At 47.3% G+C, this 1153433-nt stretch overlaps 2 protein-coding genes across 5 annotated transcripts; both read right to left on the bottom strand.

Annotated features, from left to right (window-relative positions):
- Window positions 1-80092: 80092 nt before the first annotated feature.
- LOC138456662 (uncharacterized protein CG45076-like) lies at window positions 80093-81127 on the bottom strand. Its single transcript, XM_069607195.1, has one exon. The coding sequence runs from the start codon at window positions 81125-81127 to the stop codon at window positions 80093-80095; it is 1035 nt and encodes a 344-aa protein (XP_069463296.1).
- A 144583-nt stretch (window positions 81128-225710) lies between these two features.
- Window positions 225711-1129607, bottom strand: FXR2 (FMR1 autosomal homolog 2). Of its 4 annotated transcripts, none has more exons than XM_069644549.1 (17): window positions 1128953-1129607; window positions 965368-965420; window positions 866208-866301; window positions 762329-762400; window positions 761981-762129; window positions 695163-695256; window positions 659495-659611; window positions 547266-547436; window positions 512305-512383; window positions 478224-478459; window positions 477746-477832; window positions 417335-417530; window positions 399427-399639; window positions 353275-353475; window positions 353048-353146; window positions 281442-281545; window positions 225711-227093 (listed from the first exon to the last, which is right to left on the bottom strand). In XM_069644549.1, the coding sequence occupies exons 1-17, from the start codon at window positions 1129001-1129003 to the stop codon at window positions 226989-226991; spliced, it is 2121 nt and encodes a 706-aa protein (XP_069500650.1). In that variant the 5' UTR covers window positions 1129004-1129607; the 3' UTR covers window positions 225711-226988. The 4 variants fall into 4 exon arrangements, with proteins under 4 accessions (XP_069500650.1, XP_069500666.1, XP_069500675.1 ...); XM_069644565.1 differs by having other exon boundaries at window positions 478350-478459; window positions 1128953-1129591; XM_069644574.1 differs by lacking the exon at window positions 353048-353146 and having other exon boundaries at window positions 478350-478459; window positions 1128953-1129129.
- Between the last annotated feature and the right edge of the window lie 23826 nt (window positions 1129608-1153433).

The raw sequence follows: 1153433 nt of genomic DNA, 5'->3' as shown, positions 1-1153433 counted from the left end.
GCATCAGCACCCTGTTCCATTGATTAACTCCCTGCTCCTGCGAGGGTGGAGGGAGTTAAAACAAATTGACGGCCACCTCCCGCACACCCCTGGTCAATGCCGGGGGTGGCACATTTTTCTTTCACTGCCCAGGGTGCTACCCCTGCTAAGGCTGTTTTGGCCACACCACAGGGCACCACAGCAGGCATCCTACCGCGTGGTGCCATGACACCTTCAACAGAAGGCCTGCATACAAAATAATAAGAAAGGGTCTCATTCTGAAACCACTATACATGGAATAAAAACAATATCAAGGACTCTGTCTTCAGAAACGAATGTGCATGCTTAATGGAGGCAACTGAAGAGATATTGGAAACATGCAAGCGGAACAGTGCTGGAAATGGAACAAATTTACTCTGGGAACGACCTTCTTCTTGTGAGGAGGGAGTGTAGGAGTGTAGGGGCATGACCAATTGGCATGACCCAGGCCACATCACAAAACAGGGTATCTCTTCATGGAACCCAAGACGCATTTTGAGAACAAAAGAAGCACCACACATTTTTATTTGAAATATATGCTACTGATTCAGCAAGAAACCCTGACTGAGTAATAGAAGTTGGGCTCTGTGCTTTTCTTTAGTCCCAATACTCACCCTGACAGAAATATGTCTGCAAATTGCAAGAGATATATGGTTCTATGTTCTTTCATCCCCAGTTATTTTTTTGATTATTTTTTGCTGAAATACTTTTAACGAAAAAACGAATTAATTTATGTTTAATATGTTGGGTTTCCCCCTAAGCCCCGCCCCGCCCCTCCTCTATTTTTTACTCCCTATTCTCCTCCATCCCCCGCCCCATCCCCTAGATTTTTCAATTAGTTATTTTTTTGTTGAAAAATCTTTGCCAAAAAACTCATCAAAAAATATACTGGCGATGTAACAACATTGTCCCAGATATATACTAATAAGGATAGCCTCTGAACGTGATGTGGACTCTGGTTGTTTCTATTGTGAGAAACCGGAGGGTGTTCTCACTTGTAGACCCGAGGATCCTTTGTTCAGGTGGCCAGGGGAGGAACATCGCACTTGGATCCCAACCCTGGGGGCGGACAAGTGAGGGAGGATCACCTGGACACGGGGTCCTTGGGGATTGTGGGAGGTACACCTTTGGGAGAGACATGGTATTCCCCCCTTTTTGTGACACACCCCACCCGATCTTTCCTTCACCTTTATAGGTTATTGAAAGTCTTGTCACATTGCCCCCTCCCCAATTCCAACAGGTACCAACACCAAATGAAGGCAGAAGAGTACCAGGAAAAGGGGAACAGACACAGCACCCCATATTTTACAATGTTGTCTCATTAACAAGGACAGGCAGAGTCAGCCAGTATAAAAGGTAGAGCCCACAGACACACTTTGAGCGAGCTGGGGATGCTGGAGGAAGCACAGAGACCAGGAGTGAAGAACCCGAGCTGGAGGAACCCTGGAAGGCCTGGAGCAAGGAGGACTGCCAAATTACTGAGCCTGTGAGTATTGATAAAGATATTGATATTTTATTTGTATTGCGCTCATACACAAGTACAGGTACAGGGGTGGCTGAAGTATGGCAAGGGAACTCTGACTCCAGGGAGCCAAACCAGGTCCAGCTGGATTTACCTGGCAGTGCCCAAGACAGAGCTCCTTCCCTGGGCCAGACAGGAATGACCAGGCCTTTGAGGGGCGGGTGGCGAGACCCCTCCCTCAGGAAACATCCCATTTACAACCTTGCAGCACCCTAAACCGCCAGAATGCCATTTTAGGGGAGCTGGTGAAGTTGGAGCAACATAAAAACATTGCATTATGGGACTTGAAGTCCAGAGAATTCTTTTTGGTTGAACATTTTGTGCAAAGGAGGGGTCCGAACCCGACCGAGGGAGACCCATGAGAAGTTAAGGGAGCAAGGTGGTGCATGAGAACGAGCAGTCCCTCCAGGGCTATAGCGAACCAGGCAAAGGAGAGCGACAAACCGAAGGGTTAATCCAAAGGGGTAGGAAGCCAGAGAACCCTCCAGGGAGAGATTATTTTTCCGAAAGTCTGTGAGGAATGCGCACGTCAGCCCAGCTGGAGGGGAGAAAGAGTCTTCCAAGTGGTGCTACAAGATTACCAGCCACCCTCCCAGGTGAACGACAGAGTTGGGGAGGAGCAGAAGCGGCAGTGTTAACAACCTTGACTCCTACATCAAAGGCGCGAAAGACAGAAAGCATCTTAACACGACCAGTGAGTTGAAATAAACAAAGAAGGCCTGGTCTGTGTTTAATTGAAATGCTTGCAACAGTATCCGATGGATGAAGGTTAGGTGAGCACTGATAAGCTATGAGAAAAAGTGAACCTATTGTTAAGAATTGTGAATACGAAATACAAAGTAGCAGAGTGGTCCGGCGAAGTGAGATTGCCCAATTGAAAGTCTCTGTTAAATGTTTTAAAGCTGTAGAGGCAGCAGGAAGTGAGAGGTGAGCGTTAAGTGAAAAGCTCACGCATTGTTGAATTTTGTTTAGTTTGATTTTTGCATGAAAAGGAAAGGAGGGACCGAGCCCGACTGAGGGAGACCCATGTGAGAAACAAGAGAACGGTCCGAGCCTGGCCGAGGGAGACCCATGTGTGAAAGTAAAAGGAGGGTCCGAGCCCGACTGAGGGAGACCCGTTTGAAAAGCAAGTCATACGTAACAAATACATTTTTCAAAAGACATTGAAACTGAAGGAATCTATGTAAAGTGGAAGTAAAAAAAGAATTGAGGGTCGATGTCGAGGTGTGAACAAAAATTCTCCCAGTTTCGAAAGTCTTTGAGAGCAAAATCAAAATACGAAAGGAGCTTTGAGCCCGATTGAGGGGAACATATAGTGAACTGTGATTAAATACTACACTATACTTAGAAACTGTTTTGCTGAAACTGTGTAGAAGCTTGAAGGATGACCTTGACTTGGGTGAGAGGAACCCGAGATGTTAAACCCGTGAACTTATGACTCAAATCTGAATGGTCAAGAAGGCTCTGGAGGGCAGAGCCAGCCGCCTAACTATGTTTGCAAGTCAAAGTGTGTTCATCCATCAAGTGTTCCACATAACCCTGTGCTGCACAACGTGGGGATGAGAATTAACACTAATTTATTAACATTTCGTTTCATCAATGATTTTTTCCGCATCCGAAGTGCTTCCTAAGTGGGCTGTTGGGCTGGAGAGGCTGCTCGCTGTGTTCCTCCTGTGCCTGCACCGGCGATCGTAGTCGCCAAGAGGAAGAGTGTTTGCACTTCGTAACACGTTGGGCTTGAACATTGGACTTGCCATTGGACATTGCCAAGTAAATACTGACTTTGTGCTCCCGTGTTATTATCCCTGGTGATTTTGCATTAGTGCCGCAGCTTTGCCGCGGCTTGTATTGCTCCTCCCCACCTCTTCAAAATTCTTACCTACATTTTTTCGGCTTCTTCTGCAGCGCTTCCTGCTCCCGCCTCTGGCCCGCCTCTGAGCCCGCCTCCCTCACTCCCGCCCACTGCTGTCCACCTCCCACTTCCTACATTAGCACTGGTGCGCGCACATCGCGCTCGCGCTTCCGACGTGCTCCCTAAGTGGGCCGTTGGGCTGTTAGGCGGTGAGGCGGCTGGGGCGGCAGGGGCAATTGATAATTTGGTGTTCCCAATTAACACTTACCTGTTTGGGCACCCTCCTCTTGTGTGCCTGAATTGTGTTTTTTGGTTTGACTGCTTCTTGTCTGTAAGGTGAGCTATTTGTGTGCACATTCAAGCCTATTAATCATGGCGGAGGGGTTGTGCAGCGTTAAAAAAGCAAACCTACACAACCTGAAAAAAGCAGAGGCTGATTAAATTGAGGCCAAATTACATCCAGATATGCCTTCTATCCCACCTATTCGGGAAGAGGACATGGAAAGAAATCTTTCCTTTGATCAGTCACATGGAATTTTACCCCCGTTAGGAAATGTGAATGGCCCCCCTAAAATACAAAATGAGGGGGCTTTGTTGGTAGAAAAAGATTCTGCTTCGAGAGGCATTATTGTGCCAGCCTCCCCTGAGCGCGCTAAGGAAAAGGGCTTGTGTATTCTCCCTGTATCTGATGGAATAGTTCTCCCATTGTTAAGTACCTTGCCGGTTGTCAGTGAAAAATGTGATTTTATGCCACCTAAAATGGAGGTCCATGCAAATATAGCCATTGAGGCTTCTAAAGAAAAATCTTTGCATAAAAATCTCACTTTGAATACTGCTTGGGAGGTTCCTACTCCTAAACCGGCCAAAAAACACAGAATTCAAAACAGCACTGGGGTCTCTATCCATCAAAGAAGCCAATAAAATCTCCCTGAGAGACTGGGACAATGAAGAGTCTAACCTAGATCTCAGTCTAGACAGAAATGCGATCAAGAAAAAAATGGGAATTGAGCAGTTTGGTACCCACACTGCTGACTTCTCCATGCTAGCACCTGCAATAGAGTTGGAACAGGGAAAGTGTATAAGACTGTCACATGAACCTTCCACCCTAGTCAATAAAAGTAAATATGGGATTGAAAATGTTTTTTTATTTCACAATCCCCCAACTTATTCGTACACTGTGCCTCCCCACTTCAGTGCTCAAAAAGAGGCACAAATGTTACGGGGTAATCTTCCTCCGAGAATAGCTAGTGCGGGAGGGCTCCCTACTCAGATAAACAGCTCTCCCATTTCAGAAAAATCAATAATCCAACTTTCACATAGCCCTGAAGGTCTTGGGGCTTCTCATTTTGCCTTCAATGAGTCCACGAACCATGGAAATGTGCCACGACTGAATCATGGCCTTACAGAACAACAAAAATGTAGAGATGAACAACAACAATGCCTTGAAACTTTCCCTGTCTTGACTTGGATCCTAAATTTATTAGACAAGGGTCACGATCAAACATATGAGGAAATAAAAATCTTACAGATGCAAATGTCTGACCTTATAAGTAAGCTTTGTAAAATGGAGGGCACGTTGTTTTCATGTAATATGTTTTCCACCTTGATTCACAAGAAAGACTTGATGCCAAATTCCCAACACATTGCCACTCAAACCAAGTCTTTCGCTGAGGCTGTGACTGAAGGGCTTTCGCCCAAACCCGCTACAGAGAAGGACACTATCTTACCGATTGTAAAATCAGAGGACACCAATGCATCAAACATTGCAGCTCTGACCGTCCTAGTAACTGAGATGGCAACCACTCTTGCTACTCTCTCTATGCCAACTACTAATGAAGCCAACCCGCCCATGATGGGCAACGATAATGCACGGCCAGATAGTCCCTCGGCGCTGACTGACCTTATTGATCTACTGACTACTGATGATCAACAGCACGCCGAACCACCATCAATGCCCCAAACCAAAAAACAATGAAGGGCTTTGGCTCGTGCTGAAAAGCGCAGTATTTTTAATAAAAACATGAAAGGAAAACAAGAAAAAAAACAAAAAAATCAAGTATGTGACAAAATAGACAAACACAATACACACATGAGAGATATTTGCAACTTATCTGGAGGAGATAACATCATCGATTTAAACCAATTGAACGAAGAATCTAAGGCATTGTTGAATCTTCCAGAATCCAATCTGACTGCCCAACCAATCAAAAAAAACCCTCATGAAAAGAAAAAAGCCTCGGAATCCAAGGCGATGGATGACCTTAAAGCAGAACCAGCTAAAAATAACTCAAAGAAGCTTCAAACGAAAGCAAAGAAAGGGGCAGTCTGCGTGGATGAAGAACCTGCAAACCTAGACTTGGAATTAAATCCTCATTCCGAGTCCTTAAATCAAAAACAATCTGTTCTTTCCAACTTTTATCCTATGTTGAATATAAAAAAGACTGAGAAAGTGATTCTTGGTATAGATAATGGGCAAAGGGCTACTAAACATGCCAATTGTGCAACGAAGCTAGGAAAGACTAAAACTCCTATGTCCGATGGTTCGAGGTCAAACATGCCAGATTCAAAAGCATCTGCTTCACATGACGTATTCGATGATAAGTCTGCCCATGAAGGAGTACAAGATGTGGAGCAAATAATACCCATTTAAAATTCATCGAATTTGATGCCACAATGCCCACTAGCAAACTCTAACCCCACTGAGATAAAAGCTGCCACAATAATGGGGCAGCAACGCTCCTCAGGAATAGATAATCTCATTGACATAAAATCTGCTACAGTAATGGGGTGGGAAAGCGAGCCAGTACGTCACGGCAAGACTCGCCTGAACCGTACTTTTATGATGACCGTCATTCAAGATATTCCCGCTCTGCGGATTATACGTTCAAATGACATAGATTGGGTGAAATTAGCAGCTATAAATAATAACAGAATGATCTGTAAATGTATGTCTCCTTTTATCTTGAAGCTGCTATGGGAACATAGAGAAGATCTATCATCCATTGGCTTAACCATCTGCATTTTTTCCTCGTTCGAGGAAGCAAAGAATTATTTGGAAACCATGCCTCCCGTAGTTGAAAGTATGTCTTCTTGTCCTACTCAGGGTGTTCCATCTAATCTTGATGCCGACACCATGAAACAGTTTATGGCATTTGTGTCAGCACTAAAGGAGATGTCATGGAGGGGTCCTAATATCGATCAACCCCCAAATCAACCAAAAGGGATGAGAGACTCTTAGCTTGGTCAAACTTCATATAATTTCGTAGAACCCATGCGGTTTAAACAACTTCAAAAAATGGTATAGCCTAAATAATTTTCAAAGACCTGATATTATTTTTATTCAAGAATCTATGAACCAAACCAACTTTACCATAGAGGGCTATTTTGCATTTATCCAGGTCGCTAGGCGGGGTCTCTGGGGAAGAAATTCGGGTGGCCTTGCGATACTAATTAATACCGCATACAAGTGTTCCACAAAAAAGATTAGTAGCTCCGAATCAATCCTAGCTATTGCATGAAAAGACAATGAGGATCCCTCCATCATTCTTCTATTGATCTGCATTTATTGGAACAAACTAATTACTCCAATTGAGATCATTCTAGATGAAATGAATGATGTAATAGAAAAGGGTCTGATTTTATTTCCTTCAGCCAGAATTATCGCTGGTGGTGATTTGAATTGCTATTGCTACGACAAAAGTGCTTATAATAGTGTAATGTGGAATAACCATTCGTCTACCTCGAAGAAATATGGGCAAATGTGGAGTACCTTCTTTCTTGATTGGGACATGCAGACGCCTCGCTATCACTTGGATCCTTACCAGTATACTTGGGGAAGAGCAGGCTGCAAATCTTTAATCAACTATTTTTTTTATTTCATCTAGGTTATATTCGATTATTGATGCTCTAATGATAATCAACCCGAATCTAGGAGATCACATGATGATCTCTTTGACCCTGAATATCCCAATGGCTCGCTTTGATGATAACCTTTTTCTATCTCTGGTAGAACCTGATCGGCATTCCTTAACAGTGAGATGGAATCCTAGAGTATGCTCCATCTTCACACAGCACCTTGAATGCGACCCTGAAATCACCTTGCTTTCTGTCCCAGGGGATACCTTTCTTTTTCACCTGGATAACCAAAATTCCTCTAGAATGCAATTTCATTTACACAAACTAAATAATAAATCCATAAATGTAATCTTCAAGGTGCATGTTTAAAAGCGCAGAAAAATTCTGAGGTTAGAAAACTTATTAAAGCAACCTGTCCTTTTGAAAACCGTACTGAACGAATTAAATCTGTTAGACAATGCTACCGAAACAAGTTAAAATGGTTGAAGGGCAAACTGCATTATGAAGACAACCAAAAAGTTATCTATCATTGGCTGAAACACGACTCTAGGCAAATCTGGAGTACCTTGCGCTCCATTACCTCTGATTCTGTTAATACAATAGAGTCTGTGATTAATGCAGAAAGTTGGGTCTCCTATTTTAAGACCAAATATCACATGCCTGAGCGCTTCTGTACATTAAAGGGGGGAGAGCCTCGGTTGTGTCTAGACACACATGATAGATGGTCGATTAGAGATATCATTGATGCCATCAGTAAACTCAAACATTCCAAGGTTCCTGGCCCCGATGGTGTCCCTCCCTGTTTCTACAAGTCAAACCCTGTATTTTGGGCTCACATTCTTAAAATTAAATTTGATTTCATTTTGCTTTCTGGCAATACTCCTCCTTCTTGGTCTTCTGCTTTAGTTATTTCGATCTACAAAAAGGGTCTCCCTGACTGTCCTTCTAATTATCGTCTGATAGCGCTCACTGAAGCTTCATCAAAAAAAATGTCTCTCCTTCTGCTCCAACAACTACAAACGTACATTAATGACCATAACCTTCTGTCCATCTATCAAGTAGTCTTTAGAAAACATATTGGCTGTCCGTTAAATGCCACTATTCTATGTCATCTTCAGGCCCACACTTCTGTCACCAAATCTGGCGCGGTCTACATGGCTAGCTTAGAATTGACCGCAGCCTTCGACTGCGTTATACGTGAGATATTGTGGAAGAAAATGCTAGCTAGGGGTATCCCCCGCCAACTAGTCGATTTGATTGCCCTGCTACACAAAAATACTAACTACCGTATTCGCCTAACCAAGGAGGGCGTGTTGACTGACCCAATTCCAACCGAAATGGGTGTAAAACAGGGTTGTAATATGGTAGCAGTGTTGTTCAATCTATATCTGTTGGGACTAGACGACAACTGGCAGACTGGAGAATGTTTCCCAGTCAAGCTTGGCTCTCTCAAGCTAGACTGGTTGGGATTTGCGGACGATCTGCTATTTTCTGATAGAACCCCTTTTGGCCTCCAAAGAAAATTAGATCTATTCGCAGACTTCGCGTCCATTCACAATCTCTCTCCTAATCCTGCCAAAACCTTCATCCTGATTTTTTCTGATGGAAAACTCAAGCCTCACCGTTTCTCTTGGTCCTTAAATGGCACTAAAGTAAAATACACCCCCCATGATGTGTTACTTGGGATATCCCCTGACTGATTTATATTCTTTAAAAAAGTGGAAAAATTATCTCAATCAAAAAGTAAAAATCCTATCTTCTCAAATGAAAATTATTTTCCACAAATATTGCATGTTTTCTCTTTTACCTTTAATTCAATTTTAACTTAAAAAAATAGAACCTATCATTCTCTACTCCCTAGATATTTGTTGTTATGACCTTGATGATTTTCTAAACATCCTCCAGGGTAAACTCTGGAAAACTGCTCTGGGTTTGGCACTCTCTATCCCAAATGTAATGATTTGCCATGAGTTAAACTTATTACCTCTATCAGTAAAGCATATCTGGCGAGCTATCACCAACTATATAAAAATGTTTAATCCACCTAAAAACACGCTCTATATAGAATTGAATAAATTATTGGGCGAGTCGCATATTAAATCGCTTAACAGCGTTTCCTCAAAATTAACCAATATCTTATCTTCTATTACCGAAACTCCGGCCTCTATGTGCATGTGGCTGCCTAGCCAAAAAAAAAATACCAAAGATTTTATTGGTGTAAAATTCAGGACAAAATGGGCACTTATTCATCCTATAAGGAATATAATTGTGTTCGAGGTAAATGGGAATGCAGATTAAAATATCTGATCCAATTCCCGTCCGCTAAAGCAAGAAAAACGTATATGCGATATCGCCTAAACCAATTCCTAACGCGTGATCGGACTACACAATGGGCTGGAAATTCGAAAAGTATAGAAGCAGTAATGTGTCGCTTCTGTGAAAACATTGAAGCGCCTGAAACGTTGAAACATCTTGGGATCGATTGTCCGTTCTATGAGAAATCCCGCGCCCAAATCTTTGAGCACTATTATTCGAATTCACATATTGCACAGGAATTTTTATGGTAACGCTGCATGGAAGGGCATAGCCAAAAACTAATTCTTAATCTAACAAATCTGCTTGGAATTATAGAGACCAAATTGGCAGAAGTATCGCCTTTTATGTAAATTGTGTAACATCTCATCAGTACGTAATACTCTGGTAATAGATAGAATTCAATCCAAATGTTTCCTTTATTAAGGGCAATGTGGAGAACATTACAATCTGTGTTGTTCCATAGTTATGTACAAATGTGATTACTGTAATCAGATCGTGCTCCTTAAATCCTCTGGCCTGGAATCCGATGTTTGCCTTATAAATCCAATATCTCGTTTGTACAATGCTATCTTAATTGTATTTAGCAGTTTCACCAGCCATGTGATAAGCTTAGATTTGTGGCATGTTATTTTGTTGATTTGCATGAACCTGTTTCCTCGTACTGTAATGTGTAATGTGTATACTTGCTTAAGGGGGGACTGGTCCTTATGTGTGGTTTTTATTATTTTAAAACTTATTGTCGAAATGTAACCTTCTATTTTTCTATGAAAAAGAATTGTAAAGTTTTTTTTCTTCCAATAAACCAAAACAATAAAAAAGAAAAAAAAAATGTTTTTTTCCTTTTGTAGATACATATCCCTATATCACATTAGAGTGTATTAGAGTGAGGCAGGCATTAGGATTTCATTAGTACAGGCCTTTATTGTGTGACTATGAGTGACATTATTTGATAGTCGGGATTTCTCCCATCTTAGTAATAGGGCCAGGCAGGTGTTTTCCAAACCCCTTGAATTTAACAATAAAGGTTTAGAAACATGCAACTCTTGTGTCAGTGTCTACGTGCAATACTATGCCTCCCTTACACTATACTCAGCGCGCTTTCATTCTCCACTGCCGAGTCTTCTGAAAGGCTAGCTGCTCGTCATGAGAGCTCAGGTCGGGAACAGCTCACAGAGTTTCCTGGGCTAGCCCCAGCCTCAGGATGGAGGCAGCACTCGGCTATGACAAACTTTGGCAAAGCTACGCTCTGTCTTTTTCCTTGTTCCGGCCCACTTCCTACGCGGATGGAGAACGTTTTACATGAATCATGAGACCGATAATGCCCCCCTCATCGGGTTCTATTGCTTAAATAACCATGTCTTCTAATACTAGTTTCAGGTGTCTGCTGAGAGTGGTCAGATTGCATGACCATTATCTATAAATATAGCGGTAGGAAGCTGTGTTTGGATCATTCCTTTTCCAGTAAATACATATTCTTTAATGTCTTACTGTTGATTTCTGGAGGTTTAAAATTATTACTGCAACAAATAATTGCAGCCGTAAATATTTGAGGACAGGACTACCCCTCGTACATGTTTAAAATCTTGGCAAAGCTCAGGCAGTAGTAAAACACATTGGATTGCACCCACTTTAAGATAAACCACAGCCATTTATTTTTTAATGAGAGCCTTAGTATGCATGGCAAAAGGGTATAAAAGTATGTAAAATGAAACAATACTTATTGGACTCTACCCACCCTGCCCTCTCCCCAAACGAGTAGAGGATCTTCTGAGGGACATCTCCCCCCCAACTACCAGGATATATTGCCACTTCACCCCGGAGCCTTGAATAGGGTGAATTGAGAATGTTAATAGTACACTTTCCACTCATACGAGACAAGGACATACATAGAATAGTTCAGCATAAATACAACAATTCAACAAACAACAAAAACAATAGGTACATGCAAAGTAAAATGTAAAAAATCATACATCTAAAACCAACTAAACGAGGCCTACCAACAAATGGTCACTTCACAGGAATAAGCCCTCTCTGATCACCACCGCTCACAGCCCCTTACGAACCAGTGACCCCAAGGGCCTGGATGTTCACCTCCAGAACTGAGATTGGTTTGAATTCTCCAATGCCCAGAGATTAGAAGGGCAGTTGTCTTGGGGATATTCCTATCAAAATCCTGTGAAAGATATGACATTGCTGTCTAAGCGCCCTTCCTTCCAAAGTAAGGTATCAATACAGGTGGAACGTTGATGCTTAATCCCGGTCAGGTAAAGAAGGAATGATGTAGAGTCTATGTTTCTTGATTGGCTCAGTCTATAGACTGAATTCTGCAAGTGGCTCCACTTCTTCACGTTATTTGCCAGCGCCAGATTGCCGGCTCTGGCGTAGGCCAAAAAGATGCCTGTGTTGCGGATTCCATCTTTTAAGTATGGTAGTTTCCTCGACTGCCCATATACATATCAGCTCTGCTGAAAGAGGCATCATGTGACAACTCGCCCTTCTTGCTCACCCCCATTGACTGTCCTTGAGTTTAGCTAATACAGACTGTGGCAAATCCCAGGGTATTCCCACTTCTCCCATGGAACCCTTTCCCAGGAGGCCAAGGAGGTGAGGCAGCTACCTGATAGTCCCCCATGGGGTGGTATTCAGCGGGTGGATCTCATGGGGATGGAAACCCCCTATGGGCCCAGTGACAACTATTATGGAAGAAAGCAGTATTTCCACCCTCCACCCCTAACCCCCTTATACTCCTACTCAACACCCACCTTTGCACTTCCTAGTACCTTTATGTATTGCTGTAAAGTAGAGGATCCCATCCTCGCAAGACATGCCGAGACCAGGAAGAGCAGGGATTACTTAGATGGAGTACATCAAGACAGTGAGATGAAGAATAACTCACCCAACCTAGTAGTGAGTAATCCTGACAACACTGGGATGAAGATGATCTGCAGAAGAATAAGGAGCATCCCACGGAACCAAGGTATGCGCTCAATTCAATCTAGACACTTTAAACATAAAAGGAAGGAAGGACTGCAAAATATGTCCTACCTCGAGGAGCCACGAGAGCCAGCTATTCCAAGGAGAGAAGAAAGCAGACTGGGGTGCCGTCAAGGGAGCGGGAAGCTACGCGGCCGGACCGAACTGGGAGAACCACTCTATAGTTCCACCAAGAGAAGCTCCAGACACTCCTTACAGTGGGACAGCGAGATAAGGAGACCTGCGCCACCCGAAGGAAGTGTACCACTACATATCCGCCGCTGCAGCCTGGAGAGAAACCATGAGGGTCTGAGAAGCGCCACAGCTAATCGCAGATGCCAGGGAAGACCCAGGCTGGCCACGGGTTGAGAGAGAAGGCACGCACATCTCCTCTAAGAAACTAGTGCCCCGAGAAGGTGGTAGAGAGTTCAAAAGGGGAGCGCAAGTCAAGAATACAGGGTCTGAGACCCTAACCAAGGGGAAGAGGCATTGGCTTACCTTGAGTCGCACTATAGTGCTTGGCAGGAGAGTGAACCAAACCTATCAAAAGGGTAAGCCACACAAGCAAGCAAGTCTAGGACCCGCACCCATGCGAAAGCCGAAGACATAGGGTCTGGGACCCTAAGCGAGGGGGAGAGACATTTGCATACCTTGGGTTGCACGATAGTACTTGTCAAGAGAGTGAACCACGTCTATCCAAAAGCAGGGCCACACAAAAGAAGCAAATCTTGGACCTTCACCCATAAGAAAGGAAGACAGATCCTCAGTACCTCTTCATAGCCACAGTACCTGGCAGAGTGATAACCCAGGTGGGCTCTGCATAACGAAAGGAAAAGAAAACCCGGGGAAGAAGCCATTCCCCCTGACAACACGAATTGCCAAGAAGCCTGAGAAAGGCAAGGGGAAGGTAGACGTTCCCCCATCAAGCAATGTGCAATTTGAAAAGCAAAAGAAAAGTCAGTGAAAGGGAGACATTCCCCAGCAAGTGTTATATTATTTCAGAAGCCTAAGGCAGGCCAGGGAAGGGAGACATTCCCCAGCAGGTATTGTATTATTGCAGAAGCCTGAGGAAGGGCCTGAAGAAGGCCGGGGAAGAGAGACATTCCCCAGCAAGTATTGTATTATTTCAGAAGTCTGAGGAAGGCCGGGGAAGGGAGACCTTCCGCAGCATGTATTATTTTATTTCAGAAGCCTGTGGAAGGCCGGGGAAGGAAGACACTCCACAGCAAGTATTATATAATTTATATTATTGCAGAAGCCTGAGGACAGCCAGAGAAGGGAGGCACTCTCCAGAAAGTATTGTATTTTTTCAGAAGCCTGTGGAAGGCCAGGGAAGGGAGGCATTCCCCAGCAAGTATTATATTATTGCAGAAGCCCCTGGGGAAGGCCGGGGAAAGGAGATATTCCACAGCAAGTGTTGTATTATTTCAGAAGCCTGAGGAAGGCCGGGGAAGGGAGACATTCCAAAGCAAATATTTTATTATGTCAGAAGCCTAAGGAAGGGTCTGAAGAAGGCCAGAGAGGGAGACATTCCCCAGCAAGTATTGTACTATTGCAGAAGCCTGAGTAAGGCCGGGGAAGAGAGACATTCCCCAGCAACTATTGTATTATTTCAGAAGCCCAAGGAAGGCTGGGGAAGGAAGACATTCCACACCAACTATTATATAATTTATATTATTGCAGAAGCCTGAGGACAGCCAGAGAAGGGAGGCACTCCCCAGCAAGTATTGTATTATTTCAGAAGCCTGCGGAAGGCCGGGGAAGGGAGGCACTCCCCAGCAAGTATTGTATTATGTCAGAAGCCTGAGGAAGGCCGGGGTAGGGAGACATTCCACAGCATGTATTGTATTATTGCAGAAGCCTGAGGAAGGGCCTGAAGAAGGCTGGGGAGGAGAGACATTCCCCAGCAAGTATTGTATTATTTCAGAAGTCTGAGGAAGGCCGGGGAAGGGAGACCTTCCGCAGCATGTATTATATTATTTCAGAAGCCTGAGGAAGGCCGGGGAAGGAAGACACTCCACAGCAAGTATTATATAATTTAAATTATTGCAGAAGCCTGAGGACGGCCAGAGAAGGGAGGCACTCCCCAGAAAGTATTGTATTATTTCAGAAGCCTGAGGAAGGCCGGGGAAGGGAGGCAGTCCCCAGCAAGTATTATATTATTGCAGAAGCCCCTGGGGAAGGCCGGGGAAAGGAGATATTCCACAGCAAGTATTGTATTATTTCAGAAGCCTGAGAAAGGCCGGGGTAGGGAGACATTCCACAGCAAATATTTTATTATGTCAGAAGCCTGAGGAAGGGCCTGAAGAAGGCCAGGGAGGGAGACATTCCCCAGCAAGTATTGTACTATTGCAGAAGCCTGAGTAAGGCCGGGGAAGAGAGACATTCCCCAGCAAGTATTGTATTATTTCAAAAGCCCGAGGAAGGCTGGGGAGGAAGACATTCCACACCAAGTATTATATAATTTATATTATTGCAGAAGCCTGAGGACAGCCAGAGAAGGGAGGCATTCCCCAGCAAGTATTGTATTAGTTCCGAAGCCTGAGGAAGGCCAGGGAAGGGAGACATTCCACAGCAAGTATTGTATTATGTCAGAAGCCTGAGGAAGGCGGGGGAAGGGAGATATTCCTGAGCAAGTATTGTATTATTGCAGAACTCCAGGGCAAATATCTTCCAACCCTTGCCTGCTATATTGTGCTGCTATTCGGCAGGCATACGACCCTGCTTAAAATGTTGACCCTTGCTTGTAAGGTGCTTATTAATAACCTCACCCCGCCCCATCCATCCATCCCAAGCCCTTATCCGGATTCATTAACCCTGTGCTCGTTGTTTCCAGACCCCCTCATGAATGCAGAGGTAGCCCACATGGCAATATTAATGATACACCGCTTGATGATTCCTGGGCCAGGTCCCACCGTGCCCCCCCAGGTGGCATCCTCCGGTCCACTGCACTGCGCCAGAACTGAGCCAAGTCAGCACGTTGGTACCCTCAGCTCCCATCCACAATCCGCGTATGCAGGGAAGACAGCTCAGTGGTCTAATGCACCTGCTGTGGGAATCTGTACGCAGCGTACAGAATGCAGATTCGAGTCATGACAGGCCGGCTCAGATTTTCATCATGTAGAGGTTGGTAAAAAGTACAGTTGGGCTGTGGGATAATCGCACCATATTCGATTCTCCCGTAATTTGACAGAGGGGACTCATTACATATACACTTTCCCATACACGGGTTCCTGGTGCCAAATTTTCCTCATTTGCACGGCAGAGCGCAAAAGGGGAGGGCAAAAAAGCTTGTACACCGCCCTTTTGCAGTCCGCCGTGTAAATTTGATCAATCGTTGCCTGGCATTCACACATAGCAGGCAATGTATTCAATTGACTCATATGGGGTCCGTCTGCTTTTTGCTGCTGCAAAAAGCCAGTGGACGCCACACAAATCCCTAGCATTCGCGCTGGCATGAAAATTTATTCCAGCCTAAATGCTGGAGTATTTGTATGGCAGAGAGTAAGAAAGCGGTGGAAACGTAAACTGCGTTGGTGCGTGGCATGAATGGCAAGTGTAAAATTGGTAAACACAAGGCTTCTACGTCTCTCATTTACATTATGCCAGCGCTGGTAATGGCCCGGAACAGTGCTCTGGCAAAACATGCCCTGCCACCCTGTCCATGACACCCTCTTCAACAAGCAAGTAGCTGCTTCAGAACAGGATGCTCCCAACAAAATCTGTCTTGAAGTCAAGTTATCACATGCACAAGCAACCCATGTTTCAACAGAGACACTTCCAGTAGATTAGGCATGGGTAATTGAATACAGAAACAGCCAAAGCCTCACATATTTGTTGTAGATGTCCACACTGGTATATAGGTCCTGCAATGAAGAAACATTTTTATCTTAGGGTGCGTAGTGTGACCAATTAAAACTGCACAGTCCAACTTCCATTATGCACTCAAAAGGGTTTCTTACTGAATCACAATAAGATATGTTTCAAAGAAAACATTCTGGACATTCTTATGTTCCCATAATACTCTTTGCTTTTATGCAAATCGCCAGGATTGGGTTCTATGAAGAGATACTGTATTGCTGACCTGACCTGGGACCATGCCCCTCGCCCCACCCATTGGTCCCCACGGCTCCACCCCTCCAAGGATGAGAGGGTTCCCTCAGTACATTTTTCGCATTTCCAGCACTGGTCGATGTGGTAGGTCTGCTGTCTTGTGGTTCCATTGTACAGGGCCAAGTAAGTAGCTGCCGAAACGCAGGTAGATCCCATCCGTGCTGAGGCGACTCTCTACCATGTGGCCTGGATGGAAGCATCAGTGCTTTCCAAGGAGTATTCATGCCACGGACTCTTCGTTCTGCCCATTCACTTGACCTTTCCCTTCAATGAAGGTAGGTACTTCACGAGGTTAGAATCCAGGGAACCTGTTCCCAGGACATAATGCATCACTCCCAGCCCACTCCCAGGCAGCCAGTCTTCTAGAGGCCCGCTGCCTGTAGTAGCACTGCCTCCACACTGCCAGCCTCTCTGCCCTTCACTTACCCTCCTGTACTAGCTCAGCCCCCACCACTCACTCCATCCCCGCCTGCACTGCATGGTTTGGGCTTGGTTGTGGCGAACTGATCGAAATAAATCTGTTTGCAATTACCAGATGAAGAAACAACCCCAATCCCTCTTCACATTAAACCCAAAAGCGCCCACTCCGCCCGGCCGCCACTACTTACCTGCTTGCTCGCCTCCAGGTCCCCTGTAACCCTGCGGCATCAGATCCATCCCTCGAATGTGCCTCGAAACCGACGCTGCAGGGGCCCTTTTTCTTTTGTTCTCTTTTTTTTCAGTCCCCTGCCTTCCAATTTGAGGAAGTGGGGGAAACCACTGCATCCGCAAGGCCAGAAAATACCAAACATGTGGAGCGGGGGGACACCCCTGCTACCCCCGCTCCACATGTTCGGTATGTTCTATAATCGATCGAATGATACTGGCCGAATTCAGTCAAATGTACCATTCGATCGATTATAAATGATCAAATAGGCTGATACCCACTGCCTCGAGCCCCTGCCCCCTTGCCTCACGCCGCACTGGCAACACGTGAGCAGAATTATTGTGTTATGTATACGTTGAGTGGCATGGCCTCAATGAGCTTCGTGCTAAGTGTCTGGGGAACTTTGTATGTGATGAGGAAGTGTAACGCAAGCAACCCTTTTGGGTGTGAATTACTGGGATGAAACATAGATGGCCGTCCTTTTTTGGGGGGACAAGGGTGTTTGTCCCCTCCACCCCGACTTTCGTGGCACACTATTTTGTCCCCCTCATTTGGCAGAGGCTGCGTTCCTTTGGATGCCATGTCCCTCATAACATTTTCAGCAAAGTCCCTCCACTGGCACATATGTGCGTATTGTTGCTGAGTGATTTGGGGAAATGTGTATTTCGCATGGGGATGATATTAAGAAACAATTGTATGATATGAATGGAGTGATAGGTAAGAAGGAATTGTGTAATTGATGGGTATATTGTTTTTAATTATTTTAATGTAATCATATTAACGAATAAAGGTTTAGATCAAGGACATCTATGTAGCAATTTTTTTAAGGAAGCAAGCCATCATGCCATATTCTTAATTAAGACAATTATGAAAATAATTTTAAATTCACAAATGTGTCACATTAACAGAGTAAATATAAAATACAATAATTAAAAAATAGAGAAAGCAAGGCGAACTTCAACTAATACAATAGAGTAGCAGTATAGTTATCAACGTTTTAAACTTTACTATCATAAATATTACAAATAGAAAATAAGAATGGGAATAGTTACATTATAAATGTTCATTATTTCATTATAATTATTATCCGTATTGTTACTGGTAGTAGTAGTAGTATTTCTTCTGACAAAAATCAGCCTGGCCGTAATAAATCATTTCTTAAAAGGAGGTAAGATGCACACTGGGTTTGCCCCCCAGGTGGTGGCAATCGCCATGTAAAAGAAAATACAGCTAAACCTAGCCTAAGGAAGTCAGTGCATAAAAACATGAACTCCTCTCATTTTAAAAAAACAATAAAGCATTAAAAAGGTGTTTTCTTAATTCTGTAATGTGTCATTTTGTTTATGTATTGGATATTTGTAAGGCGCCTATACAACAAATGGTGTTTCAAGGCGCCACAAGGCAAAAAGAGGTAGTGGGAAACTGGGGAGAAAGATGGCAATAGTGGTCCTACTAGGCCTTGTGGAATTCGGGTCGTGCAAGTGCAGTAACAAGAAGTGTGAGGGGGTGGGGCGGCGGTAGGAAGAAAAGAAAGGGTAGGGGGAAGAAGCGGGGTGGCTCCTTCATAACTAGCTATGCAATGTGAATGCACAAATGTAATGCCAGGTTCTCCATCAATGTGCATCTTCATAGAAGTACTGTTCCTATCCATGCAGGCCCGCCACCCTCCCTCCGCGCTAGAATGCTTAGCCACCGCGGCTCCCCATGCTCCCAGAGTCTTGCCACCACTTCCAATCAGCCACAGTCAGCCCATCCTCTTCCCGTCACTTTGATCCCAGGCTGCGTGAGGTGGGATCCCGCACTCCCCCACTTATACCCAGAAGCGTTCAAAGATCGTCCTGTTTAAAACCTTTTCATGTTTATTTGAATAGCTGCACAAGGCCAGTGTCACTTGCATGGATCTGCAGAACGCGGCTGAATGCAGGTGCAGTTTACGAGTGGTGTAGCAATCGGTCCGCACGAGCCTTGTGGTACCACCTACAATTGTTCTTTGATTCCCAAAAGTTCAGTTTCGGGAGAAGAAACCTTTGTTCTTCTCAAATATGAGGAAAGCCTACCACCTTGTGGCTAGTACCAGAACAGCTTTAAATTATTTCAGTAAACAGCCGGGGCAGCACATGCGCACTACTGCTCTAAGCCCCTAACACGCAACGCTTAGTCCGTACTCAGCATGCCTCACCCCCGGTGAGTGAATGTACGCAGTGCTTTGACTGTTGGGGTGTTTATTTCGGAAGCCCAGCACTTATTGTCTGAGACTGTTTGATTATGAGGTGGTGTTTTGGCAACTTTATTATTGTAACTGCCAGTCACATTATAAACACCAATAGAATCAAAGCACAACGTAAATGATTAATGTGTTTAAAGACACACAAACATTGGTCTTATAAAATAACATACTCGTTGTGTCATGTCTTGACATATGTACGTTGATTGGCATTTGTAAATCACACACCTGCCATGGTGACCGAGTACATCCTTCAACCACAATAAGCCGGTGGGATTGGCAGCTTTAACCCCATATATGTTGGCAACATGGGTAGGATGACCAGACGTCCCGGTTTTGCCAGGACTGTCCCTAAATTCGGAGCTCCGTCCCCCTTTGTCAAGATTATGTTTCCTTTGGAAACTGCAGTGGTTCCAGATTTTGGTAGTAGGTCTTCACTGCTGGCAGGCAGTAATGGACACTCTCGCACTTGCATTTTACATTTAAGATAGTGTTCGTTTGTGATAAATTAATTATAATATGTGTTTATTTGAATAGTAACCCGTAAACCCCTTTCTACAGCTGCTACTAAAGTGTAATACCTTGACAGCCATTTTCAGGAGTTAGTCCTACCTTTATGTTAGTTGACATGTCCCGGTTTTTTACTTTTTAAATCTGGTGACCCTAAACATGGGGAGCAGACGCGGATGGTGCAACAGTACACGGGGAGCTGGCCATTCTGACGTGTCATGGGTGTGTTAAAAAATATTTGGGCTCTGGTGCTTTTTCTTACAAGTTAAGCACTGTATGTACATGTGGCCTTGGGTTTTACAGAAGCACAAACCTTGCTGGGATGTGAAGGGAGCTGTGGAAAAGTCTGACATTCCAAACAGTCGCCAGGTGCGGCTTGTGGGTAACGAAGCCCCTGCAAATTAAAGAAATTGCAGCAAAAGGCAGCCCTCGTAAATGGCACTCAAGCCGGGGCAACGATGGGGAAAGGGGCGCTGCAGAAAGAGCCCACCAATTCCCTCCACTAGAGCAGAGGGTGTTTAAACAATCATTAACGGCAGCAGCAACAGCAAATGTACAGTTTCGGAGGACCTGCCCATTTGGATAGATCTTCACGATGAAGCCAAAGACTTAATTGCAATAATCCCTGAATGTTCTCAAAGTTTGGGTGCAATATGGGTGCAATGGGCCAAAGAAAAGAAACAAAACAAAAGAATATTCAGCTTCCTGTCTGTGCACGTGGCACCACTCATGACCCACTTTTTAAAACCATCCTCCAACCCCTCCTAAATATTGAAGCTGGCTCCACCCCTTACCTGGGGAGGGAGTGTAGCAGCTTTTCTTCATAAATGCAGCCATGTTCAGTGTGTGGGCGTGTGCACAGAACAACACGACTGGGAGCCTTGCAACGTGTTGGTCAGAGAGGGACAGACAGAGGTTTCTCAATACCCAATACTGGAGTCCAGGCAGTCACACTTTCACAGACCAGGGTATATTATAGATGACCAACAGATGTCCCGGGTCGGAAATATGGCAGATGCTGCCTGAGCTCTGATGCAACATGCATGGCTGTCTTCTGGCGTAGAGGAACGTATCAAAAGGGGCTGCAAGAGACCACCCAGCACATCTTGAAGGCCTCTCGGAGACATCCCTACCCCATGCAGCATTGAACCTCAGAAAATACCTAGTATCTTTGCAGCATTCAATGTAAGCCTTCAGGGTACTTCTGACGTCAACATAAAGTAGTGCTCTTTGACGCAGAAGCACAGGGCAGGAAAAGCAAAATCAGGAAGAGAGATTGCAAGCAAAGGCGTTGCTAGAGGGAGGGGCTGCAGAGGTATAGACCGTTTGGTTGTAACCCCGGATGGAAGCTCATGGTCTACAACCTGTCGTGGTTTATTACGCAGTCACACTCAACTCAGGGAATTCCTTTCTGCCCATTCAAGGTGGCGCACAACAAAGCACTATTTGTTTTTTAAGGTTCACTTTGGTAAAGCCTCCAACCCGCCTCGCACCCAACCTCAACAAATACCTAGTGCCACAATGGACTAGGAATCAGGCCGGTATGTAGTAAGTATATATATTTATTGATTTTTTAAAACCAAATTTGACAAACATACTAACATCTGCCATCAATGCTGTGGCAACACAGGAACAAAAACGACTTCCGTAATGGCACCAACGCAGAGATAATATTGAGATAGGCAGTCACAATTTACTGCAGCGTTCTTTTGAAATCACCCACCAATACAGAAAAAGAAAAATTCAAGACACACAGTGATTGCTGATTTGGTTATAATACCTTTTTCTCCCAGCAACTCCCACCCTCAAAACATCAATTAGACTTTGCTCCTCTGAATTGGACGCCGATTGGCAGAGAGTGGGAACACAATGGGAAAATCGATTTGGGGTTCTGATAAAAAAAAAGCACTCTTTGGAAAAGGGATTCAAGGGGAAAAATATTTTTTTCACTTATTGCCACAAATGCAATATGAGAGAAAGAGAAGCAGTGGGAAAATTCTTTTTTCCACACCTAAAAAGAAAAGGCAGGGCTTTGTGGTTTGTGTCAGAGCAAAATGGGAACAAAGGGGCAATTTCGTTTTTCCCACCACACATGGAAAGGAAATACAAGGCTTCACACTTCTGATTTAAAATGAAGGGGATTAGTGGGGAATTTCATTTTGCACCCTGCACACCCACTTGAAAACAGGGTTTTGGGATTCATTCTTTTTGCAAATCTTTACGTCTATACCAGCTCAAAGCACATTGGGAAGAGCGTGTTAGTTTCGAATGCTAACAAAACACATCCCGTGAATTCTATAAGGGAATTAATTCATTTACTTTAATTAAATATGCTAAGGATCTACACAGACAAAAAGGATATTTTGATATGGGGAAATAACTAAAACAATGCTTGGGACTACACAATCTATGGCCTTGGGGATACTTTTACTTACAGGAGAGGCCTTGTAATGGGCATCAGCGAACAGCAGGACACCTCTAGGACAGCAAGGGTGTCATTCAAGGACAGTCCCCTCTGGCTCCTCCAAGGGGACCAAGCCAGCTCCTATGTCTCCTGGTGCTTGTCTCCAATGCAAGATTTGGGGCCTCTCTGCTTGGGTGTTTCTTGCAAGAGTTCAGCAGCAGCTTACCTCCAGGAATAAGGGGAAAAGCCCAGTTCTGATGCAAACTGGTTTACTTATAAGGCAAATGACATCACAAACTTGTCATGATTCCCGCAAAAGGGATTGGTTGGTTTTCTCTACCCACCGCCCCCTGTATGCTAATAGGACAGGGAGATGAGGGGTGTGAGTTAGAAAAGTTATGGAAGGAGAAAGCTTTGTCATCCCAAACTGACACGTGGCTTGGCGTGTTCAAACTATGAAAATCGATCAACATGACAAGTAACCTAATTTTTCAAATCTTTACATGTATTGATATATTTTTAAGAATTACATTTTAAGGACTTCATATGACGCTAATCTGAAGTCGGCACGTCCTTCCTATGCAGAGATACAGGTTTTCTTAATTTTCTCAGGAGCCGCATGAGTGAAAAATATGCCACTTCATAGTTCTCATGTTAATTTTTTTCCTTCACCCTCACACCAACTTTCAAATCTCTCGGAATCAAGGGAAGGCCCAAAGCACATTTTCATTAATAACTTCTGTTATGTTTATCACACAAAAATCATTTTGCCATGGTTCAAATGGGGTTACTGTCACCTTTAATAAAAGTCTGGAATGACCGTTGTGGCATATAAACTGCCCATTTTATGCAATAATATGTATTTTTCCATTAACTAAACTCCAGCCTTTCCTTTGTTCCTTGATCAGACAGACGCTGGCTCATGTTTATCTGCGCCTATCCCTTCTTGGCCTGTAATGGCCCTGACTGCAACTCTAATGTACATTTTATGGGAGCTGTGACCCAAAGGTCTCTTCTGCTGAAAGAACAGGCATGTCCTTATCTGTTTCCACCGTGATTTAAATCTAAGCAGTGTATTTCTTTCTATTTTTTCAAGCAATGGACCTGATTGATCGTTGACAACCAGACCTCCCTCTCCAGGACCAGCAGAGGAAATGGCGTCAAGAATACGTTTCATTTTCAGGAGAAAATACCCAGCTGCATGTACAATTCTGCGAGAAATGGCTTTAACACACACAATACATTTTACATTACATTTTAAAAGGCACCTGGGCCTTATAGTTTAGTTTAGTTTATTTATTTATAGAGCGTTTCAAGCCCTTAGGCAACTGGGCGCTAATCTTACATGTTATGAAATACAAACAGTTTATACGAAGTATACAGCAATAAAAACTGAATTTACACAATTTACAGATATACATAATGACACCAACATAAGATGCGAGAATTAAAGTCTATACAAATATTTACAACAAGTTTACCCTATGCAGGGTATATCCACGTGTAATATACTTCTTTAATCTCACAGTTGCAAAAGACATGAGTATCACTTTTGGATTGTCCATATGAATGGAAGCACAAGATGTCGGCCATGTTGTGTTTCTCATGATTATATAATTAATATGAAACGTGGACTATTCGGGGTGGTCACTAGGCTCGTATACATATGAATTGAAAGCAAACATATTATCACGGAGATTGCTGAAAGGAAAGAAAAACTAGAAAGAAAAGCTGATCGGTATGGTTGTGTGGCGGCATTGCTTTCATCTCGCGTCCCATGCTTCCATGGCAACGGAAACACGGGATAGCGGCCATATCTTAGTTCGCCTAATTATGACAGTATAATGGGCGCGGACATGCCCAGGTTGGTGCTTAAATGTGGAAGCGCTGGTTACGAACCCACCAGATTACTATTCTGCGTTATAATTCAACTAGTGTTATTCATGTAAAACAACGTAAGCCCAATGAACACATAAAGAGACTGTTTGCCGTTAATTGGAGACATGTCCAATTGATATTCTAATACATAATATTAACCATCTTTTTCCAAACCAAGTAAAATAGAACTAAAATGAAATAAAAAGAATATAAAACTAAACAGTGTAATAGCATCAAACTTAGAAGCTCCATGCCGGTATGTAAGGTAAAACAGTGTGTAACTAAATAAAATTCCATACAGGCGTGTGAGGTGGAACAGTGCGTAGCAAATGTGATTTTTGTTTGTCAAACAGAAGCACACATACTACAAGCACAGAAAATCTTGACATAGTTCTCCGGCATTTCCAGGCCGTGTCATTGACACCCCAATGTCCTTTCAAAGCTATCAGGCTTTTCCAAGTTGTGTCCATAACAACCATAATTAACGTGTTATGGTTGCCACATTGGTGTAAGCCTTGTGTGGTTATGGCCATCCATTGGTAAATCAAGTACAACATTATAGTGTATGAACCATGCTGGTAATAGGTACCATATGTAGATCGGATGTTGTTCTCTGAAAGACATTATGGTAGATCCTTTACATTTTACAAATGTAGCACATAAAGTTCATTTCTTCATTGATACCTCCAGGTGTCATGGCATCCAGGTGGTCAATCCAGAAAGTTTCTCAGTCCAATCTTAGGCCCAGGTCTTCATGGGCATTACGCTTTGTGATGGTCTCCACAATTTGAAATATTATTTGGCTGATATTGTGTGCTTTATCTGCCCAATATCTAGCAACTGCAGATTTACTTTTTCTGTCTCTTACGCACGATCTGTGCTCATTCCAGCGTATTTTGGTTTGTCATCTGGATTGTCCCACATAATAGATGCCACACATTTCATGAGAATAGTGTATACGAGTACCGCTAACTATACCTACATATGCCTAACTAACAGCGAATTACCGGCTGTGTAGATAAGGTCATGGTGTTAGGAGTATCCCTATTGGCAACACAGTGGCTCCTCGACCACCATGTCGGGCATGAAGAGACACTATGAGTTAGACATGTGGGAAATTATTAACACAGTACCTTGATGTATGAGAGCTTTTTACTATGTTATCTCATGCCATGTCGCCATAATAGATTTTACGCTCTATGAGCAGATATCCCCCACATTTCCTTCCTGCTCCACCATAAGCCGAATCTCTTAGCATATAAGACCATATGATGCTGATGATTGTGCTATGGCCTCTAACATTAATCCACTCAAGAACCAATATAGAAATGCAAATCTCTCAATGTATAATATACACATATATATTTAATTCTGATATTGAAACAGCCGACACATTTTTCGACCCCCTGGTCATCTTCAAGGCAATTTCAACTGTTATCTGAATATCCTTGCTGTATGCGTGTGTATTCTTCTTGGAGTATTTAAACTTGAATTAGACTTCGTTGACCTCATAGCTATTGCTAGAGATAATCAATTCAAACTCCTTGGAGTATTTGAGCTCGATATAGACTTGGTTGTCCCCGTAGCTAGTGCTAGAGGTCATCAATTTCAAATAGAGTCAATATCAACCTTTCTCTTTCTCTTAGTGTTGTGCTGGCTGGTTAATGATCCCAATCCGTTAGTTCTGAGCGTATTCGCAAATCATTTAAATCTCCCTGGTTCTGATACCATGGGTCGGAATGTAAAGGGGCTCAATTCCTCCTTGCTGAAGTGCTGAAGTGATGACCTCTAGCACTAGCTACAGGGCCAACCAAGTCTATATCGAGCTCAAATACTCAAAGAAGTTTGAAAAGGCAAGGGTTTTGGGACTGAAGACAGAGTCAGCCACTGGCAAGAACAACCTAGATGCCTATGGGTTGTGCGCGCTCTACAAATGTAAATATAAAATAAATAAAATAAAATAAATAACCCGATGAACAAACCGTGAACGAAGCTTGCTGCATCCTCCTGGACCATTGAGCTTCCCGGTGAAGCCCTGCTGCTGTGCTAAAATTCCTTCTTTTAATCGACAAGAGAAGCTCCGGAAGGGACTGCTCCTTCCCTTGGGTTAGTGGGACCAACTAACCCTGAGACGAACTCCGCTGGACCACCTTCCCTGACTGGCTGTACTTCTTTGCTGCTGCAGGGACCTAGTGCCAGGGGTCGAGAAATCTGTAGTTGAGTGCAACGTCTGATCCGGCCACAAGTTCCAGGAGTATCCTCAGGACCCTCCAGAAGCAGGATGACCAGAGCTCGAGTCACCTCAACAGAGTGCAGGACACAAGGAGTGAAGGGAGCCCAACGGGTATCCAAGATCAATGGTGGTGCTGTTTACCGAGCGCTGAAACCGTGAAGTGGCGCTGATCCGAAAAGAGCCCATGGCTGCTGCTGACATCCGAATTGCTGCCGCAGGAGTCCCCAGTCATCCTCCCTCTTGTCCCCACGACTGAGGCCCAGGATCCGCATCACTACAACCAGACAGAAGCCAGCTGAACCACTCTTCTTCTAACCAAAGGTCCGGTTCTGACTTGAGGTACTTACCACAGTGTCTATAGCTTTGCTCTTCTCAGTTGAGACTTGTAGTAGCTGCTTTGCTAGAGTTTATTTCAGCTCTACCCTTCACAAGTGTAACAGCTTGTGACCCTACAGTGATTTTTCTTCAAACTAACTCTCCAACTTTGTGCAAGACCTTGCTATCTAAGAAGTGCCTCAGCTCCATAGACTTTGCTCCAATTGACGTTGGCTGTCCTGGCTCCCTGCAGACTCTTCTAGTCCATCTGACTTTGAAAGTTACTGTCCCTCATAGGTTGTTACTGTCCCTCATAGGTGATTATTTGTTTTTCAACTATTATTGCTGGGAAAGGCTTTTATCTAGACTTCATTGGGAGATTGAACATGCTCACATGCTTTAAGAACCTATTTTAATCTTTTCCTTCCCTTAACCTTTTCTTTCTGCCAACGCCAGAATCTAAAGTGTACTAGTGATACATAAATGCCATTACTGTCCTAGTTAGTGAAGTCACCTCAGGCTGTAGGAAGTGTGTAAAAAGCATCTCTAAAGAGTATCTACTAGTTTTGTGTTGATTCTGGAAAAATATTTTAAAGTATATTTGATTGTTAAATAAATTGCCCTTTTTTAAAGTATGTTTATTTAAAAACTACTGATAAATAAATTATTATTTATAACAAAAACATTGGGTCTAAGTGTTACTTGGCTACTTGTATTTGTGGATTTCATTGCTACAGCTCTACAGCTCACATTTACCCCTCTTGAGATAAGTCTGGCTGCTCAGTCACACTACCAACTTGTGTAGTACAGGCCTATACCAATAGGTGGTTTACCTAATACCAAGAGGACAAGTGTGTAGTCTCCCAAAGGGTTACTACATCGAATGCTTGCCTAACACCGACCTCGGAAGGATGCAAGACTAACTGCCCAGACAGCATGTGACAATGAGATTCTTTGCATGCAAGGGAAGCTCAGAGTGTCAGTTCTCATCTGTTCAATTGGTGAGGCGATGCTTGTGCTACTGCACTCAGTGCTTTTATTTGTTAACTCTGAGGGAATCTGCTCTTCTGTCACAATGTGGACCGCGGTAGCGTGAGAATGATTTCCAGACAGTTAACGTTTTGCACGAGTTATCTGGATGACACGTTTTGCTCTCTTGCAAAGGAGAAAACACATTTTTAGTCGCATGAAATTGAATTTTCTCACAAAGTTTAAAAGTAGCGCGTTAAATATTCCCACCTCAAAATCCTTCCTGGAACACTGGACCCTACCACTATGCTTCACATTTAAATACACAGCTGATCAAATAACATTCTGTAGAGTGAGTGGATAGCTCAAAGTGTGTACCACACAACTCTGACAGGTGCCCATCTGCACTTCCAAATTCATATCTTGGCACAACCGAATTAAACCTTAGCCCTCGATTAAATTGAGTGCCAGTGCATTTGGTAGTAGTAAGATCTGCTGTTACGGGTCTTAGAAGTGGGAAGAAGTGGGAAGAATCAGGCATGAAGCGCCATACATAAAAATGTGATATTATATCAACTGCTCTTACTGCAGTTGGCAAAGTCCATCAAAACATGGAGTATTTTGACATGCACAAACTGACAGGCCACACAAACACAAAGATGACACTGTATAAGAAGAAGCTCCAGTCTGCCTTTCCTACATGAGCATTTACTACTCTCAAGCTGTACCCCTGCCCCTTGTGAAGATACCACATAGCTATTAAAAAAGCCAAACACAGGTGCTTGCGGCAGGAGGATTTGTGATGGAAACGTCATGCTGTAGACCACATTAACTGCAATGTGCACACATTTCAGCTGTCTAGCGTGTACAAGAAGGGAACTCATCTTGTAGCGGGGCTTCTCACAGTTCCTACATGCGGCACGCGCCCTGTCCAGGCTTCCTGATGCTCACTGCAGAGTGGCCCTAGTGATTGTTTCCCTCATGAACAGGGGGGTAGCGGAGCAGTGTTCCCTCCTACCTAGCGATGCCATACTTTCCTAATTATGCTTAGCTTTATTTCTTTACACATTATTTATTTATTTATTGGGCATTTTGTATGGCACCTATAACAAGTGTTTCCAGGCGCCACAACCCAAAAAAGGGGGGATACAGAAAACAACAACAGTAACGGTCATATTAGGCCGTGTGACATTCTTACCGTGCAAGTGTAGAGACACAAAGTGCAGGGGTGTGTGCTGGAGGAGGAAGGCAGGAGAAGTGAGGGTGTGGGGGCTGGGGGTTTGAAGTGCAGCAGTAGGGGGCCCAGGGGCTGAGCAAGTGCTCGGGGGGGAGGGTGGAGGCGCGAAAAGGCAAGTGCCGGGGATGTGGCAGAGGGAAAAGTGCACTGGATGGGGTGGACCAGAATCTGACTAGTCTAGGGAAAGTGTGTCCGAGGGCAAGTGGTGGCAGGGATGCTGAGGGGAGACTGGTCAAGGAGGGCCTGGCCTCCGTGATACTCATAAGGGACCAGGCACCAATCGCAGCTGCAGAGGGGCATTAGCACAGGTGGGGGGTGGGCGGTGGTGGGGAGGAGGATCCGGCTCAAGTCTGAGGGGGCAGGGAGGCCATCCAGAGAGAGGCTCCTGCCGAGGAAAGGGGTCTAGCTCCCACTCTCTGCAAGGAAAAGCCTCTTAGAGCACATTATCATTCATGATGCTATGAAGTTACTAATTTAGAAGCATTTCCTTTAGAAGATCGCTTAGTGTACTGCAGTCACCCCTAAATCATCTATAATATAATACTATATTGTTATGCATGACTTAATCTGTTTCTAAATGTTGTATCCTCTTCCTCTGGCATCACACTGGTGGAACAAGGAAGTCATATTCCACTGGTGTAAACACACAGCAGGGGACTGCAGAGGTATGGAGAGAGAACAGGGTGGTCATAGCAGGAGCTCAGGAGAGTGGCAGGATTACATGTATTTGTGTTGGAACAGGCTGGCTTTACATTTTCTACATAGTTCTCGCTATGCACGCTGTCGCTGGAATAATTTACCATAGCAGATAAGACTTGTCGCCTCCATCCTACACGTTGGAAAGAACCTGAAAACCTTACTATTCAAATAACATCTTGCAATCACAAATGTCTGCACTGAACCCTTTCTTCCCTTCTGGAGTGTCCCATCCCCTGGTCCCCTGCTAACCATCCCATCTGCTACCCCTACACCCTTCTTCTAACGTGTGTGTGCGAGTGTGTTTTGTACAGGGATCTGTTGCTACCCAGCTAGCTTTGCACTTTCTGAATCCCTGACATACATACATGAATTTAGTTATAAACCATACATTGTCACGTTATCACTCGTTAACTGCAAAAATACAAATGCAAAAATGCCTTGTTTTATTCTCGAATGTCGGCACAGTTATATGTGGGAGTGGGTAAGAGCAATTAATTATGTGAGGGGAGAAAAACAAACTCAGCATCTTTTGTATTCAGTATTTTCCCCCGCTATATTCACATGGTTCCTATTGACACATTGTGTGTCATTGATGATAGTAAGATTTAGTGGCATATCTCGCTTTCCAAACCGACCTTACTGTGGCATTCTTGATCACATCTATGGAATACTTACTCTGATAAAATATGTCGAAGTTCCAAGACATTATTGTTCGTATACACCATCTACAGAACAATTTCTTGTAATGATTAAAAACTATGCATATGAGATGATCTGAATAACTGTGAAAAATGGAGTAAACTGACGTTTCTTTTCTTTGCATCTTGGTTTCCAAGGTCCGGTAAGGGCTGCGCTTGAAAAAACAGGGATGTGCGCCAAATCTGTGGGTGTCGCACACGTCACTAAACGGCGTGCGCGACGCGCATAGGGAAAGCGCACATGGTGTCGCGCACACAAGAAAAGTGGACCGAACACGGGGTGTAATACGCGGAATGGGGAACAACGCGTGAAAATGTGGGCGTTATGGGGGAAGTACCAGAGGTAAATGCTTGCAACGCCCACACGCGCGCTAACAACACGTATTCATGGAATCGAACAGGGGAAAGCCGTGCGCCAAAAAAGACGCGCTAATCCGGAAACACGTACGCCAGCAGGAAGCAGGCATAAGCGGCCCCGCGCAGCATAAATGTGCGCGCAAACAACAAACAAGCGCATACTATATGTTGAATATACTGTTCATCGCAGCAGTGGTCGTGGGATAGCCATGCCCTGCATTTGTTTACCCAGGACCAGCCTTTTTGGGATGCCTGATGACCAGGTGTATGGGAGGTACAGGTTTCCACCACACATAATCCTAGAACTGATCAGGGAGTGGGAGGATGCCCTCACCTCACCCACCCTGTGCTCCCAAGCACTGAGCCCCTTGGAAAAGATGCTCAATGTACTGCACTTCTTGGCTACTGCGTCATTTCAGCGGACAAGTGCCATAGTTGGGGGTTTCTCACAGGCCATGCAGTCGCACTGCTTACACCAGGTGTTGGCCATCATGACTACACGGCCCTCAGTCCGCAGGCACATATATATGCCCAGAACACCTGCAGAAAGGCAGGCTGTCGTCCAGGACTTTTACAGGGTGGCACACTTCCCTAAAGTGCTAGGTGCCATTGATTGGACCCATGTGGCTCTACGTCCTCCCAGGCCCACTGAGCACATCTATCGAAATCACAAGCACTGGCATTCCATCAACGTGCAGGTTGTATGTGATGCCAAGGGAATCATCACCTCAGTATATGCCAACTATCCAGGGTCCACCCATGATAGTTTCATATTCAGAATGTCACCCCTAAACCGGGACCTGGAAGCTGGGCGGGATGGCGACACATGGCTAATTGGTGAGTATTAATGCCTCTGCACATGCATGCATGTCAGACATTGAGAAATGTGAAAACCCCACTAATGACAACCATTAGCACCTCCCCAGGGGACATTGCCTACCCTCTGAGCACCTACATGATGACGCCACTTCAGAACCCCACCACACCACCCGAGGTAAGATACAACACAGCCCATATTGCAGCCCTGGGCATAGTGGAGCGCACATTCGGAGTGCTCAAATCACGCGTTCGCTCCCTTGACCGCTCCGGTGGGCAGCTGCTATATGCGCCCCCAGTAGTGTGCAGGATCATAGTGGCTACATGTGTGCTGCACAATGTTGCAACCCGGCGGGGCGTGCCGGTGGACATGATGGTGCCCCTACATCCCCAGCCACATGCACGGCTGCATGCGCATGGGAGGTGAAAGGGCACGTGGTGAGGCAGCCAATACCAAGCTTGTGGCAAATTACTTCACCTAAAATTCCATCCCTGTGGAGTGCACACAGGCCTGGCACATACCAGCTGACAATCAATGATGATGACAAAAGGGACAGTCAACTGTCGCAACCATACTAGCCGGAGATTGTTCACCTGGAAGTGCTACATGCTGTGCATCCCTAGCTACTTAAAGGGCCTCATTACGACCCAGGCGGTAAGTTACCGCCTGGGCCGTGACTTTACCACCATGGCGTAAACTATGTTTACGCCATGGTGGTTGGCGGACTTACCGCCCCATTCCGACCTTGGCGGGGCGGTAAGTCCCCAATCCCCATTTACCCTTCCTCATTCCCATTTTTGCCCCCTAGGGCATAATGGGAGTGGGGAAGGCGTTAATTACGCCACCGTAATTTACGGTGGCGTAATTAACTCCATGGTCCCTTAACGCCATGGATTTTAACACCTGCTAAAAGCAGGTGTTAAAAGCACCATGGCGCTAGGGGACCTCGTAATTGGCGGTAAGGGGTCGGCGCAGCTAACGCTGGCGTTAACCCCTTACCGCCAGGGTCGTAATGAGGCCCAAAGACACCCAATGCTAAAAAGTCATGGATGTACAACGATATATAAATCAACCATGCAGTGGAGAATTGAACAACGATCCCCACTAGGGATATATACACAGTTTTGACTACAGACTGCCCACACAACCTATGGGAGCCCAATGTCACTGTGTAAGTTACTGTCACTTGGTCACACCCTGTGCATGCCCATGGAAAGGGGAAGCAGGAGGGATGTGTGTGTCAGGAACCCAACTTTCTAACCCAATGACAGGACAAGCCCTCATGTGCCCAGCTGGAATACACAGTGGATGCCTACGGGAGCCACACAAAGCAACACACTGTAAAAGAAAAAAATAAATACAAAGAAAAAAATCAAAAATGGCCATGTCTGGACCAGGGGGGAGGCCACCCAGGAGGGAAGAGGTACAGTGTGCACCCCAACACCCACATGCGTGGATGTTGAGGAAAAAAAAAACCTCCATGGGCTCATGGCCTGCACAGCTACGCTACAGTGGGAGAACTGCCGTCGCTGTCATCGCCCTCTGGTGGTACATCAGAAGGTGGGCGTGATATGGGAGGCAGATCACGCAAAGCCCTGGCATGCTCCTCCATGGCAGCAAGCATGCGGGTGTGAAATGTTTGGTTCTGCAGGATGATGGTACGGAGATCCCCATGCAGCACCTCATGGGTAGCACGCATTTCTGCCTGCATGGCCTTGCGTGATGCCCGGATCTCGTGACGGGTTGTCTGGAGCTCAGCTGAGAGTGTGCGTGTCAGCTGCTCCAGCTGCTGTTCTGACATTGTACTCCGTGACACCTCAGGTTCACACAGAGTATCTCTGAGGGAGCTGTGTTCTAACCTCAGGGCTTCCCTGTGGGCCTGTGACTCTACAGATATGGCTGTGCACAGAGTCTCCAATTCAGCCCGTCGCTCCCTGTTGGACGCCAACATGTCCTCCCTGTGCGAGTGGCAAATGGACTCTGTTGCCTGCTGCTGGAGCTCCACCTGCCTTTCAGGGGGGAGAATGGAAGTGGCCACCCTATCCACGGCTTGAGCCATCATTTCACACAATGCCCCCTGTGGTGCTGCTATAGTGTACATGGAGTTCTCCCACACAGTATTGTCTGGTGGCGCATGGCCACCGCGTTGGCGGGCACCACACCTGTTTGGGACAAGGTGATGTGCACCTTGCTGTGCTAGCACTGCTTGAGGCTGCAGGACTGCATTCCTCCTTTGATCTGCTGGCCCAGGAACAGGAGCAAATATTGTGGAGTGTGACCCTGCATACATAACCACCACAGGCAGACTTTCCAACACTGAATTCCCCATAGAGGGGTCTACCCCCAGTGCAGGTGGGTTGGACAGAACAGCATCCCTGCCAGAAACACTCAACTGGGATGGGACATATGTCTCAATGTCCGATTCAGCACCTGATTCATAGAGGTCTCCGGAGGTGTACCCAGAGACACCCGTGGACAGTATGGTCTGCATGAGTAATGGGTTTTCACCCACCACCACCCTACTGGTGCCCGGTTGTGGCTGTGAGTACTCCTGGCTCTGCGCCATCTCCTCCTCCTCAACAGCATCAAGTGCCTCATCACCTGCAAAAACATGAAAGAAAAGTAATGAAAACAGGCATGAGCACCATAGCACACACACATAGGCATGACGAGGCAGACATCCAGTACATAAATGACACATGTCACACATGACAATAACTCTGGCATGCATGCACTGTCAATGAGTTGGAAGGGGAGGCAATAAGCACACACTGAGGACTCCAAGATGGAAAACCAACACGTGTGCTGCATGCTGGATAGCACTGGCATCACACATTAGCCTCTGAGTGGCATGGACAATCCACATACATGACACATGCCAGCACACAGATGGCACGTAGCATAGCCATGGCAGATTTCACAAGGATACCCAGATGGTAGCAAATCAGTACTGTCACCCATCCATGAAATGAAACATGCAAAATAGTGTGACAAAACACACATGTGCCACGTGCTGCAACAAAGCCAGTGTTGACTGATGCAGTGATGGCAGGCATATGGATACATCAATGGTTGGTCACTTTGACATGACAGAAGACAATTGTCATGTTCAACATTCAAACAGGGCCCCAGAATGATTGTGTGCAGGCCATGTGTAGGTGCACATTACTCAATCAGCTTGATTGTTCAAATCATTCCCATAATAATGTTCCCATAATAAGGTAAGAAATGTGGGCCATTGTAGGGTGTAATCTATGACTGAAGTATGTCACATTTGGGGACGTACGGCATACAAATGTGTGGTAAAAATGCTAATGATTTCATCAATCAGGCAGAATGAACAGGAAAACAGTATGAACAGTGTTGTGGCAAGATGACAGTTGAAGGGCAAGTGTAGTAATCAGGTGCAAATTGTCAACTGCAGTCAGAAGGGATACTGTGAAACCGAAACCCAAGGCCGGGGAATGGTTTGGAGGGACCACATGGGTCACCCATAGCAGTCATGACTACACAGCCTCACCTGGTACTCAATCAGAACACATCACCCAAGCAACATACACATGGATTGCGCACACATGCATGGGCACTCACCGGACATTGCTTCAAGATCTGGTAGGTCTCCAACGCCTTGGATCTGTTCCTCTGTGATGAAGGCTCCAGCGATAGACTCATGTTCAGTGAGTTGTCCCCCCTCTGGTGGAGACCCACCGCCAGTCACCAGAGTAGAGGCATGATTGGAAGCCAGCTTGTTCTTTGCTCTGCGTTTGAGGTCATTCCACCGCTTAGAGCAATCTTTAGCTGTGCGCCTCACAAATCCAAGGGAACTAATGTGTTCCGCAATGGTCTACCAGTGGGCCCTACGTTGAGCAGTCATAGTCTTACACCCTGCAGTCACCACCATTTCGTGCCCATGGGCCGACACGTAGCCCACAAGTGCGTCTAGTTCTAACTAGGTTTCCTTGATATGCCGGAGTGGGTAGCCGTGTCTGGGGTCCGAGCCTGTACTGCAAGAGCACCCTTCTTCCTCTTGGAAGGTGGTGCGGACCCTGAGTGGCTTACGCCGCGCTCTGGTTGGTAGGGGCTGAGGCACTGGAAGTAGCCAAAGGCACGATGACCAAAGGTCTCACTGCAGGCATTGGCTGCTGGGTGACGTTGGCAGGACCAACCTCGGTGTGATGGACTTGGACTAACACTGTCCCGGCTGGGAGACTCGGAGCTGGGGTGGATTGAGCTGCAGCTGCCCCTGCAGTCTCCTCACCCTGGCTACTTGGGGCAACAGATGACATTGCTGCCCCAGATCCACGTGGTCTGGTGACAGAACCTTTCACTGCCACACGTGGCTTTGACTTGGTGACACGGAAGTCAGCCTGGGAGTCATCCTGTGCCGGTTCGGTTGACAATATGGGGTGAGTTAATAAAGGCTGAGCTGTGATGGTGTCAGCTACATCCCCCCGACCCATTGGGGGGGCATAGGTGTCCCTGATTGGTCCTCCACACACTGGCCTCTTGGGCCAACCTGCAAATCCTGGCCACGTCCCCTACCGCGCCCACCTCTTTGAGGTCGGCCACCTTTGCCTCCCTTACTGCTTGGTCACCTCCCAACCATGGCACTGATGTTGTTGTGCAAATGGGAGGTGCAGTAAACAATTGTCCTGGGCAATTGGGGTGAAAGGGGTAGGGTACTAGATGGAATATGTACCCTAGTGCCCTAGCAAGGCTGTCTGTGACCCCTGGGGGAAGATGACGGGTCACGCAACGCTCAGGCACCCCGAAAACAAATTTTAACGTGCACGTGACACCTGGTAGACCACGTGCGTGGAATAAAGAACCCGCACTACGCTGTGGCACCCAGAAACACAAAAATAAGCGTATGCGTGATACACGCAGGCTACTATGACCTCTGAATGGGTACCCGACAAACGGGGGTAACCACAGTTGAAAAATACGTGCGCGACTCACCGTCTGCCTGGAAAAAGAACGTGAAAAAGACGCACGTGTGCGTGTAGGCAACACCCCCGCCAAAAGAAGAATTGAACGCTGTCTGAGTATACAGGGAGTACGAACTGAAACCGTTGTGAAGTAATCGCGTGTGAACTGACAAGAAGTGCAAGATTGAACCGCTCACTCTCCACAAAAAGCACATACTAGAAAATGGCATACTACGCGTACCTTTTAACCCAGCCCACACGTGCAACATCACTTACGCGCGTACGCGCTAAGGGCCTTTCCTCCAATTACACGCAGTGACACCCCGATGTGCACTTTTTGCACGTGTAAAATCAACATACACCCATGTTGAGGGAAACACACTTGCGCGTCACGTCACAGACGGGCTTACGTGCTAAGGGCCTTTCCTCCAATTACACGCTGACGTGCAGTTTTTTCACGTGCCAAATCACTCTGTATCAAGCTGGCCACGCAACAACACACAGAAGACCACACTCCTGCCCAGAAGGCCATTTTCCTGCCACCAGAGCCCCGAGCACGCTCCCACCTGCCATCTGCTGCTACCTGCCTGCCTGTTGGCCACATGCCCTGCTATTTGGTGCCTGCACATCAGCCATCTGCAGCGGTCCAGTTGCTGTGACCACCCCTGCTGGAACAGAAGACTCCCGACTGGTATTCCATCGCTCCACAGCCCAGCCCCAGGACCCAGATGCCCACCCACACCTGCCTCTGGGGTTGCCATGTCGGACACAACACCATCTGGCACCACTGGCAACCCCCAGCCAGAGAGGCAGGGGGCTACCAGCTTCAGTGCCATTGAAGTTGGTATCCTGGCGGAGCAAGTCCTGGGGCAGTATGATGCCCTATTTGGAAGTTCGCGCGCCGACAATGAAGGACGGAAGAGGATCTGGATGGACTTTGTGGCTGCCATCAACGTGGAGGGGGTGGCAGTCTGCGACATTCAACACGTCCGGAAGCGCTGGGAGGACTTCAGGTCCAGGACCCTCAACAAGGCCCGGGGCCTCTTGAAGGCAGTGGATGCTGAGGGGTGCCGGGTTCGCCTAACCAACAACCAGATGAGGGTCCTGGAACGTATACGTCCAGTGCTCCACCTCCAGGTCCTTGAGAGGCAGACCCGCCCGGAGTCGAGCGGTAAGTGTACATGCATACTGATTGGACGCTTTGCATGTTGAGGTGTGCCAGGAGTGTGCAGGTTGCACATATGTCTTTGTAGGCCCATGTATGGATGTGTATGTACAGGTACATCAGCCTGCCGCATGCGAGTCCTGTCATGTTTGAGACACATCGATGGTGTATGTGTTGGAAAGCATGCTGGCCAAATGCATGTGTGAGTGCACACATGTTTACATTTCTGTATATGTACTGTGGCATGGTTGTGGTGTCACTCATGGATGCTGGTTCCACCTGCATGTATCTGCACTATGTACATGTGCATGTGCGTGTATTTGACAAGTGTGCACCTGTGATACACCATGGATGCATGTGACACTGACGTGTCGGAGGCTGATTGGCAGATGTGACATGGATGGCGATGATATCACTGCGACAGGTGGTGGAGATGTACAGATGCATGTATGTCTGGTGGCGTGTGTGCATGTGTTCAGCACTCCCCGTGTTGCATGTGACATCAGGCTAACCTTCGGCTGCTCATGCTGTTGTTTGTGTATGGATGGTGCTGCCGGCTGCAACATTCCTGGTGATTTGCTAATGTGTGTGAGTTGAAATGATATGTGTGTTTGGGAGTGTGATGCCATGTGTGAAGTTTGACACTGCCACTAATGTGCAACTGTCATGTGTGTATCACACCATTGTAAAGTGACCTGATGCCTGTGTTCTATCTCTCCCTGTCTGCAGCGTCAACTGATGAAGAGGGCGGAGACGGTGCTGTGGAGCAAAGTGGCAGGGATCGCACCGCCAGCCGGATCGCACCGCCAGCCGGAGACGCAAGGCCCGGCTCCCCTCCCATGTTGTCATCTCGTCGGGGAGTGAGGAGACTGGTGCCGCAGGAACATTATTATGGGAATGATTTGAACAATCAGGCTGATTGAGTAATGTGCACCTACACATGGCCTGCACACAACCATTTTGGGGCCCTGTTTGAATGTTGAACATGACAATTGTCTTCTGTCATGTCAAAGTGACCAACCATTGATGTATCCATATGCCTGCCATCACTGCATCAGTCAACACTGGCTTTGTTGCAGCATGTGGCACATGTGTGTTTTGTCACACTATTTTGCATGTTTCATTTCATGGATGGGTGACAGTACTGATTTGCTACCATCTGGGTATCCTTGTGAAATCTGCCATGGCTATGCTACGTGCCATCTGTGTGCTGGCATGTGTCATGTATGTGGATTGTCCATGCCACTCAGAGGCTAATGTGTGATGCCAGTGCTATCCAGCATGCAGCACACGTGTTGGTTTTCCATCCTGGAGTCCTCAGTGTGTGCTTATTGCCTCCCCTTCCAACTCATTGACAGTGCATGCATGCCAGAGTTATTGTCATGTGTGACATGTGTCATTTATGTACTGGATGTCTGCCTCGTCATGCCTATGTGTGTGTGCTATGGTGCTCATGCCTGTTTTCATTACTTTTCTTTCATGTTTTTGCAGGTGATGAGGCACTTGATGCTGTTGAGGAGGAGGAGATGGCGCAGAGCCAGGAGTACTCACAGCCACAACCGGGCACCAGTGGGGTGGTGGTGGGTGAAAACCCATTACTCATGCAGACCATACTGTCCACGGGTGTCTCTGGGTACACCTCCGGAGACCTCTATGAACCAGGTGCTGAATCAGACATTGAGACATATGTCCCATCCCAGGTGAGTGTTTCTGGCAGGGATGCTGTTCTGTCCAACCCACCTGCACTGGGGGTAGACCCCTCTATGCGGAATTCAGTGTTGGAAAGTCTGCCTGTGGTGGTTATGTATGCAGGGTCACACTCCACAATATTTTCTCCTGTTCCTGGGCCAGCAGATCAAAGGAGGAATGCAGTCCTGCAGCCTCAAGCAGTGCCAGCACAGCAAGGTGCACATCACCTTGTCCCAAACAGGTGTGGTGCCCGCCAACGCAGTGGCCGTGCGCCACCAGGCAATACTGTGTGGGAGAACTCCATGTACACTATAGCAGCACCACAGGGGGCATTGTGTGAAATGATGGCTCAAGCCGTGGATAAGGTGGCCACTTCCATTCTCCCCCCTGAAAGGCAGGTGGAGCTCCAGCAGCAGGCAACAGAGTCCATTTGCCACTCGCACAGGGAGGACATGTTGGCGTCCAACAGGGAGCGACGGGCTGGACTGGAGACTCTGCGCACAGCCATATCTGTAGAGTCACAGACCCACAGGGAAGCCCTGAGGTTAGAACACAGCTCCCTCAGAGATACTCTGTGTGAATTCGAGGTGTCACGGAGTACAAGGTCAGAACAGCAGCTGGAGCAGCTGACACGCACACTCTCAGCTGAGCTCCAGACAACCCGTCAGGAGATCCGGGCATCACGCGAGGCCATGCAGGCAGAAATGCGTGCTACCCATGAGGTGCTGCATGGGGATCTCCGTACCATCATCCTGCAGAACCAAACATTTCACACCCGCATGCTTGCTGCCATGGAGGAGCATGCCAGGGCTTTGCGTGGTCTGCCTCCCATATCACGCCCACCTTTTTATGTACCACCAGAGGGCGATGACAGCGACGGCAGTTCTCCCACTGTAGCGTAGCCGTGCAGGCCATGAGCCCATGGAGGTTTTTTTCCTCAACATCCACGCATGTGGGTGTTGGGGTGCACCCTGTACCTCTTCCGTCCTGGGTGGCCTCCTCCCCGGTCCAGACATGGCCATTTTTTATTTTTATTTATTTTTTTATTTTACAGTGTGTTGCTTTGTGTGGCTCCCGTAGACATCCACTGTGTATTCCAGCTGGGCACATGCGGGCTTGTCCTGTCGTTGGGTTAGAAACTTGGGTCCTTACACACACATCCCTCCTGCTTCCCCTTTCCATGGGCATGCAAAGGGTGTGACCAAGTGACAGTAACTTACACAGTGACATTGGGCTCCCATAGGTTGTGTGGGCAGTCTGTAGTCAAAACTGTGTATACATCCCTAGTGGGGATTGTTGTTCAATTCTCCACTGCATGGTTGATTTATATATGGTTGTACATCCATGACTTTTTAGCATTGGGTGTCTTTAAGTAGCTAGGGATGCACAGCATGTAGCACTTCCAGGTGAACAATCTCAGGCTAGTATGGTTGTGACAGCTGACTGTCCCTTTTGTCATCATCATTGATTGTCAGCTGGTATGTGCCAGGCCTGTGTGCACTCCACAGGGGTGGAATTTTAGGTGAAGTAATTTGCCACAAGCTTGGTACTGGCTGCCTCACCACGTGCCCTTTCACCTCCCATGCGCAGCAGCCGTGCATGTGGTTGGGAATGTGGGGGCACCACCATGTCCAGCGGCACGCCCCGCCGGGTTGCAACATTGTGCAGGACACTCTTGATTCCTGTACGTCGTCCTCCTGCTGGGGTCCAGTTGTTGGGGTGCCTACTCCTGCTGGACCTCCGACTCCTGACTGTGGCAAGGATTTGTCCTTCACCAGCCTGGCCGCTGGGTCAGAGGCAGCGCCACTGGGTACCCAGGTGATACTTGAGCCGGAAGATGGCACGGAGGATGACTGGCACATAGGGGGTTCAGTTGAGGAGGGGGTCGGTACAAGGTCCAGCACACAGAGGAATCCAGCACTGGTGAGCCACCCTACTAGGTCGACACGGTCAGAGAGGCACCCGAGATGACGTGCAGTCTTCACGAAAACCCTGCAGGTCATCTTGCATGCCCCGTTGATGCAACGCCATCCCAGCCAGGACAGGCTTCACACAGTCCCGTATAGCCACGTCCGCAGGGAGAGGAAGGCCAGTTGTTGTGCGCTCATCCCCTCCCTGAGAACGGGTCTGGACGTAGGCATCCATGCTGGTGCGGGATGATGCAGTCAAAGGATCGGAGACAGGATTACACACATGCACCTCCTCGGTGGCCTGTGCTGCCTCCTGTCCCGGCCCCTGGACTGCACCACTAGCACCAGTGGAATCCCCCTCCAGACCCCGTGTGTGTCCCTTCCACGGCCTCCTCCTCAACCAAACCACCCAAGAAATGGTAAGAAATGTGGGCCATTGTAGGGTGTAATCTATGACTGAAGTATGTCACATTTGGGGAAGTATCGCACAAAAATGTGTGGTAAAAATGCTAATGATTTCATCAATCAGGCAGAATGAACAGGAAAACAGTATGAACAGTGTTGTGGCAAGATGACAGTTGAAGGCCAAGTTTAGTAATCAGGTGCAAATTGTCAACTGCAGTCAGAAGGGATACTGTGAAACCGAAACCCAAGGCCGGGGAATGGTTTGGAGGGACCACATGGGTCACCCATAGCAGTCATGACTACACAGCCTCACCTGGTACTCAATCAGAACACATCACCCAAGCAACATACACATGGATTGCGCACACATGCATGGGCACTCACCAGACATTGCTTCAAGATCTGGTAGGTCTCCAACGCCTTGGATCTGTTCCTCTGTGATGAAGGCTCCAGCGATAGACTCATGTTCAGTGAGTTGTCCCTCCTCTGGTGGAGACCCACCGCCAGTCACCAGAGTAGAGGCATGATTGGAAGCCAGCTTGTTCTTTTCTCTGCGTTTGAGGTCATTCCACCGCTTAGAGCAATCTTTAGCTGTGCGCCTCACAAATCCAAGGGAACTAATGTGGTCCGCAATGGTCTACCAGTGGGCCCTACGTTGAGCAGTCGTAGTCTTACACCCTGCAGTCACCACCATTTTGTGCCCATGGGCCGACACGTAGCCCACAAGTGCGTCTAGTTCTAACTAGGTTTACTTGATATGCCGGAGTGGGTAGCCGTGTCTGGGGTCCGAGCCTGTACCACAAGAGCACCCTTCTTCCTCTTGGAAGGTGGTGCGGACTCGGAGTGGCTTACACCACGCTCTGGTTGGTAGGGGCTGAGGCACTGGAAGTAGCCAAAGGCACGATGACCAAAGGTCTCACTGCAGGCATTGGCTGCTGGGTGATGTTGGCAGGACCAACCTCGGTGTGATGGACTTGGACTAACACTGTCCCGGCTGGGAGACACAGAGCTGGGGTGGATTGAGCTGCAGCTGCCCCTGCAGTCTCCTCACCCTGGCTATTTGGGGCAGCAGATGACATTGCTGCCCCAGATCTACGTGGCCTGGTGACAGAAACTTTCACCGCCACACGTGGCTTTGACTTGGTGACACAGAAGTCAGCCTGGGAGTCATCCTGTGCCGGTTCGGTTTACAATATGGGGTGAGTTAATAAGGGCAGCTACATCCCCCCGACCCATTGGGGGGACATAGGTGTCCCTGATTGGTCCTCCACACACTGGCCTCTTGGGCCACCCTGCAAATCCTGGCCACGTCCCCTACCGCGCCCACCTCTTTGAGGTCGGCCACCTTTGTCTCCCTTACTGCTTGGTCACCTCCCAACCATGGCACTGATGTTGTTGTGCGAATGGGAGGTGCAGTAAACAATTGTCATAGGCAATTGGGGTGAAGGGGTAGGGTACTAGATGGAATATGTACCCTAGTGCCTTAGCAAGGCTGTCTGTGACCCCTGGGGGAAGATGACGGGTCACGCAACGCTCAGGCACCCCGAAAACAAATTTTAACGACAACCAACAACCAGATGAGGGTCATGGAACGTATACGCCCAGTGCTCCACCTCCAGGCCCTTGAGAGGCAGACCCGTCCGGAGTCGAGCAGTAAGTGTACATGCGTACTGATTGGACGCTGTGCATGTTGAGGTGTGCCAGGAGTGTGCAGGTTGCACATATGTCTTTGTAGGCCCATGTATGGATGTGTATGTACAGGGACATCAGTCTGCCGCATGCGAGTCCTGTCATGTGTGAGACACATCGATGGTGTATGTGTTGGAAAGCATGCTGGCCGAATGCATGTGTGAGTGCACCCATGTTTAAATTCCTGTGTATGTACTGTGGCATGGTTGTGGTGTCACTCATGGATGCTGGTTCCACCTGCATGTATCTGCACTATGTACATGTGCATGTGTGTGTATTTGACAAGTGTGCAACTGTGATACACCATGGATGCATGTGACACTGACGTGTCAGAGGCTGATTGGCAGATGTGACATGGATGGCGATGATATCACTGCGACAGGTGGTGGAGATGTACAGATGCATGTATGTCTGGTGGCGTGTGTGCATGTGTTCAGCACTCCCCGTGTTGCATGTGACATCAGGCTAACCTTCGGCTGCTCATGCTGTTGTTTGTGTATGGATGGTGCTGCCTGCTGCAACATTCCTGGTGATTTGCTAATGTGTGTGAGTTGAAATATGTGTGTTGGGGAGTGTGATGCCATGTGTGAAGTTTGACACTGCCACTAATGTGAAACTGTCATGTGTGTATCACACCATTGTAAAGTGCCCTGATGCCTGTGTTTTATCTCTCCCTGTCTGCAGTGTCAACTGATGAAGAGGGCGGAGACGGTGCTGTGGAGCAAAGTGGCAGGGATTGCACCGCCAGCCAGAGACGCAAGGCCCGGCTCCCCTCCCATGTTGTCATCTCGTCAGGGAGTGAGGAGTCTGGTGCCGCGTCCGTGGCGGCAGCTGCCGAGGGTAGGTCCAAGAGGCGGAGGTCAGAGGTGGACTCCTCGGCAGCAGAAGGGGCAGGTGAGACCCCACAGGGTCCGATGGAGGAAGATGGCACAGTCATCCAGGTTGGTGGGTGGCTTGGTTGAGGAGGAGACCGTGGAAGGGACACACAAGGGGTCTGGAGGGGGGATTCCACTGGTGCTAGTGGTGCAGTCCAGGGGCAGGGACAGGAGGCAGCACAGGCCACTGCGGAGGTGCCTGTTTGTAATCTTGTCCCCGATCCTGTGACTGCATCATCCCGCACCAGCATGGATGCCTACGTCCAGACCCGTTCTCAGGGAGGGGATGAGCACACAACAACTGGCCTTCCTCTCCCTGCAGACGTGGCAATACGGGACCGTGTGGAGCCTGTCCTGGCTGGGATGGCGTTGTGTCAACGGGGCATGCGAGATGACCTGCAGGGTTTTCGTGAAGACTGCACGTTATCTCGGATGCCTCTTTGACCGCGTCAACCTAGTAGGGCGGGTCACCAGTGCTGGATTCCTCTGTGTGCTGGACCTTGTACCGACCCCCTCCTCAACTGAACCCCCTATGTGCCAGTCGTCCCCCGTGCCATCTTCTGGCTCAAGTATCACCTGGGTACCCAGTCGCGCTGCCTCTGACCCAGCGGCCAGGCTGGTGGAGGATAAATCCCTGCCACAGTCAGGAGTCGGAGGCCCAGCAGGAGTGGGCACCCCAACAACTGGACCCCAGCAGGAGGATGACGTACAGGAATCAAGAGGCAGGGCACAGGCACGGCAGCAGCAGGCTCAAGGTGGGAGCAATGATGGCTTGGGGCCATCAACATCGGAGGGGCAGACATCGGCTGGAGGGCAGGAGGACCCTGGATTGGGAGTGTCTTCCGTGTGGCAGCGGTTGGGCCAGCAAATTGATGCGGAGCAGCAGCGGGCGGAAGAGGCACTGCTCACTATGGTCAGGGCGGAGAACTCCATGCGCAGGGCGCTGAGGCGGGCTGAGTGCCTCGAGGCAATTCGCAGGGAGTTGGAGGTGGACATGGCTTTATCACTGCAAAACCTCGGGGCCATGGAGCAGGCCCGCCTCCAGGACGTAGAACGGGAGTTCGATGATGCCCTGGCCCAGGAAATCAACAAGTGAACCGTAGGACTTGCCTGCCGCTATTGAATATAGTTAATTAGTGTTAGGTTTCCTTTCTGTTTTTATTTCATTTGGGGCGCTTGGACAATGCCCCACCTTTTTGTATATAGTTAGGTAGGGTTTTTTGTAGGTTTCCTTTCAATAGTTGGGCTCATGGACCCTGGATTTCTACTTTGTATATAGTTGAACACTGGATTTCACTTGATTTAAGTTTTTTTTTTAACCATGGATCAATGGATTTGTCTTATTTTTTAACTTTGGATTTGGTTTGACAGACAGACACTTTGGACCCATGTGCTTTTGGATTGATTTGGATTCTGCTTTCACACATTTTTTGGGAATATTTTGGACATGCAGCTTTTTCTTTATCATTTCCACTATTGTGTGATTTGATTTCATTCCCTTGCTTTTGTGTTTAATAGTCTCCCAGGTGCATGGTGCCATGCAGCCTGCCTGCGGGGCATGCCCAGGGGTGATGGGCTGCCTGCGGGGCATGGGGAGGGTGGGTAGGGACACACCAGGGAGGGACCACACTGCCAAATCGCGTGTGTTACTCCCTGCGCACCCATCAGAATACACGTACCCCTCTGACGCTAGCGAAACCGCGTGTAAAACTTCCTGCGCACCCCCGAAATACACATAGCCCACACGCACAAGGCCTATCGCGTGTGATACGTCCCGCGCACCCCCGAAATACATGTACCCCGCTCGCACAAGGCCTATCACGTGGGATATTTCCTGCGCACCCCCGAAATACATGTACCCCGCTCGCACAAGGCCTATCATGTGTGATACTTCCCACGCACCCCCGAAATACACATACCCCGCTCACACAAGGCCTGTTGCGTGTGATACTTCCCACGCACCCCCGAAATACACGTACGCTGCTCGCACAAGGCCTGTTGCGTGTGATACTTCCCGCACACCCCCGAACTACACTGTTCCGGCCCTGTGAACTGGTGCAGGGTTAGCGCGGCCCTTTGCGCTGCATTGGGGATTTCAATGCCTTTTCCTTACACAAGGGGCGTTCTTGGGGGCGTAACTGCTGCTGCGGGATGTTCTCTGCGCCAGCGCTCAAAATGGCTTTGGAATTCCATGAATACACGGTGCGCCAGAATGCTGTTTAGCGCACACGGCTGGCACCTGCTGGCGCATGCTCCCTCTCTGCGCTGCTCGCGTGCGCTGCCTCTGCGCTGAAATCTATGAATTACCCCGTAAATTGGCTTGGTGCCCTTCTTGAAAGTAGTGACATTTCTTTTGTACTTTGTGTTGCGGCACTCTTGAAAACACTCCAGAACTCTTACAAAAACCTCTTTCTACTGTGATCCCCTTTGTAACTGATTGAACTACAGTTATACCACACTGCCACGCCTCCCGCCCTGCAAGCGTGCATTGGCAATTTTATTGTTGATCTGTGAAAGGCGCTTTCTTCATTTACCTTTTTCCCTTTCACAGTTCATTTTTATTTGTTATGGTGTTGTCACACACGCCACAGAAGGAACAGCAGGAAAGGGCCAGTACAGAAGGGGCAGCACCTGTCTGGATACTATAGGGGACGTGCCAGGAGACGGAATTATTGGGTGGTCCTCACCTACATAGGCGCCAGTCATTGTAATGCTTCCGTAAGGATAGTTACCACGCCCTTCCAAGTACCTTCTGATTATACGGTAGCGCGTTGCAATACATGCACAATACAGGGTCAAGGTTGTTTTACAGCTGTACTGCCCTGCCCTACAGGAGAGCCCCTCTTCCCGCCCCCAGCAAATGTGCAAAATGCTGTACATGTAAGTACCCTACGTAATTGCTGGAAGGGCGGTTTCTTGCCCATTGGTCCCTTGTGCTTTGGTTTCAGTTGTCGTCATATGCAGTAGAAACAGTTTATTTACTGGTTTTACACTATTACTGGTAGGGGTAGCATTCACGGATGTACATACATTGTGGAATACAAGAATGTTTACAAGGTCGGGAAACACAGCTTTATTACGTGCACCAGGAAGCCATTTATTCTGTGCGACCCATGCAGCTACAGCGCTTTTGTAACTGGCACTAAAGTTGTTTGCGCTCTGCATATTTTGCTGTTTCCTTACTTGCCTTTACATGCATTAGTATGTGCATGAGGAAGGTGCAGCAGCTTTGCTATTTTGCAGACTAAATACAAACTGTCCCACCTGCACTTACATGTTTTCTTCAAATGTACGACAAGCAGGTGACCTCTTGATACTTTCCGTCACACCGCCGAGTGCAGACAATGTATTTGTTTCACGGGTCATGGAAAGGCAAGCAGCAGATAAATGAAAGTAATGCAACATTTAACCCGCCCACGTGACAATGCAGGTTGCTGGTCCTTGTTTAACAGTGGCTTTTATACAGTTAGGAGTACTGTAGCCAGACATTGGTAGGTTTGCAGCACTACCCACGAAGTCGGCAGCAGTAGCTTTCTGCATGATTCCATAGGGCTGGCGGCAGGGGCGGTGTTACCAGCTTACAGTGGATGACCTATGCATGAGTCTAGGTGTGGAATAGAAACACGTGCGCTTCCACAACTACTTAAAAGTGTATTCGAAGATGCAGCCATGCGGCCACTAATGGAGTCCTACGGATACTTGCAGTGTGATTGCACATACGCCAACCAGGTGCAGTGTCCCCAGGAACGTCCATATTGCTCATTTGTACTCATCTCGGCCAGTACTGTGCGGTGCAGATTTATCATGCCCTGTTAACACAAAAAGAGAGCCTACTACCACACTACACAACATTTACTATGTACATTTATAATTGGTACGATACGCCAACACTCTTCGGAAAAGTAAGGAGTAGCGCAAATGGATACATACACCAGACAATGTGCACTTTCCACATGTTTATCATGAGGACAGCCAAGGAATTAGTAACAAACCGTTGTTAACAGGACGTTATGGTTATGTTGCCATACGAAATACCTACCCTCTTTACAGAAGACGCTATGCTAAAGCAACGTTCTGCTCAGAGTGCCCTACTAAAAACCTATGAAATTCACTAACAAAAACATTGTTAAAGGGAAGTTATGGTTAAGTTGCACTAGCAAAAACCTATGAAATTCTATGGAAAAACGTTGTTACAGGACGTTATGGTTACAGGTAAAACCGAACCCCCCCCCGAAATTCGACAGTTATGGTAAGCTAAGCAACCATAACTCGCGCCACCACCGTGCACTGCTAAGACTAACACCCATAACATCAAAGATAACATCACACTCTACGTGGTATTATGGATGAGAAAAGCAACTTGGCGGTGTGAAAAAGCGTCCTCACGACATTCAGCAATCTCCTCAGTCTACAGGACAAATATAAGCAAGGCAAGTAACCCATATGCATGCCGCTTTAATGGATGACAATGACATCTACTACTGGAAAAGTGGTGAGGTCTTTGCAAAGTGCATGCATATCGGCGACATTGCTCTCATACACAGCGTTCCATGATGCGTCCACTCCTTCCAAAGGTAAATTGCCGTCAAAGTGTCTTTGCAGGGCATAGTTGTGCAGATCTATGACAAAGGGATCACCTACAGTCAACACAATGCGTTTTGCCATGTCAGCCACCCCCAGTACGCAGAATGTAATGTGCACCAGTTACACCTCCCCTTCCTGATAACCACACCAACACTACTTCATTGGCTAATCCCCACACTGTCATGGCAATTGGGCAAGGTAGTGTAAAGGGCACATTTCGGCACGTGCAGTTCCCAAAGGAGCGTGAGGGCTGCACCCGTGTAAAGCTGGAACAGTCCTTCTTCCCTTTCCAATATGTTCTCTGCAGCTCAACTTCGTTGGGATACGTGTAAAACGGTACACAAGCATCGACCAGTTGCATTGAAGCCACCATCATCCATCACTGTCACTCTTGTACAACACTTGAAATGTACCGTTACACATTTACAGTACAAATGTTGTGCCATTCCAAAGCACGTCCAATACAAAGTTCAATGAAAGTATGCACGATTTCTCCATCCGTGTACACCCACATAGCCACCCTGGATGTGGCACGTGTAATCCTTAAAGAACCGCGTTATGCACTACCTTTTTGTGATAGTGTGGGTGAGGGGTAAACAATATCAAACTGGGTAGGAGATTCAGTCTTCCATCGTAGATGTATGAAAGTGTTTTTTGTATTTTTGTAACGTGCGTGCCAGCAACCTTTTTTTTTCTCTTTATTTCCCTCTCGTCACATTTTTACCACATTCCGGACAATGCTTCTTGCACAGTGTAAAAGAAAATGGCATTGCCAATGGCGCTCAAATAAATGCCATTTCTACGGAAACACTGCGTTTTTGGCGACCTCATGATCCCATACTGGGTGGAGACCATGCCAGCAGTCTGCATAAACTCACACACAATTCTGTTTATAGCACACCTTCCGACCTCTGGCTGTGGACAAATTACACCATCACGGACCCAAACTCCTCTTGGTGTTATGCATGACTAAACGACAATCGCAGTAGGAAAAATAAACATTAGTGCAACCTCTTCAGGTGACAGATTAATCGTCCACACGACATGTAACCCAAATGTTGACTTCCATAGTGCAGTACGACAAAGTCAACGTTCATGACAGACACCACATATCTGCAAAGGCGACCTATCCCGCCGAAACTGCAGTCATCCTGACAGGCCCAGAGAGCGTCCATTCCTTCCAACCTGAAATTAACAGCAACGCCTCTTTGCACACAACACCTGTGCAAGTGGCGCACAAAGGTATCACTGACAATAAGCACTGTGCGTCTCTCCATCTCGACTACCCTCACGACACAGTAGTAGAAATGGTTCCGCCCCTTCCTGTGAACCACGCCCTAAACTCCTACTTGCCTATTTCCCACAATTCCAATTCCCTTTCCACCCTGCTCATAATGGCAGGATGTGCACATGCACTTTCCCATATGCAGTGAGGCCCACGGCCCAGTGAAGCTGAGACAATATTTCTTCCCTATGCACAGGCACTTTTTGCAGCACTCCCCCATTGGGTGCTGTCAAATGTTCAAACAAGCATGCAGCAAAGACATACAAAGGCTCTGCATTGCACACTGTCATTTCTATACAGCACCCCATATTTACTGTTGAACACTCTCAGTACATGTTCTGTTTCATTGCAAAGCCCCTCCACCAGAAACTTCGGCTAAATAATGCACAATTGCAGCACCCACAAAGATCCTCAGACGCACCCAGCACACCTTTGGCCATGCACACAACCCTTTCCACACCCACCAGCACACTATACATCCAAACAAGCGACCATGTGTGCACCTACCATTATGCACAAATGTAGCATACATAGCAGCACTTCCACCCAACGTCCCCACACCATAAAACACCCATGCATGAAAACGTGACACACTTAGCAGAATACACAAACATACCACAGGCTGCATCACCCCTACGCACTGCCATTCACAAAGTATTGTGTTACTGGCAACCTATGAACAACTGCTGCACAATATTGGGCCTACTTCTATGATTCTGCACACAGCACAGTAACCAACCACATATAACCTGCACTTCAACCACACCCACTTCCATACTCACATTACGTACACACTGCACCCTGTGGCCACACTGCACAACTTCTCACTGCACCATCTCCTGTGTAGCACACTAAATACTGTAGCATGTTGCAACTATCACCACAACCATGGAATGCACAATACACGCTTCACAACTCACTTGTAGTGCTATACACCTCCACAATGTGCTCCACACCCATTCTCCAAAGATCAACACCCTGTGCCTTATGCACTGTCAAACTTACATTGCTCCAGTGTGTGTGCTTCTTGCACACATTCCCTACCCCGTAATGCAATCATGCATGTCAGCATGTCACCAACTACCACTATGCACATACGCACCACTGGCACCAGCACTCCTAACCAACCTCCCCACCGCAATGCACATGCACAACCTTACATGCAACAGTTACCATGATGTATGCACATTACACTGTTTCCGGCACCCCTACACCCTTTCATTCACATACTCTTGTCTTACCGAATTCCACTCAGATGGTTTTGTGTCACTGCCAAAGTAACCACAAAATGTGTACAACATTGCCCATACTGCAGGCATTGTGCACACAGCCCACTATCCAAGCACATATAAACTGCCCTTCACCCATACCCTCTACCATACTAACAGTATGCAAACACTGCGCCCAGAGCCCACAGTGCATGACTTTTCACTGCCGCATCTCGAAACACAGTGCACCGCTATGGAGCTATGCAGCAACAGATTGCAACAGTTAGTATAATGTACAAACAAATTAATCTCTCCTGTATCCCTATGCACTTTCATTCACACACTATGGGTGTACCCACTACCATTCACAAAGTATTGTGCCACTTCCAACCTACCCACAATCTGCTTACAACACTGGGCTATAACAGCTGAAATGAGCTCCACAACCATTCCGTACATATCACCACCCTCTAACTGATGCACATTCAAAAATGCATTACTGCCATGGGTGTCCTCAAGACTTAGGCTCTTGAGTGCATGGCCTACGGCTTTTGGCCATGCACCCAATAGTCTAGGCCTTAGACATACCATACTGACAGTATGCAAACACTGCACCCAGAGGCCGCACTGCATGACTTTTTACTGCTGCATCTTCAAACAAAGCGCACCACCATGCAGCTATGCAACTACAAATTGCAACAGTTACCATAATGTACAAACAAAACGATCTTTCCTGCATCCCTCTGCACTTTCAATCACATACTGTGTGCGTACCTACTTCCGTTCTAAAAGTATTGTGCCACTTCCAACCTGAACACACCCACAGCAATGTAATGCCACCATGCATGTCATCATGTCAGCAGGTACGACAATCCACATACACACCACTGCCACCAGCACACCTACCCAACCTGTACAGCGCCATGGCGCTAAGCAACACCAAAGTGCACCACTTCCCAGAACAGCCATGTGGGCAGCTAACATTAAGCACAAACAAAACACCCATGCATGAAAACAGGTCGCAATTACCAGAATCCACAAACACACCACAGCCTCCACCACCACCACCCACAGCCATTCACAAAGTGGTGTGTCACTTACCACAATATTTTCACAACATTGGGCCTGCTTGAAGAAATCTGCAGACAGCATAGGCCGTGAACACACCCACAGCAATGTTATGCCTCCATACATGTCACCATGGCACCCACTACCACCATCCACATAAACACCACTGCCACTACCCCTCCTATCCAACCTGTGCACCGCCACGCAGCTATGCAGCAACAAATTGCAACAGTGAACAAAATATGCAAAGAAAACACTCTCTCATGCACGCTGTTCACTTTTATTCACTTACTATGGGCGCCGCCACTTCCATTGACCAAGTACTGTGTCACTGCCAACCTACCCACATTCTGGTCGCAACACTAGCCTTACTGCAACCAACCTGCACATACCACACTATGCAAGCAGCACCCTGTACCAAATGCAGAGTGAAACTTGCATTCCTGCGGTGGGTATGTTGTAGACCTACATTCTTGAGTGCATGCCCTGTACCCTACGGCCTAAGGCCTTTGCCCATGCACCCATTAGTCCAATCCTTCCACAGACCCACCACACCTTCATTCACCCATGCATGCCACCAAGTCGCCAACTACCACATTCCATCCGCAGCGCACAGGCACCTGCGCTCCCATCCACCCTATGTCATGTGGAAATCACTCCCCTTCTGCATTTCACCTGCCACCACTCACCACAAAAAGAGGTTGCTGCAACCGGGTTGCAGCAGAAGCTATGGGGCTGTTACAACGCCTGCCTCCAATCACCACACGCTGTACTCACCTACATATGTCACATTAAGCACTTCTCACTACCCCACCCATCCCCTCCCGTATTGCTGCCAACGCATTCCGTACGGTACATTTCCAGACCCTTCCGACGATGCACTGTCCTCCGATACACCGTGGCAGCCTTCCCAAAAATGGTGACGTACACCACGCTTCCCTCCAGCCAACCACCGGCCACATCCAAACTTCTCCGACAACACGCCGTACCGCGAGCCAATGACACTTCTGTCCACGGAGCAAACAGGGAAATGGGTCCGCAGAGCGGATTCAGTTATCATTAATTTTTTGGGACATACATTTCTGTTATTTGCAACAAAACTACTGGTCGGATTTCCACCAAACACACAAAAGCATGCTTTCTGACCCAAGCCCCCGCTCCTGCCGCAAATTCGGTTAAAATCCATCCAGCCGTTCCGCCTGCAGCCATGCAGAAAGTTTTTCCCCATTCAGTCTAGGGGGGAAAAAGAATTTTGGGAACCCCCTATAAATCCCTACCCCTGCACAAAACCTCCCCCAACTTGGCAAAAAAATTCAGACCTGGCCATATACTTTTTCTTGCAAAGTTTGCTGAGGATTCGTCCAGGGGCAGCGAAGTTATAAGCTGCCGAAAAGTGCTCTTCCTATGAGTTTAGCAACTTAACCATAACTACACGGCTGCTACCGCTGGACGTGTGATATAGAAAATCTATTTCAGTTTGATTATATTTTACGTTTGAATTGAAACAGAATCTAAAAAAAGGTTTTCAAAGGCTAAAACTACTGACACATTGCCCATCCAAATAAAAAAGAGGTCATTGATATCTTTTTTTTAACCATCATTTAGCGTTTTTATACACACAGTAATACCAAACAAGAAGCAAAACAAAATGCTATGTAATTCTCTCTAAATCAACTAAAAGCATACTATGATATAAAGTGAGAAGAACCTCAATTTCTCCAAGTTAGTAAAGTAATAAAAGAAGCATTAGATGAACAGCATAACATTCAAGTTCAATAATTAAGCAATAAGCCCCGAGCAGGGGGGCATTACCACTTCAGGTAATGCACCGGGGCCCATAGTGAACAATAGGGCCCGGGGCATTGCCTGAACTGATAATGCCCCACCTGCGAGGGGCTTATTGCTATTGCTATTAGTACCCCGACCCTTAGGACCCTTAGGACCGGGGTACTAAAAGCATTTTTGTTACTGTTCTGAAAGGCTCCAGCGGGGCGGAACAGAAAAAAAAAATGGCCACTGGGCAAAGGAAAACAAAGCCCATTTTCCCTTTCCATGGTGGCCATTGAAAAAAGTAAAAAAATAAAATGCCCACCCTGGAAACGGGGGAAGAGACTACACACAGTCCCTTCTTTCCTTGTATGGCGCACATTAAAAAAAGTGCCATGGAAAGGAGAGAAGTGACTATGTGTAGTCCCGTCCCCCGTTTCCATGGTGGCCATTTTATTTTTGTTTACTTTTTTCAATGGCAACCATGGAAAGGGAAAATGGACTTTGTTTTCCCTTCCCCAGTGGCCACTTTTTTACAATTTCTTTTTCTTTCTGTTCCGATCCGCTGGAGCGTTTCGGAACAGTAACAAAAATGCTATTAGTACCCCGGTATATATCTGCAGTACAAGTAGAGTTCTGAATAGACTGGAAATCTGAGGGAGGGGTAGCTGTTCACTTTGCATTTGCAATACATGTATATATGTATATTTCCCACTTTTCAGCATCAATGTTGACCGTCTCTCGAATAATAATCTCTTCTGTTGTATATGGGTTGTTGTTTAGCTGAACAGATAACCAATTGGTAAAGGGGACGCATGTGTAGACTTGGGTTGATGTGATAGTTGGGTGGGCGTATTAAAGTATGTTAGGATCACTGTTCCTAAGTTTGTAAATTACGTTTTTCTTATCAAACTCTGCTCATGTAAAAGATATGTGTGTTTGGGATAATATCTGTATGATGTGTTTTGTGTTTGTCTTTAGATTTAGTTTTTTATTAGATGTATTTTTGATGTTAGTAGCATAATATGTTCCTTTTCCTTCAGTAGAGCCTGCTTGTGTGACATGATTACAATCTCAATAAAATAAATATAAAAACACACAGATTATTTTATGCATAGTATATTTGCATGCAACTTTCCCACGTGCTCACTGCAAATACTTAGGGGGTCATTACAAGTCCCGTGGTAACCCTTAAAAGTGGTTGTGATGGAATTACCACCACATTTACGGTCCCTCCTGTTCATGAGTCAGCGCTAATACCGCTGACTGTGTTACAGCTTGCAGTATTGCAGGCGGCAGAATTACAGCTGATAGCAATGCATCCAAAACACCAACGCAGAATTACCGTCCAATCACAAGTATAGAAACAGCAGTAATAGTGTCAAAAACACTGCACAGTTACCTCCAGCTTTCAGGTGGAGGTAAATGCATACAGTTGTCACCAATAAAGTCACAGGTGAACCAAATCCACTCAAGAGGGCTTCATAAGGCATGCACCTTTCACAACCATACTTTCCAACAACATGCTGTGCTAAGCATTGTGAAATGTGACTTGCAGCTGCTCATACTGTGCCTGGAACTACAGAGGCAGGAAAACCAGCCCAGGGCACAGGGCGCAGAGAGGAGGAGGAGGCGGCACCATGGAAGGAGAGTCAGGCCCTCACCCTGGACCCGCATGGACAGCCAGCTGGTAACCCTATACCGGCTCAACAGGGAGACCATAAGTGAGCTGCTCACCACAATCCAGGGGGACATCGAGAGCAGGATAAACATCTGTACAGCTGTGTCCCCACTGCTAAAGCTTGTATCCGTCCTGTAATACATAGGAACTGGCACCTTCCACCACACTGTGGCCATGCTGCATGGCATGTCAAAGCCAACATTTTGTCTCGTGCTTGGTAGGGGTGTAATTGTAAACCGGTATACCGGTAGGAATACCGTGAGCATTTTCATTTATATATAATAACCGCCTCATTGTTTACACCGGTTTACCGAATTGGGGGCGGGCAGTGAAGCCTCAGCCTGCTTTTGTAATTTACTGCATGTGCGCACCCAGTAAAGACTGCAATGACATTCTGTTGTACCCAGGCTAAGAGGCAGGCTGCTTGTCTTGCAGATTTGCATATCAGCTACTGGATTGCCAGCCAGCGCTTTGCGAGGCACACAACACTAACAGGCCAGACTAATGACGGGACGTTGTGGCTCTGAGACTCAGACAGAGATCAGATTCGGAGCCAAGTGCTACACCTGCATCGTTTCGTTCCCTCGGCACAAAACAGTAAGGTATGCTGTTTTTCCTAATGCTGGAAATGTAATAAACAGTGGGCCTCATTACGAGTCCGGCGGTAGCTGTGCTGGAAAAACCGGCAGGCTGCTGCCTGACCCGTAATACCATTCCGCCTCAGTGATTGCCGGAATCACCGGGGCATTACAGTCCCATACGACTCCATGGGGATGGAGACCATGGAAACACTGATTCCATCTATGACAGAGCCGGAGTTTCCATGTCCACCTGCAGGCGGGTGGTGTTAATCCCGTCAGGTCAGACCTGGTGGGAGTGACACCTCCTGCCTGCAGGATTCTGCATCAGCCAGTCCGGAAAGAACGGTGGCAGCGGTTTTACCGCCACCGTTCTTTCCGGACTGGCAGGGTCGTAATGAGGCCCAGTGTCACAGACAGCACACGTTTTACTTGGCGATGTGCTCTTCTGCCCTACCGAAGAAGAAAATGCTCCTGTTCAATTTTAAGTAACCTTTCTCTTATCTAAAACCCTGGTTCTGCTTGCAGCAGTCTCCAGTCCCGACGATCCCTCCTTATAAAGGCCCAGAAAGATTGCAAGCAAATGCAAATGAGAAATTTTTTTCAAGAGGAGGTAACACAGGGGCTGGAGATGACTGCAGCAGGGCAGGAGTTATGGGAGGCCATGTTGGATTTCAAGTAAGGGATACTTAGTTAAACGAGAGCATTTAGATTTCATTTTAATTAACAAGCCCGTTCACATTAGTTGGTAGGAGGTGGTCAGACAGAGAAGCTAACCCCGTTGCTTTCAAAACCTCTTCCCCAGACCTGACAAATGTAACACTTTACCCCAGCTCCAGCATGTGCCACATAAAGCTTGCAGTTGCAGGTTTGCAGACTTTGCAAGAGCTCAAGTGGCATATGCAAGGTTGTGCGGGTTTTCGCTGATTGGACTGTGCTGCCTGGGCAAATACGAGTGCAGTGGTGATCTCGATGTAACTGGGTGGAGGAAAAGATTGGCTGGCTTCTGACGCCCAGTGATCATAGTGGGCATCCTGGCTGCAGCTGTGGTCTTGTATCAGCAAGCAACAGATCCAAGGGCTGTTTCCCATACGGCACACCAAACGAGCTGGACTTTTCTGGACTTTTGTGGACTGGACTTGCACTGGACTCAGAGAAGGTATGGTGAGGACTCAAGGGTGGGGTTGGGTCTGTTCTAAATCTGATGCTTTTTGAGTGTGTCCGTCAATCCTTGTGTCCAGCCTTTCCCTGGCATGTGCCTTATTTTTTTTTCCCAAAGTGCACCTATAACTAGTGCAGCCAGTCTATAAAGATGCATTGTACCTGAGGTGGGGTGGGGTGGGGTGGGGTGGCAGGTTAGGGGGAGAGAGACTGCGTCCTTAGCTCTTTAGCAAAAGGGTGAGGAACCTCACTTTGGCACCCTGCAGATGTTTTCTGTGCACAATGTCAAGTTTGCGGGAAATATGTCCTACAAAATGCACCATTTTAATCTGGGTATGAGTCAGGCTTCCTCGATTTGCTTGGTTCCTTGCCCTCACAGTAAAATTAAAAGTTGGCACCCATGTAGTCGATAACAAGGCAACAATTTGCATTGCATTTAGTAGTAGATTAAAGTTCCCAACTGGTGAATTTACCCATTGCCACTGTGAGGTGGGTCACAGTGGACTTGAAAGCGATGCTAATTAAAGTGCATTGTAACGTACACACCATGGGAGTACATTTATGAATCAAAATGTCTTCAGGCTGTTTGCAGGGGTCCGTCAAGCACCTAGTAATTACAGACAGCATTGTTACCACGGGGGGGGGGCTTCAAGCTTCATTATAAGCACTGTGCCAATGTGATCAATAGGCCTTGACTCCCCCATTTTCAAGCGTCCCTTGGGAAAGTGTTTGACCAGAAAAAAAAAACGAATTGCAAAATATACCTGTGGCAAACACCCCACACTCCTTGAGAGTGAAGTTATTGAAGAAAATAATTTTTAAATGCAGCGCGCTACAAATGCTAAATACTGTTCAGACTGCATGGCTGTCACAAGTGGAGTGACAAGACAAATGGTTTTGCCTCCCCTGCCATTTTAGTAATTTGAAAAGGGGGTCGGGTTCTGTTCCAAAGCATTCACACAATATTTAAAACGTGCATATAGGTGCCAGGTACAGGGGGGAAAGGAGGGCAATTAGCCCCTTCAGCAATGGTGGCAGGAAACTCACTTTGCCCATTTCGAGATGTTTACCAGTTTTCAGTTTCTGACCGTATGTTCTAAGTGATATGCATGTACTGTGTGTGCATTTACATAATTAAAATTATAATTTTGCATTTATATAGCGCTACGAACCCTCAGGCATCTGAGTGCTGCTTCTTTTTACCAACAGTGTGTGGTGCTCATTTATAGACTTCGGAAGGATGAAAGGCTGAGTTTCGTCCACATGTTGCTGGAGAAAACATGCTTTTGGCTTTGAAGCAATATACATGAACTGCATGTGGTGCAGTGATTTTGAACAGTATCAGGGCTACACACTGAGTTCTGTAACTGTTGAGGGACAAGTGCAAACCAGAAATCTGTAAAGGTATCACAACAGGTACATTTAACCGATACAGATATGTTATAGGTTCAGTTGTGCCTGTAGATTTTTGGGCATTCCCCCCACTCCCTAAAAGCCGTCAGAAAAAAGAGGTTTGAAATGCACTGTTTCGATTCGGATAGAGGTCGTGCTCCCCCAATTCATTTGGTTCCTTCTTATATGCAGGGCAGGGGAATTTCCTCCCCTATAATGAAAATCACACGTTGCGGCTCATGGTTGGGGGTGCTCACTTCACTGCCCCTTCTACAGGATCAGAGACCAGGAGGAAAGATCCAATCCCATGCCTGAGTAACGTGCTTGCCAAAGAATACACTTAATCTCAGAGCGAGAAAGAGTACTTTCTTTTGTTGCAGCGAGGGTTCCGAGCAGCCCAGGTATCCATTTACCCTGGTGATGCTGAGAAGAGTGTGAGTCAGGCGTGCAGTGCTGCGTAGTTTGTTGTGCAACATTAAATAAAGCTACTAGTGTGCCTTAAGTCCGGCAGCCTGTGCAAAATATGTCTGGTTAGTCAGTTTGTTGATATTATTTTTTCAGATTTATACAGCATGGTGGACACTTAGCAATAGGGTGTAAAAGCCATGTGGGGGAATGTAGTGCCAAAAAGCTATTAGTACTTTACTGACAAACATTTTTAGAGAATATAAAAATCATGACTTTTCCAAGCAAAATATTTAAGGCAATGGTTTAACTTGTGTGCTATACTGCGATAACCACGGTATACCATCCCATCATTTCATAAAAAGGTTATCATACCGTCATAAAATCAATACCGTGACACCCCTAGTGCTTGGTCAGGTGCTGGAAGCCCTCCTGCGCCATGTTACATGGTAGGTCTCTCTGCCCACCACCCCAGAACAGGTACACACCATGAAGGTATGGTTCCATGCTGTAGCACACATGCCAGATGTCATTGCAGCCCTGGACTGCACCCATGTGGCATTGGTGGCCCCCTGGCACACGAAGTGGTGTACTGAAACAGGAAGCACTACCACTCCCTGAACATTCAGGTGACCTGCGATCCTGACCTGTACATCACACACTGCTGTGCTCGCTTCCCTGGTTCCACCCATGATGCCATGGTCCTTCATAAAGTAGACTGCCTGGATGCATGGAGAGGCACAAAGGCCAACGGACGTGGATATTGGGTTACTACAAGTGCAATCATACAATGTCAATGTGCTGCAATGCGTTAAGCATATTTTTGGGTGGGTGGGTGTTGCACGGGCATAACAGCAAATTCAAGCCCTGACAAGGCCATAAACATAAAGGACCAGCCCTCTTCCTGCACAAATTACACTGTACACCTTACAGAACAAGTACATGCCGGACAAACCTATATGAATACACAGATGCACAGTGATACAATGTACTACCAACAGGTACGACAATGCAACATGTTAGATCCATAATCATTGCATCACAACATGCAACATGCCATCCTAGACCAGTGACCCTGGCAGTTCCACAGCCAAGTACTCAGGTACATGACACCATCAAATAATAGCCGCTGACACCAGAAACCCACTGAGGTACAAGTAAACAATCATCAGGGCACATGCAAGAGGGCAACATACAGGCCCAAAACAGGTGCCATTTAATCTTGCCATAACAATCATAGAGCCATGAAATGAAAGCTGCTGCAAGAGACCTGGGTTCAATGCGTGAATACAACCATGAAAATAGTGCTTGATACAACATGCATATGCCGTGATAGCAAGACGTGTCGCAATGAAGCCACACATGCATGCACATCATGCCCATCACATGATGATGGTAACACCTACACAAAGCATTGTGACTGGGGCATTTGACATTTCTGCTTGCAGGAGACTTTGGATACCTGCAGCTGACGTGGCTCATGACACCTGTGCAGGATCCACAAGAGTTCGCCTACAATTACGCACACAGCAGTACCGCTCTGTGTAGAGCAGGCCTTTGGCTTCCTGAAGGCCCGTTTTCGCTGACTGGACCATACTGGAGGGGAACTCATGTATAGGATTGAAAAGGTAGGACAATGGTGCTGGTCTGTGCCATACTACACAATATATGCCTCCAGGAACAAACAATGCGAAGGAGGTCCACATATTGAAGCAGAAAGTAGCTAACCTGGAGAACCGAGCAGAGGAAGCGGTGGGAAGGGCGAGAAGGAACAACATCTGAGTGGTCGGCTTGCCGGAGGAGGAGGAGGGCCAGGACGTCACGGACTATGTGGAGAATATGATCCTGCAAGAGATAGGAGCGGACAAGTTGTCACAAGGGTTTACTGTCGAACGAGCACATCGGGCCCTGACTAGAAAATCACGACCCGGGGCCCCTCCTCGGGCGATAATTGCAAAAATATTTAAAAAATAAAGACAGAGAAAACATCCTGGAATATTTTCGTAAAGGTGGAACGATTGAAAGGGCATCTACTAACATTACGGCATATCCTGACTACACAATGGCATTGCAAAGAGGAGACTGCACACGGCTGGTATCAAATACATGTTGTTGTTATCTGAAAGGCTAGAAGTCTTCCACAAAAATAAAGCAATCTTTTTTGAAACCCCAGAGGATGTGGCGGCGTGGCTGGACCTGCAGGACTGCCCAGATCGAGATGAAGAACAAGACTGTGGGAAGCATGATAAGTGAGGGGGATGCAGTAAAATCATTGGGGTGCTGAGCAGAGGGGAGCCCATTATGTCATGTTTCAATACTCAAACTGCATTATGTCACTTTTGGACCTATTGATCCTGTTGGACTGGAATATAGATAATAATAAGTATAGAGTTGACTGGGAAATACTAGCAATAATAAACAGGAGCAGTAGAATGGAGGCAATCTACCCCCCAAGAATTAGTAGTAAGACAGCCACTAGGGCTGCTTGACCCTGCTGAGCCGCAAGTGCGGGCTGTTGCCAGAAAGGGTTAGATGCGGGGGTGCCTGAGATCCAGGGATGGAGCTGGGCAACAGTTGGGGAGGGTGTCGTTGGGATGGGATAGGGAGGCGGGAGGGTGGGAGGCTGGGGAGGTTGTTGTGTTAAGGGTATTTGTAGTTAGGGGAAGTTTGAAAGGGAGAACGAGCCTATATAGACGGATATGGAAGTGTGATCTGGACCGCACCAGTGGGAGGGGGAAGGGAACTCTAATGAGCCATGGGGGACCTTAAAATAATTACGTGGAATGTCAGGGGACTTAATAGTTATCTAAAGAGGAACAAAGTTATGTTGTACCTGCGCAGACAAAAGATAGACATTGCATTATTGCAGGAGACTCACCTGACGCGGGAAAAGATGGAGATGGTTGCGAAGAAATGGAAAGGGGTGGTGGCAGGCTCGCCATATTCTGCATATGCTGGAGGAGTGCTCACTTGGGTGGCGCTGCATGTCCCGTTTCAACTGTTGCAGGAAACGGCGGAAACAGATGGAAGGATGGTCATACTGAGGGGATTGGTGGAGAATAGGGAGATAAACATTGTAAACACATACGCCCCCAATCAGAATACGGCAGCATATTTCAGAACTCTGTGTACTAACCTTAGTATGTGTACGGAGAGCGCAGTGATCTGGGGTGGGGATTTTAACTGTGTATTAAACCCCAGAGTACATAGATCAGACGGAAACATTGATAGACCCGTCCCAGCGGCTAATGCGTTACAGACACTATTATACTACTTTGGTCTGGCAGATGTGTGGAGAACGAGACACCCCCAAGAAAGGCAATACTCGCACTATTCTGCCCCGCAGCGGCTACATACAAGACTGGACTATGTCTTTGCTACGTCGGAGCTAATAACTGAGATTATTCAGGCGGAATATAAAGCAAGGGTCCTTTCGGACCACTCGCCCCTCGTTCTCGGGTGGCAATGCTGCCCCCCCGAGGGCAAGGATTCCGACATGGCGCCTCCAAGCAGAGGCACTTAAGGATCCCTATTTTAGAGAAGATATAAGGGAGGAGATTATAAACTACTTTGAGACAAATACGGGTAGTGTTGACTCGGCGAGCACATTATGGGAAGCCTTTAAGGTGGTGGTGCGAGGTGTAGCCATAGCAAAATCAAAGGGCCTGCAAGGTGGGGTCTTGGCTGACCTACAAGAAACAGAAAAGGAACTGGAAAAGGCATTGAAGGGGGGAGGTGACACGAAGAGTGACATGGAGCTGATACTTACACTGCAGCAGAAATGTGCGGAGCAATGGGTAAGATTGTGCAACCTCAACTATAAAAAATATATAGAGAGGCAGCATGCGGGAGGGGATAAAACAGGAAGGCTTTTGGCATGGTTGTATAAGAGTGAAACGCCTAGAACCCCGATTAGAACGATAACGAGAGAAGATGGTAGTGTAGCGGACACCCAAGAGGGAGTTAATCAGGAGTTAGCAGATTATTATAGGTTACTATATGGAGATAAGGAGGGAAGTAGTCATGGAGAGATAACAGAAACACTGGAGCACATAAGACTGCCCAAGATAAGTGTTGAGGAAAGAGAGGAGCTAGATGCACCGATTACTTTGGAGGAGTTGGGAGAAGTGGTGAGGCAGCTGCCTACTAGTAAGACTCCAGGGGCGGACGGGCTCCCCAGTGAATTTTATAAAGTATATAGGGAGGAAGTGCTCCCCCAATGTTAGAAATGTTAAATGAAGCGTTTGAGGTGGGACGGCTGCCGGAGTCACTTAGAGACGCGATCATAATACTGCTTCGCAAACCCAACAAGCCTGGACACAGCTGTGGCTCCTACAGACCTCTGTCGATGTTGAACCAAGACAGCAAGTTATTGACAGCTGTCTTGGCAAACAGATTGAGGAGAGTTATTGGCAAGCTAATACATCCCGACCAAACGGGCAATGTCCCGAATAGAAATATAACTCATAATCACAGACGGCTCCAACGGGTTGTCGAATGGGGAAGTAAGAACGAAGGTGAAATGGCAATTGTGTCCTTGGACGCGATAAAGGCTTTCGATTTGGTCAAGTGGCCATAGCTGCTGGCGGCCCTGGCTGGCTATGGTATGGGGCCTGGATACATAAGGTGGGCGAAGATGCTATATAGTGAACCGCTGGCCAGGGTCAAAACAGGATTAGTGATATCCGAAAGATGGCAACCTAGTAGAGGCACCAGACAGGGGTGCCCATGGTCCCCAATGCTCTATATATTAGCCGTAGAACCCCTAGCAATATACCTTAGGCAACAATACGATACTATAGGCATCGAGATAGGAGGGGAACGACACTTTATCCCCTTATATGCAGATGACTTGCTGCTGTATTTGAGGCACCCGGAGGAAAATCTCCAGTACATCCTGGAAGTGATAGACAGATATGCGGGGTTGTCGGGTATAACGGTGAATCCTCAAAAATCCAGTATTTTCCCGCTAGGCAGTTATAAGGGAATCCCTGTGGGACGGTTGCCGGTGTTACAAACACCATGGGTGGTTAGTACTTTCCGGTATCTTGGGATCGATGTGTACCACACAGTGGAAGAGGAGCACAGACATAATACCGAGGTAGCCATTGAGAGAATCGAGAAGTGTATGCAATTTTGGGTGAAGTTGGCCCTAGCAATGATGGGACGGGGGGCAATGCTTAAGATGGTGGTCCTACCTAGGCTCCTACACTATTTTGGGAATATTCCATACCTGATACCCAAGAAGTTCTTCACTAAACTGAACAGCATGTGTAGGGATTTCCTGTGGCATGGTACCCGGAATAGGGTGGCACTATGGAAGCTGCAGAACTTTTATGAAATAGGGGGGATAAAACTGCCTAATTATGAGGTTTATTATGTAGCGAGCCAGCTGCAATATGTTGCCAAATGGCTCTCAGATGAGCAGACCCCCAAATCTACGTTGTTTGGACAGGATTGTGCCCCGTTTTATTTAAAAGAGATGATCTGGCTGCCCAAGACAGAAATGGTAGAGCGCCCTAAGATGATGATGCTGGGTTGGAAGATCTGGCGCCGGGCATGCCAGATGATGGAAAACCCATTCCCATGCTCCCCGCAGGTACCACTAGTTGCACTGGCAGGGGGAGATAGGCAGCTGAGGATGATAATCAGGAACCACTGGGAGTTGGTGGGTTCAGTGACGATGGGAGATATCTGGCGAGAGGGGACCATCATAGATTTTGAAGTGCAGGGGGAGGATATGGGGTTACACACGTGCCAGTATATCACGTATCACAGAATGGTGCAGAGAATCAGAAGAACATGGCCCGAAACGGTACTGGAAGAAGAACCAGATGCTACCATAGATACAATTTATGATATAACGGAGGGGGGGGGCACGAGATTTCTAGACTGTACGAGATGATGATGTCCAAGGTTGGGAAGGAATTAACACAACTAAGACTAGACTGGGAAGCGGAAGTAGGAACCTCGATAGAGGACGGGATATGGGAACGGGCCCTGGGGTACCACAAGAAGGTGTCAAAAAATGCAAGGCTAAAACAGATGCAACTATATATCACGCACAGGGCATATATGACACACCAGAGGATATCTAGGTTTGAAAATGCTGGAAGACAGGCATGTCCCAAATGTGACGAAGAAAATGCTGGCATGGTACACATGTTTTGGTCATGCCCAGTAGTTGAGCGCTTCTGGGGAGAAGTAGTACAGAAACTAGCGGAAAAGGGGGTCACAATGGTTATTGATACGGCTTGGGCATGCCTGCTGGGGGGGTTCCCTAGAACGCAGAAACTTAAGTATGTTAGTAAATTGAAAGATCTAGCTTATGTGCTTGCAAAAAGAAGGATCGCCATGGGATGGAAGACATGTCACAGGCCACAGGTGGAGGTGTGGTGGAGGGAGTTGCAGAAATGGGCGGAGGCAGAAACCATGGTATGGCAAGAGGCGAGCACTGTAGGGGGAGAGGAGGTGGAAACCCTGATGGCATGGAAATCATTAATAGCGAAATTGTTTGGAACACTACAGGATCTGACAGAATCCACAGAAAGTGAGACACAACTACGCGAGGCGGACACAGGGAGCGTGGAATAAATAGGCTCGTAAGGCAGGGTGGGATAAGGGGAGCAGTGACCGAAATTATGTAAGCAACAATTGAGCTGTTGATATTTGCACTGCGTGTTTGGTTTGTATTGTTTTTGTTTGAATAAACCAGTAAAATTATTTTTCAAAAATATATATATGCCTCCATAGGAATGTCCCTCTACCCCTGATGTGGACATGCCACCCCTGAGGAAGAGCATAAACAGTGATAGAGGCGACTGAATGCGATGTTTGGAAAGGCATAGGAGAAGGACGAATGGCTTTCCAAGAACTAATGGACAATTTCTTTTGATTAAATGACAGTCCATGTGCCATGCACCACTGTATATATGTTGTCACAGTAATAATTAAACACATGGGCACAATGAGGAATGTCCTGGCATGGATTCATATGAACAAAGGTTTAATGTGTAAATGGTCATACATCGACTCCCTCACCCCCCAACGCCACCACAACACACTGTCATCCCTCCCCTACCTCCCAACACCACCCCAACACACTATCCCCACTCCTGCAACCCGAATACCACCACAACACACCCTAGTGTCTAACTACAAGGTCAGAGTCACTTGCATGACTTCTTCCCCTTCATGGCTTCCACCAGAAACCTCCCACCAAGAATGCGCTCAGGACAGCGTCTTGGGGTGCTTGGCAAGAAACCCTACTTTGGGGTTGCTGAACTTGATGGAACTGACCCTTATGATGGAACACTCCATATGTGTTGCTTTATGAGCTCCATGTTTTGCTGCATGGCCTCCGCAAAGGTAGAGATTTCCTCAGGGAGTTGACGTACACACTGCCCGTAGACTGTTAGTGTGGCTGACGTAGCAGCCGCCTGGCCACGGTCACGTTCCATGCTCCGCACAATCCGACATGTTGCACCCTGGATGCTGTCCTGGATGGCCTGGAGGGACTGTGTATTGGCAATTGCCTACATTTGTACATGGTGCCTTTCCATTGCCTACAGCTTCATTATGATCGTGGGGTCGGTCTGGTGTGGCCTGGGCGATGGGTTGGGGGCTATGGTAGAGCTTGCACTGAACCATGGTAACCCGTAGGAGGAGTTGTCTGAGTCACCCTCTGATTACTGGCCCAGCTCGAATGCTGTCATGCCCAGGTGATATGTGTGCTTCATGGGCCTGTCGGGTGGGTTCTTCTACAGTAGTGGCATCAGCATGCCTGCCAGCAGCTGTGTCGCCGTTAACAGCCACATTGGCCAGCTGTTGGGGTGCAGATGGGGTTTCCATGTCTGCAACATGTGGAGTGGGCACAAGGCCTGCGCTGGCAGGTCTGGTCTTGCTGGACCCTGGTGTACCATGGTGCCCCTTTCACCTGCCCATCTCGTCGGTTGGCCCTTCAGGGGCTATGGTGAGGTTGACGCCCTGAAGGCTGACAAATAGTGACCCATAGGAGGGGTTGTCTGAGTCACCCTCTGATGACTGGCCCAGCTGCCCAGGTCGAATGCTGTCATGCCCAGGTGATATGTGTGCTTCATGGGCCTGTTGGGTGGGTTCTTCCACAGTAGCATCAGCATGCCTGCCAGCAGCTGTGTCGCTGTTAACAGTCACTTTGGCCAGCTGTTGGGGTGCAGATTGGGTTTCCATATCTGCAACATGTGGAGTGGGTGCAGGCCATGGGCTGGAACTGCTAGGTCTGGTCTTGCTGGACCCTGGTGTACCATGGGGCCCCTTGCACGTGCCCATCCAGTCGGTTGGCCCTTCATGGGTTGTGGTTGAGGTTGACACCCTGGAGGCACCAGTCGTCGTTGGCCCTTCACCCTCCTCCTCTAACTCATCCTGAGCCAGCTGAGAGCATGTAGGGGGTCCAATTACATGCTGTCAGGCATTGTGCGTTCCTGTGTGTTGGCTTGCAAGTCACACCTCCTATTTGTTTGAGGGACACACCACACATGTGGGCAGATGGGTATGGTTGTATATCGGCCATTGCATCTGACCACAACAGGGTGGGTATGGTCGCTGCTGAGTTTGTGTGACCCATTGTCCAGGTGCTCTGTGCCCATTGTGCTGACAAGGTGGCCTGTCTAGACAGCTGCAACTGGCAGGGTCACCCATGCCAGCAACTAGCTCAGCATGGACATACATTGTGTGGAGTATTATAATGGACATATGCCGGCACCCAGAGCCAGTGCTAGCATTCAAAGCATCTGGGACAATTCAATATTTCAAAAGATGCCCCATGCTGGTATGTCAGCCGTGCTGCTTCGTTATTACCTGCACCCTGCCCACCTGCTGGCATGCCCAGCACCAACAGGTGAGTGTCGCACATTTCAAGAGGGCTAATGCCACACCTTCACACTCCACATCATCTCAGGGGTACCCTTAGAGGTCTCCCTCTGGGATAGCATGAAGTGTGGCTACTGTGGCAACCCAGCTGGTCCCACAGACTGCCCGGGCCTGATGCTGAGCCTGCTGGCATCTATCCTGTCTATTGGGCCAATCTGAGCTCTGGGACACATTCTTTGGTTGGTCATTTGCACTGTATATAGGGGGTATGACTTGGCTCCTGGCACCAGCCTCCGCTTCACTGACTATCTACCCCTCCATTTCAAGGATGGTACTTGATTTTCTACGTGATTTTTCGGCAGGGAAAAGTCAGCGACGGATAAGGTTTGCATGGGAAATGTATGCACTACAAATGTTCGTATATTTCCCATGCAAACATCCAACAGAAAACCATCCATACATACACCTCCACCCACACTCCTAACATACCCCCACCACCCTACTTACCTTTCCTTCCTACGCGCTGTGTCCCTGCAGCGCCGGTTCCCTTTCACTTCTGTGATCGGGAACCGGTGCCGCAGGGTCCTTTTCTTATTTTTTTCTTTTTTTATGGGCAGCCGCAGGCGTGTATAGTATAGTGAGCAGAGTGTTTTTTGCTCGGGGGAGCTGCGGGGTTGTCCCCCACAGCACCCCGCTCACTATAAATTATAGTTTAGTGAGCAGGGTGTTATGGGGGATACCCCCGCAGCCCTGGGCTTTTTTTTTCTTCTTTTGGCGGGGGGCTGGGGAGGTGTCCCCCGCAACCCCTGCTCACTATAGTGAGCGGAGTGTTGCGGGGGACAGCCCCCATACCGACCCCACTGAAACACCTATACACATACCACGAAAAGTTGGAACTTTTGGTAGTTAGAACTTTTCGTGGTGTGTGTTTTAGTTCTTTTGGTGGGGTCAGTAAATTTTATGCAGACATTTTGTCCGAAACCGCCTTCTACTACCATAGGATGAGGTCAAGGGGCTCTGTGGTGCCACCTCCTGAAGCCATTGCTCCCCGTCTGTGTTGGGAGAGGAGGCGGTGTACTCTGACCCGAAGGTCATTCCACCATTTATGGATATCCTCCTCATCCCGGGGGATCATGCCTAGGGTCGTCACCTTCTGACGGATTAATGCCCAGATACAGGATTTAGATTATATTTTTGGAGGGGATTTTGACTGTGTTATGGATTACAGATTGGATCGCTCAACATCTTGTATGTACTGAGGACATAGTATGACAAATGACCTTAAATGCATGGTTGAGAACTTTAATATTGTGGCCATCTGGAGAGCAAAATGCCCATGGAGTCGGGAGTACACCTTTTATTCACCAGTACATAACTCTCATAGAAGGGTAGATTATATTTTTCTTTCAGACACGCTACTTGATGGGGTAATAGACTGTGATGAATCTCATGATGTCGTCCCAGCTCCCCGAGGGAGAGACCCTTCCATGAGGCCAGGGACGTGAGGTTGCTACACGATAGTCCCCCTGGGAGTGGTACTCTGTGGGTAGATCTCATGGAGAGGAATTCCAGGGAGAACATCAGGAGCCAACGCGATACAACACACATTCACCCACCTTTCTTTCCTCTCTTCTTTGCCTTCCCTGATCCTATAAGTTCCTCTATGCATCTCTGTTACAGCAGTGATATTACGACTGGGATGAGGAATAGTAAGGCTGACTCTGCTGAGCTGTCCTCTCATAGTACTGGGACGAGAAAGATCAGGACTAACTCCAAAAAGTCATCCCTCAAAGTACTGTGATAAGAAGACCCAGAGTCCTAACCAACCTCTCAGAAAACGAGACTGCACGGTCTAGTTATCCAGGCAAGTAGTTTAAAGTTGGAAGAGGGACTAACGTTATCAGTCCCGCCTCTGAGGCACCACGAGTGCAGGTCCTTGACCGCTCCTCGAAAAGATGAGACTACAGCTGCTGACCGGAACGAAATAGGGAGAGTTCCGGAGTCCCTACCTGCCTTGCCGAAGTGTGACGTACCGAGAAAGAGCAAGACTGAAGCTTCGGGTGCAGGAAAGCACTGCACAACGCAGCCGAGCAGGTACGAATTGTGCGGCTCCACAGGAGAGTGGCAGAGCTGCGGAAAGCAGCACGAGAAAAGGAAACAGTTGGGAAGAACTACAGAGAAGGTACGGAAGCTGCCCGGGGCCATCTGGGGCACTTAAGAAACAATTGTAAAGGGGCGTGGGACCCACACTTGAGAAACCAATATGAAGGGGTATGGGACCCACAGAATTTAGGGAAAGAGACTAATGGTGCAAAAATGAATGTCATTCATGCACTACCTGAAATTCAGACCATCACGCCATGGCTTCTTGGAACACTTACTAATTGTTCTGCAAACAACACCAATCCCCATTGCCTTTGCAGGTGACTCTGGCTATCCCCAGCTCCCGCGGATGAAGACACCTTCACGGACCTACTCATGCACAGTACAGAATGGGGCACAGATTAGGGCCACACTCTCCACGGAGTGCACCTTTGGACTTATAAACAGTTAAGTCTCGGCTGAACGGACTGTTCCAGTGTTTCCATCAGACAGCAGGCGTCCTAATCTACAAGCCAGACAAGGTGGGCAAAACGTTTACACTGTGTGCCACGGTGCACAACATGTGCATTAATAGACATGTTCCCATGCTCTGGATGTCAGCATGGCACCACCAGAGTAGGATGAGGACACCCATTCTGAAGGGCACTTTCTGCCATGCAGTGACCGTGATGAAGGCAGGTGGGGACGTCTCGTGCGGCAAAAACTTATCAAGAATGTAAGTACATTGTAATGCATATACCTCACATTACTGTATATCGTTACAGGGTGAACCTGCCACACCCACTGGCTGTGCTCTCCTCTTTTCAATATGTGACTTTTTTTTGAAGCCCTTATTCTCACCTACCTATGCCAAGATCCTTGCCCTTCCACCACCCTTGTCACAAGCAGGAGGGTCTCATGCACTGCACTCTCCTTTATCTAACTGCCACAGAGTGCTGGGACTGATGAGGGGGATTGGAAATCCAGCTATTTTGGTTTTGCTAAAGGGAACGGTTTTATCAATCAGTCAATGAAACTTCTATTCGGCACAAAGCCATGCAAGTAGAAACAACAGGAAAAATACAATTTCATAAAAGTTACATTATAAGGATCATGATACATATACCTAAGATTATAAGATGAATACAATTGGAACAATTAATTTAAAAAAGTTGACAATGTCATCAACAAAAACCAGTAAGTCAGCCTCAGTACCAAAACACCTACAAGACTATTCTTCGTCCACCCACTAAGCCTCATCCACCCACTAGGCCGCCCGACCGGCTTACAAATAACGCTGTAAATAACGAAATAACTGTATTGCCTTGAGTCCCTCTGTCATGCTTATATGCTTATATTCAACCATGAAAATTACTAAATCACTATGTAAACAATTGTATTGTCAGGAATCCTTCTGCTATGTATAGATGTAAGAATGAAAATAACTGTACTTCATACTCGTCCTATGTATGAAAAGCGCCCAGATGCTCCCGGGTTAGGCGCGCTATAAAATTTGCAAAATAAATAAATAAATTATGACCGCAATCAATAATCAGCAGGCAAAACGAGGGAGATAAAATACTCACAGTCCCATGACCAAACATTCCATTATTAGACAATGTTGTCCCACAGAGTATTCAACATCAATGCCTTTAAGCAGGTTGTTGTAGTGTATCTGGAATCCCTACCTTTGGAATTCCAGATACGAGGGTTCTGTTACATATTTATTTGTGGTGGGGGATCTACATTCCACTTATGGGCAGTTGATGTTGGCTGCTGGATGAGTCCTGCTGGGCTCAGGGTTGTGCTGTCAATAAATCCTTTTATAACCCTACTAACGTCCTCGCCTTACTACAGTGTTGACGAGGATCGTTTACAGCAACCCTGTGTGAACCCATGCGTGCAGAAGGAAGAGAACGGTCCTGAGAGCAGTCCAGCAGGGCTGCAGCGGCGTACATACCGCGACTGCCAGCGACCGGAGGCCAATTGTACTGCGCCCGACGATCCAGACCGGCTGGAAGAACAGCCAAGAAGGCCGCTGTTCCTGCCCACGCTCCCCTTGAGGTCCTAGGGGTTGAGCGCCGGTGGCAGGGCAATCAAGACAACAGCTATCTACGCTCCCCTTTGAGGTCGCATGGTTCAAGCGTTGGCGGTGGACGGCTCATCAGACTCAGGCAGGGACGGCCCTCCGAGGGAAGAGAGCTCCCTTGCTCCTCCCTCTGCCCAATCGAAAAGAAGGACAGCAACCTGCAGGTGGGCCTCAGTAACGCAACGCAACTTACGCTCGCATTGACGGCAAGATCAGTAAACAGAGCTGAGGAAAGAGGCGCTGCAGTCAAGCAACGGAGGTGAAGAGGGATAGAAATTATATCTTTAATAGAAAGTGGGCAGCCTTGCAGTTCGAAGATGCATTGCAACTATAAGCATTGGTGGGCCAACCAGTGCACACTGTTGTTGTTACTCGCTGAGGGTGTAGTTAAACCCAGAAACACAAGCAAAAAAAAAAAAAGACTAACATGCAACCAAATAATGAATGCCCACCCCCAGCCTTCCTTCCCAACCAAAGGGAGCCTCCAATCCCGTGGCACTTGTGAATAGACACATTTAAAGTCTATCAGAGGGCAGCAGGTGGTACCAGACTTAATGATGATGACAAAGAAGTGGCCTTTTTAAATTGTCTGGGAACTGAAGGTCTAAGGGTTTTCAGGCATCTTCCTGACCAAGAAGTACGCGCCCAAAGTGATGGTGATGGCGATGGAGAAGGAGTTGTGTTGGTTTATGAGACTGCCGTGGTAAAACTGGAATCACGATTCGGGAAAAGAACAAACGTGGTGTTAGAAAGATACCATTTCTCTTCAAGGGCTCAAGTCACGGGAGAAAGTATTGATGCATACATAACAGCGTTACGCACTCTCATATCCTCCTGCAAGTTCACTGGAGTGCCTGATGAATACATCCGCGACCAGATAATGATGCCGACCACTGATTCTAGGGTAAGGGAGAGACTTTGGATTGAAAGGGATCCACCCCTAGAGAAGTTAATAGAAATTGCAAGAGCCATAGAGAAGTCAAAGAAGAGTGTCCAAGAAGTGACTGATAGAAGCGAAAATGTACATGCCATAATGACAAGGAAAGGACCGAGTGACCAGAAGGGAAGGGTCAAAGAAAATAAAGCAATGTTTACCCAAAGAGAAAGCTGCAGGAGATGTGGTTGGCATGGACATGCTGCGATCTCAAGGGAGTTCCCCACCACCAATGCAGAATGCAGGAAATGCAGGGGTAGAGGGCATTTTGCCCAGATGTGTAGAAGTGCCATCGAGAACAGACAGATTGTCAAGATGGTAGAACCAGAAGAAGACAGTGTGTCTGTAGTGGGTTATGTGATCTATGTGGCCCCTGAGCTGTGGAATGAGGGAGCTTATGAAGGGGTGCTATTGAGTGTGAGTACTGGCCAAAGGAAGAAGGGTCCGTGGGATACCTTGACTGTGAATGATGTTCAATTGCAGATAATGATTGACACCGGCTCACCCTATAGCATGATCTCCCCCGAATTGTATGTGGCAAGTTATCACAAGGAGGTGGCCAACCTATTACCCTCTGACATCAACCCGTGTGCGTATGGGCATGTTCCAATCAAGGTGTTAGGTTACGAGTGGGCCACGATTAAGTTTGGGGGGCGTTCCAGTCGTGGAAAGTTGTATGTGGCCCACAAGGGAGACTCGGTGGTGGGATGGGACGAGCAGGCCGCCCTTGAAATTGAGATCCGTCCGGGCAAGCCTGTTCCCATTTTGAGTGTGGTTGTTGAAGAAGGGGCACCCAGGCAAGGGATGGTAACTGCGGAATACCTAAAGGAGACCTTTTACAATGTATTTTCCACAAGCTCAGGAAAATTGAAGGGTTTCGCCCATAAAATTGTACTAAAAAGGGGTGCTGTGCCCAGGTGCCCAGAGTGCACAAGGTGAGGAAGGTGCCCATGTTGACTCGAGAGGGGCTCAAGAATGAGTTGGTGAAGCTTCAGGAGGCCAGAATAATTAGGAAGTGGAGAGCTCAGAATGGTTAGCTCCCATGCTGTTGGCCCACAAAGCGGATGGTGGAATGAGAATGTGTGTGGATTTAAGGGACCTTAACAACAGCATATGGGTGGACAGACACCCTTTATTCAACATAAACGAATTGCTAGCGCTTGTGGGAAAAGCCACGTGTTTTTCTACGTTCGATTTATCCTCCGCCTACCATCAAATAGACCTTCATGTGGAGTCACGACCTTTAACATCATTCGTGACCCCTTTTGGTGCCTTCCGTTTTTGCCGAATGCCGTTTCGTTTAGCGTCGGCATCAGCAGTATTCCAGAGACTCATACAAAAGTTGTTTGGAGGAATGTCAGGCGTTGAATACTTTCAGGTTGATATCCTAGTCTGAGGGAAACATCGCGGTGAGCATGATGGAACGGTATTGAAGGTGATGGAAGTTCTGAGGGACAGTGGTCTGACAGTGAAGTGGGCCAAATGCCATGTGGGGGTCTCTAGTATGACTTATTTAGGGCATACCTAAATAGGACGGGTATTCATCCTAAGGAAGGGCTGGTAAGAGTGTTGAAGGAAGCACCTGTGCCAAGTAATGAGGAACAACTTAGGTCCTTTATGGGCCTAACCGAATACTATGGTCGTTTTGTTGCCTCTTATGCAGAGAAAAAACGGTCAATATGAGGGCTTTGTTAAAAAAGAGTGTCTGTTTTGTATGGTCTGAGAGTTGTCAGGAGGAGTTTGAAAAATTGAAGAAGGAGGTTGATCATGCCCCGTATTTGGGTTAATTTTCACTGAAGAACAAGATGGTATTGACTGTTGATGGCAGTGAAGTGGTCATTGGGGCAGTACTTGCACAGTGGGATAATGGAGGTTACCGTCCTATAGCGTTTGCTTCAAGGGTTTTGAGGGGCGCCAAACAGAGATATGCTGTGATTGAAAGAGAAGCATTAGCTGCAGTTTGGGTTTCTAAATATTTTAGGACCTTTTTATGGGGTCTGCCGTACATTTTGAGAACTGTTCATAAGCCCCTCGTACATGTTTAGACTACCAAGGGATTGTCCAACGCTTCCCCCTGCATCTCGAGGTGGATGGTGGACATGCAGGAGTTTAATTTCAAGGTAGAATATATTCCAGGGGCCAAGAACGCAGCAGCCAACAGTTTATCTCGTCTGCCTAGTTCGGTTAGTGGGGCAAGAGGTGACCAGGTAGACGTGGAAGCGCTCACTGTGGTTGCCAGCGTGATTCCCACTATTGATAAGGAGGATTGAGGTAAAGAAAGTGCCACCGACCTTACTCTAACGAGGATCAGAGGTGCACTCAGGGACGGTGCCATGGATAAGGATTTCAACAATGGTTATGGTCATGTGTGGGATGAGCTGTCAGAAGGCCCATGGGGCATTACTAGGGGTCAGAGATTGATATCTCCCGAGTCCTTAAGGGGCAGGCTTGTTAGCATGGCCCATGAAGGGCATTTGGGTAGATCTTAAACGAAAAGGAGGTTGACGGAATCCTATTGGTGGCCTGGAATGGACAGCGATGTGGAGGTGGAGGTGAAAGAGAGTGTAGTATGTGCCATCAGTGACAAGAGCAAAGCGCCTAAGCCTCAACCGGTGTGTCCTGCGGAGGTACCCGGCGAGGTAAGGGCAAAGCTGGCAGTTGACATCATGGGTCCTATGGACATTTTAGGCAGTGATCTTAGGTTTATTGTGGTTCCTGTGGATTACACATCCAGATGGGTAGAGGCAACCACCTTGGAGACTGTGGCGTTCCTCAAAAAGGTGTTTGATAGAGAGGGTGTGCCGGCGGGTATTGTCACTGACAATGGCGTTCAGTTTGTTTCTGGGCATATGCAAGAATTTATGAGGAGTATGGGCATACGTCACCATAAAACTGCATTATACAACCCTGCAGCGAACGGATTTGTTGAAAGAATGAACAGGTTTGTTAAGGGTGCTGTTCAATTAGCTGTGGCAAATGGTCTGTGTTGGAGGAATGTTCTGTCAGTGGCTCTCAAGGCTTATAGGTGCACTCCTTCTGTGTTTACGGGGTGTTCGCTGTTCGAAACTTATGCGAGGCAGAAAACCGGGTACCAAACTAAGGGTGCCCGCTCTGGGTGCTGGTATGCATTCTGGTGTGAACATGCAGGAGGTATTGGAGCGGGATCGCCTGAGGCAGGAGGTGGTCAGGAAGAATTTTGTTGGCAGGAAATCTTTGTCAGTGTCGGTAGGTGACCATGAGCAAATAAGGAATCCACGACATGTGCCCAAGGGTACCAGTGTGTACATGCAACCTCGCCTAGTTGTGAAAGTGGGGCATGGTTATGTGAAGTTGGATGATGGATCCAGGTGGAGCATAAGGCGGTCGTTGTGCTTGAGAAGGGGCATGCAGGGATCCTGCATGACAGAGCGGGTGAGGTAAACATTTCCGATATGTTGGTGGGTGGTGGAGAGAGATGTGAGGACAAGACTGGGGAGAGATTGACTGAGCAGGTGAGGGGCATTGGTCCGGTTGTAATACCCATGCCTGTGTGCGGTGGGGAGGGGTCAAGGAGTGACAGTGGCTATCCGGTGAGGAATAGGAGAATGCCAGCCAAGTTCAAGGACTATGTGTTGGGCGGTCCTAGGGCTGTAAATTGAACTGTTTGAGATTGCGTGTGGGGGGTGCGTAGTGTGTGTGTGTTCTGTTATATGTTGGAATTCAAGGGGGGGAGAAGTGTTGTAGTGTATCTGGAATCCCTACCATGGAATTCCAGATACGTGGTTCTGTTTCATGTTTATTTGTGGTGGGGGTTCTACATTCCACTTATGGGCAGTTGATGTTGGCTGCTGGATGAGTCCTGCTGGGCTCATGGTTGTGTGCTGTCAATAAATCCTTTTATAACCCTACTAGCGTCCTCGCCTTACTACACAGGTATATCCGCTTTTACACTTTCTCCCTCAATAACCCAGCACAGTGAATGAATGAGGCCACTCCACACACTATATCTACCTCGTCCGATCTCTTCCATAGCTGGAGAGCTTCAGAGGCCTCACGTGCTCCTGCTGTTCTTAAGAGAACTCTCAAGCCCCGTAAATAGGGCGGTCTCCAGGGCAGAAGGAGTGGAGAGGTGACCAGTGTTGGACTATTCTCGCACATTGCTGGCGATGATTGATGTTGGTTGGTGATGGTTGTCCCTCACGCCCTGGTTGACAAAGATCAGCCCTGTCTGATGATGGACAGCTTTGCATACTTGCCAACCGTACTGATTTAGGCAGTAGGCTACTGCTTTTGAAGCAGTCTTACCGTCTACAGGTTTGGGTGACAGATCCTACTGCTTTTTACAGTGGCAGGTAATTCATGTGACTCCCAAGTCAATTAATCTTTCAGTGCCATGGGCGGGAAAGTGATCAATTTGAGTGATGGGCTCAGATCAATCCACTGACCTGACAACGACATGACTCTGGAAACACTACAACAAATAAGGGTACTGCTCCCAAAGGGTAACTCTGCCCTGCACTCTGGCCGGGGCAGGCCTTCTTAGGTGAACCACCAGTGAAGGCGAGTGGCAGAGCGTACCGCCATCACACAGCATCTGCCTATCAGACTGGGGAGGGTATCAGTCTTCATGTTGTTCAGTTTTCAACCTGCACTGCAGGAATAGATATGTTCTGCTCAGGCTGCACACGTTGCCTACCAGCTCTGTGTGATTATTTCTCTGATGTTAGGTAATTTAATTTGGTGTTAACTTACCATTCACAAAATTGTACATTTTAAACATGTGAGCGTTTTTGCATGTTGTGCTGTTTGAGAGGCTGTGCATTTTAGAATACTCCAGCGGTGCCACCAATGAGTGTTTGTAATTTCCTGTGATGTCATTGATACATTGATATGCTAAGTATTATTTTTTAAATTTGAAAAATCCTACATCATTTTGGTCACAGAAAGTTGGCAAGTATGGCTTTGTGGTTGGCTACTACAGACTATGACTGGCGGCAAAGCCATCCAGAGCGCTAACAAACCTGTTCCAATATGAATAACAACAAATGCCTAAAATGGCTGCCGAGGCACGGGGTTGTGCGGCAAACCCCACCAAATATCTAAATATCCGTCTCTGATATGCCACCCTTCCTCTCAACATATGTCTAACGTTGATTGTGGTTCACAGATAGTGAGACAAAGGAAAATAAGGACCATGGGGCATTATTGTTTTATACTGTTCTCCCCACACACGGTGGAAAAAACATCGTTGGGTTCAACCATTATTTGTTCCCCCTCAGGTTAATCAGCTACCCGACCTAGTCTAGGACCAATATCAAAATATAAACATTGGAAAGTGCGGGACAGAAAACACATTAAAAGGGGAATAAAGCGGTTCACTTAGCGATGTTTTCACCATAGTTGTAATCATTAGTTGTTCCACGAGGTGGCGGCATCTCCGTATGTCTAAAATTGGTTGAGATTGTCCTAAGAATCAAGTGTTTTATCATGCAAATTTTGTTAATGTGGGTTTTCGCGGTGGAATTCGCGAATGACCCTTTAGCACCCGTTTCTGTAGTTAGATAGCAATACCGTATCTCGTGAATCTGTTAAGTCTTGTTAGGGAACAAGTCCTGCAATAAATAGGGATGCGACTCATTAACGTATACAGTAGCAAGCGACATCACAGGAAGAGGGGACATCAACGTCAAATAGGCACATTTCATTCAATTGGCCTTTCCTATTTGAAGAACGTGCATGGGGCAAATGCCCATGGACCTTTCAGGAATCTAAGTAAAAGTATAACAGGAGCACATCTTTTAAACCCAAGGATCTGCCAATTGAGCTGTTTTCTCATCATCTATCTATGTGGTCCTGTGGATGTTACACCTGTGAGCCTACTGGCCAGTGCCGCACACATTCTAACCTATTCTTGCAAATAAAGGAAGCAGCCTACTTTTTTTTGCACCAGGCCCACAAAAAACACAGAAGTGGGACGGCTTCAGCCTTCTGAAAAAAGTGGCCGGACGCCATCCACCTGTATGTATGCTCGACTCGTGCCCTGGATGCAGAGATGAAACATGCAGTATGCAATAGGTGTTTAACGTTTTAGAAGTGATTTCAGTACAGGGCGTTCTGCACAAGTCACTCAGAGGTCAAGGAGACAATGTTTAAGTCCAAAAACAAGTTTTGGGATTTTCACAAACTGTATGAAAACCCACATTTATTCATCAGCGTAAATCCATGGGAAAGCTGAGCTGTGAAATAGCACACGTCGCAGTTCGAAATATGCTTGCCTTAATGACAACAAATGGGACGAAGACAACAAAATGTCCCTGTATATATATATATATATAGAAAGAACCTTTCCAACTTTCCACAGACCACACAAGTCGCAGTTCATCTGCCAGACTTTATCTAAGTCTGGCAGGAAGAAGCTCAAATGGGACATCCTGGTCTCCAACCCAGGCCTTCCTATCGCTGATACCTACACCAGTGCCTCCTTCAGACAGACCCTCACCAACATCCTCTTTGTCGTTCCCTTTCCAGGGCTATGGACCCCCCATATGGTCTCTGTTCTCTCTCCTATTTCCTCTTCTCCCATTAATGGTGGCACCCAGTGGGAGGCCCGCCTGGCCTCACTCCGCTAAGACCATCATTAATGTTTACTTAATTGGCAACGACTTGGTCCAGGGCCCTCAGGCCAATATCCTGATAGACGCTTCCCACACCTTATCAACTTCCTTCCTACCCTTCTCAGGCTCCTCTGCCGCCACCTTCCTCCGCCACCTCTCTGGCACCCTCTGCTGCTTCTTTGACCATTCTATCGCTGCCTTCTTCTGCCACCTCTCTGGCACCCTCTGCTGCTTCTTTGACCATTCTATCGCTGCCTTCCTCCGCCACCTCTCTGGCACCCTCTGCTGCTTCTTTGACCATTCTATCGCTGCCTTCTTCTGCCACCTCTCTGGCACCCTCTGCTGCTTCTTTGACCATTCTATCGCTGCCTTCTTCTGCCACCTCTCTGGCACCCTCTGCTGCTTCTTTGACCATTCTATCGCTGCCTTCCTCCGCCACCTCTCTGGCACCCTCTGCTGCTTCTTTGACCATTCTATCGCTGCCTTCTTCTGCCACCTCTCTGGCACCCTCTGCTGCTTCTTTGACCATTCTATCGCTGCCTTCTTCTGCCACCTCTCTGGCACCCTCTGCTGCTTCTTTGACCATTCTATCGCTGCCTTCTTCTGCCACCTCTCTGGCACCCTCTGCTGCTTCTTTGACCATTCTATCGCTGCCTTCTTCTGCCGACTCTCTGGCACCCCCTGCTGCTTCTTTGACCATTCTATCGCTGCCTTCTTCTGCCACCTCTCTGGCACCCCCTGCTGCTTCTTTGACCATTCTATCGCTGACTTCTTCTGCCACCTCTCTGGCACCCTCTGCTGCTTCTTTGACCATTCTATCGCTGCCTTCTTCTGCCACCTCTCTGGCACCCCCTGCTGCTTCTTTGACCATTCTATCGCTGCCTTCTTCTGCCACCTCTCTGGCACCCCCTGCTGCTTCTTTGACCATTCTATCGCTGCCTTCTTCTGCCACCTCTCTGGCACCCTCTGCTGCTTCTTTGACCATTCTATCGCTGCCTTCCTCCGCCACCTCTCTGGCACCCTCTGCTGCTTCTTTGACCATTCTATCGCTGCCTTCTTCTGCCACCTCTCTGGCACCCTCTGCTGCTTCTTTGACCATTCTATCGCTGCCTTCCTCCGCCACCTCTCTGGCACCCTCTGCTGCTTCTTTGACCATTCTATCGCTGCCTTCTTCTGCCGACTCTCTGGCACCCCCTGCTGCTTCTTTGGCCGCTTTACCGCCTCCTTCCTACACCACCTCTCTGGCATTCTCTTCTTCCTCTCTGACTACCCTGCCATCTCTTCCTTCCTCTTCTGCCCATCCTCGGGCACCTCCAACACTCCCGCAGGGCATAGCTCTGGCCAGTACCCCTCCATGGAAGTCTTTCAAAGGTGGCAACCTGTACCATATCGCTACCCTCAACTCTCACTCCACTGTCAAACATTCCTCTGACCTCTGCCGTCTCCTGTAAGAGCCTGATTTGGATACACTCGGTCTCACCGAGACTTGGTTCACTGCCAGCTCTGTCACAAGTGTTGACACTGTCCTTCCCGATGGCTACAAGATCCTCTCCACACCCAAAATCAACCGTCCCAGCGGGGGTGTAGCCATCATCTTCCCGGAGTGGATCTCTGCTTCTGTCATTCCAACCCAGTACTACTCGTCCTTTGAATGCCTGGTCTGCAGGCTCTATATCTCCTCCTGGCCTCTCTCTCACTGTGGCCACTATCTACAGGCCGCCCGGCCAGGTCGCCTTCTTCCTCTCTGAGTGGGCCGACCTATTCTCCTCCTATTCTCCTCACTCCTTGTCTCTACCTCTCAACTTCTCCTTCTCAGAGACCTGAACATCCACCTGGATGCTACTAGCCCCTCATCTGGGCTCTTTGGCAACCTCTGCGACTCTCTCTCACTCTCCATTCTGCCCTCTGGCCCGACTCACTCTGCAGGTCATACCCTGGATGTTATGCTCTCCTCAGACTTCCCCCTCTCTAACCCTCTCACCACTCCTCTCTCTTGGAGTGACCACTTTCTCCTTTCCTCCCACCTCTCTCTCTCTACCCCGCTGTTAGGAATACCAGTTCTGTTTGGTCTCTGTGGCAGCTGTGGAGGAGACAACACCCTCACAGAGTCTTTACCCCTTCAAAATGGCAGAGAATTGCGTCACAACATAAAGTTGAAGCCACCGTTCAACCTTTTTCCAAGATGGCCACCGGAATTACAACGCTATGGAGCACTGTTCTGAACATCATCATAACGGCTTAAAGAGCTGCAGGAAGGTGAGCGCCTTTCTTCGCTTTGAACTTTCTTAGCAACTGATGTTGTGCTATTCTCCAATTTGTCCCTTGTTCTCACTATTGCCTTCTGCCGCCCCGCACGTGCTACCCTCTTCTCTTGCCTCTTTGCATTCTGTTAATTCGGCCTTCCTCTTTCTCCATAACCTCCCTTTTCACTCACCGTGGATCCTCTGGTTTCACCTGCTTTCTTGGAGCCTACCTGACACTGGCTACCTCCTCGAATTCCCACAGCTGTACGAAGTTCATTCCAGATACGTTTCATCGTTCTCCTGGGTGTTTCCCCTACAGGTTTTTTTTCTCCCTTAGGCTTGACCCATAAGGTGAACACTTCTGCCCTCTAACATCGGGCTAAGTGGATGCCTTTTGGGCTTGGCTTAATTACATCACACATGATGAAAATCTCTAAACTACTGGACAAGCCTAAGCTTAGTTGCAAACAAGTAAAGCTTTATAGTAAATGACGCCTACACCATAAAAATTGATTAGATAAAGCAAATGATGGCAGTCCTGCAGGATTTTACACAGTAGTTACAGCAGTTAAAAACAAGAACGCAACATAACGACAGATTGTTGCTGCAACCCCTGCAAGGACAGAACTAGCCCCTTAAACCTCCTTTTTTCCCCTCGGACCATTCTAAGGGTAGTTATATGGTCTCAAATCTGGCCAGAGGCACCTTGGCAACACCCTTGGTCATCACTAACAATCAGATCTTGGATTCGTACCCTGCCTTTGCCAATAGTATTCAGGTGATGTTTAGCCGTCAATAACTCACTATAACAGCACAAGAGAATCTCCTAGATATAAAACAAGGCTCTTTGGATGTATTGACTTATGGTAGCACCTTTAACAGATGGCAGCTGAAACCGCCTGTGCTGATGATGCCTTAATCCTCCCCTTTCGCCATGGACTTTCAGAAGAATTTAAGGATGAGATTTCTCGAGTGGCAAGACCTCACAACCTGAAAGAAATTATTGCTCTTGTCCTGCAACTAGATTTTAGGTTACAAGAATGCCACTTTGCGAAACGCAGAATTCGCCTGTAAAGGCTCTCTGAAAACGTATGGCTTGCTACACGCCACCTCACTGATGACGAGCCCTTGCAATTCAGCATTGCCAGAGGACCGTTAGCTGCAGAAGCACAGAACCGTCACCAAACCCTTGGTCTCTGCATGTATTGTGGGTCGAACATGCACGCCATGCGGGAAACACCAAACCCCGTCCATAGGAGGAACCACGGATGGGGGAGAATCTATTTTTTCCCATGCACTGAAACCTCAAGATACTCTGATGATAGTTCTCAAAGTGGATTTAAAATTTCAGGACACCATTTTATGGGAAGTTCCAGCCCTTGTTGACTGTGGAGGCCCTGGTAACTTTCTCGACAACCAGTGGGCTTGGGACCATCATGTGGACCGAGCATCTTCCCCTATTCCCATTCCAGTCGAAGGTGTTGATGGTTCACGTTTGTCATCTGGTCCCATTCTGGAACAAACCTCAGACCTGCCGATGCAACTTTCTTCGCACTTGGAAATCATAAGATTTGATCCAATAAAGGCTGCCCATTATACTATAATATTAGGATACCTTGGCTTCAACTGCACAATCCTTTTGCGAACTGGACTGCTGGCACCATGTTTATGGGCTCTGAATAATGCATATCGCATTGCCTTCATAATGGGGCCATCGGTTTTCATACTCCCCTGGAGGCAAACAAGCATAAATCTGTTTCACATTTGCTAAAGTTACCCAAAGAGTATCAAGATTATCAGCGCGTCCTCACCGAAGAAGAATTCAAGGAGCTACCTCCTCATAGACCGTAAGATTCCTCAATCGAGCTTCTACCTGATACACAAGTACCTTTTGGTAGAAAATATACCTTATCCATGCCTGAAAGGAGGTCTTATGATCCTACCTACAGACCCATCTTCAAAACAGTTTGATCACTAAAACAAAGTCACACACTGGCGCCCCAATGTTCTTCATACCCAAAAAGGATACTTCAGAATTACAGCACTGTATTGATTACAGGGGCCTTAATAAGATCACTGCGAAGGATAAATATCCCCTTCCCTGATTCCGGACATCCTGGAGGCTGTCCGAGGAGCATCTATATTCAGTAAGTTGGACCTTAAAGGAGCTTACCATCCCCTCCAGATTCGCAATGTCGGTGAGTGGAAAGCAGCATTTGGCATTCCCTTTGGCCACTACAAATACTGAGTCATGCCCTTTTGATTGGCCAATGCCTCTGCCGTTTTTCAACAGTTTATGGATCACCTTTTTGCTGGCCTGATCTTGCATTCAGTAGTCGTTTGTTTGGACGATGTATTGATTTTCCCCAACAACCGTCAGGAACATTGAGCCCATCTGACAGAAGTCCTGGCACGACTATTAAACAAGAACTTCCCAGAAAGCAGTCAGTGCCTTTTGACTGGAAAGCCAGTACTGGCTAACAGTGTTATGATTAAATTGAGCTGCTTCGCATGAAGTGCTGTGTATTGAAATTTGGTAGGTGGGATGTTCCCAGAGCCTCTACCTGTGACCCACCGACAGCATATTTTCTCCATAAGCACCTGGAAAGGCAGGCACGGAGAAATCAATGATTGTGGAAGTTTCCCAAGAAGCCTTGTGCTGCAGCAAACGTGTTCTAATCCAAACCAGCAACCCCCACCCGTACCATACACCCACACTGCTTTTCCGAAGGCCGGACACGTACCTCCTAACCACAATCCTTACAGCAGACTCCCAGCTTATCTGGAGGAGGCAGAATGATGGGAGACGGACAAGCTATCCCACACAGGCCCGAGAAGGGAGGCTTGCCTCAGTCTCCAAAGAGATCACTCGGCGGCTGACTTTAAATATAGTCCGGCAGGAGTTTAAGTAACAAAAAGCATTATAGCATAAAAATGAAAATAATAACAGAAAAATATTTAAGTTAGTCATTTTGCTCATACTTCGGAGCACACACAGCTCCCCGGCAACAGCAGCAGGCTGCCAGATGTGGGCGAGAGAGTGAAGGCCCAGATGGTGATTCAGCCATTTCATCACCCAGGAGTTAGCAAGTTTCCATGCCAACACCATATACTACTCCCGAACTTCCCTTTCTCATTTTTGTTTTTTACAATACCAATGTTTTTGGTGAGGTGGCTCACGCCACCAAAGTGCCAAAACAAGAAAAGCAACAGACCGGTGCAAGAAAAGGCAGAAAGTACCGCTGACAATTTATTTTCAAATACCTTAAGTACTGGTTGTTGGGGACTCAACGGCATTGAGCTAGGCTTCTAGGAGTGTCTTTTGGCAGTGATGCAGCATTTGGTTGTTGGGCTAGTCGACTGGGTACAGCACACAATACAGTTTAAGCAGCAACTGAATGTGGCATGACAAAGCTTGCAACAGGCTGGTGATGTCCAGGTCGTTGTAGAATCACAAGCAGATGAAGGCAGGAACCGGAACCAGACCCCATGGATGTCTTCTGGGTTGCTAGGAGACCCAGGTCAGTGTTTCCAAGGACGGTTGTAGAGGGCACTAGCAGGTGTTCTGTCACCACCAGTGGCAGTGACATGGGTATGAGTGTCTCAGCTTTCAGCAACCCTTCTCCACAGTAGTGTCACTGCCTTTTAGACTCGATTTCTGAACTCTGACCTGGTGGACAGAGTTTAGGATGCCAACCTACTTATAGTGAACAGGGAAAACTCTGAGCCGTAGCCAAACCAATCAAGGTAACATGGAAAGTGGCCAAGGCTAAGTCTTAGGAGTGAGTGAGTGTGGTCAGGGGTCCACAATGAGTCCATACAGTAAGCAATTAGGGATTACACTTAGGCAATTAGCTATAAAAATAATATATTTATTTATGCCCAAGAAAACACACTATGAAAATGACTAAGAACAGGTAGTAATATAATATCACACAACACTTATAGTAGATACAAATATACAATCACAGTAGTCAGTGCCAAATAATCAATTTACCCCTGCCCCACAATACCTAAAAGGGAAGGTAAGTAATTAGTATTTGCACTCACAGTCCATAGGAATAACAATCCTCACTTAAAAGGTCCAACCCTAAGTTGTATTCTGCTGTTCACCCCGTTTCCAATCCCTCCAAGTGTTGGCCTATAAGTGAAATGAGACAGTTACAGATAAAGCAATTTGCTCAGGATCACACAATCAAAAGCTGTGATTTGGGTTCCATAGTCCATTATGCAATAATGGTTTTGATAAGCGATCTGTAAACAAGGTCATAGGCACGAGGTAACACTCTTGGTTAGTAAGTCCACCTGTAAATGGCCTGCATTATTAGCTGGGCATTCCGTTGGTCAGACGGGGATACGCTGTTGTTGTTCCGCCGTTTGGAGGCGCCATTCACAGACCAGTTGCGACTTGGCTAATGTCCCTGGATCTAATCCCAAACGCTGACCTCGGCTTCGATTTACCAAAATATGTGAACATGGCAGTGCTTATTCCCAAGGACTCCGGTTCCCAGAATGCAATAGAGCCTTTTCCTAAAAACTCGTTCATTGCTACAGCTGAGTGTACAATAAGTTCAATGTCTGCAAATAGCGCTTCTCCCTCTTGCACATTCTCTTCATTTCAGAGTCACTGCCCTGAGAAATATCAAGACAGAATTGGGAGAAGTGATTGTGATAAATAATGCACACTCTCTTTTTGCAGCATGCCAACATAGGGCTTTGTATGGTGTAGGGTTGTACATGTGCTTTAGATCACTGTAGACCTAACTCGTACTTGGGTCATCCCATAAGAGTAAACACTGCTTGTGTTTAGTGCATTCCATCCATGAGGGTCTGCTTGTGTTTGATACATTCCGTCCATGAATGGTCTGCTTGTGTTTGGGACATACCACCTCAGGCAATGTCTGCTTGTATTTGGAACACAATATTCAAGGTAGGGCCTGCTTGTATTTGGAACATACCATTCCAGCAAGTGTCTGCTTGTCTGTGGGATATACCATAGCAGTTAGGGTCTCGATACATATCATCCAGGCCGGGTGTGCATTTATTTGAAACATACATAGCAGGGAGCGTCTGCTTGCGTTTGCGACTAAACATCCCAGTAGAGTATGCATTTATTTCAAACTAGTGTACAGGACCATGCACACTGGCTAAAGTGTAGGTTTTAATTGACACAGTAGGACCACTATATATTCTAAGCCAACAGCTCCCCCTAGTGGCGACAACAGGCAAAGCTATGCGAATTGGCATTGTCTCTATATATCCTCAGGCAACAGCTCCCTCTAGAGGTAACAACAGGCGAAGCTAATGCATCGTGCAAACATACAGGGACAAGCAAACACCTGGCCTCTTATTATATTGTTAGACGATAAACTTCCCCAGACAGGGTCTGCTTGTATCAGGGAGTTGCAATCACAGATGTTCATTTCTTGGGTTTGTGATACGCCATCCATGTAAACTCTGTACCTGTGTGAGCCGAGGTGTGCTCTGCTTGTGTTGGAGCCATGCAGGGTGGGCGTTGCTGGTGTTTGTGACTTGGTCCGCTATGACAGTGCATAGAACGGGTATCTGGAGCTTGAGTAATGACATGCAGTGTTAGGCTTCTGCAAATCCTCTTCCGTTGAAGAATGGACTGCCATCAGTGCAAAGATGATTATGAGGAATGTCCCTAATGCCCTACCCTTAAATAGGTGATGCCTGACCGCCTCTATTTATTCTTGGGTTTCTCGGTTCTTCCTCCTCCTGACATCCTAAAAACTCCAGCCTGTTCTTCTCAACCTCCTCCTGAGGGTCTCTTACTCTCCTCATTACTTCCTACAACCATTTCTAGGGGATTTTCTGTCCCTCCTTATCTTCTCCAACCTGCTTCGTCTCCCCTGGTTGTCTCCAGCCCCTCCAAACTCTCTTTCCTAGCTTCTAAAGTGTTTTCCACCCTCTGCCTACTGCCTCCTAATAATCGCTAACCCCCTCCTGCCTCTCTCCGCACACCTCCTACTGATATCCTATCATCTCCTCTACCAATTTATATTTCTTCCACTACCCCCCTTTTCACTAACACCAACCTTCTCCAAACTATAACCGTCCACCTCCTTGTGGACAACCTTCTCCTTACGTTCTTCTTTAACCTCCTTCTTGCTGTCCTTACTTTCGTCAAACATGTCCCAATATTTCCCAACCTTCTCCTTGCACTATTCAATCACCTCCTTTTAACTATCTGGTTGCTCACCACCTCGTCTCGTCCACTCATCTTCCCCCCACCAACCATTTCCATGTACGCCCCATGCTTGCCAGTCTACTACAAATTCCTCCTTCCAGGTCCTACTCCAAGTTCAAAACCTGCTAAACGGAGCTTGTAGGATTGTATGCAGCTTTGGCTGCAACGTCCAGCCTCCAGTGAACGAGTCTATGATCTGTTAGCTGGGATAGTGAATAGCTGTTAGGCTCTGTTCTGTTATGTTAAGGATATTTGTTAAGCGCACGTATACCAAAGGCATCTTGGAACTGAGAATTGAACAGAAGGCAAAGGAAAAACATTGGGGAGCTAAAAGAGGTGGGTCTTAAGGAGACAACGTAACAAGAGATGGTCTTTAACAGTCCTAAATTGATCGGTAGAGAATTCGAAAGTTTAGCTGCTGCAACTGAAAAGGAGCAACCACCACTCCTGGGCAGGCGGAAACGGAGGATAGAGACCAAACAAGCTCCCTGCGAGCAAAGAGTTCGGGCAGGGAGAGAAACGTGGCCTGCAGGTATTCGGCACCCAGACAATTGAAGGCCCGATCGACGATAGAGAGAGACTTGAATGATATACGTTTGGAGACGGTTAACCAGTGAAGGGAACGAAGCGTAGGGGAAATGTGTGAACCATAGTGAGCTCCTGTGGCAATGCGAGCAGCTAGATTTTGGAGCAGCTGAAGACAGTGAATTAGATAGAGGGGTTGAGCAAGAAACAAGGAATTGCAGTAGCAAATATGTCTGGGTACGAGGGCAGCGACTACTGAAGCACAGAGATGAGATGGAGATACCTTACAGCCCTGATGTAGGATTTGGTATTAGCCCATCCCTACCCTTGGACGGTTCTCTCTCTGGCTGCCAAACCCTAACTCTGCCCTATGTAAGGGAACCCAAATGTGTTTCTTCAAGCAGCTGGTGTAAGGACTGACTGTTGGGCCACGCCATTAGAATGGCTTCCAGTTCTTATGTGGGACTCGAAGCTGCCTAGTCCCTCTTCTTGGGCAGTCAATTGTCTTGTTGTCACAGTGCGACTCTGCCCTGGCAGTCGACTCCTTTAGCCCATCTGTTCTTAAGTGTACAAGAGTGGATGCCATGTGCAATGGGTGACTGACATGTTGAGTATCCAGTCCTAATTCAGGTCTCTCATTTTCTCTGAAGATTTATCTGGGATTCCTACATTCACCTGAAGGGAGCCAAGTGTGCAAGCACTGCCGATTCAGTGTGACTGCTGCTTCTTAACACCCACAAAAGGGCAGCAGCACATGTAGTGGCAATGTGATGAGCCCATACCTTCTGCATATGGGGACAACCAGAGGATAATTCTCGTGCTAACCTCCCCCTCGCTCCACTCCCGGCAGCCTGGACCCTCCACTAAAAAAAGCCAGGCTGGGGACTTGCCCACATGTGTACCCTGCTCCTTCGGGTCATCCCTTGGCTGCATTTAGGATTGTGTCAGGGTTCTCCTGTTATTAATGTTCATTTAGCTATACTTTGAGGTTTTGGTGGCCAAACCCCATTTCCCTCAGTCACTCTGGGCAAACCAGAGTCCTCTCTGTTTCTTCCCATCACCTCTGGATCTTGCGCATCTGGTCGAAAATTCTTTTGAAGGGTGTCTGGCTTATTTTCTCTTGACATTTCCTAGTGAGATTGGTCCACACGTCCAGCATCACCACAACGGGCAATCTTCAAGGCTTCCCGATCTGCCATTGGTATGGGCTGCTCGGGTGGCTGGTTTTATATTGGATCACAGCTCTTTGGCTGCTCGTAGTATCTCCTTTGGGTAGAGGTCCAAGAAGGTTGGGATGCCATTGGACTGAGATGCTCTATCCGCCCTTATACCCCTCTCAGTTAAGGGGGTCTCCTTGGTAGTTACCGTAAGCTGTATGATCTCTCGTATCATGGATGCAGTCAAGCTTAGGGCTGCCTGGGCTTCACATATAGATGTTCCCTTTACAACCCACCCCTTCCCATGATTGGATGTGGCCTGTGAGCCACCTGAGAGTTTGACAGCTAGGCCATCTCCGTGGTTCTACCAGTTGACGCTCCCATCGTACTCACAAGCTTGAGGCACCTCAAGAGATTTCTATGATCTTTTCTGCTCCTCTCTGTGGAGTTCCTAGTAGACCTGAAGGTCAGGGCAACATTATCTTCCTGAATGCAACAGAGAGGCAAGTGGGAAAATGGCTTTGCAGGACGACGATAAGGATGGCTTTGGTTCGTTTCTATGGAGCTGGCTGGTTATGTGTGGCCGGGCCCAATGAGATTCTCTGTGTACCACAGGATTTAACTGGAGAACCAGGCAATAACATCTCTCTAGTCCACTTGTAAGTGTTCCCTCAGATTATTTATTCTCAGGGTGACCAGGCTTTCTTGGTGTTAGGTGGAAACCTAAACATTGGATTTTGATTCAAGGTCCGAAGACTGATGTGGACGGTGGTGCGACAGGATCCCACAGAAACCAGTTGAACTTATGCATGTACATCTGCCTTAATGAAATGTCTTTCTTTTGCAGGAACACAGCAGTTGTGTGCAGAATTTATTTTAGTATTCCCATGATCATTTGGGTAATTGATCAACTTGGCTCACAGGTCTTGTCGTCTCTGGTCTGCGTAATCTTAGGGTGCTTAGTCAGCACAGGAGAGGGCTGGCCACCCCATTCTGGCATGGTTCATGTGAAAGACAGGATCTGGGAGCAGAGTGGGATAGGTGGGTGTTACCCAGTGGGGTTGAGTGATTTAGGGCTCTCTCTTCTCTACTTTGTAAGGGAGTCCCACTTGCTATCTCTGTATCCCTTAGGACAGGACAAGTATTTTTGCCAGCATGGTTGATGGTTTATGGGCCGGTCTACTGGTTTAAGCATGTTGATCCCACCATCTGTCACGTAGGAGTCGATATCAACAGGCCGAGAGAATATCTCAGGAGTGATGTGTTCGTCTTGGGACATGGATTCGAATCTAAGCCCGGCGCTTGGAAGCTGGAGGAGTCCAACATTTAGTGCAACGTAAATCCCTGTCTCCATTAATCAACACTTTATTAAGGGTAAGTGCCTAAAGGGTGTTCAAAACAGGAAACAAAAAAGTGTCTTCAACTAAGATAATCATGACAGATACTCTGATGGTACTGCATGGCTGCTGTTCCTTGACTCCCTTAAAGAGGCAAGAGTATTTGAGGGCAGAGGTGTTGCTAGAGAGCGGGGGTGAGGGTCCTGAGGGGGCTATAGACCCAGGTCTTATGGTTGTAGCCCCGGACAGAAGTCCGGGGGCTACAACCGAAAGGCTATAGATAGCCCCAAATCCCGCCATCTTTTCCAGACTTAGCAACACCCCTGTTTGATGGCCATTCGACAACCCCAGCCCTCCGTACAGGCTATGGCGAGGTTAGCCATGGGATTCTTCTCGTGCCCGCTCTTGCCCCAAGCCGAACCTGTCTCTCTTACAAACAGGTACATAGTACACTGTATGCAAAAGGAATCAAAGTATGTTAAACAGTGGGAGGAGGGTGACTGGGGACTCCATTACCTTAAGCCAAATCCTAAGGATTCTGAGGGTTATGAACATTTTGCTGCCCGGAAGAAAAAGAACAACATTCACCTTTCACCTTCCTTAGAGCCATTGTAAACCTCACTCTAACCTACTCAAGTGTGCTATCCAATGAGCCTGCTGGGGCTTTGCATGCCAGAGCAATGTCCATTGGGCAAAGAATGCTGTCACCCTCAGGCTTTTGTCATGCCAAAGTCTCCACCAGATCTCAAAAACCGCTCCCATGGTATACTCATGGCCATTGGCCACTTCAACAGTATCTATTGCAGCAGCCGAAGCCCAGTAACTCGTCTATCCTTTGCCTGATTTGCAGCAGCATCCATGCCCTGTCCTGGGAGCCAGCAGGCTTAGGGCTCCCTCCTCAAGGCTCTCTCTTAAGGCTCCAGGGTCTACCCTGTCCGGCAGCTCCGCCAGGGTGCCCTCGGCATCTTGTGTCACATCTGCCCACCGGCGCACCTTCCGCCCCGTTGGCCACCTTCTAGCTCATCTTTGCACCCTGGGTGAGTGCTGTCGCTGCCTCCTGCAATCCGGCTCTGAGCCCGTTCCCGGCACCACTAACTGCTTGCTCTCCGCCGAGCTCGCGCTCCCTCTGCTCAACATACCGCTGCAGCCCCTGGGTAAAATATCCATACTATCTCCATTGCGCTACTGCCCGCCTGGTTGATTACCTCGCATTCGCAACATTGTCAGCACTGAGCCCCTTTCTTGACTTCCAGATCAGCATTGTGCCCCACAGCTTCCTTCTTCGACTACTACGCTGAGCTGAACCACCTGACAATCATTGGTGTCTCGATCCTTGCTGCATTACCGAGATGCCCACCTCATATGCACTTTTCTTCCCACTGTCTGGGGACACTGTACTTGATTCCTCCCCTTCGGCCCCCCACTCTTGGCTGCTTGGCCTGCCCCGAGGTACTTCCCACTTGTGTGTCTCTCTCCCCCACTCGTAACTTTATGCCTCCCTCTCTGTCATCGTAAACACCAAGGTTTCAATGCTGTGTATCCTCTGACCGCTTATTCTGCTTCATTTAGCCCTTTTCACCTGTGTAGTTTCTACTACCTGAAACCTGTATCTTGTACTTATATCTGCACTTTGTTATTGTCTGCTGCTTTTTCAGCGCCCGCCCTATTGTGAGTAATCAAAATTCTGTTACCCTATGCATATCTTGTTAAAATCGAATTTAGGTGGACATCGAACTGTGCATCCAACACAATGTTGTACTGCTTTTAGTGCTTTTGGCTGAAATCGAATTTAGGTGTGCTACACATTTGTTTATTGATCTGTATTTCAGGGCATTTTCAACATGCTCGTTGATCTCTGTCTGCTTGGCCGCCTAATGTGATTCTACGGTTGCATAGTGCTTCACCCTCTCCCCTGCCACCCTCTACCCCCCCTCCTACTCCTCTTCTCTGTCCCCATGGCACTCGCAGTCTCCCCTATCTTTTCTAATTGCTGCTCCATCTCCTCTCCTCCCTCTCTCACAAAATCTGGAAGGAAGAAACTAAAAAAGGCACTCCTGAGTTCGAACCCTGGTCTGCCCATCGCAGACACCTACATCAATGTTTCCTCTTAACAGACATTCTCTTTGCTTTTCCTTCTTCTAACCTATGGACTCCCCCCCATATGGTCTCTATCCTCTTCCCTTTCTCCTCCTCTCCCATTATTGTTGGCATCAGATGGGAAGTGCTTTTGACACACTTCGCATCTTCAAAATGCACCATTAACGTCTCTCATAATGGCACTATCATGGCCCGGGGCTCCCAGCCTCTGCCTTCTTGACCGGCGTCTTCCTTCTCTCTTTAAGTACCCTCCCTCTCCTTCCACCCCTCCTTCCCTCATCCCCCTTCCCCGACTTGTGACCCCACCACTCCTGCGCCCCCCTCGCAAATCTTTGAAAGGGGGCAACCACTTTCACTTAGCCATCCTCAATTCTCACTCTGCTATCAAACATTCCTCTGACATCTGTCACCTCCTTGAAGACCTTGACATCCTTGCTCTCACTGAGACATGGTTCAAGTCCAGCTTCGTCTCTGCTTTTGAGACCTGATGGTGGAGTGGCTCTGATCTTCCGTGAGTGGGTTCCTGCCTCCATCTTCCCCACTCAAACTTACTCGTCCTTTCAAAGTCTAGTCTGCAGGCTGTCTGTCTCTCCTACTTTCTCCCTTACTCTCACTACCATCTATAGACCCCCTCAGACCGTTTCCCTCTTCCTCTCAGAATGGGACGACATGTCCTCCTACCTTCTTGCCTCCTCCCCCAAGCTTTTCTTCCTTGGGGACTTCAACATCGATCTCAACTCTCTCAATGGGGTCACTGTTCTCTTCTGCACCATTTGTGACACTCTTTCCCTCTCTATCCCTCCTTCTGCCCAACCCACTCGGCCGGACACACCCTTGATGCTCTCATCTGAACTGACATCCCTCTCACTACACCGCTCTCCTGGTCTGACCACTCTCTCCTCTCTTCCCACCCTGTCCATTGACACCCCCACCACACTGCCAATCTCCTTCTCCGTCATTCGACTGATGAAGCGTACGTCAGTTCCTTCATCCCTCCTCTGCCCCCTTCATTAGACTCTCACTCTAACTCTGTTCTAGCTAACCTCTATCTCTCTATCTCCAACACCCTGGACATCATTGGCCTAGTCATGAGGATCCGCATGAAACCTGCCTCCTAATGTAACTCTTGGTATGACTCCAACCTGGCTGCTTTGAAACGCAAGTGCAAAGCTGCACAGCAGAAGTGGCAGGCATCTAGCTCATCCTCTGACAAACTGGCCTGCCGACTACTCCAAAGGCAATACCATCTCTACATCTGCTTCAAGAAGAGGGCTCATGTGCAACCCTGCATCTCTGGAGCCACCAACAACACACCTGAACTCTTTAATATATGCAAGGAACTTACCAATCCTACCGCAGTCTCTTCCTCTCCTCCCCCCTCCCTAGCCCTCTGCGCTGCACTAACCACCCACTTCTCCTCCAGAACTTTGGACATCCTGTCCTTTCTGTCATATGCTCGCCTCCCTTTGCCCCGTACCATCCATACTCTCCTCTTTTTCTCCCATTGTGCCAGATGGGATCTCTAGAGTCGTCTGCTCTATGAAAGTCTCCTATAAACAGGTGCTCCCCCTGCTCCTCCAGAACCATCAAGGACAACATTGCCTCTCTCGCTCCAGCCCTGGCTTGCCTCTGCAACCATTCATTTGCCACTGACTCCTTCCCCCAACCTCTCAAGCACTCTCTTGTGCACCCTCTCCTAAAAAAGCCGTCTGCTGACCCTTCTTGCCCGGCTAACTATTGCACTCCATCATCCCTTTTTTGGGCAAACCCATGGAGAAGCTGGTCACCCCCCATCTGACCCTCCACACCGAAATGGCTGGCTGCCTCCAAGACCACCAGTCCAGTTTTATGGCTGCCAGAGGCATGGCAACTGCTCCCCTGACCACCCATGAAGACCTAGTTTCCAGCCTCGATTCCAACTCTTCCTCTGTTCTGATCCTCGTCGATCTTTCTTCTGCCTTTGACACAGTCAATCACACCATCCTCATAAACCGTCTCCATGATTCCCTAGGCATCATGACAGGGCACTGGCATGGCTTACCTCCTTCCTTTCAAATAGACCCTCCCAAGTGCAAATGGGTCCTTTTCTCTCCTCCACCACACACTCTATCTGTGGCATCCCTTGGGGCTCCATTCTATCACCATGCCTCTTCAACATTTACCTGACCCCTCTGGCCCACCTGATCTCCACATTGTCCCCTCACCTCCAGTGTTATCCAGGCAACACACATCTATATTTCAAGCTGCCATCTTCTACCTCTACCTCCTCCTCCTCCTCCTCCTCCCTGACTGCCTAACTACTATTCGGGCATGGCGTTCTGCCAATGATCTCTGCCTTAATGCCAGTAAGACAGAGATCCTACTCATTGGGACACCTGCACTTTGTTTCCCCACTCTCTCTGGCCAGACTCCTAGGGTCCCCTCTCCTCACCCACCTGTGAGGCAAAAAACCTTGGTGTCATCTTTGACTCCTCTCTCTCTTTCTCTCCACACATTATGGACCTTGCCAAAAAGTCCAACTTTCAGCTCCACCTTCTCAGAGGAATTCTAGCTTTCCTCACCTCCCCCAGAAGCTCAACATCTCGAGAGCCCTGGTTCTCTCTAGGCTAGACTACTGCAACTGCCTATTCCCCAATAAGCCTTTTTCCTCCCTTCGCCCCCTCTAACTAATCCAGAATAGGACTGCAAGACTTAGCCTTGGCCTCAAGCCCAGGGACCGCATCTCTCCAGCCCTAAAATCTCTCCACTGGATCCCAGCGAACACAATGATCAAATTCAAGGTACTCTGCATCCACAAGGCTGTCTGGATCCTGGGACCTCTTTACATCCAACTTTCACTCCCTAAATACCTCCCGGACAGAGTCCTCCGGTCCTCTGACTCCAAATCTCTGCAGGTCAAACGTTTCTCCTTTGAATTGGCCTCCCTCCCCCTCAGAACTGAGCCAGATCTTCTATAGTTCTCGAAACTTCTCTAGACTTTCCTTTTCTCCTCTTCCTTCCCTCTCCCCCTCCCGTGCTAACTCACCCGCTGCCGTTGCACATGGGGTCTGGTCCCTTCAGAGTCATCCAGGGGCCAGACTAACACCCACCAGTCGCCCCCGCATCCTCTGCCAGCCCTTGCCCTCAGGCTCCCTTTCCCGGTCTAGCCCAACTTGGTCCTCCCTGCCACCCGCACTCATCCTCCCTCTCCCCTTTTCCTCTGGCACTTTCCACCTTGGCCTACCCAGCACTTCACGGCCCCCTTCCCTGGGGGCACCCCACTCTTGCACTTCTCCCTCTGCCCCACACCCACTGTACCTACCACCTTCTCAAGCACTTGCATGGTCGGATTGTCTCAAGGCCAATACAACTGTTTTGCTGTTTTATGTTGGTGATTCCCTTGTGTCTCCAAACCACCCCTCAGCCCCTCCCACAGTCACCTGGTGGTGAGGCAGCTCCATAACTCTGGTTTTGGAATGGTGCTGAAACCCTGCATGAGGTTCTTCACTGTGGGGTTGATGAGATGTGCAGCAGGAAAGATGGAAAGATAAAATATGAATGAGGACTCTTCAAAGCGTCCCACAAAGCTAGTGCACTACCCCCTTGATCTTAAGCGGGCGTGAAGGCTGTAAGAAAGTGAGGAAAACCATCCAGACAGTGAAAGAAAGGGGAGAATAAATGATGTCACTGGGGTAGAAACACTGCTCGCTGGGATACAGTCTCAACTCCCAGAGCCACTTCAGACAAAGACATTTTAACCACCCTATACTAGGGATAGGAGTCTCAAACCTCTCTAGCACATGGACAAGGGAAATTTAACCAACCAATTTCATCCAAGGTATTAGGAGTCTCAAGCTCCACAAGGGTCTGGGAAAGACCCTTGTGGAGATATTTAGTCAACCCTGTGTATGTTGGAGACATGAGTCTCAAACTACATAAGCATCTGGAAAGGAGAGATTTAACAAATACCTTGCAGTTTGGAGACAAGCATCTCAAACTTCACATGGGTCTGTAAAGAGAGGTTTACCTAACATATTGCATGTTGGTGATAGGAGGTTGCAGCTATTGTTTGTACACTTGGTAGGGTCACTTGAACCAACTGCAGGTTCTCTCCACCTTCTGTGTGTCTGTCGGACTGTAGCCACATTTATAGCCTCATGCTAGAAATGCTTTCCTTTTGATGGCTCCTGCCAACCTTTGGTTTGTATCCCCCAGTAGGCTCCATGCACCTTGCTCTCTAAAGAATCAAAGGGTAGGGGCTATTTGGGTTAGTCACCAGCTGTTCTCCCCTCCTGTTCTGACGACCACCAACACACCAATTCTCTAGAGTGATGTTGTAACTCCCACACCACTGGCTGGCTTCTTTCTTCCTCCTATTATATGGTGGCACTGGATTCAATAATCACAACAGTCATGATTGTCTGGGCCCTGATCTTTAATTCAGAGTGTTGGCATTGGCTTTCATCCTATAGTTCCACCTCCCTCTAATATGACTCTCCTTTTCCTCTCACAGCTCTAATGTATTGTATGTTTGCCTTTAGGGCCGAGGGCTTAAGAACACTAATTGTCCTATTTGAACCAGGTGGAACCAAACCAAAGTGATAGCATGCCAGATGTGCATTCCTGCTGCCTTCCCTATGGATGATGGTATTCCTTCTATGGCAATGTTCTTTTACTGTGTACCTGTAGCTCCTGGCCCAAAACAACTTTTTATCACCCTCGTATTTATGTCCTTTATCATTTTCCTATAGTCCCTCAGGGGATGAGCAATATGACCCACCCAGCTGTCCCTAATCGGGCGATGGGGTACCTACATTCAATGTGCTTGTCTCCACACAACTGAGAACACTGGTCTCTCTCTCTCTCTGGGCTCTGGCCTGCACCACACTCCACAAATGAATTCCCCAATTCCTGATCATAAGGAAGCCTATTTGTCCCCAGAGATTACTAAATTGTTAACTCAGGCCTGACTGTCTGTGGTCAGCACAGGATAATAAGGTAGGGCGTATATGATGCAGTACCCATCATAATAAAAATATAACAATATAAACTATTGCCCAGAATTCCCCTACATATCAGTTGCATCCCAAAGCAGATACATGGTTAGCTACCATCCTACCTTCACTTCTAAAACAAGGAATATTGTCCCAACAAGTCGTTCCTGTAATACACCTATACCTCCCATTTAGAAGGCAGGCAAGGACACCTGTTTATTAGTCCAAGACCTTCATGTTGGTAACACTGTTGTATTTCCCTCATTCTCAGTAGTCCAATAGTCAAAATGTTGACCTTTAGGTTGTACTGCATTCTACTAACAGCTACGCACTTGTAAATCTTTGGTCTGCGTTTTTTCAATTCTGATATACCCAGACATTGTATACATTTTTGCCTTTCGTTATTGCCAATCCAATACACCTGGAACTGCCTTCCGCAGGGAAACACTGAGTCTACAACCTTTTTTCCCAACAAGTAAAAAAGATCTTGATGACATAAAACTCCCAGGACAATCCATATTGGGACAGTACATAGATGACTGCCTTTCAGCATCACCTTCCTATGATGCATGTAAATAGGATTTATTAATATTACTGACTGCTGTAGTTCAGAAAGGACACAATGCATATAATCAAAACTTGAATTTATGTAGGAAAAGAGTACATTATTTAAGGCACAACCTTATGGCAGGCAGTCAACTGCTGACTAATACATGCACTGAGGCTGTCCTCAAAGTACTCTTACAGAGCACAGATATGTGTCTTGCTAGGAATGTCAAGAAATTGCCAACAGAGGGTCTGAGTGTATGCAGAACATGTCAAACCACTGTAGGGAAATCTATACAAACTGAATGGATGCAAATAACAATTCCACAATAGATAAATAAAAATAAATATATGATCCGGCTTTACATGCAAAGCAATGTTGTGATGTCAGCAGACTGGCTACAAAAAAGTGTAAGTGTTCAAAGTTAATGACAAAGAATACTTTTCAGTTACATAGATTGTGGTGAACCAGAAGAAGGAGTCGGACTAATATGTGACATGTTCAAGGGTGTTTAGTTAAATAATAAGAAAAACGTATTTCTAGCCCTACCGCTATGAGGGAACTACCCTACCGAACAAACTAAAACTAATGGTCCTTGTCAAAATGCCCAAAAGGAATAGTCCAACCCCTATATACTATATCGGCCAACCACTTAGAAAAAAGCAAACACAAATATGGACTGGAACAATAGCCTCTATCCTTGGGTTTTGCTCGGCCCAATTACTGGGATCTCTTTCCAAGAGAAGGTTTTAAAATATTTTCAATGTTTCACAATCCGGTCTTCCAGCTGCTCTTCAGGCTTTGAACTGCTGGTCTTAAATCTTTATCACATTCCGTTCTTTGTGTGGAAAAATAGTCTATTTATTTATTTATTTATTTACATAAAAGAGGGAAAAGAAGAAAAAGAAAGAGAAGAAACAGAAAGACATACATTAGCACTAACCACCCAATACATTACATATTCAATGAATGTCTAAGCACATCTAATGTAGACCTGTATATCACACATCATAGTCTATTATGTTAAATTTAAAATTCCTTTAAGAAAGTGCATTGGTTCTGTCAGCCAGTGATTTTGTCCATATGAGTTCATGACCCGTTGCCACGCTATTCCAGCTGCGACAACAGAGCAATTTTTCAATAAATGGTCAAAATAATGGTGACGTCTATCATTTAGAACCCTACAGTGTAGCAAAAGATGCTGTAGGGTCTCAACTTGGTCCTGCTCCAAACAATGGCGACAAGTCCTTAGATCTCAAGGGATCCCAGCTTTAGCACCCTCAATTTCATTTGTGGGGAGTAGGTTTAACCTCAATTTCATGACTAGTCGACGCCAAGCGGGGATGGTGACCTGCTTAGGTATATTGGCATCACCCCGACTGGTCTTACATCAATCAACTGGTCTTTAAACCTTTTATACGTTCTTACTTTATCGATTGTGTAGACCCAGTCCCTTTCTTTCAACTTTCTTTTAGTTTTTTGAGGGGAATAAAAAATCATGCACCTAGAGATGCCACTATCCTTCAGGACTACAGTACATTCTTGCTGACATTTTTGGAAGCAGGGCCAAGTTTTGAGTCCAGCAGCAGCTTCAGTTCCTCCCAAATTGATCTCTCCTCTGCCCGCCAGATACTTACTAGTAATGAGAGATTTTTAGAGAGGATGTGGAACTTAAGAGATGGTAGATCCAGTTCATAGCGGATCGCCGCCATTGGAACACATTTTGAGAGATGCAAAACTTTCATCCAAAATAAGCCCTCTAATACTTCCCAATGTGCTGAAAGCGGGAGCCCTTGATTTTCCCCACCATAGACTATAGATGGAGCAACCTTTAGTTTATAGAATTCTAGCACAGGTGTCAATGGAAAAATGGCCAAATCTTCTATTGATCGCAGATGCCTGCGCTGCCAAAATTCTAGCCTTAGAGGCCAAATGATTCTGTGTTTCAGGCCTACTCTGCAAACCCTGCAGGTTAGTTCCCAGGTAGACAAAGGCTAGGACTTTCTCTAAGACTACCCCATTTAAGCACCAGCAGAAGGTTTTGTATGTTTGCCCCGTATCTGGTCGAAGGATTAGGATCTTTGACTTTTTCAAGTTTATAGTAAGTTTGTTTTGGCTAGCGTAAGCGTCCAGTGCATCCAACTTGCGCTGGAGGCCAATTGGTGTATAATTAAATAACACTGAATCTTCAGCGTAAAACAAATAATCGAGATTGACTGTTGAAAGAAGGGGAGAGAAGCTACGATTGGGCTCAAAAATCTCTCTGATGTCTGAAGTGAAGAGGGTAAACAGAAGGTGGGCCAGAGTACAGCCCTGCTTTAAACCTCAGGTAGTCTCTATTGGACTAGACAGCAAGCCCTCAGTGCTCAGCCGCACCCTAATGGATGTGTACAAGTGGAGGGCCACAATCATGTTCACAAGAGCTTCCGGACACCCCCAATTCTGGAGTTTACTCCAGAGAAGCTGCCTGTCAACACTATCAAATGCCATGGAGATGTAAATGAAAGCTGCGTATACTGGTCTCGACTTCCCCATGGCCTCCTCTTCAGCAAACCCAGCAGAAAAGTGTTAGCATTAGTTCCAACCCCCTTGTGGAGGCCAGTCTGCAGCGGGTACAATCTATCTAAGCTTGCCATCCAGTCCACTAGATCGCTGAACAGCAGAGAAACCAAAAAGATATTCAAAGGAATGTCTAGGAGTGCAATTGACCTATAGTGAGGATCAATCAACTCCTTCCAGCTCGCCGGAATCGGTGCTCTTCCTAAAATTCCTTCATAAAGAGAGCTCAAAAGCCAAGCCCATAATTTTGGATGGTGCTTAAGAACTGCATTTGAAAGACCATCAGGTCCCAGGGCACGGGAGGTACTACTGCGCGTGGTAATGCAATCTATGGCTTCCTTGTTGAAGGTCAGGTGCCACGGCACTTCTGGGAGAGCCTCCCTCCATATTGACCTCACTAGATGTCTCTCTATAGACTTCAGAGTAGTGGGTCACAGAATCTTGCTCACTTATAGGATTCATTTAGGCAAGAGAGACAGGGGTAGCCACACTATTCATTGCCTAACAGAATGCACCAATATTCCTGGAATCAATTACGTGGATCATCCTGGACGCATTTCTCGACACCAGCTAGTACCTGTATAGGCACAGCCAGCGCTTATAAGCAGCCTTCATGGATTTACGATCCTGGGATGTGAGGTTTTTCACATTTCTAAGTGAACTCTTTAGATCTCTTTTTTTCATTTGGACAACTGGATTTTAGGAATAATTCCTGGTCAGCTGTACCCTACGCTTAGGGCACAGCATTTCTGCGTATATTCTGGCCAAAACATCCTATTATGGGGTTGTAAGGAGCTGAGACTAACGTTCACCCATGTCAAATAGTCTCCCCAGGATGGAGTAGAACCTCTGTGTGTTCTTAACATTCCAAACGATTCTATTTTTCCCCCATTGATATTCAGGGCCGGGCTATAAGAGCCAACAGGAATTGCCTACCTTTCCACACCAAACGCGAACCAGAGGATTATGGTCACTCAGATCAGAGTGAGCAACTTCAAGGTAGGATACCTTTGGGAAGATGTCATCTGAAGCAAAGAAGTAGTCTATAGTGCTCTTAGTTTTACCCCTTTGCTAGGTACAACTAGGTGGGACATCTCCCATGACTTTGCCATTCAACATGCACAAACCCCAAGTATCCATGAGAGCCGCCCATGCTGTGCCTCTTAACTCCACGGCAGGATTCAGTGTGTTATTATTTTCCCCTAATTCACGACGAGTTATACAGTATGTGTTTAAGTCCCCACAGAGTAGAATGGAATTAGAATTCGTTTTTTCCTGCCAGGAGTATATAATCTCTTCGATGGAGTCAAAAAAGGCTTCCTGGCGGATTGCTGGGGGTTGCCAGTATATATTGAGGACTAGGGAAAAGTCCCTGCCTAGACAGACAGAGCTATCCCATTCCAACTCCACATCTTGAACAAAGGAACTGGGCAGTGCGAAATTGGACGCTGAAATTTACGAATTTCAAAAAGCAGGCCAGATGCCGGTTTAGCTTTCTCTCCTTTGTATGCAGGGTTGAACAAACATGCATAGTCATCCATTGTGGGAAGAGTTCTTAGCCAAGATTCCTGAGTACAGTACATATCTGCCTCAAATATTAATGACCCTCAAGAGACAAAAAATGGGCAAAGACCCTGCAATTCCAAGATACACACGTTAATCTGCCACAGGAGTCCCTGTTTGGCACAGGGGTCAGCTACCTTTTACGTGCATTTAAACAAGGAGCCACCCAACTCCAATTTGAGCCGTTTGATGACTCTACATCTTCAGTTAAATGGTTGACAGCTTTAACCCCGTCCCTACTCATTGAACAATTTATTGTCGAAACTGGGGAAGGGAAAGCATTGTTGCCCATGCTTACAGGAGGAATAATTGCAACATTGCGTTTAAGAGGAATTAAAGATGAATCAGGCATGGCAACAAAAAATCCCCAGATCTTCGGCTGCTCAGACGTTAGTTAAACCTGGTCCAATACCAGACGGGACCCAAGTGCAGACTTACCTTGTCCAGCCTGACATTATTCCAGAATTCCAACTGAACAATGTCTGCTGAAGTAAGGTGCTCCAAGGATGAGATTTTATCAGCAGCCTCATGACAAAAGATCTTTTCATTATTAACTGAACACAGTCACCCAAAGACCACTCAAGAAGCACTGACAGGGACGAGGCCACTTCTTTGTTCAGCAGGGTGGTGATCCGCACTTTATGGAGGCTTTGTCTCCTTCCTTCATCCATAGTAATGAAGCCTGGGAATTCCCCAGGTCTCACGCTGTCGGATACCCCATCCAAGTGATTTAGAGGCACCTCCTCAGGTTCTTGCAGCAACGTTGGGGTGTGAATCATGGCATCACCCATGGGGACCCCCAGCAACGTTGGGGTAGTTACTCCAGGGCCCTGGCTCAAGGTTCTACCCGGAGCGCAATTGCCAGGAGCTGACACGCTCATTGCCTGCATTTGCTGAGCCCGTCGTCGATGGTTGCGACAGGGTGGGAGGGAGCATTGCCCCCTGCAGGACAGCCAGTTGTCTGTTCCGTCATTGTCTCTCCCGTCAGTTCAGCTGGGGTGACAGATGTCACAGTTGTCGCACATCGTTTCCTCTTCTCTCACAATGGTCTTGATTGGTGCAGACCCATTTAATGCAGTTGGTAGAGAGCCATAGGGCCTCATTACTAGCCGTGCGGTGTCGGTATGAAGGGGGCCCCCTTCATTCCGACAGGGCTGATTACAAGCTTCCCATCTCGGGACCCGGATCGCACGCCTGGTAAAACCAAGCGTGCTTTTCGGGTCCCGCGAGGGGAAGAAGGAGGTAACAACGGGCCAGTTGTAATCTTCCCGTTGTTACCTCCATCCCCATTCCCATTGAGCCCTACTAGGGCTCAATGGGAATGGGGAATGGTTCCTGCAAGGAGGAATGACCGGGTCCTCCAATGTTGAAATAACACGGTTATTCCTCATTGCAAGAACCCGGTAAATGAGCCCGGTTTGGTGGTACCCATGGAGCTAATAGCTCCATGGCTACCGCCAAACTCGTAATGAGGGCCATAGAGTTAATTCTTTTCCCCAAAAATTGTTTGGAGCTTCTCCCTGCGTTCTTACTTATGCCCTTCTTGTTTGAGGATTTTTTCAGAGGTGCAGGCAGGATCTCGAAGGTAACCTTTTTTCTTTTTCATTCGTCTTCACCTTTCTTGAATTGGCTTTCTTAGTGCCTGGTGGATTTAAAATTGCAAAAGCTCCAACTAAGCCATGGCCTTCCTCAGGCAGTACAGAATTACTCGATATTTCACCCCTGCCTTCATCTTGCAGTTCTTCAGCAGCCCGAAGCACCTCCACCTCAGTGGGGGAGGTCGCCTCAATCATCACATCCTCTGAATTACAATGAATGTTAGGACTGTGAACCATCTAAAAATCGTTTCATGGAATGAATTTCCAAAGAAGCTCATTGCCGCCTCACTTAGCGGTTGTAAGCAACAGCCACCACTTTTACGGACAGATTCATGCAGGCAGTTGCTCTGGCCAGACTGGTGTAGTGTGAGTTGTGTGCATGGACACTCTGGGTATCCCCTGGGATGGGGTTACCATGCTCGGGGGTCAGCCCAAGAGAGTCTTTGACTGAGGTCATTTTTTCCATCAGTAGGGCCAGTGTACAGGTATTATCCCTAGCCACCACCAACACCAGGTCTTGCTGGTCTTAAAGGGCTTTCAGCTCTTTTGAGGTGCCCACACATTTCCGGCAGGGTCCCTTTGCTCGTCTCCATGGTGACCCTCAGTTATACTTTCCTCAATAGAGCCGTTGTCTTCTGCGCCACAAGTAGTGTTGTGTGACAAAATCACTGCTGTAGGCAGTTGATGGAACAAAGGTACTGGGCTCGGGCAATCCAATGCTGGTTCGAATGGCAGAAGCACTGGTTCCTTGTCATGCCAACCCGATGTCTGCGGTCAGCTGCGCCATTGGGACCGGTCAACCTTCTGTCTGCTTAACAGGAGGAGCGCCAGCCTCCTCAGATCCCCGGATATTTAATTGCTTTCCATATGCAACAAGTCACAGCGGTCCGAGTATTCCCTATTTCGTCAGAGAAGCCTAGTTCCAAATCAGTGATTTCATTTAGAATTTCAATGTTCTCATTCATGAGGACCAAGAATTAGTCATCTGTTTCCGCTGGTGGGGGGGCGGGGGGGTCACTGGTTGCCATCGTGGGATCCTTGCTTTCAATTAGACTTTGCTCTCCGACAGGGCCTAGCATGGATTGCCATGAGAAGCCAGATACTCCCTATTCTCACTACAGCGGCCCAAAAAAAATGCCATTGTAAAGATAGAAGGATGAGTCTTGAGATCTGCCAAAGTGGAATACTCGAGGTGGTACAGGGTCTGAGTTATTAGACACTGCATTTAGCCAGATTGTGTCCATTGTGCCTGTCATTGATACCCAATAAGCTTTACAGCTGTCAGCACCCTGCTCTAGCACTAGTACCAGCAAGTTGTGACCCTGATGTATGTTCCGTCCTCTGGTTCTCCAGTTGCACTTACAACAATACGTCTTATCATGTGCTCTCGCATCTTAATAACTTGTGTCCATCTTCTGCTCTCACTCCCGTCCATCTTGGTCAAGCTGCTCACCCTTACACCACCCATCTACCTCTCCTGCCATCCCTCACCTACTGTAGCATCTGCATACCCTGCTCACTATCAGCTACTGCACCCACTCTGCTACACCATAGGCTGCCTCCCGCCAGCGGCTAATGAGTACAATCACAACGATGCATCCACTAACCAGTACCTCAATGCCCCTGCTCTTTGGCTAGAACACTTTGCAAAGAAACCCACACCGAATCAACCTTGTGCCATCCACATCAGAAATAAGAGACTAGGAACTAGGTTCCGTCACGTGATTAGGCTCTCCAACTCCTTTGCCCGCACCTTGCCCAAACTCCCCTCACCCAGTCACAGTCCCCTTGACATACGTACGCCCCTCACCTGTAACAACCCTATAACTGCAGACCTAGCAGCCAAAGCTACTCAGATCAAAGGCGCAATTATCAATGCTAGATCGGTCACTGCCCATGCGCTTGACATTGCTGACCTTATCACGACCCAAAAGGTTGACTTTTTTGCTATATCTGAGACATGGTTACATGCACCCACATTATCTCTTGCCATACCTCCAGATTACAGTATTACGCGATGCAACCCTAACACTGCTCAATCTAGAGGGGGTGGAGTTGCCTTCATCCACAAAAATGCACTTGACCTAAGAGCTTTAACAAATGTCAACATGGAATCTGCAGAACTAATCTCAGTCAAGCTACCTCTAACGCCCAACCAAACCGCCACCCTACACCTTATCTACAGATCACCTGGCCCAGCTTCCTCCTTTGCGGATGACATATCTACCTTATTACTAGATAAATCCAAAACTAACTCGCAAATCATTCTCCTAGGAGACCTTAATCTGGGATTCCGTGACCTCAATGACCCTTCCACCATTGACCTTGCTAATACTCTAACTGACCTTGGATTCACTCAGCACATCCTAGAACCTACACACATTAAAGGAAGGACACTTGACTGGCTTGCTGATACCAATTGCAACATCAAGGTTCTTTCTAATACACCTTGCCTTTGGTCGGACCACCATATCATTACCTTTACGATTGAAGCAACCTCACGCCCTCTACCTTCAACGGCGCCTGCCCTCCCTACCAGAAACAAAAGGGACATAACTAGAGAGAAATTATTCCCTCTTTTACTCCCCTCCCATAACAAGGTCACATACTCCTGCTCTGATCCTACAATCCGTGCAGACACCTACAATCAAGCGATGCCCTCAGTCTTAAACCTCATTGCCCCCATTAAACTGAGAAAGCCTAAACCGCATGTGCACCTTAACTCTTGGTTTACACCTCAGTTAAGAGTGCTCTGCAAAGCTAAACGCTGCGCTGAAAACCATTGGAGAAGCCATCAGTCAGATGCTTATAAGGATGGCCTTATCCTAGCCACCCTTAACTATAAAGAACCCACCTACCTTGCCAAAAAAGAATTTTGTAATTCCTAGATCCTGCAAGCAGACTAGAATACCAGAGAACTATTCAAGATCTTAAAGGAACTTGAATATCCTGTCACACCACCTGACACTTGTATTAAAGACAGCAATTGGTGCACTAATATCCAGACAGCCCTACTGAATAAAATCGCTTCCCTCCAAGCTAAAATTAAAGATAAACAAAATGGACTGAAGCTGGATAATCATCAGCCCACCCCAATCACGACTCTTCCCTTGGCATCACATAAGATCAAACCGTTTGCCTTCTCTCCACTCACCGTTGCCGAAGTGGAAGTCATCATCAATTGAATTAAACCGTCCAACTGACTGCCAAGGTGATTCCTGCCCTGCCTCCATCATCAAGGAATCGGCTCATGACCTTGCCCCTTTCATAACGGTCTTTATCAACTCCTCCTTTAAAACAGGTATTGTCCCTGACAATCTCAAGGATGCTTAGGTGATCCCTCTGCTAAAAAAACCTTCTTTAGACCCGAGTATACCAACTAATTACAGGCCTATTACAACTGTCTCTGTTCATGCTCAAACTACTTTATTGTGCGGCCTACCTGCAGATTCAAGACTACTTGGAACTTAATAACCTCCTTGGACTAAGACAATCCTACTTCTGTCCCAGGCATGGGACCGAAACGGCTCGGATAGACTTGAAAACTCAAATCAAAGTCCTGAAAGATAATGGGAAATTAGCCTTGCTATTACTCCTAGACCTGTCTGCAGCCTTTGATCTGGTCAATCACAAAATCCTGTGCCAGCACCTCCGCTCTGCCGCTTACTTCTCCGATTCAGCCACTGCATGGATCAGCTACTTTCTCAGCAACAGACACATGAGGGTCTTCTCCCCCTCAGCAGCTGCTGACCCAGCCCCTATCCAATGTGGGGTCCCCCAAGGCTTGTGTGTGTCACCTACACTTTACAATTTGTTCACCAAACCACTCTTTGATGTTCTTGATTATCTGGGTGTCTCTTACACTAATTATGCGGATGACACCCAGATACTCATCCCCATCACAGGTGATCACATTGCGGACACCAAGGCAGTGAATGAAGTATATCTGGTAATCCAGGCTTGGATGGCCCAACATGAACTTTGTCTCAATGATGATAAGACGGAGCTCCTCATCTTGGGCTCCTCTCAACGGCTTAATAAATTAGATCACTTGTATCAGTCCTTCATCATTGATGGCAATGTTATTAAAGTGTCCAAGGATACTAAAACCTTGGGCATCTATCTTGACTCCACCCAGTCCCTGACAAGACAAACTAATGCCGTGAGATCAGTGTTGGCATATACCTGCAAACTCATTGCAGCCTGCAGACCTTTTCAGACCACCCCCAATAGCATCACTTTAGCTAGAACGCTCATCATGTTGAAGATTGACTAGTGCAGTACCCTTTATCTGGGGACCAGCCAGGCCAACCTGAACAAATTGCAAATGGCAAATTACCCAGAACAACGCCATTAGAGTGGTGTTAAATATTCCACGAAACCAACACATTTCCGACATCAGGACTAACCTGCATTGGCTCCCTGTCAAACAGAGAATTGCACTGAAAACACTGGCCCTTACCCACAAATGCTTGACGAACAAGGCCCCCCACTACCTCTCCAACCATCTCTCCCTCCACACTTCCTCTCGACCCCAAAGAACCGCCCAGACACACAGCTTATCCTTGCCCAGATTTAAACTCCAAAAAGCCAGGGGCGTGAGCTTCCCTGTTCTGGCCACTAAGCTTTGGAACACTCTTCCTTCCACTATCAGGACTGAGCCTTCATTCAATTCGTTCAAAATGAAAACCAAATCCTGGCTTGCTGCTCAAATCTAATGTAGCCTTCTGCCTGTAGTAATCACCTGAGTTTTTGGCTCATCTAAACTTTGCTTAGCCAAAATTATGCTGCGATGATTGCTGCTCACTGTGATTACCTTTGTATCATACTGTAAATGTATGTTCTGTGCTTAATTTTGTATATGTTGTGTAATCTATGTAAATATGCCTACTAGAGTTTGCCTCTGGGTCTGACGCGCGCTACAAATAAACAAATAAATAAATACAAAGATGCTCCAAAAGGCATTTTGGGAGTAGAGGATTTGCTGTCCCCATAAAAGCTTATTAATTTCAGTGCTGGGGACAGTGGCGAGAAAGGGGACCCAATCAGAGTACGCTTTGACAGTTTAGCTGGGGACCCCGTTTGGCTCTTGGAGGAAGGAAACTTTCTCTGAGGGGCTGCCCATGGTGGTCACGGGAGTTGGCATCTTAGAACTGGGTTCTTATGCAATGGCATCAGATAGAGAGGTAGGCCAGACAGAGGAAACTGATGTCTGACACTGATCAGCCAGTTTTGAAACATGTCGTTTGGCAGAAGATCACCTAAGGGGGAGGCGAGTGTAGGCAGGAATTAGACGTGTACGAAGGTCGTAACTGCTCATTACCGAAAGATTAGCCAGAAGGAATTAGTTTGGTGGACGCCACCCATCCCTTCAAGGTTCAATTTAGGGCAAAAAAGTCACAGAAGGAAAGGAGAGCAGAGACTTATGGACACTTTTCGCCTGAGCAGGCACACCTCCTCTGGTCCTCCAGGAAGCTTGGTAACACACAGCTGCGCTCTGCCACCTCAGGGAGTATTTCAAGGTTGTGCTGATACTGCCTCCTCCTCCAGGCAGCAGCGAGTGAAAGCAGACTTGCATACTCCAACAACAAACAGCACAGTAAGGAAAAGAATGTCACAAGGCTCACGGGTACACAGAGCAGTGGTCTCTTTAATGAAATGCCACTATTCCGGGCTTGATGTTGGAACATGTGCCTTTTCTTTGGTTTGGGCATGTGAACCCTCCTGGTTCTCTCTGTTCCCAGTCTTGCTTTATATTTCCAGGGCTCCCAAAACCCCCTTTGTCCTCAAATAGGCCTGCTTTAGAAGGGCCTCTGTTGGACGTCTGCCTGTTTGGGTTTTCCTGGCTCCTATAACATTGTAGGTTTGCCGAGCCTGGGATACAACAGTTTGCCCTGCTTATCGGTGTTACCTCTTCGGGAGCATTTGCTTCCCTTACTCTGTCCTGCTTACCAGCTGGTGCACGTCTCTTGCATAGATCAGGGATCCGATCTCTCCACTGCGGTCTGGTCTTGGGGCCTGTTAACTGGACCCAGGTTCACAACGGCTTCTGTATTGTTTCCCCACCAGGTGAGACGGTCTCTTCACTGCCAGCCTTCCGGCATCTTGCTAGCAATCAGCTTGCTCCTCAGACTACCGCCGGATCTGCGGTTTAGCATGGCTGTGTTCCTCCAGGACTTCCTCCTGTCAGGGGCTTGCGTCCGCGTAGAATTCTAACAGAATCTAACAGCATTCTTTCCGATTCCCATGTAGGCAGACAATGTACTCTGGATAAGGGAGTTCCTTACAGGAATGGGAATCCTTGGCCCCAAAAATTGAGTCACTCCCAGTGAGGTCCCACTTTCCCAGAGCCCTAGGGAGGGTCTTACTTAGCGGGCTCACCTCCCTATTCTCAAATGGGGAGAAGGGACGAATAGTCCAGATTCGTCACATGACGTATACAGCAATCTGTATTAAATGGTGAACAGTTAATCTGGGATGAAAAAGCACAGCATTTTAAAGAAAAGTGAAGATTAAATTGCAGACTACTTTCTTCTTTAAAGGACTGAGAATTAGCATTATAAAAATAAAACCTACATAATAATAATAATAATAATAAAAGCCTTGAAGTGTACATATTCATCAGCAGGAACCTGATTGCAAAAAGGTTATAATGCCCCTTATTAAAGGACAGCATAAAACATGGAAACGTGGAAAAGAAAATGGTCTTCATTATGACTGTGGCGGTAGCCGTGCCGGTAAAAACAGCACGGCTGCCGCCAGGGTCGTTTTTTTTTCGGCACCTGGCAATGTGGAATTACCGGGGCATTACAGCCCTGGCGGTCCCGGTAATTCCCCATAGCCAGGCGCTGGGAAAAATTACTCCCCATTCCTTTTCGAGTCCCATAGGACTCATTGGGAATGGAGAGGACTGATGCACCGGCACTGTGTGCAACAGTGCCGGTGCATCCGTCAAGATCAGCGAGCGGATGCCTTTCCGCCCACCAGGTAATACCTAGTGAGCGGACAGGCACCCGCTCGCAGAACTCAGAGTATCCTGGTCCGGTAACAACAGTGCCGGTATCATACCGGCACTGTTGTTTCCGGACCGGCATACTCATAATGAGGCCCAATGACTTTAAATACTACATTTATTAATAAAACAGCAATTTTTGCTAAAAATTCAATTGCATTTTCTCTGACCTCAGCAACAGTAGTAGGGAGATGTCTATTCAAAGGAAATAAAAACCAGGCCTTGAGGTTGGGCCATAAACTTTATGACACTTGTCTGGATTCATCAAAGTTCTAAATGTGTTCTTTGGTCCCAAAAACAGGCCCTGCGAGTAAAACAAATACTGCTTATTAACAACCTCCATTTGTCACTGGGTCCATCTAAGCACTCACTAAAAATACAGGAATAGATTCTTAGGAGTGGGCCCACAGTTGACTTCCCTAAGTAATCTGAAATCCTTATCAAACAGATCTTTCATTGAAAAATGCCATTCACGCTTACTCAGACAGGAAGTCTGGCATTTGTGATAGCCAGGTGGTGTAATCAGTGGGCGCAATTGAACTTCAAAGAACTTTCTTAAAATGGTGCCATGACAACAAGCCCTCTTTCAATGGTCATAAATGACCCAGATCTGAGCCTCAAAGGACTGACACCATATGACCTGCTGCCGGGCCAGGAAAGGGATCTATTTAATATCTTGATAAATAAGGAAACACATGTATTCTTAAATTTTTGCAAATGGGATGAGATTTTCCTGAATATCCTTTGACAGGAAACTCTTAACAACTTACCTTTAATTAAAAATTCAGAATGAGAAACTACATCAGCTGAATATAAAACAATGTTTTTATGGTATTTGTTTAATTATGCATATTATATTAATGTAGACATTTTTGCACAGAAAAGCTGCACGTCGGTGGTTCATATTTCCTCACGTCTAAACAGATATTTTGAGATGGGAATAGAACATTTTGTGTGAAAGTACCGGCGATTAAAAATCTAAATTTGTCACATACACATTACATACCTTGTTAAAAGTAGACAAGCTGCATTTAATGCACCTGAGTGAGAGCAATCTAGTAAACTAATAAGTAACTTAATCACCACATGTTTGGAAGATAACGTTTTAGCAAATCATAGTTGTTTAATGTAAAATATCCAAGGCGGCATCACATCAAGGGGAGGGAAGTTGGGTTTAGATTGTTACTACCGTTGGACTGCCCTCTTCATTAATATGTTTATTGAGTGCACAATGGATGGTTTAGTGTGAGAAATGATGCACACCTGTAAAGGAATTGGTTTCTAATCCATAAAAGTCCAAATCAATAGACTGAAGGTGAATCTCAGTGACTGGGATGGACTGACTAGCAGAACGACTGGAAGAAGGAGTAGAAAGAAGCACTGACAACAGGAGAGAGAATAAACTAACTTTCCTTCCATTGGAAACATTTTGGATTAGTGGCAGACCATTGTAAGAGGCCTATATGGAATCCAACCACAGGCTTCTTCAGTGGAAAAGGAAGCAGACAGGCCCAATGCAAACGTAGTGAAACCAGGCAGTTGAGGGAAACTAGACGGAGCGATTTGAACCAATCATTGAAAGGGTATCAACCTATCAGCTGGGTATCCACATATCGGTGAGACAGCCAAAATAAATTCCTTAGTAAGTATAATCCAAGTGGAAATATATTTCAATGGGGGATATACTCTAAAGGGGGAAAGATTAAATACCAGCCCCTCTTATTTTTTAAAGTACTCAGGGGAGTTGTGGGTGGGGGTATACCAGATGGATTTACAGTCTAGAAAATTTGTAAATCTTTCAGAAGTGCAAGTGCTTCTGGAAACTTTGGATTTAATAGAATAGACCCAATAGGTGTGTTTATTGGGAGATCCCCAACTCCATTTCTGTGCAATGGCCAAGTACAGACTTGGAGCCTAATAGTATATCATTTTGCACATTCCTAGGAAAATAATCACTGTTTATATCACGCAACAGTGTCCTGTTATTGGCTCTGAAACACTGCAGCAGAAAGGGAAAGGGTTTATCAATGCTACCTGTATTTCCCATTTTAAATACTCTTTGAGAAATGACAAATGTGCAATTTCTACCCATTGATGCAATAGAAACATCATTGAAGGAAACCTAACAAACATACACGTTAAATACACATTTTTCTTTTTGCCATATGATTTACATGCAGGAATGTCATGTAGTCTGTACTTAAATTGAGTTTTGTAGAATTCTGTTTGAGATACTTTCATGTCCATTGAGAAAGAGGGAAGTATTTATTTTTCAATAAAAAAAGAGAGATTTAATTTGGCTTTCTATTGTCGGGTGGTTTTAAGGCCCTAAACAGAAATCCCCTCCACCTGAAACATTGCATTTAAACCCAGTCACCAAAAACAGCTGTGCTTTTCTTTCCCTGTCACATGAGTGGCAAGCATTGGAATACTGCAACCCAAAACGGCCCTGTGTTGTTTTATTTTACCTGAATGAGATGAAGTTATGCACTGCAACCCAAAAACGGCCCTGTGTTGTTTTATTTCACCTGAATGAGATGAAGTTATGCACTGCAACCCAAAAACGGGTCTGTGTTGTTTTATTTCACCTGAATGACATAAAGTAATGCACTGCAACCCAAAAACGGGTCTGTGTTGTTTTATTTCACCTGAAAGACATGAAGTTATGCACTGCATTGAAAAATGGCCCAAGGTTGCTTTTATTTCATCTGAATGACAAAAAGTATGCACTACTGTCATGGTGTAAGCTCCAGAACACTTGGAGCTGGCAGGCCTTTCCCAGTCACTGACTGGGAAAGGCCAAGGACTTCCTGGACTCAGTCCTGGCCCCGTTGGCGCCAGGCTCATGGTTTTCCATCTGGTAATGCACTACATGGGACTACATGCAGCCCATTCAAAGGAAGCTAAATCATCTGGCTTATCTTGGGTGCGGCTGTGGGACTACTTTACCTGTGATTGCAGATTGAGGCAAGAGGGACTATTTTATTAGAACTACTTACAAGGCTATTTAAGCCACTTCCTGCCGACAGAACACGCTTTGCGTTATTCTGCACTCCTGCAGCGTAACGCTCACCGTGTCTGCTCAGCTCCAGTACCTGAACGCCAGCAGCCATGCCCATTCTGGAACTTCCATCCATCAGAACCTGAGAACAGATGAAAAGAAGAGAGAAACAGGAATTAATACAGAGTTTATAACCTTACCTGAAGGCTTCCATCCGAGCGGCCGCTCCTTCAGCTGCTCTTCAGTTTGCCGCACCTGCAGAAAAGAAAGCATCTGCTAGAACAGCTGATACTCACCTAGAGACCGCTCCCCTTGGAATTTCACTGCAGCGGTTCATCCGATCGCCGCTCCGGAGCCACGCTGCACCTGCAGGAAAGAAAAGAACACAGCAGGTTAGTCGCGCACGGAAAGAAACCAGTCAAATCTTCATTACAAAACTGCTCAAGACTGCGCCTAAAAGAAAGGTGAATACAAGGTTAAAACTTGGATAATAAAGACATTTAAGCAGCAATTACAAGCATCTATAGGTATAAAGACTTACCTGCTGAGTCAAGCAATTCAAGACTCCACTACACCCCCACAGGATCAGTGAAATAACTGGATCCAGGGTGACACTGTCATATTGCGCCCCTGCGAGAGACTGCAGGATGGAGAATCCACCACTGAACAAACCAAGGTGAGGCTGAAGCAGAGAGGGGGCATTAGGAGGTTGCGGGAGGTGGGAACTCAACCCCGCTCCTCACGGTGCTAACATCCTATCTCGACCTTGTAGGCAAAACATTCGGGAAAGTGACAGGGAAGGAGAAGTCACATGCAAGTCTCCTCATCCAGCCGAGTAATGCCAGGGCAGACATCATTCCTGCATCTTCGAGCGACGCCCCCGTGGAGACCAGATGAGCATGACAAAACGCAAAGCATTCATAAAAACCTCCACCGTCATGGAAACCTCAGAGACTGACCAGCTAGCCCAGCTTTTGGGGGAACGTGGGGTAGAAGTGCATTCAGCCAGGCAAGAAACCAATGCCTTAAGGAGAGAGTTGATTGTAACCAAGGATCGGACAGACGATCTCGCCAGACAGTTGCTGCAATCACAGGCGGGGCAAACCTCGCTACCCGGAGCTAGTTCCACGGTCCCAGCTACACCAAGCAATCCAGTACAGGTGGTCCTTCCAGGAGCCGTACCTTTAGCACCCCCAGAACGTTTTGCAGGAGATTCAAAAAGGTACGCAGTTTTCATGAATCAGTGCCGTCTGCACTTCCTATGTAGGCCTGGGGCCTTTCCGAATGACCAGTCAAAAGGTGGCCTTTGTGTTGTCATATCTCACTGGCAGTGCTGCAGACTGGTCCGTACCTTTAGTCAATCTGGACGACCCCATTTTGCGAGACTTCCAGAGGTTCCAACTGGACATGGAAAAGTTGTTTGCCCGGCACTCTTAAGGGGAGGCATTAGATAACGAACTCCTGTCTCTGCATCAAGGGAATCAAGATCTGTTAACGTACATTGCAACCTTCAATAGGTTGGTAGTGGAAACTGGTTGGCCAGAGGACAAAAGAACAACGTTGTTTCATCGTGGTTTGAGAAGCGAATTAAAAGACGTTTTAGCTCAAGTGGTCAATCCACCCATAGACTGTGCTGAATACATAGACTTGGTGGTCCAGCTTGATCATAGGTTGCAGAACAGTAAGGCTGATCGAGTAGGTATTTGTGCGTCCAAAGGAAAATGTTTCCAAGAATACTGACGTGTCCGAACCCATGCAGATTGGAGGGGTGCGAGGACCGCTATCCAAGGCTGAAAGGTACAAGAGAAGGCAGCAACAGCTGTGCTTGTATTGCCGAACAGCCGGTCACTTCCTCCGTGAGTGTCCAGTGAAACCACCCAAGAAGACATTAGGGCTTGCCGGCAGGACTGAGGCAGAACCAGTTCCGGAAAACTTCCTCGCCCGACAAGCGTAGAGGTCGGCTTGTCGAGCGAAAAGAAGGACTCCCAGACCTCACACAATGCTTTGCCAATGATCCTCAGAAGTCACCAACAGCCTTCTCGAATGCATGCAGTCAGAGCATATATCGATAGCGCAGCCATTGGGAACTATATGGACCAGGAATTGGGATAAGGATGAATCTTCCTCTTTGCGAGAAGGCAACAACTGACTTAGTCACCACTGTCGAAGGAACTGAGATTTCTTCGGGACCGGTTACACATTCAACGACAGAAATGACGCTGTTGTGCCAAGATGGGCATCGGGAAGCAATTGTGTTCGATTTAATCAAGGCTCCACAGTTCCAAATAATTCTGGGAATGCCATGGCTAGAATCACACAATCCTTGTATCGACTGGCGTGCGAAGAAGCTGACCTTCTCAGTCGAGTGTGCTCAAACTTGTTATCGAACAGAAGAACCTTTGACCAAGGCAATGACTACGATCATGAGTTTAACAAATCCGCTACCCCAGGTGTACCAAGACTATCAAGACGTCTTCCAGAAGGATCAAGCCAACACTCTTCCCCCCATAGACCATACGACTGCCAGATCAACCTCATACCAGGAGCTCAGATTCCGTGTGGCTGGATCTATGCACTCACCGAGCCTGAAAATCTGCACTTAAAGTATCTGGACCAGTACCTGGCAAACGGTTTTATCCGGCCGTCCAAGTCCCTGGCGGCATCACCCTTATTCTTCTTCCTTTTTAGGCACGGAGACCTTAGGACTTGTATCGACTACCGTGCATTGAACCAAGTCACTGTTAAAAACCGTTATCCCTTACCTTTGATTCCTGAACTATTGGACCAAGTTAAAGATGCACAGATTTATACCAAGTTAGACCTCCGAGGAGCGTACAACCTAGTACGAATCAAGAAAGGAGACGAATGGAAGACAGCTTTCCATACGAAATATGGGCTATTTGAATACCAGGTAATGCTTTTCGGCCTGTGTAACGCCCCAGCAGCGTTTCAATATTTTATGAATGACATCCTGCGAGAGTTGATCGATGTCTGTGTCGTGGTATACATCGACGACATTCTGGTATACTCCGCTTCTGAACAAGAACATGTAAAACATGTCCGTGCTGTTCTGGACAAACTTCGGCAAAACAAACTATATGCTAAACTAGAAAAATGCTTCTTCCATGTTACGGAGGTCGAGTTCCTTGGGTTTGTCTTAACCCCTCGTGGTGTACATATGGATTTGTGTAAAGTTGATGCCATCCTCAACTGGCCTTCTCCAACCTCAATTAAAGGAGTTCAGAGTATGCTGGGATTTGTGAATTTCTATCGTCGCTTCATTCCAGGTTTTTCGCACCTTGTGCACCCCATTACCTCTTTGCTGCGAAAGAATAAACGTTTCCAATGGTCAGAAGAGGCGGAAAAGGCTTTCCAAAAATTAATTTCAGCCCCAATCTTGAAGCATCCTCGTCCAGATCTCCCGTATGTGGTTCAGAACGATGCTTCCAGCTTAGCAATGGGAGCAGTCCTTTCTCAAAGAGATCCTGAACTGGCCAACTACACCCGGTGGCCTTTTGGTCATGGAAATTCACGGCACCAGAATTGAACTACGCCATAACAGGCAAGGAACTTTTAGCCATCAAGGCGGCTTTCAAAGCTTGGCGGCATTACCTTCTAGGAGCAAGGCATACCATCACGGTAATCACTGATCATCGCAATCTCCAATACCTAAAGTTGGCGAAGGCACAATCATCTTGCCAACTTCGATGGGCGTTATTTTTTGCTGAGTTCGATTTTGTAATTACTTACAGGCCTGGTTGTCGAAATGGAAAAGTGGATGCCCTGTCCCGTATAGGAGTAGATGATGCACACACAAGTCCAGACCCTGTACCCATCATCCCTGGAGGAAGAATCCTGGGAATTACTACGTCGCTAACTTTAGATGACATTCACAAAGAAATCGCACATCTCATGGACACCAACACTCTGCAAGATTGGCCAATTAAAAGTCCGCACCACTAAGTCTCAAACCATTTGCCTTACTTTCAGGGATGTCTCTGTCTACCCAGCAAGGAACTTCAGAACAAGGTCCTCTCAAATTACCATGAATCTCTGGTAGAAGGCCACCCTGGAATTTCTAAAACTGAAGCCAAAGTCAAAAGACACTTTTGGTGGCCAACCTGGCGTAAGGACATCAAGCAATTCATATTATCATGTGGAATTTGTGCACAAAACAAAGCCCAAAAAAAGAGATCACCCGGTCTACTGCAACCCCTGGATATTCCGCCTACACCGTGGCATACATTGTCTCTTGATTTCATCGCAGACCTCCCTCCTTGCAATGGATTCAACACCATTTTAGTGGTAGTGGATTTATTTTCCAAAATGGCCCACTTCATTCCTCTAAAAGGTTTACCCTCAGCTTCAATCCTAGCCAAGGAATTCCTTGAACAGATAGTCTGAATACACGGATTTCCTTCCATCCTGATTTCAGACCGAGGCACTCAATTAATCTCACGTTTCTGGAGAAAATGTTGCGAGTTAGCTCAAATCGATGTAAGACTTTCTACCAGCCACCATCCACAAACCGATGGTCAGACCGAGAGGACCAACCAGACTTTGGAGCAATACCTAAGATGCATGTTACACCAAACAGAAGGCACTTGGAAAGATATTTTGTGGATAACAGAGTATGCTTATAACAATTCTTTACACTCTAGCATTGGGCAAAGTCCTTTTTACACAATATATGGAATGCACCCACGAACCTCCAATCTTGATCCACCGCAATCTCTGTAAATGCCAGCTGTAAGCAGTTTACATACTACCATCACTCAAGCCTTTAAACAAGCGACTGATCATCTGAGTAAAGCTAAGGAAAGGTACAAGAAATCAGCAGACGCACATAGAAGTGAAGCTCCGAAGTATCAAGTAGGAAATGAAGTCTGGCTGGCCTCAAAGCACATACCAGTGAAAGGAACTCATACCTTAACCCCAGATATTTGGGTCCGTACATAATAAAGGCCATCATTAATCCGGTAGCAGTAAAATTGGACCTACCACCACACATGAGGATTCATCCCGTGTTTCGCGTCTCACTTCTGAAACCAGTGCAACCAGGAACCCGCATACAAAAACCACCCAAACCGGTTATGGTCGACGGAGAACCTGAATTTGAAGTTAAGGACATTCTGGATTAAAAAAATCATCAAATCAAAATTATTTTATTTAATAGACTGGAAAGGATATGGACCGCAGGCGAGATCATGGGAACCCAGTGATCACATTCACTCTCCACGGTTATTAAAAAGATTCCATCATAATCATCCGAACAAACCTGGACCGGTGGGGGGACCCACCGTTAGGGGGGCCTTGCGGGGGGGAGTGCTGTCATGGTGCAAACTCCAGAACACTTGGAGCTGGCAGGCCTTTACCAGTCACTGACACCCATCAGGGCTTATAAAACCCCGAAGGGTAGTCCAAGGACTTCCTGGACTCAGTCCTGGAGCCGTTGGCGCCAGGCTCATGGTTTTCCATCTGGTAATGCACTACATGGGACTACATGCAGCCCAGTCAAAGGAAGCTAAATCATCTGGCTTATCTCGGGTGTGCCTGTGGGACTACTTTACCTGTGATTGAAGATTGAGGCAGGAGGGACTATTTTATTGGAACTACTTACAAGGCTATTTAAGCCACACCCTGCCGACAGAACACGCTTCGCGTTATTCTGCACTCCTGGAGCGCAACCCTCACCGTGTCTGCTCAGCTCCAGTACCTGAACGCCAGCAGCCACGCCGTTCTGGAACTTCCATCCATCGGAACCTGAGAACAGATGAAGAGAAGAGAGAAACAGGAATTAATACAGAGTTTACAACCTTACCTGAAGGATTCCATCCGAGCGGCCACTCCTTCAGCTGCTCTTCAGTTCACCGCACCTGCAGAAAAGGAAGCATCTGCTAGAACAGCTGATACTCACCCAGACACCGCTCCCCTTGGAATTTCACTGCAGCGGTTCATCCGATCGCCGCTCCGGAACCACGCTGCACCTGCAGGAAAGAAAAGAAGACAGCAGATTAGTCACGCAAGGAAAGAAACCATTATAGAGACATTCCGCGCCACTCACGAACGCTCAAACTTCCCGCATAGAACCTGCTCAGCGTTGAAGAACGAGTCAAATCTTCATTACAAAACTGCTCAAGACTGCGCCTGAAAGAAAGGTGAATACAAGGTTAAAACTTGGATAATAAAGACATTTAAGCAGCAATTACAAGCATTTATAGGTCTAAAGACTTACCTGCTGAGTCAAGCAATTCAAGACTCCACTACACCCCCACAGGATCAGTGAAGGAACTAGATCCAGGAAGAGACTGTCATATTGCGCCCGTGTGAGACACCGCAGGACGGAAAGACCACCACTAAACAAACCAAGGTGAGGCTGAAGCTGAGAGGGGGCATTGGGAGGTTGCGGGAGTTGGGAACTCAACCCCGCTCCTCACGGTGCTAACATCCTATTTCGACCTTGTAGGCAAAACATTTGGGGAAGTGACAGGGAAGGAGAAGTCACGTGCAAGTCTCCTCATCCAGCTGAGTAACGCCAGGGCAGACATCATTCCTGCATCTTCGAGCGACGCCCCCGTGGAGACCACGTGAGCGTGACAACTACATCCAAAAACGGCATTGTTTTACTTTTAATTCACATGAGGGGAAAGGATTTCAAAACAACACATTTTTTGCTTTCCATTTCATTTCAACAGTAGTCCTTTAAACAGTGCAAAAAGAATAAAAACAGCTTGAACACATGTGAAAAAAATAAAAACGTCTTTAAAAAGCCACCATGAAAGGATAGCTCTGCTCACAGAGAAATGGCTGAGAAAAATGCTGTGTGGCGGGGGTTGACTAAGCAATGTACATTATGTTTCCACCCACAAGACTTCAATCACCAAGGAAGAGGTTCATAATACCAGTAAAAACATGTTTTTGGGCTCAGTCAGGAAACTTCTCAATTGAAAGCCCCGCTCTCCACTGAAAGTCGCACCTACTGGTGAATCAGCCTGCAATGACATGTGATGTACTGAGGGCGTTATAATTCCCTGCTCTACCAGACTTGAAGGCAGGGACTCCGGGATTTCAAGGAAAGCAAGTGAGGCTAAAAACTTAACTGGGAGGTGCGAGTTCCTCCTGCACCCACTACCAAGGACAAACTGACAACGTCAAATGAGATAATAAAAATCTCTGGTCACCGGCTGTGGGGGATAAAGCGCCACTCCCACAGAGGGGGACAGATCCTCCAAATTGACATGAAAGGACTGAGTCCATTTTTAGGCATTTCTGTAGCAATTAGAAAGAGAAATAAATGTGTTTTATGCTATGTTTTTATGTCATTTCCAATCAGTTTTTAAGTGCTATAGTGCATTTTCCTAGGACTTTGGGGACTGAAATGGCCAGTTAAGACTAGTTTCTGGCTGCTCAAAAATGTGACAATTATGGCATTTGATGGAAGGTGAAATTAGGAATATGCTTGATAATTTCCAAAGTCATAACTGTCATACATTTTATGAAAACAACAAAAATGTGCCAAAGGGCCATGCTACCTCGTACAGAGTTGGTGATCAGCTTACCTAATTCCCTATGACCCCCCTCATAACGCATATCTAATGCATATGTCAGGGCTTAGTAGAAATATGAAGTTATGAGACATAACTGGGTTTTGTCAAAATGTGGCCAAGAGAACAAAGATGGGTAATAAATGAAAATATACAGATGGTACTTTCTTCCCTTGAACCAATCATGCCAGGGGACGGAGGGAGTAATGCTAAACTTTCCTATCCGAGGGGTATGGGTAATTATAAGAGTACTCCCCCTAGATTGTAAAGTGAGTGATGTCATTTGGACTATATAAGGGTGATTGTACTAAATTAGGGACAGACAAAAAACCGGGGTGACAGGAGAAGGAGGAGAGAGAGGAGGCAGCTGAACCATACCATCCTTGAGAGTGCAGCGACCAGACCCCTTGCCTAGCAGTCCAGAGGGTCCTGAGATCCAGCTGGCTTTCCAGAATCCCAAACCAAGGCCTACTTTGTAAGTAGCAAATAACCTGAGCCCTAAATTGCATAAGCCTTTCCTTTTTGTAGCATTGTACCCATTGAAAACCCATTGAAAACTCCATTGAACACCTAATTGAAAACCCAACTGAAAAACTCACATTGCTGTTGTAATTCAGTCACCTTCCCATAGAAGAATCTGTGTTTAGCCTGTGTAAGTTAGCATATTCCCGTGTCTGTGTAAATCCTTAGCATATTCTTAAGTAATTGAATGAATTCCTCTTTGAAATTCACGGTACAAGTTGGTTAAAATTCTAAATTAACCCTCTTGTCCCTGGTGTATTTCTTTAATAATTATAGTCATTAAAGTGTTGCCTCAAAAGTATTAGTCTCCTTGTAACTGAAAACTGAATTTGTCCGTGTATTGTGTGCATTACCCCACAAATTCCTATTTGCATCTAACCCATTGAAAACCCCAAACCGTAGTCACATTGAGAGCAATTCCTTTTGCCTACAACTCTATCTGTTATGTGTCTCTGTCCGTGGCAAGGAAAACCGATTTTCCTATTCTGTGCTAAACCCTTTTCCCGAGCTGCCTGTCATTGTAAATCCAGTGTAAAACGAATTTCCATTTGCCATTGTATTTTTCCCTTTGCATTTGCTTCCCCCCCAAACCGAGTTCCCTACTTTATTTCTACGTTGCCCTAGTGTGCCGATTAGTAGTCTCTAAGTTTCCCTATCTCCTCAAGTGTAGCAACACGAATTTCCTTCCATTCTGTCCCATAGCAGTTGTGAGTAATAATCAAAATCCAGTTCTGCCGTTTTGCTCCAAAAAGAAGTTTTCACTTTCTCTGCTGACTTTCTATCTGGGGGTGGTGGGCTTTTATCAAAATCCAATTTTCACTCTCTATCCCTACTCCCTGCCACTGCCTTCCATTCAAAGAAATCAAGTTATCTAATGCTTGGGGGTGAGTGTTGCATGGGGAGTGCTAAACCGTTGGTGTTATCTCTTTCTAAAAATTGCTCTTTTTCTGTGTTGCCATTAAAGAGTGTGAGAATTGTAACAGTAGATCTTCACTGAATTGTTTTGTAGAGATTAGTGCAATTGTGTACCACAACAGTAGTAGCTGTAAATTGTTTGATGTTCCTTTTTCATTAAGTAATAAATATCTTATTGATGCACTCCGGCCTGGTTCCTGGTCCATTGTGACACGGGGTGTTTGTGGAGGTTGGGTGCGAGAGGGGTTGGAGGCCTACTCAAACAGAAAAGAACCCGTGGTTTATAAAAGATTTGAAGTGCTTTATTGTGCGCCCCATTCATTGTCGGGGAAGGAGTCCCTGGCTGGAGTGTGCCGTGTAATAAAACCGTGACACTATGAAAAGGAAAGCTTTGGCCTGATCCCTCATTCTTGTTTTAACCCATGGTGAATGCATGCTCAAGGCATACCAGATATACATATGGTGATTTGTGTGTTTCTTCAAAAGTCTGTAACTCAGTTAAATGCAGCAGTGACAATTGAATTGAGAAGCATATTGATCATTTGTCATTGTAGTAACCATTGGCATTGGGATTTCATAGAGAATGCTAAAGATAATAATCTGTTTATATCTAACGTTCTTTGAATAGTTAATAAATAGGCCTTCTGTGCAATCCTTAGTTTTTCCTGTCCCGAGAGGGGAGGGTTTCTGTAGGGAATCAATACTGTTAAACTTGCATGTCCCAGGTTCATAAAAAAAAACCTTTGATAAATAAATAAAATGTTGTGCATCTGAGTTGGGGGGTTGGAATATTCACCCGAACTAGATTTTGTCCAACAGCTAACATAATTAAACACACCACAGCCCGTACCATAATCAGAAGAAACAGAACATTGCAGTCAAATGGACTCTATCAAATTCTCCAGTTTTAAGTTTGCCATATTAACGAAATAAATGTGACCTATATTGTCATATGAAAAATAGGTTTTCATTAACAGTCCTTAAACAAAGACATGCGGCTCATTACCGGTCTAGCAGTAACCCTGCCGGTGCTACTGGCGGGTTGCCGCCGACTTGTAAAAATGTACTGGTGCCTGACTTCCCGGTACCACCGGCCCATTACAAATCTGGCACCTGGGAAGTCAAGCGCCAGTAAATTTGTTAATCCCCATTCCCATAGAGTCCTATAGGACTCTATGGGAGGTAGGACACAGAAGCACCGTTGCTAACTGTGCCGGTGCTTCCATGACAGGCTTGCTTACCGTGACCGATGCGTCCCGCAAGGTCAGACCTGTTGGGCATAGTGGCTTCGGCAGGCAAACACGTAGTTTGCCGGTCCAGAAAAAAGGGTGGGCTTACTGGCACCCTTATTTCCAGACCGGCAAACTGGTCATGAGGCCCATGCAGTAAAACACCAACCACTTGCCTATTATAATACATCTCCAGATCCATTAGCTCCAGAATGTACTCCTTGTCTTAGATCGTCAGCTGTAACTGCACTTGCCGTGCAACAATACAAGTTAAGGTTCTCCATTAGAAGTAGCTGTCCTGCATGCCATAGGCACCCTGTTATTGATGACAAAGACACAGCACAATTCACGTTCCAGATTGACTAAGTATGAGATGCTGCTCCTAAATTCATCACATATTACAGACCCTCCAGGATATTGCGCCATGAAATTGAGCACATTGAGGTATTTTTGCTATACATTTTCTATTGACTGAAGGGTGTAAGTTTGACATGTTGCAAGAAAGAGGCAGTTTGTGAGGCTGCAAGAGAGTCAGGTTGTCATTATTTGCAACTTTTGATCAATTTGTTTGTTCTGCTCTACTTTTTTGGGTTGCATTTGCATGCCTATTTAATATGATTAGATTTTTTGATCATTATCAGTTGTAATGGTGAACATATTCTTCCACTATGTTCTCCAGCACCCACACACCAACATCCCACACACTCACCAGTTCCCCATCACAACATACACTCCCTGACCTCTCACTCTGTCAGTCATGTGCATGCGCACATGATCTGTCACACTGCCAAGTTACAACTCGCACTTCCCCGTTCATGCCATACTCTGAACCACGCTCCCAACTTGCAACTTACACTCCCCAGTTCCTTCTGCAGTCTACAGTCATTCATTCGTTCGTTGCCACTCCTGCTGTATCCTACATCGTTTCTCCCATGCTATTGCACTCTTTCCCGATCCTTACTCCCACTCTGCGGCTGGCCGATTCCCCTCTGCTTTCTGGCCCACCATCCCACCTCTAGCCTACTCACCCTTCTCCTCTCTTGCCCACCGCTTGACCATCTGGCACATTGCTCCCCGCTTTCTTCTTTTTCCCTCATATTATGAGTATTTCTTATGTTTAAGAAAATGTACATTTTGGGCCAGTTCCTCAAAAAAGGGGCATCTAAAAATAGAGAAGAGCTTGCCCTGTTTTAGATGTCCCATTTTTGGAAATGCACAAATCACCTTATTCTCAAATTTGACGTGCACAATTTCAGTGGGACAAGCCGTAATGCTTATGATGTGGCTGGCCAGCTGCATTGAATACATTAGTGTCAGGAGCACAAATGTTCTACAAGTTCCCAGGCCTGAAGTAGGTGCTGGGAGCGCATTTCACTGTGCCAGGCCGTTAAAGTCCCGGCACTGTAAAACGTGATAACAAACATTCTATCCTTGCTTGAGGATTGGAAATGTAAGCGAGACAATCTACTTTCATACTTACAAAATAAATCACATAATAATAATTTGGCATTTATATAGCGCTACAAACCCTCAGGTATCTGAGCGCTGCTTATTATTAGCCACGGTGTGTGGTGCTCATTTATCGACCTCCCCCGCCGGGATTCGAACCTGCGTTAGCAGGCTCTGCACGGATGTCAAAGCGAGCGCTCTACTCGCTGAGCCACTTGACCGGCTTTTACATGACTTGACTTGGTCAAGACTTGGTCAGCACAGTTGATTGCCTTATTTGCGCATTTAGAAGTGAACTAGTTTGTGAATTCAGGGCGAGCTTGTAAATGTGCAGAAACACCCCCTATTTTGCACCAATGAGCAAACTGGTGAAAAAGGCCTTCTGAATGGACGCGCCCATTCAGGTGCCATTTGTGGATTGGGCTGCTCCTTTTTTGGCACAGGCCTACCCCCGAAAAGATTTGTGAGGCTGGCCATTTGTCTTTTATTTTAAAAAACTACAATTTTTGCACAAACTGCAATTTTGCATTTTTTTTTTTAAAACTGCAGTTTTGAGGCATTTTGCCTGGTCACCACGAAATTACGATGAGCTGGAGGGTTTGATTGAGTTAACATGATGTTTAGTCCAGAATGCGACTTCTTTATTGCCTTGCCCACTTGACTGTGACCCTCATGACAGTTATGCCATCATAGATAGACGCCTAGAACCAGAAAAAACCTCTTTGATGCTTCCTCACAAAAGCCAGACTATATTTTGTTGATGGGTCATGTTCCCAAAACGAAACAGAGAAACTGACATTAAGATGCAGTTTGTTCTCCCCAGACAACAATACAAATGTCTAGATTACCCAATGTGTTTTTGACTTAGTTTGCAGAATTAGTAGCCCTTACGTGAGCATTCATATACGAGATTCCAGATAGGCCTCTGGTCGTTCACAAACGTTTTCCCTGAAACAGTGGACATTGTTGCAGTCCTAGATTATTGCAATATAGAGAGATCTGTATGATTGTAAACTGGCCCTGTTTTCTTTACGTTCCCCATTTAACAGCAAAAAATAAAACCATGACTGAAAGAGTGTGTTCAGATAGACCCTGTTTATGGTATATACAGGAATATAAACAGATAGTTTCTTGTTGCATCGTACAGTATTCTATATCTCATGATGTGGGTGACGCAGAGTCAATACTTAGGCACAGCCAGTTTCTCGTTACCTCTGACAGCATCTCAGGTCACATCTCCATGTCTGCATTGTCCGAAGGGCACAGCTATACATCTGGAACAGCAGACAGCATAATTGTCCACAAGAATTAAGATGGACAGGGAGTATCTGCTATGTAATGTGGCAAACACTGTTGTTGCAGCTTTGAGTCCCTACCAGGGCACAAATGTCAAATGCTTGTGCCAACATCAGAGAACTGAATTTAACCTCGAATCAATCACCAAGGAACTCCTGACGAGCCGGATCTGGAACATTGCAATGTCTGGAAAAGCTCTGGAATGGGACATCACCTACACCAAGGGTCAAAACATTCTGAACGAACAGCCCCTGAAGATTCATGAAGATGTGAAACATCTGACCTGGCCCTGGGACCTCCCAAAGAAACTGGAATTACTACTGAACTGTGGTCAGGGAAAAGTCTTTGGAAATCGAGTAGCTGGAGCTGTCAGAGATTGCAATGCTCTTGTGCTCTTTTCAGGTGTGTGGGCCCCGTTGAAGTAGCATGGACCCCAACTAGTCACATACTGGATGGTCCATGGACAAGATGTGCTATATGGTTTAGTTGAAACATGTTTGATAGTTGTCATTTTGGTTGACATATTTTTGGTAGTTAAAATACACAAATGCGTGTGTTTTGCATGCATGGCAGAGGGAAGGGGTATTGTGCGACTCCCCCCGATCCCCATTAATAGGAAAAATTAGAACAACCAAAACTATCACTAAAAAATAAATGTAGTCACCACTAAAAACCATTACTAAAAGATGTGTGTCAATGTAACCACATAATCTACAGGATACATCTGGGAATGGGTTTTGCATTGTAATGTGTGGCAAATCAAGACACCTGTGCAACTAACAAGGATCCATATCAGTGCCCTAGAAATAACCCTGAATGTCTGGATAGGACTGGGGCGAATTGGTTACTGAGAACCCTTGACCCTCCACAGCTGTAATATATTAGGCAACCAGAGCCAAGTCAGAATATATGAGTAAGCAACAGGTTAGGCAGGGAACTCTCTATAGAGGGGTCAGAGTTGTTCATTGCAAATTATACCTGTGTCTGGGTTGGTGGTGTCCCCTTCATGAGATACATTGTATCCTTCACACACCTACTAGAACTCACAAAGAAAGGTGGCCAGCGGTGAAAGGTTGTGAACTATTAAGTATGAAATATCTCTCAATTGCTCTTCCCTGCTGCCCCATAGACTCCAGAATCCTTTAGGTATTGTACCACAGGTCCAGCACAAAAACGATGTGGGGAAACAAACCAATTTTCTGAAAGCTGTATCGATGAGAAGAGTGGCTTTCAGGTCTCATATCGGTATGCCACCCTGTGCACTCATTGAGATGTAATAGGTTTTGTAACTGCAAATATAAATGTCTCATCCTAAATTACGAGGTAATCCAGACGTGAAACCCTTGCTCACTGTGCTCAGAGAGCACAGCTCCACCTCACTGATGAGGCCCGACTAGGCCGAAACATGTGTCTGGGGTTGCTGTTGGTACTCTTGTTCAGAGGAGATTTGCCTAGCATTTCAGTGCTGGACTGCCTTTGGTTGGGACAAAGACTGATTATGCATATGGAAATGTCTCCTCTGTGAAAAGTGAAGTGAGCTAAAGCGTGGCTGAGACTCTTCCTGGGCCATCCACCCAAGAACAGGTCAATGGGCTGTGTTTGTGCCAGTAGAGGGACTTCCAGACCTTCATTTGCATATTTTGAGGTACTTGGGTACTCACCCTAAGTTACCAGAGTAATCCAGACGTGGACCCCTTGCTCATTGTGCTCATAGAGGCACAGCATCACCGGACTGATGAGGCCTGACTATCCCAAAATACGTGTCTGGGGTTTCTGTTGGTACGGTTGTTCATAGGAGAGTTGCCTAGCATTTCGGTGCTGGACTGTCTTTGGATGGGACAAAGACTGATATGCATATGTACATTTCTCCTCTGTGAAAAGTGCAGTGAGATAAAGCGTGGGGCCCATCCACCAAAGAAAAGGTCCATGGGTTGTGTTTGTGCCGGTACAGGGACTCCCAGACCTTCTTTTGAATATACAGAGGTACTTGTGGTCCCACCCTAAGTTACCAGGGGAATCCAGACGTGGATCCCTTGCTCACTGTGCTCAGAGACGCACAGCTCCACCTCACTGATGAGGCCCGACTAGGCCAAAACATGTGTCTGGGGTTGCTGTTGGTACTCAGTGCTGGACTGCCTTTGGGTGGAACAAAGACTGATTATGCATATGGAAATGTCTCCTCTGTGAAAAGTGAAGTGAGCTAAAACGTGGCTGAGACTCTTCCTGGGCCATCCACCCAAGAACAGGTCAATGGGCTGTGCTTGTGCCAGTAGAGGGACTTCCAGACCTTCATTTGTATATTTTGAGGTACTTGGGTACTCACCCTAAGTTACCAGGGTAATCCAGATGTGGTCCTCCTGCTCATTGTGCTCAAAGAGGCACAGCACCACCGGACTGATGAGGCCTGACTATCCCAAAATAAGTGTCTGGGGTTGCTGTTGGTACTGTTGTTCATAGGAGAGTTGCCTAGCATTTCGGTGCTGGCCAGTCTTTGGATGGGACAAAGAGTGATATGCATATGTACATTTCTCCTCTGTGAAAGGTGCAGTGAGATAAAGCGTGGGGGCCATCCACCCCAGCCAAGAACAAAAGGGCTATATTTGTGCGGGTGCAGGGACTCCCAGACCTTCTTTTGCATATACAAAGGTACTTGTGGTCCCACCCTAAGTTACCAGGGTAATGTAGACGTGGATCCCTTGCTCACTGTGCTCAGAGATGAACAGCTCCACCTCACTGATGAGGCCCGACTAGGCCATAACCCGTGTCTGGGGTTACTGTTCCTGCTCTTGTTCAGAGGAGAGTTGCACTGCAAATGGGTGGGACAAAGACTGATCTGCGACTGATATGCATATGGAAAGTTCTCCTCTGTGAAAAGCGCAGTGAGCTAAAGCATGGTGGAGACTCTTCTGAGGGCCATCCACCCAAGAACAGGTCCATGGGCTGTGTTTGTGTCGGTACAGGGACTCCCAGACCTTCTTTTACATATTATGAGGTACTTGGGGTCTCACCCTAAGTTACCAGGGTAATCCAGACGTGGACCACATGCACACTGTACTCAGCGGGGCACAGCTCCACCTCACTGATGAGGCACGACTAGGCTGAAACACGTGACTGGGGTTGCTGTTGGTGCTCTTGTTCAGAGGAGATTTGCCTGGCATTTCGGTGCAGGACTGCCTTTGAGTAGAACAAAGACTCATATGCATATGGAAACAGCTCCACCTCACTGATGAGGCCCGACTAGGCCAAAACCCGTGACTGGGGTTGCTGTTGGTGCTCTTGTTCAGATGAGATTTGCACTGCAAATGGGTGGGACAAAGACTGATCTGCGACTGATATGCATATGGAAAGTTCTCCTCTGTGAAAAGCGCAGTGAGCTAAAGCATGGTTGAGACTCTCCCGGGGGCCCTCCACCCAAGAACAGGTCAATGGGCTGTGTTCGGGCTAATAGAGGGACTCCCAGACCACCTTTTCTAAATATAAAGGAACTGCCTTTCATTTTTGTAGGTGTGATTCTAATAATATTGTTTTAGCAGGGATAATAATGTGTTGTTGTAGATAGATGTAATGCTAACCGAGGAGCGGTCAATGTTTTTATGCTACCAATTTGCCTCTAAAACAGAGAAGTTTTATTTTGACCAGAAAAAATATTATGTTAATGAAAATGATGACCAGTGACACCCTGATGTTTAAATGTTTAGACTTTATGTTAGGATGCTAATAAAGGGCAGTCTGCATTGGCTCAGTATCCACCAAACCAATATGTAACAGGAGGAGGGATCTTATTTAATAAAGTGTCTGGTCACATATAAAGCGGGAACTGTGCAAGAATATCTCAGTGTGTCTCATTCTCTCTAAATATTTGTATTGAGTTTACATTCCATCATTACCTCGTTTTATGTGGCTTCTAGTCCTGTTTCTTTCCAGCTTGAACATTAGAATGTAGTTATGAACATGCCATTATGAAACAGCAACCACTAGGGTTTCTGGTACAGCTTATGAGACCTCCGTTTTTAGAAATGATGATGCATTAATGAATAGGTACGCATGGCATTCGGTGGTTGGCATCGTTAATGCCGGGACTGATCTTTGAGACCTTGGCACTGGAACGGGTCAAATGGTCTGGACACTCGAGAAATAAACTATTATGGATTTGAAGGTGCATCTGGAAGTTATTGGCATATGAGGTAGGAGGAGAGTAATCCTGGGTTAATGCCAGGGTTCTGAGTCACGTGATCGACACACCAGGTGCATCAGCATTGACGATAGACTAATACAGAGATGGAGAAAAGGCTTAGAGAGACTGTACTTCCAATGCTGGGCAAGGCTTCTCTTCACAGATGTCAAGGCCATCCTTTGTGTGTGTTTGGTTCAGTTTCCTTCTTGTCACCATCCCGTAGTCTATAAAGTTCAGGGTCTTGAGGGTGGGAACAGGTTCCTGCTAGAAGGTTATAAGGTGACATGCTGTCAGTTCTGTCTTATTCAGTTGTGTTAGCTTTCAATAAACTCTCTCTCTCCTTGACTACTCTTTAAATGATATTGTATGAACTTAATTACTCTTACTATCACACAGCGGCGTTGCTAGGGGGAAGCTGAGGGGGCTATAGTCCCAGGTCTTTTGGTTGCAACCCGAATAGAAGCTCAGAGGCTACAACCAAAAGGCTGGCTAGCCCCGAGTCCCGACATTAGCGTAGCCCCAGATCTTTTTCAGACCTAGCAACACCCCTGCTATCGCATTAGGCTTACGCGAGGCCTTTCAAGCATATCCTAATTTTTTGCAGCAAGAGGACATTCAGTCCCCTATTCGAATTATGACCACACAAGGGATGCTTAGTGCTGCTGAGGTCACAGGGGCAGTCGTTGATCTATGGGAGAGGTCAGGTTACGCGGCTTGGTATTGCCATTTCTTAATAGCATGGGCCTTAATAGGAAGGGGAAAGGGACAAGAGACGACATGGGACAGCAGAAAGTTGCATGATGTGAGAAAGGTAGAGAATTCAATGTGGGTAGTGTGAGTAGACTTCTGGAATCCCTTATTCAGGTGGCCAGGGAAGGGCTGGCGCTCTCAGCTCCCAACCCTGGGGATGGACGAGCGAGGGAGGATCCCCTGGGTAGGGGATCCCAGGGTTATGCTCAGGGGAATGCCCCAGGTGAGACACGGTACTGTACCGGAGAAAGGGATGAGGACAACGAGGTCCTCAAGGCTTTTATGGGCTGTATCAACTCGACCTCGAAATCCAGCCAATGAACTTCCTTTTCGAGAATTCACCATCCCCTCCACATCTGGTGAATCCATTAGACACCTTGTTGCACTTAGAAACCACATTCCCTGTTTCCCTGCTTCCTACCTGAATGCTCCCAGTCACTCTTCTTCACGCCCCTTTGATTATTCTTTCCCAAAACCCCATTATACTGCATTAACAACACACTACCATGTCCAGGGAGCTAACTCAGCACAGCAGTTCAAGAGGAGGAGAAAGACTGCACATACCGAGCGGGTGACAAGGAAGGAAGCAACCTTGCCCTTTCTGACCATGGCCTGTGAAACCTCTGCAGGAGGAATCGTAAAACCGCGAACAATGGCCAGCGTGTGTTGCAGCAGAGGTCTACAGTACACAAGACCCTTCTCAGGTTATTACCAAGCTGGGGGGAGACGCTTGCCTCCATGGTACCAACCTTGACTCCGGCGACAAAGAAAGCCAAGCGGTTTATCACAGCCTGTGAGTCGAGGGGAGAGTCGGTAAGAAACCAAACTGTGTTGAACGAAAAGTTGCAAACGGCTAATTGCACTTTGAAAGCATAACATTGATGTAAAAGGGGGGAAACCAGCAAAAGAGAAGTCCGGCACCATGTGGGTGCTCACTCAGGAAAACTCTGGGCACTACCCAATTGTTAAAACTATCAGTACCAGAAGGCCTGGGGAAAGGCAAGGAGAAGGGTCAAAGTGGTCATAAAGGGGTCTTGTGAAATCCTCTGTACAGTCGAAAGTCTATGACCGACAGATGATTGTCAAGTTAATGGAAGTGAATCCCGCATCGTAAGAGTTGAATGGAAAAGGCACAATCAACAAGATTGGCAATAGTGAACCCAAACGAGGGATGCCGGTAAAGAGGGGATGAAGTCTAAAGTCCCGAAATACAGTGTGTTGACAAGAGTAAACCCGAACGAGGGATGTCCATAGTGAACTGTACAAAAAGATATTAAGACTTGTGAAGTATGCCATAGTGAACCCGAACGAGGGAGGCGAACAGTCGAGAGGGGTCTGAGCCCGAACGAGGGGAATCCAAGGGACGAATAGTCCTCACCCACAGATTTGTGAATGCCAGAAGGATCTGAGCCTGAACGAGGGAGATTCAAGGGATGGCCAGTCATCACCCGAAGATTTGTGAAACCAGAAGGGTCTGAGCCCGAACGAGGGAGATCCATGGGGTGAACAGTCATTACCCGAAGATTTGTGATTGCCAAAGGGTTCTGAGCTCGGAAGCGGGGGGAACCCAGGGGTGAAAAACTATCACCCGAATACAGAGAAGAACTTTTTGTTTAGATATTTTGGACCTGACAGACCCTCGAAAGAAGGAGAACGTAACTTTCACAGGTTCTAGTATCATTAAAGAAATTTCCAGTGATCTGCGCCCGGAAGAGGGGGAACCAGAGGTGAAAGATATCAACCGATGTATGTGTGAAAAGGAACTCTTTGATCATTATTTGAATACATCAGACCCACAACGGCAAGAGACTTTTTAATAGAAAAGAGACTTAATCACTGACTGCCCTGATTGCTGAAAGCGGAACTGATAGCTCGTGCTGGGAAAGCTCGAGCATGTGCTGTGTTCCAAAGTCCCACCTTGTCTCATGCTGAAAAGGTGGGGAAGGGAAACCTCAACTACTGCCTCCTGACTCATCATTTGTGAACACTTCCTTCTTTCTTAAAGAACATTATCCCACACTTCTTTTTGTATTTAGTGTAAGGATTGGCAATAGGTTTTTTTTAGTATAGCCCTTTTATTTGACACAACGCCACTAGTACCGCCTTATTATTATTTGATGGTTGTAGCTTGCTCCCATCTTAGATTTAGGTTAGGCGTTTTTCCAACTTTCCTATACAGTTTAATAAACATCCTTGAACTGTGATCACTTGCGTCTGTCTTTACTGTTGCCACCATGAGTTCTTTACAGTAATAGATTAAGTTTGCAGCTCATTGCCAGATACTGTGCTCTTTAAAGTGGCAGAGAATAGGGGACATACCAGTCATTGATCTGCTGGCTTTTTAGGAATCTATAGCCCGTGTTATTTATTAACAAATATGGTAACATGGCAATTTAAACCCATGCTAATGTCGTTTCAGGAGAAACAGAGTTGTCATGAACATTTGCACCATTGCACAGAATCAAAAAGATTAGAAGAAATGGCGGGATGAAGTACTAACAGTATGTAGCATCTACCCAATACAGACATTGGGCCTCATTACGAGTCTGCCAGTAGCAACATACCGGCACCCTTTCCGGACCGGCAAACTACAACTCTGCCTGGCGCAGCCGATGCACCCGGCAGGTCTGACTTGCTGGGCGCATCACCCCCAGTAAGCAGGGCTGTCATGAAAGCACCACTGACAACGGTGCCAGTGCTTCCATGTCCACATTCCCATGGAGCCCTATGAATCTCAGGTTGGCGGAAACGGTGGTGAAGTCCAGCGGCAACCCGCCAGTAGCACCAGCGGGTTACCACCGGACATGGAATGAGGCCCATTATATTTAAAGAAAAGCAGGAGCCTCCGTGCCCCTGAAGAAATTCCTAATAATGGATTCTTATTGCGTAGAGAGGAATGAAACATGCAGGGTGAATGTGGTATGAAGGTCAAATGGAATGAATTTGAATTTTGGAGAGAGTGAAAGGCTAATTTTGGCTTATTGATATTGAAAGCACTAGCACAACATTGGTTGCGAGGAGCTGATGACAGCTTTGGATAGCAATAATTCACTTTATGTATAACTTTGACAATATTGGGCTGTCTTTGTATTTGTCTGCTGCTTTGTTAAGAAAGAGATGCTGCTATTGCTGATTATGAATTGTAAGAAGTGAAATGATAAGATTTGAAATAATAAATTGTTTATTTATTTATATATCGGTGCATGGTTATTGGGTAGTGTGACAACCTGTACCCTTTGAAACAATGAGACCTGTGAGAATGTGTGTATTGGAAAGGGCTTTTTAGGAATTCCAGGTTGCTGCAAGCTAGGCCAGAGTGTATGGTGGAGAACCCAAATACAGACCATAAAGGGAGGAGAACTACTGTACTCGCGTGCATTGAAGGCAGTGCCTGCTGTCCAGTAAAGGCACTGGAACAGTACCTACTTTTGAGACAGGGAGTGCCATGGGGATGTAGTAATTCCACATGGATGGTTCACCATTGTCTAGGTATGAATTTGGCAAGGTGTGTGAACGATGCTTATTAGCATTGGGAGCATAGCTGCAGGGATACTCCCCTCCCTGCCATTAGTTTAGGATTGGGATGATCATATATGCATCACGGACAGGTCTCACCCTGGCAGAGGTCAAGAAGATCGGTGGATGGCCGCACGATTGCTTTGAACCATGCACATTCGCTGTGAGTTTTTACCAGTCTACCATCAGGCGCATGGTATGCAGTCGAGTAACTTAGTATGCGATTGATCTGTAAGAATGGAGGGGCATTATTGGGTGGTGATTGGGAGCACTAAAAGTACTTTCTCTCTGTTGTGTGATAGGTTCCCATGGTCAACTGTGGTGGTATTGCACATGGGCACAAGTTACAGGGTCAGACAGGGGAGATGTTTGGTCTGGGAGTTATTAGAAGAATTGCCATGGTGTGCTTATGTCTTCCCATAGTCAATGGTTGGCAAAAATACCAAGGAAGTGCCCAGGTTTGTGAGAACAAAATGAACAGCTAAGCAAGGAGACCCGATGCTGTGAGGGCCAAATCAACACGGGGCTAGTCAGACTGAGTTGATCCGGTACAGTATTTTAATAGTCGCCAGGACGGTCCACAATGTTGAAGTACACCTTTTAACAACCGGCACAGAAGTTTTAGTATGCCTCATTGTGGGATTTGTGAAGTAGGGGGGCTACCTAACCACCATGGTAGTGGCGTTCTTCAATGTATGTCTCACTCCATTGCTATTGTAGTTAATAGTTTTTCTTTATTATCAATGTGCATTGATCTACATAGCACATTCCACTTAGCAAATAACAAACACATACCAATTATCAACTAGTACTTATGTGATCAAAACATTAATGTTACACCATTTTGTCCTCCAATAAGGTCAGTGCTCAATGGTAATGTCTACTGGCAGAAACCAGGGTCAAGGAAGGCCCAAGGGATTGAGGGGATGGGCCCTGCGTAGGTATCAGAGTATGCTCATGAGTATGTGAATCCATGCAAGACCCCATGATTGAGAAGGAACACGTAACTTACTTGTAACTCTTGTTCTCCAGCATGGGTCTTGCATGGATTCACATGCCAACCCTCCCTCCTTCCCCTCCTCTCTGCTCTTCTTGGTTCATCCTGCCAGTTTACGTGTGCTGCCAAATCGGAAGATGACCACAAGGGGTGGAGCTTAGGAAGACGAGTGTCATTGGCTGGGGGCAGTAGGACACAAAGGACACTGCTAGGCTATAGAGGAGACAAGCAGTTTAAAGCTAAACTGCTTTCTTTTACAGAGGATTCCCAGCTTGACGACAGGAAATATTCATGAGCATGGGAATCCATGTAAGACCCCATGCTGGAGAAGCATTTCTTTACTAATGTGTTGATTTGTGGTTGCAGTGTAAGTCCATTATCCGTAAGAATCCCTATGTTCTTGATCACTTTTGACTTTTCGGAGCAGACACCCATTCCTAAACTATTTAATGAAAGAAAAATTGCACCCTCAACATTCAATATTCCTTAAGTTACTGATGGTTACTTATCATGCCACGTTCTGCCCGTAACTACATGCAGCCGCATGGATCAACACTACACTAATCGTAGTGTTTTTATCAGACAATCAGGACCATTCACAAAATAATATTGCCATGTGTTGCCGACCTCAGAGATCACAACATGGCTTCCCTACTATTTTGGGCATCAGAGTTTTTGAAAGGAATAGGTCCCAGTTAGGAAGCTATAGATGAGGTCAACCACTCCACCACGAGCGACCATTCATATGGAGGCTTTACATACAAATCTTCATGTGGAAAAATTAAGAAATGATGTTAACAACCCTAGAAGCAAGCCATTTCACTTCTTTCAGCACGGTGTGACAGCACCTTCATACGCAGGCTTGAAAAATATTGCACCAATATAAACCCTTGCTAGGGTCTAGACGAGGAAGGGGCTTATTTTTGTTGATCACCACCTTACTCCTTGAAACAGCTGTTGACCATAGTAATAGTGAAATCTGTTAAGTTTTGCAATAAAATCCATATCTGTTGTACATTACCTTTATGTTATTTTCTCTTTAAACATAAGACAAATAGGAGGTATGCTGTAGTAATGCAAGGTTCACCTACGCTATGGATGCCATAGTCATAAGCAAGTATCAGTATTTTAGAGAATATTAAATAGTGAGAGTAGCATTTTTCTTTTGTTGAAAACAATGGTTGACCTATTATTCCCCTCTCTCAAAAACGTCATAGCTATTTGTTTTAACTCTGAGTTACCCTCTTAACCTACCTCTCATCTGCCTTCTAGCTAACATTTTTGCCTCACCTCTAATCTACCTCTGTCCCTCACATTCAATGCCTCCACTCTAGCACTTCACATCATCATGGTCACATGCCTAAGATGGCTGGCTGTAGCGCATACCTGCACTTAAAAATGTTGATTGTCCTTAATTTATGTAACTCCACCCATGTATTGTCCCCAGTGACTCATCCATTTACTCCCCACCACAACCTGATCAGAATGTCACTGAAACTCACCCCATTGTAAGAAGCTCACTACTTCCCATCAAATCTGCTATTGTACATTCTTTAGAGATCATAAGAGCATTGTTCCCGCCTGTATATATAGAAATAAAGAAATACAACCTAACACATTACCACTAGCCAGGCTAGTGATGCCAAGGTTGAGTTGTTAATCATCATCCCTGTGTGCACTCGTGTAAGGCCCGTGCTGTTTGTTTTCTTGTTGCTAGATCCATTTGATCATGATTTATGAATCATCTGCATAGTTGTGGCAAATGTCTGTGTTTTCTTAACCAGCCCTATAAGTGGGGCCATGTATATATGTAAAAATAGTGGTGATTAGCTTGATCCTTGGGGGACTCCACATGCTATGAGTTAGCTCTCTATGGGAAGAATGGCATCTTACTATGTAGCATTGTGCTGTGTAGACATTCCATCCGTGTTAATGATCCGTTGATGCCATTGTCAAATGCCTCTGTGATGTATAGGAGTTTAAGTACCAAGGTAATGTTAGCATCCACAGTGATTTCAAGGTTGTTGCAAATGGATACAAGAGCGTACTCTGTTGCCCTATTTGGTCTGAACCATATTTGTGTGTGATCTAGGATGTTGTTGGACTAGCTATGTTCTAGGATTTGGTTGTATACATAGGTTTTCAGGATATATTTCACAATAAATTACAAACTCATCAGTAGTTTGTTGCAGTCATCTGGATTTCCAGTTGTGTTTTTGATGAGTGGTTTGTAGTCCATTTTTTAAGATCTTGTTAAAATTCGTGTTTCCAGTGAAGAGTTCATCACTTTGCTAAAGTGAACTACTGGCATTTCTTTGGTGAGGATGTCATTTTAGATGTTCGGATGGCTAGGGGTCTGCTGGGTAACTTGCTTGGCTGCGCTTCTTCACCAGTTTTATGAAGTCTGCTGCTGTAATCGGCTGTATTGTTTGACTGAGGTCGTGACTGGGCTGTCGTTAAGAAGAGTCTTATCATTTCCTCTGATCTGTTCTGAGTCAATGGCTTGCTAGATGTTTTTCACCTCAGTTTGGAAGTGATTGGTGATATTGTCGCACAGTTTCTGGGTGGGAGTGTCTTGATTCAAGAGGTAGGGTTTTCATACAGATAACTCACCTCATTATCACCATATTCAGATGTTGAAAGAATCTGTCCACTATTATCCCTGGAAAAGGTCCTAAAACACCAACAAGGAGCAAAACATGTAGGGTGGATGCCTGGAATCCTGCCAATAAATGATGGTGTTTTCTGTAAAATTGAGTATAACACATAAAAATGGTTTAACTTAAGAAAGAAAGCATGGAAGTTGCTTTGTGATATTCCACACCAAGCACAAAAAGTCACAATGTGTGAATACAACGAATATATGATCTTTAGCCACAAAGTGTGGTATGAAGAGTTCTTGTGAGCATACGAGCTAAAGAAGGAGGTACTCTAAAAGACGACAATGGCCCTCATTACGAGTTTGGCGGTAGCCATGGAGCTATTAGCTCCATGGCTGTCACCAAACCAGACTCACTTACCAGTTCCTACAGTGAGGAATAACCGGGTCATTCCAACATTGGAGGGCCCGGTAATTCCTACTTGCAGGAACCATTCCCCATTCCCATTTGAGCCCCCATAGGGCTCAATGGGATTGGGGCTGGAGTTAACAACGGGCAGATTACAACTGGTCTGTTACCTCCTTCTTCCCCTCGTGGGACCCGGAAAGCACGCCTGGTTTTACCAGGCATCCGATCCGGGTCCCGCGATGGGAAGCTTGTAATCAGCCCTGACGGAATGAAGGAGGTCAGTGCTTCATTCTGTCGCCTGCCATCTCCATCTCCTGTGATGTGCAGTGAATTCCACCCACAATCCCGCAGGGTTTACCAGTTTTATTTAACATTTATCTGGTGACTCTCTCGAAGGCGCTGGGCTTCAGGTATCCCTTGAATACTGATGACGTCTAAATACTGATGGGTGGGAATACAGGCACAAAATGACTTTGCCTCGCTCTCCTCTGCACTAAGATAGATGTATGCTTATTAGGATGTATGCAGGAACCCCCTCTTACCGGCTTCAACGCTTACAGTCGATCCAGAATGCAGGAGTGTGTTTGATCTTTTAGCAGCATAAATCGTACACTGTATCTGCATACAGTTGCCAACTTCACTGGTTACCTATAGAAAGGCGAATTCATTGTCTGCTATGCTGTCTGGTTTTTAAATGCATTCATGGTCTTCATGGACTGGTTCCGCACTATCTTGTTTCAAAGGCCCCCCTCCCCCTCTCCTTCCACCCAGACAACTTTGGCCTTCTGGCTCTTGTGTAATGCTGATACCATACTTCAAATTAAAAGTAGAGGGTACAAGAGCTTTTCAGCTTTTGTTTAAAAAAAAAATGGAACACATTTTCTGTCAAAATCCTCTGGATCTCAAATTTTACATCATTTTGTGGAGAATCCAGTGGATCCCCCACTAAACCCCCACCTAAAGTCTCCTCTCACGTGGCCAGGAAAGGGCAGATGCTTCCTGATCCCAAACCTGGGGGTGGTGTACTGCGGGAGGATCTCCTAGGTGGAGACTAGGCCCATGGGGAGATTTTGCAGGGCAAGACACAGTATTTCTCCTTGAAGAGTAACACCTACCACAGACTTGGAGGAGGAATTGGCTTATGCCATTTTGATATATCCCAGCCTTCTACTTAGGATGGAAAGGTACATTCTAAAGAAGTTATTCAATATAGTGTTGAACCCAAAGAACCCATCTTTTATACCCCTAAATCCCCATATCCTCGACAGTGCCAAAAGTATACCAAAAGGAACAGCGAGCATGTGACTTTTCTTGTCCCGTCTTTCTCTCAAAAGGTGAAATCTCCTTTTTCAATAACATCAAGGGAGGAAAAACCATCTTTAAACCTTTTAAAGAAGTAAGAAAACTGAATTTCTATAAGGTAGACTACATGTTCCAGAATCTTGCAAGGACTGTGACGAGGATAGGGGCTAAAGAGGCATGTACCCCCCTGATGCCTGCGTCCTTTCGGCGCGCTACAAGTACATAAATAAATAAAGGTCAGGCAGGCCTAATAGCTTTTGCCAAGGTCGGGCAATTAGTCCTAAGGGTCTGTACCTGAAGCCAATTAACCCATCTGAGGGGCATAAAAGCCTGCAGCATGAAGGAACAGTAAAAGGAAGCAGAGCAGGAACTGGATGGTTGGTAAAGGTAGCAGCAGAAGAAGTAGAGCAAGAAACTGGTGGTTTACTAGGAAGTGTGACCACAGAAGAGACGCCAGAGCAGAGAAAGAGCAGATTTCACCTGCCGGCTCTGAGCTGGTACTGTGCTCAAAAACCATTTTTGGCTGTGGCAACGTTGGAAGAGACTGCAAGAAACAGGCAGTCTTTCTAGGTGCACCTAATTGCTGTGAATACAGAGCTGAAGCCATGCATCAACCCAAGGCTCATGTGCAGAAGCAAGCCTAGGGAAGGTGGTAAAAGGAAGACTCTCCATTAATTAGACCGGATAATAGACACCAGTGTTGCAGAGGAGTGTGTGTCCCAAGTGTGCCTGAAGCAGTAGCAGCAGAAGAAATGAAGTCGGTAAGTAGAAGCAGCCTGCAGTCGCTTTGATTGTGGAGTCGTTGCAGGAAGCTCCCTACCCTAAATCATCAAGAATACCTTGGCGGTAACTGCAGCCAGCTTAAGTTATACTTGCATGCAAGTAAGAGCGAGTAAAATTTGTTTGCAGAAATGGGAAGTCATTTTAACAAGGGAATTGTATTACACGCCTGTATCATCGAAGCTAAGGTAGCCACGTGAGGAGAAAGCTTATCTTTTTCTCATTGTTCGATGTAAACTGTTGCTGAACAGTCGCATGTCTCCTGTTAAAGAGGAGGACGTTGCTGGTAACTCTTTTGAAGTAGAAGCTTGCTTTCCTGCATTGTTACAAGCCCATTTAACATGGAAAGAGGTTGTGCACATGAAACTGTGTTTCCCAATTTCCTTTGAAGCATAACGGTGACCGAAAAGAGGGAATGCACATCTTTAAAGTGGTCGTTCATCCTTAAAACAAAATTGCGTGTACTTAAATTCGTTCCTACAGAGAGACGGACTCCTTGTAACATACTGAACACTTATGTAGCAGTCTTAGAAGTTGCTGAAGGCAAATGAAGAACAGGTATTACCCAAGACAGTAGATCAAACCCTTTTGAATTGAATCGAGCTCAATTAAGAACTGAACACCATTGTTTGGAAGTGGTTGAATCCGTTGTAAACCCAGAGTCCTCTGATACAAGGGTGTCCTAGTTATCCAAGGCTGGAAGAGTGGCAATACAGTTTTGGGGTAACTACTGGAGGCAAGAAGGTTAATATGAAGCTGTGGAAGGGAGCTGGGTACTCATTAAAAAGAACTCATTCTAATCAGTATAGATGAAACTGTTCAAGTTAAGAAGCAGACATCTGCGAGCTAAAGACACATTTTGTGGTAGCTGCAAGACAGAAAGAAAAGGTCAAAGAGGCTGCCCTTTCTTGCTATACAGAAGAGAAGAGAGCCTTGCCAATGTGTAGAGGTCGAAGAGTCTTGTTGAAGTTGCCTAAAATACAAGTCATAGAAGCAGCAGTTGAACTGTGGGTGTCGATACATTTATCAGAACATTATTGTTTGAATGTACTAGAAGCAGAAGCAAACCTTGGGGCAAGGGAGTCTGCTCTCACAGTATCATTGGCAGAAGGGAGTTGCTAGAGTGAGGGCACACCCTTAGAAGAAGCATTCCGATGAACTGTACTCAAAGACACTGCAGAAGTTACAAGAAGGAGAGTTGTTGCTAAGCAGAAGTGGTACTTATATCTCAAACTTTACCAATTCTTTCCTGGAGGGAGGTTTTCCAGGAATACCATTGGTGCTGTTTTCTTTGTGGAACTTGGAAAGGGAACCTTTTCATCAAGAGAAGAAGGAACTGTTACCAGTGGACATTTGTCTGTGAGAACTTGTGTTTCTTTGGAACTTTTCAAGACTTGATTTAAGACTTTATTTTCCTTGTAGTAAATTGACTTTCTAACATTCCTGGGAAGCAAGAGCTGCCCAAGAAAAGAAGAAGTCATCCAAAACACCAGTCATTTGGTAACCTTTTTTATTTATGTTTTATTTTACTTTGAATGGTTTGTTGTTTAGTGCGAGGGTTCGTTTTGTGAATGCTGGGAGGTTTTCCCTTAGATCCTAGACTAGGTAGGGATTCCCCAGTTAGAGTAGGTTTAGTTAGGGTTTATTTTCTATTTTTGTTTAAAATAAAATGTCAAACCTTGAGAAAACTAAACATCATTGTGAGTCTCACATTACTTACCCCTCACAATTTCATGAAGCAATAAAAACACTTGTATTCCTGTAATACGTCTCCCATAGCTCGTTTCTGTACTGCGACTATGCCTGGAGTCCTAGTTTGCTTTGCTTTTTTATTCTGTGCCATTTAATACAAGACTTCCAATTAAATCCAATCAAAATGTCAGCTCTAGTCTTAAAGAAGGCTGTTTCTGTACCCCAGAGATCTGTTATGGGTGTAGCATTGGTAAGTGGTAAGAAACCCGGTGATGATCTTAATAAGTAAATGCTCAAACATTTGTGAATAGGAGCATTATAAATGACATATCACATGACTAGTTGGCCCAATCCACTGCTGGCCTCAGTTCATGTTGGGCAGATGGTGCCACTGAAGTGGCACGATGCAACAGAAGGCCGTACAAGGGGCCACACCATATGAAAAGGTGGACCGTACATCTAATGCACATTTGGAACTCCTCAACTACACTTGATCAAGGTAATATGAATAAATGTGCATCCATAATGCGAGCCTTGAGTGGAGGTACTCTATGTTTTGTTCAAGTTTGTAAAAATACCTTTTTCTTTATTTCTTGTTAAAAGGTTTAATTCTATACTGTATAAGTAAGTGGGGTTCTGCGAGTCTCTCTTTACTGGCCTATATCCTGGGGTAGAGTCTCAACCAGATTCTATATCTCACCATCGCTTCACCGAAAAGAAATGTCCACTACATATCAGTCTTTGTCCTGCCCAAGGTTATTATTATTATTTCAGCACCGAAATGCCAGGCAATTCTCTACTGAACAAGAGTACCAACAGCAACCCCAGACACGTGTATCGGCCTGGTTGGGCCTCGTCAGTGAGGTGGAGCTGTGCCTCTCTAATAATGAGCAAGGGTTCCATGTCTTTATTATTGTACAGCATCCACAGGCCAGACATGTATTCCTGTCCATTTAAATTATTTCTGATAACATATAATATACATTTATAACACACCTGTACACAAGTGTTTCGGCACCAATCAAATCAGGTGCGATTAATGAGGTGATGGGTTCACCTTTTGAAGTTCTAAAATCCATCTATCCTTTTTTAGACACCACAAATGAAATGAAAGCAACATTGGAATGAAGGCCTGAATGTATATCATATGTCATCAGAATGAAAACCAAACTTCTGCTAATTGGATCTCCTGCAACCCTCAAAGAGTTGGACAATCAATATAACTCCTTCATGATTGACAACGTGCCAGTCCCCGTATCTCATGTTGTCAAGACCTTGGGTGACTATTTGGACTCCAACCTCTCAATCAGCAGGCAGGTCAATGCAATTGCATCTACCTACCTCTCCAAACTGCTCAATGCAGACAGACCATTTCTGCCAGACCAGAATTGCCTCACTATAGCGAGAGCAATCATTGGATGTAGGCTGGATTATTGCAACGCCCTCTTAGTAGGGACGTTCGCTAAAAACATCACCAAACTCAAAACTGTTCAAAAGAGTGCCCTTAGGGCTGCCATCAGCATTTCCAAGAGGGACCATATTTCGAAGACTAGGAAGCAGGTGCACTGGCTTCCCATCAAAGAACGGATCATCTTTAAAACTCTCACCCTCAGGCATAAATGCGTCCACAACAGGGCCCCTCTCTAGCTGTCTCAAAGAATAGCCAAACCTCTCACAACCAGAGCCACATGAACGGCCTACACCAACATAATCACCACTCCTAAGACCAAGAGGATCTGCTCAGGGGGCTCCAGTTTTCCCCAGTCATGGCTGCGACCCACTGGAACACTCTTCCATCTCACATTAGAAATACTGAGTCACATATTGCCTTCAGGAAGGCGATAGAAACCATGCTATTTGTATAAATAGGGTCTCTGGTCCCAATGGCTCTACTTAAAAAGCATGTTTCAACTCTCTACGTGTTGTACTTAATCTGCATGATTCAACTCTCTATGTGATGTAACCTTCACTGCCACTGTACTTTATACCATTTCTGTAGCCTCATATGTATGTATGGCACAACAAATGTTGCTCGCCTTAAACCTTTAGCTAAGCATCTTCCTGTAACTAAGACACTCTCATGCAACAGCGCCTCGACGCCCACGGGCTGCTAGAGCGCTTTACAAATTTAAAAAATAAAATACATCTTTCAGTGATGGAGCTCCAAAGTTTAGGCTGGAGTATATCACTTCCAGGTCACTCGTCCTACTCACTGGGCGAGAGTTCCCTTTGATGGAATCTTAATCTTGAAATAGAAGTCTTCACTGAATTCTGAATTGGATCATGGTCACACTGTAGCCGTGGTGTTTCTGTTCTGGCCTGGAAGGTACTCTGCTCTCTCACTCCCAGGGCCGAGAGTGACTATCACTCCATCATCACCCTCCCACAGTCCAGCTGCAAGAAAAGGAGCATGTTACACCCACTTTCATCAAGATGAAACATATTTCTACAGGAGACCGACAACTACCAGAGTTCTTATTTCTTCCAACAAAGCACACCGTACATAAGGTTTGTTAGGCCCATGCAGGATATTACACTGAAAAACATCAACAGGTTATATGGCACACCATACTCCCTTTCAGTCCCCCACCATCTGTGTACCCCATCCTCTGAATGTCCCTTGTAAATGGGGTTAAAGGATAACCCCATTTGGTGACCCCATCCCACTCATTAGCCAGGATGGGATGATGCTGTATTCCTACAGAGTGGTATGTACCTTAATGAATTCTTTCATGGTGGTGTAAAATATTTTCCTCCATGAGGTGTGATTCTGTGGCCCACCCATTTGTTGAGTAGGGCACATCCACTCACCTCACCCCCCTTCACCCAAGAACATGCCGCGGCGAACGACTCGCTTGCACCTGCAGACGAGGCATTCCACCTGCACACCAGTAGGCCCATCGCCAGCCCCGTCTGTTCCCGTGGTGGGTGGAAGCCTACCAGGCCATTTATCTACTGCAAGATGCCCCGTCCTGGCTGGTGGGTTCTCTCTTAATCTTCACAGCCTGTCCTGTCTGGTACCAAGGCAGGCTGACTGACTCCAGGGGCCGCCATCATCTACTACCGAGACCACTCCATGAAAGCGACTTTGAAGTCAATGCTCATCTTCTGGGCCCACTCCGGTGCAGGCAGAAACCACCAGGATGCCTCTTCTCTCTCCGGGTCGCACTGTTCATGCACTTGGGATGCAGATTTCTTCCTGGCCCACACTGCTCATGCAGCTTGGGGCAGATGATCTTGTGGGCCCGTCCCAACTGGCCACGGGGCAGGCATACATGCCTTCTAGGGCATGTGGCTCCAGCCTGACCCAGGCATACAGGGCAGATGCCATGCACTTCTGAGCTTCCCTGGGCAGCCTGCCTCGACTCCAGCTCCCACTTAGAGGCCTTGCATGGGTTCCATGTGATAATATCCCTGAAGAAATGTCACCATACAAAAATTGAGCTTTTTTTTGCGGCGATATTACCACATGGAACCTGCAAGGGACACCCCCGCAATGCCCATATTTTTTAAATGGAGCGGGGGACACGCCTGCAGCCCCTGCTCCCATTTGCCCCATAAATTATCCCCATAAATAATATCGCCTATGCCATTTCCCCTACATGTATGGCAACATTATGTATGGGGATAATATTACCTGATACACTTGCATGAATGTCCTACAATCAAAATTGATTTTTGGCCTGGCAGAACCACTCAAGGCCATGCTGCTTCCGCACTCCTCTCCAGACACTTAAAAGTACTGGCGCAGTGCAAACACTACATGCAGCGTATTGTGCGCTAGTGTCACCATGATCAACATGTCTGCATCACACTAAGGTCACTACAATGCGTTTGAAGTAATGGGGGAAGACAGCATAGTGGCGTCGGAGGCTGTTTGCCCTACTTTAGCTGGTTGCTGACCAAGGTAGACAGGTCCTCTTGGTTGGTCGTCTGCTTGATTGACATTGTAGACTTCTTGTTTTTTTAAACTCTTTGTGCTTTTCACGAATATCGGCTCCCTTCTGTACTTGACTTTCTTTACTTTTGCGCCCCATACGTTGCATGAAGCCTGCCAATTTACGCAGCATTAAACAAGCCCTGCTCGAGACAGCCGCGGTGGCTGATGGGGAGGTAGAGATCAACAAGAGGTCAACAAGAGTATGCAAACCTCTCTGATGAGCTCCTCCCTGTTACAAGCATTGACAGGTAATATTGAGGAGCAAGCTAAGAACGTCAAGAGCCTCAGGAGGTAGAAATGACAAAAGCACAGCAATAAACATAATTTGAGACTAGAGTTAACACCTGCACTCCAACTGCTTTCTGACAGTATTTAGCTTACTCTCAACACCCACTTCATTGCTTCCCTGCTAAAACAGATGGATGCTTTGGACTTAACTCTTAAAGCTCTAAATCAACTTTTTAACAATATGTATAATGAAATTCGGCCACAAAAGAACATTATGTGCGAAGTGGAGCAGTTTCTCAATGTATAGTCTGATCCATCCCTGGCAGAGGAAGGAAACAAGGCCGGTGCACATATTGTATCGGAGTTACAATTATAGGAGCTCTCCATGGACAGGGGGTGGCGCGATGTGTCTGAACAATTCGAAATGTCCTCTCTGCAGATTGAGAATGATATTCCGATACAAGCGAATACTGAGAATAAAATAATTCATCACAAAAAAGGGTTTAATAGAAGCCAAGGAAGACGCAAAAACAAAAGATAAAAAGCACAGAGACTGAATTATAAAGGTCTGCTAAACCTGGAACGGATGGCTCGGCTTCTCACACCATTGCCACTAATAAGGAGGGAACATACATTCTTGGCCAAAAGCCTCCAACACGTAAACAACAAGCAGAAACGTAACACATCAAAAGGGAAGCAACTCGCCATTGAAAAATTAGGTGACTAAGATCGCCAAGAAAGATGACAATGGGCTGGGTCAGGCTTGTTTTGGCATGTGTGGTCGAACGGCTGGAGGATGATGATACTGTGTTCCCCCTCTGCAAGCTTGGGAACGTCCCCTTAATGCCTCCTGGATTATGCAACGTGAGGGTTGACGATAGGGTGGGGTGAATCCCCTTGAAGATCTTGAGATTTTTCCTTTAGATGATTGAACGGACTGCCCCCGCCATTGAAGAGTGCCCAACGAATGTGCCGACTCCATGTCCACCTCCTTTCCAAAAAGGTTTTCATCATTGATTGGCATATCTACCACTTTCGTCTGCACATCATGGTGGACGCTGGTGCCCTTGACCCAACCTGGGCGGAGGAGAGCCACTCTATTGCCCATCTGTCGAAAGCCCAAATCTGCGTTGTCCAGGGTTATGGTGATCGCATGGTCGGAGGCTATTTCCCCTTCGTGGAACAAAGCAAGGGCTTCTGCCTTTTTGTCATCCAAGAGGAAGTCAAGTATGGGACCCAACTTAAACCAAAGCTCTACATCATATATATATATATATATATATATATCTCTGAGAGAGAGAGAGACAGACATACAGAGAAAGAGAGAGAATGGCTAGCTCATTGGCAGCTTTGACTATAGACACTGCAGTTGTGATAATGCACTTTCCACCCACATCCAGTTTCTTACCCTCCTGATTGGGATGGACCATACAATAGGAGGAAGGGTTCAAGGACATCTCCTAGCCACAGCAGAGACCACAGAATCTGGCTGGTGATGGTTGGGATCTGAGGCACTTTGCGGCTGTGTCCGGACGAGTACTTTTTCCCCCCCAACTGCTCCCTTTTTGCTGGAGCTGTGCAAGGGGCCTTCCTGACCAAAAAGGCGTTCTCCCAGACATCATCAAGTAGCGGAATCGATACTGTAGGCTTCCTGGATGACTCCCGCCGTTGATAAAGGAAACCTACCTGCTTTTCTTCCGAAATTGGATTGAACAGCTTTGCAGCGCGAGAGATCATTGCATGAAACAAGCCAATCTCTTCTGGTGGAGAGTCTCTGGAAGGCAAGTCGATGTCAGGTAGCTCACCATCAGTGGGAACAGAGTCGTCAAATTCATCGGTACCCTGGGTTGTGACAGTATTGGTGTCGGTGTCTGTCTGGGCTCCACCACATGAGCGGTTGCGACAGGCAGCGGACGAGGGTCAGCCAGGGCTGGAAGTCAATGGTAGACTCTTCGTCGATTCAGATATGGGACCTGACACAGGGAGATGCTGTTGGATCTCTGAAAATAAGGTGTGAAGAGTGGTTAAAATGTCCATTGCCATACCTTTAGGTACTGCTGGAGCCCGTCCAGTGTTCCGAGCCAAACGGCTAATAGCACAAGATGGCTGTTCCAAGTGCAGAGGTATGGTCCTTATGGGATCAGGTTCTCCTCGTCTACCTTCTTGGTCAGAGTAGAATCCCTCTGGAAGGTAGTCGTCCGAGGGCCGGAGTACTAGATCACTGAGAGAGGGGGTGACACCCTGGGAAGACCCAACAGAGCCAGTGTGTGGCCTTGGTTGGTCTTGGAAGGAACACAAGAGCCAGAGGCAAACCAGCACCCCTGGGAAAGGAGGCGATCACTGGGACCTGCAGTGATGCAGGGTCACTCTGAAAGCAATAGTTACTGTGGAGAATGACCGTGGAAGAGGCCATCAACTGAATGCAAACCGGTGGAGTCGGCTTCGTGGACAAGGTCGTCAACGGGGTAATCATCTTCATGGACAAGGTCGCTGACGGGGTAGCTGCTGACAGGTCCTCCGATGGGGTTTTTGATGATCAAGATTTATGCTTCGTAGCTGGCGTCGACTATTTGCTCGTAGACTGGGCCTGGCTGGACAAATGTATACGACACGTCGACGGAGGGGGTGTCACCCATTGTTTTCCAGCCAAAGGCTAAGGAGCCGCAGCACCCATCAATGAAGAAGTTGGAGCATGGGATGACTTAGCCGTTTTTAGGCATCTTCCCCCAGGAAGTGTCCTCAAAGGATCTCAACCTCTTGCCAGAGGGAGTATGCTCTCTCTCTACCGAGAGCATACTGGAAGGAGCATGCCCTCGCCTGGGGGCCAAGTCAGAGGCCTGACCTGCCTCAATCCAGGCCACCAACCTTCTATGGTGATCTTTCCGTGTCTTTGAAGAGAAGGCCTGGCAGATGAAACTTCCATCCGCGTTGTGGTCTGAATGCAAGCAGTAGAAGTATTTTAGATGTTGTTCTTTGATGAAGATGTTTTTGAGGCCGCATTTCGAGCAGGACTTGAAGCTTTTTTCTGTGGTGTCCGCCATGGTGTGTGTTGAAAGCCCAAGTTGGGCCTGCAGCCGCATGCGGTCTGGCAATCTGACTATGGACTGGATCTCCGGCTCCGGTAGTCATAAAGGTGACTGAAAAGATGAATTGAAGAAGATTTCTCACCAGAAAATAGGAAAAAGATATTGATATTTTGAGGAGCGAAACACGAGGGCTACCAAACCGAAAATGTGCAGTAAAAATCTGAAAATGGCCACCAGGACTGGATTTTAGGAGGACAAGTGTTATTGGTTGGGGGAAGTATGACCCAGAGTAACAGCAATAGGCTATGTAAGCGATTAATAATTTTTAGCTTTAAAGCGAAACTGCTTTATTATTACCAAGGATTCCCAGCCTGACGACAGGGAATATTCATGAGCATGTGAATCCATTTAAGACCCCATGCAGGAGAATGGAATTTTATAGATCTTTTTCGTAATTCTCCTTTTCGAATGTTATTATGTTGTTTTTCTATCAGAATCAGCAGTGAAACCAAGATGGATTGTGTTGTTTCCATTATTTGCTACGTGTTTGATCATCATCACATAACCGCTCTGAGCCACATGCCTGGCATAGACTGCATCACTTTGACTGCCTCCGACTTCCTCCTGTGATGGCTGGGTAAGCTGATAAAAGGGATGTAGAGCAGGGACCTCCCTATGACATAAGAAGCGCCCCGTTGGTCAGTTTGCTTTTCAAGGCGCATGAAAGGCAAACCCAGACTAAAATTGAAGCGCTACCACTTGAGGAGCACAGGATTAGTACTGGGCTCAAAATCTCGAACTCCGCACAGACGGCGGACCCCACACAGGGGGGACAGTGGAACAAGGAAGAATCACAAAATTCTTCCCTTTAAAGGGGAAAAAACTCTATAGCCAAATCCTTCTTTCTGAAGCCCCAGCCCAGGATCCTTCATTGATGGTAGTGGGGGCAGGTGTGCTCCAATATCTAGACATCTCGCGGATGGTGCTTTCACAAGTAGAAGCAGAAGCTAGCTTGCCCCTGATGGATGTCTGCCTTAGCTTAGAAAACGAAATCATAGCGACAGAGAGTGCCTTTGAGAGTCTAAGTCCCTCCCCGGACCTCTTCAATCCCCACTCACTATACTGTAAAGTTTTATTTTTTTTTTCGGTGTGCTGCGATACTGTCCCCCGCAACACCCCGCTCACTGTACCACACAGTATAGTGAGCGGGGTTTTGCGGGGGACGCCCATGCAGTATTTCTTTTATACTTACCTACAATGCTACCACCAAAGGTTCGAACTTTTGGTGTTCGAACCTTTGGTGGTAGCATTTTTAGGTCTTTTTGTCCATACAAACTTTTGGATGCGGTAAAAACGTACAATACCTAGCTAGGGCCCCTCATTGATTTACATACACACACAAATAGCACAGTGAGAATAGATGGAACAGGAACTATGTGTGAGAGCTGAAAATCCCACAGGTTTACATCATGGTTGTTTTCTGGCACCATCACTCTTAAATTTATTTATCTCAGATTTTGGTTCCATTTTTGATAAAATAGACTCTCTACCTTATGCCAATGATTTTAAATTCTTAAACCCCTATATTTAACAAAGCCTCTATGCCCTAGAATCCTACATAACAACCAATGAGTTGGCAGTAAACTGCAAGAAATCTAAGATCATTACCTTTGCCAGGGGCAGGAAAAGGGTACATATGAATTGGTATCTGTACAATGATAGTGGAGGTTGATCAACCGGTTTACCTTGGATTTGTGATTTATAGAAATCCACAACTTGGTCTAAACATTGCAAGACTACGTTGTCAATGTGTGATGTTTGTTGCTCAAATGAAAACAATATGAAATATGGATGTTATTCATTGTTCCCGTTACTAGTATTTTTTGTATTTGTATTTTATATTTATATCGCGCACATGACGGACCAAAAACCGTATAGCGGCGCAGATGGAAGCGCATTCATGCAAAGCACAGCATGGCCAAAAAAGGAAGGCAACCAGAAAAATACAGATGTGGAGAGGGAACCCTATCTAAACAGGAATGTCTTCAAGGCCCTGTGGAACTGAAATAGTGATTCAAGTGTCCTCTTCTCTAGTGGGAGCGAGTTCCACAGTACTCCTATGTCCCGTCCCATTTCCTCCATACATTTCCTCCGAAATTCCGTCCTGTGGGTCTGGACCGGAGCACTTTTTGTAAAAAAGCATCAAATTGAAAAATGTGTCCTTCTCTTTTTACGTGGGGTACCACACACGACCATAACCGCGCCCTCCTGAGTTCAGCCCGCTCTTCGCCCTTCAGTCCTTTTCTCTGCGCGGTCGGAGCCAGCTGCACTAGCATCACCGGGAAGACCTTTTTTCTTTCACGTTGTCCTTCTCTCCTGCTCCAGTTCTGCGGTCGCATAGTCCTCCGTCTATGCCCGAGTGTCTGGGATTTGCCACTTGTTCTTCTTGCGAGCATCGCTTCGCTAGGGTGGATCCCCATTCTCTCTGCTTGGAGTGTCTGGGACCGGATCACCGTTGGGACTCGTGCTTCTTCTGCGACTCCCTTTCGGTCCGGGCACTTAAACATCGTCTTCGTATGTGGGAGTAAATCTTCCAGAAGGTTCCTCCATCACATTTCCAACTCTTCATTGACGGAAAGAAGAGACGCCCGGTAAGTTCTTTACTTTTCAGGGCTCCCCAGCCGGGGGACTCCTTTACGGGGTCCTCCAGGTCTGGAGGGGCTTCAAAAGCTCTGCTACTGGGGTAATCCCTGAGGTGCCTCGCAGGCCTAATAGGCGTACCAGGGTTTTCTCTGAGGGTTTCCGTGAGGGGCTTGCCTATACCAGATCAGGATCCGACATTCACTGATCATGTGCTAATAGCCAGCATAGTCGTGCTGAGGCGTTGGGTACCAGAGTTCACTCAGAGGTCTCCTTGTCTGGAGCTTCCCACACAGACACTGGGGTGCGCTCTGAGGCCTATGTTGAGGCTTTCTGTACCAAACCACGGTTCGAGGCCCCTCTCGATGAAGGTGGGTGCTGGGAACCTTCTTTTTTTTGGACAACCTTATCCACTTGACAGTGTGAATCTGTTCCGTCCTTCCTATGACTGGCGTGCTCAGATGCCACTACCACATTCGGTCTCGCTTCCTCCTACATCTGCCCCATTGGTCTATGTAGACCCGCTTGGTGGCGGGCCCTCTTGGCGCCTTCCTCCCTATGTTCTTGGGGTTATGTTCCTCATGAGAGGCCTCTGCCCACTCCGGCACCTAAGGCCTCGGCAGAGGATGCCTTCTTTGGGAAAATTTCATAGTCTAATAAACTCTGATCCCATGATGGAGTACTTTAAGGCCTCTTTAGTGAAATCTGCCCTCAGACTCCCTTGCCTGCTCCGACAGTTCCCGTCATGGCGCCTGCTGCTCTGGCGGTAGCACCTCCTCTGCCGCCCAGCCCTCCTCTGGTTCTTCCACCTCTGCCTCCCTTGTCACCGGTGGGCAAGTCTTCAGCAGAGCAGGATGTCAATCTGACGCCGGTCACGTCGCAGTTGGGGGATCCGGATGCTCTCGACAACCCTTTGGCAGATCAGGACACTGAGGACCAACCCCGCTCTGTATGAGCATTTCACGACCAGGTAGTGGACATGATGTCACTCCTTGACATACCAGTGCCTAAGGCATCCACTCCGCACAAAGGGGTGCTTTCGAGGGCGCTGACCTTGTCTCCACAGGAGCGAACTGGCTTGTTCCTTCAGAGGGATGTCCTGGCCGAGGCCCACAAGGTCTGGGATAAAACCCACACCGGGCTGCACATAAAAGAATTGACACCCGTTACAGGTTTCACACGTCCAAGGAAGTAGCCTTGGCATCATGCCCGCTCCCGTCCTCGACGGTGGTGGTAGCCGCCACTCTGCAATCTAAGCCGGCCTCTGCGACTTCGGCAGCTGCGGCTCAAGTTTTGTCCAAGGAGGACAAATTGCTCGATTTCTTGGGCAAGAAGATTTTTGCCAATTCGACGCTGCAATTGCATCAGGGCAACACCGAGCTCAGCCTGGCGGCGGCGAATATGAAACTGTGGAGAGATTTGGCTGACTTCCAGGAGATCATTCCTGTCGACAGGTTAGAAGACTTTAAAGGCGGCTTGTCAGACGCTACAGTATTGGAGCAGGATATGCTCAGGGCTACTGCGCATCATGTTGACATCTCGGCTCGTGGCCTCATGCTGGGGGTGGGCACCTCTCGTCAGGGTTGGCTTCATGCAACAAAGTTTTCGAAGGAGGTCCAAGATAAGGTTCTGGTCCTGCCTTTTAATGGCAAAGAGTTGTTTAATTCTTCAGTGGATGACGAGCTCACCAAGACTAAGGCAAGCACACAAACTGCCAAGTCTCTGTCGCAGCTCATGAAGGCCCCAGTCAAAGGTCAGAGATTTGGGTCCCTATCTCGATCCTCTTCAGGCTTTAGAGGGTTCCAAGAGCGCAGGTCGTGCAGGACTGATCCTCCGCCGGGTAACTCCCGCCAGAGGCAGCCACGTGGCCGGTTTTTCTCTCGGTCATCAGCCTCTTCTTCAGGGACAGGTAGTCTATCTGCCGAAAAGTCTGCAACATTTTTTTGGGTGCTCGTACGAGACTCCAGAGGGAGGGCGAATCTCGTCTCATCTGGAGGTGTGGCAAACCGTCACTGACGACCGGTGCGTTTGTCCATTCATTACTCGGGCGGGCTTCCGCTTGGCCATCCCCCGTAACCCACCCTTCAATCCTTCCTTTCAGAAGTCGGGGACACCCTCCCTCAGAGCCGAGGTCCAGAAGCTTCTATATCTCAGGGCTATAGAACCCATTCCCCTAGTGGAACGAGAGGAGGGTTTCTAGTCTTGTCTGTTTATGGTGCCAAAACCCAACCAGGCAGGCCTGTGCACCATTGTAGGCCTTTCCCAGTTCAACCTTTCTCTTCCCCAAGAGTAATTCAAGATGATTACGCCCTGCCAAATAAAGTTCTCTCTTCAGAAGGGTGACTGGCTCAGCGTTGTGGACCTTCAGGATGCTTATATGCATATCCTGATCTGGCGCCTGCATCGGAGATATCTGCGGTTCTCCCTGGGAGAGGAGCACTATCAGTTTCGAGTGCTCCCTTTTGGTCTCAGCTCTGCGCCGCATGTCTTCACAAAGATAATGTCAGTCATTGCAGCTTTTTTAAGGTTACAGGGTATTCATGTGTATCCATATTTGGACGACTGGCTTCTGCGCAGTCCCTGTCCGGTGAAAGCCTTGAGCAATCTTCAGTCTCTCCTTAAGATCCTGTTCAATCCTCCATGACGATCTCTCAGGACCTGATATTCCTTGGTAACCGTCGGAACACGATCGACTGCAGGGTGTACTCGGCGGTGGACAGGGTGGCTGATCTGTTAACCAAGTGTCAAGTCTTCATTCAGTCGGACAGCATGTCCGCCTTGTGGTCACAGAGACTTCTGGGCCTCATGGCATCATGCGTGCTTGCTCTTCCCCTGGCGCATCTCAAGATGCGACTTACGCAGATGGCTCTTCGGAGCTCCTGGCTTCAGGCGATGGACCCGGACACCAAAATGATCCCGGTTCCACCCTACATGATAACAGATCTCCTTTGGTGGTCTTCTTCTAGCAATCTGTCGGTGGGTGCGCCCTTTCAGGAGCCCTCCCCTCAGGTTACCATTACGACAGACTCCTCCCTTATCGGGTGGGGCGCGACGATGGATCATCTTCAGGTTTTCGACCTGTGGTCGCCACAGGACAATTCCACATAAATGATCTAGAACTTCTGGTGATTTTCCTGGCGCTCAAAGCTTTCAAGCCAGGGTTTGTAAACAAGGTGGTCCGCATCTGCTCGGACAATGTGGTATCCATGTTTTAGTCAACAAGCAGGGGGTTACCAGGTCACCTCCCCTTGTAGATCTAGCCATTCAGATTTGGGAATGGACCATTCAGCACAGTGTTTGGCTGTTGGCGGTACGCATTCCAGGCCAGCTGAATGTAATGGCAGACTTTCTCAGCCAGCGAGCAGTGGTCAGCTATGAGTGGGAACTGAACACAGAGATCCTCTCCGAACTTTAAAAATAAGACAGTACTCAATTATTATGAAGCTAAAGTAGTACCCTTTCTTACTATATGGATCTGAAAGTTTACATCGGGATGATGGATTCATTTGGAATAAATAGGAAGGTTTAATCTGGAAAACTGTTTTATCGTTACCAAAGTGTGTGCCCATGGTTTTTCCGAGATTCGAATTAGGGCTATTGTCATTACAAGCGTTGCTAACATTGAAACAAATAGTTATATAGAACGATTTTGGATACGCCATATGATTCCATGTTTCTGGATCTTAGAATACTTGCTGATGACAAGGCGATGCAATGTGCTAAATGCATGGCTAAATTAGTGTGAAACTCTGTTGAATGACCAGAATTCAACCTGCAACACTGCTATCAACTGCTCTAGTAATCAAAAGTTTAATCTATAACAATTATTGCAATACTAGAGATTCTATGATTACTTCTATTCTTTTTTTTATCATGGTTCTAGGGAAGACATAGGATAGAGTATGATTAATGATTATCTCGTTAAATTTCCTAATATGAAATGGAGGAATTTATTTTTCTGAATAAGGCTTAAACTTTTGGCAACACATGAAGTCATTGGTGCCAGCTTAAACATTCCTATAAAGGAATGTTACTGTTGATTTAACAACTCTGATATTATTGAAACATTATAATATCTTTTAATGGTTTGTCCTAAGATCCAACTGCTAGGAGAGAATTTAAAAATGTTATGTACATTATGAATTGTATTTCTTTATCGAGTTTTTGGTCACAAATTCTATCTTTAAATTAATTGTCGTTATTCTTAGCTGCCATTAGATTTGTGAATTACATTTTTCAACTTAGTTTGTGAATATATATTGACATATGTGGTCCTGAAATAGATATATTACTTTTTTTTGCCACAAGGAGTGCCTGTTTGCCTGAGACGCTGCCCGCCGAGCTCCAGCTGCCTGTAGATTCCATTTTTTATTCTGGACTTAAAATAGCAGTAGTACGTTATTATGAACTTTGAACATACATTTATTGCCACATTGCTTTTGTAACCCTGAAATTACATAGTTAACACTATTTTTCAGTCTTTCCAGCTCCCGAATATTGGCCACGCCCACAAGACTCTCCCACTCCTGAAATACTGTGGCCCACACGCAACTGCAAGGAGTGCCTCGGGAGTGCCTCGGGAGTGCCTGTTCGCCGACTCGCAGGCGGCAGTGGAATCTTTCTTTAGCAGTTATTTTTTTTCATTTTCCTATATAAACTCGCCACCCATTCATACACAGTCATCCACGTTACTTAGTGGAAGGGACTTGACTCCTTCCAGTGTTCCCTTGTCTGGTAAGTGAAGGCATGTATATACTTGAAAAATGATGTCCGGGCTGCGGACATGAAGCCTGAAGCAACAAGGGGCATGAATGTATGACGACATCTTATCCGCATCCCTTGTCTTCACGATGGCGTTAGCAATGCCGCTACCCCCAACAACCCCAGCCATAAGTGATTCTGTGATGCTAGAACAGGGGGAGGGGAAGGTCTCCTATTTCGATAGCGTACAGCCTAATGCTGAATAAATGCAGAGTTTCGCCCGGTGTGAGGCTGATTGAGGGAGAAGTTGTTGCTAATTATGCTGCCATGGAATTGTCCTTTTTTGACACCCCGCAGGCATTCCGGACGGGGGAGGTCACGCTCCTGGTCCTGTCCCAGTATCCGCTGTGACAGGCAGAGGTAGCAGATGACCCATTTCCCTCGGCTCAGCCTAAATTGGATCAATCAGGGCGAAGGGATCTGTCCGTTTCTTTCTTTATATCGAGCACCAAACCCTGAGGTATCTGGGCGCATTTACATAGTAAGAAGGTTATGCACAGAGCAGTGATAAAAAGCAGACAAAAATAATGAAGGAATAGAGAAGAGAGGCCGAGCTATTGAGCCCCATATTGGCAGAACTTAAAGTTCATACCACTTGTTTGAATGACATAATTGTATATCTGGGAAAATTATCAAATCCCTTGAACAGCATGGAAAATAGGGGTGTGGGGCCTGACAATCCGCCAACTGAGGACTGTTGTCACCAGAAATCCAAAAGTGAGGCTTCAGTAGTGTAACGTCAGCTTCTAATCCACTTACTAAATCGCCTGTTTGTGGTAGATCATCAATCGCCAGGGATCTGGAGAACGAAAACCCTGGTCCCCCAACCCAGGTTCCCATAAACCAAAGAAAAAGGGTGAGAAAGCACTCCTGGAATCAACATTCTTTTTTGAGTCAAGACAGGAAACAAATCATCTCGTAATAATTGGCTGTCTCTCGTAATGGAGGCAGTAGTGAATTGTGAATCTTTTGGGGAAGGCCTGGATGTTGAGTCAGAGGCAGAATCAGTGATTGATATGGGCGAGGGAGAGTTGGCAAAAAACACCTTATCCAAAAACAAAACAAAAATAATAATAGAAATCCTCACATACCCCAGAATTTTGAGAGTTGCAATGCTCAGCTGAGAGCTGAGAAGAGGGGGGGAAGCAATCAACAGCAAAGGGCCTGTAATCTGCTCTTTGCTAAGAAATCTATCAAACAACCTACTTTACCAACTCCTCCAGTGGAAAATAGTCTGATAAACAATGACATACAAGTAGGGCCTACAATCTTAGAGGTGGCTCTCCAAGCCCCAATTGGGTCCGATAGCGAACCCATGTTACGGACCGGTGCTTCTACTCGTGTAGTGACAATTTCATACAGGAATCTATTGACACAGATCAACCTTTTGCTCTTCCGACAGTACTGCCAGAGGTACTGCTGGAACCAGTAAGGACCAGTGAACTAACGGTTAGAAAACAATGAGCGTCGCGTAAAAAAACCCTCACTAGAAGCCTTTATTAGAACCACTATTGCGCAGATGATAAACCAACATCCAATCTCCCGGGAGCGTCCTTTACCATCTATCCCTGTTATGGACCACTCCCAGTCTGAAGAGGGTTCCAAAAGGGGGATAGTGTGAGATATCCAACCGCAGCATTACATTTGTTAAGAACATCCGTAACCTCTTGCCATGGTTTACCAAGGGTTGAATCAGTTGAGGAAAAGTCTCTAGATAGTGGTAATAATGTGAGAACATCAGTGAATTTAATCCCACGGGATTCTACTGGGAAGGCCCTAATTCACTATTTCATAGTGATTTAAAATCCATTCACTGACGTCAACCCACCTTACCTGACAATCATAGCATTATTTTGTATTACCTGTTCAATTACAGGGGCCCTCCCTCACTAAAAAGAGGATGTCGAGTTTTAGCCTTATTAAACGAGACACCCTCCCTGAGACTCCTCTCCTCCGCAGACTTAAAATTGGTGGATTTCATTCACCCAGAACGATACCACCATGTAAGACTAGTATTCCAGTCTTGTTCCATATATGATGCTGTCCTCCTGGAAACCCTCCAGTTTAATCGATTGGGCTATGAAATTTTGATCTTCAGTCCTGGTTTGAAGTTGCTCAACCAGGTCGTGGAAGACCAGGATACCTTTAGGGTGTCACAGGGATAGAGAGGTCCAGTAAACAACCAGGCGCAGAACTCAAAGCTCGAAGACGAGAATCGTTGGAGGTGGCTAGCACTCACACAGCATGATTCCATCTCTCAACTAAACTCCCTAAAGCAAGACCTTTAACCATAACAAAGACATTCTGGAATTCTAGGGGTTTGGCCCGTCTTACTTCCTCCCCAGAGTTATGTACGAAATTAATACACTGCAATATCGTTTGCATCCAGGAATCTTGGATGACCACCGAGTTTTATCTAGATGGTTTTGTTGGCGGTTTCAATTGGCAAAAAAAGGCGTCTGGGGATACCCTTTTGGATGCCTCCTGATTGCTTTTAAGAGTTATGTTATGGAACGTTATCTTCACTTATATAGCGCACAGGCGCCCGAAGACAACATTGCGTTGAAAACTGGACAGCTGGGAACAAGTTACAAAGAAGAGAGCTAGAAAAGGGTGGTCTTCAGTGCTCTTCTAAAAGCAAGGTGATTGGGAATTTTCCTCATGGCCGGAGGGAGATCATTCCAGAGGTTGGCCGCGGCTATGGAGAAAGCCTGACCGCCAACCCTAGTACGATATCATCTTGGGACAACAAGGAGATCCACGGTGGAGGAGCGTAGGTCTCGCTCTGGATGATAGCGGGAGAATTTGGCCTGAAAAAACTCAGCCCCTTGACCGTGGATAGCCCTGTGAAATATGCACAAGGCCTTGAAGCAAACACGCTAGCTGACCGGCAGCCAATGGAGTGAGCGCAGCACCGGAGTGATGTGAGCTCCATAAGGGGTGCCTGTAGCCAGCCTCGCCGCCAGGTTCTGTATCTGCTGTAACCACTGAATCAAGCCAATAGGCTGCGACAGATACAGCGAATTACAGTAATCCAAGCGGGAAAGAACTAGTGCTGCGACTACCAGGGGGCGCAACTGTACAGGTATCCTAGGTAAAACCTTCTTCAGAACCCTGAGATGATAATGGCCTGCTTGACACAGCCGTGACTTGATGTGACAGAGAGGGAAGCAGAGAGAATAACACCTAGGTTTTTTGCCTTACTAACTGGAGCGGTGAGGGCATCCAAATTCTGGAAGCTATTTCTCTCCTTTCGGGTGTCCTCGCAGTGGTGTTGCAGTTAAAGATAGTTCACCCTTTCATCTCTACTCTTTTACTAAATATCTATTAGAACCCGGTCCAAGACCTTCTCCAGACTATCGAAAAGATCAATGGATTGTTCAATAAAATGACCTTGAAGTATAGATGGTTACAAATAGCGGTGGTGGGGGGTCCTAAATGCTGAAATTCCGAGAGAGTATCTCTGAATTCAGATCTGGAGTCTGACCTGGGCCTCCTGCCAGTATTGAAAGTAGCTGGGAAACATCAAATAGTAGGCGGGCCTGCGGGAACCACAAGAAAGTGTCTACAGGGTCATATATGGTATACCCTCTTTTTGAATTGGGGTATGGCCCATGTAAATTCCATCTTAAAGCAAGATATGGATTCTCATACATGGATGGATGACTGTCGGGTTTCGACAATATACCATATTTTCATGTCCCAACGCCTCTTTGATGCGTGCTACCTATTTATCATAAATGAATCTAACTTGAGCGATCATCGAATTTTGGCAGATGTTATCAATGTGGAACACAATAGTATTCCAGGCGGTTCGATTCACATGCATTGGGAAGTAAACCCCTCTAAAACTAGAATTACTTGGCATGACAATAACGTGAAAAAGATTAATATGGTCTTTGTCTCCGATTATCATAGAAACTTGTTGGAATTAAGATGCTTCATTTTTACATATTCTGAATTTCCAGCATACGTCGACAATATGATTACTAAATCTATTAAAGGACGGGGTTGAAATTCCTTTAGATCTATCCACTCGCAGGTCTTCGATCCGTTGGTTATATACCACAAAAATCTATGTAAAAGGGAGGAGAGAAGGCTGCTGAAAAGCGGACTCGATTGGGAAGTGGAAATCTTAAAAACTCGTAAACAAAAACAGAAATTGAAAAACTGGTCTCCGCACAATCAAACTGTATTTCTGAACAAATATGGACGGGCCATTTCGGGAGCCTTTATGCCTTAAAAAATCTGATGCCTGACATAATTATGCCATCAAGGAGCCAAACCTGGAACTGCAATTTTTTCGATATTAGACATCACATTGCAAATTCAAAAGGCGAGCTCGTTCAGAGCCTCAGGACCAAACTGACTAGCAAATGTTATATTGAAGGCCAACCATGTAATGTGGGCAAAAGCCTTGTCGATGTTATTTTCAGACATCAACCGGAATAGACGTTTTCCAGAATCATGGCACTTGTCGTACATCATTTCAATCTAAAAGAAAGGTGATACGAGTCTCCCCTTAAATTACTGACCCATTGCCTTACTGGATGCCGATTCGGCTTGACCTGAAGCAATTAGATGACTGGTCAGAATCTAATTCCATCCTAAGGCGGTGGGGACGGAGGTGGGTGCCCCCACACTTTTTAATCTTTACATGTCAGACGCTGAAATAAATCTAGATACTGCTTCCATGATCTCTCCTAAAATTGAGGGGCTAAAAATAAATTGGTTGGCATACGCGGATGATTTTTTGGTAATGGACAGTACACCAATAGGTCTGCAGCACCTAATAACAGCCTTTTCCGTTTATGTTACCTCTAATGGCCTCGTTATAAATGTAAAGAAAACCGTGATTAAGCGGTTGATCAATCGCAAGACGACGCCTGTATTCAGATGGTTTTTGAATAAACAAAAATTGGCATTAAGGAAATCAATGCAGTACCTGGGTTTTCCAGTGTTTGATAGCTCAAATAAATGTCTTTACTAAAATTACCTATTGGAGCGGACCGGATTCCTCAAATGAAAAAGGTGGAGTGGACATTTTGCAAATATTCTCTGTCGCCTTTGGACGTTTTTATAAGCTAAAACTAATTGCAAAATTATGCGATGGCTTGGAACTGTTTGCTTTAGGGTTACAGTCCGATTTGTACACGATTGAGGCAAAAATCTGGAGAGCGCTTTCTTACTGTTTACCAAAATGTACCCCTCACTGGCAGCCCTGAGGTATGAATTAGGGCTTCAATCTGTGGCCAGTATGGTGGAATGGAGGAGACTATCCCACTACAGGAAACTGGCTTTGGAGATGGGAAATAGTCTATATTTTGATTTGGGGATTACATTTCGAGCAGGGAAACCAGATTCCCAGCTGTTGTTTGCATTAAATGAAGTATCTCAAACTGCCCTGGGTAAAATAGGTGTAACCAGAGAAACCCTTTTGTTTAACCCTATGCGTGTGAAGCGCCTGCTGCAATACTCTGACTGGGCAGACAATGGAGCGTGTGACTAACTCTGAACTATATTATCAATTTGTCTCGAACTGGAAGCGCCTGGGCAATCGGGAGTCATATTTATTGCGATTTCCAGACTCGGCGTGGCATATGTTTTACTAACTGGGGAAATAATTGAGATCAGAGACCCCATGTTAGGTGGATTTGTGCTCTGTAGATTCTGCAAGAGCGATAAAGTTAAAGAAACACTTAGACATCTCCTTCTAGAATGTGAATCAATTAGTACTAAACGTATGAGTAGTTTTGGAAAATTTGTCTCAGATACAGAAAGATAATTCTCAGATCATGTATGGTGGGATATGCTGCATGGCAAAACAACGTTCTTACTAGGCCCTGTGACATTGAGAACGCACAAGTGCGATGGGGAGGGGAAAAGTGCAAGGAAGGGGGAGAAGTGGAAAGTGCAGAGTAAAAGGAGAACAGAATAAATAATAAATCTAATAAAAGCAAAAAAAGTGATAGTGCAGCCAGCAATTGGCAAGTGCTGAGTTTAGGCATCAGACAGGGTAGGTCAGAAAGTGCAGGAAGAAAAAGGGGGGACTCTATGGGTACAGATACAGTCCCCAGTGCAAGGGGTGGCCTGGAGGCAGTACGGGAGGGTGGCAAGGTGAGCAGGAACCTGGGCCCAGAGGGTGGCCAGGGGCACAGTGCCGAGAGAGACAAGATCAGAAAGGGAGGGGGAGGGGGGCAAGGCAGAATTAAAGATGAAGGTCTTGAGGTGCTTTCGGAACCGGAGATGGTTCTCCTCAAGTTTTAGAGTGGAAGGGAGGCTGTTCCAGAAGGAGGCCCCAGCCGACCGAAGACAGATCTACCCCCAGATCGTTTCTTTGAAAAACGACAGACCCTGAGGGAGTTAGAGGTAGAAGAGCGAATAGCTCGGGAGGGGCGGTATTTGCAGAGGGATAGCTGAAGGTATTTTAGACCCAGCCCCCAGAAAGCCTTGTGGACAATGCAGAGGGTTTTGAATTTAATACTTGCATCCACTGGGAGCCAATGGAGAGATTTCAGAGCTGGAGAGATACGAACCCAGGGCTTGAGGCCAAGGACAAGTCTTGCAGTCCTGTTCTGGATTAGTTGCAGAGGGCTGAGAGTAGAGGCAGGTAGATTTAGAAAGAGGTTGTTACAATAGCCCAGCCTAGAGAGAACCAGAGCTTGGGAGACGATGAGCTTCTGTGGGAAGGAGAAGAAAGGCAGAGTACCTCTGAAGAGGTGCAGTAGGAAGTTTGACTTTTTAGAGACATCAGAGATGTGGGCGAAGAAGGAAAGTCTGGAATCAAAGATGACCCAGAGGTTCTTAGCCTCGCAGGTGGGGGTAGGAGGAGGGCCAAGGGAGGCCAGCCAGAGAGTGAAGGGAAAGGATGGAGAAGGTGTGCCGATGAGGAGGATCTCAATCTTGCTGGCATTCAGACAAAGATCATTGGCGGAACACCAATCTTGAATGGCAGTAAGGCAATCAGAGATGGGAGAGGAGGTGGCCGAGGGCAGCCTGAAAATGAGTTTGGTGTCATCAACGGAGCACTGGAAATTTAAGCAGAAAATGGCAACGCAGTGGGCGGGTTTTCACAAATGTTCAGGAGAGCAGTTTCCGTGCTTCTGGCAGCTCTGAAGCCAGACTGGTGGTCATGGAGACAGCTGACAGAATCGGAATAAAGGTTAAGCTAGGAGATGGCCAGCTTTTCCAGGAGTTTGCCCAAAAAGGGGAGTAATGGAAATTGGGCGATAGTTAGCCGGACAGGAAGGATCAACTGTGGGTTTCTTGTGAAGAGGATGCACAAGAGTGCTTCAGAGGGGAGGGGAATGATCCTGAGGCAAAGGAGTGGTTTCAAAAATCAGCAAGGGCTGGAGCGAGGGTGTCAATGTGGTCCTTGATGGTTTTAGAGGTACAGGGATGAACCTGTTTTGACGAGGCTTTCATAGATCGGACTTGGCTAGCAATCTCATCAGGAAAGAAAAGAGGAAAGGACGAGAAGGGGGATGGGGTGTGGCTGAAGGAGGGTCAGCGAGCACAGATGGTGAGGGGAGTGGAGGGGAAGGGGAGGTGGACAGGATGTCCTTGGTTTTTGAGATAAAGTGAGAGGCAAGAGCATTGCAGAGAGCCTGGGAGGCAACAGGAGGAGTAGAGATTGCAGCAGGGTTGGCCGGCTCCTTGCAGATTTTAAACAGTTCGGCCGAGTTGTTAGATGCCGCTGAGACACAGGCTGAATGTGGACTCTCTTCTTGGTGAGGACAGAGAGTCCATATTGCCTTTGGAGCAGGTGACAGGCCAGTTTGTCAGAGGATGAGCAAGAAGCCCTCCATTTCCTCTCAGCCGCCCTACACTTACGTTTAAGTGTAGCTCGGTCGGAGTCACACCAGGAATTGCACTTGGCTTTGGACTTCAAATGGATCCTCATGACAGGGGCAAGAGCATCAAGAGTATTAGAAATAGAAGAGTAGAGAAGGGAGAGGGCTGTGTCCGGGTGTGAGTCAGCTAGAGGACGAGGGGGGGGCAGAAGGTGACAGCGAAAGCCTCAATTGACACACGCTTCATGGGCCGGATGTCCGAGAAGGTAGGTGGCAGTGTTGGGGAGAGGAGGCAGTGGTCACTCGAGGAGAGAGGTGTAGTCGGAGGGATACAGAGGGGGAGGCCAGAGGAGATCAAGACATCAAGTGTGTGACCTGCATAATGAGTCGGGCCAGAGGGGAGGAGAGAGAGGGAATTGCAGAGGTCACGAAAGAGCAAAGATGAGGGACAAGGGGAATCAAGGTGGATCTTGAGGTCACCAAGGAAGAGGAGCTGAGTGGTTGAGGCCAGGAGGGAGGAGGAGAGGTCAGGCCACTCAGAGAAAAAGAGGTGATTTGACCAGGGGGCCGATAGAGAGTAGCAACAGTAAGAGTGGCTAGGAGAGATTGAGAGCCTGCAGACAAGGCATTCGAAAAAGGTGTAGATCTGAGTGGGAATGATAGTGGCAGGAATCCACTCAGGAAAGATAGGGGTACACACCCTCCGAGCGGGGTGGATCTGGGTGCGCAGAGTATCTTGTAGTCATCAGGGAGGAGAGTGTTAAAGCTTGTAACAGAGCTGGCCGTGAACCATGTCTCAGTAAGACCGAGGACATCAAGGTCAAGTTCTTCGAGGAGGTGGCAGATGTCAGAGGAGTGTTTGACAGCAGATCAATAGTTGAGTGGCAAGATGCAGAAGGTTGCCAGCCTTAAAGAAAGGGGTAAAAATTAGGAGGTACGCTCTGCGGAGGAATGGGAGTAGCCTGAAGTGGGGCAGAGGAGGAGGGAGGAGTGGGCAAGGTAGCCAAGGAATGGAAGGGACAGCCAGGGATGAAAAGAAGTTGATGAGGCAAGGGAAACGCCTACCGAAGGAGGAGGAGATTGGCCTGAGGACATTGCAAGCAAGCCTTCTACACAGGTTCAAAAGTGGAACAGATCGGGTTTAGAAAGGACAATGATTACCAATAAAGCTAAAGTTGCAGAAGATGGACTAAGTTCATTAAGGAAAACCTGTATTACTGCAGTGGCGAAGAATGAATACTGAGAAGATTTCATATAAGCAATAATAGCATTGAAAAGGTACTTTTATAGTGGAAAAAACTAGGTTTTGCTAAAAGAGGTAAGGCAGTACCATCTCAGCTCAGCAGGTGATAGGGTCCCAGCCATTACAAGGACACCAAATGAAGAAGCCGTTCCACTTGAAAACAAAATATCTGGTGGATGGTCTCACACTCTACAGAATGTTCATGCAGTTGCCTGGGAAAGTCAGATGCCCATATGCATTGAACCCAGGAGTCTTCCTGATAGGTGCAAATTAGCAAGTAGTGCTGAAAGACACTTCCTTCCTGTCTGAAGAGATCCAGTCTGCACATCAATCTTCAGTCAGTTTGACTGAATAATGGAAAGTGTAGTTACCATCAACAGAGTGGCCATGGTATCCGTAGCAATCATGGTAAAAGGAAGAGCAGCATTCAGCATCCTGCGGTTCACCAGTTCTTTTGGAATAAGAATCCCATAATCCCTCCCCATTGATTATGCTGGCCAGGGATAATGGAAGGTGGAGTCCAAATCATCTGGAGAGCCTATGCTCGCAGACCCAGTGTGTTCTAGCACCTTGAAGAGTCCTTGTGCTAGATCAAATTACCAATAAAATGTCTCGGACCAAATAAACGTACAGACTCAAAGAAGATGGTAAAATACTGCTTTTATCTCAATGAAGGAAAGCATCAAATCGATGTATGCAGGTTCACGTTTTCTTGATTGTACTTTGTTTATATAATGCTAGAGTTATCTTTGACGTCATCCTAAGTGGCATATTACAAAAACTTATCGAGGGGTGGGATTGGATTAGGGGAACATGTCTACACATAGAATGCAATGTTAGTCTCGGATCGGCAGCTCCTTGTCTGTAGGACACGCCCTGAGCTACTTCTACATATGAAATATACTGATTACAGCAGAGAAAATGGCATAAGAATAATTATTTGCAACATTGTATGTAAAAGTGCATGGCAGGCTTTTCTGATTGGTTGGCAACCCAAATCCAACCGTGGACATTTGGCTCGCTAGCAGCACGCACATAGAAACGAAACTCAGATGCTTTGAGATACGTCAGCTCTCCCCTTGTTTTTCCAATTAGTCTCCCCTCGCTCATCAGTAGGCCTCATGCCAGTGTCCTGTTTTGAAGATTGACCTTGCCAGTCTACACTGTCCTGGAGCATTCAAGGCAGTGTAAGCACACCTTTACCTTAGTTTCAAGCCTAATGAATAGCCCTGTTTTGCGAACTCTTCGTCACTTGTTAAGAAACCACAAATGTGACCATTCCAATAGTGTATTTAACACAATTTGATTTAATTATACTGGGTGTAGTTGCTCCTCTGGGCCTTTAGAGACTTGCTCACTCTATCCCATTTTAATTGTTCAATATTTGGTATCTGTAAATGTTCTTGTTCCTCATAATCTTGAGAAATATGTCCTATGCATATCTCCCTTCTTACTTTGCCTTCATCTCACGAAATAGCATCATTGGTTCCAGGCCAATGTACTCCTCTATTGTGCAAGGTAAAAACAGCCTCTTCTCCATCTTTTCACTTCATACTCCTGGGCTCATATTTTGAGGTAGTTGGGTTGAGTGACATAAGCCGTCATCCATTTTCTCCTAATGGTCGTCCAAACGTTGAATATATACCTCATAAGCACACTTCAAATTCAATGAGGATTTGGGTGGGGTAATATTTAATTATTAAGACCTCTAAAAACTCACAAGCACTAGGACCCGATACAGTGGCAAACATTGTATTCAAATCCAATCCGCTCTTATGGGCCCATATATTGGAACAATTGTTTAGTAAAATCTTGAATGAGGGCAAAATATCCCAGTCTTGGAGGAGTCCTTATTTTAATACCAGTTTTTAAAAGGGGTACACGAGCTGCCCTGATAATTGTCTTTTGGCGATGCTTGATGCTAGTCAGAAGATCCTTGATAGTATATTATTGAAGAAGGCGACCAAATGGTCCATAGTAGCGGAGCGTCTTTTCCCCTTTCAATCCAGATTTAGAAAAGGCTTTCAGTACTTTATAAAACATTAGTGTCCTGCAATATATAATCTTTGAGTGTAACAAAAAAATACTCGAAGAAAAATGATACATATGTTTTATTGATTATTCCAGAGAATTGCACATTGTCCATCAGAATGTTTGGGCAAAGCTTGACGGTTGGAGCATGAATAGTTCTCCTCTTTTTTAATCACTCTACTGTATTCCGAGAATAGTGTGGCTATTCGTTTGAATCACAAGGGGGAGATAACCACGGACATTCAAACGAATGTCGGTGTTAGACAAGGTTGTGCATTGGCACCCCTTTTGTATAATCTATATGTGAGCAATATGGAGGAGGAAATTTCAACTGCAAGAAGCTTCCTGCCCAAATTGGGTCCCATAAAGGTACAATGGCTCAGCTACGCAGATGACAGAATTCTATTCGATAAAACGGCTATTGGTCTACAAACGCTCCATTCTAGCCATTGGGAATTATTTGAAGTTAAACAATTTAAAGATTAACATTGGAAAAACCAAAATGACGACTCTGGGTAACAAACATACATCAGATAACTATAAATGTTATCTGAATGGAAGTCTCCTGGAAGTGGTTGACAAATGCATCCATTTGGGTTTCCAAATATGTAAATCGCCCTCTAATGATTTCTATTGTTATATTGTGAGCTCTAAGGCGATGAAAAAAAAGGCTTGCATATAAAAAAAGATCATGCAATTAAAGGGCGGGAATATATCTTGGAAGGCCAAATAGTTTTACATAGTAAGAGTATTGTTCCAGCCATACTTTACGGACTGGCTATTCTCCCAGAAAATATGATAACATGGCTAGATAAACTGGAGGGTAAAATCCACAGATCGTTTTTAAAAGTCCCTCAATGAGTACCTGTACAAGCCATAAGATGTGATTTGAGTGTTTGATCATTGCAAACTTATTGGATAATACAACAGTGCCAACTATATATCACAATACGGCTAGCGGCTGACTATCATCACTTGGCCCGGTCGGATGGCCTAGGTTGTAGTAATACATTTCTGCAAGGGTTGAGGCAATCTGCAATGGGGCACATGGCATGGATTAATTTGCAATCAGAAGAAATGAGAAACCTCCGTAATTGGTTAACAATAGTAAAAAGGAGAACCAAATGCCTAGCGTTGTGCAATAAGTTAAGATTACCTGGCAGCTAAATCGATGTATGCAGAATACTGAAACCAGGCATTTAGGCGCCTCCATATCAACAGCTGTCTGGTTAAATATTGCCCCAATTCGATCAGAACATTTTAATTTATATATGTGATGCTGGAAATGCATTAGAGGGACAGGGCCTCTATGTCCTTGTCCTGTACTCCTTATCTGTGTTCTATGTTGTTTCCTACACAGGAGTCCATGTGAGACTCCAGCTCTTCCTCTTTTGGCAGCTGGTGGCAGCTCCATGCTGAATTTGATAGGAGCTCTGAGTATCCTCCATTTTGGGATATACAGGCCCTGCCATAGGAATCGGTCGATTCCTGATGGGAGACAAGATGGCCCCTGTGGCCTCTTGCTTTCTATTAACTGTTACCTTGTTTTCCCAAAGTCCTGAGGAGCCCTGACTCTGTTCCTTCCCCCGACTGGCTGTTGGGTGGAATTTTCTATATATGGTATTGTGGGGAAGTCAAGGCCGGACTGGCTGGAGCCTTCCCAGTGACTGTATGTTGTGGGGAGACCCTTGTGGTGGGACCTGGGTGAATGCAGTGTATGACCAATATACATTTCCTGTTATGGGTGTCTGGTTTCTGGTGTGTGACACAATGAATGAGACAGCACTGCCCGAAACTGGCACGAGTGCAGTGTGGAGGGCTGAATGGCTGGGTAACTGTCCCAATCCACATTCCTTGTTGTGAGGGTCTAGATGGAGCAGAATGGCCTGAATGCACTGTGAGTCTCATTGGCTGCCTGCCTGCTGAATGCCCTTCTGAATGATTGGCTGCCTGAGCCTGGCTCAGCAGTGTGAATGAGAGAACAGTATATCTGGGGACATCTCACTTACTGGAATTGTTCAGAAGCTGCAGTCGAAACTTGATGCTTCACCTCAAAGCCGAGCCAGAAGACAAATTGCTGCCGCTTTCCTTCAATGCAATCTGAAAGCCGTCTTGCCTTCAAGGACTGATCCAAGAGAAGACTTGACTAGGAGACCTCTTCCCGAGCTACGTGTGAACACCGTGCACCAGCTAACCTTCAACAAGACTTCCTGGAAGTCAGTCCTTGAAAGGCTGCCGCCCGGAGACAGGGACCGCTGAGGAATCTGAAGTGAAGCACAAGGACGTCGACCGAGGTTCGGAGGACCGCTGTAGCCTCGTAGACTGGGGCCACAACCATTCATCACCTAAGACACTTTGAAATCAAGGACTCCCTTGCTCATCGAGAAAGTCAAGGTCGCTGACGAACCGAGGAGAATCCGCCGGTGAGTTTCCCGCCACCCGAAGCCCACAAAACCGCTGACAAAGATCTGAAAGACAGCCGTGATCGAGCCCCGATCGTCGACAACACCAGACACCCTCTGCCAGGCCTACGTTCTTCAGCCAGCAACAAACTCTCATCATCACGGTGTACCACACGCCTTTTCTTCGCAGGACATCCATAACCGATCTTCGACTAGCACTCCAAATGACCAAAGCTGCTGCCTCAACGACATTGTTCACCTTTTCCTCAAGGAATCTCGACGATCCTTGGCTCCTGACTTAAAGGGAGTTCACTCAAGAATGATCCGTCGATGACCCATCAAAGAACTCTGCTAAACCAGGTATATTGGGTAGTAGAACATTTTTAGAAGGGAACAAGACTCTGCTAAACAATATATGGACTATATGGACTAGGCTTTTCAGTATATCATTTTTACAGATTGCTCAGGTGGGAGGATCTTCACACAGAACTGTGTCTTGGGTAGGGACAAAGTACTCTGCCGATTGTTTAACCACTTGTTTCCATCCTATGTCTGGTGGGTTCAAATTGCTATTAGGCCTGTATGTCATTTAAACTGTCAGCAGTTGGTGCATTTTAAAGGAGTCAAGAGTGAACTGTGGTACGACATAGATATTGTACATATTTATCATGATAGTATTGCCTGAGCACAAAGTGTGTTATTGTGTATGTATATATTCAGAACCTTATTTATATAAAGAACTGCTTTATCACTAACAGTGTGTGGAAATTCCTTTGTGGCGGCTTGGAGACTACACTGTACTTAAGAACCAGCCTACATCGCCTCCTGAGACCTAAGCCTTGATTGCTCGTCCATTGCTACCGACAATAGAGAATCTTGGCTGGGGTGCTCTGTGCTTCTACTCTGCCATATAGAGGGCAGGAGTACAGATAATCCCCCCTCCAGTCTTTAAACGCAGGTAGGTTATTGTAAACATATTACCCACTTTGGAGAATACAGGGAGGTGGAAAACATCCCCTGCGAAAAGCGATTGAATCGTATATGCGGGCGTGAAATTGAGACTGCCCACCATGAACTAACACAGCATCAAAAGATGTCCAAATGTTACAACAAGGGTTATGCACAGTTTATTGCAAATTCACAACAGAGATTGGGAGGACAATTCTGGAGCTCTATCATGGGTGCGGAATCAGTTGTAATTATTGCTGATGTGTTTTATATATGGAAATGTGTCAATAGCTGAATAAATGCCCAAGAAGTAGTAAGATCAAGTTCTAAAAGGGCCACTGGTCATTTGGTAACACAACATTGTGACCTCTTTTGATGCTTCAGTTGTTACACAGTTTTAGAAATTCAATCAGATACATTTTTCTTGTATTAGGTATAGTATTTCGCATTCATGTATGTATTTTATGTATTTTACAATGTTATTAATAAATGTGTATAAGGTTTATTTTACCCAATATTGCGCAATACATAAAAAAAAAGCATCTATTTGTTCTTTCTACCTTGTGTTACGGCATATTTACAGTTATTGACTAGCGAGTCACTTCAATCTTCTTCGCGTTTGTGATGACTATCATTGGGTACATGTTTCTCTTAGTGCTCCAGTTACATTGTCATTCTTAAGTATTTTCATATTGTTTCAGCATAGGTTCTTAGATCTTGTTTATGACATTCATTTGCTGTTGTCGACTTTTTTTTTGTTTAAACGTACCTCCCTTCTGTTCATGGCTGTTTTTCGACAGTTCGGCAAGGGGCATCCTTCTTGGTAGCATTCCTTCATTACGTCAGCTTGCAGCTAGACTCTAAATGATTGCCTCAGTGCATGCCGTCTCTCATATACTCAACGCGGTACAGGAACATTGCAAGGATTCATGCATGGGTTCCCAATTGTGGCTCTTCGTCTGTCATTCCAATGGGATGGTACTAAGGGGGCAGAGACCAGGGAGAAGGTGTCCACCTGCTCCTCTACATTAGTATAGACAAAAATCTGTGACCAGACTATCAAAATGGGCATACTTTAATGCCACATGTCTGGAAACACAGAGGTGAGGTTTTGCCATTTTACATTTTCTGCTGTGACAAAGATCTGTATGAGGAATGGCACAGCAGCAAAATAGGTCTACTACAACACAGCGGCAACGTGCGTGCCTTGGAAGCAAGACGACACGAAGCAACACATGTTCGATCCCCGGGTCTGCGCTTAGAAAACCTCTGGGTGTTTAAGCACATTATAAATAATGCAACTAAGACAAAAAAACAATCACGCAACTAAAAAACAAACATTTCCTGTAACAGCGCCTCGATGCCCGCGGGCTGTGTGAGCGCTTTAAAAATGCAAAATAAAAAATTTAAAAAAAATTGTGTTCAGTCCATTCATGGTTGTCTATAAACAACCTGCTCATGACATTTGCCTGTGTGTTCTGGACTCCTGGAATGTGCCCTGCTATTATCATCATGGTCCTGGAGACAGACCAGTGCCAAATTGTCCACACGCCTCAAGACAAGGCACTTGACCTCATCCTGTACTACTTATTCAGGTTACGCCATGGTGGTGCTCCGGCTAGATGACTAGGGCGTATTCAGTAACGAATTATAGAAAAGCCTTTGGGGCTAGATGCATGGCCATCCGTGCCAGGATGCTGATGTGAAAGGTCTTCACTTTTGGATTGTTGCAGGAGCTTCCATATGCGACACCCAACCCTAATTCCTGCAGCGGTCTCATCCTTGACAAATAGGTTTAGTAGCAGCTGGGTCAGAGTTACTTTTGGGGTAAGGGTGACTAATGAAGTATGTTGAATAACACACACACACTTCCTTTACCTTATTGGTACCACCTATTTTGCTTATTTTTCCAAGAGCATTTTAACATTACTAGAAGTAGGGTGGAATTTGACTTTGTGACAAAGTTTATGCAACAACAGTGATGTACTTTGTCTACACCCAGCTCTCAGAAAGCAGGCAAAGGGTCGTTTCCATACACCGGTATGATGCAGTCGCCAATTCAAAAAGGCTATTTCACCTACCACAAGACCTCTGTGTTTGGTTTAAAGCCTTGTCGGGTCTGTGTTGCTCTGAGTGGTCCTTACATTTAACTGTTGCCAATGAAGGTGGTGACCAACAACACTCCTGTGATCCTGGTGAGTAAAATATGTTCTTCCCGACTGATATGTCTAATCATGATAGTGACTTAAACATATTCCTTATGGCACTCCCTTAGTGACTTAAACATATTCCTTATGGCACTCTCTTGGTGACTTAAACATATTCCTTATGGCACTCCCTTAGTGACTTAAACATATTCCTTATGGCACTCTCTTGGTGACTTAAACATATTCCTTATGGCACTCCCTTAGTGACTTAAACATATTCCTTATGGCACTCCCTTAGTGACTTAAACATATTCCTTATGGCACTCTTGGTTCAACCTATATTTTTAGGAGCTGAACCCATGTTCTATTACATTTCTTCACGGATTTTACTCCAGGAAAGGAGTGTTGGTAAGCCCTGTCTACATTTGCAAATTACAGATATACATGTGAGCAGAATGTGCATGAGGAATTGGCAACACTGGTTATATTAGTACCACTGGGCATTCGCTGGGTGATTACATTTAGATCACCATACGTATTGAAATGGGGTTCATCCAGCTGGCCCTAATGAATGGTTAGTCTAATTCCTAAATCAGCATTCCTCCTTTGTTTAAACATAAGAGCGACTGGACTGAGTTAAGCATTTTTGTTATTTAGCCAAAATGGAGAATCTAGAAGATTGAATTGTTCCTGCTTTGATACTTACCTTTACAGTCCACGTGGCTCAGGAAGAAAGGGACATCACCTGGAAACGCGACAGCTGACAGCAGACCTTTATTTTATTATTTTTTGTATATATTACATTTATTGTAATTAAAATCTTGTAAATCTTGTTGGTATCAAAACTCTGTTTATTTGAATTGAGTTATTCAGATATTATGTATATATGTCCACAGGAATTGACTGGCTTTACAGTTTATGAAAGTGTGCAGGGGACGGGAGGATCCCAACATTGGATCTTCTTTATTTTGAAGTTATATCTAGTCACCACCCTTATAATGATGGCCTGATAGTGTAAGGTTGTCATGGGGGTGTGGGAATAATAGGAGACTCTTGGTAATCTGGGGAGTCCATTAGCTCATTGTCACATACACTTTCTTTGTTCGGTAACGGTTTATAGTGATAATCTCGAAAGCAAAAATGTCGAGTCATTTTTGCGAAAAAATGTCGAAAAATTTTAACTACATTTTTTATTCGAAATGGGGGGTTCCCCCTCAACCCCCCTTTTTTTAAAAAAATCTTTTTTACTCACGAAACCCCCCCAAAAATATATAAATAAAATAATAATTTGATTTTTTATTTTTCGACATTGTTTCGACATTATTGTCATTCGACCTTTTGTTTTCGAAATTATGACAGACCACCTTCGGTAACATTCATATATGAGAAACCTACCATGGGTAGGTCACAACAGATTTCTACAACTCAAACGAATGCAGTTCAAATATTGCCAATAACCTTTATTTCATTTGGTATTACAAACGGGGTTCCATCAACCCCTCTCAGCCTTACGGATACACACCCCAGGCTCATAGATGCAACGATGGGGAAAGGAGGCCGGAGGGCCATACCCCTCACGATCTGGCAAGGATTACTTCTTCAAGTGCTTCCTTCTCCTCACGCACTCCCCACAGATGTCAGGGCTCCTCAAGGGCCTCACAAAGGAGGTGAATCTACAAGTCATGCCTCCTAGGCTTCCTCCCCAGAGCCCTCCACCAGGAGTACCAGTGCTGTAGCCCGTTCCTCCTCTAGTCCAGGCCCTGTCACCCTCCTCCTCCTATACCACCAACACCACCACCTCCTCCTCAGTTGCCTGTTGATACTCCGCTGCATTCAGCTGCTGACCCGGGGGGGGGGGGATATCGAGCCCAGGACCCGTAATGTCCTCTGTCTGGAAAAGATGGGAGGAGGGTACAAAAATGACACACAGGACGAAGAGCCTTCTGCGTCAGTGAAGGTGTTTCATGATCGTCTTGAGGGCCTTTCAGAGTAATTGGGGGTCCCTAAGCCAGAGAAGGCCCCCCCCAGGAGTCGTGCGTCGTTCAGGAAGTTGCCCTGATGGTGGCTAGGAAGATCTGGGAGAAGCACCGTGCCAACACCCAGATGAACAAGAAATTAGACAGCCGTTTTAGGTTGCCTCCCACCCTCAACCACGCTCTACAGTTGTTGTGGCAGAAGCCTTGTATTCCAGGTCACCGTCCTAGTTGTCCGCCTCCAGTCTTTTTGCAAGTGTTATCTTAACGCCAGGCTGCACTTACGACAGGCCAATGCCGATGCCCTCCTAGCCACGGCGAACCAGAAGCTGTGGTGAGAGATCAGAGAGTTCCTGCCTCTGGAGAGACAGTCCTCCTTCAAGGATGGTCAGGAGGAGGCCCGTGCTGTTGCACAGGACCTCATGGAGTCTCCGGCCTCCCACATCGACACAGCCAGCAGAGGGCTGTGCAGGGTGGGATGAGGGGGTTGAGATGAGGCAGACAGCGTGGATGCATGCCACGAAATTCACCTCGAATGTGCAGGAGAGGATTCTGGATCTTCCTTTTGAGAGGACAGACCTTTTTCATTCGTCCACGGATGACAAGCTAATGGAAAAGAAGACCACTAAGCAGCCCGGTAAGTCCTTGTTCAATCTGGCCAAACCAGGGCGAACGTCCTTCCCTAAAACCCAGGACAGTCCCGACTTCAAACTCTGCTCTTTCAGCAACTTCAAGAAGTTTACGGATTGAGGTGCGCAGTAGCCAGACCGGTCCCCCAGCGACCACATGAGGAAGCAGCAGAGGACGTTGCAGCTCTTTTTCCGCTCCCTGTCTGCCGTTCCCGCCAAAGATGCCAAAAGGCAATGACGTAAAAAACAGGGAAAACAGTTCGCCTGTAGGGGGCCAAATGGCTCTCTTCACGGACATCTGAAAGCGTTGTTTCAGGAGTCCTTGGATTCATTTGATAGTCTCCACAGGCTTCCTTTTCCTCTACCTTCTCTCATGCAGGCGTTGGAGACAGTTCCTCAGACAAACAGGGGCTTCTACTCAAGGATTTTTGCGGTACCCAAGAACAACCTGGCTGGCCTGAGGGTAATCCTGGACAGGTCATTCCTCAACCTAGCTTTACTGCTCGAACCCTTCAAGATGATCACCCCAGCACACATAAGAGTCTCTGTGTGCAGGGGAATGGCTGTGTTCCCTAAACCTCAAGGATGCATACTTTCATGTCCCCATCTACCAGCCGCATCGGAAATGTCTGCGGTTCAAGATATCGCACCACTTCCAGTACAAGCCTCACGAATGCGGAGGCTGGTCTCCTCCACCTGGAAGGCCATCACTTATACCCCTATTTGGACAACTGGATGGCGAGGGCCAGCTCACCCGAGGGGGCGGTGCAGTCCTGCCAACGACTGGTGAATGTTTTTCACCAGCTGGGGTTCTCCCTGCACTGGTGGAAGTTGCAGTTGACTCAAGCTAAGGACCTGGTGTTCCTTGGGGTGTGCTGCGACACAGCCGTGCAGCGGGTGTTTCCCCACAGCAGAGAGGCTCCTGTCCCTCCGCAAAGCAATAGGGCACTTTCGGCCCAATTCAACCACCTCGGCAAGGTGGTCATCCAACCCCTTCTGGGCCTAATGATGTCATGCATGCCCACAGTTCGACAGACCCACCAGAAGACTAGCTTCCCTTGGCAGCCAAATGAGACCAGCAAACCGGTCGGCATGTCGGACAGAATCCCCATCACCCTGTCCATCTTCCTGCATCTTCTGTGGTGGCTGTCGGACTGCAACATGCCAGTGGGAGCCCCCTTCACCCTGCTGCGGCCCACTCTGGTGGTGACGACAAATGCCTCCCTCTAGGGATGGGGGGCTACTCTGGAAGGTTACTCGATTCAAGGTGCATGGTCCAGGTCTGAGGCCCTTCTGCAGATGAATCTGCTCGAACTCAGGGTAGTGGGCCTGGCGCTTAGGGCCTTTCTACCACTCATCAGGGACAATGCGGTTCTGGTCAGGGCCGACAATTCCACAACAATGTTCTACCTGAACAAGCAGGGTGAAACAAGCCCCCCCCCCCCCATCCCTCCTGTGCATGGAGGCGGTGTCATCTTGGGACTGAGCCCCGTCAGAGGGGTTATGGATCTCCTCAGTCCATCTACCTGGGGTTCAACATCTACAAAGGGAAGTTACACATCAACTGCTTGTTGCCCCCGTTCCAGAGATGGCGATTTCCAGATCTGGATTTATTCGCAACTCCTCTGATTTCCAAGGGCCCCAGTTTGCTTCTTGGCCAGGACGGGGTCAGGGGTCTCTGTGGAACGTGTTCCAGCTCTGCTGGCATAGCTGCAGGTGTTATGAGTTTCCTCCTCCACCATTGCTCCAGACAACCCTCTGCAATTTCTGGGCCTCAGTGGGATGAAGCCACATCCTGATCCCACCCCACTGACTTGGGTCTCGGATTTGCTGCAGTTGTGCTCCCAGGGGCCTGTCCATCTCCTGATCCCCAGCAGGTGTTTCCTGACGCGGCAGGGCAGTGGAGCATCCAGACCTAGCCCGGTTAGCCCTTGCAGCCTGGTTCCTGACAAGCCGAGATTGCACCATTCCCAGTTCTGGGACATCATACAGGAGGCCATCTAGGCGCTTGCAGTACAAGAGCAAGTGACCAGGTTCTGCCACTGGTCTCAGGACAAGCGGCTGGGCCCCCTTACCTGCTCCCTGGATGACGTGCTGGCTTTTTCCGCTCATCTGGCATTCAGGTCTATATCTGCCACATCTATTTGATGGCCATTGGGGCCTACAAAAACTCCCAAGAGCACATTGTTCTGCGCCCAACCTGGTGGTTAAGGCTCACCTCAATGGGTTGTTCAAGCTTTTTTTCTCTGGTCCATAGGCCGCACCCCGTTTAGGACGTGAACATGGTTCTTGCGGCTTTGCAGCATTAGCCCTTGAAGCCGATGGCCTCAGTGGACATCAGGCTGGTGCCACTCAAGGCAGTGCTGTTGGTGGTGCTCACATCAGCACGCAGGCTGCAGGCTTGGTCGTCGTACAAGCCCTTCACCGCTTTTCATAATGACAAGGTCATTTTACGCACTCATCCAAACTTCTTGCCCAAGGTGGTCTCTCAGTTCCATCTGCATCAGGAAATCTGCCGGTCAGTGTTCTTTCCAAACCCTCAGTCAGAGGCTGAAAGGGCTGTGAAATTCTTGGACTTAATCACCTTTGTGGGCTAATTTCCCAGAACCCAGGCTTCCAAAGCTTCTATTGTCCTTTGGATGGTCATCCATGGGTAAGGCAGTTACCACAGGGATCCATGCCCATGCGGCCAAAGCAAAGGCTACTGCTGTCGCCTTTCAGAGACATGCCTCTTGGGAAGTCATCAGCCGGGCGGCTACTTGGGCCAATCCGTCTGCATTCTGTAAGCACTATTCCCTGGATAGCAGCTCCAGGCAGGATGCAGAGTTCAGTCCAGTGGTTCTGCAGAACCTCTTTGCTTCCTCTTAAGTATGAGGCAGGTTGTGTCAGCTCCACCCACTGGTCTTGTTCGGTGGAATCACCCACAAGGATGGAGGAAAGGAGACGGGTCATATGAGTAATTAAAGTTACTTACTGTAGTGATTAGAGTAGTCGTCGTCCTTAGTCACCTTTCCTCCATACGTCCCACCCACCTTCCCCTGCTTGTACGCCAGGGGCCAAAACATTCAGCATAGCCAGGTATTAAGGCGTCCAATGTGTAAAAAGGGGACTGAGGTGAGGCGCTAGAGGGCGGTGTCTCAGGGGCCTGGCCACGTTATGCTAAATGTAAAGCGAAAGCTAATTATTTCGCTGCCAAAGGTTCCAGTACCATCCCCATGTCGGGGGACGCCCAAAAGTCACTACAGTAACTTTAATTTCTCACAAAAATCAATCCTAGAAACATAATCTAAAAAACCTGTTGAACCTTCCTCCTACACAGAATTCATGACGTAACACCATTTAATTCAGTTCTTTAGATCAGCAACACATCAGTATTTACTGTTGAAACTCTTGATCTTTGATATATACTGTGCGTCCTAACCTGTTTAAAAGGTTTCCTATGCAATAGATGTAACTAATCCGATTGCATATCACTATACAAAACACTCAGCATGTTTCAGTTCATAAACATCACTATTGTCGAACTTTAATCAGGAGTATCTGTTTTGTCAAACAGTCAACACCGAATTTGCTTTGATGAAAATGAATGTTCTAATGGATTGGTGAAACTTTCACCCTTCGTTTGGCTTGCTGCATCTTTTCCCCTTCCTTCCACGCTTTCTTTCATTACCATGTCAATGTGTTGATGGCACCTTCCAGGGCCTTGCTTTGCTGTATGGGTTGCCTGGCCTCTGGGCAAGGTTCTTCTCAGTCTGAGATTTAGTCCTCAGCTTTCTCGCACAGAGATTTTGACCCCCACTTTCAACGTGCTCAACATCAGTGTCAGACTGGTTTTCTCAAAATCTTCAGAATTCGGCATATTCTAAACCACCTTGCTTCAGGGTCAGCAAAGTGAATTAATGTTGCCCTTTTCCGCTCAATGCCAGAGTTGTGGTCAACCCACGTCGGTCTACCTCCCTTGGTGTGTGCGATTCGGTACAATGTTTGTGCTATTATGATGCCAAGATGGTGCCCTTAGACTTAGTGGCGTGTAATGGCAGCAGTCCACCAGGCAGGCGTTTGTGCCTGTGTATCTGTTTGGCTGCCATCTTCAGCGTCACCCCCTTCTTTGCAGGGTTGACTATCAGCTTCTTGCAGATGGCAGTCATCATAGTAGAAGAGGGTGATGGAAGTGCTTCCCACAGCCTTCCATCCTCTCTTGGGACACTTTCAGGAAGGTTTTTGGGTTTCTCGATTATATCTGATGGTTTGTTTTTGTTTTGTCCGTCTCTATTTGCGCTGTGACGCTTTCGGCGCTCTATCAAGAATTAAAATAAATAAATATGATTTGTGAGAGTTGAAGGGGCGAGGAGGTGGTGGGGGAGGGGGGAGTGGCTGTTTTCCCCCACTGTGCCTACAAAGAAACATATTCCTCAAATTCTAAGTCAGCTTCCAACCCCATTGTGACAACCTCAAGTTCGTCCTAAAGTCAGAAAATGGCCCTTGCCCCTTCTCCGCTCAAATGGCATAGTTTGCCCACCTGTGCCTAGCTCTAATCTTTTAGGTTTGAAGGTTTTGCAGGCTGCCCACTAAGTGGGTGTCTGCCTAAAATAACTTTGCATTACATTTAGGGCAAATATTTCAGTGTTCTTCCCATGGAGATGTCAGGCAGGGGCTGTGTGTAAAATAAAAGGGTAACCGAGGTCCCAATGAACTATTAACTCTATCCAAAGATGCCTCAGCTGTCACTATGACACCCGCTTGGTGGCAGTCTGCTTCAAGTCGGAAATGCCCGCTGAATACAAGTTAAAACCTCCAGCACTGTGCTGGCAGAAAGAAATGATCTGAGGACTGAAAATACATTGTGGATATCAGCACACACAGGAAAAGGATAGCGCGGCAAAAGCTCCCTTGTCAACAACCATGTTAACTTTGGAAGAAGTCAACAGAAATACCCCAGCCCAACCACTGGTAGAAGAGGCACAGCAGGTGATTCTAAAGCAATTCACCTGCTCCAGAGATGGCCTTCACTTGCAAAATGCTGATGTGCAAATTGCTGCCTTATTGCTGCTGTCCCTAGTGGTCTGTTTCACACTCAGCCCACAGAAATGGTGTGTTATGTGGCTTTTATAATACACAGATGACCAACAGTGGTCTTAACGCACCAAAACCTTGTCCGTGTGGGTGAAACGTGACCCCCCCCCGCCCCAACCAGGGTGTAAACTAGACTGTCACCTGTGGGGTGCAAAGTAAATGGTAAATAGGGAGAAAGTCAGGGAACAGAACAGACACAGGTCACACCAAAAAGGGAACGATAACTTACTGTTGAGTGCTAGTGGTTGCCGAGATGCATGTACAGTAAAAATGAGATGAAGTGGAGGGAGGAGGTGGCGGTGCAGAGGTCTCAATCCCATAGGCAGACACTGCCGGCGCCACGCCCTTATTCATGCAATCGTAGTCCTTTATGGGTCGTCCGTGTCAGCTTGTTCAAGCTTGTTCAAGAGAGGTGGGCCCAGAGTCTGCCAGTGGTGCTGCCAGGGCCTTTGCAAAAATGTCAAGCATATTCTACCGAAAGGTTTCCCATTTTTCAGGAACTGCCGAGCAAGCCGGACCATTTTGTGGTGCTTCTCCTTGCAGGTCAGAGAACGGATATATGCTTCCCCACCTTGCAAACTCTGGCGAGATCTCATGACATTACCTTTTCCTTTGGGAAAAAAGGTACATCATTTCGCCACCCATTCCTGGAGGTTCTTAGGGTACATGTATTGTCCTGACCCATGTTCCTGGGCATAATGTTTTTCCCCTAGGCAGTACAAACCAATCCTACGTGGGTCGGACACCAACATTTGTCAACCGCAATCCACATAAGGCTTGAGCATTATTTTTCTAAACCGAAGAGGCGTGTTCCCGAAGCGATCAAAGCATGGAATAAGTAACTATGGAACAGGATGCAGAACCTCAACATATACTGGCTTCCACGTCATGTCCGGCATATGGGTGTCAGGCAGTGGCGATGCAGAGCGTGCGGAGCCCATCGGAGGCGTAAATGTTTCACAAGAATAGCTGAGGAATCCGTGGGAGGAAGGAATCCATTAGAATGAGGCTTGTTCCCAAAACATCTGCTCATCTTTCAAAAGCCTCACTTTGCAATGGAATCCTTTTTTGAGCCTGTTGGATAAAGGGCCGCTGCAAACATGCTTGGTTAAGATGTGGTAAAATCTAGAATTGTAAATGAGAGAAAATGTATAACGTCTTCAAATTGTGACATAAAGCAATGATGAAGAGGGCATTTGCTCGTTATTAGTGCCTCGACCTCCTGAACCACCGGAGTACAATAGTAAGAATAGAAAGTGGCAGAAGAGGCAACTGCTGCTGTAGGATCAAGGCGCGGCAAGATGCTCGCAGGTCTCTGCCAACTGGGAAGGTTCTTCTGGTTTTGCAAAGGGAGCTGGCAGTATAAACTGCAAAACAGTATCCCTTAAATAGGAGCAGATTGCTTGCTAAGTCACCAATATAGAAAGTCTGTCAAACAAGGAGTCTTCTGGCAGCTGTTGGGAACCATCTGTACCCATACAGTCCCCCCCACCCACTTTTCTTCTGCACTTATCAGATACACCCTATCTGACTAACCTGGCACTTAGCCACTTGTTGGCTGCACTACCACGGTTTATCACCTTTATTCATCTATTTATTTTACTTATTATTTATTCTGTTCTCTCCTCTGTTCCGCACTTTCCACTTCTCCCCCTTCCATGCACTTATTCCCTTTCTTAAGGTCACTGGGCCTAGTAAGATTGTTGTTTTGTTCTCCCCTGTTCCCCTCCCTTTGCCTGGTAGCGCTCTGAAACACTTGTGTATGAGCGCAATATAAATAAAATATAATTTCATGGCAGGACAAAAAGGATTGACTTTTAAAGCAGGGGCTGATTGGGGTGATGAGAACCCTTGTTTGTCTTTTGAGGTTCTGATCATCTGTAATTAAATGGGAATGTAATGTGCTGAGACATGGTTGTTTGGCATCTGGCTCACAGCATAGACTGTGCTAGAGGAAATCACTGAAAATCTCCTCCATGTTTGTTGGCCAACTCCAAAAGGTTGGGATCAATGGTATGCACTGCAGAGATGCACCCAAACAGCCAGAATAACTGGTGAAATGGGACTTTGGTGATGTGATGGCCGCTCCTTTTCTATCCCTTGTTAGACACGGACAATAGACCCCTGGACACACTGCACGTTAATTGTGAAACCACAGCAGAAAATCCAATTTCAATCTGGAACAACGTACAAGCAATATTATTCCTAAGAAATGTAGGTACCAGTAGATATGTTTTTTTGAGATCTACTATATACACTGGCTAATGGGGGTCGGTCTACCCAGGCTCTTTGGACTGCTTTAAAACTCAGAAGCAGAAATTGTCGTAACCTAAACCCGTTTACTGCTATTTACTCTAGTTCGAACAGAGAGATGGCAGGGATCCAATTCGAGTTTACATGCTGATTACGACAAACTAATAACGTTTTGAAAGCAACAAGGAAATGCAATTGAAATGAATGTGCTTAAAATAAGAGTACCAGGACCCTTTAGAGCATATATGAAATACATTATACATGGCAATTGATACCCATATCCGTATCGTTTTAGAGGAGAATTCTGGGTCAACCCCCACCGAACAAACCCGGATCCATCGAGTGAAAGAGACCAAGGGACTAGACTGGATTAATTAACAAGACCCAGAGACTGTAAATAAGGGAAGCAAACCCCTGAAGAAATTCCTACACCAGTTTTTAACTAGATGAAGGAATGAAACATGTTGGGTGAATATAGTATGATTGAGTGAAATTGGTTTTTAGGGCTAATGTATTGTATGTTGTAAGTAACTGTAGGCATCAATTAACTGCATACATTGTGAAGAACGAAGCACTTTGTGTTGTATTGCTATTGTGCCTTTTCCTTTTAGAGTGTTTTTAGAGATATTCAAATTCAATAAAAATGATATTTTTGTACATTAATGAATCGACTGTTCCTTTAGATATGTTGAAAAGTAAGAGTGTTATGTAGGGTGTGACCCACATGCTTCTGAAACGACCCGACACAGTTACACTATTGTTGAAATTAGGTTTGTAACCTGCAGAGGGGTTTGTTCAACTGGGTTGTGATATTTTCTGTCGAGTCTCAATTTTTGTTTTGGAGGAATGAGACTTTGAGACAGTAGCTGGGAGACATGCACACTACAGTGACCTCACATGCCTAAGCCTAGAATTCAGGTATACAATCGTGGCATTCTCTTAGATTAAGAATGCAGAGGCAACGAGAGATGCTCGATGTGACTGTATGAGGACATTTTGCTGCACTGCAGTGTGCGCACAGCCTGCACTGAATAGACCTAGTCACTTAGGATCCAGGCAAAGGTCTTATGATAGGTGCCAATGGCACTCAGGAATGCTTCTGATGCAAGTGCAGTCAGTAGTCTATAGGTAAGAAACATCTTGGGACTATATAAATTGGATTCTTGTTTTTTTATTCTTTAAGAGCCAAATTAGCTTCTCAAATTTAATTTAAAAAAATTAATTTTTGCAAAGATCCCATCCCACCTCGTTTCTATACCTATGTGACTGTAGAAAGGGATATGGAGTTGTCAAAATGTAGCTTTAACAATCAGTTCGATTTGGGTTTACCAAAAAGATGAAATAGTTTAATTACAGCCAAAATGAGCCTGCCTAAGCAGAATTTCTGAGTATCCGGGTTAGATCTTGGCATGGTGCGAGTAGCTGCACACTGGAGTACTGTCGGAGTCAGCCATAACAAAGTTAACCTGGTAGGAGTAGATCACCAACGACTGAGGCCATGCGAAAAAAAAAAAAAGGATTTCCCTTTTGAGGTAATAAGGTTGTGGCACACTTCAAACACTTCTAAGTATTCAAGCCAAGAGGAAAGGTATAAGCGCTGGAATGCACTACCCACTGCTCTTAGAGCAGAAACTTCTCTTCCTGCCTTTTGTAAAAACTTGAAAACATCCCTCCTTAATTAACAACTCCTCAACAAACAATTCTCCCACCCCTTCTCAGCCTTCATCTTTCCATTTGTCCTATGTAAACTGTCCTTTACAAAATGTACAATAAGTATGTCTGTCTTTACATGTAACTAAGCTCTGTTCTCTCACTGTAACAAGCGCCACGATGCCTTCGGGCTGTTGCGCACTCCAAATATGAATAAATAAAGGATCCCAAGTGAGAAACTCACTTGCATAAAGCCAAGAGGGTCATGGGGTTCAGGTCCACGCTGGAGAAGGACTGCAGGAGCAAGAGGCATGATCTGAACCTCTGCATGGGGGGCAAATTATGAGGGAAAACAAGAAAACTATGTACACCAATAAAAAGGGCAAAAGCACATAAGCCTAGGTGTCAAAATGTTCTCTCAAAACTTCTTTCAGGAGTCTTCATCAAGCTCCACCTACAGGGTTCCAAAATCAAAAAACGTGCCCCACATTCACTGGGATTAGCTTTCTAATAGTAACTATCTTCCTGAAACCTTTAGTGGAAAAGGACTAATATCTGTAGGCTTCTTTATTTACTTCTTTGTTCAGTATTCATTTGTGAACATGTTGCTATGACCCAGAGTTAGCAAGAATCCTGGGGCACACGTGTGAACACAAAGTTCCTTTACTGTCAAGTGATGGGAGGACTGGTAGCTTGAGGCAGGAGTGTGTGAGATCCTTTTTGGGGATTTCTAGTGCTTCGACACGTTTCACTTTTCTGTCCCATGGCAGCACGCAGGAAAGGGGTTGGGATGTGGGATGCAAATCACTCATCTCCTCCGCATAAACTGTATCAAGTTTACCGTGGGGTCCCACAAGGACCTGTCAGAAAGGCCTAGAAGAGTGGGCCACTAAACACTCCGAGAAGCAGTGCATGAAACATAACCTTTTGGCTATTGCATACATTATTTCACTCTGCTAGAGGGCTCAGAAAAAAAGGAATAGGTAATGCAGCATAGTAACTACTGTACTCCTAGCCCACTGCCCCCTTTCTCCATTCTTACAGGAGATCGTCCCCCTTTGGGGCCAAGATCAGCGCACGACGCAGGGCAGCATTCATTGAAGAAAGAGCATGTCAGCGCATGCACAGCAGCAGACATACCAAGCACAGATCCTGCCTTGTGCATGCTCCCGGACACACCCATCAGTCCTGTCATCATAAGCGAAAACGGGGATCTTATTGAGGCAGGGGGTGGAGCAAGAGGGTTGTTGGGAGGACTGTATGGACGGAAGGGCACTGTGGCCTAGGAGTACTACGGTCACTACAGTGAGTAACTTATTTGGATGTATACTAATTGACCTTTTCACAATTGATCGCGGGAGAATTGACCTTTTCACAATTGATCGTGAAATGAAGGTCAATTAGGACATACCCCCCCACTCAATCCAAAACCCCCCCGCAACCACCTACCCAGTTCCATTATATTATTTATTACCCCCAAACTCACCCCACATATATATATATATAAAAGTAAAATAAAAGTAAGGGTGAATTGTGCAGAAGGTCATTTAGGACCACTATTAGGTGAATTAGGACAAAAGGTAAATTGTAAAAAGTCAATTTGAGTAATACCACTTACTCTATTACATCCAGGCCCCCTTCCTTCCTACTTGCAGGCGATTTCTAAGCACTAAAGTGGGAAGGTCCACAACTTCCAGCAAACCTAGCCAAAGATGTTGTGACGCACTGCCTGATCAAACTGCGCCTCAGCCCTAGAACTGGTGTACATGTCATAATGCTTGCAAAAAGCATGCAGAGTAGTCCACATAGCATCGTCTTCCAGAGGAACATGGTGCTGAAAGGCCACCAAGGACACCTTCGCACCTGCCAGATCCTCAGGCAGGCTGTGTGGTGCCAGGGGGGACTTTTTAAAGAGTATGCAGTCCACAAGCCAGCAAGCAATCTAGTGCTTAGCTGCTTTCAAATCTCAAAAGGAACCTTGTTAGTACTAAAAGTTGCAGGGAATATCTGATGTCCCTCATCTTCTCTAGGTAAAATGGAAGTATTCTACTCGCATTTGTATTTGCGGGTCTCATAGCACACACATCCAATAGAAGTGGGAGACCTGATTTGCATAAACGTATGTCTAAGGGAAGTTAAGGTTCAATTATTGAAAAATGTTTTGCCGCGAGGGGAATATAAAACGTATATTCTCCAAACGCAACCATCTAGTAGGTAGACAGGACAGAATCTTAGAGCTCAGATAAAAAACTTGTTTCTGAACTATCACGCCTATTCTCCAGCATTGATATCTTTCATAGATTCACATGCGTGAATATTCTCCATCGCCAGAATGGGAGTCCTCGGTCATTTGTAAATGTTTTCCATAGGAAAAAGCAATGTACATTGCCAATGATGCCTGAAAGGCACTCGCTTGTGTAGTCCCTCCACCGCATTAAGGTCCTTTTTTACCCTAACTAATGAGGTGGCAGGGCTCCATCTTCATATGTTGATCCCTAATAGTGACTGCTAGGATTGATGACTGCCTGCCTCTGGAGCAGCCTCACGGGGGAGGTGGGCCCGTGCATGTAAATCTATGAAAGATATCAATGCTGGAGAAATACAGTTAGAGGTAAGTAACATACTTCTCCAGCATTGGCTCCTTAATAGATTCATATGCTTGAATAGAATACGAAGTAGGTGACGCATGCCACCTACTTCACTGAAGCACACAAGTGAAGACGGGAAAGAACAATGGCTGCTCCTACCTCAAGCAAACCGGTGTCACGGGACTGCTTGGCCGACTGCAGACTCATTTCCAGCATCTTTTTCCAGACAATAGTGCTTGGTGAACACATGGAGCGTGCTCTAGGTAGGCCTCCCCCGCATGTCCTTCAAGGCGACTGCCACTTGGAAACCTGCTGTGGCTGACCTCCCTCTGGTTGAATTGGCAGTATCTGGACAGGTAAGCGGGTTGCCCTTGATCTTGTAGCAATGCAACACCCATCAGGCAAGGCATTGTTTGGAGATGCTGTGTCCCGTACGAGGCCCTGCAAATGAAATTAATCATCTGGAATACTATCTAAAATGTGCTAGTGCGCTGCAAGTAGAATTTAAGTAGTGGCAAAGAGTAAGATGTGACGGCTGAGAGAGGACCCTTGATGGAAACCTGCGATAGGCTCGCTTTAGCCAAGGGGAGCAGGTAAGGTAGTAATTCACCTACTGTGACCAACAGAGGGTTGAGCCGTTGCGTCGCACACCAGGTCGTAAAGCGTTTCCATTTCTTAGCATACGTCTTGCGTGTGGAAGGCACCCTGGATGCTCAATTGATACCCCAACATTTGTCCAGTAATGTCGGGTCTATGTGTATTTATTGCTCAGCAAACAAGCCCTGCGAGAAAGAGCAACGCTGGGTCGTGGTGAAGGATTTGCTGTTGCATTAGCAACGGTTGGTGCACTGTATGACGGATGGGCTTGAGCTTGTCACGTGTAGGGGAGTCGAATACCAGACTTGATGGGCCGAGGCTGGTGCTATTAAAATCATCCTGTAGGGTTGTTCTCTCACCTGTTTGAGTACCCTGGCTATGAAGAATATCAGTGGGAAGGCGTAAAGGCACTGAGCCCGTTCAGGTCAGAGAGAAGGCATCACCCAGTGAATCCACTTCCAGGTGCTGGATCCGAAGAGGGCATTTCTTGTCATGCTTGGTTGCAAAGAGATCAATGTGAGGGTGACCCCATCTTCTGGAAATTCATTGGACTTTGGTCCCATTCGTGGGATGCAGGGAATTCCCTGCTCAGTTCTGCCAGAATGTTGTCCTTCCTTCGAAGGTGTACTGCTCTGCCCAGAAGCTTCTGGGCAATGGCCCATTTCTGCACCACCACACATAGCAGTGCTGACCACGTGGCCCCTTGCTGGTTGGTTTAATGCATTGAGGTTGTGTTGCCCGTTTGTATGGAGACGACCTGGCCCACGCGGACAAAATGAATGTACTTTTTGCACCCATTGAATAACCCGACGTTGATGTGCAGGTCCAATTCTTGTTTGGACTATGTGCCCTTTGCCTGCAAGTCTCGGAGATGGGCTCCCCATCCAGACAGGGATGCATCTTTTCTGAGAAGCAGCATGGAGGTGGTGGCCTAGAAAGGCCTACTCTGTCTTAAGTTCCGTTCTGCCTGCCACCAGCGTAGCACATGCTGGAAAAGATGCGACAGGTGTAAAATCTCCTCCCATGAACCTGGCGCTTGAACCCATCGTCGATCTAATTCTTCCCGGAACGGTCTAATTTTCAACCTCCAATTTGGAACCAGTAATATACATGATGAAATCATGCCCAGTAGGGATTTGTAGTGACGCGCAGTGGTCAGGCGTGCCTTGAAGAACCGGTTTGCAAGTTGGGATAGAGCTGTTAGTCTTCCGGCATACACCCTCACTCACGGAATACGCAAATCCAGTTCCGCTCCTAGAAAGAGGGCGTTTTAGCACCGACGCGACTACCTATTTTTCCTTGTTGATGGAAAAACCTAGGATTCGTGTTTCCTTTGTTGGGTTGACAGCCATGGTGGGCTCTACCCTTGATTTCGCTTTTATGAGTCAATCGCTGAGGCATGAAAATAGTTCCACACTAACTCTTCTTAGGTGCGGTGCAACCAGGGCAAGATATTTGGTGAAGACGTGCAGGGCTGCCCTTAGATTGAAAGGGAGTACTATGAATTGGTAACGTTGGTCTCACATTGTAAACTTTTGCTAGCGTCTGCACCAGATGTTTGTATTTCTGAAAATGCACATCTAGTAGTCAGATTATAGCCAGAAATTCGCCTTTTGGAGCCATGGTAGGACCTGTTGGAGTGTGGTCATTTTTTTTACTTTATGTGCTCCATGTACTTGTTTATGGCGCATAGGTCTAGAATCGGGAACCACTGTCCGTTCTTTTTCTTTATCATAAAAAAGCAGTAGAGTAGAATCCCTTCGCTCTCTGACTGAGGTACCACCTCTACAGTGGCTTTTTGTAGCAGCTTATCGACTTCGAGCTTGCGCTGAGCTATGTGATGGGTGCTGTGTGCCTGTGGTGGTAAGGCTGGCGGCTATACAAGGAACTCAATGGTATGTCCTTAGTTTATTACTTGTAGCACCCATTGACGTGATCTTTTGCCGCTGATGTAGGTAGTGGCTGACCATCCCTCCCGTAGGGGTACGAAGGGGATGGTACTTCCCGTCAACTTTGCGTGGACTACGCCCTTGTCTGGCCTGTCCCCCACCTTCCTTGGATCTGGAAGGGAACTGCTCTGCTATTTGTTGGACTGATTCGCTGAGGTGGACTTCTGCATGGAATAGGCTCTGTTGTAGGCTCAGAACCTCCCTAATCTGCCACAAAAGGAGTGAAAAGTACCCCTTTCCTTGTCTCTCAGTGAACTGATGGCCCTGTCTGTATTGTCAGTTTTTATTCCCTTCATGTGATGGTCAACCTTTTCTCCAAACAATTCTTGGCCATGTTAAGGATTTGCACCTGGACTTCAGACCCAACGATGGTCACCTTCATCCATGCTTGGAGTCTAAGGACCGCTCCAGGAGACATTTACCTGAACCCACACTCTGCTGCATCCACCGCTGAGTCAATCATGTGGTAAGGTGTGGATTCTCCGTCTTTAACGATGGCCCGTGCCTCATCCTGAAATTCAGCCAGTAGGTGATCCATAACTTTCACATATTGTGCCAACATTCCCTGTAACAACGCTCGCTATCATAGCAAGGGCATTTGCTGTTCTGATAGACGACGCAGATCCCTTACTGCCTACTGCTTCAAGTTTGTGCCTTCCATTTCAGGCAGAGCCTTTAGTGGTGAAGCAGGGTTCATGAGCTTTCTCCTGGCAGCTACAGAGATAAAAATCTGGTTTGTGGTGACCTCGCAAGCACAGTGGTGCATGCTCTGGTGCCTTGTATTTCTTCTCCAGCCTTGCCACTGTAGTGGGAGCAGATAGCAGATTGGCTAAGATCTTCTCCACAGCCTCCCATATGGTGTCTAGAATGGGAATGCCTGTAACTGTCCTTCTCTTGTCTCTATGCTCATATAGCACCAACGTTTTCCCTGCACTGACAACGTGTGTTTATCTCTTTGTTCTGTGGATGGGGGAGTTTGCAGTGTTACTACCGTTTTTCGCATAGACGGTGGGGTGGTTGGGGACGAATGGCCGTTGGACGGTGCATTTCCCCCCCCCCATCAACTGTTCACCGCCCATCGACGATGTGCTTGTAGTTGTGGACGAGGGCTCCCTGTAACTAGTCATGGACGAGGAGCCTAGTTCTGTATTAGAGTTTCTTCGTAGACAGTGGGTTAGCCATGGACGGGGATTCTCCCATCGATGAAGACGACTTTGTACACAAAGACCGTTCAGGTTTCCATGGTTAAACCTTCTTGGATGCGGCACTAGTTGATGGAGATTTAACCATAGATGGAGCTGTCAACCGTGATATACCTGTCGTAGATTACCTTGTGAATAATTTGTCCATGGACGGACCCTTTGTAGTTGTCGTGGACGAGGGGACGATGGGGGGGGAGAGGGGGGTCTTACCAGCCGCTTTTGATATTTTTCTCCAGAAATTGGAATTTCTAATGTCGTGGACTTGTCAAAGGGTCCCTGACTTCCTTTCGCCCTTTATTCTGTTTTGTAGATGGTGCCATCCCTCTTTCTATAGATTACACTCTTCTCTTGGAAGCATGCTTCTCAGGGGGTCCTTTGGGAAGTGACAGAATCTGTCTCGACAGATTCCTCATCAAAGGAATGCTACTTACTCTCCAGATAGAGTCCCCCTATGCCTTTCCTGTAGGGTGTTCTGAGTGAAGGTCTGAAGACGTGACATCCTTTAATGTCATGCAGGTAAAGACAATATATGCACTCCAGGAGAGCATCCATTATGAACAATCGTTCTGGAGCACATGGAGCAATCCCCTTCTAGCTGCCTTCATTGCCCGAGTCCACCATGGCCATGAGGGACGAGGTGAAGGACTTTTTCTCAACGATTTGAAGATGAAAACAAATGTTTCCTAGACTGCAGAATACTGTTTTTGTAAAGGAGATGAAAAATTATTAGTGCAAAAAGTATTTGAAAAAGACAATTATAAAGACAAAGTTCAGGAGAGCTGTGGAGAATTCCCTAGTCACTAGACGGCGGCAAAAATCTGAAGATTGCTGCGTGGGGTGGAGCTTAAACCAGGCCACCTTATTGGTTATGGTCAAAAGCAACCATAATGAGGTGGAGGGACTATGCAAATGAGTGCCTTTCAGGAATCATTAGCAATGTGCATTGCTTTTTCCTATGGAAAATGTACTGAGAATTCCCAGTCTGACGACAGGGAATTTTTCAAGCATGTGAATCTATGAAAGATGCAATGCTGAAGAATAGAGTAAACGTGTGCACCGACCTCCATGTTGCTGCCCTGCATGTGTCAAGCAGGGCAACTCCAGAAAGGAAAGCTTTTGCAGCTGCCACCGCTCTGGAAGAATGAGCCCTGGGTCTGCCAGGGACAGGCCTGCCGGCTTGATAATGGCAGAATTAAATGCATGGTGAAATCCATCTGGCAATAGAAGGCATAGAAAGCACCCTCCCAACCCCATGTAACAAAAGGTTGCAAAATATGTTGCAAGGGCTTGGTGCGAGCAATATGATATGATGGTTTATTTATATATTTTATGTGTTTCAAAGCAGAACAAGGGAAAATACAAAACATTCATTCTTACAGGCCATGAAATTAACTATCGTACTCCGCCTAGTGACGTTTGAAGAGCTAAGATACAGGTAGGAAGGACATTTCTGGTAGAGCCAGAGAATTACACAAGGTGAGGATGGGGGTAGAAAGGAGGGAGAGGAACAAAACAAGCGACTATAATACTAGGCCTGACAACATTTCAGATAGAGCTGGGGGGGGGGGGAAATAACAAGCAAGGATGGGGGGTACAAACAATGTTACTATCATACTAGGTCCGGCCACAATTCAGATAGAGTAAGTGCATATAAAAAAGTAAGAGGGGGAGGTGAGAAAGAGAAGGGGGAAGGAGGAGGAGAAGAAAATAAAAACAGTGAAAGAGCAGAGAAGCAGAGGGGAGAGCGAAAAACAGCTGCAGAGGTCAGTGAAACAAAATGTTTCAGGGGAAACAGAAAAGTAGACAAGGATTCACGGTGACGATGGGCACAGCATGATTCAGGGCCAACCTAAGTGCGAGATCCAGGGAAGGTCCAGCATGAGAGTTGAGGGGGAGAAGCCCCAAGAGACAACTTGTCCAAAAGTCAAATCAAGCATTGTCAAAAGTCATTGATGGTGAATCCGGCAATGAAAAAAGGGGGGCGGGTGGATTTGCAGGGGGGATGTGGGGGTACACATGAGGACATCACTGTGGACCAGCAGTGGGGGCGAATAAGATATCAAGGGGGACCAGAGGGGGGATGCGGAGTACATGAGGACATCGCAGGGGACCAGTGAGGGTGGGGGGCATACAGACAACACAGGGTACCAGAGGGGGGTGGGGGGGGGAAGCGTATGGACATCATGGGGGCCAGGGGGGGGGGAAGCATACAGACATCACAGGGAACCATCAGAGGTGGGGGGGAAGCATACAGACATCACAGGGGGCAGGCGGGGGGGGCATACATACATCACAGGGGACCAGCGCGGGGGGATGAAGCATACAGACCCCACGGGGGACCAGAGGGGTGTGGGGGGAGCATACAGACATCACAGGGTTCCAAAGGGGGGTGGGGTGAGCATACAGCCATCACGGGACACCAGAGGGGGGTGGGAGGAGCATACACCCATCACGGGGGACCAGAGGGGGGTATGGGGGAGTAAACAGCCATCACGTGGGACCAGAGGGAGGGGCTGAGGGGAGCATACAGACATTACAGGGGACTGGAGGGGGGTGAGGGGAGCATACAGACATCACAGGGGACCAGAAGGGGGTAGGGGAGCATAAAGACATCACGGGGGACCAGAGGGGGGGAGAGGGGGATGTGGAGCATACAGACATCACAGGGGACTAGAGGGGGTGGAGCATACGGACATCAAGGGGGACCAGAGGGGTGTGGGGGGGGAATAAGGACATCACAGTGAGTAGAGGAGGGTGGGGGGGAAGCATATAGCCATCACCAGGGAACCAGAAGGGAGTGCATACAGACATCACAGGGGACCAGAGGGGGATGGGGGAGCATACAGACATGTGGCACCAGGGGGGTGGGGGGTGCATACAGACATCACAGGGACCAGAGGGTGGTGGCAGAGCATACGGACATCACAGGGGTGCAGAGGTGGGTGGGGTGAGCATTCGGAACATCATGGCGGACCAAAGGCTTGCGCAACGTGCAAAGAACGTTCTGCAGGAGAAACCAGAAATCTGAACAACACTGGCAGCGAAATAGGTACATTTAAGTGAAACGTGGCTGGCACCTTGTGCACAAACGCAAGTTTAGAGCGCAGGGTTAGTGCGCACGACTACCTTGGATTTGTGGAACTTTAAATAGGGTGCACTGCTGGACAACACTTGTATTTCGCCCACCCTTCGGGGCAAAGTGATGGCCACCAAGAAGGCAGTTCTCAGGATAGGAATTTGAATGGTGCCTTGTACATCGGCTCAAACGTTGGTCTCATCAACCTGGAAAGGACCACATTGAGCTCCCAGGTTGGAGCCGGATGCTTTATCGGTGGAAAGGAACAAAGAAAAAGGGCCCTTTGGGAACCCCTTGACCAACATGTGCTTCCAAAGCAAAGGGGCAGCAGGAGAAAGGGTGTTACGTGAAATAGCTGTCAGGTGTACTTTAAGGGAGTAGTGCACCAAGCCAGCATGCACCGCAGATACCAAATATGGCAGGATCTTGCCTGGTGGAATGGTTGAGGGGTTACGTTTCTTCACCCTGTGCCATATCTTAAACCGTTTCCATTTGCTGTTGTGGCAGGCAAGTGTAGAGGGAGCACAAGCCTGTACTAGACCGTCCCTGCAGTCTAGAGGTAGCGGGATGGAACCAAACTCTATGAACACAGGAGTCAGGCAGTCAAGTTGAGTGAGGCTCGGAAGTTGTGGAGTACTTCCCCCTTGTTCCTGGACAGCACATTGTGAGGAGGTTAGTGTCATGATGCCTGCCCCTTGAAGACCAGACCAGGCCCAGCAGCCCCGGAAGCAGGCATCATGCCACTTGGAGCATGCCCAAAAGCCCCAGTTAGGGGCTGTTTGGGTGCAGTCCTGGCGCCTATGGCGCCAGGCTCATAAAGATAAAGTCAGTCCTGGCACCATGGGTGCCATGCTCATTATTGATAACTTACCTGAAGCAGACCATGCTGCATACTCACCTGAGGCAGACCATGCTGCATGAAGACTCAAGCCAAATGAGGCTTAGGAGGGACTATTTTACTGAAGGGACTATTTTGTTACTTGGGTGGGGCTGTGGAAGAATACTTACCTGGATCTTCTTCCAAGGCTATTTAAACCACGCCCGGACAGCCCCACGTGCTTCGCGTTATTCTGCTTGCTGCAGTGTAACGCTCACCGTGTTTTCAGCAGCTCCAGTCTTCAGCCACGCCCGCTTCAGTCCTGGGACTCCTGAAACAAGAAGAAAAGAAGGATAAAGGTTAGAACAGGAGTTTTAACTTTAATCCTTACCTGAATCTTATCCATTTCGCCACGGAGCTGAAAGACAGAAGTCTTTGAAGCATCGCTTCGCATTCCTACGGCGCCTCGCTGAACTCACCTGCTTGGCGGTACTTCAGCATTCCATCACGCTCTCTCCATCTCGCGGCCACCCTCCAACACCTAAGGAGACAAAGACAGCAAGGTGACTCTCTAAGGCTATACAAGCTACCCCCAAGGACTTACCCGATTTACCACGGGGGGGTACTCACCTCATCTCGGCTCGGCGCAGTCAACTGCTTCATCGCCGTACCCCGGCCCCTAAGGGGAAAACCACAATAGACTTACCTGAATCTTACCAATTGCCATTTGGGAATCTTCGAGTGGATTAATCGGCAACCTGCAAGGAATCGGACAGAGTGAAGATCAGACATTTGAACTCTTATGAACAATTGGACTTTAGAGTCAATACTGGAACTCACCAATTCCTCTACGCCAGTGAAGTAACTGGTCATCAACGCGCCCCTGCGGTTGACGCAGGATGGAGAGCTCATCCTTCCAAACCATCAGGTGAGACTAAGGAGGGGACATCAAGAGTGATCTGTGGGAAGACAACGGGAGTGGGGAAGGTGGGTTGACACTCAATTCCACGGGTGGTTAATTCCTCTTCTCCTTTGCAGAAGAATATTCCTGCGAGCCAGACAAACTAGGCTGAGCGGGCCAGTCCAGTCAGTCATCTCGGCGCTACACGTCACGCTGGTGGAAACAACAGCGGCCCAGTTCCGGTCGACGCCCCTGTGGGAACCAGGTGAGCGTAACAGTTAGAGTCTCATTTGGAGTTGCCACCGAGAGGTCCAAGAGGTCTGAGTACCAGAACCGTCTTGGCCATGCAGGGGGCACTCGTGCTACCAGCAGAATTGGTGGGAAAGCAGAGAGGGATCTCCCTGTCCATGGGAACGAGAAGGCATCTTCTAGACACTCCGCGTGGGGAAACCTGCTGACGAACGCCCTGCACCTGTTGTCGTAGGTGGCAAAGAGGTCAATCCCCAGAGTCCCCACACAGTGGAAAATGTGTTGGAGCCGATGGCTCCAACTCCCATTCAGGTCAGGAGCAGTGTTCCCTGCTGAGGGAATCCACCATGTATTAAGATTCCCAGTGAGGTGTAAATGAATGAGGGACATATGATGCTATAACACCCAGTGCCAGGGATACTGTGCTTCTGCTGACAGGGAAATCTCGTTCCTCCCTGCTTGAGCATGTAGAACATTGTGGTGGAGTTGTCTGTAAAGATGTGTACCACCTAACTGTTGACGCGTGGAAGGAGTGATTTGAGCACCCAAAAGACGGTGTGTGGCTCTAGGAGATTGATATGTAGATCAAAGGCCTCTGGCATGTCAGGCCACTGAATGTGCAACCCAGCCTTCCAGGAAAGCGTCTGTGGTGACTTAGGAAAGATTTCTCTTTTAGTAACTTTTCCCCCATATTCTATTGACCCCCAACAGTTTTTCTCTTCTTCCTGACGTGGCTTTTTAGCGTGAAGTGAAGCTGAAGGATTCACTCCACTGGGCTTTTGCTCACAGGGTATGGGGAATCTGACTAATCCTTCAGGCTGTCAGTACTGTGAAACTATCTTTTCTTCAGTCTTTTGACCGTTACTTTTTTGGTAACTTTTGATCATTGCGCAATGCATCTTAAAATGCAGTGCAATGATGTTTCTTTTGTAAGACCCACTCCAAGGGATTTTTTTGGTTACTTAAGATGTGCTACAGGACAAATTGGTGGCAGCAGTTACTTTTCCTTACTATTAACTGTACATTTTATTAGCCGCGTTTGGCTACAAACAGTGGTTAGTGTCCAAACATGGCCGTGCCACAAGGTTTTTCGTTTGTTCCTTGGCCATCTTGCCTTGGTCTTCTTCCTGACCTGCCAGGTCAGGAAAATCTGTTCATGGTCATGCACTGCTCTGGAAAGTCTGGTTTGTCGTGGGCTAGTGCAGGGCTTGGGTGTGGGGTACCAAGAAATTGGTGTCCCATTCCACATACTGGTGCCTGAATGTCTGGTGTGCATGCTTGCATGAGACCCACAGTGGTCCCTGATTGGACCACTGCCGGTGTGCATGTGTGGGGCAGACTTTAGGATAGATAAACAAAAGAAAAGTGTCCTGCAGCCATTCTAACAGATCAAAAGAGGAGCAAAGTATTCTGTGCAGCTATGAAGACCCGTGTACAATACCCGATGAGGCAGAAACCAACTCTTGGTGAAGTGCCTGTGAAGCCCTGTCGAGCTGCTGATCCCCAGAAGACCCTTGTCCTTGCTTCGACCCTCTGGACTGGTGGGAACAACTGGTCCCGACGTCTCCTGGTGCCCAAGCCTATTAATGTTTTCAGGAGTGTCCCTGGGCCATCCAGTGAGCGGACCAGCTACAAAATTGGGCTACCGCAATAGGAATGTCATGGTCTGCATTTTGGCCCAGACCGTTGGGAACTGCCAGCTTGTGCTACAAAGGCCATCTCTGCCAAATGTCAGCATTCTAACATCCATGGGACTTGTGATACATGGCCAACTTTGACCACAACAACTGTCTCCTCTGCTGTTGCCCTGCAACAGCGACAAGCACCAGAAACTGCTTTCTCGCATCCAGTCATGTGCTGAGCGGTGTCCTGCCTCAGACCGAAATGCATGCTTCAATTGGAACATGTTGCACCAGCATCTGTGGCCGACCAGGGAATCACTCAAATCTGCAACTCCTGGGCGCCAAGGTCCAGAAGAAACAGTGGAAAATGAGACCTCCGACGACCCTCTGAAGACCTGCCAAGTCTGAAGAGAAACTGGAGTGAGTTACAGTTGTACTTACCCAATACCCTATTTTCCCTTTTAAAATGTTCCTTACTTTTGAAACTTTTACATAAGTTTGGCCTTACCATAGCTTGTTCGTGCAAGCACTCCGAAAGCTGGGGAAAAGTTTTTTTCACTAGAATACCATCTTATTTAACTTCTGGACCCATCTCCACATCCCCAGGACTCCTCGAACATTTTCCCGACTTACAAAACAGTGCAGAACCTGGTGAATTTAGGATTAGATTTATAAATTTTGATTGTAAATCCAGTAGACAGTGTTAGGGAGAATTTTCATTTCTGTGCTAATTCCCTTCAACCTTAGAGACCGCCAGCTCTTTTGCTGGACTAAGGGCTTGTAACTTCACCTGAGTGAGTGGAACCTTTTTCTCACCCGCTCCTGTGTTTTTCCTAACTAGGTGTTTTACTGTTTTATGGAGTCTGACAAACTCCATGGGCATCTGCTTTTTGTATAGTGAGACAAAGCACCTTGCCCAGGCTCCAGTGTGTCTGGAAAGGCAGAAAGTGAGGGAGGGTCCTGAAACCTCTCGGTCCTTTGTCTCGGTGTGCCCGAGTGAAATCAATCCTGATTGGCCTGCTGGCTGTCCTGAAATGACAGCCACCCTGCTGTGTGATTGACAGCATAAGCTGTGAATGAATGGGAAATCTATTAAAAAAAAAAAGAGGTTTTTGGGACTAGAGGCAGAGTCGACCACTGGAAAGTAACATCACGAAGAAGACAACGTGACGAGACGCCAGCAGCACCGTCCTGGACCGCGAAGTGCCAGGTGAAGCCCTGGAGCTGTGCTGACCCTGTATTCATATCAACTGGGAAGACCCATAAGGGACAACTTCCTCCCTTGGGCTGGTGGGACCAACTACCCTCAAGACAAGCTTCCATTTAGTGCATCTCCCGATTTGCTGTGCCTCACCAGAGCTGCAGAGGCCCAATGCCAGGGGTCCTGTGACCATTGACGAGTGCATTGTCTTGCGAAGTCCGAATCCGGCCAAATCTTCGCTGGCATCCCGAGGACCCTACAGAGACAGGAAATCTTGATCCAGAGTCCCCTCACCAGAGACCAGGGCCAAGGGAACATGCTTCTTCCAACTGGAGATATTCGTTCCTCATTGATGTAGACGAAAAGGTACCAAAACACTGACGTGCCGCTGAAACAGAGTAGTTCTGTAGCTGAGGAGTCCTTTTCCAGAGCACTGCCGCAGGGGCCCGCAAGAGGTCCTTCCTTTCATTACCATGACCAAGGCCCAGGAACAAGGGTCTGCCAAGCTGTAGCAAGGAGGAATCCAGCTGGAACATTTTTCTTCGAATCACAGGTATTGTCAAGCTTGGGGTGTTCAGCTTGTAGCCATAAGTTGTGCTTCCTATCTTGCGAAGTGCTTTTGTTCCATTTTAGAGTTTATACCAACTCTCCTGCACTGGCCTGAACAGCCTGTGCTCTCTACAAAGTAGCTCACTTGAGTCATTGTGATTTCTGCTGACCTTACTAACTTTGTCAAGACTTTACCTAAGAAGAAGTGCATCTGAACTATTGCCTTTGTCCAGTACCTCCATCTGTCCTGGCTCCCTAAAGGCACCTTTGTAACCCGACTGGTTTTGGCAGTACTTGTTCCCTCATAGGTTATAATTATGGACACTATTATTGCTGGGATAAAAGTTTACCTGCATCCCTTTGGGGGATTGTAATTTTTTTACAATGTGGAAAGTATGTTCTAAATCGGATTCTAACCTGTCCTTCCTTTACAAAAGCAATAATTGAATTGGTAACTAAAAATAAGTGCAACACAGACCTTAACTGAAGTCACATCCGTGTGCTGTAACATGTGTTAGCATAAAGTGTTTACCAACTGTTATTGTCTTTCACAAACTGAATCCAAACATTGATTGAATGTTACTAGTGGATAAAACATTTTAAAGAATGCTTATTTAAACCTCATGCATATTATAAATATGTATATATAACTAAGTGTGCAAATGTTACTTGTACTTACTGATTTCAATTTTACAGCTCACATTACTCCTCTTAAAATAAGCCTGGAAGCCCAGTCACACCAATTTGTGTAGTACAGGCCTATATTAAAAGGTGGGTTACCTAATAGCAAGCAGTAAATCTTGTGTAGTCCTCACCACTTGGACTGCATTCATTCTTACCTAACAGACAGTTATTGCTATCTCAAACATTTTAACTTTCCTTTGTGGTATCTTTATCAAGTACAGTGACTATATAGTATTTTAGTAAGCGTGATATTACTTGCTAGCAGTAATTTTCCATGTGTTTTCTGGGCCTATAATAAATGTGCTACTTTTATAACTAACTATCTAAGATTAATCCTTGGTATTTCACTGTGTGGATTCATTGTGGACCCCTTCCCCACTCACCTCTTGAGATTTAGCTTGGCCTCTCTCCATTCTACCTTGGCTAAACGCCCAGAAGTTGCTCCCAGTTCACAATCGAAAGGGGATGCCGATATGGGCATGCCTGTAACACTATCTGTAACGTGATGTGTAGTGTACCCCAAATCCCTCACGTGTCGAGGTCCCTCCAATTGTTTTTTTCCTCCATGAGGGAGCCTAATGACTATCATGACTGAGTACATAAAAGAGAGGAAGTAGTAAGACGCCTATGTTCCTTCCACCCGAGCGGGGAGGAAGGTTGGGCGCATGTGAATCTAAGCAGATACGATCATCAGAAATGCTATTACGGCGAGTAATGCATGTCTTCTGATGCTTGTTAATCTTCTTAGAATCTCATGCTAATCATAGACTAGCGAGCAGTACCCGGAGTTGGAGGTGGGTTGTGAGAAGGAACAGTAGTGATGTCTTAGTACTGCTTGTCCCACCTGAGAATCAGACCTAGAATTAGTGTCTAGGCAATAGCGTTTTGTAAAGGTGTGTACCGAACTCCAGGTTGCCGCTGTGCAAATGATTCTAGGGGAACATTTGCATTGAATGCTATGGAAGCCCCAGTGCCTCAAGCAGAATGTGATTTAGGCCTGAAGGGAAGTTCTCTCTTAGCAAGAGTGTAAGAGTGATGCGATTGACAATCCACCCTGACATGGCTGATTTAGAGACAGGATCCACTTCTCTACCAGCGGCCACTGAAACGAAAAATGTATTAGTTTTCCTCAGTGGTCTAGTTCTTTCCAGGTAAAACATGACTGCCCTGCGCACATCTAATGTGTGTAGGCTTCTTTTGGCCACGTTAGTGGGGTTCTGGAAGAATGTAGGCACCTCCATTGATTGGTTCACTTGGAACGTGAAAATAATTGTAGGCGCAAATCAAGGATGAGTGCGCAGAAGTACCTTATCTCTATGGAATGTAACGAAAGGGTCCAAGACTGAAAGGGCCTGTAGTTCACCAACTCCTCTTATAGAAGTGATGGCCACTAGGAAGGCTGTCTTATATGTAAGATCCTTGAGACTTGCTTTATGCATCGGCTCAAAGGGAGACCCCATAAGTCTAGTCAATGCCACATTTAGGTCCCATCTGGGAGCCGGGTTAGAAATGGGGGGATGAATTCTTTTAACCCCCTTCCATGAAAGCATTAATAACTGGTACTTTTCACCACAACACCTTCTGTTGTGATGTGGTGTAGGCTGAGAGGGCAGCCAGATGAACGTTCAGGGAATTAAAAACCAGACCCGAGTCCAGTAAGTGAGTCAGGTACAACACAATTTGTGAAGGAGAGCATTCAATGGGATTGAGGCCCTTGGAGTTGCACCAGATAAAAAAGCGCTTCCATTTACTGGAGTAGCAATATCGGGTGTTAGGTTTCCTCGCCTCTTTAGGTATGTCCATGCATCTTTGAGGGAGTTGTAGGTGCCCGAACTCTGACCTCAGGAGCAAGGCCGCTAAATTCAAGGTTTGCGGGCATGGGTGAAGTGTTTCTTCCTTGTCTTGCGATAACATGTTGTACTGACAAGGCAGTTTCATTGGAATAGCTAGGAACATCTCCATCAGATGAGAACCATGGTTGGCAGGCCACTAATATCATGGTGACTGGTTCCTGGTGCATCCTGTGCACAATCTGGTTGAGTAGGGGAGTTCGGGGGGGGGGAGAGGGGGAGAGAGAAGCGTAAACAAATTTCCCTTACCATGCAATTTAGAGTCCGTTCCCCTTGGATCAGTTCTGGGGGTACCTGGAGGCGTAATCTTGGAATTCAGCGTTCCCCAGAGTTGCGAACAAGTGGATCTCTGGGAAGCCCCATAGCGCGAAAACATTGGAGACTATTTATTTATTTTAATTTTTATAATGCGCCACATGCCCGCAGGCCTCAGAGCGCACAGAAAAACAGTGACAAGACACACAAACAGAAAGCAGACGGGAGCTATGGATGAGCTTCGTGTAGTCGCCATTCGTACTCTATGGGCAGAGGGAAGGCTCTGCTGAGCACGTCCGCTAGAAGATTGAGTTCCCCTGGAACGTGTTGAGACAACAGGAACATCCTGTGTTTGAGAGCCCATTTCCAAATGTTCTGGGACAGCTTGGATGTGCCCCCTTGCTTGTTCAGGTAGTACATGGCCATGGTGCTGTCAGGATCAGGACTGTCTTCCTCTGTAACTGTCTGAAAGGCTTTCAGTGCTTTGAATACGGCTAACGGCTCCAACAGATGTATGTGGTTGGATGCTACTTCTGGGGACCACACGCTGTGCGCCGTCTGCTGAGAAAGATGAACCCCCCACCCCATGAGAGATGAGTCTGTCGTGAGAGTGGCTTCTACTGCGGGGGTGGTAAAGGCCTTTCCCTTCAAGAGGTTTTCCCTCGACCACCACTGCAGAGAGAGAACAAGGGCTGGCGAGACAACTACCAGACCTTTCCATTGTCCGCTGGCCTGAAACCACTGGCTGATGAGCCACTTTTGCATAGGACACATGCGCGAGTGAGGAACTAATTAAATGCAGGACACCATCATTCCTAACAGTCGCATGGCTTTGCCGACTGTCGCCTCTCAATAGTCTACATATTGAGGGATCTGAAACAGCATGTTTTGTACCCTCTCGTTGGGAGGGGAAGATGAGGCAGTCTTCTGTTCGAATTAGAGCCCCAAGGAACTGTTTGATTTGACTGTGGTCTAGGCTGGATTTCTTCTCGTTGATGGAGAATACCAGCCTGAATAAGAGGTCTATCGTCTTTTTGCATGTTCAACAGGCATGTTCCGTAGGAATCCCCTATTATGAGCCAGTCGTCGAGGTAAGAGTAAACCGGAATGGATTCTCTGCGCAGGTGCGCTGCTGCCACTGCCAGTACCTTCGTAAACACCCTTGGTGCCGAGGCAATGCCGAAGGGGAGTACTTTGAACTGATAGTGCTGGTCCTCTATCATGAACCTTAGGCATTTTCTGTGTGCCGGCAACATTGAATATGAAAGTATGCATCTTTCATATCCAGTGTTGCCATGTAATCCCCCTGTTTCAGCAGAGGGATTACCTCCTGCAACGTGACCATATGAAACTTTTGAGGTTTGACAAATCTGGGCGCAAGTCTAGCACAGGGCGCATAGTGCGATCCTTTTTGGGTACAAGGAAGTATACTGAATACATTTTCTGTCTCATGTTCCTTTTTGGCTGTCTCAAGTGCTTCGTCCACGGCCTTGTCGATCAAGTTGGTCCCCTCAACCGACTTGTTTATTAAGGTTGCTTGGGTTTCAGGCTTAAACCTGGAGTTCCTCAACCAGACGTGCCGTTTTAGTAGGGTACCCTGTGCCAAGGTCCTTCCTGCTTTTTCAGCAGCATCCAAAGTGTTTTTAAGAATGTTGTGGTTCACTTGCTTGCCTTCTAGTACAATCGCGAGCAGTCTAGCTCGCATTGGTTCAGGGACCTCTTGAAGGCCCTCTTGCAGCAGATTCCACTGTACATCCGAGTAGCTAGTCAACAGAGTGGTGTTGTTGGCTATTCGGGTGGAGAAATTATAAGTTAACCACCGTAGTGACTAACGTATTCTTAGTCCTTAGTCCCCTTTCCTCCATACTGCACGAGCGTCCCTGACAAGGGACGGAAACTTTTAAACCAGAAAAAAAACATTCTTCCCCTTTAAATTTAGAGGCGCGGGGTGGTGCGGCCAAGGAAGCATGCGCTGCTCCGACTCTGCCCTCCAGCGCCACTCCTCAGACCCCATTGACGCGTCGACAATAGATTTAACATTGCCCAATTACACCAGTATTATTAGGGGGGAGGTTGGTGGGACATATGGAGGAAAGGGGACTATGGACTAAGAGTATGTTAGTCACTACGGTGAGTAACTTATAATTACTCTTACATCCCGTCCCCTTACCTCCATACTGCATGGGCGATTACAACTGAATGTAGCCCCAGGGTGGAGAGGAGACCCTCCTTAAGCAAATAGGTTCCTGAGAACTGCTTGTCCGAAGGCCGCATCAGATCTAGAGCCAGCATCCAAACAGTAATGCTTGCAGAAAGTCAAGGGGGAGGCCCAAGTGGCCGCGCTGCTTAGGACTTGCCAAGGGACATGGTGCTGGAATGCGATGACCGTTGCCTTGGCCCTGTCTGCGTGGGCGTGCATGTTGGCCGGAAGCGGCTTGTGTTGGCCCTCATACGCCTATTTGATGGCAGCGACCATCCAGCGGGATATGGAAGACTTGGAGGCCTGATAGCTTGGTCTTGAGCCTCCAAAAGTGTCAAACCGGTTGTCCGACTTGCGGAATTCCTTGGTCCTGTCCAGGTAAAATTTTAGGGCACGCCCGACATCCAGGCAGTGCAGCACTCTTTGTGAATTGAACATGAAATAGGAAGGTGTGTAGTACTACTGCGCAAAGAACACTAAATTGTGTTATTCAAGTCACTATATCTTTCGGTGTTCACAAAACAGCCATCCAGATTTCAAATGGAGATTTTTAATAGTGTTCACAGCCAACACGTGTTTCGACCAAAAGGTGGTCCTCAAGACAAGATATGTCTGGGATACTTCCCTAAACAGCAAACGTACAAACACCTACAATCTCGTAAGTTTGATACTTCAAATCAAACAATAGGTATTCTCGGATCGTCCCTTAAAGGCATAGAAATGGAATCAGGAAAAGCCTTTGCAGAGGCGGAAACGCTTGCTTCAGTTTCCTAGGGCATTCATCCCTTATATACGATGAATTCAGGTATATATACCTTCTATCGTTCTATGAAATACCTGACGGAAATCCTTTTCCTGATTACATTTCTATGCTTTTAAAGGAGTGTTCCGAGAATACCTATTGGGTGTTTGATTTGAAGTATCACACTTGCGAGATTGTAGGTGTTTGTACGTTTGCTGTTTAGGGAAGTATCCCGGCCATATCTTGCCTTGAGGACGACCTTTTGGTCGAAACACATGTCGGCTGTGAACAGTGAACACTATTAAAAATCTCCATTTAAAATCTGGATGGCTGTTTTGTTAACACCGAAGGATATAGTGACAAGAGTAACATAATTTAGTGTTATTTGTGCAATAGTACTAGATACCTTCCCATTTCGTGTTCACAATTGTTGGAGGAATTAGGAGAAACCTCCTGTGTAGTATGTGCAGCATGGGACTTTTTATTACAAGAGAGTTGAGCGCACCCCACTTTTGTCACTTCCCCTAACATCCCTTCACTCTTTGTGCATTGTCCTTGGGATCGGCAAAAAATGTCGGAAGGACTATTTCCATGTTCAAGTGGAAAGCAACTGCACCTTGGGCAGAAATGCTGGGTGGGTCTGCAGGACTATGTCCTTGTGAAAGGTAGTATATGGTTGCAAGGCGACCAACACCTGGATTTCGCTGACTCTATGAGCCGAGGCGAGTCCGACTAGTAGGGCCGTCTTGATGGTGACCAGGCTGATGTCCGTGGACGCCAAGGGCTCAAACTGTTTGTGCGCCAGGGCGACCAAGACTATGTTGAGGTCCCACACCGGGTGCGGCCTCTCGACGAGCAAATCCCGTCAAATGTTTCTTGACAATAGGATTGGAGGAGAAGATTCCCCTCTTCAGAGTTCCTGCAAGCTCCAATGGCTGCGAGGTATGAACGGCAAGTGTCAACCTGCACGCCGGAGTGTGCGAGGTGTGCTGAGAAGGAGAGCACACCGTCCAAAGTACACACCGGGGGTGGGTCAATTCCCTTGGAGTCTGCCCAGTGGCAGAATCTGGTCCATTTGCTTCTATACTGGGCCCTGGTAGCCTTGCTCCTAGCGCCCTGTATGATTTCCAGATTAGCCTGAGAGAGGCTGAGGTGCCGCAGAGTGCCTGCTCAGGAACCATGCTGTGAGGGCTAGTTTCTGTGGAGCGGGGTGGATGACCCTGCCCCCCTGCTACGCCAGAAGATGTGCTGGGCCTGTCGGGAGGTATATCGGAGGCATCTCCGAGAGGCTGAGCAGCTCTGAAAACCATGGCATGGCGGGCCACCATAGAGCTATTAGAATGATGTTGAGTAGGCGAGACTCCTTGATCTTGCAAATCACGGAACCATCGGAGCGGGCGGGAAGACGTAGACCGTCATGCTATCCCACTGAAGCCGAAATGCGTCGCCCAGGGAGCCGGGACCCTGTCACCGCCAGGAGGCAAATTGAGGGCACTTCTTGTGCCAAGTGGCAAAGAGATCCACCTGGGGGTGACCCCGCCTGTTGAAGATCTCCTGAATAACAAGGTTGCTTAGCTGCCACTCGTAATTGTCCGCTCGCAACCTGCTGAGGCTGTCCGCCTCCAGGTTGGCTTCCCCGGGGATGTGGCCTGCCATGAGGTAGATGTCTTTTTCAAGGGCCAACTCCCACATGCGGATTGACAGTCTGCACAGGGGAGGGGATTTGGTGCCTCCCCGCTTGTTGACGTAGTACACGCAGGTCGCGTTGTCTGTCTGGATGAGGACAACCTTGCCTCTGAGAAGTGGGAGGAATGCCCTGAGCGCTAGCCAGATGGCTTTCAGCTCCAACCAATTGATGTGGTATTCCTGCTCCTGTTGAGTCCAGGTGCCGTGGACCGAGAGATCGTCCAGGGTGGCTACCCAGCCCTCGAGGGAGGAGTCTGTGGTGATGGTGGCCTGCGAAGTCGGCGGCCGAAAGGGATTGCCCGTCCGTAGGTTGCAGTCCTTGGAACACCATGTGAGGTCCCGGTGGAGAGATGGAGGAACATTGATCATCTCGGATTGAGAGCCCCGCTCCTGGTTCCATGCGGCAGCAAAGTGCAGCTGAATCCTCCTCATCCTCAATCTCGTGTGTGGAATGGCTAGTAGGACTGCCACCAAGAGACCCAGGAGATGCTGGTACCACCATGCCGAGGTCGCTTCTCTGCTGAGGAAATGGGTGGTGGCCCTCTTGATGGCCGAGATCTTGTCCTCTGACAGAAATACTTTCTCAGAGCACGTGTTCCAGATAAGGCCCAAGAATGTCAGAGTCTGCGCGGGCTGCAGCTGTGACTTCTTGAGTTTGAGCGAGAAGCCCAGATTGTGCAGTGTGTTCATAAGGGCATGGGAAGAGTGGTGAACCGCTTCCGGAGATGTAGCCCTGACGAGCCAGTCATCGAGGTATGGGTAGATGTGGATGCCGTGTGCTCTGCGGAGGCCCGCCACTGAATTCATGAGCCTGTTAAAGACCCTGGGAGTCGAGTTGAGGCCAAAACGAAGGACCTTGTATTGAAAATGGTACCCATGATCCTGAACTGTAGGAAAGAACGATGGGGCTGCCAAATCAGGACATGTAGGTACGAGTCCTTCAAATCCAGGGAGCACATCCAGTCTCCCTTGCACAAAGTCTCCGCTATAAAAGCTGGCATAACCCATCTTGAATTTTTGCAGGGGTAAGGAGAGGTTGAGGATTGGAAAGGTCCAGCAGAACTCTCAGGCAAGCCTGGTTCTTCTTCTGAATGGCGAAAATCCTGGAGTAAAAGCCTAAAACTTCCTCCACTGCCTGGCTCTCTACGAGCGACCGGATCTCTGCCAAAAGAGTTGCTGTCCTAACCAGTGGGAGTGGAGGAGAGAGTAGAAGCTGGGACAGGGAGTCGGTAGCCCGTGGATACTACAGAGAGGATCCATGGTACAGCGAAATTCTGATGCGATGAATGTGCGTGAAGAGCAAGCCTGGAAGCCGCGTAACCCTCCGTACGTACAACCCCTGTCAGAGCGCTGCTGAGATTGGGTGTACAATTTGGGTGTGGTCTTTGTCAGGACGGATAAAGACTTGGCCATTTGTGAGCTGGTTTTCTTCTTGTCCAGCTCTTCGTCCGTGGAGTGGAAGATGTCCCCCCACCCCACTTCCTCCCTCCCTCGAACGGTAGAATGCAATCCTGGATGTCTGAGTTGCATTTTGTTGCCCAGAGCCACGCTGTCCTTCTCATGTCTGTGGCGATACAGATGGCACGGCCAGAGGTGTCAATATGGGCCACGGCCAGTCCCGCCTTAAAGCGTGATTGGCTCTGAGAAGGGGGTTATGGGAATAATTTCTTACCTGTAACTCCATTTCTCCAGCATTGGTATCTTTCATGGATTCACATGCTTAGAATATTCCCCGTCGGCAGACTGGGACCCCTCGGTACACATATATAGCCTTTTCCTATAGGAAAACTTCGACACTTGTGTCCTATCTACGTCCTTTTAGGGCCCGCCTACGCATGCTCCGTAGGCCGTCACGGTATAAGAGGCCCACCCCGCGGCTCCCCTTCAGATTTTGGCCCCTCCAAAGTAGGAAGGGTCAAACCTATCAAGTATATACATTGCATTCTGGGGAGGCTGGCGGGCGCATGTGAATCCATGAAAGATACCAATGCTGGAGAAATGGAGTTACAGGTAAGAAACTATTCCCTTCTCCAGCATTGGATCTTTCATGGATTCACAGGCTTAGAATAGATTGTATAGCAGTAAACCTGAAGACGGCGGTGAGAATGTAATGCAATATACCCTCACCACAATACACAATGCATAGGTACAACAGAAATAAGTTTACCCATATAACTGTACCTCCATAAAGCATACGGTCACCAACAGGTAGAAAAACTCTCTACAGTGTAGAGCTTACCTTATTGAAACAGATGGCGCAGGACTGCTCTTCCCATCTGCACCTCGTCCGCATGCTGCCTGGCAAGGCAGTAGTGGCGGGTAAACGTGTGGGGCACTGACCATGCCGCAGCCTGGCATATGTCCGTTAGCGGAATTCCTGCCCATAATGCTGCTGAGGAGGACGTTGATCTTGTAGAATGGGCTCTAGGATGCCCTTGCAGCGGCCTTCCGGCCTTGGAGTGGCAAAACACAATCGTCGACGAGACCCATCGAGCCAATCCTTGCTTAGAAATTGCCTTTCCTCTCGTCGACGGACCATACGCGATGAACAGTTGTCGAGTAGACTGAGTTCTTGTGTACGGTGTAGGTAAAATTTTAGGGCCCTCTTAACGTCCAAGGTATGAAGAGCTTTTTCTGTTGCCGATGATGGGGTCGCAAAGAAAGTAGGGAGAACAATGGACGAGTGTTTGTGATACACTGTAGGAACTTTCGGGGCGAAAGTAGGATTAGTTGCCAGAACCACCTTGTCTTTAAAGAATCTTAGGTATGGAGGGTCTACGACCAACGCTTGCAGTTCCGAGATTCTCCTAGCTGATGTGATGGCAATTAAGAATGCCAACTTCCACGATATGAATTTCATGTCTGACGTGGCCATAGGCTCAACGGGGGGTTTCATTAAGCCTGCCAACACTATCTTGAGACTCCATGTTGGTGGGAAACGTTTTACTGGGGGAAAAGTTCGAAATAAGCCCCTCATGAAGTGTTTCACAAGTCTGTCGCTGAATAGAGGAGACGACCGTCTCTTCCTCGTGAACCTAGAGATGGCCGCCAGGTGCACCTTCATCGATGTGAAAGATAAACCCCCCTCTGCCAAGTGAAGCAGTTAAGGTAGAACTTGCTCCGGAGTCACCTTCAACGGATGTAGACCTTGTTGTCCTCGACACCATTCACAGAACCTTCGCCACTTATAGGTGTAAGATTTGTTGGTAGAAGGGACCCGAGCCGCTTGCAGAATTGTCCGACAATCCTCTGAAACGTCTAGGGTACCAAATTCCGAAAAGCCAGGAGCCAGGCTGTGAGGTTGAGGCTGTCCGGGTCGTGATGCCACACCGTACCTTTGTCCCAGGACAGTAGGTTCGGGACTCTTGGAAACGCTATTGGATGTTCCAGCGACAGGTGAAGCAGGTCGGAAAACCACGGTTGCCACGGCCAATACGGTGCCACTAGAATTACCCGGCAACTGTACCTGCGTATCCACTGCACTGTCCTCCGTATGAGGGGAAACGGAGGAAAAGCATAAAGGAACTTGTCCGTCCATGGGAAGGAGAACGCCTCCCCCATGGAACCCTCCTGAGGCCATCTGCTTGCGAATTGTTTTCATTTCTTGTTTTCCTTCGTTGCGAAAACGTCCAGTGGGGGGTGACCCCATTTCTCGAACACTTTCGTTAGCTGAACTGTGTCCAATTCCCATTTGTGTATCTGGACCATCCTTCTGCTGAGGGAATCTGCTTGCGAATTCCTCACTCCCGGGAAATGGTGAGCCACGATGGAAATCTCGTGCTTTAATGCCCAATGCCATACTTTCTGGGCCTCCATGGAAAGAGTCCTGGATCGCGTCCCTCCTTGTTTTATCAAATAAAACATGGCCGTCGTATTGTCCGTCAGCACTCGTACTCTCGATTCCTTGATGTGTGGTAGGAACGCCTTCAAGGCCCATCGCACTGTTCTGAGCTCTAACACGTTGATGTGTAGGAGTGACTCCATTTGAGACCAACGACCTTGCGTTTGAAGAGTGCCCATGTGAGCTCCCCATCCAGTTAGAGACGCATCTGTGACTATGGTTCGCTGGAACTCCGGTTCCTGTAGGGGTACACCGTTGTTCAGATTGTGGAAACTCTGCCACCACTGAAGGGTCTGAAGCAGTTTTTCGTCGTCGATGATTATCTTGTCTGACCACGATCCTTGGGCCTGTGTCCACCGGTCCGCGAGGAACTCCTGAACTGGCCTCATGAATAGGCGACAGTTTGCCACCAGATGGATGCAGGATGCCATGGCCCCTAGGACCGAAACGTATTTCCTCACTGAGAGCTTGGTGTTTCGCCGTAGTCGGATCGCCAGTTGATTGAGTTTTGAGGTTCTGTCGAGGGAAGGCTTCACTAGCCCCGACTGGGTCTCGCACTGTGTCCCCAGGAACACCAACGTTCTCGATGGCTGCACAGTGCAGAGAGGATTTTTCGAAGTTTATGGCAAATCACAGCTGTTGTAGAAGTTGCATGGTGGCTTGCAAACTTGTGTTGGTCGACGCTGGGGAGCATCCCCTTACCAGCCAGTCGTCGAGGTATGGGTATACATGGTGGCCTTGCCTCCTTAGCCAGGCCGCTACTGGGGCCAGGCATTTTGTGAACGTTCTGGGGGAGGTTTTGAGCCCAAAGGGAAGAACCGTGAACTGGTAGTGAGTTCGCCCTATCACAAACCTCAGGAACTTCCTGTGTTTCCGACACATTGGAATGTGGAAGTACGCGTCCTGCAAATCCAGGGACGCTAGAAAATCCCCTTCTTGAACGGCTCGGATCACTTCTTGCAGCGTGAGCATTTTGAATTTTAGTCTCTTTAAGGACTTGAGATCGTGTAAGTCTAGAATGGGACGCCATTTTCCGTTCGGCTTTTTTACGAAGTATCTTGAGTAGACTCCTTGACCTTTCTGTGATGTTGGAACTAATTCTATCACGCCCTTTGCTAACATGAGTGTTACCTCTTGCTGCAGTACCCTTAGATGGGAATGAGCGGTGAACGCAGGTGGAATGTGCGGAGGGCTGTGCTTGAATTGTAGAGGATGCCCGGTCCTTATTGTGTCCAGCACCCATTGATCCGTCGTTATTCGTTCCCATTCGTCGACATAGGCTGATACTCTTCCCCCCCAGAACGGCGTGTTGCTCGTCATTGCTTATCTTTATTTTGCTTTTCTCTCGACGACGACGGGTAGGATGGTCTCTTCCTGGAAGTCTGGAAGTTCCAGCGTCGGTTTGCAGTTTGGGAAGCACGCCTGTATCCCTGGGAGGGGTAAGCCGACCTACCAAAAGGATCTGTCTCCTGACGCAGAGAATCTGGAATTACCTGAAGCCCCTCTAAAGGGACGAAAAGACTTGTAGCTTCGGCAAACTCTGGAGGGCACCCAGTGACCGTGCCGTGTCCGAGTCCTCTTTCATTCCCTTTAGGGAATCATCTACTTTCTCTCCGAATAGGAGGTCTCCCTCAAAGGGCATATCTAATACTTTATATTGTACCTCTGGCCTGAAGTAGGTACACTTAAGCCATGACTGTCGTCGTAACACGACCCCATTATTGACTTGCTTGAAGCCCGATTCAGCAAGGTCAACCGCGATGTTTATTGCGTGATTGGAGGCCTCCTCACCCTCTCGGACAAGTAACATTGCTGCCTTCCTATGCTCTTCCGGAAGATGATCCAGCAACAGAGCCAGCCTGTGCCACATTTCTCTGTCGTATCTGGCTACAATAGCCAGAGAGTTTGCGGCCTTTACTGTAGTTGCTCCCACGGATAGCACTTTTTTGCCGAAGGCATCCCGACGTCTTGCCTCGTTTTCAGGCAGAGTCGTGCACTTGTGCTGGGCCTTCGCTTTCCTCGCCGCTGCCGCCAACACCACCGATTCAGGCGTTGGTTGGGAGGATAAGCACTTGGGGGTAGATTCTGGAGCCTTACATTTTTTCTCAAGGCGTCCTTTTACCGCCGGCTCCGAAAAGGGGTGACGCGTTGTCTGCAAACCCTCCTTCCACACGTGATCTAGTATGGGTATTGAGAACACTGACCTTCTCTTACCCATGTGGTCGAACAAAAAACAGTCCTTTTTCTGTTCTTCCTGGGACAATCCAAATTCCTTACACGCCTTCTCCATCATAGAATGGAATGATGCAATATCGTCCGGGGGGGACGGGTGACCCGGGCTTCTTGGGGTTTCTAACTCCACCTCTGACTCCCAGGTTGGATCCCTGGAGGGGGATGATGAGATATCCGACATGGCTCCTCTGTCAGACTCCGAATCTGGCAGCTCACCTTCCTCTTGGGGTGCTTGTGGTGCTGAGACTGGCGTGCGTAAGTGAGTCGGTGGACGGGACGGGCCCGGCTCGTCGACGGGTGACTGTGGCAGGTTTACCTGCGGTAGTCTCTGGTCCAACGACTGTACTAAAGACTGAAGCGTGGACAGAATCTCCAACGACAAAACAGATTGAGGATTGAGAAGAGGGGCAGACACTGGAATTCCGGATCCCCTCGTCGACGACTTGTCAACCACTCGTAGCCCGAGGTCTGCCGGGCCAGCTATTCTCCCGCTCTCGTCCTCCCCCCCCCGAGGACAGCGACACTGCCTGTTCCTGTAGTAAAGTATCCGGAGGGATCCGATCAAAAACTTCAGGCCTCCAGGCTTCCTGTAGAACCTCTGTTGACGAGGCCACCGTCGCAGTCATTGTCGGTGGGACGGTGGATACCACATGCATCAGTGGTAGGGTGGAGACAGACGACTGGACCGCCGTCGACGACGGTGGCTTAGCAGGTGGTTTAGGCGGTCCCGCCTTTTCCACACTTGGCCTGCTTTTACTCAACTCTCGACTCGTGGTCGATCTATGGTGATCGCCCAAGGAGGATTTCGGCCTTTCCTTGTCATGCTTTTTTGACGAAGATGACTATTTTCTCGACGAAGATTCTTTAGCTGAATGACTCCGAGATGACTCTTTTTCCATCGGTCGAGATTTCTTCGCTGGTGGTTCCGACGAAACAGCGCGGTGTGATGTTTTCGCCGATTGTGTGGAGCCTACCTCCGAAGGGGGGTATGCCCCCGCTCCATCATTCAACCATGCCACCAGCCGTCGATTTCGGTCTTTGAGGGTCTTTTGAGAAAACCCTTTGCATATGTCAGTTATCAGCCGAATGATGAGGGTCGAGACAGTATATACAATCCATATGTCCGTCCCCCTCGTAAACATTTTTCAAGCCGCACGTCGCGCACGGACGGACGGAACAGTGCCTTTCCTGACATGAAGGAACAATTCACCTAACTCCAACTCCACAACCTTGTACAAAATAGTAAGACGACGCGAGGAGATCCCACTACTTTGGAGACGGTTGAAATCTGAAGGGGAGCCGCGGGGGCGGGCCTCATACCGTGACGGCCTACGGAGCATGCATAGGCGGGCCCTAAAAGGACGTAGATAGGACACAAAAGTGTCAAAGTTTTCCTATAGGAAAAGGCTATATATGTGTACCGAGGGGTCCCAGTCTGACGACGGGGAATATTTTAAGCATGTGAATCCATGAAAGATCCAATGCTGGAGAAGGGAGGAAGTCCGCAAGTTCCCACCATAACCTTTGGTAGGCAGCAGCCAGCATGGCATCGGCTTGACAAAGATGCAAGGATGCGTTGGAATAGAGCTTCTTCCAGTACGTCTCCAAGATCTTGTCTTCCTTGCCTAGCAGCGCTGCAGACGAGGCGGCCGAGGATGACTGAGGCGTGGAGTATAGTGATGCTCCAGCGATCATAGAGGAGCGTGGCTGAGGACGGGCTGAGAGCAGGATCCCCTTCCATCTGCCTGGACTTGGCGTCCAGGCGTCGATTGACTGGCTGGGACGAGTGGGGCTTGAGCCAACGCTTCTTGGCCATGGAGACTACAGCAGTTTGCAGTGGACTCCCCGTCTTGACAGAGGGGCGTCGCGTGAGGTCTTCCGCCAGAGCCCCCTCTGCTGGCTGCTCGACCTTAGGCTGGGGTAGACCCAGATAGCCAGCCCAGCAAGACATTCGTGAAAGGCCCTGGCTGAGGATGGCATATCCGGATCCTCCTCCGCATCCGTATCCTGTGGAGGAGGAGTAGGTGGCACCGGAGGCTGAGGTACAGGGACCGCAGCCGTAGGCTGAGGAGGTGGCGGAGGCTGGTATGGAACCACCGGAGGCATCGGCTGGGGAGCCGGAAGAGACGGCAGCGCTGGGGCACCGGTGGAGCCGCTTTTGGTGCCGCTAGCATTGCAGGGAGGGCTTCCCTGATGGCGTCTTTGAGGATAACCCCCATACGAGGTGACTTCATGACGAGGAACCTCTCGAAGAACCCCTCTTCACAGGCCAAATTGGTGGCAGGGGGTGCTGACGGGGTAGCTGGGAGCTGCTGCGTACCCTGCCCATATGGACACAGTGTGAAGCTGCCCTGTGCAAAAGAGGGATAGGCTGTAGACCACGTACCTGGTTGAGGCCAGTCCCACTTTGACACTCATTCTTTGCCAAATTCCTGGAATGGCATCGGACGGGTGCCTCTGTCTGGCACGGCGGCCATCTTGTCAAGCTGCCTGCCACGTGCCTTCGATGTGTTGCTTGGCCCGCTGGGCCCGGCCACCTCCAAGACTCTTGCGTGTGGATCACGAGGCCTACCTTGCTCCTCGGGCCTAGGCCCGGTAGGTGCGACACCCTCGACCAGGGGATCGGTAGAACTGCGTTTAGGCGCCCCCTCGGACGTATTGCCGGTACAAGGGCTGAGCCCCTCGGATGACAATCCGTTACAAGAACCTTCCGGTCCCTCAACACTACCACCGGGAGGACCCAAGAATCCTGCGGGTCAGTAGCTGTAGCAGCCACGGTGCACATGCTGGTATAAGGACCTGACCGGTCCCAACCACACGGGAGAGTCCCTGGCAAGGAGTATCCTTTGCGGGGTGCAATGGAGAAATCGGCTCAATGCTTCACAACATTTTTTGTCAATGCGGAAAAGGGGACTCAGGTGTGGCGGCAGAGTCAGGGCAGCGCATGCTCCCTGTCCGCACCTCCGCGTGCCTCTAAATTTAAAGGGGAAGATGTTTTTTTCTGGTGAAAAAGGTTTGTCTCCTGTCCCTCGGAAGGGACGCCCATGCAGTATGAAGGAAAGGGGACGGGACTTAAGAGTATGCAATAGCAGTCGTAACCCTTTTCCCAAATGCATACAATCTTTTACCTTCTTTATCAGGCGGTGCATCACCTGTAGACAGGGGGACACCCGCCCTCTTTCTCGTAGTCGTAACTACCAGGGAATCCGGAGTGGCATGCCCTTTAATGTAAAGGGCGTCGGTAAGAGAAGGTAGAAAAAAACGTGTGTACCATGGGATTAACCCCCCTGGTCTAAGCTGGTGTTGACAATGAAGGCGCGAGACGTGTCTTGATAGAGAGGGAAAAACTATTGCCACAAAAAAGCCAAAAGGTAACTCAGCGCTTGCACACACACAGTTGTGTATATTATGCAAAAGGCTGCGTGTCTTACATCAAGCTTATTTAAGCAATCTACAATTATCTAATGTGCATTGCAATAGAATGTGAATTGTGAGCTTAACATACTGGCAACGCGACGGGATTGGTTAATCTGCTACTCTTAGTATTGTACTTGGTACAATATAACTTTTATTACTCAGTAGGGATCTACCTTGGTCTTTGGGACTCAAGGGGCTCAATTGCATTCATTTGGGACCGTCGTGATCAGTCCCAGTATACTTCGCCGTTACAGCCCTTTTTAGATTTTCACACGGCAATCATAACAAGCCAGTTGGTGCCGCAGCGACCTGTGTTAGTTGTCTAGTTATATTTGTATCAGTTACATAATATCCTGTTGACCGGAGATTCTTTTGAAAATAGATCGCAGCTCAAACAGGGTAGGATAATATATTCATTCATTCTATAGTGTACGTTGTTCCCTCACTCAAGATGGCGGACCGGAGTGGTCATTATGTATGCAACAAGGTTGGATTAGCGGTTGCTATTCTTTATATTAGTTGCTTCGGCGCACTGATGCAAGTTGGCGCTCAGGGGAACCGTATTGGGTTTTCACAAGTTTGCTTAGGTAAGGTACTTGCTCTATGATCCCTGATACTGAGACATGCCAATTAAGCTTTTAGTTTAGACTTCTACCGCAACGTATCGGACAGAGTTCCCCGTATGTGATCTGCCTCACGACTCAGCAGCCTTGGTGGTTTCACTTTGGTGAGGTAATTGGTTCTGATATTTAGTATTCTGCACGATTGCCTACGCATTAGAAGCACACCTGTGGGCTGTTTTACCAGCGCATATTTAATCATCGGGTACAATAAGTCGTTAGTCTCATAATTGTTAGCAATACCGGCAGGATGTCTTGCAGCACGGTTATAATTGTGCCTTGGGGCTTCAGTAGGTATTTGATATTAACAGTACTGCATGTGCCTTTCCACCCCTGCAAATATTGAGTAGGATTAGTATGTATGCCTAATTGTTTCTGTTTAATATTTAGATTCTTACGCAACCGCGAAGCGAGAGAGGTAGGAGCTATATCTTTTCCATTAATGGGATGATTCACAAACTACATACATTATTTAAATATGTCTGGAGAGGTGCAGATTTATCATCTTTCCCCCTTTCTCCGCCTCCCGTTCCACCGTTTCTTGTATTCTAGTAACTGCTATGCTGTTTAGGCACCTTGCCTACATTCAAACTTGGTATTAAGTCGTGCTATCATATAAGGTATATTTCACACCTTAATTTCTTTTGCGAGTTGGCAGATTAACTATCTGGTCGCGTTCAACAAGTAGAGCAAAATACGAATTATATATTTTTGTATATTTCTTTTTTTCTCTTGTCTCCCTTCTTGTGACTATGGCAATTATGGTTTCTAAAAAAATATGTTTATGCTTGCTCTTTTGCACAAACTTATATGTGCACTATATTGTGATTCTGTTCATTTGTGCAATTGTTTGTTTTTTCAATGTGCTTTCTTTTACTGTGCAACTGCCCTGATTTGATGTCCCTGGCGGGGGACCATTAATTTTAAATGTTGATCATATTACTCATGAAATATCTAATGAATGAATGTAAAATTATGCTCAATCGGCCACAGAGGAAGAGCTGGATAGCTCGAAACACGTGTCAGGCTGACCACCTCACCATAATAAATTCAAATAAAGCATCTTAATTTTGACTGTGGCGCAGTGTCTCTGGGATTTTCATTGATGTTGTCTCTTGGAGTTCAGTAACGGAATGGCCCAAATGGCAGGAGGCTTTTCCTTCAGTATGTCCTCTACGAAATCCGTATCCGGCACAGCCTCCTGTGTGGCGATTTGGAAATGTTCAGCCGCCTTCTTTAAGACTGCGCTAAATGCCATCTGATCATCCACAGGCAAGGCCTGACGGACTGGAGTGGTAGGAGGGGAATCCATACACACAGCGGCATAGTCCGGGGTAGGAGTAGGGGACGCCCAAGGTTGATTATCAACCGGATGGCTGTCTTCCCAATTATCCATGGGATCAGCAGGATCATCAGTAGGGTCCCCAAAGGGATCATCATCCTGTTCGTAAGGATTTACAGGAACCTCGTCATCAGTAAGGTTAAACATTTTCTTCATAAGGGTCCTCAAAGGTCCTCTGAAACTTGGCCATAGGTATGAAACGAAGCTCCTCACAAGGCCTCTTGGGAGCAAACCGCTCTGAGAATTCAACAAACTTTTCAAGTCTGTTCATGCACCACTCAAACTTGATGATGAACCAGGAGTCGAGGGGAGGAAAAGGGACTTCTTGACGATTTTCCCCTGCAGAACATTAAGATCTTTCTCCTAAAGTCTTGGATAAAGACAAAGGGCTCTCAGAGTACTCTTGTTCAGGGCTCTGGGGGTTGTGACTTGTCTCTAGACATGTCTTTAGGCCGTTCTTTCTGTTTTGACGTTTCTTTCTACTGTTGCTTTAGTTTAACCGCCGAAGCGATCCTTCCGATACTATCGCGATGCTCTGGGTTACGGTTGAGCCAGTGGCTGTGCGGTGGATTTCAGCACCACCGGGGCCTTCAGTGTTGTCAGCGCTTTCTTCTCCAGCGTATCGACGGCCGTGTGTGTTTTGGTGGTAGCGCCCTTACTCTTGGACTGGCCGGAAGCATGCCACTGTCGCGGGGAGGCCTGCAGTTCATAAAGATCAGCGGGCACAGTAGAAGTATCCGACGTGCCCATTGGTGCTTTGGAGCGATTCGACTGGACCGCGGAAGCAGAACCGTCCGTTGTGTGCTTTGTGTGAGAATCAGGTGCGTCCCTGTCGCCGAGATGTATTGTTCCCATAGCAGGACTCGCGTTGTGCCTATCGGGGCCATGGACGGACGCTGCGCATCAAGAACTCTCTGCCGTAAGGTCAATGGCTTCCAAAGTGGAGCCTTTGTCATCGCTAATCCCTTGTTCACGCTCAGCGGCTGTGGCAGCGGGGGAATTACTTTAGCCTGTGACCTATCGTAGGCCGCCCACCGCTTCAAAACGCGCTCCTTAATAGTCTTGGGACGTAGGAGTTTACAGGACGCCTCGTTGTGGTCGAGGGGAAGACAACTATTGCACCGACGGTGCGTGTCTTTCCATGGATATTTTGCCTTACACGAAGGACAAAATCTAAATGGAGTCCTGACCATAGCACGGGATTGCGATAGTGACGACAAAGTCAAGGGAACAAAGAGGGGGAAAAGGAAAGGCATTCTTGAAAAGAATATGACCACCCCATCACGACCCCAGAAGGGCCGGCCACAGGGTCAGCAGGGCCAACCGAATAAACAGCCGTCGAAATACCGTCGTCAGCAGTCTTCGGCGGTGGCACAGAATCAACCATCGAAAGAAGTGACAATGAGAATATAAACGATCGAAGCTCGAGAAATATAACATTAACACAATGTTTTATGAAGAGCTCTGCATTAGGGTGACCAGATAGCTGGGCGGAAAAAACAATCTGAGGGACCTCGACACGCGAGGGATTTTGGGTACACTACATGTCACGTTAGGGATAGTGTTACAGGCACGTCCATGTTGACGTCCCCTTTCGATTCTTGAAAGACAAGATGCAATACTCTGCGGTTACCACTGGATGTCAGACTATATGTACAGCATGTGATTCTAAGCAGATAGGAAGGGCGACAAGTGGCATGAGGGGGAGCTCCTCTGGTAACAGCAAAGCAACCAATGTGGGGGATGCTCTCTTCTCCATGGGCTAGTTGGTCAACCAGTGCTGCGGAAGGAGTGTTTTGGAATGCTTACATATCGTTGTACCTGTAGACATCTCAATGCAATTACTCCATTCTATGTACGGGCCATCCAATCGGGCAGTCTGAGTGTGGTTCCAGGGTACCACTTGGTGATGGGGTACGACTTAGAGGTGGCACCCTGTACAGGCATGAGGGATTTTGGAGGGCAAGGAGGTAGCCACTATGAGAAAGAGTGAGCGCAGCCATTTGCATCAGCAATGGCAGGGGCCTGTCCAAAAAATACAACTCTAGTGAAGCAGTAGATAAGGCCTGACAAAGCCTGAGGGCAGGTCTTAGAAAACGAAAGCAATACCTCGGGATTTGTCTCGCAAAGCCCTCCGGGATTTGTCCCGCAAAGCCGTCAGTTGTTCTACAAGTGCCTCATGACATGGGGAAAAAGTCAGATGGACCCCTGCCTGTCATGAGTCATCAATAACAAGCGACCTCTGCAAAACAGGAGTAACTATTTTTTTTGTTAAGTTGAGGAAGTCCTGTGGAGGCCAGCATTGAAACAAACTCTTCCAGCGTTAAAGACAACAAATAAGAGCACTTATTTCCCAAAATGACGGCCCGAAATTGCTGTGGCTCAAGCAGCGGAGGCAAAGTGTGCAGATTGTGGTCCACAAGGGTCAGCCGGCAACTAAAGCAGCATTTACACTATGAACTCGAAGCATGGGCACGAGGGAGGCTATTCATAAAAGTAGATTTGTAAAGATAAAAACACTGCCTGTGGACGTGTGTTACCTGTCCAGATGGGGAAAGACTGTTGGGTGGGGCCAGGAGCTTCATGAGGGAATATCAGCGCTGGCTAAGCCTGCTGCCATGCAGGAGGCTGGTGTTTTTCAGATAAATGCTGCTCTATGTCATGCTCTATTCCTGTTAAAAAATGAAACTAACTCCCACAGGCATAGAGAAAAAGAATTTCACATTCGGTGAAAATGGATTTGGTGAACTGTACGGATACGGTGTGGCATAGCAGTAAGACAGATAGAAATGTCTCTCCAAAGTCAGTTGTGACTGGCCTTTCAGAAAAACTGGTGAGTGACGCAGCGCTTTGCATTTCCTGTCCTGACGTCTATTTGAAGGTATTAAAGAAACTGAAATTTGGACTCATTGACCAGCTAAAGAATACTCGGCACCAAAGGCCTTGAACGTACTAACCTGTTAAGTTCAGCAGTCTCCTAGAGGCTCTCGTAGGGGCTTAAAACCCAAAACGATTAACCGTGGAGGTGAATTACCAGATTGACAGGACAGACTATTATACTTGTGTTTCTATAAGTTCTTTTGGCCCCTGTAAAGTAGTGAGCCAGAGACAAGAAGGTAAGTTAACCAATAGTATTTTATTCTTACAGCTCACCAATGGTTAAGTGGTTGGATGCAACCGGTCTTCTCCTTAGCCAATTAACTTCACTCATAGTTCATAGCGAAAAAACAAATAAAGGGTCTTCCAGGATGCTCGAAAAAAAAAAACTCAAGGATTGCAATATTGCTTGTCCACAAATGAATGCAGTTCAAAACGTGGAGAACACAGGAATGGCAGCCTTTCTTTGATGATCGAAAACAGCCGTTTGTACCTTGAAAACCCCTGGAGTAAAATCCTCTTCATGTATTCAGGACTCGAGCGCTTTTACTCCACATACCTGAATGGTTCAGAGCCTTCTTGTTCAAGCACTGCTGCAGGTTCTCGGAGCTAGCCGTTCCACACTGGCCTCGGGCTGGAATTCAGTAAATAAACAAACTTTCCTTTTTACGCTGTTGTGACTCAGGCGTCTTCATCTGCTGTGCAGTTGGATTTGACTACAGGTCCGGTATGGGACACTCCGGTGAGATTTCCTTTTCCCTCTAATACGCCCACCGATATGGCGTACTGGCCTCTTACCATTCCGAGTCCACTGTCAGCCTCCTTCCACTCCTGCAAAACGAGAGACCAGTTGAGCTGTTTTCTGATGCTTTTAACCCCGGTGAGTCTCCTCCCCAGCAATTAGCGTTGGGCGTTCCCAGCCCTGGGCTCCTTACACCCGAGGCTAATTCACCTCCTCCCAGCTTCAACTTCACTGAGTTAGCCTTGTATTTAAGCCCTGACTGCCCGGAACCCCCACTATATGGAAACATGGTTTTTCGTCTTCCTTGTCTGATTTCTATTCCAATTTTCTGGCTTTTGTTTTGATTATGTATCCGTTGGGGCATTCTGGGATATGTAGTTTGTGTCTTTTCTCTCGTGTCTCTTAGATTTGTTTTGTCCGGTGCGATAGTTGATTGGTGGGGCATTCTGGGACATGTAGTCTGGGTTTTTAATTGTTCCCGCGTGTCTCTTAAACTTGTCATTATATGGTCCGGTGTGATATTAGACTCATACCCCTCCCTCCTGTTTTGTTCCGTATTGGCCGCTACTGTTTCCCCATCACAGCCCCCCAGCATTAAACGTGGACATGCTCAGATGATGGCCCCAATGGTGGGTGGCCCGCAAGAGTCCAAAAGCTTTTATGACATGTACCTCAATATTAGACAAGCCAATTAAGTTTCCTCGGCATTCAGCACAACATGGTCCATAAGCAAGCCGTAGGACAGTCTGGAGCACATCCACTGGCTCAGGACAGCACAAGCTTTTGGGAGTGATGGATGTGGGAACAGCCAGATGCACGGTAGGGACAACCTGCCTCGTTTGCGTTTCTGGTAGCTAAGAGTGATGGCCCCATCCCTATAATCGAGAGACGCAGGTGGAGTGGCCTTACAAACCCAGCTTCCCCATATATAATTCTTCACAAAGACAAATGAGATCCTCCTCTCAACTGGATAATCATCCAGCAAACATTATATTCAGGTAGCAATCATCAGCTTAAAAACAAAAAAAATTCTTGTACTGTTCACGAACGGGTAGAACGAAGATGAAGAAAAAATAAAAAGATAAGCCGGGAAAACTTATTTTTGCTTTTTATTTAAAGCCAAATTGCTCAAACGGTTAACACCCAAAAACTCTTGACCTCAGCTTTTGTAGGGATGCGCTTAAGAGGACAAAAATGTACTAAATGACAATGACCACTGGAGCAAACGAGTGGGGGTTTTCTTGGTGCATCTTTAGTTTGTGTGTGAAGAAAGGATATCGACTGCATTTATTATTCAAGTGTAAAAATAGGCAAAACAAAGTGCAAATTGTCATTTTCTCCTATACTCTTGTTAACCTGACAAAACTGAACATTTATAACAGTATTTAGATTATTTTCTAGAAGAATTCTATCCCTGCCATTCATCCCCACCCTCGTGAATACACTTATGCATACAATTTCAAAGGTGGATTGGAGAAAGGAGAGTATCCCGAATACACAAGAAAAGGCAGTGTATAGTATAATCCAATCCATTAATATCAGGGGCAAGACCCACTGGACATCTTTCGAATGCTGGGCTCGGCGAGAGAGTAGTGGTCAAAAAACACATCCTTAAAATCAATGCCTCACTCCAAGAGATCTCTCTCTCTCTCACACACACACACACACACACACACACACACACACTTAAAGTTCACTGGCCTAAACCCCTACCAAGCAGAGAAGGAAGACCAAAACAAAAACAAAAAAAAACATTTCAGATCAAATTAGCAGCAGCAAACGTTTTATTTCTCTTTCTGTTTGTATTTTGATTCTTAATAAACTGTTGTCAGCGGCAGCAGCAAGAGTACAGTCATGACTGTTCCGGCAAGTTAAGGAGGGGAGTGCGGTGCGACTGCCTCCATCACCCCTAAACCTTCACAACACCTGAATAACAGCACAGCTTGCAAATTACACAGCTGCTTCAGATTTTATTTGATATCTGTGCAGTTCTGGGGCACAACAAACATTTTTTATCCCCTTCTCCTTTCAAACCAACAGCAGCTTCTTTCGACCATTTATTTTATTTTCCCTTTTAGTTTTCTTAAATACTGTACAATGAAAAATAAATACACTTTTTTTTAGGTAATGGCCTTGCTGCACAATCTGCATTCTGCTGAAGGAGCCCTGGCTCGCCCCCTTTCCCTTCTAGCCGACGTCCTTCAGTCGCTCATATGCCCCTTTTTGTAAACGCTGCTCTTCCACAGTGTTATGTACTCGAAAGAAAATGAACTGTGCATACTGCCTCAGCCTAAAATACCATCTGGGTATCTGCTCCTTCCCAGCGCAAAGGGGTGGGGCACTCTTGGTCCACCTAAGATATCCGAACCATCTTTTTCGCCTTTCTGTTAAGTGGCTCCTCTTTGCTCCCAGTCGCTCACATCCAGGCCCCATTTCCAGCCCACTCCTCGCACGATTTCTCTGTTTTACTAACCAGTTTCCTCAAGTTGAACTTTCTGGCCGGCCTTTGCTTGCCCCTTCGAATACTACTTGAAAATAATAATAAAAAAAAAGTAACCCCAGTGTCTGGGTATACCGTGTCAAGGCACAACAAATTTGTGTTTTTGTACTTTTTTGTTTATAATCGGCTCTTATACTTTTCCCCTTCCCTCCCTTTTCAAACTTTTTTTTTTAACAGAGTCAAAAACAGATACAGTTAATGTTACTTGTCGAGGACACCTCAAGGGGGTTCTCCTGCGACCGGTGCGCCGGGAACCCAGCCGAGAGAGTCAGTGCATTGCCAGCTCCGGCTCTCGCTATTTATCGCACAGAGTACAGCATCGTCAATGTCGTCTGGTCATCTCCCATCTTTGGCAAGCTTTTAACAAGCACTAGGTTATTATTCATGGGTTATTTTTTTCAGTGTTTAGTTTTTATTTATTTTTTGTTGATTTTATTCCGGTTTAAAGAGGACGCAAGCAGGGTTGAGATTTTTTCTGGAGGATGAAAATACGATTCTTTTGCTTCAACGGAGAGAGGGTTCTCACTGGGTCGTTTATATATTTTTACGACACTCCGTTCACCAGGACAGCAGGCTCCTTGGTGGCCTTGGGGCTAACATGCTTTCCATTCTCTGAAGGTCCATTGGGAACTTTGAGGTCACTCTCCTCCTGAAGGAAGATCAAAAAACAAAACTATCAGGGCAGTACCAGAAATTACAATGTCAGACAAGGTGAAAGGTACAAGTTACATTTCATTACAAAATGGAGATCAGGCAGGAATGAGAAAATGCAAACACAACTGGGAGGATGGCTCCAGATCAACATGCTTTCGTGGTAAAATTAAATGCTGTGCACTATGGTTTCAATAACCCTGATCAAGGAGATTCACCACCACCCAAACAGGTCGATATATTAAGTACAAGTGGGTGCAATTGACATTGATTTTAACAGCACGTAAGTTAAAGGATTCTAGAATAAAGCAATACATAAATCAAAAAAAAGATTGCACTATTTCTTTCAAGAGGGACCTTCCTGCCTCCCCACCATGCTTTTAGATACTACAGCTGCAGCCACAATTAACTAAATGAATTCAAGCACTATCAGCGGGTACTACAACTACAACTTTTGCCAAGCGTGTGTACGATTAGTTCACCCAGTGAGAGAAAACACTCTCCGAGCAGCTATTTGGTATTAAAAAGAAACAAATCTGCCTGGAACAAGTTGATGAAATATCAGGTAAATTCCATTTCTCTCTTGAAGCTGTGATTAACCAACATTTCATTATACCCTCATTAACTTCAGAAGAACAAGTTACTTACAAACTGGTAACGTTCTTTCGACTGGATTTTCCTCCAATGTATTCCTCATCTTTGACATGTAATGTCCAGCTATGGGAAAAAATAATTCAGCACAGGGCGCCCTGCGTCGAGCTGATGTCCCTCGAAGGCCTCCGTCGAGGGTGACTTCATTGGAGGTTATAAGTAGCACACACTGCAACCGTTGGCCATCAGTTCTGTTTTTCCCCTCCTCGTTCAGCAGAAATGCCCATAAGGAACAAGTTACTTACCTGTAACTGTTGTTCTCCAGCATGGGTCTGGCATGGATTCACATGCTCATGAATATTCCCCGTCGTCAGGCTGGGAATCCTCGGTAAAGAAAAAAATCAGTATCAGTTTCGTTTCTGATCTGTCTTTCTTAGTAGTAACCAATCACTGATCTCTGGGTCATACTGCCCCCAGCCAATGACTGCCCTCTCCCTAAGCCCCGCCTCTGGCAGCCATCCTCAGATTTGGTAGCACGCCAAGTGGCAGTATGACCAAGTGAAGAGCCGCAGAGGGGTAGGTGGGAGGGTACGCATGTGAATCCATCCAAGACCCATGCTGGAGAACAACAGTTACAGGTAAGTAACTTGTTCCTTCTCCAGCATGGGGTCTGGCATGGATTCACATGCTCATGAATAAAAGAATACATAGCAGTATACACATGCACAACCACGGGAGGTGGCAACAGGCTCAACATTAGGCAATACAACAACTCAACATTAAGCATCTCTTACCTCCTCACCAGGTTCACCTTAAGCAAACAGGTTGCGCAGCACTGCTTGGCCGACCCTGGAGTCCCGATCGACGCAGTAGAATCTTATGAAGGTGTGCGTCAACCTCCACGTAGCAGCCCTGCAGATGTCCAGAAGGGGCACACCAGACAGGAACGCCGTGGTAGCAGCGATCGCTCTGGTCGAATGGGCTCTCGGACGGCCGGGCAGCGGTTGGTTTGCCAACCAGTGACAATGCATGATGCAGCCGGAGAGCCATCTGGAAATGGAAGTCTTCGAGAGAGCCTTCCCTTGATTCACAGACCCAAAGTTCACGAACAGTTGTGACGTTTTCCGAAAACTCTTCGTGCGGCCCACATAGAACTTCAGCGCTCTAGCTACATCCAGCCAGTGCAAAGTCCTCTCGGCCGGCGTCGAAGGCGACGGAAAGAAAACTGGTAACACCAAGGGCTCGTTGAGGTGGAAGTCCGACGGCACCTTGGGCATGAAGGAGGGGTGCGTCCTCAGCACTACCCTCGTGTCATGAAAAGTCAAGTATGGAGGCTTGCAAGATAGGGCCTGAATTTCTCCCACTCATCGTGCAGAGGTGATGGCCACGAGGAACGCTGTCTTCCATGACAGGAACTTCAAAGGCGCTGAATGCATATGCTCGAATGGGGCTCCCATGAGCCTGGTCAGCACCACATTAAGCTCCCACACCGGGGCTGGGGCCTTCACCGGCGGGAATGATCGGAATAGTCCCTTCATGAATTCCTTTACCAGGCGATGAGACCACAAGGACGCCCGTCCCGTAGTCCTGGTGTATAGAGAGATGGCAGCCAGATGTATTTTTATAGAGGCGTGAGCCAGTCCAGCTTTGGCCAGTGACAGTAAGTACGGCAGCACTTGAGGGGCCGTAATCCGCAGAGGGTTAATCTTCTGTGCACGGCACCAGATAGAGAACCTCCTCCACTTATGACCGTAACACTTGAGAGTCGAGGACGCCCTGGCCTTTGCAAGAACCTCTCTGCAATCAGCCGGGATACCGTACCCTCCAAACTCTAGTGCTGCAGGAGCCAGGCCTGCAAGTTCAGCGACTGTGGGTCATGATGGAGAATGGCACCTTCTCTGGAGAGAAGATCCGTGTCCGCCGGCAGCTTGACTGGTGGGGACGTCGACAAGTCAAGAAGGTCCGGGAACCAGATCTGCCTCGGCCACGCCGGTGCGACGAGGATCATCCTGCACCTGGACTTCTTGAGCTGGTTGATGAGGCGGAGCAACAACGGCGGAAACGCGTATAGAAACAGGCCGTCCCAAGGGAACGAGAAAGCATCGCCCATGCTCCTTGGCTGTGGGAACCTGCTGGCGAAACTCTGGCACTTGGAGTTTGTCGTTGTCGCGAACAGGTCGATCTGGGGTTTGCCCCATCGTTGGAAGAGTCGATCCACTTGGTCCTGGCGCAGTTCCCACTCGTGGCACGAGCGCAGCTCCCTGCTGAGTGAGTCCGTGACAGTGTTTTTTATTCCTGCCAGGTGGAAGGGAACCAGAAACATCCCTTGGGCGACGCCCCAATGCCACAGATCCTGGGCCTCCTTGAATAGGGCTGGGGATCTGGTGCCTCCTTGCTTCTGTATACAGAACATCGTGGTGGTGTTGTCGGTGAAGATCCTCACCACTTTGCCCTTGAGGGACGGAAGGAACGACTTGAGAGCCTAGAACACTGCTCGGAGCTCCAGAATGTTGATGTGGAGAGACCTCTCCTCCGGGAGCCAAAGGCCTCTTGCATGGAGGATTCCGGTGTGGGCCCCCCAACCCTGTAGAGAGGCGTCCGTTGTCACCGTCTCCTGAAACGCCGGGATTTGAAATTCCGTGCCTGTCGTGAGGTGAGCACGGATGCCCCACCAAAAGATCGCCCGACGGAACTCCTCGTCGAGAGGGATCCTGTCCTCGAAACAGCCCCTCGCTTGGAGCCAGCGGGTGTCGAGAAACTCCTGTGGCGAACGCATCCGATGTCTGCAAAGGGGTATACATGAGGACATCATCCCGAGGAGGGACTTGATGGTCCTCACCCTGGCCACGTCCGTGGCTAGCAGGCGCCGCACCTTGCCCAGGATGGTCTTGGTCCTCTCCTCTGAAGGGGAGGCAAATTGCTCCACTGTATCAAGCTTCGCTCCCAGAAACAGTGCTATCTGCGATGGAATCAGGTGGGATTTGGGGTAGTTGATGGCGAACCCCAGCTCCGTGAGGAACCGGACGGTCCTCGCCGTGTGTTCGACGGCGAGTTCCCTTGTCCTTGCCCGGATTAGCCAGTCGTCCAGGTAGGGGTAAACGTGGATCCCCTGCAGACGCAGCCGCGCCGCCACTGGTGCCAGGCACTTGGTGAAAACCCTGGGTGCCGACTTTAATCCGAACGCTAGGGCCCTGAATTGGTAGTGGCGTCCCTGAACCACGAACCTGAGGAACTTCCTGTGCCTTTTTAGGATAGGGGTGTGGAAGTAAGTCGCCTTCCTCCAGCTGTCCCAGCATGTGCTGGAGGGTGACCATCCTGAATTTCTGCGCCTTGATGTACTTGTTTAAGCGACGCAGGTCCAGGATGGGGCGCCAACCGCCTGTCTTCTCCTTGACGAGGAAGTACCTTGAGTACGCTCCGGAGCCCCGGAGCCCTCTGGGGACGAGCTTGATGGCACCTTTCTTGAGCATCGCCTTTACCTCCGACAGTAGTTGAGGGACGTGATTCTCCTTCCTGGCCACGGGAGGAATGCAAGGGCACTTCTTTTGGAATTCCAGCGAGTGCCCGTTGGCCAGGGTGTCCAACACCCAACGGTCGGTGGAGATGGACTCCCACACACTGACGAACTTAGTCAGCCGGCCTCCCACCGGGGTGCTTTGGTGGGGCCCCGACAACCCGGACGGGCCAGTCTTGCTTGGAGGCGGTCTTGCCGCCTTGGCCTCCTTCGCGACGGGAACCCCCTTGCTTGCCGCAACCTCTGTAGGCCTCCTGAGAAGAGGAGCGGGCCGCCTGACGGTAAGTGGAGGAACCACCGTCTGCCTCCGGAGCTCCGAAAGGGCCGCCTTACCAAAAAGGTTGTTGCCGTCGAACGGCATGTCCAACACCCTGGTCTGGACGTCCTGGCGAAAGTCTGTCGCCTCGAGCCATCCTCGTCGTCGGAGGCCAACTCCGTTGCCCAGTTGGCGAAATCCGGTATCGGCAATGTCCGTTGCCACCGTTATGGCGTGATCCGACGCCACCTCGCCTTCAGGCAGAATTTCTAGGGCCTCCGCCCTTTTGTCATCAGGCAGGAAGTCTAGCAGGGGAACCAGAGCTCCCTGTCGTAGCCGGCCACGATCGCTAAGGCATTGGCCGCCTTAATCGGCGTCGCCGCCGACGAGATGACTCGTCCCATAGAGTCCAACTTCTTGCCCTCGCTGTCCGGCGGGAGGTGGAAGTTGAAACCGCCGCACCCGCTGCCGCCTTCTTAGCCGCAGCCGAGACGACCGAGTCCGGCGTGGGCTGGGCCCTGAGGCACAAGGGGGCGGCATCGGGGACTCTGTACTTCTTCTCGTACCTGTCCCTCTTGGCTGGTGTCGTGGAAGGGTTCTTGAGGACAGCAAGTCCTTCCTCCCATATGTCGTCGAGTAAAGGCACCGCAAGGACTGTCTTCCTCTTGGCCTCTCGTCGTTGGTACAGAAACCCCTCCTTTTTCTGTTTTTCAGGGCAGAGCTGGAAGAGCTTTGATGCCCTGGTTATCATGGCGTGAAAAGAGCCAATTTCGTCAGCTGGAGACGCCCCGGAGGGAGGGGGGTGGGGGTGGGGTACGACGACGGGATGTCTGCTGTGTCATCGCCGCCGCCGCTATCGTCCGTCCCCGTCGCTGTATCCGTCGCCGTATCCTCTCTCGGGTCCGGCGAGGGGGATGAGGGTTCCACCGGTCTCACAGGCACGAAGGGCGGAGCGGGGTGGACTCTCCTCCGCTTGTTAGGAGGGCTTCCCGATGGGCCTGGTTCTGGATCCTCCGTCGGGGTCCGTGGTAATCTCGTCCTTATCTCGCTGCATAAGGATTGGATTGCCAACAAAATGGCCGCCAAGCTATCTTGGGGCTCGGGCAATGGCTGCGACGGACGGGGTGGCCGTTCCACTGGGCCCTGGTCGTCATCGCTATCTTCGATCACGTCAGCAGGGACCGCCCCCTGGGATCGAACCTTCTCGAACCTCTCGTTGAGGCCTATGAACCTCTCGTTGAGGCTTAGGGACCTCTCGTTGAGGCCTATGGACCTTTCGTTTAGGCCCTTCTCGGTTTCCACCAGTTCCTCCTCAGAGGCGGATTCCGAGTCTGTAATGTCCACCACCCCTCCTCCCCTCTTTTTCAGCCAGGGGCTTCACGGGGGTCTTAGCGATGGGCTGGAAAGAGGAATCCCTCCGCGGTGGCAGGGATACTCTGGGCCCGGCGGGCGTTTCCACAGGCGTAGTCTCAGCCGGCTTCGCCAGGGTCGCAGCGACCACTTCGGTAGAGGCCTTGCCGGGTGGATCAAAGCCCTCACCACCTGAGGTGCATCCTGGGCCTTTGCCTTGGGGGGGAGGGTCAGCACCTCGCTCCCCCTTCGAGATCGACCGGGTCCGCTCCAGCGGCCTACCCGGGTTCTCGGACTTCCTCTTCCCCAAACCAGAGCGCTGGCTCGTGGTCGAACGTGCCGGGGAAGTAGCGCCCTACTTGGCAACCGAAGAGCCTGACCTTTCGGTGCTCCCGGTGCCCGCGGACTCGCGGTGCTTGGCCAACTGTTGGGCCCCCGTCGCCGGGGCGCCCTCACAGGACTTAGAAGCCCGCTCAGACTTCTTCTTCGCCTTCTCACCTGCTCTGCCCTTCTCCAGCCAGGCGGCGAGGCGGGAACGACGATCTTGTTTGGTCCGTTCCGAAAGGTTCTTGCAGAACGCAGTCTTTCTCCACGTGCGTCTTGTCCTCATGGAGGCAGTAGAGACATCGCGAATGCTCGTCCTCCTTGAAAACATTCTGTAATCCGCATCCAGGGCAGCACCTGAACAGCTTGGATCCGGGCATCGAGCTTCCCTTGTCGTGGGCCATGTCCGTTGAGGTAGGCCGCAGATCTTCCGGAATCCTCCAAGAAGTATAAACTCGATGAAAAGTTCACCCTTGAGGGGCGTAGAGAATTCCGAAACGGGTCCCCGTTATCGGAAGTAGAAACGGTGGAGCTTGAGGCTCCATTAAACCGAAAAAACGAGAAAATCTCCTGAAAAAACGTGAAAACGCAGTAAAAAACTCAAGAGCTAAACACAAGGACTCCCAACACTTGAGCGTGCGGTAAAAATCTGAGGATGGCTGCCAGAGGCGGGGCTTAGGGAGAGGGCAGTCATTGGTCAGGGGCAGTATGACCCAGAGATCAGTGATTGGTTACTACTAAGAAAGACAGATCAGAAACGAAACTGATACTGATACTGATTTTTTCTTTACCGAGGATTCCCAGCCTGACGACGGGGAATATTCATGAGCATGTGAATCCATCCCAGACCCCATGCTGGAGAAACACGGGGATGACAGTAATCAGCCTTGGTGGAAAGAAAGCTGTAATAGCATGGGACATTCTACAGAGGGGTATGTTGCGAGGGCGATGAGCAGGGCCGTTGCTAGGGGGGGCTAAGGGGGCTATAGCCCCTGATCTTTTGGTTGTAGCCCCGGATAGAATCTCAGGAGCTACAGCCAAAAGACTAGTTAGCCCCCAGTCCCAACTGTTCCGACATCAGCTTAGCCCCGGGTCTTTTCCAGACCTAGCAACTCCCCTGGCGATGAGGAATACGTTAGAGGAACATCCTGTCCACAGAACGTCACCAGTTGGTAAGTAACTTGTTCTTGGAATGGATTGTGTCCTCCAACGTATTCCTCATCTCTGACAGACCAAAGCAGTATCCATGATTGGAGGAGGGTGAAGAATGTATGCATATTGAGAATTTTAAAGGGCAAGGTAAAGTACTGCCTTACCAAAAGCAACATCTTGAGCATGGGAAATATCCAGAGAATAATGCTTTGTAAACGTGTGCATTGACGACCACGTTGCTGCATAGAGATGTTCTTAATAAGGACACCCCTTTGAAGGGATGTCGATGTAGCCATGCTCCTGGTGGAACTGACTCGTGAACCTTCAGGAGGGTCTTTGCCTGTCAGTCTGTAGCATTCAGATATGGCGAGGATGATTCATCTAGACGAGGTCGGTTTGGAAATAGCCTGGCCTAGCTTGTTTCCTGTATACACTACAAAGAGCTGATCGTCCACTCTCAATTTCCACATTCTGGAAATGTAAAAGCTTAACGCTCTCCTAAGGTCAACCTATGGAGCCTTTCCTCTTCCTTACCAGGATGAGATGGAGGATAGAAAGCGGTAGCACAATCTTCTGACTTAAGTGAAAGTCCTTAACACAACCCTGTCCTTGTGGAATACAGTAAAGGCTGGCTTGGAAGAAAGTGCCTGCAATTTGCTCACTCTATGGGCTGATGTTATAGCAACCAATAGTATTTTCTCAAAGGTTAACAACCTTAACTGACATGTGCGCAAAGGTTCGAATGGAGCACACATCAGGAATTTTAAAACCAGGTTGAGGTCCCAAACCAGAACCTGAAGAGGATATGATATTTTATTTATATTGCACTCATACACAAGTGTTTCAGAGCACGATCAAGTAAAGGGAGGGGAACAGGGGAGAACAAAAATACGATCTTACTAGGCTCAGTGACATTAAGAACGGGCAAGGGCATGGAAAAGTGAAATGGGGGGGAAATGCGTGTAGAGGGAGAAGTGGAAAGTGCAGACAGAGGAGAGAACAGAATAAATAATAAGGGGGATAAATAAATACATGCAGACAAAGGTAGTGCAGCCAGACACGTGACAAGAACATTATTAGTCAGATAGGGAATATCTGATAAGTGCAGAGGAAGAGTGGGAGATTGTGTGGGTACAAATACAGATCCCAGTGCCAAGGATGGCCCAGAGGCAGTGCAGGAGGGAGGCAGCGTGCGCAGGTACCTGGGCCCGAAGGCCAGAGGGTGGCCAGGTGCATGGTTCCGAGAGAGAGAAACAGATCAGCAGGGGAGAGGGGCAAAGGCATAAGCGAAGAGGAAGGTCTTGAGGTGCTTCCGGAACCGGAGATGGTTTTCCTCAAGTTTCAGGGTGGCCGGGAGGCTGTTCCAAAGGGAGGCCCCAGCCAAGGACAGAGATCTGCCCCCAGCTCGTTTCTTGAAAAACGCCCGACCCTGAGGGAATTAGACGTAGAGGAGCAAAGGGCTCGAGAAGGGAGGTATTTACGGAGGGATAGTTGAAGGTATTTCGGTCCCAGGCCCCAGAAAGCCTTGTGGACAATGCAGAGGGTTTTAAATTTAATCCTTGCATCCACTGGGAGCCAATGAAGGGATTTCAGCGCAGGATAGATACAATCCCAGGGCTTGAGGCCAAGGACAAGTCTCGCAGTCCTGTTCTGGATTAGTTGTAAAGGGCGGAGAGTGGATGCAGGTAGATTTAGAAAGAGGCTGTTACAATAGTCCAACCTGGAGAGAACCAGGGCTTGGGAGACACAGAGCTTCTGGGGGAAGGAGAGGAAAGGCAGAGTGCCTCCATGGAGATGGAGGGAACACATTTGTGAGCCCTTTTAGAAATTGAGTCACCAATGGGATCTTGAAATAGAAGCATTATTCTGATGAACGCTTAATGATTGAGGGCACTGCTAAGCAGCCCATATAATGGGGCCAACCTGAAGACCTTTATGCGCTAATGAAAGCAAAAAGGATAAAACCTCTGGAGTTGTACACTGAAAAGGATCAACATTCTTTCCCCTGCACCAGTCGCAAAACTTATTCCAACGACAATGGTACAGAGATTTCGTTGCTGGTCAAAACCTCCATTACGTCATCCGGGAGGTCCCAATCCTTGCATCTCAGCCTTTTAGAAACCAAGCATGAAGATTGAGAGTTTTGACCTCTGGATGGAGAACCCAAACAACCTCTCGCGAGAGATGGTCCTCTCTTTGCAGAAGACACATCGGAAGACAGATGGGCATGTCCAGGAGGTCCGGATACCACGTCGTCCTGGCCCAAACCGGGGCAATTAGGATCATGTGCGTCCTGAACCTTCTCAACCGCCTTATGACATGAGAAATGACGGGGACTGGAGAAACTCATACAGCAGTGGGAATTCCCAATCTACCACAAACGCGTCTTGTAGAGCTCCTCTTGGAGGAAAGTCCCTTGAGCAGTACTGCTCGCACTTCCAGTTGACTCAGGTCGCGAACAGATCCACTTGAGGGGTTCTCCAAAGGGTGAAGATATCTTGAAGGATTGCCTGAGCTAGTTCCCACTCGTGGGAGGCTGCTCTGCCTGTTCAAAGCATCCGCTGCTGTGTTCTCCACTCCGGCTAGGTGCACCGTCGACAGATTCCTTCTTGATTTGCCCAGTACCAGAGCTGCATTGCCTCTCTGCACAGTGGTAGTGACCCCTACACCACCTCTCTTGTTGAGGTAGTGCATGGCCACTAGGTTATCTCATTATCGGGCCATTCTTTACCCTGACAGAGGGCAGGAAGGCCTTCAGCTCCAAAAGATTGATGTGTAGTTTGGACTCTGATGGAGACTAACAACCGCTGATTGCCAGATCAATGGCATGAGCACAGAATTTTGTCACCACCTGAAGAATGTCTTGAGTCCTCATCTCGGGTGGCAAGCTCTTTCCCAAGGATGGATCTATCACCACTCCGATGTATTGAAGTTTTTTTTTGTTGCAAGTACAGTAGCTGTTTCACAGTCCTTAGTTATTAGCCAATTTCACACGCTTTTACAGTGGTACATACCCATAATTTCCCTCATCTCTTTTCAGCCAGGTACTGGCGGAGTCCTCCCCATATGGTGATAGGGCGATTAGTTTGAGGAAGCAGGCTAGACTACAACTCTTCCCTGTCATTCGCCCAGGCCATGTCACTCAGCCATTCTTCGACCGTAGGGGTGCCTTACTCTTCCACTGTATCAATATAGCACGTTTGGCCAGCAATAGCCCCATATCTATATGTTTACGCTTCACGGTGTTCATTTTAGATGTATAACCCAGTATGCATGATGTATGCTCCCAGTTAACAGGTTGGTCCACCATTTCTTCCAGCGTATCACACACCTTAGCACAGTACACAGACGCCCCACAAAACCACAACATATGCACTAGATCAGCATCTTCAGTTCCACATCTCGGGCATCTCCCCTCCGCTGTCAAATACATTTTCTTCAGGTGGGCCGGGGTGAGATGTACTCTATTGAATATCTTAAAGCGGATCAATCTGTACCTGAAGTTAAACGATACTCGTTTCTTAAGTCTGCATATTTGCAGCCAGTGTGCCTCTGGAAAGGTGACCCCTAGGTCCTTTTCCCCCAATCGCTTTTGATATCCGGTGCCAATACCCTTGTGTATTGGTGCTTTTGGGAAGGTGTCATATGGGACTTCTTGCAATTGAGGGAGAAGCACAGTCTGTGAAGAAAGTGACAGGTAACATTGAGATGATCCAGTGCTTTTTCGGGAGAACCCGCCCCGATCAGCCAATAGTCTAGGCAGGGGTATACGTGAATGAATCCCCCCCTCTCCTAAAACTCGCTGCCACCACAGCCATCAGTTTGGTTAAAACCTTCGGGCGGAGGTTAATCCAAATAGCAGGACCCGAAATTGATAGTGTGCGCCGCCAACTGTGAACCTTAGGTATTTCCGGTGCTTGAGATGAATTGGCACAAGAAAACAGGCATCCTGAAGGACCAATGACACCAACCAATCCTGGAGTTGGAGGGCCTGAAGGATCTGAGAAAGAGTAACCATCTTGAACTTGTCCTTCCTGAGGAACTTGTTCAAGTATCTCAAGTCCAAAATGGGTCTCAGACCTCTGTCCTTTTTGGGAATCAAAAATGATGGGGAATACCAACCCCTGTTCCTCTCTGCTAGAGGCAATGGTTCTATAGTGCCTTTCTATAGCAGGGTCAAAATTTCCTGCACAAGGAGCAGATCCAGAATCTTCAAAGTGTGTTTCCCTGGTGGATTGGGCTGAGGCGTCTTTATAAAAGGAAGGCAGTAACGGTAGGCTACTATCTAGAGAGCCCAAGCATCTGAAGTAATGTCTCGCCATTCTTCTAGATGTTGAGTCAGTCTGCCCCCCACCGGTGAGTTGTGACTCAAGCCCTCAGAGTGGTTTTGAAGCGACTGTTGCAGAGGACGATGGCAAAGAGGCTGCTGCTTGAGCTGACTTGGCACCTCTACCTCATCCACCATGAGGACATTTTCGTTGGCATCTTTGACTGGCCATTCCTCTCGCCCTTCCAAATGAGTAGTAGTGAAAAGATCTACTCCTCCAAGGTTGTCCGCTAGGAAGAAAAGGTTGAGGTTGCCTAACAGCTGTGCCTAAAGATTTGGCAGCCGCCTTCGAGGTCTGCAAATTTTCAAGGCTCTTCAGCCTTGCTGCCAAAAAGAGGATACCCATCAAATGGCATGTTGAGAAGTCTAGCCTGCACATCAGGTGCAAAACCAGACTTGTGCAACCACACAAATCTGCACATCACGGTGCTAGAAACCATGGACCAGCTGATGCTATCTGCAGAATCCAATCCAGACTGAAGGGACTCTCACATGGCTTCCTTGCCGTCCTTAATAGCTAATAAGCAATCCCTTTCATCCCCTTCGGGAATATGCTCTGCCGCCATAGAAATACACTCCCACAGTGAACACAAATTTTGCAAGGTCAGAAAGTAGAGTTGGCAGATTTTAATGCCATGCGCCCTGCAGAAAATACCTTTCTTGTCAATCCTATGCGCATATCGTCCCCATCAGCAAGGATGTAGGGTACGCTGCCTGTTTAGAGGTAGCTGTAGCTGCCTGGACCACCAGACTCTCGGGAGTGGGGTATTCTGACCGGTAGCTGGGGTCGCTACTGGATGGGTGGGATTTCTTTGTAAAAATGTCAACTGCCGGATTAGTTTCGGGAGCCTGAAAATTCCTGGTCACCCTTTTTTGAAGTGCCACATGGAACAGTAAGACTGGATCAGTAGGTGGACCCTTGTCCAGAACATCGGTCAGATCATCCCGATGATATGGGGCTGTATGTCTAGACCAACCCAAGTATCTGACAACCTTAGACATGAGTTGTCTGTACAAGGAGTCAGCATTCTCCCCTGGCTGTGGTGTGACTAATTCCAGCTCAGGAGAGGTGTCAATGCCACTAGCACTGAGCAAATTGTCGGAGATCTTGCATTTTACTCTCCTCAGAAATAAGGCATTCAGGCACATTTGGTGTACTGTACTGGAGCCCAAAAGGGACTTCCTCATCTGAATGCTCTTCCTCCTCAAAAATGGAAGGGACTTGCAAAAAAATCCTTTTTTGGCAGAGCAGTATATATCTTCTTCTGTTTAGAACCTAGAGGCCTCGATGTTGTCGAAGTAGTCTACTTTTTCTTAGTCAGTGCCTTTTTCGGAGGCTCACTAGGCACTGGTGGCTGACCTGGCAAAATTGGAACAGCTTATCAGAAACGATGTAGACAGTGGCTTCGATGGCTTAATAGGGGTCGAGGACCCAATGGGCACCAACGGTGTGGAAAGGGGCCGAAGGCGTTGACAATCTCGATCTCTCCTCCAGTCCCGAGTGATCCTTCGATTTCTTTTCAGATCTAGGCCTCGAGGGCTCACTATGAGGATCACGCCATTTACTCTGACTCGAGGGTGCGCGAGTTATAGGCCGAGACCTCTTCTTTCCGGCTTCCGTAGAAGGCTTGGTCGGAGCATGACCCTTTTCAAATATTTTCAGCATTTCCACACGGCAAGCTTCCCGTCAGGGGAACAGTCAACCAAGACATCGATGAAGGCAACCAGCGGTTCCTTCTTCTCGATCTCTTCGAAGAAGACGATGAGTGGCAGCAACCACTCCTAGACCTAGAGTGCTTGGCCTTCTTTCTCCGAGGAGAGTCGCCTCGTGACTAATCTGTCGAAAGGCCTAGCAGGTCGAGACTTCAGAGGTTTGGAAACTTTTCCTACCGGGAGCTTCCCCTTTCGTTGCAGCATGGCCTTTCCTGTCATGGATTGACACTTGGAACACGTATCCATATCGTGGCCCTCGCTAAGGCACCACAGAGACTCGATGCGGGTCGGTTATGGAAATCTTCGAGCCACAGTCTTTACATTTCTTGAACCGGACCGAGTTGTTGTAGGTGTAGAGGATGAAGACATACCAAGAAGATTTCGAAAGACAGAACAAGTTACTTACCAAATGGTAACGTTCTTTCAACTGGATGTTCCTCCAACGTATTACACATCTTTGACATGTAGAGTCCGCAGCTGTGCTGCTTTGAATTTTTTTTGCCAGAGGGCATCCTGGGTCGATGTCCATCGAGGGCCTCCATCGAGGGTGACGTCATCGGATGTTATAAGTAGGACACACGGCGCCCGTAGCCTTAGTTCATGTTTTTTCCCTCCACGTGTGCCATAACCACACACCAAGCCTCCATGACTGCACATAGCCTTGTGGGAAGGCAAGCTGCAATAACATAGGCAATTCTTCAGAGGGCAGTCTGGGAGGGGGATGTGGAATATGTTGAAGGAGCATCTAGTCTAAAGAACGTTACCAGTTGGTTAGTAACTTGTTCTACAAATGGATTGTGTCCTCCAACGTATTCCACATCTTTGACAGACTCCCAAAGCAGTAACAGTGAACGGAGGGAGGGGGGGACAGGGGGGAAAAATTTGGATATACCCAATCAGATGGCAGAATAGAGCACTGCTTTAACAAAGGCCATATCTTGACCATGGAAAGTATCCAGGGACTAATGCTTGACATAGGTGTGGATGGAAGACCACGTTGCAGTGTCACAAATGATTTTAACAGGAACTCCCCCGTTGTAGGGCTGTGGAAGTAGCCACACCCCTGGTGGAGTGAGCCCACAACCCCTCAGGAGGGTCCTTGCCAGCCAATCGGTAACATTCAGCAATGTTGAGGATAATCCACCTGGACAAAGTCTGTTTGGTAACAGCCTGGCCCAATCAGTGTCCAGTGTATCCCACAAAATGTTGGTCGTTCACTCTGACCCTGGACATCGTAGAAATATAAAAGCTCAAAGCTCTCCTTGGGTCCAACCTATGCCGTCTCTCCTCTTCCTTACCAGGATGAGGAGGATAGAAAGCAGGAAGTACCACCTTCTGGCTCAAATGAAACTCAGACACTACCTTAGGTAGGAAGGAAGGATGTACCTTCAGTACAACTCTATCCCTGTGGAACACAGTAAAGGGTGGCTTAGACTAAAGTTCCTGCAACTCGGTCACTCTGCGAGCAGATGTAACTGCAATCAAGAAAACGGTCTTGAAGGTAAACAGTCTCAAAGGACAAGAGTGCAAAGGTTCAAAAAGAGCACGCATCAAGAATTTCAAGACTAGATTCAGACCCCAAACCGGCACCTGAAAAGGAGACAGCGGGAATACATTTGTGAGCCCTTTTAGAAACTGTGTAATCAAAAGGAATCTTAAAATAAGAACATTCTTCAGACAAGCGCTTGAAAATAGACAGTGCTGCCAGGTAACCTTTAATGGTACCCACTTGAAGACCCTTGTGGGCCAAAGAAAGCAAGAATGAAAGAACCATCGGAATGGAACACTGAAAATGACTGACATGGTTTTCTCTGCACCAGTCGCAAAACTTACACCAACGGTACAGGGATTTGGTTGCCGGACGCCTGACCGAAAACAACACCTCCATCACGTCATCCGGGTGGTCCCAATCCATATATCTCAACCTTTCAGAAACCATGCTTGAAGGTTGAGGGTCTTGACCTCTGGATGGAGAACCCGCCGACCTCGCGTGAGAGAAGATCCTCTCTGTGGGGAAGACGGCGTGGAGGCCAGATGGACATTTCTTTTTAAAAATGTTTTTATTTATTAGCAGAGGTGTACAGCAAACAGCATCGGCAGAGCATGTAACAATCGTAGTAGACACAGTTACATCATCACACAGAAAAGGGCAGTACAGATCACAGAGTGGATAATTACAACGTGCTTAACCAGTAACAATCATTCCTGCAGGATCCCCGGTGAAGATGTTTCAGATGCATTCTCAGCTTGTCTAATAAGGTAGCTACCAAATGCAGACCACACATTCTTGGGACGAGATTGAGGCGAGAGAGAGTTAATGTATACCTCCTTGTTGGTCTGGGACCAAGTAAGCGCATTTAGCCATTTTTTGAAGGACGCAGGGGATGCGCTCTTCCAGTTCTGAGGCACACATTTCTTGGTCACCATGCAGCACACATTAAAAAAAATTAGCATTTTGTTTTTGCATCATCTGTGTTCCATAACCCAAATAACACTCCCTGCAGGCACGGGTCTACCACTGCGCCAATGATATCCGAGTGGGCCCTCATAATCCCATCCCAGAAGTCCCTTAGAGCCTGACAAATCCAAAACATGTGCAGCTGATCAGCCCCTTCTTCACAACACCGAGCACAGGTGTGTACACTGTTACGAGTAAACATAGCAATACTATAGGGGGTGTAGTACAACCTGTTTAGGAGTTTGTATTGCATGCACCTATATCAGAAGTTGAGGGACACCCTGTTGGTATGAGAGCACATTCTCCTCCACATATCGTCCGAGATATATAGGCCAAGGTCCTCCGCCCAACCATTGCGCGCCTTAGGTTGATCCAGACATTTTGCGAACAGAATTTTATAAAGTGAGGAGACTACTCCACAGGCATTACCCGAGTTGGATATAAACACTACTTCCGGAGTACTGAGGGGTTCATCAGGGCAGGAAGCCCACATGGCACGAAGAGCAGCTCAGAGCCTGTAATATTGCAACATCTCGAGTGCAGACCCGGTGTGGTCCGGGCACCACTTCTGGGGGTTGATGAACTTCCCATCGAGGAATAGGTCAGTCAGTGCCTGGTAACCCAAGGGGAGACAGTGCTGGGCAAGGAGTTTATCATGTGTAGGTTCGAGCCCCGGGAGTCCCAAGATCATGAGCCACTTGTAATAAGGACACAGTTGTATTGTCGGGCACAGTAGTCTATTCCATGCTAGCAACGTAGTTGCAATGGGATCGGCCAATGAATCATCCGCATAATTACAGCATAGTAGGAGTGTCATAGTATTAACCTCAGGAGTTGCCAGCTTTTCCAATTTGACATGTGGCCGCACCATCAGATTCGGGTACCAGTGTGAAGCATATTGGGCCTGCGCAGCAGTCCGGTATAGAAGCAGGTTAGGGGCAGCAAATCCCCCCCTTTCATAGGGCAAAGTCATATGTAACAATTTTTTCCACACCGGCATGCCACAGGAATTTGTGCACACAGTTTATGGAAATCATCAAAGTACTGTTTCTCTGGCCATAACGGTACGTTCCCGAAGGAACTTGGGAACCAGAATCATCTTAATCAGGAAAAGTCTACCGGCAAATGAAAGCGGGAGTGAGCGCCATCTCGTTTTTGATTGTCTGCCGTGCCACAGCAATATAGTTCTCAGCCTTCAGTGTCGGTCTAGTTAAGGATATCTGGACCCCCAAGTACCTAATTTCCCCCAGGAGACCATCGGAGAGGGTATTCGCACGCAGGTTTTGGGGTAGTGCTAGTGAGCGGGAATATCTCCGAGTTGGAATAGTTGATCAAAAAGCCAGAGAAAGTGCCTTTAAGTGTCACATCTCGTAGAACAGGGTCAAGGTTAGTAGCAGTGTTTCTGATATACAACAGCACCTCAGCATATAGGGATATTATTTCAGGAGTGTCCTTCAAGCGTATCCCTCTGTGAGCATGCCATGCTGATATAGTCTGCTATAGGCTCGATAACTAACGCAAAGAGGATTGGGGTAGTGTAGTGCAAATGCTGTGTATGTCATGGAGTTGACCCAAACTCTAGCCGTGGGATCTGTGTACAGTAAATTGATATACCCAATCATATTGGGGCCCACGCCCATATTTTCCCAGGACTGCCCACATGTACTGCCATGACACCATATCGAAAGCCTTTTGGGCGTCCAGCGATACCACCGCAGCATCAGAGTCCTAGTCAATCCTCAACATGACATTGAAGAGCAGTCTAATATTGAGAGAGGTTGATCTCCTGGGGACAAAGCCTCCCTGGTCCTCATGCACCAAATGTGTCATGATCGGAAGAAACCTGGCCAGATGGACATTTCTAGAAGGTCTGGGTACCACGCTCTCCTGGCCCAATCCGGAGCAATTAGGATCATGTGGGAACCGAACCTCCGTAACCTCCTTAGAACCTGAGGAATGAACTGGGAATGACCAATCCACGACAAACGTGTCCTGTAAAGCTCCTCGGAGGAAATTCCCTTGAGCAATATGTCTCGCACTTCGGGTTGGCACCGGTCGCTAACAGATCCACTTGAGGGGTTCCCCAAAGGGCAAAGATCTCCTGAGTGACTTCCTGAGCTAACTCCCACTCGTCGGAGACCGCGCTCGGCCTGCTCAGCCGTCCGCCGCCGCATTCTCCTTTCCGGCCAGATTAACTGCTGAGGGTGAGATTCATTGCTATACTGCCCAGAACCAGAGCTGCATCGCGTCTGCAGAGCGAGAGCGACCCTACACCCCCCCTTTTTGCATGGTCACTGTGCTGTCGGTCATGATCGGGACACTCTTCCCGCGTACAAACGGCAGAAAAGCTTCAGGGCTAGCCTGATGGCCCTCAGCTCCAAAAGATTTATGTGAAGTCTGGACTCCGACAGAGACCAACGACCGCTGGTGGTCAGCTCGTTGACGTGAGCTCCCCATCCTGTGAGGGAAGCATTCGTCACTACTGTCATCTCCGGCCATGGTTGCCAAAACGGCTCTAACTTCATCAGATTCACTTTGCTGGCCCACCACAGAAGATCCTCTGAGACCTTCAGTGGAATCTGCAGAAAATCCGACATCTTACCTGAGAATTAGGACCACTGTGTCCTGAGAGCCCATTAAAAAGGGATCTCATCCGCAGGCTGGCCTCTGGCACCAAAATAATGCAGGATGCCAAGAGGCAGAGTAACCTTAAGAATTCGAAAGCCGGGAAACTCTGGGCATGTTGAAACTTCTCGGCCATCTGGACGATGATGAGCCCTCACCACGGGTGGCGAGCACTTCACAAGGATGTGTCCAGCACAGCCCAATGTACTAGAGCTGTTGGGAAGGTGTCATTTGCGACTTCTTGAAATTGAGGGAGAAGCCCAGCTTTTGAAGGGAGTGGCAGGTGAGGCTGAGATGATCCAGGGCCTGTTCGGGAGAACGTGCTCGGATCAGCCAGTCGTCCAGTTAGGGGTAGACGTGAATCCCCCCCCTCTCCTGAGATACGCTGCCACCACCATGAGCTTGGTGAAGACCTTCGGGCGGTGGTCAACCCCAATGGCAGGACCCGAAACAAAGTGCGAGCTGCCAACGGTGAACCTCAGGTATTTTCTGTGCTTTGGCTGGATGGGCACATGAAAATAAGCATCCTATAGGTCCAATGACACCAACCAATCCTGAAGTCGAAGGGCTTGAAGGACCTGAGAAAGAGTGACCATCTTGAACTTGTCCTTCCTGAGGAACTTGTTCAAGTGACCAAAGTCCAAGATGGTTCTCAGTCCTCTGCGTTTCTTGGGAATCAAAAAATATGGGGAATACCAGCCCTTGTTCCTCTCCACCACAGGCACTAGTTCTATAGCGCCTTTCTCCAGCAGGGTTAAGATTTCCTGAAGGCAAAGGGGCAGCTGCTTGAACGGCTTTGGCACCTCACACCTGTCCACCGCGAGGACCCTTAAGGTGGCCCCTTCGACTGGCTGCTCCTCTTGCACTACCAAAAGAAGACTAGTAACGATAGGAGCCCCTCCACTGCTGTCACATAGGACAAAAAGGCAGAGGTTGATGCACAGCTGCGCCCAAAGATTTAGCAGCTGCTTTGGAGATCTGCAACCTCTCAAGGCTCTCGTCAGCCTGGCTGCCAAACAAATGGGAGCCGTCAAAGGGCATGTTCAGAATACGGGCCTGCACATCCGGTGCAAACCCAGACTTCCACAACCATGCAAACCTGTGTATCACAGTGCTCGCAGCCATGGACCGGCTGACACTGTCGGGCGTGTCCAACCCAGACTGAAGGGATTCACACATGGCATCCTTGCCATCCTGCACAATAGCAAGGAACCCATCCCTTTCTTCCCATTCGGGAATATGCTCAGCCGCCAGAGAGACAATTCCACAGAGTGCATGAAAATGTGGCCAAGGCACAGATGGAGTTGGCTGATTTAAGGGTCATACTCCCAGCCAAAAATACCTGTGCCCATCCATCGAAGCGCTTGTCGTCCCTATCTGGAGGGATGGTAGGGTACGCCGTCTGCCTCGAGGTGCCCGTGGCCGCCTGAACCACCAACCTCTCAGGAGTGGGGTGAGTGGATAGGTAGCTGCGTTTGCTACAGGATGGGCGTTATTTCTTAGTCGATGACTTGCTGACCGCAGGAAAAGACTCCGGGGTGTTCCAAGCAGCAGCCACCCTTTTCTGGAATGCCATGTGAAAAGGCACTGGGTCAGCGGACGGACCCTGATCTAAAAGGTCAGTCAGGTCATCCTGATCGAATTCAACCTGAGGGCCGGACCATCCCAGGTACTCCGTAACCCTCGACATCAACCTCCTATAGGAGGATTCAGCGTGAGCCCCAGGCTCCGGCCTGCCAAACTCCATCACTGGAGATGTGCCCAGGCCACTGGCCACTGGCATGTAAAGATAGACGCAGATCTTCAAATAGACCGTCCTCAGAGACACCCATGTAAGGAGCATCACCAGGAGCCTCAAAAGGCTCCAACTCCACATCTGATCTCTCCTCATCCTCAGCTATCCTGTAGAGAGTGAAATAACTCCCTTCTGGGTACAGGAGTAGACCTGGAGTCAACAGGGGGCCTCACAGTCTTGCACAGAGCCTTTCTCTGAGGTTCCACAGCTCTAAGGGCCTTGACCAGCAAATTCAGACCTGTAGGCCCGATGGCGCCAAGGGCCTGGTCGAGGGCAAGGATCCGACAGCCGCACTCGATTGGCACAGCGCCGACGGGTTGGACACCTTCCCAGACTTAGACAGTCTCGCAGGAGACGAGGACCTCGACCTGGATCTGGCAAGTCTCTGGCGATCTACCTTGTTCGAACGGGACCTCACCGGTTCCCGATGTTCATCACCCCAAAGGCATGCGAATGTCGGACCGAGACCTTTCCCCGCCGGCTTCAACCAAAGGCATGGACGGGGCAGTGCCCCGAGATTGAAAAATCTCCAGCATTTTCTCCCCGAATGCCTCCGACTCCTCCGGAGTAGAGGATTTAGTGGGGCAAGCCACTTCTCTTGCAGAGCCATCATCTGATGAGGAAGGTGACCAGTGACGCCGCTTCCGGGAGTGCCTCGACCAGGGGGAGGAGTGGCAAGAACCACTCCAGGACCGAGATCCCCTGGACTCCCTCCGACGGAAAGAGTCGCCCCTCGAGGAGTCGATGGAAAGACCAGTAGACTTTTTGGATTTATGGGGTTTGGAAACGCGACCTGCCTGCAACTTCCCCATACGCTCCCGCAAGGCCTTGGCAGTCAACGACTGACACGTCGAGCAGTTGTCGGTGTCACAATTAGATACAGTGCGGGTCTGTGATGGACATCTTGGACTTACAGTCCCTGCACTTTTTAAAGCCTGACAGCGGGGTCAGTGGGGTAAAAGAAGAAGACACTATTGAAGTTGATAACACGAGGCGTGCCGAATTCTTGAAGCAAACACGTTTGCGGAAAAAACAGAACTGAGGCTATGGGTGCCATGCGTCCTACTTATAACATCCTTTGACATCACCCTCGACGGAGGCCCCCGAGGAACGTTGACCCGACGCCATCGACGCAGGACGCCCTCTGCCAAAAAAATTCCAAAGCAGCATAGCTGTGGATACTACATGTCAAAGATGTGGAATACATTGGAGGACACAATCCATTCAAAATACACTTCACAAGTACGTGGTGCACACAGTTTCTAACGAAGCAAACATGTTTGCGGAATAACGGAATTGAGGTCAATGGGCGCCGTGCATGCTACATATAACCTCCGATGACGTCACCCTCAATGGAGTCATTCGAGGGACATCAGCTCAACGCCATCGAAGCAGGGCACCCCCTGCCGAATTTATTTTCTGAAACAGTCAAAGCTGTACATTACATGTCAAAGATGAGGAATGCGTTGGAGGACACAATCAATTCAAAGGGTAAGCTTTACAGTCATGGACAGCAGATAAAAATGGCCATAGGTCACGCTTCCCACCGAAAGAACTTGGCAAAGAATAGCAAGCATTTGAAGGAGTTTTTTTTCCACAGCCCTCTGTTGAACGGGTGTGAAACCATCTATCTGGTACACAGTGTTCCAACTAAAGTTGGGGTTCCATGGACCAAACTCTAAATTGGTAGCCAGGACAGATTAATCTGCCTTCACTCAAGGGAGGTAAGAATGGTGGTGAAAAGTTGCAGTTAGTCCCAAAAAGAAACCCCAAGGGAATTATGTAAGGGCATAATTTCATATTTGGCAGTTACATTTTTGGGGGGAGTTTTGCCAAGGTCTGACACCTTTGTGGAGCGAGAGGGACGCCTACTGAAGTCCCTTGAAAAGGCAAACTCTGAGTATACGGTTCTGTGGAAATTCATATGGCTCCTGAACAGGGGTACTTTTAAGCACCCTATTTAGTCCCCAGCATGATTGCGTCAGCCTATATTGGCATTAGAGAGTGGGCTGTATGTTTTGGCTTCACAGGGTTTGCATGTTGAATTACTGCATTAGTAGCCCAAAGTAAATTTTTGTTATTTATTGGGATACCAATGTCCCTGCCCTTTTGTTTTTGGGCCCTTTCTTTGTTAACGGAAACAATGGGGCAAGGCCTAAAATGACCAATGTGCAAAATGGGTTTACTGGCATTGAATCCTCCACTGTGCTTTGGTCCCACTACTGCCTAGGCCGCCATTACACAGCCTCCGTCTATACTGCCTCCTCTCTGGACAGCTTCTTTCTGGCCTCCGGCAATGGGGACTCCTGTCGCAGTTACAGAAGTCAAGAACCTGGTTAAGGTCTCTGCGTGCCTCTCTCTCTATATGGAGGCGCAGATTAGGCACATGTCAGACTGGATACTACCATCTAAGAATCCCCGCAAAATCCTTGGCTATCTTCCGACTCCACTACGGCGCCAGGTTGTGGCTGCCTTAGTTTTGAGTCGGATTAATTATTCTAATGCTCTTTTCCTGGCCCAACCTCTTTCTCATACATCAGCTGCAATTGCTCCAAAATCTGGCAGGCCAGGTGGCGACTGGTTCCCCTTACGGCCAGAGCCCACATAACCCCTGTACTTCAGGCTCTACGCTGTCTTTCTGTCGGTAAGAGGGTTATGTTTAAGTCTACATGTATTGTACTGTTAGGCAATATTGTATGCATTACCCTGTGCGAGACTGCACCAGCCTTGACCTCTTGGCAATAGTAAACCCATCCTTTGGTAAAAACATGTACTACACAAGTTGGTAGAGTGACTGAGCAGCCAGGCTTATCTCAAGAGGGGTCAAAATGAACAGTAATGTTGTAACACATGGTTTCACAGTGACAGTTATTCAAATAAACACTTGTACACAAGGTTTCTTGATTAAAAAAAACTATTGATTTATTTGTCAGTAGAATAAGCCTTCTTTAGAAGGGAGCAAAACATGTAACACTTTAATCAGATGATAACCACCAGGGATGGCGCGCACACACACACTTCCTACACCCTCAGGTGACAAATAGTTAGGACACTGGACAAGGATTATCACTGGTACATTTAGAGCAATACTGAGTTTGGTGCAAAAGGATAGATATGGGAATAAAACAAAGGTTAACAAATAATTCATAAACAGGTAAGTACTTTTTAAACCACCCAATGCAAAGTAAATTAACCCTTTCCTGGAGGAAAGGCAAAAGCACAAAGTCAGAGGTAAGAAGAGTCTCTCAGGGAGCCAGGACAGCCAAAGTTAGTTGAGTAAAGTCCAGGGGACCTGAAGATCTTCTTGCAGGTAATTAAAAGTCTTGCACAATGTTTTTAGAGAAGTTTGTAGAAATGAAATCAATGAAGGGCCACAAGCTGGGAGGCTGTGAGGGGCATAGCTGAAAGCAACTCTGCAAAAGGCAACCAAGGCAAGTCTCAACTAAGAGCTAGCAAGGCTAGCAACAAGAGGTAGGATCCCTTCGTTTTACAGTACCTTTGGTTTGAAGAAAACTGGATCCAGCTGGCTTCTGTTCCTGTGCAGTTCTGCAGATCCTGTGTTTCTGGGCCTCAGGTGTGAGGACAAGAGGGAGGACGTCTGGGGAGTCCTGCACTACGAATGGAAAGTCAGCGGCAGAAATGGGCAAACTTCAGATCAGCAGCACTTCGCGGTTTCAGCTTCTCACAGCTCCTGCAGATAGCACCACTGCGGTTCTCGGATACCTTTAGTTCGGGTCTGACTTAAAAATGATGCACTCTATCTGGTGTTCCTCTCCCTGGCAATCGGCTCCTGCAGCAGTAATGGAAGTACAGCCAGCTCTGAGAGGATGTCCAGACGAGTTTGCTTTGGGGTTGATTGGTCCCACTAACCCAAGGAGAGAAGGCGTCCACTGCCGGGCTCCTCTAGCCGAGGCAAATTCAGAGCTACAGCACAGCAGCAGGGCTTCACCAGGCAAACAATGGTCCAGGAGTTGCAGCAGGCGTCTCTTCCAAGTTTTTCTTCGAATTCCTTCGTCCAGTGGTCAACTCTGCCTTCCAAGCAAATAGCCTAGCCTTTTATGCAGGTTTCTCTCATTCATTTGCAGCTTAGCTGTCACTCACAGCAGGGTGGCCTCCCCTTGCTGGAAAGCCAGCTGGCCAATCACCTTTGGGTGCATTCCTGTAACCAAGGGGATTAAGCACAGGGAGTTCGAGCACCTCCCTCACTTCCTGCCCCTGCCAGACACGCTGGAGCCGGAGGTGGGTTTCACCAGTGAATCCCACCAAAGACAACGAACAAAGGGACCAAACCTGGTTTGGCAAGCAGAGTAAATCTCAAGAAGGACCTTTCCAACAAGAGGTGGCGAAAAAAGAAGACCGGGCCCTTTTGACAAAATGGGCACCCATGGGTGCTTTACTGCAGCTGCAATTGCAGCCCGCGGTAAAAACACACAAATGGTAGGAAAAAGTAAACCACTGCCACCAGCCATTAATTGTAGAATGGGTAACAAAAATGTTACATGAGAAACTAGACAAAGAGGATACTAAGTAACCCCCCAAGCACCCTATTGTAAGATAGTGTGTGCTGGGTCTAGAAAGTAACAAAATGTAAGTAAAATCAATTTTACTTCACTGTCTCGTGGAAACAGTTTCATCAAGAGAAGGCATTTAAACCTTTGGGAAATCTAAGCCTTCCCTGTGTCACTGCATTGAAGGTGCTGAGTGTCACAAGGTAAAGATGATGCCTATGAAGTTAGTCAGACTCCAAATTTAAAAGAAACAGTGTCCAAATCACAGAAAAATACACGAGTGGGAAGTTTTTCTCACTCTCTCCAGGTTAGAAATTTAAAAAAGTTCTAAAGTCCAGCAAAAATAGCTGGGGGGGTGTCTCTAAATTAGAAGGGAATTAGCATATTTCTGAGAATGCTTCCTAACATGTACGTCAGGCTTTCTATGGTCAATGCCCATTGTATCTTCAAAAGAAGTTTACTCCCTATGTTCTTTTCGCCGTCTTTCGTTCCATGGACGTGCCTTCTCAGTCGCAGCTGCAAAATTGTTGAATAACTTGCCGCTCTCTTTCACGAGCATGGAAGATGATCATCAATTCCGCCGCTTGCTGAAAACTACCCTGTTTTAGATTGTTCTTCTCTTAGCCCTGGCTCTATTTTAGTGGCAAGATGCCCTTGGGCGATCGTGTGCTCTATGAATAACGATAACATAACACTGTACCTGAAAGTTTGCTGGTTTTTCAGGCCAACCTGATTGGCTGAACATCTAAACTTTTGTTAGTCTCCTTGGTGTGTGGTTGAAGGGCTGGTTTAGGCTTGCCCATGAATTTAAGTCCATCTAGTGGAGACCCGGATCCTTCCCTCAATTCTGCTGGATTTTTCTTAGAGGGCTGTAGGTTTAGTTACCTGTAAATTGTTGGTGCCGAAAAGTTGCTACCGATTATTTACACCAATTTGGGCCGTACCGGATAGGCCTGCATCTCTAAGATCAGGTTTTGATTTATGGCTGCTAGACGTCCTTCCTGGGCTGCCCTCTTCCTCCAACTGGTAGTCCTTGCATGCAAGAGTGGGTCTTCTGTGCTGGGGCTGTCACTGGGCCATTTTACCAACATCGTCACCATTTTACTACCTTGGTCACTCACCTTGTTGTAGTAAGCTATCATCACCCAGAAGGATGCTGGGGCCCCAATACTCTACCTCTCTTGTTTAACTTCGCCATCATAGGTCGACTCCAAGCTGTTTCTTCGTGTGAGTTTTCTGCAGCCTAGCTGCCAACCTTTCTCCTTCGTACCAGTGTAAAGGAGAACTTACTAACCAGTAATGTTTTTTCAATAGATTATTCCCCCACAGATTCATCTTGATAGCTCCCCCTTAGCGCCTGCTGCTCATGACATTTTGACACAGGGGCGTTAAGTGGCTTGGCATAGTCTCCTCGACTGCACCACTCAACTCTGTACGCCAACTCTCATATTTCGAGAAAAACAAATAGGACAGTAAAACATAACAGCTGGAGCTACCAGGAAAACCACCTTAAGGGAGATCAATCCAACCAAACAGGATTGATGGGGCTCAAACCGAGTGCTCATTTGAAAAGTTGAAGCTAAATAATAGTCCCATGCTGGAACCGCAAACTGGATTTCTAGAATCTGGCCTGGTGGACATATTTTAGGAGGCCACCTTAGTTATAGTGAGCAGGGAAACTGAGGGTAGGCAAAAACAATCAAGGTAAGCGTGGAGAGTGGTCAAAGGCTTAGTCTCAGGAGTGAGTGGTAAGGTTCCACAATGAGTCCACACAGTGAAGCACACAATAACTCTGCTTAGACAGGCAAGCACAAAAATACTCTATTACAGGCCCAAAACCCACTAGAAAAATGAAACAAGTAGGTAATACTATCACACAACACTCAGTAATAAAACATATATACAATCACTATAGGTTTGCAGGATTGCATACAATTAACTTTAAAACCTGAAACGAAGGTAAGCAATTACAAAGTAAGGAAAACCAGTTCACAAGTGTATGTGTCTAATCCCTATGTTGAATGGGGCCTTGTGCCCACAAGTTACTTCTAGGAGGGGACAATGTAGAGAAAGCTTCTTGTGGTTGCGAAAAATATTCCAGAATACATTGCAAGGATTTTACAGGCAAGAAAGATACTTTTTCTTGCCCTTAAATAGCTTTTGAAACAAATGTTTAAACATTTGTTTCATTCTTTTGCTTTTTATTCAAAAGTGTATTATAAGGGAGACTATTTCAATTACTCACCACCCTGACTCCGATTTTCCAAAGTGACTGGGAGATGCTGGAGGTAGGTCTTCCCGCCATTGGATTCATTACCGGTTGCCCATGAGCTGTGGGTGCAAGGAAGATTCCAGTTGGGCCCAGGAGATGAGTGTAACCCTTTCTGATGAATAAAAGCAGCAGGCACTGATGCAGGCCTTTTCAGGATACTACTAGACAGACAGAGGAAAGCTGGTTCCAGCAACAGTTACCGCACACGGGTGACCGCAGGCGTCTTAGCAGGCGTCTTTCCAGTTGTGATCCAAAACAACCTTTCAGAATAGTATCCCTTGATAAGGGTAACTGGAGCTTTGCAGGAAGGCGACCTGAAGATCTAGCTGGCGACTACCGAAGTTCCAGGCGAAAACACGGAAGAGCGACAATTCTGGTGCGGTAGCCCAATTCATATCTGGTCAATCCACGGGGTGGTCCAATTCTGAAGAAAGCTGCAGGAATATGATAAGACGTTGAGACTGGTTGGTCCCACCAGTTCAAAGGTCAAAGCACCGCAGAGGGCCTTCTCAGATCAGGTAGTCCAGCAGGGCTTCACAGGGAAAGTTGCAGGAAAGGTCGTCCATAGTTCTTCAGTCGGCTGCACAGGATACTATGTTCCAACGCTGATCGGCTGGAATGGTTGCAGAAGTCCTGTTATACCAAATCCAGACTCATGGCAGAAACCAGCCCACCAATGCTAAGGATCTGCACCACTCAGCCAGCAGTGGTGGTGGTCCAATCAGCGACCACCGAGTTTCACTCATGCAGGCACCACAGTTGTGGAATGGGACCAGACAGTCCCACCCACTTCCTGGGCTCAGGCACACATAGCAGGTACTAGCCCAGAAATCCATGGGAGGAAAGAATCCATTACAATGTACTGTGTCTATCCCCAGATAGTGGGTGTACACATGCAAGTATCAGAGTGGGTTGAGTCTTAAGTGACAACTGTTTTTTTTTTTTACCAAACACGGTTAATGCGTTTTCACTTATAGTACTTATTTTTATCAGATATATATTCTGTGTGCAATTTTATAATTAAGTGTATATTTACAGTATATAACAGGGTGCTTTCTTTGGATAGCTGTAGGGACCAAGTGTACATAATTAGAAGCCGTCCACCCTCTTGGAGATGAGCCTGACTGCTTTCCCACAGCTATCTACTTGAGGGGTTTGGTTTAGTCTTCTGGGTTAAGGCTGAAAACCTTTAGATTAGATGGTTACACAGCCCTAACCAGAGATGTACAAATATCTCCCTAACAGTGCCCCAATGTCACCATATTTGTAAATTGGGTTACTAAATGCAGGAAACTGGCTGCACCCCATGTGAAGCCAAAACTAAAGTACAGCTGAGCTGCCAACAGCCTGCTCTACAACAGTGCTGTAGGGTGATGGAATCACGGGAGGAAGTATAGCTTAGGGGCAAAGCGTTTGTCTTGGAAGCAAGACAGGTTAGAATCACGATCCAGCACTTAAAAACCACTCGTTGGTATTAAGCGCGTTATAAAATAACTATTATAATATTGTGGTGAAAATGGCATGCTTAAAATGCACCACTGGCCTAGAAGCATATGGGCTTCCAAAGAAGAGAACACAAGTTCCAAGCTCCTTGAAAAACCAAAAAGGAAACAGCAAGATTGTTAGGGGGTTTTGCAAAAAGTCCTTTCTGAGACAAGACTTTAGAAAGCCCACCTTGGATGAACAGGTTGACACCCCTTTGTTAGGGGAAATTTCCTAAAGTCCACTTGAGGTAAGACTTAACTATCCCTTTGGCATACATGTCCCCAACTCTCAGTATAAGCTTATAATACTCAAGGAACCTTGGTAGAGTGGCAGAGCAGTGAGGCGCATCATAGGAGGAAGATATGAGCCGTAGGTAAATACACTGAGCCCAGTTATCCAAAGGAACACTTACATCAATAAAGTTATATAAAATATTTATTATATGTATACAAGGAAGTCAGAAATATACAAATAACCAACACACTTAGAAATACTTAAAAATACTTTTAAAAAGGCCACTGCTTCAGTGGTAGTTGCTCGCAATACAATTGTTACAGAGTTTGACAATAATGATCGTTCTACCGTATTATCAGTACGACTGCGTACCCACGTTAAGACAAAGATATACGGTAATTGTATTTAGCAAAACCACAGAAGATAGTTTTTTAGGAAGGAAAAACGTTGGTAAGTTATACAGTAGCAGAGCTTAATGTTTTAGAAACACTTTCTTAGCAAAGAACAAGTTACTTTCTTACCTGGTAACGTTCTTTCGATGGGATGGTTCGACGACGTATTCCATATCTATGACAGTAATCACCACAGCTGTGCTGCTTCGGAAAATCTTTCGGCGTCTGCGTCCTGCGTTGATGACGTTGATACGCTGTCCTAGAGGGCCTCTGTCGAGCCGACGTCACCGGATGTTATAAGTATGACGCATGACGCCCCTAGCCTCAGTTATAGTTTATTCCCAGAACGTGTGGCACCAATCTTCTGCCAGTATGACCACAGAAAGCCTTGCGGAAACGTAAGCTGCAAGCGCATAAGAAATTCTGTAGCGGGGCAGGTAGGGCGAGAGCGATATGGAATAAGTCGTCGGACAATCCCATCGAAAGAACGTTACCAGGTAAGAAAGTAACTTTCGACGTATTCCATATATTTATTACAGACTCCCAAAGCAGTACCAACGTATGGAGGAGGAAAAAGAATTTAGAATATAGAAATTTAGAATGCCCATTTAAATTGCAGAGTAAAGGACCGCCTTGCCAAAGGCCAGATCCTGCCCATGGATATAATCTAGGAAGTAGTGTCTTACAAAAGTACGGACCGAAGCCCATGTGGCTGCTTCACAGATGTTACGGATAGGAACACCCTTCTGCAGGGCAGTAGAGGCAGCCATACCCTTAGTAGAATGGGCCCGTAAGCCTACCGGAGGGTCCTTACCCGCCAAGCGGCAGCATTCAGAAATTGCCAAGATAATCCATCTAGACAAATTCTGCTTAGAAACAGCTTGTCCCAAACGCCTTCCAGCGTAACTATAAAGAGCTGATCATCCACTCTGAGCCGGGACATGCGTGAAATGTAGAAACTTAAAGCTCTCCTAGGATCCAACCTATGGAGCCTCTCCTCTTCCTTATCAGGATGCCGAGGAGGATAAAATGCCGGAAGAATGACCTTCTGGCTTAAGTGAAATTCCGAGACAACCTTCGGAAGAAAGTAAGGATGAACTCTAAGGACAACCCTGTCCTTATGAAACACTGAAGGGTGGCTTAACAGAAATTGCCTACAACTCACTTACTCTGCGAGCGGAAGTGACCGCAACTAAAAACACAGTTTTAAGGGTTAACAGTCTCAAAGGACAAGAATGTAAAGGCTCAAATGGAGCACCCATTAGGAATTTCAGAACAAGGTTCAAATCCCAACCGGGCACCTGGAAAGGTGACGGCGGAAACACATTAGTGAGTCCTTTGAGAAACTGAGAAATTAAAGGAATCTTGAAATAAGAACACCCCTCAGACAAGCGCTTAAATATGGACAGCGCCGCCAGGTAACCTTTAATGGTACCCACTTGCAGGCCCTTGTGGGCTAATGAAAGCAAAAAAGACAGAACCACAGGAATGCCACATGAAAAAGGATCCACATTCTTAACCCTGCACCAGTCGCAGAACTTTCTCCAACAGCAACGGCACAGGGACTTGGTTGCAGGCCGTCTGGCCGAAAGCAACACTTCCATCATGTCTTCAGGGAGGTCCCAATCATTATACCTCAACCTTTCAGAAGCCAAGCGTGAAGGTTGAGGGATCGGACCTCTGGATGGAGAACCTGACCCCCCCCTCCCGTGAGAGCAGATCGTCTCGGGAGGGAAGACGACGTGGAGGGCAGATGGACAAGTCGAGAAGGTCCGGGGTACCAAGCTCTCCGGGCCCATGCCGGAGCAATGAGGACCATCCGGGAACCAAACCTCTGTAACCTCCGCAGCACTTGCGGGATGACGGGGACTGGAGGGAACACGTGCAGCAGTGGGAAGGAGCACTCCACCACAAACGCATCCCCTAAGGCTCCTCTTGGAGGAAATTCCCGCAAGCAGACCTTTTTGCACTTCCGGTTGACACTGGAGGTGAGGAGATTCACTTACGGGGTCCCCCAAAGGGCGAAGATCTCCAGGAGAATCTGAGCCAGCTCCCACTCGTGAGAGATCGCGCTCTGCCTATTCAGAGCGTCCGCCGTCTCGTTTTCGTCTCCGGCTAGATGCACTGTCGAGATCGAAATTTCCTGCTGGATGGCCCAGAACCAGAGCTGCATCGCCTCACTGCACAGAGGAAGTGATCCTGCCCTCCACCCCCTTTTTGTTGAGGTAGTGCATGGCCACTGTGTTGTTCCTCAGAATCAGGACATTCTTCCCTCGCCCAGTCGGCAGAAAAGCAGTCAGGGCAAGCCTGACGGGCCTCAGCTCCAACAGATTGATATGGAGTCTGGACTCCGACGGAGACCAACAACCGCTGACTGTCAACTCGTTGGCATGAGCTCCCCATCACATGAGGGATGAGTCCTTCACGATCGTCACCTCCGACCAGGGCAGCCAAAATGGAGCCCCCCTTCATCAGATTGCCTTCGACGGCCCAACACAGGAGGTCCTGGGCGACCGAGGGCGGCACACGAACGGGGTCCGACATCCTGCCAGAGCACTGTGACCACTGCACCTTGAGGGCCCATTGCAGAGATCTCATCCACAACCTGGCCTCTGGCACCAGAAGAATTCAGGATGCCATGAGGCTGAGCAACCTCAAGAACTCGAACGCCGGGAGACTCTGGGCATGTCGAAACTTGTGTACCATCTGCAGAATGTGATGAGCCCTCACCTGGGGAGGGAACCACTGCCCCAGGGACGTGTCGAGCACTGCTCCGATACTGGAGCCGCTGAGTTGGCGTCAAGTGGGACTTCAAGTTGAGGGAGAAGCCCAGCTTGTGAAGGGAGTGGCAGGTGACGGACAGATGATCCAGGACTTGCTTGGGATAGCGCTCCCTGATCAAGCAATCGTCCAGGTAGGGGTAGACTTGAATCCCCACTTTCCTGAGATATGCTGCTACCACCACCATGAGCTTGGTGAAAACCCTCGGGTCGGAGATCAATCCGAACGGCAGGATCCGAAACTGAAAGTGCGAGTCGCCAACCGCGAACCTCAGGTACTTCTTGTGCTTGGGATGGATCGGCACATGAAAGTAAGCATCCTTGAGGTCGAGAGACACCAACCAGTCCTGGAGTTGAAGGGCCTGGAGGACTTGAGAAAGAGTAACCATCTTGAACTTGTCCTTCCTGAGGAGCTTGTTCAAACCGCGCAAGTCCATGATGGGTCTCAATCCCCCGTATTTCTTCGAAATCAAAAAATAAGGGGAATACCATCCCTTGTTCCTCTCCGCTACAGGCACCAGTTCTATGGCGCCTTTCTCCAGCAGGGATTGCATTTCCTGCGCAAGGAGCGGATCCGGACTCTTCATAGAGAGATTCCTTGGTGCATTGTCGTGAGGCCTCTGCCGGAAAGGAAGACAGTAGCCGTGGGCTATGATCACCAGAACCCACACATCTGAAGTAATGGCACGCCACTCCACATGGTACTCCTACGGTGGCCCCTTTGACTTGCAGCTCCTCTCGATTTACCAAAGGATGACTAACATCGAAAGGAACCTCCCCTCCATTGCTGTCCCCTAGGACGAAAAGGCGGAGGTTGGCGAACTGCAGCGCTCAACGACTTTGCTGCAGCTTTAGAGGCCTGCAACCTCTTAAGGCTCTCGTCAGCCTTGCTGCCAAAAAGATGTTAACCATGTTGGGGAGCCGGGCTTGCACATCCGGAGCAAACCCCCGACTTCCGCAACCACACAAGCCTGCGTATTACGGTGCTCGCCGCCATGGACCGGCTGACACAATCTGCCATGTCCATACCTGATTGAACGGACTCACATGGCATCCTTGCCATCCTGCACAATAGCAAGAAAACCATCCCGTTCCTCCCCTTCGGGAATATGATCAGCCGCTAATGAAATACAGTTTCACAGAGTATGCGTGAAACGTGACAAGGCACACACAGAGTTGGCTGCCTGTAAAGCCATACCCCCTGAAGAAAACACTTTCTTCGCCGAGCCATAAAAACGCTTGTCGTCCCTATCAGGTGGGATGGTAGGGTACTATGCCTGCTTTGCTGGGGCTGTAGCCGCCTGCACCACCAAACTCTCCGGAGTGGGGTGCGTGGTCAAGTAGCAGGGGGTCACTACTGGCTGGGCAGTATTTTCACAGCAAAGACTTGCTCATTGCTGGGAGACTCTCCCGAGCAGTCCAAGCTGCTGCCACCCTTCTCTGCAAGGCCATATGGAATGGCAGTACAGGGTCAGTTGGTGGACCTTGGTCGAGGATATCCGTCAGGTTATCCTGCAGAAAATCCACTGGTGGCGGAGACCACCCCAAGTATTCCTTGACCCTCGACATAAGGTGCCGGTACGAGGACTCGGCATGGGTGCCAGGCTCAGGCCTACAGAACTCCACCTCCGGAGAGGTGTCCAGACCACTTGCGTCATACAACGACTGCCTCAGGTCTTCAATCTGGCTATGTCCAGACAAAATCTCGTCAGGTACCTCCTCAGGAACCATACCTTCTTCAGACCCTTCATCCACCTCAGAAATATAATCCAGAGGCTGGAATGAGGGCACAGAAAAAGGGACAAAGACATATTTAGCCTTGGCCAGAGCCTTTCTAGGTGGTTCCACCGTGCCACGGGGTACCTCCGACAAAGCAGCCTCGAAAGGCGTTGAGGGAGTCTATGGAATTGACATCGAGCGTGGCGCCGACGGCTTCCACACAGTCCTTGAGGGCAGAGCCCCGAACGTGTCCTTCGACAGCCTGGGCGCCGAAGGCGTCAGCGGCTTCCTCGGAGACAGAGCCTCGAGAGAGTCCCTAGACGACCTAGGCTCCGAAGGCGTCCATGTCTTCTTCGAAGACCTCACAGGCTCCGACGGTCTCGAGGGCGTCGAGGACCGGGACCTGGAGCGGGCATGTCTAGAGCGACCATCCTTGTCCGACCGGGACCTCCAAGGTGCCCGGTGATCACGATGACCACTCGAGCCCAAAGGCGTGCGAGTGGTGTCTCAAGCACGGTCACGGAATGCGTCTTTCGATGGCGCGGACGGAACGGAGCCCTGCAACTTCAAAAATCATCAACATCTCCTGCCGGAATTAATCCCATTCCGCAGGAGTGGAGTGCTTGTTGGGACAAGCCACCCGCCGATGGACGGAGTCCTCGGACGGGGAAGGCGACCGATGCCGGCGCTTCCGTGGGTGCCTCGGAGAGGCAGAGGAATGGCAGGACCTACTCCTGGACCGAGACCCCCCCGGACTTATGCTGATGATGCAGAGAGTCGCCCCTCGAATCATCAGTCAAAAGCCCAGTGGATCTAGACTTCTGGGGCTTGGCCACCTTACCTACAGAAAGCTTCTTCTTACGCTCCCGCAAGGCATCATGGAAATCTTAACAAACAGGTTCGAAGAACTGAAAGAACAGAATTCAGAAGAACCGAGGTGCGCCGAGATCTCCAAAACGAACATGTTCGCAGAAAAAACAGAACTGAGGCTATGGGCGTCGTGTGTCCTACCTATAACATCCGGTGACGTCGGCTCGACGGAGGCCCTCGAGAACAGCGTATCGACACAGAAAGATTTTCCGAAGCAGCACAGCTGTGGTGATTACCGTCATAGATATGGAATTCGGAGGACCCAATCCCATTGAACTAAAGCTTTTAAAGCCCGATCCCCTAACTATATGCAAAAGTCAGTTTGGAGACGGCTCAAAGTCTTAAGAAGCAGCAGAACAGCAAAGGTTTGTGAGGATACGCTCACTCTCTAGATAAGGATGCTAGAAGATTTACCACAATGATGGAGACCCTGTTAAAGGACTCACTAAAGGGACAGTGGTAAGAGTGTAGGCAGTGGACACCTCTTCACGAACCCTTCAGTTAGAAGAAATGCTTGTAGCTGGATTCTCCTCTGTGCAGCAGCGACAGACCCCGGTCTCCTGATTCTTTGGTCTGGTGATGAAATGAAGGACTATGAATGGGAGGACTCAGCAGCAGTCTCGAGGAAGGACCCTTGGCACAGATTTCTTCATCTTCTCTGGTCAGTGTGCGGTTTTGGTGCCTTTTTCTCAGCACCAACAAAGGATGGTTATCGTCAAGTCAATCTTCTTCGATTCCTGCACTCTGGTGAGGGGACTTGGATGAGTCAGATCTTATCTATGGAAGTTCACCTTTAGCTCAGCAAAGACTTGGACAGATTCTGCCTCACAAAGAAGTTGCACTGCAAATGGGTCAGAGGTCTCCTGGTATTGGCGGTCTGTAGCTCTGGAAAGGCACAGCACCTTGGGAGATGCTCAGTTTGGAGTTTGTCTCAGGGTTGGTTGGTCCCACTGTTAGGAAAGAATTAGTGCAGTCCAACTGCTGTGGGACTACACAAGACTTATCTCTTGGTATTAGGTAACCCACCTTTTAATGTAGGCCTGTACTACACAAGTTGGAAAAGTGACTGAGCGGCCAGGCTCATTTTAAGAGGGGTAATGTGAGCTGTAGAGCTGTACAATGAAATCAGTAAATACAGGTATCCAAGTAAACACTTAGTTATATAATAAATTATGTATTTATACACAAGGTATTTAAAGCATTCTTTAAAAAGCAGTAACATTAATCCCAAGTTAGGATTCAATTCAAAAAGTGAATAAAGCAGGTGAGTAATTCATTCATATGTTACACATGTTCCAGCACCCAGAGGTGACAACATTTGAGGTGAGCATAACACTTATTTTGCATCACCTTTCCAGTATTGTATTTTTTAAGGAGGGGAAGGTTGGGGTTAGATCAGAACAGACTCATAGTCTATATAAACAGTTCGATTCTCCCAAGGGGATACAGGCAGTCTTCTCAGCATTAAAGTGTTCAGCCGTTAAAACCTATAAGGGAACAAGCACTGCCAAAGCCAATAGGTTCAGAGGGAGGCCTTTAGGGAACCAGGACAGCAAAAGTCAATGGGCAAAGTCAAAGGTCGGATTCTCTCCTTAGAATTATTTTCTTAAATAGTCTGTGCTCAAAATGAAATCACAGCAACTCGAGAGCAACCCTGAAGGCTAGCGCAAGTGAGTTGAGGTCAACTCAGAGTAGGGAAACTATTTTAGAATAGCACCAAAGCAAATCAGGGAAGCACAACCAAGGGTTACAAGTTTACAAAAGCAGTAGCTAGTCAATGTAAGACCTATATACTTTTTAAAGGAGGCTCCAGCTAACTAAAAGTATGTATACACCCTGAGACTTAGAATCTGTAAGAAGCAGACCTGGGAAAGCAACACTGAATGTTGCACTTTAAGACACAATGTATTCCAAGGTAGGTAAACCCTATTGGTAAGCTGTTAAACTAATTCAGTTAAGCAATAATAAAGACAGCACCAACACGTATTACTTTTTAGAAGGGGGAAAACAACATTCAAAGTTAGCAAAGAAACATACACTTTTTAGAGGGGCAGAATGCAACTCAAAGGTAAGCATAACCTTAATGACACTAACTTCTTCCTTCACATAGATAGTTACCACACTAACTTCTTTAACAAGTAAGTACTTTTAGACTGGTTATACTGTCAAAGCAGAATCATTTTCTTATCTAGTCCTTCGCTAGTCTATTGCACGAGTTCTCTCAGGAGCAGAGGAGGGACCCTAGTGGTCTAGGTGCCGGCTGCAGGCAGGTTGAGATAGGGTTCAGATGCAGGAAAGTCCAAGTTCCATAGGAAATAATCGTTAAAAAGTTATCACTTTCAGAGTTAAGTGTTCAGGGTCTTCACAGATGGCTCCCTATATGTGTTCCAGCATTAGGCCTGGGCAAGTGATATGGGCAAGTGATGTGGGTAAACTGCCAACCACACAAATCACCCACTCAGCCTCGCAGGATGCACACCAGACTTACGGTAGTAATACTCCAGTCCACACAGTAACTTAGGAGAAAAGAAGAGCTTCAGAGTGGATGCCTTATGGATGCAGCAGAACAGAACCCGGTCCCTGGATTCTTGGTCTGGAGAAGAAAGAACTGGACACTGGATGGGAACTTGCAGCAGTCAGAGGAGGCTTCCAGCAAAGGTTCCTATACATATTCTCGCGGCTATGTGGATTTGGTGCATTTTCACAGCAGCCCAATGAAGAGCGAATATCACTGGTTAGATTCTCTTCACTTTCTCGGTCCTGCACTCTGGTGAGGGGAAGTCAGGGAATCGAATTGAGTCTCTGGAAATCCAGCAGGAGTCCAAAGTTTTGGACAGATTCAGACTTCGGAAGACCATGCACCACACTCAGGGTTAAGGTCCCAGAGTATTGGCGGTTTGTAGCCCCGCAAGGTCGTAGCACGTTGTGGGATGGCTCAAAATGCAGGTCGTCTTGAGAATAGTTGTTCTCAAAAGCCTCTGGGTAGGAGTCGTCGCATTCGGGACCCCAAGTCGAATGGAAGAAAGGGTTGCAAAAGGCTCTGGTTACACAGCAGGCTCTCCGGCCACTGGAAATCACTACAGACTTCTTTTCTTCCTCTTCGGTTTCAGCTCCAGTGGTCGACTTGTCAGCAGCTTCCAGGTTTGGGGAGTTTTCCTAAAGTCCACTTGAGGTACGACTTAAAACTATCCCAATTGTATACAGGTCCCCAATTCTTAGTATCAGTCTGTACTACTCATGGAACCTCGGTAGAGAGGCAGATCAGTCAGGCTTATCATAAGAGAAAGATGCGAGCTGTAGGTAAGTACACTGAACCCAGTTAGTAAAGCAGATCAAAGAGAAACATTTACACAATAGATTTATATAAAATATAAAATTCTATTTATACTACAAGAAATGTTTTAAAATACTTCGATCATTAAATCAACACACACAGAATTACTTGTACATACTTTTAAAAGGCCACAGTAATACCGTGCACACTCATACAAAGATACAGTAATTGCATTTATTTAGCAAAACCAAAAGATAATGTCCTTTGGGAAGGAAAACCTTTGGTTAGTCAAACAGTAGCAGAGCATAAGGTTTTAGAGACTGCTTCGGAGCCAACTAACTCTTTTAAAGTCCAATGCCTAACTAGCAGCAAAAGTCAGTTCGGAGATGGCTTAAAGACTTATGAAGTAGGGAAACAGCAAACATTTGTGAGGATACTTCTAGTCTCTACACAAGGATACTTAATGACATCAAAAACAGCGGCGGCTGCATCGTGGCAGCGGCTCGCCTCAGAGCCTCCCTTTCACCACGAGGCGTCAGGCATTAACAACGACTATGCCCATTTTGGCAGAGCACAGTCTGGGGGGCACTACTCTTCGTTCCATTGCTTTGAGTGCCAGCATCATCTTTCTGGGCATTCGTGATATTTAATGCTGATCCGGGACCATTCCAAAATGGCCGCCCTACACACAAGCACTGGAGTGCTTGGTGGTTTACTACATGAGGGCCTTCTGATTGGGTGAGGACCACACATCACGGCCAATGAGTGAGCCGGCAGTCGAACGTCAGCCTCCCCACCACAGGCCTGTCTGGACACTCTGAGGACTCCCTCCTCCATGTGCAACCCGCAGCAAACAATGGAATAGTCCCCAGGCAGGCAGTCTGTTACCCCACAAACTTGGGCCTCTGTTACTCTATGCACCCTTCAGAATACCTGTGAGTGATCGCTGGACATTGTCATTGCCTCTCCACCAACTCGAATATCTGCTGAACCAAGGTGTGCCTACACCATTTCTGTATTCCTTAATTTCACTTATTACTAATCACATTTCGTGTCTTTTTGAAAATTTGAAGCCTGTGTGTTAACCATTCCTGCACCCCTTTTTGCATTGCATTTTGTGTATCTTTTGCAACTACTAGCCCACCTATTCAGTTTGTGCTGGGACTGTTCTGTGCAGCCACTCTTTCTTCAAACTATCCACCGCCGCCCTTATGGCACTCACCATCTTCCCTATCTTTAACTGCTACACTATCACCTACCATCCCTCTCTCACAAAGTCTGGAAGAAAAAAACTTTAAAAAGACATCCTGACCACTAACCTTGGTCTACCTATGGCAGACAACTATGTCAGTGCATTTTCCAGACAAATCTTCACCGATACCCTCTTCTGTGGCCGCTCTCCAGATATAGGACTCCTCATCTCTACCCTCTCTCCCATCACCACCTTACCCATTAATGGTGGCACTATATAGGAATTCCTTTTGGTGGGCTTTGCATCATCCAGGTGCATCATTAATGTCGATCACACTGGAACTATCTTGGTTCAGGGTCCTCAACCCCAAGATCTTCCTCTCCCACCTCCTCTTTGACAGGCGCTTGCCGTCCCTCATTAACTTCCTTACCACACCTGCTACTACTCCTTCGACTCTCAGCCCCTGTTAGGACAGTTTTTCTGAAGTCCAACTAAGGGCTTACTAAAACCTTTCGGCTGATTCAGTACAAGACTCCACTCTAGTGTAAGGCTGTACCGCCTGAGTATATGGTAGCGTAGACAGAGCAGCCAGGCTTCTCTTAGGAGGGAGAAAGGGCTGTAGAATCAGTTCAATTAAAATTGTAATACCCATGGTCCAAAGACACACTATGTATTGAAAAAGTAAATGGCTTCTTTAAATACAAGTAGGCCCAGATAAATCTTGGGGGAAATAAGTACCACCACAGATCATATAAACACATTATATAAAAACACCACACTATGCTTTCAGGTACACAGACCAAATCATATAACCTTATTTGGAGCAGCGAACAGTAAAACCAATTGTTACATTTGGATTACTTGCAGTAATATAGGGTACTAGACCGTAACAGTTGTAATGTGATGCTCAGCAAGAAATCACATAGTAAGTCAACTGGAAAATATACTTTTCAGAAAAGTGGAACACTTATTCTAGGAACAATAAAACACCTAGAACTCTGATTCAGGTTAACAGTTACTCTAGGGGAGTTGGACCTTTGGGTGTAATCACAGTTTATTTTCAGTTTACAGACTAAGAGAAGCAACAACTTGTTAACTTATTTTTATATGGCACACAGCTATGCGACGTAAGTAAAACAGCTATATACTTTTGTAAGGAGCTATGACTTATTCTGGACAGGCTAGCAGCAAGCCAGGGGAATCAAGACCCAATTGGGGACACTCATACAAGTATCCTAAAATGAATAATAAAGTGAAACCAACAGTATTACTTTTGGGAAGAGGGGAACCCAAATCACAGGTGAGTAAGTTAACCTTCTACTTTCTATTAGAATGGCGAGACAGTGTCTAAGGAAAGTAAGACTGAGAATACTTCTTTAAGAAGGCACACAGCATAGGCAAGGTAAGTAAATCCTATATAAACTTTTCAGAATGGCAGAACATTTCTAAAGTAAATAATAACATATTGTAACTATTCACTCAGAGTTTAAAGTTACCAACAAACTCATGTACAAGTACACTTTTCAACACTTGTTTTACGTTAATCCTTTAAGTGCCATGGGTTTTTCCCCTCAGTGCCAAGGCCTTTTTTGATGATTTCGGTATGTCGCCATTCAATGCCTTGTAACTTTTTTGTTACATGAGATATCTCGGCCATATTGGGCCCCTTTTTTCCCCAGATGTAGGAATCCTAGGTTGCTGTAGGGGGTGAGAGAAAATAACCAAAAAGGGTGAAAATGTTGCATTTGTTTCAAAAAATGCCAATAAAATGATGTACAAAGAAGCCTGTGGTTTCTTCCTTGTAAGAGCTAGGAACAAATGGTTTGCAGTGCTGAATTCCCCAATTTCCTGGCTTTCAAGAACAGGTTGAGTGGAAACGAAAAAAAAAAAATATTTGTATGTGGTTATCAACCGTTTTGTGCGAGGTAGGCAATTTTTTGCCAATTGGACATATGTGGACGGAAATGAAGAAAAGGGTAGGAAAGCCGAATTGGAGGGCAGGGGCGTAGGAGACCCATAAAATCTGGGCGGGTCAGGGGACATCCTTTCTCTCAGATGTTTCAACAGCCGTTTGCCAAGTTAACATGCGAGATTGTTAGTAACTAATAAAAGTGTAACATTTCCATCAGGGGCCGTCACCTAGATAGTCATTACATTTGATTGATCTCATGGAACAATGCGGATGTAGCAACAAAGGTGATGTGGTTTCTTTTCATTATGTTACACAACAAAATCTGTCAATCGATTTGTTCTAAACAGATTCCTTTCACTTCTTTATGGTTACTGGAATTAAAGCAGGGGCACAAAGAATTCTGGGGGATTGTGACATGAAGTATCAATTAATCTATTACTCAGTCATAGTTTAGATGAAGCCGCTTCTAGTTCTGTGTGCTCGGTGAGGTTAACAACAAAGGAGAGGTCGAGTTAACTGGTTCTTTAAAGGTATTTGGGCAACGTCCCTCCGACCTTCATCTCACCTGCCATTGCCGGTTTATCTTAGGTAACTGGCATAAGAAAAGGCGGCCAGGTGCTCACTTTGATTAAGGAAGTAATGTGAAGTACCTTGTTTTCCTTTGTATTGAGCTGCCACTGCAGTGCAACTATGCACGTGAGCCTGGTGCACACAGCCTTCGTAGTCAAATGCAGATAGATGCACAGGAAGTCTCACATATGACTTCAGACTTGGGGGAATTCTGGGAGAGAAGCTGGCAGTAACTATAAATGTGTATGTATTTGTCTGGTTTTTACAAGTGTAAAAAAAGAGATTAAACTCAGAGATTCCAGCATCTCCACCCAGTTCAACGTGGGCCGAGCTGCAGGCTGATTGTGTGCTCCAAGCTGTGTTAAGAGGCAGAGCAGGCTTTCTGCCATGTGCTCAAGCTCTGGGCATTAGGTCCAATGGAAATCGCCAAAGCATACTTGACTGGAGGAGGGCTTCTCTTTGCCAGTTACTATAGGCCAGTATATGCAATCAGTAAAAGGAGAATATCGTAAAGCCCAGTGGAGTCAAAAGATGAAGCAACTCTTGAACTTCGTTCAGAAACATTTTAATAGGGCTTTGCATTGTTTTGGGAAACTCAAAAAGGTATAAAAGGCTTCAGACAATGAAATGTTTCTTCATGCAAAGTCTCTCTGGTCTCTGTGGAGTCACTCACTGTCTCGGGTATACATGCTTTGAAGACGGTTGCTGGCTGTTTCTTTTCTTGGTGGACTATGGCTGAGTAGGGATACTCCGATATTGCATGTATTGGCTCTTATTAATTAAGTTCCACACTATATCCCAGAAGTAAACTAACTGGATTCTCTTTGGATGCTTGTTAGGCCTGTACCACTAGTCTGTCTTAATTTCCTCTTTGCTGAGTCAATGCCCACAGATGCCTATAGGTCTGTTGCTAAGCCTTGCCTCTTGCCCTTGAGCTGGCTTTGGAGGACAGAGAGGGGCTCCACAGTGAGTGGAGGACAGAGATCAAAGGCAGAATTAGCAGAGGACAGACAGTGGAAACACAATGAGGAGGACTAACAGTGGAGGCACAGTGAGCGGGCGACAGAGAGGGGAGGCACAAAGTGAGCAAAGTACAGAGAGCAGAGGCACAGTGAGCTGCGCTAGGGTAAGAGACAGATCATAATCAGAGACAGGTGTCATAACCAGCAACTGCAATGGTAGAGATGTGCAGCATTCAGGCCAGAGCTCATTGCCATGCACGTAGATCTGTAACAGAGACAAGACAGGTGCCAGGGTGTTTGCCACCTAGGGAAATGGACAATTTGAGGCCCAGGTGCACAGATCAATGCATGCTCAGGCCAAGTAAGCCTTGTCCGATCACAGGCACATGCTGCCCCTCACATTGGATGGATGTGATTGGCCCCGGAGACAGGCGCATCCGTGCACGCTTTATTCTCACACAGAGGGCAGAGCACTTGCTGTAGCTTTGCAAGCGCCCCTGCCTGAAAACTGGAAGAGCATTTGTAGCATTACTACAGCATCACAAAGCACAAATAGAGCAGGCGCAGGGTGGGTCGCGGTGTGCTCAATTCTTCCCTCACTTGGGATGGGGCCCTGCCTGAATGCTGCCGGAGGAACGTGTTGTCTCTTCAAACACTCGCAGCAGCCATGGTACCTGAAACTTTGTTTTTTTTCTCCAAAAGTGCAAAGTGTGAATCCATGCCTCAGGGTGAACCAGCAGAGAGGTGGGGGGAAGAGGAGGGATTCAGGCAGGCACTCGACTTACCTTATTACAGTAGCTGCTGAGGTCTTAGGAGGTCAAGAGTCGCAGTCAGAGTCTCACTCGGTCTCCCTAAAACACACTCCGCTGTCAGTCGCTGGAGCACGCGTCGCTGCCTGGCTTCTACTTTGTTATCGAAACACCGAAGGCTGAGGCTGCGCAGCAGTGCACTGCACAGCCAGGCCACGTACAGTTTGTTCCCCAGCCTGGGCACGCTGCAAATGTGCAGAGGCGGGGCTTATGACGCATGAGCAATCAGCAGAAGTTTGTGTTTTAGAGTTACCTTTGTACTTTACATTTTGCACGCTGACAATGACTGCAGCCTGCAGACGTATCGCTGCAGAGACAATTCTAAACATAATTCTGGGGGGGGGGGGGATAAATGCCATTATATCCCCCCCACCTAAAATTGTGGGTGGGGGGTTTGTCCCCCCTTTATCCCCTCATGTCCTACGCCCATGCAGAAAGGCATACATTTCTGAAAAGTAGACAAAATTCGAAGTTTAGGAAGGGGTGTTTTGCGCAGGTCGGGCAACAACTAGGTAGGGGAAAATGCCATAGTTTGGGGGAAAAAGCGGGAAAATGACCAAAAATAAAAGATATATGGTGGACATGGTTGGCTTGGTACGGCAATGGCTTCTATGAATTTTGAGAAAAACAAAAAATGCTCCGCTACATTCCCCTGACTCTTGCAGTTAGGTAATCAAATTTTTGGTAGTGTTTCACAAAACAAGCAGTACCACAAGCCAAACGCTGAGCCACGGTACACAGGAGTTTTATGCTTAGCGCCTTAACAGACGTACTTAGTGTAAATCAGGAAAACCAATGTGGTGAGGAACGGCAAGCATACATTTTTTGAAAGAGCACAGGCAGACCTTTTAAAGGGTAGGTGACTTGTGCAGGTTACAAAAGTGTATGCTGACTAAATGTAGGGCACATTTGGGAAATGAAAGGGTTGTGTGACAAAGGGCACCAGCAAATGGGTTGAAACATTATGAAAACCACAAAAACAACAAATGTCATACCTTCCCCCGTTCCCACACGTGTCCCGATGAAAATTGTACCTCACATGTGTGGGTGCACCAACCTGGGCGGCAAGGGGAAAGCCTAAAACACCCCTGACCCAAAGTCTTTTCCGACAGCTGAATTTCACGATTGTTTTCCAGACGGGCTCACCATACAGATATGGGCCTAGGTTACCCAGAAACCCCGGCAAAGTCCAAAATGTGGCAAACCCCCCCCCCCAATATCCGCACATTTCACTCTGCTCACCCACCGAAACACACCGCCAACACCACATGGCCTACCGTCCTGCGTTCCCACAGGTGCCCCGATGAAAACGGTATCTGAAAACGGTACCACAATTTTTGGGGGCCCTCTCCCCCCTCACCTCAAATGGGTGGCGGGGGCACCTCATGCAGGCCTCCCTGGGCCTCCTACAAACAGCTGCGTGAGGTACACCCCCTCCATTTGGGGTGGGGGGGGAGGCCCACCAAAAATTGTGGGAGAGGCCCTCCAGTGGGTGGGGCAGTAAGGTTTGGGCACCCTGGGGCCAGATTGGCACACCAATGTGCCCCTCTGCACCAAGGCAAGTTTGGTAAACAAAGAAAAAAATTCAAAATGGCAGGCTGCCCTTTAGGAAGGGCTTTGGGGCACCCTAAACCGCCAGATAATTTTCTAATGTAATAGGGGGTGACCATCTCCCACCCCCCCACAGCAAATGCAGTAGGAGGGCATCTCATTCAGCTGCATGACATGACCCCAAGTCCATTTTGGGTGGCGGGGGGAGGACAACCACTTTCCATAAAAAATAATTCCCTGGTGGTCCAGTGGGGGGCGGGGGGCACGCCCCCCCAACACCAGCAATATTTTTTGTGGGTGCCACCTCATGTACTCCTCCCTGGGGTGAGAAATCTCCCCCCCCCAGGGAGGGTGACAAGGGCCCCCCCACTCCCCCTTTCCACTTGGGGTGGGAGGGAGAAGGCCACCACCCTTTCATGTCCTAAAATAAATCACAACCCCCTCCCCCTTTCCCATTGTGATCTACTTTAAGAAAAGATTTTTCATATGCCCCCAGGGGTCTCCATACATATGGTCCCATGCTTTGGGGCCGGGGGGGGGGGGGGCTTACCTAGTAAGCAGCCCTCCCCCCCCCACTTTCAAGGGAGCAGCAATGCTTACAGAAATGCTATTGTTGGAAAGGGGAGAATCTCTCCTTTCCAATGACATCACAAAAAAAATCCCTGGTCCCTAGGGTCCCCAACCCCCTCCTATAGCTTTTTTTTGTATGCAGTTTATATTATTTTTTTGCCCCCCACCACTGGTCACCCATCTGCCCCCAGGGGTCTAAATACATGTAGCCCCATGCTTTGGTGGCCGGGGGTCAATTACCTAGTAAGCAACACCCCCCCGTACTGAAAAGACATCCCTGGTGTCTAGTGGCATTGCTGCCCACGGATCGAGCGCTCTGTGCCCGATCCGTGAGCAGCAATGCTTACACAAATGGTGTTGGAAAGGGGAGAATCTCCCCCTTCCAACGACACCTGCCTCGATCTCCGGCTTGAAATACAGCCGTTGATCGACGCAGAGCGGGGTCACTCACCTGCTCTCTTCATGACCAAAATGGCTGCCGCAGTGAATTTACTTTGTTTCACGCCGGCATGCATTACGCACGCCAAAGTAAAACTGAAGGTAATCCAGCCCCCTGGCAGTGAGGGGGGACCTCTTTGCAGGGATCGCTCAAAACAGAGTGCCAAAAAGGACGAGCTATCTCGTCCTTGGCACCCTGGACGGAATTCCAAGGACGAGACATCTCGTCCTTGGCACTTAAGGGGTTAAGGCAGACCCCTTAAACTATTCAGCCCTTCCCAAATTTAGTACACAAGTTCTCTCAGATGCAGAAGAGGGACTCTAGTGGTCTAGGATCCAGCTGTAGGCAGTGTGAGATAGGGCTCAGTTGCAGGAAAAGTTCAGAGGTCCAGAGGAAGACTTTAAACAAGTGAGTATTTTACTTGAGTTAGTTGAGGAGGATTCCAGCAGTGGGCCTGGGTGAACTGGACAAGAGACCACCCAATCACAGAAACCCCCCAAAATGATCACAAGAAGCTTAAGGTAAGTAAATACAAAAGCCAGCACAGCACCTCAGCACAGACAGTTTGCAGCAGGACGACTTCAGGATCTGTAGTCAAAAACCCAGGCACTGCATTCCATTTTCAGCAGGGATCCACAGGTAAGGCTCCAGGCTAGAGTGTCTTTGCAGCTGGTTGCGGTTCTGCGGTTTTGGCGCCCTTTTCAGGAGCCAGAAGACTGAATATTGCTGGTCAGGTTCCCGTCGTTTGCAATGTCCAGCACTCTGGTGGGGGGACTTTTGAGACTAAATTCACGTACGTCTCTGGAGATCCAGCCAGGATTCCCACAAAGTTAAAGCAAGATTTGGAATTCGGAAGACCATGCACTGCACAATGGCTCAATGTCCCAGGGTATTGGGATATTGCAGCCCTGCAAGGTTGCAGCACGACATGGGATGGCTCAAAATGCAGGTGGTTTTGTGGTTTCACCAGGCTCTGGGTCAGCGTTGTATTCGGTGTCCCCAGGTCGATTGGAAGGGGAACAGCAGCCTCTGGTTACACAGCAGGCTCTGAGGTCGCTCTAAATCGTCTGTCACTGTAAATTTAAAAAGGGATCCAAAGATCCTTTCTACCCTTGGGAACTGTAGTTCTCACAAGGTTAGCCAGAGAGGGGAGCCCCAAGGGCAACCCTGCAACAATAGGCAGTATGTTCCAAAAGTTGTCAAAGAGGTTAACGTTAAAAAAAGATACTATGGAGATTCTTAAAAATGACACCCATGAAAAGAATAAAAGATTCTGCGAGTGTAGAAAAAGGTTCCCACTCAATGAGGAAAAAGGAAAAATAATCCACCACTAAAGCAAAAGGTTTGGGGATTGACACAGGTCAGGAACATTTATCATTGCTATGAAAGTCTTACCCAACACTCCACCACCGAATGGTGTACCACGCCCCTTTACCACCCTCTTCGAAAAAACCTTCAAAAAAAGATGGACTGCTTGCATCTAGCCAAGCTTAATGCTCGTTCTGCCATCAAGCACTACAGACATCTGCCTCCTCGAAGACCTTGACTTCGATATCCTTGCTTTCACAGAGACGTGATTCAATGACAACTCGGTCACGGCTTGTGACTCCTTTCTCCCTGATGGCAATATCAATCTCCAAGCCTCCCCCTAACCGTGCTGGCAGTGGGGTTGCTCGGATCTTGCTTGAGTGGGTCCCTTCTCTCATGCCCGCCCAGCTTTTCTCTTCCTTCAAGAGCCTTGTCTGCAAGTTGGTCATCTCTCCCACCTCCTCTCGGACAATTGTCACCATCTACAGGCCACCTGGCTCTTCCACACGGTTCCACTCTGAATGGGCTGATTTCTCCTCCCTCCTCACAACCACCTCTGAACTCCTTCTCGTGGGCGATTTCAACATAAAACTTCAATCACGGCATCCCCTCTCTTCCGTGACCTACGCACCCCACTCTCCCTCTCCACTCTCCTCTCTAGTCTTACCTACTCATCTGGATACACTATTGATGCCTTCATCCACACTGATCTTTCACTCCCCCGTCCCCACTGATCACCCAACTCTCCTTGTCAGACCACTCTTCTCTCACCGGAGTCCTCTCTGCCCTCTGACCGCACCTCCTCCAGCCCTGCCAACCTCGTTCATGAACATCAGTCAGATGAAACGAGGGTCAGCTTCTGCCTTTGCATCTAACTGCATCCTTCCTCCTCTCCCCACTCAGACTCTACCACTGACTTCTCACAGCAACCTCCATCTTGCCATTACAAATAACCTTGACATTCTTGCCCTAGTCATAAGGATCCCCTTGAATAATGCCTCCAAGCGTAACACCTGGTAAGACTCTGAACTTGCAGCCCTGAAGCACAAGTGCAGAGCTACGGAACGGAAGTGGCAGATCTCAGGCTTGTAGCCTGCTCCAAAAGGCAATACAGACTCTCCATCCACACCAAGAAAGGGCCCACATCCAGGTTTGCGGCTACACGGCTGAACGGTTTAAAAAATATACAGGGAACTAGCAAACCGTTCCACAGTCTCCGCCTCACCTCTTCTCTCCCAGGTCCACTGCAACTGGCCACACTTCACGGAGCACTCTTGCATGCCACCCCCGCCTCCTACGGACACCCACCCTCCCTCTTTCTTCACCTCACTCTGTCCATCTTCTATGGTCTCTCACCATTCTGCTTAATCTGAAGCCAGAAACCTTGGAAGCCAGAAACCTTGGAAGCCAGAAACCTCCTTTTTCCTTCCTCCCTCCCTCACATTCTGGACCTTGCTAGGAAGGCCCACTTTCAACTCCACCTCCTCAAAAGGAATTCTTCCGTTCCTCACTTCCCCCAGAAGCTCAATATCTCTACACCTATGGTTTTCTCTAGGCCAATTCTTCGACCCCTACAGCTAATCCAGCTAATCCAGAATAGGGCTGCAAGACTTATCCTTGGCCTCAAGCCCCGGGACCGCATCTCTCCAGCCTTAAAAACTCGGCACTGGCTCCTGGTTACTACAAGGATCCAATTCAAATCTCTCTGCCTCATCCATAAGGCTATCTGGTGCCGGGAGCCATGCCATCTACAACTTGCTCTCACTAAAAACTTCCTCCAGATCTTTACGCTCCTCCGGCAACAACTCTGCTTGTCAAGTGCTTTGCTAAACAGTGAGCAGGTGGCCAATCTCTTTCCTAAACAGGCTCCCTCCTATGAAACAGTCTCCCCCTCCGTCTTGAGCCAGCTCCTCAAATTCCAGAAGTTCATCAAGAGTTTCCTTTTCACCTCCTCCTTACCTTCCTCCCTTCTCTGCTAAACACCACAGTTGCTGATATTGATGACCAGAGCCCTTATGCGTCCTCTTGGGGCCTGGCCTTCCACACCCAAAATCCTTCGGCCTACACCCGCTCCCAGCACTTGCTTTGGCACCCAGTGGCCTTTGCCACTGCAGGCCTGCACTTATTTATTGGCAACTGACCACTCACCTAGGCACTTGCAGCTGCTCACTCCTTAATACCATTTCACCCCACAGTACCTTATGTTAGAAGAAACGTTTGTGGCTGGATTCTCCTCTGAACAGCATCGATGGACCTGGTCTCCAGATTCCTTGGTCTGGTGACGAAAGGCAGGACAATGATCGCGATAACTCAGCAGCAGTTTCAAGTGGAGACCTCTGGCACTGATATCTTCAGCTTCTCCGGTCAGTCTGCGGTTTTGGGACTTGTCCTGGAGTTCTGTACTCTGGTGAGGTAGTCGGATTGTGCGTCTGGAGGTTCACCTGGAGCTCAAAGACCTAGGACAGATTTAGCCTTGGCAAGACGATTCACTAAGATTGGGTCAGAGGTCTCTGGGTAATCGTGGACTGAAGCTTGATAAAGTCATCGGACCTCAGAAGATGGCTCAGATTGTACACACTTAATACCCAGAGGTTTCTAAGCGCGGACCCGGGGATCGAACCTGTGGTGCTCTGTGCTGTCTTGCTTCCAGGGCAAGCACGTTGCCCCCGAGCTATCCTCCCTGAGACACTTTGTCTCAAGACTGGTTAGTCCCACCAGTCAAAGGGAAGGAGGAGTACTCTTTGGATTTCCCATTTTCTATGCGACAGAGGGTCAGGACAGCAGTGGTCGCTTCACAGTGTTGCAAAGGTTCTGCCGGCGTCTATGGTTTTATTCTTCTGTTACTTCAGTTCCCAGTGGTCGACTTGCATCTCACCTTAGGAACCTTAACTTTTATCTAGTTTCAGCACACAGTCCTCTGCAATCTCTCAGTAGTTTACAGGAAGGGGCAGGTGGCTGTCCAATTAGGACAGCCAGACCCCCTAGTGGGAGCTGGTTCCATTCAGGCAGGCAGAGGGCGTAGGAGTGTAAAACTTCTCCCCCACATCCTGCCTACCCAGACACACTGGAGCCTAGGTGGTGACACCCAAGGGTTCCTGCCAAGGCACAATACACACAGACCTCCCCCTCCCAGAATGGTACAAGGGTAACAAAGAACCACCATGCTAGAAAGGGTGAAAAAAGAAAAGAACGGAACCACCATATTAGGACATAGGTGACCCTATTGTGCACAACCGAGATTGAATACAGTCTGCGGTAAAATATAGCACAATAGTTGTTAGACCATGTCCACTGCCACCAGCCATAACTAGAGGGTTGTCTATGTGACTAAAAAGTCACATAAGCAAAATGAAGGGGGAATACTAGGTATCCCCTTGGCACTCCACATAAGGTGGTGTGTGCCAATCTGTTATAGTAACGTTTTAGAAGGGATACAAAGTATCCCTCTATCCTTATGAACTGTAGTTACTCAAGGATAAAAGCAAGAATCTCAAAGGAGAACCCAAAGGGTTTCCCAGCAACACTGCCCATAAGGAGTTGTGTGCCGCAAATGTTACACACAGATGCCTTTAACAAGATATGGAGGAAAGTAGACTCCATAGAAAAAGTAAAAACGCAGAACAGAGTTCCGAAAGCCAATAAGAATGAATGAGTGGATAAATGTTCCACTCATTCAGAATGTAAAGAAAAAAGGTCTAGAAGTTACAGCAAAAAGTGCTGGGGCTCTCACTAGGAGAGGGGATGAAGCCTACAAATGATACATCTCTCAGGAACTACAGCACAACTGCAAGTCTGCAATGGTGTTCTTGACTCCCGCCAGGTGAAACTGAACGAGTAACATGCCTTGATGAATGGCCCACTGTCACAAGTCCTGGGCCTCCTTGAGAATGCTGGAAACCAGGTCCCCGCTTGTTTCCGGATGTAGATCATTGTTGTGATGTTGTCTGTGAAGATCCTCACCACCTTATTCTTCAATGACAGTAGGAAAGACTTCAGGGCCCAGATTGCTTCTTGAAGTTAGGGGATTCATGTGTAGGCCTCTGGCATGCAACTCTCCAGCGTGGGCTCGCCATCCCTCTAGAGAGGCGCATGTGGAGACCGTCTCCTGGTAAGGAGGAACCTGAAACAGAGCTCCCTGGATGAGATGCTGCTGAACACCCCGCCACCGTATTGCCCCACGGATATCTTCGTTGAGCGAGATATTGCCTGTAAAGTTCACTGACACTTGCATCCACCTCGCATCCAGGAACACCTGGAGAGGTCTCATGTGCAGTCAGCAGAGGCGAATGAGGTTTATGCAGGAGGACGACATGCCCAGAAGCGACTTGATGGATCGCATCGTCGCTGCCTGGGTCGACGACAAGCACTGCACCTTGCATGGTATGGTTTTCACCCTCTCCTCGGAGGGAGACGCCAAGCATGTCACTGTGTTGAGTTGTGCATCCAGAAATAGAGCGTCAAGAGATGGCTTCAAGCAAGACTTTGGCTAGTTTATGGAGAACCCCAGCTCTGTCGGCAATCGTACGGTCCTCGCTTGACAAGGACCGCGAGGGGCCACACATGAGCCAGTCGTCAAGGTAGGGGTATATGTGGATGCCCTGCAGGTGAAGATGTGCCGCCACCGGGGTCAGGCACTTCATAAACACCCTCGGGGGCCGACTTCAGGCCGAAAGGCAGAGTCTGACCCTGAACTACAAATCATAGGCACTAGCAGTGCTTTTTGATGATGTGGAGGTAGGCGTCCTCCAGGTCAAACTACATCAGAAAATCTCACTGCTGCAGCTGGCTGAGCACATGCTGCAACGTGACTATCCAGAACTTTTGAGAGCAGGTACTTGTTGAGATGAACAGATGCAGAATCGGCCTCCAACCCCCGGTCTTCTATCGAAGAAGATATCTTGACTATACACCTGAGCACCCGAAATTGCTGAGGGACGGGCTCTATTGCCCCTTTCCGTAACATGGACCGTACCTCCTGTAGAAGCTGCGACTAGTGTAGTTCTTGCCGCTGAATTGGAGGGTTACCAGGACACTTTCGTTGGAACTTCAAAGCGTGTCCCTGTCTGAGGCCATCCAGCACCCATCTGTCCGTGGTGATCAACTCCCACGTGCTGGCGAACTTCGCCAGCCGGTCTCCCATTGGAGTGCTCAAGTGGGGGCACGGAGCCACAGCTGGTTCAGGCCGGCTTGTGTTCTGTCTTGCAGACCACATCACCGCAGGTCTCTGCTGCCTTAAGAGCACCCCCGTACGCTTCTGGATTAGAAGAGCACAGAAGCTGCCTGTAAGGAGTACTATAATCATTTGAAGATCTTCCTGGTTTTCCTCTGGAGGAGCAAAAGGACGAGGACCGTTGCTGCTGCAAAGTTCCTAGGAAACGTGCCGTTTCTGTGTTGGTCTCTCTTGCTTGTTAAGCCTTGTTGACTGCCTTTCCGAAGAGGTTTTCCCTGTCAAATGGCATATCTAGCACCTTTGTCTGAACGTCCTGTCTGAAGTTCGTAGCCTTCAAAGAACCTTGACGGCGCAGACACCCAGTTCGCCATCTTGCAAAACCCTTTGTCTGCTATTTCTACCGCCTCCGAGGTCACTGCTACTTCCTGAAAAAGTTCCAGGGCCTCCACCTTCTTATCCTCGGGTAGAAAGTCCAGTATAGGGCCATGCTTGTACCAGAGTTCCCCGTCATAACGTGACAAAATTGATAGTGTGTGTTAGGCAAAGTTTGCATGCAGTACCATCTGGGACCACTACACACAACTAGGACTACAGGTGTAAGCAAAACCAACCTTTGGTATAAGTCTGTACCACACAGTTTTTGGTAGCGAGTGGAGCTACCAAAGAGGGAAAGTGAGCTTGTAAGGTTGTTACACAAAGGTCTACAATGACAAGTATTCAGATGCACTTCTACTCAAAGGTTTCTTGTGCTTCTGCAAAATGGCCTCTCCAACCACCTTCCAAGTTTGCGGATGCTTCTCCTGCATCTAGTACAGCTCTGCAGTCCACACCAGCTTTCCCTTGTGGCCCAAGTTGAAGTCTGCTGTCCCATCGAGCAGCAAGACCACCAGGAGCTTCTGCACTGCTCCCAGCGTCTCCACAGACTTTCAGGCTCTCGCATAGTGTTTCTCTCCCTGTCCTGGTGGCCTTCTCTTCTTCGCCAGCTCGCTCTCTGTGTCTTGCATTCATGAGCCTTAGCGTGGAAAGCAACGGCTCCTCCTGCACCCATCTCCTCCATAGTGCGGTTGCAATTTTTAAATGTCCTGCTCATTGCAGGTTTGGAGAAACTATTCCACATTTGCACCCAAACTCCCTTGTCATCGTCCTCGTCGGAGTACCCGAGTGGTTATGGGAGTTGAAGTCTATAACTTTCTTTGGGTTTTTAACTCCTATATGGTTTTTCTCCTGGATTTTACCTAAAGGCACATCAAGAACAAAAATGCGTTTGCGTTATGGGCGTTTGGGTGGAAAGTGGGGCCCAACTAGAATGATGTACAGAAAATGTTTCCTGACTTCCTCTACAAGGGGGGGAATCGTTATTTGACAATAGTGTTAGTTAAGATTTTCACAGAACTGGTAATTCTTCCTGACCTGGGTCAACCCCAGAACGTTTTGCTTTACTAGTGGGATATTTTTCCATAATACCTCTGAGTGGAAACCTTTTTCCACACTCACATAACTAAAAGTTATTGGAAAAGTGAGAAAAGGGAGACCATGTTTCCCCTGAGCACTCCACTTAAGGTGGGGGGTGCTGATCGCAGAAAATAAAATACAGGTCGGACAAAAGGGTGTTCAGCTAGCTGTCCTGGTAACATGTGCAAACAGAGGTAAAATACAAACAGAGGCTCAAGGAGCTCCAAGCAACACTGCACAGAAAGTGCTGTGTGTTGCAATAATACAATTTAGATGCCCGAAAATACGGAGGCAAGCATAACTCCATTAAAAAGTATCAAAAAGAGAAAAAAAAGGTTGCCCAAGCTTAGAGTAAAATAATGAGTTAGTGTGGAAAAAAAGCTCCCACTCACTCAGGAGAATCAGTCCAACAATCCAATAGTCCAGCAGGAATGCCAGGGAACTCAATGAGGAGAATTTCACTCAAGAATGAAAATCTACTCAAAGTTTGCACAAAATATTTATGTTTTATAAACTTTTGCTTATGCATGCAGTATGCTTAACAAGTACATGTTCACTTTTGTTCATGTAGATAGTTTTCAGTACAATATATTCCATAATGTGTACCGGAAAGGGGGCGATATTGTTTGCACTGGGTAGAGTATGAAATGTCTAAATGTACTTTGAAATAGTCAACACCACTTTCAAAACTAAATCTATTGTGCCTGTCCCCCGTAGTGTGTTTGAGAGTGCAATTTACTGTGATGAAAGAAAGTAACATCATTCAACATACCTTGTGGCTGGTTGTGGTTTCGGTGGATTTTTCCCTGGGCTCCTTCTGTGGAGCTCTCTGACGGCTCTGTGACTCGGCACGCGAAATATAGTCTGCCACCGTAACTGAAAAAGTGGAACCACAACTAGTGAGGAAGACTTTAAAAGACCACCTGGGTGCAGACATCTCAGTCTATGAAAAACATCCACAAAGAAAGGTTGCTGTAACAATTCTCCAACAGTTGCATTTTTAAGGACTGAGTAAAATAGTGGATATGGAACACTATTTATGTTACGCAATTCCCTAGAGAGCAAAAGCATCATAGCCTTTGGCATAGGGAAATGATAAAAAGTCAAAACAGCCTGTGCCTCAGCAGTTTCCTTTTAATGTTCGCAAAATGACATGTCATCACCTTTTATTCAAAAATGAAAAGGTTGGACCAGCTAATATGCAATCTAAAAAGGATACCAATGCTGGAGAAATAAGGTTACAAGGCAAGTACTAGATTTTTTTTTTTTTTAAAGTGTACTTAATGCGTAGGGTGTTTACAAGGCACCTATGCAACACATGGTGTTAAGGCACCACAAGAAAGAAAAAAAAAAGAGGGGGTGGGGGAAGAAAAATAATAGCGGTCCTACTAGGCCTTGTGACATTAGGATCGTTCAAGTGCAGTAACAAGAAGTACGAGGGAGAAAGGGGTGGGGGGTGGAGAAGTTCCAGTAGAGCGAGCTACATAGTGCAAGGGTGGGAAAGGAAGTGCAGGGTAGAGAGAAGGTGGAAGAGGGGGTGGGAGGAGAGGGCCAACAGGGACTTTGAATGTACAATAATGTACAATACTGTAACAAAGTGACCTCTTAGGCTTCTTGTAGGTTACTTCAAGTTTACTCACATCTTCTTAAATTACAGTTACATGGATAAGTTGCATAGAACAAGGCACTAGCACCCATCACCCAGACAGGGACTCCAACTGCTTGAGCTTGGAACCCTCACCTTTCATTCTCTCATCCACACCATAACATTCCACATGACAGACTTATGCATACACTCACAAGCACATCACAACAAATACAAACACTAATTACACTAAAAGTTGAAAATTCAAGACAGCTAATATTTCATAACACGATAAAGAGTACATATTTCATGATCGTACAATCTCCATTTGGAATTTTAGGTAATTTTCCATATTCCAACAAGATCTAAAAATACAGATTTTCTTCTCAAATTCCTTTAATATATGGAAGATATTTTCCACAATAAGCAAGGATTCTAGTGAGTAAATAGTATCCTTGAACTGATCACACTATATACGACAATGAGCTGACAAAATCATTCGATCCTTTCACATAAACTGGCTAATTCTGACAGCAAATTAAAACATGTCTTGCAGTTTCAACTTCAGATAATCTACAGTCTCATTTTAAAATCTATTTGCCCCCCCCCAAGCAGTGATCATTTCAAAAGTATATAGAACATTAAATCTTAATTGCATAATAACATTGAATCTAATAATATTTGATTGAGAAATCAAGAATCTAAAGTGTTCAGGGAAGGGGAAACTGTGACAACAGTTTTTTATAAAATCCTGCTAAGACCGTATAAAACTACACTTTAGACAATACAAATCTCCAACTCTTAGTACAAGGCTGTACCACCCGAGATGTTGGTAGCACGGACCGAGCAGCCAGGCTCATCTTAGGAGGGAGAGAGGGCTGTAAATCGGTACAAAGCAATTGTAGCATACATCCGGTCCAAAGAAACACTGATACACTTATGTACCGTAAAAATAATGATTTATTTTAGATACATCTCTGCAAAGATAAATCTTTGGAAAGGTAAGAACTATATCGTAACTCAAACAATTATAAAAACAAGCACAATACTTAAGGGATACAAACTAAATTATAACCTTATCTAGTGCATCAACATGCAGTTCAAGGTGAGTAAAATCAAAGGATACATACTTAGAATGGCAGAATGCTATTCATGGGGAGTAAAACCAGACTAGTTAGACTTTTAGAAAGACAACGGAATTCAAGGGAGGCAGACCATAATGGTAATAACAGTGTTATTCCGTTTTAGTAATCACCTAGTTACACCAAGACTGTTACAAGTATAAACCTTGCAACATATGTAACTTATTCTTCTGTTAGGAACGGATACAGTCACACACACAAGATGAGTAAAGAACGCATATACTTTTTCAGAGGGTCAGTCAGATACTCATGGATATATAAGAAATCAATAAGACTGTTTAAATATGTACGAGTCTGGTAAAGGTAAGCAAAACCAAGTGTTACACTTTTAGAATGGCAGAAGCTGTTCAAGGCGATTCAAACCCTATTGGTCATGAACTTTTAACACTATTTCTATTACAGGAATAGTCATTTATACAAATGATACTTTTCCGAAGAGTGGGACACAATTCTAGGTTAAGAACTGTAGCAGACTTTTCAGAGGGGCAGTATGCAATTCTAGGATATCTAAGAGTATTTTAGAAATGGACTAAGCAGTTCATGGTAATCAAAACCCAATGGTACAAGTTTAGAATGGCACCAGATAATCAAGTTGAGTAAACCCTTTTGGTTTGAAACTTATTCAGTTTTAGGGATAATAAAAAAATACCAACTGAATTACTTTATAGAAGAGTGGGACAAACTTCACAGCTAAGTTATAACGTACAGTTTTCAGAGGGGCAACAAGCAACTCAAAGACAAGTTATCACTTTAGGACACTTTGTAACTTGTCCTATTTCAGAGATACGGTTACACTTTTCAAGAAAGAGGCTTATCCTTCCCTAATTCTAGGGCACGAGTGATCCCAGAGGTAGAATAGGGTCCCCTTAATTGGTCTATGAGCCAACAATAGGCAGGTCAGGATGAAGCTCAGATGCAGGAAAGTCAGAGTTCAAGAGGATATCTTTGCCAAAAAGTAAGTACAAACTTCAACGTTCGTGTTAGGTAAGAATTGGTGAAGTCCCACTGTGTGAGACTACACAAAACGAATCTGCACAGTATTGGGTAACCCCACTGTTCGGGAGAATTCTCAGAAATGTGCTAATCCCTCTACCTTAGAAACCTCCAGCAACTTTGCTGGATTTTGAGGACTTGATTATTTTAACCTGGAGAGTGAGACCCTCTTTACCACTCTCTCATGCATTTTAATGTGATTTTGAACACTGTTTCTTTCGGTTGTTGAGTCCGACAAACTCCATAGGCATCATCTTTTACATTGTGTCACACAGCACCTTTAGTGCAGTGACACAGGGCAGTCTTTCAGATTTCCCAAAGGTTTAAATACCTTCTCTTGGGATAAACTACTGTTTCCCAGGGCAGTGAAGTGAACTGACTTTACTTACCTTTGTAACTTTCTAGACCCAGCACACATCATCTTACAATAAGGTGCTGGAGGGGTTACATAGTATCCCCTTTGTCTAGCTTCTCATGTAACATTATGTTACCCTTTCCTCACCTAATGGCTGGTGGTAGTGGTTCACTTTTTACTACCATTATGGGATTTTACCGCGGGCTACGTTCGTAGCCACGGTAAAGCACCCATGGGTGCCATTTTTGTCAAAATGGCCCGGTCCTCTTTTTTTGCCATTTCTTTGTGGAAAGGTCTTTCTTGAGATTTACTGTGTGCGTCAAACCAGCTTTGGTGCCTTTGTTCATTTTTCCTTTGGCGGGATTCACAAGTGAAACCTGCCTCTGGCTCCAGGGTGCCTGGAGTGGGCAGGAAGCAAGGGAGGTGTCCGAAACACCCTGTGCTTAGTCTCCTAGGAGACAGGAATGCACTCTTAAGTGATTGGCCGGCTGGCAAGAGGCCATCCTGCTGGGTGACTGACAGCTAGGGTGGAATGAATGGGAGCAAGCTGCATAAAAGGCAAGGTTTTTTGGCTTGGAAGGCAGAGTCGACCACTGGACGAAGGAATCTGAAGAACGTAGGCGTGCTGCAACTCCTGGACCGTTGGTTTGCCCGGAGAAGCCCTGCTGCTGTGCTGAAACTCCAAATTCTTATCGACAGAGAGGCCCCTGCAAGGACGACTTCTCCCTTTGAGTTGGTGGGACCAATTAACTCCAAAGTAAGCCACCTGGACATCCTCTCAAAGCTGGTCGAGTATCCACTGCAGTCCTCTGGACTCCCAGGAAGCAGGACTGACCGAGCCTGAGTCCCCTCAACAGAGTGCGGGACCCCAGATGCAAGGAACGCCCATATCGACATCCAGGAACCGCGGTGTTGCTATTTGTGGTAGACGCAAGGAGCTGAAACACCGAACAGCCACTTGTTTGAAGTTTGCCTGTTGCAAGCGGTGACCATCCCATTGCAGTGCAGGAGTCCCCAGAAGTCCTCCCTCTTGTCCCCACGACTGAGACCCAGGAACAGCGAGATCTGCAGAGCTGCACAGGAACAGAAGTCATCTGCTGCACTTCAACCTAAAGGTACTGTACAGACTAAGAACTTACCTCTTGTTGTGTAGCCACTTGTCCTCGTTGGAGACTTCCTTGTTTACATGTGTAGAGTTGCTGCAGCTTCTATACTTCACAAGCCCAATCAGCTTGTGGCCCTACTTTGATTTTCTTCCATTCTACAAAGACTTTTTAAACACGGGAAAAAACTTTGTACTTACCTGCAAGAAGAGTTTGTTACCTTGACTTTTGCCAACTTAACATTGGCTGGCCTAGGCTCCCTCAATGACTTCTCTCTTCTGCATATGTGTTTTGCCTTCCTACCAGGAAAGGTTTAAGTGACTTTGCCATGGGGTTGGGGGGGCTTAGGGGTTGTATTGAAAGTACTTAAGAATAACTATGAATACTTGCTTTATTCTGAACTCTCTTCTCTTTAACACTTATCAAGAATATTCTAAATGCAACAGTGATATATTAATGCCAACAGCACTCTAGCTACTACTGAAGTCACCTGAGGGTGTAGATAGTGCCTGTGTGTCATCCCACATGGCTATTTGCTGATTTAGATAACTATGAGTGCGTATTTATTAAGTGAGTTTGTTGCTTTATATTGCTCCCTTCTGAAGGAGGCTTATTCTGACTGATGAGGTCAGGGTTGTTTTAGCGCACCCAAAGGGTACTGCAAACAATCTTGCCTAACACCCACCTTTTGGATAGGTCAAGAGGGGTAAATGTGAGCTGTATACATGAAATCAGTCAATACAAGTAACCAACTAACACTTACACTCAAGGTTTTAGTTATAAATTATTATTTATCAGTTTTAAATAAGCATTCTTTAAAAAGGCAATTGGTTGAAACGGTTCAAGCCAACTTTCAGAATCAATAAGGCTGGTGGATACTCTTTGCAGATCCTAATACATTTCTCCTACATCCTAAAATAACAAGGATAGTATTGCAATAATATATCACACCAGTATACGTTACAGATTCTGAGTTTCAGGAAGGAAGGGTTAGGAAAATCAACAAGTTACTTACTTTATCTGGTAACTCTTTCGATGGGATGTTCCTCCGACGTATTCCACATCTATGACATGTAATGACCACAACTGTGCTGCTTTGGAAAATTTCGGCAGAGGGCGTCCTGCGTCGATGACGTCGATCCGTTGTCCCTCGGGGGCCTCCGTCGAGCGCCAACATCACCGGAGGTTATATATAGGACGCACGGCGCAAGTAGCCTCAGTTGTAGTTTTTTCCCCAGAACGTGTAGCACCAATCTCCTGCCAGTATGACTGCAGAAAACCTTGCGGAAACGTAAGCTGCAATCGCATAAGAAATTCTGAAGAGGGGCATGCTGGGAAGGTTCGATGTGGAATACGTTGGAGGAACATCCCATCAAAAGAACCTTACCAGATAAGGTAAGTAACTTGTTCTTCGAGGGGATTGTGTCCTCCGACGTATTGCACATCTATGACAGACTCCCAAAGCAGTACCAACATATGGAGGTGGGAAAAGAATGTACAATTTATAATTTTAGAATGCCCAATCAAATTGCTGAATAAAGGACTGCCTTACGAAAGGCCAAATCTTGCCCATGGATGGAGTCCAAGGAATAGTGTCTCACAAAAGTATGGACAGAGACCGATGTGGCTTCTTCGCAAATATTCCAAATCGGAACACCCCTCTGTAGAGCAGTGGAGGCAGCCACACCCCTAGTAGAGTGAGCCCGTAAGCCTACTGGAGGGTCCTTTCCCGCCAAACGGTAACACTCAGAGATCGTCAAAATGATCCATCTAGACAAGGTCTATTTGGAAACAGTTTGACCCAAGCGCCTTCCAGCATAACCAACAAAGAGCTGATCGTCCACTCTGACCCGGGACATCCCTGAGAGATAGAAACTCAAAGCTCTTGTAGGATCCAACCTATGGAGCCTCTCCTCTTCCTTACCAGGATGTGGAGGAGGATAAAACGCTGAAAGGATCACATACTGGCTCAAATGGAATTCCGACACAACCTTCGGAAGAAAAGAAGGTCGCACCCGCAGGATAACTCTGTCCTTATGGAACACAGTAAAGGGTGGCTTGGCGGAAAGTGCCTGTAACTTACTCAATCTGCGTGCGGAAGTAACCACAACTATAAATACTGTTTTAAAGGAGAACAGTCGCAACAGGCAAGAATGTAAGGGCACAAACGGCGCTCCCATTAGGAACTTTAAAACCAAATTCAAATCCCATCCCAGCAGCTGGAAAGGCAATGGTGGAAACACATTAGTTAGCCCCTTTTAGAAACTGAGAAATCAAAGGGATCTTAAAATAAGAACATTCCTCAGATGAACGCTTAAATATGGACAGTGCCGCCAGGTAACCCTTAATGGTACCCACTTGCAGGCCCTTGTGGACTAAAGAAAGCAAAAAAGACAAAAACCAAAGGAATGGAACATTGGAAAGGATCCACATTCTGTACCCTGCACCAGTCACAGAACTTTCTCCAATGGCAACGGTACATGGATTTTGATGCGGGCCTTCTGGCCGAAAGCAACACTTCCATCACGTCGTCGGGGAGGTCCCAATCCTTATAACTCAACCTTTCAGATACCAAGCATGAAGGCTGAAAGACTTGACCTCTGGATGGAGAACCCAACCCCCCTCTCGTTAGAGCAGATCGCCTCGGTAGGGAAGACGGCGTGGAGGGCAGATTGACATGTCTAAAAGGTCCGGGTACCACGCTCTCCCGGAGCAATGAGGATCATCCAGGAACCAAACCTCTAACACTTGCGGAATGACGGGGACTGGAGGAAACGCGTACAGCAGTGGGAAGAAACACTCCACTACGAACGCGTCCCCCAAGGCTCCTCTTGAAAGAAATTCCCGCGAGCAGAATCATTCGCACTTCCGGTTGACACTTGTGGGGTTCCCGAAAGGGCGAAGATATCCAACAGAACTTCCTGAGCCAGCTCCCACTCGTGAGAGACAGTGCTCTGCCTGCTCAGAGCATCCGCCACTGCGTTTTCGTCTCTGGCCAGATGAACTGCCGAGATCGAAATTTCCTGCTGGATGGCCCAGAACCAGAGCTGCAGCGCCTCCCTGCACAACGGAAGTGACCCTGCCCCCCTTTTTTGTTGAGGTAGTGCATGGCCACTGTATTGTCCGTCATAATCCGGACATTCTTCCCCTGCAAAGACAGCAGAAAAGCCTTCAGAGCTAGCTTGACGGCCCACAGCTCTATCAGATTGGACTCTGATAGAGACCAACGGCTGCTGGCTGTCAACTCGTTGGCATGAGCTCCCCAACCCGTGAGGGATGCATCCGTCACGATCGTCTCCTCTGGCCAAAGTTGCCAAAACGGAGCTCTCTTCATCAGATTGCCTTCGCCGGCCCACCACAGAAGATCCTGTGTGACCGAGGGCGGAATCTGAACAGGATCCGACATCCTGCTGGAGAACTGCAACCACTGCATCTTGAGAGCCCACTGCAGAAATCTCATCCGCAGCCTGGCCTCCGGCATCAGGAAAATGCAGGGTGCCAATAGGCCGAGCAACCTCAAGAACTCTTAACGTCGGAAGACTCTGGGCACGTTGAAATTTGTCCACCATCTGCAGAATGTGATGAGCCCTCACCTGGGGAGGCAAACACTGCCCCAGGGATGTGTCGAGCACTGCTCCTATGTCTTGGTGCCGCTGGGTAGGTGTCAAATGGGACTTGAGGGAGTAGCCCAGCTTGTGAAGGGAGCGGCAGGTGACGGACAGATGATCTAGGGCTTGCTCAGGAGAGCGAGCCCTGATCACCCAATCGTCCAAGTAGGGGTAGACGTGAATCCACCCTTTCCTGAGATACGCTGCCGCCACCACCACCACCTTGGTTAAGACCCTCGGGGCAGAGGTAAATCCGAACGACAGGACCCGAAACTGAAAATGCGAGTCGCCAACCGCGAACCTCGGGTACTTCCTGTGCTTGGGATGAATCGGCACATGAAAGTTGAAGGCCCTGGAGGACTTGAGAAATTTACCATCTTGAACTTGTCCTTCCTGAGGAGCTTGTTCAGCCAATGCAAGCCCATGATGGGTCTCAATCCCCATCTTTTTTCGCGATCCAAAAATAAGGGGAATACATTCCCTTGTTCCTCTCCGCTACAGGCACCAGTTCTTTGGCGCCTTTCTCCAGCAGGGATAGGATTTCCTGCGCAAGGAGCGGATCCGGACGCTACAAACAGACCTTCTCCGGTGGATTGTCGTGTTTCAAGGCTCTCATCAGCCTTGCTGCCAAACAGATGGACACCATCAAAGGGCATGTTGAGAAGCCGGGATTGCACATCAGGAGCAAACCCTGACTTCCTCAACCACGCAAACCTGCGTATCACGGTGCTCGCAGTCATGGACCGGCTGACACAGTCTGCCATGTCCAAACCCGACTGAACGGATTCACACATGGCATCCTTGCCGTCTTGCACGAGTGCTAGATAACCATCCAGTTCTTCCCCTTCGGGAATATGCTCAGCTGCCAAAGATGCACAATTCCACAGCGTGAGAGTGAATCTCGCCAAAGCACAAACTGAGTTGGCTGCCTTCAAAGCCATATCCCCAGATGAAAATACCTTCTTTGCCCAACCATCAAAGCGCTTAATCTCCCCATCAGGAAGGATGGTAGGGTATGCTGCCTGCTTCGTGGGGGCCGTAGTCCCCTGCACCACCAAACTCGCCAGAGTAAGGTGCGTCGACAAGTAGTAGGTGTCACTACTGGCTGGGCGGTATTTTTTCGGAAGCAACTTATTTACAGCCGGGATACTCTTGAGCAGTCCAAGCCGCCGCCACAGTTCTTTGCAAAGCCATGTGAAATAGCAACACCGGGCCAGTGGGTGGACCTTGGTCCAGGATGTCCGTTAGATTATCCTGATCAAAATCAACAGGTGGAGCAGACCACCCCAAGTATTCAGTCACCCTTGACATGAGACGCCCATGAGGAGGAATCAGCATGCATCCCAGGCTCAGGCCTGCCAAACTCCACCTCCGGAGAGGTGTCAAGACCACTGGCGTCATGCAAGGACTGACTGAGTTCCTCCATCTGCCTGTGCCCAGACAAAAGGTCATCAGGGACATCAGGAGGCACAACCATCTCCTCATTAGACCCTTCCGCCACCTCCGAAATATAAACCAAAGGTTGGAACAAATCCAATCTGGGAGGAGGAACAGAGTAGGGCTCAAAAACAGGCCTCACAGACTTACTGAGAGCCTTCCTCTGAGTTTCCACAGCCCTCCGGGGCACCTCCGGCAAATCCTCCACAAACGGCATCGAAGGCTCCGAGGGAATCAGCATCGACCTGGGCGCCGACGACTTCAAGGGCGCAGTCCCGAGAATGCCGCTCTGACACAGTGCTGATGGTATTGACGCCTTCCTCGAAGGCTTCACAGGGTCCGACGGTCTCGATGGTGTCGAGGACCGGGACCTGGCACGGCTATGGCGATCTCCCTTGTCCGAGCGGGACCTCGACGGCTCCCGATGATCGCGCCGACCGCCCGAGCCCGAAGGCGTGCGAGTGGTGGACTGAGCCTGTTCCCTGCCGGCTTCTTTTGAAGGCGCGGCCGGAACTGTGCCTTGCGCTTCGAAAATTGCCATCTGCTGGCGGAATGCATCCCATTCAGCTTGTGACAAAGACTTGGTGGGACAAGTCAACCGTCTGGCGGAATCCTCCGACGGGGAAGGCGACCGGCGACAGCGCTTCCTAGAGTGCCTCAAAGAGGTAGAGGAATGGTGGGAACCACTCCGAGACCCCCTGGATTTTCGCCGACAGAGTCGCCCCTCGAGTCATCGGTCGAAAGCCCAGCAGACTTCAATTCATGGGGCTTAGACACCCTACCTACCTTTAATTTCTTCTTACGTTCCCGCAAGGCCAAAGACGTCAGGGACTGGCAATCATCGCAGTAGTCGGTGGCGTGGCTTTCGCAGAGGCACCAGAGACAGATGTCGTGTGATGGACATCTTCGAACCGCAGTCCCGACATTTTTTAAAGCCCGACTTCAGGGTATTAGAAGAAGAAATCGCTATCGAAGAGAAGACTGGAGCACGCCGAGATTCTGAAACTAACACATTTGCAGAAAAAACTGAACTGATGCTACGGGCGCTGTGCGTCCTATATATAACATCCGGTGATGTCGACGTTCGAAAGAGGCCCTCGAGGGACAACGGATAGACGTCATCGATGCAAGGCGCCTTCTGCCGAAATTTTCTGAAGCAGCACAGCTGTGGTCATTACCGGTCATTGATGTGGAATATGTCGGAGGACACAATCCCCTCGAAACAAAGGTTAGAACCGTTTCTTATAATGGAGGACAACTGAATCCTCCAATGAAATCTAGGTAAGCCTTTCCCAGCAGTAACAGTATTCAACAAGCTACAACATATGGAGGGACAAGCAATGCCAAAGTCAATGGATTCAGAAAGGTGCCTTTAGGGAGCCGGGACAGCCAAAGTCATTTGTACAACGTCTATAGTTCTGATGCACTTCTTGGATAAATTCTTTCACAAAGTTAGATAATTCAAAGGAAATCACTGAAGAGACACAAGCTGTTAAGCCTGTGCAAAGGGGAGTGGAAATCAACTCAGAAAGTTAAGAGCAAATCTCAAATGAGACAGCACAACTGAAGGCAAGATGTTAAGTACCCCAAGCCCAAACAATACCTCTTATTAGAAGAAAAGATTGGTGAGTGGATATTGAGATTGTCGCAAGTCTACCAATTAACCAATTAAACTACCAATTAAACTACGAAGATTAACAGGTTTTATGGAACATTGAGTCACCTCCCTTTTGTCCATAGCAACACAAATAAACGGGTTAGAACATACAGAAGTAAACCATTTCGCATAGCGGACATGTCGAAGTTCATGAATACCAAGGCTGTGAACTCTTAAGCCTCCTTATTAGGTATGAATATCACCCTTTTACTGATCAAATCGAGACGCAAGATCCACCATGTCAAGTTTTGTAACTGCTTGATACACCAGCATAACCGGCAGAGGTCGAAGTGGGCGGGAGCAGTGCTCCCATACTTTTTATTTTTAAGTTTCACTGCTCCTATACTTTTATTTTTTTAACTGTTCTGGAATGGTTTCGTTTTAAAATAAAAGTGTAGGAAGAAGTTGAAGCTTGCACTTCAGTGCCCTGCACTGCACATTCCCATAAATAGCAAGTATGTTTGTTTGGGGGTTTGAACTGTGTGTGGGAGGGAGGAGTGATGGAGTTTGTGGGGAGCGGGACAGACCAGCAGGGAACATAGTTCCACTACTACTTTTCGTACACTTCGACCACTGATTACTCCTCCCGCTAATCAGATTCTCTTTTGGTTTAGACATCGGGACCGGACCCCTGGCTCTTCTCCACCCCATCCTTGAGATTTCTTCACTCGTGCATAATAAAAGCACCAGATTCAATCTAAAGTTTGAAACAGGTAAGAAGTCATGTGGTTGCAAGGTATTTTAAAAGAGACTGGTGGTGGATGATTTCTATAAACTGTCAGATTGATACAATTCCTGTTTTTTAGTATTCCATGCACTTTAAACAAGCACCTAAATCTAGTGTAATTTAATCACGTTGATAATTTTGTAAACAGCAAGATTAGACTGAATGAAACCTTCGACATGTATGCCAAAAGATGCAATCCAAATTCCAACACACCTTTATAGGCTGTATAAACAGATTTAGTTAGTCTCCCCCAAGGGGGACCCCTGCGGGTTAGATGGAGACTGAGCCAACTATACATAAGTCACAGTGAATGACCACTGTTAAGTTCTTTTATCTCTAAAATGCTGCAAACAGTATGTAACCATATTAAATCTAGTAGCAATAACTTGCTCGAGGTATTGATAACCACATGAACATATGGCAAATTGACACCTATGTTCTTGTTTCAGGAGAGTAAAAGGGGTCATGAAGAAGCAAGGATACTTATATGTATCACAGTGAAGAAAAGTGGGTCTTCTCTACACTAAAAGAAGAGAAAAATGAGCCCCAGCCATTGTTGTTAACTGAAAAAGGAGACAGCAAGCCCCTGATAAAATTCCTATAATATAATGTCAATGTGTTAATAGACATGAAGGAATTAAACATGTTTTTTTTTTTAATAGTATGAAAGGGTGAAATTGAGTAGTGTGCAATTTTTTGTAGTATACTGTGCAGCACAAAGCACTTTATCAATTATAGACATGCTATATTACTGTGGCTGTTTCCTATGTGTTTTACCGTTTAAAAAAATCAAAATAATAAAATATGATATTTAATTTATTTAGATACTGTTAGAAGTGCTATTTTTTGGGAAGGGGATGCAATGAAATATACCCCATTAAAATAAGTGACCCTTACGCCTTTGAACCGACCCAGATCCATGAGAATTATTGTTTTGTTAAGGTTAATAACCAAAAGAGGGGCAGCTCATAGGGGTCTGTTTCAAGAAATACCCTCCAGCCTCTACCTTGTAGAAGAGAAGTGGTCCAGCTGGATTCTGTTTTGCTACAGCCAAGCAGACCCTGGTTCCTGAGCCTCGGTTGTGGGGACAAGAGGGAGGAGGTCGGGAGGGCTCCTACGGCAGTACTCGGGAAGGTCTCCAGCAGCTACGGGCTCTTCGGTTCAGTAGTACTTCGTAGTTTCATCGCTTCGCAAACAGCACTGATGCAGATCCAATATCTCCGGTTGGACTTGCCTTGCTCCCTCAGTCCAGGACTCTGGTGATCGGGATTTCCTGCTTCTGTAGTGTCATTTAGAGGCTCCTGAAGATTTCGGCTGATTTGTTCCGTGTCAGACGTTGCACTCCGTTAGGGACACTCTACTGCTGTCATTGGGCTTCTGCAGGAACGGAGAAACACAGCAAGTCGTGGATTGTACCAAAGAGGAGTTCGTCTTGGCGTTAGTTGGTCCCACTAACCCAAGGGAAGAAGTCGTCCCACCCGGTGCTTCCCTCTACCAGCACGAACACAGCCCATTGACCGGTTATTGGGTGGAGGGCCCTTGGTACAGGTCATTGGGCTGTGTTTGTGCTGGTAGAGAGATTCCCAGACCCCCCTTTGTTTTGCATAAATTAACTTTGGGTTTCACCCCAAGTTACCAGGGCGTTCCAGACGTGGACCATTGCTCACTGTTCTTAGAGAGGCACTGCTTCACCTCACTGATTATGCCCTACAAGGCTGAAACACGTGTATGGGGTTGCTGTTGGTACTCTTGTTCAGAGGAGAATTGTCTAGCATTTTGGTGCTGGACTGCCCCAGGGCAGGACAAAGACTGATATGCGGGGACAATTCTTCTCTGTGAAAGGGGCAGTGAGCTTGGTAGAGTCTCTCGCAGGGGTTATTCACCCAAGAACAGGTCATTGGGCTGTGTTCGTGCTGGTAGAGAGATTCCCAGACACCTCCTTTGTTTTGCATCATCTTTTACATTGTGTCACACAGCACCTTCAGTGCAGTGGCACAGGGAAGTATTTTAACATGGGGAGCGAGACCCTCTTTTCCACCCTCTCATGCATTTTAATGTGGTTTTGAACACTGTTTCTTTCGGTTGTTGAGTCTGACAAACTCCATAGGCATCTTTTACATTGTGTCACACAGCACCGTTAGTGCAGTGACACAGGGCAGTCTTTCAGATTTCCCAAAGGTTTAAATACCTTCTCTTGGGATAAACTACTGTTTCCCAGACCAGTAAAGTGAAATTGACTTGACTTACATTTGTAACTTTCTAGTCCCAGCACACACTATCTTACAATAGGGTGCTGGAGGGGTTACTTAGTATCCCCGTTGACTAGCTTCTCATGTAACATTTTTATGTTGCCCTTTCCTCACTGAATGGCTGGCGGCAGTGGTTTACTTTTAACTACTGTGGTGTGCACATTTACTGCGGGCTGCGTTCGCAGCTGCAGCAAGCACCCAAGGGTGCCATTTTTGTCAATATGGCCACGGTTGTCTTTTTTCACTATCTCTTTGTGGAAAGGTCCTTCTTGAGATTTACTCTGTGCGCCAAACCAAGTCTGGTCCCTTTGTTTGCTTTGCCTTTGGCGGGATTCATGAGTGAAGCCCACCTCTGGCTCCAGGGTGTCTGGCGGTGGGCAGGACGTGAGGGAGGTGCCCGAAACTCCCTGTGCTTAGTATCCTAGGAGACCCAAATGCACTCTGACCATTGGCCGGCTTACTTTCCGGCAAGGACAACCACCCTGCTGGGTGACGGACAGATAGGCTGGAATGAAACCTGAATAAAAGGCGAGGCTTTTGGCTTGGAAGGCAGAGTCGACCACTGGACGAAGGAACCGAAGAACAACTTGAAGAGGACACCTGCTACAACTCCTGGACTGTTGGTTTGCCCGGTGAAGCCCTGCTGCTGTGCTGAAACTCCAAATTCGTATCGAAGTTGGTTGGACCAATCCACTTCAAAGTAAGCCACCTGGACATCTTCTCGGAGCTGGTTGAATTTCCACAGAATTCCTGCTGGAAACCGAATAGCGAGGGATAGGAACACCAGATTGTGTGCGTTGCTTTTAAGTTGGCCAAGAGCTCCAGAGAGACCCTCCTGACTCCAAGGAAGCAGGACTGACCAAGCCTGAGCCCCTCAACAGAGCGTGGGACCCCAGAAGCAAGGAAAGTCCATCTCGACAGCCAGGAACTGCAGTGTTGCCATTTGCAGTAGTCTCGAGGCGATGAAACACCAAAGTGGCACTTGTTTGAAGATTGCTGGTTGCGAGCAGTGACCCTTGTTTGAAGATTGCTGGTTGCGAGCAGTGACCCTCCTGTTGCAGGAGTCCCCAGAATTCCTCCCTCTTGTCCCCACGACTGAGGCCCAGGAACAGTGCAGCTCTGCAGAGCTGCGCAGGAATAGGAGTCATCTGTTGCACTTTCTTCAATCCAAAAGGTACTGTAAAGTCTGAAAGAACTTACCTATTATTGTAGAGTTGCTTGCATCTTCTACTACTCCTAAGCACAAACAGCTTGTGGCCCTACATTGATTCTTTCTTTCTTCAAAGACTTCTAAAACATTGTGCAAAGACTTTTCTACTTTCTACCAGAAGTGCTTCAGCTCATATAGACTTTTGCCCATTGACTTTGGCTGGACATGTTCTACTGAATGACTCTGCTTAAGGGGATCCAAAAGTATTTTCCTGCTTAAGAATATTCTTGTTTGTTCCAATAACCTTTTCCTTTGACCAATTCCTAAGAATGTTCTAAATCAGGGTTCTGCAACCTGTGGCTCTCCAGATGTTTTTGACTACGACTCCCATGATCCCTTGCCATTGACTATGCTGGCTAGGGCTGATGGGATGTGTAGTCCAAAATATCTGGCGAGCAAAAGGTTGCAGACTCCTGTTCTAATAGTTTTCCTGTCCTGCTACAGTAAACTATTAATGTCCCCAGCAACCAAGCTATTGAAGTCACCTGAGGGTGTAGGTTGCGACTGTGGGCCACCCCAAAAGGGTCTCTACTGATTTAAAAACTAAGTGTGTAGTTTGAGTGCATTTGTATGTTGCTTTTATATTGCTCCCTTCTGAAGAAGGCTCATTCTAAATGACTGATAAATTAATCAATAGTTTATTCAAGAAACCTTGTGGGCAAGTGTTCATTTGAATACTTGTTACTGTGAATCTCTGTGTAACTCCCCTACAGCTCACACTGACCCCTCTTGAGATCAGCCTGGCTGCTCAACACGCTCACAACAGACTTATAACAAAGGTTGGGTTCCTATTGCCAGGAGGACAGGGTTGTTGTAGTGCACCCAAAGGGTACTGCACACAATCTCGCCTAACAGACACTGCGCTGAGGGTGCTGCTTGTCACCATACAAAAAGTAGATGCCTATTGAGTTTGTCAGACTCCAAAAACAGAGGAAAGACATAATCCAAATCAGGTCAAAATACATCAGAGAATGAGAAAAAGGCCCCACTCACTCTAGGGTAAAAATGTAAACGTCCTAAAGTCCAGCAAAAGAGCTGGGGGTCTCTAGGGGTGAAGGGAATTAGCACAGAAATGAACATGCTCCCTAACAGTTAGTAGAAAGCGTTGAGGGACTTCAGAGAAGACTACCTAAATGTGTTCCAACAGTATTGGCGAACTCCCAAACACAGGAATCACCCAAAGGATCGACACAAGACTTGAGGAAAGTATTACCCAAGCCAACACGGTACCTAAGCAGTGAAGAATAGCCTGCAGATGGAAGCCTTCACGATGCAGCCGCACAGGAACCGGGCCCTGAATTCTTAGTCATGGTGACGAAAGAGCAAACATTGAATAGGAACTTACAGCAGCTGTTGACAGAAAAGGCTCCCCACTAAGAATTTTCTGTGCTTCTCGCAGCTCTGAGGATTTGGCGCCGGTTAACAGGTACCTCATAAAGAACAGATATCGCTGGTCGTATTCGCTTCGCTAATCTGGTTCTGCACTCTGGTGCGGGAACCTCAAGGATTTGAATCACGTCTCTGGACCTCGAGCCAGAGTTCACCAAAGTTTCAGAGAAACTCAAGACTTTGGAAGACTGTGCACCCCACTATGGCTCGAGGTCCCTTAGAATTGCTGGTTTGCAGCACAGCATGTCAAGGGATGGCTCTAAATGCATGTCTTGCCAAGACTAGTGAGTCTCAATAGCCTAAAAGGTCAGTCGTCTTCAGGACTCCTAGGTCGGCTGGAAGAAAGGATAAGAACAGGCTCTGGATAATTAGCAGGACCCTCCGGTCCTGGAATCAGTTACAGCAGTCTTTTCTTCATCTTCCTCTTCGGATGCAGCTCCAGTGGAGGACTGGTCTTTAGCTTCCTGAATCGGACTTTTAAACAGGAACGTACACACAACATCTGCAAACTCTTCAATAAGGACAGCCAGCTCCCCCACACCCCCAAAACCCCCAGTGGGAACTGGTTTCGCTCAGGCACACCAGAAGACAAAGGGCTGCAGAGTTTCAGACTTCTCCCTCACTTCCTGCCTTCAGACACCCTTGCGGCTCAGCAGGAAACACAAAAGGTTCCAGCTGAAGACAAAACTTCAACCAGAACCACCCTCACCTAGGACAGCAGAGGAAAACCCAAGAAAGGACAAGCAGACTTAAAATGGCAAAAAAAGAAAAAAGCCACTTTTCTAATAGAATGGCGACCCCTAGTGTGCATTAGTGTGGCTGGTTTGACAGCCTGTGTGTAATTGTTAGGTAAGATATTCATATTTGATTGAACTTCCTGACCTGTGTCAACCCCAGAACTTTTAGCTTGGACTTGATAACTATTTTACCTGAAGACGTCCTGCTGCATACTCTTCTTTGCCGAAGTTCTGTGTTGGCTGGGGTGTTACTTACCTTAAGCCTTTTGCGTTTCCCGTGAAGCTTTGGGGCATTTCATATGATTGGGAGTCCTCTCATCCAGTTCACCCAGGCCCAGTGATGGAATCGTCCTAGAGTGTCTTCTTTGATGTCCCTGGACCCTAACCAACTTGTTTTGCAGAGACTTCCACAGCAACTCTGACTTTCTGCAACTCAGCCCTATCTCACCCTGCCTACAGCTGGCACCTAGATCAATAGGTCCCTCTTCTGCCTCAGAGAAATCATGCAATAGACTAGGGAAGGACTGGATAAGAAAATTATTCTGCCTTGAAAAATATAACAAGTTACTAGTGACAGAGTTGGTTTGGTAACTCTCCCTCTGAAATTAGCAGTTACAAAAGGTTCTTATTTTGAATGGGTTTGCCCTTCTAAAAAGTATATATGCACATTTATTTTACTGACCTGTGAATTGGTTCCCCTACTTCCCTAAAGTAATGCAGTGGGCTGAACCCAAATATATAATCTTGAAGAATATAAGAGTATAGGTTGACCAACAGGGTCTTGCTTCCCCTGACCTGCTTACCCAAGTGTGTTCCACCGATCTGAAAAGCAACGGTAATAGTTAACCATTAGGTCTTACTCACCTAGTACAACCAAATGTTATCCTGAATGTAGTTATAGGTTCATACTGTGCCATGATTTTGTGTTCCCCTATTCAGAAAGGTATACTGGTAACTGGGTAGGTTGACTAAGTGATTGATTCCTTAACCGAGTGTCACTACATGACTTACCGGGTCTACTACCCTGGAATTACCGACTATTGTTAGGGAGAATTTTCATTTCCGTGCCGTGGCACGGAAATGAAAATTCTTCAACCCTTAGAGACCCCCAGCTCTTTTGCTGGACTCATGGCTTTTTAATTTTAACTCCTGAGTGAGGAGGACTTTTTTTCATGTGTTTTTTCTGATTAGGATTTGTGCGTTTCTTACTGTTTAATGGAGTCTGGTAAACTCCATAGGCATCTACTTTTTGCTTTGTGAAACAGCACCTTTTATCGCTAGACTGTTCTTAAAGTTGAACTACATTTTCTTGGGTGAATTAATGTTCCTAAGATTAGTAAGAGGAGTCCTGTCTTACTTACCTTTTCTTTTGTGGGTCTGATACACAAACACCACCCTATGTGGAGTGCTGGGGGGTTACATAGTAACTCCTGTATCCCACTTCTCATGTAATTTTCTGTTACACTAACTTGAATGGCTGGTGGCGGTGGCTTTTATACTACCGTTAGGGAGAATTAGGTTTTCTGTGCTAATTGCCTTCAGCCTTAGAGACGCCTAGCTCTTTTGCTGGACTTCAGACATTTTTAATTTTAACCCTGGAGTGCGTGAGCCCCTTTTCTCACTCATGTGTTTTGATCTGATTTGGATTCTACGTTTCCTTTGTTTCTGGAGTCTGACAAACTCCATAGGCATCTACTTTTTGTATAGTGGCACACAGTGCAGTATCACAGAGAAATCCTTTAAGTTTCTCCTAAGTTTAAATATCTTTTCTTGTGTGAACTACCGTTCCCAAGAACAGTAAAGTGAAATTGACATTACTTACCTTTTCTCTGTGTAGGTCCAGCACGCACCATTTTATCTTGAGTGTTGCAGGGTCACTTAGTAGCCCCTTTTCCTACCTACTCATGTAACATTTTTTATGTTACCCTCACAACTTTAAATGGCAGGTGGCAGTGGTTTCATTTCCTAGCATTGTGCTTTTCTACCGCAGGCTGAATCCTCAGCTGCAGCACAGCACTCATGGGTTACCACTTTATCACAATGGCCCAGGTCGTCTTTTTTCACCATTTTCTGTTTGTAAGGTCTTTCTGGGGTTTTACTCTGTGCTCCTAAACCACGTTTAAGCCCTTAAGTCTTTTTGCCTTTGGCGGGCTTCAGTACTGAAACCCTCCTCTGGCTCCAGTGTGTCTGGAAGGGCAGGAAGTGATGAGGTTCCCGAAACTCCCCTGCCCGTTGTCCTTAGGAATGCATGAATGCACTCAGTCCTGTTTGGCTGGCTGCCTGTCCTTGCCGGACAGCCACCCTGCTGTTTTAATGACAGCTAGGTGTGCATAAATGGGAGAAAACTACTCAAAAGGCGAGGGTTTGGGACTGAAGATGGTCAACCACTGGGAAGAACAGCCCGACGATGAAACCATGAACGAAGCTTGCTACAACCTCCTGGACCGTTGAACTGCCCAGTTAAGCCCTGCTTCAACTCCTTTTTCTAATCAACAAGAGAAGCTTCGGAAGGGAAGACTTCTTCCCTTGGGTTAGTGGGATCAACTAACCCCGAGACGAACTCCAATGGACCGCCTTCCCCGACTGGTTGTACTTTGCTGCTGCAGGAATAGATTTTCAGGGTTCGAGAAATCTGTGGTCGAGTGCAACGTCTGTAAGCCGGACAAAAGCTCCAGGAGTCTCCCCAGGACCCTCCAGAAGCAGGACGACCAGAGCTCGTATCCCCTCAATGACTCAAGGAGTGAAGGAAGCCCAACCGGTGTCCAAGATCCGTGGTGGTGCAGTTTATCGAGCGCTGAAACCGCAAATTGCTGCTGATCCGAAAAGAGCCAGTAGCTGCCACTGACCTAATTGCTGCCGCAGGAGTCCCCAGATGTCCCCCTCTTGTCCCCACAACCGAGGCCCAGGAACACAATCTGCATCGATGCAACCAGACAGAAGCCAGCTGGACCCTCTTCTTCTAACCAAAGGTCCTGTTCTGACTTGGTCTGTAGCTTGCTCTTCTCCATTGAAACTTTCAGTAGCTGCTTTTTCTAGAGTTGAACTCAGCTCGAACTTTCACAAGTCTAACAGCTTGTGACCCTACAGTGATTTTTCTTCAACAAACTCCAACTTTGTGCAAGACTTTTTTCTATCTAAGAAGTGCCTCAGCGCCATAGACTTCTCAAATTGGCGTTGGCTGTCCTGGCTACCTGCAGACTCTTCTAGTCCACTTGACTGATTCTTACTGTCCCTAATAGGTGATATGTTGGTTTTAACTAATATTTGCAGGGAAAGGTTTTTATCTAGACTTCACTGAAAGATTTAAAGTGCTCACATGCTCGGAGAACATGTTTATGTTCCTTTATATTACATTGCCTTTCTGTGAATTCAGAATTTACAAAGTGCCATAGTAATATATAAATGCAATTACTGTCCTAACTAGTAAAGTCACCTCAGGGTGTAGGACGCGTGTATGACGCATCTCTAAAGAGTATCTACTTGCTTTGTGATAATTCTGAACAAGTATTTTAGAGTGTATTTGATTGCTACATATATTGCCCTTTTTAAATGATGCTCATTTAAAAATGACAGTTAAATAAATAAAGTGTTATTTGGATACTTGTATTTGTGGATTTCACTGCTACAACTCTACAGCTCACATTTACCCCTCTTGAGATAAGCGTGGCTGATCAGTCACACAACCAATTTGTGTAGTACAGGCCTATACCAAAAGGTTTGTTTATTTGTTTGGTAATGCGCACCAAGCCCTTAGGTAGAGGGGCGCAACAGAAACAAGAAATCTTAAAACTTAGTTACAGTACCAGGTAGCAATACATAGAGCAGTGATTGCAGTAGGAGCAAAAATACAGGTGCAAGATACATTAAATACGAAGCAATGGTCTTGGTAAGTCAAGGAGGCATTATCGTGAGTAACAATATATGCACACATATGAGAATGCATTACTTACCGTAAAAGCATTTCTGATGGTTGTATCTGCTTAGATTCACATGCTGTGCATAGGTCCGACATCCAGTGGTCACTGCGGAGTATTGCATTTTGTTTTTCGTAGTCGAAAAGGGACGTCGACAAGGCGTGTCTGAAACACTATCCCTATAGTGACGTGCGTTGTACCCACAATCCCTCACGCGTCGAGGTCCCTCTGTTTGTATTTTTCTGCCCTGAGGGAGCCTTCTAGACGTGAGTGAGTACAGAAAAGAGAGAGATATAAAGGAAGTCTATGTTCCTTCCATCCGAGCGGGGAGGAAGGGTGGGCGCATGTGAATCTAAGCAGATACAACCATCAGAAATGCTTTTACGGTAAGTAATGCATTCTCTTCTGATGTTTGTTAATCTGCTTAGAATCACATGCTGTGCATAGACTAGCGAGCAGTACCCGGAGTTGGCGGTGGGTTATGAGAAGGAACAGTAGAGGAAAGATGTCTTAATACTGCCTGTCCCACCTGAGAGTCAGATCTAGAGTGTGCATCTAGACAGTAGTGTTTTGTAAAGGTGTGCACAGAACTCCAGGTAGCCGCTTTGCAGATGGACTCAAGGGGAACATTTGCTATGGACGCCCCCGTGCCTCGAGTAGAATGTGCTCTTGGCTTAAAGGGCAGTTCTCTCTTAGCAAGAGTATAGCAGAGAGTGATGCATTGAACAATCCATCTAGAAATAGTGGACTTTGAAACTGCATCCCCTTCTCTTCCTGCTGCCACCGAGACGAAGAACTGATTAGTCTTCCTCAGTGGTCTGGTTCTTTCCATGTAGAACATGACCGCTCTGCGGACATCTAGTGTGTGCAGAGTCCTTTCCCCCAAGTTGGAAGGATTTTGAAAGAACGCTGGTAGTTCTATAGACTGGTTTACGTGGAATTTTGAGATAAATTTCGGAGCAAACCTTGGGTGAGTGCGTAGAACCACCTTATCTCTGTGAACTGTAACAAAGGGGTCTAGAACAGAAAGAGCCTGTAGTTCACTTACTCTCCCTGATGGAGGTGATAGCTATTAGAAAAGCAGTCTTAAGAGTGAGGTCTTTAAGAGATGCTTTGTGCATGGGTTCAAATGGTGAGCCCATGAGTCTGGTAAGTACCACGTTAAGGTCCCATCCGGGAGCTGGGTCAGCTATCGGGGGGTGTATTCTCTTTACTCCCTCCATGAAGGCCTTTATAACAGGGATCTTCCACCACGACACTGAGTTGGGAAGTGGTGTATGCAGAAAGTGCCGCTAGGTGGACTTAAATGGAATCCAATAAATGGGTCAGGTATAGAACAATATGTGTGGGAGAGCAGTCAATCGGGTTGATGCTCTTTCCTCTGCACCAGATGACAAATCTCTTCCACTTGCTAGAATAGCAGTGGCGAGTGTTAGGTTTTCTGGCTTCCCTGAGGATGTCTATGCATCTCTGCGGGAGCTGTAGATGTCCAAATTCTATGATCTCAGGAGCCAGGCTGCTAAGTTCATGTTCTGGGGGCATGGATGCAGAGTCCTGCCCTTGTCTTGTGACAGCATGTTGTACGGGCAGGGGAGTTTCACTGGGGGAGATAGAGACATCTCCATCAAGTGAGCGAACCATGGCTGTCGGGCCCACATTGGGGCCACCAGTATCATGGTTACTTGTTCCTGGTGCATCACCTTGTTGAGAAGGGGAGTCGGGGGAAAAGCGTAAACAAATTTCCCTGACCATTGAATCGACAGACCGTTCCCCTTGGATTGGTTTTGGGGGTACCTGGAGGCGTAACTTTGGCATTGTGAGTTCTCCAGGGTTGCTGTATTTCTGGGAATCCCCATTGCGTGAAGACGTCGAAGACGACGTCTTCATGCAGTCGCCATTCGTACTCTTCGGGCAGGGAGAAATCTCTGCTGAGTTTGTCTGCCAGCAGATTGAGTTCCCCTGGTACATGTTGTGACAGTAGGAACATATTTTGTTTGAGAGCCCACTTCCATATATTTTGGGCCAGTTTGGATAGTCCTGGAGAGTGGGTTCCCCCCTGCTTGTTGATGTAATACATGGCTGTGGTGCTGTCTGTAAGGACCATCACTGTCCTGCCTTGTAGGTGTTCCTGGAAGGCTTTTAGCGCCTTGAACACCGCTAGTAGCTCCAGAAGATTGATGTGTTTGGATGCTACGTTCGGAGTCCACACTCCGTGAGCAGTCTGATGGGATAGGTGAGCCCCCCATCCTGTGAGGGATGCGTCTGTGGTTAGAGTGGCTTCCGCCGCGGGTGTGGCAAAAGGTTTCCCTTTTCCCAGGTTTTCTTTTGTCCACCACCGTAGCGAGAGAACTAAGGCCTGCGAGACCACCACTAGATCGTCCCATAGTCCGCTGGCCTGACACCACTGGCTGTTGAGCCACTCTTGCATTGGGTGCATGCGCAGGCGCGCGTGAGGTACCAAATAAATACACAACGCCATCATGCCTAGCAAGCGCATTGCTTTGCGTACCGTCACCTCTCGATCGGTCACATATTGAGGGATCTGAAACAGCATGTTTTGGACCCTCTCTTTGGAGGGGAAGACAAGGCCGTCCTTTGTTTGAATTAGAGCCCCTAGGAATTGTTTGATTTGGCTGGGGTCTAGGCTGGACTTCTTTTCGTTGATGGAGAAGCCCAACTGGAACAAAAGGTCTACAGTCTTTTGGGTATTGGAGAAGCATGTTTCGTAAGAATCCCCTGTTATGAGCCAGTCGTCGAGGTAAGGGTAAACTGGGATGGACAACCTGCGCAGGTGGGCCGCTGCCACTGCCAGCACCTTTGTGAATACCCTTGGTGCAGATGCTATGCCGAAGGGTAGCACTCTGAACTGGTAGTGTTTGCCCTCTATCATGAACCAGAGTTATTTTCTGTGCGCTGGCAACATTAAAATATGAAAGTATGCATCTTTCATGACCAATGTTGTCATGTAATCTCCCTGTGATAGCAGTGGGATCACTTCTTGTAAGGTCACCATACAAAACTTTTGGGGTTTGATAAACTTGTTCGCTGGGCGCAGATCTAATACAGGGCGCATGGTTAGATCCTTTTTGGGTACAAGGAAGTACACTGAATAAATACCTTCCGTTACCTGAGATAGAGGTACGACCTCTATGGCTCCTTTTTCCAGCAGTAGTTGTACTTCTTGGAGAAGGATGGCAAGATGTTCCGGTGTCATGCGACGTCCCCTCGGGGGTTTGTATGTTGGGGAACTGTTGAATTCGATGCAGTATCCGTGGGCTACGGTGGAAAGTACCCAGCGGTCTGACGTTATACCCTCCCATGCTGGAAGAAAGGATGTTATCCGGCCCCCGACCGGTGTTGCATGGGAGGGGACGCGAATCTTCGCGTCACTTGGTGTTGTTGGGGGCCTGGGAGCCTCTGGCGGTGGACCCCTGGCCTCTTCCTTTGCCCCGACGCTGGCTTCTTTGGCTGTACTGCCCACTATTGGTCTGGAAATTGGTGGCAGGGTACTGTTGCTGCTGGTTTTGTTGTTGGCGTTGGCCACGAAAAAAGCGTTTGTTGCCATAGCCGCGCCTGGTAGAGGGCTTAGAGATTTGGTCAAGAGTTTTGATAGTATCGAACTCTTTTTTAGCCATCTCCAGAGCCTCATCCACCGCTTTCCCGAAGAGGTTTGAGTCTTCAACAGGTTTATTTATTAAAGACGCCTGTGTCTCCGGTTTGAACCCTGAGTTGCGCAGCCATACGTGGCGTTTTAGGAGTATTCCTTGAACCAGGGAACGTCCCGCTGTTTCTGCAGCATCCAGAGAGTTTTTTACAATACTCTGGTTGACCTGGGTTCCTTCGCCAATAGTTGTAAGCAGGCGTGTACGTAAAGGTTCCGGCGCTTCTTCGGCGTCTTTGCGCAGTTTGGCCCACTGCGCGTCCGCATAGCTAGCGAGCAAAGAATTGTTGTTCGCAATTCTTGCCGAAAAGGCAGCCGAGGATGTAACTCTTTTTGCAAGGGCATATAACCGCTTGCCCTCCTTGTCAGGTGGTGCCTCCCTGGTGGAAAGTGGTACCCCTGCCCTCTTTCTTGTATTGGTTACTACCAGGAAATCCGGAATGGCATGTCCCCTGATGTACAGCGGGTCTGAGGGTGAAGGAGTGAAAAGTTTTTCAATTCTAGGATTGACCCCTCTGATTAATGCGGGTGTGGACAGCGAAGGGATGATTCTTCTCTTCACCGAAGCGAGGAGGGGAATGGTCTGACTGACCGGGGGTTTCTCCTTAATTACTCTTTCCACAAAGTCTAATTCAGGAGAGAGCTCCCCAGTGTCCATTTCAAAATGTGCTGCTGCTTTGCGCAACAGGGCATTAAATGTGGGCTGATCGTCAATGGGAGACGTGTTTCTAATAGGTGAATTGTCTGGAGGATTATGGTTCAGGACATCAGTGTCGGAATATATTGAAGGGGATTGCCAGGGGTGAGAAGGTCCTTCTTCTGGATTTTCTCCGAAGCCTTCTCCTACCAAGTCTGGGCTGTCTTCCAGAACTTCCTCCTGGTTCCGTCCCTCTTCCTCATCCATAAAATCATCCTCTTCCTCACAATAATGTTCTTCCCCAGTGAGGTCATACACACTATGGAAGTCTGAGGCTGTGTCCTGTTGGGGATTGACTAGTCTCGGAATTTTGGCCCTGGGGTCCTCCTGAGGCCCTTCTCTTATTCTCTTGGGAGTGGGAGGGTTCTGGGTATTCATAAACCTCTCCATTCTTTCCATGCAGAGATGGAGCCTTTCCATGGTTTTATGGGGTACCCCTGAGCGGTCTAGCGGGGGAAAAATAGTGTCTTGTAGCTGAAAACGGCTCGACCTCTCCCACAACGTCGAGGAAAGTGTCCCGTCGCCCTCCGAAAAGCCTTCAGGTGTGTTGGGAATCCCCTCGACTGAAGGAGATAGTCCCTGCCTTTCTTCGGGCTTTTTCGGCGTGTCTTTCGACCTCTGCGTAGCGCTCAACGTGTCTTTCGGCGTACGCTTGTGGGCGTCGGCTACCACGATCCTCGTCAAGCTCTCAGCGACTCGTTTGTCAGCGGAGGGCTGTGGTTTCGACGTTATGGGTGTCGATCGCTCTACGGCGGCATGCGCTTTCTGCTGATGCGCGCCGGCCGATGATTTGGGGGCGGCGCCCTTATTTGCCGAAAGCCCAGTCGCTGGTTGCGGCTGCGAGAGGGGCTTCGAACCCGAACGGTCCGAGGAGGCCGCCGGTGGAACCTGCGTCTCCTTGGGTGCTGATGCTCTCTTCGCCTTCGACGAAGAAGAGCCATGGGTTGTGTGCTTATGTGTGGTCTTGTGTGCGTCAATGTCGCCGGGGTGTTCATCTCCATAAGCAGGGCGTGAGCCGAGCCCGTCGGGGCCGGGGACAGACGACGAAGCGCTCTCTAGGGGGGTTTTCGACTTCCGTAGCGGAGGTCGTGGTATCACGTTCCTCGTCACTGTCGGAGGTAGCAACGGTGGGTGCAGCGTCGGCCTTCGACATAGCGTAGGCCGCCCACCTCTTGACCCTACGGTCTTTTAGAGTCTTAGGCTTAAGAAGCCGACAAGCCGTGCAACCCTCCTCTTTGTGATCGAGGGGCAAGCAGCGGTTACACCGTGAATGCTTGTCCTTCCAAGTAAACTTGCCCTTGCAAAGCGGGCAAAACCTAAAGGGTGTCCTCTCCATAGCCGAGGCAATAAATCGTGATAACCACCCCAAGGGAAAGGAAGGGGAAAAGGAAAGGCATTCTCAGAAAAGAACCAGAGATGTCCCACGACCCCCACTCTCCCTACTGTATATGGCCTGCGAGGCCAGGCCACGTGTTCGGCAACGCCGAAGGATCTCCTCCGCTCGTCCCCTCCGTCGAAGATCTTGCTCGGCGGAGACAGCTTCACAACAGCGTCGAGGGGGGGGGGGAGCGATAAGTTCTATATTAATATAGGAAAACTACCAAAGGTCGAGGAGATGAAATCTGCAATGTCTCTCGAGGGGCTCCGCGTAAAGGCGACCAGTAGCTGGGCGGAAAAAAACAATCTGAGGGACCTCGACGCGTGAGGGATTGTGGGTACAACGCACGTCACTATAGGGATAGTGTTTCAGACACGCCTTGTCGACGTCCCTTTTCGACTACGAAAAACAAAATGCAATACTCCGCAGTGACCACTGGATGTCGGACCTATGCACAGCATGTGATTGTAAACAGATTAACAAACATCAGAAATATACAGATATGTATATACAACCTTACATGTCTACGTTAACGTGCATGCAAATATGACAGAACAGACGACCATGCGTGTATAGTTAACCAATCTACAGTGTAGTTTAAGGGAACAAAAGGTTGTGTAGGGGCTGGAGAGGTAGAAGTGTAGTTTGGCAGCTAGGTGTCGTTGGTGTGTAGCCAATTGAGTATCTTATGTCTGAATATAGGGTTGTTCTAGTCTGAGGTCAACTGGTAATTTGTTCCAACATTGGGCCGCTTTAACAGGGAAACTGGTTCCTCCTGCTGTCGAGCGTTTGAACCTAGGAATCACCAACATAAATGAGTTAGCAGATCTCGTAGGGCGGATAGCTGTTCTCCTGGTAATTTTATTCATAAGGTATGGGGGTGCTAGGTTATTCAGGCATTTGGCGGTGAGGGATGCTGTTTTGAGGATAATTCTGTCTGTTATTTTCAGCCAGTTAACCTCCTTCCTGAATTCGGTAATATGCTCTCTGTAAGGGATGTTCAATGCTGCCCTCAGGGCGTTATTCTGCAGTCTTTGGATTTTGTCTGTAATGTATTTGTTGGCTCCCGAGTACAGGGCATTACAGTAATCTAATCTTGACATAAGAGCGTTGGCTAGTGTGGTGCAGCTCGCTCTCGAGATGTATGGTCTGGAAGCTTTGATGAGTTTGCAAGTGTACGTTGTGGATGAGGCAAGGGAACTGACTTGCTTTTTGAGGGTGAGAGAGGAGTCTAAGCAGAATCCTAAAGTTTTAACTACAGACATCACCTTGATAGGGTTATTATCAATGTTGAAGGATGTATAGTTTGGGCTGAGTTTTTGAATATTAGCTTCAGAACCTAAGATTAGTAATTCCGCTTTTTCGTCATCCAGGCAGAGGCCATGGAATGCCATCCATGCCTGAATGAGGGTGTATATTTGGTCACCAAGGCTGAGTCAGTCTCGAAGTTGCCCGAAAGGGGTATGAGGATCTGTGTGTCATCTGCATAGTTAGTGTAGGTGACACCCAGTCTGTCCAGCTTGTCAAACAGAGGCTTGGTGAAGATATTATACATAGTAGGGGAGACACAGGAACCTTGTGGGACCCCGCAGGTTATTTTAATGGGGGTCGGCAGAGGCTGAAGTAGAGAAGACTCATGGTCCGGTTAGCTAAGAAGGATTGGACCCAAGCTATAGCATCTTTGGTGAAGTTGGCGGCAGATTGGAGGTGGTTGCATAACACGGCGTGGTCCACCAAGTCGAACACTGCCGACAAGTCCAGTATGAGTAGCAAAGCTTTTTTCCATTATCCTTTAGTTCTTCAATTTGTGCCTAACAGCGCTGTTTCAGTGCCATGGAGAGGGCGGAAGCCCGATTGTCGTGAGCCAAGTAGGTGGTTGGCTTCCCGATAGTCCTGAATCTGTATGTAAGCAGCTCTATCTAAAATTTTAAGTAGAACTTGCACAGTGGTGATGGGTCTGTAATTGGTAGGGATAGAGGGGTCCAGAGTTTGTTTAAGTAATGGTAGAACCCAGGATTCTTTAAGATTGGCCGGTACTGTATTAGTTTTAAATGAGGAGATTATCAACTTGGAGATAAAAGGGGCTAGGTCTCTAGCTGCATCCTTTATTATCTGTGCTGGGCACGCGTCGCCTTTACAGTTAGAAGGTTTGAGGGAGAGTATTATTTTTTCTGTTTCAATTATGGAGATAGTCTTGAATCTAAAGGGTGTGGTTGTCCTAGTCAGCGAAGGTTGACTAGTTTGTTGGTCAGTGAGTGGTAGTGAGCCCTTTTTTTTTGGAATTTTGCATTGTAAGGACAGGATTTTATTCGATAGAGCATTTTGTATGTTAGTACACCATACTTTATCCTTTGGGGCATTGTCTACTGGTTGAATTGGGGATTCTAGTTCGCGGAGGATGGGGAATAATTCTTTAGTGTTGGATTTAGCATTCTCAATCCTGTCATTGAAGGTGTTCTTTTTGGCTTTGGTTATTTCTTTTTTGTACATTCTCGCAAATTCCGTTAGGTTATTTTTGTTATTTTCAGAAGGGGAGTGACGCCAAATGGACTGGAGTTTCCTTTTTTTGTGATCTTAAGGATTTGAGTTGGGGGGTGAACCAGGCATTCAGGTGCGCTACTTGCCTAGCTTTGCACAGTTTGACAGGAGCAATCATGTCCAGTGCCTTAATCATGGCATTGTTAAAGGTATTTACCAATGCGTCAGGGTTATTTTCCATTCCAGAGATGGCAGGGAGGAGAAGAGGGATACGTTTTTCAGCAGTGATGTCCTTCTTACTTCTGGTAGGGAGAGGCGGTGCCATATCATTAGGCTTGGGGCTGAGGAGGTCTAATGCGACAGAGAAATGTATTAAGTGATGATCTGTGCAGGATTGTGGGACGTTATCGGTGATGTTGATGTTGCAGTTTAGTTTGGATACCCAGTCAAGGGTCCTTCCTTTGATATGCGTTGGTGAGAGGCCTTTTTGCGTAAAACCGTGGTCATTTAGTAAGGCAGCAATAGATTCAGCATGTTTGTTGTCAGTATCATTAAAGGTGTGTTACCTAATACCAAGAGGACAAGGGTTGTGTACTCTCCCACAGGGGTAATGCATCAATTCTTGCTCAACACTGGTGGCATTCGTGGGATGGACAGAGTGGTTACATTGATTATTTTCTGTACTTGTGTCCAACTAAACCAGCCACAAGGCGAAGCTCCATCAAAAAAGTGAAGCAAATGTAACATGCCAAATATGTATAACTTTAATGCAGCAGACCTAATTGTTCTGACAGTAGATCAACTAAAGATATGTGCAAAAACAGGGGTTCGACTCTGAAAGGAAAAACATTTGAATTGACTACAAGGTTGTTAAATCACCAAAGTTTGGGTAGTAGGCCTGTAACACCTACTAACCAAAGTAATATGGTAAACAATGAGGAGGATGACAGTTTAGAGTCGAGCTCCAATCTGCAAGAGGCGGTAGAGGAATCCCATGAAGATGGACCCTCTCTGCCACAGCCTGCCCTTATGCCTCAGCCATTGTCCATTGGGACACCACAAAGTCCACAGTTAAGCCCAGAATTTGTTTCTCTTGAAAGAATAAGATTAGAGTTCAAAATGTTAAATGCCCAAGCTGAAGCCAAACATCAAGAGGTGAAATGAAGAGAAAGAGAGATGCAACATGAAATGGATATGAAAAGGACGTCCCTTGAATCTGCTTCCCTTTCAGGGTCCTCTAGTTCTGCTAGTCCCAAGAGACCTTGCCTGCCCAAAGCAGCAGCGAGTATGTATGAACCTAAACTTGATTTGTTGGATTGGCTGGGTACGTTTGAATACACATATGGTCTCTAAGGAATCAGTGGGAATGATTTACTTCCTTGGCTCATGTCTAGGTTCCCCGTGAATGGCTGTGATGCTGTAATGGAATTGGGTGCCATTGAGAGAAAGTATTATGAATCAGTGAAGCTGGCATTAATTGCCAGATTTGGGGAAAACTCCTTCCCAGTAACCTAAGAGGTTTATGACCCTCAAAAAGTCTGATGGTACCCCTTGGGGTAACTGGCTATGTGAATGTTTGAAGAACTTAGACGGTTGGATTAAGGGATACAGAGTTAACTCCTTTGAAGAAATTAGGATTTCTTTTTGTTAGAATCTATTTTTGATGCCTGCTCTCCTGAGCTGAGACAGCATTTGGCTGACTCAAAAGAGATTGACCCCAAAATGTTAGCACAAAATGACTTGTGGGTAGTCAACAGGGCCACACACAAGGACCATGGGGCAATTCACAAAAAGGAAGGGAAGCAGCACAAGAAGGAAGGGAAAGAGAATTCTAATTCCAAACATCAAAAGAGGACCACAAACATAGCAAGGGTTAATTCCATTGGTAAACCTGGTAAGTCTAGTGAAACCTCTGGTGCTAAAGCGGAGGGCAACAGAAACCCGCATTCCAGAGAACATTTGGGAAATGTTTTGTATATGGGTCTGTAGATCATGTGAAAGGGGATCCCAGATGTAAGGCTACACCTTCAGGGGTCCACATTGCCTTCTTAGCCATTACGGCTGAAGACCCCAATGGAGTTCAAGCCATTGTTCCAGTGTCCCTAGGTCTGTGGGAACAACAAAATGTGGATGTGTAAAACTCCATACCATATAACACAACAAAGAATAAGGACATTCTTGTAAATGGCCAGGAGAGCCCTGCCATACACTGGGCAAGCATTACAGTGGTTTATGAAAGTTATTTAAAATCTGAGGCTATAGCTAAGGCACCCAAAAGGTCCCACTAAACTTGCAGGAGGCCCTATCCAAATGGTTCCTATTCTGCCAGCTCTCAGCTACTGGAATAATATGGCTGTCAGAATATCTGTCGGTGTACAGAATGAAGTGCCAGGGAGAGTACAGTTGGGAAATTGCCTGGGAGTTGTATCTAGTACCCGCAGGCCTCCCAGCAAAAAAAAAGAAGCAGAAGCAAAGAAGATTGGCAAGAGAGACAACCTTAGGAGACTCTCAGTGGGAGGTTGAGGAGATTTCCAATACACAGGAAGGTCACACTTCTATTTCCAAGCAAAAGAAGGAGACAAATGGGAAACCCAAGGTCTCTGGGAGAAAGCAAGGTCTTAAACCTAAACTTGTTCACAGGACAAGGACATCCCCGAGAACAGAGTGCCAGGTCACCCCAGTGACCCCTTACCCAGCTGAGGCTGAGTGGGAGGACTAACCAAACTCGAGCCAGCTACTGGTAACACAGAACTAGAAGAAAACATTATAAATTACTCACTGTAGTGACTAACATACTCCTAATCCATAGTCCCCTTCCCACCATACTGTATGGGCGTCCCTCGCTAGGGACGGGAGACAGAACCTTTTTCACCATAAAAAAAAACCGCCCACCGGCACCGCAACTCAGTCCCCTTTGACGCGTCGACAATATTGCCTAATGACGTCAGTTTTATGGGGCGGGGGAGATGGTGTGGCGTATGGAGGAAAGGGGACTATGGACTAGGAGTACGTTAGTCACTAGGGTGAGCAATTTATAATTACGCCTATGTCCCGCCCTCTTTCCTCCATACTGTATGGGCGATTATAACTGAATGTAGCCCAGGGTGGAGAGCTGCCCCTCTTAAGAAAACCAGTTCCTTAACACTGCCTGACCAAATGCTGCGTCCGACCGGGAGCTGGCATCCAAGCAGTAGTGCTTGCAGAAGGCCAAGGGCGTAGCCCATGTAGATGCCTTGCTAGTGACTTGCCCCGGGACGTGCCTCTGGAAAGCAACCGCCGTGGCCTTAGCTCGGATAGCATAGGCATGCTTATTTGCTTGAAAATGTGTGCTGCCCCTCATACGCCTATTTGATGACCGCAACCATCCACCTTGCTATGGAGACCTTGGAAACCTAATAGCCGGGCTTTGACCCACCGAAGATGACAAAGAGCTTCTGATTTGCAGAAGCTCTTGGTTCTGTCCAGGTAGAATTTGAGAGCGCGCCTGACATCTAGACAGTGCAGTACCCTCTGAGCCTAATCTTTAGGGTCCGCGAAGAAAGTAGGCAGCACCATCTCCTCATTCAGGTGAAAAGACCACATTAGGTAAGAATGTGTGGTGAGTTCTAAGCACCACCTTGTCTTTATGCAAAATAGTGTAAGGCTCTGAAGCCACCAGTGCCTGGATTAGAGACCCCCCCAGCTCTTTTGCTGGACTTTAGGACTTTTAATTTTTAACCTGACGAGAGTGAGCCCATTTTTCACCCTCTTGTATTTTTATTGTGATTTAGACTATGTATTTCTTTTAGTTTTGGAGTCGGACAAACTTCATAGGCATCATCTTCACATTGTGACACACAGCACCCTCAGTGCGGTGGCGCAGGGAAGTCTCTCAGATTTCCCAAAGGTTTGAATACCTTCTCTTGGTGAAAATACTGTTTCCAAGTGCAGTGAAGTGAAATTGACTTTACTTACATTTTGTAACTTTCTAGACCTAGCACACACTATCTTACAATAGGGTGCTGGAAGGGTTACTTAGTATTCCCTTTGTCTAGTTCCTCATTTAACATTTTTTATGTTACCCTTTCTACAATTAATGGCTGGTGGCAGTGGTTTACTTTTGACTACCATTGTGTGTTTTTACCGCAGGCTGCGTTCGCAGCTGCAGTAAAGCACCCATGGGTGCCCATTTTGTCAAAATGGCCCGGTCATCTTTTTTCGCCATTTCTTGTTGGACAGGTCCTTCTTGAGTTTTACTCTGCGCGCCAAAAAAAGGTTTGGTCTCTGTTTGTTTCGTCTTTGGCGGGATTCACGAGTGAAGCCTGCCTCTGGCTCCAGTATGTCTGGCAGGGGCAGGAACTGAGGGTGGTACTCGAAACTCCCTCTGCTTAATCGCCTTGGTTACAGAAATGCACCCCAAAGGTAAATGGCAGGCCGGACGGCCGGCTGTCAGGCAAGCACACCCACCCTGCTGTGTGATTGACAGCTAGGCTGGAATAAATGTGAGAAACATGCATAAATGGCGAGGCTTTTTGGCTTGGAATGCAGAGTCGATCACTGAACGAAGAAATCAGAAGAACTTGGAAGAGACGCCTGCTGCAACTCCTGGATCGTTGGTTTGCCCTATAAAGCCCTGCTACTGTGCTGAAGCTACGTATTCGTCTCGACTAGAGAAGCCCTGCAAGGACTTCTCCCATTCAGTAGGTGGGACCAATCAACTCCAAAGTAAGCTTGTTTGGACATCCTCTCGGAGCTGGCTGTATTTCCACGACTGCTGCTGATGGAACCAAAGTGCCAGGGAGAGGAACACCAGATTGAGTGTGTTGCTTTTAAGTCAGACCTGTTAGGCAAAGTTTGTATGCAGCATCCTTTGGGACCACTACACACAACTAGGACTACAGGTGTAAGCAAAACCAACCTTTGGTATAAGTCTGTACCAGTTTTGTGGTGGCGTTGCTGAGCAGCGAGGCTTATCTCAAGAGGGAATGTGAGCTGTAAGGGTGTTACACAGAGCTCTATAATTAATAGGCTCTTATACTCAAGGTTTGTTGGTAAAACACTTAATAATTTATTTCACAGTCCGTTATAAAACAATCACTCGAAGGAGGCAATCTATATCACACAAACATACTTCAGTACTTAACAATATCAGGTTCTGAGGAATTTAAACTACTTTGAAGGAGGAGCAAAACGGCATTCAGAGCATTTGAGGTAGGAGCAAAAAGGCATAAGTTAATAAAACGAATATTACAGTTACTCTTAAACAGTGCAAATTGTTTGAGTTCACCAGAGGAGTCAATTCAATGCAATAGGTTATGCCAAAGTCAATGGGCTAATGTCTTGTATAGGATAGGCAGTTCTAGTAGTAAAACGGAAAAGTCTTTGCCAAAGTTCTTGGAAGTAGTTTGTAAAAGAAAGATTCATATGTTGGGTCACAAGCTGATTCGGCCTGGAAGTTGCCAAAGTTTCAAGCACTTTCGCAGTGAGAGGTAAGTTCTCTTGGTCGGGTTTTCACATTACCTTACAAACAAGAAAAAGATGCAGCTGAAGACGTCTGTTTCTGGCAGTTCCTGCAGATCTCGCTGTTCTTGAGCCTCAGTCGTGGGGACAAGAGGGAGGACGTTGGGGGGACTCCTGCACTACACAGGGACTGGTCGAAAAAGCTGGCAAAGGAAAATCTTCAACTCCGGTAGCTGTAGTCAAGCACACAAACTGGTGTCCTCCTCCTTGGCTATTCAGTTTCCTGCAGCACTCGAGGAAAATACAACCAGCTCCGAGAATGGCATCCAGGTGGCTTACGAGTTGATTGGTCCCCACCAACTGAAAGGGAGAAGTGGTCCTCGAAGGGCTTCTCTGTCGAGATGAACTTGGCGATTCAGAGCGGCAGCAGGGCTTCACCTGGCAAACCTACGGTCCAGGAGTTGCAGCAGCCGTCCTCGTCCAGCTCGCCTTCGGTTCTTTTGTTCCAGTGGTCGACTGCCTTTCAAGCCAAGAGACTCGCCATTTAAACAGTTTTCTCCCATTCATTCCAGCCTAGCTGCCACTCACCCAGCCGAGTGGCTGTCCTTGCCGGACAGTCAGCCAGCCAATCACGCCAGAGTGCATTTGGGTCTCCTAGGAGGCTAAGCACAGGGAGTTTCAGGCACCTCCCTCACTTCCTGCCCATCCCAGACACTTGGGCGCCAGCGGCGGTCTTCAGCCCTGAAGCCCACCAAAGGGGTAGGAACAAAGGGCCCAAACCTGGTTTGGTACGTAGAGACAAGCTCAAGAAGGACCTTTCCAAAAACAAATGGTGAAAAAAGAAGACCGGTTCGTTGTAAAACCACTGCCACCAGCCATTTCGAAAGGAACGGGTAACCTTTGACTGCTACATGAGTCTCTAGACATAGGGGATACTATGTATAAATGTAGAGGCGCACAGGCGCCACACCTCAGTCCCCATTGACGCATCGACAATAGATTTAAAATTGCCTAATGACACCAGTATTATTAGGGGGGAGGTTGGTGGGACGTATGGAGGAAAGGGGACTATGGACTAAGAGTACGTTAGTCACTACGGTGAGTAACTTATAATTACTCTTCCGTCCCGTCCCATTTCCTCTATACTGTATGGGCGATAACAACTGATGTAGCCCCAGGGTGGAGCGGAGACCGTCCTTAAGCAAATAGGTTCCTGAGAACCAACTGTCCGAAAGCCGCACCAGATCTAGAGCCTACATCCAAACAGTAATGCTTACAGAAAGCCGAGTGAGAGGCCCAAGTGGCCGCCCTGCTTAGGACTTGCCAAGGGACATGGCGCTGGAATGCGATGGCCGTTGCCTTGGACCCGACTGCGTGGGCATGCATGTTGGCCGGGAGCGGCTTGTTTTGGCCCTCATACGCTTCCTTGATGGCAGAGACCATTCAGCGGGATATCGAGGCCTGATAGCCTGGCCTCGAGCCCCTGAAAGTGACAATAAGAGCGTCCGACTTGCGGAAGCCCTTGGCCTATCCAAGTAGAACTTTAGGGCACGCCTGACATCCACTCTCTATACTTCATCCTTGGGATCGTGAAAGAACGTAGGAAGGTCTATTCCTTCGTTCAAGTGAAATGCAGATGGAACCTTGGGTAAAAATGCCGGGTGCGTCCGCATGACTACCTTGTCCTTTTGAAAGGTGGTATATGCTTCCGAGGCGACCAGTCCCTGGATCTCACTGACTCTGCGAGCTGAGGTAAGACTGACTAGTAAGGCCGTCTTGATGGTGACCAGCCTAATGTCCAAGGACGCCACTGGCTCGAATGGTTTGTGCGTCAGGGCGCCCAAGACTATGTTAAGATCCCACACATTGTGGGGTCTCTTGACAGGCGGGTAGAGCCTAGCGAGACCAGTCAGCTGTTCCTTGACAATTGGGTGGGAGGAGGCAAAAATGCCTCCCTCTGAGTTCCTTTAAGTCCCACTGGCTGTAAGGTATGTACGGCAGGTGTCCACCCGTACGCCCGAAAGAGCGAGGTGCGCCGAAAAGAAGAGCATGTCGTGCAAATTGCAGGCCAAGGGGTCAATTTTCTTGGAGTCTGGCCCGTGGCAGAATCTGGATTTTTGTACTGGGCCCTGGTGGCTTTGCTCCTGGCGCCCTGTATGATCTCCAGATTGTCGCCGAAGTGTCACCTGCTCAGGTACCACGCTGTGAGGGCTAGTTTTCCGGGCGTGCAGTGGATGAATCTGCCCCCCTGCTGAGACAGATGTGCTGGACCCGTCAGAAGGTGTATCGGGGCCACCTCCGAGAGGCTGAGTAGCTCCGAAAACCATGGCCTGGCCGGCCACCATGGAGCCATCAGAATGATGAGTCGTCAGTGAGACGCCTTGATCTTGCATATTACCCTGTGGATCAGGGGAGCAGACGGAAAGGCGTAGGCCTTCATGTTGATCCACTGGAGGTGAAATGCGTCGCCCAGAGAGCCGGGGCCCTGACCCTCCCAGGATGCGAACTGGGGGCACTTCTTGTTGTGCCAGGTGGCAAAGAGATCCACTTAGGGATGGCCGCACCTGTTGAAGATCTCCTGAATAACGAGGTTGTTTAGCTGCCACTCGTAATTGTCCGCTCCCAGCCTGCTGAGCCTGTCCGCCTCCAGGTTGGTTTCCCCCGGGAGGTGGACTGCCGAGAGGTAAATGTCATTTTCCAGGGCCCATTCCGACATGCTGATCGCCAGCCTGTACAGACGGGATCTGGGGCCGCCCTGCATATTGAGTACATGCTGGGCGAGTTGTCTGCCTGGATGAGGCCAACGTTTCCCTTGAGAAGTGGTATGAATGCTCTGGGCGCTAGACAGATGGCGCTGAGCTCTAACCAAATGATGTGGTATTCCTGCTCCTGGCGAGTCCAGGTGCCGTGGACTGAGAAATCGCACAGGGTGGCTCTCCAGCCCTCGAGCGAGGAGACTGTGGTGATGGTGGCCTGCAGAGAGGGCGGCCGAAAGGGCTTGCCTGTCCATAGGTTGCAGTCCATGGCCCACCAAGTTAGGTCCGGGTGGAGAGATGGAGGAACGTTGATCATCTCGGATTGTGAGTCCCGCTCCTGGTTCCATGAGGCCGCGAAGTGCAGCTGAATCCTTCTCATCCTTAGATTCGTGTGCGGCACGGCTAACAGGACCACCACCATTAGACCCAGGAGATGTTGGTACCACCATGCTGAGGTCCTCTCTCTACTGAGGAAATGGGCGGTGGAACTCCGAGCACGTGTCCCAAATGAGTCCCAGGAATGTCAGTCTGCGTAGGGTGCAGCTGTGACTTCTTGAGGTTGAGCGAGAAGCCCAGGTCGTGCAGTGTGTTCATAAGGGCATGGGAAGAGTGGCGAACCGCTTCCGGAGAAGTAGCCCTGACGAGCCAGTCGTCGAGGTATGGGTAGATGTGGAGGCGTTGCGCTCTGAGGAAGGCTGCCACAGCGTTCATGAGTCTGGTAAAGATCCCGGGGGCCGAGTTGAGGCCAAATGGAAGGACTTTGTATTGGAAATGGTAGCCCATGATCCTAAACGGTAGGAAAGGATGATGGGGCTGCCAAATCGGGACGTGTAGGTACGCATCCTTCAGGTCCAGGGAGCACATCCAGTCTCCCCTGTCCAATGTCTCCGCTATAAAAGCTGGCGTAACCGTCTTGAATTTTTGCAGGTATAGGGAGAGGTTGAGAGTGGAAAGGTCCAGAACAACTCAGGCCCGCCTGGTTGTTCTCCTGAATGGCGAAAATACTGGAGTAGAAGCCAAAGCCTTGCTGGGAGGCTGGGACTTCTTCCACTGCCTGGGTCTCTATGAGTGACCGGATATCCAGAAGAGTTGCTGTCCCAACCTTTGGGAGTGGAGGAGAGGAGAGGCTGGGATAGGAAGGCGGTACTCTGTGGATACTACGGAGAGGATCCAGGGGTCCGTGAAATTCTGGCTTTAGAATTGTGCATGGAGAGCAAACCTGCCCCCCCCCACTGGAGACACGTGGACCCGAATGGGCGTGTCATGACTACTTTGCCTCAGAGAGGCTGAGGGGGGGGGGGTTTAAGAGGACTGGAAAAAACCCTTACTCGTCCCCCCCCTCACCCTTTGTTGTTTGCGCCGGTTCTAACACGGCAAGCGGTCCGGCTGCCTGGATCTGCGTTCCAGGAAGCTGCGGAATGCTCCATAAGTACGACCCTTTTCCGAGAGCTGCCGAGATTGGGTGTACGATTTTGGCCTCGTCTTTGTAAGAATGGATAAAGACTTCGCCATTGTTCTTCTTGTCCAGCTCTTCGTCCGTAAAGGAGTGGAAGAGGGCCCCGCACCCCCCCCTTCCTCGAACGGCAGATCTAGAATGTGCTCCTGGACATCCGGGTTGAATTTCGTTGCCCAGAGCCAGGCTTTGAGTGGATTGTGTCCTCCCACATATTCCTCATCTTAGATGTATTCCATCCAGCTTTGCTGCTCGTCGGAATGTTTTCCAGCAGAGGGTGCCGTGCGTCGATGTCATCGAGTCGATGGTCCCTCGAAGGCCTCCGTCGAGGGTTACGTCATCGGGTTTAGAAGTAGCACGCGCGGCGCCCGTTGGCCTCAGTTCTGTTTTTCCGCAGTATGTTGCTTCGGACATTCGCACGCCTCGAGTTCTGTCAAGAAATATAATATAAACGAGAAGTAATTATGTCCTAGTCATCAACGCCGACCACGACCCCGAGATCGGATTTTAAGAAATGCAAGTCGTGCGGCTCAAAAATGTTGATCATGGACCCGCAACGCGAGTGTTTGTGGTGTCTCGGGGAAGGCCACGACATGGAGGCCTGTTCGAAGTGTCAGGCGATGACGGGGAAGGCCTTGCGAGAAAGGAGAGGAAAGCTACAGGTAGGTCGGAAGGATCGAAAAGCCTCTAGCGTCAAGTCGAGACCCCATGGGGAAAAATCTCCTCGACGCGAAAGGCATCGATCTAGATCCCAAAGCGATTCTCATCGCTCGTCGTCTTCATCGAAAAAAGTCGAAGAAACAACGCCATAGGTCTCCCTCCACCTCGTCGTCGGACGAGTCTCCGAAAATGAAATGCCCCACAAAATATTCATCTACCGAACAGTGGGAAGCATTCAGGGTCAAAATGATGGAGGTGTTTGAGAAGGCGAAGCCTCGGTCCGCGCCTTCTTCGAAAGCCGGCCGGGAGCGTCATCGCTCCGACACTCGCGCGCCCTCGAGCCCGGGTGATCGTAAAAGGAAGGATAGGGAACCTTCCAGGACGCCAAGCGATAAACGCTCGAGTCAAGTCGACTGCTCGAGGTCACCGACGCCGTCCGAGACTTATCACACCTCGAAGGGGAAACCGTCGAAAGCCGCCTCGACGCCCTCGAAGCAGACCGTCGATGGCCACTATTGTCATCGACGTCGTCGCCAAAACCCTCGGCGCCAAAGGCTCCAACCAAGCCAGGGCAGCCAGAAAAAGAGAAGTAAAAAGTTAAAAAACATGTAATTCCTTCAGAGCCTGGTACTACACCTCTTCCTCCTCCTCCTCCTCTCCCAGAAAAGGTTTTCAAGCCTGTCCCTAGGAAGAAGTTTTTCAAATCCTTGACCTCAATTTTTGAGGAACAGGAGAGATCTGAGGAGGAAAATGTACCTTTTGGATTGGAGTGTGGCACCCCAAATGTCCCAGAATGCTTGATTTCAGAGGAAAGCAGAATGAGGGATTTGGTGGAGTCTTTACACAATGCAAGTGGCATTGACAACTCTCCTGAGAATGACTTCGGTAGACCAGATCCACGAGAGCATGCCAGTCCATCTTACCGTCAGTTAATGACCAGGGTGGTAGATTACTTGGGATGGGCTAGACCACCAGCCCAATTCGTCCAGGAAGATTTAACAGAAAAATTGGACCATGGTCCCACTGAAGACCCAGTATTACCTTTTCATGTAGCCTTACAAAACGGGGTGGCCAAAAATTGGGAAACTCCCGATTCTATTCCTCCGGTAAATAAATCAATCGCATCAAAATACCGCCCAGCCAGTAGCGACCCCGGCTATCTGTCAAAACATCCAACTCCCGAGAGTTTGGTCATACAAGCAGCCACAGCTTCCAACAAACTTGCATATCCGTATATCCCTCCAGACAGGGACGATAAGCGTGTGGATGTGGATGGTTGGGCACGGAAGGTATTTTCAGCCGGGAAGGAGTCTCCCTTGCGGGGTGCGCTGGAAAATATCGGCCCTACCTTGGGCCCGATTCGATGCTTCACAAAGTTCTTGAGATCCTCTGGAGGCGACCTCTCAAAGAGCTCCCTCCACCTGGCTAGTCTGTTCTTCAGCACCTTCGAGGATAGCGAGTCACACGCCGAACATGATTGCCCACCGTGGTCTGAAGTTGGGAAGAGCCCGTTGCAGGATGAACACCTGCTGAACCCTGTAGAAGTAGACATGCACCGGGGAGCAGCGTGATGTCTGAGGACCGAGTACCTGAATGATAGAAAAGTATCCGCACGTGGAATTACATGGCCGGAGCCAAACCCAGGAGCGCTGGTGAATTCGACCCGTTCCCGTCGACGCAGAAAAGGGGACCGAGGTGTGGCAGCACATGCTCCCTGGGCCGCGCGCCTCTAAATTTAAGGGGAAGAAGGTTTTTTCTGGTGAAAAAGGTTCTGTCGGTCGTCCCTCGGAAGGGACGCACATGCAGTATGGTGGAAAGGTTACAGGACGTAAGAGTAAGGCTCACACTCTCTCCAGGCAAAAAAATCAAGCCCTCAAAATCCAGCAAAGTTGCTGGGGGTCTCTAAGGTGAAGGGAATTAGCACATTTATGAGAATTCTCCCAAACAAGACCCGAGCGCTAGGAAGATCTTCCGGACTTCCCTGATGCAGGACTGACCAAGCCGGAGCCACCTCAACATAGTGCTTGACCCCAGAAGCAAGTAAAGTCTGAAGTGGTATCTGAAAACCGCTGTGTTGCTATTTGCTGTTGACGTGAGGAGCTGAAACACTGAAGGACCGCTGAATTGAAGTTTGCCCATTGCTGTCGCTGACCTTCACATTGCAGAGAAGGAGTCCTCAGATGTCCTCCCTCTTGTACACACGACTGAGGCTCAGGCACAACAGGATCTGCAGAGCTGTACAGGAGCAGAAGCCAGCTGGAAGCATTTCTTCTTACCAGAGGTACTGTAAAATCTAAGAAAACGTACCTCGTTTTGTGTAGCCTTGCTTGCTCTCAGTTGAGACCCGTCTTGGCTACCTTGCAGAGTTGCTACAGCTTTGCCCCTCACAAGCCTCCAAGCTTGTGGCCCTTCAAGGATTACATTTTCTACAAACATTTCTAAAAACATTGTGCAAGACTTTTTACCTACCTGCAAAGAAGATCTTCAGCTCCCCTAGATATTGTGCAATTAACATTTGCTGTCCTGGCTCCCTGAGTGACTCTTCTTACCTCTGACTCAGTGCTTTATCTTTTCCCCAGGAAAGGGTTAATTTACTGAACATTGCAAGGTTTCAAAAGTACTTACCTGTTCATGAATTTGTTAACCTTTGTTTTATTCCCCTACCTAACCTTTGCACCATACTCCGTAATGCTCTAAATGTACCAGTGATAAATCAATGTCCACAGTGTCCTAGCTATTTAAGTCACCTGAGGGTGTAGGAAGTGTGTGTGCTATCCCCAATGGGCATCAACTGATTCAGAGAAACTAAGAGTGTGTTCTGAAGTAGATTTTAATTGTTACATGTTTTGCTCCCGTCTGAAGAAAACTTATCCAACTGACTGAAATAAATTAATAATTGTTTTATCAAGAAACCTTGAGTGTGTTTATTTATGAATAACTGTACTGTGAAGCTCCGTCACAACATTACTACTCACATTGACCCTTCGATATAAGCCTGGCTGCTCAGCCACACTACCAACCAGTGTAGTTCAGACTTATACCAAAAGGTTGGGTCCCTATTGCCAGGAGGTCAAGATTGTTGTAGTGCACCCAAAGGGTGCTGCATAAGGTCTTGCCTAACAGCTCACCAGGAGGGCTGTCTTAATGGTGACAGCCTAATGTCCACAGACCCCATAGACTCGAGTGGTTTGTGTGCCATGGCGCCCAACATGAGGTCCCACACCGGGTGTGGCTTCTTGATAGGCGGGTAGAGCCTGGTCAGGCCTGCCAAGTGTCTTTTAACCACCGAATTAGAGTATGAAAATACCTCCTCCTCCGAGTGCCGATAGGCTCCGATGGCCACCAGATAGTGCGGCATGTACCTACATGCACCCTTGAGTGTTCGAGGTGTGCAGAGAAGGATAGCACGTTGTCCAACATGCGGGTCAATGGATCGACCGCCTTTGATTCCGCCCAGTGACAAAACCTAGTCGGCTTGCTTTTGACTGGCGCCAGGTAGCATCACTCCTAGAGTCATGTATAATGTCTAGGTTAGCCTATGACAGCTGCAGATGCCTTAGCGTGACCTGTTCAGGAACCACGCCGGAAGGGCTAACTTCTTGACCATGCCTCCCTGCTGTGAGAATAGGTGAGCTGGGTCCAGCGGAAGGTGCACCGGGGGCTGATCCGAAAGGCTTAGAAGTTCCGAGAACCATTGCCTTGCTGGCCACCGCAGAGCTATCAGGATGATACTGAGGCGCCGGGCCTCCCGGATCTTGCATATTACCCTGTGGACCAGGGGAGTGGGAGGGAAGGCATACACGTTCATGTTGTTCCACTGGATCTGCATCACGTACCCAGAGAGCCCCAGCACTGTCCCTGCCAGGACGCAAACTGGGGGAACCTCCTGTTGGACTAGGTGGCAAAGAGATCCACCCGAGGATGACCCGATCTGTCAAAGACCCCCTGAAGGACCTGTAGGTCCAACTGCAGATCCATAGTTGTCTGCACCTAGCCTGCAGAGCCTGTCCGCCTCCAGGTTGGACTCCCCTGGGAGGTGAATTGCTGCCAAGTGCATCTTGTTCACCAGAGCCCACTCCCAAATGTTGACTGCTAGAGTGCAGAGGGGAGGCGACCTGGTGCCACCCTACTTGTTGATGTAATACATGCTGTAATACATGCTGGTCGAGTGGTCAGTTTGAATGAGTTTGTCTTGCCACTGATCGGGAGGAAGGCTTTGAGAGTGAGCAAGATGGTCATCAACTCGAGCCAATCGATATGGGCTGCCAGCTACTGGCGGGACCATACCCCATGGACACTGGCTGTCCAAGGTAGCTCCCCAGCCCTCTAGGGATGAGTCTGTGGTGATGGCAATCTGCAGAGCTGGTTGACGAAAGGGCTTGCCTATCCTTGCTGTCCGTGCTCCACCAGATTAGGGATGTTGACCAGCTCCGCCTGGGAACCCTTCTACTGACTCCATGAGCCTGTGAAGTGCAACTGCAATGACCTCATTTTGAGCCTTGTGTGCGGCACAGCCAGGAGACATGCCACCATGATGCCCAAGAGGTGTTGGTACCACCAGGCCTAGGTCACTGCTCTGCTGAGAAAATTATCCATGGTCATCTTGATGGCTGTGATCTTGTCTTCGAGGGGAAAATTCTTTGAGCTCGTATCCCAGATGAGGCACAGGAAAATTAGACCCTGCGTAGGCTCCAGCTGTGACTTCTTGAGATTGATGGAAAATCCCAACTCATGTAGTGTATTCATGAGGGCGGAGGCGGTGTTGTGGACTGTTAGGGAGAATTCTCATTTATGGCTAATTTCCCACACCTAGTGAGTCCCCCAGCAGCTTTGCTTGACTTCTGGAGTTTATTTTTTTTCCACTTGGTAAGAGCGAGAGCTTTCCCCCCACTCTTACCTGTGTTTTGCTATGTGTTTCTATCTGTTTTTGTGATTGTGGACTCTGAAGTACACCGCTTCAGTAGCCCCCTTCTTTTTGTGTGTCACACAGCACCTACAGTGCCGTGGCACAGGGTTGTCTTTGAAACTTCCCTCGACTCCATTTCTGAGGTGACTACTGTCCCCCAGAAAAGGGTGAAGTTACCATTAACTTTACTTAGTCAATCTACCACAGATCCAGTACACCCCATCTTCCATGGAGTACTGGAAAGGGTTAACTCGTATCCCTTTTTATCTGTACCTTCTAGAGCATTGTTTCGCTCTTTTAACATTTAAACTTGGCCGGTGGCCGTGGTATCTACCCTAACTTTTCTACCACGATTATATTAGATAAACGTGGTACTGTTCTTGGCTATTATATTAGCCTCGAACATAAACCCGCTTGACCAAATCGTCTGTGTTTTGGCTCCGGTTGGGTTTATTCGCCACTTCATTTTGTTAAAGTCCTTCTTGTGTTTTACTTTGCGCGGCAAACTAGGTTCGCCTTCTTTGTTCACTGTCTTTTGGTGGGCTTCTGCCCAGAAGCCCTCCTCAAGGCGCCTGGGAGTCTAGGTGGGCTGAATGTGAGGGAGGGGTGTAGTCACCCCCTGCACAGGGTATCCTGGGAAACCCAAGTCGCACTTTGTCATGATTGGCCAGGGTAGTTGTCCGGGCTGGACAGCCCCCTGCTGGGTGATTGACAGCCAGGCTGTGTAAATGGGGGGATTTTCGCATAAAAGGCAGGTCTCTTGGGCTAGAAGTCAGAGAGTCACCACTGGAACTACAAGGAACCGAAGAGAAGCAGAGAGAACGACGGCTGCTGCAACTACCCCGTCCCAGTGAAGCCCTGCTGCAGTCCTGAGCTATCTGCCCTTCAACGACTCAGAGAAGATCCAGTCCGGAGTCTTCTTCCCTTGAGCTTGGTGGGGATAACCAGCTCATCTTCTACAGCCAGAGGATCCTCTTCCGAGGTCGAAATACCTGCACACTGCTGTATTGGTCCAGATAGCCACCTGAAGAGCCTCTCCTGTTTTTAAGGAGCACACCTTTTATTCCGTGTCGCTGCTGCTGGCCTCATCCCTGTGTGGTGCAGACCCCCTTCAGACGTCGTCCTTCTCGACGAAGCTCCAGGAATCGTGGGTCTGTGGGAAACCAACAGGAACAACTGCCAGGGCACCAGCTGCACCATTGGAACAAGGTACTGTGTTCTGTTGAGGAAACTGGGTGAATCCCTTTTTCTTCATTTCCAAGGCTTGACCATGTCGTCTTCCCTCCTTATAACTTTTGCTTCCGAACATTGACAATATCAAAGTACTTTTGGCTCCGTTGAATCGTGAACTGTTAAGACCGTGTGATCTTCGGCTACTGGCCCCGGTGTCTTCCGACCCTGGCTCCGGTCCTTTGACTTTTGAACTCCTGCCTCGAGTGTTTCTTGATTCTGCCTGCGCAGTGGCACGCAAGTGGACTGTTGGGCTGGGAGACTCTGGTGCTATGCTGCCCTTCGTTTCTTCGTTTCTGCAGTGGACGTGGATCTTTTTCAATCAAGTGAGTGAGTCGGCAAGAGGAGGCACAAGTGGACTTTGGCTGCTTAACACGTGGCCACCCGGTGAAACGCTGCAGCCTAGTGCTTGGGGACTTGTTCTGGGACTTGCCTGGGAATTGGACTGGGACCGGGATTGGGGGACCAGGATTGGGGGACCAGGGGAACTGAATGCATTGCTGATCTGATCTCTCTCTCTATTGTCTCGCGGAGTCTGTTTTTTGTCTCTACTACCTGGATCCCGCCTCACACCTCCTGCGTAGAGCATTTAACCACTGGTGCTAGCGCACCCGGAAGTGGCACGCAAGTGGGCTGTTGGGCTGTTCGGCTGGCGGAGAGAGATTGCTTTACTATTCTGTTTCTGGGGTAAGAAGTGCCCCCTATTGGTCACTATGGCAACTGTGCCGCGCAACGGAATAATATGTGCTATAAAGACCCCCGGGCCTATACTGGCCGTTGAAAATACCCAGACCTCGCAGTGTGTTGGTACAGAGATAAAATCTAATATGGATGTGCAAGTACCATTTGAAACCACTCCTACGGGAGATGGACACAAAGATCAGAAATCTGTGTCCCCCCTCGTTATCACTATCCAAGAGGAGAATTTAGAGGGGGGAAAAGTGGAGGAGGATGTAAGGGCAAAAATGGATGCCATTAAACAGGAAGTGGAATTCTCCTATATGCACTCGCAAATACAAACAAAAATGGGTGCTCAATCTTTGGGGGAAGAGGACATTTCCTTTGTGCCTGCGGGCCTGTCATTTGATACCCAAATTCCAATTCACTCAAGCTTTCTGAGTATAAGAGATTCACTCAGTCAAAAGTTAACTAAGAGGACAGAAATTATGTCAGAAGAGATAAATATTGATGTATCCATGATGGGGCAGGCAGTAAGAACGGAATTGGGGAAGCGAGCCAGGCTCTCAAGGGGCCCCTCTACGCCTGTAAATGCGTCTAGAAATGGGATTGATCAAGTGCATCTATTTAATACGCTTCCTCAATCGAGTTCTACTATACCATACAGAGTATTCTCATCAAATGCTAAATTTTCGCTACCATCTGCCTCAATATTTACAAATACACAAGAGGGCTGGGGAGTGGAAGACCATGTTATAGAGGCGCAGGGGGCCCTTATATCAAAGGGGAATCTGCCGATCCCCGCTCTGGCAACTCACATTGATTCTTCCCCAATTTTAGGCGCTTCCCTCACAAGTTCCCCTATTAATGACAGAAATGCCAAATTTGAGGAATCACTGCCAGTAATATCTAGAATATTAAATCTTCTAGATAAAGGCCATGAGCTTACCCATTGGGAGAGGAGACTTGAAAAGGGTTGCTCTGGATACCCAATTAAAACTCACCAAAGTGGAAGGCTTTCTCATGGGCAAACATGATAGGATGGTAACCTCAAACAAGATAGATACCACACAAATTCCTAAAACAACTAACTCACAGGGATCTCAAACCTTGGCTGGTGGAAAGGACGCTTCGAGCTATGCCAGTATGATACCTGTGGGGACTGCAATGAATCTATCAAAGGAGAAAAAAAAAATGATGAGAAATATTAACAGAAACCAGATTCAGAGGGGGGAAAAAGGATCATGGAGCTCCTGAAAATCTCACCATTAGAAAAGGGCATGTTAGAGCTACCAGGTAAACTTGCACCTGTAATGCCTTTGAGACCGGTAAGGGCCGTCCAGGATGAGGACCCCATTCTCACTTTTGCCCCCGACAGCTCTTCAGTTCTGATAAAACTGATGGAATCTACTGATGGTGCAGGGGTCAGAGACGAGGATATAAAAAAGCAAAAGGAGGAGGGGAGTCCGATAGGAAACGGCTTCTTCCTGTCAAGGAAACAGAAACAACTGGCTTTAAAGGCAAAAAAAAGGCTGATGAAAAAGGGACTGACCTCCTCAAAGCCAGAAACTTTTTAGAAAGAACCCAAGGCACCCTCAAATGAAGTTGCACTATCCGATCTAAGACAACTCAACAAGGAAAGTAGGATGGCCTTGCAATTAAATGGTGCTGATACCTTAAAATCTATCAAAGAAAACAAAAAAAAAGAAAAAAAAAATCAGGGAATCAACGCAAATGGGAAAAATCTGAAAAAAATGGGGAAAATAAAAATGAGCCAGAGGGAAGATATTAGACCAAATGCAAATGGTAAGCCAGAAGGAACTGAGAATGAGAAAGTACACCCTCCATAAATGGATGGGGAAAATAAAGAGATAAAACAGTCACAACTTTCTAACTTTTACAAGGTTTTGGAGAAGTCGACATTCCGGCAGGTACTACCACAAGATAATCTCCAACTTCCTGGTCGAACATCCTACGACCTCAGCAGAATCTAATAGATTAGGTTTTTCTTCTCTACCTCCAGCTCCATCCTTAGCACCCACCCCAATGGAGACCGCAAAGACCCCTGGGGTGGATGCAATTGAGGCGAAAATGAACTCCGATTCTGGAATCTCCCTATTAGAGGGAACTGTGAATGAGTGCCCAAAGCTATCCCTGAAGGAAATCCAACAACCCCGGCCTGGGTTTGAAGGGGTAATTGCGAATCTCACTGACACCATAAAAAAGATCATGATGGACCTCCTTCCTGACCTATCATGGTTGGGTAATAAGAATCGGAGGGGGGGGGGGGCACGAGATAAAAGAAAGTCTACCTCGGGTTATGAATGAGATACCCACCTCTTCCTTACTCAGGGGAGGGGGGACACAGTGGGAGCAAGCTGAAGGATATCCAATACAAGTGCCGGTTGGACAAGGACACTTTTATCCCAATAGTCCACAGGATATGAGGAATCCTACACAATATGAACCGTCTAGACCCTAAACATGTGTGAAGGATAGTGATCTAAGGAATATAATGTGGCAAAACATCTCATTCCCGGAATATCCAAGTATCCTTCTTTACAATGTGTGTGACATTGTAGGCCCATCCTCGCTGAATAGACCTCGTATTTTGTCATTATTTAATGAGGTCCCTCGAGTTAGGATTATTGGTTCAGCAGATATTTGTTTGGTGGATTTTATCCATCCCTCTCGCTATGACCATGTCCGTATTGTTCCAAACTCACAAAAGATTTTTGAAATGATTATTCAGGAGACAGAACAATTCAATAGAATGGGTTACGATATCCTGATTTTCAGTAATGGTTGGGAGAAAGGAAATGTCCAGGAAATGGAAAAAGTAAATTCTAATCTTTGTAGGGATGAGTCAGATATACGAAAAGAAAATACTCCGACTCTCAATGGAGGGGAGGGGCAGGATTTGGCTTGGTTAGCCCAAACACTTAGAGAATCAATATCTGAAATGCAAAAAATGAAACAAAAGCTTTAATGTTACTAAAGTAGTGGACCATTGGAAATTCCTTTCATGGAACTCCAGGGGCCACTCGAATCTGATGAATTCTGGGGTTCTATGTGCAAAACTTAAATAATTTGATCTTTTTTGTATACAGGAAACGTGGCTGACTGCCCCGATACAACTTGATGGTTTCACATGTATACATCTCTTAGCTAAAGTGGGATTACGTGGAAGACCCGCTGGAGGTTTGCTCGTTGCAGCCAAACTTGAGCTAGGCACACGTATTCTAGAATTAACTGAACTAATGAATTTTGCACTTGCTGTTGTAGTGGAATATGGAAGGGATTCGCACTTTGAATTGATGTTAGTTCTGAATATTTACTGGAACTCACAAGTACCATTGGGCAATGCTGTTTCGCACTTTAACAATTGTTTATCCGTCATGTTGCTCAAATATAGAGGAATTGATATCATAATTTCGGGTGATTTTAATTCTGAAATCAAATTGGTCAAGGGATCGGGAAAAAGATGGGCGTATCAGTATTAAGGTCTACGTTGAATGCGGATAAGGTGGGGGGTGGCTTCTTGCGCCATTAAGCAAAAGTCAATTAACGGTGAAATTTGGAGGAACTTGTTTGACTACTGGGGTTTCGACCATGTTAATGGTCTATTCAATTAATCTAAGTATGAGCATACTTGGTCGAACGGCTTTTATAAATCACATATTAACCATATCTTCATGTCAAAATCTTTCAGTAATATGTTCAGAATTCCACATAACTGACACAAATATGAGTGACCACAGATTCTTGGAAATCAAAATGGTATTAAATGAAAGAATCCCGAAACGAAGCATAATACAGATACACTCGATAGTGTCATGCGGTGGAAATCGCATAATTTGGCACGAAGGAAATGTTGATAAACTCAACACAGTCTTCGTCCAAGACTATGACAGAATGTCTCTGTCAATTCAAATCCAGTGCTATTCGGTCTTGAATTTCACTGAGCATATTAAAAACTTGATAGGGAGATCAGTTAAACCAAGTAAACATGGCACTCTGAAACCCATCCACATATACACGTACGACCCTTTGGTAAGACAAAAAAAAATCTTGCAAATCGTCAAATTAGATCTATTTTGAAAACCAATTTGACTGAGACCGAAAAAAAGAGAAATCCTACAAATTAAACAAACCAAAAAAAACTGGTTGAAAAATCATAAGTGTGTCCTGCAAAATAATGATAATATCGATATGCTAGCAGCTCTAAAGGGGACTTCGGGTCGTGAATTTTGGGGGCTAATAAACGCACTTGAAAAAAGACAGGCTGTATTTCAATCGGCTAATGTACAGACGGATATCTGGGGAAAACACTTTGAAATCCTCTAAAAAGCCAAAATGGCTATGACGCATGAACTTTTGCTCATAAAAAAGGGGTTGTGGGGTTTCGATTTCTCGATTGAGAATATTGAATCCGAGATCAAAAGGGCAAATAATTCAAGAGCGGCCAGCCCGAATGGGCTGACAAATAATACCCTGAAGAAAACTCCGGAATATTGGGCAAGATCGCTATTTATCTTTTTCAATTCCATTAAACAGTCCAAGACAATTCCACAGTCCTGGAGGATATCATATGTTGTGCCCATATATAAAAAGGGGGATAGAACTTGCTTGACAAATTACTGTCCGATTTCAATTATGGACGCCGATTCCAAGATCTTTGCAGGGTTAGTACTGCAGAGAATGGAGGAATGGGTGGACCACAATAACATCTCCCCCCCCCAGCAGTTCGGTTTTCGCAAAGGGATGGGAACTGAAATAGGAGGACTGATTATTTGTTTGCTCCTTGAAAAGGCATGTAAAAAAAACGCATCCCCTATATATTTGGCATCAGTAGATCTGTCGCTTGCCTTTGATAAATTGGATAGGGTGAGACTTTGGACAAAACTAGCCAAAATGGGGCTGCCGTTTCATCTATTGACAGTCCTCATTAATCTCCATGAAGATTCGGCAATTCAGGTGGGATTAAACATGTCTGGCGATCTTTCCGAAATAATCCAAACTAATAATGGTCTTAGACAAGGGAGTTTATTCGCCCCTACTCTCTTCAATCTCTACACTACTGATGCTAATGTCCCCCTTACAACCTTTTATTTGGTTTCTCCAAAGATAGAGGGTACTAAAATATGCTGGAACGCCTATGCTGATGACCTGCTTTTGGTCGATAATACCCCTGTGGGTTTACAGCGAAAACTTATGGCACTATCAATATACGCGCAAGAAAATGCATTGGTGATAAATGAAAAGAAGTCTGTTATTTCTTTAACCACCAGGAAGAGAATTGCAAAATACAAATGGCGAATAAATACATTTCGAAGGGATTGTGTCCTCCAACGTATTCCTTATATTTGATAATACGTTTCCAGCTTGCTGGCCTCGGAAATTTTTTCTGTAGAGGGCGCTGCGCGTCGACGTCCGCCGAGTCGATGTCCTTCGACGGCCACCGTATCGGCGCTGACGTCACGATGCCCATAAATAGTCACGCATTGCGTCCGTTGCTCAGTTCTGTTTTTCCGCGCTTTGTGGGGCCTCGGAACGTTGTTGCTCAGTTCAGTCAGGAAAACTAACTATTTCTACTCGAATATTCCTTATCGTTCTCGATGGCTTCTTCATCAGAACCGACGCCGCTATCCGGCTTCAAGAAATGTCGAGACTGCGGTAAAAAAAATGTCAAAAACGGATCCACACAGGATCTGCTTATGGTGCTTGGGATCCGAGCACCATTGTTCGGAGTGTGAGGACTGCATGTCCATGACGGAGAAAGCCTTGAAGGAACGCAAGGGGAAGCTCGAGAGAGGTAAGTCAGCCAAAACCTCCTTGAAGTTTCGTCGGCTGAGTCGAGGCATTCGTCTCCTTGCCGTCGAAAACATTCCCATTCTAGATCTCGAAGTAGCTCCCACCATTCGTCGAGATCAAGACACTCAAAAAAGAGTCGAAGGTCCCATTACTCGTCGTCTTCTGTGTCCCCAGAAAGGGGCTCCTGTCCCACTAAACACAGTTCTCAAGCTGAGTGGGAGGAATTCAGAAAGAAAATGTTAAGCGTCTTCGAGAACGCGGCCTCGACCCCCCTCGAAGACAGCGGAGGGCGATACCCCGGGTGAAAAACCCAAAAAATCAAAACGCCGCGAGTCGCAGCACCCGGCGAAACATTCCACCCGAGAGGGCCATGAGCCATCGGGTGAGAGGGCCATGAGCCATCGGGTAAGAAGGCGCCATCTTGGACGCCGTCGTCGAAGATTCCTTCGATGCACGGATCGGCGCCATCAACGCCGTTGTCGAAGGGTTCCTCGACGCATCGGTCGATCGACTCGACGTCGACGCTGATGAGAGGACCAAGGCCACTCCACAGCCAACGGTGATTTCAGGGGCCTCCGGCACAACGCCAAGACCGTCGTCGATGCCCTCGAGTAGGATCCTGATCCTCTCGAGTTCTTCGAGACCCCTTCCAGTTTTCGACGCCTTCGAAGCCTGTTACATCGGCATCGACAACATCGACGTTTTCTCGTCCAATAACGAGTTTGGCTCCTTCTGCCTTAGAGCTGGGTTTTACTCCATTTCAGAGGTCAGAGTACCCTGGACTTTCTTCAATTCATGAAGAGGGGGAAGATTATGACCAGGAAACATTCGGGTTACAGAGGACCACACTGCCTATTGCAGAGGATTTCACCTCTGAGGAAAGAAGGCTGAAGGACCTACAGGAGTCACTACATGAGGCAAGTGGGCTGGACACTTCCCCAGAAGTGGAATTTGTTAAGCCGGACCCAGGGGAACATGCCGAAACACCCTATAGAACCCTGATGGCAAGAATTATTGAATTTATGGGTTGGTCTGCGCCTTCACCTGTTTTTCAACAGGATGACCTAACAGATATATTAGACAAAGGCCCACAGGAGGACCCGGTGGCCCCCTTCCATGCAGCCTTACAAAGGAAAATTGCATCTAATTGGGAAACTCCCGAAGTTATCCCTGCAGTCAATAAAAGATTGTCAACCAAGTATAGGGTAGCGGCTGCTGACCTTGAATACTTATCAAACAACCCGACTCCAGAGAGCCTGGTGGTTCAAGCGGCAACTTCATCTAGCAGTAGGACCGCTTACCCTACTGTCCCACAGGATAGAGCTGACAAGAGGTACGACTCTATGGCGAAGAAAATTTCTCTGCCTGTAGTATGGCGTTGAAGTCCATCAACGCCACCTGTATGCTCACCAGGTTCAGTCACACACTGGGAGTGTGCTTCATCAGCGGCTGAATGCATACCCGAAGGAGAGGAAAAGGAAGTCTTCCTTAACATTATTAAAGATGGCAAGGATGCCATGTGTGAGTCAGTTCAAACTGGCATCGATTCCGCTGACAGTATCAGCAGGGCCATGGCGGCAAGTACAACAATCCGCAGGCATGCGTGGTTGCGAAAGTCGGGCTTTGCTCCAGATGTACAGGCCAGACTTTTGAATATGCCCTTTGACGGCTCTTCATTATTCGGGAAAAAGGCTGATGACAGTCTGGAAAAGTTACAGACTTCTAAAGCAGCAGCAAAATCTTTAGGGGCTGCTATCCGCCAACCTTCTTTTCGCCCCTCAGGAACCTCTGGAAGAGGAAAGTCCTTTCGCTATTATTCCGCATTCGGGAAAGGCAGAGGACAGCCGGCTCAAAGAGGCCAAAGGAGATCCACCCGAGGTGGAGGGGTCAAAAGTACTAAGGCCGCAGCAGCAGGTGCCTCTTTACACTCGGCATCTGCATCAGCCGCCCCCAAACCACTCTGAGGCCTTTCCACACAATACACCTGTAGGGGGCAGGTTAACTCACCATCTGACAGAATGGCAGGCTATAACGTCAGATGCTTGGGCATTGGAAACTGTTGCCCAAGGTTACTGCCTACCCTTTCTACACATTCCTCAGTCATCCACCGGGGAACAGTTCTCTAAAAGTTCCAGATCCGCTCCTCTTGCAGGAAATTATAGACCTGCTAGAGAAAGGTGCCATAGAACCGGTACCTGTAGCGGACAAGAACAAGGGCTGGTACTCCCCCTACTTTCTCATACCAAAGAAGGACGGAGGACTGAGGCCCATCCTGGACTTATGAGAATTGAACAAGTTCCTCAGGAAGGACAACTTCAAGATGGTAACTCTCTCTCAGATCCTTCAGGCCCTCCAGCTCCAGGACTGGCTGGTATCTCTGGACCTTCAGGATGCTTATTTCCATGTGCCAATCCATCTCAAACACAGGAAATACCCGAGGTTGGCAATTGGCGACTCATTATCAATTTCGAGTTCTGCCATTTGGGCTGATCTCCGCCCCGAAGGTCTTCACCAAGCTGATGTCGGTAGTGGCGGCTAGTCTAAGGAGGGAAGGGATCCAAGTCTACCCCTACCTGGACGACTGGCTGATCAGGGCTGTATCTTCGGAACAGGCCCAGGCCCAGCTAGATTATGTCTGCCACTTCCTTCACAGACTGGGCTTCTCCCTCAATTTAAAGAAGTCACAGATGATACCATCACAGAGACTCCAGTTCATTGGAGCGGTCCTGGACACTTCCCTGGGAAAAGCCTCGCCAGCAGAGGTGAGGGCTCAAGATATTCTACAGATGGTCACCAAGTTTCAAAATGCCCAACGTCTCCCAGCCTTCGACTTTTTGAGGTTGCTAGGCCTCATGGCATCCTGCATCTTCCTTGTGCCAGAGGCTCGCCTGAGAATGAGATCTCTTAAGTGGGCACTGAAGTCAGTGGTTGCAATTCTCAGGGAGAATGACAGATCTCCTCCGGATTACGGACAAGGTAGCCCGCGACCTTCAATGGTGGGCCTATCCAGAGAACATCTTGAAAGGAGAACTGTTTTGGCAACCGTGGCCGGAGATAACAGTAGTCACAGACGCCTCACTCACAGGGTGGGGAGCCCATGCCAACGATTTGACCATCAGCGGTCGTTGGTCTCCATCAGAGTCCAGACTACACATCAACTTATTAGAGCTGAGAGCAATCAGACTAGCACTGAAAGCTTTCCTGCCATCAGCACAGGGGAGAAATGCCCTGATAATGACGGACCACACGGTGGCCATGCTCTACCTCAACAAAAGAGGAGGCGTAGGATCACTGCCACTGTGCAGAGAGGCGATGCAGCTCTGGTATTGGGAAATCCAAGAAGGAATCTCTCTATCGGCTGTCCACCTAGCCGAAGAGAAGAACTTGACAGCGGACGCTCTGAGCAGGCAGAGCACAGTCTCCCACGAGTGGGAGCTAGCTCAGGAAGTCCTTCAAGAGATCTTCACCCTTTGGGGAACCCCTCAGGTGGATCTGTTAGCCACAAGCAACAACAAGAAGAGCGATCTGTTCTGTTCAAGGGAATTTCCCTCGAGAGGAGCTCTAGGAGATGCGTTCGTAGTGGACTGCGAGTTTCCACTCCTTTACGCGTTCCCTCCAGTCCCTGTTATTCCTCAAATGATCAGGAGGTTGAGAAGATTCCGGAAAACCATGATCCTAATTTCCCCAGATTGGGCCAGGAGAACGTGGTACCCGGACCTTCTAGATATGTCCATCTGTCTTCCAATCCGTCTTCCACTCAAAGACAATCTTCTCTCGTAGAAGGGAGGTCAGGTTCTCCATCCAGACACCAGAACCCTCAACCTTCACGCTTGGCTTCTGAAAGGTTGAGGTACAAGGAGTGGGATCTCCCTGATGACGTCATGGAGGTGTTGCTTTCGGCCAGAAGACCGGCAACAAAGTCTTTATACCGCTGCCGTTGGAACACATTTTGCAGCTGGTGTAGGGAAGAGAATATCGACCCTTTTTCATGTGGTACACCAACGGTGTTATCGTTTCTACTTGGCAAACTCAGGCCTTCAAGTGGGCACTGTAAAAGGCTATCTCGCAGCGCTTTCTATCTTCAAGCGCACTGCGGAGGAACCATCGTATTTCAAACTTCCTCTAGTGGTACAATTTCTCAAGGGACTAACTAATGTTTACCCTCCAGAACCATTCCAGGTTCCCTTATGGGACTTAAATTTAGTCTTAAACTTCTTAATGGACACTCTATTCGAACCACTTCCCTCTTGCGCGCTGAGATTTCTCACGCTTAAAACTGTCCTATTGGTAGCACTAACATCTGCTAGGAGGGTGAGCGAGCTACAAGCTCTCTCCTGTAAACCCCCACATACAATCTTCCACAAGGACAAAGTTGTCCTACAGGTGAAGCCTAATTTCCTCCCAAAGGTGATTTCTGAATTTCATATTACTCAGAAAACTACCTTGCCTTCGTTTTACCCTCCTCCCCATCCGGGGAAAGAGGAGGAAAGGCTACATAGGCTGGACCCTAGGCGAGCTCTCAGCTTTTACATCAGCAGAATGGCTAGGATCAGGCAAGCAGACAACTGTTTGTAGGATACTCAGGTCACAAGTTGGGACTACCCATAACAAAACAAACCATCTCCAGGTGGATTATTTTGGACATCCTGGAATGTTATAGACTAGCAGGGAAAGAGCCACCCCAAAATCTCAGGGCTCAACCAACCAGGGGTATCGCAGCCTCTTCGGCTCTCCAAAGAGGGGTACCGGTCCGGGACATATGTTGCGGCTGCCTATTGGTCGTCCGCACATACATTCACAAAATTTTACAATCTGGATTCCTCCACTGCTCAAGAGACCAGATTTGGCAAGGCTGTATTACATTCGGTCCATCCCTAAAGGGATGCATAACACTCACTCCTGCCTCCAATTAGATGCCACTGCTATGGGAGTCTATCAAAGGTAAGGAATACGTCGGAGGACACAATCCCTTCGAAGAACAAGTTACTTTTTACCTGGTAACGTTCTTTCGACGGGATGTTCCTCCGACGTATTCCTTATCGCCCCTCCCAACCATCCCCGCAGTGATAACTTCCCTTGTGGTTGCAGCTTACGCTCCTTCAAGGTCAATAACCAATTCAGGCATGACTTTTCTTATGCTACAAAACGGAACTGAGCAACGGACGCAGCGCGTGACTATTTATGGGCATGGTGACGTCGGCGCCGATACGGTGGCCGTTTAAGGACATCGACGCGCAGCGCCCTCTACAGAAAAAATTTCCGAGGCCAGCAAGCTGGAAACGTATTATCAAAGATAAGGAATATGTCGGAGGAACATCCCGTCGAAAGAATGTTACCAGGTAAGAAGTAACTTGTTCGTCTTTTAGTAAAAGTAAGATCACTGTGCTATTTGGGATTCCCTATATTTGGGAGTATTTCGATACATTCTTACTGGAATTTCTATTTGGAGAAAACAGATAAACTCATTATCCAAATGAGGAAGATCTCTGGCAAATACTGTACATTCTCAATCACTCCCCTGATTAGGTTCTATAATTTGAAAGTTGTACCAAAACTAACATACGGCCTGGACATTTTACCGTGTGAAACATCTCGTTTGGTACAAAAAATGGAATCTAAGATCTGGTGGAAAACTATTTTTTACCTGCCCCAGAGTGTTCCTATATCCGCAATTCGCTATGAATTAGGCCTTATCTCACTAAATATGAGAGTGAAATGGAACAAATTGGCCCTATATCGGAACCTAATGGTATAAAACAACTCCCTTTACGCACTACTGGGAGATAGACTGAGAAGGGGAATTAGTGAATCAGCATGGATGCTGAAACTACAGAAAGATTGTGTAGATCTCCTCAATACCATCGATGTTTCACATGAAATGCTATTTGTTAATCCAATAGGCGTGAAAAAACGGCTGCAATGGTCTGACTGGCCCACCACCACCGAAAAGGTGGCTGCCTCCAAGATCTATAAACAACTGGTCGCAGAGGGGAAAAAGCTAGGTATGTTGGAGTCCTATCTGACCAAATTTCTAAAAGAAACGATATCTGTAAAGCAATGGACTAATATATACTGTGTATTATCTGTGATGATTTTTATATTTGGGATAATGCTGCAATTGTTTCTTTTTTTAATACTGTGAAAATGTTACTTTAAATTTTGTAAAGGTTTAATCTGTATAAACCGGATACAAGTAAAAAAAAAAAAAAAAGATTCTGCCTGCCTAACCAAAATATTGCCTGTGATTTTTGCCTCCAACTCCCTCTGGGTAACTCAGGTGCTAAGTGTGTTTTTGCCCCGGTAGCATTTAATGTCACGGATACGCGTTTGTTTAGTAGACCGAACTGTCAAAAAGTGATGGCAATTGTATCCGCAGTAATGTGTTTTTGTGCCCAACACCGGTTCATTCCACCACAGGGTACTTACCTTCAGCCTTACTGTACAAAGTGAATTGGTTAGTTATAGTATATTTAACGTGTGGTTTTTATTGAAGTTTAATAGAAGTGTTGTGTTTATAACGAATAGTTTAAAATAAATGTACTTCTATTTTTCTACCTGAAACCTTGAGTCAGTGTTTCCTTGAGTCACAGCAATTGTGGTCCCTTTGTGTAATCTCTGCTACTGCTCATATACTCTTGAGATAAGCCTGGCTGCTCCGCCACTGCTACCACTATGACATAGTAGTACAGGCTTGTATAAAAGGTAAAACTTGTATCACCACCTGTAGTCTTAATTGTGTGTAGTGGTCCCTAAGGGCACTGCACAGGATTCTGCCTAACATGGACTGCCTCCGTAGACCTTGCCCTGCAAACCAAGTCGTCTAGGTATGGATAGACGTGGAGACCAGGGGCCCCGAGTAGGGCTGCCACCGCGTTCAGTCTTGTAAAGACGCTGTGAGAGCTGAATTGAGGCCAAAGGGTAGAACCTTGTATTCGAAATGAAAGCCCACGATACTGAACCTCAGAAAGGGCCGATGGCGCTGCCATATAGAGACGTGTAGGTACGCATCCTTCAGATCCAGGGAGAACATCCATTCGTGCACAATGTCTCCGCTATAAGCGCTTGGGTAACCATCTTGAACTTTTTAAAAGGAAGGGAAAGGTTAAAAGGTGGAAAGTTCCAACCAAACTCTCAAGCCCACCTGGTTCTTCTTGTGTATGGTGAAAATCCATGAATAGAAGCCCAGACCCCGCTGGGAGGCTGGGACTTTCTCCATTGCCTGACTCTCTACGAGCAAGTGAATTTCCGGCAACAAAGTGGCTGTTCCAATATGTGGGAGCGGAGGTGAGAGAAGGAGGGATAGGTAGGCGGAAGCCCATGGACACTATGGAGAGGATCCAGGGGTCCGCAAATCTTGCATGCCAGGGTTGGGAGTGAAGGTCAAGCCTGCCCCCACTGGAGACTCGTGGATCTGGATAGCTGTGTTATGCCTTTTTGCCCTCTAAGGCTGAGGCAGCCACTGCTATAACTATGCCAACAGCCTATACCTCAGAATGCCGAATTATCTGTTGAAGAAACTGCAACATATACAGACCGCAGTGGCCAGACTTCTCCTCAAACTCTCACGAAGGGCCCACATCACTCCTGCGCTAAAGATGCTACTCTGGCTGCAAGTCAAATAATGTATACATTCAAAACAATGTGCATAACAGCAATCCATGGCCAAGGAGCTGAATTCTTACAAAAGAAAACCATTTACCAGCTGACCAGAACACTAAAATTCAGCAACATCTGCCTGGAACCTAAACCATACACAAGGAAAACACTGGACTCCCAACAACCGTACTGGATCAGCATTCTCCTGCCTATTGGCAAAAATATGGAACTCCCTCCCGAAATACGAAATATGAACTAAAATTTAGAAAACTCCTAAAAACCTGCCTTTTCTCCTGGGGAGGGGGGGGAGAGAACAGGACCACCCTCATGTGTAACATCAGGAGAGTCCATAATGGTGATGTTAGGGTAAGCCTGATGATAGGTAAGATTATATGGAGTACCCTTTGGGTGCACTACAACAACCCTGACCTCCTGGCAATAAGAACCCAACCTTTGTAATAAGTTGGTACTACACAGGTTGGTAGCGTGTTGAGCAGCCAGGCTCATCTCAAGAGGGGTCAATGTGAGCTGTGGAGGAGTTGCAGAGATTCACAGTGACAAGTATGGAACAAGTTACTTACCTGTAACTGTTGTTCTCCAGCATGGTTCTGGCATGGATTCACATGCCCATGAATATTCCCCGTCAGGCTGGGAATCCTCGGTAAAGAAAAAAAAATCAGTTTACGTTTCACTTCTGAACTGTCTTTCTCTAACAACCAATCCCTGGTGTCTGGGTCATACTGCCCCCAGCCAATGACAGCCCTCTACCTAATCCCCTCCTCTGGCAGCCATCTTCAGATTTAGTAGTACGTAAAGTGGCAGTAGGACCAAGAGAAGAACCGCAGAGGGGTAGGCGGGAGGGTTCGCATGCGATTCCATGCCAGATCCATACTGGAGAACAACAGTTACAGGTAAGTTACTTGTTCCTTCTCCAGCATGGGGTCTGGCATGGATTCACATGCTCATGAATAAAGAATACATAGCAGTACACACATGCACAACTACGGGAGGTGGCAAGGCTCAACATTAAGCATCTCTTAACTCCTCACCATGCTCACCTTCAAGCTAACAGGTTGTGTAGCACTGCTTGGCCGACTCCGGACTCCTCCCTGGAATCCCTGTCGATGCAGTAGAACTTCGTGAAGGTGTGCGTCGACCTCAACGTAGCAGCCTTGCAGATGTCCAGCAGGGGCAAACCGGACAGGAACGCTGTAGTTGCAGCGATCGCTCTGGTCGAACGGGCTCTGGAACGGCCAGGTAACTGTCGGTTTGCCAACTGGTGACAATGGGTGATGCAATGGGTGATGCAGCCGGAGAGCCAATTGGAAATGTAAGCCTTGGAGAGGGCCTTCCCTTGGTTCACAGGGCCAAAATTCTCAAAAAAACAGTTGTGACGTCTTCCGAAAACTCTTTGTGCGGTCCACGTAGAACTTCAGTGCTCTAGCCACATCCTGCGAATGGAAAGTCCTCTCAGTCGGCGACGAAGGCGTCGGGAAGAAAACAGGTAATACCAAGGGCTCATTGAGATGAAAGTCCGACGGCACCTTAGACATGAAGGGGGGTGCTTCCGTGGAATGTCAAATAAGGTGGCTTACAAGAGAGGGCCTGGATCTCTCCCACTCGTCGTGCAGAGGTGATGGCCACAAAAAATGACGTTTTACACAACAAGAATTTCAGCAGTGTCGAATGCATAGGCTCGAACGGGGGACTCATGAGCACCACAATGAGCTCCCACGCCGGGGCCGGAGCCTTCACCGGCGGGAACGAACGGAAAGTCCTTTGATGAACTCCTTGACCAGGCGGTGCGACCACAACTACGACCGTCCTGGAGTTTTGGTGTAGCGGGTGATAGCAGCTAGATAAACCTTGATGGAAGCCTGTGCCAGCCCTGCCTTGGCCAGAAACAGCAAATACGGCAGCACCTGTGGAGCTGTAATCCGTAGAGGGTCAATCCTCTGTACACGGCACCAGACTGCGAACCTCTTCCACTTGTGCCTGTAGCATTTCAGTGTAGACAAAGCCCGGGCAAGCACCTCCTTGCAGTCCACCGGGATATCTTATCTTCCAAACTCTAGCGCTGCAGGAGCCAGGCCTGCAAGTTCAGCGACCCTGCGTCGTGAGGCAGAATCACGCCTCCTTCTCTGGTGAGAACATCTGCGACCACCGGAAGTTTGACGGGAGGGGACGCTGACAAGTCCAGAAGGTCCGGGTACCATATCTCTCTCGGACATGCCGGTGCGATGAGGATCATCCTACACTGGGACCATCTGAGCTGATTGACTAGTCGCAGATGCAACGGCAACCGAGGGAACGCATACAGAAACAGGCCATCCCAGGGGAATGTGAATGCGTCCCCCCATGCTCCCCGGCTGGCGATCCTCTAGCACTTGGTGTTCGTCGACGTCGCAAACAGATCGATGTGGGGATTGCCCCATTGTCGGAACAGAAGATCCACTTGGACCTGCCAAAGCTCCCACTCGTGGCATGCGCGCAGTTCCCTGCTGAGGGAATCCGCAATGGTGTTCTTCACTCCTGCCAGATGAAACGGGACGAGGAACATCCCCAGGGCAACGGCCCAGTGCCATAGATCCTGCGCCTGTCTGGAGAGTGCCGAGGATCTGGTGCCCTCCTGCTTCCGGATGTAGAACATTGGGGTGGTGTTGTCCGTGAAGACCCGTATCACTTTGCCCTTGAGGGACAGAAGGAAAGACTTGAGGGCCCAAAAGACTGCCCGTAGCTCCAGTACGTTGATATGCAAAGACTTCTCCTCCGGTAGCCAGAGGCCTCTTGCATGGAGACATCCGTGTGTGCGCCCCATCCCTCCATGGAGGCGTCAGTCGTGACCGTCTCTTGATGATGTGGGGTCTGGAAGTCTGCGCCCACCGACAGATGCGTGTGGACTCCCAACAACCCTATCGCTCGACGGAAATTCTCGCCGAGAGAGATCTGTCCTCGAAGCTTCCTGAATCCAATGGGCATCAAGGAACTCTTGCAATGGCCGCATACGCAGCCTGCACAGCCGGATGAGGTATATGCATGATGACATGCCAAGAAGGGACTTGATGGACCTCAACCATGCGATCTTCAGAGTCAACAGCCGTTGTACCTTGCCCAGGATGGCCGATATCCTCTCCGACAGACGCCAGGCATGCCACTGTCGAGTCGAGACCGCAGAAACTGTGATGGCACCAAGCAAGATTTCACATATTTCACAGAGAACTGCAGCTCTGTCAGCAGCTGGACGGTTTCAGTCATGTGTGCAATGGCGATTTCCCTCGATTTCTCTCGGATGTGCCAGTCGTAGGGGTAAACGTGGAACACTTGGAGACGCAGCTGTGCCGCCACTGGTGCCAGGTACTTGGTGAAAACCATTGGCACCGAATTCAATCCGAAGGGCAGGGCCTTGAACTAGTAATGTTGCCCTTGAACCACGAAGCGCAGAAACTTGCGGTGACCCTTGTGAATGGGGATGTGAAATTAGGCATTCTCCAAGCCCAGCGACGATAGGAAATCCCTTTCTTCCAGCTGTCCTAGCACATGCTGAAGGGTGACCATGCGAAACTTCTGGGATCTGATGTACTTCAGACGGCAGGGGTCCAGGGCGGGCCAACAATCGCCAGTAGTCTTCTTGACGAGGAAGTACCAAGAGTACACTCCGGAGCCTCTTTGGAACAAGCTCCATCGCATCCTTCAGCATGGCCCGCACCTCCAGCAAAAGCTGAGGAATGTGGTTTTCCTGCCTGGCCACGGGTGATATGCGAGGACATTTTCGTTGGAATTCCAGGGTGTGTCCATGGGCCAGAGCGTCCAGCACCCAACGGTCGGTGGAGATGGTCTTCCACACGCTGACGAAGTTCGCCAACCAGGGTGCGCGGGGGAGGGTCTGACATCACGGCCGGTTCAATCTTGCTTCGTCACGGAGGCGCCGGCTTGGCGATGGCATCGTCCTCCTCTGGACTTGCTGCGGCCCCTGTATGCCTCCTGTGCTGAAGAGCAGGACGGTGGACAGTAGGACAATGAGCCTTCGCCGAAACCCTTGAAGGAACCTTTACCTCTGAAAGGACGGGCGTCGCTCCTGAAGCGTGCCCAAGGCACGAGCCGCCTCGGTAACAGCCTTGATGGTCTGAAGGGACTCTCCCACGGTTTTTCCGAACAAGTTATCCCTGTCAAAGGGCATGTCCAATACCCTGGAGTGCACCTAATGGCGAAAGTTTGTGTCCTTAAACCATCCTCGCCGATGAAGGCAAACACTGTTGCCCATTTGGCGGAATCCTGTATCTGCAATGTCCGTGGTCACTGTAATGGCATCGGGCCACCTCGCCCTCCTGCAGGATCTACAATGCTTCCGCTCTCGTCATCGGCAAGAAGTCCAGGAGGGGAGCGATCTTAAACCAGAGCTCCCTGGTCGTCGCAGCCGATGTGATGACTCGCCGTCCCATGGAGTCCAACTTCTTCCCCTCGCTGTCTGAAGGGTAGGGGGGTAGGGTGGTGGGAGGGGTCATTGACGCAGCAGAGCCAGAAGATTCCTTCCTCACCGCCGAGACTACCGAATCCGGGGGAAGGCTGGGACCTTAAACACTTGGGACGTCAGCCTGTACTTTTTCTACCGGTCTCTCTTCGCCAGGGCCAAGGACAGGTTCTTCATAAGGGACAGCCCCTCGTCCCAAATGTTGTCCAACAGAGATCAACAGCACGGTCTTCCTCTTTGCCTCAGGGCGTTGGTACAGAAACCCCTCTTTTCCTCGGGGGTCAGCTGAAACAGGTCCGAGGCCCTAGAGATCATGGCATGGAATGAGCGGTGAGGCTCTGGGCGGCGGAGAAGGGAGGTCGCCTAACCTGCCGTCGTCCGTTGTTGCGATGTCCGTAACCTCCCTCGGTGGGGGCGACGGGTGAAAAGGCAGTGGAGGGTGCCCCTTCTTGGTAGGAGACGCACCGGATGGCCCTTCTGTCGGTGGAAGGGGCATCCTCGTCCGAATCTCCAAACATAAGGTGTGGAGTGCCTGGAGAATGCCCACCGAAATGTCTGCTGGGGGTTGCGGTGGTTGCTGAGGTGGAGGAAGTGGGAGCAATGGAGGCAGCGGTGTAGGGTTCTCCAACTCCTCCACGGCCTGCTCCTCCTCATCGGTCTCGTCGCCATTCTTGACGTCTCCCTTGTCTGGGTCCTTCCCGTAGGCCTTGGCCTCGACAAATTTCTTCTCCAAAATGGTTTGTAGAGAAGAAATCTCGTCTTCAGAGAAGATTTCTGTGCCCAGCAGGACTACCGTGCCCCCCCCCCCCCCCCGAGCCCCCCATCTTCTCGACTAGGGGAGACTGTTTCGGGGAGATGATGGGCATCGCTTCTCCGGCATCTTCTCCATGGGCTGAAACAACGATTCCCTCCTGGCAGGCAGGGAAACTCTCGCCTTGGGGACTGTACCATGCGAACCTGCGTCCGCAGCCTTTGCTAGGGACGCCACCACGCCTTCAATGGAAGACTTTGCCGGGTGAATCTGGGCCCGTACTACCTTGGTTGAGCTAGGGGCCTTCACCTTGTGGGGGGTGGGGGCTGAGGGGGTGAGGGTTGGGGTCGAAGGTGCCGGAGACGCTGTGCTCGGCCTGGCCGCTGGGGAGCCAGTCGCAACGGCGCACCCGATGCCTGCGGACTCGCAGTGCTTGGCCTTATGTTGGGACCGCGTCGCTGGAGCACCCTCAAACATCTTAGAAGACCGCTCAGATTTCTTGTGGCTGGCAGGAGGCATGCTGCCGGGACTCACCCGTAGCAGGGGCCTTGGCCTGAAGCCACTCAGTGAGACGCCTGCGCCGATCCTTCATGGTGCAGGGGACCATCTCCTGGCAAAATGCAGTCATCTTCCATGTGCATTTGGTCGGAATGCAGGAGGTAGAGGCATATAGAATGCCCCTCGTCAAAGTAGATGTTCTGTAGGCCGCATCCTAGACAAATCCTGAACAGAGGCGTCAAGTCTTCCTTCTCTGCCATCTCCACGCGGGGTAGGCCTTGAAGCTTCTGGAATCCTCCAAGAAGAAACTCAATGAAAAATCGCCCTCGAGGGGTGCTGAAGAATCTGAAAACGGGTCCCTGTTAATCGGAAGATGGATTGAAGGAGCTCGAGGCTCGATTGGCCGGAAAAATAGAGTAGAACTCTTACTAAAATCACAAAACGCAGTAAAAGCTCTAGAGCTATAGCACGAGGACACCAAACACTTGAACATACGGTAAAAATCTGTAGATGGCTTCCAGAGGCGGGGCTAAGGTAGAGGGCAATCATTGGCTGGGGGACAGCATGACCCAGAGGCCAGTGAATGGTTCTTAGGAGAAAGACAGCTCAGAAGTGAAACAAACTGATAGCATTCCCAGCCTGACGACGGGGAATATTCATGAGCATGTAAATCCATGCCAGACCCCATGCTGGAGAATCAAATTAACTCTTACACACAAGGTTTCTTGATGAAACAATTATTAATGTATTTAACAATCAGAGTAAGCCTTATTCCGAAAGGAGCAATATAAACGAAGCCACAAATACACTTAAAAAAAATACACACTTAGTTTTCTAAATCAGCAAATACCCATTTGGGATGGCCCACAACACTGCCTACACTCTCGGGTGACTTCAATAGTTAGGGTGCTGGGGTCATCAATAGATCACTGTTGTATTTAGAATATTCGAGAGGGGGTGTCAAGGAAAACAGTGCAGAATAGACAAGTATTCAAACAAGTATTCTTAAGCATGCAAGTACTTCCAAAATAACCCCCCAATGCAGAGCCAGTTAACACTTCCCTGGAAGGAAGGCCAAACACATAAGCAGAAGAAAGAAGAGTCATTCAGAGAGCCAGGAAAGTCAAGGGGAGCTGAAGCACTTCTTGCGGGTAAGTATAAAGTCTTGCACAATGTTTAAAAAGTCTTTGTAGGATAGAAGAAATCAAAGTGAGCCACAAGCTGATTAGGCTTGTGAGGTAAAGAAGCTGATAGCAACTCTACAGATGCAACCAAGACAAGTCTCCAACGAGGACAAGTGAGGTTACACAAGAAGAGGTAAGTTCTTAGACTGTGCAGTACCTTTAGGTTGAAGAAAAGTGCAGCAGATGGCTTCTGTGCCTGGGTCTCAGTCGTGGGGACAAGAGGGAGGACTTCTGGGGACACCTGCACTGCAATGGGACGGTCACAGACCGCAACCAGCAAGCTTCAAACAAGTGGCACTTCTTCGTTTCAGCTCCTCGCATCTACCGCAAATCGCAACACTGCGGTTCCTGGCTGTCGAGATGGGCTTTCCTTGCATCTGGGGTCCAACACTCTTTAGAGGTGGTTCAGGCTTGGTCAGTCCTGCTTCCTGGGAGTCCGGAGGATCTTCCTAGAGCTCTTGGCCAGCTTAAAAGCAACAGCCATGATCTGGTGTTCCTCTCCCTGGTTATTCGGTTCCAGCAGCAACTGCATGGAAATTCAACAAGCTCCAAGAGGATGCCCAGGTGCCTTACTTTGGAGTGGATTGGTCCCACCAACTTAAAGGGAGAAGTTGTCCTTGCATCTGTCTATACGAATTTGGAGTTTCAGCACAGCAGCAGGGCTTCACCTGGCAAACCAACGGTCCACGAGTTGCAGCTGGCATCCAAGTTCTTCAGATTTCTTCGTCCAGTGGTCGACTCTGCCTTCCAAGCCAAAAAGCCTGGCCTTTTATGCACGTTTCTCACATTCATTCCAGCCTAGCTGTCAGTCACCCAGCAGGGTGGCTGTCCTTGTCGGACATCCAGCCGACCAATCACCTAAGAGTACATTCCGGTCTCCTAGGAGACTAAGCACAGGGAGTTCCGGGCAGACATCACTCGTGAATCCTGACAAAGACAAAAACAAACAAAGGGACCAAACCTGGTTCGGCGCGCAGAATAAATATCAAGAAGGACCTTTCCACAAAGAAATGGTGAAAAGACGGCCGGGGGCCATTTTGACAAAAATGGCACCCTTGGGTGCTTTAATGCAGCTGCAAACGCAGACCATGGTAAATGCGCACCATGGTACTTAAAAGTAAACCACTGCCACCAGCCATTCATCGAGGAAAGGGTAACATAAAAATGTTACATGAGAAGCTAGACAAAGGGGATACTAAGTAACCTCTCCAGCACCCTATTGTAAGATTGAGTGTGCTGGGTCTAGAAAGTTACAAATGTAAGTAAAGTCAATTTCACTTTACTGCTCTTGGAAACAGTAGTTTATCCAAGAGAAGGTATTTAAACCTTTGGGAAATCTGAACGACTTCCTTGTACCACTGCACTGAAGGTTCTGTGTGACGATGTAAAAGATAATGCCTATGCAGTTTGTCAGACTCCACAACGAAAAGAGAAACATAGTTCAAAATCACATTAAAATACATGAGTGGGGAAAAAGGATCTCACTCTCTCCAGGTTAAAAATTCAAGTCCTCAAAATCCAGCAAAGTTGCTGGGGGTCTCTAAAGTAGAGAGGAATTAGCACATTTCTGAGAATTCTCCCCCAACACCTGATCCTAGTCATCAGATTCCTCTGGATCATTATACCACACATTTAGATCCTTCATTCCCTGACCTTGATAAGAGTCATGAAAGGCTTAAGCATCAAGAAGACGTTGCTCAGTTATGTCCACAATCTTGTGTGGGGAAGACGTCAGACGCCTTGTGGATGTAGCTAAAGGCTGTTCCATTTGTAAGTCCAAGGTACTTTTCTATGAGTTACAGATGAGAAGACCTTGTTCTTTGTTCATAGTGTCTTCAACACTTTCTCTAGACCAGGTTCCTGTCTTGGGTGTTTCAGGTCAAAGGAACACAATAGCTTCAGGGTCCACCCTAGGACCTTTCTTCTGGAGAGACGGAGATATGGGGAAGTAGCTCCAGTGTAGTCTGGCACCTCTTGTGGGACAGTAGGTTTGTGCGGGATGAGTTGAGAATTTTTATGCATTGTTTCCTTGCTAGAATGAGTTTTATGCGATTTTGACATGTTTAATCGTTTATGAAACAGCGTTTGTGAAACATCTGTCGATGGACTGCGATGGACGTCCACTTGCGCCCGTTTAGTGTTTTCACCTAGCGCTAGACGCAGGTGCGGAAGCACAGCAGGCTTATGGTTGGTAGACCGCAAGGTGCCTTCAAGCAGGTGTGCAGCCTTCTTTGAACTCTGTTGAAGAACGGCTTGGGGGTGTGTGCGCTTTAAGGGTATGCAAGTGTTTGTCCCCAGTGGTCTTCCCCATAGCAGCACGCTGCAACTGCATTTCGGGGCTGGGTACTGTCAAGGGGGAGCCTGAAGTTTCCCTCAAAATGTCTTAGGCTCCTGAAACAGAGCTGTCGCTGCCTTAGCATTCCACATACAAGTCAAAAGGCGCTGGTAGAGGTTACGAACTGCATCATGGCATGGGCAACCCACCGTTTGTTGTGTCATTTTTTAAGAGATTTGGGGCTAAACATCTTGAACGATGCAATGCTCCCCTGGGTGGTCTCGGGAAAGGCAGTGGTTACACACTCGAGGGGTGTTTTTCCACGTGTACTTTCTTTTGTAAGATGCATAGAATGTAAAAGTAGTTTACCCCATTGTTAAATTTTGGTGAAAAGGCAGCTAGACAAGAGCAGTGTATAGAGGAAGTGGAAGTAAGCACTCTAAAAAAGATAACCAGTCCACCCCACTCTGCCTGCTGCAAGACCGAAGCCTGGTGTAGGCCAAAATCCTGTCGCTGAATCAGAGGACCCGTCAGATTCGGCAGTCGTAGGGTCTTCAGGATGCTTGTCGAAATGTGCATCGAACTGCGACCATCAAAAGAAGTTTAAGTTTGAAAAGTAGCAGCGCTACAGACTCCGTCTAACACGTCCGACCACGATGGCGGAAAACAAACTATTTGAGGGACCTAGATGCGGGAGGGATCATGGGTACAGTGGACCTCACATGAGGGATCAGCGGTGTTGCTAGGCCTGCAAAAAATCCTGGGCTACGTTAATGTTGGGACTCAGGGCTGGCCAGTCTTTTGGTTGTAGGCCCTGACCTATCCGGGGCTACAATCAAAAGACCCGGGTCTATAGCCTCCTCGCCCCCCCACCCATCAATGCCTCTGCGTGGGGTATTACAAACACGCCCAGTCAACGTCTCTTTTTTCAAAATTCGAAAACATGCGCCCCTACCACTAGATGTCTGCCTATGCAAAGCCTGAGATTCCAAGTAGATCGACAAGCCTCCGAAATAAATAGATTGACCTCCAAAAATCCACCCCCAGGGATGACTTTGGGAATCCACCTTAACAACCAAGAAAGAAAGCACTTTACCTGTGAGGGGGCTTTCCATACATCCCAATTCCGGACCAAAGAAGGCAAGAAGAAGGCTAAAGTACAAAATGGTTAAAGGACATGCAGAAATCTTGTGGCAGTCATGTTAGAGTATTTTACTCTTTAAGGAATTAAGCAGTAAAATACAACAGTGCACAAGTAAAGTCAAAAACACGGTAGAAAAGTAGCTGAGGTCACCAACCCATTGTGGACATATTGTAATTCTAACAAATAGGCTTCAAATGGAAATTAAGGATACAAAGTACACTAACTGCACTTCACTTTAAGGTGATGTGTGCAGCCTTAAAAATACAAGAAATCCACCAAGGCATACAGTCTCCTGGTACCGACAGTCTTGGGGCATGATCCGTATCCCCCTTAAGAATGAGCAAGAAGCAAGGGAAGTGAGGATGAGGGCTTGAATTACCTCCAAAACATTAGGCCAGCCAGCCAACAATAGCAAACAGGAAGGGTGCCCCATAAAGGTTTGTGGGAGAAAAGCAGCAAAAAGAAAATATCTTTCCTAACATGAATTTGATTTTTTCTTGTTACCCTACAAAGCAGATTATAAGCTGTGGCTTTTTACCCAATTGTTAGCAAAGTAACCATTTTAACCTTTTCTCCCCTCCCCCACAACTTTATTGGTTCAGACTCCCTTGCTACACTTGCAAACATTAACGTGAAATGTATATGCACCACAGATTAAAAAGGTTATCAGCTGCCATTAGCCCCATTCTTTGATCAGTAAATTGGCTACCATGTTTAGGCCATAATCTAAGACCACAAACGCTGTCCACAAAGCTTGTCAAGGATTGGTCCCACACTTTAATGGGACAAGCTTCAGCAGTATACACCCTCCCCAAGAATGCTTTGATCTGCCCCATGTCGTTTATTTGACCTAACCAATATATCAAATCATTTCAAGTGGTGGTAAATCATTCAGCACACTGCCTAATTCCCATAACTGAGCAACTCAGTTATAAAGGAGCTGAAAGATTCCGTTTGCCAACCGTTTGGCCTCTAACCTATGAATTGTTAGGTTAGCTAATTACTGTAGCCTTTCTTAGCGCCAGGAGTCCGATTGTAGCGGCAATGCACTCTATATAAATATCAATGCATAACATGAGCTAACAGGCAAACTAGAAAATAAAAGTCCTTGAAGTGAAGACCCAGCAAGAGTAGACAAACAAAATAAATCTTGCTAGCTAACAAAGTCCCTAGAATGGGTTTTCAGTACTGCTGACTTCTGCTCACCTGGTTGACGGTCCCTGCTAATGGAGCCATCAGTTCTGCTACCGCGGTTACGGCGCCGGCGACTGCGATTACGCCTCTGGGGCTTGGCATCATTATCCTCTATACACACACAAAGGAATAAACCACTTAATGGTGTTGCATCTGAAAATGCATCTATCCACAAAATGAATGTGTGTGCTAGTTTGAATCAGATTCTCTGGCTCAAAGAATACAAAAACAAAACCTACCTATGCCATTTTCGTTGACGGACGTGCTGTCAGACTCCACTGCCCCATCCATTATGGTGGCATCTTCATCAGTCCGACGGCGGCGTGACCGTCGTCGTCGGTTGGTAGTGGGCTGGGATTCACTGGCATCTGTATCCACTGCCTGGTCGGTCTCATTGCTGTCCAACAGGCTATAAGGGTTGATGTCAGGATCCTTCAGTACTGGTTTGGGGAGCAGAAAAAGGAGGTCTGTAAATAGGTTTCAACACAGGGAACACAGAAAATCCTGGAACAAAAAAGTGAAAATGAATCTTAGCTCAAGTAGAGAAGAATTAGACAAACAAAAGGAAGGCATACTCTATTCAAGCAAGGTGCAGGCTAATAGTTTTCAGTAGTAACTATGGCTGACCACTCAAAAGGAATACAACAGAGCTACTGTCCTCTGGTAAGGGGCTCAGGAAGACCAACATTGGTAAGATGCATTTGGGGTTGCAGTGCATCCACACAATGAAACACACAATTCAACTTTTAGAGTTAAGAACAAAAACACTATTTAGTCTAGGCCCAAGACTCACACGGAAATGAAACAAGCAGGTGATATTACACAACACTCAATTATAAGCATATATACAGTCATCATAGGTTCTTAGTAAAGCATTCAATAACTTATTCAACAAAAGGAAGGTAAGTGATGCAGTAAAATGGAATCAAGTCACAAGAAATACATCCTAACTTTAGAAGTCCAATACCTATGAAGTGTGGAGCCTTGTGCCAGAGAGTCAAAGCTTCTACAAATGTGATTTGGAAGAGTTCTTGTTTTTGTGAAATGTGTTAGGGGACTTTTCCTGGTATTATATACCATATAGTATTATAAAGTCTACATGGGGTAAGACTTTATAATACTATCCCTTGGTATACAGGCCACAACTTCAGTGTAAGTCTGTACTACTCAAGGTTCTGGTTTTATGGCAGAGCAGCCAGGCTCATCTTCAGAGGGAGACACGAGTTTTGGGTAAGTGCAATGAACCAAGTAAATACATAGGCCAAAAGAAACCCTTACACACTTATTATAAAATAGTTATTTTATAAACACATGGTTCAAGTTAAATTTCAGGTGAGTACTAATTCAAACTAAGCAACACAATATCAATTCAAAGCAATACTTTGAGTAAACCATAAGTTTAGAATTATATATGTAATTGAACACAGTTCAAAGTTGAGTAAAATTTGTTATTTTGAGTTACAGCAACTGTCCAAGTACATGGTTGCGCACTATACAATCATCCGTGTACTTCACTGGCTGTAGTCTCAAGACATTCTTCAATCTCGCCCAAAAACAAGGTTAGTGCAATTGTCAGTTTCTTATTTACTCCCGTGAACATCAAGTGCCACCACTCTTCTGCATTCATCATTGCCTGACCTTCCAACAATCACTTGTTATACCAACTCTGAAAATGCTCTGTTGAAGGAATAAAAAAGGTTCATCAACACCAACTAAAGCAGGTCAGTACTTTTAAAAGGCTTGTATTATTTTTCAGAGGCCTTAAGGCTTCAGCAGTCCAGCCCTATCTAGGTATGAGCTATTCAAAGTCAGATTGGAGGTAAAGCAGATAAGACAAAGTTCCAAATGGTTCTTCAATTACAAGTACGTAAAGGACTATTGGTCAAGAAGGTTTCAGGGACCTTGTGAAAGGCTCCCTATGGGCACACACGCGTTAGGCCTGGGCATATGGTATGGGCCAACACACAAACACTGAAACCAGTACTCCAGCAACAAAGGAGTGAAAGAATGACTCAAGGAATGTACCAACACAGGTCCCACAGTACTTGGAGTTATTAATAAGATGCAGCTGGATTCTTTCACAGTGCAACAGCGGTGGACCCAGTCTTCTGTTCCTTGATACTGGTGACGAAATGAGGGACTCTGGAAGGGATGACGCAGCAGCAGTCGAGAGAAAGTACTCTCAGCAAAGTATTATTCATGCTCTGTCAGTCTGCAGTTTTGGTGCCTTTTACAGGCACCAAGGGTGAAAGCTTACCACCCAGTCAATCCGCCTCGATTCTTCGGTCCTACACTGTGTGGAGGAGACTGGAGAGGGTGATCTTGCCACGGGAGGACCAGCAGGAGTCCACCAAAGTTCAGGTAGGATTTGTTCATGGGAAGGGGATGCACTGCAACAAGGTCTTAGGTCCCAGGGTATTGGCGTTTTGCAGCTCAGGAAGGTCACAGCATGTCGTGGGATAGCTCGTCTTGCAGGTCGGCCTATCGCTGATTGGTCCCACCAGCCAAAGGGAAGAAGTCATCCTCTTCGGAGCTCATAGGTCAACTAGTAAATGGGGTCAGGAGAGCAGTAGTCTCTCTGCAGTTGGTGAAAGGTGCTGCAGGTGTCGCTGGTCTTCGGTTCTTCTGTTTCAGTGGTCGACTGCCTCAGAATCCTCACCTTTTATCAGGTGTTAGGACAGTTTTTCTGAAGTCCAAATAAGGGCTTAGTAAAACCATTCAACTGAGTCCACTCTTAGTATAAGGCTGTACCACCTGAGTTCATGGTAGCGTAAACAGAGCAGCCAGGCTTATCTTAGGGTGGAAGAGAGGGCTGTATAATCTGTACACATGAAATTGGACTACAAATGGTACAAAGAAATACTGAAAAACTATGCATGTAAAAATAAAGGATTTATTTAAATACAGCTAGGCCCAGAAAAATATAGGAGGTAAGTAAGTACTAACACATTATATGAAATCACAATATAAAAACCCAACACTATATTTGAAGGTACACAGACTCAAGTATAGACCTTATTTGACATACCTAACAGTAGTTCTAGGAAAGTCAAAACCTTTTCATACACATTCAGAATAGGTCATACCTATTCTTGGGGAGTAAAAAAAAAAAAAACAAGGTGACTTTCACAATTACATTCAGTAATGCAAGGGCAGTAGACCCTACCAGTTATACACTGACTCTTTATACAAATCACATAATCAGTCAACTGGACAATAAACATTTGGTGAATAGTGGAACACTTACTCTAGGTACAGTAAAAACCTATAACTACTTTTGTGACAACACACAGTTATACTAGGTGAGTAAAACCTAAGGATGTAATATACAATTACAGGTGCTTTTGAGATCATTGAACCACAGATCGAGATAAGCAGTAACTCGCGTAACTTATTTTTGGATTGCACACAGCAACAAAAGGTAAGTAAAACCCACATACGTTTTTATCAACAATGAAGGGGCAAGTAAAACCTAATGTTACACATTGAGTCATTCACTAAAGTTATTCTAGGTAGGCAACAGCCTAATGCAGACTTATTCTGGACAGGCTAGCAGTAAAACAAGGGAAGCAAGACCCAGTTGGGGGACACTCATACAATTATCCTCAAATGAATAATCTGGTGATACCAACAGTTGGAGGACACTCCTACAATTACCCTGCAGAAATAATCTGGTGAAAGCAACTTTACTTTTGGGAAGAGGCACAACCTAATCACAGGAGAGTAACATACCTTCACACCTATTCTCAATTAGACTGGCAAAACTGTTTCTAAGGAAGAAAAGATATTAACCATACATTTAACAATAGTGCATCACACATCCAAGATGAGAACCTTTGTAACTGTTCACTCTCAGAATTAAAGTTACCAACCAACTCTTTATAAGTAACTTTTAAACACTTCTTTTCTTTTCTAGGCAAAAGCCCAATCCCTTCAAAGTCTTTCCCTCGTTCTTGACCCTTTGTAGTCGACTCTTTGACCGGACACCGAGCAAAGCAGAGCTCTGGAGACAGTGAGCTTCTGGGGGAAGGAGAGGAAAGGAAGAATACCTCTGAGGAGGTGCAGCTGATAGTGTGACTTCTTAGATACGTCAGAGATGTGAGGAGAGAACGAGAGTGTGGAGTCGAAGATGACCCTGCGGTTTTTAGTCTCATAGGTGGGAACAGGAAGAGGGACAAGGGAGGCCAGCCAGAGAGTGACAGGAAAGGAGGCAGCAGGTGTTCCGATGAGGAGAATCCCGGTCTTACTGGCATTAAGGCAGAGATCATTGGCGGCACACCAATCCTGGATGGCGGATAGGCAGTCTGAGATGAGAGAGGGAGAAGAGGTGGCTGAAGGTAGCCTGAAAAGGATCAGAGTGTCGTCCGCATAGCAGTGGAAGGTGGGACAGAGCGCAGCAATGCAGTGGGCAGGGAGTGGAAGTTATTGGTTGAACAGCCATGGAGAAGTTAGACCCTTGGGAACACCACAGGTAGAGATGGAGTAGAGGAAGGACAAGTTGAACCTGGGAGGGTTGATCAGAGAAGAAAGAAGTCAGCCACGCCAGGGCCTGACCGGTGATGCCCAATGTTAGCAAGATTGTATGCAGTACCCATAGGGTGCACTACAACAACCCTGACCTCCTGGCAGTAGTAACCCAACCTTTGGTACAAGTCTGTACTACACAGGATGGTAGTGTGGACGAGTAGCCAGGCTCATCTCAAGAGGGGTCAATGTGAGCTGTAGGGGAGTTACACAGAGGTTCACAGTGACAAGTATTCAAGCAAACACACACAGGGTTTCTTGATAAAACAATTATTAATTTACCAGTCAGTTAATATAAGCCTTCTTCAGAAGGGAGCACTGTAAAACACCACACAAACATACTTCAAAATTACACAATCTCTTAGTTCAGAATCAGTAAAAACCCATTTGGGATGACGTACAGCAGAGGCCTACACCCACAGGTGACTTCAATCGCTAGGGTGCTGTTGACATTAATGTATTTCTGTTGGCATTCAGAATTAGTTAAGAGCAAATAAAAAGGGAAAAGATTATTAGAGCAAATATTTTCAGGTTCCCCAATAAGAGTCATTCAGTTAAAACAGGCAAGAGTCTAAATAGGCTAAAGCACTTCTTTGAAGGTAAGTAGAAAAGTCTTTGCACAATGTTTCAGAAGTCTTTGAAGAAAAAGATGAATCAATGTAGGGCCACAAGCTGTAAGACTTGTGAGTGGTAGAAGATGCAAGCAACTCTACAGCAAGAGGTAAGTTCTCTTAGACTTTGTACAGTACCTTTAGATTGAAGAAAAGATGCAGCAGATGACCCCTGTTCCTGTGCAGCTCTGCAGATCTCACTAGACCACTCCCGCAGGTCACACCTATCGCCCCTCCCTCTTGTTTAACAAGAAACAAAAAGATTATCACTGTGGATACAGTGATCCCTGCAATTCTTCCGACCCTCAACTCACTGGCTGAAAATCATGCTAGCTGCACTTGACACAATTGCTCCACTCAAACTCAGATTGAGCAAGCCTAAATCTCATTTTAACAAGTGGATTACCCCTCGGCTAAGGGACCTACGACTCCTAAAAAGGAACTGAAACCACTTGGAGACTACTCCCCTCAGAAGATCAGTCCAAACTAACCAAAATCTCTGACCAATATAAGAAGGAAATTTGTTTGGTTAAACGTAACTCCTACAATGAACGAATATCTAGCGCCAACTCCAACATGAAAGAACTATTCATCATACTCAAAGAATTAGTCTCCTATACCCACACCTGATATTTGCAACAACTAAACTTGGTGCTCAGACATTCAACAGGCACTATCTAACAAAGTAACCACCCTCCAAAACAAAACAGCCAATAAAAAAGCCTCCCTTAACTCGCTATCCCAACCTAACAACTTGGACCCTCCCCTTACTGAAAACTCTTCCGACAAACACGCCAGATTCCACTTCACTAAAACATCTATACTTGAGGTAGAAAAAGTCATCCTTTCACTCAAGCCGTCCAACTGCCAGGGCATGTATTATAAAAGATGCAGCAAGAGACCTTGCCCCTTTTATATCTAAACTAATCAATGCCCACTGACCTCAAGCAATCTTGGGTACTTCCATTGTTAAAGAAGCAAACGCTGGATCCATTAATCCACACCAACTACCGTCCCATCACGACGGTACCCTTTCTGCTCAAAATAATTTATAAGGTTGCATATACTCAGATCCAAAAATATCTGGAACACCATAAACTCCTAGGGCCAGGACAATCAAGGCTTCCGACATCTACATGGGACGGAAACGGCCCTCATCGACTTAAAAACTCAAGTCGATGAACTAAGAGATAAAGGCAAAACAGCTCTCCTCCTACTGCTGCTCGATCTCTCAGCCGCATTCGACCTTGTGGACCACAAGGTCCTATGTGGCCATCTGGACTCGGCGGCCCACTTTTCCACTGAGACCATCACCTGGATAGAATAATTCCCGAGTAATAGAACCATGAGGGTCTTCTCTCCATCGGCAGCAGCGGACCCTGCCTCTACCACATGTTGTGTACCCCAGGGCTCTCGTGTCTCCTCCACATTATACAATATATTTACCAAGCCATTGTTCGATGATCTGGACCTCCTGGGTATCACCTACACTAACTATGCAGATGATACTCAGATTCCCTTCCCACTTTCTGGGGATTATAGCAATGATCTAGCGTTGGTGAATAGAGTTTACCTCATCATCCAGGCACGGATGGCCACCCATGGTCTATGCCTGAATGATGACAAGACCGAGCTCATCATCCTTGGACCCACTCCAACCTTAAGAAACTAGGCCAGGAATACTCGTCCTTTATTATTGACGGGAACACCATCAAAGTGGCTAAGGAGGTAAAGACTCTTGGCTTCTACCTGGATTCCACCCTCTCCTTCAACAAACAAGTGAAATCAATGGCCACCGCCTACACTTGTAAGCTCATTTGGACTGGCAAACCCTTTTTGTCTAATTACAACTGTATGATCCTGGCCATAGCCCTAATACTCTTTAGATTTGATTATTGCAACGCCCTCTACATCAGCGCCAATAGAACTATTATCCAGAGGACACAAATCCTACAAAAAAACACTGTAAGAGCTGCACTTGGTGTGACCAGAAGATCACATATGTGCGACCAGGCGCCAAAATAATTGGCTTTCGACCCATAACAAAATCCTACTAAAAACTGCCTTGCTCACCAACAAAGCCCTAAGCAATGCCGCCCCTAGCTATCTCGCTCATAAATTCCACAGGAGATACTCCACCAGACCGAAAAGACTAACACCAACTGCCTCACCATTCGCAGATTTAAGCTTGCAAAGGCAGGTGGTAGCAGCTTTCCTGAGAAAGCTGCCCAACTGTGGAATTCCTTGCCACACCCTCTTGGAGAAGATCAAACAAACCTGAATTTCAGACGGAATTATATCAACCTGCTGAAATCTACTGACCTCTAGACTTATCCGCCACAAGAACACTCCTTGGCACTTATCTGCTGCGCAAATGTCTACCTTGTGACTTAACTGTACATATATGTTTCACTCTGGTCTATTTCCTGTACTGTGCCCTCCATGATTTAACTTGTATATATGTAAATTCTTGCCTACTTCCTGTAATGTTGTAACCTAAGCTTTACATTTTCTTTAACTGTTGCTCCCCGATACCCCCGGGTCTGGCGTGCATTAGAAATGGATAAAACAAACTGTTCCTGGGCCTCAGTCGTGGGGACATGTGGGAGGATGCCGGGGGACTCCTGCACTGAACTGGGACGGTTAAAACGCGCAACCGGCAAACTTCACTTTCAGTGGCTGTTCAGTATTTCAGCTACTCACGTCTATCGCAAATAGCAACACTGCGATTCCTGGCTGTGGAGATGGACTTTCCTTGTTTCTGGAGTCCCGCACTCTTGCGGGGGTTTAGTCAGTCCTGCTTCCTAGGAGTCTGGAGGATCTTCCTGGAGCTCTTGGTCAACTTAAAAGCAACACACACAAACTGGTGTTCCTCTCCCTGGCTCTATGGTTTCCAGCAGCAACTCTGGAAATTCAACCAGCTCCTAGATGGCTTACTTTGGAGGTGATTGGCCCTACCAACTCAAGGGCAGAAGTCAACCTTGCAGGGGCTTCTCTGTCGATGCGAAATTGGCGTTTCGGCACTGCAGCAGGGCTTCACCGGGCAAACCAATGGTCCAGGAGTTGCAGCATGCGTCCTCTTCATGTTCTTCTTCGGTTCCTTCGACCAGTGGTCGACTGCACCCCAAGCCAAAAGACTCACCTTTTGTACAGTTCTCTCCCTTTCATTCCAGCCTTACTGTCACTCACCCAGCAGGGTGGCTGTCCTTGCCGGACACTCAGCCAGTCAATCATCCCAGAGTGCATTTGGGTCTCCTAGGAGACCAAGCACAGAGTTCTGGGCACCTCCCTCACTTCCTGCCTACCCCAGTCACCCTGGAGCTAGAGGCGGGCTTCACTCGTAAATCCCGCCAAAGGCAAAACGAACAAAGGGACCAAACCTGGTTTGGCACGCAGAGTAAATCTCAAGAAGGACCTTTCTACAAAGAAATGGCGAAAAAAGAAGACTGGGGCCATTTTGACAAAAATGGCACCCTTGGGTGCTTTGCTGCAGCTGCAAACGCAGCAAATGCACACCACGATAGCAAAAACGAAACCACCGCCACCAGCCATTCAGTGAGGAAAGGGTAACATAAAAATGTTAAATGAGAAGCTAGAAAAAGGGGATACTAGGTAACCCCTCCAGCACCCTATTGTAAGATAGTGTGTGCTGGGTCTAGAAAGTTACAAATATAAGTAAAGTCAATTTCACTTTACTGCTCTGGGAAACAGTAGTTAATTCCAGAGAAGGTAGTTAAAACCTTGGGAAATCTAAGAGACTTCCCTGTGTCACTGCACTAAAGGTGCAGTGTGACAATGTAAAAGATGATGCCTATGGAGTTCGTCAGACTCCACAACCAAAAGAAACAGTACAAAAATCACATTACAACACATGAGAGAGTGGGGGAAAAGAAAAAAAAGGTCTCACTCTCTCCAGGTAAAATAATGAAATCCTCAAAATCCAGCAAAGTTGCTGGGGGTCTCTAAGGTAGAGGGAATTAGCACATTTCTGAGAATTCTCCCAAACACCCAGTTTATCACGGAGACGGTTGAGCAGGATGTCATGGTTGACCGTGTCAAAGGCAGATGAGAGATTAAGATGAATGAGGACACAAAGGGGTGTTGGAATCAAGGTTGGAGAGCAGGTCTTCACGAACGTTCAGGAGAGCATTTTCCATGCTTCTGACAGCTCTGAAGCCAGACTGATGCTCATGGAGACAACCAACAGATTCAGTGTGACGATTGAGCTGGGAAATGGCCAGCTTTTCCAAGAGTTTGCCCAGTAAAGTAGTGATGGAGATTGAGTGAGTTACCGGGCAGGACGGGTCGGCAGAGGGTTTCTTAAGAAGAGGGTGCAAAAGGTAGTGTTTCAGGGGAGAAGGGAAGACTCCAGTGGCGAAGGCGTTACAGAAGCAGTGAGAAAGGGGATACTAGTTATCCATTGGTTTTGCGGGGGCCCCCACAAGCCTCCGCGATGCTCTGTGCCCCCCATCATGCAATGCCCAGCCTCCAGAATCTTCTGAAAGAAATAGTTTCTTTCTGAAGTCGGAGCTCGACAACTGAACGAAATGATTTCTTTCAAAAGAAACACTCTGGTTGGACCATTTCTCTGCACAACCGAAACGTTACTTTGTAATGGACTAATGGAGGTGCGCCCTCTGCGCATGTCAGGACAAGGAAACAGGGAGAGTCCTTGCTTCCTTGTTGCTGTCAGCGTGGCAGTGCTCATCCTGAGGTCTGTCAGAGAGGAGTCTCACGCCAGTAGCAGGTAAGAAAGAGAAAGTATGTTCGTGCAAGCAAAGGGGTTTTCATGTGTATGTATGTATGCAAGGGTGTATTATGCAATGTAAGTGATTGAGCGAGTGTATGCTGGCTCTGTGCGTGAAACTAAAGCCAGGGGTGGAAGTGAAAAAAAGGAACTAGTGGTTGGCTGCATTCAAAAAGGAGGGAGTGGGAATGTCTGCCAAATGGCAGGGCTGGGGGTAGAGGGGGCTTTCATTTTCACATCCTGAATGATAAAAACTATAAAGTCCCAGAATGCAAGATAATGCCAACCAGAAATCCAGTTTACCCTACTGTACTTTCACTGATTTAAGACATGTAATAAAAGTTGTGTAATAAAAAGATATGCAGATTACTTCCAGCACGATGTTATTCATGATGTTTAAAACATTTGATTAGTGAGTAAAGTAACTATTTTTTGTATGTCCAGACAAATCTTAAAATAGGCGCATTGTGTTGCTCACTTCACAGATTTGAAAGTTAACTGGTGCTTTGTGAAATCTTTGAGCTGGAAACGTTCATCAGGCATATGAAAGGCTCTCCCAGGGATAAAAGAAATGTGTTTGCAACATGAGCACCTTAAAGACCTGCAGAGCCAAGGAAGCAGTGTGCGTCTCTGCCTATCTGACTTGGATCAAGGACCCGTTTGCGCCTTTGAACTAAAAGGTATGCTCTGTAAAAATAAAATACTAGTGGTACGGTATACCAACAGTTTATATTGAACTTCAATCTCTGAACTGAAGGAGGGTTTGGGTTTTTGGAGAGGGAGCGAGCATATGCCTCATCAGGACTAGGCGGACTAGCATTGCACCCACGCCTACATCCATTGAAAAAGCAAGCTGTGTTCACAAGGGTCACAGGGGTGAATCCCAAATCTGCCAGTTTGTACCACTGCTTTCTGTAGAGGGTATGTTAAAAGAAAACTGCACATCAAAAGGCGTGTAAGAATGGAGGTTGGGCTCCTAATTGGATTCTGATGTGGCAGGAGGGGCGAGCAGGAGTAGAAGTTTGTAAGTGGCCAGCTAACAGGTGCAGGGTTTGTGCAAACGCGTCCAATGGTCCCCCCCAAACCTCCCAAGGCTTATGTTAGTCAAGATTGTATGCAGTAACCTTTGGGTGCACTACAACAACCATGGCCGCCTGGCAATAGGGAGTCAACCTTTGGTATAAGTCTGAAATACACAGGTTGGTAGTGTGGCTGAGCAGCCAGGCTGATCTCAAGAGGGGTCAATGTGAGCAGTAATGTTTCACAGTAGCAGTTATTCAAATAAACACTTATACTCAAGGTTTCTTGATAAAACAATTATTAATTTATTTCTTAGTAAGCTATATAAGCCTTCAGAAGGGAGCAAAACATGTAACAATTAAAATACACTCCAGAACACTCTTAGTTTCTCTAAATCAGATGATGGCCATTCGGGATAGAACACAGAATTCCTACACCCTCAGGTGACAAATAGCTAGGACACTGTGGACATTGATTGATCACTGGTAATTTTAGAGCAATACTAAGTTTAATGCAAAGGTTGGATAGGAGAATAAAACAAACGTTAACTAATAATTCATAAACTGGTAAGTACTTTTGAAACCTTCCAATGTCCAGTAAATTAACCCTTTCCTGAGGAAAAGATAAAGCACAGAGTCACAGGAAAGAATAGTCTCTCAGGGAGCCATGTAAGCCATTGTTAATTGCACAATGTCAAGGGGAGCTGGAGATCTTCTCTGCAGGTAGGTAAAAAGTCTTGCACAAGGTTTTTAGAAATTTTTGTTGAAAACAAGAACACGTCAAGGGTCACAAACTGGGAGGCTTGTGAGGGGCAAAGCTATAGCAACTCTGCAAGGTAATCAAGACATGTCTCAACCAAGAGCAAGCAAGGCTACACAACAAGAGGTAAGTTCTCAGACTTTACAGTACCTCTGGTTAGAAGAAATGGTTCCAGCTGGCTTCTGTTCCTGTACAGCTCTGCAGATCCTGTTGTTCCTGAGCCTCAGTCATGGGGAAAAGAGGGAGGACGTCTGGGGGACACCTGCTCTGCAATGGGAAGGTCAGCGGCAGCAATGGGCAAACTTCAATTCAGCGGTTCTTCAGTGTTTCAGCTCTTTGCGTCTGACAGAAAATAGCAACACTGCGGTTCTCAGACACCACTCTGGACTTTCCTTGCATCTGGAGTCCAGCACTCTGTTGAGGTGGTTCAGGCTTGGTCAGTCCTGCTTCAGGAAGTCCTCAGGATCTTCCCGACGCTCGGGTCCGACTTAAAAGCAATGCACACTATCTGGTGCTCCTCTCCCTGGCACTTCGGTTCCAGCAGCAACAGCAGTGAAAATGCAGCCAGCTCCCAGAGGATGTCCTGACGTGCTTTCTGTGGAGTTGATTGGTCCCACCAACTCAAGGGGAGAAGTCGTCCTTCGGAGCTTCAGCACAGCAGCAGGGCTTCACCGGGCAAACCAACGGTCCAGGAGTCTCTTCCAAGTAGTTCTTCAGATTCCTTCGTCCAGTGGTAGACTCTGCCTTCCAAGCCAAAAAGCCTTGCCTTTTATGCAGGTTTCTCCCATTCATTCCAGCATAGCTGTCAATCACACAGCAGGGTGGCTGGCCTTGCCAGAGAGCCAGCCGGCCAATCACCTTTGGGTGCATTCTTGAAACCACTGGGATTAAGCACAGGGAGTTTCAGGCATCTCCCTCACTTCCTGCTCCTGACAGACATACTGGAGCCAGAGCCGGTCTTCACTTGTGAATCCTGCCAAAGGCAAAACGAACAAAGGGACCAAACCTGGTTTGGCGCGCAGAGTAAAACTCATGGAGGACCTTTCCAACAAGAAATTGCGAAAAGAGAAGACCAGGGCCATTTTGAGAAAATGGGCACCCATGGGTGACTTACTGTGGCTGCGAACGCGGCCTACGGTAAAAACACAATGGTAGCAAAAAGTAAACCACTGCCAACAGCCATTAATTGTAGAAAGGAAAGCAGATTTATTTGATTTATAGCAAACATTAAGATATGAATTTGTACTCAATGGATATCAGATTGTTCAGAAATGTGCTAACTAACCTAAAAGTGAGGCCCTTTGGAGGCCTAATGATAGGAGCAAAAAGTACATTAGGTTTAGTGGAATGGGAAGCAAAACATGAAAACAAACACATCCTAACTGCTGCCATCACTTGACGTGGGGAGAACAGATACTCAAATATGAACACCCCCCACCCCCAGGAGACCACTTTTCTTCTGTAATAGAAGAGGTAGAAAATACATTAAGCGAATGAGTACGAAAAGAACCTAAAGCTATGTCCTTGATAATGGGTGATTTTAACTATGAAAGGTTTCAATCTCGGACAAGTGAGGATTTGGACTATCTTTTAATCATTAAACATACTAATGGAATGACTGTGATTGACTATATAGAAGAACACCCTACAAAATTAAACCCTTAGACAATCTTTATTAATACAGCTTGTCTACTGCAGTTGTACACTAGTAATGTAGTGTCTGGTTTGACTCCATGCACTTAGACAAATGGGGTCTCACCTACTTGGATTATATATTAATTCTGTATGTTTTATACGAAAAAATATAGTAAATTTCCAGATTAAACAAACTTTGCAAGTGATCATAGTTCACCAACCAAACTGAAAGAACAACTTATATGAATGTGGAATATAATATTAACAACCCAGGCAATACAATTGTCTGGACTGAGCATAACATAGAATGCTTCAATACTTACGTATATAAACTGTTTGATAAACATTTTGAAAGAAACAAATTGGGTAAAGAGGAATTTGAAAAAATATTGGATAAAGCTAAAAACACTATTAAGATCAATAAAAAAAAAACTTAACAGGAATAATCAAAAAAATACGATGTGACAATTGCTGAAGCAAAAAAGCAATTAAAGACAGAAATAAAGTAAAGGGGGAAATTGAAGAAAAAATCTCAGAAGAGCTAAAATAATAAAGTTAAAACTAAATTTAAAAATTATATTAGAAGGTATAAAGCATCCGCGACAACAAAACAATGGGTGATTTCTAATGCCCCGCATAACACAGATTCCCGAACATTTTGCAACCTGTATAAATCATTTGGAATAAACTTGCAAGATAAAAAGGATATTAATAACATAGTTGAAAAGACATGGATAACACAAATGGTATATATATTCTGCGGAACAGTCGGTTAAAGTGAATAAAGTTAAACTGGCTTTTCATTTTGAAAAAAATCAATTAGTTTTTGAAACTGAAGATGGAATTTCAAATGTAATTAAAAAAACTGAAATTGTGCTAGTTTACTCACTCGACTACCACACTATGTTAATCAAAGGACAAAAACGTAAAGCCTCTATTTTGGTCCCAATTTTCCAAAAGGGGATTAGGAAAACCCAGAGAATTACAGGTTGTTGGCCATGGTAGATGCAAGCTCTACATTATTTTCTCATTTGATACCGATGTAACTTTATGAATGGATTAGAGAAATAAAATATTGAAAAAACAACAATCAGGATTCCATAAAGGAATGGGCAAGCTTTCCAACCTATTGTCACTATTTTATCGTATTCATACCAATTTAAGAAAACAATAAAACCTATTCATAGGTTATCTAGACTATACGGCGGCATTTGATACAGTAAACCTCCAAGAATCTATATAAATAAAAATGTAAATTTTCGTTTGTTCAAAATCTTAAATCTATGAAAGTTCTTCACCGATTGCTTTGAAATTTTGACAAAGTTGCATTCAAATAGGCACGTGTTTTTATATACCCACTATACATGGATGTCACACCTGTGATAGGTAAAAACATGCTTTTACTGCAAAACAGTGCCATCTGTTGGAAGTAAAAGCAACACACACTATTTTACGATTCCATTTCAATGTTTCCTATTTAGAATGGCTCACATTTGTGCCGAAGAAGCAGCAGAGCGATGTGCAGCCAGACTTTAGGATGCACGGTTGCGAGCATGGCGATCACGCTCTGCAGCTTCAAATCTGCTTAGTTCTCAACAGAATGAACGTGACAGGCTGACAGTGGCTGAAAGACGTCAACAAGAAACAGCAGATCAGCGTCAAACACCACTCCGTGCTCAGCAATCGCACGATTACAATCGCCTTGCATTCCAGTACAACCCAGCTGATGATTATAGTTTGAGCCGGCATGTTCTCATTGGCACCATGACTGAAGTGTGTCCTTATTGCAAGGCTCTGAAATTTGATGGAGAAACGAAAGGAATGTGTTGCGCTGCAGGGAAAATTAAACTGCCTCAACTTGGAGAAATGCCACAGCCATTAAAAACTACCCACAAGCATTGTCAAATTAAACATATTAGAAATGTGCGCTTTGTCTTTTCTTTCTTTTCTATTTAACCAGACTGAGTCACAGCAACGTGTGGCCGGGGACAGCTAGTTATGGGATACATTTAAAAAGTGGAATCTCCGAACCCATGATATTATACTTTCTAAAAGAGTTCTATTCAGACACCAGTGTTCAAGTTAGAATGAACCAGGAAGGGGCACCATCTAGGAGTATACTGACATACCATGGCTTAAAAAGCAAGGTTGTCCACTAGCACCCATATTTTATCGTCTCTATGTAGCTGATTTGGGTCAAGCACTAGAGAGCTGTCATTTTCCACCCCGTATAGGCAATCAGCGTGCATCATGGTCTATGCAGATAATACTATCCTCCTTGACAGAACTCGAATAGGACTCCAACACAGTTAAGATGCACTTTACAACTATTCAAAGGAAAATGATTAATTTAAAAAGAAAAACAAAGATCATGATTATTTCCTCCAAAAAAGACACTGAAGTAACTTTAATTGAAAGACCCAGGAAGAGCGTATACAGTACGTTCATACATACATTTGGGAATTAAGATTACAAACTCTGAGTTTGTGAGTTGGAAAAAAGTGTCTGTCTTAAAGTAGAGAGAACATTTAATGCAGCACTGAAGCTTATTAAAAATGAAGGTGGATACTCAATTGAAGGGTTTTAAAATGATATAAGACTAGTTTCGTCCCTAGTGCACTACATGGACTAGAAATCTTCACACAGAAAGAGGCAAAGTGGCTGATGGCACTAGAGAGTAGACTTTGGCGTAGAGCATTGGAACTTCCCAAGACTACATCGCTAGAAGCAATATATTGTGAAATGGGGATGACTTCCTTATGCACCTTGAAGAAAATTGTATCTGGTATTTTTTAAGTACAAGTGTTGATGGAGGAAAAAGATTCAGAGTCCGAACTAGCCAACTAGGATTACTAAACTCGCAGCCCTCCGAGTGTATTGAAAGATTGGGTAAAGAAAACCACAACTTTGATGATATAGGATTTGAGATGGAGAAAAAGATGCATCTCACATTGGCTGAAATGAAGATCAAAAATTTGGATACGATATGGGACAGAAACAATAACAGCAATACTGCGTAAATAAACTAAATACCAAATGTATTTTAGACGAGTGTTCTTGGAGGATGAACCTTGTAGTTACAGAAAGAGATTGCATAATGGTAAAGTTAGGAGGTTTAATATAAGTATGGATTTGTTACCCAAAATGTCTAGGATACGAGCATGGAAAAACATCAATTTATCAGAAACGTGTATGTCGCTTCTTCTAAAATTCAAATTGATGTCGTAACTCCTAGACATTTATTGACAGCTTGCAGAGAACTGAATAATCTATATTTTAGGGGATACAATAACCTGTGTTATGAATGGAAAATGTTTTACTTTGACAAATTATGTTTTTTTTATACCCCGCGACCTGTACTATGTTACATTTTACAATGCATCACATTTGGTTGCACATTTTGAATCATTTAGAAAGATGAGCTAAATTAGTATTCCAAGCAATGATTTTAAATTTCTACTCAATTTTTTTACACTATATTAAGTATGTAAATGCATACACCTGGCAATCTGTTGAGAATATGAATTTCTGATATGGTTTCAAGAATAATTTAGTGTATTTTATAGAATTGTATAACATTTTATATATGCATTACTATTTTATTGTTGTATTTATTTAGTGTTAAAAGGTTTAATTAACCAAAACACTTTACGGAAATAATAAATATTTTTGGAAGAATGCATGTCAATGGGTGGTTTGGTGAGAGTGGCATTAACACTGATCTCTGAGGATGTGCTTAATCCAATTCAAAGCGTCCATGAAAATCTGAGACAGTGGAAAAAATACTTAATTGTACTTCTCCCAAAGTACCCTAGAACAAATATGGCACGATGAGCAGATTGTGATAAGGAGCAGACTCTGGGTCTCTGATGCTCTGACCTCTAGTCGAAGGGGTCTTATTTAAGGCCATCATTCACTGATGACATTTTGGTTTCGCTGTGTAAAAAGCATGACCTGACCCCAGAGCTCAAAGGAGCTGCTATAGTTGCCAACAGATGTGCATTTTCCCTAGGTTTACAATGCAAACAAGTCCAGTCGCAAAATATTTAGCAGGCCGGTATGCAACTCAGATTTCTGATCACTATAATGAGGTTAACCAAGGACGACGTCTGTGTGATGTTTTGGTTGCTGGTAGTTCACATGCAGAACTAGAAGGTCATTTTGCTAGGGTCAGATTTGAACAGATGCGTGACCATTTTTGGAACTGGATCACTCTTACCAAGAACAACCCAACATTTTGTCATACTCCTACGTCCTGTATTACGGGTGGGTGGACATTTCCCTTAGTGGAATACATTCTTGAGAACTGCCTGGCCAAGTTGGCCATCAGGCCAGGAGCTCCGGTCTAGGCAATGCTTGCAAAAAGCTGATGGGGTGGCCCATGTAGCTAACTTGGCAATGGACTCTCAAGGGACATACTTTTGGAAGGCAACAGCAGCCGCTTTGCCCCAGACCAGATGTGCATGAATGCTTTTAGGCGGTTGAAGGCTTTGACCCTTGATGGCCTCGGAAACACATGAAGCAACCCAGCGGGAGATTGATGCTTTTGAGGCAGGATTCCCCTTTGGATCACCAAATGTAACAAACAGTTAAGAGCTTCTGAGTTCGCTAGTCCTGTCGAGGTAGAACTTGAGGTTGTGCAGAACCCTTTCAGCATCAGAGACCTGGTTCGGGAATAAGATCGGTAGAGATATAGACTGGTTTAAAATGGAATTCCGAAACCACTTTAGGAAGGAAAGGAGGGCGGGTGCGAAGCCACACCTTATCCTTATGGAAGGTTAGGAACAGATGTTCCACAGATAGAGCCTGAAGCTCCCTTATCCGTCTTGCAGATGTTACCGCAATCAAAAAAGCCATCTTTCAGGATAGGTACTTAAGTTCAGTAGTAGTCATGGGTTCAAAGGGCTTATGACATAATGCGGTGAGGACCATATTCAGATCCCATTTGGGATGAGGGGCCCGAACCGGTGGAAAAAGATGAGACCACCTGCAAAGTGTCTCTTGATGAATGGATTAGCCACTGGAAGGGAACAGCTGTCTGTAGACGGGTAGATACAATGGCGGAAAAATAAGGTCTGCATGACAAGACATGTATACCAGAGGATGCAAGGTCAGCACAGTCTCGATAGAAGCATGCCTAGGATTGAGCTCTTTAGCTAAACACCAATGGCAAAAACAGCCATTTTCTCCTGTATTGAGCCCTCATAGAAGTCGTCCTACCCGCTTAAATTATACGCATGTTGACCTCAGACAGGTTGAACTGCGCTAAAGATCGGAACTCTAGCACCAGGCTGGCAAGCTGAACGATTGTAGGCAAGGGTGCCACAGCTGGTGATTGCTCTGGTGAAGAAGGTCGGCATCTGCAGCAACCTGATCAGGGGAAGCAACGACAGGTGCTACAGTCCCGAAAACCAGAAACTGGCAGGCCACCAAGGAGCCATGAAGAGGAGAGTGCAGTTCGATGCGTTTCCGAGTTTGCAAAGTGACTGATGAATCAGTGGTAATGGAGGAAAGACATAAGCTTTCATGTTGTCCCACGGGATCTCGAGGGCGTCGCCCAAGGAAGACACTTTGAGCTCGTCGCTGGAAGCATAAAGAGGAAGTTTCCTGTTTGATGATGTCGCAAAGAGGTCCAACTCTGGAGTACCCCATTGCTAAAAAATGTTGGCGAGAACATTGTTGTGCATCTCCCACTTGTAACTAGCTGCCGATTGGCGGCTGAGGGAGTCTGCACCCACATTGATGTGACCCAGAATGTGTACAGCTTGGAGCCAGACATTGTGCTTGATGGCCCAATACCAAATTTGTATAGCAAGGTCCACCAGGAGAGGAGACTTGGTGCCCCCCCCCGTTTGTTAATGTAAAACATGGCTACAGAATTGTCCGTGCGAATACGGACCACACGGTTTGTGATAGTTGGTTAAAAAGCCTTGAGCGCCAGAAAAACTGTCTGGAGCTCCAGGTAATTGATATGGAACCGCCTGTCTTGAGGCGTCCACAAATCGTACACCTCGAGGTGACGCATTGTCACTCCCCACCGCAGAAGGGAGGAGTCTGTGGTAAAGGTTACTTGTGTGGGGAGCTCCTTGAAGGAGGTCCCCAGCGAAAGATTGCTGGCAGACGACCACCACTGAAGATCCGCCGTCATGTCTATGTCTTTGTGCTTATGACACGCCGAAAGCCCGCGGGCATCAGGGCGCAGGGAGCGCAGAGAGGTTCAATTCACATTAAGGTACTTTCCGGGTGTATGGTGTCTCCTCAATTCTAAGTATGCACCAGGAAACTACTGACTTATTGGAATAAGGTTTTTAAGGCTTTCCTGAAACTGAGGTAGTTTCCCTCTTGTCTAAGGGTCACTGGTAATCCATTCCAATGTTTGGCTGCCCTAACAGGGAAGGATCTTCCCCTTCCAGTAGTTCGTTTGACCTCAGATATGGTCAGAAGACCCATGTCTACTGATCTTAGACATTTTAGGGGCGTGTACCTGACAAATTGTTTTTTGAAATAAGCCGGTGCTTCCCCAAAGAGAAATCTCTGGACTATCGTCATTGCCTTAAACTTTATTCTATCCTCTATTCTAAGCCAGTGCAGTTCTTTTCTTCCTTCTGATATATGGTCCCTCCGATTTTTCTTTTTGATGATGTGAACTGCATCATTTTGCATTACTTGGCATTTATTTAGCTCTCTCTTAGAGGCTCCCAATAGCAAAGCATTGCCATAGTCCAAAGGGGACAGCACAATTTCTCTAGCTATGGTAGCCGAGTTGATTTCGTTTATAAAGGGTCTAATAGCTCTCAGAAGGCGTAGGTAATACCTAATATTTTTGTGCAGGTAGTTGACCTGAGCGCCGGAGCCCAATGAGGCTTCCAACATCATACCCAGGGTTTTTACTTTAGATACCACTGGTATGATGGCTTCTTTAATGAGGAAGGCCTTGTATTGAGTGTCCAGCTTGGATCTGGCCCGAGTTGATCCGAAAACCATGAGTTCGGTTTTTGTGTTGTTTAAACACATCCAGTGCCTCTGCATCCAAGTGTCAATGGTGTTGTATATTTCCTCTAGCTTAGCACTGTCTACAGCATAGTCTCCTGTTAATTCGAAAATCAACTGCGTATCATCGGCGTAATTGGTCAAAAATACGCCGATTTTTTCTAGCAGTGAACAGACTTCTTATGTAGAGGTTAAACAAGAGTGGAGACAAGCTAGCTCCCTGAGGGACACCAAAAAGTATCGGGGTTGCTTCTGAAAAATGTTCACCCCAGTGTATTCTAGCCTTCCTGTCCTTAAGGAAGGATGCTAACCAAGCCTGTGCTGTTGGCGAACACCCCACTAATTTGTCCAGAGCTGATTGGAGAAGCTGATGATCTACCAGGTCGAACGCAGCGCTGAGAACGAGCAGCATGAGTAACCAAGGTTTAGCTTTCTCAATCAGTTCCAGCATGTGTTTGTAAATCCAGCATGGCTGACTCTGTGCTGTGGGCCGCCCTGAAGCCCGATTGTTGTTCGTGTAATACATCTACGGTTTCAACATATTTTTGTAACTGATTGGTAGCTATTTTAACTAAGACTTTTAAGATAAAGTTTGAATTTGTGATGAGGCGGAGGTTACTTGGATCCTTAGGATCCAGCCCTGCTGTCTTAATTAGCGGGGTTATCATGACCTTTTTTATATCCTCTGGAACGACTACCTCTGAGAAAGAAGCATTAACTATCCATGTCAGGATTGGTGCGAAGAGTTCTTTATGATCCAAAATGATCTTGGTTGGAAGGATGTTTTCGGCACAAGAGGTTGGTTTCATTTTCACCATACATAAGTCTTCCTCTGTGACAGCTGAGAAGTTAAATCTCTCCCTCCCATTTAGATTAAGATGTTCTCCCAGGTGGGTAGGGGGAGGGGGGGTGCGGGGGGGCTGGTCTCAAAACTGGTGGTGTCTCTAGCTAGGATGATGTTATTCCTTGCTTTTGATATTTTTGCAGCAAAGCCTTCTTGTACCTTGTCACAGTCTTCTTTCGATGGAATGTGTGGGGGAGAGAGGAACTTCGGTTTTTCCATATCCTTGAGTATCTCAAAGAGTTTGCTGGTTGAGTTGGGAGCTGCCTCTATTTCTTTATTATAGTACTCCGACTTGGCTTCTTTAACTGCCTTTTTGTACGCTTGATCATGCAGGATGGGACTGGAATCCTCTTGGAATCCGGTTCCGTAGCCTGAAGCCAGCTGCTCCGAAGAGCAAGCCGAGAGCGTCTCATCTTCAGGCGCGCACGCAAGAAGCCATGAGGCCCAGGAGTCTCTGGAACCACCAAGCCGTCATGCGAGAGGACTGGAAGAAGAGCTGGCACGTGGTCGACAGGTCTGCAATCCTGTCCTCTGTCAGGAACACTCTGGTACTGACGGTATCCCAACAGAAACACAAAGATCAGGTCTTGAAAGACCGTCATGGACGATTTCCGCCAGTTTGCCGACAGCCCAAGATGGAACAGGAGCTGAAGGAGTGACTGAAGATTGGTTGTAGCCGTCTTACATACGGTTACATTTACTCTGCATTATTGCCTAGAGCAACAGCATGCAGCAGATGTACAGATGGGGCGAGCAGTCCTGCGACACCTATTTCAGTAAGGTAAGCCCCACAGAGGGGTGTATCCTCCTGTCAATGTACCATGATTGGGGTTACTGTCAATGTACCATGATGGGGGTTTTGTATTTCTAACTTCATGTGCGGCTCTGGTAATATTGGTTTGTATTGCACACCTCCAGATTAGGAGTACTGCTATATAATCTATTGTAAGCATGTGAATCCATGAAAAATCCAATGCTGGAGAAGAGTAGTTTCTTACCTGTAACTCCATTTCTCCAGCGTTGGTATCTTTCATGGATTCACCTGCACCGGCCTCCCCTGAATGCAAAAGTAATATGCGCCTACTACTTTGGGGGTTAAAATCTGAAGGGAGCCGCGGGGGCAGGGCTATTTATACTGTACGTCCTATTGGGTCATGCGTAAGCAGCCCAAAATGACAGAGGGGACACATAAGTGTCGAATTTTTTCCAATGGAAAACGGCTTAATACGTATACCGAGGGTTCCCAGCCTGACGGGGAATATTCTAAGCATGTGAATCCATGAAAGAAACCAACGCTGGAGAAATGGAGTTACATGCAAGAAACTACTCCCATACTGAGCTTATCCTGGCGGCTGCCAATTTCAAACTGTGGAAGGAGCTAGCCTGCTGATAGGCTCAAGGACTTCAAAGGCGACTTGTCGGATGCCAGGGTTCTGGTGCAGGATCTACTTGAGGCTGCGGCCCATCTCTTAGACACTTCTGCTCGAGGCCTTATGGTCGAGGTAGACATTTCCCACCAAGCGTGACTGCATGCTACGAAGTTCTCCAAGTAAGTTCAGGACACAGTGCTTGATCTCCCCTTCGAGGATAAAGAACTGTTCCACTCCTCCACGGATAAGGAACTCAAGACGACTAAGGCAAGCACTTCACATTCTAAGTCATTGTCAGTCCTTGCGAAAACTCCAGCAAAGGCACCTTATACTTAAGAGGTCGGGGTCCCAAAGGAGGTCCTTCTCTGGGTTATGAGGATTTCAGGACTGCCGTGCGCGCTGAACAGATGCTCCAGCTGGTGGGCCCCGCCGTAAGCAGCAACGGCAAATTGGACGATTTTTCTCTCGGCCAACAGCCTCCTTGTATGAAACGGGTGATCTTCCTGCCGAAAAACAAATACTTTCCATCAGTCATACGAGACTGCGGTGGGAGGACCAATTACGTCTCATCTGGAGGCGTGGCAGACCATCACCGAAGACCAATTGGTTTTGTCAATCCCTCTGGCTGGCTTCCGCTTGCCCCTCCACCACCCTTCAATCCTCCCTTCCAGCAGTCTGGGTCGCCCTCCCTTAGCGCCAAGGTACAGAAGCTTCTAGACCCCAGAGCAGTGGAACCTGTTCCCCCTCGGTGAGCAAGGAGGCTACTACTCCTGTCTGTTTACAGTGCCCAAACCCAACCAGGCTGGCCTGTGCCCTATCCTCTACCTTTCCAAGTTCAATCTTTCTTCCCCCAAGAAAAGTTAGAGATGATTACACCCTGCCAGATAAAAGCCTCTCTTTGGAAGGGTGATTGGGTCAGCGTGTTAGACCTTCAGCACTCATACATGCACATTCTGATCTGGAGCTTGCATCAAAAATATTTGGAGTTTTCTGTGGGGACGGAGCACTTCCAGCTTTGTGTGCTTCCGTTTGGTCTCAGCTCGGCACTGCATGTCTTTACGAATAGGTTGTCGGTCCTCGCAGCATTCCTCAGACTGCACGGGGTTCATGTATATTTATACTTGGACGGTTGGTTCCTGCACAGTCCTTGCCCAAAGACGGCTACAACCAATCTCCAGTCACTCCTTCAGCTCCTGTTCCATCTTGGGCTGTCGGCGAACTGGAGGAAATCGTCCACAACGGTCTTTCAAGACCTGATCTTTCTGCGTTTCCGTTGGGATACCATCAGTACCAGAGTGTTCCTGACAGAGGACAGGATTGCAGACCTGTCGACCACGTGCCAGCTCTTCTTCCAGTCCTCTCACATTACGGCTTGGTGGTTCCAGAGACTCCTGGGCCTCATGGCTTCTTGCCTGTTAGCTCTACCTCTTGCGCGCATGAAGATGAGACGCTCTCGTCTTGCTCTTCGGAGCAGCTGGCCCCAGACCCCAGGGTAAGATCAGTATTGGCATGACGTAGCTGAATATCCGAATTGGAAAATACCTTTTTCCTCCCCAATGGCGTCAAGCTGGTCCTCCTTGGAAATTATCTGGGATGCTGCAATGAAGGATGTGGAGGCCAGCTTGGACTGGAGCGTAGCTGCTGCCACCATCGACGAAGGGAGCGTGCAAGTGGACAAAGATATGTCCTCAGAAGTATGAAGCTTATAGCGAGCGTCAATCTTCTTGTTCAGAGTTGCCCGAAATTAGGTTTTTCCCAGACCTATGGACGTTTTTCTGGAGGAACAGGCCGGTGCGCTCCTGTGTCGACAGAGTGAAGGCACCAGAAAATACGCCCTCTTTTGAAGCTGGGGCTTCTGGTACTTGGATGTCATGCAGCGCCATCATATCCAGCACGCGGTCATTAAAGACTCCAATAGAGCGGGCCGTAAACCGCCTGGTCCTCATCCAGTCAGGCGGGAGCAGAAGACTGACCTGCCGCATGTGGCGCCTCAGGACTCGAAGAGGTGGTCGGCAGAGCAACCAGAGTCTTTTCCACAGGAGAAAGTAGAGGCAGTGGGGGAGGAGGCCCCTATAGGGAGAGTTAGAGGAGGTGGCACTACGAGAACCTACATGGGGATTGCCGGAGCAGGGACCGGTTCAGGCGGCTTAGGATACATTTCCTTAAACAATTCCTTAAAGTACGCCTTCATGGGATCAGAATGTATAAGCGTCTGAAATTTCCCAAAAAAACGCATCCTCAGACGAAGGTCTAGGCGCTGGAGTGGGCAGCGGCCGCTCAGAAGGGGCATACACCCATGATCGCAAAAAGGACGGTTGCAGAATGGTCCCCCACCAATTGGATCCACGTAGATCAAAAGGTGCAGACGCAGGAGGGAGCAAGACTGTATGCATAAGCAGTGTCAGCACGCCAATCCATTGGAGGGCAGAAAGGTTTCTTACTCTTCACAAAGCGTGGAAAGGCAGCTCTGCCCCAAAAATAGGATCCTCAGCACCAGCCATAGTGAACGTTGGTGTAAGAGAGGTAGTCAAAATGGCCACCGGGGTTGGGCTGCCATTTTGTCTACGCCTAAGGCAAACTGTGTCACAGGAGTAAGTGAGGCAATAGTCACCACAAGGGAGTCAGGCGTCTTATGTGCCATTTTAGCCTTGGAACAAGGAACCTCGGCAAAGCTGGTACTAGCAGATCTAGAGGGTTTACCAGACACCTTAGGGACTGCTGAAGAATTAGACCCGGGTGGGGGACCAACGGCGGAATCAGTAGTGAAAGGCTCAAAGTGTGTGATCGGTTTCTTTGCGTCCTCTGCAGGATTTGTGTCACCAAGGTTCTGAGCTGGGGAAGGCTTAAGAGTTGCCCCCTAAAGCCAGGACACTCAAGGGGGGTGGGGGGATCCCTCAATCCTGCCGGGGCTAGATATAGCCCCAAGAAGGGGAACCTCAGTAGTAACCACAGTACATTTAGTCACCTCGAGAGGGACCTCGAGCCGAGACTCGGTGCAGTTAGTTTCAGATGTGGAAACCTCAGGGCGTACCCAGGTAACAAGAGCCACAGAAGTACTGGGCCTAATCTTATCCCCTAAAAGTGGAACCTTGGAAGTAGATCTGGATTTGGCAGTCCCCTTGTTGGGGTTCTCAGAGGAGACTCTGGTGCGCCAGTTAGATCCCTGGCAGGATACATCCACGAGATCCCCAGTAATAGATCCGCTTGAGCCCCTCCCAGCCCTAGAAGACCCCGGGAAGGAGTCCGCTGGCCCGGGTGCCCTGAAAAGGAAAGAACTTACCGGTTGTTTCCTTTTTCTTCAATGAAGAGATGTAAGTGTGGTGGAGGAACGCATTGAAACACCTCCCCACCTGAGAAGCCGACGCTGGAGTGCACCGACGGAGAGGGTGTCGCAATAGAAGCACAAGTCCCACTGGTGTTCCGGGCCAAAGCACTCCAGGCAAAGGGGGGTGCGCAGGGCGGAGCTCAGGAAGGCGGGGTTACAGTCACGTGCAGTGGCCCACTTAAAAATAAAAAGGGAAAAAAAATAATTGATGCTTTTTAACAAAAGTACTCTGGTCCTGTCCCGAAGGACGGAATGTATGGAGTAAAGAGGACGGAAGAAGGAGTAAGAAGTAGGACGGTAGAACCTGTGCACAGCAATGAACCATCAACGCAGTCTGTGTTCTTGGTACTCTTTAGACGTTTACTCCCACCCCCCCCCCACACACCTACCCGCCCGTAATCCACTGACACCCATGTTTGTGATTATTGTGCATATCCTTCTAGGTGTAAGCCACAGGACTCACGCATCACAGTGTATGGTTGACAGTGTGAATGGAGTAAATGAGCGAACGTTGCGTGAATGGGTGTCCATGTGTGCTGTATGTAGTGCTAGAAATGGACAAGGGGCGATCGGGTGGGGGAGGTAGATTGTCAGTTGTGTGGCTGGGACTGAGCAGTGGAGCTATGTGTCAGATAATGTGGGTGCCCTGAATATTGGATGCAGGCTGCTTTGCATAGAAACAAAGTGCATTTTGTGATAGAAATGAAAATGCGCATTCCAACTGAGCATGCATGTGGTGGTATGCTCATTTCATCTGTCAGAAAATTCATCATGGCAGTAAAATGTGTACATAGCATACGTCTTGTGAGGCTGTCCTGGTGAGCAAAGAACTACTCCCTTTATAGTGGACAGCCATCAATGATTAAGCAAGCAAGTCTGTTTGCGTGAGTAGAGCGGTATTATTATGAGTTTGCTCATGTTTTCTTATTGTGGCATGGCATTGTGAATGGAGAAGCCAACAGAAGTGATCTTCTGTGGGGATAGTGGCTGAGCCAGCCTGGACATGTTTTCTTATAGTATCATTACTGGCATTATGTGCAAAGCAAAAATGAGTGTTCTTTTCTTATATGGGAATACTGGCATATACATAGGTGCTTCGCAAGTGAACATGTATAGGCACAGCCAGAGTGAACATGTTTTAATACTAGCATATATTGGGGGCAAAGGCATTATGGAAATGCTCCTGTGCACGGCTGGTGAATTGCATATGTTGGCTTTTGCAGTTAAGACCAATTGCAAATTGTCTATAAGTGTGCTATAACCCACACAATGTTAACCTAGTATTCAGAGATATTTCTTGAAGACAGACTGTTCCCCCACCCTGAACCAATTTTGGTCAGTTAGGATTCCCTCGCTACGCTTGCATTCTCTGGCATATTTGTGGGTAATGTTTGCACCCCTCCAGCAAACGTAATCACCAGCTGCCAATGGGTACATTGTTATGAATGTGTGCAGGCAAAGCTGGGGCCCAGGAAAGGGGCATTGTATCATGGATGTTTCCTTATATATTTTACTGGGATTATTGGGCAAAGCCAACTTGATTAATTCTATTATATGGCGGAGGGGCAGGGGTTTATAGCACAATAGGGCAGGCAGAGTGGACATGTTCTTTCTTTAGCATGGCATTTATTACTTTCATAAGGACAAAGGCCAACATGTGTGTTCTTACATGGGGAGTTTGTGGGCACTTGTGCAGTCAGCAAGTAAATGTTTTCTTACTGTGGCATTGCATGTTTTACTGGCATCGAGCGCAAAGCCAACAATAGTATTCTTCCATGGTAGTGAGGGACTTGGGCAAGTACTTTGTGCAGCAGCAGTTACATATTTTCTTCTTGTGTCATTAGTTCTACTGGCATTAAGGACAAAGAGAATGTTCATACATGGGGACACTGGCAGTACCAGCATGAACAAGTTTTCTTATTGTAGAACTGCATTATATTACTGGCCACGCACAGGGTTGGCTGTTCCATTTGGGTGCCAGGACTCGGGAGCCAGTCACAGCCCCTGTTTGTGCGCTAGGTGAAAAATTTATGGTTTGATTAAAACACTTCTATTTTTTGCCTCGTGCAGTGCGCACCGTTTCCTTCCAGCAGCATGATCATCATGCACATTGTACAAACATGGTGGTCCAGGCATGCGCCAAGTGTGGTGCGGCCTGTGCCATGTTGCTGAGCTTGGAGGTGCGGGGGGTGGGCACATTTTGTGCTACGCAACTGTAGGTATGCCCCTCAACACAGGGGCAACTCGTTTGTCTTGGAAGTAAGACAACACATATCAAAACAAGTTTGAATCCTGGGCTCACGCTTAGAAACTGGTCCCCAGTATTAAGCACTGTATAAAATAATTATAAGCAATTTTAATAATAATTATAGGGTCATGTGTCCTGATCTCTCAAAAGGAAAAGCTAAGAATGATATAAAATATCCCTCTTACTTTGAAACAGTAGTTGTACAGGCAGTGCAGTTTCCTGGGAAGGGAGATGGACATTCTCATAAGATGGGAGACCCATGGCTGCTGAGCCCACACTGGAGCCACCAGGATCATCGTTACTTGTTCCTGGTGCATCTTGTGCACTATCCTGTTGAGAAGGGGAATAGTGGGGGGAGCATAAGCAAATCTCCCGGACCATGATGTCCAGTGACCATTCCCTTTGGACCACTTATGTGGGTACCCGAGGCCTAATCTGGGCATTGGCCGTTGTCCGAAGTCGCGAACAAGTGAATGTCTGGAAAACCCCACTCTGCAAAGACATGGAGTCGAATGGGCTCTTAAAAGCGCCACTCGTGCTCTACAGGTAGGTGCAGGTTTCTGCTAAACACGTCTGCCAGAAGATTGTGTTCCCCTGGAGTGAGCAGGACTTGTCTTCAACGAGTGCCCACTTCCAGATGTTCTGGGACAGTTTGGATATCCCTAGAGAGTGAGTGCCCCCCGTTTGTTCCGGTAGTACCCAGCCCTGATACTGTATGTGAGGACAAGAACTGTCTTCCCCTGTAGATGTGCTGGGAAGGCATTGTGTGCTTTGAACACTAAAAAGTTGCAACAGATTGATGTCATTGGATTCTACTGAAGGGGACCACACACTGTGCGCAGTTTCTTGAAGGAGGTGGGCTCCCCACCCCGAGAGAGATGCGTCCATGGGGAGAGTGGCCTCTACTGCAGGGGTAGTAAAGGGTGTCCCCTGCAAAAGGTTTTCCTTTGACCATCACTGCAGAGACTGAACAAGGGCTGTCGAGACAACCACTAGATAGTCCCACTACCCAGTGGCCCGTCACCAGCAGCGTAACAAACTGTGGGGGCCTCTCTGCAAGATCAGCTGCCGATCCCCCAACCCCTCCAAAGCTTCACAAAAGATGCAAAGGGTGTGCCAAAGACTGCAGGGTCCGACCCGAGACTCCAGGCGTGGCAAGACACAGATGAACGTACTGCTGACGGGAGGCACCAAGCAGTGCACTAGATGAAAAATGCATTTTAAAACAAGTATTAAACCCTACATCATTCACCCAGTTTAAGAGCAAGGGAGTGGCATGGCGTCTGTCCCTTACTGTCCAAATGTACCAGCAACCACAGTGTGCAAAACAGTAAAATTATTATGCACATGCTAATAGTAGTCAGTTTTTTGGTGCCAGGAGGGTGGGTGAATCCTAGAGGCCACTGGCATTGTAAACAATTTGAGGTCAGCGGTGGCAGGTGAAAACTTTTAGTTGAGGTCCATTAACATCTCACACGAATTGGTGTGAGCCACTAAGTGTACCAAGGGAGCCCTTGTAATGTAGGAGGTATAGGTGGTGCTCTGTCTGAGAAAATGTTTAAGTATTGTATCGAAACGGGCCAGTATATGGCAAATTTCTTGCGGGAAATGGGGTAAAAGGCCATGCAATTTACTATTCTCTAGGATAATACATGAAAAAACAATTGAGTAGATGCTATTTCATCAACAGTACGTGGGAAATATTTTACATTTTCATTATACCTGTGTCCACAACATGTGAGCATTGCCACTGTAAGTCACTTATGAAGCTGAGACCACAATGTATGCCTATATCTGTCACTAAAAGAACAAGTTACTTACCCCTGGTAACGTTCTTTCAACTGGATGTTCCTCCCACTTATTCCTCATCTTTGATATACGCATCTCATCAGCTTTGCTGCTTTGGAAAAAATTGTTCTGGGCAGAGGGCGCTATGCACAATGTCGTGGCGTATATGTCCCTCGAGGGCCGGCTGTGGAGCGTCAACGTCATCAGTAGTATATATCGCTTGTACAGCGCCATTGTCTTCAGTTGTTTTATGGTTCCAACAATCAAGGAACTAACCAGGCGTAACCCAGACCACAAGCTCTCAGGAAACGCAGAGTTTAATTCACACAAATTGTACAGGGGGTTAGGCTGGGAGGGGCGATGAGGAATATGTGGGAAGAACATCCAGTCGAAAGAACGTTACTAGGCTTAAGTAACTTGTTCTTGAAATGGATTGTATCCTCCCATGTATTCCTCATCTTTGATAGATTCCCAAAGCAGTGATAATTTGGAGGAGGGAGTACAATTTGGATTAATCGTGAATGGAATGAAGGACTGCCTTAGCAAAAAGACTTACTTCCTTGAGTGGAAGAGGAGTCCAAGCAATAATGATTAACATCTGGTGTAGTACAGGCCTATATTAAAAGGTGGGCTACCCAATACCAAGAGATGAGTCTTGTGTAGTCCCACACCAGTTGGACTGCACTAATTCTTACCCAATAGCCCTGATTGCATCCATTATAATGTATGCATGAGAGGATGCGCTCACCGTGCCCAAGCCCTCCTTCACCATTCCCAACACAATTATGCCATGCCCCCTTTTCTGAGGCCCTGCAGTTTACATATCACAATTTAAAGCACTGGCCGCCGCCCCCCGCCCCTTCTGCCGGACCAACGATACACATGCATGCAGACAGGGACGGCGTTGGGGCCTTTTAACCTTTTCAAATGAAAGGGGTCTCGAGTCTCAGAGGGGTATTGGGAGGAGGAGGAGGGGGGCAGCAACTGCTCCCATGTTGCTGGTCAGCTGTCCTACAATACAGAAATAGATTCCTTTTGATTTTATGGTTGTTATGGGGCTTTAAAAGTGCGCTTCGCAGCGTTCACATTCCCAGCTTAATTTGCTCGAGCTCTTCAGGTAGTCATGTGCGCTTTACAGTGCTCGCGTTACAAGCTTCATTTGCTGGAGCCCTTCAGGCCATCACTTGAAGGTATTGATCTGAAAGGTTCTAACAAATGAAGCTTGTAACGCGAGCACTGCAAAGCACACATTTATAGCAAATAAAAACACCCAGCATTAATCGCCACCAAATAACGAGACAGCCTGCCAGTAGGGAGTTGAAACACTAAATGCCCAATGAAAAGTTATACATTCTTCTTTGTCAGCAAGCGGCTGATATGGAGACAAGGTGAAATCAGTGGGCATTCAGTGTTTTATCTCCCTACTCGTTGACCGTCTCAAGATAAGGGGTGGTGATTACCCCCTAAACCATTCAACTGAGACAGTAGAAGACGCCACTCTTAGTATGAGGCTGTCCCACCTGAGTATATGTGAGTATAGGCAGAGCAGCCAGGCTTATCTTAAGAGGGAGAGAGGGCTGTAGAATCAATACAAATAAATACTACACATCGTCCAAAGAAAAACACTACGTATAGAAAAAATAAAGGAAATAAATACAAGCTGTCCAATGTAAATATTGGGTAAACAAATACATATATAAAACACATTATAAAAACACAACACTATGCTTGCAGGTACACAGACCAAAGCATATTACTCAATTTGTAACTCACGCAGCCGTTTGTAGGAGGCCTGCATGAGGTGCCCCGCCACCCATTTAGAGTGAGTGGGACAGGCCCCCCAGTGGTGGGGCAGTAAGGTTTGGGAACCCTGGGGCCAGATTGGCACACTATTTGGCCCATCTGCCACAATGCGAGTTGGGTTACCAAAGGAAAAACGTGAAAATGGTCGACTGCATTTTGGGGAGGGCTGTGGGGCACCCCAAACCGACAGGGAATGTTCTAATGGGAAGGGGTGGTGACCCCCCTACCTCTCCACCCACAATGGAGTGGGGGCCATGTCATGCAGCCCCCCCCCCCCCTGGGGGCAGATATCTGCTCCTAGGAAGGGACACCTGAGCCCAGGGAGGAGTGCAGGACAGACCCCCACCCCCATATCTGCCCCCAGGGAGGCCTACATGAGATACGCCGCCCCTCCAATTGGGGTGGGGGTGGTGAGGTGCACCCCCCATTACATTTCAACATTTTCCGGCAGTCTAGGGTGCCTCTCGGGCCCCCCTAAAGTGCAGCCTGCCATTTTCAATTTGTTTACCAAACTTCCCATGGCAGAGATGGGCACATTGGTGTGCCAATCTGCCCCCAAGGTGCCCAAACCCTACTTCCCCATCCATTGGTGGGCCTGTCCGACGTTTTGGGGTGGGCTTCTACCCCCTACCCCAAATGGAGTGTGCAGGGACACCTCATGCAGCCCTCTCCCTGGGGGCAGATATCTGCTCGTAGGAAGGCGCAAATGGGTTTTCACTGGGGGGTGAGGTTCAGTAGACCACCAGGGACGGCTTGCAGGGGGGTGGAGGGGTATGCTTGAAAAGTATTGATTTGTTTTTGCTGGTGTGACCCTAGGTAACATGTTTTGTTTACAGCATTTTCTAAGCGAGCAGCTGCAACGTTATGAGAGTACTGTTTTTTTATTATTCTAAGGTTAGGGCCCGCTGTCAGTGGGGTGGGTGAGACTGGGGCTGGATTGTTGGTGGTGTGGGTGGGAACGGGCCGTCTGGGCAGATATTTTGGTGGGCTGGGACACAATTGCAGGGGCAGGCCAAAATTTGCCCCCCCATGCCAGCAGAACATTGGCGTTTCCCTGGGAGCGGATCCCTCCCATGTGGATTGTCCGTCTGCAAGCCCAGGCTACACCTCTGGCTGTGCTACGTTACAGATGTCACCTCCGGGGAGGAATGGGGATCCTACCGGGGCTCCCTGGAGCTGCTGCTGTGCTTAGGGGACGGTACACCCATATGGTACATGGATGTCCAAGGCCAGGGACATCCCCCTCCAACTGTCCTGGAGTTGAGGCTGGGCTGCATTACAGCTTTTCCCTTCGGGGAGGTATTGGCACACTGCCGGGACTTCGTGGTGGGGAGAAGCTGTAAAACAGGGCAGCCAGAGCTCCAGCAAAGTTGGCGGTAATATCCCTGGCCTTGAGAACCCTTCTCCCATGTGGGTCTTTGCCGAGGGTTCTGGATAATAAATTCTGGCCCGCTTCACGCAAGTCAGACCTCTGTGCATTCCCACGGGTGTCCTCTTTTGGGAAATGCATGGGGTTGCCCGTTTTCCTTGCTGGCTTCGACACTCTAGGCCCAAATCTGAAGTTTGCCCACATGAACAAAATGTGCTGTGCTGAAAGGCTTGGGGTAACCAGTGGGATACCCTTTTTCTTTTGCGCCCCGGTAGGTGCACCCACACGTGAGGTACCGTTTTCGTCGGGACACCTGTGGGAATGCAGGACGGTATGACATCTGTTGTTAGTGACGTGTTTCGGTGAGTGGAGAGCGGGAAATGTCTCTGAAATTGGCTGGAAATAAACAATTCTCGGACATTTCGCTCTTATATCACAGGAGCAGGGAGGAGGATACTAGGTATCCCTTTGGCACTCCGCATAAGGTTGTGTGTGCCAATCTCTCAGACTAAGAACCGTAGTTGCTCTAGGATAAAGACAGGAATCTCAAATGGGGACCCCAAGTATCCCAAGCAACACTGTCCATAAGGCACTGTGTGCTGCAATAGTAAACATACAGATGCCTTTACGAGCTATGGAGCAGACTAGTCTCCACAGTACAGGTAGAATACACAGAATAGAGTTCCAAAAGACAGAGCGCACAAGAATGAGGGAGTGGAAAAAGACTTCACACATTCAGGATTATAGAAAAAGGTCCAGACGTACAGCAAGAAAATGCATGCATTACAAATCGTACACACACAAATAGCAATATACACTGACGGAAACATTCAAAACCCACAGAGCATCAACTTCACACGACAATGCTGCTTCTGGTCTTCAGTCTGGGCTCAGAGCCGCAGAATAATGCCAGAGGTGCCCTTCTCCTGTTGGCCGGCACATGGGGGGCTCCAGGTTGCATAGCAACTAACAGAGCAAGCTACCGAAAAGGAAAATGGGAAGGCACGAGCTCTGCACTGAAAGAAACAAAATGAAGATGCCTTTCATTTTCGTTTATTTAAAGAAAGCCCAGAGCTATGCATGCACTTTAGGTTTTCTTGGGGGTATGGGGTGCATGCATGCGCAACAGGGGCCCCCGCACAGAGGGGGGTTGACGGGACCCCCGAAACCACAGTACCCGACACATTGGCTCGAGAGCCACTCCTTCATGGGTGGCATGCGCAGGCCAGCGTGTGGAACTAGGAAGACGCAGGATACCATCATCCCCCAACAGCTGCATGCCCTCGAGTATGGTTACCCGATGACTGGCTACATGAGGTATCAAGAACAGCATGTTTTGAACCCTCTCGGAGGGTAAGAAAAGCTGGGGACCAGGCTGGACTTCTCGTGATAGAGAACCCTAGATTGAATAGATCTACTGTCTGCTGGGTATTCCCCAGACATGTTCGTACAAGTCTTCAGTTACAAGCCAGTGGTCGAGCGAAGTTTACACAGGGATGGACTGCCTGTGCTCGTGAGCTGATTCTACCGCTAGTACCTTTGTAAACACCCTCAGGGCTGAAGAAATGCCGAAGGGGAGAACCTTGAACTGATAGTGCATGTCCACTATCATCTTGAACCTGAGGTACTCTGTGCACTGGCAACATTGAAACGTTAAAGTATGCATCTTTCATGTCCAATGTGGCCATGTCATTCCCACCCCCCGACGTAGCAGTGGGATAACTTCCTGAAGAGTTAGCATCCTGAACTTTTGTGGTTTGACATAGGTTCACAGAACGCAGATCTAAAACAGGGCGCATGGTTGGATCCTTTTTGGGTACAAGGCAGTATATTGAATAAATACACTTGTTTACCTGGAGATGAGCGACGACTTCGATGGTGCCTTTTTTCCAGCTGGACCCAGACCTCATCCAGCAGGATACGCAGAGGCCTGGTGACAGTCGTCTGCTTCCGGGTGGCTGGAGGAACTCGAAGCAGTACCTGTGGGTGACGGTCTTGAGTACCCACTGATCTGATGTGATCCTCTCCCACACGTTTGTTAAAGATGCTAGATGACCCCCGACTGGGAAGTGTGGAAGGGGACCTGTACCGCCGAGTCATCTGGAGGTTGAGGCTGGGCAAAGTTTCTACCTCTGCCTTTCCCTCGACGAAACCCTCTTTGTTGTGGAGACTGAAAACCACAGAGCCCTGTCCGGAAGCCCAGTGGGTTCCCCCCAAGCTGTACTGTCCTGGTAGAGAGCGGGAGAAAGCCTGCCCCTGAAAGGGCCGGCGAGTGTTGAAACCTCCTCTCTGAACGAAGGGCTTAGCCGAGATCTGATTGAGTGATTTTAAGGTCTCATGCTCCTTCTTGGCAGTTTCCAAAGCTTTATCGACCACCTTAACGAAAAAGTTGGCATCCTTCACTGGCTTATTAATAAGGGAGGCCTGGGTCTCCAGCTTAAACCCTTAATTCTTCAGCCAGGCGTGGCACTTGAGAAGCGTTGACTGGGCAAGGACGCGTCCAGCAGTCTAGCTGTTCTCTGGAATATTTTTAGTATTTGTTTTATTTGTATAGTGCAAACCAGGCCCGAGAGCTACCGGGCGCGTATCTTGAAACAATGGTTACAACAGGGTATTGCATTACAAGACATAAATAGGACAAAGTTGAACATATGAATACACACACAATACAGATTTGTGATCAAGTACAATCAAAGGCATGCTTATCGAGCTGTCAATTCGTCTTCGGATGAGACTAGCCACAGTTTGGCTTTGTGTTTGAAGGAATTCAGGGAGGGCAGAGTTCCAGAGTTTGGCTGCCAGAACTGGGAAGCTGGCCCCACCGGCTGTTTGGAGCTTGAATCTAGGGATCAGTAGGCTCTGGCTGGCGGAAGACCTTAGTGATCGAGGTGGGGTATACTGGGTAAACCTGGAGGATAGATAGCTTGGGGCCTGGTCGTGCAAGCATTTGTAAGTCAGGGCAAGTCAGTAAAATCCTTTGGGTTACTGACAGCCAGTGAAAGTTCTTCCTGGTTTCAGAGATATGGGCTGATCTAGGGATGTTGAGGGCAGCTCGGATAGCGTTATTTTGTGCAATCTGGAGTTTGTCGATGTTACCTTGGTTGGTGCCTTGGTACAGTGCATTACAGTAATCCAGTTTGGACATGACCAAGGTCCTAGCAAAGGTGGTGCAGTTCTGAGAGGAGAGAAAAGGGCGACAGGCTGTGATGAACTTGCAAGTGTAAGCAGAGGTGGAGGCTGCTGCGTTAGTTTGTCTGTGGAGGGAGAGGAGTGGAATCTAGGTAAATACCAAGTGTTTTAGTATCTCTGGAACCTTTTATGGGGTTACCATCGATATTGAAGGCGTTGACCATAGGGTGCAACTTGTGGAGTCTTTGCTGTGTTCCAAGGATGAGGAGCTCAGTCTTAGCATCATTAAGACAGAGGTCATGTTGTGCCATCCAGGTTTGGATGACGTGGTATGTCATTTAAAGCTTTTGAGTCTACCGTGTAGTCACCCGTGATAGGGATGAGTATCTGGTGTGTCATCGGCATAATTGGTGTAGGTAACACTCAGATAATCGAGCACATCGAAGAGGTGTTTGGTGAACAACATTGTAGAGCGTAGGGGATACGCAGGACCCTTGGGGGACACCGCAAGGGACTGGCGCAGGGTCAGCAGAGGAGATGGGGGAGAATACCCTCATGTGTCTATTATCCAGGAATGATTTGTTCCAGTTAGTGGCATTATCATTTAGTAAGCTGCCGTTTTTAGATGACAGGATTGTGACTTGCTGCCCCTCTGCAACAACGACTAGAAGGTGTGAGTGGGTTCCAAAACCTCTTGGAGCCCACCTTGAATGAGTCCCCACTGAACGTCACTATAGCTCACCCGGAGCGTGGTATTGTTGGCAATCTGGGTGCAAAAGGCGGCAGAGGTGGTGACACGTTTGCCAAGGATGTACATTTTCTTGCAGTCCTTTACGTGGAGGGGAGGGGGATTTCCAATAAAGATAGTGGTACTGGTGCCACAGCCCTTTTACGCGTAGCAGCGACGACCAAGGAATCCAGGATGACATGGCCTGATGTACAGCGGGTCTGAAGGAACAGGGTGGAACATTTTCTCCACTCGGGGATTGACGCACGAGTGAATGATGGTGTGCGCAATGAGAGGAACAAGGGGATAGGTTGGCTGACGGGGACCTTCTCTTGATAGATACTTTCCACAAAGTCCAAGTCACGGACAGCTTCTTGTCTGGAGATTTTAAAGTAATCAGCCGCCTCCTTAAAAAAGGTATTAAACAGCATCTGCTAGTCGATAGGCGACAAGTCCCTGGGTTGAGTGACAGGAGGAGAATCCAGGAACATTTCCAGAGGATCAGGGTCATGTGGGGGTGTGGAATACCATGGGCCCTGGTCATTCACAGGTTTCAAGTCTGTGTCATGATGGCAAGGGTCCTGGATGCTCTGGCTAGGGTCCTGGACAAAGTATACTTCCTGGTCGGGGTTACGGGGTCAACCAGAAAGGCATCTGTCTGGGGTCCTGAGGATGATATGATATTGCATTTATAACACGCCTATACACAAGTGTTTGTTAGGGATTGGTAGGTAAGAATTGGTCTAGTAACACTGAGACTACACAACACTTATCTGCTTGGTATTAGGTGAGCCACCTTTTGGTATAGGTCTGTACTACACAAGTTGGTAGTGTGACTGAGCAGCCAGACCTATCTCAAGAGGGGTAAATGTGAGCTGTAGCAATGAAGTTCGCAAATACAATTAACACTTACACTCAAGGTTTCGGTTATAGTTATTTAACATCAATTTTGAAATTTGCGATCTTTAAAAAACTGCAAGATATGCAACAAACATACTTATACTTTTCCAGAATCATCATAAGTTAGTGGATACCCTTTAGAGATTCTTTTTAAGTTAAACAGGTTCTCAGTATAGGCGAGGACAATGAAACCTTCCAATGAGATCTAGACAAGTCTTTCCCAGCAATAACAGTCAAACAAGTTACCACCATTGAGGGACATAAATATCAAGGCCAATGTACACGAAGAGTCTGCATGGAGCCAGGACAGCCAAAGTCAACCGGAACACAGTCCATGGAGCGGAGGCACTTCTTAGATAGAAAGTCTTTCACAAAGTTAGAGAGTTTTATAGTAATCACTTGTAGGGTAACAAGCTGTAAAGCCTGTGAAAGGAGAGCTGGGGACAACTGGAGGGCTCCTGTGGCAGCAATTAGAAGGTCGTCAGTCAGTCAGCAGCTACGGACTCTTTTCGGATCAGCAGCACTTCACGGTTTCAGCGCTCGGTAAACAGCACCACTGCAGATCTCGGATACTGGTTTCCTTCACTCCTTGGGTCCTGCACTCTGGTGAGGGGACTAGAGCTCTGGTCGTCCCGCTTCTGGAGGGTCCTTACGACTCCTGGAGGTTCTGGCCATATTTCAGTCATTGCACTAGACTACAGATTTCTCGACCCTTGGCAGTCGGTTCCTGCAGCAGCAATGAAGTACAGCCAGTCGGGGAAGAGGATCCAGCTGAGTTTGTCTTGGGGTTAGTTGGTCCCACTAACCCAAGGGAAGAAGTCGTCCCTTCCGGAGCTGCTCTTTTCGAACAGAAAAAGTTTCAGCACAGCAGCATGGCTTCAGTGGGTGATTCAAAGGTCCAGAAGGATGCAGCAAGCTTAGTTCACGGTTTCTTAGTCTGTTTCTCCCAGTGGTCGACTGTCTGGTCCCAAAACGCTGCCCTTTTATTTAAGCAGTGTTTTCCCATTCGTGCATACCCTAGGCTGTCAATAACACAGCAGGGTGACCAGCCAATCAGGACTGGTTGCATTCAGGCAGTCCTAAATACAAAGGACAGGGGAGTTTCGGGAACCTCTGTCACATCCTGCCTTTCCAGACACGCTGAAGCCTGCCAAATGCAAAACGAGCAAAGAGCTCAACACGCAGAGTAAAACCCAAGAAAGACCTCACAAACAGAAAATGGTGAAAATAAGACCGGGGAACCCTCAGCTGCAGTACAGCACCCATGGGTGACCATTCTGTCAAAATGGCCCCGTCTTCCATTTATCCTTGGTTACTGAGGGATAATTTGTATCCTTCCTAAAACTTTATTTTATGAGAGATTAGCACACAACACCTTATGTGGATTGCTAAGGGGATACCTAGTAAACCCCTTCTCTCTGCGTGTCACTTTTTGTCACAGAGACAACCGTATAGTTATGGCAAGTGGACGTGTTCTACCAACGCTTGTGCTATTTTGTACCGCACACTGTATTCACAATCTCAGTTATACACAAAAGGGTGACCTATGTTCTAATATGGCGGTTCCAAGGGGAGAATTATACCTACTGATAACAAGCCATTGGTAAATGGGCCTGGGACCTACAGATCACAAGTCATTGTGTAGGGGTCTGGGAACCGCAGATGGAGAACCAGGGGAACAAAGTCATTCCCCCTGGGGTTTGCAAACATTTTGAGAGACCAGCAGTCCCACTCTTTGTATCAAGGATTTTGAACTGGAACTTTGCTTTTGAATTGAGACTTTTCAATCTGGAACTTTGTGTGCTGCCTTTGATAAGAACTGCAACCCGGGGAAGGGAGTAATTCCCCAGGGAGAAATCCTTGAAGATTAATGACGTGATGGTCCGCTCCACAGAAAAAAGGGAGCCAGACTTGCTTATTCTTTAGTTTCAGAGATGTAAACAAAGTAAACAGGGTTTTAACCTAGGAGGGTGGATTTTTTAGTTACGGACATTCTGACACTTCATTAGTATTGAGTTGAGGCAAGGAAACCCCTCTTAGTAAATGGGGACAGCTAGGTTTTTTTCTCTTTTATTTTGTTATTAATAAAGGTTTCTACCAACCACCAAAGATCACCTAGGTGTCGGTCCCTTCCTTACACACCCTTACAAAGCCCCAAGATTAATGGGGCCTTGTGCCAAAATGTCAGGGCCAACACAATGTTTCTCACCAATAGGAGTTCTCTTTAGAAAGGATGCAACAGACATGTGCTGGGAATTAGTTTCAAACTATTTTAAAGTTATTCAACAAATGACCAAAGTGTTCTCCTTTCTTCCAGTCCCAAAGCTAACCCAGTGGAATAATACACGGCCCAGATTCAATGACTAGAGTTGAGTAGAACAGAGATAGAAGGCAAAAGTTATCCTATGGAGGACAGTGAAGAAATGCAGAATCCAATGATGCAGGTCTCCTTAGGGCACTTCACAAGATGGAGGGCGGAGAGTTACAATGACCATCACTGTTTAGAGGCTACAACAAGTACCATTCCAGTCACAGCAGCAGCTCCAAGACAGGTTTCCCTTGAAGGTGGTGCTAGGCAGAGTTTGAATGCAGTACCCTTTGGGACCACTACACACAACTATGCCTACAGGTGTAAGCAAAACCAACCTTTGGTACAAGTCTGTACTACACAGTTTTTGGTAGCGGAGCTGAGCAGCGAGGCTTATCTCAAGATGGAATGTGAGATGTAAGGTTGTGACACAGAGGTCCACAATCACTAGTATTCAAATAAACTCTTACACTCAAGGTTTCCTGGTTAAACACGTATTAATTTATTCAACAGTCAGTTATAAAACATTCACTAGAGGGAGGCAATCTATAACACACAAAAAAATACTTCAGTACTTTATACTGTACGTTTGAGGCATTTAAAATACTTTGAAGGAGGAGCAAAAAGGCATAGGTTAACGAAAAGAAGATAGTTACTCTTTAGACAGTGCAAACAGTTTGAGTTCACCAGAGGAGCTGATTCAATGCAATAGGTTTGGGCCAAAGTCAATGGGCTAAAGTCTTGTATAGGATAAAGCAGTTCTGGTAGTTAAACGGAAAAGTCTTTGCCAAAGTTCTCAGAAGTAGTTTGTAAAAGAAAGATTCATATGCTAGCTCACAAGCCGACTAGGCATGCAAGTTGCCAAAGTTCAAAGCACTTTCGCAGTGTCTCTCGGTCGAGTTTTCACAGTACCTTACAATGAAGAAAAAGATGCAGCTGAAGACTTCTGTTCCTGGTAGTTCTTGTAGATCTCGCTGTTCCTGAGCCTAAGAGGGAGGACATCGGGGGACTCCTGCACTGCACTGGTCAAAGCTGGCACTTGGTAAAATTTCAATTCCGGTAGCTGTAGTCAAGCACACCAACTGGTGTCCCTCTCCCTGGTTATTCGGTTTCCTGCAGCACTCTGAGGAAAATACAACCAGCTCCGAGAATAGTATCCAGGTGGCTTACGAGTTGATTGGTCCCACCAACTCAAAAGGGAGAAGTCGTCCTTGCAGGGCTTCTCTGTCGAGATGAACTTGGTGATTCGGACCTGCAGCAGGGCTTCACCGGGCAAACTAACGGTCCAGGAGTTGCAGCAGCCAACCTCTTCAAGCTCGTCTTCTGTTCTTTCGTTCCAGTGGTCAACTCGCCCTTCGAAGCCAAGAAACTTGGCTTTTACCCAGTTTCCTCCCATTCACTCAGGCGCCAGAGGCGGTCTTCAGTCCTGAAGCCCGCCAATGGCGATGAAACAAAGGGACCAAACCTGGTTTGGCACGCAGACAAACTCTAGAAGGACCATTACAAAAAGAAATGTCGAAAAAAGACCGGGACCTGTTTAAACAAAGGGGGGCTCGGACGACATCTTGAAAAACGTCTCCCGCGATTTGACGCTACCGGTGTTCACGGTTGGGAAAAATCATGGTAGTTTGTTGTAAAACAACTGGCACCAGCCATTTGATAGAAAAGGGTAGACTGCTACATGAGTATCTAGACACAGGGGATACTAGGTAACCCCTCCAGTACTCTATTGTAAGATAGGGTGGACTGGGTCTAGGAATTTGAAAAGACTAGTAAAGTCAATTTCACTTTACTTTCTCTGGGGAACAGTAGTTTATCCCAGAGAAGGTATATAAACCTTGGGAAAGCCTGAAAGGCTTCCCTGTGCCACTGTGACATGAAAAGATGCCTATGGAGTTGTCCAAAACTCCATGATCAAAGAACACAAGAGTAAAACACAACAAAAAACGAGAGTGGGAAAAAAAGGGCCACACACTCCAGTTTAAAAAAAAACAAGTCCTCAAAATCCAGCAAAGTTGCTGGGGGTCTCTAAGGTGAAGGGAATTAACAGATTTTTGAGAATTCTCCCTAACAGATGGGAAGCAGGAATTCAGGAAGGTGGCCAATTGTGGCCCAAGTTGGTGACTACCAAAGTTCTGGACTCGGAACAGCCACTTTTCTGGCAAAGTAGCCCACAAGACAACTGGTCAGTCCAACGGGCGGTTCTTTACCCCAACATAAATCTTAAGAATAGCTGTTTAGTGTTAGGTGGATGTATCATATGTATACTTCATCCCCTCTCCTAGTGAGGCACCCAGCACTTTTGCTTGACTTCTGGGACTTTTTCTTTCAATCCAGAATGAGTGGAGCCTTTTTCCACTCATTCATTCTTGGGGGCTCTGTATTTTGGAACTCTATTCGTTGTAATCTACCTATTCTTCAATATCCTCCAGTAACAGTTCTCTCTCAAAACTCTATAGTCTGTGAGATTGGCACACACCACCTTCAGTGGAGTGCCAAAGGGATACCTTCTCTCCGGTCCTGTGACTTCTTAGTCACATAGACAACCGCCTAGTTATGGCTGGTGGCAGTGGACGTGTTCTACCAACTATTGTGTAGTTTTATCCCGGAGGCTGTGTCCATAGCCTCGGTGGTGCACAACAGGGGCATCCAAGTACTAACATGGGGCCTTCCCTTCTTTTTTTGTCATTAATAGCGTAGTTCTTTGTTAGCCCTTCTACCGTCCTGGGAGGGGGAGGTCAGTGTGTATGTTTTGCCTTTGGCGGGAAACCTTGGGTGTCTCCCACCTAGGCTCCAGAGTGTCTGGGCAGACACCTAGTGGGGAAGGAGCTTTCCACTCCTCCCCCCCATCCCCTCCTGTCCTTCGTCTACTAGACTGTCTGAATAGGACCAGCTCCCACGGGGTTTCTGGCAGCATATATCAAGATGGACAGTCTTAGATACATCAAAAAGGTATGAGCTTCGTACCTACAAAAAGAGCTGACCATTTTACCACTGAGGCTGAAGAACAGATGTTTCTTTAGAGTCCTTGAACTCAAATATTTCTTCAGAGATTCGGAGACAGATGGCAACCCAAGCTAAGAGCACGACAGGCTTAAAACCACCTTCGACCTACCTCAGCCCTGTGCCCCAATTTACTTATCTTTGAGAATAGGATCCTCCATGAAACCAGGAAATTACTAGCGAGTAGGCACTACTCAATAGACAAACGAAACAAGGAGGAAAGAAGTGATACACCAATTGGACAATAACCCTTAATTTCTTAGAAAACCAGCAGATAAGGGTGGTGGTATTGTGTTATGGAAGCGCAGTCACTGAAGAGAAGAAGCGCTGAAACTATTGAACAATGAACAGCATTACAGACGTCTCAAGGCCAACCAACAGACTTCAAGAAGAGATCACAAGCATGATGCAACATGCACTCCTGGAAGAATGGATCCAGGAAGAAACTAATCCGGTGTGAACCACCCCCAACGACCTGGCCTTCTATATATTACCACAAAAATACCCAAAAACCATCAGGGAAACCAATCATCTCAGCAATAGGGTTAATATTTGAACCACTGTCCCAATACTCAGACTTCTTTCCAAGACCTTTGTCCTGAAAATGAAATCTTATGTTCAGGACTCAACTCAATCATATTATCAAATGTAAACATCGAATGAGATGATCTCCTGTTAACGTTTCGATGTAGAAGCATTATACACAAGCATCCTCAAGGTGCAAGCATAGACTTAATGCATAATTACCTGGACCTATGGATTGAGACCAAAGAAAATGTGCCTACAGACTTCACCCTGGAAAGTATTAGACTAGCTCCAACAGAGAATTTCCCACCAGCCTAAGGGAGGAAGTCGCCCTTTACGAGTCTTCCCTGTCGATTCGAAAACTGGGTCAACACAGCTGCAGGCCTTCACCAGGCACTTCGCGGTCAAGGAGGGTGCTGCTGGTGTCTTCTCTCGTCTTCTGCTTTAGAGGTTATCTTCCAGTGGTCGACTCTGCTTTTAGTCCCAAAAACCTCCCTTTTTATGCACGTTCCCATTCATTCACAGCCTTAGGATTTCAATCGCACAGCAAGGTAGCAGCAGGGAAGCTGTCCTGCCAATTGGAACTGGTTTCACTCAGGCACACCTAGAGACAAAGACAGGGAAGTTTCGGGACCCTCCCTCATTTCCTGCCTTTCCCGACACACTGGCGCCAGGACTGGCTTCATGGCTGAAGCCTGCCAAAAGCAAAACACACAAGACTCAAGACCTGATGCAAACAGAAGGAACTAACAACAAATCGGGAAAAATGAAGACTGCCATTTTGAGAAAATGGTCAGCCTTGGGTGCAGCACTGCAGCTGAGGTATCAGCCAGCAGATCCATGTCACTAGGTAGTAAAAAAGAAACCACTGCCACCACCCATTCAACTGAGTTAGTGTAACTAAATGTTAGATGAGCAATGGGTTAAATGTTAATGTTAAAGGATATTTATACCGCACAATGTCACCACTGTAGTGGACGCCTGGCGCTCTGGCGGATCTGGAAAAAGAAGGGGGGTGGGTGGGGTACGTTAGTAGGATTAAGTTTGGCGAAAAAGCAAGGGAGCTGTGATGTGCTGTTGGCAGCTTCCGTTCGGTTAACGCTGACCGCTGAGCTTTTTGGTGTGGTATCTGGTCGGTATCCGTCGTGTGCTGTTGGGTAAAGCTATGTGTGGATCGTTTGTTGTTGCAGTGAAGTGCGTGCAGTTTGCTGTGGTTTCAGAGGTCTGGTTGCGTTAGAGTTTGAGAGGTGTATGCAGCGCGGTGGGGTTTTAGTAGGGTTTGTTATTACCATGGTTGTCTGAAGAGACACTCATTTTGTGGGTTCTATCTTGGTGTGACTCAAGGTAATGTTCACAATCCTCTCTGGATGCAGCGCAGGCTAATATTCACAGTTGTATCTTAGGCTGGCACAGGCCAATATTCACAGTTCTAGCTTAGTGTGGCTCATGTTAATATTTACAGTTCTATCTTAATGCGGCACTTGCTAATAATCACAGTCCACTCCAAGTGTGGCTCAAAAGAATCGCAATCCTCTCTGGATGAGACGCAGGCTAATATTCACAGTTCTATCTTAGTGTGGCTCAGGTTAACCTTCACAGTTCTTAGTTTTAACCTTAGTGTGGCACAGGTTAAAAAAAAAAAAATCACAGTTCCATCAGTGTGGCTCAAGGTAATATTCACAATCCTTTCTGGATGCAACGCAGGTTATTATTCACAGTTCTATCCTAATGTGACACTGGTCAGTATTCACAATCCACACTAGTTGCGAAGCTAGTTAGTACTAGCAGTCTAGCGTGCTATGTTCTGAGGGTAGGTAGAGTGGCAGGGATTCTGGAATATAGTGATTGCTCTAATCCCCACCCAGGCTACACCTACCTTGGCGGTTGCTGCTGGCCACTGGCCTCCCCTGCTGACACCTTGGCCTCTTGGGAATTACTATGAAAACTATGAATTACTATGCAACACCCCCTCAGCACTCCACATAGAATAGTGTGTGCTGGATCCATGAAGGTAAGGTAAGACAGGGGTCATCTTACTATTCTTGGGAATAGTAGTTCACCCAAGAAAATGTAGTTAAACATTAAGAGAAGAGTGGCACTGCACAAAAGGTGCAGTGTGTCGCAATGGTAAGACAGGGGTCATCTTACTATTCTTGGGAATAGTAGTTCACCCAAGAAAATGTAGTTAAACATTAAGAGAAGAGTGGCACTGCACAAAAGGTGCTGTGTGTCGCAATGCAAAAGCAGATTCCTATGGAGTTTACCAGACTCCATAAAACAGTAAGGAACTTCGAAAATCTTAGTCAGGAAAACACGCGAGCAAGAAAAAGGTGGCACTCACTCAGGGGTAAAAATGTAAAAGCCCAGAGTCCAGCAAAGGAGATGGGGGTCTCCGAAGGTAAAAGGGAATTGACACAGATATGAAAATTCTCCCTAACCCTTTGTGGGTGCGCGTGATTACCGTTAGTTCAGTAGACCTGATGTCCTGTAACAATTATGCGCGTTCAGCAACTACCCAATAAGAAGTGGCCTTTGGTAAGTATTGTAAACAGTTTCAGTAAATACAACCATTTCCTCCAAATGAACCAGAAGGAAATCCAGCTCAGTTAATGTCTGATCAAATACATATCTTGAGGCACACGAAGGCTTGCCAGATTGTAAAACCATCATATATTATACAAAAAGCCTGTTAATGCGTTTAGAATATAATACCATACACTAAAACAGAGGGCTAATGGCAAATAAGACCTTCATGATGTTTCATACCAGAGCTGATGGAAGAGTTGCCATACTTGCTGCCTCCTATCCCACCACGCCCACGCCCTGGTGGCGCAGGGACACGTCCCCGCCCAATGCCACCACGCTTCCGGTTCTCCTCAGCACGTTGCCGCAGATCACGTTCATTTGGATGTGGGTGGTCATAGTCATCCCTTTTCTCAGACTCAGTCTCCGATGTGTTGGACATCTCCGAGTTGGTACCTAAGTAGAAGGAAAAGTATATTCTAATGCTCGTTAATCTGCTTAGAATAACATTCTGTGCATATAGTCTGACATGTAATCCTATTTCATCACAGGTATCAAATTCATAAACGCAGAATATAAATGGAAATTCAATACGCAGGTTGGCTAAAGTGACAGGGTTATTCATGTTTAAAATGCATGCCTACCCAGTCTTGTTTTTCTTCTACCCCCCTATTGGATTTCATGCTGCATCTATATTTTGTATTCACTAACTGATTTTTGATGGTCAGAAGGACTTCCAATGAAGTCCCCGTGCCTTTACAACACCCTTTTCACTCTTTTAGAATATATTCTCCTTTGTTGTTCATAATGCTTCCTGGCCGTGGGGTGCTTCTTAAGCCATTTGTCCCATAAAGCGATTATAGCAACCTATATTGGGTCTAGGGGACAGGCTGCTGGCTTATGTTAAAATGAATATTCAGAATCAGACCTATGGATACATTTGAGAAGCAACCCTTTTCTGGCTAACAGCGAAAGATACAAATTGTTGAGATGGGTTTCCAAAATCATCTCTAGGGGAGGTTTTTGTGAGGCAACACTATCATGGTGAACAGGGAAGGTGCAGAGGTCGGCCAAACCCAATCAAGATGAAGTAGCAGAGCGGCAACGCTTAATGGGATCGGGCTACAATGAGTCAACAGAACAATAACAGTAATTCCAGTTAGACAGGAAAGTAGAATAAAAATAACATTTGTTAGGCCTTTAGATTACACACTAAGCAAGTAAAGAATTTAGTCAAATATGGTCACACTAAACCGATACATACATTCTCCAAAAGAAAAAAATATCATTTGGTTCAATGACCAGTGCAACACAGTTAAATATTCAGATGCATAGAAATGCAAAACGGTTTAGAATAATCACGGAAACTGCTAACCTAGCTCTTATAAAGTCCACCCCTAAGATGATTTGGGTCCTTTTGCCAACATGTCAAGTTCCAAAGTGGATACTTACAGGTGGGTTAATATAGAGATGTGTAGTGCTAGTGGTTATGATCAATAAGTCAAAAGGTTAGATAATATTTAGGTAAGTACTCGACTCAAGCCGAACACAAGTTGAGGCCTAGTGAGGGACTTTTGAGGGATTCTCGACCCAGGTTCTACCACGAAAGGTCATGTGAGAGCGAGTTAGTGTTAGGGGGGATTCTCAAAATGTGCCAATTCCTTCCACCTTAGAGACCTCCAGCTCTTTTACTAAACTTTGGGACTTTGAACTTTTCAATTCAATGTGTTTTCTGTGTTTGTTTCTTTTTGAATTACCAACTCCATAGGCATCCTCTTTTTCATTTGTGTCACACAGCACCCTCAGTGCAGTGGCACAGGGAAGCCTTTCAGGCTTTCCCAAGGTTTAACTACCTTCTCTGGGATAAACTACTGTTTCCCAGAGTAAGTAAAGTGAAATTGACTTTACTAGTCTTTTTAAATTCCTTGACCCAGCACACCCTATCTTACAATAGAATGCTGGAGGGGTTGGATGTGTCTAGATACTCATGTAGCAGTCAAATCCTACCCCTTTCCTCTGCGAATGGCTGGTGGCAGTGGTTTTACAACGAACTACCATGATTTTTCCCCAACCGCGAGCACCGGTAGAGGTAAATCATGGGAGCCATGTTTTTCAAGATGGCGTCTGAGTCCCCTTTGTTTAAGCAGGTCCCAGACTTTTTTCACCATTTCTTTTTGGAAAGGTCCTTCTAGAGTTTGTCTCTGCGCGCCAAACTAGGTTTGGTCCCTTTGTTCCTTCACGGGCTTCAGGAGTGAAGACAGCCTCTGGTGCCCGAGTGTCTGGGATGGGCAGGAAGTGAGGGAGGTGCCCGAAACTCCCTGTGCTTAGTCTCGTAGGAGCCCCAAATGCACTCTGTGGTGATTGGCTGGCTGACTGTCCGGCAAGGATAGCCACCCTGCTGGGTGAGTGAAAGCTAGGCTGGAATGAATCAGAGAGAACTGAATAAAAGGCGAGTCTCTAGGCTTGGAAGGCAGAGTCGACCACTGGAACGAAAGAACCGAAGACAAGCTTGAAGAGGACAGCTACTGCAACTCTTGGACCATTGGTTTGCCCGGTGAAACCCTGCTTCAGGTCCGAATCGCCAAGCTCATCTAGACAGAGAAGCCCTTCCAAATAAAGTTTTTAAAAAAAAGAAATGCTATTATGGTAAGTAATGCATGTCTTCCGATGTTTGTTAATCTGCTTAGAATCACATGCTGTACATAGACTAGTGAGCAGTACCCAGATATGATGATGGTGGGATGTGTGAAGGAACAATAGCAAGGAAGTCTTAGTATTGCTTGTCCCACCTGAGAATCAGACCTAGAGTGTGTCTAGGCAGTTGTGTAGGGGTGTGTACAGAACTCCAGGTTGCTGCTTAACAAATGGACTCAAGAAGCACATTTGCAATGAATGCTATGGAAGCCCACATGCCCAGAGTAGAGTGTGCTCTAGGCGTGAAGGGCTGATCTCTCTTGGCAAGTGTGATGCAGTTTATGATCCACTTTGAAATAGCTGATTTAGAGACCGGGTCCCTTTCCGTACCAGCTGCCACTAAAACCAAAAACATTTTTTCCTTAGTGGTCTTGTTTTTTCCAGATAATAGATCACTGCTCTCCTCACATGAAGTATGTGGAGGCTTCTTTCTGCCACATTAGTTGTGTTCTGGAAAAAGGTGGGCAGTTCTATTGATTGGTTCACATGGAATATTGAAATCAATGTAGGGGCAAATCGTGGGCGAGTGCACAGGACCACCTTATCTTTGTGAATCGTGACAAATGGGACTTGAACTGAAAGGGCCTGCAGTTCACCAACTCTTATTGATGGGATTGCGACCAAAAAGGCGGTATTGTAGGGGAGTGCTTTAAGGCTAGACTTATGCATAGGTTCAAAGGGAGGACCCATTAATCTAGTAATTACAACGTTCAGGTCCAATCCGGGAGCTGGGTTGGAAATAGGGGGATGTCTTTTTACCGGTTACATAACTGCCTTGATTACTGGAATTTTCCATCACAAAACCTTTTGGGACATGGTGTATGCTGAAAGTGCAGCGAAGTGGACTTTTAAGGAATTGAAAATCAAGCCAGGATCTAGTAGGTGATTTTGGTACGGGACAATATGTATTTGTGTACATTCAATGGGATTGATGCTCTTGCCATTGCACCAGATGACAAAGTATTTCCATTTGCTGGAGTAGTAATGTCTGGTGTTAGATTTTCATGCTTCCCTGTTAGGGAGAGTTCTCAGAAATGTGCCAATACCCTCTACCTTAGGGACCCTCAGCAACTTTACTCAATTTTGAGGACTTGATTTCTTTTTTTTTTTTTTTTTTAACCTGGAGAGAATAAGAGACCTTTCCCACTCTCGTATTTCAATGTAATTTCTGAACTCTATGTTTCTTTTGGTTGTGGAGTCTGACAAACTCCATAGGCATCATCTTTTACATTGTGTCACAAAGCACCTTTGGCAAGGTTTAAATACCTTCTCTGGGATAAACAATGGTTTCCCAGAGCAGTAAAGTGAAATTGACTTTACTTACATTTGTAACTTTCTAGACCCAGCACACACTATCTTACAATAGGGTGCTGGAGGGGTTACTTAGTATCCCCTTTGTCTAGCTTTTCATGTTAACATTTTTATTTTACCCCTTCCTCACTGAATGGCTGGTGGCAGTGGTTTTGGTATGCATTTTTGTCAAAATGGCCCGGTCTTCTCCCCCCCCCCCCATTTCTTTGTGGAAAGGTCCTTCTTGAGATTTACTCTGCGTGCCAAACCAAGTTTGGTCCCTTTTCTTAGTTTTGCCTTTGGCAGGATTCACAAGTGAAGCCCGCCTCTGGCTCCAGGGTGTCTGGGGTAGGCAGGAAGTGAGGGAGGTGCTTGAAACTCCCTGTGCTTAGTCTCCTAGGAGACCCAAATGCACACTGATGAGATGATGGCCGGCTATCTGGCAAGGACAGCCACCCTGCTGGGTGACTGACACCTAGGCAGGAATGAAAGCGATAGAACTGTATAAAAAGCGAGTCTTCTGGCTTGGAAGGCAGAGTCGACCACTGGACAAAGGAACCGAAGAAGAACTTGAAGAGGACGCCTGCTGCAACTCCTGGACCGTTGGTTTGCCCAGTGAAACCCTGCTGCAGTGCCAAAATGCCACGTTTGCATCGACAGAGAAGTCCTTTCAAGGACTACTTCTACCCTTGAGTTGGTGGGACCAATCAACTCCAAAGTAAGCCAACTGGACATCCATCTTCGAGATGGTTGAATTTCCACAGAGTTGCTGCTGGAAACCATAGAGCCAGGGAGAGGAACACCAGTTTGTGTGCGTTGCTTTTAAGTTGGTCAAGAGCTCCAGGAAGATCCTCTGGACTCCCAGGAAGCAGGACTGACCGAGCCTCAGCCCCTTCAACAGTGTGGTACCCCAGAAGCAAGAAAAGTACATCTCAACAAGCCAGGAACCGCGGTGTTGCTATTTGCAGTAGACGCGAGGAGCTGAAACACTGACCAGCCACTGAAAGTGAAGTTTGCAAATTTTGTCCGTCCGAGTGCAGGAGTCACCCGACGTCCTCCCTCTTGTCCCCACGACTAAGGCCCAGGAATAGTGAGATCTGCATAGGAACATGAGTCATCTGCTGCATCGTTACTTCATTTTAAAGTTACTGTATAAAGTTCAAGAGAACGTACCTCTTGCTGTAGGTTTGCTTGCATCTTCTATTACTCAAGTCTTACAGCTTGTGGCCCTACATTGATTCATCTTTTTCTCCAAAGACTTCTGAAACATTGTGCAAAGTCTTTTCTACTTACCTTCAAAGAAGTGCTTCACCCCATATAGACTCTTGCCTATTGACTTTGGGTTAGCCTTTTTTAAAGGAATTACTCTTATTGGGCGACCTGAAAGTATTTTCCTGCTTAAGAAATATTTGTGGCGTCTTATTTACTCTAATAATCTTTTCACTTTTTACTTGCTCCTAACTAATCCTGAATGCCAACAGTAATACATTAATGTCAACAGCACCCTAGCAATTGAAGTCACCTGTGGTTGTAGGTCCCTGCTGTATGCCATCTGAAATGGGTAGTTACTGATTCTGCAATTAAGAGTGTATACTTTTGAAGTATATTTGTTTGGTGTATTACAGTGCTCCCTTCTGAAGAAGGCTTATATGAACTGACTGGGAACATTATTTTATCAAGAAACACTGTGTGTAAGTGTTTGCTTGAATACTTGTCACTGAACCTCTGTAACTTCCCTACAGCTCACATTGACCCCTCTTGAGATGAGCCTGGCTACTCGTCCACACTACCAACCTGAGTAGTATAGCCTGATACCAAATGTTTGGTTACTACTGCCAGGAGGTCAGGGTTGTTGTAGTGCACCTTATGGGTACTTCATACAATATTGCCTAACATTCCCCAAGTATGTCCATACATCTTTGAGGGAGTTGGAGGTGACAGTTGAGAGTTTGCGAGCATCGATGAAGTGTTTCTCCATACCCCCCTACCCCGCACCCGTCTTGTGACAGCATGTTGTACGGCATGGCAGCTTCCTGGGAGGGTAGACTGGCATTGCCATGAGATGAGAGAACCAAGGTTGGCAGGCCCACATCGGGGCCACCAGAATAATCATCACTGGTTCCTGGTGCATCCTGGGCACTATCCTGTTGAGCTGGGGAGTCGCGGGGGGGAGGGGGGGGGGAGGGTTTGTTGTTGGAAGCGTAAACAAATTTCCATGACCATGTTATCCAGAGCACATTCCCCCGCGTTTCTGCTGGTACATGGAGGCGTACTCTGGGCATTGTCTGTTCTCCAGAGTTGCGACCAAGTCGATCTCTGGGATGCCCCAGTCTGCAAAGACGTTGAGAACAAGGTCTGTGTTATCGCTACTCGTACTCTCCAGGTAGTGGGAAGTCTCTGCGGAGTACGTCCTCCCTGGAACGTGTTGCGACAGGAGGAACATCTTGTTTCAGATCCCATTTCCATATGTTCTGTGACAGTCTGGATAGCAGTGGAGAGTGAATGCCCCCTTGTTTTTTCAGGTAATACATGGCCGTGGTACTGACCGTGAGGACTCGGACTGTCTTCCCCTGGAGGTCTGTTTGGAATGCCTTCAGGGCCTTGAACACTGCTAGCAGTTACAACAGGTTTATGTGGTTGGTTGCTACTGCTGGAGACCACACACCGTGCGCCGTCTGATGAAGGAGGTGAACCCCACCACCCCATCTGAGATGCGTCCGTGGTGAGAGTGGCTTCCACTGCGGGGGTTGTGAAGGTCTTCTCTTGCAAGAGGTTTTCCATTGACCACCACTGCAGAGACTAAACTAGGGTTGCCGAGACAACCACTAGATTGTCCCATTGTCCGCTGGCCTGACACCATTGGCTCGAGAGCCACTCTTGCATGGGGCGCATGCGCCGACGAGCGTGGGAACTAGGTAGATGCAGGTCGTCATCATCCCTAAGAGTCACATGGCTTTGCGTAGTCACCTTCTGACTGGCTACATGGTGAGGTGACTGGCCACAAGGGATCTGGAACAGCATGTTTTCAACTCTCTTGTTGGAGGGAAAGACGAGGCTGTCTTTGGTCCGAATTAGAGCCCCTAGAAGCTGACTTGGCTGGGGTCTAGACTGGACTTTCTTGGTGATCGAGAACCCTAGACTGAAAGGAGATCCATCGTCTTCTGGGTGTTTTTTAGGCATATTCCGTACGAATCCCCCGTTATTAGCCATTCGTCGAGGTAAGGGTAGACTGGGATGGACTGCCTGCGCAGCTACTACCGCCAGTACCTTTGTGTATACTCGTGGAGCCGAGGCAATGCCGAAGGGAAGAACCGTTAACATATAGTGCACGTCTTTTATCATGAACCTTAGGTACTTTCTGTGCACAGGCAACACCGAAATATGAAAATATGCATCTTTCGTATCCAATGCTGCCATGTAATCCACCTGCACCAGCAGCGGGATTACTTCCTGCAATGTCGTCATTCTGAACTTTTGCCTGTTTGACATATTTATTCGCTGGGCGCAAGTCTAAAACAAGGCACATGGTGAGGTCCTTTTTGGGGTCAAAGGAAATACACCGAATGGATACCCTCGTTTACCTGATGAATGGGGATGACTTCTACAGTGCCCTTTTACTTAAGGATCTGCACCTCTTCCAGCAGGATTTGCAGGTGTGCTGGTGATCAGAGTCTGCTCTTCGGACGATGGTATCGAGGAGGTCTGTGGTACTCTATACAATAACCGTGGGTGACCAACCCCCCCTCCCCCCCAAGTCATGGGGTGAAGTTTCTGCCTCTAACCCATTGATATTGGCTAATGCCAGTAGCATCTTGTCCGGAGGACCATGGGGTATTTCCTGCGCCATATTGTCTGTTTGGAGATCGGGAGATGGACTGACAACGAAAGGAACAACATTTGTTTGCACCTAGATTGGAGTGGCTCATGCTCTTTTTTTGCCGTTTCCAAGGCGTCATCCACAACTTTACCGAACAAGTTCGATTCTTCCACGGGCTTGTTGATCAAAGAGGCCTAAGTCTCTGGATTAAAAACTGAATTCTTTAGCCAGGCGTGTCTCTTGAGAAGAGTACCCTGTTCCAGAGTGCATCCCACCGTCTCTGCAGCATCTAGCGTGTTTAAGGATGTTGTGGGTCACCTGCCTTCCCTCAGACTACCGCCAGCAGGTGTGATTGCACAGGTTCAGGGGCCTCTTGGAGGCCTTTTTGAAGCATGTTCCACTGCACATCGCTATAACTTGCGAGAAGAGTAGTATTTGCAATTCTGGTAGAATATGCTGCCGATGTGGTGATATGCTTGTCAAGGGCATAAAGCTTCTTGCAGTCTTTGTCAGGGGAAGCCTCTGCAGTAGACAGTGGCACTACCAGCCCTTTTCCTGGTGGTGGTGACAACCAGGGAGTCTGGAGTTGCATGCCCTCGAATGCATATAGGATCAGATGGAGGGGTGAAACTGTTTCTCGTCCTGAGGGTTGACAGACCTTGTAACAGAAGGGGATAGTAAGGAAGGTGCAAGGTGCTTCTTAATGGAATACAGCAGTGGAATAGCTGGACTTGTGGGAGGTTTTTCCTTTAGAATGTCCTCCACAAAATCAGAGTCCTGAACAGCTTCCTGTGTGGCGATTTGGAAGTGGTCTGCGGCCATCTCCAGGATGGCATTGAACACCATTTGCTCATCAATAGGCGATGGCTGCCTCTGTTGAGGCGAGGAGTGCGGGTCCAGACAAATGATGTCTGGGTCAGGAGTTGAGTGGGTGAAAGCCAAGGTGCTTCACCTGCTGGCTGATCTTGTCCACAATCTGGGCACTGGTCAGTTTCGTCCTGCCCAAATGTATTGTCCTCATGACTATAGGGATCCTCAAATGTCTCCACTGGTTTGGAAAATTCAAATGCTTCTTCTCGGTGAGTTTGGGTTGGAAGCTTCTGCAGCTTTGGTAAAATGGGGCAGGAATCCTGCTCCTTAGGTCTCTTGGGAGTAACAAACCTTTCAGAAAAGTCTATAAATTATGAAATTTTGTCCATGTAATTTTCGAATCTCTCTGGTCCACAGGGAAGAAGCAGATGTCTGGAGGAGGGAAAGGCTCTAGAGAGGGAGGAGATTTACCTTCCGAGTACTCCTCTCAACAAGAGGGGGTGCTTTTAGGTCGTTCCACCGCCGAAACAATAGCTGCGGGACTCTTGCATAAGTTTGGCGGCTGTATGAAGGATTTCAACGTGCCTGCGGGCGTCGTCGCGGTTATCGGTTCTGCTGAAATTTTTAGAGGGAACGCGCTCTTACACAGCGTTTCAGCACTTTTTTAAAAAAATTTTGTTTTTAGAAGAGATACCCTCATGAGTGGAATGCCCAGCCGATGTGGGGAGGGCGCCAGACTGAAGTTCGGCAGGCACTGTCGAAGTTTTTGGCAGGCCTGTTGGCATTTGATGCTTCTTGAACGTATCCGTCGAGGAAGACCGGGGCTTGTATGTTTATCCTTGGGTGATGCGTGTGTGTGCCCCTGTCGCCAGGGTATAATCTAATAGCAGTACCAGTGGCCCGCCTGTAGGGGGCGGGGACGGGCACCTGGGAACCGGATGGGTCCGCCAAAAGGTCTATGGCCTCCACATCGGAGCCATGGCTGCCGCTAGAGTCCTCGTCACTCGAAGCAATGGCGCCAACGGGAAAGCAACTTTTGGCCCCGGCCTGCATCTCTTACGACGCCCACCGCTTTGTCCGCCTATCTTTCAACGTCTTAGGACGAACGTTTGCAGGACTTCCAGGATTGCTCGTCGTGGTCACGAGGGAAGCACCTATTACATTTGCGATGGGTGTCCTTCCAGGGGTATTTTCCATTGCAAGCCGGACAAAACTTAAATGGAGTCCTCTTCATAGCAGAGATAAAAGGCAGCAGGCAGACCAGCAAAGGAAAGTGGGGAAGAGGAAATGCATTCTCAGAAAAGAATCCACCCAGGTCCCAACGCTCCCTACTGAGGGCCAAGGCCTCGCGGTCGACAGTCGTCGATCAATGCACCAGTCACCGAAACAGCAGTTGGATTTCGCTGTCGTAGAGAATGACAAATTGATCCTAGAGATGTCAAAGACTAAACGACCAACTGTCAGGGGGAACAACAAATAATTACTTTAGCAATATTCACTCTGACGAGCACTGCATAAGGTGACAAACTAGTTGGGGGCTGGGGGGAGGAGGGAAAAATCTGAGGGACCTCAACACAAGAGGGGTCTTGGGTACAATACATGTCAAGTTAGGGACAGTGTTACAGTCACGCCCATGTCGACGTTCCCCTTTCGATCCTCAAAAGAAAGATGCAATACACCACAATTGCCACTAGATGTCGGAATATATGCACAGCACGTGATTCAAAGCTGATTAACAAATGCTTTCTACACACTTCCTACATCCGGAGGCGACTTCATTCACAAGGACAGTAATAGCTTTTATATATAAATAGTTATACTTTGCAGATTATGAGGTTGCAGAAAGGAAAGGATCAAGGAAGGAAACAGAGGTTAAACAGGTTCTCAATATATGTGATGACAACTAAATCTTCCAATGAAATCTAGACAAACCTTTCCCAGCAATAACAGTCTAAAACAAGCTACCACCTATGAGGGACAGAAATATCTAAGTCAATGGACTAGAAGAGTCTGCAGGGAGCCAGGGCCAAAGTCCATTGGGGCATAGTCTATAGAGCGGATGCACTGCTTAGATAATTAAAGTCTTGCACAAAGTTAAGAGTTTTGTAGCAATCCCTTGTAGGGTCACAAGCTATTAAGCCTGTGAAAAGCAGAGTTGGGATCAACTTTAAGCTAAGCCACTGCAAGTCTCAACTGAGAAAAGCACAGCTAAAAAGAAAAAAAAACAAGGAAGTACCCCACGTCTACAGTACCTCTGGTTTGAAGAGTGGTCCAGCTGGATTCTGTCCTGTTGCAGCGATGCAGATCCTGGTTTCCTGAGCTGCAGGCGTGGGGACAAAAGGGTGGGCGGGGCGGCGGGACATCTGGAGGACTCCTGCGGCACCAAATTGGAGGTCAACAGCATCTACAGGCTCTTTTTGGATCAGCAGTACTTCAAGGTTTCAGTGCGCGGTAAACAGCCCCACCGTGGATCACGGATACCAGCTGGGCTTCCTTCACTCCTTGAGTCCTGCACTCTGGAGGTTCCTTCGGAGACTCCTGGAGCTTCGGGCCGAATTGAAGATGTTGCACTCGACTACGAATTTCTCGACCTCTGGCACTCAGTTCTTGCAGCAGCGAAGTAGTACAGCCAATCTAGGAAGATAGTCCAGTGGAGTTAGTCTCAGTTTAGTTGGTACCACTACCCAAGGGAAGAGGTCGTCCCTTCCGGAGCTTTTCTTGTCGATCAGAAAAAGTAGTTTCAGCACAGCAGCAGGGTTTCACCTGGCAGTTCAAAGGTCCATGAGGATGCAGCAAGCTTCGCTCACAATTTGTCAGTTGTTTCTCCCAGTGGTCGCCTCCGACTCTAGTCCAAAAACCCTTGCCTTTTAAACAAGTTTCTCCCATTCATACACAGCCTAAGCTGTCAAACAACAGGGTGGCTGTCCTAAAAGGACAGCCAGACAATCAGGACTGGACACATCCATGCACTCCTAGAGACAAAGGACAGGGGAGTTTCAAGAACCTCCCTCACATCCTGCCTTTCCAGATACACTGGATCCAGAGGCAGGTTTCAGGACTGAAGCCCGCCAAAGGCAAAACGAACAAAGGGCACCCACCTGGCTTGGCGCGCAGAGTAAACCCCAAGAAAGACATTGCAAACAGAAAATGGCGAAAAAAGAAGACCAGGGCCTTTTTGATAAAATGGTCACCCATGGGTGGTATGCTGCAGCCGAGGATTGAGCCTGCGATAAAGCACAATGGTAGGAAAATTAAACCACTGCTACCAGCCATTTAAAGTAGTGAGTAGCATAAAAATGTTACATGAGTATGTAGGATAAGGGGCTACTAGGTAACCCCCAGCACTCCACATAAGGTGGTGTGTGCTGACCCACAGAGAGAAAATGTAAGTCAGTCAATTTCACTTTACTATTCTTGGGAACAGTAGTTCAGACAAGAACATTTATTTAAACCTTATGAGAAATCGAAAGGAATTCTCTGTGACACTGCACGGAAGGTGCTGTGTGTCACCATACAAAAAGTAGATGCCTAGGGAGTTTGTCAGACTCCAAAAACAGTGGAAACACAATCGAAATCAGGTTAAAATACATGAGTGAGAAAAACGTCTCTCACTGCACGGTTAAAATTAAAAAGTCCTAAAGTCCAGAAAAAGGCCTCCATCTCGATAACATCACGGGTATAAGTTGTCGCGCGCAGCATCCATTGCTCAGTTCCGTTTTGAAGTGTTAGACATTGTCCAGGAGGGGACGGTTACTAACCTTGAGAGAGCGCAGACTGACTACAAGGGAAGTTTTACTGCGGGGAACGATGGGAGGGGCGATGAGGAATATGTGGGACGAACATCCAGTCGAAAGAACGTTACCATGGGTAAGTAACTTGTTCTTTGGATTCCTAACTTTGATAGACTCCCAAAGCAGTAATGTATATAGGAGGAGGGAGTAAAAAAAAAAGAAGCTTAATTCTTTAAGTATGCACAGAATGCAATAATGCCATCCCAAGCTAGTGGAGGAATTCAAGCTACAGAATCTTATAAAGGTGTGTGCAGACAAAAATGTGGCAGCCGCACAGATGTCTTATTGGAACTCCCCCTTGAAGAGCTGACAAAGCTGCGATACCTGTGGTTGAATGAGCCCCTAGATGCTCTGGAGGTTCTTTAACTGCCAATGTGCAACATTCTACAATAGTTAGAATGATCCATCTAGAAATCGTTTGGTTGGTGATGGTTAGGCCCAGCTTATGACCTGTGTATCCCACAAACAATTAGTCAGTTTGTCTTAGTTTTGCTAGTCTGCAAATATAGAAACTCAAAGCATGCTTTGGGTCAAGTCTGTGCAGCCTTTTTTCCTCTTTCCCCGCATGAGGAGGAGGGTTTAAAAATAAAAAGGCAAGGTAATGTTTTGGGTGATATGAAATTCTGCAACTATCTTTGGGAAGAAGTTTGGCTTCACTTTCAGAACGACTTCATCCTTGTGGAAGATAGTGTGAGGAGGTTTGCATGATAAAGCCTGTACCTCACTCACCCTTGTCACCAAAAAAGATAGTTTTGAAGCTAAGAAATCTCAACGGGCGCGAATGAAGGGGTTCAAAGGAGAACCCATTAGAAATGTTAAGACTTAATTTAGGTCCCACAGGAGAACTTGAAAAGGAGTTGGGGGTAAACAGTGGTCAACCCCTTCAAAAATTGAATTACCAAGGGCATTTTAAAGTATGAGGGTTCCTCAACAGTGTGCTTGGAGATGGACAGCAATACTAGGTAACCCTTAAGTGTGCCGATCTGGAGCCCCAGGTGTATTAGACAAAGTTTGAATGCAGTACCCTCTGGGAACACTAAAAGCGACTACGACTACAGGTATAGGCACCCCAACCTTTGGTATAAGATTGTACTACACAGTTTTGGGAGCGTGTTGAGCAGCAAGGCGCACCTTAAGAGTGGAAATGTGAGCAGTAGTGTAGTTACAAAGATTCACAGTTACAGGTATTCAAATAAACTTACACTCAAGTTTTCTTGCATAAACAATATATAATTTATATATCAGTCGGTTATAAAGCCTTCTTTAGAAGGGAGCAATATACTAGTAACATACAAATACACTTCAATACTGTACATTCTGAGTTTCTGAATCAGACAATACCCTTTTGAGATGGCCCACAGACAACCTACACCCACAGTGGACTTCAGTAACAAGAGTGCTGTGGACATTAATATCTTACTGTTGGCATTCAGAACACTCTAAAAGGCAAGGGTTATTAGAACACAAGAAATTACAAATATGCATAAGCAGGGCAAATACTTTCATATAGCACTTAGAAGAGTCATTCAATTCAAATAGGCTAAGCCAAAGTCAATGGGCAAAAGTCTTGTATAGGATGCATTACTTCAGGTAAGCAAATGGAAAAGTCTTTGCACAATTCCTTAGGAGTCCTTGATAAAAAGAAGAATCAAATGGAGGGCTCATTAGACTTGCGAGTTGCAAAAGTTACAAGCCCTTCTACAGTAACAGGTAAGTTCTTAGACTTGTTTAACAGTACCTTGGTAAAGCAGAAAAGATGCAGCTGAAGACTTCAGTACCTGTGCAGCTCTGCAGATCTCACTGTTCCTGAGCCTCAGTCGTGGGGACAAGAGGGAGGACATCGGGGAACGCCTGCACTACATCACTACTGTCAAAACTGGCATCCGGCAAACAACTTTCAGTTGCGGTTTCGCGTTTCAGCTCCTTGCGGTACAGCAAATAGCAATAAGCGCGGTTCCTGGCTGTCAAGTTGGACTTTCCTCACATCTGAGGTCCTGCACTCGACTGAGGGGGGCCAGGCTTGGTCAGTCCTGCTTCGTGGGAGTATGGAGGATCTTCCAAAAGCTGTACGCCAGCTTACAAGCAACGCACACAATCTGGTGCCTCTCTCCCTGGCTCTACAGATTCCTGCAGCAACTCTGAGGAAATTCAACCAGCTCCGAGATGGGTGTCCAGGTGGCTTACTTGGGAGTTGATTGGTCCCACCAACTCAAAGGGAGAAGTCGTCCTTGCAGGACTTCTCTGTCGATGCGAACTTGGCAAGTAGTCACTGCAGCAGGGCTTCACCAGGCAAACCAACGGTCCAGGAGTTGCAGCAGGCATCCTCTTCAAGCTCTTCTTCGGTTCCTTCGTCCAGTAGTCAACTCTGCCTTCCAAGTCAAAAGACTCGCATTTTATTCAGTTCTCCCCCATTCATTCCAGCCTAGCTGTCACTCACCCAGCAGGGTGGCTGTCCTTGCCTGACAGTAAGCCAGCCAATCACCACAGAGTGCATTTGGGTCTCGTAGGAGACTAAGCACAGGGAGTTTCAGGCACTACCCACACTTCCTGCCTACCCCAGACACTTGGGCACCAGAGGCGGGTTTCTCTCAGAAACCCCACCAAATGCGAAATGAACAAAGAGACCAAACCTGGTTTGGCGCGCAGAGAGACTCTCTAGAAGGACTTTTCCACAAAGACCTGGTGAAAACAAAAAGACTGGGCGCTATTTTAGCAAAGATGGCTGGACGCCATTTTGAAAAAGATGGCTCACGCGGTTTAAGTTACCAGGTCCGCGAATGGTCGCAGTAAATGCAAACCTAGGGAGTTCAAAACAAACCCACTGCCACCAGCCAGTCAACTGAGGAAAGGGTAACATAAAAAATGTTACATGAGCATTTAGACACAGGGAATACTAAGTAACCCCTCCCGCACTATTGTAAGATAGGGTGTGCTGGGTCTAGCAAGTGCAATGCTAAGTAAAGCAAATTTCACTTTGATGCTCTGGGAAACAGTAGTTGATCCCAGAGAAGGTATTTAAACCTTGGGAAATCTGGAAGACTTCCCTGTGGCACTGCACTGAAGGTGCTTTGTCGCACAATTGTAAAAGATGATGCCAATGGAGTTGGTTAGACTCCATATCCAAAAAGAAACAGTGTATAAAATCACATTAAAATACATGACAGATTGAGGAAAAAAGGTCTCTCTCTCCAGGTTAAAAAAAAAAATCAAAGTCCTCAAAATCCAGCAAAGTTGCTGGCGGTCTCCAAGGTGGAGGGAATTAACACATTTTTGAGAATTCTCCCTAACATGGTATATTAGATGAGAAAGGGTTAACATTGTTGTCCCTACACCAGCTGGAGAACCTGTTCCAATGGCAGCGGTATAAGGATTTGGTTGCTGGTCTTCTGGCCAAAAGCAACACCTCCATTACGTCGTCCGGGAAGTCCCAATCTTTGTATCTCAGCCTTTCAGAAACCATGCGTGAAGGCTGAGAGTCCTGATATCCAGATGGAGAACCTGACCCTCCTCTCGCGAGAGTAGATCCTCTCTTTGTGGATGACGTATCGAGGACAGATGGACATGTCTAGAAGGTCCAGGTACCACGTTCTCCTGTCCCAATCCGGGGGAATTAGGATTATGGTTTTCCTGAACCTCCTTATTACATGAGGAATAACAGGGACTGGAGGAATTGCATAGAGGAGTGGGGAAATTCCCTGAAGCAGTACAGCTCGCACTTCCTGTTGGCATTCGTTGTGAACAGATCCACTTGAGGGGTTCCCCCAAAGGGCGAACATCTCTTGAAGGACTTCCTGAGCTAGTTCCCACTCGTGGAGACTGCACTCTGCCTGCGCAGAGCGTCCGCCGTTGTGTTCTCATCTTCGGCTAGGTGCACTGTCGATAGAAAGACTCCTTGTATTGCCCAAAACTAGAGCTGCATTGCTTCTCTGCCCAGTGGTAGGGACCCTACACCACCTCTTTTGTTGAGGTAGTACAAGGCCACCGTATTGTCCGTCAGGACATTCTTTCCACGTACGGATGGCAGGAAAGCCTTCAGCGCTAATCCGATTGCTCTCAGCTCTAAAAAGTTAATATGTAGTTTGGACTCCGATGGAGACCAATGACCACTGATTGTCAAATCGCTGGTATGAGCTCCCCACCCCATGAGTGAGGCGTCCGTCACCACTGTTAACTCCGGCCATGGTTGCCAAAAAGGTTCTCCTTTCAAGATGTTTTCCCCGACAGGCCCACCACTGAAGGTCCAGTGAGACACTGTTTGGAATTTGAAGGAGATCTGACATCTTTCCTGCGAACTTTGATCACTGGGTCTTGAGAGCCTGCTGGAGAGAGGTCATTCTCAGACGGGCCTGTGGCACTAAAAAGATGCAGGATGTCATCAGGCCGAGCAACCTCAGAAAATCGAAGGCTGGAAGATTTTGGGCATTTTGGAATTTCGTCACCATCTGAAGAATGTTTTGAGCCCTCTCCTCTGGTGGCAGGGCTTTTCCCCAGGGATGTGTCCAATAAACTGGAGTTTTTGTGATGGTATCATGTGGGACTTCTTGAAGTTGAGGGAGAAGCCCAGCCTGTGGAGGTCTTCGATAGAATAGACGGTGACATGGACGTCTTCGATGAAGTCGAGGGTATTGATCCGATTGGCGTCGACGTTCGAGGCGTTGACCTCTCCGACTGAATCGCTGAGGGCGTCTATGACGCAGTCTTCAGCTTCGACATTTGAGTCTATAGTGACGATGTCTTGTACGTCAGAGGCTTTTTCTTGACGCAAGGGTTTTTCACGCTATCAAGGAGTTTGTTTTGCAGAGGTAGCAGACTCACGGCTCTTATGTCTACCAGGTTTTTCTCCTGGAGTATTGCCTCTAGGTGTCTCGGAGGGAGGCAAGGTCGCGTTCTCGAACACCTTTAGCATCCTTTTGCGGCATTCCTTTCACTGAGCCGGGGAGGCGGGGAGCTGTGCTTGATGGGACATGTAACTCTCTCCAGTGACCTGGAGAATGAGGTGGAAGGCGATTTATGCCACCTTTTCTTACTATGCCTCAAAGCGGATGAACTGTGTGATCCGCTCAGAGATTGTGAACAGGGTTTTTTTTACGTCGAGGAGACGCTCTCGACTCATCGGAGGTGCGTTTGGAAGGGGTAATGGACTTTTGGGGCTTACCTCTCTCCAACTTCCCTCTGCGCTCCCTTAAGGCTTTCGTCGTCAACGACAAACACTGTTTGCACTCTGAGCATGGATGCTCTGCCCCAAGGCACCACAGACCGACCCTGTGTGGGTCCGTCAAGGAACTTTTTTGCCCGACAATCGCTGCATTTTTTTAATCCAGATCGGGGCGTAGATGGAACCGATGAAGAGGCCATCTCGATTGAAGGATTTTTCACAGAAAAACTTGAAGTTCTTTGATTTCTTCACAGAACCAAGCATTACCTTCCCAAAGCTCATGAAGCACAGAAAAACGGAACTGAGTAACGGACGCTGCACGCGACTACTTGTACCCGCGATGAGGGAAAAGAACTCACGGCTTTCAACACCGTTGCTTATTAACAAGGAATACAAGGTAAATAGAACATTAGAGTTCACTTTCCATCCTTTGAAGTCTTCACCCACAAATACATTGCACTTTATTCTGATGCACAATAAGTACGAGAAATAAATGAATCCCAACATTCAAATTAATTACACCTTCCATCTGGCAAAGCTCACTTTATCTACCCACCAACCATGGTTTCCCTTATTAAAGGGTAAATAGTGTACCATATCCAGAGTTGGGGACCTTGCGCCCTCGGCCCCGCCCTCCATAGGTGCGAGTGGCGTGCAGGGAGGAGGTGCTGTCGTCAGTCATGTAGCCACGCTCTTTGTCTGTGCGGCTGGAGAGTGGCCGGAAGCCTACGCCGATCTGCCTCAGCTGTTCATCGATCTGCAAGCGCTCCAGACGTAACTGCTCCACTTCCTTAGCAGAAAATGTGAGAAAAGTTGTAGGCGTAAGGCTAGGATAAACAAGTGAATAGGCTAATCTAATGCATGGCAATAGATGGGCAATTAGATTTTTACATTACAAAATACATTCTAAATCATACTCCTCTTGAAAAAGCCCTATTGCATGGACATTAACATCAACGAACAAGCAAAATCTAAAAAGGCCTGGGAGAAACATCATGTAGTGTAGTAATATTTGATACTTCATGTAGATACCTAAAACAGAAATAACCAATAGAGCCAAAATGGTGCTAGTGTTAGGAAGTTTTACAAAGGCCCACCTGAGGTAAGACTTTAGAAGACTCGCACTAGGTACACACAGGGGTCCAACTCTTAGTATAGGCCTGAACAAAACAAGTATGTTGGTAGAAATGGCTGAGCAGCCAGGCTCATCTTCAGAGGGAGTAATGGCTTTAGGTGGTACAAATAACTTGAGTACACATATAGGGCCAGTGACACACGTAAGTTATATAAAAATAATCGTTTATTTTATGTATATACTAAGTTAAGGTAAAAAGTAAACCAATGCATTATTCACAGTAAGTAAACCATTTGTAATACTTTTAGAATAGCAATATGCAATTCAAAAGGTAAGTAAAATCTTTGAAATAACTTTTCAGAATCTGTTTCAGGTACAAATGGATGAAACAAAACCAACATAAGGTAAGTAAATACTTGTAATTATTTTCACAGAGGCCTAACACTTTAAGTGCCCATCCCCCATCTAGTTACAAGTGTCAGGTTGGAGGGCAAAACAGGTAAGGGACAGCTGTAGAAAGTTCAAAGGTTCCAAAGTAAGTCTTCTGTAGCAAGTAACAGTATTTATTGGAAAAAGGGTCAGTGACTTCAAAGAAGAGTCCCTGATGGCACACCAGCATTCGGCCTGGGCGAACGGGTATGAGCAAACTCCCAAACACACGCATTGGCACTCCAGCAACACCAGCAAAGCAAATCTCGATAAGTTCTACCTCGAGTCTCACAGTACCTTATGAGTGAAGACAAAGTTGCAGCAAAATGCCTCTACAATGCAGCAGCCGAAGACCCGGTCACTGTATCCTGGTCAGGCAGACGAAAGAAGGGCGACTGGAGTGGAGCTTGCAGCAGCAGTCTAGGGATGAGACTTCCAGCAAAGGATTCTTTATTTCTTCTTGCAGCTCTGTAGCTTAGGCACCACTGTTGTCCGGTCGATTCGTCTCACTTTCTCAGTCTAGCACTCTGGTGGAGGCCCTCTAGTAGTTGAATCTTGCTCTTGGAGGTCCAGAAGGAGTCCACCAAAGCTTAGAGAGGATTTGATCTTCAAAAGTCTATGCACTGCACAATGGTAGCAGGTCCCAGTGTATTGGGTTTTGCCGCCCAGGAAGGCCGCAGCTTGTCATAGGATGGCTCCAAATGCAGGTTGTCTCACAAATGATTGGTCCCACAAGTCTATTGGAGAGTCTTGGTTTCTTTGCAGTTATCCAACGCTTGGATTGGGGGGGGGGGGGGGAGGGGTAGAGGGGTTTGCACACCAGCAGTTACACAGAAGGCATCTCTGGTCACCTGGAATGGCTGTGGGTACCTTGTCGTTTATTCAGTTCCAGTGGTCAGCTTGTCTTCAGCCTCAGGATCCCAGCCTTTTATCCAGTAATCCAGCCAATCGGCATCCAGTCACCATTCAAACTCTGGCGACTGTCCATTCAGAAGTGAGGAAACTCTTGCATGGAGCCTTCACCGTTGATCCCTGAGGCAAATTCCCTTCCAAAGTCCTGTCTTTTGTCTTCATGACAAAGGAATCCATCGATCAGGTTTTTGGCTGCAGATCCTGAAGTCTTCCTGCTGCAACACTTTCTGTACTGAGGTACCGTGTTGGCTGGTGTATTTACTTACCTTAAGTCTATGATTTCTGTTAAGCTTTTGGGGTGTTTTCTGTGATTGAGAGTCCTCTCATCCAGTTCACCCAGGCCCACTGCTGGAATCATTCTAGGGTGTCTTTTCTGAAGTCCCTTTACCCTAACTAACTTTAAAGTAAACTACTTACTTGCTTGCTTGAACAGTCTTCCACAGGAACTCTGACTTTTGCGTGCAACAGAACCGTATCTCACCCTGCCTACTGCTGGCACCTATACCACTAGGGTCCCTCTTCTGCCTCCGAGTGAACTCATGCAAGAGACTAGGGAAGTACTGGATAAGTATAGGGTTCTGTCTTGAATAGATTAACAAGTTCTGAAAAGTTTTTACTTGTGAAAGAGTTAGTTGGTAACTAACTCAGAGTGAGTACTTACATAAGTTCTTACTTACCTTGAATGTGTGTGGTTCCATTCTAAAAAACTGTGTGCCATCCTAAAATAAGTTAGTTATTGCCTACCACAGTCTGTGTTCCACAAATCTGCAAAGCAACTGTGATAGATTATTACATTAGGTTTTTTACCTGCAATAGCTGTGTGTCATTCTTGAAGTGTTCTTTAGGTGTAGCTGACCTTCACCTGCCTGGTGCATCCTAAATTAATGTAAAACAGTCTTGCTTATCCTAGACTGTGCTCCACTGAGATGAAAAGCAACTAATTGTATATTACACCAAAAGGTCTTACTCACCTTGCATAACTTATACATATATTTATAGGTATGTACTGTTTCTGTGTTTCACTGTTCAGAAAAGTATCCTGGTAACATTCACTATTGATGGCAATAACATAAATGTTGCCAAAGAAGTCAAAACCTTGGGTGTCTATCTGGACTCCATTCTTTCGCTAAAAAAGCTAATAAATTCTACAGTTTCCACCACGGCCTACATTAAAACTCATCAATGCTTGCAAACCCTTTCTGTCCACTAACAGTTGCCTCACTCTAGAAAGAGCACTGATTCTGTCCAAACTGCATTACTGGGAAACAATATTTCTCGGCTCCACTAATCACAACCTAAACAGACTCCAAGTTCTCCATAAGAATGCTCTTAGATGTGCCCTCAACCTACCACGTACCACACATCTCCACCATCAGAAATGATGCTCGATGGCTTCCAATTCTTGATAGAATTAAACTACGCACCCTTGTCATTACTCACAAAGGCCTAACCCCATCAGCTCCCCAATACCTATCTGACAAATACTCAAGACAGTGCTCCACCAGACCTACCAGAGCCCCATATTTACACCTACTGAACATCCACAAATTCAACCTAAAAACAGCTGGTGGAGCAAGATTCCCTGTGCTAACAGCAAAGTGCTGGAACTTGCTCCACACAGACATTAGAGCCGAATCCTCCTTTTGGTCTTTTAGAGCGAAGGTGAAGGATTTGCTCTTCACCCTGCATTGATAATATATTGCAGTCTCGCCATCTCTATAGCCAATTTAAATGGCTTGCCTGCCTCACTTAATGTACAATGTTTAATGTATCTGTAATACCAGTGTTGACATCCTCCTTTGACCATTATGTAACCTGGTCTTCATATTGTATCGATACTCTTCACATTTTATCATTGTATGTACCCTGTATTATAACTATTTTCTTTTATTGTATGTGCAACCTGTTTTATGTTCTAAGTTGAAAGCGCCCAGATACCTCAGGGTTAGGTTACGTTATACAAATAATAAACTAAACCTCAGCATCTTACAGAACCAATCGGAGACTGAAAAAGAATGGATAGAACTAAAAACGAAAGCTTTGACCTTAGCATGCCGAGGAATGGCTTTGCATAACAAATATGGATCTTACTCAATGAAACTGATCATTGCGCTTTACAGGCAGAAAATAGTGGCGATTTTAACCTACGGCTGCAAAGCAATGTTGAATGTGCCATGTGACTTGAGGAATTACCTAGAAGGGTTAGTCTGGTGCAAGATCCTTTCCTTGCCCCCTGCATATCCAGTACTGCGCACACGATTTGAACTTGCATTACAATTCCTTGAGTTCATCAAGAACTGGACATTTCTAACTCTTTATAGGAAGACTCTGGCAAAAGATGATATTCCAGCAATTGTCATATTACGCCAGCAAGAATCCACATCGAAACAAACTGTTCTAAACATGTGAAGAAAGCATGTGAATAAATAATGGAGAATGAAGAAATATCTGCAGACATGCTTGTCAACCGCCCGCAGGAAGCAAAAAATAAGGACGGCAAAGAACCAACTGATTTCACACTATCCATAAAAAAGCGGATTATCAACTCGCATTATATTGTGCAAACGATGTACGCGCACAAAACGAACTAACTCAGTATCTGCAAAAATATCCGGATCAATCAATGAGGGATACGTTTCTGCGACTAAAACTCCATCTGCTTCCAACTCGCAAGGTATTGACCGGAACAAAAGAGTTACCGGAAACTATGTTCTCTTATAGATTCTGCCTACAGCAGGGCCAAACAGACAATTCGTCATATTATGGTCTGTCCGGCCCTTGACGAAAAAAGACTGCTGTTTTGAGACATGATGCCATCCACAAGACTCCAAACTGATGCTGACCAACGATGGGCACGAATACTAAGTGATAAAGACAAAGTACTCGCATTCAGAATTATCCATTTCCGGAGAACCATAATCGCCACATGTGTCAAAGGTGTAATATTAGCGCTCGACATATGATTAACAGACTACAGACTCATGCGATTCAGATATCTTAATGATGTAAATGAATACTTTGATTTAAGAAATAATGAAAGTTTGTAATAAAAAATACAGAAGAGGATTTAACATTTACAAATGTATTCAGCTCAAAGTTATTTGCACCTTATATTTAAATAATAACTGCCTTCTTTTAGTGCCTGCCCATGTCTTTGTATATTACTAAACATGCAGAAAAAGCTTCCTCAGCGCACCTCCGCCCCCCTGGTCTCTTGTAGTACCTAGAATCAGTCAAAAGAAGTCTTGCCCTTTTCTAAAGCGCTTGGGGGTGAAGGAAGGCGCTAGCTCCTTCCCAACAGCAGTTACTCCATAGAAAATGTGATCCTGTGTCAGAGAATACTTCCTTAGGAAACCCAACCCTGGTAAAAACACCAAGGTGAGCCTTAGTCACTACTTGAACAGTAACAAGTAACAGTCCTCATAGGTCTAGCCTCAGGATACCTGGTAGCATGGTCTACCACACCCAATATAAATTGATAACAGGATGTGGGAGGGTCTTGGGGACCAAACAAGGCCAATCCCCACCCTCTCAAAAGGAACTCCCACCACTGGGAGGGGCACTAAAGGTGCCACATTCTTGGATCCACATTTGCAAGAGGTCTGCAGCTTCTACAATGTTTATCAACATCTGCACCCATCTTGGGACAGTAAAAATACAGAGAAAGCCTCTCTTTGGTCTTCTTGGAGCTCAAGTGACCAGCCAGAGGGGTCTCATGTGCTAGTTGTAGTAGCCTGGATCTCATCTCCTGTGGTACTACCAGTCGCCTGGAGTCCCCAGGGGTAGATTCTTTAGGCTCACTCTAGAGGAGTCAATCTGCCCAGTAGTCTGTGCTTCCCCGACTCTTGCCCTTTCAAGTGGGGAGCTGTGTTGTCTCAGACCTTCTAGAGGATAACACTCGGTCCTCTGCTGAAATCTGCCCTAGAGGGCCCACCTTCTGCTAGCAAAGTCTGCAGCTCAGCATGGTGTCTAGGATCCAGATCTTCCAAGCAGGGTAGGCTCTCCAGTTCTGTTTCACCAGTAGCTGGGTTATCAGGAGTTGGTTTGTCCACCCCCTCAGTTTCAACTGGGGTGACCTGGTACTGTCTTTCCGGGGAAGTACTGGTCTTCAGACCAAGGTTGGGTTTGAGACCCTTTTTCTTTCAAGAAACTCTAGATTTCTCCTTGGTCTCTTCTTACTAGCAGTGGGAGGTTGGCCCGTCTGCTGGTTTGAGGTACTGGATTCCTCCCCAACCTCAAACTGAGTGTCTCTTAAGGTTTCCTCTCAGGCCAACCTTGCCAGCGCCCTGTTTTTTGCTGGGAGGCCTGGGGGTACTGGAGACTACTCCAAGAGTTTAAGTCATTCCCCAATAGAACTCACCCATGTACTTTAAATCGCACACTAACAGGAATTTGTACAGTCATGTTATTGCACTGGATGAGGACTGGCAAAATAGGAACCAATTGGATAGGGCCTGCAGCAAGTTTAGCGGGTCCTTTGGGTGACTTAGCTACATCTGCAGATTTGAAAAAGCTTTCATCAACCACTGTAATACTGGCCCCAGTGTGGCTGATGGCAGAAGTCTTCTGGCCATTTAAAGGTATACTGTCCTTATAATATTCCTTTGTGTTGTCCGGGATTGTGTTATACACATCTATATTCTGCTGTTGCCACAGACCCAAGGACACTAAAAAAAACACTAGCTTCTCCTTAGCCTTCCTCTTCTGGAGTGAAGGCTAAGGAGACAGTGTGGAACCCTGAAGGTTTACCCTTACACATCTGGGATCCCCTTTCACATTGTGATTAGAGCCACAAACCCCACATTTACCAATGTTTTTCTGTAATGGGGGTCTCTGGTAACCTCCCTCTGGTTTGGCCCCAGAGGTTTAAGTAGCCCTATAAGGTTGCGCATGAAATGTACCTTTATTGTTTTTGTGGCCCTCTTTAGGTGGTGGAGGATTAGAATTTCCTTTTCCATCTGTCTTGTGCCCCCCCCCCCTCATCCTTTTTCTGAGTTCCCCCAGAGTCCTTATGAGTGGCCCTGTTGGTTACCCATAAGTCAGCAGCGTGTGCTAGTCTCTTGGGATCAAGTTCCTTAGAGTCAGCCAGGTGCTGTCTCAGCTCAGGAGAGCAGGCATCAAAAATATTCTCTTGTAAAAACAAATTCCTCATCCTTCAAAGGAGTTCCTTTGTAACCCTTAACCCAACCTCTCCCCTGACTAACTACTGGCTGAAACTGAAACTGCACTGGTCACCTGGCTATCCTCTGTTCAAGCCCAGGTCCCCTCCCCACCAGTTGCACACCTGCACTGAGCCCCTCCCACCCTGGTGACCCTTGCACTCTGGGGATGTTTCTGTATCCCTACAGCCCCCTACCAGCACTTGACACCTGATGGCTGCACTAACCCTTGCACCTGCCACCAGCTGGCCGCACTTATTGTTCTTATTTATTGTTTTATTTATTTACTGTTTATCCTATGTGCTGCACTTCCCCTACCTCCTCGCACTTCCCCCCCCCCCCCTGTGCAATGTCAATGTCACCTGGTCTAGTAAGATCGTTGTCTCCCTCTTTCCTATGTTCCCCTCCCTTGCCTTGTCACGTCTGGAAACAACTTGTGTATAGGCGCATTATAAATGCCATATCATATCTAGGTTTTTCAAGCATTCACAAACCCAGGTAGCCTAAGGGGTACTGTAAGGTAAGGCATGGTATCAACAGTAAGACAGACAAGTGACCACAGTTCAAGGGTGTTTATTGAACTTTCACAAGGGCGTGATAAAATATCTAAACCTAAATCTACAAATGGGAGCCAGCTACGACGATCAAATAATGCAATCCTAGTGGAGCCTTGTCAAAATAAAAAGGGCCTATGCTAAAAATACAATATTTCCAATCCTTAATACTAATTTACTAATAATGTGGGGTGAGGTTAAAAAATAAAATAAAGAAGTGTTCACAAAATGATAAGTCGGGATGTTACACCATTGGCCTCCCTTCCCCCACTTTTTCAGCACGGGTCAAGGTGAGTCACTCGAGCAAAACACACATTGGCTTCTGCGGCACGAGGATACAGTTCAGTTTCCACAGTTCAGGACCTTCTGTGTCCAAGTCTCTTTACTTAGAGAGCCTGGTGTACAAAAGAATATTAACACTCCAACGTTTCTTTCCATTTCCTGTGTTCAATTTGTGTGTTCACCTTGATCCCCCTTAAGCCGGGCTTAGATCCCTTTCAAACCAAAAAGTTCCATGTTTGATCCCCTCTTCCAGGCTCAGATTCCTTCCACACACTCAAGTAGTCTCCCTCAGCCAGGCTCGGACCAATTGTGATGTACATTAAACTATCGAAGACTTTTGAATGTGCACATGGTTTGGCTTAACCCGCTGCACGACCACTTCGATCTTAATATTCCCTTTTCGCACACTCTGCATCAGTTGGATACCTAACAGACTTCGAAATAAGCGTTCGCGCGTCACCGGAACACTCTGTATGGCAGCTCTTCTCGACTATTCCTTTGGTTTCAATTATTCGCGTTGCTTCTTAAACGCCTCACACACTGTTCACTTCATACAATGTTGCCCCTTGCAACCTTGGTCCAATAGACATGCTGGTTTTATATCAGTCTCTCCGACTCACCGGCTGTGCTGTCTTTTCTGACGCTGCTTTGTTGTAGGAGCCAAGGACAGTACCACAGCGGCAATTGGTCATCCACGCCTTGGTTATCGACGCAGGAGAGCCACGGGTGCCTCTGACACTGTACAGTTTTGATCAGCCTTAATTCCAGGTCTTCGGTTTCTCACTTTCCAATGCTCATGAAATAACTGGCCTTAAAGGCCAAGGATACTTCCATTCGTGCAACCATCTCCGGTCTCGCCATCTTTCTCCTTGTACTAAACTGCCATCTTGGAACTGCTGTTTCCTCGTGTGTCTCGCCTTGCTCAGAGTGTGCTCCGCCTTTTATCCGTGTGGGGAAGTGCAATGGAAGTCAGGTGTGTGTAATGACCCATAATTGCTTGACCGTGGTGTTGGGACATGTCTGGTATACGGCTCTGGTATTAGTCTGTTGTCGCTCACAGTGAACTGTCCGTGAGAAGGTTTTCGTGTTTGGAAATGGGGAAGTGGTGGGTTGAGTTCCTAGGTATCCTACTTGGTAGGATGTGGAAAAGGTGTTATAGGGAAGGGGATACCGCGTCTCACCCTCCAGTGTCCCACTTCCACTCCCAGAAGCCCCCTCATCCAGATGATCCTCCCGCACTGGTCCAACCCCTGGATTTGGATCCAAAAGTGAAGGCTGTGTCCTGGCCACCTGGATGACAGATCACCAGGGACTAGCAGGGGAGATACCTTCAGGTTTCTCACAGTACCATCCTTTTTATGGTCAATAAACCTTTTAAGGTATTGAAAAAAGGAGTCTTCTCAAATCTGGCAACAAGTGCCTGTTTGACTAGTTCATAATATTTCCTGTCTGTAGCACTCAATTCCATAATAGCGTCACAACAATTCTGGGGGAGCGTAGCCATCATCCATGCAACTAAACCATTCCCACAAATATTCAGCAAACCATAAGTGAATTCAAATGTACTCAATCAACCCAACACATCAAGCTTAGGATCATACATACTTACAGCCTCTTTTGGTAAGCAATGTCTCTTGGGACTAGTAGACTGAGGACCATGTGAAGGAAGCAGAATCAATGCTACATAACAAACCTACTTACATTGTGATAGAGTACTATGATTATTAGCTTGTGCCCTCTAAGATAGTACTGCGATTATTAGCTTGTGCCTTCTAGGATAGTACTGTGATTATTAAACTGCACCACACCCTTACCACTTACTGACTTGAATCACACCTGGAAAGCACAATAGAATAGTAGTTATTAGCTTGTGCCCTCTAGGATAGCACTGATTATTAGCTTGCGCCTTCTAGGACAATACCGTAGGGGTTCTTCTTTAGCTTTCAGTATTAGCCCCACAGCGCAGAGAGGGTACTGAGATCATTGGCCCTGACATTCTGAGATGGTGCTGTGAACAGCACCCTGCTTCACACCATATATATTTGTTGCTGTAAGTCTCTTCCAGGCAGACACATTAGGGACAGCCACTGAAATACCCTAGCGATATAACCCTAGTAGACCTCCCCAACCGGACAGCCCAAACTCGAGAAAGCGACTGAACTACCCTAGCGATGTGACCTGACTAGACCACCCTAGCAGACAGAGCCCAAGCTTTAATCAGACAATCCCCCACACCCTGTCCAACACCACAAGACAGGCGAACCAAAAGCACAAAGACCAACTCTGCAACGACAAACCGAACAAAAACCAACCTACAAAAAGAAAAACGCTCAAAACTCAAAATGCAGCAAAAATGAATTGGACCAAAAGGAAAGACAAAGAGCAGAAAGAACAAACCCAACTGAACACCACCGAAGACTCACAACCGCAGAAAACACTCCCACAGACCAGAACGATAACAGAACCAGCGCTGAGAGAAGAGAGAAATACCTATACCTAACTCCATACCTCGCAAATATCTACTCACCGGAACAAATCGACCCAATGTACAAATCAAGAACGACCAACAACCAAACAATCACGCAGAAGAACGGACAAAGCTAGAGATAACAAACATAATCGACACCCTAACCCCATACATCACCAAAATAAGAGGACCCTTCGCTCGACAGTCACAAAATTTAGAAGGGGAGCCTGATGAAAACAAAAACCCAAGACTGAATCTAGAAGAGCTTCTCAACGAGAGACACAACTGTATCAACACCTCAACTAAGGAAACCTGAACACCAGTCAGATGACAACGCCAACAAGCGCAAAACAAACTAAACCTTCAAAATCCACCGCAACCTAATAAACGCAAGATCCATGTCAAAACACTCAGATCTTCGACCTCGACATACTATTCATCACAAACATGGCTGGATGACTACAAAAAAAAAAAAAAAAAAAAAAACTCTCCATAGCTGCCTTCCCACTAACTTCAAATGCCTTCAGTTAAACAGGAAAAATAAAAAGGAGGATGCCTCGCTATAGCATTCAAAAACACGTGACAGTAAAAACAGACAAACCTCTTAACATCAAGAACTGCAAATCCATGTTCATACATACACCTATCGACTTATGCAAAAATAAACATTAAATTCATATTGGTTTACAGATCAACATACGATGCAACCTTCATCGACAACTCCTAGAAGCCATCACCAACATAGCCATCGAACATCTAATAATCCTGGGGGACTTAAGACATCTGGTTCGAAGAAAAACACGCTAACGCTCAAAACTCACTAATTCGGCAGCTAACAACCATGAAACTACAACAGATGGTTAAAGGGGCAACACGCTCGGCAGGACACACCCTTGATGCAATGTTCGCCAAGAAATAACTTATCACCATGGCACCACCGATAAATACTTTGGAGCGACCATCTCATCATTCCATTCATGGTCCCACTACCAACTCATGTCAGCATCCAACCACTCAAGAGCCCAACCACCACAAAAAGAAACTGGAAAACAGTCAAAGCAACCTATTAGAACAACTGGAGATGACCAATCCTAGCAGATCTGGAGAAGGCAGACCTAGACGGGAAAGTGGAGCTACTCCACAAATGTATTGCTGATACAATCGAAAACATCTCCCTGGAAAAACCATTTACCCCATCAAGAAAAAGAGCAATGGCAAAATGGTTCACCCCAATACAAAGCACCATGAAAAAAACCAACAAGAAGCTGGAATTGGAATGAAGGAAAGATTACGACCAAGTTAAGAAAACCCAGTTCCAGAAACAAACCCGGTCTTATAAGAAGGAAATTCAAAAGGCAAAGAGAAGGCATGATGATGACAGAATCACCAATGCCATCAACACAAAAAAATGTTCAACACCATAAACAAAATGAAAAACGCACCAGGTTGCGACAACACTCCAATACCCTCACAGAAACTATTCAACAACTTGGAAGACTATTTCAAAAACAAAAATCAACATCATCCGACAAATCATACAAAACAGACCAACAACCCCAACACTCAACCACCGGACTTCACGAGGAGCCACAGCACAATCTCCAAAACTTCCCAGAAATATCAGTAGACACATTAGTCAAGCTTGTAAAACACAGCAAGAAAGCAGGATCACCCATGGATCACTGCCCACCTGACATCTACAAATCAATTCTCGCACAAGGACCGCCGTCAGAATTTTACAGAAACCTCTTCAATCTGTCGCTCACAACAGGGACTACAACGATCCTTCAAATCAGCATATATTAAGCCACTTTTAAAAAAACATAAGTGGCGACGTGGAAGACCTCTCCAACCACAGACCAATTTCAAACATTCCCTACCCAGCAAAACTCCTAGAAACATACGTATACAAATGAACCCAAGAACATGTAGCAAAACACCACTAGCTAGACCAAGCACAAGTCGGCTTCAGACCCGCAAGAGGAACAGAATCAGCACTACTATCCAACTGGGACGACCTAAAAACAAACGCAGACTCCAACACAACCTCAGCTCTGATTCTGCTCAGCCTCTCCGCAGTCTTCGACACAATAAGCCATGACACCCTAATCAAAAGATTGGAAGACACATGTATAATGAACATGGCACTACTCTGGATTAAATCATTCATAGCAGACAGAACAGAAGCCGTATGGCTAAAACCCTTCAAATCTACTCCACGAGTTAACGACTGTGGAGTACCACAAGGATCCTCACTAACACCACTATACTTCAACATCTACCAGACTCCAGTAATCAGATAATAATACAACATTACATGCTACAACTACACAGACGACTCAAATCATCAACAAAACTGAAGATACTCAAGCCGATCACTCAACCCTAGTAGAATGTCTAAAATAAATCTATGACTGGATGAACAACAACTTGAAAATCAACCAAGGAAAGACAGAAATCATGATTATATCCAAAAACCAAGAGATCATCATCTACATTCCCTGGCCAATGGAAATGGGAACCGTGCCCACACTATCTAAGGTAGTAAAAAACCTGGGAGTCGTAATGGCCAACGCCCTAACCTTAGAACCACAAGTAAACGCAATTATTAAGAAATGCTTCTTCCTCCTTCACACAACAAGAATAAACGTACCTTTCCTCTCCTTCAGTCACAAAACACTGACAATCGTCGCCCTCATGTCAAGAATCGACTACGCAAACAGCCTCTACCTCGGGATGCCGAAATACCTCCTGAAGAAATGAAAACGCATCGAAAATGGAGCAGCCAGACTCCTACTCAAACTATCCAGAAGAGACCACATCACTCCAGCACTACAAATACTACATTGGCTCCCAATCAAACATCGTATTGTGTTCAAAACAATGTGCATAACACACAGGGCAATCAGTGGACAGGGAGCAGAATTCCTACAAAAGAAGATCTACAAGCAGAGACTCCTCAGATCAAGCAATGAAATTCGCCTGGAATCAAAACCATGCATGAAGAAAAAACTAGGGGGCCTCCTCTTTCTCCTACCTAGCCGCAAAAACCTGGAACAACCTCCAGAAGGAAATAAACACCAAAGACCACCTAAAATTTTGAACCAAATTGAAACTAAAACGAACAGATTGACAGAATATATGATGGCACAGACAACACCCAGGACAGACTAGGGGAAACTCCTACAAGAACAAGAGAGACAACGCTAGGTGGAATAGAACGCGACAACCCAGTGAGGACAGAAACTTAACATACATGCCCAACACTACCAACAACCTTGCCCACTCAAAGGATGTAGGGTACGGGCGTAGCTCGCAAGTAAATGTATCCAAAAATTAGGTTAATGCAAGGACCAACTGGGATAAAAGGGCTAGCCGAATACAAAGATGGATAACACGAAAGTAGCTAACTTAGCAAAGAGATGACAGCCTTATCATGCTGAAACAATCACCGAAAGGAAACAACCTTCTCCTCGAAATCACGAAGGATACGCAATAGGAAGAGGTATCTCTCCTAACAAGGATACTAACCAACCCCAAAAACGACTAAACCTCTCCAATCCTCACACCCCTCTCACACTCTAACCGAACACAACCACACTCTAAAGACGCAGCAACCCGCACGCACTTCACACCGCAACAGCCACACCACACAGACCCCCAAACAACAGCACAAACCGAATAACACCAATATGCTCGGCGAACGGTGTTAACCGAACTGAAGCTGCCAACAGTACTTCACAGCTCCCTTGCTCTTCTCCAAACTTTGTCCTACCAACACACTTAAGCTACCCCCCCTTTGTTTCAGATCCGCCAGGGGACCTCTCCAGGGGTAATAGTACATGGTACAAATATCCTTTAACATTAACAGTCATGGTGCATTTCCCTCTCGCCGAGCCTTCTGTCTTGGTCTTCAGATTGTACTGCAAGTTTATTGAATTCTAGTTCCAGCCTCATTCTTTCAAGAGATGGATATTCTGGGCTTATATTTTGACACACAGGGGTTGTGATAGGAGTCTGTTGAATTATAGGAGCAGGCTGAAGAGGGGATTTGCTCACTTTGATGATCCTCCGCCTCACCTTCTGACCCATCTGGCAGATTGGAAATGAGCTCTAACCTATCAGTTTTATCAATTTCCATATCAAGGTTGGGAGTAAGGGTTATGGGCTTACTCCCCGGGTTTTGGTGACTGACCTTTCAATCAACTCACTCTTTCTACTCTTTAAACTCAGTCCCCTTGTACTACGTAACTCTTTCAATTGCTCCATTGTAAGTGCAGTAAGGGACTGTTCATTAAAATTATCCATTCCTGGCATCATTTTCAGTCACAAGATTGTTTTTCTTTTGGGTGGAGATAGCCTTGTGGATGGTTCATTTGGGCACAAGTACAACCAGTAGTCAGTGCTAGAACTCTACACCAAACCCATCACCTGCCACCAGTGTTGGTTAAGAATGAGTGCAGTTCTTCAGGACTACACAAGACCTATCTTCTTGGTATTAGACCCACCTTTTAATATAGGCCTGTACTACACAAGTTGTTAGTGTGACTAAGCAGCCAGGCTTATCTCAAGAGGTGTCATGTGAGCTATAGAGCTGTGCAATGAAACCAGTAAATATAAGTATTCAATTCTATGACAAGACCGGAGGCGAGCATTATGCTCAACTTCTTTAATACTGCTAACCAACAGCATTTAAAATCTTACTTTATTTTTATTAACAGTTCAAACTTGTGCAAAATAAGAAAATGTGAGAGAAAAGGAAAGCATGGGTCTACTACAGTTCGCATGAGGCTCTGCTGTTGGGAAGTTCTCAGCCTCGATCTCACTGGGCATTCCGGCTCCCTTTACCCCTACTAGGGTCAGCCGCACTGGGTTCCTTCCTCTTCTTTTTTGCTGCACCCACACAGAAAAGTACCCTATTTGCTATGCATTGTGATTCTTCGGTAGTAGTTACATTTGCAGACATTAGGCATACGTTTTTACATATGGTGTTGAAGCGCGCAGCGTACACCATATAGCCCGAGTTTATGTGTTATAGTAGATATTAGTTTTGAAAGCCGCATAGCAGGAGAACACACGGAGTACTCGGAAAAGCTATGACGCAGCAGACAGGCCAGGCCCGAGTGTGATCGCACTCGTGCTGGGGGGTCCGGCCACTCAGCCGCCACATCCTTATTCAATTACTCCCATCAAATTTCACTTCCATGCCCAACCGTGACTAGGCTGAATAAATGTAGGTCCACCTGCAAGGCTCGATGAGCGCAGACAAGCTCAGCCCTCTTATCACCGCGACGTACACGGAAGACAGGACGTGCATGCCCACTAGCGTCTTCTGCGTAGAAGAACGGTCGCGTCTGAACAAGCTCTCCACTCGCTCCCAGAGACTAAAGTCTCAAAGCGATTCACTTGAGAAAGCAGAGGCACAAAGTTTATAAGCATAAAAAAAATAATTAAAAATAATAAGGAATAATCAAATTGAAAGAAAGGTGCTCCAGCCCTATTGGCAACAGCTACCAGCAGCTTGACAAGCACCTACAGCAATACCCATGGCCTACAACATGGGGAAGAGGTATGGAGTGAGGGGAGTGAAAAGGAGCAAGAGCTGGAAGAAGAGTACATGGGAGAAGAGGAAATAGAACTCTCCAGTAGTTTAAAAAAGAGTCTTAGGAGACTCTCTGATACAAGAAGTTGCTCAGGGGGTCAAGCCCCTGCAGGACAGGTTGTCTGTCCTAGAAGAGATATTGGGCAAGAAAGCTGTCACGCTCCAGGTGCGGGGACCTCCACATAGAAGCCCCTGCAACACGATGAGAAGGGGGAAAAGTGGCCCGGAAGAGAAAACCCTCTTCTACTCCCCCGGGCTCCGATATGGGAAAGGTAAAGAAGCCCTAGGAGGCGGCTGATGCATTCAGCAGGCTGAAGAGTGCCTTTTTAACGAAAGCAGCCCTGCCTAGCCTCGTACCCCCTACGCCAGGGGCGCAAAACACAGGGGAAGCTACCTCACCATTAGAACATTCTGCCCAGGAGGAGGAACCTGAAGATGATGTACATAGTTTGAGTAAAGAGAGCGTAGCTTGGCAGAGGAAGAGCTCCTGCAAGCCAAAAGCCAGCATTGTGGAGAGCCCCCACGACAAAGACATGTTTGAACCCGACACCATTAGGCCCCCATGGTCCACAGAATGGGTTCCTTCACGGAGAATAGCCTTATACAGTTCTCAAAAGCAGAGAAAGCCATTGGAGAAAGATACCAGATTCCGACTCAGGGCAGAGTGTCCGAGGCCAGAACTGGCAGGAAAGGTGGCCGATACACCTAAAATCGATCCCAGAATGTTCACTTTTAGGGCGAAGGCATGAAAAGACGCAAGGAAGGGCATGGACCGCGCATGGAAAACATGCCAAGATAAACTGCTGGACCCGACGGGACCCATTGCGAAGGTAATGGATCTAGCAGAAAGCGCTAAAGACACTGGGGAACCGGTAGACAGTGATTCTAGCAGGATGGGCCCATAGGGCAGTTTACATGTTGGGCAACACAAACTGTGCAATATCGTCAAAGAGACAGCAATCCGTGGTTCTAAAAATAGATAAGCTAGGGGACCTAGCTTCATATGAAGCAGGAGAGAGTGCATAAGGACGACTTTTCAGAGACACCTTCGTTAACGAAATGAATACATTTGTCGGGTCATTCCACGCCTTGGAAAAGGCTCAAGTGTCCATCAGAAAAGTGTTCCCAGGGTGAATTTTTGCCGGGGCCGGCAGACATGGGGGCCGATCGATCGACTGGTTTAATGCCAACAGAAGGCCCCAAGGTCCCAGAGTGCAGTAATGGGAATCACGGCAGCAGGATGCGTTTTTCCCCCAACAGAGGCAGAAGTTTCTGGGGACGCGGATACTACCGACACCAGAGCAATTACGCAGGTGAGCAAGTGCGCAGCGAACTATCCTCCAGTAGGGGGCAGGACAATATGTTGTTTGAGCAGCTGGCGCGAGCCGTCTTCAGACGCATGTGTACTACAGACAGTGCAAGGCTTTGTGTTTGATTTTCTAGAAGCTCCAGAGCAAAGGAGCCCCCCCCCACTGCGCATCCCAATGGCACGAGCACAGGAAGCGGCGCTGGATGCAGAGATTCAGGCTCTAGTGCAGAAAAACGCAATAGAGAGCAACGTCACACGAGTTAACCTTTATGAGCAACATGTTCCTAGTCCATCGCAAGGACAAGGTTCGTCCTTTGATCAATCTGAAAGTGCTAAACAGCTGGTTAGTGTACGGACAGTTCAAGATGGAAGGGATCCATCTGCTAGAAGACCTGCTTAGAAAGGGAGATTGGCTGGAGCGACTAGATCTGATGGATCCATAACTAACAGTGCTGACAAAGATCAGCGCTCAGGAAACCGTCATTTCGCGGAGGAATCTAGCCAGGATAGTGGGACTCCTAGCAGCATCCATTCAAGCGATTTTTCCCGGCCCGTTACATTATCGAGTTCTTCAGAGACTGAAGATCAAGTATTTAAGGAAGGGCTGGAGATACAATCGACTAGTCCTCCGAGACGAAGTGAGCAAAGCAGAGCTAGTCTGGTGGCTCCACAATATGAGGCTTGGAACGGCCGAGCCATTTCCGGAGACGTTCGAGCTCATCATAGTTAGACGCCAGCAGATCAGGCTGGGGGGCCAGATGCGGTCAGACCGAGACAGGAGGAAAACAATCCCAGGAAGAGCTAGAGTTGCATAGCAACTGCTAAGAGCGTCTCGCAGGCTCCTTCGCAGTAGAAGCTTTCACCAAAGACAAAGCACAGTGTTGCATCCTCCTGAGGATGGACAACATATCGGCAGTGCGATATATAAACAAGTTAGGGGGCACCAGGTCCAGGATGCTGGCGGAACTAGCGAAAGATTTCTGGCACAGCTGCCTGAAGAGGAAAATAACAGTCCGAGCAGAATATCTCCCAGGAGCCCTGAATACAGTGGCAGACTGGAACTCTCGTTACTTGCTGGATTACAGTGACAGGAGACTACACAGATTTTCGAGAAGCTAGAGCAGAAATGGGATCCCCTGGTCATAGACCTGTTTGCCTCACGATTGAACGCTCAACTGACGAAATACTTCAGTTGGAAATTAGACCCGGAGGTGCTGGGGACAGATGCCTTCCGTCACCACTGGGGAGGCCATTCCGATGCTGGCGAGGGTACTAGCAAAGCCTCGTAGGGACAAAGCAGAGAGAGTGATAGTGACTCCGGAATGGAAATCGCAAGCCCGGTTTCCAGTTCTGATGGAACTTTCTTCAGATTTCCCTCAGGAGATGGTGTGCAGACCGGATCTCCTATCCGTCCCAGCGGGAGCACCTCACCCGCTGATACAGGACCAGACACTAACGCTTTTAGCATGCAGAATTTCAGACGCAGATGGTGCCTGCAAGAGCTTTCAGAGGAAGCTACAGAATTCATCCATGTATCATAGGCTCCCTCCACAATCTGGAGCTATAATTCCGCATGGCAAGCCTGGGAGTTGCGATGCAGGGGGAGGAGTAATTCTCCTGTTTCAGCACCTATAGTGCAAGTAGTGAATTTTCTAGCTAGTCTGCCCTCCGCCGGTAGAGCCTTCAGGACAGTAGGAGTGCATAGATCGGCGATATCCACAGGACACAAGCTTGTGGATGGCGCTCCAGTAGGAGAACACCCGGCCGTGACAAGGCTGTTAAAATGGAGTGAAAGTTAGCAACCCTCCGATGCCGAGGTATTCTCTGTGGGATGTGCATAAGATTCTACAACTCTTCGAGCAATGGCTGAGAACCGCTCTTCTGCGGTCTAGTAGACCGCTTTCAGGGAAGTTGGCGACACTACTCTGTTACGTATCCTGCAGAAGGGTCTCGGACGTGAAGGCTCTAGAGAAAGATATGAAAGTATTCTATACGGAGGGAGTAGCGTTTAACATAGCACAGCGTACAAAGACCAATTCTAAAGTAATTACGTACCCATACTTCCTGAATAATGATAAACTGTGTGTAGTGCAATGAATAAAGTGTTATGAAGCAGCAACAGTAGCCATAAGACCAGCAGGAGTTAGTCAACTGCTCATAGCGCGTAGAAGACCATATAAAGTGATTGCGACAGCCACCATAGCTAGGTGGGTAAAGGAAGTGATTGAGCCGGCAGGTATAGACATTGCAGCGTTTGGAGCACACTCTACCAGGGGAGCCATGGCCTCAAGCTTTTGCAGCAGGAGTTCCGCTGCAGGAGATCATGAAGGCAGCGGAGTGGTCGAGTGACTCGGTATTCAGAAAATGTTATTTTAAACCTGTCTCCAATATAGTTTCAGCAGTGGTAGAAAGCTTTGAACAAGCATAATGCTCACCTCCGGTCTATTAAAGACACAGAGGCGAGCATTATCCCACCCAGCGGGACTACGTATTATTCATATCTGTGATATGAAATATCTGATGGTTATGTTGCAATGATAACAGCATTGGTGTTGAGAGGATGATAGACTTATTCCCCCTCCCTAATGTTGCGATTCTCTTTTTTGCTTAGAAGACCAAAAGAACGCTCGAGAGTAGGACGCATGGAGGCAGTTAGAGTCCGGGAGGATACGCAGAGAAAAAGTAGAGCAACAGACTCAAGAGAAGGAGAGACATTCTTGGTTGTCGACGAGTTTTGAATGTTCAAGTTAAGACTGTTGTTCACGATTAAGGAAGCATCTTAAAAAGAAGAGGAACGAGCCCAGTGCGGCTGACACTAGTAGGGGTAAAGGGAGCCAGATTGGCCAGTGAGATCGAGGCTGAGGACTTCCAGACAGCCAAGCCTCATGGGAACTGTAGTAGACCCATGCTTTCCTTTCATATTTTCTTGTTATTTTGCACAAGATGAACTTTTACCAAAAAAAAGTAAGATTTTAAATGCTGTGGGTTAGCAGTATTAAATAAGTTAAGCATAATGCTCCCCTCTTTGTCTTTAAAAGAATCAAGACTTCCTGCGCTGGGCGTTTGGGCAATCTTCATTAAACACTTACACACTTAAGTGATAATACATTTATTCACGTATACACAGATATTTAAAGCATTTCTTAAAATGCTTTAATTGTAACATTAATCTCAAGTTAGGATTCAATTACAAAAGTGACCAATAAAGCAGGTGAGTAATTCATATGTTACACATGTGCCAGCACCCAGAGATGACTTCATTTGAGGTCAGTATAGCATGTATATAGTATCACCTTTGTAATAGGTGCCAAGGAAGGAAAGGTTAGGGTTAGACCAGAACCGACTGAGAGGTTATAAGAACAGGTTATAAGAACAGGTTATAAGAGAAAAGTTGGATTCTTCCAAAGGAAAGAAGGCAGTCTATCATCCCAGCATGAAAGTATTTGTTTAAAACCTTTGAGGGAAAAAGCACTGCCAAAGCCAATAGGCTCTGAAGGAGGCCTTTAGGGAGCCAGGACAGCCACAGTCAATGGGCAAAGTCTCTGCTTCTTAGATATATGTTCTTAAATGGTCAGTGTTCAAAAGAGAAATCACAGAAACTCAAGGAGTCACCTTTAGAAAGAACAAGCTGTAAGGCAAATGCAGGTAAGTTGAGGTCAGCTTAGTGTAGGGTTAAATCGCAGTCCCAAAGATAGGAAGCACGCGAAATGGCAAAAGGTTAATGTACCTCAAGCCCCATAGTACTTTTGAAATTAAGTTGTTCCAGCTGGTTGCCTTGACGATGCAATGCAGTAGACCCTTGTTCCTGGCTCCTGGTAGTGGTGACGAAAGGGAGACCAGACCGTCTGGCGAGCTCCTGCGGCAGCAATCAAGAGAGGGACTCGCCAGAAGCTCTTTGTGGTTTTAGCGTCTTTCTCAACGCCAAAAAAGAAGGAAAAGCTCTGGGTAGGATTTCCTTTAACCCTCGGTCCTAGATTCTGGGGCGAGGACTCTGGATGCAGATTTCTTGCTTCTGTAGGGTCTTCTGGATGCCCACGAAGACCTGGCCGGGTTCGTAAGACCATGAATTCAGAAGTGGTCAAGGAACCACTTCCCTGTCCTTTGTCTCTAGGTGTGCCCGAGTGAACCCAGTTCCAATTGGCTGGCTGGCTGTCCGGAAGGACAGCCACCGTGCTGTGTGATTTGACATCCTAGGGCTGTAAATGAGTGGGAACTTGCATAAAAAGCGAGGTTTCTGGGACTAAGAGCTGAGTCGACCACTGGAGGGCAACACTCAGACGTGAAGAGACGCCAGCAGCACCATCGTAGACCACAAAGTGCCTGGTGAAGCCATGCAGCTGTGCTGACCCCCGTATCAGTTTCAACTGGGAAAACCCGTACACAACGACTTCCTCCCTTAGGCTGGTTGGACCAATTAGCCTCAAGACAAACTCCATTTTGGTACAACCCCCGACTTTGCGACTTTCCAAGGCTGCAGAATCCCAATACCCGGTGACCCCTGACCATCAGAGTGCATTGTCTTCCAAAGTGTGAACCTGGCAAAAACTTCATGCGCATTGGGAGGGCCCTACAAAAGCAGCAAATCTTCATCCAGAGTCCCCTCATCAGAGTCCGTCAAGGCTCGTGCATATCGCCAACACTATATAATATGTTCACAAAGCTCCTATTTGACCGTGTTGACAACTTGGGCGTCACATATACAAACTATGCTGACGATACACAGGTTCTCATTACATTGTCAGGGTGCTATGGTGGCTCTGGCAATGTTGAGACAGTTCTTGGCAGAGAGGTAGGGTTTTACCACGTTGATTTTAGTAGTGTGAGCTGCTGATGAGGAGATGTAGCTAACTTGTCTATTCATGGAGAGGGTGGAGTCAAGAAAGGCTCTGAGTGTTTTTACTGCAGCTGAGACTGGGATGACAGTGTTTTCAATGCTGAAATTGCTGTATTTGGTGTCCAGTTTTTTTAAGGTTTCCTTGGGGCCTACAATTAGGAGTTCCGTTTTATCCCTGTTAATGTATAGGCCGTTTGCCGCCAACCAGGACTGGATGATTGCATATGTCTGCTGTAGTGTTCTGAGGACTTTCTCGTAGTCGCCAGATAGAGGGAGAAGGATTTGTGTCTCGTCGGCATAATTGGTGAACGTTATGCCGAGACATTCCTGGTCATTAAATAATGGTAGGGTGAAGGGTGACTGACTGAGTTCCTCCTTCTGACTATGCCCAGACAAAAGATCATCAGGGACCTCAGGAGGCACAACCATCGCCTCAGACAGTTCCTCAACGACGTCTTGCAAAGGCTGGAAAAACTCCAATCTAGGAGTAGGAACAGAATAGGCTCAAAAACAGGCCTCACAGACTAACTGAGAGCCTTCCTCAGGAGGGCCACAGGCCTCCGGGGCACCTACGGCTAATCCTCCACAAACGACATCGACGTTGACCGAGGCGATGACAACTTCGAGGGCAGAGCCCCGAGTGCCCCTTGACGGACACAGCGCTGATGGTGTCGACGCCTTATTCGAAGACTTCACAGGTTCCGACTGTCTCGAACGAAGGCGCTGACGGAACTGTGCCTTGCGATTCGAAAATCGCTAACATCTGCCGGCAGAATGATTGCCATTCGGCCGGCCACGAAGACTTGGTGGGACAAGTCAACCGTCTGGCGTAGTCCTCCTCCGACAGGGAAGGTGACCAGTGACGGCGCTTCCTAGAATGCCTCGATGAGGCAGAGGAATGGCGGGAACCACTCCTAGACTGAGACCCCCTGGATTCTCACCAACGCGGAGTCACCACGCCCCCCCCCCCACACTCCACTTCCTCCATAGCAGATCACTGTTCACCTGATCAAATTCTTTGGAGACGTCCACCCAGGCCCCATAAAGCTGACGGTCTCCCATTTTCACTTAAGATGTTCAGGGCCACCCCATTCAAAGTGGTTGATAAACCCCTTATAAACCCCGTCTGGTATTTGGAAAGAATGTTAGTGGATTTCACCCACTCCTCCAGTACATCCAAGATTACCCTCATGAATAACTTACTCTCGATATCGAGGAGGGCGATCGGGCGAGGATTAACTGGTAACAACCCATCGCCTCCCTTGAACCGGGGTATAATTATCTAAGTCTTCCATGAGAGTGGAAAGTTTTGCCTCGCAAGCATATCCCTGAACAATCAGAATAGCAGTTTAGCCCAAAGTACAGGTTTATTTTTCAACACTTGATATGTTAGGCCATTTTGGGCCGCAGATTTCAAAGCGGAGGACTTCAAAATCAAGTCTACCAGGGATTGGTGATCACAGGGGAGCTCCAACGTAACCCCCTTCGCTGCCCCAAAAATGGGCACTGCACGCATTGTTTTTTAAATTAGATGGCAAAAAAATCTATCCACTTCTATTCGGGGACTGGATTACATTGGTTGGAACTCGAGTCAGCTTCTAGTTGGTGTAAAACCGGCCAAATATGTCTTGAGTCTTTTTTGCACACCAAACTTCGCATCATCTCACCGTCCAATTGCAAACGCCACATCCTTCCGTCTAAAGACCAGAATTTAAATTGTTGTCTAAGCACCTCAGATTCTCTCTTGAAATCTGCATAATTGACGCATCATTTTTTCAACTGTCTCGCCTTCAGATTCAGAAACTTCTGTCTCTCTCGACACCTCATCAAATAACATGGCGATGGACCAGTTTCCTCCCCCCACCTCTGACACTCGGCGGACATACTACCAGACAAACTTCACAAACAGTTCAGTCTGGCAATTTTGATGCTGATCTTTTCAGGAATTTCCAGAAGGTGGTTGTTTAGAGCAGTTCCTTCCCATTTTTATTTGGGAAGGCGAAGTCTGCTCTTTCTACTTAGTAGGATTTGAGTTTGTTTTTCCGGCAGGCTGGTCATTATGTCCAGAAAATGTAATTCTAATCTAGAGTGGTCGCTGCCCCCGTCCCCCTTACACTCGAAGAAACATCCTGGAAAATTATTCAACCGACATAAAAATATTATCTAAAATTGAGGTAGAAAGACCACAGTGCCAAGTTAGAGGCAGGAGTGACACCCGCCAATTCCCCATCCATCATTCATCATTTGTAGCCCCCAGGAAGTCCACCCATCTTTTCCCCTTGTTCAAAACTCTTACATTTCCAGTTTCCCAAATCCTGCGATGGTAAAACAGTGTTTAAATCCCCCACAAGAATAATGTGTGCTCCATCAAATGATAATTACATTTTTTCCAAGAGTATGGCGAGGCTATCTTAAAAATCCTGAAGGCTGGAGCAGGCAGGGTTTCAGTAAATGTTTATAAGGCTCAACTCAAAAGTAGGCCTCTGATTTTTCACAGTAGCCTTGCATGCTTGTATGCCCTTATTATCGTTAAAGAACATCTTGGTGTTAATTGTGGAATTTTTAAATGCCATCAGCATCTCTCCCGAGGGTCTGCCTTTAGCTTTTTGAGAGGCAGATTGATTGTATATTATAAAGCCTTCAACTGCAACAGGGTTCACAAGCCATGTTTCCTGACCATAATTATGTCAGTTGCGCTTGTTAGGGAGAATTCTCAAAAACGTGCTAATTCTCTCCACCTTAGAGACCCCCAGCAACTTCGCTGGATTTTGAGGACTTGATCTTTTTAACTGGAGAGAATGAAACCCTTTTTTCCCACTCTCTTATGTAATTTAATGTGATCGTATGAACGGTTTCTTTTTGGTTATGGAGTCTAACCAACTCCTTAGGCATCATCTTTTACAATTGCCTCACAAAGCACCTTCAGTGCAGTGACACAGGGAAGTCTTCCAGATTTCCCAAGGTTTAAATACCTTCTCTGCGATCAACTACTGTTTCGCAGTAAAGTGAAATTGGCTTTACTTAGAATTGTACTTGCTAGGCCCAGCACACTTTATCTTACAGTAGAGTGCTGGAGGGATTACTTAATATTCTCAGTGTCTAAATGCTCATGTAACATGTTTTATGTTACCCTTTCCTCAATTGACTGGCTGGTGGCAGTGGTTTAGTTTTGAACTACCTTGATTTGCATTTACCGCTGCCGTTCACGGCTCCGGTAAAGTAACCGCAGGAGCCATCTTTTTGAAAATTGCATACAGCCATCTTTGCTAAAATGGTGCCCGGTCTTTTTTCACCAGGTCTTTGTAGAAAGGTCCTTCTAGAGCAGTGGTCTCCAAGCAGTAGATTGTGAGCTACAGGTAGCTCGACTGAGAGTTTCCAGTAGCTCTTTGATCAGACCCCAAAATGAGCACAGCGTGCTTATTTTTTGTTTCTGAAGTCCCTAGGACTTCCCCCCCCACCCCCTCTCGCTCCTCTTCCTGTAAAGTAAACAGTGAAAAGCTATGTGCACAGTGAGCAGAGGGGCTGCATCTGGGCTTGAAAGGCTTGGGCAGCATCCCAACATGGGGTTAACTATCAATAAAAAAAGTAAATGGCAAATGTTTGTTGTGGCCATTGTCACCAAGAGTTGCAAATGATGGCAGATTAGAAAGGGCCTGGATGCATAAATCTGCATACTGTGTAAAACAAAGCTGTGGTTGTGATTGTTTCAGTCTCACTGTGTTTCTTTAGATTTCAGCTAGCATTTATTTGCATGCTGGTAATTGTAGACTTTCATTTAGAATGGGGGAAATAAAGATACAGCTGTAATAGTTTTATGTGTGTGTACGTACGTGTGTGTGTGTGTGTGTGTACGTGTGTGTGTGTCTACGTACGTGTGTGTGTACGTACGTGTGTGTACACAGAAAAATAATCCGTGTGATACCAAGCTTGCAAGAAAAAAGGTACATCTCGCTTTGCGTGCTTATGGTAAAACTGAATCATTTTTTTTATATTTTCAGATATTGAGTTCCCGGTTTTAAAGCTCTAGTACCCAAACTGTATTAAACCTTAAGATGGAATACGGCGTGATATGGAGGAGCCCACCTCTATGGATGTCCCAAACCGGAATTCAAGCGAAAACTGCAATTTTACATTTAAGTAAACATGGAAAACTACTAGCTGCACTGCATTCTGGTGCTTGCCCAATTACATTTATAAAACTAAATAAGAATGTAAAGTGACATGTCTATCAATATCACAGTAAATACAAACAGTACTCCTTTTTGTATGAAGAGCAAATAAGCTTCCCAAAAACATCTTAGTCGAAATTCTCATACTCTTGGATATCACCACCCTAGTAGCTCCCGCATATTGGCCATTAACTACAAGTAGCTCTTGCCAACGAAAAGGTTGGAGACCCCTGTTCTAGAGAGTTTCTCTGCGCGCCAAACCAGATTTGGTCTCTTTGTTCATTTCGCTTTTGGCAGGGTTTCTGAGAGAAACCCGCCTCTGGCCCCAGAGTGTCTGGGTTAGGCAGGAAGTGCGTCAGGTGCCCGAAACTCCCTGTGCTTAGTCTCCTAGGACGCCCAAATGCACTCAGTGGTGATTGGCGGGCTGACTGTCCGGCAAGGATAGCCACCCTGCTGGCGACAGCTAGGCTGGAATGAATGGGAGAGAACTAAATAAAAGGCGAGTCGACCTCTGGACGAAGGAACCGAAGAAGAGCTTGAAGAGGATGCCTGCTGCAACTCCTGGACCATTGGTTTGCCCGGTGAAGCCCTGCTGCAGTGACTACTTGCCAAGTTTGCATCAACAGAAGCCCCTGCAAGGACGACTTCTCCCTTTGAGTTGGTGGGACCAATCAACTCCAAAGTAAGTCAGCTGGACACCCATCTCAGAGCTGGTTGAATTTCCTCAGAGTTGCTGCAGGAACCGTATAGCCAGGGACACCCGATTGTGTGAGTTACCTTTAAGATGGACTAAAGCTTTTGGAAGATCCTCCGGACTGCCACGAAGCAGGACTGACTAGGCCTGAGCCCCCTCAAAGTGCAGGACCCTAGAAATAAGGAAGGTCAACCGCGCTTATTGCTATTTGCTGTACCGCAAGGAGCTGAAACGCGAAACAGCCACTGAAAGTAAAGTTTGCCAGTTTTGACAGTGCAGGAGTCCGACGTCCTCCCTCTTGTCCCCATGACTGATGCCCAGGAACAGTGAGATCTGCACAGGAACAGAAGTCATCAGCTGCATCTTTTCTTCTTTACCAAGGTACTGTGAAACAAGTCCAAGAGAACTTGCCTCTTATTGTGGTAGTGTTTGTAACTTCCGCAGCTCAAGTCTAATCAGCTTGTGGCCCTACATTGTATTCTTTTTGCCAAATACTCCTAAGAACTTGTGCAAAGACTTTTCCATTTACTTACCTGAAGGGCTGCATCCTATACAAAGCCCATTGATTTTGGCTTAGCCTATTTGAATTGAATGACTCTTCTAAGTGCTATATGAAAGTATTTGCCATGCTTATGAATATTTGTAATTTCTTGTGTTCTAATAACCTTTGCCTTTTACCAACTTTTTAAAGAGTGTTCCGAATACCAACAGTAAGATATTAATGTCCCCAGCACCCTTGTTACTAAAGTCACCTGTGGGTGTAGGTTGTGTCTGTGGGCCATCCCAAACTGGTCTTGTCTGATTCAGAAACTCAGAGTGTACAGTATTGAAGTGTATTTGTATGTTACTAGTATATTGCTCCCTTCTAAAGAAGTCTTTATAACTGACTGATAAATTAATAATTGTTTATGCAAGAAACCTTGAGTGTAGGTTTATTTGAATACCTGTAACTGTGAATCTTTGTGCAACTCCACTACAGCTCACATTTCCCCTCTTGAGCTAAACCTGGCTGCTCAACATGCTACCAACCTGTGTAGTACAAGCTTATACCAAAGGTTGGGTTGCCGATACCTGTAGTCATAGTTGTTTGTAGTGTTCCCAAAGGAGACTGCGTTCAAACTTTGCCTAACAGCGCTAAAAAGAAGCTCTTTCATTATTTTTGAGTTGAACGTATTGGGATCCTGCGTGTACCAGCTAATCAAATGCAATTCTGTATGACTAAAGAGACTTTGTGCCCATACCAGGTTCTTCAAAACTTGAGTTAGAATTTCAAGCAATAGATTAAGTGCATCATCTTGAGGACAGTGACCATTTTCTCTTTGCCTTCTGGGTGATGCATCAGTTCGCAAATTTACTCCAGGACCCACGATTTGGCCAGCTAAACACTACCCAGTCAATTGCTTCAATTTAGGGCTTTCCACCGCAGCGACCCGGGAAACTAGTAAGCCTTCAGCCTCTAATTCTCTTGCAGCCCACACTATAGCTTCTTGGGCTTTTTCGATGAGACGAACTTCCACTTCATAAGGATTATTAATATTGGGGAATCGCACACATTCGATATCCTGTGATTCAAACAGATATAGATTGGACACCTTTTCAAAATGCAACAAAATGACACCCCTGCAAACTGATCTGTAATTATTGCATTTATATGTTCAAACTCTGTCCTTCAGCCATTGTTGCTGTACTAACTGAATTTGAAACAGTTGGTGCACGTTTGTTCAATAGAAAGATTGGGGCTAATGGTAATACAGAGGTCATCTAGGCTGAATGGATCACCAAGGAGGGTTGCCTTTGCACAGCGCTCTGAGATGTCAATGCCCCCTTCAAATTCTCATTTGGCGAACCAATCTCATGGAAATCCGCTTGGAGACCCACACTTGCCTTTATAATCACAAGCCCATCCTATGGGACCCTTGTGGTTATTCGGTCCTCAACTTCTTTCCCTTCTTTGGAATGTTCATCCCTGTTCTTTAGCCCATTCGCATTTATGCTATCTGAGACAACTATAACCCCTGGTGGAGCTTCTGTAGGGGATCTTAGAAGAGCTTTAAGAAAGGAACTTGTTCTTGTTTTTTTTATTTTGACTTGCTCTTTCTTATGTGACATGGAGGCTTTATACCTCCTCTTTCTTGCGTCTCTTTTCCTTGCCATCCTGCCTCCTCTTGGGCCGGAGCAGCTCATTTGTCATTCTTGGCAAATTACAACCGACTCCTGTAATGGGCCCTCAATGCTGGGCTGGTGGGGGACTAAGTCTCCCTCTAATATTCCCTCCACGGTATCAGGTAATATTATCCCCATATATATGGTCGCCGTACATAATATCGCCGGGAAAGGTCGTGGCAATATTATATGGGTGACCATATATATGGGGTTGGGGCAGCCAAAAAAAAAAAAAAAAAACGGTGCGGGGGTGTCCCCCGCATGTTCCATGCAATAATGTCCCCACAAAAAAACCTGCAATTTTTCGGCGATATTTTGGCATGGCGATATTTTTGTGGGGACATTATTACATGGAACCCCCTCCACAACATTGGCCAGTCTAAATTCCTCGAGAACGGACTCGGGTGGGGGGAGGGGGGATTTGGAGGGTATCATCAAATGGCTCAACTGAATCTGCCTCTCTCCTCCTCCCCTGCTCCTTCTCCTAAATTGTGTGAGGTTTTTGTATGGGACAGTAATTTCTGCAGGAGTAAATGGTTAGCCTCATCTTCAGATCTCTTTAATGCCAGTGCGGTTCCAACTGATGAAATATCCATCCCTTGCTTGGCGAACTCCAGCCAAATATCCTTTAAGGCAGGAACCACAACTGAATTGATTACATTGTTAAGCCCCACCATCGACGAGTCAAAGTTTTCTATTTCCTTGGAAAATTCTAACAGAACCCCAGCTTGAGACTGTACTCCTGTCTTTAGAAATTCAAATATAGAGACCAAGGGATTCAAGACAAAATTGAGCGCAGTGTGTCTGGCTTCACTTGATTGATATGCTGTGTGCATAGATGGATTGGTTGGCAGCGGGCTATTATGTCCTTGCCCCTTCCTTCAACAGGGATTTGTAGTATTTTTGAGGCCTATATTAAAAGGTGGGTTACTCAAGTCTTGTGTAGTCCAACACCAGGTGGACTGTACCAATTCTTAACCAACACTATGTATTTGTTGTTTGCTTGTTAGGCGCTTATACAATAAGAATATACTGTTTCAAAGCACCCGCAGGGCAGGGAGGGAGCAAGGTTTGTAAATACATTACAACACAATAATGAAGAGGAGGGAGAGTGACAAACCTACTATGCCTTGTGAGTATTCAGAACGTGCAAGTGGAGAAAGGAAGAGGGCAAAGGGGGTAAGTGCTGGGGAGTCCGAGCTTGTGGGTGTTCCATAGACCAAGTGCTAGGAAAGTTGAGTGCTACACGGCCTGGCCAGCAGGAGCTGTGAGTCTCCAGAGCGGAGGGTGCGCAGATGCAAAGTGCTGTGGATAGACAAGAGCTGGGTAGAATTGGTGTGGGAGGTCAAGGCCCTGAAGATGCATAAGGGCCAAGGAAACAGATTGAGCAACTGTGGGATTAGAGTAGAGAAGGAGGGAAATAGGAGGAACATAGGAAAGTCTTAAGAAGCTTTCGGAATTTGAGTAGATCCTGCTCCAGGCACAGGGGCAGGCGATTCCAAAGGAGGTAGTACGCAGAGGAAAGTGAGAGACCCCCTGCCCGGTTTGGCAAAACGCTTTACACACATGTGGATTCTAGGAGGAGCGAAGTGGTCTAGAGGCAGAATATTTGGTCAGATAGAGTTGAAGATAGTGTGGTCCCCTTTTAGACTTCCAAAAGGTTTCAATACCTTCTCTGGGATAAACTGTTTCCCCTAGAATGTAAGGTTACATTGACTTTACTAGTAATTTTAAATTCCTAGACCCAGCACACATTATCTTCCTATAGAGTGCTGGAGGGGTTACCTAGTATCCCCTATGTGTAGAAACTCATGTACCAGTCAATTGCTACCCTTTCCTATCGAAACGGCTGGTGGCAGTGGTTTTACAACGAACTACCATGATTTTTCCCGACCGCGAACACTGGTAGATAAAAATCGCAGGAGCCATGTTTTTCAAGATGGCGCCTTAAGCCCCCTTTTTTAAACAGGTTCATTTTTCACCGTTTCTTTTTGGAAAGGTTCTTCTACAGTTTGTCTCTGCACGCCAAACCAGGTTTGGTCCCTTTGTTTGTACGCATTGGGCGACTTCAGGACTGAAGACAGCCTTTGGCGCATGAGGTGGGCAGGAAGTGAGGTGCCCGAAACTCCCTATGCTTAGCCTACTAGGAGACCCAAATGCACTCTGGTGTGATTGGCTAGCTGACTGTCCGGCAAGGACAGCCAGCCACCCTCCTGGGTGAGTGACAGCTAGGCTGGAATGTAAGGGAGAAAACTGTTTAAAAGGCAAGTCTCTTGGACTGGATAACGGAGTCGACTACTGGAACGAAAGAACCGAAGACCATCTGGAAGAGGACGACTGCTGCAACTCCGAGACCGTTGGTTTGCCCGGTGAAGCCCTGCTGCAGGTCCGGATCGCCAAGTTCATCTCGACAGACAAGCCCCTTCAAGGACGACTTCTTCCTTTGAGTTGGTGGGACCAATCAACTCGTAAGCCACGTGGATACCATTATGTGAGCTGGTTATGTTTAACCAGGGGGGAGGCGAGTGGGGGCAGGGGGGGGGGGCGGAAGGACACCAGCTTGTGTGCTTGATGACAGCTACTCGAACCGAAGATCTTCCATTTTGCCCCCACGACTGAGGCTCAGGAACAGTGAGATCTGCAGGAACTAACGTCTTCAGCTGCATCTTTTTCTTCATATTTAGCTACTGTGCCAACCCGATTGAGAGAACTTACCTCTCGCAGTGAAAGTTTGTGAAACTTTCTCAACTTGCCTGCCTAATCAGCTTGTTGTGACCCAACATATGATTCTTTTTTGTACAAACTACTTATGAGAACTTTGGCAAAGACTTTACCGTTTACTACAAGAACTGCTCTTTCCATCCAAGACACTAGCCCATTGACTTTGGCCTAGGCTTATTGAACTAAATCGAGTCCTCTAGTGAACTAAAATTATTTTTTATTGCCTAAGAAAGTAGTTGTGATCCATTTTATTAACTTGTGTCTTTTTCCTCCTATTTAAAGAAACTGAAGTGCCGTTTTGCTCGTATTTCAGTGGAGCCAAATTTACTCCGAAACGTATTGGTTTGGAACTGAAGTATATTTGTGTATGATTAAGTTCCCTCCTTCTAGTGAATGTTTTCTAAATGACTGTAATAAATTAATAAGTGTTTCACCAAGAAACCTTGAGTGTAAGTGTCTACTTGAACCACTGATTGTAAGACCTCTGTGTAACATTCTGGTATTGCTCACATTCCCTCTTGAGATAAGCCTGGCTGCTCAGCTTGCTACCAAAAACTCTGTAGTACAGACTTATACCAAAGGTTGGTTTTGCTTACACCTCTAGTCCTAATTGCAGAAGGAGGAGGGAGGGAGGTGGGGGAGGTAAGCATGTTGGTGGGGGGGTTGAATGAGGCATTGTCAGAAGGGTTGGCTAGATCCCTGCAGATTCTGAAAAGTTCAACTGAGTTATTGGATACGCTGCAGACAAGTGCCTGAATATGAGCTCTTTTCTTTGCACGGATGGCGAGATCTCCTTTTGGAGCAGGCGGCAGACCAGTTTGTCAGAGGATGAGCCTGAGGTGAGCCACTTTTCTTCTACCCTGCACTTTCGTTTCAGAGCTGGAAGTTCCTAATCGTACCAGGTGTTACGCTTTGAGGCAGGTTTCAGACGGATCCTCAACTAGTTTCAGTGTACTTAATATAGCTCACATCTTCCTCTTAAGTGAAGCCTGACTGCTCTGCCACTTTATCAAGGTCCTCAGTTAGTAGAGACTGATGCTAAGATTTGGGGATCTACAAGCCACTGGGATAGCTTACTAAAGTCTTACTATCACTAGGACTTTATGAAAACTCCCCCAACATCTTGCAGCCGTATGGGCTAGCATGGGATCATAAACATTTCAGTTAGAGTTAGAGGTAAGGAAATGTTTACACAGACATCTAGTCAGGCGCATAGAAATGCTATGCCTAATTGATAAAATAGGGTGTTGCTCAAGGCAGACTAAAATACACTCAGTGGTTAGCACAGCAGAGAGGTCAAGCTTCACTTTGGGGGGAATGGACTGGTTACAGGCACAATAAAACAGATACAATACAATATAGGTATCCATGTCATAACTGCGTAACCCATTTGTTAGGCAGAATCCTGTGCAGTTCCCTTGGGGAACACTGCAAAAAGATTAAGACTACATGAGTAAGCAGTAAACACAATTGGTAGCAGTCTGCACCACCCAGATTTACCTGGTAGCTGTGGCTGAGCAGTCAGACTTCTCTCAAGAAGAGTAGGGCAGTATATAGAGTATATACAATAGGGCTAAAAACACAGTAGAGCAAACAAACACTGACCAGAGCTTTGTATCAAAAGTATATAATTATTTATTCAAAACACACTTTAGGCAATACACTAGCACTCGAAATCAAAAGCAAGTTAAAAAACACAGTCAGGTAAAGTATACACACCTCCCTTGATAACTATTAGACAAGTCAGAGTTAAAACACCACGATTTGTTCAAACAGATGTGAGCGCGTAACCTAGATGGCACTCCAAAAGTTAAGTTAAAGGGAGAGAAAAGGCAGAACATAGAAATAAAACAGGTCCCAACACTTTTAGGAGTTCTCAGCAAGGGAAAAAAGGCAGTATACACTGTAGAGCCAAAGTTCATAGGCCAGGCCCACTTTAAATGGAGCAAAGCGAAATGTGACCAAGATCACACAGTTTAAAATGCACTAAAAGTCTTTGCAGAATGTTCAAAAGAGGTTGGGGTGATTCAAGAAGTTAAAGTTAGAAGGTCTGGGGCCAACCCAGTTGGAAAGCCAAGGATTTAAGGGTCACCTTGGGCAAACCGAAGAAAGGGAGGCCAGGCAGGACACAGTACCTTAAAAAGAGAGGAAGCTCCAGCGGTGGCAGTTGTTCCTGGCAGTGTTACAGTTCGTTGTTTCGACCAGGGGAAGAGAGGATCTCGTCGAGGAGGAAACAGTGATTGCACTGCACAGGGATGAAACCAGCCGCGGAGTTAGTCGGTAAAAAGGTGCATTCCTTTTATTCGCGGTCAAAGTGGTGAAGCTTGGTTATCCGGCTGCCGGGGTGCTTGGCACGGGCGATTCGACCAAGAGATGTCTTTGGCAGGCGTAAGGGGCGAACTGGTTGGTCCCACCAGCTCAGAGGAAGAAGACTCGTCCAGCAGAATATCTGCTCTTGTCGTTGGGAAAGTGGTGAGTTTGTTGCAGCAGGGCTCCACCGGGGGTGTCGTCGTTTGCAGACGGCTCAGCTTCTTCACTCTTCGGATTCTTAGGTCCTGTGGAGACTTCTGAAGTTCCAGTCCCAAAGGCCCTGCTTTTATGCAGAAAAACCCCCATTCAACAGCCTAGCTGTCACTCACACATGAAAAGTGATGAGCCGGGCAGTTCACCACCGGGCCAATCAGAATAGAGTGCGACTTGGGTTGCTAAGGCAATGCAGTCCAGGGTGCCAATTCCCCTCCCCACACATTCTGTGGAACCCAGACAGTGTGGCACCATTTGGCCGCCAAAAAAGTGGAACAAAGGACTCGACCTTGGTTAGTTACTGAGACGGACACAAGCGCCATTTTAGAAGAGTTCTGGCAAAAAGACCCAACCGTTGATTTAATATTAAATAAATAAACCAGCGGTATCTTTAACATTGCACCAAAAAGTGGTGCGTTTAAAATCAATGGGAAAATCCCATAGGAAATATTCAGGTGGAATATTTTGCGTGGTAACCACTGCCACCAGCCAGAAACTCGACAAGGGGGGACTGGACAGTGCCCCCTTGAAAACAGACCCTGGGGCAATCGAATTAACCCCTTCCAGTACTTCCACAATATGATGGTTTGTACTGGTTCTGTTCACAATTTTGGACTAGTAAAGTCAATGGTGACTTTACATGCCCTGGGAGACAGTAGTCAGTTCCAGGGTATGGAGTCTATGTTTGGGGGTCACTATGACACCCCCGTGTTACTGCACTGAGGGTGCTGTGTAACACACATGAAAAACAGATGATACCCTATGGAGTAAAAGACCACATAGCCCTTAAGCACATACAAAGTCAAAGACATACCTCAAATCATGTCTAAGAGTGGGCAGAAGAGAGTCTCACTCTTAGCAGGAGGAAAAAACAAACCCCAAAAATCCAGCAAAGCTGCTGGGGGACTCACTAGGTTTGGGAAATTAGCCTTATAAGAGAATTCTCCTTAACACCGTTTAACAATCCGAAAAGGCCAAATTCGAAAATGGCGGTGCAGTGCTGCTTTTTCCCTACCCACGACCCACCCTACCTTTGCCTCCTCAGACTTACCTGAATTCCTGTCTCTTCCTAGTCCCCTCGTCCGTCACCTGCGACTTAAGTCTTCTTCCCCAAATGTGGGTAGGGACTACCGTCGCAGGGTCCTTTTCCTTTTTTAATTTTCCGGTGCCGTACGCTTGCACTCCTAGCATTGGAAGCATGTGACACCCCTGCAACCTCCAATCCCATTATACCGAACACAGGGATCGGGAGCACCCACGCTCGGTATAATGGGATCTGACAGATCAAGCCGAATGTGAAGTAATTGTGCATTTGGCTTTTTTTTCTTTCAGTAGTTTGGGGCCAATACCCAATTTACTGTAAAAGGACATAGGCAAGTATTAGTATTATATTATTAAAAAAAACACTGCCAAATAAGTACTTCTGAACATGCATCGCAATGCAGTAGTATGTAGAAAAAAAACAACAAAAAATTTGATTCCACAACACTGTAAGGCGTAAAATCTAACCGTGTAAGCGATTAGATATAACTAGGCCTATATAGAAAGGGATTCATGTAATTAGAAAACAGGTCAGACATTCAAATTACAGTCCTGTGCATTGTGCAATCCCAGCTCACCCAACAAATTCCGAATAGACAATCCAGAGGTAGAAAACTATAACACCAGTAATTCTTGGTGAAGGAAGTGAAATGTGGCGATTATAATAACCTATATAATAAATTATTGGTATATTTGAAAAGGCCACAGTTTAGTTAAGTACCTTAATAGGTCACTTAGGAGTTTGTAGAGTTGCTAAAAGCACTCCCACCAGAAAACAATGGGGCTAAATCCCAGAGGTCTTCCATGGTTCTGAGGCAATGGGAAGATCTCCTTTTACCCCCACAGGGGGAGAGGAATGCAGTTCAAGAACCAGCATGCCTGGTAGAGCTGTGTGCAGCAAGGACATGAAGCATGTTTCAGTAAAAAGCAAACCATGGAACAAATTGAAGGGCTCAAAAAACACATTACATATTAGTGGGAGTACAGGATACAGTGAGAAGTAGCCACAGTGCAAGCAAAAGCAGATTTGGGTCAGAAATGACCCGGGAACCCTGGAAGTACTAGGGGTCCTTTTTAGGTCTGGCTTGTGGCAGTAGAGATATCTGGGACCCAGGGACTTGCACCCTGTTAGGGAGAATTCTCAGAAATGTGCTAATTCCCTTCTACCTTGGATACTCCCAGCTCCTTTGTTGGACTTTAGGACTTCATTTCTAACCCGGAGAGAGTGCGCCCTTTTTTCTCACCCTCATGTATTTTTATTGTGATTTGGACTATGCGTTTCTTTTAACTTTGGAGTCTGAAACTCCATAGGAATCATCTTTACATTTGGACACACAACACCTTCTGTGTCACTGCACAGGGAAGACTTGGATTTCACAAAGGTTTAAATACCATCTCTTGGTGAAACTACTGTTTCCAAGAGCAGTGAAGTGAAATTGACTTTACTTACATTGTATAACTTTCTAGACCCAGCACACACTATCTTACAATAGGGTGCTGGATGGGTTACTTAGTATCCCCTTTGTTAGTTTCTCATGTAACATTTTTATGTTACCATTACTACAATTAATGGTTGGTGGCAGTGGTTTACTTTTTACTACCATTCTGTCTTTACCGCGGGCTGCGTTTGCAGCTGCAGTAAAGCACCCATGGGTGTCTGTAAGGGAGAAGTCTCACAAATGTGCCAATTACCTCCAACTTAGAGACCCCCAGCAAATTTGCTGGATTTTGAGGACTTGAATTTTTTTTTAACCCGGAGAGAGCGAGACACTCTTTCCCACTCATGTATTTTAATGTGATTTCTGAGCTTTGTGTTTATTTTGGTTATGGAGCATGACAAACTCCACAGGCATCAACTTTTACATTGTGTCACACAGCACCTTCAGTGCAGAGGCACAGGGAAGTCTTTCAGATTTCCCAAAGGTTTAAATACCTTCACTGGGATAAACTACTGTTTCCCAGAGCAGTGAAGTGAAATCAACTTTACTTGCAATTGTAACTTTCTAGACCCAGCACACAATATCTTACAATAGGGTTCTGGAGGGGTTAACCTAGTATCCCCTTTGTCTAACTTCTCATGTAGCATTTTTATGTTACACTTTCTTCACTGAATGGCTGGTGGCAGTGGTTTCGTTTTGACTACCGTGGTGTGCATTTATTCCGGGCTTCATTCGCAGCTGCAGTAAAGTACCCAAGGGTGCCATTTTTGTCAAAATGGCCCCAGTCTTTTTTCACCATTTCTTAGTGGAAAGATCCTTCTTGAGATTTACTCTGCGTGCCAAACCAGGTTTGGTCCCATTGTTAGCATTGCCTTTGGTGGGATTCACGAGTGAAGCCCTCCTCTTGCTCCAGGGTGTCTGGGGTATGCAGGAAGTGAGGGTGGTGCCCGAAACTCTATGTGCTTTGTCTCCTAGGAGACCCAAATGCACTCTGTAGTGATTGGCCGGCTGACTGTCCAGCAAGGACAGCCACCCTGCTGGGTGACTGACCGCTAGGTTGGAAAAAAACGGAATAAAAAGAGGCTTTTGGCTTGGAAGGCAGAGTCGACCACTGGACGAAGGAACCGAAGAAGAACTTGAAGAGGATGCCTGCAGCAACTTCTGGACCGTTGGTTTGCCCGGTGAAACCCTGCTGCTGTGCTGAAACTCCAAATTTGTATCGACAGAGAAGCCCCTGCAAGGACGACTTCTCCCCCTGAGATAGTGGGACGAAAAAACTACAAAGTAAGCCACCTGGACATCCTTCTCTGAGCTGGTTTGAATTTCCACAGAGTTGCTGCTGGAAACCGTGTAGCCAAGGAGAGGAACACCAGATTGTGTGCGTTGCTTTTAAGCTGGGCTAGAGCTCCAGAAAGATCCTCCTGACTCCCAGGAAGCAGGACTGACCGAGCCTGAGCCCCCTCAACAGAGTGCGGGACCCCAAAAGGAAGGAAAGCCCATCGCGACAGCCAGGAACCGCGGTGTTGCTATTTGCGGTAGATGCGAGGAGCTGAAATACTGAACAGCCACTGATTTGTAGATTGCCGGTTGCTAGCGGTGACGGTCCCACTGCAGTGCAGGAGTCCCCAGAAGTCCTCCCTCTTGTACCAATGACTGAGGCCCAGGAACAGTGAGGTACGCAGAGCTGCACAGGAACAGAAGTCATCTGCTGCACTTTTTCTTCAATTCAAAAGGTACTGTACAAAATCTGCTGTGGGGATCCAAAAGTATTTGCCTGCTTAAGAATATTTGTTGTAGAGGGGCGCTGTCAACAAAAATGGCTGTGGTCTGTAAGCACTCCATCGGAGGCTCGGGAAATTTGACCGATAGGGAAGCTACGACGACGGTTGGCTACGACTTTTACCTGGATCCTGCAACGAGATTGCTTCGTGATCCTCCTGTGCTCCGCACACCTTGATCGGTCTGCATCCTGCGGAGAAATCCCCAGAGGGCATGTGGCTGCGGCGGCCGTGTGAGCTTGAGTTGCCCCTCCCCCCCGCCTTGTGGTGCTTCAGAGTGTTGCCGCAGGTCCCGAACTACAATGGGTGATCCTGTCCCCGCTGAGTGGCGAGGTGCAGAGAGGCTGGGAGAGGCGAGCTCGCTTGCGTTGGAGACATGGCGGCTGAGCGGCCCGGGGCCCTCCAAGTCCTCGCTTGTTCTGTGGGCGGCCCGGGCTGGCTGGTGTGCGCCTGGCCGGGGCTGCGGTGACGTGGAGGTGCCACGGTAGAGGAGGCAAGTTGGGTGCTCCCTCCCCCTGGAAGTATCTGTGGCTGAGGTTGCTGCAAGCCTGGCTCTGAAGCGTGCCCCATCTGCAGCTGGATAGCGTGGGGGCCCGTGGGACTCTACGTATCCTGGCCGCGAGTTAAGCGCCATCGAGTGGTGGACTGTGCTGGGCGGGCCGTCTCCCAAACGATCCTCTTCTGGTGGATGCAGTGGAGATTATTGTGACTGGTTACAGGGCTGACCTGACTGCGGGGTTTGTGTTGGTGGCCCTTGCCTGTGGTCAAGAGGGGCTGATGGCCTGGCGGCTGGACTGATCTCCCCCTCCTTTCTCTGCTGAGCGAGGACACCAGAACCTATAAAACTTACAAGTTGGTTGGGGCCTTATTGTGGGGGTTGGAGGCTGGTTGTGTACCCCCTCCCCAGGCCCAATAGTCTTGCGACAGAGGTGCGCCATGGTCCTTCCAAACTTTAATTGAGACCCCTCCTGCTTGTGTCCATGTGGGGGTGAATTGGTTTGTGCAGACCTGGTTGATACGACATGCATTACTTACCGTAATAGCATTTCTGATGATTGTATCTGCTTAGATTCACATGCTGTGCATATGGTCCGACATCCAGTGGTAACCGCAGAGTATTGCATCTTGTCTTTCGGGGACCAAAAGGGGACGTTGGCATAGGCATGTCAGTAACACTATCCCTATCGTGACGTGTGGTGTACCCAAAATCCCTCACGCGCCGAGGTCCCTCCAATTGTATTTTTTCTGCTATGAAGGAGCCCAAGGCTATAGTGAGCGAGTACATAAAGAGAAAGTAGTAAAACGTCTATGTTCCTTCCACCCCGAGTGGGGCGGTAGGGAGGGCGCATGTGAATCTAAGCAGATACAATCATCCAAAATGCTATTACGGTAAGTAATGCAACGTCTTCTGATGCTTGTTAATCTACTTAGAATTGAATGCTGTGCATACACTAGTGAGCAGTACCCGGAGTTGGAGGTGGGTTGTGAGAAGGAACAGAGAAAAGATGTCTTAGTACTGATTGTCCCACCTGAGAATCAGCCCCAGAATGAGTGTCTAGGCAATAGTGTTTTGTAAAGGTGTGTACAGAACTCCAGGTTGCCGCTTTGCAAATGGACTCAAGAGGAACATTTGCAATGCATGCTATGGGCGCCACAGTGCCTCGAGTAGAATGTGCTCTAGGCTTGAAGGGCAGTTCTCTCTTAGCAAGAGTGTAACATAGTGTGATGCATTTGACAATGCACCTAGAGACAGCCGATTTAGAGACAGGATCCCTTTCTCTACCAGCTGCCACTGAAACGAAGAATTGTTTAGTCTTCCTTTAGTTCTTTCCAGGTAAAACATGAGTGCCCTGCGCACATCTAGTGTGTGAAGGCTTCTTTCGGCCATGTTAGGGTTCTGGAAGAAAGTGGGTAGTTCGATTGATTGGTACACATGGAACTTTGAGATGAATTTAGGCGCAAACCTGGGATGTGTGCGCAGAACTACCTTATCTTTGTGGACTGTAACAAAGGGGTCTAAAACAGAAAGAGCCTGTAGTTCGCTAACCCTTCTGATAGAAGTGATAGCCACTAAGAAGGCTGTCTTACGTCAGGTCTTTCAGACTTGCTTTATGCATAGGCTCAAAGGGAGCTACCATGAGCCTGGTCAAAACCACATTCAGATCCCATCCAGGGGCTGGGTGAAAGATGGGAGGATAAATCCTCTTAACCCCTTCCATAAAGGCTTTAATCACCGGTATTTTCCACCATGATACCTTTTGTTGTGATGTGGTGTAGGCTGACAGAGCAGCCAGATGAACCTTTAAGGAATTTTACACTAACCCAGTGTCCAACAGGTGGGTTAGATACAGCACAATGTGTGAGGGTGAGAAATCGATGGGATTGACGCCCATGGAATTGCACCAGATGACAAACATTTCCATTTGCTGGCATAGCAATAACGTGTATTACGTTTTCCCGCTTCCCTGAGTATGTCCATGCACCTCTGAAGGAGTTGCAGGTGTCCAAACTCTATGATCTCAGAAGCCAGGATGCTAAGTTCAGAGTTTGTGGGCATGGATGTAGGGTCTCCCCCCTGTCCTGAGAAAACATGTTGTACGAGCAGGGAAGCTTGATGGGGAGAGGGACATTTCCATGAGGTGAGCGAACCAGGGTTGGCGGGCCCACATGGGGGCCACCAGTATCATAGTGACTGGTTCCTGGTGCATCTTGTGCACTATTATTTTGAGAAGGGGAGTCTGGGGAAAAGCATAGACAAATTTCCCCGACCATGTTATCCAGAGACCGTTCCCCTTGGATCGGTTCTGGGGGTACCTGGAGGCGTAGTCTTGGCATTGAGCATTCTCCTGAGTAGCGAACAGGTCGATCTCTGGGAACCCCCATTCTGCGAAGACGTTGGACACAATGTCTTCGTGCAGTTTCCATTCGTATTCGTCAAGCAGAGGGAAATCTCTGCTGAGTATGTCTGCTAGAAGATTGAGTTCCCATGGAACATGTTGGGACAACAGAAACATCTTGTGTCTGAGAGCCCATATCCAAATGTTCTGGGACAGCTTGGATAGCCCTGGAGAGCGAGTGCCCCCCCTGTTTCTTCAGGTAATACATAGCTGTAGTGCTGTCCGTTAGAATCAGCACTGTCTTCCTTTGCAGTTGCACCTGAAAGGCTTTCAAAGCCTTGAACACCGCTAACCGCTCCAGTAAGTTTATATGGTTGGACGCTATTTGAGGAGACCAAACAGTGTGCTGTCTGTTGTAGCAGATGAGCTCCCCACCCTGTGAGAGAGGCGTCTGTCGTGAGAGTGGCTTTCACTGCAGGGGTGGTTAAGGTCTTCCCCTACAAGAGGTTTTCTCTTGACCACCACTGCAGAGAGCGCACGAAGGCTGGCGAGACAACTACCAGATCTTCCCATTGTCCGCTGGCCTGACACCACTGGCTGTTGAGCCCCTCTTGCATGGGACACATGCGCAGCCGCGCGTGGGGAACCAAGTATATGCATGGCGCCATCATCCCTAGCAAACGCATGGCTTTGCGTACTGTCACCTCCCGACTGGCTACATATTGAGGGATTTGAGAAAGCATGTTCTGACCCTCTCCTTGGAGGGGAAGACGAGGCTGTCTTCCGTCCGAATTAGAGCTCCCAGAAATTGTTTCACTTGGCTGGGGACTAAACTGGATTTCTTTTTGTTGATTGAGAAACCCAGGCTGAAGAGGAGAGCTACTTTTTTTGGGTGTTGCAAAAACAAGAGTCAAACGAGTCCCCCGTGATGAGCCAGTCGTCGAGGTAAGGGTAAACTGGGACTGATAGTCTGCGCAGGTGTGCCGCTGCCACTGCCAGACTTTGGTAAACAACCTTGGCGCCGAGGCGATGCCGAAATGGAGTACCTTGAACTGGTAATGCCTGTCCTGGATCATGAACCATAGATCTTTCCTGTGCGCTGGCAACATTGAAATATGAAAGTATGCATCTTTCATGTCCAATGTTGCCATGAAGTCCCCTTGTTTCAGCAATGGGATCACCTCCTGCAGTGTTACCATGCAAAACTTCTGGGGTTTTATAAACTTGTTCGCTGGGCGCAGGTCTAGAACAGGGCGCATGGTGAGATCCTTTTTGGGTACAAGGAAGTACACTGAATAGATACCCTCGTTTACCTGAAGAATCGGGACGGCTTCTATGGCGTCCTTTCCCAGCAGCGCTTCCACCTCTTGGATCAGGATCTGCAGATGTTCCGGTGAAAGGCGTCAATGTTTCGGCGGTCTGAACTGTGGAGGTCGGGCGAATTCCACTCATTAACCGTCGGCGACCGTCTTTAAGACCCACTGGTCTGAGGTTATCCCCTCCCATGCCTTGAGGAAAGATGTTAATCGCCCCCCCCGACCTGGGAGACATGGGAGGGGACCTGAACTTGGTGGTAATTTCTGACCCGAAGTTGACGCTCCTCTGGAATTGGAGCCTCTGCCTCTATTCTTTCTGCGCTTCTGACCCATCTAGGGGTAGTAAGTGGGGCTTGCAGCAGGTTGACTTTGAGTTGAAGTTGCCCGTGCCGTAGTTGTTTTGAGCAGCACGGGCTTGCCCTCGAAAGGACCGCCGAGAGTCATTACCCCTCTGGGAGGAGGGTTTCTGTGTAATTTGTTGCAGAGATTTTAGAGTCTCATGCTCCGTCTTGGCTGTTTCCAAAGCCTCATCCACCACTTTTCCGAAGAGGTTAGTCTCCTCAATGGGTTTATTAATGAGGGAGGCCTGAGTCTCAGGTTTAAATCCTGATGTACGCAGCCAAGTGTGTCTTTTCAGTAGGGTCCCTTGTGCAAGAGACCTGCCTTCAGTTTCCGCAGTGTCCAGGGTGTTGGTGAGAGGTTTTGACTTGGCGGGTTCAGGGACCTCTTGGAGGCCCTTCCTGGAGCAAGTTCCATTGGGCATCAGCATAGCTTGCTAATAGGGTAGTATTAATAGCATCCCGTATAGTGTATGCGGATGCTGACGTGACACGTTTGCCAAAGGCATACAGCCGTTTAGATTCCTTGTCCGGTGGTGATTCGCTCGTGGCAAGGGGTACCCCTGCCCTCTTTCGAGTGGTAGTCACTACCAGTGAAGCTTGGATGGCGTGCCCTTTGATGTATAGAGGGTCGGAAGGAGAGGGTCAAAATAATTTTTCAACTCTCGGGTTCACTGCCCGTGTTTGAGCAGGTGACACCAATGAGGGAGCTACCCTTCTCTTAGAGTGAAGGAGAGGGATGGATTGACTCACTGGAGGTTTTTCCTTAATGACATCCTCCACGAGATCCTGCTCAGGTACCGCCTCTTGAATGGCAATTTTAAAGTATTCAGCTGCTTTTTTCAACATGGAATTGAACGGGGTGGACGGAGGAGAGTCCAGGCACAAAACATCAGAGTCCTGATCTTGCTGTGTCCATGGGTTCTGACCTTCCTGCTGGGTTTCCTCCCAGTTGTCCGTAGTATCCAGTATGTCTTCCTCATAGTTTTGCAGAAAAGAAGCTTCTTCTTCATTATAGATGTCTCTATATGTGTCCATCTGGACCATGTCTACCTGTTGGAAAACATGAGACTGATCTTCCTGAATTTGAAGCTTAGGGTCTACCCAAGCCCTTTTCGGGGGAGGATGATCAGAAAAACTGATAATGTGCTCCAGCCGATCCATACACCCTTGAAATCTTTCTGTAGTCCATTTAGAGGACTCAAACGGGCCTGCATGAGGACAAACGACATTCTCCGTCCTGCGGCGTCGAAAGCAGTCTCTCAGGGCGTCGGACTATCCTCTTAAGCGACATCAGAACCGGGAACCCAATCCGCCAAAAAAAATTCCGTGGCTTGTCCCATAACCTTAGGCAGAACCGGGGTAAGGCCCACCGCCGCAATTCTTCCGATACTGCTTTCGATAGTCGGCGAATTGTTGAGAGACAGTGGCTCTGATGGTTTATCGGCAGGTCTAGTACCCTCCGCTGAGCTAGAGGGTCTAGCGGTTGGTTTTAAGGGTAGAGGCATAGCCGTAGTTTTCGGGCCTAGCGAGGCCTTAGAGACCGAAGTGCCGGGCTCCCGCGCTTCAACGCGTGTAGGTTTCGGAGTAGCGCCATTAGGTGGTTTAGATTGCCCAGTGGCAAGACACTGCTGCGGATGCAGGGAAGGCTTTGGAATTGAACGATCCGAGGGAACCGGCAAAGTTTTCGGCGGCCTGTTGGCGCTTTCGCCTTTTTCGACGAAGACGTCGAAATCGGCGTAGGGGTTGTGTGCTTAGTGCGATGCGCTTGTACGTCCCTGTCGCCAGGTGTTGTCCCTGTAGCAAGACCAGAGTCAAGCCTTAAAGGGTCAGCGACTGGCGTGGCGGACCTAGAAGCATCCGCCTCAAGGTCTAGAACATCCGAAACGGATGTACCCCATCACTTTCAGCGGGTGTGGCCGTGGGGGAAGGGGGTTCCACGCATGACATACCGTACGCGGCCCACCGCTTTACACGGCGCTGCTTAAGGGTCTTAGGCCGAAGGAGTTTGCACGCCGCACACCGCTTCTTGTCGTGCTCTAGGGGGAAGACAGGCGTTACACGTCCTGTGTTCGTCCTTCCAAGAATATCTGACCCTACACTTAGGGCAGACTCTAAAAGGAGTCCTTTCCATAGATAAAGGGAAGGATGACCAGACCAACAAGGAAAAGAGGGGTAAGGAGGAAAGACTTACTGACAATATGGCCACCCCGACCCCACTATCCCTACTGTATAGGTCGGCCAGAGGGCTCGACCATGTGGAAAATCCAGCTGCCGGATCTTAGGCACCTAAATCCACAGCCGTAGACGAATCCCCCGTAGTCTTCGTCGAAGATGTTTCTTGTTGGGCGAAGTAACTTAACGGGTAATAAACCGACAATTCGGTAAAGATAAACAATGTCTCTAGTAAGAGCTCTGCAATAGGGCGACCAGTTATCTGGGCAGAAAAAAACAATCTGAGGGACCTCCGCATGTGAGGGATTTTGGGTACACCACATGTCATGATAGGGATAGTGTTACAGACACGCCTATGCCGACGTCACCTTTCGGTCCCCAAAAAACAAGATGCAATACTCCGCGGTTACCACTGGATGTCGGACCATATGCACAGCATGTGATTCTAAGCAGATTAATAATCTGCATCAGAAACCCTGTTTCCCTTGTAATGGGCAACCAGAAGCAGCAGTCCAAGATGGAGCAATATGCCAGTCAGAATGGAGAACTCGGTGAGTCCCGTATTGACATTTCTGCCTTAAATCAAACACTGCTAGCCCTAAAAGGCAGTACAGACAGTTTTAGGGCAAAAATAGACGCTTTAACCTGTAAAGTAGATGTCTCGGCGGTACAAATTGAGAAATTGTGTGGGAGGATGTCAGAGGCTGAGCAGAGGATAGGGGAAAGTGAAGACAAGATCTCCGCCCAGCAGAGAGAGGTGGCGTCCCTGTAACAGACTGTTAAGAGAGTCTCTGTTAAAAACTATGACCTAATAATATTCGTATTACAGGGGTGGCCGAGAGTACATGCATTGATAATATGGAGATTTTTGTTGAACAACTCCTTAAAGAAGTCCTGGGTAATCCCCCGATCACCAGCATGTTTATGGTTGAACGGGACCACCGCTCGTTGGCGGCAAGGCCGCCGCCTGGAGCCCCGGAAAGGGCCATCATTGCCAGAATTTTTAATTACAGGGATCGCAACGCCCTGCTGCGAGTGGCAAGAGAAAAGAAGAATCTGCAATGGGGCTCGGCGACTATTCGGTTGTTCCCAGATTTTAGCCAGCAGGTGCAGGACCAGAGGAACACTTTTGTAAATATTAAGAGCATTCTGGAGGAAAAAGGAGATTCGATACTCTATGTATCCTGCGAAGCTCGGGTGGTGCAAGGCGGGAAAGTCAATTTTTTTACTACCCTGGATTCAGCAGAGAGGTTTGCTGCGAGCATCCCGGATTCCAGCGGCCCTGCTCCGGCCCATTAGTGGAGCAGGGGCCCGAGTCTACCTATGGTCCCGTTCTAACACTTTGCCAGTATATGGCTGTAGCTGATTTTTATGTTATTTTGCAATGTTTGAATATGGTAAATAGTGCTCCCTTTAGGTGGATTTCTACAGTATAATGTATCAATGGTATTGAGCCTCGGAACTTTAGGAGTCGCAATAGCCGCCAGCTCCCCCCGTTCCCAGTGGCTACTTAGTTATGTTGGATTTGTTGCTTGAGGGGTATAGGGTGGGTGGCGGGAATGGGTGGCCAGTAGGTTGGGGTTTCTGGCGTGGCCAGGGGGTGGGGATTTGGGTTAGTTCTGTTTGTCTGTTGGCTTTGCGGGTCCAGGGTTGGAGGGGGGGTTTCCAGTTGCCAAATGTGTAGGCGGTAGTATAAGATTGGGTGATGGTACTAGCATGACACGGCGGGCAGATCAGAGTGGTCTAATGTTTTACTTAGCAGTGTTCTCCTGCAAACAAGGTCGGATACAGAGCCCCCCCAGCCGCATAGTGAGTGATGTACAGCTGGGAGGGGATAGAACAGTATTATCTTGGAATATACGTGGGTTCACAAATAGTTAAAAAAAATTGCCTAATTACAAACTATGCAAGGAACCATCATGCTACTGTTCTGTGTATCCAGGAGACTCATCTGCCTAAATCACATAACCTCCTGAATTTTACGGGCTGGGGGATCCATAGGTATGGGTCCTCCTACTCCTCCCACTCTCGAGGGGAGGTGGAGGGGTCTGGGGGTTGCGATATACATGCATAGAACCCTGGAGTTCAAGTTGCACAAAGTGATTTCTGACACGGAGGGTAGATTTGTACTGGTAGCGGGAGAAATTTCGGGGTGGCGAATAATGTTAATTAATATATTTGGTCCCAATTATGACTGTCCTGAATTTTTTTAAACATGTGTGGATCATCTTTGTGCGTTCCCTCAATATGATGTGGTTTGGGCAGGTGATTTTAATGTCGCTCTCACATTGGAGATGGACAGATCCTCATCTACACAAACTTCGGCACCGCGGGCGGCCCTGAAGTGGTGGTCCATAGCAAGGGATTACTCATTAGTGGACTCCTGGAGACTGTTACACCCCTCGGACCGGGAATTCACCTTTTATTCGGGTGTCCATGGCAGCTCCTCCAGGATAGACTATATCCAACTGTCTTCGGAGTTAGCCAAGACGACTCAGTTCGCTCAGATTCTCCCCTGTACTCTGTCGGATCACTCCCTGGTAGTGGCCCATTTACTAGACCCCAAGTTCCCAGGAGCCAGCTTAGATGGGGATTTTGGGTGTGGGCGCTGGAGGATGCTGCCTTCAGGGAGGACATTCGTCGGGATATAGCCGAATATTTTCTTACCAACACGGACTCGGTGGCTGACCCTAGGACAGTCTGGGAGGCCTTCAAGGTCTATGTCTGAGGGTGCTGTATGTCCAGGGAAAGGGGGGGACAAGGGGGAGAGGGTCCTAAAGTGCATATGTATTGCGACACTGGAGAAGGAGATTAAAAACATGGAACGGGAACAAACTCAGGAGTTACAAGATCGGCTGGGGTTGAGGAGGGCGGAAGTTTGGGCACTAATGGACAGCGAAGAGCATTTTTTGGGGGACGCTATAGCAGCGGCCAGATACGCGGAGAGGGATCACCCCAGTAGGACCCTAGCTTGGGCGTTTAAACAGGAACAACGGCAGGAGGCTATCCTGGAGGTGGAGACGGAAGATGGGGATATGGTTAGGGACAACGCGGCTATTAATGACACATTTCGAGTATTTTATGAGAAGTTGTATTCTTCTCAGCTGAAGGTGGGCCCTGATAGTATCACCCAATATTTGAATAGAGTGGCGCTGGGGTGGCTAGACCCGGAGCAAGGCGCATTGCTGAATGCTCCTCCTCCTGACCAAGAGATCGTTAAAGCGATCCAATCCCTCCCGAATGGTAAGGCGCCGGTTATTGACGGCATTACTGCCGAAATGTACAAAGCATATGCCAAACTACTTATCCCACCGCTACGGAACATGTTTGAACAGGCTAGGCTGATTGGTACCCTTCCGGAGACTACTGGGACGGCCCTGGTCATGGTTCTCCTTAAACCTGGTAAGTATCCACGCAGCTGTTCATCATACAGACCTTGATCCCTGATGAACACCGATAATGAGATTCTAGCTAAAATATTGGCCGATAGGCTTCTTCCCCATATGCCCGCCCTGGTGTTGCCGGATCAGGCTGGGTTCATCCCAGGTCAGTCCACCCAAAATAATCTGAGGAGGCTATTGTCACTGATGCAATGTCAACAGTGAAATCCCCATGGCGGTCGCGGCCCTCGATGCAGAGAAGGCCTTTGGCTCCGTCGAGTGGCCCTTCCTGTTCGAGGTGCTTCGCCAGGCTGGTTTAGGTTATATCTTTTTGCAGTGAATTCGACTGTTGTATACAGCCCCTAAGGCAGTTGTTTGCACTAATCAAACGCAGACGGCAGCAATATTTCCTTTCCGTGGAACCAGGCAGGGGTGTCCTCTTTCGCCCGTCCTTTTTGCTTTGGTGATTGAGCTGGTAGCCTGTGCATTGCATGAATTTCATCCACATAGGCGTATAAGTATATATTTGTGTACGTCTATTGTGTCGTTATACGTGGATGACATGTTGATACATGAAGGACCCAAGGGACAATTTAATGCCAATTATGGGGGAGATTTCGGAGTTTGGGGCCCTTTCGGGATTACGGATTAACTGGTCCAAGTCAGAAATACTCCCTCTCACAGCGGGGGTATCTCAGGAGGATATTGTGGATAGGTTTGCCTGGCACCCTAGAGGATCCGTTACTTGGGGTTTTGGGTGTCCACTTCTCCCATTAAGTTGTATGAGGATAATTATTTGACAACACTGGAAGGCTTGGGACATAAGGTGGATTCATGGGTGACCCTTCCGATCTCCCAGGCGGCCAGAATTGCGCTAAGATGGTGATTTTACCCAAATTAATATACATCTTTAATAATGTGCCGGCCTGGCCTCCTTCGAGATTCTGGGTCCGCGTTAGGAGCCTGTTGTACAGATTGATTTGGGCTGGTGGCCATCCTATACACGCAAGGTGGATTTGATATTCCAGACCTTCCCCTCTATCATATGGCTGCGCAGGCCCATTATGCAGCTTGGTGGTGGGCCCCTTCCCTGGATCTATCTCATACGCCCCTGGAGAAGGTTATAACATATCCGGATAGTTTGAAGGGGTTAATGGGGGAGAGGGAGTGCGGGCTCATGGTGTTAGGACAGAGGGACAGCCTATGATAATTACACTTAAGGCGCTTGACTGTTTGGCAGCCAGGTTGTGCCTGAACTGCTGGAATTCCCCAGACATGGCCATTTACAATGTACGTGGCATTCCTCTTACTCAGGATGAAGCTTTCTGTAAGTAATTCAGTGCTCTGGGTATTCACACATTGGGGGACCTGGTGCTGGAGGGAAGATTTGTTAATTGGGACGAGCTAAAGGAGAGGGGTGCTTGGACCACGATAATGATGTTTCTCTATTATAGGCTCAAGGAAACGCTGCGGTCTATGTGGCCGGCCTTCCCAGCAGCCCTGCCGATTTCCCCGGTATTGACCTATATTACCTCTTCGCAAGACAGGAGGAAAGGGATCTCTTTGTTATATAGATTAGTGCGGGTCAACACCCCTTCCCCGGGAAACCAATTCAGAAGTAGATGGGAGGAGGGTTTTTGCTTCTCGTTGTCGGAGGCTCAGTGGGGTATAGTGTGTTCACAAACTAAGCACATCGCTATGAATGCAAGACTGCGCCCGATACATTTCAAGTTTGTTCACCAGATGTATTATTCTCAGGCCCGTCTGGGCGAGTTCTACCCGGATAGGTCCGCCAGCTGTAAGCGATGTGGTTTGTCACCGGCGGACTTTTTGAATGTGGTCTGGGTATGCTCCTCGATACAGGCTTTCTGGGCTGGGGTTCAGCACACAATGGCTACTATTCTTGATTTAACTCTACCCGACTCCCCAGCAATGTGGCTGTTGGCCCTGGTACAATCCGGAACCAAGAGTGAGAAGCGCCTCCTGGGCATGGCTTTGATTGTTGCAAGATGGTTGATTGCAAAATCGTGGGGGGTCGTCGAAAGCTCAGACTGTCGGGGAGTGGATTGCCTCCATGTCTAGATTCGAGAGAATGGAATCGCTGTATATACAAACAATGCTGCTAAGTAGCAGACCCTTGGATTATTGGACCTTGCTTAGGTGTTTCCAAAGGGAGAGGGACTGGTCTCTGGACCCTGTGAACTGTGATTAAGTGCCCCGCGACTACTGTTGTGAACTCGCTGAACCGGTCAGTTTCTCGATGATGTGCACTTAGGTTGGCTCAGCATGATAGGTCGGTATGCCGACTGGAGTGTAATGTGTTCCACATCGTTATGATAAGTTATCTTATCTGCCTTGGTGTCTGTACCATCTATTGCGTGGGTCTTTGGGCAACTGGGTAGGTGCAGGGGGAAAGGGATTGACAGACGGGAGGGGGGGTAAGAGTGGGTAAGGGGTGTTGTTGATTGTGTTTGTTTCACATGTTTACGTATAAATTAAAAAAACTTTTACAAAAAAAAAAAGAATATTTGTCTAATAATCTTTTCCTTTTACCAATTTATAACAGTACTCCAAATGCTAACAGTAAGATATTAATGTCACCAGCAATTGAAGTCACCTGAGGGTGTAGGTCGGGTCTATGGGCCATCCCAAAAGGGTCTTTAATGATTTAGAAACTAAGTGTACAGTATTGAAGTGTATTTGTGGGTTACTATTAAATTGCTCCCTTTGGAAGTCTTATTCGACCTGACTGATAAATTGTTTATTCAAAAAACCTTGAGTGCAAGAGTTTTTGAATACTTGTCACTGTGAATCTCTGTGCAACTCCCCTAAAGCTCACATTGACCCTTCTTGAGATAAGCCTGGCTGCTCAACACTCTACCAAAACTGTGTAGTACAAGCTTATACCAAAGGTTGAGTTTCCTATACCTGTAGTCTAGCTTGTGTAGTGTTCCTAGAGGGCACTGCATACAAACTTTGCCTAACAGTGCCCATTTTGTCAAAATGGACCAGTCTTCTTTTTTCACCATTTCTTGTTGGAAAGGTCCTTCTTGAGATTTACTCTGCGCGCCAAACCGGATTTGGTCTCTGTGTTAGTTTGGTTTTTGCAGGATTCACGAGTGAAGCCCGCCTCTGGCTCCAGTATGTTTGGCAGGAAGAGAGGGAGGTGCCCGAAACTCCCTGTGCTTAATCACCTTGGTTGCAGGAATGCACCCAAAGGCGATTGGCTGGCTGGCTGTGTGTACGACAGCTAGCCTGAAATGAATGGGTGAAACCTGCATAAAAGGTGAGGCTTTTTGGCCTGGAAGGCAAAGTTGACCACTGGATGAAGGAATCCGAAGAACAACTTGGAAGAGATGCCTGCTGCAGCTCCTGGATGGTTGGTTTGATCGGTGAAGCCCTGCTGCTGTGTTGAAGCTGCAAATTCGCCTCGACTAGAGAATCCCTGCAAGGATGACTTCTCCCCCTAAATTGGTGGGACCAATCAACTCCAAAGTAAGCCCTTCTGGACATCCTCTCGGAGCTGGCTGTATTTCTAATGCTGCTGCTGGAACCGAAGTGCCAGGGAAAGGAACACCAGATTGTGTGCATTGTTTGTAAGTCGTCCCGAGCGCTAGGAAGATCCTTCTCTGATGCAGGACTCACCAAGCATGAGCCACCTCAGTGTGCTGAACCCCAGAAGCAAGCAAAGTCTGATGTGGTATCCGAGAACCACGGTGTTGCTATTTGCTGTCAGACGCAAGGAGCTAAAACACTGAAGGCCCGCTGAATTGAAGTTGGACCATTGCTGCCGCTGACCTTACCATTGCAGAGCAGGAGTACCCAGAGGTCCTCCCTCTTGTCCCCACGACTGAGGCTCAGGAACAACAGGATCTGCAGAGCTGTACAGGAACAAAAGCCAGCTGGAACCATTTCTTCTAACCAGGGGTACTGTAAAGTCTAAGAATCCACCTCTTGTTGTGTAGCCTTGCTTGCTCCCAGTTGAGATTCCTCTTGGTTACCTTGCAGAGTTGCTATAGCTTTGACCCTGACAAGCCTCCCAGCTTCTAGCATTTCAATCTTTCCATTTTCTACAAACATTTCAAAACATTGTGCAAGACTTTTTACCTATCTTTTATTCCCCTATCTAACCTTTGCACCAAACTCAGTAATGCTCTAAATGTACCAGTGATACATCAATGTCCACAGTGTGCTAGCTAATTAAGTCAACTGAGGGTGTAGGAAGTGTCTGTGTGCCATCCCCCCAATGGGTATCATCTGATTTAGAGAAACGAAGAGTGTGTTCTGAAGTATTTAAGTGTTACATGTTTGGCTAATATACCGAACAAGAAAGGGAAGCCAGAACTCTAAATATGTGGGTAGCGTGTTTAGAGTAGCAAGGCTAAACTCTCAGGTAGAAGGTCGGCAGAGGTAGAGCTAGTCCACAAACAACTCTAGAAAATATTATACAATGAGAAGGACAAATATATACTAAAGAGCACAAAATATGAAGTAACAGAGGGGTGAGGAGGACAAGGGCACCATAAACTCTAGCCAGCAGGTAAGTAACCAATAGACTACACATCTAAGTACAGCGTTTCCTAAATTATAAGTTAATCACCGTAGTGACTAACATACTGTTAGTCACCTTTCCTCTATACTGCATGGGCCTCCCTTCCTAGGGACGGAGACAGAAACAATTTCCCCTTTAAATTTAGAGGCGCGCAAAGGTACTGTCCTGGGAGCATGCGCTCTCCCTGACTCCGCCCTCGGCCCCACAGATGCGGCGAAAATCTATTAACATTGCCTAATGACACCAGTTTTATTAGGGGGGAGGATGGTGGGACGTATGGAGGAAAGAGGGCTAAGCACTGTAGCCCAAGGGTGGATAGGAGACCCTCCTTAAGCAAACAGGTTTTTGAGAACCACCTGTCCGAAAGCCGCATCTGGTCTGGAGCCGGCGTCCAAACAGTAATGTTTTTAGAAAGCCAAAGGCGTGGCCCAGGTGGCCGCTCTGCTTATGACTTGCCACAGAACCGGTCGTTGGAATGCGATGGCCATGGCCTTGGCTCCAACCGCATGGGCCTGCATGTAAGCCGGAAGTGTCTTATGCTGCCCCTCATATGCCTCCTTGATGGCCGAGACCATCCATCGTGCTATAGAGGCCTTGGATGCCTGAATACTGGGCTTTGACCCGCCGAAGGTGACAAACAGTGCGTCTGCCTTGCGGAAGCCCTTGGTCCTGTCCAAGTAGAATTTTAGAGCACGCTCGACATCGAGGCAGTGCAGAACCCTCTGAGCCTCGTCCTAGGGGTCGGCAAAGAACGTAGTCAGCACTATTTCGCCGTTTAGATGGAAAGCAGAAGGTACCTTAGGTAGGAATACTGGGTGTGCCCGCAGGACTACCTTATCTTTTGTGAAAAGTATAATGCTCTGAGGCGACTAGCACCTCGATTTTACTGACTCTGCAAGCCGAAGTGAGGCAGACTACTAACCCAGTCTTAATGGTGACCAGCCTGATGTCCGCGGACGCCATTGGCTCAAATGGTTTGTGCGCCAGGGCGTCCAACACTACGCTGATGTCCCACATAGGGTGTGGCCTCTTGATGGGCAGGTAGAGTCTGGCTAGATCCGTCAAATGCTTGACTATAGGGTTGGAAATACCTCTTCCTCTGATTTTCTGTAGGCTCCTATTGCCGCCAAATAAGTGCAGCAGGTGTCCACCTGCATCCCGAGTGGGCGAGGTGCGCCGAGAACAAGTGAACGTTCTCCAACATACATACAAGGGGGTCGATATCCTTCAAGTCAGCCCAGTGACAGAACCTGGTCCACTTGCTTATACTTGGTCCTAGTAAACTTGCTCCTTGCACCCTATATGATCTCTAGGTCAGCCTGTAAAAGCCTAAGGTGCCCTAGCGTGACCTGCTCAGGAACCACGCTGTGAGGGCTAATTTGGCGCAGGGTAGATGACCCTGCCCCCCTGCTGCGCCAGGAGATGTGCTGGGCAGTCAGAAGGTGAATGGGTGGTCTCTCTGAGAGGCTGAGAAGCTCTGAGAACCATGGCCTGGCTGGCCACCATGGAGCTATCAGAATTATGCTGTGGTGGCAAGAGTCCTTTATCTTGCAAATCACCCTGTGGATCAGCGGCGTGGGCGGGAAGGCGTATGCTGTCATGCCGTTCCGCTGAATCTGAAATGCGTCGCCCAAGGAGCCGGGTCCCAGCCTCTGCCAGGGGCAAACTTTTGGCACTCCTTGCTGTGCCAGGTGGCAAAGAGGTCCACCTTGGGGTGCCCCCATCTGCTGAAGATCTCGCGCAGCACCTGGTTGTTCAAGTGAGCAGTGGCGCTCCTAATGACCGTGATCTTGTCCTCCGTGGGAAATACTCTCGGAGCACGTGTACCAGATGAGCCCCAGGAAAGTTATCCTCTGCGTAGGCTGCAGCTGTGATTCCTTCAGATGGAGCGAAAAGCCAGATCGTGGAGTGTGCTCATACTAGCGTGGGAAGTGTGTTGCACCGCTTCCAGAGATGTCGCCCTAACGAGCCAGTTATGGAGGTATGGGTAGATGGGGTCGCCTTGGGCCGTGTGGAGGGCCGCCACTGTATTCACAAGCCTGGTAAAGATCCTGGGGGCCGAGCAGAGGCTGAAGGGAAGCACCTTGTATTGGAAATGGTGCCCATGATTCTGAATCGTAGAAAAGAACGATGAGGCTGCTGGATCGGGACTTGTAGGTATGAGTCCTTCAGATCCTCCAGGGAGCACATCCAGTCTCCCATGAACAATGTCTTTGCTATGAGTGCTGGCATAACCATCTTGAATGTTTGTAGAGGTTGGGAGAGGTTGAGGGTGGAGAGGTCCAACAACTCAGGCCAGCCTGGTTCGTTTTCTGACTGGCGAAAATCCTGGAGTAGATGCCCTAGCCTCGCTGGGACTTACGCTGCCTAGCTCTCGACGAGCGACTGAATCTCCGCCAAAAGAGTTGCTGTCCCAATCAGTGGGAGTGGAGGGTAGAGGGGAGGAGGGAGGCGAGGAAGGGATAGGTAGGTGGTACCCTGTGGATAGCACCGCAAGTATCCAGGTGTCAGCGAAATTCTGACACCAGAACTGAGCATGGAGAGCAAGCAGCCAGCCACCGGAGACATGTGGACCCGAAGGGGCGCGTCATGCCTTCTTTCCCACTGAGGATGTTGCAGAGGGGAAGGGGGGGGAGGGGTGATGGGGGGGACACTGGAAAACGCCCTTGGCCCCCCCCCACACACTTTTTGTTGTTTGCGCCAGCAAACTATCCGGCTGCCAGGTGCTCCGCTCTTGGAAACCACAGAACCCTCTGTATGTACGGCCCTTGTCCAAGCGCTGCTATGACAGGGTGTACATCTTGGGCGTGGATAAAGACTTCACTGTTTGCGAGTGGTTTTTCTTTTTATCCAGCTCCTCGTCCTGGGTGGAGTGAAAAAGGTCACCCCCCCCTCGAATGGCAGGTCCAAAATGCGTTCCTGGACACCCGGGTTAAATTTAGTAGCACATAGCCAGGCCGTTCTCATGTCCGTGGCTATGCAAATGGCCCAGCCAGAGGTGTCAATGTGGGCCACAGTGGACTCCATGAGGTCTCTTGCCACAATTTTGGCCTCTGCCAGTCCCGCCTTGAAACGTGGCTCGCTCTGCGTCAGAAGCTCTGGGAGGAAGTCTGCTATTTCCCACCAAAGCCTCTGGTCAACGGCTGCCAGCATAGAATCCGCGTTGGCCTGACAAAGATGCAGTGAAGCATTGGTATAAAGCTTCTTCCGGTACACCTCACATCTTCTTGCCCATCAGTGCCGCTGACGAGGAGGCCGAGGACAACTGAGGCTTGGAGTAGAGTGATGCTGCAGAAATTGCCGAAGAGTGTGGCTGAGGATGGGCAGATAGCAAGAGTGTATCCCCTTCCATTCGCTTGTACTTGGCATCCAGGCGTCGATTGACCGGCTGGACCGAGTGGGGTTTGAGCCACACCTTTTTGGCCAAGGTGACATTGTCCTCCTGCATCGGTATCTGCGTTCTAGCCGTGGGACGTAGTGTGAGGACCTCGGCAAGCACACCCTCCTCTGGTTGCTCGACCTCAGGTTGAGGAAGGCCCAAGTACTCTGCCAGCCCTGCAAGACGTTCGTGGAAGGCCTTGGCTGACACCGGTGTGTCTGGGTCCTCGTCTGTGTCCAGCTGGGTATCTGATTGGTCTGGCACCAGTGGAGAAGAGCTGGGAGCCGAAGGCTGAGGTGTGGAGACCAGAGGCAGCAGTGGAGGCTGTTATGGAACCGCCTGTGTTATGGGCTGGTGGGGCCGGAGCGGGCAGCGGGAGCAGTCGAGGGGCCTGAGGCACTGGAGCCCTGGGCGGCAGGGCCGGAGGGAGCCCATCCCTGAGGATGGCCCCCATGCGAGGAGATCTCATGAGCCCGAGGAACCTTTCAAAGAACATGTCTTGGCAGGCCAGAGGGGTGGTAGTTGATATTGACGGGTTAGCGGGCGGCTGCTAAGGCCATTGCATGTCCTGACTATATGAACGCGGCGGGAACCTGTCTTGCGCAAAGGAAGGATAGGCTCTAGATCACGTACCTGGTGGACACCAGTCCCACCTTCACACTCGTTCCTCCAACTGCTTCCTACCTTGGTGCAGTATTGGACGGGAGCCCATATTGTCTGGCGCAGCAAGCAGCCATCTTGTCGAGCTGCCTTCCACGTGCAGACGTCGTGTTGCTTGCCTCACTGAGCCCAGCCTTCTCCAGGACTCTCGAGTGTGGATCATGAGGCTTACCCTGTACTTCAGGTCGAGACCTGATAGGCATTTCGCCCTCGGCGGAGTGGTCAGTAGTGTTGCGTATAGGCGCCCCCTCAGGCATGTCAGTACAAGGGTGTGGCCCCTCAGGTGAACACCCGGTAAAAGGACCTTCCGGTCCCTCAGCACTGTCACCGGGAGGATCTGCTGACCCCTCGGTCTGTCAGCCGGTAGCTGGACTAGCTTCGGTGCTCGTGCTGGTATGAGAACCTGAGCTGTTCCTCCCGCTTGGGCGAGTCCTTGGGAAGGAGTCTCCCTTGCGGGGTGTGCTGAAAAAGAGTGGCCCTTCCTTGGGCCTTGAACTATGTTTGACGAAATACTTCAGGTCCTCTGGCGGTGACCTCTGGAAGAGCTGCCTCCACCTGTCCAGTCTGTTCTTCAGAGCCCTCGAAGAAAGCGTGTTGCACGCGGTACAAGCTTGCCAGCGGTGGTCGGGGCCAAGGCTGCGGAGGCAGAGGTTGTGGGGGTCGGACATAGGACAGAGCCCTTCGCAGGATGGACACCTGCTCAACCCTGTTGAAATCGGCATGCGCCAGGGAGGAGCGTGATGCCCGAGGACCTAGTACCTGAATGAAAAAAGACAAAAAGACAGAAGTATCTGCGCGTGGAATTACATGGCCGAAGCCAAACCCAGGAGCGCTGATGAATTTGGCCCGTTCTCGTCAACGCGGAAAAGGAAACCGAGGTGTGGCGACGGAGTCAGGGCAGCGCATGCTCCCAGGGCCGCACCCCAAAATATAAAGGGGAAGAAGGTTCTTTCTGGTGAAAAAAGCTCAGTCTCCCATCCCTATGAAGGGACGCCCGTGCAGTATGGAGGAAAGGGGATGGGACGAAAGAGTACGGCCTTGCTTTACTTTCATTTCACCTGAATCTGAGGCACGCAGAGGTATTATGGTGCAAATATCTTAGATAGTATAGGAGACCTGGCGGGCAACCCAGTTTCCAGCTTAGTCCATAACCTTGCTCTAGGAATGGAATCAAAGGCAGCCTTGAAATCAATATATAGGGCGTAAAGCGGGGGCTGCCCCTTCCTAAGCGCCCGTGTGCGAAGCATATCCATTACCCAAAGATTATGAGAGGTGGAAAAATCTCGCCGGAAGAGTCATAACTGTTATACCTTGTATAACCTTGGCGATTGGCGTACCTAATTCCCTAGTGTCTGTGTAAATCCGTAGCATATTTTTAAGTAAATCAATTAATTCCCCCATTGAAATTCACAGTACGAGATGGTTGAAATTAGAAATTAACCACATTGTCCCTGGTGTCTGTCTTTAATTATTATAGTCATTAAAGTGTTGCTTCAAAAGATTTAGTCTCCTTGTAACTGAAAACCGAGTTTGTTCGTGTATTGTGTGCATCACCCCACAAATTCCCATTTGCATCTGTCCTATTAAAACTCCCAACTGTATTCCATTGAGAGCAATCCCTTTTGCCTACAAGTCGATCTGTTATGTGCCTCTGTCCGAGAAAAACGATTTTCCTATTCTGAACTAAACCCCTTCCCTGAGCTGCCAGGCATTGTAAACCCAGTGTAAATGGATTTCCATGTGCCACTATTTTCGTTTTGCATTTGCTTTCTCCCAAAACAGGTTTTCCCATTTCATTTCTACTTTGCCCTGGTGTGCTGATTATTATTAGTATCTAAGCTTCCCTATCTCCTCAAGTGTAATCAACACTAATTTCCTGTCATTCTGTCCCCTAGCCGTTGTGAGCAATAATCAAAATACCATTCTGCCAGTTTGCTCAAAAAAACGGGTTTTCACTTTCTTTGCTATGGGATGGTAGGCTTTACCCCCAAATCCAATTTTCTCTCTATTCCTACTCCTTGCCACTGCCTTCCATTCAAAGGAATGGAGTCAGCTAATGTCTGGGGGTGGGTGTTGCAGGCGGGGGGGGGGTGCTAAACCATTGGTGTTATCTCTTTATAAAATAGTTCTTGTTTTGTGTTGCCATTAAAGATTGTGTGAATTGTAACAGGATATCTTAACTTAATTGTTTTGTAGAGATTAGTGCATTTGTGTTACAGCATTGGCGGCTTATTGATACACACCGGCCTGATTCCTGGTCCATAGTGACACGGGGTGCTTGTGGAGGATGGGTGCGAGACGTTTGGAGGCTTACTCCAAGAAAAAATAACAGTTGTTTATTAAAAATAAAAGTGCTTTATTGTACGCCACATTCATTGTTGGGGAACGAGTCCCTGGCTGGAGTGTGCTGTGTAAGAAAACCGTGACAAGCCTGTCAAAGACAAAACAAACAAAAGAACTTGCATCTATTTTAAAAGACAGAATAAAAGCCCAGAAGGAACAGACTAACAAAAAATGGCAAAAAAAGAACCGGGGCCATTTTGAGACAATCGTCACCAATGGGTGCCGTACTGCAGCTAAGAAATCACCCTGCTAGTAACCTGCACAAACAAAAGGTGGTAGTAATAAGTAACCTCTGCCACCAGCCATTTAAGTTAGTCAGTGTAACAAAACGTTAATTGAGAAGTGGGCTTAAGGAGTTACTATGTAACCCCCCAGAACCCCACATAAGGTGGCGTGTGCTGGATCCACAGAAGTAAAGGTAAGTAAGATAAAAGTTGTCTTACTATTCTTGGGAACTGTAGTTCTCACAAGAAAATGTATTTAAACTTTAAGAGAAGTCCAAGGGACTCCCCATTGACACTGCACTGAGGGTGCAGTGGGTCACTAAGCAAAAGGCAGAGGCCTATGGAGTTGACCAAACTCCATTAAATAGTAAGAATCAAAAATCCCAGTCAGAGGAAAAAATTGCGTGAGTGGTAAAAAGTTCCACTCACTCAGGAGATTAAAATAAAAAAGTCCAGAGTACAGCAAAAGTACTCGGGGTCTCTCAGGTTAAAGGGAATTAGCACAGAAACTGAAAATTCACCTTAATAGGGACTAGATCCTGTGGTGAATACTGTGGGGTGGCCGAGACAGATGAATATGTTTGTGTGTAATAAACAGCTCCATATTTGAGATAAAGAAAATTATAAAATTTGTACTTCAATGATCCTACCTGAAGGTATGCTAGGTGATATTCCAGGAGAGCCTGTGCATTGCTGATGTTCTCTCTGGTGCCAACAAAGATAAAAGGCACCATACCCTGGGGGGAGAGAGACAAATGGCTTAATCCTTAACACAAGGTTAAAAGGTTGCAAAGAATGAGCTGGAATACAAGGAGAGAAGCATGGCAAACACAGATAGCAGGTCAAGAAGCATGATCACAGAACTAAACTAGATTTAGGAAATAGGCGCGCAGAAAGGAGACAATTTGATAATGGGGACAGTTGCTGCCTTCCTCAGGAACATAGCGCAGGGCTCCAGGTTAATGCTCTGCTGCAGAGTTAAGAGAATATACTATTTTAGGCAAGATTGGGGGACACCCACAACTAGCCCAAAGCTGGTACAAATGCTACTGCAGCCAATTTACTTCAATGGGGCAGGCAGGCAAATATTCTGATCCAACGTGCAAGGCCAATTGCATCACTTCCTACCTCCTCCTTGGTGTGGTTCTTGGTTGGTGTGGAAGGAGTATAGGAGATTTCGGCACTTCCTACCTCCTCCTGGTTGTTGCTCTTTGCTGGTGTGGAAGGAGAATACGAGATTTCACCAGTTCCTACCTCCTCCCGCGGGTGGTTCTTTTCGCTGTCACCTTCTACACGAACCCGCACTACTCCAGATTTATCCACTATCTCTTGTATCACCTTTCCGTTCTTCCCAATAACTTTTCCTATGACAGAACAGGCAATATAAATGGTATGGAAAGCCTCAGAAAAAGATTAAACTGAGCAATACTGTACTGAACTTGATGGCACCCATTACACCACTCACACAATAAACCATCAGGATCTCCAGCAGGCCTTTTAGGGAAATCTTTGCACAACCCTCAAATCCAACAGTAATGCAGAGTTTCTCACCAGATCATACTCTCTAATGGAGTAGCTGTGACACAGTAGTGTGGCTTAACTCAATGGATGAAGAGAGGCAGTTATTCTACGTAGTTAACCAAATAAAATACCAACACTGGTATACTGAAAACGGTATTACCCCAATTGATTGTTTCCAATTGACCGTATGGTAAATCTGTCCGAATTCGGCCAGTACCATTCGATCGCTTGGAAAAAATAAATTTGCGTAATCACTACCAAACTTGGGGAGCGGGTGTTGCGGGGTTGTCCCCCGCTCCCCAGGTTTGGTAGTGATGGCCTTTGGGGGTAGCAAGGGTGTCCCGCGCTTCCAGAGGTTTGGAGGTGGGAGTCGGGAAGGAAAAAAAAAGAAAAGCGGACACAGGAAGGTAAGTAGGGGGGGTGGGTACAGTTTGGCCGGGTGAGGCCGAAGCAAAGTTGGCTTCTTGGCCAAATTGACCATGGTCAATTCGGCTGTGAACAATTGTGCCACAGCCAAACCGTATACATCCTAAACACTATACACCATTATAAAATTACACAATCTTTATCAGGTAAAATAAGTACTGTAGGCTAAACAGAACACTTAGTAAAAAAAAATGCAGTGCATTTATAAAACCAGTATGCGTTATGCAAGATTGTATGCAGTACCCTTTGGGTGAACCCAACCTTTGGCATAAATCTGCACTACACAGGTTGGTAGCGTGTTGAGCAGCCAGGCTTATCGCAAGAGGACTTTTAATTTTTTAACCTGGAGAGAGCAAGACCCTTTTTCCCCCACTCTCTCATGTATTTTTAATGTGATTTGAACCCTGTGTTTCGAAGGGATTGTGTCCTCCGACGTATTCCTTATCTTAGATAGAAATCCTTCAGCTTTGCTGGCCTCGGAAAATTTTTTCGCCAGAGGGCGCTGCGCGTCGATGATCGCCGAGTCGATGACCCTCGACGGCCTCCGTGCCGACGTCGACGTCATCCTGCCTATAAAGGCCGCGCGCAGCGTCCGTTGCTCAGTTCCGTTTTTCCGCGCTTCGTTGTGCCTCGGAACACCGTTGCTCAGTTCTCGTCAAGATAACGTATATAATAACTACTATTTACCTCGATATCGATGGCATCCTCCTCCGACCCGACGACCCCTCGGTCCGGTTTCAAAAAGTGCCGAGACTGCGGGAAGAAAATGTCGTTGACGGACCCTCACAGGGTCTGTTTGTGGTGTCTGGGAATCACGCACCAGAGTTCGGAGTGTGAGGAATGCCTTTCCATGACGGCGAAAGCCTTGAAGGAGCGTAGGGGGAAGCTCGAGAGAGGTAGGTCAACTTTAACTTCCTCGAAAGCTTCTTCGGTAGAGTCGAGACGTTCGTCTCCTCACCATAAAAAACACTCTCGATCTAGATCACGAAGTGGCTCCCACCACTCGTCGACATCGAGACACTCGAAGAAGAGACGTAGGAGATCCCCTTCGTCATCTTCGTCGAGTTCTCCTGAGAGAGTTCATTGCCCCACAAAACGCAGCTCGCAAGCTGAGTGGGAGGAATTCAGGAAAAAGATGCTAAGCGTCTTCGAGAAAGCGGCCTCGTCCCCCTCGAAGACAGCTGAGGGTGATACCCCGGGTAAAAAACCCAAAAAATCTAAACGCCGCGAGTCGCAGTACCCGGCGGAAAAGTCAACCCGAAAGCGCCTCGAGCCATCGGGAGATAAAGCATCATCGACGCCATCGTCGAAAACTCCTTCGAAACAGAGGTCGGCGCCATCGACGCCGTTGTCGAAGGATTCATCGGCGCATCAGTCGATCGAGTCGACGCCGACGTCGACGCCGATATCGACGCCGGTGAAGGAAAGAACCACGGCTACTCCACAGCCAACGGTTAGACAAAAGACCTCCGACTCGACGCCGAGAACGTCGACGTCGTTCTCGAGCAAGACTCCGATCCTTTCGAGTTCTTCGAGGCCTAGTACACATTTCTCGACGCTTTTCACGGCGCCTTCGAGTACTTTCACGTCGGTGTCGACGACATCGACGTTTTCAAGGCCTGTGATGATGGCTCCTTCTGCATTGGAAATGGGGTTTATACCATTCCAAAAACCAATGTATCCCCCTTTAACCTCGATTTTTGAGGAAAGGGAGGATTCAGACCAAGATATTGATTTACAGAGGACCACATCACCAGAGCCAGAGACTTTCGCCTCTGAGGAAGGAAGATTAAAAAATCTTCAGGATGCACTTCAGGAAGCTAGTGGCTTGGACACTTCTCCTGAAGCAGAATTTATCAAACCAGACCCAGGAGAACATGCGGAGACTCCATATAGAGCTCTGATGTCTAGAATCATAGAATTTATGGGTTGGTCTGCACCTTCTCCTGCCTTTCAGCAGGATGACCTCACTGACATACTGGACAAGGGCCCACAGGAGGATCCTGTGGTTCCATTTCACTCTGCTCTACAGAGAAGGATTTTGACAAACTGGGAAACGCCAGAAATTATCCCGGCAGTAAATAAAAAACTGTCAACAAAATACAGGGTGGCTAGTTCTGACCCTGAATATTTGTCAAAACACCCTACTCCTGAGAGCTTGGTTGTACAGGCTGCAACCTCATCAGGCAGCACATCTGCATACCCCACTGCTCCGCAGGATAGGGATGACAAAAAGTATGATGCCATGGCTAAGAAGGTTTTTTCTGCCTGTAGCATGGCGTTAAAGTCTATTAACGCGACCTGTACGCTCGCTAGGTTCAGCCACACCCTTTGGGAGTGCGCTTCATCAGCGGCTGACTGCCTCCAAGAAGGAGAGGAAAGGGACGCATTTTTAAACATCATCAGGGATGGTAAAGATGCGATGTGCGAGACCCTACAAACTGGCCTAGATTCTGCTGACAGTATCAGCAGGGCCATGGCGGCAAGTACCACAATCCGCAGGCATGCGTGGTTGAGGAAGTCTGGTTTTGCCTCTGACGTGCAGACCAGGCTTTTGAATATGCCCTTTGACGGTTCTACCCTCTTTGGAAAGAAGGCGGATGACAGTTTGGAGAAACTGCAAACGTCCAAGGCAGCAGCCAAGTCATTGGGAGCTGCTATCCGTCAGAATACCTTTCGTCCTTCGGGATCATCGTGGAGAGGACGGTCCTTTCGTTACTATTCCTCATATGGAAGGGGCAGGGGACGACCGGCTCAAAGAGGCCAAGGAAGATTTACCCGTGGTGGACGGGGTAGGGGAAAGAAAGCCGCACCCGCAGGAGCAGGAGCCACTTTACCTTCGGCAACTGCATCAGCCGCTTCAAAACCACTCTGAGGTCTCCCCTCACAGAACACCAGTAGGGGGCAGGTTAACTCACCATCTGACGGAATGGCAGGCTATTACGTCAGATGCTTGGGCTCTGGAGACAGTGGCCAAAGGTTACTGCCTGCCCTTCCTACATATCCCTCAGAGTCATCCACCGGGGAACAACCCTTTGAAGCTTCCAGATCCGCTCCTCTTGCAGGAGGTTTTAGACCTGCTAGAGAAAGGTGCCATAGAACTGGTACCTGTAGCGGAAAGGAACAAGGGTTGGTACTCCCCCTACTTCATAATACCGAAGAAGGACGGAGGACTGAGACCCATCTTAGACTTACGGGAATTGAACAAATTCCTCCGAAAGGACAAGTTCAAGATGGTGACTCTCTCTCAGATCCTTCAGGCCCTCCAGCTTCAGGACTGGTTGGTATCTCTAGACCTCCAGGACGCTTATTTCCATGTGCCGATCCATCCCAGGCACAGGAGATACCTGAGGTTCGCAATTGGCAGCTCTCATTATCAATTTCGAGTTCTGCCATTTGGGCTAACCTCCGCCCCGAGGGTCTTTACCAAGCTAATGTCGGTTGTGGCTGCAAGTCTAAGGAGGGAAGGGATTCATGTCTACCCTTACCTAGACGATTGGTTGATCAGAGCTGTATCTTCGGAACAGGCTCAGAGACAACTAGATTATGTTTGCCACTTCCTTCACAAGCTGGGCTTCTCCCTCAATTTAAAGAAGTCACAGATGATACCATCACAGAGACTCCAATTCATTGGAGCAGTCCTGGACACTTCCCTGGGAAAAGCCTTGCCACCAGAGGTGAGGGCTCGAGATATTCTGCAGATGGTCATCAGATTTCAGAATGCCCAATATCTCCCAGCCTACGACTTTCTGAGGTTGCTAGGCCTCATGGCATCCTGCATATTCCTCGTGCCGGAGGCTCGCCTGAGAATGAGATCCCTCCAGTGGGCACTGAGAACTCAGTGGTCACAGTTCTCAGGAAGGATGACAGATCTCCTTCGGATCCCGGTCAAAGTAGCCCGAGACCTTCAGTGGTGGGCCTGTCGGGAGAACATCCTGAAAGGAGAAATGTTTTGGCAACCATGGCCGGAGATAACAGTAGTCACGGATGCCTCACTCACGGGGTGGGGAGCTCACGCCAACGACTTGACCATCAGCGGTCGTTGGTCTCCATCGGAGTCCAGACTACATATCAACCTGTTGGAGCTGAGAGCCATCAGACTAGCGCTGAAGGCTTTTCTGCCGTCTGTACGGGGAAGAAACGTCCTAATAATGACGGACAATACAGTGGCCATGCACTACCTCAACAAAAGAGGAGGCGTAGGCTCACTACCACTGTGCAGAGAGGCGATGCAGCTCTGGTTTTGGGCAATTCAGGAAGGAATCTCTCTATCGGCAATTCACCTAGCCGGAGAGAAGAACTTGACAGCGGACGCTCTGAGCAGGCAGAGCACAGTCTCTCACGAGTGGGAGATAGCTCAGGAAGTCCTTCAAGAGATCTTCGCCCTTTGGGGAACCCCTCAAGTGGATCTGTTCGCCACCAGTATCAACAGGAAGTGCGACAGATTTTGCTCAAGGGAATTTCCTCCGAGAGGAGCTCTAGGAGATGCGTTCGTAGTGGACTGGGAGTTCCCACTTCTGTACGCGTTCCCTCCGGTCCCTGTCATTCCTCAAATGATCAGGAGGTTGAGAAGGTTTCGGAAGACCATGATCCTAATTGCCCCGGATTGGGCCAGGAGAACGTGGTACCCGGACCTTCTAGACATGTCCATCTGCCCTCCAATTCGACTGCCATACAGAGAGGATCTTCTCTCGCAGAAGGAAGGTCAGGTTCTCCATCCAGCCATCAAGACCCTCAACCTTCACGCTTGGTGTCTGAAAGGTTGAGGTACAAGGATTGGGACCTTCCGGATGATGTTATGGAGGTGTTGCTTTCGGCCAGAAGGCCGGCAACTAAAACTCTATACCGCTGCCGTTGGAACAAATTTTGCAGCTGGTGCAGAGAAAAGAATATTGAACCCTTTTCTTGTGGTACACCTATGGTGTTGTCATTCTTACTTTACCTGGCTAATTCAGGCCTACAGGTTGGCACAATTAAGGGCTATCTCGCAGCGCTATCAATCTTTAAGCGCACTGCAGAGGAGCCTTCATACTTCAAAATTCCATTGGTAATACAATACCTAAAAGGATTAACTAATGTTTATCCCCCGAAACCTTTTCAAGTTCCCTTATGGGATTTAAACCTAATTTTAAACTTCCTAAAGGGTGCCCCTTTTGAACCACTACACTCTTGTTCATTGAAGCTTCTCACCCTCAAAACTGTTTTGCTAATAGCATTGACATCTGCTAGAAGGGTTAGCGAGTTGCAAGCCTTATCGTGTAAACCTCCACATACAATCTTTTACAAGGACAAAGTTGTTCTTCAGGTGAAGCCTAACTTCCTCCCGAAGGTAGTCTCGGAGTTTCACATCACTCAGAAGATTATATTACCTTCTTTCTACCCTCCTCCTCATCCGGGGAAGGAGGAAGAGAGACTGCACAGGCTGGACCCTAAGCGAGCCTTGAGCTTCTATATCAGCAGATTGGCTAAGATCAGACAAGCAGACCAACTCTTTGTAGGTTATGCAGGACATAAGTTGGGCCTTCCAATAACAAAACAAACCATCTCCAGATGGATTATTTTAGCCATTCTGGAGTGCTACAAATTGGCAGGAAAGGAGCCTCCTCAAAATCTAAGGGCTCATTCTACCAGGGGTATCGCAACATCCTCAGCCCTTCAAAGAGGGGTGCCAATTCGAGATATATGTGCGGCTGCCACATGGTCGTCCGCACATACATTTACCAAATTCTATAGCCTGGATTCCTCCTCTAGTCAAGAAACTAGATTCGGCAAGGCTGTGTTACACTCTGTCCATTCTGGAAGGGTAACATAACTTTTATTACTCCCGCCTCCAGTCACAATACCACTGCTATGGGAGTCTATCTAAGATAAGGAATACGTCGGAGGACACAATCCCTTCGAAGAACTAGTTACTCTTACCTTGTAACGTTCTTTCGATGGGATGTTCCTCCGACGTATTCCTTATCGACCCTCCCATCCATCCCCGCAGTATGACTTCCTGTGGGTTTGCAGCCTATGCTCCTTCAAGGTGATTAGTCTAATCCAAAAACATTACTGGGGACTACAAAACGGAACTGAGCAACGGACGCTGCGCGCGGCCTTTATAGGCAGGATGACGTCGACGTCGGCACGGAGGCCGTCGAGGGTCATCGACTCGGCGATCATCGACGCGCAGCGCCCTCTGGCGAAAAAATTTTCCGAGGCCAGCAAAGCTGAAGGATTTCTATCTAAGATAAGGAATACGTCGGAGGAACATCCCATCGAAAGAACGTTACAAGGTAAGAGTAACTAGTTCTTCTTTTTCGTTGTGGAGTGACTAACACCATAAGCATCATCTTTAACATTGTGTGACACATTTAAACCTTTGGGAAATCTGAAAGACTTCCCTGTGTCACTACACAGGGAAGTCTTTCAGATTACCCAAAGTTTTAAATACCTTCTCTGGGATAAACTACTGTTTCCCAGAGCAGTAAAGTGAAATTGACTTTACTTACATTTGTAACTTCCTAGACCCAGCACACTAGTTGCTGGAGGGGTTACTTAGTATCCCCTTTGTCTAGCTTATCATGTAACATTTTTTAAATTATCCTTTCCTCAATGAATGGCTGGTGGCAGTGGTTTACTTTTTACTACCATTATGGGATTTTACCGCGGACTGCGTTCGCAGCCACGGTAAAGCACCCAACGGTGCCATTTTTGTCAAAATGGCCGCAATCTTTTTTCACCATTTCTTTGTGGATAGGCCCTTCTTGAGATTTACTCCTCACGCCAAACCAGGTTTGGTCCTTTAGTTCGTTTTGTCTTTTGCGGGGTTCACTAGTGAAACCCACCTCTGGCTCCAGGGTGTCTGGCGGGTGCAGGAAGCAAGGGAAGTGCCTGAAACTCCCTGTGCTTAGTCTCCTAGGAGATAGGAATGCACTCTTAGGTTATTGGTCGGCTGGATGTCCGGCAAGGACAGCCACCCTGCTGGGTGACTAACAGCTAGGCTATGTGCCTAAGACAAGCTATTGGCAGCAGTAAAATGTTTACCATTTTTAATTTTACACATGCTCTTTCGAGTGCACGGCGAACGGCTACTAAAAGGCGGCTAGCACCCAAAGATGGCCATGGCCATGCCACAGGGTGTTTTGCTCGATCTTCGGCCATATTGTAGTTTGCCCTTCTTCCTGCCCTCTCAAGTCGGGAAATCTAATAGAGCCATGCACTAGGCCACTAAAGCTGCCGCTTTCGCGGGCTAGTGTCTATGTGTGAGCCAAAGGGAGGGGGCTAGGATGGACTGGTCCCAGTCCACATCACTTTGTGCCAGAGTCTGGTTGATGGGCGGATGTGAAACAAGTAGTTGTCTCCGATTGGACAGCTACTGGCTGTTTGAATGTGGCAGAACCTTTCCATTGGTGGGCTTGGAGTTGCTTGCAGCTCAAAATCGGGATAAGAGGAGGACTTCTGTAGCCATTCATCAGATCGATATTGGAGCCAAGATTTCTGCGAAGAGAAGCCTGCTACGACCAGCATTGGAACAGTGTCCTCTTCAGGTCTTAGCCGGGTGAAGCCCTGTTACTAGGCCTCCTCTCAGAAGACGCTCAATGATTTTGCAGCCATTGGACAAGTGGGACTAACTAGCCTAGATGACTGCTCAAGGTTGATGCGCCAATAGCCTCCAAAAGTGTCCCTTGACTGCCCTGCACTGTCGTGGGCTACTTTGCTACAGCAGTCACCATTCCGTGTTAAGTCTCAGGACTTTGCTGGTCGACTGGCTTCTGCTATAAGTAGTCTTCTTCCGAAAGAGAGTCCTAGCTCAAAGGAGGTTGAGCTGGAGCGGTTTAGGAGACCGTGCCTGCAAGATTGCCTGTCACTGCCTGCAAGGGATGACTGTTGCAGGACTCCTCCGCAATCATCCTGTAAAGTGTCCTAAAGTGGTCTACTTTGGGTGGAAATCTGTCCTTTTTCCATTATGGAGAAGCTCAACAACCTTCTTTCTTCACTGTTAACAGTTTTGTTGGGGCATGTTCTACATTTTGCTAACTATGCAAAAACTCACTTTAGCTCTGCAGACTTTTACAAACCTCGAGGCCTAGCCCAAAGAAAACGAAACCTTGTTAGCCATGTACAAACATTTTTCATTCATTGTATCCCTATTACATTCATCCTGCTCATGTTATCTGGGTCATGTAGTTTCCTCCACAATTTAGACTTATAATCTTTTATCTCTAAATGCACTTTGTACAAATCATGTGAGTCTTATTTTTAACATGCATGGACCCTTGATGGACAGTGGACACCTGGTGAGTCAATGTGTACTGGCCAGAGTGAGGAACACTGCACACTTAAGCGCTTGTTGTCTATTTAGATCCCACTGGCCGCATTCCTTCTGGGGAGGAGGGGGAGTTTGAGTCCTCTACAGCACTAAGCAAGCTTTTAAAATGCCTGCGATCTGACATTACAAATCTATCAACTAATAGTTTATTGCCTTACATATAGACAATTACCACCTTCTTCAGTGCTTGCCTATGTGTATGTGATTATGCTTGCTCCCAGTGCTCATCCCCGCCAGTCCATTATAGTGGCTTAAATTAACAGTTACTCACCGTAGTAACTAACATACTATTGGTCCATAGTCCCCTTTCCTCCATACTGTATGGGCGTCCCTCGCGAGGGAAAGGAGACAACCTTTTCACCAGAAAAAATCTTCTCCCCTTTAAATTTAGAGGCGCACTGGGACTCAGTCCCCATTGACGCATCGACAATAATGGGCATTGCCTAATCACACCAGTATTAGGGGGAGGATGGTGGGACGTATGGAGGAAAGGGGACTATGGACTAAGTACATTAGTCACTATGGTGAGTAACTTAATTACGCTTACGTCCCATCCCCTTTCCTCAATACTGTATGGGCGATTACAACAGAATGTAGCCCCAGGGAGGAGAGAAGCCCCTCCTTAAGAACACAGATTTCTTATAACCGCCTGCCCGAATGCTGCATCGATAAGTGGGAGAAAAGGCTTTGAGAGCCAACCATATGGCCTTGAAGTCCGTAGTAACTGTGAACTGAGAGGCCGGCTGCCGGAAGGGCATGCCCTGCCTCAGGTTGAAGTTTGCGGACCCCCATTGGTGGTCCGAGAGGAGAAAGGACGGAATGTTGACCGTTCTCCCGAGTCTTGTGCAGCTGTACTCCCCGCCTTCTGAGTCTTGTGTAGGGAGCAGCCAAAAGGGCCGCTGCCATAAGCCCCAGTAGGTGTTGGTACCACAAGGCAGAGGTTACGAGCCTGGAGAGGAAGTGAGCTGTAGCTCTCTTGATGGCCACAATCTTGTCCTCCGAGGGAAAGACTCTCACAGAGCTTGTGTCCGAGATGAGGACTAAGAAGGTCAGGCTCTGCAGGGGCTCCAGTTGAGACTTGAGATTGATAGTGAACCCAGGTCGTGGAGTGTGTTCATTAGTGCAGAGGCAGCATACTGAACTGCTTCCGGAGAGGTGGCCCAGATGAACCAGTCGTCCAGGTATGGGTAGACGTGGTGGCCCTGAGGAGAGCTGCCACTGCACTCAACCTGGTAAATACCCTGGGTGCCAAGTTGAGGCCGAAGGGTAGCATCTTGTATTGGAGCTGGAAGCCCATGATCCTGAAGCGCAGTAAGGAACGATGCGGCCGCCAAATCGGGATGTGTAGGTAAACGTCATTCAGATCCAGGGAGCACATCCAGTCTCCCCTGTCCAGTTTATCCGCAATAAGAGATGGCATAACCATCTTGAATTTTTGCAGAAGGAGGGAGAGATTGAGGGCAGAAAGGTCCAACACAACTCTCCGACCAGTCTGGTGGTTCTTCTGTATAGTGAAAATCCTGGAATAAAAGCCCAAGCCTCGCTGGGAGGTTGGGACTTCTTCCACAGCCTGGCTCTCGACGAACGACCGGATCTCCGCCAGCAGAGTTGCTGTCCCAATCTGTGGGAGAGGGAGGAGAGGAGGTGGTATCCCGTGGAGTCTACAGAGGATCCAAGGGTCTGATTAATTCTGGCACCAAATTTGCACGTGAAAGGCAAGCCTGCCCCCCACCGGAGACACGTGGACCCGAAGTGGCTTGTCATGCCTTTTTTCCCTCTGAGGCTGTTGCGGAGGAGGGGGATTGGAAAAACCCCTTGCCCATCCACTTTTGTTGTTTCGTATGATGCCGACTCTGAGAACGGTGCGGTTGTAGGGACCTCTGTTCTTGGAAGACTTGGAACCCGCCAAACACCCGCCCCTTGTCGGAGCGTTGCTGCGACTCTGTGTATGATATGATATGATATGGCATTTGTAATGCGCCTATACACAAGTGTTTCAAGGCGCGACGAGGCAGTTGGGGGGAACAAGGGGAGAACAGACAACGATCCTACTAGGCCAGGTGTCATTCAGATCACGCAAGTGCAAGGGTAGGGGGACTGGGAAAAGTGCAAGGGGAATGGGAGAGGGGAAGTGCAGTACATGGTTAGTAGAATACAAGATAAATAATAGGGCCAGCTGGTGGCAAGTGCAAGGAGAGTGCAGTACATGGTTAGTAGAATACAAGATAAATAATAGGGCCAGCTGGTGGCAAGTGCAAGGTAAGTGCTGGGAGAAGGGGCTGTAGGATACAGAGACAGTTCCGTAGTGCAGGTAGGCAGTGCAGGGAAGAGTGGCAGGGCCAAGGACCGAGATCGGTGAGTGGCTAGTTGCAGATTCAGTGCAGGTTCAGTGATTTTAGCAGGGGAAAGAGGGAGAGAAAGCGGAGGCAAAGAGGAAGGTTTTGAGGTGCTTCCGGAACCGGAGATGGTTCTCAAGTTTCAGGGAGGCAGGAAGGCTGTTCCAGAGGGAGGCCCTTGCTGCGGAGAGAGATCTACCCCCAGCTCGTTGCTTGGAGAAGCGGCTGACCCTGAGGTAGTTGGAGGTGGATGAGCAAAGAGCTCGAGAAGGAAGATATTTAGGAAGAGAGAGTTGAAGGTATTTTGGCCCAAGGCCCCAGAAGGCCTTGTGGACAATGCAGAGGGTTTTGAACTTAATCCTCGCGGCCACTGGGAGCCAGTGTAGCGATTTCAGTCCTGGAGAGATACGGTCCCTGGGCTTGAGGCCAAGGACAAGTCTCGCAGTCCTGTTCTGGATGAGTTGCAAAGGGCGGAGAGTAGAGGCAGGAAGATTTAGATAGAGGCTGTTACAGTAGTCCAGCTTCGAGAGAACCAGGGCTCTGGAGACAGTGAGCTTCTGAGGGGAAAGAGGAAAGGAAGGATACCTCTGAGGGGGTGTAGCTGGTAGTGTGACTTCTTAGAGACGTCAGATATGTGAGGAGAGAAAGAGAGTGTGGAGTCGAAGATGACCCCGAGGTTTTTTGCCGTGCAGGTAGGAGCAGGAAGAGGGCCAAAGGAGGCCGGCCAGAGAGCTGCAGGGAAGGAGGGAGTGGGTGTGCGGATAAGTAGAATCTCAGTCTTACTGGCATTAAGGCAGAGGTCGTTGGCGGCACACCATTCCTGGATAGCAGAAAGACAGTCGGAGATGAGGGAAGGGGAAGAGGAGGCCGAGGGTAGCCTGAAAATGAGCTGGGTATCAGCCGCATAGCACTGAAAGTTGGGACAGAGCGGCGATGCGGTGAGCAAGAAGTGCCAGGTACTGGTTGAACAGCCAGGGGGAGAGGTTAGATCCCTGGGGACACCACATGTAGAGAAAAAGATGTCAGAGAGGAAGGAACCCAGTTGGACCTGGGAGGGTGGATTGGAGAGGAAGGAGGTCAGCCACGCCAGAGCCTGACCAGTGATACCCAGGTTATCACAGACAGTTGAGCAGGATGGAGTGGTTGACAGTGTCAAAGGCAGAAGAGAGGTCGAGCAAAATGAGAACACAAGGGGTGTTAGAGTCAAGGTTTGAGAGCAGGTCCTCACGGATGTTCAGGAGAGCAGTTTCCGTGCTTCTGGCAGCTCTGAAGCCAGACTGATGGTCATGAAGACTACCAACAGATTCAGCATGGAGATTAAGCTGGGAGATGGCCAGTTTCTCCAGGAGCTTGCCCAGGAAGGGAGTGATGGAGATTGGGCGATAGTTAACTGGGTAGGAGGCTTTCTTAAGAAGGGGATGCACAAGGGAGTGCTTGAGGGGGGATGGGAAGACTCCAGAGGCGAAGGAGTGATTGCAGAAGTCAGCCAGGGCAGGCGCCAGGGAGTCGATGTGGTCCTTGATAGTTTTGGAGTAACAGGGGCCTGGGCAAGGAGAGGAGGTTGTAACCGTCAGGTAGGATTGTGTCAAAGCTGGTGACAGAGCTGGCCGTGAACAATGTTTTGACGAGACTTTCATAGATCGGACTTGTCTCGAAACCTCATCAGCAGAAAAAAGGGGAAAGGCAGAGAAGGAGGGAGGAGGGGTGGCTGCAGAAGGGCCAGAGGGAGAGCAGGGAATAGAGGAGGGGAGGTGATGGGAGGAGAGTGAGGACAGGATGTCCTGAGTTTTTGAAATGAAGTGAGAGGCCAGTGCCGTGCAGAGGGCCTGGGAGGGGACAGGAGAGGTGGAGACTGCAGCAGAGTTGGCTAGCTCCTTGCAGATTTTAAAGAGTTTGGCCGAATTGTTAGATGCCGCAGAGATGCGGGCTTGGATAAGGGCTCTCTTCATAATGAGAACGGAGAGCTGGTATTGCCTTTGGAGCAGGCGGCAGGCCAGTTTGTCAGAGGCTGAACATGAAGCACGCCATTTCCTCTCTGCCACCCTGCACTTGCGTTGACGGGTGACGAGATCCGAGTCGTACCAGGAGTTACATTTGGCTTTGGGCTTCAGGCGGATTCTCATGACAGGGGCAAGGACATCAAGGGTATCAGATATAGCAGAGTGGAGAGGGCTGTGTCAGGGTGGGAGTCAGCCGAAGGGGGAGGGGGTGCGAGAAGGTGGAAGCGAAAGCCTCAACTGACACGCGCTTCATGGGTCGGATGACCGCGAAGGTGGGTGGCAGTGAGGAGGGTGGCTTTGCCAGTGGGTTAGGGAAGGTGAGGTGGGAGGATAGGAGAAAGTGATCACTCCAGAGGAGTGGAGAGAGGGACAGAGAGGGGAAGGTCAGAAGAGATCAGAGCATCAAGAGTGTGCCCTGCAGAATGGGTCAGCCCAGACGGGAGAATAGAGAGAGAGAGAGTCGCAGAGGTCGCGAAAGAGTCCAGAGGGAGGACAGGAGGAATCAAGGTGGATATTGAAGTCTCCAAGAAAGAGGAGTTGAGGTCAGCCCACTCAGAGAGGAAGGAGGAAATTTGACCAGGTGGCCGATAGATATTAGCCACGGTAAAGGAATGGCTAGGGGGGGGGGGGGGGAGGAGAGAGAGAGAGAGAGAGAGAGACAAGGCATTCAAAGGAGGAGTAGGTCTGCGTAGGGATGACAGTGGCAGGAATCCACTCAGGGAAGATAAGGGCCACACTCCCCCCCCCTAGCACGGTTGGGCCTGGGCAAGGAGAGGATCTTGTAACCGTCAGGTAGGATTGTGTCAAAGCTGGTGACAGAGCTGGCCGTGAACAATGTCTCAGTGAGACCGAGGCTGTCAAGGTCCAGTTCCTCAAGAAGGCGACAGATATCAGAGGAATGTTTGACGGCAGAGCAAGAGTTGAGAGTGGCAATGAGGAGAAGGTTGCCATCCTTAAAGGACTTCCGGGGAGGGGTACGCCCTGAGGAGGTGAAGAGGAAGGAGCAAGAGAGAGGGCAGGGTGAGAGGGTGGAGGCAAGGTAGCCGAGGACAGAGAAGAGGCGACAGCAGGGGAGGAAAGGAAGTTGATGAGGCGCGGGAAGCCTCTATCAAAGAGGTGGAGGTTGGCCTGAGGGCCTTGGACCAAGACGGTCCCATTAGCGTAGACATTAATGATGGCCTTAGAGGAGCGGAAGGGGGCCAAGAGGACATCCCAACGGGTGCCACAATTAATGGGAGAAGAGGAGAAGGGAGAGAGCACAGAGACCATATGAAGGGTCCATTGGTCAGGGGAAGGCACGAAAAAGAGGATGTCAGTGAGAGTTTCCTTGGAGGAGGCATTGGTATAGGTGTCAGCGATAGGGAGGCCTGGGTTGGAGACCAGGATATCCTTTTTAAACTTTTTCCTACCAGATTTAGTGAGGAGAGCAGGATAGTCAATGGAGAAGCAGTTAGAGAAGATAGGAGAGATAGAGAGCACCATGGAATAAGGAGGGAGTGGGGGGGGGGGGGAGACAGAAGAGAGAAAGCGGACAGGAGTGAAAGCGGCAAGCCCTAGTTTACCACAATTACAGAGCAACAGTAGCACAGTAAATACGAATTAGGTACCCAGTGGAGAGGCCACCTAAGTTTGAGAGTCCTGCGAGGGGAGAAAAAGCCCTAGTTTACCACAATTACAGAGCAACAGTAGCACAGTAAATACAAATTAGGTACCCAGTGGAGAGGCCACCTAAGTTTGAGAGTCCTGCGAGGGGAGAAAAAGCCCTAGTTTACCACAATTAGCGGTACACACTGAAGTGTAGAAACCATGTGAGTGAAAAGGAAAGGAAGGGGTAGGATGTTAGGCTGGGCAGCAGGTGGAGCTAACCAGAAAGAATGGCGGACCGGCACCTGGCGTCCCCTGCGGACACCTGCAGACACAGGGAGCCGCAGCCTTAGGAGCCGCCCTTTGCCTAAGGGGGCCCTTAGCTGAGGGGGGCTGCCGGGCAGGGGGGCTGCCCAGGCGGGTGGGAATTTAAGGCAGGAGGAGAGGAAGGGGAGGGGGGGTGTGGGCGGGAAGGGAGCGGGGAAAGGAGGACCAAGAAGTGCGGTGGAGGAAGGGGTCAGGGGGCAGGACAACGCGCTCGGAGCGCCTACAAAAAAAAAAGTGTAGGCCTTGGGCATGGCCTTTGTAAGAATAGACAAAGACTGGTTTGTAAGCGGTTCTTTTTTATCTAATTCCTCAACCGTGGTGGAGTGGAAAAGCTCATTGCCCTCGAAATGGATGGTCCAATATGCATTTCTGGACATTATTAAACATAGTAGCCCAGAGCCAGGCTGTCCTTCTCATGTCCGTGGCAATTCAGATGGCCCGGGCAGAGGTATCGATTTGGGCCACTGTGGAGTCCATAATGTCCTGCACTACCAGTGTGGATTCTCCTAGTCCCACCTTGAAGCACGCTTGGCTCTGTGCCGGAAGTTCTGGGAGGAAGTTCGCAATTTCCAGACAGAGCCCGTGGTTAGCGGCAGCCAACATGGCCTGCCTCAGGTACAAGGAGGCGTTGGAATACAGCTTCTTCCCATACACCTCCAAGATCATCTTTTCCTTGTCTAGCAGCGTCGAGGATGAGCTGGCCGAGGACGACTGAGGCTTGGAATATAGTAAGCAAGAGTGTGTCCCCCCCTCCATCTGCGTGTAAAAGGCGTTGAGACGCCGATTGACAGGCTGGGCAGAGTGCGTCTTGAGCCACCCCTTCTTCACCAGGGCAACTACGTCTTTCTACACTAGGCTCCCCGTTTTGGTAGGGGGTCTTAAGATGAGGACTTCTGCTAAGACCCCCCCTCCTCGGGCTGCTCTACCTGGGGCTGAGGAAAGCCCAAATACTCTGCCAAACCTGCAAGGCCCTGGCTGAATATGGCATGTCGGGGTCCTCCTCCGTGTCCGTCAGATTCGGGGGGCTGTGGGGTCTGAAGCTAGTGGAGGAGTGCTGGGCCCCGTGGGCTGTGGAGAAGAGAAAGGAGCCGGTGGCTGCTGCAGAGGCTGGTGTGGAACTGCCTGTACTGTGGGAGTCAGGAAAGCCGGAATCGGAGGAGCCAGCTGGGGCAGTGACGCCTGTGCTGGAGCCTGTGGCACCGGAGCCATCAGAGGAATGACTATGGGTGCCGGTGGGATGACCTGAGGGAGCATGTCCCTGATGGCATCCCGGAGGAGGGCCCCTCTGGGGAGTTCGCATCAGCCTTCGGAACCTTTTGAAGAACCTGTCTTCGGAGGCTGAAGAGGTGGCAGGTGATACTGACGGAGTGGCCAAGGGCAGCTGGGACCCAGGCACATTCTGCCTAGGGTGCAAGGGAAACCTGCCCTGCACTGCTGATGGATCAACTGTAGGCCATGCACCTGGCTGACACCAGTCTCACCTTGTGACTCTTTCCTCCAAACGCTCCGCAAGAGGGGGTATCGGATGAGCGCCATCTTGTCTGGCGCGACAGCCATTTTGACAATCTGCGTGCCACGTGCCGAAGTCGTGGTGCCTGGCTGGCTGGAACCAGTCCCATCCACAAAAGGCGTATCCCACACCTCAGGCTGCGACCTGGAAGGCGTATTGCCCTCAGCAAAGCTGCCGATAGTGCTGCGTGAAGGAGCCCCCCTCGGACATGATGCTGATTCTAGGGAGTTGCCCCTCGGGAGTAATCCCGGTAAAAACCTTGCAGTCCCTCAAGCACTGACACCGGTAGCTGGACTACCCTCGGTGCGTGTGCCGGTACTAGGGTGTTGCCCTTCGGGACAAATCCCGTTATTTCAGGCCGAGACGTGGTAGGCATTTCACCCTCGGCGGGTCTGCCGGTAGTACTGCGTATAGGCGCCCCCTCAGACATGTTGCCAGTACTAGGGCGTAGCCCCTCGGGTGAAGACCTGGTAAAAGAACCTTCAGGTCCCTCAGTGCTGTCACCGGGAGGATCCACTGACCCCTATAGGTTCTTAAAATGCATATAATGACGAACATCCGCACAGGAGGTAAGTAAAATGATGCAGGAAAGATGGAAGTTACACGTGATATTCTCCAAGAATGGGGCTTTGTGCCCAAAAGTCACAGGAGCCACAATGCTTCTCCCCAGAATGTACCTGCAGCAGGTACATTACTTGTGTTGGTGATTGTTCAAACGAAGAGATGCAACAAAGTAAAAGGTGTTCCCTTTCAGATTTTACAACCAAAAGGCAGTGGAATGGAACGCGGTAGGATACAAATACTGGTTCTTAATGTTATACTATTGTGGACAGGGGGAGACAAATGCTTTGTGTTTATTTACACCCCCAGCCCCCCAGACTCTGAATTTCCCAGGTGACTTGAAGAGTGGACTGTGAGGCGGGGGGAGAATTAATGGAGGTTGGATTTCCCGCTGTTGGTTCTGGCAAGAGGTGCTGGGAGCTGCGGATGCAAGGAATCTTCCAGTCGGGCCATGGAGCAGAGTGGAACCCTTGAGAAGGAGAAATGCAAGATTCAGAATGGGAGGGGGAGTGTTCCAGCTTCCAAAGAGGCACATATGTCCCATTCTGCGTTTGTCTGATTAAGCCCTGCTGGACTACTTGGATCTTCGAAGGCCCTGAGCGTTGCTTCAACCCTTTAACTGGTAGTGGTAAGGATTCCTTAAATCTGTCCTGGTGGACAGATTTCAGGAGGCCACCCTAGTTATAGTGAACAGGTGACTCTGGGGATTTAACCTAACCAAATCAAGGTAAGCGTGGAGTGTGGTCAAGGCTAAGTTTCAAAAGAGGAGCGGCGTTAGGGCTCCACAATGCGGCCACTCAGGGAAATATACAATGATTACAATTAGGCAGTGTTAGGAAAGACTTTCATATTTATGATAAATATGTTTGACCTGTGTCAACCCCAGAACATTTTGCTTGGACTTGGGAATTGTTTGTTTTTGTCCGTAGGTGAGAGGGAATCTTTTTCCTCTCACATAGTCTTTCACTCTATTTATTGACATACAGTGCTATATAAATGACAAATACAAAAATACGAAAAAGTATGGGTAACCTTTCCCTCCATAGCGTGTGATTGGAGCTATTTTCCTATAACTTTCGACTGACTAAAGTACTAAGGCACCATAGAGCATTTTAAATGCAGTCTTCCTTTTAATTTCTCTTTAATGTACTTGGGTGAACTACTGTTCCCAAGGGGTAGAGTGGGATTTTCATCCGCTTTAAATTTTATATAGTGAGTGTTTGGGAGATTGGCCATACCATTCGCCCAAGTCTAATGCATGAACGCATATAGGGAGCCTTCTGTGAAGTCCTTGAACACTTAGCTAACTCTAAAGCCAATACTTGTTGAAGAAGAAATCCTCTGGAACTCTGACTTTGGTGCAACTGAACCCATCACAACCTGCCTACAGCTGGCTCTTAGACCACTAGGGTGCCTCTTCTGCCTCAGAGAAAACTCATGCTAAAGACTAGGGAAGGACTTTAAAGGCTCCTGCCTTGAAAATGTTAATAAGTGTAAAAGTACTTACTTGGAAAATGAATGTGGTTACTGTATCTCTGTAATAGATGAAGTTACAAAGTGTCATTAAAGTTTGTACTTGCATTCGAGTTGCATACTGCCCATCTAAAAACTTTGAATGGTGCCCCCCCTTCCTGAAATTTAATGAGTTGGTACTGTTTTATCATTTTTACAATGAATGAATGTAAAAGCTTGCCAATAAGATTTTGCTACTTGAATAACAGATTGTCATTCTCAAAGCGTATTATTGGGTTTTGCTTTCGCTGATCAGCTTTAGGGCATTTCTAAAACAGTCTTGGTGTTAATGTGTCTGAGCTGCTTGTTGCCTCTGTAAAAAGTAGGAGTTCTTACTTACCTGTGATTTGCTGAATGCCATTCCGAAAAGTATAATCGGTTCCTTACTTACTGTTCGGATAAGAACCACAGACTCCGGAAGCGGTTCTTAAAAGGTTTATTTAAGGTTCAGTAGTAACAGACACCCCAGCACAGCCTTCCCCTTAGCTGCTCCCCACCAACTGCAGTGCTTCGAATCCAAAACAAAGAATACATTCTATAGCAGACATTCTATATGGAGTGCTGTCAGCAGCTCACCCCTTCTCAGTGAGAACCATCATAACATCTCCCTTGGTTTACCCAACACAACCTCTACGCATCACCGCAATCCTACTCTTGCTCCATACTTGTGCACCACTCACACTGCACCCTTGAGGACGGCAACGACACGTACTGGATCTGAATATAGTAAGTCTCCCTTTCTTCTAACCACCCCTTTCTTTATCCTTACCCAATCACAACATTCCACTCCCAATTCCTTCTTTCTCGGTCTCAGATTCTCTCGCATCACCCACTTCTCTTTCTTTTCCTTTAGACTTCTTCTCCCTTCATCCACCACCCAATCCGATTCTCTCCCTCTTCCCAACCAAGGCGGGCTCACCAGAGTGTTAACCTTGTGACCTCTCGAGTTCAAAAGGACACACCCGTTGTAGAGTGAGCCGACATGCGCAACATATATAATCTCTCCGGAACAGCCACCTTTTTATCCATTCTGCATGCTCCCGTCAAACAAATGGCTTCCATCACACATCTATTAATCCTTTCTACCATACCATTTCCTTCTGGATGATATAATGCAGACCTATTATGCTTCACTTCACACTGCTTCAAATATTCCATAAAACACCAACCCGTGAATTGTGTACCGTTCTCTGCAAGCATACTGCTCAGCATACTTCCCCTTGCAGAAATGTCCTGAGTAAATTCCACTGTGCTATCACTGAAGATGCCTTTCAATCTTAAATTCAGACCAACGAGAGAATAGATCCACAAGAACCAAAATATATTTACCACGGCCATAACCCATCTCCATGGTCCCTAAATTATCAATGGCAACCTCGTCCCACATCTTTCAAGGAACATCGAACTCTACAATGGGCTGACCCGTACTTCCACACCCTTGCCCACTGACACATTGCACGCAATTGGCCAATCTTCGCTCAACATCCCTATCAAAGCCCGACCACCATTAATCATTCCTCAAAATCCCTTTTGTTCTCGTTACACCCACAGGTCCACTATGAGCCAAGTCAACAATTTGATTCTTAATCTTCTCGGGAACAACAACGGCATGCTACCACCAAAATGACATTGTCAACCACACCTTATTCTTTGCGCATTTCCCAATATGCTCTCTCCTTTTGCTGCAAATTCACCTTTTTGGGCCATACAGACTACATATGCCTTCACCCGCACAAGCACCACATTCACATTCATTGCTTCTATCCATTCTTCTTTACTTACTATTCCTTCATGTTAGGGAGAATTCTCAGAAATGTGCTAATTCCCTTCTACCTTAGAGACCCCAGCTCTTTTTGCTGGACTTTAGGACTTTTAATTTCTAACCTGGAGAGTGTGAGCCCTTTTTCCCCACTCATGTATTTTTCTGTGATTTGGACTCTGTTTCTTTTGACTTTGGAGTCTGACTAACTCCATGGGGATCATCTTTACATTGTAACACAGCACCTTCAGTGCAGTGACACAGGGCAGTCTTAGATTTCCCAAAGATTTAAATACCTTATCTTGGTGAAACTACTGTTTCCAAGAGCAGTGAAGTACAATTGACTTTGCTTAAATTTAGTAAAAATCGTCTAGACCCAGCACACACCATTTTACAATAGGGTGGCTGGAGGGGTTACTTCGTATCCCCTTAGTCTAGTTTTTCATGTAACATTTTTATTTTACCCTTTCTACGATTAGTGGCTGGTGGCAGTGGGTTACTTTTTCCTACCATTGTGTGTTTACGGCAGGCTGCAATTGCAGCTGCAGTTAGACACTCATGGGTGCCCATTTTGTCAAAATGGCCCCAGTCTTCTTTTATCACCATTTCTTGTTGGAATGGTCCTTCTTGAGATTCTCTGCACGCCAAACCAGGGTTGGTCTCTTTGTTGGTTTTGTCATCGGCGGGATACACTGGTGAGGCCCGCCTCTGGCTCCAGCGTGTCTGGCAGGGGCAAGAAGTGAGGGAGGTGCCCGAAACTCCCTAGGTTACAGGAATGCACCCAAAGGTGATTGGCCGGCTGGCTGTCCTTGGAGGACAGCCACCCTGCTCTAGGAGTGACAGCTAGGCTGCAAATGAATGGGAGAAACCTGCATAAAAAGCAAGCCTTTTTGCTTAGAAGGCAGAGTCGACCACTGGACGAAGGAATCCCAAGAAGAACTTGGAAGAGGCGCTCGCTGCAACACCTGGATCGTTGGTTTGCCTGGTGAAGCCCTGCTGCATTGCTGAAGCTCCGAATTTGTCTCGACTAGAGAAGCCCTGCAACGGACGACTTCTCACCTTGGGTTGGTGGGACTAATCAACCCCAAAGCGAACTCGGGTCGACATGATCTCCGAGCTGGCTGCACTTACATTGCTGCTGCAGAGATTGCTAGGGAGAGGAACACCAAATAGAGTGCATCGTTTTAAAATCGGACCTGAGCTCCAGGAAGATGCTCCGGACTCCCATGAAGCAGGACTGACCAAGCATGAGCCACCTCAACAGAGTGCTGGACCCCAGATGCGAGGAAAGTCTATTAAGGTATCAGAGAACCGCATGGTGCTGTTTGCGAGAGCCGCGAGGAGCTGAAACAGCAAAGTGCCGCTGATCTGAAGTTTGCCCATTGCTGCCGCCAACCTTCCATTCGTAGTGCAGGAGTCCGCAGACGTCCTCCCTCTTGTCCCCACGAATGCGGCCCAGGAACACAGGATCTGCAGACCTACACAGGAACAGGCGCCAGCTGGATCCAAACCAAAGGTACTGTAAAACTAAGGATACTTACCTCTTGTGGTGTAGCCTTGCTAGCTCTCAGGTGAGACTTGTCTTGGTTGCCCTTGCATAGTTGCTTGCAGCTTTGCCCCTCACAAGCCTCCCAGCGTGTTGATCTACAGTGATTTCATTTTCTGCAAAGATTTCTAAAACACTGTGCAAGACTTTTTACCTACCTGACTTTTGCTCAACTAACATTGGCTGTCCTGGCTCTGAAAGACTGTTCTTACCTCTGACTTTGTGCTTTGCCGTTCCCACAGGAAAGGGTTAAATTACTTTGCATTGGAGGGTTCAAAAAGTACTTACCCGCTTAAGAATATTTGTTAAACATTGTTTTCTCCCTCTAAAACTTTTCCTTTGACCTCCCACTCAGTATTGCTCTAAATGTGCCAGTGATAAATCGATGTCAACAGCGTCCTAGTTATTTAAGTCACCTGAGGGTGTAGGAAGTGTCTGTGTGCCATCCTCAATGCGTATCAACTGATTTAATGAAACAGTGTTTTTATTTAAGTATATTTGGTGTTACACGATTGCTCCCCTCTAAAGAAGGTTTATTCAACTGACTTAAATACATTAATAATTGTTTAATCAAGAAAACTTGTTTAAGTGTTTATTTGAATAACTGTCAATGTGAAACACGGTGTAATAATCCTTGCCGGACAGTCAGCCGGCCATTCATCACAGAGTGCATTTGGATCTCCTAGGAGACTAATCACAGGGAGTTTAGGGAACCTCCCTCGCTTCCTGCCCCGACCAGACACCCTGGAGCCAGAGGCAGGCTTCAATCGTGAATCCAGCCAAAGGCAAACCGAACAAAGGCATCAAAACTTGTTTGGCGCGCAGAGTAAATCTCACGGACCTTTCCACAAAGAAATGGCGAAAAAAGAAGACCAGGGCCATTTTGACAGAAATAGCACCCTTAGGTGATTTATTGCAGCTGCGAACGCAGCCCGGTGTAAATGCACACCACGGTAGTTAAAAGTAAACCACTGCCACCAGCCATTCGAGGAAAGGGTAACAAAAATGTTACATGAGAAGCTAGACAAAGGGAATACTAAGTAACCCCTCCAACACCCTATTGTAAGATGTGAGTAAAGTAAATTTCACTTTACTGCTCTGGGAAGCATTATTTTATCCCAGTAGAGGTATTTAAACCTTTGGTGAATCTGGAAGACATCCCTGTGCCACTGCACTGAAGGTGCTGTGTGACACAATGTAAAGGATGATGCTTATGGAGTTTGTCAGGCTCTATAACCAAAAGAAACGGGTAAAAAAAAAAAAAATCACATTAAAATACATGGGGGGGCGTGGCTAACCGTCATGTAAGCAAGTCGCCTTTCAGTGAGCTCAGTCTGATGCGGCTATCATCCTGCTGAATCCTAACTGTTCCCGGGCGAAAAAGCAGTTACTAACTTCCACTACTGTAGCTGATCGAGGTCTGGAGAGTCTGCAAGAAACTCTGGCCGCAGAGACCCTCCCCGGCAGGGAGACATTAAGGAGAGATTGAGAGGACCGCGGCCAGAAGCGTGAAAATGGCGCCGGCCGAGATTTGGGTTATCGAGGCACGGCAGGCCGTGCACTGAACCTGCGATCCGCACTACGTGAGCACGCAGACTCCGCAGGCAAGTGGGCGCCCTGCGCGGGCACCGGAGCGCAGGACGAGCAGCATGCGCATGAGTTCGGCTGCCACCGGACCGGACCCTGGAAGCCCTGGAGAGCTGTGCGCGCTCCTCTGTGGCCCCTGTGAGGAGTCTGTGCCCGGGGGGCTGGCCTGGGAGCGCGGGCGGGCCCGGCGTGAGAGGACCACACCGCCCGCAGAAACGCTCGGCCACGGCGGGTGGCGTTCCGCCTCCCGCGCGGCGAAGGCGGGCATCAAGTGATTGAGTGGCCCAGACGACCCAAGGAAGCGCCAGGTGAGGAGCGGGCGGGGGGGGGACACGGAGGTGAATCATCACCGCCGCGTGCACACCCCACCCCCGGCTACAACAAGCGAGGCCGGCCCAAACTGTGGTCCGACCTCGCACCGGGACCCCGTGGAGCCCCAACACAGCTGGCCCAGAGGCTAGACCCCAACAACACCCTGGTGGACCACGCCGGACCAGCTGAAGGGACGGATACCCTCCAGCAACAGCGTGCATTCTGCACTACCTAGACCTGTTTGTACACTCCCCTGGACCCTCTCCATTGCATCTAGGGGCAGGCCCCATATCTGCTGCATAGCCCCCCCTGGGCTTTGCCATAATACTATACAGGGATGGTCCGGAGGCGCCCCCCCAAAATCGGATGCCACCGGCACAGTAGCGTGAGGCACTGACAGAGTGTGGCACCACAGGGGCCCAGGTCAGCCATCTCGCCTCCTCCGGATCCCTTGACCGTAAAGTTATGCCCGTCAAAAACGCTAAAAGCAGACCACAATGGACACTTATGCAGCGAGCGGAGCGACCAAAGCAGTAGCCTGCCCCTCTGGCTCCACGCCGACTCAGGGGGAACCCCCAGGGAAGCCAGCAGAACCAGCAAACTCACAGCTGATGGAAGCCATCTTGACCCTGCAAAAAACTATGTTAAGTAAAATTGATGCTGTGGCCATTGATCTGAACTTGCTCAGACAAGATGTCCGCTCCATAACAGGCAGAACAGAGGCCCTTGAGACCCAGGTCCGGGAGAACACAGACCAAAACCCAAATCCTGAGGGACTTGGACGCATCAACTCAAAAGGTGAAAAACGTGGAGGACAGAGCTGACGAAGCCGAAGGGAGGGCTCGTCGCAACAACAGAAGAGTCATTGGCCTGCCAGAGGGCACTGAAGGAAGCGACCCCACAAACTATATTGAGAACATCTTATTGCAAGAAATTGGGCCCGGGAAGCTAACGCAGGGTTTCACCATCGAAAGAGCACACCACTCGCTCACCAAAAGACTGCCTCCGGGGACGCCTCCTAGGCCTGTGATTGCAAGGGTGCTTAACTACAGGGACAGAGAGACTATCTTGGCCTTTTCGAGATCGGGAGGCTGCATAGAGAGAGACGCGGCGAAGATAGCTATATACCCAGACTACACCTTCCAAGTCCAAATGAGAAGAGCCCAATCAATACAAACGAAAGCAAGACTGAAGAAAGCAGGCCTGCGCTACATGCTCCTGTACCCCGCTAGACAAAGTATTGCAGGACAACAAAGCGCACCTGTTCGATACCACTGCAGAAGTCACTGAGTGGATGGATAAACAGCAACACCCGGACCTCGACATAAGGGACCGCAAACCACGGCAAGCGTAACACCTACTCGGAACTAAAGTACCTGCACACACAGTACAAGCAAAATGCTGGACTTGTTATGTTACAGGGAAGTTTAATGTTAGGGGGGGACCTGGGAATATAAATCCACGTTTGGGGTTGTTCAAGTATACCGAGACCATTCAGAACATTGGAGGCTGCCAGAGCCACGAGAGAAAGCGCCAAGAGCACCACCCACGCAAATTGAACTAACCCAGACTCATGGCAGACAATTAGAATCTTCACTTGGAATGTCCGAGGAATGAATAGCTGTGTCAAGCAGCGCCGAATCTACGCATTCTTAAAGCGCAATAAGGTTGGAATCGCCCTTCTGCAGGAAACGCATCTGGACGTGCAAAAGTTAGCTGCATTATCCAAAATCTGGAGGAGGACACTGATAGGATCCACATACTCACGTATGCAAGAGGTGTCCTGATCTGGATAGCCCCTACCATCACCGTGAGGCTGCTGAACACAAAAACAGACAACGAAGGCAGAATGGCTCTAGTGCATGGCAGCATCCAGGGCAAGGAACTCTGCTTAGTTAGCACCTACGCACCCAACCACGATGCCCCCGTCTTCTTCCGCTCCCTATTTAAGCGCCTTAGCCCATTCAGAGATTGTACCTTCATATGGGGTGGAGACCACAACTGTACCCTGAATCCCCTTGTAGGCAGATCAGATAAAAAGCACACCCACCCGGCCCCACCTGCCAAAATTATGAACACACTGACAACAATTTGCGCTCAGAGACCTGTGGAGAGAATGCCACCCAGAGAAACGAGAGTATTCCCACTACTCGGCCCCACAAGCTGTCCACACCAGAATCGATTACATCCATGTAAGCGAAGAACGCCTAGCCATGTTTGGGGACACACAATACCTGGCTAGAGTGCTGTCAGACCACTCCCCATTGATTACCACGTGGTCAGTGTTTGCACCAAGACCCCCTGTGCCCACCTGGAGGCTCAGGGCTGAAGCCTTGCTGGATAAGGCTTTTACCGAGCAGATTAGAGTACGCACTCTAGACTACTGGCAATTAAATAGGAACAGCGTGCAGCATATCAGCACTGCCTGGGAGGCGTACAAAGTAGTTCTAAGAGGAGAGATGATCGCTGCAATTGGGGGCGCCCAGAAGTCCATACTTACCTCACTAACACGCAACGAAAGCGAGCTCAAGGCAGAGGAAGCCAAAGCCTCAGCCAAACCCGCCCATGTCCAGAGAATAAGAGCTCAAGCAGGTCTGCCTGGAGCTCTGGGGAAAACTAGGGAAACTTAGTTACACTAAGCATTTGAACGTAGTCGCGCCCTAGGTGATAAGCCAGTAAACTATTAGCATGGCTCTACAAAAGGGAGGCCCCCAGGACGCCCATTTGTCAAGTCCATAACCCGGACGGCGCACTGGTTCATACACATGCTGAAATAAATTAAGCTTTCGCCGGGTTTTACCAAGCCCTGTACACCAAACCCCAGTCCGCTACAGATATCGAAATAGAGGATGTCTTAGACATCATAAGGCTGCTCAAACTTGACGATCAATTAGCCGAGGCCCTAGACGAACCCATCACCCCTGAGGAGGTTTTGGCTACCTTTAGATCCCTTCCCTCTGGGAAGGCTCCAGGAACTGACGGGCTCCCTGGGGAGTTTTACAAAATGTTCCAGGAAACGATGGCCCCGCTCCTGGCCCAGGTGTTCAACGAGGCATACCAAAGAGGCACCCTCCCAGACACCATGAGCGAAGCTGTGATTATTCCACTGCTGAAACCGGGCAAAGACAGTGGAGAGTGCGGCTTGTATAGACCCCTATCCATGCTCAACGTAGATAACAAGATCTTGACGGCCCTACTAGCGAGGAGACTGCGCAGAGCGATCCCCCTGTTGATACACCAGGACTAGACGGGCTATGTACCCGGCCGAACCATAACAGAAAACATACGCAAATTTTACATCACATTATATTCAGCACCAATGGCAAGCCTGGGAAATGTGTGGTGGCGTCCCAGGATGCCACCAAAGCATTTGACTCAGTCCGATGGAAATGGCTACACGCCACCATGGCTAAGATGGGGATAGGACCGGCATTCCTAAAATGGACTAAACTCATTTACACCGACCCCACGGCCAGGGTGCGCACAAACACACACTCAGAAAAATTGAGACTCTACAGGGGCACCCGTCAGGGATGCCATCTCTCCCCCATGCTGTACATTATTGCAATAGAACCAGCGGCGGCATACTTGAGGCAGGAATATGGGGATGGGGGCATTACGATAGACTGAGTGACCCACCTGGTCTCCATGTATGCAGATGACACACTCCTCTACTTAAACAATCCTGAACACTTATTGCCCTACATATTGCAAACACTCGACGGGTTTAGCAGATACACAGGAATATTAATTAACCATGATAAATCTGGTCTCTTCCCCCTTGCATCGCTAGGCGAAACCAGTGCATAGAAGCTCCCAGCCATGGCCTTTAGATGCGAGACTACCTCCTTCAAGTACCTAGGGATAAACATACATCGAGACCCCAAAACAGAGCACACACTCAACACAGCGAGAGCCAGAGATAACCTGGAAAAGTCTATGAACTTCTGGAGCAAACTCCCGCTTTCCGTCGCAGGTAGGGCGGGGCTCCTTAAGATGGCGGCTTTGCCCCGCCTCCTTCATCATTTCACCAATGTCCCCTACAACATCCCCCAGTGGTTCTTTAAGGACCTGAATAAACTGTGCAGGAGATTCTTGTGGCAAGATGGGTGACACAGAGTGGCACTGGAGGTGATGCAAAGACCCTACTACAAAGGTGGTCTAAATATCCCCAACTTTGAGCTATACTACTTAGCAGGCCAACTGAAGCATGTGATTCAAGGGATGGCGGACGAGGCCACCACAGACACCCGCCTTCTACAACCAGCCATTCCCCACATGCTACTCAGGAACCTATTTTGGGCCCCAGAAGGAGTGAACCAGCATGCTCCTCACTTAATGAAGCTGGGAATCCAGATCTGGAAAAGAGCCTGCAAGATCACAGGGTTTAGTGACCCATACTCACCCCAAATACCGATCGCAGCAATCATGGCAAGTAAACCGGGAGGCCTGAAGGAGATAAGAAGCACTTGGGAACCATGGGGGTCGCTACCCTCCGAAACCTTGTGAATGACCAGATCGTTTTGACATTCTCGGAGCTGCACGAAAACACTGGATTGCCGGTAGGGCAGTTCCTACTCCACGGAGCAGTGACAAAGAAGCTAGCTAACAGATGGCCTGAAGTGGAGGACCCTGAAACTGGACTTGATACCATCGAAAACATGTTCAGCACAGCCGAGGGCGGACACGAAATTTTGAGACTCTACGAAACGCTTCTAGATAGCGTAACCAGGCACGATCTCAAATGCAAGTCGAAATGGGAAAGGGAGCTCGGCCAGCAATTCGAAGATAAAGAATGGGAATCAATAGCTCACTACCATAAGAAAGTGTCCAGGAACGGCCGGCTGCAACTAATACAGTTCTATATCACCAACAGGGGGTACCTCACACCTGCAATTATTGCCAAATTCAAAGGAGCTAGGCCTGCGGGGTGCCCTAAATGCAATGAGCCCCATGCGAGAATGACCCATATGTTCTGGGAGTGCCAAGTCATACGATCCTTTTGGACACAGATAGCAGCAAAGGTCGCCAACTCTGACATTACTTTGGACGTAGTGTCACCCGGATCGTGCATCCTAGGCAGATACAAAAGAAACAAGAAGAATAGGCCCCTGTGTAGACTCAAAGATTTGATATATATCTTAGCAAAACAACGCATAGCCATGGTGTGGAAGTCTCTCAAAATCCCCAGCGTAGCACAATGGTGGGACGATCTCTGCAAATGGACAGCAGCCGAAACTGGAGATTGGGAAAATGTGCAGAAAGAACAGTCGACATCAGCGAGGACTTCCCACAATAGATGGCGCTCACGGTGTCATTGTTTCACCCACTAGCACCTGCTGTTGCCTCCGATGATAGCGCTTATGGCAACCTGATCATGAAGTATCGCTATGGAACATTTGTGGTCTTGGAAAGTTGGGATGAGAGGGAAGAGGGGTTATACGAGATTTTCAATCGATGCAACAGTGATGTTAAATGTTTATTTGTTAAAAAAAATCAATATAAACATGTTAAATAAAAAAAAATACATGAGTGGGAAAAAGGGTCTCACTCTCGCCAGGTTAAAAAAAAAAAATCAAGTCCTCAAAATCCAGCAAAGTTGCTGGGGGGTCTCTAAGGTGGAGCGAATGAGCAAATTTCAGAGTATTCTCCCTAACAGGAACAACTTTCGGCCTGCATTGCGCAGGACGCACACCACTTTGACCGCCTAGCCTTTAACGTCTTGGGACAAAAGAGTTTGCAGGACTTACAAGAACGCTTGTCGTGATCACGAGGTACACTACTGCATCGGCAATGTGCGACTTTCCAGGGGAATTTTCTGTTGCACGACGGACAAAAACTAAAGGTTATCCTCTACATAGAAGAGGTAGATGGCAGACAGACCAGAGGGAAAGAGAAGGGAAAATGAAATGCATTCTCAAAAAGAATCAACCCAGGGCCCCAGTCCCCCTACTGAAAGGGCCTGCCGGAGGGCTGAGGCCAAGCGGTCGACAGACGTCGATCAATGCACCAGCCACTGCGCAGTGGTGGATGTCTTCGGCGTAGGAGTCCACGATGTAGTTGTCGAAATGTAGCATAGACTAGACGATAATCGGTCGTGGGACTTAGAATTCAGTAATGAGCAATATCAACTCTTTCGAGCTCCGCATAAGGCAACTAGTAATTGGGCCTTGACGCATGAGGGATTTCGGGTACACTACACGTCACGTTAGGGATAGTGTTAGTCACGCCAATATCGACGTGCCCTTTCAATCTTCGAAAGAAAGTTGCAATACTCTGCAATTATCACTAGATGTCGGACTATATGCACAGCATGTGATTCTAAGCAGAATAACAAGCACCAGAAACATTGTTATCCATGTACAAACCTATTTCATCCATTCTATTCACATTCCACTCGCCCTGCTTACGTTATCTTGGTCCACAGTGTCCTCCCCATTTTGGATTATAGTTTGTCCCATTCTGCACTGTTAGGCAAGATTGCATGCAGTACCCTTTGGGTGCACTACAATAACCTGAACCTCCTGGCAACAGGGACCCAACCACTGGTATAAGGCTGAACTACACAGGTTGGTAGTTTGGATGAGCAGCCAGGCTCATCTCAAGCAGGGTCAATGTGAGCAGTAATGTGACAGTTTCACAGTACAGTTATTCAAATAAACACTTACACTCAAAGTTTCATGATAAAACAATTATTTATTGCACAGTCAGTTGTATAAGCCTTCTTCAGAAGGGAGCAATGAACAAGTTACTTTCTTACCTGGTAACGTTCTTTCGATGGGATGTTCCTCGACGTATTCCACATCTATGACAGTAATCACTTCAGCACAGCTGCAGTGATTACTGTCATAGATTAATACGTCGGAGGACACAATCCCTTCTAAACATATGTTACACTTATAATACACTTAAAAACACTCTTAGTTTCTCTAAATCAGATGATACCCATTGGGGACGGCACACAAGACACTTCCTACAGCCTCAGGTGACAAAAAGCTAGGACACTGGACATTGATTTATCACTGGTACATTTAGAGCAATACTGAGATTGGTGCAAAAGATAAAATAGAGGAATAAAACAAAGGTTAACAAGTCATGAACAGGTAAGTACTTTGGAAATCTTCCAATGTTCGGTAAATTAAACCTTTCCTAGGGAAAAGATAAAGCACAGAGTCAGAGGTAAGAAGAGTCACTCAGGGAGCTGGGACAGCCAATGTTAATTGCACAATGTTAAGGGGAGCTGATCTTCTTTGCAGGTAGGTAAAATGTTTGTAGAAAATAGAACACTTGAAGGGCCACAAGCTGGGAGGCTTATGAGGGGCATAGCTTTAGAAACTCTGCAAGGTAACCAAGACAGGTCTCAACTGAGAGCAAGTAAGGGTACACAACAAGAGGCAAGTTCTCTTAGACTGTACAGTACTTCTGGTTAGAAGAAATGGTTCCAGCTGGCTTCTGTTCCTGTGCAGCTCTGCAGATCCTATTCCTGGGCCTCAGTGATGGGGACAAGAGGGAGGAAGTCTGGGGACTCATGCTCTGCAATGCGAAGGTCAGCAGCAGCAATGGGCAAACTTCAATTCAGCGGTCCTTCAGTGTTTCAGCGCCTCGTGTCTGACAGCAAATAGCAACACCGCAGTTCTCGGATCCGACTTCAGACTTTCCTTGCTTCTGAGGCCCAGCACTCTTGAGGTGGTTCAGGCTTGGGCAGTCCTGCATCAGGGCTTCCAGAGGATCTTTCTAGCACTCCGGTCCGACTTAAAAGCAACGCACATTATCTGGTGGTCCTCGCCTTGGCACTTCAGTTCCAGCAGCAGCAGTAGAAATACAACCAGCTTCGAGAGGATGTCCAGATGGACTTAATTTGGAGTTGATTGGTCCCACCAACTCAAAAGGAGAAGTCTTCCTTGCAGGGCTTCTCTAGTCGAGGTGAATTGTGAGCTTCAGCAATGCAGCAGTGCTACACCGGGAAAACCAACGGTCCAGGAGTTGTAGCAAGCGTCTCTTCCAAGTTCTTTTTCGGATTTCTTCGTCCAGTGGTCGACTCTGCCTTCCAACCCAAAAAGCTTCGCCTTTTATGCAGGTTCCTCCCATTCATTCCAGCCTAGCTGTCACTCACAAAGCAGGGGCTTTCTTGAACCCCCCTCTTCCCCCCCTTCCTGCCCTGTCAGGCTAGCTGGAGCCAGATGTGGGCTTCAACAGTGTATTCCGCCAAAGACCAAACGAACAAATGGGCCCAAACCTGGTTTGGCGTGCAGAGTAAATCCAAAAGGACCTTTCCAACAAGAAATGGCGAAAAAGACGACCAGGGCCATTTTGACGAAATGGGCACCCATGGGTGTCTTACTGCATCTGCAATTGCAGCCCACAGTAAAAACACACAATTGTAGGAAAAAGTAAACCACTGCCATCAGCCATTAATTGTAGAAAGGGTAACAATGTTACATGAGAAACTAGACAAAAGGGATATTATGCAACTCCTCCAGCACCCTATTGTAAGTGTGTGTGATGGTCCAGAAAGGTACAAAATGTAAGTAAAGTCAATTACACTTCACTGCTCTTGGAAACAGTTTCACCAAGAGAAGGCATTTAAACCTTTGGGAATTCTAAGACTTCCCTGTGTCACTGCACTGAAGCTGACATGTGTCACAATGCACAGGTGATGCCCATGGAGTTTGTCAGACTTCAAAGTCAAAAGAAACACTTCGTCCAAATCATAGAAAAAAGTTGTGTAAAAAGTGCTGGGGGTCTATAAGGTAGAAGGCAATTAGCACATTTCTGCAAAATCTCCCTAACACATCCGATCAGTGTGTGCCCGACACCGAGATATTAGTGTTGGGCATGAGCAGATTCTATTCACTCAACAGGATGGAAGCAGCTAGTCAAAGTCATTAATCCGTATACAAAATGCAAAAATTACACTCAGTATTACTTTGACAACCGACATATTTCAGCCAAAACTAAATATGTTCACTGAAGAGAAAAAAGAAAATAGGTACTGCCTAATTGTATTGAAAATATTTACTGGACAGGCCCCTTTTAACAAACGTTGGCCTGCCAGGATTAGCACATTCACAGGAGAACTAGATGTGGCAGGGAGATCCGGTGGTGGTGGTGGGCCAACAAGGTAAGAAGCGGGTGGGAGATCCAAGTGGGGGAAAGGATGGTAGAACAGGGTGCAGGATGAGGACACGGGAGAGGAGGCAGACTAATGGAATCCCAGCAAGTGGGGTAGATGGAAGACCAGAGTGTGCAGGGCTGTCAACTGCGTGAGAAGAGGGTGTTGGTGACAGGAGGGCAGCGCTTTTGAGGGTGTACACACTGCAACTAAAAGTGACATGGGCTAAGCAAGCCCTGCAATGTGATACTCCAGTGCCAAAGCAGGATCTGGGAAACCAGGCTTTAACAGGAATGGCTGGTGAGGAAATTGCACATTGCTCAAAAAACAGACTATGGGAATTATTTTTTCCACAGAAACTGAGGATTTGTCTTTGAAACAGTTGCATCTCCTAATAAAACATGAAGATTCAGGTAGCCTAGTGAAAGACATATGTAACCTTAAGAGGTCGGTTTATACAAAATACAGCATAAAAGATAGTTATTTCATCAAAGTCAACAACATATGAATTTAGTTAGCATGGCAAAGAAAATATAGTACTTTATTATCACAAGAACGGTCTAGGGTAGGCTCAGCTTCTAGCTTTTTTTTGTAATGGCAGAAATTCATAAAGGCAGCATCCCTTCAAATACTAGAACAAAAGATGCCCTTGAAAGAGAAAAATAGTGCACACCAATGTTGCATAGTCCTTTCCTATCAAATCAAATAACTCATGAAGTCAATCTATTTTGCAATTTATAATACATGGAATAAAATTACCATCACACCCACTACATCACACAATCTTTGCAGTGCCACTTACCAACCAGATTGCGTGGTACAGAGGTAGAATCTTCAGAAAACTCCAGGTAACCCCGCGCCTGCTTCACAGCTTCAGGGCTCTGCAAGTATGATAAAATTAGAAAAGCAGTCAGTACACAGTCCACATGCATACAATCAAGTTACTCAGCCACCATGTGATGGCAAAGGCCATAATTTTCCTCCTTAGGCTGGATTCCCACTGCTCATTGGATTACATGCTTTGCACCTCAGGAATGGCAAAAGGAAATAAAATGTATAGTAAAAACTTGCAAAACCTGAATACAACCAAAAGTACCATCCGAGAGACTAAAAGCTCCCCAAACCAGGTTTTCCAGAACATAAACAGTGCTTGCATCTACAGTGGACCTGCATCCAGCCCAGGCACTGAAACTAGGTTCCTTTCTGTTCCAGAGAATCCCAAGTAGACACCAGGTGTGAAATAATTAAAAGAACGATCTGCAGAACGTAGTGCACATTATAAAAGTGTGAATAAAGTAAACGTATCTTGTTAGGCAAGATTGTATGCAGAATCCCTTTGGGAGACTACACCAGCCTTGTCCTTTTGGCAATAGGCAACCCAAACTTTGGTACTGGTCAGTACTACACAGGTTGGTAGAGTAACTGAGCAGCCAGTCCTATCAAGAGGGGTCAATGCAAGCTGTAGAAATGCAACAGATTCACAGTGACAAGTATTCAAATAACACTTATACCCAAGGTTTCTTATTAAAATAATTGTTAATTTAATAGTCAGTTTTAAAATAAGCCTTCTTTAAAGAGGGCAATATGTAACAATAAAATTCACTTAAAAAATACACTCCTTCAGTTAAGTAGATACCCTTTTGGGATGTGCGTCTCACACACTCACACTTTGACAATGCAATACTGAGGTTGGGAAAAAGGAAAAAATGAAGGAAGGAAACAAAGGTTAACAAGTTTCTCTGTACAGGTGAGTACTTTTTCAATCCCGCAATGAAGCATAGGTTAAACCTTTCCCAGCAATACGCAAAACTTATGTACCACATATGAGGGACAGATAAACACAAATGGTCAGAAGAGTCTGCAGGGAGCCATGACAGCCAATGTCAATTGAACAAAGTCTAGGGAGCTGAGGCTCTTCTGGAAGATCGCACAAAAGTCTTGCACAATGTTAATTAGAACGTTTGTAGGAAATAATCACTGTTGTGCCACAAGTTGGGAGGCTTGTGAAAAGCAAAGATGCAGGCAACTCTGGAAAATGCAGCTACTGCAAGTCTTCAGTGAGAGCAAGCAAGCTACAAGGAACAAGAGGTAAGTAACCCTAGTTAAGACAGTACCTTAGGTCTGAAGAAAAGGATCCAGCTGGTTTCTGTTCTGGTTGCAGTCCTGCAGTTCCTGTGTTCCTGGGCCTCAGTCGTGGGGACAAGAGGGAGGACGTCTCTAGGACTCCTGCACTGCAGTTTGAAGGTCGTCGGCGGCAATGGGCTTACCTTCAGATCAGCTGCAATTGGCGGTTTCAGCTGCCAGCAAAAGCACCACTGCCTTTCTTGGCCACTATGGGCTCCCATTGCTTCTGGGATCCAGTACTCCGTTGAGGTGGCTCAGGCTTGGGTCGTCCTGTTTCGGGAGGGTCCTCAGGATCTTCCTGTAGCTTGGGTCTGGCTTAAAGAGGATGCACTCATTCCTGGTGTTCCTGCCGCCCGGCGCTCGGTTCCAGCAGCAGCAAGGAAGTACAGCCAGAAGGGAGAGGGGGTTCCAGTGGAGTTCATCTTGGGGTCAGTTGGTCCCACCAACCCAAGGGAAGAAGTTGTCTGTTCCGGGTTTCTCTAGTCGATACGAAAATTGGAGCTTCAGCACTGCAGCAGGGCTTCACTAGGCAAACCAACAGTCCAGGAGGGTGCAGCACGCTTCCCTTCGTTTCTTTCTTCGGTTCCTTCGTCCAGTGGTCGACTGCCTTCTGTCCAAGAAACCTTGCCAGTTATGCAGGTTTTTCCAATTCATTCGCAGCCTAGCTGTCTCACACAGCAGGGTGGCTGTCCTCCAAGGCCACCCATCCAATCCCTTTGGGTGCACTCCTGTAACCAAGGAGACTAAGCACAGGGCTTTCGGGAACCTCCCTTGTTTTCTGCCCTGCCAGACACGCTGGAGCCAGAGGCGGGTTTCAGCACTGAAGCCTGCCAAAGACAAAACGAACTAAGGGACCAACCCTGTTGTGGCGCACAGAGTAAAACCCAAAAAAGACCTTACAAGCAAGAAATGGCGAGAAAAGAAGACTTGGACCATTTTGACAAAATGGGCACCCATGGGTGAAATACTGCAGCTGAGGATTCAGCATGTGGTGAAAAACAAACAATGGTAGGCAAAATAAACCACTGCCACCAGCCATTAGCTGTAGTGAGGGTAAAAAAAGTTACATGAGTAAGTAGGAAAAGGGGCTAAGTAACCCTCCAGTACTTCCATATAAGATGGTTTGTACTGGACCTACATAGGAAAAACTGGCAAGTAAAGTCAATTTCAATTTACTACTCTTGGGAACAGTAGTTTACCCAAGAGAAGGTATTTAAACCTTAAGAGATATCCACAGGACCTATCTGTGACACTGCTCTGAAGGTGCTGTGTTTCACAATACAAAAAGGTGATGCCTATGGATTTTGTGAGACTTGAAAAACCAAAAGAAAGTTAAAATAAGATAAAAAATACATGAGTGAGAAAAAGGTCTCACTCCAGGATAAAAATTAAAAGTGCTAAAGTCCAGAAAAAGAGCTGGGGGTCTCCAAGGTAGAAGGGAATTAGCACAGAAATTAGAATTTTCCCCAACATAACTTGACAGATAAATTCTTGTATTTGCAGAGCCGAAACAGTTCTACTGCCGCTGGATTACAGCCGAATGAGCATGCCCTTAAAATCCACAAAGATTGGTTGATAATTTGAGATACTGAGCATGCAGTATGATGAGGCATAGAGGAGTAAGGTTGTCCGTGCAAGGAAGAAAGTAACTTGTGTGTAATCCAAATTCATATTCATGGGCATCTTGATTTTGTTAACATTACATTTTTCTTACCCTGCGACAACACGTCAGATCACAATTTAGAGAGAAACCCTTTGTATAAGAATACAAAAAACGTTGGCCAATCAGATGACATTATGGGACTCTGGCCAGTGGAGACCACCAATTGTCCTATGTTAGAAGCATATTTAGAGATTACCAGCTGTTAGGAACAATTCCATTTTGCAGCTTTCCCTCCATGGACATAGACATAACAGTCAAAACATTTTGCAATTGTTTCATTGCAGTACTGATTTAAGTTAAGTAAAACCTTTTTGATTCACTTTCCTTTTGCTCATCTGTTTTGTGTGCACTGGTCAACTCCAAGGCTACGAGCGCAGGGTGACCCTGTCTCACTTTATGGAATTGCTTTTTTTTAAGCTGCCCTTCACCTTAAAAGTCAAGGGTAGGCAGGGAATACTACCCTGGAGTAGTTTACATTCATGGCATTAGCATGCGCTCCAGTTATTCAAATTAGCACTTGTGAATCCGGACCAGCTGACTGGTATCCCAGATGTACAGCCTAATCCTGATAACTGAGTGTGGTGGTTGCTGTTAGGTAGAATTCTCATTTCTTTGCTAACTCCCTTCAACCTTAGCGACCCCCAGCTCTTTTGCTGGACTTTATGACCTTTAATTTTCATCTTGGAGAGAGTGTGTTATGACTTGATTTGGATCGCGTTTTTACTGTTTTTGGAGTCTGCCAAACTCCATAGGCTCCTACTTTTTGTATGGGGACAAGGCACACCTTCAGTGCAGTGTCACAGAAAAATCCTTTAGATTTCTCACTATTCTTGTAGTTCACCCAAGAAAAGGTAAGTGAAATTGACTTTCTTTTCCTCTTTGTAGGTCTAGCACACACCATCTTATGTGGAGTGCTGGGGGGTTACTTAGTAGCTCCTTTTCCTACCTATCTCATGTAACATTTTTTATACTACCCTCACAACTTTAAATGGCTGGTAGCAGTGGTTTAATTTTCCTACCATTGTCCTCAGCTGCAGTATAGCACCCATGGGTGACTACTGTGTCAAAATGACCCCTGTCTTTGGTTTCTGCCATTTCTTGTTTGTGAGGTCTTTCTTGGATTTTACTCTGCACACCAAACCAGGTTTGACCCTTTGTTCGGTTTGCCTTTGGCGGGCTTCAGTACTGAAATCCGCCTCTGGCTCCAGTGTGTCTGCAAGGGCAGGAAGTGAGGGAGGTGCCCAAAACGCCCCTGTCCTTAGTCTTCAGGGGAACCTGAATGCACCCAGTCCAGATTGGCTGGCTGGCCGGCCAGCCAGCTAACCTGCTGTCCAAGTGACAGCTGGGCTGTGCATGAATAGGAAAAACCTGATTAAAAGACGAGGCATCTTGGACTGAAGACCGAGTCAACCACTGGGAAGAACACCCTGATGAAGAAACTGGAAAAAAGCTTGTTGCATCCTCCTGGACCGTTAAACTGTGCAGTAAAGCCCTGCACTGCTGTGCTGCAAGACATGCATTACTCACCGTAATATCATTTCTGATGGTTGTGTCTGCTTCAATTCACATGCTGTGCATATGGTCCGAAATCCAGTGGTAACCGCAGAGTATTGCATCTTGTCTTTTTCGAGGATCGAAAGGGGACGTCGCCATGGGCGTGCCTGTAACACTATCCCAAACGTGTCGAGGTCCCTCAGATTGTATTTTTTCTGCCATGAGGGAGCCTAATGGCTATCATGAATTGAATACATAAAAGAGAAAGCAGTAAGAAGTCTATTCCTTCCACCTGAGCGGGAAGGAAGGATGGACGCATGTGAATCTAAGCAGATAGAACCATGAGAAATGCTATTATGCTGAGTAATGCATGTCTTCTGATGTTTGTTAATCTGCTTAGAATCATATGCTGTGCATAGACTAGCGAGCAGTACACAGAGTTGGAGGCGGATTGTGAGAAGGAACAGTAGTGAAAAGATGTCTTACTACTGCTTGTCCCACCTGAGAATCAGACCTAGAATGAGCGTCTAGGCAATAGTGTTTTGTAAAGGTGTGTACAGAACTCCAGGTTTACGCTTTGCAAATGGACTCTAGGGGAACATTTGCAATGAAAGCTATGGAAGCCCCAGTGCCCTGAGTAGAATGTGCTCAGTTCGCTTAGCAAGAGTGTAACAGAGTGTGATGCATTGTACAATCCACCTTGAGATGGCTGATTTAGAGACGAGAGTCCCTTCACTACCAGCCACCACTGAAACGAGAAACTGGTTTGTTTTCCTCAGTGGTTTAGACTAAGGTAAAACATGACTGCCTTGCGCCCATCTAAAAGTGTGTAGGCTTCTTTTGGCCACGTTAGTGGGGTTCTGGAAGAAACTAGGCAGTTCTATTGATTGGTTCACATGGAACTTGAAAATAAATGTAGGCGCAATTCGAGGGTGAGTGCACCAAACCACCTTATCTCTGAACTGTAACAAAATGGTCTAGAACTGAAAGGGCCTGTAGTTCACTAACCCTTCTTATAGAAGTAATAGCCACTAGGAAGGCTGACTTGTAGGTAAGAACCTTGAGACTTGCCTTATGCATAGGCTCACAGGGGGACCCCATGAGTCTAATCAATACCACATTTAGGTCCCATCCGGGAGGCGGGTTAGAAATGAGGGGGATGAATTATTTTAACCCCTTCCATGAAAGCCTTAATCACTGGTATATTCCACCACGACACCTTCTGTTGTGACGTAATGTAGGCTGAGAGAGCAGCTAAGTGAACCTTCAGGGATTTTTTTTTTTTTTTTATTTGTTTTTGGTAATAAAAAAAAATTGTAAAGGTGTAAATTAATTTTTATCACAACATCTATAAACACTTTTCATAACCAAGTTAAGATAATTATATAAAACAAAATACAAACAGTTATACAGTTTTCATGTCAATTTCTAATGCCACTTCACTAAATTCGTCAGTTAGGCTGTCACATCATCTCGGATGAGACACCCAGTTCGAATGCATTGACTGATGTAACTAACTCTCACTGGGTGGCATAGGCAAATCAAAGAACTGAGTACCGTAAAAATCATACCAAGGCTCAACCATGATGAACAGAGATTGCTTCAACTTTATGATTACATTCACCCTGATGCCGACCACAATGAATGCCGTTGCATGTCTTAATGGACAACCTACTTCACATACAAGTCCTTTCGCAGGGTATAAGGTATCATTTAAAATCAAGAGATCATCCTCAATCATGTTCACAAGCCTCACAGTTGCCAACAATATTGGGGTACACTGGCCCCACATACAGCACAGCCAAATCATGTTGCGCTCAAGACGAGACTTAGACACTATAAAGGATCCCAAACAAAGGAGCCTCTGTTGCTCAAAGTGGTCAGTCACAATACATGAACAGATGTTGAAGTGTTTCAGACTCCTCAGTGCTTGAACAAAACCTACAGTGCCCCCAACTTCCCGTCTCTTTGTACCCTGATCAATTCCGAATGCGAGATCCTGTGGGATAAGATCCAACCGGAATCTCATATAGGTCCTCCTAGCATTCATATCCGGAAAACACAGTATATAGGGCAGGCGTGGGGAAAGGGCATGTCTAAATTTGGCGTACGTGCACAATGATGTATAGCCTGTAATTAGGCCCGAGTTACGGGCCCATGCATTCCTATAGAACCTTGTTCTAGGTTTCCCCGGAGATACAATGAGGTACTGCTGCGACATATTCAAGGTACTCAATCTCAGACATGCGTTTCTTAAATTTCACGACAGATTCTGGAAGTTCCTCTTGAAGCATTAACCCAAAATCCTCAGAGAATTTGGTGGTGGCAAGAGCATTTTGCTGTATGTATTAACCATGCGTCAAGCATGTTTGTCCGCCAAAGGATATAAGCCCAATTCATGTAACAAAATGGCATTAGGCAGATACCCGGGGAGACAAAACCCTTTTCCAGATTTTACCCTGCATTATATTCAATGTAGGACCCAAATTCAACAGACAGGCATCCAGACTGTATAGTAGGATGGACTGTACTTTCAAAGTGTAGAAGTGTAGGTACTTCCCGAGAGACATACCGTTTGATATATGGTAACCCAAGTAGTGTAATCTCTTCCATGACTATAGGTTTGAGATTTACAACATACTTGAACCTTAACGGTTTCTTCTCCTTTGTGAAGGCTATAATATGATATTTAGCCGAATTGATGGTCAAATTATTGAGCACACAGTAATCTTGAAAGATGTTTAATTTATTCTGTAGCCCAAAGGGTACCTTATCAAACAGAATGCCATCATCAGCAAATGCCAACCAATTCAAGCGCAATTTGCCCAAAGTGACCGGAAAGACATTTTTCCCCTCCCATATTTTCTCAATATCAGCCAGGTACAGGTTGAAGAGTACCGCGGCCAAATTGTAACCCCGCTTCACTCCAATTTCCGTCGGGATACTGTCAGATAGCAGGCCCTCAGAATTAATATGCACCCTATAAGATGTGTTTGATGGAGTGCTGCAATTATTGCTACCAGCTTAGATGGAATACCATAGGACAACATCTTCCGCCTAAGGCGGTTACGCAAAACGCTGTTGAATACAGCCAATAGGTCTAAAGATGCTATATATGCTGTTCCATTAGCCTGATTACGAGATGCTGACAATAAATGGGCGAGAATCAATGCACTGAGCTGCGTGCCCATATCCCTACGGAAGCCCACCTGTGCTTTGGAAAGAATTCCAGCGATGGTAACATACGTCTCCAACGTGCAGACGTGCAGAGATTTTAGCCGTCGTGTCTATTAGGGCAATTGGCCTAAAATTTAACGGATCGTTAGGAGCACCCTTTTTGTGGATAGGAATTACTATTGCCATAAGCCAAGAGGTGGGTATTTTGCCCGTTCGATATATAAGCTGGTATCGAGGCAGTAGATATCTGGCCCAGAAATGGGGATCGTCCTTGAATACACAAGGCGGCAGTCCACCGGGGCCTGCCGCTTTAGAGAACTTCAATTGTGCGATTGCCCAAATTATGTCACTAGTTTCCCAAGGGCACGTATTCGGAATCTTCAAATACAAGTTCTCTGACTCCATTCTTCTATGTGCTGCCGGTAGGGCATATTTTTGTGTGGAAAAAATGCTGCCATTCAAGACCAGATATAGTCGCGATCATACGCTTGTCCACCTTGCCTGTGGGATTTCTTAGTATAAACCACAGTTCCCTGGTGTTTCTCTTGCATAGATGTTCAAGCATCTGTTGATTTGGAAGGGTGTGAGCAGCATGACGCAGCAATTTAAGTTTTGACTTATAGCATGCCACAATGGAGTTTTTTTGTATTTTGTAGGCCGATGAACTAATAAGAAGGCGTCTTGCCATCCGAAGCTCGCTGTTTTTGGGAGTTTTTAATTTAGCGACCTCTGCCAGATATTTGTGCAGCTTTTGGTGAATCGGTTCCAAGGCATTCCTTAGATAGACTCACTAGGTGCATGTGAATCATCGTCAAATTCAGTTCATTAATTCTATCCACATTACCAACAGTTAAATGGTTGTTATTTGACACCAATAGGTCCCTATTTACAAGAAATACCATTTTCCGACAAATGCTAGGGTGCCAACTGACGGACAAGGCATGCCTGTCACTTTCCACCAATACCACCGACAATGAGGTTTCGTACGGGTCAACCCCAATATCTAGACTGGCGAGAAGCATTTGGTGGTCGCTCAAACCCACATTTAAGATAGATTCAAGCAGTCCTGAACATGCCCCTGATGCGAGCACAATCGATTAGAGATGAGGAGTTTCCGCGCTGCCAGGAGGTTTTGTTACTGTGGGTCGCAAATGGAATCGGGTAAATACCCCACGATTCCAAAAACTCAACCCACAGTTTGCCTCTGCTAAGGGCCTGTAGGGCATATAAATGGGAATGATAGACCAGAGGATTGGTGCCCTCTATCCCCAAACAAGAATTCAAGTCTCCACCAATTAAAATTTCATGCTTGGGGAAAAGCAATGAAACCTTCTCCAATGTTTGATTTAGTTCCAATAGTACTGAATCCAAGGGGACAGCACTAGGATTCCAGTAAATGGACAAAAGAAGGAGTGCATGAAACTTACTGCCGCTGGTAATCATTTCCACCAGTATGCATGTGTCCGACTTGTCCACTAGTTTTGAGGACACCTTCAGACTGTTTTTAATAAGAATAGCAATGCCACCACATGGACGTCGAGACTGGTGTTGTTGTGCGAGAGTGCTAAATGCTGTGTAGCCATCTAACACAATATCATGCAGCGCCATAGGTTCCTGCAGCAACAAAATATCGGGTCTAAGGTGAAACTCGACACGTTCATGCCATGCCTTGAGATTTCTCACGCCGCAGCAGTTCCAAGATGCGACGGCGATCCCCGACAGTTATAAATTCGAGGATTCAAGTTTCATAGAGGCTGCCAGGGGCTCCAACCATGACAGACCATTTATCGCCTGCGTCAGCGAGGCCAATTGATGTGTAAGTTCCTTGGCATGGGACTCATATTGGGCCGATGGCAGGCCTCCAGCCAGTTCTTTAGGTGCCAGCAAAAGGAAATATAAAAATGCCCATGCGCTCTCCATGTCTGGAAATAAGCAAGGGGAGAGCCCCAGTAGCTCAAAGTCATCTGTAAAGTCCAAAATCAATTTAGTTATTATCTGTGACTGAACTCTACATAGCACTCTATGGTTGTTGTGGGGTGCTAATTTTACCCAATTCAGGTCCTTAGAAGCCAGGTTTCTTAGAGAGGGGATCTGGAAAAAGGAATTAATCAAAAAGGACCTGTTCGTCCATGCCAGGCCATTTATATCCAGATTGCTTACCCATCCGAGTATTTGTTTCATGTCTTTTGGGGTCTCTGAAAAGGACAACACCTCTTGGGGGGGGTGGGGAGGGTTCCACAAAGGGAGCCCTCCCCGTTATTTCATCCTCGCATAGGGCATTGTTCGCCTGGACCGAAGAAGCAAGTGATTCCAAAACCCTTACTTCATTCCCTTCATGTGCTGCCTTAGCCGCAGTACCGGCTTCTTGTATCACCAGATCATTGTGGTAACCCTCACAGTGAGACACAGTAGGCAAAGAAGCAGTGCTCTTATTTAGAGCGATTGGACAATCCGCTTCTTCCTGCGGCCGGACAGCCATTTTTTTGCTTTCAATTGTTGGAAAAAAGCTATGGAGCCGAGATTGAGATTTGGCAATGGGAGTCCTAGGGGCATTTAAAGATGACACCTGCACATTGCCACTTTTCAATGCCTTAATCTGAAGATGTTTTTTGCTTTCCTCATTCAAATCTAGGAGATCTAATGCTAGATCATCCAAGTTCACGCCAGATTTGCCGCTTACAGTGGGCGTGGTTTCCTTAGGAGGATGCGAGCGATTTTCCAACGTTCCTTTTTTTGCCCCTTTCTTCTGACTAGATTTGGATAGATTTAGGCGTTTTTGGGCTCTTAAGGAGGACTTCTTTGCTTTGCGAGAGGTAAAGTGCCTTCCCTCTTGCTCTATACTGCGCACGTCTGGCTCACCTGCCACTGGAGGCACTGCAAGCTCTAAGATGGTTTGGGCATCAATAATGTCCGTCAATGCAGAGGGACTATCCGGCATTTGGCCAACGCTACTAGCGGACTCCATTCCTTCACAGAGATCTGTGGATACTGGAGGCTGGGATTTAGTGACCATATTAAAGAGTAATTGTTCTACCTAGAGCAACCGATCATGACGGAGTTTGGTTACTTCCAAGAGGTCTATATCCTCAGTTATGCCGTAAGCGGTGCCCTCCCTATTTACTCCTTGTAGCACATGCAAGTACAATCTTTGTGGTAGGTATGTATGGGATGGCCCATCTTCCGTTTCGGTTCCTTGGGACGGCGAGGCAGAAGCAAGAGAAACTGGTGCAGCAACGACGGCAAAATTAGCCATCATTTTTTCAAATTGGGAAAAATAGAATGCTTTTGATTGCTCCTCCGCGAATATGAAACCTTCCAATTTGGTGATTTTTTTCTTTCATGAAGGCTAGGGAGACCTGCATTTCCCTTATGGAGCAATGGGTTAATTTGTGGCCTTTATCAAGGAGGTTAAGTATTCGTGAAATCACTGGGAAATTAAAGGGTTCATTCGGAAAGGTGTCAGAAGGAGAGTCCTCAGGCGTCGATGAAGCCCTTGCTTTCCATTTGGGTGCGACTAGGCCAGCATCATCGTTCCCTAAAGAAAAGGTCTCCAGGTCATTGGTCAAAAGAGCCCCATTTGTGAGTGCAAAACCTACATGGGGATTTACGTGACCCAGAGGCATTCCCCCTCCCATTCCCATAGAAGAGGTACCTGGAAGATCCCGTCCAGGTTAACTAAGATCTTTAAAGCTAGATTCATTGGGAAGGGGGAAATGTACTTGTTCGCGAAAGGGAAAGGACCTAGAGGCAGGTGAAGAAGGGCCAAGAGAGCCTCACGCGTTTACCTAATTCACTCATGATTGTTGGAGCAAGCATAGATGTATCAGATACATGGCCGAAACCTTCCTGTGCATGCATTAAAATACAGTTATGTACATGAGACATTTGACAATCCACCTGTCCATCATTCTCATTAGCATCTTGGACTGTAAAAGTGGGTTGGAGCCGGCCCAGAGTCCCAACCTTTGTCAATGCGTCTGTGCCAGATACCAACCCCACCACTGGGGTAGAATCAAGTACTCCTTGATCTGAAGGCGCCGATACCTCCGCTGCCGAAATTGGCATTGATAATAACGTTTTTTTGTTAGAGGGCAGCAGGGGTAAAGTGCTGTTAGATAGTTTATTCCCCGAGTTCTTACCAGGGACCTTGGGGAAGGTTGCCTGACTTATTGCTGCTTCTCAGAGCGCGGCTCATGATCTACTTCTAAACTACAAGTGATGTTGGATGAAGTTTTCATACACTAAAGAGAGAATTCCCACCCACCCAAGTTAGCACAACTATATAAACTGAGACAGGTTATGTGATGGGCATCACCCACCCAGAAAAGCTATCACAGACTCTTTTGCTAAATTCTACCACCACCGCCCTGATGGTTCCACCCCCCGTGTTGAGGTAATATCAGGTATTGAAATTCGACACAATGGGATTCGGGTTCAGCAAGCACAGGGGTCAATGTAGATCAAGAGCTGAATGCCCTCCAGTTTTCTTTTCACACCTTAAACAAGATAAGTAGTCCAACACTTGTAGAACACTATCAGACACACAAAGCTCCTTCTCAGATCAAGGTATAATTCGGTAAATAGAGTTCTGTGTTTGGATACACAAATTCCAAAATCAACAGGGCAAAAAGGGTTGCAGCGACCACCTAAGGGCCACGTACAAATCAAGTGCGCCACTGGTCAAAACCCACAAACTGACAAAAGGAGCCCTCCCCTGTCTGGTTCAAAGGCCTAGGGCCCACCGTCACCTGGCAGAAGAGAACACTCAATGACTCCAAATGATATAACATGTAGCAGATTCACACGCTCCCAAGTGCACTTTTCCTGCATGCCGAGGGTTCAAAGGCACAAGGTCCGCAGTAACCCTCTGGCTGGAAAAGAAAACACGCACTAGAGGTTACTATTCTAACCACGCCTTTCCATTGCGTATGCTTAGAATAAACCTTGAGGCGAGGTGCAGAAAGGGTTCAAAGTTCTTATGCCCGCAGTCCCCCTTTGCGGAGGGCCTCCAACTTAACAATTACTCCAAAGCACAGGGGTTCAAAGGATCAGCACCCACAGTCACCCTCTATGTGTGTGGAAGTCAAACACTTAAGATAACCACACATTTCCCTTTTATGAGCTCAGGGGAGACCTTCAAGCAAAGTACCCAAAAAAAAGAAGGGTTCAAAGGCCTAGTGCCCAGTCACCCTTTGCGCAGAGCCTCCAAAACAACATTTAGTCCATACACAGGGGTTCAAAGGCACAACACCCACAGTCGCCCTCTCTGTGAATGGAAGACGCGCACTTTCAGAATAGTATTACAAGCACATAGTATCAAAATCCCAGCTTTAGGGAGACCATGGGGGCGTAAGTTAATGTCACAGTGTTCTGGACAAGCGAGGGCGGGACACCCACTACTCAGCTTCTCCCAACGCCGGACATCAACAGGACAATGCGTGTCTACCTCAAAGCGCCCTCCGAGCTATAAGAGCTTTCAGTTGCGGAATACCTGAGGGTGTCGATACCTTTCTCAGGCAAGCTACATAAGGCACAAAACACACTTTTAGATGCAAGTTAACTTTGCCGATCAAAAGATAGCGATTGAGCCCACAAATAAGTTCTCCTTTAGGCCATTAGACAGATCACCAGTCCATAAAGGCTCGGTCGCACATAGCACGGAAAATAGTTCAGTTGACAAAAGTCTTTGAAGTGCCACTAGTTGCAGCGACACAATAGGTAAATAAGTGCTATGTCCAGGGCGATAGACCAGTATGAGTCTGCCAGAGTACCAAAGTCAAATTTGCAAGTTGACGATTTTAAATGTCTTACCAGTGTACCCGGAGGGGCTCCACAGCACCACCAAACACAAAACACACTGCTGGCCCACCGAGCCGCACGCCGCGCAGGCGCGGTGTGTTTGTAGAACGCCGGGCCGGATTAGTGAAAATAGTAGAAGGACTACGTGGTATGGTGGTCCAAAGTTCAATAGATCCAGTAATAACACGGAAGACGGGGAGCAAGGTCCTTTCCCACAGGCAACACAAAACACACTGCTGGCACACCGAACCTTCAGGGAATTAAAAACAAGGCCTGAGTCTAGTATGTGAGTCAGGTACAACACAATTTGAGTAGGAGAGCAATTAATGGGATTGACGCCCTTGGCATTACACCAGATAACAAAGCGCTTCCATTTACTGGAGTAGCAGTATCGGGTGTTAGGTTTTCTTGCCTCCCTAATTATATCCATGCATCTCTGAGGAAGTTGTAGGTGTCCGAACTCTATGACCTCAGGAGCCAGGCCACTAAGTTTAGGGTTTGCAGGCATGGGTGAAGCGTTTCTCCCTTGTCATGAGATAACATGTTGTACAGGCAAGGCAGATTCATTGGAGGAGATGGGGACATCTCCATCAGATGGGAGTACTAGGGTTGGCGGGGCCACCAATATCATGGTGACTGGTTCCCGGTGCATCTTGTGCACAATCTTGTTGATTAGGGGGGAAAAGAGTAAAATTTACCCTGACCATGTTATCCAGAGACAGTTTCCCTTGGAGCGGTTCTGGGGGTACCTGGAGCCGTAATATAGGCAGTGGGTGTTCTCCAGAGTTGCGAACAAGTCGATCTCTGGGAAGCCCCAGAGTGCGAAAACGCTGGAGACAATGTCTTCGTGTAGTCGCCATTTGTATTCTGCGAGCAGTGGGAAATCTGCTGAGCACGTCCGCCAGAAGATTGAGTTCCTCTGGAACGTGTTGAGACAACAGGAACATCCTCTGTTTGAGAGCCCAAACCAAATGTTTTGGGACAGCTTGGATAGTCCTGGAGAGTGAGTGCCCCCTTGTTTGTTCATGTAGTATATGGCCGTGGTGCTGTCTGTCAAGATCAGGACTGTGATTCCCTGTAACTGTCTGAAAGGCTTTCAGTGCTTTGAAAACAGCTAATAGCTCTAGCAGATTTAAGTGGTTGGACGCTACATCTGGGGACCACACTTCGTGCACCGTCTGCTGAAGGAGGTGAGGAAACTACCCCATCAGAGACGCGTCAGTCGTGAGAGTGGCTTCTACTGCGGGGGTGGTGAAGGCCTTTTCCCTTCAAGAGGTTTTCCCTCAACCACCACTGCAGAGAGAGCAAGGGCTGGCGAGACAACTACCAGATCTTCCTATTATCCGCTGGCCTGACACCACTGGCTGTTGAGCCACGATTGCATGGGACGCATGCGCAGACACGAGTGAGGAATAAAGTAAATGCAGGACTCCAACATTCCAAGCAGCCACATGAACTTGCGTACTGTCACTTCCCGACTGGCTACATATTGAGGGATCTGACACTGCACGTTTTGAACCCCCTCAGAGGGAAAGACAAGGCCGTCCTTTGCTCAAATTATTGCCCCTAGAAACTGTTTGACTTGACTGGGGTCTATGCTGGACTTCTTCTCGTTGATGAAGCCCAGACTGAATAAGAGGTCTATGGTATTCCGAGTGTTCAGTGTTATGAGCCAGTCGTCGGGGTAAGGGTACAATACGATGGAATGTCTGCGCAGGTGCGCTGCTGCCGCCGCCAGTACCTTCGTAAACACCCTTGGCGCTGAGGCAATGCCGAAAGGGAGTATTCTGAATTGATGGTGCTTGTCCTCTATCATGAATCTTAGGTATTTTCTGTGTGCTGGCAACATTGAAATAATAATAATTTAGCATTTATATATCGCTACGAACCCTCAGGTATCTGAGCGCTGCTTATTATTACCCACGGCGTGTGGTGCTCATTTATCGAGCTCGGAAGGATGAAAGGCTGAGTTTGACTTTGCCGGGAATCGAACTTGCGTCAGCCGGTTCAGCACAGATGTCCAAGCGAGCGCTCTATTCCCTGTGCTGTGCTATCAGACATATGAAAATATGAAAGTATGCATCTTTCATATCCAGTGTTGCCATGTAATCCCCCTGTATCAGCAGCGGGATTACCTCTTATAAGGTGACCATACGAAACTTTTGAGGTTTGACAAATTTGTTCGCTGGCCGCAAGTCTAGCACAGGGTGCATGGTGAGATCTTTGGGTACAAGGAAGTACACTGAAAAAATACCCTTGTTTACCTGTAGAATCGGGACAACTTCTATGGCACCCTTTTCTTGAAGAATTGCCACCTCTTGCAGTAGGATGCGCAGATGTTAGAGTCAGGCGTCTTTATTTCGGCGTTCTGAATTGGGGTGGACAGCAAAATTCTGTGCAGTACCCGTGGGAGACTGTCTTCAGTACCCAATGGTCTGTTATCCCCTCCAATGCTTGAAGGAAAGATGTTAGATGCCCCGACCAGTGTGGAGTGCAAGGGGACCTGGATCCGAAGGTCACTTCTGACCTGAGGCAGGGGGGGCCCTAGGGGTGGAGCCTTCCAGAGCTATACTTATTTTGAGGGGAAGGAGATTGCCCACGAAAGGACCGGAGAAAGCCACCCCCTCTCTGTTGAGCAGGTTTTTGGGTAATCTGTTGAAGGGACATGAGTGTCGCATTTTCTTTCTTGGTCGTTTCCAGTGCGTCGTCCACTGCGTTGCCGAACAAGATTGTTTCTTCAACGGGTTTGTTTATCAAGGCAGCCTGGGTCTCCGGCTTCAGCCCGGAGTTCTTTAGCCAGGCATGTCGTTTGAGCAAGGTACCTTGTGCCAGGGTTCTTCCCGCGGTTTCAGCGGCGTCTAAAGTGTTCTTAAGCACATTCTGATTTACTTGCTTGCCTTCTGATACGATGGCGAGCAACTTCGCCCGTAAAGGTTCCGGTACTTCTTGAAGACCTTCTTACAGTAAATTCCACTGGACGTCTGCATAGCTAGCCAACCGGGTGACGTTATTGGCTATTCAAGTGGAAAATGCAGCAGAAATTGTGACCCTCTTCCCCAGTGCATGCAGCCTTTGACTCCTTATCTGGAGGTGCCTCTCCTATAGACAGGGGTACACACCTGCCCGTTTCCTAGTATTGTTAAATAGTAAAGAATCTGGAGTTCTGGAGTGGCAGGGCACTTACCTGTAACTGTTGTTCTCCAGCATGGGTCTGGCATGGATTCACATGCTCATGAATATTCCCCGTCGTCAGGCTGGGAATCCTCGGTAAAGAAAAAAATCAGTATCAGTTTCGTTTCTGATCTGTCTTTCTTAGTAGTAACCAATTACTGATCTCTGGGTCATACTGCCCCCAGCCAATGACTGCCCTCTCCCTAAGCCCCGCCTCTGGCAGCCATCCTCAGATTTGGTAGCACGCCAAGTGGCAGTATGACCAAGTGAAGAGCCGCAGAGGGGTAGGTGGGAGGGTTCGCATGTGAATCCATGCCAGACCCATGCTGGAGAACAACAGTTACAGGTAAGTAACTTGTTCCTTCTCCAGCATGGGGTCTGGCATGGATTGACATGCTCATGAATAAAAGAATACATAGCAGTATACACATGCACAACCACGGGAGGTGGCAACACTCTCAACATTAAGCAATACAACAACAACATTAAGCATCTCTTACCTCCTCACCAGGTTCACCTTAAGCGAACAGGTTGCGCAGCACTGCTTGGCCGACCCTGGACTCCTCCCTGGAGTCCCGATCGACGCAGTAGAATCTTGTGAAGGTGTGCGTCGACCTCCACGTAGCAGCCCTGCAGATGTCCAGCAGGGGCACACCAGACAGGAACGCCGTGGTAGCAGTGATCGCTCTGGTCGAATGGGCTCTCGGACGGCCAGGCAGCGGTCGGTTTGCCAACCGGTGACAATGCATGATGCAGCCGGAGAGCCATCTGGAAATGGAAGTCTTCGAGAGAGCCTTCCCTTGATTCACAGACCCAAAATTCACAAACAGTTGTGACGTCTTCCGAAAACTCTTTGTGCGGTCCACGTAGAACTTCAGCGCTCTAGCTACATCCAGCGAGTGCAAAGTCCTCTCGGCCGGCGTCGAAGGAGACAGAAAGAAAACTGGCAACACCAAGGGCTCGTTGAGGTGGAAGTCCGACGGCACCTTGGGCATGAAGGAGGGGTGCGTCCTCAGCACCACCCTCGTGTCATGAAAAGTCAAGTATGGAGGCTTGCAAGATAGGGCCTGAATCTCTCCCACTCGACGTGCAGAGGTGATGGCCACGAGGAACGCTGTCTTCCATGACAGGAACTTCAAAGGCGCCGAATGCATAGGCTCGAATGGGGCCCCCATGAGCCTGGTCAGCACCACATTAAGCTCCCACGCCGGGGCAGGAGCCTTCACCGGCAGGAATTATCGGTATAGTCCCTTCATAAATTCCTTCACCAGGCGATGAGACCACAAGGACGCCCGTCCCGTCGTCCTGGTATATCGGGAGATGGCAGCCAGATGTATTTTTATGGAGGCGTGAGCCAGTCCAGCCTTGGCCAGCGATAACAGGTACGGCAGCAGTTGAGGGGCCGTAATTCGCAGAGGGTTAATCTTCTGTGCATGGCACCAGACAGAGAACCTCTTCCATTTAAGACCGTAACACTTGAGAGTTGAGGACGCCCTGGCTTTTGCAAGAACCTCTCTGCAATCAGCCGGGATATCGTACCCTCCAAACTCTACTGCTGCAGGAGCCAGGCCTGCAAGTTCAGCGACTGTGGGTCATGGTGGAGAATGGCGCCTCCTTCTCTGGAGGAAGATCCGCGTCCGCCGGCAGCCTGACTGGCGGGGACGTTGACAAGTCCAGAAGGTCCGGGAACCAGACCTGCCTCGGCCACGCCGGTGCGACGAGGATCATCCTGCACCTGGACTTCTTGAGCTGGTTGATGAGGCGGAGCAGCAACGGCAATGGAGGGAACGCGTATAGAAACACGCCGTCCCAAGAGAACGAGAAAGCATTGCCCATGCTCCTCGGCTGTGGGAACCTGCTGGCGAACCTCTGGCACTTGGAGTTCGTCGCCGTCGCGAACAGGTCGATCTGGGGTTTGCCCAATCGTTGGAAGAGTCGATCTACCTGATCCTGGCGCAGTACCCACTCGTGGCACGAGCGCAGCTCATGCTGAGTGAGTCGGCAATGGTGTTTGTTATTCATGCCAGGTGGAAGGGAACCAGAAGCATCCGCTGGGCGACAGCCCTGTGCCACAAATCCTGGGCCTCCTGGGATAGGGCTGGGGATCTGGTGCCCCCTGCTTCCGTATGTAGAACATCGTGGTGGTGTTGTCTGTGAAGATCCTCACCACTTTGTCCTTGAGGGACGGGAGGAACGACTTGAGCGCCCAGAACACTGCTCGGAGCTCCAAGATGTTGATGTGAAAAGACGTCTCCTCCAGGAGCCAAAGGCCTCTTGCGTGGAGATCTCCGGTGTGGGTCATCCAAACCCTCCAGAGAGGCGTCCGTAGCCACCGTCTCTTGAAACGCCGGTGTTTGAAAGTCCGTGCCCGTCGTGAGGTGAGCCCGGGTGCCCCACCATAGGATCGCCCGACGGAACTCCTCGTCGAGGGGGATCCTGTCCTCGAAGCAAACCCTCGCCTGAAACCAGCGGGCGTCGAGGAACTCCTGTAGCAGACGCATCCGCACAGGGGTACAAGGTAGATGCATGAGGACATCATCCCGAGAAGGGACTTGATAGACCTCACCCTGGCCATGTCCGTGGCTAACAGGCGCAGCACCTTGCCCAGGATGGTTTTGGTCCTCTCCTCTGAAGGGGAGGCCAATTGCTCCACAGTATCGAGCTTCGCCCCCAAAAACAGAGCTACATGCGATGGAACCAGGTGGGATTTGGGGTAGTTGATGGCGAACCCCAGCTCGTGAGCAACCGGACGGTCCTCGCCGTATGATCTACAGCGAGTTCCCTTGACCTTGCACGGATTAGCCAGTCGTCCAGGTAGGGGTAGACGTGGATCCCCTGCAGGCGCAGCCGCGCCACTACTGGTGCTAGGCACTTGGTGAAAACCCTGGACGCTGACTTTAATCCGAATGGTAGGGCTCTGAATTATTAGTGGCGTCCCTGAACCACGAACCCGAGGAACTTCCTGTGCCTTTTTAGAATGGGGATGTGGAAGTTAGCATCCTCCAGGTCCAACAACGATAGGAAGTCGCCTTCCTCCAGCTGTCCCAGCACGTGCTGGAGGGTGACCATCCTGAATTTCTGCGCCTTGATGTATTTGTTTAACCGACGCAGGTCCAGGATGGGGCGCCAACCGCCTGTCTTCTTTCCGACGAGGAAGTACCTTGAGTACACTCCGGAGCCCCGGAGCCTCCTGGGGACGAGCTCGATGGCACCTTTTTTGAGCATCGCCTTTACTTCCAACAGCAATTGAGGGACGTGATTCTCCTTCCTGGCCATGGGAGGAATGCGAGGACACTTCTTTTGGAATTCCAGCAAGTGCCCGTTGGCCAGGGTGTCCAGCACCCAACGGTCTTGCTTGCCGCAACCTCTGTAGGCCTCCTGGGAAGAGGAGCGGGCCGCCTGGCGGTAAGCGGAGGAGCCACCGCTGGATCCTTTGGAGGCACCCTGTCTGCCTCCGGGGCTTCGAAAGGGCCGTCGCTGCTGAAGCACCCCAAGGGCCCGGGCCGTCTCCGAGTCGGTCTTGATGGCCTGTAGAGACTCATCCACCGCCTTACCAAAGAGGTTGTTGCCGTCGAACGGCATGTCCAACACCCTGGTCTGGACGTCCTGGCGAAAGTCTGTCGCCTTGTGCCATCCCCGTCGTCGGAGGCAAACTCCGTTGCCCAGTTGGCGAAATCCGATATCGGCGATGTCCGTCGCCACCGTTATGGTGTGATCCGACGCCGCCTCGCCCTCCTGCAGAATTTCTAGGGCCTCCGCCCTTTTGTCATCAGGCAGGAAATCTAGCAGGGGAGCTATTTTGAACCAGAGCTCCCTGTCGTAGCGGGCCACGATCGCTAAGGCATTGGCCGCCTTAATCGACGTCGCCGCCGCCGAGATGACTCGTCCCATAGAGTCCAACTTCTTGCCCTCGCTGTCCGGCGGGGAAGTGGAAGTTGAAGCCGCCGTGCCCGCTGCCTTCTTCTTAGCCGCTGCCGAGACGACCGAGTCCGGTGTGGGCTGGGCCCTGAGGCACAAGGGGGAGGCATCGTGGACTCGGTACTTCTTCTCGTACCTGTCCCTCTTGGCGGGTGTCATGGCAGGGTTCTTGAGGACCGCAAGCCCCTCGTCCCAGATGTCGTCGAGTAAAGGCACTGCGAGGACCGTCTTCCTCTTAGCCTCTCGTCTTTGGTACAGAAACCCCTCCTTTTCTGTTCTTCAGGATAGAGCTGGAAGAGCTCGGATGCCCTGGTTATCATGGCGTGGAAAGAGCCAACCTCGTCGGCTGGGGACGCCCGCTGGGGGGGCGAGGGGGTGACGACGGGATGTCTGCTGTGTCATCGCCGCCGTCATCGTCCGTCCCCGTCGCTGTATCCGTCGCCGTATACTCTCCCAGCGAGGGGGATGAGGGGTCCACCGGTCTCGCAGGCACGAAGGGCGGAGCGGGGTGGACTCTCCTCCGTTTGTTCTGAGGGCTTCCCGACGGGCCTGGTTCTGGCTCCTCCGTCGGGGTGCGTGGTAATCTCGTCCTTATCTCGGTACATAAGGATTGGATTGCCAACAAAATGGCCGCCGAGCTATCCTGGGGCTCGGGCAATGGGAGCGACGGACGGGATGGCCGCTCCATTGGGCCCTGTCGTCGTCGCTATCTTCGATCACGTCAGCAGGGACCATCCCCTGGGATCGAACCTTCTCAAACCTCTCGTTTAGGTTTCTGAATCTCTCGTTGAGACCTATGGACCTTTCGTTGAGGCCCTTCTCGGTCTCCACCAGTTCCTCCTCAGAGGCTGATTCCGAGTCTGTAATGGCCACCGCGCCCCCCCCCCCCCTTCTTTTTCAGCGGTGGGCTTCACGGGGGTCTTAGCGATGGGCTGGAAAGAGGATTCCCTCCGAGGTGGCAGGGATACTCTGGGCCCAGAGGCCGTTTCCATTGGCGTAGTCTCAGCCGGCTCCGCCAGGGTCGCAGCGACCACTTCGGTAGAGGCCTTAGCTGGGTGGATCAAAGCCCTCACCACCTTAGGTGCGTCCTGGGCCTTCGCCTTTGGGGGAGGGTCAGCGCCTCGCTCCCCCTTCGAGACCAACTGGGTCCGCTCCAGCGGCCTACCCGGGTTCTCGGACTGCCTCTTCCCTGAACCAGAGCGCTGGCTCGTGGTCGAACGTGCCGGGGAAAGTAGCGCCTTGCTTGGCAACCGAAGAGCCCGACCTTTCGGCGCTCCCGGAGCCCGCAGACTCGCGGTGCTTGGCCTTCTGTTGGGCCCCCGTCGCCGGGGCGCCCTCAAAGGACTTAGAAGCCCGCTCAGACTTCTTCACCTTCTCACTTGCTGTGCCCTTCTCCAGCCAGGTGGCGAGGCGGGAACGACGATCTTGTTTGGTCCGTTCCGAAAGGTTCTTGCAGAAAGCACAGTCCTTCTCCACGTGCGTCTTGTCCCCATGGAGGCAGTAGAGGCATTGCGAATGCTCGTCCTCCTCGAAAACGCTATATAATCCGCATCCAGAGCAGTTCCTGAATAGCTTGGATCCGGGCGTCGAGCTCCCCTTGTCCATGGCCATGTCCGTTGAGGTAGGCCGCAGATCTTTCGGAATCCTCCAAGAAGTGTAAACTCAACAAAAACTTCACCCTTGAGGGGCGTAGAAGAATTCCGTAACGGGTCCCCGTTATCGGAAGTAGAAACGGTGGAGCTTGAGGCTCGATTAAACAGAAAAAATTCTCCTGAAAAAATGTGAAAACGCAGCAAAAAACTCGAGTAACACTAGGACTCCCAACACTAGAGCGTGCGGTAAAAATCTGAGGATGGCTGCCAGAGGCGGGGCTTAGGGAGAGGGCAGTCATTGGCTGGGGGCAGTATGACCCAGCGATCAGTGATTGGTTACCACTAAGAAAGACAGATCAGAAACGAAACCGATACTGATTTTTTCTTCCAGCCCGACGACAGGGAATATTCATGAGCATGTGAATCCATGCCAGACCCCATGCTGGAAAAGGACAGAAAAACTTCTCCACCCTGGGTTTCACTGCTCTGGTTTGAGCTGGTTTCAACAATGAGGGTGCCAATCGTCTCTTGATGGAGTTAAAAAAGGAATAGCCTGGCTGGCAGTAGGCTTCTCTTCGAGGATGTCCTCCACAAAATCTAAGTCCAGCAAAGTTTCTTTTGTTGCGATCTGAAAATGTTCAGCCTCCTTTTTCAAAACGGGGTTAAACGCCATTTGATCATCCACAGGGGAGGCTTGGCGGACGGGGATAGACGGGGGAATCCACACACAGGGCATCAGGGTCCGGGGTGGGCGTAGGAGACGCCCAAGGTTGATCCACAACCTGGCGGCTGTCTTCCCAATTGTCCATAGGGTCTGCAGGGTCATCCATATCGCAATCGTTCTCGAAGGGGGCATCATCTTGCACATAAGTGTCCACAGGGACCTCGTCATCACTGAGTTCATGGCTATATTCCTCATGAGGATCGTCAAAGGTCAGTCGAAACTTGGCCATGGGTGTAAAGGGAAGGTCTTCCCGAGGCCTTTTGGGAGCAAACTTTTCAGAATAAGAGACATTTCTCTAGTCTGTCCATACACCCCTCAAACTTCTGCATGGTCCATGAGGATGCATCATGTCTCTTAAATGTCCAGATTTATGCCCTAGTGTGCTGGATAAAAGCACAGGACTCTCGGAATAGTCCTTGCGGGGTTCCGGATGCTGTGGCGTGTCTTTCGGCGCATCCTTACTCCGTTCCGTGTATCTCAACGTGTCTTTCGGCCGTTCAGTATGTCTCGCCACATCTTTCGACCTTTCCTTCTGAGCAACCACCGAGGCGATCCTAGCGATGCTATTGCCGATGCTCGAGGTAATGAGATGTGCTGGGCGGACCGGAGGCTGCGCGGTAGGTTTCGTCACCTCGACAGCCATGTATGTTTTGGTGCCAGCGCCCTTTAGTTTAGATTGCCCGGTCGCAGGCCGCTGCGGGGAAAGGCTGCCGATCAGCGGACTTCGTCTAAGCATTCAACAGGTCCGTTAGCACTTTGGCACGCTTCAACTTTGTTGCTGAAGCAGAACCTTGGGTTGTGCGTTTAGTTTTGGAATCTTGTGCGCCCCGTCGCCGGGTTTCTTCCCCATACGTGTCTCTTTGCAGATGCCCTGCATCGTATAATTGTTTCAAATATTTGTTGACCACACGGATGCCCCTGATACCTTGGCTACCCGTCCCGCAACTCGAGTGAGTGCATTCTTTAAAACCGTTTCCGGTTCATTCTAAGTATTATTTATTTTATTCAGTAACGCTCTTTTGGAGTTTTTCTTTTTTCTTTTCCCGTCCATAGGAGGGGTAAGGTTTTTTTCTTATACACGCTCCCCATATTGTCTCTGCTTTTTCACTATTCAAGGGTGGTCCTTGCTATTTATAACCCACTACCGCCTTTGGCTTATCTCGATCTGTTCAATCTTTTATCACGCCATTTTCTAGATCCCACCATGTAGGTGGATCTCACACAATACATCTCCTTTGTTATGGGTTTAGTTATTAGTATAGAGTATTTCTCTTTTATCTGAGAGTTCACTCTTTTCACCATACTAGATCTCCAGTATTCTGCTTTTCACCATCTCGCTAGCATCTCGAGTTATGTACAGCTTGTCAGTCAGTCCTTGACTGGTATGGAAATAAAATAAAAGATTTTACTTTTTGTCTCTTTGTAATGTTGTCAACAGTTCAATTGGGCCCTTATGAAGAAGAGGTTACCCTCGAAACGCGTCGGCCACCCCACAATTGGACAGCATCATCTCTTCATCATTTATTGCTTCATCGCAATTTGTTTTAATATGTCATACGTCATGAATTACTTTGTATAACAGATTGTGCTTTTTGGCAAATTTTATTTTGTTTTCTTCTTTGCCAAATAAATCGTTATATGCTCAACTAACAAAACTGCTGTTATATATTTATACATTGATAGATTTATATCTATATATTTGAAGGCCCTATGTGGCATCAGTAAATAGTGTGCAGGGGACGGGAGGGCCCCACCTTTTGGGCCCTCTTCTATTTTCTCTTTTCTTCCCCATAGCATGACTAGCGTTGTGCCTTTCGCGGGGCGGGGACGGACGTTGCAGATCGCAAACTCTCTGCCGTTAGGTCAATGGCCTCCGAAACGGAGCCCTGGTCATCGCTCGTCCCTTCATCACACCTGCGGTTGTGGCGGGGGGAAGAACTGTCGGCCTGCGACATGCTGTTGGCCGCCCACCGCTTCAGGTAGCGCTCCTTAATCGTCTTAGGATGAAGGAGTCTACAAGTCGCCTCATTGTGGTTGAGGGGGAAGACAGTTGCACAGACGGTGCTCCTCTTTCCAAGGACATTTGGCCATACACGAGGGGCAAAGTCTAAAAATGTTGTCTTGTCCATAGCGCAAGACGGGTACAGCGATGACAAAACCCAGGGAATAAATAAGGTGAAAAAGGAAAGGCATATTTGAAAGAATATGTCCACCCCGACCCCACTCTCCCTACTGTAAAGCCCGGGCAGAAGGCCGGCCACGTAGACGGCAGCGCCGCCGGATCAACAAGGTGCCTACATTCCGCAACAGTTGTTGGCGTTGCACATGGTCGAAGTGCCTTCAGGGAATAAACGACCAAAGTTGATAATTATAACAATAACTCAATCTCTTTTTAAGAGCTCTTCATTAGGGCGACCAGTTATCTGGGTGGGGGACCTCGACGCGTGAGGGATCTTGGGTACACTACACATCACGGATAGTGTTACAGGCACACCCATGTCGACGTCCCCTTTCGATCCTCTAAAGACAAGATGCAATACTCTACGGTTACCACTGGATGTAGACCATTTGCGCAGCATGTGATTCTAAGCAGATTAACAAACATCAGAACTATTTTTTCTAATCAACAAGAGAAGCTCCGGAAAGGAGGACTTCTTCCCTTGGGTTAGTGGGACCAAGTAACCCAGAGACAAACTTTGCTTCCCCAACTGGCTGTACTTCTTTGCTGCTGCTGGAACAGAGTGCCAGGGGTCGAGAAATCCATAGTTGAAAGCAACGTCTGTTAGCCGGTCAAAAGCTCTAGGAGTCTCCTGAAGACACTCCTGAAGCAGGACGACACAAGCTCGAGTCACCTAACCAGAGTGTTGGACTTAAGGAGTGAAGAATGGCCAACCTATGTCCAAGAACCTTGGTGGTGCTGTTTACCAAGCCCTGAAACCGCGAAGTGCTGCTGATCTGAAGAATGCCCGCAGCCACCGCTGACCTTTGAATTGCTGTGCAGGAGTTTGAGACGTCCTCCCTCTTGTCCCCACGACTGAGGTCCAGGAACACAGGATCTGCATCACTGCAACCAGACAGAATCCATCTGGATCCTCTTCTTCTAACCAAAGGTACTGTTCTGAATTTGAAGTACTTCCCTCTGTCTGTAGTTATGCTCTTCCCAGTTAGGACTTGCAGTAGCTGCTTTCTAGAGTCGATTTCAGCTCCAAATTTCACAAGCTTAACAGCTTGTGACCCTACAGTGATTATTCTTCAACAAACTAACATCGTGCAAGACTATTTTCTATCTAAGAAGTGCCTCAGAGCTCCATAGACGTTGCTCCAATTGACTGTGGCTGTCCTGGCTCCCTGCAGACCCTTCAAGTCCATTGACCTGGATTCTTACTGTCCCTCATAGGTGATACATTGGTTTTTAACTAATATTGCTGGGAAAGGTTATCTAGACTTCATTGGGAGATTTAAAAGTGCTCACATGCTCCGAGAACCTTTTTTTTTTTTTTTAAATTTAATTTTATTAAATTTTCAAAGTTAACATTTATCTTCATTTAAGGCAACACAAAGGAACAGTTACATCAATAGGTATAGAAAGGATTCATCATCATCTTCCTGTTCTACATCATGTAGTATCATAGATAAACGCTCGGTACAACTGAGAGTGTGCACATTTAGGAAGTAATAATTAAAAGAAAAAAGGCATGAATAAAATCCGAATATTGAACATTCTTTACAAACATTAACAGTTTTTCCCCTCCCCCCTCCCCTGCCCCGAGAAAGAGAGACAAGTCTTTTCGGGAATAGAGTGTTATGGTGCTGTGGTCGTCAGTAAGGATGAAGTTTCTGTTGTGTGTGGTGTATTTAGGGGTTCGACATGTAGGAGGAGGGCTTGTGGTTTATGTCATTCATAACGGGGGGTCATCCACGTCCGGAGTTGGGTACTCAGAGGTGTGTGCTCTCAGAAAGTCCGACCATAGGAGCTCGGATTGCGTCGCTCTACCGTGGAGGGAAGCTGTGATTTTTTCCATGGTGCATATGTTCAGCACCACATTGATCCACTCTTGTTTAGACGGGGTCGTGAGCGATTTCCATTTGGTGGCTAGTAAAGCTCGGGCCGCAAGCAATAAATAGGGGGTTAGGCCTCGGACCTTTGTCCATTCGTCTTCAATTTTTTCGAGGCTGAACAGGATTAGGTGCGGATCTGCTGTTCTGTGAATCCCATCAGTGTGTCTGATCCATCCCAGGACCTCATCCCAAAAGATCTTGATCTTGGGGCACCCCCACCACATGTGCCAGTAGTCTGCAACCTGCCCACATTCACGCCAGCAGGAGGGGGAGGAAGATTGGTACATCTTGGATAATCTATATGGGTCATATTGCCAGCGATGTAAAAGTTTTATGGAGTGGAGTTTATATTGACATGATATGGGAGTACGCGACGCCATGGCACACATTTTGTCCCATTCTTCATCCTCTATATCGGTCTCCATATCAGTCTCCCATCGCCGTCTGAGTGCAAGTGAGGATTTACCATCTCCGCTCAGAAGCAAGGTGTATATGAGAGAAATCAGATTCTTCCTCTGCGTCTTGGAATCTAGCATTTTTTCGAAAGGGGTGAGGTCTCTACTTAATCTTTCTTTCCACTCCGATTTGGTCAATACCCCCTTAATTTGTAAATAATGGAAGGTGGAGAGGGCTCCAATATTTAGAGCTTCTGTTAACTCTGGGAGGGTGATAAATGAGTCACTGCGGAGAAGCTGGCCCACTCTTTCTAGTCCCGCTTCAAACCATGTCTGGAACCTCTCAACATTGGGGATATAGTTATTAATGCCCGGAGACCAAAGATGACTTAGTGGGGACGGCCATGTCGTAATTCTCGTCATCTCCGAACCTTCACGCCATACATCCCATATAGCAACAAAGAGCGGGTGGTTTCCCGTTCTCTTCAACACCCGGTTTCGTGGGGCCCACAACCATTCTCCTAGGGTCGCTGGGGCGAAGTAATGGTTGTCCATCGCTACCCATTGTGGTTCTTTGTGATTGCGTAGGTGGGGGACAAACACACGCAATTGGGCAGCAATATAGTATTTCCGGAGATCAGGGAGACCCACCCCGCCCTTGTCTTTGGGGAGCGTCAACGTAGAGTAGGCTATCCTGGCCTTTTTCCCCCTCCACAAAAATTTCAGGATTTCCCTCTTCACCTCATTAAAGTATTGATCCGGTATTTTAATTGGGAGCATTTGGAAGGGATAAAGAAACCTCGGGAGGGAAGTCATTTTGATGGCGTTAAGGCGGCCAAGCCATGAGATCGTCAGTTTATCCCATCTGGCCAGGTCTGCACGGAGCTTAATAAGAAGTTGTGGGAAATTTGCTTCGTACAGGGAGTCTAGTTGTTTCGTTATTTGTACCCCTAGGTATTGCATCTTGTCGTGTACGATCGACAAACCCAACGAGGAGTATTTCACAGTATTCGCCTCGGCATCCCCCTGAAGGGGGAAGAGTGTAGTTTTGGCCCGATTAATCTTGAAACCCGAGAGGCGACCGTATTCCTCCAATAAGAGGATGGCTTGGGGGACTGATTTCTCAGGATGGACCACATGCAAAAGGATATCATCAGCATACAGAGCGAGTTTATATTCAGTGTTACCTAAATGGATGCCCTCTATGGTTTTATCTTCTCTGATCTTATATGCAAGGGGTTCAAGAGATAGGGCGAATAAGATAGCTGAGAGGGGGCATCCCTGTCTAGTGCCTCGTTTCAGTTGGAACCACCTGGAGTACTCCCCATTCACGAACACCGAGGCAATGGGAGACGAGTATATCGCTTTAATTCCCCTTTTAAGGTTTGGGCCTAATCCGATTTTTTGAAGGACCTCCATTAAGAAATCCCAGTTCACCCTGTCAAACGCTTTTTCAGCATCAATTGAAAGCAATGCCGGGTCAGTATTTAGTTTGTGGGAGGCATGCACCAAATGTAGTGTCTTGCGCATGGTATCTGCGCCTTGGCGGCCAATTATAAAGCCCACCTGGTCAGGGTGGACAAGGCGGGGCATAAGGGATTCAATCCTAGCTGCGAGGACCCTAGAGTATATTTTGGCGTCTATATTTAATAAGGAGATGGGGCGATATGATCCACACTTCGTGGGATCCTTCCCTTCTTTCGGGATAACTGCTATGAGTGCTTTGACAAATGAGTCTGGAGGGTTCCCTGTTTCTAGAATTCGATTGAATAAGCCAACAAGGAAGGGTGTGAGTTGCGGGGCGAATGTTTTGTAAAAACCCGCTGTGTACCCGTCCTCTCCCGGGGATTTGCCTATTGTAAGTCTCTTAATAGCCTCTTGGATCTCCTCTCCCGTTATAGGGGCATCGAGCGTATCCGATTCTGTTTGTGTCATTTTGGGCATAGCAACGTCGTCCAAGTAGGACCGAATGCTGGGGGTGTATGAGTCGTCTTCGGGGGTGTACAGGGTCTCATAGAAATCCGCAAAGGATTCTGGAATGGTGGGGCGGGGAATTCCCACACCCGATTCTCCTTCTAGTATCTCTTGGACCCTGCGTTCCGCCCTTTGGGCACGGAGTCTAGCTGCTAATAGCGCGTCAGCCTTGTCCCCTTTCTCATAAAACCGCTGTTTCAAGAGGAGGAGCTTACGGGCTATTTGCTCATGTTCCAGGAGGCGTAACTCTTCCCTTTTTTCCCTTGCTTCTAGAACTTTGTCAAAATCTACAGTGTCCCCTTTCCTCGCATCACTTTCCAATTGTGTAATTTCTGTGCGGATTCTGTTCTCGATTAGGGCCCTCTCTCTTTTTTTCTTAGCTCCCTCCCGCATGAGGATTCCCCTCCACGTTGCCTTCCCAGCTTCCCAAACCCTTTGTTTCGAGACTTCCCCAGTATCATTCGTTCGGAAATATTCCTCAATTTCAGTTTCTATCTCTAGCTTAAATACAGGATCCTTCCATAACGTCTCGTTACACCTCCATTGTCCGCATCTAACGGGCAAGGAATCCCATGCTAAATCAACAAAGACCAAGTCGTGATCGGACCATGAGATGGTCGTGATTTGTGAACGTGTGGCCGTGTCAAATAGGTCACTGGAGGAGTAAAGGTAGTCTATGCGAGTGGACGTGTTGTGTGGGGCCGAAAAGAAGGTGTACTTTTTCTCCGTTGGGTGCATGCAACGCCACACATCCATCAAGCCATACAAGTCCATCATCGCTTTAAATTGAGTGTGATCCCCTCTGCCTGTTTCATGTCTTTCTGGGTTACCGGGATGCCAGTCGAGATCCGGGTCTGCCCATATATTAAAGTCTCCGCCAATGATGACGTGACCTGTTGCCTCTAGCATTACTTTGGGGATTGTCTTGGATAGGAATCGGAATTGTCCCACATTAGGGGAATAAATTGTGGCGATCGTAATGGCTAGCCTTCCAATGGTCCCCGACACGAGGAGAGTCCGACCTTCTGCATCGGACCAAATTTTCGAAACCTTAAAATCCAACCCCTTTCTGATGAGTATTCCCACTCCTCCCTTCTTCAAGGGTCCAGAGCCCCAGAATTCCAACCCATTTCTTTTTCCCCCCAGGATTGCCCTTTCCTCTCCTCTCATGTACTTGGTCTCTTGCACAAAGAGTATATCCATATTTGACCTTCGAAATTCTCTAGCAAGGAGTGATCTTTTAGTGGGTGAATTGAGACCTTTGACGTTAAGCGTTCCCACCCTCATGGTGCCCCTATTGCATGGTTCAGCGGTCAGTATAGGAACGTTTTGAATGCTCGTGAAGACCTGATGATCGCTGTAACTTCAAACCTTGGAGTTTAGACAACCATATCAGCATTTCCCCCTTTAAGACTTTCAAGTGTTCCCTAGGTTCAACCCAGAGTCTCTTCCCGGTTCCCCACCCACCACCCCCCTCCCCTCCCCGAGTTCGGTGGCGTTCGATCGATCCCAGTTGTAAGCACTGGTTCGAGTTCGAGCCACTAGAGGAGACCGTTACTTCACGGTTCCCGTATCTAGTAAACATTACTAATGTCCAATGAGCCCCCTATTGCCCACCCCCGACAATAATCGGTTCAGTGTCACATAGGTGGAAGAGTCAGAACCAATTTTAGAGAACATAATATCAAAGTCTTCATATTAAAGGTTAAGTCGACTTCGGTACATTACACTTGTTCGTTATCAGCTGCCTCCTTCTGAAGGGCCATTTCCTCTACGATACTTCCTCGAGCCCTTCACCTTCCTTCGTTTCGGGCCTTGCACATGCCATTCCTCTTGGCTTCTAGATGGTTGGCTGTGACTTTCTCCATGTTCCTGCGGGCCCAGTAGTTCGGAGATGCATGCTTTGATTTCTTGTTCAGAGTTTAGTCTAATTCGCGTGCCCTCGTGCTCAAAGGAGAGGGAGAAGGGGTATCCCCACCTGTAGCGTATGTCCCGACCCTTAAGCCAAGTAGTAAGCGGTTTGCACATTTTCCGTAGAGCTAGGGTCAGAGACGAGAGGTCCTGGAAAATAGTTATTTGGGCCCCACAAAGGGTGATAGCACCTCCGCTCCTCGCTTTCTCCAACACTCTCGTCTTGTCCTGGTAACGGTGAAACCTGGCCAACACCGATCTTGGGCCTCCAGGCGGGCCTCCGGCTCTGTGGATGCGCTCCGTTTTAGGCTCATCAATGTTGTCATCTGCGACGAGGAGCTTAATGATGTCGTGGAGAGTTGATTTCAAGTCCATCTCCGTTTCCCCTTCTTTCTCTGGAATCCCAAAAAAGCGCAGGTTGTTTCTCCTTTCGCGGTTTTCCAAATCGTCCATCTTGAGTGTAATTTCCTGTTCCCTTCGTTCCAGGTCTGTAATTCTTTTGTCTAGCTGTGTTTCGTGGATATGAATCGTGGTTTGATTATTTTCGACTCCTTCGACCCTGTCTTCTATGCTGTCAAGGCGCTGTGTGAGCTTGTCGATTTTCCCTCCAATGTTGGCTCCCATGTTTCTTATTTCCGCTAATAAATCTGCTATGTCCCCCTTCGTAGCAGCAGTTTCTTTGTCCATTGCGGAAGGTGCAGCCATTTTGGGCCCAATGTAAGCGTAGGCAGCAAGTTTCTGTTGAGCGGTCATGCGTCCGTGAACCTGCTTCTCACACGTTGGTTCATGGGGTTGCCGGAGTACTCACTGCCACAGAGGAGGCACACGCCCCTGTTCCCTTTCCTCCTTCCCTTACACCTACGGTTAGAGCCAGGTGTGTCTGAGGGCCATACCCTCTGCGGAGCTGATGATTTGTGTCTTGTAGTTTGGGCAGGGTCTCTTTTCAGTGGTTACAATTGGCTACTGGGTACTTGGTAGTCCTCCAGAGAATTTCGGTCGTCTCCTCGTGACTGAGCGCTAACGATGCGCTCAATATTGTCTCGACCCTTTGGGGTCTTAATACGAGGGACTGCGGATGGTTAGAAGGGTCTCCGCCGCATGGAATCATCAGCGCGGGGTCCTTGTATCGTGAGGGGAAGCGCACGTTGGGATCGGCGCGTTATGGCCTTCCAGGCTTGGGCCGCAGGGTAGAGTCACTGGTGTCCCACGGGTCCGGGGTATTGGAATGGGAGGAGGCACACGCCCTGGAGTTAGGGGCCGTACCCTCCCGCTTGAATCGGGCTGCGAGGCTCAGTGTAGCTTAGTGGTGGGCCAAAACCCCCCCCCAGGGCACGCTGGAGGCCGTTGGAAGCCCGGTCCGCGCAGTAGCCGCTGCACAGTCAGCCGGGGCAGAGGAGGAAGAAACGGGGGCCCTGTGCGGGTCAAGCCGCGAAGCGCTCCGAGGATCGTTCAACGGGGGCGGTGATCAGCGCCGCGTATTAGGAGCTTGTAGGACTCACCAGCGTGGGTTTGCTTTGGAGTCGGGCCGCATCCGATTCCACGGGTCTGTCATAGGGTGGGCGGCGGGGGGAGTCGCCACCCATCGAGGGCTCTCCCAGTCCCCGAAAGCCTCCAGGCGGGACCTCGTTGGGGGAGCCGGGGCGAGGAGCCGGAGCAGAGCTCAGGGGCGTCACTGGACCGTGGCGCAGGAGTGCCGCGTGGGAGGCCCCGAAGGGAAGTTCGGGCTGGAGCTCCTTTCTCCACCGAACTCGTTCCAATTTTCACCGGAGTTTCGGCAGCTAGGTGGGGGCCAGAGTCGGCAAGCTTGGGCCGTCGTTATTTAGCAGGAGGGGGGGCCAAAAGTGGGGGCTCAGAGCACTTTCGGGGGACCGTGAGACGGAGCTCACACGGGGAAGATCCTCATCCGTGCGCCCTCTGGCGGCCAACCCGAGAACCTTTTTAACCTTTTTCCCTCCTTTAAGCTTTCTACCAACCTCAGAATTTACAAAGTGCAAAAGTGATATATAGATGCCATTACTGTCCTAGTTAGTGAAGTTACCTCAGGCTGTAGGACGTGTGTATGAAGCTTCTCTAAAGAGTATCTACTTGTTTTGCCTTCATTCTGAGAAAGTATTTTGAAGTATATTTTTATTGTTGCACATTGCCCTTTTGAAAGAGTGCGGATTTAAAACTGACCGTTAAATAGCAATTATTTGACTAGAAAACCTTGAGTGTAAGTGTTATTTGGATACTTGTATTTGTGGATTTCATTGCTACAGCTATACAGCTCACTCACATATACCCCTCTTGAGATCAGTCTGGCTGCTCAGTCACACTACCAACTTGTGTAGTACATACCCATACCAACAGGTGGGTTACCCAACACCAAGAGGACAAGGGTTGTGTAATCTCCCTCAGGGTTACTACATCCATTTTTGCCCAACAGGGACCGGTTGTTCCAATCATATTTTACCCCTTTTGGGAGGGAGGCCCGAAACTGAAGCAGGCAGATTTTTATATGGGTGGGTCTCCTTTCCTCATTTGAGATGAAATTCCAAATGGGTTGTCGGGAACAGTTTCACTACATGCAGCTCCCACACAGAATGGTTAAAGCTGCTGACATTAGACCCCCATTGGGGCTGGAATGGTCTATGAAAGAAGGGGTAATTCAGAAGGGAATCGAAGTTCTACTGGCAATTCGACAAAGCAGTTCCAGAAGATAAAGCGTCCCTACGTGGTAAAAATAGGTTCAAATTTGGCAGAGGGCCCATAAGGCCTCGAGATGTGCAGCAATTAAGGAATCTGCCTACAAATTATGTTTTTGCTGGTATCTCACTCTGTATAGACGCCACAAAATTCATAAAGGCTCCTTGCACTGTGTTGGAGAAATTGTGGGGAGGTTGGTGGTAGTCCTGCCCGAAATCACAAAAATATTGTGGAGGTAACATTGGGGCACATCAAGGACATTACGGGAGGGAGCTGCCTCTTTCCCTGGTGACCGTACTTCTGTTGACCGTGGAGGAGGGGTTGTATGCTGCTAGAGGGGCATGTTAACGCACATGTTGCCTGCAGCAAAAATGGCCATCGCTCATATATGGAAAACTATACAAGGCCCTGTGGTGGGTGAAACTGTGGGGCATGATTTCTACAGAACAGAGGTGCGCTTAGCGTATTGCATGTATCAAAGGTTTTTCAAGGTGTGGTATCTCTTTTATAAGCACTCTGCAGACAGGGAACACCACTTTCATAAGGCGGCACTGCTGAAAAACCTCTCCATACTGGTTTACATTGATGTATGATGTGAAGATTGGACTAATGTTATGTTTGAGATAAAAGTCATGCGATGTGTGGGGGAAGGTTGGGTTTCTTGGTTAATCTATTTCTTATTTTTCTGGTTATACGAATATTCTTGAGGATCCGGCAATATGCCTCTCTGAACATTGTGCACACAGATTTGAGCTACAACATACGAATGCACAACATTATCACTGGATCTGTGCTTCATACTCATAAATAAAGCTTAAAATTATTGTTTTTAAATCACGGGTTCTTTATGCCTACTCCATCAGTGGAGCCTGCACAATACCTCACACATGACTATGTGCTCTGCCCAGATAACCCCAAATGGTTTTGCCCCCACCAACTCCTCCTTTTCTTACCAAATCAACCAAGATCCCATTGGTACCCTACCTGCACACACAGTGGGCACATGCCACCTTTACAACACTTCCACAAACACCACATCCTGCAGTTACATTGCGATTCGTCATACACCCAACTCACCTCTCCATAAATCCTAAACGTGCAGGTCTCTTCATCCAGCTCAATGGCTGTCACACCAGGTACTTTCCGTGCCTGCTGGATATTGACACCATGGGTTCCAATGGCCAAGCCCATAAGGTCCTCACGGACAGTGAATTCCTCCTGAAAGGCTGCTGCAAGCTGCTTACTGGTCTAAAAAAAGGGGGACAAACAAATTAAAAAGGTGCAATAGGCTCCAACCAAAGAGTGTGAGTGAGTGTACAAAGCACAGACTTGACAAGGTGCCAGATCACAACCAACCACAATAGGATTTTCAAATGAATAGAAATACTGTTCAGCCATGCATTATATGGCCCAGCTAACACATTCATGCCATCAGTTTTTACTTTTCTAAACCCCATAAACTGCAGTAGTTTAGGCCAGCCGCCCACAGGAAAAATTCAGCCTCCTTTCCCCAATATTGATCACGCCAAATGTCCTCCGTTAAAAACAATTGCTCTGTGGCTGTGAGCAAGGCACAGCAGATGAAAGGTTATTAAAAAGGTACATTAAAATTTCTGTAACATTCAATAAGGGAACACACAATAGATCACTTCAAATACATATTTATCTAGCTTATACGGACTATGTTACTAAATTCAAAAACGTATCATTCAAGTTCGTATGTCATGATGTGGCTTGACAAGCACTTGTGCAACTATGTAACTATGCAACCACTTTACCTATGCATGTCAATTTCTGCAAGAACAAAGCCTAGATGCCTCCGGGTTGAATGTGCTACACACATTGCAAAATAAATTATCCTGCCTATTTATGGTAACCGGCAGAGTTCAGGGTCAAATAGCCTACAGGCTAAGGGTTGATCACATTAGGGTTCATATATTTCCTTAAGTCCGGTTTATTCTAAAGGGAATACATTACCGACATAGGAATCAATGCAGTGGTGTAAAGTGTACAGGCTCACTGTTAGAGAGTAGGTTTAGAAGTATTTGTTTACGTTAAAAGGTCACCCCTTACAAAAATCTTAGTTAGGCAAAAAAGCATTTAGTTAAGAAAATGAAGGTGTCCATTGAAAGGTATTCTTTAGAGTTCCCACAGTTGTTGCTAGACCAGAAGTATTCATGGTCTGATGCTGGAGGACAGTGGTAACAAGCGACAGGTTCGGTAGTCCGACGGTGCAGACACTGCCCCAGCGTGTGGAGCAGGTAAGCCTGGTGTCCTCTGAGTCCCAAGGCTTGGATGAAGGCTTTGTTAGAATTGTATGGCTGCAGACTACCGGTTGGGTGCTTCCGTCATCTGGTGCTTCTGTCCAACGTGTGGATGTAGAATAAGTAGCAAGGCTTCTTCTGAAAGATGGCGACCAGTGGCTTCCAACACTGCTGGTTACACTGGGTCACGGAGAAAGGTGTGCTCACAGTTCCCTCTTGTCAGCAGATGTTAGGAAAGATTTTTTAATGTTGCTTCTTTCCCTCCATAGACATCAGTGGGACATCTACACTTTTTGCTATTGTCTTGAACCGTTCCTGACTTTATGGAGATAAGTGAATCCTTTTTGCTTCACTTTCCTTGCGAAACACATTTGTTTTGGGGGTACTGATCTGTCTTTAGGACTATCAGTGCAGGAGAAGGAACAAGTTACTTACCTGTAACTGTTATTCTCCAGCATGGGTCTGGCATGGATTCACATGCTCATGAATATAATAATACATAGCAGTACACACATGCACAACCACGGGAGGTGGCAAAGGCTCAACATTAAGCATTACATAAACTCAACATTAAGCACTCTTACCTCCTCACCAGGCCCACCTTCAGGCGAACAGGTTGAGCAGCACTGCTTGGCCGACCCTGGACTCCTCCCTGGAATCCCGGTCGACGCAGTAGAATCTCGTGCAGGCGTGCGTCGACCTCCACGAAGCAGCCCTGCAGATGTACAGAAGGGGTACACCAGACAAGAACGCCATGGTAGCAGCGATCGCTCTGGTCGAATGGGCTCTCGGACGGCCGGGCAACGGTCGGTTTGCCAATCGGTGACAGTGCATGATGCAGCCGGAGAGCCATCTGGAAATGGAAGCCTTCGAGAGGGCCTTCCCTTGGTTCACAGGTCCAAAGTTCACAAACAGTTGTGATTTCTTCCAAAAACTCGGTCCACGTAGAACTTCAGCGCTCTAGCTACATCCAGCAAGTGCAAAGTCCTCTCAGCCGGCGACGAAGGCGACAGGAAGAAAACTGGTAACACCAAGGGCTCGTTGAGATGGAAGTCCGATGGCACCTTGGGCATGAAGGAAGGGTACGTCCTCAGCACCACCCTCGTCTCGTGAAAAGTCAAGTATGGAGGCTTGCAGGATAGGGCCTGGATCTCTCCCACTCGTCGTGCGGAGGTGATCGCCACAAGAAATGCTGTTTTCCATGACAAACTTCAACGATGCCGAATGCAGAGGCTCGAAGAGCGCCCCCATGAGCCTGATCAGCACCACGTTGAGCTCCCACGGCGGGGCCGGAGCCTTCACCGGCGGGAATGTACAGAACAGTCCCTTCATAAACTCCTCCTTCACCAGGCGATGAGACCACAGAGATGATCGGCCCGTAGTTCTGGTGTAGCAGGAGATCGCCGCTAGATGCATTTTGATGGAGGCATGAGCCAGCCCCGCCTTGGCCAGCAACAGCAGGTACGGCAGCACTTGAGGGGCCGTAATTCGCAGAGGGTTAATCTTCTGTGCACGGCACCAGACAGAGAACATCTTCCATTTGTGTCCATAGCACTTGAGAGTTGAGGACGCCCTGGCCTTTGCAAGCACCTCCTTGCAGTCCGCCGGGATATCATACCCTCCAAACTCTAGTCCCGCTGGAGCCAGGCCTGCAAGTTCAAAGACCCCGGGTCGTGATGGAGGATGGCGTCTCCTTCTCTGGAGAGAAGATCCGCGTCCGTCGATAGTTTGACTGGGGGGACGCTGACAAGTCCAGAAGGTCCGGGAACCAGATCTGTCTCGGCGACACTGGTGCAACGAGGATCATCCTGCACCGGGACCTCTTGAGTTGGTTGACAAGTCGCAGTAGCAACGGCAACAGGGGTAACGCATACAGGAACAGGCTGTCCCAGGGGAACGAGAAAGCATCGCCCATGCTCCTCGACTGGGGAATCCTGCTGGTGAACCTCTGCCACTTGGAGTTCGCCGCTGTTGCGAACAGGTCGATCTGGGGTTTGCCCCATCGTCGGAAAAGTCGATCCACTTGGTCCTGGCGCAGTTCCCACTCGTGGCACGAGCTCAGTTCCCTGCTGAGTGAGTCGGCAATGGTGTTCTTTATCCCTGCTAGATGGAAGGGCACCAGAAACATCCCCTGGGCAACGGCCCAATGCCACAGATCCAGGGCCTCCTTGCTTCCGGATGTAGAACATCGTGGTGGTGTGGTCGGTGAAGATCCTCACCACCTTGCCCTTGAGGGAAGGAGAAACGACCTGAGAGCCCAGAACACTGCTCGGAGCTCCAGGATGTTGATGTGCAGTGACCTCTCCTCCAGGAGGCAAAGGCCTCTCGCGTGAAGATCGCCAGTGTGCGCTCCCCATCCCTCCAGGGAGGCATCTGTCATCAGTCTCCTTGTGTGCGGGGGTCTGAAAGTCTCTGCCCGCTGCGAGAGGCGCACGGGTGCCCCACCACCGAATTGCTTGGCGGAAGACCTCGTTGAGCGGGATCTGGTCTTCGAAACTGCCCACCGCTTGCATCCAACGGGCGTCGAGGAACTCCTGCAGAGGACGCATCCGCAGCCTGCATAGGCACACCAGGTAGATGCAAGAGGACATCATGCTGAGAAGGGACTTGATGGACCTCACCCTGGCCACGTCCGCGGCCAGCAGGCGCTGCACTTTGCCCAGGATGGCCTTTGTCCTTTCTTCTGACGGAGAGGCAAATCATGCCACTGTGTCGAACTTGGCTCCCAGAAACACTGCGACCTGCGACTACACCAGGTGGGATTTGGGGAAGTTGGAGAATCCCAGATCCGTGAGCAGTTGGACGGTCTTCGCTGTGTGCGCGAGTTCCCCTTGTCCTTGCTCGGATGAGCCAATCGTCCAGGTAGCGGTAAAAGTGGATCCCTTGCAGGCGCAGCCGCACCACCACTGGTGCTAGGCACTTGATAAATACCCTGGGTGTCGACTTCAATCCGAATGGCAGGGCCTTAAATTGGTAGTGCCGTCTTTAGACTATGAATCTGAGAAACTTTCGGTGTCCTTTTAGAATGGGGAGGTGGAAGTAAGCATCCTCCAAATCCAGAGACAATAGGGAGTCGCCTTCCTCCAGCTGTCCCAGCACGTGCTGGAGGGTGACCACCCAGAGCGTATGAGCCTTGATGTATTTGTTTAACCGACGCAGGTCCAGGATGGGGCGCCTACCGCCTGTCTTCTTTCTGACGAGGAAGTATCTCGAGTATACTCAAGAGCCCCAGAGCCTCTTCGGGACGAGCTCGATGACTCCCTTCTTGAGCATCGCCCTACTTCTAACAGCAGTTGAGGGACGTGATTGTCCTTCCTGGCCACGGGAGGAATGCGGGGGCACTTTAGAAATTCAAGAGTCTGCCCGTGGGCCAGGGTATCCAGCACCCAACGGTCGGTGGAGATTGACTCCCACACGCTGATGAACTTCACCAGCCGGCCTCCCACCGGGGTGCTCAGGTGGGGGCCCGACACTACGGCCGGTTCAGTCCTCCTTGGAGGCGGCCTTGCCGCCCTGGCCTCCTTTCGGCAAGCTAGCCAGTTTCAGCATCCCAACATCAATGGGTCCTGTTCTAGAAGGCTTCCTTTGTTTACGCCTGCCGACGCACTGCGTAAAGCGACTGTTGCTAGAACCAGACTTCCCTCATCTGGTAGAGTGTCCTGAGGAATCCGGCATCGGTGCATGCGGCATTTCTTCACTGTCAAGTTTAGCACTCCGCTCCTGGGCCCAACCTATAACTTGCTTGCAGCTACAGCTCCTAAGCATCTTCTACTGGACCCAATGGCGGGAAAACCTACATCCAGCAACACCCCCATTCGACCTGCCATGTCATTTGGGTTTATATTCCATTGCATTGCTTTTTAAATGTTTGCTGAAATAGCCACTCTAGAAGCTAGGAAAAGTATTTTACTCAACCTTTGAAAGACTTCTGGAACAATCTTCACACCCACAGGAACATTTACTAACGTTGTCCAGTCGTCTAAAGGTTATTTGTGAACTTCTTGGGCACAAGGCCCCATTTAACTTCGTGTTGGACTCAAAGTTAAGACTTCTATTCCTGTGGGCAGATTATACAAGTGCCCAACTACTTAATGTTAGGTAAGATGTTCATTTTTATAATAAATCTTTCCGACCTGTGTCAATCCCAGAATATTTTGCTTGGATGTGGTCATAATTTTAACCTTGTCCCTAGGTGAGTGGGAATCTTTTTCCCCCTCTCACCTAGTCTTTTACTCTTTATAGGTGAGCTTTTTATTTCTCTCCATAGTGTATTGCTTGAAGTTATAGTTTCCTACAACTTTTGGGCTTAGGCTGGGTTGCCCCTATGGGCTCCCCTGTTAATTTCTCCTTCAAGTACTTGGGCGAACTACTGTTCAAGTAGTCAAGAGGGTTTTTCCATCCACCTTTACATTTTGTGTAAGTGAGCCAGCACCTTCACCCTTATGTGGAGTGCTAGGGGGATACAATGTATCCCCTTTCTTACTTACCTGGCAACATTTTGTTACAATTGCGTGCGTTACATGAATGGCTGGTGGCAATGGTTTTACCTTTATGACTTAGTCTTTATTACTCGTAGACTGTTAATTCAGCCTCGAGAGCCATCCCTTTTCTAAAATGTTGGCCTCCTTTTTTCGCCATTTCTTGTGTGCTTTCTGTTTCAGGTCTTCCTTATACCATTCTAGGTGGGAACGACCTCAGTGGTAGTTTTGTCTTCCCAGCCGAAGCTCCAGAGTGTCTGAGAAGGCCGGAAGCGAGGGAGGAATCCAAAACTCAGCACCCCTTTGTCTTTCACCTTGCCAAGTGGGGGGCTGGCTGTCCTGATTGGATAGCCAGACCAGACCGCCCCTTGCTATAAAATACAGAGCGAGAATGCACACGTTGTGCTGTAGTTCCGGTTAAATACTCCGAACCTGGAACCAAGTCTACCATTGGAGCTGTTCCCGAAGAAGATGAATAAAAGACATCTGTAGCAATTTGCAGAGACCAGAGACCCTGCGGTAAAAGCTCCCTCCCAACAACATGGGGGTCCCCAAAGCGACGACTCCTACTTAGAGGCTGGTATGATCCATTAGTCTCAGGAAGACCTGCATTTTGGGACATCCTACAGCGTGCTGTGACCTTGCTGAGCTGCAATACCACAGTACCCTGGGACCTCAGGCCATTGTGCTTTGCACTGTCTTCCGAATCTCGCTGGAGCTTTAGTGGCATCTTGCTGGACCTCAAGACTTGATTTGCATCCTATAAGTCCCCTCATCTGAGTGCTGGACTCGATAAGTCACGAGAATCCGACTGTTAGGCAAAATTGTATCTAGTAACCCTGTGGGAGACTACACCACCCTTGTCCTCTTGGCAATAGGTAACCCAACCGTTGGTATATGCCTGCACCACATAAGTTGGTAGAGTGACTGAGCAGCCAGGTTTATCACAAGAGGGGTCGATGTGAGCTGTAGGGTAACAGATTCACAGTGACAAGTAATCAAATAACTCTTACACTCAAGGTTTTTTTGATTAAAATAATTGATTAATTTAACAATCCGTTTTAAAATGAGCCTTCTTTAGAAGGGGCAATATGCAACACTTAAATACACTTCAAAAATACACATCTGTTCAAGTAAGTAGATACCTTCTTGGGATGGCACACAGCTACTTCCTACACCCTGAGGTGACTTCAATAGTTAGGACACTGCGTACATTAATATATCACTTTTACACTTAAATGGTAATACTGAAGTTGTGGCAAAAAGGAAAAGGTTAGTGAGGTAAACAAAGGTTAACAGGTTTCTCAAACAAGTAAGCACTTTTTAATCCCCCCCAATGAAATATAGGTTAACCCTTTCCCAGATATACAAGGTATGTATGACTGTTTGGAGGGACAGATCAACACAAAGTCAGAGGGTAAGAGTCTTCAGGGAGCCAGAACAGCCAATGTCAATTGAGGAAAGTCTAGGGGAGCTGAGGCACTTCTTGTAGATGGCACAAAAGTCTTGCAAAATGTTAGAGAGTTTTGTTGTAAAAAGAAATCACTGTTGGGCCAAAGGCTTGGAGGCTTGTGAAGGGCAAAGCTGCAAGCAACTGTGCAAAGGGCAGCCAATGCAAGTCTCCAGTGAGCAAGCAAGCTACACACAAGAGGTAAGTACCCCTAGTTTTACAGTATCTTGAGTCTGAAGAAAAGGTTCCAGCTGGCTTCTGTTCCTGTAGTAGTCCTGCAGATCCCGTTTTCCCTGTGCCTCAGCCGTGGAACAAGAGGGAGGATGTCTTGGGACTCCTTCATTACGGTTTGAAGGTTGGCCGCAGCAATGGGCACAATTCAGATCAGTGGCACTTAGCTGTTACAGCTACTCGCAAATAGCACTACTGAGGTTCTTGGACACCTTGTGGACTTTCCTTGCTTCTGGGGGGGCCCAGCACTATTGAGGTGGCTCAGGCTTGGTCAGTCCTGCTTCAAGAAGTCCGGAGGATCTTCCTGGAGCTCGGGTCCGGCTTAAAGGTGATGCACTCGATTCTGGCATTTCTGTCCCCTGGCTCTCGGTTCCTGCAGCAGCAATGAAGTACGGCCAGCAGAGGGGTTCCGGTCGAGTTTGTCTTGGGGCAGATTGGTCCCACCAACCCAAGGGGAGAAGGTTTAGTTACTTATCTGTAACTGTATTTCTCCAGCATTGATATCTTTCATAGATTCACATGCTTGAATATTCCCCATCAGACTGGGAATCCTCTGTGATTTAAATAATAAAAAAATTAATATATGGGATACATTACTCACCGTAATCGTATTTCTGATGCTTGTATCTGCTTAGATTCACATGCTGTGCATAGGCCGACATCTAGTGGAAGCTGCGGAGTATTACAGTTTGTTTTTCGAAACTCGAAAATGGGCGTCGACACAGGGCGTGCCAGTAATACTATCCCTAGTGTGACGTCCACTGTACCCAAGATCCCTCACGCGTCTAGGATCCTCAGATTGTATTTTTTCTGACATGAAGTAGCATGAGGAGTAGCTTGAGTACAGGTAATCCAAGCAGATAGACAGAAAGGTAAGACTACAAGCAATCATGCGCCTTCTCTCAGAGGGGAGGAAGGGTGGGTCGCATGTGAATCTAAGCAGATACAAGCATCAGAAATACGATTACGGTGAGTAATGTATCCCTTCTGAGGCTTGTGGGATCTGCTTAGATCACATGCTGTGCATAGATTAGCGAGCAGTACAAGGAGGTGGGATGTGAGAAGGGTCATGAGCAAATAAGTGTCTTAGAACCGCTTGTCCCACTTGTGTATCTGCCTTGGAATGGGTGTCAATGCAGTAATGCTGAGTAAAAGTGTGAATAGAGCTCCAAGTAGCTGCTTTGCAAATGGTGTCAAGGGGTACATTTGCAATGAAAGCCAGAGTGGCACCAATGCCTCTAGTAGAGTGGGCTCTTGGTGTGAAAGGCAGAGTTCTTTCAGAGAGTGAGTAACACAGCTGGATACAGTTAATAATCCACTTCGAGATGGCGCCTTTAGAGACGCGATCCCCCTCTCTGCCTGTAGCTACAGAGACAAACAGTTGATCTGTTTTTCTTAGCGGTCTGGTTTTATTTACATAGTAGAGGACTGCCCTACGCACATCTAGGGTGTGTAGTTTCAACTCAGCCGAGCTTTGCGGGTCCTGGAAGAACGCCGGAAGCTCGATGGACTGGTTTACATGGAATTTAGATATAAATTTAGGTGAGAACCTAGGGTGTGTGCGTAAAACCAGTTTGTCTTTAGGGACAGTAAAGAAGGAATCCTGCACTGACAGAGCCTGAATTTCACTGACCCTTCTTATAGAAGTAATAGCTACTAAAAAGGCCGTTTTATAAGTCAGGTGTTTGAGACTGCTTTTATGCATGGGTTCGAAAGGGGGGCCCATGAGCTTGGCTAGCACCACATTAAGGTCCCACCCTGGTGGTGGGTTTGAAATAGGAGGGTGAAGTCTCTTTACTCCTTCCATGAAGGTTTTAACTACTGGTACTTTCCACCACGAAACCTTGCTATGGAAAGTGGTGTAAGCCGACAGGGCTGCCAGGTGTACTTTCAGTGAGTTAAAAACCAATCCTGCATCCAGCAGGTGGAGCATGTATGTAACAATAGTGGAAGGAGTGCAATCAACCGGGTTGATTTGTCTACTCTGGCACCACATAACGAACCTCTTCCACTTGTCAAAGTAACAGTGCCTTGTGTTTGGTTTCCTAGATTCCTTTAGGATGTCCATACACCTCTGTGGCAAATTGAGATGTCCAAACTCTATGACCTTAGGAGCCATGCTGCCAGGTTCATTGAGTTGGGTTGCTGGTGCACTGTTTGACCTTGGTGCTGGGACAGTAGGTTGTACCAGGATGGAAGTTTGATGGGCTTGCACACCGCCGTCCTGCGTAGGTGTGGGAACCACGGTTGTCTTGCCCACATGGGAGCAACTAGGACGAGCGTCATCGACTCTCTGTTCATTTTGTTCACCACTTTCCTGATGAGAGGAGTTGGTGGAAAAGCGTATGCAAACATCCCTGACCACTTCATCCACAGGTCGTTCCCCTGGGAGACTGGTTGGGGGAACCTGGATGCAAATCCTGGGCATTGTTTGTTTTCGCTTGTGGCAAATAAGTCTATCGTGGGGAAACCCCACAGAGAAGATATCTTCTACGACCTCTCGGTGTAGAACCCATTTGTGTTCCTCTGGGAGGGAGTCTCTGCTCAGAGCATCCGCTAGGGAATTGAGCTCCCCTGGAACATGTTGTGATGACAGATAGATGTTCCGTCTGAGTGCCCATATCCAGATTTTCTGGGCAAGCTTGGACAGATTTGGCGAGCAAGTCCCTCCTTGCTTGTTCAGGTAGAACATGGCTGTTGTGCTGTCCGTCCGGATTTGCACTGACAGGTTTAGTAGGTGGGGCTCGAACGCCTGAAGCGCTCTGAATACTGCCAGAAGCTCTAGCAGGTTGATGTGGTTCTTGGCCACTGAGTGAGACCAGAGACCCTGAGCTGTGTGGTGGAGATGGTGAGCTCCCCACCCCGTCAGACATGCATCTGTAGTGACTACTGCCTGTACCTCGGGATCGTAAAAGGGTTTCCCCTGTGCGAGATTCTCTCTTGTCCACCAGTGAAGGCTTTGTACCAGTGTTGGCGAAACGACCACTAGATCGTCCCACTGACCACTTGCCTGAGACCACTGTTTCGCCAACCATTCCTGCATGGGACACATGCGCAGGCGCGCGTGGGGGACCAGGTAAATACATGATGCCATCATGCCCAGTAAACGCATTGCTTTGCGTACCGTTATTTGTTGACCGGACTGATAATGCGGAATTTGCAGTAGTATGTTCCGAATTCTTTCTTCTGTAGGAAAGGTCAACCCCTCTTGGGTATCTAGGATAGCTCCTAGGAACTGTTTTGAGGTGCTTGGCACCAGGCTTGACTTTTTCTCGTTGATTGAGAAGCCTAACTCGTGGAGGAGGTCGATAGTCCTTTGAATGTTTGTCCTGCAAATTCCTGGGGTTTCCCCCGTTATGAGCCAGTCGTCCAGATAAGGGTACACTGGGATTGCCTCCCTGCGTAGGTGTGCAGCCGCCACCGCCAGTACCTTGGTGAATACCCTTGGTGCTGAAGCTATCCCGAAGGGCAGTACCTTGAATTGGTATTGTCGACTGTCCACCTTGAAGCGCAAATACTTTCTGTGCGCTGGGAACATGGAAATATGAAAATAAGCATCTTTCATATCCAAGGTTGCCATGTAATCCCCCTTTCTTAGGAGGGGGATTACCTCTTGTAGTGTGGTCATACGAAATTTTTGGGGCTTGTCATACTTGTTGGCAGGCCGTAAGTCCAATACTAGGTGCATTGTCAAATCTTTCTTTGGAAGGAAGTAAGTTGAATAGATACCCTTGTTTACCTGGTGTCCCGGGACGAGTTCTATCGCGTCCTTTTCTAGCAGAATGGCGATCTCCTCGAGGAGAATCTTCTGATGTTCTAAAGAGAGTGTACTCTTTGTCGTGAAGGATGGTTCCGGGGACGCTGCAGTAGCTCTATACAATATCCTGTGGATACTGTTGACAGCACCCATCTGTCTGATGTGATCCCTTCCCAAGCCTGGGTGAAGTTGGAAATGCGTCCCCCTAATGGGGTTGCGTGAGAAGGGACCCTGAACTGAGCGTCACTGCTTTGGTGGAGGCGTGCCGCCTCCATTGCTGGGGCTGCCTCTGCCTTTACCACGACCTCTCCTATTACCCCTGCCGTAACCCTGGGTAGACTGTTGGTTGTTGTTCCACTGTGTACCCTGCCCCTGGGAATAGTTAGATCCTCTCTAGGAATTTTGCCCGCGTGGGCGACGAAAATTACTATTCCCTCTCTGGTTAGGGGGTTTATTGGTTAACTGGCCAAGGGACTTGAGTGTTTCGTATTCGTCCTTGGCATTTTTCAGTGCGTCTTCGACCGCCTTACCAAACAGATCGGTTTCCACCGGTTTGTCCAACAATGATGCCTGGGTTTCTGCCTTGAAACCAGACTGCCGTAACCACGCATGTCTTTTGATAACAGTGCCTTCCGCTATCAATCTCCCTGCGTTGTCCGCGGCGTCGAAGGTTGCTTTCAAAATACAACCAGACACGGCTCTACCTTCTGCGGAAATCTGAGCTAACTGGTCCTTTAAAGGTTCAGGTGCAGAGGCTATGAGTGCCGCGACTTCTTCCCACTGATGGCAGTTGTAGCTGGCCAACAGGGTGGTGAAGTTAGCAATCCTTGCTTGATAGGCGGACGTTGAGGCTACTTTCCTGCCGAAACCGTATAGTTTTTTGCTCTCCTTGTCGGGAGGAGCTTCGGACGATGACAAGGGTGTTCCCGCCCTCTTACGAGTGTTGGTGACAACTAGGGAGTCTGGCTTCAGATGTCCTCTTATATAGAGAGGGTCAGACTGGGCCGCCCTGAAAAGTTTTTCAACCCTGGGATTGACCGCTCTGGTGAGGTTCGGGTTCACCAGGGACGGGTCTATTCTCCGCTGAATGGACTTAAGGATAGGGATGGTCTGGGCAACAGGCCTCCTTTCTCCTACTAACTCTTCTGCGAAGTCCCTTTCCTCCTGGACACCGTGGGTGTCAATGTGGAAATGTTCTGCTGCGCGAGCGAGAACCTCATTTAGGAGGGGCAGGTTATCGACCGGGGAGTCGGTAACCGGGGCTTCGTTCTCTACCAGGGAATCTGCCCTGTATGTTTCCGGGTCCTCCTCTTCCTGGTCCTCATCATCCCCATAGTAGCCCGTCCCGGTTTGCTCTTCTATCATACTAAATTCTTGGTCCTCACCAAAGGAAGTTTCCCCTTGATCCATTGAGTATGGTCTTGCGTAAGGTTGTACCTCGAAGGGTTCTGACCTCATCGGAGTTTCAAACCGGGGCTTTTTACTCGGGGGGGATAGGATCAGTAGAGCCTGAGGGTGTGGCCCCTTGTGGATCATACGAGAGGAAATGTTCTGGATTTTTATCATAAAAATCAGCCAAAGATGACATTCTTGACATAACCCCATCTATGTCTTCACTGGACCATTTCTTGGAACTGGGAATGACTCTCTCAGCAAGTCTATGGGATTTATCTTGAGTAGCTTTGCTGGTTGTAGACCTATCAGCAGACCTGGTTTTGTCTGTCTGTTTAGGGGGAGTGGAGTGTTTCACAGGTGTGGAAGGATGCACAGGTAGTTTCTTCTGCTGTTTTCCCCCCTCCCCGTGCGTGGAAAAATGTTTTCCCTGTCCTTTAGTGGCTCCGGAGTTTTTCGACGCCTGGCGTCGAGGATCGGGGGTGGTGTCCCTGTCCTTCGAGCGTGGGGCCTCGCTGGCTTTAACTGCGGCCTCCGACTCCTGGAGCGCGGCCTGGGGGTGGAAGTCGTCTTCGTCTCTCGACGATCGAACTTCTGTTAGCCTAGGGAGCGAGGCACTCTTGGCAAGAGTGGATGATTGCCTGGAGTCATGCGGCGATCTTGATCGAGAGCGACCAGAGGACACGGAATCGGACCGTTCTGTTTGTGCCTCTTTCCGAGAACTCGACGTCGTCGAGTCTCGGTTGGACTTAGTGTGTTTAGTGTGTGTAGTATGTGAAGCGCTTGTGTCGTCGGGGGTCTTCCCCATAGCCGCCTTGCCGGACGACCTTCCGAGGTCGGGGACCTGCGTTCGGCTGTCTTTCGACGCCGTAATGCCCTCGCCATCCGAAAGTACGGCGTCGCTGCCGTCGCTGAAGGCGCCCTCCGCTGCCATGGCCGCCTGCCTGGCGTGGTGGGCCCAACGCTTTGTCGAACGGTCCTTAAGTGTCTTAGGTTTAAACCTACTACACGCTCTGCAGTTCGCTTCGGGGTGGTCCCTCGGCAAGCAGAGACTGCATGTGGCGTGCCTGTCGACACAAGGATATTTGCGATTGCACTTGGGGCAGAATTGAAAAGGGGTACCCTCCATACGCACCTTGAGGCAGCGGGCTGTTAAGTGTAGGAAATGTATAAGGTGTACCTATATACCAAGAGTGTAGAGTATGTACCACTCCCCACTCTCCCTACTTGCAGGGCCGAGGCCAGCGGCCTTCCAGGCCCGGGCCGAGGCCAGCGGCCTTCCGAGGCCCAAATCCGTCGTGCAGCAGCCGACGGTCGATTTCTTCTCCAGCCGGCGTCGAGTGTCGAAGTTCGACGTTGGGGTGGGGAAGGATGTCAATAGATTATTATTTTAAATTTTTAGCAAAAGTATGGCTAAGGCCAGGGGACTCCGCAAAATGCTTCCGACCAGTATGGCGGAAAAAACAATCTGAGGATCCTAGACGTGTGAGGGATCTTGGGTACAGTGGACGTCACACTAGGGATAGTATTACTGGCACGCCCTGTGTCGACGCCCATTTTCGAGTTTCGAAAAACAAACTAATACTCCGCAGCTTCCACTAGATGTCGGCCTATGCACAGCATGTGATCTAAGCAGATCCCACAAGCCTCAGAAATATTATTTCCATGGAAATACAATGTAGATTGGCCCTCATGGCCTATGGGCCATTCACTTGTGTAGTCCCTCCGCCTCACTTTGGTCCTTCTGGCCCTAACCAATGAAATGGCAGGGTTTAAGGACCGCCCTCGGAAGCCATCTTCAGATTTTGAGCCGTAGAAGACTACAGGAAGGATGGCTGCGGGAAGATGGAGCAGCCTCTCAGGGAAGGCGGGCGGGTGCATGTGAATCTATGAAAGATACCAATGCTGGAGAAATACAGTTACAGGTAAGAAACTAAAACTTCTCCAGCATTGGATCCTTCATAGATTCAGATGCTTGAATAGAATACCAAGCAGTTATGTCATGCCCATATCATAAGTACATTCTGCAAATCCTTCTACTCGCCTTACTATACAATAACAGGTTACATTACCAGGGAAGGCGGGAAGAGAAGGCTGCTCCTACCTTATGCAAAGAGATGAAGAACCGCTTGTCCCACTGCCGACACTTTACTGGCATCTTCTGCCAGGCAGTAATGTTTGGCGAACGTATGCAGAGTGCTCCAGGTTGCGGCTCTGCAGATGTCTTTCAAAGGTACTCCAGCGTGGAAAGCAACCAAAGCTGCCCTCTCTCTGGTGGAGTGAGCTCAAGGAGGTCTAGCCAGTGGACCGTCTTTTTGACTGATGGCAGTGGCTGATACATTGGGAAACCCAATGTGCCAAACTTTGCTTTGAGATGTGCTGTCCTTTAGTCCGGCTAGCGAATGCGATGAAGAGTCTAGTTGAGGAGCAGAATTCTTTAATTCTCTGGATGTAGAACTTTAGGACCCTTGCAACATCGAGTAAGTGTAAGCACCTCTCTGCATCGGAAGAGCGATTCATGAAAAAGGTAGGAAGTACGATGCGCTCGGGGAGCGTCATTTCTGACAATACCTTTGGAAAAATGTCGGGTGTGTCCTTAGTATGAGACAGTCTTTTATAAACAAGGTGAAAGGAGGCTCTGCAGACAGGGCCTGCAGCTCGCTAATCCTCCTGGCTGACGTGATAACTACTAAGAAAGCTACGTTCCAGGATAAACATTTTAAGTCACACCTGTTAATTGGTTCGTATGGTGGCTCCATGAGCACTGCTAGAACCGTGTTCAGGCTCCATGTAGAAACTGAGGTAGGAGTCGGCGGGAAAGTATGCATCAATCCTTTTAAGAATATTTTGATTAACCGGTTCGGTGAGTAAAGATTGTTGACCTGGGTTAGTCGTGTATGCCGATATGACAGACAAATGCACCTTGTTGGATGAAAGTGAAAGCCCCTCTTTCGCTAGGTGCAACAGGTACGGTAATATTTGCTCGATGGATGCAGAGAGCGGGTTCACTGAAGATGTTTCGCAAAACTTGGTAAAACGAATCATTTCCGAATGCATGTTGTTCGTGTAGATAGGGCCTAGAGGCATTAATTACGTCCCAGCATTCTGCAGGAAGATTTAGATTGATTAATTTTTTCTGCTCGGGAACTATGCATGCAGTGACAGGCACGCTGGGTCGTGGTGGAGCACCTTCCGATCTTGTTGCGTTAAGAGGCTCTGAGGAACGTTGAGGCGTATCGGAGGGCATCGCGACAGGTGATGCCGGGTTGGATACCAAACCTGGTGAGCCCAATCCGGTGCTATCAGGATCATCGAGCAGGCCTGTTCTTTCAGTCTGCATAGCACTCTCTCTATGAGTGGGATAGGAGGGAAGGAATAAAGGAATTTGCCTATCCAGTCCACAGAGAAGGCGTCCCCCATCGAGAGGTGTTCCTGATACCTGGAGACGAACCTGTGGCATTCTTTTGTTGGCCTTGGTGGCAAAAAGGTCGATCTGTGGACATCCCCACATGTGGAAAATCTGCCGGGTTTCTGCTTCGTCCAGCTCCCATTCGTGGGATGCTGAAAAATCGCTGCTTAACTTGTCTGTCAGGACATTTTCCACTCCCGGTAGGTGTTCCGCCTTGATGTTGACCTTGTCATGCAAAGCCCAGGTCCATAGATTTTGAGCCTCTTGCGATAGCAATTCTGACCTTGTTCCCCCTTGTTTGTTCGTGTAGTGCATAGAGATCGTGTTGTCTGTTTCAACGGTCACTGCCTGCCCTGCTAGTACCAGCAGGAAGGCTTTCAGCGCTCATCGAATTGCCCTGAACTCCAACACATTTCTGTGCAGCTGAGGTTCTTGGTTTGTAGATCTGCTAATTATGCTCCCCAGCCTCATAACGAGGCATCCGTCCTGAGGAGAAGGGTTGAGGTTATAGCCTGGAAAGGCATTCCCCATAGCAGGTTCTGAGGTAAGCTCCACCAACAGAGGGCTTTCTGAAAAGCCGCTGGTATTTGTATGGTATCTTCCCATGAGCCGATTGCCTGCTTCCATTGGTGGTCTAGGGTCTCTTGGATTGGCCTCCTGTGCAACCTGCAATTTGGTATGAGGAATATGCACAAGGACATCATGCCCAGGCGAGATTTGAGGGCGCAAACCGTGGTCGCCCCGTTGCTTTGAAACCATGAAGAACTGAGTTTGTGCAGATATTCTGTCCGCCAACGGTCTTACTCTGGGTATGCTGGTGTTGATTTCCGCCCAAGAAACAGCACTGTCTTGTTGGGAACGGGGCAGGATTTCTCTTCGTTCATCTAAAACCCTAACTCCTTCAAGAGTTTTGTTGTTCTCTCCACTGCGGTGCAAGCCAGTCTGAGTGAGCTGGCGCTTTTGAGCCAATCGTCTAAATATGGGAAGACTTCTGTCCCCGACCTTCTGAGGTATGCTGCCATCGGTGTTAAACACTCTTGGTGCTGATTTTAGGCTGAACGGGACTCCACTACGGTGAACCTGAGGAATTGCCTGTGGGCAGGATGAATGTGGAAATATGCGTCCTCCAAGCAGAGTGTGGCCAGGAAGTCGTGTTGGTTGAGCGACGGAGAACCTTCTGAAGAAACGTCATCTTGAATTTGATGCGTTTGATAAACTTGTTGAGAGCTCTCATATCCAGAATCGGTCTCCACGGACCGTTCTTTTTCGTCACCAGAAAAAGAAGAGTAGAAGCCACTTCCCCTTTGTTGGTATGGTACCGGCTCTAGAGCTGCTTTTAGGAGTAGCTTGTGAAACTCAAGCATGACCTGCTTCTGATGATACACTCTGCGTGGCACGGGGGCAAGGAACGGAGGTTGGTCCAAGAATTTGATGGGGTGACCTTCGCGGACCACCTGTAGCACCCACTTGTCTGATGTTATTTTTAGCCAATGCTGATAAAAACGGCTTACTCTCCCGCCCACCAAGGTGCGTCGTGAGGGAAGAGGAAGAAGATAGTCAGTTTTGCTTTCTCAGGGTCTTGGTGTAGTTAGAGCCACGCTTGCCCCTATGGGTGGTACCTGTTTGATGACTGATGGTACCTTGAAAGGTGTTCCTCTGCGTTTTTTGATTGTAGGAGGGGCGGCTGAAACCCCTATATTTTGAGGATGCACCTCGAAAGGACCGAAAGGATCTACGATCTTTGTCCTTAAGGGAACTGATGGCATGTGCCTTATCGGTATCAGCTTTAATACCCTTTAGATGGTAGATCTTTTCACCAAAGAGGTCTTGTCCATCGAAGGGCATATCTATCTAAGATCTGAGCCTGAACCTCTGGTCTAAAGTTTGTAGCTTCCATCCAGGCTTGTCTTCTCAAGACTGTACCATGGGCCATTTGTCTGAAACCTGCTATGTCAACAGCCGTGCCGGTCATATGTTCGGAGGTAGCCTCGCCATCCGATATGATATGATTGTTTTGGCCTCTTCTTGCAACTCTGCAGGCAAATGCTTGGTCAGTTGGATATACGGAGCCACAGCTAATGGTCCAGCCATGCCGTCATGGCCAGTGCGTTTCCAGTCCCGATGGTGAGCGAGGCCAAAGATACCACCTTCCGGCCCACAACCTCCAATTTACGTCCTTCCTTGTCGGTGGAGCTGAATGAGTTGAGGATGGATTAGCCAACCTTTTCAAGCTGTGGCCGTTATGACGGAATCTGGTTTGGTATGCCCCCTTAATGGTGCCGTGTCCGGTGCCTTATACTTCTCTGGCCTTGAAACGAGGGCCGGTGTGGACAATGGTGTAGCCAACAATTTTGCTCTATTGTCCAATATAGTGTCCAAAAGAGTTCATAGAACATAGATTTTTTTCCTCTTCTGATGCCATTTGTAAAATAAAGAGGCCCGCTGGTGGCTCGTCTGGTGGTGCAGCGTCTCCTGGGAAGTCGTCCTTACTAGGCTTCTCTACAATGTAATCGCCCAACTCGCTCTGCACGTCTGAGTAATCTCGCCTTCTTCAGGGTCTGAAAAATCTCTGAAAGGATCTTCTTGCCAGTTCGAAGCGGATGCAGTGGAAGAGACTATCGTGGGGTCCCTTGTGGGTGGCCTCATAGGATACCTTGTGGGTGGTCTTGGCATAGGAAATTATCTAGAAGGGGACACTCTTATCGGTGAAGCACTGAGCATCCTGCTTCTGGACCTGCGCAGAAGTACCGGCGAGCGTGCTCTCTTCTGAGGTCTGCTCTTGGTAGGAGAGCTTCTTGGAGAATTATGAGGCAGTGAACACTGACTTCGAGGAGATCTTTCCATCTGTGTAGAGGAGCGATGCCTCCGTCTCTGACGCCTATTGAATTTGTCAATGATCCTCTGCATCGAAAGCATGAGTTCTGGATCATATGGCTCTGTGGGTTCCCCTGGAGTGGGATGCCAGGGAGGACTGTTCTCTTTGGGAGTGATGGTCGGTTGCTCAGGAATGAGTTCGGAATGGAGAAATCCTCCTATAGGATGATGTCAGGAAGTTCTGCCATTTCTTTTAAAGGAGATCGATGAGCTCCTATTGGTAGATTGAGGTCTTCTGATGTATGTAGGCCTGTGTCCATTGGTCAGAACGACTAGCTTTCCTTGGAGGGAGTGTCAGGGATATCCTTGGACGGTGCCTTGGACTTGTTTTTCTCAGTGACGAGAGGTCAGTCGTCGACTGTATCTTCGAAGATGCCGACAAGGGTTTCGTGGACGACTAGGACGTCGTGGACGGATGTTGGTCCTTGACCATCGACGATAGCTTAGTTGACGAGTGGTGAGATTCTTTCGTCGACGATTGCTTGAAGTAGGCAATTTCGAAGACTTAGTCATGGACGACGAGGTTTGAAGAGTCGTTGACGTCTTGGATTTCGTCGACAGTTTACTCGTCGACGGGCCTCTATCGCTTGTGCCGCTCGTAGGCCGCGTTTGATGACTCGTGCCCCTCGTTCCCCCCTTGGAATTTCTGAAAACCTCTCCTTAACTTTGAAGGAGGTTTTCTCATCAGGGTGCTTTTTCTTTTGGTCTCCAGATGCAAGGGATGGAGACAGACAATTCCATTTTTTTCTTGATCCTATATGAGGGAGAGGAGCTTCTTTCCACAGAGGAGGCCGTCTTTTTGAAGTTTGCTTCTCTAAAGACTTCAAAGACAGTACAGGGGCTGTCTTAGCGGATTCTTCACCAGAAGAGTGTCCTCTAGCTTCCAAATGTAGAAGGAGTCTTCTATGTCTGTCCTGGAGAGTTTTGTTAGAAAAAGTCTTACAAATATCACATTTGTGAATTTCATGTGGATAGAGATAGTAAATGCACTGCTCATGAGGGTCTTTCATGTAGACCAGCTTCTTGTTGCATCTAACGGTCCCTGAAAAGGGAAGGCTTCTTGGTAGTAGATTCCTCTGACATGGTGGGAAGAGAGTATTCACTCGACAAATTGAGTGAAAACTGTTAATGGGCAATCTACAATTGTATTTCTATGGAAATAATGTATATGAAAGATCCAATGCTGGAGAAGTCGTCCTTTCCGGGCCTCTCTAGTCGATCAGAAATTCAGAGCTTCAGCACTGCAGCAGGGCTTCACCGGGCAAACCAACAGTCCAAGGACAGCCAGCCAATCACCTTTGGGTGCATTCCTGTAACCAAGGGGATTAAGCACATGATCTTTCAGGACCCACCCTCGCTTGCTGCCCTGCCAGACAAGCTGGAGTCAGAGGCAGGCTTCACCAGTGAATCCCGCCAAAGACAAAATTAACAAAGGGCCCAAACCTAGTTTGGCGCGCAGAGTAAATCTCAAGAAGGACCTTTCCAACAAGACTGGGGCCATTTTGACAAAATGGGCACCCGTGGCTGCAATACTGCAGCTGCGAGTGCAGCCTGTGGTAAAAACGCACAATCTTAGGAAAAAGTAAACCACTGCCTCCAGCCATTAATTGTAGAAAGGGTAACAAAAATGTTACATGAGAAGGTAGACAAAGGGGATACCAAGTAACCCCACCAGCACTCTATGTAAGATAGTGTGCGCGCTGGGTCTACAAAGAGAAAAAGGTAAGTAAAGGTGTGAGGTCCCCCTGCTCCCCGCTTCTCAATTTAATCATGGTGCTGCCGCAGCGTTGGGTCCCTTGCAGGCTCCCTGGCCGTAGCTTGTCCCGCCTCCCGCGCCCTCCCCCAGGCCTTTATTGGCCAGTTCCATGTAGTAGGTTACTGCTGGGCTCACACGCTCCCTGTGCCATTTACCATCCGGGGATGCATGTGAGCATGTGCGTGTGTGAGAGGTCCCCTGCCCCCCACCTCCCCATTTTCATTGCATCATGGCGCTGCCCGCAGCGTTGGGACGCTCGCGGGCTCCCTGGCCGTAGCAAGGCTTCCCGCTCCCTTGTCCCGCCTCCCGTGCCCTTCTCACATCCTTATTGGCCAGCTCCAGCCTTATCCTGGGCCAGACCTGGGCAGCATCCCTAACCGGCAGCCCCTTCCGCTAAGGTCCCCAAGGCAAAGGGCGCTCCAACATAGGGGGCTCCAGAAACTGTTTTCAGGTGTCTGAAGGGGAAACCAGTGGCCAGCGTCAACCAGAACCAACCACCAAAGTGTGGCATGGGTGGGGAGTACAGCAATTGCTCTACTCCAAAAAAAACTGCCACTCTACATTACCCTACCTCTGAACTGTGAATGTTAGCATGTGCCACACTTAGATGGAATCATGAACATTAGCCTGCATCACATCTCGAAGGTTAGCATGCCCCACACTTAGATGGAATTGTGAATGAAATTATATGCCACACTTAGATGGAATTGTGAACATTGGCCTGAGTCACATCTAGATAGGATTATCAAGGTTAGCAAATGCCATACTCAGATGTAATAGTGAATGTTGGCAATGCCAGACTTGGACAGAATTGCAAATGTTAGCATGTGCCACACTTTGATAAGACTGAGCAATAGCCTGCGTCACAACTAGATGGGATTCTGAATGCCGGCCAGTGCCACAACATGATGGAATAACGATTGTTAGCCAGTGCCTCATCTAGACTGCATCGGGAATACTATCAAACCAAAATTCTGATAGAATTGTGAACACTAGAGCTTGCATCACATATAGACAGGATTTTCGAAAGTTGGACCAGTGCCACATTTTAATAGTTAAAATTTGGTGGGCGTCACATATAGAAAGGATTGTGAAGATTAGCCAGTACCGATCTAGATAGAAATGCATAAATATTCACGTGCCACATCTAGTAAGAACGTGGAAATCTAGCATTTCACTTCTAAACAGCAATAACCAACCCACTAACAATTTCACCCCTCTGCAAACACCTCTCAAACTCTAAACAAACACAACCCTATACCAGAACAAACCACCCAAATTTCACTGCACCGCAACAAAACAAACCACACAGACTCGCACAACAGCACACAAAGTTTCCCGACAGGAAAACACCCCAAGCCCAGCGAACGGTGTTAAGCGTGTTGATGCTGCTAACAGCACATCACTGCTCTCTTGCACTTTTTCCCCGCTTACTCCCACTAACTCACCCCCCCTTCCCTTTTCAGAGACGCCAGAGCACCAGGGGGCCACTCCGGTGGTGATAGTGCACAGTACAAATATAGATGGCAGTAGGAAAGTACACTGAACATGTAGTATACCAGGGGCTCAATAGAAACACGGACAACAAGAAGTATTATAAAAAAAATTTAAAAAATGTATTATGAATACAAATAGGCCAAGTTAAGCCTTCTGGACCTTCCATATAAATCTGAGTACCCGACTATTCACTTTAGAACAACAAATCTAATCCAGCCATAGTCCCCACACAACTCTCCCCTCCCTCCCACCACTCATACACTATACCATTTAATGTAATGTGCCATGAAAACCTAACATCCTACACACTACCCTTCCCACTGCCACGCAGTGCATAAGCTCGCACAAAGCCTAATTTGCATGCCACCCCAACCTACATTCACTCTGCGCATAGCTAAGCACATTCGCTTTTCAAACACGTGTCAATGTAATAAACTGCTTTTGATAACATGTATGTAACAATGATATAATTTATGCACTACCGAATAATGTACGACCATGTATTCTACCATTTTACTGCAACCATCCGCCATCGACAATATGTATGGAGCATAATAACACAATGTATGTACGCACCTCCTAAGAATGTCAGCGCCCATATGCCCCAGGGTTAGGCATGCTTAAATGCCAAAATAAAAAGTCTGGGTGAGAGGGTTCAGTTGCAGTTGACTTTAAAGTTAGTTAGGTTTCAGGGACTTCAGAGAACGCACGCTAGGAGGATTCCAGCAGTGGCCCTGAGTGAACTGGATGAGTGAACACCCCTAAGCTTGACAAATCAGAAAAGCTTAAGGTAAGCAAATACCCCGGCCAACACAGACAGTACCTTAGCACGGAAGAAGAGTTGCAGCAAGAAGACTTCAGAATCTGTGTTCGGTAAGAATTTGTAGAGTCCAATTGGCGTGGGACTTTACAAGACTTAACTCTTGGTAATAGGTAACCCACCTTTTAATATAGGCCTGTACTACACAAGTTGGTAGTGTGACTGGGAAGCCAGGCTTATTGGAAGAGGGGTAATGTGAGCTGTACAATGAAATCAGTATATACAGGTATCCAAGTAAACCCTTGGACACTTAAAGTTGTAGTATAAGTTTTATACCCAAGTATATTTAGACAATCTGTAAAATGCAGCAACCAATAGGAACATTAATCAAAAAGCTAGAATTCAATTCAACAAGGGCAATAAAGCAGGCGAGTAAATATTTCATGTGTTATGCATATGCCAGCACATTGAGGGAACACGCACTGCCAAAGCCAATAGGTTCAGAAGGGAGCCTTTACGGAGCCAGGACAGCCAAAGTCAATGGGCTAGTTCCAAGTTCTGTTGCTCTCTTAGAAAATGTTTTTTTAAAAGTCAGTAGTTCAAATAGAAAATCACAAAAGCTCAAGAGGAGCCACCTTGAAGAAGCACAAGCTGGAAGCCCAGTGCAAGTGAGTTGAGGTCAACTCAAAAAAGTAAAATATTACTCCAAGCTAGGAAGCACCACAATTGGCAAAAGGTAGCTGTACCCCAAGCCCCACATTACCTGTGAACTGAAGAATGTGTATCAGCTGTATGCCTTCCTGTTGCAGTGTAGCAGATCCATGTTCCTGGTCCTTGGTCGTGTGGACGTAAGAGGACGATGACTGGTGGGCTTCTGCGGTAGCACTCGAGTAAAAGGCTCTGCAGCAATGTATTCTCTGTGATTCAGCGGCCTTTTGTGGTTTTGGCACCTTTTTCTCAGCGCCAAAGAAGAACAAACCGCTCTGGTTAGAAGATAATTGATCCCTCGGTGCTGGTGAGGGGACTCTGGATGAAGATTTCCAGCTTCTGTAGGGTCATCTGGATGCCCACGAAGTGTGGGCCGGATTCACACCTTAGCAGACAATGCACTTGATGGTCAGAGATCCCCGGGCATTGGGATTCTGCAGCCTTGGAAAGTCACAGCTAGTCGGGGTTTGCGCTAAAATGAAGCTGGTCTCAAGGCTAGTTGGTCCAGCCAGCCCAAGGGATGAAGCCATCCCGTAAAGGTCTTCCCAGTCAAAAAGAAAACCGGGTCAGCACAGCTGCAGGGCTTCACCGGCGACTTCACGGTTCAGGAGGGTGCTGCTGGCGTCTCTTCACATTGTCCTCCAGTCGTCGACTGCCTCTATTCCCAAAATTCTTGCCTTTTAAGCAAGTTCCCATTCATTCCCAGCCCGAGGCTGTTTTAGGCAAGATTGTATTGAGTAACCCTGTGGGAGACTACACCAGCCTTGTCCTCTTTGCAATAGGTAACCCAACCTTTGCTATAGGTCTACACTACACAAGTTGGTAGAGTAACTGAGCAGCAAGGCTCATCTCAAGAAGGGTCAATGTGAGCTGTAGGGTTGCAACAGATTCACAGTGGCAGGTATTCAAAAAACTCTTATACTCAAGGTTTCTTATTAAACGAATTATTAAACAGTCAGTTTTAAAATAAGCCTCCTTTGGAATAACAAAGTTACTCACCGTAGTGACTACCTTACTCCTAGTCCATGGTCCCCTTTCCTCCATACTTTTGGGACATTCCGTCCAGTGGGACGGACCGGAGCACTTTTGTAAAAAAGCATCACATTGAAAAATGTGTCCCCTCTCTTTTTACGTGGGGTACTGCATGCGGCCGTAACCATGCCCTCCTTAGCTCTACGCTGCATTGCTCTTCAGTCACTTTCTATCGTCAGGTCTGAGACCTTCAAGCAATAGAGGATGACAGTGCATTACTTACCGTAAAAGCATTTCTGATGGTTGTATCTGCTTAGATTCACATGCTGTGCATAGGTCCGACATCCAGTGGTCACTGCGGAGTATTGCATTTTGTTTTTCGTGGTCGAAAAGGGGACGTCGACAAGGCGTGTCTGAAATACTATCCCTATAGTGACGTGCGTTGTACCCACAATCCCTCACGCGTCGAGGTGCCTCTGTTTGTATTTTTCTGCCCTGAGGGAGCCTTCTAGACGTGAGTGAGTACAGAAAAGAGAGATATAAAAGGAAGTCTATGTTCCTTCCATCCGAGCGGGGAGGAAGGGTGGGCGCATGTGAATCTAAGCAGATACAACCATCTGAAATGCTTTTACGATAAGTAATGCATTGTCTTCTGATGTTTGTTAATCTGCTTAGAATCACATGCTGTGCATAGACTAGCGAGCAGTACCCGGAGTTGGCGGTGGGTTATGAGAAGGAACAGTAGAGAAAAGATGTCTTAATACTGCCTTTCCCACCTGGGAGTCAGATCTCGAGTGTGCATCTAGACAGTAGTGTTTTGTAAAGGTGTGCACAGAACTCCAGATAGCCGCTTTGCAGATGGACTCAAGGGGAACATTTGCAATGAATGCTATGGACGCCCCCGTGCCTCGCGTAGAGTGTGCTCTTGGCTTAAAGGGCAGTTCTCTCTTAGCAAGAGTATAGCAGAGAGTGATGCATTGAACAATCCATCTAGAAATAGTGGACTTTGAAACTGCATCCCCTTCTCTTCCTGCTGCCACCGAGACGAAGAACTGATTAGTCTTCCTCAGTGGTCTGGTTCTTTCCATGTAGAACATGACCGCTCTGTGCACATCTAGTGTGTGCAGACTTTTTTCTCCCAAGTTGGAAGGATTTTGAAAGAACGTTGGTAGTTCTATAGACTGGTTTACGTGGAATTTCGATATGAATTTCGGAGCAAACCTTGGGTGCGTGCGTAGAACCACTTTATCTCTGTGAACTGTAACAAAGGGGTCTAGAACAGAAAGAGCCTGTAGTTCACTTACTCTCCTGATGGAGGTGATAGCTATTAGAAAAGCAGTCTTAAGAGTGAGGTGTTTAAGAGATGCTTTGTGCATGGGTTCAAATGGTGAGCCCATGAGTCTGGTAAGTACCACGTTAAGGTCCCATCCGGGAGCTGGGTCAGCTTTCGGGGGGTGTATTCTCTTTACTCCCTCCATGAAGGCCTTTATAACAGGGATCTTCCACCACGACACTTTGAGTTGGGAAGTGGTGTATGCAGAAAGTGCCGCTAGGTGGACTTTAATGGAATTGAACACTAGACCTGAGTCCAATAAATGGGTCAGGTATAGAACAATATGTGTGGGAGAGCAGTCAATCGGGTTGATGCTCTTTCCTCTGCACCAGATGACAAATCTCTTCCACTTGCTAGAATAGCAGTGGCGAGTGTTAGGTTTTCTGGCTTCCCTGAGGATGTCCATGCATCTCTGCGGGAGCTGTAGATGTCCAAATTCTATGATCTCAGGAGCCAGGCTGCTAAGTTCATGTTCTGGGGGCATGGATGCAGAGTCCTGCCCTTGTCTTGTGACAGCATGTTGTACGGGCAGGGGAGTTTCACTGGGGGAGATAGAGACATCTCCATCAAGTGAGCGAACCATGGCTGTCGGGCCCACACTGGGGCCACCAGTATCATGGTCACTTGTTCCTGGTGCATCTTGTGCACCACCTTGTTGAGAAGGGTAGTCGGGGGAAAAACGTAAACAAATTTCCCTGACCATTGAATCGACAGACCGTTCCCCTTGGATTGGTTCTGGGGGTACCTGGAGGCGTAACTTTGGCATCCCCATTGCGTGAAGACGTCGAAGAAGATGTCTTCGTGCAGTCGCCATTCGTACTCTTCGGGCAGGGGGAAATCTCTGCTGAGTTTGTCTGCCAGCAGATTGAGTTCCCCTGGTACATGTTGTGACAGTAGGAACATGTTTTGTTTGAGAGCCCACTTCCATATATTTTGGGCCAGTTTGGACAGTCCTGGAGAGTGGGTGCCCCCCTGCTTGTTCATGTAGTACATGGCTGTGGTGCTGTCTGTAAGGACCATCACTGTCTTGCCTCGTAGGTGTTCCTGGAAGGATTTTAGCGCCTTGAACACAGCTAGTAGCTCCAGTAGATTTATGTGTTTGGATGCTACGTTCGGAGTCCACACTCCGTGAGCAGTCTGATGGGATAGGTGAGCCCCCCATCCTGTGAGGGATGCGTCTGTGGTTAGAGTGGCTTTCGCCGCGGGTGTGGCAAAGGGTTTCCCTCTTACCAGGTTTTCCTTTGTCCACCACCGTAGCGAGAGAACCAAGGCCTGCAACATCACCACTAGATCGTCCCATAGTCCGCTGGCCTGACACCACTGGCTGTTCAGCCACTCTTGCATTGGGCGCAGGCGCGCGTGAGGTACCAAATAAATACACGACGCCATCATTCCTAGCAAGCACATTGCTTTGCGTACCGTCACCTCTCGACCGGCCACATATTGAGGGATCTGAAACAGCATGTTTTGGACCCTCTCGTTGGAGGGGAAGACAAGGCCGTCCTTTGTTTGAATTAGAGCCCCTAGGAATTGTTTGATCTGGCTGGGGTCTAGGCTGGACTTCTTTTCGTTGATGGAGAAGCCCAGCTGGAACAAAAGGTCTACAGTCTTTTGGGTATTGGAGAAGCATGTATCGTAAGAATCCCCTGTTATGAGGCAGTCGTCGAGGTAAGGGTAAACTGGGATGGACAACCTGCGCAGGTGGGCCGCTGCCACTGCCAGTACCTTCGTGAATACCCTTGGTGCAGATGCTATGCCGAAGGGTAGCACTCTGAACTGGTAGTGTTTGCCCTCTATCATGAACCTGAGGTATTTACTGTGCGCTGGCAACATTAAAATATGAAAGTATGCATCTTTCATGTCTAGTGTTGTCATGTAATCTCCTTGTGATAGCAGGTTGATCACTTCCTGTAAGGTCACCATACGAAACTTCTGGGGTTTGACAAACTTGTTCGCTCGGCGCAGATCTAATACAGGGCGCATGGTTAGATCCTTTTTGGGTACAAGGAAGTACACTGAATAAATACCTTCCGTTACCTGAGATAGAGGCACGACCTCTATGGCTCCTTTTTCCAGCAGTTGTTCTACTTCTTGGAGAAGGATGGCAAGGTGTTCTGGTGTCATGCGTCGTCCCCTCGGGGGTCTGTATGTTGGGGAACTGTTGAATTCGATGCAGTATCCGTGGGCTACGGTGGAAAGTACCCAGCGGTCTGACGTTATTCCCTCCCATGCTGGAAGAAAGGATGTTAGCCGGCCCCCGACCGGTGTTGCATGGGAGGGGATGCGAATCTTCGCGTCACTTGGTGTTGTTGGGGGCTTGGGAGCCTCTGGGGGTGGACCCCCGACCTCTCCCTTTGCCACGGCGCTGGCCTCTTTGGCTGTACTGTCCACTATTGGTCTGGTAATTGGTGGCAGGGTACTGATTCTGTTGTTGGCGTTGGCCACGAAAAAAGCGTTTGTTGCCATAGCCGCGTCTGGTATGGGCTTAGAGATCTGGTCAAGAGTTTTGATAGTATCGAACTCTTTTTTAGCCATCTCCAGAGCCTCATCCACCGCTTTCCCGAAGAGGTTTGAGTCTTCAATAGGTTTATTTATTAAAGACGCCTGTGTCTCCGGTTTGAACCCTGAGTTACGCAGCCATACATGGCGTTTTAGGAGTATTCCCTGAACCAGGGAACGTCCCGCTGTCTCAGCAGCATCCAGAGAGTTCTTCACAATGCTCTGGTTGACCTGGGTTCCTTCGCCAATAGTTGATAGCAGGCGTCTCCGTAGCGGTTCCGGCGCTTCTTCGGCGTCTTTGCGCAGTTTGGCCCACTGCGCGTCCGCGTAGCTAGCTAGCAAGGAATTGTTTTTCGCAATTCTTGCAGAAAAGGCAGCCGAGGATGTGACTCTCTTTCCAAGGGCATATAATCTCTTGCCCTCCTTGTCAGGTGGTGCCTCGCTGGTGGACAGCGGCACCCCTGCCCTCTTCCTTGTATTGGTTACTACAAGGGAGTCAGGAATAGAATGTCCCCTGATGTACAGCGGGTCTGAGGGCGAAGGAGTGAAACGTTTTTCAATTCTTGGATTAACTCCTCTGATTAGTGCGGCCGTGGATAGCGAAGGGATGATTCTTCTCTTCACTGAAGCAAGGGGGGGAATGGTCTGGCTGACCGGGGGTTTCTCCTTAATTACTCTTTCCAAAAAGTCTATTTCAGGAGAGATCTCCCCAGTGTCCAGTTCGAAATGTGCTGCTGCTCTGCGCAACAGGGCATTGAATGTGGGCTGATCGTCTATGGGAGACGTGTTCCTAACAGGTGAATTGTCAGGAGGATTTAGGTTCAGGACATCAGTGTCCGAATATACTGATGGGGATTGCCAGGGATGTGAAGGCCCTTCAGGATTTTCTCCGAAGCCTTCGCCTACCATGTCTGGTCTGTCTTCCAGACCTTCCTCCTGGTTCTGTCCCTCTTCATCGTCCACAAATTCATCCTCCTCCTCCAAGTATTGTTCCTCACCAGTGAGGTCATACACATTATGGAAATCTGAGGCTGTGTCCTGCTGGGAGGGATTGAATAGTCTCGGATATTTAGCCCTGGGGTCCTCCTGAGGCCCTTCTCTTGTTCTCTTGGGAGTGGGAGGGTTCTGGGTCTTCATAAACCTCTCCATTCTCTCCATGCAGAGATGGAGCCTTTCCATGGTCTCATGGGGTACCCCTGAGCGGTCTAGCGGGGGAAAATTAGTGTCTTCCGCCTGAAAACGGCTCAACTTCTCCCATAACGTCGAGGAAAGTGTCCCGTCGCCTTCAGAAAAGCCTTCCGGTGTGCTGGGGTTCCCCCCGACTGAAGGGGGTAGTCCCTGTCTTTCTTCGGGCTTTTTCGGCGTGTCTTTCGACCTTTGCGTAGCACTCGACGTGTCTTTCGGCGTACGCTTCTGGGCGTCGGCTACAACGATCCTCGCCAAGCTCTCTGCGACTCGTTTGTCAGAGGGCTGTGGTTTCGACGTTACGGGTGTCGATCGTTCTATGGCGGCATGCGCTCTCTGCTGGTGCGCGCCGCCGATGGTTTGGGGGCAGCGCCCTTATTTGCCAAAAGCCCAGTCGCTGGTCGCGGCTGCGGTTGCGAGAGGGGCTTCGAACCTGAACGGTCCGAGGAGACCGCCGGTGGAACCTGCGTCTCCTTGGGCGCTGATGCTTTCTTCGTCTTTGACGAAGAAGAGCCGTGGGTTGTGTGCTTATGTGTGGTATCGTGTGCGTCAGTGTCGCCGGGGTGTTCATCCCATTAAGCAGGGCGTGAGCCGAGCCCGTTGGGGCCGGGGACCGACTAAGTGCGTGAGCGCTCTTTAGAGGGGTCTACGACTTCCGTAGCGGAGGTCGTGTTATCACGTTCCTCGTCACTGTCGGTGGTAGCAGCGGCGGGAGAGGAATCGGCCTTCGACATAGCATAGGCCGCCCACCTCTTGACCCTACGGTCTTTTAGAGTCTTTGGCTTAAGAAGCCGACAAGCCGTGCAACCCTCCTCCTTGTGATCGAGGGGCAAGCAGCGGTTACACCGTGAATGCTTGTCCTTCCAAGTGAACTTGCCCTTGCAACGCGGGCAAGACCTAAAGGGTGTCCTCTCCATAGCTGAGGCAATAAATCGTGATAACGACCCCAAGGGAAAGGAAGGGGGAAAGGAAAGGCATTCTCAGAAAGGAAACAGAGATGTCCCCCGACCCCACTCTCCCTACTGTATTTGGCCTGCGAGGCCAGGCCACGTGTTCGGCGATGCCGAAGGATCTCCTCCGCTCGTCCCCTCCGTCGAAGATCTTGCTCGGCGGAGAAACAGCTTCACAACTGCGTCGAGGGAGGGATCTATGCGTTATATATTAATAGGAAAGCGACCAAAGATCGAGGAGATGAACTCTGCAATGTCTCTCGCGGAGCTCCGCGTAAAGGCGACCAATAGCTGGGCGGAAAAAAACAATCTGAGGGACCTCGACGCGTGAGGGATTGTGGGTACAACGCACGTCACTACAGGGATAGTGTTTCAGACACGCCTTGTCGACGTCCCCTTTTCGACTACGAAAAACAAAATGCAATACTCCGCAGTGACCACTGGATGTCGGACCTATGCACAGCATGTGATTCTAAGCAGATTAACAAACATCAGAAACTTATTTAGAGGGGACGGCGGGCAGGTGTATGGAGGAAAGTTGTCTATGGACTAGGAGTGATGTAGTCACTACGGTGAGTAACTTTGTTATACTCCTACATCCCGTCCCCTTTCCTCCATAGTTTTGGGAGATTACTAAGCACTCCTCACAGGAAAACGGGTGGATGGAATTCCCTTACTGAAAGAGGTTCTTAAGAACAGCTTGACCAAACTGAGCATCTGCTCTGGAGCTCAGGTCTAAGCAGTAATGCTTAGAAAAAGCTGATGGGGAAGCCCACGTGGCTGCTCTGGCAACGGTTTCCCAGGGAACATATTTGGCTATTTGCAACGGCAGCCAAGATGGGCATGAATACCTTTTGGGGACTGAAGGCCCTGAACGGTATACGCCTCTGAAATACAGGAAGCAATCCATCGGGAGATAGTTGCTTTTGAGGCCGGGTTTTCCTGTCAGATCTCCGAAAATCACAAAAAGCTGGGAAGAGCTCCCAAGTTTAGAAGTTCTGTCCAATTAAAACTTAAGCGCTCGTCTGACATCCAAATTATGCAATACCCTCTCGGCATCTGAGGCCGGGTCTGGAAAGAAGACGGGTAAGGAAATAGACTGGTGCAGATGAAAATCGGATACCACCTTTGGAAGGAAAGAAGGATTCGTCCGGAGGACAATCTTATCCTTATGAAAGGGGAGAAATGGATTTTCTACAGAAAGCCTGAAGCTCGCTTGCACGCCTTGCCGAAGTCACTGCAATCAGAAAAGCCATTTTCCACGAACGGAACTTCAAATCCAAAGTAGACATGGGCTGAAAAGGTAGCGAGGAACACATTCAATTCCCACTTTGGATGCAGGTTGCGCACTGGTGGGTAAAGGTACAACAGACCTGTAAAGTGTCTTTTAATGACCGGGTTTGTCAATGAAAAAGAGCAAGAGTCCGTGGACAGGTAAGCAGCGATAGCCGACAAATAAGTCCTACAAGACAAGACATGTATGCCTGAAGTTGCCAGATGAGAAACGAATGACAGGACTGTGTGTCGATGGTAGCTTCTCTGGTGTCCAGCTGCTTAGCTAAGTACCAGTGACAGAACCGGAGCCACTTGCTCCTATACGGAGACCGTGTTGAAGGTTTCCTAGCCGCCTGGATAATACGCATATTATCCGCAGACAAGTTGAAACTTTCTAAGGATTTCAACTCCGGCACCAGGCCGCCAAGCTGAATGATTGTGGGGAGGGGTGCCACATCTGCTGATCGCTCTGGTGAAGCAGATCTGGAATCAGCAGAAGCCTGATCAGCAAGCAGACTGACAGATGCTTGAGATCCGAAAACCAGAATCTGGCTGGCTACCAAAGGGCTATCGACAGAAAAGTGCAATTCCCCGTGTTCCTGAGCTTGCATTGCGCCCGGTAATCAGAGGACGAGGTGGGAAGGCATAAGCCCTCATGTTGTGCCACGGAATCTCGAAAGCATCCCCCAGGGAAGAAGCTCCGAGCCCGTACCTGGAAGCATAAAGAGGGAGTTTCCTGTTAGATGACGTTGCAAAGAGGTCCACTTCTGGAGTGCCCCAATGGCAAAAAAGGTCGGAGAGTCTGCAGTCACATTCAGTTGGCCTGGAATGTGCACTGCCAGCAGCCAAACACTGTGCTGAATGGCCCATTCACAAATCTGAATGGCTAGATCTACAAGGAGAGGTGACCTGGTACCCCCTTGCTTGTTGATGTAAAACATGGATACCGCATTGTCTGTGCGGATGCGGACCACTTTGTTCACAATCACTGGCTTGAAAGCTTTGAGCGCCAGGAAAATCGCCAGAAGCTACAGGTAATTTATGTGAAATTGTCCTGTGGCGACCATAGGCCGAAAACCTGACGATCCAATGTTGCGCCCCACCCAATAAGGCAGGAGTCCGTCGTAAAGGTTGATTGCTGGAAGATGACCACCATAGGAGATCTGTCATCATGCAGGGTGGAACAGGAATCATTTTGGTGTCGGGGTCCACTGCCTGAAGCCAGGAGCTCCGAAGAGCCATCTGTGTGAGTCGCAAGTTGAGACGAGCAAGGGGAAGAGCAAGCGCACACACAAGGTCATGGGGCCTAGAAGCCTCTGGAACCACCAGGCCGACATGCTTTGACTGAATGAAAACCTGACAAGTGGTCAACAGATCCGCCATCCTGTCCAAAGTCCGGTACACACTGCAGTCGATCGTGTTCCAACTGAAACCCAGGAATATCAGGTCCTGAGAGATCATCATGTAGGATTTCCGCCAGTTCGACAGCCCAAGGCAGAACAGGAGCTGAGGTTGCTTGAGGCTTTCACTGGACAAGGACTGTGCAGAAGCCAGCCGTCCAAATATTGATACACATGAATACCCTGTAACCGAAGAAAAGCCGCAATGACCGACATCTTCGTGAAGACAAGCAGCGCTGATCTGAGACCAAAAGGGAGCACTCGGAACTGAAAGTGCTCTCTCCAAAGGGAGAACCGCAGATATTTCCGATCTGGGCTCCAGATCAGGATATGAATATACGCGTCCTGAAGATCCACAACGCTAAGCCAGTCGCCCTTCTGCAGCGATGACTTTATTTGGCAGGGCGTTATAATCTTGAATTTCTCTTGGGGAAGAGAAAGGTTGAACTGGGAACGTTCTAGGATGGTGCGCAGAGCAGCCTGGTTGGGTTTGGGCACCGTGAACAGACGAGAGCAAAAACCCTCCCCTCGTTCTACTAGGGGAACGGATTCCACCGCCTTGAGATCTAGAAGTTTCTGGACCTCTGCTGTGAGGGAGGGCGTCTCCGACTGCTGAAAAGGAGGACTGAAAGGTGAGTTAAAGGGGGGGGGGGGGCAAGCGGAAGCCCTCCAGAGCGATGGACAAAACCCACCGGTCTTCTATGATGGTTAGCCATATGTCCAGGTGAGACGAGATTCGTCCTCCCACCGGAGTCTCGTGCGAGCTCCAAAAAATAACATTTTGCAGACTTTTCGGCGGAGAGACTACCTGCCCTGAAGAGGGGGCTGAAGGCCGAGAGAAAGGAGGAGGATCACATCTGCGTGACCTGCGGTCCTGGAACTCTGAAGCCTGAGGAGGCCCAAGATTGGGATCCAGATCTCTGAGCTTTGACTCACAAGCACCGACAGACTTGGCAGTTTGCATGCTCGCCTTAGTCTTTGTAAGCTTGTCATCTGTTGAAGAATGAAACCACTCTTTGCCGTCAAAAGGCAGGTCCAGAACTTTATCTTGGACCTCCTTCGAAAACTTTGTTGCATGAAGCCAAGCTTGACGAGAGGTGTCCACCCCCAACATGAGGCCTCGAGCTGAGGTGTTGCCATGGTGCGCAGCAGCCTCCAGCATATCCTATGCCAATACCCTGGCGTCTGACAAACCGCCTTTAAACTCTTCCAGCTCTTTAAAGTACTTCCTCATGGGATCAGTGTTCATAAGACTCTTTAGGTACTGGAATGGGCAGAGGCTGCTCATGGCTGCTCATGAGTTGCATACCCCAACAAACGTAGTGAGGAAAACTGCCAAGAGGGCCCGCCACCAATGGGGTCTACATAGACCAGTGGGGCCGAAGTAGGAGGAAGCAAGACCGTATGTGGTAGTGGCATCCGAGCGCGCCAGACATAGGAGGGGCAGAACGGATTCACACTGTCCCGTGAACAAGGTTGTCCACCAAAAAGAAGGTTCCCAGCACCCGCCGTCGATGGCACGAGTGTGAGGGGAAGAATCCAAAATGCCCACCGTCGACCACATCGGAAGGCCCTCCATTTTGTGAGCATGTGAGGATAACTGCGTCACATGTGTGGATGAGGCAGGTAACTCCACAGACTGGTCAGGGGACTTGATCGAAACTTTAGCCTTGACACAAGGATCCTCAACAGAGCCAGTACTATGGGGCCTGGGATGTTTACTGGACATCCTGTCGTGACCCTTTCAATTAGCCTCCAAGAGAGGAACCTCAGTCAAGGCGGTAACAGAGGAGAAACGGTCAGCGACCTCTCCCTGTGCCCCCCCTCAACAGAACCGGTATCACTGCGAGGACGGGAATGCTGAGGAATCCACCTCACAGACAAGACCTTAACGGGTCTCCAAGTCCTGTCAGTACACACCTTAGCCTCGATGAGAGGAACCTTAGAATGGAGTCTGGTCTGTATAGCTCCCCGAGAGGTGCCTCAAACCGTGGTTCGGTGCAGAAAGCCTCAACGGAAGCCTCGGGAAAACCTCAGTGTCTGTATGGGAAGCTCCAGACAAGGAAACAGCGGAGCAAACTCCGGTACCCAAATCCTCAGCACGCCTGGGCTGGCTATTAGCACCTGGTTGGTGAACCTCGGATTGTAATCCGGTGTAGGCAGGCCGCTCACGGAAACCCTTGGGGAAAACCCTGGTACTCCTATTAGGCCTGCAAGGCACGTCAGGGGAAACCCTGGTAGCAGAGCTCTTTAAGCCCCCTCCCAGACCTGGAGTGAGTCGCAGTAGAAACATGAGTCCCAACTGTGATCAGGTCCCAGATACTCCAAGCAGAAAGAATGGGGATCCGCCCTAGCGAAAAGACGTTCGCAAGAGGAACAAGAGACAAATCCCAAACGATCCGGCATAGGCTAAGGACTATGCGCCCGCAGAACCGGAGTAGGAGAGAAGGGCAACGGGAAAGAAGAAAAATGTCTTCCCGGTGATGCAAGTGCGTCCTGCCCCGACCGCAAGGTGTAAAGGAATGAAGAGCGATGCAGAGCTAAGGAGGGTGGTGTTACAGCCGCATGCGGTACCCCGTGTAAAAAGAGGACGACAGATTTTTTCAATTTTATGCTTTTTTTACAAAAGTGCACCGGTCCCGTCCCACTGGACGGAATGTTCCAAAAGTATGGAGGAAAGGGGACAGGACGTACGAGTAAGGGCAACAGGCAACCAAAAAATGAACTTAAAAAAATAAACTCCTTAAGTTTCAGTTAAGTAAGTAGATACCCTTTTGGGATGTGTCACACACACTTCCTACACACCAGGGTGACTTCAATTGCTGAGACACTGTGGACATTGATATAACACTTGAACACTTAAATGCAATACTGGAGTTACAGCAAAAGGAAAAGGTTAGGAAAGGAAACAATGGTTAACACGTTTCTCCAAACAGGTAAGCACTTTATAATCCCCCAATGAAATAAAGGTTAACCCTTTCCCAGCTATACAAGTAACCTATGCATTACTTTTTGGTCGGACAGATGAACACAAAGTCAGAGGGTAAGAAGAGTCTGCAGGGAGCCAGGACAACCAATGACAATTGAGCAAAGTCTGGAGATGCTGAGGCACTTCTTGAAGATAGCACAAAAGTCTTGCACAATGTTAAAGAGAATTTTGTAAAAAGAATCACTGTTGGGTCACAAGCTGGGAGGCTTGTGAAAAGCAAAGATGCAAGCAACTCTGCAAACGGCAGCAAAAGCAAGTCTCCAGTGAGAGCAAGCAAGCTACACACAATAGGTAAGTACTCCTAGTTACACAGTACCTTGAATATGAAGAAAAGGGTCCAGCTGGCTCCTGTTCGTGTTGTAGTCCTGCAAATCCGGTTGTTCCTGGGCCTCAGTCGTGGGGACAAGAGGGGGGACACGTCTGGGGAATCCAGCACTACGCTTTGAAGGTCAGCGGCAGCAATGCGCACACTCCAGATCAGCTGCACTTTGCAGTTTCAGCTACTTGCAAATAGCATCACTGTGGTTCTTGGACACCTTGTGGGCTCCTCTTGCTTCTGGGGTCCAGCACTCTGTTGAGGTGGCTCAGGATTGGGTAGTCCAGCTTTGAGGGAGCCCTTAGGATCTTCCTGGAGCTCAAGTCCGGCATAAAAACAATGCACTCTATTCTGGTGTTCCTGTCCCATGGCACTCGGTTCCAGCAGCAGCAAAGAAATACAGCCAGCAGGGAGAGGGGTTCCAGTCAAGTTAGTCTTGGTGTCAGTTGGTCCGACCAACCCAATGGAAGAAGTCGTCCCTTCTGGGCTTCTCTAGTCTATTCGTAATTTGGAGCTTCAGCACTGCAGCAGGGCTTTCCCTGGGCAAACCAACTGTCAAGGAGGGTGCAGAAAGCTTCTCTTCCAGTTTCTTCTTCGGTTCCTTCGTCCAGTGGTCGACTCAGCCTTCCTTGCAAAAACCTCTCCTTTTATGCAACTTTCACACATTAATTTCCATCCTAGCTGTCACTCACACAGCAGGGTGGTTGTCATCCAAGGGCAGCCAGCCAAACACCTTTGGGTGCATTTCTGTAACCAAGGAGACCAAGCACAGGGAGTTCGGAGAACCTCCCTCGCTTCCTGCCCTGCCAGACACACTGGAGCCAGAGGAAGGCTTCACCAGGCTGAATCCTGCCAAAAAAAAAAAAATCAAAAACACAAAGGGACAAAAACTGGTATGGCACGCAGACTTGATCTCAAGGACATTAAAAACAAGAAAGGACAAAAAAATGACCGGGGCCATTTTGACAAAATGGGCACCCATGGGTGCAATACTGCAGCTGAAGATTCAGCCTCCGGTAAAAATGCACAATCGTAGGAAAATTAAACCACTGCCACCAGCCATTAATTGTAGTAAGGGTAACAAAAAAATGGCACATGAGAAGGTAGACAAAGGGGATACTAAGTAACCGCCCAATCCCCCGCACTCCATATAGGATGGTGTGTGCTGGGTCTACAAAGAGAAAAAGGTAAGTAAAGTCAATTTCACTTTACTACTCTTATAAACAGTAGTTTATCGAAGATAAGGTATTTAGACCTTAGAGAAATCCAATGGACTTTTCTGTGACACTGCACTGAGGGTGCTGTGTGTCACAATACAAAAAGGTGATGCCTATGGAGTTTGTCAGACTCCAAAACCAAAAGACACAGAGTCCAAATCAGTTAAACTACATGAGAGTGGGAAAAAGGTCTCACTTTCTCCGGGATAAAAATTAAAAGTCCTAAAGTCCAGCAAGAGAGCTGGGGGTCTCTAAGGTAGAAGGAAATTAACACAGAAGAACAAGTTACTTACCCATGGTAACTTTCATTCGACTGGATGTTCCTCCCACATATTCCCCATCTTTGATATTTCCCAAAATCCAGCTTGCTGCCTCAGAATGTTTTTTTTTTTTTAGTAGAGGGCGCTGTGCGTCGATGTCTGGTCGAGTCGATGTCCCTTGGAGGCCTCCGTCTTGACGTCACCTCAGGTAGCATGTGCAGCGCCGTTGGCCTCAGTTCCGTTTTGACGGTTGGAGTACGGTCTTGTGTTCGGCGGTTACCCCCCGCCGCCCTTGTGAGAGCGTAGACTGCAACCGCAAGAGAAGTTTTACTGCGGGGTAGGTTGGGAGGGGCGATAAGGAATACGTGGGAGGACCATCCAGTCGAAAGAATGTTACCATGGGTAAATAACTTGTTCTTCGAATGGATTGTGCCCACCCACGTATTCCTTACCTTTGATACACTCCCAAAGCAGTTTACATAATTTGGAGGAGGGAGTAAAATTGAATGTGATCATGTATGTACAGAGTACAATACTGCTTTTCCAAAAGCAGAATGTAGGCTGTACTATTTAGTAAACGTGTGCACAGACGACCATGTGGCAGCTGCACATATATCCTTTATCGGAACTCCCCTCTGCAAAGCAGACGCAGTTGCAACACCCCTGGTTGAATGAGCTCTTCGATGTTCTGGAGGGTCTTTACCGGCCAGTCTAACATTCTGATATTGTTCGAATAATCAATCTGGAGAAAGTTTGTTTGGTGATGGCTAGACCCAATTTATGACCTGAATAGCCCACAAATAACTGGTCATTCTGCCGCAGTTATGCCAATCTGGAAATTTAAAAATTCAGTGCACGTCTAGGGGAGAGTCTGAAGTCTTTCTTCCTCTTTCCCCGGATGTGGTGGAGGATACAAATGTGTTAATGTTATTTTCTGAGTAACATGAAACTCAGAAACAACCTTGGGGAGAAAGGTAGGCTTCACCTTTAGTACCACTCTGTCTATATTAAAAACAGTATAAGGAGGCTTGCAGGATAAAGCCTGTAGCTCATTCAGCCTTTCAGGCTGATGTTATTGCCACTAAGAAAACGGTTTTCAAAGTAATTAAGTCTTAATGTACAAGAATGTAGAGGCTCGAAAGGAGCACCCTTCAGAAAGTTTAAAGCCAAGTTGAGATCCTAAAGTGGGACTTAAAAGGGGGTCGGAGGGTAAACAGTTAATCCCTTTAAGAATTGTATTACTGTTTTTCCAAAATTGGGGCTGCGATGGGAGGACATATGTAAACGTGACTCCAGCCGGGCAGCGACAGTAAAGAAAGGAAATAAAGTGGATAAAGGCACAACTGAGCTCCGACTCCCAGCTGGACCCCGCAGTAAAAGGGAGAAGATCAAAACATCGCCGACACGGAGGAAGAACACCAACACACATACTCGCCCCGAGCACGAACAGGAGTGAGCTGACAGAGAAAACCCCTGAGGCACCATCCCCCCCACCGGCTCTCCAGCTTGTATGATAGGCAGAGAGGAAGAGCCAAAGGAGGGGCGAAGCGGGTGAGAAACTCGAGGACTCCCCCTCAACAACGAGCCAACAAGGCACGCTGAAGAAGGCAAGAAGCAGCGCCTGGACAGAAAACCGCATGACATTGCCATTTGTTCGAAATGAGAAACAGGGATGCGGCCGACAGAAAGACTGAGTGAGGATCCTGCATTTGAATGCCAGGGCGGGAAGAGCTGGCAGAGAAAGCAGAGCATGGAGAGGCAGCACTCGGGACACCCGGATCCATATAAAGTTACTGTGCACACCCGACTCCTCGACGAGCAGTGCTGCCACCCGCTTAGACATTAGGGTGCCCCATTAGCACAGGGAGACTGTCTCCCGACCCCATATTTCCACAACTGGGGGAACGCATGATACGGACCAACCAAGCGGCACAAGAAGCGCCAGGGGCTAAGTCTACACGAGGCCAAATAGGAGTGAGGGGGCAGGGGAAGGAAGCACTGGAAATTTGCCCCCCTCACCCAACACAAACAATGAGAAAGTAAAGCAGTCTGAGGAGCCCAAAAAAAAAAAATTGCAACAGCCTATGAAGAGGCACCGCAGAGGGAAATGGCAAGACTAGTGTAGAAGGGCACCTAAAACAGCCCAACGCAAAAGGGGAAAAACCTACTACTTCAACTACGGGACAGAAAGCATGGGCCATGTGAATGCCGCAGAATAACCAAGCAAATAGAAACACCTTGGGATCTACAAGTGCACACCTTACAGGAAGCATTGGACAGGCAAGGGGAACCCTACCGAGAGGGCGGACGACAGTGGGAAACCTCGAAGAAACCCACACGAAACAGGAGTGCCTTGATGGGCTATCGCTCCAGCTCAGGCCGGAGGGACCAGCCCCCATCCAGGGGTCACAGGTTTTGGGGGCGTAGAGGGCGAGACAAGGCTTCTAGGCCCAGAGATTGGAGACACCTAGCTCAAGCATCTACGCCATTTACAGCCCCACGCAAAAGGAACCGCACACATTTACAACCACCCACAAAAAATAAATAACAGCCCACTTTCAAATTCAAGGACCCACAGAGCCCCCAGCACTCAACAGTCCTGCCGTGACAGCGAGAAGCACACATGTCAAAATCAAGGGGGAAAACTGCACATGCGAATCCCACGCTCAGACAGGACGCTAACTTGATGCAACTGTGGGGCACCGATACAACATCCAAAACGAAAGGGAAGGGACAGGAAGAAGCACAGACAAGTACATAAACACACCTTCACAGTCAAAGATGGCCATGAAAGAGGACATGCAATAATGGTTCAAAGAATTAGAGGAGCAATTTATGGCCTCAGTGCACAACCAATTTGTAACACTAAAGGAAGAAATGAAGCAAGCAGTACAAGAGCTAAGAACAGACGTATCAAAACTCGATTAAAAAACGGACACACTGGAGAGACTAGTTCAAAATGTGGAGGAGGAAGCGCAGCAAACCGGAGAAACAAAGTAACACTTGATCCGCACCACCTGGAAATTCAATGTGAGGACTGGAGAACCACTCCCACAGATCCAAACATAAGGATCAAGAATATGGTGTAATCAGTGGAAGAAAAAGACTTCAACGAAGCAGTACAACAGGTATTCAAAGACTACTATCAAATGAGGAGGACATAGAAATCCCGATAGACCGAATCCACTGAGTGGACCTGCGAAGAGCAGGAGAACCTGAGGCGCGCCACAGGGACGTTCTGGTCACACTCACGTCACATCCACAGAAGCAGCAGATCCTCAGGAAAGCAAGAATGGGGCACATCTGAATGAACGGGGTGGAAGTCCATCTCTACCAGGATCTGGCCCAATCGACTCGACGAGAAAATAAAGAGATATGGGCCGAGTAGTCTTGTTCGCATGGGAGGCAAAGCAACACTGAGTAACAACTTGCGACACAGGCATGCAGATCATGAACCTACAGGAAGAAAGAAACATGGAGACAAGCGAAAGGGGACAGACCAAGGAGGAGTCCAAGGGAATGGAAAATGATAACTTAAAGGACAAGACCAAATGGAAATAAGAAATGAAGATCTACGCAGACCCCAAGACTAAGAAATTAACAGAAATGGCAGGGGTCCAACTGGGTCACAAGATAATACATAACCCCCTTTGGGGTCACAGTGAACCTGAATCCTACCAGTAAGCAGCGCCATGGTGTGTGGGGGTGGGGAGATGGATAAATCGCACCCAGGGTTAGCCAATGGAACGGAGGTGGGGTTTAGAATCCCCCACAATGTTATCCGTGAATCTACCGAGGCACTGGCGCAGTGTGCAACTCTCCCGAGCAGCCATAGGCCCCAGGTGCTTCAGGGCAGTTACAGGAGGGTCGCAGACTCTACAAGTTGGGGACAGTAGAGGGGGGGGGGGGCAGATAGGGAGAGGAAGCGGGATGGGTGGGGGGGTGCGGGTGTTAGGTTCGAGAACCGCTGGAAGGGATAAAGTAGTGCCGAAAAAGAGCCCTGAGAGAACAGAGAAGAAGATATGAAGTGGGGGGATGGGGGAGCGGGACTTTCAATGTATGGGGCAGAACACCTCGGTAAAAAGGAAAAAGATAGAACATCTACTTCAGAGGGGGGAAGTTCGATATCCTAATGCTACGAGATACGCACATAAGGGGGAAAGACAAGGGGAAACGGCACTTGAAAGGATACAATCATAATCCAATCCAACTCGCAAGAGTAAGGCTGGGTTGATTTTGGCATTTCACAATAATCTGAAGGTTCAAGTACAGAACACGTAAACAGACAATACAGGGACATCTATATTTGCAAACTTACAACTTGAGGGACGACCAATAACCTTAGCGTGGAACAAGTTACTTACCTGTAACTGTTGTTCTCCAGCATGGGTCTGGCATGGATTCACATGCTCATGAATATTCCCCGTCGTCAGGCTGGGAATCCTCGGTAAAGAAAAAACCAGTATCAGTTTCGTTTCTGATCTGTCTTTCGTAGTAATAACCAATCACTGGTCTCTGCGTCATACTGACCACAGCCAATGACTGCCCTCTACCTAAGCACCGCCTCTGGCAGCCATCTTCAGATTTGGAAGCACGTGAAGTGGCAGTATGACCAAGTGAAGAGCCGCAGAGGGGTAGGCGGGAGGGTTAGCATGTGAATCCATGCCAGACCCATGCTGGAGAACAACAGTTACAGGTAAGTAACTTGTTCCTTCTCCAGCATGGGGTCTGGCATGGATTCACATGCTCATGAATAAAGAATACATAGCAGTACACACATGCACAACCACGGGAGGTGGCAAAGGCTCAACATTAAGCAGTACATCAAACTCAACATTAAGCATCTTACCTCCTCACCAGGCTCACCTCAGGCGAACAGGTTGCGCAGCACTGCTTGGCCGACCCTGGACTCCTCCCTGGAATCCCGATCGACGCAGTAGAATTTCGTGAAGGTGTGCGTCGACCTCCACGTAGCAGCCCTGCATATGTCCAGCAGGGGCACACCAGAAAGGAACGCCGTGGTAGCTGCGATCGCTCTGGTGGAATGGGCTCTCGGACGGCCAGGCAGCGGTGGGTTTGCCAACCGATGACAGTACATGATACAGCCGGAGAGCCATCTGGAAATGGAAGCCTTCGAGAGAGCCTTCCCCTGATTGACAGGTCCAAAGTTCACAAAGAGTTGTGACGTCTACCGAAAACACTTCGTGCGGTCCACGTAGAACTTCAGCGCTCTAGCCACATCCAGCGAGTGCAAAGTCCTCTCAGCCGGCGACGAAGGCGACGGGAAGAACACAGGCAACACCAAGGGTTCGTTGAGATGGAAGTCCGACGGTACCTTGGGCATGAAGGAGGGGTGCGTCCTGAGCACTACCCTCGTGTCGTGAAAAGTCAAGTACGGGGCCTTGCAGGAAAGGGCCTGGATCTCTCCCACCCGTCGTGCGGAGGTGATGGCCACAAGAAACGCTGTTTTCCACGACAGAAACTTCAACGGGGCCGAGTGCAGAGGCTCGAACGGAGGTCCCATGAGCTTGGTCAGCACCACGTTGAGCTCCCACGCCGGGGCCGGAGCCTTCACCGGCGGGAACGATCTGAACAGTCCCTTCATGAACTCTTTCACCAGACGATGAGACCACAAGGACGTCCGGCCCGTGGTTCTGGTGTATCGGGAGATCGCAGCAAGATGAATCTTGATGGACGCGTGTGCCAGTCCAGCTTTGGCCAGCGTCAGCGGGTACGGCAGTACCTGGGGAGCCGTAATCCGTAGAGGGTTAATCCTCTGTGCGTGGCACCAGACAGAGAAGCTCTTCCATTTGTGTCCGTAGCATTTAAGAGTCGAGGACGCCCTGGCCTTTGCAAGAACCTCTCTGCAGTCGGCCGGTATGTCGTATCCTCCAAACTCTAGCGCTGCAGGAGCCAGGCCTGCAAGTTCAGCGATTTCGGGTCGTGGTGGAGGATGGCGCCTCCTTCCCTGGAGAGTAGATCCGCGTCCACCGGCAGCTTGATTGGCGGGGACGCTGACAAGTCCAGAAGGTCCGGGAACCATATCTGCCTCGGCCACGCAGGTGCGACGAGGATCATCCTGCACCGTGACCTCTTGAGCTGGTTGACGAGCCGGATTAGCAGTGGCAAAGGAGGGAACGCGTAGAGGAACAGGCCCTCCCAGGGGAACGAGAAAGCATCGCCCATGCTCCTCGCCTGGGGAAACCTGCTGGCGAACCTCCGGCACTTGGAGTTCGTCGCCGTCGCGAACAGGTCGATCTGGGGTGTGCCCCACCGTCAGAAGAGGCGATCCACTAGATCCTGCCGTAGTTCCCACTCGTGGCACGAGCGCAGCTCCCTGCTGAGTGAGTCGGCGATGGTGTTTTTTATCCCTGCCAGATGAAACGGCACCAGAAACATCCTTTGGGCGACGGCCCAATGCCACAGGTCCTGCGCCTCCTTGGACAGCGCTGGGGACCTGGTTCCGCCCCGTTTCCTGATGTAAAACATGGTGGTGGTGTTGTCGGTGAAGATCCTCACCACCTTGCCCTTGAGGGACGGAAGGAAGGACCTGAGGGCCCAGAACACTGCACGGAGCTCCAGGACGTTGATATGGAGGGACTTCTCCGTCGGGAGCCAAAGGCCTCTCGCGTGCAGGTTTTCGGTGTGCGCTCCCCACCCTTCCAAGGAGGCATCCGTGGTCACTGTCTCCTGGTGGTCTGGGGTCTGGAAGTCCATGCCCGCCGTCAGATGCGCGCGGTTGCCCCACCACCGGACCGCTCGGCGGAAACTCTCGTTGAGTGTGATCCTCTCCTCGAAGCCGCCCGTCGTTTGGATCCAGCGCGCGTCCAGGAACTCCTGCAACGGGCGCACCCGGAGCCTGCACATGGGAATGAGGTAGATGCAAGAAGACATCATTCCGAGGAGGGACTTGATGGACCTCACCTTGGCCGCGTCGGAAACCAACATCCGCTGTACCTTGCCCAGGATGGACCTGGTCCTTTCCTCCGACGGGGAGGCCAGAAGGGACACTGTGTCGAGCTTCGCTCCCAGAAACAGTGCGTTTTGCGCGGGTACCAGGTGGGACTTGGCGTAGTTCACGGAGAATCCCAGGTCCGTGAGAAGTTGGACGGTCCTTGCTCCACGGCGAGCTCCCTCGTCTTGGCTCGGATGAGCCAGTCGTCCAGGTAGGGGTAGACGTGGATCCCCTCGCGGCGCAGCTGCGCCGCCACCGGTGCAAGGCACTTGGTGAATACCCTGGGTGCCGACCGTAGTCCGAAGGGGAGGGCTTTGAACTGGTAGTGACGCCCTTGGACCACAAACCTGAGGAATTTTCGGTGCCCCTTTAGGATGGGAATATGGAAGTAGGCATCCTCCAAATCCAACGACGACAGGAAGTCTCCTTCCTCCAGCTGCCCCAGGACGTGCTGGAGGGTGACCATCCGGAACTTCTGCGCCTTGATGAACTTGTTCAGACGTCGCAGGTCTAGGATGGGGCACCATCCTCCCGTCGTCTTCTTCACGAGGAAGTATCTCGAGTAAACTCCGGAGCCCCGAAGCCTCTTTGGGACGAGTTCGATGGCGCCCTTCCTGAGCATCGCCTTTACCTCCAGGAGAAGCTGAGGGACGTGAAGCTCTTTCCTGGCCACGGGGGGGACGCGCGGGCACCTTCTTTGAAACTCGAGCGCGTGGCCCCGGGCTAAGGCGTCCAGCACCCAACGGTCGGTGGAGATGGCCTACAGGGGACGAGGCAAGTCTGGCGGACCACGCCGTCGTCGCCAAGGAGGTCAAGGCGGCAAAGCCTCGTCGAAACAGGATTGAACCGGCCGTGGGGTTGGGCCCCCACCGAAGCATCCCGACGGGCCGGTCTTCTTCCACGCCAAGGCCGTGGCTTAAGACCTCGATCAGCTCTTCCTCCGAGGTTGAGGCCGAATCTACGACGACGCCCTGCCCCCCCCCTTTTTCTTCCCCGCCGGGGATTTCACGGAGGTCCTATCGATGGGCACAAAAGAGGACTCCCTCCGAGGTGGCAGGGAGACTGAGCCCCGAGGTCGCCACCACTGGTGTAGCCTCCACAGGCTGAGCCAGGGCCGCCGCGACAGTATCGATAGAGGGCTTGGCCGGATGGATTAAGGCCTTCACCACCTTAGGTGCGCTCACCGCCTTATCCTTGAGGGGGGGGGACACTGCCTCGCTCCCCCTCCGATGGGGCCTTCGAGCTCGACCGGGGCCTCTCCAGGAGCTTCGCCGGGTGCTCGCCCTTCCTCTTACCCGACCCAGAGCGTTGGCTCGTGGCTGAAGGTGCCGGGGAGGTGCCCTGCCTGGCGCCCGTAGAGCCCGACCGTTCGGCGCTCCCGGTGCCAGCTGACTCACGGTGCTTGGCCTTGTATTGGACCCCCGTCGCCGGGGCGTCCTCAAAGGTCTTAGAAGCCCGCTCGGATTTCTTCCTCTTCTTCTCGCCTGACGGGCTCTTCCCTTCCAGCCAGTTGGCGAGACGTTGATGGCGGTCCCTCATGGTCCGCTCCGACATGTTGCCGCAAAACGCACATTCCTTCTCCACGTGCGTCTTGTCCTCATGTAAGCAGTAGAGACAAAAGGAGTGTTCGTCCTCCTTAAAGACGTTCTGGAGCTGGCATCCAGGGCAGATCCTGAACAGCTTTCCGGGCGTCGAGCTTCCCTTCTCCTGGGCCATGTCCGGGCCTGAGAAACTTCTGGAGTCCTCCAAAAGCGTAGCTCGACGAAATCTTCACCCTTGAGGGGCGCAGACAAATCCGACACGGGTCCCCGTTGATCGGATGGAGAGTCGGTGGAGCTTGAGGCTCTTTTGACCGAAAAAACGAAGTTTTTGAGAAAAAACGTGAAAAAATAGCACTAACGCTCGAGAGCAATAGCACGAGGATCCCAACACATGAACGTGCGGTAAAAATCTGAAGATGGCTGCCAGAGGCGGTGCTTAGGTAGAGGGCAGTCATTGGCTGTGGTCAGTATGACGCAGAGACCAGTGATTGGTTATTACTACGAAAGACAGATCAGAAACGAAACTGATACTGGTTTTTTCTTTACCGAGGATTCCCAGCCTGACGACGGGGAATATTCATGAGCATGTGAATCCATGCCAGACCCCATGCTGGAGAACCATATATGCTCCCAATACAGGGCAGGATGGCTTTCTGAGGGACACGCTAGATAAACTCGAGAAATTCACCACAGGGGAGGCGATAGTGGGAGGCAACTTTAATCTTGCATGGGACCCAAACAGACAGATCGAACTCCAACACACTGGGAAAGGGGGGCTCCCCCCCCCCATCAAAAAAAAAACTTCGTAAAAAAATGGAACACTGTCACTGGTGGATGTATTGAGGGGGAGGATGGGTCAACAGAAGGTATATACAAACTTTTCACATGCGCATAACTCAATGTCCAGAATAGACTATTTGGACATTGGCAGGGCTCCTGGACCGAACTAGGATCTATATCAATCTCCTCTATGAGCTGAACTATCCCTAACACCTTAAAGGCCGGGAGTCTGGCGATGGAAACTCCCTGCCGATATACTACTCTACCCAGTAATGGAGAACGCGTTTCAAAATGGCTTAGTGGAATACCTCGCCCAAAATGACACGGAGGGGACTTCAAGGGAGACTCTATGGTAAGTTTGTCAAGCGGTCACAAAGGGGCAGTTCAGACTTAGAACGGAAACTCTAGGAAACTCGGGGAAATCCAGGCAGAAATTGTACAAAAGCAATTGATCAAGTTAAGAAAGACACTACGACTTGTCCAAGGCCAACTAGATGCTCTCTGCACGAAACGGGTAGAAAAACACCCCCTATACCTGAAGCACAGGAACTATACACAGGCTAACAAAGTCGATAAACTCCTTGCGAGACAGTTAAAAGCCAAACAAAACTTGCACATGGTTAAAATAATGATAAATAGCAGGGGGATCACTCACATCAGAACAGAGGAGATAGGGAAAACATTTAAAGAATTTTTTCAAGCACTCTATACATCAGGGAACACCTCAGAGCAGGACCAGGAAGCATACTCAATACATTTTTCAGAGAATTTCAGAAGTAGAAAGGGAAATACTGGACAAAGAAATTAAATGAGGTAAAAAAAAGCCATTCTAGAGCTACCCAGAAATAAAGCTCCAGGCCCAGATGGGTATACAGCAGTAAAAGAAAAATATAGATATCCTAGCCCCAATCCTAATGGATCTCTTTAATATGTTCAAAGAGGGAGGGAATATCACCCCCTCAATGAACGAGGCCAAGATCCTAGTATTCCAAAAATCAAGAAAAGATCTGGACCTCCCAGATTCATACCATCCGATTGCACTAATTAACTTAGATGCAAAATTAAATACTTAGGTCATAGCAAACAGGTTAACGCAAGTTCTTCCGAAGCCGATACATCAGGATCAGTCAGGATTCATCACAAACAGGCAAACTCATGATAATATAAGAAGAACAATACACCTAGGGGAGAAAAAAAAACTGATTGCCCAGACACAAGCCACCCGACTCTCGTTGGATGCCGAGAAGGCGGTGGACCAGGTGGAATGGTCACTTTTCTTCCGAAAATTGAAACACATGGGTTTTGGAGAACCCTTTATTAGAATGATCCAGGCCAACTACAATACCCCCAAAGTGCCTGTATAGCAATAAATGTCGACATCACAAAGGGAACATCGGGCGAGGAACAAAACAAGGATGTCACGTGCCCCCCCCCTTCTATACGCAATCTTTTTAGAACCCCTATTAATTCGAAAAGGGGATTCGGAATCCTGCAAAAAGTAGTGGCATATGCGGATGACATGCTAATGCCGCTGTTGGATCCTGAAAAGACACTTCTTGCAGCACTGTATGAGATCGAAATGTTTGGAGCAATATCAGGCCTTAAGATTAATAGACAGAAGTCGGAAGTGTTAGTGCTGGCAGGGAATATATAAAAGCTAAAAGGCCTAGCCTCCTCCTTACGACAGAGTAGCTGACAGAGGGGTGACCTACCTCGGAATCACCCTAATGGACTGAGTGGACCAGCTATACAGGGAGAATTTCCCGCAATTACTGGGGCGGATCAAACAGGAGTTGGAGAGATGGAATCCACTAGCGATCTCCTGGTGGGGCCGGATAACCACAATCAAAATTACCATTCTCCCCAAACTATTGTATTTCTTCCAGGCAATACCAATTAAGATCCCCAAATCTTACTTTAAAGCCTTGAATAAAGCACCCATGGCATACATCTGGGAGAAAAAAAAAAACACCCAGAGTAGCTAGAACGGTCCTCAGGGCTCCAATACAAATGGAAGGTCTAGCCCTCCCCCATTTCCGTAAACACTATGAGGCAACTCAGTTGTGGGTATTGAAGGAATGGGTCGTGGGGAACTTGCACAAGATACAGGCTTTCCAGGATAGAGCGGAAATGCTCTGGAAAGAAAAGCATTTCAGACATCCAAACCTCCAAGTAAGCGAGGTAATGAAAGCGACATTGGAGGTCTTGGACGATGCCACAAGACCCACCCCTTTCAAACCCAGGTTCGGCAATCCGGGCTTACCACCGAGGATGGAGAAGGGTGCATACAGGAAATTGGAAGTAGTAAGATGCATCAAAATAGAGGACATGTATCACGAACAGAAGGTTAGGTTGTATGAGGACTGTAAAGCCCTGCAAGGTTGACAAATGAGGACAGATACAAATACGAACGACTCCGCCACTGGTTGTCCACCCCGCACATACGCCGTGACGGGAACAATGGGAACTCATCCCCTTTGAAGGTTTCCTAACAACCCACACGGGCTAAAAAAAAAAAATGTGTCTGAAGAAGTCCAATGGAACTACATGAAGAAATGGGAAACCACTGGCAAGACACTATATCAAAGACTTACTGGGAACACATATGGCGGTCAATCGCTTAACTGACACAGGCGATACAGCTCAGAGAAATGTGGGTAAAAATTTTAGTCCAATGGCACTACACTCCGGAGAGGGTACACGCAACGTACACCCAAACTTAAATCGGTGCTGGCGAGGATGTGACCAAGTGGGGGATTGGAAACATATTTGGTGGGATTACCCCGGAATCCAAAAATTCTGGGCAAATGTGAAAGCCCAGATGAAGGGGATGTTTCAAGACCTGGGAAGGGTGGAAGACAGGGTATGGTTTTGTGGTTTATCGGACTCCAGGGGAAAGCTTTGGATGAAACCGCAAAAATGAAGCTTCATGGGTTTGGTAATTCTGCAATGGCTGGCAATTGCGCAAAAATGGATGCAGAAAACCCCGATATTTGATTTGCATCCAGAGATTGTGGTTATTTATGGCAATGGAATGGATTACCTACAAGCTCCAGGGTGACCTAGACAAGTTTAAGACCGAATGGGGAGCAATACTCTCATACCTACAAAGTGACTACATGGAACAATGGTGCGCACATAAAATCAGAATCCTTGACCTAGTAGGCTCATGAAACACTAACAATTGCCGGCTACAAGACTAGACCCTTCTGGGGAAAGAAGAGAGGGAGTGGGGAAACTATTCATGGTTGAATAAATAGAAAATCAATAAAAATATGTTTTAAAAAAAGAATTGTAATACCAGAGGAATCAAAGTAGGAGACTTCCTCTGAAGTGCTCTTAAAAATAGAAAGCGCTGCCAGGTATCCCTTGATGGTACCAATCTGGAGCACCAGATTTGCCAGATGTAATAGAAAAGATAACACCATCGGTGTATTACATGATAAAGGGTCAACATGCTTATCTCTGCACCAGTTGCAGAACATATTCCAGTGGCATAGGTATAAAGATTTGGTTGCTGGCCTTCTGGCCGAAAGCAAAACCTCCATTACGTCGCCCGGGAGGTCACAATCCTTGTATCTCAGCCTCTCAAACCATGTGTGAAGGCTGAGAATCCTGATATTCGGATGGAGACCACGTCCTCCTAGTCCAGTCCGGGGCAATTAGGATCATGGATTTCCTGAACCTTCTCAACCTCCTGATTACGTGGGGAATCACAGGGACTGGCGAAAACACATACAGGAGTGGAAATTCACAGTCTACCACGAACGCGTCTGCTAAAGCTCTTCTTGGGGGAAATTCCCTTGAGCTTCCTGTTGGCCCTGGTCGCGAACAGATCAATTTGAGGGGTTCCCCAAAGAGTGAAGCTCTCTTGAAGGACTTCCTGGGCTAGTTCACTCGTGTGAGAGTGCTCTGCCTGCTCAGTGTTGTTCTCTCCCGCTAGGTGAACTGCCGACAGAGATTCCTTCTTGTATTGCCCAAAACCAGAGCTGCATTGCCCCTCTGCACAGTAGTAGTGACCCTACACCACCTCTTTTGTTGAGGTAGTACATGGCCACTGTGTTGTCCGTCATTATCAGGACATTTTTTCCCTTTACAGATAGCAGGAAGGTTTTCAGCGAGTCCGATTGCCTTCAATTCTAAAAGGTTATGTAGTTTGGACTCATCCATGAGTGAGGCGTCCGTCGCTACTGATATCTTCAGCCACGGTTGCCAAAAAGGTTCTCCTTTCAGAATGTTCTCACGACAGGCCTACCACTGAAGATCCAGTGAGACTCTGTTTGGGATTAGGAGATCCGACATCCTGGAGGTCCAATGATACCATCCAATCCTGAAGCTGGAGGGCCTGAAGGATCTGAGAAAGGGTTACCATCTTGAACTTGTCCTTCCTGAGGAACTTGTTCAAGTCTCTTAAGTCCAAGATGGGTCTCAATCCTCCATCCTTCTTGAGGATTAGAAAATATGGGGAGTATCAACCCTTGTTCCTCTACACTATAGGTACTGGTTCCATCACACCTTTATATAGCAGGTTTAATATCTCCTGCATAAGGAGCAGATCTAGAACTTTCAAAGAGTTGTTCCCCGGTGGATGACTAAGGTTTTTGCAGGAAGGGTAGGCAGTAACCTTGGGCAATTGTTTCCAATGCCCGAGCATCTGAAGTAATAGCCCGCCATTCTGTCAGATGATGTGAACCTGCCTCCTACTGCAGTCTTGTGTTTGAAGACCTCAGAGGGTTTGGAGCGGCTGACTCAGTGGCTGAAGGTAAGGCAGGCGCTGCTGTATTCTTACTTCTCCCCGTCCAACACAGGGGAATCTTATGTCCTCTTTGAGCTGGCTGTCCTCTGCCCATTCCGAATGCGGAATAATAGCGAAAGGACCTACCACTCCAGCGCACACCTGTGGGGCGGTTAGGAGAATGCCTTATTGCAGCTGCAAGGGTTTTAGCCGCCTGCTTCTAAGTTTGCAGCTTTTCCAAACTCTCATCAGCTTTATTTCCAAATAGATGTGTGCCGTCAAAGGGCATGTTGAGAAGTATTGATTGTATGTCTAGGGCAAATCCTGACGTCCGCAACCAAGCAAATCTGTGCATCACTGTACTAGCCGCCATAGCTCTGCTGATGCTGTCAGAGTTGAAGCCAGTCTGGAGGGATTCGCACATAGCGTCTTTCCCATGCTAGACAACGTTAAGGAAACAGTCTCGTTCCTCGCATTCGGGGATATGGTCAGCTGCCATAGAAACGCATTCCCAAAGGGTGTGGGTAAATCTCCCTAGCATGCACGTAGCATTGTCAGATTTTAAAGCTATTGAAGATAGTGATTTAATGTACTCTGTACGTGGTTGTGGTGTATACGTTTTTTCAAACGAAGTAGGTGTTATGGAAGTCCTAACAGGAGCCGAAAGACATGCATTACTTACCGTAAAAGCATTTCTGATGATTGTATCTGCTTAGATTCACATGCTGTGCATATGGTCCGACATCCAGTGGTAACCGCAGAGTATTGCATCTTGTCTTTCGGGGTCCGAAAGGGGACGTCGGCATAGGCGTGTCTGAAACACTATCCCTATCGTGACGTGTGTAGTACCAAAAATCCCTCAGGCACCAAGGTCCCTCCGATTGTATTTTTTCTGCCATGAGGGAGCCCAAGGCTATAGTGAGTTGAGTACATGAAGAAAGTAGTAAGAAGTCTATGTTCCTTCTACCCAGAGCGGGGAGGCAGGGAGGGCGCATGTGAATCTAAACAGATACAATCATCAGAAATGCTTTTACGGTAAGTAATGCATAGTCTTCTGATGTTTTTTAATCTGCTTAGAATCACATGCTGTGCATAGACTAGCGAGCAGTACCCGGAGTTGTAGGTGGGTTGTGAGAAGGAACAGTAGAAAAAAGATGTCTTAGTACTGCTTGTCCCACCTGAGAATCAGACCTAGAATGAGTGTCTAGGCAATAGTGTTTTGTAAAGGTGTGTACAGAACTCCAGGTTGCCGCTTTGCAAGTGGAGTCTAGGGGAACATTTGCAATGAATGCTATGGATGCCCCAGTGCCTCGAGTAGAATGTGCTCTAGGCTTGAAGGGCAGTTCTCTCTTTGCAAGAGTGTAACATAGTGTGATGCATTTGACAATCCACCTTGATATTGCTGATTTAGAGACAGGATCCCCTTCTCTACCAGCTGCCACTGAAACAAAGAATGGTTTAGTTTTCCTCAGTGGTTTAGTTCTATCCATGTAGAACATTACTGCCCTGCGCACATCTAGTGTGTGTGAAGGCTTCTTCCGGCCATGTTAGTAGGTCTCTGGAAGAACGTGGGTAGTTCGATTGACTGGTTCACCTGGCACTTCGAAATAATTTTCGGCGCAAATCTGGGATGAGTGCGCAGAACTACCTCATCTTTGTGGACTGTAACAAAGGGGTCAAAAACCGAGAGGGCCTGTAGTTCGCTAACTCTTCTGATAGAAGTGATAGCTACTAGAAAGGCTGTCTTGTAAGTCGGGTCTTTCAGACTAGCTTTATGCATAGGCTCAAAAGGGGGTCTCGTGAGCCTAGTTAAAACTACATTTAGATCCCCACCCAGGGGCTGGGTGAGTGATTGGGGGATACATTATTTTAACACCTTTAATCACAGGTATTTTCCACCACAACACCTTCTGCTGTGACGTGGTGTAGGCTGACAACGCTGCTAGGTGAACCTTTAAGAAATTGAAGACTAACCCAGAGTCCAACAGATGGGTTAGATGTAACACAATGTGTGAAGGCGAGCAATCGGTGGAATTGACGCCTTTGGAACTGCACCAGATGAGACAACGTTTCCATTTGTTGGCATAGCAATAACGTGTGTTAGGCTTTCTTGCCTCCCTCAGTATGGCCATGCATCTTTGAGGGAGTTGCAGATGTCAAAACTCTATGACCTCAGGAGCCAGGCTGCTAAGTTCAGAGTTTGTGGGCATGGGTGCAGAGTCTCCCCCCTGTCCTGAGACAACATGTTGTACGGGCAGGGCAGCTTGACTGGTGGGGAGAGGGACCTTTCCATCAGGTGCGCGAACCAAGGTTGGCGCGCCCACATGGGAGCCACCAGAATCATGGTGACTGGTTCCTGGTGCATCTTGTGTACTATCTTGTTCAGAAGGGGAGACGGGGGGGAAAAGCGTAGACAAATTTCCCCGACCAAGTTATCCAGAGACCTTTCCCCTTGGATCGGTTCTGGGGGTACCTGGAGGCGTAATCTTGGCATTGGGCGTTCTCCTGAGTAGCGAACAGGTCGATCTCTGGAAACCCCCATTCTGCGAAGACGTTGGATACAATGTCTTCGTGCAGTCGCCATTCGTGCTCTTCTGGCAGAGGAAAATCTCTGCTGAGTACGTCTGCCAGAAGCTTGAGTTCCCCTGGAACACGTCGGGATATCAGGAACATCTTGTGCTTGAGAGCCCATATCCAGATGTTTTGGGACAGCTTGGATAGCCCTGGAGAGCGAGTGTCCCCCTGTGTGTTCAGGTAATACATTGCTGTTGTGATGTGGGTTAGGACCAGCACTGTCTTCCCTTGCAGTTGCTCCTGAAAGGCTTTGAACACTGCTAGTAGCTCCAGTAGGTTTATATGGTTGGACGCTACCTGAGGGTAGGTTCTGTTGAAGCAGGTGAGCCCCCCACCCAGTGAGAGATGCGTCTGTCGTGAGAGTGGCTTCCACTGCAGGGGTGGTGAAGGTTTTCCCCTTCAAGAGCGTCTCCCTCGACCACCACTGCAGAGAGAGCACGAGGGCTGGTGAGACAACTAGCAGGTCTTCCCATTGTCCGCTGGCCTGACACCACTGGCTGTTGAGCCACTCTTGCATGGGACGCATGCGCAGCCGCGCGTGGGGAACCAAGTATATGCATGACGCCATCATCCCTAGCAAACGCATAGCTTTGCGTACCGTCACCTCTCGACAGGATACATACTGAGGAACCTGAGAGAGCATGTTCTGAACCCTCTCGCTACGAATTAGAGCCCCCAGGAACTGTTTTACTTGGCTGGGGACTAAGCTGGATTTCTTTTCGTTGATAGAAAATCCCAGGCTGAACAGTAGGTCTACTGTTTTTTGGGTGTTCGAAAAACAAACGTCGAACGAGTCCCCCGTGATGAGCCAATCGTAGAGGTAAGGGTAAACTGGAACTGAAAGTCTGCGCAGGTGTGCCGCTGCCACTGCCAGGATCTTGGTAAACACCCTTGGCGCCGAGGCTATGCCGAAGGGGAGTACCTTTAACTGGTAGTGTTTGTCCTGAATCACGAACCTTAGGAATTTTCTGTGCACTGGCAGCATTGAAATATGAAAGTATGCATCTTTCATATCCAATGTTGTCATGAAGTCCCCCTGTTTTAGCAATGGGATCACCTCTTGCAGTGTTACCATGCAAAACCTCTGGTGCTTTATGAACTTGTTCGCTGGGCGCAGGTCTAGAACAGGACGCATGGTGAGATCCTTTTTGGGTACAAGGAAGTACACTGAATAGATACCCTCGTTTACCTGAAGAATCGGGACGGCTTCTATGGCGTCCTTTCCCAGCAGCGCTTCCACCTCTTGGATCAGGATCTGCAGATGTTCCGGTGAAAGGCGTCAATGTTTCGGCGGTCTGAACTGTGGAGGTCGGGCGAATTCCACTCATTAACCGCCGGCGACCGTCTTTAAGACCCACTGGTCTGAGGTTATCCCCTCCCATGCCTTGAGGAAAGATGTTAATCACGCCCCCCGACCTGGGAGACATGGGAGGGGACCTGAACTTGGTGGTAATTTCTGACCCGAAGTTGACGCTCCTCTGGAATTGGAGCCTCTGCCTCTATTCTTTCTGCGCTTCTGACCCATCTAGGGGTAGTAAGTGGGGCTTGCAGCAGGTTGACTTTGAGTTGAAGTTGCCCGTGCCGAAATTATTTTGAGCGGCGCGGGCTTGTCCTCGAAAGGACCGCCGAGAATTACTGCCCCTCTGTGAAGAGGGTTTTTGGGAAATCTGGTGCAGCGACTTAATAGTCTTGTGCTCCTTCTTGGCTGTCTCCAACGCATCGTCTACCGCCTGCCCGAAGAGGTTGGCCTCTTCGATGGGTTTGTTGATAATGGATGCCTGGGTCTCAGGCCTGAAGCCCGACGTGTGCAGCTATGCGTGTCTCTTTAGGAGAGTACCCTGTGCGAGAGACCTGCCTGCTGTCTCTGCGGTGTCCAGGGTATTCTTTACCACATTCTGATTGGCAAGTTTGCCCTCCAAGACAATGGCGCGAAGCTTGGCTCTGGTTGGTTCCGGAACCTCCTGAAGGCCTTCCTGTAGTAGGTTCCATTGGGCGTTGACGTAGCTTGCCAGTAACGTCGTGTTATTGGCAATCCGGACGGTATAGGCAGCCGCTGACATAACCCGTTTGCCTAAGGCATACAACCTTTTGGACTCCTTGTCCGGGGGTGACTCTCCCGTGGCAAGGGGAACCCCTGCTCTCTTGCGAGTGTTGTTCACCACCAGCGTGTCTGGGATTGCGGGTCCTTTGATGTAAAGCGGGTCGGTGGGGGAGGGCCGGAAAAGTTTTTCGACCCTTGGGTTCACAGCCCTAGTCTGAGCGGGTGTAAGGAAGGGGACAGCCGTCTCTTTAGAGAGCTCAAGAGAGGGATAGACTGGCTTGCAGGAGGCTTTTCAATAATAATGTCCTCCGCGAAATCTTGTTCGGGCAAGGCTTCAAACGTGGCAATTTTAAAGAATTCCGCTGCTTTTTTCAACATGTTGTTGAAAGCCATTTGATCATCCACCGGGGAAGCTTGTCGAATCGGGGTGGATGGGGGAGAGTCGAGGCAAACGATATCAGAATTGTGATCATCCTGCTGGGTGTCCTCCCAGTTGTCCGTTGCCCCTTGATCTTCCCCATAGTTGTCCAGAAAAGAAGCCTCCTCTTCTTCTGTATAGATGTCTCTATACGTGTCCCTCTGGACATCTTCTTGATAGTCAACATGGTGTTGGACATCTAGGTGTTGGGCATCTTGTGTTTGAGGGATAGGGTCTACCCGAGCTTTTTTCGGCTGAGGTTGATCAGAAGCCCTGAAAAACTGCTCCAGCCGATCCATACACCCTTCTAATTGCTCCATGGTCCACTTGGATGACCCAAATGGACCTAGCTGAGTAGGAACCGGGTTCTCCGCCCTAAGGCGTTGAGAGGATCTCCTCAGGGTGCTTGAGAGGGGGTACCTGGCTTTTTTCGTAAGTCTTCAGGGTCGGCTTCCAAATCCGTGGAAAACTTTTCAGCGGATTGGCCCATAACTGTGGGCGGAACCGGTACTAGGCCCACCGACGTAGCAATCCTATTGATGCTCTTACGGATAGTCACCGAATCTTCGGGAGACAACGCCTCCAATGATGTATCGGCAGTGAAAATGTCTTCCGCGGCTCCAGAAGGCCCAGCGGATGGCTTCTCGGGTAGAGGCCTACTCGCAGTTTTCGGGCCTATACGGGCCTTGGAAATCTTGGAACCCGTCGAAGTTTCTTGTTCAGAAACTTCGGCGTGTGTAGTTTGGGGAGTAGCGCCCTTGTTATGTTTGTTATGCCCAGTCGTCATGCGCTGATGCGGATGCGGGGAAGGCTTCGGATCAGATCGATCCGATGGCGCTTTCGCCTTCTTCGACGAAGTCGTCGAGGAGGGCGCTTGGGTTGTGCGCTTTGTGCAGTGCGATTATACGCCCCTGTCGCAAGTAGCAAGACCGGAGTCAAGCCTGGAAGGGTCGGGGACGGGTGTGGCGGCTCTAGAATAGTCTGCCTCAAGGTCTATAATGTCCGCATTGGACGTTTGGTCATCCGATGTACCCCCGTCACTTTCGGCTGGTGTCGCGGCAGGGGAGGGAGGCTCCACGCGTGACATTCCGTACGCGGCCCACTGCTTCAACCGGTGCTCCTTAAGGGTTTAAGGAGTTTACACGCCGAACACCGCTTCTCATCATGCTCTAGGGGGAGACAAGAGTTACACGACGTGTGCTCGTCTTCCCACGGATATCTGACCCTACACAGAGGGCAGAATCTAAATGGAGTCCTTTCCATAGCAGAAGGGAAGGGCGACCAGACCAAAAAGGAAAGAAGTGGAAAAGAGGAAAGACATCATAGCAGTATGGAAAACCCCGAGCCCACTCTCCCTACTGTGTAGGCCGGCCATAAGGCCCGACCACGTGAAGTCCGAACGCCGGATCTTAGGCGCCGGAACCCACAGCCGTAGACTATTCCCCCGTAGTCTTCGTCGAAGATGTTCTTGATGGGCGAAGATTTTGGGGGTGGCTCTTTCCCTGCCAGTTTGTAACATTCCAGAATGGCCAAAATAATCCACCTGGAAATGGTCCGTTTGGTTATGGGTAGTCCCAACTTGTGACCTGAGTATCCTACAAACAGTTGGTCTGCTTGCCTAATCCTAGCCAGTCTGCTGATGTAAAAGCTCAGAGCTCGCCTTGGGTACAGCCTATGTAGCCTTTCTTCCTCTTTCCCTGGATGGGGAGGAGGGTAGAACGAAGGTAAGGTCATTTTCTGAGTAATATGAAATTCAGAAACCACCTTTGGGAGGAAATTAGGCTTCACCTGTAGGACAACTTTGTCCATATGGAAGATTGTATGTGGGGGTTTACAGGAGAGAGCTTGTAGCTCGCTCACCCTCCTAGCAGATGTTAGTGCTACCAATAGGACAGTTTTAAGCGTGAGAAATCTCAGCGAACAAGAGTGGAGTGGTTCAAATGGAGTACCCATTAGGAAGTTTAAGACTAAATTTAAGTCCCATAAGGGAACTTGGAATGGTCTTGGAGGATAAACATTAGTTAATCCCTTGAGAAATTGTATTACTAGAGGTAGTTTGAAATACGATGGTTCCTGCGCAGTGCGCTTAAAGATTGAAAGCGCTGCGAGATAGCCTTTTACAGTGCCAACTTGAAGGCCTGAGTTTGCCAAGTAGAGTAGAAACGATAACACTGTTGGTGTACCACATGAAAAATGGTCGATATTCCCTTCTCTACACCAGCTGCAAAATTTGTTCCAACGGCAGCGGTTTAAAGACTTTGTTGCTGGCCTTCTGGCCGAAAGCAACACCTCCATGATGTCATCAGGGAGGCCTTAATCGTTGTACCTCACCCTTTCAGAAGCCAAGCGTGAAGGTTGAGGGTTCTGATGTCTGGATGGTGAACCTGACCTCCCTTCTGCGAGAGAAGATTCTCCTTGAGTGGAAGACGGATTGGAGGGCAGGTGGACATATCTAGAAGGTCCGGGTACAACGTTCTCCTGGCCCAGTCCGGGTCAATTAGGATCATGGTTTTCCGGAACCTTCTCAACTTCCTGATCATTTGAGGAATAACAGGGACTGGTGGAAACGCGTAAAGGAGTGGGAACTCCAAGTCCACTACGAACGCGTCTCCTAGAGCTCCTCGGGGGAAATTCCCTTGAACAGAACAGATCGCACTTCCTGTTGGTGCTTGTGGCGAACAGATCCACCTGAGTGGTTCCCCAAAGGGCGAAGATCTCTTGAAGGACTTCCTGAGCTAGCTCCCACTCGTGGGAGACTGTGCTCTGCCTGCTCAGAGCGTCCGCTGTCAAGTTCTTCTCTCCGGCTAGGGGGACTGCCGATAGAGAGATTCCTTCCTGAATTGGCCAAAACCAGAGCTGCATTGCCTCTCTGCACAGTGGCAGTGACTCTACGCCTCCTCTTTTGTTGACGTAGTGCATAGCCACTGTGTTGTCCGTCATTATCAGGACATTCTTTCCCTGTACAGAGGGCAGAAAGGCATTCAGCGCTAGTCTGATTGCCCTCAGCTCCAATAGGTTGATGTGTAGTTTGGTCTCCGATGGAGACCAACGACCGCTGATGGTCAAGTTGTTGGCATGGGCTCCCCACCCCGTGAGTGAGGCGTCCGTGACTACTGTCATCTCCGGCCATGGTTGCCAAAACAGTTCTCCTTTCAAGATGTTCTCAGGATAGGCCCACCATTGACGGTCGTGGGCTACCTTGTCCGGAATCCAGAGGAGATCTGTCATTCTCCCTGAGAATTGCGACCACTGAGTTCTCAGTGCCCACTGAAGAGATCTCCTTCTCAGGCGAGCCTCTGGCACAAGGAAGATGCAGGATGGGATGCCATGAGGCCTAGCAACCTCAAAAAGTCGAAGGCTGGGAGACGTTGGGCATTTTGGAACTTGTTGACCATCTGCAGAATATCCTGAGCCCTCACCTCTGGTGGCGAGGCTTTTCCCAGGGAAGTGTCCAGGACCGCTCCAATGAACTGGAGTCTCTGTGATGGTATCATCTGAGACTTCTTTAAATTGAGGGAGAAGCCCAGTTTGTGAAGGAAGTGGCAGACATAGTCTAGCTGGATCTGCGCTTGTTCCGAAGATACAGCCCTGATCAGCCAATCGTCCAGGTAGGGGTAAACGTGGATCCCTTCCTTCCTTAGACTCGCAGCCACTACCGACATTAGCTTGGTGAAGACTCTCGGGGCGGAGGTCAGCCCAAATGGCAGGACTCGAAATTGATAATGAAAGTCGCCAATTGCGAACCTCAGGTATTTCCTGTGTTTGAGATGGATTGGCAGATGGAAATAAGCATCCTGAAGGTCCAGCGATACCAGCCAGTCCTGGAGCTGGAGGGCCTGAAGGATCTGAGAGAGAGTTACCATCTTGAACTTGTCCTTCCTGAGGAACTTGTTCAATTCTCATAAGTCCAGGATGGGCCTCAGTCCTCCGTCCTTCTTTTGTATGAGAAAGTAAGGGGGGGGGGGGAAGGGGGGGTGGGGGGGGGGGGGGGGAAGAGTACCAGCCCTTGTTCCTGTCCGCTACAGGTACCGGTTGTATGGCACCTTACTTTATCAGGTCTATAATTTCCTGCAAGAGGAGCGGATCTGGAACTTTTAGAGAGCTGTGCCCCGGTGGATGACTGAGGAATGTGTAGAAAGGGTAGGCAGTAACCCTGGGCAACTGTCTCCAATGCCCAAGCATCTGACGTTATAGCCTGCCATTCCGTCAGATGGTGAGTTAACCTGCCCCCTACAGGTGTTGTGTGGAAAGACCTCAGAGTGGTTTGGGGCGGCTGATGCAGATGCCGAGGGTAAAGAGGCATCTGCTGCTGCTGCGGCTTTAGTACTTTTGACCCGTCCACCTCGGGTAGATCTCCTTTGGCCTCTTTGAGCCGGCTGTCCTCTGCCTTTCCCGAATGCGGAATAATAGCGAAAGGACTTTCCTCTTCCAGAGGTTCCTGAGGGGCGAAAAGGAGTTTGGCGGATTGCAGCTCCTAACGATTTTGCCGTTGCTTTAGATGTCTGCAACTTTTCAAGACTGTCATCAGCCTTTTTACCGAATAAAGAAGAGCCCTCAAAGGGCATATTCAAAAGTCTGGCCTGTACATCTGGAGCAAAGCCCGACTTTCGGAACCACGCATGCCTGCGGATTGTCGTACTTGCAGCCATGGCCCTGCTGATACTGTCAGCGGAATCGATGCCAGTTTGAAGTGACTCGCACATAGCATCTTTGCCATCTTTAATAATGTTAAGGAAGGCTTCCCTTTCCTCTCCTTCGGGTATGCAGTCAGCCGCTGATGAAGCACACTCACACAGTGTGTGACTGAACCGGTCGAGCGTACAGGTGGCGTTGATGGACTTCAACACCATACTACGAGCAGAAAATCCTTTTTTTGCCATAGAATCGTACCTCTTGTCATCTCTATCCTGTGGGAAAGTAGGGTAAGCGGACCAGCTGCTTGATGAAATTGCCACTTGGACCACCAGGATCTCTGGAGTCGGGTGTTTTGATAAGTATTCAGGGTCAGCCGCAGCTACCCTATACTTGGCTGACAGTCTTTTATTGACTGCAGGGAAAACTTCAGGAGTTTCCCAATTAGATGAAATCTTTCTTTGTAAGGCTGCATGGAAGGGGACCACAGGATCCTCCTGTGGACCTTTGTCTAATAGGTCTGTCAATTCATCCTGTTGAAAAACAGGCGAAGGCGCAGACCAACCCATAAATTCAATAATCCTTGCCATCAGGGTTCTATAGGGTGTTTCGGCATGTTCCGCTGGGTCTGGTTTGACAAAATCCCCTTCTGGGGAAGTGTCCAGCCCACTTGCCTCGTGTAATGACTCCTGTAGGTCTTTCAACCTTCTTTCCTCAGAGGTGAAATCCTCTGAAACAGGTAGTGTGGTCCTCTGCAACCCAAAGGTTTCCTGGTCAGAATCCTCCCCTTCTTCATAAATTGAAGATAATCTGGTGTTAAACCCATTTCTAAGGCAGAAGGAGCCAAACTCGTCATTATTTGGCGAGAAAACATCGATGTCGTCGACGCCGATGTGACGGGCTTCGAGGGCGCCGAGAACGGCGTCCAAAAAACTGGAAGAGGCCTCGAAGAACTCGAGAGGATCGGGATCCTACTCGAGGATGTCGACGACGGTCTCGGCGTCGTGCCGGAGGCTCTTGGTATCACCGTTGGCGCCGTGGTTTTCTCTTTCATCGACGTTGATTTCGGCATCGAGTCGATCGACCGATGAGTCGAAGAACCCTTTGACAACGGCGTTGATGGCGCCGATCCATGTGTCGAAGGGATCTTCGACGACGAAGACGGTGCCTTCTTACCCGATGGCCCATGGCGCTCTCGGGTGGAATCTTTTGCCGGGTGCAGCGACTCGCGGCGTTTCGATTTTTTGGGTTTTTCACCCGGGGTATCACCCTCGGCTGTCTTCGAGGGGGTCGAGGCCGCTTTCTCGAAGACGCTTAACCTTTTCTTCCTGAATTCCTCCCACTCAGCCTGAGAGCTGTGTTTTGTGGGGCAGGAGACCCTTTCTGGGGAAATAGAAGATGACGAGGAAGGGGATCTTCAACGTCTCTTCTTTGAGTGTCCCGATCTCGACGAATAGTGGGAGCTACTTCGAGATCTAGAATGGGAATGTTTGACGGCGAGGAGACGAATGCCTCGACTCAGCCGAAGAAACTTTCGAGGTGGTTTTGGCTGACTTACCTCTCTCGAGCTTCCCCTTGAGCTCCTTCAAGGCTTTCGCCGTCATGGACATGCAGTCCTCACACTCCGAACAATGGTGCTCGGCTCCCAAGCACCTCAAGCAGATCCTGTGTGGATCTGTTAGACATTTTTTTTACCGCAGTCTCGAAATTTTTTGAAGCCGGATCGCGGCGTTGTCGGTTCCGATGAAGCTATCGAGAACAAGTTGGTATATTCGAGTAAATCTAGAAGGTTTATCTGACTGAACTGAGCAACGATATTCCGAGGCCCCACGAAGCACGGAAAACGGACGCCGCACGTGGCTATTTATGGGCATGGTGACGTGGGCAGAGATACGGTGGCTGTCGAGGGACATCGACTCGGCGGACGTCGACACGCAGCGCCCTCTACAGAGAAAACATTTCCGAGGCCAGCAAGCTGGAGACGAATTATCAAAGATAAGGAATACGTCGGAGGACACAATCCCTTCGAAATGGATGGATTTAGGGGCTGGGACTGATACACCAATCCACACAAAGACCAATTGTGTGTCTGCTGATGGGCAAATGTGGAGCAAGAGATTTTCCTAGATTGGGCAGCCCTTGTCAGTTCGATGTAAATTCTTTCCATTGGTGGGCTGGAGGTGACCACAATTAGAATTTAGGATAAAAGCCATTTTTCAGATAGTCATTCGAGCGAAGACTGCAGCCAACTGAAGACATCCAGCAATGCCTCCAGTCAAGTCCTGGTGAAGCCCTTCCTCTCTGAATCTCCTGAAGACCCTCATAGGTGCTCCAACCCTTGGGTTGGTGCAAACAACCAGCCAAAACCCCTGCACAACAATCCTGACCTCTAGAGCCTGCAGAAGAGAACCAGGACCATCCTGTACGCAGACCAACTCAGTCCATGGCATCTGCTATTTATCAGTCCTCATTTTGATTTTCGGCTTGGAGCTTTGCAGGTCTCCACCTTGTGATCCACACATCGTCCTCCAATCAAAGACAGGCCTTCCTGAAGCAGTTTCTTTGTCGTCACCTGCCACCACATGAGTGCAATGTGCTTTGCTGCTGCTCATTTCCATCATGTCCCAGGTTCTCCTGACATCGTGGGACCTGTGGTGGTCTGCATCTCGGAGTTACTGGGTCATCCAGCTGCAAAGCATCAGAACGGTCTCACCTGAGGTCAGAACCAACCCCATTCAGATCCCAAATCTTCCTCTGCGCCCAAAGCCCAAGGAATTCCTGCAACACAATCAAAGTAAACGGGCCAATAAAATCTACGAAACCTAAGGGTGGTTTAAAGTGCAATAGAGGGGTGGGGGAGGGAGCTGTAATACTGGCTTTCATTTTTCCAACCCTTACCACCCACAATAGTGTTGTACGCACAAAGTCCTCACCCTAGCCAGACCTTGGCCTGGTCATAATCAGTGCAGTTCTTGCCAATGATCCCTAAAATGGTGGAATTGAGAGAAAACTGGTAATATTTTTAATTGACCTTTGTTCTTTTGTGACTGGAACATTTTACTCCCCTGTTGGCTTTGCCACTACTGGTATCTCCACGTAAAAATCTTCTTGGGACTTGTGACTCTTAAGGGCAACATGCATACTCACCTAAACAGGTAAGCCCTTTACACGCGAGGGGGCCTTCTTTTAGAAGGCAGGGTAATATTGTTCCATTGCTTTTACAGTGCTCTTACATTGGTTTCTCAGAATTTCAATTGCTTTTGCAATACTTAACGGTTTTTGATTGGCCTTACTGCACACAGTTCTCCATGTTTCTGAACAGAATAATTTCCAAATGTCTTAATATGAAAGTGTAGGAGTTTGCTAGTAAAATCATCCATTGTGAATGTATATATTTGTACAGAAGTAATGTAATAATATTTGCTTAGTGTATTTCGGCCCAACAGTGCACCTTTTATACGTAGTCAAATGTTATTTGAGCACTCTGTGTGTGGCATTGTACTATTACACCACTCAAATCTATGCCGTACTTCTGATACCTACCTTTATTATGTATGGCTAGAAGTCTTTAATAAAATATGATGGACTGATAAAACTCACGCTTACAGGTCTAAAAATCCATCTCAACACTGGACAGGTGCTGGGAGGCTGGATGTCCAATACTAGTCAGCCACCTGGAGGTTTGCTGTTGAAATTGTCATACGAGCGCTTAGGTCACTTCCATCCCGAATACTGCCCGTAAGTGTTAGGGGAGTGTTCCCAAAGTCCTACTGGTAGTACGACTTTAGTAAAGCTATCCCATTGGTTTGTAGACCTGCAACTCTTAGTATCAGTCTGTACTAACTCAGGTCCTTGGTGGGGTAGTCGGGTTTATCTTAAGAGAAAAATGTGAGCTGCAGGTAAGTACACTGAACCATTAGACATGCACAGCACACTAGAACACTTTGGAATACTTGAGAATACAATTCAAAGGGCACTTTCACTTTTGTGTACGTTAATGGTTACATTTGTAGCAACGTTAGAAAGGGAAACGACAATTTTCTCGTATTATCGGTTATTACGAGCACCTGCGGTTTCTAACAGTTCATACGGTAATACAATTACTTTGTAAACGCATAGTAAAGGCACTTTAAGGGAGGAAAATGGTTAGTGTAACATTAGCCTGGTTCAAGGTTCTAGAGAGGGTTTCTTCGCACAGCATGCCTTAAGTCCAAAAACGCAACCTACCTAAAGGCAGTTCGGAGAGGGCTCAAAGTCCTGACAAGCAGCAGAATATGAACCTTCCCTGAGGATTTCTTCCAGTCTCTAGTGTTAACTAACAAGGGAGACCTGTAAAAGGACTCGAAGGGACACAAGCAGCGGCTTGAGTCTGAGGTAAGAGGGGGTGACCCTGGACACCTCAAGGTGCACTCCAAAGCTGTAGAGAGACTTCTTGGAATCAGATAAGCAATACCTTTTCCCCACAATACCTTAGTTTAGAAGCACATGTTTGTGCTGGATGCTCTGCGATGTTGCAGCTCTGAACCAGACCTCGGGATTTCCTTGGTCTGATGACAGAAGGCAGGACAATGGATGGGATCGCTCAGCAGCAGTCTTGAGGGAGGACCTGTGGCACGACTTTAAGCAACTTCTTGGTTCACTCACGGTTTTGGTGCCTTTTCTGCAGCACCAATAAAGGACACGGATCGCCCCGTCAATCTTCTTTGCTTCCTGCAGTCCCGCACTCTGGTGAGGGGGTCTGGGCGAGTTGGATCGGATCTCTGGAGTGTCCTTACGGGTTCAGCAAATATTTGGACGGATTCGGCCCTTCCACAATGATGCATTCAAAATGGGTAGCAGGTCTCCCCGATTTTGGGGTTCTGCAGCTCTGGAAACTCCTTGGACCCCGTGAGATGGCTCAATTCAAAGTTCATCCTGGGACTGGTTGTACCCACCAGCCAAAGGGAAGCTCCTCTTGTCCAGAAGAAAAGAGGTCAGGACAGCAGTGGTTGCTTCAGTGTTGCAAACGGTCTGCAGTCATCTCTGGTCGTCTTCTTCGGTTACTTCAGCTTCCAGTGGTCGACTTGCTTGTCACGCCCAGAAGCCTCACCTTTTATACAGTTCCAGCCCACAGTCCTCTGCAATATCTCGGCATTTTACAGAAAGGGGGTTTTGCTGTCCTGGTCCTATTCAGGTACTCTGGCAGCCAAAGTATGGGGGGGAGTGGAGGAGGGGAGACTCCTACCCCCACTTCCTGTCTGCCCAGAAACTCTGGAGCCTAGGCTGAGATACCCAAGGGTTCCTGCAAAAGGCAAAACACACACAGACACAGACCTCCCACTCCCAGAATGGTAGAAGGGCTAACAAAGAACAACCACGCTAGTAAAAGCTTAAAAAAAAAAAAAAAAAAAAAAAAAAGGAGGCCGTAAGTTGGTACATGGGTCCCCCTATTGTGCACTACCAAGGCTATGGACATAGCCTTGAGGTATAAAAATTGCACCATCGTTGGTAGAACACCTCCACTGCCACCAGCCATAACTAGCAAATAGTCTGTGACTAAAAATGTCACATGAGTAGAGAGAAGGATACTAGTTATCCCTTTGGCACTCCACTGAAGGTGGTGTGTGCCAATCTCTCAGACTATAGAGTTCTCCATCCTTAAGAACTTTAGTTACTCAAGGATATAGACAAATAATCGAAGGGTCCGCAGCAACACTGCCCATAAGGAGCTGTGTGCTACAGTACTGAAACACAGATGCCTTTAAGAACTATAGAACAGACATGCTACATATTAGAGGTAAAATAAGAAAATAGAGTTATAGAGTTCCAAAAGAGAGCCACAAGAATGAATTTGTGGAAAAAGGCTCGACTCATTCAGGATTTAAAGAAAAAGGTCCAGAAGTCCAGCAAAAAGTGCTGGGGTGGGGGGTCTCTCACTAGGAGAGGGGATGAAGCATAAACATAAATGTAACAATCAGGAACAGAATTGGACTCAGAAACCAAGTTGACCACTGGAGCCAAGAAAAGACAACCGAGTGACACCAGAAGACCCCCTCAGAAACCAGACTTGGTTCAATCAATACCAGTGCAACAAACCACGACATGCTCAAGAGGAAAGACCTCTGTGTGGTGCCATCCTCCCTTTGACTGGTGGGACTAACCCAGTCGGCCGTTTTGCTTGAGATCTATTGCCTATTTCTGGTCGGCGCGTGTTAGACTGATTCATACTCTGGCCCGATGGACAGCTGTATAGAAGGCCAACCTGGTATTGTGACGGGGACAACTCTGGAAGCTATAGCCAAACCAGCAAGGTAGCAACACAAGTGGTCTAGGCTAAGTCAAGAAGTGGTGAGCTTGTAAAGGATCCATGTTAGGGGAGCTTTCTTAAAGTCCACTTGAGTTAAGACTTCATAAAACCATCCCTATGGCATACAGGTTCTCAACTCTTAGAATAAGTTTGTACTACTCAAAGAACCTTGGTAGAGTGGCAGAGAAGTCAGGCTTATAGGAGGAAGATGTGAGCTGTAGGCAAGTACACTGAACCCAGTTAGTACAGTAGTCCAAATAAACATTTTCACCAACATTAAAATATATATTATATTTACACAAGGAACGTCTTATAATATTTAGATCACTTAACCAACACAAGATTACTTATAAATACTTTTCAAAGGCCACTGCTCAGTTGAGTAGTTGCTCGCAGTACACATTCCAGAATTTGACACTATTGACAGTTCTACCGCATTATTGGTACGACCGAGCACTGCGGTTGCAACAAATATATACAGTAATATTATTTAGTTAGCAAAATCACATAAGATAGTCTTTTAGGAAGTAGAAAGAGTTAGTAATTCAGTAGCATAGCCTAAGGTTCTAGAGGCGTTTTCTTGGCAAACTAAAGCTCTTAAAGTCCGATTCCCTAACTCTAAGCAAAAGTCTTTTCGGGTAGGGCTCTACACCTTACGAAGCAGCAGAACAGCAAAGGATCCTGTGGATCCATTCAGTCTCTAGCAAAAGATGCTAGAAGAGTTAACACAACAATGGAGACCCGGTTAAAAGACTCACTAAAGTGACACAAGCCAGCTGCTTTGGTCAAAGGTAAGAGTGGACACCCTGCACACCTCTTCGTGCAATCCAACACTCTGGAGCAATTGGTTGGTTTAAGTTAAGCTTCCCATGTGATCTGAGTAAACCAACACGGATCAGGAAGATCCCTACATCAGATCCTTTTTCGATTTGACCCCGACATCAAAAGGGATCTTTTTCTTTTACTTGTACTGAGAGAGGAATGGAGCTCACGGACACAAAAAAAAGCAGACCTCCAAAGATCTCTCCCCCCCAGAAACAAATAGGAGTCACCTTTGACTACTAGCCATCTTTTGACTAGCCGAAGCCAAGGTTCAACACTCCATAATTTTAACCAGTTGTAAAATCCAGAAAACGCAAGTAAAAAAGTTATTGTTTATTTGGAAAACAACGTCGAAAATAAACACCAAATGGTGTGAAACCCTGAAGGCAAAACTCAGGAAACTGTAATAACGGAATGAATCCAAAAAGAGAAGCAATAACAGAATAAATAGAACTCGAACCCGAGTGTGATATTAAGTTAAGCAATGCTTTTTCACCCCACATTAGGTTCGAAAGAAATGCTCATAGCCATTTTCTCCTCTGTGCAGCATAGACGGACCCTGTCTCTCGATTCCTCGGTCTGGTGACGAAAGGAAGGACTCTGAATGTGATGTTTCAGCAGCAGTCTAGAGAGAGGGCCCATGGCACAGATGCCCGTCTTCTCTAGTCGGTCTGAGGTTTTGGCACCTTTTCTGCAGCACCAACAAAGAACAGTATGCCACTGGTCGATCATCTTCGATTTCTGAAGTCCTGCACTCTGGTTAGGGGACTTGGGCGAGTCAGATGGTGTCTCTGGAGGGATACCTGGAGCTCAGCAAAGACTTGGACGGATTCGGCCTGTCAGACGTTGCACGGCAAATGGGTCGGAGGTCACCTGATATTTGTGGTCTGCAGCTCTGAAAGGGCAAAGCACTTCGGGAGATGGCTGAAATTGCAGTTCCGTCTCAGCACTGGTTTGTCCCACCACCCAAAGGAAAGGAGACTTCCTCGTCGGAGCGCCTCTGTCCAGTAGAAATCGGGGTCAGGACAGCAGTGGTCGTTTCAAGGTGATGCAAAGGGTCTACAGGTGCCTCTGGTCACCACCACCTTCTTCGGCTTCAAGTGGTCAACTCAAGTTTCACCTCAGAAACTTCACCCTCTATTCAATTTCAGCACAAGCTCCTCTGCAATCTCGCTCAGCATTTGACAATAAGTGGCGGGTGGCTGTCCAATCAGGATAGCCGTATTTCCCCCCCATAACCCCACCACCCGCCCAGAGGGCTCTGGCTCCACTCATGTAGACAAAGGGTAGGGGAGTGAATAACTCCTCCCCTACTTCCTGCCTGCCCAGACACACTGGAGCCTAGGCGGGGACACCCAACGGTTCTCGCCAAAAGCAAAACAAACACAGACATTCCCCTCCCAGAATGGTAGAAGGGCTAATAAAGGACAACAACGCTAGAAATGGTGAAAAAAGAAAGGGCCACTATGTTAGAACATAGGTGACCCTATGGTGCACAACCGAGACTGAATACAGTCTGCTGTAAATTAAAATAGCACAATAGTTAGAACATGTCTACTGCTTTGAGCCATAACTAAAGGCCCGTCTAGGTGACTAAAAAGTCACAGGAGAAGGGGATACTAGGCATCCCCTCTGCACTCCACATAAGGTGGTGTGTGCAAATCTCTGAGTATAACGTTTTGGGAGGGATGCAAAGTATCCCTCTATTCTTAAGAACTTTAGTTAGTAAGGATAAAGAAAGAATCTCAAAGGAGATTCTTTGTTTCTTTCTTTGGCACCAACTGCAAATGTTCACGACTCGCAGGCATTATTGATTCTTGCTCCACCTGGGGCTGCTGGCCCAATGGTACTGGACCACACTGACTGTACTGGACTACTCTTCTGCACCTTCCTCATTGGCTCACTAGACTGTGGGCCTTACATACTCAGTTCCCTCAAATCTAGGGGTGCTTTTCACTTGTATTCTTGAATTTCGAATCTAGGTGTGTATTTCACATTTATTTTTGAATCTCAAACGTTTATATCATGTAATCTAACTTTAATTACCTATGATGACTTGTGCAGCCTTGTGCTGCTTATGCAACTTACGGTAAACTACATTTGATGTCTCATGCAGATTTGTGCTGCTTATGCATTTACCCCAGAAGTACCTAGGACAACTAGTGCAGCCTTCTGCTGCTTATGTTTAGGACTTGTGTGGCTTATGCAATTTACCTGTAACTACCTTTGTAAGCACTTTCTATAAGTAGGTGCTAGATGCCACAGTGTGCTGAAATAAATGCAAAATAAATAAAACGCAAACCCAAAGGGTTCCAAGCAACACTGCTTATAAGGAGCTGTGTGCTGCAAATGTAAAACACAGATACCTTAAATGAGATATGGAGGTAAGTAGACTCCATAGTGAAAGAGTTCCAAAAGTCAGAGCAAATGAGAATGAATGAGTGGAAAAAGAATCCACTCATTAAGATTAGAAAGAAAACAAGTTCTAGAAGTCCAGCAAAAATTGCTGGGGTCGCACTAGGAGAGGGGAACAAGCATAACAATGAAAAATCTTCCCAACAGTCCACAATGAGCACACACAGTGAAACAGTCAAGGAACACACTTAGACTATCAGGTAGAACAATATGCCTTTACTTATGGCCAAATAATACTGTGAAACAAGACTACCAATAGGTAATATCACAAAACACTATAAATAGATACATATACACAATTTGAGTTGGGCAAAATGCAGATCAAACCACTGAAAAGGAAGGTTTAGATCAGTATTAGCATAACTAGTCCACAGAGATTCAATGCTAACTTCAGAAGTCCATCCCTAAGATGTATGAGGTCTTGTGCCCAAAGTTCATCAAAGTTCCATACAGCTTTTTGTGAAGCTTGAAAAAATTATGTTAGCGTCTCTGGGGCCCAATGAACAGTTCCAAGTGTTAAGGGACACGTTATTTTAACAAACAAACGTATCCCCAACTTTCAGAGTGCTTGTGTGAACAAGCAATGGCAAAGCCAAACACAAAAGTTTAGAAAATGATCAAAACCTTAAAGAGGGAGATAAGGGTGCAGGTAATTATCACAACTCAACCCCCAATACTCCAATTCTTCGTAGGACTTGGCAGGTCTGCTGAGGAGGGTCCGAGGTCGCTTTTCCCAGCATCAGTCTCAGCCCTTCATCACCAGGGGCTGCAGATCCACCGGTCGGCGACTAATGCTGGTGCAAGGTCTTCCAATTGAGAGATGCAAAATAACTTGATGCAGGGTCCCTCTCCGGACAAGAGTGGACGCAGTTGAGCTGTTTCGGACGACAGCCACTGATGCACGATGCAGCATTCACTTGCAGCGGTCAGACTTCTGTCTCAGGATCCCCTTGATACTAGGGACCACGAAATTTCACAGATTTAAGCCTTTTGGCACAAGCTGAAGTTCCAGTCCTCAACTCGGAACGCCGACGCCTGGAGCACAGTAGCCCAAACACATAGCTAGTCAGCCACAGAGCGAACCAGGAGCACTTCCGAAAAAGCTCCTCTTCGTAAGAATCCGAGCTGACGTCGAGAATGGACTGCTGGAGATCTTACACAGGACAGCAGCAGAAGTTGGTTGCCAGGCCTTCTTTCAACGGGTCTCCAGTCTCCTCGCCGATCTTGCAGTTGGGACAGGATTCTTGGATCCTTCAGTTTCTTCCAGGATCTCTCTAGAGTGGGTGCAGGGGTCCTCTTATCCTACACAACCCCACACAACCCCAGCAGCAGTGGTGCTCCAATCAAGACCACTAGCAGCAAGACTCCTGCATACCACTTACACACTGAAACAAGTTTGTGGATTGGGACCAGACAGTGCCCACCAACATCCTGGTAGCAAACATATATTGCCCTCCAGTAGCCCGCCAAAAGAAACTGCTTTCGGCACTGGAAATCCATATAAGGATTATCCTGGCCTCACAGGCCAGGAAGAAGGGTAAAACACGAGATCCCAAAAAACCTTGTGGCATGGCCATGTTTGACCACTAGCCACAGTTAGTAGCCAAATGCGGTGTTGGGCAAGATTGTATGCAGTATCCTTTGGGTGCACTACAATAGCCCTGACCTCCTGGCAATAGGGACCCAACCTTTGGTATAAGTCAGGTCTGAACTACACAGGTTGGTAGTGTGGCTGAGCAGCCAGGCTGATCTCAAGAGGGGTCAATGTGAGCAGTAATGTTGTGACACAGACTTTCACAGTAACAGTTATTCAAATAAACTCTTACACTCAAGGTTTGATAAAAACAATTAGTAATTTATTTCACAGTCAGTTGTATAAGCCTTCTTCAGAAGGGAGCAATATATGTAACACTTATAAAACACTTTAAAACACACCGTTTCTCTAAATCAGATGATCCCATTGGGGATGGCACGCCGACACTTCCTACACCCTCAGGTGACTTAAATAGCTAGGGCACTGTGGACATTGATTTATCACTGGTACATTTTAGAGCAATACTGAGTTTGGTGTAAAAGATAGAAGAGCGGAATAAAACAAAAGTTAACAAATAATTCGCAAACTATTAAGTACTTTTTAAACTTTCCAATGCAGAGTACAATTAACCCTTTCCTGGGGGAAAGGCCAAAGCACAAAGTCAGAGGTAAAGAAGAGTCTCTCAGGGAGCCAGGACAGCCATTAATTGTACAATGTCCAGGGGAGCTGAAGATCTTCTTTGCAGCTAGGTAAAAAGTCTTGCACAATGTTTTTAGAACAGTTTGTAGAAAATTGAACACTTGAAGGGCCACAAACAGGGAGGCACAGGTAGGTAATTGTTGAAACGGGTTCAATTAATTTTAACTATAAGTCATCCTCAATTAAACATTCTGTGTGTTTCTAGTACATCACATTCAGTAGACCCATAGAATCTGCCAGGTGTGAGTGAATTCTAAATAGCAATTGGAAACTCTAAACTTCATGGCTAAGATCCTAAGGCTTTGAGAATTCTTAACTACGCAGGAGGTTAGCCTCCCACCTCTTCTTTCAACTGTGAGCTATTACTACTCTATTATCGTTATCACAGAGAATGCATACCCAAAGATTATCGTCCATAGGAAGGAGAATGAGCCCCCCGCATTTCTGGGGAACCCTTCTGGCAAATTTATCACACTTTGTGTCCCCAACTGTCATTAACAGTTTGCTGTGTAGCTCCAAATTGTGAGATTGTTGCACTGTTCTGCTGAGCTTGCCTGCTATTTTGTTCTATGCTCCTGGGAAGTGGTAACCCTGATTTTATTGTGGCAAATGGCCCAGTGCCATAGCTGTTGTGCTTCCTGGGATAGCTGTTTGTAGAAAGTTTACTCTGTATTCTTATGCAATACATTATTATATTTTCTTTCAGAATTCTCATTAAGCGCGACTAATGACAACCTTACTGCCCTCAACTAGAGGACATTGAAACATAATATCGTTTCCTCTTCTGACCACTACCCCTTTGTGGTTAGAGCTCAGATCTCCTAATCATCCTGCAGGGATGCACCTGTGATGGTCTCGAGGTGGTGTAATTGATGCAGTGGTGCGCCTTGGAGAATGTGTTCCGTGTGGTTTCACCATTTCAGATGCCTTGGAAGGTACAAGTTACTCACCCGTAACTCTTGTTCTCCAGTATGGGTCTACATGGATTCATACACTATGAATATTCCCAGTCGCCATGCTAGGAATCCTAATATAAAGCATTATAGCGTTAAGCTTGCATAGATTATTGGTGTCACTTTGTGCACAGAGCAACCAGGAGACAGAAAGCCTTCAATAGGGCCTTCGGATGCCGTACAGATCAAAAGTTCGAGAATCTTTAGTGTGTGCACACAACACGCTCAGTGCATGCAAGAACCTTTCAGGAGGCGTAGAAGTGTTTGCAAATAAAACTGGCAAGACCAATAGTTTGTTTAAATGAAAGTCAGACAGGACCTTTGGCATTGGCTCAAACGGAGCATCCATCAGTTTTGACAGGACCACATTCAACGCTGCACCAGGGCACGAGCCTTCACCGGGGGGAATGTTCTGAAGAGGCCCTTGAGGAACACCTTCAATAGCCTATGAGGCCACAAGGAGAGCATGCCAGAAGCCCAGGTATACCAGGATATTGCGGCGAAGGGCTCCTTGATGGGCAGTCTTAGCCAGCAAGAGCAGGTAAGGCAGAAGTTGCAGCGCTGAGACGCACTGCAGAGAGTTCTGTGGGTTATAGGTTATAGTATTGAATCAAAAGGGTCGAATGACAAAAGGGTCGAGTCAATTCGACCGAAAAAAAGGATCGACATTTTCTCTTTCTTTTGCGCCCCCCCCCCCCCCCCAAATGCCATTTTCGGGTGTTCAAACACCTTTTTAAAGCTAAACTAGAGCAAAAAAATATATATACACATTTAAAAAATGTTTTCGATCCTTTTGTTTTCAGTCCAATGCACTCTCACCTTTGGCATTCAATTCTTTTGTTTTCGAAACTTTAACTGGACACCAGTTCTGTGACTGGCACCACAGTGCAAAGCACTGCCACTGTTTGTAGCATAAAAGTGTAGACGGAGCCCAGGTCCAAATCCTTCCCTGGATAACTGGTCCCGAATGAAGAGGCAGTTTGTCGGCCGGAATCACTGACAGGTGAAGAAGGTCCAGGTACCAGATATGTTTGGGCCACACCAGTGCAATGAGTTGGCAGGGGGATAGTTTGAGTGTGCTGGTCACACGCAGAAGCAGTGGAATTGGCAGGAATGCTTAAAGGGATAGACCTTCCCACGGGAACGAGAATGTGTCCTCCAGACTCCTCGCAGATACCTGGTGGCAAACCACTGGCTGTATTGGCTGCTGTCACGAATAGGTCAATCTGAGGCTGGCCCCACTCGCTAAAGATTTGAAAAAGCTTGAGCTTGCTAAAGTTCTCCCTCATGGCAGGACTGCAGCTCCCTGCTTAGAGTCTGCAATGGTGTTTTGAAGACCTGCCAGAGAGAAGACAGATGGCCACGTCCCATGGTGCAGCTTGATTTAATACATGATGGTCACGTTGTCCATAAAGACTGACTACCTTTCCCAAGAGCTGAGGCTTGAAAGACTGGAGCCCAGAAAACTGCCCTTCGTTCCAGTACGTTGATTGAAACTCCTTCTCCGGGAGCCATAGGCCGCTGGCATACAGTTGGAACGTTTGGGCCCATCACCCTTCCAGTGAGGCGTTGGTCGTGACAGTCTCCTGATGAGCAGGGGGGGTCCTGAAGGGAGCTCCCTGCAATATGTGAGGGGGAACAGACCACCATTTGAAGTCTGGAATAAGGTACCAGATGGATGCACGTGGACATCATCCCCAAAAGGGATTTCATTGACAGGACTATAGCAACGCTGGTCGATGACAGCTGTTGGACTTTCCCTAGGATGGTCCTTTTCCTATCCTCCGATGGGGCTGCCAGTCACGATACTGTGTTGAGTCTGGCCCCCAGGAACTGTGCGTCTGGGGATGGCACCATGCAGGATTTTGGATGGTTTATAGAGAATCAATAGAGAGGGTGGACCGTCTCCGCTGTGTGTCGTGCCGCGAGGGCCAAGAATGGGACCGGACCCGCCAATCTTCCAGGTAGGGATAGACAAACTTCCTTGTGGTGAAGGAACGCTGCCACCGAGGCCAAGCACATGGTGAAAACCTTTGGGGCTGGTTTGAGGCAGAGGGGCGCCGCCTTAAATTGGTAGTGTCCTTGGACAACGAACCACAGGAATTTCCGATGCTTTGGATAAATGGGGATGTGGAAATATGCACCTTCCGGATTTAGTGTCTATAGGAAATCTCACTTTTCTTGATGACTGAGCATGTGCCGTAATCTGACCATCCTGAATTTGTGGGATTTCAGGAATTTGCGGAGGCGTCGCAAGTCTAGGATGGGTCTCCACCCACCCGACTTCTCGCGTACCAGAAAGTATCTGGTGTATACTCTGGAGCCGCAGAGGGGCAGTTTATATGGACCCTGTTCATAGCCTAGCCTGAACATTGAAGAGTTGGGCTCTGTGCTGCTCTACTCTGGTTATGGGATGAATGCAAGGGCATTTACCCTGGAATACTAGGGTGTGACCTTGCTCTACAACACTGAGCACCCATTTGTCCATGGAGATGTTGAGCTACTTGTTGACAAATCGCGATAGCCGGCCTCCCACTGGGGTGCTGAAGTGGAGGCTCCGAACCTGTTTTTTTGTGTTGAGACTTTTTACTTGTATAAAATTGTGTTGATTACTTGAAATAAATATCATGTATTGTCATCTTTGTTCCATCGGTCCAATTTATGTTTGCTGTGGCTTGGGACCTGGGCCTAGCCAGGCTTCCTTCGGCATCTGTGTCCTAGCAGCTTGGGGAACGACAACGCTCAGTACTCTATATGCATCTTTCAATGTTTAAGCTACCTTCTCCCTTGGGGAGTGAAAGGACTGCTTCCTCTGGTGAAGTGAGACTATAGAGTGCACCGCCTGTGTCCATTTTAATGGCTAGGAGAGGAGAGATTCATCCACTGCCTTGCCGAATAGATTCTCCCCATCGAAAGGCATGTCGACAACTCTGGCTTGCACATCCTACCTTAAGTTTGTGGCCTTAAGTCAACCTTGGCGGCATAGGGCGATACGATTACACAATTGTCATTGCCTGAGTTGGCAATGTCTTTGGCAACAGTAATCACATGGTCTGATGCCAATTCGCCCTCATGAACGAAGGCCATGGCCGCCTCTTTGTCATTTTACAGGAAATCGAGAATCCGGCCAGACTTGTACCAGAGCGTCCTGTCATAGGGTGGAGGATAGCTAGGGTATTTACGGCCTTGACCGTAGATGCCGCAGTGGTAGCAATGAGTTTACCAACTTCAACCAGCTTCTTTCCCTTTTGGTCTGGAGGGACCGAGCAAGAGGATGAGTGGTTTAAAGACCTCTTCCACGATGCAGCCAAGACTACAGAGTCTGGTGATGGATGGCCTCTGAGGCACTTAATAGCGGCAAAGTAAGGATTCCCTATCACCAATAATCATTCTATTTCCAGACATCAGCTAGTAGCGGGACCACAGCCACAGTCTTTCTGAAGGATTCACAGCGTTGGAACAGGAATCCCTCATTTTCCAGGACCAGGTTTAAGAACTTAGCAGCCTGAGAGAATATCACCTGGAAAGATCCGACCTCATATGGAGGGGAGTCAGGAGATGGCAAATCTACATCCGGCGGCCAACTGTCCTCAAACGTATCTGCTCCCAAGAGTACCACGCATATCAGGGTTGGTATCTGTGCCTGTTAGTTAGGTCCAGCCCCACCACACCAGGAGGCAGTGGAGCAGGTGGATGCTGCAGAACCGCAGGCACAGATAAGTGGTGCCAGAAGGGGGCGAGTAGGAGGACTGGCGACAGGAGCAGGGCCAGGAACCACTGGAGCCTCATGAGCCACAGGAGGTAGGCACTGCTGAATCTCTGACCAAAGTGTGGAGAGCTGTCAAAATGTCCAAGGAGAGATCCACTGGAGCTGGAGGTATCAGAATTGGAGCCTGAGGCCAGGGCCTCGTAGGGCGAGTCGGCTGCACAGGATGCAGAGCTGGTTGAGCCTCAACCCCCCCCCCCACCCATTCCCCTCTTCTGGGTGTGGGCAGACGTCCTCTGAAATTCCTTCTCCTCTTCCTTCTGAAAATGTGGAATGCTGATCCCCAGGATTAGGGTTAATGCCATAGGAGGCTTCACAGGGGACGTGGCCTGCAGCTCAGTGGGCTTTGGCAGAAAAGAGTGGTCGTGGTAACTCCTTATTCCTGCTGGAACCTTTCAAAAACAAAAAGGTGGCCACCACAGGCGCACCTGGAAAAGGTAGCGACGGCGACGCAGTTCCAGCCGGGGCCGACTGAGACCTTGGAAGGAACAAGTTACTTACCTGTAACTGTTCTCCAACATGGATTCACATGCTCATGAATATTCCCAGTCTTCAGACTGGGTCTCCTCGGTAAAGGAAAAGAGAAAAAAAAAATCAGTTGCCGTTTCATTTCTAAACTGTCTTTCTCCTAACAACCAATGCTGATCTCTGGGTCATACCGCCCGCAGCCAATGACTGCCCTCTACCTAAGCCCCTCCTCTGGCAGCCATCTTCAGATTTGGTAGCATATAAAGTGGCAGTAGGACCAAGAGAAGAGCCGCAGAGGGGTAGGCGGGAGGGTTCACATGTCAATCCATGCCAGACCCATGCTGGAGAACAACAGTTACAGGTAAGTAACTTGTTCTTGGTCTGGCATGGATTCACATGCTCATGAATAAAGAATACAAAGCAGTACACACATGCACAACCACTGGAGGTGGCAAGGCTCAACACTAAGCATCTCTTACCTCCTCACCAGGCTCAACTTCAAGCGAACAGGTTGCGCAGCATTGCTTGGCTGACACTGAACTCCTCCCTGGAATCCCTGTCGACGCAGTAGAATCGCGTGAAGGTGTGCGTCGACCTCCACGTAGCCGCCTTTCAGATGTCCAGCAGGGGCACACCAAACAGGAATGCCATAGTTGCAACGATCGCTCTGGTCGAATGGGCTCTTTGAAGGCCAGGCAACTGTCAGTTTGCCAACCGAATGCATAGGCTCGAATGGAGGACCCATGAGCCTAGTCAACACCACCTTGAGCTCCCACGCCGGGGCTGGAGCCTTCACTGGCGGGAACAAACGGAACAGTCCTTTGTCCATGAAACCCCACACCACCTTTCCCTTGAGAGACGGAGGGAAAGACTTGAGAGCCCAAAACACTGTCCGCAGCTCAAACACGTTGATGTGCAACACCTTCTCCTCCGGTAGCCACAGGCCTCTTTGCGTGAAGACTTCCGGTGTGGGCTCCCCATTCTTCCAGGGAAGCGTCAGTCTTAACAGTCGCCTGGTGAGGTGGGGTCTGGAAATCTGCACCTCCGGACAGATGTGCAGCAACTCCCCACCACCGTATCGCTTGACAGAAACTGCCGAGTGCGAGCTTGTCCTCAAAGCTTCCCAACACTTGTATCCAACGGGCATCAAGAAACTCCTGTAGTGGGCGCCTCCGCAGCCTGCACAGTCGAATGCGGTATATGCATGACATCATGCCGAGCAGAGACTTGATGGACCTCACCCTGGCGATCTTCAGGGCCAACAGCCGTTGCACCTTGACCAAGATGGGCGCTATCCTCTCCTCCGACGGATGCCAGGCAAAACACTCACTGTTGAGTCAGGATCCCAGAAACAGCGTGGCCTGTGATGGAGTCAAGCTGGACTTTGCATAGTTCACCGAGAACCCCAGATCCATCAGGAGCCGGACGGACCTCACCGTGTGGTCGATGGTGATGCCCTTTGAGCTTGCCCGGATGAGCCTGTGGTCCAGATAAGGGTACACGTGGATCCCTTGTAGACGCAGCTGTGCCGCCACCGGCGCCAGGCACTTGGTGAACACCGTTGGTGCTGACCTCAATCCAAAGGGAGGAGCCATGAACTGGTAATGCTTCCGTTGAACTTAGAAGCGCAGAAATGTGCGTTGTCCTTTGTGAATGGGGACGTGGAAGTATGCGTCCTCTAGATCCAACGACAGAACGTCTCCATCCTCCAGCTGGCCAAGCAAGCGTTGCAGAGTGACCATCCTGAACTTCTGGGACTTCATGTACTGGAGTCATCGTAGGTTGAGAATCTTTCGTATGAGAAAGTACCTTGAGTAAACTAAAGAGCCCCGGAGCCGCTTTGGAACCAGCTCTATCGCCCCTTTATTTAATATGGCTGTTAACTGTGAATCTTTGTGTAACTCCACTACAGCTCACATTTCCCCTCTTGAGATAAGCCTGGCTGCTCAACACGCTATCAAAACTGTGTAGTACAAGCTTATACCAGAGGTTGGGTTGCCTATACCTGTAGTCATAGTTACGCGGTTGCAGTGAGGGCTGCCGAGCATCAAGATCAGCGGGCACCACCGAAGTATCTGCCGTGCCCGTTGGTGCATTGGAGCGCTTTAACTTAACCACCGAAGCAGAACCGTGGGTTGTGTGCTTAGTGTGGGAATGGGGTGCATCCCTGTCGCCGGGATGTATCGTCCCCATAGTAGGACTCACAACGTGCCTATGTGGGCCGGGGACGGACGCAGCGGATTGAGAACTTTGAGGTAAGGTCAATGGCCTCGGAAGTGGAGCCTTGGTCATCGCTAGTCCCTTGGTCACACACTGCAGCTGTGACAGCGGGGAATTACTTTCGGCCTGTGACATACCGTAGGCCGCCCACCGCTTCAAACAGCGCTCCTTAAGAGTCTTAGGCTGTAGGAGTTTACAGGCCGTACAGGCCACCTCATTGTGGCCGAGGGGCAAGGCAATTGTTTAAATTGAGTCCTGTCCATAGCGCAGGATCGTGCTAGCGACGACAAAACCAAGGGAACAAAGAGGGGGAAAAGGAAAGGCATTCTTGAAAAGAATGTGACCACCCCGACCCCACTCTTCCTACTGTAAAGGCCGGCCAGAGTGCCCGGCCGCGTGGTCGGCACCGCCAACCGGATCAACAGCCATCTAAATTCCATCGTCAGCAGTGTTCGGATGTTGCACAGGAATCAGCCATCGAAGGGAGTGACAATGAGAATGAAAAACGACCAAAGGTCAAGAAATATAGCAATAACGCAATGTTTTAAGAAGAGCTCCGCATTACGGCGACCAGAAAGCTGGGCAGAAAAAACTATCTGAGGGACCTCGAAGGGTGAGGGATTTTAGGTACACTACACGTCACATTAGGGATAGTGTTACAGGCACGCCCATTGTAGAAATCCCCATTCGATTCTCGAAAGACAAGATGCAATACTCTGTGGTTACCACTGGATGTCGGACTACATGCACAGCATGTGATTCTACGCAGATTAACACTCATCAGAAATTACGTATCCCCTTAGCATTCCACATAAGGAGGAGGGTATTTTCCTTCTTTCAGCCAACAAACCAGGTACCTATGCCTGTTAGGTAAAAATTGATGTAGTAACGCTGTGTGAGACTACACAACACTCATCTGCTTGGTATTAGGCAAGCCACCTTTTGGTATAGGTCTGCACTACACAAGTTGGTAGTGTGACTGAGAAGCCAGGCCTATCTCAAGAGGGCTAAATGTGAGCTGTAGAGATGAAATTTGCCAATACAAGTAGCCAGGTGGCGCTAGAGTCTGACCATTATGGCGGCTCCTCTTTGTACTCTGAGATGAGTTCTCAAAAATCCTAACAAAACTGCGTCTGAGGAGAAGACAATAACGAATTCAAGTCATAAGAAGTACCCTGGGCAGCCCCAAACACCTGTGTGAAAGTGGGGTCGTTTGTAAGGCGCTTCAGGAGAGTAGTTGCAGGCCCAAAGCCGGTGGTCGGGCGCATCAGCAGCGAGGGAATAGCGATCGACGCGGAGGCAGTTGGCGTAGCGGCTCTCATCGGCTTTATGGAGAGGCGGCGTCTGGAATATAACCCCTGGTCTGAGTGGACCATAAAGGCATGTTACGCAGGCTATCCGGCACAACAACTTTGCAGCCATAACAGTGCAGCTCCCTCGTGACTTTGGCAGAGAGCCTGGCGCTGGGAGCAGTCCGCCCGAATGCCAGCAACAGACACCCGCGCTATCAGAACCATAAAGACAAACTATGAGTGAAATCATCCATAGTGCAGGAGGGATGGGGAAACTACATCGACTGACCTGAGAGCCCGCCTTACCCCTTACTCTTTGCTCAATCCAATCCAGATAGGGAGAAACTGGCGGGGTGGGCGGCACGGAGCAGAGCCGGTTTGGAGCCCTTCCTCCCGCGCTCAGACAGCCCGTGCAAGGAACACATTGACGGAGGTCCGTGTGGAGCATAACAGGCAACAGACAATCTATCCGACCTTATTACTTTGGAATTTTGCAGCATTACAGGCCATGTCAGGACTCCAACGCACAGCCAGGCAGGGGAGCAAACTCCTACATCACCATCATCAGGCCTCCCCCCCACCGCACGCCGTGACTGCTATGAGGTGTGGGAAAACAACATGGAGACCTTGAGTCTGCCAATAGGTCTCGGAACAGGCAAGTTCATAGAGAGCGTGAACCCTGCCCCACACAGCATACACACGGTGTTCCTTGAGGGCTTGAACTGGTGGTTGAGAACGGGGGTCTGGAGGCAGTTTGGAGACCATCCCCCGTTAGCGCTCCCCCCCCCCCCAACCCCTCAAGGATCAACAAGCATTAATCAGAGTTCCATCACACCAGATGGGAAAGAATGAAATGGGAACACCTCACTGGTAGCGTATTGCCGCTAAGCACTACTGAACATTGGGAGGAGACGAGATAAGGTGTCCTTTTTAAGGTGACCTTAATCCAGTAGTAGTGATCAGGTGACACAGCCATTATCTGGTCTAATACAGTGGTAGGGGGACAGAGGCAGTTTGGAGCCCATCCCACCACTCGGTGGAAGTCAAAGCACTGGAGACTCATCAGGTGGAGCTGCTGTTGGAGGAGGCACCTGGTGTGGGACCCCAGATGGCAATAAAAGGCACCAACATACGGCCTAACAGGCACCAATCACCGGACAAGTGAGACGGCAGGTGCAAGAGAATCCAACAGAATATCAGGCCATCAATATAGCAAGCCAACGCATAGAGCGTCGCGCAAGGCAAGAATCATTGGTGCAGCTACAAGAGCAATAATCTCGCAATCCAGGCCAATGGACAGGAACGCATGCTACTCTAACGGACAGTTGAGGGTGGAAACCAGCTGGCACTCGCTCGTTCCATTAAAGAGCACCAGGAGAGCAGCTGCTTGGTAAGCAGCACCATTGCCAAGAGGGTGACCTGCGTGGACACTTGGTCATCGACATTACCGCTCAGTACATGTTAAAATAACGAGTGACAAAAATTGGACCGAGTCTGAAGGGAAAATACTAGAACTCTATTAGACAAACATCCTCACTGATAATCTACTCTAGGGAAACAGTGAAGCCTGCCCAATCCACATAAGATGGTGAAGGGAGAGGCAGGACTCCGGAACCCACAGTGGCAAACAATCCCGACCTGGCTTGGCCTCCAAGCGCAGCACTTCAACGCAGATCACTTTCAGAACCCAAGCTCCCGCAAGAGAACAGCTGAACTCTGCACCAAGCCGGCTCAGTTGAAGAGCCGACCGTTAGTAGCCAGCAAAACGGACGACTTCGCCCATAGCTGTGCATGCCCTCCTGCCATCGAGGCTTGCAGTTAGTTGAAATTACAGAACTGTAAATACAGGAGAGGTCAGATCTCTCAATTTCTGCGACCCTCCCTTGCTTGACCATATTGGCCCGGACATCGCTGGCTGCTAAAAATGGGGAAAAACAGATAAATTACAGCGAAAACTGTATTTTGAAAGAGGACCCTCCACCAGAACAACCAGACCGCAACTCCAGGTGAACCCGACCAAACAAATGGAAGAACCTAAAGAGCGTGCTGTCCAAGCCCCAGAGCTGGACAGCCGAGAGATCCTGTTAGACCTCAAGGCGGGCATCAGGGACCTGGATTCTAAACTATATTCACTATTCTCTAAAGTTGACCTCCTTCAACATCGGCTTGATAAACATGGCGACCGCTTAGACACAGTGGAGCAGGACTAGAAGACGGGAATATTTCAGTTGTACCCAGAGTGTCAGAGCTCGAAGTCCAGGTCAAAGCAATGACGGCTAAAAATGAAGATCTGGAGGGGAGAGCCTGCTGCAACAATATTCGCTTGATCGGCGTGAGCGAGCAGCAGGGTCGTCCCAAAATATAAGACTTTGTGGAGACCATGTGTAAGGACCTATTAGGAAAGCCTGCACTACCTTCACTGCTCTTCGTTGCGAGTGCCCGCCATATACCTGTTTCGCGCCCGATACCAAGTCCAGCCCTGTGCCCCATTATAGCATGCCTGCTAAACTACAGGGACCGCAACACGATCCTCCATTTGGCTAGGGAAAAGGGGGAACTTCAATACGACAGAGTCAAGATTCAAATACACCCAGACTTCTCGACGGCGGTACAAGCGTCAAAAAGGTCCTTTGCTTTCTGCTCAACCCTATATTTAGCTTGATACCAACCAATGAATGATCCGAGAGATGTCATTCACCAATATCTACCTTAATTACAGCTTCAAATATTGTATCAGAAACAAGAACAATCTAACCGAGAAAGAGAGTCATGAACCGGAGAGTAAAACAAGAAGCCCTTCTCCCCATGGTGTAGATATCGCCAGGCATCAACCAAGTCAACAGGTCAAGAAATTCCCGAAAACTCTACTTGATTTTCGTCCAGTGAAGGAACATGTCGAAGATCTATCAAGCTTATAGTCTAATACATAATTGAAGTCACCCTCCCCCAAGACCACCACCTCACCATTCATAGCATTCAACATTTTAACCAAGCTCGCAAAGAAATTACCTCCTCCGATACAGGGACCATAAATAGAACCAAGAGTGATAAGTCTGCCCTCAAAGAAAGTCAATCAAAATGACCTGCCCCTCCTCATCCATAGCTACCTTATCCACATGGAGTCCTATCCCACTTCGCACCAAAATTCCTACCCCTCTCGATTTTGACGAATGGCAATTTAACCACTGCTTTGAGTATTTAGAGTTAGAAAAAAGATTCCCTGAACCTACCTCCAAATGAGTTTCCTGCAAAAGAACATCATCAATTCTAGCTCTCCAAAGTTTAGCCAATACTTACTTTCTTTTTACCGGGCAATTCAAGGACTTTGACAGGTGGAGACTTAAACTTGCATCCTGAAAAAGGAAGATGCCTTGAAGGCTCTATGTAATTCTGTTGTGAACTTCTTTGAGGAGAATCGTGGCTCGGCAGATAGTCTGATGGTATGGGACTCTTTCAAAGCTTTTATTAGAGAGGAATTAAGTAATTGGACTGCTAGATTAAGGAAAAAGGGGAGAATTAAATTGAGTAAACTTGAATTGGAGTTAGGAGTCTTGCAGAAAACCTATGCTCAAACGAGGTCTGCAGAAGATCGCATTCAGACCGATAAGGCTAGGGAATTGTTGAGATGCGAGATATATACTCCAGCGGATATGGGTGCTTTTTACCTGAAACAGTGATATTGGGAAAAAACGAGACTGTGTGGGCAGATTGCTGGCTAATAAATTGAAGGGTTTCTCAGAGATCTTTTGTTCAGAAAATTGATAATGTTCCGGTTGGTGTAGCGGTTAAAAAGAGGGGGATTAGTGAATACTTTGGCATGTTTTATGCTGCCCTATATTTTGAGAACCACATTCCGCTCGGTGTTCCCCGTCTTTTGACTGAAGGTTGTTTATTTCTAGATGCCCCCATTTATGTTGCAGAGGTTTTGCAGGCTATTAATGGTCCTAAAATTGGGAAGTTTCCAGGGTCGGATGGATTACCAACAGAATTCTCTCAGGCATTTGGTTTCCAATTGGCGCCAGAATTTTGTGCTCTTTACAATCACTTTTTTGTAGAGGGTTCTTTATGTCCCTCTATGAAAGAGGCTATAATTACAGTGATCCCCAAAACAGGACGAGGCATCAAAATGCTGCAACTACCGTCCTATATCATTGCTTAATGTGGATGTGAAGATCTTTATGAAAATTTTGGCCCACAGATTGGATAAGCACATTGGGGATCTGATTCACAAAACACAAGTTGGTTTTTATAAAACACTGTTATGGATATGATCATATTAGAACACTCCTGGATGTTTTGAATTTAACAAAGTCAGAAATTGACCGAGTTAGTATTCATTTTTTTAGATGCCGAAAAAGCCTTCGATTGGGTTAACTGGACCTTTCTGAACTATACGTTGCTGAAAATAGGCTTTGGACCCTTGTTTATTAACGCGGTAGGGGTTTTACAGTTGGACATTAATGCCAGAGTCTGGGTGAATGGGGAATTGTCAGCCTCGTTTAAACTATTCAGAGGCACGCGACAAGGGTGCCCACTGTCTCCTTCCCTCTTTAATCTGGCGCTGGAAACCTTCTTGATTTAAATCCGGCAAAGTCCGCTTCTGAAGGGTTTGAAAGTTGGGGAAGAAAAGAAGTTACTTTCTTACCTGTAACGTTCTTACGAGGGGATGTTCCGACAACGTATTACACATCTATGACAGGTAATCACCGCAGCTATGCTGCTTCGGAAAATTTTCGGTGTCTGCGTCCTGCGTCGATGACGTAGATATGCCTCTTCGAGGACCTCCTCCGACGGCTGACGTCACCCGATGTTATATGTAGGACGCCCGACGCCCGTCAGTTGTAGTTTTTTCCCCCAGAACGTGTGGCACCAATCTTCTGCCAGAATGACTACAGAAATCCTTGCAGAAACAAAAGCTACAATCGCATAAGAAATTCTGTAGAGGGGCAGGTAGGGAGGGAGCGATGTGGAATACGTCATCGGAACATCCCATCGAAAGAACGTTACCAGGTAAGAAAGTAACTTGTTCTTCGAAGGGATTAGTTCCTCCGACATATTCCACATCTATGACAGACTCCCAAAGCAGTACCAACGTTAGGAGGTGGGTAAAGAATTTTGAATTTTAGAATGCCCAATTAAATTGCAGAATAGAGGATCGCCTTGCCAAAGGCCAAATCTTGCCCATGGATAGAATCCAAGGAGTAGTGTTCAACAAAAGTATGGACAGAGACCCATGTGGCTGCTTCACAAATGTTACGAATGGGAACACCCCTCTGCAGGGCAGTAGAGGCAGCCGCACCTCTAGTAGAATGGGCCCCCATAAGCCTACCGGAGGGTCCTTACCCGCCAAGCGGTAACATTCACAAATTGTCAAGATAATCCATCTAGACAAAGTCTGTTCAGTAACAGCTTGTCCCAAGCGCCTTGCAGCGTATCCTACAAAGAGTTGATTGTCCACTCTGACCCGGGACATGCGCGAGATGTAGAAACTTAAAGCTCTCCTAGGATCCAACCTATGGAGCCTCTTCTCTTCCTTACCAGGATGCGAAGGATAGAAAGCCGGAAGAATGGCCTTCTGGCCTAAATGAAATTCCGACACACCTTTCGGAAAGAAAAGGACGAACCCTAAGGACAACCCTGTCCTTATGGGACACAGTGAAGGGTGGCATAACGTAAAGTGCCTACAACTCACTCACGAGTGGAAGTAACCGCAACTAAAAATACAGTTTTCAAGGTCAACAGTCTCAAAGGGCAAGAATGTAAAGGCTCAAACGGAGCTCCCATGAGGAATTTTAGAACCAGGTTCAAATCTCAACCGGGCACCTGGAAAGGTGACTGTGGGAACACATTAGTGAGCCCTTTCAGAAACTGAGAAATCAAAGGAATTTTAAAATAAGAACACTTCTCAGACAAGCGGTTAAATATGGACAGCGGCGCCAGGTAACCCTTATTGGTATCCACTTGCAGGCCCTTATCCTTATACCTCAACCTTTCAGAAGCCAAGCATGAAGGTTGAGGGACTTGACCTCTGGATGGAGAACCTGACCCCAACCCCCCTCCCATGAGAGCAGATCGTCTCGGTAGGGAAAACGGTGTGGGGGGCAGATGGACATGTCGAGAAGGTCCGGGTACCACGTTCTCCTGGCCAATGCCGGACCAATGAGGATCATTCCGGAACCGAACCTCTAACCTCCACAGCACTTGCGGAATGACGGGGACTGGAGGAAACGCATACAGCAGTCGGAAGGACCACTTCACTACGAACGCATCTCCTGAGCCACCTCCCACTCATGAGAGACTGTGCTCTGCCTGCTCCGAGCGTCCACCGCTGCATTTTTGTCTCCGACCAGATGAACTGCTGAGATTGAAACTTCCTGCTGGATGGCCCAGAACCAGAGCTGCATCGCCTCTCTGCACAGTAGGAGAGACCCTGCCCACGCCCCTTTTTGTTGAGGTAGTGCATGGCCACTGTATTGTCCGTCAGAATCAGGACAGTCTTCCCCCGCACAGACGGCAGAAAAGCATTCAGGGCTAGCCTGACAGCCCTCAGCGCCAACAGATTGATATGGAGTCTGGACTGCGACGGAGACCAACGACCGTTGACTGTCGACTTGTTGGCATGAGCTTCCCATCCCATGAGGGAGGCGTCCATCACGATTATCACCTCTGGCCAGGGTAGCCAAAATGGAGCCCCCTTCAGATTGCCTTCGACAGCCTACCACAGAAGATCCTGGGCGACCGAGGGCGACACCTGAACGGGATCCGGCATCCTGCCGGAGGACTGACCACTGCATCTTGAGAGCCCACTGCAGAGATCTCATCCACAGCCTGGCCTCTGGCACCAGGTGAATGCAGGATGCCATGAGGCCGAACAACGTCAAGAACTCGAACGCCGGTTGAAACTTGTTCACCATCTGCAGAATGTGATGAGCCCTCACCTGGGGAGGAAAACACAGCCCCAGGGACGTGTCGAGCACTGCTCCGATGTACTGGAGCCGGTGGGTAGGCGTCAAGTGGGACTTCTTTAAGTTGAGGGAGAAGCCCAGGCTGTGAAGGGAGTGGCAGGTGACTGACAGATGATCCAGGATTTGCTCGGGAGGGTGCGCCCTGATCAACCAATCGTCCAGGTAGGGGTAGACGTGAATCCCCCCCTTTCCTGAGATACGCTGACACAACCACCATGAGCTTGGTGAAGACCCTCGGGGCGGAGGTCAATCCCGACAGCAAGACCCGAAACTGAAAGTGCAAGTCGCCAACCACGAACCTCAGGTACTTGTGCTTGGGATGAATTGGCACATGAAAGTAAGCGTCCTTGAGGTCGAGAGACACCAACCAGTCCTGAAGTTGAAGGGCCTGAGGACTTGAGAGTAACCATCTTGAACTTGTCTTTCCTGAGGAGCTTGTTTAAACCACACAAGTCCATGATGGGTCTCAATCCCCCGTCTTTTTTCTGGATAAAAGAATATGGGGAATACCATCGCTTGTTCCTCTCCGCTACAGTCACCTGTTCTATGGCGCCTTTCTACAGCAGGGATTTGATTTCCTGCGCAAGGAGCAGATCCTGACACTCCAAAGAGAATCCCTTGTGGATTGTCGTGCGGCATCTGCCGGAAAGGAAGACAGTAGCCGTGGGCTATGATCTCCAGAACCCACACATCTGAAGTAATGGCACACCATTCTACAAGATGCTGCGCCAGCCTTCCGCCAACCGACGAACCATGGGACATTGCCTCATGACGGAGCTGAAGCGGCTGCGGCAGTATCTGAGGGCAAAGAGGCAACTGCTCGAGCAGCTTTGGCACCTCGAGTACCCGGTTTTCCACCTCTGGTACTCCTACGTTGGCCCCTTTGACTAGCCGCTCCCTCCGATCTACCAAAAGACAAGTAGTATCGAAAGGAACCTCACCTCCATTGCTGTCCCCCAGGACGAAAAGGCAGAGGTTGGCAAGCTGCAGCTCTCAACGACTGCAACCTCTCAAGGCTCTCGTCAACCTTGCTGCCAAAAAGATGGACACCATCAAAGGGCATGTTGAGAAGCTGGGCTTGAACATCAGGAGCAAACCCCAACTTCCGCAAGCACGCAAATCTGACACAGTCTGCCATGTCCAGACCCGACTGAACGGATTTACACATGGCATCCTTGCTATCTTGAACGATGGCAAGAAAACCATCCCGTTCCTCCCCTTCGGGAATATGTTCAGCCGCCAAAGACACACAATTCCACAGAGTGTGAGTGAAACGTGCTAAGGCACACACAGAATTGGCTGCCTGTAAAGCCATACCCCCTCCTGAAGAAAACACCTTCGCCAAGCCATCAAAACGCTTGTCGTCCCTATCAGGAGGGATGGTAGGGTACGACGCCTAGTCCGGAGTGGGGTGAGTAGTCAAGTAGCAGGGGTCGCTACTGGCTGGCCGGTATTTTTTAGGCAACGACTTGCTCACTGCAGGGAGACTCTCCGGAGCAGTCCAAGCCGCTGCCACCCTTCTCTGTAAAGCCATATGGAATGGCAACACTGGGTCAGTGGATGGACCTTGGTCAAGCATATCTGTCAGGTCATCCGGCAGAAAATCCACTGGTGGCACAGACCACCCCAAGTACTCCGTCGCCATGAGGCGTCTGTACAAAGATTCAGCATGCGTACCAGGCTCAGGCCTGGCAAACTCGACCTCCAGGGAGGTATCAAGACCACTGGCGTTGTGCAAAGACTGACGCAGGTCTTCCAACTGACTATGACCCAAAAAGAGTTAATCAGGAACCTCATCAGGAACCAAACCTTCATCAGACCCTTCATCCACCTCAGAAATATAATTCAGAGGCTGGAATGGGGGCACAGAAAAAGGCACAAACACATTTTTCGACTTGGCCAGGGCCTTCCTCTGGGGTTCCACCGGTCTCTGGGGTAACTCCGATAAAGCCTCCTCAAAAGGCGTCGAGGGCGTCAACAATCAGCATCGACGTGGCACTGATTGCTTCGACACAGGCCTCGAGGGCGGTGCCCCGAGCGAGTCCTACGACGGCCTCGGCGCCGATGGCGTCGAAGACTTCCTCGGATGCGGAGGCTCGAGAGAGTCCCTCGACGGACATGGCGCTGATGACGTTGACGTCTTCTTCGAAGACCTCACAGGCTCCGACGGTCTAGAGGGCGTCGAGGACCAGGACCTGGAGCAGGCATGGCTAGAGCGATCCACCTTGTCCGATCGGGACCTCTAAGGTTCCTGAAGATCACGCTGACCACCCGAGCCAGAAGGCATGCGAGCGGCAGCCCTAGCAAGTTCCCTACCGGCTTCTTTCAAAGGAGCGGACGGAACGGAGCCCTGCGATTGGAAAATCGCCAACATCTCCAAACGAAATGCATCCCATTCCGCAGGAGAAGAGTGCTTGTTGGGACAAGCCACCCGCCGACGGGCGGAGTCCTCGGACGAGGAAGGCGACTGGTGGGTACCTCGAAGAGGCAGAGGAATGGCGAGAACCACTCCGGGACCGAGACCCCCCCCTGGACTTACACCGACGACCCGGAGCGTCGCCTCTCAAATCGTTGGTCGAAAGCCCAGGGGACAGAAAGCTGCTGCTTCTGTTCCCGCAAGGCCTTCGATGTTAATGACTTGCAATCGTCACAGTCATCCGTGGCGTGGTCCTCACCGAGGCACCAGAGGCAGGCGTCGTGCAGGTCTGTAAGTGACATCTTGGAACCACAGTCCCGACACTTCTTGAATCCCAACCGCGGGGTGGAAGAAGACGAAGACATGATATCTTCTCAACAAACATTCGAAAGAACCGATAGTAATAACTCAGAAGAACCGTGGCGCGCCGAGATCTTCCGAAGCGAACACGATCGCTGAAAAAACGGAACTGAGGCTACGAGCGTCCTACATATAACATTGGGTGACGTCGGCCGTCGGAGGAGGTCCTCGAAGGGACGTCAGACGCAGGAGCGAAAATTTTCCGAAGCCGCACAGCTGTGGTGATTACCGGTCATAGATGTGGAATACATTGGAGGAACCAATCCCTTCGAAATTATGGTTCTAGTTTATGCAGATGTCACCACTGTTCATGGAATCCAATCGAAGCAAATGATTGAGGGGGTTGGTTTTCTTTCAGGTTATAAGGTTAATTTGGAGAAAACAGTGGTCTTTCCTGCCAGAGACACTGCTGTTCGTAATTGTTTGATGGACTGGAACTGCAAATGGGAGAAAGGTAGTGTGAAATATTTAGGGGTATATCTTGTGAGAGACTTGCACATGTTGGTTGGATACAATGTAGATAAAATGATAGAGACTCTTCGTAGAGACATCTGCAAATGGGGAAAACTTCTGCTCAGCATCTGGGCGAAAAGTAACGCAATCAAAATGGTGCTTTTACCGAAAGTCCTGCATATCATTCAGTCTCTCCCTGTTAAATTTACGAAGAAAAACCTGGGGCGTATTGATAAGGTGTTCCAGGAATTTTTGTGGGTAGTTGGAAAGAAGTCAAAAATAGCTCGTTATATACTGGTTCGTAGTGTGCAAGAGGGAGGTTTTGGCTACCCTGTCCTTGAAAATAAATGCAAAGGATTTATTTTTAAAAAATCAGTTGCTTATTTCAACATGGATCATTCCTAGGCTCCGTTATGGGCACAGATAGAAAATCAAAAAATGAGGCCGTACCGGATTGAGAGTTTGTATTCACTAGGGAGATTACCTAAACCTATATCTGGCTTGCAGACAGTGGTTGCTACCAAGGACGCTGTAACATTAATGATATTGGGAAGTGGACAGGGATTGTTCTTTTATCGGGAAGCTTCCATTTGGCACACTCCAGGTTTGCAGATCAATAACAAAGTGTTATGTTGGAGGAGTTGGATTAATAAGGGTGTGTTGATTGGGGATGTCTGGTGTGATGGTAGAAAGGCTACTTTTGAACACTTGAGAGGGAAATTTGGTTTGCATAAGAGGGAGTTGAGGAGATACGGTTTGTTGGCGGCTTTGATCTCAGAAAGACAACAGCTGTTAGGGGTTCCAATAACGCAGAGGCCGGAAGGGTGCAACCTCCTCAAGTCTGCGCCAAATAAGGTGTCAACTTTTTAAAAACTTTTTCCATTAGAGACTCATCTGGCAGGATCATGGGAGAAGTTGAGGCTCACTTGGTCTGAAGAATTGGGTAGGGTTATTACAGTGAAGGAATGGGAGAATCTGTGGAAAATCCCTGTTAGGATGAAAGTCGACTTGAATTTGCGTTATATTCACCAGAAGATATTGGGGCGCCTTTATTGGACACCGGTTCGGATGCACAGATTGGGGTTGTTAGAAACTGAAAGTTGCTGGGGATGTCAGAAGGAGAAAGGTACCTTGTTACATATGATGTGGAATTGTGTCAGGGTGAGGGATTTTTGGAATGACGTGCTGGATAGAATTGATAGGATATGGAATATTGTATTTCTGAGAACCCCATCTACAGTGCTTTTGCAATCCCCACAACATTGTAGGTTTATTGGTTGTGCAGCGTTAGGTTGGATTAATAAAGTCCTCTTGGTCGCAACCAGACAAATATTAAGAGTCTGGAAACCAGGAAAAAACCATGTGTGGCAGAATGACTAGTTAATGTACAAATTCTCTCAAAGTTTGAGAAGATAAAGTTTAAAAAGCAGCATAGAGAGGATGTCTATGTGGAACAGTAGGGACCGTTTAATGAATTTTATGACTGAAGATTAGACAGTATGAGAATTTGCTTGATGTCGTCTGGTAGGGTGGTTGTTTGTATTGTGTATGTGTGTCTGGTCACGTCCCAAGTGTTTTTTTTGTGTTTTTTTTCTGTTATTTGGAAAGCCAGTTAGATGTTAGTGATTTGGATTCATTTTTTGCTTCAAATTTGCATTTCTTTTTATTCCGATTGTTATTTACTTATAAGGATGGTTTTAATCTGCTGAATTGCGGATGTTTGTGTGTTTGTTGTTACCTTTTAAAAAAATGTAAATAGAGAGATTTAAAAAGAAAAAAAAAAAAAAAAGGTCCTTTGCTGGGGTGAAAAGACAATTGAAAGACTGCACATCCCGTACTCCATGCAATTTCCAGCGAAGCTCCGGATCCATAACGCCAGCAGAACTCAATTCTTCACTTCACTGGAGGCAGCGAGCTCCTTTTTGGACGAGATTGGCAGGCGTGCCCCCCCCACACCCCATCCTCCAGAAACCGCCAAAGACCCCGCAGAGTTGCTCACTACCTGAGGGACCCAGACTGAGGTGGTACAGATTGGGACACAAGGGGAAGCAACACCATAACACTAAATAGACTGACCGCACATATTGCAACTAAATGAGCTCATACCTCAGGTACACATTTACCTCAGTTAAGAAGGGAGCTTGCAGACTCGGCTGGGCACTAGCGCCGAGCTCTGCACTGCATAAGGGACATGAGATTAAAGGGGGGGTATTGCCCGTGGGGGGACAGAGGGAATTCAGGGAATGAGATGAGGGGCTGGGAATCGGGGGATAGTTGGGAGGGGGCATAGGGGGTATTCTTGGGAGTAAGGACCTCACAAGCCCACTCCACTAGGGAATGAGCAGCACTCATTTCTATTAAGAAGTTCATGGTTGGGAAGATCCGGATCTTACCACTTAGGTACACAAGGAATGGGATTTAACATACTAACATGGAATGTACGTGGAGGTAACAATCCCGGCAAGATTCAGAGAATCTCCCAATGCCTTTAGAGACACTTTATAGATGTAGCACTGATTCAGGAAACCCATCTCACTACTTCCTCTGAACATAGATGGGGTGCTAGCTGGGGCTGCCATAGAGATGTGTCCTCCTACTCCTCCTATGCCAGGGGAGTGACAATTTTGTTAAGTAGAGTGGTGAAATTATGACTAATTTTGGTGGCTAGAGATGACATTGGGAGGACACTCCTGGTACACGGAGTACTGAAGGGGACGCGGGTAGTCCTTGTAAACTCATATGGCCCCAAACACAGACAGTACAAATGCATTTGACTGGGTCATGATCCAACTAGCCAGGTTGCGTACAACCACGATCAAAAACACTTTTTTGACCTTTGCCGCTTTTTCAGTATCATAGAGGCTCTGACCCCATCGGCCCAGGCAGTCACGGTTCTTTTAGATGCAGAAAAGGCCTTTGATTCCATCGAATGGTCATATCTTTTTGCAGTGTGGCGAAAACTGGGGCTCAGAGCCTATTTCATCAACTTGATCTCTCTTCTCTACAAGAACCCTTCAGCAAACATAATTGGGAGAGCGATCAGCTCCATTCATTATGAAAAGGGGTACCAGACAGGGTTGTCCACTGTCTGCAATAATGTTAGCCCTCGCTATGGAGCCGCTTGTGGAAGGTTTGAGGTAACAACAAATTGGAAGGGCACTCAGCCTGGGACCACACAAACTAATCATATCCCTGAATGCCGACGACGTGGCCCTCTTCATTGGCGACCCAAAAACTAACCTGGACCCAGTGATGAGAGGTTCTCAGATTTGGGGTCTTCTCAGGCCTCATCAATCACAGCAAGTTCATGGTGCCCCCCCCCTCACTGCAGAAACCTGGGAATACTGGGGAGAATTTGACCTCAAATGGGAATCCACTGGCGTAAGGTACCTAGGGGCGATGCTATCCCGGAACCACGAAGAACTGTTTCACGATAATTACAGGAAGACCATAGAATTGCTTCGGGAAAAGAGCCAGGTGGCGACACCTTCCACTTACACTAATTGGGCACATATCCATCGCCAAAATGATACTACCCAAATTTCTGTACATATTTGTCAATGTTCCACTGTTATCAGGAGGCTTTTTCCGGTGCTTGCGTGGCCTAATCATCAACCTACTGTGGGCAGGAAAACCAGCAAGAGTAGCTTACACAACGCACATACAACCAATAACGAAGGGAGGTTTCGCTTTACCAGAGTTAGAACGCGATTACTGAGCAGCACAGGCACAATTCCTGGGTCACTGGAATGCCACTAATTTCATACGTCCATATGTTTAAGTTGAACGGGCTTTGATGACCCCCAGCCTGCTCAGAGCAGTAATTGTCATAGAGCTTTGAATCCTACCGCATACACTAAATGTGGTCCTGATCACATACACGATATGGCAGAAGATGGCCACAAAGGATGGCAGTAACAGCCTATATTCACCCCTACTGCCAGCTAAATACATCCCCGGGCAGCCAATAACAAGCGAGCGGGTATATCTGCAATTTATTTTTTATTTGTTTATTATTTGATAATGCGCACAAAAACCCAGGGGTAGTCGGGCGCAGCAGGTACAAGGTTACTTAAGTTTAGGTTGCATACAGGGAATAAAAGTATAAGAGCATAACAATACAGTACATACATGTCAATGCAGTTGGAGATGAAGAAGCTAGCATATTACAGTGTAAGAGTATACAAAAAGGTAATAGGGTAAGCGCGGAAAAAGTCACGGGCAAGGATTCAGGAGTATCATGGCCGTGTTAGTTGTCGTTGGACCAGAGCCAGTTTTTTACCTTACATCGAAGTTGGTTTAGGGTAGTTTATCCCTTAACGCTGTAGGCAATGCATTCAATGCCTGGGCAGCTCTGACCGGGAAGCTAACTCCGCCCGCTTTGGATCGTCTAAATCTAGGGGTTTCTAGCAGGAGGTGGTTAGTAGCCCTAGTGTGGTGTCTGGACGATTTTCTGGTCAGTTTGGCCGAAATGTAGAGGGGTGCTGAGTTGTTGAGCCCTTTGTGGGTGAGCGACAGTGTCTTGAGGAGGATTCGGTCGCTGAGTTTGAGCCAGTGGTGGTCTTTCCTGATGTTGGATATATTTTCTCTGCGGGGTATGTCAAGGGCTGCCCTAAGAGCGTTATTTTGAAGGATTTGTATTTTATTTATTATAGTTTTATTGGCTCCTACATAGAGGGCATTGCAATAGTCCAGCTTGGACATTACTAATGCGTTAGCTAGTGTGGTGCGGTTAGTTTTGGAAAGGTACGGTCTGCAGGTCCTGATTAATTTACAGGTGTACGCTGTAGACGATGCCAAGGAATTAACTTGTTTTTTGAGGGATAGAGTGGAATCAAGGTAAAAGCCTAGAGTTTTTACCTCAGATGCCACCTTGATTATGTTGCCATCTATGTTGAAGTTGCTGTAATTGGGACTCAGTTTTTTTAGGTTGGAGTCTGAGCCCAAGATCAGTATCTCTGTTTTGTCGTCATTTAGACAGAGGCCGTGGGAGACCATCCATGCCTGAATGAGGAGGTACATTTTGTTTACTAGAGCTGTGTCTTCGACAAAGTTGCCAGATAGTGGTATGAGAATCTGCGTATCGTCCGCATAATTAGTGTAGGTTACCCCTAATCTGTCAAGTTTGTCGAAGAGTGGCTTAGTAAATATATTATACATCGTCAGGGAGACACATGAGCCTTGTGGGACACCACAAGTGATATGGATTGGTCCGCTGCCGCTATGGGGGAGAACACTCATCGTACGATTAGCTAGGAAGGACTGTACCCATGCTATAGCTTCACTTGAGAAGTGGGCGGCAGACGCTAAGTGGTTGCATAATACTGCATGATCCACCAGGTCAAAGGCCGCTGATAGGTCAAGGAGGAAGAGCATAGCTGTAGTACCTTTGTCCTTCAACTCGTCGATTTGTGCCTTGAGGTTGATAAGGGCCGTTTCAGTACCGTGAAGTGGTCTGAAGCCAGATTGCCGTGATCCTAATAGTTGGTGTGTCTCCAAGTAATTTTGGATTTGGAGGTAGGCTACTCTATCGATGATTTTAAGGAGAAATGGGACCGTAGTAATGGGCCTATAATTAGTGGGGATAGCTGGGTCAAGTGTCTGTTTTTTGAGTAGGGGCAGTACCCACGATTCTTTAAGGTTGGTGGGTACCGTGCTCGTATTGAAGGAGGCGTTGATAAGTTTCGAGATGAAGGGTGCTAAATCTCTGGCAGCGTCCTTGATGATTTGCGCAGGGCAGCTGTCGCCTTGGCAGTTTGATGGTTTAAGGGATAGAATGACCTTTTCAGTTTCCAATATGGAGATATTAGTAAATCTGAAGGGTTCACGGTTTGGGTGGATGCGCCCGGTATTTCTTTCCGTTGGGTGGTATGATTTTCGCTAGGGCTCAGGGAGGCTTTTTTCTTAGCGATTTTGGATTGAAGGGTTGTAATTTTATTTGCTAGGGCATTTTGGATGCTCATGCACCAGGATGTGTCCTTGGGGACATTATCTATAGGGGCAATTGGATTTTCCAATTCTCGGAGAATAGTGAAGAGCTCTTTGCTATTCGAGTTGGCTTTACGGATTCTCTCATTGAATTAATCTTTTTTCGTTTGAATTATTTCCTTCTTGTAACTTTTGGCAAAGTTGGCAAGTGTAGTTTTGTTGTCGACAGAGGGGGTATGCCTCCAGATAGCTTGGAGTTTGCGTTTTTGGATGCACATTTTTTTGAGTTGGGGAGTGAACCAGGAGTTGAGGTGAGCTTCGCGTTTACTTTTATGAAGTTTGATAGGGGGCAATCAAGTCTAGCCCTTTGGTCATAGAATTGTTAAATGACTCAACTAACTCGCTAGGGTTGGAATCAATGGAGCTGGTGGTGAGAGCTGGTAGGAGTAATGGGAGTAATTTTTCAGCCGTGATTTCTTTTTTGCTTCTCGTTGGAATGGGAGGTGCTATTTTATTCTTATTAAGTTTGGGCGGCTCGATGCTGGCTGTAAAGCATATGAGATGGTGGTCTGTCCATATTTGTGGCAGAATACTAGAGATGGTGATGTCGCAGTTATGGTTAGCTATCCAGTCTAGTGTGCGTCCTTTTGTGTGTGTAGGAGCTAGGACGTTTTGGGTAATGTTGTGATTGACTAAAATGGATTGGATAGATTGGGCTTGTTTGTCTTCAGCGTCATTAAAGCCCAGGTTGAAATCACCTAGTAAGAGCAGCTGGGTGGTGTCTTTAATGCTGTTCGTGAGGAGACTAGATAGGTCTTCCTCAAAATTGCCTAAGGGGCCTGGTGGTCTGTACACTAGAAGTATTGTTAGTGTGCTATTGTTTGAGATAGGTATTTTAGCTGAGAGAAGTTTGCATGATGTGACTGCTGGGTGTGGGGTGAGTCTAGCAGCTAGCTGAGTTTTGGTTAGGAGGGCCAGGCCGCCTCCTCTAGTGTTAGGCCCGTTGACTCTTAAGATATTGTAGTTGTCCGGTATGGCAGTCATGAGGGCCGGGCCGGCCGCATCATGGAGCCAGGTTTCAGAAACAGCAAGGATATCCAAGTTATCCATAGCCAGTATATCAGCTATTTCAGTGTTGTGTGCTATAAGAGACCTAGCATTAATAAGGGCTCCTGATAATGTAGGAGTAGTAGTGGTATCTTTAGCCGATCCAGGATTAAGGTAGTTGGGTCTCCTCTGTTTGTAGTATAGGTCACCTGGTGGTTCGGGGCATTTGTCATCGCCGAGGCTAGGAAGTTAGGCTTAATGGCGGTAGTGGTACGTGTAGGTACAGGTGGACTAGTTCTTTTATTTTTGATGTCATAGATTCGTGGTAGCCTAGCTCTAAGTCGCAAGTTTCTCTCTTGCAGGTTGCAAGGGGTGAGTTTGGTGAGGGCCATTATTGTGGTGATGGTTAGAATAGTCCAGGCTAGGGACCAAGATGTAAATAGGAGGCAGGTCTGGAAGGTATGCATGTTTGGTAAAAGGACACAGTGACAGGTATATTGGGCTAGCCCAGTCGGGCCTGAGATACAATTATGCTAATGCTTGGCACCAGGGTTTGACAGTTTTTAGTCAGGGCTAGTATGCCTATATGGTTCAGGGGGCACAATTAAGCAGGAGTGCACAGGGCGACATCTAAGTTTAGTCGTCTATAATACAGGCAGGAGGCACACTACAATACACATGGCAACACCTAGATTTGAATCAACACGGGGCATCACAAGGCAGCACAATTAAACTAATATGCACAGGGCAGGACAGATACCTAAGTATCTGGATTCAATTGTAGCAAAGGGAGCCAAAGGCTATAAGTTAAGAATGCAGGTGGGCACAATTTCAATGCCTAATCCAAGGACACCTAGGTTCGATTTTAGCACAGAGCGCCAAAAGGCAGTACATTACAAATGCAAGCGAGCACAACTTCAATATATAAACCAAAGATGCCTAGGTTCGATTTTAGCACAGAGCGCCAAAAGGCAGTACATTACAAATGCAAGCGAGCACAACTTCAATATATAAACCAAAGATGCCTAAGTTCGATTTTAGCACAGAGCGCCAAAAGGCAGTACATTACAAATGCAAGCGAGCACAACTTCAATATATAAACCAAAGATGCCTAGATGCGATTTTAGCACAGGGCGCCAAAAATGCAATATGTTAACAGTGCCAGGGACACAGTTGCAAGTGTATTGACAACGACCACATAAGTGTGACTTGCCTAAGTGGCGAGAGCATAGTAGGGATGTCCACAGGGTGTACAAAGGTCCAAGTATGGTGGCGCACTGTTGCGAATGTTTAAACCGCCTTACTGACCGATATAATGCCTGGAGCACATTACTGGTGCGTTACTGCTAATACAGGAGCTGATTGAGTAGATAGGGTGAGAAGGGTGCAGGTAGAGTAGGTAAGACAGGAATGGTTTACTCACTACCTCATAGGATACATGTAGGGGGTATGGCCCTGGGCTCTGGTCAGCTCGGGACAGTCTTTGGACAGTTGTTGGCCTTGCCCTCAGGGCCTTACCAGGAAGGGCCGGCTACGCCTGCCGGCTTCCGGTGGGCTCAGGGAGATGGGGCACGGCCCAATCAGCAGGAGGCTGCTCACAGGAGGGGAGGCTGGCCTTGGACAAACATCCAGGAAACACGCGCCGCCATCTTGGATGTACAAACACCTCGTGTGTTTGAATGGCTGTGCAGTTCGAATGTCCAGAAATAAAGCACAACACAAGCTGTGCGGCGCGAGTGCCTTGCAGGGGACCGAGGATTCTATGCTGCAAGAAATGTTGTGGCTACCGCGCTGAGAGCGCTAAGAATAGCCCTAAAATAATGCTAACATGCAAATGCTATAGGAGGTTAGCATACCTCACGGGGCCATCGCGGCTTCTGTTGGAGGATGCTGTGACCAGCTGCAGCTGCAGAGGTCCGGAGCTCCTGCTCCTACTCCTGAGGGGAACGAGTGGGCGGATAAATTACGAATAGACACCCTGGGCGACCTGTTTGCAAATGGGGAATGTCTTACGATCCAATTGGTCAAAGAACGCAGAGCTGACTACCCTTGACATTTTTCTGTACTTCCGACTTCGATACACGTTTAAGTCCTTCTTTCCCTCATTCCCAGCACAACCACTAGTCTGGCAGCTACTACACAGGGTAATTCATTTTCAAGGGGAGAGCAGTGAGATTTCACGGATCTATAACAACCTAATAGTAGATAAGTCGGGAGGAATGAAAATCCTGAGGAAAAGGTAGGAGACAACTCTGGGAGACTCCATTGACTATGCAGACTGGGCCTAGATTCCGAGGCAGACCTAGGAGGTTTCCCTCAATTCCAGATACAAGCTCATTAATTTTACCTTTGTACACTAGACATACCATACTGCAGCCAAATTACACAGGCATTATCTGTCCATTCCTGAGACATGCACTAGATGTGGCCATACCCCGGCCAGCTTCCTCCACCTGGCGCAGGACTGTCTGAGAGTCAATCAGTTTAGGTAAGAGGTATTGGGCAAGATATCGCTGATAGTCGGGGAACCTTTGAAGAGAGACCCTCTTACAGCACTACTGGGATGCACTAGACCCCTGCAGCTCGCCACAAGGTGACGTGCGGAACACTCTTGGTGTTGGTGCACAAAAGGGTAGTCATAACATGGGGGAGGGGCTGCCAACAAAACACTCAATTGTGGCTACAGGATGACGCCTACTGTCACGATATGGAAACAGCGTTTATCAGGACCCTACCACAACACGTCCGCCCCCCAGAAATCTGGAGTCCTTACATTCATTAACTGATGACTATCGATGACTAATAAATCATCATAAAGTGGAGAATGTCAACCATGCCTCACATGCTTGAGACGGATTATTATGTGCTGCCTAGATCTGTGTATTTCGAGGGGATACAGGGAGTGGCGGGAGAACCGGACGCCATGTGTTGATGTGTTGATGTGTTTAAATGCAAAAATAAAATATTTTTAAAATGAGAAGTAGCCAAGTAACACAAGGTTTCAGTGATTTAACATTAATTTTTAAATAAGCATTCTTTAAAAAGGGCAAGATATGTAACAATCAAATATACTTTAAAATACTTTTCCAAATCAGCAGTTAGTGGATACTCTTTGGATATGCTTTTTACACACTTCCTACACCTGGAGGAGACTAGATTCACAAGGACAGCAATGGAATTTATAAATCACTAGTTCTACTTTGCAGATTCTGAGGTTGCGGAAAGGAAAGGTTAGAGGAAGGAAAAGGTTTAACAGGTTCTTAGGGCATGCAAGTATACTTAAATCTTCCAATGAAGTCTAGACAAGCCTTTCCCAGCAATAACAGTCTAAAATAAGTTAGCACCTATGTGGGACAGAAGTCAATGGACTAGGACAGCTAAAGTCAATGGAGCCCAGTCTATGGTGCCGAGTCACTTCTTAGATAACAAAAAAAAAGTCTTGCTCAAAGTTAGAGAGTTTTGTAGAAATCACTTGTAGGGTCAAAAGCTGTTATGCCTGTGAAAAGTAGAGTTGGCATCAACTCTGAGGGTAAGCCACTGCAAGTCTCAAATGAGAAAAGCCCAGCTCAAAAAGACACTGAGGTAAGCAGCCCAAGTCTAAACAGTACCTCAGGTTTGAAGTACAGTGGTCCAGCTGGATTCTGTCCTGTTGCAGCAATGCAGATCCGGGGTTCCTGAGCCTCAGTCGTGGTGACAAGAGGGAGGACGTCTGGAGGACTCCTGCGGTAGCAATTTGGAGGTTGTCACTAGCTACGGGCTCTTTTCGGATCAGCAGCACTTTGCGGTGTCAGCGCTCGGTAAACAGCACCACTGCAGATCTTTGATACCAGTTGGGCTTCCTTCACTCCTTGGGTCCTGCACTCTGGTGAGGGGACTCGAGCTCGGGTCGTCCTGCTTCTGAGGGGTCCTTAGGAGACACCTGGAGCTTCTGGCCGGAATGCAGATGTTGCACTAAACTATGGATTTCTCAACCCCTGGCACTCTGTTCTTGCAGCAGCAAAGTAGTACAGCCTATCAGGGAAGATGGTCCAGTGGAGTTCGTCTCAGGGTTAGCTGGTCTCACTAACCCAAGGGAAGAAGTCGTCCCTTCCAGAGCTTCTCTGGTTGATCAGAAAAAGGAGTTTCAGCACAGCAGCAGGGCTTGACCAGGCAATTTAAAGGTTCAGGAGGATGCATCAAGCGTTGTTCACGGTTTCATCGGGTATTTCTCCGAGTGGTCGACTCTGCCTCTAGTCCCAAAACCCTCGCCTTTTAAGCAGGTTTCTCCCATTCATGCACAGCCTAGGCTGTCAATCACACAGCAGGGTGGCTGTCCTGAAAGCACAGCCAGCCAAACCGGACTGGTTGCATTCAGGCACTCCTAGAGACAAAAGACAGAGGAGTTTCAGGAACCTCCCTCACATCCTGCCTTTCCAGACACACTGGAGCCAGAGGAGAGCTTCGATCTCACTCTTCCTTGCCAACCTATCTCTCCCTTCCTCGCTTACAGCTTGTTGACTGGACGACTGGTTAACACAGCATCTCACTGGTCCCGGTTATTCCTGCTAGTCCTCTATCATACTTGCCTCGGAGCCCTACACCCACCCACCTTCACGGCACTTTGAAATAACCCAAGAGCGTGTCTCTTTCTACACTTACCCCAGTCTCCACTGACTGGGTGCACTTGGACCTCCCCGTTACAGTCTATGCACTCCACTGTCCTCTCACCATAATTCTTGCACCGGTAAAGCTGCAGAATCGCCGTCGGGCCAATTTGCTGTGTCTCTACTGTTAAATATATTTTAGGCACTTCTCTGCCTGTGTAGACTTATCATCTCAAAATTTCAAGGGCTATGAGCGACTGTTTCCCCCCCACCCCTGTCCCCAACCCTCCTTGAGCGCTTTGAAACACTTCCTGTGTATAGGCGCTATATAAATAAACAATACAATAGGCTCAACTCGGCCTCGACGCAGAGGCAAGCCCAAGAAAGACTCCACAAACAGAAAATGGTTAAAAAAAAAAAGAAGACCGGGCCATTTTGACAAAACGGGCACCCATGGGTGCTATAATGCAGCGGAGGATTCAGCCTGCGGTAGAAAAGCACAATAGTAGGAAACCTAAAGCACTGCCACCAGCAATTTAAAGTAGTGATGGTAACATTAAAAATGCTACATGAGAACGTAGGATAAGGGACTACAAGAAAAGCCCACCCCCACCCGCACTCCACATAAGAAAATTTCACTTTACTATTCTTGGGAACAGTAGTTCACACAAAAAAACAAGAAAAGGTATTTAAACCTTATGAGAAATCTAAAGGATTTCTCAGTGACACTGCACTGAAGGTGATGTGCATCACCATACAAAAAGTAGATGCCAATGTAGTTGGTCTGACTCCAAAAACTAGAGGAAACATGTAATCCAAATTAGGTCAAAACATGTGATAGAGTGAGCAAAAAAGGTCTCATTCACTCCAGGGTAAACATTAAAAAGTCCAAAAGTCCAGCAAAAGAGCTGCGGGTCTCTAAGGTTGAAGGGAATTAGCACAGAAGAAAAAGTTGCTTAACAACTGTAACGTTCTTTCGATTGGATGTTCCTCCCACGTATTCCTCATCTTAGATATATCCTTACCATTAGGTTTCGCCTCGGAACATTTTTGCTCTCTCCAGCAGGGGGCGCTCCACTCGAGGCCGCGATGTCCCTCGGCGGCATTCGTCAAGCACTGACGTCATCCCCCGTATAAGAGCCTCGAGTGCGCCCGTTGGCTTCAGTTCTGTTTTTTCGTATATTATCGTCCATGGATTTTGATAGTCAATGACATGCCTCTTTTGACCCAAGCCCTAAAAGAGTTTAGAGAGTAATTCCCGTAAACTGTACTGTGGGGTTAGGATGGGCGGGTCGATGAGTAATTCATGGGAGGAACATCCAATCGAAAGACCGTTACAGTTGTTAAGTAACTCGTTCTTCGAATGGATTGTGTCCTCCCACGTATTCCTCATCTTAGATAGACTCCCAAAGCAGTTTTGTATTGGAGGTGGGAGTACAGTAGCTTTTTCTAATCGTGTACAGAATGTAGTACAGATTTCGCAAACGGACCTCCTTGAGAAGAAGTCGAGTCCAATGCATAATGTTTTATAAAGGTGTGCATAGATGACCATGTGGCTGCTGCACAAATATCTTGCACAGGGACACCCCTTTTTAATGCCGTTGAAGTTGTCATGCCCCTGGTCGAATGAGCTCCTAGTCCATCAGGTGCTTCTTTTCCCGCCAATCTGTAACATTCTGTTATGGCTAAAATTATCCATCTGGATTATGTTTGTTTAGTTACCGGAAGGCCCAGTTTATGTCCAGTGTATCCCACGAAAAGTTGATCACACAGACTAATTTTTGCAAATCTTGAGATGTAAAAACTAAGAGCTCTCCTGGGATCTAGCCTATGAAGTCGCTCCTCTTCCATGCTTGCATGAGGAGGAGGGTAAAACGTAGGTAAAGTTATTTTCTGTGACAGATGAAAATCCGAAACAATCTTTGGCAAAAAAGAAGGTTTAACCCTAAGATGTCCTTATAAAAGATGCTGTGAGGAGGACCACTCGAAAGCACCTGCAGCTAACTTATCCTGCGGGCTGATATCAATGCTACAAGGAGTATTGTTTTCAACGTAAGGAGCCTTAGTGGACAAGAATGTAAAGGTTAAAATGGAACACGTGAGAAATTTTAGAACCAAGTTTAGATCCCCACACAGGAACCTGGAAAGGTATTGGGGGAAAAACATTAAACCTTTTAGGAATTGAATTATCAAGGGTATTTTAAAGTAAGATTATTCTTCGGAAGAGCGCGTAAAGATGGATAGCGCTGCTAAGTATCCCTTTATCGTCCCAACCTGGAGCCCCAGATTGACTAAATGTAACAGAAAAGATTAAATTGTGAGGATATTATATTGAAATGGGTCCACATTCTTTTCTCTGCACCAGCTACTGAACTTGTTCCAAAGACACTGATAGAGATTTGGTTGCTGGCCTTCTAGCCGAAAGCAAAATCTCCATCACGTCATCCGGAAGATCCCAATCCTTGTATCTCAGCCTTTCAGAAGCCATGCGTGAAGGTTGAGTGTGTTGACCTCCGGATGGAGAACATGACCTTCCTGTCGCGAGAGAAGATCCTCTTTTCTTGGAAGACGTATTGGAGGGCAGATGGACATGTCGAGACGGTCCGGGTACCACGTTCTCCTGGCCCATTCCGGGGCAATTAGGATCATGGTTTTCCCGAACTTCCTCAACCTCCTGATTACTTGAGGGATCACAGGGATTGGAGGAAACTCATACAGAAGTGGAAACTCCCATTCCACCACAAACGCGTCCCCTAGAGCTCCTCTCGGGGGAAATTCCCTTGAGAAGTACAGTTCGCACTTCCGGTCGCGAACAGATCCACTTTAGGGGTTCCCCAAAGGGCGAAGATCTCTTGAATGACTTCCTGAGCTATCTTCCACTCGTGAGAGACTGTGCTCTGCCTGCTCAGAGCGTCCGCTGTTGTGTTTTGCTCTCCGGCTAGATGAATTGCCGATAGAGAGATCCCTTCTTGTATTGCCGAGAACCAGAGTTGCATTGCCTCTCTGCACAATGGTAGTGACCCCACTCCTCCTCTCTTGTTGAGGAGGTACATGGCCACTGTGTTGTCCGTCATTATCAGAACATTCTTTCCCCGTACAGAGGGCAGGAAGGCCTTCAGCGCTAGTCTGATTGCCCTCAACTCCAAAAGAATAATGTGTAGTTTGGACTCCGTAGGAGACCAACGTCCGCTGATTGTCAGATCGTTGATATGGGCTCCCCACCCCGTAAGTGAGGCGTCCGTCACTAGTGTTATCTCCGGCCATGGCTGCCAAAAAGATTCTCCTCTGAGGATATGATGTCTGCAAACCCTCCATTGTAGCTCCTGTGCTACTTGGGCTGGGACCTGCAGTAGATCTGACATTTCCCCCGAGAATTGGGACCATTGAGTTCTGAGAGCCCATTGAAGAGATCTCATTCTCAATCTGGCTTCTGGCACCAGAAAAATGCAGGATGCCATCAGACCGAGCAACCTGAGAAAATCGAAGGCCGGAAGATGCTGGGCATTCTGGAATTTTGTTACCATCTGCAGAATGTGGTGAGCTCTCTTCGGGAGGCGAGGCTTTGCCCAAACAGGTATCCAGGACTGCTCCTATAAACTGGAGCTTCTGTAATGGTATTATGTTTGACTTTTAAATTCAGAGAAAAACCTAGTTTGTGAAGGAAGTGACAAGACTTGGACAGGTGATCCAGGGCTTGTTCTGGAGAACGTGCTCTGATCATCCAATCGTCCAGATAGGGGTAGACACGAATCCCCCCACTCCTGAGACTCGCTGTCACCACCGCCATCAACTTGGTGAAAACTATTGGGACGGAGGTCAACCCGAATCGCAGAACTCAAAACTGATAGTGAGAATTGCCAATCGCAAACCTCGGGTACTTTCTGTGCTTGAGATAGATTGGCACATGAAAGTAAGCATCCTGAAGGTTCAATGCTACTAACCAGTCCTGGAGTTGGAGAGCCAGAAAGATCTGAGAAAGTGTGAACATCTTGAATTTGTCCTTCCTTAGGAACTTGTTCAAGTTTCTCAAGTCCAAGATGGGTCTCAGTCCTCCGTCTTTCTTTGGAATAAGGAAGTATGGGGAATACCAACCCTTGTTCCTCTCCGCTACAGGTACATGTTCTATTGCACCTTTCTGTAGCAGGGTTAAAACTTCCTGCAACAGGAGTGGATCCAATGCTTGGCAGAGTTGTATTCCGGAGGATGATTCTGAGGTTTCTTTAGAAAAGGAGGGCGGTAACCTTGGGATACTGTTTCCAGTGCCCAAGCATTTGAAGTAGTGCACCGCCATTCTTCTAGATGCTGTGAGATTCTGGCTCCCACCAGGGTCTTGTGGGTCAAAACCTCAAGGTGGTTTTGCAGCAGCTGCAGCAGCGGCTGATGGTACAGATGCTGTTGCTGGGGCTGATCTAGCACCTTTTCCTCGTCCCCCGAGGAAATTTTCTTTGACCTCTCCGATTGGCCTGCCCTCTTCCTCTTCCAATTGAGGAATAATAGCGAAAAAGATGACCCCTCCAGGAAGATGAGCCTGTGTAGGGGCGTTGCTGAGGCTGTCTTATAGCGGTACTAAGATTTTGCCGCTGATTTGGAGGTCTGTAGCTTCTCTAAACTTTCATCTGCCTGCTACCAACCAACCTCGAGCCATCAAAGGGCATATTATGAAGTCTGGATTGCACATCAGGAGCAAACCCAGACTTTCTTAGCCACGCACATCTACGTAGCACTATGCTAGTCGCCATAGACCTGCTGATACCGTCAACTGTGTCCAATCCCGATTGAAGGCATTCTCGCGAAGCCTCCTTTCCATCCCTTATAATAGCTAGAAAGCCATCACATTCTTCACCTTCTGGGATGTGTTCAGCTGCCGCCGACATGCAGTCCCACAGGTTATGTGTGAACCTTGCCAAGGTACAGGTTACATTAGTAGACTTCAAAGCCATACTGCCAGATGTGAAGATTTTCCTAGACCATGCATCCACCTTTTTATTGTCCCTATCTGGAGGGATTGTAGGGTATGCCGCATTCTTTGTGGAAGTGGCTGCCTGTACTACTAAGCTTTCCGGAGTTGGATGTTTGCTGAGGTATTCCGGATCAGATGTACAAAGTCTATATTTTGCCACAAACTTTCTATTTACTGCCCCTATGGCTTCAGGATGTTCCCATGCAGAACTAAACCTTTGTAAGGCAATATGAAATGGTAGAATGGGGTCTTGTTGGGGTGTTCCAGATAATATATCCGTCATGTCATCATCATCATGTATGACTGGTGAACTCCTACCCCACCCCATAAATTCTGTAACTCTGCTCATGAGTCTCCTATAACTCGTATCAACCTGTTCTGATGGGTCTGGTTTGTCAAATTCATACTCTGGAGAAGTATCCAGGCCACTTGCTGTTTGCAAACATTCTTGCAATCTTGAATTCTTGATTGAGTATTCATTAATTCCTCAGGGACAGATCTTGTGCCAAATTTAACACCAGCAGAGGTTACTTCCTCCTCTTCTGATGAATCTCCCTCATAGATGGATGACATGGTCCTGAAAAAAGCATGTCGACTCAGGATGAAAAACCTTTTCAGGCATTACAGGTCTTTCCTTTATTAAAGGTTTGGGCGTCGACGAAAGCACCGATGGCGCCGATGTTTTAATCACTTCCTTCAACATCGAAGGAACTTTCGACGACATCGATGTAATGGTCGAGGAAGCCGCGGAAACCGTCGAAGGAGCTTTCGTGGTCCTAAAGCGCGAGCTCTACGTACTTTCCTTCGAGGGAGTGGTCGACTCAAGGAGCTTCGAAGTCTTCGACGGCATTGATGTCGACTTCGATGGTGTATGATCTTTCGACGCCATTTTATTTCCCTCTGCCTTCGATTTATGCACCGAAGGATCTGACTTATGAGGTGATCGAGAAGAGTCTCTCGATGACGTTCAACGTCTTTATCAGCCTTTCTTGTTTTGGACCTTCCTCTGTCACTTTTCTTGTGAGCAGGAGCATGTTCTTTAGCTATTTTTGAGGGGGTCTGGGCCGCGTTCTCAAAATTTTTTAGCATGGAAACTCGAAAAGCTTCCCATTTTCTCGGAGAGTCATGTTTAGATGGACATGTGATAACCTCCTCCGAAGATGTCGAATAGGTTGAGGGAGATCGATGGCGTCTCTTCTTAGCCTTCTTAGAAGACGAAGAAGACTACTTCCTCGATCTACTTCTCGAATGATGTTTTTTATGATATGACTTTGAAGGCTCGTCTGAGTCCCTCTTTTTCAAAGTGAACTTCGAAACACCCTCCCCCATCGCCAGTTTACCTCTACGCTCTTTTAGGGCTTTGTGGGTCATCGACTGGCACGAACCACAGTCTTCCGTACGGTGGTCGGGACCGAGGCACCATAGATAGTTCTTAAGTGGATCCGTCAGGGACATTTTTTTTCCACATTTTAGGCATTTTTTAAAGCCTGTCTTCGGTGCGGAAGGGTTCGTAGACGACATCGCTTTTTCTCACAAAATACTGAAGTGCTGTTTCACTCGATCCGAAGCGAAGCTAACGGAAAAACGGAACTGAAGCCAACGGGCGTGCTCAAGGCTCTTATACGGGGGGATGATGTCGGTGCTCGACGGATGCCGCCGAGGGACATAGACGCCGCGGCCTCGAGTGGAGCGCCCCCTGCCGGAGAGAGAAACATTTTTCCGAGGCGAAACCTAAAGGTAAGGATATATCTAAAATGAGGAATACGTGGGGGGACACAATCCATTCGAAATTAGCATTTTCCCAAACACCTGTCTTTAAGGGTTTTGGAACTGAATCCCTTGAAAACCAGTCCTTCACGATATGAGGGTGTAGCCAACATAGAAAGTCCCCATGTCTGTCTCCTTCATAGACGTTCTCAAATTCCCATGAAGCTTTAAAAAGAATATATATATTTTTTTTTTGGGTCTCTTCTCCAAGGCATGTTGACAAAAAACGAATCAAAGAAACTAATCATTGATATAGTATGATTTCTCTTCAAAATGCCAGAAAAGTTCAAGGATTCCTCTCAGAACAGCATGTGGTTGGAATTTGAACAGGGGTGGAGATGAGCAGTCTGCATTTTATTTGCTGGAGTCCAACTGACCAAAAATAAGATGGACTACAAAACGCCTTGTTCTCTGTTTGACCACAGAGTAGAAAATTGGTAACTGAGGATTCCCAGTTTAATGGGGAATATTCCAAGCATGTGAATCTAGAACCCACCTGTGAGCTGTATATGCACATTGTTATTTTTACATATGTTTAGATATTTAAAATATGTCTTACCTTTTTGGGTCTTTATTAACCATTTCTGTGTTTTAAAGTTTAATACACAACAGTGCAACCCTCCCACCCTTCTCCCCTCCCCCTCCTCACTGCTTGGCCTACATCACACAGAATGGTTTAGATCAACTGAGTTGTGAAACCTTGCTAAACCTAGTTTAACTTATCCAAGTCCTGCCATAGGTAGTAACTTTGAAAAACCCTCCTAACAGAGGGCATCTCACCCCATACTCCCCGTTCTATACCTCCATACTTCCTCACCCATATATTCCCTTGAAACACCATTTGTTGTACATGGGCTTTTTAAATACCCAATAAATTCAAATAAATTCAACTTCACTCTTTACCACCCATCAATCACAAAAAAAGTAATGTCTTCACCAAATATGGAGTTGAGTATTCTGGGAAGGAGGTGGGGGTGCGGGTGCTAACCACGAGGACTCATTAAGGGAACAGGCCAGGGACCCATTTGGAAAAAGGAAAAAGATCAGGTGCTTATACATCGGCACTATAGTTGAGAACTACCCCCCCCACCACCCCTCGCTTACATCGCCAACCCTCCCTCCCCCTTAATGACTATTTTGTAAGCAGTCAGATGAATCGCTATTGGAGAAGCACAATTGCACTGAATATAACTTTCATTTGTATAGTCTTGAGGCATGGTCTACCGTCCGTATAACAGATCGTCCTGACACACAGACTAATACGAGGAGGGTTTTAAAATCATTGATCAAAATAATTAAAGCACTAAAAAAAAAATGATACCTCTAAGAGTTGGTGAAAGCTAGAGCAAGTTTTCTGCACCCTGTAGGTTGAATTTAGAATTTAAACCAGGCGTACAATTTATCAACTAATCTGGCTTTCACCAGTATCAAAGTCTGCTATTTTATTATTTAATTTAACAAATGAGAAGCCTTAGCTTCACATTGTGTGTCTTAACATTGAACATTGTGTTTCATAATTTTGTCCTCCAATCATCCAGCTCAAGGATTGGCAAAGACTATGATGGGGTCTTGGAAAGGAAAACCATTAACCAGAGTCTCCAGACAAATCGGTCGAAATGCTTAGAACACAATAGGAGGCAAACTAAAAGCAATTTTCAAAATCCCTTTCTCTCCAGCCAACTACCATTTCCCCCCATTACACCAAATGACTTCCAGAAACTCACCTCCAAGTGCTTGGTTGCCTCCTCATTTCTGGACATAAGCATGAGTTTCGTCCTGATGCTGCGGAAATGCATATCCCCCAGCAAAGATGCCCGTTTTATGATGGATTCATTCGTCGACTGGGGGGGGGGGGGGAAACAAAAGCATTAGAAGGCAGATTCTTATACTGTGTGTTTAGAAGTTAATTTCTTCACGTAACAGTCCCAAGACATGAAGCCTCATTCACCTCAACCTAGAAAAGAATGCACTGAGTCACAAGTCCACTGGCTCTTCAGACATGGAGTAGAAGCTACAAGGAAACCGACAAAATAATGGTTTTGCTGCAAGATACCCTCCGACTTCACAGGCTTAGAATGTTGTTTTGCTTCCAGGTAACACGCAGGAACACTCATTTCAACCAAAACACTTTAAACATTTTAGTGCAAGTATGGGAGGTTGGGTAGGTCCCCTATGATTTCCTATGTAAATTAGGATGCAGATGTTTGCCCTTAGGATGTAAAGGGCTTTCAACAACTAAACTTTGCAACATCTGTTATGTAGGGAAGTATGTAACTTCATAAACTGTCTAAGCTTCAATTTTGAAATTGCTTTTGGTTCGGTTGCTGTGGTGCGGGGTGGGTCTAGCGGTTGCAGGCACAGGTTTATTTAGCCATCTGCATCGAGTCCGTCTAGTCGGAGTTTCCGCTCTCTGGCAAAGCGGCTCCTGTACAGATAAAAACCCTCAAATTCTCATATCTGGCAACCCCCTTAGGACACAAAGGCTTGCAGGCTGCTGAAGTCAACCCTCAGTGGAAACAAAACCTGTTCTTGCAAGGCTGCGCTTCGTTCTGGAGGGCAGAAACTACAGGTGGATTTTTCCTGGCACACACGCGGTGGGTCTGCAGTTTCCCAGTCTAGATACCCTCAGCTTCGTGACCAACTTGTCTGTGGAAGGCTCAGTTTGAATTTAAAGTATTCATCTGGCCATAATTACCATGAAAGATATGTTCAGACAAATTTGCATTAGTACGAATTGTCTGGCAAGTCTAGAGAACTATGTTCAATTTTCCCCCATCAAAGCTGGTCTTTTCAATGGAGGAATCTTCTCCTTTACCAATTCTATGAAATCATGGATTAATAAACCTAAAGCTAAAAACATTAGGGACCTTTAGTCATTAAGGTGCTGTATTTGAGAAAATTTACGGGTGCGAGATGCAGCTGTCTGGTGATAAACATGGCTGGCCACAATATCAGAGGTAAAGTAAGTGTCCATAGGTTGTCTTCCAGGTAGGATCAGGGATTCCCAGAGTACCAAGGGTTCTTTCGCTGATTGTGTTGCTTTTGTATGGACTGGCTTCTTGCTCTATGCAGTACTTAAGTTCTAAACATCTTGTACGCAGGCTTAATGACAGGCCCAGACAAGAGAGACGTTTCACAGGGCATAAGAGAATTCTTTGTGCTTGAAACTAGTCTGCATATGGAGCGTCAGGAGAAAAGTTGAGATGGATTTCTAAGGTAAAACTTCGGGGGGAGGGTGGGGTGGCAGTGGAGGGTATGGCGGGAAGGGGTGGCTTTTAGGAAGCCATGCTAGTTATGGTGAACTGGAAGTCTAAGAGTATAGCCAAAATCCAATCAATGTAATGTGGGAGTAGTTTCACGCAAAACCCATATATCACAAATAGATACATTCACCAGTAGATTCACTTACAATACATCCATCAATAAGATGGATGTGGATTCCAGACAGCGACTCAGACAACCAAACTTACTAACTATTAGTCACCATACATATATATTATTCACAGGCAGTCACCAGGACCATATACAGCCAATTATATTTAAGCACATACACACTCATAAGCACAGAGGATAGCAGTTGGATTTTTTGCTCAATTCTGTACAGGCATTATGGTTAACTGCTCCCCTGGAATACAGCAGGTGGTGCCCCACTAAAGTAAACTACATACACAGACAGCCATCAAACAGTGGAGCCCATACTGCCAACTATGACTACTCCAACTAGATTATGGCATAAGCATCATTCCATTCTTGTGGAGGGGTGTGGATTCGGCGGTCCCTTTGAGGACCCCTAAACTTTTAGTTTCCTTCCCCACCTCCCCTGTTTTTCTTTTAGGATTACTGACCTCTTGTGGACAGAGGAACTTCTTAAATCTGCCTGCCACTGCAACTTTCCGCTAGTATACAGAACTATGAAAGTCCGCTGGGCTCCAAGGGCAGTGATGAATTTTAAAGAACCCATTTTGGCGACAACGCGATTCCACCCTACATTGGTTTTGGGAGCTGGATGGTGGAAGCAATTTAGTTTTGCATTCACCAAGAGTGCAAGCGGATTTACTGCATTAATAAGCCCCAGGATATCTGTAGAAAGCCATTGGGCTATTAATATATTTCTTAAAGTCCTGCTCTCGGCACCGGTTTTTAGAGCGTTTATTGGTTTTGGGAAACCACAAGGCAGGCCTACAATGGCACATTGATCTGAGCCCTGCACCCTCTATAGTCGTTTGGACTGGTTTAGACCAGTCCCTGGCCCTACGACGGCCATTAAACATCATGTGGGGGTTGGGGGAGGAAAAGGTGGCGGGCAGAAGAATTTAACAGTTTTTGGTCCAACCTGGATGGCAGGCAACCAAAATAATCCTAATGTTAGGAGCCCTGGTATGTGATAGGCGGGATGGCCTAAGCAATACACCGACTTTGCAGGTTTATCCAGCGGAGACGCCAATCATGCTGGATTTTGGTTTTAGAGTTATGTTTAACTATGCAGGTTTAACATGCCTGCTGGGAAACAGACACAAAGTTTGGTCATTGGTACTGGCTGGGCTTTGGTCTCTCTATTTTAGCACTGTGTTAGGAAAGTTATTTTGGAACAACTTTTCCTCCATATTCTATTGACTGAAAAACCTGAAGGTGTTTCCAGATCCAAACCTCGAGGATCGGTCATCCAGGTGGCCAGGACATGGCTATCGCTATTGGTTCCAGTTACTGGGGGTGGACCAGTGAGGGAGGATCACCTGGATGGGTGTCCTAGGGGAGTGGGACTGTTAGACAGAATTGCATGCAGTACCCTCTGGGACCACCACACACAATTAGGACTACAGGTGTAAGCCAAATCAACCTTTGGTAAAAGTCTGTACGACACAGGTTTTGGTAGCGAGCTGAGCAGCCAGGCTTATCTCAAGAGTGAATGTGAGCAGTACAAGTCATTACACAGAGGACTTTCAATCACAGTGGTTCAAGTAGAAACTTATACTCAAGGTTTCTTGGTAAAACACTTATTAATTTATTACACAATCATTTAGAAAACATTTCACTAGAAGGAGAAAACTTAATTTTATATACCAATACACTTCAATACAAAAAGATTGTGACAGTTTGAGCTCCCCTGAAATAGGAGCCAAATAGCAGTTTAGTTACTTAGAAGTGAGCAAAAAGGCATAAGGTAACCATTTGTTAGACAGTGCAAATAGTTTCACTTCACCAGAAGAGTTAAATTCAAGTCAATAAGCCTAGGCCAAAGTTAAGGTAACTTCAATGGTTAGGACACTGGACATTAATATATTACTGGTACATTAAGAGCAAAACTGAAGTTGGTGTCAAAGAAAAAGGTTTAAGAAAAAACAAGAGATCACACAAATATTCTGAAGCAGGCAAGTACTTTTGAACCCCCCCAATGTAAAGCAAGTTAACCCTTTCCTGGAAGGAAGGTAAAAAACACAATCAGAGGAGAGAAGAGTCATTCAGAGAGCCAGGCCAGCCAATGTCAATTGGGCAAACTTCTAGGTGAGCTGAAGCACTTATTGCATGTAAGTATAGAGTCTTGCACAATGTTTTAGAAGTCTTTGTAGAAAAAGTAGAATCAAGTATGGCCACAACCTGGGAGGCTACAGAAGATGCAAGCAACTCTACAGGGGCAACCAAGACCAGCCTCAACTGAGAACAAGTAAGGTTACGAGACAAGAGGTAAGTTCCTTTGGTTAGAAGAAATGGTTCCTGCTGGCTTCTGTACCTGTGTGGCTCTGCAGATCCTTTTGTTCCTGGGCCTCAGTCGTGGGGACAAGAGGGAGGACGTCTGGGGACTCCTGCAACACAACAGGACGGTCAGTGACAGCAATGGGCAAACTTCAATTCAGTGGCACTTCAGCGTTTCAGCTCCTTGCGTCCGACAGCAAATAGCAACACTGCGGTTCTCGGATACCACTTCAGACTTCCCTTGCTTCTGGGGTCCAGCACTCTGTTGAGGTGGCTCATGCTTTGTCAGTCCTGCATCAGGGAAGTCCGGAGGATCTTCATAGCGCTCTGGTCAGACTTAAAAGTCATCCACTCGATTTGTTGTTCCTGGCACTTCGGTTCCAGCAGCAGAAGTACAGCCAGCTTCGAGAGGGTGTCCAAACGAGTTCACTTTGGAGTTGATAGTTCCCACCAACTCAAGAGGAGAAGTTGTCGTTGAAGGGCGTCTCAAAACGAAACAAAATCGGAGTTTCAGCACAGCAGCAGGGCTTCACCAGGCAAACCAACGGTCCAGGAGTTGCAGAATGCGTCTCTTCTAAGTTCTTCTTCGAATTCCTTAGTCCAGTATTTAAACCTTGGGGAAATCTAAAGAGACTTCCCTGTTTCACTGCACTAAATGTGCAGTCTGACAATGCAAAAGATGATGCCTATGGAGTTTGTCAGACACCACAAGCAAAAGAAACACAGTAAAAATCACAAAAATACATGAGTAGGGAAAAGGTCTCTCTCTCTCCAGGTTAAAAAAATCAAGTCCTCAAAATCCAGCAAAGTTGCTGGGGGTCTCTAAGGTAGAAGGAATTGGCACATTTCTGAGAATTCTCCCCAACACTCGTCCCCCTCCCAGACTAAGGGACAGGAGGATTTAATCCACCCCTGGATGAATTTCCTTACTACAGTCGGTCATACTTTCTGGAGAGACCATCAGCATTTTGGTGATTACACCCTGACCTGTGTTCTATGGTAAAAGCAAACCCATGTAGGATGATTGACCATCTTAACAATTTAGGATTCTCCCCCTTCCTCTGCATTAACCATCTCAGGGTTGGTGGTCTGTTTGAATTACAAAAGTAGATCCATACAAGTATGGTCTAAACTATTTCAATGATCGCACAATGGCAAAACACTTACGTTCTATGGTTGTCCACCTTGTTTCAGGATCCTTTAGTTTCCTACTGATGAAGCAGATTGGTGTTCCCTGCCTTTCTCATCCAGTTGACTCAGAACTGCACCTATACCTGTATTGGAAACATCTGTTTGAATAATAAAGGATTGGTAGTAGTCAGGAGCTCTTAAGACTGGTGCTTGACAAAGGGCTTTCTTAAGTCCTTGGTGCATTCCACATTCCACCAGACCTTCTTGGGGAATTTGGGTGAGGAGATCACATTCAAGGGAGAAGCTATGGTCCCATAGTGCTCTATGAAGTTCCTATAGTAACATGTGAGACCTAAAAAGGCTCTCTCTCGCGTTTGAGTAGTAGGGGTGGCCCAGTCTTGTACAGCGTGTACCTTGCTAGGCAATGGCCTTATTTCACCTCCTCCTACCTCAAGTCCAAGGAAGACCACTTTACTCTGACCAATTTGACCTTTACTTGCCTTGATGGTCAGATTGACCTGCTGAAGAGCCTGCAATACATAGCATAGGTGATCAATATGTTCCTTCCAAGTAGGGCTGAACACTGCAATGTCATCCAAGTATGCCATGCAGAAGTCTTCCATCCCATTCAGAACATGATTGGCCATCCATTAGAATATAGAAAGTGCATTCTTCAGTCCAAAAGGCACAACCTTAAACTGGTAGAGGCCTCCTGGGGTTGAAAATGCAGTTTTCTCCTTGGCATTGTCGGTCAGAGCTATTTGCCAATAGCCTGATGTTAGGTCAAATGTACTGAGGTACTGGGCTGAACCAAGTTTGTCAACCAGCTCACCTGTCCTAGGTAAAGGATGGGCATCAGTCGTGGTGACTGCATCAAGAGCTCTCTTGGTACTATCACAACTGGACTAGCCCATGGACTGGTAGAGGGTTCTATTACCCCAAGATAAAGCATCTTCTTGACCTCTTCCTTTATGTGGGTTCTTACATTGTCAGACATCCTGTAACCTCTGCTTTTAACAGGTAAACAGTCACCAGTGAGAATCTCATGCTGGCCCTAAGCAGTCACGCCTGTTGTCAGCAAAAACAGGGAGGCAAACTGATTTAACAGAGATTTGCACTCTACCTGCTGTTCGCGTCAGATCAGAAGAGAGATGACTCCTATCTTCACATCCAAAGTTTGTCCCCCGAGGAGATCAGGAAGAGGTTAATTCTCCTCCTCCTCCTCTGGAGTATAGGCTAATGGCAAAGCTCCCAGTACTGATCTAGAGACATAGGCCTTTAGTCAGTTGGTGTGAAAGACCCTGAGGGCCTCCTTAGGATTGCCTAAATCCACCAAATAATTGACCTCTCCAGATTTTCAAACAACCTTGAAGGGTCCAATCCATTTGTCCAGCAAGGCCCTCTGCCTTGTAGGCACCATAACAAGAACTAGCTGGTCTTAGTTAACTCAACCATGTTGTCCTTCTGGCCATGCCAATGCTTCACCAGAGCCTGACCTGTTTTCAAGTTAACAGAAGCTTCTGTCATGTGTGTCATTCTCCTTCGGAGACCTAACACACAGTCAGTGACTCACTGGCTTGTGGGAAGGAGCACTCTCCAACCCCACCTTGATTGGGGCCAATGGACCTCTAACCGGATGACCATAGATGAGCTCAAAGGGGCTGAAGCCAACCCCTTCGTCAGGGACTTCTCTATAAGCAAAGAGAAGGCATGGCAGGAGAATGTCCCACTTTCTTAGACGTGGTTCTTCTATGAAGAGCATGATGGGTGCCTTAGTTCTGTTAAACCTCTCGACCAATCCATTGGTTTGGAGATGGTAGGCAGTTGAGAACTTGTAGGTTACTCCACAGTTATTCAAAATGGCTTGCATGTAGTGGAACATAAAATTGGTCTCCCTGTCAGATCACCTCCTTAATAAAACCTACTCTGGTAAAAATACCAAGCAGTGACTTAGCCAAGGCCTGATCTGTGACAGTCCTTGTAGGTATGGCTTCAGGATACCTGGTAGCATTGTCTACCACAACCAATATAAAATCGGTAGCCAGAAGATGTGGGAGGGTCCAAGGCACCAACAATGTCGATACCCACCTTCTCAAAAAGGGACTCCCACCACTGGGAGAGGCACTAAAAAGGTGCCACATTCTTGGCTCCACTCTTGCCAGATGTCTGACAAGTGTGACAGCTCCTACACAATTTGTCTACATCAGACCCCATCTTGGGACAGTAGAAATAAAGAGAAATACGTTCTTTGGTCTTCTTAAAGCTTAAGTGACCAGCTAAAGGGATCTCATGAGCTAACTGTAGAAACTGAGGTCTTACTTGAGGCACTACACGTCTGCTGTAGTCCCCTGCAGTAGTCTCAATAGGTTCAGTGCAGAGGAGGCAATCCAACCAGTATAACCTGTGCTTCCCTGGCTCTTGCCCTTCCAGATTGGAAGCTGACTGTTGGCAAAGACCTTCAAGAGTAGGACACTATTTGACCACTGCTGAAGTCTGCCCTAAAGGGGCCACCTTATGCAAGTAAAGTCTGCAGCTCAGGATGGTCTTTAGGATCCAGATTTCTAACAGGAGGAAGGTCTTCTTCGAGCTCTGTATCATCAGTAGATGACTCGCCATCCTCTGGTGGTTTCTCACACTCAGCCTCAGCTGGTGTAGGAGTCACAGGTATGACATGGGACTGTCCTCTCGGGGATGTCCTGGTTTTGTGCACAGGAGTGCTACTCTGCTTGTTTCCTAAGACTTTAGATTTCCCCTTTGTCTCTTTCTTCCTGGAAGTAGAAGTGTGTCCTTCCTGTGGACTGGGTGTTATTGACTCTTCTGTAATAACCCATTGAGAGTCATCCAAGGCGAGCTCCCTGGCCTTCTTAGTTTGGTCATGCTTCCTTTTACTGGGAGGCCTGGGGGTGCTTGATACAACTCCAAGAGTCTTTAAATCATTCCCAACAGCCCTCTCCAAGGCACCTCACTCTGAACACGGACAGGTATTCTTACAGTCTGTCATATTGTTGCACTGGATGAGAGCTGGTAGTATATGAACCATCTGGAGAGGGCCTCCAGCAAGCTTAGTGGGGCCTTTGGGTGCCTTAGCAACATCCTCAGGTTTGAAAAAGGTTCCATCCACCACTGTGATGCTCGCCCCAGTGTCTCCAAGGGCAGGGGTCTTCTGACCATTTACAAGTACACTGTCCTTGTAGTATTCTTTTGTGTTATCTTGTATAGAGTTATACATGTCTAAATTCTGTTCCCACAGACCCAATGACACTAAAGAAACACTGGCTGAAAGCCCAATGGGGTCTTCAGCCAATAGATGAGTTTCCACTTGACATATGCACTTCTCCCTCAGGGGTGAAGGCTAAGGAGGCAGTGTGGACCCCTGAAGGTTTACCCTTGCATCTGGGATCCGCTTTCACATGGTCAGTAGACCCACAAGCATAACATTTACCAAATGTTTTCTGGATGAGGGTTCCTGCTGACCTCCCTCTGGTTTGGCACCAAAGGTATCACTAGACTGACCTGGCATCCCATGGGGTTTACCCTTCTTATGTTTGTGGCCCTCTTTTGGATGGGAGGTTTTAGAATTCTGTCATCTTTCTTGTGCTGTTTCCCCTCATCCTTTTTATGAGAATCCTTGTGAGTAGCCCTGTTGGCCACACACAAGTCAGCAGCTTTTGTCAGCTTTTTGGGATCAATCTCTTGAATCAGCCAAGTGCTCTCTCAGCTCAGGAGAGCAGGCATCAAAAATAGATTTCATACCTTCAAAAGTAGTCACTCTGTAACCTAACCATCTAAGTTCTTCAAACATTCACACACCCAGGTAGCCCAAGGGGTACCATCAGTCTTTTTGAGGGTCCTAAACCCCTCAAGGTACTGGGAAGGAGTTTTCCCAAATCTAGCTATTAAAGCTAGCTTCACACTTCCATACTCCTTTCTTTCAAGCTCCCCCCACCTCCATTACAGCATGAGTTGCAACCTGGGGGAGCCCAAACAGAAGCCAAGGAATCAACCGATTTCCTATGTAACCCTGAATCCCATAGTTCTACTCAAAAGCACCCAACCAATCAAAAATATCAGGTTTTGCATCATACGTACTCACTGCTTCTTTGGACATGCAAGTTATCTTTGGACTGGAAGACCTAGAAGACTCTAGGATAGAAACATTTTAAACAGACAATTTCTTCATCTCAAGAGCATGTTGCATTTCCAATTCCCTTAACTTGATGTCTTGATGTTTGGCTTCAGCTTGGATTTGTAATCTTTTGAACTCCAGTCTCATTCGCTGAAGAGATACACACTCTTGACTCAGTACTGGGCCTGGTAGGCTCCCAGTGGCTAACGGTTGAAGTGGAAGAGCTGGTTGAGGAAAAGAGGGGCTCTCCTCTTCTGACTCTTCTAAGACGTTACAGCTAGACTCTGAATTATCCTCAATATTATTATCCACATTTCCTAGGTTAGTAGCTGTAACAGGATTACTACCCAGACTTTGACAATTCAACAATCTTGCAATAAGTTAATTTTTCTTTCCTTTAACAGGTAGACTCCTGGCCTTAAACATTTCTTTAAGTTGTTCTACCGTCAAAATGACTAGGGCTTCCAGACTGAAGTACAATTGCTATTCTAGTGGAGCTTAGTCTTGTGAAGGTTTACTTGAACAAAAGCAAACCAAATCTTAGTGTAACAACTCTACAATATATCCTTGCCGCCTGCCACTAGTGTTGGGCAAGATTGTATGCAGTACCCTTAGGGTGCACTACAACAACCCTGACCTCCTGGCAATAGTAACCCAACCTTTGGTATACGTCTGTACTACACAAGTTGGTAGTGGGGACGAGCAGCCAGGCTCAACTCAAGTGGGGTCAATGTGAGCTGCAGGGGCATTGCAGAGGTTCACAGTGACAAGTATTCAAGTAAACACTTACACACAGGGTTTCTTGATAAAGCAAGTATTAATCTACCAGTCAGTTAATATAAGCCTTCTTCAAAAGGGAGCACTGTAAAACACCACACTAATGTACTTCAAAATTATACACTCTTAAGTTCAGAATCAGTAAATATCCATTTGGGATGTCATACAGCAGGGACCTACACCCACAGGTGACTTCAATTGCTAGGGTGCTGTTGGCATTCATACAATTACCCTGCAGGAATAATCTGGTGAAACCAACACATTACTTTTGGGAAGAGGCACAACCTAATCAACGGTGAGTAAAATACCTTAACATCTACTTTCTATTAGCATGGCAAAAGAGTTTCTAAGGAAAGAAAAGATGTTAACCATACTTTTAAGAATAGTGCATCACACATCCAAGGTAAGTAAGAACTTGTGTAACTGTTCACGCTTAGAGTTACACTTACCAACCAACTCTTTACAAGTAACTTTTAAACACTTATTTTCTTTTCTAGGTAAAAGTCCCAATCCCTTAAAAGTCTTTTCCCTTTCTCTTGGAGCATGAGTGTTCTCAGTAGCAGAAGGGTGGGGGAGTTCACTAGGATCTAGTGTCCAACAGGCAGTGTCAGGATAGGTTCTTAAGTAGCACAAATCAGAGTTCCTTAGGAAGAGTGGGCAAACAGGTGAATACTTTACTTCTGAGTTATAAGAGGGTCCAGGGACTTTGCAGAAGAGACCCTAGTAGGATTCTAGCAGTGGGACTGGGTGCACTGGATGAGAGGCTTCCCCATCACAGAAAACACCCCACAGCTACACAGAAATCCTAACAGACTTAAGATAAGTACATACCCAAGCCAACAGTATCAACGAAGATTTTTCAGCAGGAGGATTTCAGTGTCTACAGCTAAATACCCAGTCAGTGGATTCCTTGTCGTGGTGACTGAAAACATCTCAGAAGGAACTTTGCAGCAGGGATCGTTGAAGAAGGCTCTAGGCAAGGTTTTCATCGGAGCTAAATGTGGTTCTGCGGATATGGTGCCTTTTCAAGGAGTACAGAAGACAGAAAATTGCAGTTGAATTCTCGTCGTTACAAAGGTCCAGCTGAGGGGAATTGCCGGACTCGATTCGTGTCCCTGCTATCCACCATGATGCCCATGAAGTTTCAGCGAGATTCGGAATACAAAAGACTGCACCGAACAGTGGTTCAAGGTCCCAGGGTATTCGGTATTGCAGCAACGCAATGTTGCAGCAACGCGTGGGATGGCTCAAAATGCAGGTGGTCTTGAACCTAGGGTCTCACCAAGCTCTGAGTCTGTGTTGTCATTTTAAAAGTCCCCAGGGCGATTGCAAGGAAGGGCTACAGTAGGCTCCGGTTAGACAGCAGGCTCTCTGGTCGCTGGAAATCGTTTGCTGTTTTGCCATCATCCTCCTCTTCGGTTTTCGTTCCAGTGGTCGACTTATCTTCAGCTTCGCGGTATTTAACAGGTACTACAGCATAACCTCTGCATTCTCTCCCCGCATTTTACAACAAAGGGCGGTCTGGTTGTCCAATCAGGACAACCAGCCCCCCACTGGGATTTGTCCCCATTAAGGCAACAGGAAGAGAAAGGGCTGTGGAGTTTGACTCCTCCCTCGCTTCCTGCCCTCACAGACTGGAGCAGTGTGGACCCCTGAAGGTTTACCCTTGCATCTGGGATCCCCATTCACATGGTCAGTTGACCCAGAAGCATAACATTTACCAAGTGTTCTTTGGAATGGGGGCTTCTGCTGAACTCCCTCTGGTTTTGCACCAGAGGTTTCATTAGACTGAGCCGATTTCCCATGGGGCTTACCCTTCTGATGTTTGTGGCACTCATTTTTGGGTGGTTGGAATTTGAATTCTCTTTTCCATCTTTCTTGTGCTTCTTCCCCTCATCCTTCTTGTGAGTGGTCCTGTTGGCAACCCACAAGTCAGCAGTATTTGCTAACTTCTTGGGATCAATCTCTTTTGAGTCAGCCAAGTGCAGTCTCAGCTCAGGAGAGCATGCATCAAAAATAGACTATCAAAAAAAGATTTCTCATTTATTCAAAGGAGTTCACTCTGTAACCCAACCAAGTTTTTCAAACATTCACACACCCATGTAGGCCAAGGGGTAATATCAATCTTTTGGAGGGACATAAACCTCAAGATACTGGGAAGGAGTTTTCACAAATCTGGCCATCAAAGCCAGCTTCACCGTCTCGTACCATGTCTTTCAAGCTCACCCACCTAAATTACAGCATCAGTTGCAACCTGTGGAAGCATAGACAAAAGCCAAGGAATCAACCGATTCCCTAGAAGGCCCAGCATCCCACGACTGTATTCAAAGGCACACAACCAATCCAGAGTAACAGGTTTCACATCATACAGCTGCTTCTTTAGGCAGGCGAGGCCTCTTGGGACTGGAAACCTAGAAGACTCTGGGAAGGAAACAGTTTCAAGAGACAATTTCTTCATTTCAAGAGCATGTTGCATTTCCAATTCCCTGAGCTTGATGTCCTGATGTTTGGCTTCAGCTTGAGCGTTGGGGGGAATCCTCCGAAATGTGCAAATTCCCTTCTACCTTGGAGACCCCCAGCTCTTTTGCTGGACTTAAGGACGTTTTATCTCTCGGTGTAATTTTAATGTTATTTATTCTCTGTGTTTCTTTTGACTTTGGATTCTGACAAACTCCATCTTTACATTGTGTCACACAGCACCTTGAGTGCAGTGGCACAGGGAAGTCAGATTTCCCAAAGGTTTAAATACCTGCTCTTGTTGAAATTACTGTTTCCAAGTGCAGTGAAATGCTTGACTTTACTTACATTTTGTAACTTTCTAGACCCAGCACACACTATCTTACCATGGGATGCTAGAGAGGTTTACTTAGTATCCCCTTTGTCTAGTTTGTTACTCTTTCTACAAATAATGGCTGATGGCAGTGGTTTACTCTTTACCACAATTGTTTGTGTTTACCGCGGGCTGCTTTCGCAGCTGCAGTATGGCACCCATGGGTGCCCATTTTGTCAAAATGGCCTCTGTCTTTTTTTCGCCATTTCTTGTTGGAAAGGTCCTTCTTGAGATTTACTCTGTGCGCTAAACCAGGTTTGGTCCTTTTGTTCGATTTATCATTGGCGGGATTCATGAGTGAAGCCTGCCTCTGGCTCCAGTAGGTCTGGCAGGGGCAGGAAGTGAGGGAGGGGCCCGAAACACACTGTGCTTAATCTCCTTGGTTGCAGGAATGCACCCAAAGGTGATTGGCCGGCTGGATGTCTGGCAAGGACAGCCACCCTGCTGTATGATGGACAGCTAGGCTGGAATAAACGGGAAAAACCTGCATAAAAGGCGATGCTTTTTGGCTTGGAAGGCAGAGTCAAACACTGGATGAAGGAATCTGAAGAACTTGGAAGAGACGCCTGCTGCAACCCATGGACCGTCAGCTTTCCCGGTGAAGCCCTGCTGTTGTGCTGAAACTCAAAATTCGCATAGACTAGAGAAGACCTACAAGGACGACTCCCCCCTTTGAATTGGTGGGGAAAAAAAAAATCAACTCCAAAGTGAGCCCGTCTGGACATCCTCTCGAAGCTGGTTGTATTTCCACTGCTGCTGGAACCGAAGAGCCAGGGAGAGGAACACCAGATTGTGTGCGCTGCTTTTAAGTCAGACCGAGCGCTAGAAAAATCCTCCGGACTTTCCTGATGCAGGACTGACCAAGCCTGAGCCACCTTAACAGAGTGCTGGAACCCAGAAGCAAGGAAAGTCTGAAGTGGTATCCGAGAACCACAGTGTTGCTATTTGCCATCAGATGCGAGGAGCTGAAACACTGAATTGAAGTTTGCCCATTGCTGCCGCTGCCCATACTATTGCAGAGCAGGAGTCCCCAGATGTCCTCCCTCTTGTCCCCACAACTGAGGCCCAGGAACAACAGGATCTGCAGAGCTGCACAGGAACAGAAGCCAGCCGTAACCATTTCTTCTAACCAGAGGTACTGTACAGTCTAAGAGAACTTCCCTCTTGTGTAGCCTTTCTTGCTCGCAGTCGAGCCCCGTCTTGGTTACCTTGCAGAGTTGCTAAAGCTTTGCCCTTCACAAGCCTCCTAGCTCAAGTGTTCTATTTTCTACATACATTTCTAAAAACATTGTGCCAGACCTTTGACTTACCTGCAAAGAAGATCTTTGGCTCCCCTTGACATTTTACCATTGACATTGGCTGACCGGGCTCCGTGAGACTCTCCTTAACTCTGACTTTGTGCTTTGGCCTTTCCACCAGGAAAGGGTTAATTTACTCTACTTTGGAAGGTTCTTAAGACAATGCATTACTTACCGTAAAAGCATTTCTGATGGTTGTATCTGCTTAGATTCACATGCTGTGCATAGTCCGACATCAAGTGGTCACTGCGGAGTATTGCATTTTGTTTTTCGTAGTAGAAAAGGGGATGTCGACAAGGCGTGTCTAACACTATCCCTATAGTGACGTGCACTGTACCCACAATCCCTCACGCGTCGAGGTCCCTATGTCTGTATTTTTTCTGCCCTGAAGGAGCCTATTAGACGTGAGAGTACAGAAAAGAGATATAGAAGAATGTCTATGTTCCTTCCATCAGAGCGGGGAGGAAGGGTGGGCGCATGTGAATCTAAGCAGATACATCAAATGCTTTTACGGTAAGTAATGCATTGTCTTCTGATGTTTTTTAATCTGCTTAGAATCACATGCTGTGCATAGACTAGCGAGCAGTACCCGGAGTTGGAGGTGGGTTGTGAGAAGGAACAGTAGAAAAAAAAGATGTCTTAATACTGCTTGTCCCACCTGGGAATCAGATCTAGAGTGGGCATCTAGACAGTGTTTTTTTAAAGGTGTGAACAGAACTCCAGGTTGCCGCTTTGCAAATGGACTCAAGAGGGACATTTGCAATGAAAGCTATGGAAGCCCCGGTGATACGAGTGGAGTGTGCTCTTGGCTTCAAGGGTAGTTCTCTCTTAGCAAGAGTGTAACAGAGTGATGCATTGTACAATCCATCTAGAAATAGTGGATTTTGAAACTGCATCTCCTTCTCTTCCTGCTGCCACAGAGACAAAGAACTGATTAGTCTTACTCAATGGTCTAGTTCTTTCCATAAAAAATATCACGGCTCTGCAAACAGCCAGTGTATGCAGGCTCTTCTTACCTAAGTTTGAAGGATTTTGAAAGAACATTGGTAGTTCCATTGACTGGTTGACATGGAATTTAGAGATACATTTTGGTGCAAACCTAGGATGTGTGCGTAGAACCACCTTATCCTTGTGAACTTTTACAAAGGGGTCTAGTACAGAAAGCGCTTGTAGTTCACTTACTCTCCAAATGGAGGTGATAGCTATTAGAAAAGCAGTCTTAAGAGTGAGGTCTTTAAGTGTTACTTTGTGCATGGGTTCTAAGGGTGACCCCATGAGCCTGGTTAGTACCACATTTAGGTCCCATCCGGGAGCAGGGTTAGCTATGGGAGGGTGGATCCTCTTCACTCCTTCCATGAAAGCTTTAATAACTGGGACTTTCCACCATGAAACTAAGTTGGGAAGTGGTGTATGCGGAAAGTGCAGCTAAATGGACTTTAATAGAGTTAAACACCAAGCCTGAGTCTAGTAGGTGAGTCAGGTACAGAACAATTTGTGTGGGAGAGCAGTCAACTGGGTTGATGCTCCTTCCCCTACATCAGATGACAAATCGTTTCCATTTGCCAGAATAACAGTGACGAGTGTTAGGCTTTCTAGCCTCCCTGAGAATGTCCATGCATCTCTGCAGGAGTTGTAAATGTCCAAATTCTATGATCTCAGGAGCCAGGCTGCTAAATTCATGGTCTGAGGGCATGGATGTAGCGTCCTTCCCTTGTCCTGTGACAGCATGTTGTACGGGCAGGGAAGTTCACTGGAGGAGATAGTGACATCTCCATCAAGTGAGTGAACCATGGCTGTCTGGCCCACATAGGGGCCACCAGTATCATGGTAACTTGTTCCTGGTGCATGTTGTGCACTATCTTGTTGAGAAGGGGAGTCGGGGGGGAAAGCGTAAACAAATTTCCCTGACCATGGCATCGATAGACCGTTCCCCTTGGATTGGTTCTGGGGGTACCTGGAGGTGTAATCTTGGCATTGGGAGTTCTCCAGAGTTGCGACCAGATCTATTTCTGGGAATCCCCATTGAGTGAAGACGATGTCTTCGTGTAACCGAGGGCAGAGGGAAGTCTCTGCTGAGTTCGTCTGCTAGCAGATTGAGTTCCCCTGGTACATGTTGTGACAGTAGGAACATGTGTTTGAGAGCCCACTTCCAGATGTTCTGGGAAAGCTTGGACAGTCCTGGAGAGTGATTGCCCCCTTGCTTGTTGAGGTAGTACATGGCTGTGGTGCTGTCCGTGAGGACCATCACTGTCTTCCCTTGCAGGTGTGCCTGGAAGGCTTTCAGTGCCTTGAACACAGCTAGTAGCTCCAGTAAGTTTATGTGCTTGGATGCTATGCTCGGAGTCCAAACTCCGTGAGCAGTCTGATGGGATAGGTGAGCCCCCCATCCTGTGAGGGATGAGTCTGTGGTTCCACTGTGGGGGTGGCGAATGGTTTCCCTATTACCAGGTTTTCCTTCGACCACCACTGTAGCGAGAGAACCAAGGCCTGCGAGACCACCACTAGATCGTCCTATTGTCCGCTGGCGTAACACCACTGGCTGTTCAGCCACTCTTGCATTGGGCGCAGGCGCGCGTGAGGGACCAAATAAATACATGACGCCATCATTCCTAGTAAGCGCATTGCTTTGCGTACCGTCACCTCTCGACTGGCCACATATTGAGGGATCTGAAACAGCATGTTTTGGACCCTCTCGTTGGAGGGGAAGACGAGGCCGTCCTTTGTTCGAATTAGAGCCCCTAGGAATTGTTTGTTCTAGCTGGGGTCTAAACTGGACTTCTTCTCGTTGATGGAGAAGCCCAGTTGAAACAAAAGGTCTACAGTCTTTTGGGTATTTGAGAAGCATGTTTCGTAAGAATCTCCTGTTATGAGCCAATCGTCGAGGTAAGGGTATACTGGGATGGACAACCTGCGCAGGTAAGCCGCTGCCACTGCCAGTACCTTCGTGAATACTCTCGGCGCTGATGCTATGCCGAAGGGTAGCACTCTGAACTGGTAGTGTTTGCCCTCTATCATGAACCTGAGGCATTTCCTGTGCGCTGGCAACATTAAAATATGAAAGTATGCATCTTTCATGTCCAGTGTTGTCATGTAATCTTCCTGTGAGAGCAGGGGGATTACCTCCTCTAGAGTCACCATACGAAACTTTTGAGGTTTGACAAATTTGTTCGCTGGGCGCAGATCTAGTACAGGGCGCATGGTTAAGTCCTTTTTGGGTACAAGGAAGTACACTGAATAAATACCTTCTGTTACCTGAGATAGAGACACGACCTCTATAGCTCCTTTTTCTAGTAGCTGGCCCACTTCTTGAAGAAGGATGGCGAGGTGTTCTGGTGACATGCGTCGTCCCCTTGAGGGTCTGTACGTAGGGGAACTGTTGAATTCTATACAGTAACCGTGGGCTATGGTTCATAGTACCCAGCGGTCTGATGTTCTACCCTCCCATGCTGGAAGAAACAATGTTAATCGGCCCCCGACCGGTTATGCATGGGAGGGGACTCGAATCTTTGAGTCATTTGGTGTTGGTGGCTTGGGAACCTCTAGGGGTGGGACCCCCACCTCTTCCCTTGCCACGACATTGTCCTCTTAGGTTGCATTGTCCACTGGTGCCTTGGTTAGAGGACCAGTTACCTGCAGAGTATTGCTGCTGCTGTTGTTGCTGCTGGCGTTGGCCTCGAAAAAAGCGTCTGTTGCCATAACCACGTTTGATGGGAGGCCTTGAAATTTGGTCTAGGGTTTTGATGGTGTCAAATTCCTTCTTTGCGGTCTCTAGTGCCTCATCCACCGCCTTACCAAAGAGGTTGGCATCTTCTATAGGTTTGTTAATTAGTGACACTTGTGTTTCAGGTTTAAAACCTGAATTACGTAGCCATACATGGCGTTTGAGGAGGATTCCTTGGACTAGAGAACGACCAGCCGTTTCTGCAGCATCCAGAGTATTTTTAATGATGCTTTGGTTGACTAAGGTCCCTTCAAGTAACCATGGCTAGAACCCGAGTACGTAGGGGTTCCGGTACCTCCTTGATGTCCTTACGTAGTTTGCTCCATTGTGCATCTGCGTAACTTGCCAGCAAAGAGGAGTTGTTGGCAATTCTTGCGGAAAAGGCAGCCGAGGCTGTAATCCTCTTTCCTAGGGCTTTAAAATTTGTACCCTCTTTATCTGGTGGTGCCTCGTTAGTTGACAGCGGGACCCCTGCTCTTTTCCTTGTATTTGTCACAACTAAGGAGTCTGGTACAGAGTGGCCCCTGATGTATAACGGGTCCGATGGGGAAGGACTAAATAATTTTTATCTTCGGGTTGACCCCTCTGATCAACGCGGGTGTAGATAGTGAAGGAATAATTTGTCTCTTTACTGAGGCGAGGAGGGGAATGGTTTGGCTGACGGGGTTTCCCCTTGATGATCTTTTCTACAAAGTATGTCAGGAGAAATTTCCCCGGTCTCGATTTCGAAATGCGCTGCTGCCTTGCGTAGTAGTGCATTAAAAGGTAGGTTGATCGTCTATTGATGACGTATTCCTAATAGGTGAGCCCTTTGGGGGGGTGAGGGGCGACAGGTTTAGGGCGTCAGGGTCTGAAAACGCTGATGGGGACTGCCAGGGCTGTGAAGCGCCCTCTTCTGGGTCTTCTCCGAAGCCCCCATCACCCATATCTGGGTTATCTTCAAAACCTTCCTCATCTAGGTTTTCTTCCCCTTCATTGCCTAAGAATTCGTCATCCTTCTGAAAGTGGGGGTCCTCTCCAGTGAGGTCATATAAATCTACATCCTCTTGGAAGGGATTAAACAGCCGAGGGTACTTGGCCCTGGCATCCTCCTGAGGTCCCTCTCTTGATCTCTTGGGTGTTGGAAGGTTCTGAGTCTCCATAAACCTCTCAATTTTGTCCATACAAAACTGGAGTCTCTCTAGGGTTTCTTGAGGTACCCCAGGGCGGTCAAGGGGGGAAAAGGGAGGGCCTTCAGTTTGAAAACACTTCAACCTATCCCATAACATCGAAGAAAGGTTCCCCTTGCCTTCTGGTAGGCTAGGAGTCCCTCTCGACGGAGGGGGCAGTTACTGCCTTGCTTCTGACCTTTTCAGCGTCTCCCGGGCCTTGTGAGTGGTGATCGACGTTTCTTTCGCCGTCCGTCTCTGGCTATCGGTGGAAATAATCCGCGCCAGGCTCTCAACAACTAAACTGTCTGTCGAGGGTACCTCCGGCGTCGGCGTTACAGGCGTCGCTTGCTCTACGCAGATGGGCACTCTCTGACCGTGCGAGTCGTCTGGTGGTTTAGTGATAACGTCCTTATCTGGGGGTAGCCCAGTCGCTAGTCGCGTTTGCGAGGGGGGTTTAAGACTCTTACGGTCTGAGGGGGCCGCCGGTAAAACCTGCGTCTCCGTTGGCGCTAATGCTCTTAGTCTTCGACGAGGAAGAGCCGTGGGTCGTGTGTTTATGGGAGTGTTTTTTGTGTGCGTCAGTGTCGCCTGGGTGTTCATCCCCATAAGCAGGGCGTGAGCCGAGCTTATCGGGGCTGGAACAAACGACGAAGAGCGTGAACGCTCCTTAGAGAGATCTACGACTTCCGAAACGGACCTCGGGTTATCACATTCCTTGTCACTTTCAGCTGCGGGTGATGAATCAGACCTAGACATGGCGTAGGCTGCCCACCTTTTGACCCTGCGATCTTTTAAAGTCTTCAGCTTAAGAAGCTGACAGGCCTCACAGCCGTCTTCTTTGTGGTCGAGGGGCAAGCAACGGTTACAACGTTTATGCTAGTCTTTCCAGGTAAACTTGCCCTTGCAACGCGGGCAAAACCTAAAGGGTGTCCTCTCCATAGCTGAGGAACCGATTGCATGTGACAACAACCCCGAAGGAAAGGGAGGGGAAAGGGAAAGGCATTCTCAAAGAGAAACAATAAATGTCCCACGACCCCCACTCTCCCTACTGTATTTGGCCGGCGAGGCCAGTCCACGTGTTGGGCGAACACCGAACAACCTCCTCCGTCGAAGGCACCGCCGTCAAAAATCTTGATCGCAGCTACGACGCCGAAGGAGGGATGTAAAGTAATAATATAGTTAAGTTAATAACGACCAAAGGTCGAATAAATGTATTTGCAATGTCTCTCGAGGAGCTCCTTGTAAAGGCGACCAATATCTGGGTGGAAAAAAACAATCTAAGGGACCTCGACGCGAGAGGGATTGTGGGTACACTACACGTCACTATAGGGATAGTGTTACAGACACGCCTTGTCGACGTCCCCTTTTCGACTACGAAAAACAAAATGCAATACTCTGCAGTGACCACTGGATGTCGGACTATGCATTTCATGTGATTCTACGCTGATTAACATCAGAAAAGTATTTACCCGTTTATGAATTATGTTAACCTTTGCTTTATTCCTCGATTCTATCTTTTCCAGCAAACTCAGTATTGTTATAAATGTACCAGTACTAAATCAATGTCCACAGTGTCCTACCTATTTAAGTAATCTAAGGGTCGAAGAAGTGTGTGTGACATCCCCAATGGTTATCTGATTTAGAGAAACTAAAAGTGTGTTTTGAAGTATATTTAAGTGCTACATGTTTTTGTTCCCTTTCTGAAGAAGGCTTATACAACTGACAAATACATGACTACTTGTTTTATCAAGAAACCATGAGTGTAAGTGTTTATTTGAATAATTGTGTGGTGAAACCGTCACAACCTTATTGCTCGCATTGACACCTTTTGAGATAAGCCTGACTGTTCAGCCACACTACCAACCAGTGTAGGTCAGACTTATAACAAAAGGTTGGGTCCCTATTGACAAGAGGTCAAGGTTACTGTAGTGCACCCAAAGGGTACTGCATACAATCTTGCCTAACATTGAGCTCGCTACCTTTCAAATTCCAATTCAAGTCTCATTTTTTCAAGATACACATATTCTGCACTCTGTGAATGACCGTATGGGGTCCCATTGGACATAAGTTGAGGCAGAAGGGCCCGCTGAGGCAAAGAGGAGCTCCTATCTTGGGACTCCTCTGACTCGCCTAAGACATTAGACTCTGAATTATCATCCTTATTATCATTTTCCACATTTCCTTGGTTAGTACGTGTGACAGGCCTACTCCCCAACCTTTGGTGATTCAACAACCTTGTAATTTTTCTTTCCTTTAACAGGGAGATTCCGGACTTTACACATTTCTTTCAGTTGATCTACTGTTAAAATAATCAGGGCTTTGTGACTGAGGTTATCCATATTAGGCATGTTACAATTGCGGTTCTCATGGAGCTTAGCCTTGTGAAGGTTTTTAGTTGAACAAAATCAAAGCAAATATTCAATGTAACAGCTCTACAATAGATCCTTACCACCTGCCGCCAGTGTTAGGCAAGATTGTATGCAGTACCCTGTGGGAGACTGCACCAGCCTTGATCTCTTGGCAATAGTTAACCCAACCTTTGGTATAAGCATGTACTACGCAAAGTGGTAGAGTGACTGAGCAGCCAGGCTTATCTCGAGAGGTCAATGTGAGCGATAGGGTTATTACATGTTGATTCACAAGGATAGGTATTCAGGTATTCAAATAAACACTTACTCTCAAGGTTTGTTGATTAAACGATTATTTATTAATTTAACAGTCAGTTGTATAAGCCTTCTTTAGAAGGGAGCAAATATATGCAACGAACATATATTTCACAATAGTTTCTTCAAATCAATAGATGCCCATTTGGTATGGCACACAATTCCTACAACCTGAGGTGACTTAAATGACCAGGACACTGGACATTGATATATCACTGGAACATTTAGAGCAAAACTGAGGTTAGTGTCAAAAGAGAAAGATGAGGGATTAAAACAATCGTTAACAAATCTTCTTAAGCGGAAAGTACTTTTTGAACCATCCAATGCAAACTAAATTAACCCTTTCCCAGCTACAATCTAATGTGTGACTTTTGTTGAGGGACAGTTAAAGCACAAAGTCAGAGGTAAGAAGTGTCTTTCTGGGAGCCAGGACAGCCAATGTTCGTTGAGCAAAAGTCTAGGTGATCTGAAGCACTTCTTGCAGGTAGGTAAAAAGTCTTGCACAATATTTTAAAAGTCTTTGTAGAAAACGAAATCACTGTCTGCCACCAGCTGGGAGGCTTGTGAGGGGCAAAGCTGCAAGCAACTCTGCAACAGTAACCAAGACAAGTCTCAACTGAGAGCTAGCAAGGTTACACAACAAGAGGTAAGTCCCCTTAGTTTTACATTACCTTAGGTCTGAAGAAAGTGGATCCATCTGGCTTCTGTTCCTGTGTAGGTCTGTTGTTCCTGGGCCTCAGTCGTGGGGACAAGAGGGAGGATGTCTGGGGACTCCTGCACTACAAACGGAAGGTCGGCGGCAGCAATGGGCAAACTTCAGATCAGCGGCACTTCGCGGTTTCAGCTTCTTGCGGCTCTCAAATAGCACCACTGCAGTTCTCGGCTACCTTATGTACTTTCCTCGCATATGGGGTCCAGCACTATGCTGAGGTGACTCAGGCTTGGTCGATCCTGGTTTGTAGGAGTCCAGAACATTTAGCTGCCATTCCAGCAGCTTAAAATGGAAAACAGAAGTGCTTGGTGAAGGGGACATTATGACATGCAACCCAGCCAGAACGAGCAGGGGCGTAGGCCACTATGGTGAAAAGTGGTGAGTGAAACTACGCAACACAACAGCATATAGGTGATTTCACAGAGCGCTGAAACAACGCTCACCTATCTCATGCAACACAAGGTGTCGACTTACTACGATCTACTGCTTTGTGTTAAATGGTACTAGGCATCACGAACGATACTCAACTCCTTGGAAGTCATAATGGACTGTGTATAAACAAACAAAAGAGTCATATATAGAAGAGCATCTCCCTTCCAAGGGACAAGACATACTGAGGGGCAGCAGCAACAGACAACTTGGACCCCAACACGCCAGACCCAATCTAGAACTTCAAACAAGCTCACCACTATTTGATCAGGATGGCCAAACAAACTACGAAATCTAAAAACCAGGGCTCTGGAGACATCAAAGCTATGCTGCAGACAGCAGACCCTCAGAAACGCACCCAGGTACAGGCCCAAGTGCATTCCCCACCTCTGGAGAGGGCAGAGAATCCTGACGATCCACCCATTTGAAAATCGGAGCTGCTGGAAATGCTGCTACAACTTAAAAAGGACATCAAAGAAAGCGCAAATAACCTGGCTAAATCCATCTCTGATCTCAATAAAGTGGTTGTGGCAATTGAAAAAAGGATTGATGAAGTTGAGACAGTGGTAACGGAACAAAGTCATGAGCATGACATCCTGGCAAACATAGTCCTTGAATTGGAACAACAAATGGAACGGGTGCAAAATAAACAGGACGACGCCGAAAATAGATCCAGGCGCAACATCCGCAGGGTCCCGAAATCTACAACGGATTCTGACCTGCAACAATACGTTATAGACCTGTTCTGACATATTTTGAACGTAGAAGAGACCAAGGAGATTGATGGGACGCACAGGGTCTACTCTACATACCAACTCAACAAGAACCTGACTCCCGATGTCCTAACTCGGATACATATGTTTCAGCTGAAAGAGGACATCATGTGAGCCGCCCGTAAAAAAGAACCCATCAGGTTCCGCTCCACCTCAATCCAATTATTTCAAGACCTATCCCAAGCGACACTTGCCAGGAGGAAAAAACTGAGTGTGGTTACTAACTGGTTAAGAACTAGGGGTGTGCGATACCGATGGGGATATCCAACATGCCTACGCTTTGAATGGAAAGGCCAGAGACTCTCCGTCTCCAAAGAGGAAGACATGGCGGAACTCATGCAAGAAGACGAAGAAGGATCTCCATCCCGGAGCGGTAAAACAACAGAAGGACACGGAAGAGGTCAGTGGAAGCAAGGGCGTCCGACCACGAGCACGTAATAAGGAGTCTAGGCCCCCGGACCCCACCTGAACAAATGCCAAAAGCCAGGAATGTGGGGAAGACTCCTTCAAATGCGGTAATGGAGATGCCAATATGGAAAAAGGCGAGACTTGCATCTGGAGCGTAGCTCTAAGCCAACTTAGATGCACAAGAAACAAGCATACCAAGTGTTAAACCAGGGTGTGGGGGGGGGGGGGCAGGGGAAACAGGAATCCGGAACCCAAACTTCCCGGGTGAGTATAAAACCCGGTGATATACTCTGAATACATTATGTTGGAGACATGTTTGAGAAGTTTTATTTTATAAGTTGGGAAGGGGGGAAAATGTTGTGTTTGGATGGTTTTGGGTGATAAAGTACAAAATGGACAACGCGAAAGAAAGCTGTATGTAGGATCGAAAAAAAAGGGACCAATGGTTGAATTATAATGCTGTCTGAGTGGACATTCATTTCGCTAAATGTACAGGGGCTTAACTCCCTGATCAAGCGGAAATCTATATTAACCAGGCTAAGGTACTTGCATGCTTCAGTAGAACAAGTTACTTACCAACTGTAACGTTCTTTCAACTGGATGTTCCTCCCACGTATTCCTCATCTTATGATAATTCGTTATCTCCAGCTTCGCTGCTTCGGAAAAAAAAAAATTTCTCGGCAGAGGGCGCTGTGCTCGAGGTCGTGGCGTTGATTGTCCCTCGACGGTCTCCGTACCGTGTCGACGTCACTGATGGTATAAGTAGCTCGAGCCGCGCCCGTTGCTCCAGTTCTGTTTTTTCGATGAAAACATATAGGAGGAACACCCAGGTTTGCCTCATGACTGATGCACACTTCGTGAGAGGAAAGTGTAAGAAAACGTAAACTGTACTGCGGGGTAGGATGGGAGGGTCGATGAGGAATACGTGGGAGGAACATCCAGTCGAAAGAACGTTACAATTGGTAACTTGTTCTTCGAATGGATTGTGTCCTCCCATGTATTCCTCATCTTATGATAGACTCCCATAGCGGTGGTAATTTTGGAGGTGGGAGTATTAGTTTTCAGTTTTCATGGATAGAATGCAGAACTGCCTTGGCAAATAAACCCTCATTAGAGGAGGCAGTATCCAAACAGTAATGTTTTACAAAAGTGTGTATTGTTTTCCAAGTTGCAGCTGAACAAATATCTGCTGCCGGGACTCCCCTCTTTAGAGCCGTAGAAGTAGCCATACCCCTTGTAGAATGGGCACGAAGCCCATCTGGTGGGTCTTTTCCTGCTAACCTGTAGTATTCAGTTATGGCTAAAATGATCCAGCGGGATATGGTCTGTTTTGTTACAGATAATCCTAGTTTATGACCAGTATAACCCACAAATAGTTGGTCATCTTGCCTCAATTTAGCCATTCTTGAGATATAGAAAGTAAGAGCCCTCTTGGGATCTAGTCTGTGCAATCTCTTCTCTTCCTTTCCCAAATGAGGAGGAGGATAAAAAGTTGGTAATATTATCTTTTGCGACAAATGGAAGTCTGAAACTACCTTTGGTAAAAAGGAAGGTTTAACTTTAACTTTAGGTTTAACTAACTTTTTTATCCTTATAAAAAGTAGTAAATGGCGGTTTGCATGAGAGAGCCTGAAGTTCGGTAACCCTGCGGGCTGATGACAAGGTCACAAGAAGTACAGTTTTTAATGTTAAGAGCCTCAATGGGCAGGAGTGCATAGGCTCAAAAGGTATACAAGTCAAGAATTTTAGTACTAGATTTAAGTCCCAAGTTGGGACATGAAAAGGTACTGGGGGGTATACATTAGTAAGCCCCTTTAAGAATTGAATGATCAATGGAATTTTGAAATATGAAACCTCTTCTGAGGTGCGCTTGAAAATAGACAGCGCAGCAAGGTATCCTTTAATTGTCCCTATCTGGAGCTCCAGATTGGCTAGATGCAGTAGGAAAGAAAGCACCATTGGGGTGCCACATTGAAAAGGGTCCACATTCTTATCTTTGCACCAGTTACTGAACTTGTTCCAGCGACATCGGTATAAAGATTTTGTTGCTGGCCTTCTGGCCGAAAGCAAGATCTCCATTACGTCATCCGGAAGATCCTAATCCTTGTATCTCAACCTCTCAGAAACTATGCGTGAAGGTTGAGTGTCTTGACCTCTGGATGGAGAACCCGAAGTTCCTCTTGCGAGAGAAGATCCTCTCTTTGCGGAAGACGTATTGGAGGGCAGATGGACATGTCTAGAAGGTACGGGTACCACGTCCTGGCCCAATCCGGGGCAATTAGTATCATGGTTTTCCTGAACTTTCTCAACCTCCTGATTACTTGAGGAATCACTGGGACTGGGGGAAACGCGTACAGCAGTGGAAACTTCCACTCCGCTACGAATGCGTCTCCCAGAGCTCCTCTTTGAGGAAATTCCCTTGAGCAGTACTGCTCGCACTTCCGATTGATCACAGTGGCACTTGAGGGGTTCCCCAAAGTGCGAAGATCTCTTGAAGGACTTCCTGAGCTAGCTCCCACTCGTGGGAGACTGTGCTCTGCCTGCTCAAAGCGTCTGCCGCCGTGTTTTGCTCTCCGGCTAGGTGAAAAGCCGATAGAGAGATTCCTTCTCGTATTGCCCAGAACCAGAGCTGCATTGCCTCTCTGCACAGTGGTAGTGACCCCTACTCCTCCTCTCTTGTTGAGGTAGTACATGGCCACTGTGTTGTCCGTCATTATCAGGACATCCTTTCCCTGTACAGAGGGCAGAAAGGCCTTCAGCGCTAGTCTGATTGCCCCAGCTCCAATAGGTTGATGTGTAGTTTGGACTCCGATGGAGACCATGACCGCTGATTGTCAGATCGTTGGTGTGTGCTCCCCACCCCGTGAGTGAGGCGTCCCGTCACTACTGTCATCTCCGGCCATGGTTGCCAAAAGGATTCTCCCTTGAGAATGTTGTTGTTGCAAGCCCACCTTAGTAGATCCTGAGCAACTGCGCTCGGGACTTGCAGAAGATCCGACATATTCCCTGAGAACTGGGACCACTGAGTTCTGAGTGCCCATTGAAGGGATCTTATTCTCAACCTGGCCTCTGGTACTAGGAAAATGCAGGATGCCATGAGGCCGAGCAACCTGAGAAAATCGAAGGCCGGTTGATGTTGGGCATTCTGAAACTTTGTTACCATCTGCTGGATGTGGAGAGCTCTCACTTCGGGAGGCAAGGCATTTCCCGATGAAGTGTCCAAGACTGCTCCGATAAACTGGAGTTTCTGGGTTGGTATCATGTGGGACTTCTTGAAATTGAGGGAGAAGCCCAGTTTGTGGAGGAAGTGGCAGGTGATCGAAAGATGTTCCTGATCTTGTTCTGGAGAACTTGTTTTGATCAACCAGTCGTCCAGGTAGGGATATATGTGAATACTTCCTCTCCTGAGACTTGCTGCCACAACCGCCAACAGTTTAGTGAAAACCCTCAGGGCGGAGGTCAACCCGAATGGCAGAACTCGAAACTGATAATGAGAATTGCCAATCGCGAACCTCAGGTACTTTCTGTGCTTTGGGTTGGCACATGAAAGTAAGCATCCTGAAGGTCCAATGATACCAACCAGTCTTGGAGTTGTAGAGCCTGAAGGATCTGAGAAAGGGTCACCATCTTGAACTTGTCCTTCCTGAGGAACTTGATCAAGTTTCTTAAGTCCAAGATGGGTCTCAATCCTCCGTCCTTTTTTGGGATGAGAAAGTATGGCGAGTACCAACCCCTGTTCCTCTCCGCTACAGGTACCTGTTCTATGGCACCTTTCTCTAGCAGGGTTAAAATTTCCTGCAACAGGAGCGGGTCTGGAATTTTTACGGAGTTGGCTCCCGGTGGATGATTGAGGCCTTTTTAGAAAGGGGAGACAGTAACCTTGAGCTACTGTTTCCAGTGCCCAAACATCTGAGGTAATGCCTCGCCATTCCTTCAGATGTTGAGATCCTGCCTCCCACTGGTGTCTTGTGGAGCAAGGTCTCAGAGATTTGGAGGCGGCTGCAGGAGTGGCTGAGGGCAAAGATGCCGCTCCTGAGGCGGATTTCGCACCTCTTCCTCGTCCACCACGAGGGAAGTTTTTTCTGCCTCTTTGAGAAGCCTGTCCTCTTCCTTTACCAAATGAGGAGTAGTAGCGAAAAGAACAACCTCTCCAGGAAGATGATCCTGAATAGGTTTTCTGAGGCTGGCGCATGGAGGCACTAAGATTTAGCTGCCGCTTTCGAGGTCTGGAGTTTTTCTAGGCTTTCGTCAGCCTTACTGCCAAATAGCCTCGAGCCATCAAAGGGCATGTTAAGGAGTCTGGATTGCACATCCTGTGCAAACCCTGACTTCCTCAACCACGCAAATCTGCACAACACAGTGCTTGTAGCCATGGATCTGCTGATGCTATCATCAGCATCCAGTCCAGACTGGAGACATTCCCCATTTGCCTCCTTTCCGTCTGACTATATTCAGGAAGCCTTCCCTTTCCTCGCCTTTCGGAATATGCTCAGCCGCCGCCGAAATACAGTCCCACAGGGTATGGGTAAACCTGGCCAGGGTACAGGTGACATTTGTCGATTTCAGGGCCATGATACCTGAAGTGAAAACTTTACGGGCCCACGCATCAACTTTCTTGTCCTCTCTATCCGGAGGGATAGTGGGATATGCAGTTTGTTTTGCTGTGGATGCAGCCTGAATAACCAGACTTTCTGGAGTCGGATGCCTGTTTTAATATTCAGGATCCGTACCAGGTGGTCTGTATTTCTTTGGGAAACAGGATTTTCCCAATTTTTTTCTACTGTTCTCTGAAGAGCCCTATGAAAGGGGAGACAATTATATCTGTCATGTCGTCCTGTTCAAACACGGGTGAAGTGCTACCCCAACCCATGTATTCTACTACCCTGTTCATAAGACCTCTGTACCCTGAGTCTGCATGTTCTGCAGGGTCAGGTTTGGCAAATTCTAACTCTGGGGAGGTGTCAATTCCACTAGCAGAGTGTAGAGGATCACTCAGGTCTCATTCTAGATTCCTGATCAAGGAGTTCCTCAGGAACTTGTCTTGTGCCATATGAAACTCCAAAGGGAGTGACTTCGTCTTCCTCCGAGCCAGATTCCTCATAAATTGAGGATATAGCTTTAGAAAAGTCTGTTCTGGGCAACGGAGTAAATCTCCTTTCTTCCTCAACAATTTCCTTCGAAGGAATAGAAAAATCCTTCGAGGTTGTCGACGGGAACTTCGAAGAAGACTTTGATACAGGTGTCGAAGACGCTCTTGGCTTCGATGCTGAAGAGGTCGACACCGATGGCGTCGAAGCCTTCGAGACTTGAGCTTTTTATGAGGCACCGGAGATGTGCTCGACTCTCGAGAAGCCTTCGACGACTTGGCGTCGACTCGAGTATCTTTGATACTACTGGCTTTTACCAAGGTAGTTCTCGACTTCTCTTTGTCGTCCAATGGAGCGACCTTAGAGGAATGGCTCTTCCAAGGTTCTTTCGAGGGGGGTCGGGGCCGCATTCTCGAAAACCTCCATCATCTTTTTACGGAATTCCTCCCATTTTCTAGGGGAATCCGATTTTGTCGGACATCGAATTTCTTCGGTCGTCTCAGAAGATGACGATGAGGGAGATCTATGTCTCCTTTTCAGTTTTTTTTACGAGGAAGAAGAGTGTCTCAATCTACTCCTAGATCGAGATCTCTTGGAGTGCCTATGTCGATCCGATTCTTTCGAATCGGTCGCTTTCTTATGCTTTTTGGACACAGCCTTCTTAGAGGCTTCCCTCCCCACCGACAGTTTACCTCTCCTCTCACGAAGGGCCTTCTCTGTCATGGACTGGCAGGAACCACAGTCGGTTCGGTGACTAGAACCGAGACACCAGAGACAAACTCGGTGAGGATCCGTGATCAACATTTTCGATCCACAATCGATACACTTCTTGAACCCAGTCTTGGGTGTCGAAGGAGTCGAAGATGACATTTTCACGAAGAAAATCGGAGCGCGCAGTTCACGAAAGCAAAGCGATCGGAAAAACGGAACTGGAGCAACGGGCACGGCTCAAGCTACTTATACCATCAGTGACGTCGGTACGAGACCGTCAAGGGACAATCGACGCCACGACCTCGAGCACAGCGCCCTCTGCCGAAAAAATTATTTTCAAAAGCAGCGAAGCTGGAGATAACGAATTATCATAAGATGAGGACTACGTGGGAGGACACAATCCATTCGAAGTATTGCTACAAGAGACATTTACTACCAGGGGACGAACAAAGGCTGAGAAATAAAGCCTTCCCCATACAATACCTAGCCTCAGTGGGTCCAAAAAACGGGGAGTAGGTATTCTATTTGCAAACGGTATCAACGTTTTATAAAAAAAGACCCGGACGGCCGCTACTTGATGCTCGGGGGGAAACTTATGGGCCAATTAGTTACAATCATCTCAATATATACTCCAACACGAAACAAGACCACTTTTTACTGAGCAAGCCTTGGCCAGATTTCAGAGGGAATTGCATCTCCTGGAGTCCTGGCGATTTTTTAACCCACAAGACAGATCATACACTCACTATTCAGCAGTACACAGGGGCTATTCCCGTATTGATATGATTCACATTTCCAAAACCGTGATCCCACAGGTCACGGGTCTGGAAATAGGAGCGTCGTGCCCATCAGACCACGCACCAGTATTACTTAAAACGGAGCCAGACCACCCACAACAACGGCCCCCAATCCTGGTGATTAAATTAAGTATTACTGAAGGATTTAATGGTCCGAATAGGTATAGTACAAACGCTACAGAACTACTTTCGAGAAAACACAACACTTGGAATGGACTGGCTGACCATTTGGGATGCCAGCAAAGCAGTAATCCGGGAGGGATTCATTGCACAAACATCAAACTATATTAAGAGCCGAGAAAAGGTGAGACGCAATATGGAAGCCAACATACATCAGGCGGAGGTGGAATATAGGGACAGGCGCTCACAGAAGGCATGGCGGGAATTAAAGAAAGCCAGAGCAACCCTAGAAACACATTTATCAGACGACGCAGCACACCTCCAGATACAAACAAAACAATTTTACTATATACATGGGGATAAAGCTAACAGATTCCTTGCTGCCAAACTGCGACATCAAAAACGACAGAATAACCCAACTTTGTGATAGAAGCAGGGACGTGGTGAGAGGGGAGAAGGAGATAGAAGTAATGCTCTCGTATTATACCAACAATCTTAAAAAAGAACACTTAAAAGAAGAGGAGCAGGTCTCATTTCTAAATCAGGTGGAGTTACCAAAAATCAATGAGGCAGACAGGCAACAGCTGGAATGCCCTATAACAGAAGAAGTAGGGGAGGCAATAGGGGCTTTGAAGAGACATAAAACTATGGGCCCAGATGGGTTAAGTAATGCATACTATAAAACCTTTAAGACCACTCTAATAGGCCCCCTAACACAATTATTTAACTTCATTAGGGACAAAGGGTTTGCTTCCCAAGACATGTGTCCAGCAAACACGATACTTCTACTGAAACCGGATAGAGACCCAGCGGATTGTGCAAGCTACCGCCCGATCTCTTTGTTGAACAGGGAGGCAAACATTTACTCTACGATTTTAGCCCAGAGATTAGCAATGGTACTCCCGGGGAAAATACACTCCGATCAAGCGGGCTTTGTGAAGGGGCGACACACTTATGATAATATTCATAGGGCCATAGATAAGATTGATTGGGGACGTAGGACTGGTCAGAAATTTTCTGTGGCGGCTCTGGACGCCTCCAGAGAATTTGATAGTCTGGACTGGAGATTCCTGTGGCTAATTCTGGAGAAATTCAGCTGCGGACCACTCGCATGGTAATGGCCAATTTTATAGCCCCGTCAACAAGACTATTGGTCAATGGAAAACTGACAGAGTATCCCCATTCAGAAAGGTACAAGGCATGGGTGTCCACTGTCACCTCTGATCTTTGCCATGGCTACGGAACCGTTTGCATGGAGGGTTCGCGCCCACCCGGGAATCCAGGGGGTGGAGGTAGGCACTGCTGGAGCACAAAAAATGGCACTTTACGCAGACAACATCCTCCTATTTCTAAAAGACACCGAATACTCCTTGCCAACAGCCATACAATTGCTGGGGGACTTTGCGAGGGTTTCAGGATTCAATATTAACTACCCTAAATCCAAAGCTCTTAATATCACCGAAAGCCCAGAACAAGTCCTGGGATGGCAGAACCGATACCCCCTGAAATGGGAACGTAAAACAGTTAAATACTTGGGGATACAATTGACCGCCTGCTACAATAGACTATATGGAGCCAATATCCCAGACCTCCTAAAAACATTAACTGGGATTTAAAACGCTGGCAAATGCAGGAATTATCGAAATCAATGGGTCACACTAGAAAAAACAGCGACCAAGATACCCCTTAAGAACCTGGGCTTCCTTGCCACACGACATAGGGAAAAGGACGGACTGTTATTGGAATCTACTAAAGCCACTTTGTGGTATTGGGATAGGGTCCTCCAAGGACAGCCAGCCAATCACCTTTGGGTTCATTCCTTTAACCAAGGGGATTAAACACAAGGAGTTTCGGGCACCTCCCACACTTCCTGCCCTGCCAGACAAGCTGTAGATAGAGGTGGGACAAAACAAACAAAGCGACCAAACCTGGTTTGGCACGCATAGTAAATCTCAAGGACCGGCGAAAATAAAAGACCGGGGCCATTTTGACAAAATGGGTACCCATGGGTGCTTTACTGCAGCTGTAATTGCAGCACACGGAACACACACTCAATGGTAGTATTTATTTATTTAGAAGCTTATATAAACGGCAAAGCACAAAGGCATCTGGTCGCTTTCTTACAGAAAGTAGAAGTTACTGTTACAAGGCAAGTACAAGACAGACACAGTGAAGATAAAGATATTGAATTACAAATAGAAGACAAACATAGTACCATACAAGCTTTTACATTTCCGGTAGGAGCATGAAGGGGTGGTGGAGTGAACTAGGTGAAAGGGGGCGCTTGTTTGCTTAGGCTTTGAGTGAAGAGGTGCGTTTTGAGTGGTTTCCTGAAGATCCAGGAGTCTTGGGCTCTGAGTGGGAGGGACAGTGAATTCCAGAGTTTGCTAGCGAACATAGGTAAGCTACTGCCACCTGCCTTTTGGAGCTTGAATCTGGGAATGGCTAGGCAGTGCTTATAGATAGTTCTGGTGCGTCTAGAACGTTGTGTTAGCGTGAAGCTGTTGGACAGGTAGGCAGGGGCCATCTGGTGGTGGCATTTGTGTGTGAGAGTGAGTGATTTGAATATGATGCATTCCTGTACTGGGAGCCAGTGTTGGTGTCTAGTGGCTGAGATGTGTGCAAATCTGTGGATATTGAGCGCAGCCCTGACAGCATTATTTTGCAGGGTCTGCAACTTCCGGATGTTCTGTGTCTTCGTCCGGGCGTATAGTGTGTTGCAGTAATCAAGGCGCGCAAGGGCCAAGGCTCTGGCTAGAGTAAGACAGCTGTCTGGTGAGAGGAATTTTCTGCAAGCGCTAATGAGTCTGCATGTGCATACATGTGTATGCAGGGGCTGAGGTGGTGACATTAACTTGTTTGTTGAGATTCAGTGAGTCGTCTAGGTGGAAGTCAAGCATTTTACCTCGTTGGTGACTTTAATGGTGTGTCCATCTACGAGACTTGAAAAGGTGATTAAGTTTGTTGATTTTGTGTTGTGAGCCGATGATAAGCAGATCGGTCTAATCACCATTTAAGCAAAGCCCGTGCTGCGCCATCCAATCTTGATAGATTGGTATATGGCATCGAGGGTGGCTGTGTCGGTGTCGTGGTCTCCTGAGATAGGTATGAGGACCTGGGTGTCATCTGCGTAGTTGGTGTAGATGACACCCAGGTCAAAAAGGGGCTTTGTGAATATATTATACAAGGTGAGGGCTATGCAGGAACCTTGTGGCACTCCTTGTGTCACCCGACTGTCCATGTTAATCAGTAAAGTCAATTTCACGTCACTTCTCTTGGAAACAGTAGTTTAACCAAGAGAAGTCTGGAAGACTTCCGTGTGTCACTGCACTGCAGGTGCTGTGTGACACAATGTAAAAAAAGATGATGCCTATGGAGTTTGTCAGGCTCCAAATCCAAAAGAAACACAGTGGTCAAATCAATGTAAAATACATGAGTGGGGAAAAGGTCTCACTCTCTCCAGGATAAAAATTAAAAGTCCTAAAGTCCAGCAAAAGAACTGGGGGTCTATAAGGTAGAAGGGAATTAGCACATTTCTGAGAATTCTCCCCAACAGACTGTAAATCCACAACCAGCTAGAGAATCTTAATTTTGATGCATAGGTCGGTAAACTGTGTAGGGGCACAATGGGAATCCCCCAATGTGTGCAGATTACTATTTTAAGATAAAAGCTGGGACTGATATCTTTAAATATGAAGATTTTATTTTTTTAGGTCCAACTCTGTGGTAAACTACTTATTCCTCCAGAAAGTTATCTATGTAGTGACTTTAATGTAAAAATCCAGAATATCGCGCACACTCTTTGTTGGTCCCCATTGAACCACAATTAGGGAAAATGGGCCTGAGATTGCTGGAAATGGTGAAGGATTTTAATAGAGGCAAAAAATGGTTCTTAGATTTGGATTGGTGCCCTAATGTGATAAATAATAAAAACTGTATTCTAGCTATAAAGATCCAACTAAGACACCACATAGAGCTGGTACCTCGGCAAGCTATTTAATACAGTACCCATCCTAGAAATTTAACAGACCAATTCTCAGATTCCAAATAAATAAACTATCTACAGGAGAACATTTTATAAGGTGGAAAACTATTGCTTTGGAATCTCATCTGCCGATTCTGCATGGTAGCAGAAACATATCATCCATGTACTATGTGCAAGAGTTTACATCATAGGCATTTGAAGCACTTCAACAAATATGTTGAAGACCTCATTTTGGACCCTGAGGAATGGCTCTGGGTACGGCTACTTGCAAACGAGGGTTCTAATGCAATACGGTTTGCACCGTAATTTATGAATTAAGCAATATGCCCCGAGCGGCGGGGGCATTACTGAGTCAGGTAATGCCCCGGGGCCCATAGTTATAGGCCCTAGTGAAGCAAGGGCCTTCACTCGTTAATACCCCCGCCGCGAGGGGCATATCGCTATTAGTACCCTGGCCCGCAAGATCTGCGTGACCGGGTTACTAAAAGCTACTTTTTCTGCCCCAAAACGTGGGGTGAAGGCAGCATCTCGGCCGCGTGGAGGCTCGCAGCAGGGATAGCCCTGCTTTGAGCCTTCTCATTGGCTGAGGGGCTGACACGCCCCTGCCGGGATCAATGGCCGTGGAATCCCAGCCAATAGATTCCCGGCAGGGTAATGCCCCGGCGAGGGCCAATCAGAATGCTGGTTTCATTCTGGATTGAGCCCTCGCCGGGTACTAATATATACTAAGTTGGTAGATTAATATGCATTTTATCTTTTAAGGGTTTAAGAGATAATATGTGATAGATAATTGTAACTGGAGTAGTGAAATCAAAGACTTTAAGATGGTTGTTGGAAGAGAAATAGTTCTAATATTTCTCAACGGTGAAATTGTCCTTTTTGTAACTTTGCATGTGTTTTCTGCTATGAAGTGTGAAGGTTTCCAAGGAAATCAAGTGAAAGTAAAAATTTAAAAAAAAAATAAAAAATGACTTTATCTTACCAAAATTACCAGCTCGCTACTTGTACTGCTGAGGAAAATACACTTGGCTCCAACAGCTTTCTTGAATTCTTTATGTACTTCTTCATTCGAACACCTATCAGAGGAGAGAGCGAGATTGAACAGCGAGACAGAAAGATGGAGTCAAATCGTAAGATCACATACGAAAACACTGTTTCAACCCCAAAAGCTAGATATAATATACTTTGTCTCAGCCAAACAGAAATTACTTATGCTGAACAAATGTTCTCCAGCCTTTGTATAGTACATTACTATGTGTTGGAATTGGATTTCTTTTTTTCAATTTGTTTTAACCAAAGAATGTGGGTGAGGGTGCACGTGGGGGGGTCGGGGGTGGTAGGGCACCAGATGCTCCACCACTCCCTCCCTGAACTCATCCCAACCAATATTGCTCGACCCAAACCCACCATCTACCTTTTGGGGTAAAGGAAATAAATAAAATTGACCAGCAAAAGTGGGGTGGGGAAGAGCACCAAAACCCAAAACCCTTGGTATCTTGGTCAGGGCTTTGACGACTAATATCAATGATAAATCATTATTTTAAAGATTCACATGCTTAGCGCATAACATACTTGCTCATTGCCAGGTTAGGAATTCCTGCATTTTTCCATAACACTTTACATGGAAGTCAAATTTAGCACGATAGCCATCATATTTTTTTTATTTTTTATTTGGTTGGTTCAAATATTAAATCATACAATCTACAAGATGCCCGACTACCGACAACACAAGCACACAATATTCAAGTAGCGAACATAAGCATTGCTTACCACAAAATGTTTACTACTAGTACGTTTCAAGACCACACAAGGATAGTTTCATGTATAACGTGGACAAACTACTATACCCATAAATCCTCACAGTAAACGTGAGCACGTTAGCGCAACGGGCATGCCGTATATAATGCGGTGGTTGCCTAGCAACGAGCGCTCCGTTTCATACAGCCAGGCCAAAACAGAACTCTCCACTCGTTCGCTTGGGAAATCCGATGCAAGTAATTTTGACTGTACTTTTCAACTCCAATCTCCATCACATAATGTAGGGGATCAATGGGTCCCACTTATCAGTAAGGAACTGTTTTGGCTTCTAGATGACGGGATGAACGTAGAACAAACACTATTGCAGCTTGTATGAGACGCTTGATTTTATGCAGATTTTCAACTCGAAAAAACGTGAGGTGAGCACCAATAGGTGGCAAGTGCATGATACAGAACAACATTGAGTAGGGCACTAGAAAACCAGAGCACAGACACAGTAATGACATGGATGAATTTTGTCAACCGATAGTATTGAATTAAAATATATATACTAAAATAGCGGGTACCGACAGCCACTACCCTACATTACAGGTTACGTGGTACTCTCTGAAGTCTGAAGCATGTTAAACATAAGTTATAGGTAAAATTATGTAATTGAATACTTCCACTAATTTAATGAGGTTATTGTAATAATTTCAAATATTTTCAAACATTCTTAACCTTATGTTATTCACATTAATTGCAGGGGACTTTTCATTGCCAGAGAATAACCAAAGTAACCATCACTACACATGGTGTTCGTATGTTAATCACAAAAAGATGTTGAGTCACACTACTACGTCTAATGAAAGCAAATGAAGGCGTGACTTTTGGAAATATATCAGATGAAATTACTTTATTGATTTATACACATGAACTCTTGCTCCTGAAGAAGAGAGATCATCTCTCGAAACATGTTCACCTTTCCTTTTTTCAAATTTTTTTTGAATTTTTGGAAATCTGAAACAAATTGAGAACATTTTTTTGTTTGTTTAAAAATGTGTCTACAATTTTGATTAAGAAATCCGTGGTTGAAATTAAATGATATATGTAAGATATAAATACAGTAACACAAAATTAAAGTATAACTATCATTGCTTAAATGGTGATGCAAATTAAATGGTTAAAACGGTAACTAATACATTTATCAAAGACTCAATCTACTAATGAAATGGTTGTATCAATATTGACTGGACGTTACTGCCAGTATTTATAGGTGTACAGGGGACGGGGGGGGGGGGAGGATCCATACCACAAGGGTTCTCCATTTATTTCATTATTTACGTGACTTTTGATACCAGAGTCAATGTCTCTCCCCGCATCCTTGAGTTTTATTAACTACTAGTGAGCCTTAGGAGCTCCAAATGTGCGATCTCTCTCCACTTAAGATTGGTTTAATTATATGGTGTGCTTGTGCTCATATCTGTAAAATTTGGTTCCAATATTAAACCTTTCAAATAGACATATCAAACATTAAACATCACAAATAGAATAAAACAATAAGTAAAAAAGAAAAATAGTTCATAATTATATTGTGTGCAAATGTGATTACCAAGTGAATCCATTTTTTGAAAATTATTTTCTACCCAGTCTTCAACTTGATTTAATCTTTTTCAAATAATATCATATTTGATGCATGTAATACTCATTATCCTACTGAAGGGAAGATTGAATCTAAATAGTGTACAATTGCAACTCTAACTGCCAATTTTGTACTATTAAGTATTAAGTTGCCAAATTGCAAACGAGCTCATTGGACGATGGAGGACAATCGATTCTTGAAAAAATTGTTGACGTTTATCATTTAGGTTAGGACACATTACTATACAATGTTCATGTGTTTCCTTTTGCAAATTATTCTCACAGAATCGACAGTAATTTAATACCTGCGGCATTGGTTTTCTTCTCGCTAGCACATCTTGAGTATGCCAGAGATTGAATCTCAAATGCAGATATTGTTTGCGTATATAGGGTGATGGACACTTAAATAATCAGCAATAATTCTGAATTTTTTGTCGAAATAAGTGAACATCAAAATCCTTATATAAAGTACAGCTGGCTTGATTAGTAGTCCAATCGTATTGATATATTTTTGTTTTTGCTCGTACTAGATTCTGAAGGAGTCTCTCTAAGGAGACCGAAGCATCTGCCGGAGCATTAAATATACATTGGCACCAGAGTTTAGTCAATGTGTGGTTTTCTGACAATAGATACTGAGCCGTTACACCCAAAATATTTAAGCATAGTACACATTTTCCATAACACCTACGGATATAGTGACAACAAACCCATCTCATATCGTATTCTAGGTAATGCTGTACATTTCGGCAAATGTAATACCAGCTTCCAATACCGGGATTCCAATTTATTCCAGCATTTCCGATCTCATGGGATACGGACTTCTGAGCCATACATCAATACTAGTATTACTTTTTTCTGATAGAATATAACTAAGTGTTCATAGGAGTATTTTGCAAATTTATAAGCTAATACTTTAGTTTGTGATATTATAGTCTGTAGTTCACATTTTAAATCTTGTTCATGTACATCACTCACCATAGAGCCTGCTATGATAACTCCCAAATACTTGTACTGGGAAACCCTCTCAAGAACAGTGTCTTGCAAATTCCACTTGTATGAGTTAGTTTTGGATTTGTATTGTTTTTACATACTACAATTCGGGTTCCATCTGTATTTATTACCAGATACATTTTTCCCACATGCAGATCCAGTTGATTCAATAGATTTTGTAAACCAACAGGAGTTTGGGACAGAAGAAAAATGTCATCTGCATATAGCAGGTACTTAATTTTTTGACTACCCACTTTTGGTGCATCACTTGTCATATGTGAGAACGACTCTCCCATGTCTAAAATGAATAGATTAAATAAGGTTGATGCCAAAATGCATCCATGTTTAAGTCCTCGTTGTGTAATAATGTTAGTTGATAGCTGCCCCTCCAGATTTAGTCTAACTTGCACAGAGGTGTTCGTGATCAAGAGCATTATCAGTGCTAGTAAAGACCATGGGCACCTGCAATTACTCAATTTTTGATATAATGATCGGTCAATGAATTCAACAAATGGGTCGCATAAACCGACTTTATCATGTTAAGAGTTACAATGTTAGGTGGCGTGCCCAGGCCTGCCACAAAACCTGCTTGGAAAGGATCTCTTAATTGTGCATTAAGAGTCCATTTGTTCAGTTGCTTCAAGAGAATCCTACAGAGTATTTTACCGGGAGCATCTAATAGAGCGATTGGTCTACAGCTGCTTGGTAACTGCCAATCGATGGGGACAATTATTGAATGTCTCCAGGTCAGAGATAGTACCCGAGAGCTATTTGCCGAGGTATATATATTAAATAATATGTCTGCCCAGAGTTCAGGATGTTGCTTCAGGATCTGGTTTGATAACCCACCTGGCTCACGGGCTCTAGAGCGACTAGCCTTATTTAAAAAGTGTAAGACGTCCTGTAGGTAAAATTTAAAACAACATTTCTTTGGGGCATCTAAGGAGTCCAAGCTCGAGCTCTCTGGTGGAACAGCATAGAGGTACGCAAAATGGCTTATCGACTGCTGGTCTGTAACGCCATTTGCTTGGATTGCTATTTGGGTACCTTGAGTGGTTTGATTCAAAATAGCCCAGGTGTTAGCTTAATTTTTGGACTGCAGATTGCTCAACATGGAGGCTCCGTCCCTTTGATAGAGTTCAGCTCGTCTAGAGCGTATCCAGTTTTTATATTTTGTTTTAATACACATTAAAATGGCCTGCCTGGAAGTCGTAGGGTATTTTAGGGCTTCTCGTTTTTGCAATCTAAACAAGGACTTTCTCAATCTTGCATCACGATTACAGACATGTAATTTACATTTTTTACTTGCTGCTTTGGAGGTGTCATTCTGAAAAAGTTGCATCATGTCACTATATATAATGTCATGTTTGGAACTACCTAACCAGTATATATTTGGTAAAATGCTTGAGTGATTGTTCTGACCATCACACAGTCTGTTTTGGCCAGGATTTATCCCCACACAACCTTGGTGATGTAACTTCTCATCATTTACTGGTTTCTTACTTAGTCAATTTGGTTATCAAATGGTCATGATCAATTTCAATTGATTCAGATACTGAAAACTGCGTGATTCAGTGGAAGAGGGCCTTCTTCACATAGATTTAATCAATCGTGGCATTTGAAAAACCCTGACGCCATGTTGGATGGAGAGGTATATCAGACTTGAAAGCTATGTTAAGCATATACAGATTGTTTGATTTTAGAAAATGGTTCCAATAGAAGAGTCTACATTTCGCTTTAGAAGAATCTTTCCAAATACAATTCAAATTAAGATCTCCTGCAATTAGGATATAAGATACCGTAGAATCTAATATATTCATATTCATTCGTTCGTTTAGCTCTCTGAGGAATCAGGTGTCTGATATTCCTGCCGGATTCCAATACACATTCATCAAGGTGTAGGTTGTTGTCTGCATGGTCACTTAATTGCATATATGCATTTGGCATTGCCCATATTTCTAATTTTATACCTGAATCTATGTTAATGGCTGTGAGCAATCCCGATGTGGGACGTCCACTTAATGCTTTGTTTGCTGGGTTCAAAAAGATGTCATTTGTCTCATATTGGGGGAATTGTTAGCCACGTTTCTTGTAGCATGATTATATCATAATTTGCTTGTTGAGTCTCATTATTGAGAAAATGTTTGAACCCTCTTGCGTTCCAACAGGGAGATTTCAAGCGTGTTTGTAATTGGGTCTACTTAATTACAAGCCCTGACACATTTAATATGACACTCATTATGTTTCATGGTTTGTGAGTTTAATCTCACAGTCGGAACTTCAGATGACATCTTATTAGTATTTATTGAGTTAATAATACTATTGGATTCGCCTTCTTGGGATTGCTCTACTGAAATTTCAAATCCCATTACAAGCAGGTGACTTTTCGCTGACCATATTGTGTTTTGTATTAAACGTAAATGCATCCAGATGTTTACAGAAATGAGATTTGTATCATCTTAAAATTCAATTAAGGGAATATCTGTTGAGATAATATCTTAGAGTTGTGGGTTAGTCGAAACGATAGCCGACACAGATCGACGATTTAAATCGTATTGTGTAATAGATGGAGATCGACAAGGCAATGTGAGACGATACGAAGCCGGTCGCTTGATAAATTGGGTATTTCTTTTGCCTCCCTTTACTGCATTGAGCTCTTGGTAAGTGGACATATTGTTGTTCATGTTTGTTAGGGATGTTTGTATCATCAGCATTATCTCTGTCATTTCTGCTAGGGTAAAATTATTATTATTTTTTTTTTTTTTTACACAAGCATCATGGTTTGGGGAGGTGACCGACAAGGTATTATTGACAGGATCTGCAGGAGCCCCAACAATTCAGAGCTTTTATTCCTTGACAGTGAGCCATTTAAAACAGGCAAACTCCCTTCCCCATGTATAATGCTACTGGCAAGGTTTTGGTTGGTGTTCGAACGTCTGTTGGACAATTGCTTTTCACTATCACAGGAGCCTGGATTTCTTGGGACACTCGTTAGACGGAACTCCAAGCATTGGGAATATCAATCGACCGGCCAAATAGGCATCCACTGCTTTTCGAATCTCTTTGCGATGATAGTCCGTCGAGTGCGCCTCTGTGGGTGCTGTACTTCCAGACTCAGAGGTACTCTCTGAGAGCTTATCATCGCGTTCATGTAGAGCTAGTGCCCTGACCAGGTCATCCAGTGGAGCATATGGGATGATATTCACATTAGAGTTCACTATGCCAGCACTGGCTCTAGCCACATTTTGTTGCTGATATTTTTTTTAATATTGCTTTAGATGCCTTTATAGAGCTTTTTTCGGCATACTAATTGCTTTGAAGAATTGTTTGGTTTTCATCTAATTTGTTTTTTTTCAAATCTCTTTGATTTTTAGAAAATGTCACTTGCAAAGGAGCCCCCGATTTCTTTTGGACTACGTCTGTGAAAATTGTGTATGCACTTTTTGCTATTGCATGTGACACTGCATGATTACCATCAATTGATGCCTCTTCAATTTTGGGTCGATTAGAGTCACTACTTTTATCATAAACAATTTTATCAAGCAAAGGAACTGAGAACACTTGTTTGTTCATTACTTCATGCAACGTCGTTTGTGTAGAAGTAGTAACATGATTCATGGGCAATTTTGGTTGCTTCTCCAGCACTTCTACTTTATATTTCAAAAACCGAAATTATTTCAGATTGCCACAATAATATCTTCTCCGTTTGACAACTCCGAGTAGTTAATTTCCCATCTAAAGTTTCAGATAAATTCATTGTGGTAAATGTAGTTTTTAGTAATTTAGATATTGGCTCCAATTGTATCATAGTACTGGGGGCCGTTGAGGAACCCAAAGATTTTCGGGTAATTGGTTCAATATATGATGCCACTAAATCTGAACAAGGTTGACTAATATCAGGAAACCGGACAGGTGAACCTGATAGGTTGCCAGCCAACAGGTGATCTGAAAAGCAAGAATTAAAGTCCAAGTCAATTACAGCCGCTTCGGCTGTCACAGGTGTCATGTTCTTAGGCGCTATTGATTTCACTGTGACAGAAATGTTGTTCAACAGCATGCTGTCAGATAGCGACACTTTGCTTGAGATTATGGATTTGTTGGATCCTATTGCCAAATCGCGTGGGACAGCGTTCGTATCGGTTACAGTCACATTTCCAGAGGCCACCGCATTTGAGTGTTTATCAGCAATTTGCACAGGTGTGATGATTGTAGTACACGCCTTTGGGGGTTGCTGACTTTACAAAATTTGCGAATATCTGGCAGCAAATATTCCTTAAAAGAGAACTTGAAAGATTTTCGTTCCTCACGTCCAGCTGGTGTCAAGCAAGATTGATTTAAATGCTCGTTCGAGAGTTCAAGGATTGAATACAGTCCTTGTTTTCCTGACTAGGCACCATTTTTTCTAAAACCATGCCGATTCTCAAAGTCGGCAACGTATGCTGCATCGCTACCAACTAAAATGCAAATATGTTTGAAGTGACCCGACAAGTTACCGTCCCGCCTCAGCGACAAGGCGAACGTGGGGAAGGGGAAAAGAGGTACTTATCAGATACTTGCTAGGTGTGCGTGCGCCAGCATGTTTTTAACCCCTCATGCCAAAAAAGGGGGTGTAGCTTATGTTAAATCCAAAAATACAGGCTTTTGCAAATCGAAACTGGAGACAAGGATATATATATCAGTATGTGTCCACGTAGTGTTGTATCAGTCTTGTTAAAAAGCTTGTTGAATATAAATACCGTAGCACGTAGGTTGACAGCACAATGGATCCACTGCAGCGAGGAAATAAACAGGTAGCGTGCGAGGCAAAGAGGTTCTTGTCAGGTACTTGCTAGGTGCGCATATGTTCCTATGATTCTTGCCAATGAATTGTCTAGCCTAAAAGCTTCCGCGCTAGGAGACCTTCATATTTGTACAATACAAATACATTATAGTCAGTCTGCCTTGAACGGGGCGGGCCAGGTATGTAAATCTATCAAAGACAAACGCTTGTGGACTATCATTAGAGGTGAACTTTCTTTGTTGCATATACTTATAATAGATTAGACAACAGCACACAAAAGGGTGGGAGACAGTACCATCAAAGATTATCTTACCTCTAGTAAAAGCTATGCCATACAACCACTAGGCCCGCCACCATCTCAACTCAGTCACGCACTTCTAAGCAATAGCGTTCCATTAACATTTGCAGCAATCTCCATGCTAGTATAGAATAATCCTATTTGCTGCCTAATGGCAACTTTAAGCAGGGCACTATACATCTGTAGATTGCTGCAGGGCATGATTTCTTGATTTGTATTGGAATTTAAGTCTGAAAATTCTTAATCAGAGTGCAAAATGCAGGCTGATTTGGGCACAATTTCAAAGAACACCTTTGGAGTACACAATATATATAGCACCCATTCAGTAGGTGACAAAGTATGGTTCAAGTGGAACTCAACTAACCTTTGGAAGGAAGAGCGGATCAGTCTTGAGGGCGACTTTCCCATGGATGAATGGTAGTCAAGAGAGCCTGAATATCACATTCACCTGGCTCATGTGAGGGCCCCAATCAAAGCAGTCTTCCAAGAATGGCACAAAATCCCATATCTGCTCATTGCTGGCTCCAATGGTGGTTTCATGACTTTAGTGAGTGTAGGCGTGGCTTAAGCTACCATGTATGAATCAATCTAGAAAACTGTGGGTTGAGACTCAACAGACCCTTTAACTGTTTCAACAAAGCATGGGAGAACAACCAAAGTTGGCCCTCTTTGCAGGTATAGTAGAAAATAAATGACAGATTGACATGTAAAAACAGATGGCCTGCAAAGGACAAAGAGGTAGGGAAGACACTAGTGCAGTTGGACTAGAGATTGGAACAATGTCACCACAAACTGAAGCACTTTCTTCTTTGCTTTTCAGTCAATCTTGAATGTGCCAGGACCCAAAACCCAACTTGGACTCAATTTTAGGGCAGTCCTTGGTGTGCAAAACCTGCCGGTTCAGGTGCAAGGTGCATTTTATCATAAAGCTCATGGTAGAGAATCTTGCACCAATCCCTTGTGAGTGATGCAACAGGAGACGTCAGATTGCAGGTTGGATGGACAGTTCTAAGGCTAACAGGGAAGGGGTGCCATAGTCACGCAGAAGGAGCCTAGAGAAGACTGGGGATTTAAGGAATCAGAGGCTAAACCGAGAAATCCATTCAACCAGGACATCTAAATGGCATCTTGCTCCACATCAGCATGCTGAAATCTGCTGGTGAAGCAGTGTCATTTGGCGTTCAAGGCAGATTAGTTTTTCCAGTTACTTAAAGATCAGCGTCAGCAGCTCGCCGTCAATTTCCTACTAGTGTGACAGCCCAATATCTTTGCTCAGGACATATGTCAAGGTAGTGCACTTTTCCAGAAGGTGCTCTACGTTGATGTTGACGTTGTTGCAAACTGCCCATTTTCATGCTTACTGCCGCTTCAAATAAAACAGACGTGGTGCTGCTCGTCTGGATCCCGAATGTTCCTCCTTACAAAGAAAGTTGACTGTGCCAGGTTGTTAGGGAGAATTCTCAAAAATGTGCCAAATACCTCCAACTTACAGACCCCCAGCAACTTGCCTGGATTTTGAGGACTTGATTTATTTTACCTGGATAGAGCGAGACACCTTTTCCCACTCATGTATTTTAATGTTATTTCAGAAATTGTGTTTCTTTTGGTTATGGAGCCTGACAAACTCCATAGGCGGCATCTTTTACATTTTGTTACACAGCACGTAAAATGGCACAGGGAAGTATTTCAGATTTCCCAAAGGTTTTAATACCTTCTCTGGAATAAACTACTGTTTTCCAAAGCAGTAAAGAGAAGTGAAATTGACTTTACTTACATTTGTAACTTTATGTACCCAGCACACTATATCTTACAATAGGGTGCTGGAGGGGTTACCTAGTATCCCCTTTGTCTAGCTTCTCATGTAACATTTTTATGTCACCCTTTCCTCACTGAATGGCTGGTGGCAGTGGTTTCATTTGAACTTCCGTGGTGTGCATTCACCGGCCGCTGCGTTCACAGCTGCAGTAAAACACCCAAGGGTGCAATTTTGTCAAAATGGCCGCAGTCTTTTTTTTTTAGCCATTTTGTTGTGGAAAAGTCCAACTAGAGATTTACTCTGCACGTCAAACCAGGTTTGGTCAGATTGTTTGCTTTGCCTTTGGCAGGATTCAGGAGTGAAGCCCTCCTCTGGCTCCAGGGTGTCTGGGTTGGGCAGGAAGTAAGGGAGGTGCTGGAAAGGCCCTATGCTTAGTCTCCTGAGAGACACAAGTGCACTCTGTAGTGATTGGCCGGATCAGTGTCCGGCAAGGACAGCCACCCTGCTGGGTTACTGACAGCAAGGCTGGAATGAAAGGGAGAGACCTGAATAAAAAGCAGGGCTTTTGGCTTGGAAGGCAGTCGACCAGTGAACGAAGGAACTGAAGAAGTACTTTAACAGGACGCCTGCTTCAACCAATGGACCTTTGCTTTGCCAAGTGAAGCCCTGCTGCTGTGCTGAAACTCCAAATTCGTATCGACAGAGGAGCCCCTGCAAGGAAGACTTGTCCCCTTGAGTTGGTGGGACCAATCAACTCCAAAGAAAGCCACCTGGACATCCTTCTCGGAGATGGTTGAATTTCCACAGAGTTGCTTCTGGAAACGAATAGCCAGGAAGAGGAACACCAGATAGTGTGTGTTGCTTTTAAGTTGGCCAAGAGCTCCAGGCAGATCCTTTGGACTCCCAGGATGCAGGACTGATCGAGCGTGAGCCCCAACAGAGTGCGGGACTCCAGAAGCTAGGAAAGTCCATCTCGACAGCCAGGAACCGCAGTGTTGCTATTTTCAATAGTCGCGAGCAGCTGAAACACCGAAGTGCCACTTGGTGGAAAGATTGTTGGTTGCGAGCGGTGACCGCCCCATTGCAGTGCATGAGTCCCCAGAAGGCCTCCCTTTTGTCCCCACGACTGAGGACTAGGAACAGCGAGATCTGCAGAGCTGCTCAGGAAGTCATCTGCTGCATCTTTTTCTTCAATGCAAAAGTACTGTAAAAGTCAGAGAACTTACCTCCGAATGTAGAGTTGCTTTCATCTTCTACCACTCGCAAGTCTAAACAGCTTGTGGCCCTACATTTTATTCTTCTATTCTTCAAAGACTTTTCTACTTAGCTTCATCCTATATAATACTTTTGCCCATTGACTTTGGCTTAGCCGACAATACTGAATGAGAGTCAGAGTGCTTAGGGGATTCAAAAGTATTTAGTCTGTTTAAGAATATTTGTTGTCTCTTGCTTGTTCTAATAACCTTTTCCTTTTACCAACTTCTAATAGTATTCTAAATGCAAACTAAGATATTAATGTCCCCAGCACCCTAGCTATTGAAGTCACCCGAGGGTGTAGGTTGTGTCTGTGGGCCAACCCAAAAGGGCCTTTACTGATTTAGAAACTAAGAGTGTATAGTATTGAAGTATATTTGTGTGTTATTTTTTAAAGGCTTATTCTAACTGACTGATACAAGGTTTCTTGAATAAACAATTATTAATGTAAGTGTTTATTTAAATACTGGTCACTGTGAATCTCTGTGCAACTCCCCTACAGCTCACATTGACCGCTCTTGAAATAAGCCTGGCTGCGCAACACGCTACCAACCCGTGTAGTACAGACTTATACCAAAGGTTGGGTTTCCTGTTACCTGTAGTCAGTTGTGGTAATGTTCCCAAATTGGATACAAGCTTTGCCTAACACAAGTGAATGAATGAGCAACAACATTTGAGACCAGTTCCCCTGCATCTTTGAGTTCCATAACTTGTGAGCAGATTCTTCTGAACCATGTGGTGAGACTATGTTCATGAAAATATCCTTGACCACGTTGGGCTTTTGAACCCACCAGTTAATGACTTAGTGAAACTTGTTATCTAGGGCCCATAATTCTCCCCCCCATCCCTAAAGACATACACCCACTGAGTTTTCAAAGCCATCGTGTAGCAGCCTCATTCAGTGTGCAGTGGCCTACATGCAGGATGACAAGTACTTGCCTGGGCAGAAGCTTGGGGTTCTGAAATCTTTGCTCATGGTCCTCGGGAAGTTTTCTTTCACACTATTGAATTCTTTGGGACCCCCAGTACATATGTATGCCCTGGAATCTAGGCTGATATGATGCAAGTAAAGCCTTTTTATTGTTTAGGGAAAAAAAACATTTATACAATTCTAAACAATACAATATGTAATGTACATTATTTTAAAAACATTTCAGAAAATATTAGATCATGATAAAGAACAATCAATTCAGAAATCTCAAGTAAATAACAGGATCGATTCAGTATGCTTATATAAGAGAAACGCTGCATTAGATGCAATCATTACGTTTCCATAGATCATAGAATCCCTAAACCGGTCAGATAGGATATGTTGCATTACATACACATTTCCCATATCCAGCTACATAGTGAAAAATGAGCAGGACAGCATATACTCGCATCATAAGATTTTTTGCCAAGAGCCAAAAATTATTAAAGAGGGTAATAGTTTGAATCGAAGTCTCATAAGGAATCTTTGTAGATGTTGATCTCTAGTACACGTTAAGTATTTAAAAAGGAGATATGTTAGGAAAACCTTGTTCTCAATACCGCAAGGGTTTTCTTGGTGGCTAAATCAATATTGACACTGCAGTTAAATATTGTTCAGTTAATTGCTTCTTTAAGATACCATTTGTTTTAGGTTTTATTCACTGAATCAACTCATTTATTTTGGGGGCACTGCACAGCCCATCAAGTCCACCAGTGCAGGAAGAGTTTCCTCCATTCAGTAACAAACACCTAAAGAGGTATACTTTGGATACCTTTTCTTTTTTGCCTGGCAAAATCTTTATGCCTTTGTGATGCGTGTTAAAATAGATTTCTAGAATGTGGCCTGATGGACAGATTTTAGGAGACCGCCCTAGTTATACTGAACAGGGTAAATCCGAGTTTAGCCAACACCCAATCAAGGTGGCAGATTAGATCAGTCAAGGCTATTCGCAGGAGAGTGAGTGGGATCAGGGGTCCACAACGAGTCCACACAGTGAGTGAAGCATTCAATTAGCCCATAGTCCCCAATCCTCCATCCTGTATGGGCGTCCCTCGCTGGTGACTTGAAAGGTACCTTTTTCACCAGAAATAAAGTCTTTCCCATTAAATGTAGTACCCCCACCTCAGTATCCTTTGACACATCGGCTGTATTAAAGCACCTATGGACGCAATTTTTTAGGGGGAAGGATGGAGGGACGTATAAAGGAAAGGGGACCATTTATTATATATTTACCTTTGTAAAGCGCACTAAACCCATAGGCATCAAGGCGCTGTTACAACTAGTTACACTTTAGTCTTGAGTGGACATGCAGAGTACGGGGGGAATCTGGTGGGAAAGGCAGAGGGATAGACGGTCAGGCAGGGGCTAGGACTAAGAGTAGGACTATGGACTAGGAGTACGTTCGTCACTGCAGTGAGTAACTTGTAATTACTCCTACATCCCCTTTCCTCCATCCTGTATGTGTAATTACCACTGATTGAAGTCCTGGGGAGGTGTGCTGTCAGGTCTAGGTGGAAAGATTTCAAAGCCCCACCTGGCAAAAGGCATCGTCGGCCCGCACACTGGCATCCAGGCAGTAATGCTTGCAGAAAGCTGATGGGGTGGCCCATATGGCCGCCGTGCTAATTGCTTGCTATGGTACGTGTCTTTGTAAAGCGACAGCTGTTGCCTTGGCCCAGGCGGCGTGTTTATGTTATTTGGAAACTCTTTACGCTGCACCTTATATGCAGTATGAATGGCAGAGACCATTCATCTAGCTATTGAAGCATTGGACGCTTGTCCGCCTGGTTTCGACACGCCAAAGGTGACAAACAGGTTGTCCCGACTTACAGAAATCCTTGGTCATATCCAGGTAGAATTTCAACGTTCTCCTTACGTCAAGACAGTGAAGCACCTTCTCCGCCTCTTCTGTGGAATTAGGAGAGAAAGTGGGAATTAATATTTCCTTGTTGAGGTGGAATGATGAGATGACCTTTAGGAGAAAGGAAAGATGAGTGCGGAGCACCACCTTGTCTTGATGGAACGTAGTGTACGGCTCTGTAGCCAAAAGAGCCTGGATCTCGCTTAATTCTGTGTGGCGAGGTGAGGCCCACCAGAAGCAATGTCTTTACTGTCACTAATGTAATATCCATCGCCGCCATGGGCTTGAAAGGTTTATGTGCAAGGGAGCCGAGGACTGCATGGAGGACCAGACTGGTTGCGGTCGAGTGATAGGCGGGTACATCCCTGTCAATCCCACCAGATGTCCTTTCATCAGTGGGTTAGAAGCATAGAAAATTCCAGAGTTTCTGTAGGCGCCTATGGCTGCCAGGTAGGTCCGGCATGTGTCTACTTGGACAACGGACCTAGCTAGGTGTGTTGAAATAACACCTGGTCTGGAGTGCATGATAGAGGATAGGTAAGAATAAGTGCAGTCCAACTGGTGTGGGACTACACAAGACTTCTCTTGGTATTAGGTAACCCCACCTTTTAATATAGGTCTGTACTACACAAGTTGGTAGGTTGACTGAGCAGCCAAGCTCATCTTAAAGGGCTACTGTGAGCGGTACAAAGAAATCAGTAAACACAAGTATCCAATTAAACACTTAAGTTATACAATTCACTATTTATACACAGATATTTGACGCACTCTTTAAAAAGCAGTACTTAGATGTAACATTAATCACAAGTTAGGATTCAATTAAAAAAGGGAACAATAAAGCAGGTGAGTAATTCATTCATATGTTGCACATGTTCCAGCAACCGGAGGTGATGTCATTTGTGGTCAGTGTAGCATTTATATAGTCTAACCTTTGCAATATTGAGTTTTTAAGGAAAGAAAGGTTAGAGTTAGAACAAGACTGATGGGTTATACGAACAGTTAGCTTCTCCCAAAGTGGTGCAGGCAGTCTATTATCCCAGCATTAACGTGTTAAACATTAAAACCTGTAAGGGAACATGCACTGCCAAAGCCAATTGGTTCAGAAGGATGCCTTTACGGAGCGAGGACAGCCAAAGTCAATGAACAAAGTGAAAGTTCTGATGCTCTTCTTCTTAGAAAAATGTTCTTAAATAGTCAGTGTTGAAAAGAAATCACAGCAACTCAAGAGCAGTCAACTTTAGAAAGCATAAACTGTAAGGACAATGCAGGTAAGCTGATGTCAACTTAGTGTACTGTTAAAATCGCACTCCCAAAGATGGGAAGCACCCCAAGCCCCACAGTACCTTTGAAATGAAGAAGTGATTCCAGCCGATTGCTCTTCTCTCTTCTCTCAGTAGTTTTGGTGCAGTTTTCTCAGCGCCAACGAAGAACGAAAAGCTCTGGTTAAGATTTACATGATCTCTCGGTCCTGGACTCTGGTGTGGGGACTCGAAGCAGTTTCTTGCTTCTGTAGGGTCCTCTGGATGCCCATGTAAATCTAACCTGATTCTGACTTCGGGAGACAATACACTCACAGGTAGTCGAAGTACCCCAGGTATCGGGTTTCTGAAGCCTTGGAAAGTAGCAGCAAGTTGGGGGTTGTGCCAAAATAGAGTTTGTCTCAAGGCTTGTTGGTTCCACCAACACAAAACAGGAAGTCGTCCTTTACGGGCCCGTCGATTCGAAAACTGGGTCAGCACAGCTGCAGGGCTTCACCGGGCACTTCGCAGTCCAGGAGGGTGCTGCTGGCATCTTCTCTCGTCTTCTGCTTCGGATGTTCTCCTCAAGTGGTTAACTGTGCTCTTAGTCCCAAAACCTAGCTTTTTATGCAAGTTCCCATTCATTCACAGCCATAGGCTATCAGACAGCAGGCAGTCAACCAGCTGGAACTGGTTTCACCCAGGCACACAGAGACAAAAGACAGTGAAGTTTCGTGTACCTCCCTCACTTCCTGCCTTTCCGGACACATTGGAGACTGAGCATACTTCAGGGCTGAAGACCGCCAAAGGCAAAATACACAAAGGACTCCAACCTGATGCAAACAGAGTAAATGCCCAGAAGAAACTAACAAACAAGAAATGGCGAATAAAGACGACATGGTTCATTTTGGGCTAAAGGTCAACCTTGTGTGCAGCACTGCAGCTGAGATATCAGCCTGCAGATACATGTCACTGGGTAGTAAAAAAAGAAACCCACTGCCACCAGCCATTCAAGTGGGTTAGTGTAACAAGGGGGGCGTGGCCTGAGCCCATGGAGTGAGGTCGTCTTGAGACGGAGCTCCCGCTACGATCCGCGCACATATCCGACTTAGAGACATCCTGGGGCACGCTGCAGCGGCCCGAGCGCAGGGAAAGGAGGAAGAAGTATCCCTGCAACATCTGAGTGAAATCCCGAGAAAAACGGAGCGTTTACATAGTAAAACGCCCGACGGTAAGAAAGCCCGGCGAAAATCCAAGGTGGCGGACGGAGCCGCGACCTCGAAGTGAAGGGCAAATCCGACTGGGCCAAGGAGCAGACCAGCCAGCGATCCTGCGGCAGCCGACCCCCCCTCGTGGGGAGAAAAACAAGAAACAGGCTCGGCGAGAAAAGGACGTGGGCACCTCACCGGGGGAAGGAGCGGCCCGGAGGAGACAGACCCTGTGGCGAGGCCGACGGGCACGGACAGCGGAAGGGAGGTCGCCGCGCAGCGGACTTCTGATGGTGTACGAGCCAGGGCCCGTGGGGGAGACGCCGGGCAGCGCACACCGGATGAAGCGGTAGGACCCCCGGCACCAGGTCACTGACTGAGCGGCATAGGGGACAGGCCTCCCGGCGCCGGAGCGACACCAACACACACCAGGCAGGACTGCCTAACTGCCGTCATCACACCACCAAGACAAGTCTGGGCCCCTGATGGACCAACGTGGTGCCCAGGCAGTAAGGTGAAGGGCTACAGTGCAAGACCCATAGAAGATAGAGGAGCCAGGTCGGGAAAATTGAGACGGAATTATCAGGACTCGGTACTAACATCCAGGCTTGGAAACGCCGTTCCCCACCCTCGGCCCAGCTGTCCACGGGACCGAGGGCGGACGGACACGCAGGGGCACAATGCCAAATAAGAAAAACGAAGGGAAGGTCAAGCAGAGCACCATGGACACCTACACCAAGACACCAGGGCAAAAACAGACAACGCCAACAGACATGGAAATGGCTGCACCTCAACCAACAGAAGATACAAACGACGGCGGAATCATAGGAGCAATAGCCGCCATGAAGGCATCTCTCGAAAACAAAATGGACGCAGCAATAGGGGCCCTAAAGGTGTCGCTAGAAAACAAACTGGATGCGGTGATGGTGGATGTGGGCCTCCTTCGTCAAGATACGAGGAACCTGGCGGAGAGGGTAGGGGCGACAGAGCAACAGGTGCAGCAAAACACGGCACGCAATTAACGGAAGTATTGCAAAGAGTCAAGGCCCTGGAACGGAGAGCAGAGGACACGGAGGGCAGAGCTAGGAGGAACAACATTCGTGTAATCGGACTTCCGGAAGGCGAAGAAGGCAACGACCCTACGGAGTACATAGAAAACATGCTTCTCCAGGAGGTAGGGGCCGGGAAGTTGTCTCAGGGCTTTGTGGTGGAGAGAGCACACAGAGCACTGACAAAAAGACCACAACCGGGCGCCCCTCCGAGCCCGATAATTGCCAGGATCATGAACTACAAAGACAGAGACAAAATACTGGCGTTCTCAAGAGGGGGGGGGGGATTGTTAGACACTCCTCTAAGATTACGATTTACCCGGACTATACAGCCTTGGTCCAAAAGCAGAGAGCACAGTTTGGCCCAACGAAAGAACGACTTAGGTGTGCAGGGGTGAGATACATGCTGTTGTTCCCCGCCAAACTCAAGGTGATACACCAGGACAAAACATGCTTCTTCGATTCGGCGGAGGAGGCCCACAGGTGGATGGACGCGCAGGGCATCCCCCAGCTAAGGCAGAGAAGTGCCAACAACAATACAAACAGACCCTGATAATGTGAAACGAGGGAGAGAAAACGCAGTCACGCGCAATGTTACCAAACAATTAATAAGCAACTAAGCCGGAAGACAAGTAAGAAGGAGCGATCAACCTCACTCTAGTCAAGGTCGGCTGAGAAAGGCGACGCCCCCGCACAGTGAGAGTGATCACCAAGTTTAGATGCCAGTTTTAAGGCATCACGCCGCTGCAAATCGGCCCCTTTCAAGGGAGTACGAGGAGGGAAGCGGTGGAGCCCGAGCAGGAGAAGGGTGGCTGGGCGTTTGTTTATTAGTTTCTGTTTGGGTTAATGATGTTGAGTGTGGTGCAGGCAACAGGAAAACGACCGCAAAGGATGAAGGGAAGATACGAGCAGAAGGTGACCAGAGGTATATACGGCAAGTGGCAATAGATGACAGTCATGGCCGCACTAGATGCGGGGGCCCCGCAACAGGAACCGCAGGAGACTCCCACACAGGGAGAGTCGAGAGCACGACACGGAGACCCGGCTGTGGGATGAGGAAGCCGGACCGCAAAAAAGTACAATGGGGCAAGACAGCGCGTCAATAGTCACCTGGAACCTGCAAGGCCTCAATGCGTATATCAAGATACTTAGGGTCTATGCATGGCTAAATCGAATGAAGGTCAAAATAGCGATGCTCCAGGAAACGCACCTAACCTCACAAAAGCAGGCTAAGGTGACCAAGAAATGGGGAGGACAAACATACAGCGCCACGTACTCGAACTATGCACGGGGAGTATTGATATGGATTGCCACTGGGGTACCGTTTGAAATGCTCCGGCAGGAGTCAGACTCGGAGGGAAGGATGGTGTTGGTGCACGGAATGCTGGAACATAAGGAAGTGTGCCTGATCAACACCTATGCCCCGAATTGTGACGCAGCAGACTTCTTTAAAAAGTTGGCACCCAGGCTGGCCCAGTACAGGGAGGCGACGTTCATCTGGGCCGGCGACTTCAACTGCACCTTAAACCCGTTGCTGGACAGGTCGGACGACAGGCACAGGAAGCCAGCGCCCCCGGCGAAGGAACTGCATAGAACCTTAGAGGGATTACAACTGGTCGACATCTGGAGGCAGGTACATGGAGAGGGGAGGGGGTACACACATTACAGTGCATGGGACATTTACACGGTTAGACTACATATTCACGGGCAGGGAATCATTACATGACTTCACAGAAATCACTATCGAAGCACGCACACTCTGATCACCCCCCAGTATTAGCAACATGGGCACACACCCATAGAAAAGCCCCGATACCTACCTGGCGGCTCCGGGCCGAGGCCCTAAAAGAGGGAGAGCTGGAGGAACACCTCCAAGAGTCCATAGAGGATTACTTCGAGCAGAATGAGGGTAGCGTGGAAAGTAGTTCTACACTATGGGACGCGTTCAAAGTGGTGATAAGGGGGACGGCAATAGGCAGGACAGGGGGGTTAACGGGAGCAGCTATGAAAGAGCTCGGCGAACTTGAGAAGGTGATAGAAAAGGAAGAGCGGCGAGCGAGAACGGGAGGGAGTGAGTCCCGAGAGCTAGTGGAATTGAGGTCATACTGTATGGTACTCTGGGAAAAAACTGGGAAGGTTGAACTACGGGCGATATCTACAACGCCTACATGCGGAAGGGGATAAACCCAGTAGACTTTTAGCGTGGCTTACTAGACAGGAAAACAAAAAGGGACCCCATAACAGTGTTAGAAGATCACACAGGGAAAGAGATCAGAAATCAGGAACATATTAACGACCTATTTGCCCAATTCTACGAGCGACTATATGCCCCGAACCCAGAGATAGATTCAGAGGACATAGTGGACGCACTAGCAGAAATTAGATTACCAAAATTGGCGGAAGAACAGGCCCAGTCGTTGGACGCACCTATCACGGTAGAGGAAATAGAGGGCGTGATTATGGAGCTCCCCACAGGGAAAACCCCGGGCCCGGACGGAATCCCGGGGGAGTTTTATAAAACATTCAAGAGTACCATCTCCCAGAAGCTACTTGATGCGTATCATGGCGCATACGAGAGCAATCGGCTGCCACCCAGCATGTCCGAATCGACGATAGTCCCGATCCTAAAACCGGGGAAGCCGCTCAGGCAATGTGCCTCCTATAGGCCAATCTCCCTGATCAATCAAGATGCTAAAATTCTGACGGCGGTGTTCGCCAACTGCCTGAAACGAGTTGTGCCCACCTTGATCCACTCGGACCAAACGGTTTACATCCCGGGGAGGAACACGTTGTGGAATCTTCGCAGATTGCACCATGTACTAGAAGAGACAAATCAAAGACTAGGCGAGAGCGCAATAGTGTCCTTGGACGCTGTCAAAGCGTTTGACTCGGTTCGTTGGGAGTGGCTGGTGAACGTACTCGCCCACTTCGGCATTGGTGAGGGATTCCTCCGATGGATCAAACTGCTATACAACGAACCTAGAGCGAGGGTGAAGACGGGGCGATTCATCTCAAGGGAGTGGAGAATACACAGGGGCACCAAGCATGGATGCCCACTGTCGCCATTATTATATATTCTGGCCGTAGAGCCGCTCGCGGCCTTCCTTAGAGCTGAATATGGGGATACCGGGATAAACATAAACGGGGTGCTCCACCAAATCTCGCTGTACGCGGACGATATGCTGTTATATGTAGAAAATCCGACCACCAATCTACCATGCCTCCTAGTGGCGATTGGAGCATACACCAGACTATCGGGCATAGCAATTAACAAGGATAAATCCCTGGTATTCCCTCTGGCGGGGCTAAGGCAAGTTCCCCCGGGCAGCCCCCCGGGCAGCCTCCCGGACCTGGGCCTGACATGGGCACTAAACTCCTTTAAATATCTCGGAATAGAAATACACCACGACACTGCTGACACCCATAGGAAAAACACGCTGGCGGCACGGGAAAAAACACAGAAATCAATGGTCTTCTGGGGAACACTCCCACTGGGGATGATGGGGAGGGCGGCCCTCCTGAAAATGTGGTGCTACCGCGCCTACTATATTACTTCACAAACATCCCACACGCCATTCCCAGAGCCTTCTTCAACAGATTAAATACGATAACACGGAATTTCCTATGGGGAGGAGGGAGGAACAGAATTGCAATGGAGACTCTCCAGAAAGGCTACGAGGACGGTGGCATTAGGCTACCGGATTTCGAAAAATACTACTTAGCAGGACAACTGCAGTTCGCAGTCAAGTGGCTAGGAGAAGATGAAACAATAGACACAATCGTCTTTCAGCCAGCACTGAAACGATACTATCTGAGAGAGATCTTGTGGCTTGACACACCCCAGCTGAGGACCCTGCCGAACATGCTTAAGATCGCAGTGGGGCTATGGAAAAGGGCATGGAAACTCCAGGGTACGAAGGACCCGTGCTCGACACAGATCCCTTTGGCGGGCCTCCTAGGGGGGAACACGAACATGCTGGCGATGTACCGAGTGCACTGGGAGGCCAAAGGTGTAGCACAAATTGGAGACCTGAGGAGGGGAGAGAGGTGGGCAGACTTTCGAGAAATAGTAGATGACCACGAGATACACGAAGGCCAATTCATCCTTTATAATTGCATAATACGAAATATCAAAAAAAGATGGCCGGAATATATAGACCCGAGGAGGAGGAGATGATAGAGCTAGACGTATGGTACAACATCTCAGAGGGAACCCACACAACCTCCAGGTTATATGAACAATTGCTAAAAACAGCAGACCCGCAAGGATCAAATACGAGGCGACGTTGGGAGGAGGAACTCCAGAGGCCATTTAGTGATCAAGAATGGGCTAGGGTGCTAAGATACCCAAAAAGGGTCTCAAGGAATGCACGGTTCAGGCAGGCACAGCTATACATCACACACCAAGCATACCTCACCCCCAAGAGGATGCCCAAGATGCGGACGGAGAACCAAAACAGGTGCCCACGCTGCCTGGCCGAGGACGCCGACGTGCTCCATATGTTCTGGACATGCCCAGTAATACAGACTTTCTGGGACAGAATCAGAATCAAGATAGCACCAGACAGACTTCAACTACAAGCAGAGAATCCAGAGAGATACCTACTAAGCCTCTTCCCGAGAGGAAGCAGACACAAATCGCACCAAGCAAAAATGAAGGACCTAATATGCATCTTGGCTAAAAGAAGAATAGCAATGTCATGGAAGTCAAAGGAGGGCCCGAACATAGATGCATGGTGGTCAGATCTCCGAAAGTGGGTGCAGACAGACTGTGGTGTTGGTAAGAGCGGTGAAAAGAGGGGAAGGGGAAACAGTACACAAGTTGGCCGTATGGAACTCCTTGATGCAGGACTTATTCGACATGAGGGAGATAATTTGTATTTGTTTATTTATAACGCGCAGACCATCAGGCCCGGGGGCATCAGGGCGCAATTTGTACAACAGTTGCAAGGACAAACATACAGGCAAGGAGGTTACATCACAGAAATTGAAACAATACCAGTAAATAACAGTCATATAATTACATATATTACATAGTTTACAATGCACTAGGATTAACTGAGGAGGTATCCTAGTGTGAGCAAAATCGATAGCAGAATTAGCAGGCCAGAAATGGAGTCAAGGGGGGCAGGCCAGGGAAAATAAGACAGAGGTGTCGGGCATGTCTTAATGCTGGTCAAAGAGCCAGGATTTGGTTTTAGTCTTGAAGGTGTTGAAGGAATCTTCGGCTCTGATAGTAGCAGGGAGGGTGTTCGAGTTTAGAGGCTAGGACAGGGAAGCTGGTGCCTCCCGCTTTCTGTAGCTTAAACCTGGGGATGGTTAGGCAGTGAGTCTGAGCAGTTCTTAGAGGTGGGGTAGTAGAGTGGCGCGAAAGCCGACTACATAGATAGATCTGGGCCTTGTTGGCTAAGCATTTGTGCGTGAGGGCAAGCGTTTTTAGGGAAATTCTCTGCTTCACCGGTAGCCACTTTAGGCTGGTTCTGGCGTCTGAGATGTGATGGGTGCGAGGGATGTTCAGGGCCGCTCGAATGGCATTGTTCTGGGTAGTTTGGAGTTTGGAAAGGTTCTCTTGGCTGGTGCCTAAGTAAAGAGCACTGCAGTAATCAATTTTTGCCATGATAAGTGTTCTGGCTAGTGTGACACTGTTGGGGGTAGTAAGAAATGGTCTGCAGGCAGAAATAAGTTTGCATGTGTAGGCGGAGGTAGACCTAACTGCATTTGTTTGTCTCGATAGGGATAGGGTCGAGTCTAGGTAAAAGCCTAAAGTTTTGGTGTCTTTCGAGACACGTATGGTATTGCCGTCTATGGTGAACGACTGATAAGACGGCTCGAGTTTGCTCAGGAGTTGTGAGGTACCCAAGATAAGGAGCTCCGTCTTATCGTCGTTCAGACATAGCTGGTGCTGGGCCATCCAAGCTTGGATAACCAGGTAGACGTCATTGAGGGCCTTGGTGTCTGCCAGATAATCACCTGAGATGGGAATGAGTATCTGGGTGTCGTCCGCATAATTGGTGTAGGAGACACCCAGATAATCAAGCACATCAAAGAGTGGTTTCGTAAAGATATTGTAAAGTGTCGGTGACACGCAGGAACCCTGAGGTACGCCGCAATGAATAGCGGAAGGATCCGCCGCTGCAGAGGGTGCAAAGACCCTCATGGATCTGTTGCTCAAGAAGGATTTGATCCAGGCCGCAGCGGACGTTGAGAAGTTGGCAGCCGAGTGGAGGTGTCTGCAAAAGATTTGGTGGTTAACCAAATCAAATGCGGCAGAGAGGTCGAGGAGTAAAAGCATAGCAAGTTTGCCATTGTCCTTTAGTACTTCGATCTGAGTTTTTAGGTCTAGTAGAGCCGTTTCAGTCCCATGTCTGGGCCGAAATCCGGATTGTCGTAGGCCCAACAGATTGTTTGATTCGAGGTAGTTTTGGATCTGCAGGTAAGCTGCGCGGTCCAGTATCTTAAGGAGAAATGGTACTGTAGTGATAGGTCGGAAGTTTGTGGTTATGTTTGGGTCTAGAGAAGGTTTTTTTTAGTAGCGGGATCACCCAGGCGTCCTTAAGGTTGTCCGGGACAATACCTGTTTTAAAGGAGGAGTTGATGAAGGCTGTGATGAATGGAGCTAAATCATGGGCAGAATCCTTAATGATAGGAGCAGGGCACGGGTCACCTTGGCAGTTAGACGGTTTAATCCTCAGGATAATGTTTTCTACCTCAGTGACAGTAAGCGGTGAGAAGGTGAAGGGTTTGGTGATAGCAGTGTTGGAGGGGGTGGGCCTGGTAGGGGAGGGCGAGCGGTTCTCGCGCTTCAGGCTGTCTTGCTTTTCTTTGATTTTGGATTGAAGCATAGAGATTTTGTTAAGTAGTGCTGCTTGAATGTTAGCACACCAGTTGCTGTCTTTCGTGCATGTGTCAGGAGGGGAGACTTGGGTTTCGAGCTCTTTTAGGAATCTAAAAAGTTCCTTGGAGTTAGAGTCAGCTTGTAGGATACGGTTGTTGAGCGATTCTTTTTTAGCAATGATGATGGCATCTTTATAAGTAAGGGAGGCGAGGAGGAAGCCATCTTTGTGTTCATCAGATGGGTGGCTTTTCCAGCGATTTTCCGCACAGTGTTTAGCTTTGCGGAGGATTCTTAGCTGAGGAGTGAACCATGAGTTAAGATGTGCTCGCGGTTTGGCCTTCCTAGGTTTGATTGGTGCTATAGTGTCAATAGCCAAGAGCATAGTTTGGTTATAGGTATCTGCTAGGGAGGTGGGATCAGAACAAGAGTTAGTTGCCGCATTAAGGGATGGGAGTAACAGAGGGAGGAGGAGTTCCTTTGTTATATTTTTTTTGTTGCGGGTGGGGAGTGCTGGGGCTATTGGCGTTGGAGCTCGCGGGGTAGCTTCGATGTTAAACATTATGATGTGATGGTCAGACCATAAGCATGGGGAGTTGTTGAGGATCTGGATGTTACAGTTGGCGCCGGCTAACCAATCAATGGTCCTGCCTTTGATATGGGTTGGTTCTTGGATGTACAAGGTAAGGCCTAGGTCTGTGAGAGCATTTTCCAGATCAGTTGCTACAAGATCTTTGGGGTCGCCACGACCTAGATTAAGGTCGCCTAGGATGATTGTTTGCGAGTTGTTTTTCATTTTGTCTAGGAGGAGAGTGGAAATTTCACTGACAAAGGTGGGTGCTGGGCATGGTGGCCTGTAGATAAGGTGAAGGGTGGCCGTTTGGTTGGGTGTTAGTGCTATTTTGATTGACAACAGTTCAGCTGATTCAAGTTTGGAATCAGCTACCACTCTTAGGTCAAGGGAATTTTTATGGATGAAGGCCACGCCGCCACCTCTTGTTTGTGCAGAGGAGCGGTCGCAGCGCGTGATGCCATAGTCAGGCGGTAATGCCAGGGCTAGAGAGGGGCCAGATGCGGCATGTAGCCAGGTTTCGGATATGGCAGTGAAGTCAAGGTCAGCAGTGGTGATAAGGTCGGCTATGTCAAGAGCATGTGCTGTGAGAGGTCTAGCATTAATGAGCGCGCCCTTGAATACAGGCAGTTCAACCGCTGTGGTCTTGATTTTGCAGGTAGCGGTGGGCGAGGGTGGAATGTGTGTGGCTTGCTTAGGGGTGTTAGTGCGGAAAGGACGAATGCGGAATCTGGTCCCTAGTCTCTTATTCCTGAGAATGAGAGGGCAAGGTTGGTTAGGCGTGGGTTTCCTGGCAAAGTGTTCTAGCCAGAGAGCTGGGTCATTAAGGTATTGGTTAATCTGGTTGCTCAGGTGGTGAGCGCCTGCGATAGTTGCTGAGGGGCTCGTTATGGGGGTCATAGTCATGGTGGGTGAAGCTGGGTGGTGTGGGTTTGGGGAGGCCAAATTATCGATCTCAAGGGTGGGTATGGTTGCCTTCGGTAATTGAATGATTAATGCAACGTGTGTGGCTAGGATGTAATGCAGTAGAGGGCGCACACTGACGTGCATGATGGAGGTGCTAGTTGCTTGGATAGTACCTGTGAGCTAGTTGGCACGGACAGGGTTGGATCTCCTGAGTCTGACAGGAGTGACAATGTCAATGGCAATAAGTGCAGATGCTATCGTATGACTAGGAGGCTGGGAACGACATTCCAAGATACAGCAACTAAAGGGGATAACACAGATCAGGTGTGGTCTACGCGCTAATCTATAAGGCATGAACTGGCAGGAGCAAATTGGGATAAGCACATTTGCTAGGCCAGTGACAAATGTGGGCAAACAATAACAATTTCAATGTGAGGCACAACAAAAGTTAGGCTGAACAAATATAACCTGAGGTTAGTATGAGGTATAGGCCTAGCAGGTGAAGGGCAGCACAGCACAGCGTATGCATATATAGTTCAGTAACAATTTCAGAGTGAGGCACAGCAGGCTGAACAGATGTGCAAGGCAAGTGGCCCCCGTTGAGGACCCCGTGGGGACGGCAGAATAACGAGCAAGAATGAGGTTACCCGGCAAGAGCGCCGTGGCTAGACACCTCTGTATAGAACTCAGCGGTAGACCCAACAAAGGTGATGGACATGAAGGGTACGGTCGCCTGAGATCCCCGAGGCCGCGGAATTATGGCAGGCTCCGAGGAACATCCTATCGCGCCAGTGATGCTGTGTCATGCCAGATTGTATGTTTTGTTTTTTGCTGTTTTGTTGTTGTTTAAAACCAATAAAGAAATGTAAAAAAAAAAGTGGGTTAGTGTAAAAAAAAATGTTACATGAGAAATGGGTTAAAAGAATTACTAAGGAACACCCAGCCCTTCACATAGGGTGGTGTGTGCTGGGCCCATAAAGTCAAGTAAGACAGGGGGCATCTTACTATTCTTGGGAACAGTTCGCCCACGAAAATGTAGTTAAACATTAAGAGAAGTCCAAGGGACTTCTCAGTGGCACTGCACAAAATGTGCTGTGTGTCACTATGCAAGAGCAGATGCCTATGGAGTTTAGCAGACTACACAAAACAGTGAGGATAATAGAAAACCATAGTCAGGAAAACACATGGGTGGGTGAGTGAGAAAAAAGTCCCACTCACTCAGGAGTAAAAATGAAAGGGCAGAATCCAGCAAAAAAAATCTAGGGGTCTCTAAGGTTAAAGGAAATTGGCCACCGCCCCCCACCCCCACAGCCCTCCTATGCACCAGGAGCGGGTCCGTCCCGATAGAGAGGGGAACCCGAGGCTGATCTTACATTTGCAGGAGGTCAAAAAACAAAGGCTTGTCCAGCCAATGCAGCGTTATTCGGATCAGTCGCAGTTGACAAGCTTCTCCGATTTTGAGAATGACCTTGTGAAGCAAGGGGGTAGGAGGGAATGCATAAGCCCACATTCTGTCACACTGCATCTGCAAAGCAGCCCCCACTGAGCCTTGATGACATCTGTTAGAGGAGTATTCCTAAAGTCCGACTGGCAGTAAGACTTCAGTAAGCTATCCCAGTGGTTTGCAGATCCCAAACTCTTGGTATAGTACAGTCTGTACTAGCGCAGGACCTTGGTAGTGTGGCAGAGCAGTCAAGCTTATCTTAAGAGGAAGATGTGAGCTGTAGGCAAGTACTCTGAATCTGAAGCACTTACACATCTAATATATAAAAGATATAGGACATGCAGTATTTACCGTAATAGCATTTCTGATGATTCTATCTGCTTAGATTCACATGCTGTGCATATAGTCTGAAATCTAGTGGAAATCGTGGAGTATTGCATCTTTCTTTCGAAGATCGAAAGGGGACGTCGGCATGGGCGTGACTAACACTATCCCCAACGTAACGTGTAGTGTACCCAAAAATCTCGCACGTTTTGGGGTGCCACTGGTTGCGAGGGAGCCTTATAGTCAGCGGGAGTGAGTACAGAAAGAGAGGTGTAAGAGGTCTATGTTCCTTCTACTCCACGAAGGGAGGCAGGGTGGGCGCATGTGAATCTCAGCAAATACAATCATCAGAAATGCTATTACGGTGAGTAATGCACATCTTCTGATGCTTGTGAATCTGCTTGGAATTACATGCTGTGGATAGACTAGCAGACAGTCCCCAGAGATGGTGGTGGGCTTTGTGAAGGAACATTAGCAAAGAGATGTCTTAGAAATGCTTGTCCCAACTATGAATCAGACCTAGAGTGTGTATCTAGGTAGTAGTGTTGTGTAAAGGTGTGTAGAGAACTCCAGGTTGCTCTGCTTTGCAAATGGAATCAAGAGCAACATTTGCAATGAATGCTATGGTAGACCCTGTGCCTCGAGTAGTGTGCTCTAGGCGTGAAGGATAAATCTCTCTTGGCAAGAGTGTAACAGTGTGATGAAGTTTACAATCCACTAGGAGACAGTTGATCTAGAAACCATGTCCCCCTCTCTACCAGCTGGCACTGAAATGAAGAACTGGTTTGTTTTTCTTAGTGGCTTTGCTTTTCCAGATGGTAGACAACAGCTCTTCTTGCATCCAGTGTGTGGAGGCTTCTTTCCACCGAGTTAATTGGGTACTGGATAAAGGTGGGTAGTTCTATGGACTGGTTTACATTGAACTTCAAGATTAATTTAGGTAAAAAGCGAGGGTGTGTGCGCAAAACTACCTTATCTTTGTGAATCATGACAAATGGATCCTGAACTGAAAAAGCCTGCAGTTCACTAACTCTCCTTATAGAGGTGATCACCACGAGGAAGGCAGTCTTGCAGAGGAGTGCTTTAAGGCTAGTGCATTGGTTCAAAGGGAGGCCCCATTAGTCTTGAAAGAACATTCAGGTCCCACCCAGGAGCTGGGTTGGAAATCGGGGGATGATGGGTCTTTACCCCTTCCATAAAGGCCTTAATTACAGGTATATTCCACCATGAGACCTTGCTCTGGGACGTGGTGTACACCAAAAGCACGCCCAAGTGGACTTTAAGAGAATTGAAAACCAGTCCTGAATCGAACAGGTTAGTTAGGTAAAGGACGATATCTTTAGGTGACCATTAAATAGGATTTATGCCCTTGCCATTACACCGGATGACAACACGCTTCCATTTGCTCGAGTAGCAATGCCTGGTGTTAGGTTTCCGTGCCTCAGAGTACGTCCATGCACCTTTGAGGGAGTTTGACGGACCCGAACTCTATGACCTCAGGAGCCAGGCTACTAAGTTTAGGGTTTGGGGGCATGGATGCAGTGTTTCCCCCCGGACCTTGAGACAGCATGTTGTACGGGCACAGCAGCTTCCTGGGAGGGGAGACTGATATTGCCATGAGATGAGAGAAACGAGGTTGGCAGGCACACATAGGGCCACCAGAATCATTCTGACTGACACGTGATGCATCTTGTGCACTATTCTAATGCACAGGGGAATCGGGGCGGGGGAGCATAGACAAACTTCCCGGACCACGTTATCCAAAGACAGTTTGTCAGGCAAGATTGTATGCAGTACCCTTTGGGTGCACAAAACCACCAAGACCTCCTGGCAATATGGACCCAACCTTTGGTATAAGTCTGTACTACACAGGTTGGTAGAGTGGTCGAGTAGCCAGGCTCATCTCAAGAGGGGTCAATGTGAGCTGTAGGGGAGTTACACAGATTCACAGTGAAAAGTGTTCAATTAAACTCTTAGACTGAAGGTTTCTTGATTAAACAATAATTAATCAGTCAGTTAGAAGGACCCTGCTTCAGTAGGGAGCAATATGAATCAACACACAAATACACTTCAAAAATACACACTTAGTTTTCTAAATCAGTAAATACCCATTTGGGATGGCATACAAGCACTACCTACACACCCTCAGGTGACTTCAATAGCTAGGGTGCTGTTGACATTAATCTATCACTGTTGCATTTAGAATGTTCTTGAGAGTAGTGTTAAAGAGAAGAGTTCAGAATAAAACCAGTATTAACAGTTATTCTTAACCAGTTAAGTACTTTCAAAAGAACCGCTCAATGCAAAGTCAGTTAACTCTTTCCTGGAAGGAAGGCAAAACACATAATCAGAAGAGTCATTTAGGGAGCCATGCCAGCCAATGTTTAGTTAGCAAAAGTCAAGGTGAACTGAAGCACTTCTTGCAGGTAAGTAGAAAGTTTTTCCCAATGTTTAAAAAGTCTTTGTAGAATAGAAGAAATCAAAGTAGGGCCACAAGCTGATTAGGCTTGTGAGGTAAAGAAGCTGCAAGCAACTCTAAAAGAGCAACCGAGATAAGTCTCGAATGAGGACAAGCAAGGTAACACAACAAGAGGTAGGTTCTCTCCGACTTTACAGTACCTTAAGGTTGAAGAAAAGTGCAGCAGATGACTTCTGTTCCTGTGCAGCTCTGCAGATCCTGGTGTTCCTGGGCCTCAGTCGGGGGGACAAGAGGGAGGACTTCTGGGGACTCCGGCACGGCAATGGATGGTCACCGAATGCAACCGGCAATCTTTAAACAAGTGGCACTTCGGTGTTTCAGCTGCTCGCGTTCACTACAAATAGTAACACTGCGGTTCCTGGCTGTCGAGATCGGCTTTCCTTGCATCTGGGGTCTCGCACTCTGTTGAGGGGGCTCAAGCTCGGTCAGTCCTGCTTCCTGGGAGTCCGGAGGACCTTCCTGGAGCTCTTGGTCAGCTTAAAAGCAACCCACACAATCTGGTGTTCCTCTCCCTGGCTATTCGGTTCCAGCAGCAACTGCAGTGGAATTTCAACCAGCTCTGAGAGGATGTCTAGGTGACTTACTTTGGGGTTGATGGGTCACACCAACTCAAAAGGGAGAAGTCGTCCTTGCAGGGGCTTCTCTGTCGATACGAATTTGGAGTTTCAGCAGAGCAGCAGGGCTTCACCGGGCAAACCAACTGTCCAGGAGTTGCAGTAGGCGTCCTCTTCAAGAAGTTCTTCGGTTCCTTCGTCCAGTGGTCGACTCTGCCTTCCAAGCCAAAAAGCCTTGCCTTTTATGCCGCTTTCTCCCATTAATTCCAGCCTAGCTGTCTGTCACCCAGCAGGGTGGCTGTCTGTGCTTGACAGCCAGCGGGCCAATCACCTAAGAGTGCATTCCTGTATCCTTGGAGACTAAGCACAGGGAGTTTCTGGCACCTCCCTCGCTTCCTGCCCCCGCCAGTCACCCTGGAGGGTTCCATGTGTTAATATCCCCGCAAAAATATCGCAATACAAAAATATCACTATTTTTGCGGCAATAGAGCCATGGACCCTGCGGGGGACACCCCTGCAACCCCTGCATTATTAAATGTGCACGGACACCGACGCAACCAGCACTCCCTCAAATGATCCCCCCCCCCCCAAAAATATCGCCTATGGTGAGACAAACGACCATATGTACTGCAATATTTTTGGTGGGGATAATATGTAGAGATACCGCCTGGAGACAAGAGGCGGGCTTCACACGTGAATCCTGCCTAAGGCAAAATGAACAAAGGGACTAAACCTGGTTTGGCGTGCAGAGTAAATCTCAAGAAGGACCTTTCCACAAAGAATTGGCGAAAAAGGTAGACCATGGCCATTTTGACAAAAACACAGTAAAAACACACAAAGGTAGTAAAAAGTAAACCACTGCCACAAGCCATTCATCGAGAAAAGGGTAACAAAAATGTTCACACGAGAAGCTAGACAAAGGGGATACTAAGTAACCTCTCCAGCACCCCATTGTAAGATAGTGTGTGCTGGGTCTAGAAAAATTACAAATATAAGTAAAGTCAATTTCACTTCACTCCTCTGGGAAACTGTTTATCCTAGCGAAGGTATTTAAACCTTGGAGAAATCTGCAAGACTTCCCTGTGCCACTGCACTGAAGGTGCTGTGTGACACAATGTAAAAGATGATGCCTATGGAGTTTGTCAGACTCCACAACTAAAAGAAACAGATCAAAATCACATTAAAATACATGAGAGAGTGGGAAAAAGGGTCTCTCTCTCTCCAGGTTAAAAATACAAGTCCTCAAAATCCAGCAATGTTGCTGGGAACAGAAGTTGTACAGAAGAATTATCACATTTCTGAGAATTCTCCCCAACACTGTTCCCCTTGGAGCGATTCTGAGGGTACCTGGAGGCGTAATCTGGTCATTGGGCGCTCTCCAGAGTGGTGAATAAGTTGATCTCTGGGAAGACCCATTCTGCTAAGACATTGAGTAATGTCCTGCTGTAACCACCACTCGTGCTCTACAGGAAGGGGGAAGTGTCTGCCGAGTATGTCCGCCAGACCATCGAGTTCCCCTGGAACATGTTGTGAAAGGAGGAACATTTTTTGTTTGAGAGCTCACTTCCATACGTTCACGTTTAAGTAATACGTGGCTGTAGTACTGTCCGTGAGGACTAGAATGGTCTTCCCCTGGAGATGTGTCTGGAAGGCCTTCAGGGCCTTGAATACTGCTAGCAGTTCTAACAGGTTGATGTGATTGGATGCTACCGCTGGGGACCACACACAGTGCACCGTCTGCTGAAGGAGTTGTGCACCCACCCAGTCAGCGAAGCATCTGTGGTGAGTGGCTTCTACTACGGGGGTGGCGACGGTTTTCCCCTGCAGAAGGTTTACCCTTGACCATCACTGCAGATACTTAATGAGGGCTGCAGAGACAACCACTAGATCATCCCACTAGCTACTGGCCTGACACCATTTTCTCGAGTGCTACTCTTGCATGGGACGCATGCGCAGACATGCGCGAGGAACTAGGTAGACACAGGAAGCCATCATTCCCAACAGCTGCATGGCTTTGCGTACTGTCACCTGGTGACTGGCTACATTGTGGGGGATCTGGAACAGCATGTTTTGAACCCTCTCGTTGGAGGGAAAGACAAGGTCATCTTTGGTACAGATTAGAGCCCCAAAAAACTGTTTGACTTCACTGGGGTCTAGACTGGATTTTTTCTCATTGATAGAGAAACCTAGGTTGAAGAGTAGATCTAACGTCTTGTGGTTGTTTGGAATTTTCAGTACGAATCTCCTGTTAAGAGCCAGTTGAGGTAAGGATAGACTGGGATGAACTGCCTGCGCAGATGAGCAGCTACTACCGCCAATATCTTCATGAATACCCGTGGTATTTATATTTATTTTATTTGTAGTGCGCACCTTGCCGTGAGGCATCTGGGCACATAATGTACGAGGAAATGGTTACAAACAGACTTAGCAGGTTCCCCAAAGGAGACAATCTTGGCAACAAGAATACATTAAGGCTTAACACAGGTTTCATAGCGGTACATAATTACAGATATTACTATAGACATTACAAGTATTAATGCTATAGCAGAACGTAGGAAGCGCTAAAAAAGCAAGAGAATGATAGAAAACAATACAGAGATGAAGAATGGTGTGTGACACAGGTGACACTTGTGGAAATACAATGAAAACCTATTATAAGGATGTGGTGGGCTCATCGAGCTTGCAGAGCCAGAGTTTGATTTTGTTCTTGAAGGATTGGAACGTGGGTTCTGTTCTGAGTGTGGTGGGTATAGTGCTCCAAAGTTTAGCCGCAAGGACTGGGAAGCTTGATCCCCCAGCAGTCTAAGGCTTGAAGCTGGGTATACAGTGTGTGTTGACATAGGCTGTTCTTAGAGGTCTATTAGTAGAGTGACGCGTGAATCGATTAATCAGATAATCTGGTGCCAGATAGTTCTGTGCCTTTTAAGCTATGGCTAAGGCTTTGAGCGATATTCTCTGCACGACGGGGAGCCAGTGTAGGTTGCGTCTAGTATCCGAGATGTGAGATCTCCTAGGGATGTTGAGGTCAGCCCTAATGGCATTGTTTTGGGTAAATTGTCGACGTTTCTTTGGCTGGTCCCTAGGTAAAGTGCATTGCAGTAGTCAATTTTTGCCATGATTAGAGTTCTAGCTAGGATAATGCAATTCTCAATACTCAGAAAGGGTCTGCAGGATGTAATGAGTTTGCATGTGAAGGCCGAGGTAGACGCCATGGCATTGGTTTGTCTCCAGAGAGAGTGGAGTCCAGATAAATACCTAGAGTTTTTGTTACGTTAGAAACTTTAATGATGTTTCCGTCGATGGTAAATGAGTTGTAGGCAGGGTCAAGTTTGGGCAGTTTGGTGTGCGATCCGAGGACAAGTAGCTCTGTTTTTTCATCATTGAGGAAGAGCCCATGATGCGCCATCCATGCCTGGATGACTGAGTAGATTCATTAAGTGCCTTAGCGTCGGAGGCATACTCACCAATGATGGGGATGAGTATCTGGGTGTCGTCAGCGTAATTGCTGTAGGAGACACCCTGATAGTCAAATATGTCAAAGAGTGGCTTGGTAAACACATTGTATAATGTGGGAAAGACAAGACCCTTGTGGGACTCCACATGGGACAGGGGAATGTTCTGCAGAGGCTAAAGGAGAGAAGACCCTCATAGTTGTTAGCCAAAAATGAGCTAATCCAGGATGACGCTGAGTTCGAAAAGTGAGCAGCAATTTTGAGGTGGTGACAAAGAATTTTATGAGCAACCAAGTCAAAAGCTGCCGAAAGATCAAGGAGGAGGAGGAGTGCCAACTTGCCCTTGTCTTTTAGGTCTTCAATTTGTGTGTTTAAGTCGATCAGGGCGGTTTCTGTGCCGTGTCTGGGACGGAAGCCTGATTGACGGATGACCCAGTAGTTGGTTTGATTCAAGATAGTCCTGAATTTGCATATAGGCAGCGCGGTCCAGAATTTCCAAGTATGGTACCGTAGTGATGGGCCTATAATTGGAAGGGTTACTTGGGTCGAGAGTTTTTTTTTTTTTTTGATTAGTGGAATAACCCAGGCATCCTTAAGGTTATCCGGGACAATGCCAAATCTGAAGGAGGCATTTGTAAAGGTGGTAATAAAGGGTGCAAGGTCATGTGCAGCCTCCTTGATGATAGGAGCAGGGCAAGTATCACCTTGTCAATTTGAGGGTTTGAGCTTTTTAATATTTTCAACTTCCTCAATAGATAGCAGAGAAGCGCTCAAAGGTTTGAAGGGGTGTTTAGGGGTAGGGGGTCTGGGAGGTTAAATGATGGTGCGTTCAAGGCAGAGTCAGTGAGGTTATTCTTTTTAGCATTTATTTTCATTTGAAGTAAGGCGATTTTATCTAAAAGTGCCTTTTGGATATTGGTACACCAGGCGGTGTCAGGGATGCACGTATCCAGAGGGGCAACAGGGGACTCTAATTCCTTAAGGATCTCGAAAGGCTCCTTAGTGTTTGATTGGGCCTGCAGGATACGTTTGTTGTAAATATTTTTTCTGTATGCAAATAGGTGAGGAAGCCGTGGTTAGGTTGTTTTTGTTGGTTAAGGATGGTATATTTTTCCAAAGGGACTCAGCCTTTCTTTTTTCTTTACGCAAGTCTCTGAGCTGGGGGGTGAACCAGTGCTGGGGGGTGAACCAGGAGTTGAGATGAAGACAAGGTTTTTGTTTATGCAATTTTAGCGTTGCAATAGTATCGAGGGCTTTAAGCACGGCCTGGTTATATATGTGCACTAGAACTGTGGGGTCTGAGCAAGTGGTCAGCAAAGTATTTAGTAAGGGAAGAATAATGGGGAGAAGTGTCTCTGTCGAGATGTCCTTCTTGTTACGTGTTTGGATGGAGGGGGCTAAACTAGGTTTGGATGTTTGTGGACTGGAATTAATTGCAAAGATTATTTTGTAATGGTCAGTCCAGAAGCAGGGAGTCACCGAGATCAGGTTTAACTTGCAGTTCAGGTCAGCGACCCAGTTGAGGGTGCAGCCTTTGATATGTGTGGGCTCATTGCTGTGTTGGGTGAGGCCAAAGTCTGTTAGTGTTTACGAGGTCTGAGGCTTTGGAATCATTCACATCTTGGTAACCTAAGTTGAAGTCACCAGATAGAAGGATATGCGAGTTGGGCTTGATGTTAGAAGCAAGAATGGATGATATATCATCGATAAATGCAGCAATGGGGCCAATATATGATGTGCACTGTAGCAGTTTGGTTAGGGGAGAGGGGTAACTTGTTGGATAGTATTTCTGCAGATGGTATCTGGATGTTGGGAATCACCCTAAGTTCAAGTGAGCTTTTAAAGATAAAGGCTAATCCTCCACCCTTTGTTTGATTGGTGTCACCGTCTTGTCTAATGATGGAATAGTTGTCTGGGACAGCTAGGGAAAGTGAGGGTCCAGATGCAGCATGCAGCCAGGTTTCAGTGATGGCCAGGAATTCTAGGTTTTCTGAAGTAATCGTACCTGCTATATCGAGGGCATGTGCAGGGAGAGAACAGGCATTGATAAGGGCACCAATGAGCTTCTTGTCTTTTGCATTGATGTGGTAAGTGGTCAAGAGCGGTGACAGGTGCATTGGTTAAGTTGTGGGCAGGTGTGGGGTTGTTGGATGGCCGTGAGGATTTGATGTTAGGGTAGTGGCCTTGATGGGGAGTCCCAAGGTGGAACCTGGATGCTAGTCTGATTTCTAGCGTGTGAGGTACATGGTTGACTACGGTGAATACATATCGTCTGGTTAGCATGCATTTGGAAAGGGGCTTGACGTGAGCGTATAAGGCTGTTAGCATGAGAGTACATATCTTTAAAAGGCAGGTGGAATCTCATGCCTAGTCTCAGATTTCGGGTGTAGATGGAGGTGGGCTGAGTCGGTAATGGGACTTTGCTGTCTATGATGGGTGACTGATTAGAAGTTGCATGACAGCATCTTGAGCCGAGTCTCAGGTTTCTAATGTGGGTAGTGCAAGGTCGATTCAGTGTGGGTTTAGATGCAAAGTTTTGGAGCCAGAGGGATGGGTCGTTCAAGTACGGGTTAGGTACAGTCATGATGGAGAGGGTTTGAAGATTATGCGAGGGTAGCAGGAGACGATGGGAGGTAATGCTGTGCAGTAGTAGTGCCTGAAGACCAGATCAGGACCAGAAAAGAGAATAGGGTGTAGGATCTGATGTGAAGGGAGTGCCAATAAGTGGGCTGCAAAGGGAGATACAAAGGCGGGAGGCAAGTTGAATCTAGAGTTCGCAGCATTTTAACCTCTCCCACAGGAGTGACTAGTGGGCATGTAGGACTATGTCAGGCTGGGTTGAGGGGGTAGTTCGCTAATGAGGGGCCACAGTAGTTAATAGCATGGTGAAAACCCTAGAACAAGTACAGGTGGGTGTATGGACTAGCAATATCAGACAGATATCAGGTGCACCGGACCAGAGGAGAAATACCATCAAGTGGTCAGCACAACATAATCTACACAGTACATGCAAGAACATGTCAGAGTCGGGATGAATCAATAATCAAATTGTAGTGAAAAAACTGTAATTGTCATGATGCCCGCTCCCGGGGAGCCGGTTCAAGCCCTGCGTCCCCGAAAGCAGACATCCAGTCCCCAAGGAAGGACCCAGCAACCCCATATAGAGGCCCTTTGGACAGTGTCCTGGCGCCTATGGCGCCAGGCTCATTATGGGAGTGCTTGGGTGCATTACCTGATGCAGACCATGCTGCAGGATCCCGGCCTCCTTGAGGCCTGAAAGGAACTACTTTACTTGTGGGACTAATTTACCATCCGGGCGTGGTCGGGGAAGGATGCATACCTGGAACTTCTTCCAAGGCTATTTAAAACCCACCCGAACAGCCACACGTGCTTCGCGTTGTTCTGCATCTAGCAGCTGGACGCTCACCGTGTCTGCTCCTGCATCCTGACTTCTGCCACGCCTGCCAGCATCCTGGATCACCTGCAAAGGAAGAGAAGAAGAGAACAGAAGAAGGAAAAGTCCTTACCTGCTAAATCCGCATCCCGGAGACATCTCGCCGACAATCCTGAATAGGAAGACTTATTTAAAAGCTCATCGCGCCGATCGCTGCAGCGCCGCATTCCAGTCACCTTTTCAGGGCGCCTCCATGTTCAGCAGCGATCATCCGGATTCGCGGTCACGCCCCAGTGCCTAGGGAGAAAAAGACCAGAACAAAAGGTGAGAGAGAGAAGGGAATAAGGAAAGCTAAATCTCCATGTTAAGACTTACCAGTTGATTCATTTCCTCTTCATTTCGGGTCCGCGCCGCATCCTGGCATTTCCGGACCCCGGCCCCTAAGGGGAAAAAGAGACATCAGCGTTAATGAGCGAATGAAAAGACATTACCAAAAAACGCTCATTAAAGACTTACCTGATTTCTACAAGGATTTCACCTCTCATCTCGGGTCGGTGCCTGTTCCCCGGCATTCCGTACCCCGGCCCCTATGGGGAAAAAGACACTAGCATTAGTACATTAATGCATGGACACAAGGGGAACCTCTTATCAAAAAACTTACCTGGAAGCCAAGCAAGTTTGGTTCTCACCAATCCGAAAATCCAGTGAAGTAACTGGATACCAACGCGCCCCTGCATCAGAAGCAGGATGGAGAGCTCGTCCTTTCAGACCCTAAGGTGAGACGCTACGAGGAATCACAGAAGGGTTTCGAGGAGGGTGAGAGGGGAAAGTGGGAGGCCGATTGCATTACCCCGCAGACAGTTAACCCCCTATTTTCGCCTACAGAAGGATACTTCTGCAAGCCAGTCAAGCCAGATTTGGGGGCCCGGTCCAGTCCGTCTTCCGAACCCTGCGCATCACCTTAGAAGAGGTCACAGCAGCGCGAACCAGGTCAGCGCCTCTGTGGGAGTCAGGTGAGCGTTACAGTAATTTCCCAGCGCCAAAGTTCAAGAATATGAATTGGTCATGCAGAGTAGGTCACCGGCAATGAATTGAACGTGTTGGATAGCAATCTTGACTATGCAGTGCTAATATCGGTAGCACACAAAAAGGAAGGCACACGCTTAATCCAAAGGCAGAGGTTAACGGAAGTAGCATAAACAAGCAGTAACCGTTTTCGGCAGTTTCATTATAAGCAACACAAGCCTAGAACATGGGGATTGTGTGAGGTTACAGCACATAAATAAATGATAGGTGGTGGAGTTGACAAGAGCAGCAACAAAAGCTAAACATGTAGAGGGTGTTGACGCCACTGATAATAAGGCAAATAGAGGACGCACACTAAAACATAATAGGTTGGGAATAAAGTAGGTGGGGGCACTTACAGGCGAAACCGCCAAAACGCATAGATGCCGTATATGAGCATTGTGCAGGTAGCGTTAAAGGCATGGTCTAGTAAAAAATGTTATTTAAAAAAATAGATCGGCAACATAAAAACAAAAATACTAGCACTCTCTTTTTTAAAACTTCCTATGGAAAATTTTAAGCTATTCAAGCTCAAAATTCGCAAAAGCAAGCACATGGGCGCATCCATTTTGTGAAATGGATGCCCTCCTGTGCTGGCTTTTGCGGCACTAATGAAGGAAAAGCCAGCCAGCTGTAGTAAACAAAAGCTACCGCTGGGTGGCTTTCCCTTCATTAGTGCTGTACGCGGGGGACGGGGACCGGAGACCAGAGCAGGAAAGCTGCAGCTGAATCTCGGCACGAGCTATTTTTTTTTTTTTTAAAAATAATCACTAGCTGCGTTTTATTTTCTAAGTTTTCCGGGCTGGAGGAGCCCGGAAAACTTAGAAATAAAACCGCAGCTTTTGAAGCTGGCTGGCTTTTCCTTCATTAGTGCCGCAAAAGCAAAAGCCAGCACAGGAGGGCATCCATTTCACAAAATGGATACGCCCATGTGCTTGCTTTTGCGAATTCTGAGCTTGAATAGCTCAAAATTTTACATAGGAAGTTTTAAAAAAGAGAATGCTAGTATTTTTTTTTATGTTGCCTATCTATTTTTTAAATAACATTTTTTACTAGACCATGCCTTTAAGTGATAACTTTGCCTCGACCAGACAAAAGGTGAAGGCAGAGCCCAAACTTAAGAAAATGCTGAGGAAAGTGCCAGCCAGCAGAAACGTAAAAATTTTGTGGCGCGGCTGAATGTGCCCGTAATGCAAATCCAGCGAATGTGCTACAAATATGATCAGCAAAGTACAGTACACAAGAAGTCACACGGTATGGTCCGCAGGGTCAGGTGCAGAGCAGAGTTTCTGGCCGTCGGCTTGGAAGGCATGGACAGGAAGTCAGCCTTTGTCCAGGCCTTAGTGCATTTTTGTCCGAAAGAGCTTGCATGCAGCACAGCGCTTTTCTAAATGGTCATGGGGAAGACCGTGGTTACACATGTCTTGTGTGTCTACCCGCAGGACTAGAGTTGCATGAAGGGCACAATTGAAATAGTGTTCTTTCCATGTTTAGAAGGATAGACAGCTAGACAATTATAGAGAAAGGGAAACATCATTGTAATAGTATTAATCCCCCCACTCTCCCTACTGTAAGGCTGAGGCCTGGTGTAGGCAAGACCACATGGCGAGAGGTCAAAGATGCTGTAGAAAAACTTCAGTCGCCGGCTGCCGATTAACTCAGTTTGAAGATACGGATGTCGAAAATGCATCCGTATTGAATGCTAATGAAAAATATCAAAAAGTAGTGGGTAGCTACAGACTCTGCATAACAGCGACCGACTAAGATGGTGGAAATTACCAATCCGAGTACCTTGACGCATGACGTTTCATGGGAACAGTACACGCCACCCATGGGATAGTATTACAAACACACCCAGTCGACATCCCGTTTCGAACTTGCAATACGATAGACCTACCAGATGTCAGCCTATGCAACGCATAGATTCTAAGCAGATCCACAAGCCTCACAAACAATCTTTCACTTTGGTGCTACAGTTTTCTCCTTGGGGAGTGTGAGAAACCTGAAGCCGTCTCCCTGACTAATCTCTGGGGGTCTGTCATCCTGGTTGCCAGGACACAGCCATCACCATTGGATCCAGTTCCTGGGGGTGAACCAGTAAGGGAGGATCACCTGGATGGGGGGGGGGGGGGAGAGACGACGGTCCTCTGGGAGTGTAATTGGGACACCGACGGGTGAGACGCTGTATTTCCAACCTTCCACGTAGGATACACTGACACTTAAAACCCCTGCCCCCACCCCCCTTTTCCAACGCTAACACTTTCATATTACGAAGGACGACTAACAATCGAGTCATTTATCTGACATGTCCCAACACCAGGGTCAGGCCCTTTCCCTTCCCCACAAGGATAAAAGGTGGAGCACAAGAGCATAATACATGCAAGGCAGACCACACGTCCAGAGAGCAAACTCAGTACGGGAGTTCAAGAAGAGGAGAAAGACTGTGCATACCGAGAGGGTAACAAGGAGAGAAGCAACCTTGCCCTTTTCGACCAAGGCCCGTGAGACCTCCACAGAAGGCATCGTAATACCACAAATAGCCATTGTGTGATGCAGCAGATGTCTACCGTACACAAGACCCTCCGCCGCTGATAACCAAGCCAGTGAGACTCTTGTCAAAGTGGTACCAACCTCGACTCAGAGGAGAAAGTCAAGCGTTTTATCGCAGCCGGTGAGTCGAGGGGAGAGTCGATAAGAAACCTAACTGTATTTGAACGAAAAGTAGCAAACAGCTAATTGGACTTTGCAAGCATAACATTGATGTTAAAGGGGGATACCAACAACAGAGGAGTCCGGTACCATGTGGGTGCACACTCAGGAATCTATGGGCGATTGCCCAATTATTCAGACTGCAGTAACCAGAAGGCCTTGGGAAAGGTGGGAAGAGGGGTTAAAGTGGTCATACAGGGCTCTTGTAAAATCCTCTGTACCGTCGAAAATCTTTGACCGACAGATGATTGGGAAGCCAAGGGAAGTGAACCCCGCATCGTAGGTTGAATAGAAAAGACAACATTGGCAAGAGTGAACTCGAACAAGGGATGTCCACAGTGAACCGTACAAAAAGATGTTAAGACTTGTGAAGAACGTCATAGTGAACCTGAACGAGGGGGACCCAAGGTTTGGACGGTTATCACCCGAATATTATGCACAAACAGAAAGGAACTTTGAACTTTGCATTCATTATTTGAATATATCAGGTCCACAGCAGCATAGAGACTATTTGATAGAAAAGACAACCGTGAAATGATGCTGAAAGCAGAACGGTTAGCTCGTACTGGGAAAGTTTGAGCGTGTGCTGTGCTCCAAAGTCCCATCTTATCCTGTGCTGAAAATGTGGAGAAGGGAGGCCTCAAGTACTGCATCCTGACCTATTATTTGTGAACACTTCAGTCTTTCTTAAGAACATTTTCCCACACCTTTATTTAGCGCAAAGGATTGGCAATAGGTTTTTCTTAGCATAGGCCCTTTTATTTGACACAATGTCACTAGGACTACCTTATTATACTAAACTACACTTAGTTTAGGCGTTTTTCCAACCTACCTTTGCAGCTTAATAAACACCCTTGAACTGTGGTCACTTGTGTCCGTCTTTACTGTTGCCACAATGAGTTCCTTACATGAGGAATATGTCTTATAGGTCTTGTGTTTGGGAAATAAAATATATTCTCGACTATGGTAACCCTCCTGGCTGTGTTGCACCAAGAGTGGGGTTTTTTGACATCTTCTACCCTCACCACTTCCTATCACAGGGGAGCAAGAGAGTAAAGAGTCCTCGCCTCTGTCTCGGATGAAGACACAGTGTCCCGCCTCTTCTCATCAGAATTTAGGGAGAAGCAAGCAGAGTGACCCTACAAATATAGTTCCGGTTGCATTGGACCATGAACAGGTCCAGAGTTCGGTTTTTGACCAACCGGAAAGAGTAGAAGTCATCCTACCCTTCTGAAGCTGTTTTCTTGTGAATAATCGCTTCACTTTGATGAAGTGACCATTGCCATACCATGTGGGCATAGAAGATGTATACAATAAAACATACAATAGTGCTTATGGGTCCTGAAGAAAGCCAGCATAACTAAAGGACACCAGGGATGGTGTCTCACTAAGGACCCTGGCCGAAACATGTTGACAATCCTAGAAGACTGAAATAATAACAAGTCTTTGTTGTATTTTGCACTTGTGTCTTTTTGCTATAGTATTTGTGTGTTAAAATGAGATTCACACAATAAAGAGTGATGCATTGTTTTGAAAAACGTTTGTAAAGTGATTGCACAGAGCGCAAATATTGTGTTGCTATTTTGTCCTAGCATGGATAGATGCACTGCTCCAGTCCATCCCACGACATGGTCGTTTTACATATTTCTATGTTTTATGAGAATTCTTTTGTGCTTGTTTTAAACATTTCGGAGTACTGTACTATTAGAAATGTATTATTATGATTAAAATATTGCTTTGTATTTGTTTAAATAAATTGTAGTTGCTTTTGGAACATTGTATCGAGTCTCACTCATTTCATGGCGAAGAAAGGTAGACTCACCATATGGTGTAAACCAGTTAACATTTGGGGGGTGGGGGAAGAAAGAGAAAGAGAGAGAAAGTGAAAGAGAAAGTGAAAGAGAAAGAAAGAAAGAGAGAGAAAGAAAGAGAGAGAAAGAGATAGAGAGAAAGACTGCTATACTGTGTTCTGTGTAACTTGAAAACATTCCCCCTGCACCCCCCACACATCATAAAAATTGTGTGTGTGACCTTAAAATAATCAACATTTCATTATACCAGTGTGGAGTATACTTCTATGATGTTAATTGGGATTCTTTGTACCTACCTGCGTGACTTCTTCCCTAATGAAATGAAGCAGGAATGTGTTCTGCCATGCTTACCATTGGGGAGAATAGCCTTTCCTATAGGGCGGGAAATACTGTTGTATTTTGATTCCACTGCCCTCACTAGAGGGTTGTGCAGAAAGCGTACCCAACAACTACTCTGCACTAACTTTACCTTTACCACCACGATAATGTGATTTTGAGTAACATTCACTCAAAATAGCTTTGCCTCGTATTTTAAAACCTGTCATTGTGACCATACCTCCTTCCCCCCCTCCCCCCCACCTCAGCCAGAAACGTCCAAATAAGGCCACACACATTCATTGGGTTCTGCTCAGGACTCCTGGTCTGGTCCGTGCTTTGTGTGACTGTAACGGATTGAAATTGGCTCTCATCTGTTTGAATTCTGCAGATCCTTCCCGTTGGAGAGCACAAATACCCCACCACCACAGCCTAGAATTCGGAGAAGAGGGTTTGGAGCCATTCTGGAAGTTACCCACTGGAGAAAAAACCAAAGATGAAAAGACAAGCACTGAAGATCCAGAAGACTGCAGCAGAAGCATCAGCATTGACAAAATCAAGTCACAGTACCAACCTTGTTTTCTGCCTACTCTGACAGCAAGACTAAGAGGACCCCAACACACATTGCAATTACAGAAGTTCAGCATCCCAAGTGTTACCTGGCACAGGAGGAAGAATTAACGCACAATAGAGGGGGAAGCACTTGCAGACTAACCCCACAGAAGTCTCCCCAAAGAACGCACCATAGAGTCTCTATAAATAAGACCCTGGATGTTAGGTGGAGCATCCATGAACTATCCCAGAACCGGTTAAGAGAACAACTATTTAGCAATTAAAAGGGTTCCAAAGAAACCGGATATTCTGGACTGCGGCTCCCAGGATGCATCATGTTTAAATCTCCAAAATGCACAGCAGATTCTGGAATATCTACCAGGGATTCAGAGAAGATACACTATGAAGAAACACTAGCACATTTTCTTTTTAAATTATATTTATGCATTTGGCTTTAATTTCACATCTGATCATGTCTCACGGTTTCATAAACGTTTCATCTGTTTTGTGATCCCTATACAAAAATAGAGCCAATTAAGATAAAAAGTAAATGCAATTCTTTTAACAACCAAAATTATTCACATCTTCTGCGTTTACAATTTCAATTTGTCTAGGAATCTTATAGGTCGCTAGATTTACCGTTATATATTCAGCATTAACTATCTTATTCCACATACATTTTTCATCAAAATGTCTGTTTTCACTGAACAGTCTAAAGAAGTGATCTTCATGTAAATCATCCAAGCTTTTGCATTGAGTCAATAGGTGCTCCAGTTTCAAAGCTTTCATGCACTTTACAAAAAGTACAACTTGTTGGTAACTCCAGCTTTTTGTTGCGCCTAGCCAGTAGAGATCTGGTGGGCAATAAGTCGAATCTTACTCATTTGAGCACGATATCTCGGATCCGAAAATTTCTAAATATATTTCGGTATCTGGTTTCTTCTTTTCGGGAGGAAACAGGAGTTCACATATATCTTATAAGATCTGCACTGTTACATTGTATTGATCCAGTTGTAGTCCCAAAGTTTTTTTTTGGCTCTAGCCAGATTCTTTACAAGTGTTTCTCTAGAGATATTCGCTTTTTCAAGAAGTGTTTCACAAGTTTTTCTTCAGATACTCATGCGTTTTCAATGGTCATTCATTGGCGACTCTGATATTATTGGAATGAAGGTGGTGTTGTATTCGTTCGGCATCAAGCATTTCCTATATAGTGAAAGAGTGTTCCACCAAACTCTACTTATTAAAGAAATTAAGCCAAGTTCGTATCGGATGATTGATATTGGTTGGCTAATGGGAACCGGAGTAAAGCTTTCCAATAAAGGCCTTCCATGTAGTCCCAGTTAGGTTGGGGTTGAGGCATTTTATATTCAGCTCCATATATCACCGTCGGCACCACCTTTTGCTTATAATATATAAGCAAAGGGCTAAACGAAAACTTCCCATATTTTGCTTGAATGATTTTTCCCTGAGATAATTTCATTTTATGTTTTATTTCAGATTGTAGAGTGTATCACTTTTGTTATTAATGTTGACTCAAGATATTTATATTCTGATACAGATGGAGGTAAATTTGATTTATTACCCAGTCACATTCTGAGCTCTTGAGTGATCGTTTTTAACTTTCCATTCTCATTATATCCGTTTGTGGCGTTTATTTCAAGCTTGTTTAAGTCTGCGTATTCAGTAATGCTGTCAAATGGTGCTGGAGGCTGGTCTATCATCACCAGCTCATCAGCATAGAGAAGGCAAGAGATCTTTTGCTTCCCTAGTTTCAGTGGGTAGGTGTTTGCCATTTTTCTGATATAGAAGTTGGAGAGCGGCAGCGAGTATACACCCTTGCGTGAGGCTGATGTCATAGGTTGTGATAGGTGGCCTTTTTCATCCAACTTAATTCTGATGTTAGTGTTCGTATAGCATTGAATGATTGCATTTCATATGTAAGTCTGGCATCCAGCTATTTAATTTCTCCCATAATTTTGTTCGGGATATTGAATCAAACGCTTGTTTAAAGTCCACAAACGCTATAAATAGTCTCTGGGAGAGACAAGCTTGTTCTTTTAATGGCAATATTATTAGGTTGGTCGCAGTTCCTTATCCCAATATGAATCCTGATTGATGGCAGTCTGTCTTATTATCAGTTTTTAACAATTCTTTCATGTCTCTTAAGAGTCTTGCGTAGAGCTTCCAAGTTGAGTCCAATAATGCTAACGGTCTGTAGTTTGTCCTGTCGTCGTCCTCCTTTTTTGAATATTGGGATCAGAATGGACTGTTGCCATGAATGAGGAATTTTGCCAGTAAGATTAACAGTATTAACGATGTTTAATAGTATGTTGGCCCATTGATCATGAGGTTTTTTTTATTGTGGCACTGGATAGTCCATACGGGCCTGGGGCACGAGAGGAGCTCAGTTTCTTGAATATATCTAATCGGCCTATCTTCAGATCTTGTAAATTATCAATGCTGGTTAGGTTATTGTTTTCCTCCACATGGACAGCAAACAAACTGATGTAATGTTCAGACCAGATTTCTTCCTTATAGCATTTATTAGGAGGGATTGATTACAATGATCATTAAATTTTTTTACAAGGTGCTAAATTTGGGCACTGCATTTAGTTCATAAGGCTTTTAGAATGTTCTTGTGTGTTTCCGTTAGGCAAGATTGTATGCAGTACCCTGTGGGAGACTGCACCAGCCTTGTCCTCTTGGCAATAACACAACCTTTGGTATAGGCCTGTACTACACAAGTTGGTAGAGTGACTGAGCAGCCAGGCTCATCTCAAGTGGGGTCAATGTGAGCTGTAGGGTTGCAAAATAGAGCTTCCCAGTGACAAGAATTCAAATAAACATTTACAATCAAGGTTTCCCGATATGATAGATCATTTATAACGCACTTAATACCCAGAGGTTTAAAAGCACGGACCCGGGGATCGAAACTGTGTTGCTCTGTCTCGTCTTGCTACCAAGGCGAGCATGGTGCCCCTGAGCTATCCTCCCGAGACTTAATTATTTATTGATTTAACAGTCAGTTGAATAAGCCTTCCTAGTAAAGGGAGAAAATAAGTAACAAAAATATACTTCAATAAATACACACTCATTTTCAATAAATCAGTAGATATCCATTTAGGATGGCACACACACACTTCCTACATGTCCCTTAAATAACTAGTATATGATATTATATATTGTATTTATATCGCGCTCGAACACAAGTGTTTCAGAGCATGACAAGGCAAAGGAGGGGAACAAGGAAAAACAAAACAACGATCGTACTAGGCCAAGTGATATTAAGAACGCGGAAGTGCATGGGAAAGGGGGAAAGTGCATGGAAGGGGGGGAGAAGTGGAACGTGCGGAGCAGAGGAGACAAATAAATAAAAATAAATAATAAAGGGAATAAACAGTGTGAGTGCAGCCTGCAAGTGGCAAATGCTGGGTTTTTACGGCAGCAGATAGGTATGTCTGATAAGTGCAGAAAGAAAAGAGGGGGTGGGGGCGGAAAGGGTACAGATACAGATCCCAGTGCAAGGAGGGGCCCAGTGGCAGTGCAGGAGGTTGGCAGGATGAGCAGGTACCTGGGCCTGGACGACAGAGGGTGGTCAGGTGCACAACGCAGAGAGAGAAACAGATCTGCAGGGTAGAAGGGGGCGAAGGCACAAGCAAAGAGGAAGGTCTTGAGGTGCTGCCGGAACTGGAGATGGTCATCCTCAAGTTTCAGAGTGGCAGGGAGGCTGTTCCAAAGGGAGGCCCCAGCCGAAGACAGATCTACACTCAGCTTGTTTCTTTAAAAAATGACTGACCCTGAGGGAGTTAGGAGTAGAGGAGATAAGAGCTCGGGAGGGGAGGTATTTACGGAGGGATAGTTGAAGGCATTTTGGACCCAGGCCCCAGAAAGCCTTGTGGACAATACAGAAGGTTTGGAATTTAATACTTGCATCCACTGGGAGCCAATGAAGGGATTTCAGAGCTGGAGAGATACGATCCTAGGGCTTGAGGCCAACGGCAAGTCTGACAGTCCTGTTCTGGATTAGTTGTAACGGGCGGAGAGTAGAGGCAGGACGATTTAGAAAGAGACTGTTACAATAGTCCAACCTGGTGAGAACCAGAGTTTCCTGAGACAATGAGCTTCTGGGGGAATGAGAGGAAAGGCAGAGTACCTCGGAGGAGGTGCAGTAGGGAGTTTGACTTATTGGAGATGTGGGTGGAGAAGGAAAGTGTGGAGTCAAAGATGACCCCAAGGTTCTTAGCCTCGAATGTAGGGCTAGGAGGCGGGCCAAGGGTGGCTGGCCAGAGAGGGAGGGGAAAGGATGGCGAAGGTGTACCTATGAGGAGCATCTCAGTCTTATTGGCATTCAGACAAAGATCATTGGCGGCACACTGGACACTGTGGACATTGATATATCATTGGCACATTTAGAGCAATACTGAGTCTGGTGTAAAAAGGAAAGGTTTAGAGAATAAAACAATGCTTAACAAATATTCTTAAGCAGGTACGTACTTTTGAAACCCCAATCTAATGTAGATTAACCATTTCCCAGCTACACAAGTTACAGAATGTGTGACTCTTTGGAGGGATAGTTAAAGCACAAAGTCAGAGGTTAGAAGAGTCTTTCAAGGAGCCAGGATAGCCAATGTCGTTTGAGCAAAAGTCTAGGGGAGCTGAAGCACTTCTTGAAGGTAAGTAAAAAGTCTTGCACAATGTTTTAGAAATCTTTGTAGAAAATGAAATCACTGTTGGTCCACAAGCTGGGAGGCTTGTGAGGAGCAAAACTACAAGCAACTCTGCAAAAGGCAACCACGGCAGGTCTCAACTGAGAGCTAGCATCGCTACACAACAAGAGGTAAGTACCCCCAAGTTTACAGTAACTTAGGTCTGAAGAAATTGGTTCCAGCTGACTTCCGTTCCAGTTGTAGTATGGCAGATCCTGCTGTTCCTGGGCCTCAGTTGTGGGGACAAGAGAGAAGACATTTGGGGACTCCTGCACTCGGATTTGAAGGTTGGCGGTAGCAATGGGCAAACCTCAGATCAGCGGCACTTCAAGGTTTCAGTTTCTCGAGAATAGCACCACCGCTGATCTCGGATACCTTATGGGCTTTCCCTGCATCTGGGGTCCAGCTCTCTGTTAAGGTGGCTTTGGTTTGGTCAGTCCCGATTCCTGGGAGTCCGGAGGATCTTCCTGGAGTTTGTTCTGGCTTAAAGACGACACACTCCATTCTGGTATTCCTCTCCCTGGCAATCGGTTCCAGCAGCAGCAATGGTAGTACAGCTAGCCCCAGAGGACTTCCAGATGAGTTTGTCTTGGGGTCGATTGGTCCCACCAAGCCAAGGGGAGAAGTCGTCCTTTGCAGGGCTTCTCTAGTCGAGGCGAATTCGGAGCTTCAGCAATGCAGCAGGTCTTCACCGGGCAAACCAATGGACCAGGAGTTGTAGCAAGCATCTCTTCCAAGTTCTTCTTCGGATTCCTTCGTTCAGTGGTCGACTGCCTTCCAAGCAAAAGATCTCGCCTTTTATGCAGGTTTCTCCCATTCATTCTCAGCCTGTCACTCACACAGCAGGGTAGCTGTCCTTGCCGGACAGTCAGCCAGCCAGCCAGCCAATCACGCCAGAGTGCATTTGGGTCTCCTAGGAGACCAAGCACAGGGAGTTTCGGGCACCTCCCTCACTTCCTGCCCACACCAGACACTCTTGACGCCAGAGGGGGTCTTCAGTCCTGAAGCCCGCCAAAGGCATAGAAACAGAAGGACCATTCCAAAAGGAAATGGTGTAAAAAGATTGGGACCCGTTTAAACAAAGGTGTTTAAGGTGCCATTTTGAAAAACATGGCTCCCACGATTTTTAGCTACCGGTGTTCGGGGTCAGCAAAAATCATGGTAGTTTGTTGTAAAACCAATGCCACCAGCCACTTCGATAGAAAAGGGTAGCATTTGACTGCTACATGAGTTTCTAAACAGGGGATACTAGGTAACCCCTCCAGCACTGTATAGGAAGATGGTGGTGCTGGGTCTAGGAATGTATGACTAGTAAAGTCAATTTAACCTTACATTCTCTGGGAAACAGTAGTTTATCCCAGAGAGGGCATTTAAACCTTTGGGAAGTCCAAAAGGACATCCCTGTGTCACTGCACTGAGGGTGCTGTGTAACACACATGAAAAGATGCCTATTGAGTTATCTTAAAAACTCAATAATCAAAAGACCAAAAGAGTAAAAAACACATCAGAATACAAGAAAGAGTGGGGGAAAAAAGGCTCACACACTCACTTTCCAGGTAAAAAATATCAAGTCCTCAAAATCCACCTTAGAGACCCCCAGCAAAGTTGCTGGGGGTCTCTAAGGTGAAGGGAATTAGCACATTTATGAGAATTCTCCCTAACAGAATGATGCTGAGGTGACGAGATTCTTTTATTTTGCAGATCAGCCTGGGGACTAGTGGTGTGGGCGGGAAGGCGTATACTAGGGAGCCACTTCTTGCTGTCCCATGAGGCAAAAAGATCCACCTGTAGATGCCCCCATCTGCTGAAGATCTCCTGCTGCACCTAGACATTCAATTGCCATTAGTAATTGTCTGCTCCCAGCCTGCTAAGCCTGTCCGCCTCCAAGATGGACTACCCCGGAAGGTGGACGGCCATGAGGTAGATTTTGTTCTCTAGGGCCCATTCCTACATGCTGACGGCTAGTCTGCACATTGGAGGGGATCTGGTACCCCCCTGCTTGTTGACATAGTATATGTTTGTGGAGTGGTCTGTCTGGATGAGGACAACCTTGCCCCCAATAACAGGCAGGAAAGCTCTGAGTGCTAGCCAGATGGCCTTCATTTCAAGCCAGTTGATATGAGACTCCTGTTCCCGCCGGGTCCAGACTCCATAGACGCTGTGGCCATCCAGAGTGGCCCCCCAGCCCGCGGGAAAAGAGTCCGTAGTGATGGCAATTGCTCGTACGCAGGTTGCAGTCCCTGGACCAACATGTGAGGTCCAAGTGGAGAGCATGACGAATGCGGACCAGCTCCGCTTGGGAGCCCCGCTCCTGATTCCATGAGGCTGTAAAGTGGAGATGTAGTCTCCTCATCCAGAGTCTCGTGTGGGGGACGGCCAGCAGGACCACCGCCATGAGGCCCTGGTACCAGCAGGCGAATGTCACTTCTCGGATGAGGAAGTGAGCCGTGGTCCTCTTGATGGCCGTGATCTTGTCCTCCGAGGGGAAAACTCTCGGAGCACGTGTCCCAGAGGAGGCCCAAGAAGGTCAGTCTCTGCGTGGGTTGCAGCGGAGACTTCCTGAGCTTGAGCGAAAATCCCAGGTTGTGGAGTGTGCTCATAAGTGTGGAGGAAGTGTGGTGCACTGCCTCAGTGATGTAGCCCTGACGAGCCAGTCGTCGAGGTAGGGGTAGATGTGGTGGCTCTGGGCCTTGAGGAGGGCCGCCACTGCATTCATTAGTCTGGTAAACACCCTGGGAGCAGAGTTGGTGCCGAAGGGTAGTACCTTGTATTGCAAATGGCAGCCCATGATCCTGAAACGTAGGAAGGAATGATGCGGCTGCCAAATCGGGACGTGTAGATAAGAGTCCTTCAGATCCAGGAAGCACATCCAATCTTCCCTGCACAATGTCTCCGCTATGAGTGCAGGCATAACCATCTGGAATACAAATTTTGAAGGGGGAGGGAGCTGTTGTGGGTGGAATGGTCCAACACAACTCTGAGGCCTGCCTGGTTCTTATGACAAAAATCCTAGAACAGAATCCCAATCCTCGCTGGGAGGCTGGGACTTCTTAGACTGCCTGGGTCTTAGGGAGAATTCTCAGAAATGTGACAATTCCTCTCTACCTTAGAAACACCCAGCACTTTTGCTGGACTAGGACTTTTTAATTTTTAACCTGGATATAGTGAGACCTTTTTCCCACTCATGTATTTTTCTGTGATGTGAACACTTTCTTTTTGGTTTTGGAGTCTTAGAAGGCATCATCTTTGCATTGTGACACACGGCACCTTCAGTGCAGTGGCACAGGGAAGTCTTAGATTTCCCAAAGGTTTAAATACCTTCTCTTGGTGAAACGACTGTTTCCAAAAGCAGTAAAGTGAAATTGACTTTAATTACATTGTATAACTTTCTAGACCCAGCACACACTATCTTACAATAGGGTGCTGGAGGGGTTACTTAGTGTCCCTGCTATTTGCTTAGACGCAAGGAGCTGAAACCGCGAAGTGCTGCTGAATAGAAGTTTGTCCTTTTCTGCCACTGACCATCCCATTGCAGGAGTCACCAGACGTCCTCCCTCTTGTCCGTACGACCGAGGTACAGGAACAACAGGATCTGTAGAGCTGCACTGGAACAGAAGCCAGCTGGAACAATTTCTTCTAGCCAAAAGGTACTGTAAAGTTTGAGGGGACTTACCTCTTGTTGTGGTAGCCTTACTTGATCTCAGTTGAGACTCGTCATGGTTACTTCTGTAGAGTTGCTTGCATCTTCTACCTCTCACAAGCCTCCCAGCTTGTGACCCTACATTGATTCTACTTTTTCCACAAAGACTTGTAAAACATTGTGCAAGCATTGTACATACCTGCAAGAAGTGCATCAGCTACCTTACACTTTTTGCCCAATTGACATTGGCTGGCCTTGCTCCCTGAAGGACTCTTCGCTCCTCTGCTCGTGGTTTTACCTTCCCTCCAGGAAGGGGTTAATTTACTTTGCTTTGGGGGTTCAAAAGTACTTACCTGCTTCCGAATATTTGTGTGATCTCTTGTCTTATTCTGTAAGCTCTTTACTGTAACACTCATCTCAGTATTGCTCTTAATGTACCAGTGATATATTAATATCCACAGGGTCCTAGTCATTAAGTCACCTAAGGGTGTAGGAAGTGTGTGTGAGGGTAATTGCTGAGTTAGAGAAACAGAGTGTATTTTGGAATGTATTTGTGTTACTATTAGATTGCCCCTTCTGAAGGCTTATTCAAATTGTCCCTTAAATAAATTAAAAAGTGTTTATTTAGATACCTGTCACTGAATCTCTTACCATTCTACTGCTCACATTAAACCCTCTTGAGATAAGCCTGGCTGCTCAGCCACACTACCAACCTGTGTAGTACAGACTGACACCAAAGGTTGGGTTCCTATTGCTGTTACGCTCACCTGGTGTCCACGGGGACGCCACTCAGCCCTGGTTGGATGATATGCGCCTCAAAACCACTCACCGATCCTTGGGTAGTGCCTCCAATGGAGGTTGAGGCTGAAATACAGGAGGACTGGATTTAGAACTTAGCCGTCTCTGGTAGGGTCTCTTCCCACCTCCCTTGGATTCAAAACCTTCCCTTTGCCCTCTCCTCAGCTTAATTTTTTAGAAAGCGTGCTCTTCGTCCTGCTCTTCATGGCAGCGGTGCCTAGTCTCGTATGGGCGTGAGCGACCAAGTTACTTGACTGGTAGGTCTTGCTGCTTTACAATCTTTATACTCTATTCCGTTCTTTCCTTCCTTCCTCATATTTTTATTAATGTCTTCTCTTTAGTTGTGCAAAGAGATTTTGGCGTTTTCGTGCGGGCTGGAGCCCAGCACGAGCCGGTAAATGGAGGCGCGGTGTGCGCAATGCTGTCCGGTAAGTAATGCGCGATGCACGCCGCTGTTTTGCCTTGTATATGCTAACCTGTGCCTTTCCCCTTCTTTCGTAGGCTGCAGTGCTCTTCGCCAGTTGGAGTGATGTTCCGGAACGAAGCTGACCAAGAGGTGACTACCCAGGTAAGAATCTTGTGATTTTCGTTTTTCGTGTAGAACCGTGAGTATGCGCTCATTAATGCTGTTCTTCTCCCTCTCTCCTTTTCAGGTTGCTGCGTTCCGGGAAGCATGCGGTGTCCAGATGATGTGGTTCGCTGGATAGACTGTTCCCAGGTAAGCAGAATCAGGCGCCGACGATGGGCTGAAGACAGGATGCTACTCACAGGTAAGATGCCAATAACTGTTTTTTCTCTCTGCAGGCACACGGTTCCAAGAATAGCTGGCATGAAAGAACACTGGAGACCCGACTGGACGCGGTGAGCATTACGCTGCAAACATAAGAAGAACGCAAAGCGTGTTCTGCTGTTTGGGTGTGGTTTAAATAGTCTACAAGTAAAGTAGTCCAAGTAAAGTAGTCCAAGTAAAGTAGTCCCAGGCCAGCCACACCCTAAACACTATACTGCATAGCTCAGTTCTTGGTAACTGAGCTATGCGAGTGCCTCCATGCTGACTGCAACCCCCAAGAAAGTAGTTCCAAGTAAAATAGTCCCAACTTAAAGGTGTTCTCCATAGTGATTATGAGCTTGGTGCCAAAGGCGCCAGGACCGACTCCAAGAGTTTTGGGTGATGTTTTAAAGCCTTTAAGGTCATAATGGAACCCTGAAACCTGGCCCACCTGGCAGGCTGACTTGCCAGTGGGGGTCAGGGGTAGGAGTCATGACAATTGCCAGGAGGTCAAGGTTGTTGAAGTGCACCCAAAGGGTACTGCTCCAAAACTTGCCTAACACAGGCTCTCAACGAGCGACCGACTCTCCGCCAACAGAGTTGCTGTCCCAATCTGTGGGAGTGTAGGGCAGCAGGAGGGAGGGATCGGTAGGCGGTACCCATAGATACTATAGAGGATCCAGGGGTCCGCAAAATACTGACGCCACAACTGTGCATGAAGTCTTCCCCCCCGTCCCCCACCAGAGACACGTGGACCAGACCCATCTGGTTCATGCCTTCTTTCCCTCAGAGGCTGTTGCTGAGGAGGGGGACTGGAAAAAGCCCTTACCCCTGCCCCTTTTGTTGTTTGCACTAATGTTGACGAAAAGTCAGGCTACCTGGACTTCCGTTCTTATAAGCCACGGAACCCTACAAATGCCCGCCCCTTGTCAGAGTGTTGATGTAAATGGGTGTACGCCTTGGGCGTGGCCTTCGTAAGGATAAAGACTTTGAAGTTTGCAAACTGTTTTTCATTTTATCTAGCTCCTCGTCGGTGGTAGAGTGAAAGAGGTTGCCACCCTCGAACGGAAAGTCTAGTATGCGTTCCTGGACGTCCGGATTGAAATTAGTAGCTCGGAGCCAGGCCAACCTTATGTCTGTGGCGATGCATATGGCCTGGCCAGAGGTGTCGATGTGGGCCAGGGTGGACTCTATGATGTCTTGCGTCACCATTTTAGCCTCTGCCAGTCCCGCCTTGAAGCGTTCTGGAAAGAAGTCAGCTATTTCCCGTCAAAGACTCTGGTTAACAGCTGCCAGCACTGCATCTTCGTTGGCTTGCCCAAGATGCAGCGAAACATTGGAATAAAGCTTCTTCTCGTACGCCTCCCAGATCTTCCCCTCCTTGCCTAGCAGCACCAAGGTGGTCGAGGACTGAGGCTTTGAGTAGAGTGACACCGCAGCAATCACTGAAGAGTGTGGTTGAAGGTGGGTCGACAGCACAAGTGTATCCCCCTCCATTTGCCTGTACTCGGCGGCCAGGCATCGATTGACCGAGTTGGAGGGTACAGCCACCCCTTCTTAGCCAAGGCGACAATGTCCTTTTGCGTCGGGATCCCCGTCCTAGCAGAGGGGTGCAGAGTGAGGACTGCAGCAAGCACCCCTGCCTCTGGTTGCTTGACCTCAGGCTGGGGAAGGCCCAGGTACTCAGCCAGACCTGCACGTTGTTCATTACGATGGTGCGTCAGGGTCTTCTTCCTGTTCGTGTCCCCATGAGCGTCCGGCGCAAGAGGAGGAGTGCTTGGAGCTGAGGGCTAGGGTGTGGAGACCGGAGACGGAGGCTGCAGCAGAGGCTGGTACAGAACCACCTGAACCAGGGCAGGCAGAATCGAAGGAGAAGGCATGGGCAGCGGTAGCTGCTCAGGGGGCCTGTGGAGCTGGAGTCATAGGAGGAATGACTATGGGCGCAGACGGCAGGGCCAGAGAAAGCATGTCTTTGATAGCATGCCTGAGGATGGCCCCATTCTGAGGAGATTTCATGAGGGTGAGTAGCTTTTCAAAGAACCTGTCCTCATAGGCCGGTGGGGTGGCAGATGATATTGACGGGAATCGCGAGCCAGTGCGTATACTGTCTAGGTTGCAGAGGGAGCCTATCCTGCATTGCACTGCCGAGGGTTAAAATGTAGGCCAGGTATCCGGTTGACCCCAGTCACACCTTGTAACATGTTCACCCACCTACGCCATTCCTCAGAAGAGCGGCCATCTTGTCGAGCTGCATGCCATGTGCCGAAGTCGTGGTGCTTGGCTCTCTGGGCCCAGTCTCCTCCAGGATCTTGACGGCGGAGCATGAGGCCTGCCCTGCACCTCAGGCCGAGACCTGGTAGGCACGTCACCCTCTGCGAAGTCACCGGTAGTGCTGTGTGTAAGCGCCCCCTCAGCCATACTGCTAGTAAAAGGACCTTCCGGTCCCTCAGCACTACTCTTCGGGAGAGTCTACGGACCCCTCAGCCTGGCAGCCGAATTTGCCAGAGTATTCATGCTGGTATGAGAACCTTAGAGGTTACTCCTGCTTGGGCGCTTCCTTGTAAAAGAGTCTCCCTTGCGGGGTGCGCTGGAAAAGAGGCCCTATCTTCATCGATGCTTCACAACCTCTCGAAGTCTATTCTTCAGGGCACGCGAGGAGTCTGCGGTACAACCTTCCCATCCGTGGTCGGGGCCAAGGCAGCAGAGGCAAAGCCGTGAAGATCTGATGTAGGGAAGAGCCCCTTGCAGGCTGGACACCTGCTGAAAGCCGCTGAAGTCGACATGCACTGGGGAGGAGCATGGCGCCAGAGGACCAAGTACCTGACTGATAAAAGAAGACAACAAGAAAGAAGAAAGTATCCAGGGAAGATCGCGTGGTATTACATGGCCGAAGCCAAACCAAGGAGCGCAGGTGAAATCGGCCCGTTCTCGTTGATGTGGTCAAGGGGACTGCGGTGTGGCGCCAGAAGGTGGAATCAGGACAACACATGCTCCCAGGGCTGCAGCCCCGCACGCCTCAAAATTTAAAGGGGAAGGATTTTTCTGGTGAAAAAGGTTCTGTCTCCCGCCCCTGGGAAGGGACGCCCATGCAGTATGGATCCATATGCGATCTTTTACGATTTGCGAGGGGATGTTTAGTGTTGCAGTGTCTTGAGTTCTTGATGTAGAAAGCTTCGATATCTCGGGATTCAATTTGTGGCAGCTCGGCAGTAGCCCAAAAATACATTAATATAGTAGTCCTATTTGGAAAAGGATCATTCCTTGCTCTATTTAGCATGGTTACAATCAATGGGTCAGAACAGCTCAGTTTGTCGTGCTTTTTTACATCGGGTGATCGTACTTTTCTTTCATCATCCTCTATTGGTGTATCAGGCTTGTTCACTGTTAGCCTTTTAGTAGTTGTATAACTACTATTAACGCGCCAGATCGCCCGCAGGCCTCAAGGCGCACATAAAGGATACATCAACAAACAGAGAACAAACAATGATGCAGAATCAGGTAGTGGATCTAGGGGGTCCTGAAGATGATTCATGGGAATGGCATTCTAGGTGGCTTGAGCAAGCACATCAAAAGTTGTCTTCCCAAATTTGGCAAGGCGAAATCTACGTTGGCTAAGTTTAACCTGGTCAAGAGACCTGAGAGCATGTGCAGGGACATACTGGATGCGCTCAGACATAGCTGGGAGATGAAGAGGTGCAGAGGTCAAGCACTTAAAGATAAGTGTCAAGATCTTGAAAGAGACAGTGCTTGATCAGAAGTCAGTGCAAGTTCTTTCTGGCTTCAGTAATGGACTGCCGTCTGGGGATGCCCAGCACAGCTCTCACCGCAGGGATTTAGAGGATGATGCCCCTTTTGGATTTCTTTTTGCTTTATTTAATTCAGCATCTCGCTCTTTCTCTTTTCTCCTCTGTCAGTTTGTGCATTTCATTGATTTCCTCAGTTTGATTATAATCCCATTTTCATATGTTGATGTAATCGAGTTGGTGGATATATTTAGCATCATTTCTTCCGTGTTCGTTATGTCAAGGTTGGCATCTCGTTTCCGAGGTGAATTGTCATTGTGTATGTTCGAGTCAACCTTGCTCTTCTGTGGCTAAGTATTGGTTTGCGTTGCATCCTCAGATTGTAGGGGCCATTCGGTTATTCACAAATCTTTTTGTTCTTGGAGGTCACATTTCTTTTGATTTTTTTAAGCCTATTTTGCACTTTCATGCTTTTGTTTTTATTTTTTGCCTTTTTGGCAGGAAAATAGCTCAGAAATTGGTTTGGTCGTATCGTCCATCATTTCATTATTGTCCATTGTTTCCATGTTATCACTTGAATCTTTTATAGTTTCTCTTTCTTCATTGATAAAAGCTTTTATTTCCAATTGCAAGCAGTAATTTTTCCTCAGGGAGGACGGTGCAGGGATTATTTGCGATTGACATGCGAACATGTCAGCACGCAATATTTGCAATTCTTTGTCTGTAGCTGGTATAGATCCCTCCTTCTCATAGTCTGTTTCTTGTGTTTGTGAGTTAAACAGCAATTACTTATTTTGCGGAGCCATTTCCTTAATGCGATTAGTCTGAGTCATCAGGAACCACCACTGATGGACGTCTGATGCTAGTGATTTCGAATGCGCTCTTTTAGTTTTCTTTACACAGTTCTTTGCATGAACAGGTAACGGTGAAGCGTACACATACACTATGTGGTTGGAGTTCTCATGTTCAGGAACATTAATGGGCATGTCTGTTTTTAACGTGTATGCTGCCTTTTTCGTGACTCGCGCGTGTCAATTACCACGCGCATACCAATCAACAAAGTAATACATCTGGCGAGTCCTGCAGTGGACCAGCACTTGTCAGATGCACTCAGATAGAAGCACGCATGTGTTTTTTGGAGGAGGTTGGATAACAAAGGCATAGCCTCATGCTGTAGATAAAGAAAACAGAGTTTTAATCTATTCAAGCAATTCTGTGTAGCAGTTCTTGGATATTGAATTTCAGCATGTTCAAAACGGTTTAAAAACACGTACCAAGTTATGCAGCAGGCTGTATTTTCTCCAAGATAGATATACAAAGAGGCTGACAATGCAGAGGATCACAGCGGTACAGCACTCGTCAGAAGCACTCAGCTTTAAGCGGCTAGCACAACAGAAAGACAGTCCCTTAGACAAAAGGTGCAGATCATTTAAGGGAAAAACTTAATTCCAACTGCCCAACTTCTTCTCCCTCCAGACAGTGTAAAGGAGAACACCTTCCTCTCTCCCCTTTAGCTGCAGCATTTAAAAAGAGATCCTCTGATCCCATCAAATGAAAGGCAAAACCGTTTTTTTTTTTGCAGAGATGTGAACTGACTAGAGACTTTCCTGTCTCTTGTAACAGCCTTTTAAATACCAGAAACTATTTTCTTAAAAGGAGAATAGCCAGGAGCCGAGGGAGGAGCAAATCCTGCACTAAAGACAGTGAAAGAAAAAATCGAAAATAGCAGCAAGCCTTTTAGAGACTTCCCCTTCACCTGGCTTGTACTAGGAATCCAATTAATTTGAAAGTATGCCACACCAAATGGGAGGATGGTGTGGGCTTCATCATGGAGGACAAGATTCACATACAGTAACTTCAGGCTGACGTTCGGAAAGATCTCTTTTGGCAACTTTCCCTCCATAGTTCTATAGACCCACACACATTTGTTTTTAGAACCTGTGCCGACTTTGTAAAGGAAGTGAATCCTTCAGCTTCACTCCCCTCGGCTATTGCTCATTTTGTTATGGGGAAACGGCTCAGTCTTTCAGCCTATCAGTACTGGGTAACAGCTTCCCTTTTACTTACTTTTTTGGTAAACTTTACATTGCACACAGCATCTTACAATGCCGTGATGTGGGGATACTTTTGTATCACCCTAGTCTCACAGTAGGGAGTTTTGGTAACCTGTGTATGCGCTAAAGACAAGCTGGTGGCAGCAAATGTTTTTACCATTTTTTGCATTATTTCTAGTGTGCGCATTCGCGTTTAGCGCATATGGCTACTAAACGTGGCTACTGTCCTAAAATGGCCACGCCATGAGATCTTTTCTTGTTCTTGAGCCTTCTTCCTGTCTTCCCAGGTCAGGAAATCCCATATAAGATCATGCACTTGCCTGGGAAAGCAGCTGCTTGTGTGCTATTGATGCCTAAAAGTTTAGGTGTGAGTGAAACCCAGAGTGATCTGCGATTGGACCACTGCTGGCTGTTTGAATGGTGCAGATCCTTACCCTTGGTGGGCTTGGAATTTCAGGCAGAATTCTATATAAGAGGACTCCTGCAGCCATTTCTTCAGATCAGCACTGAAGCCAAGTACAATGTGTAGCAAGCGGCCAACTGAAAATCCTTTGATGACTACAGAGAGACCCTGCATCCTTTCCTGCGTCAGGCCTGGTGCAGTGTCCTGAAGAAGTCTACATCAGTGCCTTCTGCATGTCATAAGAATCCTTCCATCCGCAGTTTCTGGGTACATCTCAATGGAACCAAAGGCAGGAAAATCTACCTCCAGCGACTGCCCTAGTCATCTGGAAAACTCAGAATCAGGGGGCTAAGGAAACTCAGCATTAATTTCCCCCAGAATAAACTTTGGTTATTCCATTCCGTCACGGTTTTATCGGCGCATCTGAAAGCAGATGTACACCAGAAAGAAATATTTTACCTACCAGTAACCTTGTTGCACATCTCTGGAACACTCTCCAACACATGAACCGCTTTCTGGGGGGAAGCTTTGTGGCTTTTGAGCACAAGGCTCCACTCGTCATAAGGATTGGACTTCTGAAGTCAGGGCAGATTTCTTGTCAAGTGGTTCCATCCTACTGCATTCACTTAACCTTTAGTCGATTAAGTTATTAATGCATTCTTAACATATGGTGACTGTTTATAAATTGAGTGTTGTGTACTAATAGCACCTGCTTGTTTAATTTCCTAATGTGTTTTGAGCCTAGAACACAGTATTTTTGTATTTACCTGTCTAAATTGAATGATGTACTTTGGTGTGTTGGCTCATTATGCACGCCAGACCCCACTCACTCTCCTGTGAATATCCTATACTGCTCTCCTCTGCTACTTTGATTGGGTTTTGAAAAACAGCCAAGTAACTCGGTTAGCTTTAACTAGGGTGGTCTCCTAAAATCTGTCCACTAAGCCAGATTCTAGAAATCCATCTTAACAGCTGAGCACTGAGAAGAGGAGTTTGTTGGAGCTGGAGTGCACAAGAAGAAAGAACCCTTTGAGCCCACTAGACAGGAGGACTCCAGTGAGTAACAATTTAACGCCTGGAACCCCAGAAAACCACAGAAGAATGTTGTGCTCCAGTGAAGGGGAGGGGCTCCAGTGAGGAAAGATGAACCCCCTTCAGCCCAAGAGGAGTACGCTCCAGTGGGGAAGAGGAGTGCCCCTTTATGCCTAGAAGTGTGTGTGCTCTACAGAAACTGAGCCCCTTGAGACCAGAAAAAATGACCTTCAACTAAGAAGGGAGTGGGGTTAAAAGTAGAAAAAGGGTTTTTTATTCTGGAAAAGGGATATGTAACCAATCAGTTCAACCCCTTTGAACCCATGAAAAGGGGATGTGCAACAAAGGCTGGCGCGGCAATTGCTCGTGGTATAGGGAAGTAAATATCAGATCTAGTACGATATGATTGGTTATTTACAACACAATTAATACCCAGAGGTTTCTAAGCGTGGGCCCGGGGATCGAACCTGTGGCGCTCCATGTCTTGCTTCAAGTTGCCCACAAGCTATCTTCCAGAGATAAGGAGAGCCCAGGTGAAGGGGAGAACCTTTGGGACATATGCCAAGGGGAGGAAGCACCAAAATATCACAAGATGGGCAGAGCGGTCTTGTGGTCCCTAGAAGAAAGGAGAAAGAGCGGTAGAATGAACCAAGCAGGAGACATTCCGGTCAGTAACTTTCTGTATGCTGCTTTGTCCCTGGTACATCATCCAGAATGCAATTAACAGGTTTTCCAACTACCATTATATTACAGCCATTCTGCACCAATGTCCAAACAGTCTTGGGATTTTACTGTTGCATAATAAAACCCTTTAATATTACTCTTCTGTCAGTAGTGTTCCCCCACCCGACACCAAACATACTTTCGAACCCATAGAGAAAATGGGGTACCCAAAGAGCACCCCAGCTCTACTAGCCATATGTGCCAACAAGAGTAGCAGACCAAAGTTTCAGCAGAAAGGGGACCTTCAGTTGAAGTCCATCTAACAGCAAATGAAAGCCAGTCAAATGTTTAGGGGACCTGGCAAAGCAAAAAATGAATGACTTTGCAACGCCTACTGAGGTTTATGGCATGGCCCAATGTATACAGTGGCAATGAAAAAGAATTGACTTTGCAAAATAAGTTGTAACCAATTGGGAGAACAATGTGATGTCCACCTATATGGCTACCAAGTGGGAGAAATGTGGTGTAACATTTTCAACCGCTCGTTACCCACAAGCCAATGGTTTAGTTGAAAGATTAAACAGAGCCCTTGAAAGATTAAACAGAGCCCTTGATTGCATGATGGGTGCTTTGGAAGAACACGTGAGAAGCAAGTTGGATCTCTTCCTGCAAGGTCTTATTTGCCTAATGAAAGTGTCTCAAAAGGGTGTTGGTTTCAGCCCCTTTAAGCTTTTGTGGGCTATCTAGTCGGATGACCTATAGCTCTGGTGAAGACCGGTTGTAAATCCTGAAAACTTAAACACAGGTGATTATGTACCAAGCCACAGAAAAAGGATGTTGCTCGTGATGTTTGATGCAAATGGCAATCTGAAGGAAGTTAAGCAACAGCATCAACAGAAGGTCTCTTAGATCTTACTTCTGGGTACAGTCATTAGTCATTGAGTCTATAAAGCTGTGAACTAAAGTGACCCATAAAATGTTCTCAAAACTTGATAAGGTGCACTATTTCGTGGATATGGGCATTTAGACAGGCAAGAATATAAAAATGCCAGTATTTATTGGGACCTTAGTTTACACACTAAGCAGATAAAAGCACTACCACACAAAGCCCTTATAAAACAGATATACATTCACCCTTAGGAGAGTTACATTAGCACTTGACACAGTGACCAGTGCAACACAGGTACATAGGTCAGATGTATAAAGAGATAACTCTTAAAAACAAGACTAAACAGCTTTGCTCCTTATAATGTGAAACCCCAAACGTCACAAGGTCCAACAAAGCATATACCTCTTCAGGCAGAATTATACAGAGATTTGCAGTGTCAGATTATTATTAATATAAGTGTTCCAAAGTTAGATAGAAGATCAAGTAAAGTTCAGGTAAGGACTCAATCAGCACACTTGCATAGTCCCAGGGAAGGATTCTCAACCCAGGTTCCACCACCAAAAGGTCAGGTTGGCGAACGATAGGGCCAGGACATTCTGCCAATGAAACCCTATGGAGGACAGGGGGTGGAGGAGGACACAAACGCCCACCCGACACAGATTCTTCCATAGACCACTGCAGGTGTTCTGGAATCATTCTGCGGTGGATTCAGTCAATGAAGGCCCAGGGATCACCGGTGCAGAGGTCACTTTCAGCATCAGTATTTAGTTTTGGTCAGTCATGGTGCACATGAATCTGCTCCATGCAGCTTCCAGTAGAAGACCCAAACAAGTAAAGATTAAGACTTCCGATGGGCAGATCGCCTCGGTATCACCTCATGGGAATAAAAGTGTTGCAACGGGAGTCACCACAGTTGGTAGCGGCATGTGTTCTTCCGTCAGCGAATAAGGGAGCTCGCCCCATCAAAGCTTCCTTTGCAGCGAGACGGCTGAAAATGCAGGAGACGACTTGGGGCATGAGCTGGAAATCATCTTCCAAGGCTCTGCTCGCCACAGCAAAAGCTGCAGCAATATAGCCAATGAGAGAATAGCTGTTCCCACTGGTCCAGGGGTCTAAGTACCAATAAAGGCCTTCTTGAGATGACAGAGGAGCAGGGATTCACCGGGACACTACTGAAGTTGTTGCTAGTCAGCTGCAGAAGTCGTCTCTGAGTCATCAGTGGGCTGCTCCCCTTTGTCTTGGTTCGAACGATGATCTGCTGAACAGTCACAGGAGTCCTTTTAGCAAAGATTCAGCCTGGGAGCAAGCCTAAGCCAGCCAATGATAAGGATCTACACCATTCAAACAGCCAGTGGCTATCCAATCATGGACAGGCTCTGGTCATCACACATCTGCCCAGCAACAGACTTTCTGGTACCAGATCTCTACTCTGGAGCAAAAACACACAAACACTAAGCCCCTTACAGAAAGTACAACGAAAAATATGGCCAAAGAACAAACGAAAATCCTTATGCCATGACCATCTTAGGGTGCTAGCCACATTCAGTAGCCATTCGGAGTAAATGCGAAAGTGCAAGATTAAAAAATAAAAACTGAATAATAAATAAAATGACAGCTGGTACCAGCTCGACTAAGGCATATTGTAAAAGTAACTAAAAAGTAATTATATACTAAGCTATAAAGATACAATGTATACTAACTGTGCTTCAATGTGAGTGAATGTGTGAAATTATAATAAAATAATTCATAAAGACACAGAGCCTTATTCACAGATAGTTTTCCAATGGGGGTTGCGATTTATAAAAAGCTTCTGTGAATTAGGCCCACAGTCCCTCAGTGCCGACAGTCTTAGTGACTATTCAGTTTAATCATAATGAGCAAAAAAAGCAAAGCAAGTAAAGCAGGAGGCTTGATTTACTTACAAAACATATGGGGTTCAAAGCAAGCATAAAGAAAGGGTCTCCCATAGAACTCTATGGAGGTAATGATGAAAAGAAAAAAAACATTTCCAAAAGGTTACAATAGTCTTTCCACAAACAGAAGGCTTTTAATTCCTAGGATCGAATGGGAGATATAGCCTTGGTTTCAAAGAAGATGAGGGGGAAAGTGAACACATAAGAGCTTGAGAAGGTTCAGTAAAAGTGCTTTTGTGCTCCACAACAGACAATACAGCACCAGCAGGAGTGCTAAAGTGTTCTCAGGCAATCTGCCTCCTCGTTTTCATTCTTCCCAGGAATGACACCCTACAGTCTACATGAATACTTTTCCTGTTGAAAGCAGGGACTATAGCATGTCAGATAAAATAGGGGAACACATCAAATCAAAAGACAAAAAGATATTGGATCTCGGGGTGATTGATCCTAGCTGTGGTCCCTGGTGAACTCCTTGTTCCAAGTACCAAAATTAGGATCTAAAGACTTAAGCTTGTGTGTTGACTATAGGGCTCTGAATGCTGTCATCAAGACCACTCATCACCCTCTACATCAAACTGAGTTAATGCACAAGTTAAGTAATTCAATTACCCCAGCACTTTTGATCTCACTTTAGGTTTTTAGCAATTACATTATCGGGCCATGCCAAGGCAAGAACAGCATTTTGAACTTCAGAAGGCATCTACCAGTTCAGAGTCATACCATATCAATTCAAAAATGCCCCTGTAGTTTTCAAAGGATGGCAAGTAAGGCTTTGAATGGGCTAGATTACTTCTATACGGCTCATATTGCTGCCTTTAACTCTATATGGGATGAACAAGATTCCCACACAAACAAAGCACTGATATGTTTGAACAAGCACACTTGAGCATCACGGCATCCATGTGTTAGTTTGGTTAAGGCTCAGTGGTTTACCTTGGGGATAAGGTAAAAGGGGCTAAGATTAAACCTATTTCCAGTAAGTAGAGGATCCATAAACCTGAGAGAGAACCACCCCCCTACACAAACTCAGGCGAGAGACTTCTTGGGCATATAGGTATTACACAAATGTAAAGGCGGATAATGGGTGGGATCATTGCAGCACACCCCTACTTCTCCCAAGCACCCTAAAAAGTGTCCTGGACAGGCATTTAAAGGGTCATTTCAGGAACTTAAGAAAGGAATTTGTCAAGTCACTGTTCTGAGGGCACAAGATAATAAAACAGAGCTTTCACTACTCAGACCAATGTTCTTCAGAAGCGGACATTGTTTCTTTTTTTCTCAACTACATTAAGGCAGAGAACACCCTTTAAGTTTCATCAACAGGCAGCTAAAATGTAGGCAACGGTTGTATGCCACTATGAAGAAAAGGTTGTGCCATAGTGTAGCAGTCGAAGATTTAGACCCTACTTGTATGGTCTACCTTTAAATTACAAACTGACCACATGTCCCTAAAACGAATGATGAACATCAAGTGGGAGAATCGAACATTGCTCCATAACCATTCAAGACTTTGGTGTCACCATGGAGCATAGGTATTGGTCTGTCAAAGTAGTATTACCTAACGGGTGGATTATGTCCCTGGGTCTGTAGTCTGGGGGCGGGAGTTCTTCGGGGCTGTTCCAAAATGTTTCTCTTTTGCGACTATCTCATTGTTAAAGTAGAATTTGCTTTTTGATGATTACCTGTACCCACTTGGTGGATTCCCTAAACAATTCCCTAAACAATTTCTGCCAGCTTCCTAGTTTTACACATCCCTCAGCCAAAACCTGTGTGCATCTCCCTGATGTCCAAATGGGGTGCTGTCTTACCGCTGAGCTAAAGAGTGGGTGAGCCTGTGCATTCAACAGAATCTTACCATACGACTGGTGTGAAAACGGGCTGCTGAAAACATGATTTGGCCCACCGATACAAATGTGCGTACACACACACACACACACACACACACACACACACACTGGTTGCAAAGTGTCCCAACACTGGCATGCCCCTACAGTACTTACGCTTCCTTGAGATCCTCCGGCACAGGGATGGTATGCTTATAGAAGGAGGTCTTCGTAGCCACTTTGTTAGGGTTAACAGGCCGTAGCCGTTCCAACGTGACTATTTCATTGTAGGTGGCATCACATGCTGCATACTCTATGACATAAAACTGTAGGAGACAAAATTGATTACAGCAAGCCAAATATCATGGATTCAAGCCAGTCACTACCACAAAGCTTACAGCAAGGAATAGATGACAAACATGCTGGCCCATTTTGGTTTCCTACATGACATAAGGTCCTTGAACTGGAAAGCTCTATGGCACCCATCAGCATTATCCTCCAAACATTAGCTTCAGTAATACTTACATCTCCTTTCATCATCCGGACCCTTGCCAGCCACCAGCCGCATGGTTCATGCTCGTTGGCTCTGGAGTAAACCTGCAAACAACAGAGAAACACTAAGAAGGAAGTAGGTGTATGAAGATGAAGAAAATATCTTGCAATCACCAGTTTTCTGGCACTCATCGCCAGAAAGGAACGCAAATTCAAATAGCCAAAATACTTGCATCTCATCTCTGACTGGGCTCAACCCCTAGTTCAGAATCACTTTCATACTGCACCATGTTCCTCTATTTAATGGGATGTTAAAAGATAAATGCCTATGAAACACGTTACCTGCTCAAGTAGGCATAATGAAACAAAAACAGACAACAGTACTAAAGACAATCAAAAGGTCTGCAGCAAAACTACAGCGTGGAGTAGGACATGCAAGGGCTATAATCGAACAGCAAAAGGGAATACAAATAATTCAAGTCAGATTTCAGGAACTGCATTTTAACCAAGGGCTAGGACAAGGGACAGGCGTGGATGACCAATAGGCACAGAGAAGGCAGCTTTGAGCACTGTTTCTGTGGCAGGTGGAATCTGAAAAAAGGAGACCGATTCACCTTGCAGGCAAAATGGTTCAGCCACAAGAAACCAAGCTGGAACTGAATTGCAAGACTGCCTGCAAGTAGGACTAAACTACTTCATAGGTAAATTCACTTCCTGGACATCAACACTGTATATTCAATTAGCTATAACTGCTTAAAGCAACCAAGGAATAGCAATGCAGGTGTCTGAGGGGGGGAAAAAGCAAGGAGAAAAAAAAATATTCAGTAACAAACAAGAATGTAAGCTATTGAGGTAGAGTGTTGGGGAGATTTTCCCCAATATCCTCTGGCAAGGGTTTAGGAAGAAAAGTCTGAGTGGTAAGGAACATTTACTTTAACAAAAATCAAGTTCTTCATTCTAGGTATCATCACTGAATTCAATCTCTACACATGTGAGGTCTCAGGACCAGTGTTCAGAGACTCTACATGCGTGGAGATCTGAAACCCCATTTGTGGAGATGGTGTTTTAAATAGTCGAGAAACTGCCTTAAATTATAGTTCATCAGGGCCACAATACACCACATTCTGGGCAATCCTCAATGCTTTTAGACTACCGATACAGGTTACTACAACGGCATTTGTATTCCTTTTCTCAATGCTTGTGGGAGGTCCTCAACAAGGACAGGACTATGTTGTGCAGAAGCAATTAGAATTGTAGAGCACGTATAGCAGACAAGTCAGTCAACAAGAGCCGCATATACAGATGCTTCCTGCCCTACAGTGCAAGTTGCCAAATGAAGACCAACACCTTCTTAGCGGTCGAATTTGGAAGGGTTGTATGAAGAAGGGTTTATGGACTAGAATTGCATTAGTGACAACAGTGAATACGTTTGTCTCCCATGTCCCATCCCCCTTTCCTCCATACTCAAGGGAGTTTGGAAAACACCCAACTGTACAGGAGGCAGGAACACTTATGCAGGACGGTCGGTCTATCACGCATTAGATCTTTAATAGACATCCATCGCTTAGTGCTTGCAAAATGCATCCAGCTTATCCCAGATATCGCCATTAGATCTTTAGGCCTCAAAACGTGCACAAGCCACTGGCTAGTGATATTTGACTCTTGGCGACTAAGACATGGTGTGCTGTGTGGCAATTTACTATGCCTGGCTAGTAGCTTGCAACTTGAAACTTTTATCCCTGCTGACATCCATAGCTTAATCCTTGCAATATGCATGCAGCATAGCCCAGGAAGTTGCCTTGCAGATGTCCTCTAGGGGAACATACCTCTAGAAGGCAACTGAAGCCGCCTTAATACAGACCACATGGACACGTATAGCTTTAGGAGGAGACGTCTTGCTAAGCTTGTAGCATAAAGATACAAGCCACTAGTCAGTGAATGATGGGGTCTTGTGTATAATTTGTATAATTGCGATCTCCCATGAGTGGAGCCGTAGGTACATAATCCTCTTTCTGTATTCATGGAGGACTATCTTGCAGTCCTTTGTTCATTGCGGCATCTTAATTGAATAGTTATACACCTACCCGTGCGGAGCGCGACCAGTACGAGTTTTCCTGCTCGCGCAGATAGTAGTGATTGACGACTATATTGAAACAAGGTACGCTGACATTTAAATTGTCTGTCCCTTTTTGAGAGCGGTACACTCGCGTGTCCGCAGTCGTGTTTCACGTGACTTTAGGAAACAGCATGTTGCCTGATGTCTACTCTTAATGTTTAAAGGTACCTTACTTGGGAGGTGCGGTCTGAATGAAAAAACCATTGTCGCGGTGGTTAGCCCCGTGGGCAGCAAATTTCTGATTAGGAGGTACTGCTGTGAGACTGATGTTTTGTGGTGATGGAGGTATCAGTACTGTAGCCCAGTTGTTAGCGTACAGCACGCCTATGTACACGTGGTGGTGTTACTCTTGGTGTAGGGGTTGATTCAGTTCTCACTCTTGGCACTTGAGGGCACATAATGGTGAGATGAATTGTTTTGACAGTGATATTTTGGTGATGGTATTAGTTGTATGTGGTCCCGGATTGACATACAAGAACAAGTTACTTTCTTACCTGGTAACGTTCTTTCGATGGGATGGTCCGACGACGTATTCCATATCTATGACATGTAATCAGCACAGCTGTGGTGATTACATGTCATAGATATGGAATACGTCAGAGGACCCAATCCCCTCGAACTATGGATTGTTGTTTTGTTTTGCAGCACTGGTCAGGACCTATGGCTATTTAGAAGCAATGAAGGAAGCTATATAGACTTGACATTTGAAGTCTGCAGCTACCCAAGGGTGTATTGTGACACCAGCACTACGAATATTATACAAAGAGGCATGTAGTAGTTTTCAGAGTTTGTGAGGCAGGGTTGACAGCAACCCATGCACCTCACCCAGTACTTTGCAAGTAATTAGCATGGTTTACTGGGTTGTCGAGCTATGTTTTTAGTTTACTATCGATGATGGTGATATATAGTAATAGCCCCCTCTTTCTTTACATTCTGGCTTTAGGAACAATATTGAAACCTATATGTGTGGCCCTGGATTACATGGTGGAGACTAAGAAAATGGCGTTCTTCCCCTGAAGAAAGTTCATGCAATCAGTGCAATAAAGAACTGAAACATGTCGGGATTTGTGTTGGTCGGAGTTAAAATACTCAGAGTTTGGAAGAGTAGAGTTGTTAAAGCCATTTGTGTGTTTTGTACTGTGTTTTACCATTGTATGTGGTTATATGTATGTGAAATTAGTGATGTGTACTGTTTTTATATTTACCATGTTTTGTCGTGTTGGGTCATATTCATAAAAAAACATTTTTAGGAGTTTTTTTATCTTTGTGTAAAACTTTATTAAAACAATGTTTTGATACTGTGGACAAGATCACATGCTTGGTCTATTTGTTCAAGACTAGAAGTACAGGTAGGGTTTGTTTACATTAGACCATCTGTATAGATCAGCAATTTTGAAATCATTGAAACTGTCTCCTTAAGATAGAAAGATGACTCAGTGGAGTCACCCAGTCCGATAAAAAAATGATGTATGGCTCAGATGAGTAGAGCCTAAAGTTTTCTGATTCTCAAACTAGTAGCGACTCCGACCAGGAAGGCAGTCTTATGGGTCACAATGCAAATATCTGTCAAAGTCATAGGCTTGAGCTTGTCGCCAGAGAAGAGTGCTATACTGTGATCCCAGAAAGGATGTGATGGCAGAGTAGGTGGATGCATCCAGGGCAGTCCAGTAAAGTGTCACATGACCACCAGGTTAGCCAGTGGAAACAAACAAGAACCCCTGCCATAACAAATGCACTAATAGTGAAAAGTCAAGTATGACAGAATAGTCATATGGTGAGGGGCCGATTGCGTTAGATTATAATAAAATGATGCAGGGAAGTCTGCTTATCAGAACTCACTTTCATAAATGTGCCATGCCAAAATTAAAGTTCACATAGGGCCTTTGCGGCGATCACCTAACACGCTTAACACCAGCACTATAGCTGCACAGGATATGTTAAAGGTCACACGTGCATTCGTGATAGCAAGCAGGGGTGGCTTTTCAATCTTCAGCACTTCTGATTCAAAACATGTTTGTGTGCATCTAGGTGGCACATTAATCTTTGTATATAAGCCATGCATGGCCAGGGACATAACATTTTACTGCTACAGCAATTTGATATCATACAAGTGCCAAATTTGTGAGTGCGGCCATGGCTATGAGTGCAATGGGTACCATCTGTTTGAACAGATTTCTTTGCAACTGCCATGTGGGACTATGGATAGAAAGCTGCCTCTCTGATCCTCCTGCCTATAGATAACACCTTCTAGGGAATAGCAGCCCACCTCTGGAAATTTCATGGGAGATGTGCTGGAAAGGCAGCAATGACAGGTTGTTAGGGAGAATTCTCAAATATGTGCCAATACCCTTCACCTTAGCGACTCCCAGCAACTTTGCTGGATTTTGAGGACTTGATTTTTTTACCTGGAAAGAGTGCAAGCCTTTTTTCCCCACTCATGTATTTTGATGTGCGTTTTACTCTTGTGTTCTTTGATTATGGAGTTTACGATAACTCCATAGGCATCTTTTCATGTGTGTTACACAGCACCCTCAGTGCAGTGACACAGGGATGTCCTTTTGGACTTCCCAAAGGTTTAAATACCTTCTCTGGGATAAACTACTGTTTCCCAGGGAATGTAAGGTTAAATTGACTTTACTAGTCAAATTCCTAGACCCAGCACCACTATCTTCCTATAGAGTGTTGGAGGGGTTACCGAGTATCCCCCGTGTCTAGAAACTCACGTAGCAGTCAAATGCTACCCTTTCCTATCGAAATGGATGGTGGCAGTGGTTTTACAACGAACTAGCATGATTTTTCCCGACCGCGAACACCTGTAGCTAAAAACTGAGGGGGCCATGTTTTTTTCAAGATGTCGCCTTAAAACCCTATGTTTAAACAGGCCCGGTGGTCTTTTTTCGCCATTTCTTTTTGGAAAGGTCCTTCTAGAGAGTTTGTCTCTGCGCGCCAAACCAGGTTTGGTCCCTTTGTTCCTATGCCTTTGGTGGGCTTCAGGACTGAAGACCGCCTCTGGAGTCCGAGTGTCTGGTGTGGGCAGGAAGTGAGGGAGGTACCCGAAACTGCCTGTGCTTAGTCTCCTAGGAGACCCCAATGCACTCTGGAGTGATTGGCTGACTGACTGTCCAGCAAGGACAGCCACCCTGCTGGGTGAGTGGCAGCTAGGCTGGAATGAAAGGGAGAGAACTGTTTAAAAGGTGAGTCTCTTGGACTGGAAAGCAGAGTCGACCACTGGAACGAAAGAAACGAAGACGAGCTGGAAGAGGACGGCTGCTGCAACTCCTGGACCATTGGTTTGCCCGGTTAAGCCCTGCTGCAGGTCCGAATAGCCAAGTTCACCTCGAAAGAGAAGCCCCTTCACGGACGACTTCTTCCTTTGAGTTGGTGGGACCAATCAACTCTTAAGCCGCCTGGATACCATTCTCTGAGCGGGTTAGGTTTAACCAGGGAGAAGGACACCAGCTTGTGTGCTTGACTGCAGCTACTTGAACTGAAGTGACTCCATTCTTTCAGTGTTTTCCAATGATGCCGTACAGTGCAGGAGTCCCCTGACGTCCTCCCTTTTGTCCCCACGACTGAGGCTAAAGAACAGTAAGATCTGCAGGACCTGCCAGGAACCAACATCTTCAGCTGCATCTTTTGCTTCATACTAAGGTACTGTGCCAACCCGATTGAGAGAACGCATCTCTCGTGGTGAAAGTTTGTGGAACTTTCCCAACTTGCAGGCTGAATCAGCTTGTGACCCAACAGATGATTCTTTTTCGTACAAACTACTTCTGAGAACTTTCGCTAAGACTTTACCGTTTACTACAAGAACTGCTCTTTCCTATCCAAGACACTAGCCCATTGACTTTGACCTAGGCCTATTGAACTGAATAGAGTCCTCGCGTGAAAAAAAAACTCTTTGCACTGCCTAAGAAAGTATTTGTGTTCTATTTCTGCTAACTTGTGCCTTTTACTCCCATTCAAAGTAACTGAAATGCCATTTTGCTCCTATTTTAGGGGGAGCCTAATTTACTTAGAAACTTATTGGTTTTGTATTGAAGTATATTTTTGTAGCATATTAAGTTGCCTCCTTCTAGTGAATGTTTTCTAAATGACTAATAAATTAATAAGGAAACCTTGAGTGTCACTGTCTACTTGAACCACTGTGATTGTAAGACCTCTGTGTAACATCCTTCTACTGCTCACATTCCCTCTTGAGATAAGCCTGGCTGCTAAGCTAGCTACCACAAACTGTAGTACAGACTTATACCAAAAGTGGGTTTTTGCCTACACCTGTAGTCCTAATTGTATGTGGTGGTCCCAGAGGGTACTGCATGCAATTCTGCCTAACACAGGGCCACACTCCCACCATGGTGCTGCCCACTGGAGTGCCTTGGAAGTTACCAGACATTGGAAGGGGAAGAAGTGAGAGTAGCCAGAGCATATCAGGAGGCTGAGAAGCACCATCTTGGTTTCTGCTAGGGTTCTCCACAACTTCCCAATACCTATAGGACGAGGTACTGAGATTATGTCATCAGAAGGAAAAGGGCACGTGTTACAACAACTTGCACTGGACCCATTACAGCAATCTTGATTTGGGGCCAATCCCATGCAACATTTTGCTTTTATAAGGAAGGGGATCCCCCTTCTTTGATTCATCTTTGGATTCTCAAGACAAGTATTTACTCAACCTCATACAAGGACTCAACCAATACAATCTATTCCAAAGTCAGATGTCGGAGGTGGAGAGAGAAGGCATCCAAGGAAAAAGCAAGATCTGCTCTCCAAGCATCCGTAGGGAACAGTGGTTGTAACTACTTTGGACCAAGACGTGTCTGCTGGCACTGAAACCAGAACTTTGCTCACTGGAGGTGAAGGACCCCCTCCCTCCCCCCTAACCCCTTTGTAGGTGCCAGCCAACTTCCTGGAGTGGTAGCACAGAACTGAAAGTCTTTGCTTGTCCTGGAGACACTGGATTGGGCCACCCTCACAGCAACCCAGGAGTCTATAAGTAGCTTAAACACAGCCTCGAGTCGTCGATGAGCTGGCTCGCCCACACTTCGATCCACCACAGGAAAGGTGTTGCTTTCAGCATGCTATGAACCCACGAAACACCAGCTGTTTCGACCCATTGCTGCGGAACGCATAGATCAACCAGATCGCCAGTTCAACTCTGTTGCAGAAACTGATTTACATACCAACAACCTGGTTGAAGCCATTGATTCTCCAGTCTGGAACACAATAGACCCAGCATTGTGTCATCGGCAACGTTACTGCAGTCTCGAAATGTTGGAAGCCAGACTCTACCCAAGTCCACACATCGAACTGGCTTGACGCAGAGCCGCCAGTGGGAAAACAAAAATGTTAAAAAAGTCTCCACATCAGCTTGACCACAGCAAAAGCATCCAGAGTCCAGCTCGACACTGTTGAGCACCCAAAGACAAGAACTAAGGTATGTTGAAGAGGCCCAACCCCTTAGTGCATTTGAGGACCTTTAAGCACTATTCCATACTAACTTTTAAGCACTATTCCATACTGTCCAAACGTCATATCTTTGAACAACTGACACTGTTGCCAAGTCTCTTGCCTCATCACATTTCTGCATTTTCGGTTTTTCTTTTACAGGGGTTGGCTTTTAGTGTTTTTAATTTGTTTGCTTGCAATAACTTTTATTCAAGTTGTTATTTTTCTAGAACCTCAATTGGACATCCTTTTTTTTTGGATCCATAGTACTAAAGTTATTTGGGTTGTAACTTGTTGAGATGGATTTCTGGAATCTGGCCTGGTGGAAAGATTTTAGCAGGGCACTGTAGTTATAGTGAACATGTTAACTGGTGATACACAGCACTCAATTATAAACATATACAATTACCTTTAAGGTCTGAGAAATGCATTCAATAACGTATGCAACAAATGGAAAAAGTAGTGATGCAATAGAATGAGGCAGCTCGAACCTCAGCAAACAGTTTTGAGGCCGAGAGGTATGGTGGTCAATTGAGAACCACCAGTTAGAGCCACACTTGAAAGACACTGCTCAAGTGCTCCATTTAACTTTCGAGAATTTCTCTCACATCTACCATAGTCCTTTACTGGTTTATATGATGACCAATTCTTGAATGTTGTAATTGTTTGCAATTTTCTGATATTTTTCCTTATCACTCCCCCCGCACCCCCTTCCTTGGTTTCCATTAGTGTTAACCGCAGTTTTATGACTTATGATGTTTCTCTGTACAACGGAAATTGCAGTTTGTACTGTCTTTGAATTAACGCTTGAATTCTCTTTGTACTTGCACTAAAACCATTCCATGTGTTTTTACATGTCTTTGTATGTTTGATGTTGGATTTTCTCTTTTTTTCTTGTTTTGTAAAAATGATTGTTGATTTACTTTTTTTTAAAATTGTCTATTATTTTCATATATCAACAATAATCAAACATTGTATCAACTCACCCCCCCCCCCCCCCCCAACTCCCCTCCTCCCCCCTGAGGACTCGAGGACTCGTATGCATTTATTCAGGGATTATATTATGCGGTAAAAATGTCCGTGACTTTGATGTGTGGGCACCATTGTTCCATAAAGTCTGACTGGAGATACTCCAGGACTCCTCCCCATTCCTTAGCAAACCTGTCCCTCGTTCCTTGGATTGTGTGTGTGACTCTTTCCATTGCCAGCTGCGCCCAGACTTTTTGAAGCCACGTGAAGATCAGAGAGGTGTCTTTCTTTTTCCAGTTATGGGCTATTGTTGTCCATGCCGCAATGAGGAGTCCCATGAAGCTTCTCCATTGTGCTTTTTTATATCTTCTCGCCGTGTCGTCTCATTCCACACAACCAGACACCCTCTCCCATTTGTCCCACGTCTGGAAACATTTTGCCCATTTCCCCCTTTACTTCTTCCCAGAAGGGCACTATTCCTTTGCAGGACCACCAGGTGTGCTTCCACGTCCCCACCTCTCCGCATTCCCTCCAGCATTGGTTTGGCGTTTTTGGGAACATTGTGTGGAGTCTCTCGGGGGTGTAGTGCCACTGTCACAATTTTTATCCACATTTCTCTTGTTTGTGCAGATCTGGTCATTTTGGGGATCAATGTCCAAAGATCCTCCCACTGTTTTCTTGTCGGCCCCCCCCCCCCCAGCGTTCTGGTCCATTTGATCACGTATGACCACTTAATTTCCTCATCCTGAGTATTTATAAAATAGAGTGTCAACACCGATTTCTTTGCCCCTGAGTTGGTTGTAACATATTTCTCGAACGTCGCGAGTGTTCTCGTAGCTGCCTTTGTGATGTCCGGGGATTTTAACCAGTGTTTGAGTTGTTCATATCTATATTTCTCCCGTGTAGAGCGTGATTGGAGCGGGAGACAGGATTCGTATGACCTAATTTCGTTGTTGATGAACATTTCCCAAATTTTAGTTATGCCTGCTTCCTCCCAGATTTCATACGTCCCCTGCTCCATCCCCGGTGGAAACTGCGGATTTCTACATATGGGGGTGAATGGCCCGAGCGTGGTGGTCATTGAACCCTTTCGTATCTGAATGTCCCACCCCTCCATCGTTGTTTTCATTACTTCACTGATCCCTAAGTTGGGATTTCTGTGTTTTTGTTTCCATAGCAGTTCCACTAGCGGGGTTCTTGCCACTGCTCTGTCTTGTGCTGCCCAGATCGGTTGTGGGTCGTCCCCCAGCCACTCCCGTAGCACTTTTAACTGTGCCGCTTGATAGTATTTCTGGAAGTGAGCGAGCGCGAGCCCACCCTCCCTGGTTGGTGTGGTTAAGATAGCCCTGGCTAGTCTTGGTGTTTTCCCTTTCCACACAAAGGATGTAATTACCTTTGACAGTGTTTTAAAGAATGATCTGGGTACCCCTATCGGGAGGGCCTGGAAATAATAAAGTAGTTTAGGTAGGATGGTCATCTTAACCGCTTGAATCCTGCCCCACCACGAGATCAGCAGAGGGTTCCATTTTTCCAAATCTCTGCGTATTCTCGTGAGTAGTTGCGGACAGTTTTTACCATATAGCTGTCCCACCTTATGTGTAAGAGTTATTCCCAGGTATTTAATGCCTTCCACTGCTATCTTGAGGTTGAGTGTTTTTGCTTCTCTATTTCTCCCCTATCTCCTGCCAGGATCAGTATTTCCGATTTGTTCCTATTAATTTTTAGGCCTGATAGGTTTCCAAAGTCTTCTAGCTCCGCCACCGCTGCCGCCAGTGTGCGGCCCGGGTCCTCTAAAGCTAACAACATATCATCCGCATATGCGGTTACCTTGTGTTGTATACCTGCCATGTCTATCCCTTTAATATGCGTGGCTTCTCTTAATTTCATAAGCAGGGGTTCTAGAAAGATAGCGTATAATAGTGGGGATAGTGGGCATCCCTGTTTTGTTCCTCAGGATATGCAAACCTTTTCAGTAACCTCCCCATTGATGGCGACTCTGCAGGTTGGGGCGTTATAGTTTGCTGTTATTCTTGCAATAAAGTGCTATCCAAATCCCATGTTTTGCAGGGTCTTAAATAGCATGGACCGCTCAACCCGATTGAAAGCTTTCTCTGTATCTACTGCAAGTAGAATAGCCGGGTTTTGTTTTATGCCCATTTTTTCCACCAAGTGAATGATCCTTCTAAGGTTGTCATGAGTTTGTCTGCCCGGGATATAGCCGGATTGGTCTAGGTGTATTAGTTTTGGGAGAAGGGGGAAGAGTCTAGTGGCTAAAATCTTCGTGTATATTTTGGCATCTATGTTTATTAGGGAAATTGGTCTATATGAAGCTGGGTGAGAAGGATCCTTCCCTGGTTTGTGAAATACTAGGACTTTCGCTTCATTCATTGTGGGGGTCACGTTGCCACTATCTTTAAATGGGTTTAGGAGCCTGGATAGGACTGGGACTAGCTGCTTCGCATATTTCTTATAAAATGGGGCCGTGTAGCCATCCAGGCCTGGCGCTTTATTTAATGGGAGATCTTTTATTGCTTTGTGAAGATAGATAAGTGTCCTGTGCATCTGCCTCCGGGTGGTCAGTGGAGTAAAGATTCTGGTAATATTCTCTGAACACCTCCCCTATGTCCTCTGTGCATGTAATCTGTTGCCCTTTCGTGTCTATGATGTTTTTTTATCGTAGTGTCTTTCTGTTTTGCTCAGAGTTGTCTCGCAAGTAGCCTCTCTGCTTTGTTTGCTTTTATGTAGTATCTTTGTTTTAGATATAGCAGGCTCCTTTCCGCTCCTTTTGTGCGTAGTAACTCTAGTTGGCCTTGTGTGTGTCTAAGTGTCTTCTTTAGCTCTCTTGTGGGTTGTGTCACTATTTTCCCTTGTAGTTCTGTTATTGCCCTTTCCAATTCCTTTTCCCACATATATCTCTGCTTCTCCTTCGTGATTTTTAGTGCCATTATCTTCCCACGGATCACCGCCTTTAACGCCTCCCAGACCGTGCACATGGATAATTACCCAGTGTCATTTTGCGCGAAGTATTCTTCTATCATTCCCCTTATTGATTACCCCGTATCCGGGTCTTGAATTATGTCCTCCGGAAGCCTCCACCTCCATAGTCCATTAGTTTTCCCCTGGAGTTTCAAATCTAGCCACAGGGGGGCGTGGTCTGATAGCCCCCTTTTCCAAACCCTGGATCTTGCCCATGAGCCCCACAGAGGCCCAAAAGTAATCAATTCTAGATATGGAGTTATGGACGTGTGAAAAGTATGTGAACCCTCTCTGCTCCCCCTTCATTTCCCTCCACACATCATTTAGGGCTAGGTTGTTAATTTGTTGCTTGAGACGTTTAGACGGTGCCCCATGACCATGCATCGTCCCCGAACTCCTGTCCAGCTGTGGGTCCCATGCCATATTCAGGTCCCCCCCAAAATCACCTCTCCCCTTGCGAAGGTTTCCAGTTTTCCCAGGGTATCTCTCAGAAAGCCATCCTGTCCCACATTGGGTGCATATACTGACGCAAGAGTGAGCCTCTGCCCCTCCAGCACCACATTAACGAACGCATACCTTCCCTCCTTGTCTGTGATGGTGTCCTCCAGTATGGTGTCCCTGCCATCGTTTACTGCTATAAGGACCCCCGATCTTTTTTCTATTGTATTCGCCTGGGCCCAAATTTTAAATCCCCTTACCTGGGTTTTTTCTTTGTCTTTTACTCTGATATGAGTTTCCTGGAGGAGCAGGAGGTCCGCCCCTTCCTTTTTGAGTAGTCTCTCCAGCTTCACCCTTTTCGTGGGGTGGTTCATCCCCCTGATATTATACGTTACAATGCGTATCTCCCCCATTTGGTACGGCACATGTTAATTGAGCACAAAATCCCTTCCTTTGTCGCTGTTATTGTTTTGGAGTCCCCAACCCCTCTTCCCTCCCCCCTGAACTTACCCCCCCAACCAATAACCATGAACCAAACAAGTTGCCCCCGAGCAGGGCGAGGGTTCCTACTGTTGCCAGGGCGTTGCGCCCATAGCTCCCTGCCCTCCATCCTCTCGGGGGGAATTTTTGTGAGGGATCCTAAACCCCACATTACCATCTGTCCTTACCGGATTCCAAGCCGTGGGGTCCCTCCCGGGCCGCCGTCTCAGCCTTTCATGCAGCGATTTTATTCTCTACGTCCATCGTCCCCGTCTCGTGATTGAGTGACTGGCGCCAGAGCTCCCGGCGTTCCTTTTATTTTTCTCCGATTATAGCGGCTTTCTACGGCCTTCTCTTCCCATGTATGGCTTTTTTTGGTTGATCGTTTACCATCCTTTTGGTTTTCGCCTTTGCTCCCCTCTAGATGGTGTTTGCTCCGCTTCCTCCCCGTCATCCTGGAGTCCCATTATGTTTAGGCCCTCTTCCCATGTGGTCGCTCCTCTGTTTCCCCTCCCATGTGAAGATCAGTCCAAATGGGAAGGTCCATTTATATCGGATTTCTTTAGCCACCAGGGCCTTGACCAATGGGGCCATCGCTCTTCTTTTTTGCAGTGTGACCAGGGACAGGTCTTTGTATAGTTGAATTTCTTGTCTGTTCATTCTGATTTGATCCATTTCTCTTGCTTTCCTCAGTATCTGCTCTTTTTGAGGTATGAGGATAGCGCCACCAGAACGTCTTGTGGTCTTTCCCCGGAGCTCCAGATCTTTTTGGACCGACCCTGTGTACCCTGTCCACTCCGATTGTATCGGTTTCCGGAGCTTCCAGTATGTCTCTAAACACCTCCTTCACTGCTGTGATTAGGTCTTTGTCCAGTACTGTTTCCGACATGTTTTTGATGCGGATGTTAGAGCGTCTGGATCAATTCTCCAAGTCCTCGCATTGTATCTCCAGATTTTGGGTGAGTCTCACCAGGTGGTCCTGAGTTTCGCTTGTCTGTTGCGTTTCCTCCTTGACCCCCTGGATTGTTCTTTCCAGTGTGTCCGTTCTCTCCTCCAGTTTAGCCATGTCGACCCTAAGGTCCTGAACCGCCTGTTTGATGTCGTTTTTCATCGTCGTAAATTGTTCCTGTACTGATGACATGAATTTTTCTTGCAGATCCTGGAACCATGATTGCATGTCATCCCTTGTGGGTGGGTGATGGGGGTTAGTCTGACATGCCTTTGCCTTGTTGGTCGTCCTGTGGCTTCCCGTTAGTTTGCGACGTAGTGTCTGTTGACCACATTTGTAATATGTTTGCGTCTTGCCTTGAGGACTGCGGGGTCTGTTGGGGGGCGTTATTCCTATTTTTTGCCCATGACATGTACCGTGTGCTTTGCAGGGGAGTGCTTGGGCTACTGTTGATCGGAGGGGTGTGCCCACTGCAATTTTCTGTCTCTGCGCCCCTTCCCTGTGGGGTATATGGTGCTCCTGTCGTGGGCTGTGGGGACTCCGGGAAGACCACCCGCCTCCAGGGTCGTTTCTCCCATGTTGCTCTGCTACGCTCGCTTCAGGGGGGCTGTTTCTTACCGGGCGTTCGCCTCTCCTGTCTTACGCTGCGATCCGTGGTGTCCACACACTGCGGGGGGGGCGCCCGACCGCCTTCGGCGCGTTGTGCGTGCTTTCCCCTGCGAATCACGCGTATGTGTCCTCAGCCCCCCGTTCCCGTGGCCCCCCGTCCACCGCACCTCGTGTGCCGTTTGTTGCTCTGTTCCAAGGGGTTACATTCCCCTTTATTCGGGCGTGGTCTCCGCGGGGGGTATCCCTCTCCTCCTCCCCTGCCCCCGGTAGGGCCTACACTTCGTGCGCTTTTAGTTATGCTGTTGGGGCAGGTAGGAGGTTGCCCTTTGTTGGGGGGGGGGGGGGGGGGGAGGGTTCTGTGCCAGTTATGGTGTCCCCCTACTGAGTTTCTGTTTCGGGCGTGAGCCTCACCTCGGTTCCTTTCTGTTGGCTCCCACGGGCATCCCCCGCTTCCTCCACCGGAGCGGTCCGGTGTCGCGACTCCGGTGTCGCGACTCCGGTGTCGCGACTCCGGTGTCGCGACTCCGGTGTCGCGACTCCGGTGTCGCGACTCCGGTGTCGCGACTCCGGTGTCGCGACTCCGGTGTCGCGACTCCGGTGTCGCGACTCCGGTGTCGCGACTCCGGTGTCGCGACTCCGGTGTCGCGACTCCGGTGTCGCGACTCCGGTGTCGCGACTCCGGTGTCGCGACTCCGGTGTCGCGACTCCGGTGTCGCGACTCCGGTGTCGCGACTCCGGTGTCGCGACTCCGGTGTCGCGACTCCGGTGTCGCGACTCCGGTGTCGCGACTCCGGTGTCGCGACTCCGGTGTCGCGACTCCGGTGTCGCGACTCCGGTGTCGCGACTCGGTTCCAGTGTGGGGCTTCGCGCGGAGCGGTCGCGCTGTTCGGTGCTGTCCTCCGTCTGCTTCCTTTCCTCTGTTGGGGCCCCGACGCAGGCCCGTCTCCCGGCGTCCCCAGCCCAGCTCCGTCTCCCCCCGGCAGCGAGGCCAGACAAGAAAACAAGGGGGTGGGGGGGCCGCCCTATGCAGCGAGCACCTCCGCCGGCACGGGGTAGTGGGTGTGAAGTCCCACGTAGCCGGGGGGGGGAGAATCTCCGGGTCGCTCGTTCCTCCACAGGGCCCCGACTCCACCTCCGGTCGCTTCGCCCGGCTCCAGGCGGGACGCGGAGTTTCCCGATGGGGGAGGAGCGGCTATTCCTCAACCCCGTCCGGATCGCTGCAGTGGCCCCCTGCTATGTGGTTTTCACCGGAGGGGTGCGTGTATCGGCAGGAGGCTTTTCACGCCGATTCAATCGCTGCTGCTGGTCTTGTTGTGCTTATTTACGGCGGCCCAGGCGGAGAGCGCTTCAAGCGCGTCTCCTCACCCCGGCGGCCATCTTGGATCCTTGTTGATTTACTTTGATTACTAAATGTAATGATTTAATACTCCAACCCATGAGTCATTTTGATCTCTGTCAATAGGCTTGAATGCGTTTGGTTCCAACTCAACAAATTAATATTTGTATTCCAGAATATAAATTAATTCTCTGGACTAACAAGAGGTTGACTGAGAGGTTATCCTAATTCATGTAACCCAGTCCCTCTTCCCTGGCACAGCAACAACCCCCTCTTTTCTGTTTATATGCAATAGAATGAAACAAGACAAGAAATACCCTTATTTTACATGTCCAATCCCTAGGAGTGGGGCCTTGTGCCAAAAGTCAAAGGTTCTGGTAGGTAAAATTAGATTCCTATTTTTCAGATACAGTGCATTTTAGAAGCGATCCAAAAAGCAATGGAATGCAATGACCAAAACATATTCCAAGGAAAACAGAGTGAGGTGAAAGCGTTACATTTACTTAACCCCCTCAATGAGCCCCCCCCCTCCGATTTTCCCAGATAACTCAATGGGTCGACCGTAGGGATTGGGGGGCCGGTGGGGGGAGGAGTAGGTTTCCCTGCCGTTGGTTCCAGTGAGAGGTGGCAAGAGCTGTGGTTACAAGGATGCAGACCTCTTCAAGAGACTTCACCATAAGGGGGAAAGCTACTTTCAGCAACATCATACTGTAAACTGCCTGAGTCTTTCCCATTGCGGGTGAAAAATACCTTCTAGAACAAAATCCCTTGACAGGAGGCTGAAATTCCCAGGAAGCTGACTTATATGACAAACTGGCAACTACCAAATATATCCACAAACAAATGCAGAACGGAGACAGTTCTAGCGAGGTTACTGTAAAGCTGGTCAGTACACCGAGTGGTCCAGGGACACTTATAAAGGTTCAGGATGGCTGGATCGCCAAGAACACCTCGGGACTGGTTGCCCCCCCCCCCCAGTCCAAAGGTTGATGCACCGCTCAGGTCCTTCGCAGATCAGGTAGTCCAGCATGTGTTTCACTGACTAAACGCAGGAAGGGATGCTGGGCCTCTTCGGGAGTCGTCCACGGATCTTCAGCCAGTTGCTCTTCTACACAAGACACTTGGCTCCAACGCTGATCTGAAGAAATAAATTGGCTGCAGGATTCCTCAGAGATTCTGTCTGAAATAAAGTCCAAGCCCATCAACGGCAAGAATCTGCACCACTCCTACAGCCATAAGTGGTCCAATTGGGGACCAGTATGGGTTTCACACATGCCACACCTACACTCTCAGGCACCACAGATAGGAAGTGGGATCAGACAGTCACTCCCTCCCCTCCTGGGCCATGAACACACAAAGGCATCTCAGTAGCCCATGAAATCAGCAGCTTTCCCGGGCAAGTGCATGACATTACATGGGATTTCCTGACCCTGCAAGCAGGCAAGCAGCCAAACAATATGGCCGAAGAACAGGAAGAAAATCAAGTGGCATGGGTATTTTAGGGCACTAGCCACGTTCAGTAGCACCACAAGGTAAACACGAATGTGCACACTAGCGAAACACAAAAATTGTAAAAATATATTTGCTGCCAGCAACTTGTCTTCGGACACCTATAAAAGTAACTAAAAATCCCAAGAGTAAAAGACTAGGATGATACAAAAGTATCCCCTCTGCACTGCAAGATGTGTGCACCGGAAAATGTTACTGAAAAGGTAAATGATAAAAATACAAAAAGGGAAACAGTTGGCCAATATTGATAAACTGAAGGACAGATCAGTCTCCCCCATAACAAAATGATCAAAAAGCCAGGGAGTGAAGCTAAAGGCTTCATTCCCCTCTAAAAGGTCTGGGCAGGTTCAAACACAAAAAGTAAAAAGTGTGGGGGTCCACAGAAATATGGAGGGAATGTTGCTAAAAAGAGAAATCTTTCCAAACACTACTGTTATAACTCGCACCACTCCTGAAGCTATAACCTGCCCTTGGCATAAGTTACCAAAAGTAGGGATATCCATCAGGCGTCGTCCGTTTCACCTTTATGACTTGAAACACTGCTGCTTTACTAGTAGCGTGGGAGTAGGTGGCGTAGCCACAACTTATCAACATAGTCCCTGAGAGGAGAAATCGTCTTGTCGCAGTAAGTGCAGCAGGAACCAAAATAGATCCCAAAAATCTCAGAAAGGCATAAAAGAATATGATCCAAGGATGAATGGGAAGTGACCCCTCATCCAGACTCTAGTAGCAGAACCTTGTCAACTTGTCATGAACTAGTATGTTTAGAGGACTTTGACAACCTTAATGCTAGTAAGGTTCTCTTGATATGGACCAAAACCCACAATGCGTCTGATCCTAGTGTATCAGGCGGCTAAGGAAAATGAAAGTGGGTGTGGAAAACCTGACCATCCTGCTGAGCCCTTATGGATGGAAACACTGATGGGCAAATTTTTGTTTATTTTGCATTTAGCCATGATGCAAGGTTTAAGCGCATAAAACCATAAACATTAAATAAAACCCTATAGCAAATACATATACGCAAACACATCTACATAAGAATTACAGTTCTTTCAGTTCAATAAATAATGTTCATATTTATCATTTAAAATTCTCAAACTCATGTTGCCAACTGTACAGTTTTCAATGTAATTAATGTTTAGCATGTGACTAATTATTAACTGTACGTTAGTCTCAAAGTTAATATTTCCTTTCAAATCTTACAGCAGTCGTTATTACGACTTACTGTGCCCCATAGAGGGTGCGCCAGAATTGGTACTGCGCAATTACATCCACCGAGGAGACAAAACCACTATAACCCCTTGTGTAACGAATGTGTATTGCCGGGCATGATGTAAGGCGATGTTGGTTAGTTTCCACAGTTTGCTCACACAGTCTACATAGCCAGGTTTCTCTAGGGATTTTTCCACCCAACCCCCAATCTGTTCTATTGTGGGCAAAATACCCATCCTTAATTGCAGAATAAAACGTTTGAGCTCAGTACTACAGAATTTAGTTAAGAACAGGGGCGGTTTACATTGAAGTTTGACTTGGCATATTCCATGTGTCTCTTTTTGGCTGATAATTTCTCTATGTTAATCAGCTTTATCGCAATAAACTGGGCCAAAGTCCAGGAGATCTGATCACCAGATACTTGCGGGCCAGTGCGGATTATCAGGAGGAGCCGGCAGTCATTAATGTGCTTCAACTTTTGCAGCACAGGAATACACCCTCCCCCTTGCCCTCCCCCCGGTGTTTCTCCCCCCACCCAGGCATAGATAGCACTTTTCTTGTGCCGCGAGACAAAGATCAACAAGAGGAGCACCCGCCGTGCGAAGTGTTTCTATGACAGGGTTCGAAATGGAGATAAAACCAACTCCTGGATATCAGGCATTACCCAATAGGCAGGAGCTCCCACGGGAAAACCAGGAGTTGGTACACAGTGCACTGCAAATATAACTTATATTGGAAATGTGTCTTCGATCTCTCCGAATACTTTTATTTTCTTCCTAAAAACACCAAGTTAGTCATATTCACATTTGCATGTCACCAATTGGTCTGCGGAGCCAAAGCAGCTCCTAGTAACTTTGTATCAAGCTAACCAGGCACTCCTAGGGTACAAGCAGGAGCTAAATAGCTCCCAGAAATTTCAAAGTTAGTCTTGCATATTCTAGCAAATCGCTCACTCAAGCGGGGCTCAGAAACTGCGTAGGGAAGCCCAGCCCTCCAGATAAGGAGCGTACTAGGCCTTTTTACGCATTAAAATCTTGTAAATACGACAGCATTATTATTTTCCTGTGTCCCTTTACACACAAGTTTAGAGCAGAGGGCAGTGCAAAGGTCAGGTTACTTGAAAGAAACCAGAAGGCTACTTTTGATTTTTATCTGCATAGATGTAATTACAAGCCAGGGTTAAAGACCTCTGAAACAGTATGTGTTTCTCTGAAGCTAGAGAAATAATGAAAGGTGTATTCTGCCACAATGCAGAAAGCTGCAGCATCGTAATGATTTCCATACAGCGTTTGCACATATTGGCTGGATGTCACATTATTTTACTCTCTTGTAAAGAAGAAATGTCATTTTTACTCTCTTAAAATCCCATGTACTCTCAAAGCTTAAAAATAGGGAGTAAAAGACTCCCACCTCAAAATCTTATCTGGAGCACTGGGGAAGCCACCAGAATGTTTAGCTCCCGTGCTAAGATGCACAGATTTTCACCTCCAGGTACCGCTGCCACAAGTCAATTATCTGACAGCAAATGGGAGGGGACCGTATTCTGTTTGGTTTACTCACATAGAACATGGCAGTCATACCATCAATATAAGTACGAACCCTGTGATTCCCCGAGCATGATCTAGAAAGTCAAGGGCAACAAACATGGCCTTGATCACAAGAACATTAATGTGAAGAGCGCTCGTAAGTTATTTTGTCCAGGGTAGCCCTCCACCACAAGAAGAAAAAGTTACTTATCCCTGAACATTTCTTTCGACTGGACGTTCCTCCGACATAGTCCACATCTTATGATAGCTACTTCCAGCGTCAGCTGCGTCAATAAACATTTTTGCGTTCAAGGACGCTGTGCATCACCGTCGACTCTTGTCCCTCGAAGGCTTCCATCCCCTCTCGATGTTGACGTAATCTACAGTATTAATAGCACATACTGCGCACATTTCTTCAGTTCAGTTTCTTTGCATTCTTCTCACAGAATAAGCAGCATTTGTGAGGTCACAGAGACCACACAAGAAACAAAGATGCAATGCATTGAAATTCTACTGAGGGTTAAGAAGGGAGGGCGATGAGGAATACACGTGAGAGGACCATCCAGTCGAAAGAATGTTACCAGAGGAAACTAACATGTTCTTCGAATGAATTGCGTCCATCCATGCATTCCTTATTCCTCATCTTATAATAGCCTACCAAATCAGTGTGTTACTGAGGAGGGAGTACAAATTTTCAGAAGGTAAGAAGAGTCAAGGTCCGTTATGAATGCTGTGGTGCACGTTTTTCCCAAATCCCATCTTCGGCCATGACGCAGAGTCTAGAGAATAATGGAAGTGTTACACGATGGCCAAGTGACTGCCGCACAGACCTCCTGAATCGGCACCCTCCTCTCCAAGGCAGATGAAGTGGAGTGAGACCACAAGCAGAACGGTGCAATTTTTACCAGCTAGTCTAGAACAATTGGTAATGCATAAAATTATCCATCTGGATAAAGTTTGCTTTATAACTGCAAGACCCAGATTGTGCCCGGTATATCTAATATCCAATAAACAGTTTATCATCTTGTCAAAGTATAGCAAAACTGAGAAATATAAACGCCTGAAGTTCTTTGGGGGCCAAGCCTGTGAAGCCTTTCTTCCTCCTTACTAGGTGAGGTTGAGGGTAAAAAGGTTGGCAATCCAATCTTTTTAGACAGATGAAAATCCAAAATAACCTTAAGCAGTAAAGTAGGCCTGACTCTTTTCTTTGTAGAAAGTTGTAAACAGTGGCCTTCATGACAAGGCCTGCAACTCGCTGATCCTGCGTGCAGATGTTATAGCCGTTAAAGAGTTTTTAATATAAGCAGTCTCAATTGGTAAGAGTGAAGTGGCTCAAACTGAGCACACATGAGGAAATTCGATTCAAATCCAAAATCGGGAACCACAAAAAGGGACTGGAACACATTTTTGAGTACTTTCAGTGGCATCTTAAAACGAGATGTCTGCTCAGATATGCGTGTAAGAATAGGAAGCTCCGCCAGGTATCCCTTGACAGTGCCAATCTGGAGCCCCAGATTAGAGAGATGCAGTAGGAATGTTAACACCATAGGTGAGTAGCACAGAAAAGGATCCACATTCTTTTCTCTGCACCAGCTGCAGAACTTGTTCCAACAGCAGCAATAAAGATTTTGTTGCTGGCCTTCTGGCCAACAGCAAAATCTCCATCACGTCTATATCAACCTCTCAGAAACCATGCGTGAAGGTTGAGAGTCTTGACCTCTGGATAGGGAACCGGACCCTCTTGCAAGAGAAGGTCCTCTATTTGTGGAAGACTAATTGGAGAGAAGATGGGCATGTCCAGAAGGTCCGGGCACCGCATTCTACTGGCCCAGTCCTGAGCAATTAGGATCATGGATTTCCTCAACTTTCTCAGCCTCCTGATCACGTGAGGAATGACAAGTGGAAACTCTCAATCCACTACAAACACGTTCCCTAGAGCTCCTCTCAGGGGGAAATTCGCTGGAGTAGAACAGCTCGCACTTTTGGTTGACACTGGACGTCAACAGATCATCTTGCGGGGTTACCCAAACGGTGAAAATCTCTTTGAATGACTTCCTAAGCTCACACTCGCGGGAGACTGCTCTACCTGCTCGAAGCATCTCCAACCATGTTCCTCTTCGGCTAGGTGAGAAAGGGAGATTCCTTATTGAATTGCCCAGAACCAGAGCTGCATGCCTCTCTGCACAGTGGTAGTGACCCTACACCACCTCTGTTGAGGTAGTACAGGGCCACTGTTGCCCTTCATTATCAGGATGTTCTTTCCCTGTACAAAGGTCAGCAAGGCCTTCAGCACCAAAGGGTTAATGTGTAGTTTGGACTCCAATGGAGATCAACGACAACGACCGCTGACAGATCGTTGGCGTGGGCTCTCCACCCCGTGAGTGAGGCATCCATAACCGCAGTTATTTCCAGCCATGGCTGCCAAAAAGGTTCTCCCTTCACTACAGATCCTGTGCGCCCCTACCTGGAACCTGAAGATCTGACATCTTGCCTGAAAACAGACTACTGGGACCCTAGGGATCTCATTCTCAGACGAGCCTCTGGCAGCAGAAAACTGATGCAGGATGCCATGAGGCCAAGCAACCTTAGGAAAACCTAATGCTGAAAGACGCTGGGCATTTTGAAATTTGGTGATCTGCTAAATGGGTTGAGCCCTAAACTTAGTGGAGAGTTCCCCCGCCCCCAAAACCCCCCACGTGCGCATCCAGGACGGCTCCAATGAACTGGAGCTTTTGGGAAGGTATCATGTGGGACTTGAAATTGAGTGGGAAGCCCAGACTCGAAAGAGTAGCAGGTGATGCTGAGATGTTCCAGGACCTGTTCAGGAGAACAGGCCCCGATCAGGCAATCGTCCAGGTAGGGGTAGACGTGAATCCCCCAACCCTCTTTCCTGAGACTTGCTGCCACCACCACCATCAACTTAGTGAAAACTCTCGGGGAGGTCCGTCAATCCAAATGGCAGAACTCGAAACTGATCGTTCGAACCACCAACAGCGAAGCTCAGGTACTTCCTGTGCGTGTAACAAATAAGCACATGGAAGTAAGCATCCCGAAGGTCCAGTGAGACCATCCAATCCTGCAGCTGGAGGGCCTGAAGGATCTGAGAAAGGGGAACCATTTTGAACTTGTCCTTCCCGATTGTTCAGGTATCTCAAGTCCAAAATGGGTTTCAATCCTTCGTCCTTTTTGGGGATCAAAAGGTAAAGGCAGCACCACCCCTGTTCCTCTCTGTCACATGTACTGGTTCGTTAGGACCCATCTAGCAGACTGGAAATCTCCTGCAAGAGCAACGGATCTGTAATTTTGCAGGAGTGGCTACCCGGTGAATGATCCAGAGACCACCTTATAAAGAGGGTGAAGTAACCCAGGACTACTGTTTGCAAGGTGTAAGCATCGGAAGAAATACACTGGCATTCTTCCAGATGCTGAGTGAACATGCCTCCCACCGGGGCCCAGTGGTTTAAGGACTCAGTGGTTTTGAGGCAGCTGAAGCAGCGGCTGAGGGTAAAGCAGCTGATGCTTGGGCAAACGTAGTACTTCTTCCTCGTCCACCACGATGGAATCTTCTCTGACTTCCAACTAGCCAGCCCTCTCGCTCTTCAGAATGAGGAATAATAGCCAAAGGTCCTACCCCATCAAGCCTGTGCAGTGAAGTGCGAAGGTTGAGGCCGTCACGACACTGACTTCGCCGCAGCTTTTAAGGTCCAATTTTTCAAGGATTTCATCAACCTTGCTGTGAAAACAATTGAGTGCCATCAAAGGGCATGTTGAGTAATCTGGACTGCACATCAGGTGCAAAACCAGACTGCCTCAAATGCACAAGTCTATGCATGACTGTGCTCACTGCCATGGCTCTGCTAACTCTATACGCAGAGTCCAAACCTGACTGGAGAGGACTGCACATAGAGCCTTTTCCATCCTTCGCAATGTTCATGAATCCTTCTCTATCCTCTTATTCAGGGATATGCTAAGCTGCCATAGAAACGCTATCCCACAAGGTGTGGGGTAAATCTTGCTAGATCGCAAGTGGCACTGAGACTTTACTGGCTGAAAATCCTTTGTTTGCAAGTACGTCAAAGCGCTTGTGATAAGCTGCCTGCCTTGATAAAGCAGTTGCAGCCTGTACCACAAGGCTCTCCGGGTTAGGGTGCCTTGAAACATTCTCGTTCAATGCTTGAGGGCCTACATTTTTTTGTCAGATTTTTATTGACGGGCGAGCTTGTATCAGGGGTCTCCCAGTTAACCTTTACCCTTTTCTGAAGAGCTGAAGGCTCTTTTTGCAGACCCTTATCTAAAATATCTGTTGGGTCCTCCTGCTCAAAGGGTGCACCTGGTCTCCCCCAACCCAGGTACTTGGTTACCTTATTCATAAGTTGTCAGTAAGGGTAAGATTTACCAAATTCTATTTCAGGGTGAGGCCACCTGCACTGAGAAGATTTGAGAAAAAAAAAACGTGCATTCTTAACTCCTCAGATATTAAAGCCTCAGGAACATTGGGCGTCCGTATTCAAGGCCAAAGGGTGGAGTTTCCTGGTTGGAGGGTTCATGTTCCTCCAATATAGAGGAAAGGGATTCGAAAAATTCCTTTTTTGGTAGAGTCGTAAAAGATTTTTCGATTTCCTTTGAGGGCGAAGGCTTCGACGTCAATGGCATTGGCCTCAACATGCTCAACCCGCAACTCAAAGGAGTATTCGAGGGTCGAGGACTGGGCATCTCCACGAGTTGAGACCTCAAGGGCTCTCGATAGGTCGACAGCTTTTCACCAGGGATCCAGGGCACGCACGTTTAATCCTTTTTTTGCCTTTATCAGCCTAGATGGACTTGACGGGTTCATGGCTTTTCATCTTCTTTTGAGGGGGTTGGGACCGCCTTCTCGAAGATCATTTGAAGCCTAAAAGCCTCCCCATTCAGATTTCGAAGCAGACTAACCTGCGCTGGCTACTGTGCATTGAAGTGCGGAGCCGGAGGACGAGTACGGAGACCTGCGACTTAGTTTCTTTGATTTTTATGAAGACGAATAGGAATGGCGAGAACTGCTTTGTGAACCTTTTTTGGAACGTGTTCTTGCAGCGACTCAACCATCAATTTAGTCAGAAAAACATCTCATGGAATGTGTTGGGTGGAGGGGATTTCTGAGGGGGCCTACCCGCAGGAAGTTTGCACTTTCGTTTGAGCGCCCTTCCCAGTCATGGATTGACAGAATCCAGTCAACCATTCTGTGGTCGGTGCCAAAGCACCAATCCAATGAAGGTTGCTATGGACATTTTCAGCCCAGTCGAAATATTTTTTGAACCTGTCTTCGGGGTAGAGGAAGTACACATTTTCAATAAACGTACAAGTTTCATCAGAAACTATTGCGCCGTATCCGAAGCGAAAGCTTTAGCTGAAAAACATAACTGAAGTAACGTGTGCAGTGCATGCTATTTATACTGTCGATTACGTCAACCCCGAGAGGGGACAGAGACCTTCGAGGTACAGAGTCGACAGACGCCCAGCGCCATCTAACGCAAATGATTTTTCCAAAGCAGCTGACGCTGGAAGGAGTTAACATAATCCATTCAACAAATCTGTTACCATGAAACTTCCATGCAAGAGGAATCTTGAAGGGAGACTCCCCATAAGCAGTTTCAGCAACTGCCACCAAAAGACCTGAGGAAGCACAGCAAGTATAGAGCTCCTGAGTGGAGGCTACCAAGCGTAGTGGAGTCTCATGTGCAGCTTAGAATGGGGACTGCCACAATGCAGGAAGGCAAACGTTGACGGAGCAAAGCTATAGAGGAAGCAGCAGCAATTCCAAATGTCCTACAATCTCACCTGAGGGAGAACTGGTCTGCCCCCTCAGTGTCCCAAATGAGGCCAATCAGTTGATGTGATTGTCAAGTGATCAGGGAAATTTTGCTATGATTTACTGACTGACCCGGGGGTGAAAACCAAATCCAGAGTGATCCATATAGATATAGGACTTTTCCAGGAGTACATGTTTACACTAAGAAGTCATTCAAATAGAAGTATACATTGATGCCTCGCTGGCCACTGATCTACCATTATATTTGGAAGACTGGGCTAAATTAAGCCCAAGGGTAGGAACTCTGAATTCGTATACGAGTGGCTGGTGACAGGAAACCCAAAACCAGTGGTTTTGAATCCATATTGAGTTATGTATTTAAGCTTCCGAGAGATCCAGGGCACACCCATTCTCCATATTTGAGGATAGCCAGAATCTGAGCAGAAGAGACTATTTATCTCGCCAATCGTAGCCAGTGATTGAATTGGGAGAGGTCCCGAATGGACTGCCACCCCTGCTCTGGTCCTTCTCCTAAACTGTAAAGACTTGAACAGAATAAAACACAACTGAACTTCAGAGGTTTGATCTGGTGGTGAAGAAGTTTCTCGATTGCTTTCTGGGTTCTGATGAAAGTTGTTGTGGAGGAATGATAGGGCATGAGGGGGATAACTATTAGGGATCAGGAGTTCTAGGTCACAGACTAGAGCAAAATTAGATGTAAAGTTGACATGGTTGCCAAAAATGATCTATTCTCCGTTTAAGTCCACCACAAAAGATCCTGCAGAACTTTGTTCGGAAACTGGCGAAAATCCGTCATTTTACCTGAGAACTGACACCATTGAGTCTTTAGAGGCCACTGAAGGGCTATCATCCTCAGGCGTGCCTCTGGCACTAGGAAGATGCAGGATGCCATGAGGCCGAGTAACCTTAAGAAATCGTAGGCCTGGAGATTTAGGGCATTTTGGAATTTGGAAACCATCTGAAGAAAGTCTTGAGCCCTCGAATTGGGAGGCAAGCACTTTCCCAAGGATGTGTCTAATACAGCTTCTATGTATTGGAGCTGTTGGGAAGGTTTGTGACTTCTTGAAATTGAGGGAGAAGCCCAGTTTGTGGTGGAAGAGGCAGGTGACTTTCAGATTATCCAGTGCTTGTTCGGCAGAACGTGCCCTGATCAACCAATCGTCCAGGTAGGGGTAGACGTGAAACCCCCTCTCCCGAGGTGCGCTGCCACCACTACCATTAACTTGGTGAAGACCCTCGGGGCGGAGGTCAATCCGAACGGCAGGACTCGAAACTGATAGTGCGAGTCCCCAACTACGAACCTCAGGTATTTTCTGTGCTTGATATGAATCGGCACATGAAAATAAGCATACTGGAGGTCCAATGACATCAACCAATCCTGAAGTTGAAGGGCGTGAAGGATCTGAGAAAGTGACCATCTTGAACTTGCCCTTCCTGAGGAAAATGTTCAAGTTTCTTAAGTCCAAGATGGGTCTCAATCCTCCGTCCTTTTTGGGAATCAAAAAATATGGGGAGTACCATCCCTTGTTCCTCTCCGCTACAGGTATTGGTTCTATAGCACCTTTCTCTAGCTAGGTTAAGACTTCCTGCTGTAGGAACGGGTCTGGAAACTTCCAAGAGTCTCCCCGGTGGATTGCTTTGAGGCTTTGTTAGAAAAGGAAGGCAGTGGGGGGCGCTGTTGAGCAGCCTGCAAGATGGCCGCCTAGTGTTTGAGCTCCACGCCTAGCCGCCTTCTATCCGGCTACATCTGCGGTTCCCTGCCTGATCCTGTAATCCTGCCTCAGACAAACGACAGCTGCTGCTTTGGGCTCTCTGCACGCCGAATCCCGGAGGAAATCGGACACCAGGTGCCCGTAATCTGCCTACGTGCTACGCGAGCGGCGGCGCCCTGGGCCATCGGACGTCTCCCGTGTGCCCCGTGCCTCGAGTGAGCGCTCGCCGCCGCCCCCACTGCTGCTGGTTCGTGCCTGTGCCTCGGGTGCGGCTCCTCATCGCCGTTGGACCGGTGCCCCCGTTGTCTCCGCCTGCCCGCCCCTCCCGTGGGAAGATCATTACCGCGCCGGCTGCTTGGCTGCGGCCGGGGGCTGAGCGGGCCTGTGGGGAGTGTTGCCGCGGCGGAGCCCGTCGCCCACCCGACTGCGGACCCTGGAGGCGACCCACGGATCTGCGGCCCCTCCCTCCGCGATCGAGGGGCTGCTGGCGGATCATTTCGCTCCGGCGGCCCTGCCTGGATCGGGCCTGCGACACGGCGATCTTTGAGGTGAGGATTGGGGGCAGCTGTGTCTTTCCGTCTTCCCAGCGCGATGGCCTGCTGAGGCCCGGACGCACTGTGCGTGGCCCTCACCCCGCTCTCGAGACTGAGTTGCACTGTACCTCCTTTCGGGTGGGTGACCTGCACCACAACCAGTAGACTCTCGCTTGCCTATACCTGGTCCTGCTCGCCCCTCACCACATCGGGCAGTCCCGCCACAAGCGGCGGACTATACCGCACCAGGCCGTTTTCTCCGGCTCCGCAACACCTCAACCGCGCAGTCGGGTGACCCCGTCTTGCATACCCCACCCCCTCAGCGCCCCAATCTCTTCTGGACTGCAAGCTGCTCGCTCTGTTGGAGACCACCACGGGACTGCGCTGGGGGGGCTGCTGGTCCCGCTGGTGAGCCCTACATCTTGTAAACACTTTCAACTTCCACGCATATGGTCTCCTCACCTCCCGGCTCGGGGGCTTAACCGACCGAGGCCTACTTGGCCACCTCCTTCGTGCCCGTAGCAGCCCTGTGCCGTTGTGACTGGCTACTCTCATCTTGACATCTCCCCTCTCATTCTCTTCTACCGACCATGTCGAATCGCTCTAAGAGCGGCGCCAGGGGGGGGGGCCATGGACAAATTTACGAAGGCGGTCCCTCGATCCGAGGTGGGCCACGCATCAACTACGCCGGAGGAACCCGATACCGAGCTGAGTTCCGGGGCACCGTCCCCTGATCTCACTGCCATGATGGAATCGATGGCCAAAAACTTTGCCTCCTTTCATGAAAAGCTTGACGACATCAATGCTAACGTGGCCTCGCTCAAAACACGCGTCGATCAGGCTGGCTCCAGAATTACGGAGGCCGAGAATCGGATCTCGACCAATGAAGATGTGATACACACACTACAGGACACTGTGGCTGCCTTGTCGCGCGACATGAAGAATGTAAAGGCCAAATGCGACGACTTCGAATCCCGCTCCCGCAGAAACAACCTACGCATCATTGGGGTCCCTGAAACCGCCCTGAAGGGTCGAATGGAGGAGGCGGTCGAGCGTCTACTTAAGGACTCGCTTGGTGACCCGGATCTTTCCCCTTACTTTACTGTTGAGCGAACTCACCGGGCCTTGTCCCCGCGCCCCAAGCCTGGCGATATCCCCAGGCCCATTATAGCAAAGATCCTCAATTACCGGGACAGGGACCTCATCCTCCACCTGGCACGTGAGAAGGGTGAGCTGCGCTTGGAGTCTAATACTATCCGAATCTTCCCGGATTTCTCAATGGCTGTGCAGCAGGAAAGGCGTCAGTTCCTTGGCGTCAAGAAGATGCTCCGGGAGCGCAAAGTCCCATATGCCATTTTGTTTCCTGCCAGACTCAAAATCACCCACAGGGGCAAACTCTATTTCTTTACCATCCCTGAAGAAGCGGCAAAATGTATTGAGATGGAGATACCGCTCCAGGGCCCTGGTGATGTCATTGCTGATGAAAATTGACGGGGTGTTGGGGAGTGGGTTTACTCGCTGCATTTGCTGACTTTGTAATTACAATCTCTCACTGTGATGGTCTACGCACCCGCGGACTGCCTGGGCTGTAATGTTCAGGCTCTAATCTTCCTTGGGGCTGAAATGACGTTTTACATAAGGCCAATATTGTAATATTTTGCTGTCCAACTGTTATGTTTTCCTCCTTCAACGGCACAACTACGAGACCTCCACCTCGTTAAGACCGTTCCAGTTCCCCACTCAGGGGACACTTGGGGTGGATGCTATACAACTGTTGACACTGGTCTGGTAGTTGCGGAACCGCAGGGGCTTGTGCGCTGTCCCCGCGTTCCCGCTTTGCGGGCGGGGGCTTGCGCTAGAAGTCCACCGCTACTGTTTGTTTGGTAACAGAGCCGTTGGCTCCAAGCGTGCTAGTGCGTGGCAACGGCGCACCCCACTGCGATTGCACTGTTCTTCTCTGTTCTGCTGGAATGTGTTGGCCCCCGTTGGGCCCTTGGGAAGTTCTGGCCAGGTTGGGGTTGGCCTATCTCTGGGTGGCTAAGGGAGGGTGATGGGTACACTGCTGATTTACGGTTAGTGGTGCGGGTGGGGAGGGGGTTGTTTTTTCAAAAGGCATACGAGGTTTCGCGAGGCGCATCCTGAGGTGGCACAAGCGCGCATGCTGTCTTAACTACGGGAGCCCACACGCCCACTTGGGTTGGGATGTTCATTGAGGATGAATATTGCGGTTGAATATGGCTACAACTGAAATGCCTACTGTCATAATGTCCTGGAATGTTCGGGGATTGAGCAACCATACCAAAGCCCGCAAGATCATGGCGTATGCCAACAGGCATAACTCTAGGATCCTGCTGCTGCAGGAGACACACTCCAATGGTCTGATACCAAGGGCACTTGCCCCATCATGGGGTCCCGCCAGATTTTTCACTTCCTACTCCACGCAATCTAGGGGGGGTTCTCACGCTTATCCACAAATCAATTAAGTTTGGACTTCACAAAAGCTACATCGACCCCGAGGGTCGCTACGTTATACTACACTGCACACTAGTCAATAGGGAATATCTGCTTGTCAACACCTACTGTCCCAATGTGGACTCACCGGAATTCTTTGACGCAATAGCCACCATACTCCTGGGTTTTGTGGGAGTGCACATTATATGGGGAGGAGACCTGAACCTTATATTGGACACTGTCTTAGACAGAACATCCACGGGTCCTAGGGCAGTGTCTCGCGCGGCGCGCAGGCTACGGGGCCATATGCAATCCCTCAACATTTGCGACGCCTGGAGGACTCTCCATCCCCAGAAACGCGAATACACCTACTACTCATCTGTGCATGACAGCTCGTCCAGGATAGATCTGTTCTTGGTCTCCGGTGGGGTGGTGGGCGGGGTGGAGGGCGCGGGCGTTCTGGTCCGTACGCTCTCGGACCATGCTCCAATCACACTGTCCCTGGGACTAGGCACTCCTGTTCCAACGGTCAGCACTTGGCGCTTTAAGTCTGAGGCCCTAAAAGACATCGTGTTCAAGGCCGAAATACTAGCTGATATCCAGTCGTTCTTTGAACTTAACTCACTCCATGACACGTCCGCCGCGGTTAGGTGGGAGGCCTTCAAGGTATATATAAGGGGCATGTCCATCTCCCGGGAGGCCGGGGTGCTGAAGGCCATTAGGACTGCCCTGGGGCAATCTGAGACCAAATTGAAACAACTTGAGCAATGTACCACTACCAGCTCTGACCCCTCCATTCTTGCCCAGATCTCTGATGAACTCCAAGTATATAATACACTGGCCACCTCCGAAGTCCGTTACTTCAGCCGCCCCCAGGCCGCCAGGAGATATGGGGAGGGCGACAGACCTGGGAAAACGCTCGCGACCCTGGTTAGGGGGGAAATGGGCCGTACACAGATCTCCTCCATCAAAGACCGAAATGGTGACGCTCAGTGGGCGGACTCGAAAATACTAGAGACATTCACTGAGTTTTATAGCTCCCTTTACTCCCTGCCCGCAGAACACACCGAGCAGCATATGCGCGAGCTCCTCGGGCAAATCCCCACTACAGAAATTTCCCAACAGACTAGGGACCAGTTAGACTCCCGGATCACGCTAGACGAGATAGTGTCGTCCATCTCTGACTTGCCCAAAGGCAAGGCGCCTGGCCCTGACGGCCTTACCGCCGACTTTTATCAGGAGCACATAGCTGTCCTGGCCCCTCGGCTGTTCGAGGTATGGAACGAGGCACTACAAGCTTCCATCCTTCCCCCCCTCCATGCGTGAAGCGGTAATCGCGTTGTTGCTCAAACCGGGTAAGCCTGAAGACGAGTGTGGGTCATACAGACCCCTCTCTCTCATGAATCTTGATACAAAGATCTTTGCTAAAATCATTGCCAACCGCTTCTTGCCAATCATGACGCACCTTGTGCATGAGGACCAAGCGGGCTTCGTCCCGGGCAGGTCCACCTCCCACAATATCAGGAGACTGTTTAATGTCATGTCCCGCATAGATCAGGACGCCCAGGCTGTAGTGGTTACGTTGGACGCCCAGAAAGCCTTTGACATGGTTTCTTGGAAATACATGTGGCTGGTCCTTGAGACAATGGGTGTTGGCCCAAACATGATAGGGTTCATCAGACTATTGTACACATCCCCTGTGGCGCGTGTTCGAGTTAACTCCCTTACATCTGAGATCTTCACGCTATTCAGAGGCACCCGGCAGGGCTGCCCCTTCTCTCCGATTCTCTTCGCACTGGCGATTGAACCGATGGCGGACTATGTACGTTCAAGACATTCTCGCAAGGGAATAAGATTGACAGTGGAGCCTGAAATCATATCCCTATATGCAGACGACGTCCTACTTTACATCAGAGATCCCACAACTCACCTCAATCCCATATTGAGAGACATCACTCGCATTGGTACACATTCCGGCTTTACGATCAATTACTCCAAGTCGGAGATCTTCCCGCTCACTAAAGCTACCACACAGCCCACTTCTGAATATCCTCTGCGCTGGGCCCGTAACGGCATTAAATACCTGGGAGTACATGTATCCCTCACTAAACCCACCCTACTCACCGATAATTACTCCGCGGTAGCGCAGACAGTTGAGACTAAAATCTCACGATGGCGCACTCTCCCGTTGTCCGTTGCGGGACGACTGTCCCTGATCAAAATGATTCTCCTCCCCAAGCTCCTGTACACCTTTAGTAACGTACCCCTATGGCCTGGGAGGGCATACTTCACTAAGCTTCACACGCTCTGCGCACAGTTCCTCTGGCACTCTGGTGCGGTGCGCAAGAAGTGGACTGACATGGCACTCTCGTACAGAAGGGGGGTATGGCCGCTCCTGACCTCGCTACATATTGGATCGCGGCCCAGGCCCAGCACGCCACCCACTGGTACCCTGGCGCCCCAGTGCGCCCTCACGTCAAGCTGGAACGTCTGGCATCCTCGGGTATTAATCTGATGACCCTAGTGCTGCACCGACACTATGCACCGGACTCCCCCATTGACCCCATAGCCGCGACCTTGTTCGCTTGGTCACACATACTAAGCCCATCAGCTGGGACCTCCCCGTATTACAAGTGGCTGCCCGTGTGGGCCTTTCCGGGGTTGGAGCCCACGCTCGATACGGCCTTGACCCGCCACTGGGAGGCTCTGGGTTATAGGGCATTGTCTGACTTCTATCCAGAGGGCAAATTTATAAATCCCCACACTTGGAGGCCGGGTCACACTAGATCTCCCTTAGAGACTCTTCAATACTACAGGCTTCGCGCTGCGTTCCGCACCATGTGGCCCTCCTTCCCAGATGAACCCCCAGACGACCCGGCTATAGCGTACATTGCCAACTCGGGCGGGGCACGGGGCGTTGTCTCATCCCTGTATCACATCCTGCAGGATGCCTCCCCTGCTCCGGTTCTTGGAGCACGCAACAAATGGGCAGACGAGTTGGGCCTAGAGATGCCTGATGAGTTGTGGGAAAGCATGTGTCTCCACACCAAAAGAGTCTCCTTCAACTTCCGCTTTCGGGCCATGCAGTATAAACTCCTCAACAGGTTATACTATACACCTCACAGGACTTCTGGATTTGCTCGCTCCGAGGTGCGCTTCTGCCCGCGCTGCATGGCCACAGATGCTGATCACCTACATATGTTCTGGTCCTGTCACAAGCTGTCCGATTTCTGGGAAGGGGTCATGAACACACTTAGTGCAGCAACTGAGACCACTATTGATCCCGATCCTCTGGCAGTTTTGTTTGGGGTTTGGAGCACTGAGGAAACTAAACACCTGAAAAAGTTTTTAGATATAAGTTGCATGATTGCCAAGAAGTGTATACTCCAGAACTGGAGGTGCTCCTCTCCTCCGACCCCTCAGAGATGGTTGGGCCTGCTCACATGGTCACGGAACTGCGAGGAGGACTATTTGGCTACTCTGCCAGCCGTTCTCGTCCCAAGAACATTTGGAGTGAATTTACCACATATCTCAACAATCAGTCCGAAGCCGCATCGGGGTCTTGTCCATTCCCGGCATCCACCCATGCATTGTGATCTTCTCTTGTCTCCTCCTTTATTTGTAAAATATTGTAATTACTGTTGTAATGATGATAAAGTGGCCCGCAAGCAGCTCCACGATCCACTTGATTCATGTGCTTGTTGCCCAGATATTTGTACCCTGTGAACCTCTGCCAATAAAAATAAAAGTTTAAAAAAGAAAAGGAAGGCAGTAACCATGGGCTATTATTTCTAGAGCCCAAACATCTGAAGTAATGGCTCGCCATTCTTGCAGATGCTGGGACAGCCTGCCTCCCACAGGTGTCTTGTGATGCAAGTCCTCAAAGTGGTTTTGGGGCAGATGCTGTGGCTGCTGATGGTAAGGAAGCAGCAGCTGGAGCTGGCTTAGCACTTTTTCCTCGTCCACCACAAGTGATATTTATCTGGCCTCTTTGACTGGCCATTCCCCTCGCCTTTCCATATGAGGAATAATGATCACCCGGGCTCGAGGGCACGCGAGTGTCAGAGCGATGACGCTCGCGGCTGGCTTCCGAAGAAGGCGCGGACCGTGGCTTTGCTTTTTCAAACGCCTCCACTTCTCCTCACGGGACCTCGACTCGACGCTATAGCCTTTGCGGTCAGATTTACGACCTACCTGTAGTTTTCCCCTCCTCTCTCGCAAGGCCTTCCCCGTCATCGCCTGACACTTCGTGCAGGCCGCCATGTCGTGGCCTTCCCCGAGACACCACAAATATTCTCGGTGCGGGTCTGTGATAGACATTTTCGAATCTCACGATTTGCACTTTTTGAAACCCGATCTCGGGGTCGTAGTCTATGACGAAGACATATATCAGTAATATTCACTGCGTCACAGAACTCGAGGCGCGCCGAATCTCTGAAGCAACGTGAACCTTGGAAAAACAGAACTGAGGCCAATGGGCACCACGCGTGCTACTTGTATACCTGATGACGTCACCCTCGACGGAGGCCTTCGAGGGTCCATCGACTTGATGACATCAACGCACGGCGCCCTCTGCCAAAAAATATTTCCGAAGCAGCTAAAGCTGGGTGGAATACATCTAAGATGAGGAATACGTTGGAGGACACAATCCACTCTAATGTTCCTTATCTTTCTCATCCTGCTGAGAAAGTACTACACTTATACCTACTTCTTAAGTATATATTTGAACTATAAACAGTCTATTGTAGTCTGAAGCTTTGAGAACAGCAGTCTGGGAACAGTATCCTACCATTTCTGAAAGGCCTTCTCGCAATCTACAAAACCAACTGCATTTTTAGAGTGTTTTGATGAAGTAAAGGCAGTAAAGGGGCTAAAGCATCTAGTGAGACCCACAAAGACTCTCACCCGAGTATTGAGTGTCTCACTGTCTTGTACAGCCTGCACCTTTCTGGCGAGAGGCTGGATACTAACTCCTCTAACAACTTAATGCCCAAAGTGGGCCACAGAGGTCTGGCCAATATTATATGTTGATGCCTACGTCCCAAATGAAGGAAGCATGTTCACCCCCCTATGAAGAGCATAGTATACATCTCTTCATCTAGATATGCTATACAAAAATCTTTTAGCTCATTCAAAACATGGTGCACCAACCTCTGAGCAGTGGCAGGCTTATTCTTCAATCCAAAAGCCTTAATCAGTTCTATGATTGATTGCTTACTATGTTAAGATGGCAGCTTGGATTGACAGAGTATTCAAATAAATCTTTTTCGGAAGGGCCAACTTAATTTCTGTGCCAAAAGGTATAAGCAATGCATAGTATCAAGTTAATATATTATCATTAAATAGTGTATTGGGATATCTTTTTCTAAGTACGTAACCAATTATTGGAAATGTTATTTTTCTTAATCTAAAAAACATCGACACTCATTGAATGTTGAGCAACAATAGTGAATTGCCAAATTAACATGCAGGCCCCCAGTCAATATAAACCGGTATGAGGATATCCCCTTTAACTTTGCAGCCTTAACATTAATTTCAAGACAAAAGTATTAGCAACCTATGATAATGGGTATTGATTTAGAACACGTATAACATTAATGAAAAAATGATTAAAAACTTAAGACCTAGGTTTAGCACTCGAAATGTCAACAAAATGATTCTTGGCAAACATCAGGCATGGACTAAGATGCATCTTAATGAGCTGGATTTTAGAGACAATTTCAGTAAAGGAATCAAATAATATTTTTACGATAAGGCTACATCAGTTTTTACAGTTCTAATTTCCTATGAAATGGGAGTCAGTTGAAAATGTCCTATGTAAACACAACTCAATTTTTGAAGCTTTATTGAAGTTTTCGTTGTGAATAAGGTTAGTTGGGATATTAAATTTCAATTTGAAGATGTGTTCACCTTAATAAATCAGACTACAAGCAACACATGTAATTTTATAGGATATCAGGCCATACTCCGGATTATACAGGGAGCGAAATTAAGATTGGAGAAGCAGAAGCTAAAAGCAGCTCCAAGGTATCCAGCATTAACCAGTGTACAGGAGCTACCACCTGGAAACTAGGAGCTAGTAAATAGCGTTTCATAACCAAAGATGCAAACATGTCCTTCTGCCAATTATGTATGACCCCTAATGCTTTCAATGTCATATAGATGTGTCCTAATGTTTATTTATAGATTGTTCCTAAGATTGTCCAGAGTTAAATTCAGATAGGTGCGTTTGCTCAGAATCAGTTTACCTGGGGAGCTAAAAGTAGCCCCTGGTAGCTGTTGGTATCAAGCTAAGCAGGCTCTTGTTGATTAGAAGCAGGAGATAAATAGCTCCTCTGAATTTCAAACCATGATTAAGAATAGCCCAAAGAAGAACCAACATGCCTAGAGGCCATATTAAAAGCCATCGTAGGTTCAATTAAATGTACACAATGACTAATCCTTTAGAAATTGAGATTAGTGTTCTTGAAATTGAATAACTGATGATCTTAACGTGGATTGTGAAAAGAACTGCGGAGAAGATATAATTTAATTCTACAATCGAATGTTGTGTATACAAATTATATATTTGTCTTGACCAATCGTCAATACATTAACTAAGGATTCTTTTAAGCGATTCTAAGTCTACATATACACACTGAGTTTAATAGAACGAACATCGTGCTAAGTTAAGCTTTTATTTCTGTAAATAAAACTTTTGAGACTGTTCTCGTCAGGTAGTGCAATTCTGTTTCTGGATATTTTATTTTAGAGGCCCAACCATATTGAGTCTAAATAGCCATGAAGCCTGATCTGGACCACTCATTTTTTGTATCTTTTGTGCCAACTCAAAAAGTGGTTTAACCAATCTAAAGTATCATTCTCTTACATCATTCACATTCAGCAGGTCCTTCAGGAATTTGGAACAAGAAGAAGAGAATGTAGTCATTCCCATTACTAGATTTTGATTAGCTGGGACTAGAAGCTCTACATTTAACTGAGCAGCCTTTTTCTTACCACTGTACAGCAACCCCCATCGCCCTAAAATGCTGCCTCATAGGTTCTTGCTCTGCACCCAACTTGTTCAGAGAAGCCTCCAAGGGTCTGCTTCCATGTAGGTCTCCTTTCAAGTAGAATTACCCTCAGCAGCAGTGGGAAACCCCCTGTCCTTCAAAATGAAGGCGTCTTCTGAACTAACCCCAGAGAGCTGAGTGGGAAGGATTCCAATCTATTCACAACATGGCAAAAGGTCACCAAAGACAATTAGATGCTAAACATTGTATAGAATGGCTATTTGTGAGGCTTGAGTGGGGTTGTTGCTGCTCCTCAAAAGCACCTGCTCCATTATGGGACATCATGGCTTAGATCCCTGTAGCTGATGCATCCTGTCCTGAAGCCATGCGTCCTCACTAGAGATGCCTGTGATCCAAATGTAAGGATCCCCATGATGCCTTCTTTCGCTCCAGCTATCATGCCGGTCAATTTGTGGCATACTTAAGAAGGAATTCAACATTGCTGAACGTTTGTATTTACCCAGAAAGATACAGGTGCTCAGCTTGCAGACCCTGCAACAGAAGCGAGCACTGCAACCAAAACAAATTAGCGTAGAAGATCTGACCTCCCTGTATGCAAACCATGGACTCCAGCGGCAGCCTAGATTACCATTCCTGGTAGCTTCTGACTCCAAATAGTTGTTGGCCGTCTTCTCTATGGTCTTGCGGCTTTGTGGGCAGTCCTTCTCCAAGTCCCACCTCACCATGACCTTCACACCAACGCTTTAAACTACTGCTGCAACTTATTAGAACTTTGCTCATTGAAACGGTCTCTGAACTTCCTCAGATATAGTCCACTAGCCTCAGATTGAATGATGCCTGCTCTGCAGATTGCACTAGCACTATGGTAATACTCATCTTACTTTTCACCATATACACAACCTGCCCCATTCAAATCTATTGACTAATCAAACTCTGTACCTTTAAGGTGGCCTACCCGTTCAAATGTACTAAATACTTCTTTAGGGCAAATGCAATGCTAGTGTCTCTGTTCTGGTTTTATCTGCTTAGATCCTATTTTTAGACGTGGTTTGCAATTTCAACTTAAAAGGCTCCTAACTTAGCCTAGACATTTTACTCCTCCATAAAAACTGGTTGCCACTGCTTTTACATTTTTTTCTGTGCCTCTTAGATACGCAACTATTTTTACAATATTCTTAACTTTTGTTGAATTACTTACCTGCTCTGCAAAATGTTAGCTATGGTCGACATCTGTAACATGCCCAGTACTCTATTAGGAGATGGGAACTCCCTCAGCTGGGGGTGAGGGATACCAGGGAGAAATCCAGAGCCTGTTGCGAAGAGCCAGGAATGAGAAGCAGACACATGGTTTTGGCTGTAAACCTTTATTGACATAAGAAAAGGGAGTTAAGAAATGACTCTGTCCACACCTTAAACAAAACTAAGGGTCTGTTGGATGTCAGAAGTTCCAAAAACAAAACATTGTGTTTCCAAAGTACTATTCTGGCCCTCACGTTCTAAAAATCAACTATAAGGTGAACCGGATAATTTCTTTGGCCTTGTGTAGTGTACACATTTTCAGAAAGAAAATATTTAACTTCAACACAAAAGTTCCAGAAGGATCTAGTTCCTTGTTCCAGAGTGGTTCCCTTACCCTGGAATTCTCTTCACTAGGTTTTATACTTCCAAGAATGTTAATTCCTTAAGTTTCCCTTGAACAACAAGGTTACTAGTCAACAAAAACAACTTGGCTGTGAATCAGTATCTTGGTAGAATACCTGGTGCCCTCCCTTGCCAGGTTTTCATTCCTCTTCAATATGCTTTATGACAGCCTTTTGCTAGTCCCAATATATCCTTCTCAGGTCCTCTTTTAGGTAATGTGTTTCATATACACTGTACAGTCTGCCATGCCTGGTGTACTTTCCTACCATGGCTTTCTTATATGAAAAACACTTGCAACTGCCTGGTATATTCTCGGTTCCAAGTCATTCCATCGCCGGGATTTTCAAAGGCTGGCATTTCAAAATGGAAATGTTACTCTAATTTCTTTTTTAGGGGGGAGGTCCCCCCCAAACTCCCCTTTCGCCACCTATTTTACCTATTCCTTAACACCCCCAAACCCTTATCTGCCCTTTACCGCCCCCCACCCACCTAAAAAATGAGTGCACGTTGAAGAGACAGGCTTTGAAAAAGCTGGCGATTAAAGGACGTACGATATTCTCTTGCCAGGGCGTTTCACTCGTGACTTTAATCTGCCTGGTATAGTCTCTCTCTAGGTGTTCATATGTATCCAGCATACATTTACAAACTTGACGGTCTCTTTAAGTGCCCTTAACTTGCTCGTTCTCATGTATTGCATTCGCGGTTATTTGCTTTTGGCAGGATTGCCACTACGCCCCGGTGTCCCTGGCTTCCCTTCGACAGACTCAATGACTCTTGATGGCGTGTGCAGATACTCCTGTAGTATGCCTGTGGCGGCTCTTCGGCGTTCTGCTCCATTCCACAGCCCCTACGCATTAGCTTCCGTCTCTCTCGCGGGTCCTGCTCTTCTGTTAGGCGTTTCTTCATGCTGGCATGCTGTGGCAGCTGCTTCACAGTGCCTGCAAACGTTCTAAATTATTTCACCTGCTTTCGGCGTACTCGCAGCATACCATACCCCTCCTTCAGCTCTCCTTGGAAAGCCGGTTGGCTTCACGGACCTCGCACCAGCGCTGCAGTCCCCAAGTCAATACAGAGCAGACTCAAGTTCTCCAGCCCGCGTCTCTCCTGTAGCGGTAGCAGACTCAAACGCTCCGCTTTCAGCTGTATTCATACTGGCAACTCCTATTCTTCCTCGTCCCGGTACTTTTTTGGGGAATGGTAGGATAAGTACAAGCCATGAGTCCATTAGGGATGGGATTATCCCTAGGGTTCTAGGAAAGGGGCCTATGGTCTCTTAATTGGCAGGGAGACCGTGTGTTACCCGATGTCTTGACATACTACTGAGGGTCACCTCCCCTCATTTGACCTGCTCTTGAACAGCCACCCCCAGGGTCAGGTAACAACTGCCATCCCTAGGCCACATGAGGAGAGATAAACCCCAGGAAAGAAGTGACAACATCACTAGATTCATCACAGTCCTACCCATGAGGTGGCCATTGGCGGTAGAGGGCCCCAATTCCTGTCCTGCCCACCCATGCCAGTAATTTGAGCAGCCCACCTTTGCCTTTCGCCATACCTCAACAAGATGCTTTCAAGTGTTTTCTTCTTCTCATAGTGAAATTGCACACTAACGGGAAACCGGCAAGAAGCATCGAAGGGTGAGTGAGTGGGACCTTTTTCTCACTCAATCCTGTGTTTTCCTGACTGATTATGTTCCTTACTGTTTTACAGAGTCTGGTAAACTCCATAAGCATCTGCTTTTGCATTGTGACACAGTACCCTTTGTGCAGTGCCACTAGGAAGTCCCTTGGACTTCTCTTCATGTTTAACTACATTTTCTTGGGTGAATTAGTGTTCCCAAGAATAGTAAAATGACCCCTGTCTTACTTACCTTTACTTTATGGGCCCAGCACACACCACCCTATGTGGAGTGCTGGGGGATTACCTAGTAATTCCTTTAACCCATTCCTCATGAAGCATTTTGTTACACTAACTCACATGAATGACTGGTGGCAGTGGTTTCTTTTTTACTACATAGTGACATGTATCTGCAGACTGATACCTCCGCTGCAGTGCTGCACACAAGGGTGACCATTTTACCAAAATGGCCCCGTCTTCTTTGTTAGTTTCTTCTAGACTTTGTTTGCATCAGATTTGAGTCCTTTATGTAGTTTGCCGTTTGCGGGCTTCAGCCTTGAAGGCTGCCCAGGCTCCAGTGTGTCTGGAAAGGCAGGAGGTGAGAGAGGGCCCCGAACCTTCCCTGTCCTTGGTCTCTGGGTGTGTCTGAGACAAACCTGTTCCCATTAGCCGGCTGGCTGTCCTGAAGGACAGCCACCCTGCTGTATGATTGACAGCCTCGGGCTCTGAATGAATGGGAACCTGCATAAAAAGCGAGGTTTTTGGGATTAGAAGCAGAGTCAACCACTGGATGACAGAATCCGAAGCAGAAGACGAGAGAAAGCCAGCAGCACCCTCGTGGACCACGAAGTGCCTGGTGAAGCTCTGCTGCTGTGCTGATCCCCATTTACGACTTGACAGGGAAGACCCCTAAACGACTACTTCCTCCCCTTAGGTTGGTGGGACCAACGAGCTTAGAGAAACTATTTTGGTGCAACCCCAGACTTGCTGCCACTTTCTAAGGTAGCAGGAGCTCATCACCCAGGGTACCTCGATCCACTTCTGAGTGCACCGTCATCCGAATCTGGCCAGATCTTTGTGGGCATCCTGAGGAACCTACAGAAGCAGGAAATCTGCATCCAGAGTCCACGCACCAGAGCCCAGGTCACAGAGATCAAGGAAATCCTAACCAGAGCTTTTCATTCTTTATTGGTGCTGAAAAAAGGCGCCAAAACCACAAAGAGCCACTGCATCAATGGCAATCCATTGTTGCAGAGTCCCTCTCTCGAGTGTTGCCGCAGGAACCCGCCAGCCGTCCTCCCTTTCGTCACCACGACCAAGGACCAGGAACAAGGGTCTACTGCATTACATCGTGTAGACAACCAGCTGGAACACTATCTTCATTTTCAAGGTACTGTGGTGCTTGGGGTATTTTATCCTTTTGCCATGTGGGTACTTCCTACCGTTGGGAGTGAGATTTAACCAAACTCCAAGTTGACCTCAACTTACCTGCATTGGCCTTAAAGCATGTGATTTCTAAAGGAGACTCCTGAGTTGCTGTGATTTCCCTCTTGAACACTGACCATTTTTCTCAGAAGAGCATCAGAATTTTGACTTTGTCCATTGACTTTGGCGGTCCCGAATCCGTAAAGGCCTCTTTCTGAACCTAATGGCTTTGTCAGGGCTCGTTCCATTACAGGTTTTAAATGTTGAACACTTAATGCTGGGATAATTGACTGCCTGCATCCCTTTGGGAGAATCCAACTGTTATTATAACCTATAAGTCTGCTCTGATCTATCCCTAACCTTTCCTTCCGAAAAAAAACTCAATATTGCAAAAGTGATACTATATAAATACTATACTAACCTCACATGATGTCACCTCCGGGTGCTGGAACATGTGTAACATATGAATGAATTACTCACCTGCTCTATTTTTCACCTTACTAGAATCATAACTTGGGATACATGTTACAGCTAATTACTGCTTTTTAAAGCATGCTTTAAATACCTTTGTGTATAAATAATTAAATTATAACTAGGTGTGCAAGTGTTTTATTGGATACTTTTATTTACTGGTTTCATTGCGCAGCTCTACAGTTCACATTACCCCTCTTAAGATAAGCCAGGCTGCTCAGTCACACTACCAACTTGTGTAATACGATCCTATATTAAAAAGGTGGGTTACCCAATACCAAGGCGATAGGTCTTGTGTAGTCCAGTTGGACTGCACGAATTCTTACCCAACACTGGCCACCAGTAATCATCGCGTCCCCCTCGCCCCAAAGAGTCTGCACAGGAGTAATACTGGCAGAGAGCTAGATCTGCAGCATCACCAGTGCGCGGCAGACCCGGAAGCCCTGAAACAATGCAGTCTATAGCCATAGCGAGCATCCAGAGCCACTGCCAACAATCCTATACCACAAGGGACTAGCAGAGGGCATATAGCCCCCTCCAACAAATCCTTGGGGCCCAAATAATCAAGGGAAGGGATACAAAAGTCAACATTCAGGATCCCGGGTCGCTATTGCTGTCCCGCGGAGGGCCCACACGGAAAAAGTGGGCAGGGCTTAGCCCCTTTATTTGTAATGTTAGCCGCATACAACTTGTCCCCGGTGAGGCAGACAGGGCCAGATAGGCTAAAGCAGCCCTACAAATAAGAGGTGTATCGGCCACTTTTAATCCATAAAAATAGGCAAATAAGCCCCAAAAAAAATAGGAACCGACACATAGGACCTTGTTCCCCTGCTTTCACCACACAACTCCATTGATATGTTTGGAATAGTAGTGTACGTACTATCATAGGAGGAATCTACTGTTCTTACTACCTAATCCAAAGAGGTAAACCTGTAATTTTTAATGTGCATGAATAAAGTGGTGCAAAGTAATAAATCTTAAACATTTCACTAGCTTATAACATACTCCCATTGAGAATGGGACTTAATTTTTTACTCCCTAAAAAAATCAATTTACTACCAACTTAAAAAAAAAAGAAAAAAAGAATCGGGAGCAAAATACTCCCACTTACAAATCCTATCTGGATCACTGGGCCAGGTGGAGGAGGAAACAAGAAGAAGTGTTGATTATTCGGGCAAGGTCAGGGAAGGTGTGGAAGACCCAGAGACTACCAGCAGGGACTAAGGAGCAGCAGAACGTGAAAGCGGTTTTTGGAGAAGATTAGGTCATTGCTAATGAGTGAAAGTGGTACTAGAGTGTGACAAATTTAGTTAGTAGAGTTAGTGTAAGGATTGGCTGAAGTGTATGGTACAGAGTGGAAAGAGGGTGCTTAGTGTCTGAAGGGAGGAGTAGTGTGGAGGAGGGAGTAGCAGTGAAGGAGGCGAGACGAGTGACAGCAGAGTGTAGGTAGTGACAACAAGGGGTGAAGGTGAGATCCAGAAGAAGTGAGATCATAGAAACAGAAGTGGACCGAGGGGAGTAGAATGGAAGGAGATGAGGGGAGGAGAAGACAATGCATTACTTACCGTAAAAGCATTTCTGATGGTTATCTGCTTAGATTCACATGCTGTGCATAGTCCGACATCCAGAGGTCGCCGCGGAGTATTGCATGTTGTTTTTCGTAGGCGAAAAGGGGACGTCGACAAGGCGTGTCTGTAACACTATCCCTATAGTGACGTGCAGTGTACCCACAATCCCTCACACGTCGAGGTCCCTCTGTTTGTATTTTTTCTGCCCTGAGGGAGCCTTCTATACGTGAGAGTACAGAAAAGAGAGAGAGATGTAGAAAGATGTCTATGTTCCTTCCATCCGAGCGGGGAGGAAGGGTGGGCGCATGTGAATCTAAGCAGATACAACCATCAGAAATGCTTTTACGGTAAGTAATGCATTGTCTTCTGATGCTTGTTAATCTGCTTAGAATCACATGCTGTGCATAGACTAGCAAGCAGTACCCTGAGTTGGAGGTGGGTTGTGAGAAGGAACCGTAGAGAAAAGATGTCTTAATACTGCTTGTCCCACCTGGGAATCAGATCTAGAGTGAGCATCTAGACAGTAGTGTTTTGTAAAGGTGTGTACAGAACTCGTGGTTGCCGCTTTGCAAATGGACTCGAGGGGAACGTTTGCAATGAATGCTATGGATGCCCCAGTGCCTCGAGTAGAGTGTGCTCTTGGCTTGAAGGGTAGTTCTCTCTTAGCAAGAGAGAAACAGTGATGCATTGAACAATCCATCTAGATATAGTGGACTTTGAGACTGCATCTCCTTCTCTTCCTGCTGCCACCGAGACAAAGAACTGATTAGTCTTTCTCAATGGCCTGGTCCTTTCCATATAAAACATGACAGCTCTGCGCACATCGAGTGTATGCAGGCTCCTTTCTCCCAAATTGGAAGGGTTTTGAAAGAACGTTGGTAGTTCTATTGACTGGTTGACATGGAATTTCGATATGAATTTCGGTGCAAACCTTGGGTGTGTGCGTAGACCACCTTATCCTTGTGAACTGTTACGAAGGGGTCTAGAATAGAAAGAGCCTGTAGTTCACTTACTCTCCTAATGGAGGCGATAGCTATTAGGCAAGCAGTCTTAAGAGTGAGGTCTTTAAGACCATGCATGGGTTCAAAGGGTGAGCCCATGAGCCTGGTAAGTACCACATTAAGGTCCCAGCCTGGAGCTGGGTTTGCTATCGGAGGGTGTATTCTCTTTACCCCCCCATGAAGGCTTTAATAACTGGGACTTTCCACCATGACACCTTAAGTTGAGAGGTGGTGTATGCAGAAAGTGCCGCTAGATGGACTTTAATAGAATTCAACACTAGACCTGAGTCCAGTAAATGGTTCAGGTAAAGGACAATTTGTGTGAGAGAGCAGTGGACTGGGTTGATGCTCTTACCTCTACATCAGATGACAAATCTCTTCCACTTGCTAGAATAGCAGTGACGAGTGTTGGGGTTTCTAGCTTCTCTGAGAATGTCCATGCATCTCTGAGGGAGTTGTAAATGGCCAAATTCTATGACCTCAGGAGCCAGGCAGCTAAGTTCATGTTCTGTGGGCATGGGTGTAGTGTCTTGCCCCCGTCCTGTGACAGCAAGTTGTATGGGCAGGGCACTTTTACTGGTGGGGATAGGGACATCTTCATCAGGTGCGCAAACCATGGTTGGCGGGCCCACATCGGGGCTATCAGAATCATGGTGACTGATTCTTGGTGCATCCTGTGCACTATTTTGTTCAGCAGAGACAAAGAGACAAAGCGTAAACAAATTTCCCTGACCATGGTATCCAGAGACCGTTACCCTTGGAGCGGTTCTGTGGGTATCTGGAGCCGTAATCTAGGCATTGTGAGTTCTCCAGAGTTGCGAAGAGGTCTATTTCTGGGAAGCCCCATTGTGTGAAGATGTCGAAGGCGATGTCTTCGTGTAATCGCCATTCGTACTCTGAGGGCAGAGGAAAGTCTCTGCTGAGTTCGTCTGCTAGCAGATTGAGTTCCCCTGGTACATGTTGTGACAAAAGGAACATGTGTCTGAGAGCCCATTTGCAGATGTTCTGGGACAGCTTGGACAGTCCTGGAGAGTGAGTACCCCTTGGTTGTTGAGGTAGTACATGGCTGTGGTGCTGTCCGTGAGGACCATCACTGTCTTCCCTTGTAGGTGTGTCTGGAAGGCTTTTAGTGCCTTGAACACCGCAAGTAGTTCTAATAAGTTTATGTGTTTGGACGCTACGCTCGGAGTCCAGACTCCGTGAGCCCCCCATCCTGTGAGGAATGCGTCTGTGGTTAGAGTGGCTTCCACTGCGGGGGTGGCGAATGGTTTCCCTATTACCAGGTTTTCCTTCGACCACCACCGTAGCGAGAGAACCAAGGCCTGCGAGACCACCACTAGATCGTCCCATTGTCCGCTGGCCTGACACCACTGGCTGTTGAGCCACTCTTGCATTGGGCGCAGGCGCGCGTGAGGTACCAAATAAATACATGACGCCATCATTCCAAGCAAGCGCATTGCTTTGCGTACCGTCACCTCTCGACCGGCCACATATTGAGGGATCTGAAAAAAGCATATTTTGGACCTTCTCGTTGGAGGGGAAGACGAGGCCGTCCCTTGTTCGAATTAGAGCCCCTAGGAATTGTTTGACTTGGCTGGGCTCTAAGCTGAACTTTTTCTCGTTGATGGAGAAGCCCAGTTGGAACAAAAAGTCTACTGTCTTCTGGGTGTTTGAGAAGCATGTCTCGTAGGACTCCCCTGTTATGAGCCAATCGTCGAGGTAAGGGTATACCGGTATGGACAACCTGCGCAGGTGGGCCGCTGCCAATGCCAGTACCTTCGTGAATACCCTTGGTGCAGACGTTATGCCGAAGGGTAGCACTCTGAACTGGTAGTGTTTGCCCTCTATCATGAACCTGAGGTATTTTCTGTGCGCTGGCAACATTAAAATATGAAAGTATGCATCTTTCATGCCTAGTGTTGTCATGTAGTCCCCCTGAGATAGCAAGGGAATTACCTCCTGTAATGTTACCATACGAAATTTCTGAGGTTTTACGAATTTGTTCGCTGGGCGCAGATCTAGTACAGGGCGCATGGTTAGGTCCTTTTTGGGACCAAGGAAGTACACTGAATAAATACCTTCCATTACCTGAGATAGGGGCACGACTTCTATTGCTCCTTTCTGTAGCAGCTGTTCTACTTCTTGCAGGAGGATGACGAGGTGGTCTGGAGACAGGCGTCTTCCCCTTGGAGGTCTGTAGGTGGGGTAACGATTGAACTCTATACAGTACCCGTCGGCTACGGTTGATAATACCCACCGGTCCGATGTTATTCCCTCCCATGCTGATAGGAATGATGTTATCCGGCCCCCAACCGGAGACGCATGGGAGGGGACCCGGACTTTCGGGTCATTTGGTGTTACTTGCCGGGGTGCCTCTGGGGCTAGAGCCCCGGCCTCTGCCCTTGCCGCGGTGTTGTCCTCTTTGGTTATATTGGTTACTTGAACCCTGATTAGAGGGCCAGTTGCCCGAGGTGTATTGCTGCTGCTGCTGCTGTTGGCGTTGGCCACGAAAAAGGCGCTGGTTTCCAAATCCTCGCCTGTTTGGAGGCTTTGAGATTTGGTCTAAGGTCTTTATGGTGTCGAATTCCTTCTTCGCATTTTCCAGCACGTCGTCCACTGCCCTTCCAAAGAGATTAGACTCTTCTATTGACTTAATGAGTGACGACTGCGTTTCTGCCTTGAAACCGGAATTGCGAAGCCAGACGTGCCGCTTCAGTAGAATTCCCTGCACCAAAGAGCGGCCAGCCGTTTCTGGCGCATCAAGAGTGTTTTTAATGATGCTCTGGTTGACCAGAGCTCCTTCTGTAACTGTAGCCAAAAGGCGTGTTCTTAGAGGTTCAGGGGCTTCTTCGATGTCCTGTTTGAGTTTTCCCCATTGAGCATCGGCGTAGCTTGCCAACAATGTATTATTATTGGCAATTCCAATTGAAAACGCTGCCGAAGCGGAAATTCTTTTGCCCAGGGCATAACGTTTTTTCCCTTCCTTGTCTGGGGGTGCCTCGCTGGTTGACAGTGGAACCCCAGCCCTCTTCCTTGTGTTAGTAATATATATATTGGGTCTGACTGAGAGGGTGAGAACAATTTCTCTATTCTTGGATTGACCCCTCTTACCAGCGCGGGGGTGGACAACGATGGGGTGAGTCGTCTTAACTGAGGCGAGGATAGGGATGGTTTGACTAGTGGGAGGTTTTTCCTTAATAATCCTTTCGACGAAATCAGTATCTGGGGTGACCGCCCCAGTTTCTACTTCAAAATGCGCTGCTGCCTTCCTCAGTAGCGCATTGAAGGTGGGCTGATCGTCTACTGGAGATGGGTTCCTGACCGGTGTAGTCTGAGGAGAAGAAATGTCTAATTTCGGGGTCTGTAGACCCTGATGGTGACTGCCAGGGCTGTGCGCCACCTTCACCTGGGTCCTCCCCGTAGCTCTCTTCACTTACATGAAAACCTTCTTCCTCCTGTAGATCTTCATTATACACAAACTCATCCTCTTCCTGGAAGCGAGGATCCTCTTCAGTGCTTCGGGTATTTAGCTGTTGGCCCCTCCTGGGGTACCTCCCTTGGCCTCTTGGGTGTCCTATTTTCTGGGATGGCCATGAACCTGTCTAGCTTGTCCATACATGACTGGAACCTCTCTACAGTCCAGTAAGGTAGGCCAGAGCGGTCTGGGAGTGAAAAGGGAGGTTCCTCTCCTTGCAGTTGCCTAGTTCTGTCCCATAGCGTCGAAGATAACATCCCTTCGCCTTCTGAGAAACCTTCGGTTAGGGTCTGACGACGGTGGGAGCTGTCCCAGCCTACCCTCCGGCGTCCTCAGCGTTTCTTTGGCCCTGTGAGCGGTTTTCGACGTGTTATCCGCCGTCCGTCTCTGGCCATCCTTCGAAGCTATACGTGCGAGGCTTTCGGAGAGCAGTTTCTCCGTCGAGGGATCGCGCGCCGTCACGCTAGGCAGTGTCGAGTCTTTACTGGCGACGTGCGCACTCTTGCGAGGCGTGTTGCCTGAGGATTTGGGGTTAGCGCCCTTATTTATAGAAATCCCAGTTGCCGGACGCGGAAGCGGCGGCGGGGACGGCTTGCGACCCTTACGGTCGGCGGAAGGCGCCGGTGGACCCGACGCCTCCGTTGATGCTATGGCTGCCTTAGTCTTCGACGAATGCGTGCCGTGGGCTATGTGCTTGTGTGTTTTTCTGTGTTCGTCCTTGTCGCCGGGGTGCTCATCCCCATAAGCGGGGCTTGAGCCGGGCTTGTCGGGGCCGGGGACGGACGACGAGGAGCGGGAACGCTCCTTCGAGAGGTCTACAACCTCCGTAGCGGAGGTCGTGTAATCACTTTCCTCGTCACATTCGGCGACGGCGGCAACTGGCAAGGAGTCAGACCTAGACATCGCATAGGCTGCCCACCTTTTGACCCTGCGGTCTTTTAATGTTTTGGGTTTCAATAACTTACAGGCTGCACAGCCGTCCTCTTTGTGATCGAGGGGCAAGCAACGGTTACACCGTTTGTGCTTGTCCTTCAGGTAAATTTGCCCTTGCAGCGCGGGAAAAACCTAAAGGGCGTCCTCTCCATAGCGGAGGATATGAAATGTGATTACGACCTCGAAAGAGAGGGAGGGGAAAGAGAAAGGCATTCTTAGAGTGAAGCAAAGAAATGACCACACAACCACGCTCTCCCTACTGTGTTAGGCAAGCAAGGCCCGGCCACGTGTTCGGCAGCGCTGAAGGATCTCCTCCGCTCGTCCCTCCGTCGAAGATCTTGCTCGGCAGAGAACACTTCAACTTCGAGGGGGGGAGGGGCGGCAGGGGAGATCTATGTATATGGTATTATATAGTAAACGACCAAGGTCGAGGAATTATTTTGCAATGTCTCTCGAGGAGCTCCGCATAAAGGCGACCAATAACTGGGCGGAAAAAAACAATCTGAGGGACCTCGACGCGTGAGGGATTGTGGGTACACTGCACGTCACTATAGGGATAGTGTTACAGGCACGCCTTGTCAACGTCCCCTTTTCGACTACGAAAAACAAAATGCAATACTCCGCGGTGACCACTGGATGTCGGACTATGCACAGCATGTGATTCTAAACAGATTAACAAGCATCAGAAGAACAAGTTACTTACCAACTGTAACGTCCTTTCGACTGGATGTTCCTCCCACGTATTACTTATCTTTAATAAATCCACTTCCAGCTTGCTGGCCTCAACATTTTTTCACAGTAGATGGCGCTGCGCGTCGACGTCCCTCGAGTCGGTGTCCTTCGAAGGCCTCTGTATCGGCGCCAACGTCACCATAGGTATAAATAGTCTTACGCAGTGTCCGCTGCTCAGTTCCGTTTTGAGGTGCTGTACTTGCCTTGTATGAGATGGTTAGTACACTTGAAGGAGCGTAGGCTGCAACTACAAGGGAAACTTTACTGCGGGGAAGGACGGGAGGGGCGATAAGGAATACGTGGGAGGATCCAGTCGAAAGAACGTTACAGTAGGTAAGTAACTTGTTCTTCGAATGGATTGTGTCCTCCCACGTATTCCTCATCTTGATAGACTCCCAAAGCAGTAATGTGTACAGGAGGCTGGAGTAAAACATTTAAAAAAAATGCAGAGTGCAACATAACTTTCTCAAATTTAGTCTCCTGGCTAGTGGAGGAATCTAGACTGTAGAATTTGGTGAACGTATGTGCGGACGACCATGTAGCAGTCGCACATATGTCTTTAATTGGAACTCCTCTTTGGAGAGCTGATGAGGCTGCGATACCCCTGGTTGAATGAGCCCTGAGGTGTGGAGGAGGCTCTTTTCCTGCCAATTTATAGCACTCTATGATAGTTTGTATTATCCATCTTGAGCTGGTTTGTTTCGTGACAGGTAAGCCTAGTTTATGTCCTGCATACCCCACAAACAACTCATCTGCTTGTCTAATCCTTGCAAGTCTGTTAATGTAAAAACTCAAGGCACGCCTTGGATCCAGCCTGTGCAATCTCTCTTCCTCTTGCCCTGGATGAGGAGGGTAAAATGAAGGTAAGGTTATCTTTTGTGTGACATGGAATTCTGAGACCACCTTTGGGAGGAAATTTGGCTTCATTTGAAGAACTACCTTATCTTTGTGAAAGACTGTATGAGGAGGTTTGCAAGATAAAGCTTGTAATTTGCTCACTCTTCTAGCAGAAGTTAAAACCACTAGGAACATGGACAGGAATGAAGAGGTTCAAATGGAATACCCATTATACATTTTAAGACTAAATTTAAATCCCACAGGGGAACTTGAAAAGGGGTTGGGGAAAGACAGTCAATCCTTTCAGGAATTGAATGACTTTGGGCAACTTGAAATATACATGTTCCTCAGCCGTGCGCTTAAAGATTGATAGTGCGGCAGGGTAACCTTTGAGTGTGCCAACTTGAAGGCCTGAATTTGCCAAATATACTAAGAAAGTTAACACCATCGGTGTACTACATAAAAAAAGGTCAATATTCCTCTCTCTACAACAGCTGCAGAATTTGTTCCAATGGCAGCGGTATAAAGATTTAGTTGCTGGCCTCCTGGCTGAAAACACCTCGATTATGTCGTCCGGGACGTCCCAATCTTTGTATCTCAACCTTTCAGAAACCAAGCATGAAGGTTGAGAGTCCCAATATCCGGATGGAGAACCTGGCCACCCTCTTGCGAGGAAGATCCTCTCTTTGTGGAAGACGAATCAGAGGACAGATGGACATGTCTAGGAGACCCGGGTACCACGTTCTCCTGGCCCAATCTGGGGCAATTAGGATCATGGGTTTCGGGAATCTCCTCAACCTCCTGATCACTTGAGGAATGACGTGGACTGGGGGAAACGCGTACAGATGTGGAAATTCCCAGTCTACCACAAACACGTCCCCTAGAGCTCCTCTCGGGGGGAAATTCCCTTGAGCAATACTGATCGCACTTCCGGTTAACGCTGGTGGCGAACAGATCCACCCGAGGGGTTCCCAAAAGGGCGAAGATCTCTCGAAAGACTTCCTGAGCTAGCTCCCACTCGTGGGAGACTTGTCTGCCTGCTCAGAGCGTCCGCCGCCGTGTTCTTCTCGCGGCTAGGTGAACTGCCGATAGAGAGATTCTTCTTGAATTGCCCAGAACCAGAGTTGCATTGCCTCTGCACAGTGGCAGTGACCCTACGCCTCCTCTTTTGTTGAGGTAGTGCATGGCCACTGTGTTGTCCGTCATTATCAGGACATTTTTTCCCTGTACTGATGGAAGGAAAGCCTTCAGTGCTAGCCTGATCGCTCTGAGCTCTAATAGGTTGATGTGTAGTCTGGACTTCGATGGAGACCAACGACCGCTGATGGTCAAGTCGTTGGCATGGGCTCCCCACCCCGTGAGTGAAGTGTCTGACTACTGTTAACTCTGGCCATGGTTGCCAAAACGGTTCTCCTTTCAAGATTTTCTCCCGACAGGCCCACCACTGAAGGTCTCGTGCTACTCTGTTCGGGATTTGTAGGAGATCTGACATTCTTCCTGAGAATTGTGACCACTGTGTCCTTAGCGCCCACTGTAGAGATCTCATTCTCAGGTGAGCCTCTGGCACTAGAAAAATGCAGGGTACCATGAGGCCTAGCAACCTCAAAAAGTCGAAGGCTGATAGACGTTGGGCATTTTGAAATTTGGTGACCATATGTAGAATATCTTGAGCCCTCACTTCTGGTGGCGAGGCTTTTCCCAGGGATGTGTCCAGGACTGCTCCAAGGAACTGGAGTTTCTGTGATGGTATCATCTGTGACTTCTTTAAGTTGAGGGAGAAGCCCAGTTTGTAGAGGGAGTGGCAAACAATCTAGATGGACCTGAGCTTGATCCGGGGACACTGCACTGTGAGCAACCATTTGTCCAGGTAGGGGTAGACATGAATCCCTTCCCTCCTTAGACTTGCTGCCACGACCGCCATTAACTTGGTGAAGACCGTCAGCGCGGAGTTCAGCCCAAATGGCAGAACCCGAAATTGATAGTGACAGCTGCCAATGGCGAACCTCAGGTACTTCCTGTGCTTGTGATGGATTACCAACCAATCCTGAAACTAACTGGAGGGCCTGAAGGATCTGAGAAAGGGTTACCATCTTGAACTTATCCTTCCTGAGGAATTTGTTCAATTCTCGCAAGCCAAGATGGGTCTCAATCCTCCGTCCTTCTTTGGTATTAGGAAACAGGAGGGGGGTTGTACCAACCCTTGTTCCTCTCTGCTACAGATTCGTTTCTATGGCACCTTTCTCTAGCAGGTCTGAAATCTCCTGCTTAAGGAGCATGTCTGGAAACTTCAAAGAGTTGTTCCCCGGTGGATGACTGAGGAGCGTGTAGGAAAGGCAGTAACCCTGGGCAACTGTTTCCAATGCTCAAGCATCTGACCTAATAGCCTGCCATTCCGTCAGATGTTGAGTTAACCTGCCTCCTACTGGTGTTTTGTGTGGGGAGACCTCATATGGGTTTAGAAGCGGCTGACGCAGATGCTGAGGATAAAGCAGCACCTGTTGATGCGGACTGGGTACCTTTGCCCCGTCCACCATGGGTGAATCGTCTCTGGCCCCTATGAGCTGGATTGCCCTCTGTGTTTTCCGAATGCGGGGTAAAAACGAAAGGGCTTCCCCTTCCAGGACGTACCTGTGGGACGATTTGGAGTTTGACGAATTGCAACCCCAAGGGATTTTGCTGCCACCTTTGAGGTTTGAAATTTCTCCAAACTTGCATCAGCTTTCTTACCAAACCGTCAAAGGGCATATTCAGAAACCTGGCTTGTACATCAGGAGCAAAACCAGATTTCTGCAACCACGCAAATCTGCGGATTGTGGTACTCGCCGCCATGGCTCTTCTGATGCTGTCAGCAGAGTCGAGATCTATTTGGAGGGACTCGCACATCGCATCCTTCCCATCCTTGATATTCAAGAATGTGTCTCGTTCCTCACCTTCTGGGAGACTGTCAGCTGCTGACGAAGCACACTCCCAAAGGGTGTGACTGAATTTCTCTAGCATGCAATTGGCGTTAGACTTAAGTGCCATGCTACATGCTGAAAAGATCTTTTTAGACATGGCTTCAAATCTTTTGTCGTCTGTCTTGTGGTATACCGATTTATTACTTGACGTCGCAGCCTGGACTCCTAAACTCCTTGGGGTTGGATGTTTACTTAAGTATACAGGGTCTGAGGCCGACACACTGTACTTTGCAGACAGCTTTTTGTTTACTGCAGGGATAACCTCCGGTGTTTCCCAATTTTCAGCTACTTTTCTCTGCAATGCTGCATGAAAAAAGGACTATAAGGTCTTCTTGAGTTGAAAAAAAGAGGATGAGACGCGTACTCTGGTGCCCAGTCATGTTTACCTGCTTCAACACAGTCTTCTCCTCCAACAGTTTTCTTGACTATCAATCATCAGAGAGGCCGTTTTCCTTTTCAGGTGCGTCAGCCTCCCTGATGATTGATAGAGTCAAGAAAACATTTGGAGGCAAAGACTAACTGTTGCTTTAGAAGGTAAATCTGACTGGGAACCAGAGAGCGCGCTTCATCTCCATTTTCTACAGGGTCTTCTTGAGGCCCTTTATCTAAGATGTCTGTTAGATCATCTTGTTGGAAACAGGGTGCAGGTGTTGTCCACCCCATAAACTCCATAATTCTTGCCATAAGGGCTCTGTAAGACATTTCTGCATGCTCTGGTTTGGCAAGTTCTGCCTCTGGAGAGGTATCTATGCCACTGGCATCTTGTAAAGATTCTTGAAGATCTCTTAATCTAACTTCCTCAGATATTAGCTCTTCTGGAATAGGACCACTTTTAGTCTGTAAACCAAAAGGCCTCTCATTATCAGAGTCTTCTCCTTCCTCATAGAGGATAAAGCTCTAAAGTAATCAGAGCGTGGGTAAGGGATAAACCCCATTTCAAGAGAATAGGGTGCCAAATTGGTCGATACTGCTTGGGATAGAGTTGTAGTTGCCGATGTAGACGTCATAGGTCTCGACAAACCTACAAACGGCGTTGAAATACTCGAAAAGGGACTCAATATCGTTGAGTGAATTGGAGTTCTACTTGGTGTCGATATTATCGATGCCTTGGACGGATTCTTCGACACCCCTAGTGCCGATGGTGCAGTTGGGGCCCGAGGCATCGAAAGCCTCTTTCATCTGGGTCGACAACAGCATCGATAGCAGTCTTGTGTGCCGAAGGCACCTTCGAAGATGGCATCGATGACGCAGTTTTATTTGAAGAATCCTTGTCTTTACTCGAGGGTTCGTGACGCTCAAGGGTTTTTATTTGCCGGGTTTGACGACCCACAGTCTTTGTTTTTCGGGTCTTTCACCTGGGGTATCACCTCTAGGTATCTGAGGGGGACAAGGCCGCATTCACGAAGACCCTAAGCATTTGTTTGCGAAATTGCTCCCACTTAGATGGAGAGCTGTGTTTAGTGGGGCAGGTGACCCTTTCTGGAGAGAGGAAGGAGATCTATGACGCCTCTTCTTAGAATGTCTCGATCTAGATGAGTGGTGAGAACCACTTCGAGATCTCGAGCGGGAATGTTTTCTCCGATGCTGAGGAGACTAATGTTTCGCCGTCATGGACATACACTCCTCACATTCCTAACACTGGTGCTCTGATCCCAGGAACCACAAGCAGATCCTGTGAGGATCTGTTAATGACCTCTTTTTCCACAATCTCAGCCTTTTTTGAAGCCAGATTGTGGCGTCGTAGCGGACGAAGATGCCATCGTAGGATGAAGAATTTTGAAGTTTTTTTGAAGAGTTTACTGAAGAACCAAGCAATGCGTCTCCGAGGCTTACGAAGCGTGGAAAAACGGAACTAAGCAACAGACGCTGCTTGAGACGTTTTATACCTATGGTGACGTTGGCGCCATTACAGAGGCCTTTGAGGGACGCCGACTCAAGGGACGTCGACGCGCAGCGCCCTCTACTGTGAAAAATGTTTCCGAGGCCAGCAAGCTGCAAGTGGATTTATCAAAGATAAGGAATACGTGGGAGGACACAATCCATTCGAAATTGAGCGTAAAGGAAGAGCAAATCAAACAGGGTGCCTCCTGTAAAGCCCAAATCCTATATCCCGTTGGACCACCACCAACTGGCTAGAGTAGCGAAAGTTAGGAAGTCCCTGTGGGAGGTTAGTGAGATATGACCAAAGGCTTTCAGGTCAACATCTCAGAAAATCTAGCACTTAGCATACTGTGAAAGAAACAATTACTATATACTAACCCGAGTCTAAAGACGTCTGGATTAGGGCGGAGGTTGCAGAATAGAGCGAGTCGGCCCCAGCGCTCATTAACTGTTCAAAAAAAGCCCTTGAACCACATTAAAGTTATTTTAGCGCATCTGTGACATCTAACTGTTTTGAGGTCTTATGTCAGTGTGTATATAATGCTGCACAGACTTAACTAGATTGTGGGCTGTTTGACTAAGAATTGAAGTGGGCCATAAAACGGATTTGTGCACCAATGAATTCCTTCCTTTTGTGACTGACAGTTTAAGTAGTACCCAAAAGAGGTTTTATGTAAAAATGTTTTCCAAAGCATGCTGATTAGCAACACTGGTCAGAACTACTAGCTACGCAGTGAAGTAACTCAAAATAGACCCAACTTTCTTTTAATTTATTTTTTTAAACCACACAAACTGACCCACATGGACCAAAATAAACTTGCCCACTTGATTTAAAAAAACAAAAAGATGTCTTACATTCAGGCCATACCCACTTGAATTTAATACCGACATTTCAATCGCACCAACACTGGTGGTGGAGGCATAGCCATAATCTTTTAAAATGCCTTTCCTGTGAGGTACTACGAGCTAATCTGATGATGCAGCTTTCTTGCCTTTCCTCTTCTGGGTTCAAGATCCACCTTCTTGGAGTCTCGTCTGGTGCCCCCTGTACTCAGAAAGAAGGCGGGCGGAAGAGAAGAAAAACACTGGCATTCAGCAAAACAAGGGCAAAGCAGCATGTTTTACCGTGTGGAAACAAACAGCTGGAGAGTCTTTTCTGTGCCTATTGCAGGAAGGCTGACTGAAGGGGAGAAAAACACCGGCTTTCAGCGAAGCGGAGCAGAGTGAGCCCTTGGTGCCCGGCTCTGGGGTTTCACACCGAGGTCGGCGGTACCAGGTCCCCGAGTAGCCAGGTAACAAGCGCCTTGAGCTCGTTGTTGCGCTTCGATTGTTTGTACTCTGCTCCCTTTATGACATCAGTGCAAATAGTCCTCAATATCAGAGATTTAAGGGCTTTTGTTTAAAAATCCTACTTGTTTATAACTCTTACCAACTCGCAAACCGCTGAGACTGGGCAATCTTATAAACAAGCACTCATTTGCCCATCACCTGTCAATAACGGGATAGTTAGTGAATGACAGGGCAAAGGGTTGAGAATCGGTACAACAAGGAAAAGCCTGAAAGTAGGCAGATGCTCAATTTCTACAATCTGAGAAGTAGGAGTCTCAGCTGGAGAGAAGACTTAAAGGCTCGGGAAGTAGATAATATGTTGCAGGCCAAGGAAATTGTTCCGTCCCAATCCATCGTCTACCTACCAAAATAGGCATGTCCATCCCGTTGTGACCAAACATCATTAACCTCCAGCCCTTATCCAGTCTCACACTCTGGGTGCCATACTAACCTGGAATGCACACTATCCACATCATCAATGAAGCACATCATAACTAAGGGGATGTTGAACAAAAGGAGGTCCCTGAGTGACAGTATACTCAGTGACCGAAGATTCATTGAACAAGCCCCTGAACTATTCCCCGACCAATGGAAGGGGACTCAGTGACATTTTTCATCAAGGGGCCTCGGCATCCTCTTCTTTGGGGCCTCAGGTGGGAAGGATTTGCATTGAGGATCAGCAGCAATCGACAACAGCCTCAATCCAAAATAGTTCACTCTCTACCTCGACTCGCTCAGCTCGGAGTTTTGTCCTAAACTCCTTTGTCAATGTTTTCGAATTAAGGACAGAAGTCCAATCCCGTTGAGGAACACTCTTAAAACTCACCAGGGAGGTGGGGGCCTGCAAATCCTCAATGGTGGGTTTGAGTTGCTTGATAACCTCATCTGTGTCCAAAGAGAGTCTCCTAAAAGAAGAAAACATCAAAAAATCCACGATGTGTAAGGACATTAAGACCAATTTGGTCGATCTAGATCAAGAACTACAGTCAATGAGATTGGAGCTTGAAAGCCTCTGGGTGGAGATCAAGAGGGTGGAAATGTTAAACACGGCTTGCACCACTGAAAAGATCACTCGGGATGATACCCCTCTATCGCATTCAACACTGGAAGAATTCTTTAGGCTGGTGTAGTCTGGGGATGCCATTTCAGAGAGGGGGGGAAAAGTGGGCCAACCAGAGGTTGGGCCCAGGAAGTACATGTGATCAATAAGACCATAGTTACTTATGTACAAATTACGGATGCACCTAGGATTCAGGTCCCGGAGACTGTATCCATACTTACTGCAGAAATTGGCTGTGTTGAAGGCCCAAAGAAAATCAACCAAATGAAAAACAAAAGGATGCCCAATTAAGAAATTAAACACCCAAGGAAGTTTTCACGGCACAGTCTTAAAACTGAGAACAAAAAAGACTTAGCAAAAAAAAATAATCTGGAAAATGGCAATTCTTTGATGCTTTAAATAAAGTTATTAAGAGAGATAATTCAGAGGTGCCAAACCAATCTTTTGGCCAGTAAGTGGAATTGAATCAAAAGAACAAAGGCGCAGCTGTAGTTATGAGAAGTGCAGCACCCCCACCGCCTAAAAGTCAGACCAGAGCCACTGTTAGTAAAATCAGTGTGGGTCAACAAACTGAAAACCCGAACGAAGGGAGGATCAAGCCAATACACCTGTCACCAAGCTTCATTAAAGAGACAGCTATGCAGGGCCTAGAGCAGAGAAGTACAGACAAAACTATTTGGGCCCTGCAGCAGCGGCCACAACGAACAGACGCAGTTTGAAAGGGCACAACGTTGTGGGAGCCATATTTATGACAGCCAAGGACACAGTTACCTCTAACTTATCAGATACTGGGCACCCCACACAAATGGTGCTCTGGTTGACTGAAGAGATAAAATGTAGGAAGGAAATAAGTCCCTTTTCCTTCCCCAAAGTATGGTTGAAGAGTATTGACCCAATTAAAGGGCCAAGCAAGCCTGAACCAGGGAACCATCCTAGCTATAACCAGACAAATACCAGACCTCTACTGATATTGACCGTATAAGCTTCCCGTACGACCAAATCACAAATAAAGTGGAGCTTGTGATGAAATCTAAAAGGGATGTAAAGGAGATTCTGAATTCAAGGAGGGATTTCAAAGACCTGGGTTTGGAGGTTTCCCCCACACTGCCGCAATGCCCACAGAATCAAAGGACTGGGCTAACCCGAGATAACTCGAAGGGAATAGGTTGGTCTCGGGAAAGCAAAAGTCAAGCAGGCAGCCAGAGATCCAGAAATGTGGGTGATGGAATCGTGAGGAAAGAACAGGGAGGCGCAAAAAATAAAATCTGAGCCTTGCTCCCGGAGATCCTCACTGGGGTCCTCCATAAGTTGAATGGCATGGAAAAGTCTCATTGGTTGGTCAATGTTTGAGGCTCTTCAGTTGGAATATGCGGGGCTCTAGTTCTTTTAAAGGTGAGATAATGAGGAAATATATTTTCCAGGACCATGATTTGATGCTCTTACATGAGACATGTTTGAGAGACCCCTTTGAATTGGATGGTTTTACAATTTATAATCATGCCGCAACTAATTTGAAGTGGGAAGACCCTCGGGCAGGGATTTGGCGGCAGTTTGCAGCACTTGGGTGAGGAGTAGCGAACAACTGTTCACAGAGACTGGGCATTTTGCCAGTCAGCATCTATTTTCCACTTCAGCCACTCCTCAACTCACAGGTGTTGATATACTGTAGCTAGGCTCATTCCAACCTGGAAAACTTTTTGGAAGATTTAGCAGATGTATTGTTGACCGTTCGGACCTCCTTTCCGGAAGATAACATATCAGTTGCGGTTGACCTGAACTCCAATTGTTTGGGGGGGTATTCTGGGGGTTCGTACAATGAGATGACGCATTTGAATGGTCGAACATGGGCAAACTTCTTCAAAGAATGGAATCTAAACATTGCCAATGGCACTATGGTTGGGGTTTTCCCCCAGCTGAAACATGGAGAAGTGGCTCATCTGTTTCCACCATTGATTATCTAGTACTCTCAGAGCATCTTTCTCAGGAATATATGGAGGTGAACATTGTCGATATTGGCACTAGTGACCATTTATCACTGTCTGCAACTCTTAGACATCGCTCATCAAGTAATCCAAAACCAATATACACTGCAAGGCTATTGGTAAGTCGCAAGGGAATCTAGCTGTGTTCAAGTGCAGACGGAGGGACCTAAACTCCAAACTGGAAAACCTACTAGAGACTATCAACCTGAGGGCGCCAGATCTATATGATCCCATGACCTTTGTCGATCTTTTATGGGATATAGACAGACCAGGGACTAAACGAGGTCCTATGCATAGGCCTCATGCCCATATTTTTGATTCAGCGAGGAGGAAGTGAGTATTTCGAAGAGATATTCGATTTCTGGTAAGGTATGTGGTGGAATTAGAGATATTCTTCTGAGAAAAGAAAGCTCTCTAACCAATACAGAAATTGGTCCAGGAAATAAAAGTTTGAGAGAAGTCACATTGATGGTCCGTCTACGCCAAGAACAATGCCAGTGGTTCAGATTCATACAAAACCTTCCACCCATCACTTTTGTGTTTATAGCTTGTCCAACTATGTATGAGGGTATGCCCAGACGTGGGTCCATTGCTCGCTATGCCATAGGGAATCGAGCTGTACCTCACTGAGTAGGCCCAACAAGGCTGAGACATGTCTGGGGTTGCCTGTGTTTCCATGCACAGGGGACCTAGCCTAACAGATTGGGCTGGGCTGCTATCATTGGTGGCAGTACCCGACTGATCTGGCTGGACCACTGTTCCAATTTCGCAGATGGGCTAAATATTGGTGGTGTGGAAGGTTGCCAAGAGCAATGCAAGTAGTACAGATTCTTTCAAAACCTTCCACTCATAACTTTTGGGCAAAATTTAGTGACAGAAGGCAATTGTGCAAATTTCTGGGGAATCAAATCCCCAGGCCCAATATCAAGCCATAGCCCAGTCAAATATTATCACAGACTAAGTATCTCTCCAGGATTCGAGGAACAGAATCCATGGGGCTGCGCACCGAAACCTGAAGTTAAGTGGCAACTCGACTTCGATGAAGGTCTAATACATAGCTCTTCGAGATCCAGGGCAGTGGGGCCAAATGGCCTCACAAGCAAAATGCTGGGCTCCTCAGTAGGTCTATGGACCTCCATCTTGTTAAATCTTTTTAATATCAAAAAAGCAATTAAGTGCCATGATAAATGGTGTAAAGCCATAATACCCATATATAGGAAAGGTGATGGCATAGAACTCTAATTATCGGCTAATCACGGATGGATATCGAGAGTAAAATCTTCGACAAACATTTCCAAATTCTAAACAAGTTTCTGGAATGGACTCTGATTTTGAATGGCCAAGAAATAAATATTCTAAATAAGTAATACAAAGCGGAATAAAGATCGTCCACTCTATGGGGTTTGGATAGACCTATCCAGGGCATTTGTTACAAACAATAGAGTTAAATTGGTGTAAATTAAAAGATTGGGCTATTACGGAGGGTATTTTAGCTATCCTTATTCACCTCCATGATCAAACTGATACAAGTGAGATCGGATTCACAAGGCCTATACAGGACCCTCTTTCTAAGTGGGCTTCCTGTACCAAACTGCATGGTGTTCTTCTGTACGTAGGCCTCTCTCCCACTATACAGGACTCTCAAATCCCAGTGCGTTTTCCGGTACCAATCGGCATTTGAAACATAAGCCTCTCTCCCACTTACAGGAACCTCATTCTAGGTGTGCTTTCCTGTACCAAACTGCGTTGTGAAGCTTGAGCCTCTCACTGTACAGGACTCAAATATCTGTGTGCTCTCTTATAACAAACTGCAATGTGAAACCTAAGCCTCTCCACCCCAATACAGGACTCTCAAGTCCAGGTGTATTCTCGTGTACCAAGGTGCATTGTGAAACCTAGGCCTCTCTCCCACTGTACAGTATCCTCACTCTAGGTGCACTCTCGTCTACCAAACTGCACTGCAAAGCCTGGGCCTCTCTGACTGTGCAGGACTCAGGTCTGGGTGCCCTCTCCTGTACTGAACTGCACTGCAGAACCTAAGCCTCTCCCACCACCCAGAACTCATATCTAGGTGTGTGCTCCTGTACCAAACTATACCTAGGTGTGCTCCCAGCGCCTGAACTGCATTGTGAGACCTGGGCCTCTCCTCCACTGTACACGAAAGTAATTTCTAAGTATTCCCATATCTAGCTTTATACCGTTAAAACTGTACACTGTGAAGCCTGGGCACCTCCCTCTGTCTAGGTGTCCCAGTTTAGGTATTCAATTGCTGCCTGCCATTCTGTGAGGCCTGGACCTTCCTTCTGAGGTCTAGGAGACTTAAAAATGGGCATTGAAGGGATAGTCCAGCAAAAAAAAAAAAAAAAACAAAAAAAAAATAGCATTTTTTTAAACTTCCTATGTAAAATTTTGAGCTATTCAAGCTCAAAATTCGCAAAAGCAAGCACATGGGCGCATCCATTTTGTGAAATAGATGCCCGCCTATGCTGGCTTTTGCGGCACTAATGAAGGAAAAGCCAGCCAGCTGTAGTAAACAAAAGCTACCGCTGGGTGGCTTTTCCTTCATTGGTGCTGTACGCGGAGGACGGGGACCGGAGACCAGAGCAGGAAAGCTGCAGCTGAATCTCGGTAATTGCTATTTATTTATTTTTTAAAATAAGCACTAGCTGCGTTTTTTTTTCTAAGTTTTCCGGGCTGGAGGAGCCCGGAAAACTTAGAAATAAAACCGCAGCTTTAAAAACGGTGTATTTATGTTTGCGGTCGCTTTTGAAGCGACCGCAAACATAAATACAACGTTGTATTTGAAAACGCTGCGGTTTTTCTTTCCAAGTTTCTCAGGCTCCTCCGGCTCGGAGGACCCTGAGAAACTCGGAAAGAAAAAACGCAGCGTTTTCAAACACAACCGCGTTGTGTTTCTGCCTGCTGTGGCTATCACTTTGGGTCTCCGGTGCTCCCCTCGGGGAGCACCGGAGACCCAAAGTGAAAGCCAAGGCAGGCAGAAACACAACGCGGTTGTGTTTCTGCCTAAATCTGCTTTCCCATTTGGGGCTCTCGGGCCCCCCGTGGGGAGCCCGAGAGCCCCAAATGGGAAATCAGCTGTAGGCAGAAACACTGCGGCATGTAAACACAACCTCGTTGTGTTTCTGCCTGCCTTGGCTTTCACTTTGGGTCTCCGGTGCTCCCCGAGGGGAGCACCGGAGACCCAAAGTGATAGCCACAGCAGGCAGAAACAACGCGGTTGTGTTTGAAAACGCTGCGGTTTTTCTTTCCGAGTTTCCCAGGCTCTGTAACGCTCACCTGGCTCCCACAGAGGCGCTGGTCTAGTCTGGGTTGCTGTGGCCTCTTCAAGCGTGAAGCGCAGAACTCGGACCACCGATTGAACAGGACCCCCAAATCTTGCTTGTCTGGCCTGTAGGAATATCCTTCTGCAGATGAGAAAGGGGAATTAACTGTCTGCAGAATAGTGTGCTTGCTTCCCCTTTTCCCCCCTTCGTTCTTCTCTGACTTCCTCCAAAACCCCCGGTTTAAGCTCACCTTATGGTTTGGAAGGATGAACTCTCCATCCTGCTTCTGGTGCAGGGGCGCGCGTTCGTCCAGTTACTTCACTGGTTTTCAGAATGGCGCTGGCAAAATCCACTTGACTTTTCGGAGCGATACGCCGTAAGTATGAAGATTCAAAAGTTCAAGTGTGAGCCTCTTTTAATGTTGTCTTCCTAACCTGTGATCTGTCCTTTATTTCAGGTGCAGAACGAAGGCGATGTGTTGAGGGGTTAAATTGCCGACGGTAAAATCAGGCGAGTTAGTGATGAGGGCGACCCCTCTCAATTTCTTTATAATTCCCCAGTAATGTCTTTTGTCCTTTCCCCATAGGGGCCGGGGTGCGGTACCTGCCAAAGAAACGGCGCCGACCCGAAATGTGGAATGGTTCACCACGAAAAGCCGGTAAGTATTATGGCTGAAAATTCGGCTTTCCTCCTGCGTTCCCTCTGCTCACCTTTTGTCTCTTCTTCTCTCCCCTAGGTGCAGAGATGTGGCGACCGGTGCTGACAGCCGCGATGGAGCCGGGAGATGTCTCGGGGACAGGTGAGTGAAGCGCGGCGCTGCAGCGAGCAACGCAATGCTTTTAAATGGAAGTCTCTCTTCAAGAATGCTGGCGTGAAGATTCCGGATGCAGGTAAGAAGTTTGAATACGTTCTTGGTTTTCACCTTTCTCTTCTTTCCTTACAGGTGTTAGGGAGAACTCTCTGTTTAGGCTGAATTTCCTAACCTAGTGAGTCCCCCAGCAGCTTTGCTGGATTTTTGTGGTTTATTTTCTTCTCCTGCCAAGAGTGAGACTCTTTTACCCTCACTCTTGGACATGATTTGAGAGTGTTTCTGTGACTTGCTATGTGCTAGGGGGTATTTTTTCCCCATAGGCTATCATTGGTTTTTGAATGTGTGTTACACAGCACCCTCAGTGCAGTAACACAGGGGTGTCATATAGACCCCCAAACAGACTCCACACCCTGGGACTGACTACTGTCTCCCTGGGTCTGTAAAGTCACCATTGACTTTACTAGTCTTAATTTAGGAACTTAACCAGTACAAACCATCTTACTGTGGAAGTACTGGTAGGGGCAATTAGATTGCCCCTGGGTCTGTTGTCGGGGGGGTACTGTCCCGTCCCCCCTCGCCGAGTTCTGGCTGGTGGCAGTGGATACCACGGAAATATTCCACCGGAATATTTCCCAATGGGATTTCCCATTGTTTTTAATGCACCACTTTTTGGTGCAATGTTAAAGATACCGCCGGTTTATTTAATTAATATAAATTCACCGGTTGGGATTTTTTGCCAGAACTCGCCGCCAAAATGGCGTCTAGGTTCACTTCAGTAACCCTGAACCCGAGTCGAGCCTTTGTTCCACTTTTGGCGGGCTTCTGCACAGAGGCCCTCCACAGTGGTGCCATTCTGTCTGGGTACCACAGGGGGTGTGGGAGGGGGTTTAGGCACCCTGGACTGAGTTGCCTTGCCAACTCATGTCGCACTCTGGTGTGATTGGCCCAAGTGGTGAGCCACCCCGCTCACCACTTAGCATGTTTGAGTGACAGCTAGGCTGTATGAATGGGGGTTTGCTGCATAAAAGCAGGGTTTTTGGGACTGGTTCTTCAGAAAGTCGCCACAGGACCTAAGAAGCCGAAGAGGGAGAAGCCGAGACGACCTGCCAAGACGACACCACCGGTGCAGCCCTGCGGAACCGTCTCACCACTTTTCCCGACGACAGAGGAGATCTCCCTCCGGAGAGTCTCCTTCCCTTAACTGGTGGGGACAACCAGTTGCTGCCTTCTGTTCGCCGTCCCGAAGCATCTCGTGGCCGCCTTGCCTGTGCCAAACACCCCGGCAACCGGGATACCACTTTTTACCTCAACCGCGAAAGAGGGGAAAAATCCTTTGTGACCGGAAAACTCCACGGCTGGTCTCATCCCTGGTAGTGCAACGACCTGCAGCTTTCCTCCACGTCGAGATCACCTCTTCCTCTGGACGACGCCGCGACTTGCACCCACTACCAGGAACAACTACCACCGCTGGAGGATCCTTTCCACTTTTAAAGGTACTGTGTTCCGCCCGGCTTCCCTTGCCACCGATTGTACGGGGTAGATTTAGCCCTCGGCTCTCGACCCTGGGTAAGCCTGGGACACCCTAACTAAACTTTTTCTAAACTCAGTAAAACCTTTTCTACTCACCTGCAAAGACTTGTGACATTGTGTGATCTTGGGCATATTTTCGCCTGGCTCTCTCTAAAGCGGGCCACGAACCAATTCTCCTTGTTCCACAGTTGGCTGCCTTTGCTAACCTTATGTGAAAAGTGTTTTACCTTGCTGCTTTCATTACTTCTGCTTTTTCCCTCCCTTTTCTAATAACTTGTTGGAGTGCCATCTGATGTTAAGCGCTCACCTCTGTTTGGAAATAAGTGGTGTTAACTTAGACTTGTCCAACAAATGACTAGGGATGTACATATAAGTAATAGTGACTGTGTTTTGACTTACTTACCTTTTTCTGTGCTAGTGTAATTTATGAGTGTGCCTTTAAAATAAATGACAATGCATTACTTACCGTAAAAGCATTTCTGATGGTTGTATCTGCTTAGATTCACATGCTGTGCATAAGTCCGACATCCAGTGGTCACTGCGGAGTATTGCATTTTGTTTTTCGTAGTCGAAAAGGGGACGTCGACAAGGCGTGTCTGTAACATATCCCTATAGTGACGTGCGTTGTACCCACAATCCCTCACGCATCGAGGTCCCTCTGTTTGTATTTGTCTGCCCTGAGGGAGCCTTCTATACGTGAGTGAGTACAGAAAAGAGAGAAATATAGGAAAGGATGTCTATGTTCCTTCCATCCGAGCGGGGAGGAAGGGTGGGCGCATGTGAATCTAAGCAGATACAACCATCAGAAATGCTTTTACGGTAAGTAATGCATTGTCTTCTGATGTTTGTTAATCTGCTTAGAATCACATTCTGTGCATAGACTAGCGAGCAGTACCCGGAGTTGGCAGTGGGTTATGAGAAGGAACAGTAGAGAAAAGATGTCTTAATACTGCCTGTCCAACCTGGGAGTCAGATCTAGAGTGTGCATCTAGACAGTGTTTTGTAAAGGTGTGCACAGAACTCCAGGTAGCCGCTTTGCAGATGGACTCAAGGGGAACATTGCAATGAATGCTATGGAAACCCCAGTGCCTCGAGTGGAATGTGCTCTTGGCTTGAAGGGTAGTTCTCTCCTAGCAAGAGTGTAACAGAGAGTGATGCATTGTACAATCCATCTTCTTCTCTTCCTGCTGCCACCGAGACAAAGAGCTGATTAGTCTTTCTCAGTGTTCTGGTTCTTTCCATGTAGAACATGACAGCTCTGCGTACATCTAGTGTATGCAGACTTTTTTCTCCCAAGCTGGAAGGGTTTTGAAAGAACGTTGGTAGTTCTATAGATTGGTTTACATGAAATTTCGAGATGAATTTTGGTGCAAACCTTGGGTGTGTGCGAAGAACCACCTTATCCTTGTGAACTGTTACGAAGGGGTCTAGTACAGAAAGAGCCTGTAGTTCACTTACTCTCCTAATGGAGGTGATAGCTATTAGGAAAGCAGTCTTAAGAGTGAGGTTTTTAAGAGTTGCCTTGTGCATGGGTTCGAAAGGAGTGCCCATGAGTCTGGAAAGTACCACGTTTAAGTCCCATCCGGGAGCTGGGTTAGCTATCGGGGGGTGTATTCTCTTTACCCCTTCCATGAAGGCCTTGATAACTGGTATCTTCCACCACGACACTAAGTTGGGAAGTGGTGTATGCAGAAAGTGCCGCTAGGTGGACTTTAATGGAATTAAACACTAGACCTGAATCCAGTAAATGGGTCAAGTACAGAATAATGTTAGTGGCAGAGCAGTCAACCGGGTTGATGTTCTTACTTCTACACCAGATGACAAATCTTTTCCACTTGCTAGAATAGCAGTGGCGAGTATTAGGTTTTCTGGCTTCCCCGAGGATGTCCATACATCTTTGAGAGAGATGTAAATGTCCAAATTCTATGATCTCAGGAGCCAGGCTGCTAAGTTCATGGTCTGAGGACATGGATGCAGTGTCCTGCCCTTGTCTTGTGACAGCATGTTGTACGGGCAGGGAAGTTTCATTGGGGGAGATAGGGACATCTCCATCAAGTGAGCGAACCATGGCTGCCGGGCCCACATTGGGGCCACTAGTATCATGGTAACCTGCTCTTGGTGCATCTTGAGCACCACTTTGTTGAGGAGGGGAGTCGGGGGAAAGGCCTAAACAAATTTCCCTGACCATTGCATCGACAGACCGTTCCCCTTGGACTGGTTTTGGGGGTACCTGGAGGCGTAACTTTGGCATTGAGAGTTCTCCAGGGTTGCGAACAGGTCTATTTCCGGGAAACCCCATTGCGTGAAGACGTCGAAGACGATGTCTGCGTGCAATTGCCATTCGTACTCTTTGGGCAGGGGGAAGTCTCTGCTGAGTTTGTCTGCTAGCAGATTGAGTTCCCCTGGTACATGTTGTGATAGTAGGAACATGTTGTGTTTGAGAGCCCACTTCCATATATTCTGGGACAGCTTGGACAGTCCTGGAGAGTGAGTGCCCCCTTGCTTGTTCAGGTAGTACATGGCTGTGGTGCTGTCTGTGAGGACCATCACGGTCTTTCCTTGTAAGTGTTCCTGAAAGGCTTTCAGTGCTTTGAACACCGCTAGTAGTTCCAGCAGGTTTATATGCTTGGATGCTAAACTCGGAGTCCACACTCCGTGAGCAGTCTGATGGGATAGGTGAGCCCCCCATCCTGTAAGGGATGCGTCTGTGGTTAGAGTGGCTTCCACTGCGGGTGTGGCAAAAGTCTTCCCTAATAACAGGTTTTCCTTTGTCCACCACTGTAGCGAGAGAACCAAGGCCTGCGAGACTACCACTAGATCGTCCCATTGTCCGCTGGCCTGACACCACTGGCTGTAAAGCCACTCTTGCAATGGGCGCATGCGCAAGCGCGCGTGAGGTACCACATAAATACAGGACGCCATCATCCCTAGCAAGCGCATTGCTTTGCGTACCGTCACCTCTCGACCTGCCACATAACAGGGGATCTGAAACAGCATGTTTTGGACCCTCTCGTTGGAGGGGAAGACGAGGCCGTCCCTTGTTCGAATTAGAGCCCCTAGGAATTGTTTGATTTGGCTGGGGTCTAAGCTGGACTTCTTTTCGTTGATGGAGAAGCCCAGTTGGGACAAAAAATCTAGGGTCTTTTGGGTATTGGAGAAGCATGTTTCGTAAGAATCCCGTTATTAGCCGGTCGTCGAGGTAAGGGTATACCGGGATGGATAACCTGCGCAGGTGGGCCGCTGCCACTGCCAGTACTTTCGTAAATATCCTTGGTGCAGATGCTATCCCGAAGGGTAGTACTCTGAACTGGTAGTGTTTGTTCTCTATCTTGAACCTGAGGTATTTTCTGTGCGCTGGCAACATTAAAATATGAAAGTATGCATCTTTCATGTCTAGTGTTGTCATGTAATCCCCCTGTGAAAGCAGTGGGATTACTTCCTGCAAGGTCACCATACGAAACCTTTGGGGTTTGACAAACTTGTTCGCTGGACGCAGATCTAATACAGGGCGCATGGTTAAATCCTTTTTGGGTACAAGGAAGTACACTGAATAAATACCTTCTGTTACCCGAGATAGGGGGGACAGCCTCTATAGCTTCTTTTTTCAGTAGCTCTTCTACTTCTTGAAGAAGAATAGTGAGGTGTTCCGGTGTCATGCGTCGGTTCCGTGGGGGTCTGTATTTCGGGGAACCGTTGAATTCGATACAGTATCCGTGGGCTATGGTGGATAATACCCAGCGGTCTGACGTTATTCCCTCCCATGCTGAAAGGAACGATGTTAGCCGGCCCCCGACCGGTGATGCATGGGAGGGGACCCGAATCTTCGGGTCATTTGTTGGTATTGGGCGTGGGGCCTTTGGGACTGGAGCCGCGCCCTCTTCCTTTGCCACGACGTTGGCCTCTTTGACTGAACTGGGTGCTTTGGTTAGAGGGCCAGTTGGTAGCAGAGTAAAATTGCTGTTGGCTTTGTTGCTGGCGTTGGCCACGAAAGGAGCGTCTATTGCCATAGCTGCGTCTGTTAGGTGGCCTGGAAATTTGGTCAAGAGTCTTGATGGTATCAAACTCCTTCTTCGCATGTTCTAGGGCCTCATCAACTGCTTTTTCCAAACAGATGTGTTTGTTCTATGGGTTTATTTATCAGGGAAGCCTGTGTTTCCGGCTTAAAACCCGAATTGCGCAACCAGACATGGCGTTTGAGAAGTATTCCCTGAACCAGGGAACGGCCAGCTGTCTCTGCGGCATCTAAGGAGTTCTTTACGATGCCCTGGTTTACAAGAGTTCCCTCTGATATTATAGCTAGCAGGCGTGAACGCAGGGGTTCTGGTGCGTCCTCTGCTTCGCTGCGCAGCTTGCTCCACTGTGCATCTGCGTAGCTAGCTAGTAGGGAATTGTTATTTGCAATCCTGGTAGAGAAGGCGGCGGAGGTCGTGATTCTCTTCCCAAGTGCATAGAGCTTCTTGCCCTCTTTGTCAGGTGGTGCCTCACTAGTAGATAGTGGTACCCCCGCTCTTTTTCTTGTATTAGTCACTACAAGGGAGTCCGGAATAGAATGTCCCCTGATGTACAAAGGGTCAGAGGACGAAGGGCTGAAGAGCTTTTCTATCCGAGGGCTGACCCCTCTGACTAAGACAGGATTGGAAAGGGAAGGAGTTATTCTTCTCAATATAGAAGCCAGGAGCGGAATAGACTGACTGACCGGGGCTTTTTCTTTAATAACTCTTTCTACAAAGTCTATGTCCGAAAGAGTCTCCCCTGTGTCTATTTCAAAATGCGCTGCTGCCTTGCGCAACAGTGCATTAAGTGAAGGTTGGTCATCTATGGGGGAGGTGTTTCCAATAGGTGAGTCCTTGGGAGGAGAAGGCTGAAAGACATCAGGGTCTGAGTGCACTGATGGGGATTGCCAAGGCTGCACTGATGGGGAGTGCCAGGGCTGTGAAGTAGCTGTATCCTCTTCAAAAGCTCCTGCACTAGTGTAAGGGTGGGTTTTGGCTACCCAAAAACCTTTCCATTTTTTTCCATACAAGAATGGAGTCTTTCAAGGGTCTCATGGGGAACCCCTGAATGGGAAATCAGTGTTTTCACCTTCAAAACGCTTAGAACGCTCCCACAACGTCGACGAAAGGTTTCCGTCGCCCTCAGAAAAGCCCTCCGGTAGTTCAGAAGTGCCCTTAGATGAAGGGGGCAGTTCCTGGCTACTTTTGTGCTTTTTCGGCGTTTCTATATCTTTTGGTGCGGTATTCGACGTCTGTTTCGTCGTCCGCTTACGTTTGTCCTCGGAAACTATTCTCGCCAGGCTCTCGACAACGAGTTCGTCAGTAGAGGGTTCTGGAGTCGACGTTGCCTGTGTTACGCGTTGTTTCTCGACGGCCGCTCTATGGAGCGTTACGTCGGATGTTTTTGAGGTAGCGCCCGTGTTAGATGAAAGCCCAATCGCTGGTCGCGGCTGCGTTTGCGGGTGGGGCTTGAGACCCTTACGGTCTGAGGTAGACGCCGGAGTACCCTGCGTCCCCTTCGGCGCTGATGGATCCTTTGTCCTCGACGAAGAAGAGCCGTGGGTTGTGTGCTTAGGCCTATGGGGTCTGTGTGCGTCCTTGTCGCCGGGGTGTTCATCCCCATAAGCAGGGCATGAGCCGAGCCCGTCGGGGCCGGGGACGGACGTCGAGGAGCGCGAGCGCTCCTTCTGGGGGTTAATGACTTCCGTAACGGACATCGAGTTATCACCCTCCTCGTCACTTTCTGTAACAGCGGCGGCGGGTGAGGAAACTGACTTCGACATAGCGTAGTCCGCCCACCTCTTAACTTTCCGTTCTTTAAGAGTTCTTGGTTTCAAGAGCTTACAGGCCGCGCAGCTGTCCTCTTTATGATCGAGGGGCAACCAACGATTACAGAGCTTGTGTTTGTCCTTCCAAGTGTATTTGCCCCTACAGCGTGGGCAAAACTTAAAAGGTGTCCTCTCCATAGCTGAGGCAATAAAAACTGGTGATAACAACCCCAAGGGAAAGATAGGGGAGAAAAAGACATTCTCGACGAGAAGATAAAAGTTCGAACCCCCACTCTCCCTACTGTATGTTGGCCGGCGGGGCCTGGCCACGTGTTCGGCAGCGCCGGAGGATCTCCTCCGTCTCTTCCCCTCCGTCGAAAACTTGCTCGGCGGAGAAACAGCTTCACAGCTAACGTCGAGGGATCTTTAACAATAAGTATATATAAAGGACCGAGGTCCGTAGTAAGTGTTTAGCAATGTCTCTCTAGGAGCTCCGCGTAAGGCGACCATAAGCTGGGCGGAAAAAAACAATCTGAGGGACCTCGACGCGTGAGGGATTGTGGGTACAACGCACGTCACTATAGGGATAGTGTTACAGACACGCCTTGTCGACGTCCCCTTTTCGACTACGAAAAACAAAATGCAATACTCCGCAGTGACCACTGGATGTCGGACCTATGCACAGCATGTGATTCTAAGCAGATTAACAAACATCAGAAAAGTATATACTTTTACACCTAGCTCTGGTCAGTGTTTGCTTGTACTACTGTGCCTCTGTACCTATCCTGTATCCTCTATATACTGCCTAACTCTTCTTGAGGGAAGTCTGACTGCTCAGCCACAGCTACCACAGTGAATCTGTGTGGTACAGACTGCTACCAAGTGGGTTTACTGCCAACACCTGTAATCTTAAATCTTTTGCAGTGGTCCCAGAGGGAACTGCACAGGTTTCTGCTTAACAACAGGTGTCCCAGGTTTGAGGCGGGCGTGGCTGGAGTCCAGGAGCAGGAGCACACACGGTGAGCGTTCAGCTGCTGGGATGCAGAACAACGCGAAGCACGTGTGGCTGTCCGGGTGTGGCTTAAATAGCCTTGGAAGAAGTCCCAGGTAAGTATTCTGCCACAGCCCCACCCAAGTAACAAAATAGTCCCTTCAGAAAAATAGTCCCTCCTAAGCCTCATTTGGCTTGGGTCTTCATGCAGCATGGTCTGCATCAGGTGAGTATGCAGCATGGTCTGCATCAGGTAAGTGCACCAAACACTTTCCTTTATGAGCCTGGCGCCAAAGGCGCCAGGACAGAGTCCAAAGAGCCCCTATAAGGGGCCGCTGGGCTTTTACCCGGGGGCATGATGCCTGCTCCCTGGGGTGCTGGGCCTGGCCTGGTGCTCCGGGGGTAGGCATCATGACAGGCTCCTCCGAAGGATCAACACAGTGTTCTCAAAACCATATCCCAACAATGGAACCTTGTTGCTCTACCTAGTTGTCTTCTATCGGGCTCCAAGGGCTTCAGAGCCATTCCTTGCTTAAAAGTGAATTCTCCCGTTTGAATTCCCAACTGTGATTAACTCATTCCTGTTTCAAGCAAACAAGCTGTCCTTGGCCAGGGTAGCCAATAGTTAACTCAACGAACTGAAAGAAAGTCAGCAAAACTGGACACATCCTATATATAAGCCGAACAGATCTTTAAGAATCCATTCCATACATATAAAAAACGTCCCTTACTGCAGCCAATACATAACCAAATAGAAAATTTGGTCAAGGAACATAAGGAAATGTATTCCTAAAGAACTCAATTTCTTCAGCTAGCACCAGTTATTCCCTAATCTCATCAACTCTCATTTAACTAAAGCATTTTTCACAGACAAAACTCAACTACCTTTCTAAATTACAAAGCAATATTATCTTTGGTTTTTCCAACAAACAATCCTTGTGTGAGGCTTTAAATACTGCTCAAATACATTCCAACCCAAAATAAAAAAGTGAGCCTCTCATTTGCAGTCCGGTCTAGGTACCCAAAGATCATGTCCCTGTTCTATTGTAAACTATCACTTCTATTTTTAACCTCTATCTGGTGCTTAGGCCCAGATATCACATCATAACAATAGATGAGGAAAAATTATTTACCTTTAACTATTGTTCTCCAGCCTGGGGTCTGGCATGAATTAAAATGCTCATGAATATAGAAAACACAACAGTACAACATTACACAACCACGGGAGGCGGCAATTACTCCTACTCTGGAACTGGCTCACCTTAAAGCGAACAGGTTGCGTAGCACTGCTTGGACGACCGTGGACTGCTCCCTGGAATCCACGTCGACGCAGTAGAATCGTGTGAAGGTGTTCGTTGACTCTCACGTAGCAGCCCTGCAGATGTCCTGCATGGGCACACCAGACAGGAACGCCGTTGTCGCAGCGATCGCAACTCGTGGAAAAGGCTCTCGGACGGGCCAGCAGCGATCGGTTTGTCAACCGGTGACAATTTGCGATACAGCCGGAGAGCCACCTCGAGATGGAAGCCTTGGACAAGGCCTTCCCATGGTTCACAGGACCAAAGTTCACGAATAGTTGAGACGTCTTCCGGAATCTCTTTGTGAGTGCCACGTAGAACTTCAGCGCATGCGCAACATCTAGTGAGGGCAAAGTCCTTTTCCGGCCGGTGACAATGGTTTTGGAAAAAAACACAGGCAACACCAAAGGGTTGTTGAGGTGGAATTCCAACTGAAACTTTGGCATAAAGGAGGGGTCCGGCCGCAGCACCACCCTCGATTCGTGAAAAGTCAGATATGGCTGTTTGCAGGGAAGTGCCTAGATCTCATCTAACCTCCTGATAGAGGTGATGACCACAAGGAAAGCAAGTTTTCCATGAGAGGAACGAGAGGGGCCTGATGCAGAGGCTCAAAGGGAGCCCCCATGTGTCGGGTGTCCTGACCCACGTTTGAGCTATCATGCTGCAACATTTGGTGCTGTGGGCTTAGAAAATCCAAGATGGCGAAAAAGCCCACAAGTGCGCCAGAATCCAGGAGAACCACGCAGTTTGTGCGCACACCAAAATGGTTACCTCACGTGCCACCCACCAGTGTAAAGAAAGATCTTTGTTAACAAAATCCACTGTTATTGATGTCAAAAAGTTGCTGAAATCGTGGCTCACCGGACCACTTTAAAGATTCAACCCTTTTGTGGGGTTCCACATTACCATTTTACTGTAAGGAGCCCCATCAAAACAATGTTAAGCAAGGATTTACTACCATGTAAGAACCATTCCTGTTTGGAATGCATTAATCCAAGAAAAATCCCAAAAATGGTTGCATTACCAGTACTCACCACTATCAGAAAGCCGGCGTTTTAAAACACCAGACATTTGTGTAAAACTGAATAAATGAACCCAAAGCAGGCCAAAGAAAGACTTACTAAGAGGTGGATACAATGTAAAGTTATATTCTGAAGTGACTTGAAGGTTTATAACAAGACTGGCTGAGCTCTGCAGGTCTGCAGCGGCTTAAACTGAAACTGGATTTAAAATTACCAAAAATCGAAATGTGTAAATAAACTGAGGGACAGACTTGTGACTGCCACATGTCACTATTAAAATGTCATAGTTTTGAACTTAGAATCAGCATTCTAGCTGCATATGTAAAAATTGTCTTGACTTAAACTGGGGAACAAAAAGTGACGTTTTATCTGAAACCTGGCTTAATGAAACTGAATTCTGCCCACGAGCTACCCCCGACAGGAGTTGAGACTTGCACAACAGCTGTGTTCCCAGGCCTAGCTGTCTTTTGCTGCTCCCACCAAAAGGGATATGACACTTCTCTGATTGAATTACCTGGGCTCTGCAGGAAATTGAACAAAGCCCTGTCCTGACTCAGGCAAATCTTTTATTGGGGGTGTCATAAAAATGGCTTCCTCTTGGCAGAAACTGGGAGGGGGAGAAACTGGAGACAGAGGCTGAGCTTGAAGAAAGTGGAAAGACTGGTTTCTGTACCATGTGACCTGAAAAGACACACCCCTGTAGCCAGAATATGGTTTTAGAAAAAGATGAATAACTCATAGTACGGACTTGTCATAATTATTTAAATGATACCATAATTCTTGTGATTTTTCTGCCCACATTTTAAGAGGTTTTTAGAACCGGTGGCATGATCTGGGGGCAAACTAGCAGTTAAGAGGGTATTACTTAAAATGTCTGCATGTGAAAAGTCTGATACTTCATCAATTAATGCCTGCATGCCTTGGTAAATTGGAGTAAGAATACGATATTGGTAACCCGACCAAAAGCGCAAAAAGTTGCCATTTCTCAATGCAAGCTCTCAGGAAGAGCAGATTTGGGCCAGAGACTACCTCATGTGATAGGTAATATGTACATGCAATGACAAACCACTATGTATTTGAGAAATGTGCATTTTGAATCAAATATAGATTTGTGGGCAAACTGACCAGGGGAGGATCCTCTGACCCATAAAACCTACAGCATCACTCTGACTCACAGTTCCTTCCCCAATCATGGGAGAGGGGAGAATTGGGCCAATGACAAGTTGAAAGAGGGGCTGGCTAGTGATCTGCACACACACCCACTTTCAAAACACATAAAAGCAGACAGTCAGGACAGATAGGGACATTCAATTCCATTTGCTGCAACGCGCTCTGCCGGACCACACAACATCCAGAAGATACTAGATTCAACACTTAGACTTTAAAACTCCAAAGAACTTGATTCAGAACTCAAAGCAAGGGCCTAAACCCACAAACTGAGAACTCTTCTCAGTGGGCCTCAGCATCCAGCAAACCTAACAGTGATAGCAGAATCTAGGAGCCGTGCAGATAAGCGCTGGGTCCAGAGAAAGCTGTGCAGAAAGATCCAGAAGCAGTGCTGTACCCAGAGAAAGCAGAGCAGTATCCAGAACCAGAGGCAGAGCAGAGCTGACCCAGACCGCTGTTCGCAGAACCAGAGAGCTGACCCAGACCGCTGTGCGCAGAGACCGTCCGTGGCGAGTGAAGAAAACCTGAACAGATCCGTGGCGAGGCCCATTCTATTTCTAAATATATTGTGAGTACCTAGCAGAACTGTGCAGAACCAATCTCTTAGTTAAAATAATATAATTCAATCTATTTTAATCTAACCAGAACTGTCACCTGTCATTTGCAAAGCTGTCACCTGTCATTTCTAGTTGCTAGCTGTAACTTGTCACTTTGAACTTTTAAAATTTCAAATCTGAAAAACGACCTTTACCATATCGCTCATATCTCCGTGACCGTTTGTCTTAGAGACTTGTAGTAACTTTCCTCTGAAAGCTGGGAATCTTGGCTTTTCAACGAACCTAGAACCGCATTCCTATTCCCTATAATTGTGCCGCAATCGCGAAAAACGCACTCGCGAATTTCTCCACGTGTGAAAACAGCAGCTTCCTTGCTTTCATTTGCCAAAAATTCGTTTAACCTGCCAATCATTCCTAGAACATTGCTAAAGTAAGCCTGAACTTATTTAAACCAACTAATCCTCAACCTGAACCTCCTGAGGGAATTAAAATCATTTTAGCACATTTTCCAATATATTGCTATCACATTTTAAAGCATTTTGAGATTGTGTAAAACTCATCTCTATTCTCCTCTAAGCTTGCTGGGAAACTGGAACTCTGTATTACATTGTAATTGTATACCTGAACCGTGTGCTCTTCCTTCCATCTCCTTACATTGTATAGGGGGGGTGAATTGCCACAAAGGGAAAGTGATTACCTTGTCTTTTGTGAAACCATATCAGTTTATCTTCTATACTGCATTTCATTCATTCAACCTTGCATTTCCTTGAACCCTATAAAGCATTCTCTACCACATTATTCTTCTGTCCCTATTTACCAGTGTGCTACCTTATCCATTTCATGTCAACTCCTTAGTGATTATAAAGAAGTGGGCTAGTGCCAGATTCTCCGTTGTTAATCTTTATCATATCAGATTAAGTGTGATATTCAATTATTAATTTATTATAAACTGTGATATATATATATATATATATATATATATATATATTGTTTAAATTCTCAAATAAACCTTTTAACTTGCAAAACAGAACTACTTCTTGGCTCAGTGGGGTCAGGGGGATTCCAAGAGAGGGGTGTTATATAGGGGTAGTCATCCAGAACGCATGAACTGGACGTAAAGATATATCAATAAGGGTTTCCATTCAGTATCCCAGACTAGGCATCGACTTAGCTGTAGTGTTGAATTGAATCCTCTTACACATGAGCCTCGTCAGCACCATGTTGAGTACCCAGGGCAGTAGCCTTCACCGGCAGGAATGATCGAAAGTGTCTTTTGAAGAGCTCCTTGACAAGACGGTCAGACCAAAGAGATCATCCTGGAGACCTGGTGTAGCAGGAGATAGCCACCAGATGCACTTTAATAGAGGGGCGTGAGCCAGCCCGCCTGAGCCAAGAACAACAAGTACAGAAGAATCTACGGTGCCTTGTCCCTCAGAAGGTTGATCTGCCACTGGTGGGCTGCCACTGGTGTCAGGCACTTCGTAAACACCCTAGGCAGTGACTTCAGTCCAAAGGGGAGGGCCTTTAATTGAAAGCCCCTTCCCTGTACCAGAAAATCGCAGGAACCTCTGATGCTTCTTGTGAATGAGTACGTGGAAGTATGAATCCTCCAGAGCCAACAACGTCAAGAAGTCTCCTTTCAGTTGGCAGAGTATGTGCTGCAACGCGAGCATCCTGAATTTCTTAGAGTTGAGGTATTTGTTGAGAAGCCACAGGTCTAGAATGGGCCTCCAACCCTCGGTGGTCTTCTCTACCAAGAAGTATCTGGAGTAGACTCCGGAATCACCTTGATCACCCCTTTTCTGATCCTGACCCGTACCTCGTGCTGGTGATGAGCGATGTGCTGCTCTTGCCGGGCCACCAGAGATATCCGGACACTTTTGCTAGAACTCGTGTGTCTGTGGGCGAAAGAGCGTCCAGCACCCAAGTGTCGGTGGAGATCTTCCACTCGCTGATCAAGCCCGCCAACCGGCCTTCCACTGGGGGGGGGGGCATGGGTGGGCACCAGACGTCCTGGCCGGTTCAATCTTGCTTCAGGGCCTGCGTACTGCCTTGGGAGCAACTGACTTTGGCCACCTCCACCGAAAGCCTTGGAACAGCCTCTGTAAGCCCTCCTGATGAAAGTTGGTGGCTCTCAGCCAGCAACGACGGAGGAGGAGGAGGCAGACATTGTTCCCCATCTGCCAGACCCGTGTCCGCGACATCCAGGACCACGGTGATGGCATGGTCCTATGCCACCTCCCTTGTGAAGAATGGAAAGCGCCTCAACCAGCTTATCAGGTAGAAACTCCAGCAGCAGGGCCATATTATACCACATTTCCCTGTCATACCTGGCCAGGTTTGCAAGTGCGTTAGCTGCCTTGTCTGTTGATGCCGCTGAGCAGATCACCTTTCTTCCCATGGCATCTACCTTCTTCCCCTCGCTATCCGGTGGAACGGAGGATGAATATGAGTGGCGAGGAGACTTCTTTCTCGCTGCCGCCAAAACCACTGAGTCCGGGGAAGGCCGCGAAAGTAGGCACTTGGGTGCGGACTCCGGCACCCAGTATTTTTTCCAGACCGTCCCTCTTGGCCGGGACCGTGGCCGGATTTCCCATCAAAGCTAGGCCCTCCTCCCAAACGTCGTCCAGGAGATGCACCACCAAAATGGTCTTCCTCTTGGCCTTGCGCCGCTGGTATAGGAAATTTTCCTTCTTTGTCTCTTCTGGCGTCTGTTGGAAGAGCTCAGACGCGCTGGCGACCATAGCATGGAACGACTCCACCTTGTGCAAATCATACAATATCCCATTGAGTCCTATGGACACAAAAATGGTGATTTACACCGCCTTTCCACCACTCAAAATCTATACTGAAGTCCACAAGACCGAGGGGCAGTAGTAGTAGTATGACAATGCATTACTTACCGTAACAGCATTTCTGATGGTTGTATCTGCTTAGATTCACATGCTGTGCATAGTGCGACATCCAGTGGTCACTGCGGAGTATTGCATTTTGTTTTTCGTAGTCGAAAAGGGGACGTCGACAAGACGTGTCTGTAACACTATCCCTATAGTGACGTGCAGTGTACCCACAATCCCTCACGCGTCGAGGTCCCTCTGTATTTTTTCTGCCCTGAGGGAGCCTATTAGACATGAGTGAGTACAGAAAAGAGAGGTATAGAAGAAAAGTCTATGTTCCTTCGATCCGAGCGGGGAGGAAGGGTGGGCGCATGTGAATCTAAGCAGATACAACCATCAGAAATGCTTTTACGGTTAAGTAATGCATGGTCTTCTGATGTTTGTTAATCTGCTTAGATTCACATGCTGTGCATTGACTAGCGAGCAGTACCCGGAGTTGGAGATGGGTTGTGAGAAGGAACAGTAGAGAAAAGATGTCTTAATACTGCTTGTCCCACCTGGGAATCAGATCTATAGTAGACACAATAGTATAGTAGACACCTGGGAATCAGATCTATAGTAGACACTAGAGAGTAGTGTTTTGTAAAGGTGTGAACAGAACTCCAGGTTGCCGCTTTGCAAATGGACTCAAGAGGGACATATTAAATATAAAGCTATGGAAGCCCTGGTGCCTCGAGCGGAGTGTGCTCTTGGCTTGAAGGGTAGTTCTCTCTTAGCAAGAGAGAAACAGAGTGATGCATTGTACAATCCATCTAGAAATAGTGGATTTTGAAACTGCATCTCCTTCTCTTCCTGCTGCCACCGAGACAAAGAACTGATTAGTCTTTCTCAATGGTCTAGTTCTTTCCATATAAAACATAACGGCTCTGCGAACATCCAGTGTATGCAGGCTCTTCTCCCCCAAGTTTGAAGGGTTTTGAAAGAACGTTGGTAGTTCTACTGACTGGTTGACATGGAATTTAGAGATACATTTTGGTGCAAACCTAGGATGTGTGCGTAGAACCACCTTATCCTTGTGAACTGTTACAAAGGGGTCTAGTAAAGAGAGCGCTTGTATTTCACTTACTCTCCTAATGGAGGTGATAGCTATTAGAAAAGCAGTCTTAAGAGTGAGGTCTTTAAGTGTTGCTTTGTGCATGGGTTCAAAGTGTGACCCCATGAGCCTGGTTAGTACCACATTTAGGTCCCATCCGGGAGCGGGTTTAGCTATGGGAGGGTGGATCCTCTTCACTCCGTCCATGAAAGCTTTAATAACCGGAACTTTCCACCATGACACTAAGTTGGGAAATGGTGTATGGGGAAAGTGCAGCTAAATGGACTTTAATACAGTTAAACACCAAGCCTGAGTCTAGTAGGTGAGTCAGGTACAGAACAATTTGTGTGGGTTGATGCTCCTTCCTCTACACCAGATGACAAATCTCTTCCATTTGCTAGAATAACAGTGACGAGTGTTAGGCTTTCTAGCCTCCCTAAGAATGTCCATGCATCTCTGCGGGAGCTGTAAATGTCCAAATTCTATGATCTCAGGAGCCAGGCTGCTAAGTTCATGGTCTGAGGGCATGGATGTAGTGTCCTGCCCTTGTCCTGTGACAGCATGTTGTACGGGCAGGGAAGTTTCACTGGAGGAGATAGGGACATCTCCATCAAGTGAGCAAACCATGGCTGTCGGGCCCACATAGGGGCCACCAGTATCATGGTAACTTGTTCCTGGTGCATCTTGTGCACTATCTTGTTGAGAAGGAGAGGCGGGGGAAAAGCGTAAACAAATTTCCCTGACCATGGGATAGATAGCCCATTCCCCTTGGATTGGTTCTGGGGGTACCTGGAGGCGTAATCTTGGCATTGGGAGTTCTCCAGAGTTGCAAACAGATCTATTTCTGGGAATCCCCATTGTGTGAAGACGTCGAAGACGATGTCTTCGTGTAATCGCCATTCGTACTCTGAGGGCAGAGGAAAGTCTCTACTGAGTTCGTCTGCTAGCAGATTGAGTTCCCCTAGTACATGTTGTGACAAAAGGAACATGTGTCTGAGAGCCCACTTCCAGATGTTCTGGGACAGCTTGGACAGTCCTGGAGAGTGAGTGCCCCCTTGCTTGTTGAGGTAGTACATGGCTGTGGTGCTGTCCGTGAGGACCATGTGCCTGGAAGGCTTTCAGTGCCTTGAACACAGCTAGTAGCTCCAGTACGTTTATGTGCTTGGATGCTATGCTCGGAGTCCAAACTCCGTGAGCAGTCTGATGGGAAGGTGAGCCCCCCCCATCCTGTGAGGGATGCGTCTGTGGTTAGAGGGCTTCCACTGCGGGGGTGGCAAATAGTTTCCGTATTACCAGGTTTTCCTTCGACCACCACCGTGAGGTACCAAATAAATACATGACGCCATCATTCCTAGTAAGCGCATTGCTTTGCGTCCTGTCACCTCTCAACCGGCCACATATTGAGGGATCTGAAACAGCATGTTTTGGACCCTCTCGTTGGAGGGGAAGACGAGGCCGTCCTTTGTTCGAATTAGAGCCCCTAGGAATTGTTTGATCTGGCTGGGGTCTAAGCTGGACTTCTCATTGATGGAGAAGCCCAGTTGAAACAAAAGGTCTACAGTCTTTTGGGTATTTGAGAAGCATGTTTCGTAAGAATCCCCTGTTATGAGCCAATCGTCGAGGTAAGGGTATACTGGGATGGACAACCTGCGCAGGTGGGCCGCTGCCACTGCCAGTACCTTCGTGAATAATCTCGGCGCTGATGCTATGCCGAAGGGTAGCACTCTGAACTGGTAGTGTTTGCCCTCTATCATGAACCTGAGGTATTTTCTGTGTGCTGGCAACATTAAAATATGAAAGTATGCATCTTTCATGTCCAGTGTTGTCATGTAATCTCCATGTAAAGTCACGATACAAAACTTTTGAGGTTTGACAAATTTTTCGCTGGGCGCAGATCTAGTACAGGGCGCATGGTTAAGTCCTTTTTGGGTACAAGGAAGTACACTGAATAAATACCTTCCGTTACCCGAGATAGAGGCACGACCTCTATAGCTCCTTTTTCTAGTAGTTGGTCCACTTCTTGAAGAAGGATGGCGAGGTGTTCTGGTGACATGCGTCGTCCCCTTGGGGGTCTTTACGTAGGGGAACTGTTGAATTCTATACAGTAACCGCAGGCTACGGGTTATAGTACCCAGCAGTCTGATGTTATACCCTCCCATGCTGGAAGAAAGGATGTTAACCGGCTCCCGACCGGCGATGCATGGGAGGGGACCCGAATCTTCGAGTCATTTGGTGTTGGTGGCTTGGGAACCTCTAGGGGTGGGACCCCGACCTCTTCCCTTGCCACAACATTGTCCTCTTTGGTTGTATTGTCCACTGGTGCCTTGGTTAGAGGACCAGTTACCTGCAGAGTATTGCTGCTGCTGGCGTTGGCCTAAAAAAAAAAAAAAAAAAAAAAAAGTGGTCTAGGGTTCTGATGGTGTCAAAATCCTTCTTTGCGGTCTCTAGTGCCTCATCCACCGCCTTCCCAAAGAGGTTGGCATCATCTATAGGTTTAATTAGTGATGCTTGTGTTTCAGGTTTAAAACCTGAATTACGTAGCCATACATGGCGTTTGAGGAGGATTCCTTGGACTAGGGAACGGCCAGCCGTTTCTGCAGCGTTCAGACTATTTTTAATGATGCTTTGGTTGACTAAGGTCCCTTCAGTAACCGTGGCCGGAAGCCGAGTACGTAGGGGTTCTGGTACCTCCTTGATGTTCTTACGTAGTTTGCTCCATTGTGCATCTGTGTAACTTGCCAGCAAAGAGTTGTTGGCAATTCTTGCGGAAAAGGCAGCCGAGGCTGTAATCCTCTTTCCTAGGGCATACAATTTTCTACCCTCTTTATCTGGTGGTACCTCGCTGGTTGACAGTGGGACCCCTGCTCTTTTCCTTGTATTTCACCACTAAGGAGTCTGGTACAGAGTGGCCCCTGACGTATAACGGGTCCGATGGGGAGGGACTACATTTTTCTATCCTCGGGTTAAACCCTCTGACCAACGCGGGTGTAGATAGCGAAGGAATAATTTGTCTCTTTACTGAGGCGAGGAGGGGAATGGTTTGGCTGACAGGGGGTTTCTCCTTGATGATCTTTTCTACAAAGTCTATGTCAGGAGAAATTTCCCCAGTCTCGATTTTGAAATGCGCTGCTGCCTTGCGTAGTAGTGCATTAAAGGTTGGTTGATCGTCTATAGGTGACGTAATCCTAATAGGCGAGTCCTGGGGGGGAGGGGGGGACAGGTTTAGGGCATCCGGGTCTGAAAACGCTGATGGGGACTGCCAGGGCTGTGAAGGGCCTTCTTCTGGGTCTTCTCTGAAGCCCCCACCACCCATATCTGGGTTATCTTCAAAACCTTCCACTAGGTTTTGTTCCCCTTCGTTGCCTAAGAATTCGTCATCCTCCTGAAAGTGGGGGTCCTCTCCAGTGAGGTCATAAATCTACATCCTCTTGGAAGGGATTAAGCAGCCGAGGGTACTTGGCCCTGGGATCGTCCTGTGGTCCCTCTCTTGATCTCTTGGGTGTTGGAAGGTTCTGAGTCTCCATAAACCTCTCCATTTTGTCCATACAAAACTGGAGTCTATCTAGGGTTTCTCGAGGTACCCCAGAGCGGTCAGGGGGGGAAAAGGGAGGGCCTTCAATTTGAAAACGCTTCGACCTATCCCATAACGTCGAAGAAAGGTTCCCATCGCCTTCTGAAAAGCCTTCTGGTAGGCTAGGAGTCCCTCTCGACGGAGGGGGCAGTTCCTGCCTTCCTTCTGAACTTTTCGGCGTCTCTCGGGCCTTGTGAGCGGTGATCGACGTTTCTTTCGCCGTCCGTCTCTGGCTATCGGTGGAAACAATCCGCGCCAGGCTCTCGACAACTAAACTGTCTGTCGAGGGTACCTCTGGCGTCGACGTTACAGGCGTCGCTTGCTATACGCCGACGGGCGCTCTCCGACGGTGCACGTCATCTGGCGGTTTAGTGATAGCGCTGTAATCTGGGGGTAGCCCAGTCGCTAGTCATGTTTGCGGTTGCGGGGGGGAGGAGGGGCGGTAGGACCTGCGTCTCCACTGGCACTAATGCTCTCTTCGTCTTCGATGAGGAAGAGCCGTGGGTTGTGTGTTTATGGGAGTGTTTTTTGTGTGCGTCAGTTTCGCCGGGGTGTTCATCCCCATAAGCAGGGCGTGAGCCGAGCTTGTCGGGGCCGGGGACAGACGAGGAGTGTGAACGCTCCTTAGAGAGATCTATGACTTCCGAAACGGATGTCGGGTTATCACATTCCTCGTCACTTTCAGCGGCGGCGGGTGAGGAATCAGACCTAGACATGGCGTAGGCTGCTCACCTTTTGACCCTGCAGTCCTTTAAAGTCTTAGGCTTAAGAAGCTGACAGGCCACACAACCGTGTTCTTTGTGGTCGAGGAGCAAGCAACGTTTACACCGTTTATGCTAGTCTTTCCAGGTAAACTTGCCTTTGCAACGCGGGCAAAACCTAAAGGGTGTCCTCTCCATAGCGGAGAAAACGATTGCATGTGATAACAACCCCGAAGGAAAGGGAAAGGCATTCTCAAAGAGAAACAATAAATGTCCCACGACCCCACTCTCCCTACTGCATTTGGCCGGCGAGGCCAGGCCACTTGTTCGGCGAAGGCGGAACAACCTCCTCCGTCGAAGATCTTGATAGGCGGTGAAACAGCTTCGCAGCTACGATGCCAAAAGAGGGATGTAAAGTATTATAAGTTAATAACGGCCAAAGGTCGAATAAATGTTTTTTCAATGTCTCTCGAGGAGCTCCGTGTAAAGGCGACCAATATCTGGGCAGAAAAAAACAATCTGAGGGACCTTAACGCGTGAGGGATTGTGGGTACAATGCACGTCACTATAGGGATAGTGTTACAGACACGCCTTGTCGACGTCCCCTTTTCGACTACGAAAAACAAAATGCAATACTCTGCAGTGACCACTGGATGTCGGACTATGCACAGCATGTGATTCTAAGCAGATTAACAAACATCAGAAATGTGTTTACTAGCAATTTAGCATATTAACTGCTGCATTTCCACCAAAGTCTTAGAGGACCACCGTTTTCATAGTCGCACAGGTAGCTGGTGCTTCTGACCTGCACCCATCAACACCCCAAGGTTGATGCACCTGGCTTCCCACTATCAACACCCTCCACCTGCCCTGCTTACATACCTGCAGGAAGCCCAACATTATTGGCATATGGTGCTATATAAGACCATTTCCCTTACCTGTACTGTGCCAAGTGCCCCAGGACTGCCCCCTCTCCAAATGCTTTTAAAATCCATTTCGGGACACTAACCAAGCTCATCCACCTCTTTGGCCAGCATTTTTATTTAAATTCCAATGACAACCAGATTCTCCTGAGATGGGATGGGGCTAGGTGTCTGGCCAAGAGGCAGTTACAAAGATTCTACAAAGACAGGCAGATGGTGGCTAACTGGCTCAATGTGGTGGTGGAATAGAGGCGGCTTCTCACACCCCTCTTTTATCCCCTCTGATGGCCTATAACTGCTCCAGCACATTGGGACATAAAACAAAGTTAACATTTCTGTTCCTTATCCCATAAACATAAGAGCTTACAGTTTCTATATATGACCAACCAAATTCCGTTAGAGCAATCATTTCAACGATGGACTATGTCAACTCTTTTTTGGGGCGCACGCTAATCCTACTGATTTGCATGCAAGTGATCCAGAATAGCATAATCCGGCTACCATCAGGGGCCAGCTGTAGGGTTCAGATTCCTGCTAGTCTTCACCAATACCTTTGGTTCAGTGTTCGGGAGCACATTAACTTCAATCCCTCTTTTCTGTGCCAATGTTCTGATGGCACCGTCCATCCTTTTTTGTTACATTTCATCACCCCTTTTGCAAATGTATAAATCCTACGTTTAAAGCAAAGATGAACCCGCAACTAGGTTGCAGGTAGAAAATCTCCTTTCCTCCCACCCCCACTTTGTGAGTCCCTTGCATTTGTTGCTCATTTTCTGCAATGCTCATTCCCCCTGTCCCTCCCTCACCACCTCCCCTGCTAATGAGTTTCACCCAGATCGCACTGGACACTAATCAAATATTTGTGCCACTTTGGTGATCGCTTATGGGACAAGAGGTAGAGGATCCAACCAAGGTGTCCTAGAGTCAGTCAACTGCTCCATTTGCACTGGTTCAGGTTGGCTGCAGTGTACTTTAAAATAGTGACTGGGCACAGACCTCAACAATAGCTAGAGATAATTGAATCTTGAGGAGTAAGATTATAGTATGATGTGTGCATATGGACAATTCAGGAGTGTGTGTAACTGACTGGTTAGTAGCTTTGAAGGTCACCTTCTGCTGGACAGGTTGTAGCCACTTGGGCTCACTTGAAGACGGTCTCCTGGAGTCTCTAGTAATCAGGAAATCCAGTAGCTGGGGAACAATACTGTGTTACCCTTGAGTGATGGGGTTCAGTCTGAGAAAGACCATGCAGCGTAATTCTATGGCATTCACTCCAGCCATGAACTCACAAAAGACTAGAGGGTGTGCTTGGAGTGAGGTCGTTTGCAATTTCTCTGCAATCCACAGAATTTGCCCCAGGATACCTGCACAAGATTGTGTGTGATGGTCAGTATCGATTGGATGGCTGTGAAATGTTTGAATGCTGCAGGGGTGTGTGACTGGATGCAAGGATCACCCTCCGACATCTGATTGGGAATATAAAAACCACCATGTATCAGCACTTTGTCAACTGCATGTAGAGAGGTGACTGACTCAAGGGAAACAGTAGCCAAGTAGCTCTGTAACAGAATTTTTCTAGGAGCCATTAACCAAAAGGATTAAGCTCTGCTTTCAGGGGACCAGAAGGGAATTTGCAGTGCGCCCGTCAAATTATCTGACTGTGACAGTTGGTTCCATTGTCCTGAAGACATTTGACATCCTGCAATTTACATGGACCGTCAGTGGTCTGAGCCTGGAATATAAGCACTGGAGCCAGCCTTCCAGCATGTTGTCTCAGCTAAAACATTATTTCCATGACCGAACAGTGTAGCAGAACTCTGGCACTGTCCTTCCACTGTGGAAACCTTCAGTGGTGTGTTCCAACCTCAACCTGCGACCCCTTGTTAGTGTCATTGCCCCATCTCTCAGAAGTCAATAAGCTGCAGTTTCTTCACAAACCCATGGTGCTCCTCTCTTGAATCTCCTGGCCTAGGTAGTGGTGGTGGTGGTGTCTGGATCCTGGTGTCTACTTCTTAGGGGGTCCCCTTATCCACAGGGAGGTCTTCTTTGGGTCACACTCTGCCATGACCATTGTGATCTCGAGAGTCTCTGCTTTTTCTCAGGGGACACCTCTCTAGAGTTGGAAGATTTTCTTCTGGATGGGGTAATAGAAGGGGAGCCGCTTCAAGTTTCCCCTTCCTTTCTGGCAAGGCCTTGACCGTCAAACTGGCAAGAGCCAGAATCAACTTTGTGGCCTATCCCCAGACACCACAGACACTCGGTGCGGGTCTGCAATGGACATTTTTGCCTCACAGTCAGCACACCGCTTAAACCCGGTCTTCAGTGTAGAGGATGTGTCGAGCAGATGAATCGGCTACCTGGGGTGAAACGTATACAAATTCTGCTGAAGTGATGACTTTCAAAAGCATGCTAGAATGCAAAAAAGCGGAATTCAGTTAACGGTTACCATGTGTGCTTCATATAGCAGTGTCAATGTTACAGCCGAGGACGCTACGGAGGCCGCTGAGGGACAGGACTCGACGCCACACAACGCTCAACCCCAAGACATTTTTACCGAAGCACGCTGCAAGCACACTTGCATATATCAAAGATGAGGAATCTTTGACAGCTAAGGCAGTTTTTATATTCCTGCTTTTTTTCCACAATTTGCGCTCAGCCTTCCGTCAAGTGCATTTAAGCTGCCTAAGATTTCCCATCAAGGCAATTGCTTTTCATAAAGCTGTATAGCAGTCCAGGTTGTCATTCTCTCTAAGAGACAGTGTATTTGCTTCTACAAGTTTCACTACTTGGTCTGGTAGAAAGATTTTCCAACAGCTGTGAACATGATGAAATGAGGAGGAACCAGAATCATGAGAAAGCAGAAGAAATATCATTAGGAATAAGTGCCTGTACCTCGTAGCCTGTACCACGTAACTGGTACAGGCTCAAAAGTAACTGTCAAAGAAAGATCATAAAAAATGTAATGAAGCACATTTCCTTTAACATGTGTATGCAAGTGATCGTGTAAATGCAAATGATAGGCAGCACAGCCGTTAGCGTCGCAGCGTAAAGGTCAAAGGAATCATTGGGGCGAACATCAAAGTCCCCCAACACAATCAAATTAGAATAAGCAACCGTGAGATCAGACACCAATTGAGTAAAACTCCTGATAAAAGTATGATGGCCAGTAGGGGGTAGGGGTTTGAGGGGCGATCGACCCGAAGGCAATAAACTGAAATATTAGGAGAAAGCTGGAAATGAGTAACAATTCACACGATGGTCTATGCAGAACGGGAATAACCTGCTACTTTAAAGGGCTTGAATATACCAGCACAAGACTACCTCCTAGGGCATGGCTGGAGCGATCAAGCCTTGATCACATAGATAATGGCAAATGTTGAGCATTGTCAGGGTCAGAAGTGGTGGAAAACCATGTTTCTGCAATACACAAGATATCGGGTTTGAGGTCATCCAGGAGGGAAAATATCGTCTCAATGAGCCCCTGCAGATAGAGCGTTTATCAAAAAGCCCAAAACCAGGAGGGGCTAAAGGGGCGACTTGACTGTAGCCTTGCAAAACTATGGAGCAGGAATAACACCAGCCTTAGTGGAAGCAAGCAAAGCTTCAGTTGGGAGGGTGGTAATCACATACGGTTAAACAGTTAGAATACCGGGGGAGCATGGGGGAGAACAAGTAGCTACTGGCGGAAGGGAGATTAAATCATCACTTGGTTATTTCCGGAACGTCCAGTTTTGACACATATCAGTCTGAGAAATCATCTTGCTCGCCCTGCCAGTCCCAAATATATTTTGGCAATTTCAACATACCAAGGACTAGCAGGATCGTCCAAGGCAAGGACAAGTGCAGACGGGCTTACCTTTGGCACGCGCACCAACTGCGCGGATGCCAGCCTAGGGCATGCGTCTCAATGAGACCACACAGGCTGTGATGTTGTGATTTCAAACGGAAACAAAGACAGACTTCAGTCTAGGATTCCAGTAAAATATTTCACTATAGGTGGCACTTGTCCTCGCGGCCTCAATGCTTCTCCACCCTTAACAGTATTTACATCCATTGCTTCAAACAATCCAGGGCATTTAGCAGATCCAGTGTGGATCTTCAAGCCAAACTCTGGAAACTACTTCCCAAAGGCATTCTTAGGACTGAACCTACTTCTGTTCTGTAAAAAAACCAAAAAATTAAAAGCTCTCAATTTCTGCTCTTTAGGCATAGCATAGTAGTTAGGTCAAGCACTTACAAACCTTCAATAGCAGTGTCTTTTCCTTGCTCATAGAGTAATAGAAATGTTATTGATGTCTGTGCTAAGTTGTACAGCAGTTTGGATAAAGGCACTATGACAATGCATTACTTACCGTAAAAGCATTTCTGATGGTTGTATCTGCTTAGATTCACATGCTGTGCATAGTCCGACATCCAGTGGTCACTGCAGAGTATTTAATTTTGTTTTCGTTGTCGAAAAGGGGGCATCGACAAGGCGTGTCTGTAACACTATCCCTTTAGTGACGTGCATTGTACCCACAATCCGTCACGCGTTGAGGTCCCTCGGTTTGTATTTTTTCTGCCCTGAGGGAGCCTGTTAGACGCGAGTGAGTACAGAAAAGAGAGTGTTCCTTCCATCCGAGCGGGAGGAAGGGTGGGCGCATGTGAATCTAAGCAGATACAACCATCAGAAATGCTTTTACGGTAAGGAATGCATTGTCTTCTGATGTTTGTTAATCTGCTTAGAATCACATGCTGTGCATAGATTAGCGAGCAGTACCCGGAGTTGGAGGTGGGTTGTGAGAAAGAACAGTAGAAAAAAAAGAGGTCTTAATACTGCTTGTACCACCTGGGAATCAGATCTAGAGTGGGCATCTAGACAGTAGTGTTTTGTAAAGGTGTGTACAGAACTCCAGGTTGCAGCTTTGCAAATGGACTCAAGAGGGACATTTGCAATGAATGCTATGGAAGCCCCAGTGCACGAGTAGAATGTGCTCTCGTCTTGAAGGGTAGTTCTCTTAGCAAGAGTGTAACAGAGTGATGCATTGGACAATCCATCTAGATATAGTGGATTTTGAAACTGCATCTCCTTGTCTTCCTGCTGCCACTGAGACAAAGAACTGATTGGTCTATCTCAGAGGTCTAGTTCTTTCCATATAAAACATGGCAGCTCTGCACACATCTAGTGTATGCAGGCTCCTTTCTCCTAAATTTGAAGGGTTTTGAAGGAATGTTGGTAGTTCTACTGACTGGTTGACATGGAATTTAGAAATACATTTTGGTGCAAACCTAGGATGTGTGCGTAGAACCACCGTATCCTTGTAAACTGTTACAAAGGGGTCTAGTATAGAGAGCGCTTGTAGTTCACTCACTCTCCTAATGGAGGTGATGGCTATTAAGAAAGCAGTTTTAAGAGTGAGGTTGTTAAGGGATGCTTTGTGCATGGGTTCAAAGGGTGAGCCCATAAGCCTGGCAAGTACCACATTTAGGTCCCATCTGGGAGCTGGGTTAGCTATAGGAGGGTGTATCCTCTTTACTCCCTCCATGAAGGCTTTAATAACTGGGACTTTCCACCATGACACTGAGTTGAGAAGTGGTGTATGCGGAAAGTGCTGCTAGATGAATCTTAATAGAACTAAAGACCAATCCTGAGTCTAATAAGTGAGTCAGGTAAAGAACAATCTGTGTGGGAGAGCAGTCAACGGGGTTGATGCTCTTATTTCTACACCAGATAACAAATCTCTTCCACTTGCTAGAATAGCAGTAACAAGAGTTAGGTTTTCTTGCCTCCCTGAAATGTCCATGCATCTTTGAGGGAGCTGTAAATATCCAAATTCTATGACCTCAGGAGCCAGGCGGCTAAGTTCATGGTCTGTGGGCATGGGTGTATCGTCTTGCCCCTGTCCTGTGACAGCAGGTTTTATGGGCAGGGTAGATTCACCGGTGGAGATAGAGACATCTCCATCAGGTGAGCGAACTATGGCTGACGGGCCCAAATAGGGGCCACTAGTATCATGGTGACTGGTTCCCGGTGCATCTTGTGCACTATTTTGTTGAGAAAGGGAGTCGGGGGGAGGGGGTTGGGGGAGCGTAAACAAATTTCCCTGACCATGTTATCCAGAGACAGTTCCCCTTGGATCGGTTCTGGGGGTGCCTGGAGGCATAATCTTGGCATTGGGAGTTCTCCAGGGTTGCAAACAGGTCTATTTCTGAGAGCCCCATTGTGTGAAAACGTCGAAGACGATGTCTTCTCTTAACCGCCATTCGTACTCTGCGGGCAGAGTGAAGTCTCTGCTGAGTTCGTCTGCTAGCAGATTGAGTTCCCCTGGTACATGTTGTGACAACAGGAACATGTGTTTGAGAGCCCACTTCCAGATGTTCTGGGACAGCTTGGACAGTCCTGGAGAGTGTGGGCCCCCTTGCTTGTTCAGGTAGTATATGGCTGTGGTGCTGTCTGTGAGGACCATCACTGTCTTCCCTTGCAGGTGTACCTGAAAAGCCTTCAGTGCTTTGAAGACCGCTAGCAGTTCCAGCAAGTTATGTGTTTGGCCGCTACACTCGGGATCCAAACTCCATATGCAGTCTGATGGGATAGGTGAGCCCCCCATCCTGTGAGGGATGCGTCTGTGGTTAGAGTGGCTTCCACTGCGGGGGTGGCGAATGGTTTCCCCATTACAAGGTTTTCCTTCGACCACCACCATAGCGAGAGAACCAAGGCCTGCGAGACCACCACTAGATCGTCCCATTGTCTGCTGGCCTGACACAACTGGCTGTTGAGCCACTCTTGCATTGGGCGCATGCGCTGACGCGCGTGAGGTACCAAATACATACATGACGCCATCATTCCTAGCAACCGCATTGCTTTGCGTACCGTCACCTCTCGACCGGCCACATATTGAGGGATCTGAAACTGCATATTTTGGACCGTCTCGTTGGAGGGGAAGACGAGGCCGTCCTTTGTTCGAATTAGAGCCCCAAGGAATTGTTTGATCTGGCTGCGGTCTAGGCTGGACTTCTTCTCGTTGATGGAGAAGCCCAGTTGGAACAAAAGGTCTACAGTCTTTTGGGTATTTGAGAAGCATGTCTCGTAAGAATCCCCTGTTATGAGCCAATCGTCGGGGTAAGGGTATACTGGGATGGACAACCTGCGCAGGTGGGCCGCTGCCACTGCCAGTACTTTCGTGAATACCCTCTGCGCTGATGCTATGCCGAAGGGTAGCACTCTGAACTGGTAGTGTTTGCCCTCTATCATGAACCCGAGATATTTTCTGTGCGCTGGCAACATTAAAATATGAAAGTATGCATCTTTCATGTCCAGTGTTGTCATGTAATCTCCCTGTGAAAGCAGGTGGATTACTTCCTGTACGGTCACCATGCAAAATTTTTGAGGTTTGACAACTTTGTTCACTGGGCGCAGATCGAGTACAGGGCGCATGGTTAAGTCCTTTTTGGGTATGTTGAAGTACACTGAATAAAAAATACCTTCCGTTACCTGTGAGAGGCACAACCTCTATTGCTCCTTTTAGTAGCAGCAGTTCCACTTCTTGAAGAAGGATGGCGAGGTGCTCCGGTGATAAGCGTCGTCCCCTTGGGGGTCTGTACTTGGGAGACCGACTGAATTCTATGCAGTAACCGCAGGCTATAGTTGACAATACCCAGCGGTCTGATGTTATTCCCTCCCATGCTGGTAGGAAAGATGTTAACCGGCCCCGACCAGCGATACATGGGAGGGGACCCGAACCTTCGGGTCATTTGGTGTTGGTAGCCGGGGATCCTCTGGGAGTGGGGCCCCGAACTCTACCCTTTCCACGGCGTTGTCCTCTTTTGAGTGTATTGGCCACTGGTTCCCTGAGTAAAGCACAAGTTGCCTGCAATGTACTGCTGTTGACGTTGGCCTCAAAAAAGGCGTTTGTAGCCGAATCCTCGCTTATTGGGAGGCCTTGAGATCTGGTCTAAAGTCTTTAGGGTGTCGAAATCCTTTTTCGCAGTCCCCAGTGCGTCATCCACCGCTTTCCCAAAGAGGTTAGAATCCTCTATTGGTTTATTAATGAGTGACATGACGCTTCAGAAGTATCCCCTGGACTAAAGAACGGCCAGCCGTTTCTGCAGCATCAAGAGTGTTTTTAAGGAAGCTCTGGTTAACCAGAGTTCCTTCTGTTACCGTGGTTAACAAGCGAGTTCTTAAGGGCTCAGGGACTTCCGAGGTCTTGGCGTGATTTTCCCCATTGGGCATCAGCATAACTTGCCAGTAAGGTATTATTGGCAATTCTGGTGGAAAAAGTTGCCGAGGCTGTAATTCTCTTACCAGGGCGTAAAGTCTTTCCTTCCTTGTCTGGGGGTGCTTCGCTAGTTGATAGCGGAACCCCTGCTCTTTTCCTTGTGGTAGTTACCACCAAGGAATCAGGTATTGAGTGACCCTTAATGTATAATGGGTCCGAAGGAGAGGAGTAAACAGTTTTTCAATTCTTGGGTTGACCCCTCTGACCAACGCAGGTGTAGACAGCGATGGGGTGATTCGTCTCTTAACTGAGGCGAGGAGGGGAATGGTCTGGCTAGTGGGAGGTTTTTCCTTAATGATTCTTTCTACAAAATCATTATTGAGAGTAATTTCCCCAGTCTCAATTTCAAAGTGCGCTGCTGCTTTCCGTAGTAGCGCGTTGAAGGTGGGTTGGTCATCTATCGGTGACGGATTCCTGACCGGTGTGGTCTGAGGAGAGGGAAGGTTCAGGATCTCAGGGTCTGTAGACGCTGTTGGTGACTGCTAAGCCTGTGAGCCATCTTCATCTGGGTCTTCTTCGAAGCCCCCTTCACCTATGTCACGGTTTTACTCAAAACCTTCGAGGTTCTGTTGGTCTTCACTATTTAAGAACTCGTCGTCCTCTTGGAAGTGAGAGTCTTCTTCAGTGAGGTCATAAGTATTAGCCTCCTCTTGAAGAGGGTTAGAAAGTCTAGGATATTTAGCCCTGGGGTCGTCATGAAGTACCTCTCTTGGGTGTTTTATGTTCAGGAGTGGACATAAATCTATCCAGTTTGTCCATACATGATTGGAATCTCTCAAATGTCCAATGCGGTAACCCAGAACGGTCTGGAGGCGAAAAAAGAGGCTCTTCTTCCTGTAGCCGTCTAGATCTGTCCCATAACGTCGAGGATAAAGTCCGTTCGCCTTCTGAGAAACCTTGTCATAGGCTAGGGCCTTCCTTCGACGGTGAGAGCGGTCCCTGCCTCCCTTCCGGCATGCTCGGCATCTCCCTGGCCTTGTGAGCGGTCTTCGGCGTATCACTCGCCATCCATCTCTGGCCGTCAGTGGAAACTATACGAGCCATGCTCTCGACGATTAATTTCTCAGTCGAGGGATTGTCTGGCGTCGTGCTGGGCAGTGCCGAGTCTTTTTCAGCAACGGTCGCACTCTTACGAGGCGCGTCGCCTGGCGTTTTGGTGAGAGCGCCTTTGTCTGTAGGTAGCCCAGTCGCTAGTCGCGTCTGCGGTGGCGGGGGAGGGCTTACGACCCTTACAGTCGCTGGAGGACACCGGTGGGTCCGGCGTCTCCGTTGGCGCTATGGCTTTCTTCGTCTTGACTAAGTGCCGTGGGTTGTGTGCTTATGTTTATGCTTTCTGTGTTGGTCAGTGTCGCCGGGGTGTTCATCCCCATAAGTAGGGCGTGAGCCGAACTTGTCGGGCCGGGGACAGACGCTGAGGAGCGGGAACGCTCCCTAGAGAGGTCTACAACCTCCGAAACAGAGCTCGGGTTATCACTGTCCTCGTCACACTCGGCGGCGGGTGAGGAATCAGCTCTAGATATAGCGTAGGCTGCCCACCTCTTGACCCTGCAGTCCTTTAAAGTTTTTGGCCGAAGCAGTTTACAGGCCGCACTGCCTTCCTCGTTGTGGTCGAGGGGTAAGCAACGGTTACACCGCTTGTGCTTGTCTTTCCATGTGAATTTGCCCTTACAGCGTGGGAAAAATCTAAACAGGAGTCCTCTCCATAGCTGAGGATACAATTAAGAGTGATAACGACCCCGAAGGAAAGGGGGGGTGAAAGAGAAAGGCATTCTTAGAAGTAGAAGAAATGTCCCACGACCCCGAGACCATGCCACGTGTTCGGCAACGCCGAAGGATCTCCTCTGTCTAAGTCACCGCCGTTGAAGATCTTACTCGGCGGTGAAACAGCTTTGCAGCTTCGCCGTCGAAGGAGGGATCTAAAGTAATGTATAATAAATAAAGACCAAAGCGTCGAGTAAATGTTTTGCAATTTCTCTCGAAGGAGCTCTGCGTTAAGGCGACCAATATCTGGGCGGAAAAAAACAATGAGGAACCTCGACGCGTGAGGTATTGTGGGTACAATGCACGTCACTATAGGGATAGTGTTACAGACACGCCTGGTCGACGTCCCCTTTTCGACTACGAAAACAAAATACAATACTCCGCAGTGACCACTGGATGTCGGACTATGTACAGCATGTGATTCTAAGCAGATTAACAAACATCAGAAATAAATGTATAAATAAGGTTTTCTTCAGCATCCCCCGTGCACTTACACAGGTCAAGATCTCCACCACCTCTTGTAATGTAGTGGGCATATCCCTCTAAACTATAGCGATATGTGATTAGTGAGCTCAGTCTTATTTTGTAAGGGGCTAGTGAGTATGGGTGAAGGAACATCTCATTTAAGTGCTGCACTTTCAATCTCTCATTCAGTAGCTCAAACTCTTGAAGGGAAATTGCTAGACAGCTCAGGCACAGGACCAGACACTGGGTAAGGAGTAACAGGAATACATGGGTTTAGAGTGCAATTAAAAAGAACAGGGCACACACTAAAAGCAACAGATGCAGTTATGGAATTTGTCGTAATTCGGGTCACCGGTTAATACGAGAGGGGAGATGAAGGCAGGGAAATAAAGAACTAGAGAAAAGCCAGAAAATGCAACGAACAAATGAGATCTGGATCTCTCGGTAGAAAAGGCAAAAGGATTCAAGTGGTGCCACTTATCTTTGGTCAGGAGCAGCCAAAACATGAATGGGGCAACTTTAGACAGATTGAACAAAAATAAAACTTTAAACTCTGCATGTGCTTCTCGCTCAGCTGTACGTCCGTGCTGCCCAGGAGATCATGGGGGTACATATTGCAGAGTGAGCCATGTGGTGTGTGCCCACAGGTCAATTTACCCTGCCCTTAAGGGAAACAAAGGAGGACGAAGGTGGAGCAGTTCGCTACTTGCAAAATGCTGATGCTAAACAGAACACCCCCACTCCAGCCCAAAAATACAAAAAAAAAAAAAAAGGGGGCGGGGGGAATGCTAGCTCTCTTGACAAGATCTCCAGGGAAGACAATCCATAAAGGAACCAAGTTAAAACTTTAAATAAAGACTGCTTGGCAAAGGTCTCCAAGGTAGGGTGCCTCAAGTTCTTTAGAAGGAAATCAGGGTGGTCTGAGAAGAAGCTCGCACCCCAGCAATATCCTGAATACTGAAATATCCTTTTAATGCCAGAATTGTAACTGCCTAGAACCTTGTGGATAAGTGCTGAAGTGCGTGCCCCATCCAAGGCTGACCCTGATCCGTTGACTGGAAGTGGAGGACAGACCCTTCCCAGATAAGACTATGCAGCTGCCTGTGCTGATCAGATAAGGACATTCAGGGGAGCTGGTGGCGAGGACACCCTAGCCCACGGCGCTGTCGGCCCAGATGAGGGATGGGCAGAGAAAGTCAGCAATCCACCCTGTGCTGATCCTTCGTGGGGTGGAAGCCGAACAGACCCCCAGCAATACAGTAACTTCAGTATGGACGATCCACCCAGGGACAGACCCACAGTGCCCATCGAGAACCCCGGTGGCTAAGCGGTGGGGGTAAAGCGGGGCGCACACGGGAGATCCGCTGTGAGGCGCGCCCGCTTGCAGGACTACTCCTGGATCAGCGGTTGCGCCCACCATCGCAATAAGAAACCTGTACCAGACCTACTTTCAGCTGGCCTCGGGAGCATCGCCCAATAAGGAGATAACGACAAGAAAACTCCAGGACCACACAGAAGAGGCCAGATTGCAGGCTGCGCTGGCGCTATAGTACCTCACTGGGTGTGGACATCCAAGAACTGTGTGAGGGCGTGATCCTTCGCACGCTAGGTGAGTATCTGGTCGTATCAGGCGACCCCCACCAATAAAAACTTGCCTCTTTAATAAATACTCTAACTTGTACACCTTGCAATTTAAGCTGTAAACCATCAACTATGTAAATAGTCCAGTTTTCATTACCAAGCACTTCTATCATGTAACCAAGAAGCTGAAAGTATACGCGTAACCATAAGACTAAGTATTGTAAGTATTCTTGGAAATGTACGCTGCGATACCCTCGGGTTTGGGCGTACAATCAAATGCAATAAATAAAATAAATAAGAGGCATAAAAGTAAAATAAGACTGCCTCCACATCAGGTGCCAAACTCCATATCCCTCTACTGTGTGCCATGCACCCAGGAGCCATTGTGGGTTGTTGAAGATAGCAGTGTGCCAGAGTACATAAAACACCTGGTCAGATCAACTTTCTGGGGCAATGACATGCTGTGGTCCTCGATCCACTTGAACCGACAATGAGAAACATCCTGGTGCCGCCAGCCGCGAACTGAACGAGATACTATTAGACCCACAGGCAAAGGACAGCAGCATTGTGGACAGAAATGTGCTATAATCAGAGATATAGCATGTTAGCTCATTGCTACTCACGATGTGGCAAAGGGGGTCCGGTCCCAAGTGGCATCATGACCAAAGAAGCTGAAAAGAAAAAAGGCCCAATGGACTTGTATACCAGTACCCAAACGGTGGCCCCATAAGCCAGGTGCAGGGAAAGAGCCCGAGCAATGTATCAGGGAAGCACACAAAGACCAGCTGCTGATGGCCATGCAGAGTGGCTTCATGTTCAACAAAGTAAAACTGGACGACATTGTCGCAACGATTGGGTCCCTGAAATCCAAACTTGAGAAGGAGATGGCCTGCAATAATATAGCAGAAACCAGAATTGGCGAGGTGGAAGCTCTTCGGGAAACAGGGGACACTGCCATTCACGATTTTCAATATATTGCAATCAGTTGATGAGGACTTTGTTCTTTGGGCAAATTCTGTCTCAATTTCCTCAGAGGATTAAAGGATAGGTAGTCAGCTATTAGGATTGGAATATTATCTTGATTACCAGAGATAAGAATTTATAGATTCAGTTAACTTGTACAATCCCAATTGCGCCACACCAATAGATTAAGTATTCAGCTTTAGTTGGTGAGAGCCAAAATAATTTCCACACTTATGGATGAAGATAGTTAAACATGTTTTTATTATACAGAAGGTTTTCAGGTACTCCACACATGTTTCACCCTTTTTGAGAATCAAAAGGGATCATCAGGAGAGTTTAAATTCTTGGTAATATTGATCAAACTAGATATTTTAGTAGGGTCCTTTTCATTTTCTTGAAAGGGATAGATGGTAAAGTGTAGGATCCAGTATTAGATTTTCACTGGCCTTAAATTCAAAGGAGGTAGTAAGTAAAGATGATTGGACAGGAGAAAGATGCGCTTTTCCCTCCTTGGAGCATCCGGTGTTGCCATTATTCTGTGTAATAAAAACATGTTCAACTATCTTCATCTACAAGTGTCGAAATTATTATTATGGCTCTCACCAACTAAAGCTAAATACTTACCTATTGGAGGGGCGCAATTGAGATTGTACAAGTTAACTGAATCTATAGACACTCCGATATATATATCGGACAACATTCACATCTAGCTTGATTGTGCAGCTGGGGTACAGGTCTTGAGGCGGTCGTATGACCCTGTGAAGAAATCGAGAGCCAGGAGCGTCCCATATGCCCTTATGTTTCCGGCGAAATTACATTCAACACAGCGGCAGGGCACATTTCTTTGAAAATCCTTCTGCGGCCATAGCCTATGTTGAGGCAATGATACCACTTCCGGCCCGTGAACAAGGGAATGATCAAAATCATGGCCCTGAAGCAAGACGGAACAATATGGGCGACTGAACAAGAAGCCCCTATATATACGCGACAACAGCATTTGACTATGGTATGGGAATTTGATCATTAAAGCCGGGGTGGGGGGGAACGGCAGCGGGACTGGCCATTGCAAGCAGCGACTGCTCACAGCAGACCCCAGGAAAGTTCCTGGGTTGTTCAAGGGAATCATCATCGAGTTGGGGAAGATGGTGCGGGTGGAGGGAAGAGGGTACGATGGGGTACTTAACAGGGCAGGGGATCAGGGAGTTGAGGGGGGCCAAAGGGGAGTTTAAAAGCAGACATTGTTGGGAGGATTGTTGAATGAGGGATGTATCATGGGCAAATTGGTGTTCTGAGAAACATAAAAATGGTTTACAACTAAATGCCAGTTTCAGTGGTGGATTTGTCATCATGGAATGTTCGGGGCATGAATAATCCAATTAAGGCTAGGAAGATTACGGCACATCTGGACTGCCATTCCCCTAGAATCGTAATATTACAGGAAACACATGCACTAGGGCCATTGCACGATGGGTTTGCGCCCAAATGGGCGCAGCAGAGATTCTATACAACTTGCTCCTCGCAAGCCAGGGGAGTGCTTATTCTGGTGCACCATTTGGTATGTTTTCAGGTGGAGGAGACAAAATGCGGATCACAATTTTGCCACGCACTGATCATTCCCCAGTGGTTATATCACTGGAACTTGGCGATTCGCTGCGCTCCTGGCCGCTTTGGACAATATCACGAAATATATATATATTTTTTAAGATGGCACGCTTGTGGAGGACCTACTTTAGAAAACAGATGGGTTGTATGAGGTTAATGAAGGTTTGGTTCCGAGATAAGCTATGGTATGGGAAGCATTTAATGTCTGGCTGCACGGTACTCTTATTTCTGTTACAATGGATGTACTCAAAGCCACTAGACTGGAATAAGCAGAGACCAAATGGGTGCTACGCAGATTACAAAATGAATACAGCACCACTACCGACAAGGCACTACTGGGGGGTTATTAAGGGTAACCTGTAGAAGTTCCACAAGCTAGCGATATGGGGCAGAAGACCGACTAGGACAATTCTTGGCAGGCGTGATCAGGGTTGAGAGAGGGGTGAAGTCCATTATGGGAATTGAAGGGGCAAGGGGAGGTTCGGAACATCCAACCAGGAAATCAATGAGGAATTTTTGCAATACTATAAAACGCTGTATGCGAATGCAGATACTTGTACAGAATGGGATGTGGAAAACTATTTGAATGAGATGGCACTCCCAAGTCTCCCCCGGGAGATACGCGAAGCACTAGCTAGTCCAGTCACTTGTGGCGAAATTGTGTGGGCTATTGCCTCACTCATCTAGCAAGGGCCCCGGGCCTGATGGACTGGGTATCGAAATGTACAAGGCATAGTACGGCACTGGCGCCGTGCCTGCTTAATGTCTGGGAGGTGTCACAGTTGGGCGATTCCCACCCATGCTCACTGAGGCCGTGATATCGGTGTTGCCAAAACCAAGTAGACCATTGAGTGAGGTCGCTTCCTACCATCCGTTATTATCGATTAATGTTGATGCTAAGATTTTAGCAAAGTATTGGCTAACAGACTCCTACACATGACCTACCTGGTACACCCGGACTAATCAGGCTTTATTCCCATGAGATCCACAGCCCTTAACCTACAGCGCCTCTTTGATATTATATCACAAATAAACCCACAGGCCCAGGCAGTAGCAGCGTCAGATGCCGAAAAAGCTTTTGACTCCATATCATGTAACTATTGTTTGTAGTGCTCAAACATTTTGGGATGGGCCATCATTTTATTCTTTATGTGAGACTGTTGTACGTGAACCCGGTTGCCAGGGTCTGTACAAATCTCAGGCATTTGCGTTGGCCCGGGGTACACGACAAGGCTGTCCTTTCTTCCCATTGTTGTTAGCATGGCTAATAAGGGACCAACATGCACACAGGGGAATACACACAACGGGACCCCCACAGATCATCTCTTTATATGCAGATGAAACATTGTTACAATTATGGAATCCAGTCGAAAATGTGGGTCCAATCATGGAGGGAGAGGCCAAATTCACAAAATATTCAGTTTACAAGATTAACACCTCCAAATCTGAATTGTTCTCACTGACTGATAACACCACTACACCATTTAATCTTGGAGGATTCCAATGGGTACCAAATGCTTTGTAGTATTTGGGCATAAAGGTGTCTCGCACACAACAAACCCTCTATGAAGACAATCATGAGGCAAATTTGAATGCTCTGTCAGTTAAATGGGCGCTGTGGATGCATAGATGCAGTAGCGCAGAATGATTTACTGAGGGGGCTGGTGTCGAAGTTGTATAAGGTGATGCAAGCAAGCTGCTCAGGCGCTGAGGAACACTGCAAGGTCCAAATGGGAAAAGCTATTGACATTGTTTATGCTAAATGGCACAGATATTGTCTATTGACGAAAGAAGCTACTCAACGCACGGCCGCGCTTGATTCAATTTAAGGTCTTAAACCAGCTGCACTATACACCTGCCAGGGTCTCCTGATTTTCCCCAGACACAAATAAGCGTATGAAGTGCGGGAGCGATGGGGCCGACTCAATTCACATGTTTTGGAGGTGTCCGAAGGTATCACATTTCTGGGAGATTGATGGAATATTCCATCTTATGATTGGGATCCCCCCCCTTAACACTTCCGCTCAAATACCTGATGGGTGATATCGGTAAAGTTTCTGAAAAAATACATAGATTGTTTAACATATGCTGCATGGTTCTGAAAAAATTCATCTGAAATGAAAGCACAAGGTGGCACCTTTAAGAACGGAATGGCCCTTAATTGCCAGGCTATTATGCAAGTCTATGCAAAAAGGACAACCATAACTCGTCCTTTAACACTTAAGTGGTTACTTATGTGAATGAGAGGGAGGAAGGCTATACTGCAACTGTGATTGCGGCTGATAGACCTATCATATGGGACCCCCTGCATGAATTCTTGAGAAAAGCACAGCCTATTGAATAAAGAATCAGTGAGTTATGTTGTGTGCAGAGGATCAATGTACAAAATGAACCAGTATAATAATCATTGTGATATCTACTGAGCGAGCATGGTGCGACCCAAATCCAATCTGTCTGCTTATATTAGTAGTTATTTTTTTTAAAGAAAAAAATCATCAAGAGGCACCAAAATATTTCAGCAATAGACGAATTTTGACAGATCAATGAAGGCAGCTTGAAGGTATAGATGAATTGTAAATTTACACAATGGAATTCATTATATTTAATACCAAAGACATCATGGGTACATTTGGCAAACTATACAGGATATCATAGCCCCACATGCAACACCACTTTCCACAACCTTATCAAATATTGTACATGTGCCTTGTGAAAATACCAACTTGAGAGAGACAGCAAACCTTGCGCTTATTAAATAAGTCGCACCCGCATATATCATTTACTGATCCACCAACACTGATTCTTTAACAACTGCCCAAATACTTTCTTATTCGCTGGTCTACCAATTTGAGAAATTCCACCTTAACCATGTGTGAAATGAACTCTCACACGTGCCTCATGAAGTAACTCAGAATCCAATTATCACTTTTCCATTATGTCCAAATTACTTTCACTCCGACTTACAGCATGCTAAATTGCCTTAGGTCATTCTTACAGAACTCTCCTTAATTCCCAGTTACTGAACCTAGTAAGTGAATGTAAACATAGCAATAGGTTTTTGCAAAACCAGAGCACAGCAATACTTCAACTTCCATTACTCCATAATATTGCACCAGATATCTGCTTGTACCCAATAATGTGACTGGCATTTTCAGTACTGCCTGGACATTCCTCTTACAACCCAAATAAGGGGACAACATAACTGTACTCCAACAAAAACAAGGTATTCTTGCCAAAGCCAAGGCATGATCACATTGCCATGTCCCGGGATCTCGTACACTAATGTCAAAAGACACTAAACAAAGCCAAAAAAAACTGCTTATAAAAGGCTGTTGTGCAGCTCATTGCAATCTGAATTACATAGATCACCAATGGGCACATTTTCAAATAATCTTAGCAGAAAGAAAATACATCAATGGAGTAATCCACCACAAATGTCAATCATGGAGCAGTCTGAAGGAAGGCAACCTCTTTATGCAACTAGCAGTGATGTATCACACAGACATCTCTGTGACAAAGTCTGATAGAAATCTAGGATTAAAGTATGGGTGGGGTGGGGTTGGGGGAACATTTTGATTTCTTCTGCACCTTTTGGGGGAGAAGGGTATGAAGTGAAATTTGGTTAAGATGGACCACATTAGTATTTATGGATAGGCATCATTGGACCATCCTGCCTGTCAAAAAACTGGAGGCTCTCTAGAATCATACCATGGAATATTAAACATGTTGGTAATTTACATCTCTTACCTCCACTTCATCACCCTCTGTTACATCTTTGTTGTAATCTGCAGGAGGAGGCAGTCGCACATCACTGAATGGTATCTGTCTCTCAGGCTGCCAGCTGCAAAGAGCAAGGCATTAAGATCATTGCAATACAAAGCAAAGCCGTTTAGAATGGTTAAATGTCTCTGCCAACAAAACAAATCTTTTTCTAACACTTATGAGCCTCTGCCAAAACCTGCTACGTTATGCTTTGTCAAAACAATCACATTGCTTGCCACAATACAAATGTGCCCGCATATATGAACAATGTATTTATAGGATGGTAAACAAGTCATCAATGTGGCCACATGGTAGTGAAGAAAGTAGTGAATTTTAGGGAGACGAGCCAGATTTAAATTGGTCTTGTGTATATCAATAGTGGGGCATTTTTCAAAAAAGCTAATGCAAAGACTTCCACAGGTCAACGCATGGACCCACTAGCACAAATCTAGGATGAAAACATTTCACTCACAGTAGTTACTACTGTACTCCCATTCCATAGTCTTGTTTCATCCATACTTTTGAGAAATGCCGTCTTAAGGGACAAGAGGGGAGTTTATTTTTTTTAAAATTTATTTTACTAGTACCTAAAGACATAAATCCTTTCATGATAAGCAAAGACAAGTGCATGCACAGCCACAGTCTACCTCCCAAAGCCCTGCACCTTAGTCCTTTTCCATGCATTTAAGGTCCAGTATTCACTAAATTGAGTAACTTTCACTTGTATGTGCACTTACTCCAAACTTTATGGAGATTTCCAGGTACTGAAGGGAGGATGGAAAGATTCCAAAAAAATAAATAAATGTGCACTAGAACCTGAAAGAAGTGTGTCTGCAACACAACTGCCATCTGATTGGAAGGCCCCCCTTTGGTATCTTCAACTAAGACATAACTATGCCCTACTATTTTAGGAAGACCAAGCAGCAGTTGTGAGCACTAACATCTGTTTTTTATTCCATCCACTTGTTGCAAGTCGGTTCTCGGTTTTGTGTCCTAGTCAAATAGAGCATTCTCCCCTTGTAACTTTGTTTCAGTGAATTAGCTTGCTTTCCTGAATAGACAGCCTACTTATTCCATCTCCTTACTTTTCCTTGTGAGACTCTGCGCTCACATGCTACTATGCCTCGTACTCATAGGTTATTTATATTACAAAGTTATCAAATCAACTAAGCAGTAGTGTTCAAGAATGCTGACAGAGTACCATGTGGCTGCTTTAGCAATGATCTATCACAGAACATACTGTTGAAAAGTGACAATTGGACATACAACATGGGCATGAAGCCCTTTCAATTCATTGAATAATTGAGCCAATTGGCTCTGAACCACAAACGCCTCACTTCTTGTCCTCCTCTTGCTTGGCAACATGGTTCTTCTCAGACAGAAATCTGAAACCACAGCAACTCATCACTTCCCTTGATAAGACTGCCACACTCCACCTCAGCCACCTTCCACCATTAGCAGGGTGCCTTACTACACTAGCCCAATTATAGGACTTCCACTTTACTACGTCATCCCACCTGAATAGATTCTCAACCAGCACTCGACATTTCCCATAACTAGCCTCTTTGGCAGATCTAGAAGGTTGCCTCACAATTTAACCAAATGCAACTTAGCTGATCTATTTTGGACAATTTGACCACTTTTCATCACAAAAATAGCAGCGGGGGGTGTGTGTCCCCATTAACCCTCTCCAAGCCCCTGGCAACACCTGTAGTCTATATATATAAAAACCTAAACTTACCATCTGCAGGTTTGTGGTTTTTAAAAATTTGGCAGAGTCGCACTTCGGAAAATACCACTTAGGCGCATAGCACACCTTCTGCTACATCTCATTTTCATTCATCTACCCTACTCGAATTTCCTACCCCAAGACTCAGTCTATCTCCAATGTGGCCCGTTTTAAAAAAACGGCAGTTCACAATCAACTCCTGTCACTCAAAGGTGCACAAGTGTTCAGCTGGTATTCTCCTGCTCCCTCAATAAACCCCATTTCCGCCAACACATCTTTGTACATACTACTCATGTTGCTGCCATAGGTAAATCATCCATGTTATATATACTTTTACATTTCAATACTGTCCGCTCTTCCTGTCGCATGGCCTTACCACATACATTTTGTTTCTGCCATTGCTACTTTATTCCTTTCCATTGGCAAATATATCAGACATGGAGTTCCAATGTACTGACCTTCTTGTCAAAGTCCTCCTTGCTGTCCTATTACATAGGTGGCCTTGGACGAACCTCAAGTGTCCAATAGATGGTTCAAGGGTTTTTAGTAAGAGCACTTTAAAATTACCTTCACAATGTTCTACAGACTTGATGTTTTCAACTGGTCCCTCAACCTCATGTCTGCTCCCTCCACCCTAATCCAGGCTTCACCACCAGCCAAGGTTTTCTCAGTCCTTTGTGAACGGTGGCCTCTACGGTTTAGTCTATACTCTCTAAAATGGGAGGCTTAAAGGCCAAGGCCTTATTTAACAGAATCTCTCCAAAATATTTTAAGAATTCCACCCTTCCAAGAATGGTCTCTGTGCTTTTCAGAATGGTTTCCTTCTTTACCACTACTCCCCGTCTCATCTCCATTTCTTTTCTCTCTCTCCCTTCTCTCTCTGCCACTAATGTTAATATGGACTTCCAAAATCCACCCTTGGTGGTAAGATTTTGTGAAGCTGCTCCATTTGTGTTAAACAGGGAAAACACTCAGCGGTTAGCCAAAACCCAATGAAGGTAAGGTAGCTGAGCTGTCAAGTCTCAGCATATGTGTGAGTAGTCTAGGTATACACAACACCAATAATTCTGTTTAGACAGTAAGCATATTACATTTATTGGGCCTATAGATACACATTAAGCATATCATATAAAAATCACATAAGTATTGCCACACAAAACCATAAGAAAAGCATGACATACATACTCCTCTTTCTGATCCTTATATCTGCTTAGATTCACATGCCTTGCGCAGCCCCAAGTGGTTGGTGCAGAGTATTACAGGATTCATTTATATTTCGAAAAGTGATGTGAACTGGGCATTCCCGTAAAACCATCCCTACTGTGACGTGTACTGTACCCATGATCCTTCATGCGTAGAGGTCAGATTGTGTTTTTCCCCCCACCATCAGGTTGATTGCACTCTGTGGATTTGAACGGATTTAGCGCGTGTAGCCTTGTCGCAGGGTGTAGTCTTGTGTATAGGCGCGTTATAAATGCTATATCATAAGTCTCCATAGCAGAGCGTGACGCTTGACATTCAGAGAAAGAGGTCTGGCCTACAGAAACCCTCAATTTTCCGATTCGAAATCTCTTCGGCTTCTGATTTGAAACCAGGGCTGTCCTGTTCTGGCTCGCGTTCCTCAGCCCCATCGAGATGCCTCAGCTTCCATTGCGAATGTCGTCCAGCGTTTGGACTGCCAATCTTAGTGTTTTAGGCTTAAAAAGCGCACACAACAAGCATTTCTGTTCCCGGTGGTCCCTTGGAAGGCAATAATTGCAGACTGTGGGTCTTTCCACAAAAACTTAGTTGCACGCGCGACAGATTTTTAAAGGGGGCATTATCCAAGTTGAAAGCTGGTGGACATCAAGATAAGCATTATTGGGATAATTTAAGGAGAGAGTCTCCCTGACTAATGGCCTCCACTAGATCCCAGTTTCACCATTAGGGGAATAGAACTGCATGTGAATCAGTTACCAGTGCAATAAAGGGGAGTAGTCATATGCAAGGAAAAATGGGCAGAACATACATAAGAACACTTCCCTCAATCTAAAATGTCCCAAAAGTAACCAGTTGCAAAGTATAGCTTCTTCAGGTGAGTATGCAAAAAATATGCAGTGGGGTTGTGGTGGTGCCGTTAAAGTTTTCAAAGTTAAATACGTTTCTGAGATTCAGGTAAGTAATCCACTCAATCCAGTTCACTAGGGTAGCCCTAGGAAAGGATTCTTAGTCCCGATCCCACCACCACAGGTCAAGGCAGAGTAATTGAGGATTAGGACTTTGCACCCTATTTTACCTTATGCAGCACAGGGCGGGACAGAAACTGATAAGTTAACTTTACCCTTTGTTAAAATGGATTTCTAAAATCTGGTGGACATATTTCAGGAGGCCACCCTAGTTACAGTGAAGGAACAAGTTACTTACCTGTAACTGTTGTTCTCCAGCATGGGTCTGGCATGGATTCACATGCTCATGAAGATTCCCCCTCGTCAGGCTGGGAATCCTCGGTAAAGAAAAAAATCAGTATCAGTTTCGTTTTTGATCTGTCTTTCTCGGTAGTAACCAATCACTGGTCTCTGGGTCATACTGCCCCCAGCCAATGACTGCCCTCTCCCTAAGCCCCGCCCCTGGCAGCCATCTTCAGATTTGGTAGCACGCAAAGTGGCAGTATGACCAAGTGAAGAGCCGTAGAGGGGCAGGAGACCAATGCTGGAGAACAGTTACAGGTAAGTAACTTGTTCCTTCTCCAGCATGGAGTCTTGCATGGATTCACATGCTCATGAATATAAGAATAAATAGCAGTTCACATGCACAACCACGAGAGGTGGCAAGGCTCAACATTAAGCATTACATAACATTTAAGCATCTCTTACCTCCTCACCAGGCTCACCTTAAGCGAACAGGTTGCGCAGCACTGCCTGGCCGACTCTGGACTCCTCCCTGAAATCCCAGTCGACGCAGTAGAATCTCGTGAAGGTGTGCGTCGACCTCCACGTAGCAGCCCTGCAGATGACCAGCAGGGGCACACCAGACAAGAACGCTGTGGTAGCAGCGATCGCTCTGGTCGAGTGGGCTCTTGGACGGCCGGGCAACGGTCGGTTTGCCAACCGATGACAATGCATGATGCAGCCGGAGAGCCATCTGGAAATGGAAGCCTTCGAGAGAGCCTTCCATTGGTTCACAGGTCCAAAGTTCACAAACAGCTGTGATGTCTTCCGAAAACTCTTCGTTCGGCCACGTAGAACTTCAGTGCTCTAACCACATCCAGCGAGTGCAAAGTCCTCTCGGCCGGAGATGAAGGCGACGGGAAGAAAACAGGTAACACCAAGGGCTTGTTGAGGTGGAAGTCTGACGGCACCTTCGGCATAAACGAGGGGTGCGTCCTCAGCACCACCCTCGTGAAAATATAAGTATGGAGGCTTGCAGGATAGGGCCTGGATCTCTCCCACTCGCTGTGCGGAGGTGATGGCCACAAGAAACGCAGTCTTCCACGACAGGAATTTCAGCGGCGCCGAATGCAGGGGCTCGAATGGCACCCCCATGAGCCTGGTCAGCACCACGTTGAGTTCCCACGCCAGGGCAGGGGACTTCACCGGCGGGAACGATCGGAACATTCCCTTCATAAATTCCTTCACCAGGCGATGGGACCACAAGGACGCCCGTCCTGTGGTTCTGGTGTATCGGGAAATCACAGCCAGACGTATCTTGATGGAGGGGTGAGCCAGTCCAGCCTTGGCCAGCGACAGTAGGTACGGCAGCACTTGAGGGGCCGTAATCCGTAGAAGGTTAATCTTCTGTGCACGGCACCAAACAGAGAACCTCTTCCACTTATGTCCGTAGCACGAGAGTTGAGGACGCCCTGGCTTTTGCAAGGACCTCTCTGCAGTCAGCCGGGATATCGTACCCTCCAAACTCTAGCGCTGCAGGAGCCAGGCCTGCAAGTTCAGCGACTCCGGGTCGTGATGAAGAATGGCGCCTCCTTCTCTGGAGAGAAGATCCGTGTCCGTCGGCAGCTTGACTGGTGGGGACGGTGACAAGTCCAGAAGGTCCGGGAACCAGATCTGTCTCGGCCACGTCGGTGCGACCAGGATCATCCTGCACCGGGACCTCTTGAGCTGGTTGATGAGTCGGAGCAGCAACGGCAACGGAGGGAGCGCATAAAGGAACAGGCCTTCCCAGGGGAACGAGAAAGCATCGCCCATGCTCCTCGTCTGGGGAAACCTGCTGGCGAACCTCTGGCACTGGAGTTCTTCGCCGTCGCGAAAAGGTCAATCTGGGGTTTTCCCCCCATCATTGGAAGAGTCGATCTACTTGATCCTGACGTAGTTCCCACTCGTGGCACGAGCACAGCTCCCTGCTGAGTGAGTCGGCGATGGTGTTTTTTATCCCTGCCAGATGAAAGGGCACCAGAAACATCCCTTGGGCGACGGCCCAATGCCACAGATCCTGGGCTTCCTTGGAGAGGGCTGAGGATCTGGTTCCTCCCTGCTTCCGGATGTAGAACATCGTGGTGGTGTTGTCGGTGAAAATTCTCACCACCTTGCCCTTGAGGGACGGGAGAAAGGACCCGAGGGCCTAGAACACTGCTCGGAGCTCCAGGATGTTGATATGGAGCTTCTCCTCCAGGAGCCAAACGCCTCTTGCGTGAAGATCTCCGGTGTGTGCTCCCCACCCTTCCAGGGAGGCATCCGTTGTCACCGTTATCTGGTGGGATGGGGTCTGAAAGTCTGTGCCCGCCGTCAGATGAGCGCGGGTGTCCCACCACCGGACAGCTCGTCGGAAGGTCTCGAGCGGAATCCCGTCCTCGAAGCTGCCCGTCGCTTGGATCCAGCGGGAGTCGAGGAACTCTTGCGGAGGACACATCCGAAGCCTGCACAGGCGCACAATATATATGCAGGACGACATCATCCCGAGGAGGGACTTGATGGACCTCACCCTAGCCACGTCCGAGGCCAGCAGGCGCCGCACCTTGCCCAGGATGGCCTTCGTCCTTTCTTCCGACGTTGAGGCCAGGCGCGCCACTGTGTCGAGCTTTGCTCCCAGAAACAGTGCGACTTGCGATGGGACCAGGTGGGATTTGGGACAGTTGGAGAATACCAGGTCCGAGAGCAGCTGGACGGTCTTTGCTGTGCATTCCGCGCCGCTACCGGTGCGAGGCACTTGGTGAACACCCTGGGTGCCGACTTCAAACCGAACGGGAGGGCCTTGAACTGGTAGCGCCATCCTTGGACTACGAACCTGAGGAACTTTCGGTGACCTTTCAGAATGGGGATGTGGAAGTACGCATCCTCCAAATCCAACGATGACAGGAAATCGTCCTCATCCAGTTGTTCCAGTACGTGCTGGACGGTGACCATCCGGAATTTCTGTGCCTTGATGCATTTGTTCAGCCGTCGCAGGTCCAGGATGGGGTGCCATCCTCCCGTCTTCTTTTTCACTAGGAAGTACCTTGAGTATACTCCTGAGCCCCCGAGCTTCTTCGGGACGAGCTCGATGGCACCTTTTCTGAGCAACGCCCTCACCTCCAAGAGTAGTTGAGGGACGTGATTTTCTTTCCTGACCACGGGTGGAATGCGGGGGCACTTTTTTAGAAACTCGAGGGCGTGCCCTTGGGCATCCAGCACCCAACTGTCGGAGATGGACTCCCACACGCTGACGAACTTCGCCAGCCGGCCTCCCACCGGAGTGCTTCGGTGGGGGCCCGACCCCGCTGTCAGTTCACTTGCCTCGTCCTCTATAGGCTTCCTGCGATGAGGAGTGAGCCGCTTGGCGGTACGTAAAGGAGCCACCGCCGAATCCCTTGGAGGCACCCTGCTTGCCTCCGGCGCTCTGAAAGGACAGCCTCCGTTGCCGGAGAACACCTAGGGCCCTAGCAGTCTCTGTGTCCGCCTTGATGGCTTGGAGGGACTCATCCACCGTGTTCCCAAACAGGTTGTTCCCGTCGAACAGCATGTCCAGAACCTTGGCTTGCACATCCTGGCGGAAATCCGTCGCCTTGAGCCAACCTCGTCGTCTAAGGCAAACGCCGTTGCCTAGCTGGCGGAAACCGGTGTCGGCAATGTCTGTTACCACCGTAATGGTGTGGTCCGACGCCACTTCGCCTTCTTGCGAAATCTCCAGGGCCTCGGCCCCCTTGTCATCCGGTAGGAAGTCCAACAGGGGGGGCGATCTTGTACCATAACTCCCTGTCGTAGCGGGCCACGATCGCGAGGGCGTTGGCCGCCTTAATCGCTGCCGCCGATGAGATAACTAGTCGTCCCATTGCGTCCAGCTTCTTCCCTTCGTCGTCCGGCGGGGAAGTTGACGGTGAGACCGACGGGCCACACCCCCCCCCACCCGCTTTCTTCTTGGCCGCCGTTGAGACGACCGAGTCCGGGGTAGGTTGTGCCCTAAGGCACAGAGGGGCCGCGTCGGGAACCCGGTACTTCTTCTCGTACCGATCCTTCTTGGCAGGCGTCGCAGACGGGTTCTTGAGAAGGGTGAGACCCTCGTCCCAGATGTCATCCAGCAGAGGCACGGCAAGGACTGACTTCCTCCTGGTCTCGCGCCGTTGGTAAAGGAAACCTTCCTTCTCTTCGGGGCAAAGCTGAAAAAGTTTGGATGCCCTGCCGATCATTGCGTGGAAAGATCAGATCTCATCGGACGGGGAGGCCCGGTCTGGTGATGGGAGCTCCGTCCCATCATCACCGCCGTAGTCGTCGGTACCCGTCGTGGCCTTGTCTGTTCCTGTGTCATCCCCAGGAACGGGGGACGTGGGTAAAGGGCGAGCAGGCCGCGAGGGCTGAGAAGGCGGGGCTGGGTGGGTCCGTCTTCTCTTGTTCGAGGGGGCTTTCTGCCGGGACCGGCTCTGGTTCCTCCGTCGGACCTGGTACCAGGTCCTCTGTCGGTGGTAAGGTGTCATGACGCCTACCCCCGGGCATCCAGACCAAGCCCCTCAGCCCCGGGAGCAGGCATCCAGATATTTATTAAAACCCCAGCAGCCCCGGCTAGAGGCTGTCTGGGTTCAGTCCTGGCGCCATAGGCGCCAGGCTCATAGACATTACTTACCTCATGCAGGCCATGCTGCAACTGAATCCAAGCCAACGTGAGGCTTGGATGGGACTATTTTGTTACAGGGACTATTTTGACGACTCCCTTGAAAGAGGCCTTGGCCGGGTGAATCAAGGCCTTCACCACCTTAGGCGCGCTTGAGTCCTTCACCTTGGGGGTAGGGTCACCGCCTCGCTCCCCCTCGGCCGAATCCTTCGAGATCGACCGGGGCCTCTCCAGAGGCTTACCCGGGTTCTCGGATTTCCTCTTCCCCGAAACAGAGCGTTGGCTCGTGGTTGATGGTGCCGGGGAAGGCACGCCCTGCCTAGCAGCCGAAGAGCCCGACCGTTCGACGCTCCCGGTGCCCATGGACTCGCGGTGCTTTGCCTTCTGTTGGGCCCCCGTCGCTGGGGCGCCCTCACAGGACTTCAAAGACCGCTCGGACTTCTTCTTCTCACCTGACGGACCCCTTCCTTCCAGCCAGTTGGAGAAACGATTGTGTCGGTCCCTGATGGTCCGTTCCGATATGTTCCTGCAAAACGCACAGTCCTTCTCCAAGTGCATTTTGTCCTCAAGAAGGCAGTAGAGACATTTCGAATGCTCGCCCTCCTTGAACACATTCTGTAGCTGGCATCCAGGGCAGACCTTGAACAGCTTTCCGGGCGTCGAGCTTCCTTTCTCCTGGGCCATGTTCGGGTAGGCCGCAGAAACTTCTGGAATCCTCCAAGAAGCGTAACTCGACAAAATCACCACCCTTGAGGGGCGTAGAAAAATCCGGCATGGATTCCCGATAATCGGATGTAGAGACGGTGGAGCTTGAGGCTCTATTTGACCAAAAAATGAGAAATTCTCTTTGAAAAAGTGCAAAAACGCAGCAAAAGCTCGAGAGCTAAACACGAGGACTCCCAACACTTGAGCGTGCAGTAAAAATCTGAAGATGGCTGCCAGAGGCGGGGCTTAGGGAGAGGGCAGTCATTGGCTGGGGGCAGTATGATCCAGAGACCAGTCATTGGTTACTACTTAGAAAGAGATCAGAAACGAATCTGATACTGATTTTTTTCTTTACCGAGGATTCCGAGCCTGACAGGGAATATTCATCTGCATGTGAATCCATGCCAGACCCCATGCTAGAGAACAGGGGAAATCGGAGCGGTTAGCCAAACCTAATCAAAGATTGCATGGAGAGTGGTCAAGGTGTAGTCTTGTGAGTGTGGTCAGAGGTCCACAATGAGTCCACACAGTGATACACACAATAATTCTGTTTAGACAGGCAAGTACGAACACAGATCCTGAAGAGCTTTTGAGGCAATCACTATATCTTCCCACTGACCGCTTGCCTGACACCATTGGTTCGAGAGCAACTCCTTAATGGGGCGCATGTGCAGATGGAGGTGTTGAACCAGGAAGATGCAGGATGTTATCCCTAGTAGCTGCATGGCTTTTCATACAGTTATCCGGTGATTGGTTACATACTGATGGATCCAGAACACATGTTTTTAACCCTCTCATTGGAGGGGAAGATGAGACTGTCTTCTGTCCGAATTAGTGCTCCTAGAAACTGTTTGACTTTACTGGGTACCAGAATTTACCTCGTTGATTGAGAATCCCAGATTGAAAAGGAGATCTACTGCCTTTTGAGTGTTCTCCAGACACGTTTTGTACGAGTCTCCGGTTAGGAGCCAGTCGTCCAGCTAAGGGAACACTTGAATGGATTGCCTGCTCAGGTGACCTGCGGCCACTGCTAGTACCTTTATAAATACCCTTTGAGCCAAGGCATAGCCAAAAGGAGAGTACCTTGAACTGATAGTAAGCATTTACTATCTTGAACCTGAGGTACTGTCTGTGCGCTGGCAACACTGAAATATGAAAGTATGCATCTTTCATTTCCAGTGTAGCCATGTAATCCCCCTGCTGTAGAAGTGGGATTGCCTCCTGTAGAGTTGTCATCCTGAACTTCTGAGGTTTGGCATACTTGTTGGCAGGACAGAGATCTAAAGCAGGGCGCATGGTTATACCTTTTTGGGTACAAGGAAGTAAATTTAATAAATGCCCTCGTTTACCTGGAGATCTGGGGCGACCTAGATCGCTACTTTTTGTAGTAGGATCTGGACCTCTTCTTGCAGGATTTGTAGATGTTCCGGTCGGTGACAGCCGTATGCTCTTGGGTGGATGATATTGGGGTGGTTGCAGGAATTCTATACAGTAACCGCCGCTGACTGTTTTGAGTACCCACTGATCCGAGGCAAGGCCATCCCATGCATGGGTGGAAAGTACTCTTTTCTGCACCTTTACTTCAGTTTTAATGGACCCACAAACATTTTGCTTTTATTTTTGATCCTGGCCTGTACTTTTTACAGTGCAGTGAAGCCTTAAGCTTCACTACACTGTCTTTTGCTCATCTGTTATGGGGACACTGACAGGTCCTTCGGGCTGTCGGTACTGGGAAACATTGTTTCCCTTAGTCTTGTTACATGGTTACTACTTTTAGTAACTTATCACTTGTGTTAACATTTAATCATTGTACAATGCATCTTACAATGAAGTACAACGGGTACACTTCTGTTTTTCCCCTAGACTAACTCAAAGGATTTGTGGTTACTCTAGATGTGCTAAATAGACAAGCTGGTGGCAGCAGTGACTTACCATTTGTTGGTGCTTTTTGTTTTAGCCTTACCACGTTTAGCTACTAACAAGTGGCTAGTGACCAAACGTGGCCATGCTACAAGGTTTTTCGCTTATCCTTTGGCCATTTTATCTTTTAGCCTTCTTCCTGGCATGTGAGGGCCAGGAAAATCCTTATATGAACTGCCAGTGCCCTGGAAAGCAGGGCCTTTACGCAGGCTACTGGAGGGCTATGTGTTTTTGCTGGCAGGATGTGGGCTGGGACGGTCTGGTCCCAATCCACAAACGGGTTTGAGTGCTCTGCCCGAGTGGTCCGGGACCACTGCTGGGGTGTGTGGGGGCTAGTTCTACTGTTGGCTAGTAGGAGTTTCTGCTCTTACCTGGCTTTTGGGATAAGAAGAGGTACCCTTTACCCACTCTAGAGAGATCCTGGAGAAACCTGAATAAGCCAAGACTTAAACCAGTGTCCCGTCTGAAGGAGGCTTGGTGACCAACTTCTGCTGCTGTCCTGGAAGAGCCTCGTCTTGCTGTCGATCTTCAGCAGTCGCGGGAGGAAGCTGAGACTCTTGTTTGTTTTATTATTTGTAATGCGCACCAGACCCAGGGGTATCAGGGCGCAGCAGTTACAAGAATATACGAAGCTCGGTTACAGTGAGATACATTCACAGAAGCAGGATACAGATATTTACAGAAATTACAGGCATTGTACAAGAAAGAAGAAGTTACCATCATGTGGATAGCTGGTAGGCAATTATTAGTTATGTTACAGTTACACAGGCATGGATCGTGCAACGTGCAGATTAGTAGTCAGTAGATTTTAACCACAAGTAGAAGGCAAGGAATTCCATAGTTTGGCCGCTTTAACAGGGAAATTATTGCCTCTAATCGTAGATAGTTTGAATCTGGGGATGGACGAGCAGTCCCGGTTTGCGGATATGGTTGGTCTTAGAGATGTCCGTTTGTGGAATCTCTCGGCGAGGTAGATAGGTACGGCATTGTTAAGAGATTTATGGGTAAGCGATGCAGTTTTTAGTAAGATTTGCCCAGAGCCAGTTCTGTCTTCTACTCTCAGAAATGTGCTCTCTTCTAGAGATACCCAAGGCCGCTCTAAGGGCATTGTTTTGTAGGGTTTGGACTCTTGTAATAATGGATTTGTTTGAACCTATGTACAATAATCCAGCCGTGACAGAATAAGGGCTCTGGCCAGGATGGTGCAGCGGCTGTTCGAGAGAAAGGGTTTACCAGTTCTAATGAGTTTACATGTGTACGCCATAGAGGACGCTAGCTTGTTGACCTAGTTAGAAAAGGATAGGGTAGAGTTGAGGTAAAAACCTAGTGTTTTTACCTCCTGGGCTACCTTGATGAGGTTACCATCAATTATGAAGGAGGAGTAGTCAGGTCCTCGTTTTTTTTTTTTAGGTTAGTGGGGGTACCCAAGATGATTTGTCATCATTCAAGCATAGACCATGCATGGCCATCCATGCCTGGGTGATGATGTACACTATTCACCAAGGCCAAATCCTTGTCGTAATCCCCTGTAAGTGGGAGGAGGATACGAGCATCATCTGCATAGTTCGTGCAGGTGATACCAAGACGGTCCAGATCATCGAAAAGGGGCTTGGTAAAGATATTGTAGGGTGTAGGGGAGACACAAGACCCCTGTGGCACACCACAGGTAATAGGTATGGGTCGGCCGCTGCTGAAGGCGAGAAGACTCATTGTTCTGCCGCTTAGGAAAGATCTAATCCAAGTTATGGCTTCTTTGGAGAAGTGTGCTGCTGAGTCGAGATGATTACATAGGACTGTATGATCAACCAAATCGAAAGCAGCTGAAAGGTCCAGGAGGAGAAGCAAAGCTGATTTACCACTGTCTCTAAGCTAGTCGACTTGGGTCTTGAGGTCGATGAGGGCAGTCTCCGTTCCATGTTGTGGCCGGAAACCTGACTGTCTAGCTCCTAACAGGTGGTGTAATTCCAAATGTTTGGATTTGCATGTAAGCCACCTTGTCTAGTATTGTTTAGAAGGATGGAGACTGTAGTAATTGGCCCATAGTTGGTGGGTGTTAGGAGACCTAAAGTAGTTTATTTTTATTTATTTTTTAGAAGAGGGAGTACCCACAATTCTTTGAGGTTGGTGGGGATGGTGCCAGTGGTAAAGGAGGCGTTAATGAGCTTGGATATGAAAGGTGAAAGGTCTCGAGCCGCATCCTTGATGAGTTGTGCCGGGCAGAGATCATCCTGGCAATTGGATGGTTTGAGAGACAATCATTCTTTCCACCTCGATGATAGATACTTTAGTGAAGTTAAAACGGGTGGGATGGACTTCCGCGGTGTTCGCAGATGTTTTAGGTGTGGGTGGAACATTTAAGAAAGCTTTTATTTTAGGATATTTTATTTTGCAAGGTAAATACTTTGTTGCGAGTGCATGTTGGATATCTGAGCACAATTTTTTATCTTTGCTGCAAGTGTCTGGTATTGCAATGGGAGTCTAATTCTTTAAGAATAGTAAATCCTTTTATATTGGAGTTGGCTTGGGAGATACTGGTGTCGTAAGATTTCCGTTTAGCAAGGCAGATTTCTTTTTTATACAGGGATGAAAGTTTGGTAAGCTTTAGTTTGTTGGCTTCCGATGGTAGTAGTTTCCATGCAGCCTCGCAATTTCTTTTTTGTTGCCTTAGGTTTTTTAGGAATGGTGTGAACCATTTGTTCAAATGTTTTTTTTGGCTTACTTGGTCTCAGTTTGAGAGGGGCGATCTGGTCTAAGGATTAAGCCATAATTTTGTTGTACTCATCGACCAATCTTTTTGGGTCAGTACTGTCCGGAAGTGTGTTAAGGGTTGGGATAATAGCAGGGATAAACCTATCCACTGTGATGCTCTTTATTTCTGGTTAAAGTGGGTGGAGCCCTGGGGGCAGGTATGGACGGGGGTCTATTGGTAGAGAGTGTGAATGAGAGCAGGTAGTTGCCGGTCCAGGTTTATGGTGAAGTGGAGAGGATATTGGCATGGCAGTTGTAATCTGCTACCCAAACTAATTTTCTCCCTTTGTTGTGAGTAGGGGTTTTGCTTCTTTGGGTAAGGCCAAATTCTGATAAGATGTTTGCCATTGCCAAGGCAGACTGATCCGAAGGGTCATTAAATCACAAGTTAAGGTCGCCCAGTAGTAGTACTTGCGTTGAGATTTTGAGGTTAATAGAGAGTATAGTATGGATATCTTCCTCAAACGACCCAGTTTGGCCCGGAGGGCGGTAGATCAAATGGATGTTAAGGGTCTGCGAGTTGATCAGGAGTAATTTGACTGAAAGAACTTCACATGATTGAATGTCATGGGGGGGCTAATCTCAGAGAGGCTACATTTACAGACAATGGCGATTCCTCCGCCTCTAGCCCCTTGTCTAGCCTGTCTTAAGATTGTATAACCATCGGGAACTGCTAACATAAGCATAGGGCCTGCTGCAGCGTGCAACCACGTCTCAGTAATGGCGAGGAAGTCTAGATTATAACTCAGAATTGCGTCAGCGATATCTGTTGCATGTGCTACTAGAGACCCAGATTTTTTTTTAGCTCCTTTAATAGGAGGGCTCATGAGGGCTTTGGTTGCTAAGAGGGTAGTTGGATGGTCTTTACATTTGAGGGTGCTGGGCTGTGAAATGTTTAGTCTTGGGAGGGCAGTTGTGGGTTAGCTTGGTACTTGTGATAGCTGGGTCAGAGAAAGTTTCCGGGGTCCTCTTTACTATGAGGGTGCGTAACGACCGGATAGGAGGCTCGTATAATTTGGCTAGTCTAGCTCCGAGACGGGTATTCCTAGATTCCGTTGTACAGGGATTGCTCGGGATTAGGCATTTCAGGTCTTTCGGAATTAAGGGCCTTTCGAATATGGTATTGTTAGGTAATACAGGGTATGTCATACTTGGGTTGTAGGTCAAAGGTTCGAAAACAAAAGGCTCAAATGTTTTTTTTGACAACAAAATAACCGAAAATAAGGGTCGAATTTTTCTATTGGGGGGTTGCTCCCCCAGCCACCCCGTTTTCTTTTTATAAATTACTTTTTATGTACACTAAACTTTAAAAAATTTAAATAAATGAGAAAAAAAACGACCTTTTTTCGGTCATTTTGGATTCGAACAAAAGGTCATTCGATCCTTTTGATTCGATCCTTTGACCGGACACCTCATACTTGGTGTATCCCCAGAGGCTAGTGTACGAGGTCTGACAAGGCAAAGTGTAAAACTCAATGTGAAAAGTGAGAAACTGACAGTTTGATTAGTGAGTGTAGTGAACATGCTAGGGCTTAGCGGGAGTGTCTGCTGACTGAGTGGACTGAGCCGTAGAAGGTGGTGGTAACCTAATGCATGTCCAAATGAGATAAGTCTGGGTATACTCACATTCTAAAGGAAAGTCACAATAGGCTAAATGCGGTGGTCAAATGGCTGTATGCAAAGGTCAAACGGAGAGGCACAGTGGGTTAAATGCAGAGGTCAAATGGAGAGGCACAATAGGCTAAATGCAGTAGTCAAATGGAGAGGCACAATAGGCTAAATGCAGTAGTCAAATGGAGAGGCACAATAGGCTAAATGCAGTCGTCAAATGGCTAAATGCAGAGGTCAAATGGCTAAATGCAGAGGTCAAATGGCTAAATGCAGAGGTCAAATGGCTAAATGCAGAGGTCAAATGGCTAAATGCAGAGGTCAAATGGCTAAATGCAGAGGTCAAATGGCGAGGCACAATAGGCTAAATGCAGTGACCAAATGGAGAGGCCCAAAAGGCTAAATGCAGTAGTCAAATGGCTAACTGCAGAGGTCATATGGAAGGGCACAATAGGATAGATGCAGTAGTCAGATGGCTAAATGCAGAGGTCAAATGGCTAAATGCAGAGGTCAAATGGCGAGGCACAATAGGCTAGGTGCAGTAGTCAAAAAGCTAGTATAATAAATGAAGTCTCAAATATTGCAACAGTGCACAGGTAGCTTTGGAATGACTGAGTGACTAACCATAGATAGTGGCAGCTAGCAAGCTAAGCTATAGAAACAAATATTGCTAGGCCGGTAGTCATAGGCAATGAGGTAATGTGGCTGGCGACAGTGCATAGGAGCCATGAGTAACTAATATGCTCAGCACAGCACCTGGTCGAGCCTTAGGTAGGCTGTTAACTGAAAGGAACAAAGTAACGTGCTACTAAAACAAAACATTTTTGTATCAGACAGTCATTGCGGACAGATGCATTATCAACATAGTATACACAAATATCACAGGTGGTTTACCTATGTAGTAATCAGGTGGTGTTTCACAAGGGTCTAGGTTGGTATCTTACCATGGTACAAGCGGGTATTTGCACTCATGCATGTAGATAAGTCTTAAAGTGTTAGCCAAATGTTCCTTGCGTCAAGGGAGCGGCAGAGTACAATGTTGTGCCAAATGCCCCGTGTGGACACGGATAGGCACAGGTAGTCTTTTTGCACCAGCCTTTGATGGAAGAGCCGGCTAGCGGCCTCCGGTTGCGGCCAAGGTAGGAAATACAGGCCGTGTCCAATCGGGCTCTCCTTAAGGTTGCTTAGCAACCGATGGCAGCAGTAAGGCCGGCAGCCATTTCTGGCGGCCGCACGTGGAAATAAGGAGTAAATATGCTCGAGAAAACGAGATGGCCCCAGATGGACCAGAGCCAAGGCTGTCGGGTACAGGGGGGCAGATGTACATGATACTAAGGGTCACTGGTTAAAGGAGTGTGGAGGGAACTTTGAATGCAAACAGGGGGCTCAGGAGTAAATTAATAATAAGGAGTTCACAGTATTCACTTTAAGCACTTCAGACTATGCAGTTTGCATGATCTACTTACAAATCCGCCTCCATCCGCAGACAGTAGATGGGCCTTAACAAGCCAGTCCTTCAATGGGTGTGGATGGAACACCTATTCCCGACGTCTGCTCGGTACCTTGCGAAGAGCCTTTATAAGTGCCCCGGGACTGCCCCGTGGCTGACCAGCTCTGAGCTTCTGGCCTTTTTGGCCCCAGACAAATTAGGGAAGGATATTGAAGCTAGGGCTAATTCTCTGAACCTGTAGTTCATTAAGTAATCTTTACTTTCCTTTACAGGGGTCTGATCTGTACCAAAACCCTACTCTAGTGACTGTAAATATGTAGTCTATTATTAGTGTTGGGTGATCCTTCTATCCGTTAGTAGTCGTTTTCATAATTTTTGGCCATAAATAAATATTTGTATACATAGTCCAAGTGTAATGTGCAACTCCCATTGTGTGCACTCATTATGGACCCTTTATAAGCTGGCCACCTCTTGAGGCTTAGCTTAGACCACTTGTCACTACTTTCAACTGGTTTGGCTACAGCTCCCAGAGTTGTCCCTGTCACAATATAGGTTGGCCTTCTATACATTCGTCCACCAGGCCAGAGTATAGAAAATCGGTCCTAACACTGGGTACAAGATGTTAAATCACCCCCCTACCGGGGAGACACGAGAGGAGACCTGCACCTCTGAGCCATTTGTTGGATGGGTCAGAGGAGCCTCTCGCTGCAGAGTTTATTTACTTATTTGCATTTATAAAGCGCTCACACAGCCCGTGGGCATCGAGGCGCTGTTACAAGGAAATGTCTTAATTGCAGAACATGAATTAATGTTTAGGTAAGAAGCTTGGTTACATTGGCTCTCATTTAAGTTACAATATGCATGAATGCTTACAGTGATGGTTGCACAAGGCAGCAGAGTTACATGTTGATCTGCAGTCATGCAACGGTTACAGTTGTTTGGTTAAGGACACCCAGGTCCGTAGGATATGGTTTTTATCCATGGTACGGCCTTAACAGTTGTGTGGGCAGTTTAGGCAAACAATCTAGTTTTGATTGCCTTTGCGGTAGGCGAGATGAAAGGGTTCAACTCTGATGGCCTGAGGTAGGGAGTTCCAGTGCCAGTGCCTGGAGACAATTAAGGGGAAGCTCGCGCCCCCGCCTCTGGCACGTTTAATCCTTGGAACAGGCAGTAGATTGGCGTGCAGTGTTCTTGTGCGTATCGTGGCATGAGGCAGGATGACTGAGGTATGGAGGTGCGGTGTGATGGATGCATTTATGCGTGATGGCGAGCGCTTTGAAGAGGGTGCGCTGTCGGACCGGAAACCAGTGCTTTTTTGTCTGGCTGCTGAGATGTTCTCTTTTGGAGATGCCCAGTGCTGCGTGCAGCGCATTATTTTGAGTAGTTGTCTAGATTTTTCATTGTGGTTCCTGAAAAGTACATTACAATAGTCCAATCTTGAGCCTATAATGGCTTGCGCAATTGTCAGGCAATTTTTGGTTGAGAGGAACGGTCTGGTGCCACAGAGGATTATGGAGTAATAGGCTGCAGAGGTGGCGATTGCGCTGACCTGTCTAGACATAGTGAGGTTGGAATCTAAGGAACAAGTTACTTACCTGTAACTGTTGTTCTCCAGCATGGGTCTGGCATGGATTCACATGCTCATGAATATTCCCCGTCGTCAGGCCGGGAATCCTCGGTATAGAAAAAAATCAGTATCAGTTTCGTTTCTGATCTGTCTTTCTCAGTAGTAACCAATCACTGGTCTCTGGGTCATACTGCCCCCAGCCAATGACTGGCCTCTCCCTAAGCCCCGCCCCCGGCAGCCATCCTCAGATTTGGTAGCACGTGAAGTGGCAGTATGACCAAGTGAAGAGCCGCAGAGGGGTAGGCGGGAGGGTTCGCATGTGAATCCATGCCAGAAACATGCTGGAGAACAACAGTTACAGGTAAGTAACTTGTTCCTTCTCCAGCATGGGGTCTGGCATGGATTCACATGCTCATGAATATAAGAATACATAGCAGTATACAAATGCACAACCACGGGAGGTGGCAAAAGGCTCAATATCAAGCGATACAACAACTCAACGTTAAGCAACTCTTACCTCCTCACCAGGCTCACCTTAGGCGAACAGGTTGTGCAGCACTGCCTGGCCGATTCTGGACTCCTCCCTGGAATCCCGGTCGACGCAGTAGAATCTCGTGAAGGTGTGCGTCGACCTCCACGTAGCAGCCCTGCAGATGTCGAGCAGGGGCACACCAGACAGGAACGCCGTAGTAGCAGCGATCGCGCTGGTCGAATGGGCCCTCGGACGGCCTGGCAACGGTCGGTTTGCCAACCGGTGACAGTGCATGATGCAGCCGGAGAGCCATCTGGAAATGGAAAGTCTTCGAGAGAGCCTTCCCTTGATTCACAGGTCCAAAGTTCACAAACAGCTGTGATGTCTTCCGAAAACTGTGCGGTCCACAAAGAACTTCAGCGCTCTAGCTACATCCAGCAAGTGCAGAGTCCTCTCAGCCGGCGACGAAGGCAACGGGAAGAAAACTGGCAACACCAAGGGCTCGTTGAGGTGGAAGTCCGACGGCACCTTGGGCATGAAGGAGGGGTGCATCTTCAGCACCACCCTTGTGTCGTGAAAAGTCAAGTATGGAGGCTTGCAAGACAGGGCCTGGATCTCTCCCACTTGCCGTGCAAGAGGAATGCCGTTTTCCACGACAGAAACTTTAACGGCACTAGTTAGCACCACGTTGAGCTCCCACGCCGGGGCAGGGGCCTTCACCGGCGGGAATGATCGGAACAGTCCTTTCATAAATTCCTTCACCAGTCGATGAGACCACAAGGACGCCCGTCCTGTAGTTCTGGTGTAACGTGAGACGGCAGCCAGATGTACCTTGATGGAAGCGTGAGATAGGCCAGCCTTGGCCAAAGACAGTAGGTACGGCAATACTTGAGGGGCCGTAATCCGCAGAGGGTTAATCTTCTGTGCACGCCACCAGACAGGGAACCTCTTCCATTTATGTCCGTAGCACTTGAGAGTTGAGGATGCCCTGGCCTTTGCAAGAACCTCTCTGCAGTCGGCCGGGATGTCGTATCCTCCAAACTCTAGTGCTGCAGGAGCCAGGCCTGCAATTTCAGCGACTCTGGTTCGTGATGAAGAATGGCGCCTCCTTCTCTGGAGAGAAGATCCGCGTCCGTCGGCAGCTTGACTGGTGTGGACGCTGACAAGTCCAGAAGGTCCGGGAACCAGATCTGCCTCGGCCACGCCGGTGCGACGAGGATCATCCTGCACCGGGACCTCTTGAGCTGGTTGACGAGCCGGAATAGCAACAGCGGGAACGCATAAAGGAACAGGCCGTCCCAGGGGAACGAGAAAGCATCGCCCATGCTCCTCGGTTGGGGAAACCTGCTGGCGAACCTCCGGCACTTGGAGTTCGCCGCCGTAGCGAAGAGATCGATCTGGGGTTCGCCCCATCGTCGGAAGAGTCGGTCCACTTGATCCTGGCGCAGTTCCCACTCGTGGCACGAGCGCAGCTCTCTGCTGAGTGAGAGGGCGATGGTGTTTATCCCTGCCAGATGAAAGGGTACCAGAAACATCCCTTGGGCGACGGCCCAATGCCACAGATCCTGGGCTTCCTTGGATAGGGCAGGGGATCTGGTGTAAAACATCGTGGTGGTGTTGTCAGTGAAGATCCTCACCACCTTGCCCTTGAGGGACGGAAGGAAGGACCTGAGGGCCCAGAACACTGCACGGAGCTCCAAGATGTTGTGGAGTGTCTTCTCCTCCGGGAGCCAAAGGCCTCTCGCGTGGAGACCCCCGGTGTGCGCTCCCCAACCTTCCAGGGAGGCATCCGTCGTCACCGTCACCTGGTGGGCCGGGGCTGGGAAACCTGTTCCCGCCGTCAGATGAGAGCGGATACCCCACCATCGTATCGCCTGACGGAACGCTTCGTCGAGCAGGATCCTGTCCTCGAAGCTGCCCGTCGGCTGGATCCAGTGGGCGTCGAGGAATTCTTGCAAGGGCCGCATCCGAAGTCTGCAGTGGCGCACCAGATAAATGCAGGAGGACATCATTCCGGGAGGGACTTGATAGACCTCACTCTGGCCACGTCCGTGGCCAGCAGACGTTGCACCTTTCCCAGGATGGTCCTTATCCTTTCCTCCGACGGTGAGGCCAGCCGCGCCACTGTGTCGAGCTGTGCTCCCAGAAACAGGGCAACTTGCAACGGGACCAGGTGGGATTTTGGAAAGTTGATGGAGAACCCCAGGTCCGTGAGCAGCTGGACGGTCTTCGCAGTGTGTTCCACGGCGAGCTCCCTTGTCCTAGCCCGTATGAGCCAGTCGTCCAGGTAGGGGTAGACGTGGATCCCCTGCAGGCGCAGCCGCGCCGCCACCGGTGCTAGGCACTTGGTGAACACCCTGGGTGCCGATTTTAATCCGAACGGGAGGGCCTTGAACTGGTAGTGCCGCCCTTTGACCACGAACCTGAGGAACTTTCGTTGTCTCTTTAGACTAGGGATGTGGAAGTACGCATCCTCCAAGTCCAACGACGACAGGAAATCGCCCTTCTCCAGCTGTCCCAGCACGTGCTGGAGGGTGACCATCCGCCACTTCTGTGCCTTGATGTATTTGTTCAGTCGTCGCAGGTCCAGTATGGGACGCCATCCTCCTTTCTTCTTCTTTACGAGGAAGTAGCTTGAGTAAACTCCAGAGCCCCGAATTCTCTTTGGGACGAGCTCGATGGCACCTTTCCTGAGCATCGCCCTTACTTCCAACAGCAGTTGAGGGACGTGATTTTCCTTCCTGGCCACGGGAGGAATGCGGGGGCACTTCTTCTGGAACTCGAGGGCGTGCCCCAGGGCCAGGGCGTCCAGCACACAACGGTCGGTGGAGATGGACTCCCACACGCCGACGAACTTCATCAGCCGGCCTCCCACCTAGGTGCTTCGGCGGGGGCCCGACCCGACGGTCGGTTCAATCTTGCTTGGAGGCCGCTTTGCCTCCATGACCACCTTGGCAACGACGGCGGGATCCACCTGACTTGCCGCGTCCCCTGAAGGCCTCCTGCGACGAAGATCTTGCCGCTTGACGGTACGTAGAGGAGCTGCTGCCGGCTCCCTTGGAGGCACCCTGGCTGCCTCCGGAGCTCCGAAAGGACGGCCGTTGCTGTTGGAGCACACCCAGTGCACGGGCCGTCTGTGTCCGTCTTGATCGCCTGAAGGGACTCATCAACCGCCCTGCAAAAAAGGTTGTTCCCATCGAAGGGCATGTCCAAAACCTTGGTCTGTACGTCCTGGCGGAAATCCGTCGCCTTGAGCCATCCTCGTCGTCTCAGGCAAACGCCGTTGCCCAACTGACGGAAACCGGTGTCGGCGAGGTCCGTAGCCACCGTAATGGCGTGGTCCGAGGCAATCTCACCTTCCTGTAAGATTTCCAGGGCCTCAGCCCTCTTGGCGTCCGGAAGGAAGTCCAACAGAGGGGCGATCTTGAACCACAACTCCCTGTCGTAGCGGGCTACGATGGCCAGGGCGTTGGCCGCCTTGATGGTCGTCGTTGCAGATGAGATGACCCGTCGTCCCATCGCATCCAGCTTCCTACCCTGCCCGTCCGGCGGGGAGGTTGAAGTCGAGGCCGATGCCCCCCCCCCCTTTCTTCTTGGCCGCCGCCGAAACGACTGAATCCGGAGTAGGTTGCGCCCTAAGGCACAAGGGGGCAGCGTCGGGGACCCGGTACTTCTTCTCGTACCGGTCCGTCTTTGCAGGAGCCGTGGCAGGGTTCTTGAGGAGGGCGAGCCCCTCATCCCAGATGTCATCAAGAAGCAGTACGGCGAGGACCGTCTTCCTTTTAGCCTTGTGCCGTTGGTAAAGGAACCCTTCCTTCTTTTCTTCGGGGCAGAGCTGGAAGAGCTTGGATGCCCTGGAAATCATGGCATGGAAGGATCCAATCTCGTCGGGCGGGGACGCCCGGGCAGGGGGCGACACGTCCCGTCGTCGCCTCCGTCGTCATCCGTACCAGTCGTAGTCGTGTCCATGCCTGTATCATCCCCGTGGGTAGTAGACCGGGGGGGAAGGCAGAGAAGGCCGCAGAGGCGGGAGAGGTGGCCTATGATGCGTCGTCCTCCTCTTAAGTGGTGGGCTCTCCGAAGGTCCTGGCTCCGGTTCCCCCGTCGGGTCTGGCTCAGGTACCTCTGTCGGGGAAGGGGCAACCTAGTCCTTATGTCCGAGCATAGGGACTGAATGGCTGACAAAATGGACGCCGAGGTGTCCTGCGGCGCCGGAAACGACGGGAGCGAGGGCTCTTGAGGAGCCTTGTCTGCGACACCGTCGCTCTCGTAGTCGCCCTCGTCGGGATCCCTCCCGATGGGCTGGGCCTCTTCCACGACTTGGATGAGCTCCTCTTCAGAGGTCGTGTCCGTATCCACGATGGCCACCAGCCCCTCCCCCACCCTTTCCAACGAGGACTTTGTGGGGGTCTTCTCGATGGGCCTGAAAGACTACTCCCTCCGCAGTGGCAGGGAGACTCTGGTTCCTGAGGGCGCCTCCACTGGTGTAGCCTCCACAGGCTGAGCCAGGGCCGCGGCGACATCCTCAATCGAGGTCTTAGCAGGGTGAATTAAGGCCAACGTCACCTTCTGTACGCCTGGGGCCTTCACCTTGGGGGGAGGGTCCGAGCCTCGCTCCCCCTCTGCCGGAATCTTCGAGATCGACCGGGGCCTCTCCAGAAGCTTCGCCGGGTTCTCGGACTTCCTCTTACCCGAGCCAGAGCGTTGGCTCGTGGTTGATGGCGCCGGGGAGGATGCGCCCTGCCTGGCAGCCAAGGAGCCCGACCGTTCGGCGCTCCCAGTGCCCGCGGACTCGCGGTGCTTAGCCTTTTGTTGGGCCCCCGTCGCCGGGGCACCCTCACAGGACTTAGAAGACCGCTCAGACTTCTTTTTCTTCTTCTCGCCTGGCGGGCTCTTACCTTCCAGCAAGTTGGCGAGACGGAGGTGGCGATCCTTCATGGTCCGCTCAGACATGTTCCCACAAAACGCGCAGTCCTTTTCCTTGTGCGTCTTGTCCTCATGGAGACAGTAGAGGCATAACTAATGCTCGTCCTCCTTGAAAATGTTCTGAAGCTGGCATCCAGGGCAGGTCCTGAACAGCTTCCCAGGCGTCGAGCTTCCTTTCTCCTGGGCCATGACCGGGGTAGGCCTCGGAACTTCTGGAATCCTCCAAAAGCGTAACTCGACGAAATCTTCACCCTTGAGGGGCGTAGAAACTCCGAAACGGATCCCCGTTGATCGGATGTAGAAACGGTGGAGCTTGAGGCTCTATTTAACCGAAAAAATGAGAAAATCTCCTGAAAAAAGCGCGAAAACGCAGCAAAAGCTCGAGAGCTACAGCACAAGGACTCCCAACACTTGAACGTGCGATAAAAATCGGAGGATGGCTGCCAGGGGCAGGGCTTAGGGAGAGGGCAGTTATTGGCTGGGGGCAGTATGACCGAGAGGGGACCAGTGATTGGTTACTACTGAGAAAGACAGATCAGAAACGAAACTGATACTGATTTTTTTCTATACCGAGGATTCCTGCCTGACGACGGGGAATATTCATGAGCATGTGAATCCATGCCAGACCCCATGCTGGAGAAGTATAATCCCAGAGTTTTGACTGAGTGGGAGACTGGCATGGTGATGTTGTCAATGGTGAATGTTTGGTACTGGTTATAATGTTAGATTGGAGTGGATTGAGTTGATTCGCACTGATTTTCTTTTGAAGGTGTCAAGCTTGTTGATCATGGCTGCTTGAATGTCAGCGCACCAAGCATTTTGAGAGATGGTGGGAGGGGGGCGCAAGTCTCTAACTCTCTAAAGATAGAGAATATTTACTTACAATTGGACTTGGCATTGGCTATTCTTGTACTGTACGAGTTATCCTTAGCAGTGATGACTGCTTTTTATATTCATAGAGAGTTTGTTGAATTCAAGTTGGTTTACGGCAAGTTGGGTTGTTTGCCACTTCGAGAGGGCTACATGCTTTATGGCACGTAGGGCTGAGAGTTACGGAGTGAACCATATGTTAGCTTGTTTAGTTTGTTTGGCTTTGCGTGTAATTAGGGGGGCAATGGCATCAATTGCTTCGGACAGAATGGTGTTGAAGGATAGGGCCAAGGCATTAGGATCCTTGGAGAAAAGGGCCTCTAGGGCTGGGACCTAGAGGTAGGGGCTAGCCTTTCCCTAGTGAGGAGGCATGCGCTTCTGGTGAAAGCAACTGGGAGAGGTGTGGCGGTTGCTTTTTGGAACTTCGGTGTAGCAAGGGTGACGAGGATGAGGTTGTGGTCTGTCCAATGTAGAGGAGAGTTGGCTGTGATAACTGGGGGGCAGTTGTGGTGGCTATTCAATCTAAAGTGCGGCCCTTGTTGTGGGTGGGTTTAGAGATGGAGTGTGAGAAGCCTAGTGTTTGCAGTGCTTTTGCTAGGGTTTTTGCGGTATGCAGTGATCAAATCGCAGCAACAATATCACCTGCGGGAAAAAAAAAAAAAATCACAGCAAAAATGCAGTGGTTTGACCCATTAAAGGTGTACCCCATTACAACATTTAAGGGAAGCAGGGGTTGCGGGGTGTCCCCCGCGTCCCTTAAATGGTATAAGTGGTCTGGGGTTGCGAGAGTGTCCACCGCTTCCTTTACATGGATTGCAGCGGCAAAACCACAGCCTTTTTGCAGCGATATTTTGGCGGGCGGGCATTGATGAGGGCGCATTTGAGGGAGGGGTTATGGAGGGAAGGAGGTGAGGGGCTATGGTTGGGTGGGAGTGAAGGAAGAGCTGGTGCATGGTGTAGGGATTTGCACGGTAGGGAAATGTGTTATTGGAGTTTGTGGCAGTGTCATTGTGATTTTGAGTGGCCCTGGCAGGTGTATGGCTAGGTGGGGAGGCTGGGTTCAAAGGGGCATTAGAAATGGCAGCAGCATCGCGAGTAGGGGATGATTTGTAGTGAGTGATGGCTGGAGTGCGAAAGGCTCTGCTCAGTTTATTGTAGTGGCATACAGGCAGTGTTATTATGGTAGCATGATTGGGAGTTGAGGTGATGAGGTAGGGAGGGCTGGTGTTAGGAGCTACCTGCGAGTCATTGGTAAGATAGCTTTCTTGACTGTTGGATGATAAGGCGGGACGTGTGGTAGGGGGACCTGTGGCGTAAGCAGGCTTAGAGGGTTCTGATTGAGAGAGTGAAGGACTGGAGGCTTGTAGTTCATAGCTATACGGATACGGGCACTGAAAAAAGATGATGCCTGGTGCTCATCTATTCAAGAAGCCAGGCAGGGGAAACTTAATAAAAATCAAGGGGGACATCAGCAGTTTGGTCTCTCCCTCAGCAAACTATAGCAAACTTTTAGTCAATCTTAGCACATTCGTTACGCATAAGAGTGCTGAGACTATTGCAAGGGCCATAGTGGGCGCCAAAATTGATTGTTTTGGTAGTGAAGAAACTGGCCACACAAAAAACTGCGCCACACTTTATTTGTGAATCTGAGGTCTTTTTTAGTTTATGAAATCATGTTCATTGGAACATATTAACAAACAGTGCCCTTTTGGATAACACGTGTTGAGGATGTCTGATTTTTCAACAACACAATTGATGTCTTTCTATCTTTTTGTGATTTACAAATTATTCTTATTTCCCACTCATTTTGGTGCTAAATAACCACTGTTATTTGTATAATTGAGTTTGTATTTGCCCTGATTTGAAAAGGACACAGATGTGTTGGAACACGTGTTATCCAAAAGGGCACTGTTTGTTTAAAAAAAAAATGCAAATCCAGGCAGAGGGAAGACAAATTCCCCGGAAAGCGCAGTGCTGACTCAGCTTGGGGACTGCAAAAGTAGAATCCCAATCCCCCTGCAGTGCCGGCTCTAAACTTTCAACAGGAAAAAAGCATGGGTTGTTTACAGTCAGATAATCTCAGCACAGCCAAGCGGAAGCAACATTTTCAGCATTACATTTTTTATTAACTGTTTTATTAAACGTCTTAAAATTTTTGAAGTCCAGACACATTCCGGGGATTTTGTTGGAACTATCAAAGGATATGGGAGGATGTGAATTTGGTGGGGCTAAAATAAGCAATAAATACCATGGTGCTGGACTCTAAGAAGTTGCAGAGGCATAACAAAACAAGACACAGCTATTGGGAATCTACACAAAATAGTGACCGACTCCTTGGGCCAGAATGAAGCTCGGCTGAGGGATTGAAAAAAAAAAAAGAAAAAAAGAAGTGCTTGTCAGCCAATAGGATGATGAACCTGAGGAAGGGGTCATAAACCACCTCATTCAGGGTGGGGTTACTCAACGGCATTGGATGACACGCCGTTATCAGAATCCATCCTGGAGGAATTCGAAAGACTGGCGCAAATGATTTGGAGGAACAGAGCCCCCGGACTGTAATACTATCAGAGATGTCCGAAATAGAGACCCCCTGAGGTGGCTAGTGCACAACCTTGCAAAAAAAGGGCGCAGGAAGCGAAAAAGGAAAAACGAATATGATAAATGAGGAACGTATTCAATGTTCTCCAAACCAGCAGCGGAAAACAAAAATATCAAAGAGGTCCAAAAATAAAAAATGCCGACACATCAAGCTTGATAAAGTCGGCCATAGCGCTAAGGAGTCTACTAAAGACCGGCAAGTACAAGAACGGGGTGCCATTGCCAAAGGAAATGGAAATCTAAAGCCTGTAGTGGTCAAAGGACAGGTGGGAGCAATCCCCCATAGGGATCCACAGTCGATACGCATAACATCTACTGGCACCCAGACGGGGCAAAATATTGAAAGGGTGTTGTGGGAGCCAATCTTCTACAAATGCAAAAAATACCAAGATGGGGTGCACGAATTTCATGCAACAGACCTGGTAAGGTGAGGAGTGGAAAGCAAATATCAAATGAGAAACCTGGAGTAATATGGGCACTGATCTTCGGTCGAGGAAAGGCATTGTTGTCAGGAGGTACACTGCAGATAATCACTGAAGGATTAGAAGCCCCGAGATCTGCAGAGAGGAGTGATGTTGCGGTGCCCACTTGTGATAGTGCCCGAGTGAGTAAAATAAAGGGCCCGGCATATCATTCGGAACCGAAAGAAGGAGAGAAACAAATACAAGTCACTGGGAGAATATTCTGACAGGCGGGGCTTTTGCAGTGGAAGGCAATGGGCCTCGGGCCACGGTGGTTCTACAACCGTTTGCGATCATGAGGGTCTGTAAGCAGAAAGTAAGAAGTAGTAGAGACTCTAAAGCTCTAGATCGGAGTGCAATTCTACTGACATTAAAGATCCCGTATTTGTATCGCTTCTCAACAGAAGATATTGAATACATTTGCTTCCCCCACCACAGTTGCACCTGTATTGCGGAGGTCGTATTGAAAGCAAGAGTGGGTGCAGATGCTTTAATGGCAGCGTCCGCAGAGTTTAACACTTTGGGAATTGACATCACGCTGGAAGAGATCCCCAAAAAAGAACACCAGGCTGTGGCCCAAGCAGCAGTGAGTCAACCAACAACATCCGGCTCTAATGACACAAAAGGGTAGAAATACTCCCTGTGGAACCAAGTTGATGATGTGGGAAATGCTACCGGAAATAATTGGCCAAGTCTTTGAGAAGTTAAGAGGAGTGGAGGCTAGTCTCTAGCACAACGAGAATTGTGGGGTGGAACACGCTGGGTTCAACGTCCTTCAAAACCGAAGAATTTAGGGAAGCTATATTTGGAGGGCACAATCCCATACTGTTCCATGAAACTTGGCTGACGGAAGCGGGTAAAGATCAATGGCTTTATAACAGTGGAGCAACTAGCAATAAGGCGGCGGGAGGGATGGGGGATCTGGGGGGATGGGGATAGAGTGGGCGACCGGCTGGGGGGCTCATGATATCCATCCGGCCTCAATAGGTCTCAGCCTAGGTGAGATCCCCAATCCTAGACAAGGATTGTTGCAGCCCTGATAACATTGCAGGGCAGTGCCACAAGGGAGGAAATACTAATGAATATCTACTGGAACCCTGTGCCTGTTCAAACCGGATTGACTTTCTAGAAGCTCTAACTGACTTTTTGGGTTGAGTTAAGAACGAGTATGGCCCTATAAGTATACTATTCACAGTAGACTTAAAATTCACAATGCATTAAGTCACAGGGGAACGAAGGGGCCACAAACCCCCCAATAACAAACCATTGGCAAATGGTGAAAGATGGCTGGCTTTCCCTTACTGGTTGGAAGTTAAACATTGTGAATGGGATTGCATGTGGATATGTTCAGCTAGCTGTCACTTGGTCAAGAAGACCAGTGGACTAAAGACTTGATTATTTGTTCTCAGATGACTTGTTTGCAAGATGTTCGTCTTTTTCAAGTAGTGCAAAGTGGGTCAAGTGATTATGTAGGCCATTGCCACGATCACTGATGTACAGAATGTGGAAAGAGTATGCTTACAGTGTGATGATCACGGTAAAAATCGATGCGATTATGAATACAGCGGAAGGTGTGTGGAGGAGGTAGTTCAATCCATTGCAGGCTTTTGTTTATTTTTATATTTTATTTTTTAATAATGGGACCTAGATCAGTGGGCCAGGCAACACTTACAGAATAAAAAAAACACGGCCATTGCTTCGACGAGGAAACATGGGCTAGAAAAAAACAAGCCATCAGAAAGGCCATCTGCACTCAAACACTCGGCTTAAACATTTTTAGAGTACAGTAAAGAAATAACCAAATTGCGAAAGGACTACAGAAACTGGTCTTGTGCCCATAGATTTGTGCCACTAGAGAGATGGGGAAAGGATGGTGCATGCATTAGCGAATAATAATTTCCGCAATTTATGGTCAATGACAAATAAGCTGAATGCATCACAGGTTCAAATGCAAAGTGCGATAGAGTCTACTTGGTGCAGGTACTTTGTAGCCATTTACAAAAGATTGACTTGTGGAGAGTGGCCAGGATTGGAAGTAGTTTGGACGCGGTCATTGAGGATATTGTGTCAGATTTAATTAAGAGATACTCATCATCAAGAGCAGCAGGTCCAAACCGGCTCACACATGCTATATTAAAAATCAAACGTTGCATTGTGGTCAAAAATGTGTTATGTGCTCTTTGGAGAGGTTTTGAAGACCGCATTGCTACCCGTCACGTGGAAGTCGGCGGTGATTGTGCCAATCTACAATAAGGGAGATCAGGCGGATCCTGCCAGCTACCGCCCCAATCACCCTTCTGGATGTGGATGGGAAAACATTTGCTGCTGCGGTTTTGAAGGATCTGGAAGATAGGGTGAGGAGAGAAAACATCTTATCTAGGGCTGCAGAAAGGTTTCAGGAGAGGACTATCATCACTGAATGGGCTTGTGAGGCCCAAAGCCAAATGTAACTCCTGGTATGACTCGGATCTCGTCACCCATAAACTCAAGTGCAGGGTGGCAGAGAGGCAATGGCGTGCTTCATGTTCATCCTCTGACAAACTGGCCTGCCGCCTGCTCCAAAGGCAATACCGGCTCTCCGTTCTCACCAAGAAGAGAGCCCTTATCCAAGCCTGCATCTCTGCGGCATCTAACAATTCGGCCGAACTCTTTAAAATCTGCAAGGAGCGGGCCAACCCTGCTGCAGTCTCTACCTCTCCTGTCCCCTCCCAGGCCCTCTGCACGGCACTGGCCTCTCACTTCATCTCAAAAACTCAGGACATCCTGTCCACTCTCCTCCTATCACCTCCTCCCCTCTATTCCCTGCTCTTCCTCAGGCCCCTCTGCAGCCACCCCTCCTCCCTCCTTCTCTGCCTTTCCCCTTTTTTCTGCTGATGAGGTTTCAAGACAAGTCCGATCTATGAAAGTCTCGTCTAAACAGGTCCACCCCTGTTCCTCCAAAACTATCAAGGACCACATTGACTCCTTGGCTCCTGCCCTGGCTGACTTCTGCAATCACTCCGTCGCCTCTGGAGTCTTCCCATCCCCCCCCTCAAGCACTCCCTTGTGCACCCGCTTCTTAAGAAACCCTCCTACCCAGTTAACTATCGCCCAATCTCCATCACTCCCTTCCTGGGCAAGCTCCTGGAGAAACTGGCCATCTCCCAGCTTAATCTCCATGCTGAACCTGTTGGTAGTCTTCATGACTATCAGTCTGGCTTCAGAGCTGCCAGAAGCACGGAAACTGCTCTCCTGAACATCCGCGAGGACCTCCTCTCAAACCTTCACTCTAACACCCCTGTGTTCTCATTTTGCTCGATCCCTCTTCTGCCTTTGACACCGTCAACCACACCATACTGCTCAACCGTCTCTGTGAAAATATGGGTATCACTGGTCAGGCTCTGGCGTGGCTGACCTCCTTCCTCTCCAATCGACCCTCCCAGGTCCAACTGGGGTCCTTCCTCTCTGACATCTTTGACTCTACCTGTGGTGTCCCCCAGGGATCTAACCTCTCCCCGTGGCTTTTCAACCAGTATCTGGCACTTCTTGCCCACTGCATCGCCGCTCTCTGTCCCAACTTTCAGTGCTACGCGGATGATACCCAGCTCATCTTCAGGCTACCCTCGTCCTCCTCTTCCCTCATCTCTGACTGTCTTTCTGCTATCCATGAATGGTGTGCCGCCATCGACCTCTGCCTTAATACCAGTAAGACTGAGATTCTACTCATCGGCACACCCACTCCCTCCTTCCCTGCAGCTCTGGCCTGCCTCCCTTGGCCCTCTTCCTGCTCCTACCTGCAAGGCAAAAAACCTAGGGGTCATCTTCGACTCCACACTTTCTCTCCTCACATATCTGATGTCTCTAAGAAGTCACACTACCAGCTACACCTCCTCCGAGGTATCCTTCCTTTCCTCTCCTTCCCCCAGAAGCTGTCTCTAGAGCCCTGGTTCTCTCGAAGCTGGACTACTGTAACAGCCTCTATCTAAATCTGCCTGCCTCTACTCTCAGCCCTTTGCAACTCATCCAGAACAGGACGGCGAGACTTGTCCTTGGCCTCAAGCCCAGGGACCGTATCTCTCCAGGACTGAAATCACTACACTGGCTCCCAGTGGCTGCGAGGATTAAGTTCAAAACCCTCTGCATTGTCCACAAGGCCTTCTGGGGCCTTGGGCCAAAATACCTTCAACTCTCTTCCTAAATATCTTCCTTCTCAAGCTCTTCGCTCATCCACCTCCAACTCCCTCAGGGTCAGCCGCTTCTCCAAGCAACGAGTTAGGGGTAGATCTCTCTCCGCAGCAGGGGCCTCCCTCTAGAACAGCCTTCCTGCCCCCCTGAAACTTGAGGAGAATCATCTCCGGTTCCGGAAGCACCTCAAAACCTTCCTCTTTGCCACCGCTTTCTCTCCCTCTCTCCCCTGCTAAAAGCACTGAACCTGCTCTGAATCTGCAACTGGGCCACTCACCGATCTCGGTCCTTAGCCCAGCCACTCTTTCTGCACTGCCTCCCTGCACTACGGGGACGGTCTCTGTATCCTACAGCCCCTCCTCCCGGCACTTACCTTGCACTTGCCACCAGCTGGCCCTATTAATTATTTATCTTGTATTCTACTAACCCTGTACTGCACTTTTCCCTTCCCCTCTACCCTTGCGCGATCTGAATGACACCTGGCCTAGTAGGATCGTTGTCCGCCTCCCCTTGTTGACCCCCCCCCCCCCACTTGCCTCGTCGCGCCTTGAAACACTTGTGTATAAGCACGTTACAAATGCCATATCATATCGATTGTGTCCGATAGGTCTGGGAAGAAGGAGGGCCCCAAATGATATGGGGCTTGGTTGGACCTCTCTAGGGCTTTCGACACCATTAATAGGAGATTGTGGACTAAACTTGCCTCATGGGGCATTCCAAAAAACGTACTGGCTGTATTAGTCAGCATGCAGGAGGGAACAAATCTGAGGGTAAGATTAAACGGCCAAGGTGATTTGTCGAGTTAAGTGGCTACTGAAAGGAGTGCAACATGGATGTATTATCGCCCAATGCCTCTTTAATCTTTACTTGGCAGATTTAGCGGAAACTTTGATCAAGCACTACTGGTCTAGTCTAAGGAGTGGCTTGAAACCCATACATTGGTAAGGCTATGGAGACGACAGTCTTGCTGGACTATACACCTGTGGGTTTTCAACTTTTATTGACTGCCTTTGAGAATAATGCAGAGGCAAATTATCTACAGGTAAACCCGGGTAAATGCCACATACTTATGTTAAAAAAACCAAGAAAGGGATTCCAAGATGACCACCGCCTGGTGAACACTGTCGCCCGAGCTCCCTGAACTGCTCTGGCCCAGACGGTGTCACCAGCGAACTAGCTACAGTAAGCAGCCCTCCCCGGCTGATTTTGCATCCCTCTTATCCACCGGCGGAGCGGGGGCCGGTGAGCCCGGAAACAGCCGGCAGTTGTGGCGGTGGGCACCTCGGAGTGATAACAGCGGAGCCCCGCAGTCGTCTAGCCTGGAGGAGGTGGCGCGGCGATCCAGCGCGGGACGGTCCTCGTCAACTATCGTGAGGACCTTGCGGCTGAGAAGAGAGCTTCAGCAGTGCGGACCATTTGCAGCGCTGACCCAATTGCAGAGTGATTGTCGTCGGAAGCGGGGAGGACGGCTCTCCGAGAAGCCGGAGGCCACCCAAGTACAGCATATTCGGGAGGCAGTGGTGGCGCGGCTCTGGCGGCTCATCCAAGCCAGCGGCCCTTGAAGTGTGAGGTGTGGCCCCCGGAAGAGGCAGAGACCGGCGACTGGAGCGAGAAGCAGAAAACGGATGTGGAGCGGCCCCCGGATTGAGGGGGCAAGCAAGAGCCGTGCAGCAGGGGAGCCCCCCCCCCCTCCGCGGGATCTCTAAGCAATGGGCAGGCCTGCCATCAAGTAAGGAGCGAGGGGTGGGGGGAGGGTTTGCTGGAGAGCAGCCCACGGTAGCGGACAGCGGCAAGCCATACCAGAGGGAGAGTTGGCCTCCTCCAGACCTCCCAGTTTGGCTGCCGGGTGGGTGGCTTCCCGTGGATTTCCCCGGACGAGGCGGCTGCCATCATTTGGCTGACCTCAGAGGGACACTAAGCAATTCCATATAGCCTAGCCTGGAGACTCGGATCAGGCCTTAGAAACGCACAAACCCCTGGGCTGTATCAGAACATGTAGAAGAGGGGGCTGGTGAAGGGCTCCAGATCCAGAAGCTCCCACACTGCGGCAGGACTGCATCGGACAGGCTGGGCCAGCAGCCACCCCAGGTGCACACCCCCTCTACTACTCCACTAACACCAGCAGATGCACTGAAGTGTGTGAGGGCTGGCGTTAAAAGCCAGGGCACGAGCTGTGCCTACATTGGAATTAAGCATCCTCCACAAGGTCTAGGAATAAAACCAAGGATCAGCCCCCAGCAGTGAAAAATATGAAAAAAGGCCCATGATGGAACACTCACCAGGCTCTGGTCCCGGGAGACTGAGGAGGAAGGGGGTCAGCTCGGAGAAGAAGCAACAGGGGATACAACACAGGAATCCATCCAGAACCCCCCCCCCACCCCCAAGATACATTGGCTACGTACGGAATGCTTAAACAATTCTTGGGGAAATTCGTAGACAAAAATCACTGCAGCAGGCCAAAGACAGATGGATACCCTAAGGGAGGACTTAGCGGAAGGACTCAGGGAAATCAAGCGGGACATCAATGAAGTGGAGGAGAGGGTTGATATTATTGAACGGAACATACAAGAGATGACAGATTTACTGATCCAGGAGACTGTAAACCTATAATGAGTTCCAGACAACAGCAACCGTCTGAGGCCGAGGGTCACGGGGGACACTCCCAATATTCCACTATCTTCTTAAATGGGAGAATTGACGATACTGTCCTTGAATGTTAATGGGTTGAACTCCCCACATAAAAGGCAGAAAGTGGAGAGGTTTGTGCACAAGGAGAAGCCCCATGTAGTTACGCTGCAGGAAACGCATATTCGAACCCAGGACTCTCATAGAATTAGATTGTGGGGATACTCTAGACTGCTACATGCCACGCAGTCTGCTAAAAAGGGGGGGTGGGTTATTGCAGTGCGAGATGGAGTAGACTTGGCAGTTAAGGCCTTCCAGCAGGACTCCCAGGGAAGATATATGACGGTGGTGCTAGAGGGCAGAGGAGAGGGCTATACAGTTGCAACAATCTATGCTCCCAACACAGGCCTGGATTCCTTCATGATAAAAACCCTTACCAAATTGAGTAAATTTGCTGCAGGCCGCATCATATTAACAGGGGATTTTAACATGGCATGGGAGCCTCACAGAGATAGGAGTAGGGTGCTTTGGGGTTCGCAGGGTGGGCCCTCGGGGATCTAAAAGCGAAGATGAGATTTGGCGTTGGTTGACACGTGGAGGGAAACTCAGGGGGATGTCCCCGGATATACGTTCTACTCGTATGCACATAAAACCCACTCACGTATTGATTACGCCTGGGTATCCAGTTCTCTTAGGAAATATAATAGACATCACACTAGGCCCCATCTCGATCTCCGATCATGCTCCCATCCTATTGTGGATCACTAGGCCGCGCGGGACTCCTGGCCTGTGGAGCTGGAGGTATCCTACGACACTATTTAAGGACCCTATCCTGGTCAGGGAAGTTGAAAGAGAAATTGAAGAGTTTGTCAACCATAATAGCTGGGAGGACACCTCGCCACAGATATGGTGGGACACCCTAAAAGCCACAAGAGCGGCTAGGTAGTAGGCTCAAGGACGCAATGGCACAGATGGCAGAGAAGCAAACAAGGGCCATGGAAAGAGGTCCGTACACTTAGGGCCCAGCTGAATAGCATCCACTCTAGAGAGGTGGAAAGGAGCTTGCTGCGCTTGCGGCAAAAATATTACGTTAAGGCGAATAGAACAGATCGCCTGTTAGCCAGGATGCTCCGTAGGAAAGAGGGATAAAACGATCTTGAAAATTAGGGTAGAGGGGGCACAGACATACAGCTCTAACAGCGAGACAGAGAGGGAGTTCAGTAAATTTTACAAAAACCTCTATTCCTAACGCAACCTGGATCCTAGAGCACGAGAGATACCTGGAAAGAGTTAGTCTCCGGCCTATAATGAAAGATGATAGAGAACAGTTGGAAGGGGAAATAACAGTAGATGAGGTTAGAAAGGCGGTCTCTACCCTGGCAACCAACAAGGCCCCGGGCCCAGATGGCTTTGTAGCTGAATTTTACAGGCTACATGAGGAAACCCTAATCCCCCATCTCACTAGATTATTTAATCACGTAGGGGCAACTGGGTTGCTGCCAAGGTCAATGGAGGAGGCAAAGGTGATTCTTATACACAATAAGGGTAAAGATCCGAAGATGTGCGTGGCGTACCGATCGCCTTAATAAATGATGACGCCAAGCTATATACTAAGGTCTTGGCGTCTAGACTGGACACCATCATGGCCACAGTAGTCCAGGCCGATCAGGCTCGTTTCATAAAGGGTCGCCAGAAGGCCGATAATGTAAGGATAATAGCACACCTGACGGAAAAAGCGCACAGGAAGGGGGATTCGGCTCTCCTCCTGGCAATAGACATCGAAAAGGCGTTTGATCGGGTGGAGTTGAGCTTTCTCCGGGCCACGATGATTAGAATGGGGTTTGGCCCTAAATTTATGGACCAGGTTATGACTAATTATCAAAATCCGACCCTTAGACTGGCGATCAATGGTCGAATATCAGGACCTGTGGTGGTTGAGCGTGGGACAAAACAGGGTTGCCCCCTCTCACTGCTGCTGTACGCCTTCCATTTGGAACCTTTCCTAGCTGCCATTAGGACCACAGTAAACATAAAAGGCATACCGTTCGGAGGCCAAGAGCATAAAGTAGCCGCCTTTGCAGACAACTTGCTCTTCATGCTGATCTACCCGAAGGTATCTCTCCAGGCGCTCTACGAGGAAATTGACCAATTTGGGCAAGTTGCAGGCCTGAAAATGAATCCAAGTAAATCAGAAATACTAAGCTTGGGATTATCACCATCCACTGAGCGATCCATTAGGAATACCTACGCCTTCAGATGGGCAGATAAGCACATTAATTATTTAGGAGTACACCTTACAAGGACTGTAGGAGAACTCTTTAGTGCAAATTACCTCCCCCTGATAGAGAAAATTAAATCAAAATTAGTTGACTGGGGTCCCCTGAGTATTTCCTGGCTAGGACGCATTAATGTACTAAAGATGGTGGTTTTACCTCAGCTCTTATACGACTTTGCGGCCCTCCCAATCATAGTCCCACGTAACTTCTTCAGAGTGTTACACAAGATCACAAGTCGGTTCGTATGGAACCGAAAAAAACGAGGGTGGCAGCATCTATCATGAGGACCCTTACCTCCCGGGGGGAATGGGCGAGCCAGACTTTAGGGCGTACTACCTTGCAGCTCAGATTAGAATCATTAGAGACTGAGAGGGACAATCGAAACAAGATGTGGAGGCCAATGGATAGAACGGTAGTTGCGGGGCATCTGGAGGGAATGCTTTGATAGAACCCTCCAAATGTATGCAAGCGATATCACGTCGGCTGCGGGAGAAGCGTGGGACTCTGCAGTGATAGGATCCCATTTCACCACATTCCCTTCCCCATATACCCCTTTGAGAACCCACAATTCACTCCAGGTTGCAAGAACATGAGATTTGATGCATGGTATCGGGGTGGCTGACGAATGATACGTGACATGTATCAGGAGGGTAAAGTTAAGGACTTTGAGAAGTGCAAGTTGGACTTTAACTTAGTTGAGCGCCACAGATATGGGTATATACAACTGCAGCATTGGCTGTCCCATCCTCAAATGCGTCAGGCAGGCACACGTTTGATAACTCCTTTTGAGAAATATTTAGATACGCACACAGGGGATAGGGGGCTAATGGGGTCCATTTACAGATACATAAAGGAGGGGGGGTACCCCCCCACCCAGGAAATACATGAAGAAATGGCAGGTGGACACAGGGACTGTCATTGGGGAGCAGGAGTGGCAACAACTGTGGAGTCAAATATCGAAATTAACTAGGTCCATCCAGATTCGCAAGATCTGGTTAAAGCTATTGGTCCAATGGCATCTAACCCCGATCAGATTGAACAAGATCTATCCACTCTCATCCAGGGAATTCTGGAGAGCCTGTGGGGGAATTGGCACATGGGCCCATATTTGGTGGGAATGCCCAGAATTAAATGCGTTCTGGGGTCGAATATGGCAGCCAGTGGTCCATACTTTGGGGAACGTGGGGGGCAAGAACAGAGGGCTGGACATGATGGGACTGGGGGAGTCTTGGGTGACATTCCCACCAGTTACGCCGAAAGGTATATGTTATCATGATGATGTTGGCGGCCCTGGTGCTGGCACGTCGATGGAAGTCCAAAGAATCAACACAAGAGGGTTACTAAAATGTGGTCAGTGCTAGCTATGGAGTGGCTCACTTACTCAATACAAGGAGAGTATATGAAATTCAGGACGGACTGGTCTGAATTGATAGGATATCTAAAGGAGGGAGCATGCAGAGCTTGGTGTCCGAGGTCTATGACGTTTCTGGGAATTATAGACCCGCAGGAAGAATCAGACCTTGAGATTCTCTGACATTTTGAACATTGCCGAGACAGAAACAGGATAACCGGATGGGACGCCTTTCCTGGACCAGGGGGGGGTCGGGGGGGGGGGCGGGGTTTCTTCCATCAGTTTAATATGTTGTTTGTTATAAGAAATGCTAATAAAAATCAAGTTGAAAAAAAAATCAAGTTAAAAAAAAAAACAAGAAAGATCACACCTAGCTTTAAGTGGTCACTACTAGATCAGATAGTCCCTTTGGTAAAGGAAGTTACCCATTTAGGCTTCAAGGTGCGTTAGAACAACTTGACTGCCTTGGAGTCAGATATGGAATTCAAATTGATTCTTCTGGTAGCTCAAATGAGAAAGATCTACAGTACATATTGCAAATTCTAATTGTGCCCGTTAATGCGGTACTACAAATAGAAGGCGATTTCAACATTGTTATATGGTCTGCATACAGTCCCACATTCTCAGGTTTTAAATTGGGGCAACTGGAGGGAAAGATTTGGAAGAAGGTCTTGCAGCTGCCAAAGAGTGTGCCAATAGTAAGCTTGACATATTCATTGGGCCTGTTCAAGTCCAAAGTATTTATATAGCGCACCGTCACCAACAGAGTTGGTCTCCAGGCGCTCAGGCGGATCTGTAAACAAAAAGGTGAGGTGGTGGGTTAGTGGGTAAAGAGGGAGTCGGAAAGTGAGAGGTGGTGTACTGTTAGCAGCTTCAGTTCAGCTTTCACTGTGCGCCTAGTTTGGGAGTGCATATAGGATCGAAGCAAGACCTTGTGTGCTGTTGTTGCAATCTATGTGTTGATTGTGTGTTGATTGTGTGTTGTTGCAGTGCAGTGAAGTCCGTGAGGTTTGCTGCGAAAGAGGTGGTGCATCGTTGCATTATACAGGCACATAGTAATACCTAAGGATAATTCATTGTATGAAAATGTACTGGAAGAAATGAAGGGAGGTGCAAGTACATTTTTGTAGGGGATGGGTAACTAAGTACAACACTGAAACAATGTGATCACACCATGGAAGACCTGCTGGGAAATCCAATGAGTCTTTAAGAGGGCCATGTTAGGGAGCATTCTCATAAATGTGCCAATTACCTCTACCTTAGAGCCCCCAAGCTCTTTTGCTAAACTTTGGGACTTTGAACTTTTTAATTCTGTTTATTTTCTGTGTTTATTTCATTTGGTTATGGAATCTAACCAACTCCATATGCATCTTTTCATTGGTGTCAGACAGCACCCTCAGTGCAGTGGCACAGGGAAGCCCTTCAGGCTTTCCCAAGGTTTAAATACCTTCTCTGGGAAAAACTACTGTACTCCCAGAGTAAGTGAAGTGAAATTGACTTTACTAGTCTTAAAAATTCCTAGACCCAGCACACCCCATCTTACATTAGAGTGCTGGAGGGGTTAGTTAGTATCCCCTGTGTCTAGATACTGATGCATCAGTCAAATGCTACCCTTTCCTCTCAGAATGGCTGGTGGCAGTGGTTTTTACAACAAACTACTATGATTTTTCCCGACCACAAACTATTCGTAGCTCCGGTAGAGTTAAATCGCGGGAGCCATGTTTTTCAAGATGGTGTCTGAGCATCCCTTGTTTAAACGGATCCCGGTCTTTCTGGAGCAGAGGTCGATCGCAGGCGACTAGTAGCTCGCCTGAGGCTCTTCAGTCGCCCGCGCTGGAGATACCGAAAAATAAACACTTTTTTTTAGTTAAATTATTTAATAGTGTGTTTTGCGGATATTTTCCCTGTACAGGATACGAACCCTGGTCATCCCAATTCCGGGTGGGGAGCTCGGCTGCTGTGCCACGTGGAGCTGCTTGTAAATTCACTGACAGATGTCAGTATCACGTTCTGCTTCTGCAGGCCGCCTGTAGTACCACAGTTGACCTTGTGCACATCACGACAGGGCGTGATCAGGATCATTGTGACTACGCAAAGAAAATATCACAATAGCACTGCTGCTCGCCTGGAAATTTCAAAATAATATTTAAAAAATGGTGCAATTTCTTTCATGTGGCTTCTTTCCAAACTCCACACTGTACATTTCCACTTTAAAATCACTTCCATGACAAAGGTACGTACACCCACTTTTAGTACATAAAGCGATTCATAGACACGCTGTACAGTAAAAGCCTACCAGGGTAGCTCAGTAGGTTGACAGACCGAGATGCTGAGATGTTATATATGACATGCATTACTTACCGTAAAAGCATTTCTGATGGTTGTATCAGCTTAGATTCACATGCTGTGCATAGTCCGACATCCAGTGGTCACTGCAGAGTATTGCATCTTGTTTTTCAAAAGTCGAAAAGGGAACGTCGACATAGGCGTGTCTGTAACACTATCCCTATAGTGACTTGTAGTGTACCCAAAATCCCTCACGCGTCGAGGTCCCTCTGTTTGAATTTTTCTGCCATGAGTGAGCCTTATGACTGACGTGAGTGAGTACAGAAAAGAGAGAAACTAACAAGACGTCTATGTTCCTTCCATCCGAGCGGGGAGGAAGGGTGGGCGCATGTGAATCTAAGCAGATACAACCATCAGAAGAACAAGTTATTTTCTTACCTGGTAACGTTCTTTCGATGGGATGGTCCGACGACTTATTCCATATCTATGACAGGTAATGTCCACAGCTGTGCTGCTTCGGAAAATCTTCGGCGTCTGCGTCGATGCACCGTCCTTGAGGACCTCCTCGGACGTCACCAGATGTGATAAGTAGGACTCACGACGCCCGTAGCCTCAGTTGTAGTTTTTTCTCCCAGAAAGTGTGACACCAGTTTTCTGCCAGTCAGACACACAAGGCCTTGCGGAACGCAAGCTGCAATCGCAAAAGAAATTCTGCAGCGGGGAAGGGAGGGAGCGATATGGCCCATCGAAAGAATTACCAGGTAAGAAAGTAACTTGTTCTTCGAGGGGATTGGGTCCTCCGACGTATTCCATATCTATGACAGACTCCCAAAGCAGTACCAAGCAAGGAGGTGGGAAAATAATTTAGAACACAAATTTAGCATGCCCAATCAAATTGCGGAATACAGGACTGCCTTGCCAAAGGCCAGATCCTGCCCTCGGATGGAATCGAAGGAGTAGTGACGTACAAAAGTATGTACTGAAGCCCAGGTGGCTGCATCACAGATGTGACTCTACAGGGCAAAAACTGAGAAATTAAAAGGAATCTTAAAATAGGAACATTATTCAGACGAGTGCTTAAAACTGGACAGCGCCGCCAGGTAACCTTTAATGGTCCCCACTTGCAAGCCCCTGTGGGCCAAGGAAAGCAAAAAAGACAGAACCAAGAGAATGTCACACTCAAAAAGGATCCACATTCTTAACTCTGCACCAGTCGCAGAACTTTCTCCAACAGCAACGGTACACAGACTTTGTTGCCGGCCGCCTGGCCGAGAGCAACACCTCCAGCACGTCTTCAGGGAGGTCCCAATCCTTATACCTCAACCTTTCAGAAGCCAAGCGTGAAGGTTGAGGGATCTGACCTCTGGATGGAGAACCTGACCCCCCCCTCCCGTGAGAGCAGATCGTCTCGGTAGGGAAGACGACGTGGAGGGCAGATGGACAAGTCGCGAAGGTCGGGTACCACGTCCTCCGGGCGAACGCCGGAGCAATGAGGATCATCCGGGAACCGAACCTCCGTAACCTCCGCAGTACTTGCGGGATGACAGGGACTGGAGGAAACGTGTACAGCAGTGGGAATGACCACTCCACCACGAACGCGTCTCCTAAGGCTCCTTTTGGAGGAAATTCCCGCGAGCAGAACCTCTCGCACTTCCGGTTGACACTGGAGGCGAAGAGATCCAATTGAGGGGTCCCCCCTAAAGGGCGAAGATCTCCAGGAGAATCTCCTGAGCCAGTTCCCACTCGTGAGAGATCGTGCTCTGCCTGCTCAGAGCGTCCGCCGTCTCGTTGTCGTCTCCGGCCAGATGAACAGCCGAGATCGAAACTTCCTGCTGGATGGCCCAGAACTCAAGCTGCATCGCCTCCCTGCACAGAGGAAGTGACCCTGTCCCCCCTTTTTGTTGAGGTAGTGCATGGCCACTGTGTTGTCCGTTAGAATCAGGACACTCTTTCCTCGCACAGTCGGCAGAAAATCCTTCAGGGCAAGCCTGACGGCTCTCAGCTCCAACAGATTGAAATGGAGTCTGGACTCCGACGGAGACCAACGACCGCTGACTCAACTCGTTGGCATGAGCTCCCCATCCCGTGACGGATACGTCCGTCACGATCGTCACCTCCGGCCAGGGCAGCCAAAATGGAGCCCCCTTCATCAGATTGCCTTCGACGGCCCACCACAGAAGGTCCTGGGCGACCGAGGGCGGCACCTGAACAGGGACAGCCTGTCGGAGGACTGAGACCACTGGAGCTTGAGTGCCCACTGCAAAGATCTCATCCGCAGACGAGCCTCTGACACCAGAAGAATGCAGGATGCCATGAGGCCGAGCAGTCTCAAGAAATTGGACGCTGGGAGATTCTGGGCAAGTTGAAACTTGTGCACCATCTGCTGAATGTGAAGAGCCCTCACCTGGGGAGGAAAACACTGCCCCAGGGATGTGTCGAGCACTGCTCCGATGTACTGGAGCTGCTGTGTTGGCGTCAAATGGGACTTCTTTAAATTGAGGGAGAAGCCCAGCTTGTGAAGGGAGTGGCAGGTGACGGATAGATGATCCAGGACTTGCTCGGGAGAGCTCCCCTTGATCAATTAATCGTCCAGGTAGGGGTAGACGTGAAAACCCCCTTTCCTGAGATGCGCTGCCACCACCACCATTAGCTTGGTGAAAACCCTTGGGGCGGAGGTCAATCCAAACGGCAGGACCCGAAACTGAAAGTGCGAGTCGCCAACCGCGAACCTCAGGTACTTCTTGTGCTTGGGATGGATAGGCACATGGAAGTAAGCGTCCTTGAGGTCGAGAGACACCAACCAGTCCTGAAGTTGAAGGGCCTGGAGGATTTGAGAGAGAGTAACCATCTTGAACTTGACCTTCCTGAGGAGTTTGTTCAAACCGCGCAAGTCCATGATGGGTCTCAATCCCCCGTCTTTCTTCGAAATCAAAAAAGAAGGGGAATATCATCCCTTGTTCCTCTCTGCTACAGGCACCAGTTCTATGGCGCCTTTCTCCAGCAGGGCTTGAATTTCCTGCGCAAGTAGCGGATCCAGATTCTTCAAAGAGAGGTTCCCAGGTGGATTGTCGTGAGGCCTCTGCCGAAAGGGAAGACAGTAGCCGTGGGTTATGATCTCCAGAACCCACACATCTGAAGTAATGGCACGCCACTCTACAAGATGCTGCGCCAGCCTTCCCCCAACCGGCGAACCATGCGACCTGGCCTCATGACTGAGTGGTAGCGGCTGCGGCGTTGCCTGAGGGCAAAGAGGCAACTGCCCAAGCGGCCTTGGCACCTCGAGTACCTGGTTTTCCACCTCTGGCACTCTTACGATGGCCTCTTTGACTGACAGCTCCTTTTGCTTTACTGAAGGACGAGTAATAGCGAAAGGAACCTCCCCTCCATTGTTGTCCCCTAGGACGAAAAGGCAGAGGTTGTCGATTTGCAGCGCCCAACGACTTTGCTGCAGCTTTGGAGGTCTGCAACCTCTCAAGGCTTTCGTCAGCCTTGCTGCCAAAAAGATGTTCACCGTCAAAGGGCATGTTGAGGAGCCGGGACTGCACATCAGGAGCGAACCCAGACTTCCGCAACCACGCAAACCTGCGTATTACGGTGCTCGCCACCATGGACCGGCTGACACAATCTGCCATGTCCAAACCCGACTGAACGGCCTCACACATGGCATTCTTGCCATCCTGAACCATAGTAAGGAAACCATCCTGTTCGTCCCCTTCGGGAATATGTTCAGCCGCTAATGCAACACAGTTCCACAGAGTGTGTGTGAAACGAGACAAGGCACATATGGAGTTGGCCGCCTGAAGCGCCATACCACCCGAAGAAAACACTTTCTTCGCCCAGCTGTCAAAACGTTTGTCGTCCCTATCCGGAGGGATGGTAGGATACAACGCCTGCTGTGCAGGGGCCGTAGCCGCCTGCATCACCAAACTCTCCGGAGACTTGCCCACTGCCAGGAGACTCTCCGGAGCAGTCGAAGCCGTCGCCACCCTTCTCTGCAGAGCCATATGAAACGGCAGTACCGGGTCAGTGGGGGGACCAAGATCAAGGATGTCCGTGAGATCATCCTGAACAAACTCCCCTGGGGGAGCCGACCATCCCAAGTACTCAGTGACCCTAGACATAAGGCCCCAGTATAAAGAATCGGCATGAGTGCCAGGCTCCAGCCTACAAAACTCCACCTCCGGAGAGGTGTCCAGTCCACTGGCATCATGCAGTGAGTGCCTCAGGTCATCAAACTGGCTATGGCCAGAGAGAAGCTCATCTGGTACCATAACCGGAACCAAGCCTTCATCAGAGCCTTCATCACCCTCTGAAATGTACTCCAGGCGGTGAGAGGAAGACACCTGGGGACCAAAGCTATGCCTGACCTTAGCCAGAGCCTTTCTAGGGGCTAACCCCGTGCCACGGGGCCCCTCCAACACCACTGCCTCGAAAGGCATCGAGGGTGCCGAACGAGTCGGCGTCGAGAGAATCGGTGTCGACGTCAGCTGCAGCGCCGCCAGCATCGACGGCGTCGACACAGGCCTCGAAGCCAGAGCTCCGAGGGTGTCTCTCGACGACCTAGGCGCCGACAGCGTCGACAACCCCCTCGGAGGCGGAGCCTCGAGAGAGATCGTTGACGACCTCGCCGCCACATGCATAGAAGTCTTCCTCGAAGACGGCACAGGATCACGCGGTCTGACATGGCGAGAACAGCTACCCTTGTCCGAGCGGGACCTTTCCCGCGAGCCGTGCCGACCACCCGAGCCTGAAGGCGTACGAGCGGCGTCTCTCGACCGGTGCCGACCGACCCCACTCTGAGGCGCAGACGGACCGGTGCCCTGCGATTCAAGAATCGCTAACATCTGCTTCCCGAAGGAAGCCCATTCCTCCGGTGTCGCTTGCATGGTGGGATAAGCGACCCGCCGACGGGCGGAGTCCTCGGAAGAGGAAGGCGACCGATGCCGGCGCTTCCAGGAATGCCTCGAAGAGGCGGCGGAGTGGCGAGACCGACTCCTGGAAGGAGACCCACTGGACTTCCGATGACACGGAGTCTCGCCTCTTGAGTCATCTGTCGAAAAGCCCCGTAGACCTCGAATTCCGGGGCTTAGACACACGACCTACCAACAGCTTCTTCTTGCGCTCCCGCAAGGCCTTGGCCATGAGCGACTGGCAGTCGACACAATCGTCCGTATCGTGGGCCTCCCCGAGGCACCAGAGGCAGGCGTCGTGCAAGTCCGTGACCGACATCTTGGACCCACAGTCCCCGCATTTCTTGAAGCCTGGACACAGGGTTGAAGACGAAGTAGACATCCTCACGAACAGGGTTTCATAAAAGAAGAAAACAGCAAACTCCAAAGAGTCGAGGCGTACTGAGATTCACGAAGCAAACACGTTTGCGTAAAAAACAGAACTGAGGCTACGGGCGTTGTGCGTCCTACTTATCACATCGGGTGACGTCGGCCGTCGCAGGTGGTCCTCGAGGACGGCGCATCGACGCAGGATGCAGAAGCCGAAGATTTTCCAAAGCAGCACAGCTGTGGACATTACCCGTCATAGATATGGAATACTTCGGAGGACCCAATCCCCTCGAAATGCTTTTACGGTAAGTAATGCATGTCTTCTGATGTTTGTTAATCTGCTTAGAATCACATGCTGTGCATAGACTAGCGAGCAGTACCCGGAGTTGGAGGTGGGTTGTGAGAAGGAACAGTAGAAAAAAGAGGTCTTAGTACTGCTTGTCCCACCTGGGAATCCGATCTAGAATGGGCATCTAGACAATAGTGTTTTGTAAAGGCGTATACAGAACTCCAGGTTGCCGCCTTGCAAATGGACTCAAGGGGAACATTTGCAATGAATGCTATGGATGCCCCAGTGCCTCGAGTACAATGTGCTCTAGGCTTGAAGGGCAGTTCTGTCTTAGCAAGAGAGAAACAGAGTGACGCACTGACAATCCATCTAGATATAGTGGATTTGGAAACTGCATCTCCTTCTCTTCCTGCCGCCACTGAGACAAAGAACTGATTAGTCTTTCTTAGTGGTCGAGCTCTTTCCATATAAAACATGACCGCCCTGCGCAAATCCAGTGTGTGCAGGCTATTTTCTCCCAAGTTTGATGGGTTTTGAAAGAACGTTGGTAGTTCTATAGACTGGTTGAGATGAAACTTGTGTGCGTAGAACCACCTTATCTTTGTGAACTGTTACAAAGGGATCTAAGATAGAGAGCGCTTGTAGTTCACTCACTCTCCTAATTGAGGTGATAGCTATCAAGAAAGCAGTCTTAAGATTGAGATCCTTAAGGGTCGCTTTATGCAGGGGCTTGAAGGGGGGAGTTCTTTAGCCTGGTTAAAACAATGTTCAGGTCCCATCCGGGAGCTGGGTTAGATATAGGAGGGTGAATTCTTTTCACTCTCTCCATGAAGGCTTTAATAACTGGAACCTTCTACCAGGACACCTTATGTTGAGACGTAGTGTAGGCGGAGAGTGCAGCAAGGTGAACTTTAATAGAATTAACGACTAACCCTGAGTCCAGCAAGTGAGTCAGGTTTAGAACAATATGCGTGGGAGAGCAGTCAACAGGGTTGATGCTCTTTGAGTTACACCAGATGACGAACCGTTTCCTCTTACTAGAGTAGCAGTAACGAGTGTTCGGTTTCCTTGGCTCTCCGAGAATGTCCATGCATCTCTGAGGGAGATGTAAATGTCCAAATTCTATGACCTCAGGAGCCAGGCTGCCAAGTTCATGGTCTGTGGGCATGGATGCAACGTTTTGGCCCCTGTCCTGTGACATGTTGTATGGGCAGGGTAGTTTCACTGGAGGAGACAGTGACTTCTCCATCAGATGAGCAAACCAGGGTTGGCGGGCCACATGGGGCCACTAGTATCATGGTAACTGGTTCCTGGTGCATCTTGTGCACTATCTTGTTGAGAAGGGGAGTTGGAGGGGGGGGCGTACTTTGCGTAGGCAAATTTCCCTGACCATGTTATCCAGAGACCGTTCCCCTTGGAGCGGTTCTGGGGATACTTGGAGGAGTAATCTTGTCATTGGGTGTTCTCCAGAGTCGCAAACAGGTCGATCTCTGGAAAGCCCCATTCTGCGAAAAGGTTGGAGACTATGTCTTTGTGTAATCGCCATTCGTACTCTGCGGGTAGAGGGAAGTCTCTGCTGAGTTCGTCTGCCAGAAGATTGATTTCCCCTGGTACATGTTGTGACAACAGGAACATGTGTTTGAGAGCCCACTTCCAGATGTTCTGGAACAGCTTGGACAGTCCAGGAGAGTGAGTGCCCCCTTGCTTGTTTAGGTAGTACATGGCCGTGGTGTTGTCCGTGAGGATCAGCATTGTTTTTCCTTGTAGGTGTGTCTGGAAAGCCTTCAGTGCTTTGAAGATCGCCAACAATTCCAGCAGGTTTATGTGTTTGGATGCCACACTTGGAGTCCAAACTCTGTGTGCAGTCTGATGGGATAGGTGAGCCCCCCCCCCATCCTGTGAGGGCTACGTCTGTAGTTAGAGTGGCGTCCACTGCAGGGGTGGCGAAGGATTTACCCAACACAAGGTTTTCCCTCGACCACCACCGCAGCGAGAGAACCAATGCTTGCTAGACAACCACTAGATTGTCCCATTGTCCGCTGGCCTGACACCACTGGCTGTTGAGCCACTCCTGCATTGTGCGCAGGCGCACATGAGGAACCAAGTAAATACATGACGCCATCATTCCTAGCAACCGCATGGCTTTGCATTCCGTCACCTCTCGACCGGCTACATATTGAGGCAACTGAAGTCCTTTGTTCGAATGAGAGCCCCTAGAAAATTGCTCGACTTGGCTGGGGTCTAGGCTGGACTTCTTCTCGTTGATGGAGAAGCCAAGGTGGAACAAGAGGTCTACAGTCTTTTGGGTATTTGAGAAGCACGTTCCGTAAGAATCCCCTGTTATCAGCCAGTCGTCGAGGTAAGGATAGACCGGAATAAACAACCTGAGCAGGTGTGCCGCTGCCGCTGCCACTGCCAGTACCTTCATGAATACCCTTGGCACTGAGGCTATGCCGAAGGGTAGCACTTTGAACTGATAGCGTTTGCCTTCTATCATGAACCTGAGGTATTTCCAGTGCGCTGGCAACTTTGAAATATTAAATAATTTATCTTTCATGTCCAGTGTTGCCATGTAATCCCCCCTGTGAGAGCAGGGGGATTACCTCCTGCAAAGTCACCATACAAGATTTTTGAGGTCTTACAAATTTGTTCGCTGGCCGCAGATCTAATACATGGCACACGGTTAGATCCTTTTTGGGTACAAAGAAGTACACTGAATAAATACCCTCCTTTAACTGTGATAGAGGCACGACCTCTATGGCTCCTTTTTCCAGCAGCAATTCGACTTCCTGAAGAAGGATGGAGAGGTGTTCTGGAGATAGACGTCTTCCCCTTGGGGGTCGGAATGTTGGGGACAGACTGAATTCGATGCAGTAACCGTGGGCTATTGTTGACAGTACCCAACGGTCTGTGGTAATTCCCTCCCATGCTCGCAGAAATTATGTTAACCGGCCCCTGACCAGAGATGCATGGGAGGGGACCTGAACTTTCGGGTCATTTGGTGGTGGTAGCCGGGGAGCCTCTGGCAGTGGGGCCCCAACCCCTTCCCTTGCCACAACTTTATCCTCTTTGAGCATACTGTCACTGGTACCCTGAGGGGAGGACCAGTTGCTGGCTGAGGTGTATTGTTGATTTTGTCAATGGCCATGAAAAAAGCGCCTGTTGCCATAACCTCGCTTATTGGGGTGGTCTCGTGATTTGGTCCAGGGTTTTTAATGTTTCGTGTTACTTCTTAGCTGTTTCCAGTACGTCATCAACCGCCTTGCCAAACAAGTTTGAGTCTTCAAGGGGTTTGTTGATGAGGGACGCCTGTGTTTCTGGCTTGAAACCCGAGTTTCTGAGCCAGGCATGCCGCTTAAGAAGTACGCCCCGGACTAAGGAATGGCCAGCCGTTTCTGCAGCATCTAAGGTGTTTTTGGTGATGCTCTGACCAGAGTACCTTCTGTCACAGTGGCTAATAAGCGGGTTCGCAAGGGCTCAGGGACTTCTTGTAGGCCTTCACGCAACAGTCCCCATTGGGCATCGGCGTAGCTAGCCAACAGAGTTGTATTGTTGGCAATACACGTGGCAAAAGCTGCCGAGGATGTAATCCTCTTCCCTAAGGCGTAAAGCTTCTTCCCCTCTTTGTCTAGAGGTGCTTCGCTAGTAGATAGCGGAACCCTCGCCCTTTTCCTCGTGGTGGTTACTACCAGGGAATCTGGTATGGAATGACCCCTAATATACAAGGGATCAGAAGAGAGGGAACGAGGCGTCTCTTGATTGAGGCGAGGAGGGGTATGGCTTGGAGGTGGCTTTTCCTTGATTATTTTTTCCAACAAAGTCCACTTCTGGGGTAGACTCCCCCGTATCAATTTGAAAATGTGCTGCAACCTTGCGTAGCATTGCATTAAATGTGGCTTGATCGTCCACAGGCGAAGGATCTCTGACCGGTGTGGTCTGAGGAGAGGGCAGATCTAAAACATCACGGTCTGTTGACGCCCCTGGAGACTGCCAGGGCTGTGGTTCACAAATGTCTGGGTCTTCCTCAAAGTCCCCTAAAGGGTCTTGTAAATCCTCAGTATTTAGGAATTTTTCCTCTTCCTGAAAATTTGGATCCTCTTCAGTGAGGTCATATGTATCTATTTCTTCAAGTGGGTCAAAAAGTCTTGGGAATTTAGCTCTAGGGTCTTCAGGGAGTAACTCCCTTGGCCTTTTAGGTGAAATGCGTTCAGAAGTGGACACAAACCTATCTAGCCTGTCCATACATGATTCAAATCTTTCCCTAGTCCACTGGGATAAACCTGAACGGTCTAGTGGCGGAAAGGGTTGCTCCTCCGCCTCTAGGCATCAAGATCTCTCCCATAGCGTGGAGGATATTCCCCCGTCGCCCTCTGGGAAACCTTCTCTTGGGCCCAACGATGGGGACGTATCTCTGGGTTTTCCCTTTGATGTGGGGGTGGGGGTTCCGACGTACCCTCCGTAGATTTCGGCGTCTCCCTGACTTTCTGAGCAGGCTTCGGTGACTCCTTCACCACCCGTTTCTGCGAGTCTTTGGAGACTATTCTAGCTACGCTTTCGACGACTAGCTTCTCTGTCGAGGTCTGGTCGTGAATAGTTTTCGGCGGTGCCGGAACCTTACCGTCGACAGACACCCTCTTCCGAGGCGTTTCGACAGACGTTTTGGTGGTAGCGCCCTTAGTTGAAGGCGGTCCAGTCGCTAGGACTGGCTGCGGGGAGGGCTGCCGGCCCTTACGGTCGGCGGAGGCCGGCAGTTGATTCGTCGTCTCCGTTGGTGCTAAGACCTCCTTCAATTTACTCGATGAATGGCCGTGGGTTGTGTGTTTAGTGATTTTTTTTTGTGTGCGCCAGTGTCGTCATGGTGTACATCCCCATAAGTAAGGCCGGAGCCGAGCTTTTCGGGACCGGGGACAGACGCGATGGTGCGAGAGCGCTCCAATGAGAGGTCAACAACCTCTGTTCCGGAGGTAGTGTTATCACTATCCCCTTGGTCACACTCGGCGGCCGCGGGTGAGGAATCATTCTTTGACATGCCGTAGGCTGCCCATCTCTTGACCCTGCGTTCTTCAAAGTTTTTGGACGAAGGAGTTTACAGGCCGCACACCCAGCCTCGTTGTGGTAGAGGGGTAAGCAGCGGTTGCACCGCTTATGCTTGTCCTTCCACAGATATTTGCCGTTACAATGTGGGCAAAATCTAAAAGGAGCCCTCTCCATAGCTGAGGACGTACCCAGTGATAACGACCCAGAAGGCATTCTAAAAGAAACAGAAATGTCCACAGCAATCCCCACTCTCCCTACTGTGTAGGCCGGCGAGGCCGGGCCACGTGTTCGGCAGCGCTGATAGTATCACCTCCGTCGAAACCACCGCCGAAGATCTTGACTCTGAGGGGAAGTTGAATGGCCGTCGAAAGAGGGCTGGAGGTGGTATAAGTTAATAACTGACAAATCAACCAAGGGTCGAATAAATGGAAAATGGCAATTTCTATTACGAGCACCGCATAAGGCGACCAGATTCTGGGAGGAAAAAAACAATCTGAGGGACCTCGACGCGTGAGGGATTTTGGGTACACTACACGTCACTATAGGGATAGTATTACAGACTCGCCTATGTCAACGTACCCTTTTCGACTTTCGAAAAACAAGATGCAATACTCCCCAGTGACCACTGGATGTCTGACTATGCACAGCATGTGATTCTAAACAAATTAACATGTAATTTTGATTCTGATGTTTGTTAATCGTATGACTTTTTGCAATGCCTCATTAAAAAAAAAAGTGCTATAAAATGTGTTTGGCAAGGGTATGGGTTGGGCTGATTACTTGCTTACATTCAGGGCGGAGGTGGGGGTATTTGTGCCCCTGTAGTGAAAATCAAAAGTTGGCACCCATGAACCCACAGTTTAATTTACCAGGTTACTCACCGTAGTGACCACCTTACTCCTAGTCCATAGTCCCCTTTCCTCCATACTTATGGGACATCTCTCCGTCCTGTGGGACGGGACCGGAGCACTTTGTAAAAAGCATCCACATTTTTTCCAAAAATGTGTCCCTCCTCTCTTTCCTGCGCGGGCGCGGCCGTAACCCCGCCCACCTTGGCTCCGCCCCGCGCATCACCCATCAGTCCTTTTCTATCGCAGGGTCAAAGACCCATTAGCAATAACAGAGGAACTTTATTAGAGGGGACGGCGGGCGGGCGTATGGAGGAAAGGGGACTATGGACTAGGAGTAAGGTGGTCACTACGGTGAGTAACCTGGTAATACTCCTAACGTCCCGACCCCTTTCCTTCATAACTTATGGGAGATTCCCAAGCACTCCTTACAGGAACTATGGGTGGATGGAAATACCCCTTACTGAAACAGGTTCTTCAGCACAGCCTGGCCGAACTGAGCGTCAGCTCTAGAGCTCATATCGAGGCAGTAATGCTCACAGGAAACAGATGGGGAGGCCCAAGTAGCCGCTTTAGCGATGGACTCCCAGGGAACATACTTCTGAAAAGCAACCGCAGCTGCCTTGCCTCACACCTGGTGCACATGGATATCTTTAGGAGGTTTCAGCTTTTGGACGGTGAAAGATTCCGTGATATAGGCGGTAATCCATCTGGAAATAGATGCCTTAGATGCCAGCCTGCGCTGAGGCTTACCGAAGGTCACAAACAGTTGGGAAGAGCTCCGAAGCTCGGAAGTCCTGTCCAGGTAGACCCTAAGAGCTCTTCGGACATCCAGGCAGTGTAGAACCCTTTCCGCCTCCGAGGCAGGGTTCGGAAAAAGACCGGAAGGGAAATCAACTGATTCAGATGGAATTCGGTCACTACCTTTGGTAGGAAAGCTGGGTTCGTCCGAAGGACTACCTTGTCCTTGTGAAAGACCAAGAAAGGGTGCTCCACCGACAATGCCTGGAGCTCACTCACTCTCCTCGCTGACGTAACGGCTACCAGAAAGGACACTTTCCAGGACACGTACTTGAGGTCGACCGTAGCCATTGGCTCAAAGGGTTTATGGCACAGCGCCGTCAAGACTACATTTAGGTCCCAAGGCGGGTGCTGACTACGAACCGGAGGTAGTGGAGTGTCAAGCCTGCAAAATGCCTCAACCACTGGGTTACTCAGAGAATAAGAGCATTGGTCTCTAGCAAGATAAGCTAGAAACGCTGAAAGGTAAGTACTGCATGACAGAACGTAAACACCCGACTCTGCTAGGGAGTACACGAGGGACAGCACCATGTCAATCGTAGCCACCCTTGCATCCAGCCGCTTTTCCAAACACCAACGACAGAACCTGAGCCATTTACTCCTGTATTGGGATCTGGTTGAGGGTTCCCTGGCTGCCTGGATAATACGCATGTTATCCGTAGACAAGTTAAAACGCTCTAAGAATTGAACTCAGGCACCAAGCCGAGCGATTGTGGGGAGGGGTGCCACATCTGCTGTTCCCCTTGATGAAGAAGATCTGGGGTTACTGGTAACCTGATCAGCAGAAACATCGACAGGTGTTGAAGTTCTGAGAACCAAAAACTGTCCGGCCACCACAGGCCCATGAGCATAAGGGAACAGTTCACAGAGTTCTTCAGCTTCCCAATTGCTCGATGAAACTAGAGGCAGAGGCGGGAAGGCGTAAGCTCTCATGTTGTGCCATGGAATCTCGAGAGCATCCCCCCCAAGAGGAGGCTCTCAGCCCCCCTCTGGAGGCATACCGAGGAAGCTTCTTGTTTACCACTGTAAGAAAGAGGTCCACCTCCGGTGTACCCCAACGCAAGAAAATCCATGAGAGGATCTCCGCCTTCAACTCCCACTCGTAGCCGATCACTGTCTGCCGGCTGAGGGCATCCGCTGTGACATTCAGCTGGCCCGGGATGTGCACCGCAAGCAGCCAGACGCCATGAAGCATGGCCCACTCCTATATCTGGATGGACAGATCAACCAAAGGTGCCCACCCCGCAGGCAACAAAATATTGTGCGGAAGGGGTATCCGAGCATTCCGGTCATAAACTGACCGATAAGGATGCGCACAATGCCGAGAAACCAGCCCTACACCTGAGGCTGATGGCGCAGCTGTAGGGGTGGCGTTTAAAATGGCCCCCGCAGTCGTGGCGGGAACGGGCGCCATTTTGTCATCACCTGAGGGGAACTGCGGCACGTGAGGAAGTGGTCCCCGTCGATGGATCAGGGGTCTTAACTTTAGCCTTAACATAAGGAACCTCGGTACTATGAGGCCTGGAATGTTTCTGCGACATACCAACCGCCAAATTAGCCTTCTCGGGAAGGACCTCGGCGGTGCCGGTAAAAGAAGAATTTCCCTTCTTTGCCCCCTCAACAGATCTGGTGTCGCCGCAAGAGCAGGAACGGTGAGAAACAACCTTCACCGATAAGGCCTTGCCAGACCCTCAGAAATGTTGGTAGTTTTAGCCTCTGTACAAGGGACCTCAGACCCAGGTCCGGTAACAGCCTTACTCGCGCGGGCCTCGAACATCCGTTCGGTGGCACCAAGCACCACCAAGGCCTCGGGGCGCACCCCGGCATAAGAGCCAGTTGTCCAAATACGGATACTCATGGATACCCTGGAGACGAAGTTAGGCCGCAATCACAGACATCTTCGTGAAGACACGCGGCGCCGAGCTGAGCCAAAAGAAGCACTCGAAACTGGAAGTGCTCCTCTCCCAAAGAGAAGATATCTCCTTTGTGGGTTCCAAATCAGGATCTGCATGTACGCGTCCTGAAGATCCACAACGCTGAGCCAATCGCCCATCTGCAAGGAGGAGCGTATCTGGCTGGGCGTGATCATCTTGAATTTCTCTTGGGGTAGGAAAAGATTGAACTGGGAAAGGTCTAGAATGGTGCGCAGGCCAGTCTGGTTGGGTTTGGGCACCGTAAACAGCCGGGAGTAGAAGTCCTCCACTCGCTCCCAAAGGAGAACGGGTTCCACAGCTCTGAGGTGCAGAAGTTTCTGAACCTTGGCCTTGAGGGAGGGTGAGCCCGACAGCAGAAAAGGAGGGTTGAGGGGTGGGGTAGGGGGTAAAGGTACGCAGAAACCCGCTCGAGCGACTGACAAGACCCATCTGTCTTCTGCGATGGCCTGCCACGCCTCGCAATGAGACGCAATGCGTCCTCCCACCGGGGTCTCTTGCGAGCGCGGAAAACCCTCATTTGGCAGGCTTATCGGTGGCGGTGCCACCTGAACCTGATGAGGAGGCTGAGGAGCTGGAGAAAACCTGCGTACGCTGTTGTCTACAGCAGTTATTCCCCGCAGGAGTATCCACTCTGCGAGATTTTAGTTTTGGTGAGCTCTACATCAGTAGAAGAGTGAAACAGCTCCTTACCATCAGATCGAAGGTCCAGAACCTTGTCTTGCACCTCCTTCGAGAACTTAGTGGCATGCAGCCACGCTTGCCGTGAGGTATCAACCCCAAGCATCAGACCCCGAGCCGAGGTGTCTACGTGATGAGCCGCAGTCTCCAGGAGATCCTGGGCCAAGACCCTGGCATCGGAAAGGCCTCCTCTGAAATCCTCCAACTTCTCTCCTCAAACTCAGACAGACCTTTCCACATCCGCACGTTAACTCCCGCCAAAATCAATGCGGCATGGGCCTGCCTGAGCTGCAAGGACGAATTGGCAAAGATTTTCCTCCCTAGGGAGTCCAGGAACTTGTCCTCCCTTCCCAAGACCTGAGTAGCCGTCGCGGAAGAGGATGCTGCAGGTCTGGACTGCAACGTGGCCGCAGCCACCACTGTGGAGGATGGAGGTGGACAAGACAAGGCCACTTCCTCCGAAGAGTGTAGCCTGTACCTCGCGTCAATCTTTTTATTGACAAAAAGTCCTGTGTGGCTTCCTCCAGACTCTTCGGACCTCGGCCAAAACATCCTTCTGCAGGAAAAGGCCGGTATGCTCCAAAGGAGACAAGGTAAACACCCCAGAAAGCACACCCTCCTGTGGAGCAGGTGCCTCGGGAACCGGACCATCTAAGAAATCCATCATGTCCAGTACCTGGTCATGAAAAGCTCTAACAGAGCGGGGAAGGTCCTTGTTGTCCTGCTCACCTTGAGGGTCATCTGACAGGCCAGGATCCTGCTGAACTGTGTCAGGCACTGCCTTGTCCACTGGGGACAACGGTGGCAAAGGCGGAAGAGCAGGGGCAGGCACCACGGGCAAAGGAGGCGCCGGCGGAACCACCAGAGGAACGGGTGGAGCCGGAAGCGCTGGTGGACAAATTTCCTTAAAAAGCCCTTTGAAATACTCCCTCATGGGGTCGGTGCGCATAAGCGCTTGAAATTTACTGAAAAAAACGTCCTCAGGAGATTGCTTCGGAACCTGAGGAGGCCTCTCATGAGGTGGACAAACCCAGGGACGTAACGGAAAAGGGTGCCACGCCAGGCCCTCCGCCGACGTATCCACATCAATCAAAGGGGTTGCCCCTACAGGCAACGAAACATTGTGCGAAAGAGGCATCTGGGCGTTCCAATCATAAACGGGACGGTAAGGATACGCACAAGTGACCTTAGGTTCACCCGAAGGACCGAACCCTACACCAGGGGCCGATTGGCGTAGTTGTAGGGGTAGTACCTAAAATGGCCGCCGTGGTCGTGGCGGGAACGGCCGCCATTTTGTCTTCATCTGAGGGGAACTGCGGCACGCGAGGAGGTGATGCAGGGTTCCCCGTCGATGGCTCAGGGTCTTAATTTTAGCCTTAACATAAGGAACCTCGGCAGAGCCGGTACTGTGAGGCCTGGAATGTTTCTGCGACATACCAACCGCCAACTAAGCCTTCGAAGGAAGGACCTCGGCACTGCCGGTAAAATAAGAACCTTGCTTCTTTGCCCCCTCAACAGATCTGGTATCACCACAAGAGCGGGAACGGTGAGAAACCGCTTTCACCGACGGGGCCCGGCCCCTCAGAACTGTTGGTAACCTTAGCCTCTGTACGAGGGACCTCGGGCCTAGGCCCGGTAATAGCCTTATCGGCATGGGCCTCGAACATCCGTTCGGTAAACACAAGCCCAGCCAAGGGCTCGGGGCGCACCCCGGTCGTGTTTTTGAGGGAAGCCGAAAGAGAGGCCTCAGAGCAAGCTCCGGTACCCTGTGACCCAGCAGAACTGGGTCCAAACACAGTCCCCCACAGGAGGGGCCTGGGGCCTCGGAAGTTACTCCGGTGTACAACAGGCCCCTTACGGAGACCCTCTGAGAAAACTCTGGTAGAATTATTAGGCCCGACAGGCACCTCAGGGCGAACCCCGGTGACAGAGCGATCAACGCCCCTCCCGGCTCGAGAGGAATCCGGAAAGGTATCCCCCGGCCGGGGTGCTCTGAAAAGTAAAGAACTTACCGGGCGTTTCTTCTTCTCGTCGATGAAAGCCTGAAAATGAGATGGGGCAGTGCGTCGGAACACCTCCTCCCACCGTTCCAACCGACGTTGAAGAGCCCGGACCGAAAGGGAGTCACAGTAAAAACAGAAGTCCCAACGGTGTTCCGGACCCAAACACTCTAAAGAAAGAAGATGGGGATCCACCCTCGCGAAGCGACGATGACACGAAGAACAGTCTGGAAAGTCTAATTTAAAAGACAGACTAGAAGACGAACGCTAGCGAGAGCCAGAGAGGAAAACAAGGAAGAAAGTCTTCCGAGGATGCAAGTGCGTCCGGCCCCGATCGAGCGGAGAAAAGGACTGATGGGCGATGCGCAGGGCAGAGCCAAGGTGGGTGGGGTTATGGCCGCGTGCCGGGCCCCGCACAGGAAAGAGGAGGGACACATTTTTGGAAAAAATTTGGATGCTTTTTACAAAGTGCTCCGGTCCCGTCCCACAGGACGGAGAGATGTCCCATAAGTATGGAGGAAAGGGGACGGGACGTAGGAATATTCCTAAAAACTGCTGTCAGCACAATAAAAGCATTTATTTGTGATTAACCAATTTGACAGGCATGTAATATCTTTATAAATATAACCTGTGCTAAAACACAGAGGCACACATAACGGTATGTGTGGTGTCTGACAAAACATTTCAAAGAAAACTAGTGAACGCAAGCAGCCTTTTTCAATTTGGAAATTACTTTGTTTTTTTATGGAGGTGTGAAATGCACATTTGAAAAACAATAGTGTGCCTAGCATGTAGAAAGCCTGCATAAAACGCAAAGGAAGGGGCATATGAATTACAGTATATTTGTGTGGTGGTCCAACAAATGTCTTTTTATGAGACCGTTACTGATAAATAATAATGCAACAAAGAGGTTTTGAAGTTTTTAATATAATCGTGAAGGCTGTTAGGGAGAATTCTCTGTAAGGCTAATTTCCCAAACCTAGTGAGTCCCCCCAGCAGCTTTGCTGGATTTTTGGGGTTTATTTTTTCTCTCCTGCTAAGAGTGAGATTCTTTTGCTCCCACTCTTAGACATGATTTGAGGTGTTCCTTTAATTTGCCATGTGTTTTTTGGGCTATGGGGTCTTTTACTCCATAGGGTCTCGTGTTTTTTTGATGTGGGTTACACAGCACCCTCCGTGCCGTAACCCAGGGGGGTCGTAGCGACCCCCCAACATAGACTCCATACCCTGGGACTGACTACTGTCTCCCAGGGCATGTAAAGTCACCATTGGCTTTGCTAGTCCGAAATTATGAACAGAAACCAGTACAAACCATCATATTGTGGACGTACTGGTCGGGGCAATTAGATTGCCCCGGGGTCTGTTGTTCGAGGAGGCACGTCTCCGTCCCCCCTGATCGAGTTTTGGCTGGTTGCAGTGGATACTACTTTTTATATTCGACCGCAAATATATGTCTGGGATTTTCCCATTGTTCGAGGCTACCAACTTTATTTAATTCTTATAGCCTCGAACATACCGCCGGTTTATTTATTTAATATTAATTCACCAGTTGGTATTTTTTGCCAGAACTCGATTCTAAAATGGCGTTTGTGTTCTCTTCTGTGACTCCAACCCAAGTCGAGCCCTTTGTTCCACTTTTTGGCGGGCTTCTCCACAGAAGCCTCCAAAAGTGGTGCCACTGTCTGGGTACCACAGGAGGTGTGGGAGGGGGTTTAGGCACCCTGGACTGAGTTACCTTGGTAACTCAAGTCGCACTCTTGTGTGATTGGCCCAAGTGGTGAGCCGGCCGGCTCACCACTTAGCATGTTTGATTGACAGCTAGGCTGAGTGAATGGGGGTGTGCTGCATAAAAGCAGGGCTTGAGGACTGGAACTTCAGAAGTCGCCACAGGACCCAAGAATCCGAGGAGGGAGAAGCTGAGCCGGCCTGCAACGACAACACCACCGGTGGAGCCCTGCTGAACCGTCTCACCACTTTTCCCAACAACAGAGGAGATCTCCAGCCCGGAGAGTCTTCTTCCTTCGACTGGTGGGGATAACCAGTTTACCTTCTTTTCGTCTTCCTGGAGCATCTCGTGGCCGCCTTGCCTGTGCCAAGCACCCCGGCAACCGGGATACCACGTTTTCACCACTACCGCGAACCGAAAGCGTAGTACCTTTGTACCGGAGAACTCCGCGGCTGGTTTCTTCCCTGGCATTGCAACGACCTTCATTCTTCCTCCACGACGAGATCTTCTCTTCCTCTGGAAGACGCTGCGACTTGCTCCCGCTGCCAGGAACAACTGCCCCCGCTGGAGGATCCTCTCAATTTAAGGTACCGTGTTCCGCCTGGCTTCCCTTGCAACCGTTTGAACGGGGTGTATTAAATCCTCGTCTCTCGAACCTGGGTTAGCCTGGGACACCTTAGCTAACTTTTCTGCACTGAACTAAACCTTTTTCGAACTACCTCCACAAACTTCGAAGACTCTGTGCAACTGTCTGATCTTGGGCATCTTCCGCCCGGCTCCCTTCAAAGTGGGCCTGGCGCTAAACTTCCTTGCTCACCAGTAGACTGTGCCTTCCTAAACTTGCTGTGGTTCTTTAAAAAGTGTTTAGTGTGTATGCGTCCATAATTCTGCTTTTCCCTCCCTTTTTTATTGAACTTGTTGGAGTGCCATCGAACGTTAAGCGCTCACCTCTGTCTGGAAATAAGTGGCGTTAACTAAGACTTGTCCAACAAGTAATCAGGGATGTACATATGATAATAGTGATTGTGTTTTGAACTTATCTTACCGATTTAGTGCTAGTGTGTTTTATAAGTGTGTGTTAAATAAATAATTATATACTTTTACACCCAAGCTCTGGGCAGTGTTTGCCTGTGCTACTGTATTTCTGTACCTATTTTGTATGCTCTGTATACTGCCCAACTCTTCTTGAGGGAAGTCTGACTGCTCAGCCACAGCTACCAAGTGAATCTGTGTGGTACAGACTGCTACCAAGTGGGTTTACTGCCAAACACCTGTAGTCTTAAATCTTTTGCAGTGGTCCCTAAGGGAACTGCACAGGTTTCTGCCTAACAAAGGCATACGTTATTCCATCTGTTTATAGAGGGGAAATGATTGGGCCAAAATAATATTAATACAATTCCGAGGTTTATAAATATCCACACCCCGTTATTGCCCACTAGTAGCTCTCCACTGTTGGCCTCCACTACAAGTAGATCTAGCTAACGTAAAGGTTGTAGACCCCTGTTCTAGAGTTCGTCTGCACGCCAAGATCACCAAGACACAGAAGCCCCTGCAAGGACAACTTCTCCTTTTGAGTTGGTGGGACCAATCAACTCAACACTAAGCCACCTGGATACTCATCTCGGAGCTGGTTGCATTTTCCTCAGAGTGCTACAGGAAACCATATAGCCAGGGAGAGAGACACCAGTTTGTGTGCTTGACTTACAGCTACCGCAATTGAAGTTTGCCAAGCTTTTTGACTGTTCAAGTGCAGTGCAGGAGTGCCCCGACTTACTCCCTCTTGTCCCCACGACTGAGGCCCAGGAACAGCGAGATCTGCAGGAACTGCCAGGAACAGAAGTCATCAGCTGCCTCTTTCTTCATTTGTAAGGTACTGTAAAACTAGACAGTACTTGCCTCTCGCGGTGAAAGTGCTTGAAACTTTCCCAACAATCAGCCAGTGACCCAACATACGATTCCTCTTGCTACAAACTATTCCTAAGAACTTTTGCACAGACTTTTCCGTTTAACTACCAGAACTGCTTTATCCTATCCAAGACTTTAGCCCATTGACTTTGGCCTAGCCTATTGAATTGACTCCCGGTGAACTCTAAATATTTGCACTGTAAGAATTGTAACCTTTCATGTTCTAATAATCTTTGCCTTAAGTATAACATTTACATGTATTTGCAAATTCTTATGTTTGATTGCAATTGTTTTAATGATTTAACAAACTATTTTATTTGTTTTGAGTTCGATTGAAATTTTATTTTGTACATTTTAACTTTGTAAAGGTTTATATTTTGTAAACCATAAACAAATAAAAACATTGTTAAAAAGTATTTCTTAAAAATTAGTGAAGTGTATTTGTGTGATTTATATATTTTTTTTTATAACTGACAGATAAATACATTAATTAGTATTTATCAAAAGAAACCTTGAGTGTAAGAGTATTTGAACACCTGCGATTGTAGACCTCTGTGTAACATTACTGCTCACATTCCCTCTTGAGATAGGCCTGGCTGCTCAGCAGCGCTACCAAAACTGTGTAGTGCAGACTTATACCAAAGGTTGGTTTGCTTACACCTGTAGTCATAGTTGCTTGTAGTGTTTCCAGAGGTTACTGCATTCAAACTTTGCCCAACACATGTCACGAATGGATTGGATGCAAACTATAAGAAAATGCAGGATTTAAGCTTGTTTTGATCTCTCTCGATATGACAAACCGACGGATGTTCTCCCAAACTCGTAGTTGGTCATGAAATAAGTTTGACTATTGAAGTTTAAGGTTTTACGAATGTTAGGTTCCAGATCGTTTAGGTAATGTTGATTCTTCTGTTCTGTACTTCTGTTCTGTATTGCATTGGTTGTATTTTATGTGAACAGTCGAACATTTCGGTTATACCACAAAAGATAAAAATAAAACAGCAATATAAAGTCAGCAACGAGCTCCGCATTAATTGACCAACTAGATCGGTGGAAAAAAAAAAAAACTATCGTCGGACCTTGACGCGTGAAGGATTTGGGGTACACTACACGTCACATTAGGGCTAGTGTTAGTCACGCCCAGGTCAGCGTCCCTTTTTGAAACAAAGAGGCAATGCTTTGCGATTATTACTAGATGGCAGACTACATACACAGCATGTGACTAAGCAGATTCACAAGCATCAGCATTACATTTACAGGTAAAAAACAGTAAAGGCAGGTAAACAGCAAGATCGTTGTGTTTTCTTTTGTTTCTCCCCTGTTGCCCTCCCTTCGCCTGGTCGTGCTCTGAAACACCCATGTACGAGAGCTATATAAATAAAATATATACACAGATGGTGCAGAAAAAGTCAATCGCAAAATACTTGTTTTGTAGGAGTGAAAAAATGACCAGAGCAGATAAGCAGCAATAATCGCAATGGTTACTTAAGATGCCAGTACAGAATCTCTAAATAAATTTTACAGCAAGCAGAAATATGGCACATGTTCCTATAATATTACAACTTTACCAAGACTTTAAAGGGTTTGAAAAGGTGAAAAACATTGGATTTATCCTATTAAAATGCAGAGAAAAAAAATCCAAGATGGTTACTAAAAACACCAGTGCTGCGATAAACATTGAAGACCCAAGGGGAACAAATGTGCGGTGCTAGTTTACTAGTAATTGCAATTGTACAGTGTTCCCCTTCCTTGGAAGCCGCCTCACCAGGCCTCCTCTGCACCAGTTCCGGATGCTCTCTTTAGCTTCTGAGATCTTTATAGCTCTTGGACAGATCAGAGAAGGTTTCTCTGCCGCCGCTTCCCATCCCAAAGGGAGACAGGGCTTTTCTCAAAGACATTTATGGTGCAAAACGGCCAGGCCTGTGCACCACCCTGGAATCTGTCCTTTAATCTCTTCCTCCCCCCTTGAAACGGTTCAAGATCACACAAACTGAGATCTGGTCTGCTATATGGCAGGGAGATTGGATTTGCGCATTGGCTCTGAAGAACACTTATGTGCAGGTCAATTTAAAAAACACATTGGCACTTTCTACACTTCGCCCTCAGGAAGCGTCAGTTTCAATACAGGGTGCTGTCCTTTGGACTCAGCACTGGCAAAAAATGACAGGGGCAGCGGCAGACTCTCAGGCAGGAGGGCATCCACATCTACCCTTACCTCGATCACTGGCTTCAGGCCACCCTTCCTTCAGAGAACAAGGCCTCTTCTGGTCCTGCTTGATATTCTGTTTTTCCTCAAGTCTGTCAGTTAACCCAGCAGTCTTCCTTGACACCTTCTTGGAGGATGGCCTTAAAGGAGAGTTCCGGGACTTTTTTTTTTTTATTGTCCCTACGGTTCGGCCATGTGTTTTTAAGCATAACTCGGTAGATCGTAGAAAACTTTCCTATGGACCTTACCCGACTTTTCGTCCATTAACGCACTCGAAATCAGCCGCCATTTTATGATAATCCTATCACTTGCCGCATCGCCCAGGCTCACCTGCTTTTGCGGCACTAAATCAAATCCCCCGCCCCGGAGCCTGACATCAGCAGACGCGTACCGCCCATTTCCCAACGCCAAAGCACGTTTCGTGTCAACAATCGCTGCGCCTCAGCTAATGACGTGTCGCCATGGAAATGGCAGGACGCCTCTTTCCTCAATAAGTATAAACACACCGTTTCACAACACACAGCAGCCGATTTTCGATTCCATTCCTCTCTCTGTTTTACTTTGAGTATTCTGTGACTCGTTTCTGTGCTCTGGTCAGCTACCTTCGCCGCTTGTAGGCCTTGTGAACACCTGTACCATCTCTGTAAATTATTTTACTTTCTTTACCACACAATGGCTACAATAATGCCGTATATGTACGAGCCCGAGTACACCAAGGAAGAACTACTGGAAAGGCAAGCACGCGAAAACGATGGGGATTCGGACGGCAGTTGGGAGGACCAGTCAACGGATGAAGAGCCTGGACCATGTCGCATGGACGGCGTCTCCACCTGGTGCACGTGCAATCGGTGCGAGCTAATGCTAACTGAGGAGGAGAACTGCTGCTGCCGTGAAAATTCCGGGTGCTTGGCCTACATTTCGGAAGGCGAGCCAAGTCCGCAATGCATCACCGAGCTGCCAGAGTTCAGGGAAGCCTGCCTCTCACGGACAGTGTTGAGGATGATGATGGTGCTTATGCACGAACTTTGCGGCACTGTTCGTCCGCGTAATCCGAGTAACGAGTAAGTATACTCTGGTTGTGATGTCAGTGATGCCACTACTATTTCATGGTCGTCTCCCACATATAAAACTACATCTACATATCATTCGAATGCATGTAAATTGGTTCCATGTTGTGCATTTTCTAGATAGAATTTTTTTCAAAGCAGAATGACATTTTTGTACCTGAATCGACAGTGATAAGAAAGTTGTCATTTTAATACAGTTTGCATCTTTCATTTTCACAGGTGGTACAGGCTGGTGGCCTATCGTTGCTTCACTTGGTGGCTTCACGGGAGGCTCGGACACCGCGTTCGGAGAGTAATACCTGCCTGTGCGGTACTTGCCATTAGACAACATTTCCCCAGCGACAGTGGACAATACCGCGGATTTTCCCTGGATGTGCTGCAACCGCAACTTTACAATGTGTAATGTTTATTATTTATGTTCAATTGAAATTAAGATCTAAAATAAAACCCAACATATATTTTAACAATGGTTGTTTTGATTTTTTAAATGAATCTAGTGTGTCTCCATTGAATAGTCTTCCTGTGCCTTGTCTTGTCACACCACATGTCTCCGGCCAGCATCCTCCCTCACGCTGGCCGCCCACCTTCAATCCACATAACCGTTGAACCCATATGCAGCAGACATACATATGTTATTTTGCGGGTTGGCATCAAGCCTCCCGGCCTTGCCTCCTCCCCCAAAAATACTTACCACACCACTTTGTTCAAGCGTTGGCAATAAAAGGAAGGCCGTTGGATTTTATTGATACAAAACATGGTTATAGGTAAATAATCAATATGGTTGATCATAATAAATCATCCTTTTGGGCACCGGGTACAGAGATGACCCCCTCTGGCCCGTGCCGCCTTGCCACCATAGGCCAGCCTGCTGCTGACTAACTGCCTAGGCATCCAGGGTGAACTGCACCCATATATTCTCCTGGGAGGGTGAGGTATTTATAAACTCACCCCCCTGCCTTCCATGTACTAGATCCTGCAGCCTGCATGCAGTTAGATGTCCTCTCCTTGGTGAGGCCATGCGGCAAACGAGTCTTGTCTGCACGACCACCGCCCCAATCCACCCCCCGCCCTATCAAAGGCAGTTCGCACCGGGGTACTTGTGCTGGCAAGTGGAGCTGTCAGGGAGCGATAAAGGCCAAGAGGTGCCAAAGACCATGTACACTTCAAAGTGGTCTATAGAGCATGGGTTGTTGTTCCCATGTCTAAAGCCAGACCCCGTGTCTCCTGCCAAGCATCCCCCCTCACGCTGGACGGCCCCCTGCAATCCGCATAATGCCACGACATATACACGTCATTCATTCACAAACACACCCCTGTTTCGAATTCTTTATAACCCACTTCATATTTCTAATGAGAACTTCTTTGCACTTTGCTAGTCAACCCGTGAAGGTGCTGGTTATCTGCTCTTCGTCTCTGTGAACTTCCGTGACCACTTCGAGGAAACTCGTCAGTTTGCAACCTGTGAACGACAAGAAACTACTCTGATCCCTGCATCTAACTGTTTGCTCGTCAAGATAAGGCCATGTACCATACTCATTTTGCGTCCAATTTCTTTTCGTTCAAGACAGTACATGCAAGGAACTAGTCACATGTTCTGAGTTTAGTCAAATTATTTTTCTATTTTTTTAAAGTTATTCAAATACTTATCCGCATGTGAATAACGTGTATAGTTCCAAGAACCAAAACATACCTTGCATTGAACCTTTTATGTGTCATTTAATTTTTTAACACATTGGTATTCATAGAGAATTGTTGATCTTTACTTTTCAGAACTTTCCACAATGCCTGCCTGTTCCATTGGCGGTTGCCCTTCGAAGACCCATAATAAATCTGAAGGTACTATAATGCATGTTTTCCCTAAGACAATAGATCAGATAAGAGAATGGGTCCGATATTGCGGATATCCACCCTCTGAGCTTGAAAGTAGAGTCCTAGAAGTCTTTGCGGACAAGAGGGGTGATCGATACCGCATCTGCAGCAGGCACTTTACCTCTGACATGTACTCCACATCATTGCTAATAAAGAAGAACACACCGCGAGCGAGGCGAAAATTGCTCTCAACCGCTATTCCCACTCTATTCGTCCACATCCCTCCACTGGTGAGTCAAGTTTACGTATTTATCTCTCGGCCTTGCGGTAGTGTGTAGCATTAGCTAACAATAATTTCCCCATTTATGTATCCACTCAATATGAAGGCGGAACATTCTCCATCCGTGTCGTTATTGCAGTCATCAGCCACTTCAAGCGCCTATCAGGTAATCTTACTTGGCTATTCTGCCACTGACTTGTTTTAGGCATGTAAATCAATAGTTTTAATTTATCGTGTAATTATTTTACCTAATGGTACACCCTTGTACTCGTCCTCTAGTCTTTGTTTTCAGTTATAATTATTGTTATCCAAAATAATTCAAGTACTGTCTTTCAGGGAGATGCTGAGGAGTCCAACGTATTGACGACTACCGTTGATGTCATTCAGATGCTCGAGGTACGTTTCAGGACAGTTCCATCGATGGAGATCATCAGATCTTGCATTCTTGTAGCGTGATTGTTACACACAATGTTTCTTTCGTTTTTAGCCATCGATATGTCCTTCTGTCGTCGCCCTCCTATGTGTCTTCTTTTTTCAATATTGTGTTCATTACTAATGAAAGTCCTATGTTTCAGGGAGTCGATGGAGCATTAGTCCAAGAAGAAGGGGGAGCATGCAGTTACGGGTCGGCGCAACAGCTTGCAGAAGTGTGCACCGCAGTTACATCGTCCCTTGATGTTCTTATGCATTTCGAGGTATGGATACTGACAGTTCGATGAAGCGAAATCATATGACGTGATTACATCCGCTATACTTCCTTCTTTATTAACGCAAGTACTATGTTTCAGGGAGATGACGGAGCTTCTTCTACAAGAACATCACCCCTAGTAGTTGATGCAGATTTCTGGGTGGTGACACTTCCAACGATCGAGCAAATCGAATCATATTTAGATATCCATTATTTATTTTAGACAAATGATCATTTGTGCAGGTCTATTTAGATGAGCCGTTCACGCCTGCACAAACTTTTCTGTTCTTTTTATCATAATAGAAAACCATACTAATGCAATTACTGTGTTTCAGGGAGTCACTGAAGCATCATCTTCAATAATATCATCAATGGAAGTCTATGAGGAGCCCGAGGTATGGATCTTGACAGTTCCATCTAACTAGATCAACAATGCGTGAATAATTGTCGTTTGAATGTTCTACACAAAGCGTTCATTCGTGTTTTGCTATTGAGATGTACGTGGGTATTGGTCCCCAAGTACATTTTGTGTTTTCGATATTATTATACATACTAATGAAAGTTCTATGTTTCAGGGAGTCGATGGAGCGTCAGTGCGTGATGGATGTGCTTATCAGGAAAACATAGTCGTTGCAGCGCAAGAGGAAGTGGAGACATGCACACACGAGTCGGAGCAACAGCGTCCTGATGTTGAAGTTCGAGGCAAGAAAGTTTCAAAGAAAAGAAAGCAAAAGAAGGTTAGTGTCCTGGGCACTATATTATGTTGTTTTTCACTGTTAATAGTTCAATACTGTAAGTTGTGTTTAAACTGAACACCCCTTTTCCAATCTGTCCTCTAGTTGCGTGTGGGTGTACGAACTAGATCTACACAGACAGTGTAGCGAACGAGAGATGTTGCTTGTCAAACCTTTTGGCAAGGACTTGAGACTGGAGAAGCATCGTGCCAATGGGAAGAATATGAAGTGATTGACAACGGAGCTATACCACCACCAGCCATTGATAGTGAATGTCCTCCTGGTAGTTCGGATGCAGTCGGAGATCAATTCACAGAATCCACACCCGCAAAAACTAAGACCGCGAGAAAGTTGAAGAAATTGTTTTATTCACCCATCGCCGGAGAAGGAACAGATGTTGCAATGGAAGAGAATGAAGTAGACGACAATGAAACACCATCAATATCACTGAACATAGCGGAAGACGATATCAGAGATTCTACCTTTCATGCGAGTGACATGTCCTCAACGTTACAGGCCGAACCAGCTGGGATGCAGAGTGACAGTATAAGGAAAGAGGCCAAATTCATTGTATTCGATAGTTGTTTGATTGATATTATTATTCGGATTAAATGTGGGCATTTGGTAGGTGGGGAAGTATGTGGGGAGCCATTGATTAATGTGACTCGTGCAATACGAGGCACTAACCTTAAAATACATGCCACCTGTACAAAATATCATCCTTTCACATGGTCTGCACAACCTATGCTGGGACAACTGCCAGCAGGCAATCTACTTTGTGCAGCGGCTGCACTTTTTAGTGGTTCAAGTTTTAAAAAATTAGAGTCTTTCTTTCAGTTTGTGGGAATCCATTTCATTGCGAAAACTCAGTTCTACAAATACCAAACCGATTATCTATTTCCAGCCATTAGCGAAGCTTGGAGAATGGAAAAAATGTCTATTGATAGTACATTCGCGGGCAAACGGTTCAGGCTAGCCGGTGATGGACAGTGCGACAGCCCAGGATTTTCAGCCAAGTACTGCACCTACCACTTTCAGGACATGGAAAGTAAGAAAATTGTGAGTTCGGTGGTCGTGCAGGTGTCACAAAGTACATCCTCAGTGGCCATGGAGAAAGTTGGCTTTGTAGCATCATTGCAAGAACTACAATCGCGGGGAATGGTGATCGACCTGATAGCCACGGACAGACAAGTTTCAATTGCCAAGACAATGAGAGAACAGTACAAAAATATAAATCACCAATTTGACGTTTGGCATCTTGCAAAATCAATCAATAAAAAATTGTCGGCTGCAGGTAAAAAAAAAGAATTGCAAGGTATTTCACAGTGGTCCAAGTCAATCAGCAACCATCTTTGGTGGAGCTCAAAAACATGTGGAGGGTCGTTGGAAATTCTACTGGAAAAATGGCGGTCAGTAATGCCACACTGTACAAACGTTCACCGATGGAACACGAACCAACATTTCCACAATTGTGAACATGGCCATTTGTCCACAGAGGAGGCACGGAAGAAGAAGTGGTTGATTCCTTCATCACCCACTCACAAAGCCATTGAAAAGATTGTATTTGATAAAACTATAACAAAAGCTTTGAGGGGACTCACGGAATTCTGCCACACAGGAGATTTGGAGGTGTTCCACAATATGTGCCTAAAGTACAGGCCAAAACGATTGCATTTTGGCATGGAGGGCATGATAAATCGGACTCTTTTAGCGGTCTTGGCACATAACCATAATGTTGGCCGTCAACAAAGTAGGACGACCGGAACTTTAGGGACGCTTCGCTACAATAAGGCCTTCACTAAAAGAAGTAAACAATGGGTGATCAAACCAGTGTTTGAGGATATGCAATATGAGTTTATTGAGAAACTTATTGTTGACGTCCTAGATAGGCACATAAATGGAGTTGTGAACGAACCTGTGCAGGGGACAACTGCATTGCCACCCAACATTGCCTCTGTTCCATGTCCACCTAAAGAAGAACTCATTGAGAAATACACATCACGGTTTAAATGATTGTAATTTGATTGTCTGTTCTCTCGAGTCTCCTCATGTCGCAGGCCCATTGAATATGTGTATCTATCCAGCCTTGTTGTAAGGTTCTATTGTATTTTGACCTTGACAGGCCGGGACCACGTAAGAAACGATAATGAATATAATTTCAGAAACGAAAGCCATTTCATGTTCGTTCATTAGAAGAAATAACGTCGGCATAGAAGGAGTGGTATTTCGGGGCTGCCCTACGCACAGACACAATGGAAAATGCAAATATAATGTAAGTAACTCTTTAGATGAGTTTATACCGCAATTTAATTACTATACAGTAGCTTTAAAGACGGGTTAAGTTGTACTTGTTCGTTCTATGTGGCATATTGTTTTGTACCGCGCACTATCTTGGGGAGAACCGTCTACTTTTACGGAAGCACCTCAAAACCTTTGCTTCTGCTTTCTCTCTCCCTCTCCCCTGCTACAACTGGTCCACTGTCTGCGATCTCGGTCCTGGGCCCTTCCACTCTCCACCTGCACTCCCCGTCAACCCCTGCACTGAGGTACTGTCTCAGTATCCTACAGCCCCCCCTTGACGTTTAAAACCCAGTTGCACTGTCCTAGCTATGAAATAATTTCCCGACCGAATATATAAAATGAATAATTTTAATAAAGATCTGATGGTGAGACTAATTTAATTTTTTATGTTTTTCAAACAGGTACTTCACCCATTATTGTCTGTGTCACGAGTACCAGACACCGGCGGATGGATTTTATAACCGCCAGTTGCTTCTCCGCGTGAACAACGTTACCACCCTGACCATTTTATGGGACGATCGCCAAGTACAAGTATGCCCTTACGCGGTACTAACGGCTAGATGCAACATACAGACCGTTGTGGTGGCCTAGTGCCTCGTCGTTGGAACAGCCATGCGATTATCAGTGCGACCGAAGAGCTTATTTTATCGTAAACCAACACCCTGTGTACTGCACACGAACATCGCTTGCCTCAAGACGAACTATTTTGGATCGAGAGCAAATAAAAATGAAAATCGCTGAATATTCTCTAAACATTTGATGTCCAATAAATGTACTTTGCCAAATGTACAATCTTGCAGTTTGCTTTTAAACCACAGTTTCATATTCCGAATTGTGGCGCTGTATTGTGAGATGATCTAAGACCCTGTGTACAGCAAAGGAACATCGCGTGCCTCAAAACGAACTTTTTGGAACGTGAGCAAATAAAAATGAAAATCGCTGAATATTCTCTAAACATTTGATGTCAAATAAATGTACTTTACCAAATTTACAATCTTGCGGTTCGATTTAAAAGTACAGTTTCATATTGCGAATTGTGGCGCGCTGTGTTGTGTGAGCTGATCTGTGTTGATTTCCGGGTTCTGTGTGGAGTCGCGTAGAAGACGCCTGGGCGAGTTTGCCTACGCAGCACAGTCACGTCACGGATAGAGGCGGGGAATATGAATGTTTTGATAAAGTCTGTTTCAGGGGCGGGGGATTTGATTTAGTGCCGCAAAAGCAGGTGAGCCTGGGCGATGCGGCAAGTGATAGGATTATCATAAAATGGCGGCTGATTTCGAGTGCGTTAATGGACGAAAAGTCGGGTAAGGTCCATAGGAAAGTTTTCTACGATCTACCGAGTTATGCTTAAAAACGCATGGCCGAACCGTAGGGACAATAAAAAAAAAGTCCCGGAACTCTCCTTTAATTGGTTTAATTTGGGATTCTCACTTGGAAACAAACTTTCCGACAGAGGAGAGAATCCAGGACATTCTTATGGCATGCTTACTCTTTTTGACCAAATCGTCAGCCATGGTCTGGTGGTTCCAGAGACCACTTAATCTCATGGCCTTCACCACCCAGTCTGTGCCTCAGGTGGAGGAGAAGCACCTAGCTTTATTTGGCTTCAGTCAGCTGTAATTCAGATCCTGCTTTATTCACATCCAGAATGGAGGTGGAACAATCGACTCTAACCATGAAAGTGGGGTTGAGTTTTCGGATCTTCTCCCCTCATGGACCTAAACCACAAACTACACCTTAGTGGGGTGGGGAGCCACCCTGGAAGACCTCAGGGTGCCCAATTGGTGGGATCCGGAGCAATAGATGTTTCATATAGTTCCAGAACTCAAGGCCTTTTTCATTGCTTTGAAAGCCTTCCTTCCGATCAGGTTTTCTATAGGGCTTGAGGGACACTACCACCATGTTTTACCTGAACAAGCAGCTTGTTGCAATGGTAGTGGAATTGAGCCATTCAGCAGAGCATTCATGTGCATACCCTCCACTTTCCTGGAGCAGAGAACTTCGATGTGGATGCTCTTAGCAAACTAAAGTAGTCTGTCCACAAATGGGAGTTACTTTAAGTGGAGCATGACCTCTTTGCGAGGTGGGGCATCTCCTCTGAAGACCTTTGTGACTCCCAAGAACTTCAAGTGCCTCTTTGCCAGCTGGGCAGGCAGCATAACTCCCTGAGGGATGGTCATTTCCTGGGAGGGAAGTGCAAGGCAGTTCCCCGCTGCGTCTCCTCATTCATAAGGGTACTCATGAAATTTAGAGAATCCAGGTCCTGCTCCATCATCCCGGTGACACCTCTGCGGCCAGCCAGGTACTGACTGTATGATCTGAAAGTTCTGAATCAGTTGCCTCCTCAGGCCACGCAACTTCTTTAAAATCCCACTAAACTTGCAGGTCAAGTAGAATATTTTAGCTACTGAATCGTAGAGAAATGCACACGACTCATAGCGACTGGTGACAAAAGCGTTACCACCGCTTTCTGTAAAATGGTGCCACCAATAGCCAACTTCATGCTCAGTGTCCTGCTGCTACCCAGAGGCCAGACACGCACAGAGAAACCTTTGACATTCACTGTAAATAAAGCTTGTTTGCAGTAAATGTCAAATAACACAAAATGTACAAACGTCCCAGAATTTCATTGTACTTTAAAGCAAGGCAGAGTACAAAACCAATGCTACTCAACATTTAAAAAACAATTACACTATGCTAGTTGCAGAGTAGGTTTTGCATGGCCTGCTCCGTCAAGCTTCACCAGAGACCAAAGCTATCCTAGGAGGAGAGGGGAGGATTTGGCATCTGTCTTTTCAATCTCTTCAGTTGTCAGCCTCATTCCGTAGGTGGTGACTGGGATATCTTGGCTTGTCCAAAGAAAAGATGCAAGTCATCATTTCTGCTCGTTCATAGACCCATCAATGAGGGCTCAGTAAAAGGGAAAACGTACCAGGTTTTATAACTGGCCCCTTGAGAGGCATGAGAGTTTTGACTAACTAGTCAGGAGTGGTCTAGGCAACACTAACAAAGCCCTACCCCCCCCCCCCCCCCCAACAGTGACTACGGGATAGGATCAACGTTGTCACTACAATAACCTTTCTTTTATCTGCAAAATATTTCTAAAATCAAGATGAACACAAATAATAATAATCTCATTGAGTCCTCCAATATGGGTGGTGCTTATATTACTATACAAATAATGAGTGAACATTTTACACTGGACCTGGTGTGATGTGATTATTTTGGACTTAATACAGATGTTGTCCCCAATCTTAACCAGATGTCAAGCACTTAGCCAAGGGGGAATGGTTATGGCACATTGCTCTTCTCTGTGATACTGATCGTATAACACCATGCCCTCATGTCTCAATTTATGTATTTGCAATGACCCAAGGCTACAGCATTTTTTACAATACCTTCAATGCACAAAATTTGAATAGAAATTCTGCTTTGGTTGAAATATGGGCACAAGACCTTGGAATATGAATCTTTTATTCAAGGTCTCCTTCAGAAAAACTGTTTAAAATTCCTATTGTTTATATATCACTCATTCTAGAACGTTTCCCATGTGTCTTATGCAAAAACCTGACTGTTAGAGGGGATGTAACATTAGGACATCTGTTGCTGAAATCGAACTGGAACATAGTGCTACTTGCATTGACTAGTACACAGGGTGACTCAGTGGAACTTTACCCGTCCTTTTTTATTTGACAAAGACTACCGATATGTGGAAGGTGAACCTAACATTAGTGCATATACTATACACATCTATGTACCAGGGGATGGAGGCACAGTGGTTGCATGGTCAGCTGGCCATTATGAAGTCACGGAAGGGTGTTAAAGCTGGGGATTCTGCAAGGGAACAATGGTGTGGGGAATCTGGAAAACAAACGGTGAATGATCCTTCCCAGAGGACTCCTGCATGTGAAATTATACGGTGCTAATAAAATACAAGTGACAAACAAGGAAGAGTCGACATTCGTCTTCATAACATATGGCAACAAGTGCTTCGTGTGATCCCCGCTTGACTACCTTCATATGGCAATGCCTTCTCGCAACAGAGTAAGCGCCAGGAACTGTAGATAATCTGTTTAAATGTTATGGCTAGCTCTGGATTGATACAAAAGTCCAAAGAGGTAATCGTGAGTATTTAAGGAAGGCACTGACAGCTGGTGATCGTTGTGACACCAAAGCAACTGCTACATATTCAGAAAACTGAACCTTGCGGCATTACTAACATAGTCCAAGCAATGCCACAGCGTACTGCAAGAAACTGAATGCTGCGGCACATAAGCTAAACAAAGCAGCCACTACCGCCTACTGAAGGAACATGAACTCTTCGGCTCAGTGTTGAAGTGGAATTCCAAGACATCACGCTTAAACGCAACAGAAGGAGCATGTACTGTAAAATTGCTCATCTCCGAAGTACCAGTGACATCAGGCAAGCGGTAACAAAATCTTGAAAACAGATTATGGGAAAGATGTAAGTGAATCTGACTTTTGCTGCAATTTATAGGTTGGACCACACAATAGAACAAGGATTAACTGGTTATACCGGTTATTTGTGCTCGCCTTTCTATTAATAAGTTATCACATTTCTCAGAACAAATGTGATATCTCCAATGTTTTGGATTTATTGAAGTCCAATACTCCTGTAATTGCGGCCGACATGTTTCAACAAAAGGTCTTTCTCAAAGCGTTGGTGTCTAATGAAGCTTGTTTAAATACTGTAACTATATCATCTGGCAAAGCCAATGGTCACTTCTCTGGGAGCTTATAATCCTTTTCTCTAACTTAGGTTCTCAGTGTCTCATCTAAATGTTTATCAATTCTGAAATATATAGTCCTACTAATGGATATGATACCAAGTTAAGGGATCAGGACTAGCGTCCAGCCTGTCAGACACAGCAGAATAATACACCACTCCATCATTCAGACACACGAGGCGCTGTGTTTTTTTTATGCCCTCCCCAGGGCCACCTAACGAACACTGGGCCCAATTTAAAAAATGCATTACCCTATAGCAGGGAATCATGTCGAAGGTGCATGGGTTCTACATGGATAGAAAGATATCCTTATCAATGCAATATTTTGGATTGAATGTCGGCGCATTTATGAAAGTTTACCAAACCGCAGAGGAGGAATTAGGAGTTGAAGCTATGAAAAAACATGATTTACATTTTAATACAAGCATTTTAAAAAGAAGTCATTTTGCTACCTGTGTACAGGAGCGAGGAGAAGATGTTACGCCATTTAGCATTTAGTGTCAACATGTCATTTTGATGAGAAGTTGGAAGAATACATGTGATCAATTTCATGGTGCACAGTTCCATTGATGGAATGAAAGAATCTCCATATGTGTTTAGATCTCAACGCAAGTGGCAGATGCAACCGAGGTGAATGAATTTCCAGTTTAGAAAAATAGGGAGACTTAAGGAGTTTTTATTCACTGCATTAAACTGAATAAAGGAAGCATATCCATGATATCAAAACGGCGTCCTATGCCAATGGTACCAAGGGAATCAGTTAAATCGAAGTTCAAGAAATTGTGCGAGATGAAGATCATTGAAAGGACAAATGCAGTGGAATGGTTGTCCCCTTTAGTGGTTGCAAGACAAGCTAATGGAGATATAAGGTTGTGCATTGACCATTGCAACTAAACAAGTGCGTTATGGTTGAGAGGCATCCTTAACCCAACATGAGTGAGATGCTCTTATTGTTTGGTAATTGCAAAATATTCGTACTAGCTAGGTCATCTGCACATCATCACAGATTTGCATTAGACTCCCGTCTCCTTATGGCGTTCGTGTACCATTTCTGAAGGATTGCATTTAGATTAGTGTCAGTATCTTCAGTATTCCAAAAAGCAACGTTTAAGCTATTTGTTGTCATGAGAAATGTGCATTGTTTCCAAGACATTTTGGTATGTGGTGAACCATTGAGTGGCCATGATGTAACGCTGCGTGATGTACTTCATATATTGAATGAGAAAGTATCACTCGAGATAGAAAAATTTACATAATTTACGCAATGGGAAGACGGGTGCAACTAAACGTTTTAGCAAATGCGATACGAGAAGTAGCAACCCCACCTACAAACGACAGGCAAAGAATGTTTTTAGGGATGATTGGATTTGACCAGAAATGTGTTTACATTTGCAGAGGAAATACAGAATAAGATGTAGTTGCCACAAATGGGTTTCATTATTGTGGCCTGGCCTTCGTGTCAACAAGTTTGCAACGATGAAAAAGGAAATTGATCAATTCCACTGAAGTGATTTGACCCTCCGCGAGCGACTATCACCACTCCAGATGCTAGTGATGTTGGCTTTGGGTAGTCAATTACTATTAGTGTGGCCTCTCAAAACGCTCCCACACAGCATCTTAACACCAGCTACAAAAACACACTAAAATGCCAATACAAATAAAGTTTGCTGTCAATGGATACTCTCCATTTGCCAACTAGAAGGGCACACTGTGTCCTGAATGGCTGGAATTTAAGTAATGCATTGTGCAAAATGAATAATTTGTTCATGAAAGCCTCCACTCTGCTAATAACACAAATTAAAATATATACATTCTCCCTTTCGCCCACCCCCTGTTGAGAAACCCAGCATTACAGATTGATGACAAGTGGCTTGTATATGGTATTTCACAATTAATAGGAGTATGGTTGATGTGGCGTACCTACAACTCAAGTATAGATTAAAAGATCATGAACCTGATACAGGAGGCTTTCCAAATGGTTTGCCAGCCGCATTTTCTAATTTTGTTCCACTACCAATCCCAACACGATACAGATTGCTGGGTTTGGAAAAATTATTCAAGTTCTATTCAGGAGCAAGGCCAAATAGGATGCAATTCTGAAATCTGCATTGAGCGACAATGGCCTTCGGTCTGCTCTACTCTAGACAAAATGAAATTTGACTTGAACAGAGATACCTGCAACAAATTCATTGATTGCGTGTAACGGACCTCTCAAGTTTGAACAATGTAAAATGATCCCAGAGGGCCACTACTGTCACTTCTGCAGAGGTTGGGTGTGGTGATGGGAGCATCATTTAAAAAAATGTGCCCTAATCTAACTATTGGCACATACCTCATGGCTCCCATTTCAAAACAGATAGAAGGCACAGTTTGCAGCCAAAAACAGTATGAAATTATGGAATGTGAACACTTGCCCAAGCATTGATAACTGGCTCCAGGCCATCACTTTCATCTATGCAAGGGAAAGAGGGTTATTTTATGAAGGACCTTTAACACTATACACTTATCTAGTCTGCCTCAATGAACACTATGCTTGACCTCATATGTCGTGTCAGCTGTGCACACAATCTCATTTTCTCTGTAGTCTATTGGTTTCATCTTTCACTGATATATTTACCTGATGGGTGTATGAACGACTTAAAAGAACAAGGGCATGAGTGGTTGCTTGCATTTCCATGTTCATTCACCAGAACCTTAACAAAATGGAATGCATGGTTGGGTTTATCAGAAGCACCCAGCATATAACGGATTCTATTCTAGCAGAGGAAGCAAGGACAGCTTTAGCTGTGTGAACAGAGTATGAAGGTGGGTGAAGATGCACAGGTAGCATGGAATTCACTACAGAGCAAAACTCAGCCCCTTGCAGGTTTAGTTTGCTCTAGGAGGGAGAAACACAGGCAACCTCTTGTGAATTAAATCTCTATTTGGACAAAGCCTGGTTCTAGGTGCCAGCATGGCAAACACCTGCTAGATGGACGTTCAGCAGGACAAACATATTGCAGCTCTTCGCTCCTTAAAGAAAAATGAAACTGTGACAAGCCCTAAAAATAGAAGATGTGCATTTCTGTCTCGGAAGAAGGGTCAAAAGAGGGACAGTGCTCTCCAACATGCGCTATGTACCAGTGAGACCTGGTAGTCTTTCTAAGGAATGAAATCTAATAGGGTTTGTATCCGATGTCCCAGGAAAAAGCTGCACAATGAAGTAGTACAGGAAAAGCTGTAGGCTTAACAATTGTTGCATTAGCTGGAATTGAAAAGGTGGGCACAAATGTCATCTTTTCATAACATGTTACAAGACAGTGCAGTAACTATTGATCTTAAAATGGAAAGATTAAAAGGAGATATATCAGCAAATCCCTAAAGCGTGGGCGATTAGGAAGCTGGGGCACAGGAGTGCACCAACGTCTGTTTTATATCCTGCAAGCCTCAATAGGTTTAAAACGTGATCACTTGAACTATGGGTATACTTGAACTATGGGTCTACATCTCTTATGTTTTTTGCAGCAACTCTGATTTTTCAAGCTTCCCAGAAGGTCTTTCAAGAAACAGCTGACAAAAGCCATTAAATCCAAACCCCTAAGGAGCTGAACGTGACAGCTGCGCAAACATGCAGTTTTGGCAGTGTTAGAGCGAGGGCCCCATCGGTCTACTCCTGCACTGGCCAGCAAAGAGCCACTTTCAGTGCACTACACTGTTTTAGAGGCAGAATGTGATGTCTGGCTATGCGAGTATTAATAGAAAGTCCTTGGTTTGGGAAAACCATGACCCACGAGGGAAGACTTGGAAAGAGGCGGCATGGGGAAGAAGGGACTTGCTCAGACAGAAAGTGAAGCACATGGAAATCCAGAAAGCAATTGAGCGTCAGCCCGTATAGCGTGTAATATATGAAGCAGCATGTATGAAAGCAAATAAACAGTTGCAAATTAAGGCCAAAAGCTACCTACAGTAGCTTTTTTTCTTCTTTTGAGAAAAACTACCCAATCGTGGGTGAATATTTCAAGATGCAAGGCAGGCATAGATAGTCACTCACGAACTCAATTCGCCACATGCATACACAGTACACAATTTTACTCGCCAAATGTCCATTATCAGTAGCTAGTGGTGAATACAAACTTTGCACATTTATATCACTGGGAACCGGCCCCAAAGTATCTAAAATGTCACCATTAATTCCTAAAATTCCAATGCACTCCGTATGAAGTATACTAATGGGGCTTGGAACTAAGAAAGGAGGGCAAGGGGCATCAAGTGTGGCAGTGAATATTGAGAAGTAGAGTGCGCATGCTGACCATGCATCACTGGGAGCACCCGCAGCATGCAGGATCAGGACCTATCCGGTTGCACACCATCTGAGGACGAGTGACTCCACAGAAAGGAATTTGCGTATCAGTGAAGGCCAAACTATGCTATATATAGAAAAGCAGTACATTCATGAGAGCAAACCGCTGCCATACAATCAAAGCCTGGCACAAGACACAGACACGTGCTAGTGACAAGTAGCCCTTCCCCCTATGAACAGTAGCGAAACTTTGTTCATATCAAATGGCAATCTTCCTTAATTTCTTCCTCATCCCACCAATTAACATTTTCTGCAAAGAACTGGACCATCAACGAAAAAAAAAGGCCCTTATTTTCAATATTTGTTTCCAACTGGTGGTCAGCTAGCTATTGTACAGGGCATAGAAGGTTGTGCGAAAAAGTACTTCCATAGACATATTAACTTCACCTCCAAGTGCATGAATGTTGCACCTCCAAAAAACAAGCTAGGCATGGATCATTTGCACCTCTCCACGCAATTCTATGACAAACTAGATCCATACCTCTGAAGTGGAACAATCTTCCTGCCGGATGAGAACATTAGATGCATAATCACCTCAAACGCATTCAGATACCCAAAGAAATGGGGCATTCGGTCTGTAAAGCGAGTTCAGTGGAATGTGGTAGGCAGGACGCAGGCGCAGCATCCTTCAAAGCATCGGAGATCTTGCCATCTCAGCAGACGAGATCCACAGACACACCTTGGGAATTCATTTCACTATAAGCACTTAATTTATCAAGCATCTTTCTGATGAAAGAGGATCAGTCTGGAAGTGCATACTAGGAAGTACCCAGTAAGGACAAAAGGCGGTTTGCCCGTTGGGAATACCTTGATGAGGCACGTCTGCTGTGAAGGATTGCACCTTGTGGGTGCACAGCACTACCTGACAATTCCGAATTTAGTTTTCGTTCACTTTTAGGTCTGGCACTAGAGCATTAGTTCCGTCAGAGCACCTTAAGATATATAGAGGAACCCTGCTGATTAGCAGTTTCCTGATACGGAACAAGTGCATCACAGTGAAACCTCAATTTTAGTAGCAACCATTTTGTAGAAGCCAGAGGAATTTTAGGTTCAGGAGAGAGTTGTTTGATTAGGCCATTTTGTTTTCATGCTGCTTGGTACACTGGGGTTCAACTTTCATATAGCATAACATGGTGTTTTTATTTTTGTAGTGACCCTTATTACAAATGTCTATGGCAGCCACTGTTGGTAAAGTAATGAAAGGCTACTTGTCCTAGGGACTACAGTACTTCTATTCCATAGTTCCCCAATTCCCACATACTTGCGGCAGTTACCGCTTTCAGGGACAAGACTGGAGAAATTTGGTGCACAGCAAAATATCCCCTCAATTTGACTTGGCGCCAATAGACGCACCTGCATGGACGTAGCTACGCTCCTCCAGGTGTAACTCTCAGCCCAGCCAGATCAGGCAGGCAGTTCCTAGATGATAACCAGAATGCTAGTGAAGGTCTGACCCCAGGGGTCCACACACTAACTTATCCAAATAGATTTTGTAGGACTGTTGGACCAAACAGAGCATTCACTCTAACTGGAATCCAAGAAGTAATTCTGGCAGAAGGCCAAGCCCTAGTGACGGCTCTACCTACGACCGCCTGGGGCACCTGCCTCAAAGGCCAGAAGACGCCTTTGCCCAAACTACATGTGCATGGAGATCCTTGAGAATATATAGCCATCAGAAAGGCAAGAGACTATCCAGTGGGCGATGGCAGCTTAAGACGACGACGACAACCCCGCAAAATGCACCCAAATAGTATGATGAGCCAGCCAGAAGTCGTGAGGTCTTAGTCCTGTCAAGGGAAAATTTCAGTGCTTGAGAAAGAGGTTGTGAAAAATCCTCTCACTGAGATGGGGTTTAGGAAGAAAACGGTTAAGGAGATCTCCCAATTGTTCAGAAAGGCAGACGCAATCTAATGTAAGAAGTTGGGATGCATCACAGCACCACCTTGTCTTTATGGAAAGTCGTGAATAGCCCACTAATAAAGCACCTGCAATTTGGACCCCTCACCAGGGTGGAACAGTAGGGACGTCTGTTCACCTTGTTTGACAAAGAAAAGGCAGCACTGTCAACTTCCTAGTAGATCACAATCACCAGGTTTGTGCAACAGTAGCCAATTGACAACCCAAAGGGAGCAAAGTCCAAAACGAAGACCTGGACAAAGTTCAAGTTGGAAGACAACGAGTGCATCTATGTGCAAGACACTAGTGGCTTTGCATTGCGCTTGTGTAGAAAGTCAGCGAGTGGCCATCATGACCACCATATTCTCCTTAGACAACACCAAAGTTACACATGGCCACTTTATCGGGAACCAGGTGAACATTCTCCGCAAATCGAGGGATACCAAATCCTCCCAACCCTACCAAAATATGAGATCTGGTCTCAGTGGAAGTCTGATGAGTTCAAATGAGGCAGGTCTCAGATCAGAGAAGCAGACCCTGGCAGGCCATGTGTCGTAGGGAGGGGGGGGTGGGGGTGCGGGAATCCTGAATCCAAGCATGTCCTAGTCTCCCTGAAATTCCAGATCAACCTGTGCAGCAAGGGGGAAAGTGTGGGAACGCGCAAAACCACATGCCCTGCCTAAGTGTGGTCAGATGGTCTCCCATAGAGTTGTGGTGCCAGTTAAACAAAAAAGGGCCACTTATATTCCAAGGAATATCAACTTCATCCAGAGTAGGGGCACCACACCTTCCAAACAACTGTTCAATGTCTTCTGTACAGAGTTCACACTAAATATTACTTGTGGGGACCAGGTCCCTGCACTGCTGGTTTACATAAAACATGGCTGGGTTGTTATCCAAATTCCGTAATGTCTGACGACAGAAATGCCCTCAGAACATAGAATATGGCATGATGCTCCAAAACATTGACATGCAATCTGTTGCTGCTCCAAATTCCACATGTCAAGAACCCCCTCATGTCCTCCAGGATCCCAACCTACCACACATTAGCCAGGGTAATGGTCCATGTGGGAAGAGCTTCCACAAATTCACCCATCAAGAATGGTGAAGTTGCTTCACCAATTTAGATCCCTTGATTTCTTTGGCCAGATCTGGAGCCCAGGCAATTGCGAATGGGTCGCCCAAGCATAGACCAAGAGTAAGTAGAGCTGCACCCTCACGAGTCTGGTGTACAGAACAAACAAGATACAGGACATCATGAGGACAGACAGCCTCTGGTAGCACCAGGCCACAGTCGAAGAAAATTGTCAGAAAAAAAGTGGCAGGTCGAAAGGAGATCCAACTAAGGAGAGAACACTGGAAACACCCTGGTTAAGTGCAAGCCCCAAACTAAGACCATAAATATCAGCCTCTGGAATAGGCCTCACAGAAGAATTTGCCAGACTCATGGATAGGTCAAGGCAGAAGAGTCATCAAGTGGGATTCAAAGAAAGGACACCACCCTTAATAGATGGAGGCATGGGCCAACCATTCGTAAACATAAAAGGAAGATGTGGATCCCCTCACCCACCTGAGGAAGGCCACCACAACACTGTCCTGAAATTGGTGCCTCCCCAGTGCAATGAAGGTCCTGCTTCAGCGCAAGACAGGGAACCACACCTACAAATTTAGGGAATAAGGGGGTGGGTGCCGGTACACAACCCTAGGAGGGAACAAGGGGATACATTCTGTATACAACACAATATGGACACAAGGGAACCTGCCATGTAAAAGGCGAGTGAAGAAAAACTGCAGGCAAGCACACTTTATGGGGCACAACAGGTGGGCCTCATCTTGGGGGCCAGAAATCAGGTTGCTCGTCTCCAGCAGACTGCAGTCGCTGGGAACAGCACCGGGTAATGTAAGCAAGGTTGGTGAGCCAGTTCCACGACTACTCCTGGGAGCTGGGGAGGCCAACCAAATTCGGAGATGCTCTCGATTGGCTCCAAGGTGGTTTCAAATCGCCCCTTGGCCAGTGGGTAAGGCAGTGAAGGATGCAGAATGGAGGGGCACTCTGAAAAGAGCCAATCAGGCTTTACATGTTGTGTCCTGTTAAGTATTAAGCCCAAAGAGTATCCACAATAGTGTTTGTGAAGGTTAACATACGGCAGGTGCTACGTGAATGTCTCCCTTCCCACTAGATCAGGGTGTCTCGTGTTCCTTTCTTTCTGGTGTTGGCCAATGGCAGACAAATGAAGACCCGGAGGTCTGCACAATTATGTTATTACTAATTGCAAACTGTTGCAGGGAGGAGCGGGAAGCAATGTGGCGCCACACGGGGAGGGGATGAGCCCGGAGAGGGAAAGTCTGTTTGCTCCAATCATGTCTAACATACGTCCAACTAGAAGGGTATGAGGTAGTTTAACCAGTCAGCTTTGTGAGAACTGTGAAGTGAAATCGTTTCTAACTGTATACATACTGTATTTGTCTGTATTTGTGGTACAAAATGTACTGTCCCTTGTGCGGTTTGATTTGTGCTTTCCCAGCTGTAATAAACAGTGTTACTTCTTACCTGGTGTGCGCTCCTTTTTGGACTACTAATTTATTGCGTTGCCTAGTGAACACCTAATACCAATACAGGCCCCAACAAGATCTCTCTTCTCTCAGTCAACTGAGTGTATTCCGGCAGCCCTCCCAAGGGACACGGGTCCCGCGACCGCAGACCTGTTCTATGCCTAAAACCGAGGCGGTCCTGCCGACACCAAGTTCACGAAAATCTGCCTGGTCCCGAGCACTGCTCAGGGGGAGGAGTGAGCCTGCACATGAGGTTCGGTGCTGAGAGGGCTCGAGGATCTCTAAGACACGTGAGTGTAACTGTGCAAGAAAGTGCAGTCTTGTGGTTGCATGCCCAAGGAGGTGGGAGGGATTGCTTTTTATGGTGTTTAGGACGAGCAACTTACAAATGGCGATCACAGTGATACAATAGGTTGATGATTTTTTTAGTGTGCAACGAGACTGAGGAACAGTGTAGGGCCGATTCAGTGCATCTCTTAACACTGCTAGCAGAGGGATATGGCATAACTACAATACTGGCAGGAGGAGGTTGTGTACTTGGGGCAAATATCCATTGCAAGGCATAAAATAAGCAGTTGTCGCAAAGCAATTTGCTATGCAATTCTGTAGGTTTGCCAATTAAATTGACACGTGCAACCAAACTAGCTATTTAAATTACCCTGTCCAATGAAAATGCAGCTCACCCTGTATTCCTCCATTAACCGCAGGCCTCCCTCACCATGTGTTCTGCTAATGGAGTGAGTGCAGCAGTACTCCTCTCCTCCACTCTTAAGTTCCAAAGGCCTGTATGGGAGTGCTAGGCAAGATATATTTTCATTTCCAAATAATTGCAAACCAGAAGTAATCAGGATGTTACTTTAATTAAGCCAACTATAGTGTTAACTTTTTTCCCCTGCAATTGTGAAATTCCATTCCTAAAAACTACAATATTCCACCTAGTCTGCCCTTCTACACCATCCACACAGTTTAGTCTCTTACTTTCTTTCCTCTTGCATAATGAATGCACAAAGCGAACTAGAGGTTTATACAATGTTTTGATCAATAGTTCCATCCTATCTGTACATCTACAGATCTACTGCAATGCCATACATTGTAGGTAGCCTCCAGAGCTTGCTTTGCTCCGACTAGGATTGCATTATATATTATAACCTGCGGGAAAGAGCTGGCCAAATTGTTTTCAGAGTTTTTTTTAATTATATCTATATATTTGTGTCCATTCATGCAGGTATCCTTTCACATTTTACAGACCCTCATTCAGTATTCGCAAAATCTACTTGCCCACTCGGATAGTCGAGTAGATTTTATGAAGGATGGGTACCATTTGGAGGGGATGTTTGAAACCTTTGTTTAACGTTTACTTTTTTGCAATAAATGTCAAATAAAAGTTTCACTGTGAATGGTTGTCCTCTGGGTGGCATCAGCGTGCCAAACAAAGTGGAGTGGTGGTGACACGTGCCATTTTACAGAAAGAGCATTTACGTTTGTTGTCATTCTTTGCCATGGGTCAAGTGAATTTCTCTTAGGTCGCTCACTAATGTATTACTTCAGAGTTACACAAAAATGCAACTAAGAAATCTAACTAGTAAACTCTGCTGATCCATTTTTGAAAACTAATTAAGGCCTTGCATTGAAGGACAAGATAAAACAGGAGAGGGTAGAGACAAATCACCAGACTGCACGCCCCTGCAGGATAAAGGAGATGCTTAAGTTATGTAGTTATTGCAGGACATGGGTTTTTGACTACTCTACATTTACAAAAGCCTTACTGCAGGCCCTTAAAGAGGCATAGGAGATAAGGGAAATAAAGTTAACGGCAGAAAAGGATGAGAAATTCACGGAATTGAAAGAAGTATTGGCCCATGCGCCAGCCGCCCCCAACTAGAAAGAGGAGTTTAACTTTTTCTCCCACTCTGATGGCTCAGTGATGACGGCAGTCCTCGAGCAAAAGAAGCCACAGGGACACAAGCCATTGGCTTATTATAGTGGTGTTCTAGACATTTATGCAGGAACAAGCGCTTGCGTCTGCAGCATTTGCTATAGAAAAGGCAACGCCAATTGCAATGGGTTGTTCAGTGGGACTGTAAATGGCGCATTCACCATTTGCTATTTTGGACAAAATCGAAAAGTACAACGACACAGAGGCCCTCAGGGCATGAAGGACAAACCCAACCATCGAGGTAGTAAGGTGTGTTGTAAAACCGGCAAACTTCATAGCAGAACCCACAGAGGAAGGAGATTACGTGCACGACTGCGCGGCACATATTGACAGGACGGAAGGGAAGGGAACATACTGGTCAAGGAAAAATAAAATAAGAGGCAACATGCTCTCCATTGACATGTCTTCAAGTATAGACCCTAATATGGGAGGTAGACATACTGGCGCTGTGATAGTGTGCTTCAAGAATGGAAATTATGTAATAGTATCCCAGCAGAGGTTACCATTGCATTACTCAGCACAGGCAGCAGAGTTAGTGGCCATGAGAAGCGCATTTAACAGGACGTAAGAGCATGCTGCTAACATTTTCAAATTCAGCTAAGGTGACATCCACAATAGATTCAGGATTAGCACAGTGGGAGAGAAGGGGTTTAGAAGATGTGTCGGGTCGCGGGTACAACATGCAGAGTTGCTCAGTCGACTGAAGCTTTGATACTACCAGTTGAAGTGGCCATAATAAAAAGTGCCGCCCATAAAAGTGAGCAGAACCGGATATCTTTAGCGAGCAAGATGGCCTACACAGCATCCAAAGAGGCAGCCTATTTACCAGAGGGTACCATGAGACAATATCCAGGGTCACAGCAAAGATTGAAAATAATGGCGGCCATGAGGAGAAGGGTCAGGAGCAAGAAAAGGGGGAAAGCTTTAACAATACCAATTGTAGAAATAGAGCTGCAAGGAGTGGCCCCTCAGGAAGAACAGTTTGTGGATACAAAGAGGTTGTTGCTTCTAACCCACCGACTTGATATAGAGGCAGACCAGCACAGGGAAACCAGTGATGCCAAAAAGGTTAAGTGTACTACGAGAGCAGCTGCACTTTCCCGTCCATGTGTCCAAATACATAGCGGCAGAAATAAGCAAAGGATAATGCGTTCCAACTCTACATGAGCGAGTAGCAGAGTCTACGGGGAATTATATGGTGTGTTAGCAGTTTTGGTCCGGCCATCCATACTTTGAAAAGAGTAAAGGGAAGAAGGTTACGACCGGAAGGACCCTTCCGGCACTTGCATATCTACTATGTTAACATGCTAGACAGATGTACCTCTTATAGGTATATGCTTGTTGTGATCGGTCACTTATCACGTTGGATTGATGAGGGCCCTGTGCTAAAAACAGCGAAAAGTCGGCCGCAAAGTTCCTAGTACAAGAGGTGTTCTCAAGGTGGGGGAGTATGCGATGAAATAAGGTCTGATAATGAGAAACATTTCTCCAATGGACTTTTTAAGGAAAAAACAGCCCTAGGAATGAAACAAAGGCTATGCACAGGATTGTTGACATTTAACTGCTTGCTTAAAGAACACTAAGCAAAGCCAACCACAACTCCACACTCCACTCCTCACATCTCCAACGTCTCGAAGAAGTCGCACTACCAGCTGCACCTCCTCAGAGGTATTCATGCTCTCCTCTCCTTCCCCCAGAAGCTCACAGTCTCCAGAGCCCTGGTTCTCTCCAAGCTGGACTATTGCAACAGCCTCTATCTAGATCTGCCTGCCTCTACTCTCCACCCTCTGCAACTTATCCAAAACAGGACTGCGAGACTTGTCCTTGGCCTCAAGCCCAGGGATCGTATCTCTCCAGGACAGAAATGTCTGCACTGGTTCCCAGTGGCTGCAAGGATTAAGTTCAAAACCATCTGCATTATCCACAAGGCCTTCTGGGGCCGCATTACCTTCAACTCTCTCTTCCAAAATACCTTCCTTCTCGGGCTCTTCGCTCATCTGCCTCCAACTCCCTCAGGGTTAGCAGTTTCTCCAAGCAACGAGTTGGTAGTCGATCTCCCTCTTCGGCAGGGGCCTCCCTCTGGAACAGCCTTCCTGCCTCCCTGAAACTTGAGAACCATCTCCGGTTCCGGAAACACCTCAAAACCTTCCTCTTTGCTTCTGCTTTCTCTGCCTCTCTCCCCTTCTGAAATTCCCTGCCGATTCTGCACTGGTTACCTGGGCACCCCTTCTGATCTTTGGGACAGGTCCCACCTTTTGCACACCTGCCCTGCCTCCCTGGCAACCCCCTGCACTTAGGGACTGGTTCTGTATCCTTACAGTGCCCCCCCCCCCAGCACTTATGTCTGCTCTTACCTTGCACTTGCCACCATCAGGCCGTCTTATTAGCGCATTTATTCTTCTATCCCATGTACTGCTCTTTCCCCTTTCCCTTCCCCCTGGAACTCTTCCCTTTTTTCCCTTCCCTCGCACGTGCGCGATCTGAATGATACCTGGCCTAGTAGGAACGTTGTCTGTCTTCCACTGTTTTCCCCTCCCTTTGCCTTGTCGCGCCTTGAAACCCTTGTGTATAGGCACGTTATAAATGCCATATCATAACATTATGCAAAAAACTGGCTGTATTGCCTCCTATTAGCACTTTTTGCCTTCAGAACGCCCCTTGTGCGGACCACCACTCGAATGCACTAAATTGTAACTGGCATGAGTACGCATGAGCCTGTGCCTGTGCCTCCTGCACATATAATTTCGGATGCGAATACCACAGCACAGGTTCAGGGAGAAGAGCTACAAACTTACTTCACTGAAATGCCAACTGCCCTCAAATGCATCTCCAGCCAGATTCAACAAGTCGGCTGACCAACGTTGAAGAAAAGGCAGGTGCACAGAGAGGAAGAATTCCCACAACCACAGCTCCTCTACCCGGTGGACAGAGTACTCCTCCATAATGTCGTACGGCGGTGGCAGGAGCCAAGGTTCACCAGCCCTTACAAAAAATTAAAGGATATGGTTACACATTTCCGACGCCCGCGAGGTCAATAGCAGCACCACGGAGGGAGAAGAGAGAAACGTGACTTGATGGGAAGTATTACACAATTATCATTGACATTGTTTAAAGCTATAAGATTTTACACAAAGCCCAGAGGAGAAGGTGGTGGACAGGACACAAGTTGGGGGAATGAAAAGTTATTTGTGAAAACTTTAAGGACCGGGTTGCTTTGTCTTCGTTTTTCTTTTCTTCCTCTTCTGGTTTCAGCTATATAAAAGAAAGAAAGAGTGCGCCCACCGACAATGGAAAGGCGACAGGCACCAATAAAAGCATATTTAGCTCTGAGAATTTCTATGGCTCCATTGGGGAGGGAGTAGAGAAAGCATCTAGAAACGTGTGGTATGACGAGATGAAAATGGTGGTGCAAGAGAGCACCAATGGCAGTTGCGATATGTGCTCGCTAATCCTGCATGTTACAGGGACACCAAAACAAACAATTTCTTTCACAAGAGGTAGCAGCAGAGACCCAGGGGGCTGATGCACTTGTCCTTATGTAGATCTCAGATTGTTTCGGTGGCACACAGTAGAAATTAGTGTCAGAGATGGTGAATATTTTAGTCAGCATGCGCTACTCATATCTAATTGGTTATAGATTTAAAAATTGGTAACAATAGCGCTAGTTTCTAGTCCACTAGGCGGGGGCCTTCGCTGCATGGCTTCATAGAGACTGGTATCCATCAACCAGTCGTGAGAACGTAGATCAGTAGTGTGGATTCTATGTGAGCCTTTGCTCCGGGCTTGGTGTTTTTATTATTAGAATCTACCAAATAAGTAGAAGGTATACATTACTCACCGTAATCGTATTTCTGATGCTTGCATCTGTTTAGATTCACATGATGTGCCTAGACCGACATCTAGTGGAAGCTGCAAAGTATTACAGTTGTTTCTCGAAACTCGAAAAGGGACGTCGAATAGGGCGTGCCAGTAATACTATCCCTAGTGTGACGTCCCCAATACTCCTGATCCCTCACACGTGTAGGTCCCTCAGATTGTATTTTTCTGACATGAGGAGTAGCACGAGTACAGAAGTATCCAAGCAGATACGATAGACAAGCTCACAAGCATCCATGCGCATTCTCACAGGGGAGGAAGGGCGGGCGCATGTGAATCTAAGCAGATACAAGCATCAGAAATACGATTACGGTGAGTAATGTATACCTTCTGATGTTTGTGAATCTGCTTAGATCACATGCTGTGCATAGATTAGCGAGCAGTGTTAGGAGGTGGGATGTGAGAAGGTTCATGAGCGAGCAATGTCTTAGAACCGCTTGTCCCACTTGTGCATCGGTCTTGAAATGAGTGTCATTGTAGTAGTGCTGAATGAAGGTGTGAACAGAGCTCCATGTAGCTGCCTTAAAAATACTGTCCAGCGGGATATTTGCGAGGAACGCCAGAGTGGCTCCTGTGCCTCTTGTAGAGTGAGCCCTGGGAGCAATAGGCAGAGTTTTATCTGACAGGGAATAACAGTTGGATACAACTGACTATACACCTGAAGATGGCAATTTTAGAAATGCGGTCGCCTTCTCTGCCTGGTGCTATGGAGACGAACAATTGATCAGTTTTCCTTAGTGGTCTGGTCTTGTCTACGTAGTAGAAGACTGCTCTCTAGTGTGTGGAGCTTTATTTCAGCCGAGCTCATGGGTTCTTGGAAGAAAGCCAGCAGCTCGATAGACTGGTTTACATGAAACTTGGAAATTAATTTAGCTGAGAACCTAGGGCGAGTACGTAAAACCAGCTTATCCTTATGTACTGTAAAGAAAGGACGACCTCTATGACATCCTTTAACAGCAAAGTGGCAAGCTCCTTGAGGAGGATCCACTGGCGTTCCTGAGAGTTTACTTTTTGCCATGAGGGTGGTCGTGGGGGCGCTTGAGTAATTTGATGCAGTAGCCGCCGGATAATGTGGACAGCACCCATCTGTCCGAAGTGATCGCCCCCGCTCCCATGCGTGGGTGAAGTTGGTAATGCGCCCCCCTCCTGGGGAAGCATGGGAGGGGACCTGAAGCGCAACATCACTGTTTGGAAGGTGACGTACCACCTCTAGCGGGGCTGCCCCGTCCCCGCCGCCTATGCTGCCCTCTCGGGTAGCCCTAGGATGACTGATTGGTTATTCCCCCACGATGAGCTCCGATTCTGGCTATAGCTAGGCCCTCTTTGGGAATTTTGGCCTCAAAAGCGGCAAAAATTACTGCTTCCCCTCTGTCCAGAGGGTTTGTTACTGAGTTGACCAAAGGATTTTAAAATGTCATACTACTCTTTCGCGGTTTTGAGGGCATCTTCCACAGCTTTGCCGAATAATGCGTTAGGCTCGACCAGCATGCCCATCGGTGTTGCCCGAGTTTCAGGCTTAAAGCCGGATTGTCTCAGCCATGCATGCCTTTTAATGGTCGTACCCTCAGCGATTATTCTACCGGCATTAACAGCCGCTTCAAAGTTAGTCTTAGGGAGGCAGCCAGACACTGCCCTCCCCTCAGGTGCCACTTGTGCTAACTGGGTCTTTAAAGGTTCAGGTGCAGAGGAGTGTAAAGCAGAAACTTCCTCCCACTTGTGGCAATTATAACTGGCCAAGAGGGTGGCACTGTTGGCTAGCCTAGCTTGATAAGCGGCAGAGGAGCGACTTTCCTACCTAGGCCATAAATCCTCTTGCTTTCTTTATCCGGGGGAGCCTCTGAGGAAGCAAGTGGGGTGCCCGCTCTCTTTCTCGTGGTGGTGACAATTAGGTAATCTGGTTTTAGTGGTCCCCTAATATATAACGGGTCAGAGGGAGCAGCACGAAATAACTTCTTGACACGCAGATTTACTGCACGTGTGAGGTTAGGGGTTTGTAGAGATGGGTGAATCCTGCGCTGAATTGATTTTAGTAGCGGGACGGACTGAGTTACTGCGTTCTTGTTTTTGCTCTGCAAAATCCTCATCTTCTTGAACTGCCCGAGTATCGATTTGGAAGTGTTCAGCAGCCTTGGACAACAACTCATTAAGGAGGAGTTGGTCATCGACTGGAGAATCATTTACAGGAGGGTCCTTAGGAATTGTGGAGTCTACGATGTAAACGTCAGCCTCATCTTCAGCCTCCTGTTCCTCATCATCATCATCATCCCCGTAATAGGGGTCTGCATCCTGGTCCCTCATCGAATTGACGGTCAGGTTCTTCATGGTAAGAAACGGGGTCATAAGGCTCCACAAGAACGGGGTCCATGACTAAGCCCTAAAAGGGGGTCTCAGTGCGAGACCTCTTAGGAGGGGGTTGAGGAGACACAGGTGTGGCTTTGGAACCAGATGGAGCTGAGGTGGGAGGGGTGTTCCTACAACTTTAAAAATAATTTGGATCTTTTTCATAAAAGTTGGCCATAAAGGTCATCCTCTTCATTACTCTGTCTAGATCTTCAGAGCTCCATTGCTTGGAGCTTGGTATAGTAACAGATTGAGGGGTGAGGCCCATGTCCACATCTGTGGGAGGTGTAACCTTGGTTTTAGGGGCAGGCTGAGGTTCTTTAGATTTTTTTTTTTGTAGCGTTGTCATCCCCATGCTTCGAGTGTGGGGCTCTTTAGAGGACTTTTTATGGCATTTACCCCCTCCCCCATGGCCAGAAGTAGTCTTTCCAGACTGCTTTGTCCAACGCAGCTCGCTGTCTTTAGGAGGATGGATCCCACGCGGATTGTCGAATTTCGGATGTGGGATTAGATGCAGAGCGTCTAGACGCGGAAGTGGGTCGGGACACGGCATCGTCAGATGACCGGGTCGTGACGGTAGTTTTATGGGCAACACCTTTTCCTTCTGAGGACGGCTGGGCCCGGTCGTGAGGCGACCGCGAGCAAGAATGCCCGGGAGGACAGGTATTCGGTGGACTGCTCCCTAGGTGTCGACCGTTGCCGATCACTCGACACGCGCAACAAGTCCCGGCTGGGGCTAATGTGTTTGGTGGTGGGTGCACGTGTTGCACGCTTGCTGCCGGGTGTGGTCCCCAGAACACGACCGCCGGCCTGTCCTATGGTGTCAGGGGCCTGTGCCTGGGTAGCCGAAGCTGCCTTGTCGCCCTCCCCGTCCGATTCGGCGGTGTTGCTGCCATCACCCTCTACGTCCATGGCTTCGAGCTGCCTGGCGTAGTGGGCCTAAGCTTTGTGGAGCGGTCCTTTAGGGTTATGGTCTCGAGGGAGACACAGATTACAAGTTAAATGTTTATCTACCCAAGGGCACTCTTACATTTGCGGCAGAATTTAAATTGAGTACTCTCCATATGGTCAAAGTATGGCAGGGTGGAAAATATGTAGGAAAAGGGGAATATAATCTATGACCTCCCCCCACTCTCGCTATTGACTGGGACGAGGCCCGGTGTGGCTTTCCAAGGCCAAGGGTCCATCGCAGCAGTCTCCGACAGAAGTCTCTCCGATCCTCACTGGCGTCGTTACTCAGCGTTCGGTGGACAAAGGATAATAAGAAATCTAGCAGAATTGAAAGTATATAAAGGCTTTATGCCGAAAGGAACTCCGCACATATGCGTCCGACTAGTATGGCGGAAAAAACAATCTGAGGGACCTACACGCGTGAGGGATCATGAGTACAGGGGACGTCGGCACTAGGGATAGTATTACTGGCACGCCCTATTCAACTTCCCCTTGAGTAATACTCTGCAGCTTCCACTAGATGTCGGCCTATGCATAGCATGTGATCTAGGCAGACTCACAAACATCAGAAATATTGTTATTCCGAGTATTCTTAGTTTATTAACAATTATAAAAAAAATAAAGTGGTCATATAATGATACTCTGAATAACACAGTAGAAATGCAAAGGATAGACGAAGGGGGGAGGTATATGCAGATAATTACTTTCAACTTTAAAGCATGGCCAAGGAAATGGTAACAAAGCATGGACTACTGGAGTATAATAGAGAAGGGGCGCAGGGGGGGGGCTTTTCAATTGGCTACTGCCCATAGGAGAATCTATTGCAAAACCTCAACAGTGCATGGTATTCTATGGTGCCACACCAGATCCCTTATGCGAATAGGGGTTGTGTTTCACAATGGGAAGGGGGAACGGGGGATGATGCAGTGCCGCGCAGAAAGGCTTGTGGGATATAAAGAGTGGGTAGTAACGAAAATAAAGAATACAGGAGAATATGAATATACATGTCTTGACATGACTAGATGAGAAATAACGTCCAGTGTACATAAAGCCACTGACACAGCATTCTTTATGTTTCAGAGCAACTGGGACAACCATACTGGGGATGAAAACTGGCTGTGAGAGGACGAGCATGCCGGCGTTGCAAGAAGGGACAGCAGCAGTGATGGGTTTCTGGTGGGCATGCAGATCCAAAGCTTATGTCCAGCTGCCTCCAGACTGGGGATAGGTATGTGCACTTGTGACCCCTCCACAACCCTGCATTGGTCGTGCCCCGAGCGGACACGTTACCTTTCAACAAATGCTCTACCTTATGGCAGAGGAATAAGGAAATAGCAGGTGGTCATGAGAGACAAGCAAGGGCAAGTGGCGAGAAAGAAAAGGAGCAACAACTATATATCTTCCGAATCATCCCAGAGTTTGGACGCAATCACACAGCACTTAATACTTTTTAACAGAGCATCAGTTCTTCACATCCCTAATAATTGTGGGAGTACAATCCGCCGCCAACGCCAAATGGCTGCAGATTACCCGCTACGAGGTGCTACAGTTTGTAAATGCAACTGAAAAAGCACTGAACGCAGTGCAAGAAGAGGTCCGTGCTCTGCGTCTAGCGACCCTACAAAATAGATTGGTTCTTGATTTAATGACTGCAATGGAGGGTGAGTTCTGCCACAAAATTGGGAGCAGCTTTGCACAGCAATACCCACCAACAACGCTGCCAATGGAACTCTCTGTAAGCGGTCGAGGAGAAACGTACGTTACATGAAAAAATAGTAAAAGAAGCACATGATATCGGACAGTTGGCTGGACTAACTCTTTGCTTGGATGCCAGAGTGGCTAGCAGCTATGTTAAAAATAATTGTCCCTGTGCTCGTCGTGATGATCGTTGGCTTCTGTGTCAGACAGTGGATCATCAAACAGTGCAAATGTTGCAAAGGAAAAGTACGGTATATAATACCAGCTATTAAAATTGGTGATGAAGACAGCAGATTAGAGAGGCAGCCGCCCAGGGTGAATGAGGTGGAGGACAGTGTGTGATTTTTGGAGCACCCCCACCAAATACTCCCTAGATGGACGGGCTGGTCTAATAATTGGGGACACACTGGAAGGGTACAAGGAAGGAGGGAGCAGGGTAAAAAGGCTATGGATGCCCAAGGAACAAAGTAGGGAGATGACAGGGAGGGTAGTGTCGAAAGATCAAAGGGGGCAATGCAATGAAGGTGCTGCTGCTGCATTACACAACACCTATCAATTTCGGGAATAAAGGTGGTGGGCCGGGACACAGCCCTAAGAGAGAACAGAGGGTGGGGGGGTAACTCTGTATACAACACAATATGGACAAGGGAACCTGCCACGTAATGGCGAAGGAGGCGAAACTGCAGGTAAGTACACGTTATGGGGGGCACCACACTGTCTGTGCATCATGGCTGAGGGAGAGGGAAGCAGAATTCAGGCTGCTCGTCTCCTGCAGACCGCAGTCGCTGGGAACAGCACCGGATGATGTGGGACTGGCTCGCCGATCTCGATTACAACTACTCATGGGGGCTGGGGAGACAGACCAAACACAGACGCTCACGCATGGCTCCAAGGTTTTTTAAAACGCCCCCTGGTCAATGGGGAGGGGGGCACAAGGTCCTGGTACAAATACAGGAATCCAAGACAAAATTGATACAAAACGTATGTTTATTTATTTTTATGTATTTTAAAATTTGTGTTACTTATTAAAACTGAAAGTGTTATTTTGTCTAACAAATTGGTTGTCAGTATTTATAAAAAGACAACGCCCATTGATATGAATAATCCCTCTCCTCCGCTGGTCCATCTGTTTTGTTGATTTAACTTCAGCCTGTAGGACCAGGTGTGTGAATTAGGCTTTCCTACCCCATATTTACTCCAATGGCAATAGAATAAAGACCTGGAGGTCAGCACAAACATGTTATTACTAATTGCAAACTGCTTCCAACACCTCACCGCAAACAATGTGGCACCACACAGGGAGGATATGAGCCTGGAGAGGGCAGGTCTGTTTGCTCCAATCATGTCTAACATATGTCCAACTATAAGGGTATGACGTAGTTTAACCAGTCAGCTTTGTGAGAACCAAGAAGATGTGAAGTTTGCAGTGAAACTGTTTTTCACTGTATGCACATGATATTCAGGGTATAAAAAGTACTGGCTGCTGTTAGCCCGTTTGCCAGCTCATCAACCAGTTCTGTTCCACTGTGCGGTTTGATTTGTGCTTGCCCAGTTGTAATAAACCACGTTACTGCTTGCCTGGTGTGCACTCCTTTTTGGACTACTACTGGTAACTTATTTATTGCGAGCCCTAGTGGACCCCTAATACATCAAAAAGAAGCAGAACCCAAATCAAAATAGGTTTCTTTCAGATCCACTGCCCGAGCTAAATTGCCAGACACCAGTGTAATCATCCAGAACCCTTCCAGGGAAACGAAGGTGTGTTGGGGTGGGGTTGGGGGGGGGGGGAGAATATGTCCGGGTTGATGTGCAGACCCGCCTAGTTTATCGGCACCATAAAAGCCTGAAGAACCCTGGTCCCCTACTCCCCTCCGCCCCCCTTCTCTGGGACTGGAACCTACTCCACTGCTCGGAAGCTGAGGAGGACTTCAGAAGCTAAGGGGGAGTGAGCTGGCCTGAAGAGAGAAAAGGACTCAACTGGCTTCTTACAGAACCCTGAGGTCAGATGAGATTGCCCTCCAGATGTAAAGACATCCTCACTCAAATCAGAGTGGACTGAGGGCAAATGGGACAGTCATTGCATAGGTTTTGGCTAGGAGTTGAGAGGGGCAGAAAACCCTTGGGAGACATCTGCAAGGTTGGAACACTGTTGCATTTGTCTGGGCTGGGAAGGAGAGTGGTCAGCTTGCCTGGCGCACCTCTCTAAGCAGCTCTTACAACCGCTCTCAAAAAATGAAGGAGCGGGACCTCCCTTCAGAGATCTGTGAACCAAGAAGCCTTAAGAGCTGGCTAAATCAGGCTTGCAAGAGGCTCAGTTCTGCAAGTGGGTAGGCTGGCCTTTCTTTTGCAGCTCCTCACACGTGGGCGAGTGGAAAAGAGAAGTACACTCGAAGGGAAGGTCGATCTTCCCCAGAACACTGGACACAAGTTTAGTACACTGGAGGTATGCCAGTCTACTCAGAGCAACTCTCATCATCATGCCACTGGAAGGGGTGTCCACATGATCAGCCACCGCCTAAAGGAGGTCCTGGGTGGTCTGTTCTGCATTCGATAGACCACAATGGAAGGCCTTGAGCTTGTTTGAGGGCAGAAACTGATCAAAGTGTGTTATTGGCTGCGTCTGACAAAGCTGTGCTGTTGTCCTTCCTTAACTGAAGGACTAAGTTCGTTATAGCTACTCATCCTTCGTCGCCCCCCCCCCCCCCAACAGCCCCAGCAGAGAAGTCAACAAGGAGCACAGAGAACTAAGATTGGATATTAGTGGTAGCCCATGATAAAGACTGAGGGACAAGAAGCCAGCCACAAAGACTACAAAGGCAAGAGCATGTACCTCCTATGCCTGTCCACCACCAAACCCAAATGCCTCATAACTCAAATCCTAGCTTAAGTGGCAGAATTTTTCAGATGGGACGAGGAAAGTAGCCCTGCATGGCCGGAGATTGCATGAAGAGCTGGAATTTAGCCAAAAATCAATACTTAGAGGGTGGCTAAGGAGGATGGGGGGCCTGGAACCTGACAGGGGTCTCTGTACCCTGACAGCCAGGGGGGGCCCATGTACACCAGCCATGAAGATGCATCGCAGAGGTCCGTCAGCGGAGGAAGGGACACTGTGGGAGGCTGGAGCATCCTTGTCAGAGCCCACCAATGCACTCTCAGGGCAAATGCCTAAGTCATGAATGTGAGGTAGACCGAGGTCCAGGATTCTCCTGCGTCACAGGTGGATCAGTGGCCACAACCACTAGTATGTGACCTTTCGAGCCTTCTGCCATTTGGCATGCTTGTGCTTATGTGCCTTGAGAGGGTAGCCCTTGGCGTTACTGGAATGCCAGAAAGCTGGTCTGCAATAACTCTCTACGGTTGAGTAAGTATACTTTGAAGCGGAAAGTGCCTCTTGGGCATGGGACCCTAGACCGACTGACTGGTCTAAGGCAGGAGGAGGTGGACCACAGGCTTCCGCCTGGAATTAGCCCCCAAGTGGGGAATCTCTGAAGAGCCTCGAACATTAGAAGAGTCGCCGCTAGGCAAATGATGGCCAGGACCTCTCTGGTATTCAGAGACCCCCGGGATTGAGTCTACGGACAGGGGGTGCCCTGAAGGAAGTCCATTTACCTTGTGCAGTCTCTTCCTCTCCAGTAACTTTAGAAAATGATGCAATGGTGTTGACGAGAAGGTCTCCTCCCAGGGCTGAAGAAAAGTAAGACTGCAGACGCACCAGTAGCGATCTCACAGATGTTCTGGCTCGAAACAATACAGACTGAATTAGGATCGGCAGCAGGTACCGGCTTCTGGCAGCATGTGCAGGCCCTACAGCTTTACCAGGCATATACTAGCACCAAAAGCAAGTAAAAAAAAAAAGGAGGGAAAGAACAAGAGCACTGCACCTGAACTCTTGTCAAGTCCAGCGCAGAGAAAGTGTTGGCGGGGCAAGGCTGGAGGAGGTGCCTGGAGGGGTGCAGAAGTATACGTATTACTGCCCAATCAGATTGAGGGCATTTGATACTGTGTTCACAATTTCTCTAGTCCCGTCCCTGTGAGCAACACCCATGAGTATGGAGGAAGCATGCATCTTTGATAGATTGGGAGCCGTGTAAATAAATCTGATTCACTCAAACCATCTGTCTTCAATATAACAAACAACTTGAAAGCAAATAGAAGTAACTTAACAAATCTAGTGGCTACGTTTGAAAAGCCAACAGAAACACAAATGACAATAAGTCTTAAACTCTAGATTTGCTAAACTAGTCTAAAGCTTTGCTAATGCCCATTTGGGGAGGCTTTGCTCAGTACAGTCTCCTCACAGGCTGAATTATTTCTTGGGGGTTTCCGAAGACTGCTGCAGTGGAGGTTTGCCTCAGCCACAAACGCTTTTCTCCGAAGTAAACAGCAGCCGTAACAGATTTGTATAACTCAAAACAAATTAAACATTAGAAAAGCACCATATACTGGTAAGACTTACTTATTCTCAAATGCAATCGTGACCGAATCTTCGTGCACATCTTTAACAGAACCCTGAAATGGGAAGAAGAAAACAAAGGAGTACCATTAAACCAAAAGCAAGAACAGTAGTTTAGGAAACAGTGTAGATGAGCATTTGAAGGGTTCCAGGGAAGGATCTTGAGGCAGCAGCATTTATTTCACTGCCTGCTAAAACGATTTTCAAGCAGCAAATAAGTTCTCGCTGCCAGTTGCAGTATTTTTACATAAGTACACATACATTTCAAATTCAAAACATTTTGTGGGAACACTATCTTTGGCTGGCAATCGCTTCAATGATAAAGTTTATTTTCTCATAGGTCTCCTCAGTAGTAGACTACACAATAGTGAATCAGATCATTCTAGCAAGTGCTGCTAATGGCACAGACTTGCCCACACTAATTCATAACGTACCTATTTAAAACACACTAATAAGTACACCTAAAGACGAATCCGGCCGAGAGGAGCTATGCAGCCAAAACATGGTAGCATGTTATTAAAAGGTGATTTTATTTTCATGGCAGTAAGCAGTAACAGGTCAAAACAGCTAGCAATGCAAAAGCAATGTTTGCAATATATCTGGCGGATGTGCTGTTAAGCAATAAGAGCAAACTTACCATCTATCCTTCTAGACCCAAAGGTTCAAGACTAAGTAACATCCCACAGCACATACCAAATAATAGGATATACACTACTGCCATGTGTGTGGCTACTGGCACCGTCTGCCCCTCCCTCAACAGCCCAGCCCTGTCCACATCTCCATTACAATGGGTACACTTAAATGTTTGGCAACAAAACATGCCACTAACATTCACCTAACAATAGAAGTCTGAGATTGACATACTGGCCATCTCAGAGATCTGTTTCTCAGATTACTTTAGCACATCACTATATACTTTGTTAGAAATTGAAGACTCGCCAACAACAAAACCAAAAAACTTGAGGGGGACATGGCTCTGATCTAACCTGACAGAATGAGTCACCAATATATTCACCATGCAAAATGGTTGACCAACCTGGATGCCATAACACGTAAATGTATACACGTAAATTTAAAACTAGATTCTAAAACTAAAAGGGACCTTAGCCTCTGGCCGATTCCTTCCCCATACCGACCCCACCAACACAGACAATTTTTGATTATGCTCCTGGGCTGTCATACCCATTTTAAGCAATAGATGATCACATACTCAGTATACCTTGAAAGTTAATCGTGGGGGCACATACACTTGGTCAGACTGAACTCTTTCAAAGAATTAGCCACACCAAAATAAACTGCCACAAACCATTGCCACATTTTAGAAAAGGTCACAGAAGGCGCGTTCTCCCACAGAATGGGAATGCACACCCCACTCCCCATGCTCCTTGGTTTAGGGAAACTGCTGGAGAACCTCCGACACTTGGTGTAGTCGCGAAGAGGTCAATCTGGGGAGCCATTTGCAGAACAGAAAATCCCTCTGGTCCTGGTGAAGTTTTCACTTGTGGCAAGACCGTAGTTCCCTGCTGAGCCAAAATTGCCTTACCAAACACCTGGCCCTTAGACATGCCATGGATGCTAGGGATTATATACTGTAACAAGACAGACATGGCCTTACTGAAACGTGGTTACGAGATTCCAGGGGCCCTAGCATTCATTTGGTGACAGCTACGGACTACACATTGTACACTGCAGGTTCCTTAGCTTCATTTGACAAACCCAACAGCTCCACTGCAGTGTTGGGAGACTTTATAGGTGGCTTGGTAACCCCTCTGGACCCCTAAGCACTCCAACCTGAACAGCTTTTTGGAATGAACGGCTTTATGGTCCATAGTAAGGAGCCAACCCATAAACTGAGCAACGTGTTAGTTTGGGTTGCTTCAAAAAACGTGGTGATTAGCCTGATATGCGTCAAACCATTTCCTGGTTACTTTCAACTTGACCTTGACTTTTCCTGTAATTCAGAGAAGTAACATTAATTCTACTACAGATGACTCACTGCTGTCCCTGGTAGAATATGAGAAGGAGATAACTAATTGCCTGGATAGGGTGGCGCCGCTCAAAACCAAATGTATTAGAGAGAAGAACAAGTTACTTTCTTACCTGGTAACGTTCTTTCGATGGGATGGTCCGACGACGTATTCCATATCTATGACATGTAATCAGCACAGCTGTGGTGATTACATGTCATAGATATGGAATACGTCGGAGGACCCAATCCCCTCGAAGACTATTTAAAAAAAAAACAATTTAAAAAAAGTTCTCTCTAAACCAACTGCTAGAAGAAAAGGAAAAAAGGAAAGCAGAATTTGGCAAAGGGGCCAGCCAAGTAAATAGAGAGGCCTGGAAGAGCCAGGAAAAATTATATCAAGGCAAATTCTGTCAGCTACGAAACCTTATTTTGAGTCCCAAATAGTGAACTCAAAAAACTATTCCAGAAAACTATTCCAGAAAACTATTTGAAATCCTTCGAGATTTGGAAAAAACTAAAGCAATGCTCCATCAGTTTAGACCAACAGAGGGGGATTATGAGGCAGCGCAGAAGGCGTTTGCAGACAAGATCGCTGCAGCCCATGCCCATATTAAGGAAAACCAGGTTAAAACAGCATGAACCTCCTGTGCAGACTAGGTAGGATATAAAACATGAACTTAATTGAACCTTAACGTGCCAAGGTGTCTCTGAAGACATTTTGCTCAAATCTCTTAATAAAACGAAACCTCCCACGTGCAAAGGTAAGATCCTTCCATCCAAAGTCATTCTGGAAAACCTCAAGGTATTCCTCCCCTTTTGTCTCGTTTCACCAATGGCACTTTCAGGGAAAATCTAAGCCTGGGCTCACTGAAAAATTTAGCAGTGACCCAGTTATTGAAAAAGTCAGGACTGGATCAGAAGGTGTACACTAATTGCAGGCCTATTACAAACGTGCAATTTTTTATGAAAGTGGCAGATAAAGTGGCTACACTTCAACTGCAGGAACACAGAGAAATCTGAGGTTTACCATCCAAGGCAGTTTAGGTGCAGATCTCATAGCACAGAAAGAGCATTGTTGAACTTGCAGACAGATGGTTAGAACCATGGACAACAGTAAAGCTGGGCTGCTGATGTGATTAGATCTTTCAGCAGCCTTTCGATCTTATTGATCATGAAAAACATATTGATCGCCTCAAGTATATAGGTGACTGTTCTAGCGAGGCAGCCTCCTGGATCAAATCTTTTCTCCATAATAGAATGTCTGAGGTTGCATGGGGCGAAGAAAGGTCTAAACCAGAGAGACTGGGTAATGGAGTGCCACAAGGTGCATGCCTCTCACCGGCTCTCTTTAACGTTTACTGTCGCCCGTTCTGAGACCTAGCAGAATTAGGAGTGCGCATCTCTAATTATGCTCACGATACTCAACTGATTATAAATGTTAGCGGAGAATAAGAAAAAGATTGAGAGGATTTCCCTGATTTATGGAACTATTCAAAACTGGATGGCAATCAACGGAAGGTGCCTGAAGGCTGCCAAAACTGAACTTTTAATGTTTGGCTCCTCCCAGACACGTTCTAAACTTGACAGCAAACTTACTATCCGAAGTCATCATGTCAACGAGCTCTGAGGTCAAGACCTTGGAAGTCGTCCTTGAGACCTCGCAGTTGCACAACATCACCAGTGAAACACAGTATCACTCGAGATGACTTAGGTTGGTGAAGTCCTTTATCTCAGAAACAAACTGTATCACACTGGTCCGTGCACTGATCATGCCAAGAATAGACTACTTTCAGTGCGCTGCTAGCCGGTGCAAATAAAAGCAGTCTTGAAAACCCCAGATTTTGCAAAAACGATGCCGTGCGCATTGTAAAACCATCCCTAGACAGGAGCCGATCTCGGTCCATCGGAGAAACCTGCACTGGCTCCCAGTGGAGGCCAGAATTCGCTTTAAGGTTTGCACGGTGGTGCATAAATGTCTCTATGGTGAAGCACCAAGGTACCTTACGTAGCCAGTAGTGTTTCTAGCCCTAAGAGACCGACTAGATATGACGACTCCATACGCCTGGTTGGCCCGAAAAGTAAACAGGTGAAAAACCTTGGCAGGTCTTTCCAGTCACAGGCAGCACATGTATGGAATAAACTCCCTAAATACCTGTGCATGGATAGTAACCATGCAACGTTTAGGAAACCTTTGAAAACGGTACTCTTAATAGGGCCACCAGCAGGTGCAGGAGATGTGAAGCCTCTGTCTTACTCCCCACTTACGGGCCAAAATGCAGGTGGAGCCCCCCCTCCACAGAAAGCGCACGTATGAGATTTAACACCCCCACCTGGGGTGTTAAAATCTGGGAAGCGCCCCCTGGTCCATCCTGTGTCTCCCCAAACCCTGGGAAATGGGAGAAATGCATGTAGAGGCAGCGGCACGCAGTGACTCCATGAGCGGTTCCAGAGCTCTGGAAGAATAAGACAGGAGACAGGAGACGGGAGACGGCGGGCCGGAGGCGGTGACATCAGAGCATTAAGGCTCTTAGCTTCTCCACAGTGCCGGAGGCTGCCTGGGACCCTGCTACCTTCCAGACTCCATCCGTGGGCGATGGGGACCTCCGGAACATGAAGGAAAATGCATCCTGGGCTCGAGAAAATTTAAAATGTTAAAAACACCACACAACGATGGCCACTGACACCTGTGGGAGTGAGTGAAGTCTGGCCTGGGCGTCTGCAAGTCTGGCAGCCTCTATACACCAAAGCCAGAAACGCCCAACACCCACCCTCCCTTTGCTGGTAGTAAGTGGGGGGGGTGGGGAATCAATAATTGACCGAGAGGGAGACAATCTTGAGTGATTGCAATAAGGAGGTTTGGGGCGCGGGGGGAGAGGTTCTAAGTTTTGGGGGGAATAGTGGGCGGGGCTTAACCTAAGATACTTAAAATGATAGTCACAGGGGAACCGGACAAGCTGGTGGTCCAGTCAAGTACCAAGAACAGTCCAACTTATTGGCTGGGCACCGGGGAAGGGAGGAGGTGGGGGGCTCCGAGGGGGAAGGGGATGAGGGAGGTTGTTACAGTTGAAGCGGGGTAGAAGTTGGAGTTAGACACACTTCAGGTAAGGGGGGGTTAGAGGGTTTTGGGGGGGGGGGAGTTGGTGTGTGGCGTTTGTGGTTTCTAGTACACAGAAGCCCTGGATATGGGGCAACAGAGGGTGATTGACCGAGTCAGCGCTAATTGCAGGACACAGAAGTGGCCGTGACAGATACATTCCAGCGACCTAAAGGCTGATCTATTACCCGCCTTGGAGATAGGCTCGCTAAATGCCAGGGGAGTAAACTCCCCTTTAAAGAGATCCCTCCTGGTCAGAGAATTCAGACGAGCCAAACTAGATCTGCGCTTCCTCCAGGAAACACATTGGGTGAAGGGAAAGGCACCGACCATGCGGTGAGGTAGGGTAGAAGAGGTACATCAGGCCTCATACAAGACCGAGAGGAGAAGCGAACATTATGGCCAATGATCTGGGCTTTAGGACGGAGGCAACGATTAGGGACCCGGAAGGCCGAAATCTGAGAGGGGATTTGCAAGGGACTCCCTTCACGTTAGGAGTGATCTACGGTGCGAATGAGGGTCAAGTTCCCTTTTGGGAGAAGACTAGGGATAGATGGAGTTAGTTTGTGGTCAGCATCCTTATAGTGTGAGGAGATTTCAACATGGTCCTGGACCCCGCTGGAGATAGGAAAAGAATGACGGTGCAGAAAGCCCCACCAGTAGACGAAACCACATCACGGAAATTCCACAAGATCAATTCAGAGCTGGGCTTAGTAGATAAGCTGCCCAGCACATTCCCAGGGGACGCCCCCCCTTTCCCGTATTACTCTAAAGCCCACAAAACATTCTTGAGGATCGATTACATCTTAGTGGAGAGCTCCATATCCGGTTATATAAAAACCTCGGGTAGACCCAGACCCGTGGTCGGACCATGACCTGGTGCGGGTCACGTTGAGAGGAGGTTGGGGATCCCGGCGAACAGGGGAGATGGAAATGTAACGCTGGCATCTTGAAGGATAGAGAAATAGCCCAAAAGGTATTAGACAGAATACTTTGAGCTTAACGACAACGAAGCGGTGGGACCTCACACCCTATGGAACGCATTCAAAACCACAATTAAGGGGGGGAACCCTAATAGGGTCACACACAAAAAAAAATGTAAAAGATAAAAAATAAAAAGGGGAGGGAACACCAAGTAGAGGCCCTGTGGGAAAAACATTCAAAAATTCAAATGTGGCGGAATCCCGGCAGCTCCATCTCCCCGGGTCAGACCTTTGCTTTAGAAAACTTTAAGGCTAAGCTTAAGGACTTACTGCTGTGCAAAACCGAAAGGAATCTGCTGTTCCCAATACAAGATTACTATGAAAAGGGGGCAGGGCAGATAAGATATTGGCATGGAAACTGAGGGGAAACCCAGAAAAGCAAAATGGTTTGAGTCATAAGAACCGATGAGCGGGCAAGGAGATATGATACTGTTATACCTTGAGCATAGGGGAGCCTTTAAGAAATGTATACCAGAATTCAACCTGAGAACAGGCCTAATAGAGGACTTCCTAGCCCAGCTCCCAATTGGCCAGGGACAGTGCTTCGGCGTCCGGGACTGCTAGCTCTACTGCAATGCAGCCCAACTTCGAGTGATCCTGGAACATATGCGGGATGACCAGGGGACATACAGACATACATCGAGGCTATGGGCCCCCCATAAAGGGATACCGAGCAGACTACAGAACCATCCTACCCTAGGGGGTCCCCTCGACCCTGTGGAGGGGAGTGGGAGGGGAATACACACTGAGAACCTGTCCACATGGCCCTCCTTGAAGACCAGAGTCTGGGGCCCTGACATACGATTGGGAGACAGGGGCTTCAAATATGGTCGGAAAGAGGACTGGAGAGGGTGGGACAGCTGTTCCAAGCGGGAGAATTCTTAGACTATGCGGAAGTGACAGAGGTTCTGGGCGTTGGTAAGATTACTGCATTTGAGTACCTGCGACTGAAAGGAATCCTGACCAATCATAAGTGGGGAGAGAAATTGAGGTGGCAGCTTACTCCTTTAGAGAAAACACTAGACTCAGCTTATACAAGGAAAGGGATGTGTCCAAACTCTACAAGGTCATGAATATAAGTGATAATAACAGCAGGGCTTTAAACGGGTTGGGGCGGTACTCCGTTTATGATTAGCGCCAGGCCCTCCTCCCAGATGTCATCCAAGAAGGTACAGATACTATGGTCTTTCTTCTCGACTCGCGCCCTTGGTATAGGAAGCCTTCCTTCTTTGTCTCCTCGGGGGGTTATCTGAAACAGCTCTGAGGCCCTTGATGACAGAATGAAAGGATCCAACTTCTTCGGGTGGGGACGCCCTATGGGGCTCGTCCACGTGCGGTATCGGCTACGATGAAGTCGTCCTCATCGGTGCCCGATGGCTGTGGCCCTGTGCCAGTGTCTGTATGTGGGTCCAGGGCTCTGGGTGGGGTCTTATCCCAACGAGGTGGTGGAGGAGTTGGATGATGGCTAGGACTAGGCTTCTTTGGCCTTTATCTTTCGCAGGGCGAACTTCGCTTCGGGGGCTCCTGTGTCCCCCGTGAAGGCATAGGCATCCTCTGCTGGATTTCAGTAACCAGCGTGTGCAGGGTCATTAGAATATCCATCAACATGTCCCTATGTCTATGGGTGAACTGAGCCAGCGGAGTCAGGTCTGGGCCGATGCAGCTCCTCTTGCAAGCAGGAGACCACATGTGATCTGTGTAGCAATTCTCCTGAAGATCTTTGTCCTCGTCAGTACTACAGATCTGCTCCGGTCTGCCTGGGACAGCCCCCCTGATCCACGTACCGAGGAAGCTCTACAGGTGTAACCGTCTCTCCTCCTCAAGCGGCTGCCTGGGTCTGTGCCTTCGCCGGTTCCATTCCTGAGCCTGGAATGGCTGTCACCTTCGCTGCTGCTTCCACTGCTGTATCTTGTCTTGGGGGCAACACCACCCGTGGAGTGGCCACCACCTCCTTCGCTGACAAACTCTCCTTCAGAGCTATCGTAGTGGTCGTCTTCAACAATGAGCTTGTCACTACTTTAGTCGACTGTCGTAGTCGATTACACTGACCTGGCCTGCTGTGTGGTCTTTGCCAGCTTCGATGAGTCCTCCCCGGACTTGTCCTTCATCGGCTTATCAGCGGAAACACCAAGTTTTGTCGGGTTTGGCCACCTCCACTTTGAAGAGGACCTTCAATGTTCGGCTCACCATAGAGGTCGCTGTTGATGGCGATCGTCATTTGCCGAGCATGGCACCCGCATCAGCGGCACTAGTGGAAATTGGTTTTCTCTTGGACATCCGCGAGCGGGGCATCCTCAAAGGATTTCGACCTCTCGGAGAGGGAGTTTGCTCCTCAGACCAGCCAGTCCTCGATGAGGCTCGACTCTGCCCCGCTGCTGAGTCGGTGGCCTTGCTCGACTTGAGGTACGCAGACAGTCTGCTGTAGCGGTCTCATTTGGTTTTCTTTGAGAAACCACGGCCCACTTACCATCCCTCCTCATCCTGGGCCGGATGCAGGCAAAGAACAAGTTACTCTCTTACCTGGTAACGTTCTTTCGATGGGATGGTCCGACGACGTATTCCATATCTATGACATGTAATCACCATAGCTGTGCTGCTTCGGAAAATCGCTGGCGTCTGCGTCCTGACGTCGATACGCCGCCCTCGAGGACCTCCTCCGACGGCCAACGTCACTGGATGTTATAAGTAGGACGCACAACGCCCGTAGCCTCAGTTGTAGTTTTTTCCCAGAACGTGTGGCACCAGTCTTTTGCCAGTCTGACACACAAAGCCTTGCGGAAACGTAAGCTGCAATCGCATAAGAAATTCTGTAGCGGGGAAGGCAGGGAGGGAACGATATGGAATAAGTTGTCGGACCATCCCATCGAAAGAACGTTACCAGGTAAGAGAGTAACTTGTTCTTCGAGGGGATTGGGTCCTCCGACGTATTCCATATCTATGACAGACTCCCAAAGCAGTACCAACGCAAGGAGGTGGGAAAAGAATTTAGAAAACTGAAATTTAGAATGCCCAATCAAATTGCAGAGTAAAAGACCGCCTTGCCAAAGGCCAGATCCTACCCACGGATGGAATCGAGGGAGTAGTGACGTACAAAAGTATGTAGCGAAGCCCAGGTGGCTGCATCACAGATGTTACGAATAGGAACACCGCTCTGTAGGGCAGTAGAGGCAGCCATACCCCTGGTAGAATGGGCCCGCAAGACGACCGGTGGGTCCTTACCCGCCAAGCGGTAACACTCAGATAGCCAGAATAATCCAGCGAGACAAAGTCTGTTTCGTCACAGCTTGCCCCAAACGCTTTCCAGCGTAACCAATGAAGAGTTGATCGTCCACTCTGACCCGGGACATGGCTGAAATATAAAAGCTTAACAGTCTCCTAGGATCAAGCCTATGGAGCCTCTCCTCTTCCTTACCAGGATGTGGAGGAGGATAAAACGCCGGAAGGACAACCTGGCCTAAATGAAATTCCGACACCACCTTCGGAAGAAAGGAAGGACGAGCTCGAAGGACAAACCTGTCCTTATGAAACATAGTGAAGGGTGGCTTTACTGAAAGTGCCTGTAACTCACGCACTCGGCCAGCGGAAGTGACCGCAACCAAAAATATAGTTTTAAGAGTAAACAGTCTCAAAGGGCATGAATGCAAAGGCTCAAACGGAGCACTCATCAGAAACTTGAGAACAAGGTTCAAATCCCAACCGGGCACCTGGAAAGGTGACGGAGGGAAAACATTAGTGAGCCCTTTCAGAAACTGAGAAATTAAAGGAATTTTAAAATAGGAACATTCTTCAGATGAGCGCTTAAATATGGACAGCGCCGCCAGGTAATCTTTAACGGTACCCACTTGCAAGCCCCTGTGGGCCAAAGAAAGCAAAAAAGACAGAACCATGGGAATGTCACATGCAAAAGGATCCACATTCTTAACCCTGCACCAGTCGCAGAACTTACGGCAACGGTACAGGGACTTTGTTGCGGGCCGTCTGGCCGAGAGCAACACCTCCATCACGTCCTCAGGGAGGTCCCAATCCTTGTACCTCAACCTTTCAGAAACCAAGCGTGAAGGTTGAGAGATCTGACCTCTGGATGGATGGAGAACCTGACCCCCCTCCCGTGAGAGCAGATCGTCTTGGTAGGGAAGACGACGTGGAGGGCAGATGGACAAGTCGAGAAGGTCCGGGTACCACGTCCTCCACGCCCACGCCAGAGCAATGAGGATCATCCTGGAACCGAACCTCCGTAACCTCCACAGTACTTGCGGGATGACAGGGACTGGAGGAAACGCGTACAGCAGTGGGAATGACCACTCCACCATGAACGTGTCTCCTAAGGCTCCTCTTGGAGGAAATTCCCACGAGCAGAACCTCTCGCACTTCCGGTTGACACTGGAGGCGAAGAGATCCACTTGAGGGGTCCCCCAAAGGACGAAGATCTCCAGGAGAATCTCCTGAGCCAACTCCCACTCGTGAGAGATCGCGCTCTGCCTGCTCAGAGCGTCCGCCGTCTCGTTTTCAACTCTGGCCAGATGAGCTGCCGAGATCGAAACTTCCTGCTGGATTGCCCAGAACCAGAGCTGCATCACCTCACTGCACAGAGGAAGTGACCCTGCCCCGCCCTTTTTGTTGAGGTAGTGCATGGCCACTGTGTTGTTCGACAGGATCGGGACATTCTTCCCTCGCACAGTCGGAAGAAAAGCCTTCAGGGCTAGCCTGACGGCCCTCAGCTCCAACAGATTGATATGGAGTCTGGACTCCGACGGAGACCAACGACCGCTGACTCAAGTCGTTGGCATGAGCTCCCCATCCCGTGAGAGATGCGCCCGTCACGATCGTCATCTATGGCCAGGGTAGCCAAAATGGAGCCCCCTTCATCAGATGGTCTTCGATGGCCCACCACAGAAGGTCCTGGGCGACCGAGGACGGCACCTGAACAGGGTCCGACAGCCTGCCGGAGGACAGACCACTGGAGCTTGAGTGCCCATTGCAAAGATCTCATCTGCAACCTGGCCTCTGGCACCAGAAGAATGCAGGATGCCATGAGGCCGAGCAGCCTCAAGAACTCTAACGCTGGGAGACTCTGGGCAAGTTGAAACTTGTGCACCATCTGCTGAATGTGATGAGCCCTCACCTGGGGAGGAAAACACTGCCCCAGGGACGTGTCGAGCACAGCTCCAATGTACTGGAGCCTCTGAGTTGGTGTCAAACGGGACTTCTTTAAGTTGAGGGAGAAGCCCGGCTTGTGGAGAGTGTGGCAGGTGACTGACAGATGATCCAGGACTTGCTCGGGAGAGCGCCCCCCTGATCAACCAATCGTCCAGGTAGGGGTAGACCTGAATCCCCCCCTTTCCTGAGGTGCGCTGCCACCACAACCATGAGCTTGGTGAAGACCCTCGAGGCGGAGGTTAATCCGAACGGCAGGACCCAAAACTGAAAGTGCGAGTCGCCAACCGCAAACCTCAGGTACTTCTTGTGCTTTGGATGTATCGGCACATGAAAATAAGAGTCCTTGAGGTCGAGAGACACCAACCAGTCCTGAAGTTGAAGGGCCTGGAGGACTTGAGAGAGTAACCATCTTGAACTTGTCCTTCCTGAGGAGTTTGTTCAAACCGCGCAACTCCATGATGGGTCTCAATCCCCAGTCTTTCTTGGAAATCAAAAAATAAGGGGAATACCATCCCTTGTTGCTCTCCGCTACAGGCACCAGTTCTATGGCGCCTTTCTCCAGCAGGGATTTTATTTCCTGCGCAAGGAGCGGATCCGGACTCTTCAAAGAGATTCCCCGGTGGATTGTCTTGAGGCCTCTGCCGGAAAGGAAGACAGTAGCCGTGGGTTATGATCTCCAGAACCCACACATCTGAAGTAATGGCGCGCTACTCTGCAAGATGCTGCGCCAGCCTTCCCCCAAGCGGCGAAAAATGGGACATGGCCTCATGACTGAGCTGAAGCGGCTGCGGCGTTGCCTGAGGGCAAAGAGACAACAGCCCGAGCGGCCTTGGCACCTCGAGTACCTTGTTTTCCACCTCTGGCACTCCTACGGTGGCCCCCTTGACTGGCAGCTCCTCTCGCTTTACCAAAGGATGAGTAATAACGAAAGGAACCTCCCCTCCATTGCTGTCCCCTAGGACGAAAAGGCGGAGGTTGGCGAACTGCAGCGCCCAACGACTTTGCTGCAGCTTTGGAGGTCTGCAACCTCTCAAGGCTCTCGTCAGCCTTGCTGCCAAAGAGATGTTCCCCGTCAAAGGGCATGTTGAGGAGCCGGGCCTGCACATCATGAGCAAACTCCGACTTCCGCAACGACGCAAACCTGCGTATCACGGTGCTCACCGCCATGGCCCGGCAGACGCAATCTGCCATGTCCAAACCCGACTGAACGGCCTCACACATGGCATCCTTGCCATCCTGAACCATGGCAAGGAAACCATCCCATTCGTCCCCTTCGGGAATATGTTCAGCCGCTAAGGAAACAGTTCCACAGAGTGTGCGTGAAACGTGACAAGGCACACACGGAGTTGCCCGCCTGAAGCGCCATACCCCCTGAAGAAAACACTTTCTTCGCTCAGCCGTCAAAATGCTTGTTGTCCCTATCAGGAGGGATGGTAGGATACGATGCCTGCTTTGCCGGGCCCGTAGCCGCCTGCACCACTAAACTCTCCGGATTGGGTGCTTGGTCAAGTAGCAGGGGTCGCTACTTGCTGGGCGGTATTTTCGAAAGGCGTCGAGTGAATCGGCATCAACGCCGAACGTGGCGCCGACAGCATCGATGGCGTCGACACAGTCCTCGAGGCCGGAGCCCTGAGCATGTCCCTTGACAGCCTGGGCGCCAATGGCGTTGACAACTTCTTCAGAGGCGGGGCCTCGAAAGAGTCCGTCCACGACCTCGGCGCCACCAGTGCCAACATCTTCCTCGAAGACACCACAGGTGCACACGGTCTCGAGCGCGTCGAGGACCGGGACCTGGGCCTGGCATGACGAGAACGATTCCCCTTGTCCGAGCAGGACCTCTCCCGCGAATCGTGGCGACCACCCGAGCCCGAAGGCGTGCAAGCGGGGTCTCTCGACCGATCACGACCGACCCCACTCGGAGGCGCGGACGGACCAGTGCCCTGCGATTCGAGAATCGCTAACATCTCCTTCCCGAAGGAAGCCCATTCCTCCGGCGTCGCATGCTTGGTGGGATAAGCGACCCACCAACGGGCAGACTCCTCGGAAGAAAACGGGGAAGGCGACCGATGATTGCGCTTTCGGGAGTGCCTCGAAGAGGCAGGAGTGGCGGGACCGACTCTGGGACCGAGACCCACTGGACTTCCGACGACGATGCGGAGAGTCGCCCCTCCAATCGTCCTGAAGTGGGAGAATGGAAGAACAGGCTCCCGTCCTTCACCTCTCGCGCTTGGCCTAGAGGGTCACGGCCCAGACACCCGCCGCGAGAAGAGTTTGTCCATTTACCAGACGACCAGGTACCCTGGTACAGGAACATACGGATGTGTCCACCTGCCTGCCCAGCAGCCCGCACTGGCCATGCCGACACCTGCGGCTCGGATCAGCTAGACTAAAAACCACACGTCGTTAGAGATGCCATGACGACCTAGACAACGGGAAGCTCATCTGTACAAGTATACACACTTAACATTTCCACACCAATCTACACGAAGAACATACTCAGTGCTCTGACGTAGGCGACAGGCATATTCACGGACGTGCATCTTTATTATTTTTACATAGGCTTTCAGAATGCAGAAACGCAAGATGCATCATGAACTCATCTATAACGCTTGCTCACGCTTCCCTTGAAACCCGTTACCACCATGAGAGGTATAATGGAAACACGATACTGGTCATGGAAATGTATGCTACTATAATCTAAAGCACCTATGCACCAAACAGACTACTTAAGCACCAGGCCCGAGTAGGCCTCAAACAAGAGCTCCCGTGGACATTAACAAAGCAAGAGTCAGGTTGCTGATCCTGCAGAAAGAACCCGATGGAGCAACCAGCCAAGGTCGCAATGTTGCAAGCCCACATCCAAGAACAAATCATCAAAGGCACGATGTTGCAACCTCGCACTCCGCGTACCAACGTTAAAGTCATATCTACAAATTAAACCAGACACACAGTGGAAAAGCAATATTAATTGTGCAGAATTCTGCCTCAAACACGGTCCCGCCTCACGTGACCAAGCCGAATCTGACGAGATGCCAAAACCCAGGAGAGAAAAGGCGTCTGGGTCCCTCACTACGAGACACAGGCCGAGACACTTGAAAGGCTCAATGGACACCTGCTACAGTGGGAGCGGTCAGCCTCCCACCTATGAATAAATCCTCACATTGTCTGCACGTACCCATATTGAAACATTGTTGCAAACACAGGTGCACCGAGAGCTGGGAACAACGGTGGTCCCAGGCTGGGGAGCTCACGGATGCACCAATCAGAACATGGGGCTCTTATCTCAGACGTCAGTAACATTAGCCAATCCTCAGGAGCCTTCATGTAACAATTCTTATGTATCCAATTATAGGGACAACCCAGATATACCACCTGACTACACCTTGTCCACTAATATCATTCTCTATATGTGTACTATACTAACCCTACCACTCGAGCAACCAATTAAGAGTGGCGATAGGTTTTTTGTTAACTTTCTGAAGTGACGCAAGTAGCGCGTCATAATGCAGTAAAAAGGGCCTGCGAGCCCCACGATTATGTGTGTGTCAGGACGGACGCGTACGCTCCTTGACCCATCCCTGCCGTTTTGTATAAATAAACAGCAGAGTCGCCTTGCTCCTTGTGTGTGTCTCATACTCTATCTCATCTGGGATATACGGGAGGAGTTGGCGCCTCCCTGCCCGGAGGTCTGCGGACGGCCCGGCCGACCCCGGCAGAATTTCCCCCCGACAAGTTGGAGGCACTGCTGAGATCTGTTTAAGATCAACTTTTATTTTTAGTTTTTCCAGGCACTCCTGTTGCGAGGAGGCCCGGCGGCGCGGCCCCCTCTGCCGTTGCCCCCTTCTGAGGACTACAGGACCATCGCGGAGCCGCGAGAAGACCGGACAGCGCAATCCGGATATTGGCCCTCGGGAGCCGGTTGAGAAGTATCCCGCCCGCGGTCGGCGATTGTCCAGACGTGGTCCAGACGAGGGGAGGTGGCGAGCCGCTTGGAGGGTGCACGCAGTCGAGCGGCCCTGCATCGAGAGAACTTGGTGAGCATGACACGCACAACAAGCAATGCGAAATTGTGAGGGAGGGGGAGGAAGTAAATAAGGGAGGGGGGAGGTATTGTAGAGATGTGCGGCGAAGGTTTAACTGAGTGTTGCTAATGGAATGAATGGTAGCAAAACGAGTGCGAGAACAGTCGGCTAACGTTACGCGAAAGAGGGGGGCGGGGCACGAAAACATCACGTGCAGCCGCTCGTAACAGTCAGCTAACGTTACGCGAAAGAGGGGGGCGGGGCACGAAAACATCACGTGCAGCCGCTCGTAAGACACTGATGGTCTAAATTGCGACTAAGTGTGAGGGTGGGTGTGTGTGGTTTCCTACGACTTGACATTTATTGATCAATGAGTAGATGAGGTTCCCTATTGTTCGAGCAAGAAACTCGATAGGTAGATGACGTTTCCCTGTGGGCGGTAGCTAGTTACATAGTTGCCCAAAACGGAAGATAATTGGCTGGTTAAGCCCTCCTGTTAAGGGGCGTATCACACGCGAGGCGACGCAGCGTGCGCAGTCCGGTTATATTATTGATGAGATTACCTTGTTCCAGGAGAGACAGGAAGACAGCTGTAGGGTTAGCGGGGTAGATTGCAAGTGTATTTTGAACTTAAAAAATATAACAAGAATATACCAGTAGCTCGAAGAAATCGGTGACGTCACCAGTAGGGATTTAATAGGATATCGCGAGCACAAGGAATTTTGGGTTTGAGAGTGGTGGGGAAGAGAAGCATGATAAAGGAGCTGGTACGGAGATAAACTATAAACCAGTGGATCGAAAAAAGGGGAAAGGGGCGTGGCTGCGCACGGAGAATGCCGGCCACGGCAAGTGTAAACGGGGGAGGAGAACGGAGAAACAGGACGACTGTATAAGATCATCGTAAGGGGTACGCAGCCGCAGGGGGCTGCGTGCGCTTCGGCCGCAGGGGGCCGTAGGGGAAGGAATATAATATAACATCATATTTATTATCATTGCATAATTTGTCAAAAGGATTGTCGAAAGTCCCCACACTTGCGGGGCGAGGTAAGCAATACAAGGTTGTATATCGTAAACTGCTAGTAAGGGGAAGGGTAACAAGGGGAGTGAATTTATGTCATATGGGAGAGGGTCGGGAGGGTGGGGGAACACCCTCACTACCCCACTACAGCACATATGCACCACACTGCCACCACATAGGGAGAAGTTAATTAAGTACAGCATAGAGTGGACCCAGGGGACAGATAACAAAATGTTAACACCATGGCCGCCTAATGGTAGTTTCGATCCATATGCCCAACATTCACTACTGAACCATCTGCACAATACATACAAGGGGAAGAAGTTGGCAAACCATGTGGAGGTGTTTAACTTATGGAGGATGTTCCAGGGGTCTCGACCAGGACCAAATGGAATGTTCACTATGGGGGAAACACCGGAAGAAAAGGAGATTAAGAAAGAAGGAACGGGTGGGGAAAAGGAGTGCGAAAGCACAAAGAATACGGGGAACGAAAGACAGGGAGGAGAAAAGATTGATAAATCAGACGACATAAAAAAGGAACCGAGCAATGGGATACCCATAACACCGGGAGTGAAAACAGAGGGAGGAGGGTTGTACCCTTTAAGAGAATTAGGAGAAATAGCAGGACAGTTAAGGGCGGCTGAAGGATACTCAAACCCGGCATACAGCACTCCACCATATGTGGCTCATGGGAAGATACCAATGGGGGACAGGAGGATTAGAGAAGAGCAGACTGTAGAGATAGGAAACGATGAGTGGATAGCTGCACAGATATTGTTGAAATTACGAGGCTCACTAACTGGAGAAGAAAGGGAGGCGGTAAGGAGAACAAAGGAGGATAGTGCCAGAGAGAGTGAAATGAGGGGAGAGGAGCTACTACGGCAGAAGGAAGAGATTTTGGAGGAAAGATTAGCAGAACTAAGGGATGAGCAGAATGAACTGATCAAACAACTTGAGCGGGAGGAAAGAGAGAGAGTGAGGAAAAGGAAAGAAGGTAAGGACGAATTGGAAAAATTAAGGGAACGAAGTGAGGAACAAAAGAGAGAAGCTGAAAGGGTAAAAGGAGCAGCAGATAGGGTATCAAGAGTAGTGCTGAGAGAGAAGAAGAAGGAAGAAGAAGAAAAGGAAAAAGAAATGGAAATATGGAGGAGGAGGATAATATCAGAGGCAACTAAGAAATATGAAGAGGGGAAGGTAATAGAGAGTATAGTAGAAAGAGAAAGGGTGAAATGGGAAAGGAAGAAAGAGGATGAAAGGATATTGGAACAGATGAGCAACGAAGTAATGGAGGAGTTGAAAAGGAAAAGGGAGGAAAATAGTAGGGAAATGGAGGAGAGGAGTGAAGGAGGAAGAGAAGAGAGGGGTTGGGAGAGTGAAAGATGGGGAGATGTATATAAAAGTAGAGGTAGCAACAACATCAGCACAAAGGGGGACAGTTGGTAACAACGGAAAGGGAGAAAGAGACCTAATAGACTTAAAAACAGTAACAATAAAAGGAAAAAAGGCAGAGTGGGGGGTGCCATTTATGAATGATTTTTGCAGTGAGGAGGAAGGAGGAGTGGAGAAGGATGGAAGGAAGAGTGAAAGGGAAAGCTTAGATAAACTATACCTTACTAGAACAAACATAGATTCGCCCTGGATGAGTAGAAGATGGGAGGAGCTGGAGAGAAGTAAGGAGGAAGTAAAAAGAATAGGGGAAACACAAACCAATGAAACCACGCCACCCACATCACCATCGCACCCTCCCACGTCACGCCCTACATGTTCAACTACCACGCGCTCTCTGCACAGAATAAAGCTCGCGCCCTTCATGAATGAACTTACACCTTATGCATGTCGGCTTAGGGACCTCCCTAGTCGCAGGCAAGACAGACAAATAAACATACCAATATTGAACACAGGAAATGATGAAAAAAGGGGAAAGGAAGAAGAGGGAGGTAGGAACAGAGGTAGTAAGGAAGAATTTGAAGTAGTAAAAGAAATGGGGGAAGAGGAGGGGTGTGAAGACTCAACATTATGGAGCGTAAAGGGTGACACAAGACAGAATTTAATGCCATTGCTGGAGAGAGGAGGGGTTAGACCACAGTATGTACCTTGGAAACATACGGATAAGGAAAATATAAAATGTAGGCTCCCATCACTAAGTGGAGGTGCGGGTAAGTGGATATATGAAATGGAAAAACACACCGCAGGACAGAAACTAGCAGTAGGAGATGTGAAGGGCCTGTTAATATCAATATTAGGGGATAGAGCGGATGACATTTGGAAAAGAGCAGGATTCCATGGGGTAACAATAACGAACACATCGCATGATGGGGCACCATTTGCAAACTGCAGACATGCGCTATGGCAGGCACTGAGAGTGCAGTACCCAGACACATCAGACATAGGAGCCATTACTTCCCGTAAGATGGGTGAAAATGAGGATCCTGTTGATTATATCCAGGATGTTCAAGAGAAGTGGCGCATGGAAACTAGAGAACAATGGGACAAAACACCAGCCATATTTTATCATATACTAGTACAAGGGCTCCCAGAAGGAGTTCAAAAACAACTAAAGAAAGTAGTGGGGATGGAAGCAAAACCATGGCCAGAAATACAACTGACTATAGTACATCACTGCAGAACATGGCAAGGAAAAATGAAACAAAAGGAAGAGGATAGGAAAACAGAAGAGGCCAAATTAGTACAGAAAAAACTTACTAAATACACAATGGAAGGGGCACTAATAACTACGCCCACACCAATGGCCCAAAGCCCAACGCAAGTAGTGGCTGCACAAGATCCCGCACAAATAACGCCTCTACAAGGTGTAATACAGCAAGTGCCGCCTCTGCAATTACACGCACCAAACATGGGAGGAGGGTACCCAATGCAAGGAACTGGGTATTATAGTTATAACAGAGGGAGAGGAGGGTTTATGAGGGGGAGAGGATATGGATATAATACCCAACAACAGGCTGGGGGACTAAGAAATAACTACCCCACAGGGCAACCCGTATACCAGGACAACACAGGGAGCTTCCCATGGCAAAACAGGGAACCACCCGTGTGTTGGAGCTGCGGACTATTAGGACACATGTCACGTACATGTAGGGTCAGGCCAGGAACACCAGCATGGAATGAACAAGCACAACCTAGGACATTACAAGAACAGCAGGGCATACAACAACAGCAGACGTCACAAAAAGGGAGTGACCCACAACAACAAACACCACAACAGCCACAAACCTATTCACTGCCACAACAACAAATAACAGTACCTGCCACCGCCACAACAACAAGTAGCGTTAATACAACCACCACCCCAAAATGAACGAACACAATTGGGTGGGGTGACGGTGTTGGGACACAACCCTTACACAGGGAATGGCCAATCATTGTACCCCCAATAGGCCAGCCCACAGACGGCCTTGGTGTGTCCCATCCTGTCAGTAACACCTAATAGTGCGGAGGAACCACGCATAGAGGTAACGATCGGTGACAAAAAATTATCATTTCTTGTTGACACCGGGGCAACCCGGTCTTGCATAAGGGAAGGTAAATTTAAGATGTCAGGCGAAGCCATGAACACCCAAGGATTTTCTGGGGCTAAAGGGTTGGTTCCATTTACTGATAATGTTCCCTTATCTATTGGAGATTATGATCTGTCAGTTCCACTCTTGTATTATAGTGCCTCACCAGTAAATATACTGGGGAGGGACATAATGAACAGGTTGAACATGACGATCTCCTTTACAGAGGATGGCATAATTTGCTCTACTCCAGGGATTAACATGCTCGCAGCACGACAGATTTTGCAAGCATACTGTGGACAGACATCGATTAGGGCGGAGCCAGTAGATGGCGAGATATTCCAATATGGCACTGACATGGCATTTGCATGGATGCCAGGGATAGAAGGGAAAATATGGAGGAGACCAGCAGCCTATCTATTCCGACCAGAAACACCAGGTAATGAACTAGAAGGGAAGGTGTTTGTAGTGGACATTGAGAGCATTATTGCAACAGCTGATTATGTTGCTGTGCACGCCCAAGATAAAGAAGGGAGAGCATGGAGGGCGGTGATAGCACTAGCAGAAGGATGTAGGCTGACCCAGGTGTCAGATGAAGAGCTGTTCTCAGAAGAAAAGGAAGAAAATGAAATGGTGTTCATGATGAGTGTAGAAATATGGCTAAGAGTGGCTCACAAACAAGTAGCACAGAAAATTGCAATGGCACTTGAGGCACCCGCAGGCACCCCAGTCCCATTTTTTAAGGAGGATATGTCAAAGGTGCCCAAATCATTATGGACTATTAGCCCTTATGACGTGGGATGCATAAAAAGCATAGGGGGTGTAAGGATAAAATTGAAAAAAGGTGCCATACTACCAAGAGTTAAACAGTACCCATTGTCAAAAGAGGCAGATGAGGGCATATTTGAAACCATAACGGCCCTTATAAACAATGGCATATTGGTCCCCTCAGAATCACCATGTAACACAGCTGTGTACCCGGTGCGCAAGGCTAAAGGGGGGGTCTTGGCGCTTCATACAGGACCTCAGACCCTTGAACAACATAGTAGAAGCAGAGTATCCAGTAACAGCAAACCCGGCCACAATATTGTGTGGCATTCCAGCAGAAGCATCACGATTTACAGTGATTGACCTTAAAAATGCTTTCTTCTCAATACCATTACACCCAGACTCACAAGATTTGACAAGCTTCACTTACCGAAATACAAAGTGGAAACATACCAGATTACCACAGGGGTATTGTGAATCACCCTCAATTTTCAATAGAGTAATACAGATGGATTTGGGTAACGTTGAGGTGGAAAGCACAGTGTTACAGTATGTGGATGACATAATAATTTGCAGTACAAACGAAAGTAAATGTAGAGAGGACTCCTTAAAAATGTTGACGATACTGGCAGAAAAGGGGTACAAGGTAGACATGGAAAAGATACAATACTGTCAGGAACAGGTACTTTACATTGGTCAACTGATATCCCAACATGGAAGAAGGATTGCACCACAAAGAGCACAGGCCATCTCAAGCACTCCCGTGCCACAGACTGAGAGAACTGCAGCAATTTCTGGGGCTGTGCAACTACTGTAGAGCATGGGTATTTGATTACAGCTCATACATCGGACCCCTGCTTGAGGGTTTGAAGGAAGCAAATAAAGGGGAGAAAAAGTTGGGATGGACTATGGAAATGAGGGAGGCATTTGACGAATTAAAAGACGCGATATCAACTGCTCCAGTACTTGCATCCCCAGACTATGAGCGGCGCTTCTTTATATTTTCACATTGCGACTCAGCAGTGATTAAAGCAGTATTGGCCCAAAAAACTAGCATGGGCTATAAACCAGTAGCATTTTACAGCGGTCACTTAGACCCTATAATGTTAGGCCACTTCTCTTGTGAACAAGGTCTTGCTGCAGCTGCTTTTGCAGTAGAAAAAGCATCAGCAATAACTATGGGGTGTCCAACTACACTATTTGTGGAACATGCACTATTTGCGATATTGAATAAACCTAAGTCCACATTAACGACACAGAGGGCATCAGGTTATGAGATTATTTTGTCTAAAGCTGAACTGGCAATTGTTAGATGTAGCACGGTTAACCCTGCAAGGTTCCTAGCAGAAGTAATTGAAGAGGGAGATTACGCCCACGACTGCACCCAAGTAACTGAAATATACTCATGTACTAGGAAAGTTGAAGAAAACGCACTAGAGGGAGGTGAGCTTTTGTTTATTGATGGGTCATCAACTATTGATCAAGGAGATGGGATACGAAGGACTGGGGCAGCAGTAGTAAAAATGATGGAGGCGCCAGTGTGTGTGGCTATGAAGTGTGTACAATTACCACAGCACTACTCTGCTCAAGCGGCGGAACTCGTTGCACTAATATTGGCATTAAAGGAAAGTTTTAATAAAAGAGTAACTATATATTCCGACAGTGCATATGTTACATCCACTGTCCACTCAGGGCTATCAAAATGGAGAAGGAGAGGGTTTAGGAGAGCTGATGGCACTCCAGTACAACATGCCCTCTTGTTGGCTGAACTAATTGAAGTAATAAACGACCCCCAAGAACTAGCCCTAGTAAAATGCACCGCACACACCAATGGAGATGACTACGTTTCAAAAGGAAATGCAGCAGCAGACGCACACGCGAAATATGCTGCATATTTTGGTGAGATATGGAACCCCACAGACTCACAGAGAGGGAGAGGGAGGGGAATAGCGAGGGAGATGTTAATAAGAGAAGGGTACACCCATCTCCCAGCCACACAGATTATGGAGCTACAAGCGGCTGCACCAATGGCCGAAAAAGAAGTATGGGTGAAAAGAGGATGCACAATGTCACCAACCGACGCACTATGGCGCCAGGGTGGCACTGGGAAAGTTGTAATACCGTTGGCACTGTTAAATACCGCCTTGAGCCAATTACATCACCCTGCCCATACAGGCAAGGAAATAATTGCAGCACGAATTAGAGAAGATTGGTTTTGTCCCGAGTTAACCTCCCATGTGTCAAATTTTATCAGCAATTGCCTCACATGTCAACAGTTTACGGCCGGTCATACTCTAAAAGTGATAAGAGGTACAATACCCCGGCCAGAAGGACCTTTTCGGCACCTTCACATTGACTATGTTGATATGATCAACATCTGTCAAGGCAATAGGTATATGATTGTAGTAGTATGTCCATTTTCTAGGTGGATTGAAGCAGGGCCCTGTTCACACCCTGATGCGTTTAGAGCAGCCAAATTCATAGTAAGGGAGGTCTTCCCCAGGTGGGGAGTGTGCGAGGTGTTAAGATCAGACAACGGCCCCCATTTCGCAAATGAAATGTTCCAGCATATTACATCCCTGCTGAACATTAAACACAAATTTGCATGTGCATACCACCCACAGGCTAATGGTGTATGTGAACGCCTGAATGGCCTATTGAAGGAGGCAATTGCTAAAATACAACAAACAACAAAGAAAAGTTGGTTGTATTGCCTTCCGTTAGCATTGTTTGAACTTAGAAACAGGCCAGGGTCCGACCACCACCTCACCCCTCACGAAGTGGTTACTGGACGTCAAATGCGCCTTCCCCTAACACCAACGTCAAGGGCATTCACCGATAACGAAAGTTCAGCGAATGTGTTAGGAGATGAAATGTATCAATATGTGTCTTCTTTGATTACTAGTGTCGTGTTTGTGTCTCAACAGCTCGAGCGCACACGGGGCGGGTCTACCAGCAATCAAGAAAAAGACGAAAGTACGGAATTGGGAAAGGAGAACTCGTGCAAACTTGCCAAAGGTGACCACGTACTACTTCGCAATTTCAATAGAAGGTGGCACGAGAAGAGGTTCACTGGCCCCCATCTGGTAGAGGACGTATCAACAAGAGCAGTAAAACTAAAGGATAAGCGTGCCTGGAACCACCTACATGACGTAAAGATCTACAAACTGCAGACCCGCCCCAGCGCCAACGACAGGTCCATTGGAAGAACAGCAACAACATCGCCGACAGCGGAAGAAAGTTCCACCACAGACAACGACCCAATTGTTCCCTCTGAGACAATAACTGACGAAGAAGGGGGTGACCCCCATACTGCCCACCCCATGATCACTCGCTCAAAGAGTAAAAATACTTCCGCCATCTGAGCGCAAACCCCCCCATTGACTGCTAAGTACAGTTGTAACTAAAATTGAAGGACATTGCTTGCACCAATACACATGTAAACACGTGAATGTTCTCTTTTTCTCTCGCACATACAGGAACTGCGTAATATTGTATTGTTAAGAAAAGCTAATTAACAAGTTCAGTGTGCAGGTGTAGATGGTGCTGCCAGACGATAACTACCCAGAAGAATTGTCACACCAATTTGTATACGAAATAAAGAGGCCAACATACTTAAAAAGGAGAAGGGTACGTGTATACTACACAGCCTTCCTCCTGGCCATAGAATATTACATGCCCCACCTCCGCCCATACTTGCCGGTCCTAAGAGACCCATCACTTAGAGTAGCGTGGGAGCAGCTCTTCGCCTGGGCACTGAATGACTACTTGATAGGGAGAGCTTAAAGGAAACAAAACTAACATTTAATAACGAGCACTTTTGAGAATTTTTAGGCGGGCAACTGTAACGTCGCAAGAATAAGCTGCCAGGACCGCAGCAAGGTAAGAGCAAAATGCCGGTGAAATTAGCATATGTAATAAAAATAATAGGGATTTTTATGATCACCGGATTCTTGGCTGCCTCTGTCTGGCAGTACAGCTATGCTATTGATTTTATTGCTGCACCCAAACTTAATATACCCCCGTCCCCTGCTGCAACAGGTGTTACGTCAGGTGGTAATCGTAATTTTGCACCCAAGCAAAATAGAGTTAAACGCAGCACGTACTCAGACAATAAAGGTATTGATAATTATGTACAAGATTCAGCACACGTCACAAACAACATATGGTACCAACACATGACCCGCATTGGTAAGCAGACAACTGAGGATAGCTGTTACGTTTGCTCATTAATACCATACGCCATGAGCGCTTCACGAACATTTGTTGCCACAGAAATAGATGAAAAAACAGCACAGTGCATAATATATTTGGCCCTGTTCCAAACGAAAGGAAGATTTCAAGGAACAGTAGTGCACATGACATGGAAAACACGAGACTCATACCCATATGAAAACAACTTCCTCAAGACCTATCTGAGTTATCACAAGACCAGTTTACATGCTGAAGCATTCAGGTACATAACAAGTGGCCCTGCAAAAGGAGAAACAAAGAAGGTAACACTGCAGTATCTACCATGTGATTGGTACGCAACTGAAGTTCCGGGTAAACAAGGATGCTGGGAGAGGCCGCTACTGACGATAACAGGAAAGGTGTTCCTGGGCAACAGCTGGGAGATAGGAGTGATTGGCAGCAACATGGTAACAAAAGAAACTATCTCAACTATCGAGACACACAATCATCGATGTTGGACGACGTGGATCAAGTATGTACCAATGCTCACGTGGGTAGAAGAAGATGAAGACCCGATAACTATACTACCGTTGACTGCGCCTAAAGTATGCTACCAGCATAAAGGAGAGGTGGACGTAGGATATAACACCAATTGTGCAAGCGTGATGGAGTTGCCTGAGGGGGGAGCGGGAACAGCAGTAATAATGGACCATTATTGGGCCTGTGGAGAAAAGGCATATCATACACTGCCTCCCCTGTGGAATGGTGTGTGCACAATGGTACACGTCAATGTACCATCACTAGTGGTACCTAAGAAGCATGTCGATGTGGCGAAATTTCCTAAAATGGATGAAGGGGATAAGAGAAGAAAGAGATCTGCACCACTTCAGAAGGAGCAAGGAAACAGGACCAACAGCAATGATACTGTCCTAAACAGGAGAAAAAGACAAGGAGAGCCATTGACAGGAAATTACCTGTGGGGAAGGTCGGAAACGGAACTAACATCAATACCGCCAGAACACAGACTATTCAGCAGAGCAGCAATGTTCTTCTCCTCAATAATACATCCGGGACTGCAGGCATACGCAAACGCAAAATGGCTCCAAATAACAAGGTGGGAACTAATGATGACCATCAATTCAACAGTAAATGGGTTCAACGCAATTAAAGAGGAGCTGCGAGCTGTAAGGATGGTAGCACTCCAGAACAGATATGTATTGGACCTTCTCACAGCAATGGAAGGAGGAGTTTGTGCAAAAATAGGACAATCTTGCTGCACGTTCATACCTGCCAACGATGCTGACAATGGTACACTGACAGAAGCAGTTTCACAATTGGCCCAGATGCACTCCAAAATGATGGACGAAAGTAACGGTGTAAACAAGGATAAGAGTTGGTTTTCACTATTATGGTCATGGATGCCATCTTGGCTGTCAGATGGACTGAAAATAATAGTGGGATGTGCTATTTTGGCTGGAGCTACCCTGATCATAATTAGATTTTGGAAGGCCCGGAAGGCACGCACGACTGACGAGTTGCTGGAAATGGTGGGAATGCACCCCTTAATGCCAGCAGATGACGGCCAGCATACAGGTGTGATAATACAAGAAAGGGAGAAGTTGCGCACCCAAATCATCACCAATCATCTAGACCCACCATCAGTGAAGATTGAGAACCCAAGGAACCCCAGGAGCTACATAGGAAGATGGGTATACTGTACTCCTGGAGGAACATGAGAATACATGTATTGGTCATTTGAAGATCATGTAAACCATTATGGACATCTCGGAGGGATAACTAAGATATGGAGGGTAAGAGGAGATAACGAGAAGGATATGTTTGTGGTCGACAGGTCGACCAGAGGGGGGACTGAAGTGGGAGAATGGAAGAACAGGCTCCCGTCCTTCACCTCTCGCGCTTGGCCTAGAGGGTCACGGCCCAGACACCCGCCGCGAGAAGAGTTTGTCCATTTACCAGACGACCAGGTACCCTGGTACAGGAACATACGGATGTGTCCACCTTCCTGCCCAGCAGCCCGCACTGGCCATGCCGACACCTGCGGCTCGGATCAGCTAGACTAAAAACCACACGTCGTTAGAGATGCCATGACGACCTAGACAACGGGAAGCTCATCTGTACAAGTATACACACTTAACATTTCCACACCAATCTACACGAAGAACATACTCAGTGCTCTGACGTAGGCGACAGGCATATTCACGGACGTGCATCTTTATTATTTTTACATAGGCTTTCAGAATGCAGAAACGCAAGATGCATCATGAACTCATCTATAACGCTTGCTCACGCTTCCCTTGAAACCCGTTACCACCATGAGAGGTATAATGGAAACACGATACTGGTCATGGAAATGTATGCTACTATAATCTAAAGCACCTATGCACCAAACAGACTACTTAAGCACCAGGCCCGAGTAGGCCTCAAACAAGAGCTCCCGTGGACATTAACAAAGCAAGAGTCAGGTTGCTGATCCTGCAGAAAGAACCCGATGGAGCAACCAGCCAAGGTCGCAATGTTGCAAGCCCACATCCAAGAACAAATCATCAAAGGCACGATGTTGCAACCTCGCACTCCGCGTACCAACGTTAAAGTCATATCTACAAATTAAACCAGACACACAGTGGAAAAGCAATATTAATTGTGCAGAATTCTGCCTCAAACACGGTCCCGCCTCACGTGACCAAGCCGAATCTGACGAGATGCCAAAACCCAGGAGAGAAAAGGCGTCTGGGTCCCTCACTACGAGACACAGGCCGAGACACTTGAAAGGCTCAATGGACACCTGCTACAGTGGGAGCGGTCAGCCTCCCACCTATGAATAAATCCTCACATTGTCTGCACGTACCCATATTGAAACATTGTTGCAAACACAGGTGCACCGAGAGCTGGGAACAACGGTGGTCCCAGGCTGGGGAGCTCACGGATGCACCAATCAGAACATGGGGCTCTTATCTCAGACGTCAGTAACATTAGCCAATCCTCAGGAGCCTTCATGTAACAATTCTTATGTATCCAATTATAGGGACAACCCAGATATACCACCTGACTACACCTTGTCCACTAATATCATTCTCTATATGTGTACTATACTAACCCTACCACTCGAGCAACCAATTAAGAGTGGCGATAGGTTTTTTGTTAACTTTCTGAAGTGACGCAAGTAGCGCGTCATAATGCAGTAAAAAGGGCCTGCGAGCCCCACGATTATGTGTGTGTCAGGACGGACGCGTACGCTCCTTGACCCATCCCTGCCGTTTTGTATAAATAAACAGCAGAGTCGCCTTGCTCCTTGTGTGTGTCTCATACTCTATCTCATCTGGGATATACGGGAGGAGTTGGGGCCTCCCTGCCCGGAGGTCTGCGGACGGCCCGGCCGACCCCGGCAGAATTTCCCCCCGACAGTCCGTCGAAAGCCCCGCAGACCTCGACTTCCGTGGCTTGGACACCTTACCTACCGATAACTTCTTCTTGCGCTCCCGCAAGGCTTTGGACGTGAGCGACTGGCAGTCGACACAGTCATCCGTGTCATGGGCCTCCCCAATGCACCAGAGGCAGGCGTGGTGCGAGTCCGTCACCGACATCTTGGACCCACAGTCCCTGCACTTCTTAAAGCCCGGACGCGGGGTGGAAGACGAGGTAGACATCTTCACAAAGTAATACAACTTCACAATACGAACAGGTTCGAAGAACCGAGAAAGAACAGAAGCTCCAAAGAGTCGAGGCGTGCCGAGATCTTCGAAGCGAACACGTTCGCAGAAAAAGCAGAACTGAGGCTAAGGGCGTCGTGCGTCCTACTTATAACATCCAGTGACATTGGCCGTCGGAGGAGGTCCTCGAGGGCGGCGTATCGACGTCATCAACGCAGGAGCCAAAGATTTTCCGAAGCAGCACAGCTGTGGTGATTACATGTCATAGATATGGAATACGTCAGAGGACCCAATCCCCCCGAAATCAGCATTTATGATGCCTATCTTCCGCAAAGACGTTCCTCAATCCAAACTTATTGTGGAGTTTGAAGAGGCTTCGGCTTTCCGTCTTCACCTCTATCATGTTTGAAAAGGCGCGAAGTAGGCTGGGCTTTTTTGAAACTTCGAGGACAATCAGACAGTGGATGAAGATTTTCCGGTATTGGATCCCCTCTGCCAGCCTCTCCTTTGTTGAAGATTTTTAAGCAAAATTGGTGAAAATTCAAACTATTTTTGACAAAAATAAATCTGAAAAACATGAAAAAAACCTGGAGCAACTTGGACTCTCAACACTGACAGGTACAGTAAAAATCGGAAGATGCCCACCAGCGGTGGAGGCTAAGAGAGACGAATGTCATTGGATGGGAGCAGTATGACGCAGAGGACAGTGATTGGTTTAGAGGAGAAATATAGTTTTAAAGTGAAACTGATTTTTTTACCGAGGATTCCCAGCCAGACTGGAAATATTCATGAGCATGTGAATCCATGCCAGAAGCAATGTCTTATCTTCCATCTCAAATTATCAGTTTAGAGGATTCCAAGATGGCAACCATGCTGGGAGCTGCGTGATCACTGCTCCTCCGAGCCCCAGGACCAGTAAATGGTTGAAAAGAGCAGTTCTGCCCTCGCCATGCATTAACACAGGCAAGTGTAGCCCCGCAGACGAGAAGCCGGGGGGGGGGGGGTGAGGACGACAAACAGCCTGCGGCGCGTAGCTCAAGCCCGCAACATACAGCAGGCTAGGGGAGTCGCCGTGGAGGCGGTGGTTCGGAGCTGCCTGAGGGACAGCCAAACGCAGCAGCAGATTAGGCGAAGTGGACACAGCGGGGTGCGTTCAGAGGCCTGTCTTCCCCCCTCCCCCAACCCCCCCAGGAGCGAGAGGCGCCTCAAGCCGATGCGGGTCAAGGAGCCCGGGGACCTGCAGGCAAACCAGGAGGGGGTGCACGCCAGCCCTTAAAAGAAGGTTCGGCGAGGCAGCTTGAGCCCCTGGGATGAGAAGGTGGGCAACAGGAGCAAAGCCGGGGGGGATGGAGCAGGCTGGTGCTCCCCAGGCGGCCTAATATCCAAAATAAGAGGTCCCACCGAGAGGCAGGCAAGCCTGGAGGAGATACGGCCCGAGATTCAGAGGGAGCTTGCAGGAGTAACACTGCTGCTCAAGGACCTGCTTCATGGAGGAGCCACATCTACACAAGCAAGCCTCACATGGCTTGCGAGCAGGCCTGCTGCGCCAGCCTTCAAGCAAGGCAGGTGAGCAGGCAACGGCTGTGGGGGAGAGGAGCGGAGCACAGGAAGGGGGGAGAGCAGGAGCTCCTGAACATTGGACCCGAAGGCCCAGGGGCTGAGCCACCAAGTGACTAGTTGTGCTGGTGGCATGACTCAGGGACCCAAAAGGCCAGCAAAAATCACTGGGGTCAGATACCTCACCATAAGCACCAACGAGTGGCCCCGTTAACAAGAGCTAGAGGGCCCGGGGAAAACCCCGCCCATCGACAGTGTGGGGGCAGCAGAATTATCGGGCTGAGGGCCAAACACAACAGAAGAAGCCACCAAGCAACAGAGCAAGCGGCTGGAGGGACAGGCACTTGAGAGGCAGGAAACAACGAAGCCAGAGCAGGCAGCAGGCCCGTGCGTGAGTGAAGGATCTGGGCCTTAGGAGCCGCCAAGGCTTTTCAGCAAGACAGCTGAGAAGGGTCCCAGCCCCTGTAAACGTAGTGGCCCCCTAGCCGAAACGCAGGAGGGGCCTGGAGCACTGGCTCAGGTCAACTTACTAACAGGCAGGACTCACTCTGGGCCTGGCCAAAATGTCTAAAGCAAGGGGGAAGGATCCCCACTCTAGCAACAAATGGGTCGAAGCCGCCCCAGGACTGCGGCCTTCAAAAGTTGTGGTGCCGCTAGACAGTGGGCTCCCAGCAGGGAGAACAGACGAGGACCAGGCCGATATGAGCGACCCCCCCCCCCCCAACTTCAAGAGACCAGGGACAAGGCAGTTACTACAATGCTCCTCAAACAGTTCTTTACAGGCGTTGGGGAGAAAATAACAGACAGTGCAAAAGCAGATGGAAAGGATGAGGGAGGATCTAGCAGAGGACCTACAAGACATCAAAAGAGAGGAGTAAGATTGAAGAAAGGGACACTAATGAAAGGGCGATACAGGACCTCGCTGACGACGCTAGGAAGGCAGACACCCTTCTACATCAACTTGCCACAGCGACTCAGCCTCAAATTGCAGGCTGAGGAGCAAGAAAACAGGTCCAGAAGATCAAATATACGTAACAAGGCCCTGCCTGAAAAGGTTCCGGATAAGGACTTGAGGGGAGCAGTTTGTACCATCTTTACAGATCTTTTAGACCCGGCAGGCCAAGAGGAGATCCGCATCGACAGAGTGCACAGAGTGTGGCCAGTAAGAACGGAACCCATAGCTAGACTGAGGGACGTGCTAGTGGCAGTCCACGACTACTTAACTAAAGAGGATTCTACAAACGTTGAGGAGAGTCGACCAAATCTCATACAATGGGGCACCCATTCTCCTGTTCCAGGAGCTCGCCCAGGTAACGCTGATTAAGAGGAGGCCGATGGCCCCAATCTTAGGGGTCCTGAGAGACCAGAACATAAAGTACAGATGGACCTTCCCGTTCGACTGGCAGGGCAAGCAGGAGTAGGATAGGTTCCTACGAGTAAGGAGCAAGATTACTGGGCATCGAGGAAGAGGAAACTAAAGAGTCGCGCGAGCAAGAGCCGAGACAGGCCCAGGAGCTGGGAATGGTCCACAGCCAGGGCCAGGGCCAAGAAAGGCAAGAAATTGGGCTTGCAGCCACATCTAGCAGGCCCAAAGACCTGAAGGAACAAATAAGAGGAAATTACACCAGTAAGAGTAGCAAGAGGGGGGGGGGGGGAAATACCTCAAGTCGCTCCAAGCTATAATGAGATCCACATGGACAACAAATAAAGAGGATGCCTGGAGAGGGCCTAAACTGGGTGAATGCAGGTGGTCCCGGCGGAGAAGGCAGCGTGGGAGGAGGTGGGGGAGAATACCTTGGAAAGGGTATGGAGGTACCTGCAGGTGTGAGTGCCAGGGACAGTAAGGGGCTCAACTCTCGATGGAGTGGTTTGAGTGGGGGCTAGAGGCTGGTTGAGCAAAACCCTGCCGGGGTGGGGGGGTTAGGTGACATGCCGGACTTTCCAGGAACATGGGCATGGCATTATCCAGCCCAATTACTGAAAGACCAGAGGCTGAGGGAGGAAGCAAGGTTGGGAATAGAAGAATTTTCCAGGGACAATCAGGAAGGGGTTACCTCAACAGATTCAGTGGGACACGTTCAAGGCAACCATAAGGGAAAGGATCAAAGCGTTGAAAGCAAAGAGACAGGGGGCTAAGGCGCGAACAAAATCTAGTAGAGAGGATACAGCGGGTGCTGTCCCGAACGGTGGTGGGATGAGCAGAGAAATTTTGAGGGATACATGGCAGTACGAGGAACGCTAGAGCTGATCCAGGCTAGGGCGGCCGAGCACTCCCTGCTGTCCTTCAAACAGAGATACTATGTCAAAGCAAACAGGGCAGAGACAGGCTACTGGCTAGGATGCTGAGAAGGAAGGAGAAAGCTAAGACTATCCTGAAAATCCAGCTGGGGTTTGGGAGACGAGTACAGACACAGGGGACATTATTAGAGAATTTGAGAAGTTCTACTGAAAGCTCTACTCCGACGAGGGGGCATCAGAGGAAGTGCAGGAAAAGTACCTAGTAAGGGACCCGACTGCACAAATATTGCAGAAATATTTGCCCATGAAAGACGGCTACTAGACCAGGTGATAACACGGGACGCAGGGGAGGCGGTGAGGAAGGCCATCTTATCCCCAACTATTAACAAGTCTCCAGGTCCAGACAGATTTCCCACAGAATTTACAAGGGCTCCCGTTTTTGGCCCCCCTCTTTAACGAAAAAGGAAGAACGGAGACCATAGCACAGTGTATGGAGGAATCCAAGGTGGTTTTGATGCCAAAGCAGGGTAAAGACTCGTCTACCTGTGCGTCCTATAGACAGATTGCCTCGATCAACGTAGATGCCAAGATGTATACCAAAATCTTGGCAAACCCCTTAGAAGAGGTTCTTCCCCGGCTGATCTCCCCAGACCAATCAGGGTTTATAAAGGGGAGGCAAGCGAGCAACACCACTAGGAGGGTAGCCAATCTTATATACAGAGCCAACAAAAAACACCTGCCCTGCTGATCGCCCTGGACGCCGAAAAGGCTTTTGACAGGGTTGAATGGCAATTTCTGTTCCTCACGATGCAGAGGAAGGAGTTTGGGGAGGTTTTAAACCCATCAATACGACTGGCGGTCAACAGCCAATTATCATCCGCTAAAGTATTATGCGGGAGGAAACAACGCTTCCCTGTTACGCTCACCTGGCTCCCACAGGGGCGTCGGTCGGTCCCGGACTGCTGCGGCCTCCACCCATGTGATGCGTAGTGCAGCGATGACTCACTGGATCTGCCCTCCAATTCTTGTCTGCTTGACCCGTAGAAATATTCTCCTACAAGTGGAGAGATGGATTTAGCCACTTGTGGATTCAAGTGATAGCACTCCCACTGTCCTCGCCTCCAATCACCTCTGAAGTGCCCTCTCAGCAATCTCACCAAGTACGCAGGGGCGCGTTGATGACCAGTTACTTCACTGGCCTGAAGATATTGGAAGAGTTGTAGATGAATCCTGTCTCCAAAAGGTCCTGGCGAAGAGCCGTAAGTATATAGTTCGTAAGAGTTCAAAATGTCTGGAATTCACTCCTGTCCAATTCCTCTTTTATCTTGCAGCTTTGACCCAATAAGAAGATTGACAGCTGAAAGCGCTCCGGTAAAAGTCTGTTACCCACACTGTCCGGGAAATAATGCAAAGGGTTAAACTTGCTGCTTTCTCCTTTTCTTACAGGTGCGGCATAAGAAGATGTGGCGTGCTGATGAATAATACCTCCGGCGGTAAAATCAGGTAAGCATATGGTGGCTAAAGAGATGGTCTCTGTCTGTTCTCTCTGTTCACCTTGTTGTTTTTTGTCCCCCTTAGGTGCCGGAATTCGTCGATGTGAAGATGGACACAGCGCTGGATCGAAGAGATGCTGCGTGGAACGGCGAGTATGGCGCGGCGCCGCTGCTGGCAATGCGACGCCTTTAAAACAAAGTCTTTCCTCAGGTTTGAAGATGCGATGAATCCGGGATCAGGTAGGAAATCAGGTAATACTCTTGTTCTAACCTTTGCTTCTTTCCTTCTTTCTAGGTGCTCCAGGTTCGAGGCGGGCGTGGCAGAAGGCTGGATGCTGCTGCTGGCACGGTGAACGTTACGCTGTTGGATGCAGAATAACGCGAAGCGTGTGCTGCTCTTTGGGCGTGGTTTAAATAGCCTCCAAAGTAGTCCCAGGTAGGTATTCCTCCCCGACCACACCCGAGTAATAAAATAGTCCCTAAAGGTAAAGTAGTCCCTTCCAGGCCTCACATGGGCTTGGATTTTCTTGCAGCATGGTCTGCATCAGGTAAGTGTGCACCTATGAGCCTGGCGCCTATGGCGCCAGGCCTGATGTCCCATATGAGCCTGGCGACATAGGCCCAGGACTGAACCCAGACAGCCCCTAGCAGGGGTTGCTGGGTTTTCTCAAGGCAACATGATGCTTGCTCCCGGGGCTGATGGACGTGGTCTGGATGCCCGGGGGTATGCATCATGACAGCCCCTTTATCTCCCCTCTACGCTATTCACCTGGAGCCGTTGCTGAAGACAATCAGGGAAAACAGTGAGATAAGGGAAATAAGGCTTGGGGGCACGGAACACAAAATAGCCGTATTCACAGAGGATATGCTTTTAGCCATAAAAGACCCCGAAAAGTGCCTTAGAACCCTGGTGGGCGAGCTGCAGGATTTGAAGGCGGTGAGAGGCTTGAAATTTAACACCTATAAGTCTGAAATATCACAATCCCACCACATATGGAAGGAGCGATCTGAAAGGAACACCCATATAGATGGGAGCAAAAGGGGATAAAATACCTGGGGGTCTACCTCACAACTCCCTAGAAACAATGGCGGGAGCAAACTATCTGCCCCTCTTGGAGAGTATTAAAAACAAACTAGTGGACTGAGCCCCACTCAATGTCATGTGATTGGGCAGATTGCCCCAGGTCCTATACCACTTCATGACACACCCAATACAGGTCCTCCGGTCCTTTTTTGGAGCCATGTAAAAAAACACGGAGATTTGTGGGGGACCAAAATAATCCAAGAGTGGCAAGGCAAGTCATGATGATGCCCAGAAATAGAGGGACACTAGTACAGCCGGACTCTAGGGTCTACTGCCTGGGGTTCTGAGGGACTGGCTGAGGGATGATCGGGGAAGCTATGGAGGGCGATGGATGTGGCGGTAGGAGGGAACCTCGAGGAGGTCCTATGGAAACACATGGGAGATAGACCAACGAAAATGCTCCAAAGTGGTATAGTGGCAGGAGTGGGGGGGGGGGGGGGCGAGGCATGTGGATGAGCTTGCTGGGAAAGCACATTTCACAACATTCCCATCCACCCCTATTTTCGCCAACCCGCAGTTTTCACCTAGGTTGAGAGACAAGGGTTTTCACGCCTGGCTATAGGGAAGGTGCCATAATATCTAGAAGAGACCGGGAAGCATCCAATCACTCAAGCTTAATCACGATAGAAAAGCTGATAAAGGAGGAGCCTTTGTGATTTTGGACAGAGAGAACTATCTAAGTGAATGTGACCGTCAACTAAGTGATACTTCCTTCTATGAGCTTCTGCCAGTAGACACGACCGACAGATTACAAACACTGATCAATTGTAAAGTGAAGAAAGCTCTAGACAGAAACTGGATTTCTAAACAAGAAGCAGAGCACCTTATGCCTCCTCAACCCAATGTGCCCAAGTTGTATACTTTACCCAAAATTCATAAAACTCTAATCAACCCCCCTGGTAGACCAACAGTCTCAGGTACAGGTGCCCTTCTAGAACCTTTATTGAAATTTGCTGACCGATATTTGAGCCCCTATGTAAAACAAATGACTTTGTATATACAGGATACTACTGAAGTCATAATAATAACAGAAGGCTTCAAGATTGAGACATATGATGCGCTAGTGAGTTTGGATGTGGTCTCCCTGTACACTAAAATCCCACAAACAGAAACTTTGAATATGATTGAAGAAAAACTGATAGAGTGCAGATAAGTAGGTATAACACCTTATTCTGTGGTGTACCGAAATGGCTCTTTGTGAAAACTACTTTGTTTTCAAAGGCAAATGTTACAAACAGATACATGGCACTGCTATGGGGTTAGCGGTTGACCCGACCCTGGCTTATCTGTATGTTGAAACAATTGAAACCAATGTGATACTGAACTGAACCAACCCTTATAGACAACACATAAAACTACGGAAGAGGTTTATTGATATCCTCATGATATGGTCTGGAGATGATGTATATGAACTGTTCACATCATGGCTGAATGCACAAAATCCATTCTTGAATTTTTTTTTTTTTTTATTTTTTTTCTTGTGTTAACCACTTGGTTTTTACAAAAGTCAACCTTCCAACTTGGGACACCACTTTGGTTTCGTGTGCTGAGCCATTGTCGGACTTGAAGGCGCTTCATTCTAAGTTCGTTTGGAGGGCACTTGCGACAGGAGTGTTGGCCCTTCTAAGGGCAACATCCAGCAATTTAGCAGTCATCCTGGACCATCTGGGGGAATCTCCTGCAATTAGACGATACCAGCGAGTTTCTTCATCCAGAGCGATTTCGTTGGATGAGAGTGGTGCCAAGTATTTTTGTCTTTCTGTTGTTAAAGCTGAGCATGACATGAGAAGATGGTAGATAGTTTCAACTTGAGTTGGATCTTCACATAGGTGACAGTGGGCGTCGGGGACACGTGCTCTTGAAGCTAGGATTTCCCTTGTATTGAGTAGATTCAGTCTTGCTCTCATAAATGTCTTCCTCAGGTTCTTCTCTGGGAATCTTTCACAATATTTTAGAGGGATCCTCAGTCGATTGTGCGTAGGTGGTAAATGCTCTAGGGATTTGTATTGCAGGATCCTCTCACTAGTGTTAATCCAATCCTGATCTTCTAGTTTCTTTTTTACTTTCCCAGGGTTATTTAGGAGCGATTCACTCGAAAAGGCCACTTCTTCCAGTTTGTGTATTTTTTTTTTCCCAATCAAGTAATGGTTTGCAGGTGCCTTTAGTAATTTCAATTTTCATGAGTTGGAAAATCGGCAGTGAATCGGGGGACAAAGTTTTTCTGTAAAGTTGTACTGCGCTTTGAATTACTACTGAGGCTATAGGCAGAAGACCTAGGTCCCGTCGAATGGCTGGCATAGGTGCAGATTTCGGTAGCGCCAAGACTGACTTCCAAATTTCCGATGGTAGGGAAAGGTTTGCCGCCATTCCATAGGTTAGTGCTGGTATGACCTTTGATTTGTAAAACTGGAGAGCTGGAGACCACGAAAATTTTCCGAATTTCGTATCCACAGCCCGGGTTTGAGCTTTGAGACTGGATTTTTTCCCACAGCGAATTCAGAAGAGAGTTGTCTTTCAGAGTATTGTCAATCATGACACCAAGGTATTTGAATTCTTTCACTGATTCAATTTTGGTTTTATTCAGATACCATGAATGTGCAGCCTTTAATTCCCTAGTGGTTTTGCAGAAAGAGAGAATTTTGGTTTTCTTTGAGTTGATCTTTAGGTTAAGATCCATGTAAGCTGATAGGTTGGTAATCTGTCTTTGGAGTCCGATGGCCGTTTGATCCAGCAGGATCAGATCGTCCGCATACCATAGCCTAGATATTTTCACTTCTCCCAATTTTGGAGGGAAGGCTCGGACCTGATCTTCTGTTTCTTGGAAGTCGCCAATAAAAGCGATAAAGAGTGCTGGAGCCAACGGGCAGCCTTGCTTGACAATTCTTTCTGTGGTAATCTTATCGGATAAAGTACCCAGTTGGCATAGACGCACTCCGAGTGATGTTTTCTTGTGCAGGGCCTTGATTGGGCCAAGAATTGAGATTGGGCAGTTCCACTTTTCTAGTTTCGACCATAGTTTACCACGGTCCACTGTATCGAAGGCCTGCGACAGATCAATCATGGCCATATGGACTCCAGGGGCACCACCTTTCACTCTTGCCTTGATGGTATTCAGGATCAGGATGTTTATCGCTGTTCCCGCTCCTTTTTGGAAGCCTGTCTGGAAAATATCAAGGGCCGGAGATTTCCTGGCCCAGTCTTTGAAGTGGTTGAGTGTCAGTGAGGCAAATATTTTCCCAATAATGTCCAGTAAGACTATATGTCTGTAATTTGACGGGTCCGTTCTGATCCCCTTTTTATAGATTGGTACGAGGACCGCCTCCATCCAAGTCTCCGGGATTTGCTTTTGTTTTAGGCATTGGTCGAACAACTCACAGATCAAGCCCGCCCAGGCTCTGGGATGCTGCTTCAGATCAGAGTTGGTGAGTCCATCGGGACCTGGGGCCCTAGAGGTTTTTAAGCATGTGATTACGCTCAAAATATCTTCCAAGACAGCTACGTTGATCCAAGGATCTATTAGACCTCTGTGTTGTGGGTAGTGGGACCATCTGCGAGATATTGTGAGGTGGTAAGGCGTAGAGATCAGTAAAGTATGCGATCCACTGTTGTTCTGTGACGTCGCTGAGGATCTGCGAGGAATTCTGGCCCTTAATTGATTTTAATAGGGACCAGAAGTCACGGCTGCTTTTGGAGGCCCCAATTTTGAGCATGGCCTCAGCGTCGTTCTGGTATCAATTTTGACGTTCTTGTTTGAGCCATGCTTTGTAAACTGCTTTCCCCCCTTTGGTAGGCTTTCCAGGATTCTTCACTGATGCTTTTGATCGCTAGTCTTTTCAGTTTTCTGATTTCTTTGCGCTTGGCTACCAGTGTTGTATTGAACATATGAATGTGTGTGGGTTTGTGTTGATTTTTCCCACCGAAGTCCACTTTATGCGGTATCAATAGCGAAAGGTATTCTGGCCGTTGGTCTTCTGAACCTTTGTACGAGCTAAGTTGTTTTTTGTAAAGGTTTTTTCTTACTTCGTTGATGGTTTCCGATGTGAGGCTAATTCGGTTTTGCTGCTTGTTGGTGTCTATCTCAAAGGGGTAGGATAGTCGGTCTTTCACTTCTCCTCTCCAAGATAAGTGGAGGAGATTGTGGTCGCTTTTGGTCCTTCTTTTTACTTTAAATTCCTTAAAGTAGGGGATTAGACCTTCTGAGATGAAAATATAGTCTAAATTAGCGATTGAGGACTCTCTTTCCCATGTGGGGATTTGCACGCCACCATCTTGAAGTGTTGCGGCATTGTGGAGTTGCCTGGACTTCATCAAGGACAGCCATGCTTGGCCTCTAACATCTGTTTTTCTCAGGGCTGGGGGCACCATCTTGTCTTCCAAGTGTGTTCCACATTTTGCATTTAAGTCCCCACAGATGATGATGTTGGGGGTATCATGATTAATTCTGATATCATCGATGGAGTTGGCCACTTGTTTACAGAAATCTTTCGTTGATGTTTCATCAGGATTCCAATATAGGTTTATTATGGCGAGATCAGAGCTAGACTCCCCATTTCCCAGCTGATCTTGGTGGTGCCATCGCGCCAGGATGGTTAACGTACCATACTCCTCACTGATTTTGCTTTTCATTTCGATTCCTGACCCCAATCGTACTGCCGTGAGCAGTCCCGCTGAAGGCCTTCTCGCGATAGGCTTCTGAGCTGGGGAAACTTCAATTGTGAATCCCTCAAGAGAGGGTTTATCTACTAGCCATGTTTCTTGGAAACAGATTAAGTCGAATTTGTTCCAGTTTGTACCGCTGGGTTTGGTTAAGTGAATATAACCTCTTGTGTTCCATGACGCCATCTGTAATACGGTTTCTTTCCACCGTTGGTCCGTGCTAGGTATAAGGTTCTTCGAAATGATGGCATCATGGGTTGACTGCTAGTCCTTTTTGATACGACCAAAAGGTGTCAGAGATCCATTTCCAAGGTTTTGATGACGTCGCTGGCGTTGGGGCTAGATTAAACTGCACAGCCTGTTCATTCCTTAAGCGGTGGGTCTTAGGACTTCCCTCTCGGCGTCTGGAGTAGTTAGATGTCATGTGATGCGTTTTAAGTCCTTTAGGACGTTAGTCGTTTTGTTTATCCCTCGCTTCGTTTCCACGTTCCGGCGTGACATCTCGTCTTCTGTTTTCCCATGTGGAGGGGGGTGCTTTCGCCTCGACATCATGTTTTGCTGAGAACATCCGTTCGGTCCTTTCCCCCTCTTCTCGCTCTTTTATCCCAGTCCGGAGTTTTTCTAATTTCAGGCCCAGACGTTTTAGATCTTTTGATATTTCTAAAGGCCATTCTTTTAGGGCATTTGATCTTACATGTAGATATGCTTTAGCTCTGTGATCCCTGTGGTATGGTTCCACCAAGACCAGGTCATTGGTTGATAGATGTCGTCATTTTCCTACTTTCGCCGTTATCTTTAGAACAGTTCTTCTATTCAATACCATGTAGCTGTCTCTGGCCGAAGTTTGCTCCAGCTTGAGAAGGGTCGTTTCAGTAAGTTTTAAGTCTTTTTTTTGCTGTGGGTTTTATGCGTCCGAGATCTTCTTTATATGAGTACCTCCGGTGTTTTCTTCGGTCTTGTTTTTGCGTCTGCCATGGATGCCTCTCAGGTTCTCTGTTCTGAGAGTGGTTCTTTTCTTTCTTTATTTTTTTTTTAAAGCTTCTATGGCTTCCAATCCGGTACTGGGCGTGTTCGAGCGGGGTCTTTCCGGTCGGCTTGTCCCTCCTTGGTCTTCGTTGGATTCTTTCAGAGGTGGACGCTGACCCACTTTCTTCCGGGCACCTGTCGTTATCTGCCTTGCTTCTTCTATTTCGGGTTCTGTAATTGCCGTGATCATTTCGACACAATCCGAGGTCTGAGAGCAGTTTGAAGAATCTAGACCGTGGCTTAAGACAGGGAGCCCTTGAGAGGCATCGGACAGATCTTGCTCTTTCTGGGTACTGGTCTTGTCTAGGCCACTGCTTCCTTTGTTTTCCCTTACTTTGGAAGGCCTGGTATCTGGGGGGGTTTCACACCCTGTTTGGGAACGAGTTGCCGCTCTGGCTGAATGGTCTAGTGGCCCCTTTATAGGGATGCACAGTAGCGGAGCTTCTGACGAATTTTTGGTACTGGTTGAGTTTGAGGTTCGTTTCGCGCCAGGCCGAGATACTGGCGATTTAACCAGTCCTTTTGCGAAGATCGGAGCTATATCCTCCTTTTTTTGAACGGCATCTTCCGTCTGGGTACTTCTATTGGTCGATATGTTAGTATACTGTACTCGTGGATTGATGTTTGACAGTTCTTTCCCCAGGTTTAGTATTCTGTCTTCAAGAGTCAGTTGCATATTTTTTTAATTCTGTTCAAGAGCCGTTACGTAGCCTTCTATGAACGTTAGTTTGTCCTCTAGTGAGATAATCATCGATGTGTTGTCCTTTAGTGCCTCGTGGATCGATTCATATAGCTTACTAAAGGGATTTAGTGCTATAGTAAGGGCCGACATGATGGATAGGAGGTAGTTTTTTTTTTTGATGGGGTTTCTTTATCAGATAATACTGAAATGTCGCTTTGCCTTCTCAGTTTGTTCGGGGTGTATAGACCTCTTTCATTTTGATGCTGAAGCAGTCTCTCCGAAAGGTTTTTTTCTATAGTTATTAAGGTCTCATGGGCGTTTGCTGATGTTTCAGCCCGGGTTCTGTTACTGTTTGTCTGCATGTGTGGGCAGGACCCAGCATCTTGGTCTTCCCCCTGCAAAAATCTCGTTCTGACCTTAGGTCTGTCCCAAGCCTTTGTGCTCGAACTATGTACAGGCACTAAGTCCTGTGGTTGAGCAGTTTGTTCTTTCCCGGACTCTGATCTGGGTGCTGTTCGTAGGACCCTTCTGCGAGGGATTACGATCTTGGTCTTGGTGTTAGCGATGGTTCGTCTAGAGGATAGGGGACAGAGCTGATTTCTTCCATGTTCGGCCCTTCTGTTAATTTCAGAGGTGGTGTCAGCTTTGAGATTTCTGATAGTTGTGCAGGTTTGTGAAGGATGCTAGCCGGGCGGGGCACAGCCCTTGCACCTTCCGAATCCCTGTCCACCAGGGGTGGGTTGCATGCATGCCATTTAATTCTGGGCGCTGGGTTTCCCTGGTTTGGATCCGTTTTGCGGGCTTTGTTCACTGGAGGTGGTTCTTTTATCGCCTCCAATATTTCAGCGTCTGACATCTCGTGGTCAGAACACAGTTTCCTCTTACTATGCTTTATAAAGTAATCCTTCAGGGAGGCCGATAGCAGCGGTGCTGATAGACCCTTTGCGCCTCCTGAAGCTTTTGGGCCAGCTTTCCAAACTTTTTTTGCAAAGGCCTTCCCGTCTGTGGCCTTTCCTTTCGCTTTATCTTTCGTAGTTTTTTTTGAAGATTTTTGGTCTTGTGGCGACTTCTTTAGTTTATCTCCCCCCTCCTGGGCAGAGCATGACTCAGGGGATGAGATGGATTCATGGTTTGATAGTGATGTGTCGAGTTCCATGGCTTCGGCGTTCTTTGCACGTAGATTTTCATTGAGTTCCTGACTCTTTGGTCGTCGGTATCTTATGGTTGGTTTGCCGGACTTTGTTATTTCAGTGGGAGATGCTTGGATAGAGACGGAAATGTTCGGTCCTTCCGAGTCATCATTATTTCCCTTCTCGTGCATGTCCGCCACGACTTTTGTTGCTGTAGGGCCAGGTTCGATAAGGCTCCATTCGGTCAATGCCAGTGTCTTTTCCCGGTCGGCAATCAGTGCATCTTGAATAGGGTTATTATGGATTGTGGCTGTGGCTGTAGTCGCCAGGCCCTTTTCAGACCTTGATGTTTGTTTCCCTGCCTCACCACCATACTTTTCCACTACGGCCACTTGCTTTCCCGGCAGTGTGGAATGAGGCTGCCACTGCGAGGGCCTCTGGTCGATTGACTCTTCCACCTCAAGCTCCCCCTGCCAAGCAGACCCCTGTCGAGGCCGTCCTCCGACGGCCTCAGGCAGGATGTCGCTCGTCGAAACGGTGAGCTGGTAGCGGGTTTGAGGGGTGATAGGAGACATTGTTCGTTCTGGAGTGCTGGAAAAGTTGGATGCTTTTTTCTGTTTTTCCCCTTCCGTTTCCCCTTGCGTCTCAAACTGTTTTGACGGCTGCATGGCGTTTAGGGCGTTTAGGGCGTTTGGGGCCGCGCGTTCCCCTGGGCCTTGAAGGGGGTAGGAGGTTATGTGGATCAGGCTGCCCTCGCTCGTCATTCCGAAGTCCTGGGAGGGAAGAGAGGGCAGGCTTATGTTGGCATCGGCTTCAGTGCTATTAAAGCGTGAGCCCGGCTTTCTCCTGGCCAGTTCAGGCTGAGATTTTTTGCTGCGCATCCAGCGGCCCGGGTCCGCTTCGGTTGGAGATGCCGGCGCCGTCATGCCGTGTACACCGAGAGCGCCAACCGTATCGGTATGGAAGTTTAGTTTTCAGCAACAATCCGTGGGGGTTCGTGAATGTATGTACGAGTATGGAGTTGGCTGGTAACTGCAGGAGGTGAGGGATCAGAGATGGGGAGAACGGGGGAAAAAGGGAGGAAGGAAGAAGGAGGGGGTCCGGGGGAGGGAGGTCGGGAGAACACAGGGGGAATGAACGGGGAGGGGGTTATAAAAGGTAGTCTTGGGGGCTCTTCTCACCTCCTGTCTTCTTGACCTCCGTCTTCCGTCACCGTCTACGGGCACCGGACCCCAGACACACAGCCACACATCGCGCCTGCGCGGTGCTTTTATGAAAAAGTTCAAAGTTCCCAGCAGCAGCAGTTGTAGAAGCTGAAGGACTACCACAGTAGTCAGAATCACGGGGAAAAATGTACAGCGGTCTGCCTCCTGACTCCACCAGACACACTGTGCCACACACATTTACAAACACCAAAAGTCAAGATGAAATACATTTTCTAGATTTGACAATTTATGTCAATAAAAATGAACCAGTACTGGAAGTCAAACCATACCATAAAGACACTGACAAAAACTCACTGCTCTATACTCTAGCTTTCACCCAAAGCATACCAGACAAAATGTGCCCTTCGGCCAATTCCTTAGACTGAAGAGGAATAGCAGTACCAAGAGGGATTTTGTGCAAGAGGGTAACCAACTACAAGTGAACCTGGTTAATAGAGGTTACCCTAAAAGCGTGGTTAGACAATCCTTAAAAAAGGGCCTCAAACAACAACAGGGATGCTTTGTTGGAATATAAACAGAAAAATGAACAAGATGATAACCTAGTGTTTGTTAGCACGTACAGTCCTTTAACAAATCAAATTACCAAAATCATAAAATGTAATTGGCATATTTTAGAAGAAGGCGGTTGTCCTCTTCCACAACCAAAATGTGCATTTAGAAGGTGTAAAAACCTGAAGGAACTGACAACCAGGAATGATGTTTTTATTAAACCGAATCAGAATTAACTTATGGAAAAATGGGGCTTACCAATGACTACCGGACAGTGTCTGTGGACAGTGCAGTTTCTGTGCACAAAACAAAAGAACTAAAATAATCAATCTAGGATTACCTAAACTGTGGGAACAAAAGGTTTTTGAGCAACTGTAACTCTATGATGGTAGTATATGCGATCTGGTGCCCATGTGACAGACTGTATATTGGTAAAACAGAAAGAAAAATAAAGATCAGAATAGGGGAACACAATATTGCGTAAGAAATAACACCCTAAATGCACCCTTAACTGGCCATTTCAATAGCATGGGCCATAAATCTGAAGAGTTAAGATGGGCAGTTGTGATGAAAATTGGGCAGTCTGGTAGCACTTGCAATAGTAAACAAATGCTCAGTATACAAGAACAGAAAATGATATTCCTTACGAAAAGTCACCTCACTGGTTTAAATGAAAACATTGACTGGAGTGTGTTTATAACTTGACTAGCACATTAATGTCGAGCCTGATCAATACTCCACATTGAGGTCCCTATATAGCACATTGTTGATACTTATGTTACCTCCCATCTATTTCTGCCTTTTTATTTCTAGAGGGTAACCACTGATTAATGCCTTATTAAGACTAGTATCTGACTATCTCTTTAACCCGAGATGGGCTCATCAATCAGATTGCCCCATTTGTTCCTGTCCACTCTAATAACTTGTCTTGCCTTTTGAGAACTGTGTGAGCAGCACAAATTATACAGTCACCCATTGATCCATACTTATCAGCACCAGTAGATCAGGGCGACCTTATTCACACACAGTAACGATGCGTAATTTTTGATCCTTGAATGATGTAATCCTTTTGTGTACCCATCTGTACACCGTATTCTTATCATTGATGTTAAATGATACATCCGGTCTATGAGGCTGACTCAACCGTGGTGCACCTTATTCTTTGCAATCAATAGTTGTACTCAAACATGGCGTTATGCACTGATTTTGTATTATGAGTCCATTTTCTATCACAGTGATTTCCCTGAGCTCAATACACGTGTGCAATTCAAGGCTACGCGTTATAGAGCTTGCACGGCCGTTTCGGCTTTTGGTTCCACGCATTTGAGCCACAGACATCTAATAACTTTGGTCTGTTCCCCCGATGACCGTAGATTTACAGTAAGTGCACTCTGGGTTCGTTTCTGACATCTGAGGGCTATATTACTACTACGCACTTCTTTTATCCATAAGCATGAGGCACGGAATGCCATAATCAGATGTTTACTTTATGGCACCCCTGTTATGAATCTCTTCGAATTATCTCACGGCGGACCGTCATTATCTTGGACTGATGTTTATCCGATGTTGGTTGTGAGACGATTGATGGGTCTATTTTCAGTTGATTTCTAACCCAGTCACGGATACATGTGAACTTTGGGTTGCTGAACACGGAATGCTTATGATTGCACAGTCCCTCGAGGCACGTATTGACAATTCCTTGGGTCACATATGTTACTTTTAGATTCTAAAATATCGTAGAACTCACGTCTCCTAGGCTGCAGTCACGGTGTCTGATGGCATAACTAGCTAATGTATGTAATCATTATCCAGACATTAACACTTTGCTTTGACACATACCCCCAAAGCTTCTAATTAGAGCGTGTTTTTCCCTGTAGGTGAGCCACGTTTCATCTATTTCTCATACCCAAACATTGATAATGAAGATGCACTGAACTTACAGTAAGTGTGATAGGTCTTTGACCTGGGATTGCTATTGATGACCTTTTGATGAATCTACTCTCTGAATTTCATTGATTTATCAGATTGATGACAGGACTTTTGATGTCTTTTATGTATGTCCTCAGTGATTGTGAATAATCACTACATTATAATCTCCACTATCACTGAGGACACTTTACCGAGACTAAGACACGGTAAGCACCAGCATTATACCATGAATATTCGATATTGTGGGTTTCTAGACAGGCAACCTTTAATTAGGTCCCTCTCTTTTGTTTCTATATTAGGTTTGGTCTAGATGCTCGAATCCTACTAACAAGAGAAGAGCGGGTGGAACTAGTTACATTGCAACTTTTCCACAGGGGATACATACCAGCGATGTCACACAATATCTAAACACTTGATACCCTTAACCCATAATTGGGTGCATCTGTAACCACAGAATGTTGAGACCCTTTGGGTCAACGCTCTCGCAATGTTATGCCCCTGAAGAAGTTCCTGAACCAATGTCAATCCTTGTAGGAACGAAACATGTAGGGTTTACTTCAACATTAAAACAAAGTGTCTTGAGTGGGATTTAAAACCACACCTGTTAACAAGGCATTAAATAGTCAATGCACCAACTATAGGGTTACTTCCTAACTTAGTACTCTGTATTCTGTTTTCCTTTTCTTTTCCTTTTTTCAATTGTGTGGTTTACAAACTTGGTGACTAGGATTGTTTTTATTGTGGTGTTGTAAATATGTGTAAATATCATTTGTAATAACCTTGCATTTTGCATAGTGAGGCACTTTTGAGGCGTATACCACACCACACTTGTTAAGGCACTTGTCACTTTGGGATGTTTTATATTGACTTTTTATTCAATTTTTTTTTATAATTGTATATTAAAGATGCTATATATTGTTACCAGTTGAGTGCAATTTGGTTGAATTCTCCATGCACGCTTATACAACTTTCATGATGTTTAGTGACATGTGACATATACCCCATAGTCTAGTGAGTTATCTAACCAAACCTTATGAGACGGGGATTTTGTTTTATATGTGCAAGTAATTTCTATCAGGTTTACTCCCTCCTCTCCTATACCTGATATCCCTTCTTTTCAAATCAGCCATAATATCTAGGACATGTTGGAGGGGTCAGAAATCCAAATCTCCACCCTATGTAAAGAGGACTTCGGGTTGTGAGAAAGGGAAAGGTATAGGTCCATGCAGATTCGGCACTGGGTGATCCAACCCCAAGTGAGGGGAGGGGCGACAAGGGCCCTGACCCCATTTGAAGTGCTTGGTGACAGAAACGGGGAATGCCCACTCAGTGGGGGCCAACTACTCCTAGGGCAAGCAAGGGGAGGTCACTGGGGTAAGACTATATATGAGAAAATGGGAGGATTCAACAGCGCAGACAATAGACGAGGCAGAGAGGCTCAAGCTCTGGAGACATATCCCGAAACTGACTAGATCCCTATGGATGCAGGAAATGTGCGTGAAGCCAATGGTGCAATGGTACCTGACCCCGGTGAGGATGCACAAGAACTATGAATCCGCCTCAAAGCTGTGTTGGAGGGATTGCGGCGGCGAGGGGACCTGGGGCCACATTTGGTGGGAGTACCCATGGATCGAGAAATTTTGTGCGACAGTCTGAGGCGCTCGAGGCAACCACGGGGGTAAGAGTCAGGGGGAACAAAGGGCTGGTCTTGCTGGGGATGGGGGCTCATAGAGGACTTACCCACCAAAGCCAAACGGAATGTTTACGGAATCATGCTGATGGGGGCAGCACTTACCCTGGCGCAGAAGTGGAAATCGAAAGACCCCCCCCCGTCCAGGAACACAAATGGGTGGTTAAAATGTGGACTTTCGCTGCCCTAGAATGGGTGTCCTACTCGATACAGGGGGACCATCAGGGATTCCTGGAGTACTGGTCAAGGGTGATAGGATATCTCCAACAGGGGGCAAGAACGGCTTGGTGCACGAAGAGGAGACTATTGAACCTAATCTAGGAATCCCGGGTTCCAACACAGGAGTATGGGGGGTTGCAAGCACAAGGGGAGAAGGGTGGAACTGGTCACGCTGCTAGAGCGACATGGAGGAGCGCAGGCTCTGTGCCGAACCCGGGGAAGAGGAGGAATGTTTGTTGAAATGTTCTGTTGAGTTGAAAAACAATAAAAACTTACGTGAAAAAAGAAATCAGTTTATCCGTTTGCATGGAACTTAAAGGCTCTTTTGGAAAGAGGACGAATTTCAGTTCCCAATTAGATCAGACTAAAAGCTCAATGGTACAAATACTATTTATTGCCCATTAGAGCTGGGAGAAGACGACTTGGCAAGCAAGACCCTATAATACGATTAATACTCTGGACAATGGAGCTCTAATTTCTTACCAAAAAAGTCCCTTTATATGCAAATCTTTGATTAGAACTACCAGTGTACTAGAGTGCCTGGGTAGGTGGCTTTAGCCGCTCGATGTGGCTTGCTCCATTAGGCATTCCATACTTTTAATGTGATCGGTAGGTCAGGTGTTCAGATTAGCGGGGGCAAACAGATGGCTTTCTGAATAAGGACTATCAAACAGAAGCATTGGAATCTGGTTTACTTTACAAAACTAGTCTGAACTTTTACTCGACATTACACCGTACTTCCACCATTCCTTTGTCTACTTTGAGATTTGGTTCAGAGGCTGGGCTAGCCATAGGAGAAAAAAATAAAGTCCCTTGGCATACAAAATAATATGAGAGTTTGAATTTTCTCTGGATTTGTAGAGGGAGTAGCCCGAGTAGTGGCACATTCAGTTTCATGTAAATCCTGACCACATTAAGGTGGTTCACAGCCATTCCTGCCTTCAAACGTAACTCTAAAAAGGGAATAAATGAAACTGAATCAACTCCCATTATAAAACAAACCTCTTATCCCTCAGATAATTTTTTGGCAAAACAGAATCTCGTCAGACAGCCCTAAATTAAGTACATTGCTTGTACTTTTGTTTACAATAAAAAAGTAAATAAACGGTGACAATTTATAAATTTGTCAGGGAATGCTTCTACAAAATTGTAACATGCAAAATCTCCAACATTAATATATGGATGGGGACAGGCCTAATATAAATAGGAAAAACCAACACTGTTGGTTTTGGCAATGCTTGCATTACTTGTTTTCAGGCGTGCAACGCCACTGGACTGAAAAGGCTTACGGGCCCCCCGGCCCTCGAAATGTGATTTGGGGGCAGGGCTTCCACACTTGGTTTTGGTTAGGCAGAGAGGGAGGGAACCCATTTTTGAGACTAGCGGCTTTAAAGTGCTACTGTGCTCGTGCAGAAAACTATTTGCACAAACATAGCAAAACTTTAAATCCGCTAGTTTCAGGAAAGGCTTCCATCAACCTCGCTGCCTTTGAAAAATAAAATGCACACATCAGGCCCCTCCCTCCACACGGATGCGAACCAACATATATACCTATATATTTGTTAGGCAGAGAGGTGAGGGAACCCTTGCCTGAAACTGCCGTGCATGATATCTATCCATTATAGATAGATAGATAGATAGATAGATAGATAGATAGATAGATAGATAGATAGATAGATAGATAGATAGATAGATTAGATGTGCAATTGTGCGTGCAAGTGCGCATGTGTAATGCTGGGCCGAGGAGCCGATTTAGGCAGGGGGGGGGGGGGGATTTCGCTAAACATGCCAATTTGGGGGGCACCCAGCATACAGTAAGAATGGTGTGTTTGGTGGATACAATGGCATGTTGGTGCAGCCAGTCTAATCTTTATTTTCTGTGGCTTGACGTTTTCTCCTGGGCATATCTTTCAAAGTAAGCATAATAAATGTTATGAAGTGTCTAGACTGGCCCACATTCTGCAGCCACTTTAGGCATTTTTTCTTATTGTGACATGGCATTTTTAATGGCAAAGCCACCAGAAGTATGTCCTTTTTTGGAGATACTGCCATATATTGGCAGTGGCTGCATGGACCTGCTTTTTTACAATATCTGTATTTGTTTATTATTTATATCGCGCACCAAACCAAGGTAACTGGGCGCTTGAAAAACTTAGTGGTTACATACAGATAAGGCAGGCAGATTACAATCCATTGTGGAGACAGCAAGAGGGACCCTGGTTACAGGTGGGTCAGATAAGGAGATAATGTACAGTAGGATGACTATTTGCTCATCTAAACAAAAGATGGGCAGAAGCATGGATGTTCGGGAGAATTCTCCAGAATGGCTAATTTCCCTTACCTTTGCTCGATTTCTAGGATTTCTTTCTTTCACCTGGTAAGAGTGTGAGCCATTGTTCCCACTCTTATATGTGTTTTGCTGTGTGTGTTAACAATGTTTTTGTTCATAGACTGGAGCCTCACCTACTCCACAGGTGGCATCTTTTTACTGTGTGTTACACAGCACCTTCAGTGCAGTGACACAGGATTGTCTTTTAGACTTCCCAACTCGGACTCCATTTTCTGGGACTGACTACTGTCTCCCAGAATACAAAGTTGCCATTAAATGTATTAGCCTCTGAACAAACCATCTTACATGGAGCACTGGAAAAGGTTAATATGTATACCTTTTTGTCTGTTTCTCTTGGAGCATTGTTTCACACCCTTTTCATTAAGACCTGGCTGGTGGCAGTGGTAACTACCTAATTTTTCCTACTGTGGTTATCTTAAATAACCTTGGTATTGTTTTAGGCTATCTTGGTAGCCTCGAACTTAAACCGCTAGACCATATATGTTTTATTATGGTTCCGGTGGGGTTTATTCACCATTTCTTTTTGCAAAAGTCTTTCTTGTGTTTTTTACTCTGCGCACCAAAGCAGGTTTGATTCCTTTGTTCACCATCTTTTCGTGGGCTTCTACGCAAAAGCCCTCCTTAGGGACCTGTATGTCGGGGGGGTGGGGTGGACAGGATGTGAGGGAGGGGGGAGAACTGCATAAAAAGCAGGTTTCTGGGTCTGGAAAGGCAGAGTCGCCACTGGAACAAAAGAACCAACGGGGAACTGACGGAAGAGGACCCCTACCACGGCTGAACCGCCCGGTGAAGCCCTGCTTCAGATCCGAATCCTCGAACTGCATCGACAGAGAAGATCCTCCAGGAATCTTCTTCCCCTGAGCTGGTGGGACCAACCAGTTTGCCCAAACTGCAAGCCAGGACTCCCTCGTCTGGTCAAATTCGCTGTACAGCGGTAGTGTGGGCCGGATAGCCAGGAAGGTCAGACCCTGCTTGGGTTTTAAGGAGCACACCTTTTATTTGTTGCTTTGCTCTGCTGCTGGTTTCTTCCCTGGGTAGTGCAGGACCCTCCAGTCTTCCTACTTCGTGTCAGTCCTACAGTCGCTTCAGGAAACGTGAGCCTGCAGGAACTAGCAGGAACGTCCGCCTTAGCTACAGCTTCTTCTCCATTTAAAAAGTACTGTGCAAATCCGGTTGTGCGTTTCGTTCAGCCGCGGTGAAGGTGTATGAAATCTTTCGCCAATTCGAGGGCTTGGCCTTCTCTTCTATTTATACTAACTTTTATGCTGACCAACTCCGTCCGGAACTCTTGGAAAAGACTTAAACGCTCTGAACTGTGTGATCTTGACCAAAATACTTTTGTCCTATTGACTTTGGCCCTAAACCTATTTGATTCCATCACTGTAGTCCCTCTTTCTAGATTGCCCTGCTTACTTACGTGTTGGTGCTGCTCAATTTTAGCCTAACTTTGTTTTTCCCTCCCTTTTTAAATTGCTGGAGTGCCATTTTGCTCACACTTCGTTTTGAGTTTAAACTTGTCCAGAATCTATTGGGAATGGTGTGGTGTATTGGTAACATGATTTTTCAACTGATTTACTTTAGTGAAATGTTATACAACTGATGTGTAAATGTATATTATTTTACTCAGAAACCTTGAGTCAGTGTTTGTTTGAATCATAGTAATTGCTGTCCTTTGTGTAACTATTTGATACTGCTCACTTACTCTTGAGATACGTCTGGCTGCTCAGTCATCGCTACCACTTTCACCGTGTAGTACAGGCTTGTACCAAAGGTGAATTTGTACTGTCACTTGTAGTCTTAACTGTGTGTGGTGTTCCCAAAGGGTACTGCATATAATTCTGCCCAACAATGGACAATGGCCAGAGTGCATAGTGGAGGCATCTTAATGAGGAGGCTTGTTGCTCAGCCAACTTTTTATACTGGCTTTAGAGGTGAGGAAGGAGGGTTCCCGTCCTGTATCATTGCTGGCAAACAGGTTTCGAAATTGCTGGTAGCTCTTTAGCTGTTGGCTTGTCACCAACAGTTACCAGGAGCTACGTATTGCTCCGCAGGCCAACTGGTGATTTACACAAACATACACGTCACATTAAATGAGTATTTGAGAATGTTAATAAAGATTAAGACACATTGAGTAAACATTTAAACCTAATGGATCGTACATATTGAGTAAAAAGTTAGTTTGCCTCTCTTGTAGAAGTTAGATTTGCAGTGCGCTAAGCACTTGCTCCCGGTTTTCCAGCAGGAGCTCCTGCCTACTGGGTGATGCCCAACACCCAGGAGATTATTTTAGCTCCGGCTCATTGAATCTTAATTTCGAACCCTGGGCAAAGCAAACATGAGTAGCTTTGTATATAGGAATATTGCTATATTTGGTGCAGTCAGAGTGGAAATGTATGGGCACAGCCAGCGTGAATCATTTATTGAATCAGATCTCTCCATTAATATTAAAACAAACAATAAAAACAACTCGAGACACCAAATGCAATCATAACAAGACAATAAAACCAATAAAGTCTCCAATAGAAGCGGTCAACCATTAGTCCCAATTTAAAAAACACAACCAGCCCACCCCACTTAATATACAGTACATCACACTACCTTAATCGAAGACCAATTATGGGTGACCCTATATAAAAAAACACCTAAACATGCGTGATTCTAGCACAGAGCATCACAGCACACTTGACATAATCGCACATCATAAATAAAATCAGCCTCACTACAATTCCTAAATCGCAGGCTATCTGAAGTGCCGGATTTTGTTGATAATGAGTTTTTAGCAACTTGTTACGAAAAGCCATGAAACACAAATCAATAGGAAATGACATTAGTCCTCGTGGGCAGCCATGTTACAAAAACCAATATTTAACAATGCCCCCAACCCGCATTTAAGGTCAATAAGGTATCATTAAGACTGCCCTCCGTATTTCCGATGAGAATTTACGTATTTCCCCCCCTCCTCGCAGGTTGTCGCATCTTAGTGTGGAGAACAGTCTCAAAGACTAGAACCATTTCCCAGTCCTCCTCTCGGTCTGTACTGATGGCCGCATGTCTCAATTTAGCTTTCTGGACACTGAAATTCGATTGCAACAGCATATTAGCCAACCCCACCTCTGAGACAACTTGCACCCTCCCGAATACCACCTATGCCCCTTGCAGGAGCAGGCCCTTGCAAATTTGCTAAATTTAGGGGTCACAGATTCCCCCATTAAAATGTTCATTAAAAAAGTACCAAACGGATCTTCAAGATGGCTGCCGTGGAGGGAGGACGCGTGTGAGTCGAGCTCTGACTCCCCCTCCCGCGCCACAGCAGCGGCTAAAGAAATTCGGCTCGCACGAATGACCTAGACCGTGCCTCGAGACCTTGCAGCACTCGCCGGTACCACCCCGAGGCAGGAAACGAACGGCTCCCCCAGGCGCAGCACCCCAAGGGCGGACGCATCAATACGCGGGAGGGCCTCCCGCCGACCACCACAGCCGGCGTCCTCATCGAGGGGCAGCGATCAGACCAATGGAGAGCCCGCCCCATACGACTCACCTGCCGCCGGGGGGGGGGGACGCCCACGGATCAACACTACGCCCCCGGGCCAGAATCCAAAGACTTTCCGAGCGAAAACCGGGACCCGAAGGAGAGATCCACCCAATCCACCGGCCCGAGCCGGGTGGCACACTTGCGAGGCCAACACGCCGCGGACAAGGAGGCGGCGGAGGTAAGGCCCGAAGACTTGGCTGCACCGGCAAGCCCCTCTAACACCGCCTCCTCCACACACACACCCCCCCCCCCCCCCCAAGAGACCCGATCGGCGTCGCCGCCAGAGGAAACCGGGCAGGGAGAGCCCCCATCAACGGATTGGCGGCCACGTGGTCCCCCATTGTCGTTGGAGCCCGCGGGCACGACGGCCCCTCCGATATCTTCAGGGGACGGGTAACACAACGGACGAGGAATCCGCCGCATCGGAGTGGGGGGCGAGCCTCCCCTACCGGAGTAATAAACAAGCCTGCACTGCAACCGGGAGCCCAGATGTCACAGACGAGAGGGAAGCAAAAACAGACCCCCTCGTCCCACACGCAGAAACAGGACCAGAACCTGGTCCACCTCTGGAGGGGGGGACAAAGGGAACCCAGACAAGGCCGGAGCGCACAAAGCAACTGGAGACGCCCAGGGAGGGGACACTCCCCACGCCTAGATGGCCCGCAGGAAGACCTAAAATCGTGGTTCGGGGAGTTCCAGCTGCAATTTATGGACTCTATGAACTCGCATCTAGATGCCATGAAGAACGAATTTAAATCAGCGCTCAAGGAACTAAGAACAGAAGTCGACGGACTGGGCGAAAGAACGGATACCCTAGAGAAAGTAGTGCAGAACATCGAGGAAGAAACGCAACAAATGGCAGAACTGCAGGAACATCTGCCCCGTCAGACGCATAATCTAGAGATTCAATGCGAAGATTTAGAAAATGGATCGCGTAGGTCCAACATCAGGATCAAAAACATGCCAGTGTCGGTTGAGGATAAAGATATTAAATCAGCCGTGCAACAAGTTTTCCTAGACCTCCTCGACCTGCAAGAGGAAGAAGAAATTCCAATAGATCGAATACACAGGGTGGGCCCACGGAGAACGATGACCCAAGATAACCGCCCGAGGGATGTCCTGGTGGCCCTCACAAGATATGCGCAGAAGGAGCAAATCCTTCGGAAGGCCAGGGCAATGGACCATATCCGAATGAATGGAGAAGAGGTACACTTCTATCAGGACATTGCATTATCAACGCTCCAGAAAAGAAGGGACATGGCCCAAATTACAAAAGAACTCACTACACGTCATATTAGGTACAAGTGGACGTTCCCATTTGGACTTCTATTCACCTGGGACGGCGCGTAAAAAAAGGATAACCACAAAAGAGGAAGGCTTGACCATATTAAATCTACAGGAGCAGGACGATGTCTCCCCACAAGCAAGCGGCACGGCCCCATACGCGAGGAAGAGCAGGGGGAATGGAAAACGATAAAGAAAAGGGTGCGGCGCCCCAGTAAAAGGAAATGAAGACCGACGGAGGGCAGAAATGGGGAGCCAGAAGCTTGACAAGGTGGAGCGCAAGGAGCCAAAAAGATGACTGCAGGAAAAGTGAGTCCGACATAACAGGTGCCGGTTGGGGGAGGGGGAGGTGGGGGAGACCCGGGGTCACAGAAGTCATGTGGAAGGGTTTAGGAACCCCTTCAAAGTTGTCCGAGAGTGTTAGAGGGTATGAAGCACAAGGCAGCACGCCTGAGCGTTAATAGAAAATCATGCCATCCTCAGGGTTGTTGGGGGAGGGAAGAGGGAAAGGCGCCAGTTGGGGATAGCGCAAGTTTTGGGGGGGATGGGCGTTGGGGACAGGGGACAAACCGAGCATAACTCAAAAACAGAAAAAGGGAGAAAGGATCATAGGACATACCAGATAGCCCATAAACACCAATGGGAATAAAGATCTTGACACACAAGGTTAGAGGCCTCAATTACCCCATTAAGCGTAAAAAAAGTGGAACATTCCATCAGGCAAGGTGCATAGGATATCGTAATGCTTCAGGAAACACACATTAGACAACGGGATAAGCAAAAGGTGCGTCTCAAGGGCTTCAATCAAATATATCAGGCGAATGCACAGGATAAAAAAGCTGGGGTACTGATAGCGCTCAAAGATTCCCTACATGAACAGGTTAACTCGTCTTGGAGTGACAAACAGGGAAGATGCCCAATAATAACTTTAACAATTGAAGGCAGGCCCCTCACTTTGGCCACAGTATACGCTCCCAACAAGGGTCAGGAGGGTTTTCTGAGGGATTCCCTGAACAGAATAGAACAGCAAGCGGTTGGGGACATCATACTGGGGGGGGGGATGACTTAAACATAGTGTGGGACCCATCCCTAGACAGATCCGGACCCAGACATCGAGATCAAGGCACCCCATCCAAAAACCTAAAGCAGAAATTCACGAACCTAGGACTGACAGACGCATGGAGGAATGGCAACTCCCAACAGAAAACCTTCTCCTATTATTCACATGTGCATAATACTGCTTTGAGAATAGACTACCTATGGGTATCAGCGGGGCTCCTAGGCAGGGTAAAGCAGATTGAGACCATGGTCTGCTGTGGGCAGATATTATCTGGCCAAGACATGGCCACCGCTTATGGAACTGGCGCCTCCCAGACGACATAAGAGACCTGGTGATGAGCCAGACACTAAGGGAACACATCCTAGAATACTGGGCTATTAACAATCTCCCCGGAACAAATATGGATACTTTATGGGACGCCCACAAGGCGGTCATTATGGGACATCTCATAGCGCTTAAAACACAGAAACAGAAGACGCGCCGCCAGTGGGAAAAAGAATTAGAAGAGAAAATTAGGGCGATACAAGCAGAAATAATTCAGACGCCCACCAGAAAACTCATGCGCACGATGAGACAGGTTCAGGGGCCACTGGAAACACTCAGAACGAAAAAAGCAGAAAGGGCACTACTCTACACAAAACACTGGTACTATGTAAAGGCAAACAAAGCAGATAGACTCCTGGCAAGACAGCTGAGGGGGAAACAGCAGGGCCAGACAATACGACCAATGAAAGAATAATCAGGCCAACTTAGAACACAGACGGAAGAAATAGGAAGGATACTAGGCAGATACTACCAAAAACTGTACTCTTCCGACCACCCGAAGGAGGACCTGCAGGAAGCCTTTTTGGCCGGATTGACGGAAGACGATAGACAGGCCATGGATAGAGACATCACCATAGAATAAGTACATGCAGCAATACAGTCCCTCCCGAAAAACAAAGCCCCGGGCCTGGACGGGTACACCGCCACATACTACAAGACATATAAAGATATCCTTGCCCCGATACTCACATCCCTGTACAATAAATTTGGGGAGAAGGGGGGGATCTAACACGATCCATGAATGAGGCAAAAGTGCTGGTCTTTCATAAAAAGGGAAAAGAAGAGCAACTCCCTACCTCTTACCGCCCTATAGCTTTAATCAACCTGGATGCTAAACTGTACACGAAGATCTTAGCGACCAGACTGGCCCGAGTACTTCCCAGGTTAATCCACCAAGACCAGTCAGGATTTGTTCCAAACCGCCAGACACACGATAACATCAGAAGGGTCCTACACCTAGTTGAAAAGAGGCATCAAACAAACCTCTGCAGCACTGGTAGCCTTAGATGCTGAAAAGGCGTTTGATCGAGTAGAGTGGTCTTACCTTTTTCGGGTTCTGCAAAAGATGGGAATGGGCAAGGGTTTTATAGATGAGGTTAGGGCCAATTACAACTCCCCGTCCATAAGGATAGCGGTGAATGGAGGGCTATCGGACATAGTGTACCTAGGAAGAGGGACGAAGCAAGGGTGCCCGCTCTCCCCCCTTCTTTACGCCATTTACTTGGAACCCCTCTTGGCAAAAATAAGGGATTTGGCAGAGGTGGAGGGAATAGAGATGGCAGGGCTGACCCATAAAGCGGTGGCCTATGCTGACGATATGTTGGTGGCCCTAGGAGACCCAGAGAAGTCCCTCCCACACATAATGGAAACCATAGAACTATTTGGAGAGATTTCAGGGCTGAAAATAAATAGGCAAAAATCGCAAGTGTTGATTCTGGCGGGGAACAGAGGAAAAAAAAAAAAAAAAAAAAAAAAAAAAAAAAAAAAAAAAAAAAAAAAATCGGCTCAGTGGCCACAGACTGTCAACTGAAAATCGCCACCTAGGGCGTCAGATATCTAGGAATCACCCTCACAGACCACATAGACAAATTTTATTCCCACAATTACCCGCAAATCCTAGAAAAAGTTAAAAACGACCTGCTAAAATGAAACCCGTTAGCGATTTCCTGGTGGGGGAGAATCACGGCAGTGAAAATGACAATCCTCCCCAAACTAATGTATATGTTTCAGGCCCTCCCGATAAAGCCTCAACAGGTCTTTTTCAAAGCACTTAGGAAGGCGATTTCCAAATATGTCTGGCAGAACAAGACCCCAAGAATTTCGGATGGGGTCTTGACAGCTCATAGGAAGGAGGGGGGGGGGGGGGCCATGCCACACTTAAAAAAATACTACGAAGCGGCCCAGCTGTGGGTCATGAGGGATTGGATATCGGAACAGGGGGAGAAAATCTGGGAGAGGCAGGATAGGGCGGTAGCGACATCTGCCAGGCACATGCTATGGATCAATAAAAGATTCCGACATGCAAACACCCACAATAGCGAAATAATGAAAACGGCACTGGGATTATGGGATGCCGCCACGACAAAAGAAACCTGGACCAAGGAACCCGTCCCGTTCATGCCAATATTCGGAAACCCCGAATTCCCCCCGCGAACGGACAGGGGAGCGTTTCGCAAGTGGGAGGAAGGGGGGTGCAAGATGGTGGGAGATATGCAACAGAACCAACAGATCAGATCCTTCGAGGATTGCAAAACTCTTTTGAATCTGACACCAAAAGATAGATATAAATATGATCAGATACATCATTGGCTGAGCACTCCCCGAATAAAGGAAGCACTGACCAGGGACTTGACCCCCTTTGAGAACTACGACGCACTCTGGATCCCGAAAATTTGTTTCCAACACTTAGAAATTTATTAATGCACTGAAGGAACCTACCACATGGCTATATATGAAGAAATGGGAGAAAACCCTGGACTACGCACTCTCCAAAGAGAGGTGGAAATACTTGTGGGGCTTGATGCCAAAACTGACAAGAGCCATTCAAACAAGAGAAATGTGGGTGAAGATGATGGTGCAATGGCACTATACACCGGAGAAACTGAATAAGATGTATGCTACCTCCCCGAATATCTGTTGGAGAAAGTGTGGAGAAAGTGTGGCGGGCTGGGAGATTGGAAACATATCTGGTGGGACTGCCCGAAGATAAGACCATACTGGGGAGAGAGAAAGAATCAAATGAGGGGAATGTTCCAGGGAACAGAACACCTGGGAGAAGAAATATGGCTAGGGGGCTTTTGGAATCCAAAAGACAAAACACCAACTACCCCACAGAAAATAAATTGTATGGGCCTCCTAATAGGAGCATGGTTGGAAATTGCTAGGAACTGGAAACACGAATCCCCACCATTGGTCGTTGATTGGACGCGAAGGGTCTGGTCGCATCTGGCTCTAGAACTAATAACGTATAACATCCAAGGAGACCATGGGAAATTCCAAGAGGAATGGGGAGGTGTGTTGGAACTCCTTCAAAAAGAATATAAAGAACAATGGTGCCCACACAATATAAGACTATCGGACTTATTCACGTGAACGAGGAAAAGATCTTCCAACATAAAACATACACAGACTGAGTTATGCAGGTTGGGGGGGAGGGGGGAGGGTTTTCTTTGAATGAAGTTTGAACCTTGTAAGGTATAACACTGTGCCAATCGAAACTTAATAAAAACATGTTTAAAAAAAAAAAAGTACCCAACTAACCTTGCCTGGGTTTCCAATGCAGGCATTCTAAGTTCAAGTATCAATGCACAGTTTGGTGTGCGTGGCTGGAGATCACATCATTTTTACAGAGTTTAATTCTGTAAAGCCTCCAACCTTGCACATTTTGAGTACCCCAGATTTCGCTCCCAACTTACAAAATAGTCCCTACCTTGATTTTGTATACCTCTAGGCATTTTTGCAATGTACAACCCCCAAAACTATAATTGAACCTTAAAGTCCCTGCCAGAGTGAATGTTCTTGCACTGGCAGATAATTTTAATTATAATTGTTCTTTTAGAACGCACTTAATACCAGAGATTGGTTTCCAATCGCGGGATCAGGATTCAAACCCGTGTTGCGCTGCGTTTTCTTGCCCCAAAGCTATCCCCCCTCACCATGGTATAATGAACAGAAATGTATGGTTTGCATCTCATATGGAAGTTGGATTTGTGGCACACTGTACTACCACCTGGTATCCTGGTGATCGCTTGCCTGATTGAATACCTGGACTATAGATATACAAATAATCTAACGCAACTAAATGTGTATGTTATCCTTAAAAATCCAAATCACTATCATTCAGAATTGCATATTGTGCTTTAAAATGTACCATTTGATATTAGGGCCCCACGCTACACAACCCTTTAGGTAGAACAGAGGGGGCGGAGCCTCCAAGTGTACCCCGCCCAGTTTCTGAAGTGGACCCTCCCATCAGCAGTTAGACCTAGGATTTTACTATTTAATTCACCTGTTTAACTATTGCTTTATCTTCCGCAGATAAAGCTCGTTTATCTCAAATTCAGAAGAAACGTACAAGTCAGACGGAAAAACCTGTTTATGATTAGTTGACCACGTGTATATAGTATAAAACAATGGAAAGGATGCAATCTAGGGAAAGGGTGACTTCAAAATAACATAAGGCTCTAATGCCCTTACAGAACCGTCTACCACTGAAATGACATTGCTCTGTTGTAAAACGAAGCTAGCAGGGCTGTAGCAGGCTCAGCCACCATGGTGGGTCATTAATGTATGTCCATGCATGCGGTTAGCCACCAAGCAGGACTTTAAAAGCAACTATTAATGTAGCCAGGCAGCTAACAGTTATGGGTTCTGACCATGTACGGAACATGAAGGAAACGTTGTGTAGAAGATAGGCCATTAGTGCGTCGGAGCACGTTTTTTTAGATGGTAATTTTCTTACTTCAACTTCACGGCAAATCAGCGTTTTAGCATAGCATCCAACAGGGACAGTCTCCGTTTATGCAGGCAACTAATTTACACTAAAACCAAGAGCGATAGTACTTTGCATTCCAATTTACAGACCAGAAATGGGCAGTGCATGGGGGCTGTGAAGGGTGGACGAGAATGCAATGTGTGAAAGAAGCTTGCTTAACTGCTTGCTCAGCGCAGAGCTTCATGTTGCGCCCTTCCTCCACAGTTGGGACACCTGTTGAATTCCAGGGCACGCTAAACTGAGCTGGTTTATAAAAAGAAGTTGGTGGGCTATTTGCTACAGAGCTCCGCCCTGTCGCCCGTCACCCAAGAATGAACCATGCTAGCTCACATATAGCAGAGTCGCTGGGTCAAAGAACCATGCAGGGGCGGTCATGGTGGCGGGGATGCTATAAAAAAAGATACACACAAGGAACGTGCTACCGACTGTGCCCAATGTAAAATGACAACGTGCGCGTTGCCACTTTTCGAAATCTAACCAAATGTTTGCCACTGTCCAAAACCAGGCTCGGAATGGCTTAAAGGACAATAGCCCCATGGCCGAACCAAAAACGCAAATTGCTTGTGTGGGCCAGTTTTTTGGGTCAAAGTGGGGCACTTATTTGGCGAGGTACTGCGGCTAATAGTTGACCATTGCTGCTGAATTTAAAATGTAGTTTGCATCACATTTTATCAAAATCCTCCGCCTTGTGTACTAGTCAAACAGCGAAACAAAAGGAATGAATTCCCATTTGCAACTGTGGGGCAATTTGTTGTGTTGGTGCCCGAGCCAATTGTATGCCCCAGTCCGACCCTGTCAAAAACAGCCAATTCAGGAAAAAAAAAATATTCAAAAAAGGGGTGCTATAGCCCCTTCATGAAGTTAGGATTATGCTATGGGAAGATCTAGGGCCAGCCAATGCAGATTGACCCTACAGATCAGTGGATGTGCTAGTCAGGGGTGAACGGGCAGAGCAGGACATTTCGGAGTCGCCTGTTCTGCGCGGACGATTTAGCGCAGATGTTCCGGCGCACCAGCTTCGGCACAGCCAGTTGGGCGCTAATCTGCACTAGTTGCTTATAAGAAGCGCAACATTCAGAATGACCCACGTTAAAAGTAGTAACTGGTGCATATGATATTGACTAATTATCAATAACCTACTGGTTACCTCGTCCGTCTCGCAACACTGCAGGCCATGGTTTGAGACCGCAAGAATTAAAATCCTTGAACTGCTGCGCCGAAACGTGCTGGAGCCAAAAGATCCCTGCGCCGGACAGGTCGCGCCGATAATGGGTGTACCAGTGAACGGGACCTGGAAGTTATTGCACTGGTAACGGTACAATAGCCAAGGCAAGCACCAAACCGTGTAACGTTGGATAGGGTAAAGCGAGCTGCTCAACATCATAAGCAAATTGAATAAATAAGGTAAAGCAGCAATCCGAATTAAAGTCTTAGTCAAAGGGCACCAAGCACAGACAAAGTCGAGAGCTTTGGCTTTTGTGTAGGCACATGATCAGCACTTGCCAGGCACTGTCGTAACGGTGCTACCGGCCATAAGATGGCAACAAATGATCTTTGCACCTGGGCAGATTATGGCAGTGGCTGACAAAGCCAGGAGTGTTGCCTCTTGTACAATGTTTACACATGAATTCAGTGCAAGAAACACGCATGGAAACATACTATTAATAAAATCAAGTAGTTGAAGGTACTCGACACTCGCACTAGAAGCACCAATCAAGCAGTTGCCTTTCAAAAGGCTGTCAAAAACACCCACAGGTTGCATGCAACTCCTCACAGCTCATCTCTTCCATCTTGATTTCCCATTACAATAGTTTCAGCTTACAGGCAGTGCCAACACTAGACCCGAAAAGGCTGACACTAAGGCATGTGTCAGCCTTGGCAGACAAAGGGAAGCTAAACTAGCGTTAAAGCAAAACTAAACTGGAAACCCAGTTCTGTTTTTAATGTGTACTGGGCCAAGACAAGCATTTGCCCCCTTAACAAATTCACTGACCAGATCTGCAAGAACTGCCATAAACAACCTCCAAGGAACACTTAAAGACCCTAGCATTCCTCAGAACACTCACAAATGCAGTCTTGCCAGCCTCCACCCTCGAAGCAGACCCCAAGGGAAGGCCTCCACCAGAAGAAACCTGAGCACCACCCTAGCACTGAGGAGTCTGCTACCCGCCTTAAAAGGTTTGCGCAAATACCCACATGTATCCAACTACCCTTACAAGACCGAATACAAAACTATCATCTTGCATGCTCTCTCCAACTACCATCTCTGGAAGACAACACACTGCCAGAAGTCAGCGCCTAGCCATACTGGAACAGCCGAAACGCATAACTGAAAGAACCAAAAAAAAAAAAACTGCATTCTCATCTATCCCCACCAAAGAGGCTAGCACCCTTCATCTAATCAGTTAAAAAAAAAAACTCAAGACGGTAATCTTCAAGAAGAACCTTCTTGATACCCCCACATAAGATTGATATGCCCAGCTCAGCTCATCTTCCCTTTCTATAACTGCCCCGTGTTCTACCCTACACACACCTTTTCAGCATGTCACTTGTTTGCTACTAAGTGTATATGTAAATTATTCTCTGCTACCCCTAAATAGCATGCTGGTAACAAATGCTCGATTTTGAGGCAAGACGCAGCCAGTAGCCATATAACGCACTCTTGTAATCCCCATCTATGTGCAGAAATCATTTCTTAACAAAGCTAGGTTTGTACTCGCCCTCCCCTCCCAAAAAACCATCGTCAAGGGGAGCACCATCAGTGAAAATGCTAAATAAACTGGAAACCAACTTCTGTGAATTTGTAATGGACCAACATGAGTGTTATCTGGAGTACTCGCGTTTTCTACTACCAGGCAGGAAGAGCTGTCATGACACCATACTTCAGCAGGTCAATTTAGGACCGGAAAAGCTATAGGGAAAGGATTTTACATACAGTAAACCGGATCACACTCATCAAGTATACCTCTGGGAGTTGATTTCCTCACCTGCTCGCTTTTAAATCTTATACTCAGAGGGATAGGTTTAATACTCATTTATTTTGCATTCAGTTGATTACTTAGTCTAAGAAATACTCAAGGAACTTTTTTAAAACATTTTCGTAACCACAACTTTCACTGCAGGAGAGCATAGAATTGAATTTTTCGCTACACAATATTCGGATTCACAAGCAGGTAGGTACGTAACTTCAACGTGGTCTACACATATTATTATTACGAGAGAGAAAAAGGACATCCAGTACAATAAACAACCATACTAGGACGTGCAAGTGCGCAGACAGGAAGTGCAAGGGAGGGGGAAGGGCACAAGTGCGTGCAGTCAGCAGGGGCCTGGGTTAAGTGCAGAGTGGTTGCCCCACTCATGGAACAAATTCCAAGTGCAGTAGTGCCAAGCAGAGCGCAGAGGCCCGGAGGAAAGTGCAGGACTGGTTGGAGAGCCTGGGATAAAAATACAAACTAAATGCCTGTACAAATGCAATGCATTTTGCTGTTCTAGCATGTGCTTTGTGTATTTTATTGTACGTTTATTGTAGTGCAGTGTTCTCTTTTTGTGAAAGGCTCGATTGAGCCAAGCACAATAAAAATAAAAAAGGTACATGTAGGGAGACCGTGAATGAACATTGTAGCAGAAGGATGGAAGGTAGAAGAGCGAGTATGAGGTGACCACCTCAAACCAACATAACTTTCATTGCCACCTGAACAATAGAGACACTCCATAGAACGGCACCAGCCACATTTGAAAGTGGTTCTCACGGGACTGTCCCTTTTCCTCGCAGACCCGTTGCCTCAATGACCATGGACTAGTAAACAAGCTTTTACACAACTTTTTCCAGCAAAATGTAGATGGGTGTAGGTATTTTAAATTGTGGGGTACTTGGGAAGACAGCTGGGGGTCTCCCCCCGCTTTTAACATGTGGTAAAATAAATTTGAGCTAATGGGCCTAGAAAAAATTGCTGCGAGGACGCATCAGATCCGTTCTCACATCTTGTAATAGTGACAGCAATATGTACACCTAATGGGCAAGTGCAAGATCAGCCATATTTCTTTTTACATCGGCTGTGTTTGAGCAATCCATTTCAGGCCTCGCTTGCCATAAAATTAGAAATGCCAAACTTACTGTCAGCTGCAGTGCTGATTTCCTTGGGTTTTTGGACAAAACCAAATCCTTTATAGTCAAATGCAGCATCATCACACTATTCGAGAACTGCTTTTTAGACGTTCATTTAGACCTCATCGCATTCTTCCTTCAAGGAGGTAGGCGTTTCTGGGGAAATGTGCACTGCACATTCTTTATTAAGGCCCGGGATTTACAAACTTTCATACCGTGGTCTTTCCTCCAGATGCAGTTCATAGCACTGCAATGCAATCATCAGTCATCACCTTTGACTCGTACACATCGTTTGCTACTCTTCTGCATGAGCGAGTTACAATCATGATGAACAATTCCTCTACAGAAGATGCACACCTGTGCATATGGAGCACAGAACAGCTCTAGGGGACACGAAGAAATAACGGAAACAAAAAGGCAACTCCCTCTCCAACTCTATATTCATTTAGAATGTAATACACAAAACAAATTGAATAACTTTAGCTTAACAAAAAATGGGCCACTGACAAACAAATTAAACCTAAAAAATACGAACTAAATGTCTGTAAATAAAACAGCGCTTGAAATCGGTATAGGGCCCAAAACCTCTACACGCCTTCCATAAATTGGGGACTGCCATGACATGTGGGTCACTGCAAAAAACACATTTTAAAAGGAATACCCAATTAGTATTTTATTATAGCTTATATAGCGCTTTTATCCTAAGCGCTGCACAGAGTATTTATGTACAAAAAAGTGAAAAGATGGCGGTTCAAATATCAATTTTGAAAGCAGACAATCATGGACAGAGTAAAAGATGATTTTTCAAAGAGATCCGAAAAAGAGAGAAGACAGTGATAGATCGAAGAAAAAGAGGAAGAGTGTTCCAGTAGAGAGGAGCAAGAAGCTGGAAAGGGTGAAAGCAAGACTGAGCGAAGGGTGGACGCGGAACAGTCAGTTTGAAAAGACTTGGAAGAATGAAGAGAACGAGAAGGAGTGTAAGAGGACAGAAGAGCACCGAGATAGTCTGGGGCTAACCCATGGAGAGATTTAAAGACGAGGCAGAGAAAATGAAATTTAAATTGAGAGTGAAAAGGTAACCAGCCAAGAGAACCAAGTGATGCTGAAATAGAATCCTGATATGAGAGAAGACAAAGTAAAATGACAGGAAGGGGGTAAATAGATTTCCAAGGAGCCAGATGATAAGAAGGGAGACCAAATAGTGTGACCGAATAGAAAAGATAAGAAATAAGCAGTTTGGTTGCACGAAAGGTAAGAGGAGCAAACTTTACTGATGTTCTACAAATGAAAACGGCAAGACCGGGATGTGAGGGATGAGTGAAAGAAAGATTAGAATCCAGATAAAGAACAAGATTTCGCGCAGTAGAGGAAATAGAAAGGGTAGAGGGTGGAAAAGAAATAGATGTAGGAGGTGAAAAAGTTGGCAGGGAAAAATAAAACCGGTTTTCCCAGCATTTAAGATAAGAAAGTGCAACGACATCCAAGATTTAATGGCGGAGAGACAAGCAGAGAGTGCTGTGGATTTCAGGTGTAAAGGATGAGAAAGGGGAAAAGTGGAGGGTCAGAGTAAAAGTGATCAGAAATTCCAAAGGAGGTAATCACAGCAGCAAGTCATGGTGTAAAGAGAAAATAGAAATGAACTCAAGACAGATCCTTGGGAAACACCGAGTTCGAGGGAGAGAGGTGACAGTTTTCCCGCCCCACGAGATGGAAAAAGTTATTTTAGAAAGGTAGGAAGAAAACCAGGACAGAACATTGCCCTTGAAACCAAAAGAGGAAAGAGAATCAAAACGTAAAGAGTGATCTACAGAGTCGAAAGCAGCTTATCAGTCAAGAAGAATGAGATAAGTGTTTAGAGTGGCGAGCAGGCAGAAGAGAGTTAAGAACACATTAGCGCAGTCTCAGTGGGGTGACGGGTACGAAAACCGGACTGAAAATGAGGAAGAAGAGATAGTTCATTAACAAAAGAGCAGCTCTGGAATAGACAAGGCGCTCAAAGAGCATAGATAAGTAGGGAAGAAGAGAGGGCGGAAATTAGAAACTAGAAGAGGGTTGGCAGAAGGTTTTTTTAGAATAGGAATGATGATAGCATGCTTGAACGCCGCAGTAGGAAAGGCAGAGGTGGAGAGACCAGTATGAAAGAGACAAGAAAAGGTATGAAAGAAAGATAGATCAAGGGGATAAGATCAGATGCAAGAGTCCATAGGTGCTGCTGTTGGGTGGACTTTGGCCAACAGGAGTTAACATCAGAATTGGACACAGGATCAAAGTCAGACAGAAAGATTAAAGGTATGGGTGGAGGAGAAAAAGGAGAAGAGGGTGAATTAATAATATCCTGATGGAGAGTGAACCTTGGGGGGGGGGAAAGGAAAGAAGCTAAATCAGGCGCAGAAAGAGTGGAGTTAACAGAAGGATCAGGGGGAGAGAGAAGACGGGTTAAAGTTTGGAACAGACGCCTATTGTGAGCAGATTGAAAGTGAAGAAAATCAGAGAAATACGTACGTTAAGCAGTTGTCAAAGAGTGTGATAGAGTAGCAAGCAGAACGATTAGAGGGAGAACGAGACTTAAGCCAACATCTTTCCAGAAGACGCAAGAGTCGTTGCATAGAGCAAAGATAGGAGAAAAGCCAAGGTTGGGTAGGTTGAAAGGTAGCATACAGTTTATCAAGACTTCAGAGAAAGGTGGATATGAGAGTAGAAGCCGCCTCATTAGCAGAAAGTGAGCTAAAGTGAAGCGAAGGAAGACCATCAGTGCAAGGGTCACAAAAAATAAGAATAATTCAAATTGCGTAGGTCACAACGATAAAATTAGACAAGAGAGTAGGCGAAATAATAGAAATGGGAGGAAGTCATGAAACGGGGGAGTGGTCTGATAAAGAGGGAGGATTGAGACCGAAGCAGTAAAAGATGAGAGAAAGAGTAGATCAAGTGAGGAACCAGAGTAATGAATGGGAGTAGAAAGTGGGATGAATAAATGAGAATCAAGAATGGAAAGAAAAGGAGAGGAAGAATGAATTCAAGGAAGATTAAGATTGAAGTCACCTAATAAAACAAGCAGAGTGGGACTATGGAGAATGTGACAAAGAAGGTGATCAAGGTCAACACAAAATATAGATCAGAACAAAGGAAACAGCATGAGGAGCAGTACAATTCTTGTAAATAAATAATAGAAGCATACGTGGGCTTGTCAACAGGAGAGGGGACAGAGATATATGAAGGAAGGAAGAGGATGCCAACACCCCCTCCACGGCCAGTCGAACGAGAAACATGTGAGAAAGAAGACCGACGTAGTGAGAGAAGCGGCAACAGTGGAATTATGAAGGAGAATCCAAGTTTCGGAAATGCAAAGAAAATGATTACGTAAATCGTAGGAAAAAGTCCAAACTGCAGATGAATTATTGCATAAGGATACGGACCTTGCATTCTAAAGGCCCAAATGAATGGGCCTAATGAGGCAAAAACATTGATTTAATCATATTTAATTAGAAACCTTGAAGTGATTGTTCATTATAAAGCACATGCTGCAGTACAATTTTTAAATAAAAGATACCATACCTGCTGCGAGCCAAAATTACAAATCTACAACTCTTCTTTACAGGGCGCACAACAGACAAAAACGCATGGTGTACATGCCAAGCTCTGAAAGCAAGACTCACCTGAAGCTTTGTCTCAAAGGGTAAAATGTTAAAATATGGCTCAAGAGAGACATCCAACGTACAAAAAATATTATATAGCCACTCAACTCGGATCAGAGCAGCTCAACACAGCCTTCATTTCATAAAAAGCAGCCAAGGGGAGCACAAGAAGCACAAGAAGCTTCCATTTTAGAAGCCTAGTTGACATTTTGATAAAATGCACTCCTAAGATAGGTGGAACAAAAATAAAATGCACTACTAGATCAATGTTTCTTTTCCTCCATACTCATGGACATTCCGCCCATTGGGACAGGAGTGGAGCACTTTTTTGCAGCGCTAAAAACCAGTGTCTTTATTTGTATGCGCAGGACCGTGTCTGCGGCTTTAGCCCTGCCTTTCTGTACCCTCAGCCTGCATCTTGCCCTGCAGAGTTTTCCTGATCTCCAAGGTCGGTGATCTTATGACAAGGACATTTTAAGTGGGGAAAATCGTCCGCACAATTAATGAATTCCAGTGGCACTCGAGCCAGCCGCCTCAAATACAATACCATAGCTACCCCCGTGGAACACGTTGGCTTTGGTGCCCCCAACTTTGAGAAATACTGGCTGGTCACCCAAGCCCAATTCGCATCGTATTGGTTTCACCACCACGAATCCCCTTTCGCATATACGTCTGGAAGGTCGTGCGGTTGGCGATCGGGATATACGCCCTTTAGCACTTTTCCCCTCCCAACCGTAACAGTAACCCTTTGGACCCAGCAGACGTCACATCTAAGGCACTCTCTAGATTATGGTTACTCACTGGCAACCCTCATCCATTCCACAGCTGCCTGCCACTCTGGAACTTCCTTCCTGGGGTCCCCTGCGTTCCCCAGTCAGACGCGTAGCTGGGTGGAGGCAGGTTTTGAGACCATCTGAGATGTTTTTGACCACGAAAACTTTATCGAGTGGGCGGACTTACCGATAGCCCTACGGCGGAAGTCGCCCATATGGCTCCAATACTCAGCACTTCGTCGAATTCTAAAGAGGAGATACCAGTTTCCCCATCATACCCCCGGACGACCCTATTTTGGCTGAAATAATGAATACCATGACCACTAGAGGGAACATTTTCAGATTATATTCTCTATTACAATCCAAAATCTCTCCCACGTTTGATGCGCTGAGACAATCCTGGGCCAGAGACTTGGAGGTGACTGACCCACGTTGGAAACGGATGTGTGCCCGCACTCATGAAGTATCGTTCAACTCCCTTTTTAAGTTAATTCAATTTAAAAGTTTTACACAGGTACCACTACACACCAATCCGATTACACCGAATGCTCCCGGACCATTCTCCCTGCTGCCCCAGATGTAGATCTGATGACGCAACCTATACCCACATGATCTGGGCCTGCCCCTGTCTTACCCAATTCTGGTCTGAGGTCTGCTAGACACTCTACCCTAGACCATGAATTCACCCCCTCCCCGTTGAAATGCCTCTTTCACGACTTCACTACCTTCACCTGGATTCCCGGAAGCTTGCTGGTTTATGTATGTTACTTGCTGTACGATGTATCCTGATGTGCTGGCTCCGCCCCAGAGTACCCACACATGCGCAGTGCCCATCTGCCGTTACCTGGGCCTCCGACACAGAAGAGCCATGGGAAACTCAATTGCTGCCAACGACCAGACCTAGGGATGTGTGGCCCCGGTTTCGCTCCTCTCTTATATCTATATCCACCAAGTCTGACAGCTCCTCCTCTGTGCAGTCCTCCCCTTGCAGCAAGCCTACTTGAAAGATGGCTCCGAGTGCTGTGCCATGTATGCTTAGCGACTTGCTACTGTTATGTAACCCTTCCGGTCCCATCTGATGTTGTCCTACACTGTTTAGGTCTGCCTTTACTGTAACTGATGATCGTCACCCACTGCTTACCCTTGAATTGTAATGTCAAGCGTAATTAAATAAAGGTTTAAAAAAAAGGAGGGGGGAGAAATCGGGCAGGACCGTGGAGGAAATGGGACCCTGTACTAGGAGTAAGTTAGCCATTACAGTGAGTAATGTTTACTTCTGCGTCCTGTCCCCTCTTTATTTATGGCGATTTCAAAGCACTGGAACCCAATTATTGGATGCACGTCCCTAGTCTCACATTTAAAAAGTTTTGAGAACTGCTTGACCAAACGGAGCGTCAGCCCTGGAGCTCAGATTGAGGCGGTAGGGTTTACAGAAGGCGGACGGAGAAGCCCAAGAAGCTGCCCTAGCTATGGACTGAGGATATATCTCTTTAAGGCAACGGAAGCTGCTTTTGCTCATACTAAATGAGCATTAATGAAGACCATCAGGTGAGAAGAGGCCCTGAAATAAATAAGACTCCAACATGCAGGAAATGATCCACCTTGAGATGGTAGCTTTAGAGCCACCCCAAGCTTCTCTCAGAGTTTCCAAACGTAACATCCAGACTTGGACATTCTGAAGTCCTTTATCAAAGCAATGAAGAGCTTGAGCGCTCTCCTTAATATCTAAGCTGCGGAGGACCCTTTCCACATGCAAAGATGGATTAGAGAATAATACAGGTAAAGAAATAGTTTGGTTGATATGAATTTCTGTTGCAACTTCGCCCGGAGGACTACTTTGTCCCAATAAAAAGATGTGAAGGATTCCTCAGCACAAAGTGCCTGCAGCTAACAAACTCTTCTCGCAGTAGTGATGGCAACAAGATGATATCATCCACCAACCCATTTTAATGTCAATGGTGGCCATAGGTTCAAACTGGAGGGTAAAGACGAGACCTTCAAAATGGTGTTTCACCACTGGATTTGATTAAGAGAAAGAGCAAGACTCTGAACTTAAATATGCTCCCAATGCTGAAAGCGAAGTCCTGCAGGAATCCATTTGTATCCCCATGGCAGCAAGTTTCGAAATTAAAGAACCTGCTTGTAAGAAGATGACACAAAATGAATCCCCCTTTCCCAGTAGTGAAAACAGAGCCAATTGTGGCTTGTGGAGAGGAGTTGCACGCAGCTTGTATGATTTAAACAGCCAAGGTGACCTGACCTCAAGAACCAGGCCGCCAAGTTCAGCAAATGTTGGCAGGGGTGATAGAAGAAGTTCGAAATTTCTGGTAGATGTACCGGATGGCGGGCCAAAAGACTCACCAGGTCAGAGAGCCAAAACTTGGCCGGCCACCAAGGGGCTAGGAGCACCAGGTCGCAGTTCTTTATATTTTTTGTATTCCTGAATTTCAGTAATGTTTGATGGATCAATGTTAGAGGAGAAAACACAACGCTGAAATGTCCCAAGTATCGCCAGAGCATCTCCCAGAGAGTTTGGGCCCAGTCCCTCCAGAGATATACAAGTGAAGCATTTTGTTGCAAGCTGGTTGACTTGGGGGTGTTCCCATTTGCCAAATTCGCCTCCTCAGTACTTTCCTAATTGCCATAGTCAGTATCCGACTGCTGGCTAAGCTGTTTTTATAGGGGAAGTTGTGAGGACTAAGTACAGTAGTCACTACGGCGATTAACTTTTACTCCTACTTCATCTTCTTTCTGCCACATTTCTAGGACAATCCCAAGAACTGAAATACATAGGAGGTAGACGGTCCAGATTTCAGCTTAGTTGGGAAACACTTCTCAAAACTGACCAGCAGTCCTTGAGCCGGTGTCTAGACAAAGCAGCGTGAGTAGGACGCATTGCAGCCCTTGGAGTTGTGTCCCAGAGAACAGGTCCTTTAATAGTAACTGAAGTCATCTTTGCTCCCACAAGTTTGCCGTGAAGCGCTTTAGATTGAAGCAAGCCCTAAATCGAGCAGTTCTCTAAAATACACAAGATCGACCATTTCCAGATAGTGGCTATGGAGGCCTGGGGGCCCTTATTACAGTTTCCAAACATCACAGTCTAGTAGAGGCCCAGAACACTTTGGTTCAATCCTAATGGAATCCTTAGGGCATTGTGCATGTCCAGACAGTGGAGGACCATTTCCGTCTCTGAAAAAGAGTTAGAAAAGATACCAGGAGAATCGTTTCCTGGTTAATATGGAACTCGGAGATGATTTTGGTCAAAAGGATGAGCGAATGTGAATTACCACCTGGCTTTTGTTGCTCCACAGATAGGGCCATGATTTTGCATACATCTAGCCGAAGTTACTGCAACCAAGGCCATCTTCCAAGACACAAGTCTAATATCAGCCCTCAGCACAAACTGTTTACGACAAACAACAAGACTCCAATACCTTGGTGTGAGCAAATGACAGTCTATGTTTTACTACTAGGTTGGTGATCGAAATAAAGTGGTGGTCAGAGCTCAGATATGTGCCTAAAACTGAGAGGTTCGTCCAGCAAAACAATTTAGGTGCCATAGGTGGCCACACAATAAAAAAGCAAAGTAGGTCGTCCTAGAACGCTGACAAAAATTGTGTCTGCTTCCCGAAGATCCAGTGGCAGAACCTCAACCCTGTTGCTTCTATATTGAGCATGTCTGCATTTTCTCACTCCTTGGGGGATACATTTTTCTCCAACATTCCAAAGTGGCCTAGAAACCGGACCTCAGGTACCACTACGCTAAGCAACTGAGAAGGGTGAAGGATATGGATATTATCCTGCAATATTAAGCATGGAAGATGTACCGGGCCAGATCTAGTTTCATTAGATTTGAAAACAAGAATCGCATTGCACCAGGTAGTCCTGACTATTTGGGAGCATCCGATTGAACTCTAATTTCAGGGGCACCCAGTGGATCAGGGCAAGGGAAGGAAATGGCAAAGCTTCTGTCTTGTCCAATGAAATGTACAGTCCACCCCTAGCACCCCCAAGAGTTTATCCCTTGACTGCCCCTCGATGCATACAGGGGGCATTTGTTAACCATGCCAAACTGGTCCACATGCAGAGACAGCTATAGGCTTAGAGGGACTTCCTATTTCAGCTCCCACTCTTGCATGGCAACAGATAGCAGTATAAGGGTACTGCGTGCAGACGTAGCTTTAGGGAGCAACAGACCATTTGATAAATCATAGGGGTGGAAAGACATGGTGAGGGACATGCATATACAAGAGTGTGGAGCTAACATCTAGTAGGGGGTAGGAAGGCAATCTGGCAGCAAGGGGTAAACAAGCAACCAGCGGAGGAAACAAAGGGGAGCAGATCACCCAGTCTTAGGGTAGATGTGGAGTGGATGATGTAAGAATCTGTGTGTATGGGAGGAGTCAATACTTGAAGGAGGATCCTGAGCATCTTCCTGAAATGCAGAAGTGAGTCTGGGGTTGCAGGGTAAAAGATTCCAGATTTGTAGGCGTAGACAGGATGCCAGTATTCTGGTTCTTTCCTTGCTGCACCGTCTACTAACAGGTGCATCGCTTGAAGGAAATGCCTTGGCCAGTGTCCCACTCCTAAATCTCCACCAACAGAGTGAGGTACTTTGATTTGATGCCCCCTGGTTTGCTTATATAATACATTTACATCAAATTGTCTGTCCATATACATATGGAGTTGTTCTGGATAATGGGCCAGAATGTTTTCAGTGCAAGGAAAACTGCTCAATTCCAAAAACATTTGTGTGTTCTACGCTGGTCCAATAATCCTAGACGTTAAGTGGTCCAGAGTGCCCCGAAACCTTAGTAGGAAACAATCCCAGGTAACATTGGCTTGAGGAAGAGGATCCGCAAAGGACATCCCCCAACAGGTTGAACCACCAGACCAAAACAGAAATATTAGAAGATGGGACTCGCCACTTGTGCACTCCCCGGATGTCCATCTAAGGGTAGACGCGGGATGCCAGGAGGCATAGAGCAGCCGCCAGTGCTGATATCTTTGTAAACACTTGCAGAGCCAAATTCAGGCCAAACAGAACAACATGGTACCAATAGTAGGGGCCCTCCAGAAGTGTAGACATTTTTTGTGGGGTTCCGGGCCAGATTGGGATGTGTAGATGAGCATCCCTCAGCTCCACTGCACAGATCCAAGTATACCTGATGAAGAGCAGAGCTGTTCTCTGCCAGGGTGATAAAGCTGGCCAAAGCTTAAATGGTGTGCAAGCCCACATTGTACACTTCTGGCACCATAAATAGACCAGACTCATCTGGAACTTCCTACCATAACAGCTTGGAGAAAACAGGGTTGGTCAGCGCAGAGAAAGGTTTGCCATTGGAGTACTCACCTTTTTTTTTAAATTCATTATCTGTTCAGCTGTGGAAGGAAAAGGTTATAACATCATACGGAAGGTCAAAGGCTTTAGACTTCTTTTCATAGCTTTGTAGCATGCAATCCTCTGTACATATCTGCCCCGATGGGGATTCCTCCTGAAGAGGTGTCCACATGGTGAGCTGGAGCCTCTTAGTAACTCCTGGCCTGTAACCCTAGTGTCAGCCATAGCTACTTTAAATTGTTCAAGGCAATCTACAGGAATATTCCTTTCAAACTCTGAGACTTATCTCCAATGGTTCGGGGTGGCTACCACAAGAAGCACCTCTGCATTAGCGTGACTGAGCGGTGGGGCTAAATAAGTAGAGACCTTGTTGCCCGCAGATTCCAGTGCGCCATTTTCCTTTGCCTAAGGACCTGTGGAGTTGAGTAGGGGGAAGGTCGAGAATACATTGTTGCCACAGCCAAAGTGTCAGCTCTAGCCCTCCTACGCTCTCCAAATTTCCACTCCTCCTCAGCTGACTCTTCTGATGGTTTCCTTCTTGGCTCTTTCTTCTTCTGTGGTTTTTTGCGTGAGAAGAGATAAGGCCGTCCCTGGTGAGAAGCGATAAGGTCGTCCCCGGACGGAAGCCACCCTGACACTCTAATTGGACAGGGATACAGGGGACTTCCCACCCAGAGGGACCACAGAGAGGAAGAAAGCAACTGCTAAAAAAAAAAAAAACTCTTGTAGATTGATCAGGTGGATTGCAGGTCAGATCTGGATATAGAATCCAAGGAGGTAAGTGGCTCGAAGGGTCTTTGGACGTAATAGAGATTCCGGAATTATCTTCAGCAGCACTGTAGCAGATGTCTTGAACACTGGAGAGGATCTCCACGAAGGATGCACAGGAATGGCTGAAGGCTTGGAACTAATAGAAAAGTTTAAAGCGCTGTTACCTGGAAGAAGGAGAAACAGGTAAGCAGAGAGGAAAGACTGCAAAGGAGGAGAGAAGAGAAGGAGAAAGTAGGGACCCAGTAAGACGACCGGGTACAGAATAGAAGGAGCGACACAACGGTAAGAGGAGCGACACAACGGTAAGAGGACCGACACCGTCGAAAAAGGCGGTGCCAGGAAGCAGGGAAAAACGGAGCTTAGCGAGCGGGATGAAACCGGACGAAAACCCGGAAGGAAAGCACAGAGGAACGCCGAAGCGAGATAGCACAGCGGAAAGCGCAGGCACCCGGAGCGAAAAAGCAAAGGGTTGCAACGCGCCGAGTGGAGGAAGAGGCGGGGCTAAAGAAGGGGAAGCAAAACAGCAGAAAAGAAACTAGACCGTCAAACAAGGAAATTAAAGGAAGGAATGGAACAAGCTAATGGCGGATATGTCGCCATCTATTCCACAGGCGCCAGGATGGAGGTCCCATGAAGGGCGCGACACAGAGGGAAAATTGACACTTTTGCAGCCAAGGACCCAGGAGACTACAGATGAAACGAGTCTGTAGAAAACAGATCCTTTTTATTCGTTGGGGTAACTGAACATGGCTTGAAATAAAATGTTTCTTGCCTACCACATCATTTTGCTGGCCTGTGCCTCGGAAAGGTGGTGCTTGGGGGAGGGAGGGTGGGGGAGGGGAGGATTTTCAAGAAACGCCATGAGGTCCGTCATTTGTGGAAGGCCAGCAGAAACCAAGGAACATTCTCGTCCCTTGCCATGTGCAGATTATCTCAACCGGATTTGATGGGTCCCCTAGTATGCATTTGTGAATAAACGCAAGTTTAGCCAGAAATATGGTGGTGTGCTTAGCCATCTGTGAGGGAGCATCACGGATTGTCCTGGAGTGCTTAGCCCCTTTACATGGTAGTCTCAGTGCTGCCGGTATTCCGTTTAGCCCCCAACCGGGGATCCTCTGCTTTGCTGGTACACATTACAGCACTGATCACAGAACCTCAAAGCCTCCTCCCGTTTACAGTTTAGTCCCCTTATGGGGCGCTACATGACAAGCCACTGCAACTTTAGGACCACTTTGATACCTTCCTGGACCGCCAGACCCTGGGTATATGCCACTGTATCACAGTGCCTTAAAAATAAGTCCCTTACTGGTCCAGTGTGTTTCTCCTGGATGCCAAGTACCACAAGACCTCCAACCAGGTCAGTGGAAGACAATCGTGGGAGCATACATAGTGACTTGTAGTACAGGCAAGTGTCCCAGCAGTGATGCATTCCCAAACACTTGAGGATTGCGTAAGGATCCACAGAAAGAACAGGTACAGAAACCCTTAAGCATAAGCAGAAAGAAAACTACTGCAAAGGTCAGGAATACAAGTGTAAGATCAAAACAAAGTGAGTAGAAAAAAAGAAAAGTGCAGGAAAAACAAAATGGACAGCTGGTGCAGCACGCATCCGATCCAGTCAGCAAAGAGAAAATGACTTTAGGGTTGACAAAGGGCAGGGCACAAGGAGGCTGGGCCGAGATGTGCAAGTGCCCAGCTTTGAGTATAAAGGAAGAGTATGTAATGCTACATAAACAGTCCCATCCCCACAGGACTGAATGTCTCTGAATCATAGGGTGGGATGCAGGAGTAGGTTTGTACTCAATTGATGGACTGCCAGGTGTTTAACTACAGCACACTATCTGTATACAGCATAGTCAGGGACGAGGAATCATGAAAGTTGTAGTTTCATTTGGGGACATCAAATGGAGTACCTATGTTACAAACCACTTCACTGACACGACGGCTTGAAGCTGTGGAATACAGAGCAGCTCCTACGTTCAGTGATGCAGATAAGATTTAGCAGTGAGTGTTTTACGTTCTATTATTTTAAAGTTGGGCGTTAAACTATTTTTTTAGGGAATCAAAAATTGCCATTCTCAAAATGCAATTACAAATACGCTTTAACTGTAAAATTGTAATGTTTTGTAATAAACACTTCTTTGCACAGAGTTATTTATGCACATTAAAAGATAAATTTTTACCACTTTGGAACAGTGGCAATTTCTTCCTCTGGCACAGTTATGTTCTACTGGTGCAAACATGTCCGTCCCACGACTCCTGGATTCCTATATGTCCATTTACATTTTTGGGGAGCATGTGGTGCCTTCTTTTTTTTTTTTAGATAGTGAAAGAAAAGTAACCAGTCCACCACCCTTTATCTGTAGGGATGCCTATGCTGCTCAACACATTACGTGGCTTCGTGAGCCAATGCTTCAGTTAGGTGTGCAATTTCACACCCAGGTCAGTGATGCAGAACTCATCTTTAAATCAGCAGTCACACTGTAAACTGGCTTGCAGTCATTGACTAAACTCTTAAACACAAATTATTTATATCTGCACAAATGGAATTGCCTAAACAGCTCTAAGCTTCTACTATTTGGGCCACTTCCTTTTTCGCATGGGGTCTTCAGTATTTCCTTGGCACTATGAAACCACCTAGGGAGCCAAAGGCCAAAAGTATGGCATGTATTACTCACCGTTTGTGTCTTAGATTCACATGCTGTGCATGCAGTACAACATCTAGCGGAAAACGCGAGAGTATTGCATCTTTCTTTCGAAGATCGAAAGGGGACGTCGACATGGGCGTGACCAACAATCCCTAATGTGACGTGTAGTGTACCCAAAATCACTCAGGCGCCGAGGTACCTCTGGTTGTGTTTTGTCTGCCGTGAGGGAGCCTTATAGTCAGCGTGAGCGAGTACAGAAGAGTGAAAGTGTACAATGTCCATGTTCCTTCTACTCCATGAGGGGAGGAAGGGTGGGCGCATCTGAATCTGAGCAGATACAATCATCAGAAATGCTATTACGGTGAGTAATGCATGTCTTCTGATGCTTGTCAATCTGCTTAGAATAACATGTGCATAGACTAGCGAGCAATACCTAGAGATGGTGGTAGGATGTGTTAAACAGTAGCAAAGAGATGTCTTTGTACCGCTTGTCCTACCTGAGAATCAGACCTAGAGTGTGTATCTAGGCAGTAGTGTTGTGTACAGAACTCCAGGTTGCTGCTTTACAAATGGAATCAAGAGCAACATTTGCAATGAATGCTATGCCAGCCCCTTTGCCCCAAGTAGAGTGTGCTCTAGGCGTGAACTGTAGATCTCTTGGCAAGCGAGTAACAGTGATGCAGTTTACGATCCACAGAGATAGCCGATTTAGCGACAGGGTCCCCTTCTATACTAGCTGCCACTGTAACAAAGAACTGGTTTGTTTGCCTTAGTGGTTTTGTCTTTTCCAGATAGTAAATAACAGCTCTCCTAGCACCTAGTGAGTGGAGGCTTCTGTCCGCCACGTTAGTGGGGTTTTGCAAAAATGTGGGTTATTTCTATGGACTGGTTTACGTGGAACTTTGAGATAAATTTAGTCGCCAAGCAAGGGTGTGTGGGCAAAACAACCTTGTCTTTGAATCGTGACGAATGGGTCCTGAACTGAAAGGGCCTGCAGTTCACCAACTCTCCTTATAGAGGGGTTCGCCACCAGGAAAGCAGTCTTGTAAGAGAGTGCTTTAAGGCTAGCCTTGTGCATTGGTTCAATGGGAGGCCCCGTTAGTCTTGTAAGAACAACATTCAGGTCCCACCCAGGAGCGGGGTTAGCAAATGGGGGATTAAGTCTCTTTACCCCTTCCATAAATGCTTTAATCACAGGAATTGTCCACCATGAAACCTTGCTCTGGGACGTGGTGTACGCCGATAGCGCGGCCAAGTGGACCTATAGAGAATTGAAAATCAGTCCTGCATCGAGCAGGTGAGTTAGATACAGGACGATATCCTTGGGTGAACATTCAATAGGATTGATGCCCTTGCTTTACAACAGATGACAAAGCTCTTCCATTTGCTGGAGTAGCAATGCCTGGTGTTAGGTTTCCGTGCTTCTCTGAATATGTCCAGGCATCTTTGAGGGAGCTGGAGGTGCCCGAACTCTATGACCTCAAGAGCCAGGCTGCTAAGGGTTTGAGGGCATGGATGTAGTGTTTCCCCCCGTTCTTGAGACAGCATGTTGCACAGGCACAAGAGCTTCCTGGGAGGGGAGACTGACACTGCCATGAGATGGGAGAACCAAGGCTGGCGGTCCCACATTGGGGCAAACAATCATCCTGACTGTTTTTTTGTGCATCTTGTGCACTATTCTGTTGTGCAGGGAGAAATCAGGGGGGGGGGGGGGTTTAGACACATTTCCCAGACCGTGTTATCAAAAGACTGTTCCCCTTGGAGCAGTTCTGATGGTACCTGAGGCGTAATCTGGGCAATATATCTCTGGGAAGCCCCATTCTGCAAAGACGTCGAGTACAATGTCCTCTTGTAGCTGCCACTCGCGCTCTACAGGTAAGGGTAAGTTCTCTGCCGAGTATGTCCACCATAAAATTGAGTTACCCTGGAACATGTTGCGACAGGAACAACATAACGTAGGACACATTGCAGCCCTTGGAGTTGTGTCCCAGAGGACAGGTCCTTTAATAGTAACTGAAGTCATCTTTGCTCACACAAGTTTGGCGTGAAGCGCTTTAGATTGAAGAAAGCCCTAAATCGAGCAGTTCTCTAAAATACACAAGATCAACCATTTCCAGATAGTGGCTATTGAGGCCTGGGGGCCCTTATTGCAGTTTCCAAATATCACAGTCTAGTAGAGGCTCCGAACACTTCGGTTCAATCCTAATGGAATCTTAGGGCATTGTGCATGTCCAGCCAGTGGAGGATCATTTCCGCCTCCGAAAAAGAGTTAGAAAAGATACCAGGAGAACCGTTTCCTGGTTAATATGGAACTCGGAGATGATTTTGGTCAAAAGGATGAGCGAATGTGAATTACCACCTGGCTTTTGTTGCTCCACAGATAGGGCCATGATTTTGCATACATCTAGCCGAAGTTACTGCAACCAAGGCCATCTTCCAAGACACAAATCTAATATCAGTCATCAGCACAAACTGTTTATGAAAAACGACAAGACTCCAATGCTGTGAAGGTGATTGAATTGAAGGTGCCCCACCACAAGGTCCGGAGAACGCCGAACCACAAGGTCCGGATGGTGTCTAAGTTGGACGGCCTAGTTGGCGTTGCGCACTTCTTCGATAATTCCGTCGAACAGGCCTTGGGAGTTGTGTGCTTTAGCATTTGTGGTGCGTGGGTGCCCTGGTCACCGGGGGGTGAACTCCCCATAACAGAGCCGGTGGCCTGTCTGTCGGGCTGGGGATGGGCATTTGGGAGCCTGTAGGCTCAGCCGAAATGTCGATGGCCTCCAATTCAGAGCCATGGCTGGCGATGGCTTCCTTGTCGCCTGCATCGCGCAGGCTGCCCACTGTTTGGTCCGTCTGCCCTTCAACATTTTCGGTTGAAAGAGCTTGCAGGACTTGCATGAGTGCTCGTCGTAGTCTCGCGGAAGACACTGACTGCAACGGCGATGGCTATCCTCCAAGGAATCTTCCCGTTACATGAAGGGCAAAATGTAAATGGCGTCCTCTCCAGAATAGAGGGTAACAGCAGCCAGACCAAGAACAGAAAGAGGGGGAAGGGAAATACATTCTTAGAGAAGAATAACCCTAGGGCCCCACTCTCCCTACTGTATGGGCCTGGCGGAGGAACAGGGCCACGCGGTACAGTTTAACAGTCACCGAGCAGTACAGTATGTCTTCGGCGGCAGGAAGCCAACAAGTCAGACTTCGAGAAGAAGTCTGTCCCAACGACCTACGGTCGTCTAGTCTCCAAAGTAAGCAACATTAACTCTTGCAAGCTCTGCATAGGCGACCAACTAGGTTGGTGGAGAAAAAGAAAAAAACCGAGGGACCTCGACATCCCCTTTCGATCTTCAAAAGAAAGATGCAAAAATGTGCGATTTCTACTAGATGTCGGTATCTACTAGATACGCACAGAATGTGATTCTAAGCAGATTCAGAAGCATCAGAAATGTATTTACTGGGGTTTTACGATGAGGCATACGACAGGCCACTGCAGAGCACAGAAATAGGGAATATGGGATATGGGATGCAAAGAGCACTCCATATTTTAGGAAGCAACTCATAGGTGGTCATGATGCCAAACAGAGTTCGTCATCCCGCTGCTCAGATCAGAAATGGGCCTGAGCAACATAAGAAAGAATGGTTTTGACAGCCACTCCCCACACATAGGCAGACATTGTCCTACTAGCTTCCTCACTGCAGATACAGCGAGTACGGAGAGCTGTACAGTGCATGGGACTAGCAAGAATGTCAAGTGGCTCACCTCAATTCTAATTCCATTGCCTTACTCCTCACCTCCCAGCTCACAATAGATCCTATCTTGCTACACCATTGCTGCACGTCTCCCTACTCCCAATGACGGTGGGGGCAGGGAGGCAGATGGGCCCAAGAGCGAAGAGGCTGTATTCTTCGACAACCTGTTCCTCTTCAATTCAAGTACATAGACATGGAAAAAAACTACCTTTACCACGTTCCTCAGCCTAACAGCGGCAATTGAAATATTTGGAATGGTGGACCAATGGAGCAGGCATCTGGCCTACAGCCAGGCCCAGTGGCCACTGGGCCCAGATATTTGCAGTTCTATAGCCCCACATAGCCGATCACCCACCTGAGGTGGCATCTGGGCATGACCTCAGAACATCTACGACTACTCTGTTTGACCATTGTATAAGCAGTTTAGTGGTCTGTATGTCTAAACCAAGTCCACAGGTAAGTGCAGGGTCCAAGCCAGGTTTTAAGACCAGGCCTGAAACACAGGCTTTGTCCATGAGCCCCACAAAATAAATGCATTTCCCCGCCCCCCCCCCTACATTAGGGGAATGCTGAATCCCCCTCTGATGCATCCTCTGAACTTGACTAGGGTTGAAGGGTTCAGGGGGCTACAGTCTGCCCCTTTCCAAAGATCTTGCAACTATGGTTTTGCAGGACCCTGCTTAAAGTCAACAATGGAACCCACTTGGAAAATGTTTCTGGGCCCCAAATCAAACTGTCCTTAAACTAGTCAATCCGATTGCCCGTTTCTGAAATATGCAAACACTTCTGCAGTCTGTTAACACAAATTAGTCAATTAGGACCAAGAAAAGGGCAATGTGGGTCTGCGATCATTTGAGTTCACCCATACTATCACAAACTGGATTTCTGCTACAGTTAGGCAGACTTACCAAAAAGAGCTCGACAGATTTGTACTAAAGCATAAAAAAGGATGAGACTAGACACAAGCTCTTTTAAGAGCTGGCACAACACTTTGAGCAATAGAGGAGAGAAAACATAGTTTAGGAAATGCAAACTTTCCTGTGACCATATAACGCCATTTCATCATCCGCCCTCCAACCCCATTTCAATTTCAGAAAGATTGAGCTTTCAGCAATGTGTGGTCTAAACTTTTTTAGGGAGGTTTTAGAAGTTGACTGATTGTAATGTGCTCATAGGCTCATAATATGTATAGGCTAAAACAGAAATGCAACAAGTTCCTAACATACCAGAAAAAATCATATATATATATATATATATATATATATATATTTTTTTTTTCCTTTTTTTCAAAAAACATACAAAGTGGTAGGAATAAATAATGAAATACAAGATGTATCAAGTACACAGCAAATAGGAATCTTTACATTATTCGTTTATGAACACAAGCTAAACTCGTCAATAAGTGATAAGAAATAAATAGTACAAAAGTACAAGAACAATCTCATCTAAGAAGAATGACTCAGACTAGTGAAATAAGATGGGTTTGCTCACATTTTAGGTACCATCTAGATTTGTTAAGTTAATGATGATGCAAGTTTCTAATGGCATAAAAATAAGAACAGGGTACACAATTTGCAATTGCCAGTAGCGAGTGAGATTCGACTTTTGGCGAGTAAGTAATGGAGTGCTGCGCCTATTTATAGACGAAGTAGCAAGTGGCTATTTTATGGATGGCAAATAGCACGCAACTTGCATATTTGCCCCCCAAGTAGGCAGATACTAACAAGAACCCCAAATAAAAATAGATATGGCATTATCTATTTTCCCGGGAGGATAGCTCAGCGGCAACGTGCTTGCCTTGGAAACAAGACAACACGAAGCAACACAGGTTCGATCCCTGGGTTCACGCTTAAAAACCTCCAGCTATTAAGCGCGTTATAAATAAGCAAGTAAGACCTATTCCTGTAACAGTGCCTCGATGCCCACGGGCTGTGCGAGCGCTTTAAAAATGCAAATAAAATAAAAATACCAGAATATAGAGCATTTGCATTGATTGCCAGCTCATGTCCAGGGTACGATAAAAGCCTTGCCTTTAGAGGATCTGTTTCTGTAACAATCAAGGACAAGTAGCAAGGCATATTTCTACTCTATGGATACAGATTTTATTCCACCATGATTTAACAGTAACATTATACAAATGGGTCCCGTTAGCCGTGGCATTTTGAATAGGACCCCAAATAAAAGTCAAATTGGTGACAAGAAAGCCCTTTCACTTTGTGACCTATGGCAATACAGCCCACAAAAATGCAGGCAAAAGAAAAACATTTTTTTTTTTAAAAAAGATACATATATATTAAAAGATAATATGCAGAATTTTATTTGATCCCAGAAAGATTTGACAATGTAAAGGGTATACCAACATATTCTCAACCATAGACCAAGCTGGTACATTCAAGAATTCTTCTGATAAACACCAAAATCGGTGGTTACATGTGATTTTAACGAATTAAAAACTAGTAAATGCAAGGCATCAAATATTTTTCAAAAATTGATTAGCAGAGTTTGCTAAAGAATTTTTTTTTGATTAGGAAACAGACCCATTTTATTAGCAATTTTGTACCAAATTTGTACCCAAGACATGAATAGAGCAACAATACAGCAGTTTTGCGTACCACTGAAATAAGACATTAGTCAGAGGAGTCAGGCCTTGCAAATTCTTCAAACTTCAGCTATACCTGCAGGTCGGGTAGCCCAATAGCAACGGAAGACAAATTTAAAATGTGATTTCTGTAAAATGATGCATGTCACTACAAACCCACTTATTGTTTGGCACGCTGCTTCCACCCAGAGGACAGCCATGCACAGTGAAACCTTTATTTGATATTTATTGCAAAGTAAATGTAAATACAAGTTTCAAACAATCTCTTGTAAATGCTACTCGCCGTCCATAAAATCTACTCGACGTAGCGAGCCATAGGTGAGTGTCTGTAAAATGTAAAAGGTTCGCTGCATGAATGGACACTAATAAATAGATAAAATAAAAAGGCTCTGAAAACAGTTTGGGCAGCTGTCTCCTGCAGGTGACAATATATAATACAACCCTAAAGCAAAGCAAGCTCTAGAGGCAAACTACAGTGTTTGGTATTGCAGTAGATCTGTGGGTGTACAGAGTGCAAGCATTTAGTTTGCTTTCGGTATTCATTATAAGAGGAAAGAAAGACTAAGTGGATTGCACAGAAGGCAGAGAACTGGCCAAACTAGATGGAATATTGTAGTTTGTGGTCCTCTGACTTTCAGTGTACCTGGTATAAAGCAACAGGGTGATAATCTAGAATCTGAAGGAGTATGGGTCGAGTACCAGTTGCAAGATGTGTGCAACCTGCAGGTTACATAACTAGGTTTGCTATAAAAAAAAGCATTTCATCATGTGATCATGTACACTTTCAAAAGTTCACTAGTCAACATGATGCATCGTCCAACAAAATTAAATATGGTGACACTATCAAATTCAGATACACTAACCTAAACTTTACTCTAAAGCATGAAGATGATGCAGTGTTTTACAATCTCAATACTGTAATTATGCATTATGTAACAACTTACATTTTAGGCATGCAATTGCATGACTGTCTTTTTAAAAGATATAAAGTTGACACCTACTTGTCTTTGCCAGACATGATATAGAATGCTTAATAAAAGTATCATCCCGATTTACTTCTTGTTTGCAATTATGTGAAACAAATTCTTGCCCATCACTCCTACACATGCGTTCGACACTTTCGTGGAGGAGAGGATTACCACTTCAAGTGGTAATGAAGGGAAAGTGAAGTGAACATAGAAAAGAGTCAAGAGAGCACTGATGGCAAGTGAGGACTGCAGGGAAAGCTGTGCTTTAATTGATGAGGGAAACTTAAATAGCTAACTTTGCTACACAAGTGTTCATTTGATTAGCAAACCTACAGAATTGCAAGGCAAATTGCTCGACACTGCTTATTTTATGCCTTGGAATGAAATAACAAAAACAACCCCCTGCCCCAAGCTTCTAACCCACCCATCTCCCTGTTGCCCCCCACACACACACCTCTTAACCCCTTATCCTCATCTCCCATACATTTATTTTTGGACATTGGTACGTTATTTTTTCCATTCATTATTTTGTTAAAATCACTGCATACCATGAAGAATGTACAATAAAATTCTGAAGGGTGGACCATAATCCATGAAATCAACAAGGTAAACCTCAGGAATACAATGAAGAAACAATGTATGAGATCTATTTTAAGTAGTGACTATCTAAAAAGGGATCCATAGCCTTATTAAAGTCCCCACACAATACAACATTAAGGAGATCAGATTCTAACTTTTTGCAAAAAAAATTAAACCAAAAAGGAGGGGTCAGGATAAGTGGGTCCACAGAAATTAATTTTGTAAACGGTATCAGAACCAATTTGTAATTTAAATAACCCATCTAACCTTACTACCATAAAATGAAACATTTTGAAGTTGAGCTTAAGATAGAAACCCAATTCTGCTTCACCCAAGCTTCAATTGATAGCACTTCACCCATCCCAAACCTTTAGTTTACATCCTGTAGTGATAAATGGGTTTCCTGCATACATGCAACAACTAGTTTGAGTATACTCAAGTAGAATACTTTGTCCCTAAACAGGATTTTTTTTTTGTCCCCAACATTCCATAAAAAGCACATTAGATACATTGACCCAAAAGAGAATTGGCAATTCTTATGATGGAAAAATTAAAATAAAGAAATATGCATCATAAATAGCAATCAAGTACATCTAGTAGATAACAGAAAAATACAGAAATTCAAATCAAGACCTGCAGAAATTAGAGGGACAATACACATGGAAAGGAGACAAACATTGACTAACTTGGACCAACATCATGCATAGCGACATAACCCTTTTAGTCCAAACACAATAATATAGTGTGTGACGACAGAGGAGACCATAAATAGGTTAGCACCCAACGCCACCACCACCAAAAAAAAGGAGAATAGTGATGATAAAGTGCTAAAATAAAGAGCAGTTGAAACAATATAAGGATAAGATTCAGAGAATCAAGTTTCTCCTTCCTGCTCCCCATCTGAAGATGGCAGCTAACATTCCAACAGTAACGAGGTATCCACGGCATCCAGCCTGCATATACGTAAGAAAGGATTAGGGTCTGTGGGGTCTTCAAATACAACCTTATTTATTTATATTCATAAAGCGTGCAAACAGCCCGTGGGCATCGCTGGGCTGTTACATATGTAGATAGGTCGCAAAGTAACCTAACATCGACGATGTACATAGTTTGTTGGGTTACAGAGAACATGGTACAGAGTAAGGGAAAAGCAACATAAAAAGGTGTATATTGGTCTTAAGGTTACAGAGAGCAGGCATACATATGGGAGAAAAGTGAGGCAGGTGTGTGATGTTAGTCAAACAGCCTGGTTTTGAGGGCTTTACTGAATGCAAGTTGTGAGGGTTAATTTCTGAGGGTGAGTGGCAATGCGTTCCATTGCCTAGCAGCAATGAAGGGGAAGCTGGCTCTGCCTGCTTTGGCGTGTTTGACAATGGGGATGGGGAGATGGGGGGGGGGGGGGGGGGGGGGGGAGGAGTAGGCGGTTCTCGTAGTCCTGACTACTTTCGAGGAAAGGTGGGGACCGGAGTGCATGAGTGAAGCACATATGGTGAGGGTCTTGAATAGGATTCGTTCTTTGATGAGGAGCCAGTGACCGGCCGTTCTAGCTGCAGAAATGTGCTCTTTTCTTGAGTGTCAAAAGCATCTCAGAGGGTGGTGTTTAAATTATTTGTAGTTTTAGGTATTTTGCTGAGGTACCAGCAAAGAGGACCTTACAATAGTACTGTTTTGAGCCTACTGTGGCAATGGAGCCAGTTCTCTGTAGGTAGGAATGGTTTGGCTACATTAATCAGCTTAGTGGAGTACGTGTTACGCTCACCTGGTATCCACAGGGACGCCACCCAGCCGGGTTACTCGCTGGTATGCTTCTCAGCTTTGCCCTGATGTGGTCTGCGGGGAAGGTTCTGCCTGAAAATGCAGGAGGGCTGTGTTCAAGACTGACCAACTGGGGTAAGTATCCTCCTTCCACCCCCGTATGATTTCAGTCCCTCTGGCGCCCTCTCCTCACCTTGTGGTAGAATTAGGCTCTCCGTCCTGACTTCTTTGCAGGGGTGCGTTGTCTTTCATGGGCGAGTGTGGTCCAGTTACTTCAATGATGCCGGCCCGTTTGATATTGTTCAGGTAGGTCTTATTGCTGTTCTTTAGTTTTGTTGCTATCCTGCATGCCTTTGTTTGTTTAAAATGTCCCCTTTTTTCTCCCTTAGGTATGCAGAGCTTCAGTGCGGCAAACTGGCTTGGTTGAGCCCCGCTGGTAAATGATGGCGCATTAAGAGCGCTATGATGTGGTACGTAAGCGCTATGCGCAGCGCTGCGAAGTCTTGCCTTTGCTAACCTGTGTTTTCCTTCCTTGTAGGTCACGGTGTTCTTCAGCGTGAGTGGAATGTCCGGAGTGGTGCCAACCGAGAGGCGACCAGCCAGGTAAGCCTTTTGAGCAGTTCGTAATCTGTAAATGCCTCTACTGCCTTCTTTAATGTTGCCTCCATCTTCCTCTTTCAGGTCGTTCTGTCCGGGAGGCGTGCAGATTCGAGGAAGCTCTTCTCAGTAGCTGCGAGTGTTTAAAGATGAAGACTGCAGGTAGGATGCTGCTGCTAATGATGTTCCTTTTGTCTCCTTGCAGGTTCTGCTTCTCCGAGGGAATAGCTGGACACGGTGAGCGCCACATTGCAAGCTGCAAAGTAACACAAAGCGTGTTGTCTTGCTCGGGTGTGGTTTAAATAGCCCCAAGAAAATAGTCCAGGTAAAGTAGTCCCTAGGCTACCACACCCAAAACACTAGACCGCATTGCTTGGTTCTTAGTAAACAAGCTATGTGGATAGTAGTAGTTCCCAAGCAAATTGTTTTTCATGGTGTATGAGCCAGGCGCCCTAGATGCCTGGATTGGCCCCATGAGGGCTTTTGAAGAGGATGCCAGGCTCTAGAGGCCTGAGTCCTGACTCCACCTGGCCAATGGGTTTGCCAGAGGGGGTTTTGGGCGAGGGTCGCGACAGCACGCGGCTGAGGAGGCAATAGCGTTAACTTGGCGTGACATGGAAAAAGTGGCATCCAGGTAGACTCCAAGGGTCTGAATGGAGATTGAGACACGAATCTGTGTGTTGTCAATTGTGAAAGAGGTGTATTGAGTTTCCTTGGGACCTACTAGGAGGATTTCGTTTTTTTCACCATTCAGGAAGAGCTAGTTGGTACTTTCACAATGTTACTACATTAGGTAATTAGCACTCTCTGCTTACACACTGTCACGTTTACTTTTAACGCCTTACACCGCTTTTAGGATTATGCCCACAGGTCTCCAGTAGTTTTTCTGGCTAGTTTACACAATTATTATGGCATTGTATAATCTTACACCCCGGCAGGCTACAATCTGCTCTCACGAGCGGGGTGAGACGCTGTGTGGGTGTTTGCTCACTGCGGGCGGCACACGCGTCTTTTTTTGGTTGCCATGGTTACTCACACTAAGAGCAATAACAGGCCAGGCGCAATACAATTGAAACCCTTCATGCACGTAAAAATACCAGGTTTTGAACATTCACTTGGATTGCACCAAACTGAAATAGAGTTCCAAGGTCCCAAGTTTGCACGCAAGGATCGCATATCAATCCATTCTCGGAAACATCAGCCATGGGAGTTTCCTGCTTAGAAGGCGGTCTACTAATTACAAGCCGGGTTGCTAGACACGCCCACGGGAGTGCCCGGCAACAAGGGATCACCATAGGAACACAATTATATTTACAAGAGCTCGCTCATGCACGTGCTCACTGGTAACTACCACACGGAGAGGCGAACGCGGGAAAGAAGGCGCTCTTTAGCATATTTTTTTAACCCTTGCATAACTGGGTAGTATACAACTAACACTGACCCTCTCCACCCCAATTAGTTGGCGGACTCCTCTGCAAACAGCCTAGAGATTTATTAGACCCAAGTGCAGTCCAGCGCGACTGTCACACCGATTTTCAGATTGCTTGAAGCACGCAGGTAAGAACTGAATATTTTGCTCTCACTTAGTGAGACTGACAAGATCATTGTACCACCACAAAACAGTGGGCATCACATCTACAAACATGTTATTGATTTTGTTCACAGTGCTTTTACGATTTGTCAACACAGATCAATCAACTCTCAGTTACATCCCATGAGATTGAGGTAAAATGAAATATTCTAACTATTACTCATATTAGACCTAATTCATTAGGCTATGCTGGTTACATATCTCATTTTAAGTTTCATTTTCGATTTTTCCTTTTTTGGCATCCTTTTGACACACTGACCATTTTGGTATGTAATTCAACATCATTTGTTTTACTACTGTGCCATATATGCATGTTCATGTGCCATGATACAATTTGTATACATGGTGTTAAATATTACTACAAATAGGGTTTCGCCCTGAAGGAGCAAAAGACTGCAAAATGCATTGGCAAACTCGCCCTACAAGCGAATGCTGGCCTCTGACGCAAGAATGAATTCAGACTAAATTGTTGAATTTTGTTTAAACTACCATAAGGAGTCAGTTTCTTAATTTTAAATGAACCTACCACCTGTAATGAACACGGTTTTCGACCCAAAGAGATTTGTTTGCGAATTTATGAATTATCTAGAGTAATCCCCCCGCCCCCTCTGGGGGTACAGGTTGAGAGCGACTGATTAGCTAGATGTTCCTCATCGAGCTTCACGCTTTGCAGTACTTTGGGTCCAGGTGCTTCTGAACCCCTACTCAGTCAGCTCCTTTAAAAAGAACCCATAGCATCAACAAATGTGCCTTTGAATTTTCGTTACCTGTTGGACTAAGACACGAGGTGCCCACCTACTCGCATAGCATTTCCTACCTTTTCAGGCCACAACATCGCCAGCCAGCGCTCGACTAAGGCCTAGACAAAGGCCCTGTTTGCACCCTGTTCGGACACTGGTAGCAGTGTCGGCAACACCCCCTGTGATCTGAAACTACCACGGCAGGCCTCAGTCATTGACTTATCTCTCCTACCAGCCCGCACCCTTCCTTGGCCACACGCCGACTTCCGTCTACACTAAAATCAACGGTACCCAGTCAAACTTATGGTCGCTCTGCCACTAACTTCCCTGATCCCCCCCCCCCCATCCAACACACATGCGCACTCTCGCCACTCAACAGCACCTTGTATCGCAAACCCTCCAGCCACCACCTTCGCCAACCAAAGCAAAGCCCCACACCCTTCAATCACCTCTAAAAAAAAAAAACTCACGTCCGGCCAGCCTCTCGAATTCACATCTATTCACACACCCTCACTAAAACCATTGACACAATAGCCGCTGTCGAAGCTAAAAAAGAAAAAAAGAAATCCATGCACACCAACACATGGTTCTCAGAAGACTTACTGGCCCTCCGCACCAGCAAACGCATAGCCCTTTCCAAATGGCAGGCCAAGCCTTGCGACTCAACTCGAAGAATTCAAAATGCTCTCATGACAATACAAAAAAGCCATATTCAAAGCAAAATCCGACTCTTCAACCACTGTATCTCTAATGCCAACTCCAATCAAAGAAAATGTTCTCCTTCTTCAGAGACCTAATCACTCCTTCCACCAGCCCTGATGAGATCATTAAAGATGAAACGTGGTGCTCCAACATCCAGGCAGCCATGCTAAACAAAATTTAAGTTCTCCAGGATAAAATTCAAACTCAATATAAAGCTCTCCCCAAACCCTCCCGTCAGACAACACCTAGCACCCCCGCCCCCAACATACCTTCCATGCCTCCCTTCTCCTTCAGAGAAGTTTCCGAATCAGAAGTCATAAACAAAAACAAAAAAACACTACATTTGGCTCCCAGTAAAACATCGCATCACCTTCAAAACCGGACAATCAGTGGACAAGGAGCAGAATTCCTGCAAAAGAAAATCTACCGATCCAGCAACGAAATCCGCCTGGAACTAAAACCATACCTCAAAAAAGAACTTGGAGGCACCTCCTTCTACCACTTAGCCGCAAAAGAGATAGCACCGAAGATCACCACAAATTCAGGAAATTACTAAAAACCTGGCTCTTTAACACCACAGACTCAAACTGAAAACCGAAACAGAGGAAAAGGACGACGAAACTGGAAAGGACACCAACAGCCCCAGAACCGACAGGGAAGCTCCCACAACACCTGAACGGGTGACACCGGATAGACTGAAACACAGGCAACACCGATGGAGATGGCGTCAACTACCCCAGCCAATCCCACCCAACATCTTCACCCGCCCCTTAGATGCCACCAGGTACCAAAGTGTTAATTGAATTGTCGAGATAGTGGCAATCACCACACTAGCTGAGTTGTGGACATTGGCAGGTGCACTGATCACAGGAATAGGAAGGGCGGACAGGTGGGCTTGTGAGGGAGGCTGGCGGAGGTGGGGGCCAGATGTGAAAGGGACCTTGAACACAAGATAGACCCAGATCAGGACAGAGGCATCAGAGGATACTACGCAAGTCCAGCACCTCAATTCAGGATAGAGATGCCAACTAACCAATTCCACTAACAATCTCCCCCTCTGGATACACCTCTCAAACCAAACAACCACAAACCTACAGCACAACAAACCGCACAAACTTCACTACATTGCAACAACAAAACAAAAACACAAAGACTTGCACAACAGTACACGATGACTACCGGCCGCAAACACCCCAGCCAACGGACCCACCGGGCTGAGGCCGCCAACAGCAGATCACTTGTCTCTTGCACTTTTCCTGCTTCCTCCCACTAACTCACCATCCCTTCCTCTTTCAGAGCCGCCAGTGCGCCAGGGGATTACTCCGGTGGTGATAGTGTGCGGTACAAATGTCCTTTAACATTAACATCTGTGTAAAGGGGCCACCTGCCCCCCCCTAACATTAACAAAGATTGCCCCAAACCCTTTGCCCCCCCATCATCACTGCATTTATCAATGCCTCCTTCTCCACAACTAGTCCCCTCAAACCTTAAAGAAGCCTGGGTCCAACCCCTTTTAAAAAAACCTTCCCTGGACTCCACTTCCCCCAATAACTACCGCCCGATCACTACCGTCGCCTTCCTTCTCAAGATTCTAGATAAAGCAGCCCACAACTAAATCCAACACTTCGTAGAGTCTCACGCCATCCTAGGTAAAAGGCGATCAGGTTTCTGCAAAGGCCACAGCACTGAAACCTCCGTCCTATACCTGTATACAGATACGGTGGGCAGTCATAATTTCGAGAAAAAAAATGTCGACAGACAAAAATGTCGAAAAAAAAATGTCGACTTTCGGTTTTTTTAATTATATATTTATTTTAGAGGTTTGGGAGTTAAAAAAAAAGGGAAAAATTAAAAAAAAAATTAAAAAAGGGGGGTTGGGGGGGGAACCCCCCCCATTTCGAAAAAAAAATGCATTGAAAAAAAGTCGATTTTTTTTTTAAATTTATTTTTCGAAATTTTGACTTTCGACATTTTTGTTGTCGAAATTATCACTATGAACCTACAGATACAGGCAAACCAGCCCTGCTACTCCCATTAGACCTCAGCAGCGTTCCATTTTGATCATAAAATCATCACCTCCCACCTCACCAATGCAGCTCAATTCTCCAAACAAGCCACCTCTTGGATAACCTCATTCTTAGAAGACAGAACCATGAAGGTCTTCTTGTATCAGGCCAACGCTGCGCCAACCACCATCCTTTGCGGAGTCCCCCAGGGCTCCTGCACAGCACCTACACTCTACAATCTACAATCTATTCACTAAACAACTCGTCGACAAAGTGGACTCCCTCGCATAGCTTACGCTAACTATGCCGACGATACACAAGTCCTCCTCCCTCTCACCGGTTCTTACGACCAAGACTCAGCAGCCCTCCTCCAAATATACTCCTCCATTGAAGCTTGGATAGCAGCCAATGGACTCTGCCTCAATGGAGTTAAGATGGAGGTCCTCCTCCTAGGCCCAAAAGAAACTGTTCAAACTCAACCAACTAAACTGCAACTTTACCATAGACAACACTACTATCCCGTCTCCTCACCGGTGAAGCCTCATGGAGTCTACTTAAACCCTTCCCTGTCTAGGTCACGGCAGGTCAGTGCCATCGCCTCAGCATCAGCCCATACCACTAAACTTATTGCAGCCATTAAACCATTAAACCATTCCTATCGAACCAAAATTGCCTCTCCATCGATCGAACCACCAACAGAGCTAAATTAGACTACTGCAATGCTCTCCTAACAGGCACATCAGCCAAAAACCTTAAGGCTCCAAATAGTCCAAAACAACGTGCTCAGAGCTGCCCTTAACATCCAGAAAAGAGACCACATCACCCCGGCCAGACGGTCTGCTCATTGGCTCCCTGTTAAAGAGAGAATCACTTTCAAGACCCTCAACCTTACACATAAATGCTTACTTTTTCCGCCCGCCTTACTTATCAGAAATCACCAGAGTCTCCTCAGAGCGCCCCAAAAGAAGCCATTACGCCAACCAACTTTACATCCCACACATTGAAAGAGCTAAAGCAGGAGGGATTGGTTTTCCTCACATAGATCCCAAATTCTGGAACGACTTGCCCATTGCCCTAAGGGCTGAGACCTCCCTTACTGCTTTCCGCAAATGCCTCAAAATCCTAATATTTAACTAATCCCTCTACCCCCCCGTTTTCTGCATACTCCACTACCACCTTAACCATGTATGTATTATCTGCCTCTCTCTCTCTCTCTCTCTCTCTCTCATGTAACCAAGCTTCTGTCTGTAACCAGTTTTCTTATGGTCTGCAACAGCACCACAATGCCTCCGGGCTGCTGTGCACTTTATAAATGATAATAAATAGATACCTTTGAGCCAGTTGGAAGCCACTCAGGCCTGAATTGTGGAGTAGACTGTCGAGGGCTAGTGCGTCCATTTCCTAGTTATCAGAGAGTGGGAGGATGACTTGGGCGTCAACGGCATAGTTAGGATAAGCTAGGCCGATGGAATCCAGGGATGTCAAAAAGTGGCTTTGTAAATATTTTGTAGAGGGTGGGAGAAATACATGATCCCTGCAGGACTCTGCAATGGATGGTGGCCAGGGCTGCGCATGCCTTGTCTGAGAACACTCTCGTAACTTCCTTCGAGGAAGCAGGTGATCCAGGTAGGGGTTTTGGGGGAGAAGTGAGTTGAAGAAGTGTGGTGCTGACAAAGAATGTTGTGGTCCACCAAGTCAAATGCAGCCGATCAGTCAAGGAGGAGAAGTAGTGCTGGTTTAGCTGTGCCTTTAATCTCATCCAATTGATTTTTTAGGTCAAGCAAAGCAGATTCAGTGCCATGACAAGTTAGTGAACCAGATTGACGTAGACCAAGAATGCAGTTGGTTTCTAGAAGTGTTGGACCTGAATGTATGCAGCTTTGTCGAGAATTTTCAGAAGGAAGGGAACAGTTATGGACCTGTAGTTGTTGGGGGAGGCAGGGTCGAGTGAGGTTTTTCTTTTTATTAATTTTTGAGTGGCTGAACCCAGGCTTCCTTAAGGCATGGGGGGTGGGGAGCCCAGTCCTGAGGCGAAGGAAGCATTTATGAATGCAGTGAGGAATGGCGCCAAGGTGGCTAAGCAGGTCTAATTTGTTAAGCATGGCAGAATGTTTGAGCACCAAACCTTTTGAGACGACCTGCGTAGTGGGAGCTGGCGTTTCGAGTGCCCTGAAAAAAGAAATGGCAAAAATCTCCTTGGATTACGATTTCACATTGGCAATCCTGGTGTTAAAAGAGGTGGTTTTGACTAGGATAGACTTTTTTGTATTGGGTAGCTTTCTTGTTGAATTCTTTTTTTAGTGGATTCTAGGGGGATTGCGACGTGAAAAGGGCAATCCGTTCAGGGAGCGGAGTTCAAGTAGTTCCAGGGCCAACAAGGAGTTAGCGTGTCTTGCGGTTTTTGCTTTACTTGCCGATAGTGGAGCTATGTGTGTCAACAGCCTTTTTTAGTCTAGAATTGCAGATCTAAGCTAGAGCTTTGGGGTCACTGGAGAAGGGGGGGGTCTAAAGACAGGGGTTTCTAGATATAGCAGATTTTTTTGGGTTAACTTCCATGAACTCTGGCCTAGAACAGGGAGTGGTGAGAGATTTCGGAGGTTTGGTGATGGAGAAGAGGATAACATGGTGGTCTGTCCAGTGGGAAGGGGAGTTGGAGCCGATTGCAGCAGAGCATTTGTGGTCCGATATCCAGTCCATGATACAGCCGTTGGTACAAGTAGGATTCGTGAGCATTTGTGTGAAGCCCAAAGTATCTAGTGTTTTGGGAAGGGATTTGGCTTGTGGGTCTTTGGGATCATTGAAGCCCAAGTTAAGGTCTCCAAGTAGGATGGATTTGGTGGAGGTTTTTAAGTTGTCGAATAGGAGATGAAGGGAGGTGCACGTGGAAGTCCACTGAAGGGCTGGGGGCGGAAGACAATAACAGTAATGTGAACAAGAAATGTGAACAGTGATGGTGCAGTTAGGGGATGTAGTGAGTTGCCTTCTAAAGATGTGTTGATCTGTCAGAGGAAGGGATTCTTTGGCTAGGAGGGCTACTCCACCTCCTCACATATGCTGGCGGTCCCGACGGTAGGTGGTGTAGCCTTGGGGAAGGACTAAGGCGATAGAGGTGGCCAGATGCCTCGTGGAGCCAGGTTCCAGTTATAGCTTGGAGGTCCAGGCTGTGGACAGTGAGTAGGTCGCAGATTTCTAAGGCATGTGCTGGGAGCTAGCTTTTATGAGGGCTTTTATGAGGGCACCTTGGAAGGACGCTGTGGGTTTGGGCGTGTTCTTAGAAGAATGGCTGTTGGGCAGAGTGTCAAAGCTATTAGTCTCAGCTGGGGTAGTCGTAACAAGAGAGGTGGCAGTGAATGACTTTCAAACAACATGGTTACTGTTGGCGATGTCCAGGATTGGCTGAGCCCCATCTTTTGGGGATGCTGGATGTGGAGTTGGGTCATTAGCAATGGGATTGTGGTTGGCAGAGTGCAGAATGCTAGAATCCATAGTAGCATGAGAGATTAAACTTTATGCAGGGATGCACAAGATCGTATCACTGCTTCAAGGCTTGGAAAGAAAAATATATAAATAAATTGTTCGATGCATGCCAATAGCTTTTGGCCCATCCCCAGGTACCAAAGGATTTTGTGGCCATTCTAAACAAATCAATTGGCCTATCTCCACTGGTTTATGATCAACTGAGCCTAATAAATTGCAAAAGATAAAGTTCTTGGTTACGACTTTTTCGAGTTTTATATAAAGTGCCCTTTCTATATTAAGAGCGTTTTTGGTAGAGATACATTTTAGGCAGCATATTTTTCAGAGAGTGGATTACATCATCTCCTGAAAGGCCAATGAGGTGAAGATGCTCTATATGCCCCCTCATATCTAAAATAGGTGACTTAGGCAGAGTGTCAGTAGTAGGATAGGCAACTCCTTAATGGAGATACCTTTTTGACAGGCCATGTAAAAATAAAATGAATACATAAAAATGTAAAAAAAACTAAAAACAAAACTTGCCATCACTTGGGAAACAGACAATTGAAAAGGAATGCAGAATGCGTCCTCGCTATTTAAAATATAGATTACAAAAGTCATGATTAGCGGGCAGTCAAAACTAACAGAACTGTTCGAACGGAGATCGCCAGTAAATAACATTTCAACCAATGCCACATTTCTCATAAAGCTATATACTAGTAATAAGAAGGGGAGTGGTTTATTTAAGATGCAACAAAAATGAATTGCAAATCATGCCAACAAATGCAAAGATTAAGCCAATGTTAATGAAAGGCAGTCATGAAAGAAGTCGCAAATACCACCAGACATGCAGGCCGAGTAACTTCGTTTACCCACTCGACCGAAGAGAAATGCATTGGTCCCATGGCAACATACAAATTTAAATGTGCTTTCTGTAAAATGGTGCATGTCACCACAATCCCACTTTAGTTTGGCACACTGTTGCCACGCAGATGCCAGCCATGCACAGTGATACTTATTGGACATTTACTGCAAAGTAAAGTTTAAATAAAAGTTTCAGACATCCATTGCAAATGGCACTGACCCTTCTTAAAATCCACTCCAGGATGACTGCCTTTAACAAGGTTAGCTTCATGAATGACACAAAAAGATGTGATAAAAAGGCTCTGAAAACAGTTTGGCCAGCTCTCTACTGCAGGTGCTAACATATAATGTAATCAGAGAGCCCTTATCCAAGCCCGCATCTCTGCGGCATCTAACAATTCGGCCGAACTCTTTAAAATCTGCAAGGAGCTGGCAAAACCTGCTGCAGTCTCCACCTCTCCTGTCCCCTCCCACGCCCTCTGCACAGCATTGGCCTCTCACTTCATTTCAAAAACTCAGGACATCCTGTCCTCACTCTCCTCCTATCACCTCCCCCCCTCTATTCCCTGCTCTCCCTCTGGCCCTTCTGCAGCCACCCCTCCTCCCTCCTTCTCTGCCTTTCCCCTTTTTTCTGCTGAGGAGGTTTCGAGACAAGTCTGATATATGAAACAGGTCCACCCATGTTCCTCCAAAACTATCGAGGACCACATCGACTCCCTGGCTCCTGCCTTGGCTGACTTCTGCAATCACTCCTTCGCCTCTGGAGTCTTCCCATCCCCCCTCAAGCACTCCCTTGTACACCCCCTTCTTAAGAAACCCTCTTCCAACCCCTTCGGCCCAGCTAACTATCGCCCAATCTCTATCACTCCCTTCCTAGGCAAGCTCCTTGAGAAACTGGCCATCTCCCAGCTTAATCTCCATGCTGAATCTGTTGGTAGTCTTCATGACCATCAGTCTGGCTTCAGAGCTGCCAGAAGCACGGAAACTGCTCTCCTGAACATCCGTGAGGACCTGCTCTCAAACCTTCACTCTAACAGCCCTTGTGTTCTCATTTTGCTCGACCACTCTTCTGCCTTTGACACCGTCAACCACACCATCCTGCTCAACCGTCTCCGTGATAACCTGGGTACCACTGGTCAGGCTCTGGCGTGGCTGACCTCCTTCCTCTCCGACAGGTCCAACTGGGTTCCTTCCTCTCCGACATCTTTTTCTCTACCTGTGGTGTCCCCCAGGGATCTAACCTCTACCCCCGGCTGTTCAACCAGTATCTGGCACTTCTTGCTCACCGCATCACCGCTCTCTGTCCCAACTTTCAGTGCTATGCGGATGATACCCAGCTCATTTTCAGGCTACCCTTGGCCTCCTCTTCCCCTTCCCTCATCTCTGACTGTCTTTCTGCTATCCAGGAATGGTGTGCCGCCAACGACCTCTGCCTTAACGCCAGACAGACTGAGATTCTATTTATCGGCACACCCACTCCCTCCTTCCATGCAGCTCTCTGGCTGGCCTCCCTTGGCCCTCTTCCTGCAAGGCAAAAACCCTTGGGGTCATCTTCGACTCCACACTCTCTTTCTCTCCTCACATATCTGACGTCTCTAAGAAGTCACACTATCAGCTGCACCTCCTCAGAGGTATCCTTCCTTTCCTCTCCTTCCCCCCAGAAGCTCACTGATTCCAGAGCCCTCGTTCTCTCGAAGCTGGACTACTGTAACAGCCTCTATCTAAATCTTCCTGCCTCTACTCTCTGCCCTTTGCAACTCATCCAGAACAGGACCGCGAGACTGGTACTTGGCCTCAAGCCCAGGGACCGTATCTCTCCAGGACTGAAATCACTACACAGGCTCCCAGTGGCTGCGAGGATCAGGTTCAAAACCCTCTGCATTATCCACAAGGCCTTCTGGGGCCTTGAGCCAAAATACCTTCAACTCTCCCTAAATATCTTCCTTCTCGAGCTCTTCGCTCATCCACCTCCAACTACCTCAGGGTCAGCCGCTTCTCCAAGCAACGAGCTGGGGGTAGATCTCCGCAGCAGGGGCCTCCCTCTGGAACAGCCTTCCTGCCTCCCTGAAACGAGGAGAACCATCTCCGGTTCCGGAAGCACCTCAAAACCTTCCTCTTTGCCTCCGCTTTCTCTCCCTCTCTCCCCTGCTAAAATCACTGAACCTTCACTGAATCTGGTGCTTGGCCCAGCCACTCTTACCTGAAATGCCTACCTGCACTACGGGACTGTCTCTGTATCCTACAGCCCCCTTCTCCCGGCACTTACCTTGCACTTGCCACCAGCTGGCCCTATTATTTATCTTGTACTCTACTAACCATGTACTGCACTTTCCCCTCTCCCCTTCCCCTTGCACTTTTCCCAGTCCCCTCTACCCTTGCACTTGCGCGATCTGAATGACACCTTGCCTAGTAGGATCGTGGTCTGTCTCCCCTTGTTCCCCTCACCCGACTCGTCGTGCCTTGAAACACTTGTGTATAGGCGCGTTACAAATGCCATATCATATCATAATCCTCGAACAAAGTGAGCTCTGGAGGCTAACTACAGTGATGTTGTTGCAGTATATTTATAGATGTACAGTCTGAATGGAACTATTGATCACTCCTATACATCTAGTTAACTTGGTTTATTCGATTGTGTAAGAGGAAAGAAAGTAAGAGACTAAACAGTCAATGGTGTAGCAGGCAGAGAACTGGGCAAACTAGGTGGAATATTGTAGTTAGCAGCCATCTCACTTTCATGGCAGCTGGTATAAAGCAAAGCGTGATAAGACAATGTCAAGGAGTATGGGAACAGCTCGTCTGTTGAGCACCAGTTGCAAACTGTATGTAACCTAAAGCATTTGGCAGTTTGATCATTTTCATAAGTGTCCACTCGTCAATATGATGCATCTTCCCCAACAAAATGAAATGGTTGACACTGATATTGAGCAACTGCAGTGGTTTACACTAGCAATACTGTCATTATGCAATATGTAACATTCAATTTTTAGAAATGGAATTGAATGAAGGCATTATCCCAATTACTTCTAGTTCGCAGTGGATGCCACATCTCTTCTCTCCCTGAATTGACAGCACCTGTTCAGGGTGTTGTGCATAAAGTATGATGGACAACTCAGCCTGGTCATCCCACGATAACATGCTTCATCCCAATCCTTCTTCATGCACTCCTGTACCAGAATAATCTCTGCAATGTCCTCATTTCCACCTACCACCTCATCAACTGTCAAACACTCAACCGCGGACCTTTATAATGCATCCACTACTACGTTACTCCTCCCCTGCACATGTTCTACCCGAAACTGCAAACCCTGCATACTACTCACCCATTTTGTGATCCTACTCGACTCACCTTCTAAACCCCTGTTAAATATGCTCAATAGTTGTTTATGATCAGTTCTCACTCTAAACTCATGCCCCCATAAATACATTTTGAACTTTCCAACTGCCCACACACATGCCAGCGCTTCCTTTTCCACTACTGAAAATCTGAGAGTTCTTGACGCAAATGTCACTGTCACCTGCTCCCCTTCTCGTTCCTGCATCAACACTGTGCCAATGCCAATCACTCGCCATCTCTGTATACACCGTTTTCCTGTTCTCCTCAAATCCAGCCACAATTGGTGCTTGAATCATACACTGCTTAACATCCTCAAATTCCTTGATGCAAGCCCCATCTCACACAAACGCCACACCCTTGCGTGCGAGTCCCCTCAAAATGGGTGTCCTAGCTGCACATTTCTCAACAAACGTACTATAGAATGCCACAAGACCCAAAAATTATGCTACTTCACTCGTGTTCTTTGGCTCAGGCATCTTCCGGATTGCCTTGACTCATTTTTTGGCTTCACCCCACTCCCAGATAACTCATGGCCCAGATATGTTACCTTTTCCACTTTAAACATACACATCTCTCGCTATAGTTAATCCAGACTCTTTAAGAATCTCTAAGACCCTTCTCAACCGAACATCACTCTTCAGACGTCCAACCACACACCAAAACATCTGGATAAAACACTCACTTTTCATCTCCGAGCAACTCATGCATCACATTCTGAAACACATTGGCCGCTAAGACCAGTCCAAATGGCATCCACTTGCATCTAAAAAGGCCAATGGGAGTAATGAACGCTGTCAGGTCCATGGATTCCCTATGCAGTTCTATTTGATAAGCCGCTCTTAAACCCAAGATGGAAAACACCTTTGCACCAGCCACTCCCGCCAAGAAATCATCAATTCTGGGAGCGGGAACTTCTCAGCGACAACCGCTTTAAGATTCCTGAGGTTGGTACTTAACCTCATCGATCCATTGATATCCTCACTACCACTATCAGGCTCACCCATTCTGCGGCATCTATATTTTCAATGACTCCTTCACTCTCCATGTGTCTAATCTCCTGCTCCACTTCTTTTCGTAAAGCTGACGCATTTTGGAAGATATGGGAGCTCCTCCACTCCTGAGTTATCTGATGAACAAACCCTTTGAGATGACCAAGTTCTTCGTGAACACCTCCGGATACCAGGATGCTACAACTTTGTCCGTCTTCTCTCCCTGAATTGACAGCACCTGATCAGGGTGTCGTGCATAAAGTATGATGGACAACTCGGTCTGGTCATCCCACGATAACAGCTCCCTGTTCTTGGGCTTTCCTTTTCCTGGAAAGATTCAGCATTTGTCATGTTACCAGATATGCTTGTTGTATAAGCCTCTCTTGGTTGCCTTCCAAGTCAGGACAGTAAAGCAATTTGAGGTACACAAAATAATCCTCGTTTTTCCTTCCTTATTCCATTTTCAAGATTCTTCACTTGCCGATTTCATTTTTGTGCATTTGTCTTGCAATTATATCTTCATAGCTGTAAAGGTTTGCCTTAAAGTTTAGCAGGTTATCTTGTAGGGGCTCAAGATGGTGAACGTATTTCAACTGTGGACCTCATCAGGAGTTGTGCGATAGCCCTTAAATGCGGTGGTAACGTTATTACCACCGCATGGGTCTGCCCAAACCCGGTTCTGGGGTTCAACTTAACGCCCATTTTCGGGCATAGTTAGCCCTGCGCCAAAAATGTCCCATTGTGTCCAATGGACTCAATGGGGAATACCCATTACCGGCCAACCCTTTATCCGGTGCTAATAGTGCCGGACAGGGCGGCTGTAATATTAGCTCTGGCGGTATTCTCGCCGGTATACCGGCAACTCGTGATGAGGCCCTGTGAGTTATTTTCGTATTTGCTGCGCATGTTTGAAAAAAATATAAAACAATTCATGCTCAACTGCACGCACGCTTTGCTCTGGCGCTCCGAGCTGGTTCGCCGGCTCTGACATTTCTTCGCTCATGCCCGGCATGCAACCATTTGCCCTTCTGCTGAAGAACTTCTAGCAAGACAAAGAATGCCTCCAAAGAAACATAATTGGAAGTCTTATCTGTCGAGTTGTGGAGTGAAGCAGCCCTTGAATACAGACGTACACATTTCTGGTATCTAGCAAAGCAGCCTGGATCCCCTTCTTGATTGAAGCATTTTCTTGCAGGAACTTCAGTGACGACTCAAGCATATATGAGGGATGAAGACTATCAGATGGTGTTGGATCTAGTCAAGAAAAATTCTCTGGCAGAGGGGGATGAGAAGATCAAACATTATAGGAGAGTGAGGGATGAGCTTTGCGTTAAGGAGTCATATGTATGTAGCGGAAACAGGCTAGTAGTGCCTGAAGAGATTATTTGGGCCACAAAGGGCATTTATGTCTGGCAAGGACAAAAACGCTCATTATAGCAGATTTTTGGTGGCATGTTTAGATAAGGAGGTGGAGATTATGGTGGAGTGCTTGGATTGTAAAGATGGTGATAAAAGCATCACAGTATGCAAGCCACCGATGAATGTGCAAGAGTCCCAAAGTGCCGTGGGATGAGATTGCACTGGATTTTCTGGGTCCTTTTAACATCAGGGGGACCAGAGATACTTATTTAATGGTGGTCGTGGACATGCTGGCTAAGTGGCCAGGGGTTTGTGTACTTAAGGATCCGACTTCTAGTAGTATCATCAGGTTTTTGGAGCCGCTGTATTGGCGTGAGGGTTTTCCAAGGAAGTGTTTGTCTGACAATGGTCCCCAACTGGTGTCCAGAGAATAAAGAGTTTTTGGGGAGGTATGATATAAAACAAGTCAATACTGCGCTCTATCATCCCTAGGGCAATGGTTGTGTAGAGAGATTCAATCGCACATGGATGGATGTCATTAGAATAGAGGGCTACAGGCGGGGGATAGGATTAGGGCGATGATGGAAAGGACATTCCAGCATAGGTTGGTGATACACACTTTGACGGGAGTAGCACTGTTTGAAGCTCTGAGGGGTGAAACCCTAACACCCATTTGTGTCCAGTGTGGATGGGCAGGTCGAGGTGTGAGAATCAAGTTGAGTCAATGAGGGAGCGGATGAGTCTAGGGCCAAGGATAGATCGATGAGAAGAATTGCTGCAAGATGGTCAATGTAAGCCCGGGGGATGTGGTGAAGATTAAACTGCCACACAAGGCGAGGAAGGGATATTCAAGTTTTTCAGAGGAGATGGAGGTGGTGACGAATTTGGGTGAATCCATCCTGGTCATAGGAGGTGGTGTGTGGAATAAATAGGAATGGCAGTGATAAGGAAAAGAGGGCAGCTAAAGAGTGGTTGGCGGAAGGGAGGTGTTAGGAATATGCCTCATCTTAAAATGTCCCCTCCTGTTCCTATTTACTGTATGTAATTACCCAGAAAATATCAAGCGTTGTAGTTGTGTACATTAGCATTGGGGGCTCTGGTCTCAGTGCACCATCCGATGTTGAGCGTCACTCATGGAACCTGGAGTGTTGATGGGGAGTCGACTCCAGGTTCCATGGTGATCAGTTGGTGGGTGCTGAGCTGGGGAGGAGGGCTGGGGGTTGTTGCGCAGAACCGGTTATAATAAAGCATTTTCAAGCGAATATCAAGGTTGTCTGAGATGTTATTGGAAGAACTCATCGTAACAAAGTAGTTGTGGTACGTCAGACATAAGCGACTGACAGACATTTCAGCGATTTCAAGTTTATTAAAGAAAGAAAAGCCTATCCTACCTCTACTTCTAGTGATGATGGTTTACCATTCTAAAAACAAAAATGGTGTTTGTCAGACTACTTTTAAAAGAACATTCGTCCTCCGTCCCAAACCTATTCTACCCAATTGCCTACCCCATCACTAACAAAAAGGAGCACAACGTGGTCTATAGAAGTATTCTACTCCCCTCTTGCACTGGGATGGCTGGCACTTGATCTCCACCCCCATCCACCAGACTAGTAGTTTCAGTTTTCCCTGTTTTGGTTCAGGCCTCAGCTTCTAGATGCAGTTTAAAATAAAAGAACAAAACAAAACAGTTGTGTTCCTCATGATACTACAGAAGGGGACATTTGATACAAATACAAGATTCTGCTAAGCGCACCAAACTTCAGTATCCAGTGAAAATGTTGCCAGCAAAATTGTAGTCCGTGATAAAACTGTGGTGAAAATACCTTGAAGTGGTCAGTAATGCGAGGCAGACAACTGCATGTTTTTTTCTCAGAATCAAACTATTTTTATTTCCGGAAAAGGTTTCAACAAAATCCTACTAATCCTACTCTATCATGGAATTCCCTACCTAGTCTAAAGTCTAAGAGAGTTACTCCTAACATAAGCAAACCGGCCACACTAAAAATATTTAAAATAAATCATGAACATAAACGCAAACAAACCTTCACCGTTCCTGGGTAGATCCCTTCCCCAGGATTGTTCAAAATCAATTTGCCCAATTGTTCAAAAGATTAAGTCTTGAGCCAGTTATTTTAAGTTCCAAAAACAGAAAACAATTTCAACATAAAAAATATACTGATAAGTTCTTCAGCTCTCAATTGAAAACATCCCCGTCTAATACCAGCCAAGAAAAGTTCACCAATGGTAATCCTGGATATCCTTTTTCCAGGATTGTTTATTCTTTGAACTATGGCAAAAAACAAACTTCAACTACTTTCCAAGTATTTATGACCTCTGCAGTCTCTTTGGTATAACTGTCAAGTTGCTTCTTCTTATGGTGTTGCTTTCCTCTTGACAAAACTCTTCTAATTTTGTTACAGTGGGGAAAAGACTCTGTCCCACAGTATGCCGCAACTTCAACCACATTTAGTGTAACATCCACCAACAGTGTTATACACAACCACAGTCCTGCTTCAACTTTGTACTTTAAAATGTCTAACAATTATAAATTCTAAAGACCCGTTTCTTCGACCTCTACAGGTAGGTAAGGCACTATTCTTTACTATGCCATAAGAGAAGGGCAGCCACGTTGCCTCTACTGTCTGTCTTACTGCCACCAGGATAACCTGCCTCTGCTTCCCGGCTGCCTTTCTCTCAACTTCAACAGTCTCAGCATTACTGACACGTAGCGCGCCATTGTGTAAGGTATAAATTGCAAACAGAAACTATTGAGCTGGTAATGAGTTGAACCTTTAATTAGTTTTAACTTATTTACTTAGTAAACACCAGTAGCATTACCAGTAACACTTTTCATTGAGAACATTATGTGACTTTGAAACTGAACTTACTGCAATATTGTAAACTTAGCAAAACAAAACCATCTTGGTTAAAATGTCTTTCTCAGTAGATTGAATTTTGCACAGAACCTTGTTTTCACTGTGGTTGCTGGAGGAGATTTAAACTCCAGTACCCAGTGTTCATTTCATTGATCCTCTTTTGACCACCTATCATCGCGCATTGCTGCAACACCTTACCCCGTTGGGCTGCACACACGCACATTCAACAGGGAACTACAGATCCCAGAGTGCTAAACTCGCCTCAAGGAAACATCAGGCGCTTCAGCACCGGCGCTTCTGCGACAAAGCCGGAACACATCGTCCTTCGGCATATCGGCAGAAAACGCTTCCCAAATTTTCTCCCTACATTGAAGATTAACCGCAGGTATGGGCTACTCCAAAAATCCACCAACTGCTGACAAAAACATGTTTACAAAACCAACAAAAAGTCAAAGCCTACTTTGACTCCAGAGATGCCACAAATAGCACCTTCCCTCTAGTAAATACTCAAAAACATATAAAGGACACATCGCCTAACAAACCTACCTCCCGCACAAACAATATCAACCCCAAACAAATACCCAAAAAAGAGACACCAAATACCAACAGTTACAAACCAGATCCAACTCAACTTAAAATTGGACTATTGAACACAAGGTCGCTCACCAAGCACGCCCAAGAAATTCATGACTACATTCTAGACGAGTAATTGGACATCCTGCGCCTCACAGAAACATGGCTACAAGAGCCTATAGGCCCAACCATTGAAGTAGCCGTACCTACAGACTACACCATCTACTTGAAAAACAGAGAAACAGGAAAAGGCAGCGGAGTCGCAATAATTGCCAAACAAAGCCTAAAATTCTTCCCTGTCCCAATACAATGCACGGGCTGTGAAGTCCTACATAATAAATTGACCCCCACTCCAAAAAGCTGCTTAAATATCATTTACAGACCCCCCCTTGTTAATTTCGGACTTAAATGATGAAATTACACTATTGCTAAACAATCTGAAATCTCCCAACACAGGTACCATACTTCTTGGGGACCGAAACAAATGGTGAGGAAATACCAAAGACCTAGTAGCCATACAGTTAGAAGAAGACTTACTAAACTGCTCCTACTCTGTAATAAACAAGGAATCCACCTCTATTACAGGTAACCAACTAGACTGGATAATTTGGCAGAATACAGAGACAACAGCGCCGACAACTAACCCAGGTATCTGGTCCGACCACCTTAAAATTGAATTTACACACCCATGCAACCAATTGAAAAACCAGTTAACATACCAAATAAAACCCAAGGGAGAAACCTCAAGAAAATGACCACTGCTATACTCTCTCAAGGAATAGAGCATGTTATGAGTAATACAACTGACAGCGACCCCTGTGACAAGATTATACAAGCCTATAATAATCACTTCCAGGAACTCCTAGATACACATGCCCCTGAACAGGACAAACAAGACAGACCCAATGTAAATCACCAGAAATGGTTCAATGAAGAATCCACTACAGTCAAACAAGAAAAAAGAAAACTTGAAAGGAAATGGTTAAAAGATCCCACCGAGACAAACAAAACCAATACTGAATACAAACAAAAGCTGATTACACTAAATAAAAAAAATTAAAAAATTTAAAAAAATAAAATGATCAAATAGACTCGGCAACAAATTCTACAGGTAAACTTTTCCAAATCTTAAAATTTATAGAAAAGCCCCAAAGCTCTTTCGTCACCATCCTAACCCACTAAGATCGATTGCGAACATGTACAGACATCATTTCACAACAAAATTCTCAAGGCCAGAGAGATAACCAAATGTAAAACTAATAATTTACCCCAATCAATTCACACAAAGAAATTCAATTGACAAAAAAAACTAAAATTCCAATTCATATAACTCAACAAGGACACTATGAGAAAACCACTCTAAAATAAACTGTACATCATGTAAAGAAAATATACATCCACCTAAACTGATCCTCGACAATCCAGAGATATTCATTCCATTTCTCACGCGCATGGCAAATGCCTCCTTAAGAGACTCAACTTTACCTGCTTTAATAAAAACAGTCACACCCTTGCCCAAAAAAAGGAACTAAAAACAAGACCCATGAAACCTACGTCCCATTACGAATTGCAATTTCTTGTTAAAAAGTATTGGATAAAATTGCTACTGAACTACAAAAAAACATAGACAACAATAATCTTCTTCATCCACAGAAGTCAGGATTCAGAAAAGCGCACAGCACTGAATCCGCCCTTTTGGACTTGCAAACAGAAATGTTAGGACTCCTGGACAAAGCAAAAGCGGGAATGCTCATTTTATTGGATCTCTCAGCGGCATTCGATTTGCTGGACCATCAAAAGCTCAGGGAGGCCTTAGACTGTTGGAAACTGCTCCCAAGGAACTATCGACTGGATATCTTTGTTTCTCCAAGATAGACAATCCAAAATAATATGGGGAAACCAACAATCAACAACTAGGCCAGTGGATTGCAGTGTCCCGCAGGGAGCTAGCTTCTCCCCACTGTTATTTAACTTGCATCTTTGATGTCTTTGTACACTACTAACCCAACTGGGGATATTTTGCACAAACTCTGCTGACGATACACAGCTGGTTTTTGAACTCAGTGTAGACTACAGCAAAGACAGTAATACACTAACGTCCATCTACAATACCACTGAAGCCTGGATCAAGGTAAATTGGATGTGCCTAAACGGCACAAAAACCGAATTTATGATCTTCGGCTCACCTCTAGCCAGAAAAAGATTAAGCTCAGACTACACAACCTTTTACATTAAGGATACGCCAATCACGGTGGCGGAAAAGGTCAAGACACTAGGAAATTATATGCAAGCATCACTTGGGGCTGAAGTTCGGGTAGCATATTTAAAAAGAAACTGTCAATACTACCAAAAACTCCTAAAGAAGTTTAAACCTCTTAAACAAACAAAACACCACAACCATAGCCAGAGCCACGATACTATCAAGATTAGACTATGGTAATGCACTTATGCAAGGTGCTAGCAAAAAAATGCATAAATCAAGTGATCCAAAACAACGCGGTTAAAACCATCATCGGCAAAACCAAAAGGGATCACATCACAGGAGAAAGGAGAAACCTGTATTGGCTAGCCATAGAAGAACGAATATAATTTAAATCACTGATGCTAGTTCACTGCTCCACAAATGGAAATGGTCCAATACACCTCCAAAAACAACTTAAAAAATATGAACCCACATGAAATCTAAGATCTTTGAACAAAGGGCTACTAGAGGCCAAGTTATCTAAAAAAGTAAATGGATTAGGCAGAGCATACCCCACCAAAGCCATCGAAAAATGGAATACACTACCAGAAATCCTAAGAATTGAAACAAACCAGCTACATTTTTTTTTTAAAACTGACAACGTTCCTATTCAAATAAATCCTTCACACACATGACTACCCAACCTTATAAATCCTCTTTTCTGTGCTGTCTCGTCATGTCCCTGGTCTGTGTAAAGCGCTCGGATGCCTGCGGGCTGCCGCACTATAGAAATAAATAAAATAAATACAGATTGACAATCTTCTTACAAGCACCCAGCTCCCAGCCCCAGCTTCACACCTCCAGTAGCTATCCTGAAGCTATATTGCCACACTTCCAGCTTTGGATAGCAATGTCACACTTGAGGACACTGAACCTTTAACAACTTGAACCACTTCAGAAATCATCTGGATAGATTTCAACAGGGCTGGTTTCACTATAGAAAGGGTTCGCCTCTTGGCTTGGTAATGAATGTTCTCATTAGTTAAACAACTTCTACATTTACAGAATACTTTTTCTTGATGTTACAAGATTCAATCTTCAAAAGGAGAAATGTTTAGGTACACGCGACCACTCTAAGGTAGATCTTTTACATTAAGGAATCGCAAGTAATGGTGCTCCCACTTATTAACACAGATATTCAACTACGGTCGGGAACTACAATTGGTCACACGCGCCTTCTCTTTGATGCAATAAGTTCTTGTAACAAATTGTGAAAGTTTCCAAGGGATTTGTAAGTGCTTGTCCTTTTAACTGAAAACACGCGACCACTACGGCAACATTAAACAGTTTAACAATGGGAAATGGAAAGCTTTTCTTCATTCGCGAGCACTCAGACTTTTACTATGATATATGGCATTTGTAACGCACCTGTACAAGTGTTGCTAGGCGCAACAAGACAAGGAGGGGGAAACTGAGGACGAAAACAACAATCTTACTAGGCCTTGTGTCATTCAGATCACAGAAGTGCAGGGAGGAGGGAGGCGAGAAGTGCTTGGGGCTATGGGGGGGGGGGGGCGTGGAGACGTGCAGGTAACTCAATAAGTGCAGCCAGCGAGCGGCTCATACATGCAGACATAAGGATCTGTACCTGCAACCCTACAGATCCTTAAGTGATGGGGGAGCCCAGAGGCAGTGCAAGGGCAACTGGACATGCAGGAGCCTAGGCTCGAGTTCAGAGGGTAGCCAGTGCGCAGAGCAGTTGGGACGCCAGCAGGGGAGAGGAAGAGAGAAAGCGGAAGCAAAAAAAGAAAAAAATAAATTCTCGAGTTGCTTCTGCTCAAGTTTTAGAGAGCCAGGGAGGCTGTTCCAGAGGGAGACCACAGCCGAAGAGATCTGCCCCAAACTCAGTGGATGACGAGAGAGCTCGAGAAGGGAGAGGTTTAGGAAGAGAGTTGGAGGTAGTGAGGTCCCAGAAGGCCTTGTGGACGATGCAAAGGGTCTTGAACTTGATCCTTGCCGCCACAGGAAGCCAGTGAAAAGATTTCAGAGCTGGAGCGATATGATCCCTGGGATGGAGGCCAAAGACAAGTGTTGCAGTCCTGTTCTGCATAAGTTGAAGAGGTTTGAGGGAAGAGGCAGGCAGTCAGATTTAGGAAGAGGCTGTTGCAGTAGTCCACCCTAGAGAGGACCAGAGCTCTAGAGCCAGTGAACATTTAGGGGAAAGTGGGGAAAGGAAGAATACCCCTGAGGAGGTTCAGCTGATATCAGGTGCAGCTGATAAACGTCAGAGATGTGGAGCAAAAAGTAGCGATGCAGTGGGCAAGGGGTGCCAGGTAGGGGTTGAAAAGCTGGGGAGAGAGAGAAAGAGAGAGAAGGAGAGAGAGAGAGAGAAAGACAGAAAGAGAGAGAAAGGCATTTCTATTGTCAGCAGGACTCTTCACAACAACTAACAGCAAGTTAATTTAAAGCTGGTAACAGTTACAGGCAACTTTTTCAGCAAACTGAACACACAGCTTCACTCGCCAGCTCCATGAACACTGCAGTTGCGGGCTGCTTCACCTGCCAGATGACTTACTCTTCTATTACGGCTTGGGGCACACTTGGCACCCACACCCTACGGGTATCTCAGGTCCTGCATCACGGGTATCTCAGGTCCTGCCGCGCCAATGGGGAGCCTTCTTATCCCCTCTGTCCCTCGGTTTGCTTCTTGCTACGGGCCTCGGCACGGTCACAGCTCTGCAATTACAGCCTCTAGGCTTCTACCTGGGAAGATCTTCACTTTCAACACATCTCTCTGTGCAGTCACGGCAAGGCAGGGTTTGTGAACACAGGATCCTCTCAGAACTTGCAAGTGAAATCTGCCCTCTCCATGTACCAGCGTCCTTCAAGTGATCACGCTTCCTCGTGAACTGCCAGCCTCGTGCTGCTCTCCCTTCTGCCAGCCTTCCAGCTCCTTCTCAAACTCACTTCTTCCCTCTTCTGCTGCAGCCTTTTATGCCTCCGAGGTGGGGCAATTGATTTCAGGTGTAGGCAATTACTGGCAATTGCTCGACCCCAGAAAAGGCTGTAAGGCCTGCCTGTCCTCCACATCTACATGCCTCTTCAGCCCTCTTCATCTCAGTCTGGGACATGTAGTTCACTTTAGCAAAATGAGATTTTTCTACTTCTTTAATTTGACAAAAATCCATCAAAAGGGAGGGATTACAGGGAAAGTAAAAAGTGGTTCGTCCCAGTCTCCCTGGTCTGATTTCCCCCTCATACCCCCCCCCCGCCCAATATGTGATCCTCCCACAGCACACCACCCCTAGGGTCAATCATGAAGCGCCTGCCTTTCCCTGGCCACATGAGGGTCCTAGACCAGGTTTCTGGGGAGAATCCAATCAGACTGTTCACAAGAAGTAGTCAAATAAATTGACTGAAAAGTGACCAAAAATGTAGTGCTGTTAAGGTAATGGTTAGGGTTGAGAATGGTTTTGACGGATTGTGATTGCCTGGTTCAGAGTTGGTTTAAGATAAGGATATGGGCTAGGGTGGAAGTAAAGATTTCCATTAGAATTAGCGGAAGAGTTAAGATCAAGCTGGTTGATGCAGGGATAGTGATGTTGGGGTTTGGTTAGTCATTAGGGTAGATTAAGTGCCACAGGAAATGTTGGGGTAGGGGTTATGGTAAGACTAGGGCTAGGTTAAAGCAAAGTAGGCATTAGGGTAGGTGTTAAGAGTTGTAGTTTGGTTAAGGCAAATAAGAGCAAGGTTTTGGGTTAGGGCTAGGTCATTTGTGGCGAGCTGGTCATTCGGTTGTCGTTAGGTTCACTGTTCATTTGCCATTGAATTGAGTAACACGCAAATAAGATGCTTTAGTGCGCTCAAGAGTTTATGCTGTGTAAGAGTTCAGGGTAGGCAATTGTGGGGGGTTTCCTTAAAGATTTGGGTCATTGGTAGGGTTACAGTCTTGTACTCTGGTGTATTTAAAAATAGCTGTTTTGGCGACTTTATTGCTGGCAAAAAATTCACACTTGGAATCGATTGTATTAAATGACTACATTTTCCAAAACTACTTTTTGCCGACTACATTTATAGGGGCATTTTCACATGGAACCCAAACTTCAATCTCGTATTGCAAAATGTGTTCCTGTATTTCAGTCACTTGGGTGCTGAACCTTTGCATTCCTTTTGCTTCTCCTCCAGGATCTCACTTGTTCTCGTCTCTATGAGCCCTGTATGGGCTATCTGGCCTAATTAGTCTCAGAACCAGTACAATGTCATCCCCACCACCATCCCCAGGTGTCCTGGTTCTGTCCCATTATGGACTATTTGGCCATGTTGGCTGTGTGCGGTTTAGAATGCTGTAACTCCCTGGAGTGGTCCTGGTTTCCTCAACTATTTGTGGGCTAGTCAGCCTCTCAGGCTGTGTGTTTGTTGTATGTCCTCACCTGCTCCGAGGGCCCCCTGTCTCCCACCTTCTCGTGGGCTATTCGGCCTCTTTGACCATGTATTGGCTGCAACGTTCACACCCCTTTCCAGGTATTCCGTTTCGCTCAGCCTCTTGTGGGCCATTTGGCCTAGTTGGATGTGTGTTTGGTCGAGTGTTCTCCCACTCATGGAGTGCTTCAGAGTCTCACTGCCCTCCTCCCCTTTCTCCCCCCCCACAGGCAGGTGCAGTAAGATTAGGAGTCTTTTTTAGGTTCTCCTGTCAAGCGATTGATATGATATATGATATGACATTTATAACGCGCCTATACACAAGTACTTCAAGGCGCAACGAGGCAAGGGAGGGGAAAACAGTGGAAGACAGACAACGATCCTACTAGGCCAGGTGTCATTCAGATCGCGCAAGTGCGAGGGTAGGGAGAAAGGGAAGAGTGCAAGGGGAAGGGAGAGGGGAAAATGCAGTGCAGTACATGTAAGAAGAATAAATACGATAAATAAAACAGCCTAATGGTGGCAAGGTAAGAGCAGACATAAGTGCAGGTAAGGGGACTGAAGGGATTTCAGAACCAGTCACCAAGTGCAGGGGGTTGCCAGGGAGGCAGGGCAGGTGAGCAAAAGGCGGGACCTGGCCCCAGGATTAGAAAGTGTGGCCAGGTAACCGGTGCAGAATCGGCAGGGAATTTCAGCAGAGGAGAGAGGCAGAGAAAGCAGAAGCAAAGGAAGGTTTTGAGGTGTTTCCGGAACCGGAGATGGTTCTCCTCGAGTTTCAGGGAAGCAGGAAGGCTGTTCCAGAGGGAGGCCCCAGCCGAGGAGAGAGATCGACCACCAACTCGTTGCTTGGAGAAGCGGCTAACCCTGAGGGAGTTGGAGACAGATGAGCGAAGAGACCGGAAAGGAAGGTATTTAGGAAGAGTTGAAGGTAGTGAGGTCCCAGGCCCCAAATGGCCTTGTGGATAATGCAGAGGGTTTTGAACTTAATCCTTGCAGCCACTGGGAGCCAGTGCAGGGATTTTAGTCCTGGAGCGATACAATCCCTGGGCTTGAGGCCAAGGACAAGTCTCGCAGTCCTGTTTTGGATAAGTTGGAGAGGGCGAAGAGTAGAGGCAGGCAGATTTAGATAGAGGCTGTTGCAGTAGTCCTGCTTAGAGAGAACCAGGGCTCTGGAGACGGTGAGCTTCTGGGGGAAGGAGAGGAGAGGAAGAATACCTCTGAGGAGGTGCAGCTGGTAGTGAGACTTCTTAGAGATGGAGATGTGAGGAGAGAAGTAGAGTGTGGAGTCGAAGAAGACCAAGGTTTTTTGCCTTGCAGGTGGGAGCAAAGGATTGGTTCTGCGTCTCCTGAACATAGGTTAACAGAGTGGGGTCAGTAGCCAAGCCATTCCGAGTTAAAGGGCTCTCTACAGTACAACATGGGTCAAATTGCATACAACCCATATCTTGCGCAGCAAGCTCATCTCCCTAGGCCCAAATGGGGTGGCTACACCTTGAGGAGGAGACTGGACGAATTCCCTGGATTTGTCAGACTCTTCCAAGAAAAGATAATTTGAGAAGGTCAGCAAGGGATTCCTTTGTGTGCCGCTTCATCTCCGGTGGCAGGTGGAGGAAGCTACTGAAGAGTTTGATGGGTCATGGCTAAGGAAGAAGGCTGACAGTAGGTGTTTGCAACAGAGTACAATTTTAAATCATACAGAACACAGCCAAGACTGAGGACATCATCAGTTCTGGTTAAGAGCGTGTGTATAAACTGTACCTTGGCAAAGTAGCGACGAACTACCTGCCAGTCGGTCTTTACTGCCCATTGTACGTGGAGGACCCGCTTTTGCAGTCCGTTTGCTTTCAAAAACACCATTTGCCCGCGGAACGGCACCGAGTAGCAACGAGTAGAAGTCTTGCAGTCTTTGATGGTCGAGTGGCAGAGGTAAGTGTGTCGCCGTCCCTGGAGCATTGTAGTGGCCAAGTAAAAACCTGCAGTAAGAACAGTGATGCACTCCCGGCATGGGAATACTAAGGTAGTGGCTTTATGCTGTTTAATGGATGCGATAGTGGCAAATTAGTTGACCGCTGTTTTCGGAGCCACTATTACTGAGACATACATCGTTCCTCTCTGAAAATGGCCTATATATTGTGAACGGGGATGCCAAGCTGTAGCCTGTTGGAGAAGAAATGTTGGGCACTATGTCCGATGAAGTGTCTGTTAAAACCAAATAGGGCTTGGTATGTACCATCTGCCGCAGTACTAAATTTTGAAGTTACATTGTTGACAAAAACTTGAGATGTTCCCAATCTATAGCCTATGTACCCACAGGTGGTAGGGTCTGAGGGCAGGTGCCTTTACTTTGGCTCTAGCTTGGGCACAAATTACCGAATATCAGCCAACCTGTTCCTCTCAGCTGCACTCCTGGGGACTCATGCTCCTTAGCACTCATCGATTTGGAGGAGTTTGCCCTTTCCCAACACAAGGACTCAATTTCTGACTTCAATTTTGGCCCCGGTTGTGTCACATGAACTGGCAAAACATGTGAAGTGTGGGATGTATCAACCCACTCATCCAAGCCCTGCAACATCACTGTGCCTTGCTGGCAGCAGAAACATCATAATGGCCACCGGAAAGCATGCTGCTCGCCAGAAATTGCGCAGTGAAAACCGGAATAATAGGCCACCATCTACTTTTGCCTATGTCAGTGGTAACACAGGAGAACACTACCAAAACCCATCCTTTGGCTGCTCACAGAGCAAACTCACTGCCAAAGGAATACAGAGCTGTCTCAAAAATCTGTTTTTATTTGGCGTCACATTTGCTAAAATCATGGCTCACAAACCACCTAAAAAGATCCAACCTCCTTGTTGGGTGCTCCACATCATTATACTGCAAGAATCCACATAAATCCTATGTCAGAAAGAATCTCATGTTATTAGAACAAAATCCATGTTTAAAGATACTTGATGGCAAGAAAGCTGTCAAAATGGGTGCAATACCGGTACTCACCACTACCAGAAGCCGGCATTTTAAAACCATTTTCTTTGTCAAGTTGACCATGGAACCCCAAACTATGCCAAATAAATACTTGCTATCAGAAGCCTAAGGAGTGGGGACAGTTTAAAACTATATTCTGAAATGGCCTGAGGCCTAGCACCATGACACCTGCAAATCTATACTTGGATGATCCAGCACTCTGGATACGCCACTTTGCCTCCAAACCAATACCCAACCAACCCTGTACTATCACCATCAGAAATTCTAGACTGAACTCTAGAACTAGAACACCCACCCACCTAGGCTCTTTCCACCCCAGCACACTGAAGAGAAATACTAGTCTGAACATCCGAACCAGTCCTCCTACCTCCCCATACTCTCACCACCCTAGTATCTTAAGCAGGAACTCCAGACTAAGGGCCCGCACCATGAAACACTCGCATTTTGCCCATAATCACGCTGCTCCCCCCTCTGACGTCAATCTAGCCCATAATCCACTGTCAACATTTGAAAAAAACTTCAAAAAAGATAAATTCATCAAAGCAGCACTAGTGAATGCCAGGTCTCTTCCTGCCCATGCTCTCGACATTGCTGACTTTATAACCTATGAAAACCTTGATGTCCTCGCAGTCACTGAAACCTGGCTCAATGCCGCATCTGGCCCATCTCTGTCCCTCGCAATGCCGAATGATTATGCCATTATAAGATCTGACAGAAACACCACTCAAACAAAGGGAGGCGGACTTGCCTTCATATACAGAAATACCTTCGACATCAAAATCATCCAAGATGCGCAAATCCCGTCTGCCGAATCCTTGTCAATTAAGCTACCCCTCTCACCTAACCACACGGCCACCGTGCACCTCATTTATCGACCACCAGGATCTATCTCCTCTTTCACAGAGGACATTGCATCACTTATATCCATAAACACCAAACCTAACTCGCAAACCATCCTACTTGGGGACTTTAACCTCGGTTTCAACGATCCAAAAGACACGAACGCCCTTGACTTAGCCAACTCATTATCTGATTTGGGTCACACGCACATCATCCACGAATCCACCCATATCAAAGGTAGAACTCTAGACTGGCTCTCATACATCAATTGCTCTATTGACCTATCTAATGACCCATGCATCTGGTCAGACCATCACAAATTAACCTTTGCTATCAAAGCTAACACTACTCATTCGGCGCCCATCATCGCCCCTGCCATCCGCACGAGAAACAAGAAAGACATTACCCCCGACAAACTCCTACCTATACTACTCCCCATATTGAATAATATTGATTCAGATGCAGACCCTACAGCTCTAGTGGACACTTACAACCAGGCTATACTTAAAGCTCTGGATTCCATTGCCCCGCTAAAACTGCGGAAACCGAAACCACAGCGTCACCTTAACACATGGTTCACGCCACAGTTAAGAGAACTACGTAAAGCCAAAAGAACCGCTGAGGCACTTTGGAAAAAACACCCCACAGCTCCCAACAAATCTGAACTAACCCTAGTATCCTCTAGCTACAAAGAAGCCATACTCCTTGCCAAAAAAGACTCCTATAACAAAAGGATTACACAAGCGGAATCCAATACTAATCCCCTATTGCCCCGACTGACAAATGTATTACTGACGCACTATGGTGTAGCAACATCCAGAAAGCCTTATTAGATAAAATAGCTCGTCTACAATCCAAAATTAACGCAAAAAAATCCATGCTATCTGCGGACCCTAACCACAAACAACCTCCTAACATACCTCCAACCTTCCAGACGACTTGTAAACCTTTCAGCTTCTCACCCCTTTCAACGTGGGAAGTAGAAAACATCATCAGGAAACTAAAACCTTTAAACTGCCAAGGTGATGCCTTCCCTGCCCAGATTGTTAAAGCAGCTGCACACGATCTGGCGCCTTTCATCACCAATCTCATCAATGCCTCTTTCAAATCTGGAATAGTTCCTGACAACCTTAAAGACGCTTGGGTCATTCCACTCCTCAAAATACCTACGCTTGACCCAGCCAACCCGTCTAATTACAGACCAATAACGACTGTACCGTTCCTATTAAAAATACTGGACAGAGCAGCCTACCTACAAATACAGGCTTATCTAGAAGCTAATAATCTCCTAGGGCTCAGGCAATCAGGCTTCCGACCGAGACACGGTACGGAAACTGCACTAATTGACCTTACCACTCAGATCCAAACCTTGAAAGACCATGGCAAACTTGCACTCCTTTTGTTGCTTGACCTGTCAGCAGCGTTTGATTTGGTTAACCATCAAACACTCTGTCAACACTTGAAACCTGCAGCCCACTTTTCAGATGCAGCCACGGCATGGATCAGCTCCTTCCTGGTGAACAGAACTATGAGGGTCTTCTCTCCCACAGATTCCGCCGAGCCGGCCCCAGTACCTTATGGTGTCCCGCAAGGCTCATGCGTGTCCCCGACACTTTATAATATATTCACGAAACCCCTATTCGATATATTAGACTATCTGGGTGTTACGTATACCAACTATGCGGACGACACCCAGATACTCTTTCCTATCACGGGTGACTACGAAATAGACAGCATGACCCTCAATGAAATCTACTCCGTTATACAAGCATGGATGGCACACCATGGCTTGTGTCTCAATGACGATAAAACCGAGCTGATCATCTTGGGCACTCATGCCAAACTTAAAAATCTCAATCCGTCATTCAAAGCCTTTACCATAGATGGCAATCTCATCTCAGTCTCTAATAACACTAAAACTTTTGGTATCTACATCGATGCTACCTTATACCTCTCTAAACAAACTAACGCAGTAGCGTCATCAGCTGCTTACACTTGCAAGCTCATCACTGCATGCAGACCATTCATCTCCGCACCCAACTGTATCACTCTCGCGAGAGCACTAGTCCTCTCCAAAATAGACTACTGCAACGCCCTCTACTTGGGCACTAGCCACAAAAATATTAATAAATTACAAGTAGTCCAAAACAATGCAATCAGAGCTGCCCTTAACATCCCCAAAAAAGCACAACCTACGCTGGCTCCCTGTCAAGCATAGAATATCCCTGAAAACGCTTGCCCTCACACACAAAGTTAGGGCTAACCTTGCTCCAGCATACCTTACTAACCATTTCACACCACACTCCGCCTTGAGACCTCTTAGAGTAGCCCAAACTAACACCTTGACCATACCGAGATTTAAACTCTACAACTCGGGCGGAGCTAGCTTCCCTGTACAAGCATCGAAACTATGGAACACCATCCCCCCACATCTACGTGCAGAACCTTCATTCAACCGGTTCAAACATAGCACGAAGTGTTGGCTCCATAACACGGACTCCTGACAGCCTAACCTTAACCTAACGGACATTGGCCAATCAATTGGAATTAATATCTCTGCGTATGCACTTGTTTATGATGCCAGTTCCTACCTGTAACTATTATGGAACTTGGCTGACTGTATTGTTTTGATTGCACATTTATGTAACTGTAACCGTCCTGTAACTGTAACGTAACTCTGCTTAACTGCTCCCCTGTAACCAGCTCTACCTTACGCGCCCTTATGCCCCCGGGCCTGGCTGCGCTTTATAAATAAAACAAATACAAATACAAAATACAAGTAATTGTTTAATGTGTGTGTTAAAAATGTGGGTTATATTGTAAGAAAAGACAATTTGTAGACATTGGTTTACAGAGTTGAAAAGTTTCCCACACTGGGATCAAACAGATTCCTCACCTTCCCCCTGGACAAAGGAAGCTTTCCCCAGCCCTTGGCCAAGAGATTGACAGACTGGTGTGAACAGGAACTAGCCAAGGCACCCTGGCATGTTGCTCTCACTCAAGACAATGGATTCTTTGGGATGAATAGGAATATGCCGATTTGGGTGTGACTGGTCAACAACTCCTGGCAGGAAACAAGACATGTGACCCTCTGAGTCAGCCAGCTCTGGGGGCGGAGACAAACCATTGTGTGAATTGAAAGCAAATTTATGTTTTATAAAAATGCTTATAGCAAAGTGTACCGAACTGACAAAAATGTAATATTTTGAGAGTGTGAAAATGAAAAATTCCCTCTCGATTTAACACTAAGCTGGACTCCATGCGATGTTCTGAAACCAAACCCGGAATTAATATTGCAGCTGCAGTGTTTTTGCTATGTACATAAGAAATTACAGAGATATGCTCAGATGGAGTGTGTATGCCTGTGTAAAATTTGGAGCAGAATTAATATTGAGAAACTCTCCAAAAGCGCAAAATGGGGTCATATCTGAACCCAAGCTCGTAGGAACATAGGACTTGAACAGAGACATGCCTTAATTTAGCTGTGATGTGTATATGTATTATGAACAACTTGTGTATCTGGGAAATATGTTTTTTGGGAAAAATAGATTTTCTATGGAAAAGCAAAGGGGAGGGATTTCAGTTAAGCCATAAAAACACAGCATCACTCTGACACATAAGACACTGCTCCTGTCTCAAATCAGGGGTCAGGAAATGTTCTGACCCATTATAATCCTTAGAGGGTTGGGCGTGTAGTATCAGCCTTCCCACCCACTTTGGAAACACAAATAGGGACTGCTAAGACCCAGATAGGACACTTTTCCACTACTCAACTATTCTTGGTGCAGCACCCTGCCGGAAGACTCCAGAACTTAGACTCCACATCTAGAACCAACTCTAGAACCAAACTCTAGAATTTTGAAGCAGAGAGGCCTAATGCAAAGGCTAAACCCTTCTCAGCAGGCCTGCAGAATCTAGCAACCTGATTCTAACCCCTAAACTGCCAAGGGGCTCTCAAAATCCAACAGCCGGGCTATGCTGTTTGGCTTCTCACTAAGGGCCCTGTGCTAGAACCAGATCCAGACCCAGAAAGCAGTGCTGTATCCAGAGGCCGTTAGATCCAGTCTAAGAGGCCGTCCAGACAGCCGTGCAGTGCTGAGAGCAGAACCCAGAGTGCCTGAGACCTGTCCGGTGGCAAGTGAAGCCAAACCCCTAACCAGATCCCGACGGGGCCCCTTCCATTCCCAAGCCTAGGAGTATCTAGTCTAGAACTGTGCATAGTCATCTCTCAGTCTAAAGTAATCTTATTCCAACCATTCCACCTGTCAGAGCTGCATTATAGAATCTTGTGTCCATCCTGTTGATTCCAAATCTGTAAAGCGCAATCTGTCATTTTGAAATCTTGAATTTATTTCTGAAAATCTACCTTCACGAAAGCCTCCGTAACTTTTGAACCGCACGTCCTAGAACCGAAATTCCAATTCCTTATAGTTTTTCCGTAATCGCGATTCACGCATGCGGAAAACTTGCCGCGAATTGCATTTTTGGCTCAATTTCATTTTCTGTCAAAATGGCTGTTTCGTGCTTTCCATTGCTGAATTTCGTTTTCAATTTGATAATCATTCATGAATCATTGCTAGTGTTGACCTGAACTCATCCAAAGTAATCTCATTCATCCGGAATCTCCTTTAGTGAATTAAAATCACTTCAGCATATTTTCCCCATCCATTGCAATCACATTCAAAAGCATTTTGACCTGTGTTTTAAAATCATACCTTTTCCCCCTCTAAGCTTGCTGGGGGAACTGGGATTGAATTGCATTATTGATTGTATTTCTGAAACCAGTGTGCACTCATGTGTTACATTCTTTTCATCATTGCATTTCCTTGATTCATAGAAAGTATTATCTTCTATAGTATCCTTCCTATTCCTACTCCTAAGTGATTAAAGAGATTGTTAATTTCGTAATATTACCCATTGTTGATTACCGTCCATCTTCATAAGTGTGCTATTCAGATATTATTTGTTCATAAAAGTGTGATATATATATATATATATATTATATATATATATAGTTTAATTCTTCAAATAAACCTTTTTAATTTGCAAAACAAACCTACTTCTTGGCTCAGTGAGGTCAGGGGGATTCAAAGAGGGGCGTTATATAAGGGTTCATCATCCAGATTTAAAGAACTTTGACATAAAAATATATAACTAAGGGCTTCCATTGGGCATCCCATAATAAGCATTGATTTAGTTGGAGTGCTGGATTGAAGTCACTTACAGAAGCCCATTTAGCAGCCGTCTATTCGCCAGCCAATGACCGGAGGGAAGTGTTTGTGTTTTCCCCATATCGATGACTCCAGCGAGCGAATCACCTAAGGGGGTTCCGTTGGATGGTTCTTTTGATATGCCAGAGATCGCCAAGCCTGCTACTTATAAAACTTTTGATTATTCTCCTGTAACTTTTAATCCAAATGGTCTCCACCAACAAGCACAAGCAAATGTGCCTAATGATGAGGCCCCCATTGACACTTTCCCTGTTTTATCTAGATTGTGACTCTATGGACAAGGGACATATGTTGCATTATGAAATGCGGCAAGTAAGGCGGGTACTGAAGGAATTGTCGGGGGAAAATGTTCTTTAAAGAAGGCTTTATTATGGCAACTGCAAGGCCTACAAATGTGTCTGCACCAGTTAGGACTATGAGCAAAGTGATCTCTCCTAATAGGGTTGCTACTTCACCAGATGCTATCCATGTGCTCAAAGGGGATTCCAAGACAGACTGAATAGTTGAAGGTAGGATTAAGAAAACCCAACCAGATTCTTTTAATATTGGCAAGGAAATTGAGAAGGTTAAAATTTCTGAGGAAGGTCAAACTGGGTTACCAGGTCCTTCTGGCTCGGGTATGAATCTTCCACCTAAATCAGCAAACGAAAAAGAAATCAAAAAAACTAAAGAACTCAAAGTATTGCTCTAAGGATTCTCGTAAATGTGTACATTTTTTAAAACAGCGTGGCCTAGATACTTCATTGCCATAAAACAAGCAAGATATTCGCACATCCATTGGCCAGTCTCAGCTAAGTGGATAAAGTTACACTTGAAGATGACCAAATCGGAGTTGGCTTTCAGGCTTCTGGTCTGAATAGTATCCTGCGGGAAGACTGGTGAAAATAATAAACAAAAAAAATAGTGGTAAATAACCAAGGTAGTATAACCAACTATTTAACCAAACTCGACGTAGGATCAGAAAACTCCTTTAACATTAGCTTTTTGACAACTCACTAACTCATCTAGACAAGTGTGTTGAATATCGAGTTGGAAACCTCCAATTGTAAAGTTATAACGGCGTAGGTAAAAGCCAACAGCTAAATGGTATCGACACAAGCAGAGTTGTGACTGCGAAGTTCTTAGAGGGTAATATGACATTTTATCAACCACCAATGGCGTTTCCCTTCGACTTGGTTAGCTCTTCGTGGCCTCTAAGAGCACCGCAGAGATATCCCGAAAAATAGACTTTTTCCGAATTTTTTTTTAAACCTTGGAAGAAAAGTGCCAGATGCTTAATAAAATAACTAAGCAGAAAATCAGCCTAGGAAACAAACATGCAGGGAAAAGGGTACCCTTTGTGCTGCCCAAATTGATGGATAGCATACCCCAAGTAAATACTAACTTGAACCTGCATAACAATGTTCCAGGTCTATTATTGGAGCACAAATATAGTCTGAGGTTTTTTTTCTTTTAAAATGACAATATATCCTGGCTCTTTTCAAAGAATTACCAAGGCTTTCACTGATCACGTCCTCTAATATTTTATATAATGAGTTTGGGGATAATGGAAGTATTTATAGGGTTAAAATTGGGTGTTCATCTGGGTTGATACATAATATTGTGCTAAATTCGATCTTGCAATTTAAGATATTTGGCTATGATTTGTAAGCGGTTGCAGAAGTGTGCCAGGGAAAGGCTTGACCCAGTAGTATACCCTTAAACACACCTTCAATTATTAGTGAACCCTTATTGAGAAGAGTCAACGATATAAGGTTTCAGGACCATGATAGGTAAAAGTGTGCTGGACCAACCCAAAGGGTGGTATCTTATGAATGGGAGTGTGGTAGGTACCTTACAAAATACAAATAACTTGCTGCAAAATTGAAATGATACATCTAGACCCTTAAAGGTTTTTTCATGGAACACCCAAGGTTTTCAGTACTTGCTAAGTAAAAATGATCTATGGTCAACATTTGATGTCATTTGCCTCCAGGAAACGTGGATCGACCAACCTTTGCTGAAAGGTTTTGAGGGTTACTACGTTCCTGCTATTAGGGGACAAAAAGGACGACCAGTGGAGGGCCTTTTATGTGCAATTAAGATCTAAAAAGATGCAATTCGAGATTTCTTATTGGCCGATAACCCGAATATTTTGCTGGTGAAACTCAAGTAGAGCGACCATATAGATCAAAGTTATAGTTACCTTGTGATTATTAATGTGTACTTTAATCCTGCGGGACATGACATTGATGCTTTTATTTCAGACCTATGCTCAATGCTTGTAAGGGTTATGTCTGAAGATATTATTAAGGGCGATTTTAACGGTGATTGTATTGATTCGAATATAGAAAGCATCAATAATAAGAGAAAGCGCCAATCTGATTCTGTTGCATTTTTTCTTAGCTTAAAAACAAACTTGTGATTTTAAACTAGCAGCTAGAACACTTATTTCTGATTCTAAACCATGGGCTCAAACAATTACAACATAGGTTAGTCTCAGGAACAGGCCACTTTGATTTCAAACATTTGACTTCAGTTTATATATGTGTTTTAAAGCTCATCATGCAGGCTTCTGATAGCTGTCATTCAGGCGGCCGAGGGTACTGCGCCCAGATTTTGACAGATTCCACAGGCAGGCAGCTTTTGCTGTGGATGTTTTTGATACTTTCAGCTTTTCAGGACATTGTATGTTCACAATGATTTCTTATACTTTGTGAATTGCAGCACCCAGCAAGAATTATGGATGTTTGAGGGTGTTTTGTACCAGCATCCTGTAGTTTCAGCAACCAAAAATAAGGATTTAAAGATTTCTGGATTTCCTTTAGCAGAGCACTGCTTTTCCCTCTGTACTCCATTTTCAATTGTTGTGGAGCGCAGTGACATATTTCAGGAGTGAGATCTCTGTTCCACCACTGACAACATGTGTGGTAGATTGGGCAGCCATCTTTTTGTGCTTTGCAGAGCACGATTTTCAGAGGTTTTGGCGTGCACAAGGGTGTTGCAGCTATTTTGATGTTTTTGGCACCATCAGAACACAGTGATGCCGCATGGGAGAGCAAAAGTGGGTTGAATCATCCCACAACCAAGTTGTGGTTTTGGTGTTATCTTACTTGTGATGTATAGGATAACTTTCAGAAGGGATATATATCCCCATATTCGGTCGTTCCCCGCCCCCATTTCTGGGTGTCTATTTAGGTTAGTTGCTGCAGTTCTCTTCTGTAATCAGCTTCGTGTTCCATGGCTGCATTTTGTCCAGGGGATCACATTCTAGGGTTTGATCCCTGCAAGAGTTATCTGTCTCTGTCTAATTGACAGATTTACTTTTTAAATCTCATCTCAAGTAGTGTATCATTGTTGCAGTGTCTGCCTACTCTGCAGCTAGGATGCCATTTCCTGCTTGGTACTTTTGTCCCACATTCAGTTAAGAGTACAGGAAGGCTTTTAGGTTTCTTGATTTCTTTTGTTGTGCATGTAGTCCAATAGGGTGGTCTTGCATTTTTCGGAGTAGGTCAGTTTGGTCATCGCTTAGGGGTTCATTTTGCCGATTAAGGCTGGCATAGCTTTCTTCTTTTCCACCAACATGGTCACTAGGAACAAGTGGATATTAATGATCTGTTATTAATATAGCGCTTTTGCCAAAGCGCTTTACATAGAATATATTTAGATGCAATATCCCCCAAACTAAGTTGGTACTCATTTATCGATCTCAGAAGGATGAAAGGCAGAATTGGCCTTGGTGGGATTCGAACCTGCAGCTCACACAGATCACAGGAGTGAAAGGTCAACCCGCCGAGCTATTTTACCGGATGTTTATACCAGAAGATTAGTATTCCATGAAGAGTGCGGTCTGAGGTGGGGACTGCAGGATGAATATCAAATGTCTGGCTACGCAGGAGCTGGCAAATTCAGAAGTGTGTGCCCTTTGTCTCTGTGAGCTTCCCCCTTTTATAAGGCGGATGACATCACAGGATTTACCACAGGGGCAGGCTTTGGCTGGACATGCCTCTAAACAACTGGATTGGTCCGTTTATTGTTACCACCTTCCCGACAGCTGGTTGGACTTTGGAGGCATGACAAGAGTTTCATGGTGTAGGTGTATTATGTCCAGGCCCTCCCAAAGTTAATTTTGCCAAAAATCAGTTTTGACATAAATTGCACATTTTTACAGTTGTGGCGCTTCGCTAATTATATAGGCCAATTGCATATTCCACACAGAGCATAATATTCCCACTCCCAAGTTTGTAGGACTTTGTTTCGTCCTTCTACTAATCTTTTGCCATTTTCAGTGGGAAATATTTTACCTTTATACATGTATACCTATTATCACAAAGCATGTTAGTATTGAATTTCAAAGTGGCTCCATATACACTTTCCTCAGAATATACAATTTTCTGCCCATTTCCGTCCCCAACACGCTAGTCAAAGCTACCCAATCTTAAGTTAATGCCACGAAAATTGCATTTAAACTGTAAAACTTTCACATTACTGCGTTGTCCGGTTGTAGAAATAACAGTCTTCAAGTTTATTAATTAAAATAGTCTTTTGTGCCAGATGTGCCGGCCTTGGTCTTCCAAATATGGTCATGTCTTTCCAGGCCACAACCAAATGTCAGTTTAGCCCTGTGCTGCCTTGGAGTTTGTCTTTGAAGCTCTAGTTTAATTTGAGGGGAGGGACAACTTGAAATTTCACACCCAAGTGTCCCAGAAATCTATTATACCAGACTCGAGCCCAGCCACAAAATCTGACGAGCATGTGACATGCTTCCTCTTGGTCCATTCATAGTTTTCAAAGGGCTGGCCCCTTTGAGGGAAGGCAAATCCTGTTCCCAGAAAGCAAGTGTCCTTTGAAGCCAGGGCAGGAAACCTGTTCTGTGGCTCCACAGTAAATGCACTAATTTATTTACTTATTTTTTATTTTTCTGAATCAGAAGGAAGTCTGTTGAAATGCTTTGATGCGAGGCAATGGTGCTCAAAGGAGCCAGCACAGCCATTCTGCTGGTAACTGCTGAAGTGCAGATTGGTGATGGAGGGGAATTCTGCTGGGTGGGTAAATGTACCCCACAATTTATTTCTACTCAAATATTGTTGGCAGGTTGGTCTGAGACCAGCGAGTTTCCTTGAAGACATTGGGTTGTCAAGTCCAGGCGAGGTTCCATACTTTTTATCTATATCCAAGCCACAGTCTGAGTAAAACCGATTCAATAGAACTCTTCACTTCATAAGGCAACCGACTATGCCCCTACCTCTATGAATAACAGGGTGGGCCTAACTAACAAAATATCGGCTCAAGATTGTGCGTGGTTGGCGGCAGCCTTTAAAACGTTTTCTAATTCCAGAGAATGCCCCACTAATCGTTAGCCACTTTAACTTTAAATTTGCAGGAATGTGTATGCGTTTTTAAGAATATAAAGTCTTCAATGAGAAATTGTCATAAGACTATCAAGTTATGCTAAATCAAGCAATAGGGCACTGGATCACTTAGAGTTAGAAGGGTTTAAACTGCACTCCAAACCCACAATTAGGGGTCACTTCGGTCGACCCTCAGGTGGAATAGACTGCAGTTGCTATGGACTTAAAACTTGCACGTCAGATCTTATGAAATATGTTATCCTATTGATGACCCTTAAGCTGTGTGGTTGTATCTGGAAGATCTGGCAACCAATTGACTGATATTTTGGAATCCCTGCAAGGCATCTTGCAACTCATTGCATTCCGCGTTTGAAGTCTTAATAGCCAATTGTCTGGAACAAAGTCACCCTAATAATGTTTTAATTGGGGGCGACTTCAAAGCGAACTAAACGGGGGCAGCAAGACTAAATACGTGCGGACCTACGTATTTGGAAAATCAACATGTTCCCCTGACTAACGCAAATAAGGACCTTATGCAGAATTGGGAATTGACCATCTGTCTCACTGATTTTGGTCCATCGGAATCCCAAACTTACAGCTTGACAAGAGGATCTAGTACATCTTGGATAGGCCATGTATAGGTCTCATCAAGTCTAAGAAAGTTATGTTTGCCATTAACTATCAAGGATAATGGGTTGAGTGATCATTTTATGCTTATTTTCAGCTTTGGCTTGGAGGCGCCTATTTAGCTACGATTGCTCCCGAGAGGGGCGGCCTCTCTGTTAAATGGAGTGTCAGCATGCCGCAAATTCACACATTTTAAAATCTTAAATATGTAGACAGGGTTCTGTTGACAACTATCTATGGGCAGCTATAATCCAATAATCTTACAATGCTTGAAGGTACTATCTGAGAAAGGGCGACCTAGGAGACTCAAAAACATGTAACCATACATACCTATGATGAAAGGGTCGCTTTGTTCAAAGGAAACAAAAACACTGACCAAAGAGTATGCTCCCTTTACTGGGGCTTATATCCTTAAGAACAAAATACTACAAGGTTATAAAAACTACATTAAATCCTTGAAAATATATTTTCATAAAGATAATCAGTACGTCCTAGAAAATGCAAACGCTAGCTCCTCTAAATTTTGGGCTGTGGCTGTGGCTAATTCTTCAATTGGGAGATTGGAGCTCAATATGCCTTGTTTGATACCAGAGTCCATCTGGAGCAAACATTTCGAGTATATTTATGCAACACCCATTTCCTTTTCTACGGAAGATGGGACTGGGAACTCTGCAAATTGCAAGTGGACCTTAGATGATATACTTTGGGCAATATCCAAAGCTAAGCCATCCAGGGCACCTGGGCCAGATGGCCTCTCCCCTGCTACAATTAAGAATGAGCCTCTACTGTGGGCAAGTATTTTAGGGGCATTTAAAGAAATTTGGGCTACTTGTTGAGTCCCGGCCACATGGGTACAATCTACCATCATTCCCATCCTCAAAAACGGAGACCCTTCCATTCCAACAAACTATAGGCCAATTACTCTCAGACGCGTAGAGTAAAATCTGTGTCTCATTGTTAATCCTGAGAGACTTTAACAGTTGGTCCACGTGTTTGGGTGTATTTTCTAGTTTCCAAGTTGGTATTAGGGCTTCAATGGAAACTCTGCTAAACAGTACCATCATGGCACATATTTTAGCAGTGGTTAAATAAAATGATGATGGGCATAGTTTATATGGATTTGAGCACCGGCTTTTGACAGTTGAGCGAAAGATCTTATAGGAAAAGCTATCGGCCAGAATCATACCGGCTTCTTTGGTAAATATGATGGCCTTACTCCACACTAACACCACCATTAAACTGAGATTTTCTAAATAGGGTTCCTTGTCTCACCCGATTCAGACCTCTATTGTCAATCTTAAATCACCCTTCAGGGAGAAGGATAACTTGACTGGCATTCTTTGCAGGCTGAGTCAACCCATGTGCCTGTACTGAATCTTTGATAGACGAGACACATTTTCGCCACTAGAAAAAACAACTACACTGAACCCTGAAAGGGTAAAGCAGGGCAGGTAAGAGTTCAAACTACTTCGGTAATAGCCAAATAAGCCAGTCTGGGTATAATGGGAGATCTGCTTTGATAGGGGTGGGTGTCAAAATTCTAATTTGTGAATCAGTAGCTTTAAGTAGCTCCTCTAACCAGACGCTGCTACTCATGGCCGAGAAGCAATTCATTTCTCATTAATTATTTCTCAGGACGGTGAATCTGTAATTAATGGATAACTTAAAAAGAAATGAGCGCATAATATAGGGAATGCAGGGCTGGAACATTTTGAAAAAGCTAGGTTTGTGTAGTGCTTAATCATTCAGAGGGGCTCACGCCAGAATAGCCAATGCTGCCTGAAATATGGTGGCATTTGCATTTCTATCGGAAACTGGTATGCACCAAAAATGCACACACAGTAAACGCCCCTTAATGTTGCTCTGCCTTTTGCTCTATTGATGCTTCCCATATTTCTATCCTCATTGCATTCCTCTCTTATTTTACTTTCATATTTCATTGCAGTCAGTTCTTCCGATGTGCCGCTACTCTTCGTTTAGTCATTGGCCATCATTGCTAATATACATCCATAACTCTGCTATTACCTTCGTTTCTGTTACTGCATCAATCTCTTGCAGTTTCCTCGTTTCCACAACATGTTTATCACAGTGGAATCTCTCTTCTGTAATGTCACCTTGCTGATTCTTCCCTTTCTCTCGGTTGCTCTGGCAGTGTCAGGAGCGAATATATAGTGGGGCACAAATCTAATTTTCATATGAGATGCAAACTGTAAACCATCAGGATTTAAAGGTCTTCTATAGTTTCCTCAAACAAGTTTTATACAAATTCCCAGACACAGAGCTAATGTTAGGTATGTTGGGAGCGAACCAGGAGCTAAAAGTAGCTCCCGATAGCTGGTGAGCTAACCAGGCTCTCCGAGTCTATAGCCAGGTGCTAAATAGCTCCCATCAATTTCTAACCCTTTTGGTGAATATACAATATGGCAGGAACCGTTTCGGACTATAGCTAGAATAGCTAAAGTTCGAAATGAAACATTTCTTCTTAATAAGGAATTGCCTGACACCCCAACCAGTAATGTCTTCCAATGCTCATTTTCATCAAATCCTTCCGTCTGTACAATGCAAATTGTTCAGCTTGCACTATATTCTTTTATTTCACCATCGGTGAGAATGTTAACATTAACTATTTGACTTCCCAGAGGTACATACAAGTGCATGGACATAAAAGAAAAGGTCTGGATTGTGTTTGATCTTTAGCGAATTTGTGCGACATACATCTTGCACCCCAGACTCAGGCGAGAAAAGCAGATAGGCGGAGCAACTAGGAACACGTAGATAATCATGTAAATGATCCTCAATGGGCATGTGCAGGTGTTGGGAGCCACACCAGGGCCATATAACAAGAGCTAGACAAGCTATTCCTCAGGAGATGCTTGTTGTGGGAGGACGGGATGCGTGTGTAATGGAATGAATGCACAGAGTATCAGCGATTGGGAGTTCTGCATTAGTTGGTGCTCAGGGTTGGTCGCAGGAGCAAACAAACTACAACGAGGTAAGAGCAAGGAGTTACCGGATCTGTGCTCAAGTCCCACATGAAAGGCATCCAGTTGAAGGGAAGATGAGGTCTTTCAGAACCGCCACAGGCATGGGTGTTGCTAGGTCTGGCAGAGATCTGGGGCTACCCTAATGTTGAGACGTCAGGACTCGAGGCAACTAGCCTTTTGGTTGTAGTCCCCGAGCTTCTATCCGGGGTTATAGCCCCCTCAGCCATCCCCTAGCAACGGCCACAGGAAACCCAAATGGTTATGCAGGCGCGACAAGTAGCAAAGAGATTCCCTCCTAAAGTAAACAGATCACAATGCAATGCTTGGAATAGCTCCAAGCTGGTGGACGAGCAATAGATCTATCATTTCAATAAACACAAAACTGCAGGTGTAAGGTGAAAGAAACATCACATCGAAAACACTGAAAAGTGCAACGAGTGGCTGGACATTGAAAGGAAATATAGTCACCAAGAACCCAAACTTCGGGCCCAATTAGAAGTGTGTCATAGCGCACACACTGCAGGAGTAACAGCGCAGTCTACTTGGGCTTGTCATGGAACCTTTGAACACCTCAGAATGAGGAACAACATGCGCTTTGTCCATGAAATACACAACATTGCCCTTGGATGGAAAATGAAGTGTCAACTGTAAAACATTTGAAATACCTCCTTTGTCAATGAAAGATCACAATGCTTAGAAACCGATTGTCTTAAGTACTGAAAGTGCGACACCTGGCGGCTGCAACCTGGTTTCTGCTCTACACTCGCATCGCGGGTCACAAACAGTGAGTGGTGCGCTGTAATTGTGCTGCCAATGTGCATACATGGGTCCCACAAACGGCTGGGACCGAATTCTATGCCAGTTTATAGCGTTACACAAACCATGTTCCAAAAGAAACACATTTGTGAAGTACATCATTTTTGAAAGTCAACATACTATCACCTAGGCAACTTGTATGTACAGTTTAACTCTTGAGCATCATAGAAATCAGTTTGTAGACCATGTCATCGTCTGTTAATAGGCTAATCTTAACATGAAAGGCCGGTAGTGCAAACCTACACCACGACCCAAAGAGTGAATGTGGTGAGGAGGGGGTGATTAGTACGAAAACATGCTTGGAACAGCAAGAACGCATGCACGAGATCAGTTTGAAATGTTGTGTTAAAAGAAACCTGAAAAGCGAAACACCATTTATTTATTTCTATACTGAATACTGCAAACAGTGTTTTAAAACACAAACTTCCTACATACCTCCTTGAGTCACTTATTTAAATATTAGATTGATAAAAGCATGAAGGCTTGCAAGACGTTATACAGAAAGCAGTAGGACAGCATTTAAAAACTATAAAAACACCTCTGCCTAAACTGGACCAGGCCCCCAAAATAAAAAGGTACCATTAAAACCAAATGAAAAACTTCAATGTATACTTGGATTGAATACTACATTATTGGACAGTGGAACGCTGTTAAAGCCTTTGAGAAATATGGTACAAATGGAAGAGGGCGAGTGAGTTAAATGCAAAATCTTGGTGCGGCATACAAAAAGGGCTGGTTACATAAATGGGGTCCCTCTTGCAAAGTCCACTTAAACCAAAAAATGACAAAACCATTATTTCAAATAAAGTGGAAACCATGGGTAAATGTTAGGGGGAACGCTCCAAGAAAATCCCCAAATATATGGTGGAGTTTTTTGCACCATTTGGGATTTTTAGCATATTCCATAAAGTCCTTACTGACCCTATACTATATGATTTAAGAGTATGGTGGATTTAAAAAAATCCTCTTAAACAAAGTGAAGTCATATGCTAATTGGACTGGCTTGTTCAAGAGCAGTCTGTGCTCATTAATGGACTATGCAGTCTTCAGCTACACTACTCCCTTGTGGGAACCACTAAAGAGGACAGCTTTATTGACAGTGAGTGCTACAGTATACTGTTTAACAGTACATCAAACCCCCCATGACATTTCTCACTCCCAACCTCTTCCCAGAAAAGAGAAAGTCAAGCATGCCGAAACCAATGGTGGCTGCGAAATTGTGGATTCAGTACAGGATTATGGTGAACAGGTGTTTCTTTACCCAAGCCGAGCTGATGCGACTAAAATATAAAGCTCTACTGCATACAGTGTCATACTTTCATCCAGCTGGTCACTTAAACCAATCAGCACGTGTGTATCTATAGGAAATGAGATATATATATATATCACATGACCATTGAACAGGTACTTGTTCACTCAGTGAAGAGCACTGGTGGACTTACCCACTGTGAGGTAATGTCTTCATCCACCACTGCAAAATAGATCCATACAATGCCAGCCACCTCAAGAGTTGTGGGTGCCATAGGGGAGTTTGGCCGAGTGCCACATGCAGCCACAGAACAGAACATCGATCTGAGATGGTCAACACGGGATCAGGACAGGGATGACGTTCAGTGCTACTGAGGCCAAGCTCTTTAGCGAGGTCCACAACCAGCACAAACGAAAAAGCAAGTCTTCAGCAACCTTTAAAAAGGCTAGGAGAGTGAACGACGAACAAATTGTGATAAATCCAAACCAGCTTTTCTACAGAAAGCTATACATTGTGAAAATTATTTGGTATATGAACTAGCTGCTCAGCCACCAACACCCGTTTGAGAAGGTTTCTATTCAGAAGGGCATGAAGTATAGAAAGAAATTATACCCCGAGCACTCCATGCACTCGGTGTTCATTAGAGTGGCTGAATGGAGGATGAGCAGGTCACTGGGACTGAAGGTAGAGAAGGTCAGATGTCTGGCTTCTGTATGCAGTGCGAGTATGGCACGCTTTATGTTTGAAATGATTCTGCAAGTACCTCTTTGGTACTTTGGTTAAGTCCCAATCAGTCCCAAGCCTTCCTCAAAGAGTGCATTTGCAAGTCCGGGTGTATTGAAACCATTCACAAAGGAACACGAGCGCAAACCCACTTCTACCTGCTCCCTATACCACGAACATCAAGGTTTTATTAACAAGGAAAGAAGCGATGAAGTATCAACATTTAACGAGGGTGTTTTTTTTCAAGGCTTCCTGGGAGGTCTTGATAGGATAGGTAGGTTATTTAGAACGTGCTTAACACCCAGAGCTTTCTAAGCACGGACCCGGGGATCAAACTTGTAGTACTCCATGTCGACTTGCTTCCAAGGCGAGCATGTTGCCCCTGAGCTATCCTCCCAAGACATCCTTTATGCCTACTAAGAACTCAATGGGGGTAATTATGGTGATGTGGAAATGTCCAAAACAGTAAGGTGCAGCTTGGGTCCTTAGGCCGAGACGTCCCAACCAGGATGACATTTGCAAAATAGAACGGTGAAGGATAGAAGGTTTTAAATTCATAAAAACCACTGGCGTTGCTCTCTGGGTAACCTCCAGACCACTGTTCAGCCGTCATACCAAAGACCATGTTTATGCAAATCTGGATAAATCCCACCACAAAAGGGGTAATCCGAACCAAACTGCTTGGTCACGTCCCTTCTGCACGTTTGACACTTTATTTTGGTTATAGTTAGTCTCCATGTGTGAGAGGGTATGGCCAATTATTGGTTCCTTGCACCTTACTGAACCTCACTGATGAGGCCTAACAAGGGCAAAACACGTCTGTGTTGCTTGCATTTCCGTGTGGAGTAGACGTGGCTTTACAGTCAGTATTGACTGCTGCCACTTGTGGTAGTACCAGACTGTTTCGTGTATGGCTTGTCCCCTCTGCAACTGTGCAGGCGAGGTAAAATACTGTGGGCTGGAAGGTTGACCGGAGCATTGCCAGTGGTTAGGATTAATTTAAAACCTTCCACCCATCACATTTTTTGTTACAGTGACATAAGAAGCAGGATTCCCTTTAGGCTGAGACTGGAAGTTTATGTGCCCAATCCAGCCTCTTCTGTGAAGTTGCTTGGCAGAAGTAGGTTAGTTTAGGGACAGAAGCTACTAAGCACGGTACAACGTAAAGAATGCTTTTTTGTTTTCTTTCACAGAGGGGTGGATCAAGCTGCTTCTGGAGTGGTCAGGAGAAACTCGGAGATAAAGAGTTAAGTATTTAATCAAACAATATTAGCTAGTCAAAAAGGATTTTCTCATCAACCCAATACCAATACAAAAATAAACAAATAGTACATAGAGTATGGAGCTAGAAGAACTACACTCTATAATGCAGCAAATACACTAAAATGACAATAAAATAGGAGTGAAATCCAGCCGTGAAGAAAAAGCCTGAACGGCGAATTTTTTTTTTTTTTTTTTTTAGTCATTTGCTAATTAATCTTCATTTGTAGAAGGATATCTAGCCCTCTACAAATGAGCTCATGACACGCAGAAGTCTCGAAATGACACAATAAGGCGAAAGATGGGAGATCATAAAAACGTTCCTTTGGTTCAAGGTTACACGTGTAAAAAGTGATTCACAAACTACTGTATGTGTAAACTGCATTTGAAGCGGCAAAGTAACGCTTCGCAAATATAACAAAACACCTGCATTATTTAAAACGGGGTTAATCCAGTGTTTGCAGAAGAAGCCTTTACACTGGAGGCATGAAAACAAAGTGAAAGGATTTGCGTTGTAGAGGGGCAATTTGGACATTTATCGAATTGTGTGCCCAACACAAACTGTACGGAATAATCAGAAAAGGGAAGAATGCCTAATCTAAATTTATAACGCAAGGAAAAACAGGTTATTTGATCAAAATAAAATGAAGGGCTTAAATGTAGTTGGCGTATGCTTGTGTGAATTTGTTGGAACTTGACAGCATGCTTAACAATTACCCAGCAGGGTAATGAGGGGAGCCAGAAGAGCCTGGTTAGCTTAATACCAAGGCTACCAAGAGCTACTTTTGGCTCACCAGGCCAATTGATGTCGAACAAACATGGCTATAGGACATTAACTCTGTGCGTTTGATGCAATCTATACACATGTATTAGGACATCTATGTGACCTTTAAATCACAAGGGGTCTCAATAAGGGATACAATGTTAATTTGTATATTATAGCGAAGTTAGATATGCAGAATTATGTACTAGATTGCCAGCGATAGCGCCGGCTCACTGATTAATGCATAATATGCAGGAGCTGCTTTTAAGCTTCTTGTTATCCAATTTTAATTTCAATCCCTGCCCAGTCATGACGTGCCCGTTTGCCCACCACAAACGTTGGCAGGTTATGCCACAGATTAAATAAAATCTCAGCGCTAAATGGTTGCTCAAGCTTTCGAACCAGAATAACTAGAGGCACCTGGGGTAAACATATCGACCTATTCACCTTCCCACGAACGCATCTGGGGAATTGTCCAAAGCTTAACCCAATAACGAGACTCCATTAACACGATGGATACTCTTCAGGTGCATCTCTAGCAAGATGGTGGGGGCCGGGGGAGTATTTTCCAATTACTACCAGCCCTTCCACATTGCCAAAAACCCTCAACTCTCCTCTCTAGAAAGCCACTGAGTGAGCCTGAATACTGAAACTTTCATAGCCAGCAATACAGCTCACTCACCATATGATTTTGCAAATCTGAGGGTTGCCCCACATGCATTCTCTGGCCAGGTCACACTTCTCTAACTTGGCACAGCAGCTCAGATTTTCCTGGAAGCAGACACCCAAGACCACCAAGGTGTGGGCACTTTCTATTTTAACACCTGCAGCAGCCAGATTTATCCTAAAATGACGTCACTGATGTCGGGTCACATTTTGTTTTAGTTGCATTTATCCAAGACACTTTTGTCGCACAGTTCTGCAACTCTGTGGCAGGCCCATATTGGTTTGGCACATGGGTCATGTCATCGACAAAAAGCAGACCTTAATCCCACCCACTCAGGCGAGGGGCATTGCCTTCAATTGGATTTAGGTCGGAGTAAGGAACAAGTTACTTACCTGTAACTGTTGTTCTCCAGCATGGGTCTGGCATGGATTCACATGCTCATGAATATTCCCCGTCGTCAGGCTGGGAATCCTCGGTAAAGAAAAAACCAGTATCAGTTTCGTTTCTGATCTGTCTTTCGTAGTAATAACCAATCACTGGTCTCTGCGTCATACTGACCACAGCCAATGACTGCACTCTACCTAAGCACCGCCTCTGGCAGCCATCTTCAGATTTGGAAGCACGTGAAGTGGCAGTATGACCAAGTGAAGAGCCGCAGAGGGGTAGGCGGGAGGGTTCGCATGTGAATCCATGCCAGACCCATGCTGGAGAACAACAGTTACAGGTAAGTAACTTGTTCCTTCTCCAGCATGGGGTCTGGCATGGATTCACATGCTCATGAATAAAGAATACATAGCAGTACACACATGCACAACCACGGGAGGTGGCAAAGGCTCAACATTAAGCAGTACATCAAACTCAACATTAAGCATCTTACCTCCTCACCAGGCTCACCTCAGGCGAACAGGTTGCGCAGCACTGCTTGGCCGACCCTGGACTCCTCCCAGGAATCCCGATCGACGCAGTAGAATTTCGTGAAGGTGTGCGTCGACCTCCACGTAGCAGCCCTGCATATGTCCAGCAGGGGCACACCAGAAAGGAACGCCGTGGTAGCTGCGATCGCTCTGGTGGAATGGGCTCTCGGACGGCCAGGCAGCGGTCGGTTTGCCAACCGATGACAGTACATGATACAGCCGGAGAGCTATCTGGAAATGGAAGCCTTCGAGAGAGCCTTCCCCTGATTGACAGGTCCAAAGTTCACAAAGAGTTGTGACGTCTTCCGAAAACATTTCGTGCGGTCCACGTAGAACTTCAGCGCTCTAGCCACATCCAGCGAGTGCAAAGTCCTCTCAGCCGGCGACGAAGGCGACGGGAAGAACACAGGCAACACCAAGGGTTCGTTGAGATGGAAGTCCGACGGTACCTTGGGCATGAAGGAGGGGTGCGTCCTGAGCACTACCCTCGTGTCGTAAAAAGTCAAGTACGGGGCCTTGCAGGAAAGGGCCTGGATCTCTCCCACCCGTCGTGCGGAGGTGATGGCCACAAGAAACGCTGTTTTCCACGACAGAAACTTCAACGGGGCCGAGTGCAGAGGCTCGAACGGAGGTCCCATGAGCTTGGTCAGCACCACGTTGAGCTCCCACGCCGGGGCCGGAGCCTTCACCGGCGGGAACGATCTGAACAGTCCCTTCATGAACTCTTTCACCAGACGATGAGACCACAAGGACTTCCGGCCCGTGGTTCTGGTGTATCGGGAGATCGCAGCAAGATGAATCTTGATGGACGCGTGTGCCAGTCCAGCTTTGGCCAGCGTCAGCAGGTACGGCAGTACCTGGGGAGCCGTAATCCGTAGAGGGTTAATCCTCTGTGCGTGGCACCAGACAGAGAAGCTCTTCCATTTGTGTCCGTAGCATTTAAGAGTCGAGGACGCCCTGGCCTTTGCAAGAACCTCTCTGCAGTCGGCCGGTATGTCGTATCCTCCAAACTCTAGCGCTGCAGGAGCCAGGCCTGCAAGTTCAGCGATTTCGGGTCGTGGTGGAGGATGGCGCCTCCTTCCCTGGAGAGTAGATCCGCGTCCACCGGCAGCTTGATTGGCGGGGACGCTGACAAGTCCAGAAGGTCCGGGAACCATATCTGCCTCGGCCACGCAGGTGCGACGAGGATCATCCTGCACCGTGACCTCTTGAGCTGGTTGACGAGCCGGATTAGCAGTGGCAAAGGAGGGAACGCGTAGAGGAACAGGCCCTCCCAGGGGAACGAGAAAGCATCGCCCATGCTCCTCGCCTGGGGAAACCTGCTGGCGAACCTCCGGCACTTGGAGTTCGTCGCCGTCGCGAACAGGTCGATCTGGGGTGTGCCCCACCGTCGGAAGAGGCGATCCACTAGATCCTGCCGTAGTTCCCACTCGTGGCACGAGCGCAGCTCCCTGCTGAGTGAGTCGGCGATGGTGTTTTTTATCCCTGCCAGATGAAACGGCACCAGAAACATCCTTTGGGCGACGGCCCAATGCCACAGGTCCTGCGCCTCCTTGGACAGCGCTGGGGACCTGGTTCCGCCCTGTTTCCTGATGTAAAACATGGTGGTGGTGTTGTCGGTGAAGATCCTCACCACCTTGCCCTTGAGGGACGGAAGGAAGGACCTGAGGGCCCAGAACACTGCACGGAGCTCCAGGACGTTGATATGGAGGGACTTCTCCGTCGGGAGCCAAAGGCCTCTCGCGTGCAGGTTTTCGGTGTGCGCTCCCCACCCTTCCAGGGAGGCATCCGTGGTCACTGTCTCCTGGTGGTCTGGGGTCTGGAAGTCCATGCCCACCGTCAGATGCGCGCGGTTGCCCCACCACCGGACCGCTCGGCGGAAACTCTCGTCGAGTGTGATCCTCTCCTCGAAGCCGCCCGTCGTTTGGATCCAGCGCGCGTCCAGGAACTCCTGCAACGGGCGCATCCGGAGCCTGCACATGGGAATGAGGTAGATGCAAGAAGACATCATTCCGAGGAGGGACTTGATGGACCTCACCTTGGCCACGTCGGAAACCAACATCCGCTGTACCTTGCCCAGGATGGACCTGGTCCTTTCCTCCGACGGGGAGGCCAGAAGGGACACTGTGTCGAGCTTCGCTCCCAGAAACAGTGCGTTTTGCGCGGGTACCAGGTGGGACTTGGCGTAGTTCACGGAGAATCCCAGGTCCGTGAGAAGTTGGACGGTCCTTGCCGTGTGCTCCACAGCGAGCTCCCTCGTCTTGGCTCGGATGAGCCAGTCGTCCAGGTAGGGGTAGACGTGGATCCCCTCGCAGCGCAGCTGAGCCGCCACCGGTGCAAGGCACTTGGTGAATACCCTGGGTGCCGACCGTAGTCCGAAGGGGAGGGCTTTGAACTGGTAGTGACACGCCCTTGGACCACAAACCTGAGGAATTTTCGGTGCCCCTTTAGGATGGGAATATGGAAGTAGGCATCCTCCAAATCCAACGACGACAGGAAGTCTCCTTCCTCCAGCTGCCCCAGGACGTGCTGGAGGGTGACCATCCGGAACTTCTGCGCCTTGATGAACTTGTTCAGACGTCGCAGGTCTAGGATGGGGCGCCATCCTCCCGTCTTCTTCTTCACGAGGAAGTATCTCGAGTAAACTCCGGAGCCCCGAAGCCTCTTTGGGACGAGTTCGATGGCGCCCTTCCTGAGCATCGCCTTTACCTCCAGGAGAAGCTGAGGGACGTGAAGCTCTTTCCTGGCCACGGGGGGGACGCGCGGGCACCTTCTTTGAAACTCGAGCGCGTGGCCCCGGGCTAAGGCGTCCAGCACCCAACGGTCGGTGGAGATGGACTCCCACACGCTGACGAAGCTCGCCAGCCGGCCTCCCACCGGGGTGCTTCGGTGGGGGCCCGACCCCACGGCCGGTTCAATCCTGTTTCGACGAGGCTTTGCCGCCTTGACCTCCTTGGCGACGACGGCGGGGTCCGCCAGACTTGCCTCGTCCTCTGTAGGCCTCCTCGGACGACGAGGGGGCCGCTTGACGGTAGGTGGAGAAACCGCCGCCGGAACCTTGGGAGGCGCCCTTGCCTCCGCTGCTCCGAAAGGGCGTCCGTCGTTGCTGCAGAACCCCAAGGGCCCGGGCCGTCTCAGTGTCCGCTTTAATGGCCTGAAGGGAATCGTCCACTGTTTTCCCAAACAGGTTGTTCCCATCGAACGGCATGTCCAGGACTCTGGTCTGTACGTCTTGACGGAAGTCCGTAGCCTTGAGCCATCCACGCCGCCTAAGGCACACGCCGTTGCCCAACTGGCGGAACCCAGTGTCGGCGATGTCCGTCGCAATAGTGATGGCGTGGTCCGACGCCACCTCACCTTCCTGTAGGATCTCCAGGGCATCTGCCCTCTTGTCGTCCGGTAGGAAGTCCAGCAGGGGAGCCAGTTTGTACCATAGCTCCCTGTCGTAGCGGGCCACGATAGCCAAGGCGTTGGCCGCTTTAATCGTCGTCGCTGCAGACGAGATGACCCTGCGTCCCATAGCGTCCAATTTCTTTCCCTCGCCGTCCGGTGGGGAAGTCGATGTGGAGGCCGCACCCCCCCCGCTTTCTTCCTGGCCGCCGCGGAGACGGAGTCCGGGGTAGGCTGCGCCCGGAGGCACAGGGGGGCCGCGTCCGGGACCCGGTACTTTTTCTCGTACCGGTCTCTTCTAGCTGGCGTCGTGGAAGGGTTCTTGAGGAGGGCGAGGCCCTCATCCCAAATGTCGTCCAGTAGAGGCACCGCGAGTACCGTCTTCCTCTTGGCCTCGCGCCGTTGATAAAGGAATCCTTCCTTTTTCTTCTCCTCAGGGCAGAGTTGGAAAAGCTCGGATGCCCTGGCGATCATGGAGTGGAACGATCCAATCTCGTCGGGCGGAGAAGCCCTGGTGGGAGGTGACGACGGTAGATCCTCGTCGTATACCTCGTCGTCCGTACCCGTCGCTGCCGTGTCAGTCCCCGTATCATCCCCTCGGGTGGACGGGGAGTAGGGCTGGACGGGGCGCGACGGTTGAAAAGGAGGTGGAGGGTGAATCCTCCTTTTCTTGGGCGGGGGAACACCAGAAGGTCCCGGTTCAGGATCCCCCGACGGGAGAGGTTCCTCCGTCGGCAACGGTGGTCTCGTCCTTATCTCTGAGCATAAGGACTGTATAGCCAACAAAATGGCCGCCGAGTTGTCTTGCGGCGCTGGCAGAGGGGAATCAGACGGGCGATCAGGGGCCCCGTCGGCACCCTCGACGATGTCGTCGTCACCTGCGTCGGGATCCATCCCGACGGGCCGGTCTTCTTCCACGCCAAGGCCGTGGCTTAAGACCTCGATCAGCTCTTCCACCGAGGTTGAGGCCGAATCTACGACGACGCCCTGCCCCCCCTTTTTCTTCACCGCCGGGGATTTCACGGGGGTCCTATCGATGGGCACAAAAGAGGACTCCCTCCGAGGTGGCAGGGAGACTCTGAGCCCCGAGGTCGCCACCACTGGTGTAGCCTCCACAGGCTGAGCCAGGGCCGCCGCGACAGTATCGATAGAGGGCTTGGCCGGATGGATTAAGGCCTTCACCACCTTAGGTGCGCTCACCGCCTTATCCTTGAGGGGGGGGGACACTGCCTCGCTCCCCCTCCGATGGGGCCTCTCCAGGAGCTTCGCCGGGTGTTCGCCCTTCCTCTTACCCGACCCAGAGCGTTGGCTCGTGGCTGAAGGTGCCGGGGAGGGTGCGCCCTGCCTGGCGCCCGTAGAGCCCGACCGTTCGGCGCTCCCGGTGCCAGCGGACTCGCGGTGCTTGGCCTTGTGTTGGACCCCCGTCGCCGGGGCGTCCTCAAAGGTCTTAGAAGCCCGCTCGGATTTCTTCCTCTTCTTCTCGCCTGACGGGCTCTTCCCTTCCAGCCAGTTGGCGAGACGTTGATGGCGGTCCCTCATGGTCCGCTCCGACATGTTGCCGCAAAACGCATAGTCCTTCTCCAAGTGCGTCTTGTCCTCATGTAAGCAGTAGAGACAAAAGGAGTGTTCGTCCTCCTTAAAGACGTTCTGGAGCTGGCATCCAGGGCAGATCCTGAACAGCTTTCCGGGCGTCGAGCTTCCCTTCTCCTGGGCCATGTCCGGGCCCGAGAAACTTCTGGAGTCCTCCAAAAGCGTAGCTCGACGAAATCTTCACCCTTGAGGGGCGCAGATGAATCCGACACGGGTCCCCGTTGATCGGATGGAGAGTCGGTGGAGCTTGAGGCTCTTTTGACCGAAAAAACAGTTTTTGAGAAAAAACGTGAAAAAATAGCACTAACGCTCAAGAGCAATAGCACGAGGATCCCAACACATGAACGTGCGGTAAAAATCTGAAGATGGCTGCCAGAGGCGGTGCTTAGGTAGAGGGCAGTCATTGGCTGTGGTCAGTATGACGCAGAGACCAGTGATTGGTTATTACTACGAAAGACAGATCAGAAACGAAACTGATACTGGTTTTTTCTTTACCGAGGATTCCCAGCCTGACGACGGGGAATATTCATGAGCATGTGAATCCATGCCAGACCCCATGCTGGAGAAAAGAAGATTATATGCACAAAAAGGCACAAACCAACCTCCAATGCATAGGGCTCAGTCAGCTCCCCTCCCATCCTACAGCACTTACTTGCAAAATGATCACCATGACGCCCTGCAACAAATCCAAGGCTGTATGGGATTGCAGCAAACTTCACATATGTCAGAACAACACAAAGCCGGACGCCCTTGCGACTGTAGAAACCAACCTTAAACATAATAAAACCATGCGACTGAATGCCAGGTGCCTGGATAGACACGCCGCGGATTATACATTAGAACATAGAATCGACATTATGCGCCTCACCGAAATGTGGCTGCAGGATTCCAGTGGCCCCAATATTCACCTTGCAATACCTGCTGGCTGTACTTTTTTTGGTAAAAACAGGGATAATGGGAGGGATGGTGGAGCAGCATGTGTGGTACGAGAAGAACTGAAATTCTTTCAAGTAGTCAAACTGTTCAGGCTGCAAGATTTTTCTCCTGAAGATTAACACTCACCCCAATAACTATGAATAGTGTCCTTTTTCTGTCCCCCTTAGGACACGCCCCTCTTATACGAGGAGCTTACGGATATTCTAGCCTCCTTATATAAACCCAATAATTGCATGCTGGTACTGGGGGATTTCAAATAGGTGGCTAAACAACTCTCAAGACCCTTGTTTGGAACAGCTCTTTAGAGAGAACGATGTTATTATACACAGCATGGAGCCAATCGACAAATTAGGCAATATTCTTGACTGGGTTGCAGCAAGGAACCCGATGCTCAGCCAGATGTGTGTCGATCCTTGTATTTGGTCGGACCATTTTTTGGTGACCTTTACCACAATTCGTTCTTGCCCTTTGGCTCAGACAAAGGGTGGCAGAGTAGAAACTTTATACCTACCATTTGCTACAATACTCGCCACTCAAAAGGATCACATAAATCCATCCCCTAAACACAGGCCCTTCCGACTCCAGATAGATCCGCAGAACGGAGGGCGGGCGGTGCATGCACTGCAGACCCTACTGAGCACTTCCCTGAATAGATACGCACAGTCCAGTTTGTACCCTGGCAACTGACCACAGGTGGACATTTGCAAGTGAATATAAGTAACACCAGGCTTTAACAGTCGGCAGAGCCTATATAACCTAATATACAGCTCAGTCATAACAGCCTGAATCCCAGTGCAACCCTGGCACCTCCATTTTACTGCGGCTGAACTACACAAGCCCATCACAAACAGCGAAAAGGATCAGCATCACTATCCGCTAAAATACTACTCAAGACTGCCGGATAACACCGCTAAGCAGAGAGACGTGGGAGAACACAAGCCATTCGGCTCACCATATGGGCCGACACAACAAGAAGGGTGTGGGCTCCAAGAAAACTGGTCCAATGGACTCCTATGCCAGCTCCCAGCCTCATGGGTCGACTGCATCACCATAAACACTAATGGATAGCCAACTAGAGCCCCAGGGGACGAGAGAGAAGACCGGCTAATGACAATGGTCCAGAACGGCTTTCTTGCAGTCAACAGTAAATTAGATGACATTGTGGCGACCATCAGCGGCCATGTGAGTACAGCTTGCACCCCCAGGAGACTTCTAAGTTATGGTTAAAAGGGATACATCATCTTGTTGGGTTTGATGATGCGGGTGGGAGGGGGAAATCGAGAAAGGGTTACTCCTGGCAGTCGGCCAGGTCTGTTTGGGGATGTTACAGCATTAAAACCAGAGAGCTGTTCTATGGCGGGTGCCCCGCACTGTGCAGAGATGCGGCAACACAATGAACAAACAGGCAATTGCAGATATGGCTACGACACAGGCTAACAAAGGCTTAAATATTTAACTACTTTCCTGGAATATCCGAGGGCTTAACAACCCGATAAAGGCCAGGAAGTCAATACCAAATTCCTGCCACGATGGGGACGTCCTAGATATCACACGGAATACTCGTCCCAGTCTAGGGGAGTCCTGACGCTTATACATCCCAAGCTGTGCTTCAAACATCACTCTAGTAAGATAGACCCACAAGGTAGATATGTACTGGTATTAACACATATGGCCCTAACGTAGATGACCCTGAATTCTACTGTACAATACTTTATATGTTGTCGGCATCGGGGGAGGCACAAGTAATTAGGGGAGGAGATTTCAACATAATTCTTGATCAATCCCTAGACCGCTTGTCGACCACCCCTAGTGCCCCCTCCAAAGCCACGCTGGCTCTGAAACAAATAATTGAACAGACAGACACAGTAGACGCTTGGCGTACACTATACCATATGAGAAGAAATTCACCTTCTATTCGTCCGTACACGACTCCCACTCAGATATTTTACAAACTGAATACAGTGCCACACTTAATAAGGAAACCCTGTCTAAGGTCCGTGCTACACTAAAAGAATTTAACGAACTAGCCATTAGGGAGGTCCTGTACATGACTGCCACGGCTAAGGCCCGCAGATATGGGGAAAAGTAAAGCTGGCAAATTCTTGGCCAATATGCTTAAAACCAATAATCACACTCCCATTCCCAGTATACAGACAACTTTAGGGATAACAGTTAATAAAGAGAGGGACATTAACGCCACATTCACAGAATTTTACTCCTCTCTATACTCTAACCACGATTGTGAAGTCCAGGGAAGACACAAATAGATACCTGGACGACCTAGACCTCCCAACACTAACCCCCCCGAGACACGGAACATACTTGACCAACCCATCACAGTTGAAGAAATTGTTGCAGCTATCTCACCATCGTCTGGTCGGGCCCCCGGCTCAGACGGACTAGGCTCTGAATTATATAAAGAATTTCATGATAAATTGGCCCCTTTACTCTTAAAAGTGTGGAAGCGATGGACCGAGGTGCCCTCCCGGAGTCAATGCGTGAGGCAATTATCACAGTCCTCCTGAAACCCCGTAGACTGGCCCAAGATATGGCCTCCTATAGACCCCTATCCCTAACAAACACTGACGCGAATATCTTCGCTAAGGTACTGGCCACCAGACTCCTTTCGTATATGCCAATCCTGGTACATCCCGACCAGGCCGGCTTTGTCCCAACCAGATCCACAGCCCTAAACCTAAGGCGTTTATTTGGCGTGATGGCACAGATTGACCCAGGGGCGAAGGCGGCCATTGTTGCTCTAGACGCCGAAAAGGCCTTCAACTCGGTTTCTTGGGCACATCTCTCTAGTGATTGAGAGGTTCGGTCTTCGCCAATATTTTATCAAATGTGTTCGGTTATTAAATACACAGCCAGCGGCCAGAGTTCTGACCAATAACACCATGTCCCCCACATTCTTGTTACACAGAGAAACTCGACAGGGCTGCCCCTTTTCACCCATCCTATTTGCACTCACTATAGAGCCAATGGGCGAATATATCCGCAAAAACCACTCACACAAAGGACTCAGGATGACAGGTCCCCTGCAGATCATATCACTGTACGCGGACGATACCCTACTTTATGTCCAAAACCCACAGGAGAATGTTCAACTTATAATGACAGACATGCACACATTCTCGGATTACTCTGGATACAAAATCAACGTCCCCAAGTCCAAAATATTCCCATTGACCCCGAGCACTGGAGACCTTTCCGGGATACAGGGGTTTAGGCCAGCTCATATTCAGGTACGATAGTTGGGTATCATGGTAACCAGGGATAAACAAACGCTATATACACTAAACCACAGGGATCTACTACTAAACCTGACGATTAAGTTCCAATTGTGGACTAACCTCCGGCTATCCTTATACGGTCGAGTAGCACTACTTAAAATTGTGGTACTCCCCAAACTCCTATATTACTTCAATAACATCCCAATTTGGCCCGGCAAGACTTTTTTTTACAAAACTTCAATCACTTGCCTCCTCCTTTATTTGGAATGGAAAGACGGCTAGGCTGGGGTGGGCTAAGATGGTGGAACCATTCTCGCAAGGCGGCATTGCCGCCCCCGACTTTGAACTATACTAATTAACTGCACAGGCACAATTTGCGAAGCATTGGGTCAACCCAGAGGACACAGCTACCCACATATTCCTGGAAAAACATGCCACCCGCCCCAATGACATACGTTCCGTTATCTTCAACTCTACCTACAAAAGACACCTGTCCATTTGACCCGGCACGAACCACCATACATGCCTGGTCCAGGATATACAAGAGAATTTGCCTGGAGACCCCATACGACCCAGAGGTCCCCCTATGGAACTTCCCCAGCATTGCCCCCGCTTTCGACAGGGCTCTCCAGCAGGAATGGGATCCAGATAAACTCTTCAAAATGCGGGTCATGTTCCCGGATGGCACTTTTTGTGATTACAGATTAAACGCTTTCAATTCCACCGAATGAGGGCTGCGTTCGCTGCTATATGGCCAACATTCCCAACTGGAACCCCCAACGCACTAATGTATCAGAGCTGTGGTATCCTTAGATGGCCATCGCAAGGGGGTCTTGATGTTATACTCCCTGGTGCAGGCACACTCCATTTCACGCAACACAATCCCTGTGTTGGAGGAGCGGCAGCAGACCGGAGGTGGATCTGAGTTCAGAGAGCATCATTGTACTCCCCACTGCTGGAGAAATGCTGCAGATCTGGGTTCACCTTACACCGGAGCGTCAACTAAGTGAGGGGGGGGGATTTGGCAGGGGGGACCTAATATGATCCACCATATTGACTAATACGAATCAACTCAATGTATTGACCTTAAATGTCAACGGTTTAAACTCCCTGCTCAAGAGGCGGAAAAAAAAAGAAAAACTAGAGATACCTCCGCAGGGAAAACCCGCATATAGCCACACTCCAGGAAGACCCATATTCAAACTAGAGACCTACACAGAATCAAAATCTGGGGGTATGAAAGGTTGATCCAGGCCACCAACCCAGTAAGAAAGGAGGAGGAGTAATAATAGCGCTGAAAGATGGGCTAGTTCTGGAAATCAAAATCACCACAAAAGGATGAACAAGGAAGGTACCTGGGAGGGGGTGTGGGGGGGGGGGGGGGTACAGCATCTCACAATTGCAACAATATATGCACCTAATAATGGCCAAGACTCCTTTATTCAGAAGTCCCTAACCCGACTAGGTAATTTTGCCAGGGGTAGAATCATACTAACGGGGGACTTCAACATGGCATGGAACCCCACAATAGACAGGAGCAGGATCACATAGTGGCAACAGGGGAGCCCATCCGGGGACCTCAGGATGAAAATGGGAGAATTAGCCCTAATATACACTTGGAGGGAGACCAAAAGGGATTACACCGGGATACACATTTTATTCATACGCGCATAAAACCCACTCCCGCATAGACTACATATGGATGTCCTTACTGGGCTCCCTAACAGATATTAATCTAGGGACTATGTCAATCTCTGATCATGCCTCAATAACCTTGACCATAGCTAGACCAGGCGGAGCAATGGGCCTGTGGATATGGCGATACCCGACGCCAGTGTTTAGAGATGTAGTACTGGTCAAGGAGGTAGAACAAGAGTTGGAGGATTTTGTCGGCTATAATAGTTAGGTTGACATCGCCCCAGGTGTGGTGGGATGCCCTCAAGGCCACGATATGGGGCAAGATCATCGCGATCAAGGCAAGGAGGGAAAGAGATGAGGATTGAGGAAGAAAACCTGGGGCTTAAGCTCAAAGAAGCAATGGCGCAGATGTCTGCGAAACACACGAGAGCAGCTGAGAGGGAGGTCCGCACCCTGAGGGGACAAATTATTTTCCTTCAGACGAGGGCGGTGGAACGAAATCCCCTACGAAATCTCCTACGCCTTGACATAGGTACTATGTCAAGGCCAACAAATCTGATCGCCTTCTAGCGAAAATGCTACAAAAGGAAGAAAATGACAGAACTATCTTAAGAATTGGGAGGAGGGGGGGCGGGCCTATACAAAAACTCATGAAATACAAAGGAGTTTTGCAGCTTTTACAAACTGTACTCCTCTAGTAACCCAGACCCGGCAAAGCAAAAGTCCTACCTGGACAAACTACCACTCGTGGCAATATCAAATGAAGACAGGGAAAGACTAGAGGAAGATAGAACAACAGACGAGGTCAGGAAAGCTATTGGCTCATTAGCAATGAATAAGGCACCGGGTCCTGACGGCTATGTGGCCGAGTTTTATGAATTGCACAGAGTTCTTAATTCCGCATCTGACAAGGTTGTTTAATCAGGTAGCGCCCACTAAAGTACTACCCAGGTCTATGGAAGAAGCAAAGGTTATCCTTATTCACAAAAAGGGGAAAGACCCAGAGATGTGTGGCTCTTTTCGCCCGACTGAGTTAATGAATGCGGACGCAAGGATACACACCAAGGTCCTGGCATCGAGGCTAGACTCGATCGTGCCCAAGATAGTAAAATCCGCCCAGGCAGGATTCATTAAGGGCAACCAAACGGCAGATGATGTGCAGAGGATAACCCATCTAATTGAAAAAAAAAAACTGTGGAAGCTAGTCCCTGCCCTCCTACTTGCGATAGATGCCGAAAAGGCCTTGGATCAGGTGGAGTAGAGCTTCCTATTCGCACGATGGGAAGGATGGGATTTGGGCCCAAATATTTAGACAGGATTAAGGCCAATTATCAAGCCCCAACCCTTCGATTGACAGTTAGCGGTCAGGTATCCGAACCGGTTATTGTAGAACGAGGCACTAAACAGGGGTGCTCTCCTTCCCCACTGCTAGACACCCTGCATCTTGAACTATTCCTGGCGGCGGTGAGGGGAGCAGACTAACTGGCATTCCATTCAGGGGTCATGAGCACAAAGTGGCCGCTTTTGCGGACAACCTTCTCACACTGACATGCCCCGAGCAGTCCTTGTGGGGAATTAGCGACGAACTTGCCCAGTTCGGACAAGTAGCCGGGTTGAGAGTGAATGCCAATAAGTCAGACATACTTAGCCTTAACCCCCCCACACCCATTGAACAACAAATCAGACACATACGAGTTTAGCTGGGCAAGTGATAAGTGTATTCCCAGACATTTGATCTTAACTAAAATCATAGAAGGAATATACCACGCAAATTACCCGCCTCTACCGGAAAAGATTAAATCGAAGCTAGTAGACTGGAGGCAAATCAATCTCGTGGCCGAGACGGGTGAACGCCTTAAAAAAAAAATGGCGGTACTGCCGCGGCTGCTCTGTTTGCAGCTCTGCCGGTAGACATCCCACGCGCCTTTTTCAGAGCCCTACAGAAGGAGACTAGTCGTTTCATTTGGAAGCATAAACATCCGAGAATTTCCGCAACCCTTATGAGAACGCTTAACCTCTCGTGGAGGTATGGGACAGCCAGATTTTAGGAACTATTATATAGCGGCGCAAATTAGGATACTTAGAGACTGGCAGAGGGATGACAGGAATAAGCCCTGGAGGGCGATGGAGGGATTACACCAGGATACACATTTTATTCATATGCGTATGGTGGCGGGACACTTAGAGGGAATCCTATGGAAACCAAGGGAAGAAAGAACTCCCCAAATGTATGCCAGTAAAATTACCTCGACTTTGGGGCAAGCCTGGGATACTGCAGTGAAGGGGGCTCAGATTACCACATTCCCGTCCTCATACACGCCACTATGGGAAACCCTCAATTTACTCCGGGCACTGACACCCTAACATTTGGGAAATGGTACCAGGACAGCTGTCGGATGGTGAGAGATATGTTTGTGGACGGAAAGGTTAAAGACTTCGAGTGGTGCAAACTAGATTTTGGTTTAGACGAGAGACATAGCTATGGATATATGCAAGTGTGCCACTGGTTATCACATCCGGACCTGAAAGTAGCACGGTCGTGCCCCCTGACCCGTTTTGAAAAATACTTAGATACCCACTCCGGGGACAAGGGATTGATGACCATTATTTATAAGTACATCAAGGAAGGGGAAACCACACCCATCAGGTCCTACATGAGAAAGTGGGAATTTGACACGGGTAAGGACATAGGGGAACAAGAGTGGCAGAGGCTGTGGAGTCAGATTCCTAAACTTACTAGATCAATACAGGTCCGTGAGACCTGGCTAAAGTTCATGTTTCAATGGCACTTAACCCGGGCAAACTGCATAGGATGTACCCAAATTCCTCCCACCCGTGCTAGAGAGACTGTGGAGGGATGGGAACTTGGGCTCATATATGGTGGGAATGCCCAAAGCTGGACACATATTGGGGCTATATACACCAAGCCACAATGCAGGTCCTGGGGAAAGTGGGAGGAGAAAATAAAGGGCTGGATATCCTCTGTATGAGACCCTGGTGGCTATTCCTATGAAATCTCTCCGTAAAATATGTGTATTAATGATGTCAGCAGTAATGGTGTTGGCTCGTAGGTGGAAAACAAACACCCCATCAAGAACATGAATGGATTGTCAAAATATGGTCAGTAGTATACATGGAATGGCTCACGCACTCAATACAGGGAGAGCATATGAAGTTCACAACAGACTGGCCCACCCTGCTGGCATTTCTCGGCAGAGGGGAAAATAGGATATGATGTCCCAAAGCAATGGCCCTGTTGGGCATTATCAACTCACAAGAGGATTCAGACCCGTGAAAGGGAATACATGGGGGCTTGCGGAAAGCCCAATGGGAAACGCAATGAACGAAACAGGGATATATGAGCTCACATTTGGCGCCATGCAGAGGGAGAAAAACTGAGCAACTGGCTCCTGGATCAAGGGGGGGGTGTTTGGTTTTCTCCTTTTCTTCCATGTTGATTGTTTTGTTTACAATAAAAAAAGCTAATAAACATGTTTTAAAAAAATATAATAAATACTGTCTAAACACCCAAGTCAAAGTACCAATGCTATTCTGAAACCTAGCCTACAATTGGGAAAGAACGTATCCACTGCTAACCCATTTGGTTGCCATAGACCATCTTTAAGAAAAAGAGGGTGTAGTGCTCAGGATTATCTCTGTGCCTGTTATACGTGGGAACTATTTCTGCGCGTCTGTAAGAGCAACTGCATTAATTTAGATAACCGAGCAATTCGCACATTTAATCTCTAAAAAGGGTCCGAGGTACTGAGCCAGAGCCTTCCCTGGCTTTTGGGGAGCACTTCAATGAGAATGGTAGACGAGAGCTACGAGAAGCGTGTAAGTCAGGCCTCCACAGTGTATGAACTTTTTGGGTCGGCTATTACCACTGGATATATAATGCCAAAAGGATAAGACTAGTCTTAAAATTACACTATTCGTTGTTTTACGCTCGTTTGTTACTATGAATAAGGGAATAATTGCTTCCGACTTCATGGATTATAATCTCAATTATTTCATAGCACACATGAATGACAATTTTCCAGTACTGCAAAACGTGCCCTTCACGTAGTACTCTTACCACGTGTGTTTCGTAACTAGGGAAGAGAGAACCGTAGCCAAATCCATATAAAATTCCATCAGACTAATGCTGGATGGCACAGAGCCTCCTAGCACCTTACACAGAATAAAAGTGTTGACTATTTATCTCTGGGATTATTTGTTCATGAACATTAATTCTCCCATTTCTTTAGATCTTATAGTCTTTGCTGGTTGCACTTGGGAGAGAAGACTGGCAAATATTCCACACCTTTTTCGCAGGTCCAATATTACGGTTTAGGCTCATAACTGCTCCTACTATTTTTTCACTCGCACCACATGGGCTGGTCAGACATAAAACTGCTTGCAGTTTTTAATCTGGCGAGGGTATACTGTGCCTAACTAAGTAGGCTCCAAATTACGCCATGGGTCCCTAAATCAAATTGCAGTTACATATAGATGGTTTTGTCCCTCTGCTCACACACTGTGTATTACTAGAGCTTTACAGGAGACATACGCCACTGTGAAAAAATAAACGTCAGTTGTAGTGCCATATTGGGATCAGAACGTGCGTGGTGGCGGGCGGGGAGGGGTACAGGAAGACCCCAGTAAGATTTTAGTCGAGCGTTTAAACTCAACCATGTGGATGATGTGTCGTCAGGGCGCGCACAATCCAGGCTTACGTTTGTGCATCCCCACCGAATTTCTAAAACGTGTGCAGGTAATGCCAGGTATCAGCGTAAAGTCACTGCTTCCGAGAAGTCTGTTTCTTTTACAGTCTTCCAGACCACATGGAATTGGCCTCCCTAATCCACAAAACTAGACTCTTTCAAAGCTGCCAGCTAATTAGAGGACGCCTCCTCGCGCACTAAGGCATGGTGCCCTGTCAAAAAAAGCAAAATGGGAGTGTCCTGTGCTCCCTCACGTGGCCGGACTGCGGCCGAGAAAAGAAAGAGCAGGTGACCCCGCGAGGCAGGCAGGCAGGCGTGTGACACCCAAGAAGCAGTCCCCGCGGGCAGCGCACTCTTTCAGCACCACCCCGCGAGAAGGCTATTTTTAAGCAGTGCCCAGTCCAGGGCGCAGCTGGTCCGAGCGAAACCCACGGGGGCTGAAATGATGGACGAGGCCAGCTGCGCTAGGGGGTGGTCAGCTGTCCTGGCTATGGGCATCACAACGAGCCTTGGGAAGCCTGAATCCCAACTGTAGCAGCGGCCTGGGGGGCAACTCTGCGCCAAGTCTCTTCCAAAGTTCAAGGAAGCGAGGCCAAGAGTGAGTGGCCATGCTAGCAAAGAGCAGAGGCGAGCTCGTCTATAGCGCAGGATACAAACTCGGCCCCTCGAAAAGGAAAATGGGAGCTGCTCTTGGAAACGTGTGACCCCCGTCGAAATAAGGCACCGGGGCTTATAATTCCAAACAAGAAAGCTCAATGGCGATAACAGTAAACTGATAACTCCAGCTGATGCCCTCCCTGCCTGTAGGAGCCTGTCCAGAAAGTACCCTAAAGCCCACCGTAAAACGGCGTGCTCATCTGCAAAGAAGATTTACTAACGCAAAGTCACGACACTGTCAAAACGCGACCATCCACATCATTCAATGCCGTTATGGGTTGCTCGGGACACGGGCGGCATTACAAACTTAAATGCCATTCAAAGGAAAAACAAGGAGGGCAGCATGGCATGGGAAGGTCCTGCCTCGGGCCAGCCTGTGAAAGACAGGTGACAGCCTGGCCTTTTATGTCCAAACTGTAAAAGCAAATGTCAGCTCTGGCAACATGGCCATGGCGCACCCGGCGATCCGAACACCTGTTTTAAATTCTCCTGTCAGTAGCGACTGCTTCCCGAGTGGAATCTGAGACCCCCTTCTGCACCTGTGGGAGCTCCAAATACCAGCTAGCATTCATGGAGCATGATCCCAGTTTCTACTTTACAGAGTACTGCGAGCGCTGTCAAATGCGCCATGTAAGGGAATATCCCTCCCTCACGCCCCGCCAATGATGACTGCAAGAACCAGAATCCAACAAGTCCTTGGTCATACAGGCAATGGTTTCCAAGTAGGAGGGCAAGGCTTTGTTACACTTTGTGATTACGGACAGAACCTTCTGCTGTCTGAACCTGGGCTTGAAAGGGAGTGGTCTGTCCCTTGAAGGGTCCGTTGATGTATCCAGCTCGCCATTACAAGAAGCACAGGATCACAACCTACATTTTTGTTAATCTCTACACTGTCAGCAAGAGCAAAGAATCCTAACTCAGTCAACTCCACCCAAAAAAATATTCCCAGAAAACAGTTTATTTTGTTTAATGTGTCGTCTTCCCTTAACATCATTCACAATGTGCTGGGTGTTTGCCTCTTTCTCGTGGCCTGTTGGAGAAGAGAAAACTTTTTTTTTAAAGGAGGAAGTACACAGTGAATGCAAGAAGGGAGTCCAAGGATGACTGCAAATAAAATTATATTCCCTTACTTGGATGTGTTTTCAAGCAGCACACAGCAACTTAAAAACGTATATAAAATAACCAGTATTGCATGATATATGAAAGACATTTTTTATTTGAATTTAAAATATAAAATGCTTCACGCAAAAGCACTGTACAAACAGGTATCAATGGCTGGGGCACTTCTGAGTGCTTCACAGTCATGATACAAAACCAAATATGAAACCGATGGTGTAGCTGGGAAGAGTTAATGACACCAGCACAAAACAGACGTTAAACAGTTAATCAGTATTTGCAAATATGTAATCCAGTGACATTGGACGGGACAGAGTGGTAGGGAACACTGAAGGGGAACAGTGAGCACTAACACTCCGGGGCACCCTTCAGGAGGTAGGGACTCCTAGCGATTGCTAGCCAAGAGGGGGACATGGCTAAGCAGAAAGCACCTCAGGGGGCGGGTGGGCCGTCAGGTTGAGGAGAGCATGGGAGCACAGAGTGGAAAGATAGGAATGATTAGAGAAGGGATTTGCACAGGCAGATATTTCGAATGCATAGTCAACACTGTACGAAGGAGGTGCGCAAAAGGCGAGTGAGGATCATAGAGGATACAGAGTAGAAAAGTTCAAGACCAGATGTTTAGTTCGAAAAGAAAAACATTCTCATAAAAACAAATGAAAAGCCAGTGCAATACAAGATATCATTACGAAAACACCAGCAATCCTTCACATAGTACTCAATTTTTAAAACATCACGAAAACTAAGCAAATTAAAACGCATTAAGCCACCCCTAACAAGTATCAACCCACCTCATGGGTATCTACCCAGAGTAAACATAACAGTGGATGACACTGCATCAGATCCGCCGCTCTAAAAATCAGTTTCAAAGTACAATTTCTGAGATTTGATGGTATACTGGATGCGATCTGTCACTTAGGTTAACACGCATTTAGATTGAATGGCTCTCAAGGCCAGACAATTAAATCTTGCCCTAGTGATCGGGGTGCGCTGTTCTGGATCAGTAGCCCATAGCAAATGTTTATGTAGTTCGCCCGAAGTAATGACTACGGCTAAATGATTTGGAGAACTCATTCGTTTCTCCTCTATCCCTGGGTGCAAGCAATCTTATTCTTCTTTAGTTGCTTTGCCAAGGCATGAGATTAAGGCCCTGATTCATGGATTATTTGCGCCGAAAAAAAACAGGATTTGTGCGCCATTCTGCCCGCAAATCCCCATTTGTTAAACAGGGACTTGCGGGAAGAATGGCTCACAAATCGCTGTTTTTCGACGCAAATAATTCCATGAATCAGCCCCCAAGTGTCAGCTGCCTTAAAGTGATTTTGTGCATCAATTACAGTAAGCATGCTTTTTATGTATTTCAGCCATGGTATCTCGTAATGCCTTCAGCAAAACAGAGGCGACGGCTGGAAGGTTTAGAATTAATCTTAACCTCTGGCATAGCTCTAGGCAACCCTCCAGACTCACCTGCCAAGCCATTACAAAAGGGGAAAGAACAGATGCCAATCTGGCTTGGTACCACCCCGAAAGTGGTACTCCAGCCTGTACTGCTTGGTCACATCCCTTCTGAACGAGACAAGCATACCCGTCCCACTCAGGGTGACAAAGCAAAAATAAAGAGGGGATGGCTGCAAGGTTTAGAATTAATCTTAACCTCTGGCATTGCTCGTGGCAACCCTCCAGACCATCAGTCTTCACCAGCCAAGCCATACCAAAAGGAAAAGACCATATGCAAATCTAGCTTGATCCTCTTCCTGTAATCGCTCGGCAGGCGGGTGATGGGGAAGTAAAGGCACTGGCTTATGCGGATGATGTGGTGATCGTCTTAAATTACCCTGTTGTTGGAGGTCCTGTGTTACGGGAGGTCTTTGATGAAGTGGGTAGGTTATTGGGTACAGGATCAATTGGGATAAGACGGTGGTATTTCCGGTGAGGGCTTCGCCGGGTTGTGAACAGCTGTTGGGGTGGGACTGTAAATGGGAATATTCTAGTGTGAAGTATTTGGGGATTTATATTACTCGTGACTTTGGAAAGTTGGTAAGTTTTAATGTCGATAAAATCATTGAGGTTCTTAAGCGGGATATTATGAGATGGGGACGTGTAAATCTGACTCTTTGGGGCAAAGTCAATGCTATTAAAATGATTTTGCTGCCGAAGATTCCTTATGTTGTTCAATCTCTGCCTTTACGTTTTACAAAGGGAGCATTTGCACGTATAGATTGTTTCAGGATTTTTTGTGGGGATTTGGGAAGAGGGCCAGGGTTTCCCGGTTCATCATGGCCAAGAGTGTTAAGTATGGAGGATTTGGGTATCCGATTTTGGGAAATTATTGTAGTGGTTTCTTGTTGAAGAAAGTGTCTTGTTACTCTGGTGTTGCTCTGCACCGGATGCCGTGGTGGGTACAAATTGAGATGCAGCGGTTTTTGCCTTATGATATGAAATGTTTATTTTCTTTTGGGAAGTTGCCTAAGAAGGTACAGTGTTTTGAAGTCTGTGTTGGCTACTAAAGAGGCGTTGTCGTCGTGGATTGTTGGTACTGGTCAAGGATTGCATCTTTATGAGGAGGCCTCACTTTGGCATAATCCTGGTCTGCTGTTGGATAATAAGATGCTGTTTTGGAAGAGTTGGATTCAGAGAGGAGTTTTGACTATTGGAGATGTGTGGAATGAGGCTGGGGTGGTGCCTTTTGAGAGTTTAGTGGAGAAATTTGGTTTTGGGAACAGGGAATTCAGGAGATATAATATTTTGGTCGCTTTACTTGTTGAGCGGAGAGAGATGTTGGATGCTCCATTTCTGAAAAAGCCGGAAAACTTGGTATTTTGGAGATGGGATTTCAGAGTGTGTCTACGTTTACTCAGTTTATGCTTCCGGATAGGCAATGGTTGGATTCGTGGGAAAAATGGAGGTTGTCATGGACAGAAGAGTTGGGCAGGGAACTGACATTGAGAGAATGGGATAGGATTTGGAGAGTGCCGACGACAACCAAAGTGGATTTGCAATTGCGCTACATCCATCAAAGGATAGTGGGCCGAATTTATTGGACTCCAGCGCGTATGTGCAAATTGGGTTTAGTTGATGATGCTTTGTGTTGGGGTTGTGGGAAAGAACAGGGTACACTGTTGCATATGTTATGGCATTGTGAAAGGGTGGTAGGCTTTTGACAGGATTGACCAGATTTGGAAGATTGACTACCCGCGCAATCCCTTAGCAGTTATATTTTTGTCTTTTGGTGGTGGGAGTAATGCGAGTTGGGTGACGCTGTGTGAAGTGCGTAGTTTTGTTGGTGGCAGCTAAACAGGTGTTGAAGGTTTGGAAGACACGGAAAAAGCTGATGGTGGAGGAGTGGATTTTGGATGTTAGAGCTTTGTCGAGGTTTGAAAATACGATGTTTTGTAAACAGGATAAGGCAGACCTTTATGGTGAAATGTGGGAGGATTTTGATGACCTTTATGGATAAGGCTGGGTTGTGTTATGGAGTGGAGTGCAATAGTTTATTTTCATATTCTTGAGGGTGGGGGGCTTTGTGTGGTTGTTTGTGTGGTCTTGTTTGTATGTTATTTGCTTGGTACATTTGATTTGGTTTTCGATTGTTATTTAGGTTTGATATGGTGGGATACGGGGTTATGATATCAAATTCTGTTGTATTGTTTCCCACTATTGTATGTTATGCAGTTCAATGCCTATGGATGATGTTACTGTTTGTTACCTATTGTTGTAAATTAGAAATAAAGAGTTTAATTAAAACAAATTTAAAAAAAGATTAATTCTAAACCTTACGACCATCACGTCTTTGATTTTGCTTCATCTTTAATGCCTTCTCCTTGGCCAAATGGATAGTTCCAATACAGAATAGTCCATTCATAGTGCAACCCTTTCAGCCAAATCATCTCTTACCATGAACAACTGAAGATCCAATTGCCAAAAAACTGTCTTATAAAAATATTTTAAATGGTTTGTGAGGTAGGTACACATGTACATAGTTAACAAGGACAAGAAACATGATCTACCCTTTAATAAAAGCCTCCTGGTTCGCCAGCATTAGCAGGCGTTTTTTTGGGTTCTTATCAATTGTTGCATTGACAATCAATAGTGGTACACTCTACCCACCTAATCTGGTGTTTACATCAACAAAACAAAAGGGGAAAATTGGTTCTATTCTCACCCCAAGTAATACTTGTATCTTCATAACATGTACCTGTATCAAACATCTCAGACAGCTGATCGAGGTAAAGCTTTGAAATTCCAACCCTGTGAATAGCACTCGGAATAAAATCCAGGCAAAGAGCAAAAACTGAGATCTGAAGAAATGTTGCCACAGAAGGTCTACGCATCACACTATCCAATCTACTACTACAGATAAACCAAGAATACCCTTCACTGGAGTGTGGGGCGGGGTGTAGTGGATTGTGGGGGACACAAAAACAACCACACTGTTGAATGGCCTTCAACACTCCCCTCTGATCTGTTCAAGCTGTAAGGCTTGAGCAGTAACCCAGTATGCAGAGATGGGTGGCAATCAATGTTTCTGTAAAGTGAAATGTAAGATGTTCAGGAGCGTTAAGCCTGGAAGTCAGCTTAAGTTTAAAGTCACTGTAAGAAAGAACGACTAGAGGGCGAGCTTTGAGGGATGGGCTAAGAAAGTCAGAGGGAAATGGGTATAGGTGAGGAGAGAAGGGAACAGCAGCTGAACACAGTGCTCCCGATTTATAAAAGCAATCCCATTGTCCTGGTGAGAAAGGTGTGCGACAGGAACGGGACCATTTTATGGAGAAAAGAAGAACTTAATGCTTCAGAGCTGAATCTTATCAGACTATTTTTTTGATAGATCTGGTGCCTTACTGGGCAGAAAGCTACACCCATGCCTCGTCGAAAGTCTCAAACAATGCTGTGGTCTGCACCCATTCATCCTGAGACTAGTAACACATCTCAGAACTCCTCATTTTCCCCATACTAGACATTCTTTTACAGGTCCTTCACGTTGGTGGTACACAGGTAGCCTCACGAGAACTACATGCTACTTCCTTCTGCACATCTATTCTGCCCAACAAATAGAGCCAATTGGTAGACAGTGACCTCCTGCACGGCTAAGGGAATCAGTTTTGGATTCACACTCTTGTCCAACTCAAGCATGTAGGCAGGTTTAGGAAGAGGAGAAAGAAGGAGTGCATGAATAGTAGTTGGGGGAGCAGGGGTCAAGGATAGAAAAGAAAGCGGGACGGAAATCGAGTTATCAGGAAGGAAACTACTTTGGGTTAGGGACTAGGATAAAGAGTCCAAGGCATAACGTTCTCAGCCTTCTTTCCCAGTCTGCAATAAGGTCCATCCTGTTCCCCAACTCTCCCGGATGGTTACATTTGACTGGAAAGCAGAGATAAAAACGTTACTTGACAAAAGAGGCAGCACTGAAACGTGGGAGTCTGTCCTGCAAGATTAAATAGCACATAGAGCCCAATAGTAAAACTTCAAAACCAGTCACAACTAGAAGAAAAAAAATTGAATTGCTATATTGCGCTTCATGCCAGAGTCCAGCCTCTAAGCGCAGATCGGTTTTGAAGTCACGCTGCTCAGAGTTGTCTTGCTTCCAAGAAGAGCGAAATGTCCTTGAATCATACTCTCGCCTCAGGAACCTATCCCATTCTTGAAAACGTTAACCTAACTGGCGCAGTGTCTACATGACACCAATACATTGACACAGCATACACACCCTCCTACACCAACTCCTAAATAACGGCCGCTGACTACATGTAATTCCACCGGGCCAGACACAGATAAACCCAACAGATCAACCAAGGATTCCCCCGACCACCACGTTACAGCAAAAGCAAGATTGATGAACCACCATCACCCCTTCTGAATAACCATTGAAGTAGGCACTGTGCCAGTAGCCACACACATAGTAGCTTTGAAGGGTCTGCCAACCGGCAAAATAATCATGGATTTGGCCTTACAAATTCATCACACACACTTGCCCAGACAACAATATAAGCACCACATCTTGATTGTTTTGTAATAAAATCGTGGTACTGGTTGGCCAGAGGTTCACAGTTGCAGAAAAGCCAACACTCAAAGATCTGGGTTCTAATAATAAAACTTCCATTGGCTCCGAGAGTTGTGGGTGGAGGCAATAGATAGATAGCTAGCAATATAAAGATGGGAACGGGGAAAGCATAGTAACACATGTCACCACTGCTATTTATATATAGTCAGCCATACAAAGCTGTCTTCTCAGAACACATGTCCATTCACGTCTTTAAGTACGGATATATTGTTGATGTTTCACGAGGCAAGAGTAAAACCCTAAGCTGAGAGCAATCATCATATTACATCTAACACGTAGGCTAAAAAGGGCAGACACTACTTAGCTTTGTATAAATCCTTAAGCAAAACGTGTACTGAAGGAGCAAAGCACAGCAAAGATATGAACAACTTGCAAAAAAACGGGATCCAGGCAGAAATCCCCAGTAACAAGATGGTAACATTTTAACAATAGTTACACTATGAGATAGAGAAGATAATGGCAGGTCTAGCTATTAAAGAATCGCTAAACATAGTATAAAAACAATATTATATATCAATACACAACTAAAAAACAAACAAGTACATTAGTCACATTTCTGTTCAAAAACTGGCATGGCGCAACCATTAATATTGATTGAAATAGAAATTACACAAACACTGAGTAATAGAATGCAAGTCATAACAGCTTATTCTATTGTTTGCTGACAGGCCAAGCAGATTTTAACAGACAGACGCCAGCCGGGCACCCACAATAAGAAGCTAACTTATTTAATGCTCCTGAAGAACGTTCGATATTTAACATAACAGAAGCGAAACATGTTGGATTGTTACCGGTGGATTAGTACTTTTTTGTATTTAGTCGTGTATTGATATACAATAAAATTGTTTTTATACTATGTTTAGCAATTCTTAGGCTATCTTTAATAGATAGACCTGTCATTATCCTCTCCATCTCATAGTGCAACTACTGAATCTACCCACCGGAAATAGATATTGCACTACAATAGTAACATGACTAGTGCAGACCGGGATTCCTCCCAGATCACGAATAAATACATTTTAACAATAACATTTAAAAGTGGTAGATTAAATGATTCTGCGGTCAGAATAAAAGTACGCGAATCAGCCCACTATAGCATAATGCAGCATTTATAATGCCAAACACATGGTCAAAAGAGCAGGGATTACCTGAACATGGTGGCAGAGTAAAACTAGAATAAACTCATACACATCTTGCAAAGATCCCAAAAAATCTTCTCCCTCCATTATAAACCACCAAATCAATCATCAAAATAACTGACTCCCTTTTGCCAGCCTAACCTTAAACCCCAACATTTGAAACATCTCGACGACTACTCAGGGCTCCCTCTTCATAAATGGCACGCTAAAGCCCTGGTTTTCACGGGCTTTAAATTCGTTTTCATAGCCCTGCAATGCTCATGTGTTGTTATGATCCCTACAGTGCCCACATAAACAAGGGACTCTAAAGTTAAACCGGAAAACACAGCCTGCCACATTCATTTGTCTGTTCACACCTTCATGTCCCCGGCAATATAAATCGCCTTTATATTTCACTGCCGTTCTGGATGCCACACATGCTTCGTGTCACACACATATTCAACAACCATGATCACTGTGGTTAACACACCTCATATTCAGCCTCACACTTTTTCCACTAATGCTAACTTAATGCATAACGTGAGATCAACATCAAACCCTCAGCTCGAACCCATGAACACTCATTAGCACTGACAAATGACACTGGCACAATGTCCATCACTAGCAGCGCCGTTCGTGTAGTGGCCATGCCCCATGAATACCCATTTAAAAGCATGGATGACAAACGACCCCCGCATAGTACTGGAATCCCTTAGCCTCCCAGAACTCAAGATTAGCCCAGAAGGCAACTATTGTGGACGATCACTATTTGACCCCAGAGGGCCCCCACAACATATGTTCTGGTCATAATAGATGAGTCACCTGTCATACACAACCAAAACACGTGCACTGCCCCATACTCCCCCCACACCCCCACCCAAAGTACCCCATCACACACCCAGATAACACTATCCTATGAGACGACCCCCCACCCCATTACCAAGCAGGGCGCATAAAATCCTTTACACCCCAATATGACCCCAGGCCCAAACCTCATAGTAACACCCTGCTCTCGTAATGGCCCCACCTCATATGACCCACGTTATCCCATTTCACATTACCCCAAGGATCCCCGACAGTACTCCTTGCCCACAGCATACACCATCACGACCTGATATCACCCCAGCACCCACTTCACAACCTTCGGGCCATCCGCTTCAAATGCCATGCCCCCCCAACTACAGCTCCTTATCCTACTTGCCAGCTCCAGCTGCCAGACCTTCTCCAGGTGCTGCTCATCTTCCTAGGCCCCGCAGCCACGCTCCCTCCCCTGTGCACACAGGCCTCTCTCTCAGCAAGCCTCACCTTATAGAAGGCCCCGTTGGAGCCTCGCACCTCCACAGCCAGGGAGTCCATGTCCCGCCTCCTCGGATCCGCGCTCAGGGATCCGCCCGCTGCCACTGACTGCCCGCGCGCCCAGCTCGCGCTGCCCCGACTGACTGACTGACGCGGGGAGCACAGCGCACGCGCGCTCCCACCTTCGCTCCAGTGCGCGGATGCTCGTGGACACGCCGCTGCTGCGCAGGCGCGCCCCCTCGCGCGCGCTACCGGGGAGCAGGGTTCGGCAGAGCGTAGGCGCGCGTGCCTTGCCCTCCCGCAACCCTCACCTTCCCTCGCGCGCGGGCGCGCGAGCTTTCCAAGTTCGGATCCAATGGGACCGTCGTTCGGTGGTTTGCGTGCCCGCCCTCAGCTCCCCCTTGCCCAACCAACAGCTCGCTAGCCTGTCTCCTCCATTTCCTAAATGCTTACAGGCTCGGTTTGGTGCCATTCAGGAAATATCAACAAATAAAGAACCCGACTGCTTATTTGTCCCACCTACATCTCCATTTGTCAACAGCTCGGAAAAAGTGCACGTCTTGTCCACCCTATTTCCCACCCCATGTGAATGGAAACTGAAATCCTCTTTATGATTGGATGAGGAACAGACTATGGGCGTTTTTGACTGGTCAAAGGCTTAATTAGACCTGCCTTTTCCTTTTGTTGTGACGCAAAAAACAATCAACACAGTGATTGGATGGACATGCTGTCAGTCTCACAGCCTAGCGTTTCATGTCTTTGACAGAAGGCCATGTTGGATTGGAATATTTCACGTTCATATAACAGGGCGCGAGTCGCTCACAGCACAATTGTTGGTAATCGAACCCTTTTAAGTTTTTTCTGCTTAATTTCACAATTTGTATTTCGATCACAGTTAGGAACATTAATATATATTTGTTTACTCCTTATTTTAGTTATAGTTCAGGTTTGGAAATTCCATAATTTTGGTAATGTAAAACATAGTTCTGTTTGCATTTTCTTTTACTTTTCATGCTAGCATAAACAGTCTTTTATTTGGAAACAATATTTTATACAGCCATAGTTTTTCATGTATACCGTGAATTGCCCTATTCAGTTATGTATTTTGGGGATTTGTGAGGCACAATGCACAAACATATTACACTGACCACGATCATACATACAAATGACCCACGTCGTTCATCGGATGCTCATACATGTCTTTTTATTAATCTTTGCCTTTTGGGGATTTATAAACCTGAAGTCTTTTCTTTGCATGTATCCGTTAGAATGGGAAAAGCAAAACTACAAGAGCCATAGATTTCAAGTCTCTCGCATTTGGTCAAATGCAGCTGTCACGCAGAGCTGTCTGAAACTCTTGCCGCCTGCTGACAACTGAACCTGATCTTCTTTACTGGTCCAAGAAACAGCATGAGTGGTATGCAGAGTAGCTCTTGGCAGGTGTGGAGGCTGCAGAAAGGATTCTAACAGCAGGGGGGACACGTCCTGCAGCATATCTGTCTAGAAATGAAAATGCAAGTAAAACGAGAAGATTTTTGGTCTTAGGGTGCTCCCTTCATTTACACCTATTGGCCGGCAACGGAATTGGCAGGTGAGGGAACTGACTCTATTGCCGGTTTCACCTGCAAAAAGCGGGGTGAGTTGACAGGTATGCTGCAGTCTGGTCGCACAAAGAACCAAGCCTCATAAAAGCACATGCCCGCAGCCAACAGATGAAATGGAAGACAATTCCTGAATTCAGGCTCAGACCTTGGAAGAGGAAGAGTAATCTCAGGCCTCTAGCAGCAAAACATGGAGCCATGACCAGAGAGCATAGCTCCCAACCTTTTTTGTCTCCAAGGCGGGTGAAAACACCCGATTTTCTTTTTGGCGGGTGAGAGGCCCATAGAAGTGAATGGGCGCCTCAGGGACTTGGCGGGTGATTCATCTGCTTTCAAGGCGGGTGACACCCGCCAAAAGCGGGTGAGTTGAGAGCTATGCCAGAGAGGAGGACATTGGAGTGCAGAAGAACTGCATGTGGGCCCGGTTCCACAAAGACCCCAGGCTGAAAAACGGCACCAATTATCTTTCAATCTCCTCTTTCAGCACAAGGATACTCTCCACACCGCTGGATATCACCCTAAAGGTCAGGACTGTCACAGGGGTGTGGCCTGGGGTAAAACATTAGGTTTGGCCCTCTCCCTATTTCTTCCACTACAATTCCACAACAATTCAATAAGACTTGAATGCATATCTTAAACTGGTCCCATTTAAACTAATATGGGAGAGAACCGCGAGATGTATTAGATACGTTGCGTGAAACATGAGAGGAACGACCGAAAGCTATTTACCACTATGCCAAACTGCCCAAAGACCTAAAGAGCACATGGCGGCAGTTAGATCCATAGTGCAAACTAATATGATTAAGACCCAGGAACATCAGCAGGGTTATCATGATTGAAAATCTGTATTAAGATCCTTTTCTATTAGACAAAAAGTCCTAGTTTTCCTCCCCTCTTCTGAAAACAGAATGCTCTTTAGGTGGCATGGTCCCAACAAGATAATAGATAAGAGAGGGCCTTACGATTACTGAGTCTTCCAACCAGACAGAAAAATCAAGACTCACATTTATCACGTGAATCTTCTCAAGGAATGGAAAGAAAATCAATTGAAAATACTACTGTGGTATTAACCAGCTTGTTATGTGATGAAACAAATACTCTGATTCCCTCTGACTTAGCTCATAATCAAAAGGAGGACCTAATGTACCTCTTTGAACAATTGGCTGATGTTTTCAGAGCGGAACCTGGGAGAGTAAAAGGGATATTTCTCTCGGGATGATGGCTCAGCAGCAATGTGCTCGCCTTTCAAGCAGGACGACACAGAGCAGCAAAGGTTCGATCCCCGGTACACGCTTAGAAACCTCTGGGTATTAAGCGTGTGTTATAAATAACCTATCATATATCATTACTTCCATACCCCCGCAGGAAAAGTGGTACATCTAAAGCCATATTGGATACAGGAGACTAGAAAAGGCATAATTGAAGAGGAATTAGAAAATATGTTGAGCGCTGATATTATCTAGCCCTTTCAAAGCCCCTGGTCATCCCTGATCGTGCTTGGGACCAAGCCAGATCAATTGTGAAAGTTCTGCATTGATTTCTGGAAGGTAAACACAGTCTCCCAATTTGATAGCTACTCCATGCCCAGAATTGATGATCTTATTGATCAATTGGGGTCCGCTGTCTTCCTCTCCACGATTAATCTGACGAAGGGTACTGTCACAGCAACCCATTAGTCGCTGTGGCACTGATGGAAGAAAGGAACACGAGCGGTCCATCACCTTGTATAATGCCTGAATGCAGCACTCTAGTTTATTTCAAAATGGCCGCTCACAGCCCGGCGTTTATTTTTATACCAAAGCAAACTCAACGCGCTTGTAATCCTCTTCAGGATTCCCCTGCTTGCTCCCACCTTGGTGCTCGCTACTCAGGAGCTGTTTTGGTTCTTGCTTACCTGCTTTAGCTGCCTTCCTTCTACTGTGTTCGCATTCTCTGTATCACCAGCATGGCCCTCTGTGTTTAGCTTCCACTGGCCATTCTTTCATCATTTGGATTTCTTACGGTGACAAGACCAATATCTGCATACTGAGGGTTTTTATGCCTTTGCCCTCAACCATCTGGACACATCCTACCTGTCTGCCGTTTTGTCCATCGTGTTTTCACCTGCAGGGTTCATAGTGGCGGCTGGTAAGTATAGGCCCTATCTTAACAGGATAGACTTTGTGACAAGACAAAGAGCAAGAAGGAAAAACCCAAGACTTACCGCAGGGGATCCGACTCGTCAGATTCAGGCAAGAGTTTGCAACGCCAAAAGGATTCCTCCATGATGGCACAGATACAGGATCTGATTAATGCAGTACATGGTCTTTCTGCTGAAGTACACAATTTAAAAGCGGAAAATGCCACTTTGAGGCATATGATTACGGCAAGAGATGCATTACCATCGACGCTCATACTCTTACTTCTTGGAAATTTAACAGTGCTCCTAGGCGACCCAAAGAATTCCTGGACTCCTGTACAGTTCACTTTCTTTTTACAAACACAAATATGCCAAAGAAAAGGCTAAGATAGGATATATGATTTCCAATATGTCCGGGAACGCATTATCTTGGACTACACCCTTAGTGGCATCAGCCAGCACTTCAGGAGCCTCATACACAGCCTTTATTCAAGCCCTCATACATGTTTGAAAGACAAGAACTGACCTTCAATGTGTACAAATCACTCCTTGATGTCAGACAAGGGAGCATGGAGGTTTTGGCCTGCGTTACAAAATTCAGACGCCTGACATCAGAAGCAAGATGGTTATCAACCAACATAAAGAAGAGATAGTCTTTGATATCATCTGAGCGGCACACTTCCCTCTTATACTGGGAATACCCTGGTTGCGGTCCCACAATCCGCTTATAAACGGGACGGATAATACAGTTCATTTATCCTCACCTTCGTGTAAGAAACAATGCTATGACTCACACCAGACATCCGATACTAACATACAAGAGTTCAGCATGGTTCCATCAGAATATAGCGACTACCTTGAAGTTTTCAAAGACAGACTACCACGCGAACGACTGCCTCTTTGTCCGAAGGACTGCTCCATTGATATTAAACCCAATGAAGAGTTTCTTTTTGGTCGGATGTATTCCTTGTCGGTATCAGAAAAGGAGGCTTTGCGTAAATACCTTGATGATAATCTTACAAATGTTTTAATCAGAGAGTCAAGGTCTTCTGCAGGAGCCTTGCTATTTTTCATCCCTAAGAAGGAGACCAGAGATCTCAGACCAAGCCTCGATTACAGAGGTCTCAACCTAACAGAGAAGGACAGTTACCCGATGCCCCTCATCAACGATATCATGGAAGCTGTCCAATCTGCGGTGATGTTCACTAAACTAGACGTATGAGGAGCGCATTACCTGCTCAGCATCAAAGAGGGACACCAGTGGAAGACAGCCTTACACACGCCCATTGGCCATTTTGAATACCAGGTGATGCCTTTCGGGCTGGTCAATGACCCTGCTGTTTTTCAGAGGTTCATGGAGAGGCTTTTTTCTGATGTTCTTTTTCATTACGTTATTGTTTATTTGGATGATGTACTGGTTTATTCGACATCTCTATCAACTCGTCGGAAACATCTTATGGAAGTATTAGACGGTTACAGCCTTTTGACTAAACCCGAAAAATGCCTATTTGAGGTTCAGTCGGTGCCCTATCTCGGATTCATTCTTTCCAGTAAGGGAATTAAGATGGATCCCAGGAAGACTTCTGCTATACAAGGATGGCCGTCTCCCACATCTGTAAAAGAGATTCAACGCTTCTTAGGGGTGGGCAATTTCTATTGATGATTTATTGACCAATTCTCAGCTACCATTCTTCGCATCACCAGACTCCTTAAGAAAGGTGCAATTTTTCATTGGGACGAATTAGCTGAACAAGCATTTGAGACAATGAAAGGAGATTTCTGTTCAGCTCCTATTCTTTGCCAATCGATCTATCCCAGCCCTTCATAGTTGAGACAGATGCCTCCTATGGAGCTCTTGGAGCAGTTCTAAAACAGATGGGAAATGATAACGAAGAACATACAGTGGCTTACTATTCTTGCACTTTACATCCCAGTTAGGTAAACTATATTCTGTGATCGAAAAAGAACTCCTGGCTATTCGAGCAGCTTGTGCTGAATGGCAACACCTCCTTTTGGGTTCTCAACACGAGTTTGAAGTTTGCACAGATCACAAAAACCTACAAATCCTACAGCAAATGGAATGTCGAAACAGCAGACAGACACGCTCAGCCTATTTATTTTTTCCCAATACGGTTTCAGGCTTACCTATATTCCGGGAAGTCAAAATATCATAGCTGATGCACTTTCATGAAAGGATGAAGAAAGAATTGAAGGACCCCTCTAGTCTGAAAAGATACTAGGAAACAAGACCTTCATATGTGCTATTTCTTCTTTCCTGCAACAAGTCAAGGATGCCTTTTTAACACCAGAAACTTTCTGGGAAGGTCATAAATTCAAACTAAAAGATGAGTTGTATTACTATTTTGATTGCATTGTGGTTCCCCCCACTTCTCTTTAGACCCAAGTCATGTCCTGGTTCGATGATAATTGTATAGCCAGATATAAAGGAGTAGCATCTACATTGGATCTTATTTCCCGTTCCTTGTGGTGGCCTTCTTTGAACCAGGACGTGAGGGAATATGTCTTATCCTGTCCGATATGTGTTCAAAGTAAGTACCTCACTTCTAAATCTATCGAAAAGCTGGAACAATCTCGTGTACTCCAAGGACCATGGACAAATATATCGTCAATTTCATAGTGGATCTCCCACCATCTAGGGGCTACACAGCCATAAATGCTAATGATAGACCCGTTCAGTAAAATGGCTCATTTTACTCCCCTACATGGTGTTTCTTCAGCCCCTGACATTGCAGTGGCTTTCCTCTGAGAAATATTCTGCCTGCATGGACTGCCTTTATTCATAACCACTGATCGAGGAACACAATTTATCTTGACGTTCTGGGGTACTCAATGTAAATTGTTGGGAATGGAAAGAGAACTATCCTCCGGTTTATCACTCCAAACTAATGGACAAATGGAGATATTAAATCATATACTATAACAATACCTACGTTGTCATACCACCAACACACAGGACTCCTGGTCTGATCTACTACCCATCGCAGAATTCTCTTTTAATAATACTGTTCACTCAGCTGCAAAGATGGGTCTTTTATATTGTCACTCAGGCTATCATCCCAACCCTTTTCCAGAATCCATACTGTGAGAAACCCGAGGGTATTCTCCCAGGCAGACCTAGAGAATCCCTTATTCAGGTGGCCTGGGAAGGGCCGACGCTCACAGACCCCAACCCTAGGGTCAGACGAACGAGAGAGGATCACCTGGATGGGTAACCTGGGGTTGTGCTTGTGAAAATACCCCAGGTGAGATGCTGTATTATACCGGGGAAGAAGGAGATGAGGACGAGATCCATGAGGCCTATGTATGCTGTATTACATCTGCCTCCTTTCCTCCCATTGAATCTCTCCTGCCCAAATCCCAAAACACCTCCATGTATAACCAATGTTCTAGGATCCCAAAGCCTCTTGCACCCAGAAACTATCTCTGTTGCCTACTCAAGTACGCCCAGTCGTTCTTCTCCACGTCCCTCTGTCTAACCATTTCCGAAGACTCAGTCTACCTTTACAAAACACTACCCTTTCCATAATCTCCCCTGTTTATTTCATGATAATAATCCTGGTCATTCCCATCTGTCTCACAAATCCTCTCAATTTTACCATTCTGAGTTTATCAAAACCCCTGGTACGAGGGTTGTAATTCCATATAGCACCTTTTCCCCATCTTACCCTGTAGGACAATCAGACACTCTAACCCCTCTCCTTTCTGACACTAACACTATCTTACCCTACTGAAGACAACAGACTAATAAAACTTTACCTGACATGTCCCAACCCAAGGGTCAGCAAAGTCAGGCAATTGACCAGAACCTCGCACACCTGACAGCTCTTTCCTTTCTCCACCTTTTCAAGCACAAAGAGGGCAATGCCGACTGCATGTCGAGAGGGTTAACTCATCTTGGCCGTTCAAGAGGAGGAGAAAGTCGGCACGAATCGAGAAGGGGGACAAGGAGAGATGCAACCTTGCCCTTTCTGACCAAAGCCTATGAACATCCGCAGAAGGAATCGTAAGACCGCAAACAATAGCCATCGTGTATTGTAGCAGATGTCAACAGTACCCGGGGCCCTCCTGTGCTGATAACCAAGCTGGGGAGAGATGCTTGTCTCTGTGGTACCAGCCCTGACTTGAGAGAAAAGAAAGCCAAACGGTTCATTACAGCCGGGAGTCGAGGGTAGAACCGATAAGAAACCGAACTGTGTTGAACGAAGGTAGCAAATGGTTAATTTGACTGTGAAAGTACAAAGTACTGTTAATATCAGAAAGAGGGGAAAACCAGCAATGGAGGAGTCCAGCACCACATGGGTGCTCATTCAGGAAACTCTGGGTGATTACTCGATTGTTGAAACTACCAGTACCATAAGGCCTTGGGAAAGGCGAGAAGGGGTCAAAGTGGTCATACAGGGGTCTTGTAAAATTCTCTGTACAGTCGAAAGTCTTTGACCGACAGATGATTGTGAAGCTAAGGGAAGTGAATCCCGCATCGTAAGGGTTGAAGAAGAAAAGTTACGATTGACAAGATTGGCAAGAGTGAACCCGAACGAGGGATACCAAAAAAGCGTGGGCGAAGACTAAAACCCAGAAGTACAAAATTGTACCCGGCTGAGGGATGTCCACAGTGAACTGTTCAAAAGGACGTTAAGATTCGTAAAGGTGACAGAAGCAATTGCATTGAAAGCCATAGTTAACCCGATTGAAGGAGGCGAACAGTCGAGTAAGATCTGAGCCTGGGAGAGGGGGATCCAAGGGTGATAAGCCAACACCCACCGACCCGTGAATGCAACAAAGAAAAGTCCAAGAGGGAAAGCCTTTGAATGCATGCCATGCCAGAGAGAACCCGACAAAGAGAAGCTGATATTCGAGAGAGGGTTTGAACCCAGAAGAGGGGGACCAAGGGGTGAAGAGCTATCACCCAAACAAAATCAGAGAAGAACTCTAGAACATTTATTTGAATCTTGGTTTTGACACTCCCAGGCCCTCAAAAGCAAGAAAACATAGCTATCGGAGGTCCTAGTATCACTAAGGAACTTTCTACGGATCTGTGCCCGGAAGAGGGGGATCCAATGAGGAAAGCCATCACCCAATGCTCAAGCAGAAAGGAACTTTTGTTTATTATTTTGAATACATCAGGTCCACAGCGGCTAGAGACTTTTTGTAGAAAAGAGATTTAACCACCGAAGGCTTTGATTGCTAAGAACGGAACTATTGGCTTGTGCTGGAAAAGCTTGAGTGTGTGCTGTGCACCAAAATCCTACCTTGTCCCATGCTTAAAACGTGGTTATAGGAGACCCTGACTACTGCATCCTTACTTATTATTTGTGAACACTCCCTTCTTTCTTTTGAACATTATCCCACACTTCTTTTTGTATTGAGCGTAAGAATTGGCAATAGGTTTTTCTTAGTATAGGCCTTTTTATTTGACAAGACGCCATATGGACTGCCTTATTTTTGTTTGATGGTGGAAGATTGCTCCCATCTTAGATTTAGGTTTAGCTTAGGCGTTTTTCCAACCTACCTATACAGTTTAATGTACACCCTTGAACTGTGATCATTTGTGTCTGACTTTACTGTTGCCACCATGAGTTCTTTACAATACTCCTGCCCTCAAACCTTCCTAGACTGGATGAATTCCTTAAACAGATAAGCAAAAACCACAAGACAGCATTTCAACATCTCCAATTGTCCAAGGAAAGAAACAAAAAATATGCTGATCGACATCAACACGACAATCCTAACTGGGATGTCAGAGACAAAATGTGGCTGGCACAAGGTTTCTTCCTAGGTGGATTCGCCCATCCAAGTTCTCTTCACGATATGCAGGGCCTTTTACCATCACGGCCAAGATCAATCCTGTGGCCTTCAGACTTCAGTTGCCCTCCTCATGGAGATGCATTCACCCAGTATTTCATTCATTGCTGCTGAAGGAATACATACCGGATAAATACCACCGGTCTAAGATGTTGCACAAACAAGATCCTCCATCATCAGAACATGAGGAGTACGAAGCCTTAAAGATATGTGATTCCAGATATTACAGGGGCTCCATACAGTAGTGGGTACATTGGAAAAGGTATACTATCCAGGAAAGAACTTGGAAACCTTTATCTTACCTTCATTCATCCATTTCGGTCTGCCAATTTCATAGGTATCATCCTTGAAAACCAGAACCCAGTCGGACAAGAGGGGGCATACTGTCACAGCAACCCGTTGGTCGCTGTGGCACTGATGGAAGAAAGTTACACAAGCATTCCATCACGTTGTATAACGCCTGAATGCAGCGGTCTAGTGTATTTCAAGATGGCGGCCTGCAACCCAACATTTCTTTTTATACCAAAGAAAACTCAACACGCATTGCGTTGCAACCCTCCTCGCTCCCGCTTTCAGGCTATGATGCTGTGTTTTTCTCCCGCCCCTGTTTCTCTTTGCTTCCCCTACTGCCTTCTTGTAATCCTCTTCAGGATTCCCACGCTTGCTCCCGCCTTGGTGCTCGCTAGTCCGGAGCTGTTTCGGTTCTTGCTTACCTGCTTTTGCTGCCTTCCTTCTACTGTGTTTACATTCACTGTATCACCGGAACAGTCCTCTGTGTGTTTGGCTTCCACCAGCCATTCTTTCATCATTTGAATTGCTTACGATGACAAGACCGATATCTGCATACTCAGGGTTTTTATGCCTTTGGGCTTTTCCCTCAACCATCTGGACACACCCTACCTGTCTGCTGCACTGCCCATTGTGTTTTCACCTGCAGGGGTGATAGTGGTGGCGGGTCAGGATAGGCCCTATCCTCTAGCAGGATAGAATTTGTGACAAGACAAAGAGCAAGAAGTAAAACCCCAAAACTCACTGCAGGCGATCCCACTTATTAGATTCAGATGAGAGGTACTGGCAAGTACCTGTTAATCCAGCCGATTAGAAAAAAACTGCTTTCTCTACTCCCATTGGGTGTTTCCAATCTAAAGTATTGCCTTTTGGTATGCATGGGGCACCAGCTACCTTTCAAAGGTTAATGGATCAAATCCTCTAGCCCTATGCCTCTTTCTGTGGAGCATACATTAATGATATCATCATACACAGTAAGTCCTGGAAGGAGCATGTTTACCACCATTTAGTTACCAGGGCACAATAAAAGCTGGGTTCACAGCAAATCCAAAGAAATGCCAGTTAGATAGATCAGCAGTCAAGTATCTTTGGTTTTTCCTAGGAAACGGGTTGATCTAGCCCCAGATGGAAAATGTCAGAGCGGTTAAAGAAACCCCAAATCCCAAAACAAAGAAAAATCTGAGAGACGTTTTGGGTTTAGTAGGATATTACAGACGTTTTATCCCTAATTTCTCATCTATAACGTCTTGTCTTACTGATAAACTCAAAAATGCAGAGCCACAGAAAGTTAAATGGCGTAACGAAGATCAATTGTGTTTTGACAAACTCAAACTCATTTTGTGTAGCAAGCCTGTGTTGAAGGTAGCTGTCAGAAGGGTCTGTAATGTCTTCCTCCTCCACGGAAGAATCCGTCTCTCCCACCTCCCCTTCCACCTCACCTCTGTTTTTCCACCGGAGTGACGGCTTCTGGTTTCCTTTGGGTCGGGCCTCTCCTTTTTTTTTTAATGTAGATAGGGGCGACCGTGGAAGGACGCCACAGTGTCACCTTGTATGTAAACTGTGGCCATCCTCCGCGGCCGCCTGAATGTGGGGAAAAAGCCAGTGGCACAAAAAAACCCCAAGGAAGTCCACACTGAGCCGGTTGTAGTCTTCGGGATCCAGTAGCTCTTGAGGAAGATCCGTGGGGAGTGAACAACGGTCTGGTCCAGCAGCGGAACAGGAAGTGGAGAAGAATAAGACTCCTCGGAAAGGTAAGTAGGAGAGGAAGTCTCAGCAAGGACTATTAAGTACAGTATAGGGGCTGGTATCCTGGGAGCCAAAAACGTAACAATGGGCGAAGGCAAAGCAATCCAAAAGCAGACTGAGTCGGTACACTGGAAGACAAGGCAAAAGGGGAAAAAAGGAGGAACAGAACACGAAGGAAACAGGAGAGCGAGAAAGGGAGCAGAAGGAAATCAACGGAAGACGGGCGGATCGGAAGGAACGGCAAGAGGGAAAGAGTCTAGCAGGGGAAGGGAGTAGCGAAGGAAAAGCAGAGAGGGAGCAGCGGAGTCAAAGACAGAAAGGAAAACAAAGGGGGAAAAACCAAAAAAAGCTACGGGTAGCAAGGGAAGCGCAGGCAAACAGCAGACGAACTGGAATACAGGACGTTGCAACCCGCCCGAATGCAGGAAGTGCAGAAAGAAAACAACCGGCGTCGGACGTGCTGCAACAGAAAGACTAGACCTGCACTTGGCGTTGTGCGGAACTTGATGGAAACGGCAATGGAGGACGCCGTTTCCATCGGTTCCAAAGTCGCCAGTTACCCCAAGATTTGACAGTAGCAGATTTCAACCGTGAATTCATCCTACAAACAGACGCTTTGCATATTGGCCTAGGTGCAGTTCTTTCACAGGATTGTGACTGTATAGACTTTATACTATAGAGCATCCCCTCCTGTATATAAGTAGAACATTATTCCCAAAAGAGAAAATGTATGCAACTCTTCAAATAGAAGCCTTGGCATTTAAGTGGGTGATAACCTATTTCAAATACTATCTGACAGGCATGAAATTGAAACTGTCACAGGCCGTGCCCCATTAACATGGATGAGCCTCTGCAACATTAAGTAATGCAAGAGTCAGTTGCTGGTTCTTAGATTTACAGCCCTATTGTTTTTCCCTGGAGCACAGGAAAGGAAAGGAACAGGGTAATGTGGACTTCCTTTGCCGTTTTCAAACAAGTGCTGGGAGAACCAGAAACATTAGGGGAAGGGTATGTGATGAATTATTTTTATGGTGTGGAACTTTTAATCTGTATCATTTTGTTGCTTTTAGCCATTACATTGATTTGATTTTACTGTACTAATTTGAATTGTAATACTATATAGAATACCATGGGCATTCTAAAATTCTTCTTATTGCGACATATTCTTTTTTTAATAAACCTTGTGTTTCATTTAATCTAATGTGAAGTGAATTCCTTCTTGCACACTTGATTTTGCACATTTGAACTATGACGCTCATCGGTATTGTAGTTCGTGTGCATATTTCTTCAGTTCCCGGTGCGTTAGCAACAAGCTCGTCTGTGCTGGTCCGTGTCATCTGCGTCTTCGCCATGTCATATCATGCTGAGGTAAGCAACCACACAATGCATCTATTAGATGCAATTCTGCCGGCAAGAGAAAACCTAAGTATCTGCATTCTACCAACAAATACTAGATGTACATGCTTCCAAACTATTTTAGCAAAATACATGATACAGCCAACTCCCATAGTGGACCACGTTATAACCACCCCCCCCCCCCCCAGCGCTTTACATCTAGCACAACCTGAGTTCATTAGTGAGACCACTGTGACTGTCACTAATCTATTAAACTGGAATACAATGGGATATATTCACATATCCCAGACCACACTGCAGGCTACCCATGGGGCTGAAATCCATTAGTCATCTGCAGGCTAGTGTATAAACACTCCCCCTAGTAATACTAGCACCCATCCTAAGATGATAGCTGTGAATAGACACATCCTTCCCATTATGATAGTGCCGGTCACAAGTGTCATAAAGCACCAAAGTATTGACTGAAAAGGATACTGTACTCAAAAGGATACAGATGGTAGGGTCTTCCGGATCCCTGTTCACACGATTTGATAGTTGTGAAGTCAAGTTTAGACCTTCCAAATGATACGACTCTCTGACTGATGAAACAGGCAGAGAGATGGATCACTGGAAAGGGCGTTGGTAAAGTATAGGAAGTCAGCCTAGAACAAAATAAAGTATCATAAGAAACTGCCCCAAATCGACTCTCTATGATAGAACAGTATTTGGCATTAATTCACACACTGACCTTATGACTGGTGTAGAAGAATCCAGCAGAAGTCTCTTGAGGAAAATCTGGAATTGGAACAAACGACAAGGAAGGGAAGATTAGTAAGGGAGACTTATCCCGAACGGCACGAGGCTCACGCTAGATACCGGGTTGCTGCACCACAGGATAGCGTCCAAAGTACTGTTCACTGTCACCTTCCAACAGTCCTTGAAAGGCTTTCTTCCCACGTAGAGAAAAGTATAGAAATGAATAAATCCACCTGTTAATATCACAGATGCAGGAGTCGGAAATAGCGCCCTTTTGTGGAATAAACAAAGTACACGTGGTTCTGAACAGCCGCGAAGAAAATAGTGTGCGCGTGTGGAAATACACGCGAATAGGATTCACGCAATCCAGGCCAGCCGCGCTTGAAGACAGCGTGCGCTTGTGGATTTGCACGCGAACAGGATACACGCAGTCCTGAACAACCACGCTTGCAGACAGTGTGCGCGTGTGGAATTACACGCGAACAGGATTCACGCAGCCCAGGTCCGCCGCGCTTGAAGACAACGTGCGCTTGTGGATTTGCACGTTAACAGGATACACGCAGCCCCGGACAGCAACGTTTGAAGACAACGTGCGCGTGTGGAATTACACGCGAACAGGATTCACACAGCCCAGGCCAGCCGCGCTTGAAGACAACGTGCGCTTGTGGATTTGCACGCTAACAGGATACACGCAGCCCAGGACAGCAGCGTTTGAAGACCACGTGCGCGTGTGGAATTACACGCGAACAGGATTCACGCAGCCCAGGCCAGCCGCGCTTGAAGACAACGTGCGCTTGTGGATTTGCACGCTAACAGGATACACGCAGCCCAGGACAGCCGCGTTTGAAGACAACGTGCGCGTGTGGAATTACACGCGAACAAACAGCTCCAGGAATCAGCGTGTGGCGGAAAACACACTATAGAAGGCCCAAGAAGCAGCTGAGGAAAACTGCAAGGACACAGATCGGAGGTTCAGCTACACAACGCCAAATGATTCGATCAGAAGCAGCGAGTGAAGTTTCCACGCTACTTATATACGTAATGCCGTAGCTCACGTGACGAAGCAGAATTCACGTGAATTTAGCGACGTGAAAAGTGCAGACGTCGCTTTCCCGGCAATGAATCGAACAACCGCCATTTGGAATAGAACGGTCTAGCTGTTCTATGAGCGTAAGAGGTAGAACCACGTCCAGCATGCATGACAACAAGCTACTCTGAGAAAGTAGCTTCTGCCCCTGATAAACCTAACCAAATGGTGGATCCCATAGGTATTACTGATACAGGTAACACAAGGGAGATAGATTGGAGCCATCAAATTACCGATTACTGGCCATGATGGACTCCAGTCAAAAAATCTTTGCCACAATCCTGCGACGAAAGCTCACTAGAAGGGCGACGCCAAAAATATAATGTGTCCTCTACAGACGGGATTTCAGAAAGGATACAATTCCACCTCAAATATAAGCCTTCTACAATACCTTATGGAAGAAACTAAAAAGGGAACTAATAACTACCTACATTGCTGTTATGTCGATTTAAGTAAGGCTTTCGATATGATTTCACGTCCTTTATTGTGGGAAAAACTGCACAAATGTGGGATTGACCCTTGTTTACTATACCATATAAAACAGCTTTACTGACACTAGTGTGTCGATCCATTTGAGCCAATCAGGAATATACTCGAGGAGACACAGGGCTGCCCCCAAGCCCCAATATTGTACAATTTATACACGTCAGATATACAATTCCAAATAGGAACTCCTGGAAACTTCCCATCGAAAATAAATGTAGAGGCAATCGCCTGCATCACATATGCAGATGATACAATTTTATTAGATAAGCTCCCAATAGGACGTCAGCGCTTCATAAATGCCCTTTTAGATTATGCGAGAACAAATCAAATGCAAATAAACATAGGGAAAAGTAAAATAATGCGTATATGGGAAAAACTAATAGGAAAACCCCATTGGTCTGGAGGCTTAGTAGACAAGGACTGGAACGGTGATGGAATATAACTATCTGGACTTCTTGATAAAATTAGACCCCACCAAAAACTACTATGTGGATGCCACCCTAACTAAGGCGTGGAATAAATGTATGGTGGCATAACAATTCATAGTGAAAAGAGGAGGATATAACATGCAAGGTTTACTGGAGATATATTGTTCCAGCATAGTCCTGAGTATAACATACAGACTCCTTTCCCTCCCATATCGATTTGTTGCAGGCCTCGACAAGATCGAAGCAAAAGTGCATATTGCAATGCTGGAGGCGACGATCTCCCCCCTCCTTTGAGATGTGGCTGAAGGCCCTCACTTGGACCCAAATGTGTGAGGAAGAATACATCAATTCCCTCCCCATGAACTCCCGCCTGAAAAATGTGTGGTCTGATTTCTGTTGTTATCTAAACAGTAAAGACGACATTGAGCTCATTTCCTCAACCATGTCGGATGCACAACCTGAAGCGCAACCTTGAACTATGTGAAGGCTACTGGGATACAAAGCCAGTTTCCTCTATATACCCCTCTATGTCTCATACTCTGGCAAATACTGTTACATGTTTGGAATAAACAATCTGCTAAATTATGTGACCGCTACTGTGCCTTGCCAATAAAGAAAAGTAAAAAAAAAAGATAAGATCGAAGCAAAAATACTTTGAACCATAATCATTCTTCCATCTTCCGTCTCAGTCGAAGCGCTCAGACTCGAATTTGGCCAATATTCACTTATTACATTTTGGGGGATACTCATGCCTACACATTACAATACAAACTATATATTAAACCTACTTGGTGAGAAGATGCTATCAGGTGATAAAAACACTTATTTGGCAGCCCTACGACAGGACACACATAAACTGGCAACCCTGCTAAACCTCGATATTGATACTCTCCTGGAAAAACCTAACTTCAAAACGTTAATAAAAGAAAAAGCGAAGGGACGGGACAAGTCCTACAACGTTGACAAGCTAAATATGAAAACCAGACACAGAGAATACTCACACCAGATCTTTCTAGCTAAGGATCATTGTGGATACTTAATGAAATATAGTCTTGTTTATTTAAAACATTTCATATTGTATTTTAGGCTAAACCTACTTCCCACTAGAGAATATACAGGATCATGGTCAGGCACGTCACATGAGGATTGGAAGTGTCGACTATGCGATAAAGAAATAGAGACACAACAACATGTCCTGACCTCTTGCCCAGCACTAAGGTCTCACTACATGAAGGGATACTCATACGCAGTACTAAATATAGATTTGATAGAAACTGACCAATTTTGGTCCCGCATCAACGACGCAGCATCAATGATATTAGCTGCTGCTGCTTGTCATATCTGGAAGGTAGCAGAGCAGATGTTTTTAAATGTCCTTCCATAAATAAATAAAAGACCTAAGGGGTAAAGAATTCTGGGATATCCAGTGAAAAGGCCAGACTCTAATTATGAAATGAGTAGCAATGTCACCCAGGAATTTTAAGTCTGTGTTTTCATTTTAATGTGTTATCTTATGTAAATGTTATTTTTATACTGTTCAAATTTCTTTTTAATGTCATATAATGTGCTTAAAGTTTAAATGAACTAATTGCACAATAAATAACAATAAAAAAACAGATACCATACAGCCACTAAAGCAAACAATCTTACTTTTAAACACCAGGTCTCTGGTGAAACATGCATGAGAAACTGCAGATTATATTTCAGAGAAAAACCTGGATTTCTGTGCCATAACTGAAAGCTGGCTAAATGAGGCCGCAGGTCCTGCCCTGACCTTGGATATTCCACACGGAAACAATTTATTAAGAACTGACAGACAGAATGGATAGGGGTGGGGTTGCAATGATTTACAAAGCAACACTTAAGGTTTGGGCAGTGGACATTCTCCGTCCAGAGGACTGTGAGACAGTGCATCTTAAACTCAGCACAGATGCTAATACGACCATAAATATAGTACTTATTTATAGATCTCCCATGCCAGCTTTCTCCAATCAACTCATGGTTGTTTTATTACCCCTGGTTAAACTGAATAAAAAATTCCTACTCATGGGGGACCGTAATCGGTTTTAAGAATGACACAGACCCTTGGCAGGTATTGGATTTAATCATCTAGTGAAAACAGCCACCCATGGGAAAGGGCACACTCTCGATTGGTAAGCGACCTGCAACACCACACGCAGCAATCCAATCATGTCTCCCTGCCCATGGTCACACCACTTCGTGGAATCTGACATATTGACACTGAGAAAGATAAAGTGTGTCCAGAAGAATAGTACCTGGGTCCCTTCGAGAAACATAAGGAAACTCACGCAAGAAGCATTGGAAGCTTACATAGCACCACTAACTGCTAATATAGTAGCGCTCGAGTCAGCTACGGACGTAGCAAACTTGTATATAGGGACCACTTCCAAAGTTGTGAATAATATTGCCCCTTTTGAATACCCATTGGGTAATATGTAAAAAGATTAATACATGGTTTTCACCGGCACTACAGAAGTACAATACAGAGAAACGTAAATGATTTGAGGCTTGGAAAAAGTCTGGCAGTAGCAAAGTTAAGATGGAATACATTAGAATTGCAAAACTATACAAAACGGCAATTATAGATGCAAAGAAAGTGATGTATGACAGTTGAATCACTTAGGTGGAATAGGATACTCATGAGTTATTCAAAATGTTAAGAGAACTAGTGGATCCTTGTATGAAAGAAGCTGAAGGACAGATCAAAGATGCCACACAGTGCTCTACGATTCAAGAAGCCATGTGTGATAAACTTAGGAAGATCAAAAACAACATTAACCTTAAAAGAGAAGCCCCAAAAGTCATGCCAGAGGAATATAACATGGTCAATGTGTGCACCAGATCCCCTGGCTGAGGGAAAAGAAATATTAAACTTTAGGACTATGTCAGAAACACAGATGAGAGAGATTGTCAGCAAGCTTAAACCAACCAGTTGTAAGGGCCATATATTTCCTGCCATCACTGTCACTGCATGTCTACCCTCACTTATAGGCATGATTACTAAATTCATACACTGTTCATTCAAGGACAATTGTGTACCCAGAGCGCTTACAAATGCCTGGATCATGCCCCTTTTGAAGAAACCTAATATGGACTTTCTTATTGCCACCAACTATAGACTAATTACTAATACAACAATCTAACTGAAAATCCTCGAGTGGCATACGAGCAGATCCTTGAGCATTTAGTCAAGAATAATATTAACAAGTGGCAATCGTGGTTCAGGCCAGGTCATGGGATGGAGGCAGCGCTTTTGGACCTGAAATCATCCATGCTCCAGTCCATTGACAAATGCCGTATGTTCATACTTATGCTACTGAACCTTTCAGCGGCTTTTGATTTAGCGGACCACTCTCTATTGAGTAAAAGACTGCAGGAGGTGGCTAATTTCTCTAGTGATGCAGCAGCCTGGGTCCAATCATTTCTGGAAGACAGACTAGCGAGAGTCTGTAGCAGGAATGCAGATGCATTACCAGAACTCGTACTATACGAGGTCCCACAGGGGGCATGTCACTCGCCATCTCTTTATAACTTGTTTACAATGCCACTATTCAAACTGCTTGAGGAGAGGGCATTTGTTTTAATAATTACGCTGACAACACCTAATGCGTGATCCCCTATCCAGACTCTATATAGAGGACGTTAACAAAATGAATAAGACATACAAGCTGATTCAGACCAGAATGGACTTGCGCTTAACGACGAAAAAATGGAGCACATGGTAATAAGCTTCCCAAACAAAATCCATAAACTAGAGCCAGCATACCAACAAATACAGTTAGCAGACTGTCAGATCACCATCCAGCAGAAAGTAAAGACTTTGGGGGTATTCCTGGATAACACACTAAATATGCAGGCCCAAGTTAATAATCTAATGTCAACCTTGACCTATCATATTAGACTCTTATCTCAGATGTGCCAATTCCCTTCAGAAACAAAGCTGCACAACAATTGCCAGAGCCCTCATAAGCACCAAAATCGACTATTGCCATAACCTATTTTTGGCATCAGCGAAAGGGATTGTGCTAGGCTCTAAATTATTCAGAATAGTGTGGTCAGAGCAGTTGAAGGACTCAATCGAAGATTGCATGTGTCGGAATCCAGAAGAAAGCTGCACTGGTTTCCTATAGAAGCTATAATAATGTTTTGTGTTCTTTCTATAACTCACAACTGCCTAGCAGGTAAGAGCCTGACTTATCTTTCAGAAACCCTGAAAAATAAACCACACATAACTCCTTTGAGATCTAATAATGACAATCTTCTCGTGGCTCCTAGGACCAAATTGACCATGGTTAGAAAAAGCTATTTTTTTTTCAGCAGCACCCATGAAATGGAACTCGATCCCACCTGCTCTCAGGATGATTGAATCAAGAAAACCGTTCAAAAGGAAATCAAAGACACACCTGTTTAGATAGTGTCTGACCTTGTAGCATGACTGGATTTTGCCCAAGCTTCTTTGCCCTGGGCCTTAGAATTGAAATATTGGTTGTATGTTTTTGATGTGCCCCCTTATGCTTTCTGGCCATTGGTGCGTTTTAATACTTAAATAACATAACATAACATCATGGATTGCCCGGCAGTGACCTCCTCCCATGTGGCCACGGAACGGTAGCCGCTACCTGATCCTGACCCTGGGGGCGGTTATATGAGGGAGGATCACATAGGAGGAGAATACCACCAGGGAGATGTTTTGATTTAATTGGATAAGGCACAGTTTTCCCACCTTTCAAATGAGGAAGACCCTCTAATGCCGGAGTTCTTAATGGCCTATTGTAATTCTGGTCAGGCCCCACTTTTGAATCTAACACCCACAACACCCACATAACACCTTTTGTTTCTGATGTGCCTTTATGTGAAATCTCTGAGAAAAGCCATCTAAGAGTTAGAAGTCCAATGACAATCATGGACTCCAACTCCCATAACCATCCAGGTACTGAGACGAGGAGGATGCATTCAGAGGCTCACAAACAAGAAGCATACAGACAGGTGTGGTGGAACGGAGAAGGCCGCTGGGACAGGAGGAGAAACGCCACGTGTGAGCAAGGGTTGTGGAACGCTGGGAGCTGTGCAGGAGCTCCTGGTTGTTGGGCCACTTGAAGAGACGGCATTCTCCAGTCGGGGCCAAAAAGGAAATCCGGCGTGTGACCACAGAGCGAGCAGGATGCCCAAAGAACGTCTGCACACTTCAAAGTGGAATTTGTGTGAAGGAGTCACACAGAGTTGGAGATGCTAGAAGGAACCAGTGAGCCTGCCCAAATCAGCTGGGGACCCCACAGCATTCCAACAGGCGCGCCAACAAATGTTTGAATGGTGCGAAATTGCTGATGCAGAAAATACCTGAAATTTGTTTGAATGCAGTCAAGGCAAAGAACAAATTCAACACCCAGTAAGAAGAATGTTTGAATGCAGAGAAGGCAAAGTACAGAGGTAAACCCCAGTCATGTACAGATGCATGAGTGAGATGCCAGTGCTAGAGAAACGTTTGATCAAATATAACCATACAGCTCAGAGTATATGCTATGGTGGTATAGCCATAGAACTGTGAAACACATAAGAACTCCTGGAGTTACATGAAATACCAAAGAAAGACTGTTACAGAGTGTATTGCTTAAACAAGAACTCTGTGAGACCAGTAAACACACAAAGGAACTGGTAGCTAAAGAGACTTGTTTGCCAGCCTAGTTAAGAATCTAGGGAACGGGAACCACCCTCTGGATCCAAGGGTCTTTACCTTGGAGAACTTTTTCGTTGGTCTCAGATTCGGTCTGATCTTTAATATCTTCACCAACCCCCTCCTCACCTGATGTCTTGAAGGTAGAAGTATCGTCTGTATCTGTGTCCCCGGAGTCGTCCGAAGATAGCTCTTTCCTTCTCTGCCTCCAATTATCGCTGGGCTTCATACACATCCTTTTCCCCTGTTTGGAGAGAAGGAAGTGAGCTCCACCAGAGGCCACTTTGCCAGAGATGCAACTTGCCTGGCAGCGGGGACCCCAGGGAGCCCACCCCAGGCCAGGGAAAAGCTTTGCCGAAAAACCTTGGCAGATGGTTATGGCTGAATGGACAACGAATCCCAGAATGCACCGTGTAGTAGATGAAGTGTTCCGTGATATCTCCGGGACAAGATCTGGATGCTTGAATAACAGTGACAGATGGAAACTCGGATACTGGAGGTTAAAGGGAAAGGTAGCGTGGCGTGCACCTCACGAAGGATAGAACAAGCGTGCATGGGGAAGAAGGGGAATACAAGAGGTAGGCAAAGTAGAAGGCACAAGGAGTACAAGCCGTCTGAGAACGGCAGAAACGAAGGGTATGCCGTTTTGGGAGTGGCAAAAGAGTACACACACACAGGAGTGCTGGATTAACTTCCGGAGCACTGGAAGTTGCAACGCGAATGCGTGTTAGGACACGTACCTGGAAGGCTGCGGGTCGCTACGTTCCTTGGCAGCTCTATTCTAGGTATCGGATCAGTGGGAGGGAGACTCTCCGATGCCCCAATCAGCTGTGTGGTCCAGGCTACGGGCGCACGCGTGAGCCGCGGACCAAGACGATCGAAGGCTTGCGCTTCAAGCCTCGTTCTCGCCTCGGAAGGACCGCGGCGCATGCACGGTTCTCTTCGCGCTCCAAGCCTCGGTTTCGCACCGCGGCCGTAAATTGCGATCGGGTGCAGGAACGAATCGCGTCTTAACGCGGTTCGTTCCTGACTCACCGTTGTTTCGCCGCCGGCTCCTGTTTGACTCTGCAGCCCTGCTTCCCTTCTCTGCCTGGATCCCTGCCCTTCCTTTGCCTGGTCTTCTTGTTCCACTACCAGACCTTCCAGTTTTGCCCGCCTGGGTCCCTGCTTTCCTGCCAGGCCGTCCAGCCCTTCAGCCTGGTTCCCTAGCATTTCCCACCGGACCCACTGCCTTTTGTTGCTTGGTTTCCCTGCCTGGTTCCCTCCTTTTGCCTGAAATCCCCGCTTCCCAGTTTTGCTCCCTATTCCTTGTCTGGCCTCCCTGTTATTCCCTTACTGCCTTCCCCTGGTTAAATCCTTTGAGGTTTCCTGAGGTCAATCTGCCGCCTCCTTGGTGTCCCTATCTTGTTGCCTTGCTGGGGTACCAGTCTACTTGCCTGCTCCAATTTAACCTCAACACCTTCCGGATGTGCCTGGGCCTGGACTCTCTCCGTCAACTTGGCTACCCATCCTTCCACAGCCTGCAAATTGACTGTTGTTTGAAACTCCTTTGAACTGAGTGTTTCTGGCTCTCCTGGCGATCTGAGCTCTCTCCCCTGGGCCATTCTACGGAGCTCTCTCCTCTCTGGACTTCTCGACTTCCTGGTTGCCCGTCTCGCCTGTGCCAGCTACAGCAACCAAGGTCACTACAAGAAGAAGATCTTTGGTGCTGGGGGGTGGTCCCCATCCAATCCTGTACTATCAGGACGGGGCTGAGGCCGCTTCCTTGTACCATATTCTCTACTGGTTAATCCGAATTTCAGACTGGCTTCCCCAACGCGGACATCATCCGGAAACAGAGGTACGTCCAAGTTGCGAGACGTACACCTTAACAGATTAAGACGCCTTACCACCAGTTCAGATTCTGAGATGGATGAAACCGAAGAATTAAGAAACGAAACCAGAGCCCTACGTGCTGAGATGTCAGCCTTACGTCAAGAGAATCTTACCTTGCAGCAAGTAGTGGCACATGGGGCTAGTTCAGTCATCTCTGCAAAGTCTGTAATGGCTCAGACTAGTCCAGTTAAGTTTGATGTTGATCCTCGCCGAGTGGCCGAATTTTGTAACCATTGCAGGATTCATTTTTTGTGCCGTCCAACGCATTTCAATCAAGACAAGGCCAAGATTGGATATATCTTGGGAAACTTAGTTGGAAATGCATTGGCCTGGGCAACCCCGCTGGTGGTAGCCAAGAGTCCCATTCTCGAAGATTTTGTGGCTTTTGAGAAAGCATTCTTGGAAGTATTTCAATCACCAAACCTTGCGGCTACCGCTCAGAACCAACTTATGGACTTAAAACAGGGGTCAACCGATATTATTTCCTAAATCGGTCGTTTCCGGCAATTGGCCACCGATTCTCAATGGCCCGAGGTAACCCAGAAGACACTCTTCCGAAGGGGTTTAAGAGAAGAGTACAAGGATGAGCTACTTCATATTCCAGAACCAGATACCTTACAGTCTCTCCAAGAACAGGTCTTACGAATCGATCACAGGCTGGCCGAGAGAAGAAATGAGAGACGGCGTTCGGAGAAAACACTTCCTCGATTCCCGAATCTTCCATCCAAGGCATCGGGTTCCACTGAATCGGCGGCAGAACCGATGCAACTCAGAGCCGTCAGAGGCCCCTTATCAGAGGCGGAGAAGAAGAGATCTCAGGTTGTGTCTGTATTGTGGGTCCTCAGGACATTACCTCAGTACCTGCCCGCTTCGACCACTCCGAAAGTCGGAAAACTAAATGACCTGTCGTATGTAGGGAAGGCTACGTCAGGCCCCTCTTCTTTTCCAGACCTTCCAGTGAAGACACAGGAGAGACAGCCCATGCAGCCTGTGGTTCTCATGGCTCAGCCTATTAAAGTTTCTTGGTCGGGTAACAAACCAGTTGAAGTGCTAGGTTTGTTGGATTGCGGAGCTTCTGGTAATTATATTGACGTCGATTTTGTGGCCAGAAATGGAATCACCTTGCTTGAAAAGAAGCGCATCTCAATGGTGGAGGTAATCGATGGGACTCCTCTGTCTTCAGGCCCTGTTCACCAACATACTGAAACCTTGCATCTACAGATTGAAGGGCATAGGGAACGGATTTCACTTGAT

Source organism: Ambystoma mexicanum, chromosome 1p (genome assembly GCF_040938575.1).
Source record: "Ambystoma mexicanum isolate Mex_15411 chromosome 1p, UKY_AmexF1_1, whole genome shotgun sequence".
NCBI lineage: Eukaryota > Metazoa > Chordata > Amphibia > Caudata > Ambystomatidae > Ambystoma > Ambystoma mexicanum.
Note: the sequence above shows the minus strand (reverse complement) of the source record. Positions and strands in the feature narration are given on the sequence as shown.

Bases quoted from the DNA above. Each gene is read 5' to 3' on its own strand.
- LOC138456662 (XM_069607195.1), bottom strand. From the start codon at position 81,127: ATGGTCAAAGAAGCAGCAGAGGGTGCCAGAGAGGTGGCGGAGGAAGGC.
- FXR2 (XM_069644549.1), bottom strand. From the start codon at position 1,129,003: ATGGACTCCCTGGCTGTGGAGGTGCGAGGCTCCAACGGGGCCTTCTAT. The intron at 762,130-762,328 runs GTAAGTATTACT...TGTCTCCTACAG, and splicing joins TCCGGATGATGAAAGGAGAT to TTTTATGTCATAGAGTATGC. The intron at 281,546-353,047 runs GTGAGCAGAAGT...CCACTTTTTCAG, and splicing joins TAGCAGGGACCGTCAACCAG to TTACGGTGGCAGACTATATT.